Source organism: Pleurodeles waltl, chromosome 5, assembly GCF_031143425.1.
Source record: "Pleurodeles waltl isolate 20211129_DDA chromosome 5, aPleWal1.hap1.20221129, whole genome shotgun sequence".
Lineage (NCBI taxonomy): Eukaryota > Metazoa > Chordata > Amphibia > Caudata > Salamandridae > Pleurodeles > Pleurodeles waltl.
In genome coordinates, this window is record NC_090444.1 from 1,255,835,941 (window position 1) to 1,256,989,373 (window position 1,153,433).

Below are 1,153,433 nucleotides of genomic sequence, written 5' to 3' on the forward strand. Positions count from 1 at the left end.
GGTTCTTAGAAGCAGGCAGTCGCGGTCAGGGGGAGCCTCGGGATTCCCTCTGCAGGCGTCGCTGTGGGGGCTCAGGGGGGTCAACTCTGGCTACTCACGGTCTTGCAGTCGCCGGGGAGTCCTCCCTGAAGTGATTGTTCTCCACAAGTCGAGCCGGGGGCGTCGGGTGCAGAATACCAAGTCTCACGCTTCCGGCGGGAAACGCGTGTTGTTTCAAAGTTGCTTCTTTGTTGCAAAGTTGCAGTCTTTGGTGAACAGAGCCGCTGTCCTCAGGAGTTCTTGGTCCTTCTAGATGCAGGGCAGTCCTCTGAGGCTTCAGAGGTCGCTGGTCCCTGTGGAAAGCGTAGCTGGAGCAGTGTCTTTAGAAGTGGGGAGACAGGCCGGTAGAGCTGGGGCCAAAGCAGTTGGTGTCTCTGTCTTCTCTGCAGGGTTTTTCAGTTCAGCAGTCCTCTTCTTCTTAGGATGCAGGAATCTGAGTTCCTAGCTTCTGGGGAGCCCCTAAATACTGAATTTAGGGGTGTCTTTAGGTCTGGGGGGTTAGTAGCCAATGGCTACTAGCCCTGAGGGTGGCTACACCCTCTTTGTGCCTCCTCCCTGAGGGGAGGGGGGCACATTCCTATCCCTATTGGGGGAATCCTCCATCTGCAAGATGGAGGATTTCTAAAAGTCAGAGTCACCTCAGCTCAGGATGCCTTAGGGGCTGTCCTGACTGGCCAGTGACTCCTCCTTGTTTTTCTCATTATCTCCTCCGGCCTTGCCGTCAAAAGTGGGGCTGTGGCCGGAGGGGGCGGGGAACTCCACTAGCTGGAGTGCCCTGGGGTGCTGTAACAAAGGTGGTGAGCCTTTGAGGCTCACCGCCAGGTGTTACAGTTCCTGCAGGGGGAGGTGTGAAGCACCTCCACCCAGTACAGGCTTTGTTACTAGCCACAGAGTGACAAAGGCACTCTCCCCATGTGGCCAGCAACATGTCTGGTGTGTGGCAGGCTTCTAAAACCAGTCAGCCTACACGGGTAGTCGGTTAAGGTTTCAGGGGGCACCTCTAAGGTGCCCTCTGGGGTGTATGTTACAATAAAATGTACACTGGCATCAGTGTGAATTTATTGTGCTGAGAAGTTTGATACCAAACTTCACAGTTTTCAGTGTAGCCATTATGGTGCTGTGGAGTTCGTGCATGACAGACTCCCAGACCATATACTCTTATGGCTACCCTGCACTTACAATGTCTAAGGTTTTGCTTAGACACTGTAGGGGCATAGTGCTCATGCACTTATGCCCTCACCTATGGTATAGTGCACCCTGCCTTAGGGCTGTAAGGCCTGCTAGAGGGGTTACTTATCTATACTCTATAGGCAGTATGAGGTTGGCATGGCACCCTGAGGGGAGTGCCATGTCGACTTAGTCGTTTTGTCCCCACTAGCACACACAAGCTGGCAAGCAGTGTGTCTGTGCTGAGTGAGGGGTCCCCAGGGTGGCATAAGACATGCTGCAGCCCTTAGAGACCTTCCCAGGCATCAGGGCACTTGGTACCAGGGGTACCAGGGGTACCAGTTACAAGGGACTTACCTGGATGCCAGGGTGTGCCAATTGTGGAAACAAAGGTACAGGTTAGGGAAAGAACACTGGTGCTGGGGCCTGGTTAGCAGGCCTCAGCACACTTTCAAATCAAAACTTAGCATCAGCAAAGGCAAAAAGTCAGGGGGTAACCATGCCAAGGAGGCATTTCCTTACAACATTGCTATGCATAGGATATGCCACATGTCAAATACATTTAAGTGGATGTGAAAGATCAGAGATTGGGGCAGGTCCAGATTGTTAAGTGTGCTGCGAGGGCCATCAGAACACCCACAGCCAGTGAAAGGTCTCACCATGAGAATAGATGTAGAAGGAGGCTTGAGTAGGACAAGAAGGTGGCAATTCTCTATTTGGCCTAAGCCAACACCTAGAGGCGATGATGCTGACAAGTCTAATAACTCAATAACATACATGTGACATGCCGGTGGGCCATAGTCCTGGAAGAATGCCCATCTGAACGACTGGAGCAATTAACACAAAACAAGATCACAAAATGAATTCATCAAAAGGCAGGCACGTCACATCAAAATTGCCACAACACAGACACACTAATTGTACCCTGTTTCATTGCAGAGGAAGATGGATCTCCTGCGGATATGACTGTCCCAGATTATCCTGATGACATGGATGACGAGCCGATAAACATTCCCCAGGAGACTATCCAAAAGGTCCTTGAAACCCTCCAGACCTCACCTTCAGTCACAAGGATGAGCACAGAACAAGCAGCTATCACAGAGGATCCACCCACCACCCCAATTGTAAGACCTGCCAGCTCCAATGCAGCTGAGGACTCTGACAACACTGGCACCAGCTTTGAGAGAACTGTAGTTGGAGTACAGCGGGAGCTGGCCAAGGAGGTGCGGGTGGGGATGCAAAATATTGCAGCCAGCCTTGAGGGGATGCGTTCGTGCATGATGTCATCTGCAGATCAGGCAGGAGCTATGCAAGCCCTAACATCTAACTTACAGGAACTGCAGAAAACCCAGAAGGAAATCAGCACTGCTGTAATACAGTTGCCCCAACACCTACAACAGCAATCCTGTCAACGCGTGCACGAATGCAAGATTGAACCCCTCAGGGCCGACCTGGCTGCCTACCATCGTGATGTGGCTGCTATTCTCAAGAACCAGCAGATACTCCTTGCTGCAGTACTGCCCTTAAGACCTTCACAGGGAGCAGCGACCGGGATGTCTGACTCCACGTCTTCTAACACTGAGGTGTGTGTTGCCCCTTCACAACCAACAACAACAAGGACAGAGGAGGCAACACACAGATCAGAAGAAGAAGACATAGAACAGATCACATTCACAAGGAAAATGACCCGGAAGCACTAGTCCCTGCCACATGGCCCACAATTACCAAGGTCCTGCGCTTTGTAACTTGCCAGTCTTGCAACAACTGTACTCAAGCACTGTTCTGCAAACCACTGTATATCTTGTCACCCAGCCCAGTGATTGTCTCTATCCTACTCATTGGCAAATTATGTCCCTCTGCACTGTCTGAAACAGCAACCCCAGCATGTCGAAAGCATTTTGGTAAACCCTTGTGTTGGATCACAATGTAAGATGTCACTATAATGGACTCACAATCATGGAGAATGTACAGATAGCACTACAGCACTTTTCAATAAATAGCACTTACACAACAAATCTGTCTCTGGGTAATGTGACATATCAACTGTGCAGTAGATAACTGAAATGTGCCTACTGTCAAATTACGTAGCTTGTCAATACAACTGTCCTGATATTATGTAGTCAGAGAAATCGGCACAGTGCCCATGATTGCATCATACTCTGCCCATCCTCAGGGACATATCTGATGAAGTTAGAAACAATACACCATCATGCTGTGTTGGACAGAAGAATGCTTCCTCAGGGGATATCTAAGTCATCAAATAGTGGCCGCAAAATGTTGTCAACATGCAAAAATAACACATATGACAGTGCACACTAATCTAAGCAAACACTACAAAAACTGTATAAATGAAGGTGTCTGAGTTTACATACAAATAGGTAATCATGCTGAACTGTGTCACAAATGATGTATGAGAGTCATGAAGACAAGAATACAAGAGTGCCAATGAGAACTCATCTTATAAGGGTGTCCTTGATCATCACACTGCAGTCAGACCTAAAACTGTTTCCCCAATACCAAGTCTGGAAGCACTGTTTGTGAAAAAACACTTATCAACAGAAACACATTGTCATCCATATTAACTGTGATTGGTGGTTGCAATGAAGGGCCGACACTTTGCAAGGTAGCTCTGGGCTAGCTGCCAATCGTACAGCTCAGTTGGAATTTGTTTGGAGCATAGGACACCAATGTAATAGTACAAACTTTATGCACACTGAATCCAAACCCACGATCAAGTACCATTCAACACATACTAGTAAGGGTTTACCAAATATTTATTAAATGCTAATCACAGAAGAGGAAACTGAGGGAAAAATCTTACCTACTCTAATCTACCCTGACGGCTCATTACCCACAACTGTCCCTAACTAACCTAAGCTACACTTACTTATTACATGTAACGAAACGTTCTAAACATCTACCCCCCACCCCCCTTATGAGACGGGATACATGGAGGACAACACATACTAAATTAAACACATACTATACTATCCTAAACAAATATATATATATATATATATTTTTTTTTTTTTTTTAAACACACAAGAACCCCAACATAGCCCTCCACCCACCCACCAACACACTTAATAAGTAAAAATATAAAGAATCTGGACCCCCCACCCACTAACACTAACTAAACTAACAGCCTATACTAACCTAACACTAAGCCCCCTAAGCCCACTAACTATAAGAACAAGGAAAGAGGAGGGAGGGAATCATGTCCATCAAAAAATGTCTAGAGGTTGGCCCTCCGGAGGGTCCTCTTGATAGGCTTAACACACCGGTTAATGTGGCGCACATCCTGGCTCAGGTGGCTCAAATTGCACAGCACACGGTCCATCTTAAGTTCCATGTTGTGGAAGGCTGCAGGGTCAACAGATGGAGCTGTGGCAGTCTGGGTACCGTTGGAGGAGGTCTGTGTGTGTGTGGTGCCAGGCCCAGTGGGCTGTCCTGCACTGGTAGCAATGCTGGGGCCTGGAAGTCCAGCAGATGTAGGACCAACAGTCCTAGCTGTGGGTGGGGCCACCTGGCTTGAATTTGTGGTTGTGCTGGTGGTGGCTGTGGTGGGCAAAGTAGGGCCACCCTGTGGGAAGGCTCTCCATGCCCCGGAGGCCCGTTCATGGCGATATCGCCGGGCCATCCTCCTGAACCCCGACTCCACCAGCAGGATGTGCTGGTATCTCATGGCCCGGCGCTGGAATTCACGGACCTGGTCTGGAGTCATGTTTGCAGCTGTGAAGAGAAATGCAGATATTCTACATTAGTAACTGCAATGTGTGAAATGGCACAAGAAGTTAATCAGACAATACATCTACTGTACTTGTAACAGCTCATATCACAATATAGATCATTGAATGTCCATGAGGAAGTACATGGCAGGCCAGCCTACAAAGGTCACATCACACACAGCACATCCATAACCTACAAGATGGGTAACAACTGGCTTTGACTTGCAATCTGAGTTCTGCCAGTTATCAGCTAAGAATCATGCTGCATATCCTCCGCCAAGACCTGGGCTACAAATGTCAGTGTACGGAAAGCAAAACTAAAGCCACATGGTCTGCAAGTTGTAACTGGACTTGCCAGTATAGTACCAAGTGCCAAACCTGAGTGTGGATACTAGGTTCCAACCAAACAGTCACTTATTCACATGTATGTGTAACATACTGGTAGCATCAGTACTAGGTACCCCATTCACAAACCCATGCCCGTGTTTGAGGGTGGGGGGGGGTGGACAACATGTACACCGAGGAATGTATAGAAAACTCCACACGTGTTTGGCTCTCCACACACACCACAGGTAAGGTCTATGAACAATTAGGAGTCAGCAAACCCTAGAGCAATCACAGGGCCACACATGTCAGGAAATGCAGAACTTGGTACACAACATATACTTCCAGTAAGGCCTGACTTACATCAGACAAATAGTTGCAAGAACACCCATGATCATGAATTGCATGCACACCTAGGCCATTGCACTCAAGTTCCACATACTTGTAGCACTACATGTGTAAGTACATGCTGCTAGGAGGTTCTACCTACTGTTTCATAATTACGTTCGTAAATAGGGAAGCAGATGTCTATTGGAAAGCAATTTGCTGTACCAATCTTGGAGAATGTGGGTCTGACAGGCTGACTAAATCGGAGCTGACTTCCAGTGCGACTCTTGTTGATACAAGGGTCATCCACATGACTAACCCCTGTACTCACTGTGTGGTCTACAGGAATGGCCTACAATGCCTACATAATACCACTGGATATGCATTGGCCAACTCAAAACATGTGAGAAACTGAATTCCCACTCATGGAACAAGAGAAATGATTGCCCAACGCATCACACCTTGCTATGCGTTCAAGACACACGAGTCCATAACCAGCAAACACAACACATAACAGACATATCAACACTTATTGGAGTGGTCGGGGTCCTCAAATGTTGCCACCTTTCCCACAGTGTAGGGTGCCGGTCCACCTGTAAGGTATGGAAGGAAGAAATGTGCTCAAAATCTGTGCACAGCGCAACAATTTCATAAACATATACAATGTGTAGGCTGAATAAGGAAATGGCAGCCATTCAGACATGATGGTACTGCATCTGATATATCACGGCCAACTTGTACATAGCATGGGTCTCCTGTGACAGTTACACACATATCTGCACACATATATTGGCCCTAACTATCATGTGGTTGCAAACATGCCCCGTAATTGGTGAGCAGAAAAAAATATGGAGTGTAATCGTCTCATCATGTGCATCCAAGAGAGACATCCAAAGCCTGGTTACTTGAGGACTGCATTACCAGTCAAACATGCCTTGTGGCCATGACACATTAATGACACATAGGTACAATGTACAGAGGGAGGGGCAGGGACTTTTGTAAGCCCCGTGTTGTTACATTTGATTCAATTGATGTGGCCCAGCTATGGTGATTTTCACCAACCATGGAGATGTGAAGCCATGTGCATACACTTGGACTGCCATCCATATTTGGAATGTGGCACAACTAACTCCAACAAACATTCTAAGATGTAAGCTGAGGGCACCTTACACCTTTTCACAATGTTTTCAAATCCAGAATCTGACATGTATCCAAAAAGATCAAGGAACACAATAATCCCAAACATTCATAGTACTTCCGTGAACGCTTTCCTTCCACACTCACCAGACTCACATGAGACATATGTCTGAGCCACTTTGCTATTATCAATTGACGTGAAGGCAGCACTCATTTTCAGCATCATGTAGTGATTCTAAAGTCAGTCTAGCTATTGCGTCAACAAAGTTAGCCAATATGTTGGTACATCTTTACTTCTCTGTCAATAGTACCCTATGTAGACATGATTGGCTCATATTTTGTTTGGTTGTCTGACAAAAAGACCGCACCAATTTACTTCATGGAAAAGTATCCTGTAAGTTTGCTTAGCACGTGCTACCTGACAGCTAGCAATTGTGATCCTTGCCATAGTGCATCAATTATCCCTTTATGTTTCCCAAGCATTACACACAGTCAGCAAGTTAGCTGGCAGACATTGTACTAATCCCCTTATGTCACTACAGAGCACTTAATCGTGCATATTAACATGATTCGTACTCACCAACAGTGCCACCAATCATGATTCCCAGGTGGTCCAAGAGATCCTGCTCCCTGGTGATGAGGTCAGCCCACCGGTGCTTCAGCTGGTGGTCACTCCTCTGGCTGGCATACTCACGCTGCAGGTGATGCAGCACCTTTCCCCACTGGATTCTGAGTGCCTCTTTTGGATACCCCTGTATCACCCTGCCCCCTGCCTGGATCATGAGTGGCAAGAAATGGCCCACAAGCCATATGAACCCCCCCAACTCCTCTTCACCCATCCTGCCAAGACATGGCCTACCAGACATACTGGAAAAGTGAAAGGGAATATGGGTAAAAGAAATAGAAAGGGGAAAAGGGGGAAAGTAGGGGTTCAAATACAGATGAAAAGTAAACTTAACCACTAAAAGAGCCCAACTATCCCCAAACTAACACTACCCACAACAGACTCCCACAAACAACAAAAACACAAGATAAATGGACAAATGTAGACAAAACACAGTAGTACAGTATACATATTTATTTCACAAATGCACTTTACAGATAGCACACAGGACAAAAAAGCACAAAATCTCAGGACACCACTCTCTACAGAGCCACACAGTCTAGAAGGATGATAGACTGCAAAGTGAAAGTGAAAGTACACCCACTGTACATGATCTGTAAACAGGATATCCTATTACATCAATTCCTGTATGAAATGTCCCGCCTTTTTCGTGTTATGCGTAATTTTTTGTCTACCAAAACTGTACTTGCATCATTTTTTGAGACGCACAGGAGTGAAAATTAGCCCGCATCCACATAATAGTACATGTCCTGTACAAATATCTGGATGTGGGCTATTTTTCACTCCTGTGCGTCAAAAAAATGACGCAAATACAGTTTTGGTAGACAAAAAATGACACATAACGCTAGGAATGTCAAAATTTCAGTGCATTAACTGGTTTTGGGCAATTTTTTGTTATGTTACATTTGGGACACATCAGAGATAGGCTGATTGAAGACACTATGGTGTTGATGGTGTATGTTCACATGTGTGACATCATACTGCAGCGGACCATGATCCGCCACTCCCTTCACAGTATTTTTACGGTTGGCTGACACAATAGTAGGTCATAAGTGTGACCTACATATATGTGTTGCACAAATTGTGCATGTGTGGCATAAGGAGAGGATAGCAATGTGACGCACATATGTACAATACCTAAATGCCTTTGGCTCAAAGTGTGTGCTTTGGCAACTAATGTATTTGTTGACCAAGTGTGTGTGTATCACATGAAGCATAATTGCACATATGCTTGTATGAATGTGACGTCCATGTGTCCAATCCTTAGATGCAAGTCATTGTGGAAATGAGAGAGGGCATGTGTTAGTCATACATGTAGCAACATACGTAATGTGGACTTCTAAGATTTAGGGTAACGTAGACACCACATGTGACATTACATGCACCAGATAGATGGCAGACATGTCAATGGTCCACATTTTCAACATCCTATGTCCTAGAGTATTGGTAACAGCTTCCTAGGCACTAGTTGGTGAATCCCACAGTGAGTCATACACATGCATTGAGGAAGTGGGTACCATGTTGTTTGCATAGACAGACAAGGGTGAATCTCAAATGTATGATGACACCACAGTTGAGGCCAAAGAAGTGAGCCCCAACTATCAAGTGGCTGTGGTGGACCAGCATACAAGACAGCACGTGTCCACATATTTCCAGTGATCAATTGCACATAGGTGTTTTGTTCATGTGGTTGGTCCAATTATGATCCTGTATATTCTTTGGGGTGTAATTTGTCACAGTTCGGTCCAGGACTCATCATGAGTCAATGGCAGCTATTCCTGTATCTACTGAGTATCCTTGGTTGATCAATGTGAGTAAAGTGGATGTGGACATAAGAACCTACATGGGGATGGTCCCACCCTGTCACTAAAGACGTCTAATGAGACAGTCAACAGGGCAACCTTGGTGTGCTGAGTGAGATAATGTCTCAGGTTTCATGTTCCGGCAGGTGTCATTACAACATTTGTACACAGGTTAGCCTCTGCAATTCCCACTGCATCTGGGAACATCATAGCCTCTGTGCTGATTATTCTCGCAGCTATTCACCACACACGGCCCATCAATATGTTGTGAGCACTGTGATTCTGTGTGTGAACTGTCATGGTCCTGACATATGTGTATTTTTCATGAACATTATCAGAGGTTGCTGGTTGTGCTGAAAGCCCCGTACCCAATCCCTGCCTACGGCCCTGGGACACTGTCACACTTTGTCATTCATGCATAAATGAGACTCAGACAAGGGATGGGCCATGAATTTTGCTTTTCCCAGAGGATTTTACTCAAATGGTACAGTTAAAAGGCAGATGATGCTATACAATGTATTTGGGTATGCATTGAAGAAGCCCATGCCCAATACCCCCTGATGAATGAGAGGTTTGCTAATGCAAGTGTGGTACATATGTAGACACAGGGATACTTTAGTGTGACGCACAGACAGATGCCAGTCAGGCTGACAGAATGCAGGGTGATTCAGGATCCAGCAATTTGACAAGTTACACAATCAGTGGTCTGACTCAGACTGTTTGGAGGACAAACTAGACAGTTGACATGTCAAACTGTGTATGTCCTGTGTTTTTGAAGGTGACAAATGAACCCAAGGGCTGTGTTACACAGCTTAATTAGTATCAATGCTTAACGGTGTAATTGACTAAATGGCAACTCCTATGCTGTTCCAGGCATCAGCAGGGGCAGTGCTTTTTGAAATGGGTGGTGTGCATGGAGGTGATCACAGGTGTGGGCTGCATCTGTTTCTCACCAGTCCTGCAGGTGAGATTTGCATTCTAAGGGCCAACAGACATTTTCACACGGGAAGCAATCTACAGGTGCTAACAGGGCTTTGAAACTAGAAGACAGTGTATAAATTAACCTGACGTCCATGCAGTCAGATGTTCTATGACAATGGCATACCATAGAAAAGGGTGTAGCACACTGGATTGCTAATGTTGGTCTGTGTGTGTAGAGGAGGGAATATCAGGGTACACATCTTAGTATTCCAGGGACCTCTTCCGGCAGGTGGGTTGTGACCAGGTGCATGGAATGTCATGTGTGCAATGCTGCTCATATGTGTGGCACTTGCGCTGTCTATGTTCTGCTTCTATGGAACTCTGGTCACAGATAGTCCTTGCAAATATTGGATGCAGTTGGACTTACTGCTGTCAAGGGTCTGGTCAGACATTCCTGTTACTGATGCAAAAGCACATTGACTGCCTCATGTATGAGGCTTGTTTTCCCCTTGAGTGATGGTGTCTTAGTTGTGTGCCATATGCTGCGTTGAACCTTGATTTCAACATGTATGTGTGAAATAGGTGTGGTCCTCTGCTATTGGCCTTCAAAGGAGAAATGTACATGATATATGTAATTAACAGTGTGTGTGTATGTGACCATTGTATGTTAGGCATCACATTAGCTCTGGGATGTTCAGTGTCCTAATCAGTATCTCAGCAATGCTCCATCAGGCAACACTCTTATTCTGATAAGTAGAGATGAAGGTGTGCAAAAATTAATAGCCAGACCATGATATGGTGATTATTATAGATGTTTATTTAAATTAGTTAACTAAAGTGGTGAAGGTGATTATATTTAAAATAAATTGTTGACGATATGTTGCTGCCTGCGTATACCAGCGGCCGTGTTCTGTAGTTCCCCCTCATGTTGCAGGCCAGCATCCTCCTCTTCCTGCTCTTCAGGCATGTGTGGCTCTGGTTCCAGGAGGGTATTGTTCCTTTTGATGCAAATGTTGTGCTATTTTGCACGTGTTAGGATGATCTTACAGACCATCTCCGGCGAATATAGGAGGCTACCACCAGTGATGTCGAGGCACCAGAACCTTGACTTGAGGATGCCAAAGGTCCTCTCGACTATGCTGCGTGTCCTCCTATGTGCGTCGTTGTAGGCACGCTCTGCAGCAGTACTCGGGTTGCCAAATGGTGTCATAATCCATGGCTGGATGCCATACCTCTGATCAGCTGCAAGAAAAAATGAATGGGATCATGTTGATGTAGCGGGCCCTATTGAAATCACCTTTCATGGCATTAGTTGTCTTGTGTTGTCTGTGACTATTTTGTATAATGTAGCATCCTAGGATTTTAGGATGTACCATCTGCATTGTGTTGTTTCCTTGGCTGAACAAGTGTTTGTCTGCTAACCGGTTGTCAGCAGTATGTTTTGGGATTTGCAGTACAGTGTGCCCTCCCTAGCATTGTGACTTGTGATACAGGTGTCCGTGTGTCTTCACTGGGGGTGAGATGATAATTCCATACACAGGTTAAAATTGACAGTGGTGGTAACACGTTCATATCAATGTACCCTGGACATTCCATACCTTTAGACTTATGCAATGGATTAATGTAAACGTCATTGGGACAGTTACATTTTGCAAGGTGACATTTAGGCAACCTACTCCACACGTTGTGATCTTTGACGTCTTAACATTAGGCTGTACTGTAATTTCAGATGTGTGACAGGTTCAATGGTGACCTAAGAAACATGGCTAGTGATGTCACGACCTCAGTGTGTTCCTGTTCACATGTTGCTGTTGTGGTGTATGTGTTGTGTGTCCTAGAGGGTTGTTGTGCAGTGTGTATATAAGTAGGTTTTTGTACTTACCAACAAGTAGTTCATTGCCATACTGTCCATCCTGGAAGTGTTCATTGATGGTGCAGTGACGGAAGATGAAGGAGTCATGTACACTCCCAGGATATTTAGCCACGATGGTGGTGATCAATCCCTGGTGACCGACAATGGCATGCACGTTGATGGAATGTGTGTGCTTCCTGTTGCGGTAGAGGTGTTCAGTTGCAGCCGGTGGCACAAGGCGTACATGTGTGCAGTCGATTGCACCAAGGACATGTGGGAAGCCACTGATGAGGTAGAACCCCTGTTTTGTTTCCTGCTGCTTCTGCAGTGTGTTATGGAAGCAGATGTGGCGGGGTGTCAGTCCAATGATGGCATCCAGTACTTTGGGCAAAAAGACGGAGAATGATGGTTGTGATATTCCGGCAACCAGGGCACCAGTTGTTTGAAAAGAGCGACTTGCCAGCATATGAAGTACGGCAAGCAGCTTGGTTTCTGTTGGGATGGTGTGGGGTGTCAGCAAAGTGGGGGCCAACTGCGGTTCAATGTTGCGCAGCAGCTGCTGAATGGCCTGCCAGTTCAACCTGTACCTCTGGATGATGTCGTGTTCCCTGAGGCCCTGAAGGGTTGTTCTGGGGCGGAATATCCTCTCCTGCCTTCTGTGCTGCCTTTGGGGTCCCTGCTGGTGTTGTTGTAGCTGCTGTTGTTGCTGCGGGGTCTGCATCTGCGTGCACACTGGATTAGAATCACCTCCATGTCTCCCTGTTGCTGCTCTGCTGCTCTGCTGTTGCTTCTGTGTGTTCTGATTAAATACAGGTGTGTTTGCCCCATTTTAGCACCTGCCGTGACCCAGGCGTTAATTTTTTACGCAAATCGGGCTGTGCGTAATTTTGCGTGTCCGCCTCCCGGCCGTGCGTCATTTTTGTCCAAAAGCATAAATACGACGCACGGCCGTTTAAGTCATTTTTTGGACGGGAACGCTTGCCTTGCATATGATTAACGCAAGGCGGGTTGCCACATCCAAAAAATTACGCACACAGCGGAATTTTGTCGTCCGCGGGCGTCGAAGTTTAAATACGGGGCAACGTTTGCACTGAATGTGCGTCAAAAAAAATTAGGCACATTCGGCGCAGAAGGAGTATAAATATGCCCCTAAGTATCCTTTCAACACTTTTCATCGTCAGTTGTCAAAGCCGCAACTATGCGTTTCAAAAGTTAATTTCCACATTAACTTTCACCGCGCTTGTTTATTATAGCGCGCTCTTCTCATTTTACCGGATTGTGACTAATTGGGGCAGTTCTCTTCGCATTTACCTTGCACACAAGTAGAAGCTATTCCACTTCAAATCCTTGATATCGGGTAGATATATATGATCCATCAAACGGTCCACATTGTAGCATGCATATTCACGGGTGCACACATGAGGAATGGACCATTCCTCTATAATTTCCAAAACAACAATTGCAGACCAATTGTATCGTTGCACTCCAGGAGAGTTTATTACTTTATCCAAGTGTGTACTTCATCCAACAATACCACCTACGTGTTTCGACCTCTCGGTCTTGCTCACAGTATGTGAGTATTTTTTCAATGTCTCTCTTTTATAGTTAAAAAAGTTTTTCCCTTTACCAACCAAGTGCATTATGGAACATATAGTCTTAATCACAGTTTGCAAGAATTTTTTCAATGTCTCTCTTTTGTAGTTTTATTTAAAATAAGTTTTTCCCTTTACCAACCAAGTGCATTATGGAACATATAGTCTTAATCAAATAAAGGCATCCTGAAATATATTCATTCAATCCCAATTTCCTCAATAATACATGAAATAATACATTCTAAACTATCATGCAAATTGAACCCCAATGTAAACATGGATACATACAAATGTGTATTCTAAGGGGCATATTTATACTCCGTTTGCGCCAAATTTGCGTCGTTTTTTTCTACGCAAATTCGGCGCAAAACTAACGCCATATTTATACTTTGGCGTTAGACGCGTCTAGCGCCAAAGTATGAGTAAAGAGCGTCATTTTTTTGCGTGAACGCCTTCCTTGCGTTAATGAGAAGCAAGATAGGCGTTCCCGTCCCAAAAAATGACTGCGACGCAAATGCGTCGTATTTATACCCCCGGGCAAAAATCACGCCCGGGAGTGGTCGGGGCAAAAAACCCCGCATTTGCGCCTCTTTTTAACGCCTGGGTCAGGGCAGGCGTTAAGGGACCTGTGGGCTCAAAATGAGCCCACAGCTGCCCTCCCATGCCCCCAGGGACCCCCCCCTGCCACCCTTGCCCACCCCAGGAGGACACCCAAGGATGGAGGGACCCACCCCAGGGACATTCAGGTAAGTTCAGGTAAGTATAAATTTGTTTTTTTTTTATATATTTTTTTTGGCATAGGGGGGCCTGATTTGTGCCCCCCTACATGCCACAATGCCCAATGACCATGCCCAGGGGACGTAAGTCCCCTGGGCATGGCCATTGGGCAAGGGGGCATGACTCCTGTCTTTACTAAGACAGGAGTCATGTAAATGGCGTCTGGGCGTCGTTAAAAATGGCGCAAATCGGGTGGAGGCGATTTTTTAGCGTCAACCTGACTTGCACCATTTTTAAGACGCCCTAACGCCATTTTTCCCTACGCCGGCGCTGCCTGGTGTACGTGGTTTTTTTCCACGCACACCAGGCAGCGCCGTCTGCTTGCGCCGGCTAACGCCATTCAATAAATACGGCGCCCGCATGGCGCTTCAGAATGGCGTTAGCCGGCGCAAACATTTTTGACGCTAAACTGCGTTAGCGCAGTTTAGCGTCAAAAAGTATAAATACGGGCCTAAATGTTCTGAAACATTCTATACATAAGGTGACATACATTCATGTAGTTATTGAGAACCTGTATTCATGGGGAGTTAATCCATTTTGTTCTTACTCCACCACTTGAATGAAATGAAGATTTTCAGAGCTCACTTATCAGTGCTCGCATGTTCATATGCTTATAGTAGTTGCTACCTCTCATACTAATATATTACATGTTGTGAAAAACCCTCCAAAGCCTTCCTTGCATTTCCAATGTTTCTCAAATAACAGTACTTTTAGTCACCAAATTCTCCTATTATAAATGGCAATGGAGTTCTTCATCCCCATTCAGGCCTCTAGGGGCCATAGGTCAATATTTATACTTTTTGACGCAAACCAGCGCCGGTGGACAGAAGTCCCCTGGGCATGGCCATTGGGCAGGGGGCATGACTCCTGTCTTTGCTAAGACAGAAGTCATTTCCATGGGGGTTGTGTGCCAAAAAATGTAGCTAGTCAGGTTAGAGCCAATATTTTTTACTCTAACCTGACTTGCACCATTCTTTGGCGCACAACCCCCAGTCTTCCCTTCTCATCCGCTGCCCAGTTACCGTCATTTATTTTGATGCTAACCAGGCCGCAGAGCCGGCTAACGTCATTCCATAAATAAGGCACCCGGCCGGCGGTAAACTTTTTGACGCAAATCTGCCCTGGTGCTAATTTGCGTCAAAAAGTATAAATATGGGCCTTAATATTTCATCTCCAGTCTGTGTAACAGCAGGAAAGGCATTAGACTTCGGAATGATAAAATGTACTATTTCCTCTCCGGTCTGTGCAACACTATGGAAAGAACTTAACTTCAAACATGTAATATCATAACATATTTTAATAAGCCTATTAATTTACAACAAATACAAAACTCTTAAGATGAATATTATTAATTAACTAAAATATAACTAAAACCAAATATATATATAATGAATTAATTTGCATGATCATTAAAAAATTTAAGAATAGCTTAAGAATTAAAGAAATGCTATTTATTACTTCATTAACTCTGCACACTATGGCCCTCATTATGAATATGGTGGTCCGGACCGCCATGGTGCGGTGGCAGAAATTACTGCCATCAGCATGGCGGTCCGGACCGCCATATAATGTACATGGCAAGACCGCCACAGGCAGAACTCCGCCACCGCCAGGCTACTGCCGCCAGGCAGCCTGGTGATGCAGAGTTCCTTATCTGACAGGGCAGCGCTGCAAGGAGCGATGCCCGCCGGATAATGAACCTGTTTTCCCCCAGTCTTTCCCTCACGGTTTAGGCCGCCAGGGAAAGGCTGGCGGAATGGGTGACCTGGGACCCCCCCTGAGGCCCCCAGCACTGCCCATGCACTTGGCATGGGCAGTGCAGAGGCACCCGTGTACAGCCCCGTCACGCATCTCACTGCCCGATTTATGGGCAGTGATATGCGTGACAGGTGCTGCTGCACCCGCCACACTGCTACATTGCTGACGGTTCCATGTGCAGCCGTCAGCAATGTACATGCCCTGCATTCTGCTGGGTCTGCTGGCGGAAACAGTGTTTCCGCCAGCCGACCCAGCGAAATGTTGTTTATTTGGCCGGCGGGGTCTTCAAAATGCTGGCAGTCGTTGTTTCGCCCGTCAGCACGGAACTCGGCGGGATTTCCCGCCAAGTTCATAATGAGGGCCTATATCTTCACAAACCTAGAAGCCCACACTTAAACTATAGCTAATATAAATAAGTATAACACAATTAACATAATAATTAATCAATTAAATAAATATAATTAATTACTAATTCATTGTTAATTATTACTTGATTAACTTGCTTCCCTAAACCCCAACAAACCCAGTGGCCCACAACTTACAGATAACTTAAAAATGTAATTATTACACAATTTACACAGTAATCAAACAAATAAATAATAATGCGTTAATAATTGATTGTTAATTATTGCATAATTAACTTCCTACCCTTTACCCCTACAAACCCAGCAGCCTGTACCAAATATCTAACTAAAAAAGATAATTATTACACAATTAACATAATTAATAATACATTGCACAATTAATAAAATTAATAATCAATTGTTAAATGTTACTTAACTGCTTATCCCATACCCCTATAAACTCAGCAACCTGCTACAACACTATAAATTACTGTTAGCAATCACATTTAAAATTATAATCACATAAAATGACAACCAATATTTAAAAATATTATTACCAATTAAATAAACAATAATAACACATAACAGTCATATACGAATTAAAACATACAAATAATTTAAAAACTATATTTTTTGCAACTATATTATTGAAAACAATGTTAACAACAAATAATTCTTTGACAACATTAAAAAAATGGTATTCCTGGCAATGATATTTCTGCATCACAATATTTTTGTAACACAATATTTTTTACGATATTTATGTATTTCAATATTTAAAACTCAATATTTTGTCCAAATAACCATAAGATGCAAAAGCAGACCTGCAAATATATCCACTCACTATAGAATATACTTTTAAATATTTAACTTACAAGCTATTTTCACGGCATGGATTTACACATGCTAAAGTCAGAGTAGTTGAGTTTGAAAGAGGTGTTGTTGATCTGAAGAGGGACGCTGTAGACAATCAAGAAGGGTGGAGTGATAGTGGAACCTTGTTGAATAACTGCTGTGGACAAGAATGGTGATGAAGAGAAGGAAGGAAGTGACACAACAAAGGCTCTGACAATCATGAAAGAGGCAGTCCTACATTGTCAAGTGTCTGCAGCAATGTAGAATGATGAAACATATCAAAGCCATAGGAGAGTGCACGTAGCAAACACATCTTACTTCAATTCGTGTCACTGGTAGTTTTGATGCTGTTCCACCTGCCAGACAGTCCTGTTTTTATCCCACAGTCTGCAGGAAAGTCAGTTTGGTGGCCCAAATTGAGATTGTTTCGTTTAATCAATGCCAATATTTGACTGGAAGCAGTTCCCTGGAGACGTTTGGATAACAACGGGACATTGGTCTATAATTAGTAGGAATCAGTTGGTCACAGCTTTGAGTTTTAGAACAGGTTTACTGTAGGATGTCTTTAGTTAGTGCTGCAATCATCCCACAGTAGGGCAGTGGCTGATGATAGCTTTAACTGGTATCTCAGCTGAGCTTTTAAGGAGATGTTCTTGACATTCAAGAATTGGTCGGGGTACGGGTCTTCTGGTACACAGCAAGCCTTGATGAAGCTGGTGAAAACACTGTAACAGAGGAGGTTAAAGGAGAGCAAAATAAGATTGAAGGTAGCAGCAAGAGGTCGTAACTGAGGGAGGTTTGATTGTTTTACTCTCTTTTGTTTTCACATCAAGTTATTTTTCCAGGGCTTTGGCTTTCAAGGTTTGCAAAGGAGCTGCATAGGTCTTGAGAGTTACTGGCTCTGGAGGCAGTCAATTTCAGATTGTGGAATTTGGCGATCATGAAGTAATTTAGTGTTTTTTGTCTTTTTGATAGTGGCTTTATAAATTTGGAGTGCGAGTTTCTTGTTTTTGTTGTATGTTTTCTTGTACGGTCTCAGGATGAGCTGCCGATCCAAATGCTCCTAAACCTGGGTAGTAGAGGGGGAGGAGTCAACAACCAATGAAGTAAGTCACGCTCTAACACAGCACCGAGTAATCCTATTACACTTGCAGCTTGGGTCATCCTCTGCTTACCTGAGGGCATGAAAAGAAGTGGAGAGCAGAAAGGAGAATGTTCCTGAGAGGGGGCCAACAGTGTCTTTGAGCCTAAAAATAACAACTGATTCCTTGGGGTCGGGTACCACCTGAAGAAACCTGTTTTGTATTGGGGGTCTCACAAAGTGGGCAAATCAAAATTTGCAGGCAGACAAGAGCATTGGTACCAGATCAACAAAGGCGAAGAAACTAAACAACTGGAGATAAGCAGAGGCATGGATTCTGCTCTGAGCCATGGAACAGGAGGAATGTTTATGGTGTTAAAACATATTTTTCTTCCGGTTATGCCTCACAACAAGGTCAATAAATATTTTCCCCTAGCATGAAGGGGTGAAGACACAGTTCAACCAGGATCCCTTCACACAAAACAATTTAAAATGACAGTATAACCCATTTGGCCACACAAAGAAAACTCCAGTCTTAAGTAAGGTTAAGGGATTTTATTAAAAGCTCAGACTCAAAGTCATGTATACAATTCCCAAAACAAAGTTAGAAAGATACAGAATCACCAGTGGTTGACCAAGGCGAAGAAAAAGATTTAAACAAACTAACACTAAAAGGGCTATACATGCAACACAAGCAATACAAAACAGCAGAAGAATAACTTGATGTACAGAAAAGAAGCGCTGTGGAGTTCTTTTAAACATTAAGGCAATTTAAAAGTCATCTGAGCTTAGCTAGTTAAGCACAAGGGGAAACCCTACAAATTAGCAAATCATAAGTTAACATTCATTGCCCTCAACACATGTGGACAAAAAGTAAAAAGAACAAGCATTGGTAAATGCATTGAGTTTCACCTATGTGATTAAAATTAATTTTTTTGTAAGATTTAGCTTGGTAAGCAGTTGTGCAATATAAGTTACTGAAACTCCATAAAAGTGTTATGACTTGTTTATTGAGAAAGCTAATATATTGTGCAGTAACTGGTGGCAATATCATGCGGGGATGTTAGGTAAATGGCAGAGGCCAAAGAAAAAAAAACATGCAGCGGCTAAGTTTGTTTGATATGCATGCCGTACTTGAGAAAGCTCATGAAATAAACTTGCAAAGAGCTCTGTACTGCTCTCAGCTCGCCTCAAGAAGAGAACTTGAAAAAAGAGTAAAGAATATACAACATACAATATGCCATACTATGAACTGGGTCACCTGTAAGTGTCTGTGCAAGTTCATGCTGTGGGTGGCTGTTTATAACACAGCAGGTTTGAAAGCTCTGGAGCAGATGATAAAAGGCAGTGTGAATATCTCACAGCGCCTGTCATTGGGGCAGGGCACAAAGATGTACATGCTCACACAGTCCATTGCAATAGAGGTAGTTCTCTGAAGAGTACAAGAAGAGGCGAGCTTGAAGTACTCTGAAAAGCCGGGCTTCACTGGGAGAAACAGTAGCTACAGTTACTGCTTGGTAGAGTCATTTTCATACCTTAGAGGTAACGGGGTGTCAGGCAATGCAGAGAGGCTGATGTTGCATCTCTTTGCACCTCTGAGGAACATTCACAGTCAGCTGCTGCTCCCATCTCCCACAGAAGAACATGCCCGTATCAGTCGTCCAACAGATGTAAACATGGAGAAAGGACTGCGAAAGATGTCTCCTCAGAGTGACGCAACTAAGGCCACAGTTGTAAAATGTTATTCCTAGTTTTCTAATCTTCAGTAAATGCCTTGAAGGCAGCATTTGCTAGGCAGCATTTGCTGGTGCCCACTATCTCTTTGGCGTTTACAATTAATTAAGTTCCAAAATATTACTTTTTATTTTAAGTAGATGCTTTTCTTATTTTCAATAGTTTAAAAGTAATATTTAAAGCATCGTTTTGAATGCACCCACATCATGGAGACGTTTAAAGAAAGACAGTCTGTGCATGGCTCATTGTTCTGCTGTGGAGTCTGTGTGAGCATGACAAAAAGACGGCATGAAACTGATGCGTCGGAATACATGCACCTCGCAGAGATGTACTTTCATGCAAGGCAACGTCCTGAAAGGCGGCCATACTAAAGGCAGGCTGTATGAGCGCAACACAGATATTAATAACAGTAAGAGAAGAGCCGGCTTAAAACTGACGAGGCACATGCAGTTCCATATGAGGGGGGGCGCATTGAGAGCTGTGCAGGCAAAACATCATAAAAATAAAATTATCACTTCAAAAAACGGATTGTCAGAAAATGGGTCTCTGGTTGGCAGAGGTATGCACCTTGTCAAAGTAGGATACACAATCCTAGTCAGGGTAAGTCATAAGACAACCTAAATTATCTTGTGCTCAAACTCCGGTAGCTTGGCACAGAGCATGCAGGCTTAACTTAGAAGGCAAGGTGTAATGCATCTGTGCAACGACTCATACAGTAACACAGTGAAAAAACACAAAAAGTACTCCACGCCACTTTAGTAAAATAGATACTATTTATTTGAATAAAATAAGACCAAAACAACAAAAATCCAATATGCACAAGTCATGATATCACTTTTTAAAAGTTTAAATGAGTTTTAATCCACAAGAATCAATGGTTGTATTCCCTTAACACACAGTACCTGAGATGCGTCAAAAATAACAACGCAGAGGAGTCACAGAGGAAGAGAGGCGTCAGAAAATAAAGCAATATATCAGTTTTTCTGGCACAGCAAAGGCGATGTATAGCTATTTTCCACGTGGCAAGGAAGGAGTCGATTTCTGGGAGTACAGGCTTGGTTCCTTACTGTGATCCAAGCCCTTAAAGAGCACTTGTAGAGGAAGACAGAGTCTTTCCAGCACAGCCAGGGGTCAGCATGCAGCAGGCTAACAAGCAGGCCAGCAGTCGTTAAAGCAGAGCAGTCCAGGTGAGTCCTTTGGGTAGCCAGGCTGTCCCTCTGAGAGTTCAGTTGTAGGTCCATAAGTGTCTGATTTGAGGGGGTCATAGACACAGTATATATACACCCAAACGTGCCTTTGAAGTGGGGTAAACTTCAAAGAGCAGTTTTGAAGTGCACCAGTTCCCCTTTCAACCCAGTCCTGTCTGCCAGGAGATCTGTGGGGGCCTTTAAAGTACAAGTGTAAGCCCCTCCGCCCAAGATGCAGCTGAGTGTCCTGTGGTTATGGCTGTCTGGGTGGAATGTACAAGGGAGATGCCAAACAGCACAGAGCAGATGTGGATTGGAGACAGACTGTAAGGCACAGAGAGCAGTAAGGGCAGAGAAATGTACTAAAAGTGGCATGTAACAAGGAAACAGCCACGGGGCCTGAAGAGCGGCCGTCACCCTGGGAACAGAGTCCACAGACAGAAACGTTTCGGATAATGCTGAGTGCCCCTGGGGCACGATTGAGAAGGGGCCAGCAGTTTCAGAAGCCAAACAGGACAACCACTTCCAGGTCGCACGTACAACAAATACAGAAGTGAAGTCGCTAGCGTAGTTGGTCATCAGAACCAGGGACGAAGGACGGAGAAATTCAAGCATGAACCCGTTAGGAGCCGGAACCGAATTTCCAGATGCAACAGTGAGAGACAACACGGAGCAATGAGGAGAACTGCAGGATGCACGTACGCACCATGTTCCAGGAGAAACCTGGCTATCACAGGTACAGTCCCATTTACAGGGACACTGGGGAAAACAAAAGGGTGGGAGCTGAGAGGGGCGGGGTGAAGGCATGAGACAAGTGTTGCAAGCAGTCAATGATACCTCAAGTGGGAAAGGTACTGAGATATCATTTCATGAGAAAGATGTCAAAGAAAAAGTTCATGTTAAGAAGAATGACTAAATATTTTTCTACACAGTCAGGAAACAGGACCGTGCAGGCCTCACTTAGGCTAAGCAAAATAAATGAAAATGACACATACAATAATGCAAAATAAGGCACATTTAACATTAGAAATATAAATTCATAATTAACAAGTTTTGTCAGTGTTCATGTTACAGTAGATTTAAAATGAAATAACCCTTGTTAATACATTAAGTAAAGTGCAATACCACAATCTCCAACTTTTGTATGTAACATTCTAAACATTACTTTTCTGAATTTCTTTGTCAGTTTAGTGTACCCTATTAATTAACATCATACAGAATTATATCAAATTGAATTTATAGATTCAACATGAAGTTTAAAGGCTATACCACCACACTTTAGATACGTAACCTACTGTGAATGCACATTAATATAGCTTTCAGTGCACCACTTTACAACAAATTTATTTGTACTTCAATTAACAGAATGCCTGGATTGTCACATATGGATTATTAATGTAACATCAGGGTTAGCAATAACATTTCTGCTACATCAGTCCTCCCTCTGATGGTGAATTAGGTCATTCCATCAATTCCAATCTCTCATTTTCAATGAGACAGATCAAAATCTTTAATGTTGTTCCAGGAAAGATCTTCTAGATTCCTCTAACTACTTAATGTCACTCTAATATATTCTCCTTTCAGTTTCCATCCTGGTCTCTTTCTTTCTTTTTCCTCTCTTTGCTCTCATCTCTTTCAGCTTCTTGAACAACTCGTAAAGACCAAATGAAACTAAGGCACACAAAGCTATTATCAACAGAGGTCTCAAGATAGTCCAACTAGTCCTTTCCCTAAACTCCCAAATCACTTTCCAACTGCTGGCAAACCACTTCCTATAGCTTCCCAGGCACCTGTTGTCTCTAGTTCCTTCAAGTCCTTTTTCAGGCTTGGCATGTTCGCAATATACTTTCTCAGCTCCTTACTATTATCAGGTATATACGTGCAACATTGTTGAACCTGGAACATTTTGCAAACTCTGCCCTCTTTTGCAAGAAGTATATCTAATGCAAGACCATTTTGTAAAGCCATTGATCTTATGGCAACCATTTCTGTGTCTACCAACAAGAAGGCCCCTGTTGTATTTGTAGATAACTTATCTACAATCATTGATAACATCTTTATTTTGTGATCATTCAGGATCACTCCTGCAGATGGAATTACGGCACCAGGAATATCTCCTATATTTTCTGAAGCACTTGCACCTCTTTGAATTCTAGTATTTGACTTCTCATTCCAAACAGGATAATTGAAACGTTCCACATGGTAAATATTTGGAAAGAATACTCCTAGATAACATGCTCCACACCATCCTTTAGACAGCTTATAATAAGCATTTTCTCATAGATGAAATAAACTTCTGGTGTGGTGGGGTCTTGTTCAACTAACATAAATGTCCAAACACTCATGAACAAAAACACATGTCTACATTCACTAGTCCCTACAAATGTTGTGTCAGTTTTTTATTTAGGTCTATATGCACAAAGATTCCCGATATGTTGCCAATCTAAGGCAAGGGATCCTTGACTTCCGACTAATGAAGGTGTTTCTGCTTCTCTACCCCAACTATGTAGCACTACTCCTCTCTCTATTTTAGCTTTAATTGCTCTTCTTCTGTCTTCAACTTGTGCAATAAACTCATTTTCTACTGAGGTAAGAATATAGGTCAAATTGTTTCCATGGGCATAGACTGTACCAAATGTCAATGTAGATTCAAAGAAACAATGTTTTTCGATTTGGCAATGCTGTCAATGTTTTTCGATTTGCCAACGCTTTGGCAATGCTGCTCAAATGTTTCATGATATGGGCAATCGAGAAAACAAGATCATAATTATAATAATTAATACTGGTAATACTCTTGCTGATATAAAACGAGTCCACAATAAACTACAGGAAATTCCATAAGTCAAAGGGATACTATGATATGTGATTTCCTCACTAACTGATGAAGGCAATTGGGTGCAGACATACCAGTATTTAACTTCCATGGTATTTACATATTCGTATAACAGCATGTAACATAAATTTGTAGACAGGTCACCTCTGGAACCATCTGCATGTAAATCTTCCTCATTAAACATTTTGTTTGCCATAGGACTTGTAGAACTCGGGACACTTGTTGATTTAGCTTTCTCTGAACTATTGGGTGTGGGTAAACTCAATTCAACGAGCAACAACATAATCATTACCACTGTCACAACTATTACTCCTATAATTATATACTTACACTTACTACTTTTGTTTCTATTTGAACCCGAAGTGCTCTAATTTCAGACCAAAAACTCAAAAATTGAAATACAAAAATGTAAAAATGCAATTGCGGCAGCAAAATATCAAGGGGCATATTTATACTCCGTTTGCGCCGGAATTGCGTCGTTTTTTTTTACGCAATTTTGACGCAAAACTAACTCCATATTTATACTTTGGCGTTAGACGCGTCTAGAGCCAAAGTCCATGGAGTTAGCGTCATTTTTTAGCGTGGACACCTACTTTGCGTTAATTATATGCAAGGTAGGCGTTCCCGTCTAAAAAATCGACTCCGAGGCATGTGTGTCGGATTTATACTCCCGGGCAAAAATCACGCCCGGGAGTGGGCGGGTCAAAAAAAATGACGTACGGCCGCTTTTGCGCCGTTTTTTAGCGCCTGCAAAAGGCAGGCGTTAAGGGACCTGTGGCCTCTGAAGGAGCCCAGAGGTGCCCTCCCAATGCGCCCAGGGACCCCCCCTGTCACCCTTGCCCACCCCAGGAGGACACCCAAGGCTGGAGGGACCCATCCCAGGGACATTAAGGTAAGTTCAGGTAAGTGTTTTTTTTTAAAAAAATTGTGGCATAGGGGGGCCTGATTTGTGCCCCCCTACATGCCACTATGCCCAATGACCATGCCCAGGGGACATAAGTCCCCTGGGCATGGCCATTGGGCAAGGGGGCATGACTCCTGTCTTTGCTAAGACAGGAGTAATTTCTATGTGGGTTGGGAGTGAAAAAAAAATGGCGCAAATCGGGTTGAGGCGAAAAAATTGCCTCAACCTGACTTGCCCCATTTCTTGACGCCCAAGCCCCATTTCCCCCTACGCCGGCGTTGCCTGGTGTACGTTGTTTTTTTTAACGCACACCAGACGGCGCCGGCGGCTAACGCCGGCTAACGTCATTCAATAAATACGGCGCCCGCATGGTGCTTCAGAATGGTGTTAGCCGGCGCTAATTTTTTTGACGCAAAACTGCGTTAGCGCAGTTTTGCGTCAAAAAGTATAAATATGGGCCCAACTGTCTCTTCAGTCCTTTTTATTTGTGAGCACAGCAAATTTGAAAAAACAACAAAAATCTTAAAACTAAAACTTTTTTTTCTTCAGCTAAGTCCAAATGTTAGTTGAAAAAAACTTCTTGATCTTCTAGAAAGTTCATCAAGATTTTTCTAGCAAATGTTCAAAAAGCCTCTAATAAAAGTTCAGTCAGTCAAATATCTTTATTCGATCTGATTTAGACCATAAAAGTGCATCATAAAACAGCATTACAATTGACACTCATTAAGAATAATGAAACTTCAGTTATAAAATGTAGATTTCCTTTAAATACTGAAAGGGCAATACAAACAGAATTGTGCAAAATAGCACTAACGAAGATTATTTCACCTTTTCCCTCAAGCCAATTATACAGATGTCAAAGTGGGGGAGGACCCCTATCAATATATACCAGATAACTTTACAAAGAATCCCATTTTTTAACACCCTCAGTCTATATAAAATATATCCTGTAAAATACATTGTGCATTTAATTGGCCAATAATACAACATATATGACATGACGCATCACCTTCTTTATAATATAATTAATTTGCCTAAAAAGAGACACCCCTAACTTTAAACTTTGCATACAGTCTTCTTGCACACAAGTCCTATGTAAGTCCAGCTAAGGTGTCTCTTGCTGCAACTAGATAACAGCCTAGCACAAGTTACATTCAAAAATCTCATATCTATTAATAATGTCAGCGCCTGGTCCCGATTGATAATATTATATTCCTTAAATATTGGTTTGAAAAACTCTTTGCGCACTTCTAACAGCCATAAGCAATCCATTAAAATATGTTGGGCGCTACCCTTTTGTTGTAGGCCACATGTAAATAAGCCCTGGTCATCTCTAAATACCATTTTTACTTTGAGGTCCATATAACCAAGATTTAACCCAATTCTAAATTTTCACACTGCATCTCTTAATTTCTGATTGGGTAGTGCTTTTATATAAGCAAAAGATTCGACCTTCCTCCACCCCTCCACCATGTGCTGGGTGGAAATTTTATTTTCCAAGTACTCTAAATCGAATTCTCTTGCACTGTTATTTGTCATATCGTTCAGCACTGCCCTCGGAATTGGTTCCCCACTCCATTGGTTAATACTAATACATAGGAGAGTACATATCTTTCCTAGCCACCCTCTCACTTGTGCTGCCCAATTTAGCTAGCTTGTCTTTATTTCTGTTTTACACAGTTTTGCAATCTTGGGAATTCCCTCATCTGTCAGATTCAGCCAGAATTTCAACGTAGCTAGCAGTCCTTGATAACTCCATGCCGTCATTATGGCTCGTAACATACTTGAGGGTGGTAAAGATAGCAAACGTTTTACACATTTGCTTTCTTCCGTTTCCCAACTTAACTTCCCAGAAAATGCTAGGACTTCTGCCCCATATTGGAATTGGGAGCGTACCACTGCATTAAAGGCCAAAATTACTTGTCTAAGGGCCGGTCCACTGTATTTTCTACTAAACTGTCTTAATCCCCATACAGATATTAGGGCTCTTGCTTTTAGAGCTTCTATGTGATCATTCCATCTTAGATTTGAATCGAACCACATATCTAAATATTTGTATTTTTCAACATTTTCTACCTTTTCTCCTCCCAGGAACCAGGAGAACTCTCTCTTCTTTTTCCCTAATACCTTTACTTTTGGTTTTTTCATATTTACAATGAGTTTTTACCTATGGCAATAGGACTCAAAGGCACCTAGTTTTCTTTGTAACCCCATCTCTGTCATATCGACTGTCAAAAGGTCGCCTGCGTATAGAAGGCAAGGAATGTGAACTCAATCCATTTTTGGGCTCAAGCCTTTGATATCCTTTAATAAACCTAGTAGATCGGACAGGAAAAGTAATGGGGCGAATACACAACAACCTTGGCGTAAACCATTCCTTATCGGTATCTTCTTTGAGAGTGAGCCATTAATATCTAAGATTACTTGGGCCCAATATTGTGTATGCAGGCCTTGGAGGAAGAAGAGCAGATTCAGGTCAATCCCCAGCTGCTTTAGCATATTCCATAACAAATTTCGATCCACTAGGTCAAATGCAGCACGAAAACCGACAAAACAGCAGAATAGACACCCTCGCATTTCAACTGACTTTTTTGCTAGTGACCAGAAGCTAAAGCAATAGTCAATTATTGAGTGCCCTTCTTTAAAACCGCCCTGCTCAACCGAAATCATGTCGTTTGACCCTGCCCATGATTTTGTGTGATACAACAACATCTTTGAGAGGACTTTTTCGCCAACATCCAATGAACTAATTATGCGATAATATTTTGGTTGAGTTGGGTCATCTTTTTTATATATCGGCCTAATTATAGCGCCTTTCCAATTCTTGGGAAAACTACCTGTGTCAAGGATTTTTTGGTAAGTAGCATAGAAGAGATCAGTCCACCAGTCTACATTATTTTTTATTATCGTCGCTGGGAGGTTATCTGGGCCCGCTGCTTTAGTTAGTTTGAGCCCTGCTATTGTTCCTTTTATCTTTTGCAGAGAGAAAGCTGATCTTACACTCCAACTCACCTTTATTTAACCGCATTCTCCCTCCATATCCTTGCCCCCATATATATTGCCTATGTGTTTGCTCCAGTCGTCTTCACAGACCAAACACCGCATATTTCCTATAGCTTTTCCCTCCTTCACCAACTACCAAAACCCCCTTATATTTTGTATGCTTATAACTTCTACCATTGCCTCCCAAGTCCTGTTTACATACTCCTGTTTCCGCTGCCTCAGGATTGTTTTATATCCTTGCTTTTCTAGGCGGAGCTTCTGTTCTACATCTGAGGTGCATTTTTTCTTGAATTTCCCTTTCGAATCTCTGCACCTTCAGCTTTTTGCTCCTACATTCTTGATCGTAACAAATGTTTTTATTTGACTTGTTTGCTTCTCCCTTCATCTTGCTCTCCAGGAGCGTTTTTAATTTTACTTTCAAGCAGTCTACTATTAACTCCATAGCTCTATCATATCCCCTGAAAATATCGTTAGGGTCTTCCTCTATCCTTAGGTCTATATAGCTTAATATAAATTCATTAAGCATCATTTTTTGGCTACTTTCAGTAATATGGGTGATTATCCTACGTGGGTACTCTACCTGCAGTGTCAGCACTTTTTCTCTTTTTATTTGGACATTAATTTCTGACTCAGTTGTTAACTTTAGGGGCCAATGATCACTGTCCTCTAACTGCACAATCCTGAAATCTTGCACCTCTCTAAAGTGCTGGGTGTTTAGAAAGGCATAATCAATGGGGCATATTCGATTGCCGTTTCGAAAAGGTTTGCTTTGACGGGCGATCTGCCTTCAGGTGTCCATTAATGCAAAACAAACCTAAAGATCCTAAGGTTCTTACTAGGGACTTATCACGTGCAGTCTGTGTTGGGGAAAATGCTTTGTGGGATCCGTGCTGCTGTCAACAATTCCTTACACAGTTTATCACTACTAGTGGGATCAAGTTTATGGTTAAAATCACCCAATATTAATATAGAGAGTTCTGCTTTGCTGAAACAAATCACTTCCAGATCTTCCTCAAATAGTCCCTGTTGAACGTCATACTCTAATGTCATCCCTGGCTGAATATATACATTAATTATCAGACGTTGCATAAACCCGCCAATGGTATTGTGTAGGTCAATGTGTCCCACCAGAATCCAACGACATTTAGTTTTTACTTCTATAAATCTATTGGCTATTCTAGTTGAGGTCAGGGTGATTGGGTCCCCTGAGGGGCGACCATGGCCCTGACGGGTAGCTCCCTTGAAAAGTCTCATGAATCCATCTACTGGTTTGGGTTTGATAACGCGTCCTTTTATGTAAATTTATACACATTAGGACTCGTTTTAGGCCAATGAATCTTGTGACCCAGTGGTGAGACACCGTAGGAAGAGACAACTGATCAATATGTCAAACAATATATCAAAGATGTTGTTAATATTCACCACCACAATGCACTTTACTTTGGTTAAAGACATTAATCAAATTGTTGACGCAACCATGACCTTTCAGCCATGAATAACCACACCTTTTGATAGAATTTTATGAATTTTATTCCCTATTGATTACAATCTACTAGCAGAAAAGTTAATCTCAAAACCAAGAAGCATAAGAGCATAGTCACAATATGGCAACTGTGATAAGATTTCATTAATGCAAGAATCACAAACATAAGAACATAACACGGCGTGAACATAGATAAGAATACAATGAATATCACGTAAATCTCAGTTCAGCATAGCGTAACGTCAGTCTTTGTCTATTTGCGTCAGTCAGAGTGATCACCTGTCCTAACCACTAATTAGCATTAGCATGATGGGCTTCATGCAAAATAATTTAAAACACCAATTTAGAAAACATCTAGCTATGGTCCCTATCAAAAATGAGCAGTTGGTACCTAGAAAGGAAAAGCAAGCAGACAAATTACAAATTGCATTGTCATAATTACCCTCCAAGAATTAGGTCAGCACACAGGATCTGTCTTCGTCTTCAGGACATCAGTCGAATCGCCATCAGTCTAACCTCATCTAAACGACAGGGGACACTTCCCTCATAAGGAGGAGAAACGTAAAGGGCAGTCTATGGGTGAGGATGATTCATTAAGTCTCAAAGTCACCAAACAGAGTGACAGAGTTTCTGGATTAAATCAATAGCATTCCCTACCTATTTCTAACGACCTTTCTGTGACATGGGTTTTTATCCCTTTTTCGTAATACTTTCCCCCAAAATTCTTTTGGACATTTACTATACCCCACTATCTTTAGCCTATCAAATTAAGCATTAGGTAATTCCAATTGTCACCCCATGATAATCCATAACATTTTGATTGGTCTTCGTAATTGACGCCTTCGGAGGTGGCACATCTGGAATTTGCTTCACCATTTGGCACGTCTTCTCGGGTCTTGAGTTTCCTTTGTCCATGGTTAAACGTCCTTGTACATTACATTAATCTACTTTTGTTTCAATTTTGTACATAATTCATACTAAAGCAGCAAGCATGCGGGTGAGAACAGAATCTAGGTTGATACATTAAATGAAGAATAGGAACAAATGCAGGGTCATGGCCCTTTCCGAGTCAGCACACTGGAAAACAGAGAAAATGCTTTAATATGAAACCTAGGCAGCTAAATCTACAACTCACGCTAACTGAAGGCCTATGAGATTTTTAATACAAACGCAATATCGTAAATGTTAATACAAACCATAGCATGAACAGTTTTACTCATCATTGTTAGTTCACGTATATATTCGTGACCACACACATTATAGTCGTACTTCAGATGCGTGTTTAGCAAAACACTAATTATTGTAATTTTCTATGCAACATCATTAAGCATTGATATAAGCATTTTACTTTTAGTATATGTAATATTTAAACTACGCTCTCTCAGGTTCTTCACACAGCCAAGTTTCTTGGAGGCATACTATATCATACTTTTCCAACCTTCCCTTAAATAAATCTTGTTTTAGATGTTTTTGTAGCCACCTAGGTTTCAAGAGAAAATCTGAGTGCTGTGCGAAGGGGTTAGTTCCTAATCCAGATCACTCATCCCCTCCCTGCTATAGCTATCCAGTAGTTTACAATGGGCTCAAAGCAGTTTTTATATTAATTAGTTATGGCTACACTTAAGCTACCCTTGTTATCATCCACACACACTCTTATGTCTTTTGAGCCTATCAAATTACACTTGTACTGCTCTTGTTTGGGAAACAGACCTCCATGGCACTTTAGAGCTCTACTATTCCCTTCCCCGGGCTCTGGCCCACTTACTTGAACCAATCTTACACCCTCCTTTACTAACTCCATCACACACTCTGAGTAAAAAAGTGCCTTTGTCACCTCTGCCCCCTCTGAGTTTAAGAAGAACCCTATTTGTTTTACGTCATCCGACTCAATCTCACATAAGCTTGGACACAGAGCCATGACTTCTAGCAGGCATGAGCGGTTCAACTTCCTCCAACTTTTCTTCCCCATCTCCCTTCCCCAAGGCTCCAAATATACCCACCTACTCACCCTTCCTCCTACACATTCCTTCTTCCTCCCACCTCCCAGGCCCTTTGGCAGTGGTGCAGGACTCCCCTTCTCCTTCCTATTCAGATGATATTCTTCTCCGCTATTTTTTCTTACTAACAACCTTCTAGCGTCCTTCCCTTCCTACATTTCCCTGCTCCCCCTCCTTTCTTTCATTTAAATTTTGTGAGGAGACTTATTCCTTGTTACTGCCTGAGATTCTTCCATATGTAGTACAGTTGGAACCTTTTGTAACATATTTTTGGGGGCAGCTGTTTCTCCTATATTTTTTGATGATGTTCTTAATTTCTTACAATGAGCTGCCCTTGCCCCTTGCTCCACTGAACTTTGTCTCACACTTTCTCTTAATTTGCTTTGTTTACTTCTTATGGTATTATAATGTAGGTTATAGGGTGCATAGCATTTCACCCCCAGCACTCAACTCCTTTTTATCACAAGCATCGGTCGCTTCGAGACATATACTGACGAGGACTCAATCCTCTTTGTTATATTTTTGCTCACTACTTCACTGCACTCATCGGATGTACCTGTTTCCCGGACCATTTTTTCAGATGCAGGGCGCACCAGTACTGGCATACAACGGTTAATTTTCTTCAGTTCGTCCATTATCCCTTGTCGTTGATTTTTATGCATTTTACCCAAGCTATTGTTTACCGTTATTACTTCTAAAATTGCTTGTAGAGTTTTTTGCATTAGGAACAGTACGTCAAGTAGGGAATCTGTGGTTACCGCAGTGGTGTTTAAGCCAAGGGTGGACAGTCTGATTGCCTACTCAGAAAAGACAAAGGTGATGGGGCAGACTTCCCCGTTCTGGTAACATCTCTACTCCCCCCTCCCTGCTCCTCTTTTTCCTCTTTCCCCTTCATCTCCTCTCCCTTGCTCTCTTTCTCTCCTTCTGAGTACAACAGGGGCCACCCCTCTAGGATGTCCCTACCTGTTAATTGGGCCGGGGGGCATGGAGATGATGACAGCCCAAGCTCCAGCAAAAGCCTCCCCGTACTGTCTCATTCCCCCCTCCTAAATACCCATCCTCAAACTGCAGCGACTCAGTGTCTGGGAGCCACTCATATGGCCCCTCTTGACCTTACAGGGCTTGATATGCTCACCCCATTTTTAAGGGCTTTGACGCATTAGAAGACTTTTTAAAATACTTCCCCGCAAAGTCCTTAATTGATGCACCCAATGGTGTTACAGCAGCTCTTTCCTCATTGTCTCTCATGGCATCACTCAGGGCACTCTTCAATTGCAGACACTGAAATATATCTCCCCCATCTTGGCTTATGGCTGATGCCCCCAGGGGCCATCTCTCCCTTGGTGCCCCCCCTCTTCTTGGGAGCACCCTTCGGTCCTTTCGGTGCCTTCTTTACGCCAGACAACCCGTGTGACAGATTTTTTCTTGCCGATATGCTGCGTATGCTCTGAATGGCAAGCAGACTTGGCAGACAGGTGGCAGACAAATTTGATAGATGTCTTGTAATATGCTTATCTTCTGATGTGCCAGCACCTGCTAATATTACCGCAGCTTCCACCGCCGCCTCCACTCGCAGGGTAGCTTGCTCCCCCTGGCTTTAGCAGCTTATGATGGCCTGAGCTAGGCCTCTGTCGTCTTTTTAACAATAAGTGGGGCTCAATATAATTCAATATAGTTCAAAGTAGGGCTCCAGCCCTGAGGCCCCTATGTCGGGCCCCTACATCAGGCCCTGGACGCAGACACAGCTACAAATGTTATTACAGGAGAGAGAAGGTTGCTTCCTTGCATGGTATTTAAGCCTATTTCACAAGTCAATCAACAAATTAATCAGCAGGGCCCAACTCTCTGTTCAGCACCCCTCTGCAAAAGCACTGATAGTTACAAATTCCAAGCTACCACAGGCCGCAAGTGCTTTTTTCAAGCTCAAACAAAGCCCATCAGGCTACCAACGCAATTACTGCACCTCATTGAACCTCTTCACCGCAACAGGGGTCAGGGCTGGGAGAGGGAGAGGCCTGGGGGTCTAAAGGCCTAAAGGTTCTTACCTCCACTCTCCAGTATAGTATGCCTGCTGCACCTGGTGAATATGTGAGGCCTCCGCAACTGCCAAGCCTCCTTCCACCTCCTTCCACCGCCTCCTTGCCTTTTTAAACCCCCTTCTACTCTTCACCCCCCGCCACGGACTGCAGGAGGCACGGGGGAAGCATTGTGCGTTAGTCCAGAAAGAGTACGGCGTGTAGCGCAAGATCGCAGGTGGCATTCAAAACTATCAGCTGATGACTGGTGGCGGCTGCGTGGCGGTGGGCCTCTGATCGGAACCTCTCAGCTCCTGAGACCGTAGCACCCTTCGGAGGGCTGGCGAACAAAACTCCAGTCAACAATAGTAGCTGCAGCTCCACACTGCTCCTCGTCCGTGTCTGCGCTCTCCTCACGTCCTCCTTGCGTCAGCATCAACGTCCAGCCCAGGAAAACTTCACAAGCTGTGTCTCTCCATGGTGGCATGTGCTATTCGTCAGCCAGCTGGGTGCTAGCGGTCTGCCTCAGAACTCAATACCATACTCTTGTCATCTACTCGAATATTGCATCACAAAGAAACTGAACATATCCATTGCCATATGTGACATCTTCCAACAATCCAGTGAAACTAATCCTCAAAAATGAAGACTAGCATTGCTGCACAAACCTCCGAAGCAAGTTCATCCAAACCTCTAATAAAAGTTCAAAAGTCTCTCCAACTAATGCACAATTCAAAAATCACCAATAAACACATCAAGGGTATAATGTCTCAGTTCATCAAGTGGCAATGAAATTTCAAAGTTCAGTTCTGCCATAAGAACAAATTTCAGGACACTCAGCTGGATAGTATTGCTAAAACAAAAAGTAAATTCCTTCTACCAGTCATTTGCTGCAAAAGATGTCCATTCAGAAGCTGCATACTTTTAACTACGAACTGTCTTCCGCTTTGATCGATGAGCTACTGGTTTATCAGTATCACTGTCACTCTGACCAGATTCTTCAGTTTCTTCTGATATCGTTGACGACACTTGGACTACTGGTACAGCTTTCTCATTTGACTATTTGTCTCCGGGGACAACTTGTTTAGCTACAGCACTAGGTCCTTCATCAGCATCTAAGCTTTCCAGAGTCAACTGTTTCTGTCACAACCATTCTGTACTAATCACTGCTGTTGACTCACTCAGACCCCCTCAGACCGCAATTGTGCTGTATCAGCCACTTGCACAGCCCCAACAGCTTGACTAACCTTATCCCTCTGACTCACTGTAACCGACCCTTCAGAGGCAGGTGCTGTATCATCAAGGGCACCTGGAACTTTGCGAGTGTGGCTAGCATGTACCAATTGGGGAAGATCAGCGCACTTCACAGCTGTTGTAGTAACTAAGATGACCTGGTGTAGCCCTTTCCAAAGCGGTTCTAAGCAGGACTTCCTCACATGCTTCTTGACCATTTCCTTGTCGCCTGGGTACAGGTCATGGTAGAGCTCCTGTTGCCACTGAACTGCAGCTTCACCAACCTGATGAGACACAGAACGAACCACATCAGCTAGTCCTTTGCAATAATCCAGTACCAAGTCAATTGTGATGTTCACAAGCGCATTTGCAGGTGCAGCTGGCAATCTCATAGTGTGACTCACACATCTATTGCTTGGCATTCCTAAATTTGTAACTTAGATTTCTTCTTTTAAAATAAATCTCTCTTGTTCTGGCCCTTCCTATTCTGGGAATCCTGGAAATCCCAAAGATTTGGGCGAGGATTTCTAGGATTCCCGGAATAGGAAGGGTCAGAACAAGAGAGATTTCTTTTTAATTTAGCAGTGCCATGCAATAGATGTGTGAGTGATACAAATTGAGGCTAACATGGCACACCTTTATGCCTTGGTCTTCAGGTATCGGTAGCAGTTAACAGAAGAATGTGACATGTCTCATCATTGCTCTTCAATAAAGGCAGTACAATTCATGGTACAGTATCTCGCCACCTCATCAGCGCAGTTGTTGCAGAGAGTTACATAGTCAGTGGCTTTGTGGTGTGCAGAGCACTTCACAGTCACAATTTGGGCAGGCAATTGTAATGCATCCAAATGGTTGTATGTCTTATCTATATTGCAAATTGGTGAGCCAGAAGAAGTTAGAAAGCCTCTCTGTGACACCAAGGCCATACTGACTATCGGTGAAAGTTGTCACTTTCAGCTGTTCAGAAACACAGCATGTTCTTATAAGAACAACTAATTCAGCTACTTGGGCAGAAAAGAATCCTTGAAGCCAGGAAGCTTTAATTACATCTGAGACTGTACAAACTGCATAACCAGCTCTCAGGATACCATCATTGTCTCTTAAACAGGAACCATCAACAAGCATTACATAATCATTTTCAGATAGGGGAATATCTTGAATGTCAGATCTTTGCTTGGTGCATAGTTCAGTAACATCTAGACAGCCATGCTCAATTTCATCAGTACAATCATTATTTGCATTTTTAACATTCATAGGTATGGACATCAAATCTGTGGGATTTAAGGTATTACAGCGGTTGAGTGACACATTCTGAGCAGCGAGTATGACCTGCTCATAGCGAGTCGGACGCACACTTGTAAAATGTTGAGTTTTGGTACAGGTTAACAACATTTCCACTGAATGGGGAACAAAAACATATAAAGGGTGACCCAAAACAATGCTCTCACACTGTTGTATGCCAATGCAGACTGCAGCAATGGCCTTAAGGCAACCAGGTAAAGCCAAAGCCACAGGATCAAGAGTGGCAGAAAAATATGCCACAGGTCTGTTTGCACGTCCACGCAACTGAGTCAAAACAGAAAGAGCTCATCCCTCCCTTTCACAGCAGTACAAAATAAAACATTTATTATAATCAGGCATTCCCAGAGCAGGTGCACAACAGATACTTTCTCTCAGCTCTGTGAGGGCACTTTTGCAGTTGTCATCCAGTAGTGCCAGATCAGACACATCTTTGTGTCAGCCTCTGTAAAGGCTTGGGCAAAAGGGAAAAGTCCGGCATACACAGGCCACAGTAGACAACCATTCCCAAAAACATTCTAACTTCTTTCTGTGTTCAGGGGGAATTCATTTTCAGAATTGCTGAGATTCTTTCTTGCAACACCTTCCTTGCACCATTCTCAGTATGGTGTCCTAAGTACAAGATTGCTTTCTTACATTACTGCAATTTAGTCAGGAAAACCTTACGTCCATTCTCAGCTAAGTGGTCCAACAGGGCAATTGTATCTCTCCTGCATGCTTCTTGAATATTTGATGCCACTAATAAGTGATCAATGTACTGGACTTAGACTGAATGGTAGGGCATTTTAAGGGACTCTAGATTCTTTATTAAGATCTCATTAAAGATTGATGCACTCTCGGTATACCCATGTGTGAATCAGCACCATGCCAAAACACGACTGCCAAAGATTGTTGAATCTGACTAGCTTTCTGTGTAGCTTTCAATTGCATCACCATCACCTTCTCCTTCAACATTTTCTGCTTGAATTCCAATTCATCACTGCAATATTTTGCATACTGCAGGATTTCAACAATTGGTTTGTTCTGCCAACAAATCAAATGCTACTGAATCATGTTACTTATGTCTGGCTTAAATCCTACACAAATCTGAACACAAAATGACCATATCTTTTGCTTCTATACATTCTCTACCACTGAAATGCTTGAAAACCTGCAACAATCTCTCATAATAGGAATGTATCTACTTCTCAGATTCCTGAGTTGTTCTGTCAGATCACAGCCAATCATTGTTTTTAGGACACTCCTTGTTTTTCAGAAACTCAATGTTCTCACCTCCTCAGACAGCGCATTTGTCACTGGATCTCTAGGAGGTTCACTATCAGGCCAATCAACAGCAACCTTACACTCAGTCCACAAATCAATCAGGACCACAGTGTCAAACAATGTATTCAAATATTTCCACAGGCACTTTAAAAGCTTCAAAAAACGTTCTGTCTGCTTATACCACTCAACTGGTTTCTCTCTCCATTTCAGGTAATCAATGGTGAATGACAAAATATCACTCCTACTCCAAGATACATGAACATATCCTCCATCAGGAGTTTTTCGCATGGGAAACATTGTCACATTTCCTTCAGCTTGATTTGCTCCTGCCGGAAGCAAATCTGTTTTCGATTTCTTATGATCTATTTTTTTTTGCACAAGTAACGAGTCCGTACACGACCGCCACTGGGAACTAAACACCCCATTGTAGCGCTTGACACTCATAGGGTAGCGTTGCAGAGCAGTCCAAGGCTTACTCAAGGGAGGTGGTGGGGGCTAGTAATCCCCATTCACGAGCACACAAGCATGACTCTCAATAAATGATTGTCCAGTCTGTGCTTTTTCTTTTGATAAAGTAAAAGTACATTTATTATTCACACACACTACTCAATACTATGCAACAATCTACAAATATACTGTATACAAAGTGATGGAATCACTCTGGGCAAACATTATGTAATCTCTCAGGTCTCCTCAAGGGAGAGTATAATCCAACAATCCACATGGCAAAACAATCCCAGTGCCCCCCTTGCGACCCTTTGTCAGTACAGTACAATGAAAACACCTACCTTTGTACTTAAATACTTCCATATTGTCAAGAGATGGCTATCAGTGTCATTATTCAAATTAGCCTAATCAGGGAACATATGGGACCACATTCTAGCACTATAACCATTAGGATTACTTTTGAATTACTCTGAATTGACCATAAAATAACAATTCAGTACATGGGTCAATACCAACCTACACCTAGGATATGCACTCTTCCACAAGCAGGAACAAAAGTTCACTGAAGCTTGTGCTTCAAACATCAGTTTGAACCCTTGAGGGGTTATCTTTCATGTGCCCCACCCTACCTAGGGTGGGGACACCAACAGATGTTGGGGGGAGGCTGCGCTGCCCCTACAGCTCCCCGGTCTCTTGGTATTCCCTTGGTGGTGGCCCCATCTCCCTGGGACCACCACAGCCGTTGTGGGGGCTCAAACTGCGGCCCCTGCCCCGCAAAGCATGCTGGGGCAGCCGCATAAATGATGAGCGACTCTCCCGCTGAGCTGGGGAGAGCTGCGGTGCCATTTCTTTTGACATTTCTCCTGGGGGTGCCAGTCCCACCCGGACACCCCCGCACCACACAGAGGATCCCTCGATGGAGGGCGGCCCAGGGAGCCCACCCCTGGCCGCCTCCTCCGGCTCCCCGCACAGCCAGCACCTCCGGGTGCTGCAGCGGGAGCCGGCCTGCTGCCGGAGGTCTGGCCTCTCCAGCGGGCAGACACAGAAAGACTCGTGGCCGGACGGGCCACTTGGGGGGAGTGCAGTGGCACTCCCCCCTTCCTCCTGGCATCTTCGGGACCCCGGCATGGGGTCCGGGCCCCTCCTCCTCATGGTGGGGAGCGCGACAGCGCTCCCCGAGGACTTCTTCTTCTCGGGCGCCGAGATGGGGTCCGGGGCCCCTCCTCTCCTTGACGGGGAGCTCGACGGCGCTCCCCGAGGCCCTCCTCTGCTCGGGGCCCTGGGATGGGGTTCGGGGCCCCTTTTGGCCATCTTCACAGGGAGTGTGACGGCGCCCCCGGCTTCCTCTTTGGCTGGGGGTGCGCGACGGCGACCCCCACTCCTAACTCTTCATGGGGCCCCGGGATGGGGTCCGGGGCCCCTCCTGGCCATCTTCACGGGGAGCGTGACGGCGCTCCCCGACTTCCCTTCTGCTGGGGTTGCGCGACGGCACCCCCCCCCATTCCTCACATCTTCGCGGGGAGCGCAACGGCGCTCCCTGGCTGGTCTTTTGCCGCAGGGGGGCCCCGGGATGGGGTCTGGGGTCCCTTCACACAGCAGCAGGGGGGTGCACGACGGCGCCCCCCCAATCTGATGAAAAAAATGAACCAGGCTTCCTGGGCCCCGGGATGGGGTCCGGACCCCCTTCCTCTGCAGAGAGGGGGAATGCGACGGCTCTCTCCTTTGCTTCTCTTCCACCTGGGGCAGCCCCTAGGCCCTGGCCCACCCTGGGGGCACAGTCTCAAGCAGCTGCGGTGCTCCTCGCGCTTCGTAGCTGCTTTCCCAAAGGTCGCCATCCTTTGTCCTGTGATATCTCAGGCCCCCAAGGGCCGATTTTCATCATGATTGCGTCGTTCCGCTCCTGGTGACAATCCCTTGCCACTAGGAGCACTCTCCTTAGGCCTCTTGGCCTGGAAGGGTCCCAGATCCTCGGGGAGCCAGTCCCACTGACTCCCTGCGCCAACCTTTCCTCTGGGTTCCCTCTTTTCCTTCTGGGCAGCGCGCTCTCCTTGCGCTAGCCCAGTGTTTCCCCCAACTCGTCCTCTGGAGGGGGGGGGTAAGGGGGCCAGCTTGCCTGCCCTTGGCATTCGCCTCGCAGGCCTGGAATCCTTCAGGGGCAGAGTCCCTGCCCCAAGGGCAGTCAGGAGGTTCTTCCTTCCAGTTGTCCATGACGCCCGTCTTCAGTCCCAGTGTCCAGCAGTGAAGCACATCCAAGAGAGAGAGCTCTCCCCTGTGCAGGACCTTTTAAGTGGGGGCGGATGTGTCCAGCAGGTCTGAACCGCTGGCCTATCCAAATGTGCCACATCACTTCATTGCCCCCGTCCCCTCCTTTTTGCACAGTCTTCTGGGATAGCTCAAAATGGCATTCTCCAGGAGTTAGTTGCCACACGTGCTCTGAAAGTCTCAGCCCCTCCTCCCTGACATTCCTCTTAGGGCTTCTCCAGCCTGCTCCTGGCATGGAATGACAGCTGGCTGATTGATGCAAGGCCCTGCTCAAGCAACTGGACAGAGAGGTAATTGACCCATAAGTTGCACAACTATGCTCTTGTAACCTACTGCATCATTCTTTTCTTACAGGATACAGTGTACTTTGGTGTGACTTTGGTCTCGGTGGACCCCAGAGAACTGGAGTTGCACCCAAGGCCCTCCTTTTCCCATTGACATTTAATGGAGTATCTCCACAATGCAAATACCTTAAGCACACTGACATTGGCATTGAACTGAGTGTCCCTACAGTGAAAAGACAGTAAGCACACTGACTCTCCCTCACATGTATACACCCCTCTCATGAGACCTACTCCAGGTCACCACCCACTCTGCATAGTTCCTCCTGCACCAGGACTACCTAAGCGCAGTTCTTGGGCTGCACACACCAGAAATCCTCCTCCCACAGCCCTCACATGAGTGCACATCCATGCGCACACATGATCACATGTAACCTGCCCGGGGCCTCCTACCCTTGCTGCGTCACAGCAGCCTTTCCTTAGCACGGCGGCACCGGCGGTAAACATGCACAGTCCATTTCACCATGTGTCACCTCATAGGAGGCTTCCTCACAGTAAACAGTCAAAAACCAGGTGGTCAAAAATCGAAAAATCAGGGCAGACCTGATGGTCAGAACCGTCCTCTAACAATCACTCCTACTCCAAGATACGTGAACATATCCTCCATCAGGAGTTTTTTGCATGGGAAACATTGTCACATTTCATTCAGCTTGATTTGCTCCTGCCGGAGGCAAATCTGTTTTCGTTTTCTTCTGATCTATTTTTTTTGCCCATCTTCCTTCCCACTTGCCTAAAGCTCCCCATTTCTGAATGTAAGTAATCGGTTGTTTAACCTGCAATCTCATTCCAGGTGGCATAATGTTCAAGATATCCTTGTCAGTAAAGTCTACTCTAAGTTCTCTTCAAGGGTTTTGATTTCTCCAAATCAACATCATATCTCTGGGCTAAATCAGCTAGTCTGTCAAAGGCTTGACCTGCATGTTTTGTAATGTCTTTGCACACACACCTCAATTCATCTTCAGTGTAAATCTCTAAGTGACTAGGGTCTACATTTCACAGTATCGTATCATCTCTTTTAATTCTAACTTCAATCTTGGTATATCCAATGGTCTATCTTTCTCTGGGGTGTTTCCTGCTCTTGCACTGCAACTCATTCCTCCTGTTCGGGACTCAAATTATTCAGCCACTCATTCAACTGCTGAGCAGTAAAGTCTTGCAAACTTATTGGATTATTCTGTAAAATTTGTGTTCTTGGATGACCTGCAATTGATTGATTCGGGATACTTGAATAGACACGTCTTCTGGAGTGTTAAAGGGCAACCTTTTATTCAATGTGCTATACTCGATGTGCTTAGAAGGTTCTGACCTGGGCACAAAATATGGTGAGGATCTCAGAGGAAACCTCACCTCAGGGGTAAATCCTGTTGGACTTGCCAATTAAATTGCATCTGAAATCTGTGTAGGGGTCAATGGTCTCGGAAGAGAATTTATTCTCTCTTCCTCAGAACCACTCAGGCTCACAAATCCCTGTGCACCATTTGATACAACTGGGCTATTCAGGACAATCTGAACATTTAGGAAATTTAACATGTGTGGATTATACCCGGTCATGCCTAAAGCATACAAAGGAACAACTGGACCGATTATCACTGCAACTGTCAGTGCATCTGGGTTCATGTCATTCATAGGATTCGGTGGAACTGCCATTCTTACACTCTCTCCTGTCAAAGCAATATTCAAACCATGTCCCGGTTATTTCGGGGCAAAATTCTGTACAGGCTGATTTGAAATGAAATTTTGCACAGACCATGTCAAATCAGAATCTCGTGCTAACTGATTTATGTTGGAACTCTGAACTGACTGATTTGTGGTAAATCTCTAGACTGATTGATATACATTAAAAGTCTGTCCTACTGAACTCACATTTGAAACTGGCACTGTCTGATTAAGGGTCTGTTCAACTGGTGCAGAAGGTACATCAAAGGTCAAAATTCTCTATGTCTCACTTGTTGCTCCTATCTGCTCAGAATTACATGGTGGTGGACGATTTAACAACAGCAGATCTATAAAATAATCATCTGAATCACTCTCATATGTTTCAGTGATTTTTGCAGTTTCTGTTGTCTGTTCTGTGTTATCTGTCTTTTTCTTACTCTTTGGTTTAGTGCTTTCTCCTTCGTCACCAGTAATGGCTGGATGCAACCTAGCACCTTAAATGATATCTGCTCTCCAAGCATTTTGCTGACTATCCCACCTTGCTTCTGCAACTGTTCTTATTGCTTTAGTCATTCTACTCGCGCACTTATCTCTCGATTTCTGATGAGCCATATGTACCCAAGGAATAAGGTCCTCATTATGACTTTGGCGGAGGGGATTACTCTGTCCCAAACGTGATGGATATCTCACCTGCCGTATTACAAGTTCCATTATATCCTATGGAACTTGTAAACAGAGGACGAGATATCTGTCACTTATGGGACAGAGTAACCCCCTCCGCAAAAGTCATAATGAGGCCCTAAGCGCTTCAAATTGTGTGGGTCTTGGAGGCGGTTTCATCTCATAAAGTACTCGCCTCAGGTTCTCAATGATTCTTAAACTAAATGTTCCATAGTGAGGAAACACTAATCCACCTTCTTCCTCAGTAGCCATATGCCATTGTTCAAGCCACAAACATGCATGAAGACTTTTTTCGAACAAAACATAATGACCTTAGGTACCAAATGTTCGAAAAAAATCGATTGAGTTTCATTTGCGATGCCCAGTGGGCTGCAAATAGGCCTACCCCATTAATATTCATGAGGTACGTTTTGATTTGCGACCCACTGGGAGTTGTAAAAAATCAAAGGGATGGTGGCCTGCTGGGGTCAACAGACCACCATTTCCGTGACTGCTTTTAAATAAAGCAATCTTTTTTTAAAATGCAGCCCATTTTGCTTAAAGGAAAACAGGCTGCATTTAAAAAAGAAAATTAAAAGTTTTATTTTTTAATAGTCAGTGGTCCATGGGACCACTGCATGCTCTTAAATGCTTTTACATACATTCACAAAGGGAATGGGGAACCCTTTCCCATTTATGAATGGGTTACCACCAATTTGCAATTGGTGGTAACCTGTGAATGTTTTGCAACCACATTTTGGTCGCAAAACATTCAAACATACCACTGCGATTCAGATTTAGGAAGGGATGCCCTAAACACGCCCATTCCTAATACTGACTCTCAAGGCCAAATTGCAATTCGGTTACAAGTTACCAAATCACAATTTTGCATTGGAACATGCCAAACAACTTTTTAGTGGTTGCGAATTGGACCATTTGCGACCGCTAAAAAGCTTTGAGCACCTGGCCCTTATTTGTCATTCAAATTTCAATAATTCACAATAAACTTTTCGTTTGAATCAGGAAGCAACTCTGTTCCCACAATTCTCTTCTTGATGATAACAACCAATAGCAGTGCAACACTCTTTTAGGTAGTCAACCAATACTAGCGCAGCTTCATACTAACTGACCTATACCTGCGTGACACAAGATGATATTTACTGCTCGCAACAACTCACCCTTCTTTGCAATTGTCTCTCACATTTGCACACAAACCTAATGCAAAATATTGTGAGCAAAAACAACCTGTCTGCTCACTACAGAATAGGGTAACCAAACACTTCAAGCAGTACAGAGTTACACTTTCAGACGATGCTTCCATAATTACAAAATGAATGAGACTTGACCAGCAAACCTTACTCCGATTGATACAGTTCATCCATGCGTACTCAGGATTCTCTTAATACCAATCAACCTACATTCACTCAAGGAAAACTATTGGAGGTGTTGACAAGGTCTCACGACAAGCACCTTCCAATGTGGACAATAAATTAACCAAGTGTCTTTGACACTTGTGGGTTCTCCCGGGATCTTAGGCCACGCAGGACCCGTTCAACAACAGCTGCTTCTTAACATTAAGCGTCACAACCACACAACTGCGGAACCTCTGCAAAACACTTCCCAGCATCATACTTCACTGCAATCTTAGCCAAAGCAAGTCAATACCTTATTAATACTCACACATCTGCTGCAAAGGAACAATGCTGGAACTTCATCAGTCTTCAGAACGAACCATGAGACAGAACTTTTCGGGGTGGGCAATTCGCATGACAAAAAGTTTAGGGATCTCTAATACTATGCCTAACTGTGTCTCTCCCTTGTGGGAGGAACCAGACCTTGGCTACCAGATTTGTTACAGCATATTAAAGCATATATTTCTTAGGATTATGCTTCACAACAAGGTCAATAAATCTTTTCACCCAGCATGAAGGGGTAAAGACACAGTTCAATCAGGATCCCTTCACACACCACAATTTAATATGAAAGCATGACCCATTTGACCACACAAAGAAAACTCCAGTCTTAAGTAAGGTTAGGGGATTTTATTACAAGTTCAGACTCAAAGTCATGTAGACAATTCTTAAAACGAGGTAAAAGATCCAGAATCACCATTGGTTGACCAAGGCAACAATAAAGATTTAAACAATATAACATCAAAAGGACTAAACATTCAACAAAGGCAATACAAAACCTGATAACCTGAAAACCTGATATACAGAAAACAAGCCATGTTTAGTTCTTTCAAACATTAAGGCAATTTAAAAGTCATCTGTGTTTAGCTAGTTAGGGCAAGGGGAAACACTACAAATTAGCAAGTCAAAAGACAACATGTAGGGCTAGACATGTGGACAAAAAGCAAAAAGGCCAAAAATAATTGGGAAAAAGGACATCTGGGGCAAAAGGCAAGTAACTAAAGTTGTCAAAAAGTAAGTAAATAGGGAAGGCTTCAGCATTTCAGAAGCTCGATCAAGATACTCCTTCTTTGGGTCAGGGCAAAAGTTTCTAAGTCTCAGCAAAGCATTGGTATAAAGAGTAAGGGTAGAGAGGTCTTTACCTCTCAGAGTCCAAAGGGATACAGCCAGGAGGATGAAAAGAAGTAGAGTGCTGCTAGTCCATCTGAGGAACAGTATATAAACATCCATAGGGCAAGATGATTCGCTCATCCATCACTCCACCTGATGCAGAAGGTGTAATTGTCCAATCATGCGACATGAAACTGCAACATCAGTTAAGATTCCCATTACCAACATGTAGAAGGCATCCATCTTAGCTCATAGGTATGGGTTGAAACACTTGTATACATAGTCTGGTTCCACAGTTCCTAATTGTACTGTGTACAAGGTTATTTTCTCAGGCTCACTATGGGCCTCACTTACAAGGAACTAGCGCATGGGCTCCAATGCACCAGTTTTCTTGCGTCACACTGCACCCCCTAACGACACCATGATAACACTATACTTATAAAACAGCACACCATGGTGCTCATTAGCACGACTGCGTCAACACTTTTGATGCAGTTGTGGTGCTTTGCTGGACTAAAAGCTCAGGGAGGTCCATTAACAAAACATAGCGTCATGGGCAGGCATTAAATAATTATGCTAGAATGGTGCAGTGAAATCTTGCAGATTTCACTGCACCATTTTTATGGACCTTCCTGCGGGGAATCGCCTCCCTTGCATACATTATGCATTATAATTGTATTTTGTAAGTTTGCGCTGCTTTTGCGTCACTAAATGACGCAAATGTGGTGCAAAAAATTATAAATATGCGCCTAGGTGATCTAATTTTTACCTTTGTAAACCAGTGTGTGGTTGCCTGGACCCCCTGCACAGTGTGTCCCGCTTTGCACACTACATAGTGGGCAAGCCTCCTACACGTTACAGTACATTTAAAACGAAATAACCCTTGTTAATACATTGCTTTCAGTATAGTGCAGATCTGCAATCTTCAATTTTTGCATGTATCATTCTATACATTACTTTTCTAAATTTCTTTGTCGTTTTAGTGCACACTATTAATTAACATCATACATTATTACATAGTAATGAATTTACTAATTAAACATGAAGTTTAAAGTCTATACCATCACACTGTAGTTTAGTACCTACAGTCAAGGCACATTAATATAGGTTTTCAGGTCACCACTTTACAACAAATCCATTAATAGTTCAAATAACAGAATGCATGGATTGTAGATGATCAATGTGACGTCAGGGGTAGCAATAACATTTCTGCTACATCAATGGAGTGGCGTCAGAACAACTGAGCTGTGCAGCTTGAGCCAGGCTTAACTACCCGGGCCTGGCACAGCCCTGCCAATACCAGGCACCCCCATTGTGACTAATCCCAAGACTGTGTGACACCAGTTTGCAGGCGGGAGGAACAAAGCAGTAGGACCATGGACTAGTTTTTCTTGTCTCCATCTCTTAATTGGTTGGTGCCTAAGAGGGAGTTTTAAGAGGTGTGCTTATAGAATGTGGGCTTGTGGAATCTTGCATATGTCATAGGGATGTACTGTGTTCTGGCCGGTGATATCATGGGATTCTGTGACGGTTGGTGGGGATCACTGGGCAGGTGTCTGGTCCCAGTAGGCACAAATTGCAGCTTTCCTACAGAACCCAGGTAAACCACCCATTAAATGGAAACACTGGTTGAAAATGATATTATAGTCATCGTTGCAACAAAATTTGATGCCAAAAGAAAAATTATGCTTCTTTTCAGTCATCTGGGACATGAGGGGCAACAAAAATTTGACAACCTACCTGAACTTGATGCCGCTTCAGACAGTTTTGCCACCTGGAACAAATGCGCGGAAGCAGAAGCGAGGTTGCCTAACAATTTTTTTAAAAACCCAGGGGCTTATTTACGAGCCCCAATGCACCACAGTAGCATCGCTTTTTTGATGCCCTTGTGGTGCACAGTGCAGACCCATACCTACAAGGCCACACAAAGCCACCCAGCGTGGCTTTACATGGCCTTGTAGATATGATGTAAGGCAACGCAGCGCATGTTGCTGCTTTGCCTCACACTGCATCAGGGTGAAGCGTGCCATGGGCGTTGCTGTGAATGTTCTCACTCAACACCCATGGTTTTTGACACTGCCCCAGATTTACAATATAGCATAAATCTGGGACAGTGGCAAAAACCTACGCCTCCCCAGAGCAGGGGTAACAAGGAGAAATGTTTCAATTTCTCCATTGTTTTTTCATCTTTCCACATGTGGTGCATTCTGCAGCACACACAGAATGAGGAAAATGCCTCTCGTGATTGTATGTGCAGGAAGGTGCCCGTTCCTGCACAAAACCAATTGTGCCAGCAACATAGACACCCTTGCACCATGGTGCAAGGGTGCCTGCATTGGCGCTTGGCTGAAATTTGTGCACCAGCGCTTGGCTGAAAGGACAGTTATTCACTGTATCTTGTAGATACAGTGCATTCCTTCCCTTTTGAATTGGCATAGGGCGGCGCAGCAAAAAAACATATGGCGCTGCCCTACGTCAATTCTTTGTAGATAAGGCCCCCAGTGTCTTATTAGAACATTTCAGTTTCTTCAAATGCAAACGGGGTGTTAAGGAGTCAGCTGATGAATATATCTTTGCTCGGAGAAATCTAGCCTTCTCCTGCAATTTTGGCAACTCACTCCACACTTACATCAGGGATCAATTTGTTTACAGCTGTGCTTTAAAAAAATCCAAGAAAGACTGTTGAGCTGTTGAGCCAAGCTTGTCTGAGGTAAATGATATTGCAAAAGGCATTGAGAGGTCTTGTAAACTCATCTCTAGTGATGCTGTAGCACAAAGTGTGTCTATTGTGGATTTGGGCCAGACAGTATTGCTGGCATTTAAAAAACTACAAAAGTACAAAATTCCCTCAAAAGGAAAGCTCTGGCTTATGCTTCCGGTGTGGCTCAAATATACATTTAACTAATAATCCTACATGTCCAGCAGTGAACAAAAAGTGCAACAGATGAAGTAGAATGAGACATTTTCAAGGTGTGTGCAGAAACTCTAAAGCTCAATCTAGGGTTAACAGCATGAAATTAGGCACTAAGCAATGCTCCAAGGATTTATCTAAAGTGGTCTTAACAATTACATCAGAGTAAAATACCACAGGCAAATCCAAAAGTCATTGGTGTGAGACTCTCATTGGTGATTTGTCAGAAACCATGATGGCAGATTGAGGGGCTCCAGCCATAATCATACTGGATTTGCTGTACAAGGAAAGATGGAACTAAAGCCCTTTATCCAAGTCGGATGTTAACCCTAAGGCCTTTGAGGAACAAGAAATAGATATGTTAGAGTACTTTGTTGATCTCTTTATTTGTTTTGGTATAAAACAGTATGTGACAGTTAAAGGGAGAAACATTATTGGCTGGCAAGACCAAGTCAAGTTGGGCATCATGCTAAGGTTCAGAAAATCCTGTTGTTGTTGCTGACAACTACATATCCTTTATTGAATCTGATAAGGATTTGTTGGTAGATAATGGAATTTCAAAATTTTCATGTAGTTTTTCTGATAAAATAGGAATTGCCACACAATGTGAAAACACCATAAAGCTCAAAGAGATGGCTGTCCCTGAGGTACACAAGGTGAGACCAGTTCCCATGAGCATTAGGACTGAACTAAAAGTGTTGTTGGACAAATTGTGCACAAAGGTAATTCAACACAGAGAATCCTCTGAGTGGGTCAGTCCGGTGGTAATCATTAGAAAAATCACTGATGAGATTCCTCTAAGTGTGGATTTATGCACTTTACATAAGAACATTATAATTGATTGCCATCACTTGCCTAAAGTACAGGTACTGGTCAGAAGAGGCTAATGAAGCTTTTTTGAACATCAAAGCATTGATTACTTCTGCACCAATACTTTCTGTCTTTTCTGCTTGGAAACCCTGCTTTCTAATGGTTGATGCCAACTAACTGGGTCTAGCGGCTGTTTTATCCCAGTGGGTGAATCGGAAGGAACTTATAAGAGCAAGTGTTGGTTGTTGATGATGAAGAAGAACTGGAGGTTTTGCTCAAAGATGTTGAGAGGGTATTTTAGGACAGGATTGGTGAGGTAAAAGACTATGAATACAAAATAGTCTTAAAAAAGGCTTTTGCTTCAGTGAAACATTCAGTTAGGAAAATACCTTTGGCAGCTCGTGCAGAACTAAAATTCATTCTTGAGCAAATGATCAAAGACAAAATAATTGATCTAGTAGAGTCAACACAATGGTTGTCACCAGTAGTCATCACAAAGGAAGCTGATTGCTCTCCTTGGATCTGTGTGGATTTGTGCAGCCTCAACCAAGCTGTTGTTATGGACTGTTTCCCATTGCCAGATGATAATGAGTTAATCTTTAAACTATCCAATTGCAGGTATTGGATCTCAGAAGTGCCTATCACCAGGTGAAACTGCATCAAGATTCAAAACATTTGATAGCATTCATTACCACTGAGGGCATTGTTCAATTTAACAGGCTGCCATTTAGGATCTCATCAGCAGCCAGCATGTGTCACAGACCAATGAAACGTTTATTATCTGGAGTAAATTATGTGGTCATCTTCCAAGATTACATAGTAGCCTTTGGAAAAAATATTGCTGTTCATAAGAAGGAGCTAAGTGAAGTTTTATAACAAATGGATAGTGAAGGCATGACTCTACGTAAAGACAAGTACGTTCAAAGTGAAAGTGGATGAATGTCTTGTGCACTTGATTACTGGTGATGGAATAAAGCCCAAGATGAATTTAGTCAGTGCAACAGTAAATGCACAAATTCCTAATGACAAGGGCAAGCTGATATCATTCATGGGTCTTGTGGTGTACTATTCAGTTTGTCAGAGATGTTGCACACAAGTCTAGTCCGTTGAGGGTCTTATTAAAGAAGAAAAACAATTTGAAAGGGGGGAAGTTCAGCAAACTGCTTTTGAACCACTTAAAATGGATATTTCACATGCTGAGATTTTAGTTTTTTTCAGATTAGGTTTGAAAATTCTTACTGTTGATGCAAGTGCCACTGGCATTGAAACCGTGCTTTTACAAGTGCATGGAAGAATGGAAAAAACAGTAGCTTTTGCTTCTCATTCTTTAACCAGTGCAGAAAATACATTTCCAGTTATTCAGTGAGAAGCCTTAGCTGTTGCCTGGGCCACAAATTATTTCTGCGTCTTCATTTGGGGCAGTACGTTTTTGTTGAGAACTGATCATGAGCCTCTGTTACAAGTACTCAGGCCAAATGGCACAACCAAGTGTTCTAGTCGCTTGGCAAGGATGGCTGTAAGGTTACAAGACTTTGGGGGTCATTACAACCCTGGTGGACGGTGTTAAAGCTGCGGTAATACCGCAAACAGGCCGGCGGACAAAAAAAGGGAATTATGACCGTGGCGGAAACCGCCAACATAGACAGCCACTTTAAAACTCCGACCGCCACGGCAGTACAGACAAGCAGCGCGGCGGTCACCGCCAACAGAAAGGCGCAAGACAAAGTACCGCCCACAGTATTACAACAGGCCAATCCGCCACCTTTTCCGGGGCGGATTCACCGTGGATAAAAACACGGCGGAAACAGCTTTTGCAATGGGAAAACGCTCACCTGAACAAACTCCACGAGGAAGGAGGGCATCATGGAGCCGGAATTACAAATCCTACCTGCCCTTGTCTTCCTGCTCATTTACGAACACCAGCAACGGCGGCGGCGACGACAACAGTGAGTACTGCACCTACGACATAGGGGAGGGGGGAGGCAAAAGTCAGGGTGACACACCCGCAACACCCCCACCCCCACCCTCATCCTCGCACATTACAACACACACACCAATGCATGTCAAAACATCACAGTAACAACCCACAACCCCCCCGGAAGAATGCAAAGACCAAAGGAAATCAGTTCAAAACTTGTAATGTATCAAAATACAGGTACCAAATATATACAGATATATATACACATTCAATATTATATTCACATTACGAGAAGCAGTGCAGGTATGCACATATCAATGTCCGTGCACCACTGGTCCAAAAATGCATGGGCGAGGCCCACAATAGATACCTGTCCACAAACGGAGAGAACACTGCTGGGGCATCAGATCGAAATACAACAGGCACCTCAGGGGGAAGGGGGGGGGGACCTCAGCCGGATTACAGCACCACGCCAGATCCACGACGGGGCTCCATGCCCATTGATGTATCCTGGGGAGTGCAAAGACACAGTCTCTCAAGTCTCTACAGTGGGTGGGTTGCCCAATGTACCATCCTGGGGAGTGCAAAGCCACAGTCTCTCAAGTCTCTACAGTGGGTGGGTTGCCCACTGTTCAATCCTGGAGAGTGCAAAGCCACAGTCTCTCAAGTCTCCACAGTGGGTGGGTTGCCCACTGTACCATCCTGGGGAGTGCAAAGCCACAGTCTCTCAAGTCTAACAAGTGGGTGGTTTGCCCACTGTTCAATCCTGGGGAGTGCAAAGCCACAGTCTCTCAAGTCTCTACAGTGGGTGGGTTGCCCACTGTTCAATCCTGGGGAGTGCAAAGCCACAGTCTCTCAAGTCTCTACAGTGGGTGGGTTGCCCACTCTTCAATCCTGGGGAGTGCAAAGCCACAGTCTCTCAAGTCTCTACAGTGGGTGGGTTGCCCACTCTTAAATCCTGGGGAGTGCAAAGTCACAGTCTCTCAAGTCTCTACAGTGGGTGGGTTGGCCACTCTTCAATCCTGGGGAGTGCAAAGCCACAGTCTCTCAAGTCTAACAAGTGGGTGGTTTGCCCACTGTTCAATCCTGGGGAGTGCAAAGCCACAGTCTCTCAAGTGGATAACAGTCTCCACTGCTTCTGGAGGGGGAATGGTTCCCACACTGCATTAGGCTCCCCGTGACGGTTCCTGTTCCGTCACAGTCCCAGCTGTACATGTGATAACGATGCTTGATGTGGCGGTGTTCTCTTGTTCAGCGGTGCTTTGCCATGGCGGTCTCTGATCTGTTCAGCGGTTCTCTGCCCTGTGCAGCGGTGCTTTGCCCTGTTTAGCGGTCTTCACCATAGCGGTGATTCCCTTGTTCAGCGGTGCTTTGCCATGGCAGTCTCTGATCTGTTCAGTGGTTCTCTGCCCTGTGCTGCGGTGCTTTGCCATGGCGGTCTCTGATCTGTTCAGCGGCCCTGTGCAGCGGTGCTTTGCCCTGTTCAGCGGTCTTCACCATGGCGGTGATTCCCTTGTTCAGCGGTGCTTTGCCATGGTGGTCTCTGACCTGTGCATTGGTGTGTGGCATGACGGTCCCTCATTGCCCAGCGGGGCTGTGGCAGCCGGGGACCTCCTGGACACTGACTCCGGCGGTGGTCTCCTGACCAGTGACGATACTCCTGCCCTCCTGGGCACTGACTCTGGCGGTGGTCTCCTAACCAGTGACAATACTCCTGCCCTCCTGGGCAATGACTACGGCGGTGGTCTCCTGACCAGTGACGACAATGCTGGCGGTGGCGTCCCGGCCGCCGGGGAAGATGGCGCCCTTCTCCGCCGTGCTGCTCTCACCAGACTGTGCAGACTTCTTCTGGCCCTTCACCACCTTTGGAGGAGTCACAGCTGACTCTGCAGTCCCCCTGGGACCCTTGTGAGCAGTTTTGCTGCCAGGAGGAGTCTTCACCCTGTCCCGTCGGCCACTTTCCAACTTGAGATGCTTTACAGGGGGTGGACTGGCAGTTCTTTGGCTCGTGTCACACTGCCTGCCCTGGTGGCCGGTGCACTCCACACACCTTGAACAGGCACCACTGGTACTGGAGTCTTTTTGGCTGAGGCGCTACTACGGGACTTATGAATTGGAGGGGTGGGGATGGGGGCAAAGAGGTCAACGTTGCTGAGGGAGAGTTTATGACGAACACTGGGATGGGTAGCTGGAGGGGGTCTGGGAGTGGAGGAAGAGGAGGTGGTTGTAGGAGGTGTCACTTTAGGTGTTTAGGGTGCAGGTGCAGGTACTGGAGGCTGTCGTGAGGTGGATGGATGTTGGGTGTGTGGGTGCCCGCGTTTGTGTACTTTGGGAGGGGGCGTCACAGACAAACTGGGAGAGGACACAGGGGTCGAGTAAATGGGAATGGGGATGGTGAGTGCAGGTGAGCGTGGTGTGGTGCTGGGTGTTCTGTGCGAGTCCTAGTGCCTGTAGATGTAGTGCATGCAGGTGAGAGTGTAGACGACACTGGGAGGGAGGAGGGAGACGATGAGGAGGGGGACACAGTGGAGGCAGTGGATGTTGCTATGTCTGTATGTGGGTGATGCTTGTGTGAGTGCCTGTGGGATGTGTGGTGCCTATGTTTGCCTGAGCTACTTTTGTGTGTTGAGGTGTATGCATGCTTGTCTGATGGTGTGCTTGGGATGGGCTGGGGTGCAGGGGATTGGGTCTGGGTGGAGGAAGTTGGAAGGGGGAGGCTAGATAAAGGGACAATGGCTGCCATCAGTGCTGAGGCCAGAGATTGCAGGGTTCGATGAAGGGCAGCCTGACCAGAATGAATGCCCTCCAGGAATGCATTACCGTGTTGGAACTCCCTTTCTATACCCTGGATGGCATTCACAATGGTAGACTGCCCAACAGTGAGTGACCTGAGGAGGTCAATGGCCTCCTCACTGAGGGCAGCAGGGGTGACAGGGGCAGGGGCTGAGGTGCCTGGGGCGAAGGTGATGCCCACCCTCCTGGGTGAGCAGGCACGGGGCGAAGGCTGAGGGGCTGCAGGGAGGGCGGTGCTGGTTAGGGAGGTGGCAGCTGTACCTGTAGAAGTGTGGGGCACAGATGGTGCCGCCACCACAAGGGAGCTCCCATCGGCGGACGAGTCCGTGTCGCTGGTTGGTGATCCGCTGACCGACGTGAAGCTCCCCTCGCCCTCCGTCCCACTGGTGCATTCTGAGTCCGTGGTGTGGCCCTCCATGGCCATGTGGGATGCAGCTCCCTCATGCTCTGGTGCCACTGTACCTCCGCCTGATGATGCTGATGCACAAAAGAACAGGGAGAGCAGAGAAATGGGGGGGACGACAGAAGAAAGACAAGTTGAGTGCATGGCTTACCGCTACTGTTGGCGGACAATACAGACACAGCAGCCCCCTGCACTACGCCGTGCCCCTGGCCTCTACAGATGCAATTCCTGGGATATGGCCTACATCGCTATGGTGGACATCTGCACACATGGATGCCACAGGGGCATGTATACCTGTACTTGTCACTCTACTGCGGTGGGGTGGAGTGCCACATGGCCTGCATTACGGAGGGGCCTAGCCTATGTAAGTCGCCCTGGCCTAGGGAAACCCACAGTCCTCCTCCCACACCCAGACCCCTCAACTGCGCGCAAAGTCCCCAGAATGAGGGTGTACTCACCCCCTTGTGTCTGCTGTGATGCCCTCAAGTGCCCATCCAACTCAGGGTAGGCCACCGCCAGGATCCGGAACATCAGGGGGGTCATGGGGCGACGGGCACCCCTCCCACGTTGGGAGGCCATCCCCAGCTGAGCCTCCGCCGTCTTCTTGCTCCAGCGGCGAATGTCCTCCCATCTTTTCCAGCAGTGGGTGCCCCGTCTCTGGTGGACCCCCAGGGTCCGGACGTCCTTGGTGATGGCACGCCAAATGTCCTTCTTCTGGTGGGCGCTGACCTACATGACATGCACAGGGGAAGAAGAGAAGTCATTAGCAAGAGCACCATCGAAGTGAGTGGCCCACATCCCTGCCCTTGCCATGTGGCACATGCATTCACAGTCCTTCATGTTCACTGCACTCTGCCCCCTTCCCTCTTACAACCAGCCCTCTCCACCCAGGCATAGCCCATACAACGTGCTCCCTGTGTACTTACATGTTGGTCTGGAGGACCGTAGAGTAGCGTGTACTGGGGGAGGACCCCGTCCACTAGCTTCTCCAACTCCTGAGCAGTGAAGGCAGGGGCCCTTTCCCCAGACGCAGCAGCCATTGTCTCTTCCAGACCGAGGTCACAGCAGCACTTGCAGTGTAGGTCCTCTCCTGTCGAAGATCTGGTATCAAGTGATTGAACAGAGAGAAAATGCTGGTCACGTCTGCGGCGGTGACGTCCGCGGCAGTGCGTATCATCACCGCCGGCGCACTTCGTCATTGGCTCCTGGGACCCATAGGGTCCAATGTTAACCAATGCAGCACTGCGCCGCGGTCTTCGACCGCCTACCGCGACGGTGTACAGCACCAGCGCAGTTACCTCACATCCCATTGTCCCACTTTACAGGTCAGGCAGCCGCCATTTCAGGGGCCCACATGGCTTCATTTGCAACTGCATCACACATACCTTGGCCTACACTCAACACACATACAGGGAGATATTTGTCTTTGCTGTCATGTTCTGTGTATCTGTGGGTACATACCTGGGATTTTGTTGACTCTGTGGTCGCTGTTGTCCTTCCTAGGCACCGTCAGCTTGGACATTTGAGAAGATGGCGGAATCCTCTGGTGTACCAACCGCTGGTGGACCTGTTGACAATGGAGGAGCGACATTTACTCATCACCTACAGGTTTGACCGTGCCACTATCCAGGAACTTTGTACCCAGTTGGCCAGACCTGATGTCGCCAATCCGCCATCACACAGGAATCCCCCCTCAAGTGCAGGTGCTGTCAGTGCTCCATTTCCTTGCAAGTGGATCGTTTCAGACAACAGTGGCCATGGCATCAGGGATGTCCCAGCCTATGTTTTCCAATGTGTTGTCCAGAGTGCTGTCTGCCCTGCTGAAACACGTGAGGAGCTACATCGTTTTCCCTCAGGTGGAGGATTTGGCTACAGTTAAAGGTGACTTCTATGCCATTGGACATATCCCCAACGTCATAGGTGCTATTGATGGCACACATGTAGCTCTGTTCCCCCCCCACAGGAGTGAACAGGTGTACAGGAACCAGAAGAGTTATCATTCCATGAATGTACAGATGGTATGTTTGGCAGACCAGTACATCTTGCAGGTAAATGCTATGATCCCTGGCTCTGTGCATGACGCCTACATCCTGCGCAATAGCAGCATCTCTTATATGATGGGTCAACTCCAGAGGCACCGGGTGTGGCTATTGGGGGACTCTGGTTACCCCAACCTGTCGTGGCTACTGACCCCAGTGAGGAATCCCAGGACCAGGGCAGAGGAACGCTACAATGAGGCCCATGGGCGGACTAGGAGGGTGATCGAACGCACCTTCGGCCTCCTGAAGGCCAGGTTCAGGTGTCTGCATATGACAGGTGGTTCCCTATTGTACTCACCGAAGAAGGTGTGCCAGATCATCATCGCCTGCTCGATGCTTCACAATCTTGCTTTGCGACGCCAGGTGCCTTTTCGGCAGGAGGATGGTCCAGATGGTGGTGTTGTGGCAGCTGTGGAGCCTGTGGACAGTGCTGAGGATGACGCTGAGGAAGAAGACATAGACAACAGGGAGTCAGTCATACAGCAATATTTCCAGTGACACACAGGTGAGAACAGTTTTCTTTTTACCATGACATTCACTTTCACACTTCTACCTCTATCCTGTCTGTCAGTTCATAGCATTATTTGGTCACTGAGTTGTACCTTTCCATTACGGTTTCACAGGTGTGGTTAGCAACGTGTGTCATCTGCTTGCATCCTTCAAGGACTTGTGATGTGTGACATAGGTATGTTGGCTTTACAATTGGAAACGCATGTTGACACTGTCATTGATTATACATATGTACCAAATCACAGACTGACTCCAGATTGTTTTGTGGTTCAAGGGTGTTTATTTCAGTGCTCAAAATGAGGGGGGTAGTAATATGGTGATGGGGGACGGTGGAGGAATGTCCATGGCAGAGTACAGTCCATCAGTCACACAGGTGCACTGTCCATATGGGCATAGGAAGTGGAGCAGGGGCAGTTACAATCTGGACAGGGTAACAAAGTGAGACAGTGGGAGGACAATCAGGGTGGTCTCATTTCCTGGCGGGGGTCTTGCCATCGTGCTCTGTCCTGTTCCTGGATCTCAGGGACCGCTTGCGGGGTGGTTGTCCGTCTGCAGGGGGTGGGGTGCTGGTGTGGTGGTCCTGTGGCGGGGCGTCCTGTCCACTAGCGCCGGGGGAGGTGGTGCTAGTGTCAAGGGCCCCTTGGAGTGCCACGGTGTCCCTCATGGTTTTTTGTATGTCCTTCAGCACCCCTACGATGGTGCCCAGGGCGGAGCTGATGGTTCTGAGCTCCTCCCTGAACCCCAAATACTGTTCCTCCTGCAGGCGCTGGGTCTCCTGAAACTTGGCCAGGACCGTCGCCATCGTCTCCTGGGAGTGGTGGTAGGCTCCCATGATGGAGGAGAGGGCCTCGTGGAGAGTGGGTTCCCTTGGCCTGTCCGCCCCCTGTCGCACAGCACCCCTCCCAGTTCCCCTGTGTTCCTGTGCCTCCGTCCCCTGGACCGTGTGCCCACCACCACTGCCCCCAGGTCCCTGTTGTTGTTGGGGTGGTGGGTTAGCCTGGGTTCCCTGTAGTGGTGGACACACTGCTGATTGACGTGTCCTGGGTATGGATGTATGGGCCCGCTGGGTGGGTGCTGTGCTGGTGTTACCAGAGGGTGGAAGGTCAGTGTTGGGCTGTGCCTGTGCAAGGGGAACCGACTGTCCCGAGGCCCACGATGGTCCAGGCTGGTCATCAGGATCCAGTCGGGCAGAGCTGCTGTCGTCACTGTGGGCCTCTTCTGTGGGTGGAGTGGAGTTGTCTGGACCCTCCGGTGTGGTGACGTTCCTTAGTGGCCCTGCAGGGGTATAAGAGCATGATTATTGCATGTGTGTGTGTAATGGTGTGCAATGGGTGGGTGTTTGTGTACCCCAGTGCAAGCATTCCTGTGTGTGGGTTTGTGTGATGATGGTTAGGGGGTTGTGCAGTGAACATGCTTTGGTGAGGGGTGACCATGCTTAGTTGTGTCATGCAGGCCTTGGTGTTGGGATGTGTGGTTTGTGTTATGAGTACATTAGTGAGGAGTTGGAGTGATAGAGGAGGGGGTGAGGGTGGGGGTGTGTGATGGCATACAGGTAGGGTGGGGGATTTGATAGTTGAGATTTAACTTACCAGTGTCCATTCCTCCACCAACTCTTCCGAGGCCCTCTGGATGCATGATGGTCAAGACCTGCTCCTCCCATGTTGTTAGTTGTGGGGTAGGAGGTGGGGGTCCGCCGACAGTCCGCTGTGCCGCGATGTTGTGCTTGGAGACCACAGAACGCATCTTCCCCCGTAGGTCGTTCCACCTCTTCCTGATGTCCTCCCGATTTCTTGGATGCTGTCCCACAGCGTTGACCCTGTCCACGATTCTTTGCCATAGCTCCATCTTCCTGGCTATGGAGGTGTGCTGCACCTGTGAGCCAAATAGCTGTGGCTCTACCCATAGGATTTCCTCCACCATGACCCTGAGCTCCTCCTCCGAAAACCGGGGGTGTCTTTGGCGTGACATGAGGTGGTGTGGGTGATGTGTGGGGTGCTGTAAGTGGTGATGTGTGGGGTGATGTGTAGTGGTGTGTGGTGTTTTGTGCGTGTAATGTTGTATGGGTGATGGTGTTGTGTGCCTCTGTGTGGTGAGGTTCTCAGTTGCTGTGCTCTCTGTCTATCTGGCCTTCGTTCGTGAATTATGGTCGCAGGGGTTTGTGGGTGTGTGTTTTATATTGTGTTGGGTGTGTGGGAGTGGTGTTTGTATGTGTATCAGGTGTGTGTATTTTGAATTGTCCAATGTGGTGGTGTTTTGGAGATGTGTGTGTATTTTGAGCGCGGCGGTGTATACCACCAGTGGAATACCGCGGTTGAAAGACCGCCGCGTGGATTCGTGGGTCGTGATAGCATGGGCATGTTTCTGTTGGCGTGACGGTGGAGGTTTTGTTTTCGCCAGTTTATCACTGACCTTTGGTGTGGCGGTATTGTGTGGGTGTCTGAATTTCGGCAGATTCCGAGATGTGTGTCATAATAGCTGTGGTGGAATTCCGCGGCTGCGGCGGTGTTTTGGCGGTCTTCTGCACGGCGGTAAGCGTTTTTTTTTCCGCCAATGTTGTAATGAGGGCCTATGATTGTGAAATGGAATATCTGTTGGGGTGGAGAAACAAAGTGTCGGAGTGTTTGTAAAGGTTACCTGACAAGTCTGCTGATGATTGTACTTTTGTTTCTGAGGAAGTGGTGGCTGTCATAGAAGATACTACTGAAGGATTGCAAAGGTGTGCGTCAAAAAATTAGTGGAAGATGGCTATGGATGAAGATGTGATTCTTAGTGTTGAAATTCTTTATTAACATTGCAAGGTGATACAAAAACAGAAGGGGACCAGGGTCCCTGTACTTTCAGGAGATGACATAAGATGTATCACATCCTTCAAATGGATTCCCTCAGAGACCAGGAAGACAGTCACCCACGCACTCATCAGCAGCAGACTGGACTAAGGTAACGCCCTCTACGCCGGCACCACACTCAAACTTAAACACAAACTCCAGAGAATCCAAAACACAGCTGCACGCCTCGTCCTTGGCCTCCCCCGCCACGAATGAATCTCACCACACCTCAAATCCCTTCACTGGCTCCCCATGTACAAGAGAATAACATTCAAGATCCTCATCCACGCACACAAATCCCTCCACAACACTGGCCCAACCTACCTCAATGAAAGAGTTAACTTCCACACTCCCACACGCAACCTCCGATCAGCCGACCTCGCACTAGCCACAGTCCCCCGCATCCAACGCACCACCACAAGAGGCAGGTCCTTCTCCTACCTCGCCTGTATTGGGCATAGTGCAGAGCGTCACAACATATAGAGAGAAAGATGATATAAAAGAAGGGAGAGGGACAAGAAGGGGTAGAAGAGGAAAGAGGAGAGTGAGAGAAAGGGAGGGGGACTGATATCAGAAGGACAGCAAGGGGCACTTATGCAAAGAAAGGGGTGAGGAAGAAAAGAGGGGGGAGGGAGTCGGGAGGGTAAGGGGGGAAGGGAAGAAAGGTAGAGATGGAGTGAGAGTGTATTGTGAGTGTTATCGAGCTCCCTAGGGTGAGGGCCAGGTTGGGTTCCACCGTAATGGGGAGGGGAGAAGGGGAGGACTGATATACTAGGGGGGGAGCGTGGACAATACAATACAATGAAGAGTTTGTACGCGAAAGTGAGAAATACGGGGAGGGAAGTGGGGATAGCAGCTAGGACTTTGATTTTGATTTTGGTTTTGATTTTGATTGTGATTTTGATTTTGATTGTGATTGGAGGCCAACAGTATCAGAGACGGGGGTGACACAGGGCAGGTGCATGCGGCAGCGGATCACGACGGTCTTACTGCAACGAAGGGGGTCCACACCTGGTTGAATACAACAGCCTGATTTTGCAGGTTATAGATGACTCTTTCATGTGTGGCTATGTGGGTCATTGCCACAATCCATTCCTCCGGTGTAGGGGAGGTTGCAGATCGCCAGTGACGAAGGATACAGGTTTTTGCGATTGCTAATGCCGTATATAACAGACATCGATGCGGCCTGGGCAGGGCCGGGAAGGAGGCCATGTCATGCAAGATGATAAGGGAGGGGGAGAGCGGCACCTGAAGCGGTAAGGACTCAGCCAGAGTGAGGCCCACAGCTGTCCATAAAGGCTGATCTGTCGGACAGCCAATGATAATATGGAGCAGGTCGCAGTGTGATTCTGTGCAGCGCCAGCACTTTGCAAGTGGGAGGAGGCCTGTCCTATGTAACTTCGCTGGGGTCCAATACCAGTCATGGATTACCTTAAAAAGACAGATTTTTAACCGAGCTTCTCGAGTACCCTTGTCTAGGGCCTCTTGAATGTCTGCCCAGTCTTCCAAGTCAAATGTCCGCTGCAGGCGGTCTTGCCATTGTAGGCATAACTTATCTAGGAGAGGTTGTGAATACAGGTGTCATGTAAAGACCTCGTAGAGGCCTGCCATAACCCCTTTGTGCATTCCCCAAGTTGTTAAATAGGTTACCACGGGCGAGGTCTGGAGTCCCCAGTGAATCGTATCAGCGCACTGTTGTAAACAGTGTTTGAGTTGCAGATATTGTCAGTGTCACCAGAAACTCGGGGTCTGCGCACATTCCCAACACGTCCAACACAAGACATACCAAAGTATGTGGTTGGCAGGTGAAGTGTAATTCCACTTGAACCAGGAATGACTGCGCTTCCAAGGGATCGCCTGAGAAACATTCTGGTGGAGCTAAAGGAATGGCTGAAGGAACATTGAGGGAAATGTTTGTTAGATTACCTCCAGAAGTCTGAGAAGAAGGACCTGGCCAAGACACACCTGTGGGATTTTGTTCCTTCTTCTCTACCTTACCCTGTAACTGACTCACTCTCTCAGCTAGGCTAGTTGCCAAATCTTTTGATGACACCACCTCTGCTTGGAGCTGTGTAATAGCCTTGACTAGCTCGTCCAATGTGGTCATGCTGAGAACATACGCAAAACAGGAGGATTATTAATTTGTGGGCTCACTATTCTGTCAGAGTCACTAGATCCTCGAGGTCTGCGCACGTTCCCAACAAGTCCACCACAAGACAGCTCCAATACTTTGATTAGAATGTCACAGAGTCTAAGAGAGTCCAAGTGGGGAAAAGGGGATTAGGTAGGGAACAGCTGGGAATGAGACCTGTAGGAAGCAAAAAGGTTCAAACACACAATATCAAGATTATATCACATTAATCATTACTAGACTATGATTCTAAGCATTGTCATACTAGAAACATGGATAACTTAAGCATGGACTAAATAGATAGGCCTCAAGATGTCTGGTTACCTGTGAAGGAATCAAGAAGGATTAATACAACTGTTCAATGAACCTCTCAAATGAAACGTTACACATGTATTAGAAAACATCAGAACCTTCTAGAATTACGTTTTCAAATGCAAGCATAGTGTTTTGCATGAGGACAAGAAAATAATCTGAATGAATTCTATAACACCATAGGAAATGTACTTAAGAGACTTATTATGCATACACCACATAACATCTAGAATTCCAGCACTTTAGTTTCTTAGAATGCAGGAACATGAATTACGCACATTGCGGATTTCCACAAGAGTTTGTACATGCCATGAAATGGTTGCGGACAATGAATAACATGAATTAAGCACAAGAAATGAATCACGCGTCTTGCCAATTCGAATGCCACCATGTGAATGCCATGAAATGGTAACGCTCAATGAATAACATGAATTAAGCACAAGAAATGAATCGCGCGTCTTGCCGATTCGAATGCCAACATGTGAATGCCATGAAATGGTAGCGCTCAATGAATAACATGAATTAAGCACAAGAAATGAATTGCGCGTCTTGCTGATACGAATGCTACCCTGTAAATGCCATAAAATGATAGCGCACAATGAATATCAAGAGTTGTACACGAGCAATGAATCGCACGTCTTGCCGATTCGAGCGTTCAGCATGTAAATGCCATTAAAACACCAAGCGCACAAGAACCAAAATATTTCATCATGCAAATTAGGCCCAAGAACTCGAAAGCATTTGAGAACAGGATCGGGGGCCCAGCCCGACCTCCGTCTTACCGCCCTGACCAAGAATCACCAACAAAGTGAATGGGCAAGGACTGGAAGATCAAAGTAGGCCTCCGGAAGAGGAGCTCAGGAAGTTCCTGCTGCTCTGCACCGGGACCTCTGAATAGTGAGGAAGTGGAGCTGGGCTGGCTCCCTTATATAGAGTCTTGGCCCAGCCCACAAACCACACCCAGGCATGCTGCAGGGAAAGCTTCTAGAAGGCCCTGGAAAGGGATCACGCCCTGACACACTCTGAAAGCCTGCAGCAATACATTGCAAATGAACAGTATTTATAAGCACCTTGAAAATAAGTCTTCAGGATTAAACTCTGCAATGCAAAAGATAAAACAACAGCATATCAGCACAATGGATAAATTCCGTTATCTTGAAAGTGCTGGGTTTTTGCATTCTAGTCGCCCGTAGAGCGCACACTGCCCTGATGTTGCCAGTACTCCCCTCTCCCAGATGCGCTCTAGGGCCTGGTTAAGTCTGGATTGAGACGATGAAAGCGCCTCACAAGTACTGGAGCATGAACATCAGATGCGGAAACCCTGTACTAGAACTGGAGCTGGATGAGGGTGGACCTTCTGGACTGCCTTTTTTAAAAGGGAAGTGTGGAACACTGGATGAATCCGTAATGATTTTGGCAATTGCAGATTATAGGTAACAGGATTGATTTGCTGAAGGACTGTGTAGGGACCTATGAATTTGGGATTAAACATGTGCTTCTTCTTGAAGTCTATGGGGGTTATTCTAACTTTGGAGGAGGTGTTAATCCGTCCCAAAAGTGACGGAAAAGTGACGGATTTACCACCAGCCGTATTACGAGTCCATTATATCCTATGGAACTCGTAATACGGCTGGTGGTATATCCGTCACTTTACCGTCACTTTTGGGACGGATTAACACTCCTCCAAAGTTAGAATAACCCCCTATATGTCTTGTAGAAAGCCACACTTTATCACCTGGTTGATACTGCGGTCCCTCACAATGTTTCTTGTCATAATGCTTTTTGTATTTTTGTTTGGCCTTTTCTAAATGTTGTTGAATCAATTTCTGGGTTTGAAGAAGATGTTGGATGGTTTTTGACACAGCTGGTGTAAGAGAACTTTCTTGAGGGATATTGATGGGCAAGGTGTCAGATTGATAGCCAAACAAGCCAAAAAAGGGTGTAACGCCAGTGGAAGTGTGGAATGAGTTATTGTAGGCTAACTCCGCTAACCAGAGCATTGGTGTCCAAGAATTAAGTGCTTTTTCCGCATAAGCATGCAGATATTGCTTCAAAGTCTGATTTAGTCTCTCAGTTTGACCATCTGTTTGAGGATGATGGCTAGTAGATAGTGTGAATGTGACGTGAAGTGTTTTGCACCATGTCTTCCAGATAGTGGAGGCAAATTGTGACCCTCGATCGGAGAGGATCATTTTAGGCAGCCTATGATAACGGACCACTCTATTCAGTAAAATAGTTGCCAGTTCACTGGAGATGGGCAATTTCTTACAGGCAATGAAATGTCCATATTTCGTGAGACTATCTACTACCACAAGGATTACTGAATGTTGTTGAACCACTGGTAGTCCTGTAATAAAGTCTAAAGAAATGTGCTCCCAAGGACGACTTTGAGTTGGGAGTGGATGCAACAACTCTTTTGGTTTTGAATGACGTGTTTTTATGCGAGCACAGACTTCTCAGTTGTTTACCATTGCTTTTACGTCTTTTGTCAAGGTAGGCCACTAAAAGTAGCATTGGATTAATTCAAGAGTTTTAGGAGTACCTGGATGATCTGCCATAGGTATAGCATGCAACCAATTAAATACTATCTTGCGAAGTTTGGTAGTGGGCACGACCAAAGGAGCGTCATGGAAAGGTAGTCCTTGCTTGATTGACCTTTTGGGATCTGCTTGGGCCCATGTCTGCCATTTCTCAATGGTGAATGAATTACGGATGTCTTCAAAGAACTCTTCAGTTTTTATGATGCATAGGACTTTGTCTGGAGCAATGATAGCTCTGGAGGTTTGGACTGCAGGCAACGTGGTAGACTCTTGGCGGGACAAGGCGTCAGCTTTGCGATTGTCTTAACCAGGACGGAAAGTTACCACAAAATAAAATTCTGCAAAAAACAGCATCCAGCGTAATTGCCAAGGAGTCAAAAGTCTGGCGGAACTCATGAACTGGAGATTGCAATGATCAGTATATACTGTGACAGTATATTTGGCACCCAACAAATGATGTCTCCATTCTTTAAAGGCGTCACGAATCGCCAGAAGCTATTTTTCAGCAATGACATAGTTTTGTTCGGCTTCGTTCAGTTTCCAAGACATGTAAGCTACAGGATAAAGTTGACCAGTGTCTTTACTTCGTTGTGACAAGGCTGCACTTATTGCCACATCTGCAGCATCAGCTTCCACTATGAAGGGGCGGTCCGCATCAGGGTGAGTCAAGACTGGGGCTGTGGAAAAAGCTTCCTTTAAAGTTGAAAAGGCTTGATCAGCTTCTGGGGACCATACAAATTTTTCTTTCTTTCTTAAAAGTTTAGTGAATGGGGCCACTGTCTGGGAAAAATGATTTATGAACCTCCAGTAAAAATTTGCAAACCCCGGGAAACATTGTACATCACAAACAGTTTTTGGGGTGGGCCAATCAGATAGGGCTTGTACTTTCATCTCTGCCATCACCATACCTTGAGGGGTAAGGATAACCATTAAAAACTCAACTGTGGTAACATGAAACTCACACTTGGTTAGTTTGCAATATAAATGGTGCTAGTGAAGGGCTGCAAGCATTTTCTTGACATGTTGCACATGTTCATTTTCATTGTCAGAGTAGATCAAAATGTCATCAATGTATACTATGGCAAATATAATGAGGTACTCTCTAAGAACGTCATTCAAGAGAAATTTAAATGCTGCTGGAGCATTACACAGACCAAAAGGCATGACAGTGTATTCAAAGAGGCCATATCTTGTCTTGAACGCTGTTTTCCATTCGTCACCCTCTCTCATTCTGACCAAATGATAAGCGCCTCGTAGATCGAGCTTCGTGTAGATTTTAGCTTTCTTTACTTGTTCCAGTAAGACCGGAATCAGGGGCAAGGGATATTTATTCTTGATGGTGACCTTGTTCAAACCCCTATAGTCGATAAAAGCTCGAAGATCTCCATTCGCCTTCGGAACAAAAAACAAAGGAGAGGCTGCAGGAGACTTAGAAGGGCGGATGAAACCATTCTCCAAGAATTGATCTAAATACTTTCGTAAATGTTGATTTTCATGTTCTGACAGGGCGTATACACAACAGTTGGGGAGTATCGCACCTGGGACTAGATCAATTTGACAGTCTTAAGGTCTATGAGGAGGCAAGGTTTCTGCTTCTTTCTCATCAAAAACATCTTCATAGGATGAATACTATTTGGGCAATTTCATTTCTTTCTCTGCGGCAGTGGCTATGTAGGGGTTGCAGACTTTTGGTACTTGAGACTTTCGGAGGCATTGTTCTTTACATAGTGCTGATGAGAACACGACCTTTCATTCTGCCCAATTAATCTCAGGATTGTGATGAGTTAACCAGGGTAAGCCAAGGATAATTCCATACTGGGGAGCATGGATCACGTCAAGGACAACTTTCTCTTCATGTTTATTTCTTTGGTTCTTACCCTCACAGATCACCAACAAGGGAACAGTCTGAAGAGTTACCGGCCCTCCAGTCAAGAGTTTCCCATCTACTGCCTGGATTATTTCTGGAGTCTTCTTTTCAATACATGGGATCCCCCATGCACGAACCAATTGGGCGTTAACAAAGTTCCCGGTAGCCCCAGAATCTACTAGGGCCTTCTTGAAATAGGTATTTTTCTTTACTTGAACTTTTATGCCCAGCTTGAGATGTCTAGATTGTGAAGGGTCACGGTAACACCCAAGAGCAACCCTTCTTTACATCTTGGGTGTTTTAGTTTTCAGACTCGACTTGAGCATTGGCTGCAATTTTCTGGACAGGACCTCATTTGTTTTTTGGTTTGATTGGACATTCTTTGGCAAAATGACCCTTGCGCCCACAATAAAGACATTGCCCATTATTTCTACGTAGGTCCTTTTCGTCTTTGGTCAAAGGTCTTCTGATTGTTCCAATTTCCATAGGTTCTGGCGTTCTTTCTTTCTGAGTTCTTGATTTTCTATTTTCGTGAACACGCCAGGAATATTTTTCAGTCCTTTTGCATGTTTCCTTTCGTTCTGCTAAACGATGATCCAATCTCAACATGAGGTTTATCAAGTCTTGACAGTCTGTAGGCTGCGGGTCTATTTGAGCTAGAATATCTTTTAACTCCTCTCTGAGTCCCTTGTGGAACAAGGCTGCTTGCTTTTCTTCAGGCCAAGATGTCTCGGCTACCAGCCGATTAAAGTTGGATAGATATGACACAGTCTTGGTTAACTTGTCGTAAGTCTAATAATTCACAATCTGCCGACAATGTTACAATTCTACGATCAAATACTCGTTCAAACTCACGAACAAAATTTCTCCAGTTGTAAAGCAGGGGGCTGTCTTTACGCACAAGAGGGATAGCCCAGGTAGCTGCATCCCCAGTCAGGTATGATAACAAGAAAGCCACTTTAGACTGGGCATCGGGGAAAGTATGTGGTCGGCACGTGAAGTGTAATTCCACTTGAACCAGGAATGATTGCGCTTTCAAGGGATCGCCTGAGAAACGTTCTGGTGGAGCTAAAGGAATGGCTGAAGGAACATTGAGGGAAATGTTTGTTGGATTACCTCCAGAAGTCTGAGAAGAAGAACCTGGCCAAGACACACCTGTGGGATTTTGTTCCTTCTTCTCTACCTTATCCTGTAACTGACTCACTCTCTCAGCTAGGCTAGTTGCCAAATCTTTTGATGACACCACCTCTGCTTGGAACTGTGTAATAGCCTTGACTAGCTCGTCCAATGTGGCCATGCTGAGAACATACGCAAAACAGGAGGATTATTAATTCGTGGGCTCACTATTCTGTCAGAGTCACCAGATCCTCGAGGTCTGCGCACGTTCCCAACAAGTCCACCACAAGACAGCTCCAATACTCTGATTAGAATGTCACAGAGTCTAAGAAAGTCCAAGTGGGGAAAGGGGATTAGGTAGGGAACAGCTTTGAAGGAGACATGTAGGAAGCAAAAAGGTTAAAACACACAATATCAAGATTATATCACATTAATCATTACTAGACTATGATTCTAAGCATTGTCATACTAGAAACATGGAGAACTTAAGCATGGACTAAATAGATAGGCCTCAAGATGTCTGGTTACCTGTGAAGGAGTCAAGAAGGATTAATACAACTGTTCAATGAACCTCTCAAATGAAATGTTACACGTGGATTAGAAAACATCAGAAACTTCTAGAATTACGTTTTCAAATTCAAGCATAGTGTTTTGCATGAGGACAAGAAAATAATCTGAATTAATTCTATAACACCATAGGAAATGTACTTAAGGGACTTATTATGCACACACAATATAACATCTAGAATTCTAACACTTTAGTTTCTTAGAATGCAGGAACATGAATTACGCACATTGCGGATTTCCACAAGAGTTTGTAAATGCCATAAAATGGTTGCGCACAATGAATAACATGAATTAAACACAAGAAATGAATCGCGCATCTTGCCGATCCGAATGTCACCACGTACATGCCAGGAAAGGGTAACACACCATGAATATCATGAATTAAGCACAATAAATGAATCGCGCGTCTTGCTGATTCGAAGGCCACCATGTGAATGCCATGAAATGGTAGCGTACAATGAAGAACATGAATTCAGCACAAGAAATGAATCGCATGTCTTGCCGATTCGACTGCCACCATATGGATACCATGAAATGGTAGCGTACAATGAATAACATGAATTACGCACAAGAAATGAATCGCCTGTTTTGCCGATTCGAATGCCACCATGTGAATGGCATGAAATGGTAGCGTACAATGAAGAACATGAATTCAGCACAAGAAATGAATCACGCATCTTGCCGATTCGCAGGCCACCATGTGAATGCCATGAAATGGTAGCGCACAATGAATAACATGAATTAAGCACAAGAAATGAATCGCGCGTCTTGCCGATTCGAATGCCACCATGTGAATGCCATGAAATGGTAGCGCTCAATGAATAACACGAATTAAGCACAAGAAATGAATTGCACGTCTTGCCGATTCGAATGCCACCATGTGAATGCCATGAAATGGTAGCGCTCAATGAATAACACGAATTAAGCACAAGAAATTAATCGCGCGTCTTGCCGATCCGAATGCCACCATGTGAATGTCATGAAATGGTAGCGCACAATGAATAACATGAATTAAGCACAAGAAATGAATCGCACGTCTTGCCAATTCGAATGCTACCCTGTAAATGCCATAAAATGGTAGCGCACAATGAATATCAAGAGTTGTACACGGGCAATGAATCGCACGTCTTGCCGATTAGAGCGTTCAGCATGTAAATGCCATTAAAACACCAAGCGCACAGTCACACGCACAAGAACCAACATTTTTCATCATGCAAATTAGGCCCAAGAACTCGAAAGCCTTCGAGAACGGGATAGGGGGCCCAGCCCGACCTCCGTCTTACCGCCCTGACCAAGAATAACCAACAAAGTGAAAGGGCAAGGTCAGAGTAGGCCTCCAGAAGAGGAGCTCAGGAAGTTGCTGCTGCTCTGCACCGGGACCTCTGAATAGTGAGCACGTGGAGCTGGGCTGGCTCCCTTATATAGAGTCTTGGCCCAGGCCACAAACCACACCCAGGCATGCTGCAGGGAAAGCTTCTAGAAGGCCCTGGAAAGGGACCACACCCTGACACACTCTGAAAGCCTGCAGCAATACATTGCTAATGAAGAGTATTTATAAGCACCTTGAAAATAAGTCTTCAGGATTAAACTCTGCAATGCAAAAGGTTAAACAACAGCATATCAGCACAATGCATAAATTACGTTATCTTGAAAGTGCTGGGTTTTTGCATTCTAGTCGCCCGTTGAGCGTGATGTTGACAGATATCACCATTCCTGCTGCGGATGAAGATTAAATTCCTCCTGCAGCTTAGCAAAGGATTTAGGCGCTCCGTCCTCCAATACCTGAGCAAGGTTGAGGATACCAGCTCTACTCCATTGCTGCCAGTTAAGCACCTCCCTGCCTATCCGTAAACCATTGTTATTCCATAAGGTGGCCTGGGCGTGCAGGAGAGGATGTACCCCAAACAGGCAGTGAGCCCTGCGCCAGGCCGCTCGTGTCACCTTTAGGATCAGGTTTGCTGTTCTGGAGGATGAAAGATCATCACGGTAAACTCCGCCAAGGCCCCTGTCATGGGAGAGCAGCGCCTTCTCCACAACCACCCACTGCGGTATCTCCGGCGATCCAGGCAGTATATGAGCCAGTTGTGACAGGTGTAGCGCTAGTGCGTAGTGTTCCACCGATGGAAGACCCATACCCCCAAGGGAGCGGCGCGCATTTAGCTTTGCTGATGCCAGGCGTGGTCGGGCAGAACCCCACACAAAGGCTCTAATGAGTGCATCGATTGACAGCAGAGTGGATAAAAGCATTTGCAAGGGTAGGAGTCCCAAAACGTAAGTGAAGCGAGGTACTGTGACCATTCACACCGCCAGTACCCTACCCCACATGGAGAGGCCCAGGTTGTTCCATTTCTCTGAATCAAGTTTCAGTCGCGCAATAAGGGGATCCAGATTGTCCGCCACCATATGGACCATATGGACCAGGACTTGATTGACTAGCACTCCCAAATATTTGGGACTAGCACTCCCAAATATTTGAGGCCATATTTCAAAATGGAAAGCCAAGGAACACAGTTTTCGTAGTCACGCGCGAAAGGGGGAGAGCCTCGCTCTTGCCCAATTTATGCGGTAACCAGAGAGGGGCGCAAACCCATCAATGTTCTCCAGCAGGGCTGGTAAAGAACGCTCCAGGTCCGTCACTGTTAGAAGGACATCATCGGCGTACAAGTATATTTTGGAGGTGCCATTCGGCAGAGGGAGGCCCTTTATCGAGGGGGAGGGGGTGGATGGCAGCAGCCAGTGGTTCCATTGCCAACAGAAACAAAAGGGGTGAGAGGAGGCATCCCTGTCACGTTCCTCTGTAGATAGGGCAAAGGATCCAAAATGAAACCTCTGCAATTAACCTGTGCCGTGGGCTGATCATAGAGCAAACGTATCACAGAAATAAACCGATCACCCAGATCAAACTTCGTCAGTATCGCGAACAGATAGGGCCACTCAATGCGATCGAACGCCTTCTCGGCATCCAGAGACAGAGCCCGTGCGGCCTCTGGCATGTCCCTGGATGCCCACAGAGCGTGACACAGAGTGCGCAAGTGGTTTCTGGAGATGCGGCCCGGTACAAACCCCACTTAGGTGTGGTGTATTAAGGATGGTATGACTTTGCGTAAGCGGGTTACTAGAACACTAGCTAGTATTTTAATATTGCCGTTCAGAAGAGATATAGACCGGTAGCTGCTACAGAGTAGGGAGTCTCTTCCCGGTTACGATATGATCGCTAATGTGGCATTGTTGGAGATGGCACCCAGAGTCTTCGTCCGACAAGCTTCACTCAGGGCCCCGTGCAGGACATCAGTCACCTCCTCCCCTGCCCTTTTATAGAATTCCGCAGGGAATCCATCCTCCCCGGATGACTTGTGGTAGGGGAGGTGGGAGATGACTTTCTCAATTTCCAACCTGCTGATTTCTCTGTCCAGAAGGTTGCGACCTTCACCGGAAAGAGAGGGTAAGTCAATGTTGGCAAGGAAGGCCTCGATTTGGGAAGTGCTAGACATCGCCTCTGGCGTGTAAAGATGCCGGGAGAAGGATGCAAATTCGTTGACTATCTCTTGTGGGTGCATAAGCACCTCTCCTGTGCGAGCGCGGATGGCTGGTATGGCGAGAGCAGCTGTAGGCTTGTAGGCATTGCAGGGCATATTCAGCTTGGGAGGAGTACAGCTTGTTGAGGGCCATCCAGGTGAGTTCTAGACATCTGCCCGCGTGAAGGAAAGGGTGGCTTGTGTATCGCCGCGTGAGACACCGAATGTCAGTTTCCAGAGTCACTTGTTGCGATTTTCTCTCTTTATTTGCTAACGCCGCATCCCGCATCAGTTGCCCACGAATGGTTGCTGTGGCCGCTGCCCATACGATCCTCTTGAGTGGACCGTGCCTAGATTTTCTTGAACAAAGGTGGACACATGAGCTCTCAACTGTGTCTTACCCTGTGGAGAACAATATCGATGTACGGCAAATCTCCATGGTTTGCGACCCGGAGACACCAGGCCCACTTGGAGAGCGACATGGATTGGGGAGTGGTCCGACAGACCACATTCAAGTATGCGAGCGTCCTGAGTATGGGCCACTAGGTTACGGGAGATGAGGAAATTTCTCGACAAGATTGAGTGCCGTGCACTGGTGACAAAAAGGTGTACTCTCTGTCGACCGGGTGTGTCAGCCTCCAGTGATCCACCAAACCATTGTCCGACATTATATCGGACTGTAGGGCTCTGTCAGCGTTATTGCTGATATCTAAGGGGGCTGTCCTATCTAATACTGCATCTCTAGCCAGATTCCAGTCTCCCCCAATCACATAATGAGTCACCCCTATTTCAGTCAAGAGACGGTTGACTTTCAGAAAGAACAGTTGTTTTGAACCAATTGGTGCATAATGGAGCCCACGCACAGGGAGGAGTCCCCCACCTTCAGCTTAGCGAAGACATAGCGCCCTTCCGGGTCAATCCATGATTTAATGACAGTGAGGGGGATGGTTTTCCGCAACAGCAGTGCAACACTGCATTTCCGGGGGGCACTACCTCTTGATTCTTGTGGGGTAGGGCTGCAGCTAAATAACGCCGTCCCAACCCAGTCCCTATGTAGCTTACTGGACTCATCCTTGTCCAGGTGCGTCTCCTAGAGTAGAGCTTTATCAGCCTGTTTGGAGTTAAGGTAGGAAAGCACCTTTTTCCATTTTATGAAATGGGTAAGGCCGTTTACATTTCAGGAGATAATCTGCAATGGAGAAGAGGGAGGTGGGGGGGATCTATCCATTGTGTGACCCCGAGGCAAGGGCCAGGGAGTCCAGACGGAAGGGAGGGGGGGGGGCTAAAAAGGGCAGTATGCGAGTTCAGGGACCTGGAGAAAAAGTCTGTCTCGGGCAAAAGAGGAGGTGAGGGTGGAGGTAAGCGAGGGAGGCAGATTGGGGTAGGGGCGAAAGGGGAAAAAGGGTAAGGACACCAAGAAAAAGGAGGAGAAGGGGAAAGAGTATAAAGGAAGAAGGATAGAAAGAGGAGAGGGGAGAGGAAGAAGGGCAACAAGAAAGAGAAAGAGGTAGAGACACTAGGAATGGGCCAGACAAGTAAGGGGAGCTCAATACTACCCTCAAGAGCTGAGGATGGAAGAGAAAGATATATAGAGAGAGAGAAATCGGAGAAAGAGGGAGAGAGAGAGGAGGGAAGAGAAGAGGGTAGAAGAGAGAAGAGGGTGAAACAGAGAAGTCCCGACGATCCCGATCTGTAGTCTGTGGGTCTAAACCTAAGCCGATAAAGCTCAATCTGCCGACCAGCGGGCCCCCGGCCGGGAGAGGGCGGGGGCACACAAGACATTCCAGTTCCGCTACCCCATGTTCCCTGTTGCGGCATAAGCACCAGAGGATGACACATAAGCATGTAGCAGGAGCCAGTGCGGCACTGCGCTGTGTGGGAGGGGAACAAGGATGAGGGGGAAGTGGGAGGGGGAGGGGTCATCACGGAGGTAGAACCACAACCGCGCAACTGGCGCAGGCGCAAGGTATCAACAGGGGAGGGTGATTGGGGGAGGGAGGAGAAAAAAAAAGGGGGAAGGGGGGGAGGACGGGAGGAGGGGAATATCTATAAAGACGTCCAGTGAGTACCCCATGTGGGCATATCTATCAACACATCCAGTGAGTACACCGTGTCTCCCAATGCAGTGACCCCCAAAGGTGAAATGCAAGCCGCGGTGTCCGTTACCCATCACTAACAATGGGTGTAAAGTGGTGTATCCATGTGGGAGCAAATCTAACAGCGTGGGAGGGCATGCTAGCATGGGGAGAGGGGGGCAAGCGAGTGCAGGGGAGGGGGTTGGTAGACAAGGGAGGGGATAGGACGAGTGGGGGAAACGGCAGAGAGTGACCCGCGAACCTGTGGGCAGCATGACATTGCAAACTTAAAACCGCAAACAGCAATCAGTTGGGAACAAGCAAACTAGGAACGCACTACAAGCATATGGATTCTGAAGCTCGGTAGGCATGTTATACAATAGAGTAGACTCAAGCGGACCAGAGGAGAGCTGGGCAACAGACTAAGTTTGCTGAAGGACCTGATAGAATATAGTTCAGCTGGAAAACAAAACAACAGCAACATTATAGAGGCAGGTACTCATTCTTCTGTCTTCTCAGCGGAAGGACCTCTGTAGTTCTCGCAGGGCACTGTATTCTCCACCGTCGCAGCTCCTGTGAGAAGCCGTGTAGCTGTGCCATCAGGTGGGGGTCACAGTGGGCTTCAGGGGGGAGCGGGATTTGTCCCTGTCTGTGGTCTGTATGTTCATCACACTGCCTGCAGTACCTGAGCCCTGTCCTTATGGCTCTTCGTGAGTCTCTCTAGGTCTCTACCCCTGGGTTGGGAGTCTGCAGTGGACCATCCCATTTCTCCAATGGCGGGATTCGGGGGGGGGTGTCAACCTGAGTCGCCCCCGGCAAGTCCTTGGTCCGGACCGGAAGTGCTGTATCCATGGACTGAGTCTGGGTCTGGAGCCCTTCCAGAAAAGCTTGCAGGACTTCGGGGTCATAGAAGTCTTTGGACACACCATTTTTAGTGATCCACATTCTCGCCGGTTCGAACAGACCCTACTTCACTTTCAGCTGACGGAGACGGGGTAGAAGAACCAGAAACGCCCTCCTGCGCTCACTGGTCTCTTTGGAAAAATTGGCCATCAGTCTGACCTCTTGTCTATCCATCCAAAATGGGCTGTGTGCCCGGGCCACGTGTAGGAGTTGGCGGGTCTGTACGTGTCGCAGAAGGCATGCTGTAATTGGGCGTGGACGGTTGGCGTTGTTACGTCTTTTGGGTCCAAGCCTGTGCACTCTTTGAAATTCCAGAGGTGGATCGAAAGTTAGGCCAGTGAGCTTGGGTAGAGCCTCCCTCAGGTAAGAGTGAATGTCCACACCTTCAATGGCCTCTGGAAATCTGAGAAATCAGACATTGTCTCTGCAACTCCTGTCTTCCAGGTCAATCAGCTTGCTTTGAAGATACAGAAGTTCCTGATCTCTGTCCACAAAAGAGGTGACATGTGTTTCCACCGTGGATACTCGCTGTTCCCCTTTACCCGCGACTGGAATCCTGCTATTTCCAAGCGCATGGATTTCGTCTCCGTTGTCAGCGAGGCCGTGGCGTTGTCCATCCTCTCCAGCTTGCGCCCCACCGCCACAATCGCCTGCAGAATGCGGTCCATAGTTGCTCCCTGCACCGGGTCCACCATGGTACTGGCGGAACGGGTGTATGCACCTCCGAGATGGGGGACGAGGCTCTCGAAGTTTGTAGAGCTTCCGAGAAGAGCAATTGCCGGGATGGTTTACCCGATTGCTTGCCCGCCGTCCTGCCACCAGGCATTGGAGACTTCCAGATGCGAGCACGGTCCAGTAGGCTGTATCGGGGGGAGGGCTCCTGCGGGGTGCCAATTGATGATGCAATAGCTGTGCGTGTGCAAGCAGGTGACACAGGAGGAGGAGAGGTGGAGGAGAGGGAGAGGCGTCCGTCATCCCTGCGCCGAGTACAACACCTGGCGGGGTCAGTAAGTAACTGCTGCAATGCCAGTAGTCAAGGGTCCAAAGACAGAAGAGTGATGAAGGATGCAGTCCCAACCCAGTAGCTCAGGATCCCTGATGAGGAAGAACGGTAGCACAAGGAGCCGTCAGGTGGTCAGGCGTCGAGATAGCCAATGTGAGCCTACAGGCCCTTCAGCCTGGGAGTCAGGGGAAAAGCGTTGGTCTGGTTAATCCCCCGCTGCAACAAACAGTGTTGTGAATGTGTCCCCTCTGAAGATCCTAGCAGGTGCTCCTCGTTCCACCTGCACGGTGCGGGAGGGGGTGCCCGGTCCGCTCTGTCCACAGACCTGCCTCACAGTCCCACGGGCCCCGGCTCCGCAGTGGGACCTACCCCTGTCCGCAGATCCTGCAGCCCCTGAGCCATGAACCCCTCCTTGAAGTCACTGATCAGGGTCCCACATTGGCAGCGCCAGGTCGTGGCCATAAGAGTGTTGCGCCTACAGTGCGTCGTCTGGATGCATCCAGCAAACAGCCTGGGGGGCTCGGAGACAGGAGCCAGGACACTGCACCCCCAGTGCTCCCTTACGGCGGTGCACCAGCCCAAGGGTTCTCAGCGCCATCGTCCGCAGCGCAACTCTCTCCAAGAGGGAGGGAAGGGGAGGCAAGATGAAGTAGGGTAGGGTGTGGTCACACTGAGGTGAGCAGGGCCGCAAGCTGTGCCGACACCTCTTTGTTGGTTCTGCAATTGCGGCTCACGCCCCTTCTCAAGGCGTCCGGAGCCACTCCAGTCCCTCTCTCTGCTTCGGGCCGGGCCGCTGATCACACAAGGCCACGGCTTGGCGCAAGGTCAAAGGGCCGCACTGCACTCCCACCCCTCACAGGGGTGATCAGGCTCACCTCGCGCCCGGTTGATGCCTCCCCCTATGGCAGCATCCTTCCAGTGGTTGAGGCAGGGCACTCGGCGCCTGCACAGTGCTGCTGCCCCTGACCCAAGGCCCGCCGTCCTGCAGAGCTCCACTCCTAGGCAGCCATTTTGTCTCGTGGCCAGACCACACCCCGAAGATGTGATTCTTGAGGTTGTGTGGGAAATGCTTACAAGCGAAATGAGAAAGAAGAGGACATTACCTGATGCAGTTATACATTTTCAGAGTCTGAGGAGAATTATCCCTTATGGCATTGGACTGGTCATGAGGAAGGAAAAAATTGTGCCATCAGCAGCAGTGAGGAAGAGGCTTATAAATGTAGCCTATGGGAGACATTTAGAACAAACTCTCACCATTATGAGGCTAAAAGAGAGATTTTGGTGGCTGAAGATGGACACCCAAGTTAGAGAGTGGGTTGAAGGGTGTAAGGTGTGCAAGAACTCTGAAAAAAGATTGAAAGTTGGACTGGGAGTGACAGAACACAAGCATCTTGTGTGGGAGAAGCAGTGCTTACATTTTACTGGTCTATTTTTGAGCCATCAACATGAGAAATATGCAGCAGTGTTGGTTGATGTTATGTTCAGGTGATTGGAGGTAGTGTTCATGAAATGCATCAACACTAAAGCCACAATTGAAATACTAGGAGAGATTTTCAGAAGAGAAGGGGTACCTTCAAAATTAATTGCTGACAATGGCACTCATTTGTTTCTGACTAACCTAAGGGTTTATCATGTCTGTACTTCACTTTACAAACCACAGAGTAATGGCCAGGTTGAAACACTAAATTGTTTGGTGAAAGGCATCATGGAGATAGCTGATAAAGCTGGTTTAGATGTGCAGAGGACAATCAAAGATAATTTGTGGGCACACCGCACCAGTATAAATTCTGGTACTGGAAAGATGCCATTTGAAATGATGTGTGGCAGACTGCCAGAGACTAAGTTAGTTCCATCTAGGCTGCATGAAAGTTAGATGAAATTGGTTGAAAGGGTCAAGAAAACTTTTAAGGGTCAACAGTTGATTGAGGTTAATAATTGGGTGAAGGGGAAACCTGGTGGTGTGAGCTGGGGTATGTCCAAATGTTGTTGTCTATATAAAGTGAAGGTGGTGGGTGGAACTTGGGTGAGGTTGGAAAATGGATAGATGTGTAACCTTAGGAGAGTTGCTTTGCTTCAGAAGGATAGGAAAGGTATAGTCAAACTGGCTTAGAATGATGGAGAGATGCTCTGGTTGGTCGTTCATGGGATGATAATGAGTTGTATAGATCACCAGTGTGTGACAGAGGTGGTGTCACTGGTCCAGGTTGCAGTAGTGGAGACACTGGTTTACGTGCAACTCGTGTGAGCAGGCTACCTGCAAGGTAGGGGGACTAAGGTGGTCATTAAAACTCTGGCGGACGGTGTTAAAGCTGCGGAAATACCGCAAACAGTCCGGCGGACAAAAAAAGGGAATTATGACCCTGACGGAAACCGCCAACAAAGACAGCCACTCTAACACACGGCCCGCCACGGCGGTGCAAACAAGCAGCGCGGCGGTTACCGCCAACAGACAGGCGGAAGACAATGTACCACCCACAGTATTACAACCCGCCAATCTGCCACCTTTTCCGGGGCGGATTCACCGTGGATAAAAACACGGCGGAAACAGCTTTTGCAATGGGAAAACGCTCACCTGAACACATCCCACGAGGAACGACGACTCCATGGAGCCGGAACTCAAAATACTCCCTGCCCTTGTGTTTCTGCTCCTCTACGACCAACAGCTACGTAGGCGCCGAAGACAACGGTGAGTACTGCACCTACGACACGGGGAGGGGGGAGGCAAAAGTTAGGGGGACACCCACCAAACACCCCCACCCTCACCCTCGCATATTACAACATACACACCAATGCATTCACAAAAATCACAGTAACAACCCACAATCCCCCCGGAAGAATGAAAAGACAATGCGAAATTCAGTCAAACATTGTAATGTGGCAATATACATGTCATAAAAAAAATATTCAGATATATCTTTGAAAATCAGTCATAAATATATACAATACGATAAGTGGTGCAGATATGTAAATCACAATGTCCGTGCACCAACAGTCCAAAAATGCATGGGCGAGGCCCACAAAGGATACCTGACCAAAATCGGAGAGAACACTGCCGGGGCATCAGATTGAAATACTACAGGCACCTCAGGGGGAAGGGAAGGGGGGGCACCTCAGCCGGATGACTGCAAAGCCAGATCCACGACGGGGCTCCATGCCCATTGATGTATCCTGGGGAGTGCAAAGCCACAGTCTCTCAAGTCTCTACAGTGGGTGGTTTGTCCACTGCCATATCCTGGGGAGTGAAAAGCCACAGTCTCTCAAGTCTCTACAGTGGGTGGCTTGCCCACTGTTACATTCTGGGGAGTGCAAAGCCACAGTCTCTCAAGTAGATGCAGGTCTCTACTGGTACTGGGGGGGGCTGGTGCCCAGACTGGATGAGTCTCCCCGTGAAAGTTCTTGTCCTGTCACTGTCCCAGCTGCACATGGGATAAGGATGCCTGATGTGGCGGGCCATTCATTCCTACCCGGTGCTTGCCCTGTTCAGCGGTGCTTTGCCATGGCGGTCTTTGCCCTGTTCAGCGGTGCTTTGCCATGGCGGTCTTTGCCCTGTTCAGCGGTGCTTTGCCATGGCGGTTCTGGACTGTTCAGCGGTGCTTTTCCATGGCGGACTTTGCCCTGTTCAGCGGTGCTTTGCCATGGCGGTTCTGGACTGTTCAGTGGTGCTTTGCCATGGCGGTCTTTGCCCTGTTCAGCGGTGCTTTGCCATGGCGGTCTTTGCCCTGTTCAGCGGTGCTTTGCCATGGTGGTCTTTGCCCTGTTCAGCTGTGCTTTGCCATGGCGGTCTTTGCCCTGTTCAGCGGTGCTTTGACATGGCGGTCTTTGCCCTGTTCAGCGGTGCTTTGCCATGGCGGTTTTGGACTGTTCAGCGGTGCTTTGCCATGGCGTTTCTGATACGGACATTGGTGTGTGGCATGACGTTCTCTACACTGGGCATTGGTGTGTGGCATGACGTTCTCTACACTGGGCATTGGTGTGTGGCATGACGTTCCATCATTGCCCAGCGGGGCTGTGGCAGCCGGGGCCCTCCAGGGCACTGACTCCGGCGGTGGCGGTGGTCTCCTGACCAGTGACGATACTTGGGCCCTCCTGGGCTGTGACTCTGGCGGTGGTCTCTGGACCAGTGACGATACTCGGGCCCTCCTGGGCTGTGACTCTGGCGGTGGTCTCTGGACCAGTGACGATACTTGTGCCCTCCTAGGCTGTGACTCTGGCGGTGGTCTCCGGACCAGTGACGATACTTGTGCCCTCCTGGGCTGTGACTCTGGCGGCGGTCTCTGGACCAGTGACGATACTCGGGCCCTCCTGGGCTGTGACTCCGGCGGTGGTCTCCTGACCAGTGACGATACTTGTGCCCTCCTGGGCTGTGACTCTGGCGGTGGTCTCTGGACCAGTGACGATACTCGGGCCCTCCTGGGCTGTGACTCCGGCGGTGGTCTCCTGACCAGTGACGATACTTGTGCCCTCCTGGGCTGTGACTCTGGCGGTGGTCTCTGGACCAGTGACAATACTTGTGCCCTCCTGGGCTATGACTCCGGCGGTGGTCTCCGGACCAGTGACGATACTTGTGCCCTACTGGGCTGTGACTCTGGCGGCGGTCTCTGGACCAGTGACGATACTCGGGCCCTCCTGGGCTGTGACTCCGGCGGTGGTCTCCTGACCAGTGACGATACTTGTGCCCTCCTGGGCTGTGACTCTGGCGGCGGTCTGTGGACCAGTGACGATACTCGGGCCCTCCTGGGCTGTGACTCTGGCGGTGGTCTCCTGACCAGTGACGATACTTGTGCCCTCCTGGGCTGTGACTCTGGCGGTGGTCTCTGGACCAGTGACGATACTCGGGCCCTCCTGGGCTGTGACTCCGGCGGTGGTCTCCTCACCAGTGACAATACTTGTGCCCTCCTGGGGTGTGACTCTGGCGGCGGTCTCTGTACCAGTGACGATACTCGGGCCCTCCTGGGCTGTGACTCTGGCGGTGGTCTCTGGACCAGTGACGACGGTGCTGGCGGTTGTGTGTCGACCGCCGGAAATGATGGCGCACTTCTCCGCCGTGACACTCACAACAGGCTGGGCAGACTTCCTCAGGCCCTTCCGGGTCCTACTGCCTGCCCTGGTGGCCGGTGCACTCCACAAACCTTGAAAAGGCACCACTGGTATTGGAGGCTTTTTGGCTGAGGCGCTACGACGGGAGTGATGAATTGGAGGGGGGGGGGAAAAAGGTCAACTTTACAGAGGGACAGTTTCTGACGAACACTGGGATGGGTAGCTGGAGGGGGTCTGAGAGTGGAGGAAGAGGAGGTGGTTGTAGGAGGTGTCACTTTAGGTGTTTTGGGTGCAGGTGCAGGTACTGGAGGCTGTCGTGAGGTGGATGGATATTGGGTGAGTGATTGCCGGCGTTTGTGTACTTTGGGAGGGGGCGTCACAGACACACTGGGAGAGGACACAGGGGACGTGTAAATGGCAGTGGAGGTGGTGAGTGCAGGTGAGCGGCATGTGGTGCTGGGTGTCCTTGTGCGAATCATGGTGCCTGTAGATGTGGTGCATGCAGGTGTGTGTGTAGATGAGACTGGGAGGGAGGAGGGAGAAGAAGAGGAGGGGGACACAGTGGAGGCAGTGGATGTTGCTGTGTCTGTACGTGGGTGAGGCTTGCGTGAGTGCCTGTGGTGTGTGTGGTGCCTATGTTTGCTTGAGCTGCTTGTGTGTGTTGACTTGTGTGCATGCTGGTCTGTAGGTGTGCTTGGGATGGGCTGGGGTACAGGAGATTGGGTCTGGGAGGAGGAAATTGGAGGGGGGAGGCTAGACACAGGGACAATGGCTGCCATCAGTGCTGAGGCCAGAGATTGCAGGGTTCGCTGAAGGACAGCCTGACCAGAATGAATGCCCTCCAGGAATGCATTACCGTGTTGCAACTCTCGTTCTACACCCTGGATGGCATTCACAATGGTAGACTGCCAAACAGTGAGTGACCTGAGGAGGTCAATGGCCTCCTCACTGCGGGCAGCAGGGGTGACTGGGGCAGGGCCTGAGGTGCCTGGGGTGAAGGTGATGCCCACCCTCCTGGGTGAGCGGGCACGGGGCGAACGCTGAGGGGCTGCTGGGAGGGCAGTGCTGGTAGGGGAGGTGGCGGCTGTACCTGTAGAGGTGGGGGGCACAGATGGTGCCGCCACCACAGGGGAGCCCTCATCGGCAAACGAGTCCGTGTCGCTGCTTGGTGATCCGGTGGCCGACGTGAAGCTCCCCTCGCCCTCCGTCCCACTGGTGCATTCAGAGTCCGTGGTGTGGCCCTTCATGGCCATGTGGGATGCAGCTCCCTCGTGCTCCGGTGCCACTGTACCTTCGCCTGTTGATGCTGATGTACAAAAGGACAGGGAGAGCAGAAAAAGGAGGGGAGACAGAAGAAAGAGAGTTTTAGTGCATGGATTACCGCTACCGTTGGCAGACAAGACAGACGCAGCAGCCCCCTGTATTACGCCGTGCTCCTGCCCTCTGCACATGCAATTTCTGGGATATGGCCTACATGGCAATGGTGGACATCTGCGCACATGTATGCCACAGGGACAACTGTACCTCGACTTGGCACTCTGCTGAGGTGGGGTAGAATGCCACATGGCCTACATTACGGAGGGGCCTTGCCTACCTTACTCGCCCTGGCCTAGGGACACCCACAGCCCACCTCCCCCACGCAGACACCTCCACTGCACGCAAAGTCAGCAGAATGAGGTTGTACTCACCCCCTTGTGTCTGCTGTGATGCCGTCAAGCGCCCATCCAACTCCGGGTAGGCCACCGCCAGGATCCGGAACATCAGGGGGTCATGGTGCGAAGGGCACCCCTCCCACGTTGGGAGGCCATCCCCAGCTGAGCCTCCGCCGTCTTCTTGCTGCAGCGGCGAATGTCCTCCCATCTCTTACGGCAGTGGGTGCCCCGTCTCTGGTGGGCCCCCAGGGTCCGGACCTCCTTGGAGATGGCACGCCATATGTCCCTCTTCTGGTGGGCGCTGACCTACATGACATGCACAAGGGAAGAGGAACAGTCATTACCAACTGCACCGTCGTTGTGAGTGGCCCCCTCCCTACTCTGGCCATGTGGCCCATTCATTCCCATGCATTGTTGTTCTATGAACTCTGCCCCCTTCCCTCTTCCAACCAGCCCTCTCCACCCAGGCCTAGCCCATACAACGTGCTCCCTGTGTACTAACCTGTTGGTCTGGAGGACCGTAGAGTAGCGTGTACTGGGGGAGGACCCCATCTACCAGTTTCTCCAACTCCTGTGCAGTGAAGGCAGGGGCCCTTTCCCCAGACGCAGCAGCCATCGTCGCTTCCAGACCGAGGTCACAGCAGCACTAGCAGTGTAGGTCCTCTCCTGTCGAAGGTCAGGTATCTAGTGATTGAACAGATAGAAAATGGTGGTCACGTCCGCGGCGGTGACGTCCGCGGCGGTGCGCATCATCACCTCCAGCGCACCTGTTCATTGGCTCCTGGGACCCATAGGGTCCAATGTTAACCAATGCAGAATTGCGCCGCGGTCTATGACCGCCTACCGCGACGGTGTGCAACGCCAGCGCAGTTACCCCACAATCCCATTGTCCCAGTTTAGAGGTCAGGCAGCCGCCATTTCAGGGGCCCACATGGCTTAATTTACCTCTGCGTCACACATGGCTAGGCCCACACTCAACACACATACAGGAAGGGTTTTGTGAGTGGTGTAGTCTTCTGTGTAACTGTGGGTACATACCTCTGAGTTGCTTGACTCTGTGGTCGCTGTTGTCCTTCCTAGGCGCCGTCAGCTGGGACATATGAGAAGATGGCGGAATCCTCCGGTGTACCAACCGCTGGTGGACCTGTTGACAATGGAAGAGAGACATGTCATTGTCACCTACCGGTTTGACCGTGCCACAATCCAGGAACTATGTACCAAGTTGGAGCCTGACCTGATGTCACCAATCCGCCATCCAACTGGAATCCCCCCTGACGTGCAGGTGCTGTCAGTGCTCCATTTCCTTGCAAGTGGGTCTTTTCAGACAACAGCAGCCATGGCATCAGGGATGTCCCAGCCTATGTTTTCCAACGTGCTGTCCAGAGTGTTGTCTGCCCTGCTGAAACACGTAAGGAAATACATCATTTTCCCTGAGGTGGAGGATTTGCCTACAGTGAAAGGTGACTTCTATGTCCTTGGACATATCCCCAACGTCATCGGTGCCATTGATGGGACCCATGTAGCTCTGGTCCCCCCCCACAGGAGTGAACAGGTGTACAGGAACAGGAAGAGTTATCATTCAGTGAATGTCCAGATGGTCTGTTTGGCAAACCAGTACATCTCCCAGGTAAATGCTATGTTCCCTGGCTCAGTGCATGATGCCTACATCCTGCGGAATAGCAGCATCCCTGATATGATGGGTCAACTCCACAGGCACAGTGTATGGCTATTGGGGGACTCTGGTTACCCCAACCTTTCCTGGCTATTGACCCCAGTGAGAAATCCCAGGACCAGGGCAGAGGAACGCTACAATGAGGCCCATGGGCGGACTAGGAGGGTGATCGAACGCACCTTCGGCCTCCTGAAGGCCAGGTTCAGGTGCCTCCATATGACAGGTGGATCCCTATTCTACTCACCGAAGAAGGTGTGCGACATCATCATCGCCTGCTCCATGCTCCATAATTTGGCTTTGCGACGCCAGGTGCCTTTTCTGCAGGAGGATGATCCAGATGACGGTGTTATAGCAGCTGTGGAGTCTGTGGAGCCTGTGGACAGTGATGAGGATGAAGCTGAGGAAGAAGACAACGACAATAGGGAGTCAGTCATACAGCAATATTTCCAGTGACACACAGGTGAGAACATTTTCCTTTTTAGCATTACCTTAACTTTCACACGTCTACCTCTGTCCTGTTTCTAGATTTAAATCACTATTTGGTAACTGAGTTGTACCCTTCCATTACGGTTTCACAGGTGTGGTTACCTACGTGTCAACTGCTTGCATCCTTCACGGGCATGTGATGTGTGACATAGGTATGTTAGCCTTACTATGGTAAACCCATTATGACACTGTCATTGATAATACATATTTACTAAATCACAGACTGACTCCAGATTGTTTTGTGTTTCAAGGGTGTTTATTAAAGTGCTCAGAAATGGGAGGGGGTTGTAAAATGGTGAGGGGTGATGGTGTAGGAATGTCCATGGCAGAGTCCAGTCTATTAGTCTCACAGGTGCACTGCCCATCTGGGCATAGGAAGTGGAGCTGGGGCAGTTTAAGTATGGACAGGGTAACAAAGTGGGACAGTGGGATGACAATCAGGGTGGTCTCATTTACTGGCGGGGGTCTTGCCATCTTGCTCTGTCCTGTTCCTGGATCTCAGGGGCCGCTTGCATGGTGGTTGTCCGTCTGAAGAGGGTGGGGTGCTGGTGTGTTGGTCCTGTGGCGGAGCGTCCTGTCCACTAGCGCCGGCGGAGGTGGTGGGCATTTCATCGTCCTGGCTAGTGTCAGGGGCCCCTTGGAGGAAGGTTTGGGCCTGCTGGGTGGGTGCTGTGCTGGTGTTACCAGAGGGTGGAAGGTCAGTGTTGGGCTGTGCCTGTGCAAGGGGAACCGACTGTTCCGAGGCCCATGATGGTCCGGGCTGGTCATCAGGATCCAGTAGGGCAGAGCTGCTCTCGTCACTGTGGGCCTCTTCTGGGGGTGGAGTGGTGTTGTCTGGTCCCTCTGGTGTGGTGACGGTCCTTCGGGTTCCTGCAGGGGCATAAGAGCATGATTATTGCATGTGTGTGTGTAATGGTGTGCAATGGGTGGGTGTTTGTGTACCCCAGTGCAAGCATTCCTGTGTGTGGGTTTGTGTGATGATGGTTGGGGGGGTGTTCTGGGTATGTGCAGTGGGCATGCTTTAGTGAGGGGTGTCCATGCTTAGTTGTGTCATGCAGGGCTTGGTGTTGGGATGGGTGGTTTGTGTTATGGGTAGATTAGTGAGGAGTTGGAGTGATAGGGGAGGGTGTGAGGGTGGGGGTGTGTGATAGCATGCAGGTAGAGTGGGGGATATGATGGTTAAGATTTGACTTTCCAGTGTCCCATCCTCCACCGACTCCTCCGAGGCCCTCAGGATGCATGATGGTCAAGACTTGCTCCTCCCATGTTGTTAGTTGTGGGGGAGGAGGTGTGGGTCCGCCGCCAGTCCGCTGTACCGCAATGTTGTGCCTGGAGACCGTTAAACGCACCTTCCCCCGTAGGTCGTTCCACTTCTTCCTGATGTCCTCCCTATTTCTTGGGTGCTGTCCCACTGCGTTCACCCTGTCCACTATTCTGCGCCATAGCTCCATCTTCCTGGCTATTGATGTGTGCTGTACCTGTGAGGCAAATAGCTGTGGCTCTACCCGGACGATTTCCTCCACCATGACCCTCAGCTCCTCCTCGGAGAAGCGGGGGTGTCTTTGGCGTGACATGGGGTGGTGTAGGTGATGTGTGGGGTGGTATATGTGGTGATGAGTGTGGTGAGTGTAGTGGTGTGTGGTGTTTTGTGCGTGGATGTTGTGTGGGTGATGGTGTTGTGTGCCTCTGTGTGATGGAGTTGTCTATTCTGTGCTCTCTCTCTGGCCTTCGTTCGTGATTTTTTGGTCGTAGGGGTTTGTGGATGATGTGGGTGTGTGTTTTATATAGTGTTGGGTGTGTGGGAGTGGTGTTTGTATGTGTATCAGGTGTGTGTATTTGGAATTGTCCAATGTGGCAGTGTTTCGGAGATGTGTGTGTATTTTGAGCGTGGCGGTGTGTACCGCCAATGGAATACCGCGGTTGAAAGACCGCCGCGTGGATTCGTGTGTCGTAATAGCATGGGCGTGTTTCTGTTGGTGTGGAGGTGGAGGATTTGTTTCCGCCAGTTTATCACTGACCTTTGGTGTGGCGGTGTTGTGTGGGTGTCTGAATTTAGGCGGATTCCGAGATGTGTGTCATAATAGCTGTGGCGGAATACCGCCACCGCAGCGGTGTATTGGCGGTCTTCTGCACGGCGGTAAGCGCCTTTTTCCGCCAATGTTGTAATGAGGTGGGATAGTTTTCTATTAATGTCAATTGGGGTTTGTTGTTTTGTTGTTTGGAAGGAAAGGCAATGTGTTATAATGTGGGCTTGTGGAATCTTGCATAAGTCATAGAGATACACTGTGTTCTGGGAGGTGACATGATAGTATTTTGTGACGATTTGTGGGGATCATTGTGTAGGTGTCTAGCCTGACAGACACAAGTTGTTCACCTGCCTTTAAATGTTCGAGAAGACTTCAAAGCGTTCCATTAATATTATTACAACAGGGAGGCATTAAAGGAGGCACGTCTGAGATTCTCACATAAATAGTCACCCGCTGTTGCTTAATGGAATGGGAGCACAGATATAGGGCCTCATTATGACCTGGGCGGACGGCGGTAAGCTGGCGGTAACACCGCCAACAGTCTGGCGGTGTGCTGCCAGCTATTATGACTGTGGCACTATAGCCACGGCCATACCGCCGGCCCCTCCACTATACTGCCAGGCAAGCACCGCTGCCCTGGGGATTATGAGTCCCCGACCGCTAGCCTGGCCACGGTGGTAAACACCACCATGGAAAAGCTGGCAGTAAGGGGGACTTGGGGTGCCCCTGCACTACCGATGAACTTGGCATGGGCAGTGCAGGGGCCTCAGGCATAGCCCCGTCGCGCATTTCACTGCCCTGCACATCAGCATTGCCGCCGGCTCTATTACGAGCCAGAAGCAATGTTGATGTGACTTTTCCGCTGGGCCAGCGGACGGTAACACTGTTACCGTCCGCTGGCCCAGTAGAAAACTCGGAATAAGGAGCCAGAAATACCGGCAGCACTGGCGTTATTCTGGCACCCGCAGCCTCGACGATCTTTGGAAAAGACCACTGAGGTTGTAATGCGGGCCATAGTGCCTCAACTGCTGCCATTACCTGCTTGCCAGTGAATACCTATATCAGTGTCTCAAGCCTGGCTAACTTCCTGCATCATAATGAGGCCTAATCAGGCCTGGCTACACTTTAGAACACCAACATCACTTGTATGAGTAACACTGGTGGATTAAAGATACCAAGAACATTCTGGAACATAAGATAGATGCTGCAGTGCTGCTCCTTGCTGACAATGCAGTGATCAGCAGAAACTAGTCCACAGGGTCACTGAAAATCAATCACAATGAAATGTGCTACAACTGGAAGTGAAGGAGTTGAAGTTCATGGAAGAGCAAATCATGTTTATGGACTATTGAGCATAGGATGTAGATGGATGCTTCCAATGCATCAATGTCAAAGTTCTTTGTCTTAACATATGTGGGCCAAAAGCATGGAGCCATTTCTTTGAGAACTGGTCAACCTTGGTTGTAGCCCCAAAGTTCCCATCAATGTTTTTTCATGGTTGTGAGAATGCAGAGGGCTAATGAGTGTTCCAGCCACTTTTGCCACCCAGACCGGTGCTAGCTAAGGTGTGGAACTACAGAGATCAGGATTCACGGCTGCAACAAGTGTGTGCTAATGGCCCCTTTAAACTACACGATGCAAACATTATACTGTTCCCGGACTTCACTGTGGCCAGCAGCTAATAAACCCTGCAGGGTCCAGCTCACATGTTATAACTATACATATGACACACAAATATTCTCAATCTCAAATTGAATACGTTCAAAACGGAAATAATTCACAAGTGGCGATTGGACAAATTATTACCCACTCTGTGTCTGGCCTGACGACCTGGGACCACCTATACAGGGAAGTAAGAAACTTTGGAATTACCAAAGACTCCAAGCTATCAATGAATGCCCAAGTGGATAAGTTAGCAAGGTCAAGCTTCATTACTATGAAACCCATCAAGGGTTTCCACACAAGGGACAAGCTACTATCTCTCTTGCTCTCTTGTAGTGCCTAAACTTGATTAAGCCAACATACTCTAGCATTGATCTTCTTTCTCAACTATGAAAAGAATAAAACAAATTCAGAACTCTGCTGCCAGACTACTTCTACATGTAAAGCCACAAGCCCACATCTCATCTGCCTTGAGGGACCTACATTGTCTACCGGATGCCAAAAGACCCATCTTCTAGCTGCTTTGTATAACCCACAAAGCAATACATGAACAGGACCACTTTTCATCAGGAGTAAAATCACAAAATGCATACAACAAAGGAACCTCCACTCCAGAGTGGCACCGGGCCTCAAAACCCCAGCATACAAAAAAACCTATGGGTAGAACATCTTTCTCTGTTGAAGCAGCCAAGCTATGGAATTCATTACCCCCAAACACAAGATCCACTGATAGCTATCTTATCTTCAAAATAATACTCAAGAGTTGGCTCTTTCCTACATGATCACCATGCTAGAATTACAAATGTAGACCATATTGCTGTGTATGTAAACAAGTATAATTTGATTATATGTATGTATTTAGGTATGTGCATTTCTTTGTACAGATATATATACTGCTAATGGTTTAAAGATATATAGATATTCTTATAAGCCTCCTTTATAAATCTAAATATAAATTTTGAGATATACACACACACACGTGTGTACACGTATATATATACATATATATACAGTATATATATATATTATTTATGCTTAACATATATATAGGTCACTGCATAGTTTATAAGTGATTCAATACTGAAATATTGGAGAAAATATAAAATAAAAAAATCGACTTCAATAAACAAAATTGCATAACATTTTCCAAAACAAATACAAATAACTAAATAAATTAACTTCATAGACAGCAATTCTTGAAAGTCTGATTTTCTAACTATTATCCATACATGCACATATGGGACTTTATATAATAGAACTTTATATCTCTTTATCATTTTTGATATGCATGTATACCCTTCTATTTAGTTATGTATCTATATATTTATTACTTTATTCCTACTGTAGAAATGAAAGAAAAAAGGCCTTCAACTCTCTTCAATGCACTACTCTATAGCTCATCATATACCTCTCTCAATATATCCTCTACCGTGACTCATCCCAAACATGATCTCCCTAATAGCCCTTTCTGGACTCTTCCCTCCTCTGTTTCTCCTTTGACTCATCCAATACCTCCTTCTTGCTACGATGATCTCCCAAATTAACACCTTCTAGACTCTTTCCATATCTATTCCTCCTTTTGCTCATCCCAGACCTCATGTTATTATTATAACCCAAAAATAATTTCTAGATTCTTCTCTCCTCTATTTCTCCTGACTCATTCCCAGACCTCTTTTTCTTACTACGATCTTCAAAAATAATACTTTCTAGACTCTTGCCTCCTCTATCCCTCCTTTATCCTAATAAATACAACTAAAAGACTCACATGTACACTGCTTGAATTAACAATTTATATTTCCCTATACTTATCTACCACTAACCCCTTTTGGGTTCTGGAGCAGCATGCTACTTGCCGAAAAGAGCTTCAATGCCTCAACAGGAGTAGGAGGTGTTATATAAATTACAATTAAATGTCTAGTCCTTGCAAATGTGGTGAAATCACAGTTTAATCCTGAGGCGTGTCCAACATTTGCCTTGCTAAGCATAATCGGCATTCTACAAGCACCTTAGGCTTTTACCATTGGAACTAACTCAGGCACATTTGGATCACTGCCTAAAAGGCATCCAGCACCTTGTTTGTCTTGCTGCTCCAGACTGACCATGGCCTTCTTGCTGCTGATCTCTAGCTCAACACTGGTAAGCAGGTGCTCCATTTCATCTCCATTGCCCACTTGGCCTGAGGCATTGGCTCAGTGAAAAACTCCTCATGCTTGAGATAATACCGCTCCAACATAGTCCTACAAGTGCCAGTATCCCTGAGGGCAGGAACCTTCCTCGCATCAATACCCATCTTCAATACATACCTGCTAGACCTGACAGCCTTAGGGTAGTCATCCTCCAACTTTTTGCCTGCCTCCCTCCACTTTCCTGACACTGTTTTTAGGACTCTGTGCACTTTACCACTGCTAACCAGTGCTAGAGTGCATATGCTCTCTCTCTTAAAACATGGTAATATTGGTTCATCCCCAATTAGTATATTTGATTTACTTATAAGTCCCTAGTAAAGTGCATTACATGTGCCCAGAGCCTATAAATTAAATGCTACTGGTGGGCCTGCAGCACTGATTGCGCCATCCACATAAGTAGCCCCTTAATAATGTCTCAGGCCTGCCATTGCAAGGCCTATGTGTGCAGTTTCACTGCCACTTCGGCTTGGCATTTAAAAGTACTTGCCAAGCATTAAACTCCCCTTTTTCTACATATGTCACCCCTAAGGTAGGCCCTAGGTAACCAATAGGGCAGTGTGCTATGTAGGTAAAAGGCAGGACATGTACATATATGTTTTATATGTGCTGGTAGTGGAAAACTCCTAAATTCATTTTTCACTACTGTGAGGCCTGCTTCTTTCATAGACTAGCATTAGGACTGCCCTCTATACTTTTTGAGTGGTAGATTCTGATCTGAAAGGGGTAACCAGGTCATATTTAATATGGCCAGAGTAGTAATAGAGAATCCTGCTTATTGGTGAGAGTGGATTTTATATTAATATTTTAGAAATGCCACTTTTAGAATGTGAGAATTTCTCTGGACTTAAAACCATCTGTTTCTTACACCCTGTCTCTAATCAATGTCTGGTCTGGGCTGGTTGACAGCTCCATTGTGCATTTCACCCAGACAACCCCAAACACAGGACACTCAGTCACATCTGCATTCATCTGCATACTGAATGGGTCTTCCTGGGCTGGAAGGGTGGAGGGCCTGACACTTGCATTTCAAAGGCCAGTGGCCTGGCCTCACACAAAAGACTGATAACCCCCCATTGGGAGCCTGGCAGACAGGACTGGGGTGAAAAGGGAACCACTCTTTGAAGTCTCCCCCACTTCAAAGGCATTCTTTGGGTATATAAACTGGGCCTCTAACCCCACCAACCCAGACACTTTTGGACCTGTCAGAGGAGCTGCCTGGCTGCCCAAAAGACTCATCTGGACTGCTTTGCTGGAAAGTCCTGCTGCCCTGCTGTTGCCCTGTTGACCTGCTGGCCTCTGACTTTGCTGGAAGGACTCTCCGATCCCCATAAGTGCTCTCCAAGGGCTTGGATTGAACTTGCCTCCTGTTTCTGATATCTTAGGGCCAACTAAGATTCCACCTGTTCAAGAAACTCCTTCGTCGAAAATCTTCACAACGCCTGCAGAAATCGGTGCAAAGCCTGCATTGCGGGTGAGAAATTGCCACACTGCTGACCGGAACTATGCAGCCCCGACTTCCCGACTGGAAATTCGATGCAGCGCCTACCTTGTGACAGAAAATTGTATGCATCACCTACCGGATCGATGCAGAAGCTCCTTCTTCCAGCACGTCAAGGGCTTTCAACGCATCATCCCCGGGAATCAAAATATCCCCGCACTGCATTGAGGAACCAAGACCACGCGCTGAAAAATGATTCAAACCCCTTGCAGCATGGAAAGAAACAACGCATTGTCTGTGCTGCCTCGGAAAATCTGATGCAACACCTTTTTTTTTCACTCATCCCCTCTTGTGCGGTCTCCAAGCGTCGTAATTTTTTACACATACCAGGTACTGTGTGTAACAAAGAGACAATTGTTTATTTTTAAGGATTGAAACTCTTTTAAATCTTTTAAAAGTGATATTTCAACATGTGCTTATAGGATCTTTGTCGTTTGGACCTTATTTTATTCAGATAAATATTATCTATATTTCTAAACATGTGTGGTGTATTTGTGTGGTGTTTTCACTGTGTTACTGTAAGATTTATTGCACAAATACTTTACACATAGCCTTCTAAGTTAAGCCTGACTGCTCAGTGCCAAGCTACCAGAGGGTGGGCACAGGATAATTAAGATTGGGTTGTGACTTAGCCTGACTAGGATTGTGGTCCTTACTTGGACAATGGGCTGTACCTCTGCCAACTAGAGACCCCATTTTTAACAATCCCCCTGGTGTTTGGGTAAATGTGCTTGAGAGCATCTGGGCTCCTCAGGTGTTCATTGCTACTAGGTTGAACACTACCAGGCCCTCATGAGTCCTCTTCTGCACAGCTAGCATGCTACATATCAGAGGTATGCAGGTTCAGGATATTTGACTGTGCAATAACTCTTATAATGCCCCTTCATGTTGGTGCAGGAGAAAACTTCTTTCCCTCCTTTTATTTTTTACTAGATACCAAGTTCTTGGTCTCTTTGTGTGCAGGCCTGGGCCCTTAGGAACTGCTCTGCCTCTTCTCTTCTGCCTTAGAATGAGTCAACTGGAAGTTCTTATCCACCTTTTCCATATAATTGTGCCGCTCCAGTCCCTGAGCTAAGTAAGACAAGTATTGCTTGACAAATTAGACAAGTATTGTCTGAGTGGGGCAGAACATGCCTCCTTGTGTTGCTTAATCACCATTAACTGGTTAAAGGCATGAATATCCTGTAATTTAATCACTCTCACCCACTCATTTCAAACATGTAATACCCAATGAATCAAAATCAAAAATGGAATACCATCGCACTATTGTTCTGGAAACTCAAAAGGTACTGGGTTGGTCTCAGACCAAAACATCTGATCAGAGCTTCCTTAATTTGCTCATAATTCATATTTTCATCCAGACTTTCTTCCAGTGACAGCCATTCCTTCCATAGGCAGGCAACTCAGTAGAACTGTTTTGTAGACCTAATTTAATCCTTACACCTTATAAGCGATCTCACAACTCACAAACTAATCCAAGATTTCAGACCCTGCCACATATATATGCACAAGATCATTTGGACCTGTGGCAAGGGGTTCCCGAGTTGGAGGGAGAATTACCTTTGAACAGAGTTAGCCTTTTCTGCTGCAGCCCTGAGTGTCGCATTTTCTAACACTATCTGCTCGTTCTCCAATTCTCTCTTTTCTTGTCTTTCCTTTTCCCATTCATCTCTGCCATTTTTTTCTCTTTAGACAATTCCTCCTTTCTCTTCATCCACCTCGCTTCTTCTTCCTGGACAGCTAGTCTCAACTTCCCACTCTTAATCTCACTAACCTTCTCTGCTTCCTCAGCCTTAGCTTCCTGTATCGACCACCAACCATACACAATAGGAGTAGGTTGGTTAGCAATAGTACCGGGGAAAGGGCAATGGGATAAGACAGAAAACAGAGATACTGGTATCATCCCTCTCACTTCTCCGTCAGGCTCTGACATATGCTGGGAAGTAGTGGAGATCTAAAAAGAAGATTCAATTCCTTATCTATGTGCAGAATCATTAACATTTATATACTGCAGTAATATCTCTACATATCAGACTCTCTGTATTGTGTTTAGAACTCTAACATTCCTGGAACTTAAATATAAATACTATCTACATAATTAATATTACTTCGGTTTTAGAGTAACTTTGCTGCTTGCTCAGGTGAAGGCACTACCTTCTGTTTTGTGAGTATGCACTCTTCAGTTTTGATATATATATTCAAAGTTGTTTCTTCACTGCAATACAAACATTTATCAGAATACGAGACATACCATAAATTGCCATTATTCATTATGGCCCTCATTACAACATTGGCGTGCGGCCGCCAATGCACCGCACTCCCGCTGTGCCCATTCCGACATCCCCGGTGGGCCGGCGGGGGCCGGCCCAGCGGGGATGTGGGACGCATCATGGGAGCCGGCTCCAAATGGAGCCGGCGGTGTTGCGGCTGTGCGACCAGGTGCAGCTGCACCCGTCGCGCTTTTCACTGTCTGCTGTGCAGACAGTGAAAAGCAGTGTGGGGCTGTGCCAGGGGGCTACTGCACTGCCCATGCCAAAGGCATGGGCAGTGCTGGGGCGACTCCCCTTCCCGCCAGCCTTTCCATGGCGGTTCCTACCAGCATGGAAAGGCTGGCGGGAAGGGGACTCGTAATCCCCTGGGCAGCGCTGCTTGCAGCGCTTCCCTGGCGAATTACAACCGGCGGTACCACTGTCGCAGAAAACCGCCGGTCCCAGCGGTGCGACCGCAGTCGTAATCCCCGAGTTTGTACCGCCAGCCTGGCGGTACAACCTCCAAAACAGCCCTGGCGGTCTTTGACCGCCAGGGTTGTAATGAGGCCCATAGTGTCAAAACACATAGGCCCTCATTACGACCCTGGTGGTCTGAAGATCGCCAGAGCTGCGGTTGGCGGTCTCACCGCCGATGAGCAGGCGTGAAGACTGCCACATTACGAGTGTGGTAGTTTGGCATCTGCCAAACTGCCACTTCTCCGCTAGTACCGCAAGGGCAGTTGAACAGCCAGCCCGGAGGACATCACCTCCGGGCCGGCGGTCCTTTGAACATTGCCGGCGGTATTACGAGTCGCCTTTCTGCCAGGGTTTCTGCGGTTGTAGCACCTCCACGTAAACCCTGGTGGAAAGGCTGCGGCGACAGAAAAATCCCTTTCTTGCCGCTGGCAGATGGCCCCCCACCCCGTCTTCCATGACAGCACCACTCTCTCCGCATACACGCACACACACCCATATGCACCCCGCATACATGCATTCACCAACACATAAGTACACGCATTCACCAACACTTACATACACACATTCACTAACACGCATACATACACGCATTCACCAACACACACACATACACGCACTTACCAACACTTACATACATGCATTCACCAACATGCATACATACATGCATTCACCAACACTGACATACATGCATTCACCAACACTGACATACACGCATTCACTTACACTGACATACGTGCATTCACCAACACTGACATTCAATCGCACCAACACACGCATTCACACAAACATATTAACATGCACTCAGTTCAACAATCACACACGCATTCAAGCATGCATACACATAAGCATACACACTTACATTCCCACACACAGACATACACTGACTCACGCACACACAATAACCCCGACCCTACCACCCCATCCCTCCTGTCGGATGATCGATTTACCTTGTCCGGCGAGGAGGTCGTCCACCAGGGAACGGGACCGGCACTTCCACCACCGGCAGCGCCCCGCCATCAGGACACCGCCACCCCATATTACTGCTCGTAATGCTGCGTGTAGAGGCTTTTTGGTGTAGTGGTGACGCCGGTGGAAGCACCTCTGCACCGCCGACCGCAAGTACATCTGCTGACGGATTTCCTCCAAAATTGTGGTGGAAATCCTTCAGTAGTCGTAATATGGCGGTCTTCTGGCGGCCGTGGCTTTGGCGGTCTTAGAAAAAGACCACCGAAGTCGGAATGAGGGCCATAATGAAAGTATAAGGTATGTCGGAAGACTTGTTTGAATTGGTCAATTTTATATTTTACTGCATCGCTAGTCATTAGACCAGTCACATATAACTGTTATTCATACGAAAAAGACAAACACTGATATTCAAAAAAACATCCAGGATAGCATTTTCATCTGACATGTGAATTGAGAGCTGTTGGAATAGTTCACATTATGTCCGTGGCAATGAGAATTGGTCTAGCAGCCTGACATAGGCAAAATCTTCTATTCGGTCAGAGGCGAGGTCTGTAAAATCATGGAATAAATGACAGCCTAGATCAATAGAAAGGCAAGTATTTTAAACGAGAAATAATTATATTTTGAGTGTAATATAAAAGATGCCATGCAGCACCTTGACATTTTTGGCATTCTTTGACAATCCAGAGAGAAGGGACAATAGTAGATTCCACAGCACAACAGTAACTGAGCAAGTGGTATTGGCTCCCTCTAATAATAATGCTTGTGATAAGAAACAAATGGAATACTCTGGCAGTGGTCCTTTCGGTTCCATCATGACAATGTTCAGCAATTTAGTTTCCCTTGGTATGACCAATATTGCTGTGTGTATCCACAATGTAGCTGTCCTCACAGTGCGTAACTCCAAACGCCTTGAAATCTATTCAAACCATAACATAAAACAAATCCAATTAACCCAATTAATATTTAAAAGCCCCCTCTCCCCTCCCCCACTGCTCTGTTTGGTACATATTTCACATTGTGGAGGATACCAAACATTACAGGTTAAACCCTGCAGCTTATATCCAAAACTCGTTGGTAGGATCCAACCTCTGAATAATCTCCTCTCACTGCCACCTCATCTTGAGTGTGGTACCTGAAAAGTTGGACCGACTTTTTCACTTGCTGCAGTCATAGGGACAGTGACACCATCTCCAGTTAATTTTTGGACCATGGCATCCCACGCCAACAGGTCATCTGACAGCCTGTCATCGTATCTTCATATGCTCCTCCTCTGCCCAGCCCATTCTGGCAAGTCCTGCAGCCATTCCGCCACCAGGGTGTGCCTCGGGCTCAGCCATCTAATGGCTAGGCACCATTTAGCAAGAGTCAGTTCCAGGAGTGAAGATATCCTACTGAGCTTTCAGTTCTTTCGGGCAGGAACCACCCCAAGTAAGCATTGTTTCAGTTCCATAGGTATTCCCCAACCTGAGGCATTGTACAGGTGCCCCAGGACCTCCTCCCAGTAGCATACAATCCAAGGGCAGCTCCACACCACATGAAAGAAATCCGCCAGTGTATACCCACAGCGTGTGCACCCAGCAGTCTTACAGGGGTATATCGAGTGTTGGTGCTTGGTTGACAGGTATGCGGTATATACTATACAGTATTGTATTGTAAAAGGTTGAATCGAGCATTAACAGAGATTTCCACCACTCCCCTGTGCATCCTGGACAATTCTTCTATTAATAGGAACTCACTCATCTGTTGCCACTTCTCCTCAACCCCAAGAGGATGCCTGCCTTAGTTGGCCACAGGGCACAATATATGTGAGTAACAAGTCTCTGACCACCCACCAGTGACAACAATGCAATGAGCTTCTGAGTAGGGGCAGGGGCATCCAGAAACCCCAGCTATATTCTTCCAGATGGGACAACTATCTTGGCATATTGGAGAAACTGACCCCGACCCAGGCCAAGTGTCTTTGTTGTCTCCTGTGGCGTGATAAACCAGCCCAATGGATATAAATCACCAAGGGTGAGACAGTCCCCCTTCAGCCAGCAAGCTTTGGTCAAGGTCAAAGCTAATTGTGCAAATGGCTGTATTTTCCACACCTCCAGTTTGGGGGCATAGGGCCCTCTGCGGAGCACTACCCACACCACATGCTCCACAGTCTACATACCCATCTCACCACATGTGGCATTAGCCCCGGTGTTCTACTGCCATCCAGCAGTAGGGCCAGGGGTCAGCAGTCCCAATAGTACCAGCCAGTAGAGATTTCTCCCAGTTGGGCTCCTCATCAAACCAGTGCACTGTATGCTCTAGGTGCAACACAAGGTAGCACATTGTGAGGTGTGGTACTTGCATCCCACCCTTTTACCACTCCAGCCTCTGTATAGCACGCCCAACTCTGCATTGTTTTCCCACCTGTAAAAGGTCCACAGGAAGCTTGTCCAGTTCTCTGAAGACCCTATGGGAAATCATAGTTCCCTGCAATACATACAGGCAATGGGGTAGCACAACCGTTTTTATTAAGGCTATCTTTCCCATCAGGGATAATTTGAGAGTATTAAAAAATCTTATGGACAGCCTAAGATTAGCAATCGTGCGTCCCACATTTAAGGTGTGGCACTACTGAACCCCATGAGCGACATGCCAGCTGAGAGACAGCACACAGTCCATAGTCCTGGGCATCCCTGACTCCGGAAGCCAGGCAGTCTCAATCCCCTTCAGATGGCCTATGTGGAACAATTCAGATTTTGACTGGTTTAAGTGTAGTACTGAGAGCTCACTGAATTCCTGCATCACGTTCATAAGGTTCGGGGCTGAAGTGACTGACTGATGCTAATAAACCATGGCGTCATCCGCATATAACAACACAACATGGGTTGTTTGTCCTGCCTGTATGCCCCAGCCGTGCAACATTTGTTGCAACCTCCACGCCATCGGCTCCATAGCTAGGGCAAACAGCTAAGGGGACAGGGGACATTCCTGTTGGGTTCCCTGTTGTAGCTGAAATACCACAGACACTAGGCATCCTGTGAGTGCTTGTGCCAGGTGGCGAACTTGGGACCTAGCCCCATTTTTCCAAACACATGACACATGGACACTCAGCTGAGAGAATCAAATGCCTTTTCTATATTCAGAAAGACAACGGCGTATTGGCCCAGATCAAGAAAACGTGCATGAAATACGTGCACCAGCCTCTGTATGATACATAGAGCATTTCTGCGGGGAAGAAAAACTGACTGGTCAGGGGGTTAGCCATCTTGAGGGAATCTATGGCCTGTAGTATCTCCTGTTTGGTTAGAGGCCCCTCTGTCCTTCAGGTCCCTCTAGCTGCACCAGAGGCAGTGAAGCAAGAGAGGTTGCCACCTCCTGAAGTGGAGTAATGCCGGGCGAAATGTATACTCCCATAGGTGGTCTGTCAGGATCTCATTAATGGCTTGTTGTGTATGGACATCTCGTCCCGAATCATCAGTATAGGTTCCGTGTGTCATTAATTTTTAAACATCCTAGCCAATAACCTACCTACCCTATTCTCTTCCACATGTAATTGTCAAGTATATGAGAGTCGTATGTTTTCAATTATATTATTTTTCTACTAACTACCTTTTTTCTACTATTACTACCATTATCTATCTCCTTTGCAAATGCCTAATATGGCCCTTTTGTCACTTTTGAAGCTTAGTACATTGCCTTAAATATTCTTCTTTCAATTTTGCCTCCCACTATTCCATTACAACTAGTGCAGCTGCTGCCCCGGCAATATCCAATATGGCCGCCGTCGTTTTTTGGTGTGTGTTGGTTACTTGTTGTCCCCTCTCTGTTTCGATACCTCCGAAACAGAGAAGGTACACTCGATTACGCCTATCAAACTGCAGTGAGAACGCGCCTGCAGCGTTTGTACGCGGGACCTGTCGGCGATTTTTCGCCGTTTTCTTCATGCGCTTATTGCGCTTTCAGGTACCACTGTTTATTTCATTTATGATTTATGGTGAGTTTAAGACTCACGCTCTTCGGCCTAAAATAACTTTTTTCATAAAAATCCCCATTAATGCCTTTGGCTCTTTTACATGGCATGTATGGCACTATAGGTATAAACAAGGTCTTGTGGCTCTGTTGATTACTTGTACCATTCTTATTTTACCCCTTATTGTGATGCCTCTTTACTGATTTGATTGGGGTATATATCTCACTTTATTTGAGTGAACTTAGAATTTCTGTGTTAACGAAGCTTCCTTTTTTCTTTGGGGGATTTAAATAGGCTCATGACAATAATGGGCTTTGTTTGATTATGTCAGAGGAGGGTAGTTGCTTTCCCCAAGAATTGAAAAGTTGTCATCTTTGTTTTCTGTATTGTATTTATTGGTTATACAAGTGTGTTTTTACCACTTGGTTCTTATGTTCAGATTTGCACCGACAATTGAGACCATTGATGTCTGAAGTCTGTTACTATGCTTTGAATTGGGTAACGTTATTCTTTGTTTCAGAAATGTGTATATATCACAAGTTTTATTCCTTTTCACACAACTTGACTTTATAATAGCACTTGTTCATAATTTTCTTTCTTTAGCATGTACTTACACCACGAGAGTGCCAGTTTGTATAGAATTTCCTCTTCTCACTTATTATTCAGTAGGATTTTAATTATCTTTTATTACCTTATTCCCTTCTACAACAAGAATAAGAACAGTGGACCTCTCTAAACTGATCTATCATTACACTCTAATAATATTTTTGTAGGGTTCCAATCCTTGGTTCACACTGGGGAGACTGCTATGGCACTATCTCACTTTTTCTATATATATCACGATGAGCAGCACAACATGTCCTGCATGATATGCATGGAATGCATTCTCACTTGGGTAAGATCTGACATGTAACTTATAACTGTCCATACATATCTTTCACAGCCTTGAGAAAGCCCCCGCTAACTCGCTAATGGGGTGAAACACGTGTTGGCTGTCCTCCATCGAACATTGTTCTTCATCCTTTTTTCCAATCTTGACCAACTTGGCTTGTACGACAAAGCAGTCAATTCTGGGATTTATTTCTTTCCTTCTTTTCTTTCAACTCAAGGAAGTCCATTTTTTGTACTTGAAATTAAAAGCTTTGGAACTAACTTTTATTGATTCTGCGAATAAATCAACATTGAAGCATTGTGCTCAGTGTCTTACATTTTTGAAAGTGGGAGCTCACCATCAACTAAACTCAGTACCTTAACATTTGGGAGGTTTAGGGTCCAGGCCTCCGGTTGGGGCTCTCACAACAACTTCAATCAATTTGGCAACTTAAGGAAGTCAACTGGCTGGACCTTTTCTTATTCCCTGTTGCAACTAGTTGCTTATATACTGACTTCCTGCTAAAGCCTTAATTCAAGATGTCCTTCACGCTCAATAGAAGAGAACAACGAAATGTTAAACTGGATCAAGTCTTCAATACTGCAGACACTGGCACTCCAAACTTAGGTACCACCAATTTGAACTCTGCAAAAAATACTTTTTTGGCCCTTGAAAAGTCACTGAAAAAGGAAACAGCGAAATGGTGGGAGGTGGCTTCCCTTAAAAAATATTTGGAAAGTGATCGAATCCCCCAGGGATTACGTATTCTGATTTTTCCACCTACAGACACCACCTCCCAAGAAAGTCTTCAGAAGTGGGAGGCTAACTTAAAAATGGCCTCGATGAATATGATTCACCAACTCATTGATATCTCGCAGGAACAGTACGAACGTCACAAACAAGAAGTTGACCAACTAACACAACGGATAGATGATGCCAACTGGGGCGACATCACAACTAAGAATTATGCCATCCTTAATAATATAATTGATAACTATGAGGCAGATATCATCCAGAGGAAGAATCGAAAATTTAGACGTGACCTTCGGGATTACCAGCAGGGGAGGGTGTATACCTTCAGTAAAAAATATGATCATGTCCAAGACTCTAATTTATCGTTGGACACTACAAGTTGTCCAGATAGTATTCCTTCCTCAGAAGTTGAAACTTCTGACAATTCAGACAGAGATTCTAGCATTAGACCCAAGGTAAATTTTTTAGAGGAGGCAAGGCGCTTTCGCCTTGGATCTCTTCAAGAATCGCGGCCAAAACCACCAGATATTACAACGGCCACACCAGGTACTTCTGGCATACAGACAAGGGCACGCAGCAAGAATCTCCGGCCCCCAAACTCGATGACCAACTAGTTGTCAATCTTTCAGATTACTCTCTCTCTCCACTTGAACTCCATATTCTCAATAAAGGTCTATCCTTTTGTCCGACTAATTCTTGGAACATAACACAAACCAAAATTGACTTTTTTAAGTTTATACGTAAGCTCAAACTTAAATCTTTTTTTTCCACACCTACTTCTTCTTCTCTTCAGCCCGCTTCCTTACCCCCTTCACAAGATCTCTCTGTTCGGGACCTGGAAGGAATTGGGCTACTGTGTAATCTGGCTAATGTTTCTGAACCTGATATCTCTCTCTGCTCACTAGCTGAACATTTGGAGCTGAACACTAATCAGTACTACCCCTCGGGTATGAGACCTAAATCTACTTTCACTCCCACCTTACCAGCAGGGAATTCTATTGATGTATTTGCACAAGTAGTTTTGAAAGATCTAGACAAAGAACACAAAAGCTATTGTAAAAAGCGCAAATTTGTCCCCCACAATATTACTAACCAACAAATATCAGCACTGACTAAGTTAAGAATGAATCCTAACATCATCATCAAGGAAGCAGACAAAGGGGGAAATATTGTCATTCTAAATACCTCAGATTATCTCTCTGAGGCTTATCGCCAATTTAACAATGTCCAGTGTTATAAACGCTTAGATTCGAACCCAACAGTACACATACAACAGCAACTTTCGGTTCTTTTGGATCATTGGCTTTCTCGCCAAGTCATCTCACACCAATAACGTACAGCTCTTTTTCTCTCCCACCCGACTGTTCCTACTTTATATCTATTGCCCAAAATTCACAAAAAAGATTTTCCCCCTAAAGGTAGACCTATAATATCAGGAGTTAATTCCATCTGTTCCAAATTAGGGACTCTAATTGATCAAGTTCTTCAGCCTTTCATGATCAATTTACCTTCTTATGTAAGAGACACGAAAGATATCATCTGCAAACTTCAAGATATTGATTGGCAATCTGATTATCTTTTAGTAACAATAGATATCGTCAGCCTTTATACTTCTATCAAACACCAGGACGGCATAGATGCTGTCAGACAAGCACTTTCGACTAAACCAGTGTCATTCACCACTCATAATAGTATGATACTGAACATGTTACAGTTCTGCCTAGAAAATAACTATTTCCTCTTTGACGGTCAGTTCTACCTACAACTACAGGGTACGGCGATGGGGGCGAAATATGCGCCCCCCTATGCCTGTATACTAATGGGAGCAGTAGAACGAGAGTGGCTATGGAGTGATCAAAATTAATGCTTCTCCCACAATCTCATCTTCTGGGGGCGCTATATCGATGACATTCTGTTGATTTGGCAAGGACAAAGAACTCTCTTAACACAATTCCTGCAATCTCTGGTTCCAAACAAATGGGACATTGACATTACATATAACATCTCTGATTCACAGGTTGAGTACCTAGATTTACTGATCTATGTGGAACAAGCTAGATTACAGACACGCTTTTTTAGAAAATCTACAGCGGCGAACGCAATTTTACATGCCTCCAGCTGTCACCCTTCAAGTATTATTAAAAACATTCCACAAGGTGAACATAGACGAGCAAGAGTCAACTGCACCAACTCTAGAGATTATGACCTGTTCTCCTCACAAATAACGGAGAGACTGTTGAATAGGGGATACAATCACAAGTTACTGCACTTGTCCATCGGTAAATTGGGTCAAATGGACCGGATTAAGATGATTAATTCATCACCACGACGGAAAGAGGATACTACTATCCGCTTTATTACCCAGTTTCATAATGGTCACTATCTAATACGGAAACAGCTTCGTAAGCATTGGCATCTTATCAGCAGCAACACCTCTATTCAAAAGTACATTACACAACAACCAAGAATGGGGTTTCGTCGGGCTCCTAATCTTCGAGATACACTTTGTCCTTCCTTTTTTCAACAAAAAGCCTCTGATCCTTATTTTTCTAAACCTAAAGGTTTCTTTACCTGTACCAAGTGTTCAATATGTAAACTGGGACTTAACAGAACAACTACCCTATACATCAATAATAACAAACTTGTGATCAAGGATTTCATCAATTGTGAAAGTAGAAATGTGGTCTATCTGATTGTATGCCCATGCCACAAGGTTTATATTGGCAGTACGATCCGTCCTCTAAAACTTCGCATCCAAGAACATTTTCGGAACATTCTCAAATTGGAGACTCAGGCGCCCCTAGTGGATCACTATAAAACATTTCATCATAATGAACGGCGCTTTGAATTCAGTGGTATACGTCGTCTTACGTCATCCCCACGGGACGGGAACCTACAATTACGACTCCGCCAGGAAGAAAGCAGGATGATTATCCAATACGACACAATGAACAATGGCCCAAACCAAGATCATGAATGGCACTATTGGCTTTTGTAAAAACTTGTCTTTGCTTAAACTATTGTACTGCACTATTTGCTTTGCTGTATCAATTTTTTGACACCCGTAGACTTATTACTATTCCTCTTCTCTTCTTTTTGCTTGTTTTTACTTTTCAACTGTTGGCTTTGCTTATGAGTCTAAACCAGCTTATTTTATTGATTTCCCCCTTCTATTGGCTATTTTAACTAATTTCTCCATTTACTTCTTTTTCCTTTTCTACTTGGATTATTTGCATTTGAGAATTCATTTGGGAAAACATTTTTGTTTCTCAGTTAATATGATTTTTAGCATTATCTTTATTATTTTCTGTTATATTTCTTTCTCTTGACTATTTCTATGCCCTTTTTCTTTTTCTTTCTCCCATTTAATTTCTTAAGCTCTTTGTTTTTCCTGAGTTCTGTCTTTAACATCTATTATGGGTCCAACTCTTTCAATTATATTATTTTTCTACTAACTACCTTTTTTCTACTATTACTACCATTATCTATCTCCTTTGCAAATGCCTAATATGGCCCTTTTGTCACTTTTGAAGCTTAGTACATTGCCTTAAATATTCTTCTTTCAATTTTGCCTCCCACTATTCCATTACGACTAGTGCAGCTGCTGCCCCGGCAATATCCAATATGGCCGCCGTCGTTTTTTGGTGTGTGTTGGTTACTTGTTGTCCCTTCTCTGTTTCGATACCTCCGAAACAGAGAAGGTACACTCGACCACGCCTATCAAACTGCAGTGAGAACGCGCCTGCAGCGTTTGTACGCGGGACCTGTCGGCGATTTTTCGCCGTTTTCTTTATGCGCTTATTGCGCTTTCAGGTACCACTGTTTATTTCATTTATGATTTATGGTGAGTTTAAGACTCACGCTCTTCGGCCTAAAATAACTTTTTTCATAAAAATCCCCATTAATGCCTTTGGCTCTTTTACATGGCATGTATGGCACTATAGGTATAAACAAGGTCTTGTGGCTCTGTTGATTACTTGTACCATTCTTATTTTACCCCTTATTGTGATGCCTCTTTACTGATTTGATTGGGGTATATATCTCACTTTATTTGAGTGAACTTAGAATTTCTGTGTTAACGAAGCTTCCTTTTTTCTTTGGGGGATTTAAATAGGCTCATGACAATAATGGGCTTTGTTTGATTATGTCAGAGGAGGGTAGTTGCTTTCCCCAAGAATTGAAAAGTTGTCATCTTTGTTTTCTGTATTGTATTTATTGGTTATACAAGTGTGTTTTTACCACTTGGTTCTTATGTTCAGATTTGCACCGACAATTGAGACCATTGATGTCTGAAGTCTGTTACTATGCTTTGAATTGGGTAACGTTATTCTTTGTTTCAGAAATGTGTATATATCACAAGTTTTATTCCTTTTCACACAACTTGACTTTATAATAGCACTTGTTCATAATTTTCTTTCTTTAGCATTTACTTACACCACGAGAGTGCCAGTTTGTATAGAATTTCCTCTTCTCACTTATTATTCAGTAGGATTTTAATTATCTTTTATTACCTTATTCCCTTCTACAACAAGAATAAGAACAGTGGACCTCTCTAAACTGATCTATTATTACACTCTACTAATATTTTTGTAGGGTTCCAATCCTTGGTTCACACTGGGGAGACTGCTATGGCACTATCTCACTTTTTCTATATTTATCACGATGAGCAGCACAACATGTCCTGCATGATATGCATGGAATGCATTCTCACTTGGGTAAGATCTGACATGTAACTTATAACTGTCCATACATATCTTTCACAGCCTTGAGAAAGCCCCCGCTAACTCGCTAATGGGGTGAAACACGTGTTGGCTGTCCTCCATCGAACATTGTTCTTCATCCTTTTTTCCAATCTTGACCAACTTGGCTTGGACGACAAAGCAGTCAATTCTGGGATTTATTTCTTTCCTTCTTTTCTTTCAACTCAAGGAAGTCCATTTTTTGTACTTGAAATAAAAAGCTTTGGAACTAACTTTTATTGATTCTGCGAATAAATCAACATTGAAGCATTGTGCTCAGTATCTTAAATTTTTGAAAGTGGGAGCTCACCATCAACTAAACTCAGTACCTTAACATTTGGGAGGTTTAGGGTCCAGGCCTCCGGTTGGGGCTCTCACAACAACTTCAATCAATTTGGCAACTTAAGGAAGTCAACTGGCTGGACCTTTTCTTGTTCCCACAGGGAATTAACCTGTTTTTTAGCTTCTCCTAACTCCAGACGATTCATCTGATCATGTGGCAGTGCACTCTCCAAAGTTGTCAGCTTTTCTTCCTGTAACATCAGGTCCTTCTCTAGTGTTTGGCAGATACCTGTAATTGTTGCTATGCCCCACCCTTCTGAGCACTACCTTCATGGTGTCCCATTCTGTTGCTCTGGGCTGGGTACTCTCCGAGTTATGGATAAAGTAATCTGTCAGGGCAGTTGTGATCATATCCCTATATACTGGGTCAGTAAGGGACTCCGCCCACATCCCCCACAAGGAGCCCCGTGGAACTCTCCTGATCAGAGAGTAGGTCAAGAGCAGGGGCGAGTGTCTGAGATATATCTGGCCAAGTATTTGGTGGCTGTCACCCTTGGTGTGGCCTCCACCTGTGTAGGGATATAGTTCAGCCTACTGTATGTATCCGAGTCAGGAGTATGTGCATGTCTGTGGGTGTTGGGCTTGCTGGATGTCCACCAACGCAACGCCCACATCATTTGTCTCATGGCTTCAGTCATATTCGGTTTGATACCCTGTCATGTAGAGAACTGGTTCATAACTCGATCTTAGAAACAGTTGCAATCCCCTGCCACTACCAATTCTGCAGGCAGAAGCCCCTTAGCTGCAGCCAACATATCCCCAAAGAAGGTCCTATCATCTAGGTTAGAAGCGTATAAGCTGACCAGGCAGAGGTCGTGGGTGTCCAACATACAGTACAGGACGATGTACCGCCCATCCGGGTCCATACATACCCCAGTTTCTGGAAAGGGATACCAGGGGCCACCCATATTAGGATCACTTGTGCGAATCCAGAATAAGAGGTTGCACATACCTTCAATCTCCATCTCTGGCGAAGTGTGGCTACACAGTCGTCCCATAGGTGAGTTTCCTGCATGAATGTGATCAATAACTGATAGTGTTTAAAGTAGGAATACATTTGATGGCATTTTTCAGGCCTGTTTAGACCCCTGATATTCCATGTAAGGAATTTGTATTAACTCACTGGACCCAGCATGACCCTGAGTTCTAGTCTCCAGGGCTCTTCCACTGGGCTGTTGCAACACCAACACCAAAGTATGAGGTGTAGGAGTAACAAGAGCACTCCCCCCCTTAAAAAACACATCAACAGTGCTGGGCCTGGCCCTTTTTGCGGGGTCACCCCGATTCTTTTTGCCTCCTTACTCCTATTATTTCTGACCTGTTTTTGTTGGCTTTAGGACTCTGGACACTTTACCACTGCTAACCAGTGCTAAATGCATATGCTCTCTGTGTAAATTCTATTGTTGATTGGCTTTCCATTATTGGCATATTTGATTTACTAGTAAGTCCCTAGTAAAGTGCACTATAGGTGCCCAGGGCCTGTAAATCAAATGCTACTAGTGGGACTGCAGCACTAGTTGTGCCACCCAAATTAATAGCCCTGTAAACATGGCTCAGACCTGTCACTGCAGTGTCTGTGTGTGCAGTTAAAACTGCCAATTCGACTTGGCAAGTGTACCCACTTGCCAGGCCTAAACCTTCCCTTTTTATACATGTAAGGCACCCCTAATTTAAGCCCTAGGTAGCCCCATGGGCAGGGTGTAGTGTATGTTAAAGGTGGGACATGTACTGATGTGTTTTACATGTTCTAACAGTGAAATACTGCCAAATTGGGTTTTTAATGTTGCAAGGCTTTCCTCTCTCACAGGTTAACATGGGGGCTGCCCTTTGGGAGCAGATAGAAATATGGAGTTTAGAGTCCCTGAATTCACAATTTAAAAATACATCTTTTAGTGAAGTTGGTTATTAGATTGTGTGATTGAAAATGCCACTTTTAGAAAGTAGGCATTTTTTTGCTTAAACCATTCTGTGACTCTGCCTGTTTGTGGATTCCCTGTCTAGGTCAGTTTGACAGTTGGGCTGTTTGCACCTCTCCTCTAGACAGTGTCACAAAGGGAGCTGGGATGTAGCCTGCATATCCTGATGGGCCATCTGGGCTGAGGGGAGGAGTGGTCACTTACACCTGTAAGGGCTGTGGCTACCCTCACACTATGCAGTCTCTAACCCCCCGGCGTGTGTCTGGTGCCTGGCCTGCGCAGGGCAGGATCTTGAAAACAACAGAGACTTCCCTTTGAAGTAGGCCTACCTCAAAGGCAGAAAAGGGTATAAGAAGAGGACCCAAAACCCCTGAAAATCAGATTACTTCTGGACCCAAGAGGAACCTCTTCTCGAGAGAAGAAATGGAGAAGCTGGAGGAGGAGTACTGCCCCTTTGCCTGTGACTGTGCTTTGCTGGATTGGCCTGCAGTAGCTGCTTCTGCCTGACAGAGGACAAAGAATGACTTTTGTGTGACTTCCCACTGGTGAAGAATCTTCAAGGGCTTGAACTGAGCTTGCCTCCTGTTGTTGAAGTCTCAGGGATAACAAAGTCTTCTTTCTGCCAGCACTTGGGCTTTCTGCTGAGAGGCCTGCCTGCTAAGTGGTGCCCTAACCTGTCTCTGGGCCTTTGAAAAGTGCAGCTAGTGGAAAAGGACAGAAATACACGCAAAGACCGGCGTGGCGGAAAACTTTCGACACACCACCTGCACCGTGGCTGCTAAATGACGCGCCGTCAGCCTCATGGCTACAATCGACGCTCCGCCTGCATTGTAGCTGGGAGATCGATACAACGCAGCTGGAGAAACGACGCACAACACCCACAGCAGCTGTTGTTAATGACGCAAGCCCCCACGCAGTGTGGTCTCTTGACACCGTGCAACCGGATTTCAACGCAACATTTCTGGGTGCAGAAAATCAACGCAAAGCCTGACCGGACCCGAGGTTCCCGTCCAGGATCGACGCATAGTTCTCTTGTCAGAGAGAAGAAATGACGCACGCCGACCTGACCGGTGGAGGAATGACACACGGGCGGTCATTCTGACCCTGGCGGTCAAAGACCGCCAGGGCGGAGGACCGCGGGAGCACCGCCGACAGGCCGGCGGTGCTCCAATGGGGATTCCGACCGCGGCGGTAAAGCCGCGGTCGGACCGGCACCACTGGCGGGCTCCCGCCAGTGTACCGCCGCCCCATTGAATCCTCCAAGGCGGCGCAGCTTGCTGCGCCGCCGAGGGGATTCCGACCCCCCCTACTGCCATCCAGATCCCGGCGGTCCGACCGCCGGGATCCGGATGGCGGTAGGGGGGGTCGCGGGGCCCCTGGGGGCCCCTGCAGTGCCCATGCCACTGGCATGGGCATTGCAGGGGCCCCCGTAAGAGGGCCCCTAAATGTATTTCACTGTCTGCTGCGCAGACAGTGAAATACGCGACGGGTGCAACTGCACCCGTCGCACAGCTTCCACTCCGCCGGCTCGATTCCGAGCCGGCTTCATCGTGGAAGCCTCTTTCACGCTGGGCTGGCGGGCGGCCTGAAGGCGACCGCCCGCCAGCCCAGCGGGAAAGTCAGAATTACCGCCGCGGTCTTTCGACCGCGGAACGGTAACCTGACGGCGGGACTTTGGCGGGCGGCCTCCGCCGCCCGCCAAGGTCAGAATGAGGGCCACGGTCTCACTTGCGAGTGAGAAATCAACACATTGCTGGCCTTTTTCGACACACACTCGCCTGTGCAGCTTTATTTTGATGCTACCCAGGTATTTTTGAGCAATAACAGCTTTAGCACTGTTTTCTAAGGATTAAGACTCTTATTCTTTTTAAAATTCATATCTTGCCTTGTGTACGATGGATTGTTTTGTCGTTTTGGTCTTGTTTTGTTTAGATACATTTCACCTCTTTTTTTTCTAAACCTCTGTTGTGTCATTTTGTAGTGTTTTCACTGAGTTACTGTGTGTGTTGGTGCAAATACTTTACACATTGCCTCTGAAGTTAAGCCTGCCTGCTCACGCCAAACTACCAAAGGGGTGAGCGGGGATTAACTGAGGATGATTCTTCTTTACCCGTCCTTGCTTGGACGGGGGTAACCTGACTGAAAACCAAATACCCTATTTCTAACAACAGCAAAAACAACAAGCAATAGTTCCCCAAGCATTCCCCCCAAACGCCCTCCCCGGGCAGACTGTGCAGAATTCCTCCCAGCAAAACAGCCAGAAGAGTACCAGTCACCACCCCACTTCTCAGCCCCTCAAATTAACTAGGTAAAGCTGTTTCTAGGTGTAGTGCAGGTCGAGAAACCGTGTCACCCCTGATCTGGGAGTCCAGAACAAGTACTCAGCAGACTACAAGAGGTCGGGCCTCCTGCCACCTCCCACCACAGAGCAGTTCAGAACATCACCCTTCATGCATTCTCTGCAAACTGTGCCAAGTGCAACTTCCCCAGCGTCCTGACAACTCTCAAGGAGCAGCCCACAAACTTTTACTGAGCATCTGACTAACATGTATACAGTATGGTAACTTTACAGGTTGTGTTCATATCTTCTCCAGCCCATCACAGGTCATCTCATTCTTCAAGGCACTGATATCATGTTGCAGTCAATCAGAGCCAGGAAGTGCCCGCCCTAGTCTCCCAGCCTCAATGCCAGTCACCAAAGCAAAGATCGCATGGCACCATGCTAGGTGGCCACCTATACCTATAGAGCCTAACCAGTGTCTGTACTGTTGCTTAGAGTGTCAGGCACCAGTATGGCCTGCAAAAAAAGCACTCTAGTCCATCGATCCTGGCACCTTTGACCTCAGAGTGCCATCTGGGCACACAAGTAAGCGATCCTCAGGAGGGACCACCCGTCACACCTGATTCTCCAGTGGTGTCCTGTTATGGACAGAGCGTCGCACTGTGCCCATCTGAGACTCCTGCCTCCAAGGAGTAACAGCACTGTTCTTTCATCTCAGAGTATCTGCCAACTCAGTACTTTGTGCGGGGATTCATAGAACTCAACTTGGCCTTCCTACTGTAAATGCAGCTTGGCAGGGAATAACAGGCTGTATTTGATGTTGTGGTCTCTCAGTTTCTGTTTCCCAGATAAGAAGTTGTTAGGTAAAGTCTGAACCCTACGAGTGTAGTCAGGATAAATTAAAATGTGCTTATCTTTATATCTTGAAGGCTGCGTGGGCGCACATGCTGAAGGTTGGCATTAGGGTCTGGGCAATTAAAAAGGTGAGCTACCATGGCCAACAGGGGTGACCCCCGGAGAGGTACCAGCACCAGTGCCCTATGCGTCTTTTCCACTGTGGAGAAATTAGATAGACATGGAGGCCTGAGGGTTTTGTAATAAAGTTCTCCTGGAAGAGCTCTACCAAGGGCTCTTCTGAATGTTCTGCATAGCCCACCAGGTACAGATTTTTACACCTCTACTGGCCTTTGGCAGGCATCCTCTAGGCAGTCCTCAGTATGTGGGACACTACATTGTAGGCCCTCCACTGCAGCTTACAGAAACTTGACTTCCTTTTTCAAAGCATCCACATCATCCTCAAAAGCTGTAGTCCAGTCTGCCATTTTCTGTAGACCCAGGCACAGTTGGTAGAACTCTATAGCCATTGAGTCCATATTCCCTTCCAGCGCAACACAGGAGCCTTGTATCACCACCAAGAGTTCTGCAGCGGTAGGCTCCATTCGCCAGCGCACCCGCTGGTTGTTCACAGGTCTGGTGTGCTGGCAGTGGCTTCGGTGTTGTCACAGTGTATTAGTCAGTTTTGTTGGCCTGTGCATGTTTCACTCCTTTTCCCTCTCCCATTGTCAAGGTTTAGCAGGTTTTCTTCATTCAGGCAGACAGTCAATTCTGGCTACCACTGCACCAGCCTCTGGCATATTTCACCCCTATGGTCCCTAGAATAAACTCTAGGGTGATCTCCACTCAGGGCGCACCCAGGGTTGCACCCTTAACATGCAGTCAAGGCAGCCTTCTCAGCTCACCAACTACCAGATGGTCCCCATCAGTTCCATTTGTGGCACCGGGACATCGGCCAGCTAAAGACAGCCTATCTCAAGCCTGTGGCTTTCACCTTGCCGTACAGGGCACCTTAATTTTCATCCCCACCTCAAGGGGTAAATTCAGGGAGGCAGCAAGCAATAATCTCTGTGTCCACTCGGGCCACTGGTCACATTCTGAGAGCCTAAAGCAGGCCCCTGTTCACTGCTTCTCTGGTCACATCATCCAGAAGTCCCCTAGTCATCACTAGGTCATGGTGATCGCACCTCCTGTGGCAGTGCTCAACTCCCTACTCTCTTGCCGGCAGTGAGCATCAGAGAAACTCCCCAAGGCTAAAAAATGGTGGCCCTAGAAACCCCCTGGAGCATCAGCGTTCGCCATAGTTCCAAGACATAGACCCACCACCATTTCCCGGGTCTTTAGTCTGGCCTGCCTCTATCCCTTTGACAAAATCCGGGCCACCATATGACCATCCAGGCCTCAAATGCAACACCCAGGTTCACCTCAATTGCATGGGCCCACTCCCCTCTTCAGTCTCTGTGAAATCGTGGGATGCCCTGGCCCCCCTCATCTTGGTCCAATATACACAGCGGCGATACAGCCCCTACACCATGCAGGTATCAAGCCACGTGCACAAGGCAGGCCTTTGATATTGCCCCTCTAACCCACGCCTGCTGGTTCAAATCGTTCTGTTTCTGGGGGTGATTTCTGCAGCTGCGGCCCCACCAGAAGGTGGGAGGGTCCCTTCAGCACGTTTCCCACAAGGCTGTGCAGACTTGCATCAGGTCTCCTCCGGGCAACCTGCACATGGCTCCATATCTGGGTCACCACACCTCTGACGCGGCCCTGCATCTCAACCGAATTGGTCTCTCTTACCTTTCTCACTGGCAACCCAGCTCTATCAGGCCAGCCACTGCATCCCTCGTAGCAGCTTGGAAGGTGTCTGGTAGGTAAGCAGATAGTGCGGCCACGGCAGTGCTGCTAATTAGCCATGGGCACAGGGAGGCCTCAGACGCAGTCCCTCTCACCCGTGCTTGTTGACTCGATATTATGGCTCTAGTGGCAAATTAGCCAGCCACAGGCCCCCACTGGGTGAGCGCACGCCTCCTGCTGGCTCCACTCGCAGGCCGGGCTGCTTCCCTCCAGATCTCCACTGGACCCCTTGTACACATTGTGGTACCTGAGCCTCCTCATGGCTGGGAAAACTTCGTCACGATCAGGCTGGGCTCTCTCTGCACGCCCACTTCTTGTTTGGCCTGAACAAGCCTGCTGCTGCACACCTACAAAGTAACTTCTAAAGATCACTCACGGGCCGCCAACATCTGGGGTTGTTGCTGTGATACCTTTAGGGTCATTTAGTCATGAGTAGGCGCAGGATGTTGCAGGATGCAAAGCTCCATAGCAGGAGTGGTCAGGAAAGACAGGCCATACCCTCCATTGCCTAGTCGTATATCTAATACTGGAATATTGAGCTGTGCTTTGCCAAGAGTTATTGCCCTTAATGGAGTCTCCCAAAATTCTGCCAATGCTCTTTATCGTTTATGTGAGATTTGTTTTCTCTTGAAGTATGACTATCTAGGTTCTGTGATCTAATGAAGTTCAAGGGTGCATCAGGTTGGGTAAATCTTTTAATTCTTCCTGTCCAGCTTTATCCCGAGTCTAAATTAAAACCATAGAGAAGTGCTCTCTTTTTTTTGATCAGCTGCATTTCTTGCCTTTTCAGAAGCAGAGAATTGCTCATGTTTGTTAAGAGTTGCACTCTCTGTCCAGAGATCCAGCGGTCAGACCTCTTCACTGGTGCTTTTGTGATCAAGCTCCAGTGCCCAGCACTGATCAGGTCCTTCACAGGTTTAACCAACTTGGACTCTTTCCTAGTGGGCCCCCTTGATGGTCTTGATCACCTCCATCTGCCACATAAATTCTGGACCCAGCACCACATCAAGGACTGCATCAAAGCAGAAATATTTTTAACTTCAGAAACAGGATGCTCCCTGAGACTACCTACACTTGCACTCCTCAGTGTGCAGCCTAATCGTATTCTCCATATTTTCCACCTTGGTCTCTAAAAACTAAAAAATTTACACATTGTTGAAATTAGTCTTTATGTTGACTGTCCCTGCTGATATCTGCAACCCTAAATACCAGCCTAAATTCAAAGGTGATAACTCTTGTGTCAAAGCTGCTAGTGCTGCTTTCATTTTTCTGCATCCAGGACTCTATTTCCTATAAGACCCCTTCAACTAATTGCACCTCCTCTTTCATATGCCGGTCAGATTCTCAAAGTTCCCTCAGTATAGCCATCATAATGGCCACCTCGTAATTTCAAAAATATATTGCTGAATTATTAGGGACATCTTGCATCGTCTCAGGCAGGCTCATGGAGCCAGAGGGTCTGGGTCTAAAAAGCCAGCTCATCCCCAGCTCTCTTCATTGCCACGCTCTGCAGGGACCAGGTAAACCTGGTCTTTTCTGGAAGGTAATGGACTATAACGTGTTGGCTTCCAGTTTTTTCATCCCACAGGCAGACCCTCTTCAGCCAAAGTTTGGGAGGGCATATTCAAGCTTTGGCTGAAAGACTCTCTGACAGGGGTACAATGCACACCCACAGCACTTTTCACAAGTCGGCTGCACTCTACTGGGACTATTTGTTCCATTAGGTGCCTTCTGGAGATTCCTGTAAGAACTATGGTGCTTGCCCCATTGGTGCTTAATAGAGGACCGCCAGGCTGTTAGGGAATATTTATTTTGGGACTTTACATTGTTAATCTATGCCCTATTTATGGGAAGTCGTGTGCAGTGCCTTTGAGCCATGCAAAATACATATCCAGGTAACAGGCATTAGCCCTAAGTCACGTTGAACTAGCACTCAGTATTTTGACAGTATACTTGGAAGTGATAAAGTGGCTTTCCTGAAGAAGGCATTGGGCTGCCGAAACACGCATATAGATAATAAATTCCAGCCACATGATGAGATAATAAATTCAAGCCACATGATGATAAGTAATCCAGACCAAGATTAATATCCATAACCACCTGATTAGAAAGAAAGCATCTATCCATAATTAAGACACCTAAAGTCAACTATGCAAGAGGAAGAATAACGTTTTTCATGTTAGAGGGCTAAATTAGTAGCTAGTGATAACCTAGATTATATATGATGGTTTTCAAGTAATTCGCTCTCTGGTTGTTTTAAGGATTTTTCAGCATATTTGTTTACAGCATTTGTAGACTGTGCATTTTATACAATAATGATGCATTTTTTCTTAGTTGATATGTAAAAACTTTTTTCGGTATAAATTCCTATGAAACTGATTAGGGTGTATGGTTGAAGCTGATTTGGATGCGTGGTTGAAACATAGGATGCGTGAATGGTTGAATGAGAGGATGGTGGCAAATAAGAGTGTTGGTGCATTGGGTGGTTTTACACAATAATTGATTGTTTTCCTTTACAAGCTTGATTTTGATACATTAATGATATTTATGTGAATTCTATGCACCTGAGACACTTACATTTTTGAATCTCGACAGAGGGAAAACACTTTTTGGATTGCTAGGGTGTTCTTTACATTATCTGTATTTTCTCTGCCCTAAGAACCTGCATTTTCTCAGCAAGGGGGGGGGGGGGGGCTAACTTTTGCAAGTGCTTCACCCCCAGCACTTAAGCAGACTCTGAGAAGGGAGCTTCAAGGAAATGCAGCCATCTCAGGGCTCAGATGACAAAAACCCTTGTTTAAATATTTTTTTCAAGGTGTAAAGGTTATGTTTTTGAACTATTTACAAGTATTTAAATACGAAGACCAAGAAACGAAGTGAGAAAATTGAAAACAAAAATCGAATTTTAAAGGTACATCAATGCTGAACAAATACATTTTTTATCACAAACATATTCTGTCATCTAAACAAATAGTTTAACTATTTTAGGTCTTTTCAAACTGGGCTATCTGTGATTCTTGCACGCATTTATGAAATGTCTAGTATTTAGAAGGCAAAGTCTGGTTTAAATTTATAATGTGGTTACAACACGTTTCTCAGTGTTTGATTGGAATCCTGATGCTATAAAATGGCCTCTCTATAAGGAATATTTGCATTTGCACACTTACTGACTGTATCTAGTTTCTACATGAGAAAACTATTCATAAAGGCTGCAGAGAAGGTATAAACAGACATGACACGGATTATGCCCATTATGTGATGCCACGCTTAACTGCGGCGTCCCTTTCTGACTGCGGTCGGACTGCGCCTCCGATTGTGCGAGCGCCGTCCTCAGCGTTTTTGCCCCGTTTTTACGACGCGTTCCAGGAAGCATGTTTTATGCTCCTGGTCACGTCGTCCTTACCTATTTTTGTGATATTTCTGTTGCATGTCGGTGGTGGACTTTTTTTCTTTTCTTTTTCTTCTTTTTTTCTGTTTTCTGTCCACTTGTCTTTTTTCCTTTCTTCCTGGTTTCCATGCTGTCTTCTTGCAGAGGCCCATGTTGTCTTCTTCTGTTCCTTTTTCCCAGCATGCCTTTTTCTCTTATACTGCTACTTTTTTTCCCCATTATTTTCTATGGGCTTTTCCCAATCCAAGATGGTGTTGTTTCTCTTTCCTGTGTTGTCACTTCCTGTCTTCCAGTATATAAGTCACTCAGCCCTGATCTGCTTTGCGTTGCAAACACTTCCTCTTGGTGGTGATCTTCGCTCCTGTTCGTCGTGTTTTCTCCAGTTTCTGTTGCGCTGATTGTGATTTTTTCTCTTTTTTCCTTTTTCAATCCTGTTTTTTCTTCATTTTCAGGAGTTCCTGTTTTGAGGTTTTTTTCCCATATTTTGTTTTTTTTTCCTCTGGGACTCCTTCTGGAGGCTACAGTCTGCTTAGTCGTTTCCTGTCTAGCAACAGCGTGGCTACTAGAAAGGGTCGCCCCTATCTAGGTCTATACAGAACCAGCAGAAGACCGGGTACTCTTTCAAATCCTTCAGTCAAAGGTGAGAAGCATTGTGCAGATCGTGACAGATTTCAATACCAAAAGAATCCGTGTTGCGAGACAACCATGGAAGGACCACAGGGATACGTAGTAGAAAATGCACAAGCTATGCTGCAGGCAGTTCAACAACAAGCTCAAGAGTTACAGCAATTGTGGGCTGAAAATACTGCACTAAGACAAGTCCTGCCCTCCCGGTCAATGGATGCACCACCTGTATCTGCTGCTACCCCTCCATATTCGGGGGATCCTCAGAAGATAAAGGAGTTTCTGGGTGCCCTAATGGTCTTTTTTGCCTTCCGTCTGCTACAATTTTCTTCCGCTAAGGTGGATTACCTGATCACTGCCTTGTCTGGCCCTGATGTGACATAGAGCAGGGCAATCAGGACGTTCTGCAGTATATAACCCATTTCAAACAGTTGGCAGCCTAAAACTCTTGGGTGGAACGCACCTTTGTAACCTTGTTCCGCCGAGGACTGTGTGAAGAAATCAAAGATGAGTTAGTACATTCTACTCCAGCCCGTTCTTTAAAGGAATTAATGGATCAAGCCATGAACATTGAATATAGACTACGAGAGCGCAAGATGGAAAGAAGAAGAACTCGAGTTTCATATCAGCCTGGTGTTAATCGTACCATCAGTGACGTCCGTTTGGAAGCTTCTCCATCTTCTACAAAATTACCCATGCAGATTGATCTTGTCCATGGTCCATTATCTGAGTCTGAAAAGGAGGATAGAAGACGAAAGGGTCTTTGCATTTATTGTGGCAAGGCTGGCCATCTGATTCGTAGTTGCCCTGTTCGTCCTTACAGATCTTCTGGAAACGCCAAGTCCCGTCCCCTGTTAGGAGGAAGGACACAGGAGGAGCTGGGGTACCGTCAATATGTTCCTACAGAGAAAATATGTCCACCTTGTTTATCCTTTCAGTTACATTACAATGTTCACAAGGTCAGGAAGAACAACTCTTTGCTCTTGTAGACAGTGGAGCCAGTTGAATCTATTTAGACGAGACCTGGGCTAAGAATAAGGGGGTTCCACGTATTCCTAAAGAAAACCCTGAGCAAGTACACACAGTAGATGGCTCCCTTTTAACCTCAGGGCCTGTGGTTGCTTCTACTCCTACATTTTTGAATTTTGGAAGGCACCAAGAACATGTTGTTTTTGATCTTATATCCTCACTGAATCACACAATGATTTTACGAATGCTTTGGTTAACCCAGAACAACCCCTATATCAATTGGGAAATGAGAACAATATCATTAACATCTCAGTTTCGTCAGCAAAATTTCTATTCAACTAACTCATATTGGTCTCCCAAAAGATTCTACCAGTCATCTAAGAACACTATAAATATGATTCAAGGAGTACCAGCTTGTTACCAATAATACTTTGACATCATTCAGAAACCTAGTAATCCCATCTTACCTCCTCATCAAATCTATGACTGTGCTATTCCTTTGATTCCGAATGAAGTAGTTCCATTTGGTCGAATGTATTCTTTGACAGATCAAGAAAAGAATGTACTCATAGAATACCTAGATGACAACTTAAAGAATGGGTTAATTGCTCTTTCTTCGTCTCCTGCTGGGGCTCCTCTTTTCTTCGCTCCCAAGAAGATGAAAGATCTGGGTCCATGTGTCGACTTTCGCTGACTCAATAAAATAACAATCAAAGATCGGTATCCCTTACCTTTAATTCGGGATATACTGTATGCCATCCAAGGAGCCAAGATGTTCACTAAATTAGATCGAAGAAGTGCCTATCATCTTTTGCGTATCAAGGAAGGCGATGAATGGAAAACAGCCTTACGTACTCCATTCTGACCCTATAAATATTGTGTCATGCCTTTTGGATTGACCAATTCACCTTCTGTTTTCCAACGATTCATGGATTCTGTGTTTTCTGACTTGTTAAATCACAGTGTCGTAATCTATCTGGATGATATCTTGATATACTCCCGTAATCCTGACCAACATACAGAACATGTACTACAGGTTTTGGAAAGACTCAAAAGGAACCAATTATATTGCAAACCAGCAAAGTGTGAATTCCACAAGACCGAAGTGATGTATTTGGGATTCAGTATCAATCAAACAGGAATATCCAGGGACCCAGACAAAGTAAGAGCCATCCTAGACTGGCCTTCTCCATCTTCTGTAATGAAACTCAATGTTTTCTTGGGCTTTCAAACTTCTACCGACAATTCATTCAGGATTTTGCCCACCAACAAAGTTTCATCACCCAGACTATTAAGAAAGAAAATTTGAAGAAGGGATTTATCTGGACCGACAGTGCTGAACGGGCCTTTCTGGAGGTAAAAAAAAGTCCTTCACTCAAGCACCCATTTTGCGACATCCTGATACTAATAATAAATTCATAGTAGTGACTGATGCGTCTGAAAGAGCGATAGGAGCAGTTCTACTTCAAGAACAAGACAATGATGGATTGGAACACCCTATCTTCTATCTCTCTCACATTCTGACAGAAGCAGAACGCAATTACTCAGTACTGGAACAAGAATTACTTGCTTTCAAGGTAACATGTAAAGAATGGAGACATTTCTTGATGGGCATTAGAGAGCCTTTTGAAGCCAGGAATGACCAGCGCAATTTGCAATGTCTTCGGAGCTTCCAGTGCCATAATATTCGTCAAGCTAGATAAGCCTTCTTTTTTAGCCAGTATGATTCCGTGATAACTTACATACCTGGGTCCCAAACTCTAGTGGCAGATGCACTATCCCATCGATATCCTGACATCGCCAATACCTCCTCTCCACATATCATTGAGCCCAGTAGAATCATAGGGGTTACTCAATCTTTTCTAGATCGCGTTAAATCTGAATACCAGTCCCTTCCACTTGAAGAGTGGAATAAAGTGACACCTCTCTTAAGGAATGAACAAGACTACTTCTATCATCAAAAGGCCCTTTTCTTACCTACTAAAAGGGTAGAGACCGAGGCCTTACAAATGTGTCATGATTCTCTGGTAGCTGGGCATCGAGGAATCAAGAAGACCCCAGGAGCTGCTTAAACAATCTTTTTGGTGGCCTTCCCTTAACAACGATACAGAAACCTATGTCTCAGCATGTCCAGTATGCGCCCAGACCAAAATACCCAGAACTAAACCAGTAGGTTTCTTAATGCCTTGACCTGTTCCCTCAGCTCCTTGGTGTACCCTTTCCACAGATTTCATTTGTTCCTTACCGTCTTCTTCTGGTTACCATGTCATTATGGTAACTGTTGATTCCTTCACCAAGACAGCGCATTTCACAGCCCTAAAGAAATTACCAAACAGCCCCTGAAATGAGTTGCATATTCATGCAAGATATTTTTTGTTTCCATGGTCTTCTGCAAGAGGTCATTTTGGATAGAGGACCACAATATGTGTCACGATTTTGGAGAGCTTTTTGGGCCTTATTAAATATTGATGTGTCCTTGTCCTCTGGTTTTCATCAACAAACCAAAGGTCAGACTGAATGTTTGAATCAGGAACTCCAACAATACCTGGGATGTTACTGTAATGCCACTCAAAGTAATTGGTCAGATTTTCTTGCCCTTGCTGAATTCTCCTATAACAATACAGTATATACTGCAACCAGTGAAACACCTTTTTATTGCACCTATGGTTTCCATCCTAGGGCCATGTCCACTATTCCTTGTAAGACTTTGCTTGTTCCTGCAGTCACCTCTTTTGCACGACAAATCTGACAAATCCAAACCCTAATCCATACCACTCTTTTAGCTTCTAAACAAGCAATGAAATGGAAGGCTGATCGTCAATGGCAAACGGCACCCTCATATCAAGTAGGGCACAAGGTGTGGCTTTCCTCCAGATTTCTACCATCTCTGTTTTCTCTCAATAAATTCAAACCTCGTTTTTATGGACCCTTTCGGATCCTGCAAGTGTTGAATCCTGCTGCTGTTAGACTAAGGTTGCCTCATATCTGGAGGGCTCATCCTGTTTTTCATGTGTCCCAGTTAAAACCTTTCATTTCCGATCCATACAACCAACATTTTCAACGACCTCCTCCTCTTTCTGTGGACTGCCATCCTGAATATGAAGTGCAGCAAATCTATGATTCCCGATTTTCTCGTAACAAACTGCAATTTCTGATTCACTGGAAGGATTATCCCCTCAGTGACTGCTCATGGGAGGATGCCTCCTCTGTCCATACCCCTCACTTGGTTCGCCTTTTTTATTCCCGTTACCCTGACAACCCTGTGGCCTCGGAGAGGGAACCTACTGTGACGCCACGCTTAACCAAAGCGTCTCTCTTTCTGACCGCAGTCGGACCACGCCTCTGATTGTCGGAGCGCCGTCTCTGCGTTTTTGCCCCGTTTTTATGACACATTCCAGGAAGCATGTTTTATGCTCCCGGTTGCGTCGTCCTTACCTATTTTTGTGATATTTCTTTTGCCTGTCGGTGGTGGACTCCTTTTCTTTTTCTTCTTTTCCTCTGTTTTCTGTCTACTTGTCTTTTTTCCTTTCTTCCTGGTTTCCATGCTGTCTTCTTGCAGGGGTCCAGGTTGTCTTCTTCTGTTCCTTTTTCCCAGCATGCCTTTTTCTCTTATACTGCTACTTTTTTCCCCATTATTTTCTATGGGCTTTTTCCAACCCAAGATGGTGTTGTTTTTCTTTCCTGTGTTGTCACTTCCTGACTTCCGGTATATAAGTCACTCAGTCCTGATCTGCTTTGCATTGCAAACACTCCCACTTGGTGGTGATGTTTGCTCCTGTTCATCGTGTTTTCTCCAGTTCCTGCTGCGCTGATTAACATTTTTTCTCTTTTTTCCTTTTTCAATCCTGTTTTTTCTTCTTTTTCAGGAGTTCCTGTTTTGAGGTTTTTTCCCATATTTTGGTTTTTCTTTTTTTTACTCTGGGACTGCTTCTGGAGGGTGCGGTCTGCTTAGGCGTTTCCTGTCAAGCAGCAGGATGGCTACTAGAAAGGGTCCCCCCTATCTAGGTCTATCCAGAACCAGCAGAAGACCGGGTACTCTTTCTAATCCTTCAGTCAAAGGTGAGAAGCATTGTGCAGATCGTGCCACGTAAGCTCTGTGCTTGAATGTGCATCAAAGGAAGGGAGAGTGTGCATCCATATCTCCGACTACAGGAGACATATGCTGCGGCTAAAAACAACTGATTGCAGGTCTACTTGTTCCAGTCTGATCCTTCATTTCTCTAGAAACTGAAGGTTAGAAGCATGCTTGGTGAATCTCCCCACAATGGTACTTGACTATTAGATATTATGCCTAACTGATCATCAATTAATGTTATTTACAGGTCTCAACAGAATCCAGTTGTAAGGAGTTAACTATGGACCGTTTCACAAACAATCGTGAAATGGTCTGATCAGCTGTCGCTCAAAATTGGAATCATGTCAAGGGAGGGGAGTCTGAATTTATAGTGTGAGGTAGACCAATGTTGTTTTGAAATCGTTCGATTGTATAGAATATATCCTTTCTGCTGCGACAACAGTAGATTATTCAAATTTTCTCACTTTCCATAACCTTAAAACAAACACCTGGTATATTATACCTAGATGCAGTGCATTACATCAGGCTTATTTCCTTGCACTTACCAGCTCTTCGCCATGCAACAGACCATCTTCCCAATGGTAGATTTACATATTCCTCCTTTCCAAGCGAATGCAAATGTTACCAACCCAACAAATCACTCTATCAATTTCACTAACTCCTCTACTGCAATTCCTTTCAACACTGAACAAGACCTAACTAGAAAAATGTAAATACTTGCTCCTAGTTAATATGTATATAATTCTTCATATGCTTGCTTAAATATTCTTTCTTCCCTTGTTTCCTTTACGTTCTCCAGCTTCCTCTCAATATCTACCTGCTTTAGGTCGTTCCCCACCAGGCTTTGCTTCTGCTCTTTATCTCAATGAAAAAAAAAGTAAATACTTGATACTGCTAATAAAACATCTATCATCTTCCACTTAAATCGTCTCTGTTCCCTTGTTTCTTCTAAATTCTTCAGTTTTCTCTCAATTTCTAATGGGTTCCACCCGGAACCCCCCCCCACCTCAACACTCACTTTAGAACATACCTCATTCTGTCTCTCTCTGCTGAAGAGTGTTATATTTCTGTTTCCTACTGTTTCTAATTCAAATTGTTCTATGTATAAAGCTTGTATACTGTGTGGCTTCCATACCGTATTGCGAGACATAAAGATTTTACATACATTACATTAATTTATTTGTGATTTTCTAGGTGTTGCACCCAGACTTGAGAAGTTTAAAGGAGAGGACATGTCGGGGATGTAAAAAAAAGATCTATCTGAACCTAATTCCCTCAATAAATCACAAGGCAGACTCCTGTGTGGAAACAGATCATATAAAACATCTAAAAAAAATGTTTTAAAAAACAAAGAAAAACCTATTTTTCAAAATATTTTTCTACTATGTTAATTGGAACAAATGGCATCCTAATGTACTTTAGAAAGAGTTCATGAAGGAACTTAAAGGGAAAGCTAATCCACAGAGACATTACGAACATGAAGTGACCAGGTCGGAGCAAATGAACGTACAATACATAATGATATGTCTTTATTTCATCAACAGAAATTGTGTCTAGACAAAATTCAGTTAACACTAGCAATTCAAATGAATGAAAATCTTTTTTGCACAATACTGTATTTACAATGAATAAATGAAGTTTTTATTTCATTAGTTGATAGCAACATATTTTTTCCCAAAAAGGTAAAAACTTTTAGTAACAGAATAAGCATAAACATCTGTCTCGTTTTCTTTACAATAAAAACCACAAGAAACCACAGTCACCTAGAAAAAAATAAGACAAGCTTAAGAACTAGTACAATAAAATGATGCATTGTATTAAGTTACATAAATCGCATAGAATCTGTGTAAAAAGTATGTAGAAAAACACCTGATGTAACCTGTTACAGTCATTGACCAGTTATGAGAGGTACGGAGGAGTATACAGGTAGATATGTGTGAAAACTGTCCGTGCTGTTTAACCAGGGGAGAAAGAGAGGAAGGAAGTGACCCCCTTGCATACGATGAATAGAACCCTGTTTTGAAAGCGGCCTCTGGAGATTGTAAGGCAAAAGAGAAGGAAAGAGGTGCTCTTGTATACAACTGGTTCTGGAACAAACAGACAAGAACTTTACGTTGACCCTGAAACTCAGGGGAAATCTAATCTGCAGTCGGCAACAGAAGGTAACACAATAATGGGAGATCGCCCAGTGGGGCTCGTCTTGCCAATGACGGAGAGAGGAATTACCTTCTAAAACAAAGAGCAAACTCAATTCCTTTTTTTTCAGAGCACAAATAGCATTTTCTTTATAAAATACCCTCTTTATGTTATAAATGTTTTTTTTTAAACAAGCAATCCCACTATGCCTGTGCATAGCGAAACACTTCATTTTTGGCCGCTGGAGAGTTTTCAGAGTATGACAGATTCACAGAGTATGTGGATGCAGCATTTTTTTTCAAAAATGTTTCCTCTTCTGCACTCCATGTCCTATCTGAGGTTCTGCAAAATGGGTACATGAGCTGCTACTTGGCTACTTGATCACTTTCAAAATGATGCATTTGCACAAAACTGACCCCAAAACGCTGCTGAAGAAGACTACATTACAAAGTGTAATAACAGAAATAGTAGGCCAAAATGTGATAACAGAAAAAATGGGCAATTAGTGATCATTGCACATGCTTGCCATCTCCTTGTTCACACCGGCATATAACAGTGTCCTGAATTTCTGTAGCAGTCACAATACAGTATTTAGTATCAAAATCATCAATCATATTTCATAGAAAACTCCCCAAAATTCAACAACTTCAATGTTTAGTAGTTTGCAGCTTTCCAGTACTCTTACAATGTATTGAAGAGGTGGTGCGGAAAAGGAGGCAAGTTTGAGTTCTTGAAACCTCCAACAATGTGAAAAGAAGGCAAGTTTGAGTTCTTGAAAACTCAAACAATATTTCTCATCACAGATTAGTTTCAGGCAAATTCACTGAGAACACAATGGGCAAACCAATTTCCACTGGAAAGTCTTAAGGCCTAATTTATTTGGCGGACGAGTTGCTCCATCACAAATGTGATGGCTATCACCCCCTTCCCACCCCTTTAATAAAAGTGCCACATTATATAATGCACTTGTAATAAGGAGTACAAGGATATGTGTCATGTTTGTGAAGGCGTTATCCATCAACCAAACTCTAAGTCAGGCCCTTAGTCAGTGGCTCATACGCTTTTTACATTACTAGCGGAATTTGGAAGGAAAAAAACAACCAGAGCTAATAATAATTAAATGGACTAGGTGAAGTCTTCTGTGATGCAAATGTTCAGTGTTCAGCTGGTGCCACCTCACGCCTAACTAATCAATAGCATAGAAGGGACTTGGTCCCTCCATATAGGCTTCTCAGATTCCTCAGTAGCTTAAAAATTGAATCCTGCACCAATCGATTCAACTTATTATTTCACAATGAAGGGCCTTCATTAACTACCAGTCCATGATATAATAGCAACCCCCTCTGGTGGTTACACAGTGCCACAAGCTGCGGCCTGCCCTAATGGGCTGAGGGGCCACACCCCCTCAACTTTTGGGCACCATAAATAATGTCTGCCAAGCTGAGCAAAGGGAAGCCTAACAGACACTCTTTATTTTCAGGTCAGACAGCCAAAAGCTAGACATGAGCTAAATGCACAGGTTCCTGGCTGCTTGAGCTGAACTTTGCTGGGCTGAAGAAGTCACAGCTCCTGTAGGCATGACATCTTCAGCATGGCAAAGCACCTTGAGGCCATCCCCCTCGTGAGGAAGGTGAGCATCACTGATTGCCTTGGACCTGGGTGCTTCACCTCTAAGCCCTGAGGTGCCCAGGTCCAACTGTCAATCAGTGACACCTCGTCACAGAGTGGGGTGGGGTCAGCTGTCTCATTGACCCCATCCCACTCTGTCACCAGTGAGATACTGCTGTTTTAAATCATTGGCTGACCTGAAGGCAGCAGTTCCAACACTCCTGGGACCACTAATGTGTGGAACTGCTGCCTTTCCTCTGGGAAAACAGCAGTCCCAACCCTCCTGGGATCTCTGAGGCAGAGCTATGGAGGTAAGTATGGAGTTATTTTTAATGTGTGCGTGCATGAATATTTGGAATGAGTGTTGTGAATGGGTGTGTGTGTGAATGCATAAGTGTGTGTGTTCGGGTGCGTTTGTGCCCTGACAGCCCACTCCCTGGTAAACGTACAGGCTGCCACTGAGTTCTACCCCCTTGAGATGCAGGAAGGCTTCTTTCATCTGATGACAGACTCCCTTGATCACAGAAGAGGCTACCTCTGCATCTAGGCAGCTGTTGGCCAGAGTCTGTTTTATCTAGAGAGAATTCATGGGAGACCTTAGGGCAATGGAAAGAACAAAGGCAATATTCAGCAGTTTTTGTGCTGGACAGAAAGAGGTCAACAAAACTATAATAAACACATGCTTTGAGCAGACTCATCTAGTTCATTTGTAAACCTTTGAATGACGTGGCTAAATCTGTTAGCTCTGCAATTGGCTGACAAATACTAGCATTATGCAACTGAGATTATTAATCTTACCACGCCCTTACCTCTCCCCTGTTTTCACTTTTACCATTGGTTACATGTGGGAGCACCCACCTCCATCCTTTTGTCAGGCCTTACTTAAACAGCATTATTTTGTTCCCTTACTGCATAGAATTTCTTTAAGTACCAGTGCATCCTACAGTAGAAGGAGTTGATGCAGTTTTTAAAGAAAAACGATTTCACTCCTTTGAAAAAAGCTTTAATTCATAAACTCTTAAGGTGAAACTTAAGAGCCACATTCAGTGTTTTGAAAGTGGAGAGAGTGCGCTTATCCTGACATGAATACCAATTTTGAGATTCCACCTTTAAAAAAGGTGAGTTCGGCCCTTCTTAGGACAGTCAGCTGCTAGAGGCCAAGAGTCAGTCACACACGTGCATGCCCTCACTCTTACACACACACAGACATACTTACACACACAAGCGTTTTCATATATTCATTATGTACATGCATAGCACTGGCAGTTTCTGCTGAAATACATTTTTGGCAACCTGAAGTAGGACCTCAAATGAGGCACATGGTATGGGATAAGGATGTAAAGAGTTGCCCTGCCAAATGAGAAATGTCTCAATTTGTAATGTAAAGTATTATCTTTTTATGTCCTCGGCAGGGAAAGATATGGTCTTCATCTGGTCAACAAGTGTACCTGCTCGAAAACTTGGTGATCAAATCATTTTTTAACAACCAAAAAGCCTCTAGGAGTTATTAGTTGAATATATTGTTGGCAGAGTGGCATCCCATTACAAAGGTAAGTGCATTCAACAGGTCATAGCATTATCGAGTTAGTCTATTATTTACATTGAATACAACATTCAAAGTTAGAAGACACCAATGAATAAATATTGTCATCTGAAATAAATACTTGCATACTCTTATAGAACAGAGATGATGATCCTCCTCTACAGTAGACCGTGTTTCTACAAAGCAGAAACTTGCAAACATCAACATTATCATTATATGATGCACACGGGCGACGAGGCTCTCAAATCTGACTGACCAAACAGCTTGACAAAAAGCAAGTGTAAACATGTGTGGATCATACGTGTTTTGAGACTTGATCATGCAAGAAAATAACCAACCACACGGTCATAATTTCCCATGTAACATTCAATTACACAGGGCTACAATGTTACTGTTTTTATGGCCTCTGGAGAGATGTCAGCCATTGCATGTTTTTGAAACATGTACAGAGCCATTGCCCCATAGGCCTTTAAACAACTATATACAAAAAAAGGGGGTGTATGACCTTATACACCGAGAGACTTCTATGCAATTTATAATGTTTACCTCCTGAGACAATAGCATTTCTTGTACATCTCACCTACTTGTTCAGCTAAAAAGTTCCCCTTACATACTTCTACCTTATTTGCCATGTACTATGCACTGCTTGCTACTGTTCTGAGACATTATTTTTCTACAATAACTACAATCCCTGTATACACTTTTCCTCCCTGTGTGTAAATTTAGATGGCTCTCCCTTCAAAACAATTTGCTGAGTTTACAAAAATTCACACCTCACTAATTTTTATGTTTTGTAATATGCATAGTTCCCAAAATAATTGCTTAATCACAGCATGCGGCAGACATCTTGTTCTTTTCATCACAGGACAACTTTCATTGATAACCTTTCCCCATTCCTACATCCTGATTGGCTTTGGTAGGACATTTATATTTGATTAGAGAAATTAAGTAGGGACACTATACATTTGTCAAATTTGGTTCGGAAGCTGTAACATTCAGGCCCTGAATGTGGGATGACTACAGTAGAAAAGGCAATTGCTTCCAACTAAGTTTTGTCTGTCTAAAAATAACAAATCATTTTACTCTTCTCAGGCTACCACAGAAGACTGCACCTCCTGTTGCTAGGTTAAAGATCTTGCCAGAAGCGCCAGAAAGAAGTAACACTTTTATGACTTTCCCCTAGCTTGAGCTAACATGCATCAATCTTCCTTTGTGTATTTTTTCTGTGCCTCTTTCAGTTTCCAACCTCACGAGTCCAACTGGATAAATGTGCTACCAATGCATAAATGGAAATGTATAGTAGGGATAACGTAGAATAATACATAACTGTTTCTCTATAATTTGTACTTACCTTAGTACTAGAGACCTCATACAAGAAGGTATGGAGTATGTGCACAGAAGACCATATAGGAAACTGTCTAGTAAAAGAACAGGCCTATGAATGCACAAAAATCTCAATATGTTTTCCATGAATCTGTCAACCGATTAACCATAAAACATCCATGTAGTGAACACACTCTATTTCAACCATCTATTACACTATATTCAAATTCACAGACAACTTTAATATTTCAAATTACTACCACAAAAGAATTACACAGTGGTTCCAAAATGGCTCCCAAGATAAAAACAAAACACACAACAGAATCCAATATGTAGAGCTATCACTGGCAACAGAAGGAATAAAGTCCAGACATAGTGTATTTCAGGAAGCAATGGCAAAAAATACTGGGCATGCTATTCGGTTGTGGTGTTGAGGGGGGGACTGAGTCTTCTGCATCACCACAAAGTGCAACAAAATGTGCAAACATCAACCAAGTGGTGATGGCAATGAAATCCCAAAAAAAAGAAAGGGACTGAAAAACACATTTTTACATTACATCTCAAATGTCCACAATATGTTCAATGGACATTTGACTTTTATCAGAGATGGGTCCAACATTTTACCAGAAAATAACTAGCAATCTTTGCATTTCTTAAAATAGTTTTCATTGTACTTCCAGCAACAGGCATTTCAAAAACTCTACTTAATAATTCACCTTTTAAAGTCCTTACACAGTCCTTTCTAATTGTGTAGAGAAAATGGATACAAAGTTTCACCACAATTAAGCTATTGAAAAGTGTTTAAAATGATACAGAAGCGTTTATGTGCTAACTGTCAGAATCAAGAGAATGAATGACTAGGAAATAGCAATTTAATCATGGGCATATTGTGTGCTAAGTATCAAGAATGGCATAGGAAACACTAATATGCAACTCCACACTCAATTAGGTAATAACTGGACCACAACATGAGTGCACATTTCTGTTGGCAAGACCCATTTACTATCTCTGCAATTTTTTTAAAACTATTTTTGATCAAAGAAGGTCAATTTTCCCACTATGCCAAATCTTGGACTTCAGGCATAATATGTTTACCCCATATTTGTTCTTACTCCTGGAACAATGCTAAGACACAGGGTGTAGGTATAAAGGCTATATAAAGTTTTACCTAGGGTACCTATAGCTCCTTTTGCCACAAACACTTCCTGTATGTCTCTCAATGTGTTTTCGGTACATTCTATATCAACGTATTCATGTACGCCCATATTTCTGAAGGCCTTGATGGTAGCCAAAATGCATCAACCAAACATGAAGTGAAGAACAAAACTGCACAAGACAGGGTCATGCGGGTCGGATGTTTAGAGCCCAAACTCGAAAAAGTCAGCATTGCGACAGACTTCAGCAAGCACAGTTTATATGCGGACACTTGGTTCTATCAAATTTTTAGCACAGCAAGGTAGTCCATGTAATGGAAATCTTGATTGAAAAAGGCATGTGTTCTTGGACAAGGTAATGCAAACTGACCCTATCAAACCTAATATTATTTACTTTTTAAAAATCTAATAGTCCTGTCACAATTTCTTACTTTCTGAAAAACAAACACACCAATGCACACCACTGAGAAATTCTGCACACATGATGCCAGCTCACAGCTGGAGTTCAGCAGTGTTTTAAGTATCACGCTGAATCAATATTTTCGTATATGCATTACTGACATTATTAGCTTAAAGGAATATTTGAAAATCTGTGCAGAAGAACCTCCTTGTTAAATGGTTTCGTTCAATAATCTAACTTTTCACTGGTTCAACCGGAATATTTAATATTCAGCCCAATTGTTTTACAGTGTTTCAATTTAACTTGGATGGATCTATCAGATACTGAAAAATTCAATACATATTATAAAGCAACAAATCTGTGACTATATGAAGAACCCTCTACGAAGAAAAAAACTTACATTGCACTGACAATTATGGAGAAACCGTCATGATAAGCTCCAGAAAGGAAATTTGCTAACTCCTACTCCAACCCTTGTTGTGGCACTTTACGTTAATACAAATCAGAGCCCTAACCCTAACCACTCTTTTTCTACCCCAGAGTTTAACCAAACTGTAACGCTACAATGGAAACATCATCATTAACATAAAACAATTCTTTACTCTATTGTCTTTTGGTTATTATCACTCCAAATGACAATTCTTAATATTCATCTGGTTTCATGTTTTAATTTTAGTTGGCATCTTCACAATGGTTCCTTCCTTTTTACAGTGCAGAGTTAGGTAGGTAGTAGTGTGAAAGAAAAAAATAAAATTCTTCCATTCACATTATACAACCCTACCCCAAAAACTGTATTCGGGACAGGTGGAAATCAGAAAACTGCTAGAGTGATACTGCTCCAAATAAATGTAAAATTCTTAACCATCTGGACCAACTGATGTGTATGATTCTACACACTCCTTCCTCAAAGCTATATGGTTTACATTTTTTTACTGAAATACAAAACACTGTACCAGCATACATCCAAGCCTGAAGATCAGAATGCCATACTACAGAGGAGCAGAAACCAAGATATTTTCTGCAAATTTAAAATTGTCTTTGCAACGCAATCTTTTTTGTGAGGAGTGACTGATTCCATTATTACTTGTGTGCAGTCTGTTTTTTTAAACTTGAGCCAACATTGGTTATTTCTGTTATTTAAGAAATAAACGTCCATTTGTGTTTACATTACTTACAGGCGCATCCCTAACAGTTGTTTTACATGGATAGTTTTTAATTTCTTATAAGACTTGTTTACCTCATTTTACTGTCTGCTTTACTAATGACACAGAGGACACATGCAAATCTAAGTACACAACCAATTCCAGCAGACTAATTCCCTTGTTGATCATTTTTCAAAGCAGGTTTGCGTTCATTGGCAGGGTGTAAAAATATGATGTGATTCAGATGTGCATGTTGCTTTAAAATGTACAATATAGCATTCTGAGTCAAGTATTTGAACATTCAATCCTGATTCCCAAAAAACAGTTAAGGAAAAGATATAGGTATGTAGTATTACCACTGGGGAAAAAGTATGCGTATGGAATTGTGACACAGATGTTCACCAACATATTTAACGTATTTTTTTTGTTTCTCGCAGTTAAAATTTATTTTTAGGAGGAACTCCTTCCTTTCCACTCCCATCAAATAAGGGATATTCCCATCTCATTTTCACCCTGGGAATGCAATTAGTCTTTGACAGGAGGATATTGGTGACATTTACAGGGTGATCAATACTAACACATGCTTTGAGCATACAAACCAACTAACGTGTATGTGGACATACACGTACTTTTACCGCTGAGACCTTCCTGCCAAGCCCACAAAACTGCAATTAACACTAAATCTGAGGATGCAGATTTTCTATCAAACTGGTATTAATTTTCTATCCACAGATCTCACTCAGAAGAGTAGAATTTCATCACCACAAACTATTCAAGTCACTATCAGGGGCCTACCCTTGTAAACAAATCTATTTTTACGTTAAAGTTCAAATTAAGTGTATAGTTATCTCTTTGAATAGGGCCTAAGAGAGTTAATTAGTAAATTAACCTTATAACCTCTACATTAAAATCCCATCAATTTACTTTTAATAGTTTCCTAGTTTATTAGGTTAATGGGACATTGGTTATCTAAGTGCATCAAAGTTCTAGCATTCACTGCCAAAACATTTTATTTGAAATTGATTTTTGCTTTAAAAAGTGCTGAATTGTTGAAGTGATGTGGAACTTACTATAGAGTAACATAGCTCCAAATCGACAGAGCAGTGATGATACCTCTAATGCTAACTTGAGTTGAGTGCTATGCACTAATCACCCTCGACGCTAGCTCATTAGTAGGGGTTGTGATGATGATGATAACTTAAAATCTGAGGCACTGCTCATCAGAATTTGCCTAAGTGCTGTATAAGGATTATAAGAATGGGGAGATGGTCCTGTGGAATTAAAATCAAGAATAGAAAAGCACCCACCATCCAGTCAAATCACAGTAAACTATGAAATGCGATGGCAGAAAGACATACAAGTCGACAGGCCCCTTTTGAAAGCAAAACGTGGACATTTTTCAATCAAACAACTCCCGAATTTCTTTGGGTAGAGGAAAGTCACTGGCTCTTCTTGAGCAAAGTTGTATATTTTCATCATTTTGGATACCAGGTGCATTCACAGTACTTCACGTCTAAAAGAAATACAACTAGTTACATAGATGAAAAGAAAACGTGTCCAGAAACCCTTGTATTCATAGTCTTTTTGTATCAACCCTTTACAGCACAAAAAGGCAGTAAACTTTTTTTAGCATGTTTTCAATTAGATTGCTAAAATGAATTTCACAATTTGCAAGGAAGTTTCAAAGCTTAATTTTAAGCATCACAACTGTCTCCTTGAAAACGAATTAGAAAACAAAGAATTCAGTGAGGGAAATCTGCTGGCCCATTCAACTTCTGGTGTCTGGAGGCCATGAAAAAAGGAACAGAAAGCAAAGAGAAAACTAAAAGCCTTATTTACTTTCTTAGGTTTCCACTGCTTGCCCTCCTCTTTTTTAACTTTATTTATTCTCCTTGTCCTCCTCTAACCCCCGCTCTAGTAAATAGGAGGCTCTGGGTGGGGTAAAGGTGAGACATGGGGTCAAACCTATGGTGTGATCAAAGGTTGTGTGATGTCCCTTACATCATCTTGTCACATTTAGGTGAAAATAAATTGATGCTAATAACGCTGTGTTTGACTCTGGTAACCTGCATTTTCTTCTGAATCCAACAAACGCCATGAACAAAAGTAATATTTTTTAAATAAAGGGAGGAGACATGCAGTGATCCTGGCGCACTAACAGTAACCAAATTTACAACCTTATGTACCTCCAAATGAAGATCATATCAGTATAGAGAATAAAATAAAAGAAGGATAACATGAAAAATAATACAACAATGCATTTCCCCAAATAACACACCCTATTAAGCACATTTAATAAATTAATCCTATAAAACAAAAAAATAATACGCGTTATTCTACAGCATCTACTGCGATGCTGGTGTCGTTTAATAAAAAGTCAGCATTATAACAACTGGGGATCCACTGGTAATGTTACTGCAGACATGATTTTGCTGTCATTTTGTTCCAGAATCAGTTTGAAAAGAACTTCAGTTTATTTTCCCTAAATCAAGGCACACACACAACAGTGAAGACAAGACAAACAGATGATGGTGCAGAGCGTACGGCATAAAGTGAAGCAAGCTCAAGTGAAAATGGTGGTAAACGTTAGATGGGAAAAGCAAACGGATGAGGGAAACAGGTGACAGAATACTGGTCCAGTCTGTGGATGCAGGTGGCAATGAAAGATACTGCATATGCACCATCTTCTATGCTAAATCATTTTGCTCCTACTTTCCGAGCACTTACAAGTCTATATATTGTATTTTTTGATGTTGAAATGTGCCATGTTCATAACGTGGGCACAGTAATCAAAATTGCATTTTTGGTAATCCAAGTTAAGGTTTAGGATTTAACCTTCTATTGGCCTGCTGACAATCGGATACAAGTGCAAACCAAAGTCAGACCTTCAATCAAATTCTGCAAAGCTGTCTTCCTCTAGCTGCCTGGGTAACAGTCTTGGCAGAAACTGGATCAGAACAGTAATACGACATACATTACATAGAACCACGAAACAACTGCACTATGAATGTTCTTCAACATGCTTGAATGCAAACAATAGTTTAAGCAGTAGTTTCAATACATGGCCCCAACAACCAAAAAACAGAGGAAGCCCAGGTGCAACAACCAGGTCATAAGCACACGACACCAAACCCAGACAATAATTGTGATACACAGAATAACATGTTGGCATCTTTCATTGCCATTAGCACAGAGCCAAGACTACCAGTTGCACTTGAGTTGCAGGACAATTAATATTCATAAAACAGAGCTGGCAACGGCTTTGCCTCAACCGTGAACATATGCTAAAGTTAAGGATAACAAAAACAATCACAAACGATTCCCGCTGAAGGTAAGCTTAAACAAACAGTAGGGACAAACATTTTAAATACTGCATGAAAGGCCTGGCATTCATCTTCTAGGTCGTCGTCCTCGACACTCTGGGCTCTGATGTGATTCACATTGTAGTTTTTCAAGGCTAGCTTACAACACCCTCTCACTGAAACTAAAAGTCCTCTGCAAAACATAACACCCGCACCACTGCAGGAGAGCCTAGCATCATTAGCACATACAAACATCGCACAATTTTTTATACATAGCTTATACTTTGTTTCTAAAGGAAAAAAGTTGTTGACTTATTTAACTTATAAGAGCTTTTTCAACCATTTCTTCCTGAGAGCAAGATCCTTAGCTAGCCCCTTTCACTCCTCCCTTTATCCTTTAGCTAAAAGCACCATTGTAGGAGCTGCTGACTTTCTCTTCTAGTAAATACAATAATGGCAAGATGGCATTTGAGGCATAAAGAGTTCAGAGAGAATCAAAAGCTGCCCATACGTTTTTCATTGCTAACACTTCTTTTTTTTGGAATCGTATACACTCATTTTCAATAGTCCCTTCCCATAGCTCACTATCTTTTGGAGACAAGAAATCAACAACTGTTTTTCTAACAAAAACGAATGAACAATGATGATCCTGATTGGTGTGAATATTTTCCTTCAGAACCAAGAATATTTTTTAATGGTGCTCTTGTAATCACCATTACCACACGTTTTAACATGCAAAGCTAACGTTCAGAATCACAAGGCTCACTCGTGGAAAACAAACACACCGCATCCTTTTCACTCTATTGTAGATGCGCAGTATGGTTCCCATGATCCCAACTGTCCAACGTACTGAGCGCGGCATCCACTGCAGCTGAAGATTTGCTAGAAGAGATGAAGTGCAACACTGTTGCCAGACAAGGCAGCTCACAAAGAAAATCAATCTCTGAAGGGAGGAAGCTGATTCCTCATCTACAGGAAGACGCTAATGCACAGAGTGCCAGGGTCGAACGCTGGGAGCAATTTGGCTTCATATAAAAACAGGAACCCATTGCCCTTGGCAGCTATGGAAAAAGCTGTCTTACAGGTGATATTGCAATACGTCAAGGTCAAGGGCAGTGAGAAGCACCCAAAACATGAGCACAATGACAACAGCTATCGAGCCACCATTGCTACAAAAACAGTAGGCCTGGAAAGCATAGGGATCTGCATTTCATTTCTGACTAATCAGAACAAACAAAAAATTGTTTTTCGGTCAACATTTTGAGCCAGGTTCTCACATATTTTACTCAGAGATTTTCAGGAGCTGACTGGAGCATAACAGACTTAGAAAAGACCTTTCTGTTACATCATTCATAAAGGTAGTTTCTGCAGCAAGATGTGAGAAGCTTACAGTCTTTCAGTAGAGAAACTCCTGTTTATGTGGCTCTGGCAAGAAATGCATCCTGGAGAAGACAGGAGGTAAATAATAAACAGACTGTACTCTATAAAGTTTTCTAGCATCTGAATAATGCCCAGTCTAAAACAAGCACATTTTGGTCCTTGGTGTTAGTTTCAGTATAATGCAACCCCACAAGCCTCCCGGGAAGCAGTGGAAAGCAGGGGGCTGGGGTTACTTTTCTTTAAGAAAGGCAGATGTTAAAACCCCTCCCCCACCTGACTTTCAGGATTAGCTGTGCATTGTTTCTGAATAAGGGATCATACCTGCAAAACAGCTGCAAAAGGCATTAAGGGTTGCCTTAAATAGAAATACAGATCATTATGGCATTTTTGTATGCCACTAAGGGTCTAGAACCAAAGTTGTGGCCATGTTTTGGATTACAAAAGGGCAGCATGGGAGGACAATGTTCTACTGTTTATGCAATGTATGGGGAACCGTCTATTTGGCAAGATCAAGATCTGTCTATATAACTGTCTCCTGAGTGCTATCCTATTGTTATAATTGCATTGAATGCTTGTGTACAAAGTACCAAATTTCATAATGTTTGATCCATGGAAGTTACAGCTTTGCTCAATAAAAAGTAAAATAAAAAAAGTTGACTCAAAATCTCAGTGCATGTGGCAACACTGACCACTAATGTACAGTTTCTGCCAGCAAGTAACACCTAAAATGTTCAAATGGCACCTGACGTATAGCTGGGTCAAAAACTTCAAATAAGCATCCAACAAGAAGTTTTTTCATAAATAAGGACAAAACGAATGATACTGATGAACTGTGGAAAACAGTAACCCAAACCATAGCAGGCTGCTCAAGTCAGTACTAGCATCAAAGACTAAAAAGACGAAAAGGGAATGTTAGAAATTGCCCATACAGCTGAGATTCCAGTTCCAGAATGAGAATGTTAAGGGAAGTGGGGGACTTTGCATATGGTGCAAGATATTTAAACTATTTACAATTTAGCTATAAAACTTTGATGTGTGTATAAGCGGTCTTCCATGAAAAAACTGAACATTCAGAAGAAATTCCTGAGATAGAGTTGTGTGACATGGGTCACTGAGAATAAAAGCTGCTGTTGGGTCCTCAGAGGTATTGTGTCCAACCTCTGTTAAGATTCGAAATTAGCATACAAAACAACACACAAAAAATGAAAATAAACAACACTAACAGCGTTGCCACTGTTGAATTCCCTGCCAGAGCAAGGCATAGCACCATTGTGAAGAAGACCCCCCCACTTTGACGAGAGGAGGGAAATACTTAGATTCAGTATTGCTGCTAAGACCATTGTAGTGTGCACCAAAACTGGTTCACTTGGGCAACAAATGAACACGTCACTGGCCAAGCGCAGGTACCCCCCCTCTCCTCCTGACTAGGGGGGACATCATGTCAGTAGTCACGAGGTGAAGCCTTTCTCGGGCAGTTCATCTGTTGTACACTTATCGGTCATTTCCTGACAGAAGTCCACAGTCACTGTTTGGCTGTTCTGTTCAAGAGATAGCCCCCTCTCTAAATATGTCCTGTGGTCGGTACCATCCAGCCTTTGCCCTGGTGTACAATGTTCAGATCCATTGCTGGGCAGCCAATGTGCTCCAATCTGCATGGGGTCTTGCTCTGAGCAGCACTGCATACTTTCCACAGGAGGTTGGGGACCTAGGCTTTGATCAGCTCCGGAGGACGAAGAATGGATACTGGCAGCAGCAGGAAGATCCACAGGCCGGAGAATGGGGCAGTATCGGTGAAGCGCTTGTATCTGTTCAGGGCTTTGCATATCTCTACACACTTCTTGGGAAAGGCAGGAGAAGTTATCCAGCAGTTCACCCATGCATGCTTTCAACTGGTTCCTCTCTGTTAGCAATTTTTCTTTTTCGCATACCTGAAAAGAAAGACAACATTTTTAACAGGTAAACCATATAGTCGCCAAAGAAAGACTAAACAATGAATGATCATTTCATTTTTGACTGGGATAAATTTCATGATACAAAGATGACCATAAAGAACAGAGTCCCAAATGTTGCAACATAACAAAACAGAAAAGTACTTAAATGGGTGCTTTATAAATGTCGAGACCTGTGAGCCAAATGAGTATACGTTATGATAACCATTAGCATATAACAGTCCTACATTAGTACTCGTGATTGTTTCTCTGTAGAATTAACAGGAGGTTGCTAGTCAATGTTCATTCAACTATTTTGTCTTAGTAAACTGATTGTTCTCGCGAACTACGTTCCAACACATCCTGATTCCATTTGTCAGCTATGGGAGAAAAGATTTCAATACACTCAAGTGACTGTCAGATGATAAGGAGAAAATCCCAATAATATGAAAAAGAAGTATCTCTCGTATTCTGAGATGTCAATGTTCAGTAACAGTGGTTGTACAGACCAACAACGACTCTTAGCTGTTACTCATTTATCATGCACTCCTTTAGAAATGATTACAGCCTGGGACTGGTGACAAGCACACGAATGACAAGAGGGTTCAGACTTAGTGTTGGAAAGCTATTTTCCAGTAAGGATGCATGTCACTAAGACTTAGGGTTGGAAAGCTATTTTCCAGTAAGGATGCATGTCACTAAGACTTAGGGTTGGAAAGCTATTTTCCAGTAAGGATGCATGTCACTAAGAATAAGGGTTGGAAAGCTATTTTCCAGTAAGGATGCATGTCACTATTTTTCAATGAAGGGTTGTGCAATGCTTGACTAGTTTAAGAACTATTCACAAAGCATTTCAGTTGTTTCAAATGACTGGAAAAGGGTAGTGTGCACAGGGATGGGGAGATAGCGCCACTGAGATGGACTGGAAGCAGAAGAGACTCCTATAGGGAGATAGGGGCATGGGCACCTGGGAAAGGACAAAGACACTGGAACAGGAAGACAAAGGGGCAAGAAGACAACACTGAGACCGGGAGACCCAGGGGTTCAGATAAGTATACTGGCAGAAGAAGGAACAGGCTCTTACACTGTAAAGACACACATGTTGGGTCAGGGAGATTCAGGCATATGGACTGGGAAACATGGGTACAAAAGCAGGGATGTACTCAGGGCAACACAAAACACAAATCAGAAAGATACAGTCATAACTTTGGAAAGCCAGTAGCACTGGAACAGTAAGTCACGGATGATGGATGACATAGGGAAATGGGGTCGCTTGGACAGAGGGACTCAAGACACTGGGAGTTATAAATGCTGGCCTTGGGGCTGAGAGATGGCAGAGTCGAGAAGCCCTGGCCACAGATGCTGGGAGAGGGTGACACACGGACTGAGAGACTTGGACACTAGACTCACGATCAAAACAATTGGAAAAGAGATAGATGGGTTGTAAGATAAGGCTGGATGGGGAGAATGACAAATGCCAAGGCCAGAGAAGCAAGGATAGAAAATGAGACAAGGTATCAGGGGCTCCAAGACGGAAAAACCTTCCCTACAGTTAACATAAAATTACGTGACCCACTGAACACACATAGGCCCTCATTCTAAGTCTGGCGGGCGGCGGAGGCCGCCCGCCAGACTTCCCCCCTCCAAAATACCGCTCCGCGGTCCAGAGACCGCAGAGGGTATTCCAAGTTTTCCCCTGGGCTGGCGGGCGGCCGCCAAAAGGCCGCCCGCCAGCCCAGGGGAAAACAACCTTCCCACGATGAAGCCGGCTCGTAATCGAGCCGGCGGAGTGGGAAGGTGCGACGGGTGCTACTGCACCCGTCGCGTATTTCACTGTCTGCTATGCAGACAGTGAAATACTAGCGAGGCCCTCTTACGGGGGCCCCTGCAGTGCCCATGCCATTGGCATGGGCACTGCAGGGGCCCCCAGGGGCCCCGCGACACCCCCTACCGCCATCCTGTTCCTGGCGGGCGAACCGCCAGGAACAGGATGGCGGTAGGGGGTGTCAGAATCCCCAAGGCGGCGCAGCATGCTGCGCCGCCTTGGAGGATTCATTTGGGCAGCGGGAAACTGGCGGGAGACCGCCAGTTGTCCCGGTCCGACCGCGGCGTTACCGCCGCGGTCGGAATGCCCAAGGGAGCACCGCCGGCCTGTCGGCGGTGCTCCCGCCCCCGTTGACCCTGGCGGTTCTGTACCGCCAGGGTCATAATGAGGCCCATAGATAGGTACTGGGGAGGCCTGCAAGATCCAACACTCGTTCAGAGCTCTGGATACCAATTAAACTGTATATATATCTTGTACTTTCCCCACATACCCATTCACATGCACACTTGCACACATATACAGTGCTGGGGAAGTTCACACAGACCAATTCACTATATAGGTCTTTCCACTACTGGAAAATCCAAAGTTAGAATATCATAGATCAGTGGTTCCCAACCTGTGGTCCGGGGACCCCTGGGGGTCCGCGAAGCCTTCTCAAGGGGTCCCCAACTGCTTAGAAAATTAAATAATATTAACAGATTAGGTCCTCAGCTTTCAGTAATGACCCTCTGGGGGGGTCCCCAGATTCCAAAAATGATTCAGTGGGGGGTCCCCGGGTTCCAGTAATGATAAAGTGTGGGTCCACGGAAGTCAAAAGGTTGGGAACCACTGTCACAGATTGTTAACCAAACCATAACATATTACATACACAATCCCAGGGGGTTGGGAATGTTACTTAACTCCAACCCCTCCCCGAGGGGCTTCTTCCACAGGGAGCCCACAGCCAACATATAACACTTTGTCACTTTGTAAACCAGAGACAGTCATCAACAAAAAGTGGTGGTGCAAATGTAAGACAATGTAAATCATAAATCTTATGTAAAATAACCTGAAAAAATTGGTGCATGCCATTTAATGAATCCTTTTACTAAATAAAGATCGGAAGGCATACGTTTCTAAAACGTTAGAAGCGTTATAGGTGAAGAACAAGCAAAGTGCTTCTACTACATAAGCATCAAATGTAACTATTGCTAATTGCCTTCTATAACTGATTACACCAGAGCAGCATTGGTGCACAACATTCTATGTTTTACAGTCCACTGCCGCACCAACTCGAACTATAAGATTTAAACTTCAGAACTCGTCACTCTGTTGCACAGAATGGCGACCCTGCTTCCAGTGGTCTCATAAGCTGTTGCAAATTTAAAGAACTGGATACTTAAACCTAGTCGACGTTTCTAAACCGCTGTAATACATTGTGAATTGTTGTAAATGAAAAAGCAGAGCCATGATTAAATTCACTTGGACAATGGAAAATAGAAATATGGGCCCGTTCAATGAAATAAACACTGTCAATGGATAAAAAAAGGCAAACTTAAGGTACAGATTGCCAGATCAGGCAAATATGTAATCAGTTAAATATCTGATTATGATATTGTGTCAAGGAACTGGTGGCTGAAAATGTGCGAAATCGCAATTTTTGTTATGACCGCATCAAGCAACCACTGAAGGTTTCGGTTACCCAAAGATCGCCAATGTTTGTTTGTTCCAATGTGAAAACAAGTCCAGCGACTAAACCTCACTTTGCATGACGACTGCTAAAGCTGCAAGCAGTTACACTAATTGGGCCATAGTTAAACTCACCATAGGAATAAACCAAATCACATTCTCACACATAGCGTTCAAGAACAGCAAACCATCTATATGCGATTTGCAAGTAACCAATAATGCTAAAAAAACACAGAACACACGGAGGTCAGCAAAAACATGGATTCAAAGCACAGGAAAGGGAATAAATATTCAAAAGATCACTCACAAAAAATATCTGAACTTGACAGCACTATAGACTGCATCTGGAACCTAAATATTTTCCACCACTTTGTAACAACACAGCGCGCAACAACTCCGTCTGCCCATAGGTAAACACCCACCTCACCTAACTTATTTAAAAGTGAAGCACAGCACTCGTCCCCACCACAACACACCGTTCTCTAGCAACAAGTTAAGACACCACTAAATAACCCATGCCTTTTCAGCCCTCAACTCCTTTATCCCTTCCTCGTTGCCACTGTAGCAGTTAGAAAGACTAAAAACTGATGTATCAAGCTGGAGACTATTTCTCTTTAGGTTCTTTATCACCATAGAGATGTAAAATATTTAAGTAAAAGATACGTAGAAATTAACACAAAGCTCCCCCTTGGGAACAGAACGACGAAAACCGCTCAGCCCAAATCTTCACCAGCTACACCAGCTTTCCATGCTAGACACCAGGGCAAAACACCTTACCTCTTCACCAACAAAAAGGACACATGGGTTAGTATCAACATTAACATACATCATTCAGGCGTACACAACAGTATAGCTAGTTGTGAAGTACTAAGAAATGTGGGTTTTGATAACAAACCTGCTCAGTAAAATAACTAGAAACAATTCCGGCCAACAGGAAGACCAGGAGATGACAGGTGATGAAACAAAAGACACCTAATGTGATCGACATCTGGGTGGAACTTTGCCCTAAATTTGACCTGACAAATTAAATAACACCCGAAATAATATGTTATTTGTACTATATTAACATCATATGAAATATTATTGTCAATAATAACTAAATACATTGTCCTACACTAACATTGCTCAACACATCTGATGTTTTATACTTGACAACTAGGTGTGTAAATATCGTCTCTCTCAAACATCTCAAAGTTCTATAGAAACTTTCAAAAACTACATTAAGTTTTATTTCTGTCGCAAAAGGTAAATCAGCAAGGACAAATCTGATTGTAAAGGAACTTACACAGAAAAAGCATGCATATAGTTCCAATCTTGACTGTGTTTCATTAGAGTGAAAATTATCTTGCAGTGTGGTGAAATCTATCTTGCAATGTGCAGCAAAACGCATCAACGGTGAAGGTGAGCTTACACTGAAAATTTTCAGAAACATTGTGGTAAGTGGAATTTGGGAACTTCCCAAAAACCCCAAAACCTTACAGACATTTAGTTAATACTCTCGAACTGTTGTTGCCTATCCGCAAAGCTTACCAGGAAAAAAGGTTGCAGTCAAATTTTGTTTTTGAATGACTGCTAACTCTTTTTGGGTCACACGTTATACAGCATGCATGGATAGATTTCTGTGACCGACACATGGCAATGGAACACAAGCTATTGTGGCAGATAAACAGTTGGTATGTAACCAATATGCCAGTGTTGGCGGCGCAGTAAAGTGTGAAAATCCCATCCATAGAACCACGAAGAACGGCTCATCCGTGGTAGCCTGTAACGCTTCTGTGATACAGGCCAAGCTGCCTGCAGAAATTGATTCATTTGAGCTAATTTATAGATGGTGTGCAATTTCAATGCTGGAGAGTTAAAAGTGGCAAACTGACAAACTGTCTTACGTTATGATGCTCATGTATAATTAATGCTGCATTTTGATTTAAACATGAATATAAGGAAGGGTATATTTTCCTGAGAACTTTGCTGACTTTGGGGTCCACAGAGCAGATCCTAGGTCAACAGGTGAGGGTAGTAAAAATACAGCTAAAACATCCCTCTCCCAGAGAGGAGAGGATGCTGCATAATGGCCCAAGCTGCCGACTCTGGAGGTGGGGAACCAGGTTCGAGTCTCATCATTCTTGTTATTCTGGATAAATCACATAATCTCCCTGTGCCTAAAATTCAGCGCCTTGAGACCCTCATGGGTGATTTGCTGCATTTTACAAATCTTGGATTGATTGATTGATTCCTCTTTCTACCTCTCTCATTGGCAGCTACATATGGTGTTTGTGTCCAAGACCCTTTTATGAGGCAGACTCACACATTGTGTGTTTGTAGGTGCTGATGTCAGAGAGACCCAGGCTCAATGCCTGACCCCACTTTTGTCTTCCAGGACAATTCTGAATTGGCTTCACTGGTAGTCTTTTATTTTTGCATCTGCCATCCTGTGGAATATCAAGTCATTGAAGTCTGGAAGCATAGGCGGCCCCTGAGATGAATCATGGTGCTGCAGAGGCGTAATACTCTGCCAGCTGCATTAAAAGCAAAAGTATACAAATTAAGTGTTTTCTACCTCAACTGCTGATCAGCTGTCCCACGCTAGTCACTGGAGGTACCAAAGCAGGAATCACAGTGTGCACGGACCCATGTATTGGCATATCTGTCACACTTACAGCAACACACTAACGTCTACAAACAAGTGATGGACAGAATGCCTGAATTAAATGTATGGGCATCTGCATGCGGGCCATAGGAGGAGAGAACTAGGAGAAGGAGGAGGAGGAGTAGGAGTAGATGAAATGCTGTCACTGATTACTGGACTAGGCTAAGTCAAAGGAACATGACTACTCATTAGGTCCCGCCTGTCTATTAATTTAACATGTACAGAATAATATCAATTTAGTGAAGTCCCGGGCTTCTTTGAGGTGGAACAGTTGCCCAGCAGCAGTAACAGGACAAGATGCACCCGATTCAGACGCTAGTGGGTACTCCACACCGTTGTGCCATAGGGTATGACCAACCTACTAGTACTAGAGCACATGGCAGTTCACAACATGCGTTTAAGCACACATGAACTAAACCATAAATCAATAACCACCAGTTGAACACCTTTACATCCGTATACATCTAACCAAATACAAATTTACTAAACATTGAGCTCAAAAATATTTAAAAAATCGTTTTATCTGTTATTTGAAAAACACGTGTTATTACTTAATATATTCGTCCAATGTATCTTTTCTCATATTCACACCAAGTCAATTCCTTTTCTGGTGAAAAAGTACACAATCAAAAAATACATTTACAAACCGTAATGAGATAGTGTTATATACAACAAGGAAGTACCACTTTTTCTCCGCACAACACACACTAAAGCTTCAACATGCTCTCATAAATGTCACATTTGTTCCTGACGCAAACCTCTGTTATAATTAACCTTTTTAAATAAATGAAAAATATCAAGTGGGATATCACAGAAAAGGCATAAATACATCCCAATACTCAGGTTATGACCAATTGGTAACATCAAGGGCACAGAATAATCATTTTCAGAGTAAGCCGGTCACCTCGGGGGAGGGGGGTCTCGGGCGTATGCATATTTATGCCTGGTCTGCAAAATTCCGTAGTGTACTTTAACAAAAGTCCATATATATTGAATTGTACTTTGCAACATGAAATCCTTCCTATGAAAATGACAAATCCTCAGATGGATACAAATTTTCTTGATATGCTTTGTGTTTTCTTCCAACGTGGTAGTCTTCCTGTTCCCACAGCTTTGGGGCAGAGAATGAATGCAGTTACAACAAGTAGAGAAGCACTTTCAATTCCCAGACATGCACTGTCAAGCTTTCACTCCATGATACGCAGTTGCAAGGGCGAACACTCTAAATATTAATAAAAATGGCACTAACTAGGTCACTGGTTTAAAATCTATTTACTCTATGAAATCAAACAGTATAAAGTACACAAAACACAACCCGAAATAAAAAAGTAATTTAAAACAACATAGTAGTAAATTCTGGGTCCCTGGGCATGCGCGCTAATTACACAGTTTTCCCTTACTAAACAATCACGAACAAGCCCTGAAAAACAAAAGTCTCATCATCAGAAAGTCTTGACCTGATGGCCTCTCTGCCCCTGTGCTTCTAGGTCACTGTGAGGGTCACCCTGCTGTGTTTTAGGGTGGATCTCCTGTTACTTGACTTCGGGACTGGGTCTGTCAGAAAAGAGACCATTGCTAGAAAGCTCTTTCATAGTCTTTGGTATAGGAAAAAATATGGCAAGGCTGACCGGCGGAGGGACAGCTAACCACAGCCTTCATAGCCAGGTACAAAATGTCATTTTTATTGTTTTTCAAACAAATTACTTCTTCAAAAAATGTGGTTGTGAATAAACAAATGCTGAGCTGGCTGAAAAAAAAGGACGCCCCGCTTGGTATTCACCTGAGCCCTAAGTGCATCAGCTACATCTGAGGAGGCAGCTGGAGCTCAGAGATCAGTAACAGGGAGGGGAGGATCTCTAACTACAGCAGGAGACCTGCTCCGGAGGCAGGTGCGGTGGGCTGAAGGGACAGAGGGAGGCCTCTGCTTTCCCAACTGGCCCGGAAGACTACCCTCCAAACTTTAAGTGAAGGCCTCGATTTCCTTCCATTACCGACTTTTGGGAATGCACAACTTTGAGGTGGGACAAGGAAGGACACAATGTAAAGCAGGAGATCATTAGGTGCAAACATGTGCATGCCTCCTGCTCCCACAACCTGGACATTTTAAAAAACAAACAGAAAAAGAATTGCAGGAGGGAGCCACAGACGCTGAGACTGGGAGAGATGGACACTGATGTTATTACATAACATTTATCGCCATTAACAGGAAGACACAACATATACTGGGGCCATTTGAGGCAGGGGCATGGGGACAGTGAGACATGGATAAATGGAAAAGGAGACATGGGAACATGACAACATGGACTCAGATACATGAGCACTGGGATAGGACACAAATATGGAGACACAGACATTAAGATAGGGAGACACACAAGATATGGAAATGTGGAGTCCAGGACATAGGGGAAGACAGAGGCATAAGAAAAAAGAGACATGAGAACTAGCACAGGGATATGGACTCGACAACAGTGTGATTTGGACAGGGGGAAATCTAGACACATGCATTATGCCAGGAAGTTGTAAAAACAGACAGGGAGACAAATGCACTGCAAAACAGAGAGACAGCCATTGGACCAAGGAGACAACTGTAGTTCTTTGGAGGGAATGGCTCAAAGTAATATATTTAAGGAAGGTAGTTGAGGACAGCTGCACTGTCACAGTTTTTCTTGGCATGTGTATTTTCTCAGCACTAATGCCTACTAAACATGCTTGTTACATACATTGTATTGGGTTTTTCTCAGGGTGATTGTTGAGTGTTTATATGCTCAGGGAAAGAATATTCGAGAAGCGGCCTCACCGCCAAAAGTGGGGGCTGTGTCCGGAGGGGCAGGCATCTCCACTAGCTGGGATGTCCTAAGGGGCTGTAACAACAGGCAGGAGCCTTTGAGGCTCACAGCCAGGTGTTACAGTTCCTACAGGGGGAGGTGAGAAGCACCTCCACCCAGTGCAGGCTTTGTTCCTGGCCACAGAGTGACAAAGGCACTCACCCCATGTGGTCAGAAACTCGTCTGGTTTTGGCAGGTTGGCAGAAACTGGTCAGCCTAGCACTAGGAGTCGGGCTGGTATTCAGGGGGCATCTCTAAGATGCCCTCTGGGTGTATTTTACAATAAATTCCACACTGGCATCAGTGTACATTTATTGTGCTGAGAAGTTTGATACCAATCTTCCCAGATTTCAGTGTAGCCATTATAGAACTGTGGAGTTCATAATTGACAGACTCCCAGACCATATACTCTTTATGGCTACCCTGCAATTAAAATGTCTAAAGTTTGGCTTAGATGCTCATGCAACTATGCCCTCACCTGTGGTATAGTGCACCCTGCCTTAGGGCTGGAAGGCCTGCTAGAGGGTTGACTCACCGATGCCACAGGCAGTGAGTAGTGGGCATGGCACTCTGAGGGGAGTCCCATGTCGACTTGGTCTTTTTCTCCCTACCAACACACACAAGCTGTGAGGCAGTGTGCATGTGCTGAGTGAGGGGTCCCCAGGGTGGCATAATACATGCTGCAGCCCTTAGAGACCTTCCCTGGCCACAAGCCCTGGGTGCCAGGGGTACCATTTACAAGGAACTTATCTGTGTGCCAGGGCTGTGCCAATTGTGGGAACAAAGGTACAGTTTAAGGAAAGAACACTGGTGCTGGGGCTGGTTAGCAGGGTCCCAGCACACTTTCAATCATAAATGGCATCAACAAAAGGTAAAACGTTAGGGGGTAACCATGCCAAGGAAGGCATTTCCCTACACATACAATAAAGCATTTACATACTCTTACTCTTATATTCCACAAGCCTGCCAGGCAACTACCAAGTTTGTAGGCAAGCTCTGTGAGACAACAGGCAAGCAGGTCGTCATGTTCACAGAAGAACAAGGGCAACCAGGAAGGAAACCACCACCGTGAGCATGTATGTCCTGTGTCCTCAACAGATACTGCACGTATTTACAGCCATCCATTTATGTAAGCCATGCCACACAGCACACAAAACATCTTTGTGGCAAGTAAGAGCCCTTCAGTTATGCAGATTCTATAGCTTTTAAGAAGTAAAGTTGGTAGGCCTTTGTCCTTTCATCTGTGTAAAAAAAAAACATAAATAAAAACAAGCCCTTGCTCTAAAATTAAAATTAGCTACTACCAAAGTTCAGCCTCCCAAGGGTCTGATATAAGGAGGTAGTAGCCACCCTGAGCTATGGACACGAACAGACATTATACAGCAGAGCACCGAAAATGTGAAATACCTACTGTGCACTTACAGACTGTCAAGTTCACTGGGAGAAAACACAGATCAGGTCAGAAAAATACCAGGGTAGCACATCCTCTATAGCCACGCGAGGGCTTCTGCTCCCCACATACTGGTGAAAAGGGAAATTCCGGTAATCATGTAGATAAAACTTCTTCTTTTTTTTTTTTCAGAGCCTCCTTGGGCTGAGAGATTATGAAGGCATGGATAGAAAGGAAGGTAGCAAATACAAGGTAAGAGCTGACATTACACCTTGGCTGTGGAATGAACCTTTTGTTATTAAAGAGCCTTGCTTGTGATTAGGAAGAGGAGGTTGTTACTCTCAAAGGGTGATGAAAAATCTTGTTTGGGCATCAAAATTAAAGAACGAGGGAAAGAGGATTTCCACAAAGCCAGGTCATTTATAGTGCCTGCAAATAACATGACTTTATCAAACAAGCTCATAATTATTCATTTGTTTGGAGTTGTGTGCTACATATGATGCTAACTGTAAATATTACAGTATTTGCATAAGGGCACAGCAGTCAAGAATCTTGGTCTTGTATTCTTCTTCTCAATAAAGCATACTGTTGTGGGCTTTTCCACCTTTGCCTGCAATTAGAGTAGCAAACATTGCAGTGTAAATGGTGTGATCATATTTACCTTTCAGTTTGTCTGCATTTATCAATGTTCCAGCATGTGACGTCTGAACCACGGCGGTAAGCTAGTGTAACATCTACTCTGGAGCTTTGAATCAAACTGCCGGCATATTTACCAACATTTACATTGGTAATTTTGCTCTCCTTTTGTACGTACAATTCAAAAACCGTTACAGTTTTTAAGAAATATTTCAAAAATATCTCAGAGGGTCTGAGTAGAGAACCAGTCAGTATTAAGTACGCACGCTCCCAGTTCACATTTTATGGGTGTTTTAGTACATCAATCTTTGTATTTCAATTTTTAACACGAAGGCTGCAGATTGTTCTATTCTCTTCAGCAGTCTCCCTAGGATCAGCAGGTTTGGGGCCATCTTTTTGAGCCTGGACTACCAAATACTATGGGGGTTATTACAACTTTGGAGGAGGTGGTAATCCGTCCCAAAAGTGACGGATATACCACCAGCCGTATTACGAGTCCATTATATCCTATGGAACTCGTAATACGGCTGGTGGTATATCCTTCACTTTACCGTCACTTTTGGGACGGATTAACACCTCCTCCAAAGTTGTAATAACCCCCTATATGTCTAATCTTAAACGAATCTTTGTGAGAGTGAACAGAGGATTTGTAGCCCTCCCCTTTGGCCTGACTGGCCGGAGCGGGCAACTGGCCCGGGAGGCTGGAGGGGACGGACCTGGTTTTGTTACTGTGGGCCAGTTTTGCAATGGTGCTGCAATACCGGCCCCAGTAACAAAAGCAGCAATCCAGCATAATCCACTCACTCTCGCCTCCAGCCTCCATGTGGGGGGTGGTCTGACGAAATTGCCAGGGCTGCTTTGGGTTCCCAGACTGGCCCTGCCGTCCCCCCAAGGTAAATTCTTAAACGGTGAGCAGGGCTTAGAGTTCCTGTGTTTTGTATGTTGTTCTCATGAGATATTTTTGTGCATCAATTTAGATTTATTGCGTAGCCCATGATTATTAGCAACTGCAATACTGACTCGGAGGTGGCAGCGTCTGACCAAGATATCACTGTTCAGCGCATAGCTATCCCAGCAGTACTTTCCGTAACAATGTTATGAGCACAGGAGTGACAGTGGCCTATCATTCAGGCAGTAATGTTGTGCATGATCATCATGAAATAGATTAGGTAGGTTAGATAAGGAGGGGTGGAACTGTGTTATATGAAATAACACATTTTCACATATTTTTTGGAAGTGTGAACATTTCTAGGATGCCAGTACAGAAGACTGTGCATTTATCAAAGAGGTATGGTACATAACTGACTAGAAAAGGTTGCACTCGAAATCATGTGCAAGTTGCTCACTCAACCCATGTTAGCAGCATTTAGTAGTTGTGCATGCTGCATCAGTGATTGGCAGCCTCCTTGTAATCTGGCCCTTCCTTCTGGCCGGTTTGGATTGAGATGTGACAACTTCTGCTCAAGGCTTTTTCAGTGACATCCAATTTCTGAACACTGGGTTGAGATACTGAAGGAGAAGAGTATTTGGACTTTCGCCATATAGTTCTGTGGGATCAATGCATATAAGGACGTCTGCAACGGACGGTTTTAAGATTTGGGGTTCTATCATGCAATCTCTACAGAGTTTGAGAGGCCTTCCTGATTATTTATAGCTTTGGCTGAAGACCTCTTTGATATTGTCCCAACAGAATCTGTGCTTCATTGTGTAGTGGGCTCATTGGAGCAGCTAGGGCTCACTGAGAGACAGTGCAATTTATATATCCCAAAAACCTTCGGCCCATCACGTGATTGCACAAAAAAATAAAAAGCAAATACCTAAATTTCTATTTTGTTCATATTTTTGCCACACTAGACTTGTATTCAAATGAATAAAGTTAAAAATGTATATTTGGTCTTAAGAAACTGCCTTCAAGGAACCCTGAGGTATGTTAGGTGGGGCGATACAGAGGTCCGTGATATGGTTAAGTGTACAAGACTCTGGGATTAAGAAGGGAGGGACACAAGGCAGCCAATGCATGCTCACCAGCTTGTGGATTTCACATTCTAGGTTCTGGATGCAGTCTAGCTTCCGCTTGCGGCATCGCTGGGCGGCGATCCTGTTCTTGCTGCGGCGGCGGATGTCATGGATGAACTCGAGCTGTTCCGAGGTCAACTTATGCATCTTTATCATCATCTGGAAGTCATTCCTTGGAAGATCTGTGATTTGATCAACAGGAAAAGGGAGCTTCACCTACAGAAAAAGAGATTTAAAAAAAGATGAGAGAAATGCAGATGCCCTTTTTGCTGGCATGTTGGGCTCTCAGACGGTCTCATTCACGTTAGTGCCTTCAGCGAAAAAGCTTCAACCTACCATTAAATTCTCTTTTTTGTTTTCATAAAAAGGCAACAACTGTGGTAACTGTGTGTTAGGGCAAATTTTTCTAGGTGTGCTCAAGTTCTGGTGATTTGTTTCATGTGCAACGAATGGAATTCCTGCAAGAGCTATAGGGTTTTACTCAAGTTCTGCAAAAGTGGAAATTAGTGTGATAAATAAGACTGTCATGATACTTTTTATCTGCAAGATCCCTATTCTCACCATCTAATTCAGAGCATACTTGACATGTGTACCTTTACTTGTGACTGCCCACAGCCCATTGAAAGCTGCACAGTGACGGTTGCTAAACAAAGCCAGCTTCACAGCTGCCACAAAATATTTTTGCTCGAACCATCTGTCCTGAGAGAAAACTATGAGACTGGGATAGCATAAGGCAAACAGGAAATTATGCATGCTTTAAGAGTACGGTCACATAATAAAAAATACACACAGACCGAACTCTACTTACCAATAAAGTGGAGAACAAAATCTTGAAACATAAATTATTAAGTAAGTCTTTTGGAACAGGGGTGCTCTGGACACCAAATTCTAGTATTTTGCTGAATCCTAAGAAGATGCATCAAGTATTCATCTACTGATTTCCCTTACGTATAGCAAATTGATGAATATCCCTCTTACCCTGGTTAGGCTCCAGGAGGCCTGGGAGGCAGACGTGGGAGGTATGGAGGATGAGGAATGGGAGGAAGTGATTCACTCACCAAGGGAAGTGGCCATAGGAGTGCGCTTTCGCTTTGTGCAGCTGCGCAGGTCCTACTACACAAGAGTGCTTATGTACAGAATCAGACAAGCTCCCACAGACAGATGTATCTGGGGTGTGGGCTGCAAGGGGGCTTCCTGCATACTCTTTGGGAGTTCCTGAAGCTAAGGGACTTCTTGGCCAGGGTCTGAAAGAGGCTTAGACAGAAAGCTGGTCTCAGCAACAGGATCACAGCTCAAATCATCCTTCTGAACGTATAGGGGAGGAAAATCCAGGCAAGTTCCCCAGGCTGTGGGATCCACAGTGGCAAAACAAAATGTTGTGCACTTGTGGAGGACGGCCAAGCCACAGAGTGTGGAACAATGGCAAATGGATATGGATTGGTGCAGGGTGACAGAAAGCCAAGTCTATGAGAGTAGGGGATGCCCCCGGAAGTGGGAAAAGATCTGGAAAATCTGGGGGAGTTATAGGGGTTTTGGTGACATTCTGGTGGGGACGGAATGGGTGAATGTATGGTTCTGGTGCATTGTAGATGTCATAGATTCTTTGTATGGAGGGAAAGGTTGGAAGTTGGAAGGGCGTATATTGGGAAGTTGCAAGTTATACTGTTGTTGTATCATGCATGATACAAAGTGATGACATGAGGTATTGGTTGTGTTTTTTGACAAAACAAAAATTTCTTACATAAAAAAAGTATTCATCTACTGGTAATGCCCGAACTACTGTTTGCAGGCCTTCTAGTCCTGGGACAGCAAAGAAACATAAAAAATGAAGCGGAAATGCAAACTCACAAGCAACAGCGGTGAAACATCAACTGGACAAACATAGCCACATAGAAGAGGGAAAGAAAAGGATGTGGTGACAACCTCAACAAAAAAAGAGAGTTTTAAGCTTTTCTAAAAAAAAATATAATAAAAAAACAATCAGGTGGGAGGGGGTTTGACAAAGCTTAATGTAAAGTTTAGCTCCAAGGATCCTGAACGACCTTCCCCTCAATTGGCCTTGTGAAAATTAGAGCTTTAAGAGCAATGGGAGGGATCCTGATCCAAACAGCCTATGTCCAAAGAAAGGGTGAGATCAAGGTAACTAGGAGCTTTGGGATCTTTACCTGATCTGTGCACTTGGAGTCGTCCTTAGCCACGATGGTGCCATCCAGCCATGGGGGAAGTACTGGCGCTCCCCGTTGCCCCCTGTAACATGCCTCCACCAGAAATGTCAACGGAAGCACTTCTGCTACTATCCCTGCCCCTCCCCTCTGGCAATCTGATGAGGTCAGCAACCATGCTGCAGGCCAACATCACCAAAAGACGCTGGGACGCGCTGAAAGCCATTTGCTTCCAGCATGACAGAGGAAACAGGTACGTTTTTACCTCTGAGGAGGGGTCAGGGAGGCACAGTTGGAAAGGAAAGCTTTTCCTTTCCACCCGTGTGTCTCTGCAGTGCATTCCTGCTGTGGGATCACAGGTGGGGCTGCAATCGTGCAGCAGGAATGCACCTACTAGCCATCAGGAATTTCCTTTTCTTTTGGGGCATGACCCCTTTGGCAAGGGTTGCTCCCTTTTAATGGGGGCACCTATTTTGGCTGTTTCTGACCCCCCTTGGGGCAGATTGGCCATATTTTTAGGCTGATGTGCCCCCAGCGGAGGCAGAAAGCCACCAGACACCAGGGATTAATTTATGTGCATTTTGGGGAGCGGCCCCTTGGGCAATAGTTGCTCCCACTTATTGGGGCAATATTTTGGCTATTTTCTGCCCACCAGGGGGCAGATCGGACATATTTATAGGCCCATATGCCCTCAAGGGAGGGTGGACAGCCACTAGACACCAGGGAATAAGTTTCTGTGTGTATGTGAACTGGAGTTTGGTTGATGATCTGCATGTACTGGTGTTTGGCTGGCTGTGTGTGTAATGGCATTTGTCTGGCAGTGTGTGTGGACTGGTGATTGACTGATGTTGTGTTTGAACTGGGGATTTTGCTAGTGGTGTGTGTGGACTGGCTTCTGGTAAGTGAAGTGTGTGGTTGGTGTTTCAGTGGTGGTGTGTGTGAAGTGGTGTTTGGCTGGGGTAAGGGTAATTTCTTCAAGTCAACTCAGTTTCTTGCCTTTGCTTTGTGCCCCCCTTGGGGGCAGATATGACGTTTGTGATGTTGATCTGCCCCAAGGTCAGACTGCTTAGTGTTTTATAATGTTAATTCTTTCTTGTCATCATTTGTGATCTTAATGTTTTATTTCTCTTTTTTATTCTACTATTAAAGCTTTTGAATTCCTTAGTGGTGTCCCCTTCTTGTGGTTCCAGCACTGGTAAATCTGGAGTTTGTGTAGTTGCATGTGTTTTGTAAGAAAACTATTTTTGTACTGTTTACTTCAAATTAGTATCAATGCCCTACACAAATGAGTACGGTTTACTTCAAATGAGTTTTTTTTTAATGGAGTAATAATTGCAGCCTTTTTAGCTTCTGTTTTGTTATGCGCCAATTCTCTCTGGATTGGTGCAAGATGTGAATTGTGTTGTCTTGTGTGTAATTTTCTTGTGTTTTTCTTTTTTTAGTGAAATGTCATTGGTGCTTGCTGTGTTTGTGCAGTTTAGGTGCAGGTGATCCTCAGTTTAGCTGTCTCTGGCAAGTGAGTGGTATAGTTTTTGAGTATATAGGTCTTTGTGTGCTTTGTATTGATTGACTTTTCCTTCCAGGTTACTATATGGCAGTAGTTTTACTTTTTATGTGATAAAGCCACACTTTGTTACTTTTTTTACCCAGTATTAGTTATTGTTGACTTATTTGTTGTGTTACTTTTATTAGGAAGGATTATGGCTATTGAAAGGATTACCGCTCAGCAGGTTCTTGGTTTGCTTTTCAAATCTTACTCTTACCATTGTTCTGAAACTGACTGTGCATCTGAGGCAGAGGAAGAAGTCCAAGATTCTGCCAGTTAATTTTCTGTCCTAGAGGAATCATCAGATAATGGAGCCACCCCCATTGTAAAAGAAAAGCCTCTTTTAGAGGAGGACACAGATATGCCAATAGTGCAGCAAGAGGAATCTGGATTGCAACTGGGGCTGAAAAGCTTCCGATTGGAAGTGCTGACCTCTGGGTTGCCCCAAACATTAGGCAGCCTCGGTTGCCTGCCTTTAGTGGTGTCGCAGAATATAGAGTCTAAATTGAAAACTTTTTGCCTATAAATTTATTTTGGTTGTTTATGGCTGATGTATTTTTGGATGTGATTGTTGACAAGACTAATTTGTATGCTGAACAGTGTTTGAGGGACAGCAGTGCCAGACTTAAGCACCACTTTAGAGCTACTAAGTGGACTCCCACAAATATGGATGAGTTGAAGAACTTCTTGGGTTTAACTTTTTGATAAGAAAGCTGTCTCTGTCTTCATATTGGTCTACTAGTCCCTTGATATTTCCTGCAACCATAAGTCATGATCAGTATTTGCTTCTGCTTCGGATGCTGCATTTTTAGGTCGAGCCTAGGCAGTGTGCATGCGCTGTCTCTCAACATGCTGTAATCTACTTCTCTGGGTTTTCACTATGCCCATCACTTTCTTTTGTTCCTTGGGTTGTCTTTCAAAATGTCCTTGGCTTGTTAGGTAAATACTTTATGTTTGTCTTGCCTTGAAGCTGTTTTGTTACCGCCTCAGAGACTGACCTTGTTACGTGGATTATTGCATGATCGGCTGTATACCTTAGTGTCAGCGGACTACTTTTGTCTTTTGCCTCTCTGCTTGGTGCTTGTGGCAGTATGTTGTTTCTTCCTCTGGAATCCCGCTAGTTCTTTGCGACAAAGGCTGCAAGCTAGAGCGGTATTCTTTTTTATTTATTTACATAGGGCGAATTCAACCACAAGATTAGAGATTTTTACATGAGCACTGGTAAAATTTGCAGGCCCATTCCCAAATTCTTCCCAAGTTTAGCAGTTGAAAAATATACAAACTGGTGCCTTTTAAAAAGAACAAAACACGAGGGAAACCCTCAGCGGCTCTCCCCGACACAGCAGGAGAGTCGATACTACAATATTCACTGCACTCGGGAAACTCACCCTATAATGCTTTGTGAGGCATTCCTCTTACAACACATTTTTGCTCATAACTCACACTGTGGTGGGGGAGGGTCCAAAAATCATAACCTCTCATACCATTCAATGTCTTTTTAAGCTCTCTCATGCATGCCTGGAACTTTTGCTTTACAGCTGGGAGTAGTGTATGTTATAAGGTCCTTGTTTCTAATAATATTTTAGCAGGCCTGCTAGGCTTGAAATGTGTAATGCACTATGCCTTCTAGGAGTTGAATATATGGTTATACTGCACAGCTCTCTGCTCTTCTCTTCATGTGTTTATGCCCTATAGGGGCTGACTATATAGTTACATGACCATGTTTCTTTCAAATGTTATTTTTATTGTGGTGCTCTCTAGGGGATGCTCTGACCTTTACAATGTGATGGTAAGTATATGAAGGAATGCACAAACACACTTTATTTCTGATAAAGGTTTAACGTGCTGCATTGCTAAATACATATAAGGTCCCAAATGCAAGACCTATTTGGCTATGCCAATGCTTGTTTTGATAATGCTCCGGCATTGCCACAGAATCACCCTCATTGTGGCTGTCTCTTCAAGATTCGGCCTTTCCTTAATCATTTTGTAGATTGCTTTTCAGAGATCCATATTCCAGGGAAAGAAATAGCTATGAATGAGTCTTTGGTCCGGTTAAAGGGCCGTTTGGTTTTTATGAAGTACATTCCCAACAAGAAGGCAGATTATGGAATTAAAATGTTTATGATGCTTGAGAATAGTACTGGATATGTCTATAATTTCAGGGTGTACACTGGTAGGGGTTGCTCTATTGACCCCCCCTGGTTGTCCATCCACTTTTGGAGTCAGTGAGAAAATTGTGTGGCAACTTGGTAGAGGACTTTTTAACAAAGATCACCAATTAGGGGGGCATGGCCAGGCAAGATGGCCACCTAGACATATTACCATGAGCTCTCGCCAGTCGTTATCTTCATCCAACTGAATCCTGTGGCTGCTGTTGATCCAGCCTTACCCCAAAGGGTGTGACTCCCATGGGGCATGCCCGGGCCCTGGAGGTGACGGGTGTGATCCCATGGCCCGCGCTGAGGAGACCTGCTTGGTGAGGAGGGGTGGTGGGCCTGCATCTGGGCTCCTGTGAGAGGGGCGCTCTGTCCCCTTGGTGACTTTCCTGGGCCACCCCAGTGACCAGCAGAGCTGCCCAACTCCTGATTGGATCTTACTGCCTGGCGCATCAGCACCTGGGTGAATGAAGTCGGTGCCCTGGGCCTTAATTACACAAAGTGGCCACATTGCACTACATAGCCGGGTGCGTTCCTTGCGCTGCTTTAGACAGTCATGATCTCCCAGACCGATACATGCCTGGTAAAAGTACCTAATTCCTTTATCTGGACTGCAATATAGAGGTGCTTCTGCCTGCTCGGGGTTGGAAAACAGGACAGGGCTGACTCCGGTGGCATCTTGGGTGAGACTGGCTGGCGTTCCCCCAACTTCGGCTCGGACTGCCCTTTGAAGGTCAGAGTATTAACTGTTTGCCTGATGTGCCCTCTTTGAAATCTCCTAAAGCGACAGGAGGCGCGTTATTGCCCACAAGGGTCCGCGCAACAGGTACACACACACACACGTCCTGATCCTTGGTGCGGGGAATGGTGCACTTCCCTTTCTGGTGGCGGCAGGGTGCCCCACTTAACCGGAAACCCTTGCCTGACTGACTCCTTTTGCTGCTGGAGTGGTGGGCCTCTGTGATCCACTCGCCTACCTCACTGGCAAAGATCATGTAGACTATTTTTCAGAGCCGCCTTGGGGTGGATTTCATTGTCTCTGAGTGTGTAGGACCCCAGAATGGGACACTGGTATCTCCTTGGTGCCTGTGATGGGGAGGTTTGTGTGCTTTGCAGGTCTCAGAACTTTTTAGTATGGTGAAAGATAACCCCCTAAGATGGTGCAGGCTAACTAAATGGATAACTACACTCATGCCATGCCATGGGGGGGGGAGGGACAGCAGAGGCGCCAGCCAACAGACATCTGTCTACAGAGCAGGGTGTCCCAACAAAAAATAAAACCATCATGGCGGCAATCACTAGCTCAAAAGAGGCCATGTTAGTGAGAATCGACCTGTGGAATCCAGGATGTTGTTACTGTCTCTTATCTGGTGCACTACATTTCTGGGCATTCCCCTTTGTTGTTTTCCCTCTTTGGTGGCTGAGGGTGGAGGCATTGGCAGATCCTGTCTTTGCCCATACTGTTTCTGAGGTAGTAAACTGGGAAAACTGTGGAAACTTTGATGAAAACTGGGAAAGCACCAACACTGAAGCCACAGAGTGGGATGCTATGAAAGTGATTCTGCACGGGGAAATGTATGACGATGATGTATGGAGCTAAAATGCAGCTCACACACATGTTGGAAGTATAAGAGACTAGGTGAACTGGAAGAGTGGCTGGCTGCTGACCAACAAAAGCTAGGGGACTCAAAAAGGGAACTGCTGAAAACTTGGGACAGATTGGACATAGATTGGATAAGATTGTGCACACTACGTATAGGCAATGCCTATACAAAGAGGGTGACAGGGCTGGCAGGATGGTAGCTACGCTTCTCCGTAACGAGACTGAGAGGACACCTGTGGTTGCGGGCATGATGCATGAGGGAGGGAGGTAAGATCCCAGCAGAAAATTACAGAAGTCTTCACACAGCCTTTACAAAGAGCCTATGCAATGCAAGATAATGACTCTCAGGTCGAGTGGGACAGTGTACGTAGCTGGTCTGCAGAAGGTCTGGTTGTCTAGGGTGGAGAGGGCGCAACTGGATGCGACCCTCATTAAGGAGGAAATCGTGGCAGTGATTCATGCATTTAAAACTTCTAAAGCTCAGGGAAAGGAATGCCTGCCTGCTGCGTTCTATCAGAGGAGAGTGGGGTCCTTTGCTGATCGTTTGCTGCCTGCATGCTTAGTTCTATCAGAGGAGAGTGGGGTCCTCTGCTGATCTTTTGCTGGTAGTATATCAGGAAGCTTTTGAGACAGGGCAGCTGCTGGACTCTACGAGAGAAGCACTCATAGTCATGATACCCAAACTGGATAAAGATGTCAGGGAGGTCTCCTCTTATCACTCACTCTCCATGCTAAATGTTGAATTAAAAATACTTAGTAATTTCCTAGTGAACAGGTTGTTAGGCCTCTTGCCAACCTTGGTACACGAGGACCAGTGTTATTTTATCCCCGCAGAAATACTTTATGTAATCTGAGGTGGCTTTCTCTAGTCATGCACATGCCAGAATTGAGAGACGATCCATACGCTCTGGCACTGCTTGACACTGAGAAGCCATTCAATTCTATCCTATGGCAGGTACTGCGAAAGGTAGGCCTGCGGAAACATTTGTCAAATGAGTGCAGTTGCTATTTCAGGGCCCCATATCGAGGGTCCATAATGGCAGGACAGTGTTGCATTGTATTTCCCTTAATTAGGGGAACAGACAGGGCTGCCTACTATCGCCATTGTTATTCACACTAGCGATGGAGGCACTAGCTTGTGAACTGCACTCAGTATTGCATGGATTGGGAGCGACTGTTGCAGAGATCATATGTGGTTTCTCTGTACGCGGATGATGTGTTGACATATTTTAGGTAGCTGGTGTATTCAGTCTCTATTATGCTGGCAGCCCCTTGGACACGTCTCTGGGCTACTTGTCAACCATAACAAATCCAAAATATTCCCACTGGGCACTTTGGGAGGGACCCGCAACACAAGCTTCCGATGCTGGGGATCCCCTGGGAGAACACTAGCATCAGATATCTCAAAATATGAATCACAAGAGAGGTCAGGACATTTGAGTCTTTGAACATTGGTAGGGTCCTGGAAGGTCTTTAGCCTTCTGTAAAAATCTGGAACACTCCACTTATCTTTGATGGGTAAGGTGACGCTCGTGAAAATTATCGTTTTGCCCTGTTGCCTTTACGTTTTTGAGGAAGCATTGTTTGATATCCCAATTAAATACTTAATTGAATTGGATAAAGTCATTGTTGACCTGCTCTGGGTGGTCGGTCGGAATGGGGTCAGCCTGGCTTCTCTGCAGTAGTCCTGCTGACGAAATGGACTGCAACTACCCAATTTAGCAGTATACTATCTTGCTGCGCAGCTCCAGCATGCAGTTCACTTGCTGGACGATGGGTAAAACTAGGAGAAGCAATAACTTCACAGCACCCACGTCGAGATATCCTTACAAGAACTTCTGATTTTGGGGGCAAGAGTGTCTAATGCGGTTCCCTACGTGGTAAGGCAGGTGTCTAGGGCTTGGGAGTGTGCGGTTCATCAGGTGCTATGTGGTGCCCCTTATGCACCAGACATGGCTATATGGTCCCTGCGGCCGTTCATAAAAATGACTCAAACAATGGTGATCGATCGTTGGTGGGCAGGAGGTTGGGATACTCTACAAGAGCTGTACACAAATGATAGATTTATTACCCTGCCGGATGCGACAGAAACCTTTAATCTGGACCACAGTCTATTGTTATAGCTCACTAGGATGTCTACCACAGCTCACAAGATATGGCCCTCATTCCCAGAGGTCCCAAGGAGTCCCACACATTAGTAACTTTACTCACCATGGTCGGGACGTACATTAATCTTCTTTATATATATCTGAGGCACTCCAAGAGGACGTTCTCATGTGCACACTGTTGGTGCGGGCAGGTGGAATGAGGCGCTGGGGGAACAGATTACGGACAAGGAGTGGGAGTGCATAGAGGCAGGGGCACAGACAGCCACTGTCAATATGAGGTTTAAGATAATTCACTAGAATGTCATCCACCAAGTATAGCTTACTCCTGACATGCTGCATGCCATTTACCCGGAGAGGGTGTCTACCTGTCATGCTGCATGCCATTTACCTGGAGAGGGTGTCTACCTGTCCGTTTCGTGTTTCGTTGACAGAGCAGACTTTCTCCACATGCTGTGGGGATGCCCAAACTTTGACACATATTTGTGGAAGATAGTTGACCTGCTGAACACAATCAGAGTGGGGTCCCTCGGGAACCCAGACAATGCCTATTGGGGCTTATACGGACACATAAAAATAAGGGCCTAAGTAGGAGGTTTCTTTTGTTGGGGTTGATCTTTGCCAAACGCAGAGTGGCTATTCATCAGCTGCTCCTAGATCCTTGGAAGTGCGAAAAAAGGTGAGAGATATGACTGAGTGGGCAGTGGCTGAAGAGACCAGCATGTGTATATACCAAACTGATATCAAACTAGCTGATGACTTACATGCTTGGGCTGCAATGCTTGCATACCTACTTGATCCTCCTGATGCTAGGCCCCCTTAGGCTCTTTGGCTGATTTGGTTGGATAAGATTTTTACCAATGCTTCCACAAGAGGGTAGGATGAGATGAAGGGTTTCTTGATTGGACCCCATTGCACATGTTCCTTAGGTGCCTATCTGACTGTGATACCCGAGTTAGATTGGGAGCCCTGGAAATATGCATCTCACTAATTCTTTCAGCTTCAACCTGCTTTCTACTACATGAATGATTACATGCACCTGCTGTTGTAGAGCAAAGCGGGTTGGGGGGGGGGTGGATTCTGAGTTATTGTTGCTGCATAATTATTAGTTTGTATCATTCTGTATTTTATGCTAATATGTCAATAAAAATTATACCCAAAAAGAAAAAGGTCACAATTTATAGGTAGATATAGGTAGATAACTTTTACTCTGGTGTGCAATTGTTCAAGATATTGTTGAATTGTTGAAAGTGGACACTGCTGCCTGTGGCACAATCCGCCCTAACTGTAAAGGTTACGCTAAAGAGCTTGTATGTGAAAAGCTTCAGCGGGAACAGTGCAGTGCCTTGCATAGTGATGAACTTCTACCTGTGAAATTTTGAGACAGGAGAGATGCCCACATGCTGACAACCATTCATGATGAAAGTACTTCTCCTGTTACTGGGGTCAGGCTGCTGAAGTGTGCAAACAGGTGTGCATTTTAGACTACAACAAGCACCTGGTTGGTGTAGGTAGAATAGATCAGAGGTTGGAACATTATACTGCTGATATTACTGCACAATTATCTATTCCTCAAGTACACACACATACTGGTTGCATTTGGCAGAAGAGTGAGTAAAAGGTTAAAAATGTAAATTTTATTAACAAGAGATTTTACAGAAATGAAATACACTATTATTAATTGAAAGTTCAAAAAACTGAACCAATGACTCACAGCTCGTGAGCTGTAAACCCGCAACAAAGCACCAACTGTTTTACAGGCCATTCAGGCACCTTTGATGTGTGACAGGCACAAAACCATTCACACCACCAGCTGTGGGCCCAGAACATCAACAGACAGCGCCATTCAAGGGCCTATCACTTTCATATGTCCACAGGACTGACACAGCAATCACGCAGGCTGGCAGCTGACTGAGTATGTGGATTGGCGTTTGGCTGGCAATGTGTGTGTAGTGACCAGAAGCAGACACCCCGCCAGTCAAATGCCAGCTTTTTCATACCGCCAGTCAAGCATCAGTCCACGCACATTACCAGCCAAGTGTCAGTCCACGCACACTGCCAGCCAAGCACCAGTCCACTCACACCACCAGCCAGGCGCCAGTCCATGCACACAGCCAGTCTAAACTGCCAGCCAAGAACCGTCCACTCACATCACCAGCCAAGTGCCAGTTCACACACACCACCCGCCAAGCGCGAGTCCACAAACACTGCCATCACATTTTTTTAAACAAAAAAACACAAACCAATTTGAAGGAGAGGAAATACCAACTATGACAACAAACACAACAGGTCTAACTAAATACATCAAACTACTGCTAACTGTGAAACCTGAACAAAAAATATACAACGATTAAGACCTATCAGTTCACTTTTATGCTCACGGTTTCTCCCAATATTTCAGTTGCTTGTGCTATAACTGAAAACATGTGGGCACACATAGCCCAGGATTGGAAGGATTGGGGCAGTATATACAACTCTCCTTCTGCAGGCCTCTTCGGACATGGACTCTACATCTCCTAGAGGGAAATGTTTTTGAGGGGGGCATAGGAGGAATGTAATCAGGAAAGTGGCGATCTTTCAGTCTAGCTACATCCTCTACCACTCCAACTCTAGGAACACTTGCCGGCTCAACTACCACAAGTTTGCCTATTGCAGACTGCTGAAACTGAACAAAAGTCATCTTTGAATCTGGAGAGCAACAAAAGCATTGAAGGTTGCTAAATGAAACAAATGGACAGTCAACCTTTTATACCAAATGTATGACTTACGAAGGGGCTTGGGTCAAATAGGGATACAAAACTTGACAACGATCTGCCCCTTTTAGCACAGGACAACAGGTGAAAACCAAAACCAAAGATCAACTCTCTTGGAGGTTAAACATAAATGTCATGCCGGTGGACAGTTATGGGGTCAAAGAGACAGCTGGAGAGCACTATTGTAAAAAGAAGATAAACCATTTTAAGGCTGATTTAGCTAAGCCAATCCTCCTCATAAGATTGATTAGGAAAGAGAGGTCGACCGAATCATAAGCAGTGGAACGGTCCAGCAGCCTCGAGGGCAGCCGGGACAAGATTTATAGTTCGAGTTAGTGACAGTGAACAGTGTGACCTCAGGTGCTGTGTTCTGTCCAAAAACCTGCTTGTGCCTAATCAAGGAGATCCAGAGAATCAAGGCTAGAAATAAGCCTATTAGCAAGGAAATTCTCCATGCTTTCAGAGAAAGATAGGAGCAGAGCGACCAAAGTTCTTAAGATCCTTCGACTGAGGCCTGTTTTTGGCTAATGATGCCCTCTTTGGAGAAGCTGGGACATGCCCAGAACCAAATAAGCATTTAGTAGCCTGACCGAGAATAGATATGACAGAAGGGTCAAGTGACTTAACAGTTAGGAGACAGCACACTTTTAAACCACTCTCTTCCAAATTACCCACTGCTACAAGTGGAGGCTCCTAAATTGTGTGCCTGCACCCTGTTCCAAGCCAAACTGCTGACCCTCCCTCCCCCTTAGCAATGAGATTGTAGATCACTAGACCCTGTTGCGTCTCTCCCTTGCCGTTTGGTGTCTTTTCAGGAGTTGTGTGGGATGAAGAGTGATTATTTGATTATTGTTTGCTATTTGCTAATACCTCCCTTTGGGACTATGTCAGCCTTTCGGATGACTTCATGCTTGTTCCATCTTGGCTCAGCTTCTGATTATCGATGCTCTGTACTTTCTCTTTTATATTTCTTGTAAATATTAAATAAAACGATTTGAAACGAGAATAGCTGGGAGGCATGAGGTTATTCAGCTGGAAACACGCTGAGCATAATTGTTAATACAAAGCAGGAATTCTTTCCTTTAGCTTTCCAGTTTTGATGACACCACATAACGAGTGGAAGCAGTACACAAACAATGATTTGTCCCTTGTTTCTTTAATTTTCTTTATCAGTCATCTCAACTTGTCCAACACGACAAAACACTAATTACTAGCAAACAAAAGTTTAACTTCAATTTGTCAAAATAAATATTTGTGAATTGGAGGGATTTTTACCTGAATGAGCATTTGAAAATCCTGTCATTACTACCTGGCTTAGAATAAAATTCGTTTTTGGACTATTTGTGCACAGCAGAATATCTGGTTTTTATATAACGTTTGTCAAAATATGTATTTAAAGCAAAACTTTCATACACCTCTCTTTTAAGGAGCTGTGCATCATTCTGCACTATGGTGCCAACAGACGGACTATTGTGACATAAAACATTTCAATTAATGTTTAAGACTTCTTTCACTTTGATCGGAGACACTGGTCTCCAAACAGTAGCCTGTAAACAACTGCAAAAGGTTGGCAGGATGGAGCTGTGGGATGGGGGAGCAAATAGAACAGCGGGTCATGGAAAGAAGAGAGGGTGGGAGAATGGAGGGAACAATGAAGATATGGATCGATGGATAGAAGGAAGCATGGTTGATAGGATGGATGGATGTTTTTTTTATTTCGCCCGCTCAGTGTCAATTGAGATTTGTGATTGTATTTTATTGTATTTTATCTCTATGGCTACTCCCTTGGGCTCAAGCAATCAAACAGTTCGTTGTATTGCGGCCCAAAGCCTACCGTCTTTTGGAAATACTTCAAGGAATGGATAAGTCGGCTATTTAGAGCATTGTGTTGCATGCTAGAAATGATGCAACGTCAAGGTACCGGTGCACCAAGCAAAGATGCAAGTGCTAGCCTGTACGAAACCTAACAGTCGCGGTGAGAAAGTAAAATGGCTCACCGTTAAAAATATAAACATTATCTGTGTAGAAATGTAAAGAGCATTTCACACATTCAATATACATGCTGCAGCTGTGGGAAAAAAACACACTCGGAATATTTTCCTCAGCTGTATGCTTCTCCCTAATAGATCAATCGAGCACCATCATGTACTTACTACCTTAACATAAACACACGGTGGCGCTACACACCCATTTCACAGGACTCACCAAAAATGTGAATGTTTAACGCCAGCTGCAGCACACAGTAGTCGATGGCGTGTGTCAGTCAGTAAGGTGTACACCCCTTCCCTTGGTTTCTTTGCGTCTCACTTCCTTTCCCCCAAACTCATCTTAAAGTCACACATTTACCTTCTGAAATGACAAGGCAAAGGGGCAACCACTTTCCGCTCAGTTACTATTTCAAACCCACCAAACAGGCCGGTCCTTACTTCAACCAGTGGAGACTATCAACTTCCAACCTCAGAAACATTACCATTCAACGTCCCTCAATGCCACAATTCCACTGACTGCACTCTCCACTGCCCCCTTCCAGTTATCCCACTCTCCAGTTAGACATGCTGACATCAGTGATGTCATTAAACATGTCATGAGTGACGTAATATGTAAGGTCTTAAGCTCTGCTTGAAAGTTATAGTTAGCTCAGTAAACTATAACTGGTGAATTTCAGTGTGTCTTTTAGTTTTAAATATTACATCATCTTCACCTAATTGTAACTTCTCTTTAACTTTTGTTTTTCAGTGAATTTCTGAGGTCTTTAAATGTAAAGTAAATTATTATTTCATGACATAAATATAACGTCGCTTTATCCTTTGTTCTTTTTTAGTGAATTTCTACGTTTGTTTTAACGTTAAGAAAGAAATTATCACATCTAACTAAAATGTCACTTTAATCTTTGTTTTTTCCCAGGGTTACTTTTTAATGTAAAGTAAGATATTACTACCATCCCTAACTGTATGGTTAAAGGTCTTAGCTCCATAAGGAAGCTTGAATATATGGAGGGAGTGGCTCTCCATGAAGAGAGGTGTAGAGAGCGCAGGCTGTGTGTAGCAGATGCTTTCCATCTAATGGAGCTTGGGTGTCTGGAGGGAGTGGGTTATACAAACACTGCGCACAAGTCCACAAAACCCTCAGTACAGGATAAGGCTCTGCATAGCAGAGCTTGGTGAAAGATTGGCCTCTGCGTGAATACCTCTCTATAGAGCAAACACTGTGTGTAGTAGGGTTTTGTGAGGGACACACCTGCCCATGATGATCTTTCTACAGGGTGAAGGCTGTGCATAGTAGAGTTTAGTCAGGGACTGTCCTTTTTGTGAAGACTACTGTACAAGCTGAATTCTGTGTGTAGTAGGGTTTGGTGAGTGACCGTCTCTCCAAGAATACCCCTGCCAAGAGTGGTGGCAGTTGCATAGCAGAGTTTGGTGAGGGAGTGTCCTCTTTGTGAAGACCTCAGTACAGGGTGAAGGGTGTCAGTAGTAGGGTTTGCTGAAGGGATGGCCTCTCCGTGAATACCTTTGTACAAGGTGAAGGCTGTGTGTAGTACGGACCGCTCACCTAACAGGCCTTTCGTGTGGTGAGAGACTGGCTTCTCCTTGATGATCTCTGAACAGGGTGAATGAAGTATGTGCGCAGTAGGGTTTGGTGAGGAACTACTTCTCTGTGAAGACCTTTGTATTGGGTCAAGGCTGTTTGTAATAGGGGTTGGTGAGGGACTGGCCTCTCCATGAAGACCTCTACAGACAGCGAATGCTGTGCATAGTAGGATCATATCCGATTGGTCTCTCCATGAAGTCCTGAAGGCCATTTGTAGTAGAGTTTGGGGAAGGACTGGCATGTTTTTAAAGACCTCTGCACGGGGCAAAGACTGCACATAGTAGGGATTGGTGGGGAACAGGTCTGTCTGCATAGACCTCTGTACATCGTGAAGGCTGTGCATAGTACAATTTGGTGAGTGACAGGCCTTGTGCAGCCAGGACCCACACCCATCCCCTGACGAATGACAAACTAAATGGACATCAACCCCATGAGTCCAGTACTGGTAGCTGCAACATTTTTTGTTGAGTTTGTGACCAGCCATTCAGAGCACGAGCTGCCACAGGGCTGTTTCGCTCCTGCAGGAGCAAGACAGCCAACAAGGAAAGTAGCCCTCTAGGCCAATCGAAACGCTGTTTAAAACAAAAGGCTCCCAAAGGCTTCAATATATCTATAGCTTTTGAACCTCAGTTTCTCAAACAAACTTACACCATATCACAAAAACACGTTATCTGGGCAAAAATCTAGCTTTCTGCCAGTTTTGGTGTGATTCTGTTCATCTGCTTTTTCTCCGTCGTTTCCAAGAAGAAGCTGAGGAGGATGAACTTTTTTAAAGAAAATGTCATGAAGATTAGTCAAGTTATTAGCAAAACAAAAAATTATCTTCCTATGCAAACTCCGAACTAACTGTAACTACACAATAGCCACCGCAACTGTTTTAAACTGCGATATATATATATATATATATATACACACACACACACACACACTGAAAAAAACAAAGGTTACAGGGACGTTATAGTTCGGTTCTGAATTTACTTGCACAAAACCTTAGAAATTCATCAGTTATAGTTAGAGTTATTTCAAGTAATTTTAACTTGCACCCTTAGGTAACTATAATTTGCGCCCTTGCCATGCACAGTTTTCTGATCAATAATTTTATTACAAATGTTGCAGTGATAATATCAAGATGCCATGGAAGGTGTCATCAGTGATCTAAAATGTAGAGTAATTAGCTGCACATGGCGAAGGCGCAAGTTATAGTTACCTTAGGGCACGAGTTATAGTTACTTTAAATCACTCTAACTGCTGAACTTCTAAGGTTTCGTGTGCGTAAATTCAGAACCTAACTATAACGTCCCTGTAACATTTAGTTTTTTCAGTGAATTTCTATGTGTTTTTTTAGCACACACAGATGTGTATATAAGCAGCGTCGCGCATGGACAGGGTTTGGCCACAGGGCCGGGCCTATGGCCAGGTCCGGCGGCCAACCCTCCTGCCTACACTCAAACTCAAAGTGCGCAAGGTCAAAGTCCATGCGCAGTGTAAGTTTGGATACAGTTGGGGTTTTTTGTTTTTTAAAAATGTTTTCTGCATTCGCGAATCTGGGATCCACGGATCCGCGAATCGGGCAAAAAAAAATAATAACTGGGCAAGTTTTGCCCACCCCTCTATGTGTCCTATAAGTAAACTGACCTCTTTTGTGTTTTTACTCGCTTCTTTTTTAAACCCAGAGTCGATGTGACAAACAAAATGGCTGCCCCAACTTTTCTGTCAGGTTGCAGCCAGCAAATCGGGGCCTTTCTTTTCTGAATCTGAATTCGCAGAGATAGATATCTATATTTTTTTATCTCTATTATCTCAGAAACTACTGAACCGATTTACACCAAATCTTCTGCGGAACAGAATATAGCTTCGTGGCAAATTTGGCATAATTAAGTTCAGCGGTTCAGGCTGTGGGCGGGTCTAAAGAACTCAAAATCCCCATAGACACAGAATGAAGAAAAAGTGTTTTGGGACCCCCCTTTATTCCAGCCCCTGCTTCACAGATCACCCCAAAACTTCCAAGACAGCAGCTGAACTGACCAAAGTATGCGTTTTGAAAATTTCTTGAAGATCTGTCAAGCGGTGCCAAAGTTATTGGCAAAAAAAAAAAAGCTCAGTCTATGGAAAAAATGGTCCTAATTATAACTACCTAGTGGCGACTGCCATTAAGAAATTAATATATATATATATATATGTATATATATATATATATATATATATTAGCGCTGACTGTCGTTAATCTTTCCTTTTATCTTCCATTTATTTAGAAGGTCTAGTTTAAAAAAAAAAAGGTCACTCCGTGGTGTTGGGGATCACTCATGGATACACAAAGTATGCTTTACTATTTGCCCACTTGAGCCTACTTGTGTCGAATATCATTGAATGGATGGAGCTGTTCAGTGGTGTTACTAGCATGATGAATCAATACGCAATGCATTGGTGCTAGTTACCCCCAGTTCTGGCATATTATGTTAAGCATTATTATTAGTGCAAATCTCTTTTTGCTACTTCTATTTTCTATTGTTAATGATGTATTTATATACTAGATTCCAGTGCCCACTAGGGCTAGAAGCATGATGCTTACTAATTTTAGGATTTTTATAGAGAGTTGTTGAAATTCGTTTATGAATATAATTTTGATTTTCAGTATGCAGGAAATGTATGTTCAGTTTATACAGGCATTTTATGTGAACGTTTTACTTGGGAGGCTGACAGAATTGAGAATGACTTTTAATATGTTTGTTCACCTCTTAAACACTCTGTTTTGTTAGAACAAGATGGCACCCACTAGTCTATGTGATTGTTACATTGTGCCGGGATAGTTCTTCCAGGATGTTCATTGTACTTTATTTGATTGGAAAGGAATGGACTCCTGTAGCCCAAGAGAAAAGCCGTTTGGCCAAAACGCCTTGGAAAAAGCCACTTCAATAAAAAGTGTTTCACACTTCTACAGGAGCATCTGAGTACTTACTTATCTGACTATTGGTGTGCATTGTGGGGCTATCAGAGCCCATACAGACCACAGCTTTTGTGAGCCTCGATCTGCTGGTTTGTTATGACCCATGGATATATATATATATATATATATATATATATATATATATATATATATATATATATATATATATATATATAAATATATGGAAAATGTCACTTACCCAGTGTACATCTGTTCGTGGCATGAGACGCTGCAGATTCACATGCTGTGCATATCCCGCCATCTAGTGTTGGGCTCGGAGTGTTACAAGTTGTTTTTCTTCGAAGAAGTCTTTTCGAGTCACGAGATCGAGGGACTCCTCCCATTTCGGCTCCATTGCGCATGGGCGTCGACTCCATCTTAGATTGTTTTCCCTGCAGAGGGTGAGGTAGGAGTTGTGTATATAGTAATAGTGCCCATGCAATGGAGTAAGAATGTATGTACATAATGTGTCTAAAAGTGATATATATATTTACAGATTTACAAATGTACACGTTTATTTTCATCAACTCATAACGGCTACAGGCTCCCGGGGAGGTGGGAGGGTGCATGTGAATCTGCAGCTTCTCATGCCACAAACAGATGTACACTGGGTAAGTGACATTTTCCGTTCAATGGCATGTGTAGCTGCAGATACACATGCTGTGCATAGACTAGTAAGTAGTTATCTCCCCAAAAGCGGTGGTTTAGCCTGCAGGAGTTGAAGTTGTTTGAAATAATGTTCGTAATACTGCCTGTCCTACTGTGGCTTGTTGTGTTGTTAACACATCCACACAGTAATGTTTAGTGAATGTATGAGGCATAGACCATGTGGCTGCCTTACAGATTTCTGTCATTGGTATATTTCCTAGAAAGGCCATGGTGGCGCCTTTCTTTCTAGTGGAGTGTGCCTTTGGTGTAATAGGCAGTTCTCTCTTTGCTTTAACATAACAGGTTTGAATACACTTAACTATCCATCTGGCAATGCCTTGTTTGGATATTGGATTCCCTGCATGAGGTTTTTGAAAAGCTACAAACAATTGTTTTGTTTTGTGAAATTGTTTGGTTCTATCAATGTAATACATTAGTGCTCTTTTTATGTCTAATGTATGTAATGCTCTTTCAGCTACAGAGTCTGGTTGTGGAAAAAATACTGGGAGTTCCACTGTTTGTTTTAAGTGGAACGGTGATATAACTTTTGGCCAAAATTTGGGGTTTGTGCGTAGAACCACTTTGTGTTTGTGTATTTGTATAAAGGGTTCTTGTATGGTAAAGGCTTGTATTTCACTTACTCTCCTAAGAGATGTGATAGCTATTAGAAAGGCTACTTTCCATGTTAAGTATTGTATCTCACAAGAGTGCATGGGTTCAAATGGTGGACCCATGAGTCGTGTTAATACAATATTGAGGTTCCACGAAGGAACTGGTGGTGTTCTTCGGGGAATGATCCTTTTTAGCCCCTCCATAAATGCTTTTATGACAGGGATTCTAAATAACGAGGTTGAATGTGTAGTTTGCAGATAGGCGGAAATTGCTGTGAGATGTATTTTAATGGACGAAAAAGCTAACTTAGACTTTTGCAAGTGTAGTAAGTAGCTTACAATGTTTGTCGTGGACGCGTGTAATAGTTGTATTTGATTATTATGACAGTAATAAACAAATCGTTTCCATTTATTTGCGTAGCAATGTCTTGTAGTGGGTTTCCTAGCCCGTTTGATGACCTCCATACATTCTTGTGTAAGGTCTATATGTCCAAATTCTAAGACTTCAGGAGCCAGATTGCTAGATTGAGCGATGCTGGATTCGGGTGTCTGATCTGTTGTCTGTGTTGAGTTAACAGATCTGGTCTGTTTGGTAGCTTGATAAGAGGCACCACTGACAGATCTAGTAGTGTTGTATATACCATGGTTGACGTGCCCAAGTTGGTGCTACTAGTATTAGTTTGAGTTTCTTTTGACTCAATTTGTTTACTAGATACGGAAGAAGTGGGAGAGGGGGAAAAGCGTAAGCAAATATCCCTGACCAACTCAACCATAACGCATTGCCCTTGGAGTGAGGGTGTGGGTACCTGGATGCGAAGTTTTGGCATTTTGCGTTTTCTTTTGTTGCGAATAGGTCTATTTGCGGTGTTCCCCAGTTTTGGAAGTAGGTTTGTAGTATCTGGGGATGGCTTTCCCATTCGTGGATCTGTTGGTGATCTCGACTGAGATTGCCGGCTAACTGGTTCTGAATTCCTGGTATGTATTGCGCTATTAGGCGAATGTGATTGTGAATCGTCCAATGCCAAATCTTTTGTGCTAAGAGACACAACTGTGATGAGTGTGTCCCTCCCTGTTTGTTTAGGTAATACATTGTTGTCATGTTGTCTGTTCTGACAAGAATGTGTTTGTGGGCTATTAGTGGTTGAAATGCTTTTAATGCTAGAAACACTGCTAGTAGTTCTAGTTGATTTATATGAAGTTGTTTTTGCTGAGTGTCCCATTGTCCCTGGATGCTGTGTTGGTTGAGGGGTGCTCCCCACCCTACCATGGAAGCATCTCTTGTGATTACGTATTGAGGCACTGGGTCTTGGAAGGGCCGCCCTTGGTTTAAATTTATATGATTCCACCATTGAAGCGAGGTGTGTGGTGGCGGTCTATCAACACTAGATCCTGAAGTTGACCCTGTGCTTGTGTCCATTGTGTCGCTAGGCACTGTTGTAAGGGCCGCATGTGTAATCTTGCGTTTGGGACAATGGCTATGCATGAAGACATCATGCCTAGAAGTTTCTTCACTAATTTTACTTGATATTGTTGGTTTGGGTGCATGCTTTGTATTACGTTTTGGAATGCTTGTTCCCTTTGTGGACTTGGAGTGGCAATCCCTTTTTTTGTGTTGATTGTCGCTCCTAAGTATTGTTGTATTTGACACAGCTGTAAGTGTGATTTTAGGTAGTTTATTGAGAACCCTAGTTTGTGAAGGGTTTCTATGACATATTTTGAGTGTTGAAGACACTGTTTTTGAGTGTTGGTTTTTATTAACCAATCGTCTAGATACAGGAATACGTGTATGTGCTGTCTTCTGATATGTGCTGCTACTACTGCAAGGCATTTTGTAAATACCCTTGGTACTGTTGTTATCCCGAATGGTAACACTTTGAATTGGTAATGTACTCCTTGGATTACAAACCTTAAGTATTTCCTGTGTGAAGGATGTATGGGTATATGGAAGTACGCATCCTTGAGATCTAATGTTGACATGTAGTCTTGTTGTTTGAGCAAGGGGATTACGTCTTGAAGTGTCACCATGTGAAAGTGATCTGATTTGATGTAAAGATTTAGGGGGTCATTCTGACCCTGGCGGTAAATACCGCCAGGGCGGAGGTTGGCGGTAGCACCGCCAACAGGCTGGCGGTGCTCCGCCGGGCATTCTGACCGCGGCGGTACAGCCGCGGCCAGAAGCGGAAAGCCGGCGGTGTACCGCCGACTTTCCGCTACCCATGGGAATCCGCCATGGCGGCGCAGCTTGCTGCGCCGCCATGGGGATTCTGACACCCCATACCGCCATCCTGTTCCTGGCGGTTCTCCCTGGGCATGGGCACTGCAGGGGCCCCCGTAAGAGGGCCCCACAAAGATTTTCACTGTCTGCTGTGCAGACAGTGAAAATCGCGACGGGTGCCACTGCACCCGTCGCACCCCTTCAACTCTGCCGGCTCAATTCTGAGCCGGCTTCCTTGTTGACGGGGCTTTCCCGCTGGGCCGGCCGGCGGTCTTCTGGCGGTCGCCCGCCGGACAGCCAGAATGACCGCCGCGGTCTTTCGGCGGGAACCGCTTGGCGGGCGGCGACCGCCGCGGTCAGAATCACCCCCTTAGTGTTCTGAGATCTAAGATGGGTCTGAGAGTTTTGTCCTTTTTGGGTATTAGAAAATACAGGGAATAAACACCTGTTCCTTTCTGATGGTTGGGTACCAGTTCTATTGCGTCTTTTTGTAACAACGCTTGGACTTCTAGTTGTAATAGATCCAAGTGCTGTTTGGACATGTTGTGTGTTCTTGGAGGCACATTTGGTGGTAATTGTAGGAATTCTATGCAATAACCATGTTGGATAATGGCTAGGACCCACAAGTCCGTAGTTATTTCCTCCCAAATTTGGTAATAATCTGTGAGTCTCCCCCCCATTGGTGTTATGTGTTGGGGATTTGTGACACTGAAGTCACTGTTTAGTTTGAGGGGTCTTTGGGCTTTGGAACTTTCCTCTAGTTTTAGGGAACTGTCCACCTCTGCATTGTCCCCGAAAGCCTCCTCTTTGATACTGGCCCTGGTATGTGGGTCTGGTTTGTGAGGTTGAGGGTTCTGTGCTTTGGGCCCGAAACCCCCCTCTAAACTGTGTCTTCCTAAATGTGCCTCTGCTCTGTGAGGAGTAGAGCGCGCCCATGGCCTTGGCCGTATCAGTGTCCTTCTTCAGCTTCTCTATAGCCCGGTCCACCTCCGGCCCAAACAACTGCTGTCCATTAAAAGGCATATTAAGTACAGCCTGTTGGATCTCTGGCTTAAACCTGGAGGTGCGTAGCCATGCGTGTCTCCGAATAGTGACCGCTGTATTCACAGTTCTTGCGGCTGTGTCCGCTGCGTCCATTGCCGATCGTATCTGGTTGTTCAAGATACTTTGGCCCTCTTCCACCACTTGTTGTGCACGCTTTTGGAACTCCGTGGGCAGATGTTCTATAAAGTGCTGCATTTCATCCCAATGAGCTCTGTCATATCTTGACAATAAAGCCTGGGAATTGGCAATGCGCCATTGATTGGCCGCTTGTGCTGCAACTCTTTTCCCTGCTGCATCAAACTTTCGACTTTCTTTGTCGGGTGGTGGTGCATCTCCAGAGGTGTGTGAATTAGCCCTTTTACGTGCTGCGCCTACTACTACTGAGTCAGGTGTCAGTTGTTGCGTGATGTACACAGGGTCTGTAGGGGGAGGCTTGTACTTTTTCTCCACCCTAGGTGTGATGGCTCTGCCTTTGACGGGCTCTTGAAATACTTGTTTCGCGTGTTTCAACATCCCTGGTAACATTGGAAGACTTTGGTACTGACTGTGTGTCGACGACAAAGTATTAAATAAAAGTCATCCTCAATGGGTTCAGCGTGTAGTGCCACATTGTGAAAAGCCGCTGCTCTGGACACCACTTGCGTGTAGGCTGTACTGTCTTCAGGTGGTGATGGCCTTGCTGGGTAGCAGTCTGGACTATTGTCTGATACTGGCGCATCATATAGATCCCATGCATCTGGGTCATCCTGGCTCATCCCTGTGTGCGTTGGAGATTGCATCATAGGGGGGGTAGCAATTGGTGACAGTTGCGGTGAGTGGTCTGGTGATGGTTGTGGTGAAGAGCGAGGAGGAGTTACTGCTTTTGCCACTTTTGCTTTTGGTTGTTTTTCTGTGTCTTGGAAAGCAAGTTTCCTTTTCATCCTTATAGGAGGGAGAGTTCTTATTTTCCCTGTTTCCTTTTGAATATGGAGCCTTCTTTGTGTATAATCTGGCTCCCCCGCTTCTAGCTCTTGTCCAAATTTATGGCCTTGTAGTTGTGCTGAAAGGCCTTGTTCTTCAGAGTAGGAGTTGTTTTCGGCTCCGAAGCTGGGTGTTTCAGTACCAAAACTTTTTCTACAGTCTTTTTTGGCTCCGAAACAACTTTTTTCGGTTTCCGGGTGAAGATCTCTCGGTGCCGACTTAGCTCGGAGCTGGTATCTCGAAGTCGAGTTTGGTCAGAGCCAGGTTCTCGTTGTTGAGTATACTCTGTGCCGGGATCTCGACCGGAGTCGGATGACTTCGACACGTGTGTGCCCTTTTTCGGTGCCGATGGATGGTCACCGATTTTACAGGTTAAGCCATGGCCTGCCGGCGGTGGCGTCCCCTGGGCCTTCATGATTTTGGTGTGAGTTTTGGCCGGGGCTGGTTTACTCACGGTTTTCGGCGTCTGCTCCGTTTCGGGCTCGTCCGAGTCAGCAATGGAGAAAGTCTCCTCTTCTTCGACGTCGTGGTGTCCTGACGGCGCCTATGCCATTTGAAGCCTTCGTGCTCTCTGGTCCCGTAGCGTTTTCTTCGACCGAAATGCCCGACAGGCCTCGCAAGTATCCTCTTTGTGATCGGGGGACAAACAAAAATTACAGACCACATGTTGAGCTGTGTAAGGATACTTGTTGTGGCATTCGGGGCAGAAGCAGAATGGGGTCCGTTCCATGAGCCTTGAAGACGCACGGGGTCGGGCCGACCAGGCCCCGCCGGGGGATAGAAGCCCCGAAGGGCTACCGGAGCTCTTCTTTAATTCGGTGTCGATCTGCGTTAACTAACCCGATACCGAACGCAAACAATACCGTTGAATTTTCCGAGATTTAACTAACTTTCCGAACCGAAACACGGAGCGAAGAGGAACACGTCCGAACCCGATGGCGGAAAGAAAACAATCTAAGATGGAGTCGACGCCCATGTGCAATGGAGCCGAAATGGGAGGAGTCCCTCGATCTCGTGACTCGAAAAGACTTCTTCGAAGAAAAACAACTTGTAACACTCCGAGCCCAACACTAGATGGCGGGATATGCACAGCATGTGTATCTGCAGCTACACATGCCATCGAACATATATATATATTTACACACATTATTATATATATATGTATACATACACATATTCACTGAAAAAAACTAAGTTTAAAATAACGATATAATGTGATTTTGTCAGTGACAAGAGTAACATTTGAACTGAAAAAAACACAGAAATTCACCAACTATAACCTCGCCCCCACCATGCACTGCTTATGACCTCACATATTACAGCACTCATGACATGTTCTATGACATCATTCATGACTTCATTGCACTCATGACATCAGCCAATCAGTGTTCTAGTTTGTTTTATAGTTTACATAGTGGCTGGTAACTACCATATTACTTTTCTACATAATTTTGTACAGCCAGTAAAGTGCACTAAATGTGCCCAGGGCCTATAAATTAAATACTACTAGTAGGCCTGCAGCACTGATTGTGCCACCCACACAGTAACTTTCGAACATGTCTCAGGTCTGCCACTGCAGAGCCTGTGTGTGCAGTTTTGAAATGCCATTTCGACCTAGAAAATACATACACTTGCGATGCCCAACCCCTTCCTTTTTATTACATATAAGCCCACCAGTAAGGTTGGCCCTGGATAGCCCCAGGGGCAGGGTGCAGTGTTTTTAAAATGTTGGATGTATACTGTTTAGTTTATCATGTTCAGGTAGTGGAAAACTCTTAACTTTGGTTTTCACTGTTTCAATACATATCTCTTCCATAGGTTAACATTGGTCTTGCCTTAAAACATCTTAAGTGTAATTCACAATTGGGAGAAGATAGAAATTTGGAGTTTGGTGTCTCTGGACTCACAATTTAAAATCACAGCTTATAGTGAAGTTGGATTTTAAATTGTAAGACTGAAAATGCTACTTTTGAAAAGTTGTCATTTTCTTACTTGAACCATTTTGTGCCTTAGCTTGTCTCTGAATACACGTCTGGGCTGGGTGACAGCTGCACTTTAGGAATTCCCTCTAGACAACCACAAACAGAGGACACTCAGCCGCATCTGCATACTGATGGGTCTTCCTGAGCAGAAGGAACGGGAGGATTCACACTTATGCTTCAATAGGTGGTGTCCTGTCTCCACAAAAATGACTGATTTCCCCCGACAGGTAGCCTGGTAGAGAGGGCTTAAAGGGATCCTTGTGTACGTCAGAGAACTCCTTTGAAATTTTCCCTACATCAAAGGCCTTTTTATGGTATAGGTGCTGGACCCTAAACTCCACCAAACTAGTTCACTTTGCAGTCTGTAACTAAGAGTAAATGTGCTGCCAGGAGGGACTGCCAGTTTGCCATTTGCTTTGCTGTGTTGGCCTGCTGCCTGCTGTGCTGCCAGGAGGGACTGCCACTTTGCATCTTGCTCTGCTGTGTTGACATTTCATCCCTGCAGTGAGGGACAACTGAAGGGGCCCTCGACAACTTCTGACTACCAAGAACTCCAAAGGCTTGTCAAGCTTGCCTCCTGTGTAGAAATCTCAGGGCCACAAAAGATTTCAGCTGCGCACCACTGCTGTGGGCCTCTGCCCTTCATGAGCCCAGCAGCAGTGTGCTTTGACAAGGACCCAAGAGCCTGACCTCCGCGGGGACTGCGCATGGAGGACTATGCAATTTGTGCACCTGGCGCGTGCAGCATGCTTTCTAGCCTTTTCTCCTCAGCGCGTCCGGAGTGCTATCACCTTTGCCAACTTCAGTCAAAACCCCCAGCTTCGAATACCTAGTGTGGACTAGCAACACCGAAGCCCTTCGTGAAGTCGACTGTGGGTGGAACCCTGCCAATGAAGAAATTCAGCCTACACAGGCCCGGCCCAAGCCTCCTGAGGAAGCCAGAACTCCCTCTAGTGAAGCCCGTGTGCAGATCCTGGGCTTGGTGCTTTTTTGTCCTGTGCTGACCTCCCAGGTCCCGAGGGACCATAACTGGACAGCCAGAGGGGGGTTTGAGTCACTGCAGATTTCTTTTCCGGTCCATGGACCACACCTGAAATAACTCTGCGAGGTTCTCCCTGCGACTGGAGACCTTATTGAAAATCCCTAACTGGGAGCGCCTGCATCTTTTCTTATACACTGGGATTCCCCCTAAGAATGAGCTAATAATTTTGAACCTGCCTGACGCTGAGATACTGACTGAATTTCTGTCTTATTGTTCTGATTTTTAAAGATTGTCTATTTTTCCTAAGACTAGTGTGGTGTCAATGTGTTGCTGTATGTTAGAAATTGGGTCACACAGCTATGATAACCCCTGCTCAACCCCTTGGTAGCTTGGCACGAGCAGTCAGGCTTATCTCAGAGGCAATGTATAAAGTATTTGTACACACACACACACACACACACACACACACACAGACAGTGAAAACACCACAAAAGTACTCCACACCAGTTTAGAAAAATAGTCAAAATTTATCTGAGTAAAACAAGACCGAAATGACAAAAATCTAACATACACAAGCAAAGATATGAATTGTCAAAGATAAAATCTTAGTATAACGCTTAGAAACACAATAGTTCCAACTGGGGCTATCCCAACGTCTTGACGGAGTAGTTCCCAACAATACGACGCCACTCGCAAGGGAGTGTGGGCTGGTCACAGAGTTGTATGGACCCCAGGTACAGTACCTTGGAAAACGAGGGAACAAAGATGCTGTACAGAATCAGGGAGGTGAGGCATTGCCGGAGTTGGTGTGGCGCTGATTCCTTACCGCTAGCAGGGAGGTGTGGTGTTGGTTCCTTACTGCAAGGCAGGAGAGGTGAGGCCTTGGTTTCTTACGGTTGCAGGGGAGGTGATGCGGCATCTGTGACGAGGTGTTGGTTCCTTACGACAAGGCAGGGTCGATGAATTCAGCAGGTCAAGGCATCGCCTTCACGGTGTTGTGATCACACCACAGGTGCTGCGGCGGAATTGGGTGTCACAAGTGTCAGTGACATGGCATTTGGGACTCACGCTGTGGTAGGACTTCAGAGGTGCTGCAGCGGTATCAGGTCACTGCACTCAGCAGGACCCACAGCTCTAGTGCAGGCAGCGGCTTGGAGTTGGACAGCGGTTCCATCTGGAGTCGATGTGCTTGTTTCTTCTTGGTTACACCAGCCCTCACTCCCAAGGGCCCAGAAACTGAATTTGGCACCACTTGGCAAGTCAGGCCTCTCAGCAAGAGAGCCCAGGAGCTGGCAGAAGAAGTCTTTGATGTCCCCGAGACTTCTTAACAGGAGGCAAGCTCGGTCCATGTTCTTGGAAAACCTTTGGAAGCAGGATGTAGAAAGCAACTCCAGTCCTTTTACTCCCAGGACAGAAGCAGCAAGCAGCAGTCCAGCACAGCAAAGCAACGGTCAGAGTGGCAGTCCCTCCTACAGCATTCAGCTCTACTTCCGGGCAGAATGTCCTCAGTCCAGAGGGATTCTAACTATGTGGTGTCAGAGGTCCAGTAATGATACTCATTTCTGTCTTTGAAATAGGCAAACTTCAAAGAGAAGTCTTTGTAGTGCACAAGACCATGCCTTTCCCTGTCCTGGCCCTAGACACACTCCATAGAGCTGGAGACTGCTTTGTGTGAGGACAGGCACAGCCCTATTCAGGTGCACGAGTCAGCTTCTCCTACCACTCTAGCTCAGGAAGACCCATCAGCCTGGTGATGGGCAATCAGGATATGCATGGCACACCCCAGCTCCCTCTGTGTGACTGTCTAGAGTGAATACTCAAACAGCCCAACTGTCATCCTGACCCAGACATGTATTTAGCAGACCTGCAGAGACATATACTGTAATGGTTAAGCAAGAAAATGCCCACTTTCTAAAAGTGGCATTTTTAAACTTACAATTTAAAAACCAACTTCACCAAAAGATGTATTTTTAAAGTGTGAGTTCAAATACCCCAAACTCCACATCTATATCTGCTCCCAATGGGATATTACACTTAAAAGATATTTCAAGGCAGTCCCTGTGTTACCCTATGGGAGAGATAGGCCTTGCAATAGTGAAAACTGAATTTAGCAGTACTTCACTATCAGGACATGTAAAACACACCAGTACATGTCCTACCTTTTAAATACACTGCACCCTGCCCATGTGGCTGCCTGGGGCCTACTTTAAGGGTGTCTTACATGTAGTAAAAGGGAAGATTTGGGCCTGGCAAGTGGTTGAGCTTGCCAGGTCGACATGGCAATGTAAAACTGCACACACAGTTACTGCAATGGCAGGCATGAGACATGTTTGCAGGGCCACTCATGTGGGTGGCACTATCAGTGCTGCAGGTGCACTAGTAACATTTCATTTATTGACCTGTGCACACCTGGAGGACCAAATCAAATATGCCAATCATGGATAAACCAATCACCAATACCTTTTAGACAGACAGCATATGCACTTTAACACTGATTAGCAGTGGTAAAGTGCCTAGAGTCCTACAGCCAACCAAAACAAGTCAGAAAAAATAGGATGAAGAAAGCAAAACATTTTGGGGATAACTCTGCAAAAAGGGCCAGGTCCAACACTGTAAGCGTTGCATAAATATTTTACATATTGCCTCTTACATTAAGCCTGACTGCTGTGTGCCAAGATACCAGAGGGTGAGCACAGGTTAGTGAAACATTAACAAAACATTTAACGAGAAAAAGGTTAAACATTGGGAATGAAACATCAGTGAAAAAGTAACATTGCTTAGAAAACCTTAAAATCTTCATAAAATATTACCTAAGTAGGACAGTAATAGCTTATACCTCACAGAGAACAAAACATAATAAAGAAAGACTTAGAAAAGCTTAAGAACGATTTGCCATCATTAGAAAATATTTCAATTAAAGGCTCTCAGGTGGCATTCTGAGAAGGAAACGGACACAACTAGAATTTGAAGAAGGAAAATACTACACCAGGAATGCAGCATTTGCGTGGAAGACTGTTTGCTCATAAGGTGGATAAATTAACCAGCTCAAAAACAGCCTCAATGATGGAGCCAACTCATAACTAAAACAGAGACACTGGTTGTCAATTAAAAAAAATCTAATTACTTACATAACTCCAATGTGTGCAATGATCAATATATTCTTGTTTTCCTGAAAACAGACTAAAGTGAATTAAGTGGATTTAAGTGGGTTTAGAATAAGAAGAAAACAAGAATGTTATAGATCAGTCGGTCATGTGGTTGGGAAATTAATAAGAATTATGTCAAGATGCACAGGCACAGGACACATACATATAAGAATGCAAAAAGAGCAGGAAGTGCCATGATTTAGTTATAGTGAATGGTGCTGAAATAACTAAAGATTATTTGTGCAACAACAATTTAACTCGTTCATACTAAATGCCACGTACCCATGTATTGATTTTAGTTACTCACGGTGGATAATTATTAAGACGGCACTGTTCTACCCTCTGCAGAAAGGAACTCGAAGAGGTTCAACATGTGCTGTGGGCTGATTAGCGAAACACATACAGGGGGTCATTCTGACCACGGTGGACGGCGGTCGCCGCCTGCCACGCGGTTCCCGCCGAAAGACCGCGGCGGTCATTCTGGCTTTCCCACTGGGCTGGCGGGCGACCGCCGAAAGTCCGCCCGCCAGCCCAGCGGGAAACACCCTTCCCACGAGGACGCCGGCTCAGAATTGAGCCGGCGGTGTGGGAAGGTGCGACGGGTGCAGTTGCACCCGTCGCGAATTTCAGTGTCTGCTAGGCAGACACTGAAATTCTTTTTGGGGCCCTCTTACGGGGGCCCCTGCAGTGCCCATGCCATGGGCATGGGCACTGCAGGGGCCCCCAGGGGCCCCGCGGCACCCCCTACCGCCATCCTGTTCCCGGCGGGAGAACCGCCAGGAACTGGATGGCGGTAGGGGGTGTCAGAATCCCCATGGCGGCGGAGCGCGCTCCGCCGCCATGGAGGATTCTCAAGGGCAGCGGAAAGTCGTCGGCGGCCGTTTCTGGCCGCGGCTGAACCGCCGCGGTCAGAATGCCCAGCGGTGCACCGCCAGCCTGTTGGCGGTGCTACCGCCGACCTCCGCCATGGCGGTAATTACCGCCAGGGTCAGAATGACCCCCACAATGTCAAGATAGAATTTCAAAATTTGGAATTTAGAACATATTGGAAAATCATTGGAAGTTCATGCAAATATGTCCAAAGCGAGGATAAAAATGTATGGAATGATTAAGATCAGAGATGTTAATTAAATAATGTAGTAAGAATAAATAAACATTTTGGAACGCGTTTTAGAAGAGTTAAATCTAAAAAATAGCAAAAGCACGAGGGCAACAAAGCTGGGTGCATTAAATATTAATTGAGGAATTATTCCATCCTCCTTTACATGACACTCATAGCAATATGATGAAATCTGATGTAATCGATGTGGAAGGTAAATAAGTATTCAGCAGCCTATGGTTTGGAAATTCTCTGGACTTTGATGTCTTTTATAGGACGTTTTTATCAAACTTTAGAAAAAATAGCTCATTCCTATGTAAAGATTAACCTTAGAACAAAGGCCATAGAATATTACATATAGAAATGAAAAGCTAATTTACATCAATTCCTAACAGAAACCTATTTGTGCTAGCAAACACGAGTATGAGCCAGACTGCTAGTAACTTGATGCTTAGAATTAGATTAAATGAATTGGTTTGGCTGTTAGTAATCTGATAGTAAAGGAAGACCTACATTACTAAGGCAATGAAGATGTTTACTCACTGTGGAAGGAACTTGAGCACTTAAAATGTGGGTTTGGCCACTGAGATACTCGAAGTCCCAAAGTCCATCTCACTGGCGGGGGTGTGCAATGTGGAGTCTTTATCTACTGGACCAATCAGGAGGCTTTAACCTCTCCCTCCGTGTCTATGCGAGGGAGGGAACAGGATCACCATTTTCCAGCAAATGGACAATTTTATTTTTGATTTTAGCTCGGCCACTTTGTTTTTCTGCCCCTTTCCCTCACCTGCTTTATTTTTTGGAGCCTTTTTTTGCTGACCATCAACCCCGAAACGATCACGGTAAGATTTTTTTATGGGGATTATTAGGGGTTTCATTTCATGGAGAACACACTATCAGGCAAGATAGAGAATGTGAAATGTGAATCTATCCGAAACTAGAAGGAAATAAGGTGTCATCACACTTGTGACTCTGATATGGTCACCTTTCCTTAAGTTAATCTCCAAAGCGATGGCTACTCTCTGAACTGGATGAAATATTTAAAGGTTCCTTTTGGGTGACACCGACCCAAGCCCACAAAAGCATTACTATAATGCAGCTGGGCATTAAATATGCAACCCCTAGCACGACAAGCTGGGAACTGATAACAATAAGTATGAGAACGACCCCATCCCGCTCTTTACAATTAAGTACTACATAATCAAATGAATTTAGGAATGCAAGGAAACTGCTGCCTTTAAAATAACACCCAGTCATTTGACTACACCAAGATAAAGGTGAATTGCTCTAACAATTTGGTATTTCTTTGTTAGTCCTCAAATATTGGGGATGAGAGAAAATGTAATCAACATATTTCAGCGATGGGGGATTTAGTATTTTGTAGGGAAATGCAAAGCAGCCTAATTTTGCCTATGAGGAGCATGATTAAGGTAGCTCCCACTGTTGCAGTCAGATGTCCCACCAACGTGGACAGGATATCAGATTACGGGAATTTGTCTCCCCCTCTTTCACCTGAGTGGAAGCAGAGAAACACAATGGCTGCCACTCAGCCACGCCACTTTGCTCCTTAAAGTCCTGCCGTTGGACATCCAACAGCCGGGATGGATATCAAGGTACAAGTTGGGGGTACACGCAAGTACACAGCGTCCACCCACTATTTTCACAGGGTGGACGCCAACCACCCTGCAAGAAGTGGGCGCCACTGATGCTAAATATGTTGTGGTGTAATTTTCAGACAATGGGACACATTCAGCAGCACCTGCAACTTGTCTGCTCTCCTTTCGAGGAGCAACGTGCAGATGACGAGAGGGCATTTATGTTTCAGAATCCTGCTGGGCCCATAACAAAGACTGAATTTAAGGGGCCATCAGGCCTTCTTTTGTTCCACTCTCCTGACTAGGAGTTCTATGATCCTCACACCTAGATGCAAATGTTGTTATCATTTCACAAATATTTAAGAGAGGCATACTTTTTACAGTGTTCAGCCCCTATATTTAAGAGATATGCATGCACTGTAAGAATTTCAAATGTGTTGGTATGTCCCATTAGTTAGACAAATAATTTAAATACCACTATTTTGTTTTACTTCATTTATGGCGCTACGTATCCAAATGCATGGTGTCAGAGCGCTTTACATTGGGCTTACACATTATACATTGACAATAAAATCTATTAATGTGTAAATCAAATGCCCAAGATGTGTTACATAAGACAGTAAGGGTTACAAGGTGTAGCAGTAACATTTCCTTCATAGCTTACTGTGCTGAATTAGAAGGATTACAATTTACAAACTGCAAGTAAGAAAAGATGTCTCTGTTGAAAGCAGTAACTCACTTAATTAGTTACATAAAATTAAAATCCGTCTGCAGATGATTTGCAGGAGACACATTAACCCTCTACGCTACTTTGATTCAAAACTGGGACTAGAGAATATACAGGTCTCTCCAGCAAATGTGTTACCCTCCAAAGTTATCTTACCATTATTATTGTTCCTTGAGATTTACTGGGCACACAAAGATCTCTGCAGCAGATGCCTTATCCCCATAAGATATTTAAAAATTCAGACTTTGCAACAAATTAAGCAGAATAGATTTACTGATTTGTTTCTCCTTGTTGCAAACTTCTTTGTGGGAGAGTTTTTTTTTTTTAAAGTATAATTTGAGGAATATGTATTGTGTCAGTTTGCGTTATAATTTTGGCACAAACCAGACACAAAATCTCATTTGATAAATCTCATAATGCTCTCAAATATACTCATGCTAGACCTGCGAAATGCTGTGAAGAGTTAAGATCTGATGTCACTTCTTGTGATGTCACTTCCTGTGACATCATGGGTTATGATATTACTTCCTGTGATGACTTGATGTTGATGTCACTTGCATACTGCCTAACTTCGTAAGCCCCCGTCCCCCACTTCTTTTTTCAGGACTTGTGCCCTGATGGAGATGGAATGTGGCACCACATAAGGAAAGGTTAACTGTTGACTCTCTTGGCCTTGGTGCAGTGCAGGGGCCATTTTAGGCTTTATTTTTTTCACTGCGTGGTTCATGATGCTGGCTAATTTTAAAAGAAATTTGAGAGGTTTTTAGGCCTTTGCATCTTTTCGACCATTACTTTATACTGTTCTCGCTTTGAGTTGCTGTTGACAAAACCGCAGCCAGACGGAGCTTGGCTGTGTTGCCTGAACATCGCTGCCGCTGACCTTTGGCCTCGTTCTCTATTCCCTTGTGGAACTTTCCCTATCAGACAGGTTACGTAATATGGCAGACTTTGCACAGGTCCAGCACACCATGTCAGACCTGCCAGAGAAAACAGTACCTTTGGTTACGGGAACGCTGACCCTAGACCTGGTGATGTGGCACCTTTTTTTCGCTGGCAAACAGCTAATTTGTAAGTATTGCTGACCCACCTTTTCGAACAACTTTCAGTGCCAGCCGGGTGAAAATCAAAACAATCCAAGGAAAATGTGTTTGAAGATAAATCAGTTTATTTCTACATTAGGAAATTTAGCTAGCGCTTGTGTGTCGCGAGGCTTGTTGACCCTGTGCATTCAAGGAACTTTGCTTTTATCTGCAGTACCACACTTCAAATTCCACCTACACGCTGGAAACGCTTACATTTAGCTGGAAGGCTGAGCAAGTCTGCAGCAGACGTTTTTAAATTTATTAAAATGCTCTGCTAGAAAATGTAACTTGGACGTGGAGGAGCTATAATACATTATACCATTAGATTTGATTTGATGAGGTTATTATAAGGCCTGATTTCTACACTGAATAGTCACAATATGTATTACAGTTTGTTAGAGGTATCAGGGATAATTGAACATTATGTAATAAATCCTGGTTATATATCACAAAACATTTAGACTGTGAATCAATATCAGCTGGATGTGTGTCTGAGTTTAATCATAATGTATCAGTAACTTTGTTGCTGATCACAGGGTATTTTGGGGGTTTTCACCCTGTTCAGTGCACCGTCTGGGTGAAACATCTAGTGAATCTAGGGCAGGAAGCGCCAGTTTACTCTGTGAAAACTTCCCAAGTATTACTAACATTAGAAAATGTAAATGTTTAGTACTGATCCAACATGTATCTACAGTCCTCATTTTTATTGATAGAAAGTAGCCAAAAATAAGAAGGCGAAATCTGACAAGGAATCACTTCATGAAAATCAACCCACCCTCAAGATATATTTAAATTCATTTTTATTCCATAGTTGTTAACATTGGAAAATTGAGCCAATTGGCTGGTTTTAAACGTACGAAAATGATATTCTAATAAAACTAGCGTTTTTTCTAACACAAAATAAAGTCAAATCATTTTTCAGTGACTGAAAATAGCTAAAGCGAAGACCCTGAGATCTGGCAACTAAGAACACTGAGTCTAATGCTAAATTTCTTATAACCTGGTTTATAAATTGATAAAAAGGTTTAGTTAGTGAAGGTGCCCAAACAAGGGAACTGTGGACAGGCAGGACCAACTCAGGGTTTTGTCCTTTCAATGTTGATAAAAATGAACACTGATGAACTGTTTAAGAAAAGCACCAGCGTTTCTTCACAGCAAAAAAGACTGTATGCTAATTTACTTTTGGTACCACCAGAAAAAGACAAATATCTAACAATATATGTTTGTCCATGTAAGCCCTCTGGAGTTTTGAGCAAAGGTTCAATGATGACTTTAGAGACTCTTCATCTAAGATCAGGATGAAAGGATTACGTCAACAAGATTGGTATCAATATGAGTCATTTCAGATAATAAGGTCGGTTGCAATCACTGTCAACTTATCAAATTCGGTCTTGGATTTACAGGACTGTATCCACCCAACTGCCTCTTCGCTCCTGGTGTTTAAAATGTTGTGATGCATTTGATTAAAGTCCTTCAACGGGCATTCGGCGCATTAACATCATGTTGTTTTGGTACTTAAACAAAGTTCAACATGCCTTGCTGTGGTAGCACCTAGGACATTTCAAGCTGATCTCACTCCTGTCATGCTTCTTGAGCCAGACACTGGACTGCACGATTATGCGGTCTTATCCTGTGCACTGATTGATACCGAAGCTTGAATTTCAGGTTTACGTTTAAACATGGAGGACTGGAGTTGATTTTAATTATGGACCGGTTGAGGCAATGTCCTTCTCATTGATGGAATTCCCACCTATAATGGTAGCTGACCTTTTAACTCCCACAGTGGAAGACCTATCTGATGATCGCACAACAAACCTTCATGGATCCTGAAGTATCCATAACAATCACCCGCTTTGCTTGTGGCCTGATTCACAAACATGGTTGTATGTGTAGTTTGATCTTTCTCTGATGTATATCAACCTTTGCTACTATATCTTGGGCCTTCCTAAGTTCTGATCCAACAACAAGTAATCTAGGTGAGGTGATTTTTTTAATTTGCATTCATTTACTCTCATGGGAGTTCATACAAAGTCAGTAGATTTTCAGAGTGGTAAGGGAAACATCTTCCCTTTACCGTTATACCAGGATGTTTTTTTTTAAATTGCTTTTCTACATTAGCTGAGGTAATGGTCTTCAAAAACATTGTGCATGTCTCGGATTAAACAACAAAAATGTGACCATAGCACAACCTTGACCTGTAACACAACTGGAACAAAAAAGAGGTTTACCCAAAAACCCTACCTGACCTGGGTAAGTATACATGTATGCATTAAACATTGGTCATACGGCTGGGATAAATTAAACTAATTTCTAACAAGAAAAATACTCAATATTATCTTGGCTTAATTATTTCTTTATGAAAATGAGTTTGTTGCTTATATAGAACAAAGAGAATCACCAATGGGACAAATTGTCCCTGTTACATAAACTACAAATACAAAAGAACATTGGTGTCACATCAAACTACATCAACTACATAAAGCAACACAGAACAAATCACCAATTCATTCTGAAAAATGTCCCAAACAAATCTCCTCCATCGGAGGTAGTGGTACACAACAAACATAGAGGTGTTATCCACTTCTTAGCAATGGTTGTGGTAAATTTGATGAGGAGTGCTAAGTCCAGACCAGTTATTTCCTGAAATTCTTTGCACTCTCCAATATACTTCCATGGAATCAATTACATTTTTCTACCCAACCCTGCTGAAATCCACATGTTGTTGACGCGTTTCGGCCTATTTCATTTTAGTCCTCATCAGACTACACTGGGACAACAACATCTAAGAGCAGTTTGAAAGCAGTCTTTACTCCTGTTGATCCTTCTTATTCTAACTCAAGCCTTCAATGAAGCCAAACATCAGTGTTATGCGTGCTACCCACACGTTCCATGTGGGTTTCCTTTGCGGATCGTATCATGCTCCTTCCTTTCAGGGGCCTCAGTTGTTGCGCTCGCGTGCAGCGATTACGGCCACCTCCAGGGTTCGTTGCTTCCGCATATACCATACCGTAGATGTAACACAACTGGAGCACGTGTGCTCCGGAATATAAAATACAGTGGTCATAAATTATTTCTTATTTAAATAACAGTCTTCTGAATTAATTATAACAATATGATGTGCTTTTAACAGTCCACTTCATAGTTTTGTTCTAATGCTGCTGGAATTTGACTAAGTCACAACTGAAGCACAAACTGAATGTTTCATAAAACGCAATATTTGTGATTTGTGGGTCACATATTGAACTCAAACTATTACCAAATCATTCTGTGCATTCGCTCGACTGGAATTATTCCTAGGAACGGTTAGTCTCTCGACTCGATATTCCAAAATGAGAAGCATCTTTTGTACATCAGCGCTGGATTAAGAGAACTGTTTCTGTAAGTAAGGCAAGCTATCTTTTAGTAGCAAACCATATTCAACATCCTAACCACTGACTGGAGCCTCGTCTGTTGGAGGCCTGGGGCAACTACAGACAGCAGGCCACACTGCTCTGCCGGTATTCATGTTTCTTGGTGAGTGAAGGTCAAGTGAGATCTGGATTTACAGTAAAGCATATCATGCATGATTTACCTTACCTGCAAGAAACATGGCAGTATGATTCAATTTTAGGAATAGTTACCACTGGGTTCAAAACAGCCCTAGGCTTAGATATTTGCTAAGTAATGCCAATATTCGACCACTTCACTTAACATCCAAGAGGTCATGACACCTTACCAACAATCCCACTGAGTAGATCCACAAGGACAACGGAGGCCAAACATGTCCGCTATCTCTGATAACCATCAGACTAATCAACCACATTATTGTTTCCCAGTTTGGAATTGGTACTGCCTTGGAAGATTGGTATGTGATGAAAATCTTTAGCTGTATGCATGAGGGGTCAAGGGTCGAGGGAGGTGGTGATGTGGGGCTCAGGGAGTTGGTGGTTTGTTATCAGTGGATGCTTTCACATGATGTTGATTTGTTTTGCTTAGTAGTACTGTGCAGGAAAACAAAAATGCAATCAAAACTAAAGAAAAACATGACAAACAATGTGGGTTACGAGTACACAACTCTACAACTCTGCAAGCCCAGATCTGAGGAATCCACAGGCTCTCGCTACATTTAAAAAAAAAAATTCAAGACACACCTCTCCTTGGAGGTGTTCTCTGGCATTCCCAATTCAGATTGTCTTTTCTCTTATGAGATACAAACATCCAACAAACAAGAATGATGTCTAAACGCCTTAGACGCCACTATCTTACAAGATGTAGACCTGACTTCATAATCCAGGAGATTCAAGAACTCCTAATACAATGAGAGACTCAGAAGGTGGATTAAATTCTATGAACACTCCAGCAATGAGAGGTAGCTTTTCGACACAAGCCAGACATTTACAGCATAATGAAAAAAGTAAAGGACATAGGGAAAACTGCACCTGAGCACTTGTGGCTGTACCTGGCACAATGTAATATTGCAACAACACCTCTTGCATACAGTGGGACATGGGAGCTACTTCAGTTCCCAGCTATGATGGTCAGACTCCCTGTATGGATAAGTCTGAGACAGCAGCTACAATATATAATGAAAGGAGTCCGAGTCATGGATCGAGAAGGTTCCTTCTTCCTCTTGTTCCTCGAACTCTCGGTGAGCTGTCGGCGTGGACGCCATCTGCAGTCTTCTGGCTCGACGGTCACGGAGTGTTTTTCGGGACCGGAACGCACGACAGGCCTCGCAAGTCTCTTCACTGTGCTCAGGCGACAGGCACAGGTTACAGACCAAATGTTGGTCTGTATACGGGTATTTGTTGTGGCATTTAGGACAGAAACGGAACGGGGTCCGTTCCATCAGCGTTGTTTCACAAGCGGTCGGGCCGACCAGGCCCCGACGGGGGATCGAAAACTACCCCGAAGGGTACCGGAGCTCTTCACTCTTCGATTCGGTGTTGATTCTAACTAAGCCGATCCCGAACGCAACAATACCGACGTAATTTTCCGATATTTAGCTAACTTTCCGTTCCGAAACCCGGAGCGAAAGGAACACGTCCGAACCCGATGGCGGAAAGAAAACAATCGAAGATGGAGTCGACGCCCATGCGCAATGGAGACAAAGAGGAGGAGTACCTCGGTCCCGTGACTCGAAAGACTTCTTCGAAGAAAAACAACTTGTAACACTCCGACCCAACACCAGATGGCGGGCTATGCACAACATGTGTATCTACAGCGACAGATGCCATCGAACCAAACATTTTGGTTACTAGAAAAAGAACATTTTTTCTAGAAAAAGTTGTAGATCATGATTTCATGGATTAAAATCAGAATCTGACCGCCTCAAACCTTTTGCACAAATCACTGTGATTTCCTTGTAGAGAAAGTTTTGAGAAATAGGCCATCACTGATTTCAGGTCTAAATAGCCTTCATAGATTTACAAAATGTTCTTTAAGTAGCCGAAAATATGAGATCACGGAGGTTCATGAAATATGTTATGGCACCCTGGAAAACTTCTAGAATAAATAAATAACAACGTGATAATGCCATACTTTCATATCTGTTTTTCGAAGAGGGGAAATATTCATTTTAGACGCTGCAGAGGGAACATACAAAGCAATGGAAGTAACAGCTCTTCAAACTTCTTGTTCTTTACGTAATCCTCAATGTAAAAACCTTGGATAAGAGTGAACTTCCTGCACTAAATATGGTTTGAAGAAATGTTGGTAACTATATCACCTGAAGTGAAGGGCTACGTGTGGACAGAGACTAGTATCTGTTATAGTTCCCACTTTATATACGACATTTGAGACAGCTCTTCATTGGTCTGTTACTAGCAATACTGCTTTCAAAACAAAGGGCGCGGGGGAAATGTCTACATGGACTGGCTGCAAGGATGCTGTGTTAGGTTAGGTCAAAGGGATTGCATCACCCAACAGACAGGCGGTGGACTAAGTACAAACAGAAATCAATGTGATGAACTTTCCCTTACATTCAAGAGCTAAACTCAGACTGCAACCTGTACTTTGCCCATGTCTAATCACAACAACAAAACGTGACCGGCCATTGTGTATTCAAACAATCTGAGCTGGCTTCCCCTTGGCAATGTGTATCCAAACAATCTGAGCTGGCTTCTACTCGTGAAGTTTCAAAGCAGTCGATATGTCATATTAACTCGCTCTCCTAGCGATGTCGAGGGGTACCTTTGCCCACACTCTTAAAGTTTCTATCCCAGGCGGGAGGAGTCAGAACCTTCCTATGTGATATGCATGTTGTGTTTTGCCTTCCTCTGGGATAAAGCCGTGTAGCGTAGACTGACTGGTGTGTGTGGCTGGGTGTTTGATTCATGTGTAAAAGAAGGATCTGTGATCATGTGGGATAGTTGGGTGGCAATGCCTTACTTATTAGGCGTTTGGTGTAAACTTTCGAAGCAGGAGAAGAGTAACTGGAAGGCTACACCAATTGTTTACACATCTCATAGGCCATGCCCACTTCCTAGCAGTCTGCGACAGTATAACAGATCTTTGATAATCCTGTGCAATGACATTTCTACTACAAACGTTAATTTGAATGCCACAACCACTGTGCTAGAATAAATTTATCTGCAATGCAATAGTTGTTTTTGGCATACCTTCACTCAAGCTCAGTTGGACCCTAATTCTCTTCTTCACTGAAACCCTTGCCCTAACGCTTAACTTACTTGCACTAACCCTTACAATAGCTTTGCGTCTCACCCAACTGTTTCCCTTCAACTTAAGTGTAACTCTCATCGCAATCATAAATTATCTATGACCCTTACACCTAATCAAAATTCTTGCCCTAGCAGTATGAATAACTGAAACCATATGGAAACTGTTTATCGCCCAGCAAAAATAATAATGTTCAAACATTTATAGAGTGCATGGCTGCCCCACTAGGGCTTCTCAGGAATAAATAAGCCAGCAACCTGATAACAGATAGTTCATCACTCAAAACAGCCAGGTTATAAGAAGCTTCTTAAAAATGGTCTCACTAGGGTTCATGTGTAACTGGAGAGGGAGCCAATTCCAGAGTTTGCCAGCTAGAGCGTGAAAGGAGTGGTCGCCCGTCCGGCTCTTCTTGCGCTCTGGATACAAGCAAGACCGACCGGCTGACTTACGGGCCCTGGACAGGTTCCAGGGTCACACATAGACCTCCATGCTACAGAAAAGAGTTAGTTCAATGACTTTACTGAACTTTTCTTTACAATAACATACCAAGATGGGGGACGTTCTGCAATGGCTTTCTGTGATCTGGATGTTTTGCTATAAAATAACCTGCTTTGACCATGGTGTTGCTGGCCATCTGCCGTGTATGAGCTACGCTGAAGGTTTGTGTGATGTTCCACCTAATGTGCTCTAGTGTTTGTGGCTGATATGTCTTCTTAGTGCTGCCAGAGTGTCGAATATTTGCTATGAACTGATTTATGTTGAACGTTCTCTGTAATGCATTTTGTGTGCAACTCGTAGTAGGTTAAGTTCTGACATTGTGAAACATTCTGTTTCAAAGCGTTAAGTTAGTGAGAAATGTAATGATGTGTTTTCGTGCATTATATTTTGGTGGTTAATGATAGTGGGAGCCATATGGAAGTCAGTGTGGTATATTAGTGCTAGGTGCATGGGCGATGCTCTGTCTAATGTGCGCTGTTGGGTGATTCTTTGTAAATCACTTTGTTGGGTAGTGTCGCTGGGAGTAACATGGAACATGACTATATGGTCCGGCCTGTGCTCTGGTACCCCTAAGTGAGGCTTTGTGCCTATTGCCTTCTGTTAGACGTTTTGTGGCATATCTTGGTGGCAAATGCAGCTGGGCGCAATGTGATCTCCGTGTATCTATGCTTTGATTGCGGCCGAATGTGGTCTGCTGGATGTTTGTGTTAACGTTTCTTACTGGCTAGTCCTTTTACGAGCAACGCAACAAGGCATATCCATGGTGTAGTGCAGAAATGTAATCTCTATACTATGAAACTGCAGACAATGGAAAACACTTCAAATAGCTGTTGTGTGGCTCTGATGTCGCATGCATGAAGCATGGGTACAAATGATGGACTTACCGTAGTGAAAACACTGTCACTCACCAACTGAAAGGCAGTTGACAATGCCTACAAGTAGCACATTTTGTACCTTCTAGCGCGTATATCTGAAATATGGAATACTTTCAAAGCACTGTTAAATAACCATCCACAGTGTTTGTTATTGTGTTTTGTGCAGGATGCAAGGGGTTTAAAATGCATTTACGCCTTTTGCTCTGTATGTGAGGCAGCCCTGGAGAATGAAACTTCACACACATGAGTGTGAGGCTATTAGAGCACAATGGGAGCTGGCTTTTTTTCTGTGTGTGTTTGACATGCAGTGCCATCTGAATTTCTTACCTCAGGTCCCCGGTCCTGTGTAGGACAAGACTCGCTATCTGCTTCAGAGAATGACCCAGATTCATCGCTGGAGTTTGTCCCATAAGATTGCTCACATTTAATCTGGGGTCGCACTTGGTTGAAGAGAGTGTCCCCCATCATGCCCATTTCTTGATGGTCAGCAGCCAGGAACCGGGGTCCCTGCGAACAGGGAGAGGAGGAGAACTCGCACAGCGCGAGGCTGCAGGGCGAGCCACCACTGCCGTCCTCTGCATACGAGTAGGAGGAGCATGAGCTGGATGTTCGAGTACGCGTCTCTAGTGGGGGAGACCGGGGGCAGACTTTGATTGGCACTGGGCAGCTAGTGTTTGGCCGCATCCTTCCAGGCAAGTGATCGGAGAGTAATCCGCTGTGGCAGTAGGTATGCGTACTGGGAAGTGATTGGCTAGCTCCTGCCCAAAGACCCTTTGGCAAATGCTCAGGAAGTTCTTTGTCCAAACTGCTCACACCAGGATAGGACTGCACTGGGGTGCCTATTTGGTCACAAGCACTTGATGAGAAAATAACACTCCTGCGGTCCAGTTCACCTTCCTGCTTACAGACCGGTTCAAACCCAAGCCCCTTGAGGGGTGACCCCACTGTGAGGTTGGCTGCATCCCTTTGAGGTGTACGGGAACCCCTATAATTGCCAGTGAAAGGGCTGTGGTCCGTTTTATGTTCACCCTGAGTTGATCCCTTGTCTACAGGGCATGATGGGCTCCTGACAAAACGCTCCTGGGAAGAACTATGAAATCCGACCAACTCTACCCCTTTCGTCCTCTTGAAAAATGATCTTAAACAGGAAGGGGAGGAACCACTTTTTGAGCTATTGATGCAAGTGGGACTGGGCTGCTTTCTGTCCATTTCCATGTCTCCTTCTTTATCCCTGATTTCAGACTCATCGGCAGACAAGCAAAGAGTTATGCTCTCCTCGTCATTCTCCTCAGTCTGAGGTTCAGTTTTAATATGGGCCAGAGGCAGTCCTGGCGCGAGGCCATTGCCAGGACTCTTGTCAACTAATGTGCTTGGAAAACCTGAGGTACTAGTGTGTGAGGCGTCATAGATATTCTTGGTACAAGCCAGCTGGTATTTCTTATATCTTGGGTACCGCGTCACGGGGTCTTTGTCGGCAGGCCCCTTGCCATCTTTCTGCATCTCAGAGTTGGGCTGCATTTCTTCCTCCTTATCTGCCAACCTGCTCGTGGGCTCAGAGCTGAAAGGCTCCAGGTCCACCTTGTCCCTGGGGCAAGATATTTTCGAGGTTTCAGACTCCATGGTCTCCTCCTCGCCTTCAGAGATTTCTTCCTCCTGCATTTTTTGACAGAAAGTGTCTTTTTTGCAAAGTAACAAGCCATCCTCATGATTCAGAAGTTGCGTCTGGAGAAAGCGGAAGCAGGAGTCTTCCAGGTTGTGCATGCGTAGGAATTCAGCACAGCGGATGACCTCCTGGATGTTTTCTCTGCTGAGTAACAGCTTAGCAGTGTAGGCAAACTGTAACAATGGACCAAATCCCCTGGCTGTGACCTGCAAAAAAGAGGGAAATTGCCAGCATTAGTATCAGCACTGCTATTGTTCCAAGTCCTTCAAGTGTAGTTAGACAATCTGACAGCTCTAATGTGCCCAGATAAATACTGCAAAGTATCAGCTAATCTTCATCGAGGCTGAAGTCATACTACTTCCATTAATGAATGCCGCCTCCAAAGGGGATGCTGCTTTTACTTTTAATATTCCCCAAGGTGATCACAATATGTCTCGTTCTAAAGGTGGTGATCAATCTATCCTTGGTAAAGAGCAAACTTTAGAAACAACCACTCATCATGAAGCACACAGTGGCTACTTCTACATGCAGCCCATAAAACGACAACATGCAGTTATTATTAACAAAGGAAGAGGTGTACAAGGTAAGCTTACCATTTTGTTTTTGGTGTAAGTTTACAAACTTTTACTATTCACAAACTACGAGTGTATTTTTATGTGTATTATCTTTACGACTACAGAGACTGTCTTACTTTTTATGGGCGGAATTCTCTGCAGTTGTAAACACACTACACATAAAACTAAACTCGTAGCTTGTGAATAGCAATAAAATAGTAAACTTACATCAAAAGTGTAAGGTTGCCTTTGTGAATAAGGCCCCAGGAGTCTTATGTGAACTCCGCTCCTCCAGCACACATTTCTTTTGAAGTATCTACATTTTATACCTTGGAGATCAGAGCAAAGAAGAACCTGTGAGAGATCTTAAAACCTTGTCATTAATTGCAAGAAAATGGTACATGTTCCAGCAACTTAACAAACAAACGTAGCTGAAGGTGTACTTGTCTCCATTTCTACTTACCTGGTTACAAAATACCATTTTTAGTCTTTTCGCCCCCAGCAATGCCCCAGGATTTGACCACCCTTTGGAAATAGGCATCCGCCCCTCACTCTTTGCATAACGGATAGCAGTGTGTACAGGTATGGTAGATACAGGGGTGCAACTTACGCCTTTATCAATGCCCTCTGTCGCAATACACTTGCTATGGGCTTCCCTCGTTGTGCTCTGGACTATGGACCTTTTTATGTGTGATGGGAATTCGCATTTATGACAGCAGGGTGAAGTGTTTCAGAGTGTCCCTACCGTGCACCAGTAAGTTGACCTGTACCATGTTGTTGGGTTCACCGAGACACCGTTACGCTGAACAGTCCATCTTAAGGTTCCTGAAGCCTGAAGGCACCGCTGCCAGAGCTCTGCATCAAGGCCATCCATTTGGGATAGCCAGGGGTAGCAGGTGCTACCCTTTGGTATATCACACTCTACAATTGCTATCCCTCGTCTCAGTAGTCAAGTGGACATGGACTCAAAATATCATTTTAAAAGCTCGAATTACTTTCTTTAAGTGCCCTTACTCTAAACTATGAGCAGCAAATAAGAGGTTCTTGATGAGCCAAGGGCGAGGTAAGAGGTGCACTCAAATGTCATTCTGGGTTAAACTTGAGTGATGTCACATGGGAAAACTGGCAATTTTGAATGTATGTCCATCGGAAAGATCAAGATCTTTTTTTGGTTCATACCTAACCGCAAATATATGGTTCCCCAGCAGCATCTCTGGATCTAAGGACCAATCCTGACACTTCAGGAGGTGTGTCAATATTGTCCCTGGGCAGCATCCAATGGCTGTCGAACAACTGACCAAAGAAGCAGCGTTCGGATTCTGTTTTACTTTGCCAATGTCCAGGGCCGCTTGGAGTACCCTAGTACTGTAGTTTTCAAAACGTCTGTGTGAGTTAGTGAGGCGCATTAGTGGGCATGGAAAATCTTAGGGAACATCCAAAACCGCAATTACCCATTAAAATAATGCAAGCAAGGCTCCCTGGCTATTTGCAAAATGACTTCATACATCCTTTGTATTTGCAAGTGAATCAATTAAGTCGACCTGACGAAAAACTGAATTGGGGGAACTGTAGACACATGAAACAAGACTGTTTTAACCCAAATGCATGAAATGTTAAGCTCACGAACTTTTTTGTTGCGGAAATTTGTAAGATTTTCATCAAAATGAAGAGGATCTATATAAAATGCCAGGTCTAACAAAAAGGGCAAACAAATTTGGGGAGAAGAATGTTTAAACGTTTGCAGGCGCGTAATACGTGACATGTAGAAACGGTACCACAGAGCAGAATAGAGAGTGAGAGAAACATGGAAGCCATGGACAAGCAGGAGAGATGGGCAAGGACAACGAGGTTCGATAATACAAATGATCCCAGTGGGCTGCAAAAAATAACAACTATTTAGAAGAAGTCGGAGGGGAGGTTAAAAAAAGACAGAGAAAAGGAGCAGGGCTCCCTCTCTCCACTGAACTGGAAAAACCCAAATCTATTGCACAAACATAGCATAAAGTGTTTAGCCAACGTGGCCAGTGCAACCAAAAACGACCACGCTTTGTAGAAATGGATTCGACAGGGCAACCTTTTTTTAAAATTAATTCATGTTGCTCATAATGGTTTTCTGCTCAGCATCTCGCGGGGGAATTAACAGGGAGAGCTGAGCCACAGCCCAGTTAGTGGTCTGGTTTGGCTTTATGAGTCTATGCACTAGCTGAACCCTGAACCTATTTACCATGTAAACCCTGAAACAAACATCATGTAAAAATAGGATAAAGTCTCTTCAAAATTAAAAAAACGTGTATTTATTTCACCTGTTGAACTTTTCACCCTAGCACATCAGATTATATCACTGCACTGAGAGGCACTTATTAAAATATCTAGTTTTTAAACATGAACTTAGCAACTTACATACCCCTCTTGCACTCATTACAATGCTTTAGTGAACTAAAAGGCAAGACAGATGACAAGTGGACCCTATTTGAGCAACATTACAGTGTATTAAATCAAACACAAGAAACATAAAAGAGTGTCCTGTAAAGCACATATACTGAACTAAATTATTTGAAAATGGTTTCAAACGTAATAATGAAGAAAAAGGAGGCTTGGCAAAATAAACGATTCACTTATGATCACACAATTTGGTCAATCGAGGATGCCAAGATTCTCTAGCTTCACATTGTGTAATTTAGCCACTAGAGGGGTGTCTCTTTCTCTCTTCTGTTTGAGGTAAAAGATTAATTAATTTTTATGGTAGACAGAAGCCACCTGAAAGCCTGACTCGGTTTTGGGCTTGAGTGCCTCAGAGGAACTCGAGCTGAGTCAGAGCCAGGCATGTAGCTTGCCAACCTCTTTGAACACAAAGTAAATATGAGTTGTGCAAGGCTGTTTAGTCCATTTTCATTTCACCTCCTTGTTTCTGGTGAAGTTTAGCATTAGGTTGTAGGGCGTCCGCTATTACAGCATTGTACATAATGCTGTGTGTAAACATTAAGCAGGTAAAGTGTAGAATCTGGACTTTTTTTTAATTTAATTTCCCACAGATTCCCAAATAGCAAAATGTGACATGGTCTGTGTAAAACCAAATCTTCCATGGCAGGTCATTGAATAAATTGTAAAGGCATAGCTGCTGTGAAAGAAGAAAATGCACATAAAAGAAGAGGTGCAATGTATAGTTTCATCTTCCTTAAAGCTCCTATTTGTTGAGGGGAAACGTCCCCACATGGTATTGCACTGCAGTGCATTAATGTAGCACTTACTACTCCCGATGAGGTGTTGAAGCACTTTACGGTGGGTAGCAGGCCACTCTGGAATCCAATCTTAGTAGTTAATCCAGTGGTTATTGCTTACTGGGATTAGTTTTGCACTCCCAAGGAAACCAATCCATGCTTTAACTCAATTTCTGTGTGAATAGGTGTGATCCATTCGTGGGGGCAGGCCCGGCCAGTCCTTTAGGGTGGAGGGGCCACCCCCCCAACTTTTGCCCCTCATGAAGAGTGTCTGTCAGGCTGAACAAAGGTCAGCTTGACAGACACCCTTCATGTTCAGGTCAGGCAGCCAGGAGCAGACATGCGTGATTTACGCAGACTCCTGGCTGCCTGAGCGTGACCTCCTCGGCTCAGCAAAGGTGCCTCAAGGCCCTCCCCTGGGTGACGAGGAAAGCGTCACCCATTGACTTCGACCTGGGCGCTTCAGGTTTAAGCCCGGAAGCACTCTGGGCAAGTTCAATCAGTGACACTGTCACAGAGTGAGGTGGGGTCAGCAGTCTCACTGACCCCATCCCACGCTGTGACGAGGCTGGGACTGCTGCCTTCCCTCATTGGCTGACCTGCCAATGAGGGAAGGCAGCAGTCCCAACCCTCCTGGGACCTCCGAGGCTGAAGGTAAGTGTGTGTGTGATCTTTTAAAATGAATGTTTGGTGCGTGCGTGCATGTTTGAATGTTATGAATGTTGTTAATGGATGTGCGTGCGTTTGTGTGTGTGACAGAATGTGTGTGTGTGATCTTTAAAATGAATGCTTGATGCGTGTGTGCATGTTTGAATGTTATGAGTGTTGTTAATGGATGTGCATGCATGTGTGTAAGAATGAGTGTGTGTGTGCTTCCCGCCCACCCCCCTCCCTCCTAAAGCTGCTGGCCGCCACTGCGTGGGGGCTATGTTACTTTAGGCAAATGATTAGTGTGATGACTATACAGACCAGAGAGTAGGTTTTTTGCATGTTCCAGAGAAGGAGTGGTTATGATCTATAAAATTAGGTGAGGGCAATTTGAGGAAATACAATAAAAGTGATTAAAGCAGATGGGCATTAATCGAGCATGGGCAAAATTTAAATTACACCAGTATAATTTGCATAGTTTGGGGAATATATGCTACGAAAGACCTCAAAACACGCATTACCTTACTTTGCATAGTTAAGCGCCATGCCTGGTAAAAATGTACTGCGAATGGCACCATTTACTGCAAACGCATGAGAACAATAGAACATAGGCGGCTGTTGTTTGTGGAGCTTAGTTGAAAAGCAGACTCGTGTCACAAATTGAAGCAAGGACGCACTTCGCTCTAAAATATAGCGCATAATGACAGATTTATATTTCACATAACTATGCATAATTTTGCCTATTTATGCAAAAGCTAATTAAGCAAATTTAGCACATCTACCACCATACTTAAAATAGGTTGTTCTCTGAGAAAGATGTAATGCAGAAGATGGAAGGTAAGAGGAGGGTCCTTCCATACAAAGAAAAGAGAGGCAACATTCGAAAGTTTTAAGTCAAGTTTAATTTTTCACGCGATGCTTTTTGACATAGCATGAAATCTCCGGATGTAAAACCGTAGACAGAAACATGTGTTTAAGGTACAATAGAAAAACAAAGGTTTCAGCTTTTAACTTCTATAAAGCATTATGGTTACTAACTGAGGAAAAAACAAAAAACTAAATCGTGCGTGGGGCTCCTCAGAAACACAGCCCACCATGATTTCTATGTCGCTCATGTTCAGAAAGGGCATCTGTGCAGTTTTGCTAAAATATATTTCAACTCCCCTCAAGCCTTCTTTTGCTATATTGCTAGCAGCTGCAGTGCAACGGGGGTGCCTCTATATTTATTTTGCACTTCTGGTCCTCTATAAAAATCCACTGCAACACATTAGTATCTAGTTACATTTGCTCGTGTTACTCGGGCGGAGCAGGGCTTCGTTCCTTTGCACGAGTATGTAACAGATGACATAGAAGTGATGATCCAAAGAGTCCACTAGGTGGCGCACATGCCAAACTTCTAAAGCTCTTGACCTGAATTTCCATATGAAAGAGCGCTTACACCTCTTTTTCAAAACAATGACATAATTCTGACAAATATAAACTCAGGGGTGTGGACAAGGAATCACAGCCTGCGCAACATGACCGGCTGACGAGGCAGCCATAAAGACAAAAGTATTCAAGAGTTCACTGAGTGAGCACAACTCCTAGGATATCTATTTTGCGCCACGGGGTACCACACCCCACACTAATAACGCCGGAAGCTATGCCGTTACTTGTTGCGGAGCTTCTATGGCGCTCTTGGTGTGAATAGAAAGCAGGCTTCGGTTTCATGCCCGAAAACCATTTCAACTGCCAAAGAACCTAAACCGTGCTAAGGTCAACCAGGGCCAAAGACAAAAGCCCACGTGTAGAAACCAGACAGGCACAGCAATGAGAACAGATCTCATGCCCCCTTTGAGGGACCTGTAAGTCCAACTTAAAGCATGATTTACAAACCGCATTTGTATTACCTAAAGCAGTTCTACAGAAGCAGAGCTCAAACTAAAAATGCAATTCTTAAACCTACCCCCTAGACCTTCGCCTTGGCTATCTTTTCTGTGCAGAGAACTCTGTTAGAGGAGAGGAGATCTCGACACACATAAAAATACTACTTTGTAGAAAATTTAAGACGTGATTTGGTAGGAACATGTAAACACAAACCTAAGCTAGAGTAAGACCACTGCAAGGCAAAAAATAAACTTCTCAAGTCTCTATAGCCCGAAAAGTGTCAAAATAGGTTTAAATGTACTCCACCCAGACTTGGAGGCAGCCACACACCAAACACTGCAATTTCAAAACCCTTAACAAAAGATTTTCCACGCTTGCTCCCATCCAGTTTAACAATTTTAAAGTAGCAGGAAAACCATAAAATACTTTTGAAAATGTGCTCAACACGAGATCCCAGAAACACCTAGTTTTGCAATAGTTTATACTGCCACACACTTCCATAGCAAACAATGGAGACAGAGTAAAAATAACAATCCATATTAATTATGAGTAAATTAGTTGCACTATTTCAACATCAAATGTTATATATATATATATATATATATTTATTTTTTTATAGAGTGAGAGAGAGACTGTAGTGATAATATTTTCTACAGTTACTGATTATTACATTTAATAAAAAAAATATAGAAGAATTTAAATTATTTAAAAAACCTTTTAACTAGGTTTACTACAAATTAACCGAAATAGAAATGGCAGCGAAGATAGACAATTGTACTTTAATTTTATTGTTTAAAAACAATATTTACAAGTTAAGTGCATGTTTCATTTATTTTATACTTTAATGCAAGTTCAATTTGTTAGTGTGTTGTAACTTTTATTTTATTAGTTCCAGGTTAATATGAATGGTTTTAAATTATTTCACACATTTTACATTAAAATTTACATATATTTTTACATAAATAAAGTTTATTAAATGTCCCTATAATTTCACACAGAGAGATCTCCACTTGTAGTTGAAAAGTTACTTGTAGTAACTTAACACGTGTAAACACTGTCGTAGGATTTTCATCCCCTTTGCCGGTGGGGTCGGAGATATGAAAGTATACATCTAGGAGTAAATCTCCACTTGGAAATGGTGAACAGCAGAAAATGGAAGGTTACAGCCAGATGCAGGAGTAAATCAATACGTGAGTAAATCCACATAAGTATGTACTTTTGTGAATCAGACCCATGGTCTTCTTTAGCATACCTCACAATTTTTTGATGGTGGCCCAGGCCGTTGATAAACCCCTATGCAACATTAAAGATACCTGCTTCATTGAAAGTACTTAAAAGTATCTGAGAAATTAAAGAAAACATTTTAACAAGTAACTATTCCTTTACCTCTGTCCCAGTCTCCTGCTTTTTCCATCCCTCCTTTTGTCTCTGGTTATTTGCATATTACATATCAATAAAATCAGTAAATAAAATAATGTTTTCTATATTTGTTGTCAAAAGAAGAAAGACCAAAGCTAAATGTACAAGTTACTTGGAAGATATAAATGGCGGACTGTTCTAGTTTTCTATTACTTTATTGTAATATTTGAATCATTGTATTGTTTTAATACTATTAGTAGTTGGTTATGAATGTATAATACTATATATATCAATGTGCATTTGCAGAAGGAAAGTTTTAAGATTTGGACTTAATTTGTGCAACCCTTTCTCCTTTTTTGTCTACCCAGAACACTCCTGAATTCAGATATTTGGACTGGTTTTCTAAGTGATATGGCGTTTTATTGCGAGAACACATTATTATTTATAGAGCGCTCATATGCAAGTCACCCAATGGCACCATAGTGTTAAAATTTGAACGTTTTCTGCCATATTCTGAAAAAAAAGAGAGACGATTTGCACTGTAAATCTACAAGAGAAAATTCCAACACCTCGGTGAGACTATGGAGAGCGATACATCGTCACAGGTGACTGTCTATGCCTCAAGGACAGCAAGAAGGAATTATTGGGCTTATGCCAGGCAAATTTGGACAAAAAGTTGAGGGGGCTCTGGTGGACTATCCACTGTACAATGGCCATGGACTTCAAGACCACTCTGCTGCACATCAGTAGGCTCTGACCGGTGTCTCAGCAAAGTGGAGATATGTGTCTAGCTGTTCCGACCATTAATCTGGTGGGCTGCAGCATTCTGCACCAGCTGCGAGAGACCCCACAGTTTTTCAGGGCCACAAAATAGATAGCACTGCTGTAGCCCAGCCTCACTGTACCAGGGCATAATATCTGGAAATTGGTGGTGTCTTTAAAAAAATATAGACTTGCGTTGTGGCGAAGGATACACGGAGGAGGTAGGATTTGGCTCAAACACTCTTAAATCCGATAAAAGAAAAGTGTTACCAAAAAGCCACCGCTGTGATCTTGTACAGATGCGCTCAAACTGACGACCAGTAGAACGTTTCTCTAACAAGATACAGAAATGGAACCCCAAACTAACATTCCATGACGAAACTCTAAATTCAGCTAACACATGTACAGAGGATAACATATTATTTTCAAACTCTTGAGATGGAAAAAGGAGGAACTGGAGACCTTAGTGACTCGAGTGTTCAACTTCAGATTGGAATCCAGACGGATGTCCGGACTTCCTACTGAAGCAACTGTTGTGGGAAGTGTTCCATTATTTGAGGCCCACGGAGAGTTTCTAGTATGGCTGAGTCATGTGTGGTCTTTAGGAGCTCGTAAGGGTTAACCTTCATGAAGTTGTGGGAAATCATCAGAGGATGAACCAGCCACCGATCAGTAGGGTGCTGTCCACATACAATCTTGCCATACCAAGATGGAGGAGATTTGCTGGGTGCTAAACAAAAAGGCTGACAAAAGCGATGGACCACGGAGAGATTTGAGTTTATAGCAGGATGGAGGAAAAACAACTGAATACCGGCAATCCTCCAAGAAAGATCTAGCCACTTCTGAGCAGTTCCTTTAGTGCCAGAATCAGTCCTGTAGCAAGGGTGGCATGGACGACGAAGTGGATGGCTGCTGAAAGGTCTGGGAGGATCAGAGCCTGAACCCCACCAGGATCCACAATCTGCATGCAAAGGTCACCCAACACAGACACCACTACTAGCCTTGCACTTCTGCCACGGTGAAAGCCTGCTTGATGGGAATCTAATAAGGTATTTTGCTGTATGAACTTCTGAAAATGGTTAACAGCTAATTTCGCTATCAACTTGCCCAGATAGGAAAGTAATAAAACAGGCTGAAAGTTGCTAATTTCTGCAGGATTTAGAGGAGATGTTCTTGTATCTGAAGTTCTTATAAAGCTTTATGAAGCGCTGTGCTTCGAATTTTGGTATCGAAAATGTATTTCTATTAAGGAAGCTCCAATCAATTCTGCCTGCACTCTTCTGGGGGTCATCTTCAGAAATGTATCATGAGGTTACACTAGGGTTGTCTCCCAAAGACACAAAGACAACTTATGTAGTGTTTAAGCTTCCCGAACACACACAGGTAGCTCATCAACTGTAGGGTTTTTCTTTCTGTTCTGGTACTTTTCGTCCTGGGTTTACAAAACGATGGAGAGAAATGCTAAATTCACAGCACTGCAATGTACATTCTCCTATTTATTCACAGGAAAAAACGCAGTGGCAGCACTAATACAAAGCATCTGTAGTATGGCCACCTAGCATAAGCTGTCACCTTCGAGGATAGGGCCCGCTGCTAATTATCTATCTGACAAGTAGGGGCACCTCACGTAGAACTGAGCGACCAGGAAACAATTACCCACCATCATGCCTAGAGCAAACCCAAGATAAAAGAAAAAAATCACTTTGTTGGCAAGTGCTTTCGAAGCACCACTGCTTCTGGGCTATTATCCCATCACCCACCCAGGGCACTGAACATCTGCTGGCTTTCACTAAAATGCAGAAAATATACATGTTGAAACAAAGTTTCTCCACAAACAATGCTGGAGATTTAATTGGGGAACAGAACACCCAAGGTGGAGGATGAACTGGGCGCACAGCTATAATATCTCAAAACCAAGACACAAAGCCACCTCCTTAACTCCTCACATTTCTGTTTAGTAGGTTACTTGTTGCATCTGTACTCCAGTATTTTCCTGTATTGATGCTCTATTAGAAGTACAACAGTAAAAGTCTTAAGGAAGAACTAACAACTAATGCCTGATTTCACACAGGCCACTTAAGTAACTGGAAAGCCTTATCCTTGGAGCTGAAAAAATAAGATCAAGTGAATGTCTCCTAGTTACGTCCTTTGGTCCCAAGAGCATTTATGTCTAACATTCAAAATCTGCCAAACTGTACGTGAAGTAGTGTACCTGATTTAACTGGTATACTTCAAAATAAACTCATCATGTTCATGGACCACCATGAATAAATCTCGACGTGCACTAGAAAACCCCTACAGCAAGAAAAGCAGAAAGCTATACCACCGCCATTCTCAATCACCCAATATATGAGGTGCTAACTGGTGACTGGTTTAAGGTAGGTTATATTAAACGGAATAGGGACATCGCCTCACTAAAAAGTGAGTGTTAAATGGAGCACAAGGATAAAAATTTGGATTAGGATCCAGATGTGGTGTATTCTATTTTCAAATATAAGGAAGAGACCACCGTAGCCAACCTTGGGCCACGCATTTGTAGCACATCACCCAACACCTGGTATTCAATCCGCCTACTTTCATCAACTGTATTCAATGCAGTCCCTTAAGACCACGCCAACCATTAAGGGTTCATTACATAAAACTGGAAGGACTTTTAAAACCAGAGAGCAAAATTTCCATCCACTCCATTGATAAATGTCCTGGTTTGACCCAAATGGCAGGCTGTGAACTGACGCATAATGTGACCACTGTGCATACTTGTTACTCGCCCTGCATTCAATACGTGGCTCAGCTTACCCCTGATGGGGATCACATCACTGAAAAGATACTTCCTTGCCTGTCTCACATACTCATTCTTCAAACCAGCACAGAATGATGAAAACAAATGCAGCACAAACTACCTTGGGTACCAAGGCATCAGGGATAGAAGCCTCATCGCACTACGCAAACCTTACTCATAAAATCACTAATGTGCTGGGTCCTTGCCAGCTTTCATTAAAATTGCTAGTAATGCGATTTTTATTTACCCTAATCATAAAAAATAGCCTGTGAATGGATTCATTTGAAGTGCCTCCATCCATGTGCTTATGCCCGAAGCCTACGCGAAGGCGGGGGCTTGGCTTGGAGGCATAAGAGCAATCCACTTGATTGCAATGGCGTGAAACATGTCCCTGGCACGCGGTTCAGCCGTCAGACTCTCGGAAGCCCCAGGCTGCCTAAATATTGATTCGTGCTCCAGTGTGGATAACTCCGCAGTGTAGCTGCTTATATTTAATTCATTGCAAGACGAACAACATAGCAGTGCGGGTACTCGCCTGAATTATTTCACACTGCAGTATATAAATCCACAGGCGATTTAAATTGTGCATGTCAGAGGTAATTTTTAGTACCGCTGCCGAACACGGTGCAGCCTTTGAAAACAATCAGATCAAGTGCTCTCTGTACAAATATGTTAGACCTAACAGCATTGAGCCAGGTTCTAATAAAGGCACCAGCTGTGCTACTACTTGGCGCCCTCCGCAGGAGCTACAGCGCAGAGAAGCCAAGAACTAACAAGCATTGAATCTACTCTCGCCCAGATATTAGAAATCGTCCCTCGCGAGTTATGAGTGATTCATCCAATCCTTTTTTACATCTTGGTTTAACGGTGCAGCCTCATGCAAACACTATTGTTACTAATATCTTAAAATATACAGAGGGCAGACTTCGGCTCCACCCGGAGTACTATTTTGTCTCACCTCGCTATTTAGTGTATCATTCCGGCTTCCGCGGCAATGCATGAAGTACTATTGTACATTGGTAAAGTACACTAAATTATCACAGTGTTTGTCACATTCAATTCTGTCCCTCCGCCATTTTTCCCCTCAGCACTGGCAAAGTAAATAAGTTTGGTGTCAACATGCTAAGGGTATTTAAGCACGTCATACATAGCAACAACTTTTGTGCACGTGTCAGCACACTAAAGCCAGATCTACTGGCTTTGTCAATCACTGTTTTCTATGCAATCTGGTACATAGTTTAGTCGTGGGCATCACAGGGGAAGGAAAAATGAAATTACCGGAATTCAATGCAATGCAATGCAGTGACCAAAATAAAGACACTGGAAGAAAATGCAACTTGGCAGCTCCGCTGTCTAGACCATGAGCTGATGTTTTCACCCCGCCCAGAGGTGGGGCCTTTTTCAAGGAAACCAAGTTGAGACCTGCACTCCCAATAACCATATATCATCACCTTTGCCCTAATATGGGGACCGTGATCGTCAGACAAAAATCGAATGGCACCATTTTTTTCATAGCACACTAGCCTGATTGTACGTTTCAAACATCCGTCAATGGAGAAACAAATAGGATTCTCACGTTCCCTCCAGGCCTGGTGAAATATTCATGGTTTCGCTCAGCTTTCCCTACCTCCCGGGGCTATGGTTAGGGCAATATAAAACATGCTTGGACTGGACAGCGAGATGAGAAGCAGCCAGCATTGCTCTGTTTTGCATCCAAGAAGCCCAAGAGGCTCCCAAGAACTGAGCATGCCTTGTCTGGTGATTTTTTTTTTTTTACCTCTCTCAGAGTTGTAAAGTTGTAAATAGGGGGATCCAGATCACGGCATAAATGATAGGAAATAAGTACAAAAAACTCAGTAGCAACTAGAAAAATATTCATTGTGTCTCACCGCCACTGTAATCAATAAAACAATGCTGCAGTCGGATCACGCTGGACCAGTCATACTTGTGCTGTTAAACCTGAACACAGAAGACAAGTGTTGGATTGTGCCGCACTAGCCCCAGTGGGGCCACCTGCTACCAAATGCAGCAGACAGCAGCTCACATGAGGAATTACACAGGCATGTTGTAAGCAGCCTCAATTCTCACCTGGATTCAGCATAAACAAGAGCAGCCCCGGGTTCAGCCCTTGAAAGGATGCCAATGGAATTCTGGTCAGTAAATGGCAATGGACACTAGATAGGGTCCTGTTACTGCTTCTAAACAGCAGACTGATTAATTATTGCAATGTAGAAGCGACAATGCTGCATGAGGAATGGCGTAAGCCACTTTTTAGCCACAGGAGTTTCCATTGGTTTACTTGTGATGCTCCCAGGAGCACTTCTCTTTGGACGCACTTTTCCTTTCTTTACATACAAGGTTTTATGGACAGTGCTAAGGTTGGCTATCATACTGGGTCCACTAATTGTGACCTTAGTTGTGCCTCGAAAATCATGATGGCTTGTTAAATACTTTCAAGAGCATGTTTGTTAGACCAAACATAGATTTTTCTGCAAAAGAAGCTCTGAGTGACATCCAGCAAGGACTAAATTATGTTCTAACATATGCCATGCACTATATACAGCTGGCTGCAAAGATGACATTTGTAGACCGAATACAGACTATATTGTTCGAGCAAGGACTTTAGGAAGAAATAGAGGATGAACTCAAATGAGCCGTTGCCCTCCCATGTTCTCAGATTTAATTGAGACCTTTCTGATCATTGACCATCAGACACTGGACAGGAAACAAGAAAAAATGAGGCTCAACCACTTTTCTACATCACGATCAGAGGCGGCTATGAATTCTGATGGTAGAACTTACCTAGAGAAACCTATACAGACCGATGCTGCTCAGAACTTGTTGACTGAGGAAGAAAACAATCAGAGATTCAACAAAAGGTTGTGTTTCTATTGTGGAGAGCTGCTTATCTAATTAGAATGTGTCCAGTATGTCCCTTAAAAGGGATTGTAAACTCCAGAGCCCGTCCTTGGTGAGGAAGGAAGAACGGATGCTTCTAGTGCTTCTTCAACATGCAACAGAGCAGCTGAATGAATGATTATGAGTAACCATTACTACTGACGTTTACTGAGTTGTTCAAGTTCCTGCTATACTGGATTGTGGTGCATCAGCCATGTACTCATAACAGTCTTGGGCTAATAACAACTGAATGACCAGATACCCTAAAAAGACTGTAAAGATTGGTTCCCCTTGTTGGATGGACCTAGGGCCAGATGTAGCAAAATGACATTTTGCGAATTGCAAATTGCGAGTACTAGCGACTCGCAATTTGCAAGTCGCAAAATGTCATGCAGAAAGGTGTCTCAGACACCTTCTGCGAGTCGCTATGGGGTCGCAAAGACCCACCTCATTAATATTAATGAGGTGGGTCGCAAATTGCGGCCCCATACCGACTATGGGCACTCGCTAACATGGAGGCCTGCTGTAGTCAGCAGGCCTCCATGTTAGCGACCTGCTTTTAAATAAAGCAGTTTTTTTTTTTTTTTAAATGTAGCCCGTTTTCCCTAAGGGAAAACGAGCTGCATTTAAAAAAATCCGAAACCTTTTGTTTCGGTTTTTTCAGGGCAGGGAGTGGTCCCTTGGACCACTCCCTGCCCTGAAAAAATGTTTTGGGGTCCATTCACAAAGGGGAAGGGGTCCCATGGGGACCCCTTCCCGTTTGCGAATGGGTTACCATCCACTTCAAGTGGATGGTAACTGCGACTCCATTTGCGACCGCATACGCGGTCACAAATGGAATTGCATACCATTGCGAATCGCAAATAGGAAGGGAACACCCCTTCCTATTTGCGATTCGGAAATGCATTTTGCGAGTCGGATCCGACTCGCAAAATGCATTTCAACATGGCAAAGTGGCTTTTGCGAGTCGCAAACGGCGTTTTTCGCCGTTTGCGACTCGCAAAACCCTTGCTACATCTGGCCCCTAGTCTTTTACAGGTTGCTTTTTTATATTTGGTATATCGTGGCTCCAGTGCCACTATCTCCCTAAATGGGTGGCATCATCAATCGTCATGACAACAGCATAATATTGTTATACCCACTGCTTTAAAAGGGGTAGCCTTTAGGCACTTCAATAAATTGCAATCAAAGAAATGAATCAGCTGTTAGCACTATTGTATCCTTATCTTCAGTTCTCAACCACTCTGTGGGATAATCTGATGTGTTTGTCAAACCTACAGAAAATCTGCTTCCACTGCACAGACCATATGATCCTGCTTCAGAGTCTGAACTCAACGCAGCATTACTATTTGGTATAATATATTAATTGTCAGAAGTAGGAGGACAGACTCTAAAGGAATATCTTCAAGATAATATCCCTACTGCTCTATTTACACACTCCTGTTATCCAGCAGGCGCTCTCCTGTTCTTTGGTACCTTAAAAACAATATCTTGTGTAACATATTGCATCTTTTCCGACAATATGAATCAATTTGTTATTATCAATGTAGATGATGTATTGGTCTTTTCAAGTTAAAAGGTACAGTAAGAGAAGTACTTAGCAGACCCCGTTTACATTAACTATCTGTGAAAGCAGAAAAGTGTAAATATGATAAAATCATAAGTATTTTGGGTACTTACTCATTACTAATAGATTATATATGGATTCCTAGAAAGTAGGAGCTTTCTTAGATTGGCCCTTGCCATCTACAACTGAAAAGACCATGCCCTGTGGTTTTCAAACATGTATAAGACATTCATTCCAAAGTCTTCCAATATGCATGTATTATAACATCCCTGCTGGAACCAAAAAGCCATGAGACCCTTTCAGATCTTAATGAAGACATTTACTTCTGCTCCACACCATCTGAGTAAAGCTGTTGAGCCTTTCTTAAAGACGCTTCAGAGCTGTACAATAAGGTCGGGAATACAAATCCGGTATTTTACCTTTCACACAGTTTAATATTATATGAAAAGATGTATCTAATAATTGAAAGAATATCGTTGGCTATAAACTTTGTTTGTTTTGATTGTAGACCTTTATTAAATGAAACCAAGGAGCCATTAGAAATCAGGAAGGATCATCATAACATATAAGGATTAAGGAGTGTTCACAACAGAAACAGCAGACAGCCAGGGTTGGCAAATTTTTCTCCCTGCATTATTTCTACATTACCTATATTTGTGGATCTAAGAATGTTGTCACCAACGTTTTATTTAGAAGCTGTTCAAAAGGCCAAGAACCAGAATACTGTAATATAATTTCAAACGCTAAGACTGTTAAATAGTCAAGAATCCTTTACTGACAAATAAATCAAGCATACACAGGAACTAAGAACTAAAATACAGTTGACTTTAATGGATGGGTTAAACTTTAAGCAGAGAAGTTTAATCTTATCAACCAGTGAGCTACAAAAAGAAGTTATGACTTGGCGTCATGTCTTTCCTGTAGCTGGTCGAGTGGAGTCCCGTTGGCGCTCTTGACTCAGTAGTTTTAGGGCCAACAGTATGGAATGATATTGAAGCGTATGCTCACTTTGTGTGCTGTCTCTGCTCAGAACAAGTCAACAGAGTAGACGCCACTTGGATCATTACATTTTGTGTCTGTATTTCCTGAGCCGTGGTACACTATCACCACAGATTTCATCAATATAATCACCCCATCTTAAGGTTATAATGTAATCAGGTTAACTGTTAATAACTGTTGATACCTTCTCCAAAATGGCACATTTTTCCCTGCATGAAGGAACAGTCTGTAGTTTCAGAAGAGGCACGTGGTTTCTTATTGACATTTTTTTCCACATTCCCTTCCCATTATGATTATTTCATATAGCAGAATATAATATACTTCTGGTTGTTGGAAAGCAGTTTGTAGTGCCTTGAAACATCTCTAAAGATCTTTAAAACAGTATGATAAATGAAGTCAAGAACCACTAAAACACACAGTTAGAGATCGAAGAGGAAAGTACTATCCAAATTTAGTATTTTACAATGTTTTTTTAAATGTATGTTTTTTATAATTTGAAAACATGGTTGAGCAGCTCAAACTGTAAAAGTAAAAAGCTATTTTTTGCAAGATTCTTATAAACAAGGGTTGAATGTTGCTTTAAAGTGTGCATGAAAGAAACTTAACTGGGCACAAATGCTGTGCTGAAAGCTATTTATTGCGTACTGCAACATTTATTTAATCAAGGCTGGAAAGTCGAACTTCACGATCTCCAAGACTATAAAAGATAATTTTTTGATTATCAATATTTAAAACTACATGCTGAATGTGTGTTCACGCCAAACAAACATTTTTTAAACAGAGCAGTGGCGGCCGGCAGCTTTAGGAGGGGGGAGGGGGCAGGGCACACACACACACACACTCATTCTTTCACACACAGACACGCACGCAAGCACATCCATTAACAACACTCATACCATTCAAACATGCACGCACGCACCAAACATTCATTTTAAAACATCACACACACTCATTCTTTCACACACGCACGCACATCCATTAACAACATTCATACCATTCAAACATGCAGGCACGCACCAAACCTTAGGTCAGCCAATGAGGGAAGGCAGCAGTCCCAGCCTCGTCACAGAGTGGGATGGGGTCAGTGAGACTGCTGACCCCACCCCACTCTGTGACAAAGTGTCACTGATTGACACTCGCCCTGGGCACTTCAGGGCTTAAACTGAAGCGCCCAGGGAGAGTGTCAATTGGTGACGCTTTCCTCGTCACCCAGGGGAGGGCCTTGAGGCACCTTTGCTGGTCTGAGGAGGTTACGCCTATAGGAGCTGTGATCTCCTCAGCCCAGCAAAGTTCAGCTCAGGCAGCCAGGAGTCTGCGCAAATCGCGCATGTCTGCTCCTGGCTGCCTGACCTGAACATGAAGAGTGTCTGTCAGGCTGACCTTTGTTCAGCCTGACAGACACTCTTCATGGGGGGCAAAAGTGGGGGGGGCGTGGCCCCTCCGCCCTAAAGGACGGGCCGCCACTGAAACAGAGAGAGAAATGCACTCAAAATATTAGAAGATGATGATGTAGCAGACATTTTTGTATTGTCCTTGATGTCACAGTGATCATCTATGTGTGACAATTTATGCATTATGATTATTAATGTACTAATAGTTTGGTTGTAAAGTGAAGCACTGAAAAGTTATGGTAATGTTCATTCTCTTTAGATCAATCAACAGTTGAAAGTGATGTGGTAAAGTGTATAATTCGTGATGTAGATTAACAGTCTGCACTAAAACGATAATAAATTTAATGACAAAATATTTTACAAGTAACATGCAAATGTACAGAATGTAGTTTTACACTATAGTCGTATACAAGCGGCTAGGCGGGGGCCCGAATAGGTGTTCCAGATGACTGTTCCCTTTGATGAATGTGTGACTATAAGGGGCATCATCCCCACCCCAGACCAGGGGCTAGATGCCCTTAAAGCTCAGGGTCCTCCGGATTTCAGTAAATACTCAGGTAGGCCTTGAGTGTGTTGTATACAAGCCTTCTACCATCAAGACAGGATAGGTTTTTTCTTCACACTACATTTACTAGGGATCCCAGGCCCTGAAGAATGCCCCAGACCAGTAATGGCTTCACGTGTGGGCAGAAACATGTTGGCAGTCAGGATTAGAGCGAAGCCATGAGTCACTATACTCAAAAACTGTCCCTACTTTGTTTTAAATTTACCAGCAGACACCACTGTTAAAAGGTGTGATCCACACTGGTGATCTGCAAGGTAATTTTATTCAAACAACTGGATCCCAATATTATCCAGAAAATATAATTTAAGGACTCCCTCTGGGTTCATTTAACCACGAGGTTGAGTCCACCCAGGTGGTAATGTCCTACCTGGGTGGGTCTAGGTGGCCAAATGATGAAGCATGACACTATAATGTGTGTGAGACCACCTATTCCGTAAGGAGGGACCCCTGAGATATGTCTTAAATATTTGTTTTTTCCAACCATGTTTCATTAGACTGGATCACGGAAATAGTAGTTTTATTACAGGTTGATCAGGTGCTGGGTCCCCTCCCCCCCCAAACCCAAATACATTTTGAGTTCACGGTTTCGATTTTGGGAGGTAGTATGGGGGTTATAACATTCCTTGTCTCTCTTTTGTGTAAAATTATTTACACTATAGTTACATGAAAAGGTTTACAAAATCTTTTTATTTTGATTTACTTTAACATGAACAGTGACATAGCTTATTAATATTGGATTTATGGTTTAGAGTGATACATGTATAATGAATGAATGAATGAATGACTGTGCTGTTTTAATTTAGTTGCATTAGCCTAAGTGAGGCCTGCAAGGCCCTGCTTTGGCATTGTGCAGAAAATGTTTAGTCATTCTTGCTAACATGAACTTTCCTTTCAGACATTGTAACGGGCGTCCTATAGGGGTTGCGACCCCTGGCATTGCCTTTGCGACCCCTGGCTTCAGAGGTGGAAAATTCAGAGCCAGGAACAATGTGGTAGCTCATCCTTATGGATGTCAGTTGGTACTGCACTCTTTGTGTTATGTCAATTTGTATTAATAGTGAATACAAGTATATTATTCACTATTTGTGTAATAAAAATAGAGTACAGTTGGTTGGGAATATGCCCTTACATGGCACCTGAGGTAAGTAAAAATACTTTTAAATGTATGTTCTGTGTGCGCTTGCGGGTGATAGCATGTTAATGTGAGAGACCGTGCATAAGTGTGAATTTTTGAGTATAAGTAAGTATGTGTGAGTGACAGTGGTGGTCCAAGGATGCGCGATGTCACTTCCGTAACTCCCAGCATTTTGGTGAATTGACGTCCATGGACATCGTTCTCATGAAAATGATAGCTTGGAAATAGATACTATATTGTTTTATGCATAGAAGGCTTGGGAACCCAACCTGGAGCTCCATATATTCAGCAACTGTGGAGTAAATATGTATACAAATGTTTCAATTTGCGTGGATGAGCTAAGATGAAAACTGTTTCACATGAAGAACCTGAGAACTTTCACTGATGTTGCAGTCTGACTCGTATGACTGTTAGCCATTGGACATTTTCACCTTTTGCGTCATATGGAGTGATGGATGGATGAATCATCTTGCCCTATGAACTTTAATATAACGTTCCCCAGATGGATTTGAGCACAGTACCACTCCAGACTCTGTGGAGCAAATTTTTCCTATTTCCCACTGCTTGAGGAGCCCTTTGATTTTGAAAGGTATAGTCATCTCTACCCTTTGCCTAGTTGAAATGCATTGCTGAGGCTTAGAGATTTTTCCCTCGACCCAGAGAAGAAGACTCTTGACTGAGCTTCTGAAATGCTGACGCCTTCCCTATTTACTCACTTTTTGTACACCTTCATTATTCACCTGCTTCCCCAGATTTTTTTTTTCCAAATTCTTTTTGTCCTTTTTGCACACATGTGTTTGTCCCAGCACGTGCTAAATGGATTTGCTAATTCGTAGGGTTCCCCCTTGTTCAGGTTACTAAATTGCAGAAGTAGAACTGCTAAATGATTAATAGGGTTAGACAATGTTTGTTTCCTCCTTTTCAAATGTTCTTATTGTTTTTGTGTTTAGCTGTTATTGAGTGTCTAGTATTTCTGATGTTAATTTGTCTGGACTTCTTTAGGAGGTTTGGGCAACCTATCATGATTTTGAATCTTAAATGCCTCGTTTTGAGAATTATCTATGTTACTCTAAGCATTAATCTGTAATAAATACTTTTGGACTTTATTTAATCTTGGAGTATTCTTTGTGTGGCTAAATTAGTCATACTGTTAATTTAATTGATTGTTGAAGTTTTGATGCCCTTGTCTCTACTTCTTTATGCAGAGGTGCAAAGATCCCATCCAAGCATTATCCTTTGAAGGAATATGATACAGCAATGTGCACAACAGCAAATATTTGTGGATTTAGTGTTTTGGCTGAACTATATAATTGCAATTAGAGTAATAGTTAGCACATATAATATTTTGGAGCAATTGAAATGTATTTTACTGATTACTTCCATTTCCAGCAATGCTAATGAACTCAACTATTTAATTATATGTACAATAGATAAGTTGTCTGATTTTAAATGTTAATGTTTGTTCTGCTGCTATGTCTGTATACAGTATAATTAAAAGGCGACTTCCTGATTATTGCTTATGCAAGTATTTCTACACAAGCTTTGTTATTGTTTAGGGTTACATTACTGTGGATAAAGGCGTGAGATATCTAGAATTGACCTTGTTTACATGCACCCATACTCTGTGCAGAATGTAACCTCTTTATAGTTCTTCCTGAGCTGGAAGAGCTCAGATCAACCTATGTTCAGACTAGCTGAGAGCATGAGACTCACATTCCAGCTTAACCTGATATGCAGCACGGAATACAAAATAAAGGGTAGAAGTATAGGGGGATGTGAAAACAGCTGTTGTGGTAAACAGAGATACCCGCAGAGACTTAACTGAACATACACCCCAGACTATTAAAGGACCTGCTGCATAAATAACCCCAGGAACCATTACACATAGGCTCAGAGTATTAACATTTTACGCCAAAGGATGAGATGTCATCATTCAGATCAAAAACTGCAAAAGATATATAACACTAGCCCATTCCTCAGATGAAAACATCTTTGACCAGGACAATACAGCTCAGTGATTTTCAAACTGTCTCATTCTCCCTCTGGTTCCTTGTAATTTAAGAAAAAGCATTGCCCCTATTAAGTGTTCAGTCATTACAGTAGCAGGGAACAATAATGAATCACTATGGCACAAGGACAGCTTAGGTAAAAAGAGTAATTACATGCAACGCAACCAGATAACAACGTTACAAATCACTGTGTGTCCTATGAAAAACCTACCATTACCTCAACCTGGTCTCATAAACCCACATACATCCTTAAGCACAAAAGGACAGTTTCTGCTCCCCTTTCTCAAGGCTGGACCAGAACCAATAAATACAGAAATAAACAAAATATAGGATGTGAAAGGAATAGACTAATTCTCAGAGCATGATAGTAGTTGGCCTGTAGGTGCAGCCAGAGATCACAAGTGACACGCTATGCTAAACACCACAGCAAGTTGTGTCCACTCATATCCAAAGACACAGCTAGGACACCCAATGAGAGCTCTCACATTACTGAAAGTCATCAGAATTTGTGGGCTCTCTGCTCCGAATGATGTTCCACCTTCAGTCATTCTACTCAACCAATTTAGACTATGTGGAAGGAGTGTACACTGCCATCTGAGAAGACAAAGGTAAAATCTTTTACATTTGCCAATCATGAGTCCTGAAACTGTGCTGTTGCTACCAGTCTTTCCCTGCTACTGCAAGTAAAAAACTGTAAGGAAGTTCAATAATAAATACTATTTATCCTTTTGCATTTTTAGGGAAGGTAAGAGCTTTACTCATTTCAGCAGCCTCTCGTCTTAACTAGGAAACACTGCTTGAAAGTGGTGGTGTTTCATCTGTGGCACCCCTTCAGGGTGAAAGATTGCTAGAAGGTTTTATGAGCTGTCTGTCTTTGGTTGTAAAGTCACATATTATATTAGGACAGTAACGTTAGCTTTTGCTGGAACCACTTAGGCCAATAAAAATGATATTCGTCAATAAGGATTCTTTGCCGAATCCCCCCAGCAGGTCTGCGAATGGGCTGCATGCTATGAGGATATTTATGAGCAATTCATATAATTTCTACTGTGCTGAAAGCGGACCAATCTCAGCTGTTCAAGTTTTACGCAGTTCACGTTGGTTTAACACCTAGCCTCAAACTATGTCCTTTAAACTGGTGGATACCACAGTAAAATGTAATTAATGACACCGCGTAGTGAGTCACAGCAGCTCTACTGGTTTGCCTAAGCCTTACAAATGCCACCTTGCATATAGTGCTACTTTCACTTACCAGATCTTCCACTTGTTTACTCTTGAAAAGGACATAAGAAAGCACGCAATTAGAGGCAACCTGTTGAAGTAATACATTTGAGTCCTGTACAGAAGGTAGGATTTTGGCTTCTCATACCCATTTCGGTAGCCACTGTGACTGAGTTAGGGCAATTGTGAATGTTGCTTCAGCATTTTATACTATTCATAGGAGTCAACCCACCTCAGGATTAATGTGGTGAAGGACAGCAGGCCCTTCTATCCACAAATTCTCAAGACCTCTTACTTCTCCTAAGACAGAATTTAAGACCTCCATGAACAAACTCCAGCTTTGGTCTTCTGTCACTACAAAGTGTGACCAGGGAACAAAAGCCAGGTTGTGCATTAAGTGAGTTTTGTACCTGCTCAGCATACTGTGAGTTGTGTTTCTTAAAACAGAAACTGCAATTAACCTACCATTCTAATTAACATATCACTCTGATAACAAAAACAGAACAGAGAAAATGCTACAGCATCCACATCTCTGAAATGAGACTACAGTTCATGTCAGTGAATATTCTCTGTGTGTTGGCAGTTACAAAAAAAAGTCAAGCCATTAGTCTCCTTCAGCATAAAAAGGTTATTGCTTTTCTCAGTGTTTTAGATTCCTGGGCTGGACAGGGCAATAAGGTGGCAGGAAAAGGATGTTTAATGGAACTCTGCAGGAGGGAAAATTACTGCTTCACAGAATTCCTACTGGACATCACAATAAACATATAAGAGATGAACCTTCAATGAAAATCACTTTAAGTCATCTAAAGGATGTGGCAGATACGAGAAGATAAGGATACCCTTTTTGGTCGTTGGGAGTGAATGTATGTTTGGATAATACAAGCCTTGTGGGCCAAAGATTTTATTTTATTTAAGACTTTTTCTATAGCATCAGCAGGTTGTATTCCTGCCACTCCACCATGCCTAAAATGATGAGAGGAACAGGTTGAGGCAAATGTTTGTAAAGATGAAACCTTCTAGCTACGACAGCTGTCTCAAGAGCATCAACTTCTTGGTATAGAAATGGAAGATAAGTTCCTAGTTGCTGATTCTGCTTACTGCTGGTGTAGATGTCAGATGACTCTAGAACTCAAGGAGGCACTGTTAATGTTTTACATGTTGAAGCACGAACTGCCGTACTATATACTTTCACTACTGTGCCAGACCATTGCAGGCCACTATAAAAAATATATGAAGATGTAAAGGTGTTTAGCTAGAGCCCAGTTCCACGTGCTAACTGGCACAGTGATCACATTATGGTTGCTTAATGAGATGTGCATGACTGGAAATTAGATGTGTAAAAGTTGTGATGGCAGCCAACTGAAATTGACGGCTGACGTTGATTTTCACTGGAAAATACTGAACAGCAAAGAGTCTCCGTGCTTTCTGTGGAAACTACAGCTACACTTTTCAGCAGTAAACAAAAATGTAATCCATATTAACTACAATTACAACTTTTTGATCCCACAAGGATTTTGATCATGGATATAAAAATAATTCAGAAATTATAGCCATATGTACAAAAAAGCAACGACGTTATTTTAACAACTCTGTTTCAATTAACCAAAATTAATACATTATTTAAATATAGTGTGGGATTGCAAAGGGGGTAACCCACAGTCTAGATACCCCAGAATTTATATCAATCAGAGTTCCAGCATTTCACTGGATCGCAGTGTTGAGCCTCAATTTCATGAGGCAATGTGTCCTCGTGTTATGGCATCTTCTATAGCAGAAAATGTATCAGAAAATACAATTCATTAAGTAAATGGATAGGCTTACTCAAAAACTGAGTTCTAGATCAATGAAAAGTTAAGTGGTGTAATTACAGAATTCAAAAAATAATGTGGTACAGAGTCAATGTCATAAGGGCTCTCAGTGCAGCGTTATACAGAGTATGCAAAATCAAAATTATTCTAAGCCCCAAATGAGGAGCTGACTCAAGAGTAAAAAACTCACAGGCAGCATCCTTAGCAGCACACATGTCTTCAGAAAAGTCTTTTGACTCACCCCCAAAATCAGGGGGTTCTAGACATTATTCACGCATATACAATTCCAGGATCCACAGTTTCACTGTGGTGTGAACAAATGTAGCATTTCATCAGCACATTAGAGAACATAAAAATTAAACGTCACATTGCCTTAATAAATAAGCACTAAGCCACTGCAAGAATAATTATTCAGCACCATCTATGATAATGCAATCTAGAAATGCTCAAATAACCAGAATACAATAACGTGTTATGTGAATAAAAATATCTCAGTGGACAAACCGAAGGAGCTTGTAAACCTTTCAGTTTCTAACTGAGCTAGGGAGTGTTCATCAAGAGCAGAAGAACAATAACAGTTTAAACAAACCAGTACATTTCGGCTTGACTGTGTACTGCAAAACTTATAAGGGGAGTAAGTGTGCAGGTGGGGAAGCACACAAGAGTGAAAGTGATGACTTTCATTTCGGACAGGATGGCATTTGTACTAAGTTTGTACTAAAATATGGCCTAATTAACAAAAATAAGAAAAAAGCACTTTAATTCATCATGAAAAATTAGTTCAGAAAGAAATGATGCTATTTCAGTATGTGCATATGAGATTGAGTGTGAAAATGCATTCTGCACATTGTTAATGATATACAAAAAAATATACCCATACAAATCTTCCACAATAGCATTGTACGAAGACTCTATTTAAAAACAGAGTTGTCTAGTACGTTGCTTCAAGTGGTTTATTTACGGTGCTAATGCAGTGGTGCTGTTCATAGTAAATTCATATCAACCAGCCTGGAAGTATATTAAAATCCAACTACATTATTTAACAAGCATTGGCATAGCCAATAGGTCTCGCATTTCGGACCTTATAAGTATTTAGCCATGTAGCACATTAAATCTTTATCAGAAATAAACTGTGTTTGGGACCTTATAACCCCTTCTGTGCCCAGGACGTAAAGGTTACGTCCGGAGGCACAGTGCTCGTGTGCCCAGGACGTAACCATTACATCCTGGGCACAGAGCCCAGAGGGAGCGCTAGCGCTCCCTCTGTGGGCTTCCCCCCCACCCCCCAAGGCAGGGATGGAAGGGGAAGCCCTTCCCCTTCCACCCCGACTCCCCCACCCTCCCCTGTGACGTCAGCGCATTGTCACAAGGCCTCCTCCCAAAGCATTTCTCTTCCGATCACGTGGAGGAGGCCGGAGAGGCTTCAAAGGGAAGGAAATTAATTTCCTTCCCTTTGAAGTCTCTCTCAGCGTTTTAGCAGCCGGATTGCAAGCAATCCGGCTGCTAAAACGCCCACTAGAAACCAGGGATTTAATTTTTTTAAGGAAATTGGCATAAGGGAGCGACCCCTTGGGCAAGGGTCGCTCCTAGGGGGGGGGCATTTTTTTGAAGGCCTTTTCTGCCCCCCCTGGGTGCAGAAACCTCAAGGCACCAGGGATGATTTCTTTTTTTTTTTTAGGTGGGGAGCGACCCCTTAGGCAAGGGTCGCTCCCCTAGGGGGCAAATTATATTTAGGCCATTTCTGTCCCCCTTGGGGGCAGATTGGCTTATTTTTATGAGGTCAATCTGCCCCCAAGGGGGACAGAAACCACTAGACACCAGGGAGGTTTTTTTTTTCCCGTGAATTTCACGCAAGGGGAGCGACCCATCAGGCAAGGGCCTTTCCCCTGGGGGCAAATTTATTTTAGGCCATTTCTGCCCCCCTGGGGGGCAGATCAGCCTATTTTAATTAGGCCGATCTGCCCCCAAGGGGGGCAGAAACCACTAGGCACCAGGGATTTTTTTGTTGTTGTAGTTTTACAGCTGGGGAGCGACCCCTTAGGCAAGGGTCGCTCCCCTGGAGGGACAATTTATATTTAGGCCATTGCCGATTTTAGGTCAATCTGCCCCCAAGGGGAGGCAGAAACCACTAGGCACCAGGGGAGCGACCCCGTCGGCAAGGGTCGCTCCTCGGGGGGTGGGGGAGCAAATTAATTTTAGGCCATTTCTGCCCCCCCTGGGGCCGGCAGGTAGGCACTTTGTAAAAAACACCTCAGTTTTCTGTGAAAAAATGTGATGTGTCCACGTTGTGTTTTGGGCCATTTCCTTTCGTGGGAACTAGGCCTACCCACACCAGTGAGGTACCATTTTTATCGGGAGACTTGGGGGAACGCGGGGTGGAAGGAAATTTGTGGCTCCTCTTAGATTCCAGAACTTTCTGTCACCGAAATGAGAGGAAAAAGTGGTTTTTTGGTCAAATTTTGAGGTTTGCAAAGGATTCTGGGTAACAGAACCTGGTCAGAGCCCCACAAGTCACCCCATCTTGGATTCCCCTAGGTGTCTAGTTTTCAAAAATGCGCTGGTTTGCTAGGTTTCTCCAGGTGCCGGCTGAGCTAGAGGCCAAAATCCACAGCTAGGCACTTTGCAAAAAACACCTCTGTTTTCTGTGAAAAAATGTGATGTGTCCACGTTGTGTTTTGAGCCATTTCCTTTCGTGGGCGCTAGGCCTACCCACACAAGTGAGATACCATTTTTATTGGGAGACTTGGGGGAACACAGAATAGCAAAACAAGTGTTATTGCCCCTTGTCTTTCTCTAAATTTTTTCCTTCCAAATGTAAGGCAGTGTGTAAAAAAGACGTCTATTTGAGAAATGCCCTGTAATTCACATGCTAGTATGGGCACCCCGGAATTCAGAGATGTGCAAATAACCACTGCTTCTCAACACCTTATCTTGTGGTCATTTTGGAAATACAAAGGTTTTCTTGATACCTATTTTTCAATTTTTATATTTCAGCAAATGAATTGCTGTATACCCGGTATAGAATAAAAACCCATTGCAAGGTGCAGCTCATTTATTGGCTCTGGGTACCTAGAGTTCTTGATGAACCTACAAGCCCTATATATCCTCGCAACCAGAAGAGTCCAGCTGACGTAACGGTATATTGCTTTCAAAAATCTGACATCGCAGGAAAACGTTACAGAGTAAAACGTGGAGAAAAATGGCTGGTTTTTTCACCTCAATTTCAATATTTTTTATTTCAGCTGTTATTTTCTGTAGGAAACACTTGTAGGATGTACACAAATGACCCCTTGCTGAATTCAGAATTGTGTCTACTCTTCAGAAATGTTTAGCTTTCTGGGATCCAGCATTGGTTTCTCACCCATTTTGGTCACTAACTGGAAGGAGGCTGAAAGCACAAAAAATAGTAAAAATGGGGTATGTCCCAATAAAATGTCAAAATTGTATTGAAAAATTGGGTTTTCCAATTCAAGTCTGCCTGTTCCTGAAAGCCGGGAAGATGGTGATCTTGCCAAAGCAAACCCTTTGTTGATGCCATTTTCAGGGAAAAAAGCACAAGCTGCCTTCTGCAGCTCTTTTTTCCCATTTAAAAAAAAAAAAAACATTTTCACTGTATTTTGGCAAATTTCTTGGTCTCCTTCAGGGGAACCCACAAAGTCTGGGTACCTCTAGAATCCCTAGGATGTTGGAAAAAAAGGACGCAAATTTGGCATGGGTAGATTATGGGAACAAAACGTTATGAGGGTATAAGCGCGAACTGCCCCAAATAGCCAAAAAAAGGCTTGGCAAAGGAGGGGGAAAAGGCCTGGCAGCGAAGGGGATAAGTATTTACACCCATGCAGCACACTGAACCTTTACCAGAAATAAACTGTGTTTGTGCATTCTTTCATTAGACTGTAAAGGTCAGAACATGTGGCACTAGACTGTAATGGTCAGAACATATCCTAGGAGGCACCACAATAAAAATAGCATTTGGAAGAAACATTGTTGTGTAACTATATAGTCAGCCCGAAGGGGGATAACCACATGAAAAGAAAAGAGCAGTGCAGAGTTATAGGCAAAAATGTGTTGTAAAAAGGCAAGCCCCACAAAGCATTATGGGGTAAGTTACCCAAGTGCAGTGAATATTGTGGTATTGTCTTTCCCCTGTGCCAGGGAGAGTCACATTGAGGGTTTCCCTAGTGTTTTTTTCTATTTAAAAGACCCCAGTTTGTATATTTTTCAACTGCTAAACTTAGAAAGAATTTAGGAATGGGGCTGCAACTTTAACTGGTGTTCATGCAAGGCGCTCCAATCTTCTGGTCGAGTTCGCACTATATGAATAAATAAAAAAGACACCATAGGAAGAAACAATGTACCGCCACGAGCACGAAGCGGAGAGGCAAAAGAAACTAGAGGGCACCACAATAAAAACAGCGTTTGGAAGAAACAGGGTCATGTAACCATATAGTCGGCCTCTAAAGGGCATAACCACACGAAAAGAAAAGATCAGAGAGCACTGCAGTGTAACCATATCCTCACCCTCTAGAGGACATAGTGAATTACATATTTTCAGGCCTAGCAGGCCTACTACATTATTATTACAAACAAGGCCCTTAGAACACACACTACCCCAGCTGTAAAGCAAAAGCTCCAACCATGACTGAGCTTAAAAAGCCGCTGAATAGTGGGAAAGGTTATGATTTTGGGGTCCCCCCCAACTTAGTGTGGGGACCCAGAAATCTGGACAGAAAGAGCACGTTGTGATGAACGTTTTCCTGGTGGTTCCATTGTCCTAGGACCACCATAGGCTCAGTTATGGGCAAAGATGTGTAGTAAAATGAATGCCCCCGCAAAGCATTATGGGATGAACTTTCTGAGTGCAGTGAATACTATAGTATCGGCTCACCGCTGTGCGGTGAGAGCCGAGTTGAGGGTTTCCCTTGTATGTTTTCTATTTAAAAGGCACCAGTTTGTATATTTTTCGACTGCTAAACTTGGGAAGAACTTAGGAATGGGGCTGCAAATTTAACCGGTACTCGTGTAAAGCAGCCAACTTTCCGGTCAAGTTTGCGCTATATAAATTAATAAAAAAGAATCCCCCTCCAGCTTGCAGTCGGGCACAGACATGCAAAGAAACATTGAGATGTCAGAGGAAGAAACAACATACCACCTCCAGCGCGAAGCAGAGAGGCAAAAGAAAAAAGTAGCGTGCCGACACTAGGGTATATAGCCGAGTGTGCAATGATCCATGTAACAGGGCCAGTCTCCAAGGCAGTAACAAAACAGCCTCCAGGGCAGGACAAACCTAAAGCATTTACCTAACAAACCAAAGGAATTTTGAAAGTCAGGTCAAGGAATGAATGAAAGTGGTGGGTGTGGTGAAAGCACACAGAATAGATTATAGTATGTCGAGAGACAGCGCATGGGCGCTGCCTAGGCTCGACCTAAAAAATCCAAGTAGTATACATGCACATAAATATTACATTGTCACTCAGTTGCCTTGGTAGAGGTTGAATGGACCATATGAAAAAGCAGACTGGAACACAATAAATCATATGGCAATTAAGCCACGGCTACTCATTCTGATCCACCCCTATCACCCTTGCAGAGATATTGGCATTTCAGAAAATCACTTATTTTCTCCACCATCCAACAATCCTCTACTTGGGAGAAGATGTGATGTAGTGATCAGCTACGTAACATTTTGAACAGCCCGGTGCTGCAGGCTGGCCCTGTATAAGACACAACTAGGCACTTGCATAAAGACAATCAGCACATGATCTTGGGAGTATGACCTTCAAGACGGAGGCTGCTGGGCCAAATGGTTAAGTCGGTAGTGGCGGAATACGTTAAAGCACACAGCATATAAACTTATGTGACTGGCACAGTTTACCCCTCATTGGTCCTTTCATAGTTACCAGCATGTTGTGATGTGGGCTGTTACCTCGAGGTCCGAGAGGCCACTCAGGGGAATGTGTGGTAATGTGACTAAGTTAGCGACTGATCTCTTGGGTGATCAGGGTCTAATCAAATCTTTCACGCTTGACAAAACTGAGCGATCATTGCAAACTACTTTACTACCTGGAAAAATCACTTTACTTCCTTGAAGGACCTAGAAATTACATAAATGCCATTACTAAGCAATGATTGTAGTGGCTCAGAGTTGTGCTATAATACCTGAAATCAGCAGAGGAGTTTCCGTTCCTGAAAGCCTCAGAAACAATTCACAGCATCAAATACCAACGGAGAAAACTCTCAAAACACGATGCTATACTTTCTAAACATGCTGGTGGTGAATTTCACAATTAAAGAGCTAAATACATCCAGTCTGCTTTGTGTATTGAGAAAAAGGTCTAAATATGCAATAAAATACCTAGGTGTGCACATAGCAGCAGCTGTAGCAGAGAAAGGGTTCTCTTTTAATTTGTAATACCAACTTGTCACCGCCGATAATCAAAGCTTTAAAACGTGTGCTATCTTTTGTTAACAAAATATTTGTGGCTCTTGGCGTAGTCGGTGCGTTAAGTTTTAAGCGAACAAAGTTATATCCTCAGAAATATGTACTTAAAGTTCAATTCTGGACTCCTGGCAGTTTACTTCTTATCGAAAACGAATAAACCAGACATTTGGCTTCACTAGGTTTACTGCTCAGTCACTCTGTTGAAGGGGGCTCTTATGGCACCAGTTCAGGCCAGAGGGAAACCATCATTCTTTAACTTTCTGTGGGTCTTCTTCCCACATGGCATGAGGTTACAAGTCCACAAATGGTGACCCAAAAAATTATTTTATGTGATAATTGGGAGACCCAATACTTCACACAAGCAAAACAGATTTGTTTCTGATTATGTTGTTAATTGACTGTTCTACAAAACAGTCTGGCAATTTCGAGCAAGGCAACATATTACTGGATATATATGATTCACCGAAACACAAAATAGAGCAATGGTTTTATGGTAAAACAAAACGTTTTACTGCATATGTTTATCTACTGCAGCAGGCCAAGCATTATATATGTAGGCAAATATGCTGAAACAGCTTTAAAGGTATTAAAAATCCGACTTGGTAAACTTGTTGGAGATATCGTGAAAACGAACTTCCAATAGCTAGTCACAGTATGTTTCAAAAATAAGCACTGATCTTATCCAGCATTGAAGTGTGCGAGCAGTGACCATGTCCAATGTGGGCACACTTGAATATGTTACACGAAACCCTAGTGGTTTCTTGGAGAACCAGATTTAATTGCATACCTTCTTGCAACTGCAACAAACAACCTACCCGACAACAACAAACTCTCAAGGGGCTTAAGCTAACTCGATGTCCAAGTAAGATGAAGCACAGGACCACACATTATATGGAAAAGCAAAAGAGACAAATTAACTGTGTAGTTTAAAACAACCAACAAGACCGAGGCACAGTGTGAGCTCACATACCCTACACAAAAGATTGAAAGTAGGGTTCTGAGCTTACAATTAAAATGGGGCATCTGTGCAAATGCTTAGTTCAAATTCTAGCAGGGAAAGATGTGGTTTCTAGTTTCATCACAAAGTCAAAAGTGGGAACGGAAGATTGATAGACTAACCAGATTCCAGCGAACTTAGAACTGCTCTCTATACCTGGTGTCCTGTTTTCATAGATAGAAGTGTGTGTCTATCCAGACCCCTCCCCTTCACCGCCTGCAACTACAGCAACATCTCACCGAATTACTGATTCAATAGTAGGCTAATGCAAAAAGCAGATTTGGGAGGTGCACCCACCACTTAAACTAAGTAGCCAATCCCAGGATGATTCAATTTTTTTAATCAGTTGAAATAGATGAGGAGCACAGTATTCAAGTATATTTTGCAGTTTCTTTATTATTACTCGTCTTAAAAACATTCGAACAACACCTGTTTTGCAACAAATGTTGCTTCTTTAGGGCCACAATCATCATACATTACTCTACAAAATAAAATAAACATGCATAAATTACTCATTAAAAATGTTATCTGATACAATAGATTTACACTACAAAAAACACGTTTTTAAAGAGATCATTGTCCCTCTCATTTACTGTCCGCGTGCCCCACTTAACGCTTCCACCTATTATCTGTAATAATTTCAACCCTACTGTGGTTCCTCCACTAATGTCCTGTTGATCTTCTTTCCCCACAGGTAACATATGGATGTAATACAACTTTAAAAGACTCACTGGGTCCAAGTGATAGGATGGGATTAAAGGCTGCCAGAAACATCTAAAGACATAGGGGGTTATTCCAACTTTGGAGGAAGTGGTAATCCGTCCCAAAAGTGACGGTAAAGTGACGGATATACCACCAGCCATATTACGAGTCCATTATATCCTATGGAACTCGTAATACGGCTGGTGGTAAATCCGTCACATTTGGGACGGATTACCACCTCCTCCAAAGTTGGAATAACCCCCATAATGCTTTAGAGAGAAGATTATTTAAGTCTGGCCACTGCACCGTTGTCAATTTACAAACTGACAGTAGAACACTTCTACGGATAGTCTGAACAGCACACATATGAAATACTAGAATTCAAACATTTCACACAAGTTTTTCAGTCTCTCTCATTACATGCAGATGTAAAAGAATATGGGGGTCATTCCAGCCTTGGCGGGCGGCGTGAGCTGCCCGCCAAGCGGGAACTGCCAGAAGACCGTACCGCGGTCAAAAGACCGTACCGCGGTCATTCTGGGTTTCCCACTGGGCTGGCGGGCGACCGCCAAAAGGCCGCCCGCCAGCCCAGTGGGAAACACCTTTCCAGGATGAAGCCGGCTCCGAATGGAGCCGGCGGAGTGGAAGGGGTGCGACGGGTGCAGTAGCACCCGTCGCAAATTTCACTGTCTGCAATGCAGACAGTGAAATTCAAAGTGGGGCCCTCTTACGGGGGCCCCTGCAGTGCCCATGCCATTGGCATGTGCACTGCAGGGGCCCCCAGGGGCCCCACGACACCCCATACCGCCATCCTGTTCCTGGTGGCCGAAACCGCCAGGAACAGGATGGCGGTATGGGGGTCGGAATCCCCATGGCGGCGCAGCAAGCTGCGCTGCCATGGAGGATTCCCATGGGCAGCGGAAAGTCGGCGGTACACCGCCGACTTTCCGTTTCTGGCCGCGGCTGTACCGCCGCGGTCAGAATGCCCAAAGGAGCACCGCCAGCCTGTTGGCGGTGCTCCCGCGGACCCCGACCCTGGCGGTTTTTACTGCCAGGGTCGGAATGACCCCCTATATGTAGTGTCAAACTAGGAAAATTGTCTGTGAGGTGGTAAGAAAGCATAAGGGCATTGAAAAGAAGAGAGTCAACACCGGATTGCTGTACATTTTGAGAACAATCCTAAGGGTTCAGATATCCTTGGTATAACGTGTGGGGGTACTGTGATTGCTCGTTCTCTGATGAGAGGGTGCAAAGGGAGCTCAGATCGGGCGTATGGAAGCTTTTATAGTGCAATTTATGCATTAGGAGGGAGAATGTCCGCCGGGGACCGTACCTTCACTCCCCACCTGTGACTTGCAAAAGTTTGCAATGTTTGTGCTACAGTTTGCAACGGCGGTCGGAAAATGCAATGCACGTTCCAAAATGCCACTCTCTATCTGGTAAGTCAGCTTCACAGGCCTTTGGAATGCAAAGTACGTTGGAAAATTTGGCCCGATAAGTTCATATATCGGGTATCTAATGCAGGAGTAACTTGAGTTTTTTGCACAGTAACCTTTGCCCATCAAAGGCAAAAAAAGAATCATTAAAGCAACATTCCTACTTTAAATCACAAAAGTGCAGAATTATTCTGAGGCTCCGCATCTTAACCCAATGGTCTGCATATGCTGATCAAGTAGGAAGAGATGGTCCAATCTCTAGACCTGATGACTTTGGCGTGTGGGAAGCTCGACTGAACACCGTGTAATTCTCAGCAAATCACCTCATCTCACTGTGCCTAAAAACGTGACAAGTACTGTGTAAACTGTATTTGCGTAATCCCCGCCTGATGTACACGATCTTTTAGAATGTCCCCCGTTCATTCAAGTAATGTACAGCGCTCCGTCGCTTCTCAGCTAAGTTCCCACTGTATAAACGCCAATACGTGCCTGTATAATGAACACATTTTACCCAAATTAAATAAACAAAAAGCGCACCCACTAGGGTTGCAACAGCAAAAGACTGTCTGAAAACTCCAGTCACAGCTCCATTCACTGCTGCAACTTTGGACTTGGAGTCATTCATATAACAGTACGTAAACTTTCTGCGTTAAGTCACTTTTCTGAGACTAATAGCATGCCTTTTTTTGCACTAAATGGAAAAAAATATATCAGCTAAAGAAACTGTGGGTCAGAAATTGGCGTCGGCATATCCCGTACAGTATTCGTAATAAGGAATAAACCTTCAAATGGAAAGGAAGATAACATACATGGCAACATTTTGGAAGAGGAAAGTGGAAGATTTTAAAAATCATAATCAGAATGTAATTGACTTCTATTGAGGCAGATGTAATATCATGTGGGAGGCAGACAAAATAATGGCATTATTGGCTTAAAACATTCGGGGGTCTCCTGCCTGAGTCGGGTCTATTGGTATGTATGGCATAACCACTGGCTCTGGCTAGCAGTCAGACGCAAAATGACAGATACCAGCCAGCTAGCAGCGCCTCACAACTATTCTACATAGTGCAAGTGGCAAAGGTTATTTTCTTCTGTCAGCAGGGCACCATTCTGGCAGTACTTTACAGGTGGGGTGGGCAAATACTTCTGCTCTGCCGATGGAGTTTGCAGAGTTTGCCCACTCCACTTTCTGCTTGAAGCCCAGCGCTCTGGCAAAAGTCCGCCAACTGCCATGCAGTGGAGTTTTTTATCGAGTGAGGATCGTCAACATTAAGTTGGAGAGTGTGAGTGAAAATCTGCGGCCCCTAGTGCAATTTTCGGGTGCTAGAATGCCTTCTGGCCCGACTCCTCAAATTGGGCTGTCGCCGCAGGTCGCTATCGCTTGTGCTGAGAAAGCTGCTGCTCACGCTGAGAAAGCTGCAGAAAATCTACTTGCGCAGTAGGAAGAAGTAGTGCCCTCTGGCGGGCCATATGGTGTAGTTTATGGTGATTTTACACCACAGGGCAAGCTCCCGGTGCTAAAAATCAGCAAGCACTGATGAGCAAGCAGAGCGGCATACCGAAATTCTGCTGCTTTTGGAACTCTGTGGAATCTCACAGAGTTTTAAGGTAACTCCACGGAATTCCGCAGAGTGAAACACTGCGAGGTCCGATCCAGGCTTATTTTCAGGGTCACAACTGAAGACAGCTGTGATAGTCTTGCACCTAGTCGAAGTGGCTGACGTTATGATGGTCCACGGAATTTTAAAAAATCCCCACCGTCTCTACTTCTTATCCATAGTGGGAAAATATTTTATTTCAACATCTGCATAAAAATGACAGCTTTTTCCCACCTGGTTCATCTTCTAAGCCTTGCCCAGCTAGAAGGAAGTGGAAACTAGAAATCAGGTAACAGCAGTAAATTAAATGGGTAAGAACTGTAGAAACACATGCAACCTCAAACTGGCAGCAGCTGCTAATCCCTGGAACCTCCTTACTGTGATTCCCCGAAAGATTCCATAAGCACATTCAATTACATTCACTATAGCCACCACATCCTTCTCCTCTCAACCAACACCAGGCAAAGCATTCCTCATAAATAAAACTGATGTACAATGATATATAAGTACTGACTCAGAGAGCAGTAACATTAGCACAAATTAAACTTTCATCTAAAGTACAGAGCGAAGATGGAAGAATAATGCAATAACATAGGTTATAATCCTCTAAATATCTGTGGTGCGTACAAACATGCAGACGGCAATCCAAACAATCTTCATCAACATTTACTCTAACTTCAAAAGCAACTTTTCACACCCATTGCCACATACATCTCTTGGCATTAGATATATCTTACTTTTGTTCCAGTCATCCGTCATCCAGCGCAACATCATCTTCACCTTTGCTACTCTCCTTGGTGCATAACATTTGCTTTCACTGTTCTGACACCTCCCAATTTCTTTCATTCTCATCATGTGACCCATGTTCAATCCTCCTTACCAAACAAAAAATACGAAACCTGAGAAATTAGGAAACTTCCATAAATTATTAGAAATAAGAGCTGTAGAACCACAACCAACCAACGTAGAAACAGGTGCCAACTCTGGAACCTCCCCTCCAGAACCCATGAAAGGCCATGCCACATTCCTTAAGCCATAACCCAACACCAGCCCATCTGTAGAAAGCTGTGGCTCCTGCCATTTCCATAACTCTATGTATTTTTATTGAACTGTATTTTGGCACCTGGAATTGTTCCATCAACCTGCAAAGCAGCTAACGTCTCTGCTCAAGTGACCAACCATGGACCCTTATTTAACTAAGCAACACTCAGCCCATCTACATATTCTTCTTTGGTCTTAGAAAAAAGCGGTATTGGTTGGCTGGAAAGCTTTTTTGAGGATAGTGATATACTAAACCGCTTCCAATCAAGTTTCAGACCTGGAGGAATCAACAGTCTTGTGACTTGGAGGTTTTGGATGATGTTTGACAGGAGGTAGATGAAGATGGTGAAGGGGTTCTGATCTGCTCGCTCTTTCTGCAGCTTTTGACACAGTTAAACACTTCCTACTATCCAAAAGAATGTATGACACTGGCATTCATACAGTGGCATTCATGTCTTGGCTTAAGGCTGGATTACTTGATTTCTTATTGACCATATTCAGAGGCTGTACAGCCTACCCGACAAATACTTGAAATGGGGTGTCCTGTAAGGAGCAATCTCACTGCCCCCTATCGTTTAATACCAATTTGCAGCCCTTGGGATTGTCTTGCATCGGACTGTGGATTTGCATGTAAGTAGAGGACACTTCTCATGAACTTGGCTGCTCGTTCAAAGACTTGCCCAGAAGTGAGTTGATGGACGCAGCCAGCTTTTCCCAAGCTACATAATATAAAAATGAGGATGTTTTGAGCGACATTCTCGTCCTGCTTTGGTTATCCATAAACTGGCCCTCTTCTAGTAGACACCATGCCATACCAATAGAGTCAGTGAGGAATCTAGACTTTCCTTTGACAGAGAAGGTAACAAGTTCCTGTTTTTTTCAAATAAAGGACCTCTGCTGAATTTTGACTTATGTTGAAGAGACCTTGGACAGAGGTTGTTCAATGCCTGCTCTAAACAAAGATTAACTTTCAAAATAGTATTTTTCTGGTAGAATCTGATAAACGCTGCAATAAGGTAAAAAGAAGTGGGATAATTTCTTCCACACTGTGGTCCTTCTAAAGATTTTCTGTTCAGAAATGTCTAGTCTAAGGCTCTCACTTTTATGCACTGGACAGTCTACTCAATTCCTGACTTCCAGGCCTCCATGTTCTCTTGGCACAACTACCCAATTGCTTAAGTTTGCCAATTTGGATGTCTTTGGCTGTGTGCTTTTCCCACTGGTTCATAAGAGTAAGAGAGTTTTGCAGGGATTCAAGATGACAGGGATTCCAAGAAGCTCCCATTTCTTGGACTTTGCTGCTGCCTGCCACAACAGATTCAGTGAGTTGTCGAGCTGTCGAAGGGTCAATTCTTCTAACAGAGAGTTGGTGCTGCTGGCCAGCCAAAGTAGTAAACTTCTTAATTGTTAAAATTCCAGATCTTCTAGAAGCGGGGCTTTCAGGGCTTCAAGATGGCAGTGATTCCAAGGGCCTCCAATTTCTGAGATGTAGTTGTTGCCTGCTGCTACTCATCCAGTGGGTTTTCAAGCTGCCCAAGGGTCAATGCTTGCAACAGAGAGTTGGTGCCGCTGGCCAGCCAAAGTAGTCAACTTCTGAATTGTTTGCACATGCTGTTCCCCATGGCCACTCCGTGAGTTCATGCAGGAGGCCATAGGTGTCAGACCTGGATTCCCTGTGCGACCTTGGCCCCTACTGAGACCGTCGGGTTACCTGGACGAGTGATTACACCAGGGGTCTACTGCTTTATAACCAGAGCAATAGCTGCCATTTCCAGTGCACATGGAAGCCGGAAGGACAGTGCACCTACACACATTTCTGTTCTCTTTTAAGGTGGTGTGTGCCCCATTCTACTGCTTCCCAGTGAGACTACATGACATGTTTTGTGGGACACAGCACACTCCCACGTGCACTCAAATTCCCAAGGCACCTGGTCATGGCTTGGAAGAAAATGAAAGGAGCCACTGGCAATTTCTTTGGACCCCATAATCCCTCAGTGAGAATGGGACAACAAGATCAAAGGGAGGAGAAAGTGCTCCTGAAGGGTAAACTCTCATAAGCAGAGGAATTGCTTTTGAAATGCATGAATGCTCTATACTTTAATATGGTGATGAAGACCAACGCAGTGGAACAAACTGTGAAAGCCACTGAGCTGAATAGGAAGACCTTCTCTCAGGAAGCATGAAAGGTATGTAGCAAGCATTGTTTCTTGTGACCTGGCCTTCTAAGACACCACCAAGATGCAAAAGAGAAAGATTTGGGAAAGGTTGGTGGATATAAAAACTGTGTTGTAGAGAACGTACTGAGGACAGATGTGAAGAGTGGAAGTTCTTGTCAATCTAAAGCATGAAACCCAAATGAGAGTTTTGAGCCTTGTGGTATTGATCCATACGTAGGAGCTGCTGACAGTTATTGGGGTGTATTGTAGCTCCTGTGTGACCCGACTGAGATTGGTAATAGCCAGTCTCCATGGCATGCCTACTGACTTCCCAAACTCTGAAGAGGAATGAAGAAGTACAGGAACTGGGAAACACTGTTTAGCAATGGAATTACATAATGCCAGCCTTGGTTTCCTGACTTCTGTTCTAACAACTTAAAGAGAAAAACTGCTGTTAAAGAATAAAAGAAGAGTTGGCTAAGAAGAGGGTGTTGGCAACATGGTGGCGAGCTAATTCTGACTGTAAACAATACTGCTTGATGCACAATGAGCCAGCTGAATATTAGCGTGTCCCTCTCATAGGCAAATTGGGGTGTACATGATTGGGGTGATGCAGCTGTTGTCATGTTCTGGATCTCAGGGGGTTGCCTGCTGGGGAACTAACTCCTATATTAGGGTTGGTTACTTCCAAATTCTCTGTGATGCCTCTCTATCTGGCCTCTTCCTACATTCTAGATCTGAGGTTGCTCATGGGATTTCAAATTATTTTCTGACTCGGGAGTTGTTTCCTAACATATTGCAATGAGGTTGAATGACGTGAGAATTCTTCGTAAGTGCCCTTTCAGGGGGGTTTTATCAATAAAAAAACTGAAACTTAAAAGCTAATTGCATAATGTTGTCTGTCAGCGCCATCAAGCTGAAGAACAGGTATTCCTAATAACAACAACATTCTAGGGATCTGCTGTTGAAGAATGAGTTCCTTGCAATGAGCTGCAGTAAACATATGAACACCTTCAATGCATGAAAATACTGAATTTCACTGGTATTCAAAACCTTCACTTACTCGCGTATTAAGCCACCTAAACTTTCCGATGCATGTCCACATATTGAGCTAACAGCCTTAGCAAGTACTCCTCCCAGAGTTCAGTCTCTGGAAACTTCAGCTGCCGACAAGTAAAACTAGCAACTTACACTTCTCGACAGCCATCCTACTCTTCAGGCACTTAAATATTCATCCACCTTGACTTCCAAAGAGCACCCTACACAATGTTCTTGGTACACTTCCAAAACAACAGCCAGGTTTTGAAGAAACTACAGGACATTCCAATCTATATTTTATTCAGTACATAATAATAAATATGAATAATTTCTATGTTGAATCCAATATGCAAATAATGTGTTACTATGATTATAGTTGAAACAAGTTTGATATGAGGAATAGAAGGGTGTTTATTAACATAAATTAGTTATGCCACGCTTATGTAAAACTTCATCTTAGATAAAATGGATGCTGATTCTGTCATACATTCCTATATGCAGCCCCTTCCATAGTGTTCTCCTGCACATCTTCTCTCCTCACAAGTTCTGCAGAAGTGAAGACAGATGATGTATTTTTTTAAACTATTAAGAATACAAGGTTTTTTAATAAAACTTCTATCTTTCTTGATATGTTTTGTAACATCCAAGGTCCTTCCACTGTAGTTCCACTGGATAAACAAGTTCTAATATTTTGTGTGAACTGATATTTTGAAATGTTTCATATTTTGTTTGAACATCTCCAGATGGCATTAGCACGGAAGATGCTGAGTGATTTCTTAGAATGGGATAGTGCTAATATGTTAAAGTATTGACGTTATTTCTTCTGATTTGCTAAAACATTGTTACTTGTGATCATGCTACGGGGAATCTCCAGGTTTAGCTAATTTGTTATGCAAGAATTGTTTATAAGAACACCTTTATTTTGTGGCATTTAAGGGTGAGCCAGAAGACTTTCCATTCTATTAGAGATACTGTCCAATTTGTTTGAGACTTTTAGAGAAGAATTTCCCATTGTACTAGAGAAACTGTCCAGTTTGTTGCGGTTTTTGAATACATGTTCTTTTGGGGATGCTGTCCAACCTCTTTTTGATTGTACTGCTCACTTGGAACGTAGAATGCTTTCTGATTTGTGACTACTCTGTAATAACTTTGCATTTAAACTTTTGTAGCATTTATTCTGTTACCGCTTGATTTTAAGATTTTTGTCATAAAACCCTTTAACTTTTCCTTCTGCTATAGATCTAAATTGTTGAATGATCCCTGTTACTTATTTCAATAGTCTGCTAAACTGATGGTGGGAAGGGTGCCTTTTTATGTAATTATTTTCAGTGAGAGAGACATATGAGGTAACATTTTGAGTTTCTGAAGTTGGGGTGTCCTAAAGTATATAATACCATAATAACTAAACATTTGTCTAAACAATCAGCAGACACTCCAAATAGCATGAATACACTGTGGCTCATACAAAGCCAAATAGCCACTCAAGAAGTCCACACTGAGAGGCATCGGCCACAGGTATACACATGTCAAGCAGGTCCACACATGCAAGCAGTGTAGCTTGTTGTGACCTCGCAAAAGTACTCAGCAAGTGTTGCTGGATGTGGTTTTAACATGCAAGGATTTAAAATTTCTAACAGACTGCTTGAAATCAGTGAGGAAGTGGGGATGCTAACAAGAAGCACTGCTGCAGGACTGCATGACGAGCTTGGAAGGTATGATTTCAACTGGCTGCTGAAAGATCCCATCAGGCAATCCAGGATCATGAGTGTTGATCTTTGAGTCTGGGCAGTGGGCCAGAGGTTCTTGCATTGTAATCCAGCATTCTTGCTACATTAAGCACAGTACATAATATGTGTGCTGTTCAGAGCCAGCTGAAGAGGAGAGGGGGCAAAGTGAAGGTAACTTTACTGCTGAGACATTCTGCATATCCCACATTTCTTGAGTTTATTACCTGCATTTTGGGGACTTGATTTGGGTTTGAGCAAGTCTTTAACTGAATGCCCGAGATTTGTGAACAGTGACCAATTGGTGTGATTTACAACACCCAACAACACTTTTGCCTGGTTTTGTTTACCCTCCCCCACCCCCCCACCCCCACCCAGACATTTACATCTCCATCACTGAAACGTGCTGTAGGTCTGGTTCTTTTCCTCTCTCATTCTTTCTCAGGTATAGCTCGACCCATGGCTGTCAGCTCACAGCTTAGATGTTGGACTTGTCTTACCCCAGGTCATATAAATGCATTCAGATGTAAGGGCCCAGTTTTCCTCACAGAATATAGTTCTCTTGACAATTTCAAGAACTCAAGTCTATTATGTCTAAAAGTTCCACTCGGTGAAGTCTGAATTTTGTATGTTACTTTCTTATTATTGAGAGGGGCTCTTGACTTCCCCGAATGCTGACCAGCAGCTTCAAGAGCTGCCATGTCATACCTGCAGGTAGAAGTGAGAGGACAACAAGGCATCTACCTTGGGTCAGTTAGGGTGTGACCTGCAACACTCGTCCATCTGAAATTAGATCAGCAAGTCACATATAACATATATTCTTTGAGCATGCAATAAAGAATGAGGTTACGTAAGAAAGAATTAGTAAAAGAACTTGGGCTGGATATGGATATCTTCAAGAAACCTGCGATCATAGCAATCCCAGGAGGTCTGCTGAATACCAGGGAGAGTAAAATGAATATCATATAGAGGAGAACCCAGCCAAGATTCAAGGTCAGTCAAGTTTTCACAGAAGACAGATGAAAAACTCACTACAACAAAGTCAGAGTCAAATAAAAGGGCCACCTATAGGATTTAGGACCACAGCAGAAGAAGACTTCTGATCACCAGTTAAAGAAGGCAGCCTCACCAACCTACCCATGTATGAAAATGAAAAAGACTATCTGGATCGGATAAACAAAGAGGCATGGGGGAAAATCAAGCCTGCATCATTTATCACTATGCAAATTCCCATCTGACTCTTAGTACTACCAGAATAATGCCAGTAATTTCGTTTTTTCAGAAGTTCCAGAATAGGCAAGAAGAATTCCGTTGCTGCTGTTACAGAGAAGTCCTTCAAGACACTTGTCTTTCAAGCCCACACAACCAGAGAAAAGGTTTCAATCCAGGACAGGAGGGACAGGTTGGCAGGCCTTCAGAGGTTGATCGAGAACGTCCAGTGCCTCACGTGCAAGAAAGCCCTTGTGCAAATAAAAGTACACAGGGCATCAAACCACACGCTAAATCAGATGAGCCAGAATAAAATTCTGAATAATAACAACTGTAAAACCCCTTCCCCACCCAATAGGAATCCATAGATGGCTTGATGAACAAGGTTCTGGCATTAAACTTTTCCAAGTTCTGTAGAGGCACAATTAGGATTTGGGAAATTTAGGACGTACATAGAACCAACATACAGTATATGTGCTTTCAAAGCTCTACACATTGTATCATTGTGGAATGAATAAAAGAAAGCCACCAAATTCCTATCTTCAAACCAAATCTTACCAAATCAATAATTTACCCTGGAGGATGTTCAAGACACCTACTAAATGGTCCCAGTGTTTTAGTACATGCCAGGATTTGCCATGAGATGATCATACAGCACAGAGTACATAAATGGCTGTTCACACATTCCGCTACCCACATTTCCAAACAGCTCCTCACTCTTTTAGCCACTTACTCCTTTAAATGGCCAAATGTAAATGTTCATGTGTACATTCTGTCAGCTGCACTTTTGGAGAGATCCCCACACGTTCAGCCAATGACATCCCCAAAAAGTCATTCACACATTCAGTTGCTAACATTTAAAAAAAACAAATGGATTATGTCAATCGTTTCCAAACAGAAGACAACATTCAGTCAAATACACAGGCACTTAATCAGTATGACATCTACGCTTTAAAAGACCTCAGAAATCTTCAAAAAGGCGGGGACGGCTTTTTTGTTATTTGTTGGAGAGATCTGTAGTCAACTAGTTCTGGTAACTCCCTGGCACAACTAGTTGTCACATAATCTGATCGTAGGGCACCTGGCGTCCACTTTGTAATGGGTACCCAGTCCAATATTCATCTCAGTTCCTATAAGCGGAAAGTTCAGTTTAAAGCAGGTCAACACACAAAGGAGGGCTAAGGGAGATTTAAAGACCAGCAGGAGTTTGCGCCCAATTCATAAATCTAACACACGCAGAAACACCTGGGTCTGAAGACAGGTAGAGAAAACTAGCTGAACAGGAATGGTCCTTGCTTAGGATGAATTACCTCACGCACCAGATACGGCATGCTTCCTTGTTGGGATTCTCCTTGCGCCATGACAGATGATCACAGTGCGTGCTACAACACCCTCTTTAGGAATGAGGAGCTCTTCAGATGTTTTGAGGGAGTTGGTAGAAACGCATGAATAAAGCTGCACGCCTGCCCTGGAGTCAGTTTTAATCACTTCACTAATTATTGCATGCTCTGCAAACCTCACCGCTCTTTAGGGGTTTTTACCATCTCCCTCAAAACATCAGAAGAACTTCTCCTTCTTAGGGAGAGAGTTGCCGCCTGCACCGTGAGTTGCTACCATGGTGCGAGGAGAATCTCAATGATGAAGCATGCCACCTCTGGTGGGTGAGGGAATTCGTCCTAAAGAAGCACCATTTCTGTTCAGCTATGTTTCTTTACCTCTCTTCAGACCCAGGTGTTTGTTAGTCAGCTGAAAGCAAGCCAAAAGGCTTTTCCTAAAATGCATGAAACTGGCTCTGTACTCAGATCTGGGCCCAGAAAATTCCACCATTTCCCAAGGTCCTGCGTCCGTGTATGATTACTGTGAATGCGCTGAGATTAATTAGATATATAGATGTAGAGCATAAGATCCTGTTAAGCATGCAGCAAAGGGTTCGGTCTTTGTAGATCTTTATTCTTTGCAAAAAGACGTATGCAAGCACATACATCACCACAGCCTACAGCAGGATGCAGCTACCATTGGATTTGTTGTTTAATATACTTCACTGTTCCAAGGTGGTGAATGTTAATCTGGAAGTAGTAGATAAAGAAAGTTAAAGTGTGCAAAAGTGCTTCTGGAAAATAGGAGCGGCCAGGCAGAAAATGGCTGCTGTCAGATTCTCTAAAAAAAATGTTAAAATATATTTTTTGAATGGACGGAATGGGAAGGATGGGAGCAGGTGCAGTAACTGAGGAGTGCTTTGGTGAAATGCCGAGGAAGTTGACAGGGGCGGGAGAGCGATGGTGGCATTTGAGGTGGTGCAGAACAAACAATGAAGAGGACCTGGGCAGAACTGGTCGAGCTAGACATTGGGGGGAGGAGGCAGCAACTCAGAGCACAGAGGACAGTATTTGAAGGAAGAAAGCTGCACACAAGTGAGAGTGAAAGAAAACACATGCTGAAAGAAAATTAAAGTAGCTGGATGAATGTGTGCAGTATTACAGACAAAACAACCTTCCCAGCGTGAATAATGTTCTGAGTAAAACAAAGCGGGCCACGACATAAGTATACGCTCTCGAGGACTGCAGAGTCCAGTGTAAATCATCGCATCGAGCTCACAAGCTCCCTCACAAATGGGATTATTTAATTTAAACCTCAGATCTGTCAAGCGTCATTACTTCAGACAGAGCTCGGCGTTGCTCGAGTTCATTAGGAGTCAAGATTACATTACAATTTAGGGCTACAATTTAGCTACATGAGGGCAGCTAAAAAAATACGCAGCAGTCAGTAAATTGAGCAAAGTCACGGTGCTATTGTGAGAGGGAAAAAAAAAACACCACAAGCCAGCCTGCTAACTGAGGATCCACGCTGTCCTATCAAAAGCGAGCGCGAGCCCGCCACTAATAAACAGAGGGCCTCTGGGAAAAGTGCTGAGCGCTCGCTGGCTCTATTTTCAGCTTGCATCAGCAGCTGTTGCTCCTGGGATCACATCTTTACGCGTACCCAACACCATATGCAATCACTCCAGTCCTGCAACCAGGAAGATAATGAAAGAGCGCCGCGCGCTCCGCGACTGGCGCGGAATACTAAATGACGGGAAATAGCTCAGAAAAGGTGGGGGGGATAAAGCACATTTCCAAGTCATTAAGACGAAAGACTGGCATATGAAGTGCTGCTACCATTAATAGCACTTATCATATAGAGTGGAGACAAAGGGACAAATTAATCAAACTGACAGAACTGGGCCATTTTATGCAAATGTTGGCTCCTGGGTTGGAGACTGCATTCCTTGGTGCCACTAAAACCGATACCATTACAGGGCGGGAAAACGGTACCAATGGCGCGCAACAGATAATAAAAAAAAATGTGCGCAGCAAGTATTGGGATGCCGACAAAGACCTTGGAAAAACAAGGATGTTTGGGGTGGGGGTGCCGGGGGTTTGCTGGGCGACTAGCGCTAGCTAGTGAATACAGATCAGGACAGGGATGTTTCCATTTGTACATACTGAGCAGGAAAATGCAGCAGGGAACGCCTAACACCTACGTCAACTCCAGCCTGAGACCCGAAGCGTACGGGGTGGGGGGCTATGAGAGAGGGGCAAAAAAGCTTTTTTTATTTGTCACGGTTATGCTGAATGTTTATTGTAATCCACTACCAGCTAGTTTACCCCGATTAGGAAAGATAATTGCATTATTGCGTGATTCAAAGAACAAGGCTTCGTTGGGTTGAACTCGCTCCTTGTTTCTCACCCCTTCTGACAGACAGTTGCACTATTCCAAGGTTATACACTATTAAAAATGATATGCAAAAATCCTAGAAGCACTGTGTGGAATGATCACTTGCAGGCCATCGTGTTCAATGCCCCCCAGAAAACCAATAGTTTATGTTAATGTACTCTTTACTATATGAACATTATTATATTAATCTATGCGTGCATTTTCGTCACTTCAAAGCGCTTGAACGGTTGACTGTGGTTGCTACAAGAACGTCTGGGCTATGAGCATCCCTGTTTCGAAAGCAGGAGGTGATTCCAGTGACGATACCTTTTCCTAATGTATATCGTTTCTTTTCTTCTAAGTTGAAATTGTTTGACCCCCAGCATTATGTGTCGGGGAAAGGTACCTCTGTTCGGCAGCTATTGTGAATACGTCATACATACATATCTATCTATCTATCTATCTATCTATCTATCTATCTATCTATCTATCTATCTATGTGTGTATATATATATATATATATATATATATATATATATATATACACACACACACACATACATACACACACACACACACACACGTTTGTATAGTTTGCATTCTACCATTAATACCGCCTTGCAATGCCCCTGGATTCCCTTATCTGATTGCAGTAATTTTGAGGATTCAGATATAGTCCAGAGGCTGAATGGTTATTACGATGTAACGTCAATAGTGTGTTTGTAGTACTCTTGTGGTTTTTATTTGGAGTTTCAATGATTAGTAGAGCCACTGGTTATGCAGTTTAATGGACGCGGCGCAAGAAAAAAAAAAAAACATGAAAAGCGTGAGGCGTTTGAAACATGAGGTGGTGGTGGAGTACCAGAGATATTATTCGTAATAATAGCAATATAACATAAAGAAAACATGATCTAATGTCTGAGATGAAAAACACGTGAATGCTTTGTAAATATATGGAGCAGAGAGTTCTACGAATATTATGGTTTGCGGCTATTTTTCCTACCGAGTGAGAACTCGTACATTCAGTTTGTATTGTATGCAGGGTCACTGGAATTATGTGGTAGTGTGGCTGGTGCGATTTTTACATAATTTTAGGTTTGCCGCTTTTGCCACATAATTCATCATTTGCCGCATAATCTGCAGATTATAACCCCCAAAAATTTGTTCCTAGCTCCCACGGTTCAAAAGTTACTAAAAATCCAGTGACACGTTGCCATGCAGTCACCTTTTTGTTGCTTATTGCTATATTTGTGTGTTAAACTGGTACTAATAAGGTGTGATCAACACTCAGATAGTATCACTGAATTGAAATCACAAATTAAAAAAGTAATACTATTAAAAAAAAAACGGTTATAGTTATAGTTATTTGAAGTAACTATAACTTGCGGCCTAAGGTAACTATAACTCGCATTCCGGCCATGCACAGTTTTTTCTTCAATAATATGATTTCTAATGTTTCATTGATATTTTTAATGACATTATAAAAGTTATCATGAGTGCTGCAATATCTGTGGTAATTAGCAGTGCATGGCGAGGCACGAGTTATATTAACTCAGGCGGCGAGTTAGTTACTTGAAATAACTAACTATAATTGCTGAATTTCTCTGGTTTTGTGCGAGTAAATTCAGAACCTAACTATAACATTCCTGTAACCTTTGTATTTTTAAAGTGAATTTCTATGGTTTTTTAAATTCTATTGCCTAACTATAACATCCCTATAACTTGTAGGGGGTTTTCAGTGAATTTCCATGTTTTTGTAAATGTAAAGTAATTTTCATTACTATACTTTAATCCAGCCAGTGCCATGCATGGACTTTGGCTGCAAGGGGCGAGGGTTGGCCGCAGGGACATTATAGTTAGGAAATAGAATTTAAAAAAACTTAGAAATTCACTAAAAACAAATGTTACAGGGATGTTATAACTAGGTTCAGATTTTATGATGACATTTTCACCTAACTAGGTCACTTTAAACTCTGTGTTTTTTAGTGAAGTGGACATACGTATATATATATATATATATATACATACAGTATATATATATATATATATATATGTATATATATATATATATATATATGTACGTATATATATATATATATATATATATATATATATATATATATATATATATATAATAATATTACATGGTTAAGCAGTGGTTCAAAAACTTGTATTTCAAAAAATTATGTATGATGTTTAACTTTTAAATATTTCCTGCAATTCACAGTGCAGGATTCATATGCAGGAGTTTTAGCCCCACTTAACGTTAAACACAGTATTTAATTCTTTCTTAAACACTTTTACAATGGCAGTGCTGCTCTTAGAACATTAATCTGCACATCTGACAAGCTCATCCTTGCAAACCCAGCATTAATGCAAGCAACTACCAATGAATCCTCCCCAGTGGGTAAAAATAAACAATGAAAATGCAGAACCCAATCAGCAAAAAGTTACACTGTCCGACTTTGCACTTTATTTTCTATTTTCTGTCTTGTTAAGTGTACTCTATAGCGTCAATGTACTGCAAAAGAAAAATCACATTTTAGAACGCATGTGTTTACATTTCCTTACAATGTGCTTTGCATTTAAACTTTGATTTATGAAAGTACACATTGTTGTATAAAGCATATTCTAAGTATTAGCACCCTATGGCCATGAAAAACACACATTTCTCAAAACACTGACGTAGCAGGAGTGTCACAAACAATGATTACAAAATGAATGATGCTCAAATGCTCTAAATGTTTTTAAAGGGTGATAAAGGTAGTTCATAAATCATGTAATATCAAAAATACATAATGTGTAACATGCTCCTATATTGCTGTCTTGCGAGTCAGGTGACATTTATAAACCACTTTACCTTTGGCCAGGTAGTTTGTAAAATGTCACCATACTCCCTTGATGGCAAAATAGGACCATATAATAAGTCACCCGGTAAGTATTCTCTCTCTCCATAAGTATATATATATATATATATATGTATACACACGCACACCAACTTGTGAAAAAGGAACATAGGTATGTTTTGTAATTTCATAGAATGGCCTTATATTTCCTTAAAGTACTTCATATGCAAAATCATTTACTTTCAGACACAATACATCCTATTGTAACATATGTTTCATTCTGCTATTATATACAGTGTCTGTATGTTCCCTTTTGGCCACTTAGGCTGATAGGTCTTGCTATAGGTTTTCAAGAGGACGTGAGATGGGTGAAAGTTAGAACCTTGTAGTCCACACATTGATTCTGATGAGTATGCATTGGGTATTGGTACTGGAATGTCAGTTGGGGAAGAATTCGGTGAGCAGTATAGTTTTCAGATTCTTCCTGAAGGAATAAAGAATGGGTACGACTCTAAACTGTAGGACCAGCCAATTCCAAAGAATACTTTTTTGCACCTTGGTGGAATTGCACCCATGATTTCTTTATTTTAACATATCCCTGTGGTGCTTTAGAGGAATTGCAGCAGGGCACTGGGAGTCTGTTGGAGGGTCTCTGGCCCCCTTAATAGGCTTTGAGCAATTTCCCCAATGTCTATTAGTTTCGTCCATGCTTGAGGACACTGTACTCCACATAGGAACGTCTGTTTTGGGATGTTACACCTATTCTGATGCAACCACGATGATGTGCTATGTTAACCCACGACATCTTGTTGGACACGCCAGAACCACACACGGGTTTCTACATTGCCCTCCACCAGTACCAAAGGAAGGCATTTTGTGGTGAACTAAACCAATATGGGAGTCAGACGTTTTTGGGAAGCCCTTGCACCACCCAATACTGCCTTAATGTTGAAGATATGGTGAGTTGTCAAAACACAAAAGACAGCTACTTTGTGCGAAGCCTTTTCACCACATGAAGCTCCTATTTCGTGAGAAGCCGCACCCCATCCCGCAAGGTCAACATTTTGGAGAGTGAGCTACAACCCGCCCTTCCCCACAATACTCAAACAATCTACTCCCTTTCAAATATCTAAGGTTTGTGTGTGCAAGATTACACTGCAGTACAAGAGTTCATGAAGGGCACCTATTAAAATATCAAGAGTTCGTGCAGGTAGAGCACTTATTAAAAGAGAGATTGTATGCGCACGTGGCCATTCCCATAGCAATGTCTTTTACCTATGTGTTTTGGTTTGGAGTGTAGTGGATGTATGCCAGGTGCTGCAGCAACCCTCCCAGGCCTGTCGCAGCAGGAGAGAGAATACAACAAGGTTGCCATTTTGAAAGTGTTTTTGCCTCATTCCTATAGGCTGGCTGTGATACCCTATAGATGCAACCCTTTCTAGTGTTTTTGCCTAAACTTTTATAGCACCAAACAAGTCACAAAGAGGCACCTTCTTGGCATTTAACTCGGAGAATGAGGGGGTCGAAAGAATTAGGAGCAAAGAAAAGGGGGCAGCCATATATTTCTGTGTTAAACTTTTAAAGGAATTATTCCTCTACATTTGGCAATACCAGCCTAACTTTTAAAACATTGACTGTATACAAAGAGAATAACAGAAGAGGCAGCTTAACTGAACAAGAGGCATGCAATGTGTGCAGACTGGTGAAACAAAGCTTCAGTGGTAGATGGGCCGACAGGATGGGTTCCAGACATGCGACATCTGTGATCTTGGGTCAGTTTTTTAAATGGAAGTACAGATGGGCTGATACTCTGTATTCATTTAAGGCACTGCCTTGGGTTAACAGTTTCATGACAGCCCTCTGCTCAGTACTGGGCTCTGTAGAACAGAAACGTGTACCTGAATCTCCTGGTGCCTTTTCGGTGCATACATTTGTGAACTGGCTGATTGTGAGAATTATCCCTGTTAGGGTGGCTACTCAAAATGTGAAGTCTTGGCCTAATTTGTATTCTATGATACACTGCTCCTCTCAAAGTGGCACCTTTGCGTTAGATTCTTTGTGCTAAGGGTGTTAGCAAAACGATTGCCTTTACTAACTAAACTCTATTTGAAGAGGCCCAGTTTACATCCAAAGACTAGGGATTTTTGTTATCAAGCTTGAGGCTGTGAAGTGCTTAGGTCTGGAGTCACAACTCCTTTTTCACCATTTTGTAGACAACACGTTTTGCCATCTCTTTGCCTAGTACCTATGTGTTTGGGTGGTGACCCTCCGGAGGTTATCAAGAGCATGTGCTATCGCCTAGTGTTAAGCTCTACTCAAGTCAGCTGGTTAATGCACCCACTGGAGAGGTCTTGACAGAACGAGAATGTCACAGATTACAATCCTGACATAGCTTTTTCACCTCTTCATCTCGACAAGGTTGTTGCAAATGTAAAATAGCGATTTTGTTAAGAATGGCACCTGCTTTGCAGCGCTATGGAATGGCACAGCCTGTATTACCAAGTAATATATAAAAAAAAAAAAGTTATTGCCAGACTGCCCCAGCACGCACCAGACAAAGAACCCTAGGGGAGAGGATGTGGTGTTAAGGGCCAGAGCTGTCCACTTTGAGGCTGGGGAACATAGTTTGAGTCTCAGAGTCAGCTCACCATCCTATGATTCTGGGTAAATCACTTAATCTTCCCTTTCTACCAAAAATGAATGTGTTCTTGTGTAATGTAACCGGTGCTCATGCAAAGTGCTGTAATTCCTTTGTATCGAGTTCACTCCACATGAAACTGCAAAAAAAAGAAAAAAACGCTCCAGTACCTTCATGTCGAGTTCTCGCTTCATAAAACTGCAAAAAAAAAAAAAAAAAAAAAAAGACCCCACAGGCATGGCAAAGGAACAGGAAGATGCCCGAAAACAAGGAACAGGACAAAAAACAACATACTGCCATGAGCGCAAAGTGGCAAGGCAAAAGAAAAAATAGAGCACCACACTAAGGTACATGCCCGATCGTGCAATAGTCCATGTAACAGGGTCAGTCTCCAAGGCGGTAACAAAACAGCCTCAAGGCAGGAAAAATGTAAAGCATTTACCAACAACATCAATGGGTTTTTGAAAGGCAGGCCCAGGAACAAATAAAAATGATGGGCGTGGCTAAAGCTCACAGAATAGATTACAACATGTTCAAAAGAGCATCGCTTGCGCGCTGCTATGCTTGACCTAAAAATGCCATGACAGCCTCCAAATAAAGCTGTAAATCAGCCTCAAGCCTTGCATAATCCCTATTGAACCCTGCATGCTGCATTTCCACGATCCTGCTTTTGTATTAACATGAGACAGAGGCTGGTAGAATGGCTAGTGGACTCACCTTGCGTGTCGCCTCTCCTCTCCCCTGTGCTCTCTCCTTTAATGGAGTCTCTATTTTCAGGAAGAAGGCAGAAACCAGAGAGATAATCAATGCTTCCCATCCTTTTGGACTCAATGTCTGTCTGCATGCGCCATACTAAAAAACGAATTCCCAGCAAATATATGGCATATAACAGAAGAAAAAACAGAAAAGCTCTTCTGAGAAGCAGTGGCTCTCCCTCAAGTAAAGCAGCATTACACCACAAGTGACTCAGATCATTTACTCAAGAGCTATTACTTGTAATGATGAAACAACGTTAATTGGATAATGGCTTGCTGCCAGCTAATATAGGCATGACCTACAATAACCTTGGCTGACAGCCACGCATGTCGCATGCTAACACCTTTAAAAAAATCTGGATGGGGACTGAAAAGAATTTTAAAAATCTCCCAAGTGGTATTTAACTTCTCATCATGAATTAGAAGCTTAATTAAGTGCCTTGTTAAAGAAAGCATGGTTTCTGTGATTAAATAAAAACGAAAGCACAGTCATGAATACTGATCAAATGAATAACTTTGTCGCCTCAAACATGTTTTGGGAGGCACTCATTTTTATTGAACACGGAAGACGCTAGTGTTGCCAAATTCTGAAAAAAGAACTGCTAAAAGAGGACAAAGAGGACTATTTTGGCCAGTATGCCTAATGTGTGTTTTTAATAGAGAATTTAAACAGGGGTTAGTTTAAAGTTCACTGATAATACTGCACACCACATCATGTCATTAAATGAATTGGGACATTGACTGACTAGAGGAGAAGCTTTGAGTAGTTCATGATGTCCCTCCCTTCCCACATCAATGGTTGTAAAAAGCATATTTCCCTCTGCATAGCTGCATTTAAGGTTTATGCTATGGCATTTTTCATACATATTGGTTTTATGCATTTAACTAAAACCAGGAGGCAAGAGATTAAATGTGTGCAGTAAAAGGAGCCTGCAGTCCTTGAATGTAATCCTGTTTTCTGATGTTTCTAGTCACCTGTAATAATGAAGTGATTTGCCACTCTGCTGTAATACATTATTACAGTTGAGTTCTGACATCATAATACCACCTGCCAGAACCACCCGCAAGACAGGACACAAAGCTCAATTGCAGAAGCAGTTTCAACAAGGTACAAATGCAAAACACATTTCATTCTTATGGTCTGTTTTTTCTAAAAACATACAGTGAAGGGAAGAAAGCAGGTATGTAGGGCAATACGTTCATCTTTGCATACTCACCTCTCTGCCTTTTTCTACACATTCCAAACCTCTGTATTAAAATCTGAGTTACATTAGATTGATTCAAATATCCGCTTGCAACAAATCACTAATTGCTTTTTTGATGTGCCTAATTTCACATTAGAGTCCGCCTTTATTTCTCATGTCTCCAACCATATTTCTTCCTTCATATGAAAGAGGAGAACACCAAGGATTTAAGCGGTTTGCAGGTGCACCTATAACTTTTACCATACTGAATGAGAATAGTCTCCAGTAATATATTGTGTCTATTTGAGGAGAAGTGGCTTGGATGACATCATCAGTGACGAGATCAGCGGTGTCATCAATGTCATTTGGGATGTGATCAGTGATGCCATCAATGATGTATTTTAACATGCTATAAGTGATGTAATATGTAAGGTCATAAACGGTGCATTGCGAGGATGCAAGTTATAGTGAACTCAGTAAATTATAATTAGTGAATTTCAGTGGTTTTGTGTATTTACACAGTAGTTTTGTGCTATTTTAACAGCTAACTATAACGTCACTTTAACCTTTGTTTATCTCAGTGAATCTCAGTTATATAATTACAAAGTTGCAGATACCACTGTGTAGTTATGGTTAAGTCTCACTTTTCCTTTCCTTATAACTTTGATGCCGCTAGATGTAGTTGTATCAAATGTGGCAGACAGTTAGCAAACTACACCCAGTGCAGATATTCCAAGTTTTGTGACATTACAAAGAGGGTCAAAATTTAAGAGGGTGATATTTTGATTTAGTAACAACTTTGGCAGCGGTTGATGGATCTGCATGAAAATTTACAACTTATGTGTAGCCTACACTTGATTTTCTCAATATTATGGCATTGCTTGATGAATCTCTATGAAAGTTCTCAGCTAGCAAACTAAGCCCAGTGCAAGAACAGGTAGGCGAGCAGCCAAAGTGGATTGAGTGCAGGGCAGAATGGGCACATAGCAGGTGAATGTGGTACATCATAAAAGATGAAGGTGTTCATATAATCCCCAAAAAAGTGAGACTGAGGACTGGGACTCTTGAAGATTCTTTAACTACAAAGCTGTTCCCACCACACACTCTTTTGGGGCCAATATGCCCTCTCTTGGGATGACAGAAGAGTCTCCCAATAAATGTATATAAGTGTGCATGAGAGTCTGCAAGTTATGTGTTGCTTGACATTTGGCCTCTCCAGGCACTCAGTTCACTACACTGCTGGACCTTGGGAAGAACAGAGCACTGGGTCTGCTGTCTGTGACCTGAGAGCAGTTCTGAAAGGACTGACTCTGCTCTTTCTTGTACCCAGAACAAAGAAGCAGACTCCAAAGGTCAGTAGGCTGACCTCATCAAGCTACAGGGATATAAGCTACAAGAGGCCTTTTCTTCAACTCCCCAAGTGACCAGTGGCAACTGGACCCAGGCTCTGCTGTTTGCCTCTGCTGCTTGCCTCTGCTGCTGGCCCCTGCCTGACACCCTGTGAATCTCTAAGTGCCTCGTCTGAGGCCCGGGGGGAATTTGAAGTGTTCTCCTATGATGGATTGTGACTTAAAGGACTAAGTCAGAAGGTAAAATCTTTGACCATCCGACCTGCACTCCATCATGGTCAGCCTTAGACTGCACATAGGACCTGGTCTACTGCGACCACTAACACTGGCACTTTATGCTTCTTGGTGCTACGCCTACGTAAAACATTAAACATTCATATCACCAGTTTTCCTTGTTGGATATTTGTGTTGTTATATTTATTAGATTTTACTCTATTTTTCTAATTCGTTTTGAGATTTTTATTATTTTGCATTTTGACTTTATTACTGTTTTATTAGTGTATAAATACTTTACACATTGCCCCGAGTTAGAGCTGTCTGCTCATTGCCATAGTTATCAGGAGGTTGATCTCAGGTTAATTTAGTGACTTGGTGAGTTTTCACCCTGACAGGGCTTGTGGTTATTCCCTGAGGTGGATAGTCACCCACCCCAAATAATAATCCAATTTCTTACACTTGCTTCTATAGTTTTGCTGTAGTTAAACACCCTGAGGGTACGCCTCTGCCCTAACCTGCACCTAACTGACCATTGATGGAATTCCAAGATCCTACAGCTGTCCAAACCTGAAAAAGACATTGCTATTCCAGTACTAAGGATTTCACAGAGCTCTCGCCAAGCGCCTCTTTCCTGAAGTAAAACGCATAATAATACCTAGATACTGAGACGATCACAGCAATCTAAAGGTAAGTATGGCACAACATATCTCAACAGAGGATTGAAGTATGTCCGGCTCTGTGGTAAGACAGCCGCAGAGGAGAAAGCACCTGCTGCAGAAATATGCGCAACCTGCAAGTTCACAGATATGAACCTTGAGTGAGCTGACTAACTTTTTTTCAAAATGAATATCATTATGTTGGTATTAACACCTCAAATTAATTTAGGTTGAACGTGGTTACTAAGTCTTTCCTTTTCAGGCCGGGGTAGATTTCTGAAGAGCATCAAACAGAATGAGTTGACTCACAAACGGAGGATGTGTTGTGATCACGCCGAGACAGCTCAATGGGGTTAAAACCCTGCTAGTGAGATCAGAGCGAAACCTGCAGGTTACCGATTCTGATTCAGGAAGACAGACTAATGTACTAAAGCAGTGGTTCCCAACCTTTTGACTTCTGTGGACCCCTACTTTATCATTACTGGAGCTCAGGACCCCCTCTCAATCTTTATTAGAATCCAGGGACTCCCCCCCCCACTGAGTTATAACTGAAAGCTGGGGACCTAATCTGTTATTATTTAATTTTCTAAATGCTCGCGGACCCCCTGAGGAGGCTTCGCGGACCCCCAGGGATCCCCAGACCACAGTTTGGGAACCACTGTACTAAAGAGTCCGGTTCACAGATGTGTGTGTGGCCTACACATGCAGGATCAATAGCACTGAGTTGGTTCGGGGTTATCTTTTCTTCCATGTGGTGTGTAATCTCCAGTTCCTGGGTTGGAGCCACAGCAAGGTAGCTAATCGGGTTAAGGTGCTTGCTACCAAGATCTGTAGGTGTTCTGCAGGTCAACTTAGTTAGCCTAGATGTTTAGTGTGCTCAACTGCAATATTTATGTAAAGCAGATATGACAGCGGTGATAGCACGGCAAGTGAATTACATGGAGTTTGTTTACAGCAGCAACAATATTCAAAAAGATGGTGACTTGTTGAAAGTGTCTTGTGATAAAAAGGTATTTATCAACATCACATATCGCTCACACCTATGTCTGGAGTATAGCAGTGTCATAAGATTTGTAAAATCTGCTGAAGACGGGGGTCCCTATCACAACCCAGTCGTAGAGGATTGGTTTCTGAAGGTGCTCGTGTTTTCGACTTTGGTATCAGTAATTTACACAGTAGCACAAGCAACTTTGTTATTGATGGGCATCCAACAGGATGTCAAAATTGCGTATTTCGAGCCAAAGGGCGAGGGCTAGTCCAACAATCAGTTGCTACTTAAAACATCCTGCCAAATGGTTTACCAAAAATCATGAGCACAGCCAATAGTGCATTTTGGTGAATTTGTAGGAACGGCTGGTAAAAAGAATTCTGCTTATATTTCAAGTAAAATGCAATCACTGCATCAATCATGTGACACTCTTGCCATTCACCAACGCATGGCCTAAAATATCTAATGCCAATATCTTTCCCCTGTGGAAGATGGAAGGGCACAGTTACTCACAAAGGGATAAAGGTTTGAATTTGGACCCTTTACCAGTGCTTAATTTGAGCCTGTGGTTTCGGGTGCTGGGCACCAGCACTTATTTTTGAGGGCCGGCATTTATTTTTCTGCCTCAAGCATTTACTGCGAGCAAAAGAAATATATGGGAAAGACAGAGGAAGGGAAAGACGAAAAAGCGTCACAATGGGAAAAAGCAGAAAGCTGCAGGAGTAAGCTGAAGGTGCAGGGAGTGGCTGTAAATGGATTAAAGAGGCCGGAGATGGCTTTAGGATTCGACTGCCTCAGCATTCTGTGATCGCACATTCAAGTACAGCAGCCGCGTGTTTCAGAGAAGAGCTTTGGGCACCGACATATTTTTTATTTACAAATTAAGCACTGCCCTTTACAAATAACTATCGAGCTCTGGGTTGCAATGATACCTATGGACATACTCTTCCTCTTGCTTCTTTGTCTTCCACAGCACACCATCATGCTCATCATCACAGTGTGCAGGCATTGTTGTCCATGGTGAAACTCCACTTGCAAGTTTATTGTGCTCCCACACAGGGTCCCGCCTCTTATACAAATAAACACTGATAATTGCTCCACGTGCCTGAACCATGTTGTTTGATGGCTGTTATTCATATGGAATCAGAAAGCCTGCTTTATGCTTGTTTATGTATCTCAAAATACATAGGCCAGTATGTTAATACGGCTACTTCTCCTTATGAGACTGCCCGCTTTGCCTGGCCTCCTGAGCACAATATTTTCCTCTCATCATTCCAATGTGCATAAGTACCAGATAAACGCACCAAAAAGTCCTAAGGAGACTCCTGAAAACAGTGTGGGGTTGAAATGTGTTGACATCTATAGAAGGGGAATTACTATGAACCCAAAGAAAAGAAAGCCCGAAGGAAAATAAGAGGAGACTTGACGTCAGTCCTCCACCTCAACTGATCCAACCTATACCAAGTTCCCTTAGCTGTACACAAGAAAGGGATTCTGTCTGATATAGAAAGCTTTATTTTTATCTGCCATCCCCCAGATGGTATTGCCGCTGGACAATCTGAACTTTTTTCGGCTGCTAAAATTGTTGGATTACTTGATGCAATGTAGAAAATAAGCTTCTGAGTGATTTCAACAGCATTCAGGACAAAATTCCATTGCCTGTTGGTCACAACCAATGTTTTTGGTACATACACATATTGAACTGTCGAATTAGATAAAAACAATTCCAGTCATCAGACTTCTTTTAGCTATAGTCACATGCTCTTATTATGGGCCAGCCAATGAGAAGAGGCAGCAGTCCTTTACTCATCGCAGAGTGGAATAGGGTCAGTAAGACTGCTGATCCGACCCCACTTTTTGACAAGCATCACTGATGGACAATCAGCCCTGGGCACTTCAGGACTTAAAACAGAGGTTGGAGTCCACCTATGATGTGCCCCCCTCATCAGGAAGGGAAGGATCTCCAAGGGCTTTGCCAGTCTGAGGGGGTCACGCCCACAGGCCTTTGAAATTCTTAGAGTGGCAAAGTTCAGCTGAGGCAGGCAGATGCATGTGCATTTCGTCCATGTATAGTGCCTGGCTGCCTGAGCTCAGCATTAGGAGTGTCTGTCAGGCTGACATTTGCTCAGCCTGACAAACACCCTTCATATCTATAAAAGGTTGGGAGAGAGGGGCCCCTCAGCCCTTAGAGATGGGCCACTGCTGGCACCTGTATATTTTCATGTTATTTTACAATGTTATGAAAGGGAGGGGTAGCACAAAGGTCAGCCTAAATGCACGTTGGTGGGAAGGAACACTATGCCAAAACAACCTTACATACTCCCCTAACCACTGTAAGTACTCTGGGTCCTACTACTGCTTTAGGGCAGTCGCAGACGTGTCACGAGTGCTAGCAGAGGCTAGGGGTAGAGCAGAGCAGCAATCCTGGTAACAGCAAAAGCATCTCAAGTCTTTGATTGACATGAAGCACAACCTACACTGTCATTCAGAAGCCAGTGTATGTAACTGCTGGATTTCTTTTTAAATCTGGAATTGAATTTAGATGTGCACTTAGCTAGCTCAGCCGACCGGAGACTATCGAAAAATGTATTGTGTGTGCATGTTCACAGTAAAGGCACGCGTTCCTATTGGCGCCTCCTTTTCTTCCTTCACATGTGCCGCAGAATGTGCTGACTGGCCCCCAGGGCAATGATGCACAGCCGACACATTACAGGGAATGGTACTGCTGTGGTGTTACCATGGTTACAGAGCAATTATGCTGCAAAAAAACTAGCTGAGACTATATCCCGGTTTTTGTATTGTCAAGCATGCTAACCTGGGTTGTTCTATCTGCAATTATATTGCACTGATTATTTTCTTTGCTTTTGGAAGTGCCGTTGCCCGGCTATAAAACCGTAAACCAAATTACCATGCTAAACCAGACATCAAGGTCATGCAAGGAGATTAACTTATCTTGTAGATTTAAGCAACAACTTAGCAAAAACTAGTGCACATCGGTACCACTGTCATCACGCCCCTATGCAGAGGTCATCGGCGACCATCAAGATGAATGCCCCTTCAGCTGTACATCTAACAAATCGTTGAAACCATTTCTGAGGTATTATATTCAGGCACATACCATATTAAAGGACTACTTTAAAGCAATACAGCCATTGCACAAAGGTAAATGTTTGCCCTGGTTCCAGACCAGATCAGCATCTAAAAAAGGTTGATATTAACACAACCTACTATACACCCCCGGAAATGATACATACTAAAATAATGTTATACTAAAAAAATGATTATCCCAAAGGATATTCCTACCATCAGAAAAAATACTTTTGATATAACATGGAAATCAGATTATACCTCTACGGCAACTGATACAGTGGGTAGCAACTTACACACATTATCAACTATAAAAATATAAATGAATTAAAAATACTACAAAAAAATCAAATGGCAACTCCCACTCCTACAGCTGGTAGGAAATCATGGATGGCTCTTCGACTCCTGCTTTACATGATACACGACAATCAACTCCAGCTTATGCCCTTTTGTTAAATGTATATTTATTGGCTTTTTGCAGCCTGCTTATTTTCATTGTGTGGCTTTCCATAGTTACGAAGATTTAGTCCAAGGCTTCCTCAAATATCAGTTGCATCTAAAAAACTGCCTGCGTAGTCTGACGCTGTGCAGGGACACCATAAAAGATCAGATGCAGAGGTATAGGACAAGATGCAACTCTGACCAGGCTAGCATAAACAGTAGGTTTTCCAAATCCAAACTGACATAAAACTTGCACATCCTCCTGGTCAGGAACAAACAGGATATACCCCTCCTGATATGCCAAAGTAAAACGGTCTGAGATGTGCTTCATTTGACAATTTGTTCCAGGCACACTATTGTAACGCTCAATACTGTACGTCAATCTGCTGTTCCTGTGTGAGAGGTGGGAGTACCGCCCTGGTCATGTATGCAAGTAAAGGGATAACAGTATTTGACCATATTATAGGGGTTCTGACTGGCCATCCAAAGACCTGCATTCTATTCAACTGTGATCATTTGTCTTTGAGTACAGTGACACCATTAGAGGAGGACAGTCAATGAAAATGTGTCTCTATTTCTAATAATTCAGCAGATCTTCTAGTTCCACTCATATTGAAGACTTACCTCATCTGGTAGGCTCACAACCAGGTCGAGCTCCATCTGTCCAACAAGAGCCTGAAAGAAGTAGTCACTGCACGCAGCGAGTACTGCCCGGTGGGCCCGGAATTCCTTCCCCTCCACGATCAAAGTCACATCACAGAGAATGCCTTGCTTCTGCTGGTCGTTGAGGCACAGGAGGATATTGGTACAATGGACTGTTGACTCATACACATACATGGGGGATTCAGTCTTCTCATCTACCGACATTCCGTTTAGACCCTGGAAGAGAAACCGCATGATGATGACATTGCAAGCAAATCGCGACAGCATCTGAGGGTCTAACCTCACAGCATAGGGCAACATGATCACTAACAAAGGATTTATACTTTTAATTTAAAACAAGAAAGAGTATTCCTTTTGAGATGAATAAAGGAAAATCCCCAATGTAATTATAGAGTGGTCATCACTAGATATTCATAAAATGAAAAATGTGATTCTCAAACATTTGGATTACAACTATCCCTGAGAAAATGGGTGTATCAGAGATAAAGGGAATATATATTTTAGTTTTTCTTATTACATTTTTGTGAAACTCCATCAGTGGGTGGCAGCAGTATGTGGATGATGTGTATGATCAGGGCCACTGGAATTATGAGGACCATATTTTGCAGTAGTGTTAACCAAATTATGTGGTAAGAAAATGCAAATTATGCAGCACAATGCAGCACGTTTTCTGATAGTGTTACTTTATTACTTTGTCATTTTTACACTTGTTAACACTATCTTGGCATAGGTTGCACCTCATTAGTACCAGTTTAACACTCAAACAAAGCCATGAGCACAGAAAGATGGCCAGTCAACCTTTACAAAGGGCCTTCCACTACACAGCAAAGCACGCTGATTTGTTTTAGCTTTTGAACCATTAGAGCTAGAAACACATTTTGTTTTGTAAAATCTGCAGATTAAGCAGCAGATGATGAAATATGAGGCAAATGTGAGAGATCCATAATTATGGGAAAAACGCTACCAAACAATCGCATAATTCCAGTGGCCCCGGTCATGATTGGGAGCTTCAATCTTTTATGGAAGGCACAAAGGGTTTTTGGTGTGAAAACTGAATATGCAGCAATGTGTTAGAAAGAACTGGATGAAGCTATTTGGGGAAGGGGTATAAGTCCAAAGACGGTATGATTTGAAGTGAGAACTTGCAAGGTTTTTTTTTTTAGGAAAAACAACATAAATGCAGATGGAAGAATGCTCAAGAAAGTTTCTTATGATTTCAAGAAGGCTTCTACGCCTTGAATTCTTGAAATAGTTCCAGCAAGAAGCTTCGCCTCCACGGGGGAAAGATCCACACCCAACTCCTAAATATGCCACAAATAGAGAAAAATAATAAACAGAACCAATTAAATTATGTGTTTCCACAGCCAAACTGCTTTTCACATAATTCTTGATTTGCTTCATTTGAAATCTGCAACATCTTGTCTAGAATTCAATAAAAATTTCATTTTTCTCAGTGAATTCAAAAGTTAGAAGAATTTTGCAGAATAAATTAAATGCAACTCGTGATGCTTTGCAAATATTAACTATTAATTTTTCACTAGATAAGTACTGTAGTCAGACACAAAAGAGTTGGAAATTTTACCCAGGTGTTCGTAAAATCCCTAATGAACGGATTTGTGTGGGGGTTCTTTCATCCATAGCAGATAACAAAACCCTATAATTTATGGTTAGTTTATTGCCATGTTGATGCCAATTCGTGTTTGCATCACATATCAAAGCATTTCACGAGAGCACTCTCAAACACTGGCTTCTTTGATTAACGTCTGCTATCGATAAGGGCACTCAAAGGCACTGGTATAATGAACATGTAATGGCGACACTGTTCAGCAGTGTAACATGTATTATGCCCGAAAGAAGGAGGTTTTTTTTAGTAACCCCAGTGTGAACACAGAATACCCCCAAAAGTAAGCCCAAGGACATGGGCTTTAAAACATAGCTATGATGTACAGATTGGCGTAGGTGTACTGTTCATACTATTTATCACACCAAGCACGAGGACTGCTACATTGGCTGTTCTACGGACAAAGTATTATTCTCTGGGAGACCAAGACGACAATATGAATAAAATGGAATCCAGGGGCCATATGTACCAACACATTTTCCCATAGACACAGAATGGGTAAACCCCTTTGCTACATCTGGCCCCTAGTGCTTCCATGGAAGCCAAAGTCATTTGCTGGTGAATAACATTTGGAAGAAACCTTTGATTAATATGTTCTCTTTCTCCAGCATGCTCTGTATATTTAAAGCATTTGGCGCTATTTATATCACTGCCTGTGTGCCTCAGATCAGAGGGGGTTCCTACTCAAACTCTCTGGTGGGGGGTGGCTTTCCAGGGATTTTTTCCTATCTGGCAAGGTAAGAATTGTCAACTTTTGATGCGGCTTGTGGAGAGGGTTGTATGATATTCTTTGTATCCATTGTGGAGACATTTAGGAAACCTGTTTGGGGTACAGCTAGAAAAACCTAGCACTGGCATTGCAAGTCTTGGAATGTGGTATCTCAATAATGCAAGATCTAAGTGTTCCACCGGTTAGTTGGTGACCATTCTATCCAAGTGTCAGGTTCGTCTACAGAGTACCTTATATTCCATGTTTGCCAAAACAGCACTGGGTTTCTCCTCTATGTCCTGCCAGCACTTCATACATTCAGAACTATGGTACCTGTTTGAATGGGAGTAATGGGGGAAGTGACCACTGGGCTCTACGGGCAGGTGGTGCAGCCCGATACGCAGGTGGGCAGAGTATTGGGGAAATGACAGCCTTTCCACGTGACCAGAATAGTGGTTCACTGCTGGGGAAAGTGAGCATTTTCTTCCTACATTAATTGACATGTTTAAAGAGAAGGGGAGCTGGTACGTTTTGCTGTTTCATTTAGGGGAGAAAAACCTTGTACAGTGGTTTGTCTGGCTAGAGATGAAAACAGATCCTAAAACGTTCAAAACGTTGTGATGAGGGACGACAGTGGTATGGACCAAATTAATACTGAGAAGGCTGTTGCCAGGAGCACGAGAGCATGAGAGCCACAAGCGATGGACAAAGGTAGACAGAAGGCAAACTGCACACTGAAATATTTTGCAGAGGAATGTTCTGAAAGTGCACAACACAGAGAATTATATTATGAGGACTATCATTTATTTCATTCTGACAGGGTCAATTTTTTGTTCATGGGAATGGATTTATATTGAATAGAAATGATATACAATTTGACAATGCTCTTGGGGAGATGGCTTGATGGGGAGTATAGAATAGGACGTGGGGCAAAAACACTCTTCGGAAGAGGGTTTTTCTGGGTGGCAGGTTTTAAAAGGACAAGGTTGAACTGAAGGTTAGTTTTCTACTAATAGGCGAACCAGCTGGAAGCATGGGGCAAGTGAGTTAAGGGGAGATTGACAATTTTTTTTTGTTGAGGAAATTGGAATAGAAAGGAGTGAGGAGAGATTCCCTTTGGGTTAGGTAGGTGGCATTTGGGAAGTTGACAGAAACAAGATGTTGAACCGTTTAATTCAATGGAGAGGTTAGGGTGAAGTTTAGGGGGTATGTTTTTGGCTAGGTTTTTTTTTTACTATATTGTGAGGTTCTTGTTAAGATGTAAGGCATTGACCAGTGTTCTTATGGTTTGTAATGCACATCTGTCTCATTAAAGTGGCATTCCACACATTACTGATATGCCTGTTGTGGTTTTGTCTTCTCACCTGATGGTGGTCGGGACAAGGCCACCTCGAGACCTTTATCACCAGACTATTCAGATGGGTGGTGTGTTCGTGCAAGCATGTGGGAAGGGACTGGGTGATTCATGTGATAAGGTGGGGCTTAAAGGTTACATGGAATGATGAGGAGGTTAAAGGCCTTTTTCTCTTCCCATGCATATCACTGGACACCTCCAGGAGTTCATTTCCTACCTTTTTACAAGTATTTCTTTTGTTGGGATTACATTTTGCTTGAAAAGATAGAGCAAATATGGAAGTGTGGGTCTTTCATAAGCAGGATGAATAGGTGGCAGACAAAGCTAATGTTAAGTTGTAGTGCATTACCTTGTTGCAGAGGCTTTTTATGGGACAGTTATTTCATATGAATGTTTGATATAGTTGTTGCTGGTGAACATGAGTGTTGATTTGTTGTTAAGTTTTGTAAGGGCAGGTTTTTAGAAAGATAGGGTTCAGTTGCAAGTTGGTTTCACTACTGATCAGGTGAACCAGCTTAGTGAGGGAGAGGGGAGAGATTGGTGACAACAGTTTTGGAGGGAAGCAAATGGGAGTAGCCAGAGGTTGGGTAATTGAGTGAGAGCAGAAAGCCTTTAGGATGAGTAGATCGTGGCTAGAAGTTTGTAGGGAACAGGATTTTGGATTTGTTGATTAAAGGGATGTGTTAGGTATTCTGAGGCTCTTCTTAGTCTCTAAGGAACTAGCTATGATTTTTATGGTTTGTGATGTGTTTGTAATGCCTGCTCAATTGTGCTCGAAAGAATTTGTCAAACTATGCATTTGCAATGTCAACTGTATTTGTTGTAATTTACTTTTAATTTCTTTTAAAAGCCGCTAAAACTCAGAATGTGGCACATTATTTTTTCAAGAACGTAAACGGCAGGAGCCATGAATTGTCTCATTGTTTTCCAAGTTCTGAGATGGTTCACAGTGCTGTGAAGTCTAATGCATGTTGCAGACTACGATTTTATAAAGGTGCTGCGATTTAGCCATCAACTACTTTGAGCTGAGGCTACTTAACTGATTATTTTTTATAGCCTTTGCACTTTCCCTGATTAGGATTTAAAAATGTAGAACGGAGGCATCAGGTTATCCTCGAATCTGCTTTTAAGTCCCTCGGTGCCCAAACCACTCAGTAGAAACCAAACACCTACTACCAGAAGGTTTTGCTCCAAAGGGAAGCAAGAAGTGGCCGCCTATTGTACAAACCTGGCTAAAAATAACTACAATTGTCCAGCAGCTTATTTGAAGAGGAATCGGTCAGGTCGGTGTCTCTGCTGCTAGTGACCAAGGGAAATTAGAAAAGGAATTCCTAAACAACACAAAAGCTTTGAACAAGTCAGCGATTAGCTCAACACTTGTATGGTTGTATGATTTCAAACAAATCTAAATATCCATCAGATCATATTCCAAAATTTATACTAGCGGTGTGATTAATATTCATTTAAATGTCTGCAAGAAGAAAGGACAGGATAGCTGTCTGTTAAATAAATATCTCTTGAACCAAACTGATATCAAAGGGTTAGCAAAATATATATTTAAAAAAAATGAATTTTAGGATAGGCTCCACAGACTTCAAAGTGATGGAATTCAGCCCTGGAATAGACAAAACAATATTTTCACAAGAATTTTTTTTTTAAATCAACAAGTATTCCTTACTCTCGCCTAATGTACAAATGAACAACTCTAAAATAAATTAGCCATTGCCACACAGATTCATGGGCACGTGGAAGTTATGCTGGACGGCTTAAAGGCCTGGCTCAATTCTTTAATCTCATTATTTTAAATATTGGGCACATATGTAGCATCCAGGTCTTTTTTCAAGAGTAAAGTATAGCTGCACGTGGAGGTACAGAATCGACGTATGCTTTCAAGGCAGCAGACACAACAGTGCTTTATCACTATGAACTGCATACACCTAAGTCTAAAGGATCATTCGCTTCTTGGCATAGTTAGTCCACAGAATACTTTATGGTTCCACAAGTTTCTCTCTACAGATTTTACAATGAGCCACAGAGCCTCCCTGGAAGAAACTACACACAATCTTAGCAAAGTTTAACAAGGCAGTACAGTCAGCGCTTTCAAGACACCTGAAGCTTCTCAGGGTTTTAGGAAACCAATTTATTTTCAATTACTCAAGCATAAAACACTAGCACGATTAAAGAAATAATGACATTTAATTACACAGCATTCTGGTGAATGCCTACAAAACACTACAAGAGCTGATTCTGATTAATAATTCATTCCTCACTAAAGTTTCAGAAAGGATAATTGTACAGTGCTGCAGTGCTCACGCTGATTTCTGTAATTACAGATAACAGCAGTGAAAGCAAGAGAAAATGTTGGAAAACTGTAGTAAATTGCAGTTTCAGCCCTTGTCCCCAAAAAATGAAAGTGCACTGCTTTCAGAGAGTTCAACGAGACCAGCGTTGCCCAGTATTTAAGTACATGATTATTTTATTGGTTATGTCCGCTCTTCTGCAGAATTAGAGCTCTACCTGTGTTAAAACTGTCTCTACCATCTTTCCTCGAGTTCCTCTATATATGGCTCTGTCAGACCCCTTTTCAGAAGGCCACGGGGCAAGCGCAAGTTATTAGTCCCAGCCGTGGTGGTTAAGGCCTTTTACCCTTTGTTTTCCCGGGGCATGGCTTTCTATGGGCTCTAAGCAACTGGGCCAAGTACCCCTTCCATCGCTGACTATGAGTGATAGAGCAAGTCGAACAGTCCAAGACATCTTATGGAGCAGATAGGTGTAGGGCAAACACAGGCTAACAACTCAACAAAATGAATGTCTAGGCAAATATTTGCTTTTATAAAAAGTATTTATATACACACAGAACAAAATATGGTATACACTAAATAATAACACTCTTCATAAGGTCTATATTCTAGGGCTGTCAGAGCAGGCACCAGCGTTCTGCTCTTCTAGCTGCAGATCGTCTCCATTTACTTGAAGCAATATCTAGGTTATGCCCCGCTACAGGATATAAGTATTAGAAGTCCCACAATAGTTATTCAAAGTCCAAATTTCCCAGCACATTTGGGACTTCAGGTAGAGCAGATCCTCTCCACACAGGCTCTGGGGCTCGAGGTGCAGGCTTACCTGCTCCAGATGGAGATAAGGCAAGAAAAAAGACGTGGGGGCGTTCAGAGGTCCTAGGTTGCGGGCGACATCAATTGGTGAAGCCGATGTGCGATAATCTTGTCACGCTGGTAGGGAGTCTGGATTTCCATGGCTATCCTCTGTTGTTGCGTAAGTACAGTCTGTCTCCAATGACAGACCTGGGGTTACAACTTGATTTCTGATGGCACTATTGCAGCTCTGAGTTCACAGTTACCCACTGTTCACAGGCAATGGCCCTCGGATTCCATTGCGGTCTGCCACCTGGCACACAGGGTGGCGATCCACGCACTCAAAGAAACGCCACTCTCTGGATCACAGCCCTGAACAGGGCGACACCCTTCTTTTCACTGCACTGCACCCAGGTGATGGTCCTTTAGATCCACAATGGCCCTCACCTGGCACACGGGGTTAAGTTCCAAGCACATGGGTGGGTGGCCAGATTAGAGTGACTCTCCTGACCACAATCTGACATTCAGCTCTGGGATCAATTCGACAGGATCTCCACTGGACCTCGCTCCCGCTAAGTAATCTCCTTCTCATAGGATCCCTCTGGTCTCGAGTCAGGTACAGGCTGGTGCTCCAGGTAAGTGTTCTTGATTCTCCTGGGTGATGTCCCCTTACCCAGAATGGGAGACTGGCAGACCCTCAGTCCCCAGCCCTGGTCACAACCAGCAGAACTCGTGCTGAGCTTCTACGTGCTGATGTACAGCTTGAATTTGACAATTTGGGAGTCTCAAGCTCCCCATTTTATAATCAATTTCCAGACACAAATGTGATTTAGTGTCTGTCTTTGAAGTTCATGTTCTGGGGGTTGCCCACTTTGAAGTGCCCACTCCTCTGTTGTACTCTTCTTCCAGAAAGCTGTCTAACATAGCATACTTAATAGTCTGAAACACAGGCCAGTGGGGGATCAAACTTGGACGTCAGCCTCAGTGGTGTGCGTTTTACAAAGGTTACAAAAGCCTCCTGCCCTTCTCTTTACAACTATATTACTAGCCTCATAGCCGTCCTAAGATGTGTTCAGGCCCTTTCACCAACAGCTTCTTTCAAAATCAAAGCGGTCAGCCGAAGTGTACTGAAGAGCATGGTTTGCCCTTCACTTAGTGTGTGTGTGTCCCATCCAGCATTCAGGAGTGCAGCAATCCACAAACCGTTCAGGGTAGCTCATCTACTTCCACATGTTCCTCCTGCAGGCCCTGGGGCTCTCAATAAGGAAACCACAGGCCCTGATGCACTGTACCCATCACAGACACTTTTACACCCACCCCACTGCACTGTACTACTTGAGGGCACATACCAGTGTGATGCACACAAACCTGTATGTGCTGCCTCCATGCGCTATAGCACTCATAGGCTATCACACATACATCGTAGTGCAATCACCCACGCATGTGCTGTCACCATGTACTGTAGCACTCACAGTACCACACACATAGCACGGTGCACTCACACATGCATGCGCTGTCCCCACATGAGCAAAGCACACAGCAGCGAAACATCTATGAGTGAGCGGTAGGCCCCACTCTCATGACACAGGTTAGAAGGCCTGGCCATATTACTTGATCACTCACTATAAAAACGGTAAGCTGCCATCATCATGCTTGTGCTCCTCAGATGTCAGTGAGGGTGGTAGCCCTCCACCACTGTGAGCTGTGAAGGTAGCCTGTGGTACACTCCTCCAGGTCTAACCAGACCACAATCCGTGACACAGGGCAAGGTGATGGTGCACAAGCATGTTCCGTGTTTGCTCATGACCAGAAATTGTTCCCAAGGATTCAGATATCACTGTTGTTAAGGCACACAGGGCAGTGGTTCATGTCTACTACCATGCCTGGGCTTTCCCGTACCAAAAGGATCAAAGGTATATTTTTCAGACCTTTTCAGACCTACTTCATTCACAAAAGCAATACTGTCTGTCACATTCTATGTGTTGGGACAATTGCACTGCCACTGCACTGTAACATCACATAAGGACCAAAAACTAAACAAAAGAAGTAAGTTGGAACCCAAAAAGACGGGGTCTGTCTGAGAAGTAAGGGCTAAAGGCCAGAGAACTTCAAGGAGCAGCTTTGTACACGTGAAGACATTCTGTACAAGTCCAGAGTATTAACAAATACTAATGACCAGACACTCCCACATTAATAGAGAATATACGATTGTCAAGCTGAGGGTGCCAATTTGGTCCTTCATTGGCAGGCATTTTAAGTTTATCAGAATTCTCAGACAGCAATCACCTGAAGTTAACAGATAACACAGGTAGTTACAAAATTGGATAATCAAGAACCAAGTGGGTATCCCTTAACACTATAATTCATACATTTCTGATAATTATTGAGATTTAATGTTGTTTACTCTGGTTGAAAGTCCTAAATAAACATGGGTTTGTTCATTTGAAGATTTTTTGTTTTTATTTAATTGGGAGCAGAATGTATGGAGTTCTGAACAGGCCTCTAAAAGACCTGAAGCAACACACATAGGAGAAGGGAGCATCTAACCCATATGTGAGGTTACAGAAGCATGTGGAGTGTTTATAAATTTAGATCTTTCAATACTGAAATTTTTTTTACTGTGTGAGAGAAGGACTATGGTGCTTCGGCAAGACTACAACCTGTGATTAATAAAAGCTGTAAGGGAATATCTATCAATGATGGTAGGTGCAAGGTATCCCAAGAGCTGTGTAGGGAGAAGACCACTGATCTAGTTGGGGCATTCTATGTACCTACACATGTGTGCTCCAGATGTAATGACAATCAAGATATATGACTGTGTGCTTACTGTAATGCAAGCATGCATCTTTTAATACAAAAATGGGCATCCACTGGTTTCCACAGACCTTCAAAATATATAGCAGTAGATAGTTAAAGCAAAAAATGGTAGTTCAATGTTATATATGGAGTTCTTCTGACCACAACAAAACGAGCAAAGTCTGGCATTGACTGCCAACTTTTGGCTTTGCCAATGATTGTAATTTTAGTTTTTAGTAAAACTGCACAAGGAGACTACTTGTTGTATGTAAGGGCACACTGTGCAACAGAATGTTGTCACTCACAGAAAGGGAGGTAATTGGCTGAAATGGGTTGACCCTGCACCACATGCTGTATGTTGAGGTGGGTGGAAATAATTTGCATTCCACACTAACAGAGGACTGGATGGAGAAAGTAGCTGAAAGCACCCCTAGGTACGTTTATTTTATATATAGAACGTTATTAAAATCAAAAGGTCTTGCCTAATGCCACACCTAAAACAACTGTACATGCCTGCCTACCCACCAAGTGCTCTCGCCACACAATAGCATCTACTAAATAAAAAGCACAGCGGTCTCTCCTCAGATATAGATCTTCCTTTTGTAAAGAAGATAAAATGCTTTACAGTCCATCACAAGGTGAACGACAGTTCACAAGCGTCCCCTATAAAACAGTTCAAGTTCATTCCTTTCGCGGCGAAGCTTTCAAGCCGTAAATCGCGAGGCTGCAGCTGCGAGTGTCATGGCGGGTAATTAGAATGGGCAGCGTGCTGCACGCGCACAAACGCAGCAAGCTGCGCCCGCCGGTGTCTGGGGCAGCTCTGGGAGCACGTGCGCCGCTTCCCGCGCCCTTGAACCCAAAGACTAGGCCCGCATTGATTTACACCCGCAAACGCTCGGACTCTAGCTCCAGTGTGTGCCATAACACTGTAAAACCCCGAGTTACACCACCATCCCCCAATCTGTCTTTCAAAGGATTGTTCCACGCTACATTTTCCTTTTTAATTGGAAGTTTTTGAATGGATAGACAACCTAAATCACAGGAGACTGCCAGCTTCAAGAAACTACTTTCTATGTAAGTGGGGCAGGCAAGAAATTGTCCGGTCGTCTGAAAAACGTCACTACTACACGACGGGTTTGATTTAATGAAACTCCACAGCGAATGTCTTTTGCCTTTTATTGCCAGGCTCTCTGGAGTCTCTGTTGTTCCTCCGAGGGACTGAACCGAACCCCGACTTTATCTCTTCTCTATGGCATCATGCACTTCAACATCTTGAATTTGTCAAAATACTGGTAAGATTGATAAAACAACGTCGGAAATCTATTGCCAAAGTGGTGGTTCATATGTACAGTGCATCCCAAAGGGGTAACAGTTGAAACTGTAACTTGTTTCGTAGACAATCCTACAATACGTTTAGGTATAAACTAATTATATTACTAAAGCGCCTCTAAATTTAGGCAAAACCACTAATTAAACAAAAAATGACAGTGCCTCTAGTTCGGCCTTTGTTCCTATGGAAGAAAGCTTGTGGTTGTTGAATATGACAATGTGTTTTGCACTCTGTTCGCGTTTCATCATTATTACTACAAAGGCCCAAGTGGGGGGTGGATGTGGACATAGGGCATGACCACACTGCATGTACGTAAAATACATTAACACCGTGGACGGAGGTCGAGAGAGCAAAGCAGCATAGACTGTTCGAGTAGGCCGAATGTGGGAGAAAGGAGCCGGGTCTGCAAATCACAGCCCACACCTCACTCACTCCGAAGAACCATTTTCCATCCTCTCCCACTGACTGGCTTGATGAGGTTTCGGCCTCACCGTCCATTCCAGAGCCCACCAGTGCCCGAACAAAAAACAATGGGGGGTCCTCCGCAAGACAGACATTCATATGCCTTAGCTGCACGGGTGCTCGCTTACATCGCTGGGCTGCAGGGAACTCCTATACACCCCTGAAGCCTACCTACCTTTCAGAGTTCGGAGCTCTGTGAGCAAACTTGCTGACATTTCTTAACACTCTAACTGGAAACAGGACAGGTGGATGGTGGAGACCGGGCGGAGAGGAGTTGGGGGCGTAATACAAAAACTTACCTTGTGCTTCATGTTAGGGAACCATAACTAGAGACAGTATGCAGGCTAGGCTTGTATATTTAAGGCCGGACATGCCTACCTCTCCACTGCCTTGACAGGGCCAGCTATAGGACTGGTGGCGTCCTGTGCTACAGTTTATTTTGGCACCCCCCACCCCATGACGTCCTCCTCGGTTTTACTCACTACCACCCGGCAAATGGGCCTCTCATCTCTTAATCGCTCCCCTTTCACATATATTCATGTTTTTTAAAGCACTTGTAAAGGCTGGCTTTACTAATCCACTCAGCTAGCCACATAAAATACAGGGGCATATTATTTAAGAGCCCCTAGCACCTTTCTAACACATTAGCGTCATTTTTTTTTTACGCTAATGTGGCGTTAGAAGGCCAAAAACACTGTGTCATAACTACAAATTGGCGCAATGCATGCATTGCGTCACTTTGTATCACTTTTCGCTACATTATGCCTGCGCCATGCATAATGTATGCAAAGGTGGCATTCCCTGTTAGGGAGAGCCCAAAAAATGGTGCAAAGAAATCTGACAGATTTCTTTGTGCCATTTTTTTCCGGCACTTTTAAAGCCCTGCTCAGAGCAAGCGTTAAAAAGAGGCTCTGTTGGTTACAATGGGCCTCTGGGTGCTTTGCAGGATTAGCATCAACATTTTTATGCTAATCCTGCAAAGCGCCAGACTAGAGTAAAAAATTCTGACACTAGTCCCCTAACTACCGCAATGAATTCATTGCGCCACTTTGTAACCTTTTGCGCTACATTATGCCTAAGCCAGGCATAATGTATGCAAAGGAGGCATCCCCCTGTTAGGGTGGGGACAAAAAAATGGTGCCAAAAAAATTTGACAGATTTCTTTGCGCCATTTTTTTCCGGCACTTTTAAAGCTTACTCAAAACAGGCATTAAAAAGAGGCTTTCAATGGTTACAATGGGCCTCTGGGTGTTTTGCAGGATTGGGGTCAACATTTTTTATGCTAATCCTGCAAAGCGCCGGACTAGCATTAAACATTCTGACGTTAGTCCCCAAACTACCGCCATGGTGCGCCGTAGTTTAAATATGACACACACATGGTGGCGTTGGGGGGGGGGTGCTAAAGGGCGCAAGAAAAGTGGCGCAGTACTGTGTGCAGCGCCACTTTTTTCAAATATGCCCTATAGGGCAGTGCTTAATTTGTAAATAAATAGGTGCCGGTGCCCAAAGCGCTCCTCTTAAACACGCAGCTGCTGCAATTAAATGTGTGAGGACGGAATACAGAGGCAGCATAATCCTGAAGCCATCTCGGGCCTCTTCAATCCATTTACAGGCACTCCCTGCCCCTTCAGCTCACTCTTGCGGATTTCTGCTTTTTCCCATTGTGACGCTTTTTCGTTTTTCTCTTTGTCCGTCTTTCCCATATGTGTCTTTTTCTCGCAGTAAATGCTTTAGGCAGAAAAATAAGCGCCGGCCCTCAAAAATAAGTGCCAGTGCTCCGCACCGCAAACAACAAGCACAAATTAGGCACTGTCATAGGGGTATATTTAAGAGCCCCTAGTGCCACTCCAACACCACACATTAGTGTCATTTTTTTTACATTAATGGGGCGTTAGAAGGCCCAAAACTCTGCGTCATATAGACAAAGAGGTGTAATGCATGCATTGCGCTACTTTGTAACCCTCTGCGCTACATTATGCCTGCGCCAGGCATAATGTATGCAAAGGGGGCATCCCTCCGTTAGAGTGGTAAAAAAAAATGATGCAAAGACGTCAGCGAGATTTTTTTGCGTCATCTTTTTCCAGCACTTTTAACGCCTGCTCAGAGCAGGCATTAAAAGGAGGTTTCCATTGGTTACAATGGGCTTCTGGGTGCTTTGCAAGATTAGCATAAAAATGGATGCTAATCCTGTAAAGCGCTGGACTAGCGTAAAAAATTCTGACGCTAGTCTCCTAACTACCGCCATGGTGCACCGTATTTTAAATATGACGCACACATGGTGGCATTAGGGGGGCGCTAAAGGGGTGCAAGAAAAGTGGTGCTGCACTGTGTGCAGTGCCCCTTTTCTTAAATATGCCCCACAGTTCTGTTTTTTTGCAGCAGGCATATTAACCCTCTATGCTCCTTTATGTTGAGTCAAAGCTGCCACTAGGCAAAACTCCCATCTCTCTCTCTCTCTCTCTCTCTCTCTAGCAGGAACATTAATCACAAGAGGTATCGTGACATTTTAATTGTTTCTTGAAGGCCACAAGGAACTTTTCAGCAGGTGCTTTTAAATCGCAAGTTTCGGAAATTATTGATAAATACAGCGCCCACCCTGAGGTCGGCGTCTGGTGCAGTCGCACCACTCGCACTGCCCAAAAGCCGGCCCTGACTGCCCAGTTAAATTTGGAAGCATGCACAACAGTACTGAACGTTCCACAGATACAAACCAAAAATGAACTTAAGATTTACCTTACAATAACAGACTGAGGCCTCGGGAGTGGCAAGCTCGGACCACTGAGAGACATATGCAAACCTATGTACCACGTTAGAAATTAACTCTGCTTTTTTCCATTCTTCAGACTTCTCATCCCTCCCTGATCTTCAGCACAGACCCATCTACCAAGTCTCTACATCTGTTCACGGGTAGTCAAATTAAGAACGAAACACACATGCACGTTGTCAGGTAAGCAGTCATACGTGATAGCAATTCGCACGGCTTTGGCATGGGATGGGGACACGTTTCATGTTGTCTATTCTCATTTTTTCCTCTTGGTTTTAGGACCTGTGTAGTTTCTACAAGGACAGTATTTAGAAAGAACAGAAAGGCTAAAGAGGTGGCGTGGATGTGGTGAGTAAAGAACATTGGTACACCCATTGCTGTATAATTCACTCTAACATCAAGTGCATCACTATAGTAAATCATACACATCGCATCTACCTCTACTAAGACATCCTTCTGCTTGACCTGGCTACAGCCTTTGACAGAGCTGATCTTAACACTGTCTTTTGAGCAGCATAACATCTGCATTTTAAAGGAACAACACGCTGTGGGTTCTCATTCTATCTTGACTATCAGTCTTAGAATGTGTCTGGGTGCTCAGCAAGATGGTCCCAGACACCCTTTCTGTAGAAGTTTCCTAAGGATCAGAGCTTAGCTTCCCCTGCTTGGCACCCTCAATACTTCATTCCCATTCTTGTAGCGCCACATTCCATCCCCAGGCCTCACCCCTCAACTTCAAGAGAGGATTACTTACTGCCTCCTAGTTACTATAGTGCCTTTCTTCATTTCCATTCACTCTGACACAACCCCCTCGAGCCCTAAATCTGGGAGGTCAATACAACAGCACAATGCACCAATCCACCGTCCACCGTCATCATCACTCTTGCAACCCAACATCCATTCAACATAAAACAAACCTGCACCAACTTCCCATTCAATGCAGCCAACAGGTTCAACAACATTATTTTGCTAAACTCTTTTCCTAAATTAACTTGACAGTTTCAATTGACTCTTTCTCAGACTCTCACTGGTCGTCACAGGGCTCAGTGAATCAGGTGTTCAGAGGTGCAGCTGTGTGTGAGCTGTAGGTCACAAGTTCTGATCATGGCATGGCAGATTTAGTTCTTCAACATATGAAACAGCTGAACTGCAAATGCAAGAGCATTATTATTATTACTGCTACTTCTATTATGGCCCGGATCGAAAAAAAACATATTGTTTCAGGTACCTAACAGGACAGTTCTCTGTGAAACACTACACAATCCTGTGCCCCAATCTGCTCATTGTATACTCTCATCAAACACTGATTTATAATCCACAAAGCATCCTGGGCAAATCCAGATTCAGATCATGTGCACTGCCCGCCTCACTCCACTGGAAACCTGTTAACTGGAAAAATGAACTGCTCCTTAATAAAACACCATGGCACACCTCCTGCATATTCAACAATGTTTTTCAAACTTTTTATGTTGAGCTGCGCGCGAGTATAATAATTTAGCCGCAGTCTCCAGTTTCCATGACATGACTAATATTTGCTCATTAATTATATAAAAAATATCGCTCATTTCGAACAACTAGTTGACTTCAGGGAAAATTCCATCCAAAGAAGTAGACTCACTCATATTTGTTAGCTTTGATACCTATTGTCAATGTAAAATATTGCATGCGCTACACCTTTCAGGTAGGCATGAGAGAGTGGTAGATATCTTGAAAGAAAAGTCATGAAATTCTGTTCGGTGCTACATTTTATCCGCACAATAAATCCGTATCGTAGAATTGAAAACATCTATGAGCAATGTTGGGCAGGATGGGGTGGACGGAGAGGAGATAAAGATCATCCTCTGGGAAACGATGTTCAGTGTGAAATTTTATTTGTCTAATAGCGTGGAACGTTTCAAACATTACAATAATATGCAGCTGCCAATTAAAATCACATTTTGGCTGGTACAACTCTATTAGTTTTCAAAGAATATTGTGGAGCGGCTAACGCATACTCAGTCCTCTTTGCTGCCAGGTCCTAGAGTTCCCCTGATCATGCCTTCGTGCCCGCACAATGAGGCGTCCACCAGCTTGCAGAACGTTGAGCCTCAACCACTGAATAGCGAACTGTCCCACTATACACCAAATCCAACTCTCATATTAAGTTCAATTAGCAACGTTCTCTATAACTGACATGTGGGCTCTTGTTCTATGTACAGTATTTCCTGGTGAATCACACATCAATAAACAAGAAGTTGTCGCCGCTCTTGCCAACTATTCAATGCTCCAACTGCTCCTTTCTTGGGAAAAAGAGATGAAAATTGTTGGCACCTCCCCATCAGAACACTGTCTAGAGAGCGAAGCCTTCGCCAGGGTGGCCTATACTGGGTTCAGATATGGATCGAGGGGCTTCTCAGACACTTGCGGCTAATGAGCACATTAGGCCAGACAAAGTGAATACAATTTGTGAGGGTTTGAAGACCGCTTTATCAAGCGTATGGGATTCCCTTTCCCCAATAATTCTGTCATCAACTAAGGATCAAGTAGTGCACATGAAGGCAGATTAGCAGAGTAACATTGGCAAAAATATGGCAGGACTTTAAAAAAACCTACTGTATGTGGGACATGGCATCCCTAAAAATTAGTTGAGTGGCTGATGACGCGTTTCAACCACATTATTTCAGTAGCATAAATCTTAATTTAATAGAGTTTAACGTTTTCTTTATATCAAGCCTGGGAATTTGTTTTTAGCTCAGTGGAGTGTAGCTTTTTAAAAACATTTGGCCACTAACACAGGGGAAAAAAACGTGTAAAGACTTAACCATCGTTTTACAAAGGGTTTACGGGTCCTTCCCCAACAAATACTTGGAAAATGTAATGACGTGGTACATTTTAAAACACAGTATGCAAGTAACACAAGTTAAGACCTGTTAGTTTTTAATAAGACTTTCAAGGGTGATTAGGGTTTTTCCCACAAGGAATCTTTCAGCAATTTAGCACTTTCAGTATATATAAAAGTGTCATAAGGCAGCAACATTTGTTAAATAAAAAAAAAAGAGAAGGGTTTGAATAGCATTTTAAGTGAGTGGGCAGTCTTCCTCTCCTTAGCAATACTAAAATAGTTTTGTGGAAAATTGCAGATGTTTGCAACACCTGATAAGAATTAATAACTTTGTGTAAGGGCCTAGATTGTACACCAGGGGGGTCTCCAACCAGTAACTCAAGAGCTGCTCGTGGCTCGCTATCTCTCTGGAAGTAGCTTGTGGAAGTGAAGCCCAGCCTAGCAGACCATACAGAGGCTGTTGCTACACTGTAGGAGGTGGGACTGTTCTTCTCCAAGCCTACGGAGCCGCAGCCAGCAGAAACAATGGCAGGGACCCACATTAACAAACTGTGCAGCTTGGGTGTGGGGCCTGCACGAGGACCCCCAGTCTGCATGGAGATAGATCATGTTGCAGGCACAACCCTCTGCAAATGAACACTGGGCCTAGAGTGAAGAATGTCAGCAGGAGCCGGAGCAGAGGCGCTTGCCTGCAGTGCTGCAGATGGCCGTCGCTATCAATAGTCCAACATGGGATGTTCACAGTTGTAATCTTATTAGATATGGTCTCTAATGTAACAGTAATAATACCCATAAGCAGCTCAGAGTTCAGCAGGAGCTCTCACCATAGAAAAAGTTAGAGACCTCTGCTATACACAATTAAGTAAGAGCACTGTGTGCAAGATTTCATAAGGGTCCCGTCAGCATACACGTTTTTAAGCACACATTATGTCCCCATTATAAACACTTTACAAGTTCCATGAAGCCCCGAGTAGTACTTTTTAACATGGAAAGTTTCCAAAACGGTTCATCTAACACACTTTACAGTTTTCAGTAGCGCCTCATGGCGAATTTTGGTATTTCTTTTCATAACTCCGTAGTTAGCATAACTTTCCGTTCAACTGAAATGCTCCAGCTTCCACACTTTTTATTTTCAACAAACACTCAGCTAGCAAGACATAATATTCTCCTCAAAACTCAAGTTAGCACTGTGCACGGTTGTCTAACATCTTCTAAACTGACTTTGTAAAAATTCATAGCGCCTTCGTTATTGAGAGTCAAAATTCCACTAAAGCCCTGCGGAGAGGCCTTGGCTTTTTTACCTGGCTACTTTCGTGAACTCCTGGCTGGCAGGTACAGCGGCTGGACTGGAGTCAGGTTCTCTGGGGTGGGGATGGGATTTCCGTGTGACCGCCTGCTGCGGGGGTAGGGGGGAGCGGGAAGGGGGACTGGGCTGCAAATGGCTGCCCTGTCTTGGTACCAGACCCAGGAGAAGCTGTCGGCGCCAGCAGGGCACAGGTAGTGTGGCAAATGGGGAGCTGGAAGGCAGGAGGAAAAGCAGCAGCACCACATTTGCTCCGTTTCAAAACTCTTGGCCCTAGGACCGCTAAGAAGTGCCCCAAGGTCTCGAATACAAAGAATTCAACGAGACGCCTGTGGCTCTCTTTCAGAAGGTCCTACCTCAGTACGACAGACACCAAGCCACATTCCTTGGCAAAAAAAAGTTGGACATCCTTGCTTTTGCCAAGAGACTAACCTGGGAATTGGTGTCATGAAAGCAGCCACTCAGTGGGCAGCCAGTCATGTTAGGCATCGCATCCTCCCCGTAAAAGTAAACAAAGGCTTGCACCAAGCAGCACTCCCTAACAGGCATTGGCAAATCCAACAGGTCTCGCATATACATGAGCTTTCGGCGTTTCCAAACTGTTTTAGCCATGTTGTAAATCAGTGTGGCTGCTGTTTCAGCATGCTAAAAGTAGCGTAGAGGAGAGTCATGTGGAGTGTCGTAGAGTGGAATGGCGAAAAGTGGAGCAGAGTGTTGTAGAGTGGAGTGGTAGAGAGTGTTGTGTATTGGAGTGGCCTAGTGTGGGGTCGCGTAGTGTGGCATACACTGGAGTGGCATAGAGTAGAGTGGACTAGTGTAGAGAGCACTGGCACAGAGTGTTGCAGAGTATAGTGGGGTAGAGTGCAGTGGCACTGAATTCAGCAGCATACAATGCAGAGTTGAAGAACCCAGTGGGGTAGATTAGAGTGGTGCATAGTAGAGTGCAGTGTTGCAGAAGAATAGTGCTGAGGGGCACAGAGTATAGCAGTGCAGAGTGCAGCACTGTAGCGTAGTGCGGCATAGAGTGGTGCTGTGTGGCACAGAGTTGAGTGGTGCAAAGGGCAGTGATGTAGAGTAGAATGGCATAGAGTGCAGTGGTGTAGAGCAGTGGTTCCCAACCTTTTGACTTCTGTGGACCCCCACTTTATTATTAATTGAACCCAGGGACCACCACTGGATCATCATTGGAATCCGGGGACCCCCCCCACTGAGTCATTACTGGAAGTTTGGGACCTAATTTGTCAATATTTGTCAATATTTCTTAATATTTTCTAAGCAGTCACGGACCCCCTGAGAAGGCTTCGCGGACCCCCAGGGGTCCCCGGACCACAGGTTGGGAACCACTGGTGTAGAGTGCAGTGCAGCATGGGCAAGCAAAATAGCTCACTGGAGGTGCCCTGAGACAGCTCCTGCCATGGAAAACATTATCCTGCAGCATCTTGAAATACCCGAGATTATCCAGCTTCATGGAAGATGGCATAGAACAATAGATACCCTAAAGCCCCCACTATGACCCAAAATTTCAGTACCTGCCGCTGTGCAACAGTGAAATCAGCTCTGCTGCAGGAAAGCTGAGCAGCTAACAGTGCCTGTGGCCCAACACAAGAGTACTGAGCTTGCTGACTTTACCTGGCAGTAATCAATCCTCCCTCGACAATTGGAACAAAGGTGAGCAGAGGGTAGTCCCATGCGGGCCAGAGGAGGAGGGTGGCTGCAGAGCAGTATTTACCATTGATGGATTGCGGCATAGCAAAGAAGCGCAGGGATCTAAGGCGCTCCTAAATCCTATGTATGTGGGTGAGGCAAGCTGAAGGAGTAAGTTGATGAGTTACTGTGAATGAGGACATGGAAGGCCTGGCCAGGCTGAGGTGGTGAAGGTGGGGCCCGCCTGGCCAACACAAACACAGGTAATCTGGGGAGCACTATCTCAGATGAAAGTTTCCATTGGGGGACTCTGTGGACTGCAAGCTGAAATTGAGTGCTGCATCTACAGAACCCTGTGCATGTACAATGACAGGACCCTGCTGACATGAGCCCTTGAGACCTGAGCTCCCTGAGAGAAGTCTGCTATGGTGAGGGAGACTAGTGGAGGACTTAGGGACCTGCCTGGCGGGGGTGAGCCTGCTTGATACTGTGAATAAGGGCTGAGAGACTGTAGAGGGGTGAGTGTAAGTGAGGGGGAGATTTCCTGCGGAGCCCAGGGGGATACCTAAGGTGTTTGGGGTGATGAAGTGGCCCATGTGAGAGGGCACCCTGAGAGACAATTGGACCTGCTAACCCACAGCAGAGAAACATTTGGGGATCAGCTGAGCGCACTTTGTGTCCTCTAGCAGCACCAGACTAGTGAATGGGTCGTGCCCTGGGTGATGCTGATTGGAATTCGAGGTGGTGACACTGTGCTCCCAAATTTAGCGGTGGTTTCTGGTCTACATGTAGTAACTCAAGCAGGTGCTTACCGACTGAATATCCTCTTTGCTGTGCAGTCCTTCTCTTTGGGCTTCAAGATGGTAAAAGATAGGGCACAGAAGGGAAGGCAAACCAACAAAATCATACATTACACTGTTGCTAGCCCAAGAGATGGGACTAGAAAGCCAAGTGGGCCACCAGCATGGGGATCCTGCCCAGGTCACCACAAAGATCCTGGCAGCAATAGAAAGCTCCAGAGATGCACTGGAGACTAAGATGGACTTGATGGTCATGGATATAATTCATCACATTGGATCTCCGCAAGGTTGTTGAGAGAGTCACAAATACTGAGGAAGAGGTCACTACCCTCTGGAAACATGTTAAGGAACTCCAGGCAATGGTAGCGGGCTTACAATGCATATGATGCAAATAGAAGACCGGCTGGAGGACGTCAAAGGGCACCCAAGAAGGAATAAACTGCACCTCCTTGGGTTCCCTGAGTGGGAGAAGGGCCCTTCCCCTGAACCCTTTCCTGAAGAGTAGATTGCTACTGTGCTCAAACCCAAGCATCTTTCCAAATTTATCTTCAAAGAACCTTCACACAGGGCGCTGGTACCCGTGCTTCCCCCGGTGCATCACCCCAGGCGCTTATAGCTTGATTGTTCAACTACAGAGACAGGGACACAATGCATCGACACGTCCATGGCCACAGCCTCCCATGCTACTGAGACAAGAACATACACATTTTCCCTGACTACACAAAGAGAGTTCCGTATCTCCAGAAGAACGCCATGTCGAACAACAGATGCGAGAGCACAATATAAAATATAGCCTGCTGTTCCCAGTTAAGCTCTGTGTTCAACATGAGGGAAAGGTGTAGTTTTACGAATCACCACAAGAGGCAGCAGATTGATTAGAATCCTTAGGCTTGAGACGAGGAGACCAGGCTTCAGAATGGTGAGAACAGAACCACTCGACTAGGAACTGACCAGTACCCAACAAGCAGTCTGGAGCTATAACAATGACAGAAGGGAGTGTATCCTAGTATGCCTGTATTGCACCCTGCAGGCAGAGAATATGCCTCTGAACACAGAACTCCTTCTCACCACTGTGCTTGGTCTAGGAGACCCAGAGCAACAGAATTGCTGCTGGGTGAGAAAGGATTGGGCAGACAGACGTGTGTTCTGCGACCCAGGTACCACCAGCACACCACTGGTAGAGACTACTGAACTGCCCACTTTCTTATGGGGATTGGAATTTTTTCTGTATGATGTTAAAATGTGATGGGTAACATATACTCCTTGGCTGGGACAGTCCAGGCCATCTCAGGTTGCTGAGCTCTATCTTGGGGATTGCGACTCACGAAGGTTCGGGTGTCCTGGACAGAAGCTACATTTAGTGCCTTTGACTCCTTAGTTGTGATTTGAGGGTCAGAGTGTGTGACTAGGGAGGGATTTGCATCAACTTGACCGCTAGTTAAGTCGGGAGGGACTTATCAATACTGCCTCAGGCTGGGTTCTGGGAGTCAGAGAGTTATTTTTCCCTTGTTTACGAATATGTTGTTACTGTTAGTTTTATTGAGTGGGGGGAGCATCCATGAATAATAGGCGCTACCAGTGGGCCCTCAACACATTTTCTCAAAGCGGGGGGGTGTGGCGGGGACTGGACACTAAACAACACTACCCATGATGAGCCTAGGGACTAAGTATAAACCGCTGACCTGGAATGTAAGGTGTCTGAGAAATTAAATAGGGTGCATGCGTATCTCCAAAGATATTGTATAGGGCTGGTGTTTCTCCAAGAGACCCATCTATCGGTAGATTGTATCAAATGCCTGAAGAAAAGATGGAGGTGGAATATCTACACTACATCCTACTCAGGCTATGCCCGATTGGCCCTGATATAGGTGGCCCAGGGGGTACCCTTCAGGCACACAAAAGTGTCTCTGGACGGGGATGCGAGGTATGTCATACTGGAGGGTACACTTGACGCTCATGAACTCTGTCTTATTATTATCTATGCGCCAAACACTGATGACAGTGCTTTTATTGGCAAGATGCTGGCTGCCGCCAATTCCCTTTGGCAGCAGAAGCTATGCTGGCAGGAGATTTCAATTGCGCGACACTCACTTGCATGACACCAAGCCCCACATGACCTCATCCCATAGACAGATATGCTTAATTCTAGTTGATATCTGGCATATGCGTCACTCACATTCGCTCACATGTTCATGCTACACCTTGCGGCCAGTACGTTTAGCCGTCTGGACTAATTTTTCACACATGTAACTGTGGCGCACAGGGTAGTGGACACACATTATTTGGCCTGCTATATATCGGACTACTCACCGCTGCTGATCACATACTCACTGGAAAGACAGATGCCGAGTGTACCCCTGTGGAGGCTCAATGCTGATACATTAAAAGATCAAACCTTTACGGCTACACTCACAGAGGCCCTCACCCAATACTTTGAGCATAACAGGGACAGTACGAGTAGCAGGGTGACAGAGTGGGATGCCATGAAGGTGGTGCTTTTTGGGGTGTGTCTGGAAATCACCATCAGTATATGGCAAACACTAGAAGGGGACCTAGCATGGAAGGAGGCAGTGCTGGAGGCACTCGAGAGAGCACTGTCAGCCAATACAGAGATCCTGGGAGATTGGGATATACAGCAACAGAGTGATCTATAGGATCAATTAGAAAAAAACATTTGGAGTATGGGGAGGCCCTGGTACATTCCGGGTGATAAGGCTGGACCCTTGCTGGCCTGGCTGATTCGATCAGAGACTGTAGAACAGCCTATTTTGTCAGTCAGGAAACTGCAGGGATGAGTTGTACACACACAGCAAGCATTTAATGATGCCTTTGCAGCCCATCTACGGGAGGTGTACAAGGCGCCCCATGTGATATGCCGGACCGTTTACCGACCACACTTCTGGCAGAGCTGCCAATATCACGGCTCTCCTCTGAGGATCGGTGGCTTCTAGGGGCCCCTCCTGGGCAACAGGGATTGCTGAATGCAGTAACCATATAGAGATCTGCTAAGACGCCGGGAGGAGATGGGTTTCCCGCAGAATTGTATAAGCTCTTCCATGAGACCCCGGTTGATAAACTATTGCCAGTGTATGCTGAGGCACTGAAGAGAGGGCTCTCCTCAGATTCCTTGACAGAGGCCATAAATGTAATGATACGAAGCCAGGTAGAGACACCAGGGAGGTGGGCTCCTACTGACCACGCTACATGTGAAATGCTGATTAGAAGATCCTCAGCAGTGTCTTGGTGGCATGACTGTTTCCCCACTTTCCGCACCTGATCCATACTGATCAGTCAGGATTCATCCCACAGGGGAATACATTGGGCAGTCTGCGCTGGTGGTTCTCCATGCGCCGGAATTAGAAAATGACCAGTGTGCACTTGCCTTGATATCAAGCAGGCCATCGACCTTGTGCACTGGGGCTACGTCTGGTGGGTGTTGGATAGAATGGGACTGGGGTGCAACTATATTGACTGGGTTAAATTACTCTACGAGGGCCCAAAGTCGAGAGTGAACCGGAAGTTTTGTCTTGATGGAGACTGACTTACAGAGGGGCACCCGAAAGGGGTGCCTGCTATCTCCACTGATTTTCGCTCTCGCGATAGAGCCACCTGTTGTACGACTAAGGCAGATCCTACATGGATGAGGTATACGGGTTGGCAGCACGGAGCACATAGTATTATTGTATGCAGACGATGCCATGATCTACCTGCGCCAGCCTGATATCTCTGGCCCGATACTGCTCAACGTTATGCAAGAATTCAGGGATTTTTCGGGGCTGCGGCTTAAGAATGCCAAGTCTGCCCTGTTCCAACTTAGTCAGCTGAAGGGCCTGCCTACAAACCGGCTCCGGGAGTCGGCCCTGCCCTGGAGTGTGGACAATGTTAAATACCTTGGCAAACAGATTGCACATGGAGAGCAGCCGACGTATGAATTAAACCTGTCCAGAATGCTCCGTAATTTGTGCCCCTCAACCGCATTCTGGAACACATTAAAACTGTCCCTGATGGGGGAAAATTACACTAATAAAAATGGTGATACTACTTTGTTGCTTGTACGTCCTGCAGGGTGCTATACAAGATCCCTTGGGGTGTTTCGAGAACTGGAATCCCTGTTGGAATTCTTCTAGGCTGGTAAAAGATATAGAGTAGGCCGCAATAACCTTAAGAGGGAATGGGATAAAGGAGGGATGGCGGTCCCCAACTTGGATCTATACTATCTAGACGCACACTTGCAGCATTGCATTCACTGGCTGGAATTAGGGGTGCGGCATCCTAGATGATTTTCCACACTTGATCCGTCTGATAGACAAAATCTGGGAAAGAGCAGTGCAATGAGTGATTAGGCGATCACTGTATTCCCCGGACTTGAACATTTGGATAATATGCCCCTTTGTACTAACAGGATGCCTGATGGCAAGTGATAAATGACAGGAGGAAGGCTGCATAATTCAGTCTTACCTCTACCTGGAGGGTATCACTATGCAAAAGACCATGGAGACATTCAACCTGGGAGGTGGGGCAATTCCTCTCCGAGAGGCATTTGGCACCGCTGAGAATAGAAAGGGTCTGGCAGCGAACCAGTGACAAGCCTATCAACCCCAAAGCTAGGCTTAAAATACATGCAGGGGTTCGCAAAGTGTCGATCTCTGCTAGATTTAAGTAGATACAGTACAATATAGTCCACATGGTCTATCTATCCCCTAAGAGGTTTCACTCCATTTACACCACTAGATATTAGCGCTGTGCCTGATGCGGTGCTGCTGTGATGGATCTCCTATATGTAATAAGGCACTGTTCAGCTCTGTATCCTACTGGACCAAGATATTGTCCCAACTTAAAAGCATGACAGGGTAGGATGTGTCCCACCAGAATAATAGAATGTGTACTGGTGCTACTCCCTGACAACTTGAACTGGGGCTCACAGTGGCAAAAAAACACATAGTGATTAGCTGGCTGAGTGTCCGACCCTGACAAGGGAGGCCTGGGAAAGAGACATGCTCGAATGGGCTGGGACAAAAGAGGAACATATGAGAAGAATGAGCTGTGATGTGAAGGCGGCGGATGCCCTGCTCGCCTAGTGTGCCATGTTGCAAGCATTGCTGGAACCCTCTGAGAGGATCAACCGGAACTGGGGGACTGACTATGTTGGGATGGTAGAGTGGTCTTGAGAGACACAGTATGTATACCACAGTATGAGTGAATAACTACATTCAACATTTCTTGGCAGAAGAAACTGAAGATAATACTGAGAATAACCCTGACTGTGTGATAGGATAACCGATTGGAAGCTAGGGGGAAGGAAAAAAGAGGGGGGAGGATGTTTCATATAATGTTAATGCAAACTTTGTCACGGTTGATGATCAGAATACTTGTATGTTTCTTTTTTGAGGGACGTAACAACCATCACGCTGTTATGTACTGATGACCTTAAATTTACCAATATATGATTACCTGTTGAATATCTGTTCTTCTGTTTTCCAGCAAGTTTGTCACATAAATCCTCTCACTTTGAAGTCAAAGAAAGAATAATGATCAAGCACCCTCGGAATATAGCACCTAACATTTGATCTCAGTCGTTGAACGCACAGCAAATCTGACCAGATAAGAACAAGATTGAATGGACTGTTTACTGAAAGTGTGTTTGTGGAATAATAAAGTAAGCACAGTTTAGGCAACGGGAGGGACGAACTGAACCTTGAAGACCTAAAGCAAACAAAGTCAGCATATTGAAAGTCATTAAATGTGAGTGACAAACCACAAAGGAAATGATAATCAACGGGCGGAATGCATTCCTAGGCCAACTTTCTGAAAGTCCCCAAGATGTCTTTAGCAAACCAGACAGTAAAAAATCACAGAGGGACGGATTTCCTATAAGAAACATTTTAGGAGCCTTGGGCAAGCCACACACATAGATTCATTAATTTATAATAAAAATAATTGCCAGTTACAGTTGTACAACACATTAACACTTTCTTGACTGTGTGCCTAAACAAGCTTTCACACATTCACTCTTGGAATTTGGAAATGTTCACTATCGCCAATGGCTGATGTGAGGTAGGATGATTTGGTACTTTACATTTTTATGTAGCACATTTTTACAAAAAGCAGGGGTCAGTGAACCTTAAGGCCATAAACACTGTAAGATGAAGACGTCTTACAATGAGCACCAAAACAAGTTCAGTGAGAAAACAATTAGGAAAAAATATCAGAAATATAAACACACTCTATTAGTGTAGCATATTAAACAGGAAGACAAGTTCTGACAAAGACTTACAAGAGTGTGCACAACAATAAAGATTCAACTAAAATAAGGATTTTGAGAACAAGGGTGAAAAGATGTAGGCTGGAACGAGAAAGGAGGATTGGGCTAAAGCAGATAAGGAGGTAGAGGACACGTAAAGACGATCTTGGGATAAAGGAGGAGAAGATAGGGATGGAAAGAGAGTAAGAGGGGGTCTGAAAAACAGTCAGCGAGGCAGGGGACCCTGCAGAAGAAACAAACAGGATGAGGTATTGAGTTAGGCAATTAGGAACATGGAGAATGAATTGGGAAAGAAAGGTGACATGTTGATGTTGATTAAAAAAAGAAAGAGACAGGCCAGGTGGAGAAGGTACCTATGTATTATGGGAGAGTTTATAAAGATAGAGCTTTTTAATGAAGTTGGACGAGGGTTTTAGTCATTAGAGGTCTGCTGGTTAAGAGTTTCAAAGGTAGCAGGCTACTCCAGAGATGGATCGTGACGTAGATTTAAATTTCTTCAAGTCATGCCTGAATACCTCTCTGATTTTGAGACTTTTCTTCAGATTCGAGATATTTCTAAAGGACAGCAAGTAGAATACTTATTGTAAATGGGGGACTTCAAACATGACGTAGGCAAGTCTGAATATGACTTGCAGGAAGCCAGTGAAGATCTTGAAGGATAGGTGTAATGTGGCAACATTTTTGCTCCTGGAACAAGTCTGGCAGCAGAGTTCATCAAGGCCATAAGTGGTACCAGAGCAGACTTGCAAATATCTGGTAGGAAGGCATTTCTGTAATTATGTCATAATCAGATGAGTGCTTGAACTACCAGCTAAAAGTCGCTAAGGGCAAGTATTTTTTTTTATTTACGGTGTGTATGGAGGTTATCCCGCAGACCTCATATCCCATCTGCCTTAATGCAAGTGCACTATATCCTACAGCATTTGTAAAATGGCAGAATGGATACCTGCCATTTCTGTGACAGAGTAATCCATCTTCCAAACTCGAAATCAGGTCCTAAGTCTGCAATGTGAGGATCAGATAACAAAGCCTAATCAAATTTCGATTTGCATTGGTGATGTAAAAAGTCTTAACGCAGGGTTCAGACCGAGAACAATGTTCAACATCCAAATGCAAAGATTAGAAAGACAGTTTTTCAGAAATCAAATGTCAGCGAATGAGCATAAGCACACTTTCATGGGTGAACTTTAAAACAATACAGTGTATTTCACGTAAGCTTTGACTGCAAATACTAAAGAATAAAAGAATAAAAAAACAAGAAGTGATACAACCAGTATGAGATAAAATGCAAACAAGTGTACAAAGCAATATTGATTTCTACAGTAAGAAGTAGAAAGGAGGGCAGAAAGCAGAAGAACATTCAGAATATCACACCATATTATGTTTTTTTCTAATATAGAATAGTCATTAGTAACACTTGTTTCGTTCGAAAGCAGATGCTATAGAGCAGCTTACTGTGTTAGTGTGAAGCCGACAGGTGGTGTATGCATAATTATGCATGACCTAACACAATATACTCCTATTTTATGCATGTTAGCATAAACCTGTGCTAAGCAATTACGAGTAGGAAACAGGGGCATTTCCTCCATGAGGGCGGAGGAGTGCCGTCCAACCCGCCAGCAGCGACAGCCGCAAAACCTTTACAAGGAAACAATAACAAACAGTGTTTGTTATTGTTTCCTTGTAAAGGGGCAGGGCCACGGGGGTGACGTGCTCTGAGGGGGAGTGCTTGGGGAGTGCTCAGTACACATGCGCACAGGGCTCTCTCCAGCCCAGCAACACTGTTGCTGGGCTGGAGAGACCCTGCTTTGAGCAGTGTCAGGATTGGCCGCAGGGAAGGCTGGGAGCCTGTGCCTGCCTCCAGCCAGCAGAGGAAAGGGGCGCGGCGTGGGAGCCAAGGTAAGTTTATTTATTTATTTTAAATGTATTACTATCCCACCCCGCCACCTGGATGCGCCACCCTGCCCCACCCCCTTCATCACCCGCGAGCCACGACTGGTAGGAAATCCTTTCTATCAACAAAAATGTGGCTTCAGCCTTCCTCTTACATTCTTGTTACAGTAATGATATACTCCTCTATCATCAGTGAATCACTTCGAAGAACAGATGAGCAGAATATCATATACATTAAAAAATGGTGGCATTCACTGGCACCCTAGATGGTGGTGCCAAGCAAAGTGGTTAGAGCTTAAGAGGCACAGGTGACACAACCATCTGGGCAATGAAGGGCATGCAATTACAGTTCAAGTCCAGCTGTGAGGACGTAAATGAATGGACAGTAAAGAAAGCATGATGTATCTGCAATGCAGACTACGACATTTTCCAAATATTGTCTGCAGCACAAAATATGTTGCTGGCCTCATTACAGAGACAGTAGCATAGCACCAATCTCAACCAACAAGCAAAGTGACAACCAACTTAAATGTGGTGCTACACAGGCCACGATTTCTTAAGTCCAGCTGTAAAAGATGCACTGTCACTCTTTAATGAACATGTCTCCAGTTTGTAAACCATGCAAGTTCTCTGCATTTGCAATATCTAACTTCGCTCAAGTTCAAATCAGTTTAGTGTGCAATAAGGATATGGCCTATCCAGGCTGTGACCATCAACAACTGATCAAGTCAAGATTAGCCTGTGTCTCCTGTTACACAAATCTGTCTGCCCTTTACCCTGAATGCTTGTTTTGTTCCAGCACTTTAAATCAAAGACTCTTACTCCTTTTTCCATTTGTCCTTCAATCCACGTATTGAATGATTAAAACTTTACATTGATTGTGCATGCACCCATATGCCCCGGCGCATTCTTGGGAGAACCTTTCATCACGGGGATACTTTTAGCACATATTGGGTCCTTGGTACAAAGTAGGGGCACCGGTCATTCTAAAAAGAACAGAGTAAAGCAGCAAGACATTGTATGAGATATAATCAGAATGGAAGCTGAACCTGCTCATAAAGCCTACGAAGTATAGAGGGTCTCTGATATGCTATATCACCACTGAGTCAACTTAACCATCACATTATGACTTAGTGACCCAGAGGGATGACATATTTTCTTGCCGCACAATTTACAACTTCACCTGACATGGGCGCTTTCAGCGACCTCGGTAACGCTATAAATTTACAACAATTCCGGCGTAGTGATTAATTTCTGACCTCCAGCGAGAGGTGTGCAATGCTTCACACTGATGCAGTGCAAAGCACGCACATGCATTCACGGAGTTTAGCAAGCAAAAAGGCACAGCGCTGAGCCTCCGAATGAACCAAAGGGGTTAATTCTCATTTTCATTGTCGTCTTGGGAATTGCAGGATATAATCAACAAAACGTGTTTATTGGTAATTGATGATGCGTCCTAAATCCACAACATCAGTTCCCACTATGAAGAAAATTTGAGTGAATAACATTCAAAATGTATAGTCTTTCTTTAAAACACAAACAAATGATTGGACAGTGGTCTTTTGACCTTTTTCATAAAGTTGCTGTCCTTCTCAGATGCCTCCATTTCAATCACAACTAGTCGGTAAATTATGCCACCTTGTGGTCTCAAACATAATATTTCAGCTCAAAAGCACATAAGTGAATGAGTAGCTCTCATGAACTCCTGGCACCAAAAAAGTTGCACCCACACTTCCCTTACGTCAAAGTTTCTACGTCACACAAATGGATATACAGAAGGTGGTTCAAAAGCTGTGTATAGGACCGCACCTGGCTAAAGACTTCCAAGATCTTCAAGTAGTCCTCTTACGTAAGATCTGCTTATACGCAACGGGTTTGGGGCAAATTGTGCAGCAGTAGGATGTAGGGGAGTGGAGGCTTGCCAACAACAATGAGGTGCCAGGCTATTAGCGCACATCCTGATGAGGGGTGGACGGTCAAGAGACAACTGACCCTTACCTGGTTCAGCATACTGCATGGATATGGGAACAGGTCGTTAAGAAGGTGCTCCGCTGTGCCCCATTCGACAGGGAACTCAAGGTGTGGGACCTAGTTCCCTTCCGTGATAATGATAATTACATGTCTATGGACAGCTGGAGAGTTGGGAGGGGGTGGGGTTTGTATCGTTGAGGGGATTTATTTCCCAATGAGATGTTTATATCCTTTTAGGAGACATAGAATACGTTTGGGTTATTTCCTGCACTATGCTAAGATGGAAAGTGTGGCGTGGGAGCTCTGGCCCGAGTTTCCGTCTGCCCCGCAATCCTCAAGGGTGTTGAATGGGCTGGTAAATTGGGGGGATGGGAGACACTTAATCCCCCTATTTTATGGAGCCCTTCGGGAGGATATGACAAGTGCAATTTATGTGGCACGTAAAGCCTGAGAGCGGGAGTTGGGGGAACCAGTGGAGGATGCTGACTGGGCCAAGGCTCTGTCGTTGGTACGCACGGTCTCCTGCAATAATAGATTTAAGCTCCTACATTTTAATTTTGTACACTGTACTTATGTTACACCCTTTCATCTCAATAAGATTGACCGGGCAAGCGAAGCTAGGTTTCTCCGCTGTAGTGAGGATAACGCTTCCTTCCTACTCCTGGCTTGGTCCTGCAGGGAGGTGCAGCAGTTCTGACGGGAGATGGTTGTAAAGGTTGCAGAGGTCACTGGATTGGGTATAGCATTGACACCACTGACATGTATGCTGGGGGTGGTGACAAAGCCCAGGGGGTAGAAAGTTCTTCACAAACTGGAACAACTGGCTCTAGTGCTAGCCAAACGTAGGGTGGCCATGGGTTGGATGAGCACTAGAAGCCCATCAGCTGAATTCTGGTTGCGGGATATATTGGAGTGGGGAGCGGCGGAGGAACAACATATGCAAATAGAGCGTAGGGATGAGGGTGCACTTACCGACCTGATAGCATGGGGACACTTGCTGGAGTGCTTCACTGCAACTGACGGATGAAGTTCCGGGATTAGTACTGACACTAATGATTAACTAAGGGGGCACACATATGAATGTAATGATGGTGACAACCAACTGTGGTCATATGAAACCTTTGATAGGTACGGATCATGTATGAATTGGTTTCAATATGGTACTACCATGTATTGGGGACTGTTGGACGACACTGCTGGTATAGCAAATGTTGAGTATATTCCTGACTGTGTAAGCAAACCTTCATATGAGAAAGAGATTTAGGCGGCTCACGTGATATGCACTGCATTATGTTTGTTTGGTTCTGTATACATAAACTCAATAAAAAGAGTTAATAAAAAAATGAGGTGCCAGGCTAAGAGAGTTTCAAACCATGTCTGGCAAGACTGGTAAGTATTTTCTAATTCTGGAGGTTAATAAAGTGTTACTATGCAGAGGAAACCACGAGAAAATGTGATGCAACAGGAATAATTTTAGATGGAAATTAAGTTTGAGGGTATTAAATAGAAAGCATGATTTATGCTTCATATTTGATTGAAAGAAGTGCAAAAGCTCCATAAGAATGAAGTAACTACAATATAAACAACTCTCCTTTAACAGTAAATACAAATTGGTTCTTCTTAGCATTCCTAAACGAACACATCACCAGCTGCTTCTCCTCCCGCTACACATACTGAGCAGAAAGCTGCTTCCCACAAGCAGTACATTTTCAGTCCCATTTCTTAAAACTATTTCTGTGGTGTGACTACATCGAGCTGGGAGCTGGATGCCTGTGTCTTTGTTTCATTAATGAATGTTCCTGTGTGCCCTACTGGGTTAGTAGGTGATGTAATGAAATGAGGAACAGCTTCTCCTTAAAAAAGACTTAGAACACAGTTGCTTGTTGGTTCCACCTATTTAAATTTCTGTTACTTAGAATTACCGTACAAGGCAAGCACCACTTTTGCCTAAATTATCCCTTTAACTTGAAATCAGAGACTTCATTACAGGTCCAGCAATGTCCACGCTTACTGTTGCAACAATTATCTATATTCTGATCTTCACAGTTTACAATACAGTAGGTGCCGATAGAAGTTTACCATTGATTTAATTAGCCAGTGGCTGCCTACTGTTAACAGAGCTGGCCAGAACAGATGGTATGTATTACGTCTGTAAATCACCAACTTAGAACAGTGTGGGCCCCAAGGAATCGCACAGGTGCTAGTGTTTATGTATAAATACCTTAGAGAACAGCCTCCACTGTTCAAGAGTCACCTATGAATAAGACAAAAAAGAAAAGGGAATGACACAGTTTACGAACCTAATTGTCCTTGTTCTAGAAGTACAACATATCCAAAGGATGATCCATATCTAGGCTGAAGAAAGATTTTTCTTCTTTTAAATCATTAGACGAGAGCCATACATCACGATCAAAAATTAACTTAATTGATAACAAAATCCAGCTCAGCCAACACGTTTCATCCTATAAGGACTTCATCAGGGTTCTTCTATTCATGAGCATTTCACATACAAACAGCTTCTCAACATTTCCTTTGAGCCATCGGTCCTCAAAAATCATATCACTTCCCAGTGAAATCCATAGAGAATAGCAGCCACTACACACCACGGTGCCAGAATAGTGAAAAGCTTTGGATTATTTGGATATGTTGAACTTCTAAAACAAGGTCAATTCATTTCGTGAACTGGGGCATTCCCTTTTCTTTGTCAGCTGTATTTAATTGTCTGATGGGGTGAACAGGATCTGATGTACTTTTCTTGGCCTACAGCAATGACTACAAGATAGCCAACGGTCTACTCAAACCAAGCAGAAGTACCGAAGCACAGCATCCGAGAGGTCAATGGAACTGGAAAAATAACACATCAAGATGGCAACACTTGCTATCTTCCACTTTTAGCGCCTGCACCCGGAGAGAAAATTAAAATGAGGAAATAACAAATGACTTAATTTTCCTGAACTATAAAGCAGACAAAGTACGATCCAAGTCATTGTTCTGTGACAGGGTGACCACGAACGACCAAAATATGCCACCTCACGGGATAGGACTGAAACCAAGTGTAAAACCCTTTTGTAAAATCAACAACACAGGATGAGGGATAAATTACACCTCAACACATTTTTACCACAAGCAAATAACAAGAAAGACTATCGCCACACAGTTAATACTGTTGATGTTAGCTTAATTCAGGAAGTCGAGGCATTCCAAAAGCATTGGTCATGCCAAAAGTATCAGTGCCATAATGTTTTAGTGAGGAGCCAAGTGGGGCTGGGGGTCTTTGACATGGCAGGCACTTTTCTCATATCCAGATTATAACTCCCACTTTAAATTACTTCTTCATGCAAGTAGATATGTTATGAGTGGAGATACCCCTTAACCAAATCACAGTCAGGTCTAGTTACTCCCAAGGAAGTGATTATCCTATGCGACTTTCAATAAGCTGATAGTGTTACTAGCTGTAACTAGTAATGCTACAGTCGACCCCTGCTCCTAAATAGGGGACAAGTACATGATTATTATTCAACATTGTGTTGTCCTTGCATCTGAAAAGGTAACTGTTGTTAGTGATTGTCATGCCTACAAAAGCCAGCATGCAAAAATGATTAGCCACAACTACCCACGTCCACCAATGCATAGTAACTGCGGCTGACAATGTGGCACACAGCGGGAATGCCTCGCGCCACCTTTGTGCACCACCATCAACAAACACTTTGAGCTGTGGCCCGCACATTTGGAGTGGCACAGTGTATGAAAACTAAAACCCCTTTTTGCAATTGCGGATGCTAGTCTACTGTACCTCTTCAGTCACCATGAAAATCTTGCCATCTGACTTTTACACAGTGGACAGATCATCTTCATAAGTATAGCTGCATGATTTATTTATTTATTTTTTGAACTATGCTTAAGTGAACCGGGATAACATTCTGGGAAACTGGCTTCCATTTACCAGGGAATTGAAAAACAGGTGAAGGCCGCTGTGCAGGGAGAACAACATTTACTGCCAATTTTGAGGGCAGTTCGTGTGACTCACCCTCATTTCTCTAGGGGGAATGGTTCGGTTTTTGCAGCCCAATTTCAATCCGCAGATGAATTTAATATAAACCATTGGACGGTTTCTGTCTCACAAAATACTTTCGCCCAGCTCTAGATGACTTTGTGTCAGGGGGACACAATGATCCAGTCCTGCCATTTCCTATGTAAATAAATGTGATATGCAACTTTTGTCCTACCGGTTCCATGGATATGAACTAAGACTACAATCCCCAGCTAAATTAGGTTACTATAGACTACAGCATGGAATAGCCAATTATGTTGACTAACAGATAACCACATTAATAATGACAGGAAAAGGAAACACCCCTATTCGGAATATGCTGCAATGAAGGCCAGAGATATGGCTCTCTCTAATTTCCAGAGAACCTTTCACTGCCTTGGATTCTGTTTCTCGCCCCTAAATGTGCACATTACACACAAGCGTAGTCCCTCTGTTAAAAAGTGGTTAAACTTACTGTGTGACCCAATTTAGCAAGGTGAATGTTAGGGGTCCTCCTGTGCTCCCTACTGGTTGCCAAACTGTGCAGCTCAGCGCTCCCGTCTACCGAAGGGCATAAGGCGTGAAGAGGTTCAAGACAGCGGCAAAGCCCAGTCACTACTGGTAACCCTAAGTCATTCATCAGGCTGAAGTCTGGATGTTTTAGGTCAACCTGGTGCCATTTTGGTGTTGTGCACACATGCAGATCTAAACCAAACAGGGATTACGGCTGATTGTGAAGTCCTTAGGAGTAGGGACTAGAGCAGCTGCCTTTTTGGCAACCTCATTCGCTGCATTGTGCGTCATGTGACAGGTAATGGAGAAAGGAAATCCTCCCGCCACAACATGTAAACAGACCGACGACCTGATTAGTAAGTCCAGTGGAATGAGCCTTGTAGCTCCCTAAAAAAGCACAGTTAGAAATACTAAGTGCACAGAAAATGGCTCGATCATTCTTTTCAGTTGCAATGATTTTAAGTAATTACGCAATAAAGCATAAACCAATACAACAACAAAAATCAGTATCCCGTCATCTGTACGCTGAACCGATGCATCCAATCCATAGTGTTCTGAGACTATTGTAACGCTTACTAAAACCGCACAAACAAACAAATAAATAAATAAATACAATAGTACTCGTAAACTGCGTGTTCTTCGTTTCTCTGTGGCCGGACACCAAAATATGTTGTAGTTTCAGAGTCGGCCTGTTGTTCCTTGTATCACTTCAGCTGGATTCCAGTCACATATTCGACGATTAATTCGAAGTATTTTAGTCAGCGTTGTTTGCGAGAGAGAACTTTGAAATGTCAGCGCGCGCGGATCGCTTCACAATGACCCTCATTTGAAGACTAGATGGTTATGTCAAAGATGAACAAGGGAAGGCATTGTTTGGTGAGCATATCTTCAAATGAAAGTATACGCTGCACTGGTATTTGCATATTTGCTACTATGTCAGAACAAAAGAGCCTTTGATTGCAGCAGGGGGAACTTCATGCAAATGGCAGTTGTAGGCATCAGTCAACTGTCTAACGTACTGAAATAACACATTTAAAGCCATCAAAAATGTTCACGAGATGGCTTCTCTGGTAACTTTAAAATGTAGAAAAATGGCGAGCAGCAGCCTCTGGCACAAACCATCGCGGTTCAAGAAAATACTTAAACCCATTCCAGGGCAGGATTACATTGGTAAAAGTTGCTAAACAAAGTCAGTGTACTCATATCAATTTGACGTACCTTATTTTTTTATTTAAACTTATAGGATATCAGGTCTCAACCCTACGCAGAGTCTCTAGCACTTCATAAGAAACAAATACAATTTCACACAGTATTAGAGTTGAAAGACACAGGAGAGCAGCATATCCAATCAAGTGGTACAGTTTACGTAACATAGAGAGAGACATTCAGGATCCACGGGCTGGCAAAGTACAGGTGAGCAACCTGGAAGAACCTATAGCCGGTAGGTCATCTACAAGATGTTTCTTTGGGCAGGTTCTGGCCCTGAAAAAGACTGTTGGTGCTGAGGCAAACGTGTGAACCGCTGAGGAAAGGCGCCACTTAGCCTCTCACCTGTTCATCTTTAGATGAAGAAAGGGGACACATGCTGATGTGTAGCCATCCGCTGAGGTAGTCCCAGTCTGAGATCCTCTGCACAGAATCTGCACGTTTACTAGGATGGTCAAACGCTACCATGCTCTTCAGCCCCAGAATAAGCCTACTTTGCTAGCGGTCCCAACAGGGGGGTGGGGAGGGCCACATATCTTCAAAGGCAATATTTATGGGAATCGCCAAACCTCTCCACAAGAGGAACCCACTGATAAGTGAAGGGAACGGGAAGAATGTAAGGACGGAAGCATCCCTCAATCATGAGGCTATCAATGCATCTGGAAGGCTCATGTTTATAGTACACACTGTACACGGGCCCACTGTTTCATACACAGAGAACATGCTTGATGCAATTTGATGCGAGTTATAAAGAACAACAGGCTCCTCTTGCACACCTAAGACATGGACAGGATCAGACAAAGGCTATTTTCAACGGATCCACTGGAAGGAGCTGTAATGCAGTATCTGGCCCTCCTCTGGGACGGCTACTCCGATACATTCTTCTGGAGATGCAATCTTGCAATGTTGATCTCAGCTGAAAGGGCAAGAGCAGATGAATGGAGTGCCCTTACTAAAACATTGAAACATAGCAGAGAATTACATCAGCAGGTTACAGACAATGGCGTCACTCCACTTCTGTTAATACGTCAGCAAGTGGCAGGTTAGTGATGAAAACATGAAACTGCACCTCTACACGGGGCATTTACGGTGTTAATTGCCCGACTTTCAATTCTGGAACCAAGACGATCGGACAAAATTGTGATGGAAGGTAATCAACAACAGGTAACTCCCAGCCACACAAGTGCACTTCAGCCATCAGCAACCATAACCTAAACCTCATCTGCCTATGTAAAACTCACCCGGAATTCATGTGCCTCTGCTCTACGCTTTCAGAAAGTTTAGAAGGTACACAAACAATAGTAATCAATACACCAGAATTCCTAGCTGTCTTATTACCAGCATTGCTTAGAGCAGACCTCTTCAAAGAGTAGCTTCTGAGAAACTGCTGGCTCTCCTGCTGCCTGTAAGTAGCTTTCTGATGTGCATTGCAACCTACTAGTTTCAAAGCTTTTGCCTGGCTGAATTCGGATAAGTGTACTACAATTTAAAACAAATGTATCCTACACTAAAATATGTGTATTTTCAGAACTCAGCTTATATTTGAAAAAAAATGATTGAAAATGGTTTCCAAAAATATCTAAGGCTGATATTTGAAAGAGAAATCATGCTGCATGGGGAGGATGTATTATTAATAACTTGGTACCAGGGGCATTCCAGTTGTGGCTGTTATGTATCACATATACAGAAACATTCCACAATCATAAACCTTTTTGACATTTCTGGTCAGAAGCCCGACAGATGAACGGAGGTGATCACTGCTGGTAATCCTGCATATGGTGGTTACTATCATAATCACCTTGATAACACAGATACTATTAGTTAGTAATTTAGGATGTTTTTCATGGAACAAATGTAGATCTTATTGATAAAAATATTGGAGCCCTTTCTGTAGATGGTTGTAACATTAACTCACGGTTGTTAAACACACTTTGAATTTAGAAAGGCATGTTTTAAAAGAAAACGTATGCAAGGGGAACATTTATTTGGAAAAATAATGTACTGAAATATCTAAAATAGGGCTACCATACATATTGTAATATACTCCATGTCAGATTAATGAAGATAACTAAACTGCTGTTATGGTGTACGAGATCGGCCACAAATGGGATATTAGTTTACAATTAGAGAACAGGTCCTACAAAACTAAATATTGTGTAAAACTGTGTCCTGAGTGCTTTAATTTATATCTGGTGCAGTAAAATGTTGCTGTGTAAGGTGTACTCAAGGAAAAATGCTACTTAATAAATTGAGACCACGGTGTCGCCTAAGCAGGTGTCATTTTAAGCTTCTTATCTCTAAAATGCATGTTATAGATGCTTCCTGAGGTTTCTAGTTTGCCCTTTTTAAGCTGAGGCATGGCCAAAAAGAAAGTAAAGATATATCTTCTAGATTTGTTAACCAATGTAGTGTATTGGGGGTACATCATTCATTAAAAAAGCTCTAAGTTCACCCATATCCTTAAAAGGATGGACAGCCAGAACACCTCTCGTGCCGAGCTGTCTTCACCCCTAATGTACATGAAAGATTTCAAAACCTCTTGCTACCTACGTCAGTCACCGACCCACTCAGCATACTAAAATACAAATAAACACCATGTAAGCCCGTTCTTAGGCTGACTTTTAGAGTAATGTCACTTACAAAACAAAACTCAAGACTGCAGGCACTCAGCTGATCTACACTATTGTCATAGGCTTGTTTAACTAACTGTATGTAATGTGTGGTATTTGTATAGCGCAAACCTAACTGAAAGTCAATGAAACGCTGCACAGGATCAAAGACACAGTCAATGACAGTTTGAAAGGGAAGCTGAGTTCCGAAGGCCTGGGTGGGCTATTACTTCAACATGGTAGATGTGACAGAGTGTTCTTTAGAGAGGGACATTTTCTGATTTTTTTTCCTACATTGGAGCAGAGTCCCAGCTGTCCTGAGAGATCTGAGGAAGTCATTACAGATCCTGGCTGCACAGATGAGAGCCTCCATCGTCTTGTTTTATTTTCTGATCTCGTTGCCTCCAGTCTGATGGGTCCTTCCTGGATGTGGGTGTGCTGAGAGTTACCAGAGATGATGAGCTTGTCAATTGTAGATGATATGATCCAGCAAGGGGAATCTGTGGAGTTCCATCAGAGTGAAACGATGACATATGAGGCATAAAAAAGATTTATTGTGCAAATAATTAGAGGAAGGTGAGTCACTGAATGCTCAAGCCAGGTTCAAGCCTAATGTCTGGCTCTGCTTGAGAGCCTCTCGGACCCTCAAACTGAATACGAGTCAAGCATATATGTGGCTTCTGCCTGCCACACATGTCATAATGTCAAGCCCCAGAGAAAGAGATGCCCATCTAGTGGCTAAATTGCACAATGTAAAACTAAAACACCTGGGATCGATCCTGCCTTCCCTCTCATGACCAAATTGTGCGATCCTAGGTGAATATTCAATTTCGCTGAGCCTTCTTTTTCTTCATGATACAGCAATGGCAAATCTGTGAGTTCACGATATTCACTGTACATCTTGGATGTAATAGACTACAGTATTTCTCCACGAAGGTGAGGTATAGGATGCACGTGGCAACAGACTCCTAATTCATTAATGGCATTGTCAGGGAGGGGGGGGGGTTAATGAATGTTTCTAAATTCATGGCTATAAATTACCCTTTTTATTAAATGCCTCTCACTGCATGTGGGTTGTGGTAAGTTGAAACACCTACGCTTTTTTCCTAAGTTTTAAAGAGACTATGGCAGTTTATAGGGTGTTTCTTGTACAGTTTACATGACGAACATTTCCGGGGCTCGGCTCGTGTGTGAGCTCTGAGAGCCAAGCCAGACCTTTGGATTGGCTCGCCCTGTTAATTATAAAATACAAAAATTCTCAGAATTCCTGATGGTCCAGGTGATCGTAATTTATCCAGTTCTGGGTATTTCTTTGCATTCTAACTCCATCAAAGACGAATGCAAAGCAAAACAGACATTGGGTGATCTACTCGCTTGAAACACGGACCACAGCTATCACTGCTAATCAACAGACCACAGAAATTGAACTAATTCACGAGCGTATAACGGCATTTGTTTCTTATACGAAACTGTATGACTGCTTTACAGCCCCAGCAGTCAGTCCTTCGGCGGTGCTACTCTGTGTCAAAATTCCATCAGATGCAAAAAAAATCCATGAATAAACAAACAAAAAACGTTGACAGCCATTTCTGCCACCTTTGTCAACCCCTACAAAAATGCACAGATTTCCAAGCCTGCAGCCACTTGTACCGTAATATCTTTTGCTTTGTGCTGACAACCCCTTCTTCCTGCACTCATTCAAACACAATGCCTTCGGGTCTGTCTAAGTAATGTAATTTACTGGAGTGGAATTCCCTCGGTGCCTTCTGCAGCACTCAGTGGCAGTCTCATTTATACTCGATGCTGTCATGGCGCGACACTGATACATGGGCTTTCGCCCTGACGAGTGTGCGGATTCACCTTCCATCCTGCCCTTCTGTACGGCTCGTGTACACGTTTACTCCCTTCGCCCTTAATTGCAGCGCGCGCCCCGCGAACAGGGTGCCTCGCGCTACAGCGCCTCGCGGACCAACAATGGCAGTTCCCTAAAAGATGTGAGCAATGAACAGGAGATTAGAGCCACGGGTGCTCGCTCAGCCCAGGAGCGTAGCGCATCTCCTAATACACATAGTTAAAGCCAGCCACCAGCGTCAATGTTTTGCATTATTCAGGCGAAGTCATAACGAGTCGACGACAGGCCCGAGCTTCCACCTCCAGCGCGCGCCTCTTCCACACAGAGGCAGCCGCGCGCCTCTTCCACACAGAGGCAGCCACGCGCCTCCCTGTTTCCTCAAGCAAAAGCGACGGAGTCTGAAGCGCACGCCACCTGCGTGGCAAGCCATTATTTTTTCTGTTATGTTTTTATCCAGGGTCCTAATGTGCCATTCCAAAGTAACTACTAGGCCTTTAGATATCTGGCACATCTAAGTGATGAAAAGGACAACTGTAGGAGAGTGGGCGCCCGGAGAAATAAACTGGCAACGATTTCAGAGAAACAGCTACGTTGCCTCGGGGCTGAGGAAACATAAAGGCACAAACAAGGCACACGACTAATATCCCTCGGTGTGCTGAAACAAGGGAATTTCCATAACCCCTTGCACTGCCAGAAGATTTTATTAGAGACCTCCCCCAACAAGAAATAGAGAATACATTTCCCAACTAACTTTACTTTTGCTGCTGCATAAGAAACCGTGTGTAAAAAAGTCATTTTATTTTCTCACTTTAAAGATCGGTTGTCATGGCGATTCCTATTTTTCGTGCGATGCTATTTTTTTTCTTGGCAGTTCAAGATCAAACAAGAGACTGGCTGCAAAAACATGCATGATATTTCTACCACTAGCATCTCACTAGTACATCTTTTAAATAATCTTCTTGCACAGTATATCTCTGCCCAGGTTTAATTGCTGCAAATTTATTTCTTATCAGTAATCGGGTATTACCAAATCCTAGTCATTTCCAGACGGCTCCACGTTAGCAGGACACATATTTCCACACGAGGATTGTCTTTTGCGAATCATTGCCATCAGGTGCGTGAGGCCAACTGATTTAATTGGCGCTCGAAATGAAATCACAGGCCTGGAAATATGGTGTCCCGAAGAAAATGTTTGTATTCTTTGGTGTAGCAAGAGATTGGTGTAACCTTGCTTGGGACCCTTCCGAGAATTGCTGAAGTTGAATGTCAATATTGCCTCACAGATACAACATTAATAACCAAAACCTTCATCGTGCCAGTAATTATTCCATCTTTTGACCCTGGCCTAAAGCAGCTTCAACGGCTCAAAACTTGAGGTAGATCATTCTATTTGTTAAGATAAACCACTATAAATAATTCTACTGGTTCTCTGTACAAGTTCTAATCTCTCATTGGTGGCAGAGGTGATTCTAGGCTACCTCCAACGCACCTTATTTACCTCACTGTTCTAAAACATCTTTGCTAGGTCTTACGGGCACATTTGTCGAATTTTTGGCAAATTGGCAATCTCCTCTATATTACTAAGCAACACAAACTGGTGGCAACAGAACAGGTAAAAGAAGCTTTTATACCGGGGCTTGGCCTTCCAGATAGTGGGGGTTTTGTGTTACTGATGAGTGATCTGGTTTTGCAGTCACTTATCATTAGACTACCAGCCCGGTTTGGGCTCTTAAATCACAGTTTTTCTAAATTTGCTTCCAGTGGGTCGACTTCAGTGGCTGGTTCCCTGACTGAAAAGCATTATTTGCAGCTGGATACCTGAAAGGAGGGGAAATTGGTCTTGAAAAATTGCATGTTATTGGGGAACAGTCCACAGGAGTTTTTATGATGTCGTTCTTATTTAAGCTTTATGTCAGATAACTGAGCATGCTCTCTGCTTCCCGCTGCTTCTTATATTATAGCTACACCAGCAATACGGAATCATCTTTAGTTTTGCTCGTCATGATAGATTGCCAGCATTAAGACTCAAGGAATGCATTAATGCTGTCAGTAAATAGATGAAAACCCAATAATTAACATCTAAAGCTAATACAATGATAGTTGGAAACAAAATCCTACTTTATACACCTGTTTTCTGATCTACATCAATTAATTTCTGCTAAGTCGTAATTACACATGTAACAAGCATTGGCAAAGTCATTCAGTATAGGGCTGGCCACAAGCATTTTGGCTTGCTCAATGATTGTTTTGCATGTTTTTTGTAAAATTTTGCATGGTTTTTTATAAAACTTTATTTTTGGGAAGGCAGTCTGGGCCTTGTTATTACAAAAGGACTGGTAAAAGTAAAACTATTTTTGTGGTCTCAAACAGCACATATTGTCACAGTAGTCCCAGATACTTAATGAATCTACTTTGTGTGCAATTGTGCTTGTTGTAGAAGGGTAGAATGCTGCCAATCATAGCGAAGTTAGAAAATGGATCAAGTCGGCTGACCTAGTGCCCCATGCTGTAGTGGGGGGTAAAAAATATGCAAATGACACAACAACAGACCAATGAATGAAGAGAGCTGACTGAAAGCCCCTGAAATTAAGTATATTATTCATATAATTTTAGTAAAATCAGAAGGCCTTGGTTAACACCAGACAAAATGTCATTTTGATCAGGGCCCACTAACTATACTACCACAAGTATACATGCTGACAATCATGCAGTTTATGGAGAAAAAAAACCCACCCAAGAGAGTATTTCATTTTTACATTTTCATCTACAAAATTACAGCTCAAACATAAATCCCTCAAGGTTAGACTACCAAAATGGTGTATTGCTGCGACTGAAAGGCTAACTAATTTGTCGTCCTCAGGGCATGTAGAATTCTAAATCCACCTGAAATATTTCAGGGTCTTATAGTTCAACGGACCAATGCTTTCACTGCAAGAATCAGTGTCTCATCCTAAGGCCAGGGACGTTTCATCCTCCTGAAGATGATAAAACGAGCACTCTAACATTAAGTAAAAGTAAACATTTGTTTTTCAGCAACAGGATACTTATGGGTGAGCATGCACTTTTCAAATACAAGTTATGTTCTGTAGTGTCTCAATATAGCGATCAACAGGTAAAAAGAGACCTGTTAAATTTTGCAAACTGCCAGGAGCTGTACTGAATTTCTCATGCAGTGTTCTTATTAACATGTGATCCATTCCAGCCAAAATCGTGATGTTACAAAATGTAAATAATATGGATTATGCATTATCTGGCAAACCTTAATTAGGTGGCATTTACCACAGCAATGTATAGTTCCAATGAATCTGCCAAAAGTTCGGTGGCATCGCTTGCATTGTTCAAGAACCTTCAAGAGCACAGAACATGCAATATGACGATCAATATATTCTTCATAATCATGCTATGCCCATTAGTGGACCAGAGCTGGCTCCACTCTAAAAATGGTCTCATGCAAAACTGCACTCAGGCACTTTAAATACACAAAGATGCATACTACATCAAACACTGGTCGCTAAAGGCATGAAAATCTGAAAAGCGGATACATACAACACATGCCCTTGTAGGCATCTGGACTAACACACCTGTCTATCGTACACCACTTGCATATGTATGCATGGGGGCAAGAGGAAGAAGTTTGTGAGTGTGTGCTTGTGTGTCTGTGTGTAAAACAACACAAATGGCTTCTCCAGAATGTCCTTTATGATAGGTTCCATTCTGAGGTACTCTGACGTCCCCTTGCCTAAGCTGCCATGGCGATCAGCAGGAGCATAATGAAGGATCCTGCACCCTCTGTGGCAAAGGGGGACCCAAACCCTTCCGTGCCCCACCCGTATTCAGCCTAAGCCTTAGGAATACCTTTGAGACATGGGAGTCTCAACGACCTCTCATCACATTCTGCGAGGAAGGTGACATCTTCTTGCATAATGCCTCTGGCGTTCAGTTCAGTGATGCCAGGACAGGCAGATGTCCTCTCCCACCCTCAGGATTCTGGTTATGGACACCTAGGGCCCTTATTATTTAACGGGTGCACGGTCCCTGCTGTTTGCACCGAATTGCACCTATAAACAGCAAACAGAGGCAGTGTGCCCCGTTACAATCATTGTTCAGCCCCAGGGCAGCTGTGAACTTGTGTGATCCGGGAGGCAGCACATTCAGTGAAATATGGAGAGGTTTCTTACAATCTGCTTCGTGTTTCACAGTGTGGCCTTCAATTCAAAGAGGGAACAGTGATTCCCCTGCAGACGGGTGCAGTGAGTGATTAGACACGCCTGTAGTGGGATGTCTCTCGGCCCATAGGATCCCCCTTTCCTCCTTCACAGGGCTGCACACAGTGGGCGCACTGACACTGCACCACCTTTTTATAGCCCAGACTCAGTGTCCCTCATAAGGGCCTGTTTGCCTCTGCGCCTGTGCCCATAATCTAGCACGGGCGCCAAAGCAAAGTGTTTTCCCTGCTCCAGGTATACCAGGATGCCTGCCCATCCATCCACATCTTCCTTACTCACTACCCATTTCACCCCCACCACAACCCAGCACCCAAACAACCTGAGTTCGTTATTTGTACCACCTGTGTGTTAGCCCATTTAAAGTTGGTCCTTCAGAGGCCCTGAACCACATTCCAATGACCAGCTATCGGAATGTATACTAGCCTCTTGAGATCCTTCTATTGTAGTCCCCAAAAATTGCATGGAGATCCCTAGGTCACTGAATGGCCCCAGAGGGTACATAATGGTTTCTATTGCTTGAATGGTTTGTATGGACACGTTCTGTTTTTTCTGCTGCTCAGCTTTAGCTTACCTCGACAGAGACCGACAAGATGGGTGCTCTGGACTCATTGGTTATTTCCCTGGATGTACAATTGTGTCTCCTGTTCTGGTTATGCATTGGTATACGTTACCCCACTCTATCCATTTTGGCAAACAGTAGCGGCTTAAGGGCCGTGGAAGGGGCAGGGCGGGGAGTCGTGGGGGGTTATGGGAAGGTGGGAGGTTATAATCTTCAAATTTAATAAAAAAAAAAAAAAAACACTTACCTCCTCCGCTGCGCCTTGTCCTTCGACAGGCACAGGCTCCCAGCCTGCTCTGCGCCAATCCTGACACTGCTTAGAGCAGCGTCAGGATTGGCTGGGAGCGCCTAGCCAGGGCACTCCCAGGCAGACTGGGAGCCTGTGCAGGCTCTCGCCAGCCCACAACACAGCGTATGTGTGTTTGGCTGGCCCGAGAAGGCCGGCCAAACACACATGTGCTGTGAAGGGGGGAGTACTGAGCACTCCCTCCAGTGCACGTCAACCCCGTGGCCCCACCCCTTTTAAAGAAAACGATAATAAACATAGTTTATTATCGTTTTCTTGTTTTGCAGCTGCCACTGCTGGTGGGGGGGGCAATGCTCGTCCACCCAAACGGAGGAGCCGCCATTGCTGGCAAACTCTATTGTGACTGAATGTATACTGCCACCTCTCGCTTTGTAGCTCATGTAAAACCAATATGACATAAATATGACAAAAAAAAGAAGCAAAGTGATTCCTTTATTTCCATTGTGCAATACTCTCTCAAAACAGCACTGGTGCTACATGTGCTCCAGTGCTATTAGTATTATAGAAGGGGTCGCACAAGCCCCTCTGGCCCCTTCTGTAATACCATTGCACTCCAGGGGTGCACAAGGCATGCGCACACATCGAATGCATACCGAAGCACAAAGCAGAATACGGTCTCTGGTGTCCCTTTTGCATGAGTGTCTGTTTTTGCCCTTGCAAGACCTATGAGGCTGCTTGACGTAACACTGCACCCCAGGTTGTCATCAGCTATGCATTAATAGGCCTTCTGGTATTTCAAGGGCACCACCCAACAAAAAGAACAATAGGCATACGCTTGCTTCGTGGCACCAGGACGTAAAAAGCTGATCACCAGGCGGTATGCACAAAGAAAGAGCTGTCTGTGCACAGCATCATCCCTATGGAAAGACAGCCGCTGGCACCTCAAGGGAGCCCATCAACTCTCTCCAGCTGTGCGCGAGCAGCAGGTACACAAATGAACACAGATGTCTAGGCAGGGAAAACGGTTATAAAAAAATGCACATTTGTAGGGTCGTGAAAAGAAAGCAAATAGAACACTAAGGAATCCCGCATCACAATATGCCTGAAAAAACACACTGAGTGCAAACGTGACAAGATTTTTTTTAAGAGTGTTTTATTTTCAAATCATTACAAAAACACAAGGACAGTATTACTGCTCAGTCATTGTAAAGTGGTCAAGAGAAAGATCACAAAGCTAGTCACCCAATCAGCTGCTGCTGCCATGCATGTTCGAGTACCATATGAGCGACACAACATTGAGGTCACAGCCCGTTCTCGTTCTTTTCAATCGCATTCTTGTTGGTGCCATATTTGTATGTCTCAGGAGTATTATTCATCCAATAACAAGCACGGCCCTTTCTACACGAGTCACGTTATAACTGTACAAGAAAGTCTAGTATCCTGTGGATGCAAAAGTTCCTGGAGAAAGGTGGTCTGTTTCTTCCAGGTATTCCATGAGTTTAGCATCTTTACCAACATACGGTAGATGTCGGTGGGTCCCTGGGATCCGTTCTCCTGTAGACAATTCATCAAGTGCTATTGGGGATTCCACACAACTCTGCGTTGGTCAGCACCAGCGGCAGCGCTGTTGTGCTCTTCTTGTTCGAGCCTTGGTGTTGCTCGAGAATTGTCCAAGGACACTGTTCATTCAGTGTAGCATAAGCAAGGGGTGAGCGTGCTATATCAAACTGAGACGATTCCAATCTTGTAGTCCTAGGCATAATCCTAACAAGGTTACAGGCCTCAGCCCATTCTTTGTATGGCATTTCTTCAGCACAGGAAGAAATTACCCATGTTGAGCTCCCTCTTAATTAGGATTTTGGTATGTCTTTCCTCAGTCCTTTATATAATATAGATAGCATCTTGATGCCAGTTAGCATTTTGATGCCAGTTTCCAAATCTATCATTGTGGTTAAAGCTGGTCTCTCAAGGAACCAGCTGTATGTTTATATGTAACCCCCAATGCCTTAACAAATCTCCTTTGCAGCAAAGGTAACAAGAAAGTTCGATTTATGCGCTCATTTTTGGGAAAACCTTAAAAATGTTTTTCATAAAATCTACGGTCACATGGTTTGAATTTCACCGTTGGATTACATGTCCAAATAATGAGACCAACTCGTGCCAAAATCACTTGGCACGTGTTCCACCTTCTAAAACAGCATGTTTTTTTTTAAAGAATTGGTAGATGCCTAGACATAGAAAACGCTTTCTGGTATATGGATCCTTGTTCAGGGAAGGAACCGCTGCCTGTATGAGCCAGGAATGACGGTAGACGAGAGATGGTTAGAAGAGGACTTGTGTTTTCAACATGCTTTGAAAATATTGTTCTTAACCTACGTTTGACACGCTGCTGGGCGCTCTTCGGCCACCGGAGTATTTTGTAAAAAGAACAGGCTGGTTAGCCTGGAAAAGGATAAGTCTCTGTGCAACGCCAAACAGTCCGTGCAACTGTGGGAAGAGCCTAACACTGTGCTAGTGCCAACCAAAGTTTAACAGTGGACCTTCCATGGCTGGGCTTTTCTTTGACATTACCTAGGGCCCCCAGGCTCTTTAAAAGGCTCTCTGTGGTGATGATGTAGGGAAAAGGAACTACGTGATGTTCGGATGTCAAATCGTGTTTAGCTTAGTGATGCACTCCTTGTTTATGCTATGTTATATAGGATCAAGTACCCTCTGCCCTACGGTATAATTACATTGAAAGTCACAGAGGAGTTCCATGACCGTACAGAGGAACATGGCGGAAAAATCATTTCCTTTATAAAGGTCCTGGAGCGCTTTGGTGACATGCGATATATTTTTGCTGCATGGTACCCGCTACTTTATTCTGTGTAAACCAGTGGTCTCCAAACTTTTTAATGCTGCGCCCCCCCCAGTTGAAAAATTAAAAAAAATTGGGCCCCCCTTCAGAATTTTTCACAATTATTTTATAAAGATGGCAATGTTTAAATATGTCTAGACCTTTTTAAACATTGCAGTTGAGGACTGTTGCCTTTTTAAAAGGGCAATTACATGTTTTTGCTTAAAATAAAGGCCTTTTATCTGTATAATGCTTCTTTTGGCCAGAGTCTGGTGCCTCCCCTGGGACAACTTGAGGCCCCCCTACGAGGGCCCGACCCCCCAGTTTGAAGACCTCTGGTGTAAACCCTATCAGACCATCGCAGCCCTCTCAGGCCTCTTAAACCGTTTGTCCTTTGCTCATCCATAGGAAAAGGATATTATTGCATATACGTGGAATAACTGTGGAACCCTATGCAGCATTCTGCTCCACGACCTACCTTTGCCAGTCTGTTGGCTCTGGCCAGTGCTTTTAACAGATCCGTAGAAGTGTTGATACTCACTTCTCAGAGCACGTGCTGGCTCTCAAGAAACGCAGGTACTCTCTCATTAAACGCACCGCTACAGTGCTGGGAAGTGCCGCGTACTCTCCCTTTCAAATGAAAGGAGTGCAGGCTCTCAAGAAACGCAGGTACTCTCTCATTAAACGCACCGCTACAGTGCTGGGAAGTGCCGCGTACTCTCCCTTTCAAATGAAAGGAGTGCAGGCTCTCAAGAAACGCAGGTACTCTCTCATTAAACGCACCGCTACAGTGCTGGGAAGTGCCGCGTACTCTCCCTTTCAAATGAAAGGAGTGCAGGCTCTCAGCACAGGGCAGTGGCTGCCCATTTAAAGGACTGGCTCAGGCAGTAGGCACTGCAATGCCAAAACTCTACTGTAGTAACCTATTATAGGTCAACAGCAACGTTATTTTCTTATTACTGATGACTAGTGATGTCACAGCTAGACTGCTATAAGAAAATTAGACGCAGGCTTTATATGGCTTTTGGAGGCTTCTATCTATACTACATAATTCTTTCCAGTCTTCTGGTTACTTTCTGGGGACATACAAAGCATGATTCTTAGCTGTGCTGCACGGCTGCTCTCTCCCTATACCCCCCTAGGGTCTGTGCCGCTACTGCTTGCACTATGCAAGGCCGAGTAAGGCTCTTTAATTTGTGAACGGTACAGCATTTGGCCCTTCTTCTCTACTTGTTAATACTCCCTTTATCTGCAGCCCATTGTTTCATGCAGTGAACAGTCACTATTAAACATTTGGCTCGTCTTCTCCGCATTTTGTCCACATGCCAATTGGTCCAGAATCGAGTAGGCAAATCATTTACCCTGGTTATGCAAAAGATGGATACATGTGAACTAGGTTGATGATAGCATTAGAAGACAAGATGGTGCCTCACAATGTCACAGTATGCTACTGCCATATCCAAGTGTATAAAGATAATAGCAAGTGGAAAAGCACCGTACCGCACAGTGGTGTGTCCATTTTAGGGATTCTTTAACTGTCTGTTGGAGGAACTCCAAACGTTTCCATTCTTAATGTTATTCATCAGTGACAATAGATTGGGCAAATACACAGCTGAAAGCATGACACTGAATGATAAAGAAATACTGAACTTAAGTAGGAACACTTCCAGATCTACCACAGGGACACACATGGTATAGTTTCCTTCCTCTAGGAAATGCACCTCTTACTTATCCAATTAAGTGAAGTAAAAAGGAAATATGTGGCTAGGTTGAAGGATTATCACAAGGTGATCCCAGAATTGGGGGTACTGACATTATGGGTGGGCCTTGACAGCAGTAGGAACAATGTATGCCAAGGCGGTGGAGCTGGGGACAGCAGGCCCTAATGCCAGGCCCACCAAAATGTTAAGGAATGGGTCCAGCAGGAGGCGTGTTGTGTGGGCTAGGGGTAGTGGTGGGCAGGGCCTGGCTATTTGAAAGTGGGGTCCCAGAGTAGTGTGGCCTCTTTTGTGGGCAGCCCTCACTGCCTCCACCATCCCACCATGATTATGTGCTGGAGTCGTACAGCTCTACTATTATGTTCGTTGGGCCAAATGATGAGCTCTTCCTTGTGTAAAAATGGAATTGTTTCATTCATTAGTGAAATTTACATTTCAAAAGACTTATGAAGCACGAGGGTCAATGTCTACTGGCCACAGCAAGCATACTGACCACAAAAGTGACAGTTTACAAGACTGCACTATTCATCCTGTGCATGCAACCTGCCAGACATCAAGCCTGCTGCCCCTGGGATCTGTAAAGTCTTCCAAGTGACAATCTTCCGGCCCCATCCTGCCCCCAGTTTACCAAAGATCTAAAGACCTTCCTCTCTAAACAATAGTTTGTCCGTGTATGAATCTCGATTCTCCCCTACCCGTGGCCCTAAAGGAAGCTATGCACCTGAAACACCTTCCCCCACCACCACCCACAGCTCAATGGCCAACAGTCCTCCCTGATTACAGCTACCACACTCCACCCCCGTCTATATGGCAAAACACACACTGTCTTCTCACCCCATCCCACTTGCAGAACTCTCCCCTGATTAGCCCTTTAGCAATCCCTCCTCTGAATTCCCAGCCTACGCACCCACCCCACATACCCCCTGAGTTATTCCTCCTCTGCATCACCATCAGTTTACTCACTCATCCTCCCCACGTACCTCCCGAGAAATCCCCCTTCTAGGCCCTAACCCTAGCACACTCCTCCACCCCCTCGCCTGTTTTGATGATATTTTGCCAGCTAGAACTGTAAATTTACTACAAAAGGATACATTTTCAATTACCCAGGAACAGACAATACCCATACTGGTAAATAAGAGCCGAGCATTGGGGAGAGAGAACAGAGATTTTCAAGATGATGGACAGGTTGCTACTTATTAAGTATTCATCCAGTCAATAAAAGTTCTACGAGGAAGTGTTTAGGGGCTTAGACACTCGCTGCTTAGGTTGCCCATCCCTAACCTCACTGAAGGTTGAGAGGATTATCACCTCCTCACATAGTCACAGTAATGGCCAGTGTGCCCTTCGGGGTAGGACTGTCCAGCCTTTGGGCACTCTTGGATAAACCTGCACAGGAATGCGAGACCCCCTGGTAACACTTTTTAGACAGTGTCGCTGGCAGGGATTGGCGGCCTCCTGTGGCAAACAGCAGGACGATTTTTAGAAAGGTCAAACACACCTCTGAGTTGGTACTACAAGGCCAGCTCTAGCATTAAAGTTGATTTCAAACTGTTGGAAAACTACGACCCCAGCTCTATGTTACTGCCCATAGGAGGCAGCTGGCCTCGTATCACGGAAATACCCCGGAAGCAGAAATGCACTTCAGCTGAGCTGACAGGAAATTAATTACTCTGCTTAGCAATCTTACCACTGAAATAGAACAGTTACTTTTTCGCGGCAAAACGCTTTCGCTGTTGGCCCTGCTGTAATCAAAGACACTAAAATGTAAGTAATCCAACCAGATAAAAGATGCTGGTACCTCTGAAATATTGGCCATTATCATTTTACAAATAAGACGTTCAAATGTATCCCTTAACTCAATAAGATGCTTCAGCGGGATGAACGTCTGCTACAGAACGAGAAACCGAATATGTTTATCCTTCTAAGGTTGATAACATGAAAAGCATTCTGTTTATTTTTCTTAACGTATCCCTGACTCTCTATAAGCATCGGTCTATAGGTAGGGTGACCAGATTTTGAGGAGCAAAAACCGGGACCAGTCAGACATAAAAGAAGGACTAAATAAATTACCGTCACTTTTATATCTGGCCCGTCCCGTTTTTTGCATAGCTTTGTGAATGTGTGCCTATACGTGTGTATGTGTGTGTGTAAACATATACACACACACACAAGAGTACATATATAAAATTAGCTATGTCTTGACCTCCCACCCTGCACCCCCAACCCGCCCCACTCACCTCTCTCCGCTCCCCAATCCATCTCTCTGCTCGGAGCAGACAGGGGATAAAATAATGTAATTATTTCATACTTTGTAGGCCTCTTTAACTTATGCTTCCCTAGATGATCTGATCTTTGTCCCGAAAATCGGGACATTTATTTAGTAATCTGACCTTTGTCTCAAAAACCCTGACATTTATTTAAAATTAAGAGAAGTGTCTGGACACCGAGACAGTTCTCTAAAAACCGGGACTGTCCGGGGAAATCCGGGACGTCTGGTCATCCTATCTATAGGATATATTGATCGTTCTATAAATGAAAACGGGTGGCACTAATACAAATATACGTGACAGCGTTCCTTTTGAATTCTGGGTCCCAGGCGCACAACTCTGCAGTGCCCTTGTGCATGAAAAAACAAAATGAAAAAAATCTAAACAGGAACACGGGGTTCGCTAGTTTCTCTCTGCCTGATTCATCGATAACTGGTCGTGAAAGTCAACACTGGTGCGACGAGCCCCCGCCACTGCCCCGTCCGCAGCGCTCTGGCTGCCATTGATTTCTCCTGAGGTGGCCTCTGCCCGTCTGACGCCCAGACTAGCGCTCCGTCACGATCACGTCGAAGGCGGGAATCTGGCAGGGCCTGATGTCTGCCAGACTTCGGACTTCTGTCAGCACAAGTGGCCCGTCTGGGAAATCCGTCCACGGAGGCAATTTGCAACGTTAGTCCAGAGAGCCAGCCAGAGGACTTCCCTTTATGAAGCAACGGCTCCTGTTCAGAGGCTGAAAAGCTACATTTTTTAGCCATTGATCTGCCCCATCTTTTATGGTCTTCTACGCTTTGCCCAAACCCTAACAAAACAATCCTGCTGCGTTGCAAAGGCCTGCCTCCCCAGAGGCGCTTGTCAGTACTATGGAATGCAAAGTTCAACAATTAATAAACAATGAGAGCGAGAAAGTTCAGTGCATCACGGATTAGTCTGCGGAGAGCTTGACACTTTGGGGTAAGAAGCGGGCAGATGCTGAATGGAATAGACAGTGTGTATCAGGCTGCATGGCTCTGAACTCTTCAGATCTAGGAAAGTACCTCAGTTAAAAGTATCAGTTAATCAGGACACAATACTCTTAGAGGGTGAACCACTGCGAGGATCAGGCCCATCTTGGGGTAGCTGTAGTCAGTGAAGGGCCCTTCGCAGCAACAAGAGGGAGGAGTGCATTTTTAAGGACGATGTTTACTTCGAGTGGAAAGGAGAGGCTGCAGCCACACATTACTCCAGGCCTCATAATTGTATTCAGTAGTATCCTGTCCAACAGAAGAGCTGCTGGCTTCCTAGCAGAAATAGAGCAAGTGTTATTGCATTCAACAGTCAATGCGCTTCAAACAGCTCGCCACTTATATTGGATCGCTTGATCCTTCAAGTAGAGACAGTATTATCTGCAAACATGTGATGGCCAACATGTGATGGTCAATGTTTTAGGCCTCAGAAGTACAGGATAAGTTCACCTAATAAAGGCTGAAGACTATCAAACATAGATACAATTCATACACAGGTGGTGATAGTCATGGGTAGGACGAGCCCAGATTAATCTGGTGTGTATGATATTTCTGGAAGGAGGAGGATTGTCCTTCTGCTTTCAGGGGGGTTGACAATCCGTTGAGCCAAACAAGCAGTGAATCCTGGCTAATAGTATCAAACTCTCCTGTGGCCCATAACAGGAGGACTGGTGCATGGCCACTTCTGGAGAGGTTTGGAACCCTCGTCTTTCTACAGTGGTGTGGGTCTCATGGTCCGCTCTCAAGCCTAAAACCTTGTCGTTGAGTAGTTCTGAGCTCTCCATGCGTGAAGAGTTTTCAATATTTGTTTCCAATGTTGGGTAAACCCATGTCAGACCTAATCATCCATCCTGCGTTTCGGCAGTGAGATTTACCTTGTCTTGTTCTTCCTTCAAGCTCAGATTCAAAAAAAATTCCAAGAGTTTGGATATGGGTGCTATTAACAATCCTCTCACCAATGTTCTAAAGTTTGTAGGTAGAAAGCTATTTAAAGTACTCGAATTATAGGACATGTGTCTTTGAAGTCTTGCTGCAGTGTTGCACTGTAAATAACAGTTGCTAAATAACATCCAACTAAAATGTAGTTGGCTTATCGACCCTGGAATGCTGAAATGGCGAGACATCCAACCATTCAATCAACAAAGCTATTTTAAAGGTTCTTCCTTGTATCTGTTGATTTACTGCCACTGCCTCTTCTGCTCAACAAAAGCTGCGGTTAGGCAGAGGCTGAGTGCACACAAAAGAAAACGGCCTTCCTGCAAATGCGAGTTGCAAAAGCAAATGTCTCCTTAGCATTCACGGGGGGTTCACCAGAGCAGAACAGAAATGTGTACGGTAAGCTGAGCACATTCATAACAGGTGCGCTGGCACGCCAATGATGCTGTTCACGTTTACTCTACCGACACCACTGAAGAGACGGGAGTGCATGAGCAGGTGTAACATTGGGTGATCCCACAGCGCGCCACAGCGCAGCGTGGAAAAGATGTGCACCTGCAGCAGATGCAACAAGGTCGCCCCAGTGCCATTTAATTGTATTCTGAAGCCACCCATTTCTGCTTCAGAAAAATAATTTACTGAACATATTTTTAAATGTATCTGCTCCCACTAATTCTATCCATAACGTAACAAAAGTCTGATTAGCTAAAAGAGTCACAGCATGCTACTCATTCATAGAGACAAATCTTCAGCAATGAGGGAATCAGGGGTACCTAGCCGGTGGAGATGGAATCCAGAGCTAATCAGAGGAATTCGGAGCCAAAGGACAAACTCTTACCTAAGTAGTAAACCCTTAGCTAGGGAAGTCATGTCGAAAATGTTTTCTTCTGAATTTAGAGAAGGGATCCTAATCGCTGCAAGGAATTCTTTTAGGTAAGGACAGCAATCTCAATATGGTGTCGCGAATCTACAGGTAAGGGGGAAACGATCAACTGGTAGAATTTCTGAATGCAGAGGGGGCTTGGATAGAGGCAGACAAATTCTCATCCATTAAGTAGAGTGGGCAACGATAACAGGATCAGGGAAATCCGGATTTATGTAGTGAATTACTGATTTAAAACAAACATTAGAGTAAGGTGTCAGAATCCTGAAAGTGGCGTATTGATCTGAGCTTCAAGGTGCGGCACAGAGGAAAAATCCTGGTGAAGTAGGCGTGGTGAGGATTCCTGAGGTATGGTTAGAAATATAGAACTATAGGGGGTATCGCCACCTCTGCAACAGACTCCTGTTTGATGGTGTAAATGTCTGCCTCATTCATTCTATGTAATCACAGCCAGACGTACCCAAAGTTTAATTTGTAGAAGAATAAGTGCTCGTGCCCAAAGCTAAGCTCAGAAGTCCGTGGCCGACACTGGTGTGCCGAATACCAAGGCTGCATAGTCTAGAATCCACCTCATGCCTATTTAATCGACTATCAGACAATGACTGCTCTTTTGAATCATTACATCAGGTCCCTACTTACTTCCTTTGTGACGTTTTTTCCGTCTTCCTTTTTGTACTTCTTTCCCATTTATACATTTTCCCCCTCTTACTCTCAGGAAATGTCTGATGAGGAAAAATAAGTGCTTGTCCCCAAAGATGATTGCTGGTGCCCTCGCCGGCAACCACCTTCTCAAATTAAGTAGTGAATGAACCAAAGGGAAATTACAATCTTCTCTCGCTGACGGACCAAAAGGCATCTTGTTTTCAATAAAATTCAATTTTACTTTTATGAATTATATACATAAATAATTATTAGGAACAGGAAGAACTCAATAACATGTTAATGTCGCTTTTCTTTCGAACATATATGAAACTAATTAAATCAGTTAAACTAAAATAAGGACACAGCAAAAAATAAATACAGTGTTAGTGCTCTGAAAAGTTTCAAAATGTGGAAGTAAAATTAGACGGATAGTTCTCTCACTGCAAATGCACTTATCACACTATTAACATCAACAGTGTTGATATAAAAATGTTCACGTATCAGCTTACACACCCACTTCCCAGCTCCCAAACATAAGTAGCATTTTCTGTAGTGTCTACTTACAATATTGTTGAAAAATCCCATTGCTGTGTGTTGCTGTTACGGAAACAATTTAATAACTTCCTAGTAAAACATAAATCTGTAGTCTTCGCATGTTATTTTATTTTCAAAATAAAGGGGGTGCAAGGTTTCTCTAGCCTAGAATTGTATTCAGGGTATATATCTGATTGGTACCAATGTCAAATGAACCATTACTTTAGTTGGTGGTGATTGAATGAATTGTGGCAAAGTTTAAAATGATGATGAGTAGGAGGCGCTCCACATGTGATGTACTACTGGTTATGATTGCGCTCTGCAGACCAATGGATTGATCATTTTTGGGATGCTGAACATGGGCACATTACTAGAATTTGAAACCAGTGTGGCCTTTATCTTGGGACTATGGGATGGCACATCCTTCGTATCCTGGGCCTAGTCTCTGAGAATGGCAATCCATGTTGGAACTCGTGAGATACAAAGTGCTAACTGGGAGACTGTTGATGCAAGTTTTGATGCATCCAGATCCAATGAGAATTTTTGCTTTTCTCTGCTTGCCCTGAACATGATTTCCAAATAATCCCCAAATTGATCTTGTGCCAAATGGAAACAAAAACATGTAAACAATGACAGGTAAAACTACAGAACAAGATCGCACCTCTGGGGAAGAGGGTGGGAAGCAAGTGCCGTAAGTATAAATCTCACGGGGCAGAGACGATGACACAAAGTTTTCTTTCCTCAACCCTTAAGAATTTTGGAATCACCGCCAGTCTCTTCTGGTCCTACCTATCTTCATGATAAGCACTGTTCAAATTCATAGCCCACAGATCACGATAGGAAGTTACAAGCCGCCTTAGCAAAAAATAATTTCAGTAGCACCATTTGAGCATGAATCTAATGCACTAACTTGTTTTTACATGTTTTTAGTAAGCACCTGAAACTCTAGTGAGCACATGAAACTCTTTTTCATTTGACTGAGAAAATTCAGTATGATATTCCAATGAATTGACAAATATTTCCTTTATTAAAAGTAAGAACTAGGTGCGTATGCATAAAATAGGTCGTGCCCAGAGCCCACATTATAAATATTGAAGTGTAGGTACTCACTACTATGGGGTAACTATTTGATGCTGCAAAGTGCTGGTACTCCCCCACAGAAAGTTTTGAACCTCTTCTGAAAACTGCAGGTGCTCTCCCTTCAAAATTAAAGGCATGTAGGTGCTCAGCACCCGACGGTACCTGTCCATTTAGAGCACTTGTCACGCTTCTTCAAATTTGTTCTTATTTACTTTCGTTGTGCAAGAAAACAAAACCCTGAACCACACACAATTCGCTGCATTATGTGCAATTCAAACACCTGATCAGGACCATACACTTTTAAACAGAATATCTCGCTTTGGACACCCCACTGCAGCAAAAAGCTAAGTGAAAAGTAATCATTAGAAATCCCATGAAGGGGGCTGCAACGGCACGCCTATCTCTCAAACCTCTTCATCCATCATACTGCTCAGCCCTGCATCCCGAGCACCTCGGGAGCCGTCACACACCACGTGGAAAGACTTTCACCATGGGATCAAAAAACATACACATGGCGCATGATGCTCCTCGTGTAAAGTGCTTCCGTATTCCGCACATTGGCACTAAGCGCTATATAAGTGTTGCAATACAATACAAGCAAAATGCACTCCACCAAGAGCGTTTCCATACAACTCCGGTACCCACGACACATGAGCGTTCCTCTTACCTGTGCCCATTGGCACTGCAGTTACATCCGGGTGACGGTTGCGGCATTTCGCGGGAGTGCCCTCTCAGCCCACCCTCTGACAAGCTGTATCCCCACACGGAGAGGTGCTGATCGCCAGCTGCACACTGATGTTACCTCAACCGAACCTCTGATCTGTCCCGGCAACTTGTGGGCTCCTCGTTATCACCAATAAAATGGGTCACAGCAGACGACGCATTACGCCACACCGCCCCCAAACATAGACAGGATGACTGTACGGCGCTGCGAAAACCAGACAGGAACAGGCGCAGCGCCCAAAAACCCGGCCTTCATGTGGTGAGACATGCTGCCAGTTTTCACTGCTCTGGGTTAGAGAAAGTGGATTTCACTCTCACTTCTTTAAACCAACTGCCTTTCGGTGTTCTTCTTTTCTTACAGATTTATGGCTGCCTGCATCGCCATGTACTTGTCTCCCATCTGGCAGAATGTAGATGTGCGACCCTTTACTTCCCACATCATCACCACTGTGCTCACCATGACTGTTAGCGGGGGAGGGGGGGGGGGCACAATCTCTCTCTCACACACGATTTCAACTGATACATTTCAGCATCGTATGAGAAATTTAGACAGGACATAAGTAACAGGACAGCTTAAATACTATGACGCAGATGACGTCAAATACAAGCTCCACCTTCAGCCAAAAAGCTCTGTAAAGGATAGGATGGGCGCATGCGCTTTATTGCTGCATAACTCGTCTCTGCTGCTGTCGCAGAGCAGGGGAAATCCGTCAAATTATTCAACCATCCTGCGGATCTCCGCTGACGTTTCGTCAGCAGCAATCTGGACGCTGCTTGTGCAAGTGAAGGTATTTCTTCTTTCGGTTCTATTTTGGTACCCGGCACCTGGGGCCTATCACTTTCAAGGGCAGAAGTATCTGGGTGAAGGTGTTTAAACAGAGAACGAAGGACCTCAGGCGAAGGCCCTAATTTTTTCTGCAAATCCGCAGATGATGTAAAAACATGTAGAGTAACTTCTATTCTAAGGCCAAGGAAATCAGACTGTTAATGAAGGCAATGCCCACTGAGTGGGCCCCCGTTCTCCAAAGGAAAATCCGGGCAAACTGGTGTATTTATAGAACTGGGAGAGACAAGACATTAATAGGTCTGGTTCGGATCTTGAGAATCCGTGCACGAGCCGAGCCCTGAAGATATCTGTGAATCATACAACAAATCACGAACATTAAGATAAAGTCTCATCAAAGTTCAAAACGTGTATTTCTTTAACACATGGAAGCTTTGATATTAGCAGGGCACATTAAAGCACAGCGCTGAGAGCTAATTCTGTACAACTGGTAGTCTGAACTCACATATTTTAAAGTGCCTTCGTACTGAAGAAAAAAGTGTTTTGGTGAAATAAAAGAACATGCGGTTTAAGCAGGGAAGCCGTGATTTATTCAGGTTTTCTGGTTTCACTCTGTGCAAAGAGAGGGTATCTATTTGTCTTTCCTTATGTTAAGGCTTTGTTTTTACCCCCTAGTCAGGGCCACTGGGATTATGCAATGGTGCAGCCATGGCGATTTTTGCATTATTATAGATTTGCTGCATTTGCCATGTAATCCATTATCTGCTGTATAATCTGCAGATTTTAACAAAACAATTTTGTTTCGAGCTGAAACGGCTCAAAAGTTGCTAAAAATGAAGCAACACGTTTTGTCACGTGGTAGAAGCCCTTTTGCAAAGCCAGACTGGTAATCTTCCAGTAGCTTTATGCTATATTTAGGTGTTAAAATGAGACTGAGATGCAAAGAATGCCCAGGCAGAGTTACCAAGGTTAAAAATGACAAAATATGAAGTAATATCATTACAAAATGTGCCACCTTATGCCACATAATTTGCCTTTTATTGCTGAATAATTTACTCAACCCTGCTGCATAATATCAGTGGCCGTGCTCTTAGTGCATTCTTATGCAGTTTTTAAAATGCGCAAACTCGACCTGAAGGTATTAGAGCGCTTTACGTGAGCACCAGTTACATTACACATGGTCACAAGCACTGTTTATGGGCATGGGGGAATTAAGTGATTTACCCAGAATCACATGATGTTGAGCTGACACAGAGAATTGAACCTGGTTCCCAAGTTACATGGTTGGCAGCTCTGGCCGTAACACACCATCCCCGGTAGGCGGAGGGAGATAGAAGCCTCATGAAAGCTTGACTCGTTTTGAGCTCGAGGTTCCAACAGAGTCTTAAGCTGAGCCAGGGTCAGGATCAGGCTCGAGCTTTCAGTGGCTCGGCCACCTCTAGTATTCAGGGAACAGAGTTGTGCAAATTCAGTAGAATTAACACTGCAGTACATAGTCAACCACTGCTCCCCAACTCCATGACCATTCAAGAGCTATACTAGCACATTCATGTATTAATTGAACAAGGGATGTATCTGGTACCCCCTACAAAAACTCTGCCTGTATGCAGCGCAACACCAATAGCGTCCTTTGAAACTAGGTTTGTGCTTTCATTGTTATGTCTTAGCTCACGTACAAGGCAACAGATTTTGATATTTTTTTTTATAAGAAAGTACATATCATGGGTGAGGGCAGCGAAGAAGTGCATAAGTGATGGAGTAGTCCACTTCTTGTTAGGTTATGTCATGTTAAGAATTTGCTAAGTGCAACAAATACCCAGAAGGGCATCCTTTCACTGAGGGGAAGTGAATGGAGAGGTAAAAGCAGAACCACAGAGGGAGAAAAGTAGTTATCGAAACATGTAAGTTTGAAGCTTTTTTCTGAAAGTAGCAAGGCAAAGAATACATTTGAGAGTGAGTAGAAGTTCATTCCAGGGTGGATCACTTTGTGATAAGAAGTCAACTGAAGTTCTTTCAGGTGAGAAGGAGTGCAGTTCATGGGTTGAAGATTTAAGATGAGCTAAGAGTCACAATTCCGGACGACGTGAGATGGTATAAAAGATAACTCGGAAGACCTAGGGAGGTTGAGTGGACGCAGCAATGAAGTGTGAGTGTGCAGTATTGGCTTTAGAGAGAAAGGAGTATGCCTACTCAATACAACTTAGAAGCAATGTCAATTAATAAAGATTCAATGCAGGAAAACAACCAGGCACACCAGGGTCTCCAGAAGCAGACTTGCTCCACTTTGAATCACACAGGCAAATAAACAGCCTTGCAAATGGCTTCTCCAACAAAGAAAAGCTAAAAAAAAAACAAGCATTTCAAAATGTGTTTTTTTGGAGTGCTCCCAAAGCAATGCACAGGCAGTGAGTTCCCTGTAAGTGACACTCTGAAAAAGTCTGCAGGGGACGCGGACAAAGCTTCAGTTACTATTACATCAAATGATCAGAGGGTTCCTACTGTCCACGGCCTTATTGTGAGCCTACTCGTCCTGCACGAACAACACCTCTCCGTCACTACCTGCCCACCTGTCATGGGTCTACCAACTTTGCCACACAAGGCCTCCGGCATCCCCCGCACCTTGTCATGGACCTATTCCATGTATCAACAGCAGGTCTCTGGCATATTCAAGCCCATTGGTATGGGTCCACTGCCCCTGCATTAACAGAAGATATCTGTCACTTCATACCCACTTGCTGTTGGTCTATCCATCCTGCATGAACAGCAGGTCTCTATCATTCCATGTTGTGGACGACCCACTGCAGGCTTCCATGACTCCACGCCCACCAACTTGTGAGTCTACCCGCGCTGCATCAACAACGGGCCTTCACCACTCCATGTCGTGGGCATATCCATTTTGCATGAACAATAGGTCTTCGGTACGTTCAAGCCCCTTGCTGTGGTCCTACTATTCCTCCATGAGCAGGGACTCCACATGTGCCTACAGCTTCTCCTCGGTACAGCCAGCAATGTCAGATCTTTGATCAAGATTAAAATCAAGCACTGGAGTGCACAAAGGCTTATTAATGAGTGAAGTCTTTTCACTTACTGCTAAACAACAGTATGACTGTTTCATGTTTTTGTGATGGTGCACTGCATTTGCAAATACGTAAATGCACTTTTTTTTTCACAAGAAAGGAGGCAGGATTTTTATATTGTAACATAGGATTTTCAATATAATACTTATAATTGTGACAATTACATTTTTCAATGCCGCAATATAACAAAGGCAGGAAATCTTTACTTCTGACCTTCTACCTTGACCGTCAATTCCAGTGATTATAAACGTGTGTGGCTTCTGTTGCATCGCAAGTCTGGGTACCACATAGACCCCTTTGCGTACCATGAGCATCTGTGTGCATGCATTTTTTGGGATAAAGTTATGTTCTGGTAAAGAAGCTATAACGAGAAACTAGATGTGGTTAAGTCCACAAATTAATCAGTAGAGCCAAGGCATGGGAAAGGCCTGGTCCTAAAAGGCAAAGCACGAGCCGATTTATCAAAGTATCGTGTCCTGCAAAACGTTCAACAAAAGTCACGTAAAATTTAAAATGCTCTCAGATGTGGCAATCAAGGAAAAGGTAGTTTGTTTCGGATGACACGATTTGGTTAAGTGGGTAATCCGAGCTACGAACCATGTTTCCTACTTGAATTATGTAACCACTCAACGGACACATTCCTTTACCAGTTTAACCCTAAAGGACAACACCTGGTGTTCAATTAATTGAGGAGCTAATCCGTGTTAAATAAATCTGAATGTCACATGTTAAATCAATCTGACTCAAGAAGTCTTTCAGATAAGAAGGACAAAGTTGATGAAGCACTTTTTGTTTTGTTAATATCACAGACTTTCCATGACTGAATACATAAAAGGTTTTCAGGAGAGGGTGAACACCTCGATGACAGCAATGACATATATAAACAAAACAAAGAGGTCTTAGAACCGGAAGGCCTCATTTAGTGTTTGGCCGATCTGGACATCTGCCGAAAAGTGGAGGATGTCCTGTCTGCCCTATTTAGAGTGCACAGAAGCCCTGTATGCTCTAAGTAGGGCAGACGGGTTAACCATCACCTTTTGGCAGACGTCCCACATCCACCAAATTCTAAATAAGGCCCCGAGTTTGCTCTTGAGTTTCAGGTCTTAAATTACACACAACTACAATGCAGAAGTTAGCAGCTGTAAGTCTTATGCCCATGCTGCTGCTTCCAGAAGAAAACACCATAAAATATTAAGCCATCTAAGACACTTTAATAGCATTACAATGGCGTGTGTGTGCCACTGAAAGTTGTAGGAATCACATGTCATCAATACTAGTAGGAGGTTATTTTAAAGAGTGGTCTGGAGAAGCACAAACTCAGGAATTAAAACGTACCACAGTGGTTGTTTTTTACTAACAGAAATGTATTTCTACCCAACCAGACCATTTTAGCAACATTAGATTAATGAAAGACTGGGGGGGACATGATGTTCTAACCTATACTGTGCAGCTCTTTGATGACAGCTCATACTTCACTGAGCTATATTAGTATTGTAACTTATGAACTATAAGTAACAAACTCTGTGACAAAAGCAGTAACCCAATGAGCTACCACATAAAATACAGTTTCGTGATCTGTGTGGTACACGTCCTTTGCAGCAATCATTAACCCTGTGCTACTTTATATTGAGTCAAAACTGCCACTAGACAGAACTCCATCTCTCTTCAGCAGTAACATCACAGAGTTTTCTTGTTGGATGGAAAATTAACTCTGAATAAGGTGCTTTTAAACCCATACGTTATTTATTTTTTTGTGTTCAAAATAGTTTATTGAATTTTATGGTAAGATGAAATGACCATTCAAAAAAGAGCACAGAAAACCCATAAGTTACTTCTACACACAGCCCCACCACTAAGCTCAGCGCTAGGTGCAGCTGCACTGGTCGCACCCCCCTAATGCCAGCTCTGATGACCCACAACAAGGCTAGGGTCCAAACGTCATTGACATAAAGGGCAAATGGAACCTATATGATTGTATCCATTGATGGATGAATAATTTAGTGGACTTCAAGGAACATTGATTATCTACTCTTTGGGGTCCTTTGCAAATTTTTGTTGTGTACACACTGCATTATTTGTTTGACATTTATCACTATGTGAACACTAATGAACACTGAGCTCTTTTTGTATAGCATTAAAAATGTGGGATACTTATTTATGTGTCTCTCTTTTTCATTAATTGAGTTTTGAATTGTTCAAAATCTTTACCTATTGATTTTTGTTAAGATCTGTAAAAGAACACATTTCTTATTACATGGAACCATTGCTGTTTATCTAGCATGTGAACCAGGTTTTAGGTGTTGTGAAGAGCAGCTCGTGTTTGCCTAATTGCTACCACCAAAAGGCATTTCAGAAAAGATAGAAACAAAAGATGCAAGTGTCTTGTAATGATATGCAACTCCAATTAAGTTGCATTAAGTTGTTTTGATGTAGCTGTAAAATGAATAAAAGAAAGTTATATTAAAACGTTGCCAATGCTCATTACTCTGACATTAAGGCATTCAATTCTGCATTTACGGCACCAAAAACAAATACATTCCTTCAAAACTATCAACCTTTTTTCTATTATCTGAGGTAATATGTGACAGAAAGTGGGTTTAAACATTCTAGCTGCCAAGGCAACTGTCCCCCTGGAAAGCCCCTACGGTGCATACATAAAAGACGCACTAAACTTATACTAACAGTCTCACTGCTGGTCAAACACTGGAGCTGGGTTCTAGTTTGGTCTTCATTCTAGCAAAGACATCAAGGAAGGTGAGCTCATCCAGTTGGCATTTAGTATTCACTCTAAGAACATTTAATACAAGGAACTCATGTATGATAGGTAAGCTTCTCACTTGATATTTGGACATGAGGCTGTATACTGTTATCAATAGGTGCTTTAACTAGGTAATGTTATTTTTATTTGAATCCATGACTAGGATAATACTGCAAAAAACAAGGTGATGGAAAGAATGTTTGAATTAATCTCCATCACTTGGGGTTTTATTCCTGACCTCTCTTTTTCACCCACTGTGCCATTCTAGCCAGATATCCACCTTATGCAAATCAGTCTTGGTCCTGCTCCAAAAGAATTAATAGTCCAGCTGAACTGCCAGGCCACGTCCCCTCCAAGTGGGAACCCAAGCAACCCCAGGCCAGTTTCAACCTGATTAGGTCTCATCAGGAAGGCTTACCTTGAGTCATGTGGCACACTGAGCATGGGACCTACGTCCATCAAATTTCAGGATTCTATTGCAAAACAGACAAGACCAAGACTGATTTGCATAAGGCAGGACTCTTTTCAGAATGGCAAGATGGGTGAAAAATGATGGTCTGGAGTGCAGTGCTGAGCGATTGCCAGAGATGAGATTATTTCAAGCATTCATTCCATCACACTTTTGCTTTTGTGGGTTAACACTGTGGCACTGATTCCATGTTCTCAGGGTCATCTGCTGCACCGCAGATCAATACCTGTGCCATGTTCTTCAAGTACCATGCACACTGCATACGGAAAGCTGCACAAAGTTGCTCTTAAATAGCAAAACAAAAGTCAAAACGACATAGAAATGCCAAGCCGCAAATGTGCCAGAGTTTCCATAGACACAGCGCTTATGATATAGCAGAAATTTTAGCATTGCCCCTGAAGCCACATTGATCATCTATGTTTGACAATCTAGGCATTATGCTAATCAAAGTACTAATAGTTTAGTTGTAAAGTGATGCACTGAAAAACCATATTAACGTGCATTCACCCAAGGCCAGTGGTTGAAAGTAATGTGGTATTGTATTTTAACTTCATGTTCAAAGTTTAATTTGCTTTCATTTTATGTCATGATGTAATTTAACAGTATGAACCAAAACAATAATAGATTTCATTTTAAAAGTAACATGCAAATTATTAGAATGTGGTTCTGCACTACATTTACATTAAAGTGTTAACAGATTATTTTAGTTTTTAATCCACTGTGACATTAACACTGACAAGAGCTTATTAATACTGAATTTATAGTTTAGAATGCTAAATGTATATTAAATGCATAAATGAATGTGCTGCATTAATTCACTTGCATTAGCTTAAGTGAGGCCTGCAAGGCCCTGCTTTGTGACTGTGCAGAAATGGTTTAGTCATTCTTGCTAAAGTGAACTTTCCTTTCAGATATCTTTCTCATGACAATGCTAGGTTGGAATTAGATACTCTATTGTTTTAAGCGTAGGAGGATTGGGAACCCAACCATACATTCAGGAACTGTGGAATGAATACGTATACAAATGTTTCAGTTTGCATCTTTGAGCTGACATGGAAGCCTTTTCACATGATGAACTTGAGAACTTTAACTGATGTTGCAATCCCGAACTGTATGATTGCTTGCCATTGGACATTTTCACCTTTTGGGACATATGGAGTGATGGATGGTTGAATCATCTTGCCCTATGAACAGTCTCACTCCAGACCCCAGAGAACATTTTCCCCACACTTCATAGTTAGCTGAACCCCTTGGACTCTGAGAGGTATAGCCCTCTTTACCCTTTGCCCCTTTATATTGCCTTGCTGAGACATAGACATTTTTTTCTTGACCCAGAAATGACTCTTGACTGAGCTTCTGAAATACTGACGCCTTCCCTTTTTACCTACTTTTTGCACACCTTAGTTAGTAACCTGTTTCCCCAGAATTCCTTTTTTCAAATTATTTTTGTCCTGTTTGGGCATTTTGCCTTTTTGTCCACATGTGCTTGTCCCAGCACATGCTGAATGGATTTGCTAATTCGTAAGGTTTCCCCTTGCCCAGATTACTAAATTGCAGAATTCAAATTTCTAAACGTTAAACAGAATTAGACAGTGTTTGTTTCCTGATTTTTAAATGTTCTTATTGCTCTTGTGTGTAGCAGTTATAGAATGTTTAGTATTCCTGATGTTAATTTCTTTTAACTTCATTAGGAAATTTGGACAACCTATCATGATTTTCTATCTTTATAGTCTTGTTTTGAGAATTATCTATGTCACTCTGAGCATTAATCTGTAATAAACTCCCTTGGACTTTATTTATTCCAGCTTGGAGTATTCTTTGTGTGGCTACAAGTGTCATACTGTTAACTTAATTTGATTGTTCAAATGCTGATGCCCTTGTCTGTACTACCTTATGCTGGGTGAAAAGATCCATCAACCCCATCCAAGCATAAATCAGTGGAGGGTATGCTACAGCACCTGCTAGGCAAACGGTGGAGAGAATACAAAAATGCTGCAAAAGGAAAGTACTACACCAGGCAAATGTATATATCACCTGGAAATAACTTACACTGGTAACAAAAATAAAAGCTACAAAGAAAACACGCCCAAAACGGGTTAACGGATATTCCTAAATCGGTACCAGTCCTAATATCTAAATTACTGTGGTTTTGTTCAATGAGGAATAAATTCAATTGTTTAATTAAATTACTGTACAGTGTTAGCATTAACTATTTACTACATCTAGTGCACAACAACTTACTTATTAATTCCTTTACACTCCAATAATAATAGAAGTGTTAGCAAGCAACTCGATTATACTCTCGAATAATGTAAGGCTATGGCCTAAACTATACCTGTCACAAGCCAGTTAGACAAAAAACGTTTCAGCAGGTGCATAGCCCCTGGTCTATGTTAGTTACTAGACGAGATGAGAAACAGGATCCTTACCAAAGGCTTTTCACTGATTTTGGTAAAAAGATTTGGTGGACCACTTCAGGAACAGAAAGCCAGGTACCCGAGGCCCTCTTAGTTTTTAGGACTAGTCAAAAATGTATCCACAGCTTTCCATCTGGCATTTACTGTCTGTCTGCCACACCGTTCACTTAAGGAGCAGAATCCCTAAACTCGCACCCCCCAGAGCTTGTACATGTGCAACGGTCGCCAGACGCCACCTGGTGAAGTTCAGTCAGCAGCTCCAGGTGGGCAGGACGGACAAACACCCTCTTTCGGAATCCTGCTGGGAAAAAAAAGCGAGCCGGAGGCATAACTATCACAGTGCAACATGTGCAGTGGCACCGGGTCCGGTGACTTAAGGGTTCAAATACACCCCAATCAAGACTATCTTTTACTATCCATCCGAGAAGCAAAGGACCATACCGTTGCTTTCCTTTGCGCCCATGGCACCCTCGCTACGCCACTACGCCGGGCCCAGCAGTTATCTGGCCTCCATGTTTGCAGGTCTGGCGGAGGTCACGTGACCTCCCTCTAAGGAAAGCGTCGTGTGCCATCATGCACTGCCTCCAAGAAGCGCTCGCGCGTTGCCATGTCTACAACTTAAGGACAATAAATAATGCGCAGGGTATGTAATTTTCGGCGCGTGACAAATATTCTTGTTCAGGAAAGTACTGCAGGTGGGCGGAGAGCAGTGCCGTTCTCTCCGAGCGTCTTCATTACTTTGATACCTGCCTAACAAGCGCACGTCGAAATAGGTTGTTTTCGCCCCATCTCATGTTCCGTTTCGTGCTTGTTCCAAGTGCTGCTGTTCACCCACCTGCACAGAACACACCGTGAGCACGCCCCATAAAAAACAAGCATTTATCGTTTCCACTGGAGAGATTGCAACCAAAATTGTGATTGCTTGTGGCGGTTAGTGTCAATGGCTACAGGGTGTTGACTGCGATAAACTGAAGCACAGCCCAAGAATCGACTGGTTAGAAAAAAAATAAAGGATCCTAAGCACAAGAGCCATGCAGGTGAATCTAGAACCGTAATAATGTTATATCCGAAAAGTGTTTGGCAGTGCTTAATTTCTGCCGGCGGTTTCTGGTGCGGGGAACCGGCACTTATTCTTCTGCCTCAAGCATTTCCTGCGACCAAAAGACACATATGGGAAAGACCGAGGAAAAGAAAAACGAAAAAGCGTCACAAAGGGAAAAAACAGAACGCTGCAGTAGTAAACTGAAGGGGCAGGGAGTGGCAGTAAAGGAATTAAAGAGGCCCGAGATGGGTTCAGGATTAGGCTGCCTCAGTATTCCATGCTCGCACATATAATTACAGTAGCTGTTAGTTTGAGAGAAGGGCTTTGGGCACCGGCACGTTTTTATTTACTAATTAAGTACTAGTTTTTAGAAAGCGTCCAAGTGCCGTGAACGTGAGAATTCAGTGCGCTGCGAACCCGGGAAAATAAAGAGTAAATAGATCAGAAGGTTATATAAAACAAAGAGAGAAATCAAAGAGATTGGCAAAGAGACCCCGAGGCACAAACTGAGACTGAAAGAGCGTGTTCGGCAACACAGTCGTGTTTTAATCTGTGTGCGGAGTTGCTCGCTGCCCATTTTGACTTTCTATAAACTGAGTACAGGTGCACAGTTTGGCGCATCTGATTGCCAGACACCTCACACGGGAAGTAGGATTCTTAACCCTCCATTGAAGCAAATGTGCATTTCAGCTTAGGCATCTTGTGAAAAAAGTATCGCCCACCAAAACAAATGACTTAGGCACTTCACTTCAGCAATCCCTATTGACAAACAGCACTCACTTAGTAAATGTACAGAAATACATACAGGGACCAAAGCATTTTTTAGTGCTTGCCCTTAGTGATGCAGAATCCATGAGTTTCAGAAAAGTAAGGCTGCTTATTCTTGATCCCAATTCATGACACTTTCATGACCCTAGTGTATCATCCTAGGGCCTGATTACAAGTGCGTTGTTGTTTTCCGACTCCTGTGTAAACCCACGTTTGCACAGGGGTCGGAATTAGGAGTTAGTTGTAGTTCACACACCCGATGACCAGTGCTTAATTTGAGCCGGTGGCTACTGGTGCTTGGTGCTGGTACTTAATTGTCAATATCAGCGCTTGTGACTGTCTGCCACAGGGTGGCGCTGTCTGGCTAATTTAGGGATGACCACAACGGATAATTATGAATTTAATACACATTCAAAATGATTATTATTACTTGCCGCCCAAGCCATTCTTATAGCTTTGGGGGCTGGGAATAGCCAGAATTGTCACGCTTGTTGGAGTGTGATGGTCAGTAGCCATTTGATGCGTTAAGTACATCAGCCTTTGTTAAATTTCAGCAGATCAACCCCATCCGGTATTTATAAGTCTGCATGCGATTTCCCAGAGACTCCTAATAGGTCCTATTTATTGTACCTCATAAATAACATATGGTATTATCATTTATAATGCACGATTAACAGCACCTAAAGTCGTAATGAGGGCCCCAATCTACGTATCTCTGTATCTGACGCCTGCAGGTTATTTTACATCCCTGCTTTCTGCGTGTGTTACTGTTTTCACCGCCCCCCCCCCCCCCCAATTCTGTCTTTTCTGCTATTCATTTTCTTGCTCTAGGTCAAATTCTTATGATAACAAATAAGCCTAACTCCCCAAAAATGGGAGTCAGTGCCCACCATCTGCAAGCACAGGCACACGCACTGGGCCGAGAGGCTTAGGCTCTTGATTCACATGTGCTGGAGGTTAGTGGCCCATCCCTAGGATCTCACGTGTGCAGCTCCTATGAGTTTTGCTTGTGTGTTGCAGATAAGTTCTAGCAGAAGCCTTATTAGGGGCTTACCACGAGAGACCAGACAGATCTGAGAGCAAGAGAGAGGATTACTTGACACCACACCCACCCCACTGTAGAGAAGTAACAAAAGGCCATGTAGAGAAATTTTGGGTTACAGGTTGAAAAGATAACGTGGGTTTGAATACCACACAGTGGCTGCTGATCCGCCTAACCAGTGGTCACAGTGCATAAAAAAGTGTGAGAACTGTGATCTCAAGTACAAATGGGGGCTAGGTCAGTGAGTGTTGGATCAAACGCATAAAAAAAGAACAAAATATTCTGCAAATATATTGTTGAACTTTCACCTAGCAGCAAAACATCTAAAATAAAAAGTATACAACTTAAAAGAAAATCAAATGCAAGATAAACTAATATTCACAGTGCTAGATACCACCTCCTTTCTTTTTAACCAGGGGCAACTCAGGGTTGCCATTGACAAAAAACACAAATGGTTATTCTGTCATAGGAAGTATGGGAAATGTTTTGATACAATTCAAAAAGCTTAGAAACGTCACTCCCAAGAGGTCCCACCCACTTTGAACTCTGCAGTTAACTTGGACAAGCAGCACCCGGAAGAATGCCGGTAGGCCAGGTTTTTAACTGCCCATTAGGAGAATCTCAAATAAAGAAACATTGGGTCACAATGGATTGTGAATCTCTGCACTGGAAATGACAGAATGGAAGAAAGGAGTACAAGTCTTCAGGCAAACTTTCACATCACAGAGGAGTGGACCTAGGGTAAGGCTGAGTAAGCCACAACTGGATTATGGGTAGCCACTGACAAACTAGGAAGCGAAAGTGTGGAGGAGATAAGTTTACACAAACCAAGAGAGCACAAGGACTGGGCTCCTTCCAACTTTTTTTTTTAGACACAAATCCTTAACACTTATTATATTCTGTTAAAAGGGTGGTATCCTGGCACCAGAAGAAGTGCCGGGTCCAGGCTGGGACCTAGTTGACGAGCCAGGTTTGAGTTTCTTGGGAAACTCAAGGACAGAACTAGCAGCTAGTGTTTGGAAGGAAGAAGCACTTGTGACCTGGGCCCCGTTGGTATTTTTGTCAGAGTGCTGAAAGGCCTCACTGGGTAAACATCTGGCATTAACATACATTTATCTGTCACCATTCAATCTGACATTTATCAGTTCCACGCCCAGTCTCACACAGGCCTTCCTCCCCCTCTTTGTAAATGGCACCTTCCCCTTACGTGTAGCGTGCAAAACTCCTGGCAAAAGATGGCATAAATGAACATCTGTGGCAGACTGCTCAAAGACACCGACCGCCCTGACCTTCCTTCCTGTAAGTTGTGCGCACAAACATGGCGCTCGTGACTGCAACATCACGTTGAGGGCCGTGCGCCAGCAAACGTGTCTGTCATCCTTTCAAGCATATCCAAGTGGCAGATATTTTCGTCACAATAACAGGACAGGGAGCCAAAAGTAGTCAACAAAGGAAGTTATTTAAGAGCTCCTGTAGCGTTTTTGTTTACTCCTGTTTCTCCACCAGGCGAGAGTGTGGTAACTGAAAGAATTTACTTTTAACTTGTATTTGCTTGACGGTCCGGGTCACTTTACAGGGTAAGACTCGTAGTCTTACCCTTTTAAAGGCGTGCTTCCGAATACAAGCTGACATACATTTTATGTAGAGAAAACGAGGCAAGATGGGAGGGAAGGAGAAGCCGAACAGCGTGGTGGCTGCTGTACCCGCTGCAGGCCACTGGTGGTCCGGCTAGTAGGGAGTGCACTGCATTGTATGTGTAGCAGAGCAGCGTGTATGGGGTATTCAGGTGAGATGGGGATTGATAGCGGTGAGAGGGAGTCAGTGGGGAAGGGGCGGGAGAGTAGCAATTAAGGGGGGGGGGATAAGAAGGGAGGGCGGCATAGGGGGGAAGCAAACACCAACACATCAAGCCTCATAATGAAGGGTGGTAGATCCAAGTTGGATTATGAGGGCCAGTGGAATTACAAACCTGCAATGAATGGGGCAGGAGGGAAGGATACCACGATTGGGCACTGGAGGCCAGCACTTTGGAAGAGAGGGAGCGGTTACATGGGTCTGAGGTGTTGTCTGAAGCCGAGAATTTTGAGTGACTTTATCAAAAGTAGGAGAGACTGAGCTAGGCAGATGCCTGTGCAGTGCGTCTGCCAGTATTTCCCAGAGGAGTGGGTAACATGTAAGACTTTTCGGGCATTAAGCAACAATTTGAAAATCAATAAGTAGTGTGATTGTTGGAGATGCTAGACAATCATCGCACTAGAAGATGGCTCCCATACAAAGTAATGGTCTTCATGACACAGTCATCCCATCGTGCCTAGGAAGTCTTTGAAAAGATTGAAAAGAAAGCTCAAAGTCCCTAATACTTGGAAGGTACACTGAAAACAGTGCAGGGAGCACACATTTTACCAGATCGCCTTCCTGTCTGAGGCATCCGCTGTCAACCAATGTTTTAGATAACTTAATGGTTGCCTAAAAAATACCCTCACCAAGTCTGAGATTCCTTCTTGTTCTCATTGTTGGGCAAAAATGCTAGAGCTGAGGGGATGAAGCCATAGGCTGCCTAACACTGTTTAATCAAGGTAGCCAAAATACAGCCTGGATTTAAAGTAATATTTTGCCCAGTTTTAAGTGCTGTGTTTTAGGCCTACATGTTCAAAGAATACAGGTAACAGAGCCCAACGCGGTTTCCCCAGTGATAGGGATTTTACATCAGAAATAGAATATTTCCTTCTGAATCAGACTAGGCATCAGCAGACATTCGAGAATGCCCTACCAGTCCAGACCAAGAGGTTAGAGAGGCTAGTCAGCAGTGAACCTTAGGTGGGCAAATGACTGATTGTACCTGTTTTCAGCTCTTTCATCTGCTGATGATGTAGCTGAAATGTTATTGCTACTTTGATGACACAATAATCATCTATATGTGGCAGAGTTTGCATTTTGTTATTTGAAGTCCTAACAAGTTAACTGTAAAGTGGTGCGCTGAAAGCCTATGCTAGTGTGCATTCATTGTAGGCTAGTGATCTAATGTGATGCAGCAGAGCTATTTTAATAGTAGTATAATCATTCGTTTTGATTTCACGTGTTTCTCCATGATGTTAATAAACAGTTTTCACTCAACCGATAATGAATGTCTAGAAGGAAATGTCCTGAATGTTACATGTTTATGTTGAAATTGCAGTTCCCCATTATACCTACTGAAATGCATTAACAGAATTTCATTCTAAATCTACTGTAACATGGGCACCGAATGATGAATTTATAACTTTTATGTTATATGTGCCTTGATTGATACAAATAAACACCCCATTTTAATTCACTTTACTTAGCCTATGTGATGCCTGCAAGGCCCTGTTTGATAAATTGTATAGAAAAATGTTTAGTCGTTCTTGCTAACATCACATTCTTTTCCGACTTTGTTTCCAAGGAATGTTAACTTTGAAATAGATGTGGTATTGTTTTATGCATAGTGAGCCTGAGAAAGTAACCTTGAACCCAATACATTAAGGAAATGTGGATGTGGACGACATACAATTTCAAGTCGTACAGATGAACTATGATGGATGCCTTTCCCATGTTGGCAATGGGAATCTTTTCTGATGTTTCAAGTGACTGTCATATGATGGGCTGTGATTGGACAGTTAAACCTTCAAATTTGTGTGATGTGATGTACTGACAAATCATCCTGAATTTTGGACTTTAATTTACCATTCTCCAACTGGATTAGCTGCAGATCCCACTTGGGCAATTTTTCTTGCCCTTCCCTTTAGAATTTGCTTGGACTCTGGAGAGGTATGGACCTCTTTACTCTTGCCCCGCACCTTCCCAAATGCTGAGATGAGAAGACTCTTGACCGAGCCTTTGAGATACTGACAAGTTACCTTTTTACCTACTTTTTGCCAAAGTCAGTTAGACACATTTTGCCCCAGATGTCATTTTTTTCATATTTATTTATTTGATTTCCAGTAGAACAAATACAATTTACACAAACTTAACCAGACAGCATGTCACAATAAACAGTGTACATTAACCATTCACTTAAGCAGTATTGCCTTTTTTCAGTGCTCAAATCACCAATAGACCCATGTTAGGGTCAACAGACAATCAGCTACAGTAGTACAGATGACCTCAGTTTGACTAATAACCATCAATCTCTGTAGAGTTCGTGTCTACCAGCATTGCCCCGGACCTCACCCCTCTGCCACCTCCACAGACCCCCAAAGCATCCACACCACTCTCCTGCATATCCACCCCCCTAGAAGATAAGTCTGGAAAGGGCCCCAGATATCATGGGGGCGACTGCCACTGGGGAGGAGTTCGCCAAAAGTGTCAGATTGTACACTGCAGTATGTCATAGCTCTGACCCAATCTTTAAGTGTAGGCAAGGGGCCCCTACCCCATCACAATGCTACCCTTCGCTTCGCTAGCAGTTAGTCTACACACCGTTGCCGGTATATCCCTATCATAGCCTAGCAGCGCCACCTGTGGATCAAGTACCAACAGTTCACCTACGATAGCGCTTTGTCCCTTGAATATTATTTTCCAAAAACTTTGTATACCAGGACAGCCCCAGGCCAAATGAAGGAAGTCTGCCCCCTCCTCCTAGCATCGAAGGCATGCCGCACTCTCTCTTGGTCCAAATCTATATAAACTGGCTGGGGAGTAATAGACCCGATTGAAATATTTAAAATGGATTCACTTGTGCCTGCTGTTTAGAGAAATCGTCCTGGTCACGAGCAGTAATACGTCCACTTCTTATCATCTATTAGTACCCCCAGATCGCTCTGCCACACCAGTCTAGTACGCGTCGCCCCCTGCATGTACCCATAATGTAATGAAATGAGATGACTAGGTGTAGTCATTGCAGAAGTGAAGTCAAGGCGGGGATAACAGGAGGCTCTAACAAGTCTTCACCCTGAAGAGCGCGCATCCCAGCCCGTACCCTGAGGCAGTAAAATTGCATCAGTGGAGTAGCACGCGGCACCTGTGTCTGTATTTCCTCCCAACTACACATACGTTCATCTACAAACAAGTCCCCTAATACATTAATTCCTAGTTCTTTCAGCGCAAATTTGGCACCCCGCTCTTTAGACAATTGGTGCCATGCACACCAGGCCAAGTGCACCGCTGGGGAATATCGTAGTGAACCAGTCTGCCTCTCCCAAAGTCTATATCATGTGCACAGTGTTACATTCAAGGAGTCCAGCATCCCGTGCCTTTGGACCAGTCGCTCAAAGAGGATTCTTGGCAGTTCGCATGGCGCCGCCCTCCAGCCTAACATGCTCCTGTGGGCCGTGCACCCAACAGTGTGCAAACTGAGATTGTGCCACCAGATAGTATAGCTCCAGGTCTGGCGCATTAAAGCCCCCCATGTCATACAGGAGAGTTAGAGTCCGCCATCCCTCTCTGGGTGGCCCATCCCCCCATGCCAACTGACACATGAGAGTTCGTAGACTGTCAAATACTGCCTGAGGGAGAATTATCGGGATGTTCTGGAATAAAAGTAAGAAACAGGGAAGCACCACCATCTTCATGATAGCTTCTCGCCCCACGAGCAAAAGAGGCAGCTTGATCCAGTGCTCCACGACTTCGGTGAGACATTGTATTGCTTTCCCATAACTATCCCGTAATACTATTTCTGCGGGTGTATGAATTGATACGCTTAAATAGCGATCAGAGCCCTCAGTCCACTGTAGTGGATATTTGTATTGGTTTAGTAGCGCAGTGAGGGGAAACACCATCAATTTACTCCCATTAACCGAGAGCCCAGTATCGCTCCCAAATAGCACCACCTCCCAAAGTACAGAGGCCAAATTGTGCCCCATCTCTAACATACAGCAGCGTGTCATCAGCATAGGCTGACACTATGAGTGTATATAGAGGAAGGTGTGGGCTGTGGTGTGAGTGACATTCGCGCAGTGCGCAGGCCAGTGGCTCGGCAATAAGGGCAAGCAGGAGTGGACAGAGGGGGCAACCCTGCCTGGTCCTCTTTTCTATAGAGATGGGAGTGGTCACCTGGCCATTCTGGCAGAGGGGCGCCACAGGATGTGTATAAAGTACCGTGATCAACTGAAGGAACGTGTCTCTAACTCCTACTCGCAAGCAGAGCTGACCACTGGAAGCCACACTCAATGGAGTCAAAGAAGTTTTCCATATCGAGAAACACTGCAATTGCCTGCGTCTTCGGGTCTACATGCTCTATAGCACCAAAGAGGGTCCAGAGAACGAAGGACAAACTCCGCCCAGGCACAAAGCCTGTTTGCTCCATGCCAACCAGTCCAGGCAGCAGAGGAGCCAGCCAGTTTGCCTGTATTTTTGCAAACAACTTGGTGTCCGCATTCATCAATGATAGTGGTCTATATTATGAACACTGGTATGCCAGCTTAAGCAGGACAACCAATAATGCCTTGCACATGGTGTGCGGCATACATCCGTCAGCAGCAATCTCCTCAAACAGGGCTACTAGATGAGGAATAAGTATCTCCTCATAGGCCTTGTGGAAGGCAACGGTCAATCTGTCAGGGCCCGGCACCTTGCCGGATGGCATATCTTTAAGCGCGTTCTTGATCTCAAGGGAGTCAAGCAGGGCCATTAAGCACTCCCTATGTGCATCACTATGTGCATGAGGTAATCTGTAACCACGGCCTCATTCAACTGTAATCGTGACCTATATAGATCCACCCAGATGTCGTTTTGCCAAAGTTCTTTTTATCCTTTATTATCTTTTTACCTTCATGTGTTGTAGCTCAGCAAATGCTAATTTGTGACTTGCTAATTTTTAGGGATTTCCCTTGCCCTAGCTAGCTAACTTAATTGGCTCTCAATTTGCCTTCATGCTTAAAAGAACGGAACATCGCTTGTTTTCAGATCATCTGATAATTCTGTTGATGTTTTGTAATGCTAACGTTGAGTGCTTGGTGCTGTTGATGTTAGTTTGCCCAAAATTCTTTCGGCGCCTTGGTCAACCTATGGCAATTCTGTATCTTTATAGTCTTGTGTTGAGAACCATTTGCATAAACTCGGGCATTAGTCGGTAATAAAATCCTTAACTTTATTCCCGACTGGAGTTTTCCTTGTATGGCCAAAAGGGTCATAGTAGAAAACACACAGTTCCCTTGCTGTATGTATTATCTCTCAAACCACCTTAAATTCCTACCCCTAGATTTATATTCACAACAACTGTTCAATTGCCTTTAAGTTATTCCGCATTGTTACACTCATCGCTCAGTGACCTGGCATAATGACTTGTAAAAACACTAATAATTTAAAACCTTTTTATCCACATCACATTAAAACATATCATCACTATGAGTCATCGTGGTGTACGATACATAGGCCCTGATTTATACTTTTTCACACAAAACTGAGCTAACGCGTGGAAAAGTATACCGCCGCCTAGCGCCATCCCAAGATGCCGGCCGGGCGTCATATATATGGTACGATGGTAGCCGGGGGTAAGGTCCGGCTAGCATCATAAAAAAGGATGCTAGCCGGTTGGGGGATGCATGGGGGGAACAGGAGGTTGTGCGTCAATGGATGACGCTAGTATGGGCAGAGGCATAAATAACGTCCCTAAACAGACTAGCGTCATCCTTTGATGCACAACCCCCATGGGCATGACTCCTGTCTTGTAAAGACAGGAGTCATGCCCACCACTCCAATGGCCATGTAGGGAGTCCCAAGTTAGGCCCCCCATGGCACTTCTTAAAAAAAATATATACACTTACCTGTACTTACTTAACTCGCCACAGGATGGGGTCCCCCCATCCTCTGGCGTCCCTCTGGTGTGGGTGGGGGTGTCCCTGGGGCTAGGGAAGGGCACCTGTGGGCCCATTCTATGGTCTCTGACCATGGAAAAGGCCCACAGGTCCCCTAACACCTGGCCTGACCCAGGCTTTGAATAATGGCGCTAAGCAAGCTTAGCACCATTATTTAAGGCCCCCTTCCCCGTACTTGATTTTAGCACGGGGATAGATATGGCGCTAAGGCCATATCGTAATTTTTTGCCCGGTAACGCCTACCTTCCATCTCAATCACGCAAGGTAGTTTCCCGCAGGCAAAAAATGACTTCAACTCCCAAACTTTGGCACTAGACGGGTCGAGCTCCAAAGTATAAATTTGGATTTAGGTTTGTGCCGCATTTGCGTAAAAAAACAAAATGACGAAAATTCGGCACAAATGGGGTATAAATATGCCGCATAAAGTTCCTATACATCACAATTTTCCCATTATTGAATTACAAAAGAATTCTTATAGTTGCATATAAACCAACACGGAAAAAAAAATCAATAAAAATGATCATACAAAACTGTCAACGCAGCTTTTGAGGAGGATTTCAAGTTGGTCTACACCAAATTCATTAGAACTCACATATATAGATTACATAAATTTTTACAAGACAGAGAAAAGTGTTAATAGCCCAGTCTTCACTATGTGAAGAACAAATATCACACTACTTGTCTCTCGACTAATTAAATACTCAATGGGTTGCCAGTTATTCCTATTATCCAGGGTTATAAAAGGGACTTTTTATTGATAATAACTTTATATTGCCTCTTGTCCAATTGAGGTTCCTTTTATTTTACTCATATGTTTAATCCATTCTCGTTATTATGTAGGTATTCATAGCTGCAATTCACCTTTTTCCTGCAGTACAAGAATACTACAGAAAGGCAGGCATTCCCCCCTATCTCTTCCTGTTCCTCCCAATCCTGAGGCTTGTGTCACTACTGTTGAAAAAACATCATTTCTGTAGATAGTCCCAATATTATTTGTTTAGGAAAAACAGACTACCAATCATAATGTACTAACTTCAAACCTTGTAGTACAACTTTCTTTCTATAATCCAACTGTCCTTTCTTTTTTTCATTCCATCAGGTATGTAACCGGTTAACTATTAATTAAAAATATCGTAATTTGTTTGTGATTACGTCAGACTTATTTGTTTCTAAACTAAAATTAGACCCGCCTCATTTATGCTCAGCGAAACGTTTTCTTACAGCACCTCAAGACGCCATCCTCTGATCTTATGTTATTCCTCAGGCCCGTGCTTTCGATAAAATCATTAGGAGCTTTGAAGTTTAAATGCACATCTGTAAATTAGAGAATATTGTTCTCCTTTTATTTAACTTCCCTATTTTTTAAGTCCTGTCCAGACATTGATATTATACGAACTATTTTTCCTACTACTAAACAGACCGCGGGGTCTTGCTCAAACAAAATAACAAATTGTTCCCCCACTCCTTACCTGCCTCACGGATTCCATTCAACTCACAAGGAAAGTCTCTCAAAAACCCTGCTGTGTGTGGGCCTTACTCATACTCGATGGTTCCACACACCTGTGTGCAGTCCAAACAATCATCTATTTCCATCCCTGCTCTTTCCATCACTGTACGTTATGTCATCAATGGCCGCCATCATAAAATCAAGCTCTAGATACCATTTATCACTAGATTGGCATAGAGATTTTTTTAATATCTCCTCTTTGTTCTACAAATATTCTGCTGGTTTTTAGTCTTCGCATCTCTCATAATAAACAAACCATACCTTAATTTCAATGTTGGCTTCATAAACTGTCTCTGATTTCCATTGATCTATTATGTCCGCTGGAACTGCCATTCTCAATCAGGCCACACATGACATCTAGACTGCTTATAGTTTTACTTGTGTAATCCCTCAGCATATCATAATTCTTCATCAATGTTTTCCCCGTGGCTACCAATTTTAAACATAATGGTTCATAATACTTCAAATCCTATCAATTTTTACTGCGTTAAATTTTTTGTATAAAGCCAAGTCTCATAGTTTCTGCATTTTAACATCCAGTACATTAGTTTCGATGTCGGATGCTGGCTAGAATCTGCCCCAGAAGTCCACCATGTGTTAAGCCAGCCATGCCTAACACAGAGAATGTTTACTGAAACTTGTGGTGTTCAATTTATCATCACATCTTCGTTCTTGAACAGTGTTTTACCTAGGGTCCTTTTCCATATAAGGCGGTTTCTCCCTACTACGGAAGTCAACTATTTTACTCCGTCTAGATTTTTGATCAGTCATGTCTCAGCCAGCCGCCATATCTTGGTCAAGCATAGGTCACACCAATATAATGTTTGTATTTATTTAATTTTAAGAACAACTTCTAATTTTTACACTTTCTAACCTGCCCTTCGTGTCTAATTTCTTTTCCACTATTGTTTTCATATCGTATTAGTCTTTCCCATTCTTCCCTATTGTTAAGAATATACTTATATGTGCTGCATTTCTTCTTCCTTTTATTTTCCAGAATCGAACTTCTCACTGAACCTGTTACACTATCTAGAATGAACCATTTAAGATCAGCTTCTTTATGACCTTTTTCCCACCAGTGCTCCACTAGTGGGGCATTTCTTCTTTTTGTTTGAATGGCTGATCTGAGTTCATTTAGGAAGTGGCAGGATGAGACAGTGGATTTAACACTAGCACACAGGCACAACACCTTTTTAGGTTGAGCATTTTCTGACATGTTGGTATATATCTGGGCTTTTAACCATGCCCACCGCACGCCCATCATTATCACTCGTTCATTGGCTTGCCCTTCAAAAATCCTTTATTTTAGTTGGTAAATGCTTCATGTTTGTCCCTCCTTGGGGCGGTCTAGTTACCACCTTGGACATCGCCCCTGTTACATGGCTAATTGCACATGTGCCGATACATTTGACTGCGAGCAAACTTATTTTTCCTTTTGTGTGCTCCTTCATGCTGATGTCGTGGCACTTTGAATCAGCTTGCTTATGTGAAACTATTTAACTTTTCATTTTCAATTTATGTGGCAAGAAGAGTCTGGTTAGGAGTTTACAACGCTAATAGCTCTAACTAGAGCAAATGCGAGACCCATTGCATTGCACATCCTTGTTTTTGGTAACCATGAGCACCACCCTTGGCTGCATCTCCCTACCTGTCTCTTCTACATATCCTTTGTTACAAGGACAGAGTATCAAGTAAATCACATTTTTTGTTTTGCAGTTTACCAGGTGTTTTTATATGATGTTTAATTCCATTTATTTCTACTTGATCGAAATGTTTAAAGGTCTTACAATGTGTACATGTACCATATGGAAAGTTACCAGTCAATTTGGTACCATCAATAATACGTTTTGATATGCTGTTCTTTTGGTTTATAAGTATGTACTAAATGATTTGTTGTTGTTTTATTCCTTCTGTATGCATCAGGGTTTTTTTTAAGACTCTCACCATTCAGTACGTTTAAAGTGACCAGTTCCTATTTATCAACTTTTTAATTGTATTGCTTATATTTGAGTAGTCGGTAACGCAAGTTATTCTATCATTTTTTGTCCTATTCCTGTTGTTGTTTTCAAAAATGCTTTCCCTATTATAATACTTTGCCCTTTTATATGCTTTTGTTTTTTTACCTATGTCTTTGAATAGCCTCTATTCATTAGTTACATACGAAGTACTTCAGAGTGTTTCTTAACACTGTTTTTGCAGTTACACCTAAAATGAAGGAATTGGCCAAAAGGGACATTATCTTTCTGGCAACTTGGATGGTTACTTGCATAGTGTAATATTGTATAGCAGTCTATTGGTTTATTAAACAGTTCCACCCCTAGTTTCCCTTCCTTTACTTTTACTGTTATATCCAAAAGCCACATTCTAAACTACTTATCGATGAAGTAAATTTAAGGTTGTTCATTTCAACCACTCAATAAAGGTGATAAGTTCATTCTTTTCCCCTTGCCAGATAAAAAACACATCATTGAGAAATCTCGACCAATGTCAAACATTTTCATAACAAGCATTTGCAATGCAGTGGGTCTCCCGGTTGCTCGAGTTAGAGCTATTAGCGCTGTAAATTCCTAACTGGAGTTTTTTCGCCACATAAATTGAAAATTGAAAGTTAACATAAGCAAGGTAATTCAAAACGCCACGGCCGCCATGAGAGTAAGCACGAAGGGGAGACACAAAAGAAGTTTGCTTGCAGTCAAACGTATCAGCAAACATGCAATTATCCATGTAACAGGGTTGATGGCCAAAGCGGTAACAAAACTGCCCCAAGGAGGGACAAACTTAAAGCATTTACCAATGATAACAATGGATTTTTGAAATGCAAGCCCATGAACGAGTGATAATGATGGGAGTACGGTGGTGGTGGTCAAAAGCCCACAGATAGATTATAACACGTCAGAGCACTTGCGTTCTTGACCTAAAAAGGGGCCATCTCATTATATATATATATGCTTTTCCTCAAATGCACCCACATATAAACAGGCCAGACGTGGGGGCACAAGTAGTCCCCATACTGGTCCATTTGATCTGACAGAAAAAGTCCCCATTAAATAAAAAGATATTGTTTTTGAGGATTATTTCCACTAATTCAACTATCAGTTTTGCATGTGCTGTCACTTCTTACCTCTCTTCTTGTAGCAACTTTCTAACCATTTGTATTGTAGCATCGTGGGGTATGTAAGTGAAGAGGACCTCGATATCTGGTGACACCAGCCACTCGTTCTTGCTATTATATTCAAGGTGCTCAACTCTGCTAATCATATAGGTTGTATTGTTTATATATGATTGCTGTTCTGATACTAAGGGTCTGAGGAAGCAATCAGCATATTTACTCAGTGGTCCTGTTGGGGAGTTTAGACTCATGACTGTTGGTCTCATTGAGGCCCTGTGAACTTAAGGGAGACCATACAAAGCTGGTATTATCGGATGATCATTATACAAAAATGTGCATTCCCCCTGACAAATCAATTCATCTTCCTTCTCCAATAGCAAGATGTTCCTTATTTTACATGCTAGTTCTTCCCATTCTTCCCTACTGGATTTCCTATAAATAATTTCTATACTCAGGAGGGATTTAATTTTAATCCCGCCTTTCTGTAGTATTCTGATACTGAAGGGGAAAAGTGAATTGCAGGTATGAATATCTACATAATAATGAAATATAGAAGAGTAAAATAAAATTAACCTCCATTGGATAAGAGGCAGTATAACATTATTATCAATAAAAAGTGCCTTTTTTAACCCTGGATAATGGGAATAACTGGCAACCCATGAATATTTAAATAGTCGAGTGACAAGTAGTGTGATATTTGTTCTTTGCATAGTGAAGGCTGGGATAATAACTCATGTTTCTTAGTCTTGTAGAATTGTATGTAATCTATATATGCAAGATCTGATGAAGGTGATGTAGACCAACTTGAAATTCACTGAAACGTCACATCAACAGTTTTTTATGATAACTTTTATTGATCATTTTCTGTGTTTGTTTATTTGCAACTATAGGAATTCTTTTTGAATTCGAAGGTGGAACAATTGTGATTTATAGAAACTTTATCTATGGTGCACTACAATGACAAGTGATGGTGTGTTTTAATGTGATGTAGATAAAAAGGTTTTTAAGTATTACTTGAAAAATATGGATAAATGAATATTTTTTATAAATATAGCAAGACAGAGTTGTTTTAACAAATTATTACGCCACATCACTGAGCGCTGAGTGTAACAATGTGGAATAACTTAAAGGCAATTGAACAGTCACTGTGAATGTAAACCCAGGGTTATGAATTGAAGGTGGCTTGAGAAATAATACATACAGCAAGAAAACTGTGTATTTTCTAGTTCAAGTCCACCATGTCCCTTGTAGACTTTTTAAGGGTGACTCTCCTCTAGTCGAGTCAAATGGGTCATACTGTCATTTTGAATTGTCGTTTTTTTTTATTTCTAACTTTTCTACCCCTTTAGCTGGGTGAAAAGACCTGGTGGCCTCGTTAACAGCATACCTGATATACTGCACCACAGACACCCGACTCGCAGACCTTACCCACAAGAATGACTAGTCCATAGCTTCCCTCCAAATGTAGGCCTTGGACCTTTGCAAACACACTAACAGTGCTGCTGAAGCCACACTATAATCTTTTCTACAGTGACACCCTGTGCCCAAGCCCTTCAGGGGTGCCTTGAAGGCTCTCATAAGGATGAGAGCAGTGTTTTACTGTACCCACTCTTGTGGGCCCACCAAGAGTCCCTCTTGGTGGTTGACAGTAACTTGAATGTAAACAGGAAGTGGCAGGATCAGACCTTGGATTTAACATGTGCACATAGACCCAACACCTTTTTTGGTAACCATGAGCGTCGCCCTTGGCTGCACTAGGTGCACCCAATGGCAGTGCGCTCAGACTAAAAACCTGAGGGGGTCATGCACCCCTTTGCTAATAGCATCCGGAATCTATCATATCCCTATTGGAGATTTCAGAATTAATTCACATTCCAGGAAACATCTCATTTGATAAAGGTCTCATGGATCAATTGTGATGCTATCCATCATACTTTTTTGGTGCATGAGTGCCCTAGATTGAGGATGGAGGGATCCCCTGGAAGTACTTCCTTGTCATCTGCTTGCATAGGATCAACCTCCCCAGAGAATCAATCCTATCCTACGAGCAGTATAAAAACAGAGTTAGATTAGGAGGAGACAATCAGGATGTAGGAGGAGACTGTGAGTACATAGACAGGCAATGACAAAATAGCATGCAATATAAACACCCAAAAAACTGAGGCATCAATGTGGTGCTTCTCCTGACACAAAATAGTTGCTAGAATAGGCATATTTGGCTTGTCTTCCTATAAATAACTTGTATGTCCTACATGGTCACAAGGAAAACCTTTAGTGGTCGCTGAACCGCACTGATGACAGTTAAAATCTCATGTTTTACTGGGTCTGAAAACAGCAGCAGATTTGGTATGGTGGCAGTTGCATTCAACTACTTAATCAGCCGCTACTCTGGGAGCGAAATTATTTGCTTAAAGAAAGGTGCAAAACTTGGCTCTAAATCTACTGGCATCCAAAATTTCTTGGAACTCTGGCAAGGAAACACAACAGCATGCAAATTAATCCGCCTGAAGCTTAGTTGTGCTAATGGTTTGGAACACAGACAAATTACTTCACCAATGGTCTGATTCTCATCTTCACCAATCTGACGTATGGACCAACAGATATGAATGAGTAAGTCACGTACATACTTTATTGGTAAGTATAACCCCAAGGCATCGAGAACCTGTCTCTACTGGCACCGACTGTGGAAACACCCATCTGAAAATGCCAGCACATGGTATTACAAATTAAATATTATTAACTCACTTTACAAGTCCTGATACTGAATAGTTCTCTTCACTAACTTTTACTCACTGTGGTGCTTGGAAAATATGTGGTACTCTTGAGTAGTCAGAGGGAATAGACTCCCTCTAGGTCTCAAGGATCAAGCTCTGGTGGAGGGTTCCTGAACCACTGAAATGTCAATGCGACCACAGTTGTTTAGTGTCTATAAGTTGTGATACGGGCAACATAGGTTTCGTGTAGGCGTCTTGTGATGGTCATTTCAGAACGATGTTTAGGAGCTGTCCACTGATAAACAGTAGAGACTATATTCTGTAACTTTAGGGTGTCTTATTTTGGCAGATCGCAAGCCACAGCAGAATTCTCCAGGAAGGTTGATCGTCATCAAGCACATGACAAGAAAGGACTTCCCAGGAATCCCTCCATCACCAATCCATGGCATTGAATAGTTCTGTCTGGAGTGGAGGAGTAGTGGTTTAGTTCATTTTGATACAGCCGGAAAGATAAGTGTTCAAACACCACTTTTGGTGGGCAGACTTGAGCTGCTCTGACTCGCTCATGAAGCTGCGACTAAGGCAAGCAACCAAAGCTCCCAGGCTGGCTGTGAGTATGGAAGCCCTGGTTTATCAGAACAAAGCGCCAGTGGCATTAGTGGACACCAGTTACATCTTCATACAGACCAGTGGGAGTGAAGACTTCATGGCAAGATGTGGTAAGGCCCTGAATATAGAAAAAACACAACAAAAATGTCGACTTGAGGCTGCTACTTGGTCTATTTACAACCCACTAACCTTCTGTGATGCCACTCACAGAGAAAGTCACTGCTACATGTACATATAAATTGAAATTGAAATAGGACAAATGACAATTAGATCCAAAAATAGCTGTGGATAGTTTGGGTGCAGAGCCCATAGGGAAGAAAATGTGCAATGAGCCACTTCCTTGGCCCCTTTTTATACAGTTCGCATGTTCTAAGGAAATGAACATGTGAGGAGACCACACTTTGCTGCAGAGCGTGCATGCTTCGGATCACTCCCACTTTGAAGATTAATAACCAAGGCCCATGGAGAGGTGGTAAACTCCCCAAGATACCATGACAAAGTGGAAGGATGTGAACCTAATACACACTTAATCCAACAGCTACTAATGAGACCACAGCTTCTCTCCTTTGTTTTAAGGGGCCTTCATATTTAACATCTCACCATTTAAGAGACACTTTGTGAGCAGAAACAAGACCAGGCTTCTCCATTTAATCCGTGAATGGGTTGCCCAAAATAACATTGCTAACTGTGATGAAATGTTTATTTCTTTCTCTGCACTTCCAAACAAAACACAGGCAGGCGAGACTCGTGTTTAATTTTGAATGGCAAAAACAACATATACTAAATGCCGCAGGCCTTTGTTTACAATAGCAACCAATGCTAGGGCGGCCACGTGTCCCAATGTTTAGGTGCTGTTCTTTTTGGTAGGTTTTCACCCAGTTGTTTGCACGTTTTACAGTGATGGGTTATACTTTATTCTTAACTCTGCATCTTGACTGGGATCCAAACTCTCCGAAAGCACCACCTAAATTTGTTAGTTTAACTTGAATGGAAACCTGATCCAGCTCCAGGTTTAAGTCGATGCAGTTGTCCTTGATATAGTTTATTTATTAAGATGCCTATGAAGCATAAATTGAATACAAATATATACGTGTTCGCAAACCAAAACTGACAAAATAAATGAGAAAAATCTACCTTTAACAAAAGAAGTCCCGAATTACTTTTGGAGATTAAAAACTCGTAAAAGCTCCTAGGTTAGAGATTACTTTCCTTAAAACAAACTGGAGTAAAATTACAGAAAATCACAAATGTAAAAAGGGTATTATTAAGAGTTTAGGCTGATACAGGGCATCTGTCAAAAAGTAGCGGATCTCGTGTGTGCCGGATTACCAGTGCACAAATGTCAATTGCACTCTAAAAACAGCAGACAGAACATGTACAAATGTTTTGCAGATGTCTCGCTACACAAACTCTAGCCAGTTCAAACTGGGATGAATATACCAGTGGCGGACGCTGCAAATGTCAAAATGGGGGTTTGGAGCAGGGGGAGAGGAGGGGAAGCAGTAACAAAAAGGAAAAAAAACACATAACCGTTCTCGTCGCCGCCGCCTCCTCCACCTGCGGCCTCGCTCCTCTTCTCGTGTCCCAGTATATACTAGGACACCAGCACAGGCTCCCCAGAAATCCTGGTTCTGCTTTCATTCTAAGCCTAGCATGAAAGCAGTGTCACAATTGGTCTGAGCGGCTCGGACTGCCACTCAGACACAGCCCTGGTGTCTGTGCAGTTTCTCCAGCTCAGCTGTTAAACACACCCGGTTTGGAGAAACCTAAGTGTGTATGTGTGTTTGGGCGGCCTGAGATGGCCGGCCAAACACATATGCGCACTTAGGTGTACTCTTCTCCTCCCACCTCCTGAGCCCCAGCCCCGCCCCCTCCCTGCACTGCTGGCTGAGCCAGCAGATGAAAAATAAAACGATTGCAAGCTATTGTTTTATTTTTCTTCATTTTTGGGCTCTTAGCCAGGGGGGCAACGCCCCTTCGACATTGCGGAGGAGCCGCATGTGGAATATACATTCTTTGTTTCTGTGCACAAAATTTCAAAGTCCGAACCAATAACTAGTATTTTTAACAAAAACTTGGAAAACATTCTTTAGGAGTTCATTCCTAAAGAAATGTTTATGCACCTCATACATACAAGATTTGTTGACTGAGAAAAGGACTCTTAAAACGGGAGCAGTTTGAGAAGGCAGTACTAGAGAGATGTATCTGATGTACCCGCTTAGAACTGTATTCTTAAAGTCTTTATAATGGTGCAATAGGCATTTCATCTGGAGTCCCGAAAAACAAAGTAATCTACGCATCGTGGCCTCCCACCTCCAGTCTGTCTGCTGTGTTAATATGCCTTCGGACGTACACATTTTCTAACCCAGTCTGAAACTCTTTTTCCATGTGGGGAAATCCCTTCATCCACGTCCCCGAAAATATACGGGTAGGTGTACAAGACATTATCACACTAATTTGCAAATTTTTTAACAGAAAACATAAGTGTAAGGAAATGCCTCCTTGGCATGGTTGCCCCCTGACTTTTTGCCTTTGCTGATGCTATGTTTACAATTGAAAGTGTGCTGAGGCCTGCTAACCAGGCCCCAGCACCAGTGTTCTTTCCCTAACCTGTACTTTTGTATCCACAATTGGCAGACCCTGGCATCCAGATAAGTCCCTTGTAACTGGTACTTCTAGTACCAAGGGCCCTGATGCCAAGGAAGGTCTCTAAGGGATGCAGCATGTCTTATGCCACCCTGGAGACCTCTCACTCAGTACAGACACACTGCTTGCCAGCTTGTGTGTGCTAGTGAGGACAAAACGAGTAAGTCGACATGGCACTCCCCTCAGGGTGCCATGCCAGCCTCTCACTGCCTATGCAGTATAGGTAAGACACCCCTCTAGCAGGCCTTACAGCCCTAAGGCAGGGTGCACTATACCATAGGTGAGGGTACCAGTGCATGAGCATGGTACCCCTACAGTGTCTAAACAAAACCTTAGACATTGTAAGTGCAGGGTAGCCATAAGAGTATATGGTCTGGGAGTCTGTCAAACACGAACTCCACAGCACCATAATGGCTACACTGAAAACTGGGAAGTTTGGTATCAAACTTCTCAGCACAATAAATGCACACTGATGCCAGTGTACATTTTATTGTAAAATACACCACAGAGGGCACCTTAGAGGTGCCCCCTGAAACTTAACCGACTATCTGTGTAGGCTGACTAGTTCTAGCAGCCTGCCACAAACCGAGACATGTTGCTGGCCCCATGGGGAGAGTGCCTTTGTCACTCTGAGGCCAGTAACAAAGCCTGCACTGGGTGGAGATGCTAACACCTCTCCCAGGCAGGAATTGTCACACCTGGCGGTGAGCCTCAAAGGCTCACCTCCTTTGTGCCAACCCAGCAGGACACTCCAGCTAGTGGAGTTGCCCGCCCCCTCCGGCCAGGCCCCACTTTTGGCGGCAAGGCCGGAGAAAATAATGAGAATAACAAGGAGGAGTCACTGGCCAGTCAGGACAGCCCCTAAGGTGTCCTGAGCTGAGGTGACTCTAACTTTTAGAAATCCTCCATCTTGCAGATGGAGGATTCCCCCAATAGGGTTAGGATTGTGACCCCCTCCCCTTGGGAGGAGGCACAAAGAGGGTGTACCCACCCTCAGGGCTAGTAGCCATTGGCTACTAACCCCCCAGACCTAAACACGCCCTTAAATTTAGTATTTAAGGGCTACCCTGAACCCTAGAAAACTAGATTCCTGCAACTACAAGAAGAAGGACTGCCTAGCTGAAAAACCCCTGCAGAGGAAGACCAGAAGACGACAACTGCCTTGGCTCCAGAAACTCACCGGCCTGTCTCCTGCCTTCCAAAGATCCTGCTCCAGCGACGCCTTCCAAAGGGACCAGCGACCTCGACATCCTCTGAGGACTGCCCCTGCTTCGAAAAGACAAGAAACTCCCGAGGACAGCGGACCTGCTCCAAGAAAAGCTGCAACTTTGTTTCCAGCAGCTTTAAAGAACCCTGCAAGCTCCCCGCAAAAGGCGTGAGACTTGCAACACTGCACCCGGCGACCCCGACTCGGCTGGTGGCGATCCAACACCTCAGGAGGGACCCCAGGACTACTCTAAGACTGTGAGTACAAAAACCTGTCCCCCCTGAGCCCCCACAGCGCCGCCTGCAGAGGGAATCCCGAGGCTTCCCCTGACCGCGACTCTTTGGATCCTAAGTCCCGACACCTGGGAGAGACCCTGCACCCGCAGCCTCCAGGACCTGAAGGACCGGACTTTCACTGGAGGAGTGACCCCCAGGAGTCCCTCTCCCTTGACCAAGTGGAGGTTTCCCCGAGGAACCCCCCCCTTGCCTGCCTGCAGCGCTGAAGAGATCCCGAGATCTCCCATTGACTTCCATTACAAACCCGACGCTTGTTTCTACACTGCACCCGGCCGCCCCCGCGCCGCTGAGGGTGAAATTTCTGTGTGGGCTTGTGACCCCCCCCGGTGCCCTACAAAACCCCCCTGGTCTGCCCTCCGAAGACGCGGGTACTTACCTGCAAGCAGACCGGAACCGGGGCACCCCCTTCTCTCCATTCTAGCCTATGTGTTTTGGGCACCACTTTGAACTCTGCACCTGACCGGCCCTGAGCTGCTGGTGTGGTGACTTTGGGGTTGCTCTGAACCCCCAACGGTGGGCTACCTTGGACCAAGAACTAAGCCCTGTAAGTGTCTTACTTACCTGGTTAACCTAACAAATACTTACCTCCCCTAGGAACTGTGAAAATTGCACTGTGTCCACTTTTGAAACAGCTATTTGTGAATAACTTGAAAAGTATACATGCAATTTTGATGATTTGAAGTTCCTAAAGTACTTACCTGCAATACCTTTCGAATGAGATATTACATGTAGAATTTGAACCTGTGGTTCTTAAAATAAACTAAGAAAAGATATTTTTCTATATAAAAACCTATTGGCTGGATTTGTCTCTGAGTGTGTGTACCTCATTTATTGTCTATGTGTATGTACAACAAATGCTTAACACTACTCCTTGGATAAGCCTACTGCTCGACCACACTACCACAAAATAGAGCATTAGTATTATCTATTTTTACCACTATTTTACCTCTAAGGGGAACCCTTGGACTCTGTGCATGCTATTCCTTACTTTGAAATAGCACATACAGAGCCAACTTCCTACATTGGTGGATCAGCGGTGGGGTACAAGACTTTGCATTTGCTGGACTACTCAGCCAATACCTGATCACACGACAAATTCCAAAATTGTCATTAGAAATTGATTTTTGCAATTTGAAAAGTTTTCTAAATTCTTAAAAGACCTGCTAGGGCCTTGTGTTAGATCCTGTTTAGCATTTCTTTTAGAGTTTAAAAATTTGTAAAAGTTTGAATTAGATTCTAGAACCAGTTTTAGTTTCTTAAAAAGTATTCCAACTTTTAGAAGCATAATGTCTAGCACAGATGTGAATGTGGTGGAACTCGACACCACACCTTACCTCCATCTACAGATGAGAGAGCTAAGGTCACTCTGTAAACTAAAGAAAATAGCAATGGGCCCCAAACCTACCAAAGTACAGCTCCAGGAGCTTTTGGCAGAGTTTGAAAAGGCCAACCCCTCTGAGGATGGCAACTCAGAGGATGAAGATAGTGACTTGGAGGGAAATTCCCCCCCTCCAGTCCTACTTAGGGAGAGCAGGGCTTCTCAAGCCCTGACTCCACAAATAATAGTCAGAGATGCTGGTTCCCTCACAGGAGGGACCAACAACTCTGAAATCACTGAGGATAACTCCAGTGAAGAGGACATCCAGTTAGCCAGGATGGCCAAAAGATTGGCTTTGGAAAGACAGATCCTAGCCATAGAGAGGGAAAGACAAGAGATGGGCCTAGGACCCATCAATGGTGGCAGCAACATAAATAGGGTCAGAGATTCTCCTGACATGTTGAAAATCCCCAAAGGGATTGTAACTAAATATGAAGATGGTGATGACATCACCAAATGGTTCACAGCTTTTGAGAGGGCTTGTGTAACCAGAAAAGTGAACAGATCTCACTGGGGTGCTCTCCTTTGGGAAATGTTCACAGGAAAGTGTAGGGATAGACTCCTCACACTCTCTGGACAAGATGCAGAATCTTATGACCTCATGAAGGGTACCCTGATTGAGGGCTTTGGATTCTCCACTGAGGAGTACAGGATTAGGTTCAGGGGGGCTCAAAAATCCTCGAGCCAGACCTGGGTTGACTTTGTTGACTACTCAGTGAAAACACTAGATGGTTGGATTCAAGGCAGTGGTGTAAGTAATTATGATGGGCTGTACAATTTATTTGTGAAAGAACACCTGTTAAGTAATTGTTTCAATGATAAACTGCATCAGCATCTGGTAGACCTAGGACCAATTTCTCCCCAAGAATTGGGAAAGAAGGCGGACCATTGGGTCAAGACAAGGGTGTCCAAGACTTCAACAGGGGGTGACCAAAAGAAAGGGGTCCCAAAGACTCCCCAGCAGAAGGGTGATGAGACAACCAAAACTAAAAATAGTAAAGAGTCTTCTACAGGCCCCCAAAAACCTGCACAGGAGGGTGGGCCCAGAGCCTCTTCACAAAACAATGGGTACAAGGGTAAAAACTTTGATCCCAAAAAGGCCTGGTGTCATAGCTGTAAACAGCATGGACACCAAACTGGAGACAAGGCCTGTCCCAAGAAAGGTTCCACTCCAAACTCCCATCCAGGTAACACTGGTATGGCTAGTCTCCAAGTGGGATCAACAGTGTGCCCAGAGCAAATCAGGGTCCACACTGAAGCTACTCTAGTTTCTGAGGGTGGGGTGGATTTAGCCACACTAGCTGTCTGGCCGCCTAACATGCAAAAATACAGACAGCAACTCTTAATTAATGGGACTAGAATAGAGGGCCTGAGGGATACAGGTGCCAGTGTCACCATGGTGACAGAGAAACTGGTTTCCCCTGGCCAATACCTGACTGGAAAAACTTACACAGTCACCAACGCTGACAATCAGAGAAAAGTACATCCCATGGCAATGGTTACTTTAGAATGGGGAGGGGTCAATGGCCTGAAACAGGTGGTGGTCTCCTCAAATATCCCAGTGGACTGTCTGCTTGGAAATGACCTGGAGTCCTCAGCATGGGCTGAGGTAGAGCTAAAAACCCATGCAGCAATGCTGGGTATCCCTGAACTGGTGTGTGTGAAAACAAGAGCACAATGCAAGGCACAGGGTGAAAAAGTAGAGCTGGAGTCTGGAAAAATGGCCCAGCCTACCAAGAGAACAGGAAAGTCAGTTGGGAAACCAACTGCAACACAGCAAAAGAAAGGGAACCTCTCTTCTCAGGAAGAAGTTCTGCCCTCTGAGGGAACTGAGCCTTTGGAGCTTGAACCTTATCAGGTTGAGCTCTTAGGCCCAGGGGGACCCTCAAGGGAAGAGCTGTGTAAGGGACAAGAAACCTGTCCCTCTCTTGAAGGCCTTAGGCAGCAAGCTGCTGAAGAGTCCAAAGGCAAGAAAAATGGAACCCATAGGGTCTATTGGGAAGATGGGCTCCTGTACACTGAGGCCAGAGACCCCAAACCTGGTGCCACTAGGAGAGTGGTAGTGCCTCAGCTGTTCAGAGAGTTCATCCTAACATTGGCCCATGACATTCCCCTTGCTGGACATTTGGGACAAACCAAGACGTGGGAGAGGTTAGTCAACCACTTCTACTGGCCCAATATGTCCAGCATGGTTAAGGAGTTTTGCCTCTCCTGCCCCACCTGTCAAGCCAGTGGTAAGACAGGTGGGCATCCAAAGGCCCCCCTCATTCCACTTCCAGTGGTGGGGGTGCCCTTTGAAAGAGTGGGTGTGGACATAGTTGGTCCACTGGAACCTCCCACAGCCTCAGGAAATATGTATATCCTGGTAGTAGTGGATCATGCTACCAGGTATCCTGAAGCTATTCCCCTTAGGTCGACTACTGCCCCTGCAGTAGCCAAGGCCCTCATTGGTATCTTTACCAGAGTGGGTTTCCCTAAGGAGGTGGTGTCTGACAGAGGTACCAACTTCATGTCAGCATACCTAAAGCACATGTGGAATGAGTGTGGAGTGACTTATAAATTCACTACACCATACCATCCACAAACTAATGGCTTAGTTGAGAGATTCAACAAGACATTAAAAGGCATGATCATGGGGCTCCCAGAAAAACTCAAAAGGAGATGGGATGTCCTCCTGCCATGTCTGCTTTTCGCTTACAGGGAGGTACCACAGAAGGGAGTAGGGTTCTCACCCTTTGAACTTCTGTTTGGTCATCCTGTAAGGGGACCACTTGCCCTTGTTAAAGAAGGCTGGGAGAGACCTCTCCATGAGCCTAAACAGGACATAGTGGACTATGTACTTGGCCTTCGCTCTAGAATGGCAGAGTACATGGAAAAGGCAACCAAAAACCTTGAGGCCAGCCAACAGCTCCAGAAGTTTTGGTATGACCAAAAGGCTGCACTGGTTGAGTTCCAACCAGGGCAGAAAGTCTGGGTTCTGGAGCCTGTGGCTCCCAGGGCACTCCAGGACAAATGGAGTGGCCCTTACCCAGTACTAGAGAGGAAGAGTCAGGTCACCTACTTGGTGGACCTGGGCACAAGCAGGAGCCCCAAAAGGGTGATCCATGTAAACCGCCTTAAGCTCTTCCACGACAGGGCTGATGTCAATCTGTTGATGGTAACAGATGAGGATCAGGAGGCAGAGAGTGAACCTCTCCCTGATCTTCTGTCATCAGACCCAAAAGATGGTACAGTAGATGGAGTGATCTACTCAGACACCCTCTCTGGCCAACAGCAAGCTGATTGTAGGAGAGTCCTACAACAGTTCCCTGAACTCTTCTCCTTAACCCCTGGTCAGACACACCTGTGTACCCATGATGTGGACACAGGAGACAGCATGCCTGTCAAGAACAAAATCTTTAGACAGTCTGACCATGTTAAGGAAAGCATCAAGGTGGAAGTCCACAAGATGCTGGAATTGGGAGTCATTGAGCGCTCTGACAGCCCCTGGGCTAGCCCAGTGGTCTTAGTCCCCAAACCTCACACCACAGATGGAAAGAAAGAGATGAGGTTTTGTGTGGACTACAGAGGGCTCAATTCTGTCACCAAGACAGATGCTCATCCAATTCCAAGAGCTGATGAGCTCATTGATAAATTAGGTGCTGCCAAATTTCTAAGTACCTTTGACTTGACAGCAGGGTACTGGCAAATAAAAATGGCACCTGGAGCAAAAGAAAAGACAGCATTCTCCACACCTGATGGGCATTATCAGTTTACTGTTATGCCCTTTGGTTTAAAGAATGCCCCTGCCACCTTCCAAAGGTTGGTGAATCAAGTCCTTGCTGGCTTGGAGTCCTTTAGCACAGCTTATCTTGATGATATTGCTGTCTTTAGCTCCACCTGGCAGGATCACCTGGTCCACCTGAGGAAGGTTTTGAAGGCTCTGCAATCTGCAGGCCTCTCTATCAAAGCATCCAAATGCCAGATAGGGCAGGGAACTGTGGTTTACTTGGGACACCTTGTAGGTGGAGGCCAAGTTCAGCCACTCCAACCCAAGATCCAGACTATTCTGGACTGGGTAGCTCCAAAAACCCAGACTCAAGTCAGGGCATTCCTTGGCTTGACTGGGTACTACAGGAGGTTTGTGAAGGGATATGGATCCATTGTGACAGCCCTCACTGAGCTCACCTCCAAGAAAATGCCCAAGAAAGTGAACTGGACTGTGGACTGCCAACAGGCCTTTGACACCCTGAAACAGGCAATGTGCTCAGCACCAGTTCTCAAAGCTCCAGATTATTCTAAGCAGTTCATTGTGCAGACTGATGCCTCTGAACATGGGATAGGGGCAGTTTTGTCCCAAACAAATGATGATGGCCTTGACCAGCCTGTTGCTTTCATTAGCAGGAGGTTACTCCCCAGGGAGCAGCGTTGGAGTGCCATTGAGAGGGAGGCCTTTGCTGTGGTTTGGTCCCTGAAGAAGCTGAGACCATACCTCTTTGGGACTCACTTCCTAGTTCAAACCGACCACAGACCTCTCAAATGGCTGATGCAAATGAAAAGTGAAAATCCTAAACTGTTGAGGTGGTCCATCTCCCTACAGGGAATGGACTTTATAGTGGAACACAGACCTGGGACTGCCCATGCCAATGCAGATGGCCTTTCCAGGTTCTTCCACTTAGAAAATGAAGACTCTCTTGGGAAAGGTTAGTCTCATCCTCTTTCGTTTGGGGGGGGGTTGTGTAAGGAAATGCCTCCTTGGCATGGTTGCCCCCTGACTTTTTGCCTTTGCTGATGCTATGTTTACAATTGAAAGTGTGCTGAGGCCTGCTAACCAGGCCCCAGCACCAGTGTTCTTTCCCTAACCTGTACTTTTGTATCCACAATTGGCAGACCCTGGCATCCAGATAAGTCCCTTGTAACTGGTACTTCTAGTACCAAGGGCCCTGATGCCAAGGAAGGTCTCTAAGGGATGCAGCATGTCTTATGCCACCCTGGAGACCTCTCACTCAGTACAGACACACTGCTTGCCAGCTTGTGTGTGCTAGTGAGGACAAAACGAGTAAGTCGACATGGCACTCCCCTCAGGGTGCCATGCCAGCCTCTCACTGCCTATGCAGTATAGGTAAGACACCCCTCTAGCAGGCCTTACAGCCCTAAGGCAGGGTGCACTATACCATAGGTGAGGGTACCAGTGCATGAGCATGGTACCCCTACAGTGTCTAAACAAAACCTTAGACATTGTAAGTGCAGGGTAGCCATAAGAGTATATGGTCTGGGAGTCTGTCAAACACGAACTCCACAGCACCATAATGGCTACACTGAAAACTGGGAAGTTTGGTATCAAACTTCTCAGCACAATAAATGCACACTGATGCCAGTGTACATTTTATTGTAAAATACACCACAGAGGGCACCTTAGAGGTGCCCCCTGAAACTTAACCGACTATCTGTGTAGGCTGACTAGTTCTAGCAGCCTGCCACAAACCGAGACATGTTGCTGGCCCCATGGGGAGAGTGCCTTTGTCACTCTGAGGCCAGTAACAAAGCCTGCACTGGGTGGAGATGCTAACACCTCTCCCAGGCAGGAATTGTCACACCTGGCGGTGAGCCTCAAAGGCTCACCTCCTTTGTGCCAACCCAGCAGGACACTCCAGCTAGTGGAGTTGCCCGCCCCCTCCGGCCAGGCCCCACTTTTGGCGGCAAGGCCGGAGAAAATAATGAGAATAACAAGGAGGAGTCACTGGCCAGTCAGGACAGCCCCTAAGGTGTCCTGAGCTGAGGTGACTCTAACTTTTAGAAATCCTCCATCTTGCAGATGGAGGATTCCCCCAATAGGGTTAGGATTGTGACCCCCTCCCCTTGGGAGGAGGCACAAAGAGGGTGTACCCACCCTCAGGGCTAGTAGCCATTGGCTACTAACCCCCCAGACCTAAACACGCCCTTAAATTTAGTATTTAAGGGCTACCCTGAACCCTAGAAAACTAGATTCCTGCAACTACAAGAAGAAGGACTGCCTAGCTGAAAAACCCCTGCAGAGGAAGACCAGAAGACGACAACTGCCTTGGCTCCAGAAACTCACCGGCCTGTCTCCTGCCTTCCAAAGATCCTGCTCCAGCGACGCCTTCCAAAGGGACCAGCGACCTCGACATCCTCTGAGGACTGCCCCTGCTTCGAAAAGACAAGAAACTCCCGAGGACAGCGGACCTGCTCCAAGAAAAGCTGCAACTTTGTTTCCAGCAGCTTTAAAGAACCCTGCAAGCTCCCCGCAAAAGGCGTGAGACTTGCAACACTGCACCCGGCGACCCCGACTCGGCTGGTGGCGATCCAACACCTCAGGAGGGACCCCAGGACTACTCTAAGACTGTGAGTACAAAAACCTGTCCCCCCTGAGCCCCCACAGCGCCGCCTGCAGAGGGAATCCCGAGGCTTCCCCTGACCGCGACTCTTTGGATCCTAAGTCCCGACACCTGGGAGAGACCCTGCACCCGCAGCCTCCAGGACCTGAAGGACCGGACTTTCACTGGAGGAGTGACCCCCAGGAGTCCCTCTCCCTTGACCAAGTGGAGGTTTCCCCGAGGAACCCCCCCCTTGCCTGCCTGCAGCGCTGAAGAGATCCCGAGATCTCCCATTGACTTCCATTACAAACCCGACGCTTGTTTCTACACTGCACCCGGCCGCCCCCGCGCCGCTGAGGGTGAAATTTCTGTGTGGGCTTGTGACCCCCCCCGGTGCCCTACAAAACCCCCCTGGTCTGCCCTCCGAAGACGCGGGTACTTACCTGCAAGCAGACCGGAACCGGGGCACCCCCTTCTCTCCATTCTAGCCTATGTGTTTTGGGCACCACTTTGAACTCTGCACCTGACCGGCCCTGAGCTGCTGGTGTGGTGACTTTGGGGTTGCTCTGAACCCCCAACGGTGGGCTACCTTGGACCAAGAACTAAGCCCTGTAAGTGTCTTACTTACCTGGTTAACCTAACAAATACTTACCTCCCCTAGGAACTGTGAAAATTGCACTGTGTCCACTTTTGAAACAGCTATTTGTGAATAACTTGAAAAGTATACATGCAATTTTGATGATTTGAAGTTCCTAAAGTACTTACCTGCAATACCTTTCGAATGAGATATTACATGTAGAATTTGAACCTGTGGTTCTTAAAATAAACTAAGAAAAGATATTTTTCTATATAAAAACCTATTGGCTGGATTTGTCTCTGAGTGTGTGTACCTCATTTATTGTCTATGTGTATGTACAACAAATGCTTAACACTACTCCTTGGATAAGCCTACTGCTCGACCACACTACCACAAAATAGAGCATTAGTATTATCTATTTTTACCACTATTTTACCTCTAAGGGGAACCCTTGGACTCTGTGCATGCTATTCCTTACTTTGAAATAGCACATACAGAGCCAACTTCCTACAATAAGTGTGCAAATTGGGTGTGAAAAGATACTGGGAATGTTTCTGAATGGCGTCCAAGGTATGACTTTCTGGTTGTTCACGACCCTCCCACTTAGCAGCGTGTGGGTGCAGAGGATGTGCGTAGCCTACGCGTAGGTACTCTTATCAGGTCACCGTCAGGTACGATTTCAAATGCCGGTTATACAGCGAGAAATAAAAAAATAATACAAAAGACGGCGTCTTTCACACCATGTTCTTATTTGACTCGAGGCTGCGCTCGGTGGCGTGCCAAATTAATGACTATCAAAAGTCACTTTAGCAGAGCAAAATACTAGTAATAAAACGTGACTTTTCTTCAATACCATTTCAGCTTTGACGTGCACATGTACCTCAGTGTAGCAAACACACAAAAGGATACCCAACAGGTGCAAAGGATTTTACTGCTGTATAATTCTCCAACACAAGTAGAGACAGGTAGTAGTAATTCCCACGCAAGGGATGGGCACCGAGAAGAAAAAGGAGTGGTAAGGCCAGTGCTTAATTTGTAAATGAAAACGTGCCGGTGCTCAAAGCACTCCTCTTAAATACACGGCTGCTGCAATTAAAAGTGCGAACACGGAACACTGAGGCAGCGTAATCCTGAAGCCATCTCGAACCTCTTTACTCCATTTATAGCCACTCCCTGCCCCTTTAGCTCACTCTTGCAGCTTTCTGCTCTCTACCTTTGTAACGCTTTATCGTTTTTCTCTTCCTCCGTCTTTCTCAAATGTGTCTTTTGCGCGCAGCAAATGCTTGAGGCAGAAAATTGAGCGCCGGCCCTCAACAATAAGTGCCGGTGCTCCGCACCGGAAAGAACAAGCACAAATTAAGCACTGGGTATGGCTTGTTCCCAAGCTCATAAGGATGTGAATACTCAGGAACTCCTATCTGACATTTTACCCTTTGGATATGGCCAGGGTGTTACTACAGGAGGGACGTGGAGGAACTATCACCCCCTGTTGGAAAGGAAACGGATCAGCCTTAAAGCTTGGTGGAGATGTAGTGGAAAGGATTTCTCTACAAGGAAAAGGTTTTACCCAAGGTGCAAAAACAATGTAAAAGAAATGTGGCTTTGCACACTGAGCCGCATAACTGTACACCATGTACAATTTAGCGCTGGGGAAATAGACAACCCTTTAAAAAGTCACATAACTCAACAGGGCGCCTATAGCGCTTCTCCGGCTCCCCAAGAGCACTGCTACAGCGTTTTTTTGATTAAGGGAAATGGTAAATCTGCAGCCATGCGGATTAGTACTTCTGTGAACGCAGATTTACAAGTTGGTCTCCGTCCCACACAGACTCACCCAGTGCTTACTTTGTAAATAAAAACGTGCCAGTGCCCAAAGCGCTCCTCTTAAACACCCGGCTGCAACAATGAAATGCGGGAACACCGAATACTGAGGCGGCGTAATCCTGAAGCCATCTGGGGCCTCTTCAATCCATTTAAAGCCACTCCCTGCCCCTTCAGCTAACTCTAGCAGCTTTCTACTTTCTCCCTTTGTGACCTTATTCGTGTTTCCGTTCCTCCTTCTTTCCCATGTGTCTTTTGCTCGCAAGCAAAAGCTTGAGGCAAAAGAATAAGCCCCGGGCCTCAAAAATAAGTGCCGGTGCTCAGCACCGGAAAAGACAAGCACAAATTAAGCACTGGACTCACCCGACGCGGATCGACACCAAGTTCTTGGCAGCAGCCAGATCGGAGTCTCCTGCTCCCAGCTTAGCTGTTGCATTTAAGCCTGAAGAGGTTTTTAAGTGCATATAAGCTCACTTTCGCAAAAAATATATCCTGCAAACACAATCAGTAAAGTGACTTTGTTCCCAGGTGTAATTATATGAACACTTGGTATGCGGAAATGAATCTATAACTGTAGAGAAAATATTAAAGGGTTGCATTTCAAATATGTTCTAAGGGGTGCAGGCTTCAATTAACCCAGTTTGACTCTCAGTAGAGAAGAAGGGGTTCAGAAAACGCCAGAAAAGGAAGAACACAAGACAATAAATAGTAAAGAATATGAGCCTGAGGGCTGAGCATCAGGCACTACTCTGCCCACAGCATCAAAAAAGCCACACAAACGGGGCTAAATGTGTGCAAGTGGCTGCAAGTAATTTGCACCGGAACTCAGTTTTGGTGACTGGGGCCCGTTTTACATCATCAGACTTTGACCCAAAGCAACAGAGTGAAAGACAAAACAGGAGGAAGAAGGAAGAAGAGAAACGCCAGAAACGAAGACAAATGAAAAGACTGGGGATAAAAAAAGAGTGACACACAGAGACAGCAAGTTTACTGTGGAGGGAGAAAAGGGCACGGGGTGGAATCAAAACTAGGCACGGCTCTACTTGGCATCCTCGAGATTTGGCGCCTGTACTTATTGAAGTATTATTATTTTGGGGCAAATTCAGCACTGAACAGAGTATTGTGATACTCTGAAACTCTCCTTAAGCAAAGAAGGATGCCAAACTATGCACAACTGAATTCAAACAACTTGATCCTGGAAATGAGACCCCAATATTTCCTGTGACGGAGGGTACAGGGCAGCCCTGTGCACCGTGTTTTCCTTAACACATTTTAATAGGTCAGCATGTTGTTTCGTGCTTGCACATCTTTATTGCAAATTATAGCACTGCCTAATCACACATTGCAACAAATACTTCTACCTAAAATAATAATCAAGCACTATAGCCGTTTTCCAAAGGCAATGCCGGCTGTTAAAGGCCCTGAACCCGAGTCATAGGCCTATGGTGCAGGTGAGGGCCCCTGTAATCCAGGACAGGGCCTTTAACAACTGGTATAGTCCAAACCAGAAGGACTACAGCGCTATCGAGCGTTCTACTCACTAAGGGTAAATGTTGAAACAAACAGGCAGAAACAAGAACACGACTCTAGAATGTTGTGGCGGGGCTATGCCAGCCGTTCTTGGCCCTCAGTTGCTTCGATGTCTCAATTGGCGCTCCCAGCATTCTAATGCTCCAATGCACAATTTGCTATATTAGTGGGATCTGCAAGGCTCAAACTGTTAATGGATTGAAAGGACTTCGCATTCTTCTCTAAAGTCACATGCAGTGACCTTGCAGAGCCAGGCAATCAGGAATCAATGAGCCAGGCAACAAATTAAAATATCCATAAATCTGACTTTGCCAGGATAAATCAAGACGAGTCTGTGCTTGAGCTAATGATGTAACAACCTGGCGGCGAATAAATTCCCACCCCAAATTACACCGTGTCAGAAAGCAGGGTGAGCAAACCTGGCTTTGCCTTTCGGAGATTTTTGTGAGGGTTTTGAGGGAGAAGCTCTCCCATCCATTTAGAAAATATTTAAAACATAGGGCAGAATTGTGCATTATAACTCCCACATACATTATTTTAAAAAGCCCTAGCTAAGAGATAATTAAGAGATATTCAAATTATCTGATAGTTGGCCAAACACGACTCACCGCCATCACCTTCCTTAAGGAATGTTTAGTTTTCACCCAGAAAAACATTTTGATAAAGGGCGGCAAAGTTGCGCATCTTCAGCAAACAGTGCCAACAAATTCATAGGTGATACAGGTAGCTCAGAAAAGCAAATTCCAAAGGTCCTATTATTTTCAAGGCATCATCTATTACTCTTCTACTAGCCACATAAGAATGGAGTCTGCCTTGTATATGTATGGAACACAACCTGCTGCCATAAATGCCAGGAAATACCGTCGTTATCACAGGGTGCTATGCTATGGATAGCTATTCACTTTATGCCATGGAATACCACTGTTATGTTAGTGCTGACAAATTATAAAAGGGGTGTGCACATCATACCCTCTCTCTCGTGCACTTAAGACCTAGTTTATACTTATTCTTTCCCTTCATGGCTGTGATTTCACCCACTCTAGTTGCCACTCGCACTTCTTAGCCACAGTCTTCCTTTTGGTGCCCACTTCCATTAATTTTGCTATGGCAAGCCCTGTATCCCTTTCACAGCCGACCACCATGTATGTTAACTGGCCCTGTGGCAGGCCCTGTGCTGTCAAGCACACTGTCACTGTGATGCAAGGCATGCCATTGTTAGCAGAATACGGAGATACAGCTCTCTCCTAAGGCCCTTATCCCGATAAATTAATTCAAAGGTGACATTTCCGGGGCGGGAATAAGCAGGTTTCCGTTTAGGGCAATGTGGTATTGTGAAGCGCGTAACCAAAAGGGAGGCCTGCTGCATCCTATAGGCGTGTGGCTGGAAGAGCGCTGTCTTTCCTTCGAGCCAATGAGGGAAGCGCTTCCATTGCCACACGTGCTGATCACCGCGGCGTGTTATGGTACAGTGGGATGCAGTGCTCAGGGGTGTGATGGATGAGGAAGAGTGAGAGATAGACACACCTTTCTTATGAGGAGGATAGGGCGTTCCCTTGAGAGTAGCAGGTCAATTCCAAAATGGAAATGTGAAGTTAAGAACTGATATCCAGGGATTCCTTGATTTATTTCTGTGCTTTTTGTTGCAGGTAAGAAGTCGGAGGGGCACAGAAAGAGGTAAATAGGGACAGGACCATGAGTATATGGCAGAAATAAGCTGGGAGCATGATGGGAAGTGGTGTTAGCAGAACTGGGCGAGCCAGATAATTGAGGGGAAGCACCAAACTAAAGCAGAGCCAGGGGCTTGGCTTTGCTCTAAGAGTCAAAACAGGAGATGCGCTGGAATAAAATCCTTGGGTACATATTCTCTCATTATCTCTCCATCCTGCTATATGCTTCTCCTTTCATTTACTGTCTCTCTCCATCTCTATCTCTGTTTCTTCTCTCTCTCCTGTTTTTTTCTGCCTCCACTTTCTTTCTGCTTATTCCCTTCTCTTTGTCTTATGCAATTCCTCACTTTATTGTGTTCTCACTCCCTACGCCACTGTCTCATCCTCTGCCTTTTCCCCCTTCTCTTGCTTTCTTCATTTCTCCGTTGTTCCTACAAACTCCATTATCAACCCCCTTCCACAAAGTATTTCCTTTCGGTGGCTTGACACTGTCCCAAGCTTTCAGGGTCATACTAGGAAAGAAAATAGGCCCCGGCCCCTAATACAAAAGGCTCCTATTAGCAAATCATATAGCTAAAAAAAAGTGGCCCACATTTGCAAATCAGGGCAGTTTTAAACTTATAAAGATGACCCGCATAATTGTTTAACAAGGTACGGGAGACTGCATGCATTTGTGGTGGCTGTAGGCAATGTTTGTGGTAATATCAGAGAAATCGACTGTAAAAAATGGCCCCAGACCATAAAACAGCTTCACAAACAACAAAAAACGAACATTTGCAATGCAATGGGTCTCGCATTTGCTCGAGTTAGAGCTATTAGAATTGTAAATTCATGCCATGTGGAGGGTGGAGAAGATGGGGCAGGAAAGAAAAGGTGAAGGGTTGAGAGGCTGGAAAGGAAAGGAGAACAAGTTCTGTACAGCGGGCAGCCCCGCTGTATAAAACTTGAAAGCGCCATGAGCGCGACTGAAAAACAAAAAAAATAATGACAAGTAACTACGACTGAAAAACAAAACAAACAATGACAAGTAATTACCAGTTTTGACAATGTTTATTTTGTGTTTGAGTTGCGTTCATGTCACTTTCAAGATTTATACAGCGGGACTGCCAATCGAGTTACCGCTGTATAAAACAAACTTGAAAGCGCCATGAGCGAGACTGAAAAACAAAACAAACAATGCCAAGTAACTATGACAAGCGCTCATGGCGCTTTCGAGTTTTATACAGCGGTAACTCAATCGGCAGTCCCGCTGTATAAAACTTGAAAGCGACAAAGAGGCAGGAAACAAAAAAAAAGTCCATCCAAAAAAAACAGAAAAACAATCCAGGTGTAATTAAACTGTACTTGGCCGGTGCTCCTCAGCCAAGAACAGGAAGTGGCGTATCGGCTGCCAAGCCAGTTATGAGGCAGCAAAACAAGAGCGCCACTGCCTTCAATCTATGGTAATCGGCAGGCGGCGGCAGGTGGGAGCAAAGTACTTCACTTATCCCAACAGGCCTTGCAGACAGACTATGCGCGCTGTCTAGGCTCGACCTAAAAATAGTCCATGCACTGAATTGTCAGATCAGCCCTTCGAGCACTGCCTGACTGCCCTTTAGGCCGGTCTGACCATGTAGGCTTTTTTAACCTTTTAAAATAGCCGGGGGGATCATCAGCCCCTCCACTTATGCATCCATGGATTTGGTGACTGATATGATCATGTACAGAGGCTTGCATGGGAGGCAGAAGCCAGGGCTTCTCTGCCTCATTTGCATTTTAATTGAGGCTCCCAGAAGACCTCAAGCAGAGTCAGAGCCAGACATCTGGGGCGAGCAAGGCTTATGCTTTCAGTAGCTCGCCCACCTCTGAAGAAGTGGGATGAAAGAATAGGAAGGCACTTGATAAGGGCACAGACCACCAACAGGAGAACTTGGGAGCACAGGGTGACTGCGAAAGGAGTTGGGATTAACAGTGGGGGCACAGGGTGACTGCGAAAGGAGTCGGGATTAACAGTGGGGGCACAGGGTGACTGGGAAAGGAGTCGGGATTAACAGTGGGGGCACAGGGTGACTGCGAAAGGAGTCGGGATTAACAGTGGGGGCACACGGTGACTGTGAAAGGAGTCGGGATTAACAGTGGGGGCACAGGGTGACTGTGAAAGGAGTCGGGCCTAGCAGTGTGGTAGAAATAAAGTGTCAGTCTTCCTTCAATAACAGCAATCTACGTATGGGTGCCTCGTGTCAAGGTGGTGAGTAGAACATGGAGTGGTCCAATGTGTCACGCACGACCAGAGGGAACCTGCCCGCAGATTGGCCCAGGCGAATAAAAAATACAAGAATCTGAGTCTCAGAGCACTGCATCTTGGCTGTCTAAGGTAACTGAAAAATCTACTACGAATAAGATTATTATTAATCCCTATTTTATGTTTTATGCACATTATAAGCACTGTAAATTATAGACGGACCTAATCCTCACTTTCATGGTACTAAATACACCGACCTTGGAAGGCCGGAATTCTGAGTTGATGTTGACGGGTTTTCAATTTGCGACCTGAAGATCACTGAAGATTTCTGCAGTGAGCGTTCAACCCTCTGCGTCATCGTGCCAGCAAGAAAGACAGAAGCAGGTGAGTTTAAGCTTTAGTCAGTGAACAGGATGCATCCCCGGGATCTTAGCCAGGTACTGAGAGCCTGCACTTCTTTAATTGGACGGAGAGAGTGCCTGCACTTTTCAGCACTTGTGCACTGCATTTAATGGAGAGTATTGGCACTTCTCAAAAGTAAACAGATACTCTAGGGTACTGAGTACATTTCAAGCACTAATGTGCATTTATTTGTAGTCAAAAGAATATGGACTAAAAGTCGTGTCGTTATACTGGTTTCTTTATGACTAGGCACACCAAAGCAACTGCATGTTTAGAAAAAAAAAAGCATCACAATTCTTTTGATGACTACTGTCACACTTCCGCTTGCATTTATTTTGTCCACTACTGACATTTTGAAGACTAATTTTCACTGAAATGCAAACAAATGTATTCAGCCTTTAGATGCAAGTCAAATAGTTATTGATTCAGGCTATCAAATTAAGTTCTAGCAATAACCTTCCTATATGCGCCCGAAAGGGTGTTCAGACAGAGAATACCATTGCAATGGTGGCTAGCGCTCTACAAATGGAAATAACATATCGTGAGAGAACATAGAAGTAATGAGATCAGCAGAGCCACAGCAGTGACTGGGTGCCATCATACCTCCCTCTCTCACAAACATGCAGTAATACCGCCATGTATATACACACCTCTGTGCATCTATGATCTAGGTCCAGGCTAACGCACACACATGCACAATTTGGCCTGTTTATCCCATAATCCCCTTCACGCATCTCATTCATACAGCTGCGTCCCTCAGGATATCTCTTGACTGGCAGCTGCAGCGGGTAACCCCCGAGTTCAGCCACTGCAGCATCCTTTGCTGCTCTTCTCCTGGGTCAGAGCCCTGCCACGGCCAGGGCAGAACAGCACATCCTCTCACTAAGCTTGCTGGACCTGCACCGCGTGGGTCCTCGGTCAGAGGCGCCCACCACTATTCCCAGATTCTTCCTTCTCTCCTCATTGCCTGTCACCGTGCATGGAAATAAGTAAATCACATCCCCGTCTTCCCTTTACTTATCCATCTCGATTAACCTGTCCATATTCAGAACACTAGAGTAGATGCATGAGATCACAAGAGCACAAACTTAACAAACTTACCACAACTGATTCTGCAATGGAAAATAGATAACTTATTACTAATCTAATACCTATTTACATCTTACCTTGGGGTCCGGAGCAGCCACAAAGGGCTTCAGCGCCTCATCACAGGAAGTAGGCGCTATATAAATACAATAATTACAATTGTCAGAATTCTATGTTGCAGCAAAGGTCTAAGCCCCCACCCCATAATTTACATATAAACGGTGCATGAGAGCTATTGCCGGTACTGAAGAACCTCCACACAACTGCAGCTGTGATTCCTCAATCATGCCTCAAAAGCCATGGGAGATGACTGAGGATGTAGTTGTGAGAGAAACTACACTGTCTAATCTGTTAAAAATACCAAGTCATCAGTAGCAGATGGATGGAATCATTTGGGAGGGGGAAGAATAGGGGCATAGTCCCAGCACCCTAATTGGCCAGCAGCTCCAGGCACATTTATTTTAAGTTTGTCATGCCACTAACTTGTATATTCTTTATGACAAACTCATGTGTCATCTTGACGGCGGAGAGTACCATAACTATAACGAATCCAGGACCATGCCACCTACACATTTTTAGGATCAAATCTGTTCATTGTATTTAAGAAAAGGAAAATAAACATACAAACATAGCTCATCGTAGGACATAAATGCACATATCAGCACAATAGTAGTCTCAGATCTTCCCGCAATAGTCTCTATCGTAATCAGAGGATCACACCCCGTGGAACCATCCAGCCAGTCTTCTCTTTGCAGAATCGTGTATCCACCGGTAATGCCCCATATCCTTCGAAATACCAGCCCCACAGATGAAAACCCATAAACTTACAAACATGAACACTTCAACAATGCCTCCCTCCAAGAAATCATGTCAGCTTCCTATTTCTCCTCACTTCGACCCTTTGCATCATCCAAGCTCATCTCCCTCATCCAACCTCCCCCCCAGCACTCCAACCAAAATTCAAATCAACCTCAACACTCTCAGGTATAACGGGCATGTCAGCTCGGTAAATTCTGCGGAGAGAATCCGAAGGAACGGCCTCCACAACTCGCCCAAATCTCCAACCCGCTGCTGGGAGGCTAGCGTAATTTTCTCCATGGCCAAGATAAACCACAATTTCTGGAACCATGAGATACATGTCGGAACTCTATCTGTACCCCAGAGAGCTAGGATCAGTTGTAGCGCTGCGTTAAGTGCTAAGGCTATCTGTCTCCCTTTTAAAGACTGTACCGGGAAGGTAAGGGGATCAGGCAACACCAATAAAATATACGATGGGAATCTCGGGATCTTAACTTGGAACGCTGCATCAATATCATCGATTATGCTTTCCCAATAAGGATGCAGCTTAGGGCAGTGCCAAAGCAAATGTGTGAGCGTACCCGTAGCTCCACACCCCCTCCAGCAAAGATCCGACTTATCACGATTCCATGCATGCACCCGCGCTGGAGTATAATACCAGTATGAAGCTACTTTATATGATGTCTCTGTCCCAGCTGCATTATATGCTGTGTGGTGTGTTCTATAGAATATACTATCCCATTCTTCATCTGAGAGTTCTCTCTCCAGCTCCTTCTCCCATCGCAACTGCCCTTTTGACTTAGGCGGGTGGCCCTCCCCTTGCAAGAGCCGGTAGAGCTCCGAAATCAGTCTCTTATCATCCTTCTTTAGGAACAGCCATTTCTCAAATGGTGTAAGAGGCCTGTCTACCAGATCTCTATTCGCCAGCAAGAGAGCCCAGTGTCGAACCTGATAATATATCAATCTATCCGCCTCCACTAGGCCATATGCCTCTCGCATCTGGTCGAAGGACAACACCCCTTGTTCGTCAAAAAGACTCCCTTCTGTCCTGCAACCCCCTTCATACCAGCGTCTCAGGCTCTCTAAATGCAGTCCAGGCTCAAAGTCAGGGTTCGCGCATATGGGGGCCATAGGGGACGGGAAGGAAGTCAGCCCTAACTGACTAGCAACCGCATCCCATACTCGTAACGTTGTTCCAGTAATCGGGGAAGAGTAAAGGCCTCCCGCCCTGTGCCGGCGACGGAGCCAAGGCTCCTTCCATATATGAGAACCCGCCACCGCTTGGTCCATAAAACACCAATGTTTTTCCGTGAGAGCGCGACTCCACTCCACCAGAAAGCGCAGCTGTGTAGCCTGAAAATATCTCAGAAGACATGGTATCGCCAAACCCCCTCTACCCTTGGGACGATATAAAACCTGCTGCGGAAGGCGTGCCGGGCGGCCCTCCCATATAAATCTCAGGACCGCTGACTGCAGGGTGGCAATCGTCCGAGGAGGTGGGGCTAGCGGGAGAGCCTGAAACATATACAGTATCCGCGGCAAGATTGTCATCTTGACCGCAGCCACCCTGCCCAACCAAGACAATTTATGGCTCCCCCACAACTCCAGGTCCTGTCGCACACCGCAAACCAGCTTCGCGTAGTTCACACTTGCCGTTTTAACGGCAGACGTCACCAACTCAATCCCGAGATAGGAAAGGCGTGAGGGCGACCAAGTATAGGGATACCGAGCCTTCAGAACCTTCTCATGATCAGCGCTCAGGGACAAACCAAGGACCTGAGATTTTTGCATGTTCACTTTAAATCCCGATACCTGGCTAAATTCAACTAGTATCTCCATAAGCGCAGGCAGAGAGGTCGCGAGTGTAAGGATAACATTGTCAGCATATAAAGTAATAAGATGGTGGTCCCCGCAAAATTTCACCCCAAAAACCAAGGGGCTATCCCTCAAGCGCTGAGCCAGGGGCTCCATATATAGCGCAAACAAAAGGGGGGAAAGCGGGCACCCCTGCCTGGCCCCGCGCTCCACCAGGAACGGCCTTGAAAGCACACCATTAACTCTAACTGCAGCTCTACGGGACCGATAAGCACACTGGATCCAAGACCTAAAGCCCGGACCCAGACCGAAAAGCTCCAGGACCCGGAATATGTATGGCCAATGAACCCTATCGAACGCCTTTTCGGTGTCGACAGAGGAAAAAAGCGCCTCTCTATGGGATCCCTCAATTATATCTAATAAATGCAGAAGGCGCTTCGTATTGTCGCCACACTGTCGATTCGGAATAAACCCAGACTGATCCGGATCAATGAGACCCGACATATAAGGATTATGGCGGTAAGCTAGGATCCCCGTAAATAACTTAGCGTCAATATTCAGAAGCGAAATCGGCCTATATGAAGCGCACTCCTCTGGGTCTTTGCCAGGTTTATGTATAACAGTAATGGTAGCGTCTAGCATACTCGGCATCAGGATTCCCGTCGTCCGAAAGGAGTTAAAAAGCCTCACCAGGAGCGGGGTGAGCTCAGCACAAAAGGTTTTATAAAACAGTGTCGTGAACCCATCAGGTCCAGGGGATTTCCCACTCTTTAAGCAAGAGATAGCCGATTTAACCTCCTCCGGTCTTATCTGTTGGTCCAGCAGAGACGCCTCCCGCTCCCCAAGAGGAGTAATTGCTATGCCCTCTAAATAAGAATCCAGGGCCGCATCATCCCGCTCATCCGCCGCATACAACCCCCGGTAGAATCCCGCAAATGCCTCTGCAATCTGATCGCTCGTGCAAACCTCTTCGCCCGAAGAAGACCGGATCAGCTTGACCGCCGACGCCTCACGCTGCACTCGTAGCCAATGCGCCAATAGCTTCCCACATCTATTGCTCCCGATATAGTATTTGTGCTTAATTCGTGCTACCGCATACTACGCCCTATCCCAGTCCAGTCGCTTCAGCTGCTGTCGTGCCTTCTCTAATTCGCACCAAATCCTAGGCGCCCCAGTGGATTTATGGGAACGCTCCAGGACAGCTACCCTGTGCTCAAGCCTCTCCCTCACCTCCCTCCTCGCTCTATTATCCCTCGCCGATAATGCCATCACCTCGCCCCGCACTACTGTTTTTAGCGCCTCCCACACTGTCTCCACAGAAGTACTGCTCTCATCGTTAAAGCTGATATACTCCCTAATCGCACGACGAAGCAAGTCCACCACTATCTCGCTCTGGAGCAGGGAGTCCCTAAAGCGCCAGCTCGGAGTGCCAACGCGACCTATCTCCATGGCCAGTTCAACCGTGATAGGGGCATGATCTGTCAGAGCCCTAGGCTCAATCGTAACCTCCCGAACCCGGGACATAAACTCATGCGAGGCCAAAAAAAGATCAAGCCGTGCATATGTCTTGGTCGCAGCGGAGAAAAAGGAATAATCCCGGAGCGTGGGATGCAATTTCCTCCATACGTCCTCCAACCCACACTCCGCCAGCCACTTACGCCCCATCTCCGACAAAGCTCCAGTCTGCCCAAAACGCTGACCCGAGCGGTCAAGCTCGTTATCCATCACCAGATTAAAATCTCCCCCTACCAAAATGGCACTGCCCGGCAAACTGAGTATAGGGGAAACTGACTGTCTCAGGAAATTCTCCTGCTGGGCATTCGAAGCATAGAGGGAAGCAATAGTAAAAGAAAAGGCCCTAAGCCTAATTCTAATAGCCAGGAACCTACCTGGGACTTCATGTACCTTCCCCACTATCTCCCCAGCAAATGATCTCGAGAGCAATATTGCCACCCCCGCATGTTTCGTAGTTTCTGAGGACCACAGCTGCCTAGGGAACCATCTGGATTGCAAACGGAACATATCTCTATATAACAAGTGGGTCTCTTGTATTAGACAGATATGGCTCCCCGATTTCTCCAGAGCGGACAGTATCGCTAACCGCTTAGTTGGGTTGTTAAGCCCACGGACATTCTAACTTAAGCACTTACTTGTCATACCATCAAGGGGAGAAAATCGCTCAGAAGGGGAGAGAAACTACTAAGGGGCCGAAACTCAGAACAGCATTTCCACCACTCCAAGTAACATGACCAACCCGAGAGAGCCCATGATGACCTATCCCACAGGGAGGCATATAAACATATATCTAAAATGCACAACAGGTGCTCATAACAAAAAAGTCCTCTCGCACCCATCCCAGAGAGGAAAGTCTCCAGAGGGCTGTAGAACCACACCAGATCACCCGTTGAGTCCACAGCCTCCGCCACCCTCCCACAAGGGCACAAGCCCGCTATAAGCGACCCCTTGTTGAGCAATGGCCCCCCGCCTTCTCCCCCTAGGCACTTGTCCCAGCCGCTACACTGCTCAATGCCAACTGACGTTCCAGTATCCGCTACGACTCCGTGGGGCGCTGCTGCTTTCTCCTTCTCTCCTTCCTCCTCCAGCGCGGGCACTCTCCTCCTGTCGGACCTAGGCTCGTGTCCGAGCCCCTAGCATCTCCCTCCAGGCCCAGGATCCGGCAAGCCTCCGATACCATCTTCACCTGACGAAGCTGGTCCTCCCAGCGGAAAACAAGGCGGAACGGGTGACCCCATGAATAGGACACGGCCTGTGCCCGTAAGTGCTCTGTGATGGACTTAAACTCTTGCCTCCGCTGTAAGGTCCGAATCGACAGGTCCTGGTATAACTGCAATTGATAACCTCTAAAGTGGACCTGCGGGATATTGCGTGTCCGCTGCAAAATGTTTTCTTTCAATCCATAGTTATGGACACATGCCAGAATATCCGGCGGGCGATCCCCACCTCCCCCAGCGCGGCCCACACAATGTACTCTGTCCAGGACAATATCCTGAGACGCCTCCAGGTCCAGCACTGAACGAAACAACGCCACCACAAAGTCTCTAATGTCAACCTTCTCCGCTCCAGTCGGCACTCCTCTAATGCGGTTATTGTGTCTTCGCGAGCGGTTCTCCAGGTCCTCCACTGTCATCTGGAGAAGGTCCTGCTGCTCCCGCAGACGCAGAACCTCCTGCTGCAGGACCGCAACCTCCTCGCCACGGGCCATCTCTCCATCCTCAACCTGGGTTATCCTCTCACCCAGGGACGAGAGCTCCACCCGCAACTCCTTCACCTCCTGCGATATGTCTTTGAGGAGCTCCTGCAGGTCCCCACGGAGCAAGTCAAACAGGGAGGTGAGGAAGCCCTTCGTAACCGGGGCCGCGTCCTCCTCCGATGACTCCTTCCTTGCTTCAGGGGACCTTGTGGCCGGCGGGTCCTCAGGGGTCCCCCCCAGAACCGGGCGTCCCCCCGCCAGCATGTCTCGTACCGTCCGGTCTCGCTTAGGTTTGGAGGTCGCCATACCTGTGACTTCTAACAGCCGCTGCTCAAGAGTTCAGTCAAACCTCTGCGCTCCAACACCAGACTCCGTTCCCCCAAAATGGGCCCCTCACCAGCAGCCGTCGGCCTCCGCTCCACGGTGCGCTCCCCGGGGTCACTCCCAAATGCAACTCGCTTCTGTGCCAGGCGAGGTCACCACAGGCCGTCCACGCCTCCAGCCAGCGCCCGGGCCCCCAGCGTCACCACTGTCTCAATGCGAAGTCACTCAAAGGGGTCCTCGCCCCACCGTCGTCCTCTCTTAAGGGCCCGTTCTCCAGGCCCAACCAGCGGGCCCTGCCGTTTCCCCTCTCTGGCGCTGCCCACCAGAGAGGTCTCGCCTCTGGCCCGTCGTTCAGGGGAGCTTATACCCCGCCGAGGGCCCCGCAGTACCTCTACTGCCTCCTGGCGCACCTCCCAGTTCTGGGCCCACCGCCCGCAAGGGCCGCCGCCACCGTCAGCCGCCAGCTCCGGCCCAGGAGACGCGGCCCCACACGCGCCACCAGCGATCTCGGTGCGCCTTCAATGTGCGGGCCCCGGGCGCCCGACAACACCACGCTTCCTGCCGGGACCCCCCGGGCCTCTCCACACGGGGTCGGACTGCTAAATCAGGGCCTAGGCGGCAGAGCACGGACCAACGCGTCCGCTCACACCGCCATCTTGGCCACGCCCCCCACCTACACATTTTTGGGGAACAGGATTCCTAGAAACAGTAAACTATTTGTCTTTCTTGATTACCCGTTTTATATTCTCAACTGTACAATATTTATTTTCTCGAAAAATGGCACAAATGTGGTTTCTGAACTAGACACAAATTTCCAACTGGCAGTCTTAGCACCACAATCATCAACGTGCCAAAGACAGATATTCATTTTTGTAGGGCAAGAAAGATTAAAGAGTCCATTTTGGAGGATCTCTGCGACATGAATATAGACAAAAAGGCTTGGGAAAATGATATATGCTTGCTTTATGTGCTCAGAAAAGAAGAGTGAGGTGACATCTCTAACTGGGGTTAGCCAGACAAATAAGACAGCTACTGGAAGCATGAGGCAGGTGAGAGTTTGTAACATAAAACCTTGGATGGACAGCATCAGGCAAGACCTGATGATCAGCATACATTTGGCGCTTATTTACATTTTCAAGGACAGAACAGCAGACTTTAAAGAAATGAAGACGTCTTCCTCACCCTCTAATCTGCGACTCTAAGACTGTAGCACCAGATGACCACTTCAAGGAAGCTGGGAGCTGTAAAAACCCCTAGTGTGAATGCTGTGGGGTAACTAAAACAGTAGGCTGCTTGTAGGCCTTGCTTACAGACATCTTTAAATGATCTGCAGAGTGTGGGCTTCGGCGCAGTCCATTGCTTAATCGCTGGTTGGCTTTCTGCTCAATGCCATTTGCTTTTTATCTGAAGGCTTTATTTCCGCTTCTTGTGTTTGTTCTTTTACTGGGCCATAGCTTCCTTACCATTCTTTTCACTGGGTGACTTGTATCCTCTCATTGCTTATTTTCAGGGAACTACATTTTTCTTTTGCCTTTGGCAGCCTATGGGAATGATGTGTTCTTGCTTTCTCTTGGGTGTTGCTTCCCTTCAAATCTGCCCCCTCTGTGTTGCTCTCTCCTTCTTCTGCTATTCTGTTGCTTCTCCTGCTCTTCCTTGTCCAGATTCTTTCTAAAATTTCAAACTCTCCGCTTAGCTATTTCTTTGGTTTCCCGTGTTTTTTTTCTTTTTCGGAGGGCCAGCAGCTGCAATTTGCTAAGGGGCTGCTCCTTTCTTTTTTATCTGCTTTTGCACACTACTTTTTCAATTTACTTCCCAAAATTAGGAACTACCATCTTTGAACTGCAAATTAAAAAAATAATAATAGTCGCTATGCAAGGATGTATAATCGGCGTTGGCAAAAACCCTTGGCAAAGCCAGCACGTTTGCACTGGCAAAGTCAAAATCCAAGACTAATTGGCTTTAAATACTTGTTTTACTTCCTTTGGCATCATCTACAAGTCAGTCACAACCTGTACACCATTCTAAGTGGTGGAAAAGTCAACATCTCAGGTGAGTAATGCAACACGCACAGAAATGAAAAAAAGGGAAATATCTATATAACTTGTTTTCTCAAGTTTTGCACCCAGAATTTAGGGCATTTCACCACAGATCAGGCTGTCTCCTTCATTATTCCAAATCAGAAGAGAACTGAAAACACCAAAAACAGTAAATCCCAGTTCATTCAGGTCTAGAGGCAGTACTGTGAAGATTTGTGCACAATCTGAACTCATTCCCTAGCTGTTCAATTATATGTAGCACTATGTTGTTATATAGCTTGTTTTTGCTACATACATTCCAAACCATGCCTCCAAGCATATCTGTTTATCTAATATCCAAACCGGTTACCTCTCTAGAACTTTAATGCCACCTGGAAAAAATACTTTGCGCAGCAACAGTCACTAGGAAGGAGGCAGTAGATATAGGTTTTCAAACCTATGGGATGAAGCAATATTTAGCATATTGTGATGGTGCTGAAAACCCATGAAAAATCACTGCCTTGTTCTAGATAGGTCCAGGAGTAGATTGTACTAACAAGGGGCTAACGGGTGGATATCGACATCCTCAGACTCCAAAATTTACAATCAATGCGAGAGAGTTTGTGTTAAATATTTAGACAACAAAGTCAGAGTTGTTTAATTTCAAATCTCCTGAAGAAGTGGTTTCTGTTTCATCTACTAAGTGGTGTCAATACACATCTTTGGAAATGTAATAAAAGTACACATAACTTTCACTTCCTGAATAAGACTTTCCTGTCCATTGATCCAGATCGTATTTTAGATTATTTAATGAGCTTGCAATAGTGTCGAGAAACAAATGTTTATGCAGAACAAAATCCAAGAATGATTATAGTTGTGTACTAAAGATTCGGGAACACATGAAGGTATTTTAAAGATGATTTTCTGGATCATGGAAACCAACAGCCACCAAAAATAATTTTGTTTTGTGACATGCTTTGATCAACTAATGCTTTGTTATCTGACCAAAACTATTTATTTCCCATCCTTTCCATGTGGCCCCAAGACATTTAAATGTTGCTCTCAACATATATTGTGTGGAGTTATCAAGATATCAATTGGAAACATTACCAGATATCTCTCTTGCAATCCTAACACAACTTGATATTTTGTCTATTACCACAAATGTGACACATCTTCCACCACTGCTGCACACAAAAGCGTGGTGTCCCTACGCTGTTCCACACCGTTTAACAGTGGAAAGGCAGGGAGGGTGGAGGAAACCAGAACCCAGTCTTTTAGCTATTTTTACAATAAAATATATTTCCCTTATTCTCTTGCTCTCCCACGCACAGCATCCTGTCTGCCAGCTGAAGGAGGGGGAACTTGTATGCCGCTGCCGCCCACACATGCCCTGCATTCTGCAACTAATTTGTTATGGGGACCTTTCTGCCCCTTAATAGCTTATATGAGGTTATAAAAAACGTCACAATCACAAATCTCAGCTGAAGGAAGAAGAGCCAAATTCAGATTTCACCAATATTCACTTTCATCTTTGCTTATGGATTCATTTCAATCTGAGATACAAGCAACAACATGAACATCGCATGGTCCACCGGCATAAATTATTACGTTTGGCTGCTTCTGTAATTTTATAAACAGCAGTTGCTTCAAAACCCATATTTCACATGAATGATTGTTCAAACTGTGAATTAGTTCCCTATATATTATGAGAACTGCAGATTGCAATGAATGGAAATCCTATATTAGTTTACTTTATGATCTGCCATGTTCCCATAATCACATCTTTAGGCAGTGGTGACATTTGCAAACCACTCGCCGTTTGGATTTCTGATCTATTGTCATGTCACGGGACGCCCTATTAAAATTAGCATAATAGGACCACAATAAATGGTTCGTCTTTCTAACTGATGAGCGTATCCTAGATCATTAGGCCTGAGCGGATCTACACAAATCTATCTTCAGGTGCTATCTGAGCTCAACTGCTTACCCACGTTGCTAGAGTGCCTGGGCACCAATACGTATTGGACGAAAAGCTGCTAAAAAAACTGTCCTCACAGATCTCAGAGTAGAAGGACAAATACAATCAACTTAGAAAAACGCCATCTTTCTGGAGCTGTTACAGAAAATCTGACTCCTTCCGGTAGCGGAACACCTCCTTGTCTACACCTTCATTATCACCTCCTGTCAATCAGCCCTGCATTTACAATGTCCCTGTGAGCTCTGGCAGCAAATGTTAATTTCACAATTCGGATGTGCAATCTGAAATAAAGGAGGGACTCAAAGGTGTTTGTTGTAAATAACTTAAACCACGATTGTCCTGGCAATCAAGCAAGGTAAGACTGTTGATTCAACTTCAAATTCTGAAAATAGGAGTCCCATGTACAGAATCTATAAACCATATTAGACTATAATATGGACCTCTTGAAAACGCAAGAGAGAAATATCAGAAATAACATAGAAAGTACTCAATTTCTTCACACATACGTAGCATGTTCAATGTAAAAGCTGAAAGGCAGCACAAGCAAAATCATGTGAGTTTGCAGTAATAAGGCTAGTAAATATAAATTGATAGAAATTATTATATGTCACGTCCATATTTTCAATTGGTCTTGCAAGCATATGTAATCTTTCCCACTAACGCAGTATATAAAAGTCTTCTAACAGTTAAGGCCACTCATCACAAAACCACAGACTTTATGCACTACTTAAGAACTGTACTAAAAGCCGAACACGTACACAAAACATGTTCCAAGGATTCTTTCCTACATCTACATTTACAACTTTTCCAATTGTGGTCCTTTTCTCGGCTTCTGAAACTCCAGTGTTGGTATTACCAAAACCCTGTCATAGAAATACATGCCCTGTAAGAGGGGGCAGTGAATCATGAATGTAATTCGATAACATCCCCTACGAATAGCTTTTAAGTACAGTGTGAGCATGCTTGAAAGACCAAAGCTTAGACTGATCAACAAGTAAAGACTTTAAGACCAAGCTACTACAAATCTTTCAGAAATACATAATTAATTCCTTCATTTCACTCCTCCTCACTTTCCAGGTTCTTGAGGGCAACCTGTAGACATCTTAATCAGGGGTTGTATGCATGTCCGTTGCCTCAACAATCTCTTCTTCAAATTCTTGACTATATGGTATGCTTTTATAAACAGCTTCACCAGCTAAGGTTAGGCAATGAAGACTGATCTCAAGCTGGAGCAGCCCCTGACTAGAGGAATCCAGAATCCTGAATAATGATCTGATGGTGTTAACATCGAACTGGGTAGAATCAGTCCACGGGTTTATTGAGGAAGGCCTTGCAACCAGTATATAAGCTTAGCACAAATAACTAGAGAAACAGGTCTACATTTGGGTTATACAGTGTGTTATATAGATGTCTGACTGCATAAAAAAATAGCATCCCTTCACTTGGTGATGGGCAAAATGGCACTTTTGGTGTCCCGACTGGATTAACCGCAGGCCTAGGTAATAATATTATGAAGTTGCTACAATTTCAAAGCTGCCTAAAAATCATTTTGTCAATTAGTTGTCCATCCGTCCAAAGACCAATGCACTGGTGCATATCCTTTTGAAAGGACAGGCTCATCTAATTCAAACAGGGACATTTGCAATTCAACAGTAGTTGAAAATGTAATTGGAAAATTGCAATACAACAACATTCAATGAACCCTGTCCGGATAGAAATGTCTTAGAACAAGAACAAGAATGTCTTAGATCAAGAACACCACCCAGATCAGAGGAATAAAGGATGACAAATAACATGAACTCAAGAACTAGAGAACAGGTTCTGAAATTAACCTAGGGCGATGGCTGAAATGCACCAGAAGTGCCACCTTCACGCCATGAAATGCAGCCCCTGTAATTGAGGATAGATGCAAACAGCAGTGCTTTGGTGGCATGGACAAAGTAATAAATAAGGAGAGAAAGGTCAAGAAAGTAGGCAACCATTTTGCAGAAAACCAATGACTGAAGCCCTGTCTAGTGTGTAGCCAACAGACCTGCTTCCACTGCCCAGACAACCAATTCTTCCAAAATATTTCTTACATAAATCTTTACCTTAAACATCCAATAAAGAAACTGCGCAATATTTGAATGAAGAAGCAACCTTTTTAACAAGCATTGGCAATGAAAGTAGGTCTGGCTTATGAATGCAAGTGCCTTTTGTGTCATTGTTGGGCTTAGACATTCAGTAAGTAATAAAACGAGCACTCTGTCACTCATCTTTGCGTTCATGCATCCCTTCATCCATTCTTTGATTCTGTCTTGCGTTCACCCTCTGACACAATAACAACACACACACAAACTCAATAACATATGCAAGCTAAATTAAAAGAATAACGTAGAAAAGAGAAAACATGCTGCAGTCTAAACAATGCAGAAATATGCTTGCATGAGAAATATAAACATAGCAGTGCATTGTTTTATAGTTCCAGCGTGGTAGCCAAGTTTAGAACCAACACGTTGGCCATCTTGGAATGGTAAAGCAAATATACCCCATGGGCAACAGCATTCCACAATGTTCACTTGGTCTAGAGAAGTGGCCATAAGGGATGGAGTGCACTGCAGATTAAATGAGCGGCAGCCAAGTGGCCCAGTAGCACTGCCTGGCATGCTGTAAGTGTGGCGCTGGAATACCCTATCTTTATCAGTCTATTTACTTTTTCTGGCTTTTTGTGGTGCAATTTCCATTTCCCCCTCCCAAGACGATGTGCCCGAGAATTTCCCAAAACAAGGCTGTATTTTTTTAATTTCTAGTAACATGTTTGGCAGTACAAACATTTGGCATGGTGCTCAGTTGCAGGAAGTTTGAAATGCATATTTTGAACATATTGCTGCAGATCTAGAACAAACTATAAAACATCTGCATGAGATAATATATACTAGTCTTCGCCCTGTGTTAAGGCTGCTTTATTTGTGTTCATTGGTGCTGTTATATGACATACTTAACTTGGGTCGTTGCTAGATGCTTTTTGCAGTCATCAACTGTCTAGACCAGGGGTTCTTAACCTGTGGTCCAGGGATCCTTGGGGGTCCACCAAGCCTACTTAGGGTGTGGTGTCTATGACTACTTGGAAAATTAAATTATATTAAAAGATTAATAAAGTGTAAATAAATAAAACAAAATATAAAACTGAACATTTTAAAATGGTCTGTAAATGTGAAGGAATCTGAAATTGGATGACTCAAAATTAAGGTAAACTGCTCAGATTGATTCGTGGGAGCAGTGCAAATGGATCAAAGAGAATCCAGTATGGATGATCAGTGGCCTCAATCGAATTTAGAGAAGTTCTATTCTTCCCAGCAAAATTAAAATGTTCATTTTGTATGAATGCTTGTTTCTGGGGGGGGGGGGGGGTTGCTGCCTGTTGTTTTGGGGTTCAATCATCGAAAATGCCTAGGGTGAGGTCTAGAAATGACTCAGTGGGGATCCTCAGATTCCAAAAAAGATTCAGTGGAGTTCCCTGGGTTCCAGTAACAACTAAGTGAGAGTCCCCAGAAGTCAAAAGGTTAAGAAAACTAGTCGTGACACTTGGAGTTTGGGCACTATCTTGCTAAATTTTGAAGGTACTGTAGAATTCTCCAGTTCACAACTGATGTGGGCACTTTCTTACCACGTTATATGTTATTAGCTTCCCTAAAGTCTGATTTCAGTGTACTAGATAAGGCATTTAGCGTAGTGTCTCAGTTTTAGTGAGTGGATAACACCAATAATATGTATCCGCTGTTAGTCATTAAAGGCGGCTTTTCATCATCTTTTTCTGTTAATTTTAGGAGTTTTGTTTTTCAGCAAGTTTCATGACTAGGGGCCAGATGTAGGAAAGGATTTGCGAGTCGCAAACGGCAAAAACTGCAGTTTGCGAGTCGCAAATCGCATTTTCCTATGCAGAAATGCATTCTGCGAGTCGGGACCGACTCGCAAAATGCATTTCAGAATCGCAAATAGGAAGGGGTGTTCCCTTCCTATTTGCGATTCCTAGTGGTATGCAATACCATTTGCGACCGCATATGCGGTCGCAAATGGTGTCGCAGTAACCATCCACTTCAAGTGGATGGTAACCCACTCGCAAATTGGAAGGGGTCCCCATGGGACCCCTTCCTCTTTGTGAATGGACCCCAAATTATTTTTTCAGGGCAGGTAGTGGTCCAAGGGACCACTACCTACCCTGAAAGAATACCGAAACTAAAGGTTTCGGATTTTTTTTTAAGTGCAGCTCGTTTTCCTTTAAGGAAAACGGGCTACACTTAAACAAAAAAACAAAAAAAAACAGCTTTATTTAAAAGCAGTCACGAACATGGAGGTCTGCTGACTACAGCAGGCCTCCATGTTTGCGAGTGCCCATAGTCGGTATGGGGCCGCAATTTGCGACCCACCTCATTAATATTAATGAGGTGGGTCATTGCGACCCCATACCGACTCGCAGACGGTGTCTGAGACACCGTTCTGCATAACATTTTGCGAGTTGCAAATAGCGAGTCGCTATGACTCGCTATTTGCAAGTCGCAAAATGTTTCTTTGCTACATCTGGCCCCAGGTTTCTTACTTGTCCTTTGTTGTGCTGTCAGTGCAAAGTTTTCTGTTTCTGTCCATTTAAGAGACTCACTCTTCCAGTGTGTCACCCTTAGTGTCCTATCTGATTGATTAGTTGTCTGTGGGCCAAAAGCTGGGCAAGTCTGCGACTCTGCACTCAATGTTTTCTTCCCAGTAGGCATGTTTTGGGGTTGTTGGTAATTGCCTTGGTGTCTACTGTCTTACTGATATCTGTCCATTATTGCATTATAACTGTGGAAATCCAGAACATGTGAATTAAGTCGCCATTCTCATTGTGACATCCTGTAGATACACTGGGTAACAATGGGAACGTTTTGTGTAGTCACCTGGGTGTCAAGTACTATGAATTATGTTATACTGAATTTGTCAATATCTAGTCATTCTCTGCCTACGTCGCTCTAAACAACTGAACGGTGATTCCTGTCAAAGGAAAGTAGAGCGAGATACCACTCTTGTGCTAGCAGGCATCTTGCATGTTATTTTCAATACAGCATGCACTCATGGCACCTCCATTCGAAAGGACTGAAATAAGGCCCTCTTACATCTTAACAGACTAAGCATGCAATAGTGGTAGACTTTTCAGACCAGCCCCTAAAACATACTGCATACTAGGGAGAGCGCTTAAGTTATCTGTGATGGGTGCTGTTATAATTTGCATTATAATTAGTAAAGCTCCTGGTAATCAAAGAATGGTTCAGCGGAGGTTGTTAGAGCCCACCTAATGGGTGGAGATGGCCTTTGTAGGGTTTCCTCAGATAATGGCTATGCTGTATGGCGCTCCTGTTCCTACTACTATCCTTGGGGTGACTCAGGTGGTCTTCCTCACCTGGAGGACGGCACTTTGCCACACTAAATGGGACTCCAAGCTCACCCTCCAGACTCCACTGTGGCAAGGTAAATGGCTGAGGGAGGTGGCAAAGCTGGAGGGATTTGTGTCATGGGATATCATCAGCATTAAGCTACTGAGAAGTGTAGGGGCCAGAATTCACCTGTGTTCCCTTTGGGAGCCCCAAGGCATGTATGCACTTTCCTCCTCGAAATTCCATAAATACTTGCAATTAACACATGCACTATATACTCGCTTAGCACGGGACACTGTCCTTCCGGAATTCAGCCCCCTATAGGCCAAACGTCTGAAGGGTGCACGGGGAAAGGGGGCGTCTCTGAGATATATCACACCTTGATCATTTACACCCCTGACACACTGAACTAGTTTCGGACCCGATGGAATGGTTGGCTGGGTCCCTTGGAGGATGAGGACAGGTGAGACGCAGTGATGGCCCCTCGATTCACAACGATCTCCTCCAGAAGTCGCCTGGGGCAGACATACTATTATTGTGCCTATCTTACTCCAGACTGACCATACAGGGCAGGCCTCCTCCCTGGTCCCACATGCTCCCACTGCTTGCATGCTCCTGCTGACTTTTATCATATGATTCGGTCCTGTCCTGCGATAACACGTTATTGGACTGACATAGTGGGTAAGATGTCAGAGGTGCTGCGTTGGGTGATAGACCTTCCTCCATTGATATTGCTTATGGGGGACTTCGAGGCTGTGGGGGCGGGGGTGATCAAGAGCAGACCGGGCATTTCTGGGAACGGCAACCATGGTGGCCAAACGTGACATTGCAACTCGTTGGAAGAACCCTATGCCCCCACGCTGTCTCAATGGCGATGCGGAGTGGAATGGTGCGTGCAAAAGGAGATGCCAGCGTTTGAAGCTAGAGGCTGCCCTTTTAAACATGAATGGATTTGGGGTAAATAGTGGGCACACCTTGGTCTGTATCAACCATTGTAATGCTACCTGTAAGTTGCCATGTTGATACTGCTGCCTGTTCCATTATGTTATGTGGGCTCAAGCTTGTCTCATTTACTGCCTGTACCTATCATATGATTATACCTGTGTGTGGCAATTTTGCATATCGATAACCAATAAAATTGTTTATGACAAAAAAAAAAAAAGGTCGGTCATGTTGAAGTTGAAGTTTGTGAGGCAAGGTGATAATCCAGGGACAATGCGCTGTGTACAAAATGCAAGTGTAGTTCTGTTGTGCCACTCTATTGTAGGCATTAGACTTGTAAGGACACAAGGAGAGAATCACACCGTGAAAGATTTAGAGCACCTCCCCCCCAGCAATAGTGTCTGCTCCCCCTACATCGCTCACTACTTTCTACAAGATCACTCCTACATTAAAAACATTCTTTCCAGAATTACGAACAACACAGCAGTGAAGCACAAATACTTTATACAACTACCGCCAATTGTATATTGTTCACAGCACCTTCCTGTAAATGATAGAACCTGAAAATTTTAAACAGAGTTTTAAACAAAATAAGCATTTGTAATACAAAAGTAAACTTCTTTAATGAAGAGTCAAGAATTAAAAGGACATTTTTTAACTGCAGCATTGCCGTAAAGTTTAGATTTGACTTATATGGGGTTTCAGTTAGCCAATTATGTTATTTACAGTTTTCTTCTGCTCACTTCAGCTTACAGCCTGGAGCAGTGAGTTGGCCCAGTTCAGTCACTGGCTAACTTCACTGTGAGTGACAGCATTCTGCTCTTTAACTAGGAGCATATCCTCACCCAAAGTAGTTCCCTTCATTGCCAGGGAATACTGTGGCAATGTGTGCTTTTTGAGACCAAAAATATTTTTATTTGTAGCAATGTTCTTTTTTAGGTCTTGCCTACCAGATGTGCAAGCTGTCTGGTTGCGAAATACCTATTGAGGGCTTACAGTGGTCTTACAGCTAACCTATTGCTCAAAATTGGTTGGCTTTGTCACTTTTATTGACTTGCTTTGTAGTCAATAGTTAGTCTTTCTTTTGCATGTGTCCCTCCCCTGGACAATATCCTCTTCATGATTTTTTTGATTGGCTCACTTGTATTCTTCCACTGCTTCCATTTAGGGAACTACTTTTTTATTTTTCATGGAGCATGCCATGTGTTTTCTAGCTCTCACCCTTGTGTTCTGTTTCTTCCCTCACATACCATTTGCGCTATCCCCTGGGCTGTGTGCTCCCCACCCTCTCTAACTTGTCTGTGAAAGCTTAGCAACAGGGACAATTTTACTGCAGTATGGCTAAAGAGCAGACTTTAAGGGTTATTTTTGTTTTATCTCCTGCATTCTACACATTGTAGTAAGCACAAGCTTTGGCAAACAAAGGCTTTTATGGAACTGGGGGAAGCACCATCTGCTGCACTTACTCAGCTGCTGTCAGAGGCAGAAGGTGTACTTAGCATGACACTGCTCTAGAAGTTCATAACTCTGCTCCCTGCAAATGGCTAAATCCTTTGGAAAGTAAATTAGACATTGACAAGAATATCCCTTTACCATCTGACACTTCCTTATTCTTACATAAAGATTGAAAACATTAAATTCTGTGTACATTTTTTAGATACCATTCAATAGATGTTTGCTTTTTCTCTGGTATTTTGAATTTTTTGCTTTTACGTTTTTTGTTTTAAATACTTTGTAGACAAACAATGGGAAACCCAATGGCTCAGCACTCACATTATTAAGACGAGACCTATTGCTTTGCTAATCCTTGATTTTATATTGGTGAGGGCAAGGCAGCTCCCCCAACATTAAAGTTGAACAAAAAATGACTAAACAAGCGTTAGCAAAGGCAGACGGCTGGCAGTCAACTCCAAACCTACTGCCAGTGCTTGGACCTGCCCCCACTGGCCAAAGAGCTCAGAGCAAGGAGGCCTTGTGCAGTTGTTGATAAGTCAGGGACTGACTGCACAAGTTTTAAGCAGTTCTGCACATCTGCAGCAAACGTCTTCAACCCGCGTGCCCTCGTCTGGCACTGCCTGGTGTTTTAGTCACATGTTTCTACTCGAGCTGCCGGCATGCATTGTGTTTTTATTCGGCTCCTTAACTTTACTCTGTCATTCTGTCCAACACCCTGCGCTGAGGAAATAAACTTGCACTATCACAATTGCACAGTTCCTAATCTCTCTTTGTTGCAGAATCAACACACGCGCTGTGTCTGCCCTAACAAACAGGGAGCCGCTGAGCTTGAATAAGCAGGCGTTACTCGCTGTTTATGCTGACAAATCAGGATCCATCTGTTGAGCGCCGAAATGTGTCTGACTTCCTGAATGACTGTAAGCAGATCAACCGGGCCCTGAATAAGCCATCGCCTCAGCTCACCCTGACATTCTGCCAACCCCGGCTTAGATTTAATCAGGGCAGTTAAACAACACAAAATCCCTGACGTTTCTTTTCCTGGTTCAAGCATCGATAAGCAGAAGCGGAGTAAAACGTGAAGGCCCGCAGGCAAGACGAACAGGTTGTAGCTGTTTTTCCAGACTCCTTCGCAATTCGTAGATTTGCTAAATCAAACCCATCAGGGGCATATGGCCCGACCTTGGCGGATTGGGTACTCCGTCACAACCGTGACGGATATCCCGCCCACTATTTTACAAGTTCCATAGACTATAATGGAACTTTAATACGGCGGACGGGATATCCGTCAAGTACCTAATCCGCCAACGTCGTAATCAGGCCCTATAGTGTTGGACCAATGACATAAATCCTATTAAACTAGGAAGCCGCCCTCAGTTCTCTAACAATTCATGCTTCCACTTCTCAAAACGATCACGTGTCAGCATACTAACTACAAAAACATAATTCTACAAAAAATACTGTAGCCTGAATATTATCTACCACACTAAAGTTAAATGAAGAATTTATAAGCATGTATAGCTTTAGTACTCTTCACATATATCGTCACGGTACATAGAGGTGAGATTAGAATATCTATACACACCTATTTATATTTACTTTCATAATATTTCATAATATCGCGATATTTTGACAATGCTAATATAACATGATATTTAATATGCAGTAGTCTAGTATACTTGTCAAAATAGTTGCGATCACACATTTTTGAGAATTTGTAATTAAGTGGATTTTTGTGGCATTCTGAACCTCCCATCCACTTGCTTCGATCCTTGTGATGTTGCCCGTAAGTAAGAGGCTCCCACGACACCTGCTGCTAAAAAATGTGTTCCCAAACTAAATATAAAATATCAACACCAAGGACACAAACGCGGTGCAGGCAGACACAAAATGTGCAGTCAACAAAATCATCCAAATAAATCACAGAGCACAATTCTGAGACTCTTGCACGTTTTCACACATAATTGTGCAGAATTTGCACACAAAGCTTAACAGTAGAAAAGTAACTTTAGAAGGAGCAAGCTGTGACTCCTTTTCTTAGGCATGATGGAGTTTCGCTTCCAACAAAACTGCACGAAATACCCTCACCCAGCAAACAACCAGCATACAGAAAATATAATGGTGCCCCTTGCCCAAAAATGATAATAATTGCATAGTACCTTCATTTACTCCCAGTAAGACGATTGCAGCAAACAGGGGGCTGAATCAGGTAAAAATGCCTGCATATTAGGGGACCTCTGAGAAAAGGAGGCAATGCTAAGGACATCTCTCAAGTATAGATATACACATAACAACACGCTTCTGAGATTTCAAGTAAAGTAAGAGAAAGACTTTGCTGGAACCACAAAGCATACACTTAAAGGCCTCTCTCTCTGGACAAGTTCCCTGCCTCACTGCATGGAATCTGAGCATCCTAAATCCTAAAGGCATGGATAGGTACAGTCCTAATCCCTTTTAGGCATCTCTGTGACCTGCACCTCATATCCACAACTCTTTGTAGGTGGCCGATTCCTTCTCCTGCCTTTTGAAACTCCCACCTTTGCACAGTGGTATGAACTAGAATACATTCTATACCTAAGCAACAAATATAAAAATAGTATTAATGGATATATTGGAATGTAATAAACGTCACATCCCACCAGCTTCAGGAAATTCATAATAACTATTCTTCAAGATTACAGCAGTATTTCTTTCTCGAGGTCACAGAGCATTCCCAGAGCAATCACAGAATGGATTAAATGATATGGGTCACAATCATTATGCCAAGCGCTGAACATTCAAGAACAAAGGGTGAAGCCTTGCAGGTCATTTTGGAACGGCAAAGTTGGGGAGATAGAAGCATTGTTGCAGTGCTGACGGAGCCCGACGCCTGCACAGCCAGCAAGAATGCAAGCCTTTACAAAGTGATCTAGAAATTATCTTTGAGGTCTTGAACATGAAGGAATGGCACACAGCAGAAATGTTAAATCTCAAGCAAGCTGAAGGAACCATCTAACTAGATGTGGTAGTGCCCTTTAATGGCAAAATGAGCATGAACATTAATGCGCTTAAGTGACATGAGAAGCGTACATTGACGACTGAAATGAAAACCACTTTCAATGGGTGTGTCAGGAAGAAGGTGAGGAAGGGTACTACCAGGAAGATTCACCTGACATACTGCCGTGGTCAGCAGTCAACGCCGCTGGACAATGACAATGACAAATGCCTCAAATACCTGCCTTTTACTTTCAGGCAAGAGAACTGGATACTGACAGAGATGAAGGTCAAGGTCAGGCCTCTCAGTTTTGGACAACCGGAAGTTCTGATTATAACCTCGATGATGGTAGGAAGTGGGAGAGGCTATCAATTGTAAGGACCCAGGAAGTGCCCTTTAAGGAGGAGATCAGTATGCCTGAATACCGGCCTGATCAAGAGATGCCTTCAGAAGATTGAGCCAGGCGCGACTGGGACGGACCATGCCGCAATCAGCCCAGAGGAGAGGTGGAGCAGAAACCTGTTCCTGACCCAGGAGGCCACCCACTGGATGCTGCGCTCCACCATGCTCCAAAAGGAGTGCGGCTGGCAGAGGCAGCCTCCCGCTCCGCCAACGTAACAGACCTCAAGAAACCTAGAAGCGACTTCCAATGAGGGGTTAAAAGTGACATCAAATAAGCAATGAGAGCTAAGTATCTGAGACAGCTGAACTAATATTTTACACAGCTTCGACAAACCTAGATGAAACTACAGGGCATGCAGCACGGCTCCCCTCCCTATGTCTGTCTCCCTTGCATTACTTTTAATAAAAAACAAGTAGGTTCTGCACAGATTTACAAACATGACTATTACCTAAATTGCACTCAGATAGAGACTGCCCTATGGGAAAAGTGGACTAGCTACACTGACTGGCTTGTTCTGCTTATTAAGTGTGATTTGGATTGCATCTGTATTCCTGAATGCTACACCTCCCATTCCACATATACACAGATTACACTGACCACAACCCCCAACTATGGAATAGACCCGAGTCCTGGACTGATATATCCAAATATCTTAAGCATAGAGAGCTGGTCTATACTTCTCAACTGAGTAGTAACAGTGGTAGTACTACTGTAGAGAACCAACAGAAACCAACAAGCCTTACACCTCCCATGGCTCTATTCTTTGGGCTATGTCCAATCACTTGTACGAAAAGATTTTAAACAAACTGGATTTCTTATTCAATTCAAAACCGGCCCCTACCCCACCATCTCCAGATAAATGAAACTAAACATTGAACATTCTAACGCAAGTTCTCTTTCGCTTTAAAAAAAATGTTCTACAACATATATATCTCTAGACTGAAAACATAAGGGGCGTGAACAGAGAAAAACATTACATTTCAATTAAGAATAAACAACATGAATTTCAAGATAGAGACAAGGAAAAGTAAATATTCACAATGCACATGCTTTAAAAGTTTTTTAATTTCACCACAATGTGGACATATGACGAGGTCAGTTACAATTTCAAAATGAGACTACTGCAACAGCCTCCATGTGGGTCTACCTAACGTACAGGTTCAAAAAGCAGCGCGTAGAGGAAGAAGGATTTCACGAAATGCCTTAACCGGTAAGACTTCCAACAGCATTCCGGTCGAACAAAGAACATTCAGTTGTCAACACGTTACATAGTTGTGTCCTCTGCTCCAGAAAGCCCTATCTCCAGAAGCCAAGACCATTAGGAATTTGAGATCAGCTAGCAGTGACGTAACACAAAATGGTGGTGCACCGACAGAATGTGGTAAGGTGACCCCTGAGCCTCCCATATCCTACAGATATTTACAGGCCTGCGAAAGAATAGGGGCTCCCTGAAAAGTAGCATCCCCTCGGTACCATAGGGGCCTGTATTACGCCCCTGCCGGTCAGTCTGCCTTGATCTTTTAACATAGATGCTGATGAAGTAACATCAAAGTAGGATTCAGGACAAGCCGCAGAACTGCCCTGTCAAAGCCTGCTGTGCAACACAAGTGCTCGACTGATTATCCAGAAAAGACCCAACAATATCCCTATTCGGACAAGCTTTGTCTGAACCAACGGTCCACACCACTGCTTCAGATGAATCAGGCCAGGTCATTGAGCACACCTCACCCTATGGACTCTGAGAAAGTCACACATACCATTGAACAAATCTACCCAAGAACAACCAGGGGGCTAGCCACCCACTCAACCACTTTCAAGAAAACGACTCCAGCAGTCCTTACACCAGCCTACTCACTGAAAACCAACAAAGCAGCATCATACCACTGGTCAAACAAGTGATCCAACGTGGTCTCAGGTGCCATGTGAAAAAACTATAAAATTACCTCAAAAGTTTGTATTAAAATCCACCTAATAATTGCAATATGAAAGTTGCCTCACAATGCAGGGCCCCGGTGCCACTGCACCTGCTGCACTATCAACTGCTACCCCAATCCTTGCATCTGAGTGAAAGAGAGATTTGAAAGATGAGCAAGGGAATAGACTACTGTGCCATGTTAAGGTCGTAATAAGGCTAACTAGGTGGAAATAATGCACATGCATGTCCAGGTGCAAAGACATCATTTCTATCGTAGTCACTGTGTCACATAGAAAGGTGTGTGGGTGTGAGTACACTCCTGTGCAGCAAACAGAGGGAGGCGAGGGCAGGAGACAGGGAGGATGCAGAGGGAGAGTGAAAGTGCTCCATTTTCCGTGGAGCTCAGTTCTCAGAAGGCGTGATTGATGGTTGCTGCTGCAAAAAGCACGGGACCACATCCCTAGCATTTCATTCTCATCCGCTGACATCTTCCTCCCAGATCACTCCTTCTGCTCCCTAGATAGCCCTGCGGTACACCAGATACGCCCTTGGGCACACCATCAACAGAGGGGCAGCGTTCATTTCAACATACAATGCCAAAGTCAATAGGTTTGGCCTTGGAAAGCTGGTGCGATGGTTTGATTTTTTAAATTATTTTTACTGCAAGCCTGTGTCACAAAAAGTAAAACAAATCCCATCAAAACGTGGCTCCAATATGCTTGCAATAAAAACTTTAAGAAAATTGCAAACAATTTAATAGAAGAGTATGGGTGTTTCTTAGAACAGAGGTTTACTTAAAACAGGCACAGGAATCTGTCTGAGTTTTAATGCACATCGCAGAAGAATGTGATTCTTATTGACACGAAGAAAACGGCACTATTAGCTCTAATTATATGCTGAAGGCAGTTTAAAGGCAAAGCAATGGCTAAAAAAAATGGAATGGAAAGTAAAAAAGGCATGGGCAAAGTGAAGTATTGGTCTACCAGCCCTGGTACTGAAGTACAGTTCATTTTAGGCTGATGTGCACATGCAAAAAAACAAATTTCAGTCATTGAAATGGCAAGAGAGCCAACAGCTGTAGTAAGCCTACCCACTGCTGCTCCAGGCTGTATGATATGGTGGGCAGAAACAAAATGTGAATGACAGCTGAACAGGCCAATGGACGAAGAGGTCTGACCCAAATATTTTCTTTTGAAAATATGAAGCTGACTAGACAGGCATAACTATTTCTGGACCAGACATAAAAACAAGGAACAAAATGCAAATGATCTCAAAGACTAAGCAGTTCTCCCAGTGACCTGAATTAGCCGCTCTTGCAAGCAACTATGCCATCAAAATGGCACCTCAGCATAGGATCACAGAGGAGCCCTTTGTATCAAAAATTAACTTTCATATATAATGTGTTGTACTGCAATAGTCAGGTCAGAGCCTTTCATGATAAGAATCAAAATGTATACCGTACATTATTTTTGTCCTAAGGAGAAAAAATATTGTCCATGTCATAATAAAGCTCTATGAAAATCTGTTTGCACAAATATGGTCCCTTTGTGTAAAGGCAAAAACTTTTAAAGTTCTATGATTACCACATTTGAGTCCTAGGAGTGCCCAACATCACACTTTGCCCATCTTTACAACATACCCTGTCAAACCTATAAATAAACCCGAGATGGAATCCACTTCCTTGATGGCTTCATTGGAAAACTCATGGAACAACTATGCGCACACCTTCTTAAGAATTACAAATTTATCTACTAAGTGATGCAAAACTTCCATATCTGGGATATATCACAGCAGATTAATAAACACGGGTGGCTTCTGCACGGCACTCCATGGACCCGCTGCTCCATTATGTAACTTCCATCAGTAATCCACAGGTGCCTGTGGCTCAGAGAAGGATCTGTTGTTAACTACTAGCAGGCGAGTCTTTGTGCATGGGTGAAGTGCATGTCTGCCTCCAACCACCGCTGAGGTCTGATCCTGAATTTGTGTTAGATACCTGGCACTGACAGACCACAGAGCACTCCGTTGTTTGGAACACCCTCTCAAAGCAGTGTTCGGAGCAGCTGGAAGGATCAGAACCTTGCGGGAGCATGTTGTGGCATGGGCAAGGTAAGAAGGTGTAACTTGGTGGACCACAGCGATCAATCCCTGCCTAACAGAGGACACACTATAAATTACACACGCAGCATGAAGTATGGTGTGGCTGAGAGATGAATTGTTTTGTGGACTGGGCAAGTAGCTTGTAGTGTGCCCTGTGCTAAGCAGAGACCATTGCGATCCGGTGTGGGTGATCACCAAGGCTGGCCAAAAATTACGTTGGTGAAATTGGGCAAACCTTCAGCAAACTGCTGTAGATGTTGGCTTCATTTATCTGTGTCCTTCCCAGAGCAGCCTCTGCCCCAAACGCGAGCAACAGCTGACAGAAACAGCAACTAAATAAACAGACCTTTTGCCTTACAACAAACTGCCATTAGCAAGATGGCTGATACAAGCTTATGACTTGTGGCCTGTTTTCTCACCACACGGGTGGTACCAAGATGCAGCAACAAGTAAAAAGGACATAGTAAGTAATATAATTTTGAAGGGGGCATCTACAAAGAATTTGGTGCAGTGGAATATTGCTTCAAAAACTGTGTGTGAAACACTGAACGACACTACTAAAATGCAAGAAAAGTGTCAATAAATCTAGGAAGTCTATGGTTAAAATATTGTTTAGGGTACTGAAGGAACACCCAGTGCTGAAAAATGGTTTTGAAAAAGGATTAACCCAAACAAATAGGTAAAAGGAGTAACTATGTTGTTATAGCATTTTATTAGGGACAAAACAAAATGAAGGTAAATTGGTCCAAGTGTCATGCTGTAAAGGCCCAAGCTGAAGAGGGCATAGATATATGCAATATTATTTACACCCTTTTCGAACTTTTTTTTACATTTAGAGTTGAACAGATGCAGAACTGTGCACCCGGGGAGAGTACATTTTGAAAGCAAATTACTTCTATTTTTACCCATTCTGTAGAACACTGACATTCAAACCAAAAAGCCCCTAATCTGCATCATCTGAACCTTAGCCTTCAGATGAGACGGCAAATCTCATATCTCTGTGACATGGAAACTCAAGACACCAAAATAGCCTCTAACATGTTCATTTTCGACTGTTCTTACTGGCTCTCCATAGTTATTGCCCCACATCAATATCACTGCCACGAACCCTTTAACTAGTACCTACACTTTCTTTCTCCCTCTTATTTAAGAATACCGCATAAAAGCTCAAGATATAAGAAATAAAAAAATAAACTCTTGTTGCCAGTCTGGACAACAAATTTGTTTCCGAGTCAAAGTCCCAGGTAATCTGCTCTGGACACTGGCTCAATTTGGTAACAGTTGGATTTATGTATCAAATGATGAATCATTCACCGCAATATGGGATGACTAGCATTAACCACTAAGTTAAGACAGCGTCAGAGGATTAGCAAGTACAATGACCTTATTAGATCAAGAATCTATTGCTTAAAATTACAGGGAGTGCAGAATTATTAGGCAAGTTGTATTTTTGAGGATTAATTTTATTATTGAACAACAACCATGTTCTCAATGAACCCAAAAAACTCATTAATATCAAAGCTGAATATTTTTGGAAGTAGTTTTTAGTTTGTTTTTAGTTTTAGCTATGTTAGGGGGATATCTGTGTGTGCAGGTGACTATTACTGTGCGTAATTATTAGGCAACTTAACAAAAAACAAATATATACCCATTTCAATTATTTATTATTACCAGTGAAACCAATATAACATCTCAACATTCACAAATATACATGTCTGACATTCAAAAACAAAACAAAAACAAATCAGTGACCAATATAGCCACCTTTCTTTGCAAGGACACTCAAAAGCCTGCCATCCATGGATTCTGTCAGTGTTTTGATCTGTTCACCATCAACATTGCGTGCAGCAGCAACCACAGCCTCCCAGACACTGTTCAGAGAGGTGTACTGTTTTCCCTCCTTGTAAATCTCACATTTGATGATGGACCACAGGTTCTCAATGGGGTTCAGATCAGGTGAACAAGGAGGCCATGTCATTAGATTTCCTTCTTTTATACCCTTTCTTGCCAGCCACGCTGTGGAGTACTTGGACGCGTGTGATGGAGCATTGTCCTGCATGAAAATCATGTTTTTCTTGAAGGATGCAGACTTCTTCCTGTACCACTGCTTGAAGAAGGTGTCTACCAGGAACTGGCAGTAGGACTGGGAGTTGAGCTTGACTCCATCCTCAACCCGAAAAGGCCCCACAAGCTCATCTTTGATGATACCAGCCCAAACCAGTACTCCACCTCCACCTTGTTGGCGTCTGAGTCGGACTGGAGCTCTCTGCCCTTTACCAATCCAGCCACGGGCCCATCCATCTGGCCCATCAAGACTCACTCTCATTTCATCAGTCCATAAAACCTTAGAAAATCAGTCTTGAGATATTTCTTGGCCCAGTCTTGACGTTTCAGCTTGTGTGTCTTGTTCAGTGGTGGTCGTCTTTCAGCCTTTCTTACCTTGGCCAAGTCTCTGAGTATTGCACACCTTGTGCTTTTGGGCACTCCAGTGATGTTGCAGCTCTGAAATATGGCCAAACTGGTGGCAAGTGGCATCGTGGCAGCTGCACGCTTGACTTTTCTCAGTTCATGGGCAGTTATTTTGCGCCTTGGTTTTTCCACACGCTTCTTGCGACCCTGTTGACTATTTTGAATGAAACGCTTGATTGTTCGATGATCACGCTTCAGAAGCTTTGCAATTTTAAGAGTGCTGCATCCCTCTGCAAGATATCTCACTATTTTGGACTTTTCTGAGCCTGTCAAGTCCTTCTTTTGACCCATTTTGCCAAAGGAAAGGAAGTTGCCTAATAATTATGCACACCTGATATAGGGTGGTGATGTCATTAGACCACACCCCTTCTCATTACAGAGATGCACATCACCTAATATGCTTAATTGGTAGTAGGCTTTCGAGCCTATACAGCTTGGAGTAAGACAACATGCATAAAGAGGATGATGTGGTCAAAATACTCATTTGCCTAATAATTCTGCACTCCCTGTAGACGATGGTGCAATGCAGATACTTTGACTCTAGCAATGAACAATACACAGTTTTCAAATGTTCCTTCATATCTTGCCGTTGCTGTTGCTCATAAGCACACAATACGGCTGTTCTGCAAGCTCCATCTCCTCCACTCTTCGTGTCTAGACAGGTCAGTTAAACATCATTGTACTGATGGCAGATACTGCAACGATTCCACAGTAGGTGAAACTCATATGCTTTGGCATCAATGGACAGACCTGTGTCAGATTTGAAGCAGCATCGCCAATAAACAAGCTGAGGACAACTGGGAGGCTACAGGGAACACACCAAAAATAGATCACCTTAGTCGTACCCAAGTTGGTGAAGATGGCGTTCAGTGCACTATGTATGCAAAGCAGTCAGTAATCTCTAAGCACCCAATCAGTGGCATATAACAAAGTGCTCCAGTCCCAATACTCCTAGCCTTTGCCGTAAACACTTCAACTGACCAACGAGGACAGGTACCCTTTGTCTGCCAGTCGACGCTGTGAGAAATCAATGCATCAAAACAGATTCCAATTTGTCTCTCTCTAACCTCTGATCTCACAAGTGGTGTCTACATGGTCCTTCCAAATAAGGAACGTGAAGAAATGCCTGCCATCACTTAATAACAATGGTAAACGATTGAAACATGCAAAAGGTGATTGGAGGAAAGCTTGCAATTTGTCTAACCACTGATTATCGCTGGGGGCAGCATCAATCAATCAATCAAAGCATTTATAGAGCGCGCTACTCACCCGAGAGGGTCTCATGGCGCTAGGGAGGGGGGAGTGGGTTACTGCTGCTCAAAAAGCCATGTCTTGAGGCGCTTCCTGAAGGCGAAATGGTCCTGGGTAGTTCTTAGGTGTGCGGGGAGGGAGTTCCATGCTTTGGCTGCCAGGTAAGAGAAGGATTTACCTCCTGCGGTGGTTCTGCGGATACGTGGGACGGTGGCAAGGGCGAGGCTGGCTGAGCGAAGCTGACGGGTGGGCGTGTAGAACGAGAGGCGGCTGTTGAGGTATTCGGGGCCCATGTTGTGGAGAGCTTTGTGTGCATGGGTGAGGAGCCTGAAGGTGATCCTCTTGTTGACGGGGAGCCAGTGCAGGTGGTTCAGGTGGGCGGATATGTGGCTGTGGCGCGGTATGTCGAGGATGAGGCGTGCGGAGGCGTTCTGTATGCATTGAAGACGTTTCTGTAGCTTTGCGGTGGTCCCTGCGTATAGGGTGTTTCCGTAGTCCAGACGGCTTGTGATGAGGACATGGGTAACTGTCTTTCTGGTTTCGGCGGGGATCCATCGGAAGATTTTTTGGAGCATGCGAAGGGTGTGGAAGCATTATGACAAGACGGCGTTGAATTGCTTGGTCATAGTGAGGAGGGGGTCCAGGATGAATCCGAGGTTGCGTGCGTGGTATGAGGGGGTAGGTGCGGTGCCCAGAGCCGTGGGCCACCAGGAGTCGTCCCAGGCGGACGGGGAATGTCCGAGGATGAGGACCTCCATCTTGTCTGAGTTCAGCTTCAGGCGGCTGAGCTTCATCCATTCCGCAACGTCTTTCATTCCTTCCTGTAGGTTGATTTTGGCGGTGGTTGGGTCTTTGGTGAGGGAGAGTATCAGCTGGGTGTCATCGGCGTAGGAGATGATGTTGATTTTGTGTTTGCGAGCGATGTCGGCGAGGGGGCTCATGTAGAATATTGAAGAGGGTTGGGCTGAGCGATGAACCTTGGGGTACGCCGCAGATGATCTCGGTGGGTTCTGAGCGGAAGGGTGGGAGGTAGACTCTTTGGGTTCTGTCAGAGAGGAACGAGATGATCCAGTCAAGGGCCTGTCCTAGGATTCCAGTGGAGCGGAGGCGGGTTATAAGGGTGCGATGGCACACGGTGTCGAAGGCAGCCGAGAGGTCCAGGAGGATGAGGGCGGTTGTTTCTCCGTTGTCCATCAGAGTTCTGATGTCGTCGGTGACTGCGATGAGGGCGGTTTCTGTGCTGTGGTTGGCTCGAAATCCTGATTGGGAAGGGTCGAGCGAGTTGTTGGCTTCAAGAAAGTTGGTCAGCTGCTTGTTGACGGTCTTCTCGATGACCTTGCCGGGAAGGGGAGAAGAGAGATCTCAATCCATTGTTCTTTTGCTCACCAAGCCACCTCAGTTTGGACCCAACCATATGTAAATGAGTCTTGACCATGCTCCTCATGGGAACAGTCCAGCCCGAACTGCCAGGTTAGGTACTCCCTGAACCAGAACACAAGCAACCCAGGATCAGTTTTGCACTAGTTATGGGCTCATTAACCGAGTACAGCTTGGCTCCAGTGAAACAGTGAGCACAGGACCCACATCTGGGCATACCTAGACCATTTAGGGCAGTACATGCAATACAGAAAAGATGATGGGAGGAATGCTTGCACCTTTTGTGTGTTTGATGGTAAAAGATTGCTGCGGGTTCTATGCTTCACTATTCCAGTTCATTCTATCTTGGTTTACTGGATTACTTGTTAAAAAGGATTAAAAGTCTTCAAAGCCAGGCAGCCCAGATGGATTTGGGTGCTCAGAGATTTTGCTATCCATTTCTTTTCCCTTTCTCACTCCACTAACCCCCTATTAAATAATGCACTTGTTTTAAATTACTATGTATTATTGCATGGCCCTACAAGGCAAAGCCTAAATATTTTTTCAGGATCACGTTCTTCAATATAAGCCTCGAGAAGAACTACACTTCTTGAAGCAAGGATGGACTTACATAGTTTTTCTGTCTAAGCAGTCAGATTTTGAAAGGTGCTCCCTGATAAGCTGAGGCAGGGAGGTCTATTGCTTGCCTGGGTGTTTTCTGGAAGATCCGAAAAAACTTGACATTCACTAAAGCATATCAGCAGTTGGCCGAGTGGTGCCATTGCCCCAATTCAGTTTGACTGATTTGTCTCCAACAATGCTCCTCTTATGGGATCCTAGCACCATGAAACCCCGTGTGCAAACACTTTATACACATTATATATGATCCTAACGTTGCATTCAGAGAATCCCAGAAACTGCCTCCACCTCACTCTCCGTTATAATTCTTTCTGCACTTAAAATTCTCACAAACCCTCACTGTAGGCAAACTCAGCTGCAGACACTACAGCTTATTCTCACCTGAAGCATTTATTTTTTCTTTGAGAATTTGTGCAGCTGTGGAATATTCCTACCTTGTGGTGTTTTAAATATACTTCAATATTGCTTTACTCTAATAATTGTTTTTCTTGAACACGCTGGTGTCCTTATTTACACTTAGGAAAATTGTAAGTGAATGAATTAGGTATACTTAATATAGTGAAGCAGCGGCAGGGCAGAGATATCCCAGTGCCAATAATAATTGCAGTTGGGCCTAGTAAGTGACTAGGTGATGGAACATAGCCATGTTTTAATTGCTTTCCTGAATGCAAGATAAGAGCTGATGTCCTGGATAGGTGGAGGAAGGAAGTTCCAAATTTTGGGGGCAAGAAAGCTGAAAGTTCTTCCACCACATCATGATCTTTTGATATAAGGAATATCAAAGAGACTGGCATCAGGTGATCATGAGAATGTGTGAACCGCAAGTAACTAGTCTTACAACGTAGAGTTTAAAGAGAAGAACCAAGCTTAACAGTCTTCAACGTTGTAACCTTTTGGACAGAGAAACATCATTACCCAGGGTTGTACTTGAGTGTATGGTTAGCGGGACTGCATCATTCCCAGCAGCAGGGGTGACAGTCACCAAACATCTAGCTCATTCACAGTCAATATGCACTGACATCATCAAGAAATTTGCAAAGAAAAGGGGACATTCACTTTGCAACACATAGAAGATCCCTGTCTAAAGACAGGGTGATGGTGACTGTTTGAATCAAGCCACGCTCGTAGTTGTTGCTGATCCAGAAAAACAAGATGCGGACACTTTGTCAGTTGTGTTTACTTTCATATATCCAGTTATCGATGGGAGGCCCATGGAAGAACTTGGACTTTTGATCAGGAACCCCATGGAGTGAAGAACATAAGCAGTGTCTACCAGGCAGCAGAGTGACATTTTCAGTTTGGACAAAGGCAGTCTGGGCCCGCAGCTCTTGATACCTTAGAGCCATTAAAAGCCTCTTCTAGAGCTGATTGGTCACATAATCACCTCGTTCCCTTATCACTTTGACACATCCAAAGCAAAGTGTTTGTAAATAAAGTTCCCAGACATTACTGGGACTGTTGTAATCTGGATCGCATGGGTCTGTTGATGTTATACCTAATGCAACCAATTATTAAAACAGCCGCTTGACATGGTATCTGAACGTCCCAAGCATGACGTCCTAGTTCTTGTCTGCATAATGCAATTATGACCCCAGTGGAGCGACAAACTGCAAGTCACAATTTAAAAAAAGTGTCCCTTTCTCTTCTCTTAATACAACAAAAATTTCAGGGACTAGGGTTATCAGATGGTTTTGCATAATAAAGCACCTATAATGTAAACACAGATGGAAACCTGCATTGGCCTGACAAGCATGCAAACAGAAGTCTTCCGTTGCCCATATTGCTACTGGACATCAACAAAAAGGAACGTTCATGTGTAAAGTCATCTACGCTGAGAATGACCAAACACTGACTTGTGTTACTACACATAGTGAGACTGTTTTTGGAAGCTACAACCACCAGGCACACCAGCAACTGAACAAGGCATACTACAGTGAAGAAAAGCATGAATAATTTGGTTAAATGAATCTTTTCTTTCTCTGAGTCACAAAACACAATTATAATTCTTGAGAGAGCTGGGGGTAACATTGGCCCTCATTCTGACCTTGGCGGGTGGCGGAGGCCGCCCGCCAAAGTCCCGCCGTCAGGTTACCGTTCCGCGGTCGAAAGACCGCGGCGGTAATTCTGACTTTCCCGCTGGGCTGGCGGGCGGTCTCCTTCAGACCGCCAGCCAGCCCAGCGGGAAAGAGGCTTCCACGATGAAGCCGGCTCGGAATCGAGCCGGCGGAGTGGAAGCTGTGCGACGGGTGCAGTTGCACCCGTCGCGTATTTCACTGTCTGCGCAGCAGACAGTGAAATACATGTAGGGGCCCTCTTACGGGGGCCCCTGCAATGCCCATGCCAGTGGCATGGGCACTGCAGGGGCCCCCAGGGGCCCCGCGGCCCCCCCTACCGCCATCCGGATCTCGGCGGTCCGACCGCCGGGATCTGGATGGCGGTAGGGGGGGTCAGAATCCCCGCGGCGGTGCAGCAAGCTGCGCCGCCGCGGAGGATTCAATGGGGCCGCGGTACACTGGCGGGACCCCGCCAGTGGTGCCGGTCCGACCGCGGCTTTACCGCCGCGGTCGGAATCCCCATTGGAGCACCGCCGGCTTGTCGGCGGTGCTCCCGCGGTCCTCCGCCCTGGCGGTCAAAGACCGCCAGGGTCAGAATGAGGGCCATTGTGTCTTCAATGGTTCACAGATTTTTAGGTGTGTTTCAGTATGCAACGAAACAGAATTAGCCAGCCTTTTCAAAGATGGGCAGATAACTAGCAAGAGACTAAGCACTCAGTACTAATCCATTCATTGTGGCTCTCTAAACCAGAAATGTCTAGTGCTGATCCAATAGCATCATATGCCTTCCAAATTTTCAGCGCATCCACAAGATGCATTTACATACATACTAATTTAAATAAAAATAATTTACATAGCGAATAATCATCCAGATTATTCGGCATGGCTCGGTCCATTGAAAACACACCTGCTATATACTGTACTGATTCTCTCCTTCAGAGCCTATGTAGGATATTTTCTAAACTAAGTAACTTTTTTTCATATAAAGAGAGTAAGGATGTGGGTGCAAGTAATGAAGGGGAAGCAACACTGTGGGTGTGTACGACGTTGCAGAGGCTGCAATGGAAACATTGACGCACTGCAAGAGTTCAAAGGGCAGCTCAAGGTGAAGAGTGCTTCAGATAAAGACATGCGTGAAGGGGGAGCTAAAACGAGTTAGAAAGGAACCTTTCCCACAGAGAAGGGGAGCGCCTTTGACTCAGATATCTAGGTCCACTGTGCCAAGGAGATGATGTGAAAAAAGACAACTGGTGAAAGAGTACGCCACCCCAGAGGACAGAAAGGAAACACCCAATATTGCACTGCTAGCCTTGCATTGTATTAGTGAATGAGTACTCCTGTTGAAGAAGGTTGAAAGGAAAACATTTTCCAAAGTAAAGGGGCAATCAGAGAAGTGCCTTTTATTATGATCCACTAATACAGATTCATTTGGCTGGATGCAAGGCAAATGGTTCACCAAAGAACATGGTCTTTAAGTTGAACCTTGTCTAAATTTCACTGTCACATCTCATCACATAAGTAGAATAACCACTTAATGAGTGAGCGGATGTGGTCACAGATCAGGAAGCCAATCCTGAACACTCTTCATTTTGCATGAATGGTTTAATGACGGCTATTGCAGATGTACCTGACCCAGACTTTCTTGAGCAACCAACTACCAGAAAAAGTAACCTTCATTTCATTGCTGTATAATTGTTTGTAATTCCTGCAACTATGGGTCAGTGATCTAGGAGGCTCTTCGGTACATGACTTGCTAGTTTTTTTTATTTAGAAACCCTCTGGCTACTTCTGCTGGTAGATGTGCTGACTCTTGAGGTGTGGACCACACGTTAGATTTCATATGCACAGATCCTATGAGACTTTTACACAATTCAGCTGTCCCAATTACTTAACGGGATCATTTGTTAATAAACCCTCAAGTAGACCCAGACTTCTCATGCCATCATGACTAGTGGCCACGTTAGGTTAAAGTCTGAAGATCTGGAAAAGTTCAACATAATGGGAAGATCTTAGTTACGCTAGATATCTTCTCTGATTTAGCTACCGCTGACCCTGAAGCTCCTTTGTGATTCAGTGGGCATGGCTGAGTGAAGGCTCAAATATGATCACTCCTACCAAAGTAAAAAGTCAAACTAGTAAATGTAAACCTACAGCCGGATTTGATGCTAAATTTTCCCCTAATTCTACAGATTGCATTTCTTTCAAAAGCAAGCAGATTAATATAAGCACAAGTCTGTATTGCTTGGAACCCTTTTTTCTTTCTAGCAAAAAGAAAACTGCAAATCAAAAGCGCAACATATTTAGATATTTAATATTGCAAGAGTCTCCTTCTCAGACAGCTACGCAATCTGTTTACAGTATGCCAGAACTTACAGTATGCCAGAACTGATGGAAGAGTTAGGGATACCCTTCATACCAAGGAAGCAAACACTTGCGATCCTATGCCACCACAAACACCCAAGTTCCTTTAGAATATTCTAGAAAATGTTATTGTGGTTTTACTTGCCTTGCCCCTCCACGTCTTCTTCAACATATTTGTGGGGATAGTTTGCTTCATTTAGAGAAACTGCAAATTTACCATTCAAAGAGACCCTGAAAACTGAATCAGATCGTTTTATATTCCATAAGAAGCACAAAACCCTGCCTTTTACCTCTGTAAGGGTCAGTCTAAAAACCGTAGAAAGATCTGTTCAGAGTGCATTTAAAAAAAGTACATATAATTTAACACAACATATACAGGCAGCACTAAATATGTGCTCAACCAAGCATCCACTGTGATCCTGGGAAGCCTGCGATCTCATAACTCATTCATTCTTATGAAACTGACAACAGGTTCATACCCAACCACTTGTGAATGGCATAAGCACTATGTCATGAGTAGCTGTGAAATGATTACATGGTCCACCCGATTACAGGAGTGGGGTCTAATATAGATTACAGTTTCTTTAAATTAGAACATACATCTACATTAACAACGTATGCTGGTGTACAACTGGTCGTGCTCCCTATGGCACTTTCAAATAGATTTCCTTGTTTCCATACCTCCATCCAGTCATCAGTCTCTGTCTATCTGCCTATCCCTCAGTACATTCTCCGCTTACCTATTATTTTATCTATCTCTACAATTAAATTTCTTCTTACTGATCAACCTATGGACTTGACTACCTACTATCACCCTACTTGCCTGCAAGCCTGTTTGTCTACCTAGTTATTTGTCTATATCTATCAATCTATTTAACCACCGATATATTCACTTATCTGGCTCATTTCTCACATTTACCACTCTATCATTTCATCTATTTATTCACTTATCTAGTATACTACTCCTGTTTTATCAATCTGCTTATCAATCTATTTGTGATGCACCTACGCCATCAATCTTCAATCCATTTTTATTTGTCTGCTAAAACTAGCTAATGGTCCAACTCAGGGCAAGTCTAAAGATCATGCGGCCGTGAGTTTTCCAATTTTGTTGGTCACCTATTGATGCTTCCTTGGAGATTCTTCCTTCGGTTATTTTTGCAAGATCAGCAAGCTGAATCCAAAGGTAAACATGAAGTTGTGAACTTGATTGCTGGCCAACTGACCTGCCAAACCAGGGGGGCACAGGATGAGGGAGTGGAAACTGCAACTCAAGTCTTTGACCCTAATCACTTATTTATTCTTTCAATATCACATCTGCGGCCCTGAAATCAATGTTGCAGTTAGTGCATCAGCACCAACAAAGACATATTGCCAATGACCTTTCACACTTATCTATGTCCATTCCTTGCTTACTATCCAGTGGATCAAAAAGGTACTGCAAGTCCTCGGAGGCATGCCTCATTTTCCAGTCATAATACATTTACGTGGTAAACCCATGCCTATATTTGTGGAGAGGAGCATTTTTGTCAAATTAACAGTTTTTGTTTCTTCATTCACACATTGCCAAAGTGAAGAACTGGAATACACAGCCCTTGTACAAGACCTTCTCAGGCTATGCTTGCAGCACTGCAAGTTGCTTCTCCTGTACCATGTTAAAGATTGTTAAAATCTGAAGATTGAGTGAGCATCCATTTTTCTACTTGTGCCTTAATTTCTTTGGTTAAGACATAAGACAGAGAATGTAGAAGCCAATTATCAGGATGTTTTCACCTTCAAATCAACCTGCATGTCCCCTCCCCATTATTTATTCACCATCGTACTGAAAATGTCGAGGCCATCCAAAAAGCAAAGGGCCCTACATGACCAAAAATGGCATTTAATTAACAGTCTTGCAAAACACTAATCAATATGAATCAGTGCAACAAGATTTAAACAAAATAACATCGAACATGAGCACTAAAAATATTGACACGAAGTAAGCATGAAAGCTTTGGGCCCTCATTCCAACCAAGGCTTTGAGCAGAGTAGATCGTCTTCAGGGCCTAGGGCAACATTTGCACTAAGTCATTCTTATCAAGATTACGCTCTAACGTGCACGGAATGCAATTTTCATTGACTGACTTAGAGTACTCGCTTTTTGTGTGCACTGATTCCACAGAGAGGCTCAAAGGGCCCACTCCCAATGCAGACACCACCGTCCATTCAATGCTGTCTTCTCGCTGGTCGGCGCGGGTGGGATAAGTGACTTATCTTCTGCGCAGCAACAGAGAGCTGAATGCATACAAGTACCTTTGTGTGCCCACGTTTTGAACTGAGAAAATAGTCTATTATCCCAGCACTTTCTGAAGTAATCGGGAGCCGGAAAACAAACACCTGAGGCCTAACTTTCAACAGGCCCTTCAGATACCCAAGTCACAAGCAGAAAGTCTCTGACAAAGAGAGGCTTGTGCGGTGGCAACCGCTTTCCTAACCACAAACACAGCTTAGCGCACACAAAGCCAGCAGTGTAGTCAAGGATAATTCCACGGGGGGAATACAGCAATGTTTCCTTTTTTTGATTGGTGTAATGACCTCACAACTAACGACATCCTGTGTCACCTCATTATTCCAACAAGTTCAAACATCACAACAGGATCAGAAGGAACATGAGTCCATGAAATCATGCACAAGGAATCCAGGTCTTGATCCAGAAATTATAGATGCCAGACACTTCTGATAAGGTTCAGTGGCAGAGTAATTATGTGAGCTCCATCTGATCAAAGAGACGGCTCAAACCAAGCTAAAATTGAAACCCATGAATGCAACTTAGCGGTAATTGGAAAAGAATGATTTTGTGGTCAGAATATATTTTGGTGTTCTTGTTTTGAAACAGTCACTTCCTGCCGCTGCACCGAAAGGGCCTCCATTTATCGTTTTCTGAGTCACAACTTTGAGGCAGAGGACCCAGAATGACTCATACTAATAATGACGCGCAGCTTAAAAATGGTGGCGCCAATTTGATGGCAGCGGGACCTTGTTCACTGAAACACTACCCGCACACTACTGAGGCAGCGGCTATTGTGGCAGGTGACTTATCATTTGAGGGGTACTTTGGCCACACATTTTCCAGAGGCCATTTGTAACTCAGGTCACCAATGATACGCACAAACACATGTGCACACCATCACAAACACCAGACTACCAGTCTGAGTCAGAACTCTAGAAAGCCAGTTCCGGCAACTGAAATTTTTAACATGGCAAGAACTTTCGAAATAAATCGGAGGGCGTTCAACAAGCCCTAGTCGCAACACATTCCTAAAAAGAAGCGGAAATCCGAAAACAGAAGGTGGTGGAGGTGCTCGTTTCACTCATTAGTCCCCCTGAGAAGTGCGGTTGCTTTCGCTCTTCTCGTTGACATGCATCCTGGATGCTCATGTAAGAGCCTTCTGCAATCTAATTATCTTCTGTAAGTGCTGCGCAGTGATCGTGCAGCAATGCTATTTCGTGCATCCATTAGCAAAGTTTATAGCTGCACAAAGTAGTTACCGCGTTGTAGTGGTAAGTGACATCTCGTAATGGAGTATCATCACACTGAATGGCAAAATGAACAATTTTCATAATAAAGTGGATGCAGCGACTTGAATGCAGCATCAGCTTACTGAGAACATTGTGGCCTTAATCTGTCAAGGGTAGAATATTTTATACTTTATTTTGATGGAATCTGTGTTGGGCTCAAACTCAGTTTGAAAAGAGGAAGCTGGCAAAAAGCCTAGGTGAGAAGATGTCACGAAACTATGCTTGAGGAATCTATAATGCATGTCCAACACCACCAACCGACTGCATGCTCACTTGCTAGCCAGTGGCGGCACTTAGAGAGTGTGCCAACCATTTTCTGGCAGCAAGCATGGCACTGCTCACTCCTATACAGAAAATGCTGTCGAAAGTCTACACTTGGCATTTCTTTTGTGTCCACTCACATCCTTCATGGACATATTAAAAAGAAAAGAGAAGTAAGAGGCAAAAAAAGGAAGAAGAAAAAACAATAAGAGGTGTGAACTGTATTATGGCTGCCTGAATAAGTCAGCACACACCATTAGGTCAGTGCTAGCGTTGGAGGGCTTTGAAACAGGGATAAGTAGAAATGGGTTACTAGTCTGGCTCGGGACCAGTGAGCGCTCTGTTAAAGACATTAGGATGCTAGCGCGCTGACCTACACAGACTCCAGAAGAGGCTCATCCACTTCCTAGTAACACATCCTTTGTAATTAACACACGTTATATAAATTCTACAAGATGTGCAATGCAAGCCAGTGCCACCATTTTGTCAGAGTTTAGCCTTCTTTAATGATCCTCTATTTAAAGCAGACACATCAGATCGTGATACAGGGAAGGGCAGGCGAATAGAATGAACATTACCTTTAAATGGTGCCTCTCTCTATTAGTAAACATTTTCTAGCAGCCAACGAAATGCTACTCATGTAAGAGATGGCCTTCTTGCTGAGCAGGTCTGCTCCTGGACGTCATTGTGGGCTCATGGAAGACTTGGTCACGGCGTCCAGGTTTAGTGATGTTGCAGCATCTACGATAAATAAGAGCAAGGTTAGACATTTTAAAATTAAGATGAAAAAATAGACTAAAAAAGAATCCGTGGAGACGGAATAGAGCTACTACATTGATAACGTCTGCTACAGAGAGACCATTTCCTGTGTGCGCGTCGATTTGCATAATGTATACCTATATCAAACTGTTTACCTCGTACTTATCCACACAAGATTTTAGAGACGTTCTTCTGTCGTCACACAGGAAAACCTCCACATCACACCACACTGCTGCTAGCATGAAAATGATCTATGCGTTCCTTTGGCCTTTCTTCAGCATGTTTGATCAGAGATGATGTGGAGGTAGGCCAGCCCACTCAGGGTGATTAAACGAAAGGTCATGCAAACCGTGAGCACGTGTGGCTCGCGCGCCCTCACAGTGTAGGTTGATCTTTTTCTTGTGGCTCTGTAGAACGAGGCGAGGCCCCGGTGGGTGTCGGAGCTCGCTATATTTAGGAACGAGGATGTAGGGAAGACATTAGTGTGTCAGTGTGGGCCAGGCGATAGAGAGGGCTTCCTCACAGGGCATTAGTTTTCGATCACCATTCCCCACATCAGGCAGAGGAAGGGGTGGCTTCACTTTGGAACGGCTACAGTCATGATGACTCCTGAGCCATGAGGCGTCTGCACTCTAGCGCTGAGAAGCTCCCTGGCCTGGGGGCACAGTTCGCCTTCCTGCAACCAGACACACCTCGGACCATTTGCTCACAGGGTGGTAAGAGAAAGAATAAGAGGGGGGCAGAGAGACATACGCATAAGTATGTGTGATGTCACTCAGCATACTAATTTATCATGGTTTTTCATTATGCAAAGCCTTCTGTTATACAGAGCAATATGCTGGCTCTTCTCATGCACAGCCGTGCTGGTTTTACACCCCCAATCTCCAAGCACTGTACACAAAAAACATAAACCTGGAGGGTTTGTTTATCTATCACTGTAATTTAGCAATACATATTGTTACCCAGCGTTATAGACAGTGTATATCGGGATTGGCCTGGCAGAACAGTGATGCACATTTCATTCAGGAAATAAGAAAAAAATATATGGTTCACAGGCAAAAATGAGGACGCCGATCAGGAATCAACAGCTTTTAACTCACTGCCAATTACTTTGAATGATTCGGACATTACAGCCATCTTAAAGTTTGTCCATGTGAACGAACAAGCCAACTGCATATGAAATGGGAGTGTACAGTAATGGCTGCCGTGGGGCTGGTTCCACACATGACATCCAATACCTAACTACCTGTGGGGTTTAGAAATACTGAGTTAGCATAACTCTAATAACCAGAGCTATGTCTTGCTCAATGCTTATAGAATGCTATCGCGTTGTGCTGTATCTCATGTGCAGAGCCTTACTCTTGTGCCCGGCATCATAGACGAGAATTCCTGGATAGCTTGCTCAGTCTGAAAGTTTACATTTTTAAATCAGTTTTGAAAGAAGATTGCGTAGAATCCTATGATTTCAGCTTCTTACCTCACATGAACTAAAACTGAACCCAGTGAATGAAAACATTGAAATGTGTATTCCGTGCAGTGTTAGCCTTAAGCTTACAGCATGCCAGGGGACCTCTTGTTGATTGGCTATGTGATTCGCAGACTATTTTGTTTTGATAATAAACATTTTGAGACATACATTTTGGCATGAGTGCGGATTTCTTTGATGTGCCTTTGTGATGTTTACACTATACGGGGCACATTTTCACCGGCAATGGGGTGGCACAGGTGTCTCCAAGTGCCTTATTGAATCTTTTGCAGCTGCCACCGACCCAGATGTGCCTTCATTTTGTCACAAGGTGCATCTGTTCTATGCCCCACGATTGGTCTTCTCACTCTGAAGACAGAGTTCAGCTGTTAACCCCACTGTATCCTTCAACGGGGAATATCAGCGTAAGTAATCACCTCTTTTGGGAGAAGATTCCGCTCTGTGGAGCAACTCCGCTGTTGACACCTTAGGGTCCCAGGATGTTCCATGGCATCCTTACGTGCACCATCCGCACTGTAAAGTACTTAATAAAATCTAAATATGTCCATCAGGTTTGTGGTACCACCGAACGTCCAAACAGTACAGCAAATGCAGGGGAATTAACCAATGAAATTCCTCTTTCGATCATGAGGTTCTAGGGTGCCCCCACTCGACACTGACTGTTCTCTCACACCTTTCTCCATCACGAAGGGTGATTGGCTGTTCTGTAATGAGTCAGAGACACAGCCCACGGTCATGAGGTAGCCACAGATTTCAAGTGGCAGAGAAGCACTTGACTATGCATCTATGTGTTCTGCTATTTTGTTACTGTGGCATGAGCGCTCCTCTTAAAGTAACAAAGTGACATGTACCTCCCTTCTACGTGTGATGTGTCACTGTGAGAAAGCTAGCCGCTGTCGAGCGTCAACATTTGGATGTTACAGTGTTGCAAAAAAGTGAGAGAAAACAGAATGGATCAAAATAAAACAAACTGGCTTCCTCTGGGTTTTGTTATGTTGTGGACCTATCAATGCCAATACAAAGTGTTTGTTGTAACTTCCTCTTCAGCAGCAAACTGCAAAAATTTGAATATTCATCTTTATTTGCCACTAAAACCTAGGGCAGATTTTATTTCGATTCAACCATGAAAGTGCAACAGGAGACGTCATCTGATGATTCTCTTACTGAAGCAGGAAGTGGTGAGGAATACAAAAGGTATGGGGGGGGGGTGCGGGGGAGGATCACCTCTTCTAATTCAAGAACCATCTCTGCATTTGATTTTTGTATATCTGACCACCATTCGGGTGGATTTGCTCTGCACGATGGCTGTGTTTGCCTTTGATTTCTCTCATTAATTTGGCGATGGCTGTATCCATATAAGGGTTAACTGTTTCTAGAAGGTTCTGGTGTAGCAAGACCTTCCTTGCGAGCATGCTAGTGATTTTTAAAGCGAAAGTAAGCGACAAGGAGGTGCTGACAGTAAATCTGCTTTTCTTCTACAGGACTAGCAGCACTTTTTGTAACCCCTCACATGAACGCTGTCATTCCTCCTTTATAACTTTGCTAAGAGTTACCTAAAGGAGTGTTGGTTGACTTAGAAAAATTACTGTTCTTTTGCTTTTTGGCAAGTACCCCAAGGGGGCTCTTCCGTTCACACTCCTGGACCGCCTCGGGTTTGCCAATTTCATATAAATAGCCCTGTGTGGGTTTAATCTGATCAAATGTGAGCGCTTGTCCTGACAGAGTTGCTGTTCAGCTGATGAAATAACTTTTTCAGAAGACATCTTCAAGTACAGTCAAAGTTTCCACCACATTACTCCAATGCGCTGGTAGATCAAAGAACACTGGGAGGCGGATTGGCAGCACACAGATTTTGTTCTTAGCATGCAAGGCCATCTACTCTTCACTACCCCCCAATACAGAAAGAAAAACAGTTGTGCCAGTACTTCAGATGTCCATTTCAAAGTGCTCAATCTTTTCAAAGTCTGACTTGAGTAATATATTTAGTACTAGTTTTGTTCTTAAGACTGGTCCGTGTAGTGTTATTTTTTCATATCATAAATGAAAAACCAAAAGTCCCATAACACAAACAAAAAAAACATAACTAGGTGGGCTTCTGATGTCTGACACTGAACAACTTGATCGCTGCTAGCCTCAGGCAAGTCACAATGTGCCTGCCACGTTTCTCAAGTGTTCTCAATGGAGTGAGGATGGCCTTCCATGGCAAACTGGTCAACTCAATAAAAAAATTAAGTGGAGTGGCAATTGTGGACCGTGTCCAGGGCAATCACAGTGGAATCATGTTATTCCCAGGCTAGGCCACAAGTACCAACCACAGTAGGCCTTGAAGGTATTGTTCAATATCTCACAGCAGCACTACTCCCCAGCAGCATTAAAGCAAACACTAATCTGAGAACCAAGTGATCTATGGATAGTGCAGGCCTTCCGCAAATTGGGAAAGTGCTTCAGCACCTACTCAGAAAATCATCTTTCAGCATGCAAGATTTGAAAGTCAACTTTAAAAGACCATTCGTTTTTCACTATCCTCCTTGAATTTTCCTCAAATGTACTTTTCCCCATTGAAAAACAGATATATTTTACAACACAAAGCTGGATAAATGGACCAAAACTCTTATATTGTCACAGCAATTTCCAGAATTCGCTCTGCCATGGAAACGCTATATTAATGGTAAACTGTGCTATTTAAATTCTAATATCATGCAACATTTCACCCTTTCTTCTGGATACTTATTTTTATGCAAATCTGCTTTACTGCTCTTCCCAGCATTCATAAAACCGACCCAACACTGTGCAGATAAGTCCGTCAAGAGATATCAGGACTCTACAGCACCACCCAACACCTCCAGCTATTACACTCACATACAAACCTGTTCGGCAGCTAAGTAACTCAGTTAGCATTTCAAGCATCTTCCCTAGATCTCCTGCTACATCAAAAAGCTTACAATGCATTAAATTACCAATAAAACATTTAAACATTTTCACACAACCTATTTTACTACAACTCGCAAACATCAGGCTTTGGAATGCAAAGGAATCTTTGAAACCAGGGCAAGAAATACTCAAGCCCACATGGCACTTCAAGGCCATCCCAATGACACAATATGCACCATATGAATATATATAACATTTACTTCAGGCACTTTAAAATGCACGGTCTATAAACGACCTCATGCAAATTAAGGGCCTGATTTAGAGCTTGGCAGATGGGTTACTCTGTCACAAATGTGACGGATATCCCGCTCGCTGTATTACAATTCACAAAGGATGTAATGGGATAGTAATACGCGGACGACATATCCGTCACATTCGTGGCCGAGTAACCCCATTCTCCAAATTCTAAATCAGGCCCTCAATTTTGACCTTGGAATTAGACTCGGTGCATCAAGCTGAATAGTGTCAACATTCTGGGAAGGGCACCAAAATCCAGACAAAACACAGTTTATTCCAACCATACTTTCTCTTGTACCACCTTCGTGCTCTTTGATGTTCAACTATTTGCTCTGCAAAGAAGTCTTTCTGTAATTTTCAACTCCGCTTATTCCTAGCCTATTTCTGCATTTGAGCCCCTGTTTAATATATTTAGGGCTCAAATTCTTTTTCTTTTCACATTGGTGTTCATTTATTGTACCTTGCTAGGCTCCTTTGCAAGGTACAAGATTTTACACAGGTTACATTGTACATTTGTAGGTGTCCTGTCTTTGGTGGTCATACCTGAACAGAAACACAATACTGTTATTGCCGGAACTGCAACTATAGTGTTAAATGAAAAACGTATGTGCTCTTTGCTAGTGGTGCATGTACTTGAATGTGCACAGTATATGATATGTGGTGCTTTAGTATGCAAATCATGTAGGAGGCTGGTTGGGTGACAGAGTAGATGACGGTGACATTTCTAGGTTGTTTAGGCTGTTGGTAGCATATGAAATAGGTGTTTTAGACTGTGGTGATTAGGCTTTATAGGAAGAGTGGGGGATGCAGGTGGTGCAGTAGGGTAATGCAGGCATACATTTAAATGATGACATAGTTATTAGGTGTGAATGTAAGGTCATAGTGAGTGTAGGTGCATGTGATGAATCGAATTTAGGCATGAGGGTGCATAAGGAGGTGGTGGTTTGCGGGTGACAGAATGGAAACAAGATGTTACGGGAGATTAAATGTAATGGACAGCAGTTAGCAGGCGGAGGAGCGTCTCCCTGCTGGATTTCCCAAAAAGGAAATATAAAATGATAATAACATACAGGACGTTATCATCATTTTATTTTTCCTTGTAGTAAGGGGCGGGACAGGGCTAGAGGAGGGGGCCGGAGGAGGGCTATGTGCACACAAGGTGCACATGTCTGTTTGGCCGGCCGTATTGGGCTGGCCAAACGGACATGCGCACTTTGCATGTTCTCTACCCGGCTGTATTGCACAGCCGAGTGGAGAACATGCCCAGGCTCCCATTCCCAGTCTGCTTTGGTGATGTGGTGTGAAGGGTGTAGACAGTGGTGTAGAAAGTGGGTGCAGAAAGCGGTGGAGTAGCACAGGAGTGTGGCATGTACGCAGGGATGTAGGGGGTGTACAGCAGAAGTAAAGGGGTTCAAGATGTAAGTATTAGTATTGGTCAGTTAAGAGTCATTTTCTGAGGTGGGCTGTAGGTGGTGATGTGGGGAGTCGTGTATGTGGTGGCGTTCTATGCAGGCAGTGTAGGATGGTGGGGTGGAGACTATTAATAGAGTAGTTTTCCCAATATGCAGAATTAAAAACCTAACAACAGTTTCACCGGGGGCTATCAGCCACATCCCCTCACTACAGTCATCCATTTTAGTCTTTAGTGCTCTTAAAGTATGAGTAACAAATACTGAATACTTTCTATATAGATGAGTGGTTCGTATGAGAGCAAGCTGTCAGGAAGCTGCAAAAACCACAGCGTAAAAAGCACAACGGGAAGAGATACCCGATAACGAAAAGGTGGTTTACAGTATGACTCCAAACCATCACTGCAAAAAACTGATTTTCTTACTGCTCCTCGTACATTACATTTAAAGATGAGATGCTACTTAGCACGATTCCTGTTATGTAAATGCATCCAGTCAAGAGTAATTTTCTATTCACATACCCCTCGTGAATAACGTTAATACTAAATCACATGATGTATAATATAAATGACTTTGTTAGTGTTTACTAAGTCCCATTAAATCGATAGGTTCGTGGAATGCAGAAGTACTAGCGAAAAGTGACACCTCTTTAATAAATATATAAATAAGGTATTCCTCGCAGACTCAACTCAACCAACATTGTAGGCGTTTGAGTGACCAGGAGACTTAGGTGTGCTGATCTTCAACATAAACAATGGACTGAAGGCCACATATCAAGATATTCGCAATACTGCTGTTTGGTCGAGTACATGCCATCATATCCTTCTGCCATGGAATTATGATCTTCAGGAAGCATATCCAAAATGGCCTGTTACACACAATTTGCATTAGTCACCCAATTACACATAATATACATTGAACAAACAGACAAATATGAAACTGCAAAGTTTTTACTTTTATTGCTGCGGAGTACAGGTTTGAGCAGAAAATGAAATGTATTGCAGGAGATAGACACAGGATAAAATAGGTCCCAAGAGACATTTTCTCCATGAATGAGCTCTCACTTGTATATCGGGTAAACGAATGCGTGTATGCACTGTTGTATAATTTTAATTCATTATACCCAAAGCACATTTTAGGTAATTTATGTAATTTTCACTTGATTATGGTACAGAGGTACAGGAGGAAGAAATTACACGATTTTAGACCCTTGACCTGCAAGAGTTGTGTTTTCTTTTTTTGTCCATTGTCACTAATGGGTTCAACAGAGCAGTCACCATTATCATAGTTTTGCCAGTGCTGTTTTGAGGTGACAGCATTTCTGTGGCATCTGTTACCAGTAATAAAACTACAGTATCAAAAGTTTTGGCATCATTGCTTAGATTTCTCTGCAGTATGAATTAATTATGACTTAGTCCAACAAGATATATATCAAGCTTCCAGTCTACAAACACCCCCAAAAGCCTTGCTCTGACCATCCCAAAAAGAGATACTTAAGCCTCCCTGGAGTCTATAGCCATGGGTCATAATATTATTATATGTTTTGATTTGCCTTGGTATGTAAAAATGATCTGACCACGTCCCAGGCCACACGCCTATCTGTGAATATTTCTCCTTATCAGAGTGTCTAAGAAATATTAGAAATCAGGTAGCTTTTTTAATACACTAGAACAGCGGTTCTTAACCTTTTGAAGCCTCTGTACTCCCACTGAATCACTATCAGAAGCTGGGGACCACCACCTAGGACATTTCTACGTTTTGAACCTCAAGACAATGTACAAAAATACAGAAACAAGTACACATTAAACAAATTCTGAAAATTTTTATTTAATTCAGAAATAAAAGTATGTAAAAGTGAAAAACTATATTTTAATGGAAAGGTTGAGGTTTTTCAAAATTGAACTATTTCTAAAAGATGAAGCAATTTGCTAGACCTCAGCTGTCACTCTGTCTTTTTACCTCCTAACGCATTTTTTTTAAAGAGCATAGTAGCGCTTTCATTATATTGATGCCACCCATCGGCCATGATATCCTCCATTTGCTGTACTTGCATTGTTCCCATGAACAAAACTAAGAATACCAACTTACATTTTAGTCTACCATTTCAAATCTCTTCATATTTCCAGAGTATTTAACATTTTCAAATTTGCTTTTTTAGTACAAATGCTTTATTAATTTGCTAATATTATTTGACTAGGCACCATGAAACCCACGTTAAGAACCTCTGCTCCAGAGGACTTCAGTGCAGAAATTTAGAATTTAATGCTATTTGTAAAGTTTTTTTTGCTTTGGGACATCATTCTGAAAATCATGATTTTTGCTACCATTTACCACATTTTTAACATTATAAAAATGTTTTTGCAGACGTTATATTATTAAATTATGCATTATAATATGCAAGCAGACTGAATCATACTACAAAGGTCGCTTTTGGCTTTGCTGGTCCCTATTAGATAGAAAATTATTTCACCACGTGGAGAAAAATCTTTGTGTGGGGAAAGGAAGTCACAAAGTTTCTCAAACTAAGTAGAGAACGAAAATCAGGGCCATCGCCAAAGTTTGGGGGCACAAAAAGATTCTTTGCATATCTTAGGAACATCCCTTCAATGGGAATGATTTGCACACTCTTAATTTTCAAAGTGTCTTTTTTTTAGATCCTTGTGTCTTAATAAAGGAGATGATATCTGCATTTCTCAATTTCTCTTGACGAAGACTCTAGAGAACTGTACTGCAGTATGCTTGAGACATCTTTTTCTACATGCAACGAGAAAACTAGAATCCCTTTGAGCCTACCTTTAACATGTACTGGTTGTTATCACAGTAATCTGAGTAGGTAGAAAACAATTGCCTTAACCAACTTCTAGATCTCACCCATATATACATCCCACGTGAAGTCAACTGGCAGAAGTGTCTTTAGCGAATTCGACCTGTGCTTCTATGAACGTCACGTGTCATAATTGAGGGCAGCTGTCAAGAATACTTGCTCAGGGGTACCCACTGTTTGAGGTTTTTTTTTAATCATCATTCTTAACAGTACTTGAATCTAATAGTATTATATGGTTTTAGATCTTTAATATCGAATTGGATCGTCTAGGTGCTGTATTTTTCCATATGAATGATTGCATTCTCTTATTGTTCATAGAGAACCCCTCCAGAGGTTTGGCAGTAAGGGTTTGGTTGACACCAGGTTTATATGTATGCAGATGTAGGGTTGCCGGGGACAGTACAGACACGTTTTCAGTAGAGATGTACAGTTAGTCAGAAACAATCATAGGCAGAGCCAGTAGGTCCATCTTTAACGTGCCAAATCCTATAAATGCAAGCATTAACAAATGCCGTTTATCACCTTAAAGCAAAAACAACAAGTGATGGACGGAATGCTGAACATTGTCAAACACTCACCCCCAGTCATAGATCTGGGTTTAATCCATCGTTCTTTTGCTCACCATGCCACCCCAGTTTGGACCCAGCCATATGCAAATCAGTCTTGACCCTGTTCCTCATGGGAACAGTCCAGACCGAACTGCCAAGCCAGGTCCTCACTGGACCGGAAACAAGCATCCTGGGACCGGTTTCGGGGTTTCACCCCTCATCAGCCAGGCTAGCTTGAATCCAGTGGCATGGGAAGCACGGGACCCACGTCTGGGCATACCCTTCCCACTTAGGGCGACAAAGCAAAAACAACAAGTGATGGACGGAATGCTGAACATTGTCAAACACTCACCGCCAGTCATAGATCTGGGTTTAATCCATCGTTCTTTTGCTCACCATGCCACCACAGTTTGGACCCAGCCATATGCAAATCAATCTTGACCCTGTTCCTCATGGGAACAGTCCAGACCGAACAAACAAGCATTGTGGGACCGGTTTCGGGGTTTCACCCCTCATCAGCCAGGCTAGCTTGAATCCAGTGGCATGGGAAGCATGGGACCCACGTCTGGGCATACCCTTCCCACTTAGGGCGACAAAGCAAAAACAACAAGTGATGGACGGAATGCTGAACATTGTCAAACACTCACCCCCAGTCATAGATCTGGGTTTAATCCATCGTTCTTTTGCTCACCATGCCACCCCAGTTTGGACCCAGCCATATGCAAATCAGTCTTGACCCTGTTCCTCAAGGGGAACAGTCCAGACCGAACTGCCAAGCCAGGTCCTCACTGGACCGGAAACAAGCATCCTGGGACCGGTTTCGGGGTTTCACCCCTCATCAGCCAGGCTAGCTTGAATCCAGTGGCATGGGAAGCACGGGACCCACGTCTGGGCATACCCTTCCCACTTAGGGCGACAAAGCAAAAACAACAAGTGATGGACGGAATGCTGAACATTGTCAAACACTCACCCCCAGTCATAGATCTGGGTTTAATCCATCGTTCTTTTGCTCACCATGCCACCCCAGTTTGGACCCAGCCATATGCAAATCAGTCTTGACCCTGTTCCTCATGGGAACAGTCCAGACCGAACAAACAAGCATCCTGGGACCGGTTTCGGGGTTTCACCCCTCATCAGCCAGGCTAGCTTGAATCCAGTGGCATGGGAAGCATGGGACCCACGTCTGGGCATACCCTTCCCACTTAGGGCGACAAAGCAAAAACAACAACAAGTGATGGACGGAATGCTGAACATTGTCAAACACTCACCCCCAGTCATAGATCTGGGTTTAATCCATCGTTCTTTTGCTCACCATGCCACCCCAGTTTGGACCCAGCCATATGCAAATCAGTCTTGACCCTGTTCCTCATGGGAACAGTCCAGACCGAACTGCCAAGCCAGGTCCTCATTGGACCGGAAACAAGCATCCTGGGACCGGTTTCGGGGTGTCACCCCTCATCAGCCAGGCTAGCTTGAATCCAGTGGCATGGGAAGCACGGGACCCACGTCTGGGCATACCCTTCCCACTTAGGGCGACAAAGCAAAAACAACAAGTGATGGACGGAATGCTGAACATTGTCAAACACTCACCCCCAGTCATAGATCTGGGTTTAATCCATCATTCTTTTGCTCATCATGCCACCCCAGTTTGGACCCAGCCATATGCAAATCAGTCTTGACCCTGTTCCTCATGGGAACAGTCCAGACCGAACTGCCAAGCCAGGTCCTCACTGGACCGGAAACAAGCATCCTGGGACCGGTTTCGGGGTTTCACCCCTCATCAGCCAGGCTAGCTTGAATCCAGTGGCATGGGAAGCACGGGACCCACGTCTGGGCATACCCTTCCCACTTAGGGCGACAAAGCAAAAACAACAAGTGATGGACGGAATGCTGAACATTGTCAAACACTCACCCCCAGTCATAGATCTGGGTTTAATCCATCGTTCTTTTGCTCACCATGCCACCCCAGTTTGGACCCAGCCATATGCAAATCAGTCTTGACCCTGTTCCTCATGGGAACAGTCCAGACCGAACTGCCAAGCCAGGTCCTCACTGGACCGGAAAGGCAGCAAAAATGGACTGCTTTCTGCATAACATGCATACAGGAGATAAAGGGATGAATGTGATAAAGAAGTATAATTTTTAGATGTTAAATTGTCAATCATGCATTTTAATAGAAACACTTTCTATAAGGCAGAATGATACACCAAAAACCCAATTGTATTAGGTCACAGAGAGGGAGATGCTCCCCTGCGTGAAGCAAAAGCCCACTGTGTGTATTTCTGAAAGATTTGGTTAAAACTTCGATCTTTGCCCTATCCATGGAGACCCTTGTACCAAAATCCAATGTAATCCTGAGATCCGCTGGGATGCGTATTAGCAAAAGGGAGCATAATATGCTCTTTTAACGGATGACATACTATGCTTCAATACCAACCCAGTCTTCCATCCCAGCTTTAATTAAGGAACTCAACCTGTCTGCAAGGGATTCTGGCTTTATGGTCCATTTCTCTAAAACCTGGGGCATGGCAGTGGCCGATCCACAGGGAAGCCTTGGCGAACCCATTCAGAGGGTGGGATTCCAATGGACAATCTCAGCTATTACGTATCTAGGACTCATACTAAGGAACTATACCATAGCAATATACCTCCCTTTGTTCAACAACCTCTACCGACAGGGAAAGCGAGAAATCTCCTGACTGGGCCAAATCAACTGTCTTAAAATGAATTTCATGCCAAGCTTGCTTTACATCCTCCTGACACTCCCCCTGGCTATACCTAAAACGATGCAAACACAAATCAGCACTAAAATGCATGGTTTGGTCTTGGGATGGGGGGCGTTAAGTCCCCAGAAGTGGCTAGAGAAACTCTATACTGACCCACAACTGAGGGAGGCCTTGGGTTTCCTGACTTTTCCACTTACATCGTGGCAGCACAACTTTGCACTCATTAGATTGGAATCACGAACCTGACAAAAAACCATGGGTGCAGGTAGAGCAGGCTTTTTTCCCTGACCCCTCTGGATGACCTCATAGCTTTCTCTGTCGCAGTGTCCCTCAGGTCCCCCACTGCTCCCGCTGACTCTCACTCTACTAGCTTCTTGCGTGAGGTACGAGGTAGACAACTATTTCCCTTTTATCCCTTCCCCCATCACTCCCCTTGCACGCAATTGTGATTTCCCATCAGGAGCCCTCCACCGATATTCCTTCTGCTGGGATTGTGGCCGATCCCCCAAACAGAGGGATTTTTATGATGACGGCGAGTTGCACTCTAACAAGATCTTGAGGGAGAAATGTGCCCTGACTCGAAAAGACACAAGTCAAGTAGAACAAGCCTTACTCTGGGATGGGTGACCCAGAGTCTTCTGGCCGTGGAAAAGAGGAAACACCATAGAATCATTGTATCTTTTGAACATCAGATGCATAGGCACCTCATGGCTCTACCGCTACATACTCAATCTTACCCAATCAAAAAAACACGCGTACATGAAGCAATGGGAATGGGAACTAAGGATTAACATCACCAAGGACACCTGGTAAACAATTTGGCAAAGGGCTTCTAAGACCTCAATTTTCCTCCAATATAAAGAAAACTCCTACAAACTTCTTACCCACTGGTAGTGACAACAGTCTGGCTACACAGAATGTTAGAGCGTTGAGGTTCTTGCTGAAAGGGATGCAGAGAACAGAGTATGTTCCGACACACGTGGTGGACGTGCCCGAGAGTGCAAACATTCTGTGATGACGTCCTCCTTACCATACGCAGTATGACTAACCTCACACTAAGGGATTTCTTTCCTCTACTCCCATAGGATTATGCCTAGCGCAAATGTGGAAACAAACTATCAAATGACCACCTTAAACCTGTGGTGGGGAAAGCTGTGGAATCTATGTACAATGAAAAGCTTACCACTGGTTTAAGGGACAGAGAGGCTAAATTTGATGTAATAAGGTGTCCCTTTATTATGCACATCAACCATCAAAACCGAGCGGGGGGGACTACATCTCACCCTGTCCAAGATGCTGAGAGATTCTGACATATGTGTCTTCTCTACCTCAGACTCTGAGAACGACCTGCTGTGATCTGTCCGCCCCTTAGACCAATCCTCTCTGTAGTATAACACTTTGAGGTCGAATGCCTTCTATTGTTTTGAATGTGTAATGTTGATTCCCTTACTTTTTGAATGGGGACTTGCTTGGGGGGGTAGGGTCAGATGACCACCTTGGGGCACTGTTGGACTTCTCTTGGATGATAAATATATGTAAACCTGCGGTGTGGTGGGGGCTGGGTCCTCCTGTCTTCTTGTCTTCTTTGGATTTTAATGATGATGCTGAATTGTGTGTCATGTTCTCCTTTCCTATCTAGATGCTAAATAACGTTGTTAGCAAACAGCTGAGCTGTGAAACTCTACCTAAAAATGCACTTTTTGACTGGACACACAGCAGGAAGTCCTCCCCACCAATGCCCAATCCTACTCATCCTAAAGGCATTTGATGTGACAAGCACTATTCGGCATTCAGAATGCATTCAGATACAACAGGCCACCACCACAATTCCCTGTGCAATTTTAGAAGTATATGCTTTGTAAAAAAAACATTTAAGCACAACTTCGAAGAATATGCTATATATACAATACACACAACCTCCAGCAGACTGCTACATTTGAACCGGTGGCAAAGCTGAAGAGGGGCTACTTCTACTAATGACAAAATGGGATAATGCAAGGGTGTGGCTAGCACGTGGCTTCTGGAAAATTATTTTAGGCTGAACAAAAACAGTTTAAAAATTGAGTTAGAATTATTTTCTTTAAGCACACCATACGGTTATATACAATTACCAGATCCATCTGGGAACATTACTTTAAACTGATCTGAACTATCCAGTCAGGTTCAAACTATTAACAAATGTTTATGTCTCTTTGGAGGCTCTCCAAAGCTCTAGTGAGATAGCTTAATATTGATAGTCGACTTGGGAAAACTGCTGTAGGCTAGTTCTCAAAGGCGGATCTTATAAGTTTATTTTGGTTAGAAATGATTTTTAGCTGTCAAGCTTTTTAAAATTTCTTTTATTTTTAATAGTGTTATTTTTATTGTATAATGTGTTTGTTTTATATTGCCATGGTTGTTATTAATCGAGCAATAACTCTAAATCTGAATCTGATTGCCATATTGAAAGTCATATTATACGGCAACTGTAACACCTATATACAGGTGCCCTAACCTGTTTGAAGAGGAACATTGATTTAAGGTTGTTGATAATATCATTAATGTCAGATGCACCGGGTGCTTTGAAAGTGAGTTATATTGAAATTGCATCCAGGACCTAGCTTTAAACGCCATTCATAAAACTAAGTTCATCAAAAAACAGAAAAATCCTTGTTTTTGTTTGGGAATGGTGGACCCTCATTATTTCTGTTTTTTTTTTTAGTAAATAAGACAATGTAATGTCTACAGCACATAGCAGGAGGGAGATGGAAAAGCGTTTACTCTTGGGAGGTCATGTCCGTCTAGAATACAATCTAACAATCTGCACAGCCAGCCACTCATTTAATCTAATAATGCAAAGTTCCTCGACAGAACTATCCTTATATAGAACACACTAAAAGGATCCCCTTTCTGAATAAAATTAATTTACCTTCAAATTAAGCAACTATAATAACTGGTAAGCTAAGCTTCTTGCAAACATTTTTTTTTTTTACTAAGCAGACACATGAAGCCATGAAGATGCCTAATGAACAGCTATGCGAAACCAATGGATATCCCAGATTCTTATGTTATATTTACATGTGCCCAAAGTGAAATCCGTGCTCAGAAATGTAATGATTTCTCGCAAAACCACGATCTGTAGATTTCTTGTGGTGGATTCATTTTTATCAACAGAGGAATAACTTGATGAAACAAGCATTTGCAATGCAATGGGTCTCGCGTTCCTCGAGTTAAAGCTATTAGCGTTGTAAACTCCTAACCAGACTTTTCTTGCCACATAAACTGAAAAGTAAACCAGTTTCACATAAGAGAGCCAACGGCCGCCATGAGCACAAAGCAAACACACAAAAGGAAACAGAAGATCGCTCGCAGTGAAACATATCAGCAAAAGTGCAATTATCCATGTAACCGTCAAAAGTGCAATTATCCATAGAACCGGCAAAAGTGCAAATATCCATGTAACAGGGTCGATGTCATGAAAAGCGCTCGACTACTGTCCAGCGAGATCACGCTGCCTACAAAATAAAGAGAAAAAGTAGTGCAGAAACCATATGGAAAACATGGAGCCTTATATGTTTTCAGTAGTTGGCTGGTGTGCTCGAGGCGGACTGAACACCGGAAAAGGTATGACGTATGCATGCCTTTCATTAGTTAAATCAAGCTAATTATAAAAGGCAAGCCCACGAACCAACCAAACTGATGGGCGTGGTTAAAAGCCCACAGAGAGATTATACCAGGGACAGAGCACTTTGCACTTGACCCTAAAAATGGCGTTCCAGAGGCTACTAGTTTTGCAGATGGGATCAAGGTGATTAAAGTAGCACATTTTTTAGTATATACAAACATCTGCAATGCGTTTTCCTTGCACACACACACTCATTGACCCATACTTAGCATTACAGTAACAATCTACTGTAAAAGCCATGTAATAAATATGAGAAAAAGCCCGAAACAGCCCCATTTTAGGGGGTAGGAATGAATTTCTTCACATGGAAAACTATTTTTAATGAGAAAATATAAACGTGTGGTGACACCTTTGAACCAACCCTACACCTGTGAATTGTCTCCTTTGCTGCAGAGTTAGGGCCGACAGCCACAGGGCTAAGAAATTACAAACAAAATATTAATTTCCCCTGGCGTGGAACTATAGAAAATGATTGAAATGCGAAAAACTATGCAAATCGTTGACCTGCATGCCCACATGGATAGCATTTCTCATTAATTGTTAATCATTTTCTGCCAGGGCAGAGTCAGGAAGTTAAGATGTTGTGAGCCGGCAACCTCCACATCATGGTGCTGTTGGCAAAAAAAGGCAGTAGATGACCCACTTTAGGGAGGAACCTCTTAAGCACCAGTATTCTCTGAAAACATAAGTAATTCAGATGCTCAAATAACTGCAAAATCCTCTATGAATGAGAGCGACTGTAAACTGAAGGTTAGCTTAAAGGAATTGATAAGAGTTGTGCATGGCTAAAGCATTGCAGCCCTGTAGCTGTCTGTCCCACCCTGTAACATCCCTTCTACTCCTTCTGGTTTTTCACTTTTTAGAGGATGTGCTCAAGCAGTGCTTAATTTGTAAAACAGTAAGTGCTGGGACCCAAGTGTTTGCTCAGAAGTATGCAGCGGGTGCTATGAACAGCAGGAGGGCTGAATTCCAAGGCAGGGTAATTTTGACTCCCCCTCATGCATATTTAATCCACCAAGAGACACTCCCTGCCTCTCTATCTCACTCTTTCAGGCTCTTTTTAATCTCTGCTTTCTCCATGTGTCATTGGCTTTGTGTCGTTCTCTTTCTTGCCCTCTTTTTTGGTAAGTCTCTCTTCTTCTGGGCGAAGGTCTGCTGAGGAAAAATAAAGGCCAGTCACCACAAATGAGTGCCAGTAGGCCCCAGCAGCAAACAGCAGCTCAAATGTAGCACTGTCCTCAAGCCATGGGGTGCATTAGGTGCAGATGTCAGCAACCAACTGCTTACTGACACGGTGTCAGTGACGCTAAATGTTTGACTATTCCCCCCTCTATGCATCTGCATGGTTCTCACAGAGCTCATATTGGGAGGCGTTCTGGGGCCTCTCTAAGAGAAGCTAATTTCCTGATGAGGCACAAGCTTTCGATTTCGACTGCCAAAGACTGTCAGCAATTAACAAGCACCGCCTACCAGGCAAACATGTCTTCAGAACTTATTTCACCTTTTTCATAAGCATTCGAGACAGCTTTTACCTACCTCCAATGAGTAGGAGAGCACTTAACAGAAAATATATTTTCTGGTAGCTGGAGTATTTCGTCAAGGTGCTGGACACAGGGCAGTGCAGTAGAGAGCGTAGTGAGAAAACCAGATTATAGACGCCAGGATTGGACGCGGAGAGAGGTTGTAACAGAAAGTGCTACACAGTAGACTGTACCAATCTTATTACTTTTTACAATTCGAGGTAAAGGAAGATAATATGGTTTACACAAAATCAAATATTTTTCTGGTCAAAAGGAGAACAAGGATAAGAATTAGGCCCCTGCTTCCTAGCTGAAAGACCAGCAACATTAGGCACTAGATAACAAATGTGCTTCAAGCCCCACTCTATTCATACATTCATCCCAGATGTTTTCCTTGGTCAATGTCAAGGTATGACAAGAGCCCTCTTCCACAACTAAAGGTGCAGTTGAAGGTGAGGTTCTTATGAAATGGATTACTCGCTATCACCCATGGCCATGAAAGCAATACCAGCATTCCAAAACACTTGGCTACAATGGACACCTGCAGGGCAGCTGCATAGACTTACATTTTGTAAGCATTGCTATCCATATGCCATCTAAAACGTAGATGATGAAGGTCTTTTTTCATCAATTGGCCAACCAGGTCATATTTATTACTACAGGATTACCTCGTCTTAGATGTTTACCTGTCTGGCAACTGCTTTGGGCAGGTGAAAAAAATGGGAAAATACTTACCATAGTAAAATGTATTTTAGTGACCACATTATGATCTTTCACAAGGTGCATATCGACACACAGAGTAGTTCCCATCAGCACCAGCGACTACGAAGCCAACACATGCTTTTTTAGTCTTCCAAAACAGTTTTCCTTTTAGCCAATGTCTTTCTTTTTTATTGGCAGGGGCCAGCAGCTCCTCCAAATGTAGTTTTACAAAATCTTTGAGAAAACAAGCACTGACATATCAAAAGGTCGACAAGCCCATGCAAAACGACTGGTGTCACAAATGCTTATTTTTCTATATTGCCAGTCATCCATATTCAAAAATAACTGAGGCATGTCCAAATGGATTCAATTGGGAGGGACAGGTCGAAGGAGAAATGGGTATGTCCACAGCTTGGATAAGAGGGACATTTTGTTGTAAGCTGACAGGTAAGTTACTGTCACCATGCAGTTTACGAGGTTTCCCAACTAGCTCACAATCTGAAGGATCCAATGCTGAAGAAGAACCCATATTAACGCAGGGTATGTGTTTTGGCACTCGTATCTGGCGCACATACTTAAGCTGCTGCTCATTACTTCATGGCTCACGCTGGTCTTCAAGAAGTCCATCTCATGTTTGGACCATTATGATACCATCTGTCTGGGCCTCACTGCCATGACAATGAACAAGCTGCAAATGTACCAGAACCATGTGCCCCACCTGATCTTTAGACTAAAGACCTCAGACCACAGTGACTGTGCCCTAAATGCCCTACATTGATTTCCAATCACAAAATGATCCGAATTTAAAAGCCTCTGTATACTGCATAATGCAGTACATGCTCAAAAGCTGCTCCGCCATTACATCTCATGAGGCATCTGCAATCGCCATCCCACAACTTCTAGCCACAAAGAGTATGAATAGCTAACCCACTCCCACCCCATCACACCCCTTAGCAAAGGCATCATTGCACGCTACATCAAACAAACCATCGCAAAATGTACAGTGTAAAGTAGATTAACAGGTGGTGCATTCCAGGGAAGCTAGAAATGTGTTTAAATTACTGCTAAATACCCAGAGCCTTTGGGAGCAGTATTAGCCTTGCATTAATCTGACCTAGTGAGAAGTGCCTGGAGATATGCATGAGTAACTCTCTGAATCATAGTCGATGTGCATGCATACAGCTCCATGCATACTTCAAATGATTGCTATTTTTTATAAGGCACTGTGGATGGTGCAGCTTAATCACTACCAGACTGTGTACTGACGTGGACCTCTTTGTAACGGGCAGAGGTACTACATTTCCGCTAAATACATGTGCAGAGCATATGTGCATTAGTGGCGACCCAACAATATGGCTTATCCTTTGAAGAAGGAAACAACGTAAAAACCACAGCAGTGCAGCTAGCATTTTTCAGCCAGAGATGGAGCTCTTTTTCTGAGTTCATGGTGAAAGGTACACATCAATCCAGCAATCACGGTACCAATCTGCAGACTGCCTGCGTTGGTAAGTCCCTTGAATATCTCATCAAAACGGGATTTGCCTAAGTTGGTTTAGCATACATCATACAGAATTGTCTCCAATTTGCAGTAATATGTGAAAAAGTGGTCCATGCTCAGTCAAGTGTGTTATCGTAAATAAGCAGAATCAGATCTGCCCAAAAACCTCTAAAGGACGGAGAAGGATGGAGAAAACCAAATGCATGCCATCAGTAGCCAACAGAACTACTGCCTAGACCCAAACAACTATTTACATTTAAAGGTTCTTGCCCAAAAATCTGGAAAAGCTCAATAAACTGAAGAAATGAAAGAGGCACATAACATAACTTTGCTACACTGCTCAATAACTAGCATACTTTAGTTAAGTGTTGCTGGATGTTACTAGGAATGAATGTAAATACCAGTTATGTTTAGTCCTGCAGAGACTTCTTTATAGCAACATGGTGAGCCAATGGTGGCAAACAATGCTAGAATTCACCTGGCACTGTTCATCAGGGAAACTGGGGCTGTCAATTTTGCATTTTCAAAGTGACTATTCCCACTGAGTTCAGCCTTTTCATATACAGCACTTCAGGAATAACTCATAAGCAGGCAGTATGACTTGGTAAGTTCAAGAATGGCTGTGAATTATACTTTGATCTGCAAGTCACAAGTTAGAATTCCAATAAGGCCTGCTTAGACATCCATCGATTAGAGGTGGGTAAATTGAGAACAATAAAATGTGCTAAAAATAACACTTACTAAGTGCAGCACTTTAAAAATGGTAGACATTTTGATCTATAGATTGTAATATGTCCTTGGAGAGATGGAGGGAGGGGGGATGTCTTATGGCTGAAGATTTATTCCCGGGGGAGGACTTCATCACATTTCAAGAAGCACAACCCACTTTTGATGTAGGAAAGGGACTCTTCCTGGTATTTGCCATAAGAAACACTGCAAGAGAAATGTGGAACACACATCCGGTGGCCCCTTCACTCTGACAAGCCCTGGGGGGTTGCTTAGATGGAGGGAAGGCAGACACCTTATTTACCTGTTCTATAGGGCTCTCTAAGAGGACCTGACAAAGAGTGAATACAAGGCGAAAGGTGCCTGGGGGGCAAATCTGTGGGAACCCATTGAGGACTCGAATTGGAGTCATTCATGCAGCCTAGTAAAGGCGGTGTCCTGTAACAGTCAATTCAAGCTACTCCGTTTCAACTACCGGAGGCGGGATGGTACACTGAACTGCACTGTATAAGAAAGCTGATATTACCAAGTGAGAGTCTTTTTTTAGATTAGTTGTATTCATGATCTGCTTGTTGAGTTGGTAGACATGATGCTACTTACTGTATGATGGTCCTGACAATCAATCCAATAGGATCTGTGACATGGTAACATGGTACTTGTAACTTGTTAACATGCACTGTGTTGTGTTGGTGTTTTACAGGTATAAAAATGCATAAATAAAGGTTTTTAAAAAATAGCATAAGTTTGGTATGGAGTGCAACATAAAAAACAAGCCTATTGTTTTCAGGGGAAAAAACTAACATTTCATAAGAACGCTCAAACGTTCTGCAGTGATATTTGGATAGGAATAATGTATCTGAGGCCTTTTCTGAGCCACTCCGGGAAAAGGAAATTTGCTAAAATGGCTGACACTCTGAAATAAGTCAACTCCTCCTCTTAGATAACTTACATGCTGCTACGATTCATGAATTTAACGGGTGGCAGTGAGTGCATTCATGCAGTAGCAGTAGAAGCCACATTTTGAGCACCCTTTTCTTCTGTTATCTCTTCAGCCTTTGCTGCGACTGGACCAGAGATTTGTCAGTTACTATGCTCTGACTGCAGATTGGGGAAAAAAACATAATTTGGTACACAGAAGCATTCAGTCTTGATGATAAGTACACAACAACCCAAGAGTAACTGCAGCAAATTGCAACTGATGAGTCCTTCACAGAAGTTTTTAACAAGTTAAGGAAAAAAGAGAGAGGCAACAGTGAGGGACAGAAGAACAACAAAGATGAGACAAGGTGTGGATAAGTAAATGGTGTTGAGTGGCAAGGATCAGTAAATAGACATGCATTTAAAAAATTGAAAAAGTCCAGCAGTAAGAGAAGGGAAGCAATGGATGACCCTGTGTAGGGGGTGAAGAAGACAGGAACTTAAAGATCGTAGGTGGGTGGAGATGTGAGGAGGGGGAGAACAGCACACCAGAAAGAGAGTAATAAAATATGCACCATGGCGTGCAAAAGGCAAAGTATAAATTAGTTCCCTGAACATGGGCAGTGGAAGGATACAAGCCATACAATCAAAAGGATGGAAGTATATGCTCTGGGGAAGAGAAAAACACAATAAGAAGAGTAAATAAGAAGCAAGAAAATGGGAGTGACAAAAAAGCCAATCAATGGTAAGCACTGAGAGAACTCAAAATCCACTGTAAGTATTGGCACTGTCTCCAAAAGATCTTCGGCAACAACAACTAAAAGCTGTTTGCAGATAAGATTTAATAATGCTTTCACACCTTCAGATTACAATTAAAGAATGTATTGACGAATGTGGATTTGCACAATATTTTGCTTTTGGTTCTTTTCTGCATCACTACTGCTTTACTTTCGCTTGTTTGCAGTATAATTGTGGTGATTTATTTATTTAACTTGTCAAAATGATTGGTTTCATAGCTCTTACATAAAGAGTACTGTTTTTCTTCAAAACCAACCAGCTCCAAAGAAAGACATCTTAAAGGTTAAAATGCACCAACTGGGGATGGCTGGTCTCTAAGATCTCATGTAAAGGCTTTTCCCACAAACTCAACAGGACAACATAAAATCCAGGCTAGGTAACTCGCATTTTATTTCCTGATGATGCTTGACTCCATGCTTCCCTCTCAGTTCAGTTAGAGTAGCCAGCAGGGTGGACACAGAAATCGAAATATGTACTGAGTTGAAGGCCAAAGCTAGCAAAGACATGACAGAAATTCAGATTCCGGAAGGGAATAAATACCGAATAAGAACCAAGTATAATTAAGAGCAAAGCTGTCCGAAAAGCATCGCAACAGGCGTCTAATCAAGTGAAAGAAGATTAAAGTGAGATGCACAGGACACTTTTTTTCTAAATTCTTAAAAGGCCAACTGACAATTTAAATGTAGAATAAGTCTGTCATATTTATTTATTTCAGAAAATTCTTAATAGGGAAGTGATTTTCACTCTGTATCCTGTATTCATTTTCATCCTCATGTCACACACCTTCATTCAGTTCCTTGCCCCTTCCTGCTAGATTGAGCAAGGTTACTTATGTGTCACTTGCTCAGTCTCCTGCAATGGATTAACGCGTCTGCAGAGTTCATTGTTCATTTCACTTTTTCATTCTTTTGCCTTCCTGTGTGTATTAAGATTGCATTTAGCTCTCCTCTTCCAAGTCACTCAAAATCCGATTGCCAGTCCCAAGAGTTATTGTGTGGAGGCCTGGATCCCTCTCTTGCTAATCTCAGATCCACCATCATGATTAGAGGTGAAAATGACGAATGAAAATTTGGAAGGACCCTTCCATGAGTGACTGATGAATAGATCAAAGTTAAGTCCCCACCATGAAGCGAGTCATGAGGTCTGGGCTCCTAATCTACAGGATAGGCCTTTAGACGGTGACTACAGCAGCCTGCACAGGGTGGACAATTATAAGATGAAAGGCAAACACCATTGTTCAAGGCTCTCAAAGGATGTTCTGCGAATCCATAGTACAGAAGTACTAGGCCTACTCTTTCCTCAACAGTTTTTCAGTTGTCTGTCAGTTGCCCTCAAGGGAGGGACTATCACAGCTTACGATAGACACTCTAATTAAGCCAATAAAGCATTCTATTCTCCTCTGTTCAACTGGGTACGTCACCTGTCATTTTCTTTGATGTGATTTAGTCAAATATAACAAATGAAAACACAGAGCAAAAAGTAACTCTTCTTTAAATCATCCAGACCATCCAAAATGATTGCTTGAAATGGCTGGTTGCACAAAATCCTTTACTTTAGGAAGAGGAATGGCACTTGAAGTTTAATTAACAATGACGACAGAATATATACAAATGGCAGTGGAAATGCATGGCACAAACTTATTGCATCTGTATGCAGGCAGTTTTTAGACAAATAAAACAGTCTCTGGAATTTGCTAAAATTTTGTTAAAACTGACAACCTACAACTGCATGGGACTTACCATGTACACTCTAAAGTAAAAGCAAGTTAGTGTAAATGTTATGATATTCAACAAAGCTGTGATCAGATGGCAGTTAATCTCATGTGCCTTTGCACTTAAAAAAAAGGCATGGCAAGAGCATCTGAGGGCACACAAGTGGTGTCTAAACTCATCATACTCGAGAATGAATACAAGTGCAGATGATCCAGAAGCAGGCAACCTTTGGATCTGAAATGCCTGCATTATCATGTACTGCCCTGCTATGACACATGCAGCCTCTACCTGGGCATTTCAGAAAAGACTTTGTGAAGTAGGGAACAAGGCTGGAAATCTACTAGTGTGGCATTTCTGGAGAAGACAAATGAAGATAGTAGTGTGGTAGCCTGGCACAGAGCAATGTTGTCACTATGCAAGCATTTGCGGAATACTTTTGCTCCATGTACACTACTATGCTGAGGTCAGTGGACCCTGGCATGGGAAAGTTTGTGTCTGACCTGCCACTCACCAGACTATAGACTGACGACAGGAATTCAATGGAAGCAGACCTCAATTATGAAGAGGTGATAGAAGATGCAATTAGAGAAATCCCCGGGCCTAACAGCTTACCATCAGAGTTTTTCAAGAGACTGTCTATCAAATTGACCCCATAATCCCTTGGCACTGTACGAGACCACAAAGTAAGAGGTTAACTTTCTTCTGATTTGCCGCTGGCCATGGTGGCAGCCGTAGACAAAAACATGAAATGTGAGAATGTGAGTTCATCAGACAGACCCAACTCTCTCCTCAATGTGGAGGTCAAGATGTTTGCAAACTGTTAATGGACACTTGCCTGCATAGAGTCACATAAACCCTCACACATCTTGAAAAAACAGAGGCCATACCAGAAAAAGCAAGAGATTAAATCTAAGGTGGTTTTTATCGATGTATGGCAAATACAGAGAGGGTTGATGAACCAGCAGTGATCCTGCACTTTGATGCAACTAGAGCCTTCAACTTTGTCAAATAGTTGTACCGATTTGCATTCTTGGATAAAATAGGCTTTGGGTCAGAGTAATTGATGTGGCTTAACCGACAATATATGTATCCAGTGGCTATGGTCATGGTAAATAACATCCTCGTAGAACCCTTTGCAGCAGGAGTGTCCCCTTTTTCCATGGTGTTTGCTCTTACCTGGAGCCCTTTATGTGATGGGTCAGGAGGGATGCTTTCATGCAGGGTTTGGGGTGGGAGGACGTGTGGAATGAATAATATTGCTATATGCTGATGACATCCTTCTCTATATTGTTGAGCTTGATAATACCATAAATAGACTGCTGAGATCGGTACGATTTTTGGACAATAGTCTAGAATCAAAATTAACTGGAGTAAATCTGTGCTCTATCCACTGTCTGACTGATGCCCGGGTCCAAACGACACTTACTAACTCGTCATAGATCAAAAGAGCTTCAGGTGTCAAAGTATATATATTACTTGCAACAAAAAAAATATTTTTTGACTGCAACCTCAATATGGAATTAGATATGTTTCGAGTTTTTCGCACCACTGAAAGACATTTTTCTCTTTGGCAAAGCAGCACAACTGGATCCCATAGGAATTTTTCAGACAGTCAGTAACTAAATTGCGCCTGCTGCTCTGGCACTGTGGCACTCTGCAGATTACTTCCTGGACATTAGGTAGAAGGCTGTATGATCGAGGGATAGCATTGCCTGACACTTGTAAAAATTACTGACTAGCCCAATTAATGAGGAAAAAATAATTAATCTTCTACACCAAGGATGAACCCTCCCTGAGATTAGGCAGGCATGATATGAATCTCCAGTCATATAGTAAGAAGTGACTTAAATTTGTGAACACGCGTTGGCCGTGTTTAAGACATGGAACACCACGAATGGGTGGCTGACCAGATCTATCACCTGACAAAAGGTAACCCCCACTGAGAAAAAGTCACCTCATTAGAGAAATTAGAAAACTGTAAGGATTGTAAACATGGGACATCATTGGAATCGGTGGCTGGGTGAGGTCTTGGATCATACTGGATTGGTATTGTTTTGTTTGTGCATCTTTAGTGGACAGCGAAGTGTTTGGATATTTGCAACTTCGGCATGCTCTCCCGTAGAGAGTGGATCCTGATAGAGCTGTAGTCCAAAAAATCTAAAGCATACATAGATCATCAACAACTCACCAAACACACTGAGGAAGCGCAAGAAAAAGCGGGCCACTGACCTGGGTGAACTTGAGAACTTGGACTGGAAAATGCTGCTCAGCTCCAGGGAGATGGCAATTAAGGCAAGATGTAGGCTTGCACAAATTAAAGTTTTGCACAGAATTTACTATACAAAAAAACAGATGGTCAAATCTGGCTGACCTCCTCCTGAGGGAATGCGGTCAGGTTGGAGTCTACTTTCACACTCCATGGTATTGTACCTGCTTCTGAGGGGGATTCAGATGTAGCTTGGTACAGGGGCATAAACCTCCACGAGCAACAAGGCAAATCTTTCTCCGGCTGGAAGTCTGAGGCAAAGATGCTACTGCCAAATATGTGATGCTCTTATGTAACTTAGAACTGATGAAAGCAAACACAATGGTTCCCGCCACTGTGGGACCCCTCCCCCCCAAAGTAGACGAGTGTAAACTCAATATAGACTGGTGTATGGCTGCAGAAACAGAATAAGGTACCCGAGGAAGTATTACAAGATGTGTGGACTATGGGGTGAATAGTGCAGCCTGGCTGACACCTGGTTGTACCAGAAGGTGGTAGGGTTGACCTAGTCCGGATTCCGATGGACCGAAACCTGCCCCACTAGTCTGAATACTATGCTGCTACGGAACTGTGAGTGCCCTTCTCGTGTGTACTGTGAATTTAATTGTGCAATATGTGCACACTGTCATCTAAACATCATGGACAATAACTATCTGTGAAGATTCATTGTTTACTGATAACTAATAAAGTGTTTGCAAAAAATAAAAATGAAAATACGCTCAGATTATGAATTTGATATTGACTAGAGCCCTGAAACTGACTTGATTCCCTTTTGTTTTTTAAATACAATTGGCTCTACTGTGTTGATAGTAAAAGCAAATGTATCTCTGAGGTTGTTTATATAAAAAGGTCCATTGTGAATTTGTTAATATGGTTCTTCAAAAAACTATCTATTTATGGCTAATTTAGCCTTGCACAGCAATGCATTAAAATGTTTTATGGCAAGCTGAAGACCAAGTAGAAAGTGTGGTTTTAGATTCATGGGAAGAAAAAACACTACATATTGATTAACCTCTGCCTTTCCAACAGCCAGGGCCGGCCTCTGGCATGTGCAAGCTGGGTCCTCGCCCAGGGCGCCGGCCTCTAGAGGGGCTACTACAGCTCCCTAGCAGCAGCCTCCCTACGACGTAGGTCCAAAAAAATGTGTGGGAGGACATTTACTTTCGCCCAAGACGCCCTCTGAGCAAAGACCAGCTCTGAAATCAAGTACGTCTCCAAATTCAAATACAAAGGAAGGAAATGGTGTAAAGGAAGAAGCTAGACTAGCTAGCTAGTGTAAAGTGTTTGCCCTTAGGGGAAACAAAACTGCTGGAACTATGCATGTACAGGAATGGCAGATTACAAAAAAGGCTTAACGGGATAAGATCGGTGATAAGGAAGAGGTCTTAAGACAAAATTAACCAAAAATAAAACTGACTCAGAGTCTAAAGAAATAATGACAGAAACTGGCAGAAACAACTATCAAGGAGCAGGATAGCTCCCTAATCCCAAGGAATACAGACACATCAAGTAATATTTCGCTGGGGATTGCTTGGAGAGCGCGCGGCCTGCACGCCAACATCAGCAGCACACACTGCAAGTAGAGCGATGACTGTGAGAAATCAATTTATTTCTGCAGCACTTGAGATCTTTTATTGTGTTCTCTGAAATGTAAATGATTACTCTCTAAAATTAAATGGAAGCGAGGCAGAGACACTGAGATGGCTACTTAGCGGGCGTTCTATACCATTACGTCATGCAGCCTGCTGAGAGGGCATTATCAGAAAGCCCAGCTGAAGTGATATCACCCGTGCTCAATTAGTCTAGATTACATCTCCAAATGCAAAACAATCAAGTGAAAGACGTCAGCAAGGGGTTATAAATATTAAGAGGACCTCTGAGCGCATCTTCTTACGCTGGCCCCGGCCCAGAAACCTGGCAACTGGAAGCAGGGAGGGTGAGCCCGCCCTTTTGACTTCATGGAGCTGCAAATTGCTTTGCAACCATACCCGGTTTTGTGCGACAGAAACTACTTATTGATCGAGTGTTCGCTGATAAAAATGCTGGAGTGAAAACCATGAATTAAGCAATAATTATTTTTATTGCACCGGCGCCACTCAAGCTGCCAACTCCATCTGTATGGTGCCAGCATTTCCATTACAAGCCTATTACGTTTCAAGGCTTTTAAATCCATCAGTGGGAGCGGATGCCCCAACACTAGCAGTAATTATATGCATATAAATAGTCAGACAATAATGAGTTAATGCTGTGACATCAAGCACTACCTTCAGCTGACCTTCAGAAGAAAAACCTTGGGTAAATGTTCTTATTACTCAATGCACTCTCCTATCTATCTAGAAAGTGATGTGATACGATTTAGGACTCTGTCCAAAGTATTCACTTCTTTCAATCATAGTGCAGCTTTCTGGATTGGTTCATATCTTTTTTTTAAACGTTTGACTGTCTAATTCAGTCCCATCGTGTGGTAATTGGCCTTGCCAACTTTAGTTCTTTAGTAAATACTGCATAAATCAATGTAGACGGCGACCAGAGAAAACAAACAAACAAACAAGCATGTAAATTCTAATTTCTGTACTGAACTGCACGACTTTCAAGATATATCGCTTATTCATAATTTGTTGACTATTGTTTGAAATGCCTCAATGAAGTTCTAAAGAATGAGGCATGAAGGCCGACATGAGATGGATACCATTGTTGAGATAGTATAAACCTCACAATGGTATTTTTATGAATCTGATATAACATTGATTTATATTTGTAGGGTAATTGTTGTGGTGGGTCAGTGTTTATTTGAGAATGTGAGTGAGCTGATGATTGTTGAATGCTAACACTGAGTGATGCTTAAGGGTTTCTCGAAGAACACGCCTGAACTATGCCTGTATTATTTACTACAATCACTGCTCCAGAAAAGGTTTTAAAGAGTAGGTTACTCCCAGCTTAGAGATGGTGAGAGTAAAATAACTTTTTTAAGCTGTAAAAATGCCTCTCTTTTTCCAGATCGAGCATTGTTTAAGAAAGAAAACACAATTTGAAAGACAGAGCATATTCACTGTTGTTATTCGTATGTTCTCTATAACTTGTAACCTATGTAAGCATTACAAGGGTCTTTTTCACACTAAAGCTACATGTCTATTTAGGCACGACCATATTAGAGTACATTTTTGTGGCACAACATTCCAGTCCTAACTGAGCCCACCATATACCTAGGGCAGTGCAGATGGAAGCCTGCGTTCTCCTGTTCTACTCCTATTTTTTATTTTGGAAGTTTTGTGCCTTAACATTAAGAATAAATACATTGACAAAGGCAATAGGTCCCAGCATCACATCACAGGAACGATTTGTCACACTGAAATCATATTTTGGTAGCAGCTCAGCAGCAAGAGAGGAGGTTACTGCCTGGTGCAGTGAATATTATCTGAGGCTTGGTGGCAGAAGAAATCAATGTGCCGTAAGTAACCACTGTGTTTACTTAGGATCCCAAAGGGTTGTTTCTCTAAAGGAAACCACTCTATTACTGCGGAAACTGCAGGGACTGGACTCTGACATTCCCATCAACATCATCATGTCACTGAAGCCAGTCGCACAGCATGGAAAGGAGTGCATGGCATGATCAAAGTCACTGGACATGTGTGGAGGTTCTGGCACGAGGGAGGAAATAGGGGTGGAGCGGTGAGAGAAGGTGGGGTTATTTCATCAGCTGTAACAACTATTTTATGCCTCATCACCAAATCCTTAATAGAAACACAATACGACAAAGTAAATGAATGTGAAATGCTGATGTTAGCTTGACGGACACCCCATCCAACCAATGACAATCCTTGAAAAAGGCAATGGCTAAAAGTGGCTGACCCAAATCTCACTCTTTCTCTTCATTTAATTTTGTTATTCTTTTAATAATCTGTGACATGATATCTCGGAGCAAACAGCTAGAGCTGAAAACATGCATAATTCTATTTTTGAGGATTACTCTGTTTGTGGAGCTATTGCCTCAGGGGTGTTTCAAGCAACGGAGTGCTTTAGGGAATTTGAAGTGAGTTTGAAGAGCCTCTGACTGATCTCTGGGACTAGAAATAATAATTGGCTTTGAAATGCGACTAGGATGCTTTAAAAACAGTAGCCTCCACAATCAAAACCAAACATCTGTTCTTCCACTGGAGGTTCAGACTTTAAGAGTCAGCTTTAACCTCAGCAAGCCTATGCTTAACACTTATCATTTCCTATCTTCCATCCTCGGGTTGGTGGCTCACAGTGAAGGACTATAAAAAGTAGTTTCATGATGTGACTTACACCTTGTAATGGAACCTCAATGAAAAAGAAAGGCGATTGGGTTCTGAGGTCTTCTACACAAGTATGGATCCTGGGGGTGATGCATTATCTAATTTGCTTCCTCCTTAAGCCAACTACATTACTTTCATGTCAAAATATTCGCTTCCACATTTCATGTACATTTGGATAGCTCTGTATGCTCTTTGTACAGTCCGGTAAATATTTAGGAATTTTAGTGCTTCCCAACATCTCTGGAATATTTGTTGACTAGAGTCAAGTGGTCTAGTGATGCTTTATTTGATTTGTTTAGTATTGTTTCGCGGTCAGTCATACTGAAGATTGGCTGGTAGGACTGCACTGAACTTTTTAGTCCTATGGTTATTCTAACACCTTCTGCGTGGGTGGAATGTAGAATTCTGAGCAGATGTCGATATATCACTGAGGAGGCAATGGCTTAGCCAGCTTTAGGGCTTGGAGCAGTGCTGTGCACCGGCTGGTGCCAGACGTTGTGTTGAATATCTATAATTGGTTTAGTTTGAACTATGAAATGAATAGTGCTGTGTTGTGCAGCTGATGCACCAAAGGCTTGCCAACTAGATAGCTTGGAGCTGTGTGGTGCCTATGGCGTGGATGCTATGTAAGATAACGCAATGCCTGTTGACACTCCCTCACTAAGACATGCTTTGCCTCTCCCACAGTGCTCACCTTGCATGCCCTTGTAGTATTCAAGGTCAGTTAAAGTTAAAAAATTACTAAAAATAGTTTAAGAACACCAAAGGCATCTTACTATCCAGACAGTCCTTTCAGTATCAATCGCATCAAAAAAGTTTATCAGCAATAAATAAGGTCAAATCAACAGCAAAACAACAAACTGAATCTGGGTCAGCTCTTAAGTGCACCCTTTTATTGATTATTTTATTCTTTTATAGGTAAAATTCAATCTATCAAATACATCCTTATATGTGGCTCCACCTTTAACAGGCTTTTGGGGTACCCCACTTTAAAACATAATTGTACCCAGTTCACTCCATTAAGTGAGCAAGACTGCACAGATCTGATAAAGATCTGTAAAGCTTCAGGGTCAACCCTAGATTCCTTTCCAACAAAATTCCATACAATTAATTGTTAGCTTCACAATCTCATGTTCAGGCATTATTAATTGTCTGGACAATTACAGAGAGGGCAGTGTTTTATCAGCTTTTCCAGTCTGCCCAATCTCACAAAAATACCTACACAATGCATGTTGGCTTTTGTGCTGGCTGCTGCAGGGAAGGCATGCTGACAGCTGATATGGATTATCTACACCACTGCGTTGAACAGAATATGGCTGCAGCTTTACCTCTACTTGAACTATATCTGAGGCTTTTCATATAGTGGACAATCACGTGTTTTTAAAGTGCATGATGGACTTCGGTATCACTATAACAGTCCTGCCCTGGTTTCAGAGGTTTTAACGGAGATATCTATGCAGTTTAAACTGTGTCCCAATGTGTCAGATCTAAAGCCTGCGCTGTAAGGCGTCTAACAGGGATCATCAGAGCAGCTTTATCACCCTTACTTTTCAACATTTATATGGTTCCACTGGCACATTTAATTCAATCATTTGGCTTCACATTGTTTATCTAGGCACGATAGGCAGATCATCAAGGCAATTTACAGTCCTCCCAAACTAAAGCCCTATAAATAGCATGATTGCATGGTCAATGAGAAAAGATGAATGACCCCAAAAACAACTTACGTTTAATAGTTCAAAGACACGAATCTTGACACCTTTACAGCAAACTACAATCTGGAGCCATTGTTTCTAGATATAATCACTAGGCCAACAACCAGAACCACTGTGCTTGGTGAAAAGTTTAGGTGTTCACAAAATCAACAACTTACAATGAAAGTCCAAGTTAATTCTATGTTAATTCAGGGTTTTTTTTCAAATGTGTGTTAAAAAGGATAATAGATCTACAGAATCAGAGAATTCAGATCGTCAATGCAAGCATTTGTGTAATCAAAATTAGACTATTGCAATGCATTGTACTTCACACTTCTCACCAAACGGTACAAAAACGTAAATGCATGCAAAATGTTTCAGCTAGAATGGTACTTAGTTTAAGAAAATTTGATTTACTGGGATCTACACTGACAAGTCCGTATTGGCTTCCAGTGCTCAAAGTACTAACTTCAAATCCTTATGCTTGTGCATAAAACTCTTCATGACTCCCGCCCAATCCTCTAGTAGGAGTATTTACCGTCTGTAAACCCAGACAGTCTCTGGGGTCAGAAGAGCTGTTCTTCGATACTCTAAAGTTTAAAGGAGTCTGCAAAATGGCTGAATAATTTGCCTTTTGATTTATGAAAAGAAACTAACCTTTCTAACTTCAGAAAGCTACTGAAACATGGCGTTTTCAGTGATGTAAGATAAATCAGCATTTATGGTAGCAATATTTTCAGTCAAAAATTAGTTTTTGCGCCAAAGTACCTTCGGGTGAACGATGCATTTTATAAATTTCAAAAATAAGTATCATTAAAAGAGATAAATTATCTTGGCAAGAACATCGCCAAAAGAAACAGTAAAAAAATAGTGTTGCAACATTCGCAAAGGTCTATGGAAATCTTTGTAACTTAGACAAGGTTACGAAATGTTTCACTTTGCCAGCTACTCATGGAAACCCTGACGTTTGAAACACTTCGTATCGTTACTTAACACTAACAAAGTGGTTCTGCCTGAGATACGTTCCACAGGAAACGGGTTGCCTTCTCTTTTAACAATGCATTGCCACTATGTGTAGAAAAAAAACTATGCAAAAGGTAAACTAACAGAGCTGATAAACTTATGCTATTGCGCATCGACAGAGCGTTGGCGGGGTAAAGTTCTGTTTACAATTTTCAGCTTGTCTGGGTTTGATTAGAGAGAAAATCATTAAGCCATATGAAAAAAATTCTTACAATGTGGTAAAAAAAATATGCTCTGGCAAAAGGTGAGCTGGGCAGCTTTGCAAACTTTGCTAGCTGTGAAATCGGCAACTTCACTGGTCAAAAAAGGCATCGCTTGCACAAACGAACTAAAGAGCCGAAGTGCTATTGGTAGATCAGGGAATACTGTGCAGTAATCCACATGTTTGATTTCTCGAAGGGTTTAGACACAATCATTTCAGCAGTCAGGGTGAGCAGTGTGCCCGTAACATCTGCAAAGACCGAGCAAGCATGAAGCATACCAGATGACTCTCTTTCCAACACTGCAACCACATACTGTTCTGTAAGAACAGATGCTGAACAGGATGTAACGTGTTTACATTCACCGTGGCAAGCTTCCTGTGCACCGGCCAGGTATGCTGCAGCGGCGCTCTCAGCAGCGCCACAAACTGCTGCCTCACGCTACTGGGAGCGAGGTCAGCCACTGACCTACTTTCGAGGAAGAGAATTCATTTACTTTGTAGGCAGGAACTCTTGTACTCAAGGTCGGAAGGGGACATAAAATAGAAGTGGCCCCATTTGTGAATAAGATGGCTAAAAACTGGCCAGTATTTGCAAATAGGGCAGTTTTTAACTTGTAAGGACATGCTGTTTAAGTGCTTTGCAAAGTGTGTGAAACTGCATGTATTTGTGCTTAATGCAGGCAATGTTTGTGGTAATATCCAGGAAATTAACAGTAAAAAATGGCCCTGGAGAACATAAAACAGGTCCACACACTAACCTGTCAGACTAGCCCTTTGGGTGTTGCCAGATTGCCCTGCTGGCTAGTTCGACCTTGCTTTCTCTATCAGATGGTGTTCAGTCGTAACAGGTAAAATGAAAATATGCAGGGACTCATAACAAGAGTTTAGAAGATTACAAAATCTGTAGTAACTGCAGATCTGAAAGCAGGTGGTGACTACAGGCAGGTGACATTCTGGGGAAAAATTAGGTATCACCAGGGAGAATTAGAACCTGAATTGCTGATTGTCCGGTACATACCTCGCTTCAGGGGACCTTCAGGGTTTTGCTTGTAATCCTGCCCTTAATCCCAAAGCTATCAGTTACCCAGTAGTGGTAACTTTGGGGCAGGAACACTGGATGAAAGAAGGGGATCTCGTAAATAAGGTCTTAAAGACAAAGAAATAAACATGTAACACAAATATTTTAATTTTGAGACATTTTATATTTAAACCCGATGGTAATCTGTTTTTACCAGAATTGCTAACTTTTAAAACAAAAGAAAGCATTACTTTTAGGTTCAGGTTATTATCAGCATTAATCTTAGGGTCAGAGCAAGGGTTAGTTTCAAGTTTAAGATTAAGTTTCAGCTCAAGGTTATTGTTAGTCACTGGATCAGGACACAAGGTTAGGTGTCATTATGAGGATAGCATTGTACTTATGGCCAGACTAGGACTAGTTTCAGGCTTCTCATTAGCCCCAGGTTTGGGATTACTCTTAACCTATAGGTCATGACACAAGGCTACGGTTAGTTTCAGGGTTCAGTTGGGTATACTGTGCTGGTCCCAAGATGACTATCCTACAGTGATTTTTACTCTTTATAAAGTTTATACTGACCAACAATGGAGAGACTGCCCGACCAAAGTACAACAATCATTATTAGAAAATTGGAATGTTGGCAGCTCCATTGAAAACAATGGCGTGCTGCGGGCTTTTACTGGCCGGTAAAAGCCCACAGCACCAAAATTCCAATGTTCTCTTTGTTCACAGCAAGAGCTGTGAACAAAGCCTCACTAGCCCGAGGGGATTTTAATCCCCTCGGGCTTCGTGAAGAATTTGTTTTATCTAATAGAACATTCTGCCCTGAGCCTTTGGCTCGGCAGTTAACGTGGGAGCGGGCCTTTAATAGCAGGTAGAGCCCGCTATGGCGGGTTCTAAGGCTATAATATACCTTTGAGTAAGGAAGAATGTAGCCAATGCAATGAGGGCAGATGTGAGGCTCAACAGGAGCAGAAAAGAAGGAACAGGATGAAACAACAGTGTGAGAGTAGACAGGAGATGATTTAAGCATTTATGTTCCATAGTGTCTTTTTGGCATCGAGATTAGGAAAGATTAAAAGGTGGGATGGTAGCATAAACCTAATAAGGAAAGATTTTTTGGACTGATGGAAAAGCTCCTGGCAAAACAACCTGAATGCAGAAAAGTTCAAGACATACCCAGAAACATCTGCCAAGATCCTCCAACCACTGTTTACATCACCAGATATAAACTGTGCCTTGGTTCCAGTAACCTGGTACTTAACTCTTAAACCCCACAGAAAAAGCAAATAAGCCTATATTTATCCGAAGCTTACATTTCACTTTAATTTCCTTTAAATGGCTTCGGGGGTGACAGTACGAGTAAGTGGCTCTATAACACCACTAGGTGTCCTGCTGAGCGAGCTGGTACCAAGGCATCAACATCAAGATTCCGAAGAGGGGAGCAATAACCAAGTGTAACATCTGATCCAGAGTAAAATCCTAGCACAAATCACTATACAGCGCAGTTCTGATACCGTGGACAAACAGTTAAGAAAAGAATAGGTTTTTCTCGGCAAGTGCAGAGGGTGTGTTGATGAGATCCTTACTCCACTCAACATAGAGCAGTGCACGGAGTGGCAGAGACAACTAAACACCCGAGTCCTTAAGAACTTTTGAACTCTGCTACACATCTTTTCAGCCAAGCCCCTCACATTCCCCTGACCCATTACACATGTGTGACAGACTCTGTGAAGGTGGGGTCAAGACCTTAATTTCTGCCCCTGGGTGAAACAAGATAGAATATGCAGGTTATATATTATGGAACCAAAGCTGACTATAACAAGCCAAAATCTCCATCTATCTTCCCAGATGGATCTGAGAACCTTTCATTTTGCAAGCATGTGTCTTGCCACTAATCAAAGGTTGGTAATGCACTGAGTTACCTTTTGCTTGGCCAACCTCATGTATTTGCAAATGGTTGATAAGCATGTGAATCAATGTCATGTGAACACACCTACAAGTTACAGTCCGCTAAGATGTAATTGGACCATTTTGTTAAAGCATAGCTTCTTGGTAAACCCGACTGGGTTTATAGGGATGTCTTTCAAATGTGACTAAATAACTTTCTATGCTAAATGAGTTTGTAATTATATTTTATTCCTCTTACCTTTAGTCCTTATCATAGTTTTTTTTTTTCAAATGCCACACTCTGCAACACATTCTGTAGCCTGAAAACTCTCTGCATCGCTCGTTTATCTGGTATTAGTGATGATTCCTAGCTGATTACAACATGTTGGCCATTTTTTTCCGCCTAAATTCACATGGCAGTATGAGGACTCTTTAATTGATTCACCACCGTTCATTCCCACATTTTACCATGGTTTCTATCCAATATGGGCTAATTCTCTGTATTTTATCTAACTTACCACAGTGTTGAGACGGTTAGTTGCCGCTTCTAGTATCACTTATTCAAGTACATGGCCTTAATTTTTGCTCTTAAGTTCCTGTCCAATGCTATTTCACTTTCCACATTTTATGTAGGTTTTTACCTACCAGGGTCTCATTCCCTTAAACCTGTCTATTTCACCACGTTGTCGAGACGGTTAATTGTGTCTTCCATTATCACTTACTTTAGTGCATCACCTTCCACATTTTTGTCGTGTTATGGCTGAGGCTACTTCAGTTTTTTGCCTTCTCGGTCTTTCCCTCACAGATTTGTCTACTGCTGTAACTGAACAAATAGTTCTATGCGACTACTATCATGACTTCCTCTAATGTATTACAATCAATACAATAGGGTCTATGCTAAAGTAAAAACCTTTTTCCTTACACACTTTTTACATTTATATGTAATTCTATTATGTCTCTCCTTGTTGCTTATGCCCACCGTAGCAAGTTTCCATGTTTAACGCACTCTTTTGACATACACATCTTCCTGTGGGGCCTTTACTGCTGAGTGAGTCCAGAACAGGTTTTGTTCTGCTTCATTTTCATTGTTATGCTACATTGACAACACAAGGTGTTCTGCGGGTTCTATAACATCAGTCTGCATTGGATTGGACCAGGGCATATGTCCAATGCATTTAGGTCTGTATGTTAATTCTACTTGTTATGGGTCTTTATCACTTATCCTAAACTAGGTCATCTGAATAGTGTGTTTTGGGATAATATTCGAATTCAGACTGTTAGTACATTTCTTTGCGGAATATCATCCTAGCCTATTTTTTCTGCTTACCTGCTCAATTAATGCCCTTCTAGACATAAGAACCAAATAAGACTGTCCTTTTACGTGGCAGTGGATTTCCTCCTCCAGTCATATATGGCGCGGGCTCTTATAAACTTGGAATTGTCTCTACTGCCGCAACCTATCAATAACTATACAAGGTATGATTTTGTCCCTCATACTTTTCCTCAGTCATAAATATTAACCCCATCACAATCCGGATATAATCTCATGTTTTTAACCTTAGGCCTCTATTTAATGGCCATCTATGTATAGACAACCCTAGAAATAAAAGGTATTACACCTAGATGTATTGTGTAATTTTTAAAAGCTCTTCCCATTTGCAACTTGTTTAAATAAAAAGACTATTAAAAAAATAGCAAACACAACCATTAATACATTCCGAGGGAACCACTCTATTTATTATAATACAAAGTTGTTGATGTTCTGTGGGCGTCATTTGAATGCACATTTATTTATGCATCTGTCTGTGTGTAGTGATAGGTTATTACATATTATTTCTGTTTTAGAGAGTTGAAAAAATGACAGGCGTTGTGAAACACATGTTGGCTGTATGGGAACTTGATACACTCGTTACTATACCGACTGTACTAGTAAAAACTTTGATCAGGATTCTTATTGCCTGATTGGGCAAATTGCATTTCAATCTGAAAGAAATCTGAGCGATAAAATAACTTGTTCTATAAGAATGTCGAAATTAGTTTTGTCACCATAGTACAAAATGTTTATGTTCAACCATACCGTTGACTATACCTCTAAATGAACAATGGCATTAAATTGTTTAATATAAATATATAACGAAAAGGTGGGCCTGCATTCTTGATTACTTACTTTAGGGGCCGCTTACATTTGTTTGTTTACCTGAAAGATTATTTGTGATAGAGGTGTAACTATCACCTTAGAGCCGCCCGAGTGCTGTCCCTTTATTAGTAGTGGATCAAACTTTACCCTGGAAATGCTTTTCTAAACCCTCGTTGCTGTTTTTTCCACGTCACATTACGATGCAAGTATGAAAGCTGGGTAATGCCTTAGGTGGCTCGGGCTATGGGATAGTTAGACGCTTTTTTTCATAATGTTGACTCTGCCCTCGCTCTGCGAGGTGAAATGTAATTTTACAGCTGCCAACATTGCAGCACGGCCCGGGGGCCCGGCGAGTGTGGCTCGCCGCTATTTTTAGACATGAATTCGTGGCACTGCACAGAAATACCGCGCGCGCGCAGTGCAGTCGGCAGTTCTTTTCTGAGGAGAAGGTTTAGAGTGAGCAGTGACTGCTGGGTTATGGTGCGCTGCTTTCTCAGCAGCACAGAGCTCCCTGGTGTGACGCACAAACGAGAACTTCCAGTGTGTTATTAGTATCCTACCACAGCAGCAGCTCACTCATATTCCTGCAAATCGTGGCACCTTCACATTCCTAATATGTGAGGTCCTGTTTTGGTCTAAAAGAAGCTTTTTTTTATGGATGTTGCATGAAAAACAAATACAACATTTCTGTAATAGACTGACACACCACCCACATTAAAAATAAATTAAAGGAAAACAATATTTAAAATGGTATGTTTAAGAATTACTCAAAGACATCAGGGCAAGGCTCTACCACCAGAGTTGGCTCCGTCAAGGGCCCCCTGAAAGACTGAGTCCCTGGGCCAGAGATCCTTTGCCCATGCCTTAAAACATCTCTGTGCCGGCGTGGTCTTGCAGAGTTCCCAATTATTGCCCTACTCCTGATTTCCCCACCCCCGGACGATTGCGTAGTTTCATCCTGCGAGCACGAGATGCCACCAATAACTCAAGACATTTTTGAACGCAAGTGCATGCCTACGTTTTCGTGCGAGTACCCTGAAACCATTCAGCACCAGTAACTTGTGAGCCTTTTGCATACAAGTGCTCGTTTTCCACGAGGGTGCTCCAACAGTGTCATGCCTGGAACATGCAAGTAATTTATTTGCAACTGCATACCTTGATTAGCTTTTCCTTGCAAGTTGCACATAACCATAAAAAATATTTTAATCATAGCAATAATACCTGATACGTAATGTAGCGCTTTAATATTTCAGTTTTTATGTGATGTATGGGGAGCTTTTTGTACTCCTAAACACTATGGTAGTCGTTGTGCCGACTGTAGAAAGATGAGAGGCTCAGCTGACCCTGCTGCGATGCAAATCTGTGACTTTACAGATTTAATTTTGCATGTTATGTTATTCTGGTTATTAAGGATCCTGCGTGGTAGCACAAAACAGCGAGTGTTACCATGACTGTCATACGAGGAGAAATTGCACATGGAGCATTGCTGAAGATATTAAGATAGCCTCTGGACAAAGACCTTCCATTCTTCAATACACCTTTCACCTGTTTTCCAAGAGTGGGAACAGAGTGCCAAGTAGTGTACACTTGGAAGTACACACAACAAAGGCACAGCCACTCTTTTAGTAAGATCAAATGATGCATCAACGTTAAAGGAAGTATTCACGAAGCTGCCCTAAGGATGTCAAACTTTGCAAGACACCCCTGAAAAACCACAGATGCTGCCATGCCCCTGGTAAAATGACAGTGAAACTTCATGGAAGGAGTATTTTCTAGAGTCTAAAAAGAGATGAATTCAAGGCATGTACAAAGGAATGGGTATTGGCGTGTCAGGATTATTGCCCGCACACACTTTCATGACCAACAGTCATTGTTATGGAGAATCGTGGAGGAACCTGCGGGACCTGTTGGATCCCAAAGATAGGTGTCAAGCCTTCCATCCTGAGTACATGTGGCCCAGATGGTCAACAAGAATAGCTGCGTGGATGAGGCTGACACCACCTGCCATTTGAAGCATTTGTTGAGACAAGGCCCAAGATCCAGCCACAAGGCAAACAAGATTGGTTCCACAAAACCCCATACCATTTACCTCTAGTGCAGTGATATACCATATCCCACACCACAACTCCGTCCAGCCGAGGAGCCTGTTCCCGATTCCCACCTTAAATTGTACTTTTCACTGCAGTTCGGGCCTTGGATGCTACTCCATGTTCCATGAGGACAATGGCCACTCACCCACTTCATTCCCACATCCCCTTATCCTCCACAGCATTTCCTTTATTGGTATGGCAGCCACTGCAATCATGGCCACCTTGGATAGAGGCCAAGGATCATTTAATTCTTCTAGTCTTTATAGGGAGCAGACAGGGCCTACTAGTATTCTGTTCAAGCACCCTGAAAGAGTCTCCGAGCATGCAGTTATCTCTCCCATTTTCAACTATCCCACCTATTCCCTTAGTCTAACGTTAATGTCCTGCATATCCCACAGTGGAGGCTCACTTCCCCTCACCCTGAGTGCTCGCCTTGCTATGCAACCAATGAAACAGCCTGCAGACATGCAGCCTATACATGCTTGGAACCCATCACGTATTCTGTGTTTGAATGCAGACATCAGACATATTGGAAAGGACACAGACCCCATTGCCAGAATGCTTTGCTAGGAAAACCAGGAGTAGTGACAAAGACCACCATTAAAAGACTCTCTTATGCTGAAAACCCTGACCAACTGGTGAAGTGATTTCCACTCTTGTGTCTACAAAAACAATGTACGTCCAACTTTCATACTGATCCACCATGTTGTGGCTTCGTTCCGCTCTGATAGTTTTACACCAAATGGCTTTGCTCACAGCGAGGTGGCTTCAAAGCCTATTACTCCGCTGGAGGGGCTCAAGAAACACCTGGTATCAGTTTATTTCATATTTAATGCTTCCTCCCAACTCTTATTAAAGTTCTTGCATCACCATGAGAGGTGGAGACCCACCTGCAGTTTTTAGTGGTTTTATCGCCTTTGCTATTTATTCTTTGTTCTTAGGTTTTGTCACTTAGGTGAAACTGAACATCTGCGTTCTATGGAGCCTCAGGTTGTAGGCTCTTGTGCTCCAATCTGTACATGGATTCAACAAGGACAAACTGGGATCGAAGGGATAAATCAGTGAGGGCAGCCACTTCTCCCACAGGAGGAAAGGGATAGTCGCTCAGAAGCGTTCTGGTCTTAGCCAGTGAAAATGGTACAGGCGAGGAATAATAGTGTTGTAAAGGTTGATTAGTTGTGAAGAACACAAAACAGGCATACATTTGAGGACTTTGGACCCAGTGTTAGGAGGTTGTACACCATGGTTGGGCCTCAGACACAGCTATGGAAACTATATATATAGCCCCCGGGTTTTCATTGACTATTGAAGCAACCAATGCCAGAGGGGACCTCCATTGTCAGTGGCACTAGCAAAAAAGTGATCCATAACTCTGCAGCGTGTACAGAAAGAAGGAGGGCGGATTTGGTATCCTCTTTTACATAGGGTACATTTGTTTCACCCTCTTTTGCTTTCTACACCTGTCCTGCAAGGAAGGAGGGGGCATGCTTTGGGGGTGAGAGAAGGCTGAATATCGAAATATGGCAAAGAAACCCAAATGTTCTTCAATCTCTCCTCCTTGGATTGCTTCTCGTTTTTCCACTGAGCAAAGGAGAGAGGAAGTCTATTTAAGGAACCCGACCAAGGCCTAAACAAAGCAGTCATGAAAAACAGAAGCAAAGAACAAAACTTAGCAGAAACACTCCTCAGATGTCATTTATTTTTAAAGGAAATGCAATAATATAGTGTCTTTCGAAGATGTAGTTTTTCTATCTTTTTGATAGCAATAGGTCTCACATCTACATTATAAAGTGTGGTAAGATGCTTAGTCAGCTTAAATGAATTTAATAAATCATGTTTTCTATTTTGCAGGGATGGGCTAGGACTAAAAACACAAACCCTGAGACATAAAGGCATCATTTTCATACCACACTAGGCATTCATCTATTTCTAAAGAGCTAACATGCTTGCTGCAATTCTGCCATGCACGCAGATGGGCTTCTGCGACTGATTCTGAACCCAGTGGTGTTGCTGGCAGGTGCAGCGTGCCAACCCCGCACACGGCCAATTAATAAATCTAATGCATATGTTTAGTAACTGTGCAGCTGGGGAAATAAATAGCGCTCCTTTTCGATTGGGCTTATATATTCTTCCATAGGCCACGGCTACAGACTCAGCGATTATATGTGGGTTGGGGGGATCATTTTTTCTTCTACTCCAATTGTCTTCCATCGTTTCGCTATAACATAACCCCTTCGTACCAGGAGGATGTTGCTCCATAGACATGCTGCTAAGCCACCTCTGCTGAGATACAATAACCGATCGGTTTCAAATGTGCCCACTCATAACATAGCGCACAAAGGACCTTTTCAAATGTAAACGAGATGCAGAGCGACCACCTGAGAGGGGATACGTGGTGATGGTTGGGAAATGGATGTTAATGGTCAGTGTTTCTGAAACCCTTCATAGACAGGACCACATTTTCCTATTTGTCACTCAGCTCCACTCTTCTGGCCCTCCTACCTCCATTTTGAACATGGCTACTTTGTTTAGAAGCAGGCGCTCAGATAGCTCGATATGACCATGTTTCTGGTCCTGGGCTTTCATTAAACACAGCAGTGCCTTTTGGGAGCTGAATTCGAGCCTCATAACGATCCCAAATCGAGTATGAGCCCCAATGTTTTGTTAAATCACAGCACAGCACAAGAAATGTGGTGCTTTGGAGCCATGAGGCCTTCTCTATCATGACTTACCACTGACTGATCTAGGCTCAGCAGGCAACACCATTGCAGCCCTATACCGACGCCCTGTAGCCCCTATATATGTACTTACACATGCACAGAGGGCCAAAATCATTGGTTAAATAAATCACACTCTGTGAATACACGAATCCGAAACACCAAAGAAAGTGCTGCTTATGCCAAAGAAAGTACTGCTTATGCCAAAGAAAGTGCTGCTTATGCCAAAGAAAGTGATGCTTATGCCAAAGAAAGTACTGCTTATGCCAAAGAAAGTACTGCTTATGCGGTGGTCATTAAGCTGGTTCCATGATCGCAATTTACTGCCCCCCTACACACACACACACACACACTTAAGACACTTTCCTATTTCACTGATCCATTTCTTATGCACCAACTAGGACTCCTTGAAATTGGCAGAGTAAAAAATGCCCGAGTGCTGTACTTCTTGGGTCGAACCTAACAGCAGAGCAGTCTGGTTGTGCAAGACATATTGTGGCCTTACAAAGTAAATACTGGGGCTATCAACCAACCCTTTATTTACCACTCGTTGGCTTTCCTGTCACTTTCATTTACCTGCTTCTTATTCGTGCCTCACTTTGTCAGTCTTGGGTTTCTTTCTTCCATGGTTCATAGCCTCTTAAACACCTCTTTTGCCTGTCTGATTTCTATGCTTCTGCTGCTTGCTTTTCTTTTAGATTAGGCTCTCCACGAGAGTGCATGTGTTTCTCAGCTGTCTCTCTGGTGGTCTTCTCTCCCCCTGCACTCCGTGTTGCTCTCTGCCCACTGTGTTCTTCTCCGCACATCCTTCCATTTTGCGCTTGCTCTTGTGTCCCCCTGCCATAGTTTTCTCATCTGTCTTCTTTCTCCAACCCTCCCGCGTTGCCCTCTCGCCCATCCTGATAAGCAAAATGGGATCCACCTCTTAAAACATATGACTTCACCCCATTGGGAAGTCAACCGTTTAACAGGCATGCAAAACTACATAGCAAAACTAGAAGACATATGTTCTAATCCTTTCTACCCACTGGACCAAGTGCTGCACTCTGTTGCAAATAAGGTGTGTTATCTGCCAACATCGGTGCTTGCTAAGAAACGGACAATACCAAAGTCCATATTAAGAGTTGTATAAAAAACCTGGACAATGTAATGATGCTTACTGATACCAGACAAGTAATATTTCCATTCCTTATGCAGCTCGCTTTTCCTGCAGCCTATTCCTTTACGCCCCCTGTAGTTTTAAGACAGCCTAATAACGCAGGGGATGTGATGACAGGTAAATGACACACGCTGTTCGAATTTTCAAACTTATTTACGTGTGGACAGCTCAATGACTTGTACAAGGGGCGTTTTTCAGTTTTAACGCATTTTGTATAATTTCCAGGCGGGGCAAGCTAACCAAATCAAGGCCCACTTAAAAAGACACACATTATGTCTGGTATGCTGCATCTTTCCCACCCTGCAGCCAGGGAGTTCGGTTGCTAAAAAAGGAAGCAAAAAAATATTCAATGTACCGAGGGAGAGCACATATTTACATCTGGCACCCGTTAAGATTAATAGAAGGAAATTCGGATATGGCTCCCTGTGCACCACCCAGACTGCAAACAGTACATATGCTTCCACTAACAACTTAATTATTGTTATGGAGCTTATCGTACTTAATCAATCCGGATTAATAACATATCCAAGACATTTTTATTAAATTTGTATTTCAGCAAAGCTTTCACTGCAAAGTTTAAAAGTAGAGGCACGCTACTGGCAGGTACCACTGCGTAGTCACACCAATCACCAGGTTTAGTAGATTCCCTTTAAGTGTTCAGATGGCTTCAGACGTTTTGTGTCAATTGCATTGGAGAACACCCAGGGAGCAAGCAGGTGCCCCCATGCATGTTTTCAAGACTCACAGGCGCATTCCAAAGGCAGTGTGAATGGGCAGTTCAGACAGTGAAAACGTATTATTGTCTTTTTTGATCATAGGAAATGTTCATAGGACCAGGATGAAACAGGTCCTTCCTCCTTCTGACCTGGTATACTTGCTGCAGTCCACTGGAATACCGTGGCAAGTCCGCATCCACCCTCTTATTCAGCCTCGCGCTCCTTTCTATGCAAGGGTATTTTTATGCACGTGAAGCGTAATACGCACAGTGCGTTCTGCGCGATTACCTAATGGCAACATAGCTCTATCAAAGGCATTCTGCTTAAGCGCTATCCGTGGCCAACGTTCCCCATGCTCTAATCCTGTTGTCCTTAATGTAACTGCACAGAGATCTACTCAGAGTGGATCCACTGTCCAGCTTGTGGGATCGAACACAGTGTGCTTGAGGGCATTCTCAAGCCCGCAGTCAGGGGTTTAGTGATGGCAGTGATGGGATCAACTGATGCACTCCGATCAACAGATCAATACATCCTAAACAACTTGGTCATGTTAAAATTGGGGGTACTAGGGTCACAACACCGTATAACTGGAAACACAGGGCCAAGTCAGTAACATTTTTGAGACACACTGACCTAGAGTTTGGGCTAATAGAAAGGGCACTTCCATTGGCTAAGACAAATTGCTTAGTGAAGTACTTTATTTCCGATGGACTGGGCCATGATTTTGGAAAGGAAGCACATAGTTAGCTGTACCCAAAAGACACCCTAAGAGATGAAGGTTTCTAGTAAAATTCAACTTTCTCGCATTAAACCTGAAGATAACTCAAAATCCGACCACAACTAAGAATGAATGTCCAACATCTAAACTCTTCCTAGTATGAAAGTTGGTGAAAAAACATTGAGAACATTTTAAACTTTTGGAAATGTTTAAGTCTGAGGTTATGTGTACAAACCTTTCTAAAATCAGAAAAATCACTTAAAAAATTCCATGAAGGAGAGGCAACGCAGAATTACATGAATGTCTTCAACTTAAAATCTTTCTGACTTTGAAGGGGTAGATGCCATAGAGAGTTCCACTTCATCAATAATTACTTTACACAAAATCCCCAAATATCCATGCAGGGTGACCATCACACAGAGCCTGGGCTCTCCGTGGTTAGGTATTTCATTAGTCGCAGCATGGTGCCACGCCAATCGCAAGCCCACAATACGCAGCACTTTAGGATTACATGTTGACCGATAACTATGCACTCTTCCATCTGTAGGTGTAATGCAAGATCTAAGAACAGGAATCGCTAAGAACTGCCATCAAGCAGGGAATTAACCTGCTGTACCAACTTATGAGGTTCCAAGCTTAGTAGATAGGAGGTACAGTGCAGACATGAGGATGAGAGGACCTTAAATCAGCACCCCATATGTATTCAAAGTCGGTAATGTTGATTTGTAACTACACAGAGTAGGAAAACCACGAAACTGAACTTCTGCTTTAACAGTGAGTCAATTCAGTGGCACGAGCTCATGTAACAACTCAGGATGCCCCCGTTTTCTAGTCTGGGCAGATAGGCAGGATTAGGGTCGATGGTGACATATCAACGGACCCCGCCCATTTCCAAGCCAATATTTGGCAAAGCTAGAGAGTGACACAACAACAAAATGTAGAACATACAAGGAAGACAGGGGCTTTTGTCTGAAACATGGTCTGAGAGAGCATAACAACAGCTATATGAAAAAAAGCTCTTCCAGTGAAAAGACTGTTCAATTGAATTGCAGTGTTGCTGCAAAGAGGTTCACGGAGTGTTTTTAGCACAGTTTTTTCTGAATACCGATGCCATTTCTTTACGACGTTGCAGATTGTTTTTATTTCCACTCTCAGGTTTAGCTCTGTATCAAAGCCCTCTTTGATGCTTCTAACCTTCTTTTGGAAGGCTGTGTTTAGGCCCCATTAGTATGACCACGTAGGTCCTTCTTTTCCTCTCCGTCTCACCTTCGGGCAATTGACAGTCATCACACCTACTTGTAATCTCCTTCCAGGATGTCTGGCTTTGGTGTCCAGAGAAGGTGCGAGAGGGAGCACGGCATTCTTCCTGCAGCATCCCCTCGGATTCGGCGGCCTGCTAGGGACTGGAAAAGACCTTATTCCAGAAGGTCCTGCCTTTTGTTTTTGACCTCTCCTATTCTTCCCTGAAACCCATGCCTGCTCCTGCTCAACGGTGTACTTCATCTAATTCTTCCTGGTGGCTTTCTGTGGGTTTGTCCACTATGGGTTGGCCACCGTCACTCCTGGACAGACTCAACAATGTGCTCGTTCGATGGATTAGAAGTGCATCTAATGGACTGGGTTTGATGCTACTAGACAGGCTCTGTATATAGCTCCCTGGTGGCTCCTGCATACCGCATATCATTCTTACTGATGATTTAACAGTGGTTCCTTTGCTCTGTGCCTCTGTTGCTCCTGGGTGGATTTCAAACAGTAGTGCTTCCTGGAGGTGTAATCAGTGCCTCTTATAGAATGGGTTGTGATGCTATACTGTGGACCCCATGACCTTTAGTGGACCTAACTAAGCCACATCAGTGGGGGTTTCGAAATATAATACTGTTCGTCCCTAAAATACTGCAAAGTACCTGCACGTGTGACTGTCTATTCTCACACACATCTCAGCGCCCCATGCTTACGCACAACAACATTCAGCGTACCTTATGTCATCCATGTTACTGAGCTATATGCACCTCATCATACATGTCCAGTCTAGGCCAACCTACTAAAACTCTTTCAATTTTGTAATCTGAAGGACACCCAGGAACCAGATGCAAATCTGGGCAGAGACATTCTAAGACACAGGCAAAGTGAGCAACTGCCTAGGATCCCCGCCTTCAAAGGGGTTCCCTGGCAGAGCGTTTAGGACAGTGTAAAGTCCTAGTCATAGTAACAATGTGCATAAACTCTGATTACATTTTTTTTCACAGCTGGGCATGCTTCATGCTTACAACAGAAACTTAGAGTGCTTCCCTAGTCTGCCCAATCTTACACACTCAGGAGCTTGGTGACAATTGCATCAAAAAGAATATTCCAGTGTCTTGTTTCTCTCCTTACTTCTCCTCATCCATCTCTTCTTGCTCCTCTCTCAATCTCAATCTTTACATCTTCATGTATTTACACCCCCCATCACAACTCTCTCAACCTCACCTCTGTCTTCCTCTGTTGTGACTCTAAGATGCCAAGAATCACTTAATGACATCCAGCATTAGTGGGTATGGTTTACAAGCCTAAACGCCCGCAAGGAGCATCTTAGGAGGAAAAAGTGTTTGAGAAAGCTGCTTCAGTTTTTAGCAGTTTTTGCGTGCCCCCTGTTTTCAAACTTTGTTTGGGTCGTGAGGGCTTTGGTCATAAATTCAAAGATGTGCCAAACAGAGGGCCCCAAAATATATCTTGCCCAGGGCCCAAAAAATAGTTCTGCTGTCCCTGTATCAGAGCCTTCCCAACCTCGTCATTGGGCTTGAAGTAATACATAAATAATGGAGTTGTTTAATCATATGCAAGTATCATTTTTTTTAAACCAATACCTCTTATAGAAAAACATATTTAACCAGTTAAGTTAGTTTCAGGAATTGGGACTTTTCTAGAAACCGCTTTGAAGAAAAAGTAGAAAGCTATAAAAACTCGAGAGTTTGGAGTGATCTTTGAATTAAAGAGGCAGGGTATTATTTAGGCAAATACAATTTTAGTTTAACACGCCTTCTGTTTAAGGAAGATTCTAAAGTACTATCTCGTAAATGTTGCTTTCATATCCGTTTCTAAAAAAACGTTATACATCTATTATTTCAGCTCATTTATTTCATTTATGGAATGTTTTCTTTTCAAAGGGTTCTTATGCTACAACATGATTTTTCCATGTCCATCACCATTTTTCGTTTCACAAAAAAATGACAATGTAATACATGATATTGTTTTTATGAATATGAACCAAAATACAATTCTGGAGACTATCTCCTTCAAAAGAAGCGCTGCATTAATAAACCCTTTGAGCAGAATGAAAGAGAAACAGCAAAAACATCAATGCAGACCACTGCACAGGTCCAAAATGGAGCAGCATATAAGAAACTACGAAGCAGAGGTGGGGAATTTCTCCTTCAAGCTACGCAAATGGTAATCGGCAGTTGGACTCCAGACTTCAAACATCTGTGCTTTCATCCTGCAGAGAATGGGCCATTGTCATGGGCTCTTCCTGAGGCTATCACTGACGATCACTTACTTGGCAAGAGCAGATGCTGTTAAACTGAGCGCAAAAGTCAATTACGCCTACTCAGCACTGCCTTCCGTGAAGTGAAGACGAGCGTGAGTTAATATTAGCATTGATCTTCAGTGCTGGAGGGGTCCTGAGGACCTCCGACCTCAGGAAACCTGGGCTAGGTTTACTTTCGAGATGGTGAAGAACACGGGAGTGGTGCAGACTCCAAAAGGGACCTCCTGCTACTTTGAACTGTGTCCACATGTGTGATCCGCTTTTCAAAATCTGATGACAACCACAACAGCTCTTTGGTGCATCCTTACATAGTGAGAGCAGATGAAACAAGAAGGTCCCTCGAGCTCACCTTTCCTTTTTGCAAACAGCTGCACTGGATATATCTGTTGGTTGATTTATTACGTAACATAAAAACCTGGATGCAACTTTTGCAAATCAAGTTTAAAAAAAATAGGGTGATGAAATTAGTCTGAGTCACTTAAATATCACTGCTAAGGTAACTATGCATATCAATAAGATATCTGGAAAAGGTGTAGTGCCCAGTAAACAAAAGCTTTCTAAGAACTCAGTCAAACTGGACGTACAACTTTGAGAGTGGCTGTGGAAGTATGATCGCTGAATTAAGTTGAAGAACTGTTCAAACTATTATTAAGATCCTTCCCTATAAAATAAATTAAAACTCTTTACACCCTGTACATGAGTAAGTCCCTGTTCTGTAGTTGAACAACATATTTGTTGACTTGATGTGACGCTCAGGAGGGTAAAAACCAGAGCAAGGCGGATTAAACTTGCTGTTGATGTCTATCTGAGCTAATCAAGACACACCCATTTTACTTTATGGAAATTAATGAAAATGCTGAGTGTAACAATTCTAGAGCTGCTACAACCCAGCTGAAAACAGATGGTCGTATTCACAAAACAAGACCTCTTGTATGCACTTTTAACTAGAACAGCAAGCTCTGGTTCCACTCTCCACTGGAAGTCATACCAGACACATACACTAACACAGCCTCGGCGGTCTGCACTGTGATGGCTTGCTTTCTGATAGGCAGAGTCTCGCTGTAAAGAATAAAACTGACACGAAACTAAGGACAACAGGCAATAGAAAACAGCATGTAAAAACTATGACTCCTCAAAACAAAAACCCTAAGCAGGACAGCAACAAGTAGTAAATATAACAACAAAGAAACATTGTGAATCATGGTAGCTGTAACAGATTTGCATGGCAGCCATTACCTGCACAATCAAATTAAAAAGAAGTAGTAAGAGACAGGTAAGTAATTGGATTATACTCCTTCAATTGAGTGAGTACTGTTTCCCGAGAAGGATGGCACAGCCCCAAGATTAGGACACATGAGGTAGTAAATAGTTCTAGATTACCTTGGTCACGGTCCTCCAGCCTAGTTCGGTAGTATATACAGGGTGATTTAGAAAACGCAGCACATCACTGTCTCTCTCGTATCTAAATCAAATGCAATTAGATCTATCAATAATTAATTGAGGAAGAAAATGTGTACACTATTTCCTTCGTAATAAATACATAATTACTACACCTACTTGGAATGGACTTTGATTATTTGCGATAGTATGAGATTGTCTGGGCATGCTAGGATTTCTACACTTACTTCTATTACGAAAAACTGTAGGCTTTAATCCCTTCACTGCTTTTGCCCTTTTCTTCTGATCCGCGCTGGAAGCTGAGCTTCCAGATCGGAGGGGGCAGCCTCTGATGAGGTCAGCGCGCAATCGCGTGCTGACATCATCAGATGACATGGGTGGGTCAGGGGGTGCGGAGGTGAAAAGGGGAAGCAATTCCCCTTCCATCCCTGCCCAAGGGAGGGGGTTGCCGGGCCCTCTGGGGGGTAATGGGGGTGGGGGGTGGCGCAAGCGCTTTCCCCGAGGGCCGGTAGCAGGACGTAACAGTTATATCCTGGGCACCGAGCGGTGCTGCCCAGGACGTAACCGTTACGTCCAAGGCAGCCGAGGGGTTAAACACTCCATTCAATTATCATCGGTTTCCTGCCAGAATGGCCCCAGCGGTTTTAATCCGCCACGGGAGCAGCGCTGCCCAGGGGATTACGAGTCTCCCTACCGCCAGCCTTTTCCTGGCGGTTTGAACCGGCAGGAAAAGGCTGGCGGTACGGGGAGTCGCGGGGCCCCTGGGGGCCCCTGCACTGCTCATTCCACTGGCAGTGCAGGGGCCCCCTGACAAGGCCCGTGCAGCTTCTCTGTCTGCACAGCAGACAGTGAAAAGCGCGACGGGTGCAACTGCACCCGTCGCACGGCCGCAACACCACCGGCTCCATTTGCTCCTGTGTTGCAGCCCAGCGGGGATCACATAATGGCCGCGGTGGGAGTGTGGCCGCATTGGCGACCGCCCGGTCGTCCGATCTTGGCGGGCGGCTTCAGCCGCCCACCAAGGTCGTAATGAGGGCCATTGTGTCTAAAAAGTTCAAAAGTATAAACAATGAAAAGAAAAAGGCATTGGCAAACTAAAGTATTGGCCCATCAGCTCTGGCCTGAACTTCACTTCTTTTTAACTGAATGTGACAGCTCTATGATGTGGTGGGTGGATACAATAAATATATAAATGAGAGGGTAATGGCCGAAAGGATGAAGACGGATGACCCAAACCCCCTTTAAGTATGTATATTTGTATGCATTTTTCATTTATTACTCTTTTATTTACATAAGGAGGGGGAGAGAGATACAACTGTCACTAGGGAAGGATGAAAAAAAGACATAGGATTGACATAGTCAGGAAAAAACTTAGATGCTAATAAGAAGATGGACACGAGGGGGAGGAACCCAGCAGAGGTAGCCAGTTGCACATGTGTGGGTTCCTGCGTTCTTGCATGAACATATGTGAATCTAGGGTGCCTGGCCAAGGCAGTGCTCCTTACCCTGCAGAGAGCATTTTACTCATTTCATCACTGCTGATACACTGCCCAACCGTTAAGGTTTGTGAGAGGTGCTGAGGGATTGCTCTGTTTGTAAATGGTTTGCTGCCTCCTTAGGTGCGAATAGTGTCGCTTGAATGTCAAAACGGAAAAGGAGGGCTCATATGGTGGGAGATATTTTAATTGGTCCTGTGCACAATACTCCCATACAAGTCACAAAAGAATGTATGCACAGTTCCACAATGGAGATGATTGATCTTCACCCAGTCTGGGATAAATGAATGTCATCTGCACTGGGGTTCCATGCACCCATGGATACAGGAGTGACTGAGCGCAGGTCAGCTTCAAACATCTTGAGACACACTAAAGGCAAAGGAGAATTATTAATGGGGTGATGTGCTGGATTATGTAGAGTTCTGGACAACAGGGAGGGGAGACAGGTGAGCAAATATAGTTTTGGTCAGCAACAGTCAAGTGGCAGCAAGTAAGGGGCTCAAAGACAACTTGGTTCCCTCTATCTGACAAAACACAACACTGCACATTGCTGAATACAGTAGGGTCAATGGAGGATCTGTGGTCTAGGGCAGCAGGGCACAGGAGACTACAAGACCTGCAGCATTTTTCATAGTTCTCGACCAAAAGCTCCCCCACCTTATTCCACAGCACACTCAAGATCCTCTTCATGTTTCTACCCTTTAATTCACTCAAAGACAGACCCAAGAGTATCTTACTGAATTCTCGTTTAATCCGTTCTAATTTGTAACCAGCCTTTCTCCAGTCTTATGATCAGGTTATGTATTGTTTGGCCCCTTCTCCATGCCGTCAACAAAAGGGGACTAGGACCTTAGAAGCCACATGAGTAAAGCTTCAAACACGGGATTCCTTTCTTCAGAGCATCCATCCTAAAATATATGTGTTGAATGCAGAATCAGAGAAAAGGGAGTTAAAAAACATCCATACTAGGCTTCTACTGCAACAGGTCCAACCGCAACATCTAAATATTGACCAATTCTCTTGTCCAATCCATTGCCACTGTGTCAATCCTGCCAGAAGGTCCAGAAAAGTCCTCAAAGCACCTTTCGAGGCCATCAATTATGGCCCTCCTGGTGACTGGGAACAACCATGGCACTAAACAGACAGAAAACTGAACGCTGAAAATATATAGGTTATATGACTGATCTATTTGAAACTAATGATAGTAGGGAGGGGACGGAGAATGATGTTTCCTTGGTGAAAGTAGGGGGAATTGCAATATAAAAAGAAGTTTAGAAAGAACTATGGAAGCTGCGATTGTCTCCACCACACCCAGTAGGGATGAAACCCAATGATGATGACTTCCGAAGGACTTGAAAAATGTGAACTGGTGGTAGCTGGAAGAGGAAGACAGCTAGTTCATAGCTATTACAGACATATTGGCAAAGCGACTGATCCTGGACGTGAGAGCCAAGCCAACTTTGATATACAACATAAGTTCCCCTAGAAGAGTTTAGTTGCCAACCAAAAACATCATTCATTGAAGAAAATCAGGTCAAAGAAAAGGAATGACAATTTCAGGCATTTTATGTTGATGGAGAGAAGCTCTCTCGCTAATCATGAATGAACATCACAGAGATCATACCAAACAGACTTTGATAACTCAGTCCACAGGAAGAAAATGTAAACACAAATTTAAATCAGGAGGCATTGTGATGAGAACCGACATTCCCACACCCTCTTGACTCCAAGTGCGCCTCTCTGCTAATGTCCGGCAGGGCAAGCATAGCTGCCTGAAGTATGGCTGGATCTTGGTGCATGCAGCAGAGACAGGGATCCCCCTAAGCATTCATCCTTTTGGACGCAAAGGGCACTCGGATGAAAGCTAAAACAAATAAGAGTTAAGAAATATGTATTATGGACCTTCAACTGCCAAAAGGAATAGATCTCCTAGGATCTGGAAAAAGTGGATGGAGCACGTAAAGACTGTCCTGGCACCTGCACCAGGGGTGCAGAGTGAAAATGAAACCATGCAGTTTGTGGTGTGTAATTACAACTTTCGTATGTTGGATGATGGAGGCAAGTGTTTGAGTTCTGCTGACTGCTTGATGTTATGTTGGTTTTTGAATGTGCTGACTACATATGAAACTCAGCGGTACGATTTACACACCTGTTCCAGCTAGTAGGTCTGTTTGCCACCCCTGGCCAGAAGACTAGTACATGTTACTCATTTCAGGCAAGGTGCAGTATGGGCATTTTACCAGTGTTTTTAAAACACAGATCAAGATGAGTAGGGCTGGATCGGGTACTGCTCTAATATATAGCTACTCAGAGTGCATCTCCAAACTACTAGGCTTTTTCTGATCCTTTCTTCCCGTCTTTACTGTGGTGATTTTATTTTTAAAGAGAAACAGCACTTGCCTGACTACACTGGTTCGACTGCAGAAGTAAAGTTGTTAAAAAATGTTGAATGTCAAAATCACTGGAGCCAATAGTCCCAAGAAGCTGTTTTTAGGTCGAGCCTAAGCTGTGTCCATGCACGGTCTCTCAACATGCTGCAATCTATTCTTTGGACTTTCACCACGCCCATCACACGCTCTTCACTTCCATTCATTCCTTGGCCTGCCTTTCAAAATTCATTTCCTATGTTAGGTAAACGCTTTAGGTTCCCCCGCCCTGATGCTATTTTATTCCCTCTCTAGAGGCTGACCCTGTTACATGGATTATTGCACGATAGGCCATAAACCTTAGTGCCAGCACATTACTTTTTTCTTTCACCTTTCTGTTTCGTGCTTGTGGCATGTTGTTTCTTCCTCTGGCATCTTGCTGTTTCTTTGCGCGTCTGCGGCTGACAAACACTGCAAGCTGGAGGTGGATTCTTTTTTATTTATTGATTGATATAACCTGAACTCGACCAGAAGATCAGAGCGCTTTACATGAGCACCGGTTACATTTGCAGCCCTATTCCTAAATTCTTCCCAAGTTTAGCAGTTGAAAAATATACAAACTGGCACCTTTTAAATAGAAAAAATACAAGGGAAACCCTCAACGGGGCTCTCCCTGGCACAGCAAGAGAGACAATACTACAATATTCACTGCAGTCAGAAAACTTGTTTTCCAAGTGCTCTGGGGGAATTCCTTTTACAACACATTTTTGCCAATAACTCAGCCTGTGGGGGTCGTGGGACAAGGACCACCATCAAAATGTTCAGCACAATGTGCTCTTTCTGTCCAGTTCTGCTTCTGGATCCCTACACTAGGCTATGGGGGACCCCGAAATCAGAACCTCTCTCACCATTCAACGTCTTTTTAAGCTCTTTCATGGCAGGAGCTTTTGCTTTACAACTGGGAGTAGTCTGTGTTGTAGGGGACTTGCTTGTAATAATATTCTGCTAGGCCTGAAAATGAGTAATGCACTATGCCCTCTAGGGGCTGAATATTTGGTTACACTGCAATGCTCTCTGCTCTTCTCTTTTTATGTGGTTATGCCCTCTAGGGGCTGACTATGGTTACATGACCATGTTTTTTCCAAATGCTATTTTTTTGTGGTGCCCTTTAGAGGATGTTCTGACCATTACAGTCTAATGCCAAAGGAATGCATGAACGCAGTTTATTTCTGATTAAGGTTTAATGTGCTGCATGGCTAAATACCTATAAGGTCCCAAAGGTGAGACCTATTGGCTATGTCAAAGATTGTTTCACATGTAGCTCCCTGGGTATCCACTCAAATCTTGATAACAGGTACACCGTCCTCGCTTCTCTGTGTTTCTAATCTTTTCAACTTCCTGAGAACTTGCAAAAAACAGGAGCAAGGACTATATTGAGGTTCTAGGCATGCCATACAAGAGAGACCCAGATAGTTTCCCACACCTTTCTTCTGCTACTTAACAGCTGACAAAAGGATAGGCTGCAACCTGAGTGCGACAGCACTGCTGTACCTCTGACTTCCTCTCCTCCTAATGCAGGCCAGGAACTATCACCAGCCAGCCTTCATAGCCTGCAGTAGCTTGGTTATGATTTCCTGGCAAAGTTGTGACAGCAATTCCATCTTCCTCTTCCCTCCAACTATCTCTGAACCTTCTTCGGCAGGTACTCCAGTGGTTCCTACTCATAAGCATTGCTCATATTCATGGATTCCTCCATTTGGCCACATGAATTCAGGACACTAAAGAAGCATAGCATGGGAGTTCAGAAAACAGGCTCTTATTCTTCAACCCATTTGCCTACAACCCCTCTTATTAAAAAAATATAACAAAAGAAAAAAACTAATAATATATTAAACATGTAAACAAGAAAAACATGTACCCATGTGCAGTTAGACAGAACCATGTTCTGCACAGAGCAACTTTGGTCTCTCACAAACCATGATCAGGAAATCTGTTTATTCTCTTGGCTCTGGAAGAGCCTAGTTCCAGCAGTGAGTACAAATGTGAAACTGCTGCATCCTTTCATGAACCCTTGGGCTTGTGGTGGTCTGGTTACTGGCAAACAAATTCTGGCCTCGACATCTCACACTGGATTAATCCACTGTATAGCTGCGCTCCAACTCCAGCCAGACTTGGCCGATTGCCTCTTGGGCCTTGATCAATAATATGGGTGCAATTTTCGTGAAATATGTGGAGCTTTCTCTTCTAAAGAGCTAAAACAAAAAGGAGATTATACAGTCAAACAGCAGGCAAGTGTAGATAAACAGGCATTAGGTCCTGTTGCGGAGGTAGCAGTCAAACCAGACACAAGGAGCAGCTATCACTGTAATTTGCTTAACAAGATACATTCCGACCAACTGAGGGATTTTAGGTGCCATCGTTCTACTTGTGAAAGGCCAAGGAGTTCAAAATGAACTAACACATAAAGAACATATTGGTTGATACTCCAGTACTCACAACACAAAAGGTCATAAGTAAGGTAATTTGCTGATGAGCGTGCAATACCTGTTCAGAAACATTTGCAGCAAGGTAGAGCAAAAGAGGACAAAAAGACAGTAGGTGAGATCTAAACATTTACGTCCAAATAAGATACATGCTAGGACAGCATGGGCAGATAATCTTCCCAAGATGCTGTAAAAGAGTCAAGTCCATTAATGGTACACCATTAATGATCCTGCATGTGAGAAAGTAGCCTCTTTCTAGCCTTGTTACCCCCACTTTTGGCCTGTTTGTGAGTGTATGTCAGGGTGTTTTCACTGTCTCACTGGGATCCTGCTAGCCAGGGCCCAGTGCTCATAGTGAAAACCCTATGTTTTCAGTGTGTTTGTTATGTGTCACTGGGACCCTGCTAGCCAGGACCCCAGTGCTCATAAGTTTGTGACCTATATGTATGTGTTCCCTGTGTGATGCCTAACTGTCTCACCGAGGCTCTGCTAACCAGAACCTCAGTGGTTATGCTCTCTCTGTACAAATTGTCACTAACAGGCTAGTGACCAATTTCACCAATTCACATTGGCATACTGGAACACCCTTATAATTCCCTAGTATATGGTACTGAGGTACCCAGGGTATTGGAGTTCCAGGAGATCCCTATGGGTTGCAGCATTTCTTTTGCCACCCATAGGGAGCTCTGACAATTCTTACACAAGCCTGCCACTGTAGCCTGAGTGAAATAACGTCCACGTTATTTCACAGCCATTTACCACTGCACTTAAGTAACTTATAAGTCACCTATATGTCTAACCTTTACCTGGTAAAGGTTGGGTGCTAAGTTACTTAGTGTGTGGGCACCCTGGCACTAGCCAAGGTGCCCCCACATTGTCCAGGGCAAATTCCCCGGACTTTGTGAGTGCGGGGACACCATTACACGCGTGCACTATACATAGGTCACTACCTATGTATAGCGTCACAATGGTAACTCCGAACATGGCCATGTAACATGATCCCCCGAGTCTCTAGCACAGACCCGGGTACTGCCAAACTACCTTTCCCGGGGTTTCACTGCAGCTGCTGCTGCTGCCAACCCCTCAGACAGGTTTCTGCCCTCCTGGGGTCCAGCCAGGCTTGGCCCAGGAAGGCAGAACAAAGGACTTCCTCAGAGAGAGGGTGTTACACCCTCTCCCTTTGGAAAAAGGTGTCAGGGCTGGGGAGGAGTAGCCTCCCCCAGCCTCTGGAAATGCTTTGATGGGCACAGATGGTGCCCATCTCTGCATAAGCCAGTCTACACCGGTTCAGGGATCCCCCAGCCCTGCTCTGGCGCGAAACTGGACAAAGGGAAGGGGAGTGACCACTCCCCTGACCTGCACCTCCCCTGGGAGGTGCCCAGAGCTCCTCCAGTGTGCTCCAGACCTCTGCAATCTTGGAAACAGAGGTGCTGCTGGCACACTGGACTGCTCTGAGTGGCCAGGGCCAGCAGGTGACGTCAGAGACTCCTTCTGATAGGCTCTTACCTGTGTTGCTAGCCTATCCTCCTTCCTAGGTAGCCAAACCTCCTTTTCTGGCTATTTAGGGTCTCTGCTTTGGGGAATTCTTTAGATAACGAATGCAAGAGCTCATCAGAGTTCCTCTGCATCTCTCTCTTCACCTTCTGCCAAGGAATCGACTGCTGACCGCGCTGGAAGCCTGCAAAACCGCAACAAAGTAGCAAAGACGACTACTGCAACCTTGTATCGCTGATCCTGCCGCCTTCTCGACTGTTTTCCTGGTGGTGCATGCTGTGGGGGTAGTCTGCCTCCTCTCTGCACTAGAAGCTCCGAAGAAATCTCCTGTGGGTCAACGGAATCTTCCCCCTGCAACCGCAGGCACCAAAGAACTGCTTCACCGGTCCTCTGGGTCCCCTCTCAGCACAACGAGCGTGGTCCCTGGAACTCAGCAACTCTGTCCAAGTGACTCCCACAGTCCAGTGACTCTTCAGTCCAAGTTTGGTGGAGGTAAGTCCTTGCCTCCCCACGCTAGACTGTATTGCTGGGTACGGCGTGATTTGCAGCTGCTCTGGCTCCTGTGCACTCTCCCAGGATTTCCTTTGTGCACAGCCAAGCCTGGGTTCCCGACACTCTAACCTGCAGTGCACGACCTCCTGAGTTGTCCTCCGGCGTCGTGGGACCTTCTTTTGGGACTTCGGGTGAGCTCCGGTTCACTCCACTTCGTAGTGCCTGTTCCGGCACTTCTGCGGGTGCTGCTTGCTTCTGAGTGGGCTCTTTGTCTTGCTGGACGCCCCCTTTGTCTCCTCACGCAATTGGCGACATCCTGGTCCCTCCTGGGCCACAGCAGCATCCAAAAACCCTAACCGCGACCCTTGCAGCTAGCAAGGCTTGTTTGCGGTCTTTCTGCACGGAAACACCTCTGCAAGCTTCTTCACGACGTGGGACATCCATCCTCCAAAGGGGAAGTTCCTAGTCCTCTTCGTTCTTGCAGAATCCACAGCTTCTACCATCCGGTGGCACCCTCTTTGCACCCACAGCTGGCATTTCCTGGGCATCTGCCCACTCCCGACTTGATCGTGACTCTTGGACTTGGTCCCCTTGTTCCACAGGTCTTCTCGTCTGGAAATCCATTGTTGTTGCATTGCTGGTGTTGGTCTTCCTTGCAGAATTCCCCTATCACGACTTCTGTGCTCTCTGGGGAACTTAGGTGCACTTTGCACCCACTTTTCAGGGTCTTGGGGTGGGCTATTTTTCTAACCCTCACTGTTTTCTTACAGTCCCAGCGACCCTCTACAAGCTCACATAGGTTTGGGGTCCATTCGTGGTTCGCATTCCACTTCTAGAGTATATGGTTTGTGTTGCCCCTATACCTATGTGCTCCCATTGCAATCTATTGTGACTATACATTGCTTGCACTGTTTTCTATTGCTATTACTGCATAATTTTGGTATTGTGTACATATATCTTGTGTATATTTGCTATCCTCATACTGAGGGTACTCACTGAGATACTTTTGGGATATTGTCATAAAAATAAAGTACCTTTATTTTTTGTATATCTGTGTATTCTGTTTTCTTATGATATTGTGCATATGACACCAGTGGTATAGTGGGAGCTTTGCATGTCTCCTAGTTCAGCCTAAGCTGCTCTGCTAAGCTACCATTTTCTATCAGCCTAAGCTGCTAGACACCTCTTCTACACTAATAAGGGATAACTGGACCTGGTGCAGAGTGTAAGTACCCCTTGGTACCACTACAAACCAGGCCAGCCTCCTACACTGCACTCTTTCACACGCTGGCTGAACATGCATAATTTATTGTTCCAGCTTGTTAAGCATGTTCCAAGCTTCGTCTAACATGTGTGAAGTTGTATCAGTCACTACAGTACAACGTTTATTACGTGTTTATGAGTGTAGGTATTTCTTCCGGACTCATTTCTGTGGGAGTCTGTGGATTCCAGGTTTTACTCACAAAATTTTTGTGAGATGGTAGGTTGAACTGTGCAGCTACTTGGCAAACTCAACTGAATGAAAGCATGAGTTTCCAAGAAAGAGTATCTGCTCTGTTACCTCCTCATCACATTCCTCATCAAAGTCCTTACAGTACGTGAGGTATACAATTTTCTCCTAACCTGAGTCAGGATTCCACATCAGAGGATTTTGCCCCGCAGTATCACACTAGCAGCCAGTGACCCAGAGGAGGATCCCTGATGGAGACTCTGTAGTGGCAGCAGGCACGCGGATGCAGCCCTGAAATAGTTGTGGCAAACCACTCTCTTACAGTCGCTGGGCGTGGAAGGGGCAGGGCGGTGCTCGGAGGAGGGGAGAGGAGGAATAAACATTACTTTTTTTTTTTTTTTTTAACCCACTTACCTGCATGCTGCCGCACTGCCCCTCTGTCTTCTCTGCTTCGTTGCTGCAGGCACAGGCTCCCAGCCTGCCCTGCAGCCAATCCTGATGCTGCTCAGAGCAGCGTCAGGATTGGCTGGGAGCGCTCCTAGGAAGACTGCCAGCCTATGCATGCTCTCTCCAGCCCAGCAACTGTGCACTCCCCTTCACTGCTCGTCACCCCTGTGGCCCCACTCTTTCACAAGGAAACAATAATAAACACAGTTTATGATCGTTTTCTTGTAAAGGTTCCTGCAGCAGCCGCTGCTGGGGGGGTACGGGGGGAGCTCCTCTGCCCTTACGGAGGAGCCACTCCTGCTCTCTTATTTTCATTTTCACCTAGATTCATAAGGCTGTCTATATATTGAAGGCTCTCCACAAAGCTCCCTATACCACAGAAACCAAAGCTGGACTATGAAGGCAGAATTAAGGTACTGTCTGTTGCCATCTGACCTTTGACACAGAAACAAAAACAGGACTGGGTGAAAGGCAAGGCTTTTTCAATATAGACCAACTTTCGTCTCTTAAATTTGTCCGGATTCCACATACTTCCTCGGCATGCCTTAGTAAATTAAACCCAGACCTACTGCCTTTGCCAATGGTTGTTTTTTTTCCTTTGGGTTAACGTGATCCCTTTAAAATATATCATATAGTCTTATTCAAGGCAGCAATTTATTATCAGATGTAAAAAGAAATAATGAGAATTAATGGAACCGTACATCTTTATGAACTATGGTCGAGTATTTGCTCCGAACAACAGAAAAAAAACAAGGGTGCCATTTATGTATTTTCCCTAATTTCACCTGGTAGGCATTGGTCCCTCTAGCTATATCAACCATATATGCCAATTTTAAATTTACTCTGAAACTCAAAGTTGTTACCGTTGGCTCAGCAACGTTCCATTGAGGCACATTAGTGCGAGGGGGAAACATTGCTATTTTCCGTAATGACTAAACTACACCCAGCGCCTTTGTGCGACCCCGTCCGCCTGATACACATTATTAAAGGCTATTAAAAGTTTCAATATTTGGCAACTTTAGTAATTCGCCTTTTGGGAAATGATTACTCTTGTCAGCGTGGTTCGACAAGTGTTCCACATTCCTGCGCGGCCCTGCACTCCGCAGGCCTATCTGGGCCTATTTTTAGCTTCACGCGCTGCCAGAATGGCATAATCCTATCCTACGGCCGTCCACAACCTGAACACCCCTTTGTGGTTGCAAACAGAAAAGGTCGAGTACAAGGGCAGTTAGTGTTTTACTTGCGGGGTTTTGTTGATGTGTGTTTTTCCGTTGGTGGTGTGGATTGCATTCGCTTTCTCCGCTTTCACTAAGACCGTCTCTTATTCTCGCCGGACTTTTCCTTAAATGGCTCTCTGCCACTAGGCCTCGATTCCAGGAAGGGAAAGCCGTGTACCCGGACCAAGGGCGCAAGACAAAGCTTTACTTTGAAGCACGGCTGGGCTAACCATTAAACATGCCGTTTAGTCAAGTAATACGCTGGGAATAAATGCAAGACATCGATTTTACACCATCTTCAACAACTGCTTAATTACAAAGCGAGCACGGGGATTTTTCAGTTTTAGGAAAATTGTTTACAAGCAATGAAAGGGAAAAATCTTGATTTCTTTCAGCACCTAGCAAGTCTTTGTACTTGGAAGAAAATGTACACATGAGCCTAGAACCAGCTAGTAATGTAACAGAAGCTATCACACATATGTTAAAATATGACAAACATAGGCAGGGGAGCCCTTGTCTGGCTCCAACTTGGCTCGGGGTCCTAGTTGAATGACAAGCCAGAGCCGAGCAAGCGTACTAGTCTTTCTCTCCCCTCCCAGATGCAGTTTTGCAGAATGTGCATGATTCGAATCCGAAATTCGCGTTTTTCTGGTTTCAATTTAATTACAGTTTAAAATGAATGAACATACTTTGTGTATGCCCTGCGCTCAGTTCAGTGAGAGTCTACAGTCTAAGAGGAAACTTTGCAACACGTCTACCACTTATTTATTTTGCCAATGACAAGGAGCACTCTCCCTGAAATAGTTGGTTTGGTAAATCAGGGGAGGCCACTGACACATTGACTGCTCAGCTTCTTACAGTTAACCCTGCAACTTGGGGAACAAAGCAGATGCGTTTAAATAGGTGTAGTCTGCTGGATTTTTTTCTACTCAATTTCCGGACCTTTAGTTGCAGTTGTGCCCTTAAATTGTGAGGACTGGATCACACATGGTTTGCCTACCTTGTTTTCAAAATGATGTACTGTACTGGGTCAGGTTGATTTATGACGTACTAAATATACTGTGCAAATCTGCTTGCTTCAAAATAGTCCAAAAGCTTTGTACTTTGTAAATGTAGAGAAAGGAGGTACTACAATTGTGAGTCTAAGGTGCAAGTTGTGTGACTGCGAAACCTAGGCTCACATTTTAAAGTCTTATTATATTTCTACATGTCATCTGTAGCACAATTTACCCAATCGTTCTCTTGATGGCTTTTATTTTTTGACTTACGTTAAATCTATATCAATTGCCTGACGCTCCACTGAATGTTTGTGGTTTCTAGTAATGAATAATAAAGACATTTAAGATGTGGGATTCAAAGTACTTTGCATTACTAGTGCGGGTATAAAACAGCACCTTCTCCGGTCCAAATGATCTCATAGTTATACAGCTGTCTCTAACTGCTACTGCCGGATGTCGCGGTCTCTAACTGCTGCAGCCGGATGCCGCGGTCTCTAACTGCTACAGCCGGATGCCGCGGTCTCTAACTGCTACAGCCGGATGCCGTGGTCTCTAACTGCTACAGCCGGATGCCGCGGTCCCTAACTGCTGCAGCCGGATGCGGCGGTCCCTAACTGCTGCAGCCGGATGCGGCGGTCCCTAACTGCTGCAGCCGGATGCGGCGGTCCCTAACTGCTGCAGCCGGATGCGGCGGTCCCTGACTGCTGCAGCCGGATGCGGCGGTCCCTGACTGCTGCAGCCGGATGCGGCGGTCCCTGACTGCTGCAGCCGGATGCGGCGGTCCCTGACTGCTGCAGCCGGATGCGGCGGTCCCTGACTGCTGCAGCCGGATGCGGCGGTCCCGGGCTGCTGCAGCCGGATGCGGCAGTCCCGAACTGCTGCAGCCGGATGCGGCGGTCCCGGCCTGCTGCAGCCAGATGCGGCGGTCCCTAACTGCTGCAGCCAGATGCAGCGGTCCCTAACTGCTGCAGCCAGATGCAGCGGTCCCTAACTGCCGCAGCCGGATGCGGCGTTCTGTAACTGCCACAGCCGGATCCAGCGTTCTGTAACTGCCACAGCGGATTCAGCGTTCTGTAACTGCCACAGCCGGATGCAGCAGTCCCTAACTGCTGCCGCCGGATGCAGTGTTCACTAACACTTACAGCCGGATGTAGCAGTCTGTAACTAATACAACCGGATGCATTGGTTTGTAAGTACTACAGCCGGATGCAGCGGTCTGTAACTGCTATAGCTCTCCAGTACGCTCAGAATTCTTGCCCCTAGAATGGTGCATCAATGAACACCAGGACATGTCATCCGTCAGAGACACTCCTGAAGTCAACATGGAATAGAGTCCATGGTGTGGTACTGGCATCTTTAGTGACCAAGGGAACCAACCTCGCAGTATTACTTTAGTTGACACTGCAGGCACTGGGCTACGTGCTCGCCTGCCTTGGAGTCCATTCCTGCAGTCTATCCTTGGTCTTTGCCATGCCCTGATGGCTCTGGTGGGCTAGTCTCACCAGGAGTTCTTTCATGGGTCAGGGTACCTCAATCTGCCTGCCTCTGAGCATAAGGGCTTCACTTGTCACACAGAGCTCCGAGTGCACTCTCCAGAGCCAGGAGGGTCGCCCAGTTGTTACATTGGATTGCGTCCCTCTCTCGCTCGCTCCACACAGCGGTCTTGTTGTGACTCATAGACAAACTCTTTCAGCGAAAGGGCCTGAGGGCAGGCAGTCTGGGTGATCAGTTGGATCTGTGGCTTCAGTCGGCCTTATGGCTTCACTCGCTAGGCAAAGTGGATGCCTCGATTAAAAATAGGCCGCATTCTCCTCCCTTACAGTGGGCCTTTGTCAGTGGGCTGAGTGGGTCGGTGAACATAGCCAAATCGTGCATCAACCACCTACAGTACTTCGCCATCCCTAGAAAATGTCTCCCTTCCATGTAAAAAGTTGGTACTCGGGCGTTCCTCGGATCTATGCTGATACTCTCTGATGAGAATATGTAGTGATACAACATGAGGCGTTGGTCGAAGAATGTGCATTTGATCCTGCTAAGTTGACGCCTCAGTCTGACACTGTAGAACTGCTCACATGTGCTGATAGTGCTCATTTTAGGATTTGGAGTATATTAGCACATTCGCTCTGATGTTGATTACCCAGGATAGTCCAGACTGGTTCCCATATGGCATTTTGGGGAAACCTCTGCAATGGAAATGATTCTAAAGTTCAGTCTTTGGTAGCATCGTATCTCCAGGTGTGTTGTGATAGTCATTCGTTTGTAGCATTGTAGCTCCTGGTGTGTTGAGAAGGAAGTAAAGTATCTGCTTCCAAGGTGTAAGAATAGTTGGTTGTAACCTGAGATAAGGTTGACTTTGGAGAATCGTTTGGCTCTGGTGAGATCTGCTACAATGTCTTTTATAATGTGTGTGTTATATGGTTCTCCCTCCAGATGCCTTGATTGTGGAGGCACATATCTATGCAGAGCCTGACTGCTCCTGGTCGCTTGGGTTTAGGGCGATTACCATTGGAGATACCCAGGGAGTCCGACTGGACACCTTCTTGATTACTCCTAGAATTTGAGTCTTGCAGCTCCTCTTTCACTTGTGTCCTCAGATGAAAAGGGACACTATGGTGCATCAATGCCAGTGACTTGACTCTCTCATGAAAGTGCAGCTTAACGCGATAGTCCTTGAGACTCCCTAGGCCTCTGATCACATGCCCAAATTCTAGTAGAAGGTTTTTCACTTAGTGGGTGTGTACTTGACTGGTGAATGCTATCAGCCCCAGCCCCAGATGTTCTGCAGTGCAGCAGCTGATGAGGGTATCTCACCTTCATGGTGACCGACAACCTCACGTTGATCTGCTCTAGGTGCCAGACATGCTCTTCAAACATTCCTGCTAGCTGGAATAGGACTGTTGCTCTCACAAACAAAGACTGTTGTGTTTGTAGTGGCTGCTCGGGCTGCATTTCCAAGCATTGGTACGGTGGCATGTCCATTTTATTTACCAATGCCCTAGAGTCTATAAGAGCTGAGATGGGTTGGCCGTTGATCTCAATGCTGCAAATGGGCTGTGGACTCTTGGTTGCTTTACCTTTTGCCGTTTCATCATCTCCTTGTGCATTATGTAGAGTCTAGTCTCTCTCCAGGTAGTGATTTCCCCACCTTTCTCCCAATCTGAGCTCTCCGACGAGGGCACGTGCATCACTCTGTTATCACCATGTCTGCATCTGGTTCCACTTCGGCACACTCTGTGAAGTGGTTCGTTCTCCTACATCTTGAACGGGTTCAGGCCCGGTTCCCTCAGGATGATGCAGGGTATCACACTGTACTTGCAACACTGTATGATTTGGGCGTGGACCTCTTCTTGTGGGTCGTCGTGTACAGGTGCTCCACATCTCTCACGGTTGCACATAGGACCTCTCCAGTCAATGCAGTGACACATAACACAAACCCAAGGCCTACTGAGGTGTGGGGTGCAGTGAGGCCTCCCCAGTCCATGCTGTGACGCATAACACAAACCCAAGGCCTGCTGTGGTCTGAGGTGCAGTGAGGCCTCTCCAGTCCATGCTGTGACGCATAACACAAACCTAGCTCCTAGTTTTTGGGTTGTTATACTAGATATCTATGAATTCCTGCTCTCATCTTATCACACTTATCTACTTCTCATCATATGTCATGTCTCTATCAAACTATCCTCCATTCTCACTCTGACTCATCCCAAATCCCTTCTACCACTTTCACCTCCTAAATATCTCTGCCTAAGCTCTTCCCTCCTGTAGGAAGCTGGACTGGCTTGTAGTGAGTACCAAGGGGTACTTGCACCTTGCACCAGGCCCAGTTATCCCTTATTAGTGTATAGGGTGTCTAGCAGCTTAGGCTGATAGATAATGGTAGCTTAGCAGAGCAGCTTAGGCTGAACTAGGAGACGTGTGAAGCTACTACAGTACCACTTAGTGTCATATGCACAATATCATAAGAAAACACAATACACAGTTATACTAAAAATAAAGGTACTTTATTTTTATGACAATATGCCAAAGTATCTTAGAGTGTACCCTCAGTGAGAGGATAGGAAATATACACAAGATATATATACACAATAGCAAAAATATGCAGTATAGTCTTAGAAAACAGTGCAAACAATGTATAGTTACAATAGGATGCAATGGGGAAACATAGGGATAGGGGCAACACAAACCATATACTCCAAAAGTGGAATGCGAACCACGAATGGACCCCAAACCTATGTGACCTTGTAGAGGGTCGCTGGGACTATTAGAAAATAGTGAGAGTTAGAAAAATAACCCTCCCCAAGACCCTGAAAAGTGAGTGCAAAGTGCACTAAAGTTCCCCTAAGGACAAAAGAGTCGTGTTAGAGGAATAATGCAGGAAAGACACAAACCAGCAATGCAACAACTGTGGATTTCCAATCTAGGGTACCTGTGGAACAAGGGGACCAAGTCCAAAAGTCACAAGCAAGTCGGAGATGGGCAGATGCCCAGGAAATGCCAGCTGCGGGTGCAAAGAAGCTTCGACTGGACAGAAGAAGCTGAGGTTTCTGCAGGAACGAAAAGGGCTAGAGACTTCCCCTTTGGTGGAAGGATCCCTCTCGCCTTGGAGAGTCGTGCAGAAGTGTTTTCCCGCTGAAAGGACGCCAACAAGCCTTGCTAGCCGCAAATCGTGCGTTTGGCGTTTTTGGACGCTGCCGGGGCCCAGGAGGGACCAGGAGGTCGCAAATTGGACCTGAAGAGAGAGGGGACGTCGAGCAAGACAAAGAGCCCTCACTGAAGCAGGTAGCACCCGGAGAAGTGCCAGAAACAGGCACTACGAGGATGCGTGAAATGGTGCTCGCCGAAGTTGCACAAAGGAGTCCCACGTCGCCGGAGACCAACTTAGAAAGTCGTGCAATGCAGGTTAGAGTGCCGTGGACCCAGGCTTGGCTGTGCACAAAGGATTTCCGCCGGAAGTGCACAGGGGCCGGAGTAGCTGCAAAGTCGCGGTTCCCAGCAATGCAGCCCAGCGAGGTGAGGCAAGGACTTACCTCCACCAAACTTGGGCTGAAGAGTCACTGGACTGTGGGGGTCACTTGGACAGAGTCGCTGGATTCGAGGGACCTCGCTCGTCGTGCTGAGAGGAGACCCAAGGGACCGGTAATGCAGCTTTTTGGTGCCTGCGGTTGCAGGGGGAAGATTCTGTCGACCCACGGGAGATTTCTTCGGAGCTTCTGGTGCAGAGAGGAGGCAGGCTACCCCCACAGCATGCACAAGCAGGAAAACAGTCGAGAAGGCGGCAGGATCAGCGTTACAGAGTTGCAGTAGTCGTCTTTGCTACTATGTTGCAGGTTTGCAGGCTTCCAGCGCGGTCAGCGGTCGATTCCTTATCAGAAGGTGAAGAGAGAGATGCAGAGGAACTCGGCTGAGCTCATGCATTCGTTATCTAAAGTTTCCCCAGAGACAGAGACCCTAAATAGCCAGAAAAGAGGGTTTGGCTACCTAGGAGAGAGGATAGGCTACTAACACCTAAAGGAGCCTATCAGCAGGAGTCTCTGACGTCACCTGGTGGCACTGGCCACTCAGAGCAGTCCAGTGTGCCAGCAGCACCTCTGTTTCCAAGATGGCAGAGGTCTGGAGCACACTGGAGGAGCTCTGGACACCTCCCAGGGGAGGTGCAGGTCAGGGGAGTGGTCACTCCCCTTTCCTTTGTCCAGTTTCGCGCCAGAGCAGGGGCTAAGGGGTCCCTGAACCGGTGTAGACTGGCTTATGCAGAATTGGGCACATCTGTGCCCAAGAAAGCATTTCCAGAGGCTGGGGGAGGCTACTCCTCCCCTGCCTTCACACCATTTTCCAAAGGGAGAGGGTGTCACACCCTCTCTCAGAGGAAGTTCTTTGTTCTGCCATCCTGGGCCAGGCCTGGCTGGACCCCAGGAGGGCAGATGCCTGTCTGAGGGGTTGGCAGCAGCAGCAGCTGCAGTGAAACCCCAGGAAGGGCAGTTTGGCAGTACCAGGGTCTGTGCTACAGACCACTGGGATCATGGGATGGTGCCAACTATGCCAGGATGGCATAGAGGGGGCAATTCCATGATCATAGACATGTTACATGGCCATATTCGGAGTTACCATTGTGAAGCTACATATAGGTAGTGACCTATATGTAGTGCACGCGTGTAATGGTGTCCCCGCACTCACAAAGTTCAGGGAATTTGCTCTGAACAATGTGGGGGCACCTTGGCTAGTGCCAGGGTGCCCTCACACTAAGTAACTTTGCACCTAACCTTTACCAGGTAAAGGTTAGACATATAGGTGACTTATAAGTTACTTAAGTGCAGTGTAAAATGGCTGTGAAATAACGTGGACGTTATTTCACTCAGGCTGCAGTGGCAGGCCTGTGTAAGAATTGTCAGAGCTCCCTATGGGTGGCAAAAGAAATGCTGCAGCCCATAGGGATCTCCTGGAACCCCAATACCCTGGGTACCTCAGTACCATATACTAGGGAATTATAAGGGTGTTCCAGTAGGCCAATGTAAATTGGTAAAAATGGTCACTAGCCTGTTAGTGACAATTTGAAAGTAATGAGAGAGCATAACCACTGAGGTTCTGGTTAGCAGAGCCTCAGTGAGACAGTTAGGCACCACACAGGGAACATATACATGCACACCTATGAGCACTGGGGCCCTGTGTGACAGGGTCCCAGTGACACATACATATAGGCCACAAACCTATGAGCACTGGGGTCCTGACCAGCAGGATCCCAGTGACACATAACAAACATACTGAAAACATAGTGTTTTCACTATGAGCACTGAGGCCTGGCTATCAGGATCAATCAATCAATCAATCAATCAATCAATCACAGCATTTATAAAGCGCGCTATGTACCCGTCAGGGTTTCGAGGCGCTGAGGAGGGAGGCAGCGGCAGGGAACGGGGAGCGCACAAGGGGCAAAAAACACTGAAAACGAGCAAAACTACAAGCAGTTACAAAGAGAAAATACAATCAGAAATACAATCAGAAAATACAAAAATGGCACAATACACGATCGGGGAGACAGCAATCAGGGGGGCACAAAGGGGGCAGAAGCGCCGGCGGCGAGGCGCGGAAAAAAACGAAAAAGCCAAAAACACTTACAGGACGGCGGAAGCGGCACACGGGTCAAGTGAACCCACTAGCCACCAGGGATGAGGCGCAGGAGGATGCCTGCGGGTGGAGGAGGGCCTCGAACACGCAAACGGCAGCGTGCTCGTGGGACAGAGGCAGAGGGCAGCAGGTTGGTGCTGCGGTCTTGGGGGGCGAGCTCAGGACCTGAAACAGGTCAGAGTTCGCTCACTCGCGACGCGCAGCGCCAGCCATTAAGAAGGGAGGGGGGAGGGAGGAGCAGCTGGGAGGCGGGAGGTGGGAGGGAGCGGCAAATGGGGGCGCGAGGGGGGCGGGGCCGCAGGGAGGCAGCGGCAGGGAACGGGGAGCGCACAAGGGGCAAAAAACACTGAAAACGAGCAAAACTACAAGCAGTTACAAAGAGAAAATACAATCAGAAATACAATCAGAAAATACAAAAATGGCACAATACACGATCGGGGAGACAGCAATAAGGGGGGCACAAAGGGGGCAGAAGCGCCGGCGGCGAGGCGCGGAAAAAAACGAAAAAGCCAAAAACACTTACAGGACGGCGGAAGCGGCACACGGGTCAAGTGAGCCCACTAGCCACCAGGGATGAGGTGCAGGAGGATGCCTGCGGGTGGAGGAGGGCCTCGAACACGCAAACGGCAGCGTGCTCGTGGGACAGAGGCAGAGGGCAGCAGGTTGGTGCTGCGGTCGTGGGGGGCGAGCTCAGGACCTGAAACAGGTCAGAGTTCGCTCACTCGCGACGCGCAGCGCCAGCCATTAAGAAGGGAGGGGGGAGGGAGGAGCAGCTGGGAGGCGGGAGGGAGCGGCAAATGGGGGAGCGAGGGGGGCTGGGCCGCAGGGAGGCAGCGGCAGGGAACGGGGAGCGCACAAGGGGCAAAAAACACTGAAAACGAGCAAAACTACAAGCAGTTACAAAGAGAAAATACAATCAGAAATACAATCAGAAAATACAAAAATGGCACAATACACGATCAGGGAGACAGCAATCAGGGGGGCACAAAGGGGGCAGAAGCGCCGGCGGCGAGGCGCGGAAAAAAACGAAAAAGCCAAAAACACTTACAGGACGGCGGAAGCGGCACACGGGTCAAGTGAGCCCACTAGCCACCAGGGATGAGGTGCAGGAGGATGCCTGCGGGTGGAGGAGGGCCTCGAACACGCAAACGGCAGCGTGCTCGTGGGACAGAGGCAGAGGGCAGCAGGTTGGTGCTGCGGTCGTGGGGGGCGAGCTCAGGACCTGAAACAGGTCAGAGTTCGCTCACTCGCGACGCGCAGCGCCAGCCATTAAGAAGGGAGGGGGGAGGGAGGAGCAGCTGGGAGGCAGGAGGGAGCGGCAAATGGGGGCGCGAGGGGGGCGGGCCGCAGGGAGGCAGCGGCAGGGAACGGGGAGCGCACAAGGGGCAAAAAACACTGAAAACGAGCAAAACTACAAGCAGTTACAAAGAGAAAATACAATCAGAAATACAATCAGAAAATACAAAAATGGCACAATACACGATCGGGGAGACAGCAATCAGGGGGGCACAAAGGGGGCAGAAGCGCCGGCGGCGAGGCGCGGAAAAAAAACGAAAAAGCCAAAAACACTTACAGGACGGCGGAAGCGGCACACGGGTCAAGTGAGCCCACTAGCCACCAGGGATGAGGCGCAGGAGGATGCCTGCGGGTGGAGGAGGGCCTCGAACACGCAAAAGGCAGCGTGCTCGTGGGACAGAGGCAGAGGGCAGCAGGTTGGTGCTGCGGTCGTGGGGGGCGAGCTCAGGACCTGAAACAGGTCAGAGTTCGCTCACTCGCGACGCGCAGCGCCAGCCATTAAGAAGGGAGGGGGGAGGGAGGAGCAGCTGGGAGGCGGGAGGTGGGAGGGAGCGGCAAATGGGAGCGCGAGGGGGTGGGGCCGCAGGGAGGCAGCGGCAGGGAACGGGGAGCGCACAAGGGGCAAAAAACACTGAAAACGAGCAAAACTACAAGCAGTTACAAAGAGAAAATACAATCAGAAATACAATCAGAAAATACAAAAATGGCACAATACACGATCGGGGAGACAGCAATCAGGGGGGCACAAAGGGGGCAGAAGCGCCGGCGGCGAGGCGCGGAAAAAAACGAAAAAGCCAAAAACACTTACAGGACGGCGGAAGCGGCACACGGGTCAAGTGAGCCCACTAGCCACCAGGGATGAGGCGCAGGAGGATGCCTGCGGGTGGAGGAGGGCCTCGAACACGCAAACGGCAGCGTGCTCGTGGGACAGAGGCAGAGGGCAGCAGGTTGGTGCTGCGGTCGTGGGGGGCGAGCTCAGGACCTGAAACAGGTCAGAGTTTGCTCACTCGCGACGCGCAGCGCCAGCCATTAAGAAGGGAGGGGGGAGGGAGGAGCAGCTGGGAGGCGGGAGGCGGGAGGGAGCAGCAAATGGGGGCGCGAGGGGGGCGGGGCCGCAGGGAGGCAGCGGCAGGGAACGGGGAGCGCACAAGGGGCAAAAAACACTGAAAACAAGCAAAACTACAAGCAGTTACAAAGAGAAAATACAATCAGAAATACAATCAGAAAATACAAAAATGGCACAATACACGATCGGGGAGACAGCAATCAGGGGGGCACAAAGGGGGCAGAAGCGCCGGCGGCGAGGCGCGGGAAAAAACGAAAAAGCCAAAAACACTTACAGGACGGCGGAAGCGGCACACGGGTCAAGTGAGCCCACTAGCCACCAGGGATGAGGCGCAGGAGGATGCCTGCGGGTGGAGGAGGGCCTCGAACACGCAAACGGCAGCGTGCTCGTGGGACAGAGGCAGAGGGCAGCAGGTTGGTGCTGCGGTCGTGGGGGGCGAGCTCAGGACCTGAAACAGGTCAGAGTTCGCTCACTCGCGACGCGCAGCACCACTGGATCCCAGTGAGACAGTGAAAACAGTGACAAACACCCTGACATACACTCACAAACAGGCCAAAAGTGGGGGTAACAAGGCTAGAAAGAGGCTACCTTCTCACACCTCCACCTCCACATCTAACTCACCAAACCTCACTCTACCTCTGTGACCTCCCACACAACCCTACTATATTCTCCTGCATTCATCTCACCCTGCTACTATGCTCTCCCTAACCCTTCCACATACTCTTCCCCCTCCGCCCCCCTTTATTCATCCCAAGCCTTTGGGTTGAGTAAATGAAGGATATGCTCCCAATTAACACTTCTGGATTTCTTTCCTCCTCCACCCCTCCATTACTCCAGTCAATCTAACTAACAAACTCTCATATCCGCGGCTCAAATTAACTCATAATAATACTAAAACTGTACTCATTATTAAACTATACTAATCCATCACTAATTCTTGTTGGGTTCCGGAGTAGCGTGCTACTCATCGAAAAGCGCTTCGACGCCTCGTCAGGGGTAGTAAGCGCTATATAAATACAATTACAATACAATACAATACAATAGTTGTTATGAATCGAGCGAAGGCATGCTTAGATAGAAAAATGATTTAAAGTCAGAAAACATTATCTGAACCATAACTAAAGAAGAACTGAAGCCATTTTGGAGACACAAGTTTACTTATCAATTATGATAACATCTAGTAACTTATGTGTAGGGTCTGACTTGATTGCACAGCTGCATGGAAGGCCTATTGTTACCAATTATTTAAAATATACACAGAGTGGGTTTGGGCTTTACACAGGAGAACGGTTCTCTCACTGCATGCTTTTGGCTTTCTGGTGCATTTTTCCACTTTCAATGACATGTTACCATTGGAATGCAGGAGGCACGCTTTTTTAATCAGAAAAAGCACTCAAACAACACTCAGTTGTTATATTTTTTGAACTTTGCTACTTTTCCTAGCAATGGCAAAGTCAACAAGACAAGCTTTAATCTGATGAAACGCATTTGAGCATGCAATTCATGTAAATAGCATTCATGTGTTGCCAATACTTACTTAGTTTGGCATTGCCAAGTAAGTCATAGGCATTGAACCTGGTCAAGAGAGGTATAATATACTAAACCATCACAAAGCTCACTCTATTGTAAGTCTTTCCTCCTGGTTTCTAGTTGCATAAACAGAAGTGATTGAAAAGCGCTTTCTAAAACGGGTTCTAATCTGGCTTTGGAAGGCTAGGAGAAAGTTAGACAACACTTAAGGGGAACTGTTATACTCCTATCATACACTGGTGAAAGCAGATCATCTAAAGATTGTTATATCAGTACAGGTGACAAGGAAGACGGAGTTAATATATATGGAAATTTGGTTTTTCACACGTAAACACACTCCTTCATTGGTTGCAAAATCAATCAGCCCTCGAAAAATCATAAAAATGTTACTAGACCTGCAGGTTTAGTGACTTCAGTAATCTACTCTACCTAATTTTAATGCCCTTGACCAATAAACTGGTTTCAAATTATGTGATCCTGGGCAAATATTTTAAATCACTGATTCACCACTTTCTTCATCACATATAAAAGCACCTTCAAAAACGCAAGTTCAGCATGTCTGCTGTACAGAAAGCACTTTTGTTTGATTTAACAGACTAAGGGGGTGATTCTAACTTCGCCGCCCGCCGAAGTTCCCCCACCAAAATACCGCTCCGCGGTCGAAAGACCGCTGAGGGTATTTTGGTATTTGCCCTGGGCTGGCGGGCGGCCGCCAAAAGGATTCTGCAGGGCAGCGGGAAACCGGCGGGACACCGCCGGTTTCCCCAATCTGACCGCGGCCGAACCGCCGCGGTCAGAATGCCCTGCGGGGCACCGCCGGTCTGTCGGCGGTGCTCCCGCCGACCCTGGCCCGCCGGGGTCAGAATGACCCCCTAAATATTTGCTCCACATAGAATACAAATCCAGCCACGTCGGATACACATGACCGCTGACTTGCCTCTTAATTCATTAACCTCACTGTCATCAGAGCCGGTGCAGGAATGTTTCTCAAATCGCAATTAAAATCTATCACTTTTAATAAATACATACCAGCAGAATTAAGTGGTAGCACACTTATTTGCAATCAGTAGAGTTTCAGCTGAAATGCCCACAACATTTCCCACTGACATTTGGTTTTACTGATAAAACCAAATAGTGTACAATGTTTGGAAATTGAATTTCTGCAAATATTTGTCATTTGCACACCACCTGATTTGTTTAGCTCCTATTTAAATTTTTGTTTGCATCACACTGAATTACCAAAAAAAATTTCTTTCATAATTCCTGATATGTTTTGAAATACTTGTACTATTCACTTATAAGCAGTTTAAATCCTGTGTGTTAGAAAACAACTGACATATTACAGCCTGTGTTTTTTTTACAATGGTTGTCAGAGAGCTCACTTGACAAAAACGTCTAACTGCAACAAGAGGGAAAAAAAGTAAACATCATTTACCATGATAAGATAAAAAACAATTAGTAAAACGACAAACTGACATTTGACCCCTGCCCTTAAACAGACAGCAAATGTGTCAAGATAAAAACAAGATCTAAAAGTGTTGTTATTGCTCATTGACTTTCTGAATGAAGAGATCCCCAGTTCTTTACAGCTTAAGTTCACTTCCCAGAAAGGACAGACGGTGCTAAAAATAGCTCAACCTGATAAAAATCTGTCTCGGCATAGCGAGGAGGCGAGTAGATTTTTCTAGGCCTGTTAATTCGCACCTAGCATCAAAACTGTGAAATTCAAGAGGGAGATGTGGACTGTAGTGATTCAGCAATCACCCACAAGGTGTTCAAAAACGAATCCTTCTCATACCCTGTCATCCTTTCAGTGACCAACTTCTTGAATACTGCAATGGTTATTTTCCCCAAGAAAACAATCACACTTGGACCACAACACTCCATAAAACAATTGTCACTTATATGTTATTCACTTTGGCACACAAAAACAAATCCTTCTTTACCACAACCCCCATCTCCATGACCTATACATTTTTATTTTTATTGATTACTTTGCTGGCTGTTGCTATAATGATGCTTATTACTTCTTCAGGAAGTTGTCTGCCGCACTACACTTCCTCCTTACTCCCTCTCTAATCTGCTTTAACTATACAATTAACATTAAAAACTTGTTTGTGAACCCTATGACACCCCATAGTCTTGGTTGGGGAAGTAAATAAGTAGAGGCACTCGTACCTGAACATTTTAAATTCACATTTCCAAGTTTGTCAATTTATTTACCAACAAATTTCTAATGACTTCTCAAACGTCTCAAGTGCTGTATAGAGAAGGAATTCCATCCAGCTGAAGCATAATATACTTTTTAAAGATGTCAGAGAAATTACAGCCAAAAGAAACCCAGTGAAGAAGCTGGAGGGCAGAAAATCCAATGGGCATAATCCCATTTTCATAGTAACCAAAGGGCGGTGTAAACTAAATTTTTCCTAATAAAATCTAAGTTAAAGATACACCATACAGACAGTTTATGGGAACAACCGTATCAGGTTCAAATCTATAGCACAAGGATATTGTTATTAGATGGAAAGTGGTGCTGCTTCTGTAATTTGAGTCAACACAAGAATAACACTTTAAAGAACCTTAAAAATCGCAAGTCCAAGCTGGGTGGTGGCTTCCTTGCCTTTCTTCAAAGATAACAGTGGCTGATTCCGTCAGTTAGGCTGGCCTTCTCTTCAGAGGCAGGCAGATCAGAGAAACAAGAGAAAACTGAAATCAGTCCAAGAAGAAAGGTTCACTAAAGTAAAAGAGGGTATCAAAACCAGAAAATACTCGGACATATCACTGATGGTGTTTTATCATTTCTTTAGCAGAAGAATTCTGAATAGGAGGCCAGATGCAAAAAGGGATAAGGCAACTACAGATGGAATAACAAGTTGGCAGACTAATGCACAGATAAGGAGCCTCCAGCTGCAAGGTCAAACTTACAGCTGCAAGCAGAGAAGTGGGTCTTTAGCAGGGGACAAGAGACACTGAGAAGTGAAGTCTACTGAGATACTTCAGGCACAAGATAACATGTAAATGTAAAACTTAAAAGTGTTTAAATGCATTGATGAGGACCTAATGCCCAAATAAGGGTATACTGAATTTAAAAAACGACTAATTCATTCGAAACTCCTAGTCCACTACCTGACAACAGCCAAAGGGATCTCATATACACAAATGTATTGAACTCCTCCAGGTACATAAAAACCTTAAATATGCAAACAGATGGTGGAACATCCAAGGAGTCTGTCCCAATTCGCAAGTGGTCAGCAATAAGTCCCACGGCTAAAGTGCTCTAAACGTGCATGTCACATAAATAAAATGCATATAAGTTTATCTACTTTTGGTACACAACTCTTGCTAAGTTTTCCCTATTTCTCATAAACATTTATCCCAGATCAATTGTGTCAGGGTTTTGCTGAGAAGCCTGGCAGCACTACTCTTGACTCAAATATAAGTGAAAGCTACGATTTACACCAGGATCAGAATTTCCCTCACTACTCAGCATAGGCCATATACCTTTGGCAGACTCTCAATATATGTGTTTTATTTTACAACTTGCAGAAGTTCATGTCACTCAAAATTGTACCCTACGTCTCACTAGCCACAGTGAAAATGATCTCTTCAGTTTCTTCTCCGCATACCAAATACCATTGCTTTTGCTTGAATCCTGAAACAAGAGAATGAAAAGGATAACCTGTGTAACCACCATGTCCTCCTGAAAGTCCTTAACGTCCTTCGCCCTTCTCAAAGGGAGCTTAGAAAGATAGTAAAACACAACAACGCCCAAAGGTACTTAACTCAGCAGGAAAAAGAACATGACCCTACCAAGAAGAAATGTATAATTTGAAACAAGGCCAAAAGCAGGATTTATTATGAAAAAAAATCCTATGAACAGGATCGTCCTTCACTTGTTGCCTTGTTGCATCCAGTTCAAACAAGTTGAATTTAACGCTGCAGTGGCACCTTTGGTACTGAACAGGTGCTGCATAATGAAATGTATGTGATGTTGTCACACTGCAACACTACTAAACTAATTCCCACCCAGCCACAGTGAAACTGCCATCTTCCACAGTCAAAAGAGAAAGTCTAACTTTCCAGAGGCACAGTGAAAGATCACCTACACGTCGTACACAAATCCCTGAATCCCACCAACCACCCTCCTAGATGGGTTGGAATGTTTAAGAAGTTTTTTAAAGTGCAGACTAGTCCTGTAAAATAGTCTCTAATTCAAGAAACAGAAAGGATAAAATATGAAAAATATACAAAAAAGGGAACCAGGTGGGATGAGGGAATGGTCTTTGTAGGTTCATTTGGAATTTCATATCAAGATGTTTGAATAGGAAACGTCTTTCATTAGCTGACTGAAAAGGTGCAACAATAGTGGTGGCTTCGTATGTGTAGGCAAGGTAATTTGTATTTTAGTTCTTGTGCAAACATGTTTTTCCTGGAACAGAGGAACTGTTAGCCCGAGGTTACCTATATACCCAAGGTTACATGAGCCGCCTGATTTAATTATTCTTTGCGAGATAGAGGAGAGGAAGGGCCAGATGTAGCAAAGGGTTTTACCCATTTTGTGTCTATGGGAAAATGTGTTCATACATATGGCCCGTAGAGTGGACGGTCTAGTAATTCATGTAAGCTGTTTTGAAGGTGCATCTCGCTTCCTAGGATAATCTTGTAAGTGAAGAAAGCAGGTATGTAGTGTGGTCGAAATTTTGCTTGTCACTGACTAAGTCTGTTTGATCATGTAGAAATGCATGTAGTGGTGCTTGGGGGTTATTCAGTAGTTCATTTTCATAATCAAGAGTACCAGGGATGGCAAGCAAGAGTACCAGGGATGGAAATGTCATTTTAAGATCACCATTGGTAGTGAAAGACTTATATTGTTTGAGAAGGTTTAGTTGGTCGATATATCTATTGGATAGGTTTTTAACATGAGGGTGCATACTGAGGTTTTTGTTCTTGTATGGTGAGAGCATGAGTAATTCTGTTTTGATATTATTTAACCTCAGGTATCAGCTTCACAAATTTTACATTTGAAAAAGCAGTTTGTCAGGATGTCTGGTTTCGTGTCTTGTGGTATTTTTATCTGTAATTGTGTGTCACCAGTGTATTGCATGAAACTGTTGAAGAATTATTTAATGATTGACGCCGACATTGAAAAAGACAGAGGCAAGAAGGGAGCTCTTCAGGGCTCTACAGTCTAGTAGGCTCTTCCTTGAGGATGAATTGTTTATGTTTGTAATGTTCCATTGGAGAAGTAGGACTTAAATATTTATGACATTTCCTGTGTCAGTGTCAAAGGACAGCAACGCGTTGGGTAGAACGAGAAAGCAGTTTTCATTGTGGTCAGTCTTATGGAGTATATGATTCAGGGAGGTTGTTCCTGTGCTTTGGTCTAGGTGGAAACCAGACTGACATCACTTGGCCTGAGTGAACTAAACCATGGGTATGTTTTTAGACAGAAGAAACAGGTTGGCACCTTTTACTGTACAGGGACCTTTTATGTTTTGACATGATTTGGTAGTCAAGGAAGGCTGTGAGATTTGATGTGGCTGTGTTTGTTGCCTTATAGGTTTAGTTTAAAGTTAAAATTCCCTACAAAGATACTGTCTCAGCAGGACAGGACAGAGGGTGATTCATAAGGACGCTTAGAAGTCCCATTGAGGTGTGTGATATTGAACTTTGTTTGAGTAAGAATGCTTGGAAGGACTCATTTATGGGATTACTGAAGATGGAACAAGTCCTGCAGGTCTTGTAGGTAAGAGCTACTCTTCCCCCCATTTTTCTTTTACTTTCAGATAGCCACCTTTGTAAAGCAACTCAGGTCTCTCCAGTTGGTGGAGATGACCAACCCCCCTGTCCTGACCCCACTTCTTGGCATCAAGACAGGTGGGAAAATTAGATTAGGTGGTTTGCCCACATCATGCCAATCCCACCCCTAAGGTGAAGGAGCGAAAGTTGACACGACTTATTAAATTCCTCTATCTTGTTTTGGATAGAATTAGACCTCTAGGGTCAGGGTGATCCCCCCTTCCCAACAGAAGTGGTCATAGAGAGGGTGTAGTCAACATAAGTGTGGGCAACCCATTGGCTGCCATCTGGCACTCCCTGTACTGCCCCTAAAGTGAGTACTTAGGTGGCACCCCTGAACCCAAGAACTCAGATCCTGACAACCTAAGGGACACTGAAGAGTCACACAAGCAGAAGAGGAGAAAAGAAGCAGCTGACCTGGTACCAACCGCACCAGCCTGCCTTTGAAAAAGACTCTAGACTCCAGAGCTATGGACCTGCTTCCTAACCAACTCTAAAGAAAGCCTCTGCAGCCTCCGGAACCACAAATACCCAAAACCTGAAGTCACCACTGCACCCGCTGTCACTGACCCAAGTGGGAGTGGAGCTCCAGTGTCAACAAGGTTCACTCTTCCTGGACTCCCCAAAGTCACCTGCAGCCTCTGCAAGCAGGTCCCCCTCTCCCACAGCCTCTTTGGTGAGAGAAACCTGACACCTTAAGCAACCACTGCGGCCCGAGCTGAAGTGGGTCCCTGGTGTCAACGACATACCCCAGCTGTCCTGAACTTGAGACCACTGTGGTTACACCCCTCCTGGACTCCACAATGTTTCCTGCAGCCTCAGCCCACTGGACACCTCAACCACGAGTGCTCCCGGACACAGTAACCTGAATTCAAAGGACACCCCTGCATCTGTTGCATCTGGGCCTTGGGGAAGAGGACCAAAAGTGCACATATGTCCCCCAAGCACCCCACGTTTGTTAACAACCTGTTGGTAACCATAGGTTAACATTGAAGAACTCAAAAATTACACTGTGCCCACTTCCGCAAGTGAAAAGTATTTATGCTTAAAAGCATGCTTACCTTGTAAAGGAGTTCTTGGTTTTTAACTATGTGTGAAAAGAAATGATATTTTTCTAAATTGATCTCTGATTTTGACTTTGAGTGTGTGCCTCATTTATTGCCTCTGTGAGTACAACAGATGGTCAGCACTACCATCTGATAAGCCTAACAGATTGCCCACCCTACCACAAAATAGAAAATGTGTACTATCTACTTCTGACTCTGAAAACCAATTGGGGATCCACTGGACTCTGCACTGTGTACTTCTTTTTAGTGACCATATAGAGAGCCAGCTTCCTACAATAATACGTTTATTATTCAATAATTGGGGTGAATAGGGGACATTTAACTTATAAAGAATTATGTAAGTGAAAGCAATGCAGAAGACACGAATGCTATCTTAGAAACACCAAATAATTTAAAATAAGAAAGACTGTGCCACATCAGATATTAATGCAAACACTTTCAGAGCATGTAATTACAGAAATAACACCTTAAATGAGTTGGCCAGAAGTACTAAAAGCCATAATGCCTTAAACATTTACTTGATACGCAATTAGTGGATGAGTTTAGAGAAGGGATGCCCAAGGTATGACCAGGAAGGCAAGATCTGTGACTGATAATAAGGCTAACCATTAGGTAAAAGAATTTCCTTTAGAATCACTGAATATAAATATATGTCATGGCAATATAGTGAAAATCTGGTATGGGTCTGGTCCTCCTGGACATAAAAGACATTTACGTCCATTCCTCAGCAATGGAATTCTTGCATAGTTCTGTATGGCAACAGCTGGAATAATTTGAGGAAACTTTAGGATTAGCCAAGTATGCTGCAAGATGAGGGTTTCTAGGTTTGCTCAAGTAGCGTTTTTGGTCTCTAGCAATTTACTGAATTGTTTGATGTTCTAAAAGACAGATTCACAGATGTGTGTCCTGTATAGTGCACAAATAACCTTCTGTGATCACTTAGAACATAGCATATGAAGAATTAACCTCGTGAACATAATGTTTATCTGGGAATTTAGAATGCTCCCATGTCAAGGCAAGTAAAATGACATCCTTTCCTGAGTTTTAGAATGGTTTACATAAATTCAGGCAACACAAAGCCATGTTTTTCTGGGAAGCAAGAACTTGAACATTTCCCTTAAAAAGGGACGGCGCAGAAAGTTCTGAAGCCTCTGTCACTCTCTATTCCTAAAAGCTACTATTTACCAGTTCGCACAAATGCGGTACATGTAAAGCAGAGAAACTGCCCCGCGGCCTTCCCTTCCGCAATCACTACCGTTTTACCGGGCGACGGATGAACATCAGCCACAGCTGCAAATCACAGCCTTGCCTCAACAATCAGAGCCTACAGCCTAAAAGGCACATGCGAGGGAGGCAGGCCATTCCCACTCAATCTGGCAAGTGAGGTGACTTTAGTAGTCAATTACGACCAGCGTGTTTTTTCGGGTTAACTTTGCTGTTACGTTTGGCTTTGAACCAGTGCTTTAAATGGGCCGGTACTCTCCGGTACTGAGTACCGGCACTTTTTTATTTTGAGAGGGAGAGTACCGGCATATCTCAAGAAAAACGTAATACTTTTAATTGGAGAGTACCGGCACTTCTCAGAAACAAGCAGGTACTCTGATAGAGAGTACCTGCACTTCTATTTTTCCATTTAAAGCACTGCTTTGAACAATTTACAAAGCAACTGATGACAAATATCCTCATTGAACTGGTGGGTAACTGAAAACTCATCATCAAAGAAAAGGAGTTGTCGTAGGTAAAAAAAAAAGGGTCAGATGGATACTATTTGTGTGTTTGATGTAGAAAGTACCTAGTGTGGTCGCTGGAGTTCTGCAATGTATTGCTTAGGCTGTTTCCACGGAAGTCCGAAATGGTAGGCTTATGAGAGTTACTGCAATGTTTTGTGGGGTAAGTTATTATTTGGGTCGGGAATCATAAAGCATGATCTTGAATACCTTTAGCAAGCCAACTTTGATAATAACAATAATTCTAATATGCAAGAGGGAGAAGTGGGCTCTGGAGAGGGAAGGTGATCTCTTGGAAGCTTGGTTTTTCCCAAGGTTTAGTAACAGGTTAAATTCCAGAATCAAGTGGGCCGTGTTTGTCTATATATATTTTCATTGAAAAAACAATGGTTAAAGCAAATTTACAATTAGATGTTGCGATGTGAAATGTAAAAAATAAACACATGCACTGAATTACGCCAGTTACTGTTTAGTGAACTGAGCTACAACTTGCACATCCGTCATGCACTGCTAATGGCCTCATATATTGCACCACTCACAGCATTTTAAATTACATCATTGATGACCTCACTGATACTTAAATAACAGCATGCTGAAATTGCTACTGAGATCAACCAAAGAGTCCGTGTGTGTGCTATAGGCTTTGTGAAAGAGGAGTAGTATAACAACCTTAATCGATGATTGCACTCTTATAAGCTAGTCTGCAAGCTATCAAAAGATGCAGAAGAACCTCGACATTTCACAAGTGAAGTCTTTTTGATAGATGTCCTTGCCTATTTACTTATATTTGCTCAAATGATGGGTGCTGTGGGGCTAGGTCACTTGCAGAGAGCTGACAGCTGAATATCACCGAACAATACACCCGTTGTTTAACCTTTTCTGTGAAGAGTTGATGGCTGAGCAAGTTCAGATGGTGTGAAGTGGTCATGGATGGGTGGGTGCTGGGCAATGCTATCCTCCTACCAAAGGTCATGCACAGCAGTGTTTGGCTGCATGTGGAGGGTTGGGGGCAGGGTCTGGCCATAAGGCAAGCCATCCGCCCACCCCCTATTGTATGTTGAATGCAGGTTCTGGTGTGATACCAGGCCTTACAGTCAACCACTACTGTGAATGTCCAAAGTCTATGTATTGTGCTGTGTTAGAAGTGGGGTTTCTGGTTGGCTAGGTCATGCGCATCAGACAGGCAGAACACACCACTCTAGTCAAGGCAAGTCAGTTACACAACAAAGATAACTTGAAGTCACCCCCTAGTAGCTTGTCACAGAACACTCAGGCTTATCTCCAGAGGTCATGTGTAAAGCGCTTGCACAGTACACTCATACCAGTGACACAATAAATACACCACAAAAGAGAGACCACACAGAACTATATAAATATAGATTTCTGTATTATATAAACATCTTAAACCAAAAAGCGACATAAATCATAAGGAGTGTGCATATGAAACAATTACAATAAGATGATACCTTTTTCCCTGAGTAAAATAATAAACCTTAGTGACACACAGCCCCTTCTCTCTGGGTATTTAGAGCAAGTAATGTATCCCACTAGAATATACCCATATGAAGCATAATTATGTCATCATAAATCCTAAGTATTGCATACATCATACAGTTTGCTGACATAATACTTGCTGTCCTAGCAGTGCCAGTATCAAAACGATATGCCTTTTGACAGCATACCATGAGATGTAATAGCAACACACAGGAACTGTCTCCATTCATCAATACCAGCATGCCTCATGACTTATTCCTCCTTAGTACATGTGGTGCAGCCCACCAGCACTCATGTTAGGCGTAATACGGCAATTCTTCTGTACTGCTAAAAGCATATGAGTTGACAGGGGCACAGAAACCCGTGCACCTATATTAGGCTTTATGTGTTAATTCCACCCTTAGGACACAGCAGACTGTGCTCCTCTGTGACTGGGAATACGGTACTCCTGCGAGGCAACATGACTGAGATCCTCGATGGGCATTGGCCCCTGGTTGTGTGCGGTACAGGAGCAGGGAGAACCAGGGCCCACAACATCCAGGCGAGGGCCAAAAGTAAAATGCTCCGAGTGAGATACGGCACTTCAGCCACGCATGTTCAGCTATCGTGATCTGTTGCCCTCCATCCCCCACCCACTTTGGGATGGAGGGAATGACACCACACTCCTCCTATCAGCAATATTCTAGCGAATTCCTCAATTTGGCAGAGGGGAGCCTCCTGCATGGTCCCACCCCACAAGATTCCGGCATATGGGATGGAGACCTCAATGTGAGACTCCTGGAGTTGGGGTGGGGGCCTCCAGACACAGCACAGAATAAAGGGGAGACTCCCTGTGCCTCCCGTATCCTGCATTCACAAGAGCAGGGGTTATGGCCACCAGCTGAGCTCTTTCTACAACCAGTGCCGCTGCAGGTCAGGCCGGACCTCTCTGGTGTCGGGACTAACCATGCAGCATTCTTCCCTCCTTCCCTCGGCTCATCATCAATATCGGGAGCTAAGGATTGATGGGGGATGCGGTCCTGACACAGGGCTTCTCTCGGTGCCACAGTGTTCCCTTGCCTTGCTGGACTAGTGATGGCGCTCAACAGGCGCTGTAACAACTAGGTGAAAGTCCTCTCTGTATACTGGAAGAAATTAGAGCGCTCGCTACGTGCTGGTGAGTAAGTGAGGAGAACCCACCAAGCACTCACTAGCACTAGTGTGCAGCATGCAAAGGGGGAGGAATGGCGCTATCCAACGTTAAGAAATTAAAAAGAAAGCGCTCTTTCACAAGCTAAGAAATTAAAACGAAAGTGCTCTTCACATGCTGAGTTGAACAAACCAAGGAGCAGGAAACAGTGCTCCCCCTGTGCTGGGCTCCTTGGGAGGCAATTGGAGGGAGCACAACAGGCACAGACAGGTCAGCACACACAAACAAGGGGTTGAAATGGCAATGCCTCCTGGCAGTTCTTAGAATGCCAATACAGTCAGTCAGGGGGCATCTGGTAGAAAGCCAACACAACAGAGCAGCAGCAAAGTGGCATTCGCTCCGACCGTCCAGCACAGTGCTGCATTAGGCCAACATAGCGATGCAGTGCAGAGTGGCAGTCCCTCATGCCAGCACAGCATTCCTCCTTCATGAGTCAGAGCCCTTGTACTCCTACTCAAAAATGCATTTGTTGCAGGGGTGACTTAAAAGGAGCCCTTTCACTGGAAATACAACCCCCTTTCAACCCAGCCCTGCCTCCTCCAGACATCAGTAAGGGGTAATCAGCCCATTGTGTGAGGGCAAGACACAGCCTATTGACATGTAAGGTATGAAATACCCTCTCTCCCCCCATCCCAGGAAGACTATCAGTATGCAGATGGATGTAGATGTCTCTTCTGTCACACCCAGACCCTCCTGTGTTATGGCTGTCTGGAAAGTATGCACTAAGTCTAGCTGTCCCTCTGCCCTAGACATAGATTGGAGACAGGCTGCAAAAGACTAGAGTTATAAGCACAGAGAAATACCCACTTTCTAAAATTTATATTTCTAAAATAGTCATGTATGGTCCAACTATACCAGTTAGCAGGATTTTTCACCAACATTCCAAACATTACTAGTATGACACGTAAAACATATAAGTACATGTCCTGCGTTTTACATACACAGGACCCTGCCTACAAGGCTATCTAGGGCCTATCTTAAGGGTGACTTAGGTGTAGTAAAAGGGAGGCATTGCTGTGGTAGGCCTGAGACAAGATTGCACGGCTACTTCTGTGGGTGGCACAATCAGCACTGCAGGCCCACTAGTAGCATTTCATTTCTCTCTTTCTCCAGGAGAATAGTAGTGCAAGCACTGAACTTGTCTTGTGTAGATTACAGGAACTCCCTGCCCTTAGGGGCCCTTCAATAGACCATCAAGAGATTACAACTGATCCAGAATGTGGCTGCCAAGTTAATTCTCAAGTTGGCCAAACACACCTCAGCAAAAAGTTAATAGCTAGCTCCCAGTAAAAAAAGAGAATCAGCTTTAAGACACGCTGCCTTGCCCACAGAGGAATAAATCAGAAGGGCCCTCCCTTGATCATGAACCTTCTGGTACCTTCTACCTCTTCAAGGACTCCAAGATCTTCCAAGGCACAGCTGCTAAAGTTACCCCGAATTCAAAGGACCAAATGGGGAGGCAGATCTTTTTAAATTTTGATTACTAAACTCTGAAACTCTATGCCGGCCGACCTGCGAAACGAATCCCACTAACTATTCTGTCGAGCACCTCTCGCCTCGCGGACGGGGCCTCACTCAGCGCTGGAAGCCTTCAGGTAGCTATGCGCTTTATAAATTAGCAGAGAATAGAATTTACAGGCCCTGAATACATGGTACCACTTTACAAGGGACTTACAGATACATTAAGGGGGTGATTCTTACCTTGGCGGGCGGCGGAGGCCGCCCGCCAAAGTACCCCCGCCAGAACACCGCACCGCGGTCGTCAGACCGCTGCGGTGATTCTGGGTTTTCCACTGGGCTGGCGGGCGACCGCCAAAAGGCCGCCCGCCAGCCCCGTGGAAAACAACCTTCCCACGAGGACGCCGGCTCTGAATGGAGCCGGCGGAGTGGGAAGGTGCGACGGGTGCAGTTGCACCCGACGCGAATTTCACTGTCTGCAATGCAGACAGTGAAATTCAAAGTGGGGCCCTCTTACGGGGGCCCACAACACCCCATACCGCCATCCTGTTCCTGGCGGCAGAGCCACCAGGAACAGGATGGCGGTATGGGGTGTCAGAATCCCCATGGCGGCGCAGCGAGCTGCGCCGCCATGGAGGATTCTTTTGGGCAGCGGAAAACCGGCGGGAGACCGCCGGTTTTCCACTTCTGACCACGGCCAAACCGCCGCGGTCAGAATGCCCTGCGGGGCACCGCCAGCCTGTTGGCGGTGCTCCCGCCAACCCTGGCCCCGGCGGTCCATGACCGCCAGGGTCAGAATGACCCCCTAAATCTGCTAAACATGTGTAAGCCAATTATACCAAGTTTTAGCGGAGAGGGAACGTGCACTTTAGCACTGTTTAGCAGTAAAGTAAAGTGCCCAGAGTGCTAAAGCTAACAAAAAGAGGGTCAGAAAAATATGAGGAGAAAGGAAAAAAAATTGGGGATAACCCTGCAGAAAGGGGCACTTCTTACATGAGAATTGGCCACTTGAGGAGACCATTACTAGTATGCCAGATGTGTGAACCTATTCCAAAGTCCAAAACACTGATTCAGAATTTGCAACTGCAAAAATAGATTTTTCCACTGTCTTAATCACATTATAGGAGTCTGTAAATCTTTACTGACTCAAAAATGTGACTGCAACTCCATACTGAATTGCTGCTTGAAGTGGCATGTTGCACTTCCAAATACTGTATTGGTATGAGAGGTATCAAAGTTTTGCAACCGAAATTCTGTTGCAAAACACTGTAAAATTTCCAACGTCTGATTTGGTGTAATAAGTAATTTGCAAAAGGGCATGAGTTCCCTTGAGATGTCTTCCCCTTTGTGAATGTTAAAAAGAAATTCGCAGTAGAATGGCCAGTAGTCTGGGGAGCAGTCTAAAACCAGAGGCTGGCTCATGACCCACTCCTAGGAGGAATTTTAGGAAATAAGCGATTAGTACATGGCAGTTCATGAAAATCTCTATTGGTCGCAAAAACACCGGTCACAAATTGCAACCAGTTTTTGTGACCAATATTTCATATACTGGGCTTTTGGTTATTTAAGCAGACCTAGAGGACCACCTGAAGGTCTACAGCAAGATCCAGATCAGGAAGACACAGAAGATGCAGGTCTATTTAGGAAAAGAAACAGGATTTGACTTTTGCAATGTGGTAATAAATGGCTCAATTGTTTCTCCAAGTAAAAAATATACATATATATATATATATATATATATATATATATATATATATATATATATATATATAGCGTTTGCAATGTTGTGCTTGTCAGCTCTCAAACATCGTGGGAGCTAATCGTTTCCAGAGTACTTGCTGTTAATGTTGTGCTCTACACTGTCAAATGGTGTACAGCCATCACACTCCCCCACAATGCCCCCTCCCCCCTGCAATCCCTCTTAGTGCTTCTCTATTCATGCCAACATCAAAAGGAACGGATTCCAATTACATCACTGAAAACCCCAATTGAATTTCTCCTGCAGTTGCACATTTCCTGCTAATGGAATCCTGTGCTGTCAGCAGAATGCCCTTCGCTCGGGAGCTGTCGTTTTATGCTTTGCTTTTTTTTTTTTTTTTTAACAACTTGAGTCTCCACATTTGTTCCACTCGCACTGCGAGCTAGACATTACCTTATACAAGAATGAATCCGCTGCATTCCTCTGTCTAGCTTCCTCGCTGCACATTCCCCACACTCACCACTGCCAGACCGGCAGAGGCCGCCGCCCCCTCCTGGCCTCCCCCTTCCTTCCTTTCCCTCGCTGCCCGTGTGTGTTTTTTTGTGTGTGTGTAAATGATCTCACATGACTCAACAAATCCAACTGCCTGCAGCAGGCCAAGTTCGGAGTCTTCCCAGGAGGGAGGGGGAGGGGCTGCTTTGTGGAAAGGACCTGGAGCTCTGCCCTTTCTCTGGCTCAGATTACCCGCCTGTCAGGCCTGACGGATCTGGCTAAAAATAAAAGGAAGCGGCCCTTAAAAAGCAGATGAATGAGCGCAGCAGTCACACACAGGAACGGTGCTGCAGCCTACAACCTTCTAGAACATCAGCTGCAAATGTTTCTCACACACGCAGGTGTAACTGCAAAACCAGTCACCCTGAAACAGCCTCCCGTGGAAACTGCACGTGTGTGTTTATATACTTTCACTCATTAAAAAAAACACATGTTAAAGTGATGTTAAAGTTAGGCGAAAATCTCATAAACAAAACATTTTAAGCTAAAAAAAAGGTTCAATGAAATTCAACAGCTGTTATTTCAAGTAATTATTAACTCACTCCACCTCCATGCAGTGTTGTCATCAATGATGTAATTTCAGATGTCATCAGTGATGTTATCAACGATGTCATAGAACATGCCATGAGTAGTATGATGTGTGAGGTCATAGGCAGTGCATGGAGAAGGCACGAGTTATAGATACATTGTATTGTATTGTAATCGTATTTATATAGCGCTTACTACCCCTGACGAGGCGTCGAAGCGCTTTTCGGTGAGTAGCACAGTACTTTGGAACCCAACAAGAATTAGTGATGGATTAGTATCGGGAAATAATGAGTATAGTTTTAGTAATATTATGAGTTAATTTGAGCCGCGGATATGAGAGTTTGTTAGTTAGATTGACTGGAGTAATGGAGGGGTGGAGAAGGAAAGAAATCCAGAAGTGTTAATTGGGAGTATTTCCTTAATTTACTCAACCCAAAGGCTTGGGATGAGTAAAGGGGGATGGAGGAGGGAAGAGTATGTGGAAGGGTTAGGGAGAGCATAGTAGCAGGGTGAGATAAATTCGGGAGAATTTAGTAGGGTTGTGTGGGAGGTCACGGTAGTAGAGTGAGGTTTGGTGAGTTAGATATGGAAGCGGAGGGAAGAGCTTAGGCAGAGTTATTTAGGAGATGAAAGTAGAAGAAAGGATTTGGGATGAGTCAGAGTGAGAATGGAGGATAGTTTGATAGAGACATGACATATGATGATGGGTAGATGAAATAACTACAACTGGTGAATTTCAGTGCCTTTTTTTTTAATAGTTTTTTTTTATTTATTTTTTTATTTTATTGAAGATGCACAGTGTACAAATACCAAAGCAGAAAGAAGGCTGAATAAATACAATGAATACATTAAATAAATACACATCATTACATAAATTCATTTCATCAATCTACAGCAGACATCAAGACCACTGAGAGGGGGCGTATGAAATAGCCTGTTCACGACCATTAGAATACAAATAAAGTGCCAAAGTTGAGCATAATTAAATAAATGAATAGATCCCCTACGAGCCTGATTCAGTTATTACCTAGCCACTGTGCAAACGGGGCCCAGATAGCTTCACCCAACCGTCTACACCCGCGGCCCTTACACGCATAAGCGCCCATCTCTAAATAAAACAATGAGCACATCCGAGCCAGCCAATGGTTAAAAGTTGGTGGAGTTGACTCCAACCAATCAGATGCAATACAGCAGCGGGCCACAGACATGGCTAGAAACAAAAACCTCTGTGAATATTCTGGGGATACCACTCCATCAGTTCCAAGTAATACTAATTGCGGTGAAATTACCACCTCCCGATGGGTTAGCCTAGTTAAAAAGTTAGCCATATCAGTAAAAAATTCATTTAGCCTGCTGCACTTAAAAAACATATGTACCAGGTCGGCTGATACACTCTTACATCTGGGACACACCACCCCCCTTGAGCTGCCCCAATTAAATAGCTTAGCGGGAGTATAATATAAGTGAAAAATAGTTTTATAATGTTGGGCTTGTGGCCCAGCAGATAATATAAAACGCAGTGCCATATCTAAAGAAGTACGTACTGCCACTTCAGAAGCTCCAATATTCCGAGCCCACCTCTCCGCCTGTTTACTCAAGTCATCTGGCATTAAGTTCAAGAAGAGCGGTAAAGCGAGCAAACCAGCCATCTAGTGGAATTATGAAGAACCTCAATAACTGGGATTCTATCCCCCACCTGGCCAGATGCTGATCTAAAATTTACCCCCCAAAAATGTCTAATTTGCAAATATTTAAAAAAATCCTTGGTGTTTAATGAAAATTCACTTGTCAGTTCTTCAAAAGATTTAAGGTGGGTATTCCCATAGAAATCACCAATACACTGAACACCAAGCTGTGCCCACCTGGTACAGTATTCATCCTTAAAAATGTCAGGAAGTACCGACGAATTCAAAATTGGGGTGTAAAAATTGATCCGGCCGATTCCAATTTTTTTTTAAACATTGGTCCAGACCTTAAATGCAGCCCAGACAGTCTTGAACTTAACTTTTTTAAAGTAACTAGGCTCCACTGTTCTCAAGAAAGCTGCATTGGCATGACTTCCCCAAATCATATTATATATAGTAGGACAAATTTCGCCAAAATCTCGATTATCAGCCTGTCGAATAATTAATGGTTGGATATATTGCAGTGCAGATACCAAGTAATAAAAAAGAAAATGAGGGGCCGCCCACCCCCCCCTCTCTCTGGGTAGCACTAAATACTTATATGCCCGCCGTACTTTTTTAAAAGACCAGATAAAACTAGTCGCTAAACTCTCCATATGCTTAAACCATTCTTTGTTAAATTCCAGCGGGATAGTGCGGAAAAAATATAGGACCCTAGGTAAAAAAATAATTTTAATAAGATTGCATCTACCAATAATTGTTAAATGCAGATTGTTCATATGATGCAACTCTTTCCTGGTTTTAGCTAAGACAGGAGCAAGATTGCTCTCTACTATCAAGTCCAAATTAACCGACAATCTGACACCTAGATAGGTCACTTGATTAGCCCTCCTATTGTCTTCAATAATGGCCCACTCATTGCCCAATATTTGGCATTTACTCCTATTTAATGCATAGCCTGAGATTTGCCCAAACTCCGCAGCTAGTTTCTCTATTTGTTCGATCGCCTTCCCTGGTTCAGGAGTAGTGACAGCTATGTCATCAGCATATGCCAAAATTTTAAACCTGCCCTCCGCCATTACCATAGGCGAGATCAATGTACTTTGCAATAACTTCTGAATCAAGGGGTCTATATAGAGTGCAAACAATAAAGGGGAGCAGGGGCAGCCCTGCCTAGTTCCTCTTGTAATATAGAAGGGTTCTGAAATTGCCCCGGCTAATTGAATTCGAGCAAGGGGCTTCTGATATAAACCTTGTATAGCCTTAATAAAACCAGCCCCTATATTAACTTTACTGAGCACTGTCCATAAGTATTTCCAATTGACCCGATCAAAAGCCTTTTCGGCATCTAATAATATTAATGCCATAGGGGTCGCCATAGCCTGAGATGCATCTAACATGGTGATAACACGCCTAACATGATCGGCGGTCCCCCGCCCGGGAATAAACCCATGTTGCCAAGGGGAAACAAGCCCACCAATAACTCGGCTAAGCCTAACCGCAAGGATTTTGGCATACCATTTGGCATCCGCGTTTATCAATGAGATAGGTCGGTAGGAGCCTGGTAAAAGTGGGTTCTTCTCTTTTTTTTAAATATAACAATGTTAGCCTCCAGCCATGAGCCCGGCGCCCGCTCTCCAGCCTGTACTGACATAAAGAGTGCCTTGATATCATCCTTCAATTCCTCAAAAAACGTTTTAAAGAATTCTATTGGGATCATATCAGGGCCAGTGGCTTTCCCATTAGATGTAGCAGTTAGAGCCGAGATAATCTCATCCAACTCAATGGGGGCAGTCAATTGACAGCCCTCCCCTTGCGATAACTTTGGGCACGACATATCACTCAAATACTGAGCAATCTTTTCGTCTCTCTCATCCGAGAAGAGATTTTCCTGATGGTACAATGCAGAATAATATTCTTTAAACACCTGTAATACTAACGTATCTCCATACACAATCTGCCCCAGCCTATCTTTAATTGCCAAAATGGCACTCCGAGCCGCCTTTTGTCTAGTCTTATATGCAAGCACCTTGCCCACCCTCTCACTAAACTCATAACATTCCTGCGTACGAATCTGGGCTTTAATGATGTCTTGGTCTAAATACAACTGAATGATCTTGGCCTTCATGACCGTCATCTTATCCAAAGTATCTTGTATTGGAGCATTATTCCTTGCAAGCACCACTATCTGACTCTCCAAAGAAGCCAATTCAGTCTGGGCTGCAGATATAGCTAGGTGCCGTTGTTTCTCCCGCCTAAGGGCGTAGCTCAGAGTTTCCCCGCGGATAGCAGCCCTTAAAGCATCCCATAACATCCCCGGTGGAGCCGTACCCCTGTTAAAACCCCAAAACTCAGTTAGCCATACTTTCATCCGTGACACATAAACTGAGTCAAGCAGCAAGCCCTGGTCAAAAGACCAGGGTCTCAGATGTCGCTCCTTACGCAAGTCCGAGAGTTGTACTACCAAGGGATTATGGTCAGATATGACCCTAGGGAATTTTTCCACCAGAATTCCTTTGCATAACGATGAAGACAGAAAAAAGTAGTCTAACCGGACAGACTTTCGGTGGGGGTATGAAAAGAAAGTGTAACCAGGATCCATAGGCATACAATGCTGCCATGCATCCACAAGACCATGAGTCTGCAGCAACATTTGTAAGGCGCGAAACACCTTCGGCTTTCGTCCGACGTATGAACCCTGATTCTGTAAGGGGATATTAGTCTCAGTATGTATATTAAAATCCCCACATACAATAAGCGGTAAGGCCCAGAGCGCAAGTTCAGTATTCAACATATTAATACCAGCCGGATCATCAACATTAGAGCCATAGATAGAACACACAGTAAAATTCAATTGTCCCATAGCACACTCTATTATCACCCATCGGCCCATGTTAACAACCTTTTTCTTGACCACCTTAAGAAGATCTCGCCGGATAAGTACTGCAACCCCTCTAGTGTTCGTATTTTGGGTGGTGTATGCGACTAATTGGAAACCAGGAAAATCCAACAAATACTTTTTAGCCGGGGTAACATGCGTTTCTTGCAAACAAATTATATCTGCCCTTAATGTTCTAAGCTCTTGAGTGGCAAGACGTCTTTTCTTAGAATCATTTAGCCCACATATATTTAAGGTGGCTACCCGTAAAACATTACGGTCCCCCATTGAAAACTGTAACAAATACACCCAAACTTACATCTTGTTTCATCATACACCTAATAATCTCCTGTGCCTTCAAATACATATTTCTGTGCATCTCCCATGCAAAACCTACCCAACCCCAACCCACCCCACCAATCACCTCCCCACCCACAAAAGGAAACCCTACCTCCCACCCACCCCCACCCAACCAAATGAGGCTTCCAGACTGTGTCTGTAAGATGTACAAGCAGCCCTCCCCCCTTGAAGGGCTCCTGCAGCGACTCCTAGATTAAGCAAATTGACTAACCAAAGAAAAATTGTTTCCCCTAAAAGACTAGACCCCCACAAATCAACCATTTGAATAAGAGCACCCCTCCTCCTCTTCTGCTCTCCCCAGGCTACCCACCTCTATCACCCGCCCCTTTCATTTTCCCTTTTCTTTTTTTAAATAAGCCCTGCTTTTTTTTTTTAAACCATGTATCAACAGTTAAGTCAAAGACTGCAAGTACTCCTTGGCTTTGATCTCGGATGCAAACACTCGTATCATCCCATTATATATAGTCTTAAGTCGAGCCGGGGACGGTAGATAGGCTTCCGCTCCCTTCTCCTGGAAGGGGCTAATCAGTTGTCTCAAACGCCATCGTCTCTCTACCGTAGCATGGCAGAAGTCGGGGCGGGAGAAGAATGTACAGCCCTCACAGCTAATCCTAGCATCAGGGCGGGCTTTCTCAAAAACTATTTGGCGCAACAGATAATTGCCAAAATAGACTATAAAGGCCCTAGGCTGTTGCTGGGCTGTTCCACTTGCTCCTGTTAATTGTTGATTTCTCAGACGTAGTGGAAACCGATGGGCTCTCTGTATTTCTTTCTCCCAGTCCCATCCAGTCTGCTCCGGGAGTGCTGCTTTAAGCAATCTAATTATAAAGGCTCTTGAGTCCTGCCCTTCTACACCTTCTTGTATCCCAATTAAGCGCAAGTTGTTACGACGTTGCCGGTTTTCAAATTCCTATACTTTCCACTGAATATCAGAGAGTTGACTCTCATGCATAGCGGCTTGTTTTGTCACTGCACCCAAATCTGATTCCAGTGCGTCCGCCCGGCACTCAATAGCAACAATCCGCTCCCCAATTTCAGAGCATGTCTTCGCAACCTTACTGATTGCCACTTGTAGTTGCTTCGTGGCCACCCTGGCTTTCTTGCTGTCCCTCTGCGTTTGCTTATGCTGTGATGTGATGGTCTGATAAATAAGGTGCAGAGAAGGGGAAGGGGGCGCAGACTCTACATTCAGAACATTAACCTCTGTTTGAGCTGGAGCCACTGAAAGATCACCCATACTATGTAACAGTTGTTGTGTTTCTGTGTAGTCCCAGGACATAGCTCTCGTCCTAGACACCTTCTTCTTTTTTTTCCCCCTCTTCTCACTGGACTCACCAGCTTTGTCTAGTCTTGTTATCTCAGTCTGATTTGATTGGCGTTTGACTGTGGTGCCCCTCAACACAGAAATAGGGGTTAAAGGCGCTGTAGAACTATCACAAGTCTCTGAGTCTATGGAGGGGCAGGTGCTGTCCTCATCCGAATCTTGAGATTGATCCGACAGGGAAAAAAAATTCTCCCCAACTTCACCCTGAGCTGATAAGTCCACTCTACCCTGCCGGTAATCACGGATCGCCTCCAGAGTACAAGCCGGAGCTGACGGGTCGGTGCTTGGCAATAAGCATACTGCTGCTGCTGCTACTTGCTCGCAGTACCCTGCCCCTGACACTACTTCTTGCGCCAGCCCTACATTGCTTTGAGACCCAGGGGCATATAACGGCAGGTCAATTTCCCCCTCAGATGCAGCTGCAAGCCCATTACCCCCTACACAAAAAACAGAAGCCTGTAGGGATCCCCCAGCACTGCAACTTACAGTTTGATGTACATCCAGAAAGCGGCTACCAACATTGGTTTTCACCTGAAGCGACCCTCCACTATCTGAGGAAGCCAGACGTCCGGGACCAGTGCTGTCGCCATCCCCAGCCAATTCTGCTGCACTTCGTATAGGTCCAGTATCAGAGTCCTTTATAGTAGTGCTGCCCCCTGTAGGGGCAGAGTTATGAAGGGCTTTAAACATCCGGGGTATAGTCACCACTTCCTCCTTTTCTCCAGTCTGTTTTGCGCCATTCTTTGCCTTGTACGTCTGCCCCAAAGCCGCAGAGTTCCCTGGGGCTGGCTGCCTGCCCTCAGGCACATTCTCACCACTGCCGGTGTTTCCAAAGCCGCTGTTCCTGGTGATCCCCCCCGAACAAGGGGCTGGGGGTCCAGAGGTCGTCGTTCCTGCAACCCTAGTTTTAGCCGGCTGCCGCGTGCAGCTTTCGGGGCCATCCGCCGCTGTTTGCCGCGAGGGGGTAAGAAAATAGCAAATGTCCAAATGAGGAAGCCACGGCCGTTATGGCCGAAATCACCCAGGGAGCTCCTAATAAATCCGCCGATTCCGCGCGCAATACTGCTCGGCAGGTGATTACCGCAGATGTAAGCGGGAATGCCTTCATCTGAAGCCGCCTGCATAATCCTCCCCGCGGGGGAGACAAAAACGCCGCACAGGAGCCGGGGGGAAGGAGAGCTTTCTGACCGCTAGCAACTCGCGGCCGCCATCTTGCCTCACCTCGTATAGTGCCTTTTTTAATGGTAAAATGTTACTTTGAAACTGACATTTTCACCTAACTATAATGTCATTTCAACTTTTTTTTTTTTTTTCAGTGAATTTCAGATTTTTTTTTTTTTTTAACAAAGTAAGATATCTTTACAATACCTAACTATAACATCACGTTGACTGGGTTTATTTAACGTAAGTTATTACCATATGTATCTATACCACGCCACCCATCCCCCCCAAGTACAACCTTCAGCCGTGCCCAGTGTCTGTGGCCGCCTGGTTGCAGGCCAGTCCCTATGCCCAAACTCCTGCGGGCGCCCCCCACAACCTGGCATGGCCTTTGGCCATGCACAGCATGGGACTGGCCGTAAGGCATTGCATCCAGGCCGGCCCTGCACCCAATCACCACTCTGTGAGCCCAATACCACGTCATGCACAGCCTTGGGTCGAGCACAGAAAAGGGTTGGCTGCAGGGCCTGGCCTGTGGCTAGGCCCTGAGTCAAAACTCCAAGGGTAGCCAATCCCAAACAATGCACTGCGTCTGCCCCTGTGCAGAACTTGCTGGCTGCAGGGCCAACGGCCCGTATGCAGCCAACCCACCACAGACACTCATGCGCCCCACTTTTTTAAAATGTTTTTTTGCCCTGCTGGACTCTTGAGGGAGCCAGCAAAGCCCCTGCATTCCTGTGGGACTCTTGCGGGAGCAGGGAGACCCTCTGGCTCCCACAAGAGTCTCCCAGGATCACAGTAACACAAACAATTTTTTAATATATATTTGGCACCAGGTTGAACCCTCTGGGACCCCCACCACCTGGTCCAGGGGCTCAGGATACCCCTAACCGGCCCCCTTTATATCTTATTTTCTTTTAATTTCTGGACATGGGGGCAGACTGTCTGTGTCTTGAAATGGTGGCAACAACATTTAACTTCATGTGGCAGCCAGCCAATCACAGTGGGACTCGAAGAAGCTTCACATGTGGCGGAAACAGAGGCCCTCTTGGCCAGTCAGGTTGCTGTTTCAGAGTTGCGTGCTTTTAGGACTCCTGTGGGACTCCTGCAAACCCAGCCATCCACAGACATACATATTGACCCTTAATTTCTCACAAATCGCTGGACGGATTTTCACCAAATCACAAAAAGCAGGGTTTATGGGTAAAGAACTAGCTTTGTGCAAAATGTGGTGTATATCCATTAAGCCTTTTGGGCTGCAGCACTGTTCACAAATCCCTATAGAAATTGCATGGGGAAATTGCATTTTGGTAACTCCCTTTTTTATCAGCCCTGCTTGACAAATCACCCTGAAACTTTAAAAGAAGGAGCTGAGGTGGATGAACTGTTTTTGGGAAGTTTAGTGAAGATTCATCAAACGCCAAAATTATTAGCAAACCAAAATATGTTCTTCCTCTAGTAAAAGTGTCCTAACGGTAACTACACAGTGGCAATCACACAATGTATATATTTCTTGGTCTCAGAGTGCCTTACGGGGGCAGAGAGGTGACTGCTGGGGTGTAAGCGTTAAGGGTGTGCTAAAATGTTATTTCACCCACACAGTTATATATTTTTGTTTCTCTGTCTTCTGAAGGTGTCCCATTTTCCTTCACTTTCGCAGTTTTTTTCCTCCGCTTGGCAACAACACTCACCCTGATGGCACACAAGTGTAGCAGCAATCATAGTTTTACCACAGTTGCCTTGATCTGAAAATCATTGTAACATTTGGAACAGACTACTGAGAGGCTGCTTAAAAAACTTGCACACCTTGAGTAAAAGGATAAGATAGGAGCGGTTTTGATTTAAATGTATCTGTGAAAGGACAAGATATTCTTAAAGCAGCACAAAACCACTGCCTGAGTACAATAGGCAGCCTTTTAGCCTTCTTTCAAAAACTATTGTCATCTTTGAGTCTCAGAAGGAGGGAAGGAGCATTCCAGGGCATACAGTCTTGCATATGGCGCAATCTTCCCCTAAAGTCAGATAGAAGAGGTTGTTGGAGGCCAAACTTTGGTGTTCAGATGTTATGGTAGCTTTGGCATGACCTTAGGGCTATCATTCAGACACGATGAGTAGAGTCCCAAGCTTGATTTTCAAAAAGCCTGAAAGAAAGGTCAGACATGTGTTCCCAATGGATTGCTCAAAGTTGAAATTTATCATTTTTATGGTTTTACAAAGAATTATGGGAATAATCCAGGAAATCAGCGTCCTGCCTATAACCAAACCCTGCCTAGTCTCTTTCTTACCATAATCAGTTGTGCATGGCCTTTTCGCCGTAGGCTGCAACTTTCAACACAGTGACAGACTTATGGGCAGGCTCTGAGCCTACTTACACTGAACCAGCAACAACTGGCATTTGACCATGCACCAAAGGTTTGTGTGGCATTCAAAAACTATTCAGTATCTCGCCTTGTGGTTTATGATGTCATCAGAACCAATTGATTACAACATAGGATCATCCACTACTCAAGTCCCAGGACATCTAAATGGCTAAACCTGGCAGATAATGCTTCCGATGGTTCACCGCATTGAGCATGTGTCTGTGAAGTCAGATTTACCAGTAAACATGAAAAGATGAATGAGATATGAAAGGCAAAAACGTGCCATATTAGACACCATAGAGTGCTAGGGCATGGCCTTGAGATGTAGAAAACTGACTTCTGGAGTTGTGAGAAATGTTTTAATTTACAATAATTGCAACTCTGGCTGACATCAGGTGGACTGGTGCAACCACATGAGACAATGAGATTGAATTTTTTTCTAAATTTCCAATGCAAAGGGCTAGTATTTTTCACTAAACTGTTCACATAAGTTATTTGGGTGACCAGAATGTGCTTCAGGGAGGTGAGGCTGCTGCAGCTGCATATGGAACTGAGTTTTGGGGGGGGGGGGCCGAAGTCTGAGTTAAGGAGAGGGAGGGGGCGCTGTGTTAGGAAATAACTTATGGGCTTAAAAGCACCTGCTTCAGAGTTCCTTGTGGGTTCAGCATGTTTCAGGCAACAATAAGAATGTCAAGAGAACGCTGGTGATAAACGTTGCTGAGGGACAGAGATCAGGGTTTTGTCTAGTGGTAGTTTTGGGTCATCATGAGGTAGCGCAGAGGGACAATATGCCTGCAGCCAAGAATGTGTACCTCAGAACACAAGAAGGGGGAGAGGGGGTACATGTGGGTAGACGGCTTCCACTCACTATTGTGGAAGCCATCTACCCTGCCATGAAGTTGGGCCTCGGTAAAATATGACGAATTCATCCTGGTGTAGCAGAACACTTTCAGCAGCGCCCACACACTCTAAGCAGTGCCTGCACGTTGTACACTCTCATTCGGTCTGAGCAGCGAGGTGCACAGGAGATGGCTTTCTTATCTTAAATTCCTGCTGGGCCAGAGCAAAGGCCGAAATTAAAGGGCCATCAGGCCTCCTTGTGTTTGATTAGCTTGTCTGGAGTCTCATACCTAGCTGCAGTGGAGAAAACAAAGGCACACAGCTTGTTATCACTTCACAGGTTCTTAAGAGAGGCCATGGTTTTTATTTTGTCAGTCCCTGTATATAAGAGATATGCATGCACTGCAAGAATGGCTGATGTGTTAGTCTGTCCCAGTATTTACACAAATAACTGTTTAAGTACCACTGTCTTGCTATATTTCTTTTATGGCGCTACTCGTGTTCATACGTAAACACTGCACATTGACAATAAATGATGTGTGTGAATCAATGTACAGGATGTGCTACATGAAACAGTGAGAGTTACAAGATGTAGGAGTTACATGTCCCTCAAAGCTCACTGTGCTATATTAGAAGAATTACAGTTTGTGAACTGCAAGTTACAAAAGGATCTTTGTGTTAAAAGCAGTAACCCACTTTTCAGTCTACCTCAAATAAAAATCTGTCATCTGCATTTGACATGACCTGCTTTCCAGGAGGCACATTAACCCTTAATCCTACTTACATTCAAAACTGGGGTAAAGCACAGATCCCTCCAGCAAATACGTTAACCCTCAGAGTTATCTAACCATTATTATTGTTCCTGGGATTTACTGGGCACCCAACGATCTCCGCAGCCGTGCTTTGTCCGTAAGAAATGTTAAAATGCAGACTTTGCAACCAATTAAGCAGATCAGATTTACTGCCACATTTCTTGTGTTGCCAATTTCTTTGTGGCAGAGTTTTAAAAAAAATAAAAAATGTATACATTCAGGCCTAAATTTTGACTCTGGGTTGCTTACCTTGTTTGCCAGAACCCCAACTCAAAATCCCACTTGTTCGCAATGCACTCAAATGTAGTTATAATAAAACTGCTAAATATATGACTGAGGCCATGGGTTGTGATGCCAAATGCGGTCTCGCGCCGTGATGTCATGCGCTATGATGTCACTTTCATACTGCCTAACTTGGTTAGTCCCCCCACTTCTTTTTTGTTAGGACTTGTGCCCTGTGTACCATACAGATCACAGAACTGTATTTGTGTGGATAGCTCAGTGGGCTACTGTTTTTGTCAGAGGAACACTGGTACTTGTAAGGAGGTATGTCACTTTTTCCATATTTAAGTGGAAAGTGCATGCCTATAGTGACTGCCCTGTATGAGGTGCACGAAAGCCAACTATGCTCTGTGCTTACTGCAGACAGGACATGGCCAGAGTCCACGTACTGTGCGTCGTACAGAGGAGCACAGACTAAGGCTCGTTTACTGCAGGTAGGGCAGGCTTGGAAAATGTGCTCGATGTGACTGGTGCGGGTTGTGCCTTGTATAGTGTGACACTTGCCTGACTGTAGTCTGCACCACACGGAGCGTAAAGCAGCATGCTGAGCTCTGCCTATTGCGCGGAGACACGTAGGAAAAGTACCTCTGCAACGTTCACAAAAACAAATGAATGAAAAATCTCAAGGTGCATCATGAGGTCTGTACTGAGCACGTGCGATGCTAAAATAAAACAGATATGTTAATTAGCGCTTCGACGCCTTGTCAGGGGTAGTAAGCGCTATATAAATACTATTACAATACAATACAATTACAATTACATGAAATTGGCAGCCAATGGGACTTTAAGGCTGCAAGACTGAAAGATCGCAACATTTGCTACCATAACAGAGCCACTTCCACCCCGACCTCACACGTACTACCACAAACGCGTTTTGTTACAACTCCACTTGTCAAGTTGCTGCGCTTCAAAAAGGAACAGCCCCGTAAGGATGAGGCAACATTTTGTTGGTGTGGGGGGCGTGGCGATGTCGAAGGCGTACTGGAGGTTTCAAAGGAGTCGTGGTTCTGGGACGCGCCTCTATGTCCTGTCTGCGGAGGCCGACGATAGTGTGTTGCGTGTGAGCAAAACCTGACAGAGCTAACTGCAAGTACAGAGGTGGGGCGGGGCTGCCCCCCTCGTCTCAGAGGAGGAGCGCGGAAGAGAACTATAGACTATCTCACGTGAACCAAAGGAAGAGAGATCGATGCTTTCTGCTGCAGGCTAGCGCCGCTGCCCACACTGCAGTGTCGGTGAGAGGTCCGGGAGGGCTCGGCACCGTGTGATGTCAGGTCCTCGCTCGGTGCCAGCGCAGGGCTAGGCATCGCCTGTGGGCGCCGGGTGCCCACAATGGGCATTAAGCACTCACGCTGGCAGGGACATAACGACCCGTAATGAGAAGCAGTCCGCACAGCCACGGATCCGAGAGACATTTTTCTCTCACCATTAACCATATGCTTGGCCCCTCCGCCACGGAGCGGGCGATCCATCCCGCCATCTGGTTCCCATCCACAAAAGCAGCCGTGAGGCGGGCACACGGCCTTCCCCCTCCGTAGCCACACCACTGTGTGCTCTCTCTCCCTCTATCCCAGTGCCTTCTCATTCACCCCGTTCCATAACCCCAACACAAATCTGCCAGGCACCATTTATTTCAAGTAATCTAACTATACACAGCTAACTTCAAGGTACTTTAGCTAAAACATAGCAACACTGTGGCCCTCATTCACAAAGGTAAACATACACTTTCGTGTAAGTTTACGAATGTTTGCTATTCACAAAGAGATTTATGAGTATTATCTTTACGAGAGCGGAGTCTCCGCACTCGTACGATACTTACTACTCATAAATCCCTTTGTGAATAGCAAACAGTCGTAAATTTACACAAACGTGTACTCTTACCTTTGTGAATCGGGGCCATAGTCCATACTCATGACACGCAGCGCGCCTTACTTCTCATTCACTGGTTTCAAAGAAAGGTTTGTCGCTGGTTCTAGTCCAATCTTAAGACATAAAATAAACACTCCAGGTCTTTATATTATTTGTTGGACCAACAAAAACAAATCAATGTGCCAAAGTAGCCTAACACGTCATCTTTCAGAAACCATAGAGCAACTTCTTCACACAACACTACCACAGTTTCGAGCACATTTTACCTCACAAAGCGTCCCCCGTGCCCACTCACCACATGCCATTACTATAATTGCCCAAGAACGCATGGGTGCATAGTTGTAGCATAAACAAGGAGAGCAGGCTGGCATTCCCATTTGTAGACTGCACAAGCCAAGGGCTCGCTCCCATTGCATCAGATAAGGGAAGCTAGCCGGCCAACCCGACACTCGATCCCGCGAGATTAAAAATAGCAGCGCGTTCTTGGGAGATTCACGGGTTGCTGTGGCGCGCTTCATTCTCCATTCGCATTCTGGGAACATGACTCCTAGAAAAAAGAGGGAGAACTTGTAGCTGGCATTACTTCTGCTCCTGGAGCGCGGCACTTGAATTTTGAGGACCTTTACAGAACCGCTGTAATAACTGGTACTTGGTACGACATAAGTCTGTCGGGCCTGATGTCAAGCCATTAACATTGCACCTACATTTGGGGTTATTCAATAAAGTTCATTCTAGCTAACCAGCAATACGTTATTTGAATCCATGTGTTTTTTTCAGAATAGAAATCCGCTAGAAAAATATTAGGGAAAATAATTATGGAAGTACAGAACAGGAAAACTAAATAATTAGAGAGCTTTGTTGGGCAACAAGGCTTGATGCCCTTTGTTGGGTGGAACTGGATTCATTCTTGCCAACCACTGAATTTCTAAACTCACTTTAATGCTTTTCATAAATCCCAACTCAACATAAGTCACTCCTCAAGTTAAAAGTCAAAGCTCGATTTAGAACAGTATGTGTCAAATGTCACAGGTCAAGATAAGTTCGAACTCAATGTGCATTTAACACACATCACAACATAACATTTGGAAAGTGAACAACATAACACATGACTTCAAGTGTCACAGCTCCACATAGGAGAACTCACAGTCATATATTTTAATACTGGAAAACAAACATTATGCTTCACATAGGTTAACAAATGTCACAATTCAAGAAAAGTGCAACAAACAGCACTGCTCAACAAAAGTTACTGACCACCACAGTTCAAATACATGAACAAATGACACAATTTAACACAAGCAGCAATCTCAGGAGAAAACAAGGTATTGAATCAATACACAACCTGAGCGGAGGCATTACTTGAGCAATACATTCCCAATACTTTGTATCTTTATGACCAAACTGAACTTCACATTTTCATAAAACATTACCTGAAAAAGGCACAGACTACGTAACTGTTGCATGCACTTGTGTATGACGTGAATACATATTAAATTTACCTATATGCCCACAGCACACATAAAAAGGTAACAAGGATAATTCTCAAGTCCCAGTTCTGGAGTAGCACTACAAATATCTGCTTGTACGTCATAATGTAGATTTTTTAATATCATCTCATACTATTGTATCAAAAATATCAACAACCAAAATACTGAGACGGTAAGTATAGATTTACTAATCTTAACTCAACATCTATGTATCTATAGTGTTAAGATTATACATATGTGGAGTTAAGTATAGTAAACCTGTAATTGCCTTATCTAGATTTTGGTTGTCAATATTTTTGGTATTAAACTATGGTAGCATGATTTTAAGGACTCAGGTACAATACTGAAAATCCATGACAATCTGTGGGGAAAAATTATGTTCATCAAGTAGGGACAACTTTCTTTAACTGTTAGAAAATACATCCTTCATCAAGCAGTCAATATGTAACATTGATTTAAGAACACACATGTAGGGCCCACAGCCAAGGTAACTAAATCCACAATAAGAATCCTGATGATTTTGTAGAAGACCCCACAGATGGGACCTCCAGGTACAGTGATCCTCAGTGTCTCAAACTTGAGTTTTCATAGTCAGACTCAAGTACTGAGTATCTACAGACCTGAGAACCGGGAACTAGTTTATGGCCTCCAGTTTCAAGGAGGACAGAAAACAGGGGCATTTTATCCCAGGATCTTCCTGGTTGAAATGTCCTTCAAGCGTAGAAGGGCCTCGATTTAAAAAAAAAAAAAGCAGCAAAAAAAACAAACAAAAAAATTGCCTATTGTTACCATGAATGAAACAGAAAACTGGAGCTTTTTATCCGAAGATCTTCCAGGTTGAGATGTCCTTCAAGCTCAGAAGGGCCTCGATTAAAAAAAAAAAAAGAAAGAAAATAAAATTGGCTATTGTTACCATGAATGGGATAGGAAAAACAGCACTTATGAAAGAAACCGGTGGTTGTGGTCTCAAGAAGTACAGAAGCATCTTCAGAGGTGGACAGTTCTCTCTCCTAGGCAATCACGGCTTGCTGAGCGGTAAAGAGGCAGGGGGGGCGAGGCGGGGGGATAAAATAAACAAACATTACATTTAAAAGAAAACAACAACAGAAAAATGTACCTGCCTCACCGCTCCTCTTTCCTCGGTCAATGCAGGCACAGGCTCCCAGCCTGCCCTGCAGCCAATGCTAACGCTCAGTGAAAGCAGCGTTATGATTGGCCGGAGCACCCTCGCTCGGCGTTCCCAGGCAAACTGGGAGCATGGGCCTGGTGTCTCCAACCCGGCACTGTGAGTACAGTGTGCATGTGTGCTTGGCTGTCCTGAGACAGCCGGCCAAACACACATGCGCACTTTAAAAATTAAACGATAATAAACAGTGTTTACTATTGTTTTATTTTTAAAGCTCTGCAGCTGCTGCTGGTGGTGGTGGGGGGGTGACGCTCCTCCACCATAGCGGAGGAGCCGCTGCTGGTCCTAGCAACAAAGAACTTGAACTATTTACATCAAGACTAGAGGTCAGCTAATCACACTTCTTTAGCGGTCTCTCCAACACATATCCTTCAGCTGATCCTTCACTTCTTAACTATCTGTTTCTGAACTGATTAGTAATTATTAATAGTAATTAGTTTGAAACGCTGATAAAAAATTCCCTTCATTGCTTTCATACAATTGTGCACACCTGAACAACTAGAACTGGCGCTACTCCACATCATGCCCAAGCGGAAGACAAACAGCACTTAGTGTAAAAATGCAGTCAAATAGTGGGGCCAGGGTACCCGAATATATTTCAGGACACCAGCGTAAAATGAAAACATTTTACAAAAGGGCCCTCTAGGCTCTTTGTCGTTCAAATTGCTGCCTCCATGTACAGTGTGCTCCACGCCCACAGGCCCTCTGGCTCTTCTGAACACTCTGTGATCCCCACTGCTCCTGCAGTCAAGATGCCAGTTTAGTGGGTTCTTTGCAATAGAAAGACATAAATTACAATTCACAGAAGTGAGTCAACAAATGAAACACAAGTAATACTTTCAACTAAGCTGAAACATCAAGTTGATAGAAATACTTAATTTGCTCCAGCAAAGCTTTGTGCGGGCTTAAGGACAAGGCCTCCTCCCAAAAATGTAAAAATATATTATTTATTTTTCCCCAACTTTATAAATACTTTATCTAAAATCCATTTTTGTGTCCAGAAACGAGGAACCTCTAAACTAATCTATACAAACTGAAAACTCAATATAACACTAAAATGTGAGAAGACAGACTTGAGGAAATACTGTATTTGGCGGTGTTAGGCAGCAGATGGAAAGAAAATAAGACTGTGTCAGCTGGAAGCAAAACATCAGAAAACCAAGGAAAAAAATAGAATGGTGGCTTACACAACTTCACTGTTACTTTTCAGGGTGATGGGAAAGTGCAAGGAAGTGAGAAAACTGCGTAAGTCGAAGCAGAGTAGGTTAGTGCGTGACAATGGACAAATTAGGGATGGAGTGGAAGCAAGAGAGGCAAAACGGGAAAGCCAGTGTAAGATGCAGAAGTCAATTAAGTCAGCCAAAGGAAGAGTGATCAAGCAGGGTAGACAGGTTGCAAAAGGCCGCCCAGCAGCAGGCCTTACCAGTGGGGGGGAGAAACAGCAAGGATGACTCTAGGAGAAAAGCTAGGACACAGTGAAGGTGAGATTTAATTAAACCTTAGAGATTTCTGGTACTTGAAGAAAGGTGAGGGCAGATCATTTTTGTATCCAAATTTATAGAGATACGTTTTTAAGAGACTAATGAAAAGCCCAGACAGCGGAAGTCTCCAAAGCAATGCCAGGGCACTGATCAGTGGGTGACAGGATACGTTTACAGGTAAGTGACCTGGACACAAGGATCACCACAAGAGACGAATGTGGAACTGAAGGGAATGAAAAACAGAACATGGCAGGTTTCGGAATTGAAGGGAATGAAAACCAGAATATGGTAAGCTTCGAGAACCTGATCTCCACAGAGCTCCACTGGCATTAGGGGAACGGGAAAACGAGCAAACTTGTAAACAAAAGAAACCAAAGGCATCCGAGTTTAAGGATCAGGAAAAGAGATATGACTAAAAGAAAATGCCCTGAAGAATGTCAAAGAAAAGATACTGAGAAGGGCAGGAATTCGCTTTCCAGTGAAGGATGCAGTGAGGGGATTGGAGAAGAACCAACAGAGTGTGAGAAATGAACATGAATGCAGATTAAAAATGTGTTCCATGAGGATACAAGCGTGAGTAACAGGGGATATCTTCACCATGCATGGTAAAGGGGTTGGACATAGATGGAACAAAAAGAGTGTGTGACTCAGAAAACAGAACAGATGGGCAACGGAGTGAGGATGGCTCGAAGAAGAGTACAACCAGTATTGAGAAATACATTTCAAGATCTTGTAAAGAAGGTTCAAAAGAGCAATAGAGGGCAACAATAATAATAAAACTCTCAAATGAATTTCGGGCACAGTTCAAACGGGTAGATATCACTGGAAACAAAGCGTACTGGGCCACCAACATATATAAAATTAAAGAATTGAGCGATCCTCACCACCGACAAGACTGTGCATAACTTAATGAAAGCAGGTTGACTCCCCTTAAGCTATTACTGTGTAGTGTGCTTCTGTAAACGATGAATGGTATGTCGTCTCTTATCAATCCCCGCCCCTTTCTCGTCTGTCCTATACTCCCCTTGCTCTTTCCATTTAAATATGGGGACTCAATGCGAATGCCACGCGAAACAGAATAATATACCTATGGACTGAAACGTGATTGAAATGAAACAGGCGGTTCTGGATGGGTAAATCTCACTCCGGGGCCAAGGGTGGAGTATTATTTTTATCCCACTGCGGGGAGTCAAAATCTCACAGCATTTTAAAAATGCATTGGATCTTCTCATGGTGCCACTTCAAAGCAGATGCTGGCTTATTTTAGTGAGCGTGCTGCGATTTTCTTTAAAGCAACCTCTTCTGTAATTAATTTTCAAAGAGTTGTATCAAAAATCTGCTAATGCAGAGTAACTTTCCTATTACAAAGTGAGTTTGTGGCCATGTGGTATTGCCGCAGTGAGAGCCGTGTCAACAAGGAAAGCTTGGAATCAAATGTAAAATGCAGGGGAAAGTCTAGGGTCAGCGCTAATCAGAAACTTTACCTTGACTGTGTAAAATCAACAGTCTAACAGTACAATGAGAAAAAAATCTATTCAAATTTCAATTTGACTCTCTAATTTGACAGTTGCAATTAGTCTCTTTATTTTCTATATTATAAATAAACTAGCAAAGCAGCACGGGGTTCTTCTTTTCTCAATAGGCAAAACGTTGCACCCCTATCTTCCTTCAAGCATACACATACTATATAGCCCGAATGGCCTCTATGTGTACGATACCACCAATAAATTGTTCAACTCGTATACCAGGCTCTTATTTTGGAGTAATAATTCTCAATCATATTAAGAGTCACCACTTATGTGACGAGAGTTTAATGACGCATTTATCTGCCAGCGACATGTGTAGCTGGATGTGTATTTCTCTCCTGAGGGTGGTGTGTGGGTGGGGGACCCTCCGCACTATCTTACCTCTTAGTGCTATGATAATGTTTGCACCATGCAACACAGTGGTACCGACGAGGTTACGGGGCTTCAAATAGGTATTGACGTAGTTTGTGTTTAATGTATTTTACACTGATGTATGCACCATTATCGTACAATTATTCTGCTGCTTCCACGTTTCGTAAGCTGGTCTACCCTTTTTGAATTTCACATTGAAGGTACACCTCCCCACCCCCTAATTTCCACTTTCCACCTACCCATTGCTGCCCTCAATTTATGGACCTGGGCTGAGCCCTGCTGCACCTTCGTGGTGTATAAAGGTTTTGCTGAAACTAAGGACTTGTGCTGTTTTTCATTAAATGTAAAGTCGAACAGGATGTACTTTCTTGGGACTTCAGAAACACCTCAAGAAATGTCAATGAACATGGATGTCTGTGACCTAGCCTGTTTTGTTTGTCCTTAACAAGCATCTCTTTTATTTGCTGGGCCTAAATGTTTCACCAAGTCAGGATCTGCATATTGCAATTCCCCAAAGCTTTATTTCATGGCAAGCTGCCGGTAATAACGAATAAATGACGTGGGGCTATAAAGTGATAACATCAAGCGCTTCCTATTTTACCACCGTTAAGTTTAAACACTGTCAACAAAAAAGGTCACGTGCTTCCTGTTTTGCCTCGGCGCATTTACACCCAGAGAGTGTTTTGAACTGGAAGCATTTTACTCTCTGCTTGTTGAAGCTCCAGGAAAAAAAAGAATTTCTTAATGAGCAAAAACGAATTCTCATTCTTGATAAGAAATAATTTCACTGTTAACCATAGGCGTGCTTTTCAGCAAGCCGTGCTCTCTTTGTAGCTGGTAATTTGCATACATTAAGCGATGTATTTACCGCCCGGCTCTAAACCGGGCAACAACAGTAGAGCGCCTTCTTCTGGCATGTGCACGTGCTAGAGCAGCAGCGCAGGTGACAGTGGGGGCAGATCGCCGAGTACCAGCTACTCTAGCTGTATACTGCCTTTTGTTCCTGAGAGTATATGGTGTAAAACCACCCCGGGCACTGCTTATCTGCTGGTTTGACTATACCCGCGAACAGAACGTAGCCCTGCGAATTACCGATCGCATCAGATTCCCACAACATTGTCAAGGTACTGCCTAAACTAGAAAACTGATCTTTCTGCAGCGGGCATGGGGGCGCATGTACCCATGTGACGGGTGCAATCTACACTTTGTGGCATTTGTGCCTAGACTGATACAGCGCTTCATCACCCTGAAGACAAGGATAAGACTGTTGAGGAGTATGAGGTGATATGTGGCTTGACTGATGAAATCGTGTGGGTTGGCTTCAGGTCTGTGAGACCCTCCTGTCAGAATGGATAGAGTTCTGAAAGTACCATAGATGCGTTAGCATTAACCGGTCAGAATGTATGCTACTCACTGGTGGGCGACGGGGTGGGGGAGAGAGGGGAAAAAGAAGGAAGGGGGAGAAAAGAAAACAGGAGGTGTCTGAGAGGACTTTAGTCCTGGATCTAAGGACAGAGGAAGTGTGTGGAGAGTCAAATAAAGCCTTTGAGTCCGCAGATCTCCTCAGAAAGCTACATGCCCTTTCAGATTAGTCACCTCGAGGCGCCCCATTCTTTCAACCTCTCACAAGAGCTTGGCACAAGGAAGATGGCCCATCCTACCATGAGCCTGCCGGTGGGCTGTGGCTGACCTGTTGCCCTGTCTGGTCAGGAAAACGGATGTAACGAGAACAATATCCAGTAGAGAGAAATGTACAGTACAAAACAGTAATTCAGGCGTAAGAACATATGCCTCATCTACAGCAATGGACACCCCTCGGAAACAAAGGATGCATTTACAATACACTCCATCATTAGAACTCAGGACTTAATGCTACCCAATGCGCATATTTAGACAAGTGATTTGTACAACCCGGACTCGTGCCTTTTTTCCACACTCCTCAATGACAAAGTGAAGGACCCACACTATGCAGAATAAGTGACATCACCTGTTTCCATAGCAACAAACTGATGTCACGAACAAAGGGTTAGATTTGTTATTAAAGGATAAACCAAGAGAAGGTGCTTTGCAAGCGAGGGATTTATTCTGAGAAATCATCTTCACTTCGCCGGAAATAGAAAAGAACAGGTGAAAGAGCTTTGTTTAATTGTCGTGCGACATTCTAGTTAGTGAGCTTAAATAGAGGATCAAGCTTCGGAATCGTCCTTGTCAGGCAGCCTCCCATTTGCTGATGGAGCTCTATCTGAACATATGAATTACATTAGTGCGCGACACAATCTGCAATCACTTAATACGTTACCAGAGATTTGTGCTCACTTCCATAGCACCACCGCGCCAATGTGCCGGAGGCCAGTGCGCTAATGGAGGCTCAGTGGAAATTGATGGAATGTTATCCAGCCCACTAGGTTCACCGCACCTCGTGGATAGAAAAAAAGAGAAACACTGACTCTGCGTCCAGCCACCACCCACACCTCTATGGTGTAGTGTGAGGGGCATTAACGAGAGGCTGCGCTGAGGCTTGCAAGCAGCCTCGGTTACCTTGTGCGGCCTGAAGCTGGGAGCAAGCGATTGCACTCAGGCGGGTCACCCACCACAGTGAGCTGGTGCGGCGTGAGGCCAGGAGAGGGAAACTTCGCTGAGGCTGGTAACCAACCGCAGTGAGACAGCACAGCATGGGACGGGGCACGAGATCCTGTGCTGTTCCAAGTGTCTAACCACAGTCATCAGGCATAGTGTGGGGCTGGGAGTGAGAGAGTGCACTACAGCTGGCAACCAACCACAGCGAGTTGGTGTAGTGTGGCTCTGGGAGTGAAAGCCTGTGTTGCTGGCTACCAATCGCAGTGAGTAGCGACACTGTGCAGCATGGGGCTGGGAGTGTGAAACTGCACTGCCTCAAGCCATGAGCCACAGGGAGCTGGTGCAGTGTAGCTGGAAGTGGGAGCCTGTGTTGCAGCTGAGAACCAACTGCAATGAGCCAGTACGATGTGGGGCTGGCAGCAGGAGGCTGCACAGCAGCCGATCATGGATTTGCTGCTGGGGTGACTATCTGCAAATACATTTCCATGGTACAACACTCATTCCCAAAAAACAGCATTGTACATGCTAGTAGCCCAGTGGTTGCTGTCTGTAAGGATTCGTGGGCTTTGTGGGCATTAGTAGACAATACCAGACGACCTCCGAGATCATTTTGATGGAGAAACATCAGTGAAAATTGGTTCTATAATATTTACATTCTGTTGGTCATTTCTGCTGCTATGACTGTCCGTTTTCCTGTGCCAGTGACCACCAAGAACTCTAGGCGTTGAGGTCATAACCATGACCGCCCCATGCCACTGATCTAGGCCCCAGGTTCTGGGTAGAAACTGAGACATGAAAACACAAAAAGGCAGTGCCGGAGGACAGGAGGCCACAGATGCAATAAATGTCCCATGCTTGCTTCTGACACGAAAAATAGTGCCTGCTTAGGTCTGGGGATTCGTATGTAGTCATTTTCACAGACATCTTTTTGCTTATTTATTTATTGAATTTCAAGTAATACTTGAGAGCACACACCACAAACTTTACGGACTCCATCCAGCACAAATGTGCATTAGTTTCCTCACTGGTAGTGCCAATTTATCCTAGCAGTAAAGCACAACAGCAAATGCTGGTACTTTCTTCGAATTCCAATGTTAGAAATTCAAAATCAGCGCCTACTCAGACACTGATCAAAGTGACATATTTTTCAACCTGCATGATATACACCCTCACAACCCCTTTTTGCACAAAAGTGCAGCACGAGAGACAATTTTGGCGAGTCATCTTCGCCCTACCAAGGAAACTGAAAAACAGGTCTTTTCTATCCCGAATTAGGAGCCAACATTACCTGGCTTTTATACTTTTTTTCAGGAATAAATAATTTGAGGTTCAATCGTTTAAAAACAAATATTTTTAAGATTTACTGATGATTGAATATTACATTAGATTAAGCTGAATGCAGTTTAAACCTACTTGTGCTTACGGTCAATCGCGCACTCGCCAACATCCAAGGGCAATTACATTCTCCCCCTCAGCACCTGTCACTCTGCTCTCCTAGTGCTTGCTTACTTCGAGTTCAAGAGGTATGTAATGTGGAGGGATCCAGGCCAGGGACAGAGGTATAGATCACGCGGTTAGCCCTGAGCTATAAAGTAATGAGGCCCCCAGGTCAAGATACTCTCAATATTGGGATCATTGGGCCAGGCCCATCACCCGGTGTTGCCTTTACATAGCTGCAAAGGACCATCCAGGTGCAAAGAGGAAGCAGGGAAAGTTACGGTGGCAAGTTGGCTGAATTGGACTTGTCCTACACAATAATGCCAGACAATGTGGATGACAGCAACTTATCGGCAAAGCTGGCCACACAAAGAAACCATATATAGGTTTATAATAAACCTTCTAAATTTACACTCAGACTGTACTTTGACCAGGGTTTTTAGAATGTCCGGTGTCTCAAAAGCTTAGAGCCTGGATGGAAGAGGAGAATTATCTGGTGTAAGTTCTAAAGACAATAATGAATCACCCTGTACTAAGGTGCATATGAAAGTACATCATAACACGTGTGAAATGTATCACTACAAAAGGTATTTCTTTCTTGCAAGCTGAGGGAGTGTTGAGTTCGTGCAAGAGGTCACTCCTGGGTGCAGATAAAGTTATTCCCATGAGAAAAGGTATCATTACTAAATTTCACCATGGCATCTGAGCAAGCCCTCACCAAGATACAGGTCCAAAGGGTGTTTTGGTGGCCTGCAGTGGATAATGACACATACTTCCTTTATCGATAGTGACAAAGTTCCTTAACATTATACATCTGAGGTTGGAGTGACTGGATGGCCCCCAGAGAAAGGTCCATTTACAGTGGAATTTACGTGGCTAAAGAAAGTTCTCATTCAACAGTTCAAATATGCATCTGCAAAAATGCTTAATCATAGCATATGGAGAGAGGCCACGTTTCTGTCTCTGTTTAATACAGAGATCACTTGTGATTTTTGCACCTAGAAAAATGACTCGTAAGTTGCTGTCTGTGAATATGGAGTTAAATTTGTGTCATTAAGTGATGAGAAATATCTAATGTCAAGGGAATTAACATGTGTAGACCTTTCTCTGCAGAGCAAGTTCCAGTATTTTAAACTTAAAGGAGCCATACAAGCGTTACAAGTGTTAAAATCCGTTCTTAATAGTACTGGTTATTCAATATTTTCTTCACACTTTTGAACACCTCACAAGTCAGGAGGCTGGCCTTCAATCAGCAAGACGTTTTTTTCAGCCAAAAGCACAGAGTGATATGGAATACTGAGTTTCACTTTTACTGCTATATTTAGGGCCTAAAAATACTGCCCTTGGCTGTAAAACTAGAAAAGGCTGAAAGTCAACCTCATGACGTGGGGTCAGTAGAACACGTGTTTATTCTCATGGCTGGGAGGAGGCATGGGTGAACACTGCTTGCCTGCAACCCACTGAACTATTTACAAAACAAGGGCGCATGAAGTAGCCATGACTCATGCGTACAACTAGGCTTTCTCTGCTCTTCATTCAAGAGCCACCCACTCTTAAAAACCAGCGCGGGGAAGCTTAGCACATGCGCGTGCTAGTCTTCGACAAGAAACAATGGACCCTTTCATGTCTCGTCACCTTCTGGGAAGAAAAGTGGGCCACCGCGCCATGGGAAAAATATGAAGGAAACACCAGCCCAATGCACGTGGAAAACAGCGTTTACATCATGGGTGAGGATAGAGGAGAAGGAGGAGGAGCGTGCAGGACAAGAGTTTGAGATCTCACACTGGTAAATAAAAGAGAATCCTACCAGCTCTGGCAACCACTGCCATCTGGAATTCCATTTTTTTTTTCGCCGAGTACACACAATGGTGGATGAGACAATGTGGCAATTAGCACATGTTGGCACATGAAGAACACAAGATAACAAAAATAAAAGAAATGACATCCCAACCTGCCATCAAATTACTCCGAGATAAAAAGAATACATAACATTGATATTCCATAGTCAAGCAACCAGCCCAGTCTTATTAACATAACTGCACGACTGCATAGAAAATAAGCAGACCAGATAAAATATGAGATAGACCATGGTTTTTACTGGAGGACAATTATGTTGCAGGTTTATTCAAGCAGTTAATGGGTCAACTCACGAGGCCTTCAAAAGCAGCCACAGAGGACCCAACCTAAGCTGGCTGCTAACCTTATGAACCAACAAGCTTCAGTGCTAATGAGTTTACTCCGAACTTGGAGAAAACAGTGCGGGAAAATGTAGCTACTGCCAAAGAAGGAGTGATTACTAATGTATGAGGGATTATAGTGGCACCATCGCTTTCTCTGGGGACCTGAGAACTTGTAGAGGGATTGCCATGTAGCTACCCTTCTTTTGGGCATATTTTCTTGTCTGATTTTAAGCACCACAACCATTGGATAGCTGTGTAACCCCACCTACAAATCATAAAACTGTACATACAAAAAAGAAATCAAGATCACAAAGAGCATGCACATTAATCCTATGTGTAAGCAGAAGAGGGGGGTTCACTGCATGCTTTCAAAGAAGCTGGAAGGAAGTCTCAGCAAGAAGTGAAGCCTCCAGGCCCCAAACTAAGCGACCTAACCAGGAGGAGGGGTCAGAATGGTCATACAACACAACTTCAGTCATGCTAAAGCTCTACTATTGAGCCACCCAGGAGAGGTGAAACAGGAATACAGCGCTACGCTACTGTCCGCTAATGGTTTCTCTTTGCAGGAGATGTGGGCAGCCACAAACGAATGAAGAAGAAATACCTTCTCCAGATCTTTGTTAAAGTGTTTAATGGTGACTGATGACAAATGGAGGTTACACTGTGAGTTGTCACAGCTGGCGGTCCCAGGAGATATGGTAAGCTTGAGACATACTTATGCTCTGGTGGCCAATACCGTTTTGGATAGATGCCACTGACAGCTTTCCTTTGCTTTGCTTCTATTTGGGTGGGAACTTCATTTGGTTACCCTGGACAAGGCTTTATCTTGGGCCCCTGATGCATCACATCCTGGCTTCCAAGAAGAATCAAAGAAGGCCAAAGAGAATCTTTAGCAAGAGCCTCACATTCAAGACCATTCTTGCAATCAAAAGGTGGAGAAGCAGCACATGGAGAATAACGCCAGACCACTCCAACAGTAACACTTCTCTCAGAAAGGTTTCTGTTGTAAATTGCCTTTTTTGCAGAGTTATCCACAAACTTTTTGCCTTCTTCCTCCTATCTTTTCAGGTCTGTTTTTGCTGGTTTATTGTCTCTGCACACTTTACCACTGCTAATCAGTGCTAAAGTGCAAGTGCTCCCTATATAAATTTTACTGTTGATTGGTTTATTCATGATTGGCATATTTGATTTACTGGTAAGTCCCTAGTAAAGTGCACCAGAGGTGCCCAGGGCCTGTAAATCAAATGCTACTAGTGGGTCTGCAGCACTGACTGTGCCACTCACATAAGTAGCCCTGTAAACATGGCTCAGACCTGCCCCTGCACCGTTTGTGTGTGCAGTTTTAAACTGCCTATTCGACTTGGCAAGTGTACCCACTTGCCAGGCCTAAACCTTCCCTTTTACTACTTGTGAGGCACCCCTAAGGTAGGCCCTAGGTAGCCCCATGTGCATGGGGCAGAGTATTTAAAAGGTAGGACATGTATTGGTGTGTTTTACATGTCCTAACAATGAAATACAGACAACATAGTTTTTCACTGTTGTAAGGCCTATCCCCCTCACAGGTTAACATGGGGCTGTCTTTAAATAACTTTAAAGCGCAGATTTCATTTGAGGGAAGATAGAAATATGGAGTTTAGGGTCTCTGAACTCACAATTTAAAAATACATCTTTTAGAGAAGTTGGTTTTTGGATTGTGAGTTTGAAAATGCCAGTTTTAGAAAGTATGCATTGTTCTTGCTTAAGCCATTCTGTGACTCTGCCTGCTGTGGATTCCCCGTTTGGGACAGTTTGACAGTTGGGCTGTTTACACCTCTCCTCCAGACAGTGACACAAAGGGAGCTGGGGTGTAGCATGCATATCCTGATGAACCACCTGTGCTGAGAGGGAGAGGAGGAGTCGTCACTCACACCTGAAAGGGCTGTGTCTGCCCTCACACAATGCAGTCTCCAACCCCCTGGTGTGTGTCTGGGGCCTGGCCTGGACAAGGAAGGATCTTGCAAACATCAAAGGCAGAAAGGGGTATAAGTAGTACACCCAAAACCCCAGACTTTTAGAATCTTTCTGGAACCAAGAGGAACCTCTGCCCAGAAGAAGAGCTGAAGGAGGAGTACTGTCCCTTTGCTGTGTTGTTTGTTGGACTGACCTGCAGTTACTGCTTCTGCCTGACAAGAGTGCAAAGGGTGAACTTTGCTCTGTGTACTGCTTGAGAAAGTTCTCCAAGAGCTTGGAGTGGAGCTTGCCTCCTGTTGGAAGTCTCACGGACACCAAAGACTTCGGTTTCCTCGACCTGCAGGACTGTGAACTGTGCGTCTTGTGCTGTTCAAGAGGAGAAACCACCACGACGACGCCAACGACGCTGCTGGCCTGCACTGTGACCTGCTGACGCCGCACAGAGCCGCAATGCCCCGTTTCGCACCGCAACCCTGGTCTCACGATGCAGTCATTGGATGACCTCACCGAGACGATGCTCGCACCACGACCTGTGGGCTCCACACTCCAGCATCGCCTGCTCGCACCGCAGCCTGGGCATCCCCGATAATGATGCTCCTACTGATACCAGCGCCGCTGCCTGCACCGTGGCCTGTGGACACCACTCGTGAGGTACACGAAGCACCATCCCATCCTGCACCGCAGCCCCGGTCCGCCGACGCCACCACCATCGACTCCAGTGTCGTCACCAGGCATCCCTGCCTGCACCGTGGCCTGTGGACACAGCTCATTGGGGTCACGAAGCATCATCCCGTCCTGCACTGCCGGCTTGAGCCTACAGACAACAGCGCTTCAGCAATGATGACGACTCTGTGTGCACCGTGATCTGGTGACACCGCAGTTCACACAGCCTCACTTCACACCGCAGCCCTGGTCTCACCAACACCGTTGGACGCCGCCACCGAGCCGCTACCTGCACCGTGACCTGTGGGCACCAGACGTCGCATAGTCCCACTTCGCACTACAGCCCTGACGGCATCCACACCAGCACTCCTGACTTCATCAGCCCAGAGTTCAATCTGCAACACGTGTGACTTCAAGGGCCCGACGATCCCTGCACCGACTCCAGAACCAACACTGAGACACCAGCGACACCATTCTCCAGAGCTCACCGCAAGGGTCACGATGCCCTGCAATTTCAAAAGCACTGTTTTCGGGTCTCCCCGACACCGTAGCTGGTGTGCCGCAGCCGGTCTGAACTGTTGGTTTTGTTGATCAAGACACTGTGTTAGCCCCAGGTAAAGCTATCGACTTCAAGGAACTGTATTTTTGAGTAAATCTTGCAAAATTTATATTTTAACACTGTATGTTAGATTTTTATCGTTTTACTCTTGTTTTACACAGATAAATATTGGCTATTTTTCTAAAACTGGTGTGGTGTCCTTTTGTAGTGTTTTCATTTATTACTGGGTGTTATGTGCAAATACTTTACACATTGCTTCTGAGATAAGCCTGACTGCTAGTGCCAAGCTACCAAGGGGGTGATCAGGGGTTATCTGAGTGGGTATCTCCCTTATCCTGACTAGAGTGAGGGTCCCTACATGGACAGGGTGCAAACCCACTGCCAACTAGAGACCCCATATCTAACAGTTTCTATTTACATTCAGGTTGCAAAGTGTGTGCACTTCAAAGTGCACTTGCACTTCTGCCTGGATGCAAACAAGTGGAACATGGAAGCCCCCCATTAAGAGAACAAAAGGGAGATTGCTGAATTATTCAGTTCTCTTTCTCAAGACGATTGCTTGAGCACTTGAAGAAACCACTAGATATATGGCTGAGAACCAAAACACAATACTCTGATGGGTAGAAGATTGTTGGTGGAAATTAGTGCCCCCTTAGTTTTACTAAAGAACATAGGCACCAAGCAACATTTTCTTGCTGTGCAGGGATGGTGGAGAAAGCTTTTAGACAAGTAACGGATTAAGAGAGTTTCTTAGAGAACACCTGGTTGTAGACTTAGAGAAAAACCATGGCATCACCTCAATGCTGTAATAAGGTGCCAGATGGGTGAAAGGCAGACTAAGAAAATCTGATTTCTGGGCCCTTCAAATTATGTGACTTAAGACTGCTTCAAAAAAGAGAATATAGACAGACTGAGACACCTACCCCTTCGAAGTGCCATTGGTACCTGCATGCCCCACTATTTTAAAAGGTGTTTCAGAAAATGTACCCTTTTTCTGGTAAATTGTAACCACATGATTTGGCATTGGGATATCATAACACAACGGTTGCCCAACACTGCACTGATGAAAGGTGGACTTTCTGATGACCAAAAGAAGACTTTGCCACATTTAAAATATCTGTGGGTGGTGAAACCTATGTAAGGCCCTTATTAATTTGAAGGGTTTCAAGACTGGGTTTGAAGGAATAGCATCTAAGAACAGGGCCATATTAGACTCTGGGTAACATGTGGCCAGCTGTTTTTCGTTGAACTCCAGAATCAGCTATTACCCAACAAAGAAAAAGTCAATATTCGTCTCCAAATGCTACTCTGTAAGGGTTGATTAACTCACCCAAGTTGACAAGGATTATCTACTCCTAAATCCATGTCTCCAGCAGCAGTTTTGATATGCCCTCAAGGAGAACTGAGCAGAAAAGGGTAAATACATTCTGCTGCCCATCTCTCAGAGCATACAAACTATCTCCAGAGCCATATTGGTAAGACAGGAGAAAACCCTCTATATCCGATTGCCTAGTGAAAGTTCATAGAGGCATTTTGGTAAATCTTCTTGCCAATGAATTACTCCTTATGGAGAGCAGTTGAAGTCAGAGATGTTGGGCTCTTGCATCTGTTCAGGGCTGTTGCAACCACAGCACTGTGCCAATGGATAAGTAACCATGCAGACACTCTGCCCTGTGACATGCCTTGCTTCATGTTTACTTTCTTACTGAATAATGAAGTGGAGGTGGGCTTTAAGTTTTCTTATTGGCCTTGGATACACATACACAGACCTCTAAAGGTACCTTAGACCTCTCAAGGAACCATAGTGCTTCTGTTGCCATCAGTGCAGATGCAGTTTCCTCAAACCCCAGGTGGAATCTCAAAGAAGTCTTGACCTTCAAGCTCTCCGTTATGTTTTCCCCTTACTTGTCAGAGTCTATGTGAGGATCCTCTAAGGTGCTGGTTAGAGTGCCAGCACATGGCATGGATGGTAACTTGATTTGATATAGAAGTAATGGGTGCAATGCTTGAATTAATCTCAGCAACTGGTAATGCTACCATTCAGAAGGGACGTGGTCTGACAGTTCGGGCTGGGCCTTTTGGAGCAGGAAAAATGCTGGTCTGTATAGGATTGCTCCCCTTCTGAAGTAGTACATTTGACAAAAAACAATGGACTGGAATGAGGTTGAAGGGACGGTCAGTGGCTGAGACTATGGCATGCATTCCACATTTAATCTTGTGTTTTAGTGTAACGCCCTGTGTGTGATGGATATGCCTAGACATTGAATCTTATGGCACAGAGAGCACGGAACCAAACAGCACATTACTGATGAGACCCAACTAGGCTGAAACCAGAATAGGTTGCTTATGTTCCTGCTCAGAGGGGATGTGGCCCGGCACTTCGAGCAGCACTGTTCCCATTCAAGCATTACCAAGACTGATTTGTATATTGTTGCTCCAGAGTGACTCCCTGGATTAAAAACGATGGTCTGCAATTGGCCCAAAAGTTTGCATCTGGCTTAGACATATGCAAGCATTCCATCCATCACCTCTTTTAGTTTAATTCAACTGATTACCTATCAATTGTGTAGATCAATCTGCCAAATTCATGTTTGGGGTGACATGCCGAATAGCTCTTGCTAAATTAACATTCATAGCAGTAAGTACTGACGGCCACCGGAGGTATCTGTAATAGGATGTTGACCCATCCGGCCATATTCCAGAATATCTACCTTTCTGTAAATAAAACAAAGGGAATAGAGCAGAGAATGTGGCGGTGAAGCAACCCAATAATTCATAGTAGTCAAGTTAGGAATAGGTAGCTGTACACAATTTAATATGCCCTTTTCATTGTTTTCGTTTCTTAAATAGTAATATCTTAATTTTCTTTCTTGCAAAGGCTTCAAGTCATTTACTTTTCCTTATGATTCTATTATCTAGTCTTTTTTATCTTGACACTTACTAATACTGTTTCCCATCACACTGTGTTTCAATGTTACATTGTGTGGTCAAAGAAAGGCTAAGAGGTAAGAGCACAGCTTAGGGACCAGGGTTAGGGTTAGGGGCTATGGGTAAGAGCATCAGATTGGGGTTAAGGTTATCACAAGATTATGGACTAGTACTGAGGTAAATTCTATCAGAAGGCAATGTTGAGGCAAGGCTATTTTACATGCAATTGGCAGGCTGATGAGGTAATAGTACTGGAGGAAAAAGTGACAAGTTAGTGGCAGATGAAGGAGTGGTAGAGACAAAGACGCGTTCAATGATTAAAATGTATTTTATACTTAAAGCTACATGTATGCAGTCAACTGTACAATCCAACTCTTGCGCATAGCCATAGCATTGCCTTCAATGCACCTAGACATCAAAGCCAGCCTCCTTATTACACAGGTTATTCACCTGATATCTTTAACAACAAGGACTGGGGCATTGGCAGCGGGTACTCGCCATATGCTTAAGTTATTACCTACATCCATGTGTGCCACCTGATTGGCGCAATTCCTTGCCATCATGGTATACTGTGCGAAAGATATCATCCTTTAATGTGAAATGGCTCAGTCTGCTGTCGCTTCTCTTGTCCACCGGGACCTATTGGCCTCAACAATGGGTTAATAAGTAGACAGCCCAGAGCACAGCCACACTAACAGGTAATACACATACTCAAAGACTGGGTCCACGACACCACTTATCTCCGACTTGTTAGTTCTACAGGTACATGTTTTCTGTGCATCAAATCCTACAAAAAGTAAAGTGGATGAAAGAGGGTATTGCCTAGTAACTCAAATAATGATTTGGAGATCCGAAAGGTGATGAAAACGCGGGAAGGCCTGGGCTTTAAGCACACAGAGGGAGACCTATTATTGATCTAAAGATGGGTAGACAGTGCTTCTGTGCAATAGCTGAAGGGTGACTACTATTATCTAAGACTATTCGTGCAAGTCAAATCCTGGTCCCGCTATTTTCTTAGACCTTTTAGTCGATCACTGCTCCAGCCATGCCAATGGACAACGCAGTCTCAGGTCTTCTCTTTTACCTTCAGCAACTAAAACCTACTCAAGCGAGAACGACGGATGAGCAATAACTACTGGAATTCAAAATATAACCAAACAAAGAAACTGCAGCATGACCATATGAAACCCACAACACTCAAAGCGAAAATGAATTTGTGTATGTGTGTGATATTTGTATAGCGCAAATCTAGTCAAAGGCAGAATAGCACTGAACAAAATCAAACGGCAGGCACCGATGGGAGAGGTGGGAACTTCAAACTTCTATTGGGGAGGCAAAGTGGCAATGTGCACTCTTTATAGTTATGTTCAGTAGAAATCTGATGCCCACTTGTGTTAATGTGAGACAGCTTTTCTAAATATGAGAAACTGAGTTTATGAGCCTTATACCATCAAGATTAACAATTTGTCTTCTGTCTTAAAATCAGACATGAGGATTCGTCTTGTGAAACTTGACAGACCATTAGTCAACGCCATTTGTGTTTCTGTCTCATATGCTTCCCTACCCTCAGGCTTATTCCTGCCCTCATCCTTTATATGCTGTCTAGAGGCGGGCGAACCACTAAAAGCTCGAGCCAGGCTCGATCCTGATGCCAGGTTCTGGCTGAGGTCCTGTTGGACCCTTGAACCTAAAGCGAGCCAAGCTTTTATATGGCTTCTGTCTACCACCTACACTCTACCCTCATGCACCAAGAATGAGAGACAAACCAATGAACTTAGATTTAAAATGGGAAACACAAAGTGATACTCATCTTGTGGCTAGTTGTATAAGGAGGGACTAGAAATCTTGGGATCAATCCCAGACTCCTTGCTTCCTAAAGCTGCGTGATCCTTGACAAATATTGTTATTTTACTTAGCCTCCTTTTTTATTACATATGAGAACACCTTCAAATATGCGTGGGTAGGATGTGCGCTGTATGAAATCTTCGTGTGTTTGATTAAATAGATTACAATGTTGCGCCACCTAAGAATGTAGGCTGGTTATTATAGTGTACACATGACAAGTGATTTGACCGTTATTTCACCAATGACATGGTTGTCGGGATGGGGGGACGGGTTGAAGAGAAGAGAAGGCAGGAATGTTTAAAAACTATTGGTTTTATTAAATGCCGCTCCATGCAGGGATATAGTCCGCTGTATTAAGGTGAAAGGCTTCCACATGTTGAAAACACTTTTTTGAATTTTGAAGACACATTTTTTTTTTGTATTTTTACATGATGCTCGTTTTATGATTTACATGTCAAATATCTTCTGGGCTCTTAGACGCCAGCCAGATCCTTGGCTCCGCTCTCCGTGTTAATTTGTTAACTCGCCCACTTCTAATGCTCTCTGGAGCCTACATCATGGAAGTAGACAAGCTGACTTGCCCAAGTGCTAAAGAATACCTGATACACCACTGAGCACCAACAAAGGATTGAAGACAATCCCTATAAACAAATATATAATATCTAACAGCAAGATAGCGCTGAGAGGTAGGCACCAGTTGCTGACATCGATCTAAATCGGTAAACCAGATGTTCAAACTCCAGAAGGGACGGCTCAGTCATTCATCCTTCCCAGATACATGATCGGCGTTACCAGTATTTTTACCATTGTTAAAAATCTCTCCCTAGGAAAACAAAACTAAATAGGAGCAAGTAAAGAGGGATCAGTGGACTAAGCAGGCAATCTGTCTTGCCAGCCAAACAAAAAGCATTACATAACGATGAGAACAGCGAAAACAGGTTATCTTCATGCTTTGATATCCTTTTAACCTAGAAATCACTCGCTCAACTGGGTTCCCAGTTTAGATGTGTGCAGATGATAGAAAGCCTATTCTACCGTGAAAAAGGCCAGATATTACAAACGCCTGTTGTGCTTTTTTTTTGGTAACTCGCAGTATCTGACTGAACATCTGGCTGCAAGAAACCTCGTTTCATAAACATAGGCACGGGCAGGCAGGGACTGCCATGAAAAACAAGGCTAGCGTTTACCTGAGGGCTTCTGCTGCCGAGAACAAGAGACTTGAAAGGGCGGGTAGGTTTGAAGTTTTGCACACTGCTCCAAGAACAGCACACATTTTACTTCACAGCAAATAAAAAATAAATATTTTGGTTAGAATTTGGAATGCTTTGTTAACAGGGAAAAATAAGTAGGAATAAAAAACAGTAAATTAAATCATAACCCGAGGGTCAGGCAACACTCAGAACAAGTTTTGGCGGCGCGGTCAGGTTTTCATGCAAAGTTTTTTTTAATGGAAGTTTTTCTGCAATTTATATTTAGTTTTATGCTTTATTTTTAGTTGTGCTGTTGAACTGTTAGGTAGCATTGCATGTGTGATGTTTTGGTATCTGGTCTAGAGTAGCATAATGGCAATAAGCTGCTGAATATTTTTTGTTTGGTAGGATATAGGGGGTCATTCCAATGTTGGCGGGCGGCGGAGGCCGCCCGCCAGAATTCCCCCCTCCGAAATACCGCGCCGCGGTCAAAAGACCGCGGCGGGTATTACAAGTTTTCCCCTGGGCTGGCGGGCGGTTGCTGAAAAACCGCCCGCCAGCCCAGGGGAAAACGACCTTCCCACGAGGATGCCGGCTCGTAATCGAGCCGGCGGAGTGGGAAGGTGCGACGGGTGCAGTGGCACCCATCGCGTATTTCAGTGTCTGCAAGGCAGACACTGAAATACTTTGCGGGGCCCTCTTACGGGGGCCCCTGCCGTGCCCATGCCATTGGCATGGGCACGGCAGGGGCCCCCAGGGGCCCCGCGACCCCCCGTACCGCCATCCTGTTCATGGCGGCTTTCCCGCCATGAACAGGATGGCGGTAGGGGGGGTCGGAATCCTCATGGCTGCGGAGCGCGCTCCGCAGCCATGGAGGATTCAACGAGCAGCGGAAAGTCGGCGGGAGACCGCTGACTTTCCGCTTCTGACCGCGGCTGAACCGCCGCGGTCAGAATGCTCGTTGGAGCACCGCCAGCCTGTTGGCGGTGCTCCCGTGGTCGGTGGCCCTGGCGGCCACCGGCCGCCAGGTTCAGAATGACCCTCATAGGCCCTCATTCTGACCTCGGCGGTCTTTTCGCAAGACCGCCGAGTTTCCGCCGCGGTGAAGACCGCCGACCGCGGCGGTATGCCGCTGTGCGCATTCCGACCGCTGGGAGCATTCCGCCGGGAAACCGCCGGCAGCCAGACTGGCGGTCGGCGGGAAAGTGGAGACTGGTCAACCTCCACCGCCACGCCAGCAGAACACCGCCCCCAGAATTACGACCCACATTTCTGTGTGGCGGTCTTCTGTTGGCGGTGTGCTGTCGGCGGTCACGTCCCTATGGCTCCCGTCGCCTCCCGGAGGACCAACGCACAAGGTAAGTTGATCGTCCGTGAGGGGAGGGGGTGGGGGGGTGTTGTGTGATGTGTGCGTGCATGGGGGTGTGCAGATGTGCATGTTGGGGTGCGTGCATGTCGGGGTGCGTGTATGTGCATTTCGGGGTGGGGGTGGGGAGGGGGTTCGTACCACCTCTGGGGGATGGCAGGGGGGTGGAGGGGGTGGGGGGAGGACTCGGGGGGGCAGTGGGGGGGACCCCTATCAGTGCCAGGGAAGGAATTCCCGGGCCCCGATAGTGCCTACCGCCATGGTTCGCATGGCGGTTCCCGACCGCCAGAAACCGCGGCGGTAAGCAGGGTCATGATACGGGTGGCGGTCTTGGGGCGACCGCCGGGCCGGAGTGCGCAAACTCCAGCCCGTCGGTCATGACCGCTGTGGCGGTCGGAGTGGGGAAGTGGCGGTCGATCGCGGCGGTGGCCGCCCCGGTCAGAATGCCATTTTTTGGACCGCCGGTCTGTTCGCGGTCCGACCGCCGCCTCTCCGCCGACCGCCAAGGTCAGAATGAGGGCCATAGGCCCTCATTCTGACCTCGGCGGTCTTTTCGCAAGACCGCCGAGTTACCGCCGCGGTGAAGACCGCCGACCGCGGCGGTATGCCGCTGTGCGCATTCCGACCGCTGGGAGCGTTCCGCCGGGAAACCACCGGCAGCCAGACTGGCGGTCGGCGGGAAAGTGGAGACTGATCAACCTCCACCGCCACGCCAGCAGAACACCGCCCCCAGAATTACGACCCACATTTCTGTGTGGCGGTCTTCTGTTGGCGGTGTGCTGTCGGCGGTCACGTCCCTATGGCTCCCGTCGCCTCCCGGAGGACCAACGCACAAGGTAAGTTGATCGTCCGTGAGGGGAGGGGGTGGGGGGGTGTTGTGTGATGTGTGCGTGCATGGGGGTGTGCAGATGTGCATGTTGGGGTGCGTGCATGTCGGGGTGCGTGTATGTGCACTTCGGGGTGGGGGTGGGGAGGGGGTTCGTACCACCTCTGGGGGGTGGCAGGGGGGTGGAGGGGGTGGGGGGAGGACTCGGGGGGCAGTGGGGGGTGGGGTGGGACCCCTATCAGTGCCAGGGAAGGAATTCCCGGGCCCCGATAGTGCCTACCGCCATGGTTCGCATGGCGGTTCCCGACCGCCAGAAACCGCGGCGGTAAGCAGGGTCATGATACGGGTGGCGGTTTTGGGGCGACCGCCGGGCCGGAGTGCGCAAACTCCAGCCCGTCGGTCATGACCGCTGTGGCGGTCGGAGTGGGGAAGTGGCGGTCGATCGCGGCGGTGACTGCCGCGGTCAGAATGCCATTTTTTGGACCGCCAGTCTGTTCGCGGTCCGACCGCCGCCTCTCCGCCGACCGCCAAGGTCAGAATGAGGGCCATAGTGTCTTAAGTAATGTTTGCCATTATGACACGTTTCGGAACTGTATGTAGTGGATTTTGTTGTTTGTGCACTGTTGTTGTCTGAGAGAAGGAATTGAGTGCTTTGATTTAATAGTAATTGTTACCTGTTATAGGAAAGCTAGCGCATGGCACAAAGCACAGTATTTCAATACTAAAAATAGGAAATTGCTTAATTTATTACGGTTATGGCAAGAAACAGGCACTTCTGCTGGAGAGGAATGTCGTTTGATCTTTCCTTCACTGGGATTTCATAATAAGATGGCCAACATATTAGAACTCCACTCCAGTTTGGTAGCCGAACACAAACACATATTGCGTGGATCCATTTCTGCATGCAGCCCCTTTCTACTAGATGATTTGCTGTTCTGGGGATCAGCCCCTTCATGCCAGAAGGTTCCTGTTCGGAGACTAGACCAGTCCCCTCCTGTCAGCTAGTTCCTGTCTTGCCAGTATGTAAGAGCGTCTGATCAGGATCTCATCGTGTTGCCACTCCCCTGGAATGCCCCCGTAACTGGACTCTCCACCCCTGTCCCAGCCCTGTCTTAACTCAGATCGAAAACTTCAGCCTTCAAAGATCTGGCTTACAAACAGAATCCCGGCACCTTAAAGTTCGTTTTTTTTGTTTTTAGGCCTTTTCTTCCTGATGCTGTAATACACTACTTTCTAAAGGGCATCCTTTCTGTATCTAATATTACACCTGTTGCACAGTGTGGCTAAAAGCGGTCGCCAGTTCCTCAGAACTTCAAAGTGGTGAATAACTGATTCTCTACATCAAGCCCTTGACATCACTGCCTTTCAATACAACATTATAAGTGAGACAAAATGGTAAACATGTTATAATTTCTATAGTGTTGTAGGGTATCTGTGGGGAAAGGCCTTTTCCCTGTAGTTTTTCAAGCCTCATGTTTATATAATAATACTTTTATTCACAGTTATGTACGAGCAGGTGCAATACGGTCTCTGGGCTTTAGTCTCACATCAGTGGTACACATTGCAGGTACTAGAAAGATGCAATGGTGGCAGTAAGCCAGGTTTTCAGCTGCTGCTTCACCTTGCCCAGAGTTGGCAGTGTTGGAGCAGATATGCTAATATGAGAAAATTCTAATCTTTTGCGTATACATACTAATGAGAAATATTGATAAACGGAACTGATAATTGAAAATAACATGTAATGAGTAGAATGTGCCCACAGGGGGTGGTTACCATATGCGTTAACAATACTAAAATAATGTGAAATATTAATTTGTCATAATTAATGGTATAATCTATGTTTTATGATGCTTCATATTCTTAACTTAGCCACACTAGAGGCCTGGTCGGCGCTGGGCCTTGCTTGCTAAAACGTGGAGACGCGATGAGCTGACGCAGACTGGAACTGGAGAGAAGGACCTTGAACCGCACAAAGTTCAGACGGACTCTGCTAGAATTTTCTGCAAATGTACCAGAGAACAGGAAAAATGATGATGACAATTTGATACAATTATCTGTAGAGTAGGCTAAACGTACTTTCCCAGGACTCAACAATAGAGGCACTGACTAAAAGACTGTGGGCAACAATTTTGTTACCTGAAGAGCCGGATGATGTTCTCATCGACAGAAGGACCAATCATATTAATGGAACTTGATGCTTGAACCGACGCAAACAAGTGGCAAACAAAAACTATAGGTTGGAATCATAACCCCTGATGAGGTTGACCAATTAGCAATTTGTGGGATGGACTGAGAGACCCTAATAAAAAGTCATGACAAGGGGAGAGAGCAGAGAGGCGAAAGTTGATGACGTCAGGAGACTCTGTCCGAAGTGCTGATAATTGGGCTTACTCTCCGTAAGCCTGATACTTGCTGATGACTGATGACCTGGAGACGAAGACTGACTCGTTGCTCATCTATCTCGGATAGGTAGCTATAAAAATGAGACAGACTAATGCATGCTTTTTCTTCTAGGTACCAACTGCGCTGTTTTAAATGTTTTTCTCTTTTAGATAGATTTTTCCAAATTAATGATTTTTGTTCAAATTGTTTTTGCATGAAGACCCACATGCTGATGCTAATTTTGGGTTAGGTAGGCTGACAAACGGTGACTTAACGGTGACAGAAGACTGACCGACTTGCATTGCTGAATTATTCAAATGTTAAAGAATTTGCTGACTTATGTTGATGCTTGTAATTGTTTATTAATAACTCTTGGTGACTAGTTGCTTATGATGCTAATAATAAAGTTTGATTAATAATAAAGTTGAATAAAGGTTTTGATTAGAATTGTAACTAATAGGGAATAAAAATGATTAACTTTGGATAAGAGTGATGGTATTTTTCTTATTAGATAGGGCTTTTATGGTGTTTTCCTTATTGATTGAATGTATCTAGATTAATCCATTGGTTACTGCTTGACTAGGATACTCCATGCGATCCAAAACGTTCATCAACCTATACGCGCCCCCTTGTAAGTTTACTTACCAAGGACAAGGCGCGCTAGCAGCGGTTCACATAACAGTGAGACCCAAGTCTTACGCACTGATAATATGTTAAAAGGTTTCAGCAGCTCTAAGTTGAATAAGATAAGATGGCCATTTTACCAAAACAACATAATAAAGTGTTGGCAAGCTCTGGCCTCTCTTATTTAGAACTGGGCCGCATATGCAGACATACAAAATGTGAATTAGATTGAGAAGGCGAGGTAGTAGACAAGGGGGCACAGATAGGGGAAGGTGATTAGATCTGCATTATCACATGATTGAAGGTGCCTGGTAACAATAAAACAAGAGAAGAAAAGAGCATTAGATGTATCTAGTATGATAATCCTCATCACCAGAAGTACTCTTGTATTACAGCCCTGCACTGGAAAGATCCCAAAAAACACTTAAAAAAAAAAAAACACAAAATGTGCTACCACCGATGCTCACCCCTTCCCTGCATCATATTTAAGACACACAGTATGGCTGCAACTTTACTTAAGTTTTATTTGGGCAGAAGAATAAAATAAGTGTAGACTTTAGGCCCTGGTAAAAGTAGCCTGCCATTAGAAAAATACTTCAGCCACATTTCAAAATTTCTAAATTCACAAAATCACTGAAGCACTCACATTTCTTAAACAGAGCTGGCCTTAACTGCTTTGGCCTACTACCAACTTCCTGTTGTCCTCATGGGCTGACCCTGCATTAATTCAGCAAATAATCAAAAAAGCATGTACGATTACAACCCACATTCAGCCCTACCCCAACCTATCACAAACCTACTTCCCAAGTAGCACCACGCCGACTCAGAACTTCTGCTATCGCGACAATCCCCCGCACCTCACACCCCTGCATGCTTAAAGAGACCGCATCTTATGGCTGGGCTAACCTCGCTCAAAAACACAACCTGCTACACCGCAGCAGCTTTCTCCTGACTTCAAGCCCGTGAGCTCGAGCGCTTAAGAAATCCACCCCAGCTTTCCCAAGAGATTCCTCCACATAGCTCTCTACCAAAACACCACATGATAGCAATCCCTCTGTCGCCTTTCAGTGAACCTGACATTCAGACAGCTCCTGATTAGATTACAAGCATGAGTTATCTGGAAAACATGCCGGAATGCAGCCACAGCCCTGAGTGAAATAGGCACAGTTAAAAACACAAAAGTGATAACTAGAGCAGAACGACATAACGGTTAAAAAATTCAAGAGAAGGAAACACGGCCTTCCCTTTTCTCAGCGTGAACGGCCTCATTTTCCTACAGTGCACACTTTAGGCACTTGAATACTGCTGAGAAAAACCAAGGAGAATGGGCCGAGTTCCAAGTAAAAAGTAAACAAACATCAAGCTTCCCGCTACGCCGTCACCCTGCAAAACATGAGAAACCCGCAATGTCAGTTCAGCCGCCATTTTAACATCTGGCATTAGGAAGGATGTGGAAAGAGGTCCTGATTGCACGAATCAAGGCGCCTTGAATGGAATGACGTAGAAAGAGCCATCTGACGGTCGATCACATACAAAAGCGCCTCCCACTGACACTCGTGGTATTACGTCGATTTCTGCTGCAAGAAATTTAACGATATTTTGCCACAAAAATACTTGTCGAAGGCTTACCTGATGTTGAGCTCAAATGAGCACCTCCCCAGCTCAGCAACAGAACACCCAGCCAAGCCCTGCATCTGAGTCCTCCCCGGGCTGCTGTCTGTGGTTTATCATTACGTCACCTACAAAAAGGAATAATGGGTTAGAAAACAGGTTTCCCTTTACCTTCAACAACTGATTAATTATACGAATATGACAAAAGCTTTCAGTGCAAATGAATATAAACAACATTGACAAACACTGTGAAATCCACAACCACAAGGCCCACTTTGAAGTGAACACACTGACTATAAAAATATGGCACATGTGAACTTTAGAAAATATTCTAACCTTCCCTATCCAAACCACAAAGAATGTGCCCATTTAAAATGTATGCCATATTGTTTCCAGAAATTATTTGGGATAGTTAGTTTTGAAAGATAACCTGGCTCCTTTAGCCACTTATGCATGGCTTGCCTTAGAGCTCACAAGATTAACCTTCTTGTGGAGTGGTATAGGTTACACACACACTGACGTTATGTTCTTTCTTGGTGTGCTTTATTTCTCCAGTGCTTTCTTATGCCATGTAAGCATCCTATGTATGGGGCTTATTCAAGGAACCTGTCTAAAATCTGGCAGTCACCTGAGGCATTCTGCTCAGTTTCTTCATTTCATTTGTTGATGTAGTGGGGAAGGAAGTGTGGGAAGTTATGTGGGATGCAGTAAAAATAGCCCATTCCTTTTGAAGTTGCATAAGACCTTCCTCAACGGAATCACATCGAACTAGGCGCAACAGTAGAACTTTCCCTAGAATTTTCCATTTGTGTGGTTTGGTGTAGATCCATTCATTTGTTTTAGAAACAGATGCCGAGTAAACAAGTGTTGTGTGGGCTCTGAAGATTAGTTTTAAGTATATCTTGATCATAAATTTGTAAATCATTAATAGATCAGGATCTGAAGAGGATCAGAGCCTAAAAAAATGGAAAAATATTAAAATCTGACTGGACAAAGGAATATTGTTTTTCATCATCCTTTTCAGTACACGTGGATCCGAGATATCCGATTGCCATGACTGAAAAAAGTTAACATCATCATATAACAAGAGGGATTCATGATTACCGAGTTGCAGAAAATATAATTGAAATATCATGGACTGACCCCAGGTAGGATCCGGGGGATTACATAGGGGCTCAAACTGCCCTGAAAATGTAAGAAACCCGACAGTTGCAAAAGGACTGAAGTGCATGAGCAGGCTTTGCAACCAAAGGACATTACCTAAGAACTGCCCGGTCACCTCTAAAAGCAGAAGTGTTACACACAGGAGCAGCTCAATGATGAGGCCTTGTGCTCGGAGCGGGCCTGAGACAGGACCTCGTGCTTAAAGCACACTGGTTACAACTAAAGTGTGCTCTAGTCTCAGCAAAAAATTCATAGTCGCCTAGAAGCCATGGTGGGAGGGATGAAGTGTGTATTGGGCTTCATAATTGGTAGATTGAGTTTTTTTAGTGTTGTACCATAATCCTAATTTCCTTTCAACTAAAGTTTACAACTTTCTTTTTTGCTCTTCTCAATCAAAGTCCTTAATTTTCCCTACCACACCTTTTTCAGAGAATACCTATTACAGGTAAACAATTCTCTTTGTTGACTACACATCATAGTGGAATATGAGCCCCTCTGGAGGTATGGATTAATCAAAATTAAAATTGAAAAATTCTATTTTGTCCTATGCGTTTGCATCTTTTGAAACATTTGTAACATTTTTTATTTTTTTTCAGAAGCCCAATGTTTGCTAGTCATTTATTTGTCAGTCTTCAGCTGAAGTTCCCTCTTTAGTTGGAAGCCTCAGCTTAAAACCAGCATTGAAATATGTGGTATGCAAGAAGTCAACAGGATGGCAGCATGTTGGTGTGTTGGTCTGCAGGTACTCCCAATCCAAGGTGTTCAGGGTGTGAGGCATGGTCCCATGTAACATTAAATCCAGGCGCAAGTAAGGTTGGTAATACTTGAAAAGTTTTGTTGTTTGGCCCAGGGCCTTGTTTGAGCTTTTGTAAAATGTATGTCACTTGTAGTCCAGATAGGAGGAGTTCAGAAGGACAGCCTTAAGAGCTTCCTCCAAAACAAAGATGACATCTGTGCTCATGTTTTGGCCTCTCTCACATGTATATCTGGGTATTTGGGTCTGGGTGATGTAGTGTAATTAAGTCAACCATTTCTTGCTACTGCCCCCCCATTACAGTGGTAAATTATGCAGTGATTGCAATTACAAAAAAAACCCTCACAAAATGTATCCACTTTGTTTAACCCTGCACAGATTGGTCAGAGGTGCAAAATGTTGCAGGGGAGGGGTCTCAAAACAGAGATGCGTCTATACATTTCTTATCTTATTGTTTTGTAAAAGTCGAGCGAAAAACAGCAAAACTGAAAGTTAGCAAATTTTACATCTGTACAGATGTCACTTTCTTCTGTGTTGTTTTTGTACTACTGGTCCCATTACATTCAAAACTTTTGCTATATTTTGCCATACAAAATGCTTGAAAATCTGTCCACGAACAGCAAATAGTCTATCCACAGGCTACTTGGAGATGAAGATTGTCTTGGCTGATCATGTTTGAAGAATGTGGGCTAATGTTCTCAGCATTCGACTTGCACACCTGAGGTATTGTCAGCTACATAATCACTGGAGAGGACATCAGGACTCATCCCAAGTGAGGAAAATGCTATCATTCATCACAAAAACGACCTCCTTTGTGGATCTGCGGGTATCAAAACAAAGGGCCAGATTTACAAAGAATGCAGTTGGTAAAATTGTCCCAAATTGTGCGCAAACTTTTACCAAATCTTTTTTGTTTTCGTGAACCTACTTATGTACCAATAGGTTGGTTCCCATAAACCAGATGCATAGTGGATCGCTATGCACCCTACCTCTAGAATATTAATGAGGTAATACAAAATGTGACCCACTATAAATTGTTCCCATCACACGGATGGTGACCTGCTGAGGTCAGAAGACCACCATGTCTGTGACTGCTTTTAAATAAAGCAGTCTTATTTTTTTTAAAGCAACAAGTTTTCCTTAAAGGAAAATGGGATGCATTTAAAAACAAAAAAATGAAATGTTAACATTTTTTAAGACTAGGCCATTGTCCTTGGGACCACTGCCCACTCTTCGAAAATGTTTTTCTCAACATTCACAAAAGGTATTTCAACAATATTAGAGGTGCAAACTGGATAGAGATTTTTCGAACTAACCATAGCCACCTTTAGTGTAAGTATTATCGGTGAACACACATTATAACATAAACATAGTCCCATAAAATGAGCTATTTAGAACAATCACACAAAAAAGAATTCACACATTTACACTGCAGTGAAGAGACCGAATTCCTTGTTTTCTCACCAAGTACAACCTAGCTAACTTGAGACATCATTTGCTGCCTCACAGATCCCAGGTTGTTTTACAGAGGGAAAGCACTGGGCCCATAATAACAAGGTCTTTTTAATGATATATCAGTTCACTGCATGGATGCAACCCTTGGAGCATTAATACTTATTAAACCCCTTTTTCATAATTTCTATACATGAAATAGAAGGATGGATGAACCAGGGGTTTCCAATCTTTTCTATAATAAGAGCTACTTAAGCTGAATGAAAATTATCCCGTGTTACTAATAATATTAGTGTTGTAATCGTGATCACAATAGGCAAGATTTACATTAGTGCCCATCTTATGCATTATTACGAATAGTGATCACCTTGGTGCATCAGGCAGAGCTGCTAGCAATAACGTAAAAATGCCTTGGATGCCTGTACATGGGTAATACATAAAGGCCATAGCTGCAATACCCCTGGAATCAAGGTAGTAATATTAGTGGTATCTCTCCCCATGCAGGACGATTTATCCCTCAAATATCTGCTTTAAATATATTTTGGGAAATTAACAATTTTTTTTCCTAAACATCAGCTGATGAGTTTCTTTAATGCACAAAGTTCGGCACTGAACTAATGCTTTTAGTTTTGATATGCGTATATTATTTCAATAAAGCAAAGGCTTTTAATTTAGTAGGCTGGGCTGCTCACAGGAGAGATACTTATAACGAGCCAGAGAGCTACCAGTAGTTCGCAAGCTACTCGTTGTAGAAGCCTGGAGTTAAACATATGTGGATATCTGCAAAGAATAATATGCGGTTTATTTTCATTATTGGAGAACGGGGCATCATGGCATACTCAAGGCCACTCCTCACAATCAGTAATGCTACTTGCATATTGCACTTGGTAAATCTGCATATATACTAATATACACACAGATATTACCACTATATATTAAATGCTTCAATACGCTGACAGACTGAAACAATTAATTCCAAACACATATTTCATAAGAATGATAATTTGTGTAAAAACGTCATTGCTGTGAATTCTGGAATTCATCAGAGGGGCAGTGAAGCCTTGGCCTATCTTTCTTCTGACCTTCTAATTAGTTTCTAAGCACAACAATGCATGTGGATGCTAAGAGCATCAGAACACACTGCCTGCACTGTTTCCATACAGGGTAACTAATCCCCTGAATATTCTACCACAATCAGCCCATTGTTAACTGAGCATTGCAACTGCATCTTCAAAAACACTTCTATGGACAAACGTTCTTAACACAGTCAACAGATTGTTTTAAACTAGTACAGAAACCAGAGGGAATCCCCTTATTAGTAAGGCAGAATTAAGCATAAGCCTCGACCCTATTTCTTAATTCTAGGATTCCAGAAGGTTCCCTCTAATGGTACATTTCCATGATTAATAGCTCACAAGAAGCAACCTTCACCACCTAGCCACCAGGGTTATTGTACATTTATTACCTGTAAATAAATTCCTAAATTTACTTTGTGAGTCTGACACACCTCCCTCTCCCCCGCCCTACATGTTTACCTTGCCTGTGTATTATCAGCACTTATTTACTTCTGAAAACTTAGCCAGTGCCAACTCTCTCCATGCAAGTTCCCTGATTTCATTCTTACGTTTGAAAAAGTTTGGTGGGTTTTGAGAATTCCACTGGTGATGGCAACATTACCAGTGTGAGTGAATCTAAAGATTACTCTTGGGCGCAAATATTCAGAATGAACAATAAAATGATGTCCAAACCAAGTAAATGTCCGAATTACTTCTTAAGAATTGCTGACCTTTTTGCCATACCTTTTGGAAATGAAAAGCATTCGATGATCTACGCCTCGAACAATATCTATCGTTCTGTTTGAATATTTCATTCACCGTAGACAAGTAAGACAAGCGTGGTGTAGTAGAAAAAAACTGCTTCCTATCCTTTACAGCTGTCAAGGAGGAGTGATTTAATGCGGTACCTTTGTCCCATGGAATCTGAGGGGCTGCAATACTCTGCTTCTCCCACTGAAATTTCCAATCTGCACACACGAGTCCAAATGACTTTGCTTCCTGTAATTTTCAATAAAACTACCTTTTTTGAATACTCACAAGTACAGATAGCTGAAATAGATGTATGATGAGGTTTCTTCAGCTCCAAGCAGATTTCATCTGCCTCAACCACTGGTTTGATATGATAGTGTAAATATAAAAAAGTCATCTGTTTCTGCACTAGGGAGGCAGCAAGAATTTGCAAGGTAGGACCCTGTAGGCTTGACACATACACAAGTGAAGGTGTGTGTTGTGGGGTGGCAAGATGACCCTTTAGTACATCAAGAAGAGGCCGAACACTGGGATAGATTTTTAATAGGTTTGAATAGAGCGTTGATTAGATCTTGGCTACATAGCAATCCAAACAGTATACGTTTCACAGCCTCACTGTTTCTGAATCCTTATCTCTTCAGGTCTGGGAGACCTCTTCTTGGTCGAGCGTTGCTTGGCGAGTCCTCATCTCCATGCTTGCTGGAGAGTTTCCTCCATATGTTTTACACTGGTGACTCTTGACCCTCCCACTCTGGCGTCCTCTAGTTGTCCTCGGCATCCTCTAACAAATCTGTAAGTATGCAAGTTTGACTCCATCTCCTCCTCCATAGCTTTCTTCTCTTCCTACCTTCGCTTACTCTCATCCTTCTTCTCTGTTAATTTCTCCCTGTACTAATCTGCCTTTTCTTTCCTTGGATGCCGTGCTGGTCCCACAAGTCATTGTAAGTACTTTCCTACCTCCTTATGACAGTGTGTACAACTATAAATATTCTTGTATAATCCACCATACGGGTGAGGAACCACGTATTGATTACAATCTCATTATTTTATTTTTAAGTGTTGTTTGATTAAAATTGGTTTTAAAAAAACAGCAAAGGACGAGGAAGAAAGTTCAAAACAGGCCGACATCTGACACAGAGGCTCGGGTACAACTCCAGGGCCAGGATGGAATTAATCAAATATAATCTACTTGCCCAGGAACACAACTAAAATTAAAGGTGGGCTACAACTACCTGTTTTAACCTATATTCTTTTTTGGGCGAGGCAGAGAGGTGTTTGAGGGCCCAAGTAAAGGCATTTAACAGGGATTCTAACCAAAAAGAGTACGTTTGGTAATAAATTCCCTGCAGCAGCAGGTCAAAGGCCGTTTCAGCATCCAATAAGAGACCTAATGGAGGACAGGGAAGAGATACAGACTTCTCTATATACCAGACAAATGTGGTGAAATTCTGCTCTAAATGATGACCCCAAAATAGAACCCCTTGGTGTATAAGATTTCCCATGGTCTCTTGCCAGTGGGTTGCCAAAACTGACTGGAAAATAGAAAGTGGGAAGAAGATCTTTTCCTGGCTGTAACAAAAGAGTAATAGCTTCTTGCCAGTATACCAAAATATTCCCTAATAAGTGACCCTCTTGGTAACGCCAAAGGAAAGCTAGTGCTTTCCATAATTTCGCTGGCATACCTTAAAACCCAGGGCTTCACAGGTTCTTTGCTTGCGCTAAACTGATCAGGATTTCCTGACACATGGCGTATTTATCCAGGCACTTTCGTTACTCTGCTGCCAGAGATGGGATGTTTCACTCAGAGTGGAACTGGCTACAAGCTAACTGGTTTGAGTTCTCCAGTATACTATAAATGCCAGCCATTACCTTAAGAACTCATTTATTATGTTTTTTCCTTCAGACAGATATAACCATGTACATAGAGACGTGTGAAACAGTTTCTTTTGTCAGGACATCTCACCTGCAACGCCAGCATTTTACCACATTTTAAGAGGATTCGTGTAATTCATTTTCATGCCCCTTGAGTCTCTAAATCCTGCTGATGTGGCGCCACTCCTGATAATTGCCCCACTGGGTGTTTATTTCTAAAATATTCTCTGATCAATTCCCTGTGTCCGAGTAGTTGAGCATGTGATCCACTATTTTTCAAAGAAAACTAAGAAAAACACTTTCTCCTTTTCCTCAGCACGATTTATCCTTTTCTTACCGTATTCTGAAAGGCTAAGCCTCTTAGTACCACCTTGAATGTGTCCCATGCCTCGAAGATATGACAGCAATGTATGTTGGTGTAAAAATATTCCTACATTTGCTTCTGTAAAAGATGTATAGAATCGGCATCAGAAAGGAGTAAGCTTAGGTGACCTCCACCAGGGTTAGGACCTAAGTGCCTGGTATAGCCCTCTAGTCACCAGGGAGCTGGGCTGGTGACTCCACAAGGCTCTGACAGATACAGAACAGCAATCCACTTGTCTCTAGCAGGCAGTTCCTCCTTCGTCGGACAGTTTACTGTTCTCCTTGCATAGGTCTTTCTTTGGTTGTCTCCACAGGGAAGGAAGCCAGCAATCAAAGATCCTGGCTCTGGAGCTTAAAGAATTTCCATCCACACTGTGTTGAGGGTTCTGGCACAGGTCCATGAAAATACAGACATCATGACCCGGGTAACTATTCAGTATTTATCCTAGCTTTGAAGGCAACAATGCGGATTCTACAGATATCGGACTAACAGTTGGGAATTGCAGAAATGGGTGAAGGAGCAAGAAAATGCTACTTTTAGCCCCTCAGAGCACTGTGGTGGTAGTTCGAATGGTCCACTGCTGACTAGTGGCCTTATGACCCAGCTGCTTACATGCGAGGATACTGCTTTTGTTGTAGATAGTACAGCCTCACCAAGCTCTCATATGCAGGGAAGGTGAGGTGCAATGCACAGGGCAGGAGACATTATTGCATTGTGTTGCTAACAGCATGATGAAAGGGACTGGGCCTTGGGGAAGTCCTAGCAATGATCAGTTTCTGCTCCCTTTCCAGAAAGGTATGTCAGGGGAAAATTCTCGACTTCTTCCTACCCCTAATAACTACTGGTGGCATTTTCCCTTTCTGCTAAAAAGAAGTAGTGAAGAGGTCAATGCCCCTATGTTGCATCTTCACTGACTTGCCCCAGCCTTTGACAAGGTCAATCACACTTTTCTGTGGGGTACACAGCTGCACTTCAGGGTTCTGATGGATCCAAAGGCAATCTTAACAGACACGCAGGCCAGAATATACGAACGGAGAAGGAATTCAAGTTTACGGAACGCATGGTAGCGAAGATCCAGCAAGGATAGGTTGCGGTCACACTTAAGCTGAATCTATATATCTATATCCGACATTACAATCACCTTACAACTAACTTTGCAGGTAGCATTTAATGTGTGTTTATCTGGTATTTGGAGGACAAATATTCTGGAATTTACATCTCCTCGTCTTCAATAAAGTTGAAGTGCATCAGAGCAATAAAGTAAAGAGATCAACTTCACACAAAAAATCAAGAGAAGGCCAACATGATGATGTTTCGTGAGAAGAACCCTACATTTGAAAGGAAGTTGGGTGGTTCCCAGATTGAGACACTTAAGGAGTGATCACACCTTTTCTTTACATTAGATCTAGGCTTAACCTGGCACAAACATTTTCAGTTGGCACAAAACAGTGCCAGAGCTACCAAGGTAGGACTGACGCAGTTCCGACTCCAAAAGTGCAAGGTGTTACCTAACCTTGTCGGACAATATGGGTGAGGTATTTTTGCACAATTAAATGGAATAAATGAATGGTACAGGCTAAATTTGTTAAACTCTATGGTAAGAACGGGCGCACTAAGGCAGACTTGTATGAGGTTTGTGTAGAAGAGTGAGCATAGATTTCTTCCTCCTACAGACAGGGCAGTGGTCTCACAGCAAAATGGCTGTCCCAGAGACAGCACAAACCAGTCAGCGGTACTGGTTCAGTAAGCACGGCAAGGCTGTGCTTGAGCTTTTTAAACATAAAATTATGTCTCCTACCCCAATAACTAAAATGTGGGAAAAAAACCTTTATATTAGCAAGAGTGAGCACCTGAAACTGAGCCAGCAGCCTGACAACCACTGCTGTTGCTTCAATGAGGATTTAATGGGAGACATTTTGAAGGAAAACTAATCTATACCAAGAGAAACCTATAAATATCATAACTTGTCAACGCATTAAGTGGGATGTTCCACTCAACATGGTTTTGGGCGCTAAATGGCCCACAGTGCAACATCCCTGAATCTTTTATGTATCTGATTTTTTTCAATGCAACCTTTGACAATTTTTCCAACTTTACAGCTGAAACGTTAAACCTATAAAGCCATCATGTTTCTGCCCCCTTGCTATTTTCTGACATATATCAAGTGAATGAGAAGAAAAAGTTAATTTAAACTTTAATTGAAGCATTAGCTTCATCAGAGGTACAATGTACGTGTACAAGTTGGACATTTTCAGAATTTTTTTGCCTCCAGGTTTCATAGAAAAACAGCAATATGACATGATCAGCATTGAATGGGCCATAGAGCATTTATTTATTTTTCACTTTCAGCCGTACTGCACCTCAGGCGCCCTGCTGTACAATATGGCTTAAGAAAACAGAAAAAGCCAACAGATCTTGCATAGGCAAGACCAGTCTTGCCAATGCTTGTTTTAAGTAACTTATAATACACCATAAAGCACCACCGAGTGCCTTGCTAGAGTACCGCCTTCTACCTCTGTAAATGTAATCAATGTTCCCGTGGAGAAAAACGGGGTTTATGTTAGAGGGCAGAAGGAAGGGACCCAATAATGACAGATGTTAACCTCTTAAGTGGGTAGACATGGGGTGGGTGTGAGGGACAGTGAACACAACGAGAGTGGCTGAAACTTCCGTTTTCTAAACAAGGAATCACCAATGACAGGGAAAGAAGAAAAAAAAAACGAATGCACTTGGAGCGTACATGGGCTATTTAGGTCACATTTTATTTTATTGTTGAATTTATAGTGGCTCCAAGCATGCTCCCTTTGAATTAAAGGTTGCTATAACTAATAAAATATACATTAGTAAGCACAGCAGTTCACTTACTCGGTCTACACAGAATTACCATTGCAGCAGCCTTGCTACATAAAAATAGAAAAACAAATATTACTCAGAGGCCGCCCTCTCCTGCGCTGTCATTAAACAACGTCCAGATCAATGTCACTGAAAAGCATTATTTAAATGAAGTGTATTCTCTTTTAGGTGCGTAACACAATGGTAAACATAAAATATAGTCTACAAGGTTACTTTGATTCTGTAAAAATGGGGAAGGGTGAAGCAATAACTTCCAGGGGGGAAAAAGAGCAACCACAGGAAACAACAAGGAACCAACAACAACCAGGAAGAGGGGGTGGGAGGGAGTACTTCAATTGGAGTGTCAGCAGAGGAACACTCCATAATGAAGAAATCAATCGGTACTTGGTCCATACTCCATCAAAGGATTAAACACATGAAAAGAAAGTGAAACCAGCACATGCTAACCAATACGATCCAAGGAAAATCAGAGTTACTATTAAGTCAACCAATGGTAAACAATGGGAGGGCGTTAGGCCCCCTTCAAAGGTAACAAAAGCTCTTGCAAGTGACAACACATGGGCTGTCTCACGCATAATCAAGCAAGAACATGCAAGGAGACTGGCTATACACATAAGTATGTTTGATATTGCATGGTGAAGCTCTACCTGAATATTCAAAAGTTGTGTTTTTAATGTCTAAATTAATCTCAGCCACTGCTAATTACTCTCGGCAGCGTTCTAGTCCAGTTTGTTTATTGAGCTACAACAGAATCATATGCAAATCAGTCTTGAACACATCTAAAAAAAATACACCATAACAAACTTTTAGCCTGACGCTCATCTTTAAGGAAATACAAGCAACCCTTGATACAGGGTTCCGAGTGAGGCTTGGCCTAAAAATATGTGTTGAGCCGCTGCTTTTAAGGAAGGACAAAAATGATTTGCCTAAGGTTGGTGTAGTGTAATGACACAGGCGAGCTAACAAGACGAAAAGATCATGACAAGAAAAACACAACGAAATATGCAGTGCCGCTAAGCATAAAAATGTTCAATCAGCATTCAGATATAGCTTCAAAGAGTGGACCAGTTAACAAGCTTAAGAAACCTAAAACGGTATTCTGCGCGAGGAATTACCTGGGGGATAGGCATCACAGAGTCCTGAGAAATGGAATGCCTTCTGGTGAAAAATAATCAAAACATGGGGTGCAAGAATAAGCATAGATTTCTTGGAGACTTTCTAAAAAAAAAGCAGAGAATGGCTGGTTGGCAAAACAGACCTACTATAAAGCATATAATGAACTGTCTTTCCAGAACGAATTAAAAAATGAGGTGCGATTTCTAAAAGCTACATGAATCGTTTAGCAATTGTGCGTTGGTAAGCTAGAAGTTTTTTAGCTTTCTTTTTTTTTCAACAAAACTAAAAATTTAGCTAGTACTTGAAGCTCTGTATATAGGCAAAGCCATATTTTCTTCCTACCACAGATCAGTTACTCTAACAACACAATACAGGAATATCAAGAAAAAACATAACATTATTCTCCCCAAAAAGACCTATTTAGGTGTTTTTTTTTTTTAGGAGTTGCGGGCCTGAGGATGGCAAAACAAGCCTTTACGCAACCAGCTCCAAAGAGCCGCTGATGGCAGTCATCTGTTTCTTCAGGCATCTCCAAAGAAGTGAGGTAGATTCCGAGGTAACACAAGAGGCACTCATGCTGGGGACAGAGTATCCTCTACATCTACTGAAGTCTGCCAACACCTCACTGCAGGACACGGGAATTGAGTAACCATAATACGAGCAGTAGTAGAAGCAACATCATGCGCTGATGACATCACAGGGTTTTACTCTTGTCCCACGCTCAGCCCCTCAATAGAGTTCCATGGACAAAGAATGTTAACAGCATCAAATAAACTTGGATATGCAGCCTCTTTACTTTTCTTGATGCTGGCTTTGTAAGCCTTGGTGCCAGGACTAACAAGGTCACTTGCCGGAGTACCAAAGGGCAAACTAGGTGTAGAATATGCTACCTGTGTATACCATTAACTGACGCCCATCCTGAAGATGCCTGCCGAAGAACAACAGATCACTAGCAACTGTTGAAGATTCTCTTCCTACAGTGCCTCAAAAACAGATTCCTGGTGTGGTCTGGTGACAAAGGTATTCGGATGGGTGGGGAACAGTCAGTTGTTTATTGTTTTTAATTTTGATAGCAGTCACCTCCTTCACTTGTCAATGTTAGTATGGCTTGGTTATGACTTAATTGTCTTGAACGAATTGTACTTCTGATTTTTACATAAAACAGTGTTCATAGCAGGTAACACTGCCACTGTCTTGGGATGCTTCTCTTTAGCTGGCACCAAAGATTCCTTAGATGTGAGGCAGCAACCCACTGCTCGTGGATGCTGGGGTGGCCTCCTCTTTTTACAGAGAGGTATTCAAGCATCCTTCCTATCTAGGAATCACAGACTGGATGTCCCATTCATGTAGAACAAAGACGTGCTACCTTTACAGAGGGAGAGGTCGGTTCGTAAGCAACTTGCTGTTGATGGCATCTGCCAAAAGAACGTATGTCATGGTAGGAGTAGATCAGGGTTATCAAAGTGTATACAGGAGGGCTAATTTCATTGCAGATGTTCAGGATATTCACTTAACTTGCTTTCACATACATTTATTCAACATGGAAGTCATTAAGTTAGTCAGGGCTTATCTGCAGTAGATCAGACGCTGGGGCCTCAACCTTGGACACCACTGTATTAGGTGCTTTTATTTTAGATTTTCTAATACTTCATTCTGTATAAATATGATGTGGTTACTTTTTATCGAAATGTTTGTATTGCTATTTCAGCAGGACAGTAAAACATGTGGTCAACAAGAACATACCTAATCCCCTCAAGTACCCTTTTCCCCTCTTCTCAGATACCCATGTTTACATGTAAGTCTACTCATTGGTGCCTCTCTCCCAACATAGTGCCCTGTCCCCCTCCCCCAAATAAACATAGCAAAGCAGTTGTGGTACAGATGTCAATGCATTAAATAAGTAATTGCAAGGCCCTTAGCTCAGGTGGAGAGAAGTGCTGATCATCAAGTCTGGATAAGTACTGAATCAGTGGGGAACATATAGCTGCAAACTGCTTTTCTGCGTGGCCCAGGTCCTGTCTTAAGTTTTTTAAGAGCCAAAAGTCTCCACAGCTTCCCAAAGTAACGTGCCATACTCGGTGTGGCAGTCTTTTTCCAGAAGGTAGCTATAAGAGTTCTAGCAGCTCCCAACAAGTGCCATAAGAGCGTTATAATCGCTACATGCGGGGAGTTCAAATTCCTCCCCCTGAAGGCCCAACAACTCTACACCTGGATCGATGGGGTTACTTTAACATTTCACCAACATCTTGGGAATAAAATCACGAATGCAGCTTAGTTGAGAATCTCCAATGCACGTCACAGAGCTATATAAAGAAGCATGGCTCTCTAATCGAAAGCAGCAAATACAAACGCTTTTTAAATAAAATGTGAACTTATCAATAACACTCGCGTTCCTAGCTCTCTAGGATCTCCTGGTGAACAATCCATTGTAGAACGTACAGTAGCGCGCTAGCATTTCCCGTGATCATTCTCACCCATTAGTGCATCCTTGCCAACCCCCTGCAGAGATTTTCATCTCTTAGGATACAAGCACAGAACTCTGGCATGCATATACATATGCAAATTTCTTTACTAAGAAACGCCCACATTTGCTTGGAAGTCTGCTTTAGAAGACAGTCTATGAATGTTAAGAACTCCACGTGTTAAACGGTATGGCAGATGGCTGCGCATCATCCCCCGGGTCTAATTGAGTATTGCTAGAATGAAATCTGGGAGCTGGCTCAAACACCCTTCTTTGAGGATTTGAGTTGTGGGATGAAGGCTGCCGGTCCCTGTGTCAGGATGGGACAGCACAAAAGAAAAGCCATCCTTTGCAGAGTGTGGTGATGTCAATATGGCGGTGAATCGTGGAAACACCAGCAGAGAATCACAATGCATGTGAAGCACATGCACCTAGTCTTAAGAAATGGGACACAAGTCCGAAACTAATGCGCAAGTCAAGGAGCAATAAGTAAAGATGGATGCAAGAGAAGAGATGGCCACAGGAGGGCCTGGCCAGCTGGTGACTCACGGGCTGTGGAAGCAAAGGGCCAGCAGGTGCTAATAAGCTGGAGAGAAAGGAGGGTTCTGCTTCTGTGGAGGGTGGGGGGGTTCGTTGTGACGTAAAAAGAGACTGAAACTGAACATCAGATTTCAAAGTCAGAATTCACAGACATAGGCATCCAGTTACAATTTGGGATCAGTGTTTATTTAAGAGTCTAGCTGTGGGAGATGAAGGGAAGGAGAACCCTCAGATGATGGTGTCATGGAGATCATATTCTGGTGCTTGGGGAATGATCGTGCTTGCCAATTTTCTTCAGGTTAGCACTTTAGGGGGCAAATCAATCTTTGTTTTATCCTTGGTTGAGGTTCATTTACACTGGACTTCAGAATTTAACTACCAAGCAAACCATCTCAAGTTACAGTCTTTATGGCTAGACCAGCAGGGAGAATGCAATTGGAGTTGCTGACTCAACTGGCTGCCCTAGATGCTGGGATCCCATGAAGGATCGCCAAGGCAAAGAAAGAAGGTTGGAGTGGCGATAGGTGCCTGATTGGTTGGGAGATAACCAACAGGAATACCACATGGCTACCCAGAGAAACCAGCTTCCCTAGGGCCTTCACCAACGATATTGGGTGGAGCTGAAGCAGCAGCTGTTAGACCACAAGAGATGGCCTAGTCCCAGTTGAACTGACACCTTTCGAGTTGGTAGGGGCAAGGAGTGAATTTAGGTGTTCAAGTTGAGATGTGCAGCCACCAGGCAGCACAAATCACACGGGCATACCAGGTATGTTGATTTTTGGGGTGAAATACTCAATAGAGAGGAAGGTTGGGAGGTGGGGTTGACCCATCAGACAACAAGGTTAATACAGTGTTTGGGATCCTGCAGGACTAAAGTATTTGAGTGGACTAGGGGAGATGCGTTACAACCTTGGTCCGCCTGGAAGGTTTCCCTACACTTTACCTCCAGGAGATTTACTCATTAGTTAGGGTGGGCCACATGGACATCCACTGGAAGGTCCAATAGAACTGAGAGATTGGATGGAAGCATGATGCAGGTGGAAATGAGTGATTGTAGGAAAGTACCATCTTGCCTGGCATGTTACCCCCATTTTTCACTGTATATATGTTGTTTTAGTTGTATGTGTCACTGGGACCCTGTTCACCAGGGCCCCAGTGCTCATAAGTGTGCCTGAATGTGTTACCTGTGTAGTGACTAACTGTCTCACTGAGGCTCTGCTAATCAGAACCTCAGTGGTTATGCTCTCTCATTTCTTTCCAAATTGTCACTAACAGGCTAGTGACTAATTTTACCAATTTACATTGGCTTACTGGAACACCCTTATAATTCCCTAGTATATGGTACTGAGGTACCCAGGGTATTGGGGTTCCAGGAGATCCCTATGGGCTGCAGCATTTCTTTTGCCACCCATAGGGAGCTCTGACAATTCTTACACAGGCCTGCCACTGCAGCCTGAGTGAAATAACGTCCACGTTATTTCACAGCCATTTTACACTGCACTTAAGTAACTTATAAGTCACCTATATGTCTAACCTTTACCTGGTAAAGGTTAGGTGCAAAGTTACTTAGTGTGAGGGCACCCTGGCACTAGCCAAGGTGCCCCCACATTGTTCAGGGCCAATTTCCCTGACTTTGTGAGTGCGGGGACACCATTACACGCGTGCACTACATATAGGTCACGACCTATATGTAGCTTCACAATGGTAACTCCGAATATGGCCATGTAACATGTCTATGATCATGGAATTGCCCCCTCTATGCCATCCTGGCATAGTTGGCACAATCCCATGATCCCAGTGGTCTGTAGCACAGACCCTGGTACTGCCAAACTGCCTTTCCTGGGGTTTCACTGCAGCTGCTGCTGATGCCAACCCCTCAGACAGGTATCTGCCCTCCTGGGGTCCAGCCAGGCCTGGCCCAGGATGGCAGAACAAAGAACTTCCTCTGAGAGAGGGTGTTACACCTTCTCCCTTTGGAAAATGGTGTGAAGGCAGGGGAGGAGTAGCCTCCCCCAGCCTCTGGAAATGCTTTCTTGGGCACAGATGTGCCCAATTCTGCATAAGCCAGTCTACACCGGTTCAGGGGACCCCTTAGCCCTGCTCTGGCGCGAAACTGGACAAAGGAAAGGGGAGTGACCACTCCCCTGACCTGCACCTCCCCTGGGAGGTGTCCAGAGCTCCTCCAGTGTGCTCCAGACCTCTGCCATCTTGCAAACAGAGGTGCTGCTGGCACACTGGACTGCTCTGAGTGGCCAGTGCCACCAGGTGACGTCAGAGACTCCTTCTGATAGGCTCCTTCAGGTGTTGCTAGCCTATCCTCTCTCCTAGGTAGCCAAACCCTCTTTTCTGGCTATTTAGGGTCTCTGTCTCTGGGGAAACTTTAGATAACGAATGCAAGAGCTCATCCGAGTTCCTCTGCATCTCTCTCTTCACCTTCTGCCAAGGAATCGACTGCTGACCGCGCTGGAAGCCTGCAAAACTGCAACGTAGTAGCAAAGACGACTACTGCAACTCTGTAACGCTGATCCTGCCGCCTTCTCGACTGTTTTCCTGGTGGTGCATGCTGTGGGGGTAGTCTGCCTCCTCTCTGCACTAGAAGCTCCGAAGAAATCTCCCGTGGGTCGACTGTTTTCCTGGTGGTGCATGCTGTGGGGGTAGTCTGCCTCCTCTCTGCACTAGAAGCTCCGAAGAAATCTCCCGTGGGTCGACGGAATCGTCCCCCTGCAACCGCAGGCAACAAAAAGCTGCATTACCGGTCCCTTGGGTCTCCTCTCAGCACGACGAGCGACGTCCCTCGAATCCAGCAACTCTGTCCAAGTGGCCCCCACAGTCCAGTGACTCTTCAGTCCAAGTTTGCTGGAGGTAAGTCCTTGCCTCACCTCGCTAGACTGCATTGCTGGGAACCGCGACTTTTGCAGCTACTCCGGCCTCAGTGCACTTCCGGCGGAAATCCTTTGTGCACAGTCCAGCCTGGGTCCACGGCACTCTAACCTGCATTGCACGACCTCCTAAGTTGTTCTCCGGCGACGTGGGACTTCTTTGTGCGACTTCGGGTGAGCACCGTTTCACGCATCCTCGTAGTGCCTGTTTCTGGCACTTCTCCGGGTGCTACCTGCTGCTAAGAGGGCTCCTTGTCTTGCTCGACGTCCCCTCTACCTCCTGGTCCAATTTGCGACCTCCTGGTCCCTCCTGGGCCACAGCAGCGTCCAAAAACGCTAACCGCACGATTTGCAGCTAGCAAGGCTTGTTGGCGTTCTTTCGGCGGGAAAACACTTCTGCACGACTCTGCACGGCGAGAGGGATCCGTCCACCAAAGGGGAAGTCTCTAGCCCTTTTCGTTCCTGCAGAAACCTCAGCTTCTTCTGTCCAGTAGAAGCTTCTTTGCACCCACAGCTGGCATTTCCTGGGCATCTGCCCATCTCCGACTTGCTTGTGACTTTTGGACTTGGTCCCCTTGTTCCACAGGTACCCCAGATTGGAAATCCATCGTTGTTGCATTGTTGGTTTGTGTCTTTCCTGCATTATTCCTCTAACACGACTTCTTTGTCCTTAGGGGAACTTTAGTGCACTTTGCACTCACTTTTCAGGGTCTTTGGGAGGGTTATTTTTCTAACTCTCACTATTTTCTAATAGTCCCAGCGACCCTCTACAAGGTCACATAGGTTTGGGGTCCATTCGTGGTTCGCATTCCACTTTTGGAGTATCTGGTTTGTGTTGCCCCTATCCCTATTTGTCCCCATTGCATCCTATTGTAACTATACATTGTTTGCACTGTTTTCTAAGACTATACTGCATATTTTTGCTATTGTGTATATATATCTTGTGTATATTTCCTACCCTTTCACTGAGGGTACACTCTAAGATACTTTGGCATATTGTCATAAAAATAAAGTACCTTTATTTTTAGTATAACTGTGTATTGTGTTTTCTTATGATATTGTGCATATGACACTAAGTGGTACTGTAGTAGCTTCACACGTCTCCTAGTTCAGCCTAAGCTGCTCTGCTGAGCTACCATTATCTATCAGCCTAAGCTGCTAGACACCCTATACACTAATAAGGGATAACTGGGCCTGGTGCAAGGTGCAAGTACCCCTTGGTACTCACTACAAGCCAGTCCAGCCTCCTACATTGGTTGTGCAGCGGTGGGATAAGTGCTTTGAGACTACTTACCACTCTTGTCATTGTACTTTTCATAAGAGAAAAATATACAAAACAAGTTCAGTGTGTATACACATAGCTAAAAAGTTTTGCATTTCCTCTTTTCACTCTTTTCTAAAGTGCTGAAAAGTACTTCTAAACTTTCAAAAAGTTCTTAAAAGTTTAAAAAGTTTTTTTCTGTCTTTCTAAAAAGTTCTGAAAACTTTTTTCTCTTTTTCTATCACTTTAACTCTCTCTAAAAATGTCTGGCACAGGCCAAAATGTTGATCTGTCCAAACTTGCATATGACCACCTTAGCTGGAAAAGAGCAAGGAGTCTCTGTGTAGAGAGAGGTTTGAGTGTAGGGAAGAATCCTTCCTTGGAATTGTTACTTAACATGCTTAGAGAACAAGATAAGGCTAAAAGTGCCCCATCTGTTGAAAAAGTAGCTAATGGTTCCCAATCTGATCCAGGGACTCCCCCAGGTAAAGATTCAGGGAAGAAACTCCCTAGCCTGCCCATTACTAGACAGTCTAGCATAGTTGGTAATGATGGAGAGCCACACCATACAAATAGTGTTGTCTCACATCATAGCAAAAGCATTTATTCACACCACAGTGGTACTGATGTTTCTGTAAGCCAAGCTGTTAGGGTGCCCTCTGTAAGTGACAGGTCTCCTTCTGTTCATTCCCATCACACCTCTGTATCTAGGAATGTCCCCCCCACCAACCCTGATGACAGATTGTTAGAGAGGGAACTCAATAAGTTGAGGGTGGAACAAACCAGACTGAAGCTTAAAAAGCAACAGCTGGATTTGGATAGACAGTCATTAGAAATAGAGAAGGAAAGACAGAAGTTGGGTTTAGAAACCCATGGTGGCAGCAGCAGTATTCCCCATAGTCATCCTGTAAAAGAGCATGATTCCAGGAATCTGCATAAGATAGTTCCCCCTTATAAGGAGGGGGATGACATTAACAAGTGGTTTGCTGCACTTGAGAGGGCCTGTGTTGTACAGGATGTCCCTCAAAGGCAGTGGGCTGCTATCCTATGGCTATCATTTAGTGGAAAAGGTAGGGATAGTCTCCTTAATGTGAAAGAAAGTGATGCCAATAATTTTACAGTTATTAAGAATGCACTCCTGGATGGTTATGGCTTAACCACTGAACAATACAGGATAAAGTTCAGAGAGACCAAAAAGGAGTCTTCACAAGACTGGGTTGATTTCATTGACCATTCAGTGAAGGCCTTGGAGGGGTGGTTACATGGCAGTAAAGTTACTGATTATGACAGCCTGTATAACTTGATCCTGAGAGAGCATATTCTTAATAGTTGTGTGTCTGATTTGTTGCACCAGTACTTGGTGGACTCTGATCTGACCTCTCCCCAAGAATTGGGAAAGAAGGCAGACAAATGGGTCAGAACAAGGGTGAACAGAAAAGTTCACACAGGGGGTGACAAAGATGGCAACAAAAAGAAGGATGGTAAGTCTTCTGACAAGGGTGGGGACAAATCTAAAAATGAGTCTTCATCAGGCCCACAAAAACACTCTGGTGGGGGTGGTGGGTCCAAATCCTCCTTTAATCAAAACAAAGAAAATAAACCATGGTGCTATTTATGTAAAGTAAAAGGCCATTGGACAACAGATCCCAGTTGTCCAAAGAAAAGCACCAAGCCTCCTACCACTACAACCCCTACTGCTACCCCTAGTGTCCCTACTAATAGCAGCGGTGGTGGGAGCAAACCTACTAATAGCCAATCCAAGGGAGTAGCTGGGCTCACTATTGGTAACTTAGTTGGGGTTGGCCTTGTTAGAGAGGCCACAGAGGCTGTGTTAGTCTCTGAGGGGGCTATTGATTTAGCCACCTTAGTTGCTTGTCCCCTTAATATGGATAAGTACAAGCAGCTACCCCTAATAAATGGTGTTGAGGTTCAGGCCTACAGGGACACTGGAGCCAGTGTGACTATGGTCATAGAGAAACTGGTCCACCCTGAACAACACCTACTTGGTCACCAGTACCAAGTAACCGATGCTCACAACAAAACACTTAGCCACCCCATGGCTGTTGTTAATCTCAACTGGGGGGGGGGTTACTGGTCCAAAGAAAGTTGTGGTAGCCACAGATTTACCTGTAGACTGTCTACTAGGAAATGATTTGGAGACATCAGCTTGGTCAGATGTGGAGTTGGAGGCCCATGCAGCAATGCAGGGCATCCTAGGGCATATTTTTGCTTTAACCAGGGCTCAGGCCAAAAAGCAAAAAGGACAGGGAAGCTTGGATCCTGGAACAATGGACCAAGTGCTCCCTAAAGCTAGGGCTAGTAGAAGCAAACCACTTCCTACTATCCCTCCCTCTACAGTGGATTCAACTTCAGAGGAAGAAGAATTCCCTCCCTGTGCAGAACCTACACCAGAGGAGCTTGAAGCAGACACTGCTGAGCTTTTGGGTGAAGGGGGGCCTGCCAGGGAGGAGCTGAGTGTGGCACAGCAAACCTGTCCCACATTAGAGGGTCTAAGACAGCAAGCTGTCAAACAGGCTAATGGGGATGTCAGTGACTCTCACAGAGTTTACTGGGAGGAAAACCTCTTGTACACTGAAGCAAGGGATCCTAAACCTGGAACTGCCAGGAGATTAGTGATTCCTCAGGAGTACAGAAAGTTCCTCCTAACTCTTGCACACGACATTCCCCTAGCTGGGCATCTGGGACAAATGAAAACTTGGGACAGACTTGTTCCCTTGTTTCATTGGCCTAGAATGTCTGAGGACACAAAAGATTTTTGTAAGTCCTCTGAAACCTGTCAAGCCAGTGGTAAGACAGGTGGCACCCCAAAGGCACCCCTTATCCCACTGCCTGTGGTTGGGGTTCCCTTTGAAAGGGTAGGGGTTGACATAGTTGGCCCCCTTGACCATCCTACTGCTTCAGGCAATAGGTTTATCTTGGTGGTAGTGGACCATGCCACAAGATATCCTGAGCTATTCCTTTAAGGACCACTACAGCACCTGCAGTGGCAAAGGCCCTCCTGGGAATATTTTCCAGGGTGGGCTTCCCAAAGGAAGTAGTATCAGACAGGGGAAGCAATTTCATGTCTGCATACTTAAAGGCCATGTGGAAGGAGTGTGGTGTAACTTACAAGTTCACAACACCCTACCATCCACAAACAAATGGACTGGTGGAGAGATTTAATAAAACTCTCAAAGGCATGATTATGGGTCTCCCTGAAAAACTCCGCAGGAGATGGGATATCCTTCTACCATGCCTCCTTTTTGCCTACAGGGAGGTACCCCAGAAAGGAGTGGGCTTCAGCCCCTTTGAACTTCTTTTTGGACACCCTGTTAGGGGTCCACTCACACTTGTAAAGGAGGGTTGGGAACAACCTTTAAAAGCTCCTAAGCAGGATATTGTGGATTATGTACTTGGCCTCAGATCAAGGATGGCTGAGTACATGAAAAAGGCCAGCAAAAACCTTCAGGCCAGCCAAGAGCTCCAGAAGCAATGGCATGATCAGAAGGCTGTTTTGGTTCAGTACCAACCAGGGCAGAAAGTGTGGGTCTTGGAGCCTGTGGCCCCAAGAGCACTCCAAGATAAATGGAGTGGTCCCCACACAATTGTTGAGTAAAAGGGTGAAGTCACCTATTTAGTTGACTTAGGCACTGCAAGGAGTCCCCTTAGGGTACTCCATGTAAACCGCCTGAAACCCTACTATGACAGGGCTGATTTCACCCTGCTCATGGCAACTGATGAGGGACAGGAAGAAGACAGTGATCCTCTACCTGATCTCTTCTCTTCCACAGAACAAGATGCTCTTGTGGAAGGTGTAGTTTTGGCTGATTGTCTTACTGCTGAGCAGAAAGACCATTGCATAAATCTCCTAGATCAATTCTCTGAACTCTTCTCTACTGTGCCAGGTACCACTTCTTGGTGTGAGCACAATATAGATACTGGAGACAGTTTACCTGTCAAAAGTAAGATCTATAGGCAGCCTGACCATGTCAGGGACTGCATAAAGTAAGAGATCCAGAAAATGTTGGAACTAGGAGTGGTTGAGCACTCTGAAAGTCCATGGGCTTCTCCTGTGGTACTTGTACCAAAACCCCATTCCAAAGATGGAAAGAAGGAAATGCGGTTTTGTGTAGACTATAGAGGTCTCAACCTGGTAACCAAAACTGATGCTCACCCTATACCCAGGGCAGATGAGCTCATAGATACACTGGCATCTGCCAAGTATCTAAGCACTTTTGATTTGACTGCAGGGTATTGGCAGATCAAATTGTCAGAAGATGCTAAACCTAAAACTGCATTTTCAACCATTGGAGGCCATTACCAATTTACAGTAAAGCCTTTTGGTTTGAAAAATGCACCTGCCACTTTTCAAAGGTTGGTGAACACAGTCCTGCAAGGGCTGGAAGCTTTCAGTGCAGCATATTTGGACGATATAGCTGTATTTAGCTCCAGCTGGGATGATCACCTGGTCCACCTATGGAAAGTTTTGGAGGCCCTGCAGAAGGCAGGCCTCACTATCAAGGCTTCAAAGTGCCAGATAGGGCAGGGTAAGGTGGTTTATCTGGGACACCTTGTTGGTGGGGAACAGATTGCACCACTGCAGGGGAAAATCCACACAATTATTGATTGGATTCACCCTACCACTCAGACTCAGGTGAGAGCCTTCCTAGGCCTCACTGGGTATTACAGGAGGTTCATTAAGAACTATGGCTCCATTGCAGCCCCTCTTAATGACCTCACATCCAAGAAAATGCCTAAAAAGGTATTATGGACAGCAAACTGTCAGAAAGCTTTTGAGGAGCTGAAGCAGGCCATGTGCTCTCCACCTGTCCTGAAAAGCCCTTGTTACTCTAAAAAATTCTATGTCCAAACTGATGCATCTGAATTAGGAGTAGGGGCAGTCCTATCACAACTTAATTCTGAGGGCCAGGATCAACCTGTTGCTTTTATTAGTAGGAAGTTGACCCCTAGAGAAAAGCGTTGGTCTGCCATAGAGAGGGAGGCCTTTGCTGTGGTCTGGGCTCTGAAGAAGTTGAGGCCATACCTGTTTGGCACTCACTTCATTGTTCAGACAGACCACACACCTCTACTTTGGCTAAAACAAATGAAAGGTGAAAATCCTAAATTGTTGAGGTGGTCCATATCCCTACAGGGAATGGACTATACAGTGGAACATAGACCTGGGAGTAGCCACTCCAATGCAGATGGACTCTCCAGATATTTCCACTTAGGCAATGAAGACTCATCAGGTCATGGCTAGTCTTATTGTCCTTCGCTTGGGGGGGGGTTGTGTAGGAAAGTACCATCTTGCCTGGCATGTTACCCCCATTTTTCACTGTATATATGTTGTTTTAGTTGTATGTGTCACTGGGACCCTGTTCACCAGGGCCCCAGTGCTCATAAGTGTGCCTGAATGTGTTACCTGTGTAGTGACTAACTGTCTCACTGAGGCTCCACTAATCAGAACCTCAGTGGTTATGCTCTCTCATTTCTTTCCAAATTGTCACTAACAGGCTAGTGACTAATTTTACCAATTTACATTGGCTTACTGGAACACCCTTATAATTCCCTAGTATATGGTACTGAGGTACCCAGGGTATTGGGGTTCCAGGAGATCCCTATGGGCTGCAGCATTTCTTTTGCCACCCATAGGGAGCTCTGACAATTCTTACACAGGCCTGCCACTGCAGCCTGAGTGAAATAACGTCCACGTTATTTCACAGCCATTTTACACTGCACTTAAGTAACTTATAAGTCACCTATATGTCTAACCTTTACCTGGTAAAGGTTAGGTGCAAAGTTACTTAGTGTGAGGGCACCCTGGCACTAGCCAAGGTGCCCCCACATTGTTCAGGGCCAATTTCCCTGACTTTGTGAGTGCGGGGACACCATTACACGCGTGCACTACATATAGGTCACTACCTATACGTAGCTTCACAATGGTAACTCCGAATATGGCCATGTAACATGTCTATGATCATGGAATTGCCCCCTCTATGCCATCCTGGCATAGTTGGCACAATCCCATGATCCCAGTGGTCTGTAGCACAGACCCTGGTACTGCCAAACTGCCTTTCCTGGGGTTTCACTGCAGCTGCTGCTGCTGCCAACCCCTCAGACAGGCATCTGCCCTCCTGGGGTCCAGCCAGGCCTGGCCCAGGATGGCAGAACAAAGAACTTCCTCTGAGAGAGGGGGTTACACCCTCTCCCTTTGGAAAATGGTGTGAAGGCAGGGGAGAAGTAGCCTCCCCCAGCCTCTGGAAATGCTTTCTTGGGCACAGATGTGCCCAATTCTGCATAAGCCAGTCTACACCGGTTCAGGGGACCCCTTAGCCCTGCTCTGGCGCGAAACTGGACAAAGGAAAGGGGAGTGACCACTCCCCTGACCTGCACCTCCCCTGGGAGGTGTCCAGAGCTCCTCCAGTGTGCTCCAGACCTCTGCCATCTTGGAAACAGAGGTGCTGCTGGCACACTGGACTGCTCTGAGTGGCCAGTGCCACCAGGTGACGTCAGAGACTCCTTCTGATAGGCTCCTTCAGGTGTTGCTAGCCTATCCTCTCTCCTAGGTAGCCAAACCCTCTTTTCTGGCTATTTAGGGTCTCTGTCTCTGGGGAAACTTTAGATAACGAATGCAAGAGCTCATCCGAGTTCCTCTGCATCTCTCTCTTCACCTTCTGCCAAGGAATCGACTGCTGACCGCGCTGGAAGCCTGCAAAACTGCAACATAGTAGCAAAGACGACTACTGCAACTCTGTAACGCTGATCCTGCCTCCTTCTCGACTGTTTTCCTGGTGGTGCATGCTGTGGGGGTAGTCTGCCTCCTCTCTGCACTAGAAGCTCCGAAGAAATCTCCCGTGGGTCGACGGAATCGTGCCCCTGCAACCGCAGGCACCAAAAAGCTGCATTACCGGTCCCTTGGGTCTCCTCTCAGCACGACGAGCGAGGTCCCTCGAATCCAGCAACTCTGTCCAAGTGGCCCCCACAGTCCAGTGACTCTTCAGTCCAAGTTTGCTGGAGGTAAGTCCTTGCCTCACCTCGCTAGACTGCATTGCTGGAAACCGCGACTTTTGCAGCTACTCTGGCCTCCGTGCACTTCCGGCGGAAATCCTTTGTGCACAGTCCAGCCTGGGTCCACAGCACTCTAACCTGCATTGCACGACCTCCTAAGTTGTTCTCCGGCGACGTCGGACTTCTTTGTGCGACTTCGGGTGAGCATCCGTTTCACGCATCCTCGTAGTGCCTGTTTCTGGCACTTCTCCGGGTGCTACCTGCTGCTAAGAGGGCTCCTTGTCTTGCTCGACGTCCCCTCTACCTCCTGGTCCAATTTGCGACCTCCTGGTCCCTCCTGGGCCACAGCAGCGTCCAAATACGCTAACCGCACGATTTGCAGCTAGCAAGGCTTGTTGGCGTTCTTTCGGCGGGAAAACACTTCTGCACGACTCTCCACGGCGAGAGGGATCCGTCCACCAAAGGGGAAGTCTCTAGCCCTTTTCATTCCTGCAGAAACCTCAGCTTCTTCTGTCCAGTAGAAGCTTCTTTGCACCCACAGCTGGCATTTCCTGGGCATCTGCCCATCTCCGACTTGCTTGTGACTTTTGGACTTGGTCCCCTTGTTCCACAGGTACCCCAGATTGGAAATCCATCGTTGTTGCATTGTTGGTTTGTGTCTTTCCTGCATTATTCCTCTAACACGACTTCTTTGTCCTTAGGGGAACTTTAGTGCACTTTGCACTCACTTTTCAGGGTCTTGGGGAGGGTTATTTTTCTAACTCTAACTATTTTCTAATAGTCCCAGCGACCCTCTACAAGGTCACATAGGTTTGGGGTCCATTCGTGGTTTGCATTCCACTTTTGGAGTATATGGTTTGTGTTGCCCCTATCCCTATGTGTCCCCATTGCATCCTATTGTAACTATACATTGTTTGCACTGTTTTCTAAGACTATACTGCATATTTTTGCTATTGTGTATATATATCTTGTGTATATTTCCTACCCTCTCACTGAGGGTACACTCTAAGATACTTTGGCATATTGTCATAAAAATAAAGTACCTTTATTTTTAATATAACTGTGTATTGTGTTTTCTTATGATATTGTGCATATGACACTAAGTGGTACTTTAGTAGCTTCACAAGTCTCCTAGTTCAGCCTAAGCTGCTCTGCTAAGCTACCATTATCTATCAGCCTAAGCTGCTAGACACCCTATACACTAATAAGGGATACTGGGCCTGGTGCAAGGTGCAAGTACCCCTTGGTACTCACTACAAGCCAGTCCAGCCTCCTACAGTGATAAGAAGAGTATAAACTAATGGACATTAAGGACGGAAAAAGAGAAAAAGACAATGGGTAAAAGGATAGTAAAGAAGTTAGAAAGAGGGAGAATGGGCCGTTCAGGACCATGTTACTTCTAAAAGGGTGTGGCGTAGTATTTCAGTTGGCTTACCACATGGTAGTAGAGGCTGCCATGGAGCAGAATGACATGCAGGCCACATATCAGAAAATGTTCACATGAACTGAGCAAAAATATGATCATACTGCAGCAATGCAGTATTTAGGTCTTTATTAGAGACCTCCTTAGTCACCTGCTGTTGAAGACCTATAATAAATAATATGACATATTAAGGGGACTTTGGGTCAGCCCCTTTACTGTGATTAGGTGTCTTTTTTGTCTACGTTCCTTGTTCTTACTTAGATGGTTTCCCACCCTATTTGCCCCTTCCATGGACAATAGCTTCTTTACCATAATTTTGATATCACAGGCATTGTATTCACCCACTGCTGACATGTAGGCAATACTGTTTTATTTTTATTTTAGTGCTCCATCTGATCAAATGGCTTTCCTTCCCCTCTCCCTATCTCCTCATGCCTCCCCACATTCCCCTTGTACAGAGGGTAACCACACCTTGCTTATCCTTTGGTTCCTGCAACTGCCATTCCTGTACTGCGCACCTTATCTGTGTAACAAAATGAAAAATAAGTTGCTATGGAGACGGACCGACACATGTAGGCTGCTGCTGGGCTGCGTATTTTTTTTTTTTTTTTAGAAACAAGTTACTTTTCTAAAATGGCTGATGATTTCTTGGAACAATAAATCAAAGTTTAAAATAAAATACCCAAATGGCCGCTGGAGCATCACTATGCATGGACATATCTTGGTCCATCGTCGAATACTTTTTCTTTATTAGCCAGTCCAAAATGTCCACCATTGCAACCTAACACACCGGGGGCAACTTTGGAATGATTCTTCTCATAAAAAAATAATAATTCCAAGATGCCCACCAAAGACTGTACATGCACTATGAGGGAACAGAAGATATTTTGGATTTTTGCTAATAGCAATGGAAACAAGCTATGACAAAGCAAATCACTTGTCATTTGTCTTTAAAAGGGGAGACCTATTGGTTTAAACATTGAGTTCTACTCTTTGGTTATGCAGTAGCTAGGGAAAAGAGAGGAGAAAAGAAAGAGAAATGCACCTCACAGTTCAAGGACACGTAGTTGGAGTGAAAAAAACTCCTAAGAAATTGTAACTGGAAGGGTGGTTGGGCCATCATGATGCATAGGTTACTTGAGAAATTAGTGATCTTGGTATCTGGCTTGCCATTAAATCGGGAAGAGGTTCACAGATTTTATCAGTGTAACAAGGTACGTGACAAAAGCATGGTAACACACGAAAACAGGAATGTACTGGCAGTTCAATCAGGAGTGTGTGCCGGGGCGGTGTGTAGACTTTGCACTGATGCAGTAGGTGCATAGTGAATGCAGGCAGAGATATGATGCGACAGCAAGCTCTGAAACAGAAAGGGGAGCATGAAACCAACTAAAAAAGGACAGGGTGTTAAAATGGCACTTTCAGAGTGGGCAGATAGGTTGGGTGTTGCCCAAGAGGATAAGTGGCGTGAGATAACAACATGATTCAGATAGTACGTGGGATGTCCACCAGAGGCCATCTAGAATCCTACACATCAAAGAAATCATAATCAGCCAGAGAACATACCAGGGGCAGAGGATGGTGAAACAAACAAGTCTGTGGAGAACTGGAGACCTGTTTAATGAAATGATGCCCCACATTTTAAGCTGCCATTGATGGGCGCAGCACCTGACATGGAGCCATGGAACATGGGATGATATTCCATTTATATCACCCATAGGGAAAATCATTACATCAGAATCTGTATAAGGTAGATTGTTCTGTGCTCCGTGCTCTTCTTTTATTGAGGCTGTTGGATAGAGGTGAAAAGGGGTGAAAGCTGTGATTGTATCAGATCCCAAGTCATCAGTGCAGGCTGGTGGTGTGTTGTTGTGCAGTCCTTAAGTTGTCAGAGATTTCGGTACGTTCCAAGAATGGTTGGAATAAAGGAAAGTGCTATTGTTTGTGGAGTAGAAAGAGAAGGATGAGTATTGAAGGCTGGAAGGCTATGAGATGCCACTGGCACCAGAAAAATATAAGAGTTCTTCAACTCCTTTGGCATTCCTGAGAATCAAAACCGATTCTAGTAATCCAAGGCAGCGGCTTCCAGGGATGCTTTGCCATGCTGCATGCTTTCCAAGAAAGTGGCTCTGGAACAAGTGCAGTCTCTCTTGGATCTCACTTGGATCGGGTTAGTTTTTGCCAACAAGGTGAAACCCTTGGGATGCACTTTCAAGAAGGCTGTCTAGAGAAATGATGAGACTGCAGCAAAGCTCGCACCAAGCAAAGCGACAGGTGCAGAATGAGATCCTGTGGGACTTTGTTGTTGCTGAGCGGAGTGAAGAACAACAACAACGAGGAACAAAGAGTTAGGAGTCACAGGTGAGCCTGGCAGCATCGACAGTGCTGAGAAATAAATTATGTGTTTTGAAGCAGCCTTACTGGTGGAAGAAGGAGGCATGTATGGACCCATTACTCAGTTTTTTCTCAGCCTAGTAAAGAAAAGAAAGGGACTTTGAAAATAAGACCCTGTCAGGCCCTTTCTTCGGTCCTTCACCTCCAGAAGAAAAGGAAAAACATTCTTCCAGGGAAATACCACGGGGGGGCTGCTCTCATTGTGGGTAAAGCCAGGACTAGATGTCAGTGTACTGGACCATAACTACTGGTGTCAGTGGTGCTGTCTCCTCGCCCATCAGAGTGAGCGTAAAGGTCAGATGTGGCATCACCGCACCCAAGTGATGCGTCACACCCTTATCTCCCTACTGGGGAAGTCACCCTTTGCGTAGTCCTGTGTGAGCATGATAGTGTGTTGTGGGACCAGTACTAAGTACCACTCCACCCTGGCTGGCAAAATAACTCAAGACAGCCTCCAGGGACACTGGAACGGACAAGAATTAAACTTATCAGCCCACACTTTATAATGCACGATATAGGAGTACAGGGCCAGGGCCTTATTTAAATAGCATATTCAATGCAATCTGGATAAACTGCATATTGTTACCATGATGGTATATTTTGGTGCTTGGCCCTTTTAAGGTTCTTTGCATCATATAGAAAGCTTACAGGGGCAAGGGCCAAGGGCCAGAATACCTAAAAAAAATGCCCCAATACACAATAGTGCTCAGAGCCCTAGATCCAGCAACACTAAGTCAGTCTGACAGACAAACTGTATGAAGAAAGGTGCATGCGAATGCACGGTAAAAACACTATGTAAAAAATACGCTTAATATGAACACCTCACAGACCTTTGTCAGGGAGTCCTTCAGCATGGGAGTACACAGGAAGGACCAGATGATGCGCGATGATGCACTGGCTGGTGACGTCACCCCCTCATCCCTTAGCAATGAGAAGCGCACATACATGGGGGAGGGAAAGTAAACCAACAGAGCCAGAACAAAGAAATATATAAGCACCATTCTCAGGTATGGCACACAACATACAGTACTTATATATATGCATTATGCTTTAACATCTGTGAAGGAACTAACTGTAACCATGTACATGTAACCCGGAGAATAATTCACCTGTCTTAGCAACCTGAGGCCAAGGCCACACAGCGAAAAATAGAAATGTGTGCTGGGTAGGCACATTTTCATAGGTTACCATGGTAACAAGCTAGGTATATGAGCTTGGATTTGCTGAATAATTAACTTATTGGATTGTTTGCGTAAGATGATGGAGGGTGCATTTACCCTTCTCTAGCCGCAAAGCATGCTTTAAATAGTAAAACATCTGTGTTTTTAAAAATCACATTTTCCATCCGCAGGTATCTTCCACTGCAGGACAACATAAACAAAACAACCTCTGCGGAATTGTTCAACCGATAGACTGCTGTTTCAACACTGCACGCACATGTGTACAATAATTGTTCAGTTGGTAGAAAACAAGCAGAAAAAACAATTGTATTCAACGACAGGTTGTGTCCTTACTTGCCTCCACAACATTGTTTTCAGCTGAGCGTAAAGAAAGAAAATCACTTTGCTCACAACAAGCCGGAAATGCGAGGGCGCGTGGCAGTTAAGGACCAAACAATATCCCGCCTCTTTGAGAGGCGGCTTTTCTCGGTAACATTACGCATCTCCCTAAAACCAAAGTTTCCTCTAACGCTGAAACCAGTTCCTGAGCAAAAACCCAGGGACGGGGTAGTCGTTGCGTGATCTTTTACCTCATACAGGTATGTGTGGAAAAAGACTGGCAAATAATCATTTGAAGAAACAAGGAGGGAGCAAGTGTGGATATTAACTGAGAAGGCTGGTTACCCCGGAGTTGGCAGTACTGGTTTAATGATGTCACTTGCCTCCGAATCACTGGCGAGCTCAATCACATCATATGGCTCCTATAGATGGTAACTGTCCCAAAGTGGAGGGGCCCGAAAGCAAGGGTCCTCATGGCCGGCTCCGTGATGGAGGGTGGTCTGCCGCCTGCACTACACATTCCAAATACTCACTTCAACTGGACGTTTCATTCACAGAGTTCAACATCGTTACACAAGCATTGGTGAGATTAATACGCATGGCATTTATTTTGTTTGTCTTACAACAACAGTACGGCCGTTCATCCAGAAAGTCTGCAAACTGTCTGTATCATTTGACCAATGTGGCCAGAATAATAGCATACAATGAAATATATGTAACTTTTTTTTTTTTCCCCATACACACACAAAACCAAACAGACTTTTCTGAGGGCATTATTAAGTGAAATGCTGCGACTTCACGTACTTAATATCATTTAACCGAGGACCATGACTAAATAAGGCAATGCGTCTTCTTGCCAAAGTAGCTTTTTGTAATTATCTCATGAAATTCATTAATAAAATACGATGTTGTATAAACAAAAGACTGAGGCCCATATTTATACTTTTTTGGCGCTGCATTTGTGCCATTTTTTGACATATAAGTGGCGCAACCTTACAAAACTCAATTATATTTTGTACGTTTGCGCCACTTTTGTGTCAAAAAATGACGCAAATGCGGTGCTGAAAACGTGTAAATCAGGCCCTGAATATCCTGAACAGTGTACAATTGCGAAATTGTTATTCATTATTTTCTTATTGTGAATCCGGGTGTCTATAGATGCGCTTATTTCACAGGTAAAAGTTGTGAGCAAATCAGAGTAGGTAGGCAAACTAGAAACTAGCCACCAGGAGGGAGGGGTGGAACTTTAGTGAGACAGCATCTAGACTTCACTTCCACTATCAACACATTCATATGTTGCTGTTAATCTACTCAGATGGTCTATGTTTCGTTGTTCGTAGTAAGGGTGGGAATGTGAGACAGCGGGAAATGTAAAACTCCCAGTATGCCTGATAAAGGCTACTCTTATACTGCAGAACCCTGTTTCACATCTGAATGCTGCTGTCAAGCAGCATAAACTTGCACACTGCATGCACGGAGCCTATCCCAGCCTATCTCTCTGTACACTGAAATTCTGTACCGAAGGACTTCCATGCTGGCTGCTGTTGGATGTCGCTGAAAATAATGCACATGTGTGGGACTCTACAAAAATGCCAGAATAATGACACTTCTTCAATGAAAAAAAGTCTCTTAAAACAACATTACTGCCAGCAGGCAGAAGGCCAACATTACAGTCACTAGTGAAACTGACAGAAATAAGCACAGTTCACTCTATCACCTGGCTCCCCTGCGACATCTCTTTGTCTAAGGCTGATGGGTGGCACCTGAAATCTCCGGGAACGTGATAACCTCTGTCAGGATCTGCAGTGGAAGGGTACAGCTGTGTCCAAGCTACATGGTACCACTAAGCTTTGGCAAAAGTTGTATGACGGAAGGAACCTTGTAATCCTATTTGACGAGGAACAGCCAGAACGTCACGGCGTTTCAAGACGTACACTTTTTTACATATTTAAAATTTTGAACTTCACTCAAGATTTACAAAAAGTTTAAAACCCTGATATTATGTTGGCAACTTAACGGACCTAGAGCAAAGAACAGTAAGGGAACAAGAAAATGTAAACACGTTAATACAACCAGGGGGCAAGCGTAGACAATAACAGAGACGGCTGATTCACCTGGTACATTTGATAGTTCAACAACATTTAAAGGGCTATTTCTCATTTGAAAGGAGTTTACAGATTGATGGACTGTCTATTTTGTTTTATTTGATTGGGTGGTTGGTGTTGTCCCAAGTCATAGCTCTGGCACCTCGCTAGGCAAAGTGGTTGTTCACCAGACAAAATGGGGGTTAAAAATCGGGCTGCCCTGTCAGGTCTTTGCCCTGGGTGATGGGCCAGAAGAAGCATTAATACGAAGCGCTGCATCTGTTCACAGACTGATGAAGATGGTCTGGGTAGGATGGCTCTGTCTCATATGCCCTGCACAAAGTCAGCAACAATTTCTGCTGGCATAGACAAATGCTATCCTGCAACATGCACACGCCTACACTCAAGCTGATGAGCCAGGCAGGTCAATTTCTAGGCAAAAGCCAAGGATGGATATCTGAATCTTTCAATGGTGGGAACCTTTGTCTCATATTTTTTTTCAGTGATCTAGGTATTTCTGCCACTGCTGTTCTCAGGTCTCTAGTTCATCTGTGATCTTACATAGCTTACATCAGTGTTAATTTCTGAAAACGGTGTCTATCGATGTGCTTTGACTCTCCTCCTGTGCAATTATAAGCTGACCTACGCATGCAGTTGGACTCACCATTATCCAAACTCCCACAGTACTAGTGTCAGCCGTATGGGATTCCAGCGCAGAACTGCTTTTGCTAATAACCTTTTTGCGCATTACTGCGTTATTGCTTCTTCCAGGATGTAAGTGCTGCTCTTCCAAACTCCCACATTTGCCCTCTCCACTTAGGTAGTCACTTCTGCATCCTTCCGGAGTTTTTCTTCTTACCTCATTTGCAGTTAGACCTGTAACGAACATCTCCTTAATAAGCCATTGGACTTCTGGTCTCAGCCATAGTCCCGAGCTGTAGACTAGAAGCACAGTTTGTTTGCCAGTTAGTACAACACAGAACCAACCTCATGAAATGAATACTCTAAATTCTTTAAAGTTTTTCCAACACAATCCTTGGACACCCTCCTATCTCATCCTTTCCTCGAGGGGAATCTTTTATATAATTTCAGGCTTTAGAGGATGAATAATACTGGATGGCATTCAGCACTGACACTAGCTCTTGAGTGTTATCTACGACTTGGGGGTTGCGGAAACAAGATGCCAGAATGGAAACTGCAATCATGTGCCTTGTTTCAAGAAAACATTATCTTCTGGGCATCTTTGATAAGTTATAGTAGTCTAGTAAAACAAATTAACAATTATACAAAGAAATTGAACTTGAAGAAGACTAGTCCCAAACGCTGCACCAAAAATCCATTGCAGAATGATTATTTCACTGATATTATGATATATTTATGAGTTTGTCACTGATTTAGCTCAATCTCAGCATACCAATAGTTTGGATCACATCAGCCTACTTCGTACAAATAGTATATAATGCTAAGGTGATTCAACCCTGACTTTGGATACTTTACCGACTGCCCAGGCAAGATTAGGGAAGCAGGTTGGAAGGGTCTGGGTGAACTGGGCTTGTTTTGTGTGTGTTACACGCTGAGAATATTGTGCAGGCACATTTATAGGAAAACACTTTTAAATGTAAAGATTAAATAAACCTACTGCAACGACACAGCTGGGTTTCACACATTCTAACTGCTATCCTGACTAGTCGTATCTATCGTCAGGCAGAAGCTCAGGCGTGCTTCTGTACAGTTTGCTCATTATAGCAACTGGTTTGCTTGACGCTTGCTGTTTAATCAGATCTGTCTAGAGTAGATATCTGTTAGAGTACCAAATGCAGAAGAAGCATCCACAAAAGCCTAGCACAGAGGATCAGAGCCACCTCCGAGTCCTCTGCTAGCCATCATGGTGAGTGCCACTACACCATCTGCTGTGGACATCTTCAAATATACCTGAGGCGAATAAACAGATCGACACTGATCTCCTGAGGCAAACAATACACATTTTTGTAATGCTACTGTCTGCCTAGCTACTTGCCTGGCATGACATTCTGCCCTGTGCTGAAAAGAAATTTGACTACCTTAGCTGGGACTCCGCATTGAACAAGATCTCAGCATGATTGAGAATTCATTCCTTCTGTGCTGAGTAAACGATCTTATGAAGAGTCAGCCAATGCATTCTTACGGGTGAATTTGTTCCTAGAGAACCAGCAGCAGAGTTATACTAAGCCAAATCCTTTATAAATTCACCTTCTGACCATGAGGTTTGCCTCAAGCTTCCTTTTCTCTAAAATATGTTTTATTGTATACCTTAAATGACTGCAGTATCGTTCACGAGCTTGTGCCTTATATTATTTTCACAGATTAAACAGCTTTATTTCAAAGTAACCCAGTAGGTCATGCAATTCCAGATAACTTAATAAAGGGCTGGAATAGGCGCAGTGGGATATTGTGAAATGAAACGCTTCAAAGAGACCAAAGTCACAACCTGAAGAAGTTAACTCATATCAGATCTCCCTGCTCTTACAGTCAATACCTTTGTTAACAATCTAGCAACCATGTGGCTACGGTGCGAAATATAGTTGTTCGCATTACAAAAAAATGAAGCCGCAGGAAAATTAACTCCCACTAGAAGACCGTCAGATTGGTTAGGGGTCTAGCCTATGGCCATATTTAAAATCCTAAGCATAATGAATCTATCTAGTAAAAAAGACATCAAAATACCTAAATCAAACTTTACACACGTGCATGATCTGCTCTACAGTCCAGGACTGAATGTCAGTTCTAAAATTATGTTTAGCCTTTGAAGTTGAATGCATTACTCACTAGCTGGTTCACAGGTGTGGAGTACAATGCTAGAAAAAAAGGTTAAAGCTCCCAACACCATTTATCCAGGTCTTCGAACATGGCCAGTCAATAGCACAAGCACTTGATCATACTGCATTTGCAGTGTGCCCTGCATGACTACTCATGCATATTAAATCCAGACACAAGTCTTTAGCGCCAGTTTCAACAATTTCATGTTTGGTTATGATTTTACAAAGAGCCTTTATGTCAGATTACATACAGTCGAGGTCAATAAATGATGCAAAATAGGTAGGATCCTTAAATTACTGACAAAAATGTAACATTTTAGCATCTTTCCCAAAAATGTTTTAGAACTGATGCTCCAGCTGAACTGCACATTCATTACTTTCAGTCCCGATGATGAACTTTTGAATATTTAATTTGGGCTGAAACATAGATGATGCACCTGACCTAGTTACATTAATATTGTTACTGTAAGGAATGTGCCATAGTGGACCCACTGAGCTATCTCTGATCTCTTCTTCCATCAAAAGTTATCCAGACAATTAATTTATTGTGATTGTTGTTCTATGCTGAGGACCTCAGGAACATTAACATCATAACGCAATAACTGAAGATATTAATTAATATATGTTTGGATTGCAGGTCATGGTTTCCAGTTTAATAACCCATGATATGATTCCCGACTCTTTGAACATAACAAATTTCGACTGGGCCCAAAATACATATGACTAACATGTAGAAATATGCACACACAGGACAAACTGTTTAGTTCTTCCTGCAAAGTGAGAATAATTCAGTAAGTCTACTGGAACAATTGTTCCCTTCACTCTCCTCTCACAAGCACAACTAAGGCAAGGAATCAGCAATACCTGGCTATCGCTAAAGGATATGTATTTATTCCAGACTGCCTCCCCAGTGCCAAACTGATCTGGCCGTAGTGAGTACCTTGGTCCCTTTCTCATGGACCTGGCACATAAACACAACGCTAAGTAATGGTGCCCATTTTGAAAGCCATGCACAATATTGCCCATTTTGTCGCTTTCTGCAGTAACAGACAAGAACAGTCTTGATCTATCCTGCTAACATTCTAGGATATGTGGTTTCAACAGCATAGAATGGCAATTGGTTTCTTTTACCCATTCAAGTCTACAGTTCTGTAATTTAGTATTGCATGCGGTTTCCCCCCGAATCAGATATGGTTTTTAAAAGTTCAAATATTCCAGAGAAAATCAAAATGTCACTTGATAAAAATCAAAATGGCCACTGCTTTCAGGCAATGCCACATATCAAGTGAAAGGATGGTACAGGTTTTCTTATTCCAGCAAGAGAACCAGATTAGGAAAAGGCAATTAAGGACGACATAGTACATCTCCGTTTACTAAGCAATTAGAATTAGTTCTGAAGAAGGCGAGTGTAAGTGTGAGAAAGTACATCTATGCCCACTATACAAGGATAATCTGTTTTGAAAAAGGCAAGCAAGTAGAAGATATTAAGGGCCTGATTTAGAGTTTGGCAGATGGGTTACTCTGTCACACACCTGACAGATATCCTGTCCACCATATTACGATCTCTTTAGGCTATTAAGGAATTGTAATATGGTGAACGAGATATCAGCCACGTTTGTGACTGAGTAATCCCCTCTGTCAAATTCTAAGTCAGGCCCCAGATCTTTACTCATTTTAGCAATGAAAACCAGTTTCGAAAAACGACACTTAGGCTTTTGACACATTTATTACCAGTGATCAGTCTGAGGCATCATGAACTAAAAATGACAATGTGACCCATTCTCAGTTCTTATATGAAGTGGCAAAGGCATAATATTCTGAAATCCAGAACTGAATGGCACATTCCTTCTTAAGTACTAATATTATTTCACAGGACACACAGAATTATTACGTCTTGAATGTCAAAAGGATAAAATGCCTAATCATCGCTTTAATTTTCATAAATAGGAGGTGCCAACATTAGAATATATTTTAAAACCGTAATTCTTCAAGAGGTTGCCCTGCAATTTTTTTTGTCCCAGAATGCACTGCAGTGTGGAAAGTACAATTAAATAACAAAACGTGTTTACAAACAGTTCTTTCATTTATTGCAAACATGTTGCAGCCAGTGCATGGTATCATTAATGATGCAATGGCATAGGTAGGAAATAGAGAGTGCACTACAGATTCACCAAAGTCTCAGGTGCGACCAATGTTACATACCTAAAGTGGCAGTCTCTCTCTCTCTCTCTCTCGTATGCTCCTTCCATTCAGGATTTCACGAGCTGGCAGAGATTGTGTAAACCAATACCCATTGCCAGTCCAGAAACCAGAGTGATTCTTCAACTTCAGCCCATAGATTTCTCTCTCTAGAGAATGAATGTCCTTCCATCTCCTCTTGAAGAGTTACTCAGGTCAGGATACAACAATATCCAGTTGCTTCTAAAGGACACGTCTTTGTTCCAGGCTGCAGCGCATGTCACATACATTACTATTCCAAACTCCACCAAGCATTTTGGGGCAAGGATAGTGGGATCAAGTGCTGCTCGAAATTGATGTAGGAAGATATTTTTGGATGGTCCTTATTTTTTCATTTTCCATTTGCTTCTGACCATGTTGATATTTGCCAAAAAGTTGAGCAAAACAATTAATCCGTAATTCTATTAGCTGGACATTTCCAGACCATAGATCCATGCTTTGTTTGATAATTATTTCCGAGTTGGGAGTCAAAGAAAGGGGGGCTGGGAGTAATATAACAGATGGGAATATAAAGGAGTCTGTAAATCATACGAAACTGTTCAATGATAGTACAAATTCACCCTTTGGGCTACCTAATGACTGGTGATATTAAGTATTTGAAAGTTAAGTAATACAATTAAGCTAGAAAAAATGATTAGTGCTCTGCTAGAAGCCACAAAATGTCTCTCAATCTGAGCAACATCACCACCAAAACTCCTAGACTGAGGAGCAAGACATCTGACAACTTGGTCAAAATACCGTGCTCTGCTAGGTGTGAGAAATATTCTCCCTCAAATTTGACCACATGATACAAGGAAGCGGCCAAAGAAAGCAGTCTAGACAAAGGGAAGTATAAAAAGCAGACTCTTGCATGCTCTTCTTCTGAACTTGAAAGAATTGTTTGCAAAGAGATTTATAAATAGGTCCCCCCCGATCCTCACAGGGAATTTACATGTGAAGATGGTAAGTGAGAACAACAGTTGTCATTGCCAGCCAGATAAATTCTGATGGAGAGACAGATCAGTAGAAGGTAAATGAAAAGTGTATTTAGCTGGGTCATTGTTGGCGTTAACAGAGGCCTGAACGTGGCAGATGGAAGAAGTAACCCAGTAATTTTAAGAGATATAGCAAATGCCTATGAAGTCACGCTTCACGATTTAGATGTTTTGATGGTAACACATTTGACAACAAAATGTACGGACTTTTTTAAAATTAATTTCTTTGATCAATTTAAATATAATATTGTTTGATTTCACTTGTGTGCCTTAGTGTTGGCACATTTAATATACCACTGTAAATAAAAATGCTTATATTGCTTCAACAAACAATGAACTATGAATACACATAAAATAAAATAAAAGCCAGACATTCTAACTTCATGCATTCAATAACTTTGCTTTTCCAACTTCATATTCTGTTTAATTTTATAACTCATAATTCACTGTAAACTGTTTTCTTTTTTTCATGCATTGTACCACAACTTTTAAACTCCTGAAGTGCATGGTGGTGGAAACTGGATGCTGTCCTACAGAAAGTACACCTTTTTTTCCAGATCATTTTAAGGCTAATATAGGGTGTATTTATTACTTGATTATCCTTCGATGTTAACTTATTGATTCTGAAGGCACCGGTTTGCAGTTTTTAATTTTTTTTTTAAAAGAGGTACATAGGATGATTATTAGATCAGATGCCCGGCCTATACACATACTGACTAGGATTAAACCTTGGCTGCATGTATATAGGCCATCTGACAGTGTTATGGGTTTTCCCAGCATCTAACACCCATCTGAATGATAGTACACGTTTTCTGCAAATAGAAGACCCTGTTTGCATTATTACCCCTTCTGCTTTTCAGGAGCATAGCTGTGCCCCAGCTGGGGCAGGAAAAAAGCAGAATTGTGGTGTAATAAGATAAGCTAGCTATTTTGTCACTTCCTACGCGCAGAGCATGGAAATCAACTATTTCTTAGATGGTCAAGCAGTGGACCCCTTACTGTCTAATCTGCTGAGTACTATTTAGAGGCTTGTGTGTCCCTACTCTTGATGTTGCCTGCGTCCATGCCAGGATTTAACAGTACTGTAAAAGTGCACTGGATCCTGTATCTGGACTGCTCAGCATCTGAAGGCATGTGAAGCCCGGTATCAGCGATTGAGCTTCATATCTGTATAGCATGTTTCTGACTATGGTCAGCCGCATTGTACAGAATGACCATTCTGAGAAGGGGGTGAGGGCACGGATGACAACTCAAGGAGAAGAGAAGGAAGCATTACATTACCTTTGACTTTTTAATGACACTCATCAGCAAAGCACAAGTGTATACCAGCTGGGGAGCCCCACCCCTACTTAGTTGAGTGGCCGCTGCCCCATATCACAAAGTAAGGAGAAAAAGTTGGTAGATGATTACACGTAGCCTCCGGTGGAGAAAAGGCCAGGCTGGGTCTTACCTGTAAAATTATCGGCTGCACCCTGACACTTTCAGAGAGAGGGCAGGTTACAGTCACAACTGATGCTGTGGTGGGTCTAAAGAATACCCCTGGTCATGCTGATGCCTTTGTTAACTGAAAAGCCTTACAAGGGGCAGCCAGTGACAAGGTAAAAACCTAAAAGGTTTGGTGCCTTTAGTGGTGTATTCTAGCACATCTCCAGCACAGACTGCCATAAGCACTGACCTCTGAGACAGTGCCAATTTGGACCCCCAATTATCCACCACCAAATATGTTCAAAAGCACATACACAACAATTACTGGATTATTGTGATAACTGGACATAAAGATTGTACTCTTGGTACCCAAACACAACACCCTTTCATTGGAGTTGGACCCCTGTTCATTCTTATTGCTTGCTTTTTAGATGACTTTATTTTTAGACCCTTATCATTGTCCAGTTAGCCATCTGAGCTCAAATCCACAGTTGTACAGCCTTGTACCCAAGACTGCTTGGATACGAAGGCAGATGCATCACAAGCTACATTGTCACATCTTGCCTGACACCTCGGTCTCATTTATTGACTATATAGTAAACAGAGTCCACAGCAACCCCAAATGTTAACAATGTCCACAGCTAATGCTTAAAGGGCAGCAATGGGGATACAAAAATACATTATTTTGCAGCACCTCACCAAATAAGCACTGTAATTGTGTCTGGGTTTGTATAGCTTAGTGTGTGAAAATGCTACGATCTCTTTTTTGTGTCTTTAGTCATTTTAACGTCAATGCTTTCTAACTTGCAAATAAGAGGCATTTCATTTACCTGAGTACTCAGTTTGAATGTATTGACTTTATTTACTAGTGTAACACAATATCCAAGTTCCAAACCCCGTACCATTTCCTGGAGCAAAGTATGGATGCTGGCTGACACTACGCAAACATAGTCAGAGCATGGCTGTCCAACAGGAGAGAAATAGTACCAAAGGCCTTCCGATGCTAGTGGTAACAACAGTGTATTCCATGGGTTCTGCCCCGTGAGAACTGACTGTCTCAAGATGCTGAAATACTCCACTTTTATGTCATTACTTGCCTATTTATGGGCTGCCTAGGCCTTTGTTGCCGGTCTGCAGAAATGCAATGGATCCCATCTTTTATGTTAGTTTTTCGAAAACATATGCCTCAAGATCAGGTCATTGTCCTTTATATAACAGTGTTCAAATAGTGTATGAATTAGGATCTTCTTTTCTAAAGTAATTTATACTTTGAATGCTGATTCTGTTTTATTCCTACAAAATCTTTGTCATTTCGAAGGGTTACCATACTGCTTTTTATGGTCTGCTTGATGGCTCAGCTGTCACCAGACATTTATGTGAGTATCACTACAGAGAGGTTTTGGCTCCACCCACGTTATGGGAGCCAGGCGTGCATGTATTGATTGGGCGAAAGTTGTGTGCTTCCACAAAAAAAGTGCTTGCTCTCCTCGTAGCCGTGATCATTTCATTTATTTAACCAGCTGCCTATGCTTGAACTTTGGGCAAACACAAGCCACTGGAATGCTATTAGGGTGTTTTAGATAACTAGATAATTTAAGTTGAATATCTTAGGTAACAGCACAAATAAGAGGAGGGCAGTCTTTAACCTGCATAGATTTTCAGGTCTGGCTTGACAGTACAACTGTCACCTCACCTTTTAACCTACAACAATATTATTATATAGTTCTATTCTTCCAAACAAATGCATATTGACTCTCATGGTTTTTATTTGTAATACTTCACATTACCATACAACATTCCTTTAAAGCTAGACCTATTGCATTGTCAATGCGTGTTCCTTTGTATAGTACAAAATGCACTCCACCCTGCAACTTATTGCACATTTTAAAAATATCAAAAATAAATCTCATTCTTAGGGCAGTGACTAGTGTGTTTCCTGCCAACCAATGGTACAGATTTACCAGAGAACAGTGCCACGCTCAGCCCCACTACCTGATAAAATCAGCGTCCTACTCCTGACAGCCAGACAGGAGGTCACAGCCTGATCCAGGAAAATAAAAAAACACAGGGTGCAGAGTGTAAAATGAGTCATTGAACTAAACCGGATACACATCGCAGCATCTTTTTTATGTTCACGAACGGCTCTGTTCTATATGAGTGAGTTGTCCATGGGCTAGTGCTCTTGGTTAGAAGCTACTTCGGTGGAGGATAGAAACAAGCACCTGGGTTCATTCATGAATGTCTAATCACGCTGCTATTTCCCAGAAGTACTCTAGACGTTAGTCCAGATGCAGTTTACTCACGGTGTGATCTCTTCATACTATGTGATGCTTTTACATAATCAGTTCCACAGGGACTCGAGGCCCAGATCACTGCCATACAACATTTGTAAAAGTTATTAACCGACACAAAGAGTTTAGTGTCAGTTGCGACACCTGTTACAATGCAGTATATCGAGAGTCTAATCAAATATTTTAGTGACACAACCCCATTTTTCCTTAACAACCCAAGTTCGGCAGTGTTGTCTCACCCCGAGTCCGTTTTCAATGTTCCCTTATGATTGCACCTTATGATGGGACGATCTGATCAAACGCAATCAAACAAGATGACCCCACCAGCCGTCTCCCGTCTCATCAGGCAGTCATGACCTACTGATCTGAGAAACTCATGCATGGAACACAATGCCCATACCCGTAATGGGGAAACAAGAAAGTGATCGGTGGCATGCTCGAATTAACCTGGGCCTGTGATAATTAACTTGTGGCAAATGTCAGTGCACATATTTCTTTGTCCACTATGTCACTGTAGACAGAGACCAGTTAGATGAAAATCAGACTTGGTCCTGCTAAAATCCAAACAGTCCGGCCCAAACTGACAGATCCACTTCCCTCTAGATGGTAACACGGGCAACCCCAGACTGGTTTTGGCCTACATGAAGATAACCTGCCCTAGCAATTCAGATTGAGCTGTTCCTACGCACCGAAGAAGCACCAATGCTGAATAGCATATGGCTGGTCTCAGGTTACAGTAGCATGAAGGGGCAAAAAACAATGGACTAGAGAAGGCAGCCAGGGTGTCTACCCAAGGCTGAGATTAATTCCCACATTCCGGCCATCACTTTTTTTCTTTTTCTACGTGATTTGCCTCAAGTGTGACAAGGCAAATGTATGTTTCCCAGGCTCCCTTTGCTGTACAACTGAAGCTGTATCTCACTGATGAGGCAAAAAAGTCTGAACTGGTCTTAGCTGACTGTAGATTTGCACCAAGTTTGATTTTCCTGATCTGTTGTTGTTTGGTGTGGCAAATAACAAAGTGCTGAGATCAGTTCAACCACTGCATACATCCTCTTTTTGTTGAGACACAGTCTAAATGGAACAACTGCATACATAAGATGTAAAGGGGGAACAGTGTGCAAACAGATGTCCAACTAGATCACTTTGTCTATAACGAAGAATCAAAAACGTGGAAGCCTTGGAAATAGTTGCAGAAACAGAGCCATACAGTCAGATTGAGCTTTCATGTAGAGAGGAAGGTCAAGAAATATGTCAAGTTTTACACCGTTCACCATCATGTCCACCATTAGGGCTTGTATTAAGAGCTACAGAGCATTCTACACTGGAAGTAAGAAAGTAGTTGACAGGGACTCTTAAAATTAAACTGGTTCATATTATTAATAATATGGCTAAACATATTCAGCAGTGTCCCACATTTTATAGTGTCCTCGTTTTCAGAGGTGCTTTCTCGTTCATCATTGTATTTAAATTTTTTATTGCCCTTGTTTTTCTATTGCTGTACACAGTAGTTGATGCATAACATTTGTTTTTTCTACTGATAAAAAACCCAAAGCTCATCATGTTGCCTTGATACCAAAAGGGGTTTCTAATATTTGTCAGAATTAAAAATATTTGATAAGGTCAATTACTTTGACTAGATCCCTGGTTAGAATATTGCCACCTCTACTGAATACCCTCCACTGACACTCCAGAAAGAACCCAATTACACCACATTCCCTAAGCTCCTTAAAGCACATTTATTGAGCAAGCCCCAAATATTGTGAAGAGACAGGCACATGGTGTGCCCTCTGACATCCGATCTACCACATGCCAGAACTTGGGACAAAGTAAACACTCATTCATCTCTTGCACTACCTATAATGAACATTAAATAGATGAAAAGGACTACATTATCGAATTTGGGTTTAAAACACCCCCGAAAAAAATGATTGCAACATTTGGAGGTCTTTTGTACTCTGGCTGTGTGATGCATGTTTGTTAATAAGAGGCTATTTGTATTCTGCTCACCTGGATACATGAGTGTTCTCAAATCGTTATCTCCTTTGACGTCGACATCATTACCTTCGTCTATTCTGTCCTCTGTCTTGTCCTGCTCACTGCTAGTGATGTGTTAGGAGTCAAAATTTATCCGTAGTTCAGGCTGACTCTGGCAAAGAAACAGATGTTGGAAAGGTGGGGGTCTGATACAACTCCTTCTGAGGAGAACTGGCCCTTGGATGTAAGTAAGTTTACTTTAGATATGTGTCACTTTTGGATACATATGAAGGAATGATTTTTATTTTGAATGAACCACATACATGGTGTGTTTTCGTGTGTGTAATCTTTCATTTGTAGGTCTTGCCTAATGACAGTTTTTGTAGAAAGACCTAATCCAGGCACTACCATTACTTTTAGTGGGCTTTGGCCCAGCCCCCTGCTTACCTCACCACTGCTTTGGCTTACTTGGCTAGCTTATTTGCTTGTTTCTTGTTTGATGGCCTCCCATCCTCTTCTTGTGTATATCCCTCCTGCAGAGCATAGCTTCTTTATCATACTTTTGATTGGATTAATTTTATCCATCCATTCACATACTAGGAATTACTTTTTTCTTTCTCTCGTAGTACTTAATGGGAGTGCACACCTTTTTTTCTTGTTCTCTCCCTAGTGCGCCCTTTTGCTACTTCAAGGAATTTGGTGGTTTCCGAAGTGTGATTTTTTTCATATCTGTATCAAGAGTGGGTATAACTATTGGTACATTGCTCTGCAGTTTTTCACGGGGTCTACATTTTGCTACTTCAAAAAATCCAGCATTGAAAAGATTCAACAAGTTATTTCAGTATGAAACGTGTGAGAAAATGAATGACTTGAATATGAGACAAATAGAACGGAAACACATGCTGTCCTTTGGAAAATGAAAGTACATGTCCTACTCTTCTTTCAATCAGGCATTCTGTGACATGCACAGAAGCAATGATAGCAAATGCCTGCACCCATGAGAGATACTGTGAACAGGAACTTCTTTCAAATAAGGTGCCAATGACAAGAAAGCCACAACACAAAACGTCATATAGAATGCATTCCTTCCTCTCTATTTACCTTTAATTGCACTGCCAATAAATTCAAATGTAACAAATATAAGTTAACATAAATCTCTCTTATCACACTCACTGCACCCAATATGTAACAAAAAAAGAAAATACAGCCACAATGCCAAAAGAATGAAAGATTTCTCAAGTAGGGGTAATCTCAGCTTCAGCCTACTGAAACCATACTGCAAAGTGAGGTATCATGAGGAGTAAAGAAAACCTTTTAAAACTGGTAGATACTACTACCCAGGGGTGTGGAATTCCTACAGCCCAAAGCCCACAACATATTGTTTGGCGTCAAGGACAACACGTTTTTATGTGGTTTTGTCCTTGGGAGAAGTAGGTCCACCCCCCTACATCTCAACTCCTTTGGCTTATGGATCACTGAAGGGAATTGTCTGCAGTTTAGGTAATATTTGTGTTTATATGTTAATGGTGTTCGAACTTGTATTTATGGATCATTAATGCAAAGCTTTTATTATTAGGGTGAGCACACTAAGAAAATGTTGTAAGTTCGGATTGCACTACTGACAGTGGTTCCTGCATAAAAATGTGTACACACATTTGCAAAGTTTACCACTATGAGGCTATGTACACTGCTCTCAGAATGCTCCCTGATAAGATGCAAATATTTGCAGAAGCTTGAAATCAAGATTGAGGAGTTTTTGCTTTCAAAGTAAAATGTTCACAAAAAAATGCAATTAGAAAAAAAAGTTTACTGACAAACCCCTTTGAAATTGTAGATACCATTTGCAGTAAAATGTGTTGATGCATGCTAGTATTCGCACACAATATTCATAATGGAAAATCAGTGTAACCAGTTTCAACAACATTATGGGAAACATGACAATAAACAAGCATTGGTAAAGCCAATAGGTCGGATATAGGTGGTCAAACATTTGGTTTTGTCAATGTGTGTTTTGTTTTGAAATAGTTTTTTTAAACCTTTACTGTTGTAGGAGCAGTTGAGCCCTCACTTTATTAAAAAACACTGACCCAAAAAATGTTTTTGGTCTCAAAAAGCACACATTACCACAGAGGCTCTTGGCACTGAACAAAACTACTTTGTGTGCCTATATGCTCCTTGTGAAAGAGCAGAATGCTGCCACTCACAGTGAAGCCAACTGATGCAGAGATAGAGAGAGACAGAATTTAATAAAAACAAAAGGTCTTGGTTAATGCCAAACCTAATTAGGGTCCACAATCTTAAAGAAAGTCACAAATGTGCACCTATGTATATGTCCATGCATTAGTTCAGATTAACCAGTTTTGTGAATTCACAAGAATTTACAGATGTTGGCCAGGGAATTGTACTCCTAGAAAATATTTGTGAATTGCATTTTAGGATGAGGACCTATGCATGTTTAGATTTGTTCATGTGAAAATCTGTTGAGCGTTTACAAATTCACCCCCCCACCAATCCTGGAAGAAGTTTTACTTCAGCCCTTTTCAGGAGTAAATTTCCAACCTTTCTCGGTATGAGAAAAGATTAAAGAAGAACTTATGAAAAGCCCTAAAACATGCAAGTTACTAGGTTTGCACAGATTCAAAAGGGTATTCCAACCCTAGAATTATTGTTTACCGGAAATTCCCGTCCCAGTACGTAGATCTGTCGAAAGGTGGCAAAGTAAGGGGCATATTTATGAAGAGTTGTGTCACCTTTGTGCCATGCTACGGGGCGCAAGAGTGACGCAACTCTTAAGTTAGAATAATCAAGCCATGCAATCGTACTTCGTGTGACCTTGCCTGATTTGATCAATCTAGAGTAACGCAATGCAACGCAAATTGCTGCATTACGTTACTCTGTCCTGGGAAGGCGTTCCATCAGGGGTGTGGAATTTAATAAAATATCTACTTGTCCATGGGACAGGTTGCTTCTTAAATCCACTTGTCCTGTAAAAAAAATCTAAATGTCCTTTTGGTGTCATGTAGTGCGGCAACAAATTATAGCAGCAGTCTTGTTGTGTAGGAGTTCTGATAATAGACTCTCTGATTATACCAAGGCTACTACTATAGTAGGGGTTGAATACTTGCAATTTCAATCCCTACTATAGCAATTTCCTTATCTTGCCACTTTTCTGCCTATCTACATACTGGGGCTGGAGGAAGCAGTAAACACTAGTTCCAGGGCTGGAATGCCTTTGAATCTGCAAACCTACTAACTTGCATGTTTATGAATTTTCACCAGCTTGTCTCTAATCTTTTCCCATAATGAGAAAGGTTGGAAATTTACTCCTGGCAATGGCAGGAGCAGAAGTTCTTCCAGGGTTGGAGAAAAAAGTGGTTGGAGGGAAAATGAACTTGTAAACGCTCAATAGATTATCACATGAACAAATCTACACATGCACATTTGCCCGTGCTAAAATACAGTTTGCAAATATTTTCTAGGAGTACGATTTCCTGGTCTTCTTCTGTAAGCTCTTGTGAATTCATGGAAGCCACTAATTCAAAGACGTATACCATAGGTGCACTTTTGTGACTTTCTTTAATCCCTATTAGGTCTGGTGTTAACAAAGACATTTTGTTTTTATTAAACTTGTATTTCTCTCTCTAACTATCGGCTGGCTTTACTGTGAATGATCACATTCTGCTCTTCCATGTGGAGCATATTGGCAAACTAAGTAGTTTGGTTCAGTGCCATGAACTTCTGTGGCAATCAGTAGCATAACGAAACTGGATGGGGTTCCCATGCAAAGAACATGGAGGGCCACCCCCTTCAGATTCACTCAGGGCAGGTGCTGTGTTGAGGGGGCTGCGGGGCCTTTGTTACGCCACTGGTGGCAATGTGTGCTTTTTAAGGCAAAACATTTTTTTTTCTTTTTGCCCGTGTTTGTTACAATGGTGAGGGCCTGGCAGCTCCCACAACAATAAAGTGTTACCAAAGCCATGTCAAAATAAGACACGCATTGACGAAACCGAAAGACTCACAAAAATGTTGGATCGGTTGGCTTTGACAGTGCTTGTTTATGTTTATGCTTCCCATAATCTTGTTGATAATGGCTACACTGATTTTCCAGTAGGAATATTTTTGGGAAAAACTAGCATGCATTAACACATTTTACTAAATGACGCTTCAAAGAATCAGCACCTAAAATTTAATAGTAGCAAAACTTTTTTTTTTTTTCCTACTTCCATTTTTTTCAGAACATTTTATTTTGAAAGCCAGGAATCATCACTCTTGCTTACAATCTTCTGTGAAACATTTGCATGTGCTCAGAGAGCATTCTGGGAGCATTATACTTAGCCTCAGATTGTTAAACTTTCCAAACGTGTGTACATTCATTTTTTTTTTTTTTTTACTGGAACCACTGTCAGTGGTCAGTGTTACCTTAAAATGTTTATTTACGTGCTCACCCTAGTAATGAAGGCTTTTCATTAATGAACCATAAATACCAATTCAAACAGCATTAACATATGGGCATGCATATTACCTCAACTACAGGCAGTTCCCTTCTCTGTAAACAGGTATGTGCTGCAGGGGGTTGGGCCTACTTGTTCCAAGGACAAAATAAACATGAAAACTTTTTGTCCTTGACCCCAAACAATATGTCCCGGGCATCGGGTGATAGGAATTCCACATCCCTGGTTCCATGCATGGAGCGTGGGTGTTGCCATGCATCCATCCATCCATGGAGTTTGGCACATTGCCAGATTTACCATTGCTGGTAGACCTGGGAATGCGTCAAAAATCTTATGTCTCCCCAGGTAATACATAACAACAAGAAATATTCTTAATTCTCCTTGTTACTTACACTTTCTATGTGTGCTGCAGAGAGGAAAATGCCTCTCAGTATTGTTTTTTTGTGCAGGAAGGTAGCCTTTCCTGCACAAAAACAATCATGCTTACAACACAGGCACCCCTGCTCCATGGTGTAAAGGTGTTTGCATTGGGGTTAGGCAGCACATTGTGCGCCAGCGCAGGTAATAGACAGGAATGCGCCATACAATTTTAAATAGGCGCATTCCTGCCCTTTCCCTATCACGCAGTGCAGCAGGGTGACTTGCTGTGCTGCCCTGCATGCTTTCTTAATATACATAATGAGATTGCTGTCATAATTTGTAGCTGCACTACGTTGCACTAACGGAACAAGTGTTTTTTTTTTTTACACAGGACAAGTAGATTTGTAAAGCAGTCTGTCCCATGGACAAGTAGATATTTTATTAAATTTCACACCCCTGACTACCACACCCCTGCATGAGAACCAGGGCCATCTAAACAGTGCACAGCATATCAGCACATCCAGTTTCACTGAGCAGATTGGTGTGCAATCTATATCAAACTAAATCTATGTTTGTATCACTCTCTGTTTCTCAGTCGGTCTCTTTTTTATTTCAGTACTTTACAAAACGTGTTCCTGAAAACTTTTAAGTTAATTATCCCTAAAAAAAAAACACTGAAGTTACAAGCAACCAAGTTCTGGAACTGCCTACCAGCCAAGATTTGAAGCATACAATATTGCTGTTACTTTAGTAAATCTCTGGATGCAGAAGGCAGTAAACGGTAAAAATGAAACAATTTTCTCTACTGACCCCTGTGACACGTTGATGTATAGTGCAGTTACTCAGGAGGACAGGCAAATCCAATCTGTTCGGATCTAATGAGCCTGGGAAACCCAATTTTCAAAGGAGAATATGTATGTCCCAGCTTTAAAGAAGAAAATGGAAATCTGGCCAAGAGGGTATGCCATCCCAGAGGAAAGGCAGAAGAGGCTTCAGTTTTCAGACAGGACTTGAATGAAAAACACAGATATATCCCCACACGGAATTATTTCACCCCTGACCCCCCCCCCATCCATTCTAAGGCGACGGCGGAAGTACTGGCCTGATATTTTTTTTAACCAGGTTCCTGTGTGATTTTGTTTCTCTTGCGAAGTGGATGACATCTCCGTTGTAATCATCTGGAAAAAGCATGTGCAGCTTAAAAAGCATTACTCGAAACACATCGGGGGTTTGTCCGGTGAACCACAGGGATTATGGCTCAGAAATGTTACATTTCCAGCTATTTTGTGTGGTATTCTGAATTTACATTTCAGCCCATAAAGAGCAATTTGGGAACCAGAAGAACAAAGGATGATAGTTCCGGGATATAGCATAAATTACAGGGTACCAGCAGGTGGCGAATAAGATAGATAGAAGTACAAAAGAAAGGGTCAAGTAGGAAGGAAGTAAAGAAAGGGAGGTGATGGGGTAGGAGTGAAATGGGGTTAAGATGGGCCAAAATGGGCCAGGGAAACTAAATAAATGCAAGTTAGCATAAGGTGGGGACAAGGGAGATGGAAGTATACATTGGGAGACCTACAGAAAAGTTGCAAGAAAAGAAGAAAGAAGAGTAGCAGACAGGAGGCTGCAATAGTCAAAGTGGGCTGAGCAGTGGAATTGAGCTAGGCCACAGATGCAAACATGAGGTAGAAGGAATTGGGGAGCAGAAATATAGAGGAGGAGAGCAGTGGGCCACAGGAAGAATGAAACAGAAGAGAAAATGTATTTACTAGATTTTTCATAGTGGCAACATGTCGACTTACAGACAATTCAGAGAGACCTCTGTGGCCGAGCAACATTGCAGAACTGGCATGTGACAGAGCAATCAGCAGTGCCAGGCGCATGGATTCACATGTCTCTGCTTCAAAGGTGTACCTCATGCACAACAGTTTGTTTTAATGCACGCTTGAATGAATTCCTATAAAACCAGCAGGGCGAAGAATTCTGCTCTGCTGTCCGAGTTTTGCCCACTCCCTGTGGAGTTCCAAATTGTTTAGCTGTCGAGTGATAGACATTGCCTAGTTGGTGAGCGAAAGTGAGATTTCTGAATATGGGTGTCACGCCAGATCACTACCACCCGCATTGAGAAATATGCCGCTCGCATTGAGGAAGCTGCCACTCAAGTAGAAAATCTACTCAAGTGGCAGAAAGAAGTTAGTGCCCCCTGGCACTCCGCGTGATGCCATTCTTGCTGATTTTCTAGCCCGGAAGAGACTCCTGGTGCTGAAAATCAGCACGAATAGCGCACCTTACCCAAACTTCGCCGCTAGCAGAAATCTGCCTAGCGCGGCAGAGTTTTTTCAGCACTTACTCTGCGAACTCTGCCTAGGCCTAAAAACCAGAAGCAGATTTTGATGACCTCTGGGGAGACCCAATTTCCCAAAATTCAATGACAGAAAAACAAACAGATAGTGTGCAATCCGATTCTGAGGATAACCCTCGTAATGAAGGAAATAAGGGAAAATTACGCAATTAAAATGCATGCCCAAAAACAGAAAGGGGAGAAAATGCAGAAATCTTGTCCTACTGTATAGATACGGAATAAACCAGTCGATGCAGAGGGAATCATGAATAAGGCCTCATTCCTGATTGCCTCTAGAATCACAACGCTTTTTGGCCCTTGCCGGTTTCATTCCAGCACCCATTACTGACTTGTGCAGGTCCCCCACACAGGTCTACTTTGCCTCATGGACCTGTTGCTGTCTACTCCACCTCGGTAAAGGCTTCTACACTGAGACCAGGACACTGCCCTTAGTGCACAGTGTAGCCACACCTGCTGCTCTCTTCAGAATTCCATGCGTATCAGCAGATTTGTTCTGTTTTGACTGAAATTCTTGGATCTTCATTTGGGATCCTGCAGATGTCCAGCATATTTACCATATGTAATATGTCCTTTTAATTTCCTTCAAGTTAGCCCAGATGTGGACTTTTCTGTTATTCTAGTTCCACAAACCACATCCTGTTTGCATGATAAGTGTCACAGTGTCAATTGAGTGCACTGTCATTCTCTCCATCCTGATGACAGAGGGTCAAATCACCACTGACATTTACAGCCACATTGACATCCTTAATGAACTAATTCCACATAGAGCATAAGGATTATAATAACTTGGACTCAATTTCAAACCATGCTCTCACAATCATTCCCTTTTTTTCATTCTGTCTGTTTTTATGTGTTTTTTTTAATATTATGCATGTTCGGATCACATTTTCAGGCTGAGTTTTAATGTCGTTATTAGCACTGTGTGTTCACCATCACATTTGAGCACTACTTCTCATGATTGAAGTCCACGTTTATGTTTATTTTCTAACTGTAAAATTGATATTTTTCCCTCTATCCAAAGTCTAATCTGCCTATTCGTTACATTTGGTTCATTGGGATAGACTTCTTCCCACTATCCTTTACTATGAAAAATCGTTTGATACATTGAATGTTACCTAGTTGCACCTTGTTGTTATATATGATACCTACTCATGTCCAGCCTGCTCCACAAGTTGCACCTGTGGTTGTTATATACTTCTTTACACGGACCTATTTGGTAGTCTGAAGCTCAGGTGTGAACAGATCATAGAGCCAGTGCCAAATATGAAGAGCCTTCGATGCATGGAAACTGGATTGACATCTATGTAAGTTTGGTAAGCATTGTATGTAAGAAACACTTTTTTTATTAAATTAAAATTTGGAAACAGATTTCGGGACACAATCTCGAGTGGATCTACAAAAAGAAAAAAGTATTTTTCGAAATGTCCCAAAATGTAGTTGAGTAATTAAAAAAAAAAGGTACAGGCATATAGGAAACAGAGGTATAGTGCTGTAAATTGTTTTGTGAACTGAACAGGCGGCGAGATTTTTGGGTGCGAGTCAAAACATGCCATCCGGCACAAGAGAAGCATGGGTCGTCTTTATCGTTATCAAAATGAAGACGTCCGGTTTCTCACAGATTTCTAAAGATTTGGTACTTCTGAAACAGTAAGATGTCTCATGCAGGCAGGTTCTTGTGCCACGGAGGAGTGACGAGCCGATACTTATATATAAAGGGGGGTTTATTATAACGAAAACATTTAAACATTTCACCAAGGCCATTTCCTTACATCAAGGAGAATCTATCTGCCGCACAACTCTTCAACCAAGTACAAAAAACAAAGCACGGTCCAATTCAAACAACTAAAATCCTTTCCATGGAAAGAGACATCATAAAAGGACTTGGCGGTCCATTAAAAAGGCAATGTTTCTTGCCCGTTCCAAGACAGATTTCATTAAGAAACTGTGAGGTAGCAGATAACTCTTTCGCACTTTTGGTAGTGAACAGATGGCAGCCTCGCGTGGCTCTCTAATTTCGCAATCGTTTAAAATTCCTTTCATGATGTTAAAATGGATACATAAATAGAAAGTAATCTGTGACTTCTAAGGGTCTCCACACAGCATTCAAGAGGACATATCCTCTGCCAGGAGTGCCAGATGGCAGTTGCTATTACCAGATCTGAGTGCGAACCCTCTTCATCTGGCTTGGCCTTCACCTGGTCAGGACACCCAACTGGGCTTTTTGCGTGTTCCATTCCCTCATAACAGCTGCCATCTTACTTGCGTGTGCAGCTCTCCTTCTACAAGTGCAACAATCCCTTTTTGGTTAACAAATTATGACAACTTTTCAATCCCAAAGATACCAGCTTCTCCTAAAGTCAACCAATCTAGGTCATTCTTAATGATGGAAGATAAAGGTACTCCCAGTGCGCTCTCGTACGCAACAGTTACTGGTTTCTAACCATATATCCAACATGACCTAGATAAACCATAAAACTGACTACCGCTGAAGCCCTAGCCACCAAGAAACAAAGGCACAGACAAGGGTCACCCACCTGCCCACGCTGTCATCATCCAGGCAAGCTACCATGGCCCTTATCACAGATGTTCTCCTAGAGTACATAACAGAGTAATGACCCAAACAATTAAGGTTCACACAGACCCTGGGACACATAGGACTACTAACTTGTTAGATTAGGGTCAAGTAACGTTTTCTCGTTCCACTGTTTCTCCCTTTATATAGCTACAGGGATGTACAGACGGAAGATTATACATGTTTGCTGCATTGGAGAACAAACATCCCTAAAGCCAATAGGTCTCACCTTTCGGTCCTAACGGCTTTACCAATGCTGTTTACCAATGCTGTACAGTATCAGCAAAATAAATAATAGAAAAAAAGGTGGAATGAAGTGACTGCTGTTGCCAGTCGCATCATGTAGTAGGCACACACATGCATTACCATGCATGCATGCCCCTAAAGAATGATGCAGGCACCAATTTCCAGGTTTTACTTACTGAACCAAGACAGTGGATGCTACTTGGATCTGTAAATAAAAAATGGAGGAGTGGGTAGAGGAGATAGGGAAAAGCGATATACAAGGAAGAGAGCAACACAGGAAGCAGGTGAATAAGCACACAATGGAAAGAATAGCATGAGCATACAGGTAGAAGAGAAGTATACAACAGAGAACCTGTGCAGCACACAAGGGAGGAAAAAACATAGGGGACAGGAGGAGGTGTGCCGGAATGAGAGAGAGCAACACAGACTGACAGAGGAGTTTGAGGGAAGAAAGAGAGGAAAAGAGGAACAGCAGGGGAAAGCACAGGAGGGGAAGAACTGGAAAACACATGCACTCTCATGACGCTGCTTAACCAAAATGAAACAAGTAGTTCCCTAAAAGTGAATGGCGAAAGAATACAAGTAACTCAGCCAAAAGGATGGTAAGGAGACTATGTTCCAGGAGAGAAACAAATGCCAGAAGAGTTAGACAAGCCAACGAATAAGAAGCAGCAAATGAGAGTGACAATAAAGCAAACCAATGGCAAGCAATAAGTGGGTTGAAAGCCCGACGTAAGTCATTTGTAAACTTACAATAGGTCTTTTGCAATCATACAGCTAGCTCAGTCTATTAGGCAAGACCTAAAATTGGATGCTTACTGTTTCAAGTGCAGAAAATATGATCTTTTGGGTGGATAGATTTATCCGTTACTCTTAAGGCAATAGAATATGAGAAAGAGTGCAGCCTGAAGCTAGAGTTATCAACTACAGTCTACGGAGGCAGTCCTACTTCCATCACAGAGGTGAGTCAGAACCTCACCATACACAGGGTTGTACAACCATGCAGAAGAAAAGGCATAACTTAGTGGACTGACTCAACGAGCATACATTATAAGAGCACTTTGTTTTCTTTGGCGTGGACAACACAGTTTCCTGTTGATGACATCAACTTATATTGCTACCAAGCACAGGCAATGTGGTGGAGCCTAATGGACATACCCACCTAAGAATTTGCTTCTCTGGCAAGAGAAATAGCAACCCCACAGAGTTTTTGGGGGGACCACACCTTGCTTGTTGAAGTTGGCCATTTATGTGATGTTGTCTAGGAGCTTATGAACATTCATGAGGGATCTAGATGGTACTTCAAAAAGTCTGTTGGAACAAGATGGAACTTAAAAAAGAGGTTGTCTCATGGTCCACCAGAACTGAGGAATCAGGGAAGACATTTCTTTTGCTCCTGAACTTCTTTGAGACAACTAGCTTTATTATGGACACAACAAGAAGCTCATATGGAAGCTCATATGTACATTTAATACTTTGGTTTTCACCATTCCTATTAGTTCTTGCACACTGCTTACATTGCAATATTGATAACATGACAGTCAGATGAATCTAAATAATGTAGACGGGCGTCCTACCACTCAGTAGTGAGCTTCTTAATTTTTTTTTTCCTTGAATAAGCACGGCTTTGCCCTGCAAAATGTGTGTAAACCGTGTAGTTAGTATGTGTTGAACTGATTAGATGTATTCTGCATATGGAGGAAGCCAATAAGGTACAACGGCAGCTGTTTTGCAAATGTTCGAATGATTGGGTATACATAGTATATCAAAGAAGCTAACAATCAGGAATTGCAACTTTTGGTTGTCTTTTGGACACCTGTGACAATAGGGACTCTGACACAAATGTTTCTTTTAATGTTTTTAACAGTTTTACAGAATAGAGTAACCCAAAATATATAGCTTGTACTTGCATGGTGCTCCCGCGAAAAAAAATTCTTACAATAGAAAATGTATGTTGTGTTGTCATGAATCATGAACTTCGTTTCACTAGAAAAACAAATTAAGCACATCTTAGCCAAGAAAAATGACTTGGAGCTCAAGAAAATGGCAGTACAATGCGCCATTAAAACATCAACTAGACGGTATTTTTTTCTCTTAGACAGGTAGCAAACCTAGGAAAAGCAAGGAGGCAGTCGTTCTAGAGAAGATGGGCTTCGAGGCCTGACAAATGCTCAACCGAGAGCGAATTTGGAGGAGGAATAGAAATTCTACAGCTGTGGTTCGGAGACAGAGAAACTTCTGTCTTCAGTGGAACATCCAACGCGAAACGATCGGCAGAAAGTAGCACGCGACCAGCTGTTTAGCACCAGATGTTCCTAACGGGCGGCGACTAATTAACAAATGCATTTAAATATCGGAGAGAGCAGGTTAGATTCAACTCACGAACACGGTGGGAGGCAACTGATCGATCTAAGGAAGGCGTGAACGAGTGTGTGCTCCTGAAACCAAGAAATAAGACCGCCAGTGGCGTGGCATTCAGTAAACAAACCTCCAAATTCCTCTCTGGCAGCAAAGCTCGGTATTATTTTAAATAGCGCGAACACCTATACAAAACCACCGCTTTGGAATAGATCTTTGTAAACACGTCTCCAAATGTCACCCCGGACCATCCCCGCGCCCCCACTCCCACAGGCGTTATCAAGTGTTTTCAGTCCAATATCAAGGTGCAAGCAGTGAGTGTGCAATGTAGTGTTTACTTTACAGGTCACGTTTTACCTCGGCTACACTTCCGGAAGGCCCTCAAAAGCACTGAACGTGGTAGGCTTGCATCCCAAAGCAGCATCTTTTACTTCCGCCTTTGTTCAACTGGCGGAAAACTGCACCTGTTTTTATTATTTCAAACAACATGTGGTACCCGAAACTTGCCGCACGAGATTATCAGGGCATCCCGTTGTTCATGTAACAACAAGCAGACCTCTACTGAATGTATTAATCTTTGTAAGACAAGAGGGCTACACCACCTGCCTTTCAATGCACCAACAGAGGCACTGCATGCATACAGATGGACTTGTGTCAGCATGGCGGGCTGGACAAAAAACAATACCTCCCACTCAATAGTCTCTTCAACATCACCTTGTTCAGATCTGAGTTTGACAACCTTAAAACATAATTCTTTATACTCTGTGTGGTGCCTTCAGTGGGACTGCATAGCTCCTCAACCACTAAGAACAGGGCATCACCCACAGGATGACACTGCTCACCAACATCAGCCAATCACAACACATCACCGCCATCTCCTACGTCAACGACACCCAATTCATCCTCTCCCTGACAAACAAAACAACAACCGCCAGAATCAACTTTACCAACTGCATGACCATGTAGCAGGCTGAATGCGATCCAACCGCCTGCAGCTCAGCTCTGATAAGCTGGAAGTACTGGTCTTCGGCAACAAGACCTTCTCATGGGACACCACCTGGTGGGCGATAGAGCTGGGACCAACACTCACAGACCACGCAAGAAATCTAGCGATCACCCTAGACAAAACATTCAACATGACACCTCAAGTCAATGAAGTGTGCACCTCCTACTTCCACGTCCTACGCATGCTGCAATGAATCTTCAAATGGTTGTCTCAAAACAACAGGCGGACCATCACGCAAGTACTTAATACCAGCAGGCTGAACAATGGCAACACTCTACACCAGAATCTCCAAACAACAACTACACAGACTCCAGACCATCCAGAACACCATTGCAATACTTATACTTGACCTCCCACACTGCATCTGCATCACACCGCACCCCAGGAGGCTTCACGGTATCCCCATTCACAAACGCAGCCAATTCAAATTTCTCACGCACACGAACAAAGCCCTACTCAGCACAGGACCAGAATACCTGAACAGTTGCATACACATTCACCAGCCCACCAGACACCTACGCTCTGCTTCACTCAGACTCGCATACATTCACTGCATCTGCAAAATCAAAACTAGAAGTCACTGATTCTCCTACATCGCACCCAAGATATGAAATTACTTTACAGTTAGAGCCTTCTCCTTACTTCTTGAGTTCCACAGGAAGTTGAAGACTTGGCTCTTCATATAAGCACCTTGGGGACCACAAATCTACACACCTGCCGAAGCACCTGGATGCCCTCTCAGATGATTAGTGCGCTATGCAAATCAATATAACGTGACATAACAGGAGATTATTGGGGGATCTTCAATAGTGGCAAAAAAAGAGACTGCAATTTACTTTCACTTGATGTTACTGCCTGTGACCCATTTGTGAACCTAGGAAGGAATGGAGAGAGTATAACATTAGAATCAGTAAAAGCAAACTCCCTCTGCCCTGTACTTTCAAGAGATAAAGCAAACTCCCTCTGATGATAAGGAATGAGCAATAAAATGTAATGTGTGTGCTACTATATCAAAAATGGTGGTTCGTGGCTAACACTTGGGTAGGAAAGGTGTGAAAGGCGCAATGCAGAAACCTTTTAGGAGTGCTCTCCCAAATCTGTCTTAAAGTCTTGATTGTTCCTTTACAATCTTCTCTGGTCGCTTGCATGGTCCACCGAAAACAAGCAATCTATTCTTATGTATTCAGTTACTTTGTGAAATTTGGACTGGAATGAAGGTAAGGAGAAGAACAAACCGTGCTGCATGTTCCTAGAAACCAATAAAATTGAACTTTAGTCAATACAGATTCTCAAAACGTACCTTCTCAGCTGCTCAAGTACTGGTAATTGGTGATCTGCCCTCTCCTTTTTTCCACAAGCTCAAACAGGTTATTGCAGCAGTCAAATATTTTGACAACTAACAACCATTTCAAAAGCTTAACTAGATTTTATAATTTTAATCCACTTGCATTACTACTGTCAAGCATAATTTCTTCAAATTCAGGTGGCCCAAAATACGGTAGGAAATGAGAATGTGGTCACAATATCCATGGTTACTGCCAAGTATCTAGTAAGGACACAAACATACAAATGGCCACCGCCAACAGCTCAGTCGCAAAACAAAAGTGCCCTTCAATAAGCATGATCCCGGTCTTGCACCATAGTGATGCAAGTGGGTAGTGAAATGCCCTACATACTGGACACTCTGGAGGCTCTTCGTTTACATATTTTTTATCTCTTCTGGAGTAGGAGGAAAGAAGCCGACGGCAATGGAAAGCAGCAGATCAAGGGGGGGATGAGGTTTGCAGCCCAAGATGAATATGCTCAAGGCAAGTCTTAGGTAGACAATATTTGAAAAGTTTGCAGTGCTAAATGCGGCATTATGTCCAGTAACATAACCTATTCAGACCAGAAGCCCAAGTCACAGCTTTTCTGGTTTCCACTACATGGGGGATGGGGGTTTCTGCTAAAAGCAACAAGTAATGCATTTGCCCCAGAACCATAAACTTCAAAGACTTTTATGCATAAAGTTAGTGGAAGAAATTATTATTCAATTATCCTTCCAGAGGAATGTAAGCTTTTTATTGGCACTTCCCTAAAGAACCACAGAGTTATTTATAAGGAACGTAGCATAAAAGCATGGATCAGTGGCCCATCGCGCAGCAGCAATGTATAAAAGAAGCCAAGTCGCACAAGCAGCAATTTAGCTGCACTCTAAAGGAGCTCTAGGCACACATGAGGGTCACTAAACAATATCCCGAGTATTTCTCACAGGGGAGTCTGGCTGTAGAGACCACCTTGATGCATGGCTGATTCGGGAAGGGGATGGGAGCGCCTGAGTGAGTGAGGCATGGAGGCTAGATAACCACACTGGTCCCTGATAGTGGAAGGTAAAGTGTAGTGGAGACGCGGGTGCGTTCTGCTTGACATCATCTGGATAGGGCATTGTGTTCAGCAGTACTGGCACCAATGAGTTGTGAGCTGCAAGCCTCGAGGGTAAGGAGATCTTGGAAGGGACTCCCTTGGGTCCCATCACTACACTAATACTAAGCAGGAGGCAGTGTAAAGGGGCCCCTGGTGCAGACAGAAGAATTGTGAAGGAAGATCCATGGAATCCACTGAAGATTATTGATCCTTAGACTGTGGATTGATAGCCCCAGAAAAGGGGAAGACGATAAGAAAGGGACTAGAAGAGGGAGAGCCGAAAGCCCACAGTCCCTTACGCAGTTGTGGACAGTCATAAAAGAGCCATTGCATTCCAGCTCTGTGGTGCAAAATCAACAATGTGAACAGGGTTATTTGGAGGCAGTAGCTCTAGAGGAAAGCAAAGCCCTCTCTGGATGGGCCAGTCTTGCAACTGCTCATAGTAAACAGCAGCAGTGGCCACACATGCTGTTTCTGGTGAGGCACAAAATCTGACAGCTATGTGCTACATTAAACAATGACGTAATCACGGTGGGCTCTTTCGAGCTGCTGTGACTAAAATAGCAACAGACATTTAGAGCTTTAGCAGCATAACTCTTTTTTTTCCTGGGCTTGCTTGGAGCTAGCAATGTGCTTTGATAGTAGCCGTCTGACATGGTGCAAAAAAAAAAAAGGAACTTTGGCTGATGTTCCTGCGGTGTGTCCATGGCTGCTGCAGAGTTTGCTGTCAGTACAGTGTGGTGAGGTGCCTCGGGAGTCTGCGTGCCACCATGTGCAGAGACAGAGAACTCAGCAAAGACACCGAATTGTCTAGTTAAATACAATACATATTTTTGAAATAATTGAAAGGGGTAGTGACGGTCAAATGCACCCTGTGAGGGGTTCTTCTGCACTGCACTGCACTGTACACTGATGACCAAGAACCTGAACCACCCATCAGGGAAGTAATCATGACTGTGACAAATTCAATAACAGACTCGAAGCATAGATTCAACCATGTGAAAGTGGAGGTGAGCTTAGCTGAGAATCAAAAATATTTGATAGGGTGGGCATGATGAAGCACGGCTTAAAAAAGGTGGCAAGTGAAGTAAAAAAATTGACAGCTACCATGAAAGAGCTCACTGGGGAACTGAATTCTCTCTTAAAGAGTGGGGGATGGGTAAAGCTGGGTTAGAGGCAACATAGTGTATAGAAACATCAGAGGGCCTAAGCGAGAGCTGTAAATTGAGCAATGGAAAACATCCCTTCCAAGTTCCAAGTGGTGTTTGATGGGAAATCCTAGCACTTCTTGAGCTCAGGAAGAGGCGTGGCACTGGCCTGAAAGGTTATAGACAACATGGGCTAGGGCAGAGGTGAGAAGACGTGCCCTACACTTGAAGAAAGACAGGGGGAGGGGCTGGTTGGACGACTGAAATTGAGAAAGCCAAAAAACAATATCTGTACTGCTCAAGTAAAAAAACTAATGGTTAAGGAAGAAATACATATGAGAAAATGGAGAACACATTAAGGGTCCTACTAAAAGAGAGAAGAAGATCAGGCAACCTTCTTTTGGCACTTTCCAGAAACTTGATGATTCAGCTCACACACCATAACTGAGTCACTAATTGTAATTTTTTTTGTATAAGTGACAAGTATTTTGGGCAGTGGCTTGCACTGAGGCAAACTGAATATCATTTCCTTTCTATATGTGGGTAAGGAAGCTCTGAGACTTGACACATTTGGGTGAACATAGTTTTGTGTAGAATCACCCATAGGGTTTGACTTTGGATACAGTAGTTTTAAGGGTCTGGATTGGTTATGTCTTATAAATTAAAGCATCCTTAATGTCAGATTTGCAAGGTAAAGAACTGATCATGCAGCCTATTTTTATTTGGTTACAAAATAACTCCACCTGCCCCTTATTTACTTATCACCGGAATCCACTGAAAGGGAAGTATTTACACCTTTAGTTATGTCACAGCGATGAGTACTTCATGCATTGGGGTTGCAGGTAGTTTAGGACCAACTACACAAATGTGTTGGGTCAAGGGTAATCGGATGGCGTTGGGGAATTATTCCCATTTCTGTTCTGTTGACTGTGAGATAGTTATTGGACTGGATTCTAAGGGCTTGGTTCCTTCTCGAATAGTATAGGCCAGTGATTGCTGTTATGTTCCACAGAATGGGGAGTCTGATGTTTGTTATGTGGAATGTAAATGTTCAAAGCAATACTTTAAGAGATGGATAAAGATGCAAATGTTCGTTAGGAAATAACATTAATTTTGTATTCCAGCATGGGATGCATCTTACTGAGACGGACTGCTGATTTGTAGGAAGGGGACAATGTACACTGCCAAGATACACAACTGGCTTATTAAAAGTACTACATTTCTTAGGAACAGGACATTCTTTACCATGAGTTATTTATGGAAAAACAGTTAGGGTTGTATTGTAAATGTTTCTGGCATGTTGGATGGTGAAAGCGTTTCTAAGTCTACGTACTCCCTCATTTAGAAAGCACTGCCATGAGTGGACTAGGGATCCTGTTCCTGGACTTATCAGAGGCTACCTTGATACTGGGAGGGTTCGTCCATTGTGTTATGGATAAGAGAGTGTACAGGCAGCCAAATAAAGATGTGAAACGTGGCGATGGTTTAAACTGGGCAGATGTATTTTGGCCCCTGGCCTTGTGAATGTGTGGTAAGAGCCACACAATGTCAAGACAAATTTCATTCAACTCAGGAGTGCCTGATTCATTCTAAAAATTTGAATTTTTTGTCAGTATATTAGTGTTCCTCACATTTCTGAGTTTATGGAGGCAAACTCTTACCAATGACACTATACACAAGGCTGAGTTTAAAAAAAGAAAGGTGATTCAATTGCAACCGACATATATGAAATGAACTCTGCTAAAATCAAAGCTCAGGCCCTAACAGGCTTAAATAAAGCATAGAAAAAAAGAGACTCTCCATGCACAAAACCTGTGAATATTCAACATTTTGACTCAATTAAAGTCGTGATGCAGTCAGTCTGGAGTACTCAGAAAGGTGGCATAATCAGAGCATTGATAAAATCCAAACTTGACATGATATGAGCTCTGGTATAAACAGAGATGCTACTAACAGAGCTCTGATATAATATAATGAAAAGGCTTCTATAATTTGTAATCTCACAGTATGCCACCAAACAGGCCTAGTGGATTATTTGTAAATGACATGCAGATTTTTTAAATATTTTGTCCCTTGGACAACCAGATATTTTATAAAATTCCTCACCCCTGTCCTATATGTTTGGACCTGTCTAACTCTAAAGAGATGCTGCACTAAATATTTACAGAATCCAAATAGATATCTTGGACTTAAAAAGAATTGGTCAAAGTCAATATTATTTCTTCTGAATGTCTAGAGACTGGACCTGCGCGTTCGATGCCACTCATGATACCTAAATGGAAATTTAGAGATTTGGGATTGACCATAAACAAGAACATGAGCTAGGACCAGAACTCAGGGATTCTTCTAGAGAGCTTCTGAGTGGAAGCTCCTGCTGACCTTGTTGGGAAAAGAGGTGCTATATGATATTACTAGGCTCCCGTAGTTACTTTACGTTATGCTGAATACACCTTTCAGGACCTAGGAAGATTTATTACAGAAGGTGGATTCGATCCTTCACTTGTTGCTCTGGGATGGAGGGAGTCCCAGATTTCCTTAAACACTTTGTGCAGGATCTTGTACAAAGGAGAAGACATCTCACTTACTGACAGGTCACGGTGTAAATGGCCTTCACAACCTAGTTGGGTAAAAGAGTGGGCTTTCTCATCATCAGAAAGAATGAGAGGCACCCTAGGGAAAACAAGGTCTATCTGCGTGTGATTTATGAGAACAGAACAACAAACCCTTCCTCTGTGTTTGCAACAGCAGCACTGAAAGCAGAGAATGTATATAGTCAGACGGAAGGGCAAGATTACCCAGGAAATTGCAGGTAGATGGATGCAGCGATGGAAAATTTGAAGAAGCCGGAATGTTTCAGGAACTGAGGGCCTTATCAATATGCCTAAGCTTAAGGAAATACAGGTTTCCAAGTGGTTGCAACCATTTGGGGAATTTGTCTAGGAGTATGGTATGTATTCCACTGACTAACTTTTTAAATGTACATCTAGCTTTGGTATTCCCTGCAGAACTATATGAATAGTAGAGATGTGTTACCCATTCAAAAGACTGTTCTCTGAACCACTGCAGTCAAAGGAAGTGGTGCAATCTCTTCCATTTATAAAACATCAATAAATATTACTCATGATACACTGTATCGCCTTAGTTTGGGATGTAAAAGAGATGTAAGTTCGCTTGGAAATCTTGAATGGTAAGATGTGCAAATGCACCCGAAAACGTAGCAAGAAGGGGAATATTTTGAGGTTTTCGTTTAAGGTACGACAGAGAGTTTAATAACCTAGGACTGAGACAAAGTTGTTCGACAAAACTCCCACTGTTGCATAACTTGTAGTGCAGAGGCAACTTTCTACTTTATCCCTCCGGCTTTATCTGATGATCCCCGGTTTTCTCTGACAACATTAGGAAGATGCTGTTTAAGATTTTGGCAGTGCCATTGGCCTTCAGATAGAATATATTTTGTTTGTGAAGAGACAGACCTGCCAAGATATAGCAGGCTGTATGCTAACCTACCCATGCTGGTGACACGCAATAATGTTGTACAGCTTTGGGGATACCCACAGCCTTTTCTGTTTGAAGCACTGTGTTTTAATATTAACTGGTGCACAGCAGTTTAGATGGCAACATACATGAGTAGAAGTTACCTCAATAACTGCAAGAAGATATGGGACCCTGGATGCATAATTTAGGCCTTAGAACTTTGCTGTGCAATCAGACAAAGCACTAGTAGGGTGACTGGTTGTAGGAGGGTGGCCTGGTTTGCTGTGGGTACCTCTGGTACTTACACCTTATACCAGGTCCAGTTATCCCTTATTAGTGAAATGTAGGCAGTGTTCTAGCAGCTTAGGCTGTCAAGAGGTAGCTGTAGCAGGGCAGTTTAGGCTGAACTACGAGACATGCAAAGCTCCTGCAATCCTACTATAGTTACATAGTTACACAGTACTTATACACAATAAAAGACTATACTCAGTGTTACCAAAAATAAAGGTACTTTATTTTAGTGACACAAGGCCAAAAATATCTTAGAGGCAATACTTCTGGAGGTAAGTATTATACACAATATATACACTAGTAAACAAAATCAGGTAAGTAAACAGTCATAGAATAGTGCAAACAGTAGAAAATACAGTAGATTGCAAAGGGCCTAGGGGAAACACAAACCATATACTAAAATAGTGGAATGCGAATCACAGATTGCCCCCTAGGCAACTGCAGTGTGTTGAGGGGCACTGGGAGTGTAGGAAAACATGAAAGGTAAGTAAAGTACCCCATCCCAGAGCCTGGGAAAGCAGGAGTGAAGTACAGCAAGTTTCCTCAGAGCACACTCCAAGTCGTGATAAGAGATTTTGCAAGAACCAAGCAAGACTGTAAGCAACAAACGATGGATTCCTGGACCTGAAGACCTGTGGAGAGAGGAGATCATGTCCAGAAGTCGAAGAAGACTCCAGGATGGACAGGAGCCCCTGCCAGCCTAGAAGATGGTGCAAAAGTGGATTCTGCAGTAAGAAGAAAAAAAAGTACAGAAGAGCACCAAAGAAGATGGGTGCGGGTTCCTGCTTGGTGCAGGTGATGTCCCACGTCGAGTTGTTGGATGCAGGCTGTTTGTGTCGCTGGATTCCGGCAACATGCCTTGGTTCAAGCAAGTATGCGGTTTGCATCAAAGCGGAGCTGCCTGAGGAGACAGAAGGGGCTCTCAACACTTCAGAGAGCCCTGAGAAAACCAGGCGGCACACACGGGGGTCCCAGGACACGGGGACAAGGAAGATGCAAAATGCGGTTGTTGCAGCACTACACTGGAGGGTCCCATGGCTCCGGAGAACAACTCAGCGAGTTGAGCATCGCTGGATGGAGTGCTGGGGACCTGGGCTACACTGAGCACGACGGATTCTTGGAAGAAGTGCACAGAAGCCCAAAGAGCTGCAGAAGACACGATGCACAGGGGTACTATCGCAACACGACATTTCACAGCTCAACCTTTGGACAGTCTGGGTCACTTCGGTCCACCACCTGTGTTCCAGGGAGCATGCTCGTCGTCCAAGAGTACAGGTTGTCGTCGTGAAAGGTGCCTGCAGAAGCAGGTAAGTGACTCTGTCACTCCATGGGAGATTCCTTCGGTTCTTCTGGTGCAGGGTGAAGACAGGCAGTCCTCAGAGTGTGCACACCTTGGAAACTGTTGCAAATGCTGACTGGAGCTGAAGTTGCAGGTCACAGAAGTCTTCCTGGATACTTTGTTGGAGTTACAGCTGTTCCTGGAGCAGTCTGCGGTTGATCCGACGGTCAGAAGCTGATGCAGAGGATTCCTGCAGGAGTCTTGCAAGCTGAATCTGAGGAAACACCCAGAGAAGAGACCCTAAATAGCCCGGAGAGGGGGACAGCTACCTACCCAGGTATGCCCCTATTAGAGGGGTCTCTGATGTCACCTGCTGACACTGGCCACTCAGAGGTCTCCAGAGGGTCCCCACACCTTGGAATCCAAGATGGCTAACGCCAGGGACACTCTGGAGGAGCTCTGGGCACCAACCTTGGAATGGTGATGGACAGGGGAGTAGTCACTCCCCTTTCCTTTGTCCAGTTTCACGCCAGAGCAGGAACTGGGGGTCCCTGAACTGCTGTAGACTGGCTTATGCAAGGAGGGCACCATCTGTGCCTTTCAAAGCATTTCCAGAGGCTCTGGAGGGCTATCCCTCCCAAGCCTGTAACACCTATTTCCAAAGGGAGAGGGTGTTACACCCTACTCCCAAAGGAAATGCATTGTTCTGACTTCCTGGGATTGAGCTGCCCAGTCCATAGGAGGACAGAAACCTGTCTGTGAGGTGGCAGCAACTGGGGCTGCAGTGGAAACCTCAGAGAGCTGGTTTGGCAGTACTGGGGGTTCATGGTGGAGCCCCCAGGGTGCATGGGATTGCCCCCCCAATACCAGCTTTGGAATGGGGGGGGACACTTTCATGATCTTAAACACCTCACATAGCCATATTCAGAGTTACCACTGTGAAGCTACATATACGTATTGACATATATGTAGTGCACACGTGTAATGGTATCCCCCCCACTCACAAAGTCTTGGGAATTGTCCCTGGACAACATGGAGGCACCTTTGCTAGTGCAAGGTGTTAGACCTGCCAGCCTTAGGGTGGTCACCCCTAACTTTTTGCCTGCCTCCCTCCACTTTTTAGATACTGTTTTTGCTGGTTTTCAGGCTCTGCACACTTTACCACTGCTAACCAGTGCTAAAGTGCATATGCTCTCTCCCTTTAAACATGGTAACATTGGATCATACCCAATTGGACTATTTAATTTACTTATAAGTCCCTAGTCAGGTGCACTATGTGTGCCCAGGGCCTGTAGATTAAATGCTACTAGTGGGCCTGCAGCACTGATTATGCCACCCACTTCAGTAGCCCCTTAACGTGTCTCAGGCCTGCCATTGCAAGGCCTGTGTGTGCAATTTCACTGCCAATTCGACTTGGCATTTAAAAGTACTTGCCAAGTCTAAAACTCCCCTTTTTTTATACATATAACACCCCCCAAAGGTATGCTCTAGCTAACCCAGAGGGCAGGGTGCTGTGTAGGCAAAAGGCAGGACAAGTACCTAAGTAGTTTACATGTCCTGGTAGTGTAAAACTCCTAAATTCGTTTTTGCACTGCTGTGAGGCCTGGTCCCGTGCTTCCCATGCCACTGGATTCAAGCTAGCCTGGCTGATGAGGGGTGAAACCCCGAAACCGGTCCCAGGATGCTTGTTTCCAGTCCAGGGAAGACCTGGCCTGGCAGTTCGGGCTGGACTGTTCCCATGGGGAACAGGGTCAAGACTGATTTGCATATGGCTGGGTCCAACCTGGAGTGGCATGGGCAGCAAAAAAACAATGGATTTAGGCCCAGATCTCTGTACTGGGGGTGAGTGTTTGACATTGTTCAGCATTCCATCCATCACTTGTTCTTTTTGCGTGAGGCCTGCTCCCTTCATAGTCTAACATTGAGGCTGCCCTCATACATTGTTTGAGTGGTAGCTGCTGATCTGAAAGGAGTAGGAATGTCATGTTTAGTATGGCCAGAATGATGATATAAAATCCTGCTGACTGATGAAGTTGGATTTAATATTCTAGAAATGCCACTTTTAGAAAGTGAGCATTTCTCTGCACTTAAATCTTTCTGTGCCTTACAATCCACATCTGGCTGGGTTTAGTTGACAGCTCCTTGTGCATTCACTCAGACACACCCCAAACACAGGATGCTCCGCCTCACTTGCATACATCTGCATTTTGATTGGGTCTTCCTGGGCTGGGAGGGTGGAGTCACACAAAGGACTGCCACACTCCCTACTGGGACCCTGACAGACAGGGTTGAACTGAAAGGGGATCTTGTGCACTTCTAAGCCACTCTTTGAAGTTTCCCCCACTTCAAAGGCACATTTGAGTAAATAAACAGGGCCTCTGCCCCTACCAACTCAGACACTTCCTGGAGAAGAAACTTGAACCAGAACCTGCATCCTGCCAAGTAGAACTCCCTGGCTGCCCAAAGGACTCACCTGTCTGCTTTCTGTGAAGGACTGTTGCCTTTCTGTTGCCCTGCTGCCTTGCTGCTATCTGGCTGTGGTGAATAAGTGCTCTCCAAGGGCTTGGACAGAGCTTGCCTCCTGTCATCTGAAGTCTCAGAACCAAAAAAGACTTTGAGGGTTATTACAACTTTGGAGGAGGTGGTAATCCGTCCCAAAAGTGACGGTAAAGTGACGGATATACCACCAGCCATATTATGAGTCCATTATATCCTATGGAACTCGTAATACGGCTGGTGGTATATCCGTCACTTTACCGTCACTTTTGGGACGGATTAACACCTCCTCCAAAGTTGTAATAACCCCCTTCATCTCGTCAAGAAGGACTCCTTGTGCGGCGAAATTCGATGCACAGCCTGCCAGAAACGACGCACAGCCTGCACCGCGGCGAAAATTTCACCGCATGCTGAACTGGAACGATTAAGCCTGGCTTCGCAACGAGAAGATCGATGCAGCGCCAGCGTCGCAACTGTAAACTCGACGCACGGTCTACTGGATCGATGCCGAGCCGGAATGATGCAGCCCGATTTCCAGAGAGGAATCGATACAGCACCTGCCGTGCGGTAGAAAATTTGACACAACACCCACCGGATTGATGCAGCTCCTGTGACTTTGTCCTGCCAGTGTAGGAAATCCACACATTGTCCCCGGGGCATCTGAAAACCCCGCAACCCGAAGACGATCCACGACCGAGTGCCGGAAATCGATGTACAGCCGTCCCTGAGTCACTAAACTATAGTGACAATTTTGGTAAGTAGAGGGAGAATAAGCACTGGAGTTCTGGTTAGCAGAACTTCAGTGACACAGTTAAGCATACTGACAACACACATATAGGCCACAAACTATGAGCCATGGGGTCCTGACTAGCAGGATCCCAGTGAGACAGGCAAAATATACTGACAAACAGGCAGAAATTGGGGTTAACATGCCAAGTAAAATGGTACTTTCCTACACTGGTGGCGCTAGAAAGAATTGCTTAATGTATCCAATCAACTATAATATGTTGTGTTGTGTGGAAATATTCAAGTATTTGTAACACTGCAGTTTTCTGTTGCAGAGGTGGTGAGGGTGATCCACTGTCCCACTGCAGTTCTGTGGCTATAGAATATATTTGTTGCTTTAAAAAAAGAGAGAAAGAAGACACCTTATCAAAACCATTACAAAAAATAAAGAAATGAAGACACGCCAACACACTTAAGTCTAGATTCTGATTCTATGGATGAGGAGTCTTATCATACCAGCCATTTACGAAATCATAAAAACAGAGAGACACAATCAATGCTAATACAGACCTAAAAATGCAAACAAATGCAAGTTAGAAGAAGCGTGAGGCCCCAATCAGGGATAGGCAGTTAAAAAAAGAACAAACAATCTCAACATCAGTATCTCAAAAAGTATCTTAATAACAATGTGAACAATAACATTCCTTCCTTTTACAAGTCATCTTAATAGAGGACACCCTTGGTTCTCTCAAGACATCCAAAGAGATGACATAAAATTGAGGATCATTGAATTCTAGGGCCTCTGAAAGCAGATCCAAAGGTGGACACAATTTGCACAAGCTTTACAAATCCTGCCCATTGAATGAGCGAATAACTTAGCATTGCAGGAGTTTGAATAAGGGATCTCGAATCTTCAGAAAACTAAACCAGCTTGAGCATGGCCCGAAAATACCTGTATATTGCCAGACACTTTGGTCATCAGAGAAACAAAGGGGGGGACACAACACACATTTCAATTTAACAGACAATGGTAACGCTAACTTAACAAGGAGTCCTACATTAGTCATACTCGAGAATACATTTGGGGCAATTCCAGTGTGCAAAAAAGTCAACACACAACACAGAAAAACACAAAATTATCCACAAAAGTCAATACACACCACACAAAAACACAGAATTGTCCCGCTGTCCCATATCCTAAAGTATGCTGAAACACCAAGAAAGTCCATAATTCTAACGATCATGGTGGGCTCATTAAAATCACGCACTATTTCCATCAATAAGCTGGGCGCCTAAGGGCTCATCTTCAAGCCTGACTTTGTGTAACATCTAGGTCACCTACCTGGCCCAGATTGTTAAATCTTGTGGTTTGTGGTAATCTCATATGCCGATGGCTGATCATTTTGCTGGGACAGGACATTGACAATGCAAAACACTGTTTTCAAAACTGTTTGAGAACAATTGTAGCTTGGGTGCCAGCCACTTGTCTCCAGTTGAATGGTGAAAAAACGGATAACTTACTGTTCGGAAAAGGTCAGCTTTTGTCGCCTCCCTACTGGTGGCCTGTGGAGTTGGGGGCATCTCCTTCACCATGCCACGCCATGTCATAAAAAGTCTGGGTGTTAAACTACACCAGAACATTTCCATGAAGACTCAAATCACTGCATATTTGCAGTTATTGTATTGCAACTATCAGACGTCTGAGGATGGGCTTTCCTTGGTATCATCTTCTGCCAGTAAAACGCTGGTCCAGGCCTTGATTATAAACCGCCTGGATTAAAGTAATGAGCTGTTTATGGCAATTAATGACAACATACTGTCTAATCTCCAGATGATGCAAAACACTGCTGCCCACCTGGTCTGTAATCTTCTGGCAGGCTCCCCCTAGGATCCTATTTCAAGGGATCTTCATTGGCTTCCTGTTCGAAAGTGTAACTTGTTTAAGACTTGTCTCACCATCAAGTCCTGGATGGGCAATGCCCCTTTCTACCTAAAGGATTAACTGCATCACCACCAACCTTTCTGCACTTTAAGATCTACAGATGAGGAGCTTCTGATAGTCCCCGGTGTTTGCAATGCTAGATACAGTGGCAGACGTCTCCTTCATGGCCCCAACTGCCTCTCCATTTTTGTTGTTATACAGATTTTGCTAAATTCAAGAAAATGTTTAAAACATGTCTGTTTTAGTCTCTGGTGATTCAATATGTGATGGCTGAGTGCCGAGATATCCCTTTGGGTATGATTCACTGCGCTTTATCAAGTTAGATTAACATTAGAATAGAGGACTGCACCACCAACAAAAAGCACAGCTAAGGAATGTACTGTATAATTACAAAATCCAACTATGTCAAAAATATAGAGCAAAACAGAAATACCCCTCTTGGGCATATTTCTAAGCCATTTCTAGTCACAATGCTTTTAGATGATAAATTATTAGTGAGTAATCAATGTCTATTTTGCGATGTTGTTTCTTTTCTCTTTGGTTGCCAGGCTCTCAGCCAAGGATCACTCTTATATATCCTGTACAGGTTCAGATGTAGCCTGCTTCAGGCACAGGTGTTTGCAGCCAAGCACTCAGACCCTCAAATATGAATGTGTAATTTTGAATATCTGCATACTAATGGTTATGTGTATGGCCAGGTGTGTTGGGTACCTACTCAGGAACCCAATGAAAAGCATGTGGTTTCACCCATTACTCCATCAAATGCATCCTTAAGAAGTCCAGATGCCAAAACCTGCACTTTCTCTCATCCCAGACCAGAATAATTGCCAACCTACCATTTTCATAATCAACTTCGTGCAAGCCATTCTTTTGTGATTTCTTAAGGGATCCGCACCCCAAAAAGATTTAGGATGAGGTTTAGACAGAGAACCTAGAGAAACAATATATAGAATTCTAGTTAGTCTTATCGAACATCAAGAGATAGAATCAGGTGGAGAAACTAAAGTCTTCGTAGGTTTGAGGGATGCTGACGAGTTAACAAGGACGCAAGTCAAAAAGGGTGCCCCAAACAATAAAATGGGGCATATCTGACAATGCTTTATCCTAGCTTCAGAGCTCCAAAGTTATCGTAGGATGACAACTGTAGCATTAAAAAAACCTAAATAATTTCAAACATCCTGCATGTACTTACTACCTGCTTCGAACGCTCTTTGAGTGTAAGTGTATTTCTTTCTAGATCACTGACACCTAGGTTTCCCATCACTTGAAAGTAACTGCTATTTATCCTTGATATTGACACCAGCCCTTCTGTCTTTGCCAACTCTCCTCCTCCAATGTATTCATTATATTGATAAAGTAAATGTAAGGAGCTGTAAGATGTAAGGGTCTCCACTCAGACCGCTAGACTTAATTTAACTCAATTCCACAGGCCAAAGAAAGACTACATTAGTCACTAAGATGTATTGTTTGTATGCTAGGCACACTTTGGTACACAAGTCGCAACAGAAAAAGACACTGAGATATTATGAGCTTGAGATATGGCTAGGTCAGTGGTCCTCTATGCGCATAAAAGAATAGGTACTCCGTTGAACCTTCATTCGTCCAGTGTAGATTTGACCGTGCTAATGATTTTGGACTTCACAGAGGTGCTTTTGTGGAACCACCGGATTCTGTCACTATGGAACAGCAATGCAACAGGCATGCCACACCCTCTACAGAACTGTCACTCGTGGAAAGCCAGAGCAAATTTTCCTGAATGTCAATTTGTTAACCATGCAGAGACCTGGTAAAATCTTTTATAATGGCTACTCTCTTAAGAGGAAAAATTACCACATAATACTTTACAGATCCTGCTTCTTGCAGCAGATGTTTGTAGAAAAAGCTGGGCTCTATCCTTTCCCATGATATATTAAGTTGTACCTCGTGCTCAGTAGTTTGGGGACTACACTTTTTTTGCACTTTGTATTTTGAGAAATGGGGATGAGTGTTTTTTAGATTGTTGAGGAAAGCTTTTAAGGTTTGGTGTGACAGCACGGTTGTCTGCAAGACCTATTGTAACCAAGAGAGTAGGCTTTGGCTCTGCCCACAGCTGAGTATATATCTTTCACCTCGTGCTGTTGGCTGAATGATGTATGATTTCCCCTCCTATGCAGTGTTGTGCTAGCAACTGCGATGCGTAAGAGACAATGTTACATCTGATAAGTACAGACTCATGATACAAATTATTAGCTCATGAATCCATTGTATACTGAAAACGATCATCTTTTTTTTAAACTTTTTACAGGCACAACCTTTTTAAATGTAGTCTGGACAAAAAATACTTATTGGCTTTGCCAGTGCTTGTTTTAGGATCTGCCATGAATGCTTCCAAGCTCAAACGTGAAAAGGTGATGATCTGCTTGTTTCATGCCTGTTCAATATATAGTAGCCAACATTTTAAAAAAAATACTCTTGCATACTTTAAGTGCATCAAACAGTATCTACTGGAAAAAAACATACGTTCTGCCAAATAAGCCAAAACACAGGTTGAGGATAAAAAAACACCTTTAATAACTTTTATTTAAAAAAGACAGTACTTTCAAAAGGTAATGCCAGTACTTCCCAGGAAATTTCACTAAGTCTGAAATGTTAAATAGTCAAACGGCCGTTTAAAGCGATGTGCATTCTTTTGTGTCATTAACCATGGTTCACAAGATGACAGACGCATTTTTCTGTTCTGCTTTGAAACAATACATCTTTGAAATACCAAGGACAAATGTTCAAAAGCCTTGCTGAGGGTAAAACAGGTAAACAGGAAAAAATACAGAACACTCCCAATCATATGTCAGATTTCCATACCTAAAAAGGACATAATAACCAAACTCAAATGCCCTCGACCTAAAACAGGCAGAGGAAGAGTATGTACCACAAAACAGGTCATGCAGAAGCTCAAGCCATGAGCGTGGCTTACAGTACGCCCCGGCGCGCGCCGCAGGAAGTGGGTGCGCCTTCTCTGTACTGTAACAACAACAATTCCTCTACCCTCCCTAAGGCTCCCCTCACTGCGCCTATGTGACCACCTGCGCGGGCTCAAAGGAAGCAGTCGGACCCACCTTTGAAGAGCCACCCTAGCCACACGCTTCAAAACTCACATACATACTTTTCAGCGGCGAACCCACAAGATGTGCACTCAAGCAACAACTGTGGTAAAAATCGTTTCTAAAAATAAACGTACCAACAAACCAACACCATAAAGAGCTTACTGACAGTGACAGTTCAATTCCAGGCCACAGCCAACTAGAGTTCATCTCTCACACACACGGGTAAACTCTAGTCTAAATGGCACACTGTACAGAGTTTAATTTGAGGCAATGGTTGTCAGTGGGGGGGGGGGGGGAGGGGGTTGGGGGTACCAGCCATAAAAGACATAACACCCCCCCACACACACCCTTCTCCCAACACATATTTACAGATTGCAAGAGCACATTTGGGAAGGATGGAAGAAGAGAAAGACGGCAAAACTGTCACAAAGGGAGAAAAGAGGAACTGGCAAGAGTGAGAAAAGGGACAGGAAGTGTATGGTGGCGCACCAACATTTAATTGCAATGGCCCCTGACTTCTCAGCAGAGCTTCAAGCACTGACACTCTTTCACAAATTAAGCACTGAGCACACACAAAATTGCATGGCTTATCATGGAATACCTAGATAATACATAAGATCATTCAAAATTACAAAGTTAGCTGATTGTTTGTGGGTTCACCAATAAGTTAAGAAGTACTTTTGGGCGGGTGTGGTCTGGCCGCGGCTCAAGATGGCTGCTTGAAGCAGGAACGCCGAGCGTCGGCAGGGTCAAACGGCGGAGGACGGCACCTGTGAGAGACGGGAGCCATACAACATCATCTGGAGCGGTCTGGACTCTCCAGACAGCAGAATGATAGCACGGGAGGGGCCTCGGGGTACCGGATCCAGCTCAACTGGGAACAAGGCCTATTGGGCAGGGCACTGCAACATCACATCAGTCCTGCCACGGCCTCAGAGAGCACACAGTCAGTAATTGGGGAGACGGACATGGGGAGACATCACACAGAACCAAAGCCTTGCTCCTCCCCATCTTCCCCTCACCGTACCTGCGTGCATGACCAACCTGCGGCCTGGGAGGGCAAGGATCGGAAGGGACCTGCCCCATAAATGTTATCCAAGTGAGGCCTGAAGGTGGTCCCTGGCCTCGTTTACCCGACCAGTGGGCAGGAATAGGCATGGGCGCCAGCACATTAATACACCTGCTATCAGGATCCACGGAAGGGGGGATCACCTGCTTGAGTCAGGCCCAGACGCTGTGGCAGCGGTCAACCCCAGTGCGAAGGAGTCCACATACCTAAATCCCTGGTCTTGCAGTCATTCACAGGCGCTGGAACACACCATTACGGCATCACCACTGTGGAAGGGGTAGTTGGAACACTGAAACACTGGCGAACGGCTAAGAGATGCCCTCAGGAAAATCACATAAGCCTGCCACAAGTCCACACGAAAACTCCTATTCTCCGAAGCGATACAACAACCCCGCACCATGGCTGAGCCAGGAGGAACACCACCACCAGACCACACAACAGTCTCTTCCGATCTAACACAGGGACCCATTATGGAACGAATCCTGCAGGAAATAAGACGGTGGGTCGTAGATTAGAGGGAAAGGACGCTAACATCTCAGCCCTAGCGACTGAGGAAAAAAGCCACATGACAGGACATTGACAGATTCCAACACAGAGTCCAGGGGCTAGAACAAAGAGTTGCAACAGCGGAGGGCCGCCTCAGTGTGGTGCCAGACTGTGGCCAGAAACTTCTCCTCTTACGCAGTAAAGTAATAGACTTAGAGGATCAGAGCCGAAGAAACAACATACATTTTTTTGGCTTCCCGGAACAACAAGGGGATACGAACATTGCATTGTTCCTTCACCAAACCCTCCCAACGATCACTGGTCTCACGTTCGACCCTCCTTTGGCGTTCCAAAGAGCACACCGTATGGGCCCAAAACGTCCTGAAAGATCGGCAAGGCCCGCCCCATCATTGCCTGCTTCCTGAGACACGAACAGGTACACCAGCTCCTCACCGAGGCCCGCACCCATGGACCATACAGTCATGAGGGGTACGAGATATGCATGGCAGAGGACGTCTCTAAAGAAACTACTGATCAACGCAAAATGTTCCTCTCCTTCCGCCCCCAGCTTCGACAGCTGGACATAAAATATGGCCTCTTTAAACCCGCAAGGATGTGGATCACCAGCCACGGTAAATCCAGAGACTTTTTTGACCCAGAGGATCTGCATCTTTTCCTAGACACACTGGTGACAGAACATATGGACATGGATGCAACTTCCAGAACAGCATCCCCAAATACAACCTCTACGCCGTCTCTGTCTCACTCGGTATCCCGGAAGACCCACAGACAAAACAAGCTTGTCTCTCGCCACAGGGGAAGAGATCACAGCAAACCCTCTCGACCTAAGGAGGACAGGGATCAGGCACTGTTGGCAGTGGCCAACGTCACCAGGCTCTGAGACAGGGACAATCCACTCACCCAATCCTCCCCTGACTGAGGCAGCAGTACTATAAAACTGGCCTCCCAGACCTACACAGCACTCCAACGAGATCGGGCAGTATCCAGGAACAACGCTCCAGCACACGGATAAGTATCATGAAACCTACAATCAGGGCCACAGACCCACTTCTTTAATGTTTTCTATACCCCAAATCTGATGCTCATCACCTCGCGCTAACCGCACAACTTATGACAAACAATGTCCTTCTTACTGCTCGCATACTAAATACTAAAGCCTAACCATACAGATATTTTGCCTGAGGAGGGGCAGGCCTAAGACCTAAAATAACTCCATTGAGGAATTATACTCTATGACACATATGCATGCACTGGCCAACATCAGAACATAAACCACCATTGCTTATAATTTATCCAGACACTGCAGGGCCAGAATGAAGGGTAGACATGTCTCTCCTAAATAGATCTACGAGGCAGATCCGCCCTATAGTGACCTCTGTGGGTACTGTTTATGACTTAGAAAACACTTCTGCCAAGATCTATGCCACTAACCCGTGTCCCAAGGGGATAAAACCCGCACCTTACAGAATGTTTGATGCCACATACACCATTCGAGACAATGGACTTTTTTGAGGAATAGCTATATCAGGTTGATTCCCAGGGATACTTCACTGCGGGCATTATTCATGTTAACATTCTTTGCGGATCTGTCAATCTCTACTGTTTAACTGTTTACGGTTCTCTTTATTGTAAGGCAACTGCTACCCTGTGCCTCTCCCTCCCTCCTTATTCCTTACTCCTAGCCACCATTCTCACTCTCATCCTCATCCCTGTCCTCACCAACCGGGCACACCCGTCCCCCTCCCACCCACTCCTTCTGAAACACCAAACTCAGCCAATAAATACTCTTGGGGGGCCCTCCCCCCACCGGGCGGGGACCAGCCAGCGGTGCCGATGCCCTCCCAGTTTAGACCCATGGACTACAGAGCTGAGCCCTAGGGGCCTGACTTCGACTAGTGTTGAACTTTTCATCCCTACTTTCCTCCCTTTTGGTAGCTCCCTCAACCTCGTTCTTCTACACCACTCACTCCACCTCAGAGTAGACACCCACCCACTTCTTCTGTGCCTTCTCACTAGTATCTCCAGTAGGACCCCACCCTCGCACACATACCCCCCATTACCAATATCCTCACTCTTGATCCTCCGCCCACACACATACCACCTCCCTATAGTCGGAAATTATAGCCCTATGCCCCCCCCCCCCATCGATTCATGGTCAAAGCCCAGACATGAACGCCCCCCCCCTCCCATATCCCCCACTGCCTGCCCACTCAAGGTTATGACATGGAATGCACATGGGCTCACCCACTATGTGAAGCACAAAAAAGTGCTCTCCTATGTCCAGTCGAAACATGTTGATGTGGCGCTCCTCCGGGAGACGTACTTGGATGACCTTGAGTCCCAAAAGCTGTACCGCGACTGGGTTGGGAAAGTCATTACAGTAGCTACACCAACCCCTCTCAGCTGAAGACCGAGACGGTCAGAAAATGCGGAGTGGTGCTATTGCTGCGAAATACACTACCCATAACTGTAGTCAGGACATGGTCTGACCAAGAGGAACGGTACGCCTTCGCGAAGCTAAAGATAGGGGACAACTCACTATGCGTGAGTACTATCTATGCCCCAACAGGTCTTAAGCGTCCATTCTTACTCCACCTCAACCAGCACCTTGTAGAGATCAGAGCCTCACACTATGTCATAGGTGGAGACTGGAACCTCGCTCCTGACGCAATCCTAGACAGGACAGGACACACAGACACTTGCAACAACTCCGACAGAGCACTACTGAGGGACATCATATCGGACCACGGACTGGCTGACTATTGGAGACTTACACATCCTACAGACAATGAACATACTTACCTATCCCCGGTCCATGGTACCCAGACCTGCCCGGACTATTTCCTCACCTCACAGTCACTGATAGCCACGGCGGTGGAATCGCGGATCCTAGAGATGGTGCTCTCGGATCATGCCCCTGTCATACTGTCACTGACTCTAGGCCTCACCTCCCCAGGCTGCAAACCTTGGCGACTAGCTACACATCGCTACCGCACTCCACAGGGTAAGGAACAACTCCAATCCCATGTCTCCGAATATATGCAAGATTACAAAGGCTCCATTTTCTCCCAGAGAATACTCTGGGCAGCAGCTCAGGCTACCATTAGGGGGCGCATGATGCGGGACTCAGCACAGGCGAACAAACAGGCAGTGAGCCGACAGCAAGAACGCGAAAATCAGATCTTGTCTCTCACCCGTCTTTATGCGACTAGTTCCACAACACCCACTCGCCATAGACCAGAACAAGCATGTGCAGCCCTTAATGAACTATATACAACAAGGGCAGAATACACACGGCAATGGCTCAAAACTCACCATTATGAACAGGGCAAAAAAGCTGGACGCCTACTGGCAGCACAGCTCCGACAGTTTGAAGCGGCCCAGGCGATATCTGCCATTACTTCCTCCAAAGGGGGGAGTCTCACAAAACCGCAGGAAATAATAAACAAATTTGCTGACACTTACAAATTACTATTCACCCCAGAATCAGTGGCTAGTACCCAACAAACAGCGTCCTTCCTGGATGAAGCACAGCTACCTATTTTGTTGGATGCAGGGTGAGCTCTATTGGAGGAAGAGATTACCAAAGACGAGATACGAAAGGCAATAACCAACCTCTCCTACCATAAATCCCTGGGGGAGGACGGATTCCCAGCGGAATTCTACAAATAGGCGGGGGAAAAGGCAACTGACTCCCTCCATGGGGCCCTTCTAGAGGCCTGCGATGCAGGGTCACTAGGACAAAGCTGTGATAGCGGTAATATCCAAACCAGGGACAGACCATCTCCACTGCGGTAGCTATAGACCCATCTACACGGTTTGCCACCACACCCTATTAACACGCCTCCATGAAGCCGGAATACAAGAAAAAGCCCTCAACTGGATCTCCTCATTCCTCTCCGGTAGAACCCAGAGAGTCCGACTCCCACCCTTCCGCTCCGCAGCCACCAACATCATCTGCGGCGTACCCCAAGGCTCCTCACTAAGCCCGACGCTGTTCAACATCTACATGGCCCCCCTCGCACAACTGGCCCGTCAGCACAACCTCAACATTCTCTCCTACGCCGACGACACCCAGCTCATCCTCTCCCTCACCAAAGACCCACACACCGCCAAAGCCAACCTCCACGAGGGAATGAAGTCCATCGCCGAGTGGATGAGAAATAGCCGCCTGAAGTTGAACTCCGACAAGACGGAGGTCCTCATCCTCGGACGCACCCCCTCAGCCCGGGACGACTCCTGGTGGCCCACTGCGTTGGGACCCCCGCCTGCGCCAGCCAACCACGCACGCAAACCACGCACGCAACCTGGGTTCCGTCCTCGACTCTGCCCTCACCATGTCCAAGCAGGTCAACGAAGTTTCCTCCTCCTGCTACAACACCCTCCGCATGCTCCGTAGACTCTACAAATGGATCCCGACGGAAACCAGAAGAACAGTGACCCAGGCCCTCGTCAGCAGTTGAATAGACTACGGCAACGCACTCTACACAGGCACCCCAGCAAAAGACATCCGACGCCTCCAACGCATCCAAAACTCCTCCGCCCGACTGGTCCTCGATGTACCCCGTCACTGCCACATCTCCCACCACCTGAAAGACCTCCACTGGCTCCCCGTGGACAAGAGGATCACCTTCAAGCTCCTCACCCACGCTCACAAAGCACTCCACAACAGCCTACCTGAACAACAGACTCAACTTCTACGTCCCCTCCCGCCAACTCCGCTCCGCCAACCTCACCCTCGCCATCGTTCCCCGCATCCAGCGCAAGACCTCCGGTGGCAGATCCTTCTCCTACCTTGCCGCCAAGACCTGGAACACCCTACCGACCTCCCTACGGCAGACCCAGGACCTTCTCACCTTCAGGAGACTTCTTAAGACCTGGCTCTTCGACCAGTAGCAGCACAACCCCCCCCCTTTCAGCACCTTGAAACCCTGACGGGTACATAGTGCGCTCTACAAATGTTGTGAATGATTGATTGATTGATCTCCCTCTTGAATAGCGATGTCAAAATATTAGCCAGTAACCTAGCGACCCGCCTCCGCAAAGTCATACGCTCCCTTATTCATCATACACAAGTGGGGTTCGTCCTGGGACGAACCTCCAGGAATCACCTCAGGAATCTAACTCACGTCTTATGGGAAGCCAGAAGTAGACCGGAGGAAGCCATAGCCTTATCATTGGACGCAGAAAAAGCATTTGACCGCATAGAATGGAATTATTTGGTTACTGTCCTGCAGAAATTTGGGTTGGGGGACAAATTTACAGCAATGGTTCGTCTTCATTATGAAAAACCGACGGTGCAAGTAAACTGTGGTGGTTTCCTCTCTGACCCCTTCCCAATACGAAAGAGGACGAGGCAAGGTTGCCCACTTTCGCCCCTCCTCTTCCTATTGGGCTTAGAACCCCTAGCGACTATGCTGTGACAGTCACCATTCCTTGCGGGGTTCAGAGTCCCAGTTCAGACAAGAATTTATCTACATGCAGATGATATACTGCAGACATTAACGGACCTGTCCCAATACCTTCCAGCCTTATTAGAGATTATAGATGGTTTTGCGCTCCTCTCCTGCTACAGGGTCAATTGGGACAAAAGTGAGGCACTGCCCCTATCCATCTCTACTACCAAAGTGGCGGTTCACGGTTTTCCATTTTCGATGGACGCCTTCACCCCTGAAATACCTGGGGGTTTTCATAAACAGAGATCTTGATAGTATGGTAGCGGTCAACCTAGACCCACTTCTCAAACGACTGCGATTAGACTTTTCCAAATGGTCACAGCTCCCGTTCACCCTTTGAGGCAAAGTGCAAGCTGTGTGAATGGCGACACCCCCACGATTCACCTATGTCCTGGGCATGCTACTAGTATGGGTGCCCTTGCCGACTCTCCGACTGGTGGATAAGGAGATCCGTATCTTCGTATGGGGTACCAGGACCAACCAACCGAATCTCGATCTTCTAATTCCGTGATCCAGGCAATGCAGATGGCCTGGAACAGGGCGCATAAGCTACTGGGGGCACAACCCTGCATGCACCAACAGGCTCCTCTGTGGGGCAATGACGCTCTCCGAATTGGTGGGTCGTACTACAGATGGCCGCAGTGGGAAGAAGCCGGTATATTAACCCTTGACCTAGTAATAACGGAAAACGGAATTGTGCCCTTTGAACAACTCCAAGAGAGATATGGTCTACCTTCCCAACAACAATGGCGACACATACAGCTACTGCATTGTCTACGCCGCTGCCTCGGAACGTCCCCAGGGCCCCTGTACCTTCCCCAGTGGTGTCCTACCTCACGACATGGGGACGATCTAAGGGGGTGATGTCAGGTCTCTATGAAGTCCTCACCAACCACGTTTTCTCGAAACCCTTCCTAGTCAACCTACGCACCAAATGGTCCACAAGACTGAAAGTAGACATAGAGGAGGAAGGATGGCTGGACCTCCTAGAAGCACTGGACAAAAGGGCGCGGGAAGCGAGGCTGAAATTTTGTCTATTTAAGACCTTACATGATTGGCACTGGACACCCGTGAAGTTACACAGGCCGGGACTGCTACCGTACGCCAATTGCTGGAGATGTCCGGATCACCGATGTGATATCATACACATACTCTGGGATTGGCCCTCTGTTCAGACCCTCTGGGAGGAAGTTGGCAACACACTGAGAATGACCATGCCTATTTGAACGCCATTAACACCCTCGATTGTCTTCCTTCACAACACAGGAGACACGCCAGAACTGTGGCGACCCCAATGCCGACTCCTACACATAGCCCTCACGACGGCTAAAGCTTGTATTCTGCGACACTGGAGGTCCCCTACCCCCCCGTCCCCGGAGGAATGGCTGGGAGCAATGATACGTACCGCAGCCCACAAAAGAGTCCTATATGCTCTCCAAGATCAAGTGGCCCTCTTTACCCAGATATGGTCACCTTTCGTTAGAGAGATCCCCTAAATCTAAGAAAGGCCGAATAGATTACCATTGCCACCGATCAGCGGGAGAAAAAGAAACAACGACTATCCATATACAGATATACCCCTCACCGCTTTCAATACCCCCTCAATCTCATCATACCCCCCGCTACACACCGTCTGCCGTATCACGCTCCTCACTGCTAGCCCTAACGGGCCTCATCAAGGCCTAAGCACCCTGCAGCTACCCATGAACCCAAACCCCACGTGAACAGACATGTCACTGGTAAACTAACTCAATAGCACATTAGCTACCTCCCCCAACCTAGGATCTACCCTGTGACGGAAACTCTCACCACCCCCTGTTTTATGATCCAACCATGAGCTGATCTCTACACATAAAGGGGGACCCGAGGTCTGAGTCTGAAGATACGGACCTGAATATGGACACACAGCTCCTACAGGAATGGACTCCGTAGTCTTTCCCATACCCTCCTTAGTTATTCTCATACCTTCCTCCCTTCCCCCATACACTTCTTCTCTCATAAACCTATTCTATTGTAATATTAGATCGTTGTCACTATGGTTTTTCTCCCCTTCTGGAGATCACTATGTAATTGTACAGAGAAATAATGCTTCTTCAATAATAAAATGTATTTTAAAAAAAACAAAAAATGAAGTGTTATCCATTCAAATAATTTGAATATACTCAAAGCAAAATATGCATATATGTAAAGATATTCACAGAAAATCAGCTCTTAGTTATTATCTTGTTGATTTCCTTTATGTATCCACAATATATGGTGTAATTAAAATGTATGCCATTGTTCCATGGTCTGTATTTAGCAAAATATGTTGAATTCAGTAAAGGTTTACCTTATCCTGTAATTATCCCCCCAAAAAAAAAAAAACTTTAAAAAGTACTTTGGGGAAACTGTAACTGTTTCAGCTTTCCAAGGATAACCGTACGCTTAGTTACCAACGCTTACATAAACTTAAAATATTTTTTAATATCAAGTTAACACTTGTAAATACAAACTATATGCACAGTAATGTTCATCATTGCTGGACATCTACCTTTGTGAATCAGCCCCAATGTGGCTTTAACCATAGACAATATTGTCTCCACCAAGATGCTCAAAAATAATGAACCAAATTGTTTCACTGCCTCTATGTAGTCCTCAAAAGGGAGGTCACATCAGAATTCCAGGTGAAAATAATTAGTACCTAAAATGGCACTCTCTGCTAAAGAGCAATGAGATGAGTTAGCATAGAAACAAGACAATATTTCCACCCATAAGAGAAGGCTTCTGGACAGAGGGAAGCACCGGTGGTGGTTTGTGAGAAGGCTTCACTGTTCGGGATTATTTGCCAGTTTCTACAGAAATGTCTGCACGCCACTTATCTGGTGGTCTGCTTTATGTTTTACAAACTTATACTGAATTGATCGATCACTGAGTGTTCATCTTGCACTGAAAATGTCCATACCTTTAGCTCTAACTTTATTTCTGAATTGGAAAAAACACAATAAAGCATTACAGATGAATGCTGGGGTGTCCTAATATTCATGGGTAGAATTTGGGACTACTAACTAACCTGAGTGAAGCAATGTGTGGAACACTGCCACCTGAGAATAGCTACATTTTAAGGCAAGCCCCAAAATAGGTTTGACATCACTGAATATTTTCTGCAACTATTACTTGTGACCATAACACAACACAACCTACTGTATCCGAGCTTCTTGTTTCCTTTGTATACATATTTCTGTATTATAGAAGGCCACAGACCAGTGGGCTTCAAGCCAATACAATAAAACAGGTCACACCGGTATGGAGTCTGCGTGCGAAAAGAACTAACCTGATACGGAGACCTGCTACTGTTACATCTGGCCACGCTGCCCACCTATTTTGTGTCATGGCTGCAAACTGGTTGAGGACCAGATGTCCTGTTCCTACTTTCCCTCCATTTACCTCAGCTACCTGTACGGCAGTCTGTGGTGCAAAATGCCCTCATCCGGTTTCCTTGATCCTTGGCAGAAAACCTGAGGACTCGAAGATCTCTGGCAAGGATCAGGCAACTTTTGCATCTCAATGCCACCCAGTCTAGGAGAACAAAGCATCCCAGTGACCTAAAGCAGCTCAAGGAGCCATTGCTCAGCTCTACTTTAAGCGGAATTTGATAAAAATCAATAATGTTCTATTCACCGACCTTTGTGCATAAAGGTTTGAGGTTGGCATGTTTAAAAAGGCTAAACATAGTTTGAGGCAGTTTAATATTCTGGATAAACACTTTTGATATCCATTAAATTATACATATATTAATGTTTGCTCTGTCCTCTCCCGTACATGAATTTATTCATTTCAGTGATAAATCTCTAGTCTCTTTTTCTCAATCAAACTTAGTTGAGGGTAATCCTCATTCAATTTTGCACTTGCTAGGAATCACTAACCGCTCTAATCTACATGTACTTTGGTGTCATCTGCATTATTGACAAGCACCACACCTACTGACAGAGCGATACCAGTGGAATTAAGTACCAATAATCATACATTTATAAATTCAAGTTGAAGACCAACTAGATTAACAACAGCCAGCAATGTTGATTTTAACTCAATACCACCCCCACAGCATATAGTACATATTTAGACTGGTTTTCAGGGTTTCTTACACAGTTGTTTTAAAATAATTAATTTATTTTTATCACAGAAAATGTAAACTTGTTGCAGGAGGACATTCACATTACCTCGAATAGGACATTTATGGCACCCACAAAGTATTTGTGATCTTAGGGCCTAAACTTATAACACACTGAAACACAGAAATCACATGCGTTAGACCTGGCAGCTTTTTGGCATGTCTCCCCTGTCTTTTTGCATTCTGATCTCCTGTTTTTATGGTAAACTGGACTCTGTTTTTGCTGTTTCATTGTCTCTGAGCACTTTACCACTGCTAATCAGTGCTAAAGTGCAAGTGCTCCCTAAATAAATTGGACTGTTGATTGGTTTGTCCATGAATGGCATATCTGGTTTACTGGTAAGACCCTAGTAAAGTGCACTATAGGTGTCCAGGGCCTGTAAATCAAATGCTACTAGTAGGTTTGCAGCACTGATTGTACCATCCACATAAGTAGTCCTGTAAACATGTCTCAGACCTGCCACTGCAGTGTCTGTGTGTACAGTCTTGCACTGCCAATTCGACCTGGCAAGTGTACTGACTTGCGAGGCCCTATCCTTCCCTTTACTACATGTAAGGCACCCCTAAGGAAGGTCCTAGGTGGCCCCAAGGGCAGGGTGCAGTGTATGTTAAAGGGGGGGGCATGTCCTGATGTGTTTCACATGCCCTAACAGTGACATACTGCCACATTCGGTTTTCACTGTTGCAAGGCCTATCCCTCTAATAGGTTAAAATGGGGGATGCCTTTAATTATCCTTAAAGTGCAGTTTCCCTTTGACAGCAGATCACAATTTGGAGTTTGGGGTCTCTGAACTCACATCTTGAAAATACTTATTTTGGCAAAGTTGGTTTTTAAATTGTTTGTTTGAAAATGACACTTTTAGAAAGTTGTTGTGAATTCCTGCTAGACTGTGACACAAAGGGAGCTTGGGGGTAGCCTGCATATCCTGAAGGGCCATCTGGGTTAGAGAGGAGGGAGGAGTGATCACTTACACCTGAAAGGGCTCTGCCTGCCCTCACACAAAGCAGTCTCCGACCCCCTGGTGTGTGTCTGGGGCCAGGCCTGGGCAAGGCAGGATCTTGCCAACAACAGAGACTTTCCTTTAAAGTTTGCCTACTTCAAAGGCAGAAAGGAGTATAAGTAGAGGACCCAAAACCCCAGACTTTTAGAATCTTTCTAGATCAAGAGGAACCTCTGCCAAGGAGAAGAGCTGAAGGAGGGGTACTGCCCCTTTGCTGTGTGTTCTTGGATGGGTTGGCCTGCAGCTGCTGCTTCTGCCTTAAAAAGAGAGCTAAGTGTGAACTTTGCTGTGTATCTTGCTTGAGAAAGTTCTCCAAGGGCTTTCAGTAGTGCTTGCCTGCTGTTGGAAGTCTCAGGGACACCAAAGACTTCAGTTTCATCTGCCTACAGCACTGGGAACAGTGTGTTTTGTGCTGTTCAGGAAGAACAACCACAGTGACACCGCCAACGACGCTGCTGGCATGTACCGTGACTTGCCGACGCCGCACGGAGCGACACCGCCCCGCTTCACACCGCAACCCTGGTCTCACTGACGCCGCCATCTGATGCCGATACTGAGCTGCTGCTTGCTCCGTGACCTGTGGGCCCCGCACTCCGGCATCTCCTTGCTCACACCGGAGCCTGGGCATCCCCAACGACGACACTACCTCCTGACACCGGCGCCGCTGCCTGCACCACGGCCTGTGGACACCGCTCGTTAGGTACACAAAGTACTGTCCCGTCCTGCAGCCCCAGTCCACTGACACCAGCACCATCGACCCCAGTGTCGTCACCAGGCGTCTCCGTCTGCAACGCGACCTGTGGACACCGCACAGAGCCCGTCCCGTGCCGCACCACCGAAATGTCTTTCCAACTTGTAAAAGAGATTTTGTGACCCTTTCTGAACAGCAAACAGGTCAAAGCATGAAAGAGGAATTTCCCCCCTCTTTGCAAGTCACAAAGGAATGTACTATTGTTTTGTGACCTCATTGAAAAGTTACCACTTCTCAAATTCAGGTGGTAACTGATTCACAAAACGGAAGATGTCCCTTTGGGGCAGCTTCTCCTTTGAGAATCATGTCGGAATGCCCTGGGCAGGCAGTGATCTAGGGGACCTCTACTACCTCCACCAGATGTGTTCTCAGGAGCACCAAATGCCAATGGACATAAGTTCTGTAATGTAAGTATGGTCAAATATCATGTGATGTCACTTCCTGTGATTTTACTTCTGCTACACAAGGGATTTTGGTAAATGAACACCCAGAGGCACCAAAAAACGGTTGCTGGCCGTTAGCATACAACGTAAAAGGTTATAGATTTTAGTATCTGGACAAAATCTGTGACAAAAATGGACTGCAACCCCACTCGTATGATCCTTTAAACTAGTGTGCAATACTGAAGAGTTTTATGGGTGCACTTTTAAGCAGAAATTCTCAGGTGGGTGGTAGATGCAATACATAACTTGTATAAACACTAAAGGGACATTTTGTAATTTAAGCCAAATGTGAGTCATGGTGCTGGGATCGGGCTTTGACCAACACCCAACGCACTGAATTATGCAAATGCTTTAAACACCAGGTTGTCAATTAAAATGCTCATGGGCACTTCACCATGCAACTAGTAGACTAATTTCTAGCCTGCAGAAATATTATCCGCTGACTGTGGTCAATTCATTCGTTTATAGTTTGTCCTTGATTTTCTTCTAAACCTTCCTTGGTTTGATTGGTGTGCCCACATCGCGATATAAATAACTGGTTGAAAAAATGTGCGTTGCAACCACAGGAGAGGTCTCGCTTGAACTTCATGCTAGTTTAACACCATAATAAATCCGAATGCAGAAGGAATAGATTATCTGTATTATATTGCCCATACAATTCCTTTCATACATTTATAAGACGTTTTATACATTTTGGTTATGTGCAGCAACACTCTACGATTTCAAAACGTTTTGTACCTGCATGCTTTACTCTAATTCCATCTTTAATTTCATCCTTGTTTTGCTGCATTTTAAGTTTTAAGTTATTACTACGTTTTAAGTACAGTCTTAGCGGATGTTCTATCAATATCTTTGTAACTACAAACTGTTGCTGTATATGTTCTCCCGCCACTCTGTCGAACGTTACTTAATGCCAAGGCAGCATATATAAACAAGCATTTGCGATGCGATTTGTCTCGCGTTTGCTCGAGTTAGAGCCATTAGCGTTATAAATGCCTTACTGACCTTTTCTTGTCACATAAATTGATACAACTGTTACCATAAGCAAGCCAATTCAAAGCGCCATGGCCGCCTTGAGCGTGAAGGAGGGACACAAAAGAAATTCATTCGCTAGCAGTCAAACGTATAGGCAAATGTGCAGTTATCCATGTAACAGGGTCGATGGCCAAGGCAGTAACAAAACCCTAAGGAGGGACAAACGTAAAGCATTTACCAATGATAACAAAGGATTTTTGAAACGCAAGCCCATGAACAAGTGATAGTGATGGGCGAGCGGTGGGCGTGGTTAAAAGCCCACAGATAGATTACAACACGTCAGAGAGATTCTGCGCTCAATGTAAAAAAGAAAAAGAAAAACAAGGAAGACAATACAGCCAGGGTCTTAGACATCAAAACTAACAGGATACTTACGTTTAAAGGGAAATCAGCTCTAGAACTAAAAGAAGCATTTTCAAAGCTAATAACTTAGTCTTGCCTTGGCAAGCAGTACAATCATTACTTTATTTTATTTTTAATTTGAAGCATACCCCAGAAAAAGAAAGACATATGCTGCTGCAGAAGTGCTGCAGCCATACGCCTGCAATAAACATTGTCAACTGAACATAATTTTAATACAATAGTACGTGTGCTTCCCAACAGGCAGGTGTACTTAGTACGGTCACAGGAACACTTCTGAGTTGTAATACACATCACTGGAATATATTATCCCTATTGATGTAAAGAAAAGTTATAATCAGCTTTGAAGTAGTGTAACCTGGATGCATAGCTTAAACAAAGATGGATAATGTTTTAAAATAAGGATAAAGAATGGAAAGAAAAAATAATTTGCAAAGTACTGAACATCAGCCATGGCACTGAAGTGCACTTCTGTTTAGGCGGTTGTGTACATTTGATAAAGAAAAATGTATCTCACTGTACACAGAGGTAATGCTGTAATGGCTTAAGCCACTGCCCTAAGCTGTATGCTACGGTGGGGAAAAGCAAAATGTGAGTTACAACTGAACCAACTGGTGGATTATTAGAGCTGACCAAAGCCCATTACAGGAGACTTACTAAACACCTAAATCTGCGTCTTAGACAGACCTAAAAAGCAGTATGCGAGTACCTGTACAACCTGAATATTGGGAAACTCAATGTGGAAAGACACATCTGCTTCAGACAAAAGTTGAAAGAAAAGTTTAATTCCACAACTGTTTAAAGAGTAACATATATTTCTTGAAAAAAATACTTTTCTCTAAAAGTGGTTAAATGAGAATAGTCGTTATTTGTAAGCAACAATGCTTGGGCAAACTAACGCTCACAAGTCGCAGGCCTGTGCTAATTTAAGACACTAGAAGTCCATCATGAAGATGCCCGTGTTTGTTTAAAAGGATTGATATCACTTCAGTTTTAAAATGTATTTATGTCACACTATTGATAGATTACTGGCAGCTGTATGGCTTCCCTTACTTACACAATCAAGTTGGATTCTCACCTGCATTCTCCACCACCCAACCTGTGCATGCTAAAGTATAACAAATTTACAATAATGCTAGATAAACACCTTGAATAAAGACGAAGGCAACAACCTGCAGAGCAGTAAGGAAGAGGTAGACTGGCGATGAAACGCAAGCAGATAAAGGACCAAAACTTTCTGAAAGAGCAGTTATCCAGGCTTTTGGCAGAGGAGAAATATTAAACTTCAAAATAATCTTCACAGATTAGACTTGTAAACCAGCCCTTTTACAAGATCAACACACCACTGCACCACAAAAAGCAAAGAAGGGTGGCTAACATTTAATAGACGCAATCTAAAGGGGACCTACATTGAGGAAATATGTGAGTTCCTAATTATGTACGATGTCCTGGGCTGTTTCATGTCTGAATCAATTTGGACTTCTAGAGTGCAGCTAATCACCCATGAAGGTATCCTGGCGCAGAGAAACTTTCTGCTTCAGGAGTGTTCAGCTAAACAGCCAGATCTTGAGCCCTTTTCTAAATTCCAGCAGACAGTATAAAGTCCAGAGGTGGAGGGGGAGGACGTTTCTTCTCCTATCTCGCCGCAAAGTGCTGGAACAACCTTCCCCTCCACCTCCAGACTTTATGGTGAGATAGGAGAAGAAACATCCTCCACTGTTGCTTCGATGGATACTGGGAGTAGGGGTTGTGAGGAGACAGAGGCTGAGTACAGGTGTCTGGAGGTTTGGTGGAAGTTCAGGCGGTGGTTGAAGTATGCTGGTTCTTGATTATGAAGGTCTTTGTAGGTGTGAATCAGCATCTTGAATTGACATCTCTTCTGAATGAAGAGCGAGTGGAGCTTCTTGAGGTGGGGGGTGATGAGAGTACAGTTAGGGAGGTCAAGGATAAGTCAGGCTGATTAATTCTGAATGCTCTGAAGTCTCTTCAGGTGGCGACTGGCGCATCCTATATAGAGTGTGTTACCACAGTCCAGCCAGCTGGTGACTAGGGCTTAAGTGACGGTGTGTCTGGTGTTGACAGGGAGCCATTTGAAAATCTTATGGAGAATGTGAAGAGTGAGGAAGCATGCAGAGGCTTGGTCTATCGGAGTGGGTGAGGTCCTAGTTCGAAAGGCCACCAGGAGTCAGTGGTTCCACAGGGAGGTGTTGTTCCTGAAGATCAGCACTTCCGTTTTGTCCATGTTTAATTGCAGGCAGTTGTCTTTCATCCAGTCAGTGATGCTCGTCATGCACCTGTTGAAGTTGGCCATCGGAGTGGAGGGGTATCTGATATTGAGAGGATAAGCTGGGTGTCATCAGCATAGGATGTGATGTTTAGTCCATGGGTTCTGACGATGTCAGCCAAAGGGGTCTTGCAGTGTCTAACAGTGCAGGGCTGAGAGACAAGCCTTGAGGGACAACACAGATGATGTTCTTGAGTTCCTGGGTGAAAGGAAGTAGGTGGATTTTCTGGGGTTTTCCAGTGAGGAAGGAGATAATCCATCTGAGTGTGTCCCTTTGAATTCCAGTGTGATGAGGTCTCTTGATGAGGGTGTGGTGGAATACTGTGCCAAACGCTGCTGAGAGGTCGAGGAGGATCAGAGTCACTGTATCTCCCCAATCACGTAAGGTTCTATGTCATCAGTTGTGGAGATCAGAGCAGTTTTTATGCTATGGTTGGTGCAGAATCTGGACTGGGAGGTGTCCAGAAGGTTGATGTTCTGCAGGTGTTCCGTGATTTGGCGGTTGATGGCCTTTTTGAGGACTTTGGCAGGAAAGGGGAGCAGAGAGATGGGAGGGTAGTTCCTGAGCTTGCTAGGGTCAACAGACAGTTTCTTGAGAAGGGGATTAACTTCTGGGTGTGTCCATTGTTCGGGGAAGGTGGCCATGGTGATGGATGCGTTGAAAATGGTGGTGAGCTTGTTGCTGATCATCTTGCACCTGAGGCTGAAGATGTGGCGGGGACAGGTGTCCGTGCTGGCTCCTGAGTGAACAGAGTTCATAATGGCTATGGTATCTTGTGTGGCGAACTGGGGTCCCAGACAGTAAGATAGTGGTTGGGGTTCGAGTCTGTGGGAGTGGGTAGGCTGACGATGTTGGCAGCAGTTGGTTGGGGTCTTTTCGTGGAAGAAGTCCACCAGTGTGTCGCAGAGTTCCTGTGAAGGGGTGATGATGTTTTTAGTGGCTGAGGGGTTGGGAAACTCTGAAACGATGTTGAAGAGCTCTTTGGTGTGGTTGGAGCTGGCATTAATGCAGTCCACAAGGGTGCTCTTTTTTGTCTTTTTCAGGAGTTGGTTACATTGGCTGAGGGCTGTCTTGAAAGTGGCTCGGTCTGTGGGTTCCATACTCATGCATCATTTCCTTTCTAGTTTCGTTTAGTAATTATCAGTTCCATGATGTATCAACTGGTCTGTTTGGAGGATCTCTTGAGCTTGGTGGATTTAAGGGGGGGGCTGCTCTGTCGGCGCTATCAGTTATCCAGGCAGAGAGGTTCTTGAGAGCCTGTTCTAGGTTGGCTGCAGGGTCAGGGTGGGAGGTTTGATACTTAGTTCCAGCTGCTGTGGTGTGAGGTCCTGGGCGTCTTACTGGAGGTGCCTGGGGATCCTGTAACGGTGAAGTGGACTAGGGTGTGGTCTATTCAAGTGAGCTCGATGACGTGGCTGTACTTGACTCTGTCACTGGCCATGAAGATGGAGTCAGGAGTGGAACCTGCATTGTGCATGGGGTTGATGACTGGCTGGGTGATGTCCATGTTGTTCATACTTTTGAGGAGGTTGACAGTGTTGGTGTTGTTGAGGTTGTCGAGAAACTGAGGTCTCCAAAGAAGATGTAGTGTTTGGAGTCAATGGCAAGCGGGGTGATGAATTCGGGGATGCTGTTGCAGAAACTGGGGTGTGGTCCTGGAGGTCTGTAGGCAAGGTTGCCACTGATGGTGGTTTTGCCGTTGGTTTGGAGTTGGAAATTGAAGTGTTCTATGATCGGGGTGATGTCATGTGGGGTGGCGGTGCAGTGGATGATTTTTTGTGGATGATGGAGATTCCACCCTTGTGTTTGTTGATGCAGTCTCGGTGTGCTATCTTGTAGCCATCAGGTGTGGCTGAGGCGAAGTCGGATGCGGATGCAGGGTTGATTCAAGTTTTGGTGAGGGAGATGTCTGCCATCCCAGAAGGCATTCTTTACCTATCAAAAAGGGAGATCTGTGAGCTTCCTTGATATCACCATCTTCCTCTTTGAGGAATTCTTAGTAGTCCATTTCAAGGAAGTGCTGGAAGATGAAGCAAAGTTCTTGCGTGACACTTCTTGAGGAGATGGGCATATCCTCTTTAACAGTGCTCTAAACCTTCCTACTGGCTCTTCGTTCGTTTTGTGACTTAGAGGGAAAAGCTTCAGTGATTTAAACATTAAGTTTTATTCTCACAGGGGCTTAAACGAAACTTAAAGAACCGAGGGAAGTCACAACGCCAAGAGAACTCAAGCAAACATAAAATTGGTCTCAGAGACCAGAGTGGATCTCTGCATATTTAGGTAACTAGGTATTTTATATTTCAGTTGATACTACACATAAGAAGTAATGTAAAGCCCCAAGATACACTCTCCCGGGGTCAGTTGGGAAGTTTCTGGTCTTAAGCTGTGATTTAAATTGAGTGTTTTTCTAAGATGTCACATTAAGATGCTATGCAGCTAGGCAAGTAGCAAAGCACCAGATCATTTTTGAGAATTCTGTTTGGTCTAGTCATTTAAGTATTTTAGACTTCTTCATCTCTGGTTGGCATAGTCGAAACATTAAATGAGCTTAAAATGGACAGAGGTTTGATAGTATTTCAGCTGCAGCAAAAGTAATTCTGCTGTGGTGACATTCCTAAAAGAATAACTATTTTTGCAAGATCTGACCATGTGAGGCTTATGCACCACTTTTAACAGGCTCTGGCAATGCTATTAAGTCACGCACAGGAGAGTATTACTCTTGGTAATGTTTTGTAGCCATGATATACAGCAGCGCAGCAGCTGTAAAGGATGGCCAAAATTGTTATTTTTAAAGTGCTATGACACGGCCAGAGCGAGCCGCATCATAGTTCTTTTCTTTTTATTTGTAGCTGTGTGCTACCATGAGGCAACATGAAAGGACGGAGGGAGGGAGCGAAGAAAGCAAGTGGGGGAGAGAACAGGAGAGTATGAATGGGAAAGTACACAGACAATGGAGGGTGGGCAGAAGGGCTTGGGATAAGCAAATGGGCAATGATCCAGGGGAAAGCACATGAACAAGGAAGGGTGGGAGGGGAGCGCTGCGGCAAGCAGATGGACAACTGACTGTGGACTGAAGGAGTTGGAGGCAAGCAGACAACTGTAGGTGTTCAGGAAGGGCTGGAGCAATTGGACACCGTGGGGTGGGCGGGAGGTGCTGGGGGGCAAGAGGACAGGTAACAGGGGTCAGGGCCGAGACAAGCACACCAACAACTGTGGGAGGGTTTGTAGAAAGGGTTCGGGAGGAACAAAGAGGGAGAGAAGTACACGAGGGAGACAGCTGAGGGGCAAGAACATGAATAGGAAGAAAGCCTATGGAAACTGACAAATAAGAAGCAAACAGTGACAGTGAAGCCAGCCAACAGTACACATCGCATGGCCTCTAAGTCCCCTGCAAAATAACAAAAGACATGCTCTGTCTTAGTCAAGAGTAAAAAAGGGTGCATGCATGATGTTTTGGTGGCTTGCTGGGATTATAGCAACTTGAGTTATACATGTGTAGTAACATCTGATAGTTCTATTGCATTTTGTTCAGTGATGCCGTAATTAAAATAAGATACTATCTGTGTGTGTGCAGGATTCAGGCATTTTGAGAGCTTGAGGTGTCGAGGGGATGGGAGGATATGGTATGGTTATCGCCTGTAACTAGGGTACACTCTCTTCTGTTGCTGCTCCCTTTCCCATGATTGCTTTTAGGTTTTTTTTTTTTTAGAAGATAAGTTTTAGTAGTTGCCTGCTGGTAACATCACTTCAAGCCAACTCTCCTCATAGGTTAACAAATGCAAATTTGAAGGGTTTTTATGGAAAGACTAGCAAAACGTCGATATTCTGTGGTCTGTTGTCATTAATAGGCCACACTTTCATTGATGTGCAGTGATTTCGTTGTACTATCAGGAGAGCATTATGAGACAATATAGACTGATAGGGTGTGATACCGTTTAGTCTGCGGAGGTCTATTTTGAGTATCATGGTCAGTGCTATGTGAATTGGTGGCAAATGGTTTACTATTCGATAGCTGAAGCTGAACAACAATTTCTATTGAAGGAGCACACTGCACTATGCATGGTTTAGTTCACAAACTTTTAACTTTTGCTTAAGGTTCACCCTGGCACCCACGCAAATAGTATGATGTGTGTATATATATATATATATATATATATATATATATATATACACACACACACACTCATACACTCTACCACCTGGTTGTTTAAACACTGATATAAAGAATTAGAAAACATACATAAATTATACCTCCCCTGCGCTATGCATAGCTTAATGGAATTAAAGCTGTGGGTGAATAAGGGGAATTAGGTGTGTGTGTGTGTGTTCCAAACCTTCCCTTAATTTTAAATATTACTTTCATTGGTGGGAACCTAAAACCCCTGTCTGAAAAATGTTATGCACCGAGTTTTTACGCTGCAGAAAGCCTAGAGACTGCCATAGTGCAGGCAGAGACTGGAACAGTCACTCGGAGCAATGCTGACAATTCAAATGCCTTCGCCTTTGAGGTGATATGAGGCTTAGAGGTGCGAAAGCTGAAGAGTAATATTTTCCAACCTTTCACCGTGAGCTGGGGCCAAAACCACACACGCTAAAGGTCTTGCACTACTTTATTATTAGAAACAGCGACTCTATTGATACTCATGAGTCACCTGTATTGGCGGAAACCGAAAACACCCATGTTCTTCAAGTGCTAACGTAGCGCTTAGTGCGGTTTTTTGTTCACCGCTATGCCTCAAATAGATCTGGAGAGAAACAAAGCAGATGGAGAGCTCGACCTTTTTGCACACCGGATACTTAGTAACCTTTGACTTGTCTGTATAACCATGGGGAAAAAAATACTTCTGTTGCAAAAAAATGATAGTTTTATTAAATGCACATGTTTACAATGCAGATTTTTTGACACTGTTCTGTGCATCCTGCTGCTTTAATTTGCAGGCCAGTGGTACGCTGTAGCGGCGTTGCAGGAGGGTATATACAATCAGGGCTGGCTTTAGGACAGCGCCACAGGTGCAGCCGCATTGGGCGCTGACCTCAGGGTTGAACTATTTTAAGCAATAACTTCCGAATTGCAAGTACCTTCTGCAGAGTTCCTTGTGATTCCACCTTTCAGTTTCAGGCAACAATAGAAAATGTCAAGATAGTTCTTGTGTTAATGTTCCTTCTAGCAAGAAAGATTGGGTTTTGATTTGCCATAAAGTAGCGCAGGGGGTTAATATGCCTGCTGCAAAGAACAGATCTGTATTTTATGTGGATATCTGAGTGGACTCAAAGCCTGGCTTTACCAGTGCTTTAAAACAAATGAAATCTATGTGAGGGAGGGGCTATGGAAAGATGAGGGGCACTTTTGCTGGGTGGTAGTGTGGGAATCCGATGAGGTGATCATGGGGGATGGGTTGGTGCCAAAAAGATTGTTGCACCTGGCGCCACCAGCACTAAAGCCAGCCCTATATACTTTACGTAGTTTTCAGCAGATCACTCTAAGAATACAGCCATTTTCAAATTTTATTTTGCATTTGTAGCCGAGATTTTGTGGAACTCGAAATAGTGCGATTATCCCTTTATCTTTGCTGATCTAGTGTTACCGTAGTTAACAAACTATAATTCACGAACACTTAATCCTTTGGATAAATGTTTCTGTTTACACCTTAAAACTTAAATTTAAAAGGTGTTAAAAAGATAGGTGTTACATGGCCACAATTTCCGAGATGAACCACGACGGTTTTTAAGGACTCCAGCTTATATGATGGTGCAGCCAGCAGGCCAAAAAATAAAAAAAGCACGGTAAAATAAGAAAGCTGTCACAATGGATAAATACTCTACAGACCTTCGGTTTTAGGGCTGGGTGTCTTGTTAGGATTTTTTTTTTAAGTATAAAAGATTCATCATCTTACATCAGCTTTAGCTCACATATTCCTACTATTTATTGCAGATGTTCACCTATTTAGGCAAGCTAACTACTTGCTCTCATAGTTTTGCAATTTGTGAACTGTCTATAGCTGGTTTTGCCAGATTTCTCTGATACAACTTTTGCTGAGATTGGTCACCCAATAATCTGATTAGGATCAAGAGTGACAGGCAGAAGGCCCAAGAGGTGGAGACCTACAGAACCCAATATCCTAAAATGTTGCCTATCATACTGTGACAATGCACACCATTTCATGATAAGGTGAGATCCTTTAATCCATTGCCTGTCCGCGTGGAGCTGCTCATGTGTCTTCTCTCACAGAGAAGCAGAGTTCACATTTATGCTACTAACTTGTACTTTGAAGCAAAGAGTAGTATGTATAAAACCGATTAACGAAATACCTAACTCACTTGAATAGAACATGAGGATTACAATTGATTAAATATAATACACCACAGGCAAATAGTGTATCTCCAGAATCATAGCTAGAATTACATCTACTCTTGCCCACCTCAGAATCCTCGTTGACATTAAGCTGTTGATGTTTTTAGGTTGCATTAACTAGGATCCTTCTTTCTCAATCCTGGTAGCATTAAATACATTTCAAATGACCATTCATATTGAAAAAGAAATTATCCAACCCACTACTTTTGTGCGTGGCCTTAAAGAGCAGGTATCCATTATGAAATATACTTCCACGTGTCCTTTGCTTATTCAGATTGCCACAATCTAACTTTCGGAGAGACAAGGGGTCTCTGCTGTTTCCCCACCTGCCCTGTCTCGACCATCCCAGTTGTGAATTAAAACAGTGTTTACAAGTCCACATAGGTAAGTATCAACAAAGAAATTGTGTTACACCAGATTTCGAAGTTACATCACAAAGGAAAGCAAAGCTTCATTTGACTGTATCATGTGGAACCATGAGTTTGGAAATTATCAGCCATATATATTTTTATATGTTTTTGTTGTTTTGTGTATAGCTAGTCAATTGTCAAGCAGCCACTTCACAGCACTGGAAAGGTAGCTGAAGTAGGTTATCAAAAATCTCCTCCTTTCCATGGAATGGAAGATGCTGAGTGTAGGGGGATAACTTGCCTCATACTTTGCATGGTCTCTGTCTCGCTTTCTTCCACACTTCTATGGCAAGTCTTTCTCACATCTATGAGTTGTCCACCTGGACAAGTAATTGAACGGATGAGGAAAGGAGTCATGGGGTGTCAACAAATATTAGAAAATGCGCTTAGTGCCTCTGGGTACTTTATCCCACTGCTAGTGACCCATCTATATTTTCAGCACTTTCTTTATTTTCTTCAGGTTTGTGGGGACTAGTTGGATGTGGTGGAACGGCCTGCAGGCCCTGTGATGTCACAACAGGTAGGAATCAATCTGTTGGTTCATGAGTATCACATTAAAGAAATTGACAGCAGCCCATAATCTGCTGCTTTGCATGATGGATCTCCATTAAAGCAATGCATAGCTAATTATTTCTCCATGAGAGCTTAGCTCGCCACCTTCCCTCCAGCATGGGACAAAACTGAGTAACTAAACAATTAAGTTAATACATAGGTGCTTTCTTAGACTGTTAATGCATTACCATGTCCATATATATTGCACAGGGTGAACGAGTTGGTCAAATTAAGACTCCCCTCAAGTCTGAGTAGAAAATCATTATGCAGTGGATCTGAATGTAGACAATCTTTGCCAAATCCTAGCAGTTCGAAAACGATGACATACTATATATAGCAGAGAAAGGTGTCCACTAACAATTTTGCCTCTGGGATTCATTTGAGCAGGTTGACCAATAATGGATCTTCAAAAACTGTTAACCTCTCCACTGAATTACAGGTAACCCCATGGAAGGTTCCACGCCACCAGCCAGGGGAAAAAGTACCAGTTGTGGCAATGGAAATTGCATTGGACAAAAAAAGGTCAAGTGCTGCTGTTTATAGTAAAGATTATTCCTGCCTTAGGAAAGAAATACATTGCAATCTATTCCTAACTGCGTCTTAACAATATTTATATTTAATGTGCTTAGAGGTCAAGTTAAGAAAAGTAAATCTATATACTTAGCTTTGCAATATAGTGGTAGCCATTTTTTTAATAGAATTTTTGCTATGATATTTTGCCAGGCCGATTTGTTGCCCTTGATATTCGGACATAGAACCATATTTTACTTAAGGTTTTTCATGCAATATTTGGATCTATAATGCAAGATCCACATAACTAAGTATGTCAAGATGATAAACCCTGGAGAAGGTCTGTGGTTGGGTGGGGTGTGAGCCTTACCACTGAGCCCTTGTCTGCAAGAAACTTTTCAGGGTGCTTTGGACAAGAAGCAGCCAGAGGACATTGCACCTACATGGACACTTTGAGATGATCATATATACACACTTCATGACTGATAGGAAGAAAAGAACCAGAAACCATTTTGAGGCGATGGAGGATAACAGAGTCCATAGAAGAAAAAGCAAAAGTGAATACCTGATACTTTGTCTATATAGGTTATTTCTAGATCCACAGCAGCACAGTGAGTAAAAACATACTGCGCTGGTACGTGGCCCAGAGTATTTACCAATAACTAAGATTAATTAAACTATTTTAGGTCTAGATCCACTACTTTCCATTGGTTGGCATTACTGCCACTCTCATTATTCAATAGCTTGTGTTGTTTGTCCCTACCTGGGAGCATATCCTCTATATTTATGTCCTTCCACTGCTCACTTTTAGGGAACAATTTTCTTTCTTTTTGTTTAAGCACTCAAGACTATGCATTTTTTTAGCTGCCTCCCTCTTGCGCTTCTATCTCCACAACTATGCCTGTGTTGCTCTCGAGCTTGTGTGCTCCCCCACTCTGTCACCTTGCTCTCTCACCCGTGTGCTTCTCCCCCACTTCCAGCACTGCTGCCTTGCTCATGTGCACCTCTGCCTCTCCCCTACACCTTAACTCCATGTTGCTCTCTCTTGCCCATGTGCTTCTCCTCCATCCTCAGTGTTGCAAAGAATCCACGAGGCTTTGTAAAATATCCTCCACACAATCATGGTCACACTTTATAATAAAGCAGAGTACATAAATGCAGCATTGTCTCTGACCCGTTTATGACCTGTTATGTGCAATCTACAAACAACACTGCTATTGTCTCTATAAATGGATGGATAATACATTCAATTCTGGCAGAGTAGCCTGATAGGTAAAATATGTGATTCTCAGAAATTATATTCTGGGGAAAAAAAAAAATCATCCTTCCTTCTTGTGAACTTATGACGGGATTTCTCTGACATACACACTACAGTGAATTATTTAAAGTTGGGGGTTTATTTAGCAACATCTTCGCTGATTCTCATCTTTCTGCACCAAAAGATTTAGTTTTGTTCACGAAGCAAAATGCAAAAAGTGTTACCTTCATCAATAGTGTGGTTTACCCACTAAGTGAACAGTATGCATTTCACAGGGTGTTATCATGAAAATATATTTTACTTACAGTTAACATGGCAGCAATTGATTTCATTCATGTACTTTCTATGGAAAAGGTCATACAGAAGCAGTATATTCAAAAAGATCAGACGTTGGTTGTATCTTTTAGGGTCCAGAGCAAAGCGCTCTGTCCCTGGTGTAAACTCTCTGTTGGCTTTTAACCACACCCATCGGATTGGTTGATTTGTGGGCTTGCCTTTTAAAATTTGCTTGATTTAATTAGTGAAAGGTATGCATACGTCATGCCTTTTCCGGTGTTTAGCCTGCCTTGAGTGCACCGGCCGACTACTGAAAACATACAAGGCTCCATGTTTTCGGTATGGTTTCTGGACTACTTTTTCTCTTTGATTCGTGTGCAGAGTGATCTTGCTGGGCAGTAGTCGAGCACTTTGCATGACACTGACCTTGTTACATGGATATTTGCACTTTTGCCGATACGTTTCACTGCGAGTGAACTTCTGTTTCCTTTTGTATGTCTGCTTTGAGCGCATGGTGGCTGTCGGCTCGCTTATGTGAAACTGTTTTACTTTTCATTTTCAATTTATGTGGCAAGAAAAGTTCGGTTAGGAGTTTACAACGCGAATAACTTTAACTCGAGCAAATGTGAGACCCACTGCATTGCAAATACTTGTTTTAAACCAGGAGTTACATGCTTGCGGTGCTGATATGAAAAAGGGTGAAAAACGCAGGATGTGATAAAGCCAAGGTATTTCCCTAGGTGGCAATTCAAGCCTTTTCTCCATCTGTTTTCATGCACTACCCTCTAAGGGATCAATGGCTGGGGCAGGCTGCGTGTCGCATTACACTGCGACTCCAAGTAGAAACACCTTTTTTTTTAACAGAAGAAAACAAAGAGAAACCTCTGTATTGTAGTAGCCACATCTGGAGAGCTTTTACAATTCTATGACAGGCAGGATAAATAAATAAAAAAGCGCCAATTACGGAAACCCCAATGTCATGAGAAACACCATGCTTATTAAAGTAAATGCTTGCCTACGCTTGCATGTTTTCCTGGTGATTTATAGGGCACTGCAGTGAACAGACTTTTGGGTACAGCACTTAGGTTACTATACTAGACGATTAGCTTTATAGGGCACTGCAGTGAACAGACTTTTGGGTACAGCACTTAGGTTACTATACTAGACGATTAGCTGGCCAGCTACAGGCGGAACAAGGTCCAGAAATACAAGGCAAGAATATTAAATGACATTGGTAAATAATGTGTACTTTATAGGGAGTGGAACAACAGGACACGGGCAAATGTGCAAGCCCTGCAATGTTTACAACTTCAACACAATCAGTGAATCAGCACTGCGAATTTGTAACTTTTGCAATTTGATGCACTGAGACTCAGAGCGACGGGCCACTTGCTCCAAAATAGTTTAAATATTTAACTGAGGAATGCACTTATTTAAGAACGAAGTGATCCATGATAGAAGGGCTTTTCACGGATCAAGAGAAATTTGTCGTCAATTGTGATCAGATATATTTGCCCATCTCTTGGGTAAGGATGGGGATAGTCACACAAGGAAAGTTCTGTCCAACATGTAGACTTCCTAACTATCAATAAGGACCCATGTATGGTTATTACCACCACGAACAAACAAAAATATAACCACTGTAGCTGTGCTAGTCGGCACTTTACCGTTCGAAATGAGCCAGGGTGGCAGTAAAAATAACGCTTTTACAGCATTTGGAGAAACAGCATACACAATGCATGCTGCGTGGCCATCGGGGAAGCACTTCAGATAAAATATCACAGCCAACTTGCAACTTTTAGGGATCAGGATTCATGAAACCTCGTGTTTGCTTACGGACGAGCACAACGAAAAGAAACATCTGCAATGTGAATCTTTATTACTCTCCCTACAGCGGTTATAAAAATGGTCAGAATTGATTAATAAAGTGAGCAGTAAAGTGTGACGCCACAGGAAATGGTGCACAAAACACCGTCTGCGGAACAAAAGAGGCGCCGTATTCGACAGAACACAAGCTGCATCAGAGGGCACGCGAGGTAGCAGGCAGCGGACAGAATGATGCAACGTTCCCCAGGCTGAGGTGAAGCGTGGGGAGGAAACCAGTGGTCTGGGGAGGGAACACGGAGCGATATTTTAGGGAAGGGAAGCTAGAACCGCGGTGATGCGGCTGCAGGTCACTGGAAATCCTCTGCAGGCGGCACATTTTTCCACCCCGTGCTTCCTGGCCGCCGGTGGACGGTGTAAAGCGAGGGCAGCGCCAGACACGTGAGTCAGCAGCACAGCGGCGGCAGAGGCGGGAAACTGCTGACAGAAGAGCGCGCGCTGACAGCCAGCAACGCTCCGCGCGCCTCAGTCCTGCACAACAAGCTCAGGGAGCAGGGTAATGACTGCGCACAAACGCCTCACCTCAACGCACGGTTCCTGTTTTCCTACTCAAGAGTGAAATGAAAGCAGAACGCATTAAAAAACAAGGACTATTTCCCCCCTCAAGAGGAAAGCCGCGTGCGCCTAGGGACAGCTGCGCCCAAACCTCAAAGGATGCAGGGCAGCTTTTGTCGAAGTGGTTTCATCTGCATTTCCTTCCCTAAGACCTAAGGAATTCGTTGCTCTCCTGACCGCAATTTAATGCGTAGTCACACTCAACAGCAGTTCCTGTTTTTTCAGAGGGGACTTTTCTCGCGCAGCCAACAAAATAAATAGAAAAGGGAAATATGTACGGATAATGGAGCTCTTGGGCGGAAAACACTTCAAAGACTGATTCTTAAAATGAAATAAACTGTTCCAGACAAAGATAAACATAAGAATAGAGTATAGTGACTTAGAGGTGTAACACCGGCACACAGACTTCAGGCTATTTTGGAATTACTCTTACCCAGTTCAAACATAGACAAACACCAAATAGGGTTCAGAAAGTGTAGAGGGCTACAGGTGTGTGAGGACTATGCATCTTGGGCATACGCAGGGCAGTGAGATAAAAGTGTGCACCAAGATGTTATCAGATGTACTTCCAAAAGACAAAAATGCATATAAAGAAAGAGAAATAAAAGATAACTAACCATCTAGCGTGTCCCATTCCGTGCCTCAGGACATAGAAGCCCTCTTTTGTGGCTTTATCATAGCTTTTTCAAAGGTGACTTCAAAATAGGATCGCTGCTGCTCAATCTCAAAGCAAACGCCGAGCCACAGTACCACCCACCTCATTTGCCATTCTAGGACACTTGTTCACTGAGACTTACAGTCATGTACCTACAATGAGTCGTGCCTCGGATCTGTGAAAAGTGCCTACCACCATTTAACTGGGGTGGGGCCAGATACATCTCATACCCAGTAAAGATTAAAAACCAACATTGAAATTGCTTCCTGTAAGGCTCTATATTCATGTTCTTAACTTTACTGGCAAAAATGTGTTTTTTTTACCAATGACTGTAAAGACTTTTAAAAGGTTTTCAATGTCAACAATGTAATCGGTGTTTTAAATAATATGTTTTACTTTAAATTAGATTCCCTAAGAATATTTGCTTTTTTTTTTTTAAAGATGTTGAGTTTATGCATGTTTCTTTCAAGCAAAGTGTGATGCTTGTATAGTGTATACCTTGTACTATGTCACTTTCGGGTGTCTGAGTAAGCTTAGGTTGTAGGTGGGTGAAAGCTGTGGATATGAAGCAGAAGCTTGCGCAAGTGTCTCACAGGGCCTGTCAGTGAGTCATAAAGTAGTTCAGGCTACATACACATCCAATCATTGGCCTCTCTGCAGCGCACACAGGCTGATGTCCCCATGTGCGCCAACTGCAAATGTGTAAATGATTAAGAAATGATGTTGGGATAAAGGGAATACGTGGCTAACAGAGTGAGAGACTGAGGAAGAAAGTGGTGTAAAGGGGTGAATTGGAGTGGATGAGTCATTCCAAAGACCACTACCATTTTAGAGACATTAGTAATGTTTAATTCAAGTCCTGGATTCTCAGAATTGAAAAATGTAAATTGTAATTATTCCCAACAAAATTGTTGTTATTAATTTATCTGATACAGCTGACAAGCACTGTCAAAACCAATAGATCTATCTTGTTTTACATATATTTGTTGGTTGTTCAGTGAAATGCCTTGATACAGTTACATACAAATTGCAGAGAAGCATCCAAATACTGGCCAGACAGCATGCTGTGTGAAGCACAAGATTTTAACATTACATGTTTTAAGCCAATCCCTTAACTGCATAAGCCATGACCTTCCTCTGGGAAAGGTTTCCTGGTTATTCTTCTTTGGCCACACCAATTTTAAAGACCCCCCTACCCTTTTCAGCCCTTAAACCACTGTCTATCACTGTCTACCACTGTCTACCACTTCTGTCTCCATCTCCCTTGGTGCCTGATCGCTATTATCCCCCAATATATGCCCATGAGCTAGTAACTCAACACTATCTCTAGGCAATGCATATTTTGAGGATGAAGTAGAAACCCATATGCTTGGACAAAATTGTGATGTCCTGTTTAAAAAAAGTAAAAGTGTTGGATAAGAACAAGAAAACATTGGTTCCTGATAATGCAACGATGAAAACTGGCTCCTGCCAATGCCACCATGAAAAAGCAGAGAATAAACTTGGAACACAATCTCATCTCCAGAAAAGATAGCGGATGGATAATTCAGCATATATGTACGAAAACAGAATGGTAGATGGTGGTCTTAGTTTTCCAACCCAGGCAATTTCTCTTTGATGTCCTCCCATTTAGGTTTAAATAAGGAGAACAAGGTATGTCTTTACATGAGTTGTCTTATGGGAACTCTGTTTAGCTGTGTGACTTTAGAGATATTGGCTTAGTGTAACTGCAGTAGCGGCAGCCACCTTTGCTCAGTTCTAAATCAATGCTACCAAGTTTTGCCCATTTTTTATGTATAAACCATCGTCACTTCTGGCATAGTAGGCGAGATTCTTTAGAATAGCACGCTCTGCTCTGAAAATTTACATTCTAGTATCAGTATGAAGGTCGAACATGTGCTATGACAATTTGAGTTTCTGCCAACTGTAAAGTTCTTTGTTTCTGTTTCATCACACAATCTCCACTGGAGACCTGATAACGAAAATATATAAATTTCCATTCTGATGGGATGCTGAGGTACCCCCTTCTCGCTCAGCTGTGATTCACAGATAATTTTTTGTTGATAAACATTTTTCAGAATTCTACGGCCAATATGAGTGCAGATTTCTTTCACAGCTGCTTCACTGTTAAAGCAGTCACAATTTACTGTTGCACCCTACAATACACCAGAAAGAGGTTTCACAAAATATTGCAGTACTTAACTGGTTACGTCTGTATGGCGGCCAGTTATTCAATGATACTGTACCCCGCAAGCTGCAAAATAATTAACCTCTAAGCGCTCTGTCAATTTGTAAGCAGCAGCTGAAGGCAGAGTGCAGGTTACATATAGAGTGATAGATGTCCATTCCTCCTTCCTCAGAGAGAGTGGACCTTAACCACAACTGCATTAGATAGCCCACCCTTCTTATTGCAGATTTTATTGATCGAACCAGACAAAAAGTGTTTTTCTGTTTTGGGAACTCACATTGTATTTTTTCCTCCAAAAATGAAACTTTAACATTCATGTTTGTATGAATGTCAATAAGCTAGACACCCCAAAAACCTTCAACTTGAAAGTAGGGTGGAGCCAGAACCATGCAAGTCACTTGCCAGCCACTCAGATTCGTGAGCCACTTCCTAATTCATCTTTATACAGCCATCTTCAATCTTCAAATAAAGGCGCTTCAGACTTCAAAGGGAGGCCAGGGGAAGGGGCCTGCTATAGTTAGAAAAGAGAATGTCCAATGCGGGCTCGCCTGTCACTCAGGCATGGAAATGCTAAATTGTTCCCAGCCTCTTAAAATTCCTCTTCTTGACAGATGGTAAAGGAACTTTGAACTTTGGTATTTACCTGATTCAATAAAAAAGCATTTTCAGTCAAGGCAGTAGGGCAGAATCCTGAACTATTTCTACCTTCTGTTATGTGCTCTGAACCTCTACAAAACGTAAACTGTAAGAAATTACCTGCAGCCCCCAAAACAAGGTTAAAAGATAGTTTATCCAACAGCACATTCTAAAACACAAGAACACCACGTGTTATTTTCTTTTTTTTTTAAACGTATGATTCATTGTCTCTGTATGTGATGTAAAATGCTCCAACACCCTACGCTGGTAAGAGAGGTGATATGAAACAAATGAAACAAATCAAATACATGCAAGAGAGAGGTTATAGAGAGATAAGAGGCACTGTTAGAGGGTGATAGTGAGGGAATCACTGAAGAGCCCCCCCCCCAAAAAAAAAATTGCCTTATCCTGGTGCTCTGTAAGCTCATCATTTACTATGCTTTAAAAACTAGTACAATTGAATATATAATGACAAATGTGTTGTAAAAGGCACAATTTATGCTATATTTCCAAATTGTCTTGGAGGGGAGACCCGCCCCAAGCCCCACTGTTGTGGTCAGGGTCACTATACACCCTATAGAGGCTGGTCTGACAAAACTTGCCAGGGCTGCTTTGGGTTCCCAGTCCGGCCCTGCTCTAAAGCCTTGGTCTGCAGTACAGTATTACAGAGATGAGGTTTTGTCATTAAATACTCATGAGGAGCTAGTATTTAATGTATAAAAAAAATCTCTAGGAATAGCAAGTTTTGATTAAGAGAAAACAGAAACATCCCTTCTTGTCAACAAACAATGAGAGCGGAACAATGGCTCATCCACCACAAACTAATAAATATTAACATTTACACATGGACTTACTTTGGAATAATACATTTATGAAGAAATACATTTACAAATCAGTCACTTAAAGAAACATCAAAACCAGGATTTAGCTTAACTTTAGGTGGACTACAATAATGAAACTTCTATAATGCATTCCTTCATGAAGACAATCCAGTCACCCTCACCAGTACAAAACCCCAAACCTAAACTATCACCCTTACATTTGCAATAATCCTAAATCTAACCAATAATCTAATCCTATTAACAGCACAGTCCATTTTTACCTCTGCAGCCGTTTATGTTGTTTTTCATTGATCACAGAAAATATATATGTTTTAACTTCCCCCCACCCCCGATAAGTGTGATAAACATAACATTCGTTGTAACCCTGGAATAGAGACAGCCTTAGCTACACACACACACACACACACTCACCTTCAGTCAACATTTTGTATGATAAAAAATGCCCATCTGTCAAAAAAGAGAGTTCACTTCAGTGCCTGAGCTGATGTGCCTGAGCTGCTATGTCCCGTCATTATTTTTAGATGTTTGCCAAATACTTTTGGATATCGCACAGGTTTGCAAAACAATTAAAAACATTAAAATACATTGCTTTCCAAGGTTTATCTAGCAGTTTCTAACTAGTGTACTTTCTTCATTAAGGTCTAGTCACTGTGACATATTCTATTCACCTACACCATGCCTCTTTAAGAATTCATATAACTTGGCTTACTGACCGTAGCTACAAGTAATTTAACTGCTGATTGGCAAAACATTTAATTGAAATACACTGAATGGTGGCTGCCTGCCTGGAACTCAAACTACTGGAGGTAAACTATCCTCTCAGGAGGGCCACTCAGGGTGCCCAAGCCCTTCGAAATGAAATGACAATATGCACCAACGACAGCCCTGAAAGGGGATGCCAGGGCATTTATGCCACAAAAAACATGTTTCACAGAGCATACCTCTCAAAGAAATATAAAGCATAACAGATGCTCACATGGGGCAGGCAGCCCAACCGGAATACATAGACTCGATCTAGAAATTTGAAGTTAAAACAAGGGAAAGGCTTAAATTGTGCAGAAAAGGTCACAGCGGGGCCTAAATACAAGATCCTTCTCTGTAGCACAGCATGCTACAAGCATGGCTTCTTATCAACATACAATATCTTGCCAGACATCATATGTGGAATGTCGAAGCCAGCCCCTTGTGTAAATTACATACAGGAATTAGGATTACATATAGAATCATTTTTGTGCTATTTTTGTTCTATATGAGCACACAGTTGCATTCTTGATACCGTGGAACGTAATGAATTGTGTTTAGTGAGTTAAGAAAAGTGATATATTGCAAAACCGAGGGAAACAATAATTATTGTGTATCATTTCGTTGCAAGCTGCGAAATTTCCCTGTTGGGTTTGGGGTAAGCAGTCAGTGTGGGGAACTAAGGGAACAAGGGCACAGAGCAGGCAGAAGGCTTACCAAGGTTCACAAAAGTTAGTCTAGTGGAGGGAACATGATGCTAGATCTTAGCTTGGAAGGTGATATAAGTCATGTCTTCTGGCATACAGTTGGCAATTCAGCTATTAGATCACAGTCATTTTTTTCATACAAACATGATCCCGAGAATCGAACCCCATTACCAAGATTTAACTACAGAGGGAACAAAACACAAAGATTACAACTCATTCACAGTCTTGGAGAAGTGACTGCAGGAGACACAAAAACAGCGATCACCAGCCCATTGATTTCACACGGACAGCAGGCAGATAACATTACAATCAATACAGCCAAGTGATAAAGTGAATGGTACGTAGACAGCATGAGTCATGATTCAATAAACAAGCCGTTAGAAAAGAAAGATTTAAAGAAGACACATGAGAGAGAAAAAAATTAAGTGAAAAAAACGTTTACATTAGAGAAGTTTAAAAATGAGTCAAATGTATGTAGAACTATTACAATTCGACGGTTTAGGTATGTTAGAGATATCCACAAGGGTAAATGGACAGATATGGATTTGATGCATACAGATAAGGGGTAAAGAATTGGTAGAGAGGAGAATTTACTGAGAAATGATCACACTGTATTCGCAGTGTGATGCTTTCTACATGTATTTGCTGTTGGGCATTAAACATACACCAGTAAATCTTTAATAACATTTCAACAAGAAGCAATCAATAAACTAACTCAGAAACAAAGCAAGACATTTTGCTACCAGTGATCTTCACAGTTGACACCTGGTCCCATACTGCAGAAGGCTTAAACAGTTGCTTTAGAGTGTGTGTAGTTTAATGTCTGTATTTTTTTTTTTAAAAGGTACTGCCCGTAAAAGCAGACTTTGTGACTTTATCAGTTGGAAAGCCCCTCATCTTTGCCCAGAACATATTACATAAAACTAATACCTCTCAGATGTGGTTTTAGTCAGCCACCATGGATCTCCCACTAACACCAACCACTAGGTGAAAACACACACATATACAAAAGAACATGTTACTCAGAATCTCTTTCACACAGCCAAAAAAGTCCAGGTATGCCATATAGCTGGGTATCAAATGCGTCACAACAACAATTTTGACGAATATACACTACAAACAAAATACCTGAATACAGAGCACACACCCAAGATCGCGCTGATATGTCATACAGTTGACAACTGCTGTGCTCTCAACCACACTTGACCACAATTGTCACATACATCTACATCTGCCAGGCAAGGGACAGGCCGAAAGCATGAGTAAGCGATAGATACCAAAGTCATGCACCCACAGCTCAATGAATGAGACACAGCTTTCTTATAGACGACTGCAACTGAACACAATATCAGTAGCAAGCCATCACAAGTTGAATAACAGTCCATTTTCCAACAGAATCTCCAAACCATATCTGAAAGTCACATATACTGCCACAAATGTGATAAGTTCAAATAAAGAGAAGGGATCGGAGGATTTTATGGTCCAGTGTACACCCTCCAGTCAAACTGATAATATAATATAATACACTGTTCCAAAACTGGCGAAAGGGAAAGGGAAGAAGTCCTGATAATCAGGAGCACAAGTCCTCACACACCACATTTGGTGTCATGCTTCATCATCGGACAGCTCCTCGTCAGGCCGGCACTGCAATGCCTGACGGGCACCCCCCGAAGGGGGGCTCTTTGCCGGAGATCTTTTAGTTAATGATGAAGCCGCGGAACCAAGTGTGGGTCCGAGAAAGAGGAAAGAAAAAAGACAAGAGAAGAATAAAATTGGCTCAAAACCCTCACTAAATAATTTATTGTTCGCTGTTGGGAATTGGTCAAGATTAAAAAAGTAGCAAGGGAGTGAAACAAGAGGTAATGCTCAGACACTCGTACAAAAATCAGGATAAAGGAAGACGGTAATTATCCGAAATCCCTCAGTATAAGGTCAATATACGGTCGACCTCTTTCGCGTCTCTCATGGTCCAACAGGATCCCTTGACGCTTCTTCAGGACCTATATATTCATTGGACTTCTCCAATTGAAAACAAAGGAAAAATCATCAGCTCCTGCAACCTAACGCTCACAGTCAAGACGTCATTAGTCACTTACTAGAGATAAACCGGACTGGCTTTCCTTTCCTATCAGTCACCCTAGATACAGGGAAAAAAATGAGATTAATAAATTGCGTAACTACTTCATCTACACTCTGAGAGTAGTACATATAAATGAAAAGTAAAAAATAGTGACAAACTGTGCAACTCATAGTGATAAAGTGGATGGTAGCAACCCATGCTCGTGATATATAGGAGGGCTTACCATCTCTATTTAGAGGAAGTGTTTCATGGGATCACGCAGGCCTGTTGCCCGGTTCACAATGAATCTAGTTGCGAGATAAGCATAAGCAATGACAAAAGGACAAGATGTCTCTGTTACTAAATCATCAATAAGACCTACAACATGGTCACTGGAAGTAAGCAGAAATTCATTATATGGTAAGTGGTGCAACACTGGGTACAGATAAAGTGTAGTATACATCCACACGCATATAATAAAACCGAAATACAGCAGTGTAACTACAAATATATCATCATAAGTTACAAGGTGATAATGATAATAACCCTAGTATTGGGTATATGTACAAGAGGTCTGTAAAAAGACAACCTTCAGGGAAAGAGCTACAACAAGATAAGCAAGTACTCGAATTACTAAAGGTCAAAGAGCGAGTGTGTAAAGGATACTCCACAGTAAGTGTAAATGGCAGTAATAGGGGGGCCAGGATACACTATCTGTACTGGCTACCTTCCTATTATATGCACAATCACCTTAACATGTAAATAACACAAAGCCCAAGTAGTAGGGGGATAAATGTTACATAATGAATAACAAGCCGATTACTGATCCGAGTAGCTAGACGGGCAGCACTCCCCAACCAGGCTGCTAAGGGACATGAACGGAAACAATATCTCTAAGTATCGCATCCACAACGCTCTAAACGGACCTGGAGCACTTACTTGTGAGGTTGCCGGCGTGCAATGACACACCTACCCCCGCGGCTGCGTTCCCGAATATGAGACGAGCCTGAGAACTCGAAGTATAAATAACCCGCGCGCAGAGCGCGCGTCGTGCAATAAATCAATCTGTTACCAGGCAACTATGTCAAGCTTGGTAAGAGCGATCTAAAAAGGGAGAAAGGACTTCACCTATAAGATCGCTGTAGTCCTAACCACTGCGGCGGCCATCTTAGACTGGTGAATAATCACCATAAAAGCAGATAAATATACCAGTCACAATTCTGAGAATAAAATGATGACTCTCCACCCACGAAAAAGCAGTTACCTCTGACGTTACGAAAATACGACCAGAGCACAGATTTATCAAAATACCTAAAGCTGAGAATGAGGCACTTTTTCGAAAGCCAGGACCTCACAGGGCATAGAGGAAGTAGGAGGCATGAACTTAGAAGGTCGTCTGAGACCAGAGTCCTGAGGAGAGTCATCAATGGATCTGGACCAGAGCACAGATTTATCAACATACCTAAAGCTGAGAATGAGGCACTCCGAGACCTATCCGCTGATACCAATATCACCATTAAACCAGCGGACAAGGGAGGTGCGATTGTTGTGTTGAACACAGCGGATTACAGACAGGAATGTCTTCGCCTTTTAGGTGATTCCACTTACTACGCGCGGATTGATCAGGATCCTACAGCTAGTTTGCAAACAGAGATCTGTGGTATGATAGAGGAGGCCTACAGAAATACTTGGATATCTCAGAAAGAAGCAGAATTTCTGGACACTGAGGATCCGCGTATTCCGTATTTTTATTGTCTCCCGAAAATCCATAAGGGCAGATCTCCCCCCCCTGGACGCCCGATAGTCTCAGGGATCGGTTCCGTCCTTGAACCACTATCCATATTTTGTGACCACTTTTTACGACCGCTTGTACAACAATCTACTACTTACCTTAGGGACACCAAAGATGTCCTTAATCTTATTGAGTCCATCAACTCAACAGTCCACGTTAATGCCCTCATTACCCTTGACGTTGAGGCTTTATACACTAATATTCCGCAGGCAGCTACACTGAAGGTAGTTGAGACATCCCTTTTGACTGCTAGTCTAAATTCTATGACTCCAGTTCACTTCATCATGCACTGTGCTAGCCTAGCCATGACTAAGAATTTTTTCCAGTTTGAGGACAAACTCTTCCACCAGATTTGCGGTACTTCAATGGGAAGCACTTTTGCCCCGAGCCTGGCCTGCATGTATATGTATGATTTTGAGAAACGTTTTATCCTGCCTGAGTCCAACCCCTTTTTTGACAACATTAAACTATGGCGTCGGTACATAGACGACATTCTTGTCATATGGCACGGCCCCACATCTGAAGTAGACTCGTTCACCACATGGATAAATGGTCTGGACCCCTTTCTGAACTTTACATCTTCCATCTCCACTACAGAGATCTCGTTCTTAGACTTGCTGATTAGTATTGAGGAAGGCCAACTGAGAACTCGAACCTTCCATAAAGTGACGGATCGGAACAGCTTATTATATGACAGCCACCATCCAAAGGCGTTAAGAGACAATTTACCGTATGGGCAGTTTTTACGCCTCCGACGGAACTGTAGTAACCTGCAGCTATTTAATATTCAAGCAACTGATTTACAGACCAGACTACATGACCGTAATTACCCGAATAGGGTTATTAACACAGCCTACAAGCGAGCCAAATACAGTGACAGAGAATCCCTACTACAGTTGACTCCTAAATCCACGGAAACCAAACTTACCTGTGTATCTACATTTACACCACTCTCCAATGCAGTCAAAAAAATAATTAACAAAAGATGGTCGGTCCTCTGTAGTGGGGGCGAGAACATTCCCAAGCCTGTTTTTGCTTTTAAAAGAACTTCCAATATTAAAGATATGCTGGTACATACTCGACCAAGACCCACCACAACTCCGACCAGTCAAAGGTCACTTTGGGACCTCCCCCCAGTTAAGGGCCATTTCCCCTGTGGAAATTGCAATGTTTGTTCTCTTACCAAACGGGTAGATACCCTTGAACTAGAACCCTCACTAACATGGCGATTGATGAAACATACCAATTGCAATACTCGCAACTGTATCTACCTGATCACGTGTCCATGTAATCTGCGATACATAGGGATGACCACACGATCTGTGAAAGTAAGGATAAACGAACACCGCAGCAACATTCGCTGTGGACGCGCCATGATGAAACTTAGCATCCATTTTATTGAATTTAATCATACACCAGATGACATGTGGTGGGTAGTACTACAGACCTGTGCCCTGACAGGTACTCGCCCTCTCTTTGAGCTTGAACAACGTTGGGTATACAGACTTAATACCCACCGTCGAGGATTGAATGATGACATACCTTGGTTCAATCTCTCTATGTAGATGGTTGTTGACACATCTAGGCTGAACCCCTCCCTTGTTTTGACTGCTGCATTATGACTATTGACAGAGTCCCTGATCATAACACACAGTTTTGATTTTGATTTTGATTTTTATTTTTCCACGCTTTCTAAAATATGCCTCCTTGTAGTTATACAAGGAGTTGATGACCGTTGTCCTCATAAGTCACGTGGGCGGAGAGTCATCATTTTATTCTCAGAATTGTGACTGGTATATTTATCTGCTTTTCTGGTGATTATTCACCAGTCTAAGATGGCCGCCGCAGTGGTTAGGACTACAGCGATCTTATAGGTGAAGTCCTTTCTCCCTTTTTAGATCGCTCTTACCAAGCTTGACATAGTTGCCTGGTAACAGATTGATTTATTGCACGACGCGCGCTCTGCGCGCGGGTTATTTATACTTCGAGTTCTCAAGCTCGTCTCATATTCGGGAACGCAGCCGCGGGGGTAGGTGTGTCATTGCACGCCGGCAACCTCACAAGTAAGTGCTCCAGGTCCGTTTAGAGCGTTGTGGACGCGATACTTAGAGATATTGTTTCCGTTCATGTCCCTTAGCAGCCTGGTTGGGGAGTGCTGCCCGTCTAGCTACTCGGATCAGTAATCGGCTTGTTATTCATTAAGTAACATTTATCCCCCTACTACTTGGGCTTTGTGTTATTTACATGTTAAGGTGATTGTGCATATAATAGGAAGGTAGCCAGTACAGATAGTATATCCTGGCCCCCCTATCACTGCCATTTACACTTACTGTGGAGTATCCTTTACACACTCGCTCTTTGACCTTTAGTAATTCGAGTACTTGCTTATCTTGTTGTAGCTCTTTCCCTGAAGGTTGTCTTTTTACAGACCTCTTGTACATATACCCAATACTAGGGTTATTATCTTTATCACCTTGTAACTTATGATGATATATTTGTAGTTACACTGCTGTATTTCGGTTTTATTATATGCGTGTGGATGTATACTACACTTTATCTGTACCCAGTGTTGCACCACTTACCATATAATGAATTTCTGCTTACTTCCAGTGACCATGTTGTAGGTCTTATTGATGATTTAGTAACGGAGACATCTTGTCCTTTTGTCATTGCTTATGCTTATCTCGCAACTAGATTCATTGTGAACCGGGCAACAGGCCTGCGTGATCCCATGAAACACTTCCTCTAAATAGAGATGGTAAGCCCTCCTATATATCACGAGCATGGGTTGCTACCATCCACTTTATCACTATGAGTTGCACAGTTTGTCACAATTTTTTACTTTTCATTTATATGTACTACTCTCAGAGTGTAGATGAAGTAGTTACGCAATTTATTAATCTCATTTTTTTCCCTGTATCTAGGGTGACTGATAGGAAAGGAAAGCCAGTCCGGTTTATCTCTAGTAAGTGACTAATGACGTCTTGACTGTGAGCGTTAGGTTGCAGGAGCTGATGATTTTTCCTTTGTTTTCAATTGGAGAAGTCCAATGAATAAATAGGTCCTGAAGAAGCGTCAAGGGATCCTGTTGGACCATGAGAGACGCGAAACATGTCGACCGTATATTGACCTTATACTGAGGGATTTCGGATAATTACCGTCTTCCTTTATCCTGATTTTTGTACGAGTGTCTGAGCATTACCTCTTGTTTCACTCCCTTGCTACTTTTTTAATCTTGACCAATTCCCAACAGCGAACAATAAATTATTTAGTGAGGGTTTTGAGCCAATGTTATTCTTCTCTTGTCTTTTTTCTTTCCTCTTTCTCGGACCCACACTCGGTTCCGCGGCTTCATCATTAACTAAAAGATCTCCGGCAAAGAGCCCCCCTTCGGGGGGTGCCCGTCAGGCATTGCAGTGCCGGCCTGACGAGGAGCTGTCCGATGATGAAGCATGACACCAAATGTGGTGTGTGAGGACTTGTGCTCCTGATTATCAGGACTTCTTCCCTTTCCCTTTCGCCAGTTTTGGAACAGTGTATTATATTATATTAACAAATGTGATAAGGCCACAAAAATGATAGCGGATGCATCAGTGATGTAACAAAGGCCCCCGCAGCCTCTGCGGTGTGGGTGGGGGCAAGCCTCAAGCTCCAGGGGGCCCCTCTCAGCACAGTACACTGTGCACAGGTGGCAGACCCCTGTTTGGGTCCAGGTGGGAAGAGGCCCCCTCAAGTTTCGTTACTCCACTAGCATATATTCTAAAATGTCACAAACATAACTGCTGCATGTATGTGATAGGAGGGGCAGATGATCCAACAAGCTGCAAGAAATATATTACTGAGCTAGAAACCCAAGGAATCAGGCAGAAATAAGCATTCCTGCAAAAAGCTCATTACAATTCCAAGGTAAAATGTTTATCAGCAGTGCTTATTGGAAAAGACAAATGCAATACATGTAACAAACGTATCAACAAATGTTTCTTGCTCCAAGAGACCCCAATCAATAATTGTAAAATATAGAACTGAGGGGCATTTCTACTACAGAGCACCAGAACATCCTGGGGAATGGATACACATAGCTGACTTGCAATATCAGGACGTGGCACAAATCTTCCCAAGAGCAGATGACTCAAGAATTGCTGAGAAATGTGACTATCTGCCCCACAGCTTGACAAGCGCTCCAAGTTTGTCAACTGGAAGCTTTCATGCTATGGCTAACACTAATCAGCAAATCTAGCCTAGGGTCTCCTGTTAAATCCAGGAATGCTAGCCATGTATGACCCCGGACGCAGCAGCATCACAGGAACAAGGAAACAGGCAAATTGCTACCTGTGCCAAAGGTCCACTACTGGGGACAAGAGTGTTGGATTCTCAAAGTCATAATAATGTTTCAGGACACGGACCCAGGGCTGAGTAGCAATAAACACAGTACCATTACCCAACGCCATGATTTCAGAGTTGATCAGTAGAAAAATCCTACTCCCAGACAGCAACACCGAGCTTTGACCGATCAAGGCTCGTTTAAGAATTCGGGAGTTCTTTCTGGAGAAAAACTTAAACAGTTTAATAGAATTCTCTCTGTGCTCCCGGTGAATCTGAAGGTACACAGTACCTACTAAAAAAAACAAGCCTAAAAGACATGGTTGCCACTCCTTCAGGCATACACGATCAAAAAAAAAACTGTTACTCATTCATATATTGTTTGAAAACTTGTGAAATATTTTCTTCCGAAGTGTTTTTCTATTTACAAATTAAAAAACTACCAACCTCATTTTTCGTCATCAGAGGTCTCGACCACCAACAAAAACAAAAGGTTACATGTGTACTGCTGAAAGGCAGTCATTTTACTGCCAGCTGCATCTTCTTCCAGCTACTCCTTACAAGGCAACTGCAACAAACTAGCCGCTATGTTTGCTCGTTTTATGTCTTACATTAGGATCCACAGGGTCACAGAATGATTATAGAAATTAGTTATAAAAAAAAAATGGGTTTCATGCCGGATTCCTCTTTTCCCTTCCCTCTCTTTCTGCTCTTCTTCTACCCCCTCAGAAGGATGTGGGCAAACCGACGGCACGGAAGAGATGAAGAGGACTTAAAAAAAGTTATAAAGTAACAGATTAAAGATTTCTTTTCAGCCCTACCCGCTGGTCACTGACTGAACTGTTGCATGTGTTTACCAACATGGTCTCTTTGTGAACATGTGCTTTATGTAACAAAAAAAACAAAGAGAAAACAAAACGCCAACAAAGCAATTCCAACTATTAAGTGCAACATATTAACAGTAAGATTGTACCGGCCGTTTAACCTTCAGCAGTGTCCACCCCTGTGTTAATTTAATTAAAATTTGCATTTCGTCCCTATTTCTAAGATGACCAGGGAAATGTAATATCACTACATGACTGGGACTAAAGAAATGAATTATATATTTTCCATGTGAAATTAAGCGCTATTAAATTTTTGAAATATTTCCACAACTATATACATCAGTGACACTGTGGCTGAAAAAAATAGTCTCAGTCTTCGACTTGCAATCAAAATTGATTTGCTTCTTTTGTATGTGTTTGTTGAATATGTAGTGGTTAAACTCTGAAGGTTAAACTGCCATTCATGTAATTCTGAAATGTTGAACCGGTTGGTGTGAATTTCATAACAATGAATGGGGGGATGTCTACGAAGTGTCAATGTGTGAACTCGAGAAGCAAAAAAAACAGTAGTCTGTGCTACACTTCCCAGCTTTGTTTTTCTTTGTTGATAGTTTTCCAAGAGACCCTGGAATGAATATGTTCACAACCAGCTACATTTTGAAATGTTAAATAATAGTTGTACGTTTAAACGACCGACTCGGTAAAATGTAAACATGTTTTATTGAATTAAAGTGCAATCATACTTTTGTTGCTTTTCTTCTAATTCTTGGTGATTATTTTTGTTGCAATGACAAATCTTTTTTTGTTTTTGCTTTGGTGGTTGCATTTTTAATAGTCCTTTTCGTAGCAGAAGTCTTGAAAATCACGTCAATGAAGCGGTGTGGCCTCACTTTTCGCCTCTACTTTGAAAGCACTCGACAAAATGTTAGCTGACTAGAATAGAACATTAGGACTCTGAGGGATTGTGTGTTCAGCCCCAAGGGCGGACGCAACTACTCTCTATTATTTCGAAAGAGCATTGCTGCACCCACGTGATTAAAAAAACATAAGAGAACCAAAAATTATTTTGAAGTCTAAATGTCAAGAGTACATTTCCAGTCTTCGCTACAAAATAACACTATTAAACACGCTTTCACTGTTTATATAATGTAAAAAAAAGAAGATGTATTGCTTTCAGTTATCGCTTAATAAATCTTAAAGCAGCACACGCACGGCACCTTTTTTTAAAGACATTGTGTACTGTAAATAAATTCGGAAGCCTCCAGAAATGTGGGTGACAAAAAAATGTTTGGCATTCAGAAGAGCAGAAGAATGTCTGGCAAACCATCCATCCTCATAGCAAGAAGTATTGTAAAAGTAATGCAGACGGTATGTGTAAGTTAGAACAAAACTTTGTACAAAATATGTCTAATTTAAATATTTTAGAATCTGATATAGACAAAAGTGTCTGATCACGGCTGTAATTCATTCTGTGCGCTACAACTTCACTATCAACTCGCCTTGGAGGTGTAGAAAAGATTTAGTTCAGGTCCAGTTAAAATGTTATCCGTTCTGAACTACTAAAAGCTGGCACATTCCAAAGCAGCTCCTGGTATTGCAAAAGGCAAGCGCTTCTGACAGACACAACAGTGCAGGCGGGGGAGGGAAGGGGCGTGGCCTGTGGACCGCTGAGTAAGCTGCTCCCTGCACACTATCCTGCAGCCACAGTGGGTCAGAGGTCACCGGTGCCCGAGAGGCCTGGGAGCTGAGCGAGCGCCGTCTCACACGCTTGCTGCTCTCCTCATCACCCTTCTCTGAAATTCACAACCCAAAAAAGCAAATTCGATGTTTTTCTCGTGCAAATATACACAAAATAACAAAAAGAACAACCGTATGTGAAAGCCCCCTACAAAAATACACAAAAGGGGTCAAGGGTGCTGATTCCAAGCACTGGGGCCGAGGATAACCGATCTTCGCGGAACGCACAGGAAATCAATTAACTGTATTCTTTATTAGAAAAGGTAGTAACGGAAGGTTTTTTTTCAGATGTCTGCACGCGAACACGTAAGACAATCGAATTTCACGTAAATAAAATCACATAATGTATACGTTATCGGTTCAAACGTCCAATGTGCCAGTTTGTTATTTACCTGGAAAAATAAGCAGTGTATGCGGTCTAATTGGCACTTATTTCCCCCATGCACAAATAAGACTAAAAATAAACCCTGGAGTTGGGAAAGGCTAATACACCTTTGCGCCTTTTCAACTTGAAATACTGCAAATTCGTGCAGCATTGGTGATATTGGGTGAGAGCGATGAATTCATATTTTGCCAAAGATATGGCGCACACCTGGCCACCAATACATCCTCACCAGCTGCCAGCAACAATCTGGGCCAAGCAGACCGTGCTGCAACAGAGTGCAGCATCATCGAATGTGTCGCTGATGTGTAACGTGCCAGTGCAATCACAGACCTCCTTGTATGGGCAGCGAGGTGCAGATAACGGTGCACTGCCTGCTGAGGCACGCGCGAGGTTCCGCGCGCCGCTTACATAGCAAGTTCGGCGTGTTTGCGCGAGCCGCAGTGAGGTGCAGGGAGGCGAGCGCGCGCGCGCGCTGCGGCCTCCGGTTGTAAGAATGAGAAGGAAAGTGTAATCCCTGGGCTGGGGCGAGATGCCGGCCTCGGGATTGGACGCCGATGATCTCACGCTCACCGGAGCCTGCGATAGAGACACCAAAAATAGCCTGATCCTGAAAAGGAGAGAGAGGAGATGTTGCACAGTCAGCCGCCGCAGAGCGCAAGCAGACACATTGCCAGTATCGTGGATAGAGCCGCCCGGGGGCTTCAGGTGCCCTCAGAGCGGGGGCTCCAGTACGGCTTAACACACAAAAGGCACGTTCAAAGTGCAAACCCCATTTTGCATACTTACTGCAGAAGCTGTAAGCAGGGGCAAGCAGGGTCCGGGGAATACACCCCCGTAGAAAGGCGTTGAGCATAAAAATCTCGTAAGGGAATATAAAAAAAGGCGTGCACGTCTGTTTTTATATCCGCCCGGGAAAAAAGTATATATTTAATTAGCTTTTCTTTAAATGAATTGGTAATGCAGTGCAAGAAATGTTTTTTTTTTAAACAACACATTGCAGTTGGGCGTGTGTACACAGAATTTCTATTTGTCTGTTCTAAAAGAGCGTGTTTCATGCACATTTAGTTGCGAGCGGAGTCATATACGGGCTAAGCGCGGCGCCCGCGCTCCACCGCCGGCCTGTGGGGCTCTGGCGCGGTCCGCGCTGACCTTTCAGTTTTCGTGCAGTCAGCATATGACAGGTGCAGTGACGGCGCGGGGCGAGAGCGGTGCGGGCTGCAGCCTCACTCCGTGATCCAGCAGCACTCGCTTCCATGACACAGCTGAAGGCCACACGGGAAAGGATGCGCCGCACACGCCAGGCCCCCGGGGACAGCGTCCGCGATGCACGTGTCCGGACATCGTAAACATCAACTCCGCACGCACCGCTACGGCGAGTTTAATCACTTTGAAATTCGGACCCAGTGTCCGATTCCACCAGAAACACCGCACTTCAGCCATCACCGAGAGGCAAACGAGACCCGAAAAAGGGGCTGTTGTTCAGACCCATTTTACACATGACATGCAGGGCGATGTAAACAAAGCAGCAGGAGGCTCCTCCGAGGTGGGAAGCACCTCGCACGGGCCAAAAACGGACCTGGCCATACCCTTGCAAACCGAAGAGAAAATATCAAAGCAAAAACCAACTCCTTAATAGTGATTTGTAACACCGGATGTCCGTCTCGTCAACCACACGAGGTTCCGTGCCCCCCGCACACCCACAGCCCTGACAGATCAGACAGCTGCCCCAGCCTATGAATAGCCAGTATGATCGATCAGCACAGTGTAGTGCAGGCAGGGTGGCAATGAACTCTAGGGGCAGGAGGAGGTGAGGGGGCAAATCTGTTAAAGGTCTCTCAATGTGACAGCTGCTTGCACAAGAGCCGCACAACAACAGGAGGCGGGCGCACGCCCGAGTTATTAATGCGCCGCCCCTCCCCCCTGCTGCTGCTCATGAAAACATCCATCAGCATGCAGCGAACCAGCCAGGGCATCCCTGCCGCCCCCACGCCCGCAGGCCCAGCCGGGGCAGCGCTTCGAAGACCTGCCCTGGGGCACACCGCAACCCCGAGTAATAAAAATCACGGGCACCACAGCCCGGGGAGTGTGTTGGGGGTATAACCCACATGCATGAGTATAAACATCCAAACAGCAGGGTGTTTTTATATTTAGCAGTAGCCACTCACAGTGAGTGAAGTGCCCCCCTCCCCCGAAACTTGCATTTCATCTACAAGCGGCCACATGAAGAACACACCGAGACCAGAACGCAGTGCTCAGCAGCGTCAAATTCATACAATAGATCTGTCTACTAGCGGCTACTCGCATAGAAAACAACCCGACATTCCCATGCCCCACATTTCAACACAACACACTGCAATAAAAAGGAGGAGGCAGGCGTTACTCACCAGCGGCACATCCAGATTTCACTTTCAGTTCTCACCCTGCTGCTGTCCGAAGGGCAGGGGGCTGGAGACGGCTAGGGTGGTTTCTATTTGTATTGTTTTTGGTTATTAATAATAAGAGAAAGACCTTGTCACATGGCAGTGTGTGTATGTGCGTGTGCATGCCCTCTACAGCCCCGGGGTGCGTGAGCTGCCCTCGGATGCTCCCTCCCAGCCGGTGAGAGGGAGGCTGCAGAGTTGCGGCTGGTACTCCTCCCCTCTTGTGGTTTGCTTCCTCCGTGGCTCTCACTACAGAGGGGCTGTGGCTGCTGCAGGGCGCTTGTTGTTGTGTGTAAATGGTGGCTCGGGCGGCCGCTCCTCCCGCAGCGCGTGCGGATCCTCTCTGATTGTTACTCTCGCTGCCCGTCCCTGCCGCCCTCCCCCGGCGGCGGCTGAACACGCCTTCCGCCCGCTCCTCAATCGCTACATTGTTGACATTCGCAAGGTGACGTCACCCCCGCCAGCGCTCCATTCACAATAAACTTTACGCTCAGAGGGGAGGAGGGGGGGATGAAGCAAGGGGCGGGTGAGAAACTGGGTGGGGCAGAGACGTGGAAACGAGACTGGCGTCGCCGGGCTAAAAGGGGAAAGGACTAAGGACACCGTGGCCGCTCTGTGCAGAAGGGTTTTACCGAGGGGGCGGGAAACTTGCTGAAATAGGTACAAATAACCATGTTTCGGAAATGTGAATGTAATAGGAGCCATTTTTATCCAACGCTTTAAATGTCTTTCTGATTTATACAGGAAAACATGTTTGAAAATGAGTGAACTCTTCAGGTGTTTGTGCAATAATATGCCATTATTTTAATGTATTAGTTTTGTTTAATTTGGTTCTAGGGCTCTTTAATGCTAACATGTATCCCATACGTTTATCTGGTAAGCATGTCATTCCAAGATGGCCGTTGCGTTGAACAAGCCTTGAAATAATTGTACATGATGTTCTTCCACAGCACCTTACTTCTTTGCTGGCTTGCTGGTGCTTGTTCTAGCCCCTGCCTCTTCCCTTCTTCACGCCAGACACACCGTTAAATTACTCAAAAATAGTAAATAATACAAATAACGACTGATTCTATAGTGCCACCAAATGGGTTTTGCACATGGTCGAAGTTTTTTGAGGATCTCTTAGAGAAGCATGTCCATAACTGGCAACTGAATGAGGGAGTGGAGAGCTTGTGCGTTTGCCACACTTTGTCAACTTTGTAAAGTTTTTGAAAAGGAGAGCAGATTCGCAGTTGAGTCCCTATACCTTGCTTTAAAAGTGTAGCAGCACAACTTTCAGTTTGGGATTCTGGTGACATAGGAGGATGTTAAGTCTCACAACGTTTGCCACCAGTAATTACAACACATTTGGCATTAGTGGAATATGTAACCCAAGAAATGTACAATGAATAAAGGACATCAAAATGTAGATTTTCCTAGTTCATGACGGAAAGTCTTAATTTTATTAAAGACACGGAGGCGAGTATTATGCGTTCTCTTCTTGCTTTATTAAAACACAGCAGTCAAGACAAAAAGACTACAAATCCCAAGTGGCTAACACAGACAGCCAATGGGATTGAAAACGTAGTATAGAACAGGTTGACCAATAGCAGTATTCCCCATGCTATTGTGACGTCACTTGACTGCAAGCAGCCCTCTTTTCTTGCAAATAAAGTCAATTGCTGAATAGAAGTGGAAACAGCGTACAAAGAATAAACAATGCCATAAGAAAAGCAAACACATCAGAAGTAAAGTCCAAAAGTCTACAAATGAAGGCATATTCGGTGAAGCCAGAACAGGATCCTGAACTTGTAGTGAGTGAAGGATTCGCCAGAAGTGAGGATATCATATTAGGATGCTGATGGAGTGGCCAGACTTGGCGCTGAAAGAAAGGGAGGGAGAACAGTATTTATTACCAGAGGTGGGATAATACTCGCCTCCGTGTCTTTAATAAAATTAAGACTTTCCGTCATGAACTAGGGAAATCTACATTTTATGACAAGACCGGAGGCTCCTATTATGCGAGTTTAAAGCATATTAATTACATTAAATGAAAGATCATCAACAGGTTTACAATAAAAGACTCTAAATGTATTGTCATTAGACCAGTCTGCAGATTTTAGAATATCCTCTAAACGGGAACCCGCCCAGAAAGCTTTGGAAGCCATTGCCCCTCTGGTAGAATGAGCTCCAAATCTGGAAATATCGATACCAGCTAGGGACATAATCCATTTCACCCAACGAGCTAAAGTGGCAGATGAAACCGGGTGGTAAGGTTTCCTAAAAGAAATAAGTAGTTGGGAGGAGGATGTTCTCAAATCTGCAGTCTTTTGTTCATAAACTTTAAGGCATTGGCCTACGCATAATTTTGGTTGCTGTGGAAAATAAGGATAAAAGACTGATGATAAACTGGTTTTGGTACGTCGAACAACCGAGAATAATACCCCCGAAGGGGTAAATTGACGGTTGGAGACGTCAAGTGCATTTACATCAGATAAACGTTTAATAGAGATTAGACATAATAACATTGTTAACTTAGCAGATAACATTTTAAGAGATAACAGCGTGTTATCCGGCCATGAAATTAAAAACTTCAGAACAACATTAACATCCCATAAATGATTGTATTTTGGCAGAGGAGGTTTGGAAAAAGTTACTCCCTTTAGTAATCTGCACACCAGTGGATGCTCGCCTATGGGTTTACCGTTGACCTGGATATGATTAGAAGAAATAGCCGACCTATAAAGGTTAATGGTACGAAAAGCCTTACCTTTACTAGCTTCTGCGGCTAGGAAGTTAACTACGAAAATCACATCTGCTGAAAAGGAATCAAGTTGCCTTCCCAAACACCAGCCGTCCCATAAAGCCCAGGCTGCTTTGTAGGCTTTCTTGGTACCTGGGGCCCATGAATTTGAGATGTATTGAGAAGCTTCTGACGAAATGACAGGGCTAGATTGGGGATTCCTGAGATCTTCCAGGCGGACAGAGTGAGGATATTGTCTACAATGAGGGGATGTGGACGTTGAAAAGGGTCTAAGAGTAAGTCTGGGAAGGAAGGGATTAACAAGGGAAAGTCCACTGAAAGTTCCAGTAGAGTAGGGAACCATACTTGGGATTGCCAGAACGGGACGATGAGAATAAGGGATGCATTCTGACGTCTGGCCTGAGCTAAAACTCTGTTGATCATGATGAAGGGGGGAAAGGCGTAATTGAGGGAGAGAGACCAATTTTGAGAGAAGGCAGCTGATGCCAAGGCTAATGGATCTGGACGCCAACTGTAAAATTGGGGAAGCTGAGTGTTCAGACGGGATGCAAACAGATCTATGGAAAACGGACCCCATAAAGAATGTATGTTGTGGAAAACTGAAGGATGAATTTTCCAATCGCTGGAGTCTCGGAGGTGGCGAGAATGCCAGTCTGCGATTGAATTGAGAGCTCCGGGAAGGTACTCTGCATGAACCGAAAGATGGTTTAAAAGGCAAAATTCCCAAAAACTCTTGGCCAGATCCGCCAAAGGTTTTGATTTTGTGCCTCCAAGATGATTTATATACCTGACTGCAGAGATGTTGTCCATCCTGAGGAGTATTGCGCAATGAACTTTGTGCTTTGCTAGGCTTCTGATTGCAAAGGAGCCGGCAAGCATCTCTAAACAATTGATATGCAATTTGGACTCCTCGGAAGACCATGTACCTCCAGTCGATATGGGACCACATCGGGCCCCCCAGCCCAGACGACTTGCATCGGATTCTAAGACAAGATCTGGGGCTGATGGAAATATACTTTTTCCGTTCCAAGCGTCCAAATGGTCTATCCACCATTGAAGCTCTGTTCGGGACTCTACGTCTAAGGGAATGAGATCGGAGTAAGATAGGCCTTTTCTTAAGTGTTGAATCTTCAGTCTTTGAAGGGAGCGGTAATGAAGGGGTCCTGGAAAAATGGCCTGAATAGAGGAGGACAGCAGGCCCACTAGTCGAGCTAGGGTTCTGAGAGAGATGAGAGAGCTGCGAAGAATTTGCAGGATCTCTGACTTTATGGATCTTATTTTTGATGTGGGAAGAAGGAGAGTAGCAGAAATGGAATTGATTTGAAATCCTAAGAATTCTATGGTTTGGGAAGGGGTTAGTAGTGACTTCTCTCTGTTTATTATAAAGCCTAGATTCTCTAAAAGAGAGGAGGCTGTTTGTAAGTGGAGTAGAAGAATTTGAGGAGATTGGCTTAAAATTAGGATATCGTCCAGATAAATTAGAAGCCTTATGCCCTGGGATCTTAGGAAAGCCACCACGGGCTTCAATAGCTTGGTGAAACACCAAGGGGCAGAAGATAGACCGAAGGGTAGAGAGGTAAAGTGATAGGTTTGGTCGAACCAATGGAATTGAAGGAATCTCCTGGAGTCTGGATGTATCGGGACGACTAAATAGGCATCCTGGAGATCCAGTCTGACCATCCAATCGTTTTGAAGAAGTATGTCCCTGAGGTGCAGAATTGTTTCCATTTTGAAATGTCTGTACACCACAAATTGGTTGAAGTGCTTTAAATTGATGACTGGACGCATCTTTTTGTTCTTCTTTTGAACTAGAAAGATGGGGCTGGTAAATCCCAAAGGATGTGGTTGGGTGACTGAAATTGATTGTTTTAGTAACAGGGAATCTACCTCCAGAGAGATTAACTGGATCATTTCTGTGGAGAAATGGGGAGGAGGAGTGTAAAATGTTTGAACTGGGGTGGAATACAGTTCTATTGTGTAACCTTGCACAGTATTTAGAACCCATACATCCGCTGTAATTGTTAACCAATTTGAAAGAAAATGGCAGATGCGACCCCCGGTTGGAAAAGCACCAAGCTGAGGGCTTACCTGCAGGATTGGAGGCTTTGGAGTGTCTGAAGGATCTGGAACGATAGCCTCTGCCGCGCTGGGGATAGAACTGCGGCCTAAATTCGTGTTGGTAGGAACCATAATATCCTCTGGAGCCTTGGTTGACGGAACCTCGGCCGGTAAAGCGGCCCCTGCCTCTACCGGCCCTGGCAAAAACCCGTTGGTTAAACATTTTCCTCATAGACTGTTGTGCTTTGTCTAATGAGGTAAATGTGGCCACGTATTTGCTGAGATTTTTGATGAAAGAATCACCAAACAACTGTCCCTCGGTATGGATTTGGGGTTGGACCGTTGCCAGATTAATCAATTTAGGGTCCAGTTTAATCAGGAGGCCTTTACGTCTCTCATGTATGAGGGCGGAGTTAGCATTCCCCAACAAACAGAAACAACGTTGGACCCATAAGGATAACTCTTCTGGGTCTAGGAAACTGCCATCCAGCCTGGCTGATTCAATCATGTCAAAGATTCTTGTAAGTGGACCTATGACATCCAGTAGTTTGTCCTGGCAGGACGACCATGCCTTATCAACTCCCTTACGAGGGTCCTTGCCCTGCTTAGTACAATTTTTTAACATCTGTTCATCAATGGAGGGAGTGGAAGTAGCTTTGTGTGGAAGAAGGGGACGTGGACATTCGGACTTGAGCTTGGCTCTGGTCTGCTTGTCTAAGGGAGAAAATAATTTCTGAGCCACGTAACGCCCAACATGGTCAGCGGGGAGCCATTCGGTGGCATTGGGTCGAAGTATGTTGGAGGGGTCAAACATGGGAAACCCTTCTGAGTCGAACAAAGGGGGAGAAACAGAAGTACCTTTGGATTTCTTGGGAGGAGGTGAAAACGAATCCGTGTCGTCTTTGTCAGAGACATAAAAATCTGAATTCGCAGTTTCCTGAGTGAACTGGGCAGCCGGGGGTTAACTACCAAGAAGGGCTGGATGTAAACAAGGAAGAACCCTCCTACGCGAGGGCGGGGCCGGGGAAATTGCTGTCAAGGAGCAGGAAATCAGCCGATAAAGGTACACGGCGAAGCGAGGTGAGGAAGCGTTTCAGGGCGCTCCGTAGGCTATTCTCCGTTCGCGTCAGGCAACCGAGTGATGGTTGGACCTGAACGTGAGGGGAATCCTCTAGGGAGCGGCGCGCACGGCGCGCGTTGCGCATACAAAAATAATTGGAATTCCTGCCTCGGGAGCACTCGGTGAGTGCTGCCGAGGACAGGAAACAAAACACGAGCGCCTATGAGGAATAATGCGGCAACATGCCGACAACATCAAAATACACTAAGTACATATGCATGCCACGTAATAAATATATATAATAAAGATAAGACGATAGAAAAGCGTGACTTATCTTGACTGCAGCAGCAAGAAAAGAGGGCTGCTTGCAGTCAAGTGACGTCACAATAGCATGGGGAATACTGCTATTGGTCAACCTGTTCTATACTACGTTTTCAATCCCATTGGCTGTCTGTGTTAGCCACTTGGGATTTGTAGTCTTTTTGTCTTGACTGCAGTGTTTTAATAAAGCAAGAAGAGAACGCATAATAGGAGCCTCCGGTCTTGTCATAAAATGTCAGATAACTATACTAAGTTTTTTACATCTGAAGTCAGAAGATAATGCAAATTGAAGTGTACACTGATTAAAATACTGAGTAAATCTTAGGTTGACTGCGCTGGCAGAACATGGGCAGCCTTCTCAGCTCTCAGCAACTGCTCCGGACAGTAGTTAATTCCACTCATTTACTGTGTCGAGCCTTCCGTGGTACAGAGGCAATGCAGAGTCAAGCTCTCGTCTTCAGCCCATTCTACCAACTCCTTGTGCCACATTGAGGCTTTCGGCGGGTTGTGCGATTTCCACTGCATTGCAATATTTCTTTATGTGGATAATAGAGTTAAGCCTTCAAAATTGCCTTTTTCAATTTAGGCCTTGTTAACTCAAGCAGACAGCGTTCAGATTTAAAGGCCATTGCTCCTTCCACAAGATGCACAATTTTATCTAAGAGGACATGCCAATACCGCTGTACAGAGAGATAAGACCAGAAAATATGTATAAAATTGGCCTCTGAGGTGACACACCAGTGGTGTTAGCGCATCGGTCCTTAATAAGTAAACTTACAAGGGGACGCGTATAGGTCGATGAACCTTTTGACTCGTTTAAGATGTTCTTACTATAGCTTCAGAGCTGAAACAATAATCAGTACACAATAATCAATAATCATTAGCCAATCAAATCAATGGAGTCAGTAATTATCACACATCATGACCTTTCAGCCACGAATAACCACACCTTTAGTAAACATTTAGTACGTTTATTTCCCTTATATTATTAATGCTAAAGTCATGTAGATTAATCTCAAAATCAAATGAAACACATATAAGAACAATACTGGTTGACCAAAGCAATGGAAGAAACGCAATCTAACCAAGGCTTGAATCACAATACATTCTAAGGCAACAGTACAGATCAATAGCAGAGTCAGCTTCAATAGTGATATGGCATACATAGAATTCAGCAAGATAATTCGTCAAACATTAGTCCCTGTAAATTGTCAGATGTCATGTGAATACCCTCATCTAACCCAGATTAGCATCAGCATGTTGGGCTTCATGCAAAACAATTTAGAACACAAATTTTGGAAAAACATCTAACTAGGGAAAACTCTACAAACAACACAGTTGGTACCTAGAAAGAAAAGGTATAAAAATGCAATTCAGTCACATTGTCATATCTACCTATCCATGGCATGGGTCAGCAAGCAGAATCAGTCTTCGTCCTCAGGTCATGAATCGATCAGCAAAGCAGTAGGCTCTCAGTCAGAGAGTATGGGCCCAATGACATAATCTCAAATCTCTTCTTCTCTCAATATTGCATTACTGGGTAAGATCTGCCTCAAATCTGGTCTGAAGTATTTTCCCTCTGTCAAGTTGTTATATCAAAGTCACCCAAACTATCCCCTAATTCCCTATTGGTCAGTTAATCGTACGTTATTACTCTACCCAATAATTTTTCTATACCAAATCTATGAATTCTAATATTTCTTTCTTCACACAGCATTGATTGGTCCGGATATCCTCATCATCGGCTCACCAGGTATCGAAATTTTTTCATCTTCCTCTCCAGTCAGTGTCTTCATTGTTTGCGTCCTGGGAAAGAACCTCTTGCACACATTACTCACAGTTGTTACACTTTTAAGGAGACTGTCTCCTGTTAGTTGGTTCTCATGGAAAGCTTCTGCCAAGCATTTTTAATTACAGTTAATTCACTCTGTCAGCATTTTGTTAACCACTAAGAAATACAGCTTCTACATGAGGCCTGGCAAAACTAAGCCAAGACAATCGCTGAGTTAAGGCCTACAATAAATAAGCTGAAGCATACTACATAACCTTAAATACGACATATTACTACATTAATCTAATACATTTTCAATATTTCATAAGTATTAATCATTAATTAGTACATTTCGTGAACATTGGTGGACATTCTTCGAGATCACAATTTCAAACGTGTACATTTTGTTTCTCTACGTTATTCATTTCCTACATAATTCTTTATTCAAAATACATAAACACTCATAAATAATTTCTAATTAAGACACCTGCCTCAGAAGGGGCATGTCAGCACTATGGGGAGAAATTTATGAAGTTGGCCTATGCTGTTTATCTTCCACTCATGAACTGGTCTATGAATTTGGAAACTGCAGCTTTTCTAGGGGACAGAGTGAATACAATCTATACATTCCTAAACGTACCAACCCAATTCCTTTTTCTGTGTGTACTCAAGATGAGATTCCAACAACAATGTATCCTTCCAGAGTATTGTTTATCCAAAGTGGTACATCTGATCAAACTGAAACTTATTGTATCTGTGGAAATCATGCTTATATGTGGCTCCCAAATGACCGGCCTGTGTCCTTTTATCCTGCTTATGCTGGGCCTGTTATCCGATATGTTGCTATGCAACCGCCAGCACTGCATGGAAGGTGGACATGATGGACATTTCGGTAGCTGCTCATTTCTTTCCTACCTTGATCCCAAGCTACAGAATGGTAATTCCAGGTATACGGTCCTACGATTTCGTAAAGTAGTGAATGAGGTAACAAATGTGACCACTAATGCCCTTGAGTTGACAACCACTAAGGTGGTGGCACAGCTAACTGTGATATTACAAAATCGAACAGCCCTTGTTTTTTCATAAAAATGTAAGCAACAGGAGCAACCCATGTAAACCACTTGGATCAAGGGACAATGAACATATTTAAACCATGGTACCTAGCGGATGAGGTCAGAATATAAACATATTTGAATAAATCAAATGAATTAATCATTAACACAAAGACATTTGGTCATAGCGATGTTTATACAAAGAATGAGAACTAACTGTTCATAGAAAGTGTCAGGTGATCTCGAAGTGCAGAAGAAAAACTTCAAACATAATCTTGGTGTAGGTATAGTACACATAAGGCAACGGTACATAAATATTGTCTTGCTGTATTTGGTCCCTAAAAAGGGAATAGTCCTTAGCATTAGTCTAGTCATTTGCCAGAAAGGTGATTATGGCATTTCAAACCTTTATGGTCATTATCAGGACATTAAAAATTCATGAGCAGAGCAGTATTTTTATGAGGTTCAACATAACATAATAGTTAAAGTCGGGAGTGTTGCATTCCAAAATTAGGCAAAAAAGGTTCAAAAGAAGGAGATGACAGTAGAGCAGTCCTCCAAAACATTCATTCAATAGAATTATGGAAATAAATCCATGCCAAGATGGTACTCTGTAACTTTTGCAGAAACCAAAAAGAAAGCGGCAGGGTGCTATTCTTCAACAGTGTATCATTATGACTGGTTCACACTATAGGCTTGTGTGGTAGTGACGTAAAAGGGATGCAAAGACAAACAATTTGCTTTTGAAAAAACTCCTGTGTGCACAACAGTGCCAAAGGCATCCATCTGGAGTCACGTTCAAGTTTAGAGATACAAGGAGGCATAGGGGGAATGAATCAGCCTCTCCAGGCAAAAGCACAGGAGAAGGAAACTCCTATGTGCACAGAAGCACCAAAGGCATCAACGTGCAGCCTAATGTAGAAACCGAGAAAGGTGGAACATGTCCTATAACTAGAACTGAGTGCTGTATTTTCATCCTCAATATTTCTGTAAGCCAGCATGACCAAATTGTGACAGTATGTGAAAGTGTCAAATATTTACATAGAAAAATTAATGTGCACGTTTGAAAAAGTGCCCACGGAGAATGACCACCACTTATACAAATTTATACTAAAATGATCAAAGATGCTTAAAATAATGAAAATGTGTAATAACAATGTAGGAATGAGATGCATAACCTATGTTTTGCATTATATTGTAGAGTTAACTTAGCCGAAGTTATAGCCTAGTTTTCCCAGGCCTCATGCAGAAGCTGAATTATTAGAACATGCTGGAGTGAAGTTGAAATGCTGACCTGACCCTGAACCACCTTAGCTAGAATTTTCTGTAATGTACTGATGGACAGGAGATGACGGAATCAAATTGCTACAATTATGTGTAGAGTAGACAGGATGTACTTTCCCAGGACTCAAACATTAGAGACACTGACTGGAGAGGAAGATGCAACATTTTTGATGCCTGAAGAGCCGGATGATGAGGACATCGTACAGTGAACCAATCAATGAACTGAGAGCAACGAAATACTAGAACTCATATATTTGTAGAATTAAATGTAGTGGGTAGCATCACATATGGGGCCAGATGTACGAAAGGATTTTACCCATTCTGTGTCTATGGGAAAAAGCTTTCGTACATATGGGCCATGATGATTAATTGACCAATTAGGAATTAGGGGGATGGACTGAAAAACTCTAATAAAAAATCATGACAAGGGACAAAAAGCTTCAGATGAGAGATGAGAAGGGTGAATGCTGATGATGTCAAGAGACGTGGTTCGAGATTCGGACATTAGGCTCATGCTCTTGAGAGCCTGATGCGTTGCTGATCGATTGATGACCTGAAGACAAAGACTAACTTTGTTGCTGATCCATTCTGTGGATAGGTAGCTATGACAATGTGACTGATTAACTTTTGTGTCTTTTCTTCTAGGTACCAACTGCGCTGTTTTATAGTTTTTCTTCTAGCTAGATGTTTTCCAAATTCACATTTTTCTAAATTGTTTTCGCATGAAGTCCCACATGCTGATTCTATTCTGGGTTTGGCAGGGTTTCTTTGGGTGACGTTGACTGTGAAAATGATTGACAAACTGGTTGCTGACCTCTGCTATTAATGTCAATATATTCTTCTCTGTTGGCTTATGCTGAGGCTTTTGAGCACATGTTTTCTCAAGTTCTGATTAGATTGTGTTATTGGTGGTCGCTAATAATCTAATTCCGAGCTGTTTGAATAAAGTTTGAGTTAACCTTATGCATTAGTATTGTAACTAATAGGGAAATAAAATTATTAAAACGTATATTGAGTTGTGGTTATTCATGAAATGTTGCTAATGATCGATGATTCTCTTAGTGGTTATTGATTGGTTATATTGAAATATTGATAACATTGGTCACTACATGACTAGGATATTCCATGCGATCCAAAAGTTTCATCAGCCTATACGCGTCCCCTTGTAAGTTTACTTACTAAGGACCAGGCACGCTTGCAGTTTTTGGTAGCAGCTTTATGGTTACTTTCCTGGAGAACTAGTTATGTGGTGATTGGTGGTTATAGTGGTAGTTTAAGTTGGGATTAGTTGTTCATTTTTATGAGGTTTGAATTTTTGTTTTTCTTAATGGCAATTGTAGCAAAGATGATGTCCCCTTAAGCCCAGAAATGACTTTCCCAGATCCTGGATCCCGTTAGTAAAGATGGGTATGTTCTTGGCATATTTTTTGATAGTATGAAAGTGTTAGGTTGCGCTTGCAAAGGCTTATGCAGATCGCAGGTGAATTGTGATGTATGTGAGGGAAGTAGGGAGTCTGCGTACTCCAGTTGAGGTTTAATAGGAGTGTGCTTACTCCGCAGTATGAGAGTAGGGAAATCATTGAACTTCATATGTGTGTGGCGCTTTGTGCAAAAAAAATTCCATGTGGTTGTTGGTGATGTACGGACCCTGCGTGATCGAAGACTCCAGAGTATATTGACAAGTGTAGGAGACACTTGGTTATATGTTGTAATCTGTCTGGTTTAATAGGTTCATCGAGCGTGGTCAACGAGTCGGTGTGTAAGCTAAGTGAGTAAGAGAAATTTTCAATTGAGATTTGACGAGTCCTATGTGCACAAGGGCAGACACATTGATCAGTTGAGAGTGAAATTCACGGGTTGAATTTTACTTGCGAATGTGGGACACTGACAAAGAGGAATAGCTGCATGAGCGAAAGTGCCATTAGTGAAAATCTGTAAGGTCTCTGAAGCGATTGTGTACCTTTCTGTAGTAAACCAGCTGATTTATTTTTGGTTATTGGTTTTGGTTAGTGCTCGCAATAAGTTGCATTAGTTCCGTGTGAGTTGAAGATTAGGAGGACAAGCCGCAAGACTTTGTCAGCCGCAGTGTGTGAGTGTGACATCAGAGTGAGTCGCGCTGGGATAGGTTGGTTAGTGAGAAGAGTCGCAAGCAGATTGACAGCAATCCATAAGAGGCAATTGGTTGATAAAGCGGGTGAAGGGAATCTTGGGAGTAAAAGTAATTTCCTTATTGAATCGAAAACATAAAAGATAGCAAAGATGACATTTTTCAAAGCGTTCAGAAGTGCCATGAAGGGTGATTCTTACATTAAGGCGACAGTTGAGGAGCCTACCTCACTGGAAAATTCTCCGTAATTTATTGTGATAGAGGAGCGAGGTGTCGCGCCACGTCTCTGGTTAAAGCAGTGGTGCAAATTGACAGAGAAACAGGGAGCTTTAGCATTTCCAGAGCATGGAACATTCAATTTGAGAATTTTGGATCAGTTGCGAATGACATTATGTGGGACAAAGCCACTTCCGAGACCAGCACAGTTTGAGGCTTTAGCGGTTTGGGAGCTTGTAGCCAGACAGCAGCAACAGATGAAATTCCAAAGAAGAGTAAGGAAGGTATAGAAGTCCTTGGCAGAGGCAAGGTGGGATTGGGAACAGAAGGAGTGGAGAATGACAACATTACAGGGTGTTAAGCTGTTTCCTACTATTGCAGAGGAAGATGAGTCAGAAGAAAAAGAGGATGATGATGAGTGATAAGGCTCAGGAGATAAGAGGAAGAAAAAGACTTATGTAGACGAAGAAGATTTAGATGTTGAGGATCTTATCACACAGATATTGAGGGATCGACCTCCGCCATATGCGGCGCATGAAGGGGGTCCAAATACTAGTTCTGTTCCGATTGCTCCAGCTCAAGTGATGGGAACAGTGGAACCAGTGCAGACAGATAATGGACAGATGCAAGGGGTAGTGCAGAGTACTGCTAATGCAGTGACTACTTCAGTGGTCCAAGCGCAGATGCACCCACCATTGATACAGAGAATTTATCCAGATGTACCAATTCTTGAGCCAACTTTGAACTTAGTGGTGCCGTCGGAGCAAGTGCTCCCGAGGCCAATGCTAGTTCAGACTGAGCCGACTCCAATGTTGTTGCCTCAGGCACAGACACAGGGTTTGCCGAAGTTCACGCAAATGACAGAGACACAGTCAGATGTGACAATGGTGATAAATCAGAGTATGGGAGTAGCCCTCCCACAAAATGCGGGTGTCAGATCAGCACCAGATGCAATATCGCTGCTGATTACTGTTGGTCCAGCGGTACCATTGTTTACACAATAGAAAACAATTGTAGGAGAACAGGGTGAAATGTCACAGAGCCTCGTGAGGAGGGGGTGAGTGATCATGTGCAAGTGATATCGTCTGTGGGTCAGATCTTTGATGGATCTAGACTATTAATGGATCTCAGTCCACTTGTGCTTCCAGGTGCGGTAAATGGCCCAAGTGCAAATCAGCTTCAAGCTTTTGACATCGCAGACTCCAGGTGCAGTGGTACAGGAGGTGCCATTGCCGAATGCGAGTAACATCTCATTACAGGGATTGACAGCACAGCAATTGAATGAGTGGTTGGATAATTTGAACATTCCTCGAAACACTTCCAAGGGTGAAGAGCAGATAAACCGTGTAAGATTGGCCTACTGAGATAACCGAGCTAGTTTAGGGAACGATGGGAGTGAATAGGTTAGAATCCTATACAGAAGAAGAGCTGATATATTTGTGTCCAAGAATTATGAGAGAAGTGGGCAAGATACATCAGAAATGGCAGACTTGGCAGATAAACATGACATAGAATTGAGAAAACAAAGCACTTGAAACAAAGCTACAGGTTAGATTTCGAGGCAAAAGATTTTGAACACATGATGTCAGCAGGGATGAAGGCATACCTTAAAGAACTATTGCAGAGTGCTCAGATTTGGGGAGCATTAGAGAAGTGGGAAGGTAGATGGGCAAAGAACAAGGATAAACGGAAATGAGATTCACAAGAAGGGTCTGAAGGTGTACTGAAAGAAAAGGATCCTGTAAAAATGTCGCCGATGAGAGAAATTCCAGGAGGGCAGTTTGTTCATGTTCCATGGCACAGGAGTGATATTCTGTCATTCACAAATGATTATCCAAAACTGAGAGAGAAATCGGTTGAGTGGTACCAGCAGACAGATAGATTTGTGAAGCTTTCTAAATGTCTGTGGGAATACTTGAATACTCTGTTGGAAATAGTGGTTCCAGCTGACATGTAGGTTGAATGTAAGAGAACAGTGGATTGGCCGACGAGTGAACCAGAAAGGGATAGAGTTACAAGTGCACCATCACCTGAAGTGATGAAACATTATTATAAGGTGATTGAGTTCCTGAAGACGAGAATTTCACCTAAAAATATTGATTGGCAGAGGACTGACAAGACAGTGCAGGAGGCAAAAGAGTCAATATATACTTACTATGAGAGATTGTTGAAAGCGTTCAAGGAATACAGTGGTGAAGAAGCAATTGAGCTGAAAGACATGTTGCACTTTGTGTTTAGGTTCGTCGAAGAATTGAGACCTGAAATAGGGCAGATGATTAAGAGTTATTTGATCTGTTGGCAAGCAAAGCCGATTGATGATGTGTTGCAGTATGCGAAATACTGTAGTGATGAGATTGAGTTGAAGCAGAAAAAGTTGAAGGAGAAGGCGATGGTGATACAAATCAAGGCAGCGCAGACAGGAGTGCAGGAAGCTTTAGAGCAATAGATGCCACAGCAGCAGGGAACTGTCATGTTCCAACCTCAAGTGAGAGGTAGGGGTCGTGTAGTCAATATGACTTGTGGTCCGGATTTGAGTACTGTAGTGGTTCAGAATGATGTGCAAGGGATGAAGAAGATGTTACCATGTCATCTGTGCAGAAACATGGGACACTGGAAGCGGGAATGTCCGTTGATGGTGCAGGATGGTGTTGTTCAGCAAGGTGGTGATGTCAATACATTTCAAACTGTGAAAGTCCCTAGAATGAGAGGACATAATCTGAATTTGCAGAATCAAGTGCAGAATTTTCAACCCATGCAGCAGGTGCAAGTGCTGCATGCACAAGTGACACAGTTACAACCAATGCAGCAGCAGGTTCCTATGGTACATAGACAGCAAATTCAGATACCTCAAGCCCCAATGGAATAGCTACAGATGATGCTTACTCAGCATGTCCCACGTCAGAGACAAGACAGAAGTAGTGACACAGTGCACCAATTCCCATTACATAGTGAGAATGAAATAAACGATGAATCGATGAATATCAGTTCGGATGAAGAGCCATGTATGCTTGCAGCGTCCTTAGAGGTAGATCAGAGAGGACCTTTTGTGAAAGGAAAGGTGATGGGTCACAGAGTCTCATTTCTAGTGGACACGGGAGCTCCACGCTCTACAGTAAGAAGTGCAGAAGTTCCAAACTTACCTCTTTCAGGTAGAACAGTTCAGGTTGTGGTGGTAGCAAACAGACAGTTGACAAATCCAATCACAGATCCAATACAGGTTGAGATTGGCAACTTCCAGGGACTGCATAAGTTTGTAGTTTGCAACTCTGGTCCAGTATCTCTACTGGAAAGGGACTTGTTGTGCAAGACCAAATGTTCCATTAGTTGTTCGACTGCTGGAATAGAGGTCCAGACTAAATAGTGATGATGAGGAAGATCAGGCACCTGAAACTGAGACTGAAAATATTAATGAAGAGTACCCTTTGATTGAGTTTTTCCCCATGTTTACTGTGAAGGAATTGCATGGAGACTTGCAGGGAACAGTACAGGAAAATGTGTGGGACCTGACAGGTAAAGAAGGGGGTTTTATCAAGGGAGTGTAGCCGATTAAGATCACTTTGAAGACGAATGTAGTGTTTCCGCAGCTACCACAGTATAACATGGCTGTCAGGATACTTCAATTCGATTTCCTCAGAAGCTGAAGATAACTCCTCAGTCCCGACCCGAGCTACTCACAACGAATATTAATCCTTCGTACTGAGTACCCCGGAGGGGGAAAGGGGAATGGGATGGTAGAGAGACTGCCACAGAGATGATGAACGCCAGTACTCAGTCTGCCTCTTCACATCTAAGATTGGATACAGCACCTGCAAGAGTCACAGTCGCAATTACTAGGGACATACAACATCAGTTTTTCACTTTCTACTCTCAACACTTAATTCTCTTTAATTCTATTATTTCTTCACTCACCCTGAGTTCTCTGTAGCCTTGCTTCTCTCTATAAATGATAGCTCTTCTTAAAAAAATGCTTATTACTGATTCTGGAAGAACTTCTCAACCTTTGTTAGAGATTGGTTTTATGTTGCTATATCTATATATATAGTTGGTGATAATGCGTTCTTCAAATCAGCTGATGTTATTTAATTTCTCCTGTCTTATTGTGAGTTCTGTCAATACTTGTATTTGTAAATGCTTGTTTATTAAAGTTCTTTTCTCCTTTCTTTCTTCGACATTTGTTGATAACTTGTATTTGTAAATGCTTGTTTATTACAGTTAGTTTCTCCTTCCTTACTTCGACATCTGTCGATAACTTGTAGTTGTAAATGCTTGTTTATTTAAGTTCGTTTCTCTTTTAAACTCTATATTGGTTTATTACCATTGAATTTGTAAATGCTTATTTGTTAACAGTTCGTTTCTCCTTTAAACTCGGTCTTTGTTTATAACCTTGACATTTGTAGATACTTGCTCTTTTAAAGTTTGTTTTTTCTTTGACTTTAATATCTTAAACAAGAACCTTGTAAACATAAGGTTAATTCATACATTAACTCTGTAGCCTTGCCGACTTCCACGGGAACGGTCTACTATCAAACTCTTCGAATAAACCTTGACAATATTTATCCGTTTTCTGTAATATAATCTTCAAATGTAATTTTACCTCACAGGAGTTTCTGTTCTGAAGCGCGCTCTCTCTCCACACAGCTGATTCCTGTCAGACCTCAGATGAAGTGCAAGGCTTCCAGCTGGAGAGCTCGTAACCTAGCAACAAACCGATTGCAAGACTAGAACTGTAACTAACCTTCAGGACTCACAGCGGCCATCTTGGATCTTCTCTTCTTGATTCTTCCTTTGAAATAAGCGCAAGATTACTCTGCAAACCTTCTTCCAGTTTGGGCTTTGCTGTCTCCACTGAGGATATCTCTTTGCTTTTCTCATGCACTTCTTTGATTTGACTTGGCAAGTTTGTGTGGTCATGACAGTACTCCCCCTCAAGGAACAGTTCTCCAATTTAGGTTTGCTTGGGTAGGTTCTATGAAAGTTTCTCACTAATCTTGAAGCATGTACATACTCGTGCGGCTCCCAGGATCGTTCCTCTGGACCATAACCTTTCCAATCAATTAGATAATAAAGCTGCCCATTACGGATTTTGGAATCTAAGATTTGATTGACCTCATACTCTTCTGCAGAGCTAATCTGGATAGGAATTGGAGGGGAGTTTTGACGTAAATTTGGAGGACTGTTCTTTAACAAGGAGACATGGAAAACAGGATGTATCTTTAGATGAGCTGGCATCTGCAATTTAACTGCCACTGGATTGATCATCTTGTCAACTTTGAATGGGCCTATAAATCGTGGCTGAAATTTGCGATTTCCTTTGAGACGTAAATGACGAGTGGATAACCAAACTTTGTCTCCTTTCGAATAAATGGGGCTCTCTCTTCTTTTTCTATCAGCCTGAGTCTTATATGAGTCTTTTGCTTGAATGATGTTTTTTCTAGCCCTAACTAACGTGGTCTGCAAATCCCTCACCATCTCTTCTACTGCAGGCACTGAATCATCTTCTTTACCCAACATTACATTAGGATGTCTACCATGGTTCAGATAAAAGGGGGTGAACCCAGTGGTGGAATGAACAGCATTATTGTAAGCAAATTCAGCTGCCCACATCAACTCGGCCATTCCTTCTCTTTATCGAATAAATTGAGTCTTAAATACTGTTCTAACTCTTGATTCACTCTCTCTGTTTGCCCATCGGTTTCAGGATGGTAACTGGTAGAGTAACGAGAATCAATTCCTAATCTTTTACTAAAGGCCTTCCAAAAGCGAGAAACAAATTGGGACCCCCTGTCTGAAACTAGAATTTTTGGGATACCATGGGCGCGTACTATGTGTTGTGTAAACAACTGTGCAACCTGTGGGGCTCGAGGGATTTCTTTCAAAGGAATGAAATGCGCCATTTTAGTGAAAGTGTCTACAAAAACTAGGATAGTGTTAAAACCTTGGCTACTAGTGAGGTCCACTATAAGATCCATAGTAACAGTATGCCAGGCATGGGGTGCAGTGGGCAAAGGTCTTAACAGACCTTGTGAAGCTGTTCTATTTGATATCCCTCTTTGACATTTGTCACAAGTTGACACATATTGTCTTATCTGAGTTTTCATTTTTGGCCACCAAAATTCTCGTTGCATTAGATTTTGAGTCTTTTGAATTCCTTTGTGTCCAGCCAATTGATCGTCATGATAAGCCTGAAGAATTTTTTCTTGCAGCTCCACAGTCGGAACATACAGTGCACCTTTAAAGTATGGCAAACCTTTTTTGATTTCTCTTTCCTTGGCCTTCTTTGGACCACTTCCGCATTCCTTCAAATGTTAAGTTTTCTTGAATTTCTTTGGTTTAATTTTCATACAATATGGCAGATATGAACTTCTCTTGTGGAATAATCAATTATTTTTCTGGAGGCTCTTTAACTGCACCGGTATCAATTCGAGATAGAGCATCTGCCTTCCCATTTACTTTTCCTGGTCTGAAAGTGATAACAAAATCAAAGTCTGCAAAATATAGGGACCAACGCAGTTGTCTAGCTGTTAGAGTTCGAGCTGATTTTAAAAACTGTAAATTTCGGTGGTCCGTGTAAACTGTCACTTTATGCTTAGCTCCCAAAATGTAATGCCTCCACTCACGAAAAGTTTCTTTGACTGCCAATAGCTCCTTATCCGCAATTGAATAATTTATCTCTGGTGGTTTTAATTTTCGAGAGAAATAGGCCACTGGATGTAATTGACCTGCCTCCACATAATATGGCTCATCTTGATTGGGGTGGAGCAAGATTGGAGCTGAAACGAAGGAATTCTTCAAAAAATTAAAAGCATTTTCAGCTTCTTTTGTCCACTCAAACTTCACTCCTTTCTTCAACAATCGAGTAATGGGTATAACTGTTTGAGAAAAATTGGATATGAATCTTCAATGAAAATTAGCGAACCCCAAGAAACTCTGGATCTCTTTGACATTGCAAGGAGAAGGCCAATGTTGCACTGTCTTTATCTTGGCAGGATCCATACTAACTCCTTCTGGTGACAAAATGAATCCTAAGAACTCAACTCGTTCCACATGAAAAGCACACTTCTCCAATTTTACATAGAGATGGTTTTCTTGCAACCTTGTGAGGATGGATCGAACATGGGAAATGTGCTCCTGTAGATTGTCGGAAAAGATTAAAATGTCATCTATATAAACCACGGCAATCCGGTCGAGGAATTCTCGTAATATATCATTAACGAAATGCTGGAAGGCAGCGGGAGCATTGCATAACCCATAAGGCATCACTTGATATTCAAATAATCCGTATCGAGTCCGAAAAGCGGTTTTCCATTCATCCCCTGAAGCCACTCGAATCAAATGATATGCTCCTCACAGGTCCAATTTGGTGTAGATTCTAGCATTCTTTACTTGATCTAATAAAACTGACACTAAAGGCAGTGGGTATCGATTCTTGATGGTAACCTGATTGAGGGCTCGATAATCAATGCAAGTTTGAAGACTCCCATCCTTCTTTGGTATGAAAAATAGTGGGGATGACACTGGAGATTCAGAAGGACGAATAAAACCATTAGCAAGATATTGATCCAAATACTCCTTTAAATGTTGATTCTCTGCTTCGGTCAATGCGTATATTCTGCTAAATGGCAATATCGCACCTGACTCCAGTTCAATTTTGCAGTCGTAGAGTCGATGTGGTGGCAATTTCTCAGCCTCCTTTTCATCAAAAACGGCGACTAAATCCTCATATTCTTTTGGGATTTCTGCTGTCTTTAGTGCACAGATCATTGAAGAGTGTGATGATAAACAGGCCGCTTGGGACTTGGTGGACACCTCCACTCCATCATAAAAGCAATTCTCTTTGCAGTAAGAGGAATTCATCTTGATCGTTCTTTTGCTCCAATCAATTTGTGGATTATGTTCTGTAAACCAGGGCAGACCCAAAATGAGTTAAAATTGTGGAGCATCTATCAAATTAAAGATTATCTGCTCCTGATGTCCACCAAAACCTTGCATCTGAATTGGTTTGGTCTCATGGGAAATGGGTCCTGAAGAAAGATTGGTTCCATCCACAGCTCTTACTACTTCCAAAGTAGATTTCTTGATAAATCGAATACCCATTTTACGAGCGTATTTGATATCACAGAAGTTGCCCGTAGCTCCAGAGTCTATCATAACTGAGATCCCTTGAATTTCCTTTTCAAGGGTCTTAACTGATACTGTTTGTACCAAATGTGGCGCTGCGGTTTGTAAGGTATTCGCCACTCGTTGATCTAAAGAAATTGTCTTGGGTTCTGCTTTCATCAGGGCAACTCCCTCTACTGATGAAGCTGGCCTTTTCCCGACTGAAGAGCTTTGGGTTTCTTGGGACAGTTTTTAACAAAATGCCCTGATGCACCGCAATATAAACATAGTTGATTCACTCTTCTTTTCTCTTTTTCTTCCTTAGATAAAGGACCTCGGATGGAACCAATTTGCATTGGTTCTTCTATCGTTATCCCTTCTCCGGCTCTCGTATGATCATTTCTTACACGATCAATTCTCAGGGGAAATGGTCGATACTCTCTTCTCTTTTCTGCTCTTCGTTCAGTTAACCGGTGGTCAATCTGTAACACAAGATCAATTAACTCCGAAATTTCGGTGGGTCTATTTGGAACTTGTGCTAAGGCATCTTTCAATTCATCTCTCAGTCCACAATAAAATAAGGCGGCTCTTTTTGACTCCGGCCAGGCAGTCTCTACAATGAGTTTCTTGAAATGAGCCAGAAAGGCTACTAGATCTTTATTACCTTGCCTGATTTCCAGTAGTTCATTGTCAGTGGCTTGAGCTGCAGTTCGCCGATCAAATATTCTTAAGAACTCTTCCTTGAAATTTTGGAAATTATATAAAACAGGATAATTTCTGGAAATTATTGGCATGGACCATGCAGCCGCATCTCCTGTCAGATAAGACAATATAAATGCCACTTTGGACTGGTCTTCGGAAAAAATGACTGGTCTACATAAAACATGCAATGAGCATTGGGTCAGAAAAATCTGCGCCTTATTTGGATCCCCACCGAAGCACTCGGGTTGAGCCAATGGAATAATAGGGGAAACCGCATGAATTACTTGAGTGGATATACCTGCAGACTGTGAAGGGCTAGGGATTTGTGAAAACACAGATTCATTTGATTTAGCGGTGTTCCCTAACTCATTTATTTGCTGTTTTATTTGGACTGTTTCTTCTATGGTGTTATTTAATTGTTTCTGTAACCCTTTCAAAACGGTGGCTAATGCTTTTATATCAATTCCTTCTGCCATTCTGCTCAGGAGGAAATCTGTTTTTCCCTAAAATTAGGGTGATGGCACTTCAATCTGTCAGGATACTTCAATTCGATTTCCTCAGAAGCAGAAGATAACTCCTCAGTCCCGACCCGAGCTACTCACAACAAATATTAATCCTTCGTGCTGAGTAACCCGGAGGGGAAAGGGGAATGGGATGGTAGAGAGACTGCCACAGAGATGATGAACGCCATTACTCAGTCTGCCTCTTCACATCTAAGAGTGGATACAACACCTGCAAGCAAGAGTCACAGTCGCAATTACTAGGGAGATACAACATCAGTTTTTCACTTTCTACTCTCAACACTTAATTCTCTTTAATTCTATTATTTCTTCACTCACCCTGAGTTCTCTGTAGCCTTGCTTCTCTCTATAAATGATAGCTCTTCTTAAAAAAATGCTTATTACTGATTCTGGAAGAACTTCTCAACCTTTGTTAGAGATTGGTTTTATGTTGCTATATATATGTATAGTTGGTGATAATGCATTCTTCAAATCAGCTGATGTTATTTAATTTCTCCTGTCTTATTGTGAGTTCTGTCAATACTTGTATTTGTAAATGCTTGTTTATTAAAGTTCGTTTCTCCTTTCTTACTTCGACATTTGTTGATAACTTGTATTTGTAAATGCTTGTTTATTACAGTTAGTTTCTCCTTCCTTACTTTGACATCTGTCGATAACTTGTAGTTGTAAATGCTTGTTTATTTAAGTTTGTTTCTCTTTTAAACTCTATTTTGGTTTATTACCATTGAATTTGTAAATGCTTATTTGTTAACAGTTCGTTTCTCCTTTAAACTCGGCCTTTGTTTATAACCTTGACATTTGTAGATACTTGCTCTTTTAAAGTTCGTTTTTTCTTTGACTTTAATATCTTAAACAAGAACCTTGTAAACATAAGGTTAATTCATACATTAACTCTGTAGCCTTGCCGACTTCCACGGGAACGGTCTACTATCAAACTCTTCGAATAAACCTTGACAATATTTATCAGTTTTCTGTAATATAATCTTCAAATGTAATTTTACCTCACAGGAGTTTCTGTTCTGAAGCGCGCTCTCTCTTCACACAGCTGATTCCTGTCAGACCTCAGTTGAAGTGCAAGGCTTCCAGCTGGAGAGCTCGTAACCTAGCAACCAACCGATTGCAAGACTAGAACTGTAACTAACCTTCAGGACTCACAGCGGCCATCTTGGATCTTCTCTTCTTGATTCTTCCTTTGAAATAAGCGCAAGATTACTCTGCAAACCTTCTTCCAGTTTGGGCTTTGCTGTCTCCACTGAGGATATCTCTTTGCTTTTCTCATGCACTTCTTTGATTTGACTTGGCAAGTTTGTGTGGTCATGACAATGGCACAAGATGTTTTGATGAAAGTGGTGCAGATAATTGGAAATTTTCTGAAACAGGGAGTTTTGAAAGAAGTGTAGAGCAGTCCATATGATTCACCGATAATGGGCTTGAAGAAGCCGTGTGGGAAAGTGCACATTGTGCAGGACTTACGAAAAGTGAATGACATGGTGGTCAAGTGTTGTCCTGTAGTGCCGAACCCAGCAGTGATACTATTTCAGATTCCATGTGATGCAGAGTGGTTCACACTGGTTGATTTGTCACAAGCTTTATTTTCTGTGCCTCTTCATGAGGATAGTCAGTTTCTTTTTAGTTTCAAATTCCTAGACAGAGTCTACAGCTGGTGCAGACTTCCACAAGGGTATACGGAGTCACCGTCTCTGTTCAATCAGATCCTGAAAAAGAATTTGGAGTCATTGGAACTACCGTACCAATCGACTCTAGCGCAGTACATTGATGACTTGCTGATTGCGTCCAAGAAAAAAGGACTAGTGTAAGTACGACTTGATTGCCCTGTTGAATCACTTGGGAAAGTTTGGACATAAAGTGTTACCTTTCAAATTGCAGTACTGTCAGAAGTCAGTAAAATACTTGGGACACCAGATTGAGAAAGGGTCAAGGAGAATCTCCAGAGAGAGGATTACAATGATACTGTAGAGAAGTCCCCCGACTTCACAGAGAGATGTCAGAATGTTTCTGGGAATGGTAGGTTATTGTTGTCAGTGGATTACAAATTTTGATGAGATTGCCAAACTATTGCAGAAGCTGACACATAAGGAAGTTACAGATCCCATAACTTTAGATGAAGATCAGATGAAAGCGTTCACTGAGTTGAGAGAGAGTTTGTGCAGAGCTCCAGTGTTGGTAATGCCTGATTACACAAAGCGATTCACATTGTTTTGCCATGAACGTGATGCTTGTTCTGTGTCTGTCTTGACACAGGTCCATGGAAGTGCTTATCGCCCAGTAGCCTATTTTTCAGCCACCTTGGACACAATCGCAGCAGCTTTACCAGGTTGTCTGCGTGTGGTTGTCGCAGTTGGTCAAAGCCTTTCACAATGTGAGGGAGTAGTGATGGGATACCCTTTGACGGTAATGGTTCCTCACTCTGTTGAGGTTTTACTGAGCAGGACAAAAACACAGTATTTGACTGGTGCAAGATTGACAAGGTATGAGACGAGCATTCTAGGTGCTCCAAATGTAACATTGAAAAGAGGTACAGTGCTGAACCCGGCAACATTACTTCAAAGTGAGTCTGTTGAAATTGAAAAGGAGGAAGACATCGAGCATGATTGTCTTGAGGTAACTGAACTGTGTACAAAACCAAGGCCTGATGTCAGAGATACTCGACTGGAAGAAAATGATCAAATTGTCTTTGTTGATGGCTCATGTCTCAGAGATGGTACAGGGACATTGAGAGCAGAATATGCCGAATGCACAATCACAGGTACGTTCTTGGCTTCAGGGTGTATGTTCTGCACAAGTGGCGGAATTGGTAGCTCTTACTAGAGCATGTCATGTTTCTGCAAGACTGAGAGTCACAATCTATACAGACAGCCAATATGGATTTGGAATTGTTCATGATTTTGGTCAATTGTGGTCGCAAAGAGGGTTCCTGACCTCTACTGGTACACCAGTAAGAAATGGCGATAAGATAAAAGAGTTGTTGTATGCGATACAGTTACCTGAAGAAAGTGCAGTAGTAAAATGCAGTGCACATCAAAAGGCACAGAATTCCATCTCACTGGGAAATGGATATGCGGATGAAGTCGCAAGGTTTTGCGCATTGAACTGTATATCATTCAAAGAGAAGTGGGAATTAATGTCGGAAGAAGACAATACATGTACAAGTTTTGCATTGAAAGTGATCGATACTCTGGAAGAGTTGAAAAAATTGAAAGTAATGTTGACAAGGAAGAGAAACGTCTTTAGACCAAATTGAAATGTGTCCAACGACCTGATGAGATTTGGGTTTCTGAGGAGGGTCCGATGGTCCTGCCCAATAGTTTATTGTCCCAAATGGCCAGATATAACCATGGACAGGCACACATTGGAAGGGATGCCATCGTTATATTATTCAAGATTGACTGGTTTAACCCTAATTTCAGGCAGGCAGCAGAGGCAGTATGTCATCGCTGTATAATTTGTCAGCAGCTAAATGTGGGAAAAGGGACAGTGGTGAACTTGAGCCACATTGGAAGAGCAGGAGGTCCATTCAGCAGAATGTAGCTGGATTTAATTGAAATGCCTGCATGTGTAGGTTTAAAGTATGTGTTGGTAATAGTGTGCATTTTTAGTCACTGGATTGAAGCATACCGTACCAGAAGGAATGATAGTCTCACAGTAGCAAAGTTGATACCACGTTAAGGGTTTCCGATCTCTTTGGAGTCAGATAGGGATACTCATTTCAATAAAGAGGTGATTAAACTCTTATGTTCAGCACTAAACATCGAGCAAAAGTTGCATTGTAGCTATCGCCCTGAAGCTTCACGACTGGTGGAACAGATGGATGGTACCTTGAAATCAAGAATTGCAAAGATGTGTGCAGCCACGAATCTGAAATGGCCAGATGCATTGCCTTTGGTGTTGATGTCGATGAGAAACAAACCTGACAGGAAGACAGGGCTGTCGCCCCATGAGATCCTCATGGGCAGAGCCATGAGATTACCAGCAGTTCCAGCCAATGTACTTGTAAACATTACAGATGATATGGTGTTGGACTTCTGCAAGGGTCTGGCTGATGTGGTTCGCTCTTTCTCTCAGCAGGTGCAGGCCACTACCCTGCCTCCCATCCACGATCCAGGGCACAACCTGAGAGCCGGTGACTGGGTCGTTGTCAGAAAGTATGTTCGCAAGACCTGTTTGGAACCGCGTTGGAGAGGGCCTTACCAGGTGGTCCTAACGACTACGACAGCTGTGAAGTGTGCAGGACTCCCGAACTGCATACATGAAGTCATATGAAGAAGGTTACATGTCCACAGGATCACGAAGAAACATTGTTGAGAGCACCAACAACAGGTAAACAGGTCACCGCACCTGAACCAGAAAAAGAGCCAGCAGAGGCTGAAGTTGAACCAGAGCTTGTGGAATGTGGTTCTATTACCCCTGTAATAGACGAAAGTGAAGAATTATAGGAGGGTGCGCAAGAACCAATCTCGACGGATACATCAGGAGAGCCTAGCTCAGCAGAGGTTCTCCCAGAAGCAGACAGTGCTGAAAAGCAAATAGAGGAAGTGCCAGACCAAGAGGGGGGAAGAGTTAAGACGTATCAAAGTCAAAGTGATCCGACTCCTCCTGAGCCCGTTGCAGGTCCACCAAGAGAAAACACCATAGAGAAAGATTCCAGTCTTGAGAAGAATATTGAAAGAAGGAACAAGAAAAGGAGATATTTGGCCTGAATCACAGAGAGGGAAGAAAAAGGAACTGGTCATAAATGAAACAATAAAGGAAGAAGTGGATACTACCATAAAAGAAGAATTGAGTGAATGATAACTAAGTGGTGATCGAAAGTTGAAAAGAAAGAGAATAGCAAGTCGGCGTAAAGTAGGTCCTGAATGGGCGTATGCAACTACCAATGAATGGCAACACGAGTTTATGTCTTTTTGTTTTGATAGAGAAGTTCTGAGTCAGTACTTTGATGTAACCTGAAGGCAAACAAGAAGTTGATTTGTTGAGCTAATCTGGAGAAATTTTAAAGAGACTGTTTGAAAATAAAAACTGAAGGAGACATTGATAACCTGATTTGACACTGAAAACCGGTTGTGACAAGCTGCTATTCGATTTTGGCAAAGGAAAAAGGTTTCCTGGATGTGAAACTGAACTGTGAGAGAAGAGTTTTTTCTTCATTTTTGATTTTTACTTCACTTTATATAGGAGTTACTTCTGCTTTCTGATTCTTTATAGATCATGGCTGAGCTAAATAATCAAGGTAGAATTGCTAGGCGCTGTAGATACATGAGTGTTGGATTGGCAGTTATGTGTAGAATCTTGTTTATAGTGATGATTGTCGGAATGTCTGTTCATGATATGAAAAGAGCAACTTTTACTTCTGCTCCTGAGACTACTACTCTAACAGCTTTAGAGAGGTTTAAGTTAGATGAGAAGTATTTGCATGAATATACTAATGCTCAAGGAGAGCTTTCTTCTAATGTTTTCTATCGCATATTGAGTGAGTATGTTGAAACGATGGATGCGAGGAATTGTCTTGTGTGTACGCAAAGTCCTTCATCAGTAGAGGAAGGAGTTACGTACCATAGTCTTCCACTAACTTATGGAGTAAGCTGTAGTTTGCCACTAACAAGGTTCTATAACCAAGAGTACATACAGTATTTTTATTCTAACCATGATGTCGTATTTTCGTTTGTTCCTATTATTAGATATCTGAGTAAAATAGCTAGAGAGCATGATATAGTGCTAGTTAGAGGATTCTTTGAGCCTACACTAACATTTGGGATAGCCTATGCGCATCGTAACAACCTGACGTGCTTGCTTACACCTTTAGAAAAGAGCTTTATAGGGCATACTGATGATAGGAGAAAAGCATTAAAAGAAAAATTAGAAAAAGGTTTAGAAAAGAGGACTTACAAGAATGATTATGCTTATACTACTATTAAAACACAAGGAAAATTAGCATTAGATGCATTACACGTGGGGAAGCTTTGTATATATAGGCCAAAGTCACGCACTGACACTTTATTTGTGGGAACGAGTGAATGTAGATGTGTTTTTGTTTCAGAGTAAATGTACTTTTATGCTGAATGGTCAGGACCCTGTGATTCCTGGGATCTATTATATATGTGGACTTAATGCTTATTACCGTCTTCCAAGAGGATGGTACAGGACATGTTATTTGGGGATAGTTTTCCCTAAAATTTACCAGATAGATGACTTAAAGAAGTTTCCTAAATTCACAGAATTGCATCCTAAGCGACAGAGGAGGGAAACCTCTTCTGCAATTGTGGGAAATATCTTTGGTGCAGTGATTCCTTCAGTGGGAGTCATTCTGAATTCAGTCAAAATACAAAAGTTGTATACTATTGTGGATAACATGCTGACGAATTTTACAGGGAAAATACTCCTAATAGATACTGAATTAGCTGCGGATAGAGCTATGACGCTTCAAAATAGGCTTGCGTTAGACATTCTTTTAGTGAAAGATGGTGGAGTCTGTAAAATGATTAACTCTAGGCATTGCTGTTCTGACATACCTAACAATAGCAAGGAGATAAGAGACTTACTTACTAACCTGACTAACTCAAGTAAGGATTTGAAAGAATTAAAGGAACCAGGTGTTTGGGAAAAGGTTGGAAAAGGATTTGCTTAAATGGGAAATTGGCTTAGTCAAATTTGGAATGGGTTATTATTAAAAATCATACAGGGAACATTAATTGTGATTGCTTGCATATTAGGATTATGGGGTTCATGAAAATTATGTCAAAAGATAAAATAGAAAAGATCTAAAAATAATCAGAGAAGGGAAGAACGAAACAGGGAAAGAATTTATAGGGAAGATTTGAGAAGGAGACAAAATACAGCCGAAACTGAATTGTGAAATGTTGGTAAAGAATGATGTGATGACATATTTAGTCATCAGAGGTGGGACTGTTGACGCAGATATGCTAATTAGAAATTATTAATGAATGTTTATGTGTTTTGATTAACAAAAGTTCATAGAAAAACTAATTGTAGAGAAAAATTAATTTGCACGTTTGAAAAAGTGCCCACGGAGAATGACCGCCACTTATACAAATTTATACTAAAATGATCAAAAATGCTTAAAATAATGAAAATGTGTAATAACAATGTAGTAATGTGCCTAATGAGATGTATAACCTATGTTTTGCATTATATCGTAGAGTTAACTTAGCCGAAGTTGTGGCCTAGTTTTGCCAGGCCTCATACAGTAGCTGAATTATTAGAACATGCTGGAGTGAAGTTGAAATGCTAACCTGACCCTGAACCACCCAATGTTAAAGTTTGCTTAGATAAAATGTTCTGCAATGTACCGACAGACAGGAGATGATGGAATCAAATTGCTACAATTATGTGTAGAGTAAGCGAAATGTACTTTCCCAGGACTCAAACAATAGAGACACTGACTGAAGAGGAAGATGCAACATTTTCGATACCTGAAGAGCCGGATGATGAGGACATTCTACATTGAACCAATCAATGAACTGAGAACAACGAAATACTAGAACTCATAGATTTGTAGAATTAAATGTATTGGGTAGCGTCACATATGATGATTAATTGACCAATTAGGAATTGGAGGGATGGGCTGAAAAACTCTCAGAAAAAGTCATGACAAGGGGCTAAAAACGTCAGATGAGAGATGCGAGGGGTGAATGCTGATGAAGTCAAGAGACGTGGTTCGAGATTCTGACATTGGGCTCATGCACTTGAGAGCCTGATGCGTTGCTGATCGATTGATGACCTGAAGACGAAGACTGACTTTGTTGCTGATCCATTCTGTGGATAGGTAGCTATGACAATGTGACTGATTAACTTTTTTGCCTTTTCTTCTATGTACCAACTGTGCTGTTTTATAGTTTTTCTTCTGGCTAGATGTTTTCCAAATTCACGTTTTTCTAAATTGTTTTTGCATGAAGTCCCACATGATGATTCTAATCTGGGTTAGGCAGGGTTTTTTTGGTGACGTTGATAGTGAAAATGATTGACAAACTGGTTGCTGAACTCTGCCATCAATGTCAATATATTCTTCTTTGTTGGCTTATGCTGAGGCTTTTGAGCACATGTTTTCTCAAGTTCTGATTAGATTGTGTTATTGGTGGTCACTAATAAACTAATTCCGAGCTGTTTGAATTAAGTTTAAGTTAACCTTATGCATTAGTATTGTAACTAATAGGGAGATAAAATTGTTAAAACGTATATTGAGTTGTGGTTATTCATGAAATGTTGCTAACGATTGATGATTCTCTTAGTGGTTATTGATTGGTTATATTGAAATATTGATAACATTGGTCACTATATGACTAGGATACTCCATGCTATCCAAAAGGTTTATTGGCCTATACGCGTCCCCTTGTAAGTTTACTTACTAAGGACCAGGCGCGCTTGCAGGACTAAGTCCACAAGTCCATTAACGGAAGGGTGTCACTCAAAAGCTGAAGATCAGTAGTGGGAAGAAGCACCACACTAATTCAGAGCTTCACTGGGTCGTTCATAAGACTGTTATCATAGAAACCTAGGATGCTTGTTACATTTATAAGAAATTAAAAGAAATTTGATGTCAGCTGCATAGATTCTCCCTTTAAGCTGGCTTCCACTGCCTCGTTACAGGATTGAATACTGAGGATTTTAAACATTGACTTTAACCAAACTTTCTATGCACGAGAGTTCTTTTTACAAATACACACAATGTCTATGATGATGGCTATGATTACAATATTGATGAGTAGTCTGATTGTAATACCTTGGAGACGTGAAGGAGATATAGAGCACATAGCCTACTGATCAATGATTAAGGGCCTCGCCAGAGATGGAGGTCTTTTGTCCGCCATATTAGGAGTTTTCCGCTGTGCCAGTGGACGAAACAGCGTTTCCACCCGCTGGCCCAGCGGAAAACTCACCACAACATTGACGATGGCTCGTAATTGAGCCGGGGGCAATTTTGTGGTGCGTCGGGTGCAACAGCACCCGTTGCGCATTTCACTGCACTTTATTTGGGCAGTAAAATGTGCAAAGGGGCTGTCCGCAGGGGCCCCTGCACTGCCCATGCCAAGTGCATGGGCAGTGCAGGGGCCCGCATGGGGCCCCTGATGCTCCCTTTCCGCCAGCCTTTGCATGGTGGTAATACTGCCATGCAAATCCTGGCAGAAAGTGGACTCGTAATCCTCAGGACAGCACTGCTTGCAGCACTGCCCTGGCAGATTGCGACTGCTAAGACCTCCAGGCTGTCGACAGGCAGAAACCGGGCGGTGCCGGCGGTCGGACCGTGACCCATCTGCCACGGACATAATAGCGCAGTCGGACCGCTCTGTCTGCAGCGGTCCGACCGCCATCACCAGTGTGGCGATCTTGAGACACTCGTAATGAGGGCCTAAGTGCTATGAAAGTTGTGCAATAAATAGCGCAACAGGGAGTTATTATGGAAAGTTTAAACACATTAGCCATTACATACACCTAAGACATGGAACCACTTCCCTCAACACATCAGAGTCTCCTCCTCACTTAAGTTCTGCAAGAATCTGAAGACCTGGCTTGTCGTATAAGAACCTAGGGACCACAAACATACACACTTCCCAAGCAACTGGTACCCTCTCGGGTGATTAGTGCGCTATTGAAATCAGTACAACATTACATAACACAATTCTTTGATTAAATGTAAACTGCTTCAATCTTGTTTTCTTGCTCATGCTAACATTGCCAACCATATGTGCTTTTCTATGATATTAAAGCACACAATGTTTTAGCTCTCGAGGTGTGAAGTTATGAATTAGCTTACTTAAGCATTAACTATTTATATTGTTGTAACTCTTGAAGACTATTTCATGAGCTCACCCTGGTACTTGAATGTATTCAATATGAGAATTATTTTATTTGAGCAATGATCAACAATAGAAATCTGGTGTAGTAATGTATCGTTTTAACTTTTTTGTGTACTCCAACAGCTTGTCTGCACTAATGATTTCAGGGTATACCCTGGTTTTTAAATATGTGATTCACAGATTGTTAATGTTTCTGTGTCAATAAACACATTCAAACTCAACCAAATGCCAAGGTGTAGGTTTCTTGAGTATTGTTGGTTTATTCAATTTTTTGTCTTTTTTTAAGTTTATTTGCATACATTTTATACATGTGGCCAATGTTTATCTATTGCCAATTTCATCATTAGGTTTCACCGGTTTCAATGTCAGATGTAAAAAAAAAAAACCAAATGTAATGATTATTTTTTAACCCCAGCACATGTCTTACAGTGTTTTAACATCACACATAAATCTTTGGATGGACACTGTTTCATGTGTCACTTACTTTCGAGGGATGTAAGCCAGGATATTAACTTTTTGTAATATTCGGTTGTAGGAAAGTAACCTCTTTTTAGCATGGTTATCCCCACTTTTTGCCTGTTGTCAGAATGTTTTGACAGTCTTTACTGGGATCCTGCTAACCAGCACCCCAGTGGCTATGCTCTCTCCCTTTAAATTTGGTTGCTTGGACTACACACACCCATTGGGCATAATGGTGCCCCTCTTAAGTACCTAGTATATGGTACCCAGGACATTGGAGCACCAGGGGTCCCCTATGGGCTGCAGCATGTATTATGCCACCCATGGGGAACCCGTGCAAAGTGTATCTGCAGGCCTGCCGTTACAGCCTGCGTAAAAGGGTACATGCACTCTTTTCACTAAAGATCACTGCACCAGGTCACTGTAAGTCACCCTTATTGTAGGCACTCCTAGCCCAGAGGGCAGGGTGCAGATACCTGTGTGTCAGGGCACCACTGGATGAGCAGAGGTGCCCCCGCGAACTCCAGCTCCATATTCATGGACTTCATGAGTGTGGGGATGCCATTTTACACGTCTACTGGAGATAGGTCACTAACCTATGTCCAGCTACATAATGGTAACAATGAACCCAGGCATGCTTGGTATCAAACATGTTGGAATCATACCCCAATACTGTTGCCAGTATTGGAAGTATGATTCCATGCACTCTGGGGGCTCCTTAGAATACGTACCCCCAGCATTGCTTCTACCAGCTTTCTGGGGTTTTCTGGGCAGCCCAAGCTGCTGCCAGCCCCCAAACAGGTTTCTGCCCTCCCGCTGCTTGATCAGTTCATGCCCAGGAAGGCAGAACAGAGGATTTCCTTTGGGAGAGGGGAGTAACACCCTCTCCCTTTGGATATAGGTGTTACATGGCTTGGGAGTGCTAGCCTCCCCAAACCACTGGTATGCTTTGAAGGGGAACATTTAGTGCCCTCCTTGCATAAACCAGTCTGCACTGGTTCAGGGACCTTCAGTCCCTGCTCTGGTGCGAAACTGGACAATGGAAAGGGGAGTGACCACTACCCTGTCCAACACCACCATAGGGGTGGTGCCCAGAGCTCCTCTAGAGGATCCCTTGATTCTTCATTCTTGAATTCAATGTGGGCAGAAGCCTCTGGGAGCACCTGAGTGGCCAGGTCAGGCAGGTGACGTCAGAGCCCCCTCCTGATAGTTGGTCACCTGGCTAGGTGACCAATCCCCCTTCCAGGGCTATTTAGGGTCCCCCTCTTGGGTGGATCCTCAAATTCGGCTTGCAAGGTTCCAGCAGGACTCCTCCGCAACCTCTACTTTGACTTTTGCCCACTGTAACTGTGACTGGACCCTTCAGGAACCAATAATCTGCAACCATGACGAAGAACCTGCTTGCAACATTGTTTCCACAGCTCCTTCCAGCTTCTGCAACATTTCCCCTGCTGTGCATCCTCTGAGGGCCGCAAGGCTTCAGTGTGCATGAGAAGGGAGAAGGAATCTCCCTTTGAGTGAAGGAGTCACTCCACTGCATCCACAGTCACCAACTGCAACAACGACCGGCTGTGTGGATCTCCTCTCATTCTGAACTGCATGGATCCTACATCACAGGTGGTGGTCTGGAGTGGTCCCCTTGTTCCTCTCTACCAGCTGCCAACTTTGTTGAAGCTAAGCCCTTGTCTTCCCACGCAGGACAGTACCCCCATGCACTGCGTCTCTTGCAGCTACCAAGGCTTGTTGGCATCTCCTCCAGGGGATTTTCAGGCTCTGTGTAGCCCCAACCCCCAGCACTCTTCTCTGTGATGCACAGCCATCTGTGTGCTTCTCCTGTGGCCTGGGACCCGGGACCCTTCTTCAATTGTGCTGCGTGGGCTTTTCTGCGACTCCTGCATCCTCTTCCAGTGGGTCTCCTGTGGGGGCTGCCTTTTCTTCTGTGGTCTCCCTGCCTTGTTGAGGGTCCCCTGAGACTCCCCCCCATGGGTTGAGTCCTCCTGAACCTTGCTGGTCCCTGGCAGCACCACCTTTCCTGTACGGCAACTCTTGCTTTTGCCAAGGCCTGTTGGTGGCTTTTCCACACCTCATACAGCCTACATACTTCCATCCGGCGTGGTACGTTGACTGCATCCTCAAGGAACTCTTCACTGACTCCAGGGCTGCATTGCTGACCATCTTTATCCTACTGTCGACCAACTCCTGCAATCACAGACGGGGGTAGTGGCTCCTGCCACCACCGAACACTTCTGGTCTTGGTCCCCTTCTTTTTCAGGTCTTCCTCTTCAGGAATCCACTGCTGGTTTCTTGCAGTCTTGTCGGGGTGTTGCATTCTTCTTCTACTTAGTCCTTTTGGTGGTTTGGGGAAAATCCAGTAACTTACTCCTTTCTTCCTAGTTGCTGGGGTACACTGTGGTACTTACCTTTGGGGTTTCCTAGTTCCTCTAGGTTCCCTCTACAGATTCCACTTACATAGGTTGGGGTCCTGCATTCACATTCCATGTTTTCAGCATATGGTTTGGGCATTATTGACTATTTCTATTCCACTGTTTTCTACTGCTATTTATGCCTATTTCTGATTACCAGTGCTAGTACCTTTGGGGTTTCCTCACATTGTCTTGCCTAAACAGCTTTAGGACAATTACATCCAATTGAAGCCTTATCCAATTTGTATTAAGCTGATTAGTGCACTTCGCGATAAAGTAATGGTGTGATTAGTAGTAGCCATATTCTGTAAAGTTTATACATTACTATTTTAGGTGTTTTTAGCTCTGTGTGATGGCGCATACAAATTAACTGATTGTTAATGATAGCATTTTTATAGATAAGACAGTATTTTATCATGTGACATTTAGGGCCTCATTACAACATTGGCGGGCGGCAATCGCCGCCCGCCAAGTTGTAACCGCTGTGCGGCCGCCAATGTGGCCGCACTCTAGCGGTGCCCATTTCGACATCTCTGCTGGGCCGGCGGGCGGAAACCGAGTTTCCGCCCGCTGGCCCAGCGGGGATGTGGGCCGCAACATGGGAGCCGGCTCCAAATGGAGCCGGCGGTGTTGCGGCCGTGCGACGGGTGCAGTTGCACCTGTCGCGCTTTTCACTGTCTGCATAGCAGACAGTGAAAAGCCACATGGGGCCCTGTCAGGGGGCCCCTGCACTGCCCATGCCGCCAGCCTTTTCCTGGCGGTTCAAACCGCCAGGAAAAGGCTGGCGTTCGGGGACTCGTAATCCCCTGGGCAGCGCTGCCCTGGCGGATTACTACCGCCGGGGATATTGTGGCAGAAAACCACTGGCCCCGGCGGTGCGGGCGCGGCGCTTCCGCCTCGGTCGTAATGACCCACGAAGCACCGCCAGTCTGTTGGCGGTGCTTCCGTCATTTTAGCCCTGGTGGTCACGTACCGACAGGGTCAAAATGACCCCCTTAATGTTTTATAAAGTGACATTTTTAACTTGTAAATTGTGAATTTGCTATGGCCGGATAGGCTGACAACAAAAAGAAAGATTAAGGATTACTAGTGTACAGATCTAGTTTGTTACTTACCTCCTACTGGTGGGTTACCTATCTGGTACTGTTTGGTAATTGTGCCACTAAAATAAAGTACCTTTATTTTTGTATCACTGCATGTTTTCTTTCATGTGTGTTAGTGCTGTGTGACTACAGTGGTATTGCATGAGTTTTGCATGTTTCATAGATAAGCCCTGGCTGCTCATCCACAGCTACCTCCAGAGAGCCTGGCTTCTAGACACTACCTACATTTCACTGATAGGGGAACCCTGGACTTGATATAAGGTGTAAGTTCCCACCACACACCCAACCAGCTTCCTACATTGGTGGTGCAGCGGTGGGATAAGCACTTGCAATTGCCTTACCACTCTGTTACTTGGTGCTTTCCACAGGAAAGACCACTTACTGGCTGGGGCACACACTGCAGTTAGTAACAGGAACTTAGGCCCTCATTACAATCTTGGCGGTTGGTGATAAAGCGGCGGTAGTACCGCCAACAGACCATCGGTAAAAGAAATGGAATTATGACCTCGGCGGAAACCGCTCACACAGACATCGACTTTAACACACCGTCCGCCACGGTGGTAGCAACAAGCACTGCGGCAGAAACCGCCAACGGCCAGATGGAAGATAATGTACCGCCCACACGATTACAACAGGCCTATCCGCCACCTTTTCTGGGGCGGTACCAACAACATCAAAAGCACTGCGGAAACACTGCACAGAACACAAAGGATTCACCTCTGGAGACTCAAGGAAGAACCACGACGCCATGGAGCCCGAGTTGCACACCTTCCCCATGATTGTCTACCTCCTCATTCACTATGAACAGCAACGCCGGCGAAGACGACCACGATGAGTACTGCTGCCTAGCACACAAGGGAGGGGGGAGGAAAAAGAGAGTGACACACACATGCAACACCCCCACCCCCAACACCATACACACAAACAGATGCAGTACATTACATATACACCACCTACCCCTCAGGAATAATGCAAGGACAAGAGGAATTGATTAAAGTGAGTGTAATAAGATAAACTACGAGAAAATCGTGAATCAAAATCAATACAGTATATACATATATACAAATGGAGGGACACTGCCCAGTCCTCAATGTCCGTGGGCCACAGCGCCACATCACATAGGCCAAGGCCCCACTTGACTCCTGCAACAACACGGAGAGCACACTGCAGGGGCATCAGGTCAAAAATACACAGGCACCTCAGGGGGACGGGGAACGGGGGGCACCTCAGCCAGAAGATGGTACAACATCACTGGTCCTGGAGGGGGCTACATGCCCACTGCTTGGTCCTGGGGAGTGCAAGGCAACAGTCTCTCTAGTGGGTGGTTTGCCCACTGCTTGGTCCTGGAGAGTGCAAGGCCACAGTCTCTCAACTGGTTCTGGAGGGTGCCTTGTGCCCAGTGTGCTTCATCCTGGCAAGGAGGGGGCGAGTGGATGGCTTCTTCCACTGGTTCTGGAGGGGGCCTTGTGTCCAATGTGCTTCATCCTGGCAAGGAGGGGGTGAGTGGATGGCTTCTTCCACTGGTTCTGGAGTGGGCCTGGTGCCCAGTGTGCTTCATCCTGGCAAGGAGGGGGCGAGTGGATGTTTTTTCCACTGTTTCTGGAGAGGGCCTTGTGCCCAGTGTGCTTCATCCTGGCAAGGAGGGGGTGAGTGGATGCCGTCTTCCACTGGTTCTGAAGGGGGCCTTGTACCCAGTGTGCAGTACTTGGGGAGTGCAAGGTCACAGTCTCTCACCTGGGTGTCACACCTACAGGATTTGCAGTCCCCAGGACGTACTACAGCCCATGGAAGCACGACTACACACTACCTGCCGGCGGAGATGGCTGCTCAGTGGTGGCTTCCCCTGCAGCCTCCGAAGGCTGCCTACTGGGGCTGGTGCTGCTGACAGTGGTGCTGGTGGTGGTGCTGGTGTCGGGGATGCCAGTGGTGGGGGGAGGCTCCAGCGCTTCCCCTGCAGCCTCGGATGGCTGAACCGCCATGGTTGGTGGTGGGGGCTCAGAATCAGTCCCAGCACCAGGCCTCCTGTCCTTCCTGCCTGTAGGTGCAGGCCCTTTGTCCTTCCCCTTGGCAGCTGGTGGTGCCTCCTTCCCCTTCCCCATGGCAGCTGGTGGTGCCTCCTTGCCCTTCCCCTTGGAAGCTGGGGGTGCCTCCTTGCCCTTCCCCTTGCAGCTGGTGGTGCCTCCTTGCCCGTCCCCTTGGCAGCTGGTGCAGGTACACTGACAGGGCTGATGGTTCCCTGGAGCCTCTTCCACCTGCAGTAGCTGCTGACACTACTGTAGCCGTGGACTGGGTGGCTGAGGTGCTAGCCTGGGTTCTGACCACCCTGGCCTGACGTCAAGGACGGGGGTAGGGAAGAGGTCAGCAGTAGAGAGGAAAAGCTTCTTAGGGACACTGGGGTGGGAAGAGGGTGAAGGTTTGGGAGTGGAGGAAGAGGGAGTGGTTGTTGGAGGTGTCTGGCTGCTGTGTTTGGTTGCAGGTGCATGGGCTGGATTCTTATGTGAGGTGGCTGGCTGTTGGGTGTCTGAATGCTTGCGTTTTTGTACTTTAGGAGGAGGGGGCACAGACACAGTGGGAGAGGACACAGGGGACGTGTGCATGGATGTGGGGGTGGTGACAGCCAGTGAGGGGTGTGTAGTGATATGTGTGATGGTGATGGGAGTAGTGGATGATGATGTAGTGCATGCAGGTGTTAGTGGAGACGCTACTGGGAGGGTGGTGGACGAGGAGGGGGACAAGTGGAGGCAGTGGATGTTGTTATGTCTGCATCTGGATGGTGTTTGTGTGAGTGCCTGTGGGATGATGTGTGGTGCTTGTTTTGCCTGAGCCACTCCTGTGTGTTGTCTTGGGTGCATGCTGGTCTGAATGTGTGCTTGGGATAGGTTGGGGTTGAAGGGAATGGGACTGGGTAGAGGAAGTTGGAGGGTAGAGACAGGAACAATGGCTGCCATCAGCGAGCCTGGATTGATCTCTGTTGGGCTGCCATGCCAGAGTGAATGACCTCCAGGAATGCATTTGTTTGTTGCAAATGGCCTTCCAGCCCCTGGATGGCATTCACTATGGTTGACTGCCCAACAGAGATGGATCGCAGGAGGTTAATAGCCTCCTCACTCAGGGCAGCAGTGCTGACTGGGGCAGGGCCTGAGGTGCCTGGGGCGAAGGAGAGCCCCACCCCCCTGGGTGATCAGGCACAGGAAACACACTGAGGAGGAGGGGAGAGGAAACACGCTGCTGGGAGGGCGGTGCTGGTACGGTGGGTGGCGGCTGTACCTGTAGTTGGGGTGGGCACAGAGGTGTCCGCCACCAGCAGGGAGCTTCCATTGGAGGTGGTATCACTGTCCGACCTGTCCCGTCCTATCTCCGCCGCGGTGCTCCCCTCGCCCTCCGTCCCACTGGTGCCCTCACCATCAGTGGATTTGGCCTCCAGGGCCATGTGGGATTCAGCTCCCTCCGTCTCCGGTGCCTCTTCTCCTCCACCAGATGATGCTAATGCACATAAGGACAGGGTGACAAAACAAAAAGGGGGGGGTGAGAGACAAAGGATACTCTTGGTCAATGGCAGCAACAACACCACAGTTGGCGTACACAACACACACACACACACACAGGGAGCAGCCCTATGCACTAGGCAATGCACTACCAGTCACAATGCTCGTCATCAGCCCATGGACAGGAATACCTAACGCCAATAGCAGTATACCAGACACTCACAGACCCCTGACTGGTAGTGGATGCCTACTAGCTTGTTAGAAGGTGGTGTTCATCAGCCCCTGCCCAACATTGAATCTACCCTGCAATGTCCGGCCTGGCCTAGGGGCACCCACAGGCCCACATACCCCACCCGAAGACAACCCCACCACACGCAAGTAGTATATTGTGAAACTGTACTCACCCCCTTGTGGCTGCTGTGATGCCCCCAAGAGCCCATCCAGCTTCGGATAGGCCACCGCCAGTATGCAGGCCATCAGGGGGTCAGGGTTCGATGGGCACCCCTTCCTCATTGGGAGGCTATCCCTAGCTGGGCCTCCGCTGTCTTCCTTGCCCAACGTCTCAGGTCCTCCCACCGTTTACGACATTGGGTGCTCCGCCTGCTGTATACCCCCAGGGTCCGCACGTCCTTGGCAATGGCACGCCATATTCCCTTTTTCTGATTGGAGCTGACCTGCAGAAAAAGATACATAGAAAAAGGTATTAGTCATACGGTCCTTCCTGTTACACTCATGGCCCACCATAGCCCTCACATACCCTTACACACAGACATTGCCCGCCATACATGCAGCACGCTGCCCAGAACCCTTCCACCAACCCCCCCACACAAGGCCCTCACACACAGCACTCCATGCATCCATGCCCCTTGTATCGTGCTCACAGTGTACTCACCTGTTGGTCTGGAGGCCCATACAGCGTTTGGTACTGGGGTAGGACCCCATCCACGAGTTTCTCCAACTCCACAGCGGTGAAGGCAGGGGCCCTTTCTCCAGTGACACGAGCCATGGTCGATTCCAGACACAGGTCACAGCAGCTCTTGCAGTGAAGGTCCTCTCCTGTTGAAGGTCGGGTAGCAAGTGAGTTAACAGATAGAAAATGGCAGTCACGTCTGCAGCGGTGCGTACAGTCACTGCCGGCGTACATCACCATTGGCCACTGTAACCCATAGGACCCAATGATAACCAATGAGGAGTTGCACGGCGGTATACGACCACCTCCTGCAATAGCTCACAACGTCAGCGGAATTACATAATTTCCACTTGTCCCTCCAAACAGGACAGGCGGGCCTCTCCAACAACATACTGTTACATTCACAACATGCAATGCAGTGTATTGTTTGGAAATGTGAAATAGTGACCAGCTGCTCCCCGTTTTGCCCCCTAGATTACCACCACTGTGGATGAATAGGAGATGGAGACATCCCCCCGTGTACAGACCGCTGGTGGACTTGACAACAATGGAGGACAGGCACATTATCCTCACCTATAGATTTGACAGGGACACAATCACGGAGCTGTGTGCCCAATTGGAGCCTGACCTGATATCTGCTATCCGTCACCCTACTGGGATCCCCCCTCTTGTGCAAGTCTTATCTGTGCTCCATTTCTTGGCAACTGGCTCCTTCCAAGTGACAGTGGGCTTGGCAGTATTAATGTCACAGCCAATGTTCTCATTAGTGCTGACCAGAGTGTTGTCTGCCCTGATAAAACACATGCGCAGCTACATCCTTTCCCCCCAGGTGGAGGATTTGGCCACAGTGAAAGCTGACTTCTATGCAATGGGACATATCCCCAACATTATTGGGGCTATTGATGGTACACATATTGCATTTGTCCCCCCCCCTGGAGAAATGAACCGGTGTTCAGAAATCGAAAAAGCTTTCACTCGATGAATGTGCAGATAGTGTGCTTGGCGGACCAGTACATCTCCCATGTCAATGCTAAGTATCCTGGCTCTGTGCATGATGCCTATATCCTGAGGAATAGCAGCATCCCATATGTGATGGCTCAACTCCAGAGGCAACTGGTGTGGCTAATAGGTGAACCCTGGTTCCCACCCAGTGGATTTTGGTGTATGGGTATGGTGTGAGCCCTAAGGGTTAGTGTGTGTCTAACAGTTGTCCCTCAATATTTGCAGGTGACTCTAGTTACCCTAACCTCCAATGGCTACTGACCCCTGAGAGGAATTCCCGGACAAGGGCAGAGGAACGTTACAATGAGGCACATGGGCGAACAAGCAGAATAATAGAGAGGACATTCGGCCTCCTGAAAGCCAGGTTTTGGTGCCTCCATCTAACAGGAGAATCCCTGTGCTACTCACCCAAGAAGGTGTGCCAGATCATCGTGGCATGCTGCATGTTGCATAACCTTGCCTTGAGACGCCAGGTGCCTTTTCTGCAGGAGGATGAGGCTGGAGATGGACGTGTGGCAGTAGTGGACCCTGTGAACAGTGAAGATGAGGAGGCAGAGGATGAGGATGATGACAACAGAACAGCAATAATACGACATTACTTCCAGTGACACACAGGTAAGACACTGTAACTTCACTTTGCATTGACAGTTTTGTATTTGACATTATACATGGCAGGCAGATTCTCCCAATTCTATGGCCACTTACTGTACCCTTTGGCATTTCTATTTTCAGAAATCTGTGCCCCACTCTGGCACCTGATGTGTTGACTGCAGCCAACTACTGGTCATTCCTATGTATACATTATTGTACAGTTGTATTGCATTGTTTAAACCTTGTTAAACAAATACATAGTTAAACCATTTGACATACTCCATACTTGTATTTTTTCAAAGGGTGTTTATTTAAGTGCTAAGAGGTCGAAGGGGATGTGCAATGGGCTGGAGTGATGATGGAGGAAAGTCCAGGATAGAGTTGTCTATTTGTATCACAGGTGCATTGTCCAAGGGGAGCAATGGCAGTTTAAGGTGGACAGCGTGACAGAGTGGGACACAAGGGTGACAGTCAGGAGAGTCTTATTTCCTGGCAGGGGTCTTGGCAATACTCTCTGGCTTCTGCCTGGATTGCAGGGACCGTTTGTGGGGTGGTTCTCCTTCTGCAGGGTCAGGGGTGCTGGTGGCCTGTTGGTCATGTGGCGGGGCCTCCTTTCTACTAGCGGCAGCGGAGGTGGGGGGCTGTTCAGCAGTGTGGCTAGTGTCAGGGGCCCGGTGGTGTGCCACTGCCTCCATCATGGTGTTGGCCATGTCTGCCAGCACCCCTGCAATGGTGACCAGGGTGGTGTGGATGTCCTTCAGGTTCTCCCTCATCCCTAGGTATTGTCCCTCCTGCAGCCGCTGGGTCTCCTGCAACTTGTCCAGTATCTGGCCCATCGTCTCCTGGGAATGGTGGTATGCTCCCAGGATGTTGGTCAGTGCCTCGTGGAGAGTCGGTTCCCTGGGCCTGTCCTCCCCCTACCCCCTGTCCTCCCAGCTTCCCTGTTGTTCTGTGCCTCTGTCCCCTGAACCGTGTGTCCACTGCCACTGACCCCAGGTCCCTGATCGTCCTGTGTTTATGGGGTTGCCTGGGGTCCCTGTAGTGGTGGACACACTGCTGATTGATGTGTCCTGGGGACAGAGGTATGGGCCTGCTGGGTGGATGCTGTGGTGGTGTTTCCTGAGGCGAGAGGCTCTGTAGTGGTATGGGACTGTGCCTGGGTAACCGACTGCCCAGAGATCCCTGATGGGGCAGGTTGGCCATCCAGGTGACCAGAGGTGCTGTCATCATTGTGGGCCTCTTCTGTGGTGGGGACTGGATGTTGCTGGCACCTCCTTTCCGGTGATGTTGTGTGGGGGACCTGTGGGGATGTAAATGCAGTGTTATTGTTTCTGCGTGTGACATCTTGTGCATGGGTGTGTTGCCCTGTATGGTTGTGATTGCCCTGTCAGCTTTGCCTTGTGTGAGTAGTGATTTTGTGGGCTAGGTAATTCTCTCTAATGTGCATGCTTTAGTGATGGGTATCCATGCAGGTCTGTGATGGGGGTCCATGCATTGGTGTTGCATGTAGGGATTGGTAGTGGGATGGGTGGGTTGTGATAGTGGGGTATGTGTGAGGTGGTGAAGTGATGGGAGTGAGGGTAGGGGTGGGGGTTTGTGATGGCATGCAGATAGGGGGGTGATTGTAATAGAGATTTGACTTACCAGAGTCCAGTCCTCCTGCTACTCCTGCCAGGCCCTCAGGATGCAGTATTGCCAAGACTTGCCCCTCCCATGTTGTTAGCTGTAGGGGAGGAGGTAGGGGTCCACCACCAGTCCTTTGTACAGCTATCTGGTGTCTTGCAACCACGGAACACACCTTCCCCCGTAGGTCGTTCCACCTCTTCCTGATGTCGTCCCTTGTTCTGGGGTGCTGTCCCACGGCGTTGACCCTGTCCACAATTCTCCGCCATAGCTTCATCTTCCTAGCAATGGATGTCTGCTGCACCTGTGATCCGAATAGCTGTGGTTCTACCCAGATGATTTCCTCCAACATGGCCCTTAGCTCCTCCACTGAGAACCTGAGGTGTCTTTGTGGTGCCATGGGTGAGGTGTGTGTGGTGTGTGTGAGGGTTCGTGGGGTGATGTGTTGGGGTGTGTGCTGTAAGGTGCGTGGATGGTGTATGGGCGGTGGTGTTATGTGGCTCTGGTTGTGTAAGTGCTCTTGGTGTGTCTCTCTCTCAGTTGTCAGTTGTAAAGGGTTGTGGGTAATGTGTGTGTGTGTTTTATAGTGGTGTGGGTGTGGTGTGTGAATGTGTGTCAGGTGTGTGTAGATTGAATTGTCCAATGTAGTGTTGTTTTGTATATGTGTGTTTATTTTGAGTGCAGCGGTATGTACCACCAATGGTTTATCACGGTTGAATGTCTGCTGCAGTGATTCGTGGTTTATAATGTGATGGGTGTAGTTCTGTTGCCGTAATGGTGTGGGTTTTGCTACTGCCAGTTTATCACTGACCTTTGGGCTGGCAGACTCGTGTATGTGTCTGTTTAGTGACGAATTGCTATTTGTGGGTCATAATATGGGTAGCGGTAAACCACACCGGCGGCGGTATGCTGGCAGCAGTCGCATGGCGGGTAAGCGGGACTTACCGCCAATGTCATAATGAGGGCCTTAGGGCCAGATGTAGCAAAATTAGATTTTGAGACTCGGAAATTGAGACTCGGTGCGACTTGCAATTTCCGAGTCGCAAAACCATATGCAGAATGGTGTCTCAGACACATTCTGCGAGTCGCTATGGGGTCGCAAAGACCCACCTCATTAATATTAATGAGGTGGGTCGAATTTTATGACCCCATAGCGAGTCCCTGCACTCACAGAGATGGTGGCCTGCTGAAGACAGCAGACCTCCATGTCTGTGACTGCTTTTTAAATAAAGCAGTTTTTTATTTTATTTTGCAGCCTGTTTTCCTTAGAGGAAAACGAGCTGCAAAATAAAAAAAATAACGAAACCATTTGGTTTCGGTTTTTCAGAGTAGGCAGTGGTCCATTGGACCACTGCCTGCTCTGAAAACCCCTTTTTGGCAACATTCACAAAGGGGAAGGGGTCCCATGGGGACCCCTTCCTTTCTGCGAATGGGTTACCACCAGTGTGACACTGGTGGTAACTGCGAATTGCTTTGCGACCTCATTCGCGGTCACAAAGCAGTTTAGCATAGCGATGTGAGTCGCAGATAGGAAGGGAACACCCCTTCCTATTTGCGAGTCGCATTCACAATTTGCGAGTCGGTACCGACTCGCAAATTGTGAATGTGCATCGCAAACGGCATTTTGCATGGCGCAAACTGCGATTTTCGCAGTTTGCACCATGCAAAATGCTTTCTACATCTGGCCCCAAGTTTCTTAAGTTTGAGTAAGCCAGAGGTTTAGGCATAGCCCTTACTCCAAACTTCTGTAGGGAGACTAAATGTTAGGGTAATTAGGGACACCTATACCACTTTAACAAGACACAACTTCTTTAGTGGGGAAATCATCCCAGGCCATGGACTCACCATATATGGGTCTCACCTTCCAGTAGCTCAGGAAATTGTGCTCTGAAAGGAACCTAAAGATAGGAAGGAACCCTAACAAGAGTCTGCTCCTAGGCCTGCTGCTCCAGGCCGGCCAGGACACTGCTGGCAGTCAGGGGGAGTAGGATGCAGATTCTCACTTCCCAGTGTTAGAAAGACACGAGGGTCAACAGGGACCCGTTGAGGATCAGAGAGCCCTGCTGGGAGCACTACTGGTAGTGGGATGGGAGACCATACAAGTAGGCCCCCCTTCATGCCTAGGGGGTTGGTTGAGAGGGTAACTAAGAATAGGGACCGATGCTCCTCTGCTCACTCTCATGTTTCCTCAGAATCTGAGGGGACACACTGCTCAACTTCAGGTGGGGAGTGCCTAGACAGGGAGAACAGGCAACTGGGACTGGAGGAGGCCGAGCTGAGACTGCAGCAGCAGCTAGCCCTAGATAGGGAGGCCCTGGCAGTGGTGATAGCGAGGCAGGGTTTGGGGTTAGCACCCCACAGTTTTAGTTTCAGGGAGCCTAGGGCCAAGGAGGACTCTTTTGACTCCAGAAACTTGAACAAGGTGCCCCCCTACAAGGTGGGGGATGACATCTACAAATGTTCACTGCTTTGGAGAGGGCCTGTAAGGTACAGAGTGCCCTCAACGACAGTTGGCAACTATTTTGTAGCTCTCCTTCTCTGACAAGGGGAGAGACATATTCCTTACGGTCAGGGAACAGGATTCAGACAATTACTCAATGCTGAAAACAGCTCTTCTGGAGGGGTTTGGTCTAAACACTGAACATTACAGGATAAACTTCAGGGAGACCAAGAAAGAGTACTCACAAGTTTGGGTAGATTTTGTGGAGTGCTCTGTGAAAGCTCTGGAAGGCTGGGTGCATGGAAGCAAAGCCAGTGATTATCAGGGCTTGTACAACCTCATCTTGAGAGAGCATATTTTGAATAATAGGTGTTATGAGAAACATAATGAGGCTTTGTTTCATTACAGATGCACAAGATGTTAATCAACCATTAAGGGAACACAATCATTCACAAATATTAGGAAGAGGATAATGGTCCACAATCACCACCTTGTTGAGCTCTCTCAAATCTATACACAATCTCACACCTCCATTGGCCTTTCGTGCCATGACTACTGGAGACAACCATTCAGTGGCCTCCACCTCCTTTATCACCCCTTCACCAACCAATCTGTCTATTTCCATTTGCATGTCTCTTCACACTGAAAATGGTACTCCCCTGACCTTAGCTATTTTAGGTGCGGCCTTAGGTTTCAATTTTATAAGATGACAATATTTCTTTAGAGACCCACTTTTTTTAGCAAACACTTCTGGAAAATCTTTTGTCCATTTGGTATCGCTATTCTTTACCAAACCGACAATGGATTCATTATCATCTTGCGTTGCAGGTTAAATATTGCCTATATTTTTAACTGAAGCATTCCTAACACACCGGGGAATCCTCATTTGGATCTAGGTACACATTTACATCGCATTGATGTAACCAGCCTATAAGAGAATCTCCTTTCATGGAAACATATATTTTCCCCAGTACAATCCTGTCCTAGAATTCGATAGTGCCCCATAAATATCATAGTAGCCGTATAGGTTCACCCCCATAACCTCTGGGTTTAATGTCCGGCTTAAATAATTGAACACTTACAGCCAAACTTTGCTCATAAAATGTTTTTGGAATAAGAGTTATTTTGGCTCCAGAGTCAAACAACATTTTGACCAAGTTTTCATTTACTTTGACTAGTTCCAAAGGACCATTGCTGGAAAAACCTTTAACTTGAAAAATAAAATTCTTCTCATCAGCATCCTCCTCATTGTCATTAATATCTATTTCTTGCACTTTCTTTAGATCTTTCGCCGATCTGCAGCATCTAGTGAAGTGACCCTTTTTTCTGCAATTTCTGCACACAGCTTTCCATCCAGGACAACCTTTATTATTAGCAAAGTGACCCTCATTGCCACATCTAAAGCACTTTCCTTACATGTGCTTCATATTAGTATTACTAGAATCCAACGCTCTGTTAAATTTAGTCTTTTGTACAACTTGCACAAAGTCTCCTTTCTTACTTTCACACCCACTAGCACTTAATGACGTTTCTTTCTTCAAAACTTCAGTGCAGGCCTTTGAATGTTCAAAATTCTTTGCTGCAATTAAGACTTCTTGCAAAGATGGGTTATCTTTGTGCCACATGCTCTCCCAGGCTTTATCAGTGGCACATCTCAACATCAAATGATCTCGCAACCTCTCATCAAGTGAAGCTCCAAAATTACATGTAGAAGCTAGTTTTCATAAATCTGTAATATATTGTTCAACAGACTCTCCTGAGCGCTGTATCCTTCGTCCAAAATGATATCTCTCAAGATCAGTACTAATTTTGGGTGATAGTGCATGTCTAACTTCTTAATGCATATTTCATATTTATTTAAGCTTGTTGCTTCTTGATCTGAAAGATCAGGGAGATGCTCAAATATTTCTTGCCCTTCAGATCCCAAGCAGTGCATCAACAGAGATGTTTTCCTCTCCGCACTTAACGATGTGCCACAAACTCTAGCATAGTGAGTAAAGCCTTTCTTCCACTTGAGCCAGGGAATAGGGGGATCCCCTGGAGATGACAAAAAAATGCCAGTGCAGGGTCTGATTTGATACATCAGTACCTAGTGGACTCTGATCTGACCTCTCCTCAAGAATTGGAAAAGAAGGCAGACAAATGGGTCCGCACCAGGGTGCGCAGAAAAGCTCCCACAGAGGGTGACCACAAAAAGAAAGATACAGGTAAGCATCAGGAGAAGGGCTGGGACAAGGAAAAATTGAAAGAGTCCTCATCAGGCCCACACAATTCCTCTGGGGGTAGGGGAAAATCCTCTTCCTCCAGCTTCAAAAAGCCTTGGTGTTATGTCTGTAAGAATGAAGGCTATAGGCCAGGAGACAGCTCCTGTCCTAGAAAAGACACTGAGCCTTTTACCACTGCTACTCTCCCTGCCATTCCTAGTGCCCCTAGTAATACCAGTAGTGGTGGGACTAGACAACCTAAAAGTGTAGTTGGGTTCTCCTTTAGGTCTGTAGTGGGACCTGGGGTAGATATAGAAACCCCTGAGACAACTTTTGTCTCTCAGGGTGACACTGGCCTTGCCACCCTAGCTGCTTGTCCCCTTAAGATGGATAAGTACAAGCAGCATATTCTGGTAAATGGAGTTCAGGCCGAGGCCTACAGGGACACAGGTGCCAGTGTCACCATAGTAACTCCAAAACTGGTGTCACCTGAGCAACACCTACTTGGTCACAAATACCAAGTCACTGATGTAAATAACCACACTGAGTGCCTCCCCATAGCTATGATAGACTTTAACTAGGGTAGGGTTACTGGATCTACACAGGTGGTAGTCTCCCCTAACCTACCTGTAGAGTGCCTCCTAGGTAATGACCTGGAGACCTCAGAGTGGGCTGAAATAGAGTTTCAAGTCCATGCAGCCATACTGGGCATCCCTAAACACCTCCTTGACTTAACATTGAAACAAACTAGAAAAAAAAGAAAATGAACCCTGAAGCCTGGAATAATGGCCCAGGACACCCCTAATATCCAAGACAGGCAGACTACAGAATTACCTCCTGTCCAAACTCCCACTGAGGATCCCACTCCTCTAAGAGAAGCAACCACTACCTGGGTGGAAACTACACCACAGGAGCCTAAAGCTATAGCAGCTGAGCTCCTAGGGGTAAAAGAATCCCTCTGGGAGAACACTAAGGTAGAACAGCTACCCTGCCCTATCTTAGAAGGCTTGGACCAGCCATGCTGTCCTTCCATGGAAACTTTGGGGCTGCACCTTTGCCCCACCCCAGAGGACATAGGGCAGCAACCCTGTTCCCCTTTAGAGGCTTTAGGGCAGCAACCCTGTACTGCTCTACCCACTTTAAGACAGCAACCCTGCCCCCCCCCCCTTAGAGCCTGTCCTGCTCTGATACACTTTGGTCCACAACCTCCACCTAGGGACATAGAGGACCCATAGTTCAGGCACATGTCAAGAGAAAATCTCAAACTGATAGGGTGGTCTACCTCCCCACAGGGAAGGGGCCACACAGTGGATAATACTGGGAGCACCACTCTAATGCAGAGGTACTCTCCAGATATCTCCACTTAGACAATAAATACTCATCTGGCCAAGGTTAACTTTATTGTCCTTTGTTTGGGGGGTTATGTAGGAAAGTAGCCTCTTTTTAGCATGGTTACTCCCACTTTCTGCTTGTTGTCAGTATGTTTTGACTGTTCCACTGGGATCCTGCTAACCAGGACCTCAGTGACTATGCTCCCTCCCTTTACATTTGGTTGCTTGGACCCCCCCCGCCACATTTGGCATACTGGTTCCCCCTGGTATGTCCCTAGTATATGGTACCCAGGGCCTTGTGGCGCCAGGGATTCCCCATGGGCTGCAGCACGTATTATGCCATCCATGGGGAGCCCATGCACAGTGTATCTGCAGGCATGCTACTGCAGCCTGCATGAAAGGGTACATGTGCCCTGTTCACTACAGGTCACTGCACCAGGTCACTGTAAGTCACCCCTATGGTAGGCCTTCCTAGCCCAGAGGGCAGGGTGCAGATACCTGTGCGTGAGGGCACCCCTGCATGAGCAGAGGTGCCCCCATGAACTCCAGCTCGTGAGTGCGGGGATGACATTTTACGTGTGTACTGGACATAGGTCAATACCTTTGTCCAACTACATAATGATTACTCTGAACCTAGGCATGTTTGGTATCAAACATGTCGGACTCATACCCCAATATGTTGCCAGAACTGGAAGTATGATTCCATGCACTCTTGGGGCTCCTTAGTGGACATAGGTCAATACCTTTGTCCAACTACATAACGGTTACTCTGAACCTAGGCATGTTTGGTATCAAACATGTTGGAATCATACCCCAATACTGTTGCTAGAATTGGAAGTATGATTCCATGCACTCTGGGGGCTCCTTAGAGGACCCTCAGCATTGCTCTTACCAGCTTTCTGGGGTTTTCCAGGCAGCCCGGGCTGCTGCCACCCCTCAGACACTTTTCTGCCCTCCTGCTGCTTGATCAGCTCAATCCCAGGAAAGCAGAACACAGGATTTCCTTTGAGGGAGGGGGGTAACACCCTCTCCCTTTGGAGATAGGTGTTAAATGGCTTGGGAGGGTAGCCTCTCCATGCCACTAGTATGCTTTGATGGGCACATTTGGTGGCCTCCTTGCGTAAACCAGTCTGCTCCAGTTCAGGGACCACCAGTCCCTGCTCTGGTGCGGAACTGGACAATGGAAAGGGGAGTGACCACTCCCCTGTCCATCACCAACCCATGGATGGTGCCCAGATCTCCTCCAGAGGTCATTTGATTCTGCCATCTTGAATCCAAGGTGGCCAGAGGCCTCTGGGAGCATCTGAGTGGCCAGGTCAGGAGGATGGCGTCAGAGCCCCCTCCTGACAGGTGGTCACCTGGCTAGGTGACCAGTCCCCCTTCCAGGGCTAGTTAGGGTATCTATCTTTGGTGGGTCCTCAGATTCGGCTTGCAAGATTCCAGCACGACTCCTCTGCAACACTACTTCAACTTCTGGCCACTGTAACTGTGACTGGACCCTCCAGGATCCGACAATCTGCATCCACGACGAGGACTCTGCGTGCAACATTGTTTCCATGGCTTCTTCCAGCTTCTGGAACATTTCCAAGGCTGTGCATCCTCTGAGGGTTGCAACTCTTCAGCCTGCATGAGAAGGAAGAAGGAATCTTCCTTGTAGTGAAGGAGTCACTCCCCTGCAACTGCAGGCATCAACTGTAACGACAACCGGCTGCGTGGGTTGTATCTCATTCTGAGCTGTGTGGACCCTGCATCACAGGTGGTGGTCTGGAGTAGTCCCCTTGGTCCTCTCTGCCGGCAGTTCAACTTTGGTGAAGGTAAGCCCTTGCCTTCCCACGCAGGACAGTACTCCCATGCACTGCATTTCTTGCAGCTACCAAGGCTTGTTGGCATCTCCTCCAAGGGATCTTCAGGCTCCATGTAGTACAAGCCCCCAGCACACTTCCCTGCAACAGACAGTCCTCTGCATGCTTCTCATGTGGCGTGGGACTCTTCTTCAGTTGTGCTGCGTGGGCTCCTCTGGAACTCCTGGGTCCTCTTTTCCAGTGGGTCTCCCGTAGGGGCTGCCTTTTTCTTTTGTGGTCTCTCTGCTTTGCTGAGGATCCTTCTGAGACTCCCTCCATGGGTTGAATCCTCCTGGATCTTGCTGGTCCCCGGCAGCCCCACTTTTCCTTAACTGCAACTCTTGCCTTTGCCAAGGCTTGTTGGTGGCTTTTCCACGTTACAGACAAACTGCAGTCTTCCATCCGGCATGGGACATGGATTGCATTCTCCAGGAACTCTTCACCGATTCCAGTGCTGCATTGCTGACTATCTTCGTCCTACTGTCGACCAACCCCTGCAACCACAGACAGGTGGGTAGTGGCTCCTGCCACCACCATATACTTCTGCGACTTCTGAACTTGGTTCCTTCCTTTTTCAGGTGTTCCTCTTTAGGAATCCACCGGTGTTTTCTTGCAGTCTTGTCTGGGTATTGCATTATCCTCCTTTTAATCCTCTTGGTGTTTTGGGGAAAATCCAGTAACTTACTCCTTTCTTCCTGGTTGCTGGGAAGCACTGTGGTACTTACCTTTGGGGTTTCCTAGTTCCTCCAGCTTCCCTCTACATATGTCATGTCACTTGCCTAGGTAGGGGTCCTGTATTCACATTCCATTTTTTTAGCATATGGTTTGGGCTCCCTCTAGGGTCGCTATTACCTATTTCTATTCCACTGTTTTCTACTGCTATTTAATACCTATTTCCGATTACTAGTGTATATCTAGTGTGTTACTTACCTCCTATTGCGGTGTTGCCTCTCTAGTACTTTTCGGTATTGTGTGACTAAAATAAAGTACCTTTGTTTTTGTAACACTGAGTGTTTTCTTTCATGTGTGTAAGTGCTATCTGACTACAGTGGTATTGCATGAGCTTTGCATGTCTGCTAGATAAGCCCTGGCTGCTCATCCACAGCTACCTCTAGAGAGCCTGGCTTCTAGACACTGCCTACATTTCACTGATAGGGGAACCCTGGACCCAGTGTAAGGTGTAAGTACCATAGGTATCCACCACACACTAGGCCAGCTTCCTACATTGGGTACCCCACAGTATCACCGGTAGATATTTGAATATCACTGACACATTCCAAACAACTAAATTCATCTTTATACAGTATACTTAGTCTCATTCCTCCTCTAACATAACACATTGGTTCTATTTACAGTTTAATTTCAGATGATTTTTTTCAGATAAAGAAGTCAGTCAGAAATGCATTGGTGTACACATTGGAAGAAAAGGTGTATAAGACACAAACACTAACCTGTCTGTTCATTTGAAGAATTTATAAAATTGTGTGGATTACAACACAATGGTTGACTAAAAATTAATGGACAAACAATATGTCTGACACTGAGTATTTTTAAAAAGCATAATTGTACGCCCTATAATACTGTGTAGATTGGAAGTATATTTGTCTCTGGACATCTAGCTTATTCACACAATGCTGATGGAATCCTTTAAAGTTTGTATCACCAGCCAGTATATGTGTCAGGTGATTCAATGTTGCTTGCAAGGGCTACGTTTAAATGATGTTCATCAGAAGGGTAGAAAACTTTGTGGTTTTGCATACGGTGAGAGGTGGACCTAGTCTTTAATGGATGTATCACCTATGCCAATGCAAGTCAGCATCTACAACTACATAATTTACCTGTAACACCTGCTATGCGTCTAAGTATTGAGTGGGAAAAGGTATTAGCAATAGGCCTATATGACCATTGCTTTCACTGTTACAAAAACTGACATTTCCTTTTTGTGGCTTTTGACAGCCTTTTTATGGGTTGAGGTGGAGTATGTGTGTTATCCTGTGACTAGCAATGCCCTTGAGCTTTGACCAGATTTGTTGTCAGAGAGTTTCCCTCCAACTATTGCTAACCAATTGTGATGTTTGTTTCCCTTTGAGGGGATGGCAGATGTCTTATTAAGATGAGAATTGAACACAACAATGCTTCGTAGTCCCATCTAGTTGGTAAGTGGAACATAAGCATTGCACATGCAAGCACTGAGTTTACTGGACAGCGGTAGCATGCAGAAACTGATACAACCTGAATTTAAGGGAAATTGATCATATATTATTAAAAGACATTCAAGCACAGTACTCAGACACCTAGATCTAGGTGAAAATGGGTGATAATAGTACTCTGACCAAAAAAAGTTTCGCTAATAGAGGCCTAAACAAGGATGCGTCCCAGCACCAACCCTATTCAACCTCTGTGCTTCCAATGTAGCTAAAGCAGTCGATAATCCGAGAGCCTGCCCATCCAAAATAGGAAGTTATGTTATACCCACGTTGCTGTATACAGACAACAGGATAATCCTCAATGAAAGTGGCGTGGGATTACGGCATACTCTCAAAGCTCTTGTGTCCTATTGCACTGACAATCATTTAATAATAAATGGTGGGAAATCAAACGTGCTAATTTGTAGCAAATGGAAATCTTTAAGGCAGTGCTGGCAAATGAACAATGAGCAGATTGTTAAGGCTACTTCCAATAAACAACTAGGGCCCTGATTCCAAACCACAGTTAAGTTTCCTCAGCATCAAGCAGAACTGAAGTCATACGCATGTTCTTTAATATCTGCCTTGCTTAAACTGGCAAATAACCCGAGTGGCCCATTGGTAGAACCGTTGCCGAATGTCTTCCAGGTAAAGTACATGCCATCACGCTGGTATGTTTTTTGAGTAGTTACACCTCTGATTAAGTGCCTAAATAAAATCCAGTGTCATCTTTTTAGGAGGCTTTTCGGTCTTCAACCTCCCAGGCAATTAATTATTCGACTGGAATTCAACTTAATAAATCAGTCAAGTTTACAAGCATCAAGTTTAACAAAACTCAAAACAGGGCTCTTTAAAATCGCTTTTCTGGTCAGATACTGAAAAGGGTTCAACATGTAACCCTAGGCATCCCCCCCCTCTTGCCAGCACTTTGGACTTCCAGGGATTGCATGAGGTTTGGTATCTACACCTTTTCTGCAGCACTTTAAAATCATGTCAAAGAGTCAAATTATCTTTTACTCTTTTGAGCAGGACATAAAGTCATGTCAAATAGTAATTCAATATTCTGTTCTATTAACTCTGTATGTGCAAGGGCATCTTCAGAGATACTTTTTAGAGGCTTTGCCTTTGACCTTTAGAAAAGATTATGCCAGACTCCGTTTTGCACAGTTTGACCTCAGAGAAATAGAACAGAAGTGGAAAACAAAGGCCACATGACTAAGCACAGGCCTGTGACCATCCAACCAAAACGTTGGCCCCTATTCTTTGCTGCTGTTCGGTGAGGTCTAAAAATCGAGCTATCATAATGCTCCCACTATTCAGATAACTGGGAATAAGAACATGTGCAACAGTAGTTACATAATGCTTCGACAAGTCTACAGTGCAAGTGACAAGTGCTTTGTAAGGAGGCAAAGGATGGCTCTGACCAGGTACCTATTTGTTCCCCTGCACAACTTGGAAGTAAAAAAGAAAGAATAAAAATTAAAGAATCCAACAACTTGGAAACAAGGGAAAATGGTATACAATTCTAAACTCAATGCAAGAAATATTAAAAAATATAAAAACACACCATCATAACTCCATTTGTACAAAAATTTAAAACACATGCATGAAAGAAAATCAAATTTACTACTCCCATTCCAACCGGAGCAGCAGTAGGAAAGTTTTGGAGTTTGAAGGGGTCAGATTTACTATTTCCACTCCAACCTGAGCAACAGTATGGACTGTGTGGGAGTTTTGAGGGGTCCGTTTCAACCTGAGGAACAGTAGGGAAAGTGCTTGACTTTGCAGGGGTTATTATTACTATTCCCAGTCCCAAATGAGCCGCACAGGGAAAATGTTGAACTTTGGAAAGATGATATTAACTATTCCCAATCCAACCTTACCAGCAGTAGAAATAAAATAGAACTTTAGGAAAATCGCATTTACTGTTCTCATTCCTAAGTACCAAGTACAGAAAATAAAATTACATAAAATCCAACTAACTAAATAAAAGGAAAAATAAAAAATGTTTAAATATTACCTCTAAAATCACATCAGACACGATATATTAATTAAAAAGATACATTATTGCAAATTACTCAATCAAATAGAAAGTATCAAAAATGTCACTGAAAAATACTCAGAAATTATAAATAAGGATACAAAACATAAAAATACACATTACCTTTAAAATACTATTTAGTTGAAAAATATAAATGAATTAAAATGTAAACAAATAATTCACAAAATTATTCAATAATTTCATCAATCAATCATTAATAAATATATTCTAAAAATAATAAAAATATATTTCTAAAAACTACCAATCCTACGGCCATGTAAACACCAAAGCACATCATAAAAATAATATTTTTTAAAGCATAACAGACATACGTTATATGATTAAAAGTTAATTTACACAAATGTTAAAAATATATATTATACAGTTTTTCAAAACAACCAATTATTCATAAGATTTCTGACAACATTTAATAATTTACATATTTCATAAACAAATTACCCAGTTAAAAATAAAGTAAAACATTTAAAATATATACTTTTAAAACAGGTCCTGCCCTACTGCTTTACAAGCCCAACTACCCACTACAATATTTTTTTTAATGTAGTAATTTGAATTATAAAACACACCCACATTGCATTGAAAATACTATGTAAGAAAAATAAAACAAGTACATTGAAAATAACAAAACATGTACATATTTAATTTAATTAACCAATTACACCATTAATAATCTATTGAATCTTTAAAATACAAAATAAAATGCCAGTTAGTAAATATCATAACCACCTATCCATTGTAATACACTTCCCAATCTACTCCCCTACAAATCCAACAGCCTACCTACAAATAAAAACATGAACATTAAACAAAATATGATTCTTTGAATACATTAGGCAACCAAAGAACAATAGATTATAATAAATAATTACTAATAATTAGCAACTAAGTGAGTGTCTAACATTCAAACTAATAAAGGATTAAAAAATACAATATTTTTATACAATGATAATATATAAAACATTAATAAATACCAAGATATTATTATTAATATTAAAATAAAAATATATTTACACCTACGATGTTATATCACACGAAATTCTGGACAGCACAATATTTTTGCAACAATGTTAAAGACCAACACTATTTTTGAAACAATATTAAGGTTGAACACAGAGTTAAGGTTGAACAGCTGCAGAACATGGTATTGTGGTGTAATGGAGTGAGTAGAAAGTGAAATGTTAGTAATTGTCTTTGCACGACATTCTATAACTGTTTTCTGGGAGGGTGCATTCATTCATGCCCAAAGATGACTAATAATCTCCAGAGCTCCCAGAGGTGGCTCCCTTGTGAATCCACTCACCACTGAGGATGACATGAGTGAGCTGATCCCAGGGGGTGACTTCAGAAATTCTGGTTGTTCTGTAGGAGCTGGCAAAAACCAAGAATGAGACCTGTAACCCCTCAGTGGAGATTCTAACATGGCAGCACCCTTTAAGTGCCACATTACTTTTGATGAGAGAAGAGGTTAAATCCTCTTGATGTATACCTTTGAGAAGGCTTGAGGAAAATTAAACAGCCCAAGACGGATGTGGTACTGAGAAACCTGACAACAGCCCATTGTGCTTTCGTGTGCCTTGTCTTTTCTTTTTTGCTGTGAGGCACAGCTAATGAGTGCTAGACCTGGCACCTTTCACATGGTTTCTCCCTATCTTCTCCCCTTCAGACCTCCTATTTTTGCTGAATTTGTTTTGGTTAGCCTTAGGACTCTCTGCACTTTGCCACGTGCTAACCAGAGCTAATGTGTGTGTGCTCTCTCCTCTAAATATGGTAACATTGGCTTACACCCATTTGGCATATCTAATTTACTAATAAGTCCCTGGTAAATGAGGACTGCATGTGCCCAGGGCCTGTAAATTAAATGCTGCTAGTGGGCCTGCAGCACTGATTGTGGCAACCATTTAAGTACCCCTTTATAAATGTGTCATGCCTACCATTGCAGAGCCTCTGTTTGCACTTTTAACCTGTCATGTCGACCTGGAAAAATAAACCTTTGGTAATCCCAAACCTTTCTCTTAATGGGTATAAGTCGCCCCTAAAGTAGGGCCTATCAACCCAAGGACAGGGTGCAGTGTATTTAAAAAGTTGGACATGTACTTTTAAGTTTTACATGTCCTGGTAGTGAAAACTCTTAAATTAGTTCTTCATGACTGCACAGCCTATCTTTTCCGTAGGAGAACATTGTATTTGCCTCATTACATGTTATAAGTGTAATTTTAAAGGGGGAAGAGATAACTGGTTCATGTTTGATGTCTCTGGAATCCTAATTTAAAATCCTAAATTATGATGAAGTAAGATTTTCAATTACAAGTCTGAACATTCCACTTTTAGAGAGTTGGTATTTTCTTGCCCTAGCGTTTTGGTGCCTGCAGCCTGTCTCTGGTCACATGATTGGGTGTAGTTAGCAGTTGGGCTTTGTGTATTCCTCCTAGGCAGCCACACACAACAGGATCTTAGGTGTGACTGGATGGACCATCACTGGCAGGATGGTGGGGAGGAGCTGGGCTCAGCCTCACTCACACCTAAAGAGGCTATAGCCATTCTCCGCAGAAAGGGCTGCATACCTCCCTTAGTTAGCCTTGAGCCAGGGCTGGGAAGGCAGGACATCTGTGCACTTCAAAGGCATGCCTCTAGTAGAAGCTTCTTCCCACTTCAAAGGCCCAACTATGTATAAATGAAGGACCTCAGACACCACCACTTCACTACACTTCTGGACCTGTGGAAACTCTGCTAGGACAAAGGTCTGTGGTACTGCTGAAAGGCCTGCCACTGTGCTGGACTGCAAGTCTGAAGGAGCTGCTGCCTTGGTGAGGTGACCTGCTGCCTGCTGCCTCTCCCCTGGGGAGGAACCTGTAACCCATTGTTAACCCAGTGCCCCAGAGTGACTCCAAGGGCTAGCCTTCTGGTCTCCTGATCTGAGCCTCAGGGATATAACAGGCTCCCCAACCGCTCCTGGACCCATTTTCAGCAAGTTCCTGACCCCCAAGATGTGCCTTTCAGTTCCTGTACGCTTGGTGTGGCTCATGAGCTCTTAAATTCAAGCTTTTGGGCTCTTTGCAACCACGAAAGGGCCCGTTCGCACCAGAACCACTACTCTTGCACTGAAAATCAGTGTGCACCGTTGCAAGTTCATCTCTTCACACAGCAGCATTATCAGGCTGCGGTGGAACAACCAACGTGAAGCTGCAGCCTGTCCATCTGTGATGCCCGGCCTGCTCTTCGCAGCACACTCATGACGTTCTCATTGCTCCTAATGACCTTCTCCAATGTGAACGGGACTCTTGGCACCAAACTGAGAAGTTAAAACGTCAGCTGAACTAATCTGGGTCTGTATCTGACCCACGCTCCATTGCAGTTAACCTGAATTTTTTACTTTCACCCAGTTCAGCGTGACCAGACAGCCACAGTTGGCCCTTCATGCTTTTTTGCGCTATATTGCTGTTTATTCTTTAGAAAATCATAACTCTGGTTGCACTAATTTTGTGTGGAACCTTTTTGTGTGGTGTTTTCACAGTTTTACTCTTTGAAGTGTTACACAAATACTTTACACTTTGCCTGTAAGTTAAGCCTGACTGCTCTGTGCCACGCTATCAAGGGGTTGAGCACAGGTTAACTTGGGTTTGCTTGTGCCTTATCCTGACAAGGAATGTTGATGCTGGTTGACCAGGGCTCTCACCCCAGTCAGCCAGAGTGTTGACTGCCAAAAATCTTCTCTTGCGTTGACACCACCACAGGCAAAGGTGGCTAACGGCAGGACTCCAGTCCCTTCTATCGCTGAGCCAATCACGATGTGCAATCCCGCTGATGCAACTGTGGCAGCTAAACCTCCACACCTGAGTTGGCAAATTGGCAGCTATATATACACGAAAGCCACTGTTTGAATGCTTTCTACTCATCCTGTCACCATGAACCAACTGCTACCAGTTCTCCTATTGCTCCTGGACCAGGTCCAACATGGAAATCAACCCTGTCGTTGCCGGAACGGGTAAGTCACGGGCATTCCTCTTGCCCTCGGAGTTGTAGCTGCATAGAAACACTGGACTTGTGCATGGCCCACTAATTTGTGTAAACACCACCATACTGTTGCGCAATGCTGACGTGTGTAATGTAGAAGCCTGAAATGTATCAGAACAGACCTCAAGTTATAGGTAGCATCCACCGATTTTTTGCGTTCTACCTACATGGCAACTGACACCTACTCAAAAAGCCTCAACAATCACAAATATAAATGTGTCTGTAAAGGTGTGTGCAAGAATGTACCCAAAAGATCATAAGTATCAACTGTAACACTATGCTCAACTTGAACCAAACATTACCATGATAATGTAGCAATTACACTACAACATGCTACAACATACTACAGGTAGGTGTATACAGAATGTAAGACAAAATTCACTGGTGACCTGCAAACATGTCAGAGATGTATGAAGGTCTCATGTCCCCTTGGTGTGTGCAAACAATCACAAGCATAAGATCACATTTAACTGTAAAGTGCCAGGTTATCGGTGTAATGCTTATGTGCATATTAATTACACATCATGTCAAAATAAAAGCACATGCATGCTCCACTCACAAAAACAGAAACACATATCATTTTGTTGTAAGTGTCCAGTAACAACATGAACGCCTGCACCAAAATGAATATGTTCAATCACTAATGTACAACACTAATGTATGCATTAAAAAAACCAACTAAAACATACAACCTGTGTTTGGCACTGTCACAAATGAGAGTAAATGCATGGCTCACACGTGCAGAAACATAACATCATCAGCAAACAATTAGTAACAATTAAATAATAAGGCCAGGACAAAGGTATACTCAAAATAAATTATTTTATACAATGGTGGGCTTAGTCACTCAATGATATGTCATAAGTCCATCCACTGTGGAAAATTAATGTTTCAGGCCCATCACTTGCCTCCTAAATTCCCTGCCAGAATAAACGTCCTCCGGAAGGGGCATGTATGGGGTAGAGAGCGGGTATCTCAAGGATCTTAGTGGGGGAGAGGGGGAGTCCTTAGGTTTGGGAGAGGTGGGGTGGGTTTTGGTTTGGGAAGGGTGGGTTTGGGATTGAGTGTGGTGAGTTTGGTGGGGGCGGTTTTGGGGTGTGGAAGGGGGGTTTGGGATTTGGAAGGGGTCAGGGCCAAGGCAAAAAGAAGGTCTTCTTGGAGAAAATGGGTAGGGTGGTTGAGAGGGAGTCTGGGTTGGGAGGTAGAGGGAGTGACTGTGTTTGTTGCGCATGTGTCTGTTGAAGGTGTGGGGTCTTGAGGGCCTGGTTCATGTTTATGTGCTGTATCTTTAGATTTGTGTATTTTACTGATTTTTGGGTGGGTAAGTGTAAGCGTTTGTGTCGAGTGTGTGCGTGGATGTGTCTGTTGTGGTTGTGGTGTTTGTTGTTGTGGTATCTGTGGGTATGCTGGTACATGCATGTGTGGTGGTGTGTGTGATGACTGGGGGTGTGCGTGTAGTGTGTGTGGGTGTTGCTGTAATGGTGGGTGTTGTGTCTGTGAGTGTGCTTGTGCATGCATGTGTGGTGGTGGGTGTGATGACTGGGGGTGTGTGTGTGTGTGTGTGTGTGTGTGTGTTGCTGTAGTTGTGGGTGTTGTGTCTGTGGGTGTGCTGGTGGGGGCATGTTCCTGTGTAGTGGTGGATGTACTGGCATGGTGTGTGACAGTGGTAGTGGTGTGTGTGGTGTCTACATGTGTGTGTGTGTGTGCCTATGTTTTTTTATGTGTCTGGGTTGGAATGTGCTGCTTGTGAGTGCTATTGTGGGTCCATGTATATGTTTGCGTGTGCTTTGGTCAGGGCTGTGTTGAGGGATTTGGGTTTGGCAAGGAGTGGAAGTCTGGGCATGAGGTTGAGATGGGTGGGAAGCTTCGGCCAATGAGGAGGCCAGATCTTGGAATGACTACTGTAGGCGAGACAGGGCACCATGAGTGCCATCCAGGTAAGCCAGCATCTGGGTGTTCTGGACAGACAGTCCCTGGATGGCATTCAATAGTGCAGTCTAGCCTACAGCGATTGTCCTCAAAAGATCAACAACCTCCTCAGTGAGAACATCCTGGGACACTGGGGCAGAGGTGCCTGCAGCAAAGGTGACAATGCCCTTTTTAGGGGGGTGGCTAAAGCAAAGTGGGGAAGCAAGAGGGAGAGTGGAGATTAGAATATAAGGGGTGGATGAAAATGCAGGTGTCAGTCTCTTGTGGGTCCGCCCTTACTAGGGACTGGTCTTCATTGGAGGCCTCCGAGGAAGATGATGAATCACTTATGGCCTCCTGGCCTGTCCCCTCATCCTCCATGCCACTGGATCCCTCAGTGTATGCGGTGTCCACACCCAATACCCAGTGGCCAGCTTCATCCTCATTGATGTGGCCTTTGTCACCTTCGACTTGCCGAGTTGATGCTGAAACAAAAGATACAACAGTTTTAGTGTATCTGTGAGAATGCAATTGGACATCAATGTGCATCACACAACATTAGCAACAAGTTCAGTTATCCCCTCTTTCAGTTCCCATATCATTTATGCCTTTGTCACTTATACACTTGTAGTTAACTCCATAACAAAGGGTTCCAACATCATGAGTAAACACATAGGCCTGGATACATCTCTGAGCCACTGCAGTGCAGAGCTATAATTGGTTTCCTTCTCCCAAAGGGTACGTTTTTTGGATGGAAATTGTCTGCCCAAAATGGGACACCACAACATCTATGTGATGTTACCTTCCACATGCAAATGTCGCTTTCAGTATCACATTGCTCTCCATCATCATTTTCTCCTTTGGGCAGGACTAAGGACACAAAAATGACTGTGAGATGCACAACTCTCTCACCAATGTGGGCACATTCTGTTGCTTACAATACAGTTTGTCATAGAAATTCACATTGGCAAACGCAGACTGGCTTACATGCACATTTGTGATGGACTATGGACTCAGATGTACTAGCTTCAGTCCACATAAAATATCATAAGTTTTCTGGAGCAACTGCTTTCAGACATGTGCCAGAAAAGGAATGATGCCAGTGTACAAAGAAGATCAAAGCTTTTGGTGCAGATGCACATGATCACATTTTCATAGCACCAGCTTAGCAATGTCAAGTTTGATATGAGCTGCTTGAAAATTGTGCAGTTTGCCACAGTCATAAGTAATAAAGTCTATATTCACCACACACATTTGTACCATACCATCACACTTAACCCAATCATGACACGGGAATGTTTTGTGAAACTGTCCCTCATGTAATTGTGAAAGTGCTGACAATCCCTTTATTTACATATAGCCATGTGTCTGCCCACAACAGTGTTTGCCTGGTGAGGAGGAACCTAGTGGCGTGGTACAGCACAAAGCAATCCAACACACACAGCATAAGACAGTGTCTGATCAACTTACACCTCCAGAAATCATCATGGGCTTTGTATGTGTGTCTTCCTCAAAGTTGATGACATACAACATAGCTGGAAAGTAAAGAGGTCAAACCACAATAATATCTACTGACATTGGCTTATCCACTTGTTGCTGCTGTTGGGGCCTCAACTGCCCATCAAGCTCTGGGTAAGTCACTACCAGGATTTGGGTCATTAGGGAGGTCACGGTGGGCACACTTGCCTGGATTGCTGGGAGGACTGCCCAACTTGGCTCTCTGCTAATTTCCTGGTAGCCCAGCGCCTGTCCTCCAACCTCTTGCGACGGTGCAGGATACACAGCTTTTGGACCCCCAGGGTACGCATCTTCTTGGCAAATGCCTTCCAGATATCACACTTCAGATGGGCGTTGACCTGTATAGATGACATAAAAGAACAGGAAAATACAATTCTGTGTCACTGTTGGGTAGTACTGCTGTGATACCACTGTTCATAAATTCAACCTACATTTATAAACCAGTTTCTAGATGTTTTTGCCATAAAACTGCCATAGGTAGAGTGGACATACTGATCTGCAGTGATCTCATGTGCACCATCAATACTTTGTAGCTTCTCATGTTACCTAATCAGACCTACAACATCATATTGGCCAGGCCTATGCAACCAATCCTGTTGTGAGAGCCACCCCTGATCACTCATGATCATTGTGAGCCACTGAAGGCCAAACAACCTGTACAATCTCTGCACATAATCATACTCACAGCTACATTGGCTTCCTTCCTAAACTCCCAAGAGTCAGAAGCCATGGCTTGCATCACATACAGTGACCGAGGAAAAAGAGATGAGGGCTGCTATGTGTCAATGAGAGCAAGGATGTATGGGTTGTTTGAACAAGTGTGATTTCTAATGGAACAGACTGGGATGGATGATGGTGAGCCAGTTACATCTGAACGGCTGACCCAAAAATAAGTCTACCGATATGTGGCTCCATGACAGGTTTAAACCATACAGAGAAAACTGATACACAATATGTGTATCAGTGACAGTACAGCATCAGACAGCTCCAGACCCTCCACATTTTTCACTCAACACCACTGTCATATCAACATTGGCTGTATTTTGTCAGTCTTACTACTGGTACACTGTCTACTGGCCACTGGTCATCAGGGGCCTACAGTTTGTGTGATGAAATAGGATTTGTGTGTTACATGGACCCACTTTACAGATTTTACTGTCAGGTGATCTTACCAGTGCATAAATTAGATATCTACTCACTATTGAGCGTCTATGCCCCAGGGGCTTTATTCTTGACAGAAACCTTGCTCCATGAGGAATCCTCCCTGGATATTGCCCTGGCCCTCCCTCATGGCTACCTAATTAGTCGTCTAGATAGGACACAAACCAGGGGCGGGGGGATCGCCATTATCTATAATGATTCTATCAAATGTTCTTCTCAGCCTCTGTCAATTCCTGGCTGTGAAAGGTTGTCTTTCTCTCTAGCAATGAACCCTACATTCACGTTCTCTGGAGTTCTAATTTATCGCCCTCCTGGTCTTCATGACCAGTTCATTCAAGCCCTTCCTGAACTGGTCTCTGACCTAGCTTGCAGTAAACCCAACTTTACTCTTCTCATGGACTTCAATATTCATGTGGATGATGCAAGCAATGCCTCTGCCAATACTCTTGTCATGGACCTTGTGAGGCTGGACCTCATTCAGCTGGTCAGTGGCTCTACGCATATTAAGGGCCACGCCATTGATCTTGTGTCTAGCAACATCTCAGATTTCCCTTTCTCTGGTATGCTCTGACCATTTTTTAATCTTGCTCAAGCTCCCCATCCCATCTGCTGCTACACACCTGCCGGCAAACAGGCAAACGGGTAATCGCTGGCCCAAGCTGAATCTCAGTGAATGGACTTCCACTCTTGAAAATTCCAGACCTAATCTTTCGTATTACCCCATAAGTTTAGTGGATAAATGTAATGAGTGGATCTCCAATTCACTGGACACTGTACTATTGGTAGAGACCATTAATAGAGGTGTATGTCAGAAAAATCCCCATGGTTCACTCTGCAGCTGCTGCTGCTAAAAAAGAGGGCAGATGTATCGATAGAAGGTGGAGAAAAACGTATGATAATTCCTCCAAACTAAAATATAGGAAAGCCATCAAAAACATTCATGCAGAAATAAGGTCCACACAGGCATTGCATTATGCTTCGAAAATAGAACAGTCCTCTAACTCTACCAAATAAATTTTTCTAAACTTTAAAGAGATTCTTCACACACTTTCTCATACTGACCTCATTGAGGCCTCTAAGGAACATAGCAATACTTTGGCCTGTTTCTTTCAAAAGAAGATACAAGATTTTTATTCAGCCTTCCCTGACAAGCCTGTTCGGGAAGGCGACCCTGTCAGTCAGGTTATGGCCCAAAATTCCATAGCTTCGCTATCAGCCTTCCCTCTTTTCACTGAAACCTCAAAAATCAGTCTCCTAAATTCTTTAAAATCCTGATCCCCGTTGGATCCAGCCTCTCCTTACAATCTTGCCCTGGATTTAGGTATTATTGCCCCTGTCTTGACTAACATCCTCAATGTGTCCCTGACAACAGGCCTGATCCCATCACACTGGAAACATGCTATTGGTAAGCCATTGCCTAAAAAGCCTCATCTTGATGGAGCTCTTTTTAACAATTATACTCCGATTTCTCTCCTTCCTACAGTATCCAATCTGATTGAAAAATATGTCAACAGACATCTTTCAGGCTTTCTCAAGGACTTTAAGATCCTTCATCATACTCAAATGGGCTTAAGGCCCCAACATAGTACAGAGACTGACCTTTTGGCAGTTGTGGAAGATGTAAAACGACGGCTTGATTCAGAGGGCTCTGCGGCCATCATTCTGTTAGATCTCAGCACAGCATTTGATACCATAGACCACACCATTCTGCTTCAAAGAATTTCTCAGGTAGGCATCAAGGGTCGCGCCTTGAAATGGCTTTCTTCCTTTTTGGAGGACCGGACTTTCTGAGTCCTTGATTGTTCCTTTTTCTCTAACAGCTTCTCCCTCAACTGCGGGGTTCCCCAGGGGTCCTTATTGAGCCCCACTTTGTTTAATCTTGATATGCTGAGATTGTAGAACCTTACGGTCTATCGCTGGTTTCCTATACTGACAACACTCAGCTGGTTTTCTCATTCTCCACCTATTCAAATCCTGATCAGCCCAGTCTAACCCCTTGCCTCCAAGTGATAGCCAGATGTAGAGCTGACTGCAAACTCAAACTAAATGAATACAAAACAGAGGTAATGCTAGTGGTGAAGTTTCCCCTCCATAGAACTCCATCCCCAGTCCCTGAAGGGCTAGAAGACCTGCCTCCACCAAAAGAAAATATAAAGAGCTTAGGAGTTTGTCTGGACTCCCCTCTCACCATAGAATTCTAATCTAAAAAGCTTGTAGCCACCTGTTTTAGACTACTAAGGCTTCTTAGGAAGGCTTTTAAGGTACTCCTGTTTGTTGCCAAAAAGCTCATCATTCAAGACCTTATCATCTCATGTCTGGACTATGGTAATGTTCTCTATTTCAACTTACTCCGATATGTGGTAAAGAGACTTCAGGTGGTGCAGAATACTGCTGCACTCCTACTCATGAACCTTCAAAGACATAGGTCCACGAAACCCTCCTTAGCCTACCTCCACTGGTTCCCAGTGGAACAACAGATTTCAGAGCCCTCTGAGGTACTGGGTTTTTCAGAACCGGTACTGATCCGGTAACCCAGCGGTGCCAGGGTACACCCAAAGACCTCGGGTACTTTCCTGATTCAGACCACAGAAACTCAGTCTTCTAGGTGAAGTCAAAGATCGAATTTATTGGCTGCAGCCAAGTAACAAGCGTCCTAGAAGTACAACAGCACGGTTTGTATGTTCTCAGGAGACTGTGTTTCAATGCAAAGTCAGGTTTCCTTATATACAGTTTTTTAAGCTTCAGGCAAACATTCTTGACATTTTGGTTGGTCATTCACATGTTTTCACTACAAAGGAAAAAACAGTGTCATGATGAAACCTCATATTTCATGTCATCCATCCCATAATAAATTACCCGGCAAGGCCTAGTATTTTACATCAGATAAGTGTGGACCCCCAATAAAAACGGGCACCTCCCCCTTGTAAAGTAAGAAGAAGAAAAGAGCAGGTGCAGGTGTGAGCAAGATTAGGCAGGGTGTGTGAGCGATAATAAGGGTTTTATGGCATGGTGTGCCTTGATGCTATCTGATTCGGCCACTGGGAGAGGGACTGACCAAACAGGTTTGGCCTGAGACAATGGTTCCAGCTTGCCCAGGTCAGAGAAAAGTCAATCAAGGTGTACGTGTCCTTGGAATCAAATCTGACTGTATTATAAGCCTATGTGAGGGCAACTTTTAAAAATGGCTGCCATGTATAAAATGGGAGCCACGAGTGCAGGACGAAAATGGCGATTTCGAGGTGAAAACGCTGCTGGAATTGAGCGAAAATGCTCATGCTTAGTGTACTAGTCATTATCGGTCTTTTGATACTAAAATCGTACTGCTGTGGCAAAGTAAATTACATGGGTCCAGAATTTTTAGAACCACAAACCCTCCTTTTGCCCTTACATAGGCAATAAACCTATTCTCATGCTAATCTGAGTCCAGGTCTATGTTTATAAGGCCATGGAGATGTTGCTGGAGCAAAATTCTAGTACTTGGTAATTCTCTCTGGACAGGTCTCCTCGAACATGAAGTAGCACAAAAGGCCACATATGGCAGGACAAAATAAGGAATACCTCTATCTGCAGTAGGTGGCATAAGATCACACACCCAACAATTAGTGATGTTCACTACTAACTAGTGTTGATGCAGAAGCTGTACAAAAGAATTGCTTACGAATTCTGATCTTCTAACCTGCTCATGTTCAGGAAAAGGGTGAAAAGAGTGCAAAGAAACAATAGTAGGAAAAGACATAGGTTGGGAAGTGGGTGCAGAAGTCAATTGAGTAGAGAAAAACAATCCCACCCATAAATGACAACGTCATGTTTAAAAGACACTAGAAAACACGTTATTAAGAACATATAGACAACGGGAGAAAGTAGTGACCACTATTACAAATGAAATAATAATTTTTCACAACCCTAACCAAAAAGCAAATCCTAAAATTATCTAGTAACATTTTTAGGGCTCCTCTGCATTTCAGTAATTTTGGTATGTTCAGGTGGAACAGTGGTGACTCTCATCAATGCTCTAAGGTGAAAAGGGGGTACTCTTTCCACAGAAAATGGACTTTATTCTGCTTTTACTAAACAGAATAGTACTTTAAAACAATGCCAGCAAAACAATCAGTCTCCTAACACCTAGTCTATACAATCACACGGAAACCTCTTGTGAAACCAATTATGCCCAGAGTCCGTTCAAAAAGCCTCTCTGGCAGGCTTCTATTGTCCATCAAATTTTCTTTTGTTGTTTTCTTTCGCATGGGCCTCTCAATTCAGGCCTCTTCGTGAGAAAAGTACTGCTTAGTTGGAGTGCCCTCCTGGCAAACACCCACAGCTCACTCAAAAGTCTCAATGTCTTAAAGCAATGCACCAGTGTCTCTCCTCTGTGGCAGACACTACAAACAATGTGCTCTTCATTGATCAAGGGCACAAATCATCTTGTGCAGACCCAAGCACCATTAATTGGGAAATAGCTCAAGCTCAGCAGCACTTTCAGACTCCAACACTCATTATTTAGTGTCAGAGGACGCTCAAGCTGCTCTTTCATGGGCACCACAATATAGTGCCTTTTTCCAAACTTGAAATCTCCGGTGCACTGCCCTTCTTCCGTTGGAGCAAAGAAAAGGGGGTGTGTGGCCAAAACTCAGGCCAAGGGGCTCAAGGGATTGCACACTGTCAGAGGTTACCAGCACATGACAGGAAGAGAAATGAAACCTCAAAACAGCTCTGCCATCAACAACAGGAATCCTTCTCTTTAGCTCCTTTACACTGAAACTTTGGTTTTGTGATGTCCAACGCCGTCTGATGGAGCAAGTACGATACCATGCGCTGGCGATCGCTGTCCTGCTTTGCTACTTTCTGGGTGCTGAGACTGTAGGGCCAAGACGTCCGTCTTTCATCTGTAGCTGTCACTGATGGGAATTAGGCTTAAATCAATGTCCTGCAGGTTATTATGACTTGATACCCGCAGAATCTAGTGACGTAGGAAATGTGCCACAGTTGTTAGTTCCCTTCAATTTAGTACAAAAACAGTTCATGGTTTTTAACAAGGGGACTGCAAGCAGGTGGTCTGCAGTCTTCAAAGGAGTAGCCATACACCATGGGCATAAAATACAAAGACAAAGGCAGAAGGGCAAAACAGGGTCTCTAGCATCTTTAATTGGGTTCTCTCCATTATTCTCTGCCATCTATAGCTACATGAGATTTCTATCTGAATGGGTTTCCTCACACAGTGGCATTGTCTAATGGGGTAAACACATATTTTCCTCAATGATTAAGTCTAGGTGTTCCTCCTTATCTTAGAACATCTCAATAGAGAAATCACATGATACCGATTATCAGGGACATGTAGAAACCTTCCTTTAAAAACTGTGCATCAGGTGCACTATGCAATACACAGGCTAATAGTCAAATGTGCAAACAAAAAGACAAGAACTAGAGGGTCCTGATATTTGCATGATTAGGACACATCTGATCCCACCAAAAATTAAAGTAGCAGGAACAGAAGGGAACCGAAAACCAAATTAAAATAGACATTGAAAATTCGTCATGTTCAAAAAGGTAAACATAAGATATCTCCTATTGAAATGGAAAACTTGTCTTACTATAATATTGAGTCAGTTAACCAGTCTATCGCTACCCTGACAGTCAGGCTGGAAAACATTGAAGCAGGCCTAAGGCAAATTCTTGAAAACCAGTCTGGTCATACCAAAGGGAATTATACATAACATGGGGGTCCCTGGTACATCACTGCAGTCTGGAAATGTGAACCTGAACAATACATCAATAATAATAAAAGGTCTGACTGGTGAAAGGAATTTGAAAAAGAGAAATGGGACTAGGACATAGCTAAAATCTCAATAACTAAGCATGATGCCACATTGGTCAGGGGAAGTAACAAAAGAAAAAATCTATAGGAAGAACAAAAAAATTATTTGGGTGATAGTCAGGCATGTGACACAACACCGAGAGTACGGGTGATACACAAAGGCCAAAGTTACACAAATTTTAACTCTACCGTTGGCGACTACACCATATACGGTACTCCTAGCTAATGTTTCAGTTCCTTCTTCAGGAAAAAATGAAAACCTGGTTTTCTTTTAAGGAACGAAAGCCATATGCTACTTAGGAAACAGAACATCATTAACTAATGTAATATAGAAATTAGGCCACCTTGAGTCACAGATCTATAATTTCATCCTTAGGTCCAATCAAGGCTACATAAATGTAGGGCTGCCTGTTCCTTTAAGGGAAGGGGCAGTAACGTGACTAACTGCAGGTGACACACTTTGATCCTGTATATCTCTTTTTATTTTCCTTCAATACCATTATAGCCAAATAGACATGCACTGGTGAAGTGTTGTCTCTTATGTTCACAGCATGAAATATCATTATCTGTGGAATTTAGTAACCAGAACAAGTTCAACCAACTGTTGCGTAGCGATGGGCTTCGTCATGACCATCCCCTCACAACACAGGGGAGCTTGTAATAGTATCAAAAGCAGCAACAAACATGCAAAAAACAAATAAAAAATAATAAAAACGCACAAAACGTCAAGCCATCAGATATACTTGCTGTGTATCAAGCACAAAAAGCATAGACAAAACAATAGCATGTGTGAATAAGCGGTGACACACAACACCATGTCATGTACTTTATGCACTGTAAACCTGCAGCCCAAAACCCAATATTTGGGCCTGTTTAATTTGTCAGGTTTAAAATCCTTACCCTCCTTTTGACAGTAGATCACCAGGCAATGGAAATCTGCTGTCAAATATAACTTTACTGTTTCTCTTCTAACATACAGGACCAGCAAGAACAATTCATGATAGGACCAAATACACGAAAATAAATTTCCATTACTTAACTGTTACCCTCTTGTCAGTTACTTCGCAACATCAAGCCACCTTAGTTTTACCTTTCTAAAAGTAAAAATTGTTACACTGACACTCCATATTAATTTGGCACCTACAATTTCCACTGTGAAAAATAAGTCTTAATTGGTAAATCGTTCTCATTAAGGCATGTAGCCTTCAAAATTTTAGAAAAGGGCTGCATCTTATTTTCTGTCTAAGACTTAATGCAACACTTCGTTTTCTGTCAAATAAAAGCAACTAGCAGGCATCATTTTATTTTTTTAGAGCGGAGACACAAATGTATCAGTTCTGCAGAGCATTTAACATGATGTTGGGACTTTCGAAGAAACCCCTTTTTTTTAATATATTTTCCCTTTGGAATTAAGTTCTTTAATTGTATTGATGTTCTTCTGGAGAAACCAGAAATCCCACTTTTAGAGGCTTGGAGGGTCATTCTGCATTTCACAGAGACAAGGCCCTAATTTAAAAGGTCACAAGTGTCAACATGACAGCCTCCTCCATTGTTTATGGGAAAACTAAAGATAGCATCTCAGCAGCGTGACTTGAGCCAGCCTCTGTAGCTCTCCTAGCTTCTGCCACTCTGAATCTGTCAAAGACAGTAGGCCTTCCTGTTTTCCTTCTAACCTGCAATAATTCACTCTATTAAAAAAAATTTTTTTTTTCCTTTTTAGGCGCTAAAAAAAATATCTTTATTTCCAGATTATTAAACTACATTTACTGTGAATAATTCACAAACCTTAATAACACACATACCAGTTGTTAGAATAAATGCTTGTTGCAATCCCATGCAATGGTACATATTTCATCAACCTCGAATGAATGAACGTCTCAGTAGGCCCAGTTGAAGTTAGAACCTTCAACCTCGATATTAAAACAAGCCTTTGTACTGGCCCATTGACTCATTGAATCATAAGAAGGCACAACCTGCAAATATATATCAAACCTAAATGTATGCATTTACTGAAGCCTGAGACACTTTAAAAAGTACTCTGAATGAAAGAAAATGCAGTTTAAACAGTGCTTTTGCCCAAAATCGACTTTGATATTTTAGGCATTAAAAAATCAATATCCTACAATTTTCTTGCATAATATGCATTACCAGAATGTCTATTACACAATCCATGAGTCAGCCATTGAAAATATTAACTTATACTTTATAGAAATGAGCTTGTTTGCTCCTGCGCCAAGGGAAAATTGCACATACAAATGTCATTTTAGCGGTGCAACATAACTTAAATTAAATTTTAATGTTAGGAGGTCATAGTATAGGTATTAAGCTTTATAAATATTAAAAAACGATTTTGAAAAGTACTTATTTTTTAAATAATTTTTCCATAATTAATAATTTTCTTTTTAAAAAAAAATAAGAACCCAATTATTCTTTTTTTTGTGATAATTCCACATATAAAAGCAAGCTGCATCCCTTGCCTATTATTTGGGATACATTAACTCACAAGCCTAAGCGCATAAGCCTAACTTGAAATGCGTCACATTTTTGCGCCACTTTCATTTAAAAGGAAGGTTATGCAAAATTCCAGCCATGTTTAACTGGGAAAGTGCTGGCTGAATTGAACATTCCTATCAAATATACTGCAGCTGAAAAGTTTGCCTGTGAACATCTAATACAATGCATCTAAGAAAAATGCTGTACATTTTTTTTTTTTTTTGCAAAAATAGATAATTTCGGTTTTTTTTGGGGCCCTATTTATATCTATTGAATGTGTTTTCTAATTTATTAAGCATTTAACAGCAGTTTTGTATATGTGCACAATTGCTCATTCTATAAATTAAAGAGCAACATATAGCTATGTTAGCACATCACATGGTTCATTTCTGGATTTTTTCTAAGTTTCTACTTAATATTAATTAACCAACATTTTACTTAACAAACTGAAAACATCAAGAAGACCCACAAACACACATTGAGCTAATTTCAGATATAAACAGAAAACACTCAGGACACACAATACAGCGCGCTTTAGCCATTTTTCATAAATAGCGCCGTCGCAATTTACTTACAGAACCGTTTGCAGATCCTAGTTGTAAGTCATATTTACAAAAAAAAAAGAAAACTTTTCTCAATTATTTCCAAGAATAGCGGACCCATACTTTATTAAACGTGATGGGGCCTACTCCGTGCTTCACATATAGTTCATAGGTTGGAGTTCCAATCGGAGGAACCGGACATGAGTCCTCCAACCGGGAGTCCCTTTTACAACCAAGACAAAACAAATTTCCAAGTCTGCTAAGACCAGGCATCTTCGCTCACTAGTCTAGCTTCAAACTTCAAAGGATTATCGTTTACGATAGTCTCGTGAATACACGAGTCCTTCGGCTTTGGTACTTGCAAGTTCCAAATCAAAGTGATCCCGAAGGGATACCAAACCAAATGTCAACTAAGGACCAAACCAAGTGTCCAACTAAGGACTGGGAGACGCTCCACTTATACTTAACTGAAAATATCGATGACGTCACCAGAAGACTCGTCTTATCGTTTCGCTCTACCAAACATCAAGGGTCCAAATCAGGGCGATAGCCAGGGCAGCAGTCCTTCGTAGCCGCCGGGAAGCGGGGAACCTCGCAGCAAAGACTTTCGGACCACGTCGACATGCAGGGGTCGATGAAGTGGCGGCCTTCCTCCAGAATTTTCACACGAAGCTCCCCACGGACCTCAGGCTTGGACCGGTACCGCTGGTATCGCCCCACGTTGGGTGCCAACTGAGGTACTGGGTTTTTCAGAACCGGTACTGATCCGGTAACCCAGCGGTGCCAGGGTACACCCAAAGACCTCGGGTACTTTCCTGATTCAGACCACAGAAACTCAGAGTCTTCTAGGTGAAGTCAAAGATCGAATTTATTGGCTGCAGCCAAGTAATAAGAGTCCTAGAAGTACAACAGCACGGTTTGTATGTTCTCAGGAGACTGTGTTTCAATGCAAAGTCAGGTTTCCTTATATACAGTTTTTTAAGCTTCAGGCAAACATTCTTGACATTTTGGTTGGTCATTCATATGTTTTCACTACAAAGGAAAAAACAGTGTCATGATGAAACCTCATATTTCATGTCATCCAACCCATAATAAATTACCCGGCAAGGCCTAGTATTTTACATCAGATAAGTGTGGACCCCCAATAAAAACGGGCACCTCCCCCTCGTAAAGTAAGAAGAAGAAAAGAGCAGGTGCAGGTGTGAGCAAGATTAGGCAGGGTGTGTGAGCGATAATAAGGGTTTTATGGCATGGTGTGCCTTGATGCTATCTGATTCGGCCACTGGGAGAGGGACTGACCAAACAGGTTTGGCCTGAGGCAATGGTTACAGCTTGCCCAGGTCAGAGAAAAGTCAATCAAGGTGTACGTGTCCTTGGAATCAAATCTGACTGTATTATAAGCCTATGTGAGGGCAACTTTTAAAAATGGCTGCCGTGTATAAAATGGGAGCCACGAGTGCAGGACGAAAATGGTGATTTCGAGGTGAAAACGCTGCTGGAATTGAGCGAAAATGCTCATGCTTAGTGTACTAGTCATTATCGGTCTTTTGATACTAAAATCGTACTGCTGTGGCAAAGTAAATTACATGGGTCCAGAAATTTTAGAACCACACCTCTGCACCATGCACAGGGCCCTGCACAACAGGGGCCCTGCCCTTCTTAGGCCTATTGCCTTGCCCTATATCCCTCATAGGTCTCTCAAATCCTAGACAGCCTCCCTGATTAAGATCCACCGGGTCAAGAAAGCAAGGTGGGGTGGCAGACCCTTGGCATATAAAGCAGCAAAACTCTGGAACTCTTTCCCCTTGGAGCTCCACCAAAATAGTCAAGAACACTCCTTTTTATAGGAATTTGAAGACCTTATTGTTCAGAGCTAAATCCTCTCTCCCTACAATCTGCTCTGTCCCCACCCTAGCACTGGGAGTCCTCCGGGTAGCCATGCGCTTTATAAATCCTCTAAACTAAACTAAACTAAACATTGCCATGCACAGACATTTCAGACATTGGTCACACAAATATGCCTCAGCTACATCATTCTGTCAACTCCAAGCACATCACACACATTACCAAGAAGAAACCACATACCCTGTGAGTCAGAAAGTATGAGGTTACTCAGTGAGGCATTTTCCAATCAAGCATATACCTGTTCCTCTGGGGTCCCATGGAGTTGGCTGTACAGGGACAGAACCCCCTTGGCAAGGAGCTCCAGCTCTTCAGGGGAGAAAGCAGGGGCCCTGTCGCTGCTTTGCCTGGCATCCTGGCTCCCAGAGTTCGGTAACAGCAGCAAAAAATGAGGAGATCTTGATGGCTGCAGTGTTAGGAGGCAAGTGAGTGTTTTTTCACAATGAGGTGTACAAATACACGGGGGCGTGATCCGTGACGGAGATGGACACAGCCATTGGCTTTCATGCGTAGCCGTCACACATGTTAGCCTATGGCAGGGCCTGTCATGGAGATTACTCACCTACTACGTGGTCATCTTCCACTGATGGCCGTCGGGTAGCCAATGTCCTGACGGCGAGGTCAGGTAGCTGCCATTTTAGGTTGTGAAGCTGTGCATTACAAATATTTTTGCGTCACTAGCACTCAAAATGGAGGCCAGTGCATTTCTAAATATCAGATAAGAATGGCACTTTTCTTAAAAAGATATGACACGATAAAATGTGAATTGTGACTGTCTTGACAACAATATTGCCACAGGGGAAGTACTAGCTCTGTTGATGGTATTTAAAAAAATAGGTGCAAATAATACAATTCAAATATATTATTTGCACATGATGACCAAAAATCCTAGATATGTATTTTATAAGATTTTAGTGGACCAAACATTTTATGTTAATGTGTGTACATATATTACCCAATCATTTCTACTGTTGCCCAGAATTCTGACGTGTATTGACATTAAAGGTATGGAGTGACCATTTCACCTGAACTTTTTTATTCGATAAATGCAGACGTCTGAACCCAGCCATGGGTAGGAAGTGACAGCTCCAGGTGTTCCAGCCCTTTCCAGGCCTTGCCACTGTGGAGGAAAGGGTCATAATCAAGCCATATTGTCTAAATAGGCAAACTAGCCTGATCTCCTGTCTCACAATAGGAATCCAACAGCCATAACACTAATAGTAAAACTCGTGGCAGTACCACATTTTGCAGCCACTGGCACCTTTGAATACACAGTGGCAGTATCTGAGGGCCTTTTCCAGCAGCATTTAGTGATGTTCTGCAAGAAGTCCTTGCTTCCCTGATGTAAAACATCAACAGTTATATCCAATTCCTACATCCACAAGCTTTGGCCACTGTAAAGGGAGAATTTTGTGCTTTGGGTGGAATACCACATGTGGTTGGAGCAATAGACGGCAAGCATATTGCCTGGGTGCCACCATACAACAGAGAACAGGTCTGCTGCAATCACAAGAACGTCCATTCCATCAATGTGCAAGTTGTCTGTTTACCCGATTCATACATCTCAAGCGTGTGTGCCCTCTTCCCTGGGTCAACACATGATTCATTCATACTACGGAACAGCAGTATACCCATGCAGATGTCACAACTTGGACCAGAGAGGACCTGGGTTGTTGGTAAACGCAACATGACTTGTTGATCTTTTGCCTGAATCATAGTTTAAGAAGGGACAATGGTTTGAAATGTGACTGATCTGTTGATGTGTTAGGAGACACAGCGTATCCTAACCGACCCTGGTTGTTGGCACCGCTGAGGAATCCAACAACGCCAGGGGAAGTCCACTCCAGTGGGGCCCAAGGAAAGAACACTGAGGCCAGTGGAGTGGGCTTTCAGGCTCCTGAACTCTAGGTTTAGGTGCCTAGACAAGACCAGTGGAGCCTTTCTCTACTCACCGGATAAGGTGTGCTAAATCACAGTTGCCTGCTGCATTCTCCATAACATCGCCCTGAGGAGAGACATCCCTAGAATTGCAGAGGAGAGAGACCATGATGATCCCCAGGGGAGGATGTTGAAATACCCTATGAAGATGACCTTGGTAAAGAAGGAGTTGACTTAGGCCAAGATGTGATTGCCCACTTCTTCACCTGAATGTAACTACACATTTTAAGCTCCAATGCCAGTACTACTTGTGCCTTAGAGTACAAATCTAGGACACAAGCGGTCCCCAAGGTGGAAGTGTAGCCCTGGACTTCCACGGCAACAGCTTTTCAAGGAACCCTTTCCAAAAACAGCGGGGGGTTACTTGGACATTTAATGTGTGCCGAAGTCCCAGGGACGGCAAAGGCAGCTCTCCCTCCCATTCTTGGACATCACCAGAGGCTTTGCAGCACATGCCACTCCTTCCATGGTTTGGATGGACGTGGGCCAGGGCTCGGTGAGGACGGTGACCCCATAGGCAGCATAGGCCTGTGGGAGCTCCACGGAACAAGGGGGGATAAACCCACAATGAGGAGTGAGAAGTGAGAAGCGGAGCTCGTGGTGGTGCTCTCAGTCCCCTACTCCAGGGGATTCACTTACAGATGGCCCCATTCCAGTTATAACTGGGACAACAGCAAAATATCCTGGGGCCCCCACAACAATGAAGTGCTCACACAACTGCCCTGATTCACTCACCCTGGTATAGATTAACTCTGAGGTAGGTTGGTTTGGCCCACCTCATAGGGGGATACACACACCCCCTCGCAACGCCTGCTAGCCTCGCCAGAACTTGAAGTAGCCCTCTACTCTAACAAACCCTTCCCTTCCCCAGACAGTGTATATCTACCCTGGGCATACCTAATGCCTCCTGCAGGGGCAGTCAGGACATGGTCACCTCTGCACTTGCACAGGCAGATTAGGACACCACCGCCTACATCCGCACGGAACCACATTACTGGCTTGGTACCACCGCCGGACCCACGCTTGGAATCTGGGGTCCCGCTGTGCTGACCAGTCCTCCCGTCTGCCTTCCCACCAGCTCAAGGGACACTTGGCCAGCTGAAGAGGAACAATATTGTTTTCAATCCCTGCACCCCTTCATATGGAGTATACCTCGCCCTGCCTGCCCTTGCCTGGCTCTTCCACTATTACCAGGCGTAACCGGTTGGTGACACATGCAAACCTCTTAGACTAAGGTCTCTGGGGGGCAGGCCTGTGGTTCAGAGGACAAGCAGAACTGGTGTGCCCTGTTGTAGCCTTGACTTACGTCTTTTTCTGCCATGCTACCCAGCCATGCTTGATTCTGCCCAACCAGGCTTTCTGCCCCACTGGATACAAGGTCAGTGATAGGGGGCATATTATATTGCCGCATACTCCCGTTGGCCAACCCGGCTGGACCCTAGGCAATCCAAAGGGCACAACATACAGTGAGCGACACTGGGCACTAACTTGGCCCCAGGTGCCTAATCTAGAGATGTCACCTGACAAGACCCCTGACAAACCCACTGGCAAACCAGCGAGACAACTTCTCTTCCCTGAACTCCTGCTCCACTCTCGCCCCATGGCCATGGCCTCAGCGCCTGGACAACTGGAACACACATCTGGCCAAGTTGCAGACAACACCATGAACCATATCCTCTATGCAATCACAGCAGTAAGCTGCAGGCTCGAGGGAATGGGTCCCAACATCTCTGCACTAACTGCAGAGACCAAATCCATTTGTGCAGACATTGCAGGATTACAGAACAAGATGTCGAGCCTGGAGACTCGCCTCCCCTTAGTGGATGACTTCCTCAATATGCTTCTGGACAGGGACCTAGAACTCCTCTACCTCCGCAGCAAGGTCATTAACCTAGAGGATAGGTGCAGCAGGGACAATGTCCACTTCTTTGGGATTCCAGAATTCCTGAAATGATGAGATGTGAGATGTTTCCTCAGGGATCTCCTTCTGACCCTCACCAGCTTCACCTTTGAACCACTGCTGGAATTACAGGGCGTACCATGTGGGCCCCGTCTGTCCAGACAACACAGTACGGCCAGCCCCATCATCGCTTGCTTCCTACGCCACAATCAGGCACAACAGCTTCTAGCCATGGCTTGCACACATGGCCCCTACATGCATGGTGAACACAAAATTTGTATTGCTGCAGACTTCTCCAAAGAAATCAGTGACTGGCGCAAACAACGCTGCTGGAATCTTCATATCCCACTCCCATCCCTCCCACTATAGTACTATAGTACTGTACCCCCACCTCCCTTGGTCCCCCCCATTCAATTGTACTGCCACTCCTCCTCCTTCCTTCTTTCCCACCTTTCCCCATCTTCACACTCTCACCGCCCCTATGCCCACTTCTACTTCACCCAAATGTTCCCAACCTTTGTCGCCCACTCGCCCCCTCCATTAATGCCTGTTCCTCTACACCCCCACCCACTCCTGTAACTCCCTCCTCTCTCTCCCCCTTTCCACCTCTCCCCCCTTTGGATCCACCCTGGTTCTGCTAGAGCCCACCTAGACCTAATCTGCAATGCACTCCCTTGACACCATGTAGATCTGCCTTTTCTCAGTCCTGTCATTGCTTTTTTACCCCCCCTTTTTTGGGGGAACTCCACTGTCCTCAAACAAATGTGCCATCCGCTACGTAAAATTATCAGTGCACACTACTGTGTTGGGTAGACCCTTCTCCTATTCCTCCCTTATATACCACTGTCCAGACCGCCACTACCCCTCTTCTTCCGCCACTGCAACTGTGTATAACCACGATCCCCACCAGCCACCTTGGAGCACCCATACTGTCTCCGCCACCTCCCACATACTTTTGTTCTCTAACTGTACCCCTCCCACTCCCAGTCTCCTCCCTCTCTTTAGTCATTCTCAAACAGACTGACAGCTATATCCTGTTGTTTTGTATAATTTGATGTACTATTTATTTGTATCCCTTGCCGTACATCTTCAATCAAGAATTACAACACAAAAAAAAGTGCACTGATGCTATATACAAACGTTTGCATGTGACTGAAAGGAATGATACAATGCTTTAAGGGATACTCGCTCCTCGAGTATCCCAATCCACATTCAAAATTAAAAACAGTTCACATTTGAAATTATGTCTAGGTTTCGACCCCAATTGTCAGGCTAATCAGAACAGGGTCATCATGAGGACAGCAAAATTCAAGAAGACACCAAGGTCTAGTATAATAGTCTTCTCTCCACCTCCTAGATACCTCAGTATTACGTCAACTTCCAGTCAGTACATGTAGCAAACATACATGTAATAAACTCTCAAAATAAACAGGACCGTACTTATACTGCTGGGTTGCTGCCCGTGCTGGCTTTCCTATGACTTGTCAAGTGATTTCAGTTGAATATGTGGTAAAATAAATTTTCCCTTGTAATTTTGTTTCCGGATCGCTCACCATGTCATCTTCATTTGGGAATTTCAACGTTGTGGCATTTACTGCAATATGTTACTGTGAGTGTACATGTGTTGATCCTGGGACAGACACCCACTTGGGATGGACAAATCTTTTCCAAAGAAAACTTGCACTCTGATAACCTGGAAGTTCTGAAGATTGTATCTGACCTGTTTTCTGTGTGGTGCTGCCATCAAGGCAATATGTGTGCCACATGAGCTGCTCAAACCACATGTGCATGTCAAGCCCTAGTATACTGTTCTCCCTTCACATTGGCTAAATCTTCAATTTGTGAACTGCTGAGGTAGCTGTTGATGTGTTTCATCATAGGTGAAAGGACTTTTTGTTAGCACACCACTGAATTGTGAATGTGTCATTGTGCCAGATATTGCCACAGTGTCCTGTACTGGTCATGTGACCTCAGATGTTGTCACTGCCATGATGTAGACTATTGGTAATATTGATCTAGGATTTCTGTTGTGAGGGCAGTATGTATGACTCCAACTAAGGTCATGAATCAGTGATAGTTTGCTTATTTAATTTGTTCCCATGTGGTAAATAATTTAAAATACCTCTGAATTTGCCTTGTAAGTTAAATAAATAATAAAAAAAAGGAAAGAGACGGGGTCCGAGATGTGGAGAATAATCGGGATTTATTCAATAACTCGAGTTAAGGGAGAGCTCCTTCACCAAGCGGGTTAGGGAGTAGTCTGTCTTACTTCGCGCAGCATAGAGCTTTTATACATTTTTCTACTACATGCAAACAAATGGCAGAGGTTCAATCATTTTCCACTAGTTAGGTATAAAAACATTTGTATGCCTCAGGGGAGAGGAGTGGGAGATTGCTTACAAACAAAAAATGTGCAAACAGCTGAAGCGTATAATAGTGTGTAGTAAATGGCAGGTATGACCTTGTTCCAATTGCAGGTTATTCCGTGGAAATGAGTTTTTCTCAAAATTGGCTTAACCGCAGGTATGTGGCCGGTCTGGTATTCGGCCTTAGGCATATTACATGATATAGCTGCTTTCAAGCTGCATCTTTTTCTGCCTATTTACTCTGCGACAGGGTGTTTAAAACACTCACAAAATGGATGCCATATTCAATATGGTTGTCCTGATATCAAATGAACAGTGGTTGCACGAAGGGTGAGAAACTATTTTTCCACATTCCCTCCTTGCACCAGAGTGCAACCATTGTCCTCTATCTCGATGGCCATAAGATCATCAATATGATCTTGGAGCATAATCTTAACATTTTCTTTTTTCTGGATGTGTGGTTTGGGAATGCACATGGTAGCACACAATCCACAGAGTGGCGGGCCGCACTGGATGCACAGGCAGCATCCCATTAATGTAAACAATGCTATGCCAATAGCAGAAATCAATTTCCAGCCCCATGTGGAGACTAGTCCACAAAACCATCCTGACCAGGTCACAGTTGCCAGGATCCTGGTGTAAGCTGGACGCAATTTTGTGCAATCTAGAAATAGCCTCATAGACAGAGGGGGCATTATCGGGTATGAAAACACAGCAGCTCGACCTGATAATTTTACACGCTCCGCCCCTCTCTGCTAGTATGACATCAAGAACAAGACGATTTTGAAGCGCTACCATTCTGATAGCGGATTGTTCCTGTGTCAAATTTCCTAGAGCGGCTATAGTCTGATTTACAACTGCTTCTACTGTTCGAGTAAGCCTACGGATAAGCTTACTATTCTGAATCGGTCCAATAAAGAAGAAGAAACCTCTATTGAAGTCTGTATACTGTTCCAGGGTAGTCTCTGTTTGGTCTATCCCCGAAGTATCTATAGATCTCTTATGCCTCTCATTAGGGAGTAGACGATCCTTATGATACATCGGCGGGGCAAGGAAAACGGGAGGCAATAGGAAAGATATATAGCATCTTCCTCCCCATCCGAGGGGAAGACGTATATAGGCTATCTCTCCACAGACAAAATATGTATGTCTAGACGCTGGAAACGTTGATTGGCCTTTATCCTCGAAACTCACAGTAATATTACATTCACTGTGTCCTACCTGGATTATACCAGTCTTCTGGACACACAGCTGTCCTTTCATTTTGGAAACAGATATGGAGGTTGGTCCGCCTTTCTTTTTAGGCTTGGTATTTACTAATTTGGAAGACCAATACTCCTGTTTATACTCTTCACTTTCGAATATAGTCCCCTTAGCCTGTGGTATTCCATTATCGTCAGGATAACAGACTTGATTAAGAACGGTATTCATATCTCCCCATGGCCACCCATTCTTACATATCCCAACATCTCCTTCAGGGCATGCGGAATTGGAGGTATTGTACGCTGTTATTAAGGCAAACCAAGCCTCACAGGTACCATTATATTAAAATGGAAAAGGTACCAGTGGCATCCCTCCGTCATTCTGATGAGGGGGAATCTGTCCGCATATCCAGCAATCTGTAGTATTGGCAACCTGGTGAGTATAGTGTAACATCCGTACAAAGGAGTTATTTTGCATAGCTAATCTGTGGGCCCGTTCATGAGGTGTAAGATCATAATAGGTATGTTCTTGTGTACTGTTGGGTGAGAATATAGGGAGTTGACTAGATGGAAAAATTAAATGTAAAACCCAACCTAAACACATTGCTGCTGCCAGAAACAACATTAACATCATTATACAAAAATTTCTTTTCGCATACATTTTCTTTCTGTATTTGTCTCTCAACATCTTCTGCTTCACTGTCTCCGTCGTCATTTTTGTCAGGTACACTTCTCAGAGCCACTGCCGTTTCACCAACAAGTAGAGCTTGTTTGGACTTAATTGACCTGGGCTCGAGTAGATGACCTGAGTTTAGATCTATAAGTCTGCTGGAGACTTTCTTCTGTGGGTAATGTCAATTGTTCTGCGTTCTGTTGTGTTTGAAGTGGCGATGTCTGTCCACTTTTTTCCTTGGGAAAATGTTTCTTACAGTGACTGGCATGGAGCCATCCCTTACGACCTTCGACTTTTACAGCTGTCCTGGTAACCAGTAGAACGAGCTTTGGTTCCTTCCATCGAGGCTCAAGAGGTGTTGTTCGATCAAAATTGCGAATATAAACCCAATCGCCTGGTTTGATCTGGTGCTCTTTGGGCTCAGTATTATCAGGAAATGCGGCTGCAACGTGTGAACGACAAGATTGAAGTGCAGACATCAAGGAAGCCAGGTAATCAGTCAGTACAGGCATTTCAATATCTGTTATAGCTTTCGCACGTGGTATTCCCCATATGTTAGGAGGCCTACCAAAAACTATCTCGTAGGGCGCGAGCCCCGTTCTGGAATGAGGAATCATACGCATGTAAAACAGAGCTACTGGTAAGGTAGTAATCCAATCAACTCCCTTTTCAGCACATATCTTTGCCATCTTGTTTTTTAAAGTCTGGTTATGTCGCTCAACCAGGCCTGCTGCCTGTGGATGACGCACACAGTGAAATTTCCACTGGTATCCCAACAGGAGCGATATCTTTTTCATTAATTCAGACGAGAACGGTTGACCATTATCAGAATATATAACTCGGGGCAGACCGAACCTAGGGAAATACTCCTTAATCAATTGTTTAGCTGTAGTGCTGGCAGTATAGTCAGGTACAGGATAAGATTCGGTCCATCGTGTTAATGTACATACTACTACGAGTACATACTTCTGTCCTCTGCACCTTTCCATTTGTATATAGTCCATCTGTATAACTTCAAAAGGGTGTTCAGGAGGATGAAATCCTCCTGCCCCTACTGTTGTGCCTTTTCCAATATTATACTGACAACATATCATACATGTTTGGACTCTCTGTTTGGCTGCTGCCCTAAGATGTTTATTGTCCCATATATGATGTATTGCGTCTAGCATAGCTTTTTCCCCAAGGTGGGCTGGTCCATGTATTGTGTCTATAATAATCTGCACCATGGCATCGGGAAGATACCAGACTGCTTTATGTGATGTCATCCATCCTTGATCAGTTAGTATCTCTCCTTCCTCTTTCCATTTTTCTTTTTCCTCATTTGTGGCGTGACTCTGTATGTCTTGGATATCCATAGTTATATCTCGTGTGACCTGCATATGCATAAATTCGGGACCGTGATGCAGCGTACTCTCTACGTCTTTCTGTGTCATGTCTTGAGCTGTTTGATCTGCTAATGCATTTCCTAATATAACATGATCTGTTCCCTTTGTGTGTTCTTTGCATTTTATTATAGCTATTTGTTCTGGTAGATGTATATCATCTAACAATTGTGTTATCAAGTCTGCATGTTGTATTTTTGATCCATGCGATGTCATGAATCCTCTTTCTCTCCATAATGTTCCAAAATTATGTACTACTCCAAAAGCGTACTGTGAATCAGTATAAATATATATATTTTTTCCTTTACCCAATCGACAGGCCCTTCTCAATGCTATCAACTCGGCAGCTTGTGCTGAGAGAATGGGTATCTGTTTGCTTTCTAAAATTTGAGTATTTGTGGTAACAGCATAGGCGGCCCTTATCTCCCCCTTTTCTGTTCTTTTACAAGAACCATCCACGTAAATATTTTCTTCTGCATCTGGGAATGGAGTGTCTTTTAAATCTGTTCGTGGTTTTGTCACTTGTTCAATCACTTCCATACAATCATGTACCTCATCTATGTTCTCATGAATGGGTAAGAGTGTGGCAGGGTTCAGGGTATTGAATCTTAAGATCTGTATGTGAGGTTGAAAAAGTGTCAGTTCATACCCTGACAGTCTTGCTATTGTTAAATGTTGTGTCTGTGTTCTGTTAAGTAATAGTTCTACTGCATGGGGGACTCGTACTATCAAAGGGTGTCCCAATACTATAGCATCGCTTTGTCTAATAGCTTGAGCTGTTGCTGCTACAGCCTTCAGGCATGCGGGAAGAGCTTGTGCTACAGGATCTAAGGTGGATGAAAAATATCCACATGGTCTTTGTTTTCCAGCTTGCTCTTGTGTCAGAACCGATAGAGCGGTTCCATTCTTTTCAGTGACGAATAGTGTAAAATCTTTATGATAATCAGGGGTGGCCAACACCGGGGCCTGACACATCGCCTCTTTCAATGTTTTGAAAGCGAGCGTGTGTTCCTCTGTCCAGGGAAGCTGGGGTGACATGCTGGCTTCTAATGTCGTCAATTTTACAAGTAGTTTTGGTATTAGTGCAAATTGGGGTATCCATTGTCTGCAGTAGGATGTTAGTCCTATGAATTCGCGTACCTGTCTCTGTGTTTTTGGCTGTGGTATATTTTGTATCAATTGTATTCTCTCTTTTGTTAGCTGCCTTCCCTCCTTTGACAGTAAGTGCCCTAAGTAGGTCACTTGCTGTTGACAGAATTGCAATTTCTTTGGCGACACTTTGTGGCCATTTTCAGCCAAGAATGTTAATACCAATAATGAAGCTTCGACACATGACTGCTCAGATCTGGCCGTAATGAGTATATAATCGACAAACTGCAGAAGAGCTGTTTGATCAGGCATTTGTATGGTGTCTAGCTGTCTTTTTAGTGCTTGGCTATAGATGCTCGGGCTGTCAGTAAATCCTTGAGGAGCTTGGGTAAACCGGAAACTCCTTCCGGATAATGAGAACCCAAACAAATATTGACTGTCTTCATGTATTGGTACACTGAAAAACGCGTTTTTGAGATCGATAATGGTAAAATGTGTGGCTTCACAATCAATTGTTGTTAAAAGGGTAGATATGTCTGGTACGACAGGATGTTGTGCCACAACACATTTATTTAATTCCCGTAAGTCTACCACAAGTCTATAGTTGATATTTTCTCCTTGTTGTACTCTCTTTGCCACAGGTAATACGGGTGAATTCACGGTATTTGATGGTACTTCGATCACCACCCCATTAGTGATGAGGTCCTCTATAATGGAGGTAAGGTCTTTCTCAGCTTGTGGAGGCATTTTATATTGACGGAGTCGTGGTAGTATGGCTCCCTCCTTTAAAATGATCTTGTGGGGCGTAATGGCCATCCGCCCGACCGATGTGGGACTGGTGGCCCACAACTCGGCTGGGAGGTGGGCCAATCGAGGATCTAAATCTCTGACTGTATAATGGCCCTTGAAGTCTCGAAGGAACAGACGCACATCCTGGGGGGAGCACACTATTATGGCTCCTAATTCTTACAATTGTTTTATTCCTAATAGATTCTCGGGGCAAGCATCAGTCAAGAGAAGATCTTTCGTAGTGGTAAGGGGGCCAATTTGTAAGGGTAGTGGCTCTGATGTATTACTTGTAATGGGTTGACCAGAGAAACCCAGTGAAATATTTGTATTCCCAGAGAGTGGAGCTTGCGGAAGCTCGTTATGATCTATCGTTGTCTTACTTGCCCCTGTATCCAATAGGAATTTCTTGTCTTGTTCCAGGAGGTGAACGTCTACATATGGACCAGTTTGGTCCACAGGTATAGGAATAAGGGGCAATTTATCCTCAACCCCCCCTGGGTAGCCTCATAAAAAACTGGGGAAATCGGCATATCCAGTATTTTCATCAGAGATGTACATTTGCGTTGTGCTTGGTATTCCCTGATTCTGTTCTTGGGTCGTTCCTTCTTGAGGTCTGTACTGATCTCGAGGAACATGTATTCTGGGTGCAGTTTTCCCAGTGGCCACATTATGTTTTAGAATTGGGCACGTAACGTTCCCTTGTAAATCTTTAACATAATGTCTTGGTTTTTTACAATAGTTACAAACACCTTTAGAATTATTAACCTTTCTTTGTACCTGAGGTTGTGGCCCTGATTTGGGCATCACTGTTTGTGCCACTAGTGCTCTTAACTTAGTCTCCTTTACCCTAACCTTTTCGCTTTCTTCTTCCCCCCTTATCCTGTTTTAGTGGTATTGTAATATTCGTAGGACTTGGGAGGGACTTTGTGCTTGCCAGGAGCTCTCTACCTTCTGAACTCTTTCCCTTAACTTCGGGAGGCTGTTTTCCACCAATTTGGATACAAAAAGATGTGCATATGAATCACTTTCTAATTTAAGACCACTATTGGCAGTGAAACATTTCTCTAATCTCGTATAATAATCCCCTATATCTTCACCTGGCTTTTGTTTACAGGCGGAGATAGCATCCCAATCCTCTTTCCTTGTGGTAAGAAGTTGGGGCAACACTTTAAGAATGAGGGTCGGTGCTAATTTCACATCATCTGGTATGTCGGCTCCAGCTGTCCTGGCGTTGTCATTTGTCTCTAAGGCGGCCCAATTCAAATTAGCGTTATCCACTAACCAGTCTTGTCCCCTTAATTTCTCATAAATACCTGGGGGCAGCAAATGTTTTAGTATAATTGTTAGATCCGTTAAGGTATATATTCCCATAGTAAGGACATCTGTGAGTTCCTTAAAAAACCCAACAGGATCCTTAGAATGCGGTGGTACCATTTCTTTCATTTTCATTATTTCTAATTTAGTAAGAGGTGTATACACAAAAACTTTCTGCAATTCACTTGCGGCGTTTACTCTAGGATGGACCTCTCTGAGAGGGTATTGTCGATACATTTCTTTCTCCCCGTAATCAGTATGGCGGGCCCGAAGGAGTGTCCTAGCCACTTCATCATGATATTCCTGTCGTGCATCTAAAAATATGTTAAGGAAGTGTGCAGGATCTTGCAAAAAGGCCAAGGAGGTACATTTGGATAACAAGTTTTCAAGGGCTGCTTGATGGGGTCTGAAAACTCTATTCAGTGTCATCAAGTGTTGTGTCATGTACAGACTTGCTAACCTACGCTGGATGAGGGGTAAACTAGAGTATAACTGGGCTATAATGTCCCAATTATAAATCTTTAGTTGTGAAGTCCATAGGGTAGCAGTACGGACCATTTCTTGTTCCTCGGCTGTCAATGGCGGTTCTTGTTCAAAGAACCAGTCTAGAGCTTCCTCAGTTTCCTCATATAATTCTTCGCTACTGGGAGGTTCTGGGAACGCGAGTAGGGAAGCAAACCTATCCCCTAAGGGTGGTACGCATCGTACAGGGTGCTGTTTACTGATTTTCCTCTCGGGAGTTACCGTTCCTTCTTTAAATTTATGTCTATGTTCCCTCATGAGATCTAATAATTTGTTTAATTTGGAATCCACTCCTTCTCCCTTATCCCCCCCTTCCTCTTCCTCCGCCACCTCTTCCATTAAATCTTCTAATTTCGCCGGATTTCTTAATCTCTTAAATTGGAAGTATCGAGCAAATAGATATAACATGAAGGTATATATATACATTTGTTGTTTTCTGTTTCTTCCTTTCAGAACATCTTGATAGGGAGTAGAGTCGCCCCCTCTTAACATGAATTCTAGCATACCATTGATATTATTTTGTGCAACGGGGATCTTTTCTATTTTTTTCCAAATGGCAACTAGTCTTTTTCCCTCGTCCCCTAAGGCGGGGTATATCGTGGATAAGGGATTGTGTGGGCACTGTCCTTCTGGTTCTCCCCCTCCCGCTTCGTCCTTCTTATCCTCTTCTGCTATAGAGAGAAATCTTGCGGCTTCGGAGAGATCTTCAACAGTTTCAGGAGAAACCAATGGTGGTAGATTATGCACGGGTAAGAGTGGTCGTGTATTGGTAGAATATGGGGGTGGCACATCTAATAAGTCTATAAGTGCCGAATCTTCAGGGGGCATAGGTGCACTGGGAAGGAGAGGATTCTTTTTTGATTTATCGGGGCAGGAATTTTCACAACTTGGCAGTACGGGGTATAAACCTGTAACATTTCCTTGACTTTCCCTTATCATCTGCTCGAGAACTACCTCTTTTCCTTTCTCTGGTAGTTCCTCCTGTCTATTTTTTCCTGACATTCTCTGGGCTTTCTCAACTTTTCCTTGCGCTTTCTCTTGCCTCCGTTGGGCTTCTTTCCTCCACCATTCTATGGCCTCTAACTAGCCCTGTCTTGCTTTTCTCCTGAACAACTGTTCCTCTACTTTGAGGACATTTTCTATATCAAAAGTCCCCGTACTTGGCCATTTAAATCGTTCTGCTAATTGACTAGTATATTCTACCCATAGGTCCAAGAATACAATGGCGGGCATACCATGTTTGTTATACATGAACCTAGCTGGAGTGTCCTTGGGTGGGAGTGCAATTGCCCTCTCTAACAATTTTTTCTCTTTTGCCCGATACTTGAATTTAGTGAATAATGACATTCTTAATGTATATCTGTACCGTTTCTGTTTAAACAAAAAACGTCTTGATACTTTTCAGCAGTACTCACCGAAAAGCAAACTCGTTATTCTTCGATCTAATCCAGACGCTGCGCGTTTTGAGGGGTCTCGGACGTCTCGGACTCCTCTTCTCCTCGTTATCGCACTCGGGTATGGACTTTCCGCGTCTCTCACCGCCTCATGTGTATGCCGGGCGCTGGTCCGCCCCTGGGTCTCCGAGGGAGTTCGGCGGGAAATCCCCACCGGGTGCACCTAAAGTCCGTCGCGAGAGAGAGTAGGGGAAAAACCCGCGACCGGCAAAACCGGCGCGTGTAGAGAAGGGAAAGTCCCTGTTCGGGCGCCAAAATGTGGTAAATAATTTAAAATACCTCTGAATTTGCCTTGTAAGTTAAATAAATAATAAAAAAAAGGAAAGATTCGGGGTCCGAGATGTAGAGAATAATCGGGATTTATTCAATAACTCGAGTTAAGGGAGAGCTCCTTCACCAAGCGGGTTAGGGAGTAGTCTGTCTTACTTCGCGCAGCATAGAGCTTTTATACATTTTTCTACTACATGCAAACAAATGGCAGAGGTTCAATCATTTTCCACTAGTTAGGTATAAAAACATTTGTATGCCTCAGGGGAGAGGAGTGGGAGATTGCTTACAAACAAAAAATGTGCAAACAGCTGAAGCGTATAATAGTGTGTAGTAAATGGCAGGTATGACCTTGTTCCAATTGCAGGTTATTCCGTGGAAATGAGTTTTTCTCAAAATTGGCTTAACCGCAGGTATGTGGCCGGTCTGGTATTCGGCCTTAGGCATATTACACGATGTAGCTGCTTTCAAGCTGCATCTTTTTCTGCCTATTTCCTCTGCGACGGGTGTTTAAAACACTCACAAAATGGATGCCATATTCAATATGGTTGTCCTGATATCAAATGAACAGTGGTTGCACGAAGGGTGAGAAACTATTTTTCCACACCCATTGCATGCTCCCTCTCCTCCATTATATCAAGGCAGTGGAACTTATAACCACGAATGCCACAGATATTGGGGTTAGCAGTGGGTTTTGTAACCCAGACTCCATTCCTACAAAGACCTGTTTGTAACATTATTATGTTCCCCATACATTCTCAGTAGAGTTTGTGTATTTTCAACAAATTTGTTCACATGTTTCCTCTTTGTAATTGAAACATTTTTTTCCTAAATTCCTAAATGGAGGATCAATAGATTCCTCAACATAATGTGGTGGAAGATGGACATGACAAAGGAAATGTCACAAATAATCAAACAAGAGTCTTGTACTCTGTGTGCATTACAGGTATTTTGATGAAAAACACAAGTGTGAGGTGGAATGAAATAAGATTAAATAAACTAAGAAGAGGCTATCATGGTGGATGGAAACATGGTAATAGAGCCAAATGGAGTTTGAAGTCCAATGTCCAAAATACTACTCTCCTCTGAAAAGGTAAATGTGTCCATGAAACAGTCCACTGGGTGAATGGTAGCCACACAAGGGGGAAATTAGGTTTGGCATCTCTTGGAGGTGGTGGTGTTGGTCTTGCCATCCTCTGCTGCTGGTCCAGATGACCGTCGCCTCCAGGTAGTTGGGGGGCACAGGTGCAGAAACTGGGATGGTAGGGGAAGGCTCATCCTGTAGCAGGGCCTCCCTGACTGTAGCTGGCAGTGTTACACTTTGGCCAGATATTAAGGGACCACGGACAGTAGCAGATGGACTGGGAAAAGCCCTGTGCATAATGTGATAAATGTCATACATCACCGCAGTCAAGGACCACAAATTGGAATTGATGTTCTGCATCTCCACATTCTTCTCCCTCTGCACCTGCTTAATGCCTCAGAGCTTGTTTAGAACCTGGCCATCACACCTTGAGATTGGTGGTCTGGCTAATTAGCACCACATTGGGTGGCCAACAGATTCCCTCCATGACCCCTACCACCACTAGCTTGTGCACTTGAAGTGTGTCCCAAAGCACTGCATCCTGGCAGTACTGGAGGATGAGTTGTTGGTGGTTCAACAGTAGCCAGGACTGGGGGGCAGAAGATTGGTATGCTGATCTGTGCACAGGAAGTGAAGGGGTCTCACACTGAGGTCTTGTTGCAGCTATGGTGGAAGGTGTAGCTGTGGACTGGGTTTGACTCACTAGAGCTGTGTGGCCAGACAGACCAGATGGACCAGCTTGCTCCTCATCATCCGGACTTACAGCATAGGAGTCCTCACTGAAGGTTTGCTCCTGGGCTGAGGTGGAGGGGTCTAGCCTGGCAGACTGTGGTGCACTTTTCATTGTTGTACCCTTTCAGCCTGATTCACACAGATGACAACTCCAGTGCCAACCTTGTGGAGATGTCCTGAAATGCGAATGTGTTGGTTTAGATCTGTAGGTTACATGTGACAGAAAGTGGACCCAGCAAAGTGGTGTGTAGATTGGAGTACTGGACGGTTACAAGACCTATCTGGCTGCAAACCATTGGATACAAAGTGGTTCATTATACACATTTTAAAAAAATAATATTTTTTATTGGTTTTATGTTCCAGTTATGTAATACAAGTTGTACAATTTTCAACCACAGTATAACCCAGTGCAATATCTGGTATCTAAACCATTTAACAATCACAAGCCCCCCCAATAAGCACGAGACGGAACACTTCCAGTTTTACAGTATCATTTCTAACTGCACCCGCCGTGAGTTTACCCTTTGCTATTTATCTTATAAAGGTATTTGCTCGTGACCAGTATGGGCCCTATTTTGCGTGTGTGGGTTCCCTGGCTGACTGACTAACGGGGGCTCCATTCAGAATAATAAGTGCAGGCAGCTGCCCAAGTTTTCTACTCCTCGTGTGTCGCTGGTACTTCAGTGACAGAGATTTGACGGATTTTTGCTACAAGAGAGGGGGAAAGGGGGTGATGCGCATGTGCTGTGGTGCCTGGGCGCCCTATGGGTTTTATTTCTGTAGTGGGAAATGCAGGGTGATTAGTGTCGTAATTATTATGAGTGTGTGTTCCCACGTTCAAGGGGGCATCTCATCGTTTTTGGCCTCCAATTTTGTTACCAGATCTTCCCAGGTGGTGCACCCTGTGTGTTGACGCCCCTCGCGTACCATTCTTTTTAGTACCCGGTGTTCAGTGCGAGCCCAACGTAATATTAGAGATTGCCAGGATTTCAGGTCGGGAGCCTCGGGGGCTTTCCAGTGTATCGCTATTAGTCTTTTGTACATTAAAAAGGCTAGGTCTATAAACTTGTGTAGGTGTCTTTGTTTTTTTGGTCTCTTTCTCAGACCCAGTAGGCAGGACCTGGGTTCTGCTATCAATGCAAGCCCCGTTAACTCGGATACCTCCCCTACCACCTCCACCCAGACCGTTTGTATATTAGGGCAATCCCATACCATATGATAGAAGGGTGCTGACGGTGTTTTGCATCTTGGGCATACTGTCTCAGAGTCGGGAAACATATGCTTCAATCTGGCTGGGGAGAGATATGTTTGATGCATGTAATTGAATTGAGTGTACCTAAATCTGGGATTCCTTGACACGCCGCGGGTGTGGGACAAGGCTTTTGGCCAATCTGCCTGTGGGATCGGGTGGGGAGTACTGCATTCCATCTCCCCCAGGCTTTCCCCGCCTGTGGTTCGGGAGTCTTGTTGAGGGTTTTGTATAGGTTAGATATTATTTTTATTTGGTCATTATATTGTAAAAGCTGGTGGATTACTGGGGAAATCGCTGGTTCCAAAATACCTGCCCCCCATATTTTCCTTATTTCCTGGCATACGGTGTGGTATGTCAGGAACTGACCCGGGTTTATCTCCGTGAGGGCCTGGAGAGCCTCAAACGACATTAGTTTGCCATCCTCAAAACAATCTCCTACTGTCTGTATTCCTGCTTCACTCCACACCCTCGCAGCTTGCATTCCGGCTGCTGTCCCCGGCAATAAATAATTGAGTGGTATGTGTGGGGAGTAAGGGAACTTATCCGCTCCTTTTTGCACATATTTAGCCCAACACACGTGCGCAACTGCAAGCAATGGGTTGACGTGTTCCGTTTTGGGGGGCTTAGACGACAGCCAATTTATGAGGGGGGTCCCGTTCCGCCGAGGCTCTAGGCTCATGGGTTCTGCCTGCTCTGGTCTGTGGATCCAATATTGGACCCACTGAAGTTGTGCGGCTGCATAGTATCTTTCAAAATTAGGAGTTCCCAGGCCGCCGTTATCTAGCGGGCGTTGCAGCGTGGTTAATGCCACCCGTGCTCTGCCGCCACCCCAGATAAGCTGCAGTAGAGCTGTGTTTAAATTGCCGAAAAAGCTTTTGGGAATAGTTATCGGCAGGGCCGCAAAATAATATAGCAGTCTAGGTAGGATCAACATGTTGGCAATCGCCACCTTGCCGGGTGGCGAGAGCGGGAGCTTATTCCAGAATTGCAGGGAGCCTTTTATGGAGGTTAGCGCCCTCCCCAAATTCCCGTCTCTTAAATCTTTTGTGTCATGGTATATGTTTATCCCAAGATATTTAAATGTTGTCGGGCACCACTTTAAGTGCCCTAGCTTAGGGGCATCCTGATTGTTTGGAGCCCTCTTTGCCAGGGGAAACGCGCAAGACTTCTCCCAATTTACCACAAGGCCTGACAGGCTTCCAAATTCAGCCAATAAGGATATTACAGAGGGAATAACTGCACAGCCATTCCTGATATATATTAAAGCATCATCTGCGTATAATGAGACCGTGTGGTATAACCCGTTTCTGATTATTCCCCATTCGTGTTCCATGAGGCGTATTCTTGCCGCTAGTGGTTCCATTGCTATGGCAAACAATGGCGGGGATAGGGGGCAGCCCTGCCGTGTCCCCCGGGAGATCAGGAAACTATCAGAAATCACCCGCCCGTCTTCTCCCTCGCACTTTGGTTGGAATACAATGTCCGGACCCAACAGATGAAATTAGGACCTATTCCCATGCGAGCCATCGTGACCAACAAGAAATCCCACTCCAGCGTATCAAAGGCCTTTTGTATGTCTAGTGAGAGCACCATTTCCTCTTGTGCTTCACGGGGGTGTCCCCCATTATGCTCAGCAGTCTGCGAATATTTAGGAAGGTGTTACGCTTTGGGATGAAGCCGTTTTGATCTGTGTGTATCAATGAGTGCATGTGGGGGGCTAATCTATTGGCTAATATTTTGCCTAATATTTTGCAGTCTGTATTTAGAAGCGATAGTGGTCTATAGGATTTGACATCCGTATGGTCTCGGCCCTGTTTAGGGAGTACCACTATCATAGCTTCCCTTTGGGATATAGGTAGGCTTTCTTTGGTCCACGCCTCTGTGAACACTCCTAGCAGATGGGGTTTCAGGCTGGGTAGATAAGCTTTATAATATTCTGAGGGGAGGCCATCTGCCCCAGGCGCTTTGTTCCTAGGCAACTGTGCAAGGGCTAGTGCTATTTCCTCTATTGTTATGGGGGATTCGATTATATCTCTATCTGCTTGTGATAATTGGGGCAGGAGGGAGTCCGCAAGAAAAGCCTCAAGCTGTGTAGCTGTGCATGAGGTGCGTTTAGTGTATAAGTTTGAGTAGTAATTCCTAAACGTCTCGTTTATTTCTACTTGTGTAGTAGCCATCTCTTGCGTACCCACACCGATGGCACCTATCGGAGCCTGCTGTCTATCTTCGCGGAGTAGCCATGCTAGCATTCTGCTTGATCTATCGCCTTCCGTTTGCAACCTAGTTAAGTAGTAGTTATAGTCGTGACAGCGGAGTCTGCTATCTGCATCATTATATTTTGAGCGCTTTTCTTTGAGGACGGTGTTGGAGATTTCCCCTAGCGCTACAGTTTTTTCCTCTATTCTTAGCTCCTTCTCTAGTTTGCTAATCTCTGCCTGTAAGGAGCGTCTCACTCCCCACGTAGTGGATATACATACTCCGCGTGCTACTACTTTATGGGCGTCCCACTCTGTCGCCCGAGTTGTTGCAGACATAGCGTTTATTTCCCAGTATTGGCTTATAGAGTTCCCCAATATTTCAGTGAATGCTTGGTCTTGTAAAGCCTCCGCCTGGAATCTCCAAGTGGGGACTGCCTGACGTGTCCTACCCCAATTCAGTGTTACTCTCAGTGGCGCATGATCCGAGAGCGTCTTTGCTAAGTATTCAGATTCAGTGACCAGTGCCCCTATTTCGCGAGTGCCCCATATTATGTCTATTCTAGTATGAGTGTTGTGTGGTACTGAGTAAAATGAATATTCTTTTTGTTCTGGGTGACCTAGTCGCCATATGTCATGGAGTCCCATAACGTTTGCCCATTCCTGCAGGGGACCTATGGGTTTCCTATTGGTTAGTGAGCTCGAATAGGCACTGGTTCTATCCAATACTGCAGATGGGGTACTATTGAAATCACCACCCCAGATGGCTAAGGCCATGGGGTGGGACAACAATGTTGGAGTGAGAGATGTAAGAAAACCCAAGAAGCCTCTGTTTGGAGCATATACCCCGACCACCGCCATTTGTCTGCCATCTAGTCTGCCTTCCACAACAACGTATCTCCCACCCTGATCTATCTTGTGTGATGTCAGAAGGAATGGAACTCCTGCCGCTATCCAGATCAGCACCCCCCTTGCGAAGGCCGAGTATGTCGTGCCTATCAACTGACCACCCCATTTCGTGCGCAGGTCGCGTAGGTCCCCCTCTAACGTGTGTGTCTCTTGCAAAATAGCAATATGTACTCCTAGTCGTTTGAGTCGGGCGTGCACTCTGGCCCGTTTACTCAGCGCCCCAAGACCCCTGATATTCCATGTTGCTATGATATACTGGTTTTTAGTATTATTGCGGGAAGACATCATATGGAATTCTGAGGGTGCATTGCTGTGTTAAGGATCTGGGCTCTAGAATTAGCCCATCTGGTCACTGCCATTCTGTAGCTGGTATTTAAATATAGCGGGCGCAGGTGATCATTTTGTGCATTAAGTGATTCCGAAGCTTGCGTTCCTACTAAACTATTAACCCCAACTCCCCTTATTGAACCCCCTATACTACTTTCAACTACTGTGAAACTACAAAACTTAAAAATACGTGAAATAACCCATATCCAGTTGGATTTACATAGTGGGATTCTCATATCGTACAGATGTGGCTCTTGTAAGGGGCTCACATCTTTCCGTGGACTTAGTCCGCTGATATCGTCAGGCACCCCACCTAGGCATGAGTTTATTCCCTCTGGCCCTGCTCACCCATCGTATTCCACCCCCGTGTGCCCCCAAACCATTAGCTTAGCGTTTATGTCAAAGATACATATTGTTGGAGGCACATTGTCCCCACGCCTCGGCGGTGCCACGAAGTCTCTGCAGATTTCCAGGTTTCAAGCATCGACGCTGGCGGTCTCACTGGGCGTGTGCGTATAGTTTTAAAGTTCGTCAGCGGTTCTGGGGGTGACCTTTGGCCCACCTAGTTCTCCTGTTAACGTGGATGTGGAGCTGGCCGTGTCTGAGTCCGATCCCGGCTCTGGGGGTTTCCTAGCTATTGCACTGTGACTTTGCATGTGTAGCGGCGTCTCTTTTAGCACTTTTGCTCTTTCTTCTGCTGCTTGCCAGTCATTGGGCTGGCCTCTGGTGCGTCTTTTGGATCGCTTCCTAGCAGCAGGAGTTTGCCATTTCTCATCCCCTTCCTTGTCTTCCCGGGGGTGTGCTAGGCCCTTAGCGTGCAGCCATGTCCAGGCATCTTCGGGGTTTGTGAATATATGGGTGCGGTCCTCCATTACTACCCTTAGTTTGGCAGGGAAGAGCAAGGCATATTTTATGGTGTGTTCCCGTAGGCGTTGCTTAATTTTGATGTAAGAATTGCGTTGGTTCTGCACCTCTTGTGTAAAGTCTGGGTATGCGTTAATGTTCGAGTCCTCGTATTTGAATGGTCCTTTACTGCGGAATTGTTGCAATATTGCATCTCGATCTCTGTAATTCAAGAATCTAGCAATCAGTGGCCTGGGGACTGGCCGGGGGCCGGGGGTCTACCCGGAATTCTGTAAGCCCTTTCAACTGAAAAAAACTTAGATGGAGCCCCATTTAACACCTCCTTGATTAGCCACTGCTCTAGGGAAATTTCTGATTCCGGTTGTCGCATACTTTCTGGAAAGCCCAGAAATCTCACGTTATTGCGGCGCGCCCTGCTCTCCATTTCCTCCGATCTCCTCCAGAGTACCTTCAATTCCTCATCCATGCGCTGGATCTGCTTTTGGTTTCCTTGCGCTATTGGAGTTAAGTCGGCTATTTCAGCGTCTGTTGTTTTCACTTTTTCGGCTAGGCTTCGGTGGTCCACTCGCAAAAGGTTCAAGTCTTGCGCAACTGCATCAATTCTGTTTTCCAGAGATGACTTAGGGGGTTATTCTAACTTTGGAGGAGTGTTAATCCGTCCCAAAAGTGACGGTAAAGTGACGGATATACCACCAGCCGTATTACGAGTTCCATAGGATATAATGGACTCGTAATACGGCTGGTGGTAAATCCGTCACTTTTCCGTCACTTTTGGGACGGATTAACACCTCCTCCAAAGTTAGAATAACCCCCTTAGTGTCCAATATGGCCTGCAATACTTTCTCGAACTGAGCAGAATGCGCAAGAAGTGTACTTTCTAGTGACTGCAGGGATGGGTTAGATTGTTGGTCGGCCGGCGTTAGTCCTTGAGTGGTTCGGTCTGAGTTCTTAGCTGCTCTGGCTCTACCGGTCATTTTGGCTGTTTCGAGATCTCCTCCCAAACTACAGTGATTTCGCACTTTTAGTCCACTTAGTTCGTTGATTTACACTTTTACTGAGCAACCTGGGCCTGGTATACACATTCGTTGTTAAGAGCGCGAGATTGGCCAGCGATGCCAAGGGGTGTTGTAGTCTTATTCAGGCGTGTTGGTAGCCTGGGGCCTTGTGTTCATTGATAAACACTGCAGCCATTGATTGATTTGGTGATCCGGTGTTGAGTTCACGTGGGACTGTCCGCAGGACCACCGGGGCGCACGGGGAGCGTAGGAGTTGGAGGGGAGCACTCTCTCCCTCATGTGTAATGGCAGGGTTGGTGCCAGAGGTTTCCCCAAATAGAGGGGGAGCGTATTTGAGGGCCGGGGGAGGCGGCGTCGCATGGGAGAGACCACAACGCAGGGCGGATGACAGGCGACGCGGATGGGCTCCGTTTAGCGGAGGACAGTCGTGACAGGCGCTCACTGCAGGGGGGTCCAGCGCAGGTCAGGCGCTCGCAGCGCGCACCAGCCGTCTGTACTGTGGTCCGCGCTCACGGGGGCACGCGGCTCACATCAGTCTTGCTCCCCTGTATTAATGATGAGGTGGGGTGGGGGGGTGTCCAAAAGTCCAGGAGTTTCCCCACAGCGTTGGTTTTAATTTTTACACCCCCCCTCCAGGTGCCCTCCTCACCTCATTCCTCTTGCTCATTCTTGGAGTCCCCTGCGTCCTTCTAAACTGCCACAACAATGAATCTTCAGTCCTGGGCAGGGGTGCCCCTTCTCTGTGCTTCTCTGGCGTGTGCACGCGGCTCCTGCCGACGTCCAAAATGGCGCTCCGACCCCTCGGGCCGGCACCAGCCTCGCCCGCCTCAGGGTGCCTTGAAAAATACTCCGTGCGGCCCGCCTGGCCGCGGCGCTTCTGCCCCCCCGGGCGCCAGCAATCACAGGGGCGAAAGGCGGCCGAGCCAAACGAGAGCGCGGCCGGGGCCGCAGGAGCAACCCCCCACGCTCCTCGCCGCGCCCGGTGCAAGCCCACGGGACCCGGCCCCGGTCCGCCCTATCGCCGAGGGGCGCGCGCCACACACAGCGGACGCTCCGGTCCTCCCCGGACAGGCCGCCGTCCCAGCCGCTACAGCAAGGCTGCGGGGGCGCCTTACAGGATGTTTTCTTCGAGCCGGGGACGGAGCGCTCAAATCAAGCGACCGCCGCGGCCGCCATTTTTGCTCCTCCCCCGGTTCATTATACACATAATACTGTAATTGGTAATCATATGGACAGTGAATTGTAACTTGTGTGTGACTACTGATTCTGTTCAGCATGCCACAACACATTTTTGGATATCTCGGATTCAACAGACAATTAATAATGTAAGTATTTTCATCAATTGAATGTAGCTATGAGTAGGTGTCAATATGGTTGAGATACACAAGAAGTGATATTTGAATCCATAGCATGACATGATGACTGATAAATGCACTAATTTTTGAAATGTGTGTGCATATGAAGTGAAGAACAGTGTAACAACGTTACATTCCACTATTGCTTTCAGATCCAATAACAGCATCATGCTAGTTGTAGCCATATGTTGACAACATGGATAATACTTGTTTGAGAAATAAGTTACACATTTCACTTTCAAAGACTATCTTGAAGATGAAAACACATTTGAAACTGGTATACACATAAGGATATACTGTGACTAGGAGAAAATACAACTTAGGAACAGCATACTCTCCTGTGAAAATGAATGTAGATTTAGACCTGTTTTTGTAAGCAAAACAACATACATTGATAGACAGTAATGGGCAGAGTCCATGCCATGGATGATCCCTGGGGAACTACACACAATCTGAGTATCCATATTGCATTATGTTAGAAGGAGAACTACACCCATGCTGCTGGTAATTTGTATGAGCCAACAGATTTTGTTTATTCAAAATTAGCTATATATGTTTTGCTAAGGTTGTTGCAGCATTCCAAAAGTCTACCTTAAGATCAGGGCCTAGTAATTAGGAAGACATACAGAGGGCTGTTTTACCAGTCTGCACTCCACCAGGGATTCCAGTCAAGCCTTCAGGATGGAGGATTTGCAGGACCTTTTCCTCCCAGGCAAAGAATTGTAATGGGGGAGAGGAGAACCACCACCAGTCCTCTGGTACTCAGGTGATGCTTGAGGCCAGTGAACAAACCTTCCCCCGCAGGTTGTTCCAATTCTTCCTAATCTCCTCCTGTGTGCACAGGTTGTTGGCTGCTGCATTCACCCTGTCAACTATTCTGGTCCACATTTGCCTTTTCTGGGAAACTGTAGGATTTTGAACCTGTGCGCCAAACAATTGTGGCTCTACTCTAATGATTTCATCCACCAGGACAGACAATTCTCTCTCTGCAAAATGGGTATTTCTTCTCCCTGCCATTATTAAATATATCTAAATAAAACTAATGCTAAAAAATGAAGGGTACTGTAAAACATTTTTTTTGACAAAAAATACAAAGAGGGAGAGGTGAACAGAATCAAAAGACCTGTCTCCTATGTTGTGGATTTGGCCGGCTATCTGGTTGTCTGCAGTGGAATGGTAAAGGATCATGGTCTGAAATGGAGTGCTTTATAGTGTGTTTCGTGTGTGTGCACAATTGTCCAATTTGCAACAGGTGTGGGCTACTGGCATCCAACCAATGGCCACAGCCATGTTACTATGCTGAACAGGTCCTGCGACGGACTCTCACCATCATCAGCCCGCTGCTGACACACTGCCAGCACAATGGTGTGATCTAAATAGGCTTGGTGAGATTCCGCCATCAGAACAGCAAATCAGAGTGCTAATCGGCGGCAATGGAGTCCGCCACGTCAGCTGTGGGATGCAGCTGGAACGACGGAGTACACCCTGTAGTGGCAGGATTTGGCGCAATACATCTAATATGGCAGGTGGGAGACCACAGACGTGACAGTCTTTTCAGGCCCACCGCCGACAGCCTGGTGGTAAGACCACCAACATCTAAATCAGGTCCATTGTGTGTTACTATTTGATCCAAAGTTCATGGCAAAAAAAATCAATGAAAACTACATTTTTTGTGGTCCACTAAATTCATTGTATAGACCTGAGGTTGGCCAAGTAATTTTAAATCAGAATTGATTAACATAATTGTTGCAATCAATCAATCATAGCATTTGTAAAGCACACCATTATCACCCCTAAGGGTATCTAGGTGCTGAGGGTGCTGTGTCTCCATCAAAAGGCCACGTCCTGAGTCTCCTTCTGAAGTCCGCCAGGGAGGGACTATTCGAAGGTGAAGGGGCAGGCTGCCCCAGGACGTGGCTGCTGTGTAAGAGGGGGAGCGGCCTCCACTGTGGCTGTGATGGATGTGGGGAGTATGTGAGGTTTAGCGAGGAACAAGTTGGTTGTCTTGCTGGGACGTAGAAGCTCAGTTGATGGTTGATGTAGGACAGTCCTTGCAAGTGTGGAGGTTTTGAATTGGCATCTCTTCTGGACGGAGTGCCAGTGTAGGTTACTGAAGTGTGGGGTGGTGCTTGTGTGCTTGGGGAGGTTGAGGATGAGTCTGGCTCTGCTGTTCTGTAGCCTGGAGTCTTCTAAGTAGCTGGGAGGACACTCTGGCGTAGAGAGCATTGCCGTAGTCAAGGTGGCTGGTGACCTGCGCATGTGTTACTGTCTTTATGGTGCTGGTAGGAATCCATTTGAAGAATCAGTGGAGCATACAGAAGATGTAGAAGCAGGAGGAGGTGACTGAGTTTACTTGTCGATTCATGGATATTTGGCATTCAAGGATGATGCAGAGGATTTGTGTGTGGTCTGATGAAGAGGGCGTTGGTCTGAGTTCTGCTGGCCACCAGCTGTGGTCCCATATGAAAGTGTTCTTCCCAAAGATCGGACTTCTGTTTTGTCAGTGTTTAGTTTCGAGACAGCTGTTTTTCATTCATGTTGCTACGTTGGTCATGGCATTGTGGAAGTTGGATTTGCCATTGGGGGGTCTTCGGTGAGTGAGAGGATTAGTTGAGTGTCGTCAGCGTAGGAGATTATATTGAGTCCGTAGGATTTGACGATGTCTGCGAGGGGGGGGTCATGTAGATGTTCAACAGGGTTGGGCTGAGGGAGGATCCTTGGGGTATGCAGCAGGTGAGGGCTCTGGGTCATCGTCAGTGATGGTGCATTGGATGGTTTCCTTGAAGATGATTGCAATGTTCCTACAATGTTTGTTGGTGCGGTCTTGGTGTATCATCTTGCAACCATCGGGGGTAGCCGTGGTGATGTCAGGGTTTGAGGAGGGTGTTAGCCATGTTTTGTTGATGAAGGTGACGTCCTGGTTGTGGGTGGTGATGGTGTCCCTGATTTCCGAGGCGTGTTTCCATAAGGAGCGGAGTGATGCTTGGTTGTTCATAGTCTTGCAGGGTCAGGCTACAGTGTGGGCATTATTGTGTGCTGGTGGGCCGGCGTTGCAGGAGAAATGGCATGTGTAGGCAGGAGAAGGGTCCTTTGGTTGAGCGTGGGGAGGACATAAAAATGGGGTGTCCGATGTTCAGGGTCTGGAGCTCATAGGTGGTGTAGTGGTAGGGGGTGGAGGGATCAGGGGTCCTGGTGCTGGGAGCAGTTCAGGCGGGTGCAGACAGACTTTCCTTTGGTGTGTCTTTGGCATGCCGGTGGCGCACCCACTTTACATGTCCACTGCATGGCCGCGCTGCGGCCTCCATTATATGTCCTGAGAAGGTGGGATGGGCCAGGGTGGGAGGCTGAAAGGAGGGAGGGCGAGAGCAGCAGTGGCATGAAGAAGGCATCGGTAGGCGCATCAGAAGATGCAATCAGGCTCAGGAATGCGGGCAGAGCTGTCTGCGGCAGGCAGGAGGGCCGTGGAGAGGCTGGGGAGCTGTGACTTGCCCAATGGGTCAGGCACTTTTCACCAAGACCGCATTGCGCCCTCCATTATATGTCGTGGGAGGGGCCAGGGTGGAAGGCGGGAAGATGGGAGGGCGGGAGCGGCAGTGGCGCAAAGGAGTCATCAGCAGTGGTGTCAGCAGAAGAATGCAGGCTCAGGAATGTGGGTGGAGCTGCTAGTGGCAGGCAGGAGGGCTGTGGAGCAGCTAGGGAGCTGTGACTGGCCCAGTAGGTGAGGCACTTCTCACCTAAACCACGTTGCACCTTTCCATTATATGTCTTAGAAGGTGGGAGGGGCCAGGGTGGAAAGTGGGAGCACAGGAATGGCAGTGGCATGGTGGGAGGCGGGAAGGCAGTAGGGCGGAAGTGGCAGTAGCACAAAGAAGGCATTGGCAGGGGCATCAGCAGATGCTATCAGGCTGAGGAATGTGGGCAGAGCTGTCGCAATCAGGCTGAAGATTGCGGGCAGAGCTGTTGAAATCAGGCTCAGGAATGCGGGCGGAGCTGTCGCAATCAGGCTCAGGAATGCAGGTAGAGTTGTCGCAATCAGGCCTAGGAATGCGGGCGGAGCTATCAGCGGCAGGCAGGAGGGCCGTGGAGCAGCTGGGGAGCTATGACTGGCCCAATTTTAAAAGTCTGTTCTATTTGGGTTTCAGTAAATGTATTTCAACATATTATTCCCAATTGTAAGTGTTTGTGTTTCTCAGGGGAAATGTTTTTGTACTTGTTCCTCATAAATCACAGATGTTTTCTAACATTTAATACCACCAAAAAGCAGCTGTTTCGGGAGTGGATGAACTTTAATTAGGCTGATATCTTCGCTACTCTTCACCAGTTTGAGGTAGTCGTAATTCTGATAGAGGAAGAGCAGATCTATTTTTTAGGGATTTGCAAGGTGATATTTCCCTATTTACCTCTTCTTATTGACCGGTGAAGAAAACTTATCACTTCAATTTACTTAGGTGAAGAGGCCACTACTAATTATTTAAAAGTATTTATTGTTCACAATTTCACATTTACCAATATAGCTCAGATTCATGGGTCTTGTTGCATGTCTCAGATTTGATGTTGCTGATTTTATGGTGTCTAGCAGCTGTGAAATAGACAAAATGGAAGGGGGACACATAACCACATTTGCTGATATGTTTACTACAATTGTCTCTTTAAAAGTAAGCCACCATGGACGCTCTTTTTTCTGTTTGACATTCAATATTTTGTGTGGTGAAGAATAGAAAGAAAATACTACATCCTTGTCTAGATCAGCACAGCCTCCTTCTGATGTAGGAACTTTTAACTGCCTCAACACGATTTTGGGCTTAATGATATGACTTCAAAGAAGATTTCTATGTAGACTGGCAGTTTTTGCACATTGATTTTGGGCATCATAGTTCCACGTTTAAGAGGAGATACAAGAATGTGGCCACATTGCAAATGTTAATGTATTCCATTTGTCTGATAAAGTGAGATTAATGTTTCCCAGCAAAGAAGGTTTTAAGATCTGCTTCCATTGGTACACAATTTTGTAAAATTTAGATTATGATTATTTATTCGTGAAATTGACTCGCAGATAAATCAATTATTTTCCAAGCCTTTAAATATTCCAGTATTCAAATGTTTTTACGCTACATCCCTGCTAGTATCTCAGGTTATAAGACAAAACTGATGCCAATATTCAAAGACCTCAATTAAATGCATAATCCAGAATTAGTTAATATCTACATATGAATACCAGGGTGTAATAACATTTGTGTAATGATAACAGGTGAAGCAATTTTAGGGGTATTCCTTTCAATAGGTCCCCTACCAAGGTGCAGCTCGTACCATCTTCTTCTCTCACCAGCCTGTCCTCGTCGTTCTCCCGAACTGTCGTCCTGGAATCCCACAGGATTACACAACCTAACAGGGGAAGGAACAACGGAAAGAGGCAGGCAGTGCGACACAGATATTTGCCAGGCATGCCACAACTTCTAATCAGCAATCAAATCTCTGTCTGTCTGTCTCTCATAAGTGTCGCTGGGGATTCTAACAGTAGATCAATACAAAGGGGCTTAATCGGCCTTTCTAAATGCCTTTCTAGGTCATAACTCGTACCATTATGAAAACATTAAGGAGTGTGTGAGCTTCAGAGCCGACAGTGTGCTACCAACATCCTGCAAAGTTGTTCTCCTCTATTAATGCCATTACAGACATTAAATACATAATACAGATCTGTTTGATGTCTATTAGTGCCAGAAAAGTCCGGTCTTTATTTGAAGACACAGAGGTGAACATGATGGTTTAATTAAACTAAAGCAAACATTAACGTTAAAAAAATACAAATCCAAAAACTACAGAATTTCGCCATAAGTTCATTGACCAATAAGCAGGTAACATTGCATATAGTACAGTCCACCTCAAACACCAATCCCTCTTCTCTTGATGGAACAGACAGTCGAAATGTTTGAAGAAAGGGACAACTTGCCATGAGTTAAAACAACAGCAGGAATAGGACCTCTTCTTGTATTCCAAGTGTACGGTTGCTTATGCAATGAGAAATAAGTGATGGTGGCAGGATCTGAACTAAAGTGTAAATCAGTGACCGGGGGGCAACATGCCAAATGAAAGTACGTCACTGGTGTGGGGTATCGACTTTGTTTCTTTAGTAAAGTCAGGACATTTCACATTTCGTGGCAAAACCGTGGGCAACTGAGCATGCGCAAAGCACATTGACATTTGCCACCAAATTATATGTTACCAGCTTTAAGTTCAAAATGTGCAAAGCTGTATCTTCAGATCAAGCTGCGGATCTGACAAAGTCGCCCAACTTTGCCTCTGCCTAGAATGTTTTAGAGACATCGCCCCACTCATTATCTCTTTAACTACATTTCCATTTTTTAACACTGTATTTCAATTTAGAAATCAAGAAAACATACATCGTCAGGCACACTAAAAATGTTATGTCATGGAGTGCATAATGTATACCCAAATAAATGACATGATCACAAAAATCATACAATCAATTAGTCAATCAAACTGGATTTATTGAAGTGCGATTAATCACCTGCGAGGGTATCCAGGTGCTGAGAGCTGTGGTACTTTGGGGGGCTTCAGATGAACAGTCAGGTCTTGAGTCATTTCCTGAATCCGTGAAGAGGTGCTGAGGTTGTGAAATGCAGAGGGAGGTTTTTCCAGGACCTTGCAGCATGGTGGGAAAAGGAGTGTCCTCCACTGTTGTTTCGGTGGATGCGGGGGTGTGTACGAGGGAGAGGGAGACGGAGCACAGGCATCTGGAGTGTTGGTGGAAGGGAACTTCATGCAGTGGTTGATATTAGCTGGTCTTTGATTGTGAAGTGCTTTGTAGGTGTGGAGCAGCATCTTGAATTGGCATCTATTCTGAAAAGGGAACCATGGAGCTCCTTGAGGTGGTGGTGTTGATGTGGGTCTCTCTGGGGAGGTCGAGGATGAGTCTGGCTGCTGAATTCTGTATGGTCTGCAGTCTCCTCAGTACATGTGTGGTGATCTCTATGCAGAGTGCGTTTTCGTAGTCTAGCCGGCTTGTGACTAGGGCTTGAGTGATGATTTGTCTAGTGTTGACAGAGAGCATTTGAAGATTTACGGAGCATGTGAAGAATGAGGAAGCAGACAGAAGAGACTACATTGATTTGGTTCTTCACGGTGAACTTGTTGTCCAGGATAATGGGGAAGAGTCCTAGTTTGGGAGGCCACCAAGAGTTGTTCCAAGGGGAGGTGTTGTTCCTGAAGGTCAGTACTTCTGTTTTGTCTGTGTTGAGTTTTAGGCAGTTGTATTTTATCCAATTAGCAACTCTTGTCATGCACCTGCAGAAGTTGACTCCTGACGTGGAGGGGTCTTAAGATAACAAGAGTATGAGCTGAGTGTCGTCTGCGTAGGATATGATGTTTAGTCCATGGGTTCTGACGATGGTGGCCAAGGGGGCTCTGAAGGTGTTGAACAGTGTGGGGCTGAGTGATGAGGCTTGACGACCACTGCAAATGATGCTCTTGCGTTCTGAGGTAAAAGGTGGCAGGTGGATCTCCTGGGTTTTTCCAGTGCGGAAGGAGACGATACATTTGACAGTGTCTCCTTGAATTCCTATATGATGAAGCCTCTTGATAAGGGTGTGGTGGGATACGGTGGTGAACGCTGCTGACAGGTCAAGGAGGATCAGGGCTGCCATTTCTCCTTGGTCCAGGAGGGTCCTGATGTTGTCAGTAGCTTCAAGCAGGGTAATTTTGTTGCTGTGGTTGGTGCAGAATCCAGATTAGGAGGAGTCCAGAAGACTGTAGTTCTGAAGGTGTTCCATGAATTGGCGGTTGATGGCCTTTTTGAAGACTTTGGCGGGGAAGGGGAGCAGAGAGATTGACAATAGTTCTGGAGTTCACTGGGGTCAGCAGAGGGTTCCTTGAGAAGAGGTTTGTTTCTACATGTGTTTCCAATCTTTGGGGAAGGTGGCAGAGGTGATGGATGCTTTGAAAATTGTGGTGAGCTCCTTGCTGATCAGCTTGCTCTCGAGTTTGAAAATGTGATGGGGACAGAGGTCTGTGGGAGTTCCTGAGTGGACGTATTTCATGATGTCTGTGGTATCTTGGTTGGTGAGCTGTTCCCAGGTGGTGAGCATGTGGTTGGGGTTTGCAACTGTGGATGTGAGAGGTGGCTAAGGGTGTTGGCGGCGGTGGGTTGAGGCTCAAAGTTTTTGTAGATGGTGGAGATCTTGTCATGAAGGAAGTCTTCCAGGGTGTCACAGAGTTCCTGGGAAGTGGTGATGATGTTATCGATGGAGTTGGAGAACTCTCTGACAATGCTGAAGAGTTCTTTGGTGTGGTCAGTGTAGGAATTTGAGTTCTGGTTGCAGTGCTCCCCACTTTTTGTCTGGTTTTTGAGGCAACTTTGATTGAAGTGCACTGGGTTCCTGCTAACCAGGTCCCCAGTGCCAGTGTTCCTTCCCAAAAACAAGACACCTGGTCATTTAATCCCCAAGTAGCCAGCCCGTTAGTACCTCTGTAAGTCCCTAGTAAATGTAACCCCTGTTACCTAGGGAATGGGTACTGAAGATGAACCCTAGGAGTTGTAGCACAACTTGAGCCACTCTAAGGGGCCGAGCACCAACCCCTTGCCAGACTGCCATTGCAGGCTGCATGACGAGGTGTGCCTGAAAGGGTAAACATGACCTGGCACACAGACTTTGTGCCATGTCCCCTAAACACTGCATGTAATCGTTGTAAGTAACCCCTACAGCAGGCCTTACAGCCCTAAGGCAGGGTGCATTATATTAAGTGTGGGCATATCTGCAAGAGCAGATATGGCCCTGCTATGTCTTTGTCGATACTTAGACATAGTAAGTAAACAGTGAAGCCATTTTAAATACATGTGCTGAACACTGGTCAATACGAGTTCCCCAGCTATATGATGGCTGCACTGAAAATAGTATTAGTATCAAACATCTCATATCAATAAACCCTCACTGATTCTAGTGACAGATTTATTAATATATGCACCCAGAGTGCACCAGTTCTAGTGAGTTTGCAACCATCAGATGAGAATCTGACCTCCAGCGATGACAGCCTTTGCTCTCTGGTGGTCAGAAACAAAGCCTGCTCGGGCTGGGGTGTTGCACAGTGTCTCACCCCCCTCCCCACAGAATGGTGGGGCACGAAGCTTCAAAGGAGGCCCAAAGCTTCAAAGGAGGCCACCGCCTTTGGTATGTAGATTTGACCTCTCTTAGACGGAGATGCCAACCCCACTGCCCAAGGGCCCATCTAGCACCTTGACAGGTGGGAAAATTAGCTATGCAGGAGGTATTTTTCCTTTCTAGGCTGGACACACCCCTAGGGTGGCCAGCATAAAATGCACACAGCTTTAGAAATTTGGTCATATTGTGTGTAGTGGAATTTAGGAATTCTGGGACAGGGTAGTGGCCACTACCTAAAGGAACTGGTCATCTTTGGGGTGTAGTGACCCCAAGGGTATGTAACCCACTGGCTACTGCTCTTCACTCTCCTTAATACCCTCTAAATTGAGTATTTAGGGGACCCACTGATGCTAGTTCCTCAGATCTTTGCTAGACAAAAAGGAAGCAGTGGACACATAGCCTAATGAACCTGACAACTGAGGAGTGCGACTGACGGGGTGCCAACTCTGCCAGTCTGCTTGCTGCACCCGACCCTCGAGGAGCAACTGACCTATCCTACTGCAGCAGCCTCCAAGAACCTAGGAGAGCTGCCAGTGCTTCACAGGGCATTAAGAACAACTCCCTTGGAGCAAAGGCACTGCTTCTCTGCATCTGCAGGCACCAAAGAAAGAACTGTGAGGCCCGGGACTGCCAAAAACCTGACACCGTACATCACTACTGCACCCGAGCTGCCTAGCCCAAGCTGAAGTGGGCCAATGGTATCAGCGTGGTTCTCTAGCCCTCCAGAGATGAAGCCCACCTTGAGTTCACCCACTGTGGACTTTCTGATGGTGTCTGCAACCCCCTCCAACCACGAGTAACTCCAGCATCAGACCCAACGTCACAAAACACCACTGCACCTGGGCCCCATAGCCCAAGGAGGAGTGGACCAACGGTGTCCCCACATGCCTGAGGACCTCAGGAGTCGAGACCCCCTGTGGGTTTCCCTGAATTGACTTTCCAGTCCCAGTTTGCAGCAACTTTGTAACTAGGCCATTTCCCATTGAAGTGATTTGGACATCCGATGCCGTAACACACCTCTGTACCCGGACACCTCTGAGCCTCCTGAGGTGAATTGTTGGTGTGGCCTAGGACCTTGCTCCATACTCACCTGAAGTCCAGCAGAACAGTTGTGTGGGTCGTCGTTAAGAGCTCGAATGCAGTAGATGTTTTTCCCCCATAAGATAACATTGGACATCCAATGCTGAAAAGCACCTCTGCACCTGGATACCCCAGTGTCTCCCAAAGGGACCTATTGGTGCTGCTTTGGACCTTGCCCCATGCTTACCTTAACTCCAGAAGAACAGTCCTGTAGGTTGTTGCTAAGTGCCTGAATGGAGTACATGTTTTTCCCTCATAGGATAACATTAGGCACCTGACGCTAAAAGGCACCTCTGCACCTGGATGTCCCAGTACCTCCCGAAGTGACCTGTTGGTGCTGCTTTGGACCGTGCCCCATACTTACCTTAACTCCCGAAGTTTGGTCCTGTAAGTCGCTGATAAGGACCAGCATGCAATATATGTTTTCCCCCCAAAGGATAACATTACCGCTCCAGCGATTGCACTGTGGCAACTTTGAAAAATTGTAAGAAGTCATAACTAGAAAAATACTCACCTGATGATCTTGTTATCAAAATGTATATAAAACTACATATTATTTTCCTAAATTGTTGTTGGATTTCTTTATTGAATGTGTGTGTCACTTACTGCCTATGTGTGTGCAATCCATGCTTAGTGCTACCCTCTGAAAAGCCTAGCTGATCGCCCGCACTACCACAAAATAAAATCTTTGGGGTGTCATTTGTGCCTCTGTAAGTCCTTTGGGGTTTGCTTGGACTCTTCACACGATGTACCTTTTTTGTCCCACTATATAAAGAGCTGCTTCATACAGTTAGCACTGGCTTTTGTGCAGTCGGCTAGGGCACTCCTTCTCGTCTTTTTCAGGAGCTGATGGTATTGGTTGAGAGATGTCTTGAATGTGGTTCGGTCTGTGGGCTCCTTGTTGGTGCGCCATTTCCTTTCTAGTTGCTTGCAGTTGTGTTTCATGGTACTCAGTTCCATGGTGTACCAACTGGCCTGCTTGGAGGCTCTCTTGCGTGTGGTGGGCTTGACAGGGGCGACTGTCTATCTAATCGGGGATCCAAGTGGAGAAGTTCTCGATGGCCTGTTGTAGGTTGGTTGCATTGTGAGGGTGGAATGTGTTAAGGGCGTCGGTCCCCTGGCTTTCTGATACTTTGGTCCAGCTGCTATGAGGCCTCTGGTAAGCTTGGGGGCGCTTCCAGGGGAATCCTGTGATGGTGAAGTAGACAATGGTGTGGTCTATCCCGATGAGCTTGGTGATATGGCTGTACTTGACTCTGTTGATGGCCGTGAAGATGGGATGGAGTGTGTGTCCTGCGTAGTGTGTGAGGACGGTGATTAGTTGGGTGAGGCCGATGTTGTTCATGTTCTTAAGGAGGTCTGTGGTGTTGGTGTCAATAAGATCGTCGAGGTGGAAATATCGGTCTCCGAGGAAGATGTAGCTTTTGGAGTTAATGGCGAGTGGAGCGAGGAATCTGGGGATTGTGTCATAGAAACTGGGGCATGGCCTGTGAGGTCTATAGGTGAGGGGTACTCTGATGATGGTTTTGCTGTCAGTTTGGAGTTGGAAGTTGAAGTGTTCCATTATCATTGTGGTGTCATTGGTGGTGGTGCAGTGAATGGTTTTTTTGTGGATGATGGTGATTCCACCTCCGTGATTGTTGATGCAGTCCCGGTGTGCTAGCTTGCATCCGTCTGATGTTGCTGAGGTGATGTCAGGCGCGGATGAGGGGTTGAGCCAAGTCTTGGTGAGGAAGATGATCTTGGTGGCATGCTTGCAGAGTAATCAGGAGTTGAACAGGATGCAGTGAAGTTGGTCGGATGCAGTCATGGTCGGCGTGATGTTGATGTTTCTCATACGTGCGGGTGCTCTGGTGTTGCAGGAGAAGAGAGTGCCTGCAGGAAAAAGATCCTACCGTTGATTGTGGGGAGGTGCTGCAGAAGGTGTTGTTGCGGAGTTTGGTGTCCAGGGCTCTAAGCTCGGCAGAGGAATATCTGCCGGTGGTGGAAGAGCCAGGGTTCCTGCGCTGGTCGTGGTCCATGTACGGACAGGCACAGACGAGCTTGCCTTTGGCACAACTTCAGTGCATCAGTGACATGCCCAATGCTCAGTTGTGCTCCAACCTCCATTAAGTAGGTTCTTGGGGGAGGGGGCAGTAGATGGTGGTGGCGGGGCATGCAGGAGGCTGGAAGCTGGGAGGCAGCAGAACGGGCAGGAAGAAAAAATTAGGAAAGCTGCAAAACAGACAGAATACAGAAAGCAAAAGGGGAGATGGAAAACGTCAGGATACAGAAAGCAGAAGGGGAGATGAAAAACTGCAGAATACAGAAAGCAGAAGGGGAGATGAAAAACAGCAGAATACAGAAGGCAAAAGGGGAGATGAAGAATACAGAAAGCAGAATAGGAGAAAAAAATGACGAATAGCGTGCAAAAACAGACACAGGGAAGACGAGGAGAGGCAAGGCAGAAGGCCCTCAGATGGGAGTCAGCAGCAGCACAAGCAGAAGAATTGCAGCTCGGAGACAGCAAGGGGGAGCTGGGGCAAGGACTGTCCCTGTCAAATTGAGTTGTACATCAAATTGTTACAGTGAATGCCATCAAGCCTATAATATTGAGTGTCATCCGATTTGCAGCTAAGTCAAGTATTTTGTCACAGTTAAAGTATGCAGTCTCAAGAAGCTAGACCATTTGTGAAGGGCACACCATGGTATGTAAGTAGCTTGATCAGGATCGGTCCGCAGAGTTAGTGGTTTATGAGCTAGTAAACTTTTCAAAGGGCCTGAAATAGTTTGGGGTATGTTCCTATTGGGCAATATGGAAGATTTTGTGTTGGTTAATTCCTCACAGTACACAGAGACCGTCAACTATATGTGGGTTCTTGGGGTCGGGCCTTGCATCCATCAAATAGCAACTCCATATTGAACAAGCAAGAGCAGCATTGTCACTAATCATCACACACTACGGGAAGCCTTTCTCACATATCCCAATAGAACAAACAAAGGTCCAATCTAATGACACTCAATTTAACCAACTGCACTAAAACAGCCTTCCAGTACTCAGCAGTATTTGGACAGGTCCACGCTAAATGCACAAAATCTGCAATGTTATGCAGGACCTAAGAAAGATAAAACAAATAGTTGTTCCATGCCATCCTGTGGTACTGAACCCTGCTGTAATCTTGTTCCAAATCCACCAGAAGCTGAGTGGTTCACAGTCAATGACCTATGCCAGGCATTATTTTCCATTCCCCTCCACAAACAGAGCCAGTATCTCTTTGTGTTCTGGTTCCAAGAGAGAACTTTGTGTGGTGTATTTGTCACGCTTCTCAGGGGTATAGAGAGAGCCCCTCATTTTTCAATCACATACTGAAAAATAATTTAGAGACCTTACAGCTGCCAAGCAGTTCTACCCTAGTGCAATACATCGACAACCTGCTAGTGGCATCAATTACAAAAATGCTTGTAGGCAAGACACCATTGCCCTGCTCAACCGCCTTGCTGAGAATGGCATAAGGTTTCTCCTGAGAAACTGCAGTACTGTTAAAAGGAGGTTATGTGTTTTGGACATCAGTTTGAGGAAGGAGCTAAGAGAGTATCCAAAGAGCGCAATGAGACTGTTCTCAAAATGAAATTCCCAGCCAATCAGACAGCAGTGCAAATGTTTTTGGGTATGGTTGGCTATTGCAGAAAATGGATCCCAATTTGTTTTCCTTATGACGAAGCCCTTGCAGAGGCTAACTCACACTGATGTCAATGACTTGGTGCCAAAGGATGACAAGAGCATGAAAGTCTTCCACAAGCTCAAAAATATACCCTGCAATTCCCCCTCACCTGGAATGCCAGACTATAACAAATAATTTGTGCTATTCTGCTATGAACAAGATGGGGATGTACTATGTGTGTTGACACAGACTCATGGTAAATCAAAGGGTCATGCTGCTCACCTATCATCTACACTTGATCCAATAGCTGCAGCACTATCTAGCTGTCTTAAAGCAGTTAGTCTGAGTGTACAACAAGCTGAAGGTACTGTGATGGGCCACTCTCTCATTTTATGGTGCCTCACTCCATCAAAATTCTCCTTACTCGTACACACACCCAGCACTTGAGTAACAGCTGCTTAACCCACTTAACCTGCTATGAGAGAATCATTTTAGCTGCAGAAAACGTGTTGCTAAGGAGCTGCAATGTCTTCAATCCTGTAACTCTATTATCCACACCAGAGGAAGATGATGAGTATGATTTTGACGACAATAACTTCGAAGTCACAGAATTGTGCACCAAGTTGAAACCAGATATACTGAATTGCCTCTTGTTGAATCTGACCACAACCTGTTTGTTGATGGTTCTTGTCTGAGAGACAGATGTGTTGTTTTAGGAGCAGTGTTTGCTATCTTTACCCTAAGTGGAGTGGTGGAGGTGTCCTAACTGTGCCATTTAAATTCCACATCAGTAGCTGAACTGATTGCCCTTATTGAAGCATGTTACAGATCCAATGGGTATAGAGTCACCATAAAAACTGATAGCTAGAATGGATTTGGTGTTTTGCATGACTTTGGGCAGTTGTGGTTCCAGAGGAGATTCTTGACCTTGTTTGGCTCATCAATGAAAAATAAGTTGTATATTCTGAACCTGTTGAATGCACCTCAATTGCTGAGGGAGATTGTCCTAGTGAAATATGCTGCACTTAAGAGTGGTGAACATTTTGTGACCAGAGGCAATAGATACATGGACGAGATAGCCCTCTATTGCTCTCTTGAGTCCAGCATGTATCACTTGAATGAGCCATGTGGTGGGAAGGGGACTAGTTTCAAACATGCTGTTAAGCACACTGCAAACCTTCCATGAGCTAGGGGAGCTACGGACTGAAGCCCCTGAGAGTGAGAAAGACAGATGGGCAAGAACAGGCTGTACAAAGGATGCTAGTGCATATGGTTATCTAGTGATGGAAGACCTGTTTTGCCCAATCCCATGCTGCTTGTCATGGTAAGATATATGCTAGGAACCACATTGGCCAGGATGACATGGTGATAACTTTTGTGCAATACTAGTACAACTCCCATTTTCGAGCTATGGCCGAAAGCCCGTGCCAGCACTGTGCCACTTGTCAGAAGCAAAATATAGCCAAGAAAGTTGTAACTATAAGTCATATAAGCAAATAAGATGGCCCTTTTAACTTTCTCCAGATCAACTTTGTGGAGATGCCTCAGTGTAATCAGTTGAGGTACATATTAGTCATTGTGTGAATATTCTCTCGCTGGATCGAGGTGTACCCCTCAAGGAAATGTGACAGTTGACATGTTTACACATCTTCCTCATGCTGAGTGTGTTTATAGCTATAATAATGTCTAGTGCCAGATGCGTGCTGAATATGTCAAATTAATACATGTTGAAAATTGTTATTTCTGTTCAAATCTTTCAGCATCCGCAGCAGAAAGTTTGTCTTACTGTCACCTTCCACTTTCGTATGCTTTCTAGTGCAGGGTATTTCTCAGTCTAATTTATCACCAACACTTGATTAAACTGTTTTCGACGGATTATTAGAAAATGTACCTGCAACTAGTGGTTCTAACCAGTATTTGTGTCCAAAGAAACACGCTTATCGTTTTTCTAAAGCTTTCAAACAAATGAGAAGTGTGAGTATATGATTAAATTCTTCACCCCTCTCACTAACTAAACCTTCACTAATACTGATTGGCATGTGACCTGTAAACTTAGTGATGATGAGAGAACCTTCGTAGATTAATAAATTAAGAGGATAAGACAGGAGGAAGGAAGGATGGAGAAAGGAGAAAACTTGGAAGAAAGAGACGGAGAAGAGAAGAGTAGGAAGACGGATCCACCTCCGAAGCTGTGACAAAGAGGGGAAACTTATGTATCATAACCAGTCAAAACGGGAACAATAGAAGATGTAGTATGGTGTGATTGTGAATGTAGCTATTTAACGAAAGATAGAGTTTTAGCCGAACTTGAGGTGAATATTTAAGACATATACTGAGGGGGTCATTCTGACCCTGGCGGCCGGTGACCGCCAGGGTCACCGACCACGGGGGCACCGCCAACAGGCTGGCGGTGCCCCGTCGAGCATTCTGACCGCGGTGGTTCAGCCGCGGTCAGAAACGGAAAGTCGGCGGTCTCCCGCCGACTTTCCGCTGCTCGGGAGAATCCTCCATGGCTGCGGAGCACGCTCCGCAGCCATGGGGATTCTGACACCCCCTACCGCAATGATGGCGGTAGGGGGTGCCGCGGGGCCCCTGGGGGCCCCTGCAGTGCCCATGCCAATGGCATGGGCACTGCAGGGGCCCCCCGTAAGAGGGCCCCACAAAGTATTTCAGTGTCTGCAAAGCAACAGCACCCGTCGCACCTTCCCACTACGCCGGCTCCATTCGGAGCCGGCGTCCTCGTGGGAAGGTAGATTTGCCCTGGGCTGGCGGGCGGCCTTTTGGCGGCCGCCCGCCAGCCCAGGGCAAATCTCAAAATACCCTCCGCGGTCTTGCGACCGCGGAGCGGTATTTCATCAGGGGTAGACTGGCGGGCGGCCTCCGCCGCCCGCCAGTCTTGGAATCACCCCCTGAGTGTCCTAAGTCAGCTTTCTTTCAGTTGCTACACAATTAGATAGGTCGTTGCTATGTAGACTTAGTTTTTTCTCAAATTTAACACTCTGATGACATGAACACAAAATTCGACACATACCTGAGAAAAAATAAGCACAGCATCAAGCAGATAATGGGTGCTATCTTTGGAGCACTCATTCCTTCAGTGGGTGTGGCATCCAATGATGTAAAGATTACGAAGCTGTCACCTCTTGTAGATAGACCAGTCACTAACACAGCAGGAGCTCTAACCGTTAGTAACAAAGAGTTGCTTGCTTGAACAGCTACGATCACCTAGAGTCGTCTTGCTTTAGCCATGCACCTTGCAAAGGAAAGCCGTGTTTGCAAGGTAACACATGCTTGAGAATGCTGTTCCTACATCCCTAAAGTAGATACCAAGATCAATAACTACAGTGCGAATATCATTGAAACCACCCATGAGCTAACTAATTTAGAGGAAGTAGGTGCCTGGGAAAGGGTTAGGTCAGTATTTGGATCCAGTGGACAGCCACTTGCAAAGATAGGTGAATGGTTAGAAAGTGTAGGTGGATGGATACTCAAGCTGTTTTGACCCCTCTCTTGAGCATACTAATTGTTGCTGCATGCATGCTTTTCTTCTTAAAATTCCGCAGAAAAATTTCATCAAATAGTGGGTTGGATTGTGGGCAGAGGAAGCTGTTAGCAATGAGCGAAAGCAAAAGGAAAACAATGGATGTTGAAGTCAAGGAAATGCAGAGAAGACTTTGTGTCAAAATAAAAGTGTTGGGAGGCGTGGCTTAGCTACCCATCATAGTGGCTGCTTTCTAGGGAAGCTCCCGTCAGCCCTGAAAACATCCAACACAATCCTCCTGCACTAGACACCCTTATTGCATCCACAGGCTCCGATGGGACGCCTTCATGCCAAGAGGGGTCTAATGCACCCACTCAACTGCCTGCCAGGACCTGGACGGGGATGCTGCGGCCTGTGTTTAGTCAGCCGGGGAACGCAAGATGGTGGCTGGATGGGTCTGTGCTGACCTTATGGTGGGGAGCAGCGTGGACTGAAAGGGGCACTCCATATTAACTGCAGCATGCATGGCCTCCTTCGACCACGCGGAGCTGTGCCCGGTGAGGATTGGCCCACTCCTGCAGAGGTCGCCTGGGCGGAGAGGCTGGCCGAGGTCCGGGACATGTCTGGGCAATCCTGATGAGACAGCAGTAGCTGGGGGCCTGGTCCAGGACTGATTGGGGTCGCGCACGCTCCTGGAGCGGATTGATGCGCAGCATCCGTGTGGCCCCCTTCGTGTGGTGCCCTGTATCATGGGGCAGATCTTCCTCCGGAGTTGAGGTGAGAGTGCGATGGCCAGACAAAGGAAGAGACGCCAAGCCTTGGAGGTAGGGCTGCACGGATGCACTCAGGGCAGCCTTCCCTGCTCTGTAAGTACCTTCACCACACACTTATTCCTGCACCTTCCCAAGGCACAATGGGCTGGACCCTTATTAGGCTGCTGGATCCCCTTGGTGGTTTTTGGGGTATGGATGTGTTTTAGAGCCTTGTGTGAATGGGACGTGCCGGCAGCCCCGTATTGATTGGGCTGTCTGAGACCCTCCTTTGTCCCCTGGTTGGAATTAGACCCATCTGCTTTGCCCGGCAGGCTGCTTGTTCCACCCCAGATATTCAGGGAGCCCTGGAGAGTCATGCATGGGAACTGTTGCGCACCTGACACCCCAGCACTTATCATAGTAGGCTCTCTACCTCTCAGTAGAAGTTGCTACCAACCTGAGCAATACCCTCTACTAGTCGTATGGACCACATCTCCGGTTTAGAGCTTATCGAACCGAACATGATTCAAATGCCATTTCTACTCACAGGGGATAACTCAGCCGCATGATATGTAATTAAGACAGTGACTATACCACAGTTTGACGGGAGAGGAGGCCCAGACAGACTCATCCAGCTGGGAGATAACTGAATCCGTGAGTGGAATTGAGATGTTGAGGATGGTTGACTGCTCATGCAGCCCCATGGTACTCCTGGGATCCGGTGGGTCCCGCTTCGACTTGACTGGTTGGATAATATGCCATTCAGTGCAATGACCAAGGATAAACCATAGGTCACCCCAAAACAAAGCACTCTGGACAAATTTACACAGCCCATGAAAATGCCACTTCTTCCTCATCCTGGCAATATTACTGCTTTGACCCCTGACAATGCAATGCTTTTAGCCACCATCATGCAATCTCAAGATATATTGGAGGTCAAAATAGGGGTGGTCGGCTCAGATGTCGCCCTGCTCCATCAGGACCTTTGCGGTGCAATGTAGCACATTACAGAGGCTGAGAGAAGGGTCTGAGCAGTGAAAGATTCTGTCGGCGCACTCCAGGATAAGGTGAAAAAACTTGAAGTGACTACCAAAGAACTGGTGCTACATGTTGAGGATGTGGACGATAGAGCTCAATAAAAAATAATTTGAGGTTTGTGGGGTTCGCTGAGGACTGCAAGAAACAATCCACGGATGCATTCCTGACTTGCTGGATCCTATCCATCATACCTGAAGGTACTCTATCCTCATGCTTTGTGATTGAGAGGGTGCACATGGCACTCCTAATAAAGCCCCTGTGGGAGCTCGTCCAAGACCTGGCATCACCTGTATTTTGAATTATTCAGCTAGAGGCACTATCCTCAGGTTTGCAAGATCCCAGCCCAAACTTACGTACCAATCATCGAGTATATTGATCTTTCCTGATTTTACAAAAATGGTGCAGCAACAAGGTCAGTCATTCAATGCCACCAAGCAACATCTCTGGTAGCTCAATCTATCACATATGTTGCTCTATTCCGCATGGCTCAGGGTTCTCTTTGAGTCCCAGACACACTTTTTTGAGACACCAGAAGAGGTGTTTCGTTGGACTGATGAACGAGTCTCCATCAAACCACATACGCTGCCATGAATCGACTTGGATCCTCACAGCATACAGAAAGGGAAGGGTTCAGGGGCACCCAGAAGAAGTCTAATAGGTCCTGATCCTCCTGGTGCAGTACTTGGCGGGACTTGGCAAATTAGCTTGGGCAGTCATGCCATCACACCTACCTGGAACTGATATATATGGCTAGTTGCCCTACAAAAGTCAGATGTTGACAAATTCAACATTTAATTGATTTCCGGTGCAGCAAGGAATAGCACAGCATAGATATGGGCTGCCACAACCCCCCTCTTTTGAGTTTTTGTAATTGTATAAATTGTTCTGTTCATATGAGGTTCGGGGGTTCATTGGACATTGATAGAGTCTGTCCCCCTTTGGGGTCTCTCTATGTTGTGGTCTGCGACAGATGCTTTCAGTTCTGGGAAGTGGTCGGGTGGGAGGAGGGAGGAGGATTGTTGGGGATTGTTTTAAACGTAATGTTAATGTTTATGCATGCAATACCGACCCTTGCTACCACTCACACTAACTCATGGCCTCCAATACATACACACCTTGCATATCTCTGACCACTGATGGCCTGGGCGGCACTCTAGGATGACTCCAGATTATGGGGGTCATTCCGACCCCGGCGGGCGGCGGAAGCCGCCCGCCTGGCGGGAACCGGCAAAAGACCGTACCGCGGTCAAATGACCGCAGCGGTCATTCTGACTTTCCCGCTGGGCCGGCGGGCGACCGCCAGAAGGCCGCCCGCCGGCCCAGCGGGAAAGCCCCTTCAACAATGAAGCCGGCTCCGAATGGAGCCGGCGGAGTTGAAGGGGTGCGACGGGTGCAGTGGCACCCGTTGCGATTTTCAGTGTCTGCACAGCAGACACTGAAAATCTTTATGGGGCCCTGTTAGGGGGCCCCACGACACCCGGTCCCGCCATCCTGTTCCTGGCGGTATTTACCGCCAGGACCAGGATGGCGGGAAGGGGGTCGGAATCCCCATGGCGGTGCTGCAAGCAGCGCCGCCATGGCGGATTCCTTGGGCCAGGGGTAAACCGGCGGGAAACCGCTGGTTGCCCTTTTCTGACCGCGGCTTTACCGCCGCAGTCAGAATGGCCCTGGAAGGACTGCCAGCCTGTTGGCGGTGCTTCCGCGGTCCCCGGCGCCAGGGTCGGAATGACCCCCTATGTCATGGAATGTGAAAGGGTTCTGGATAGGATTAAATATGGGGCAGCTCTGAAATATGCCAAAGGGGCAGAAGCACACATATTGATGCTACGAAAAACACATCTCGAAGGTACTAGCCAGATATGAATATGGTCAAATATATCATGCGGGATTCACATGAGGATCCAGGGGCACCTGCTTTCTAATCCAAAGATCAGTGCCCTTTCAGGTAACACAGATCTGGTCAGACCACCTTGGCAGGTATATGGCAGTGACAGGCACACTTGATGGGGAAACTCTCACCCTCTGCAGCATATACGCACCACCCCCACTGGGTCAAACACTGATTGACAGCGTTATCCAACTCTGGGCACAATTCCCATGTGGATTTACGATATTTGTGGGGGACTGGAATGCTGTAATAGACCCCTGACTTGAACAGCTCCGTTCGGGAGAGGGGCCACTTATCACGGGCAGATCTAAATTAGCTGCCCTAATATTCTGGGACTGACAGACACATGGCGAGCTCATCACCTGACGCAGCATGGATTTACCTATCTATCCACAGCTCACAACTCCTTCATTCAAAGGGCGTCTGCCAAAACACTCCAAGATCTGGTTGAGATGGGTGGAATAGAGGGGCATAATGTTTCCCCCAATACGTACTCAGGCACAATATTTGGAGAATGAGATCCGAAATTGCAATGCCTCGTAACTTGGGCAGACTTTCTAAACTTTTATCAATGGTTTGTGGATGCTTGGGATTAGGTAAGGGGGGGTGGGAGAATCAGCAAATTATAATTACCTCATGCTATTAGGCCATTATATGCTGCTGTTCTTGGCACATGTTTTCTATGTTCAGTTGCCAGCGATTGGCATAAAATACAAAAATATTTGTTATGAAAAAAATAAAGTCGTTGGAGGAATCCAAACAAAATAACCCAAAAATGATGATGACTGTCCTGTGATAAGTCAGATGACTAGAAGGGTGATTATTTAGAAATCATCAGATATTGGGTTGTTGAATTAGGTTATTAACATTTTAATGTGTAGAACCCGAAAAGGAGCGTTATTTAACTTAGGACAACTTAGCTTATACCGTACCATATATCTTACCAAGAACAAGTTGACTGTCCCAGACTGAATACCATACGTTGTAACATTTCGTGTTCTATGTGTAAAAGCTATGAAACACACAAATCAATGTAGTAGAATGATGAGAGAATCTCATGCATCTATTCTGTATGAAATGTTTATCTTTGCTAGCTACTCATTTGTTAAAAGCCTGTGAACTGTGTACAGATGTAGTGAGTGTATGAACTCCTTTGTTTCTATAGGAGAGTGAGGTCTTCCACGTGAGGAGGAGAAACTTTCCTCATTCCATGAAGGTGAATCTATGCTAGATGTGCCACTGCTAGACCTCTATTGAACTCTGACTTCTCGTTTCTTACAGAATTTATATGCTTATCTATTGCTGTAACTATTTTATATTTGAGTAAATCGTTAAACCTGGTCTGCCTTTCTTTGAGCAGAACGCTACTCTCACATTGTTCTATAATTTAAGATCAAAATACTAGCGAGAGGGTCCAGAGCAGCTCCAATGTCCGATAGGGACTACACTGCCCCCAGTCCAAATTGCCAGCTCCCCCGGGAAATAAAAGAGAAGGGGGCATACCACGCTGATAGCATTTAGGATCAAAAGCTGCATCTATTTTGTGCAGCCTTGCAGGGTATAATAACAGCACATTAGGAATTTAATCTGGATAGGTTTATTCCTGTACTTTGTAGAGAGACAAGCTTAATTTGATTACAGCAATATGCCCTCAAGTATTCATCCAATGCGGATTGTAGGTCACCGTGTTAAAAAACAGGATGGACTGGAACTGTTGAGCTCTTCATGTATATATGATACAGCTTGGAAACCCAGCCTTTCAAGTCAGTGGTTGCAATCATTTATTGCAGTGGGGAAACACCAGGGGTTCACTGGGAAAAATAGGGATCTTAGTCCTGATCAAGGTATGAAACCTATGATACAGCAAAACAACAGAGAGGGATCCCTCCTTTCCATTTGTAAACTATTCAAGGTGATAAACTGTCTATTATTAAACAAATAAAGCAAATGAGAGGCAAGGTGACCTGTATATGTTTTATTTATTTCAACTGTTGAGCCATATTTGCTTGTGGCCTTGTCAATAGAAACATCATCTCTTGCCAGTCTAATGTAATCTATCATGTTTTCATGCTTCCTTTCAGGAGGTGAAGTATGTTAACGTAATCAATTAGTTTCACAGCTACGTCTTCTAAGTATGCTTTGGGAGTTGTTTTGGAGCAATATAATTCGGTATAATATTCAGCAAATGCTGCTTGAATCTCCTTGTGAGTGTAGAGTTTAATATTTTGAGATGTACAGATGGATAAGAGTAGATCTCACATTGTCTGGGTGAATTGTCCATGCAAATGTTCTACTGGGTCATTGTCCTCCAGTATAGCTCCTGATCACATTCATATTTGCTGCATAAAGCATAGAGTTAAACACAAAAGTCTGGGGAGTCCACATTATGAGCCTAAACATTGGTCAGTGTGACGGGAGTCATACAGTTCACCTTTAGGAGCAAGAATCTGCCTTGTGGATCAGCATGGGTCACCTGTGTTTGAAATCATACAACTTTACATATCAAAATTGCCACTCGGTGGGCATAGGTGCTAAAGGGAGAATCAGTAGCACATTGTATCCCATTGCATGACAAATTGAGAAGCAGTGCCTGGGACTATATGGTCTGCTTGAAGAAACACAGTATCAGCCCATACCTACGCAGTAAACCAAGTTGTTAAAATCTTTCACATTCAATGACGCTAGCTTGATTGTGTGCTTCATTTGGCTTTCACCAAGTTTTGCACATACTGCAACTGCAGGTGAACGTTTAATAAGCACACCCAAAATCATATTGCACTTTTGTAGAAGCATACTAACAAAACAACCATCCAACCTCCTCACCACCCACACTGATTCTTTCAACTGTCAGTGATACGTACCCACAAAAGAGCCCCAACAAACAAAATAAAATAAGTAAGTGGCATGCACACATAAGTGTGGGTCGTTACCATCCCCTCACGTGTCAATAGTCACATGTTAGTGCATCAATTGGTGTTAAGACTGCAAAAGACAGTAAATATTGCACAAATGTGATGACATAATTAATCATATCCCATAGGACCTCTTGTGGGATAGACATTCCCACCACTATCAGTGCCCTTTGACTGATCAGCAACCTGCATCATAACCTAAACACATAGCAAGCAGCTGGATATATTTATTCATTATCACTATTATATCCCTCCTCTGATGACTTCTCGAGCGTATTGAGCCAGGACCCTTCCATGTTTTCTATGTCTAGAGACATTTCTTATTTTTTAAAGTGTGAGACATTGGCTGGAATAGTGAAAAAAAAAAATCTTTTAATTATTTTCTACTTTCAGTTTAGCTAGTTATAACATGGTGTCTTTGATTTTCAGCAGTCATAAGCTTCCTCTTGGCGTGTTGCTTATCTAGCATCTTGAACTCCTGCAATGAAGTCTGGAAAATGGAGAGTTTATTTCCTTGCTACTGTAATCTGTCTATAATCAGGCAAGTGCTAATGGCCAGTGGTGCGTTCAGAACAAGTGCCCTATGAGCTTGTTCCACAAAACGTGTGCTGGAAAGTCTCTGATATCCATGCACTCCGCAGTCTGACAACTACAAATGCAGTTGAGTGCCATGAAAGGAGAGGTGGCCGTGTTACATTGTAGGACTGAGGACTTGGACCAACATCAGCTTCTTGGGTTTCCCGGAGCGCTCATAGGGTCCAGTGCTGAGCTCTTGATTGAAACTTGGCTGATGACTGCGGTCTTAGAAAAGAAAGTCCTAAAACTGTTTTCCGTGGGACTGGTGCACCATATCCCAGATAGGCCGTAGCCACCCGGAGTACCTCTTCGACCACTCATTGCCCAACTGCTAAATTGCAGGGACCAAAAGCTAGTACTGCAATGTTTCCAGATGAGAGGCCCCTGGCAGTATGAAAACGTAGAGATTGCAGCCTATCCTGACTTCACAGCCTAGGCACAGTGACTATGTGGCTTCTACGTGAAAGCCAAGCAGTGCCCCAGGTAGCTACAACTAAACTATGCACTCCTGTTCCCAGACAAGCTCAAGGTGATGGGGTGAGTACTTACTCATCTTCACATCGCCGGAGGTTGTGTGGACCTGGCTCCTCGTGAAAGGTTTGCTTTCCACCACTGTAGTCAGCCAGGAAGAGGGAGACAGAGTGGCACGAAGCCCTAAGTGCAGGAAACATAAGCCCGCCCAAACACGACCTATCCAAAACCAAGAGACCACAGAATGAGTTTGAGTGGTAGCAGCAGCCTCACAGCACAGCACAGCACAAATCCCTTCACCCTCCTGCAATACAGACAAGCTCGGACCTTGGCTCAGTCACGGCTCACTCTGGGACCTCGATAGTCAGCACCGACCATAGCCAGAACCTCACGCTGCGAGCTGCAGATGGCTTACTGTAAATGCCCTCCTACGATCAGCACTGCATTTTGGTAGGTTGGGAGAACTTCCTAGGCATGCTTCATGTTTGCCATTTGTGACAGCAGGTCGGACACTGTGCTCCAAGGAGTGGGCGCAGCCCACAGCAGTAGTAGCCAAGGAAAGCACAGGATTTATGCATGGAATCCAAAGTGAACTTGTTTTCTTTGTTATTGTGTTTTCACTGTTATTGTTTGCAGGTTGGGGAGTTCAGGATGGGTAGGCATGAGTCTCCTGACCCGGAAGTTAAACGGCTGGTTAAGCCTTTGTTGTTATTTTTTTTGCTTGCATGGAGTCAATCTATGGGGCTGCTGGGCACCAACACATCATCATAGTGCGCAGCTGGCCATGAGGAGAGGGTTCAACTGGTGCAAGGGTATGTATTCATATAACACTGACACACAGGGCTGTCAAATGGGATGAATGCCATTGCCATATATCATGGAGAGCAGCAGAGACAGCCACACCCCACAATATAATACACTAACATTGAATGTGCAATGCATGGCCACTTCTGCCAAACACAACCGAGTCCACATCTAACTTAAGCACTGCCACAAACACTTTACTGTGCTACAAGAAACACACCTTATACAACCAGAACTGCAGAAGCTCCTCAGGAAATGGAGGACGTAAGTATATGGCACATTCCTATCGGCCCATGCCAGAGGAATACTTATTTGGGTTGACCTGGGGGTCCCTGATGTATTCGACCACCACGGGGAAGACACTGGGGGTGTTTTATTATTACAGAAGGACACCTGGATGGGGTTTCCCTCACTCTGGTGGCGGTGTATGTCCTTGATGTTAACCAGTCAGGCTTTCCGGACACACTTACTCCTGCACTTTTCCGTGAACCTCACTCCCCTGAAATATGGGGGGGGGGGTGACTTCAACTGCATGCCGTGTATAGCCTGCGACTGCTCTGTTCCCCTGCTGCACAATGCTGCATGCATCCGCACAACCCAACACTTCAACAAATGGCTCAACCAGTGATGCCTACATGATATCTGGTGGCTTGAGTATCTATTGGACTGTGAATTCTCGTTTTGCTCTGGGGTCCATGACAGTCACACTCAGCTAGATCTTTCTGTGCACTGAACAACTACGTGTGGTAATGCTATGATACAGTATTTGGCACACATCCTCTCGGATCACTGCCCTTTATAGGTGACTGTACAATGGGGGAGATTGTGTCTGAGAATTCCCACCTTGAGGATGCAAGTTGAGATGCTACCAGGTCCCCCATTCAGGGAAGACTTGGCAAAATCATTACCCAATATTTTGACCTGAATAAGGGCTCTATCGACTCCTGAGCTCTGGAGTGGGACACACACAATGTAGTTTGGCGGGGCTACTGCATGGCAGCTGCGTGGGGAATATATCGTCTTCTATGGAGAAAATTAATGTCCCTTGAATGGGACATGCGGCCTCTGGAAACGGAGGTGGTGATTTGAACTGCGGCATCCGAACAGCTTCAACAGATGCGTAAGCAAGGCAATGAAGCAGAGGCGCACCATGGAAAGCATGATTGCAGGTGGTGCATAGCTATGCTGCACACTGATCACTGAATCTCGCCTGTTGGGTCTTTCGCCCCAAAGACAAGAGAGACAAACACTTACACAGGTTCATTAGCCTTGCATTTCTCCTGTTCAAACAACAGCTAGCGATGTCGTGGAAGGCACTCACGGCCCTCTACCCCCAGCACTGGCTAAGCACTTTCTTTATATGGACACGTGCAGAAGAGGACACCCTTAGGCTCCTTCAGATGTGGGGTACCTCAAGAATGGGCAGTGAACGCTGGGAGACATACCTCACCAAAATTGAGGTGAAAACCAATATGCGTCCACCATGAAACAGACGCTGCGTCCTGCTTCCAGAGACCACACTACTGCCTCAGGACGTGGGCTTCCTGGCCATGGGACCATTGGCACTCATAAAATGAATGCACTTAGTGAAGGGATAATCACTCTGTTTTTCCCCAGGGGAACCCCACTCACAATGAACAAAGGAGGCCCAGGAGAAAGAGCACAATATGTATAATGGAATTGAACACCTAGCCTGACACGCATATGCACTCAGTATGCACTACCCCGCTTCATGAACAGACTATGGCCCTCATTCTGACCTTGGCGGGCGGCGGAGGCCGCCCGCCAAAGTCCCGCCGTCAGGTTACCGTTCCGCGGTCGAAAGACCGCGGTGGTAATTCTGACTTTCCCGCTGGGCTGGCGGGCGGTCTCCTTCAGACCGCCAGCCAGCCCAGCGGGAAAGAGGCTTCCACGATGAAGCCGGCTCGGAATCGAGCCGGCGGAGTGGAAGCTGTGCGACGGGTGCAGTTGCACCCGTCGCGTATTTCACTGTCTGCGCAGCAGACAGTGAAATACATTTAGGGGCCCTCTTACGGGGGCCCCTGCAATGCCCATGCCAGTGGCATGGGCACTGCAGGGGCCCCCAGGGGCCCCGCGACCCCCCCTACCGCCATCCGGATCTCGGCGGTCCGACCGCCGGGATCTGGATGGCGGTAGGGGGGGTCAGAATCCCCGCGGCGGTGCAGCAAGCTGCGCCGCCGCGGAGGATTCAATGGGGCCGCGGTACACTGGCGGGACCCCGCCAGTGGTGCCGGTCCGACCGCGGCTTTACCGCCGCGGTCGGAATCCCCATTGAAGCACCGCCGGCTTGTCGGCGGTGCTCCCGCGGTCCTCCGCCCTGGCGGTCAAAGACCGCCAGGGTCAGAATGAGGGCCAATATCATTTCAGCTATTACAGTTTGTTTTCTTTGTGTTGCTGCTTTTTCTTTCCCCATAGCCACAGATGTATGCTGTTACATTCCTGTGATACAGTGTTTTTGCCATGTTATAGCATTGCTTTCTTTTGTGAAAAAGGAATAAAAAACATTAAAAAATAGGGCAACTCACAGAAGCCTTCAAAGTGAGGACTGGAGTCCTCCAGGGTTGTTTGCTCTCACCTGTTCTAGTTTTGCTGCCATAGGCTGGATCATTAAGACATCCATAGCAAGGAGAAGAAATGGGATCCAGTGGACACCATGGATGCAGTTGGATGACCTGGACCTGCAACCTTGCCCTGCTGTCCCTTGACCATCTGCAAATGCAAGAGAAGACTGATAAAGTGGTAGCAAATCAGCACAACTTGGCCTCAACATCCAGAGGGGAAAAACCAAGTTCCTGAAGGCTAACATGGCCAGCATATCTGCAGTTGCTCTTACTGGTGACACACTGGAAGAGATTGATGCCTTTACCTACCTGGTCACTGTCATAGACAAGCAAGGTGGTACAGACATCAGGACAAGAATTGGCAAAGCAACTGCTGCCTTCATTCAGCAAAAGAAGATCTGGAGCTCCAAGGCCCTACAACTGCAAACTAAGATCGGGCTTTTTAGCACCAATGTAAAATCTGTCCTTCTGTATGGAGCAGAAACTTGGAGGACACCAGTGACCACCACCAACAAAGTCTAGACCTTCATCAACACCTGTCTAAGGAAAATCCTCCAAATCCACTGGTCAAACACCACCCGCAACACAGACCTATGGCAGTAGACTTTCCAAATCTCTGTTCATGAAGAAATCATGAAAAAGCGTTGAGGCTGGATAGGTCACATCCTCTGCAAGCCCACATCAAACACCACCAGGCAAGCCCTCACCTGGAACCCTCAAGGGAAAAGGAAAAGACGAAGGCCAAGAAACACTTGGCTTGAGGCCTCAAAGCTGATTGCAAGGAGCTGGATTACACATGGAGTCAGAGGGAAAGCAAAGCCCAGGACAGAGATGGATGGAGAGTCCTGGTTGATGGCCTATACCCAGGAGGTGTATTAGGCATAAGTAATAAGTATAAAGAAATAAAGAGGCAACATTTTAAGAAATGCTTCTGTCAGTAAGGCTTTTCCCTCTCCATAGTATTTAGCTCACTTCTCAGGTTTTTCATTCAGTCACCTGAAATTTGACTTATTGACTTTTGTGCTTCACCTCTCTTTTATAAGAGGCTTTGATCTCTCTAATTTTCTACTGCTCCCTATTCACCATCCAACTTCTTCTCTTTTAGTAGTTTAGTGTTAGTAGGGTTTACTCTTGCAATCTTGTGCCACCCCACAATTATATTTTCTTGATCAGGACTATCCTGGTACACATCTGCGTCGGCAAAATCTTCATGTGGTTAGGAGATATTAAGAGGACAGGCCGCATCACCTATCTCGCTTCATCTCATTTTAACTGGTTCTGCTGGTGCACGACGACAGAGGGCATAGCAGGACCTTTCTCACCCATCAGGTAAGTCTGTATCACAGTATCAATTTTACACCTGACAGAATGTATATGCCAAGTCAGCAGACAGCAGTGACACTGAGTCCTAAACAACAAAGCATCAGGATATGTTGTTCCATGTCCCATTTAAATGTTAATAGGTGTTTGACATATTGTACTACGAACAGGATGGGTTCATGACAGAATGAGCTAAAGCTGAAAGGAAATCTCGACCTCCTTTAAAATTAATTTGAGGGAGGCTTGCTTAGTCTGTTTCACTGATGAAGGAAACTTATTGATAAAAGAGCTGATATTGTTTCTGAATCACTAAGATTGTTAATAAAATAATCCCATTCCCTAACTAAAATATGTGATAAAACAATAACATTTGTGGTTTTAAACGTATGAAACTAATACTGTAGGCTCGAGTGACGTGCAACCTGGCAAGCAAATAATTTGTTGAAACAATATGAGACAATTGGGAATCCATAGGCCCTACGTAGCTTCCAACTATATAAAGCTCTAAGAGGTTGCTGCTTGCAGAGCATACTAGAGAGAAAGAGTGCCGCAGTAGTCAAGTATCAATGGAAAGGCGCACTTCCCTTTGGAAGTGGCACCCATGAATGTTAGCGAGTCTCTGACAACACAAATTTGCATGAGGTTCATTCTCACAGAGCACAGCACAGTGTTTGCCGTATTAAAGCAATGCAACTGACTCGTAGCCTGTGTCTAATGCAAGCACTGCACTGCACTGGGAAATGAAATTCTCCTGCCTGAAGGAAAAGAAACATAAGAGTTTACGGAAAGCTAAATAGCCTTATGAATCAGGAATACAAAAAAATATATTTGTCAATTATCAAGTGAAATGAAAATTAATCAAAATGTGTTAAAAAGCACCAGAAGGTTAAGGCCGCTGTGAGAAACTGGGTTGTTGGTTGACTGGGGTGTGAGCCCTTGTCAAGCAGCAACCGCAATTCTTGTCAGGGAGGGCACCAGCAAACCCCAAATTAACCTGTGCTCAACTCCCCTGGTAGCTTGGCACAGAACAGCCAGGCTTAACTTGAGGCAATATGTAAAGTATTTGTGCACCTATTCAAACAGTAAAACCGTGGAAATAACACACATAAAGGATACCACACCAAGTTAGAAAAATAGGCCTGTGGGGGAGCTGGACCGGGATAAAAAGCCAGAAGTTCAGGCTGACCGCAATGGAGCTGAGGTCGGATACATTCCCAGAACAGCCCAGTTGATGTTTACTTTCTCAAGTCCTCAAGAGTCCTGTTTACATTGAATAGGGCTACAGGAAGTGCGTTGTGGGAAGCTGTCAGCGAAGCTCAGGAGGCAGGCGGCATCATGGGTGGGTGGTGCTGTAGCTTCGTATTGGCAGTCCCTGCGAGTAGTCGATGCACCAGGCCCTGAGAGGTACCACTTGGGGGTCAGAAACGTGCTGCATCGGGGTCCAGGGTCTGACGCAGGATGTTGGGGAGCCTTTTATGTCTCTGAGATCCAGGTCAGAAGGCCAACAGACTACCCCTTGGGGTCCTGGGTTCAAGATGAAGCTGCAGGTCCAGCTCTTTTTCCCCAGGCATGAGGGCAGCAGGCCAGCACAGCAGGGCAGCAGTTCCTTCAGAACAGCAGTCCAGCAGAGTGGCAGTCCTTCCTGCAGCACAACAGTCCTTCTTCCTAGCAGAGAATCCACATTCTAGAAGTGTACTGAAGAGTTGGTATCTGCGGTCCAGTATTTATGCCGTTGAAGTTGGAAGAAGTTTCTAAAGGCATGCTTTTGAAGTGTACAGATGCCCAGTTCCTGGCCCTAGCTCCAGACTAACTACAGGGTGTATGCAACCCTTTGTGTGGAAACAGGACAGAGCCTATTCAAGTGTAAGTAAACTGTAAACTTTGCACTTGTATAGTGCACTACTCACCCATTAGGGTCTCAAGGCGCTGTACACATACCACTGTGGAACCCCTCCTGGCTTTTCCCTGTGAGGCGCCCACTCCTGGACAGCCCCAGGGTGAAGCCAAGCATCCAAGTGCTGTGAAGGCCGTTGTGGAGATTAAGCAAGCTATTGCCCAGAGTTACAGAGTGGGACCCATTAATTAGATTAGGCACTGAGGTGAGAATTATCTGGTACAAGGGAATTGAGCCCAAGACCCACCGAGGTGGGAATTGAACCCTGGTCCCGGACCAGATCTCTGCATCAGGGTCTGCCGTTCTAACCATTGTGCCACACTTCTCCACTAAGTGGGGTTTGAGATTAGCTCCTCCCTCCCACCCTGTCAGTGATGTCCCATTCATTCACACCTAAGCTACCCATTGTGTGTGGCTATCTAGGAGGAATACACAAAGTCCAACTGTCAGTTACACTCAGTCATGTGACCCAAAGACAGGCTGCAGGCACCAAATGGCTAAGGCAAGAAAATGCCAACTTTCTAAAGGTGGCATTTTTCAAATTTCAATGTACAATCCTACTTCTGCATACGTTAGGACTATAAATTGTGATTCCAGGGACACCAACAGGAACTGGTTGCTTATTCCCATCTGGAAATTATATTTATAAATTGTAATAAGGTAAGTCCAATGTTATCCTATGGGAGAAGTAGGCCTTGTGGTAACGAAAAACAAATTTAAGAGTTTTTGTACTACCAGTGCATGTAAAACTTAAAAATACATGTCCTACCTTTTAAATATATTGCATCCTGCACTTTGGGCTGTCCAAGGCCTACCCTAGGGGTGACTCCTATGTATTAAAAAGGATGGTTTGGGACTGGCAAAAGGTTATTGCCAGGATGCCTTGGCAGTTTAAAACTTAAAACACAGGCTGCAACAGCAGGCCTGAGACTTATGTTTAAAGGGGTACTTAAATGGGAGGCACAATCAGTGCTGCAGACTCACTAGTAACATTTAATTTGCAGGCCCTGGACACATGCAGTGCAACTTTACTATGGACTTATAAAATAAATGTAATATGGCAGTTGGGTATAACCCTATCTTACCATACTTAGAGGGTAGAAGACAAGCACTTCAGCACTGGTTAACAGTGGTAAAGGGCACAGGGTCCTAAGGCCAACAAATACAAATTCAGCAAAAATGGGAGAAAAGAAGGCAAAAAGTTTGGGGATGACTCTTCTGAAAGGACAGAGTCCAACAACCAGGCATACAGTACTTTTTTAGAAACTCTTTTTATTAATTTTCTGTTAACGCATCCATCATACATATAATAAAACCAGCATTACACATTTATGCGTTTGGTTTCCTTTCTTCTCTTATCAGTATACATTTTGATCATAAGAGTAAAGTTTTTACATATATAAACACATGACCATAAGAACTAGGTGATAGGTGCTGATTACACATTGTTATCAATTACATTCCTGAACCATTTTCTATTTTCTTCAAGAGTCTGGTGTCTCTTGCGTTAGCTAAGTTATTTCAATATCAGTACATGGACTTCAGTTCTCATAAATGGGGTTTGGTAGGGGTTTTTCAGCAGTCCTAGCTTTGTTGTTGTCTGAATGGGTATCATCAAGTGAACTAACTTCTATTATCTGCTCGAGGAGTCCAAGAAGCTATGTAACACTTCCCTACATAGAGCTGATAATGGGTGTTTCCTTATACTGCTAGCTTCCTTCCTCATTAGTGCCTCTTCCTTTGCTCCACTCTAGTACTCCGCGTCATTCCTCCATTGTATAAATAAGGCTCTTTGCCATTTTCCATTTTATGGTATGGTAATTAACTTCTTAGTGACCGCTAGTGCCAAATCCATCAATCTGTTACCTGCGTTTTTGAGGTTGGGTGGGGGAAATTACCTAGTAAGCACACCTCTGGGGAAGTATTTATTTCTCTACCCAAGGCACTCTTCAAAAGTTCAACAATTTAATTCCACAATAACAGTGCGCTCCCATACCATAGATAGAAGGAAGCCAGTGTTGAGGCTCATCTTGGGCATAGCCTGGGTTCCTTTCCATACATGTCACCCCATCTACTAGATGCCAAATACCTTTGGTGCACAATGTTAAACTGCATAACTATATACCTTTTGTTTCTAGAGACCCTGGGCCTCATTACGAGTCTGATGGTCCCGCCAAAGCAGCGTTCTGGCCTCCATATTATGACCCAGGTGGAGCCGCCACGGTCCCACTGCCGGCACCGCCAGGTTGCTGCTGGTCGACAGCCTGGCAGTCTCGCGGTTGTAATTCGCCTGGGCAATGCTGCAAGGATTACCTGTCTCCTTTCCACCAGCCTGTACATGACGGTCGGACCACCATGCAAAGGCTGGCATAAAGAGAGTGTCAAGGGCCCCATGGGGCCCCTGCACTGCCCACACACTTGGCATGGGCAGTGCAGGGGCCCCCTTGGACAGCCCCGTCATGCTTTTCACTGCCCTAATTATGGGCAGTGGAAAGCACGATGGGTGCTGTCGCACCCGACTCCCTGCAACATTCCCACCGGCTCGATAACGAGTCGGCGTCAATGTTGTGGTAAGTTTCTCGCTGGGCCGGTGGGCGGAACAGTGTCCAGCCCAGCAGGAAACTTGTAATAGGGCCCACAGAGGGACAGACGCATAGGCGGTCATCTCGACGTGGGACTATGGCGGATGGCCTCCGCCGCCCACCAAAGTTTTCATGAGCCCCCCTGTGCGTGTATTCTATCATTTCCCCTCATTTTGTTTCTGTCAAGGAATGCCTCAAGTCTTCCTCCCACCTGGTGTTTGCTGCCATCAGACCTTTATGAACCATACAATTAGATGCCCTATAAAGCCAGGTGATGAGGTTTCTTCCGTCTCCCATGCACCTAATAAGTTGCAATATTGCATGTTGTTTTGGCTTTTGTGATATCTCCTTGTCTTAAATGTGTGAGCAATGGAACCACATGTAAGAAATTGACCTCCTGCCAGTCCATAGTTCTCCATCATTTGCTCAAATGGCAGCATCTCCTCTCCTATAAAACAATCCCCTACAGTTCTGCTTCTGTCTATAATTTCATTCTTTGAGCTGTGAAGAATGAACAATCTGCCCCCCCCCCCTCAGGCAGGCCAACCAGTGGAAGTGTTTTGTTTTTTTAGTACATTTGGCCCAGAACTTAAGTGCAATTCAGAAAGTACCTCAAAACCTGGCTCTTCGACTGATCCCCAACTGATTGTCGACAACCGTTCCATTGCTGCCCCCCAGCGCCTTTAGACCCTAGCGGGTGACTAGTCGCGCTTTACAAATCTGTTGATTGATTGATTGAATTGATAATAACAATGGTTTATCACACTTTCTATCTTTATATCCAATAAATGGTGCAATCAGATTCCTCCCATTCCTCTACCATTTCTTCTGAGAGTACTGTGAGTAACCACCTGTCCACCCATTGTACCTGTACTAGGTAATAAAGTTTGAAGTCTTGGACTCCTAGACCTGCCTCTGTTGGGCGATTCAGTAGCATTGCCAGGGTCATTCTCTGTCTTCCTCTGCCCCACACCAATTTCATCAGCAATGTATTAATTTCCCAGAACCAAGCTGATGGGAGCCATACTGGCAAGTTAACAAATGAGTAGTAGGGCAAAAAGGGCAAAAGTATAATCTTGGTCAGTGACATTCTGACCATGATAGGTTAGTGTCAATCTCCAAAAAGAGACTGAGCCCTTTAAGTTTCTAATCAACCCAAATGATACCTAATCCTCATAGGCCAGGAGTCGTCATCCCCCCCACGGCTGGAAATACAAGTCTTTCCCTTATTTACCTGGAGTCCGGATATCATCTCAAAGTCTGTCAACAGTTCAAATGTTTCTCTTAATGCCTGATGGGTTTTCCCAATATAAAATAGCAGCCCATATGCATAAAAGGATAGTATATGCATAGCTTCCCAAAGTTTAATACTACTGTCCTACCCCTTCGTCCTCACTTCTGCCCCAAACGTTTTAATTGCCAGTGTAAAAAGAAGCGGAACAGAGGGCATCCCTGCATGGTGCCATGTAATACAGGGTACCTGGAAGATACATATCCACCTGACTGAAACCATGCACCTGGGTTAGTATTCAGTTTTGTGACCCACTGAATGCATTTGTCCCCTAACCTAATCCGAGCCATGACCTGTGTCAGAAAAGGCCAGCTCACTGTATCATAACATTTTTTCCAAATCTTTTGAACAATACCTGTTTCTGGGGACCTTTGTTTATCTGTTTCCTCCAGGACCCTATACAGCCTACAGATGTTGAAGGAAGCATTTCTGGCACGTATGAACCCATTCTGGTCCGGGTGAACAAGCTTTTACATATGCTGACTTAGGGGGTTCATTACAACATTGGCGGTAAAAGCCGCTTACCGCCGTGCAGAAGACCGCCAACACACCGCCGCGGAATTCCGCCACAGCCATTATGACCCACAGCTCGGAATCCGCCAAAATCTAGACACCCACACAAGTCTGCCACACCAAAGGTCAGTGATAAACTGGCGATAACAAAACCTCCACCGTCATTATTACGACCCACGAATCCACGCGCCGGTCTTTCAACCACGGTATTCCATTGGCGGTACACACCGCCACGCTCAAAATACACACACATTTACAAAACACTAACACATTGGAAAAATCGAAATACACACACCTGATACACATACACACACCACTCCCACACACCCAATACAATATAAAACACACACCCACATCACCCACAAACCCCTACGACAACAATTGTGACAGAAGGCCAGAGAGAGACACCACCAGAAACAACACTTGCATCCACAGGCACTCAACACCATCACTCACACAACATCCACGCACCTCACACAACACACCTCTAAATATCACCCCACACATCACAACACACACCACCCCACACATCACCCACACCACCCCATGGCACCGCAAAGACACCCCAGGTTTTCTGAGGAGGAGCTTAGGGTCATGGTGGAGTAAATCATCCGGGTAGAGCCACAGCTATTCGGATCACAGGTGCAGCACACCACCATAACTAGGAAGATGGAGCTATGGTGCAGAATCGTGGACAGCAACGCAGTGGGACAGCACCCAAGAACACGGGATGACATCAGGAAGAGGTGGAACGACCTACGGGGGAAGGTGCGTTCCGTGGTCTCAGAACACCAGATTGCAGTTCAGAGGACTGGCGGCGGACCCCCACCTACTCCCCCCGAACTAACAACATGGGAGTAGCAGGTCTTGGCTATACTGCATCCTGAGGGCCTCGCAGGAGTAGCTGGAGGAATGGACTCTGGTAAGTCAAACCTTTAACTACCAAATCCCCCACACTACCTGCATGCCATCACATACCCCCACCCTCGCCCTCACCCCATCACTCCAATTCCTCACACACGTCCCACTATCACAAACCCAAGCCCTGCATGTAACACCAACGCATGGACACCCATCACCAAAGCATGTCCACTACACATACCCATACACCCCCCTAAACCATTATCACACAAGGTCCCACACAAGAATGGAAGCACTGGGTTACAGGGTCACCCACCCATTGCACACCATGGCACACACAGATGCAATAATCATGCCTTTACACCCCTGCAGGACCCCTACCCAATGTCACCGGACAGGAGGGTCCAGACATGTCCACTACACCCACAGAAGAGGCCCACAGTGATGACAGCAGCTCTCTCCAAATGGATCAAGATGACCAGCCCGGCCCATCTGGGACCTCGGGACAGTCGGTTCCCCTCACACTGGCACAGACCACTACAGAGCTTCCCCCCTCTGGAAACACCAGCACAGCACTCACCCAGCGGGCCCATCCCTCTGTCCCCAGGACACGTCAAGCAGCAGTGTGTCCACCACTGCAGAGAACCCAGGCTAACCCACCACCCCAACAACACCAGGGACCTAGGGGCAGTGGTAGTGGGCACACGGTTCAGGGGACAGAGGCCCAGGAACACAGGGGAACTGGGAGGGCTGCTGTGCGACAGGGGGAGGACAGGCCCAGGGAACCCACTCTCCACGAGGCCCTCTCCAACATAATGGGAGCCTACCACCATTCCCAGGAGACGATGGCAACGGTACTGACCAAGTTTCAGGAGACCCAGCGGCTGCAGGAGGAACAGTATTTGGGGTTCAGGGAGGAACTCAAATCCATCAATTCCACCTTGGGCACCATTGTAGGGGTGCTGAAGGAACTCGTCAACACCAGGAGGGACACTGTGGCAGAACAAGGGGCCCCTGACACTAGCCTGGACAATGAACTGCCCACCACCTCCGCCGGCGCTAGTGGAAAGGGAGGCACAGCCACAGGACCACGACACCAGCACCCCACCCCCTGCAGATGGAGAATCACCCCGCAAGCAGTCCCTGAGATCCAGGACAAAGACAGAGAACAATACCAAGACCCCTGCCAATAAATGAGACCACCCTGATTGTCATCCTTCTGTCCCACTTTGTCACCCTGTCCATACTTAAACTGCCCTAACTCCACTTCCTATGCCCCTTTGGACAATGCACCTGTGAGACTAATAGACTGGACTCTGCCATGGACATCCCTCCACCATCACCCCTGACCATTTTACAACCCCTCCACTATTTTGCACTTAAATAAACACCCTTAAATCACAAAACAATCTGGAGTCAGTCTGTGCTTTCGAAAAAATGTGTATTTGCAATAACTGTGGAAAAATGCAATGTCAACATACCTATGTCACACAACTCTAGTCCATGCGGAAACAAAGCAGAGGTCACACAGTGGGACCCACATCTGTGAAATCGAAAGGGAAAGTGACAACTCAGTGCCCATACACTGGGTGAAAATGACGGACAGATGAGAGGTAGAAGAATTAAATCAAATGTAGCAGGCAGTGTTGTCTTCTTACCTGTGTATCACTGTAAGTATTGCTGGATCACTGTGTTCCTGTTGTCTATGTCCTCTTCTTCTGCTTCCTCGTCTTTAATGTCCACAGGCTCCACAGCTGCCACAACACCTCCATCTGCACCAACCTCCTGCAGAAAAGGCACCTGTCGTCGCAAAGCCAAGTTGTGAAGCATACAGCAGGCCACGATGATCTGGCACACCTTCTTTGGTGAGTAGAATAGGGAACCACCTGTCATATGGAGGCACTGGAACCTGGCCTTCAGGAGGCCGAAGGTCTTCTCTATAATCCTCCTGGTTCGCCCATGGTCCTCATTGTAGCGTTCCTCGGCCCTTGTCCTGGGATTCCTCACTGGGGTCAGTAGCCATGACAGGTTGGGGTAACCAGAGTCACCTGCAAATGGTGAGGGACAACTGTTAGACACACACTAACTCTTAGGGACATACCCAGACACCTAGTCACACTGTATTGGGTCCATGTCCTCACCTAATAGCCACACACGGTGCCTCTGGAGTTGCCCTATCACAAAGGGATGCTGCTATTCCGCAGAATGTAAGCGTCATGCACTGAGCCAGGAAACTTGGCATTTACATGGTAGATGTACTGGTCGGCCAAACACACCATCTGCACATTCATAGAATGGTAACTCTTCCGGTTTCTGTACACGTGTTCACTCCTGCGGGGGAAACCAAGGCCACATGTGTCCCATCAATGGCACCTATGATGTTGGGAGTATGTCCCAGGGCATAGAAGTCACCTTTCACTGTAGGCAAATCCTCCACCTGAGGGAAAACGATGTAGCTGCGCATGTGTTTCACCAGGGGGACAACACTCTGGACAACATGTTTGAGAACATAGGCTGGGACATCCCTGATTCAATGGCCACTGTTGTTTGAAAAGACCCACTTGCTAGGAAATGGAGTACTGACAGGACCTGCACTAGAGGGGGGATTCCTGTGGGATGGTGGATAGCTGACATCAGGTCTGGCTCCAACTGGGCACACAGTTCCAGGATTGTGGTACGATCAAGTTTGTATGTGACAATTACATGTCTCTCTTCCATTGTTGACAGGTCCACCAGCGGTCTGTACACCGGAGGATGCCGCCATCTCCTCACCAGCCCCACCGGACGTGCTCTATGGAGGAGAACAGCGATCAGAGAGTCAACCAACACTAAGGTACGTAAACACAACTTTATAGCAAAATGTTTGAAAATCGATATATGGCTGTATTAGTGTTTAAGCAAGGCCTAGATATGTGTGACACAGTCAAAATTAATGCCATGTGGCCACCTGAAATGGCGGCTGACTGACCTGTAATGTGTGACAAGGGGATATGAGGTAACTGCGCTTGCGTTGTGCACCGTCACGGTAGGCGGTTAAAAATCGCGGCGCAAACCTGCATTGGTGAACATTGAACCCTATGGGTCCCAGGAGCCAATGACGATGTACGCCGGCGGTGACGGTATGCACCGCCGCGGACGTCACTGCCATTTTCTCTCTATTCAATCACTTGATACCTGATCTTCGACAGGAGAGGACCTACACTGCAAGTGCTGCTGTGACCTCAGTCTGGAAGAGACAATGGCTCATGTGTCTGGGGAAAGGACCCCTGCCTTCAGCACAGAGGAGTTGGAGAAACTAGTGGATGGGGTGCTCCCCCAGTACACGCTACTCTACGGTCCTCCAGACAAACAGGTAAGTACACTGTGAGCATGCCGAATGGGCAATGCCTGTGTGGAGTGGTGTTGATGAAAGATGGGGGGGGAGAATGAGGCGTGCATGATACGATGGTGAGTGCATGTGCGTCATTGCAAGGGTAGGGATGCGGGCCAATGACTGTGACGGTCCGGACGGTTATATCTTCTCCTTTTCCCCTGTGTACTATTTGTGTAGGTCAGCGCCCACCAGAAGAAGGATATATGGCGTGCCATCGCCAAGGAAGTCCGCACCCTGAGGGTCCACCACAGACGGAGCACCCACTGCCGTAAAAGATGGGAGGACATTCACCGCTGGAGCAAGAAGATGGTGGAGGCCCAGCTGGAGATGGCCTCCCAACGTGGGAGGGGTGCCCATTGCACCATGACCCCCCTGATGTTCTGGATCCTGGCGGTGGCGTATCTGGAGTTGGATGGGCGCCTGAGGGCATCACAGCAGCCACAAGGGGGTGATTACACTCTCATTCTGCTGATTCAGCGCGCATTGTAGGTGTCTGGGTGGGGGAGGTGGGCTGTGGTTCCCCTAGGCCAGGGCGAGTTTAGTAGGCAAGGTCCCTTCTTAAGGCAGGCCCTGTGGCACACCACCCCACCTGTGTTCAGAGCCAACTACACCTAGTCAGGCTCCTGTGACTTCCATGTGTGCAGCAATCGGGTATATGCCTTGTAACCCATGTCCCTGTGATTAATTAGGGAACTCTAAGTGCACGGCGTAGTGCAGGGGGCTTCTGTGTCGGTAGCGGTATTGGATGCACTGAACATGTCTTTCTTCTGTCTTCCCCCCCTTTTTGTGGTCTCCCTGTTCTTGTGTGCATTAGCATCATAAGGCGCAGGAGCAGTGCCACCAGAGCAGGAGGGAGCTGCATCCCACATGGCCCTGGAGGGCGACACAACGGAGTCAGAAGCCACCAGTGAGAAGGAGGGCGAGGGGAGCTCCACGGCGGGGACAGGAGATGAGACCAGTGAAACGGACTCCTCCTCTGATGGGAGCTCCCTTGCGGTGGCGAGCCCCTCTGTGCCCCCCGCATCTACAGGTACAGCCACCACCCCCCCTACCAGCACCGCCCTCCCAGCAGCCCCTAAGCGTGTGCCCCGTGGCTGCTCACCCAGGAGGGTGGGCATTTCCTTCGCCCCAGGCACCTCAGCCCCTGCCCTAGTCAGCCCTGCTGCCCTCAGTGAGGAGGCCATTGACCTCCTCAGGTCCCTCACTGTTGGGCAGTCTACCATTTTGAATGCCATCCAGGGTGTAGAGAGGCGGTTGCAACAGACCAATGCATACCTGGAGGGCATTCATTCTGGTCAGGCAGCCCAACAGCGAGCTTTTAAGACTCTGGCCTCAGCACTGATGGCAGCCATTGTCCCTGTCTCTAGCCTCCCCCCTCCAACTTCCTCCACCCAGACCCAAACCCCTGGACCACAGCCTATCCCAAGCACACCATCAGACCAGCATGCACACATGTCAACACACAAGGGAAGCTCAGGCAAACATAAGCACCACACATCCCACAGGCACTCACGCAAGCATCATACACATGCAGAAATACCAACATCCACTGCCTCCACTGTGTCCCCCTCCTCCTCGTCTCCCTCATCCCTCCCAGTCTCGTCTCCACTGACACCTGCATGCACTACATCTTCAGCCACTACCTCCATCACTAGCACACCCACCACCACACCCCGCTCACGTGAACTCACCACCCCCACTACCATTCACACATCCCCTGAGTCCTCTCCCAGTGTGTCTATGAGCCCACTTCCCAAGGTACACAAACGCAGCCACACACCCACCCAACAGCCATCCACCTCACGACAGCCTCCATCCCATGCACCTTCACCCAAAGTCAGCAAACGTACACCTCCTACAACCACTACCTCTTCCTCCACTCCCAAACCCCCTCCATCTACCTGTCCCAGTGTGTCCAAAAAACTTTTCCTGTCCAACCTTGACCTCTTCCCCTCACCTCTCCCACCCCTTCAGTCTCCTAGGGCCCACCTTTCCAGGTCCCAACCCAGCACCTCAGCCACAACATCTGCGGGAACAGTGGTGCCAGTAGTAACCGGCTTCTGGAGTGCGCCAAACAGCAGGGCAGCCAGTGTGCCAAGGAGCCAGACCATGGAGAGTCCCCCACCTCAAAAGCACAAAAAGTTGGCCAGTGCCCGGCGGGAGAGAGGCAAAACATCTACCACCAAAGACTCTCCCAGGGGTATAGTTGGGAGTGGGGAGACAGGTGTGCCACTATCCAAGGTGGGGAAGAGGAACAGAAAAACAGGCAAGTCAGCGAAAACCTGCACAGCGGACAAGACCACCACCAGCACCGCTGCCAAGGACACCGCCGCCACCAGCACCGCTGCCAAGGACACCGCTGCCACCAGCACAGCTGAACAGGACACCGCCGCCACCAGTACCGCTGAACAGGACACCGCCGCCACTAGCACCGCTGCCAAGGACACCGCCGCCACCAGCACCGCTGCCAAGGACACCGCTGCCACCAGCACCACTGAACAGAACACCGCCGCCACCAGCACCGCTGCCAAGGACACCGCCGCCACCAGCACCGCTGAACAGGACACTGCCGCCACCAGCACCGCAGGCCAATGAGCGCCAAAGCTTCCGACGCTACTGAGGCCGCCACGAGCAGGATGAATCACTCTGGGCACAAGGCCCCCACCAGAACCAGTGGAGATTTACATCCACTACCTCAGTCCTTGGCAGGATGAAGCACTCTGGGCACAAAGCTCCCTCCAGAACCAGTGGAGTAAGGCACCCACTACCTCAGTCCTTGGCAGGATGAAGCACTCTGGGCACAAAGCCCCCTTCAGAACCAGTGGAGATTTACATCTACTACCTCAGTCCTTGGCAGGATGAAGCACTCTGGGCACAAAGCGGCCTCCAGAACCAGTGGAGTAAGGCATCCACTACCTCAGACCTTGGCAGGATGAAGCACTCTGGGCACAAAGCCCCCTCCAGAACCAGTGGAGATTTACATCCACTACCTCAGCCCTTGGCAGGATGAAGCACTCTGGGCACAAAGCCCCCTTCAGAACCAGTGGAGATTTACATCCACTACCTCAGTCCTTGGCAGGATGAAGCACTCTGGGCACAAAGCCCCCTCCAGAACCAGTAGAGTAAGGCATCTACTACCTCAGTCCTTGGCAGGATGAAGCACTCTGGGCACAAAGCCCCCTCCAGAACCAGTCGAGATTTACATCCACTACCTCAGTCCTTGGCAGAATGAAGCACTCTGGGCACAAACCTCTTCCAGAACCAGTAGAGTAAGGCATCCACTACCTCAGTCATTGGCAGGATGAAGCACTCTGGGCACAAAGCCCCCTCCAGAACCAGTGGAGATTTATATCCACTACCTCAGTCCTTGGCAGTATGAAGCACTCTGGGCACAAAGCCCCCTCCAGAACCAGTCGAGTATAACATCCACTACCTCAGTCCTTGGCAGGATGAAGCACTCTGGGCACAAAGCCCCCTCCAGAACCAGTGGAGTAAGGCATCCACTTGAGAGACTGTGGCTTGGCACTCCCCAGGATAAAGCAGTGGGCAACCCACCCACTGGAAAGACTTGTGAGACTGTGGCTTTGCACTCCCCAGGATGCAGCAGTGTGCAACCCCCCTCTGGAACGACTTGAGAGACTGTGGCTTTACACTCCCCAGGATGCAGCATTGGACAACCCACCCACTGGAAAGACTTGAGAAACTGTGGCTTTGCACTCCCCAGGATAAAGCAGTGGGCAACCCACCCACTGGAAAGACTTGTGAGACTGTGACTTTGCACTCCCCAGGATGCGGCAGTGGGCAACCCACCCACAGGAAAGACTTGAGAGACTGTGGCTTTGCACACCCCAGGATAAAGCAGTGGCCAACCCACCCACTGGAAGGACTTGTGAGACTGTGGCTTTGCACTCCCCAGGATGCAGCAGTGGGCATGGAGCCACCTTGTGGATCTGGCATTGTGCACTCATCCGGCTGAGGTGCTCCCCCTTCCCTTCCCCCTGAGGTGCCTGTTGTATTTCTATCTGATGCCCCGGCAGTGTTCTCTCTGTTTTGATGGGGTATTGAGTGTGGGCCTCGTCAATGCATTTTGGGCCCAGTGGTCCACGGACTATGATGGTGGAATACCTTGGACTTGTATTCTTGGTGTATATATTTGTTTATATTGTAAATATTTATATATATATATTTTTGATTACTGTATTTGAATAGATTACAAACGTTCAACTAATTTCCTTTTGTCCTTGCATTCTTCCAGGGGGGGTTGTAAATGTAATGTTGCTGTATGTACTTGTGTGTGTGTTGTAGTGAGTGGGGGTAAAAGTGTTGCATGTTGCATGTGTGTGCCACTCTTTTTTCCCTCCCCTCTCCCCTGTACCGTAGGTGCAGTACTCACTGTGGTCTTCACCGCCGTCTTTGTTGTTACTGGTAGAGGAGCAGGAAGATAAATGCTGGGAGTATCTGGCGCTCGGGTTCCTCGTGGGGTGTGTAGAGGTGAGCATTTTCCCTTCCAAGTCCTGTTTCCGCCGTGTTTTTGTTCGCAGTGAATCCGTCCCAGAAAAGGTGGCGGGTTGGCCTGTTGTAATAAAGTGGGCGGAACCTTGTCTTCCGCCTGTCTGTTGGCGGTGACTTCCGCGGTGTTTGTTGCTACCGCCCTGGCGGTCGGAGTGTTAAAGTGGCTGTCTATGTTGGCTGTTTCCGCCACAGTCGTGATTCCATTTTTTTTACCGCCGGCCTGTTGGCGGTTTTACCACCGCTTTAACACCGACTGCCAGGGTTGTAATGACCCCCTTAATGTTTTGGGCAACACCTTACTTAGTATTTAAAACCTAGTGTTAGAATATGGTCTGAAAAATTGAGGTGTGGATCTCTTTTGTCCCTGGTTAGGCAGGGCGACCACCACATCCTCCCTAGCAGATGCTGGCATCTTGCTCTTTTCCCTACACAGTCTTAGAAATAGTATGTAATTTGGGGGCCATTGTGCCAGCATATTGTTAGTAAAACTCAGATGAAAGTCCAGCCAATCCCGGTGATTTCCCTTGTGACATTTACTTAATCACTCCCCTGATCTCCAGTACTCTTACTGGGCCTCTCAATGTTTCCTCATCTTCCTTATCTAATGTTGAGAAATTCGCCATATCCCCAAAAAAACATATATAACTTCCTCCACTGTTTGAACCTGTGGACTGTGCAACTCCTTATTATAATTATAAAAGGCGAGTTGATCCGTGCGTGCGAGTGATCCATCTGGCCCTCTGCTTCCATGATCTGGGTTATAGGAGCCCCTCTCAATTCTGGGTGTACCAATCTTGCTAACATCCTTCCTGGTTTACCTTCCCCTTCTTGCACTCTGGTGATATATTTTTAGTGATTATGGCATCTTAGTTTCTCAATAGTTTTTTTGTATTGTTCCCTACATTCCATCCGCTCCTCCCTCGCTCACCCCTGTGTACCCTTCTTTTTTCCAGATTCTGTAACCATTTGTCCAAGCGTGTTAATTCCCTTTTAAAGTCTTTCTGGATACCTGGTGATATATTTTTAGTGATTATGGCATTAGTTTCTCAATAATTTCTTTGTATTGTTCCCTACATTCCATCCGCTCCTCCCTCGCTTACCCCTGTGTACCCTTCTTTTTTCCAGATTCTGTAACCATTTGTCCAAGCGTGTTAATTCCCTTTTAAAGTCTTTCTGGATAACTGGTGATTGTCCCAAGCAGTGCCCTCTAATCACAACTTTAAAAACTTCCCATCATCCCATTCCATGCTGGGTCCTGTGCTGTACCTATTATTATTTTTTAGCAGTAGTAATCTTTATTTGTATCAGTTAATTAAAACCCATTATAAAAGAGATACAAATTTAAGAACAGCAAGATATCTCATTCCCATATATAGATACAAATTTCCCCAGGTTTAAAAAAATCACAGGAATATTAGCAGCACGTTTCTTGGCAACTGCATAATCAGTTACATATGACCCTATTGATTATTTAAGTCCTGTGTATGTCTAGAGTGGCTAAGTGCATAAACAAAGTGCACAGTTGTATCAATTCTGCAGGCTGAATAGGGTTCAGGAAGCCTGGAATTCTTGTAGAAGTTATTGAAAAGGCCGCCTGGGGCAAGTGACAAATTACTAGCTTATGTTTGGATTACTGTGGAGTTTTCCCAGGTTATGTTTAGGATTAGAGTTTTGCTGAATTTGTCATGTGTATGGAGTATGAAAGTTATAAAAGAATGCACCTCATGCTGCCTGAGTGATCCATCCAAGGCTTCGTTTGGCCATTGAGGCTGTGCCTGGTATTTCTGTTGTAGTGCCTACATTACATTGGTACAGTTGTACAGAGGAAACAGGATGGAAAAAACTGTGTTTACCAATAATTGGCAGGATACACTTTAGTGACATGAGAATGCTTGCTATTGTAGTAGGCTTACCAACCCAGTTCTTCACACCTGTTGCATATGTTTGAGCTTTCTTCCCTGTTTCTTCTAAAGTCTTTAGTGATCTCTCAATATAGAGCATTAGTTTGGCTTCTATTTCTCCTTAAGGTGGGACTTATTTGCAAGATTATTGAGGGACGTTTTTGGACTGATTGTAGAATTGGTAAAGGAGATATTCAGGAACAGCTCTCATGCCAGTTTAAGTGTAGTTTTGGCATCACTGCAGTTCTTTGTTTTTGGGTGAGAGTTTATCATGGGGAAGCTTTTTTGCTAACTGCTGGATTGAGGCGGTCATTCCTACCTTGGCGGGCGGCGGAACCGCCAGAAGACCGTACTGCGGTCAAAAGATCGCGGCGGTCATTCTGACTTTCCCGCTGGGCTGGCGGGCGACCGCCAAAAGGCCGCCCGCCCGCCCAGCGGGAAAGCACCAGCAACAAGGAAGCCGGCTCCGAATGGAGCCGACGGAGTTGCTGGTGTGCGACGGGTGCAGTTGCACCCGTCGCGATTTTCAGTGTCTGCCAAGCAGACACTGAAAATCAATGTGGGGCCCTGTTAGGGGGCCCCTGCAGTGCCCATGCCAGTGGCATTGGCACTGCAGGGGCCCCCAGGGGCCCTGCGACACCCGTTCCCGCCAGCCAGGTTCTGGCGGTGAAAACCGCCAGAACCAGGCTGGCGGGAAGGGGGTCGGAATCCCCATGGCGGCGCTGCTTGCAGCGCCGCTGTGGAGGATTCACAGGGGCAGCGGGAAGCCGGCGGGAAACCGCCGGCTTCCCTTTTCTGACCGCGGCTTTACCGCCGCGGTCAGAATAGCCCCAGAAGCACCGCCAGCCTGTTGGCGGTGCTTCCTCCGTCCCCTACCCTGGCGGTCTCGGACCGCCAGGGTAGGATCGACCCCCAGAATGTCTATGCCCCTGATTACGAGTTGGGCGGTTAATTCCATCCAGTGTGTGCATCCCTGTTTATGCACGGGACGGAATTGCAAATTTGGTTTTATTCAACGCATCTGATATTTAAAAGATCAGCTTAATCACCCACTATTTGTTACATTTCGGCAGGTCAAACGTGCCGAAATGTAACCAGGGAAATGTGTACAGTATTTACTGTGCCATGCAGATTTTGGTGTGTTAAATACCAAACCCTGCATGTTATTCCCCAATAACACGTAATATGTACTACTTATCACATCCGATAAATAACAAACCTTAGGGTATTGTTATTTGCCTGGTGTGATAAATAGCCCCTTTACTTGTAATCAGGCCCTATATCAGAACCAAACAGATCTTCCGGATCAAGATCTGACATGCAGCTTCACCTAAGTACTGAGTATAGTGCTTAGTTTGAGTGGTGGTTGAAAGTGGGCCCACCACACTCTTTTTTGGGGGACTGGGACTTATTTTTAATCATCAGACTTTAACCCAGAACAAGAGAGTGAAAAGCACCAATGTGAGGGAAGAAGGTGAAAGAAAAAGACAGAATAACAGTGGCAGAGAGAGAAAGCAGGATGAAAAGGAACCTACAACAGTGTGATATAGGGGTAGAGGTAGTATACTAGTGGATGAAGAAGCCATGAGGTGAAATAAAGAATAGACAGTCTTGGTATTCTGCAACCTCGACATTCAACAGCAGCAACATCCCCAGGTTTTGTACACCCCTATTCCAGTAGGCATGGATTCGCATGCTTGAGGACTAGCATATTGTATTATTCGTCAGTTTTGTCCCTATGGGATGTCCAGCAACTTTAGAAGAACAACAACGGTTCATCTATTGATCCTCTTAACCCTTTGGTGGCCTCGCCTTGTTGTAAAACACCTATAAAGGTCACCTGACATATTATTGAGCCCACTACAGAGCAGATACAAGATGGATACCATGTAGGCATTACTGAAATATTTCAGGGCGTATACTTTCAGGTTGCTATCCTACACGGGGAACTGGTGGGACATATCAGTCTAATAAAATCAAAGATCACCATGAAGACTGACCTCCATCAAGTATTGCAGTGAGGCTGTCTAATGTGAATCCTTCCAGTGTGACATCCTCAGGCACTCACCGCACCTACTTAAATGTCGGCATGCCCCCCTGCTTCTCCAGAGCTTTTTGTGGGAATTCAGAAACATTTGGGACAATATTCAACCAGCGGAAACTGTATTTATCTTATAAACCACAAGCATTCCCCTAACGGTGGGGATGCTGGAATGGAAAAAAAAGTTCAATATGTGTATGGGAAAACAAATGTTCCACCCCTTAGGTATCACCCAACCCTTTTCTGGCAATTGAATGTGCCTATCCTGCACACACATGGCTCCAGAACAAGGTTCTGACCTAGCTAAATTGAGCAGCTATTCTCATCCCATCAGATTCTGAGCTTACAACTACGTGATAATACTTTTGAGGTATGTTGTTGGGGTGGGAAGTAAAAGTGGGCGAGATAGGGGCATGCATTGTGTCCAAACTAATATTATTGGAAGAAAATACGAATGGGCGGTGGCCAAAACCCCTAAGTACTTGTCTGTGTAACAGGCATCTACCCACGGCAGACACATAGAGTAACAACTATGTGACAAGCTCAAGAAAGGCTAAGAAGAAATGCCATGCTTAGGGAAATTTGCAAACCTTCTGAAAATACTATTTTTTTCTATGCAGGTTTCCAGGAAGTCAGTTTAGGGTGAAGGATGTGCCATAGAAAGAGTGCTTTGGGTGTGTCAAATGAAAGATATATATGTAGGCTTGCTATGAGTGACGTCCTGCACGCTGCTTCTGCTTCCACTTATGTAAGAGGGTGAGCGAATATTTAGCTTCTCATATCTAAATGATCTTATATGTACGATAATCTCTGTAACCTTACAAAGATAGCTGAATGCTTTAAATAAACACGCATTACAGAAAGAATTAACTGTGAATATGAATAAAACACGCATTTTGGACACGTGACTAATGTTGCCATTGGAAACTGAAAAACACTGAACATTGTCATGGAGTATTAATTTTTGCACATAGTGTTGGAGAGTAATTCATCAAGGGGGTGTTGATTCAAACACAAAGGCTCACTGCTTCATGTCTTATATTCAGGGCCACTAGAATTAGGTGATTCTCCGAGGTTTTCTGCATAATTTGGATTTGCCACATATGACACAGTCTATCATCTGCTGCCTTTATTGCAGATTTTAACAAAAAAATCTAATACAGAAGAATCGAAAGTTCCTAAAAACGTGGTCAAACCTGCTGCCACAATAGGAGGCCACATGCAAAGGTCATGTGGTTGCTGATTGTTGTGTTTAGCTATTAAACTGCTACTAATGAGGTAAAACATTTGTCCTCGCAGCGTTAAAATAAGTACAAATGACAAATAGTGAAGTAACACTGCCACTAAATGTGCTGCATTGTGCCACATATTTTGTCGCATAATTTAATCAACCTTTTAACATGGTCCTCCCTTGCTGCATAATTCCAATGGCTCTGTTTATATCAGCCTAGGTAAGTTCCTTACTGGCAATAAAAAGTGCCTGCCATTTAAAAGTATTGCCAGCATTTGGGAAGACGGTATAGTTCCTTAGTCCCAATGTAGATATCAACCCAGCTAAGGAGGGCACTATGCTAAAGGTTTATGAATCCCAATGCCGTTTGGCTGAACATTGATATGAATTATGTCTGGGTTGCTTTTCTGGCTGCAATTGTTATGCGGTATTTCGGTATTTTATTTGCACTGATGAAGAAAAATCGATTAGGCTAATGTGAAAAATGTGTGGCCTTGAGATGCGTTTTGTGAACCATCTCATTAATTTTCCCCTTCCGAAATTAGGGTTCGGAAGGGGGAAATAAATGAGTATTCATTGGTTGCAGTCATGATGACCACTGAAAGTAACATCTTCTTAAAAGTATGGTCTGGAATGTACTAATAAGTGAACTCCAGCAAAAAGAGTGTGAAACAATAGAACAGAATTATTAAAATGTAGCAATATTACATTTTTGTGGAAGGTATAATTAGGTTCGACGGGGAAGAAAATAGGAGTTTGAAGATGGATAAAGGAGGATGCAACCATTCCCTTTTATAGAATGTACAGGTTACGGAGCTGTAACTTTATTCATTTGTGCATGCACTAATATTTTAAATTGAATTCTGAGAAATGATTGGTGACAGTTTTATGATGTAGATTCTAGGTTATGTTATATATAGAAGTTGTACATTTTTTGCTAACTCACTGTTCTTTATATTTTTTATAAACTGAAATTTGAAGTGTGAAAACACAGGTCGATGTATGTGGCAAAGAATAGGCTTTAAAGCAAGTTCTTTATAAAATGGTCCAGAAAAATATCTTGCAGTCCAGCGCCTATGCAGACACCAAACTTTATTTTTATTTTTTATTTTATTTAAGTTCATTCGGTCTAAAAATTTAGACCATTAAGAATTTAAAAATAGCAGTCTTACATAATGAATTGGAACCATTGGAATTCACAATAACTCTTCATAATTCATAATAACAATCATACAAAATGCTAATAAGACCTAATAACCAACAGTCGTATAAAATGTTACGATAAAATCCTTAAAACTGAGGCTATGGTCATACTTAAAATACAATAATTAAAACATAGATAAAATAGAAAACTATAATAAAAAGAACTTATGTCTATCATGCAAGTATATACAGCTATTACCTTCCATATGGCTTTACTCAGTATTTTAACCAATTTGTGAGCAAGTAAAAATCATTTCCATGTATAAAATGTTTTGTCAGGTAGCGTGGCAAATTTCAAGTAAAAAATCATCTCTATAAACTTATACAGACTCTGTCGCTCATATAAGGGGCCACGAGTTCCTACTAGGTTTCGTAAAGATACCCCATAGAAGTTAAGTGAGTTCACGTCAATATCAAATTGCATAGCACGTCTAAAAGGTAAAAAAAACAGAGAAAAATATGTCTTGTTAGAATCTCCCTCTGTAAACAGGTGCCTAACCGACCTGAGGGCCCTTAGCTGAGATATACCTGCGGCGGATAAACCAATCCTCCAATAGATATTTAGTGACTGAGGTAGCTACCAGTGTGGATGTGTCATATTTACATATTCTGGTGGCGTTAGCTCTGTCCTGCAATAATAGATTTTTGCAGAGGGGAATAATCCACTTCCCTCTGGGGCTCTTATATAAAGAGCAAAATAACAACATGTGCTCAATTGTTTCTTTACAATGATGACAGGATATACATCTGTCAGTTGAAAGGTTACCTGGTGACCAATAAGCCGTGTAGCTGTTAATAGGCAGGGTACCATATCTTAGCTGGAGATATAAGGCGCGGGCATATGGAGGCATAGGAAGATTCATGAAGTTCTCGGGCCAAGGTTCATGTTTGAGTTGGAGAAATTCTGTTGTTAGCCTGCCCATCCCATTTTGATGCAGGGAGTCTTCATTAATTTTCTCCCAATATCTTCTTTTGACAAGTTGCCTTGCGTTATTAGGGATCAGTTCCAGATGTTCCCAATATTGGGGAAATCCTATTTTAACCCAGACAGATTTCACCTCCTTCAGCCAAATAATTTTTTCCGGACCCTGGGGAGAAGCTATAAGTTCTCTTATCGCCACCCTGAATGGTTCAAGTTCGACAGTTTTCCATAAACGGATCCAGTAAGAGAGTGGTCTCAGGCCCGCTGTGGTTTTGATGCTATTTAATCCTAAATCGAGCCTGATAGGGATCATTGGTGTGCCCATCCCTAACCGGGAAGCCTGTCTAAGGAAATGATTTTCTTTTGTTTGTAGAATGTCCAATTTTCTGTGCAAACCCCAAAGTTCCGCTCCGTACAGGGCCGCCGCACGGATTTGGGCATTATAAATCTCCGCGATTGTATTCAGGGGGGGACTCAGAGCCTTTCTAGACCTGCGTACTAGGGCCCCACCTCTTTGGCTTATAATAAGTGCCCCTTTGTCGATAGCTGCCTCCCATTTTCCTGTGGTCGATAATCTGATGCCCAAGTAATCAAACTCTTCCACTTTCTCCAGCGGGAGTGAGTTCATTTCTATTCTGGCACAAGGTCGTTTCCTTGAGGTACTATACATCATGAGTTTTGTTTTCTTGACATTAACGTCAAGCCCATAATCTCTACAAAAGGCACAAAATTGGTTGACCAGATTTTGAGTTCCCATGTGTGATTTAGCTAGCAAGATTGTATCGTCCGCATACAGCAGGCACGGGATTTTCTTTCCAGCCAATTTGGGTGAGTCGTTTATGCAGTTCTCTAGATAACGAATACAATTATTTATGTCAAGCAAGAAAAGAGTGGGAGCCAGAACACAACCCTGTCTGACTCCTCTATTGATGGCCACAGGATCTGTCAGCTCACCCTCCTTACCGCATCTAATTTGAGCATAGGTGTTATCATGAAGTCGGGTAATGAGATTCAAAAGGCCAGATGGAACCCCCATATTGGAGAGTGTTGACCATAGCTTATTCCTGGGGATTAAGTCAAATGCAGCTCTAAGGTCTATAAAGACCACATACAGGTCCCCCCCCCAGGTCCACGTTCTTCCATTTGATTGCCAGGAATCTCAAAGCTTGGTCTATAGTACTCACAGCAGGTCTGAACTCCGCTTATAAATTAGATAGAGCATCAGATTCCGAGATCCATTCATCAGGGTGGAGCAAAAGGTGTTTTGCATAAATTGTTTGGGAATTGTCAAGAAGACAAATCGGTCGGTAGTTGGCAGGGTTATAGGGGCTACCTTTTTTAAAGATGGGAACTATCTCAGCCCCTTTCCAAGAAGATGGGGTAGGGGCTCCCGCTGCGATTGCGTTGCAGATTAGGTTAAGATAAGGAGCCCATATATCAGGTCTGGTCTTATATAAATCGCCCGGAATCTTATCAGGGCCAGGGGCCTTTCCCCAATTCAAAGAGTCTATTGCGGCTCTTGTTTCAGCTAAAGTGAATATAATCGGGGTGGCCTCTTGGATTATTGGAACATCGAGGGTCCTAAGAGATACATCATGTGGACCTTCATATAATTGGCCAAAGTGCTCAACCCATACTGCAGAGAGGATTGATGTGCCAGGTACAGAGGCAGAGTCTCTACAGTCATCTGCTATTAATTTCCAAAACCTGGAAGTATCGTTAGATTTAGCAGTCTCCAAGATAGCAGCCCATCTAACCTCCTCCCAACTTCTACGTGCCATGGTACATTCCTTCTTGTAATCTTTCCTGGCTTTTCTTATGGACTCAACATGGCCTACTTTTAAAGTTTTTAATAGATTGAGCTGTGCTTCCCTACATAAGTTGTTGAACCACAGTGCACAGCACTTTTTCTTAGGGTTACTAATAATCTCTTTTGTGAAGAGATACTTTAAGGAGTTAAACAGTTCAGTATGGGCTACTAAAAGCCTGTCACCCTCGCCGTTCTCCTTATATTGGAGCATACACTCCATTTGATTAGCTAACAAGTTGTATATTGATGAGAGATGTTCAGGGGATGAGGTAACAGACTCCCATTTTATATTGCGTCTATTATTTGTTAGAGCAAGCTGTTGGGCGTAAGCCTTGGAATGGGGTGCTTCAAGCGAAGGGAAGAGGCCTCTAGTCAATAGAATCAACGGGTCGTGATCACTCTCTTCATGCTCTTGTACCCTCATGTCAGACATGTGGCCCCACAATCGAATATCGAGAAGTATATAGTCAATCTGGCTCCTATACCCTCCACGTTTAAAAGTGGGGTGCAAATTAATATCTGAACAGGAGCGACCATTGCAAGCTCGAAGGCCGTGCGTTAGTGTAATATCAGCCACTAAGCGCGCTGTTTTGTTCAGTCTCGGTCTTTTATTGGAAGCTAGCTGAGGGACACCAAACTTAATGGAGCCTATACATGCCTAGTGCCCAGGCACATATAAGGATGCCATGGCCTCAGTGCAAGCAATGAAAACGTGCCTTCCTAACTGTAGCTTATGTAATAAAATACAGCAATAATCAGGGGTCAACGCCACTGGGACTTCTTAGCGCTGGTGCCACTGCACCTGTTATACCACTGGTAGCGAAGCCCTTGCTAGTGTCACCACACTCAGGATACCCAATGTACATGAGGATGGGACCACTGCAGACATGCACATGTCACTGTCATTTTTATAACTGGTATACAACATGAATCGAACACGTACACAACTGTCATTATGGTGCCAGTATTCATTGCCAAATTAATGCTGGCACCACAATGATGGAACAATCACACTTGTCAACTGTGTCCATGTGTGCACATTGCAAGGGGACCTGTACCCGTCATGTTGTGCATCGACTTGTGTGTGTGACCTAGTATGTATATGTGTGATGCAATTTGCTGGGTGAGGTGAAGGTGTCACGATTCACCCTGGGCTTACCGTCTGTATCGAAGAGGGATGGTGTGCGGCTCCGGTTCCTGCAAGTCCTGCTCTGACCGAGGTAGGGGCGAGGTAGGGGCGACCCCTTCCGGTAGCCACGGTGCTGTTGACAATAGTACGCCACCACAGTCCGTGCCCTCCAGAAGGAGTCCCAGAGGAAAACCCCCAAGGGAAAAAAAAAACCTCCAATAGGAACTCCCTGGAACAGAAGGAGGACACAAGGAATTAGCACTCAGGAGCCTGGAAATACTGTAAGGCTGAAGAAAAAACAGGAACAACTGGCGTCCAAGCAAAGACCAGCCGGAGCGTGACCACCACAGCAGAAGTTTTGCAACGCAATGAGAAGAAGAAGTGATTCCCCTTATATACCCCTAGACAGGAAGTGATAGACAGGAAGAAGTAACACCACCATTTTGGATTGGGAAGGGGCTATAGCAATAGAAAGGAAAAGACACCATAGTAAAAAAGGGAACAGATGCATGCAGGGAAAAGGGAGGTGCAAGGTTTGCTGGGAAGGAGAAGGCATGGCTCCAGGAACCATGCAGGAGGACAGGAAGGCCCTGAAACGGGGTACCCGGTAAGTGTGATGCTGGGGGGGGGCGCAGACACCCCACAACAACACTCGCGTCGCGCTCTGTGCGCGGCGAGGACCGATGCCCAATTCTGGGCATCTGGTCTCGCCGCATCAGGAGAACAGCACGTGGCCGGAGAAAAGGGCCGCCGCGGGCCCGCGACCTTTAACACGGGCCGCGGCTTCCCCCGCGGGCAGTCCGGGAGACGCTGTGCGCCGCCGCAGCGCGACAGTAGGTCCCCCCCCCGAGGCCCCAGGTTTGTGAGGGAAAAGACAGAAATAACGACGGATCAGAAGAGGGGCATGAACCGAAGATGCGTCTTCCCAGGAGCATTCACTCATAGGGTAGCCCTTCCAATGAATGAGGTATTGGAGACGACCACGGAAGACTCAAGAGTCACAGATTTCCTGGACCTCGTATTCAGGCACGTTGTCAACCAGTTGAGCAGGAGGACAGGTGAATTGTCTGCGAAAAGGATCAAGGACATAGGGTTTAAGCTGAGATACATGTAATACAGGATGTATTTTCCAAGTCTGAGGCAAACGGAGACGAACAGAAATGGGATTGATCTTTTGAAGAATCAGGAATGGACCATAATACCGAGGTTTGAATTTATTTTGGGTTAGACGAAGAGGTAAGAATTTAGAGGAAAGCCAGACTTTATCGTTGATCTGATAATGCGGGGCCTCACAACGTTTCTTGTCAGCCATTCTTTTCATGCGTGTTTTTGTGGCTACAAGATTCGAATGTATGACACGTTGGATACCACGTAGTTGCCGGACATATGAGGTAATGGTAGGGAGGTTAGATGTTTCTTTCAGAGGAATAGGAAAGGCTTTTGGATGGAATCCATAAGAACAATAAAAAGGAGAAACTTTCGAGGCACTGTGTACCGAATTGTTGTATGAGAATTCAGCAAGTGGTAGGTACGTAGACCAATTGCTTTGTGTAGCATTGCAAAAACTACGTAAGTATTGTTCAAGGCCTTGATTCAGCTGTTCTGTCTGTCCATTAGTTTGGGGATAGAAACCAGATGATAAAGCTACCTCTATTCTTAGTGTCTTACAAAATTGTCTCCAAAAACGGGAGATGTATTGGGGACCCCGGTCTGAGATAATGACTTGCGGCAGGCCATGAAGCCGAAAGATCTCCTGAATAAAGATTTGACTTAGTTCTTTTGCGGTAGGTAGTTTCCTTAATGCCGTGAAATGTGCCATTTTCGTGAAGGAGTCAATCGTTACCATTATTACCCGATTCCCAACCGAAGGAGGCAAAGAGCACATAAAATCAGTGGATATAGTGTGCCACGGACCTGGTGGAACAGGTAAAGGACGGAGTAATCCTTCTGGTTTATTACGAGGTGTTTTGACTTGTGCACAGATGGGACAAGAAGTCACATAGTTTTCAGTGTCTGTTTTAAGTGTGGGCCACCAAAAAGAGCGAAGCAGGAGCTCTTGGGTAGCCTTCATATCACGATGACCTGCGATGGGGGAGTCGTAGCACATTTGCAGGGCCTCTGTTTGGACTATTTTAATAGGTAGGAACAAAGCCTTTTTGTGATAGTAGTAATCCTGATCTTTATGGAGCTGTGGTCGTGAATTGTTCATCTCAGTTGTTTCAAGGTTGGAATATTCAGTTTTCACCTTTTGTCAAGGAATGATTGTACCAACCCAATGATCCTATTATTTTCAAATAGGTTTTGCACAGGAGAATCACTACACTCAGGGTAGCGGCGAGATAGGGCGACTGACAAAATATTTTGGGAACCAGGGATATATGTGATGTAAAAATCGTATTGACTAAAAAAGAAAGCCCATCGAGCCTGCCGACTATTTTGGCATTGAAAGTTTCTCAAACACTGTAAATTCCGATGATCTGTCCGTGCCTCAAAAGGTTCTTTCGATCCCATAAGAAAGTGTCTCCATTCAGTGCAAGCTGTCTTCAAGGCGAGTAGTTCTCATTCTAAAACCGAATAGTTACGTTCGGAATCGGATAGTACGTGTGAAAGGTAGAATACGGGGTGCTCTAACCCATCATCATCTTGTTTTTGTAGCAAAGCAGCCCCGATTGCTCTTTCTGAGGCGTTTGTAACGACAATGAACTGTTTGGTGGTGTCTGGTTGACGTAGCATGGGAGCTTGAATGAAGGCATGTTTTAACTCTTGAAATGCGGATTCGGCGTCTTTGGTCCAACAAAAACCCTTCCGTAGACTTTCTTTCTTAAGGGTTTGTGTAATATAACTGGTTCGCTGGGCAAAGTCGGCTATAAACTGACGATAGAAATTGGCCAATCCTAAAAAACACTGAGGCGGTCATTCTGACCGCGGCGGTCGGCGGTCGCCGCCCGCCAAGCAGTTCCCGCCGAAAGACCGCGGCGGCCATTCCGGCTTTCCCGCTGGGCTGGCGGCCGACCGCCAGAAGACCGCCGGCCGGCCCAGCGGGAAAGCCCCTTCAACAATGAAGCCGGCTCGGAATGGAGCCGGCGGAGTTGCAGGGGTGCAACGGGTGCAGTGGCACCCGTCGCGATTTTCACTGTCTGCAAAGCAGACAGTGAAAATCTTTGTGGGGCCCTGTTAGGGGGCCCCTGCACTGCCCATGCCATTGGCATGGGCAGTGCAGGGGCCCCAGGGGCCCCACGGCACCCGTTCCCGCCATCCTGGTTCTGGCGGTGGACACCACCAGAAACAGGCTGGCGGGAAGGTGGTCGGAATCCCCATGGCGGTGCTGCAAGCAGCGCCGCCATGGCGGATTCCCTGGGCCAGCGGGAAACCGCCGGCTCCCCTTTTCTGACCGCGGCGGTACAGAATCGCCCAGGAAGCACCGCCAGCCTGTTGCCGGTGCTTCCGCCGCCCTCCGCCATGGCGGTCATGGACCGCCAGGGTCAGAATGACCCCCTGAGTTTCCTTGATGGAGGAGGGGGGTGGCCAATCCAGAATGGCTTGGATCTTGTCTGAATCCATGGCAACACCTACTTGATTGATGCAATACCCGAAGTATTTTACTTCAGTTTGATCAAATTCACATTTTTCTGGCTTGCAGAATAGATGATGTTGTCTAAGCCTTTCTAATACTTGGAGTACATGTTTAGTGTGTTGTTCTGGGTGAACAGAGAATATCAGAATGTCACTCAGATAGACGACCACTGCCTGGTGTAGGAGATCAGAAAAAATAGTGTCCATAAATCTCTGAAAGATGGAGGGAGCATTGGTTAGTCCAAAGGGCATCACCCGATATTCATAATGGCCGAAAGGTGTTCTAAAGGCGGTCTTCCATTCATCACCTTCTTTTATCCTTAAAAGATGGTATGCTCCCCTAAGATCTAACTTGGTGAATTTCTTAGCCCCTCTGACGGCTTCTAAGATATCCTTAATAAGAGGCAGAGGGTAGCGGTCCTTAGTAGTGATTTTATTCAATCCGCGAAAGTCTATACAAGGACATAAATCTTTCGTCTTCTTTGGTACAAAAAAGAGGGGAGCCCCTGCAGGTGAAGAGGAAGGGGCAATCAGACCACTTTGTACATTTTCCTCTAGATATTCCTTGAGGATCTTTTTCTCAGGCTCGGTTAGAGAATACATTCGCCCAAAAGGAACCACGGCGTCTGATTCCAGAGGAATGGCGCAATCGTATTCCCTATGAGGTGGCAGTATAGGCTTTTCTGGTTTCTGGAATACATCGGCATATTCTAGATAATGTCTGGGTACTCCTTGTAGAACGTTGATGGAACATCCCACTTTTGGTGGTGTTAGTAAGATACTCTTCGGGGACCTGCCAAATAACAATGCTGTTGGCAAAAGTGGGAGGAAAGAGAAATGGTTCTAGTTTCCCAATTAATGTAGTGATCATGCCGGGTTAGCCATGGAATCCCCAGAATCATTACGTGATGCGGTGAGGATATCAAGTCGAAGGAAATGTTTTCTTGATGTTTCCCGAAATGCAGACATAACGTAGGAGTGGTATGCCTGACAGGTCCCGAGGCTAAGAGGGAACCATCCACCGCATGGACTTGCTCTGGTACGTCCTTGGGTATCCGAGGAATCTGTCTTTCCATGGCCCATGTTTCGACTAGGTAGATACCACTGGCTCCACAATCCAACAAGGCCAGTGCTCTTTCTTCACGGCCATCTGCTAATTGTAAGGTGACGGGTAAGAGGAAAAGAGCGGTTATTTCTTCTCTGGAGGAACAGATGGAAGGTATCTCGGAGTATCCCGTCCTCACCATTCTCACAGAGGACGGGAGCTGGCGTTTCCCAAGGACTTGGCTGGACAGATGGGACAGGTACAGAGTAGGTGACCAGAAGCACCACAGTAAAGGCAAAGTACTTTTCGTTGCCTGTTTTCACGCTCACTAGTTGATAATGGCCCACGCGCCATATCGATTTGCATAGGTTCCTCATCAGTAGACCCTTTAAGGTCAGAACGAGTCTCCTCGGAACGATGAAGAATGGCGCGGGAGGTCATTGAGTGTGATGGTATACGATTCTTTTTCTTCTCCACTCTTTGCTCATTTAGACGATATTCTATTGCAAGTGTCAAATCCATTAAACCCTTGAGATTCTCCACTCTGGCGGAGTGCACTAGTTTATCTTTGATGTCATCCCGAAGACCCCTTCGAAAAAGGGTCACCAAGGTACGCTCCACCCAAGAGGTCTCAGCTGCCAATTGTCTAAACCGTGTGATGTATTGTAGAACATCCTGACTTCCTTGTTGAATATCGCATAGAGCTTCTTCTGCCGAAGATTCAAGTCCAGGACGCGCAAACATTTGTTTAAAGGCAGCGATAAAGGCTGAATAGTTAGACAGGCTGGAATCATTGCCTGTCACCAAGGGGGTTGCCCAGGCTAAGGCTGGACCAGATAGAGCGCTGATCAAATATCCAACCTTAGTTTTATCTTGCATGAACTGTGAAGGAAGGAATGCAAAATAGACTGTCAAGGCATCTAGGAATTCTCACAATTTGTTAGGATCCCCAGAGAAGTGAGGTGTGGTTGCAGAGATAGTAGGGACATCAGTGGCCCTAGAGGCTAGCGCTTGTCGGAAAGCCGTATTTTCGGTTCGTAGCTGTTGGAGTTCTTGGGCTTGTTGTTGGATAGTCAAGAGCAACGTTTGACTTGTTGGTTCTGTACTCATCACGGGATTCTCCATGGTTTCGGTCAACGACTGAAATTTTGGGCGTTGCAATCTGTCACGATTCACCCTGGGCTTACCGTCTGTATCGGAGAGGGATGGTGTGCGGCCCCGGTTCCTGCAAGTCCTGCTCTGACCAGGTAGGGGCGACCCCTTCTGGTAGCCACGGTGCTGTTGACAATAGTAGGCCACCACAGTCCGTGCCCTCCAGAACGAATCCCAGAGGAAAAACCCCCAGGGGAAAAAAGCTCCAACAGGAACTCCTTGGAACAGAAGGAGGACACAAGGAATTAGCAATCAGGAGCCTGGAAATACTGTAAGGCTGAAAAGAAAACAGGAACAACTGGCGTCCAAGCGAAGACCAGCCGGAGCGTGACCACCACAGCAGAAGTGTTGCAACGCAACGAAGTGATTCCCCTTATATACCCCTAGACAGGAAGTGATAGACAGGAAGAAGTAACACCACCATTTTGGATCGGGAAGGGGCTATAGCAATAGATAGGAAAAGACACAATAGTAAAAAAGGGAACAGATGCATGCAGGGAAAAGGGAGGTGCAAGGTGTGCTGGGAAGGAGAAGGCATGGCTCCAGGAACCATGCAGGAGGACAGGAAGGCCCTGAAACGGGGTACCCGGTAAGTGTGACGCGGGGGGGCGCAGACACCCCACGACAACACTTGCGTCGCGCGCTGTGCGCGGCGAGGACCGATGCCCAATTCTGGGCCTCTGGCCTCGCCGCATCAGGGGAACAGCGCGCGGCCGGAGAAAAGGGCTGCTGCGGGCCCCGCGACCTTTAACACGGGCCGCGGCTTCCCCCGCGGCCCGGCCGGGAGATGCCGCGGGCCGCCGCGGCGTGACAGAAGGGAGATGTAGTGGGTGATGTGGTTGTATCAGTATGTGTGCCACTTGCATATGGTGTGGATGTTGTGTATGTTGTGCAGTGTGTTGCATTGCATGCATCATTCAGATGCATGTAGTTGTGTGGCAGTCATTGTCGTGATGTGTGTAGTTGTGCCTGTGTGTGTGATTGTGTAGGAGTGTGTAGTTGTGGTTGTGTCATGTGGGTGCAGTGTCAGTGTGTGTTTTTTGTGTCATGGATGTACGTCAATGTGTGTGCAGCATGTATGTGTTGTGTTGTGGTGGAATGGCAATGGATAATGGTGTGTATGTTGTGTCATGTGTGATGCAGGGGGATGCTTATGTCAAGGGTAGAGTGTGTGTGTGACTTACCTGTATTCCATGGCCACTACCATTATCCGATGTCCATTGGGTCCAGCGATATCCTCCCTCCATCAGCAAACCGCCAGCAGTACACTGGCAGTACAACTGTAACACCTAAATGCAGATGACGGGATCTCGCCTGCCTGACGGCTAGGAAGGGCACTCCATCATACTGGTCTGCAGCTCAGCCGCAACACATCTAAATGCAGCAGGCAGAACACCGTTGACTTAACAATCTTTTCCGTCCCGCCACAAATTAGCGGCAACACAGTCAAGATCTAAATTCGGTTTTTTTAAATTTACTGTGGCACACATCTCACAGATGCACACTCCCATCAACAGATTTAGAACAATACTTTTGCCTTTTACATAGGACAGAGGTGCACTTCATGCTCTGGCATGACACAACGCAAAGATGTTCTTTTCCTGAGTAATCGATTTACCTTGTTGCGACCCTCTAAGAAACCAAGCAGTCTTTTTCGCATTCTTGGCTTTGTCTAGGAATACTGTTATATATGGTGGTGTGACCACTTTCTCCACACAATACCAAGGTGTACGTCTCCTGACTAATTTGTTTACCCCACTGGAACTGTCCGACTAACCGAGCAGCCCGGGATACATTGTATATTCTGTCTTGATGTATTCTTGCATGTATTGCTTAACTAATGCTTTATTTAATGTCCCAAGATGCCACGGTTTCTAGGGAATTTTTGCCAGACGACTTTTGTTCTGATAATCCCTGAAGACTAACTACAGGTCAAAACCTCAACATCCCCTCCTTAAGTTGCTTTCAAAACATGCTATGATTCGCCAAAGGATACCATATATGAACAGACAGGATCCCCACTTGTCTTTGTTTGATATAAAATCCTATGCAGCCCTGGGATCTGTTTAGTGTCTTGTTCTATGTTGTTGCATATATACTTGTTCTCTGTCTGAACACTGTGTCGTCTGCACTAATTTGGATACATAATGAAATGTATATTGTCCTTACACTAAAAATGTGAATACAATCATTATACAAAATATTGTGTCCCATACCCTTTTCCAATAACACTGGTTGTGATACAAGTTACTAATTGAGCTTTCACACTTTCAAAGCACAAGTAGAAGTGTTGGTAAATGAGTCCCACAGGACATTTGTTTGACTTATTACATTAGCGAACTTAAGCAGTATTCCCCAGCATGTTTCCCTTAGTTTCAAAGGTAGATATGCTCCCTCAGATCGAGGACCGTAGGCCTCAGAGGCATTCTCAGACACACCCCAACTTGCAACCACACACTGGAAGGACTTGGACTTAGACTAGTGAGTGTGCTGAAGGTGCATGAAATCCACATTTTCCTGAGCTTCACGTAGCTAGCGATGAAAGGCAATAGTTTAAGTTCACTTAGCAAGTATACAGGACAAGACAGGACTTTGATGAGGATAGAGACATGAACGGTTAGGAAAAGCTTAGGCTAGGTGTGCTTTCCCATGGATGTTGCATAGGTAGAAGGCAGATAGGCAAGGTAGTACAGAGACACATGCCATCACTTCATCCTCACTTACAAATTCAAATCCATTGGCACTGCACTCACCCTGATACTGAATTACTCCCTCACTCGACTCAGCAGATGACTCCAAACAATGCAGAATGCAGCAAGCAACCTCCTCCCTCAACATCACAAAACACAAACACCCCGCCCCTCGAACAGCTTCACTTGCTCCCAATCCAGAGCTATTTTTAAGCTCCTGAAACACAAATTCAAAGCCTTACATAGCACTGGTCCAGCATACCTAAATACTACCTCAGATTTCAGAAACCTTGCAGACACCTTTGTTCAGTATAGGCAGCACCAGAACTAGGAGAATTGACTTCTAATTGGCTCCAAAAGAGCGGAATGACCTGCCTCTACACATATGCACCGTCTTTAAAGCTAGTACTTTCCTCAAGAAGCTGAATACTTTTCTCTTCAACTAGATTACTCCGTGGATCATCCCTGATTGCTCTTGCGACAGCAACATGATACCTTCCCGGATGATAGTACGTTTTACAAAAAAATCATAACATTACAGAGAATTCTGCACCCAATGCTACAAGGAAGGGCAAAAATGTTTGTCTTGCTTCCCATTTTCATCCTCAATCAGAACTTAATATATGTTCAGTTTACTGTCTGACAAGTGCATTTCAGTGACAACACTACATGTAACAGTGAACGTGACAATTGCTATGTTCTCACTGATAATTCTGTGTGTCAAAAACTAGCATTCTTCATAGTTTATGACGTTCTCTTTAGGAAAATTAGGCAGTATTCCCCAGCATGTTTGCCTTAGTTTCCTAGAAAGAGTTGGATTTACCACAGTGAGTACGCTAAAGACACACGTAAGACATATCTTCCTGAGCCTCATGTGGCTTTCATGGAACCATTAGTAAAGGTTCACTAGACAGGAACAGCTCAAACCAAAACCAATGGGAACCCTCGTCGGGTGACTCCCATTGACCTTGGTTTGATTTGTTTCTGTTGCGTGCACTAGGCCAGGCCACAAGAGGAGCAGCGTTTTTATCAGCACAAGAAAGGTAATGCTAGGTGGAAGCAATTTTGAAGTATGAGGAAAAAGCATTGTTTCAGGTAAAGTTTGAGGTTTGCAGTGCATTGCGGGTAAGGAAACCTTGTGGATCCATGCAAGGCACACCACCCTGGACTTCCCTGGTTGCCAAGTTTTCAAAAATATCTGTGATTTGTAGGTTTGTATGGATGGCACCACATTCTGGCCCCAATTACAGCAGCTACCTCTACTCCCTATCTTGCAACATACAACTTTAGGTCCTTTTGTGTCATGGGCTCTTGGCCTACCCTCACAAGTGGGATTACGTTCTATCGGCAGATGCGTGGGTACTCAGTGTGGTAGAAAATTTGTGGCTCTCCAAAGATTCCAGGACTTTCTGTCTCAGAAATATGAGGAAAATGTGTTTCTTACCAAAGTTTGAGGTTTGCATGGGCTTCTGGGTAAAATTACCAGATGAGAGCCACATAATTCATGTACGCCTCGATTCCCCTGCTTATCTAGTTTATAAAAATGTTCAGGTTTGCTAGGGTTGCCTGGGTGCCAGCTGAGTTAAGGTCCAAAATCTACAGCTACCCACATTGGAAAAAAGAGTCAGTTTTCAGTGGAAATTTGTGATGCATTCCATGTTTTGTTTTTGGTTGTTTCCTATCATGGGCACTAAGCCTACCCACACACTTGAGGTACCATTTTTATCTGGAGACCTGAGGGAAAATGTGTGGCTTCTCAGAGAGTCCACACTATTCTGTCCAGCAATGTGAGGAACGTGTTTTTAGTAAAAGTTTGAGGTTTGTAAAGGATTCTAGATAATAAAAAACAGTGAGAGACACACAAGTCACCCCACCCTGGATACCCATAGGTGTCCACTTTTCAAAAATGTACAGGTTTGCTAGGTTTTCCTGTTTTCAGCTGAGCTAGGGTCCAAATCTACAGCTGCTCACAATGGAAAAATGTATCAGTTTTGAGTAGAAAAATGTGATGCATTAATGTTGCGTTTTGGGTAATTTCCTGTTTTGAGTATTAGGCCTACTCAAAAAAGTGAGGTTCCATGTTTATCGGGAGATTTAGGGGAAGGCCAAGTGGAAGGAAGTTTGTGGCTCTCTGCAGATTCCAGAGCTTTTCATCACAAAAATGTGAGGAAAATGTGTTTTTAGTCAAAGTTTGAGGTTTGCAAGGGATTCTGGGTAAAAGAACCTTGTTAGAGTCATGCAAGTCACCCAGCCTGGATACCCCAAGGGTGTCTAGTTTGCAAAAATTTACACATTTGCTAGGTTTTCATGGGTGCTGATTTAGCTACGGTCCAAATCTATAGCTATCCATGCTGGAAAAAAGGGTCCATTTTCAGTGGAAACATGTAATGTGCCCATATTGTGTTTGGGCTGTTTCCTGTCACAGGCACCAGTCTTACCTTTACAAGTGAGGTACCATTTTTACCCAGAAACTTGGGGAAATGCCAAGTAGATGGAAGTTTGTGGCTCCCCACAGATTCCAGAATTTTCTATCACACAAATGTGAGGAAATGTGTTTTTTTAGTCAACGTTTTAGTTTTGTAGGGGTTTCTGGGTAAGAAAATCTAGTGGAAGCAGTGCACATCACCGGTTGAGCTAGGTTTGAAAGTTCAAAGCTACTCACATGGGAAAAAAGGGTAAGGTTTTTAGTGAAAAAAATCTGATGCATTCATATTGTGTGTTGGGCCGTTTCCTGTTGTGGGCACTAAGCCTATCCACACAAGTGAGTTACCATTTCTTTAAGGAGACTTGGGGGAATGCAAAGTGAATGGACATTTGTGACTCCCTAGAGATTCCAGAACTTTCCATCAAAGAAATGTGAGGAAAATGTGTTTTTGTAGTCAAAGTTTGAGGATCCCAAGGGATTCTGGGTAAAAAGAAATGAGTGTCTAGTTTTCAAAAATGTTGAAGTTTGCTAGTTTTCCCTAGGTACCAACTGTGCTAGGGCCCAAAACCCAAAACTTCCCAGTTAGCAAAAAAGAGGTTCAGCTTTCAGTGCAATGATGTGGCGCATCCATGTTATATTTTGGGCAGTTTCCTGTCGCAGGCGCTAAGCCCACTCTCACAAGTGAGGTACCTTTTTTATCTGAAGACTTGTGGGACCATAAGATAATAGAGCTTTTGCTATTACAAATTGGATTTTGCTGTATTTAAGTGGCTTTCAAATGTAAGCCAGTGTAAAAGAAAGAAGACAGTTTGAAAAATAACCTTTAAATCATACGTTAGTGCGGATACACACAGAAAATGTATCCAGGTAATTAAAAAGGTCTAGCGGATGTAATGGTATATTGATTTTGTAAACTGGCCATTGTGACAAGAAGTTAGAGGTGAAAACATTGTCTCAAATGGCTGTTTTTTCCTACTAATGTTTCTTTATTTCAACAGTTATTTTCTTTGGGAAAACCTCAAGAGATCTACATATATGAACCTTGCTGAGTTTGAAATTTTGTCTACTATTCAGATATCTATAAATTTTTGGATCACACATGGGTTTCACACTGGGTTCCATCACAAACTGGAAGAAGCTGAAAGCATTAAAAAAATAGGAAAAATGGGCTACCTCGTTGAAAACTGCCCAAACTGTCATACAACATTTTTCAACATGATTCAGTTCTGCATATTCCTGTAGTCTGGGAAGATGGTGACTTTAGCACTGCAATCTGTTCATTGATGCCCTTTTTAGGAAAAAAACAGACACTTCTATCTGGACCACTTTTTCCTATTTTTCTCAAAAAAGGTAAACATTTTTCTGCATTTTACCTATTTCCTCACTCCCCTCTAGGGGAATCCACAAAACTTGGGTACCTTTAGAACCCCCAGGATGTTGGGGAAAAAAGACACAAATTTGGCATGGATACCTTATGTGGAAAAAGGTTATGGAGCATAAAGTGCGAACTACACTAAATAGCCAAAAAAGGGCCCAGCACCGTTGGGGGGGATGTTAGTGGCAGCGGTTCTGGGGTAGGGTATGGGTTGATATTCTTACTCCCATCCCATTCCATTCCCTGAATGTAGTGAGTAGTCCTGCCCATGTTTCCAAGTCTTCTGCTACCGTGTTATCCCTACGTGAAGTCCTGATGTGAATCTCCTCAGTTACTGTTTGTTCTAACATGGCCTTTACCCCGAGTGCGACTGCTGGGGTCCTCGTCCCTAACCATCCCATTCTAACATGTCCCTTACCCGAGTGTGACTACTGAAGTGCATCCCCTCTTTGGCTTTTTTTAGGATTTGCAGTAGACAGTGCCATGTTGAAAGCTATAGTGCAAGCCCGATTACTCCCTGAAGTTGAAGCACAACTGCTCCCAAGTATACACCTGTACCATAGGGAAATTTGGGGCCAAATGGAGGAAACCTGTGCTTCCATGTCCACATCGCTGGGAAGATACAGTGCAACCAGTGTAAATTCTAATTTAATTTAATGGGGTGAGGTAAGTGTGACTGACATAGTTAAACTGTATTCGTTTGAATCTAGTGTTGCTAGACGTTCACCTGACCAATGTGCATATTGTACCCTAGTCTGCATCAGTAAGTTCTTCTCCGAGGTCAGTGCATGTAAGACCTGACTGCCTTAGGGTGGTCAACGTTTTGCCTACCTCCTCCACTTTTCTGACATCAGTTTTGTTGGCTTTAGGTCTCTGTGCACTTTACCACTGCTATCCAGTGCTAAAGTGCTTGCGCTCTCTCCCCTAAATCATGGTAACATTGGCTTAACCCCAATTGGCATATTTAATTTACTCATATGTTCCTAGTGAAGTGCACTACATGTGTCCAGGGCATGTAAATTAAATGCAACTCGTGGACTTGCAGCACGGATTGTGCCACCCACTTAAGTACCCCTGTAACTATGTCTCAGGCCTGCCAGTGCTGAGCCTATGTGTGCAGATTTACACTGCTGTGTCCACCTAACAAAATAACCCTTTTGCCAGGCCCAAACCTTCCCTTTTTATTCATGTAAGTCACCCCTAAGGTAGGCCCTGGACAACCTAGAGGACAGGGTGCAATGTGTTTAAAAGGCATGACATGTAGTTTTAGGTTTCACATGTCCTGATAGTAAAAAACTCGCAAAGTTGTTTTTCACTACAGCAAGGCCTATCTCTCCCATGGAATAATATTGGGATGACCTTGTTACATCCTATAAGTGTAATTCACAATATGGAGGACATTATTTTGCCAAGTTTGGTGTCTCTGGACTCACAATTTTAAATCACAACTTATGGTTAAGTCGAATTTTAAAGTGCAGTTCTGAAAATGCCACAGTGGAAAGCCACTGCCTGTTCCACTCTATTCATTCTGAACTTCCTTGTGATAATAATTGAAAGTTCAACAATGGTCTTTTGTTTCTGGTAGGAAGTAATGTTATCTGAAAGTCATGTTCTGTTTTATACAATGTTAATATTCTGTGGAATTTGCCGACCAGAGAGGAGTGTCATCATAGGCCGATCCTGAAGAAGTGAAATTAAATTGGTTGCTCACTATCATACCTCATTGTCTTGCCCAACAGGAGTCTAGCTAATGATTTTTGGGACTTTAGCAAAGTTCTAGATGATGTAATTCAGTGTGTTCAGAGTTGAGTGTGAATTAGTTGCAGTGATGGTTAGACTTATATGCTTATGATTCTAACAGTTCAGTTATTTTAGACCCACCCTTACTGAACTGTTGCCCCTTAATGTTCCTGATGTTCCTGATGCTTGATCATTGAAGATCTGATGTTCCTATGCTCTGCTGACGAAGACTCTGCTAACTGCTGTCTCATTTAGGAGAGGTATAAATAACCAATGTCGATTTGTTTTGTTTTCTTTTTGCAGATATTCCCTTAGAAATCCAACTGCATATTTTTGTTAGCGCCATAGTTAGATGTTTTCCAAATTAATTTTTGACTTACTTTGATTTTTGAATGTGACAAAGCTAAGCCCCACACATGCTTTTCAAACTAGAATCTGGGAGCTAGGATGTCCGACCCAATAATTGAATTGATTGTATATGAATTGATTATGGCTGATTCAACTGCACAATTAATAAAATCTATTGCTATTTCTCACATATTTCCGTTGTTATTCTGTATGATTCTTTTGGAGTGTTTAATCATGATTGTACTTGTCAGACTAAGATTCTTTAAACGTTTTGGTAAACCTGTGTTGTTTCTGTACTGCTATCATTTGGTTTTGCATATTATTTACCTGACTTTAGAATTGTTAATATTAGGGCGATAAATGTTTAAACTTTACTAAATTGGTGTGGTGATTCATGGCCAAATACATCATGTTGTGTTTAAATTAATGACTCCTTGTTGCAATTCGTTGTTGTTTTTTTTCATTTTTTCATTTTTTTATTAAGCATGAATAATAACATATCCAATGTACCACATCTGAGTGGTCAACACATACATCTTGTGAACTGATTAAAGCGTAAGGAGCAACAAAGTCATATAACCATTTTACAATACATCAATAGAAGGAGTCAGGGCTTCACTAAGTACGGTATAATGCTTACGTATTCTGAAACCTCCTAATGTGCACAATGAAGGAAAGAGAAGACATTACAGCAACGGGAGAACTAAGCTCAGAAAGATAGAGAATAGAAAAAAAAGGGGGTAAAGATAAAAGCGAAGGGGGAAGGATCAGAAAAACAATGCAATCAGATCACCAGTGTAACTGTAGGCCGTGATGGATAGCATGGAAGGAGAATCTAATTATTTGCATGATCAATGGTAAGCACTGGGCAGTCAAATGGCAACAGATGCACAGGTCTCCAAAAATGAACGCAGGGGGGCCCATATGTCTCTCGGTCAGGAGCCCTCAGGCATAAGCTCCCAGTATCTCATTCGTTATTCTTGATAGAACGAAGCATCCCGCAGCCACTCACGACAATGGGGAGCTCGGCTGTGCCCCCAGCACATCAGCCCAGCCAATGGGATATTCAGAGGGGAACTGCATCGTAGCCTCAGAGAGAGGCAGCACCACCGACTTGGACCAGTTGATGGTAAACCCAGAGAACCGCCCAAAGAAAACTATTTCATCTAGGTGTCGCTGCGGATGGGTGACATATAGGGTGATATCATCCGCATACATGGAAATTAATATTGGGCGCTGTTGAAATGCCAGTCCCCTGTGATTGCGGTGCTGTCTCAAGTGAGCCGTCAGTGGCTCCATCGCTATTACAAAAAGCAACGGAGAGAGTGGGCAGCCCTGGTGAGTGCCCCTAGCAATCAGAAAAGGGTCAGAGATAGTCCCATTTACTCTCAGCCGGGCAGAAGGTCACGAGTACAGCAAGCAAATCAGTTGGATAAACCTGAAACTCAGTCCCACTCGAGCCAGCAGAGCAAACATGTATGAGAAAGCAAGAGAGTCAAAGGCCCCAGTGAACTCTGCCACTGCACGGTCATCAGGGTCGATCGTGCAAGATATCGGAAAGTATGTTTGGAGATTGTATAAGGTAGAGCGGCCCGGCACAAAGCTGGATTGATCCAGCAGCACCAGGGATGGGAGCAAAGGCTGCAATCGAGCAGCAATCAGCTTCTCCAGAATCTTATTGTCTATATTGGTTAGTGAGAGGGGCCGATATGAATCGCAACTGCTCAGGTCCTTCCTCGGCTTTAAAATAGTCACAATAAGAGCCTCTCGGAGCGAGGCAGGAGGAGCACCGGTCTCAAGAGCTTCCGCATAGACCTCCAGGAGGTGCAGCGCTAGAATATCAGCATATTCCCTATAAAAGGACGGCGTTAGGCCATCCAGCCCAGGTGCCTTGTCACCCGGTAGACTGTCCACCGAAAAGGGGGCATCTAGATATGACCGATGGGAATTCTCAAACCACAACAGGCTGATATCTGCAAAATAGTCATTGGCCGCCGTCGAGCCCAACCCAGTAGGTTCCGCATGCAAGTCTGCGTAAAAGTCAGTGAGGACATGCCTGATCTCCCCTGTGCCGGTGTGCCGCTCACCGGTTGAATCTGACAGCTCTACAATATAATTACTTGCCCATGGCTTACGGAGCATGTTTGCTAGCGTACGGCCAGCCCTCTCTCCCTCGCCATATCTCCTTGCTGTGGCGTGCTTCCCTAGGAAGCAAACCTCGCACAGGGCTGCCTCCTCATACTGTGTCATCGTACTTCTCAGGGTGGCCAAAAGGTCCCCCGACCAGTCTGCGGCTAAGCGTTTTTCCAGATCAACAAGCTGGGCCTCCAGATCTGCCAGATCCCGCCTCAGCACCTTCAACACTCCGTGCTGTTTAGAGAGGTAGACACCACAATTCACCACCTTGAAACCCTCCCACACGGTTCCAGCCGAGGTCACCGACACCCGATTCTCAGAAAAGTAATGCACAATGACGGCACGGATCACATCCCTAAATACCTGGTCTCTAAGAGCACCGTGAGGAAGCCTCCACATAAATGCTTCCCCGGGACAGCAAGCTCCAGCAGGGCCGGCGAATGTTCTGACAGGATGCGGGCCATATGCTCAACCGACTGCGTCCAGAGCTCAACATCCCTGGTACCCAGCCATCTATCAATGCAGGACCAACTACCATGAACATAATTGCCCTTCCTGTCAGTTCCATGCTTTGCCCTCCATATATCCAAAGCACCTTCAGCCATCACAAGAGATAGGACCTTAGCAGCCGCCACATGCTGTGGTCGATCCAAACTTTCACGATCCGCCACAGGGTCCAATATCACATTAAAGTCACCCCCCACAGCAAGGTCCCGGGTCCCAGTGAGCCAATCAACCACCACACTTCCCCAAAGAAATCAGAGTCATCAGTATTAGGGCCGTAAATCGATACCAATCTGCAAGGTCTATCCAGCAGTGTGCCACGCAGCATAACGTAACGGCCATTAGAATCCACAAGTACCTTTTCGGGGCACCACTGTAGCCCTTTCCGAATCAAAATCGCCACACCTCTGGCATATCATGAATACATCACAGCGGGACACTCTCCAATCCAGCCAGCCTTTATCTGGTGTTTTGTGGCCGCCACCAGGTGGGTCTCCTGCAGCATGCAAATATCAATTGCATGGCGCTGCATATAGGCAGACAGCAGTCTCACCTTGCGCCCATCATTCAGCCCACGAACATTTCAAGTGAGGCAACACACAGGTGTCATGCTTTTCTGTGCCATCCCAAAAACCTATCCGAGCACACATCCTCCCATACCATCACAGTTATGACTTCGGCAGCATGCATAGAGAGGAGCAGGAGTAAAGGAAGAAAGATAGATGGAGTAAACCAGAAGCAGAACATTCCCAACCCCCACCCACGCTGGCCCCCCAAATGGGTCAGTACTACAATCCCTCCCATCCCCAAATGCATATCCCCAAAAATAATAATAAACAATGTGAAAGGACTCATCCAGCGGGGCGTGAGTGAGGCCATCCGAAAAACCATCCCGAACGGGATTGAGGGGCAAGGGGACTCACAATGCAGAGTATATAGTAGGGCAGCCAACATTCAAATTTGTATCAATAACAAATTTGCCAGTCACGAGGCAGCGAGCAAGGCCACAGGGGCCCCAAACAGTAGAAGATATTTAATTATTGTCCCTTAGGGCACCTCTCTCTCCGCCAGTATCCCTCGAGCTCTCCAGTGGCACCTTTTTAGGAACAGATTTGGCAAACTTAGCAGCCAATTTCGGGTCAGTAAAGAAATGCATCTTGCCCTTATGTTGCACTCGCAGTTTAGCCCGATAAATGAGGGAGAATTTAGCAACGGTCTGGCTCAGTGTGCGCTTGACCAGCAAGAAAGCCTTACGGGCCACTTGCACCACAGGAGTATAGTCAGGAAAGATGCTCAGTTCAGTGTTATTATAAATCACAGGTCTAAGCTCTCTGGCCAGTCTAAGTATGGTGTCCCTATCTCAGTAGTCCAGTAAGTGTACAATAATAGGGTGCACCGGCGTTCCCAGCAGCGGTCGTAGCCCCAGAGATCTGTGGGCCTTTCCACCACCAATACCCGGGAGAGCTCACCAGGGAATACCTCAGATAGCATGGTTTCAACATAGTCCTCCATACGTCCCATGGCTGTCGACTCAGGGAGGCCTAGAATGCGAATGTTATTACGGCGAGGTCCTCGTTCCTATTTCGGATCACCTCCAGCACTCGTTCCAGGCGCAGCAATTGTTCTCCATCTCTGCGGTGACCATCCTCCAAATCTGAGGTGTGAGATTCCAGCTGCTCAAAACAGACGTCATCACCATCCACTTGTTCCTTTAGATGATCCAATTGCTCTGTCAAATGGTCAAGCTTAGCGTTGATGCCAGCCAGGCTATGCTTGAGGTCTAAGAACATAGCCTTCACAGAGGAAGCTGAAGTCCCCTCCTCAGGTGGCAGTTAATCCGCCGGATAGCCGGCCGTGTGCCTTTCTTTTTACCCCCATCAAAAGTGAGCTTAGGATGCTTCTGGTCGGCCTTCCCCATCCTCGGCGCCGTCAGCTAGGCTAGCGTCTAGCAAAGTGTCACCGCACCTCACCAGTAGAAGTCCCCTGAAAAGGAAGGCCACCCAAGGATGAAAGCTCCACACAGGCACTCGCTTCCGCACTACGTTCGCATCGCATCCAAGCCTGGAGAAGGAGGCGGGGTGTCAGGCCGCAAAGTTAACCCCGCGTCCGATACCATGTGGCCGATCGCAGCTGTATATGCCAACCGCGTCAGCCCGAAGCGGCAACCCTCCTATACCACAGGGCCGCGCTGCTCGAGTCCCGCCGCTGTACAAGCCCCGCTCATCATCCGCAACTGGGCTCCAGCCGAAGTCAGGATGCAAGGCCACTATGCGCCAGTCGGCCACCACTTCGCAATGAGGGGAGGGGGGAGAAACACCCCCCGCAGCCCCTGAGCTGCAGCAATCACCCAAAGTTTGCCCAGGCATCAATCAATGCATTTGTAGAGCGCACTACCCACCCATGAGGGTCTCAAAACGCTGAGGGGAAAGGGGGGTGCTAATACTGCTCGAATAGCCAGGTTTTGAGGCACTTCCTGAAATTCAGCAGGTCTTTGCTCTGTCGTAGGAGCAATGGAAGAGTGTTCCAGGTCTTGGCGGTGAGGTGGGAGAAGGATGTGCCCCCGGTGGTCACTCTTCGGATGCGAGGGACGGTGGCGAGAGTGAGGTCGACTGAGCGAAGTTGCGGGACGGTGTGGAGAAGGTGAGACCTCTGTTGAGGTAGGCTGGACCGGTGTTGTGGAGCGCCTTGTGTGCATAGGTGAGGAGCTTGAGGGTTATCCTTTTGTTGACGGGGAGCCAGTGTAGGTCTATCAGGTGGGGAGTGATGTGGCTGTGGTGGGGTGCATCAAGGATCAGGCGTGCGGAAGCGTTTTGTATGCGTTGCAGTTGTTTGAGGAGTTTGGCCGGGGCTCCTGCGTACAGGGCATTTCCGTAGTCAAGTTTGCTGCTGACGAGGGCCTGGGTGACTGTTCCCCTTTGAGATCATGTGGGGATCCATCTGTAGATCTTGCAGAGCATGCGGAGTGTGTTGAAGCAGGATAAGGAGATGGAGCTGACTTGCTTGGTCATGGAGAGTGTTGAGTCGAGGATGACGCCCAGGTTGCGTACGTGGTCGGTGGGTGTTAGGGCAGAGCGGTCGGCTACCAGGAGTCGTCCCAGGCTGAGGGGTTGGCGCTGAGGATAAGGACCTCTGTCTTTTCTGAGTTCAACTTCAGTTTGCTGTTCCTCATCCATTCGGCGATGGCCTTCATGCCTTCGTGTAGGTTGGATTCTCGGTGAGGGGGTCCTTGGTGAGGGAGAGGATCAGTTGGGTCGTCAGCGTAGGAGATGATGTTGAGGTTTTGTAGCCGGGCGACGTGGGCCAGCAGGGCCATGTAGACGTTGAATAGTGTAGGGCTGAGGGACGATCCTCGGGGGATGCCGCAGATGATCTTGGAGGCTTCGGATCGGAAAGGAGGGAGGCGGATGCTCTGGGTTCTGCCGGAGAGGAAGGAGGTGGTCCACTCCAGAGCTTTGTCCCGGGTTCCCTGCGTTGTGGTGTGTGCGTAGGGTGCGGTGGCAGATGGTGTTGAAGGCGGCAGAGAGTTCCAGGAGGATGAGGGCTGCGGTTTCGCCATTGTCAAGCATGGCCCTGATGTCATCGGTGGCGGCGATGAGGGCTGTTTCGGTACTGTGCTTGCTGCTAAACCCTGACTGGGATGGGTCCAGGATGTTGTTTTCTTCTAGGTAGTGTGTCAGTTGCCTGTTGATGATCTTCTCGATGACCTTGGCCGGGAATGGGAGCAGGGAGATGGGACGGAAGTTCTTGAGGTCTCTCGGGTCCGCCATGGGTTTCTTGAGTAGGGGATTGATCTCAGCATGCTTCCAGCTCTCGGAGTAGGTTGCGGTCTCGAAGGAGATGTTGATGACTTTGCGGAGGTGGGGTGCAATGGTGGCACTGGCTTTGTTTAAGATGTGGTGCCGGCATGGGTCTGACGGCAATCCAGAGTGGATAGTGCTCATGGTTTTGATTGTGTCATCTACGTTCACGTTGGCCCAGATGAGCAGGGGGTTGTAGTTGAAGGTGGGTGGAGAGTCTGAGGAGTTGGTGGTTGACAGGGTGGTCTGGTTGTTGAAGCTGTCATGGATGTCTGTCATCTTGTGGTGGAAGGAGGTGGCGAGGGAGTTACACAGGTCTTGCGATGGTGGGATGTCGTTGGTGCTGGAGCTGGTGCAGGTCTGTCAGAGAGCTCTTTGCTGTTGTGTGCGTTGTTGTCAAGGCGGTCTTTGAAGGAGGTTTTCTTGGCAGATCTGATGAGGTGATGGTGTTTGCGGATGGCGCTCTTGAAGGTGACATGGTTGTCTGGTGTCTGTTCAGGGAAGGGAGGCCCGGAGGGACCGGCCCCCAAATCAATTATAGGCCCACATCCCAACAGGTGCCCGGCACTAATCTGTCACGTTATTCACATTCACTGCACCTTAGGAGCACCTGAATATAATGACTAATTAATGTATTGTTGAAGAAATGTTGTTTGAATAAAGGGAACATGTATTAGATCAACTTTGTTGATAAAGGTAATACATTCTTGCCGTGGAAGTTAAGGGCTACACTCCCCCCTTGGGGCCTTGACACTTTTTGCTATATTTACACACTCAGCTCCTATGGTTAACTTTTTGCTATATCTACTTGAGGATAGCCAGTTTCTTTTTGGTTTTAAATTCTGCAATTTTGTCTATTCCTGGTGCAGAATTCCACAAGAATTTTCAGAATCCCCATCAATTTTCAATCAGGTATTGAAGAAGAATTTTGAAACATTGGAAATGCCTTTCCAATCTGTTCAGTACATTGATGATTTGATGGTTGCTGCAAAGACACAAGAAGCTTGCAGGCATGATACCATTACCTTACTGAATCATTTGGGTGAAAATGGACATAAAAGCCCCCATTCAAACTCGTACCGCCATCTGACTGCCAATGCGACCAGAACACTGCCAGCCCTATTACAAGTTTCCTGCCATCCCAGTGGGAAACAGGGCCTTAACATTGACGCCGGCTTGTAATCGAGCTGGCGGCAATGTGGTGGTGGGGGCAGCAGCACCCGCTGCACTTTCCACTGCCTGTAATTCGTGCAGGGGAAAGCACGATGGGGCCGTCCTTGGGGACCCCTGCACTGCCCATACCAAGTGCCTGGGCAGTACAAGGGGCCCCCAGGGGGCTCCCCATTGCCCCCATTCCACCAGCCTTTCCATGGTGGTCCAACCGTCATGAAAATGCTGGCGGTATGGAAAGTCGTAATCCCCCGGGAGGCGCTGCTTGCAGCGCCACCCTGGTGGATTACGACTGCCAAGACCGCCAGGCTGTCGACTGGCAGCAACCTGGTGGTGTCAGTGGTCGGACTGGTGAGGCTCCACCACGGTCGTAATGTGGCAGTCGGGCCGCCACTACCGCGACGGTCTGACCGCCACCGTGAGTCTGGCAGTCATAAGTCGTAATAAGGGCCAAAGTGTCTCCAGCAAAATTACAGTACTGTCAGAAAGAAGTGAAATATTTGGGACATCAAATACAGAAAGGTGCAAGAAAAGTTTCCAGAGAAAAAGTTACAGCTAAGTTGCAAATAAACCCTCCCGTTACACAAAGAAATATCCGGATGTTTTTGGGAATGGCGAGTTACTGTCACCAATGGATTCCTAATTTTTCTCTAATTTTCAAGCCTTTGCAAGGACTGACCCACAAAGACATTACTGACCCACTGCCTTTCAATGAAGCTTGTATGAAAGTGTCAGGAATAAGGCCAGACGTGGTCCAGGTCTCGCCCGAAATTCCACTGCGCGACTCTGTGGCGCTTTATGCACACCACTTGTCACCCCTCTTGTTCCATAGGTGACCATCAGCGTTGTCTGCCCTGTGGCAAAGCTCAGAGCTGCAGGTTCAGGGCATTGGTGGACAAGATGCGCTTATCAGTGCTATTCTATGAAGGGACTACAATTCCCATGTTTTTAGAGGCAGCAGCCATCTTGGGGTGTGGCAGACCTATAAAGCCTAGCCACACCCAAGCACGTTGCTCACTATTTTGAAGACTTCGATGCAGCCAGACCTCATGCGGGTTTCTCTGGAGAAGAGCAGAGTTCCTGAATGGCAGAGTGTCGTCTAACCAAGGTCCATGGTGCATTCAAAAACGAGTAGGTCGTACTCGTAGTGGTAAGGCCTTGCTGAATCCAAGTTTGGAGGAAGTTATTACTTCCAAAAGGTAAAGCGCTCTTTTGGCACAGCAATTCAAGGCGTTTCAGTTCACAGATGTAACGCGCTTTTGTGCACAGCAATTCAAGGCATTTCAGTTCACAGATGTAACGCGCTTTTGTGTACAGCAATTCAAGGCGTTTCCGTTCACAGATGTAAAGCGCTCTTTTGGCACATAAATTCAAAGCGTTTCAGTTCACAGATGTAACGCGCTTTTGTGCACAGTAATTCAAGGTGTTTCCGTTCACAGATGTAAAGCGTTCTTTTGGCACAGTAATTCAAAGCGTTTCAGTTCACAGATGTAAAGCGCATTTGTGCACAGTAATTCAAGGTGTTTCTGTTCACAGATGTAATGCGCTCTTTTGGCACAGTAATTCAAAGCCTTTCAGTTCACAGATGTAAAGCACTTTTTGCGTGACAATTCAGGCGCTTCAGTTCTTAGATGTAAAGCGCTCTTGGCATGATAATTCGGGCGCTTCAGTTCACAGATGTAAAGCGCTCTTGGCATGACAATTCAGGCGCTTCAGTTCACAGATGTACAGCGCTCTTGACACAACAATTCAAAGCGTTTCAGTTCACAGATGTAAGGGCTTCAATTCACAGGAGGAAAAGGTTCTTGGCATAACAATCTAAGTGATTCAGGCTACTTGAGTTAAAGCGCTTCCTGGTATTATTAAGTAAAGCTCTTTAAATTCAATGAGTAAAACCTTTTGGCATTTATTGTTGTGAATGTGAAAGTATTTCTGGAGATAAGCAAATCATAGTTTTTATTGTTCTTTGAAAAGCTTAAGATGTGAAAAGCATATTTAATTCTTTGGGATTTTCTAATTCATGGTCAAAGGTTAATGTTGTGAATACATAGATGTTACAGGATTGATACTCTGTATAATCATAGTTCAAGGTTCTTGCCATCTCTTGATTCTGAGGTCCTGTTCTACTTTTTGTTCCATGTTTCAAAGAAGGGGCTTTGCCCTCATTTCAGAAGAGGTCTCCACCTGATATCTCGGAGACGCATCAAGAGTTTATAAAGGAGTTACGTTTCTATGAATGAATAAATGCATATTTGTTCTAACCTTTACTTTTCAGATCTCTCTCCCTGCTGTTCCCTTCCCTAATTCCCTTCCCCCCAACTGGCTTCATCATAACTCTGTGCTATAAAAGCTTTCTGAGTTGGTGATGCCGGGAGGTGGGTCTTTTGTCCAGCGACGTGCAGATCCAGAGGAAAGGACCCTGTGACAGAAAGCTTTTACTGAGCTGAGAGAAAGTCTGTGCAGAGCACCAGCTCTGGGAATGCCTGACTACACAAAACCATTTTCACTGTTTTGTCATGAACGTGATTGTTGTGCTCTTTCTGTCCTAATACGGGTACTTTGTGGCATAAATCATCCTGTAGCATATTTTTCAGCCTCATTAGATCCAGTTGCTGCTGCTTTACAAGGTTGTTTGAAGCAAGTGGTTGCAGTTGGTGTTAGTCTTGCCCAAAGTGAGAGCATTGTAATGGAACATCCTTTAACTGTTCTGGTCTCTCATACAGTTGAGGTCTTGCTTACCCTGACCAAAACCCAATACTTGACAAATGCTCGGTTGACAAGATATGAACTATTGATTTTGGGATAATCACATATAACCCTAAAAAGGTGTGGAGTTCTTAACCCTGCTAGTTTGCTACCCATTGACACTGCTGAATCTGAAAATTTAAATGAAGTGGAACATGACTGCCTGGATGTTACTGTACTGTGCACCAAACCCATACCTGATATTCAGGATACTCCATTAGAGAAAAATGATCAAATAAGTTTTGTTGATGGTTCCTGTTTAAGAGACAATGTGGGAACCTTGAGAGCGGGTTATGCTGTGTGAACTATTTCTGGTATACTCAAAGCTTCATGGCTCCAAGGAGTATTTTCTGCACAAGTGGTGGAATTGGTGGTTCTCACTAGAGCATGATGTATTTCATTACAGCTCAAAATTACAATATTTACAGGCAGTCAATGTGGATTTGGTGTTGTGCATGACTTTGGGCAGTTATGGTCCCAGAGAGGTTTTATGACCTCTTCTGGCTCTCCCATTAGGAATGGTGACCGGATTCATGAGTTACTAGAAGGCTTGCAATTACCTGAGAAAGTCGTCAGTGGTAAGTGTACTGTGCATCGCAAAGCAAATGATTTTATCACTATGGGAAATGCCTATGCTGATCAAGTTGCTAGATATTGTGCATTTAATTGTGCCACTTTCAATGAAGAGTGGAAAAATTTAACAGATACCGATGAGACAATTCAAAGTTTTTTGTTGACAGTGGTTGACACTTGGGAAGAAATTTAAAGAATGCAAGATGAGGTTCCAGAAGATAAAAAAGAAGCTGGAAACAATTGAGTTGCAATCAAAGAGAAATTGATGGAATTCGGTTTCAAATGAAGGGCAAGTGGTCTTGCCAACCTGTCTACTAACTCAAATGGTTAGATACTATCATTGTCAAACTCACATAGGCAGAGATGCAATGATTCGAACATTTAAGCAATCCTGGTTCAATAAAAAATTGATACAGATTGCAGAAGCAATTTGTCACAGATGCATTACATGCCAACAAATGAACGTGGGAAAGAGAACTGTTGTCAATTTGAGTCACATTGGAAGATCACATGGTCCATTTAACAGAAAGCAGATGGATTTCATTGAGATGCCTGTAGGTGGTAGCTTGAGATACGTGCTGGTGATTGTATATTTAGTCATTGGACTGAAGCCTATCCTACATGCAGAAATGATAGCCTCACAGTAGCAAGGCTGTTACGTAGGGAGCTAATAGCAAGATTCCGGTTCCCGGCCTCTTTAGAATCAGATAGAGAAAGTCACTTCAATAACACAGTTATACAAATGGTATGTTCAGCCTTAAACATTGAGCAGAAGCTGCACTGTAGTTACCGTTCTGAAGCTTCTGGATTAGTGGAACAAAGGAATGGTACTCTGAAAGCTGGATTGGCAAAAAATGTGTGCATCCACTAATCTGAAATGGCCTGATGATTTACCTTTAGTTCTGATGAACGTGCAAAGTAAGCAGACAGAAAGACTGGTCTCTGTCCACATGAGATGTTGATGGAGAGAGCTGTGAGATTGCCAGCTGTTCCTGGAAATGCACTTGCTTGTAAGTATAACAGATGTCTTGGTGCTGGATCACTGCAAGGGTCCAGCTGAGGTGGTTCGCTCTTTGTCTCACCAAGTGGTAGCAACAGCTGTGCCACCATCCCAACACCAATGTCACAGTCTATGAGCTGGTGATTGGATGGTGATCAAGAAGCACATGCAGATGACTTGCTTGGAGCCTAGGTGGAAGGAACCATTTCAAGTCATTCTAGTGACACGACTGCTGTGAAGTGTGCTGGAGTTCCAAACTGGATTTATGCGAGCCATACTCATAAAGTGCCATATCCTTTGGATGATGAAGATCCAGAATTCATGAGAGCACCAGCAGAAACTGTACAGCCTCAAGAGGAGCAAGTGACAAAAACAGAGCAAGAGACTACAGTAGTAAAGACAGTGCAAACTGGTGAAGATCCAGATACTCCTCTGATAGCTGAACTTAAGGATACGCTCGATATTCCTCTATCAGCAGTGTAGCAGAAGAATCAAGTCTGAGCAGCAGGATTCTCCCAGAAACAAACAATTGAGAAAAAAGAAACATAGCAAATATAGTTTTTTGAAATAGCCGAAAGTGGACTTGAGTAGAATCAAAGTCACACAGATTTGAGTCCTCCTGAAGTGGCTAACGATGCAGGTCAAACAAATCAATGTAAATTAAGAACTTGTCAAATTCCTGCTAGACCAAGAAGAATCGAATGTCCAATTGTATCATCACTGTCTGGAAAAACTGTGAAAGGAAATAAGTGGCCTTCCTTGTCTACATTTTAAAATGTTCCTGATGTTTTGCTGAGCATAAACGAGGAAGCAGAAGCAGCAGAAAAAACAGATCTGGTTGAAGGAAAAACAAGTGCAAGTCGAAAATAAAAAAGAAAGCGAGTTGCAAGTCGAAGATACACAGGTCCTGAATGGGCGCACCTTTTAGCTAATGAGTGGTACATGAGTTTGTGTCCTTTTGTTTTGACCGTGAGAATCCAGTTCAGCATTTTGGAACTTGAAATCATACTTGAACTGAGTTTTGAAATTACGTTGTCAATTGACCAAGAGAGACATTATGGGGGTGATTCTCACCCTGGCGGTCGAAAGACCGCTGAGGGTATTTTGGGTTTTGCACTGGGCTGGCGGGCGACCGCCAAAAGGCCGCCCGCCAGCCCAGTGCAAAACGGCCTTCCCATGAGGACGCCGGCTCAGAATTGGTGCAGTGGCACCCGTCGCGTATTTCAGTGTCTGCAAAGCAGACACTGAAATACAAAGTGGGGCCCTCTTACGGGGGCCCCTGCAGTGCCCATGCCATTGGCATGGGCACTGCAGGGGCCCCCAGGGGCCCCACGACACCCCATACCGCCATCCTGTTCCTGGCGGCAGGATGGCGGTATGGGGTGTCAGATGGAGGATTCTACAGGGCAGCGGAAAACCGGCGGGAGACCGCCGGTTTTCCCTTTCTGGCCGCGGCTGAACCGCCGCGGTCAGAATACCCTGTGGAGCACCGCCAGTCTGTTGGCGGTGCTCCCTCCAACCCTGGCCCGCCGGGGTCAGAATGACCCCCTATGCACTGTAAGTAATACTCAGTGAACAAGAGATTGTGATCTACTGAAAAAGACATTTGAAACTAATTATGACAAAGCTGCTAAACTGATTTTTGACAAGTTCTGGGAAGCCTGAAAGTTGCTGTATATACTTGCAAAGAAAACTGAAAATTATTTTTATTTTTTGTTGTGGCTGCATAGTTAAGTTTATATTTTTTCTTCCTTCTACTTTTTGATTCTTTACAGGCCACAAATATTAATTGCAATAGAAAGAATGGATGCAAGTATGTGTGTGTTGGATTGACAGTTGCATGTGTGTTGTTGAGTTTGTTGTTGATTATAAGCAGGAGTATTTCTGATAAAGCTGACATTACTTACATATCCAATCCAATACAAGAGGTTACTACACTTTCTGAGTAAGAAAAGTTCTATAAAGATGGGAGTTACTTAGACAACTCATAAGGAGATCTTCCAAATAATGTTTACTATTGTTTGTTGTATGAATATGTTGAGAGTATAGATGTGAGAGGATATTATGGGGGTCATTCTGACCCCGGCGGTAATTACCGCCATGGCGGAGGTTGGCGGTAGCACCGCCAACAGGCCGGCGGTGCTCCGCCGGGCATTCTGACCGCGGCGGTACAGCCGCGGCCAGAAGCGGAAAGCCGGCGGTGTACCGCCGACTTTCCGCTGCCCGTCAGAATCCTCCATGGCGGCGGAGCGCGCTCCGCCGCTATGGGGATTCTGACACCCCCTACCGCCATCCTGTTCATGGCGGTTCTCCCGCCAGGAACAGGATGGCGGTAGGGGGTGCCGCGGGGCCCCTGGGGGCCCCTGCCGTGCCCATGCCAATGGCATGGGCACGGCAGGGGCCCCCGTAAGAGGGCCCCACAAAGTATTTCAGTGTCTGCCTAGCAGACACTGAAATACGCGATGGGTGCAACTGCACCCGTCGCACCTTCCCACTCCGCCGGCTCAATTCTGAGCCGGCCACCTAGTGGGAAGGTTGATTTGCCCTGGGCTGGCGGGCGGTCTTTTGGCGGCCGCCCGGCAGCCCAGGGCAAATCTCAGAATCACCGCTGCGGTCTTTTGACCGCGGTGCGGTGTTCTGACGGCGGTACCTTGGCGGACGGCCTCCGCCGTCCGCCAAGGTCAGAATGACCCCCTATGTGTTTTACACAAGTTCCTTCCTCAGTAAAAGAAAGAATTACATATCCTTGTGGGATCAGTTGTAGTCTTTTACTAAGAAGGCTCTATATTCAGGAGTCTTTTCTTTTGTTCCACTTAATCAACACTTGAGTAGTATTGCTAAAGCTAGAAACACAGACATTGTTTTGAACCCACATTGACATTTGGTACCGCATTTGCTCATAGGAATAATTTAACATGCATGCTTTCACCAGTTGAGAAACATTTCCTGAATTCAGCTGATGATAGAAGAAAGGCAATTAAAGGGAAGATAGAAAAGGGCTCAGTAAAACACAATTATAATAATGATCATTCATATAGTGTAATTAATATGCAAGGAAAACTTGCTTTAGATTTCCAACATGTAGGGAAGCTTTGTATATACAGGCATCGATCTAGAACTGATACTAAGTTTGTGGGAATGAGTGAATGCAGACATGTATTTCTATTTAGGAATATATGGGACTTTATGCTAAATGGACAAGATCCCTCAATTCCAGGTGTATACTATATTTGTGGTAAAAAAAAATATTCTTGTTTCCCTAGGGATGGTATGGGACTTGTTATTTGGGGGTGGTTTTCAATAAAATATACCAGATTTACAACATAAATGATACTCATGACAAATCAAGACCAAGATCAAAAAGGGCAATCTCTTCAGAAATATTTGGGGATATATTTGGAGCAATTATTCCTTCTATAGGAGTTGGTCTGAATGACATGAACATTAGGAAATTCTCAACCATGGTTGACAAAATGTTAACAGATTTTTCTGGAGCAATACTTCTCATGGATACAAAAATGGCTGCGGTCTGCCAGCTGGTTCTTCGGAACCGTCTTACATTAGACATCCTTTTAGCAAAAGAGAGGGGAGTCTTTCGGATGGTTAAGGCACAACATTGTTGCATTTTTAATCCAGACAATAATAAAGAAATTAAGAGCTACATTTGAAATTTTACAAATTTGAATTCCTGACTCAAAGTATCTGAAACAACCAAGTAAGTGGGAAAATATAAGTAAAGGTCTGACTAAAGTGAGCAATTGGTTGGGAAATATTGGTCAAGGTTGTGCAGGAACAATACTGAAGCCATTATTGATAATGGTTGTATGTCTTATTTGTGTAGTCGGATTCTACAAATTGTACAGATGAATAAAAACACAAAGGGTGAAATATAAACAGAGGAGGGAAGAAATAGAAATGGAAAAGATGAGAAGCAGATACTTTTAAGATTTGAGAAATTTTAAAAATTTCAGAAAACCTAACTATAGATATACTGAACAAACTAAGTTTTGAATTATTTCATTAATTAAGTGTTCTTTTGTGACGTCACATATTGCTGACAGAGGAGGGATTGTTAGAGAGCAAACATTATTGATAAAAATATGAGTAGACAAATTTTACAATTAACGTGTACTAAGAGGTCTAATTAGAGAAACATGTGTTAGAAAAATAAAAAGTCCATGTTTGAAATGTGGTTGACATGGTGTCCACTACATTGAATTCTATTTGAAATAATAAATAACATTGAAAATGTATTTTGATGAATCATACCCACTTGTACTGACAAAGGCTGATTAATATTGATGATCAAAACTAATGATTTGAAATTATGATTGACTAATTAAATAATGTACTAAATATGATTCTTCATGTATTAGCATTAGTAAAAGACATAAACTTTAGTATTCTTCCACAAGTACAGTGTTCAAGATCTTATGCTGACTTCATTGAAAATCTTTTGCAAACATTGTTTATTAACTGTCCAATTGAAAGGATCACAGTAGAAATATACTACCTGTTCCACTCTGTTCACTCCGTTCTTCCTTGTAGTAATAATTGAAAGTTTAGCAATGGGATTTAGTTTCTGGTAGGAAGTAATGTTAGCTGAAATGTCATGTTCTGTGCTGTTTTCTATAATGTTATTATTCTGCGGATACTGCCGACTGGAGAGGACTGTCAACACGGGCCTATCCTGAAGAAAAGTGAAGAAAAGATACAAACTGAGAAGAAGTGAAATTCAGTTGGTTGCTCACTATCACACCTCATAGTCTTGTGCAATAGGAGTCTAGCTAGTGATTTTTGGGACTTTAATTTAGCAAAGTTCTAGATGATGTAGTTCAGTGTTTTTAGAGAGTTTTGTGGCATTACACCTCCTTGTAAATATGGGCTCGTCCGACACAGTTTTCTGCATTAGAGGGGCGTGCAATGGGTGTTACTGTGGGCATCCACCACAACACACATTGTTTTCGACGCTGCCTCAGATTTACGAGTTGTCGTAAACCTTAGGCAGTACCAAAAACTAACGCCAGCGCAGGGGTGGTGTTAGCATGGTAAAACGAGGAGGAATGCTCTTGTTCCTCCTCGTTCCTTGCTTTTTCTATGTGTGCTGCATTTTACAGCACACATAGAAGAAACAAAATGTCATGGATGATTGTTTATGTGCAGGAAGGTGTCCCTTCCTGCACATAAACAATCATTCCGAAATGGCGCTTTGTTACTTCTATGTGTGCTGCATTTTGTAGCACACAGAGAAGTGCCAAATCACCATAATATATTGTTTATGTGCAGGAAGGCACACTATAGTGCAAGGATGCCTGCGTTGGCAGCCTAATTTAGTGCGGAGCAGGGGGGGAACGCACAGCAGCGCTGTGTTCCTCTAAATACAGCGTATCCCTGTGTTTCAAATATGATGCAGCTCGGCACTGCTATTTTTAGTGCAGCACTGTGCTGCATCACCTTGGCTTAAATCAGGGCTATACTTTTCCATGAAAGGCCCAGCAGGCAGAGATGCACGTGGCTGTAGGTGGAGTGGCATTTGAGTTGGCTGCATAGCAAGGTTTGGTAGTCTGTGACAGATTGGGTGCACAGTCTGCCCAGGTGCTATATTTAGGTACTACCATGTTTTGGAGAAAAAATATAAAAAACATGACAAATTTATTTTTCAGTGTGCTTTCGCAGCCAGTCAATCAGGGCAACGGCAGCCTAGCATCCAGCAATATAATCTCTATGATATATAGATATTAAAAATATATAATTGTGGTATATTTTCTTATGGTCCAGGCGTACTATCGTTGACCAAAATACAAATATCTCAAACCTCTATTTCACTTGTGCCTGCTTTCTAAATTTTCAAAATGTGCTTCCCACAAGGGGCACCTGAACACTATTTTATGCAATACTCCTTTCACTTGTTAATTTTGATCTTATAGATCGTGCTCAATTTCACTTAAACTCTATTCCCATCCAATCCTTATGCCCCTCCCAAATTCTTCCTTTTAACCCTGATGTCCATTTCACCTGTGTCTCGCTCACTGTGTTCCTATAACCTTAGTTTATTCATCCTGTGTGTCTATCGCTGTCTCACTGCGCCTGCTTCTACAATACTCCAGCACCCTACGCACGTAAGCATAGCCCTCTTTTTCTGAGGAAACAATTGTATTATTTTTCACTGAAACAGTACACAGAAATCAGAAAACGTTTGTATCATTTTTTTGCTATACTTCAGACTGAGAAAAGACAAAATGAAAGGAATGTCAACAATGCAGCATTCTAAGTCTGAGTAATGAATTTATTAAGGCACTTCTCAAGGTTCGTTCAGGGAAAGCGTTTAGGTCAAATGCAGCAACACATATATACTTCTGGAAAACAATCACAGCAGTAGAATAATAATGGTCATAGAAACAAACAAAGAAAATACACTACTTCAACCATGGATAATACATCTACATATGCAGTAATTATATATTCATGCAGAACGCAAAGCTAAAAATAAGAATTAAAAATGCATCACCATGAGGCTTGATAGTGACATCATCTCTTTGCCAGCTTCAAGTCGTGAACCCAGATGACCACAAAAAGAGAGAAATATCCTCAATGGGAATCCGGGCAAAGGGGTCCCCCTCCCGGAAATAAGTTCTGTCAACGCCGGTTGTCAAGCTTCCTCTTATATACTTTAAACAAGCTGGAGATGAGAATTCTAGAAACTCCCTCCTCCCATACAGTAAGTTGTTAAAAGAGCACAGTTAGAGATTGGCCACATCCTAAGGTGTGCTCCCAAGACCGAACTGTTCCCTGCCGTACCAAAAACATTCTATGGTATATCTATCTGCACCACAAATTCTTTGGAAAAGTCATGAGCCTTGAGCATGGGTGATGTGCACATGGCCTCCTTCAGGGTGTCAAAAGCAGTCTGGCACACCTCTGTCCAGATCACCTGGTGTGGCTGCTTCTTGGAAGTCAGCTCTGTCATGGGGGCAACAATGGTGCCATACTCCTTGATGAATCTTGTGTAATAACCAGTGAGTCTTAAAAAGGCCCTCATCTAAGTCTGGGTCTTAAGGGTGCCCAATATTGGCTTGTAGGGGCGCCACCTGACCACTCCCTACCTGGGGTCCCAAGTACACCTCAGGTCTCAACCCTACCTGGCAGTTACTGGCCTTGATGGTGAGGCCTGCACTTTGCAGGGGCGTCAACACTTCCTGGAGGTGGTGCAAGTGGTTCTCTCAGCTGAAGCCGAAGACAGCAATGTTATCTAAGTAGGTGGCACTGACGTTCTCCAATCCAGCCATGATCTGGTTGACCAGCCTCTTGAATGTGGCGGGGGCATTTTTCAACCCAAAGGGCATGGCTCAGAACTGGTAGTATCCCTCTGGCATTGAGAAGGCACACCTCTCTTTTGCCCCCTCAGTTAAGGCAATCTGCCAGTACCCAGACATCAGATCATACGTGCTGAGGAACTTGGCATCTCCCAATCGGTCAGCAAGCTCATGTGCTCTGGGGATGGGGTGCACGTCTGTCTTGGTGACAGCATTGAGCCTCCGGTAGTCACCGTAGGACCTAAGTTCAGGTGTGATACTGGGTGGGGCAGCCTTGGGGACCAGAACCACTGGGCTGGACCAAGGACTGTTGGAGTGCTCAATCACCCCTAACTCCAGCATCTTAGAGAGTTCCTTCTTGATGCTGTTTCTCACTCTATCAATCAACCTGTAAGACTTGTGCTTAACAGGCAGGCTGTCACCAGTATCAATGTCATGGGTGTACCATTGGGTGACGCCAGGGGTAGGTGAGAATAGAGAGGAAAACTGTCCCGGCAACTGGCGACAGTCCCTCTGCTGTTCTAGTGTCGAAGTAAGCCTCAGCAAGGCCTACTAGTACAAGGGGTTCGCCCTTCTCTGCACAAAGTCCTCAGACCATATAGGAAGAAGTTGGCACAGAAACTGAAATAAAAGACAAAGTTTATTAAACCTCATGAGGTGGTACTACAGTTCAAACAGCACCCTTCGGTAATGTTTGAAGTAGCACACTGAACTAAGAGAGCATGGTCCTTTTATACCCACGCAGGGGCTAAAAGAAGGTGGTACAATTATAGAAGCAAGACTTACATACATATAAGGTCATATGGAAATGCACAGTCGACAGGTAGGAGGGGCTGACAGTTTTCAAGGACTAGTTGACACATTTCTGTCTGTTACTGATTTCTAACAGTTGCAGATCTTACTGGGCATGTGCGAAAGTGGGAGATGCTAAATTTAACTTGTCACTAGACAGATTTTCAAGAGTAGTTAACAGAAAGGTAGGACAGAGCACATGGCGAGCACATGGCAGAGAAAATGGCTGCCATGAATACAAAATGGCTTCCGCGAAATTTTCACAATAGTTGCTAAATACAAGATGTCTTCTGCTAATGCTTAATCTAATAGCTACTGACTTACAACAGACGACCTTTTCAGCATTTGCTGAAGACATTCGTCTTTCTGGGATAATCTAAATATTCATCTTGTATATTTATGCTCATCATTTCAGCTATTTCCTTATCTAACATGTGTTGTGCTTTCATTTCTGTAATATTTCTTTTGGTAGGCATACAAGCAGTAATACACATGGAGCAGAACATTGGACCACACTGAATACAGATACAGCATGTGAAAAATATTGCAGTCATTACACACAGGATAGTGAGTAGTTTCCAGCCCCAAGTGGAAACAAGAGCCCAAAACCATCCAGAAAAAGTCCAAGTACCAGTCTCTGTGTGGATTTCTGCAGCAATTGTATGCAATTTAGATATTGCATCATATACTGCAGGTGAGTGATCTGGAATGAAAACGCAGCAACTACTACCGATGATGCGACACGCACCACATCGATCAGCTAATATCACATCTAGTACCATACGATTTTGGAGCACTGCAATCCTCGCAATTTGGAGCTCCTCTGTAATATTCCCAAGTGCCAGAGCTGCCTGATTGGTAACAGCTTCCACAACCCTAGTCAATCGTCTCACTTTCCTACTGTTTAACGCAGCACCCACAAAGGAGAACAACCCTAAATTAAAATCAACATATTGTTGCATGCTAGTGTCCGTTTGGTCCACCTCATTTGTACTTATTGTCCTTTTACATCTATTTTTAATGATGTCATTGAACAGTTTTAAATCTCGGTGATATGATGCAGGGGCCTAAAACACAGGGGGTAATAGAAAAGATACATAACACACACCTGACCACCCAACAGGTAGTTGGTAATATCCATAGTTACCACAAACAAAATATGTATTATGTGAAGCTGTAAAACTACTATTAATTACACCCTCAATAGTTAAAATCAAGGTACAATTGCTTATCCCCACTGGAATTCGCCCAATGCTACGTATACATAAATCTGCTTTAGTTTTTGTAACAGAAATCACAAATTGTTCTTTCTTGTCAGAGTCTCTTATATTTGTGAAGACATATGGTATTGAAACATTGTCCGGTTGATACTCTTCCCATTCCCATTTAGTTCCTTTGGCTTGGGGATACCCATCTTTGTCTTGGTAGCATACTTTATTAAGGTGAAAAAGAAGTCCGTCCTCTGTACGTTTTCCAGATGCAAACAAAAGCGTATACCAAGCTTGACAAGAACCATTGTGTGAAAAAGGAAGAGGAATGAAAGGTGTTCCTCCTTTCTTTTGATGCGCAGGTATCATTCCACATACCCAACAGTTAGTAGTATTTGTAACATTATGAGTATGATGCAACATCTGAATGAAAGTATTATTGAAGTACGATTGACGGTGCTTCTGCTCAATGATAGGGAAGCGTAAAGTAATAGTGATACTCTGGTCCTGGAGTAGTAGCAACAAAAAACTCACGAGCAGGAGCCTTCTTTTCAACAAACCAGGTGATTATTGCTATAACCACCAAAACAACAACAACAAACCCCATAGTTGTAATGATCAGTTTGTTATTCATTTTAGCAACAGTGATAATTGACCCTTTCAGAAAATAATTAAAAAACAATCGTTGGAGCTTTTATCCCTGGGCAGCCGCTGATTTCTTCACCACGGACCAAGACGGGTGTCACTACTCTAATGCATGGCTGATCCCCCCCCTTGCCACATTGGCTCTCCGTTTCACTAACCCAGGGCGGTAGCTCAACCAGTTTTCTCCAGCACTATGGTGTCTTTCCTCGGTCTCAAATTATATCGCGACACTCCAGAAATCGTATGGTCCGGGAAGAACGTCAGGTGCTATAGCACGGCCTTTCTCCGTAGTCAAAATGTTTCGATGATCGGTCAGCACAGCAGGTTCCACTAAGGTAGGTAGCACTCTCTTTCAGTGAGTACTATGGACCCAATTCTTTCGGTTTGTCACTCGAACTGCTGTCCTTGTCGCAAGGAGCACCTGCTCTGGGCCTCACCACCTTGGTTCCAAGCTGCTTGATCTTTCAAAGGACTTAATCATCACCTGGTCACCAGGTCGGAGTTCATGGCCTTCACCTGTAGATCTGTCAGGAAGTGCTTCTCGAACCTGTTGATGAATAGAAACCAAATTGTTGGTTAACTGTGCCAAATAATCATTCATCAGGACACAAGGTACATCATATACAGAATTTGGCTTAGGAACTCCCCAAATGTTCATTGGCCTTCCAAATACTATTTCATAGGGAGTAAGGCCTATTCGAGAGTGTGGCACTGACCTAATAGACAATAATGCCAACGGTAATGCATCTGGCCAAGTTAAGGATGTGGAAGCCTGTATCTTCGCTAACTTCAGCTTCAAAGTAGCATTATACCTTTCCACCAACCCTGCTGATTGTGGGTGGAAAACCGCATGGAACTTCTGTTTGATCCCTAATCCTTTCAGGACATACTTAATAACTTCCCCAACAAAATGAGGTCCGTTATCATTCCATAAAAGTCTGCAAACACCAAACCTAGGGAAAAATGCTTTCAAAAGCGCCTTCGCTGTGGTAATGGCAGTATTATCCTTTGTGGGGTACGCCTCTATCCATTTACTGAAGGCACATACCACCACCAAGACATGCTTTAAATTGTTGCAGTGTTCAAGCTGAATATAATCCATTTGTAGAACTTCGAAAGGTGCAGTTGGTGTAGTAAACCCTCCCACAGGAGTTTGTGTCCCTTTTCCAGGATTGTATTGTAAACAGATCAAACAAGACTGTACTACTCTCTTAGCTGTACTGGGAATTTCTGGATGCTCCCAAACTTGCGTAAGCAACTTCATTATTGTTGAAGCTCCAACATGTGCCAGCCCATGTGCCATCTGAACCATAGGTTGTACAAAAGCTATAGGCAATTTCCATTTATCCATCTGCTTATTCCGCCAACAGCCCTCATCATCCAATTCTCCTTCTTCAGACCATTGCTCACGTTCTTTCACAGAAGCAGATTTCTGTACATCTAATATGTCTTGTCTAGCATTATGCCAACGTTCAGCTTGTGACTTCACTACATACATAGAAGTAGCACTTAGCTGCATCGCTGTCTCACGTGCTACGCGGTCCGCAAGGGCATTACCTTGCCCTATCTTATCGGTCACTTTCTTGTGTGCACTACATTTCAAAATAGCTAGTTTCTTTGGATATGTCAATGCAGTCAAGAGGTTATGCACTAATTCTCCGTGCATTATCTGCATCCCGTGGGATGTGAGAAAGCCTCTCTCCATCTAAAGCAAACCAAAATCATGAGCCACTCCTAAAGCATAGCGGCTGTCTGTATAAATGTTCACACATAAGTCAGTACTAAGCTCACATGCTCGTGTCAAAGCTATTAGTTCAGCTGCTTGAGCTGACTTCTGTGGTATACGAGCTGTCTCCACTACCATGTGTATTGTGGTGATTGCATATGCAGCTGAGGTCGTACCGTCTGGCAACTTCAAACAAGACCCATCAACCCATAATTCCCCGTCTACATCTGGAAGGGGCGTATCTTGTAAATCAATACGACCCTTTGTTTGTTCTTCGGTAAGGAATATACAATCATGTGTTTCTTGTGACTGAGGCTGAGTCACCGGATATGGCAACAAAGTGGCTGGATTTAGTGTTGCACATCTCTTCAGTGTAATGTGAGGAGCCAGCAATGTCAAATCATATCCTGTCAGGTGAGCCTTAGTTAAATGTTGCGTCTTTGTTTGATTTAAAAGAGCATCAACCGCATGGGGTACTAACACCAACAGCTTATAAGACAAAACTATCCCTTCACTCTGACGTATTGACACAGCTGTTGCGGCAACTGAACGAAAACACCCAGGCAACGCTCGAGCGACAGGATCAAGTACTGCTGAAAAATATGCACAGGGACGCTGCTTATCGCCATGTGTCTGTACTAAAACTGACAATGCACATCCATCTTTCTCATGTATGAAAAGTGCAAAAGGCTTCGTGTAATCTGGAGTACCTAACACTGGTGCTGAACAAAGGGCTTGTCGTAGCTGCCGGAAAGCAGTCTCACATTCATCTGTCCATGGGAGGGGCATTGGAGTATCTTTAGTCAAAAGTGCTAGAAAAGGTTTGACAATGTGTGAAAACCCTAATATCCATTGCCTACAAAAAGAAGTAAGACCAAGGAATGCACGAACATCTTTCTGAGTAGAGGGTACTGGTGTGACTAAAATTGCTTGAATACGATCTGATGTAAGTGCACGGCCCTCCTTAGACAAAAGATGACCTAAATAGGTTACCTTTGGTCTACAATATTGCAAATTCTTTCGTGACACTTTATGATGGTGTGAAGCAAGAAAAGAAAGTAAGGACAAAGTGCACTTTTTACATTGCTCAGGGGTATCAGCTGCCAACAAAATATCATCAACATATTGTATGAGAGCCACACCTTCAAGCAAAACAAAAGAATCAAGTTGTTGTTTTAACGCTTGACTATAAATACTAGGACTCTCAGTATAGCCTTGAGGAACTCTGCAAAATCTATATGATTGTTTATTCAAAGTGAAACCAAACAAATATCGGCTGTCAGGATGAACAGGGATCAAAAAGAAAACATTCTTCAAGTCTATCACAGAGAACGTAGTTGCTGTCGGGGGAACCAAAGTAAGAAGTGTTGTGATGTCAGATACCACAGGATATTGTGGTACCACAATCTTATTGACTTCTCGTAAATCAATAATGAATCAGTAAATACTAGTATCAGTATCCTTTTTCAGAATAGGAAGAATCGGACTGTTACAAACATTATACGGAACACTTCCTCAACAACTCCAACTGCAATAAGATCATGCACAATTCGTGTGAGTGCTTCTTCGCCCTCCTGTGAAATTTTGTATTGAGGCAAACGTGGCAATACAGCTCCCTCCTTGACACTAATATGTACCGGTGGAATAATCATTTGTCCCACATCGGTATCTGAAGTAGCCCACAAAGTATTAGGGAGTGAAGCTAATGCAATATCCTCTTTAACAAGACAAAATCTTTCCATCACAGGATGATTATCATTCAAAATAACACACACCCCTTCAGGAGAGCATCGTATTGTAGCCCTGAAATACTTGAGCATATCAAGACCCACAATATTGTCTGGTGTATTTGGAGAAAGCATAAAAGGACATGGAGCAGTAAATTTATCAACATGGAATGCAAGTGGTTGTGACAATAGGCTAGGGGAAGGTGTTCCATCGAAACCTATCGATGTAAAGGTTAAGCCAGACAGGGGAGCCCTTGGAATCAATTGTTTAGACAAGGCGCTACGAGTAGCTCCTGTATCAACCAGAAACTGATCAATAGAACCCAAAACATGTGCTGTAACATAGGGACCCCTCTGATCTACTGGAACTTCAACTGATTCCTTACCCCATCCTAGGCAATCCTATGCATAAGCAGAATCTTGGAAATCAGGCTACACATAGCTAGACATCTGGTATTGGTTCCGTCCATCAAAAGTGTTAAACCCATCCTGCCCTCGTACATTAGCATCAACCCTAGCATGATCATTTGTGCTTCTTCTAGGCCCTGAATATCCTGAGCGATTTCTCATTTGTCCCCGACCACGTGAACACTGCTGAACATGTAGTGCTGGACAATCGGCAGCCCAATGCCCAAATTTCTTACAATACGCACACTGATCAACAGACAAATTCGAACGAGTGTAAGAAGAACCATAAGATCCACGTCCACCTCTATCACTACCTCTAAAAGGTGGACCATAAGCTTGAGCCAACATAACCTTCGTCTTTAATTCTTTAATCTTTTTATCCTCGCTACCCTTTGCTTCTAATTTCTGATGTTCATAATACTGAGCCATAGTCAAAAGAGAAACCGGAGTAGAGGTAGTCCATGAACTTTCACTAGCTTTTAGATGACTAGCTATTCCTGGTAACAGATTTGTGACATATTTATCGACAAACAAATGTCTGCCCATATCATCTGACAATAACTGGCCGCTAAAATCATGAAATGCTTCTTCAAAGCGTGTAAAGAAATCAGAGACTGATTCATCTGCCTTTTGCTTACGAGACACTAAAACAGTCCAATCTATCTTTTTAGGGGGAATAATTGTTTTGAACTTTACTAATATGGCTGCGGGAAGATCTAGAATCAACTGATATGGCTTTTTAGCAGGTTCCCTATCCCCGTCCATCTGTTCTAATTCTTTCCACAACGCCCCAAAAACTACACGATCATCAACTTTACGAACAGTTCTCCACATATCTGGCGGTAATATCAATCCGAAAAATAAATCAATGTCAGCCAAAGTCATAGTACAAGAACTAATTGCTCCCTCAACTTCCTCATAAAAGGCGGCTGGATTTTTCCGCGGGTCAGGTAATGCTGTTTTAAGTGCCAATACATCTGCCCTATTCCAAGGAGTATACACCCAATTATAAATAAAATAACCCTTAGCATCAACAGAAGTTTTATCATCACTTGTACCTAATCCTTTAGGAGGAACACACAAAGGCGCGGCCTCCCGCATTGGTTTCGCGTGAACTATCATAGTCTTATCTGTTCCGAAGATGGAAGCTTGCACCCCGCCGGTCTGAGATGTCCGTGCAACTACGTCCACAGCCCTTTTCTCCTCTTGCAAACGGACTGCCGCAACACATAATTTCGCCAAACGCCTGATTGCATCAGCCATCTGGGAGAAAACAAAAAGACCATCACGCATTTGCTTATGATCAGCTGCTACATCATCGGGCTCTAACTCATCAGAATATTTCCAAAATAGTTCAATAACTTCTGTGCCAAATGCCTCAGTAAAATATAGCTGCTCCTTTTCCGTCCACCCTTTCATGTTGTCTAACAGTTCAGAAGCAGAGACAACGCTACAAATTGTTTTACGAGCAATAGATCTAGGCTCAGACACACGGTCAGCAGGCAACATAGAGCGACTGTCTTGTATCTTCTGTTGCTCCGAACCGGAGACCTCAGCTAACTCATGAGGGGCAGAAGAAACGACATATGGAGGTGGAGGGCGATCTCGTAACAAAAAATCATTGTGTGGTTTATTAAGGATAGGATAGAGAGGTTGCCTAACAGTGTATTGGCCAGTTACCTGTAATTTACGTTCTTTCTCTTCTAGCTCCTTTAAGTCATTTATTTCTTTCTTCCTCATTTCCAATGCTTTCACATATACATTCTTCCGCTGCTGTTTCTCAAGCAGGGCTTGCTCACGCTTCACTCGTCCACGCACTTCTTTCTCCCACATTCATACACAGTCAAACATATCTTGCCTAGACCTTCGCTTACACATACATTGTTCCACATACTCAATCTTTCGCAAATCAAATGACCCATGCATAGGCCAACATAACTCAGGATCCGCACGAGTGTATTTATTCCATAATGTGCTGTACATTATAGAAGAAAGACCATGTTTAACATACATATCTCTATTGGGCGTCCCCTCTGGGGGTGCCGGTTGCGATTCTTCCAGTCTCAAATTGGTACCATTACAAAAGCAACACAACCTACGAAGTGCGCTAAAAACAGGCATGCCAAAAATAGTGCAGAATATACAATATTATAATCAAAGTAGCACTTAAGGTGCCATTCAAATCAAAATTAAATTGGAGAAAATTCTCCTCATTACCTGCCTATATAAATTGCAATTTATATATCAATTCAAAGGACACAAATTGACTAGTCACCCAAAACATGCGAGCCACAGTAAGTGGTGCTAAACTTCATTACCAAACAAAGGCATCAAAACCCACAGCAAGTGCCGTAAAACGGCTCTTACCAATCACAGGGCATCCAGGTTCCAACTGGCAAGTTCTAAAATCGACCAAATGGTCACTGCATGACGAATGAACAAAAAGGATCTCAGTCGAGGACCGGCGCCACCTGGATGGTCAAATCAGAAAGAAGGGAAAAACGCCGTGGTTGCCAAGACTCGGGTCTCCTCAGGCATTGATCGTCCGCAGCGAGATCCCAATCCTTCGTCGCGACCAATCCGTCGGGCGTCCGAGTCGCAGATGAGTCCCTGTTCGGGCACCAATTTGTCGAAGTAAGCCTCAGCAAGGCCTACTAGTGCAAAGGGTTCGCCCTTCTCTGCACAAAGTCTTCAGACCATATAGGAAGAAGTTGGCACAGAAACTGAAATAAAAGACAAAGGGGGTCATTACAACATTGGCGGTAAAAGCCGGTTACCGCCGTGCAGAAGACCGCCAACACACCGCCGCGGCCGCGGAACTCCGCCACAGCTATTATGACCCACAGCACGGAATCCGCCGAAATACAGACACCCACACAACTCCGCCACACCAAAGGTCAGTGATAAACTGGCGAAAACTAATCCTCCACCGTCACGCCAACAGAAACACGCCCATGCTATCATGACCCACGAATCCACGCAGCGGTCTTTCAACCGCGGTATTCCATTGGCGGTACACACCGCTGCGCTCAAAATACACACACATCTCCAAAACACCGCCACATTGGACAATTCAAAATACACACACCTGATACACATACAAACACCACTCCCACACACCCAACACTATATAAAACACACACCCACATCACCCACAAACCCCTACCACCAAAAATTCAGAAGGAAGGCCAGAGAGAGACTACAGAAATAGACAACCCCACCACACAGAGGCACACAACACCATCACCCACAGAACTTCCACTCACCTCACACAACACACCACCACACATCACCACAGTCATCAACACACACACCACCCCACACGTCACCTACACCACCCCATGTCACACCAAAGACACCCCAGGTTTTCCGAGGAGGAGCTTAGGGTCATGGTGGAGGAAATCCTACGGGTAGAGCCACAGCTATTTGGAGCAGAGGGGCAGCGCACCTCCATAGCCAGGAAGATGGAGCTATGGCGAAGAATCGTCGACAGGGTCAACGCTGTGGGACAGCATCCAAGAAATCGGGAGGACATCCGGAAGAGGTGGAACGACCTACGGGGGAAGGTGCGTTCAGTGGTCTCCAGGCACAACATCGCGATTCAGCAGACTGGCGGCGGACCCCCACCTCCTCCCCCACAACTAACAACATGGGAGGAGCAGGTCTTGACCATCATGCATCCTGAGGGCCTCTGAGGAGTCGGTGGAGGAATGGACACTGGTAAGTCGAATCTTAACTATCATATCCCCCACCCTACCTGCATGCCATCACACACCCCCACCCTCACCCCCGCCCCTATCACTCCAACTCCTCACTGATGTACTCATAACACAAACCACACATCCCAACGCCAAGCCCTGCATGACACAACTAAGCATGGACACCCATCACTAAAGCATGCTCACTGCACATACCCATAACAACCCCTCAACCATCATCATACAAGCCCCCACACAGGAATGCTTGCACTGGGGTACACGCACACCCACCCATTGCACACCATGACACACACACATGCAATAATTATGCTTTTCCACCCCTGCAGGACCACTACGTAATGTCACCACACAGGAGGGTCCAGACATCTCCACTCCACCCACAGAAGAGGCCCACAGTGACAACAGCAGCTCTGGCCAACTGGATCCAGATGACCAGCCCGGACCATCGCGGGCCTTGGGACAGTCGGTTCCCCTCGCACAGGCACAGCCCAACACTGACCTTCCACCCTCTGGTAACACCAGCACAGCACCCACCCAGCGGGCCCATACCTCCGTCCCCAGGACACGTCAATCAGCGGTGTGTCCACCACTACAGGGAACCCAGGGTAACCCACCACCCCAACAACAGCAGGGACCTGGGGGCAGTGGTAGTGGGCACACGATCCAGGGGACGGAGGCACAGGAACACAGGGGAACTGGGAGGGCTGCCGTGCGACAGGGGGCGGACAGGCCAAGGGAACCCACTCTCCACGAGGCCCTCTCCTCCATCATGGGAGCATACCACCACTCCCAGGAGACGATGGCGACGGCCCTGGCCAAGTTTCAGGAGACCCAGCGGATGCAGGAGGAACAGTATTTGGGGTTCAGGGAGGAGCTCAGAACCATCTGCTCTGCCCTGGGCACCATCGTAGGGGTGCTCAAGGACATACAAAAGACCATGAGGGACACCGTGGCACTCCAAGGGGCCCCTGACACTAGCCTGGACGATGAACTGCCCACCACCTCCGCCGGTGCTAGTGGACAGGATGCTCCACCACAGGACCACCACACCAGCACCCCACCCCCTGCAGACGGAGAACCACCCCGCAAGCAGGCCCTGAGATCCAGGAACAGGACAGAGCAAGATGGCAAGACCCCCGCCAGGAAATGAGACCACCCTGATTGTCCTCCCACTGTCTCACTTTGTTACCCTGTCCAGATATGAACTGCCCCAGCTCCACTTCCTATGCCCATATGGGCAGTGCACCTGTGAGACTAATAGACTGGACTCTGCCATGGACATTCCTCCACGATCACCCATCACCATTTTGCCACCCCCTCCAATAATTAGCACTTCAATAAACACCCTTGAAGCACAAAACAATCTGGAGTCAGTCTGTGATTTTGAAAATGTGTATTAGCAATGACAGTGACAAAATGCGTTTTCAAATGTAATGCCAACATACCTATGTCACACATCACAAGTCCATGAAGGATGCAAGCAGATGACACACATTGGTAACCACACCTGTGAAACCGTAATGGAAATGTACAACTCAGTTACCAAATACTGCTACGAATTGACAGACAGGATAGAGGTAGAAGTGTGAAAGTGAATGTGATAGTAAAAAAAAAAATCTCACCTGTATGTCACTGGAAATATTGCAGTATGACTGACTCCCTGTTGTCTATGTCTTCTTCCTCAGCTTCCTCTTCATCACTGTCCACAGGCTCCACAGGCTCCACAGCTGCCACAACACCGTCATCTGGACCATCCTCCTGCAGAAAAGGCACCTGGCGTTGCAAAGCAAGATTGTGAAGCATAGAGCAGGCGATGATGATCTGGCACACCTTCCTTGGTGAGTAGAATAGGGATCCACCTGTCATGTGGAGGCACCTGAACCTGGCCTTCAGGAGGCCGAAGGTGCGTTCGATCACCCTCCTAGTCCGCCCATGGGCCTCATTGTAGCGTTCCTTTGCCCTGGTCCTGGAATTCCTCACTGGGGTCAATAGCCATGACAGGTTGGGGTAACCAGAGTCCCCTAATAGCCACACACGGTGCCTCTGGAGTTGACCCATCACATAAGGAATGGTGCTGTTCCGCAGGATGTAGGCGTCATGCACTGAGCCAGGGAACATGGCATTCACCTGGGAGATGTACTGGTCTGCCAAACATACCATCTGTACATTCATCGAATGATAACTCTTCCGGTTCCTGTACACCTGTTCACTCCTGCTTGGGGGGACCAGAGCTACATGGGTCCCATCAATAGCACCTATGATGTTGGGGATATGTCCCAGGGCATAGAAGTCACCTTTAACTGTAGCCAAATCCTCCATCTGATGGAAAATGATGTAGCTCCTTACGTGTTTCAGCAGGGCAGACAGTACTCTGGACAACACGTTGGAAAACATAGGCTGGGACATCCCTGATGCCATGGCCACTGTTGTTTGAAATGACCCACTTGCAAGGAAATGGAGCACTGATAGCACCTGCACTTCAGGGCGTATTCCTGTGGGATGGCGGATTGGTGAGATCAGGTCTGGCTCCAACTGGGTACACAGTTCCTGGATTGTGGCACGGTCAAACCTGTAGGTGATGATCAAATGTCGCTCCTCCATTGTTAACAGGTCCACCAGCGGTCGGTATACCGGAGGATTCCGCCATCTCCTCAAATGTCCCAGCTGACTGTGCCTAAGAAGGACAACAGCGACCACAGAGTCAACAAATTCCCAGGTATGTACCCACAGCTACACAGAAAACGACACCAAATACAAAACTCTTCCTGTATGTGTGTTGAGTGTAGGCCTAGGTATGTGTGACGCAGTAGGAAATTAAGCCATGTGGGCCCCTGAAATGGCGGCTGCCTGACCTCTAAACTGGGACAATGGGATGTGAGGTATCTGCGATGTCGTTGTACACCGTCGCGGTAGGCGGTCGAAGACCGCGGCGCAATGCTGCATTGGTTAACATTGGACCCTATGGGTCCCAGGAGCCAATGATGAAGTGCGCCGGCGGTGATGATACGCACCGCCGCGGACGTCACCGCCGCGGACGTGACCGCCATTTTCTCTCTGTTCAATCACTCGATACCTGATCTTCGACAGGAGAGGACCTACACTGCAAGTGCTGCTGTGACCTCGGTCTGGAAGAGACAATGGCTGCTGCGTCTGGGGAAAGGGCCCCTGCCTTCACTGCTCAGGAGTTGGAGAAGCTAGTCGACGGGGTCCTCCCCAGTACACGCTACTCTATGGTCCTCCAGGCCAACAGGTAAGTACACAGGGAGCAAATTGTATGGGCTATGCTGGGTGGAGAGGGCTGGATGTCAGTAGCAAGGGGACAGAGTTCAGCGACCATGAAGGACTGTGAATGCATGTGCCACATGGCAAGGGTGGGGATGGGGGCCACTCACTTCGATGGTGCAGTTGTAAATGACTTCTCTTCTTCCCCTGTACATGTCATGTAGGTCAGCGCCAACCAGAAAAAGGACATTTGGCATGCCATCGCCAAGGACGTCCGGACCCTGGGGGTCCACCAGAGACAGGACACCCACTGCCGTAAAAGATGGGAGGACATTCGCCACTGGAGCAAGAAGACGGCAGAGGCTCAGCTGGGGATGGCCTCCCAACGTGAGAGGGGTGCCCGTCGCACCATGACCCCCCTGATGTTCCGGATCCTGGCGGTGGCCTACCCTGAGTTGGATGGGGGCGCATGAGGGCATCACAGCAGACACAAGGGGGTGAGTACACTCTCATTCTGCGGACTTTGCTCGCAGTGGAGGGGTCTGGCTGGGGGAGGAGGGCTGTGGATTTCCCTAGGCCAGGGCGAGTTACGTAGGCTAGTCCCCTCCGGAATGCAGGCCATGTGGTACTCCACCCCACCACTGTAGAGTGCCAAGTACAGGTATACATGCCCCTGTGTCATCTGTGTGTGCAGATGTCCACCATAGCCATGTAGGCCAGATCCCAGGAATTGCATCTGTAGAGGCCAAGAGCACGGCGTAGTGCAGGGGGCTGCTGTGTCTGTATTGTCCGCCAACGGTAGCGGTAAGCCATGCACTCAACCTGTCTTTCTTCTGTCGCCCCCCCCCCCCCTTTTTGTGCTCTCCCTGTTCTTTTGTGCATCAGCATCATCAGGCGGAGGTACAGTGGCACCGGAGCACGAGGGAGCTGCATCCCACATGGCCATGGAGGGCCACACCACAGACTCTGAATACACAAGTGGGACGGAGGGCGAGGGGAGCTTCACGTCGGTCACTGGATCAGCAACCAGTGACACGGACTCGTCCACCGATGGGAGCTCCCTTGTGGTGGCGGCACCATCTGTGCCCCCCACTTCTACAGGTACAGCCGCCACCCCCCCACCAGCACCTCCCTCCCAGCAGCCCTTCAGCCTTCGCTCTGTGCCCGCTCACCCAGGAGGGTGGGCATCACCTTCGCCCCAGGCACCTCAGGCCCTGCCCTAGTCACCCCTGCTGCCCTCAGTGAGGAGGCCATTGACCTCCTCAGGTCACTCACTGTTGGACAGTCTACCATTGTGAATGCCATCCAGGGTGTAGAAAGGGAGTTGCAACACGGTAATGCATTCCTGGAGGGCATTCATTCTGGTCAGGCTGCCCTTCAGCGAACCCTGCAATCTCTGGCCTCAGCACTGATGGCAGCCATTGTCCCTGTGTCTAGCCTCCCCCCTCCAACTTCCTCCACCCAGACCCAATCCCCTGTACCCCAGCCTATCCCAAGCACACCATCAGACAGGCATGCACACACCCCAACACATAAAAGTAGCTCTGGCAAACATAGGCACCACACATCCCACAGGCACTCACACAAGCATCACCCACATCCAGATACAGCAACATCCACTGCCTCCACTGTGTCCCCCTCCTCGTCGTCTCCCTCCTCCCTCCCAGTCTCGTCCACACTCTCACCTGCATGCACTACATCTACAGGCACCAGGACTTGCACCAGAACACCCCGCACCACACCCCGCTCACCTGCACTTACCACCCCCACTACCATTTACACGTCCCCTGTGTCCACTCCCAGTGTGTCTGTGACGCCCCCTCACAAAGTACATAAACACGGGCACCCACACACCCAATATCCATCCACCTCACGACAGCCTCCAGTACCTGCACCTAAATCACCTAAAGTTGCACCTCCTACAACCACCTCCTCTTCCTCCACTCCCAGACCCCCTCCAGCTACCCAACCCAGTGTTCGTCAGAAACTCTTCCTCAGCGAAGTTGACCTCTTTCCCACCACCCCCACCCCTCCAATTCATAGATCCCGTAGTAGCACCTCAGCCAAAAAAAGTCCGGTACCAGTGGTGCGTGTTAAAGGTGTGTGGAGTGCACCGGCCACCAGGGCAGCCAGTGTGACACAGAGCCAAAGCACTGCCAGTCCACCCCCTGTAAAGCACCTTAAGTTGGAAAGTGGCCGACGGGAGAGGGTGAAGACTCCTGCTGTCAAAACAGCTCACAAGGGTCCCGGGGGAAGTGCCGAGTCAGCTGTGACTCCTCCCAAGGTGGTGAAGGGCCAGAAGAAGTCTCCAAAGTCTGGGAAGAGCAGCACGGCGGAGAAGGCTGCCATCGTCCCCACCGGCCGGGACGCCACCGCCAGCAGTATCGTCACTGGTCAGGAGACCACCGCCAGAGTCAGTGCCCTGGAGGGCAGCAGTGTCGTCACTGGTCAGGAGACCACCGCCAAAGTCAGTGCCCTGGAGGGCAGCAGTGTCGTCACTGGTCAGAAGACCACCGCCAGAGTCAGTGCCCTGGAGGGCAGCAGTATCGTCACTGGTCAGGAGACCACCGCCAGAGTCAGCGCCCTGGAGGGCAGCAGTGTCGTCACTGGTGAGGAGACCACTGCCAGAGTCAGTGACCTGGAGGGCCCAGGCAGCCACAGCCCCGCTGGGCACTGAGGGACCGTAATGCCACACACCGCTGCACAGGTCAGAGACAGCAAAGGCAAGCACCGCTGAACAGGGCAAAGACCGCTATGGCAAAGCACCGCTGAACAGGGCAAAGACCGCCATGGTGAAGAGCGCTGAACAGGGCAAAGCACTGCTGAACAGGGCAAAGACCGCCATGGTGAAGAGTGCTGAACAGGGCAAAGCACCGCTGAACAGGGCAAAGACCACCATGGTGAAGACCGCTGAACAGGGCAAAGACCGCCCTTGCAAAGCACCGCTGAACAGGCCAAAGACCGACATGGCAAAGCACCGCTGAACAGGGCAAAGACCACCATGGTGAAGACCGCTGAACAGGGCAAAGACCGCCATGGCAAAGCACCGCTGAACAGGCCAAAGACCGACATGGCAAAGCACCGCTGAACAGGGCAAAGACCGCCATGGTGAAGACCGCTGAACAGGGCAAAGACCGCCATGGCAAAGCACCGCTGAACAGGCCGAAGACCGCCAGATCAAGCATCGTTAGCCCATGTGCAGCTGGGACAGTGACGGAACTGGGACCGTCACGGGGAGCGTGATGCACTCTGGGCACCAGTCCCCCTCCAGAACCAGTGGAGACTGTTATCCACTTGAGAGACTGTGGCTTTGCACTCCCCACGATATGGCAGTGGGCAACCCACCCACTGAAGAGACTTGAGTGACTGTGGCTTTGCACTCCCCAGGATGGTCCAGTGGGCAACCCACCCACTGTAGAGACTTGAGAGACTGTGGCTTTGCACTCCCCAGGATTGAACAGTGGGCAACCCACCCACTGTAGAGACTTGAGAGACTGTGGCTTTGCACTCCCCAGGATATGGCAGTGGGCAACCCACCCACTGTAGAGACTTGAGAGACTGTGGCTTTGCACTCCCCAGGATGGTCCAGTGGGCAACCCACCCACTGTAGAGGCTTGAGAGACTGTGGCTTTGCACTCCCCAGGATACATCAATGGGCATGGAGCCCCGTTGTGGATCTAGCGTGGTGATGTAATCCGGCTGAGGTGCCCCCCCTTCCCTTCCCCCTGAGGTGCCTGTTGTATTTCTATCTGATTCCCCTGCAGTGTTCTCTCCGTTTGTGGACAGGTATCTAGTGTGGGCCTCGCCCATGCATTTGGGGCCCAGTGGTCCAAGGACATTGACATGTGCATACCTGCACTACTAATCGTGATGTACATATTTGGAAAGTGTATATATATCTGTATATAGTCGGTTACTGTATTTTGATACATTACAATGTTTGAACTGATTTCCTTTTGTCTTCGCATTCTTCCGGGGGGGTTGTGGGTTGTTACTGTGCTGTTTGGAAATGCATTGGTGTGTGTGTTGTAGTGGGTGAGGGTCGGGTTGGGGGTGGGGGTGTTGCATGTGTGTCCCCCTGACTTTTGCCTCCCCCCTCCCCTATGTCGTAGGTTCAGTACTCACCATTGTCTTCGGCGCCTACGTTGCTGGTGATCGTAGAGGAGTAGGAAGACAAGCGCAGGGAGTATTTGTAGTTCGGGCTCCATGGTGGCCTCCTTCCTCGTGGAGTGTGTAGAGGTGAGCGTTTTCCCTTTGAAATGTCTGTTTCCGCCGTGTTTTTATCCATGGTGAATCCACCCCGGAAAAGGTGGCGGATTGGCGGGTTGTGATACTGTGGGCGGTACATTGTCTTCCGCTTGTCTGTTGGTGGTGACCGCTGCGCTGCTTGTCTGTACCGCCGTGGCGGTCGGAGTGTTAAAGTGGCTGTCTATGTTGGCGGTTTCCGCCACGGTCATAATTCCCTTTTTTTGTCCGGTGGCCTGTTTGCAGTATTACCGCCGCTTTAACACCGTCCGCCAGGGTTGTAATGACCCCCAAAGTTTATTAAACCTCATGAGGTGGTACTACAGTTCAAACAGCACCCTTCGGTAATGTTTGAAGTAGCACACTGAACTAAGAGAGCATGGTCCTTTTATACCCACGCAGGGGCTAAAAGAAGGTGGTACAATTATAGAAGCAAGACTTACATACATATAATGTCATATGGAAATGCACAGTCGACAGGTAGGAGGGGCTAACAGTTTTCAAGGACTAGTTGACACATTACTGTCTGTCAATGATTACTAACAGTTACAGATCTTACTGGGCATGTGCGAAAGTGGGAGATGCTAAATATAACTTGTCACTAGACAGATTTTCAAGAGTAGTTAACAGAAAGGTAGGACAGAGCACATGGCGAGCACATGGCAGAGAAAATGGCTGCCATGAATACAAAGTGGATTCTGCGAAATGTTCACAATAGTTGCTAAATACAAGATGTCTTCTGCTAATGCTTAATCTAATCGCTACTGACTTACAACACTAGGGTCAGAGTAGGGGAGAGGTTCAAGTCCTCCACTGACCCATCCTGCTCTTTGCAAGACAGGAGGTTGGGGAGAGGTTCACTCTCCTCTTCCACCACATCATATGTGACCAAGAGCACAGCCACCTCAGACTTCTCAAAATGTGGTTTGATGTGGTTTATGTGCAGGACCCTCTAAGGGTTCCTAGGAGTCCGCATGCCCACCGAGTAGGTGATATAATTGTTGCGCTCCTTTACCTCAAATGGCCTAGACCACTGATCTTGGAGAGCACAGGCCTCTACCGAGGCTATCACCCTCACCTTCTGGCCAGGCGGAAAATCAACCAGAGTGGTATTATGGTCATACTAGTGTTTCATGTCCTCCTGGCTAGATTTTAGATTCTCCTGAGCAAGTTTCCGAAAGCGGGCTGTCTGGTTCCTAAAGGCCAGCATGTAAATGAAAACATCCTGGGGTGGCTTCTTGTGAGCTTAGTCGATGTAGTTGGTTTCTTCTTCATTTCACCAGAACTCACTTCCAAGGGCCCAGGGACTGGATTTGGCACCACTTGGCAAGTCAGGATTCTCAGCAAGAAAGACCAGGTGCTGGCAGATGAAGTCTTTGATGAAGTCTTTGATGTCCCTGAGACTTCACAAAAGAAGGCATGCTCAGTTCAAGCCCTTGGAGAACCTTGGAAAGCAGGATGTAGAAAGCAAAGTTGAGTCCTTTCACTCCCAGGGCAGAAGTAGCAGCAGCATGCCAGCACATCAAAGCAATAGGCAGAGTGTGCCAGGTCCTCCTCAAGCATCCAGCTCCTCTCCTTGGCAAAATGTCCTCAGTCCAGAAGTGTTCTGAAGTTGTGGGTTCAGCCGCTCCATACTTATACTCTTTCCTACCTTTGAATTAGGCAAACCTCAAAGGAAAGTCTTTGTAATGCACAAAACCCTGCCTCTCTCTGTCCTGGCCCCAGACACACTCCAGGGGGTTGGAGACTGCTTTGTGTAAGGACAGGCACAGCCCTATTCAGGTGCAAGTGTCAGTTCTTCCCTCTGCTCTAGCCCAGGAAGACCCATCAGAGTATGCAAGACATACCTCAGCTCCCTTTGTGTGACTGTCTAGCGTGAATTCACAAACACCACTTTCACTACACTCCGGACCATTCTATCACAGAGAGACCCAGTGACTGAGACGTTCCACTCAGTTGCTCTTTATTCCTGTAAGCCAATAGCCACATTCAACATTCTTAGTGACCAAAGATGCCATTTCACACTGGGAACACTCTCTTGAGAGAGAAAGACATGAAGCAAAGGTATAAGCAGACCAAACAAAACTGAGCTTCCTACATTCAATGAGATGCCAGATTCACAGATATGGCAGGGAGGTGCTCTTCTTTTCTTGGTTCAGTTTTCCATCCATTATCAACTTGACAAATACACTGTAAAGCTGAGGTTTTATCTCAACAGTCTGTTTCAAATGACAACCCATTCTAATGATACTACCTGTCATCACAATGACTCATGTAGAAAGAACATGAACAATTTTTGTTAAAGTGGTCACAGCCCAAAAGAAAATTTGCAGTTATGGTACAAAAGAAAAGACCTAAAGACAAGATATATTAGGATTGTTATGAATTTAAATTCTTTTTATATCAGATACAGATTTACAAACTCAAATCCTTGAATAGTGGAGGTTGCACGCCATCCAGGCTTCTGTGGACTTTATTATTGATTTCCCATTCTCAAATAACTTTCCATGCTGGTGGCTATTGACCTCTTCACAAACATTGGGCACTTTATTCCATTACAAACATTATCTTTGCACAGGCACTTGCCTTTAGCTTCATAAAGGAGATCTGAGTGAATGTTTGAATGGCCCATAATAATAACAGGCGTAGGTTCTCGGTTTTCCTCCAACTTCTGGTCAGCTGTGTTATCTATCCTGGCAGTACATGGCCATAGGTTTCCCAGCTACTATTGGTAATCAGATGGGCAGACAGAATGATAATGCAATCATTAAACAGAACTTAAGCTGTTTTTGACTCATTATGCTAAGGATAGAGCCCACTGGACAACAAACACCGAGTTGTATATAATAACTCGCCACACATTCACCTATCTTTCACTCCTTTTTTCCCTATGGATTACATTTCTGAATGTTACTGATCACCAGCCCTACATTTCTTTTGGTGAAAGCAATGATCTATCTATTAGTGTGATTCACAAGTAAGTGGTGCTGTTTCTGTTTTGGTTGTTTTCGTTCTTGAGCCCCTCCAGTTAGGAGTATCATAGGTATGGATGCAGTCTCTCTCTCGTTCCTATTCTTCCATTTAATTCCCTATTTGCCTGGTCTTGTCTCATCGCTGCTGTAAAGACACTTTCCATCATACAAACACTGTGAGAATGCCAGAAGGGCACCTTTTATTTTTGGCCAGAGAGCATGGGCAGAGAGCTCCTCAAAATACCTAGAGTGCAATCTTCTGGGGAAAACAGTGCCAGAAGATCTCATGCAAGCTAAGTATTCAAGGCCTGAAGGATACACCATTAGCAGAACATCACAACTTTGTGTTAGACAGGAAAATGTATGGGTGTGTGGTTACCACTTGTAGAGGGACCCAAATTCACCAAAGACATAGATGCACATGGCTACATTTGTAAACAATAACAATAGCCCACAGTGTTCAATGTGCCAGAATAGCCACAGGTCAAAAGCTTAGGAGAACCTCCGAGAGTCTTGCAGTCAGACTCCATCGGAATCATTTGAATTGTGGTGAATGAGCAGAGTGTTGGGAAAGCATCTCCTAGGAGTGCTGAGGGTTGAACCGAAGGTCCCTAAATGCCCTGAGAGGAGCATTCCAAAAGAACAGTAACGACAAAGAAGAGTTTCAACAGGACTTATTTTTGGGGAATGACACTTATTTTTGCTCATCAGACAGTTCCTGAGAGAGAGCAACAAAAGAAACAATAAATAAAGGGAAAAGAAGAAGAAAGAAATATGGAACAAAATGAGTGCCCATGCCCACTACCTGCACAAATTAAGCACACACAGTCCTGCAGTCTTGTTTGGCACCTCTGGACTCTGGCTAGAGCACTAGAAGAGTACCAGGTATATAATATGAAACTAAACATATAGCTGTTTGTCCCAAATAAGCCTGTTACAAGGCCAGGGAAAACACACATCTCCATCCATCTGGGTGAATCTTGCACTGGTAAACGAGGGGGCCTCAGAGAACTGCTGAGAATCAACAATCCCCCCTTGAGATCCACTGTTTCAAAACTCCCTGATGGCAGAGACCCAAAGTTTGCAACATGTGGTGGCGAGACCTTAGGAGAGGATGCCCTGAATGTCTTTTCTAAAGAATGTCTTCTAGACATGCTGGAGTTGGTATTGAATGAAAATTCAAGACACAAAGCCCACCAGATCACAAGGGTATAAATCTGCACAATGTAAGGACCAAAATGGATTCAAACAAAAACCAGGCCAGAAAGCCAACTGGGGAAGCAATGGGACACGATGCACAAAGCAGTGTACAGAGACCCCAAATAAGCTCCTCTTGTGAAGTCTAAATTTGCTTGAGCTGCCGACACGGTACACCTTCTTTCGCTCCGTGAGCTGTGTCAGTGATGTCCACGCAAAAACCTGTATACAATACCTACTATTTGTCCCAAATTAAGTAGCTGGATGATTTGACTGTGACTGATCAGTCAAGGTTATCTAAAGGTAGACCACTGATAAGTCAGTGCCATTCTGGACCTGCAGTAAATTGTTTTTTTTGGGATAAACTATAGTCAACCCCAACAACTGGCATGTAACTTGATAGTCATAGCCATGAAAAATCCTTGCAAGGACGCCTCCATTTTCATACACCTGCACATAAAAACATTGACAGTTTAAACAAGCATTTTAAATATAATAGGTCTTGCATTTGCGAGATTTAGAGCTATTGGTTTTGTAAATTACAATGGTGGTCATTACAACTCTGGCGGTCTGTGTTAAAGCGGCGGTAAGACCGCCAACAGGCCGGCGGTAAAAAATTAGCAATTACGACCGTGGCGGAAACCGCCAACAAAGACAGCCACTCTAACACTCCGACCGCCACGGCGGTACAAACAAACAGCACGCCGGTCACCACCAACAGACAGGCGGAGACAATGTACTGCCCACACTATTATGACAGGCCAATCTGCCACCTTTTCCGGTGCGGATTCAACGCGGATAAAAACACAGCGGAAACAGGAATCCCGAAGGAAAAATGCTCACCTCTACACACCCCACGAGGAACGAGGACGCCATGGATCCGTAACTCCAAATTCTACCTGCAATAGTCTTCCTGCTCCTCTACCAGGAGCACGAACGCCGGTGGCGAAGACCACGGTGAGTACTGCACCTACGACACAGGGGAGGGAAAAAACAGGGACACGCAACACGCAACACCCCCACCCTCACCCTCACCCACCACAACACACACACTAATGCATATCAATACATCACAGTTACACCCCCCAAACCCCCTGGAAGAATGCAAAGACAATAGAAAATGAGTGTAACCATTGTAATATATTAAAAGCAAGTAGGCAGAAACATATATATACACCATGTACAAAATATATACCAAGCATAGTAGTCCATGTAGTGCTCTAATAAAGTCTGTGGAACACTGGGACCACACGGTATGGGCGAGGCCCACACAAGATCCCCGACCATGACAGAGAGAACACTGCAGGGGCATCAGAGAGCAACTAAACAGGCACCTCAGAGGGAGGGAGAGGGGGGGCACCTCATCCGCTTGAGTGCACAACGCCAAATCCACGAGGGGGCCACATGCCCATTGTTCAATCCTGGGGAGTGCAAAGCCACGGTCTCACAAGTCTGTCCAGTGGGTGGTTTGCCCACTGTTCAATCCTGGGCAGTGCAAAGCCACAGTCTCACAAGTCTCTCCAGTGGGTGGTTTGCCCACTGTTCAATCCTGGGGAGTGCAAAGCCACAGTCTCACAGGTCTCTCCAGTGGGTGGATTGCCCACTGTTCAATCCTGGGGAGTGCAAAGCCACAGTCTCACAAGTCTCTACAGTGGGTGGGTTGCCCACTGTTCAATCCTGGGGAGTGCAAAGCCACAGTCTCTCAAGTAGATGACAGTCTCCACTGGTTCTGGAGGGGGCTTTGTCCCCAGAGTACTTCATCCTGCCAAGGACAGAGGTAGTGGATGTGATACTCCACTGGTTCTGGAGGGGGCTTTGTGCCCAGGGTGCTTCATCCTGCTAAGGACAGAGGTAGTGGATGACAGTCTCCACTGGTTCTGGAGGGGGCTTTGTGCCCAGAGTGCTTCATCCTGCTAAAGACAGAGGTAGTGGATGACAGTCTCCACTGGTTCTGGAGGGGGCTTTGTGCCCAGAGTGCTTCATCCTTCTAAGGACAGAGGTAGTGGATGACAGTCTCCACTTGTTGTGAAGGGGGCATGGTGCCCAGAGTGCATTATTTACCCTGTGACGGACTCAGTTGCGTCAGTGCCCTTGCCGCTCATTGGCCAGCGGTGCTTGAGACGGCAGTGCCCTGTGCAGCGGTGCTTGAGAGGGCGGTGCCCTGTTCAGCGGTGCTTGAGATGGTGGTGCCCTGTTCAGCGGTGCTTGAGACGGCGGTGCCCTGTTCAGCGGTGCTTGAGATGGCGGTGCCCTGTTCAGCGTTGCTTGAGATGGCGGTGCCCCGTGCAGAAGTGCTTGAGACGGCGGTCTCCATTGCAGGGACTCAGCTGCTGGCGGTCCTTCATGGCCCAGCGGGGCTTTTGCTGACGGTGGCCTCCTGGGCAGGTGGGCTTGTGCTGGCGTTCCTGTCCTGGGCAGGTGGGCTTGTACAGGCAGTCCTGTCCTGGGCAGGTGGGCTTGTGCTGGCGGTCCTGTCCTGGGCAGCTGGGCTTGTGCTGGCGGTCCTGTCCTGGGCAGCTGGGCTTGTGCTGGCGGTCCTGTCCTGGGCAGGTGGGCTTGTGCTGGCGGTCCTGTCCTGGGCAGCTGGGCTTGTGCTGGCGGTCCTGTCCTGGGCAGGTGGGCTTGTGCTGTCAGTCGTGTCCTGGGTAGCTGGGCTTGTGCTGGCGGTCCTGTCCTGGGCAGCTGGGCTTGTGCTGGCGGTCCTGGGCAGCTGGGCATGTGCTGGCGGTCCTGTCCTGGGCAGCTGGGCTTGTGCTGGCGGTCCTGTCCTGGGCAGCTGGGCTGGTGCTGGAGGTGGCCTCCTGGGCAGCGGGGATGATGGTGGTCTTCTCCGCCGTGCTGCTCTTCCCAGACTTTCCTGGTTTCTTGTGGCCCTTCCCCACCTTGGAGGGTGTCACAGCTGAGTCCACACTCCCACCGGGACCCCTGGGAGCGGCTTTGGTGGCTGGAGTCTTCCCCCTCTCCCGCCGGGCACTGGCCAACTTCTGATGCTTCACAGGTGGGGGACTATCTGTGCTGTTGCTCCGTGCCACACTGGCTGCCCTGGTGGCCGGTGCACTCCAGATTCCGGTGACTACAGGCACCACTGGTCCCGGAGATGTTGTGGCTGAGGTGCTAGTTCGGGACCTAGGAGACGGACGGGGTGGGGGAGGTGTGGGAAAGAGGTCAAGGTTGGACAGGAAAAGTTTTTTTGACACACTGGAACGGGTAGCTGGAGGGGGTTTGGGAGTGGAGGAAGAGGTGGTGGTTGTAGGAGGTGTTTGTTTGCTGACTTTGGGTGAAGGTGCATGCGCTGGAGGCTGTTGTGAGGTGGATGGCTGTTGGGTGGGTGTGTGCCTGCGTTTGTGTATCTTGGGAGGGGGCGTCACAGACACACTGGGAGAGGACACAGGGGACGTGTGAATGGTAATGGGGGTGGTGACTGCACGTGAGCGGGGTGTGGTGGTGGGTGTGCTGGAGAGGGACGTAGTGGCTGTAGAGGTAGTGCATGCAGGTGTGAGTGTAGACAAGACTGGGAGGGAGGAGGGAGACGAGGAGGAGGGGGAGACAGTGGAGGCAGTGGATGTTGGTGTGTCTGCATGTGTGTGATGCTTGCGTGAGTGCCTGTGGGATGTGTGGTGCTTATGTTTGCCTGAGTTTCCCTTGTATGTTGACGTGTGTGCATGCTGGTCTGTAGGTGTGCTTGGGATAGGCTTAGGTACAGGGGATTGGGTCGGGGTGGAGGAAGTTGGAGGGGGAGGCTAGACACATGGACAATGGCTGCCATCAGTGCTGAGGCCAGAGTCTAAAAAGCTTGGTGAAGGGTCACCTGACCAGAATGAATGCCCTCCAGGAATGCATTTGTTTGTTGCAACTGCCTTTCTACACCCTGGATGGCATTCAAAATGGTAGACTGCCCAACAGTGCGGAACCTGAGGAGGTCAATAGCCTCCTCACTGAGGGCAGCAGGGGTGACTGGGGCAGGGCCTGAGGTGCCTGGGGCGAAGGTGATGCCCACCCTCCCAGGTGAGCGGGCACGGGGCGAAGGCTGAGGGGCTGCTGGGAGGGCGGTGCTGGAAGGGGGGTTGGTGGCTGTACCTGTAGATGGGGGGGCACAGATGTTGCCGCCACCACAAGGGAGCTCTCATCAGAGGACGAGTCCGTGTCACTGGTCTCAGCTCCTGTCCCCGCCGTGGAGCTCCCCTCGCCCTCCGTCCCACTGGTGAAGTCAGAGTCCGTAGTGTGGCCCTCCATGGCCATGTGGGATGCAGCCCCCTGGTGCTCCGGTGCCACTGCTCCTCTGCCTGATGATGCTAATGCACACAAGAACAGGGAGACAACAAAAAGGGGGATGACGACAGAAGAAAGACAAGTTGAGTGCATGCATTACCGCTACCGTTGGCGGACACGACAGACACAGAAGCCCCCTGCACTACGCCGCGCTCTTGGGCTCCAGTGTTCAATTCCTGGGAAATGCCCTACAAGGCTATGGACGACATCTGCACACATAGATGACACAGGGGCATGACTAGGTGTACTTGGCACTCTACAGAGGTGGGGTGGGGTGCCACATGGCCTGCCTTACGGAGGGACCTTGCCTACGGAATTCGCCCTGGCCTAGGGAAACCCACAGACCACCTCCCCCACCCAGACCCCTCCACTGCGCGCAAAGTCGGCAGAATGAGAGTGTACTCACTCCCTTGTGTCTGCTGTGATGCCCTCAAGCGCCCATCCAACTCCGGGTAGGCCACCGCCAGGATCCTGAACATCAGGGGGGTCATGGTGCGACGGGCACCCCTCTCACTTTGGGAGGCCATCCCCAGCTGAGCCTCCGCCGTCTTCTTGCTCCAGCGGCGAATGTCCTCCCATCTTTTCCGGCAGTGGGTGCTCCGTCTGTGGTAGACCCCCAGGGTCCGGACGTCCTTGGCGATGGCACGCCAAATATGTTTTTTCTGGTGGGCGCTGACCTACATGAAATGTACAGGGGGAAGAGTAAGTTATTACCAACTGCACCGTCAAAGTGATTGGCCCCCATCCCTACCCTTGCCATGTGGCACATGCATTCACCGTCGTTTCATGCACGCCACACTCTCCCCCCTTCCTTCTTACATCCAGCCCTCTCCACACAGGCATAGCCCATACAGCATCATCCCAGTGTACTTACCTGTTTGTCTGGAGGACCGTAAAGTAGCGTGTACTAGGGGAGGACCCCATCTACGAGTTTCTCCAACTCCTCCGATGTGAAGGCAGGGGCCCTTTCCCCAGACACTCGAGCCATTGTCTCTTCCAGACCGAGGTCACAGCAGCACTTGCAGTGTAGGTCCTCTCCTGTCGAAGATCAGGTATTGAGTGATTGAACAGATAGAAAATGGCGGTCACGTCCGCGGCGGTGCGTACCGTCACCGCCGGCGTACATCGTCATTGGCTACTGGGACCCATAGGGTCCAATGTTAACCAATGCAGTATTGCGCCGCGGTCTTCGACTGCCTACCGCAACGGTGTACAACGCCAGCACAGTTACCTCACATCCCATTGTCCCACTTTAGAGGTCAGGCAGCCACCATTTCAGGGGCCCACATCGATTAATTTTCAACTGCTTCACACATACCTAGGCCTAGACTCAACACCCATACAGGCCACCTTTTGTGTATGGATGGTGTTCTGTGTAAACTGTGGGTACGTACCTCTGAGTTGTTTGACTCTGTGCTCGCTGTTGTCCTTCATAGGCACCGTCCGCTGGGACATGTGAGGAGATGGCGGCATCCTCCGGTGTACCGACCGTTGGTGGACCTGTCAACAATGGAGGAGCGACATCTGATTATCACATACAGGCTTGACCGTGCCACAATCCAGGAACTGTGTACCCAGTTGGAGCCAGACCTGATGTCAGCAATCCGCCATCCCACAGCAATCCCCCCTCAAGTGCAGGTGCTGTCAGTGCTCCATTTCCTTGCAAGTGGGTCATTTCAAACAACAGTGGCCATAGCATCAGGGATGTCCCAGCCCATGTTTTCCAACGTGTTGTCCAGAGTGTTGTCTGCCCTGCTGAAACACATGCGGAGCTACATCGTTTTCCCTCAGGTGGAGGATTTGCCTAGAGTGAAAGGTGATTTCTATGCCCTGGGACATATCCCCAACATCATAGGTGCCATTGATGGGACCCATTTGGCTTTGGTCCCCCCCCCACAGGAGTGAACAGGTGTACAGAAACAGGAAGAGTTATCATTCAATGAATGTACAGATGGCATGTTTGGCCGACCAGTACATCTCCCATGTGAATGCCATGTTCCCTGGCTCAGTGCATGACGCCTACATCCTGCGGAATAGCAGCATCCCTTATGTGATGGGTCAACTCCAGAGGCACTGTGTGTGGCTATTAGGTGAGCACCTGGGAGCAAGACAGTGGGAATGGTTGTCTGGGTCTGGGGATATCCCTACAGGTTAGTGCGTGTCTAACAGTTGTCCCTCGCCATTTGCAGGTGACTCTGGTTACCCCAACCTGTCATGGCTACTGACCCCAGTGAGGAATCCCAGGGCAAGGGCAGAGGAACGCTACAATGAGGCCCATGGGTGAACTAGGAGGGTGATCGAGCGGACCTTCGGCCGCCTGAAGGCCAGGTTCAGGTGCCTCCATATGACAGGTGGACCCCTATTCTACTCACCAAAGAAGGTGTGCCAGATCATCGTGGCCTGCTGTATGCTTCACAACTTGGCTTTGCGACGACAGGTGCCTTTTCTGCAGGAGGATGGTCCAGATGCGGGTGTTGTGGCAGCTGTGGAGCCTGTGGACAGTGAAGACGAGGAAGCAGAGGAAGAAGACATGAACAACAGGGACTCAGTGATCCAGCAATATTTCCAGTGAGACACATGTAAGAGTACAGACCTGCCTACTACATGTACTTTAACACTACTACCTCTCTACTGTCTGTCCTTTTCACCCAGTGTGTTGGCACTGAGTTGTCACTTTCCGTTACGATTTCACAGATGTGGGTCCCACTGTGTGACATCTGCTTAGATTCCTCATGGACTAGAGCTGTGTGACATAGGTATGTTGACATTACAATTGTAAGAGCATTTTGTCACTGTAATTGCTAATACACTATTTCGAAATCACAGACAGACTCCAGATTGTTTTGTGCTTTAAGTGTGTTTATTAAGTGCTCAATATTGGAGGGGGTAGTAAAATGGTGAGGGGTGATGGCGGAGGAATGTCCATGGCAGAGTCCAGCGTATTAGTCTCACAGGTGCATTGCCCATATGGGCATAGGAAGTGGAGCTGGGGCAGTTTAAGTATGGACAGGGTGACAAAGTGGTACAATAGGATGACAATCAGGGTGGTCTCATTTCTTGGCGGGGGTCTTGGCATCATGCTCTGTCTTTGTCCTGGATCTCAGGGACCGTTTGAGGGGTGGTTCTCCCTCTGCAGGGGGTGGGGTGCGGTCCTGTGGCGGGCGTCCTATCCACTAGCGCTGGCGGAGGTGGTGGGCAGTTCATCGTCCATGCTAGTGTCAGGGGCCCCTTGTAGTGCCACAGTGTCCCTCCTGGGTTTCACGAGTTCCTTCAGCACCCCTACGATGGTGCCCAGGGTGGAGCTGATGGTTCTGAGTTCCTTCCGGCAGGCGCTGGGTCTACTGAAACTTGGCCAGTACCGTTGCCATCGTCTCCTGGGAGTGGTGGTAGGCTCCCATGATGGAGGAGAGGGCCTTGTGGAGAGTGGGTTCCCTTGGCCTGTCTGCCCCCTGTCGCACAGCAGCCCTCTCAGTTCCCCTGTGTTCCTAGGCCTCCGTCCCCTGGCCCGTGTGCCCACTGCCACTGCCCCAGGTCCCTGTTGTTGTTGGGGTGGTGGGTTAGCCTGGGTTCCTTGTAGTGGTGGACACACTGCTGATTGACGTGTCCTGGGGACGGAGGTATGGGCCCGCTGGGTGGGTGCTGTGCTGGTGTTTCCAGAGGGGGGAAGGTCTGTAGTGGCCTGTGACTGTGTGAGGGGAACCGGCTGTCCCGAGGTCCCCGATGGGCCGGGCTGGTCATCTAGATCCAGTTGGACAGAGGTGCTGTCATCACTGTGGGCCTCTTCTGTTGGTGGTGTGGACATGTGTGGACCCTCCTGTCCGGTGACGTTGAGTAGGGGTCCTGCAGGGGTATAAAAGGATGGTTATTACATCTGTGTGTGGCATGGTGTGCAATGGGTGGGTGACCGTGTACCCCAGTGCTTGCATTCCTGTGTGGGACCTTGTGTGATGATGGTTTAGGGGGTTGTATGGGTATGTGCAGTGGGCATGCTTTGGTGATGGGTGTCCATGCTTTGTTGTTGCATGCAGGGCTTGGTATTAGGATGTGTGGTTTGTGATATTGGGACATTTGTGAGGAGTTAGAGTGATGGGGGTGTGGGTATGTGCTGGCATGCAGGTAGGTGCGGGATGTAATAGTTAAGATTTGACTTACCAGAGTCCATTCCTCCACCTACTCCTTCGAGGCCCTCAGGATGCAGAATCACCAAGACCTGCTCCTCCCATGTTGTTAGTTGTGGGGGAGGAGGTGGGGGTCCGCCGCCAGTCCGCTGAACCGCCAGGTGGTGTCTTGAGACCACGGAACGCACCTTCCCCCGTAGGTCATTCCACCTCTTCCTGATGTCCTCCCGATTTCTTGGGTGCTGTCCCACTGTGTTTACCCTGTCCACGATTCTTCGCCATAGCTCCATCTTCCTTGCAATGGAGGTGTGCTGCACCTGTGATCCGAATAGCTGTGGCTCTACCCGGACGATTTCCTCCACCATGACCCTGAGCTCCTCCTCCGAGATCCTGTGGTGTCTTTGCCGTGCCATGGGGCGGTTGAGGTGATGTGTGGGGTGGAGTGTGTGGTGATAAGTGTGCTGATATGTAGTGGTGTGTTGTGTGAGGTGTGTGGAAGTTCTGTGGGTGATGGTGTTGTGTGCCTGTTGATGCTGTTGTTCTTGCTGGTGCTGTGGCTCTCTGGCCTTCTTTCGGAATTTTTGGTAGTAGGGGTTAGTGGGTGATGTGGGTGGGTGTTTTATATTGTATTGGGTGTGTGGGAGTGGTGTGTGTATGTGTATCAGGTGTGTGTATTTCGAATTGTCCAATGTGGCTGTGTTTTGGAGATGTGTGTGTATTATGAGTGCGGCGGTGTGTACCGCCAATGGAATACCGCGGCTGAAAGACCGCCGCGTGGATTCGTGGGTCGTGATAGTGTGGGCGTATTTCTGTTGGCGTGACGGTGGAGGTTTTGTTATCGCCAGTTTATCACTGACCTTTGGTGTGGCGGACTTGTGTGGGTGTCTGAATTTTGGCGGATTCTGAACTGTGGGTCATAATAGCTGTGGCGGAATTCCGCGGCGGTGTGTTGGCGGTCTTCTGTACGGCGTTAAGCAGCTTTTACCGCCAATGTTGTAATGAGGGCCAATGTCTTTTACCTATGCCTTTTGGTTTGGAGTGTTGTGGATGTATATGGTGTGGAGTGGAATTATGCAGGTTGTATTGGAATTGTTACATGGACTCCTCGGAACTGGTCTAACCTCCAAGCTTGCTCACCACATCCAATGCAATTACGTGAAATAACGCCACTAATAAAGTCAAAAGACCTTGTCTTCTCCAGGAAGCTTTTTTATTAACACATTTGATCTCAGCTGATAGTGCAATCAGGTCAGAATGTAAACCCTGCCACCCTTGCAAACACTTGCTTATTGTAACACACAGTAAATTACGAACAATTTGTATCACATGCTCTGGGAAGCCAGACAGCCGCACAGACAGAATGTAAACTATCAATCAAATCAGGATTTATAAAGTGTGGCTAATCACCCAATAGGGTATCCAGGCACTTGCAGGTCCCTGAGGCTTATTCGAACAGCCAGGTCTTGAGGGCCATTTGGAATTTCAAAAGTGAGGTGATGGTCCAGAGGCACGTGAGGAGGCTGATCCAGGTTTTTGCGGTGATGTGAGTGGAACATTCTCCACTTCTGCTTCGGTAGATAAGGGAGTGTGGACAAGTGAAAGGGAGGTAGAATGTTGCCTTCTTAATGGTTGGTGGAAGTTCAGACAGTGGTTAATGTATGCGGGTCCTTGATTGTGTAGAGCCTTGTGTGCGTGGGTCAGCAGCTTGAATTAGCATCTCTTCTGTGTGGGGAGCCTGTGGAGTTGCCTGAGGTGGGGTGTGATGTGGGTGTGTTGGGGAAGACCGAGGATGAGTCTGACTGCGGTGTTCTATATGTTTGGAAGTCTCTGCAGGAGGCGTGTGGTGATTCCTATGTAGTAGGCATTGCCATAGTCCAGATGGCTGGTAATGAGGGCCTGTGCCACAGTGCATCTTGTGTGTAGCAGTAGCCACTTAAAGATCTTACGTAGCACCCGCAAAGTGAGGAGGCAGGCTGAGGAGATGCCATTGATCTGTGATTTCATGGTGAGCTTGTTGTCAATGATGATTCCAAGCTTTCTGGTATGCTCGGAGGGAGTATGTGCAGGTCCTAGGTCTGATGGCCACCAGGAGTCGTTCCATGTGCTGCTGCTATTGCCAAAGATCAGTACTTCTGTCTTGTCTGTGTTCAGCTGCAGGCACTTGTTCTTCATCCAGTAAGCAACACTTGTCACACACAACCTCAAAAGAAATAAAACCAGCAATATTTAAAGAGAGGATGTGGCATAACATTCAGCGCTGCCGACTTTGGAACTGTGGAGCCGGGTTTGAGTCTCAGTGTCGGACTAAAAAAAGGTTTAAAATACATTGCAATTGTTAACAAAATGGAAACAAAATGACAAATACACAATGCCTGCAAACAAACTCCCGTCGGCATAGCGTAAGAAAAGCAACATTTCAAAAACAGGGGCAGGAACGTATATCAGAACATGAGCTGGGACAGGAAACAATTAAAAAAAGAGTTCCCCAAACAACAGATAAACAATCAAAGCGCTGGTGCTCCTCAGCCAAGAGCTGAAGTGAGGTATTAGGTGCGGGAACCAGTTAGGAGGCAACAAAGAAGAACGACACTGCAGTCAACCTATGGTAAGCAGCAGGTGGGATCAGAGTACTTTTACTGAATACAGCAAGTCTTGCAGACAGTGCATGCGTGCTGCCTATGCTCATCCTAAAAATGAATGAGTGCCAAATCTTTCAGTAAACATACCTCCAACAGTACTCAGCCCTCGCGCAGCCAAACAGGACGCATACACAGCCCTGTTTGAGCCTAATGGTATGCACTATCAAATTTACACTATGTCATGTCATGTGAAATATTGCCTGATTCATACCTCATCCTCACACTACTGAATGTAGCAATTTTTTCCGAAAAAATTGTTGCTTGCAAGAAGCTTCTCCTCGAACTGAACATGTTATCTCAATTTTTTAAAATAAAGTATACATCCGTTATTTGATTTACAAGATTACCAATACTGGCATTGCCACAGAGATCCTTCTCCTTCAGTAACACTTTTCCCTTATACATATTGCTGTGCTTTATACCGGAACCTGTTTGCTATTTTAGTATACTTGGATGATCGTCAATTTTTAAATATGCTTTTAGCACTATAGCAGCTTGCTGGCGAAGTCAGGGCATTGTTGTGGATTTGTGTGGCTGGTCCTGCTGTGGTGAAGCTTACTCCAGAATCCTGTTCCCGTGCCATGCCCTTGTGTGCATTTCACGTATAAAGCTCTTATGGGGCTTCACGTTCCTGTGAGATTCCCTGTACTCCTGTGAGACTTTGATGATCTTGCAGAAATTGATGGTACAAGCTCCTGCAAGACTTTGGCCCTCATAATGACATTGGCGGTAAGTGCCGCTTACCACCATGCTGACTGCCGCCAACATACTGCGACTGCAACAGTATACCGCTACCCGTTTTATGACCCACACATAGAAATCTGCCACTATAAAGATACACACACAAGTCCCCCAGACCAAAGGTCAGTGATAAACTGGCGGTAGCAAAACCCACACCGTTACGCCAACAGAACTAGGCCCATCACATTATGACCCACGAATCACCATTGGTGGTACATACCGCTGCGCTCAAAATTGACACACACAAACAAAACAACACCACATTGGACAATTTAGACTACACACACCTGACACACGTGGACACACCACACCCATACACCACTATAAAACACACACACACATTAACCACAACCCTTTACGAATACCATACACCATCCACTCACCTCACAGCACACACCCCAACACATCACCTACACACACTCACACACACCACACACACTACACCCATGGCATGACAAAGGCACCCCAGATTCTCAAAGGAGGAGCTAAGGGTCATGGTGGATGAAATCATCCGGGTAGAGCCACAGCTATTCGGATCACAGGTGTATCAGACGCCCATTGCTAGGAAGATGGAGCTATGGCAGAGAATCGTGGACAGGGTCAACGCCATGGGACAGCCCCCCCAGAACAAGGGATGACATCAGGAAGAGGTGGAACGATCTACAGGGGAAGGTGTGTCCCGTGGTTGCAAGACACCAGATAGCTGTACAGAGGACTGGCGGTGGACCCCCACCTTCTCCCCCACAACTAACAACATGGGAGGAGCAAGTCTTGGCAATACTGCATCCTGGGGCCTGGCAGGAGTAGCAGGAGGACTGGACTCTGGTAAGTCAAATCTTTACTACTTTCACCCCCCTACATGCATGTCATCACATAGCCCCACCCTCACCTTCACTCCGATCACTCCACCACCTCCCATATACCCCACCATCACAACCCACTCATCCCAATACCAAGCCCTGCATGCAACACCAATGCATAGACACCCATCACAGACCTGCATTGACAACCATCACCACTGCATGCACACTAGAGACATTCACTTAGCCAACCAAATAACAACTCACACAAGGCAAAGCTGCCATGGTAATAACAACCATAGAGGGAAGCATACCCATGCACAAGTTTCACACGCAGAAACAATGACACTGCATTTACTTCTCCACAGGACCCCCACACAACGTCACCGGAGAGGAGGTGCAAGTAACATCCAGTCGCCCAACAGAAGAGGCCCACATTGATGACAGCAGCTCTGCACGCCTGGATCTGGATGACCAACCTGGCCCATCAGGGACCTCTGGACAGTCGGTTACCCAGGCACAGTCCCATCCCACCACAGAGCTTCCCCGTTCAGGAAACACCAGCACAGCACCCACCCAGCCGGTCCATACCACTGTCCCCAGGACATGTCAATCAGCAGTGTGTCCACCACTACAGGGACCCCAGGCAACCACACAAACACAGGACGATCAGGGACCTGGGGTCAGTGGCAGTGGACACATGGTTCAGGGCTCAGAGGCACAGGACAACAGGGAAGCTGGGAGGACTGCTGTGTGACGGGGGAGGACAGGCCCAGGGAACCGACTCTCCACAAAGGCACTCACCAACATCCTGGGAGCATACCACCATTCCCAGGAGACCATGGGCCAGATACTGGCCAAGTTGCCGGAGACCCAGCGACTGCAAGATGGACAGTACCTGGGGATCAGGGAGGACCTGAGTGACATCAACACCGCCCTGGTCACCATTGCAGGGGTGCTGACAGACATGGCCAACACCATGAGGGAGGCAGTGTCACACTAACGGGCCCCTGACACTAGACACACTGATGAACAGCCTTCCATCTCCGCTGGCGCTAGTGGACAGGAGGCACCGCCACAGGAACAACAGGTCACCAGCACCCCACCCCCTGCAGAAGAAGAACCACCCCGCAAACGGTCCCTGCGATCCATGCAGAAGCCAGAGAACATAGCCAAGACCCCCGCCAGGAAATAAGACTCTCCTGAATGTCACCCTTGTGTCCCACTCTGTCACCCTGTCCCCCTTGAACTGCCATTGCTCCACTTCCCGTGCCCCATTGGACAATGCACCTGTGATACCAATAGACTGGACTGTATCCTGGACTTTCCTCCACCATCACCCAAGCCCCTTGCACATCCCCATTTATTTCTCAGCAATGAAATAAACACACTTGGAAAAAAACAAGTATGGAGTGTGTCAAATGATTTAAGGATGTAGTTGTTTAACAATCTGTAGACATTGCAAATATCCTGTGTAGTTATGTATAGATAGGTATGCCCTGTAATGTGCTGCAGTCAATACACCAGGAGCCACAGGAGGGCACAAATATCTGCAAATAGACATGTTAAAGGGTACAATAAGTAGCCATAGTAGTGGGAACAGCAGCCAGCCAGAGAAAATTCACTACACAAAACAGCAATGGAAGGTGAGGTTACAGTGTCTTACCTGTGTGTCACTGGAAGTACTGTTGTATGATAGTTGTTCTGTTGTCGATATCCTCTTCCTCTGCCTCCTCTTCATCGCTGTCCACAGGCTCCACCGCTGCCACACGACCATCTCCAGCCTCATCATCCTGCAGAAAAGGCACCTGGCACCTCAAGGCTAGGTTGTGCAACATGCAACGATAATCTGGCAGACCTTCTTGGGTGAGGAGCACAGAGATCCACCTGTCAGATGGAGGCACCTGAACCTGGCCTTCAGGAGGCCAAAGTGCACTCAATGATCCTCCTTGTTCGTCCATGTGCCTCATTGTAACGTTCCTCTGCCCTTGTCCTGGAATTCCTCACTGGGGTCAGTAGCCATGAGAGGTTGGGGTAACCAGAGTCACCTGCAAGTATCGAGGGATACCTGTTATCCACACAATCAGCCTTAGGGCCAACCCCACACCCATATACCAACATACACTGGGTGGGGACCATGGGCTCACCTATTAGCCATATCCGGTGCCTCTGGAGTTGAGCCATCACATATGGGATGCTGCTATTCCTCAGGATATAGGCATCATGCACAGACCCAGGATACTTTGCACTCACATGGGAGATGTACTGGTCCACCAGGCACACTATCTGCACATTCATAGAGTGAAAGCTCTTTCGATTTCTGTACACCTGTTCATTCCTCTGGGGGGAAGGTGGACAAAGGCAACATGTGTACCATCAATAGCACCAATGATGTTGGGATATGTCCCATTGCATAGAAGTCAGCCTTCACTGTGGCCAAATCCTCCACCTGGGGGAAAACGATGTAGCTGCGCATGTGTTTCATCAGGGCAGACAACACTCTGGTCAGCACGTTTGAGAACAAAGGCTGTGACATCCCTGCTGCCATGGCCACTGTCACTTGGAAGGAGCCACTTGCCAAGAAATGGAGCACTGATAGGACTTGCACAAGAGGGGGGATCCCAGTGGGGTGACGGATTGATGAGATTAGGTCTGGCTCCAATTGGGCACACAGCTCTTGGATTGTGGCCCTATCAAGTCTGCAGGTGAGGATAATGTGCCTGTCCTCCATTGTTGCTAGGTCCACCAGGGGTCTGTACAAGGGGGGATGTCTCCATCTCCCATTCATCCTCAGCGGTTGTACTCTAGGGTGAAAAACGGTGAGCAGCTGGTCATATTCAAACATATCCTCAGAGTAAAATGCCTTGCATGTTGTGACAGAAACAGTATGTTAACGTGTAGTCCCGTAAATGTGCCTATGTCTGCTGTGACGCAGTTAGGTGCCATGGCTTGCTCCCCCCTGAAATGGCAGCCTCCTGACCTGTGTGGAGGGACAAGTGGAAATGAGGTAATTCAGCTGACGTTGTGCGCCGTTGCGGGAGGCGGTCGAGGACCGCCGTGCAACTCCTCATTGGTTATCATTGGGCCCTATGGATTTCAGTTGCCAATGGTGATGTACTCCGGCGGTGACGGTATGCACCGCCGCGGACGTGACCGCCATTTTCTATCTGTTCACTCACTTGCTACCTGACCTTCAGCAGGAGAGGACCTACACTGCATGTGCTGCTGTGACCTGTGTCTGGAAGTGACCATGGCTTGAGTCTCTGGGGAAAGGGCCCCAGCATTCACTTCTGAGGAGTTGGAGAGGCTAGTGGATGGGGTCCTACCCCAGTACCGTTTACTTTATGGTCCTCCAGACCAACAGGTGAGTACACTGTGAGCACGATGCATGGGGCATGAATGCATGGAGTGCTGTGTGTGTAAGCCTCGTGTAAGGTGGGGTGGCAGAGGGGTCCTGGGCAGAGTGCTGCATGTATGGTGGTCAATGTCTATGAGTAAGGGGATGGGAGGGATATGGTGGCCCATGAGTGTAACAGGCTGGACGGTATGGCTGATACCTTTTTCTATGTATCTTTCTCTGCAGGTCAGCGCCCATCAGAAAAAGGGTATTTGGCATGGCATCGCCAAGGACGTGCGGACCCTGGGGGTCTTTGACAGGCGGAGCACCCACTGTCGCAAATGGTGGGAAGACCTGCGCCGCTGGGCAAGCAAGACGGCGGAGGCCCAGCTGGGGAAGGCTTCCCAATGAGGAGGGGGTGCCCGTCGAACCCTAACCCCCCTGATGTTCCGCCTACTGGTGGTGGCCTATCCGGAGTTGGATGGGCGCTTGAAGGCATTACAGCAGCCACAAGGGGGTGAGTACAGTTTCAAATTCAGCAAATTCCGCATGGTGGGTGTAATCTGGGTGGGGGATGTGGGCCTGTGGGTGCCCCTAGGCCAGGACCAACATGGCAGGGTAGGTTCCATGTTCGGCAGGGTCGGATGCACTCCAGCCCCAAACATGCTAGTGGGCATCTACTACTGGGCAGGGTCCTGTAAGTTTCAGGTGTGCTGCTATTGGCGTTAGGCATTGTACTCCATGGTCTGGTGACTAGCATTGTAAATGGTAGTGCATGGCCTAGTGCATAGGGCTGTTCCCTGAGTGTTGTGTACGCCAACGGTGTTGTTGTTGCTGGCATTGACCAAGTGCATCCTCTGTCTCTTCTCCCCCCCTTTTTGTTTTGTCACCCTGTCCTTGTGTGCATTAGCATAATCTGGCGGAGGAGCAGAGACACCGGCGACGGACGGAGCTGCATCCAACATGGTCCATGAGGCTGAATCCACTGACGGTGAGGGCACCAGCGGGACGGAGGGCGAGGGGAGCACCACGGCGGAGACTGGAGGGGACAGTTTGGACAGTGACACCTCCTCCGATGGACACTCCCTGGTGGTGGCGGACAGCTCTGTGGCCACCCCAACTACAGGTGCAGCCGCCACCCCCGTACCAGCACCGCCCTCCCAGCAGCCCCTCAGCGTGTTTCCCGTGCATGCTCACCCAGGAGGGTGGGCATCTCCTTTGCACCAGGCACCTCAGGCCCTGCCCCAGTCAGCCCTGCTGCCCTCAGTGAGGAGTCTATTGACCTCCTGAGATCCATCTCTGTTGGGCAGTCAACCATAGTGAATACCATCCAGGGTCTGGCAGGGCATTTGCAACAAACAAATGCATTCCTGGAGGGCATTCACTCTGGCGTGGCAGCCCACCAGAGATCATTCCAGGCTCTGGTCTCCTCCCTGATGGCAGCCATTGTTCCTGTCTCTAGCCTCCCCTCTCCAGCTTCCTCTACCCAGTCCCATTCCCCTCAACCCCAGCCTATCCCAAGCACACCATCGGACCAGCATGCACCCAAAACAACACACAGAAGCGGCTCAGGCAAACACAAGCACCACACTTCATCCCACAGGCACTCACACAAGCACCATCCAGATGCAGACACACCAACATCCACTGCCTCCACTGTGTCCCCCTCCTCCTCGTCGTCCACCTCCCTCCCAGTAGCATCTCCACACACACCTGCATGCACTACATCCTCATCCACTACCCCCATCACCATCACGCCTATCACTACACGCCCCTCACTGGCAGTCACCACCCCCACATCCATGCACACGTCCCCTGTGTCCTCTCCCACTGTGTCTGCGCCCCCTCCTCCCAAAGTACACAAGCGCAAGCACTCAGACACCCAACAGCCATCCACCTCACAACAGCACCCAGCCCATGCACCTGCACCCAAACACAGCAGACAGTCACCTCCTACCACAACTCCCTCTTCCTCCACCCCCAAACCTTCACCCTCTTCCAGCCCCAGTGTCCCTAAAAAGCTTTTCCTCTCCACCCATGACCTATTCCCTGTCCCTCCCCTCCGTCCTTCAATTCGGGCCAGGGTGGTCAGGACCCAGGCTAGCACCTCAGCCACCCAGTTCACGGCCACTGTAGTTTCTGCAGCTACTGCAGTTGTGAGAGGCTCAAAGGAGACACCTGTCAGCACAGCCAGTGTGCCTGCACCAGCTGCCAAGGGCAAAAAGAGACCACCAGCTGGCAAAGCCAAAAAGGGAGCACCAGCTGGCAAAGGCAAGGAGGCACCACCAGCTGGCAAAGGCAAGGAGGCACCACCAGCTGGCAAAGGCAAGAAGGGGCCATCAGCTTCCAAGGGCAAGAAGGGACCGCCAGCTGCCAAGGGCAATGACAAAGGCACAGATGCCGCAGGCAGGATGGATATGGAGCCTGGTGCTGGAGCAGTAACTGAGCAAACAACACCAGCCATGACACTTCAGCCATCCAAGAATGCAGGGATTGGCTGGAGCCTCCCCACACCACAGGCAGCACTGCCACCAGCACTGCCGCCAGCACCGCCACCTACACCGCCACCAGCACCACTACCAGCAGCAGCCCCAGTGGGCAGCCGTCCGAGGCTGCAGGGGAAGGGCTGGAGCCTCCCCCCACCACAGGCAGCACCGCCGCCAGCACCGCCACCTGCACCTCCGCCAGCACCACCAGCTGCACCACAGCCAGCACCGCCACCTGCACCGCCACCAGCTCTCCGTGGTCGTCTTCGCCGCCGTTGGTATTTCTGGTGTAGGAGGAGGTAAACCAGCATGGTTAACACCTGTTGTTCGGGCTCCATGGCGTCATGGTTCTTCCTTGGGTCTCCAGAGGTGAGTCATTTCCCTTCTGTGTACTGTTTCCACTGTGCTTTTGATGGCATTGGTACCGCCCCGGAGAAGCTGGCAGATTGGTGTCTCGTAATACAGTGGGTGGAACCTTGTCTTCCGCCTGGGTGTTGGCGGTTACCGCTGCGGTGCTTGTTGCTACCGCCGTGGCGGTCGGTGTGTTGAAGTGGCTGTCTGTGTTGGCGGTTTCCGCCGTGGTCATAATTCCATTTTCTTTACCGCCGGCCTGTTGGCGGTATTACCGCCGCTTGATCACCGACCGTCAGGGTTGTAATGAGGGTCTTTGTGTTCTCTCAAGAGACTATGGCAATCTAGTAGGCATCTTTGGTGAGGCTGCCTAAAAACTGAGATCAGACCCTAACACTGATGCCAGTGAATGCTTCAGAGAAGGGATTTAAACTGTCGTTTTCAATTCACTTTATACTCTGGTATTGATATATTGAGTTATCACACTAAGAAACAAGCATGTAAAAGGTTATTTCAAGGTTGCTTCTATTAGTTTTGAAGCACAGTTTTTTAACTGATGTTATTTGTTTTTTATTATTTTATCATTTTCGTACAAATGGCCACAATCAAATAATAAAAAAAATTAAAGGAAAAACTTGAATCTATAAAGGTAATGGATACCTTGCTAAATAGTATGAAAGTATGTTCCTGTAAACTGATCACTTCTTTGGGCTGTTGCTCTATGAGTACCAATCTTCTTATGGTGTCTAGTGTAGATAATATGGCCCAGCAATAAGGGGCAGATATTCCAAGCCAGGGAAGTATTTCTGTTTTCTCTGTAGTCGTGGGACTCGATCATGCTGTTGTACTGCCATGTCCTAATGGCGGTCTCGTGATTATCTGGCAATCAAGAGACTGAAGCATTGACTATAATGTGCTGGTTTCGCAAAGAATGTTGACTTTGTAATAATGACTAACTAATATCAGGATTAAGGTAGGCTTTCTGGTTGGAAATACCATTATAGGAGACACACTTTTATTTTTAATTTTGCATATAAGTACATTTTTAATGTTGGTGCTTTTAAGGGTGTTACTAGGTCGCCGTTTATCATACCATAGGTAATAAATTTCAGTTTAATACTAGTTTTTGCAAAAAAATAATATTTTCAGTGTTGCAGTTATTCTAGTTTAGGTTCGTCTAAAACAGACAGATTAATCATAATGATTTCATTTGAGGGCATATTGAGTAGTCACAAAATAAAGTCATGAGTCTGGTATTCGGAATGTCCTTCATAGATTATTGAATGCCTGTTTTTGTTTTTATTTTCAGAAAGCCTATCGTCGAAGATGGTAAATGGATTACCATGCAGATTTAAATATTTCGTATAATGTCTGCCTTCTCCCATTGCCCTCTTTGGCAGAGAGCAGGGTAGTTGTATGTTACGCTGCTTTATCTTGTACTGGATCCCATCCTATGTGCCATTTCCAACACCCACTTCACTTTGATACACAAACTCTCTGGATCTGCCCTGTTACTTAAGAGTGACGACTATACCATTCTGTTACCCAGTCCCTGAAGAACCCAAAACTTAGCTATTCAGACAATGAATCTTACTGTTCAAGCAATTACGCCAAGACGTACATTATAGTTGATTAATACAGAGACAAGAAGGCTTGGTAGAAGCATATGATGCTCTCAATAAATGCCCATTTCATAACAAACAATAGAAAAAAGTTTAGGGAAGCTGACACTAATACATTAGAAACATACGCACACGCTCGCAGTAGTCTCCTTCATTCCTTTACACAGACGCCCACAAATGCAAATACGTGCACACTCACACGTGCACATACTCCCAAACAAACATGTGCACCCCCTCACACTCGTGGCACATATATGTATGCTCCCACAAACCGACACTAAGCACACACACAAAGTGTGCAGAAATACACATAGTTGAATATTCTGCAATCTGGAGGCTGGATTTTCGCATTTTGGCCGCCTCTTAAACTTTTTATGAAAACATCTGACACGCATCCGTGCCTTAAAATTTCCCACATAGCTGTAGAAGGTCCAGCTATGGACATTTTTCAAACAGGCATTGTTTACTGGCGTTTGTGAAGTCTGGGATATTGGATTCCTAGTATGTGAAAGACTTGTTTAAAAGGGATATTAGCATTCCAACATGACTATCAGCATATTCTCAAGACTGAACTGCCTCACCACCCAGAAAATACACTGAAAAAGGAATGTGAATTGACATATTCTCAGTTGTAGTAGTATAGTCATCATACCACTTGGTCCATTGGCTACACCACACAGCCTTTTAAATATCCTGATGACCTTTCCTAATTTCTCTTTACAGAACCATTTTTTATATCAATCATACACTTTGTTAAGTGGAATATGAAACAAAGAACAAATGGTCTGACATTTTTCAGCATTGCTGTGTTTTGAAATGTTTCACTTCCATAAAATTATTAGTTTCAAGCTTCCAATAAAAGATGGACGGACTTGGAAGTTAGGAGTCCTGCTCTGCTTTTCATAAAATATATGGATACTGCACCAGCATGTTTTGTACATTGTAAAGTTTTGAATTAATGTTGCAATATTTTCAGTCTCAGAAAATGCAGACTATCTGCAGGCACCTTCTGTAGGTACTGACTGTTTGCGGTAAAAAAACAAAAAAGGCAGTGGGCTGCTCCTCCAATAGAAACTGTCCGGTCCAAATTGCCAGGTCACCTCCACTCTGAACAGGAGCAAAAGCAACCCAGACTGGTTTTGTCCTTGTTACGACTCATCTATGAGATACAACTGGGTTCCTAGGGAACAGGTAGCACGATACCCACTGCTCTTGAGGCATTCACTGCAAAAAGGAAAAAAGTGACTGCTGGAATACATGGAATATCAGCCAATGCAGTTACTCAGACCAGCTGCATTCCATTCCATTGTTTTAACTCGTTGTGACACGATAGACAAGGACCAACCTTATTCAAATCAAGTCTGGTTCTGTTCCAATAAGAACAGTCCTGTTCAAACTGCCACATCACGGTTGCTGTGTACTAGAACAAAAGTAAACGAAGTCCCTTTTTGGCCTTCTTTGGCCTCCTTCTTTATATCGTTTACAACCATGTTGTATTCTGCAGCACAGCAAGTCTGAGACTCTCTGGGTATACCCATCTCACTTACGGCATATCAGTGATAAAAACAAAACAGTGATGGGTAGAATGTTTGAATAAATCTCAGCCACTATCAACTATGAGTAGAATGTTTGAATTAATTTCAGACACTAGCAACTACTCTAGTACACAATCCAGTCTATGTTTTGTCTGCTGTGACCATACTGACAGCCCAACATTATGGAAACTACTTTTGGTCCTGATTCAGCGGAACCAGTTCGAACTGTCTGACTATGTCCCCCCCTCAAAGAATATGAAGAAAAGCATCCCAAGACTGGATCAGGCCATTCAGCAGGATTCAGTTGAGTCCTTTTCCAAAGCGATCACAGGTTCTGTGTCTAGGAATACCTGCACCACATAAGGTCTCACAATGAGAAAATAAAATAAATAATGGGTGGAATGCTTGAATTAATCTCAGCTATGGTCCCAGGCCCTGTTTTTTGTCAACTGTATCATTATAAACAACAGCCTTATGCACACCAGTCTTGGTCTAGGCCAGATAGGACTCAAACTGCACCTCAGCAAGGATGAGCAGAGTCTGAGGTAGCTTTTGTTGTCATTCAGAGGGGATGTGTCCTGGCTGTTATAGTCCTGTCCTGTCTGGTCCTATACCTGTTTCCTTCAAGTTTTGGGGTGGCTACTCCATGTGCAACTCCACATCAAAAAGAGAGCAACTCATCTGCATACCTTACCCTCGACTAATCAGAACAGAGACAGAAAGAAAGAGATGGAGAGAGACAGAGTACCTGCCTGCAAGGCACTATATACATCCCAGTCCCCAGGATCACTTCAGGCCGTGACATTGATTGCCCAGAGAAAGGCTGGCAAGTCTAACCAATGTAAATTGGTGTTCTCCTCTTAGAGTCGACCTCTCTTGAATGTAGCATTCTGGATCGGTCTAGTGATAGGAGGGTGCCTGACATCGAGAATTAATCAGGGAAGGCTGCTTTGTTCCTTTCTTTATCCATTATGCTATATTGATGCCTACCCTAGAGACGCATCTTCCTCGGACCCCGGCCTCAGTTAAGTGTCCAGCTTGCTCAGGGACTTGGTGTGATGGGTATTTGTTCCACTCTCTGAAGAGGAGTCGGAGCAACACCAAAGGGCTTGCGTGCCCTGGGACGTTGAATGACCTCCAGTCTCCTTCTGGCCCTTGCTCATCCAAGAAGGAAGAAAAATAGAGAAATTGGGGTTTAGAACTAACTCAGGCTCCTCAGATTTGTCCAGAGCTAGGCCGCAAGCTGGATGGTGAACAATCAATCCCCCCAGTTCAGCCGGGAACCAACAGAACTGTGAGGTGGTGGCAGGCAGATGGAGCTGACGGGACAGATGCCCCTCTCGGACGGTAAGTATCCCCAAGGGATCCCAGGAACACCCTTTTACGCATTCTTAAATTACTATCAAAGCTGTATCATATGACTTTGAAAGAGTTAAACCGTACATTGTATTACAAGACAAGAAACATTTGTTTTACAGCATCTATTTTAAAGTTTTCTTTTGCCTTTTATTTACACTTCCTGAGACGCCTCTTCAAATCTGAATTACTGTTCCTACGTTTTTTTCTTCAAGCGAAACCCGTTTCTATTGTTACCACAAGCGTTGGTGTTTGCTCTCAGAGCTCGCGCCTCAACTGTTCCTCCATGAAATGTCAAGTGCAGTATATCAGCTATCACAAGCAGTTTATCTTGTTTTAACCACTCTGTAAAGTTCTCAAATCTTTTGCCTCCTGGAGTCTTTTGTTTGCACCCTATGTTCTGACTTGCGAGTCAGAGTGCATTAGCTGCACAACAATTCACATGAGACTCAGAGGTTAAAAGCCAGTCACATAAAGTGAGGCAGACGCACAAAACAGCACCGCAGCCTCGTGCTTTGTGCTGCTCCAGAGTCAAGGACCCGTGCCGGGGTTCTAACGCACCCACGTCCCCGGCCCGTGACCTCAGCAGAAGTAACTCAGGGCCGGAGCTCAGCAGCGGTACCTCAAGGCCTGATTTGTAGGGCACTGATCACACACGTGACGGATATACTCTCCACCGTGTTACAAGTGCATTATGTACAGGGCCACGCGCATTTTGCCACAAGGTTTACCAAATTATGTGGAACGAAAAGACATATGATGTAGCATAATGCAGCTCATTTTGCTATAATATTACTAAATAATGTTGTCATTTTTTCACATGATAACACAGGGCAAAGGTTTCTCCTCATTAATATCAGTTTAACACCCAAATACAGTAATAAGCAAATGAAAGATGACTAGTCAACCTTTGCATAGGATATTCCACTAGGCAGCAAAATAGGTCACCACGATTTTAGTAACTTTTGATCCATTTGAGCTCGAAACAACCTTTTTTGTTAAAATCTGCGCTTTTTGAAGCAGATGATGGATTATATGGCAAATGGGCAAATACATAGTTATGCAAAAATCACCGTTGTTGCAGAATCACATCATTCTGTTGGTTCTGATTATATCCCATCTCGCTTGTCATACAGTGGACGGGATATCGGTCACATTTGTGATGGAGTAACCTGTCTGCCGAACTCTAAATCAGGCCCTCAGTTTCTATTCTTTTCCTCAAAAGCAGAGAAGAGCCGTAGAAATAGAGCTAAATATTTGTGGACAGGAGCATTCACTGCACTGACTCTTGTTGTGAACAAATTAGGAAAAGTGTACTTTGGGGTGCCTTGCCATAGTATCAGAAAGCAGATAGGATGAAACTGGAAGGATATCAGTGCACACACGTGCAGTGCATTTGTGTACTCAGTGAAGGTGGTAGGGCACTGAAGGGTAGCTTCAAATCAGTGACCACCTGCTGTTTTTACGTAAGTGTGAAATCTAAAGAGACTCAAAGTTGTGCATGCATTATAATCAGGGCCACTGGAATTATATAGCAGGCGAGGATCAAACTATGCAGCAGGGTTGAATAAATTTAATGACAAGAAAAGGCAAATTCTGCTGTATAATGCGGCGCATTTTGTGACAGTATTACTTTATTATTGTCAGTTTTACTTGTGCTGATACTGTCTGGGCATAGGTTTTACCTCATTAGTACCAGTTTAACATTGAAATGGACCAATATGCAACTGAAAAGTGATCAGTCAAACTTTGCAAGGTAATTTTCACTTTGTGGCAACAGGTGTAGCTGCGTCATTAGTAATTTTTGATCTATTTGAGCTAGAAAGATTTTTTCTTTTTGCGTTGACATCTGCAATCTATGCAGCAGATGATGGATTATGTATGATGGATTATATGGCAAATCCATAATTATGCAGAAAATGATTCCTCTGCAAAATTGTCAAATTCCAGGGGACCAGATTATAATGTGTTCGTACTTTGCAAGACAGCACCATAATAAATCCACAGCAGTTGTTTTTTTCTTTTTTTTGCAAATGCAGATAACTTTGTGTCTTGCTGTTGGAAACTTTAATTATTGGAAGCTGTAGACTTGTGTTGTGCTACTCTGGCAGGTCATGAGTTTGAATCTGCACTATACAATCTCAGCCTTCTGTCTTTCTGAAGTTGGTACATTGTGTACCAATAAATTGAGTAATACTACTACATTTTTACAGTGCTTAGTGGTAGGAGAAGTGCTATATGAAGCACAATAAAAAAGCAGTGTACTAAGGATAATACATTCCGGTTGTGCCTGAAGTCCGTACAGTAAGCTCCAGAGCACATAGCAACACATTCTTCTCTGTAGCCTCAGTGGTAGACATACCACAAGGTTAGGGGTGCCTTACAGTATTTTGGGGTTTGAGTCGATTTATATTTTTAGTGCCACTCTTCTCTTTTTTAATGCAACCCAGTGTGTACCGTTCCCCCAAGGATGGCTTCAAAACCATTCCAGCGCATTCCTTCTGCAATGAGTGAAATAGCCCTCCACTATCGGGACCAGGCATCCACACAAAACTCTGAAAATGCACCCCACTCCTGACATGTTGGGAACCCTTTCTTCTCCACCACGAGGAATACATATACCTCCAACAATGCACTGCAATCTGGACCAGCTGTTTCAGTAATGTAGAACTTTGTCGAACTTTGTATGCTATCAAGCTGTAACCGAGCAGCACCTGTTACTCTATTGTGGCAAATCACACACAGCTATACCAGAGCACATCAAAGTTAAATTGTGGCATCCCCCTAGTCCGGTACTGGGAAACACAACAGCTTTTTCAACACTATGGCAGTTGCACCAGTGTATTTAAAAACTCACCAGCATGGCCCCGGATATGCCAGTCTTGGGACCCACTCTCAGCTCTTCCAAAGTATGCCAGTCTCACCCTGCAGGACCCCAGTCTTTCTACTTTTTATACACAGACTCTACAACCCTGCCAATACACCTCAATTCCACCTAGGGCACCAATGCCATACCAGTCCTTGTATCAAGGACACTATTGCTGTTCCAGTCCTTGTATCCAGGACACTACTGCCATTTTATTCCTTGAATCCAAGATACTACTGTCATACCAGTCCTTACCAGCTGTTCCAAAGCTCCTCATTGTTCACCTGACTGCAGCAACATTGCTATCACAATACTGGTTGACCACAGCTCGCTGCTGGAGCTTGCCTACTGGATGAAGTTCTTGGCACGGGTACACAGGGGCACCTGTGGCAAAATGCTGGAGCTGGGACACTGGAGGTAATTCTTGGCTTGAGGGAGGACATCCAAGGCAAAATGCGGACCCTGCAATGCTGGGTGTAATACTTGACATGAGGGGTCACCTAGGGCAAAATGCTGGCATACTGAAGGTAATTATTTTTCTTAGAAAGGTCAGCCATGGCATTCTGGTGCTGACAGGATGGGCTGGGAGGAGCAAACCATGATAAACTGCTGTTTTTGAAATGTCTGGAGTTAATTTTTGACATATTGGCCACCCGTAGTGGATGGGCAGCGTCAGTGGCAACTTTCTGGAACTGGAATATTGTGTGCAATTTTTGGCATTGAGAGTAGCCATACCAAAATGCTGGCTTTGGAACAATGAAGGTAATTCTAACATATACGGAACTCTCAAGGCAAACTTTGAAAAAAAGGGGTTAATTTTTGGCAAGTATTATGCCCTACCTCTTTCAATGATCACCAGCCGCAACAAATTTATGGTGGGAAGAACATTTCTTTCTTGTTAGTCTTATCAACCATGCCAGGATAACTTATTACATTTTACTAATGAATGCTTATTGTTTCTCTGTATGCACTGTCTGGAAATTTCCATTTCTTGAGGAGGGTATATCTGCCCATGCATAGTAATGAACTGTTAGACGTGAGGTAACCAAGGCTGGATTTTCATGTCCTTTAAGCTGGAACACTTCGCTCTCAAAGAATCTCCTGCCTAGGAGTGTTTATTAAATTGCACTTTCAGAGTCTGGTATAGAAGGGTAGACATGCCATTGATACTTATCGTTGGATCGAAGGACCTGCAGCAACCAAGTTTTGGTGATCCCATTCGAATGTGGGAGGCAGACCAGATAAAGGAATATTCCTTTAAATTTCTGACCTCTGTTTGGTGTTCTGACTAGGCTGCATTGGTATATGGTGCACAAATAACCCTAGTAGTTCTTTCTGAGTAATGAAGGCAAAGGGTAGGGGATGGAGGGTAAAAGTTAATGGATATTAATAGACTTCAGTAAGGTTGCCTTTGAGGAAAAGACATGCCAAGGTTTCCTTTCTCTATCACTATGGAGTGAGTGGAGATGGCAAACTAAAAGTAAGGGTTGGTTCTCCTCTTGGTGTACCCGTGAGTACAAGAGAAGGGGATTGATTCCTCTGCAGTGTATGGGTGAGTCTGACAAATGGATTAGGCCCTTCAGGCGTTAGTGTTGGACAGAGGTGATACGCTTGTTGTGGTTGAGAACCTTCTCTTTACCAATGTTTACTCACAGGTAATAGGTAAACTGCGCCAGGTCTTTCACTGAGAAAGTGTGAATGTGAGCATCAAATGGAGAGCTGTGGCATTGGAAAATTACCCAGGTGAGATATGGAGGTGAATCAGCGGTAGTCCCCTTATTTGAAGCAATGGATAAATCTAACAGTGTGGGTAAGTTAGACTAGGCAACCCCGAAGGAAATGCAGATCATGAAATATTGATAAAGTTTGGAATACATTCATCTTTGTGATTGAAAGAATGGTATAAGCTCACTAAAAGGGACTCTAATTTGCAGTTTTCTGAAAATGGCTCTTTAGACGTTTCAGTTAGTTGCTGAAGTGCATGAATGAGTGAAAGAAACTGCTCTGATCTGCGGAGATGGAGGCCTTCAATGAATGGTAGTAGCAAGTGAAGGACAAATCGAATGAGAGTAAGGTAAAGGGACAGGTGTATAAGGTGTGGGATGTTGAGTGAAAAGAGGTGTTACCTAAGAAAAATTATTATTTGTAAGAGAATGTTGTGGAAGAGACTGGACTGTATCCCTTCTTTGTGGTACCTTTGCCCCGTCAGGACTGGAGAATGATGAAGGTTGTCTGGTGGCATATTTGTTGAACATTCACCCACTTCCCCCATATGTGCCCATCAAGTAACCTGAAGTGCTACCAGAGGAGAAGGGAAGACCCTTGGAGGTTTACATCGGACAGGGAGAAGGAGGGCTGGCATTGTATGGTTTGAACAGAAATTAATTGATCAAACTAATAGTACATACATGTGCTCTAGCAAGGACAGTGTACCACCAGGTTGTTAAGAGTGGCCGCAGAATTAGGAGTGGATTCCCAGAAGAAAAGTTCATCACATAAACTAATTTGAATGAAGTGGAATTGAAGAAAGAAAGTCTGATGACATTGTGGCATTGGTACTGGTAAGTCAAAAGTATGAACCTTTGATCGCTATCATTTGCAAGATAGCCTATATTGTAAATATATGACTGGCATCCTGAAAACCTTTTCCAAGAAAATCAAGGCTGTGCATTCCTGGCTAGTGAATGAGATACCATGAAAGTTGTGGTGCGTGTGCGATGCTGAGTTATATAATTTGCAAAAATACAGAGACTCATAGGCAGAATGACCTGCTGCGTTAGGAGCTTCTTTGTCTATAATACGCCCATGCGGACACATTATACCAAAATAAGCCTGATAATATGATCAATATGTGACTCAAGTGTATCAGAGGTAGACTTTAGATAATAATGTGAGACAAGGTAATAAAAGCATCCCATAATTTCAAGCTTAGTACTTTGAAAATAGCGGGACAAGGGTCGCATATTAGCATTACCGATTTGGGAGAGGGCAAATAAGATTGCCATTCACTCTATAAGACCCGTGAGTAACAAGCTTCATAAAGCATCAAACAAGATTTTGGGTGTTTTCCAGGCATAGTATGATGAGCTATGTGGGGAAATAACCAAAGGCTCCCAGGGAGCTATCAATCAATATATAATGGCTGCCTTACTGGTATTAGAATCGGAGGCCGATAGGATAATTATGGATTCAGAGATGGAAATTCATAGGGCTTTTAAGTTGCTACTGGAAGGGAAGTGACTCGGCCTGATGCAATAGCTTCCAAATTTTACAGAGTTCACACTAGCATTCTCTTGAATTACTTCTTACAACTTATAAAATACATAGAGGAAATGGTTGTAGTGCCCCAGTCTTGGTGAAAAGCCTTTATTACTGTATTCTTAAAAAAGGGGAAGGGTTCTCAGAATTGTTAATCATTTCAGGCAATGGGGGTCATTACAACCCTGGCGGGCGGTGTTAAAGCAGCGGTAAGACTGCCAACAGGCCGGCGGTAAAAAAATTTGAATTATGACCGTGGCGGAAACCGCCAACAAAGACAGCCACTTTAACACTCCGACCGCCACGGCGGTACAAACAAACAGCGCGGCGGTCACCCCCAACAGACAGGCGGAAGACAATGTACCGCCCACAGTATCACAACCTGCCAATCCGCTACCTTTTCCGGGGAGGATTCACCGCGGATAAAAACACGGCAGAAACAGCCATTTCAAAGGGAAAATGCTCACCTCTACACACTCCACAAGGAACGACGACACCATGGAGCCTGAACTCCATACCCTTCCTGGACTAGTCTTCCTGCTCCTGTAAGACGATCATCAACGCCGGTGGCGAAGACAACGGTGAGTACTGCACCTACGACATAGGGGAGGGGGAGGCAAAAGACAGGGACACACACACGCAACACCCCAACCCCGACCCTCACCCACTACAACACACACACCAATGCATATCCAAACATTACAGTAACAACCCCCAACCCCCCCGGAAGAATGCAAAGACAAAAGGAAATGAGTGGAACCATTGTAATATATCAAAATACAGTAACCAAATATATACATATATATATATATATATATATATATATATATATATATATATATATATATATATATATATATATACACATTAAACAAAATATACACCACGATTAGTAGTGCAGGTAATGCACAAGTCATTGTCCGTGGACCACTGGGCCCAAAATGCATGGGCGAGGCCCACACAAGATACCTGATCAAAACGGAGAGAACACTGCTGGGGCATCAGATAGAAATACAACAGGCACCTCAGGATGAAGGGAAGGGGGGGCACCTCAGCCGGATGAGTGCACCACGTCAGATCCACGAGGGGGCTCCATGCCCATTGATGTATCCTGGGGAGTGCAAAGCCACAGTCTCTACAGTGGGTGGGTTGCCCACTGTTCAATCCTGGGGAGTGCAAAGCCACAGTCTTTCAAGTCTCTACAGTGGGTGGGTTGCCCACTGTTCAATCCTGGGGAGTGCAAAGCCACAGTCTCTCAAGTCTCACAAGTGGGTGGGTTGCCCACTGTTCAATCCTGGGGAGTGCAAAGCCACAGTCTCTCAAGTCTCTACAGTGGGTGGTTTGCCCACTGTTCAATCCTGGGGAGTGCAAAGCCACAGTCTCTCAAGTCTCTACAGTGGGTGGTTTGCCCACTGTTCAATCCTGGGGAGTGCAAAGCCACAGTCTCTCAAGTCTCTACAGTGGGTGGTTTGCCCACTGTTCAATCCTGGGGAGTGCAAAGCCACAGTCTCTCAAGTCTATACAGTGGGTGGGTTGCCCACTGTTCAATCCTGGGGAGTGCAAAGCCACAGTCTCTCAAGTGGATGCCTTTCTCCACTGGTTCTGGAGGGGGACTGGTGCCCAGAGTGCTTCATCCTGTGCAGGACAGAGGTAGTGGATGCATGTCTCCACTGGGTCTGGAGGGGGACTGGTGCCCAGAGTGCTTCATCCTGCCAAGGACAGAGGTAGTGGATGCATGTCTCCACTGGTTCTCGAGGGGGACTGGTGCCCAGAGTGCATCACTCTCCCCGTGACGGTCCCAGTTGCGTCCCTGCCCCTGCCGCTCATGGGCTAGCGGTGCTTGAGTTGGCGGTCCTTGTCCTGTTCAGCGGTCCTTGCCCTGTTCAGCGGTGCTTGCCATGGCGGTCTTTGCCCTGTTCAGCGGTGCTTGCCCTGTTCAGCGGTGCTTGCCATGGCGGTCTTTGCCCTGTTCAGCGGTGCTTGCCCTGTTCAGCGGTCCTTGCCCTGTTCAGCGGTGCTTGCCCTGTTCAGCGGTGCTTGCCATGGCGGTCCTCAATTGCCCAGCTGGGCTGGGGCTGGCGGTCCTTCATTGGGCAGCTGGGCTGTGGCTGCCGGGGCCCTCCTGGGCAGCTGGGCTGCGGCTGGCAGTGGCCTCCTGGCCAGTGACGATTGGACTGCCCTCTTGGGCACTGACTCTGGCGGTCGCATCCTGGCCACTGACGATCGGGCTGCCCTCCTGGGCACTGACTCTGGCAGTGGCCTCCTGGCCACTGAGGATCGGGTTGCCCTCCTGGGCACTGACTCTGGCGGTGGCCTCCTGGCCACTGACGATCGGGCTGCCCTCCTGGGCACTGACTCTGGCGGTGGCCTCCTGGCCAGTGACGACTGGGCTGGCGGTGGCCTCCTGGGCAGCGGGGATGATGGCGGTCTTCTCCGCCGTGCTGCTCCTCCCAGACTTTGACGATTTCTTCTGCCCCTTCCCCACCTTGGGAGGAGTCACAGCTGAGTGGACACTCCCCCCGGGACCCTTGTGAGCGGCTTTGCTGGCTGGAGTCTTCCCCCACTCCCGCCGGGCACTGTCCAACTTCTGGTGCTTCACAGGGGGGGGGGACTGGCTGTGCTGTGGCTCCGTGTCACACTGGCTGCCCTGGTGCCCGGTGCACTCCACATACCTCTAACAACAGGCACCACTGGTCCCGGAGATTTTTTGGCTGAGGTGCTAGTACGGGACCTATGAATTGGAGGGGTGGGGGTGGGAAAGAGGTCAAGCTTGGTCAGGAAAGGTTTCTTAGGAACACTGGGACGGGTAGCTGGAGGGGGTCTGGGAGTGGAGGAAGAGGAGGTGGTTGTAGGAGGTGTAACTTTTGTGGCTTTGGGTGCAGGTGCATGCGCTGGAGGCTGTCGTGAGGTGGATGTATGTTGGGTGGGTGTGTGCCTGCGTTTGTGTACTCTGGGAGGGGGCGTCACAGACACACTGGGAGAGGACACAGGGGACGTGTAAATGGTAGTGGGGGTGGTGAGTGTACGTGAACGGGGTGTGGTGGTGGGTGTGCTGGTGCAGGACCTAGTGGCTGTAGTGGTAGTGCATGCAGGTGAGAGTGTAGACAAGACTGGGAGGGAGGAGGGAGATGACGAGGAGGGGGACACAGTGGAGGCAGTGGATGTTGGTGTGTCTGTATGTGTGTGATGCTTGCGTGAGTGCCTGTGGGATGTGTGGTGCTTATGTTTGCCTGAGCTTCCCTTGTGTGGTGAGGTGTGTGCATGCTGGTCTGATGGTGTGCTTGGGATAGGCTGGGGTACAGGGGATTGGGTCTGCGTGGAGGAAGTTGGAGGGGGGAGGCTAGAGACAGGGACAATGGCAGCCATCAGTGCTGAGGCCAGAGTTTGCAGGGTTCGATGGAGGGCAGCCTGACCAGAATGAATGCCCTCCAGGAATGAATTTGTGTGTTGCAATTCCCTTTCTACACCCTGGATGGCATTCAAAATGGTAGACTGCCCAACAGTGAGTGACCTGAGGAGGTCAATGGCCTCCTCACTGAGGGCAGCAGAGGTGACAGGGGCAGGGGCTGAGGTGCCTGGGGCGAAGGTGATGCCCACCCTCCTGGGTGAGCGGGCACGGGGCAAAGGCTGAGGGGCTGCTGGGAGGGCGGTGCTGGTGGGGGGGTGGCGGCTGTACCTGTAGAAGTGGGGGGCACAGATTTTGCCGCCACCACAAGGGAGCTCCCATCGGAGGACGAGTCCGTGTCGCTGGTTGCAGATCCTGTGACCGCCGTGAAGCTCCCCTCGCCCTCCGTCCACTGGTGTATTCTGAGTCCGTGGTGTGGCCTTCCATGGCCATGTGGGATGCAGTTCCCTCGTGCTCCGGTACCACTGTACCTCCGCCTGATGATGCTGATGCACACAAGAACAGGGAGACCACAAAAAGGGGGGGGGGACAGAAGAAAGACAGGTTGAGTGCATGGCTTACCGCTACCGTTGGCGGACAACACAGACACAGCAGCCCCCTGCACTACGCCGCGCTGTTGGGCTCTACAGATGCAGTTCCTGGGATATGGCCTACATGGCTATGGTCGACATCTGCACACATAGATGACACAGGGGCATGTATACCTGTACTTGGCACTCTACAGAGGTGGGGTCGAGTGCCACATGGCCTGCATTACGGAGGGGCCTAGCCTACGGAACTCGCCCTGGCCTAGGGGAACCCACAGCCACCCAGACACCTTCACTGTGCGCAAAGTCCGCAGAATGATGTTGTACTCACCCCCTTGTGTCTGCTGTGATGCCCTCAAGCGCCCATCCAACTCAGGGTAGGCCACCGCCAGGATCCGGAACATCAGGGGGGTCATGGTGCGACGGGCACCCCTCCCACGTTGGGAGGCCATCCCCAGCTGAGCCTCCGCCGTCTTCTTGCTCCAGCGGCGAATGTCCTCCCATCTTTTCCGGCAGTGGGTGCTCCGTCTGTGGTGGACCCCCAGGGTCCGGACGTCCTTGGCGATGGCACTCCAAATATCCTTCTTCTGGTGGGCGCTGACCTAAATGAAATGTACAGGGGAAGAAGAGAAGTCATTAGCAACTGCACCATCGAAGTGAGTGGCCCACATCCCTACCCTTCTCATGTGGCACATGCATTCACAGTCCATCATGCATGCAGAACCGTGGCCCCTTCCTTCTTACAACCAGCCCTCTCCACTCAGGCATAGCTCATACAACGTGCTCCCTGTGTATTTACCTGTTGGTCTGGAGGACCGTAGAGTAGCGTGTACTGGGGGAGGACCCCGTCCACGAGCTTCTCCAACTCCTGTGCAGTGAAGGCAGGGGCCCTTTCCCCAGACGCACGAGCCATTGTCTCTTCCAGACTGAGGCCACAGCAGCACTTGCAGTGTAGGTCCTCTCCTGTCGAAGATCAGGTATCAAGTGATTGAATAGATAGAAAATGCCGGTCACGTCCGCGGCGGTGACGTCCGCGGCTGTGCGTACCATCACCGCTGGCGCACTTTGTCATTGTCTCCTGGGACCCATAGGGTCCAATGTTAACCAATGCAGCATTGCACCGCGGTTTTCGACCGCCTACCGGCGACGGTGTACAACGCCATCGCAGTTACCTCACATCCCATTGTCCCAGTTTAGAGATCAGGCAGCCGCCATTTCAGGGGCCCACATGGCTTCATTTTCAACTGCGTCACACATACCTAGGACTAGACTCAACACACATACAGGCAACTTTTTGGATTATGTTTCGTGTTCTGTGTAGACTGTGGGTACATACCTCTGAGTTGTTTGACTCTGTGGTCGCTGTTGTCCTTCCTAGGCACCGTCCGCTGGGACATGTGAGGAGATGGCGGAATCCTCCGGTGTACCGACCGCTGGTGGACCTGTTGACAATGGAGGAGCGACATTTAATCATCACCTACAGGTTTGACCGTGCCACAATCGAGGAACTGGGTACCCAGTTGGAGCCTGACCTGATGTCAGCAATCCGCCATCCCACAGGAATCCCCCCTCAAGTGCAGGTGCTATCAGTGCTCCATTTCCTTGCAAGTGGGTCATTTCAAACAACAGTGGCCATGGCATCAGGGATGTCCCAGCCTATGTTTTCAAACGTGTTGTCCAGAGTGTTGTCTGCCCTGCTGAAACACATGCGGAGCTACATCGTTTTCCCTCAGGTGGAGGATTTGCCTGTGAAAGGTGACTTCTATGCCCTTGGACATATCCCTAACATCATAGGTGCCATTGATGGGACCCATGTAGCTCTGGTCCCCCCCCACAGAAGTGAACAGGTGTACAGGAACCGGAAGAGTTATCATTCCATGAATGTACAGATGGTATGTTTGGAAGAACAGTACATCTCCCAGGTAAATGCTATGTTCCCTGGCTCATTGCATGACGCCTACATCCTGCGGAATAGCAGCATCCCTTATGTGATGGGTCAACTCCAGAAGCACCGGGTGTGGCTATTAGGGGACTCTGGTTACCCCAACCTGTCATGGCTACTGACCCCAGTGAGGAATCCCAGGACCAGGGCAGAGGAACGCTACAATGAGGCCCATGGGCGGACTAGGAGGGTGATCTTCGGCCTCCTGAAGGCCAGGTTCAGGTGCCTCCATATGACAGGGGGTTCCCTATTCTACTCACAAAGGAAGGTGTGCCAGATGGCTTGCTGTATGCTTCACAATTTGGGTTTGCGACACCAGGTGCCTTTTCTGCAGGAGGATGGCCCAGATGACGGTGTTGTGGCAGTTGTGGAGCATGTGGACAGTGATGAGGAGGAAGCAGAGGAAGAAGACATTGACAACAGGGACTCAGTTATCCAGCAATATTTTCAGTGACACACAGGTGAGAATACATTCCTGCCTACTACAAGTACTTTCACACTTCTACCTCTATCCTGTCTGTCAATTTCAGCCAGTATATGGTAACTGAGTTGTACATTTCCATTACGGTTTCACAGGTGTGGTTTCCAACGTGTGTCATCTGCTTAGATTCCTCATGGACTTGAGATGTGTGACATAGGTATGTTGACATTACATTTGAGAACGCATTTTGTCACTGTCATTGCTATAATACATTTTCTAAATCACAGACTGACTCCAGGTTGTTTTGTGCTTCAAGGGTGTTTATTTAAGTGCTAAATATTGGAGGGGGGTTGTAAAATGGTGAGGGGTGATGGTGGAGGACTGTCCATGGCAGAGTCCTGTCTATGAGTCTCACAGGTGCATTGCCCATATGGGCATAGGAAGTGGAGCTGGGGCAGTTCCAATATGGACAGGGTTACAAAGTGGGACAGTAGGATGACAATCAGGGTGGTCTTATTTCTTGGCAGGGGTCTTGCCATCGTGCTCTGTCTTGTTCCTGGTTCTCAGGGACCGCTTGCGGGGTGGTTCTCCGTCTGCAGGGGGTGGGGTGCTGGTGTGGTGGTCCTGTGGCGGTGCCTCATGTCCACTAGCGCCGGCGGAGGTGGTTGGCAGTTCATCGTCCTGGCTAGTGTCAGGGGCCCCTTGGAGTGCCACAGTGTCCCTCCTGGTGTTCAGTATCTCCTTCAGCACCCCTACGATGGTGCCCAGGGCGGTGCTGATGGTTCTGAGTTCCTCCCTGAAGCCCATATACTGTTCCTCCTGCAGGCGCTGGGTCTCCTGAAACTTGGCCAGGACCGTTGCCATCGTCTCCTGGGAGTGGTGGTGTGCTCCCATGATGGAGGAGAGGGCCTTGTGGAGAGTGGGTTCCCTAGGCCTGTCCGCCCCTGTCGCACTGCAGCCCTCCCAGTTCCCCTGTGTTCCTGTGCCTCCATCCTCTGGACCATGTGCCCACTACCACTGCCCCCAGGTCCCTGTTGTTGTTGGGGTGGTGGGTTATCCTGGGCTCCCTGTAGTGGTAGACACACAGCTGATTGACGTGTCCAGGGGACGGAGGTATGGGCCCGCTGGGTGGGTGCTGTGCTGGTGTTACCAGAGGGTGGAAGGTCTGTGGTGGGCTGTGCCTGTGTGAGGGGAACCGACTGTCCCGAGGCCCACAATGGTCCGGGCTGGTCATCTAGGTCCAGTTGGACAGAGCTGCTGCCATCACTGTGGGCCTCTTCTGTGGGTGGGGTGGAGATGTCTGGACCCTCCTGTCTGGTGACGTTGGGTAGTGGTCCTGCAGGGGTGGAAAGGCATGATTATTGCATCTGTGTGTTTCATGGTGTGCAAAGGGTGGGTGACAATGTACCCCAGTGCTGGCATTCCTGTGTGTGGGCTTGTGTGATGATTATTGAGGGGGGTGTTATGGGTATGTGCAGTGGGCATGCTTTAGTGATGGGTGTCCATGCTTTGTTTTTGCATGCAGGGCTTGGTGTTGGGATGGGTGGTTTGTGATATTGGTACATTTGTGAGGAGTTGGAGTGATAGGGGTGGGGGCGAGGGTGGGGGTCTGTGATAGCATGCAGGTAGGGAGGGGGATATGATAGTTAAGATTTGACTTACCAGAGTCCATTCCTCCACCGACTCCTGCGAGGCCCTCAGGATGCATTATTGTCAAGACCTGCTCCTCCGATGTTGTTAGTTGTGGGGGAGGAGGTGGGGGTCCGCCGCCAGTCCGCTGTACTGCGATGTTGTGTCTGGAGACCACGGAACGCACCTTCCCCCGAAGGTCGTTCCACCTCTTCCTGATGTCGTCCCTATTTCTTGGGTGGTGTCCCACTGCGTTGACCCTGTCGACTATTCTTCTCCATAGCTCCATCTTCCTAGCAATGGAGGTGTGCTGCACCTGTGAGCCAAATAGCTGTGGCTCTACCCGTACGATTTCCTCCACCATGACCCTGAGCTCCTCCTCCGAGAACCTGGGGTGTCTTTGCCGTGCCATGGGGTGGTGTAGGTGATGTGTGGGGTGGTGTATGTTGTGATAAGTGTGGTGATATGTAGTGGTGTGTGGTGTTTTGTGCGTGGAAGTAGTGTGGGTGATGGTGTTGAGTGCCTGTGGCTGCTAGTTTGTGGATGGTGGTGTCTCTCTCTGGCCTTCTTTCAGATTTTGTTGTTGTAGGGGTTTGTGGGTGATGTGGGTGTGTGTTTTATATAGTATTGACTGTGTGGGAGTGGTGTGTGTATGTGTATCAGGTGTGTGTCTTTCGAATTGTCCAATGTGGTGGTGTTTTGGAGATGTGTGTGTATTTTGAGCGCGGCGGTGTGTACCGCCAATGGAATACCGCGGTTGAAAGACCGCTGCGTGGATTCATGGGTCGTGATAGCATGGGCGTATTTCTGTTGGCGTGACGGTGGAGGTTTTGTTTTCGTCAGTTTATCACTGACCTTTGGTGTGTCGGACTTGTGTGGGTGTCTGAATTTTGTCGGATTTCGGGATGTGGGTCATAATAGCTGTGGCGGATTTCCGCGGCCACGGTGGTGTGTTGGCGGTCTTCTGCACGGCGGTAAGCGGCTTTTACCGCCAATGTTGTAATGACCCCCAATATCTTTAATTAATTGTGATGGAAAAATGTATGAAAAAATACTGGCAAATCATATTACTCATACACTTGCAGGTTGGGTTGATAGTATGCAGCATGGGCTTGTCTCACACGAAGATAGTACAGCTAAAGCAAATTTTGAAGTTACAATTTGTGATGTGGTTGCCGTACTGGGAGTCCCATATTGATGATGATGTTTGAGGCTGAGAAGGTGTTTGACCGTGTTTTCTGCCATTTCAAAGGGAAACAATGACAGCCGGGGAGTGAGGAGGACAAATGCTGTCTAGAACACAAGCACTTTATTCTATCAGTTTATATAGCTTGTCTGGGTTCCATAACTTAGAAAGTTGCTATTAAAAGAGGAATGCACCAAGGGTGTCGGCTTTCTTTGCTATTATTTGTACTTTTCCTGGTACTGTATCTGCATGAATTAAGAAAGTCGGAGCAGCGTGTGTCCCTTAGGATCAATGTAGCAACCTATAGCTTAGCAGTTTTTGCAGACAATGTGGTGGTTTTTCCATCTGATCTATCAATGTCCATTTGGGCAATTGAACAGGAAGCCACATCATTTGGGGCTTTGTCTGTCTATTACTTTAATATGTCAAAGACGCAAATTCTTTATAATCAAGCTAAGCCAGAGTAGGACAGCTACTATAGACACTTGTCTCTATACTTGGGAGTTCGACTGGCTCCAATGATCAAGGATATTGTATCATTGAATTATGATCTATTGATAGATAAGTCTAAGCTTATTTTCAATCAATAGAATGGGCTACCCTTAGGCCTTATAGGGTGCTGTAATCTAATTAAAATGGTGATTCTTCCCAAGTTTTTGTATTTGTTTGAGCAATTCCACTATATTTAACTAAAGCTGTTTTCCCAGGTGAAGAGGTAACAGAGCCAGTTTTTTTAACAATAGAAGTGCACATGGCGGGCCATCTGGGTTCTACAGCTTCCAAAAGAGAAGGTGGGGTGGTCTCTTCTGAATTCAAAGCTTTACTTTTGGTCAGCCTTTTGGAAAGTGATTATCACAAGCTGGGGAATTTCATGCATCATAGTACTTACACCTTTATATTTCCAATCTGGTCTGCAGGTAAGGTACCAAGATCCCTCAAATATTAGGCACACTTGGTTTAAGTCTCTTCAGATATTAGTGCTGATTTGGAAAAATACTAAAGATAAGTTTGCAATTGCTTCTCTTACACGAAATACATTCTTACAGTAGAATCCAGATTTCTCTTCTTTTTCACACAGCGTCCACGCGGAAGCTTGGTCAAGGTCGCAATTGCAATGGGTTGGTCAGTTGTTTGGGGTTCTCCAGTTCTTGTGTTTTCTAATTTGGTTGCTCAATGCACTGTGCCTAAGACTGGTATTTTCAAATGTATGCAGGTTAGGGTTTTCTTTCAAAACAAAATCCATTATCTCTTCATCCTGCGAAGTGTACCTTGTGTTGAATTTTTGTTTGGTACTCGGTGTAGAGGAGCATTTCTAAACCCGGGAAGAAATCACTTATGGCAAATGTTGGATCCATTACCTTCTAATGCGGTCTTATGTTTGTGAAAGAAATTAATTTGTTTTTCTCTGGCAATCAGTAAGAAATATTAAGTTCAATTGGGGTCTGACATAACTTTCTCAGTTTGCTGTGTATCATTTATGTATTGTAGCAAAGAAAACTAATACAAAATGAGTGATGAGCAATTGAAGAAAGAAAGTGTGATGAAATTGTGGCATTGGTTTGAGGATTGAAGATAGGTAAATTGAAGGATAATGAAGGATTGAAGAAACAATGGAATAAAGCAATGCATGAAGATCATGCAACAGCATCTGAGGGTGAAAACGGCGTCCTGGAGATGCAACTGCTTACTAGGTGGAAATGGAATACTTTTCAAGGGAGATTCTGGGACAAGATGGGTAATCTGTGCATTTTGATGTGTCTTAGACCAGATATGATGTGTGTTCTTTTATTGTCAACACTAAGGACTTTCAGAATTTGCAGGAAGCTACTCAGAAGTTGTACACCAAAGTAGAGACAATAGTGAAATTGTCAAAATTGATGTGGGTAGGTTTCAATGCTTTGATTAATATTGTTGTACCTAATTATCCATGGACCCCGTAAGGTGGCATTGTGATGGCCGGAGGTGGAACTTATATGGGTAGCTCCAAAATATGAGCTTTCACAGTTGGTGCTCAATAAGTACAAGGGATCAATGGGGTGCCTGAAGTGAAAGGTACCGGTACAATATGTAAACTGGCCTAGATTATAAAGCCCACACAAGCCAAAGATGAATGTGTACATGCTTATTATGAAAGATTGTTAATGGGGTACAAACAGTATAGAGGAATAAAGGATTCTACCCAGCGTTGAATGCCAGCACTAGTGGCTACGGCCCGATATTAGTACCCACATACAACAGTCTGGGATGTGTTAGCAAGGTAAGCCAATTGAAATAATATTATCATGGGCACACTTTTGTAAGTAACATCATGATTGAAAATGAAAGAAAGACAAAGAAATACTGATTATGGAACAAACTGAATTTTTCCAACAATGTCCCCTGTTCCAGGAGGAGGCACAGTGGTTTATGGTTGTTGATTTATATTCTGCATTCTTATCCATACCCTTGCATGAGGACAGTCAACACTTATTTGCTTTCAGTTATAAAACAATGGTGATCTGTTGAGCAGAGCTTTCTCAAAGCTATGCCGAATCCCCCTTCATCTTCTCTCAGGCTCTTGATAAGAATTTGTAACATTGCACCTTACACATTGGTCTGTAATTGTCCAATACATTGATAGTTTGTTGGTCACCTTCCCTACCGGGAACTTTGCTAGTGCATCAATGAACCCCTTGGCTGGGGAGGGCACAATGTCTTTCTCTCCTAGTTGCATTATTGTCAGACTAAAATGAGTTATTTGGGACATAAATCAGGGAAAGAAATATGGATGGTGTCCTGGGGGAGGATATCAGCCAAAATGGAAATGGCACCACCTCGTAGTCAAAGAAAAGCCAGGGGGTTTCTTGGAATTGTAGGTTATTGTAGACCATGGCTAACAAAATTGTATTTAATGGCCCAGCCCTTAAAGCTATTGACACTTAAACATGTATTCAATCCATTGCCCTTCTCAGATGAGTGCCAAAAAGTATTCTTTGAATTAAAACATGCCCTGATTTCCCTAGCCTTAGAAATGCCTGAATTTGATAAAGATTTTTCCCTATATTGAACATAAAGCGAAGGATGCTTAGTTTCTGTACTGACACAATGTCATTATGATCAACATTGCCCAGATGCATATTTTTCAGCCATGCTGGATCCAGTTGTGGCTGGCCTTCTGGGATGTCTAAGAGCTGTTGTTGCTGCAGTGGTGGCATTTAAACAGCCTGATAATATTGTGTTGGACCACCCCCTTACATTGTATGTGTCTCATTCTGTTGAAAAGTTGCTCCCCCAGTGTAAAACCCAGCATCTGACTGATGCCTGCTTACTTGCTTTGAAGTAATATTGCTGTCCACCCCTGCTATAAGGTGTGCTGTTCTGAATGTTGCTACGCTATTGCCTTTGCCGTCTCAGCAGGTGGGGGAAGAAAAAGCCCATAGTTGTATTCAGGTAACAAAGCTGTGTACCAAGCTCTAATCAGACATTAAGAGTAAACCCCTGAAAAATTGTGATTATGTGTTACTTGTAGATGGCTTCTGTTTGAGGGCCAATACTGAAATTGTAAGAACCACATATTATGTTTGTACAAATAAAAACATCTTTTAAGCTTCTTCTTTAGCTAATGCAGGATCAGCAGAGACCGCTGAACTGATAGGTCTCACAAGGGCCTGCTATAGGACCAAAACTGTCAATACAACCATTTTTACTTTCTTACATTATGTTTTTGGAATGGTCCATGATTTTGGCCTCTTATCATTTCAGAGATGCAAGGCACTCCACACAGGTGATTAAGGAACTTTGAATTAGAGCAATAACATGCACAGTTTTAGTTAAAATGGCAATAAGCTATTTTAAAAGTGGACACAGTGCAAAAATCAACAGATGCTGGGGGAGGTAAGTAATGGTTAGTTTTTCAGGTAAGTAAGGCACCTACAAGTTCAAGTTTCTGGGCATAGGCAGCCCACCATTGGGGGTTCAGGGGAACCCCAAAGTCACCGCAGCAGCAACACAGGACCGGTCAGGTGCAGAGGTCAAAGGAGGGCCCAAAACACATAGGTACCTATGGAGAACAGGGGTGCTCCGGTTCCAGTCTGCCAACAGGTAAGTACCTGCGTCTTTGGAGGGCAGACCAGGGGGGTTCTGTAGAGCACTGGGGGGGGGGCACAAGTAGGCACACAGAACACACACCCTCAGCGGCACAGGGGAGGCCGGCTGCAGTGTGCAAAGCAGGCGTCGGGTTTTGAATAGGAATCAATGGAGGGGGCTGGGGGTCACTCTCGCGGTGCAGGCAGGGCACAGGGGGAGCTTCTCGGGCCAGCCACAGACTGGGCTAGGCAGAGGGTCGCCTGAGGGTAACTCCTGCACTGGAGTTCGGTTTCTTCTGGTCCTGGGGGCTGCGGGTGCAGTGCTTGGTCCAGGCATCGGGTTCCTTGTTTCAGGCAGTCGCGGTCAGGGGGAGCCTCTGGATTGTCTCTGCATGCGTCGCTGTGGGAGTCCAGGGGGGTTGTCTCAGGTTACTCACGAGGTCGCAGTCACCTGGCAGTCCTCCCTGTAGTGTTGGCTCTCTGGAGCTCGAGCCGGGGGTGTCGGGTGTAGAGTGTGAAGTCTCACGCTTCTGGCGGGAAGAGTGAGTTCTTTAAAAGTTGCAAGAAAGTTGCAAAGTTGTTGCTGTTTTTGAACAGTGCCGCTGTTCACTGGAGTTTCTTGGTCCTTTGGTTCAGGGCAGTCCTCTGAGGCTTCAGAGGTCGCTGGTCCCTGTCGGATGCTTCGCTGTCTAGGTTCTTTGAGTCTGGAGACAGGCCGGTAGGGCTGGGGCCAAGTCAGTTGTCGTCTCCGTCGTCTCTCCAGGGCTTTCAGGTCAGCAGTCCTTCTTCTTGTTGTAGGTTGCAGGAATCTGATTTCCTGGATTCAGGGTCGCCCCTAAATACTAAATTTAGGGGTGTGTTTAGGTCAGGAGGGCAGTAGCCAATGGCTACTGTCCTGGAGGGTGGCTACACTCTCTTTGTGCCTCCTCCCTGCGCACATTAGGGAGCGCACATCCCTAATCCTATTGGGGGAATCCTCCAAACTCAAGATGGAGGATTTCTAAAGGCAGGGGTCACCTCAGCTCAGGACACCTTAGGGGCTGTCCTGACTGGTGAGTGACTCCTCCTTGTTTTTCTCATTATCCTCTCCTGTCTTGCTGCCAAAAGTGGGGGCAGTGGCCAGAGGGGGGACATCTCCACTATCTGGGATGCCTTGGGGTGCTGTAACAAAAGACTTCAGCCTTTGAGGCTCACTGCCAGGTGTTACAGTTCCTGCAGGGGGAGGTGAGAAGCACCTCCACCCAGTGCAGGCTTTGTTTCTGTCCTCAGAGAGCACAAAGGGGGTCAGAAACTCATCTCAGTGGCAGGCTGGCACAGATCGGTCAGTCCTGCACTGAAGGATTGGGTAGAATACAGGGGGCATCTTCTAAGATGCCCTCTGTGTGCATTTTGTAATAAATGCAACACTGGCATCAGTGTAGATTTATTATTCTGAGACAGTATTCAGTGTAGCCAATATGGAGCTGTAGAGTTAGTTTTTGACAAACTCTCAGACCATACACTTAATATGGCCACACTGTACTTACAATGTCTAAGAATAGACTTAGACACTGTAGGGGCATATTGCCCATGCAGCTATGCCCTCACCTGTTGTATAGTGCACCCTGCCTTAGGGCTGTAAGGCCTGCTAGAGGGGTGACTTACCTTTGCCACAGGCAGTATTTTGTGTGCCTGGCATCCTGAGGGGGATGCCATTTCGACTTTGCCCTTTGCTCCCCACCAACACACACAATCTGCAATAGCAGTGTGCATGTGTTAGATGAGGGGTCCCTTAGGGTGGCACAACACACATGCAGTCCTTAGGGACCTTCCCTGGTCATAGGGCCCTTGGTACCACTGGTACCTTTTACAAGGGACTTATCTGTGTGCCAGGGAAGTGCCAATTGTGGAACAATGATACATTTTTAAGTGAAAGAACACTGGTGCTGGGGCCTGGTTAGCAGGGTCCCAGCACACTTCTCAGTAAAGTCAGCATCAATATCAGGGAAAAAGTGGGGGGTAACTGCAACAGGGAGCCATTTTCCTACAGAGATGGTTTGTGAGTATTTCTGGTGCACCAATATGCAATGGCCTGAGGGTTCTTGATTTGTTGAGAGCTCTGCAAATGGATAGATCAGGAACATACAGAAGAATGTAGAGCAGGAGTGTTGCATGGCCCACATTAGGTCTCCATTTTAGATACACATTTTCAACTTAACATCTTTCTTTAATTGTGTCTTTTCACATAGTTGCCTACTAATACAAGAATTTGCTGTTGATGCATTTGTTCCAGGTAGGCATTATCTTCCTGTAGTCTGCACATTTAGTCAGGGACCTACAATCAGACCCCAATGCCTTTGTTTTCCTTTCTTGTGCTCATTAGGAGACAATCCTTTTTTGCTAGACAAACCAAAGTGGCAGTTCTGCACCTCTGTCACAGTGTGATGAATAGTGAGTTTTGTTATATAAACAGAGTCTGTGCTACATTCTTTGAGAGGAGCACTTCACACCAAATGATCATGGAACTGCTGTGAACTGTGACTGAGATGCAGCCATGCTGACTCTGGCCTCCATCCTACAAGGGAAGATAACTTGTACACTGAGACAAGCGTCTTGACACTTAAGACCAAGGTATGAGAGTTAGACTATCCCAACTGATCTGGCAGAAGGGTACTACTGCTATGCTTTCTTTAGTATAGTATTAGATACAGATGGGATTTAGACAATATTAGCAACAATTAACATGGTTGAATTGTTTATATTGTTTACCATTCTAATAATGCTGATTACAGTAACATTTCTTATCTTTTTGATAATTGCAGCTCATGCTTTCAATACAAGAATATGATCATTTAAAAAAAAAAATTAAAATGCATTTTCCAATCTTTCTTGTAGGCATGCAAGAGTGACCAAACAAAAGGGTACATCTGTTTCCATTGATTCTTTGAGAATCAAAGTGTCATGTTTGAGGTTACCTACAACATTTATTACCCTGGTCAGTGTAGGGATTCTGGATGTGGTAGTATAAGCTAGCCAAAACAAGCTAACAATTACTGATTACATATGTACACTGTCTCTATATTGTGACGTTCCTGTTGTGATATGCATAGTCCTACTAACCTCATAGAAAGCGTATAACAGGAGGAGAAGAGCGACTAGGTGAAGAAGGATTGTAGACTCAATGAAGTGGGAGTGTGGCTGGATATGAGAGGAAGGGTGGTATTGCCAAATGCCTTATTGCATCAAATGACTACATTGTTTGATGGACCCACCCATTTAGAGATGCGATGATGGATAGCTTTCAGATTATATGGTCATGCGAAAAGTTTCAGAAGTTGCTCAAGATTATTGTTTACAATGGTTAGTGTGTCAGCACAACAACAAACTATGGTTACAATGAGTCATTCTCCTCCAGCATTTGGAGCTTCTGTAGGCTGCAACTTGATTTTATTGAACTACCCCTGTCAAGGATGCTGCTATGTTCTAGTGGTGGTATGCATGTTTCTAAAATGGGTGGAGGCCTATCTGACTCACAGATGTGGCAATTCTGTTGCTCAAAGAACTGATCCCATGAGATTGCATCCGTTGTATGTGGAAAGTGATCAGGGCGGACATTTTTAAAATGGGATCATCAAACTGTGCTGTGGGGCCGTGGGCATAGCCCACAGACTACATTCTGCTTATTATCCTCAACTTTCAGGCCTAGTGGAGAGACTGAATGGAGTGATTAAAAACAAACTGGCAAAAGTATGCACAAGTGCTCTAGAATTATGCAGCATTGGAGGACCCAATTATGTGGCAGGGTTGACTAAATTATGTAGCAAGAAAAGGCAAACTAGGTTTGCAGTGTCTGGGTGAAGGTATCACCTCATTAATACCAGTTTAACACGCAAATACAGCAATAGGCAACAGAAAGGGTACCAGTCAACCTTTGCAAACAGCCTTCCACTGTGCAGCAACATGTTGTGCTGCGTTTTAGTGACTTTTATTCGGTTTAATCTGGAAATAAAATCCTTTTTTGTTAAAATCTGCAGATTATGGTTTCTGTGGCACATGTGGCAAATCCACACTTATGTGGAAAACACAGCTTCTGCAAAATCACATAATGCCAGTGGCCCTGTGTATGTGCATCTACTACCCTGATAAGGCCTGATTATCTTCCTCTGGTGCTCATGAGCATGTGTTGCCCTTCAAACAGAAAGACTGGGCTAAGCACCCGTGAGATTCTCATGTGCAGACAGATGAAAGTCCAATTATCAGCGGGATAAAAGAGACTGAGGAAAAAGAGATCAGTGTGCAAAGCCAGAATAAAGATCACGAAAATGCTTTCTTATTATTCCGTTATGAACATTTCAAATTCTTGGATGTGTACTCATATGCCTGCATCACTGGTGGGGGGGGGTTACATATTCACAGAGACCTCTCTCTTTCAACATTAATCTTTCCGCACTGACTTACTAGCAACCAGTGTTCACCTCAAAAGATGTAGGAAAGACAAGTAGGGAATAGAAGTTCACTATGCCTAAAGGCAAATAATCCATGTGACCTCGAGAGTTTTTGGCAGAGTAGGAAAAAGACACTAAACATTAAGTGACTATAGAGGGAAGTTATTGTGATTTCATATTGAACAGGATTCCAGAGAGAATGCTTTGCTACTAACGCACTCAACACTAAACCTTTGGTTTGAGAGAGTAGGAACACTTTGCAAAGCAAGTAAAGAAGTTATTAGTGTAGGTAAGAGTAATTGCTCATACATCTTTCATATGTTTGTAAATGTTATACATTTTAGTCAAAAAGGACTCTATAGAGAAATGTATCTTACTTAGTGTTGCCTGGTGGGTGAGTGGTTCTTCTTGCTTGGCTTTGGTCACCACATACATATCACCTTAAACAATCGAGGAGTACCCATTGTTATTGCTAGAAAAGGGAAATCTGAGGACACTCTATTGATCTATTTTCAGCAATGGTTAGTCTTGTAGGGGTTGCATGGCACATGGTGAGAATATGGAAGCAGGCTTAGCCGAATAAGAGACAGGCGAATTACATGGTTGCTGCTCTTTCCAATAATATGGAAGAAATAATTACAATGCATAGCATGGTTACACATAATATAATGGCTCTGGATATTATCCTAGCCCTGAAGGAGGGGTGTGTAAGCTAATAAACACTCAGTGGTGTACCTAAATTCCAGATAATACAAAGAATGTGCGGATATTATGGGCCTGATTACAACTTTGGAGGAGGTGTTAATCCGTCCCAAAAGTGATGGTAAAGTGACGGATATACCACCAGCCGTATTACGAGTCCATTATATCCTATGGAACTCGTAATACGGCTGGTGGTATATCCGTCACTTTACCGTCACTTTTGGGACGGATTAACACCTCCTCCAAAGTTGTAATCAGGCCCAATATTTGATATTTCAAAGGTCTTGGAAGAAGAGCAAGACATGGATGGTCCAGGCTTTTGGGAAAGGGAAGGGTGTGTGATTGGGTAACTGGGAAAATGGATATTAGTTCTCATACGTATTATACTTGGATGTTTTTCTCTGTCTGCTGTTACTAACTTGTTTTGGACCAAGTTTGGTCCTGTGTTCAGTGTGCTTGGAATTAGGGAGGGGCTACAGACACCCCAGCGGGTAAGTGAAAAGGTTAGGAGAAGCAGAAAAGGAGAAAGCTAGGGTATATAAATATTAAAAAGAGACACATGACAATTAAATAACATTGAATGGTGAATGGTCAGTGCATAGTGCTATAAGGAGCAAATGTGAACATCTAGGCCGTATTGAAGAGAACTAGCCGACTATATCTTGTTTAGATGACTTGGACAAACAACTACAATACACCAGCATATAGGTGAGTTAAAATGAGAACCCGTAAAATGGTGTATTGTAGAGCTCCAATTTCCTGTACTGTGAAAGTTAGTAAGGAGAATGCCCACTGTGTTCTGTTCTCACACTTGTGGCTGTGTTTCAAGGTTGGATCCATAGTGAGAAGAATGTTTCTTTCTCGTTAGTCTTATTAACTGTTCCGGGATGAGCTATCTCGTATTACTAATGAATGCTTATTGTTTCTCTGTATGCACTGTCTGGAAATGTTCATTGCTTTAGGAAGGTCTATCTGGTCATACTTAATGATGAATTGTTAGTTATGAGGGAGCAGAGACTGGCTTAGATGTCCTTTTAGCTGGAATAAAGGCTTCGCTCTCCAAGAATCTCCCAACTAAGAGTGTCTATTAAATTGCGTTTTCACAGCCTGGTGGCAAGATCAAGTGTTGCTGACTTTGCAACTGGGGAGCAAGTTTTGAACCTTGACCTTGGTTCAACATTCTGAAGTTCTGGATAAATCACTTAGGTCCTCATTTCAACATTGGCGGTAAATGCCGTCTACCACTGCGGCGACGGCCGCCAAAAGACTGTCACCGCGACTAACATCCTTCTGACAAATTATGACCACAGCAGGATTTCCGCCACAAGAAGGGCGGAAATCCGGCTGTGGCCATACTGGCAGATGGTGTTGAGGTGGCGCTGCTGTCACCAGCAGCGGCACGCCAGTAGACCGTCGTCAGCCATATTATGACAGATAATACGACCTGGCGGTGTTCTGCTGGCGGGGGCTCCTGGCGGTAGCAGCACCCCGTCCTGTTCCCTGCCGGAAGACCCCCTGGATGCAGGTAAGTTGGGTTTCTGACAGGGGAGGGGAGTGTTGTGTGTGTGTGTGTGTGGGGGGGGGTTTGTGTGCATGAATGTGTGAGTGTGTGCGTGAATGCAACTGTGTGTGTAGTATTGTTTGCATGGGTGTATGCATGTGTGCGAATGTGTGTATGAATGTAAATGTCAATACGTGTTTGCGAGTCAGTGTGAATGTGTGTGAGAATGAATGGATGCATGTGTGAATTAATGCATGCATACCTGTGTGAGTGAGTGTGTGTATGCATGGTGCGTGACTATGAGTGTGCGTGAATGGGCGTGGGGGATTGGAAGGGGGAACGTGGATGGTGGGGGTGTGGGTGGCATCTGGGGAGTGTTCAGGGGGTGGGTGAGCCTCCTACCACTGACAGGGAAGGAACTCCCTGAACCTGGTAGGGCCTACCGCCGTGGTTTTCGTGGTGTTGCGAATGCCACGAAAACCATGGTGGTAGGCAGGGTCACAGTGCCGCCGCCGGTACAATAGCGTCCGCTGGGCTGGAGATTGTTATATCCGGCCCGGCAGCTGCTACGCCATGGCTTTCGGAATGGTAAATTGGCTGGTTGGCTGCAGCCAACCCGCCAATGTCCTAATGTGGCGGTATGTACCGCCAGCCTGTTGGCGGTACTACTGCCCAATTATCACCACCCGTCGGGGTCATAATGTCACCTTTAATCTCCCTGCACCTAGAAAATGTGTAATACAGGCTAGTTCTCTTAATAAGCACTCTAGTGCCTTCGGGCCCCATTTACGTTACCTAAACCTCCAAAAAACATACTCATTCATGGATATTGCCAATTTCATTAAGCTCTCCATGTAGATATGTGCAGTTTCCATATGCCACTATGCAGATATTGCCAGTAATCAAGTGGCAGGTTCTGGATGTATGACATGTCCCATATGTAGATATTGCAATTTCGCACATGACCAGTATTAGGGATTCTAAGTTCCACATGCTCAGTAATACAAATATCCATTTCAGCAAACCCAGTCACAGTTACTGCAATTTGTATATGCATATTAAAAGTGCATGTTTTAAGAAGTGATTAGTGTGATATGCTTACATGTGTTGTCACAAGAACAGCAGAAATCCATGACCCATCTTAGGTTTTGCACTGCCTCCATGGATATTTACTGAAAGCCAAGTAGGACGCAACACACAGACGACAGGGATTTCAAAACTCTAGTTGAAGTTTTTCCTCTCAGTTGAAATGAGGTTGGTCTGTTATGACAAATGCAAGAAAAATAACACAATACCCATTGATTAGGGACTAAATTAATGACCATTCACCCAGCTTGACTTGTTCCTTCAAGTATCTGCTCTCAAGCTTTATTTGTGATGAAGTCATGCATCACACCGCATCCACACATAAAGGTCTAGGGAGTACAGAGCCTCCTGTGCAGTATCGCAAAGCAGCAGAGCAAGCCCAGTGACTGAAGTCTATTTTTTCTTGTTTTATCGTAACTACCCATCCCCTCGGAGGCAGTTAGTGAATTAAGGTTGTTGCAACTTGATTTCATTCTCTGCCTTGGGCAGAATTAGAAGTCTGGTATTGTCTCCGCAGCTGGAAACAGGTGAGTGCATAACATACATTAAAACTGACTGCTCTGTGCCATGCTACCAAAGGATGAGCACAGGTTAATTTAGGGTTTGCTTGTGCCTTGCCCTAATTAGGATTGTAGTTGTTGCTTGCCCAAAAAGTCCATGAAACTTTGTATCTCTTTAACTGTGGCTGGTGCTGGCCAGCCCAATATTGTCCTGGCTTTTTTCTTATCCTTGGTTACGCCTTCCATATTGCTGCACTGCTGAGTCTGTATTTATCATATATCTCCTCCTCTGTTTGTTGGAAAAGTGTCTGTCTGGTTCTGTATATCTTCTCCTGTCTCTGGCTCCTCCTCCTCATCTGCTGTGCGGCGTGGGCTCTCCTCCTCCTTGCTATCACATATATCTCCGCCATCTTGAGTGACCCAGGTGCCTTCTGGGTCCCCTTTTATACTTTGGTTATGGTTACCACCTGCTCTGAGTTAGTGGTAAATTGGAAGTGCAAAATGGGCTTTTTGCGACCAGTCGCAATTTGCGAGTGGCTATTTCATATGGTTTGCGACTCGCAAATTGCGACTTCCTATTTGCGGGTCGCAAAATGGGGTCGCAATTTTTGCGAGTCGGTAATCGCTCGCGTCGCAATGTGCGATTCGGAAATTGGGTTTTTGCATCCCATCTCCGATTTTGCGGGGTCGCAAATTGCAATTCGGCCCATTTGCGACTCGCAAAAGTTTGCTACATCTGGCCCTTAGTGCTTATTACCGTCTTCCGAAGGGATGGTATGGGACATGTTATTTGGGAATAGTTTTTCCAAAGATCTATCAACTAGATTATTTAAAGAAATTTCCGAAAGTGACAGAATTACTTTGTGCTAGACAAAAGAGAGAAACTGCTGCTGGTGTAGTAGGAGACATATTTGGAGCAATAATTCCTTCAGTAGGAGTTGTTTTGAACTCCATAAAGATTAGAAAGTTGTCTACTATTGTGGATAACATGCTGACAAACTTCACAGGGGCTATACTCCTGATGGATACTGAACTTGCTGCGGAGAGGGCTATGACTCTTCAAAACAGGCTTGCTTTAGACATTCTTTTAGCGAAAAGTGGCGGAGTCTGTAAGATGCTTAATGAGCGGCACTGTTGTGCCTATATACCTGACAATAGTAATGAGATTAGAAGTATGCTTACTAACCTAACAAGAGATAGTGCAGATTTGAAGGAACTGAAAGAACCAGGAGTCGGGGAAAAGGTTGGAGAGGGATTCGTGCGTGTGGGAAGATGGTTTAGTAGCCTTTGGGATGGGATTTTTGGCTTGTTTATTTGGATTATGGGTACTGAGCAAAATTTGCGAAAGGGGTAAAGAAAAATTGGCAAAACATAATGCGAGGAGAGAAGAAAAGAAAAGGTAAAAAATGTTCAGAGCAAAATATGAAAGGGCAAAACAAAAAGAAGAAATTGAGATGAAGAAGATGAATAAGTGAAAGGCTCTTTAAGAATGGATTTGTGTGATGACAAGTGTCATCAGAGGAGGGATTGTTGGAGTGTAGTTATTATAATCAAAAATTAACATGAAATGTTTGCAAATTAATGTATAATGATGTCGCATAAAAAATGTATTAATGTGCTTTTAACATGTGCGCTTGAAATGTGCCCACGGGGAGTGGCCACCAATGTATACGGTGATAAAGGAAATTGACTAATAATGAATTATTGATGTAATAATGTGTGGTTTTGTATTAGTATTAAGAGTTATATGTTAAGATTTTGCTAAAATTAATTATTAGGCCTTAGTTAGCATGAGTCGGGGGCTAGCTGCCGTGGTATTAAATGTGTTTTTCTAACGTGCAATGTGCTGACTTACTGAAGGACATGTAGCCGTACTTTTCCAGAAGCTAGAAGATGTGTGTAACCGAAGTAAATTCTTTCTCATGAGACCCGACTTGCTCAAGGAGACATTCTTGCTGAATGCAACAGTGTAAACTTGCAACAGGAAAAAGGTCGCCTGAACTGGTAAAGAAAATGGAACTACTGATTGAGCCTGCAAGAATAAACGTTTGTACCTGACATTCTACCCGTTGGAGACGTCAATTACAGGAGCCAATGAACCATGTGAGAACTGTACTAAAGTGAAAATCCTAGTGAGGTGACAACCCACTTATTGGTTGGAGATAATGGTGCACCAAAATTTGCCCAATTGGAAATTAGGAGACTGTACAACAAGATTAATATAACAACGTGTCACAAGGAGAAATCAGGAATTACGTGCCATTCTTTGCTAGAACCTAGCCACTTTGTCACTCTGTCTTAAAGACTTTGCTGTTTGACTCTTCAAACCATCCTTACCCTTGCCTTGCCCGTTTCATACTTTTCCTCCTTATGAGGGAAGTGTTCCTTATTACTTGTCTTGCTAAACTTTGCTGAGTTTCCTGGCTGATGGAGAATCAACTGATGTCCTGAGGACAAAGACTGACTCTGTATGATGACCCATTACGGAGGGTAACTATATGATAATGAAATTGTAATTGTCTGTTTGCCTTTTCTTTCTAGGTACAAACTGCTTCTTTTGATAGAGACCATAGATAGATGTTTTCTAAATTTGTGTTGCTAAATTGTTTTGCATGAAGCCCAACATGCCAATGCTAATTCGAGCTAGTTAAGGGGTTCACTAAACGGATGCAAATAGACAAATGACTGAATCGATGCTTTGTTGAATAATGCACTAATGATACTCTGCTAAAGTTAGTCCATGTTGACGTCGTGCTTTTTTCTAATGTTTATGATCTTTGCTTTGATGAAATCTTATTCGAGTTGCCATATTGTGACAGTGCTAATGTGTTTTCTGGTATTGAGACTAATAAACTTGCTACTAGAAAGTAATCAATATGGAATAAATATCATAAATCTTACAAACTTTTGTGTGGTTATTCATGACTGAAGGGTCATGGGGTGTCTTGTTTTTCTTAATGTCATTAATTAGTTTGATTGATTTGCTGTTGTGAATATTGATGAGGTTATCGATCTATTGATTGACATGTTGATTAGTTATCTCGTCTTAAGGAGTCTCCAATCAGGGTCAAAAGATTCATTGGCCTAAAACGAGTCCCAAACTAAGTAAACTACCTAAAAATGGAACGCGTTAAAAGGTATACTCCTAGTGGGAGTTAAAATGGCAAATGTCTTAAACTGGAAATAACAAATTCAATCTAGACAGATGAAAGTGGAAGCATCGGGAAAAGCTGTTGCCCATTTTTTGCAGGAATAGAAAAACTGTATTCCCAGGTGGATAAAGCTTTGTTGGCACCGTATAACAGTAGCCTTGACTGTAGTTCTATTATGAAAGTTATGAACAAGAGGCATAGCTGGAAGAAACTGATCATGTTTCTAAAAAGCTTCCCTTCAATAGTAGGAATAGCAGATTTAGCATATGTCCGTCTACACAAGTGTGGGACTGGCCTCATTGATAGCATTCAAGCATACGATCGCTCCCAAAAACAAAGCATGGATGACTACCTGAATATGGAAATGGAGTCTACAATCTTCATGGTGTCGTGGCATTAACGCACGACTTGCATGCTCCTGGAAAGACCACTGATAACTGGCAGATATCCTTTAAACATAGGAAAGAAGTTACAGTTGAAGCAATTGCTTCAAAGTAAAGAGAAAGCAGAAGAAACGTGAACCGTTTAACTTACTTGGTAAGGCCAGATATCCACGGCGTGCCAAACATTTTGCACAACATCTGCTAAATCGACAACAGAAGCAACTCTTTGGACGGCAATATTCAGTGCTTTACAAAACAATTGAGAAAAGGAATGGAGACAGTGGGTGTGCACCCTGAATATCGACCCCAGAATATCAATGGGATGCAATATCGATGACACAATTTTGAAATAAATTGGGAATAAGCCAAGATGTTCTAAACCTAACTTCACATATATGCACTTAGAGTACATATATTTTCAGTGTGGCATTAGGGATAGTAAATCCATACCTTTCAATATTTTGGCCCTCGATATTCTGTACTTGATATACTAGTACCACAATATTCTGGGGGTCCATCTTCAGTAGTACAATTGAGACAGTGGAGTGTGTCCTAGATATCATCTGCAACATTCACAAAGCTTTTTTCTATTTTCCATTGATTTCCCCAAGGTAGACAGATTTGCAGGCTGAAAGGAAAGCTGGCATTATAGGCACAGTGACATCAGTGTTTTTTATACTCTTTTTTTACTGTATAATGTTATATGCAGTGTTTTTATACTGTAGCAGGGCTCTTTAATTACACAGATGGTAGAACATTTCCTGGCAGTCGCATGGCCAATCTGAATGAGAAGGCACCCTGGTACCCTGGGCAAGGCTGCAAAGAGACTCGGGGGAAAGGAGAGGAAGGTCCTAAAAATAATTCTGAGACTGGTGCAGTCTTGTGGATAGGAGAGTTTGAAGGGCTCTTGTGGTACAAAAGGAACCAGAATGACTTGGAAGTAATGTTAAATGTATCTGTTTTTTTTCCTTGTGCATATTTTTTCTTGTTATGTTGAATATTTTTCCTGTGTGTATGTACACTGTCAAAAGCTTAATACACAAATCTGAAATCAAATGTACAGGGTGCGAGCCCTTACAGGAAACCTATTACAAAGTCTTGTACAAACACAGCTTTGCTCATTGTGATCTGTCTGAACCGGGAAACATTCTGAACCACGAGGTAAGAACATCGAATTGATTGAACCGCGGTGTCAGAACACTGAAAAAGCCAATAAATCGTTGTTCCATCACAAATTCGTCTAAACCAACACAACTCCTTCATATTTTCTACTTGCTCTGCACTGTTTGCCGTACCACATTGTGAGAGGTTGCACAAGATGCATTTGGAAGGAAAGAAAGTGAAGTAGGACGATTTGGAAGAGAAGATGCCAAAATCAAGAACTGCCACCAAATTAATAGGTAGGTCTGCAGTATCAAATACTGCAAAGAGATAAAACACGCAGGAGCGCGTGTTAGTCAACAGTAAGTGATCCCATTATGAAGTAGTAGTGTGTGGAGAGTATTCCTCAGTATACCCTTGCCAATGTGACTCTGCAGTGCCTGCCTCGTTGGCCTATTTATAGAGGCAAAATACCTCTTTTTGGTGTGGGCTGTGCTCTGCAAAGAGCCATATATCTTTATATAGATAGACAAAGAGAGGCGAATAGATAGACAGACAGGTAGGTAGGTAGACAGACATACAGACATATAGATAGATAGATAGATAGATAGATAGATAGATAGATAGATAGATAGATAGATAGATAGATAGATAGATAGATGGATGTGGCAAAAGGGAAAAGGGCGGTCTTATGAACAAGGCTTACTACCTCTCCATCAAAAAGTGAAAGACAAACAACAACGGATATATTTTGCAGTCATAGAATAGTATGGATGGCTATAATAGTTTTACTAGCAGAAGACTGACACAGTTCAATGGGAGAAGAACATTTAAAAAAGCAGTTCATAACGGTTAATTCTCACATACACTTGTACCCATACAAATCGCTTCCACGGACTACATCCTCCTCGGGGACCTGAACTTCCACCTCGAGAACAACAACGACGCCAACTCCACCGCCCTGATCGACATCCTCGCCAACCTCGGACTCAAACAGCTCGTAACGACACCCACTCACGCCGCTGGACAACACGCTCGACCCCATCTTCTCCGCAAGCCCCCACGTCTCCTTCAACCACACCACCGAACCACACTGGACCGACCACAGATGCGTCCACTTCACCTTCAGAAAACCCACCACACACCACCGCACCCAACAGCTACCACGCCGCTGCTGGGGCAAGGTCACCGAGGACCAACTGACTACCGCCCTCGCCCTGAGACCACCCACCGACCCCAAATCAAATCAAATCATTAACATTTATAAAGCGCGCTACTCACCTGTGCGGGTCTCAAGGCGCTAGGGGGAAGGGGTTACTGCTGCTCGAAGAGCCGGGTCTTGAGGAGTCTCCGGAATGCGGAGTGGTCCTGGGTGGTCCTGAGGATGGTGGGGAGGGTGTTCCATGTCTTGGCCGCCAGGTAGGAGAAGGACCTCCCACCCGCCGTGGAACGGCGGATGCGAGGGACGGCGGCGAGAGCGAGGCTGGTGGAGCGGAGAAGACGGGTGGGAGCGTAGAAGCTGAGGCGACGGTTGAGGTATTCTGGTCCCTTGTTGTGGAGGGCTTTGTGTGCGTGGGTGAGGAGACGGAAGGTGATCCTTTTTGCTGACGGGAAGCCAGTGCAGGTGTCTCAGGTGGGCGGAGATGTGGCTGTTGCGGGGTATGTCGAGGATGAGGCGGGCGGAGGTGTTTTGAATTCGTTGCAGACGTTTCTGGAGTTTTGCAGTGGTCCCAGCGTAAAGGGTGTTGCCGTAGTCCAGGCGGCTCGTGACGAGGGCGTGGGTCACGGTCTTTCTGGTGTCGGCGGGGATCCAGCGGAAGATCTTCTGGAGCATGCGGAGGGTGAGAAAGCAGGAGGAGGATACGGCGTTGACTTGTTTGGTCATGGTGAGAAGTGGGCCCAAGATGAAGCCGAGGTTGCGTGCGTGGTCTGAGGGGGTCGTTGCGGTGCCAAGGGCCGTGGGCCACCAGGAGTCGTCCCAGGCGAACGGGGTGTTACCGAGGATGAGGAATTCCGTTTTGTCTGAGTTCAGTTTCAGACGGCTGAGTTTCATCCAATCTGCGACGTCCTTCATTCAATCTTGCAGGTTGGTCTTTGCGCTGGTGGGGTCCTTGGTGAGGGAGAGTATCAGTTGAGTGTCGTCGGCGTAGGAGGTGATGATGATGCTGTGTTTGCATACGATGTCGGCGAGGGGGCTCATGTAGACATTGAAGAGTGTCGGGCTGAGCGAGGAGCCTTGTGGGACGCCGCAAATGATCTTAGTGGGGTCTGAGCGAAAAGGAGGGAGGTAGACTCTTTGAGAGCGGTTGGAGAGGAAGGCGGCAATCCAGTCCAGGGCCTGGCCTTGGATCCCGGTGGAGCGGAGGCGGGTTATTAGGGTGCGGTGACAGACGTGTCGAAGGCAGCCGAGAGGTCGAGGAGGATGAGGGCGACTGTTTCACCGTTGTCCATCAGGGTTCTGATGTCGTCTGTGACTGAGCTGAGGGCGGTTTCAGTGCTGTGGTTGGCTCGGAATCCGGATTGAGAGGGGTCGAGAAGGTTGTTGTCTTCAAGGAAGTTGGTAAGCTGCTTGTTGACGGTCTTCTCTATGACTTTGGCAGGGAAGGGGAGGAGCGAGATGGGGCGGAAGTTCTTCAGGTCGCTTGGGTCAGCCGTAGGTTTCTTCAGTAGGGCGTTGACTTCAGCGTGTTTCCAGCTCTCGGGGAAGGTGGCAGAAGAAAACGAGGAGTTGATGATGGTCTGGAGGTGCGGGCGATGATGTCGTCGGCTTTATTGAAGATGAAGTGTGGGCAGGGGTTCGCGGGGGCACCGGAGTGGATTGAGTTCATGGTGGTTTTGGTCTCTTCTGTGTTGATGTGGGTCCAGGCGTTGAGGGTGATGGCTGGGGGTGTGGGTTCAGTGGTGGTCGGCTGGGTCTGGTGTCCGAAGCTGTCGTGTAGGTCGGTGATCTTATGATGGAAGAAGGTGGCGAGGGAGCTGCACAGGTCTTGTGAGGGCGTGATGGCGTTGGGGTTGGAGAGCTCTTTTACGATGTTGAAGAGTTCTCTGCTGTTGTGGCTGTTTTTGTCCAGTCTGTCTGTGAAGAAATTCCTTTTGGCTGCGCGGATAAGGTGGTGGTGTTCGCGGGTAACGTTCTTGAGGGCAGTCATGTTGTCTGCGGTGTGGTCCTTACGTCAGGCTTTCTCGAGTGTACAACAAGTTTTCTTTGATTCCTTAAGGGTGTCAGAGAACCAGAGAGGTTTTTTGGTGTTGGACTGTCTTGGAAGGCATCTGAGGGGAGAGAGGTTGTCTGCGCAGTTGGTGATCCAGTTCGTGAGGCTGAGGGCTGCGTCGTTGGGGTCGGCGGAGAAGGTGGGTTGGTTGTCGATGAGCGTGGAGAAAAGCTGTTCTTTGGGGATTTTGTTCCACTGTCGACGAGGGATAGGTTGAGTGCGGAGGTGGCGAGTCTTGCGTCGGAAGGTGAAGTGGACACAACTGTGGTCGGTCCAGTGTAGAGCGGAGGCGTGGCTGAAGGAAACGTGTTTGCTGGCGGAGAAGATGGGGTCCAGCATGTGTCCGGCGATGTGGGTGGTGGTGTTCACCAGTTGCTTGAGGCCGAGGTTGGCGAGGTTGTCGAGCAGGGCGGTGGTGTTGGGGTCGTTGTTCTGTTCTAGATGGAAGTTGAGGTCGCCGAGGAGGATGTAGTCTGGCGAGGCGAGGGCGTGCAGGGAGATGAAGTCGGTGATGGAGTCGCTGAAGAGGGCGCTAGGTCCGGGGGGACGGTAGATGAGGGATCCTCTGAGGGTGGTCCTGGGGTCTGTGCGGATCTGGAAGTGCAGGTGTTCGGCGGCGAGGGTGGTGACGCTGATGGAGTCTTTGAAGACGATGGCGATTCCTCCTCCTACTTGGTTGGTGCGGTCTTTCCTGGAAATCTTGTAGCCTTCGGGGATGGTTGTGGCGATGTCGGGGGCCGAAGAGGCGTTCATCCAGGTCTCAGTGATGAAGGCGACGTCTGGTGCAGTGGAGTCCAGGAGGTCCCAGAGTTCAACAGCGTGCTTGTGGACGGATCGAGCGTTGATCAGGATGCATTTGAGGTGGTTGATGGCGCGTGGGCTGGTGGTCGTGGTTGTTTCGTGGTGGAAGGTAAGTTCGCAGGTGTGACATGCGAAGGGTCCGTGGGTACGTTTCGGGTTGGCTTGGAAGCAGGTACTGGAGCGCCCTGGGTTGAGGGTGACGGGGTCGTAGCGGTGCAGCAGGGTTTGGGAGTGCTGAGGGCCAGGGGTCGTGGCGCTGGGCGCGGGCCAGGCGCGGACGGGCGCAGATGGGCTTGCCTTTGGCGCGCCAGTGGCGCGGTCGCGCAGCGGCCGCCATAAGAGGGAGGAGGGGGGGTGAGGAGTCAGCTGGGGGCGGGGACGGGAGTGGGGCGACGAATGGGAGCTGGGGGGGGCGGGGCGTGCAGGAGGTGGCGGCGGGAAAGCGGAGGGAGGGGGGACAGGTAGAGGGGAGAAAAGATGGAGGGGGGGTTAAGGGTGGCAGGGAGTTTAGGAAGAAAGTTAGGAGGAAAGTTAGGAGGAAAGTTAGGAAGATAGGGGAGGGGGGGTTATAGAGGTGGAGGTGGGTGAGGGTGAGAGGTAGAAGATAGATTAGGGTGAGGGTGAGAGATAGAGTGAAAGGATAGGAAGATATGGGGGTTACAGAGGAGGTGGCGAGTGAGGTGGAAAGATAGAGAGATAGGTAGATAGAGCGATAGGTTGATGGGGGCGTTACAGAGGGGGTGGCGAGTGAGGGAGGTCAGGGAGACGAGACAGGAGCAGGAGGGCAGACGCGGGAAGAACCAAGCAGAAGGTAAAAGAAGAAGAGGAGCAGAAGAGGGAAGAGCAGAAGACAGATGATCACAGAAGAAGGTAAAGAAGAAGAGGAGCAGAAGACAGAAGAACACAGAAGAAGGTAAAGAATAAGAGGAACGGAAGATCAGAAGACAGAAGAACACAGAAGAAGGTAAAGAAGAAGAGGAGCGGAAGATCAGAAGACAGAAGAACACAGAAGAAGGTAAAGAAGAAGAGGAGCGGAAGATCAGAAGACAGAAGAACACAGAAGAAGGTAAAGAAGAAGAGGAGCGGAAGAGCAGAAGAGAGAAGAACACAGAAGAAGGTAAAGAAGAAGAGGAGCGACGAGCAGCAGAGGGAAGAGCCAAGAAGAGGGACACAGAAGAAGAAAGCACACGCAGGTCGCGGTGCAAAGGAGAGAGAAAGAAGCACACAGAAGAAGAACACAGATGAAGACAGAAGACGGGGAGCAGGAAAGCAAGAAGAGTACAGATGAAGAATACAGAAGAAGAGCACAGAGGAAGAACAGAGATGAAGAAAAGAAGCAGGAGAGGAGGTGAGTAGCGCGGGGCAGGGCGAGGGGCTGGGCGGTGGGGGGGTACTTACTGTGAATTCGCTGGGCTTGCTAGGAGGTCTCAGGAGCCTGGGCTGGTGGAGCTGCAGCGGCAGGGGGAGCGACCTACCCTTGGGTCAAGGGTCGCTAACTCTGTCGCGCAGCGGCCGCCATAAGAGGGAAGAAGGGGGGGAGGGGTCAGCTGGGGGCGGGGGACGGGAGTGGGGCGACGAATGGGAGCTGGGGGGGCGGGGGCGTGCAGGAGGTGGCGGTGGGAAAGCAGAGGGAGGGGGACAGGTAGAGGGGAGAAAAGATGGGGGAGGAGGGTTAAGGGTGGCTGGGAGTTTAGGAAGAAAGTTAGGAGGAAAGTTAGGAAGATAGGGGCGGGGGGTTATGGAGGTGGAGGTGGGTGAGGGTGAGAGTTAGAAGATAGATTAAGGTGAGGGTGAGAGATAGAGTGAAAGGATAGGAAGATAGGGGGGTTACAGAGGAGGTGGCGAGTGAGGGGGAAAGATAGAGAGATAGGTAGATAGAGCGATAGGTTGATGGGGGCGTTACAGAGGGGGTGGCGAGTGAGGGAGGTCAGGGAGACGAGACAGGAGCAGGAGGGCAGACGCGGGAAGAACCAAGCAGAAGGTAAAAGAAGAAGAGGAGCAGAAGAGGGAAGAGCAGAAGACAGATGATCACAGAAGAAGGTAAAGAAGAAGAGGAGCAGAAGACAGAAGAACACAGAAGAAGGTAAAGAATAAGAGGAACGGAAGATCAGAAGACAGAAGAACACAGAAGAAGGTAAAGAAGAAGAGGAGCGGAAGATCAGAAGACAGAAGAACACAGAAGAAGGTAAAGAAGAAGAGGAGCGGAAGATCAGAAGACAGAAGAACACAGAAGAAGGTAAAGAAGAAGAGGAGCGGAAGAGCAGAAGAGAGAAGAACACAGAAGAAGGTAAAGAAGAAGAGGAGCGACGAGCAGCAGAGGGAAGAGCCAAGAAGAGGGACACAGAAGAAGAAAGCACACGCAGGTCGCGGTGCAAAGGAGAGAGAAAGAAGCACACAGAAGAAGAACACAGATGAAGACAGAAGACGGGGAGCAGGAAAGCAAGAAGAGTACAGATGAAGAATACAGAAGAAGAGCACAGAGGAAGAACAGAGATGAAGAAAAGAAGCAGGAGAGGAGGTGAGTAGCGCGGGGCAGGGCGAGGGGCTGGGCGGTGGGGGGGTACTTACTGTGAATTCGCTGGGCTTGCTAGGAGGTCTCAGGAGCCTGGGCTGGTGGAGCTGCAGCGGCAGGGGGAGCGACCTACCCTTGGGTCAAGGGTCGCTAACTCTGTCGCGCAGCGGCCGCCATAAGAGGGAAGAAGGGGGGGAGGGGTCAGCTGGGGGCGGGGGACGGGAGTGGGGCGACGAATGGGAGCTGGGGGGGCGGGGGCGTGCAGGAGGTGGCGGCGGGAAAGCAGAGGGAGGGGGGACAGGTAGAGGGGAGAAAAGATGGGGGAGGAGGGTTAAGGGTGGCTGGGAGTTTAGGAAGAAAGTTAGGAGGAAAGTTAGGAAGATAGGGGAGGGGGGTTATAGAGGTGGAGGTGGGTGAGGGTGAGAGTTAGAAGATAGATTAGGGTGAGGGTGAGAGATAGAGTGAAAGGATAGGAAGATAGGGGGGGTTACAGAGGAGGTGGCGAGTGAGGGGGAAAGATAGAGAGATAGGTAGATAGAGCGATAGGCAGATGGGGGCGTTACAGAGGGGGTGGCGAGTGAGGGAGGTCAGGGAGACGAGACAGGAGCAGGAGGGCAGACGCGGGAAGAACCAAGCAGAAGGTAAAAGAAGAAGAGGAGCAGAAGAGGGAAGAGCAGAAGACAGAAGATCACAGAAGAAGGTAAAGAAGAAGAGGAGCGGAAGATCAGAAGACAGAAGAACACAGAAGAAGGTAAAGAAGAAGAGGAGCGGAAGATCAGAAGACAGAAGAACACAGAAGAAGGTAAAGAAGAAGAGGAGCGGAAGAGCAGAAGAGAGAAGAACACAGAAGAAGGTAAAGAAGAAGAGGAGCGACGAGCAGCAGAGGGAAAAGCCAAGAAGAGGGACACAGAAGAAGAAAGCACACGCAGGTCGCGGTGCAAAGGAGAGAGAAAGAAGCACACAGAAGAAGAACACAGATGAAGACAGAAGACGGGGAGCAGGAAAGCAAGAAGAGTACAGATGAAGAATACAGAAGAAGAGCACAGAGGAAGAACAGAGATGAAGAAAAGAAGCAGGAGAGGAGGTGAGTAGCGTGGGGCAGGGCGAGGGGCTGGGCGGTGGGGGGGGTACTTACTGTGAATTCGCTGGGCTTGCTAGGAGGTTTCAGGAGCCTGGGCTGGTGGAGCTGCAGCGGGAGCGACCTATCCTTGGGTCAAGGGTCGCTAACTCTGTCCCGCAGCGGCCGCCATAAGAGGGAGGAAGGGGGGGAGGGGTCAGCTGGGGGCGGGGGACGGGAGTGGGGCGACGAATGGGAGCTGGGGGGGCAGGGGCGTGCAGGAGGTGGCGGCGGGAAAGCAGAGGGAGGGGGGACAGGTAGAGGGGAGAAAAGATGGGGAGGGGGGTTAAGGGTGGCGGGGAGTTTAGGAAGAAAGTTAGGAGGAAAGTTAGGAGGAAAGTTAGGAGGAAAGTTAGGAAGATAGGGGAGGGGGGTTATAGAGGTGGAGGTGGGTGAGGGTGAGAGGTAGAAGATAGATTAGGGTGAGGGTGAGAGATAGAGTGAAAGGATAGGAAGATGGGGGGTTACAGAGGAGGTGGCGAGTGAGGGGGAAAGATAGAGAGATAGGTAGATAGAGCGATAGGTAGATGGGGGCGTTACAGAGGGGGTGGCGAGTGAGGGAGGTCAGGGAGACGAGACAGGAGCAGGAGGGCAGACGCGGGAAGAACCAAGCAGAAGGTAAAAGAAGAAGAGGAGCAGAAGAGGGAAGAGCTGAAGACAGAAGATCACAGAAGAAGGTAAAGAAGAAGAGGAGCGGAAGATCAGAAGACAGAAGAACACAGAAGAAGGTAAAGAAGAAGAGGAGCGGAAGAGCAGAAGAGAGAAGAACACAGAAGAAGGTAAAGAAGAAGAGGAGCGACGAGCAGCAGAGGGAAGAGCCAAGAAGAGGGACAGAGAAGAAGAAAGCACACGCAGGTCGCGGTGCAAAGGAGAGAGAAAGAAGCACACAGAAGAAGAACATAGATGAAGACAGAAGACGGGGAGCAGGAAAGCAAGAAGAGTACAGATGAAGAATACAGAAGAAGAGCACAGAGGAAGAACAGAGATGAAGAAAAGAAGCAGGAGAGGAGGTGAGTAGCGCAGGGCAGGGCGAGGGGCTGGGCGGTGGGGGGGGGGTACTTACTGTGAATTCGCTGGGCTTGCTAGGAGGTCTCAGGAGCCTGGGCTGGTGGAGCTGCAGCAGCAGGGGACCCCACCGACCCAGACACTGCCGCAACCAACCTCACACAGTGGATCAACGACTGCGCCAACACCCTCGCCCCTCTCAAGACCTTTACAACCAACCACACCAACAAGAAAGCCGCCTGGTTCACTGAGGACCTCCGGATCTCCAAGCCCACCTGTCGGAAGTTGGAGAAGAAATGGCTCCACGACCGAACACCAGACAACCACACAGCCCTCAAGAGCGCCACCCGCAGACATCACCAACTCATCAGGACCGCCAAGAAGACCGCCTTCAAGGACCGCCTAGACAACAACGCACACAACACCAAAGAGCTCTTCAGCATCGTGAAAGAACTCTCCAACCCCAGCTCCATCACCAACGACATCCCGCCATCTCAAGACCTGTGCGACTCCCTGGCCACCTTCTTCCACCACAAGATCACCGACATCCACGACAGCTTCAACCCCGACTCCCCCGCACTCACCACCGAGTCCACCACCCCTGCGACTACCACTCGCACCAGTCGCCTGACTGTCTGGTCCAGCGTCAGCGACGAAGACACCATCAAAACCATGAACTCCATCCACTCCGGATCCCCATCGGACCCCTGCCCTCACCATGTCTTCAACAAAGCCAGCGCAGCCATCGCGCCCCACCTCCGGAAAACAATCAACTGTTCCTTCGAGACAGCAACCTTCCCAGAAAGCTGGAAGCATGCCGAGATCAACGCCCTTCTGAAGAAGCCCAAGGCGGACCGCAAAGACCTCAAGAACTTCCGTCCCATCTCCCTGCTCCCTTTCCCGGCAAAAGTGACCGAGAAGATTGTCAACAAACAGCTGACCTGCTACCTCGAAGTCAACAACATCCTGGACCCGTCCTAATCTGGTTTTCACAGTAACCACAGCACCGAGACCGCCCTCATCGCCGCCACTGACGACATCCGGACCCTGATGGACAAAGGAGAAACAGCCGTCCTCATCCTCCTGGACCTATCAGCAGCCTTTGACACGGTCTGCCACCGCACCCTATCAGCACGCCTCCATGACGCCGGTATCCAAGAGAAGGCCCTGGCCTGGACCACATCCTTCCTCTCCGGCAGAACCCAGAGCATCCGCCTCCCACCCTTCTGCTCCAAAACCACTGAGATCATCTGTGGCGTCCCACAGGGATCCTCCCTCAGCCCAACACTGTTCAATATCTACATGGCCCCCCTCGCCCACGTCGCACGACAACACAACCTCAACATCATCTCCTATGCCGACGACACCCAGCTGATCATATCCCTCACCGAAGATCCCCACACCGCCAAAGCTAACCTCCACCGAGGAATGAAGGCCGTAGCCGACTGGATGAAGGACATCAGACTGAAGCTGAACTCAGACAAGACGGAGGTCCTCATTCTCGAACCCACCCCATCAGCCTGGGACGACTCTTGGTGGCCCACGTCACTAGGCACAGCCCCGGAACCCACGGACCACGCACGCAACCTGGGGATCATCCTCGACTCCACTCTCTCCATGACCAGGCAAGTCAACGCCGTCTCCGCGTCCTGCTTCAACACCCTCCGTATGCTCCGCAGGATCTTCAAATGGATCCCCCTCGACATGAGAAAAACCGTTACCCAGGCCCTCATCACCAACAGACTCGACTACGGGAACGCCCTCTACTCAGGAACTACAAACAAGCTCCTGAGACGACTCCAACGCATCCAGAACGCCTCGGCCCGACTTATCCTCGATGTCCCCCGCCGCAGCCACATCACACTCCACCTGAGAGGCCTGCACTGGCTCCCCGTCAACAAAAGGATAACCTTCAAGCTCCTGATCCACGCACACAAAGCACTGCACAACACCGGACCCACCTACCTCAACAACCGACTCAGCATCCACACCCCCACCCGAATCCTCCGCTCAGCCAACCTCGCCCTCGCCACAGTCCCCCGCATCCGAAAAACCACCGCCGGCGGCAGATCCTTCTCCTACCTCGACGCCAAGACCTGGAACACTCTCCCCACCATCCTACGACAGACCCAGGACCTGCTGGCCTTCAGAAGACTCCTCAAGACCTGGCTCTTCGACCAGTAGCACCCCCCCTCCTCAGCGCCTTGAGACCCTTGCGGGTATGTAGCGCGCTTTACAAATGCAGTAATTGATTGATTGATTGAACTAAAATTTCATGAATTGGTAGCTTAGCTCAGACATGATTTAAACAGGAACATTTTAGTTCTGTCTTCCTCCATGGCTCCAAATCATGTAGAATTTTCGGCCCATATGTACAAAGGCTTTTCACAGTTCCTAACGGTGCAAACCGCAATTTTGGGGCGTTAGGAAATGTAAAATGCCATTTTGTTATGTACAAAATACAATTTCTAACCAGTAGAAATCGCATTTTGGAAAACACTAAAAAGAAAAAAAATCGTTATATAGGAAATCGCTAATAGCGATTTCCAAATAGCGAATAGCTATGTAGAAAGGATTTCCTAATTTTGAATAGTCGCAAAATGGCCATTTAAGAAATGCAATTACCATCAATATTGATCAGGTGGTAACCAGATGCAAACTATAAAAAGGCACCAAAAATGCATCGGACCCTTTGACAATAGCGGGCCTGTGTGCTTTGGCGAGGAGGACGCGGATTCTGGCTGGCAGGCAGAAAAGGAGGAGGAGACAGGAGAGGATATTTAGGGTGAGGGTCACCCTGTTTGGACAGTCTGAGGAGGAGATATTTGGGAGGTACAGACTAAGTAGTGAGGTAATCTTGGAACTTAGTGCTGAGATACAACATCAGCTTCAGACCCCAAAACTCCAGAGCAATGCAATCCCTACACATGTGCAGGCATTGTGTTGCCTACACCTCCCAGCATCTGACAGTTACCAGGGGGTCGTAGCAGTGGCGGGGGAGTGTCACAAAGTGCTTTTTCCAGGTTCTTCCACAGGTTCCTGGACATCATGGTTAGCAAGGTTAACCAATACACTTTTTTTTCCAAATACCCCCCAATATCTGCACCAGACTAGCCTAATGTTTTACTGGTTAGCATAGCTCCTCAATGTAATCGGCTATCGATAGGACAAATATTGTCATATGTCCCCCTCAGCAAATGGATACATATATAGAAACAGGAAAAGTTCACATTCACTCAATGTGCAGGTAGTGTGTGATGCCACATGTATCATAACAAATCTCGTGGCCAGATTCACAGGCAGCACCCATGATTCCTTCATGTTCCGCAACAGTGGTATACAAAATTGACTCTCACAGGGTAAATTTTGCTATGTTTTCTTATTTGGTAAGAGAATAGTTGACTTCATGAATATAGTGGGTGGAACTGTGTGTAATGTGACCTAATAGTATTCCTTCTCATTTCCTTAAGGAGACAGTACATATGCCTTACGCCCCTAGATTCTCACACCATACCTGACTCCTAGAACAAGAAGTGAGAGGCAGTGCTACAGGGCACACAAGACAATGCACTCCATCATCGAGGGGCCCTTGGGGATACTGAAGTCCAGATTTTGCTGCTTCCACAAGACTTGTGAAGCACTGCTGTACAGACTTGAGACATGCTGTAAGATCATCGCCACATGTGCCATACTACACAACATCACCATGACGAAGGGTCAGCACAATATCATCATTGTGGAGGAATCTGACTCAGATGATGACTTACCACAACCACAGGTGCAGCAGGATTGGACACTTCCAGCAGAGGGTCATACATTATGCACAGAGATCACCAACAACTATTTTTTAGGTAAGAGTTATTACAACATCTAAGAAATGGACATCACACAGGATGGTAATGCATGGTTCATAATTGAAAGATCACCTTTTATTCAGGTTGTTACAATAGTGTTGCTCTCTTAAAGCACTGTATCCATTGCAGATGTAACACTGTGTCAACTAGGCAACAAAGTATGCCATTACAAACAAACAGTGGACTCATGCCTCAGAGTGTCAGGGTAGTCACATCTTCTGGGCTCTCGGGTCGGGTGCCTTGTCTGGCCTGTGGGAGTGGGGATATGTCAGATGAAGAATTGTACTGGAACATATGCTTGGTATACCACACCTCCTTCATAGATGTGGCACTGATGCTAGAGCCGTTTTCACTTTCATGTGACGGCAGTATGTTAGGGACAGAGAGGTTGTGGGTCTGTATGTTCTCAAGAACTAGACAACACGCAAAATACTGACAGCATTTCCCCATGTCAATCTGTATGTTGACAGTTCTCCTTCCAAGAGTTGTTGTGGCTACTGCGGGTTGGTTGACAGAATGTATGAAGGCATCAAAGCGTGCCAGGTGCTGCCTGTGCCTGTGACTCTGCACATGTTGCTCCTTCTCCATAGCAGCAATCCAATGGTCCTGCCCCTTCTGCAATTGCTGCATTGACCTTTGCATCTTCAGCAGATGCCTATTGACTGTCTTAATTTGTTTGTTCTGCAGGTGCTGCACAGAGATGATGGACTTCTCCAGGACCCCAAAACCAGGAGAGCTGTCTGCCATGTTGTCTGACACATGCACATTGTGGACTTTAGCTGGCTGGCCCCTATGGTGTCTGTGTATCCTGCCCACAGATGTGTTGGTGTCTTTTCTTTGAGTATGTCCCTCATCACCAGCCACAGAGCCTGGAAGTGGTGGAACAGTTGCTCTACTAACAGTTGGAGATGATGTGCTGGCCTCCATTTTTGACGTGTGTGTCAGTAGCTTCTTCAGCCTCAATTGTTTCTGGTACATCCTATCTGTGATCTGCGGAAATACATTTATATAGTTATTGTAAATAAATGATTAATGTCTGTTCACACTATTGTTGTAACAGTGCTTCATGTGTGTGACATGATGGTGAGGGACAGACCTGTGTAGTCTTCAGTCCATAGTACGGCATGCAACTATAGTGTACTACAATTCCCCTAATTCATTGCCAAGGTAGTGCAAGCATCTCAGGGGAGTCAGATTTAGGAATTACAAACATTACGTTATGTGGACTAAGTAAAAGGGAGTTGACTTACCATGGCTGGTACCTGCAGTGTTAGAGGTGTCAATATCAGGCACTCCCACCCCACTTTCTGGTTCCAGTGGCCCATCAATGAGTGTATCCAAGGGTGTGGGAGGGGATGTTTTGAGGGTCCATCACCTGTGCCCTGACCCTCAGCCATCCTGCTGGCCACCTTCTCCTTTGTACAGGATCTCAGGTCATACCAACTTTTGCAGATCTCTGAATGATGCTCTGTGTTGCGCTAAGGGAATTCACCTTCTCCAGGATGATCTTCCATATTTTGGTCTTCTGGCTATCAGGAACAGAGAGAAGCCTCTGTTAGGAGCTCCAGCTTCTTTTCAGACAATTTGACTTTCTGCTTCCTTCTCCCAGATTCCTTGTCCCCATTTTCTTTGGTCATGGGTCAGTGCAGTCATAGCTATTCCCTTGCCAGTAGTCAGACAGTTGCACTTCTCCCTCCCAGCACCTTCCTAGGCCTCTGTGTTGTTGCCACACCCTGTATTTGTAAACTTCCTGGTCTGACATCATCATTCTGCATCCAGAAATGCAACCTAACATTGATTTCCTAATAGGAAATCGAAATTTTTCTGATTTTCAAAATTGCGATTTCTTCACTGCAAAAGCAAATCCAGAGGAATTGCTATTAGTGGAATCAGTTGTCCCATACATATCATTTTACGATTCCTTAATAGCGATTTCTACAGATTCGTTATTTGATAATCGGAAGTCTGAAATGTTGTACATATGGCCCCTCATCTTTTATTCTGTGGACTACCAATTGTGCAGCAACTCTGACAAGGAATATGAAGTCTTCCTGGTCGTATCAAAACTGGAGATTCAATGTTATTGGTTATCATAACTGGACATTACTAATGGTTATCATAAATGGAGATTCATTACTAATGGTTATCATAACTGGAAGATTCATTATTAACAGTTATTATACCCACAGATTCATTATTACCCGTTTTATCGAGAATATGCATGGGCATGGGCAAAAGTCTTGCTAACCCATGATTGGTGGCGAAGATAATGAGATAGAAGACAGACACAAGAAGCAGGCACAATGTCGGTGTCCGCGCCACTGCTGACAGTGCCCTTGTAACTTCTTGACTAGCTTTAATTTGTCAGGAAAGCCCTGTTTCAATTTCTTTTATTAGAACAGCAGCGATATATATAAAAAAAATCCAAACCATGTGGGAGCTGGAGGTTTGACTTGAGCTGCAAAATGGCATGAAAAAGTAATTCACTTTTCACCGCCATAATAGACACCGAGGCCTATTAGGTCCCCACAGCTCTGATGTTTAGACTTCAAGGACAATACAATAAAAGCTGTCTGCAGCGTGTTGATGGATCAAACATGGCCGCAATTTTCCTTTGAGCTATTGTCACTAAAAACTGTCAGGGTAAGAAAAAGGGGAATTTGTAACCATCTGACGGAGAATGCTCCTGCTTTTGCCCTATTTTTAAACACATCAATTTTGAAGAAAAGAAGCTGAATCCAACCTTCCCTTTTAATAAAATATGCCGCTGTGTGTGCACTTAGGGCGCATCTTGACATCGTGACCGATTTACCTGAAAGCACACCATGAAAAACAGGATCAGAACAAAGAATATCAAAGGAAAAAATGCCTGGCCCAGGAGCTGTGCTACTGTGCGTGTGTCTTTGTGAGTGTGTGGCACAGGGACGTGGACATGCGCCAGCCAGTGTGCATTTTAGCACAGGGACATTCATGCACACATGCATGTTCTTGTGTATGCAGAGGGCGAGGACATTTTCCAAAGGACTAATGGCTTATCAAAAAATGTTTACGTAACGTAAATGGTTCCATATTAAAATAGCTTATAGAGAAATATCGCGTTGCAGATATAGCACTTCCTCTCAAATGCTATAGGACTAACATTTGAAGTAGTAAATTTTTGGTAAGCTATTTTGAATTACAAGAGGCCTGCGCCGCCGGAGCGTCACTTTTTATGACACTTTGGTGGGGCAGGCCTCCCACACTGCGTAGCTTTGCATGACCTCATGGATATGGGGACATTCTTACAACTCCTTAGCGCCGCCAGAGCATCACATTTTTTGATGCTTCTGTGGCACAGTATTCCGGCCCATATTTACAAGGTCAAGCAGTCACCTTGCGTGGCTTTTCATGGCCTTGTAATTATGGCCTCCTTTCAAGCATTACCCTGCGTGAAAAGGGTGTACCATGGGTGTTGCTGTGGCTGTTCCCATGAAACACTCATGGAATCTGACACATTCCCAGATTTACAAGGTTGGGAATGCCTCAGATTCCTACACCACCCCTAGGTGTGGCGTAAAAGCGGTGGAAAGAGGGGAATTATCTTTATTTCTCCTCGTTTTTTGCTTTTTTATGTGTGCTGCATTCTGTAGCACCCATAGAAGGAGGAAAACACTGTTAATGATTATTTATGTACAGGAAGGTGTCCCTTCCTGCACATAAACAATCACCCCTGCAATGTATGCAACCTTGCACCATGGTGCAAGGGTGCCTGCATTGGTGCTAGGCTGCTAATTGTGCGCCAGTGCTGAGGAGAGTACAGGAATGTGTCATTTTGCTGTAAATACAACGCATCCCTGCACTCTCCTAATGGTGCAGCTCGGCGCTGCAAGATGGGTTGAGGCGCCGGACTGCATCATTATTTCATAAATGCACCCCATTGAGGAAGGCAGCTCAAAGCACTGCGTTACCTTACATTACGTCAAGGAGGAGTTTCATGGGCATTGTGATGGGTTTTTCCACACAACACTCATGGGTTTTGACATATTCCCAGATTTACAAGGATCTGTGAATCTGGGAATTCGTTAAAACTGCGTGCCCCCTTCTCCAGGAGAGGCATAACGAGGAGAAATAACTTCTCATTTTTGCTCTTTCTAGAAGGAAAACACCTCTATTGATTGTTTTTGTGTAGGAAGGCGTCCCTTCCTGCACAAAACCAATTGTGCCAACAACGCAGACACCCTTGCAACATGGTGGCACCAATTTCTGCACCAGCAGGAGAGACAGGAATGTGCTGTATTTCATTAATAGGGCACATTCCTGCCCTTTCCTTTATACGGAGGGCAGCACTACAGAGTGACTTGCTGCGCTGCCCTGCACCAAAAACTTGTAAATGTATGACTACATGTAAATCTATAACTGAATGTTGAGAGGAAAGTGGAATTGATAATTACATTCACCTAATGTTGTGTCAGGATACTTCAATTCGATTTCCTCAGAAGCAGAACATAACTCCTCAGTCCCGACCCGAGCTACTCACAACGAATTTTAATCCTTTGTGCTGAGTACCCCGGAGGGGGAAAGGGGAATGGGATTGTAGAGAGACTGCCACAGAGATGAACGTCAGTGCTCAGTCTGCCTCTTCACGTCTAAGATTAGATGCAGCACCTGCAAGAGTCACAGTCGCAATTACTAGGGACATACAACATCAGTTTTACACTTTCAACTCTTAACACTTAATTCTCTTTAATTCTATTATTTCTTCACTCACCCTGAGTTCTCTGTAGCCTTGCATCTCTCTATGAATGATAAGCTCTTCTTAAAAATGCTTATTACTGATTCGGGAAGAACTTCTCAACCTTTGTTAGAGATTGGTTTTATGTTGCTATATATATATATATATAGATATATATAGTTGGTGATAATGCGTTCTCCAAATCAGCTGATGTTAGTTGGTTTCTACTTTACATTAGAGAGTTCAATTACGTTTATTGCATTGGTAATTCTTGCTTGTGAAAGTTTGTTTCTCCTGTCTTATTTTGACTTCTGTCAATACTTGTATTTGTAAATGCTTGTTTATTAAAGTTTGTTTCTTCTTTCTTACTTCGACATCTGTTGATAACTTGCATTTGTAAATGCTTGTTTGTTAAAGTTAGTTTCTCCTTTCTTACTTCGACATCTGTCGATAACTTGTATTTGTAAATGCTTGTTTATTAAAGTTTGTTTCTCTTTTAAACTCTACTTTGGTTTATTATCGTTGCATTTGTAAATGCTTACTTGTTAACATTAATTTCTCCGTTAAACTTGGCCTTCGTTTATAACCTTGGTATTTGTAAATACTTGCTTGTTAAAGTTCGTTTTTCTTTTGACTTTGGTATCTTAAACAGGAACCTTGTAAACATAAGGTTTATTCATACATTATATTCTGTAGCCTTGCCAAACCTCCACTGGAACGGTCTACTATCAAACTCCTCGAATAAACCTTGACAATATTTATCACGTTTTCTGTAAAATAGTCTTCAAGGGTAATTTTACCTCACAGGAGTTTCTGCTCTGTAGCGCGCTCTCTCTCCACACAGCTGATTCCTATCAGACCTCAGTTGAAGTGCGAAGCTTCCAGCTGGTGAGCTCGTAACCTAGCAACCAACCGATTGCAAGACTAGAACTGTAACTAACCTTCAGGACTCACGATGGCCATCTTGAATCTTCTCTTCTTGATTCTTCCTTTGAAATAAGCGCAAGATTACTCTTCAAACCTTCTTCCAGTTTGGGCTTTGCTGTCTCCAATGAGGATATCTCTTTGCTTTTCTCAAGCATTTCTTTGATTTGATTTAGCAAGTTTGTGTGGTCATGACAGTACTCCCCCTCAAGGAACAGTTCTCCAATTTAGGTTTGCTTGGGTAGGTTCTATGAAAGTTTCTCACTAATCTTGAAGCATGTACATACTTGTGTGGCTCCCAGGATCGTTCCTCTGGACCATAACCTTTCTAATCAATTAGATAATAAAGCTTGCCATTACGGATTTTGGAATCTAAGATTTGATTGACCTCATACTCTTCTGCAGAGCTAATCTGGATAGGACTTGGAGGGGAGTTTTGACGTAAATTTGGAGGACTGTTCTTTAACAAGGAGACATGGAAAACAGGATGTATCTTTAGATGAGCTGGCAACTGCAATTTAACTGCCACTGGATTGATCATCTTGTCAACTTTAAATGGGACTATAAATCGTGGCTGAAATTTGCGATTTCCTTTGAGACGTAAATGACGAGTGGATAACCAAACTTTGTCTCCTTTTGAATAAATGGGGCTCTCTCTTCTTTTTCTATCAGCCTGAGTCTTATATGAATCTTTTGCTTGAATGATGTTTTTTCTAGCCCTAACTAACGTGGTCTGTAAATCCCTCACCATCTCTTCTACTGCAGGCATTGAATCATCTTCTTTACCCAACATTACATTAGGATGTCTACCACGGTTCAGATAAAAGGGGGTGAACCCAGTGGTGGAATGAACAGCATTATGGTAAGCAAATTCAGCTGCCCACATCAACTCGGGCCATTCCTTCTCCTGATCAAATAAATTGAGTCTTAAATACTGTTCCTACTTGATTCACTCTCTCTGTTTGCCCATCAGTTTCAGGATGGTAACTGGTAGAGTAACGAAAATCAGTTCCTAATCTTTTACTAAAGGCCTTCCAAAAGCGAGAAACAAATTGGGACCCCCTGTCTGAAACTAGAATTTTTGGGATACCATGGGCGCGTACTATGTGTTGTGTAAACAACTGTGCAACCTGTGGGGCTCAAGGGATTTCTTTCAAAGGAATGAAATGTGCCATTTTAGTGAAAGTGCCTACAAAAACTAGGATGGTGTTAAAACCTTGGCTACTAGGGAGGTCCACTATAAGATCCATAGTAACAGTATGCCAGGCATGGGGTGCAGTGGGCAAAGGTCTTAACAGACCTTGTGAAGCTGTTCTATTTGATTTCCCTCTTTGACATTTGTCACAAGTTGACACATATTGTCTTATCTGAGTTTTCATTTTTGGCCACCAAAATTCTCGTTGTATCAGATTTTGAGTTTTTGAATTCCTTTGTGTCCAGCCAATTGATCATCATGATAAGCCTGAAGATTTTTTTCTTGCAGCTCCACAGTCGGAACATTCAGTGCACCTTTAAAGTATGGCAAACCATTTTTGATTTCTCTTCCTTGGCCTTCTTTGGACCACTTCAGCATTCCTTCGAATGTTAAGTTTTCTTGAATTTCTTTGGTTAAATCTTCATACAATATGGCAGATATGAACTCTTGTGGAATAATCAATTCTTTTTCTGGAGGCTCTTTAACTGCACCGGTATCAATTCGAGATAGAGCATCTGCCTTCCCATTTACTTTTCCTGGTCTGAAAGTGATAACAAAATCAAAGTCTGCAAAATATAGGGACCAACGCAGTTGCCTAGCTGTTAGAGTTCGAGCTGATTTTAAAAACTGTAAAATTCGGTGGTCGGTGTAAACGGTCACTTTATGCTTAGCTCCCAAAATGTAATGCCTCCACTCACGGAAAGTTTATTTGACTGCCAATAGCTTCTTATCCGCAATCGAATAATTTATCTCTGGTGGTGTTAATTTTCGAGAGAAATAGGCCACTGGATGTAATTGACCTGTATCTTTATGACGATGGGAAAGGATACCTCCTATGGCAACATCTGAAGCATCTGCCTCCACATAATATGGCTCATCCGGTTTGGGGTGGAGCAAGATTGGAGCTGAGACGATGGAATTCTTCAAAAAATTCAAAGCATTTTCAGCTTCTTTTGTCCACTCAAACTTCACTCCTTTCTTCAACAATCGAGTAATGGGTGTAACTGTTTGAGAAACTCTGGATCTCTTTGACATTGCAAGAAGAAGGCCAATGTTGCACTGTCTTTATCTTGGTAGGATCCATACTAACTCCTTCTGGTGACAAAATGAATCCTAAGAACTCAAATCGTTCCACATGAAATGCACACTTCTCCAATTTTACATAGAGATGGTTTTCTTGCAACCTTGTGAGGATGGATCGAACATGGGAAATGTGCTCCTGTAGATTGTCGGAAAAGATTAAAATGTCATCTATATAAACCACGGCAATCCGGTCGAGGAATTCTCGTAATATATCATTAACGAAATGCTGGAAAGCTGCGGGAGCATTGCATAACCAATAAGGCATTACTTGATATTCAAATAATCCGTATCGAGTCCGAAAACCGGTTTTCCATTCATCCCCTGAAGCCACTCGTATCAAATGATACAAATGATATGCTCCTTGCAGATCCAATTTGGTGTAGATTCTAGCATTCTTTACTTGATCTCATAAAACTGACAATAGAGGCAGTGGGTATCGATTCTTGATGGTAATCTGATTGAGGGCTCGATAATCAATGAAAGTTCGAAGAACCCCATCCTTCTTTGCTATGAAAAATAGTGGGGATGACACTGGGGATTCAGAAGGACGAATAAAACCATTAGCAAGATATTGATCCAAATACTCCTTTATCCTCTTAGCTGCTGGGCCTTACCCCCCCCCCCCCTCCCAGTGCTGAGCCCTTTTTTGGCTATTTCGGGTGGTTCGCGCTTAGGCCTTCATAACTTTTTGTCCACATAAGCTATCCACGCCAAATATGCGTCCTTTTTTTCCAACATCCTAGGGATTCTAATGGTACCCAGAGTTTGTGCTTTCCCCTGGAGGAGACCAAGAAATTAGCCAAAATACAGTGAAAATTTCGTTTTTTCTAAAAAAATTGGGAAAAAGGGCTGCCGAAGAAGGCTTGTGGTTTTTCCCCAGAAAATGGCATCAACAAAGGGCTTCTGGTGCTCAAATCACCATCTTCCCACCTTTCAGGAATGGGCAGACTTGAATCAGAAAACCAAATTTTTTAACACAAATTTGGCATTTTACTGGGACATACCCCATTTCTACTATTTTTGGTGCTTTCAGCCTCCTTCCAGTTAGTGACAGGAATGGGTATGAAACCAATGCTGGATCCCGGAAAGCTAAACATTTCTGAAAAGTAGACAAAATTCTGAATTCAGCAAGGAGTCATTTGTGTAGATCCTACAAGGTTTTCCTACAGAAAATAACAGCTGAACTTAAAAAATATTGAAATTGAGCTGAAAACAACAGCCATTTTTCTTTATGTTTTACTCTGTAACTTTTTCCTGCGATGTCAGATTTTTGAAAGCAATATACAGTTACGTCTGCTGGACTCTTCTGGTTGCGAGGATATATAGGGCTTGTAGGTTCATCAAGAACCCTAGGTACCCAGAGCCAATAAATGAGCTGCACCCTGCAGTTGGTTTTCATTCTATACTGGGTATACAGCAATTAATTTGCTGAAATATGAAGAGTGAAAAATAGGTATCAAGAAAACCTTTGCATTTCCGAAATGGGCTCAAGATAAGGTTTTGAGGAGCAGTGGTTATTTGCACATCTCTGAATTCCGGGGTGCCCATACTAGATTGTGAATTGCAGGGCATTTCTCAAATAGACGTCTTTTTTACACGCTCTTTTACATTTGGAAGGAAAAAATTTAGAGAAAGATAAGGGGCAATAAAACTTGTTTTGCTATTCTATGTTCCCCCAAGTCTCCCGATAAAAATGATACCTCACTTGTGTGGGTAGGCATAGCGCCCGAGACAGGAAATGCCCCAAAACACAACGTGGACACATCCCATTTTTTGACAGAAAACAGAGCTGTTTTTTGCAAAGTGCCTACCTGTAGATTCTGGCCTCTAGCTCAGCCGGCACCTGAGGAAACCTACCAAACATGTGAATTTATGAAAACTAGAGACCTAGGGGAATCCAAGATGGGGTGACTTGTGGGGCTCTGACCAGGTTCTGTTACCCAGAATTCTTTGCAAACCTCAAAATGTGGCTAAAAAACACATTTTCCTCACATTTCGGTGACAGAAAGTTCTGGAATCTGAGAGGAGCCACAAATTTCCTTCCACCCAGCGTCCTCACTTGTGTGGGTAGGCCTAGCGCCCGCGACAAGAAATGCCCCAAAAGACAACGTGGACACATCCCATTTTTTGACAGAAAACAGAGCTGTTTTTTGCAAAGTACCTACCTGTAGATTTTGGCCTCTAGCTCAGCCGGCACCTAGGGAAACCTACCAAACCTGTGCATTTTTGAAAACTAGAGACCTAGGGGAATCCAAGATGGGGTGACTTGTGGGTCTCTGACCAGGTTCTGTTACCCAGAAAGAATCCTTTGCAAACCTCAAAATGTGGCTAAAAAAACACATTTTCCTCACATTTCGGTGACAGAAAGTTCTGGAATCGGAGAGGAGCCACAAATTTCCTTCCACCCAGCGTTCCCCCAAGTCTCCCGATAAAAATGATACCTCACTTGTGTGGGTAGGCATAGTGTCTGTGACAGGAAATGCCCCAAAACACAATGTGGACACATCCCATTTTTTGACAGAAAACAGAGCTGTTTTTTGCAAAGTACCTACCTGTAGATTTTGGCCTCTAGCTCAGCCGGCATCTAGGGAAACCTACCAAACCTGTGCGTTTTTTAAAACTAGAGACCTAGGGGAATCCAAGATGGGGTGACTTGTGGGGCTCTGACCAGGTTCTGTTACCCAGAATCCTTTGCAAACCTCAAAATGTGGCTAAAAAAACACGTTTTACTCACATTTCGGTGACAGAAAGTTCTGGATTCTGAGAGGAGCCACAAATTTCCTTCCACCCAGCGTTCCCCCAAGTCTTCCGATAAAAATGATACCTCACTTGTGTGGGTAGGCCTAGCACCCGCGACAGGAAATGCCCCACAACACAACGTGGACACATCCCATTTTTGGACAGAAAACAGAGCTGTTTTTTGCAATGTGCCTACCTGTAGATTTTGGCCTCTAGCTCAGCCGGTACCTAGGGAAACCTACCCAACCTGTCCATTTTCGAAAACTAGAGACCTAGGGGAATCCAAGATGGGGTGACTTGTGGGGCTCTGACCAGGTTCTGTTACCCAGAATCCTTTGCAAACCTCAAAATGTGGCTAAAAAAACACGTTTTCCTCACATTTCAGTGACAGAAAGTTCTGGATTCTGAGAGGAGCCACAAATTTCCTTCCACCCAGCGTTCCCCCAAGTCTCCCGATAAAAATGATACCTCACTTATGTGGGTAGGCCTAGCGCCCATGACAGGAAATGCCCCAAAACACAACGTGGACACATCCCATTTTTTGACAGGAAACAGAGGTGTTTTTCGCAAAGTGCCTACCTGTAGATTTTGGCTTCCAGCTCAGCCGGCACCTAGGGAAACCTACCAAACCTGTGCATTTTTGTAAACTAGAGACCTAGGAGAATCCAAGATGGGGTGACTTGTGGGGCTCTGACCAGGTTCTGTTACCCAGAATCCTTTGCAAACCTCAAAATGTGGCTAAAAAAACACATTTTCCTCACATTTCGGTGACAGAAAGTTCTGGATTCTGAGAGGAGCCACAAATTTCCTTCCACCCAGCGTTCCCCCAAGTCTCCCGATAAAAATGATACCTCACTTGTGTGGATAGGCCTAGTGCCCGGGACAGGAAATGCCCCAAAGCACAACGTGGACACATCCCATTTTTTGACAGAAAACAGAGCTGTTTTTTGCAAAGTGCCTACCTGTAGATTTTGGCCTCTAGCTCAGCCGGCACCTAGGGAAACCTACCAAACCTGTGCATTTTTGAAAACTAGAGACCTAGGGGAATCCAAGATGGGGTGACTTGTGGGGCTCTGACCAGGTTCTGTTACCCAGAATCCTTTGCAAACCTCAAAATGTGGCGAAAAAAACACATTTTCCTCACATTTCAGTGACTGAAAGTTCTGGAATCTAAGAGGAGCCCCAAATTTCCTTCCACCCATCGTTCCCCCAAGTCTCCCGATACAAATGGTACCTCACTTGTGTGGGTAGGCCTGGTGCCCGCCACAGGAATAGATCACACAACGGTCAATGTTGGTCCTTACATGAGGCAGCTGTTGACCCTGGGGTGATCCATTCCTGACGCAGGCACTAGGTGTAGGCACTCAAGTGGGGTCGTGTTTTTATCAGGACAGGTGAGGAATCACTGGGTGGTACAGCATATTCCTGTAGTTTGTGTGACAGAAATGCGAGAAAAATAGAGTTTTTATTCAACATTTCAGCTTTGCAGGGTATTCTGGGTAAGAAAACTTTGGGGAATCCACACAAGTCCCACCTCTGTGGACTCCCCCGAATGTCTATTTTCCAGAAATGTTTGGGTTTAGTGTGTTTCTCTATATGGCCGCCGAACCCAGGACCAAAAACACAGGTGCCTGCCTTACAAAACCAGTTTGTTTTGCAATAGATAATTTTGATGTCTCCACAATACGATTTGGGCAGTGGAATTTGGGGCTGAACTAAATTGGGGAGCTCCCAAGAGAGCACTCTCTCTCTCTGCTTGCCGCCGCATTCACCTGCTCTCTGGGTTGGGCTAACCCACTATTACCAAGTTGCACAGACTGCTTGCGAAGGGACAGCAGGACTGTCCTCATCACCTCCCTCATAATTTACTGGAAGAGGAGTTATCGAATGGTACTCCTCTGACTGAAAAATCACTCCCAGAGTCTGCGCCATTGTCCTATCCCTCAGATGCTGTCTCAGTATCTGATGTCTCAGTCTCTGATCCTATGTCAGAGCTGTCCTCTATAACCCGAGTGATGCCAGCAGTCATCCATCAAGATGCCATCTCTGCTATTGGCTAAACTGTTGCTCTAAAAAACTAGCCTATGTAGACAGTCACAAAATCGATGGTGTGTGTGAGATACGTGCAACAGTAGAGGCCACCTTACCTGCGCTTCTTCCCTCAATCAGCACGTTCTTTCAAGACACTCAAAAAACACCTTGTCACATACCATGCGTCACAGTCTTTAGCAACTCCTGCGCCCAGTCCAACAATCATTATTGGTGCTTCCACTCCCTCCTCCTCGGATTCCTTCATTACCACCCAGCAAAAGTGCCCTTCATCTCTCCAGAGCCGCCCTCCACCCCGCACATACATTTCATTTGTATTATAGCGCAGGTAATGGCTGACTTTACTAATGTACTCAGCTATTTACATAAAATACAGATTTGCTCTTTGCAGTAGGCATATAAACCTTCTGCGCTTCTTTATGGCACTAAAACTGCCACTAGACAAGTCTGACCCTTTTGTAGCAGGAACATAATCACAATACTTACTTGACTTTTTTATTGCTGCCTAAAAGCTACAGTTGAAAAGTGACAATTGAAGTATGTGCATTGCTTTGAAGACGCAAGCTGCAACTGCAAGACAACTGGTGGCAAATCTATCTATCTATCTATCTATCTATCTATCTATCTATCTATCTATCTATCTATCTATCTATCTATATATATCACTTTTATTTGTGGCTCTGGTTTTCCTGGGGGCCGATCGCAGCCCCCAGGGAAACCACACACGTATTGACAAAAGTGATATATATATATATATATATATATATATATATATATAGATCTATCTCTATATATATATATATATCTACATAGATATATCTATAGATAGATCTCTCTATATATATATACACATATATCTATATATATCTATAGATCTATCTATAGATATATCCAGGTAGATAGATATATCTACATATATATATATATATATATATATATATATATATATAGATCTATATAGATCTACATATATATATATATATTTTTTGGAGTTGTTGTATGGTTGCCTTGGGGGCCAAAATGGCCCCCAGGGAAACCCTACAACAACAAAAAAAAAATATTGCCCCCACAGGGGGTCGCCCTGCCCACGGGCGACCCCCTGTCCATTTATTTTAATTTTTGTTTAAAAAGGGGGCACATACCTTTAAAAAAAAAAATATGCCCCCGGGGGGGGGGGGGGGGGCTGCCTGTTTTACGAGGGGGCCGACCCCCCCAAGTGAAATCCCTGGTGTCTCGTGGTGTTTCCGGGGGCCAGGAAACACTTTCAGAAGGCCTCGTAAGAAAGGGGAGACTCTCCCCTTTCTTACAAGGCCTTCCTGAAACTGTTTCCTGGCCCCCGATCGCAGCTGTGCTGGGGTGGGGGGAGACACAGAAGAGCTTCCGTGTCTCCCAGGGAACAACATTTTTTAAAAAAATCCTCGGGTGTGACGCACTCGAGGATTTATTAACCCCCTCCCTGGTGTCGGCCACTGGTCGTGACCCGCACCAGGGAGGTAGTGCGGGCGTCGGCCAGTGGCCTACGCCCGAATTGAAAGGGTTAAATGTTGGTTCTCTGCTTCAGTCAATGCGTATATTCTGCTACATGGCAATATCGCACCTGGCTCCAGTTCAATTTTGCAGTCGTAGGGTCGATGTTGCGGCAATTTCTCAGCCTCCTTTTCATCAAAAACAGCGACTAAATCCTCATATTCTTTTGGGATTTCTGTTGTTTTAAGTGCACAGATCATTGAAGAGTGTGATGATAAACAGGCCGCTTGGGACTTGGTGGATACCTCCACTCCATCATGAAAGCAATTCTCTTTGCAGTAAGAGGAATTCATCTTGATCATTCTCTTGCTCCAATCAATTTGTGGATTATGTTCTGTAAGCCAGGGCAGACCCAAAATGAGTAGAAATTGTGGAGCATCTATCAAATTAAAGATTATCTGCTCCTGATGCCCACCAAAACCTTGCATCTGAATTGGTTTGGTCTCATGGGAAATGGGTCCTGAAGAAAGATTGGTTCCATCCACAGCTCTTACTACTTCCAAAGTAGATTTCTTGATAAATCGAGTACCCATTTTATGAGCGTATTTGATATCACAGAAGTTTCCCATAGCTCCAGAGTCTATCATAACTGAGATCCCTTGAATTTCCTTCTCAAGGGTCTTAACTGATACTGTTTGTACCAAATGTGGCGCTGCGGTTTGTAAGGTATTTGCCACTCGTTGATCTAAAGGAGTTGTCTTGGGTTCTGCTTTCATCAGGACAACTCCCTTTACTGATGAAGCTGGCCTTTTCCCGCCTGAAGAGCTTTGGGTTTCTTGGGACAGTTTTTAACAAAATGCCCAGATGCACCACAATTTAAATATAGTTGATTCACTCTTTTTTTCTCTTTTTCTTCCTTAGATAAGGGACCTCGGATGGAACCAATTTGCATTGGTTCTTCTATCGTTATCCCTTCTCCGGCTCTCGTATGATCATTTCTTACACGATCAATTCTCAGGGGAAATGGTCGATATTCTCTTCTCTTTTCTGCTCTTCGTTCGGTTAACCAGTGGTCAATCTGTAACACAAGATCAATTAACTCCGAAATTTCGGTGGATCTATTTGGAACTTATGCTAAGGCATCTTTCAATTCATCTCTCAGTCCACGATAAAATATGGCGGCTCTTTTTGACTCCGGCCAGGCAGTCTCTACAATGAGTTTATTGAAATGAGCCAGATAGGCTACTAGATCTTTATTACCTTGCCTGATTTCCAATAGTTCATTGTCAGTGGCTTGAGCTGCAGTTCGCCGATCAAATATTCTTAAGAACTCTTCCTTGAAGTTTTGGAAATTACATAAAACAGGATCATTTCTGGAAATTATTGGCATGGACCATGCGGCCGCGTCACCTGTCAGATAAGATAATAGAAATGCCACTTTGGACTGGTCTTCGGAAAAAATGACTAGTCTACATAAAAAATGCAATGAGCATTGGGTCAGAAAAATCTGCGCCTTATTTGGATCCCCAGCAAAGCGCTCGGGTTGAGCCAAAGGAATAATAGGGGAAACCGCATGAATTACTTGAGTGGATATACCTGCAGACTGTGAAGGGCTAGGGATTTGTAAAAACACAGATTCATTTGATTTAGCGGTGTTCCCTAACTCATTTATTCGCTGTTTTATTTGGACTGTTTCTTATATGGTGTTATTTAATTGTTTCTGTAACCCTTCCAAAACGGTGGCTTATGCTTTTATATCAATTCCTTCTGCCATTCTGCTCAGGAGGAAATCTGTTTTTTCCCTAAAATTAGGGTGATGGCACTTCAATCTGTCAGGATACTTCAATTCGATTTCCTCAGAAGCAGAAGATAACTCCTCAGTCCCGACCCGAGCTACTCACAACAAATTTTAATCCTTCGTGCTGAGTACCCCGGAGGGGGAAAGGGGAATGGGATTGTAGAGAGACTGCCACAGAGATGATGAACGTTAGTACTCAGTCTGCCTCTTCACGTCTTAGATTAAATGCAGCACCTGCAAGAGTCACAGTCACAATTACTAGGGACATACTACATCAGTTTTACACTTTCTACTCTCAACACTTAATTCTCTTTAATTCTATTATTTCTTCACTCACCCTGAGTTCTCTTTAGCCTTGCTTCTCTCTATGAATGATAAGCTCTTCTTAAAAATGCTTATTACTGATTCAGGAAGAACTTCTCAACCTTTGTTAGAGATTGTTTTTATGTTGCTATATATATATATATATAGTTGATGATAATGCGTTCTACAAATCAGCTGATGTTAGTTGTTTTCTACTTTACATTAGAGAGTTCAATTACGTTTATTGCATTGGTAATTCTTGCTTGTGAAAGTTTGTTTCTCCAGTCTTATTTTGACTTCTGTCAATACTTGTATTTGTAAATGCTTGTTTATTAAAGTGTGTTTCTTCTTTCTTACTTCGACATCTGTTGATAACTTGTATTTGTAAATGCTTGTTTATTAAAGTTAGTTTCTCCGTTCTTACTTCGACATCTGTCGATAACTTGTATTTGTAAATGCTTGTTTATTAAAGTTTGTTTCTCTTTTAAACTCTACTTTGGTTTATTACTGTTGCATTTATAAATGCTTACTTGTTAACATTCATTTCTCCGTTAAACTCGGCCTTCGTTTATAACCTTGGTATTTGTAAATACTTGCTTGTTAAAGTTTGTTTTTCTTTTGACTTTGGTATCTTAAACAGGAACCTTGTAAACATAAGGTTTATTCATACATTATACTCTGTAGCCTTGCCAAAGCTCCACTGGAACTGTCTACTATCAAACTCCTCGAATAAACCTTGACAATATTAATCACGTTTTCTGTAAAATAGTCTTCAAGGGTAATTTTACCTCACAGGAGTTTCTGCTCTGAAGTGCGCTCTCTCTCCGCACAGCTGATTCCTGTCAGACTTCAGTTGAAGTGCGAAGCTTCCAGCTGGTGAGCTCGTAACCTAGCAACCAACCGATTGCAAGACTAGAACTGTAACTAACCTTCAGGACTCACGACTGCCATCTTAAACCTTTTCTTCTTGATTCTTCCTTTGAAATAAGCGCAAGATTACTCTGCAAACCTTCTTCCAGTTTGGGCTTTGCTGTCTCCACTGAGGATATCTCTTTGCTTTTCTGAGCATTTCTTTGATTTGATTTGGCAAGTTTGTGTGGCCATGAAATGTTGCAATCAGAAAGGGCGGGTTGATTCATTAATTTAGTAGTATATTTTGGATGTTCTGTAAATCGCCACTAGAGATACTGCACGCACAAAAACTACAAAAAAGAGAAGAGCAATTGAAAGGAGAAAGTCGCAGCAAAGAAAGTAGGCCCCATGAATCAGCTGTATGAGCAAGGATTCATTCCTGATTTATATAGATTCATAGAAAGCATGGTGTTAAGACCAGCAGCCATTCCCGCACATCACAGCACCCACAATTAATGGAATTTATGAATAAATAGTGTTCACTCTTTCTTACTTAGTTGTACAATATTTACACCGTTTGTCTACTACTGGGCAACATTGAATTAGGATAGAACTTCTCCAATTGTAAGTGAAACAAGAAGTTTTACAACAACTGAGAGTCAAGATGGCTCAATGGACCTTCAACGTTTGTGTATTGAAGAGACCCACTTGCACAGACCGTCTAAAAGTGTTACTAGATAGTCAGCAGAAGGTGCAACTGTTTCCACCATAGTAGCCCTTGTTACACATGTAGCTTGTATTGGGCTCCTGGTTGCAGCGGGAGCAGCAATAAGCTAGGGTTCTCAATGAGGCCTGATTCCTGGCTACTTTCCAGACCCAATTGTAAGCAGCCTCCTATTGGCTGCTAAGAGTGCGGTCTAAGAACTTAGTACTATTTGCGGATCTAAGGAGAAATTGGCAGAATCATTAGAGGTGTTGCACTGTTTGTTTAATGGGAGATGTGAACACTAGATCCAGAGAGAAACCATGCATATTCAGGGCCAGACTCTCAAAGGCAGTGTGAAAAGTCAGCAAGCTACTCATATTGTGTTACTCCATCTTTTGGAGCAAACGTCTGAGTTTTCAGGTATTCACACAAAATCCCAAGAAGACTCAAGTACATCTACAATAATGTTTGGCTTTCTGTGGAACTTCAGTGCATTCAATTTACACATGATTCTTGATTGGATGTTTTTGAGCCGGAACTTTTTTATCCCTACCTGGAAAGTATCTTCTGTCCATGCCGTAGGTCAATCCACAGCTGTGTAGCCCTAGATCACCTACGACTGGAGACAACAGATATGCATAAGTTTTAATGAGGTGTGCAGCTCTTCTGGACACTATTTCAGACACATTGCTGCCAAATGCATTAAGATGGAGTGGGGAAGAAATGCTGGCTTGCGGCTTATGACATATGCTGACAGATACCAAGTCCTGGAACCTTAGGAAATACATCATATATAGCTACAATATTTGCACAAGCAAGAGTATGTAATGGTGGGTGACAAACCTCTCTCACCTTGATTGGCCATTCAGGAGATCATTCAGAGTATGATTGTTTTCATAATTTTCCTATTTGCATAAACCTTCTATTTTACAATTTGCCCCTGTGGCAATGTTAAGGTTGCCATTTTGCAGACACTTAACAGTTTACAATTTGCATAGATGTGCCTGTTCCCTCTTTGCATGCTCTTGACAATTACTCCTTGCAATCACGACAAAGAAAACAGCTTTCTTTCACAGCCTATAATTGACAGATCTCAGTTTGTACACATTTACAATGAGGTTATCTAAAAGTGCAGCCTGACTTGCCTTAGTGAGGCATTTTCTGTGCCTGGCCTTGATCTGAAGAAGAGAACAAGCATCAGCAAATACCCCACCTCCATGTGTTTGCAAACCACAACTTAAGTAACAGCAGAGCAGTACTACTCACAACCAAATCCCTCCCACCATTAATGCTAGAACTCTTTATGCATGCATTCATTACACATTTCGTCTAGCTTTCACAAGACCCTTGCCCTTATGCCAATTCAGACATGTGCTCAATCTCATCTGACATTAACACACTAATTTGCCACACACCACCCATCTCATCTTACATTAACACACTAATGTGCCACACACCACACTCCTGCCTCTCAAACTAAGGCAGTTCTGTTTTCATTTGAGCTCTTTTTTAGTCCTCAGACGTTTTATTGATCACACTAGTTACATCAACATTTCTATGAAGTCAATGTATTTAGTAAACACACACATTCAATCAAATTTTCTTTTAGATTTTATCCCCTTTATTACATAACAAAATCAACCTTTTAACAATAATTCTGAAACTCATTTGTCCCATTCCTGCACCCATCAGCACTTCAAGTCCTCATTATGAGAGGACCTCTCTATATTTCTTCTTTACAATCTACTACTAAAACTTTAGGAGTAGTTTAAGTCTAATACTGTGAGATACACTGGTTTTACCATCTGTTATCTATATGTAACTGGTGGGCTAAGAGGGGTTCACAGATTTTCCAGAAATGTTCCTTTTTTACCATTTAAATCATAAGAATGTTTCTTTTATAGCTAGAACATTCCAAAATTTGTTTCATTGCTTTGCAGCAAGCAATAGGTCACTTGGTAGGGCTCAATTTCCGCTTGTCAATGCCTTTTTTAATTTCCTTAGTGTGGCTGAAGAACTCGTTCATAAAAACATTTAGGGCCTAATTTACAAATTGAATTTTGTAGTATGCACAGTGGTACTACTTTCTTACTCCAAAATGCAATTCACAAACCTATAAGTGTAAATCTTCACCTCCACTTATCCAATCTTTTCTTTGAGGAGATTCTCACAGATCCAAGTTTGCTACTTATTAGTAAATGTGGGCGAGAGCAAGTGGAGTGGCAGGAAGAAGGATCATACTTACTACTAAACAGGAGAGGTTTATGGAGACGTAAGGAGGGCTTTAGCGAGGGACTTAGGGACAGACATGCACTCACCGACAAAAGAGTAAGCTTGTTGCTGTTCACTAACTGCACATCTAAAGTTACTACAGTCAAAAAGAACCCAAAACAGGAGCAAATGTAGTCTAGCTCACCTGGAGTAAGACCAGCACCACTGGTATTGCAACACCCTCCCATAGAAATTAATGGAGTAAGGGACTTTAAATAAAACCTCATGGGTAATTATGTTACGTTAAATTAAATAATTTAAACTAGTTAAAAAAATAAATACATTTAATTTAATGTTAAACAAATTATCTAAAAATAAAAAAATAATTATCATTTTATTTTTAAATATATTAATACACTTTTTGAATTAAACAATATAATTTAATTTAAATCACGTTACTAGTGCCGTAGCTTTTTTTATTTTGTACAACGTTTAAGATCTGTTCAATTAATTTCGATTAATATGTAAAATACACATATTTGTACTGAATTTTGCTCAAGTTTAATAAACTTTTGTTTACTTTTCCGTGTTTCTTACCATAGGCAGCATATTATTGTAAAGTAATGTACAAATAAATATGTAATAAAAATTATATATATATATATACATATATATAAAAGTAAAGGTTAGAGGGACATTAAAGTTAGGTCCTGAATTTGAATTTACATGCACAAAGCTGTTATAGTTAGAGTTATTTCAAGTAACTATAACTCATGCCCTAAGGTACCTATAACTCGTTCCCCCATCACTAGTCAGAACCTAACTATAACTATCACCTAACTATAACCTCCCTCTAACCTTTGTTTTTATAAATGAATTTATAAGGTTTTTTAAATGCTAATTCCTAGCTATAACCTCCTTATCCTTTGGGTTTTTCAGTTAATACATATGGGTGTGTGTGTGTGTGTTAGTTATACATCAAGAAACAGGACACACTCCAGAGACAGGTTAACCCCTGTTTATTGCTTCATAAACAGCCAACGCGTTTCGACCTGCACGATCTTGATCCCGGCTGTTAGTCCATCAATTATGTTACCATTATATACTGTTTAAAATTCTAGATGCATTCTGGTCGCTGTGGTCATTTCTTGTTTTACAAATACTCAGGCCTTTGCCTTCATGCATACCACGCATCACAACATTTCAATAATGTTTTCATGTCATCCACCATTTCTATCCAATGTATCATCTGAGTGAGTGTATATAGACATACTTCAAAACGTATATTTCCTCACCATTGTCCGCTAAGTGGGCATTTATCATGTTGTTTTGATGGATTTCACAGCAAGGGTGACTCAATGAGAAATCATGACTTTGAAGATGGGAGTGCTGCATGTTTGTTTTCACGGTGGGTGTAAAGGGTTCAGTTGACACTGTGGTGTGTCTCCTGGGTTACTTTAATTTGACTCAGCCTTTCATCCTTCTGAGGTCGATCAAATAAGGACCTTTAGCAATGTCTGGTATTCATAGCGAGAAGTCAGCAAGTAGTAGAGAGCATATCACAAACAGTGATTGACAGTGGCACATAGATATGTAGGCACAGAAAAGAAACATTTATACAAAGTTTCATAAAATTCTTGCATGTCTCTTCAGGCTGTAAGGAAAGTTTATTACTCACTTTTCAATAGTAGTTCAAGGAGATCCCTTCGGGCCCCTAAAAGACATGGTTACCATAAAACACTCTGTGCAAAGGAATCATAGCTGAAGTGGGGGCAGCAACCATGTGAGTCTCACACATTGGCCCCAAGGAGGTGGTGGTCCCCTGGGCTCTTTGAACCATAGTAGGGGTTCCCTGGGACACCCCCTCCAATTATTTGCCTTTAGCAACCAGGGAGGTGGTGGTCCCCCGGGGCTCTAAAGAGCCAGTGGCGGGGGATCCGCACTGTCCCCCTCCAATATTTAAATAAAGCACCGGGGAGGTGGTGGTCCCTAGCGCTCATAAGAGCCTCAGAAAGGGGGCCGCGTGCACCCCGTCCCAACATTTCTTTTATGCCGTATTCCCCGGGACCTGGCCCACCCAGGGGCTAAAGTGAAAACAAGCGCGAGAGACCGCACATGCTTTTTAAAAAATATTTTTGTGTAGATTTGTGGGTCCTCCATGATTTCATGGCAAAAGGTTTTTAAGCAAATGTTTTTTTACCCTGGAAGGGTACCCCAGCATCAACTGCCAACACATCCTGGTTGAAATGTTGACAGCCAATCAGATATGAGCACGGGGACTGTTGGACCTGTGAAGGATTTGCATCCCTAGATTTCTAGAGTTCTTTTTCCTTTAGTAACTCAAAAGTTACTGAACGAATCTACACCAAATAACAGAAAGGGCTCTTTCTGGACCAAGAGCTGGCTTTCAGCCAAATTTGGTGTAATTCTGTCCAGTGGTTCGGGCAGTAGTCATGTCCAAAATCCCTATGGGAAATTGCATGGGATAGAAGCATTTTGGGACCCATCCTTTTTCTCGGGCCCTGCTTGATGAATCACCCTGACTTTCAAGACAGCAGCTGAACTGTCTGTCGTATTTATTTTCAAAAGTTCATGAAGATTGATCAAATGGCACCAAAGTTATTGTCAAAACAAAACGGACAACTCTTTTTCTATGGAAACATGGTCCTAACTATAACTACCTATTATTACATATATTTGGAAAGACAAATTCAACTGTGATCTTGAATGTATAATGATAAGACACATAACAAATTTGATAACATAGTATTAGATGTACCGTTGGCCATAGAACATATGGATGACAAAGGTATAGTGGGATTCAGTAATATGTAGAATACATTCTCATTAAGTATGCTCTTTTTCTTTTATCTCTTTAGATATCATAGAATGTTTTTTCTTTTTTTTCTTTTTGAGTAGATGGTATAGGTGGTTTGTAGGAGCACAGTAACTGTTTTGCTATGAAAATAATAATTAATTCTGTGTATATATGTTTTTAATTGAACTACATATCCCAGAATGCCACATAAAGGCATAGTGAGATGAAGAGTATAAATAGGGCACTAAATAGAATGATTAATTACTGTGATCAAGACTGTGAAGGTTGAAACGCGTTGGTGTTTGTTGTGCGTATCATACTGCACATTAAAATGAAGATTGAAGGCTCGTGAGAGTGCCACGTCTTTGACAGCAATGTCGAGCTTGCGGAAAAAAAAAAATATTAAATATATATATATATATATATATATATATATATATATATATATATATATATATACACCATGTTTCTATGGAAACAAGGTACTAACTATAACTACCTATTTTTTATATATATATATTAAATAGGTAGTTATAGTTAGTACCATGTTATATATATATATATATTAAATAGGTATTTATAGTTAGTACCATGTTTCCATAGAAAAAGCATTTTTTGACTTGCCTTTGATTGTTGTTGAGCACGGAAAGCTTCAGGGTGATCGGTAAAGCGGGGGCTGAGAAAAAGAGAGGATCAAAAAAAGAGGTGTTTCCAATGTTAATTACCATAGGAGTTTTGAACACGATTACAGCCTGAACTGCTGGATGGAATTACACCAAATGTGGCAGAAAGGTATGTCTTGTTACGCAGATTATGCTTTTGGGTATTTGGTGTAATCAGTTCCGAAGTTTAAAAGGCATTAAAGGGGAAATACATTTGTATTTCTAGGGTTGGGGATCCGTCGCCATGTTTTCGCAGCGATCGCGGCATATTTGTGAATACGTGCACTAACAGGAATGCTGTGATTGTCTGGCTGCAACCAGACAAGAAGTTGCGGCCACCATTTAGGGTAACGGAACCTGGTCCCCTGGGCAGAAAAATAAAAGCAAAAGTGGTATAAAAGGGGTCAGTATGGAGGTACCCTGACCCAAGGGTTGTGATTTGGGGTCCATGAGGGTGAAATTATGACCTTTGAATTACTTTTTTTCACCAGGCACGATATTCATGAACACGCCGTGATGCTCAGTGCTGTCCCCCATGTAACGTGACAAATTCGTGAATATCGGCGAAAAAAATAAAAAAAGCCATTCACAGACTCATTCACACACTAATTCATTCAGTCATAGATGCACTCAATAGATTCATGCACCCTCTCAGACCCTTATGCACTCACTCACAGACCCAATCAGACCCTCATACACCCACTCAGAAAGCCACCCAGACAGTGACACACCTACTCACAGACTTACTCAGACCCTCATGAACCCATTCACAGACCCACTCAGACACTGATGCACCCACTCACAGACCCACTCAGACCCTCATGCACCCACCCTGAGAGCCAATCAGACACTGACACACCCACTCACATACCCACTCAGACACTTATGCACCCATTCACAGATACACTCAGGCACTGATGCACCCACTTACAGACCCACTCAGACCTCCATGCACTCACTCACAGACCCACTAAGACCCTCACACACCCACTCACAGACCCATTCAGACCCTCATGCACCCACTCAGACAGCCACTCAGACACTGACACACCCACTCACAGACCCTCTCCGACCCTCATGCACCCACTCATAGACCCATTCAGACCCTCATGCACTCCCTCAGAGACCCACCCAGACTCTCATGCACCCACTCTGAGAGCCACTCAGACACTGACATACCCACTCACAGACCCACTCAGACCCTCATGCACCCACTCACAGGCCCACTCAGACCGTCATGCACCCACTCAGAGACCCATTCAGACACTGATGCACCTACTCACAGACCCACTCAAACCCTCATGCACTGACTCACAGACCTACTGAGAACCTCACACCCCCACTCGCAGACCCCCTCAGACCCTCATACACCCACTCGGAGAGCCACTCAGACACTGACACACCTACTCACAGACCCACTCTAATCCTCATACACCCACTCACAGACCCAATCAGAACCTCATGCACTCACTCACAGCCCCACTGAGACCCTCACACACCCACTCTCAGACCCACTGAGACCCTCATACACCCCCTCGGAGAGCCACTCAGACACTGATACACCCACTCACAGACCCAATCTAATCCTCATACACCCACTCACAGACCCAATCAGAACCTCATGCACTTACTCACAGATCCACCCAGACCCTCATGCACCCACTCAGACACTAACACACCCACTCACAGACCCACTCAGACCCTCATGCATTCACTTACAGACCCACTGAGAACCTCACACACTCACTCTCAGACCCACTCAACCCCTCAAGCACTCACTCACAGACCCAGTCAGGCCCTCATGCACTCACTGAGAGAGCCACTCAGACACTGTCACACCCACTCACAGACAGACTCAGACCCTCATGCACCGACTCACAGACCCACTGAGACACTCACACCCACTCAGAGACCCACTCAGAGACCCACTCAGACACTCATGCGCCCAATCACAGACCTACTCAGGTCTCATGCACCCACTCAGAGACCCACTCAGACACTGATGCACTCACTCACAGATCCACCCAGACTCTCATGCACCCACTCAGAGAGCCACTCAGACACTGACACAGCCACTCACAGACCCACTCAGACCCTCATGCACACACTCACAGACCCATTCAGACCCTCATGCACTCACTCACTCACTCACAGACCCACCCAGACCCTCATGCAGCCACTCAGTGAGCCACTCAGACACTGACACACCCACTCACAGGCCCACTCAGACCCTCATGCACCCACTCACAGACCCACTGAGACACTGATGCACTCACTTAGAGACCCACACCGGCCCTCATTTACTCACTCACAGACCCACTGAGATACTCACATACCCACTCACAGACCCACTCAAACCCTCATGCACTCACACAGACAGGCACTCAGACATTGATGCACCCGCTTACAGACTGATTTAGACACTCATGCACCCACTCACAGGCCCACTCAGACCCTCATGCACCCACTCACAGGGCCACTCAGACACTAACTCACCCACGCACAGGCCTATTTAGACCCTAATGCACCCACTCACAGACTCATTCAGACACTTATGCATACACTCACAGATCCACTCAGACCCTCATGCACTCACTCAGAGAGCCACTCAGACCCTCTTGCACCCTCTCACAGACACACTCATACCCTCACCCACCGATTCACAGACACGCTCAGACCCTCATGCACCAACTTACAGACCCACTCAGACAATGATGTGCCCATTTACAGATCCACTCTGGAACTCAGCACCCACTCACAGACCCACTCAGAGCCTCACTTACCAACTCAGAGACTCACTCAGACACTGACATGCACCCACTTACAGACCCACTCAGACCCTCATACAGCCACTCACAGACACACTCAGACCCTCATCCACCCATTCACAGACATGCTGAGACCCTCATGCACCCACTTACAGACCCACTCAGACACTGATGCACCCACTCTCAGACTCACTCAGACACTCACACACCCACTCACAGACCCACTCAGACACTCATACACCCACTCACGGAACTACACAGGCCCTCATGCACCCACTCAGAGACACTCAGACCCTCACATAACCACTCACAGATCAACACAGACATTGATCTACCCACTCACAGACCCACTCAGATGCTCACTGACCCACTCAGAGGCCCACTCAGACACTGAAAGACCCACCCAGACACTTGTGCACCTGCACCTGCTCACAGACTCACTCAGACTCTCATGTACATACTCACAGACCCACTCAGACCCTCATACACTCACTCACAGGTGCACTCAGACCCTCATGCACTCAATCACAGACTCATTGAGACCCTCACACACCAACTCATAGACTCACTCAGACACTCCTGCACCCACTCACAGACCCACTCACTTATGCACCCACTCACAGATCCACTCAGACAGTGATGCCATCACACACCCACTCACACCCACTCACAGGTTCACTCAGGCACTGATGACCCCACTCATGGACCTACTCACAGACCCACTCATGCTCACACATACACTCACAGACCCACATAGACACTCACAAACACACTCAGAGAGACACTCTCACACCTACTCTCACACCCAGACAGAGACTCTCATACCCAATCTCACACCCACATAGACCCACTCACACCCAGACACTCACACCCAGAGACACCCTCTCACAGCTATTTTCACAGCCAGAGAGACAAGCCATGCGGCCAGCTCCCGCCACACATGGCCAAAGGGTGTGCGCAGAAGGGGGTTGGGTTGTTAAAGGGGCTGGCCACAGGCCCAACTGCAGGCCAGGCCCTGTGCCCTGTGTCCAATCCCCACTGCACACAGCCGAAGACCATGCTCGCCGGTGGTTGGATTAATGAACAGAAATTAAAATTACTTCACACAAAAAAAAACACAGAAATTTATTGAAAAAAAACAAAGGTTAAAGGGACGTTATAGTTAGGAAATAGAATTTAAAAAAAAACAAAAAAACATAGAAATCCATTTTAAAAAACAAAGTTTATAGGGACCTTATAGTCAGGTTCTGAATTTACTCGCACAACACCAGAGAAATTCAGCAGTTATAGTTAGAGTTATTTGAATTAACTATAACTCGCACCTTCACCATGCACTGCTAATTACCTGCAATATTACAGCACTCATGACAACTATTACAATGTCATTAAAAATATCAATGAATCATTAGAAGTCAAATTATTGAAAAAAAACTGCACGGTGAGGGTGTGAGTTATAGTTATCCTAGACCAGAGATGGAACAGAAGGTCTTCAGATTCGTGAGTGCTGTTGTAAACATTGCTTGAAGAGATTTATATAATCAGGATATGAATGTATGACTCCCTCCAAATGTAAATAATGTCTTTAAGACTTTGTGCATCTATAGCTTTATATGGTAGCTGTCTCCACGTGGCCCCCAGGGATCTCACCTGCGCCCTGTACACCAGAAATTAAGAGCCAACCAGGCCATCCTCATCACTCAAGGAGTGTAGCTCAAGGATTTTACCCTCTGAGTAGCAACTACTCAAAGTATGAAGTCATGCCTACATACACTCCTGCACCCATTGTGCAGTGAAATACATGTGCCTCCGTGTAGGGAGGCCAATTAGTGGGATGGTTGGTGCATACAACAGATGCTGTAATGTTTTCTGCACTACTGTCTTCCAGTAGCAGTGTGCAATAGCTTTGTGTGTTTAGGTTTCTGCATATTCACTCCAGGCAACAACTCTGCCAGGGCACCCTCTTGCTGCCTCTCCCTAGAAGTCCCAGTTCCACAAGTCCAGCTCAGTCAAGCCTCCTGGCACGCTACTGTAACTGAGTTGCCAGGTAGTACAGCTCGAAGTCAGGCCCCCCCAAAGCTTCCTTCTTCTACTGGGTGCTACAAAGTGGATAGTGACACTTTGTGCCTGCCTCCATTCCAGATAATTTCCTTTAATAGTGCATTCACTGCTTTGAATCAGGTTTGCTGAATGCAGATTAAGAGGTTTGTGAAGTGGTACAACATGAGTGGGAGATCACATCTTAGATAAAGTAATCCTTGTCATTATGGGCAATTGTAATGAAAGCCGAAACACAACACTGCTGTTGAAGCAGATATGTTAATTAGAAATTATTAATGAATGTTTATGCGTTTTGATTAACAAGAAAATGATAGAAAAGTAAACATGGAAAAATTAATGTGCACATTTGAAAATGTGCCCACGAAGAGTGGCTACCAACATACAAGAGTTCTACTAAAATGACTATAATTATGTGAAATGTTGAAAATGTGTAATAACAATATAGAAAAATGCCATATTAGGATGTATAATGCGTGTTTTGCATTATACTGTAGAGTTAACTTAGCCAAAGTTGTGGCCTAGTTTTGCCAGGCCTCGAGCAGCCGCAGAATAATCATGAAATGTAGAGAAGCCAATGTGATGAACTGACCCTGAACTACTCGCTGTTAATAAATTCTGCTTAGCTAGAATTGTCTGCAATGTACCGACGAACAGGAGATGAGGGAATCAAAGTTGCAACATATAGTGTGTAGAGTAGGCTAGATGTACTTTCCCAGGACTCGAACAATAAGACACTGACTGGAGAAGAAGATGCAACATTTTCGATACCTGATGAGCCGGATGATGAGGACATTGTACCGTAAACCAATTGACAACCTGAGAGCGACGAAATATTAAAATTCAGAGATTTGAAGAATTGAATGTATTGGGTAGCGTCATATATGGTGACTAATTGACCAATTAGGAATTAGGGGATGGACTGGGCGACTTTAATATAATGTCATGACAGAGGGAAAATTCTTCAGACCTTCAGACCTTATTCAGAAATTTTGATGCCATATTGGGGGAGAAGAGATTCGAGACTTGTCATTGGGCTCATGCTCTTGAGAGCCTGATGCGCTGCTGATCGATTGATGACCTGAAGACAAAGACTGACTTTGTTGCTGATCCATTCCGTGGATAGGTAGCTATGACAACGTGACTGATAACTTTGTGCCTTTCTTTCTAGGTACCAACTGCGCTGTTTAAATATTTTTTCTCCTAGCTAGATGTTTTCCAAATTCATGTTCTAAATTGTTTTCGCATGAAGTCCCACATGCTAATGCTAATCTGGGTTAGGTAAGGTTCTTTTGGGTGACACTGACAGTGACACATGATTGATGAACTGGTTGCTGAACTCTGCTAATAATGTTGATATATTCATCTTTTTTGGCTTATGCTGAAACATTAGAACATATGTTTTCTCAAGTTCTGATTAGATTATGGTATTGGTGGGCACTAATGAATTAATCTTGTTCTGAGTGAAGAAAGTTTGAATTAACCATAAGAATTAGTATTGTAACTAATAGGGAAATAAAAAATTGCTAAAACGTATACTGAGTTGTGGTAATTCATGAACTGTTGACATTATTGACTAATGATTAATGTTTTCTTAGTGGTTATTGATTTGTGTATTGACTATTGATGAACATTGGTTACTACATAGCTAGGACACTCCATTTAAATCAAAAGGTTCCTCGGCCTATATGCATCCCCTTGTATGTTTACATACAAGGGGATGCATATAGCGCTAGCACTGCACTTCAGGGCCCTCAGTGTACCCTTAGGTTCCCCGCTCAGGTGTCCTCATCTTTGTAATAGACTTTCACACCCATGTACTTAAAGGTTGTGGGTTCCCATTTAAGTTCCAGGTGGGATACTTCCAGAGGAATATGTCACAAGAGCAGGTCTACTTGGAATGCACATGATTTAGTCAGTGGCAGCTGCCACTCAATGTGGGTGGCGGGGTGGGAGAGGGAACAGGGTGGTGGGGGACAGGTTGATCATAAAAATAAAAAAAAAGCTTACCTGTGGGGAAGACACCTTTGTCTCCCCTCCATTCTCGTCCTCTTCCTGTTCCCAGGCTCCCAGCCAATCACGATGCTGCTGTCACCAGCAACAGCAGTGTTGTGATTGTCTGAGAGGCCTGCTTTGACGCTCAGACTGGGAATGGGAGCCTGGGCATGTCCTCCACTCTGCTGTGCAACAAAGCTTGGTAGAGAACATGCAAAGTGCACATTTCTGTTTCGCCGGCCCAACACGGCTGGCCAAATAGAAATGCACACTTTATAATGCACATATCTCTCCTCCGGCCGCCTCCCTCCAGACCAGCACCGCCCCTTCTCCGAGGGAAAATAAAATGATAACATCATAGCATTATTATCATTTTATTTTTCCTTTACCCACAATCCAGTGGGGTGACGCTCTTCCGCCTTAGCAGAGGAGCCTCCCCTGGATTTAGCCCAGTTTGTGCAGAGACCCGAGACCTCTTGCAGAAGTCTCACACCACAGGGAACACTGATGGCTTCATTCTGTACGTACAGTAGCATATTATCAGCAGAGAGTGAGATGTAGTGCTCGCATTTGTGCAGCAAGTCCCGGGCTGCGCAGCTCTGCTCTTATCACATTTGCAAAGGGACCCAAGCAAGTGCAAATAAAATAAGGGACATCCCAATCTAGTACCCCAGTAAACCAAGGTCTCATAAATTTAATGTTATTTATGCTCCCATTATGTCGTCGTCTGGAATTCTAGGATTTGTAGTTTTTTTACTCTTTGTACCCAGTATTTCAGGATAAATGCACATTTTCATTAAACTCAAATATTTCATTGGGGCGATTGAAACTTATTTTTCTCGTAACATGGTTTCAGTTTTAAATTGTGATCCTTTGTCATGTTGCATCGTTTTATTTCTTGTACTCATCAATAAATTCATTCAATGTCAGCATTCTAAATTTGTCTGATTATCCTGTCTTTGTTTCACTATTTTTGTCTCTTTTTCAAACCTTGGCTAGATTTCGAGATCATAATATTTTTTTCACTTTAATGCCAATTAATGATTCTTCGCAATATCAAACATGTATTAAAATGAGTTAGTATCATATTAATTTCCTGCCCTCCAGTAGGCTGAATTAATTCAGTTTTAACATTGTTCGATTTATTTCCTCTGGAGAGAGTATTATATTTTCCTGTTTTGTTGTGGTTAAATCTGTCATCATAGCTTTCTGGTTTTCCAGTGTGTATAGTCCATGCCCTACACTGGGCTGGAGTATGTTCTAGTTCACTTGTCTAGATACAATGAGAAATGTGATAATATATCTCGGTTTCATTTGTCCCCGCCTCTTTCAGCTCTGCGTACATGATCAAGTCCATAATATTTAATTTGTGTCCAATCCTTTTCATGTTGCTTCTCCATATGTTTTGCCTTCACTTAACTCCTATCACCGCTACCTAACCTCCTGATGTGTTCCAATATGCTCTTTTTAATTGGAAGCTTTTACTGCCAATATAATTAAGAGATGATGGTAAACAACATATTTGTTCCAGCAAGCAATATAATGTTTGATGGTAAGTTTTTTTTACCTTTCTTCATTACAAATTCTTCCATTTTGCTACCGGTTTTACATGGATTGCATTGTTTACACTTACAAAAGCCATGTATTGATAGCCCCCTTATTTTATTTTTCTCTTCCTTTATGAAATGACTGTGTTCCAATTTATCTTTTAGTGATTTGACTCTCCTACAGGTGATTGTGGGAGCATGCCCCAGTTGTTTCGTAACTGTGGTTTCCAGTAGTGAGATGTGCTAATGTTTTTGCAGATTTTTTTGGCTTTTTCCATATTCAACCGAAACGTTTGTTATCATCCCCTGTGGGAGTCTTACAACCACTTTGCAAGGTCTTTGGCCATGCGCGACATGAGGTTGGGAGCAGGGTTTGGCCTGCGGCCAGGTTGTGAGCCCAAATCCCACATGCTGCCTATGCCATGTTACAATATAAAGGGGTTATTTTAAATAAGGTAGAATTGCTGACTTTGTCAAAGGGTCACAACACCAAATTATAAAAAGTGGTCCTATTGGCTTTATCAAGGGGTCAACATATCAGCATACATAAAGCATACCTATCATCCCTTTCAAAAAGTATCACCAATAATTATAATAAAAATTTTATTTCATTAATTCACACATTTTACTGTCTAATTAAAGTGATTGTCTTAAGCAATGTTTAATAAAGTTTTGTAAAAAAAAAATGATGTGTCTTTCAGTCTTTACTTTAACATTGTTTCAGCCCACAAAATGTAATCATAAAAGCATCCAATAGAGGGCCTTGCACTCGAGCTGAAGATGATATAGCTTCATTAAGGAGTGCTTAAAAATTATGGTAAGCTCTCCTGGGGTCATGGATTCAATGACCCAGAAGACTTACTGCTTTTTCAGTGTGGAGAGCGCAAGTGCTCTAGCCTGCTGTAGTCTCTCTGTGGGTTTTTAATCATACCCATCAGTTTTACTGGTTTGTGGGCTTGCTTTTTAAAATTCACTTGATTTAATTAGTAAAAGGCGTGCAAGCGTAATGCCTTTTATGGCATTTAGACCTCCTCAAGCACACCAGCCAACTACTGAAAACATATGAGGCGCTATGTTTTTGCTTTTCTTCTGGACTACTTTTTCTATTTTTTTTCCCTACGCAGCACGAGCTCGCTGCACATTTGCTGATACGTTTGACTGCAAGCGAACTTCTGTTTTATTTTGTGTGCTCCTTCACGCTCATGGCGTGGCACTTTAAATCGGTTGCTTGTGTAAAACTGTATTACCTTTCATTTTCATTTTATGTGGCAATAGAAGTCCGGTTAGGACTTCACAACACAAATAACTCTAAGTCGAGCAAATGCAAGACCCATTGCATTGCAAATGCTTGTTTAATGTTGCTGGTGGGCTGCAACATTAAAAAAATGCTTGGTGGTGCTCCCCCACTTCTAGAGCCAAGAGCTCATCACGGAGTCGGTTTTTGACCACATGGATAGTGTGTAGGCAGTGTCCTGTGCCACCACCTTGTCCCGTTCAGTTACCCGGGAACAGGCAGAGCTCTGCATTTGTGACCCACACATATTCAGGTAGCAATACCTACTTCAGAAAAAGGGCAGGCTGCCTGTGTCAGCTTTCCTAGAGCTAATGATGGTGCATTTCTGAGACACTGTGGTGGAATGATGATGAAGTGCCACAGGCCAGAGTTATGAAACTTTTTTTAAATGCAGGAAGTGTTTTGTTCTGAGCTGGTGGTGTTCACTGGTTCCTCTTTCTGTCAGACAGCTATGAGAAAATAAATGTATGAGGGGCCTCAGTAAGACTAGCATTTCCTCACCTTTAATAAAGTCCAGGGAGGAGCCTCCTGTGTGGCTTTGCCTGTCCATCACATTTTTTTCATCAACCTCTCATCATTCGGCTTTGTCCTTTCACTAATCTCCATTTACTTGTGGATCTCTTGTGCTTCTTTTTTTTTGATAACCAAATTTGTATTTTATTCGAAGGAACAACAGACAACAAGTTTTGATTAGGCATTACATATGACTGCATTCCCAGTTTACCCAGCTGCCCCCAACATGCAGTACAAACAAGTATTGCAATTGTGTCAGTATCACATATGTATAACAGAATCACATTTCCTTTTCTTCTTCGGCCCCTTGGTCACCTGTCCATTTAGACCAAATTTTAGTGTACTTCTGTGGGCATTCTTGCGCCTCATAAATAGGCTTCTCCATTTGGGCGGACCAGTCCACTCCACTCCTCCATTGAGAAAGCGTGGGGGGACTGCTTACCAAACATTGTCTTGCAATTTCCTGCGTAGCAGCCATAAGGGCAGTGCCCAGCAACTGTCTATCTGCTACGGAGCCCCAACCCCTCCATCACTCCCAGAAGAACCATCACTGGAGACAGTTGCAGGGTCTGCCGCACTATTATGGTAAGTTCTGATAACACCTGTTCCCAGTATTGGACAATACCAAGTCCACTGGGGAACCATTGCAGTGCCCACACCAGGGCGTGGACCGGAACCAGCATGATGCAATCAAATTGGGGTCAGGTACGCACAGTGCAGGTAAGACAATTGCACTAATCTTAGTTTGGCTGAGCTGACGATCACTCGCGGCACCATTAATGCGTCTCTCCAGTCCTCCTCATCCAATGGTCCGACCCAAGCTGCGCACCAGGACTTTATGGGGTGAAGTGTCTCAGAGGCTTTAGTACGATCGAACAATATATTTGGGAGAGTACCCCTTTGCCCAATGCCCCCATCATCACCTTTGCTTCCATGGGACTAAATTCAGGGAGTGAAGGATCCTCAGGTATGTGGGACTGCAATGCATGTCGCAATTGCAAATATTAATGGAACTGCGTGTGTGATATCATATACCCCTGCTGGAGTTCCTATATGCACCATATGCAATCCCCCGACCAAACATTGCCAAGCACAGTTATGCCATGCGCGTCCCATCGTGAAAACTCGTCAGGTGCACTCACCTTTCCCAGCCTGGTGCCCTTCCAAAGCTGCCTCTTCCTCCACCCCATGAATATCATCCTGGTTACTTCTGGGATATTCTGTGATACTGGGCCACCATATGGAAGGTCCATATTGCGGGAAAAACCCAAATTCGCGAGCTCTAGCCGAATTCTTGTGCTTTTTTTTATGATTTCCTTTACGATTAATATGCTTCAACCTGTGTGATATATTTGGTACAGTGTAAGATATATATTTTTTTTTTCTGTTCAGTTCTGTATTGTTCTCATTGATATTGCTGAAGTCGACAAATTTGTATTCTAATTTACTTTATTTCAAATAAAGTGCTGTAACGCCCATGGCTATGTCCGTGCTCCATAAAACTGCAAGAATAAAACCAAATAAGAGCGAATTAACTGTCCTATTTACTTGAATTTGCTCAACTTAAAAAAATACTAAATTTTTCTCTTTGTCACTATAATGTGTTCTTCATATCCCGTTGGATGTGTATGCATTGTCGCATTATTAATGCAATATAAAATGTGTAGGTTTGATCCATGATAGTGAACTATCAATAAATGTAATTTGGATCTGAGAAGGAGGTTTCCGGAGAGAATCAATTGTTGTTTTTTAGGGGTTTTTTTTGGAGCGAATCTTTATTGTGTTTTAAGACACTCTAAAGTGATCCATACATACCAGGATATATAAATATAAGATAAGAAGTAACACAAATACAGAAAATATAATGTTCTTATCTTCACCCAGACATTTAAAGAAGAGCCTGTCCGGTAATCAGTGCAACTACTTTCCAAGTTTCGGATATCTCTATAAGACAGACATGTTTTCCCCTATAGTTACCCATAGGGAGGAACAGTAATGGGAGGCAAATAAAAAAGCAAAGAAAAAGCACGCAGAGGTAAGGTAGTGAGTCCATGGGAGAGGAGAATTGGAGAGACAGTGCATCAGTGCATCAACAAAATGATCAGGGGCTTCTCAAGGGCAGGTGTCGAAGAAGGCACTGGCAAGTGGGAGGGGAATTAGGCAGTCAAATGAGCAGTTACTGTCAATCCAATACCCAACTTGGTCTTCCATCTCAGCTGGGGGTGTCTTTCTTGTTTCCTTACAATAGCGAGGAAGGGAAGTGGAAGCTGGTTGATCTCGTGGCATCTAGGACCTTGGACCTCATACTCAAACACAAGGGCCAGTGGATGGACCTCCTCGAATCAACTGGTTTTTATATCACATGACATCCCAATGGTTAAGAATCATTTGATTTTTGTGTTGAGGTGATGCTTTACATAAACTTATAGTGTGTTTGACGCAATGCTCATGATGAAATGGGCGTGAAAACCTGGGTACTTTTGGGAAAACAGAGTTTGATAAAAATGTGCAATTCCACTAGTGCCAAGAAATGGAAACATTTTTCGAAAATTACATAAATACCCACTTTTTACTTTGTGTGATCTGATTTAAAGGCGCAATACGAGGATGTTTTTCCAACTTGCTCATGGAGGACAATTATATAGATTTATATATTTTCCTGTGCTACACCTGCAAGTACAAGGTTGTAGTATTTTGTTATTATTTTCACCTTCAGCTAATTCCCTTAAACTTATTAACTAGAGTTTCATTCTGTTATACTTGCCTTTTATACCTCGTGATATAGTGGTTAGGCCTATGCAGTGGATGTAATGTAACTGTAATGTGATATAGTGCATATGAGGTAGCGAGGGTATATCATTTTCAGTTTTATAAGCACCTTCAATTTCCACGGCTTATTAACAGTCTTACTAGGGAGGGAGTAAGAGTGTGGTTTGGGAAGACTGAATTATGTATGATACTTTCACAGTTTTCAAATGTGTGCCCATCTAAAAGTATTCATTTGGGATGGGAAAAGGCTATTAACCAGACAAGTGAAGAGGGAGATGGAAATAATTAATCATGATCTGGGCAGGTGTAGATTTAATATGTCCCTTCCTTTATGTCACACCCATGCAACACTTACTTGTTACAGTGAGTGGATGCATGGACCAGGGCCATTGATCCATAGATGTCCACCTCTAGTGACTTGTTCAATACACATATAGAATGCACTAAATAACTGTAAGGCGAACAACAGATCAGAAACTTGGAAGAGGAGGTGAAGCATCCAAAACGCCCTCTCCCCTCTGATGTTGACACCCTCTGCTCTCTCAGATGCTTGAGGTAACTTTAATTGGGAGGTAGGAGATGTGTTTCCACAGAGATTGCAATTTAACAGGCCACTTGTAATCTGGCCCATACACTGGTTTTGGTAAGCATGTTTTCACCAATGCTTCAAGATCCAACTTTGTATTTGGTATTCTTATTCTTAACTTATAGGCCTGCATGTTCAATCAAAGATCCCATGTTTGCACTAATTTGTGTTCTTCCCACGGTTTAGGGGTATGGCATAATAAGACTTTTCAAGTCAGATTTCATTTGCTACACATTCAATCCAGCTCTTGGGGACATAGAGGGATAGAACATGAACTCCGGTGATGTTTAGTGTTTTTTTCTTCCTAGTCTCCAAGGAGGTTTATTGACTCAACCCAAAACTCCACTGTGATCTAGTATTGCTCCTTTGATTACCAATTAACTGGAGCACTAAATCTTGGTAACGCTAGTGGTATTTCTACCTGTTTCTATGGAAAATCTCCAGTCTAATATGAATTTACGGAAATTTCATCGGCAGACTATGGATCATTTCTGAGATGATTTTGAGGCTGACTTGATGGCAATTCTTAAGTTGGTTTGGAGCATTACATTACCCAATTAAGGGGGCATTTCAGGATCTGCATGGTCATTTTTTCACTTGCCAACTGATATTTGTAAGAAATTGGGTTACTGGTTGAGGAAGGTGAAGCCTTTCTCAAGCAGCAACTCAAGGAGAGGTCACCAGCAAACCCTAAGTTAACCTGTGTTCAACCTTCGGGCAGCTTGACACACAGCAGTCAGTGTTAACGCAGAGGCAATGTGTAAAGTATTTGTGCAATACTTCAAACAGGAACCCAGTGAAAACACACCACAAAAGGAGCCCAACACAGAGTTAGACAAATAGAGTAATTTTTAATAAATAAAGGGCCATATGTACGAACACTTTTTCCCATAGACACAGAATGGAAAAAAACCTTTGCTACATCTGGCCCAAAATGACCAAAAAGACAAAAAGACAATCAGTAGACCTGAAGATATTCAATTTTAAAGATTTTAGTGACAATAGCATGAAAAAGCACAAAGCACCAACTGTGGATATCTAGTCATGTCAGATCTGGACAAAGTCACAAGTTCAGGTTGGCCATGATGGAGTGCAGGCCGGCTGCAGGGACCTGTCAGGCCTGCAAACCCGGATATGCCTCAGTAAAAAAAATCGGAGTTGACCATTTGCCTTTGCAGGGACCAATGCTTGTTTACAGAGACCAATGCTTGTTTGCAGAGACCAATGCTTTTTGGTACTAATGCTTGTTAGAGACCAATACTTGTTTGGGAACATGTGTTGCGCAAGCCTCCAGCATCCCTATGACTCAGACTGGGTGTGGCTCCCTATGACTCAGACTAGGTGTGGCTGGATGTAGCAGGTATTTAAACCACACCCAGCCTGAGTGAATTGCTTGTTGTAAAGGTCACCGGCTCCAGAGAAGGAATCTCTGCTCCTCCCCTTTTGATCTTCACGTTCCGTTCTGTCCAGCATCTTGGAGGCCACTTCCGAAAAAGAAGAGACCGCAGGAATTAACCCTTCAAAAGGCGGTAACACGCTGCGCCCGATTTAAGAACGTTTATTGCTAATACTTGAAACTTGCTGACTTGAAATTTAATAAGCGAATGTTCCAGGATGCAATGCGCCTATAAGGGCACATCTTTGGCTTTTAAGGTTATTGGGATGTTCACCGCTTGTCATGCTATAATGCTTAATGTAGTTGTTTGCATTATACCACAGAAAGGATTTTCTATTGAACAATTATTATTTAAACAATATACTGCGAATACGTTTATTATCGATGATTTTAATGTGGCATTACTATTGTTATTAGCAAGACGATGTACTATAAATACGGTTAATATAGCTGAGTTCAAAGTGGCATTTGCATTATTTCAAATTGTTGCTGGTGATGCGGAACATTCTGTGTTTGGCGCTTAAATGAAGTTGAAGCTTAACTTTGCCATGCTCAAAATTACGCTGTGATGTAACAGTGATAAGCCGGTTGTTCATGAAGTTGAACACTGTTGATTAACCCTATGTTTTCATAGTAATACAATGTGAACCATAACCCTTGAAATTAACCCTATGTTTTTAGTGTGATTTAAACACTGAATTGTATTCCTCGCAATACTAGCACAGTACAATGATTAACCCATGAATATCTGGAGAATCTAATTCCCTGAGAGTTTATTCTTATTATTGTTGCCTATGTAAATGTCTATGAGTCAAGTGAGTCAGCATCTTGGGAAACCTCAAGGTGAAACATGCAAGATATCCACTGAACGTCAAGGAACATCTAGGTAAGCTTAATTGAGGTGACAAGGGACTAATCCAGGATCACAGTGGGGGTAGTTATAGACAGTATAGGAGGTTCAAGGCTCTTATTTATTAACAGGTAATCCACATCATTTCCAAAAAGTCTTAGAGAGAGTGAGAGCCATCAAAAGTGGGAAAAGGGACCCCAACAGATACTTCTAGCTTGCACATCATAGTTTAACAGTAGAGTATGCATGGGTTATGAGACATTAGTTATTTGACTGATGTATAATTTATCATAGGAAAGACCGGCTCTTCAAGAACCATCACTAGGCGTCCAGATCCAGCCCTGTGACTTCAGTGTCTCTCTCCTTCTCTCATCTATCTCCATTCCCCCAGGACGTTGCAGTGCCGATCATGTGTATTTAAGTGGGTGGCACACAACATTTAGGTGGAATTGGGAAGAAGCAGCTTGGTCAGCATTATGTCTCCGTGGGACGAACAGGTTGGTGCTTGACAGGACTAAGTTAGGCATGCTGAACAAACTACCTTGAATCCTGTTTTGCGGAGCACTGCAATGATCCGTGTTGAAGACGTATCAGTTCTGAGATGCGGCGAGGCTGTGATGCAAGGGTCTGCTTTGTCATCGAGGGCCCCGTCGATGGGGCTTACAATGCGAAGTCTGGCAACAAGCATGCAGCACGCAGTAAGGTGATATGTCGGTTCCAAGGAGCGATGGGGCTGCGATGCAGAGTCCATTGTCATCACTGGGGCTGTTGTTGAGAGATACGAGGACCAGCAACAAGGATGCATCGTGCATCAGCGGTTCTGAAGGCAATACGGGCTGAGCAACAATATGGGCCTTTGCGACAGGTCCAATCCACACAGCAGCGGAGATGAATCAGTTACGCTTGGGGTTGCACAGCTTTGGAGATGCATCGGTTCCGCTGGATCCACAGAGGCTGGCAGAGCACCTTCTGCCCACTCCCAAGGGTCCAGGACTGTGGTGTCACTACTTGGCAGGGTAGACTCACAGAGGGCAGAGTCCAGGTGCAGAGACTAGGTTGTTGGAAGCCTGTTATGTCACTGAGGCTTCACATCACAAGGCTAGCCAACTAGCCCTTGGAGTCATTCTATGTTCCGGGTCCAAGAGATACAAGTCCAGTCCTTCTCAACCAGGCACGAGGGCAGCAGGCAGCAGGTCACCACAGCAGGGCAGCGGTTCTTTCAGAGCAGCAGTCCTGCAGAGTAGCAGTCTTTCAGCAGCACAGCACTCCTTCTTCCTGTGAAAGTATCTAGATGTCCAGAGGTGTACTGAAGAGTTTGTGTCCCTTATTGTGTGTGGATGTCTAGGAGGAATACATAAAGCTCAACTGTCATCCACACCCAGTCATGTGACCAGAGAAAGGCTGCAGGCGCTAACTGGCTAAGGCAGGAAAATACCAACTTTCTAAAAGTGGCATTTTCAGAATTGCAATTTAAAATCCGAATTCATCATAAGTTAGGACTGTGACTTCAGAGACACCGAACATGAATTTGTGACCTGCTCACATTTGGAAATTCCATTTATAAAATGTATAAAATGTAATAAGGCAACACCAATGTTATCCTGTGGGAAAGATATGCCTTGCAGTAGTAAAAACGAATTTAGGAGTATTTCACTACCAGGGCATGTAATACTTTTTAAAATACATTTTACCATGCCTTCTGGGCTGTCCAGGGCCTACTTTAGGGGTGGTTTATGTGTAATAAAATGAAAGTCTGGGCCCGGCAAAAGGGGTATTTTGCCATGTTGAAATGGAAGTTTAAAACGGCACGAACATGCTCTGTAATGGCAAGCCTGAGACATGGGTAAAGGCCTAGGGTACTTAAGTGGGTGGCCCAATCAGCGCTACAGGCCCACTAGTAATTCACAGGACCAGGACACATTTAGAGCTAATTTACTACGGACTTATAAGTAAATTAAATATGCTAATTGGATATAAGCCAGTGTTACCATGTTTAGAGGAGAAAGCTCAACCACTTTAGCCCTGGTTGCAGTGGTAAAGTACACAGAGGCCTAAGGCCAGCAAAAACAAGGTCAGAAAAAATGAAGGAGGAAGGCAAAAGTGTGAGGGAAGACTACCCTAAGACTTACATGTCTGAAAATATTGAACTTTAATGACGTGACTGTGGGGGGCAATGAATACAATGATAGTGCAAATCATGCACCTGCACAGTTTTGTCACCCACAAAATTCCTTCAAATGTACCATTACTATTAGGACAGATATCTGGACTCCCCATAGAAACAATGTACTTGGCAAAATGCACCGCTTGCCCCAACAATGTTTGTATTGTGTTATTGCCTGCTCAACTCTTAACATGGTTTCAGAAGTCTATTGCACTTTGATGACTTTTTGGAAGTTAATATGCTTTTCAGCAGTGCTGCTAAAAACCTTTTTTTGCCAGAGGACCACCAAACTTTGAAGCAAAATTGTGTAAAAAAACTAGACAAACAGGTTTCGAAAGTATAAATTCCTATGTTTTAACAAATAATTTGGAGAGATATCTTACCTTTTTCAAGCTAAATTGTCACTAACACATAAGAACTCTTCAGTAGATTGCATCCTAGTGTTACATCACATGTAGAGTAAGGGGGTTGAAAAGAGGTGCAGAGGGAATTAGTAAGACTGCTGTGGTAGTAAGGCTTGATATCACTTGCTACAGGGACAGAACCTATTTCAAAACACAGTTTTTGGAAAAAATGTTGAAGCATGTGTATTGACTGCCTTGGGTATTACTAGAATACTGAAGCCTGAGAACTGTTTCAAGATACAGAGGACCGGAATACAGTAAGTAAATAACAGTATTATTTAAAACTGGGCTATTAGTTAGGGGAGACGACTACTCCCCTTGAGTAATCAACACAGTTCATGTCAGGGTGAACCACAGGAGTCACTAAGTTAACCCGAATTAAACCCCCGGTAGCTATAGCACAGATAAGAAGAGGCTTAACATAGAGGCAATTTGTAAAGTACTTATGCAGTAGCATAAAAGTAATAAAGTCGAAACACAGCACAATAAAAGTCCCAAATCAATTTAGAAAAATAGAGAATATTTTATTATCTATTATGACACCAAAATGACAAAAATCTAATAGTGGAAACCAGGGATATGAATTTTCAAAATTTAAATTAAAAATATTGACATAAAAAATTAAGTACCAACAGCAGTCAACTGGTTTAGATAGACCAGGACATTGTCATAATTTGAGGCCAACCACTATGTATGATGAGTCAGACACAGAGACCAGATTTGACCAGTTTAGAGGTTTTACCTTGGAACTTAGTCTCAAAAAATAAAGTTAAAGATCTTTGGAAGGGCAAGGCAACAGGCAGTACCCGAAGAGGGCTCCACAAAGTCAGATAGCCATTGGAAGTGATCCTTGTTAAGCCATTGATTTTTGGTGGGAAAGTTCATTTTGGGAGAAATCCAAACTCTGCATCCAGGGATGGTTCCTTGCCAGTTGGGAACGTTTGGAGCCCTCACCCCGAAGATTTCTAAGAATTTTAAGATTTCTTTGTTTTCACTTAGTCACTTTTTTTGGAGTCCAGATTCTTCCAGCATGACAAGGCTGTAAGCAGGTGCCTAAGAGGTCTCCATGATGCCAGAAACTGTCTCTGTGAAGTTCAACTGCAGAGGATTTGTCATTGCTAAAAAGTTCAGATTGGAAGTGACTTGGCTCTTGCCCAGCTCCTCTCAGGTCACAGACAGCAGGTTCAGTCCTGCTTTGATTTTCCTCACGGCCAGTAGTGTTCTGAGAAGGGTACTTGGGATGCACAATTATCCCTGGCAGTACCTCATTGGTGGTGGTGACTCTTGCTTCCCACCTAATCAATGGGGTAAAAGTCTCCAGGGTTTACCTTATCCACTTTTGAAGCATTTTCTTTGTGCCCTGCTGAGAACAATCCCATATAACCCAATCTGCCTAAATCCACGATGGTGAAACCCTGCTCACCTTGTGCAGAGCCTGTGTGTGGCAAGGAAAACAAACAGTCCCCCCCCCCATGGTCACTCTAAATAGGATCTGGGGCAGCTCCCCTCCTTCTGTGAATGCTGCCTGCTTAACTGGAAGAACAAACGGAGGGTCCTTTCCAGGTGTCATTTAAAACCTGATTTTATTGTACCACAGGAACAAAAACACCTCCCTGCACCCTGGCCTTTGTGTCTTCTCTGGGAGCAGTTTTCATACCTCATTTGGGGCTTGATGACTCAAGAGGGCTGCAGATGGAGCCTAATGTAAATTAACCTACATAGGCATTAGGCAGGGAAAAAGTAACTTTCTAAAAGTACCCTTTTCCTTAACATGCATTAAAAGGTTGACTTCACCATTGAATTGGATTTTTAATAACCATTAAAACTGAAGGTTTAATCACACTTCTAACTGGTCCCTAGATAGCAGCGTAAGTGTAGCAATGCTTCCCAATGTTTTCTCTGTCAGCAAGCCAGTCTTCCTACTGTGAAGCTTTTGGAATCTGGTGACTATAAGCAGGGCCACTGGAATTGTGTGAGTGTGCAGCCGCACTGATTTTTGTATAATCAGAGATTTTCCACATTTGCCACACAACGCATCATCTGACGCATAATCTGCAGATTTTAACAAAAAATAGTTTCTAGTTCAAACGGTTGAAAAGTTACTAAAAACGCAGCAACTCATGTTGCCGCACAGTGGAAGGACTTTTGCAAAGGTTGTCTGGTCACCTTTCTGTTACTTATTGCTATATTTGAGTGTTAAACAGGTACTAATGGGGTGCAACCAATGTCCAGACAGTGTTAAAAAGTTTACAAAATAATGAAGCAATACTATCACAAAAACGTGCTGCATTATGCCACACAATGTGCCTTTTCTTGGAAGATAATTTACTCAACCCTGACGCATAACCTGCCCCGTCCCTGCTGCACAATTACAGTGGCCCTGGCTATAAGGAAACTAACATTACATTTCTACATGTCCTACTTTTGAATGTTATGCATCCTTCCTTATGGGCTCTAAGGCATACATAGGGGTGACATATTAATATTTAAAATGGATGTTTTGACCTGTCAAAATGGTTTCTCTTGACAGGTTGAAATTTTTAAAATTGGAAGGCCTGAAAACGGGTTTGCACTACCACTGCTGAGGATGGCATAATTGTGCAGCAGACCACTAGCGACGTTTAACTTACAGGCCCTGGGTATGCTTTGCAGCTTAAACTAGGGACTTTTCTGTAAGTTAAATATGCCAATTAGGAATAAAATGGGAAGCACACACACTTTGCTACTGGTAAACAGTGGTAAAGTGCACAGAGTTCCACAGTCAGAAAAAATAGGGCAAACATCTGGGGGTACACAGTACAAAAGATGGTCATTTCCTAGAGGTATGTCATTATGATCCTCTAACATGACAAAACACCTTGGTCATTCTGAGAGACAAAACACAAGCAACCTTATAGAAACAGTGATTTGGTAACCAGTGGAAGGTACTTCTCATTTGCTTAATTGTAAAAGGAATGAACATTTGGGAGTTACTGTCTTTTTGGTAGGGGGATTGACAGGAGCTTGAGATCCCTGGAGACATCACCATTGACGTTTTTATGTGGGAGATACATTTTGTGTAGTCCTGAAGAAGGGTGCTTGTAACAGGAGTGTCCAGTGAAACACAGCGATAAATTATTAGAGCAGAATCTGCAATACACTGGGCGGATCTATATGAAATGTGGATATGGTCATGCATCCTTGTTGATACAAATAGAAGATTTGCAGACTTTTTATTAGACCAATGTATGTGTCTTAATCACTCCTTTTGTCATGTTTTAATTGTCACAGGTTTTTAGATTGCTGATCACTATCATTCAGCATGATGTATATGTGTTTTAATTAAATTGATTTTTTTTAAATGTTAAGTAGAAGGGTGAAAAAGAATTTAAAGTGTTTTTACAACATAATTAAATCCATATATATTTTTCTCAATTCTTGTGGTACTCGCTTGTGTTAGTAATAATAATTGTCTTTGAATGAAGTATGCATGGTTGATAACGAATGAGTGTTGTATGTGCTTCATATTTTGGTCCTCCGGGAAATTTTGCGAATCTATTGTTAAGTGGCACCCTATCCTCTTGGTGTATGGGTTTCTCTGAAAACTTTTTCTACTCTAATTGCAGTCACTATCCATGAAGAATCTGTTCACAATCATTCTTTCCATCATGTCTGGCTCTCCCCCGGACACCTGCCCCACACACAGATTCTCTCTAGATGCCATCTTTCCTCTTCCTCTGGTAATATACAATTCCTTTTTGCAGTCAACCTCTGTTTTAGAGATCTGAAAAGAAGCACTGGTTACTCCATTACTTAAAAAACCCAGAGATGGTCCTTTTTTCAAACTACATGCCAATTTCTTTGCTGCCCTTTCTCTCTAGAATGCTTGAAAAAAAATGTATCTTCCTATTTAGAAAATCACTCCCTTCTTGATCGAGCACAATCTGGCTTCCACCCTAGCCACAGCATGGAATCAGCACTGTGATAGATGTTGTTAGGAGAATTCTGGACCAAGGCAGCTCAGTCACGTTGGTCTTCTTAGAACTCTGTGCTGCATGTGATAACAGTTTCTCACCCACCTCTCATTTCTCATTTCCAAACTTCTCTGCCTGGGAATCTGTGAGTCTGGGCTTAAATGATTAATCTCATTCTTGACACTAAGATCTCAGTCCATATCTTTAACTAAATTTTACACTTCTCCACAAGCAGGTACTAGGGAATGCCAACAGGGATCCTCGCGGAGTCCCACGCTCTTTAATGGCTTTGTCTCTCTCTTAGCTTCATTGATTAGACCCTATGGATTTGAAATTATATTTATGTGAATGACACACAAATTATCATCGCATATCCAACAATATCAGTTGGACTCAAGTGAAATATAACAGCTGCATGGCTGAAGTCACAAGTGGATGACGCATAATTACTTCAAATTAAGGCCCATATTTATACTTTTTGACGCTAAACTGCGCTAACGCAGTTTAGCGTCAAAAAGTTTTGCGCCGGCTAACGCCATTCTGAAGCGCCATGCGGGCGCCGTATTTATTGAATGGCGTTAGCCGGCGCAAGCAGACCGGCGCTGCCTGGTGTGCGCGAGAAAAACCACGTACACCAGGCAGCGCCGGCGTAGGGGGAAAATGGCGCATGGGCGTCTTAAAATGGGGCAAGTCAGGTTACGTCGAAAAAATCGTCGTAACCCGACTTGCGCCATTTATTTTCGACGCCCATCCCCCATCAACATGACTCCTATCATTGTAAAGATAGGAGTCATGCCCCCTTGCCCAATGGCCATGCCCAGGGGACTTCTGTCCCCTGGGCATGGTCATTGGGCATAGTGGCATGTAGGGGGGCACAAATCAGGCCCCCCTATGCCAAAAAAAATTATTAAAAAAAAAAAAAAAATACTTACCTGAATGTCCCTGGGGTGGGTCCCTCCAGCCTTGGGTGTCCTCCTGGGGTGGGCAAGGGTGGCAGGGGGGGTCCCTGGGGGCAGGGGAGGGCACTCTGGGCTCATTTTGAGCCCACTTGTCCCTTAACGCCATGCCTGACCCAGGCGTTAAAAAGCGGCGCAAATGCGCCGTTTTTAGCCACGCCCACTCCCGGGCGTCTCTTTTGCCCGGGAGTATAAATACCACGTAAAGGCCTGGGAGTCATTTTTTAGACGGGAACGCCTCCCTTGCATATCATTAACGCAAGGAAGGGGTTCACGCTAAAAAATGACGCACATTCCGGGAACTTTGGCGCTATTCGCCTCTAACGCCATAGTATAAATATGGCGTTAGTTGGCGTTAATTTAGCGTCGAATTTGCGTCGAAAAAAACGACGCAAATTCGGCGCAAACGGAGTATAAATACGGCCCTAAATGCCTCATTTCGTCCTCTGCCTGGTGGCCTACAGGACTTAGCTGCCTTCGTGATCGAGCTCAGTTGGTTAGCAACCTGAAAGTAATTTTTGAACACAAACCATCTTTTTCTAAATAGATTATTCATACATCATTCATTTGCTTTTCTCTTCTTGAAATGGTCCACAATGTTATTACATTTCTACTGACATCTGCTTGCAATACAGTGATCCAAGCACTTGCCATTTTGCTCCTCGTCTATATAAACCCTTTCCATCTATGTCTGCCCTCCCACCTCTGTTGTATGTATTCACTGTTACGTTAGGTGTAAGAGAGAATATTGTATTGTTGTTGTTCTGGAGTTTCTCTTTGACATTCCAGGCAGGGCAGTTGATCTGGGAACCGAATGTGAAAGGTTGCAGAGAAATACCAGTGCTGACTTCTTTTACTTGTCAATAAACAAGAAAGAAACTTCACCAGCCTGACCTGAGTTTCTATATCAACCATACAACATAAATTGGCGACAAGGGTCAAACTAGAAGTCAGCAGCTTGAACCCGGGACAGAATTTACTCATCTTTCGCAACTGAACGTGACTGTGAGTAATACTGGCACTCTTGCTTTGGAGGTGTCTTGCGACTTTAATTTAATTCTTTATTGCTACTACTGATATAAAACTTTCACTTGCAGTGAGATGTGTGAGAGTTGACATTTCTATTTTTCATTCCCCGCTATTTGAGGGGTACTTGAGCTGGCAGGACTAGCTTTCACGCACTGATATTTGAAGTATGCGTGTTCTATTTCTTCATAGTCTTGTCTTTCTGAAGCAGCATTAGACCCGCGTTGGTGCAAGCTATCCTGAGGCTGTGTTACATGCAGATTAATTATGATTCTCAAGCTGACATCTGAAGGAAGCACGTTCCATACCACATGCGTGCTTTTGGAACTCCACAAAGGCTGGAAAGTGAGTTAGCGAGAGCAGTACAGAGTATTTCTGAGTGCCGGCATGAAGTAGCAATATCATGCATCTAGTCTATAAGCCCCTGTGTGCTGTAATTCTTTCTCAATAAAGGAAACTACTTGCATGAGCAGCACCATTCAGGACTCCTGGCCTCCAATTATAAGTAAGAAGCAGTCTGAGGAATGAGGAGACTAGTTATTGCTATGGCTGCATATTGTGAAGTGCTGAATCATAGGCAGGCACTGTACATCGTGTAATTCTATTGGTCCAAATTGTTTCATTGCTATTGGCTCATGTATCGGATGAAAGGATTGGCCAGCAGAGGAAGTGAGAAGGGTTACATCAGCCATAACTAAGATTTTAAGCTCTTAACCGTTTTGGCCTGAGAGACTGGATTGAAACAAGTTATCATACTAAATATTAATTATTTTTAACAATAAACGATTTTGATTGTAGAACATGCAGCCACATTCCTGCCAGAACCTGGAGCACCAAAAATCAAATGGGATCAGTAGTACAGGTCTTTTGACAGTTATTTGGTAGCCATTGATGGGTAGAATTTTCTGCAACAAGAAAAAAAAGCCATGCTATATTATTGCCTTGCGGCGGAGGGTCAAAGAATCTTTGATCATCAACCTCAATTATATGCTCCCCATCAATGCAATGGGATGTATTTAATGAAGCGGTGAAAAGATCAGAAAATCATTTTAAGGATGATGTTAGTGTTATTGTTGAGATGCATACATTTTTCACACGTAAACAACACCAGAATGCGACAAAAGAGAATTCTTTAGCTGAGTTAAGGTTATTACTTTCCTCATGCGAGTTTCAAGGACCAAGTGACCAATACTTAAAAGATCAACTAGTGGTAAATTGTTATGGTAACCAAGTCCAAGAAAGAATATTGTGTTGTCGGAATCCTACTCTTGCAGGAATCCTGGAAACTGCTAAGGGTATTGAAAGGTCAGTGTTAGCAACTAAAGAGTTATTTAAGTCTAATGTGAGCCCCAGTGAAACAGTGAATGTAATTTTGATTAAACCCCAAACTAATACTGCTACCAATTTGGATGTAAAATAAATTGGATAAAGGGTCGACATGTTTCTGTTGTGGATGCAAGTCACATGTAGATTAGTGGATTCACAAGAAGAATGTTCTCTTAGCACAAAAGGGGAGGAGAATCTTATGATCAAAAGAGTGGGTTTGTCAGTCAACATGTTGAACACTGACACTGAGATTCAAGGGAAAGGAGATCATCCCGTTTGCAACATAAAAATTGGTGACATTGAATTCAGAGTCATGGTGGATTCGGGGTCTCCTATCACGATCATTCCAGACACTTTATATTGACAAGAATGAGGCATTGTTAATTTGTTACCACCTGACATACGTACTGTAGCATATGGAGGGCAAGAAATAGACATCATAGGGTAGTTTATGGAAGAGATTAGGTATAAAGATAGATTGAGTTAATCCAAAATATATGTAGCAAAGAAAGGATACAAAATACTAGGATGGTATGAACAAGGTAAGCTTGGAATGATATTGAGGCCAGGCACAGAAAATCCCATTTCGTTGGTTGAGATGGCTGAGTTAGAGGCAAAGTCGTTGACGGATGTGTTGAAAAAATATTGAGCTGTATTTGATGGAAAATGGGGCATAGTGAAGGGTTTTGATCAAAAAATCATATTGAAGCCTGATGCCATCCTGGTTCTTCACAAAGCTCGCAATGTCCCATTAAGTATCAGAAGTAAATTGAAGGAACACTTGGATAAATTATGCCTGGAGGGCGTGATTGAGCCCATGGACTCAGTTAGATGAGTATCCCCCATTGTAGTAGTCATTAAGAAATCTAACAAACTCAGGCTATGTGTTGATCTTAGATCACTTAATAAGAATATCCAAGTTGATTGTTTCCCTCTTGCAGTAGATATAAGACTTGTTGGCACAATTAGGAGGGATGACTTTTTTTCAACAATTGATTTACGAGCTTCTTATCATCATGTGTAATTGAGTGAAGACTAGAGATTTGACAACATTCATTACTCCCTTTGGGGCATTCCGCTTTTTGAGAATGCCATTTGGCCTAGTCTCTGCAGCTTCTGTTTTTCTGAAATTTATGTATCAGCTGTTGGGGAATGAAGAAAGTGTGTTGACCTAAAAAGATAACATATTAATATGTTCAGATTTGGAATAAGAACATTTGACCAAACTTGACAAAGTTTTTTAAATTATAGAGAATCATGGAATCATTATAGAGAAAGAGCAAATAAGTATGTTTATGACACAAAAGGCAGAATATCTGGGGCACAAGATATCAGTGCAAGGGATAGAACCAAAGAAATCCCTGATTATGGCTATTGACAAATGTCCTGCTCCCGGATCTAAGCATCAGTTGATATCATTCCAAGGTGATTGTGAATATTATTCATGCTTTGTACACAATTTTGCATTGCAGACTGAACCATTGGGAACATTGTTAAGGAATGGGGTCAAATCAGTTTGGGAACAAGAACAGGTGGAAGCATTTCATGTTCTCAAGTCATTAATTGTGAAGGCACCAGCTTTTCAACCATTTAGGGATGATGCACAATCCACTGTAACTGTAGATGCCAGCAGTTCAGGTATAGTGGCGAGTCTCAGTCAGTTGGTAGAAGGCATAGAAAACACTGTGACCTTTGTGTCATGTCACCTGACTGAGGCTGAAAAGAACTACAGCATGATTAAAAGAGAGGCTTTGGCCTGCGCATGGGGTGTGCAACATTTTCTAACATACTTGTGGTGCAGGGAGTTTGTGCTAGTCATTGATCACAAACCTTTTGTGTACATGTGGAACGATAAAGGTATGGGAAATGCCAGTCCTGTGCTGGTGAGATTGCTTTCCAAGTTGCATGAGTTTAACGTTAGAATGAAGCACATTCCTGGAGGGAAAAATACTAGGGTGGATATTCCTTCAAGATGCCCTTTACCTCAGTCTAGCAATGGTGACTTGAGTGAGGAGAAGGAAATGATTGTTTATGATTTCTGAAGGTATGGTGTCACATGAAAATTGGATCGAGAAAGGGAGAATTGATAAGGAGTTGGGGGTAATAAAGGAATACATGAGACAGGTAAGGCATAGAGAAGGACAGGTTACTGAGGAATTTAAATGATTCTCAAAAGTGAGAGATGATTGAAGCATTGAAGATGGCATGATACTGAGAGGCACCAAGTTAATTCTGCAGGGGGAATTGAGGGTGAGGTTGATCAAGTTGGCTCACAAAGAACACCTTGGTGTCACCGGCACCAGTAAAAGATTACGTTTGTATTATTGGTGACCAAAAATGGATAGTGAAGTGGAGGTAATGGTAGGAGGTTGTGTGGAATGTCGTATGGCAGCCAAATCCATTTATACCTACAACACTCCTCTTGTCCTATTGAATATCCTGAGAGTCCATGGGAAAAGTTGGGAATGGATTTCATTGGTCCTATTGGAGGACTTAAGGGTGGAAAAAGATTTTTATTAATGGTGGTAGATTATCACTCTAAGTGGGTATCATATAGAGTTGTGAAAGAACCTAACACAGCAAGTGTGATTACATTTTTGAAGGAACTATTCAGATCGAAGGGGTCCGGGCCTTTTTTGTGACAGACAATGGGTCCAGTTTGTGTCACATCGAATGGTGGAGTTTTTGACAAAATTTGAAATCAAACACCTCACTACAACTCTCTATAGTGCTCAAGGTAACGGAATGGTGAAGAGTGTCAATCGTATGTTGAAGGAGATGGTGCAGATGACTATCTGTACAGGTCGATGTGTACAGGAGTTGGTGGCTGAGAGAGTATGGTGTTACCACAACACACTACATTCAACTACTGGTTTTCCCCCTTTTGTGCTTTTGAAGGGAAGGTATTTGTTTAATTAAATTTCATCTAAATGGATCTTGAAAGAGGCTAAGGTGGAAGGTCAGGTATCGTGTATGGAACAAGCCAGACATAAAGTGGAGAATTCACAAAGAAAAAGTAGGATGAGATATGAATTAAAAATAGCAAGAAAAGTAGAATTTCATGTGGAGCATCGAGTGAGAGTAAAAAGGCCATTAAAGAAACAGGGTTCCAGATTTTATCCTGAGACCAAAGTCATTCAAGTTTCCAAACATGCAGTCAGAGGGAATGGGGTAAGAGGGAGAGCAAAAGGAGTGTGTCAACAGTTATTGAGAGTGAGGATGATAATGATGTAGCAGGAGTTCAAGAGGGAAAGAAGGTCTATTCCATAGGCATTGGATCTTATGATAATGACACCATTAAACAAAAGAGAATTAGTTGTTCTGTGCCTTTGAGGTATGAACATATAAGTGGTGCAGGTAGGAGGGATGTCATGGTAGATGGTTCATGGCATGAAGTGTTGGAAAATGATGTTGTGGAAGTTGACAATATACCCAATAAATGTTCCTAGGGAATTATGAAACTGCTAGCCAAAGGCCAAGAAGAGAGAGTAGGAGACCCACGTATCTTGATGTTTATGTGGTATAAGGTTTTTATAGATGACTTACAGATTTGTCTTTATTCTTGGTCTTTTATGTACCTTGTTAGGTTTTGGGATGTGGGGGGGGGTTGTTTAAAAAAGGGGGAAAGATGTGTTGTATGTATTCACTGTTATGTTAGTGAAAGAAAGAACATTGTATCATAGTCATTCTGAAGTTTCTCTATGACATTCCAGGCAGGTCAGTTGATCAGGGAACCGCTTGTGAAGGTTGCCATGAGACGCCAGTGCTGACTTCTTTTACTTGTCAATAAACAAGAAGGAAACTTCACCAGTGTCAACTGAGTTTCTCTGTCAACCATACAACAACCTCTTATAGAGGCTACAAACTGTACAAAATTCAACTACCCGACTCCTACTTAGTTTGCCCAGTCAGGAATCCATCTCCAGCCATTAAACGGCCTCTATTGGCTTCTCATTCAAAATGGTATTCCTTTTAAGACACCATGGCCCTAATTACAAGTGTTGGTTCTATTAAGCACACCTGACAAATAAGGATATCACAGGGTACGTTATATATCTGGTGTGATAAATAGTACCTATTACAGGTTTGTGGGAAATACCATGCAGATTTTGTTGGTTAACTCACCAGAATCTTCATGGTACAGTAAATGCTGTACACATTTCCCCTGTTAAATTTCGGCAGACTTGATCTGCCAACATTTAACCAAAGCTTGAGGTATTTAATGTATGTTAAATAGTTTTCAACTTGTAATTCCAACCACTGCATGAAAAGTGGTTTATGAAGGAGTCGGAGTCAACTAAACCACTCGCAATCAGGCCCTATGTATTGTTCACTGTGCTTTCTTTGGCTAAGGGCCTGTCTATTCAGACACAAATTGCTGCAGAAGTTTCCAACTTCCATTTTGCACTATTCATCAACCAATCTCATCAAAGTTCCTCGTATTCTACAAAGCTGCACAGAGACATATCCTTTTGCTTTCCCGCAGCCAAGTTTTGGAAAACTCTCCCGGGCAGTGTCAGATCCATGTCCAACCATCTGCAGTTTCGGAAAAAGCTGATAGTTTGGCTGTTCGGTTAATCATCTGTTCTCCTCCTAATCAACTAGCACCAAGACACCTTTGGTAGGATATCTCTTGCTTTTTTTATGTCTTGCTGGTGACTCGTATGGGAAGCTGGTCAAAGGTGCTTTACCCTCTCCTGCAACTTTCTTTTGGAATAACAGAATGTCAGTGCTGCAGGTAGCAGCATGTTTTTTCCTCTCTGGTGCAATTCAAGTGTCAGGTAGCCCATAGGTGACTGCCGAAGCCTAACCACACTCCTCTGTGCTGCTTCTCCTTGACCTGGAAGAGGGTAGGTTGCAAGTCAAGGTGTTAGTAGTTGTCTGGAGTCTGAGCCTCACTTAAGCAAGGGCAGGGTTGAGATAGTAGGGCTCGTCCATCTTGTCACCAGTGTTGTGGCATGTCCCCTAAGCCTTCATGACTGTGGAATAATGACATGGACAGTTGGTACTGGTGATAACTGGAGTTCGATCACGTGTGCCCATCTCCCTTTTACTGGTTAGGTCACCTGACCTGGTAATGTAGGGATGGGTATGGGGTGGTGTAAGGTACAGCTCTCTGTGAGAGCGGAGTACGCTATGATGTCCTCCGGACACTACATTGACAGCTAGAGTTTTGCTGGAGTGTCTAGGTTAATTTTTTACATTTTCTGGGTTGGAGGAAAGGGCACCTATTAGATATTTCCTTAAGCTTAATGCAAAGTTAATCTTTTTCAAGGAAGTTATTTGGGGTTGATTAGACAAATGCTAGTAATCTGTGATCTGGGTTAGAGATCTTAGAGAATAAAAAGTTGAAACTGTTACCTTTGGAATAGGAAGGTTTCTCAATCTAGTCAGGCGAACACAATCCGTTTTATGTTGGAGGTGCACTCAGACCCAATGTTCAAGTCAGAAGGGATAACGCTAATTAAAACCATGACAAGCAGAGAGAGAAATTGACAATTATATAATAATGCAGCTAACGCTTCATCAATTCAAGTTACCAACAATAAAAATAGATTTTGGTGAATTTCTTCAAGGCAGAGCTTCCTTTAGGGATGTCCCTAAGAAGACGTAATTGGTGAGACAAACTGAAGAAGATACCTGCTACTTACCTTTGGCTGCAAGGGAAATCTGGTCTCATTGAAGCTCAAAGAGTGATTTTTCTTGATATTTAAGGACGACAAGCTTGGACACGTTGGTTGAATTTTGCTTGCATTTTTTAATGTCAGTGAAGAGGTATATGCATTTGGTTGGTTTGTGAAATGTATTTATTAAACACATTTACTGTCCCAACAAACATCGTCAATACACAGAGGTTAAGACAGTGTTCAGTGGCTCACAGCCTTTTACAGGAAATACATCATCAATGTATCAATCTATAGAAGCTTCTCATCAGAGGGGTAGAGCAGAACCATCCTGCTTCAGTCAGGGCTGGTTCCACGGCCATTACCTTCCTCTGTAGCAAGCGGACGTCCATTTAAGCCTCAACCTAAAAACAGATCTTTGGACCATACAGAGGGTAAGGGACCCAGCCCAAACTTCCAGTCAAAAGGTACCCGTCTTCTAGATAAATAGATAAACTTCCTCAAGATCCTTTTCTCCCTCCTTGTCATCATGTCTAGCCTCATTAAACAGATGCTAAACCCTGATCTCTCCACTAGAGACTACATCAAAGGTACCACCGCCCAAAATATGTATTGCTGTACATTCTCTCGCCGTTTTGAGTCCATGGCGTATTTTATCTTTTGAAAAGTATTTTACTTAATATGTGGTAAATGCCTGCTGGTTAGCTTGTAGCTGCCATGAAATATTAGTCTAACTAACACCCAGTAAAACTGGTAGAATTTACACTTACAGGTGTGAATGTTCTGTGGTACCAAAAGTAAGTCTGCTTTCAGGGTGTCTTTAACTATTCAACAGTGCATGTCTGCTCTTAAGATCTCTGGGTGTTCATTAGGTATGTTAGATTTTAAAGGTGATGAACTGACTGGATTAGCCAACTCTCGAGATGGCAGTATGATCTGCAAGCCGAGGGGGGCATGTTCATATACAAAATGTCACTGAACAGGCAGCTGCCTGCAGTGACGTTTTTTTTTTTTTATCTAACAGAGGTATTGCACTAAAATTCATATTCATCTCACTGAGCTCTTCCTCGGGGTCCAACATGTACAGAGTAGCTTGCTACTCACCCATGAAAAGCTCTTCTTCGAATGTATCAATCATTCTATAAATGCAGCGCAAATCAGTGTACAGGGGCAGTTCCAGTTTGTAGATTATTATACCTGTCAATGCAGTCCTGCCGCTCAAGCCTCTGATTAGAAGACCCTTTCTAGGGGCAGTGTAAGGGCAAGTCTTTTTTTAAAAAAGTGAATAATGACAAACCAAGAGTTTCACTTTTTCTTAATTTGGGCAACTGAACTTCCAAACAAAAGTCGATATACACAATTCTTTCACATAGCGCTGCATTGGTTTTATGCCACAGCAGCCCCGCTCTCGGCTGGCTCTCATCAAGTACATATTGATCTGTGTCACTTAATGTAATGAGCTAAAGAAATGCAGGTTTTTCTGCTTGCAGCTCTGCTCGGGATAAGGTCGCGTCGCTACAGTCTGGCAGTCGGTATTACAGCCTCTGAGTAATTCCTTGCAATATGAAAACACATTTTCTTCCTCCGAACTCAGCGCCTCGTCTGGTGAATAATTCCTTGGAGTGTTTCACAGGGCAAGATAAAGGACATGGCGTACTGAACTCCGGCCAAGAGCGAGCTGAGCCCGGCATAAAAACCTTCAGGCCTCGCACGCTGACAGTTCCACGTTTCTGCTGAATAAGACAGGCCTTTAGCTGAGCACCCCGTCGCCCGTTTTTTTTGTTTAAACCCTCCAGCGTTGGCCCAGTCTGCCCTCAGCCCCAGTGCTTCTGGGCTTGTACAGGCAGTGAGGGAATGGAATAAAAAACAGTCAAACGTCTGAATGCGCATATTGTAAAATCCTGCTGAATTGTAAACAGGCATGTGCTGGTCAGAGAATTAGATTACCAGCGGGGATGATTCATTCCAAAACTATGTAACATTTGTGGTTGAAACAGTTTTTTTTGCCAGCGAATGACTCAAAGAACATTGGCACAGACTTTAAAGGAGTCATGACTGGCCCCATAAAAACTAGTGAATGCAGAAGTACATTTTTTTGAAGCCGTGCCTGGGAGTTTAAAAGCGTTCGCCTTGTTTACGTTGATCGTTACGGTACTGTCACCGCCCGAGGCCCATTTCCAACCAACGTGTGTACAATGGGATCACTTTCTGACATTCATTTCCTTCCTCGTTCGGGCCCGGCTATTGCTGTGTGGTTTCCTGAAAGTAATGAAATGAAACTACACAGATGACATGGGGTGGGAAAGGGGATCCGATGTGTTTTTTTTGTTTTACTTTTTCTGCCCAAAGAACAGCATTTCATAAAAAAACATAGTTTCTGAAAGAGTTATGCTTGCATTTCTCATAACCTGCGCTTTTGTTGTTTAGGAGTAAACAGTCTACTAGCTGCACTCTGATTGCTGCACGTTGTTTTCGATTGGCTTACTGTGCCAGAGTGTGTGAAGGGCTCCCATTTTTTTTAAACAGGGAGTTGGTAGAAAGAGGCCATCTTAGGTCAATTTCTACTACAGCATAACATTTTGCGCTAATTTTGACTCTTGCATAATTTAGGATCCAGTCAGTGATTGTTGGCCTTATTACATGAAGATCTCAGAAAAGAGAGGTAAAGGAGTAAAGTGATTTTCCACTATTTATTTCTTACATAACAGGGACCCAAGCAAACTGATTTGGTGTTTGAAATGGAAAAATGAAACAAAAGGTGTTTTCTCTGTTACTTAGGTGTCGATTATGACTTCGTCGGATGGAAAAGCCTGTCCCCCAAAGTCCTGATGGGCAGATTGCCGCCAGAGCGGCTGCCTCCCCGCGGGCCCCATTACAAGTTTCCTGCTGGGTCAGCGGGTGGTCCAGTGGGAAACGGCCTACAGCATTGTCTCCGGCTCCTAATAGAGCTGGCGGCAATGCTGTAGTGTGTAGGGCACACCAGCACCGTCACAATTTTCACTGTCTATTTCAATGCCAAGTGCATGGGCAGTGCAGGGGCCCCGTGGGGCTCCCTGCACCTCGTCTCTATCAACCGTTTCATGGTGGTGCTACTGCCATGAAACCGCTGGGGGAGAAGGGAGTCATAACAAGCAGTGCTTACCTGGCGGATTAGGACCGCCAGCACCACCAGTCCGTCCTGTGGTGGAAAGGTGGCGGTGCTGGTGGTCTGACTGCGGTGCTACTGCTGCGGTTGTAATGTGGCTGTCGGACCGCCACGTTTGCAGCGGTCCAACCGACACCAAGGTCGTAATGACGGCCTTATTGTGTAAGACGCAAAATTACCATAAAATAAAGTTGCTGAGTTGCTTGCCCTTGTGCAAATCCTTAAAAAATGATCTCTTAGATCCTTTTTGCTTGTGGCTCCTTAGAACGAATGACAGGAGGCCTCTTTGTCTAGCACAGCTTTAATATTTAGCTGATTATGTAAAAATCTATGTCATCATTCTTCTCTAGCTGGTAACTCGGATTCGGGACAAAGAAATTTACAGCCAAATCACAGTTACAATAGTCTTCATTCTAAAAGAGCTTATAATACTCATTTGGCCAAGAGAAGGAGTTTGCTCCTGCTTTGAGATTGAAACCACATTTCTACCCTCGCCGCCCCTCACGTTTAACCAGGTGGAACTTGTGTGGGTAAGGTAGAGCACATATTGGGGTTTACAACTTTGGATGTGAGAAAATAAGAAGTATTACAAAGTTATTTCCCATTTCAAACTGAAATATCAAAAATAGTTATTTCCTGCCGCCCCTTGTGGCTTTACTATTGTTCTCATTGAAAGCATGTTACCTTTATGCAGTGTAAAGTAAATTATGCGGCTCAGCTCTAGTGAGGCCGTGTTCTGGCCACTTGTAGAACCTCAGAAGGTGAGGCGGTCAAATACAAGCAACCTCTTCTACTTTCAGTTTCAACTTCTGTAAATCACTGCTCATCAGCTCTTTTTGGTGACACCATAGTACACTTCCCACAAGTCACACCTTCATGGCTTTGATTTATTAAAAGGACTTCAGTTTGATTCTGTACGCTCCCATCTGAAGTTTAGATCTGGCCAACAATGTCACCACTAGTACAACACAGTGGCAGAGAAGGCCCCAAGCAACCTTTTACCTGTACTGTGTGAAGGCCAGCATCATCCTGAAAGGATGCTATGTAGGGCGGGGACTTGGGTCTCAGCAGTCTCCGGAAGCTGTAATAGACTGCTTCAGGATACAAGGCAACTATCTGGCCCTTCCTCCACCTGCATCTGTCACTCATTGGTCTCAATAGGAACTCTCCCTCGATCCCATACCAGAGAATCATCAGAATCAGAATTGCATTGAACACTAGAAATTAGCAGCCGCGTCAGTTTGGCAAGCTCAGTCTTCAAGCTCTGTCTTCCTCCTCCCAGAGTAAGCACTTTTTGTAATGAAGATCCTATCACACGTGATTAATATCATAAAAACATTTATAGAGTCAGATCTAATTTCTGTCTTATATTTTTGGGAGGTTGTTCCACCAAAGGACTCCAAGGTGCCCTTTGGCTTTAGTGGTTGAGAGTTTGCATTTGATTTGGCCCACAAAGTGTCAAATCAAGCGTTCAGTCTGATAAGCTATTTTGGGGCTAGGCCCGTTTTACACTTAAATAGGCTGCATACACATTTAAATTTAATGTGTCTCCAAAGGGTGCCAGTTCAAGACCACTAACATGATTTTTGGGCTTGAGCTGCAGGTGTGATGCAGATCCCGCCAATCCTTCACCAATCTTAGTGTCTCGAGGAGTTCATGCAACTCGTTGGAGCAAGGAGGGGAAGAGGAAGAGAGCAGAAGACTTCTGGATTTGGTCTTCACATGTAGCTCTTCTCTATGCTAATTACAAACACCTTGTCGTTTTTCAGTGGATTATACCTGCATAATAAAAACATACATTATTTGCTTGTCAAGTGTTACCTTCAGTTCCAAGTCTTGTTACAAGGATTTGTAAGTATTTCTCATCTTACCAGTCTCTGAACTTGCTTTAGGTTTTTACTCAATCTAAGTAATCAATAATTCTTTCTTATTGATAAAGGTTTTCCTTTAATGTTAAGTTCTCTCTTGAGAATGGGTAGGTTCTTGTTTCTTAAATAACGTTCATGATATTGTCTTAAAGATTTGTCCAAGTTCTGTTTAATTGCACTAACCTGATAGTAGTTTTCTTTAAGGCACTTGACTTAGCTTGATTAGGCATCTGCCATGATCTTCTTGAAGATGCCACAGCCCGATGAACTCGATATGCTGGACAGTGGTGGGAGATCTCCAGCACACCTCCTCCTTTCATGAAACTGGAAAGCCAAGCTACCACCACATGGATGGGACATGGCATAAATAGCCCCTTGAATTCAAGATGGCTGCTGGATCACGTGACAAGGGAAATATCATTGAAATCTTACAAAGGTTGCTCCCAGCTAGCGCGCAGCGACTGCCATAAGAGGAGGGGAGGGTGGGAGTGGCAGCTGGGAGGCGGGAGGGCCTGTCCTATGAGAGGGCTGGGGGTGGGGCCGCATGGGACGCAGCGGCAGGGATTGGAAGCAAAGAACGGTGAGAGAAGGAGGGGGGGCGGGAGGGGCCGCAGGGGACGCAGCAGCAGGGATTGGAAGCAAAGAAAGGTGAGAGAAGGAGGGGGGAGGCGGGAGGGGCCGCAGGGGACCAGCAGCGGGGAATGAGGCAGAGAGAGGACGGGAGAAGGAGGTGGCGCGGAGGGCAAAGCGGGGAGCGACCTACCTGCAAGCAGGGTCAAAGGTTCCTCCCAGCTAGCGTGCCGCAGCTGCCATAAGAGGAGGGGAGGGTGGGAGTAGCAGCTGGGAGGGCCTGTCCTGTGAGAGGGCTGGGGGGGGGTGGGGCCGCAGGGGACGCAGTGGCGGGGATTGGAGGCAAAGAACGGTGAGAGAAGGAGGGGGGAGGTGGGAGGGGCCGCAGGGGATGCAGCGGCGGGGAGTGGAAGCAAAGAACGGTGAGAGAAGGAGGGGGAGGCGGGAGGGGCCCCAAGGGATGCAGCGGCGGGGATTGGAAGCAAAGAACAGTGAGAGAAGGAGGGGGAGGTGGGAGGGGCCGCAGGGGACGCAGCGGCGGGGATTGGAAGCAAAGAAAGGTGAGAGAAGGAGGGGGGAGGCGGGAGGGGCTGCAGGGGACGCAGCAGCGGGGAATGAGGCAGAGAGAGGATGGGAGAAGGAGGTGGCGCAGAGGGCAAAGCGGGGAGCGACCTACCTGCAAGCAGGGTCAAAGGTTGCTCCCAGCTAGCGCACCGCGGCTGCCATAAGAGGAGGGGAGGGTGGGAGTGCCAGCTGGGAGGGCCTGTCCTGTGAGAGGGCTGGGGGGGTGGGGCCGCAGGGGACGCAGTGGCGGGGATTGGAAGCAAAGAACGGTGAGAGAAGGAGGGGGGAGGCGGGAGGGGCCGCAGGGGATGCAGCGGCGGGGATTGGAAGCAAAGAACGGTGAGAGAAGGAGGGGGAGGCGGGAGGGGCCACAAGGGATGCAGCAGCGGGGTTTGGAAGCAAAGAACAGTGAGAGAAGGAGGGGGAGGTGGGAGGGGCCGCAGGGGACGCAGCGGCGGGGATTGGAAGCAAAGAAAGGTGAGAGAAGGAGGGGGGAGGCGGGAGGGGCTGCAGGGGACGCAGCAGCGGGGAATGAGGCAGAGAGAGGACGGGAGAAGGAGGTGGCGCAGAGGGCAAAGCGGGGAGCGACCTACCTGCAAGCAGGGTCAAAGGTTGCTCCCAGCTAGCGCGCCGCGGCTGCCATAAGAGGAGGGGAGGGTGGGAGTGGCAGCTGGGAGGTGGGAGGGCCTGACCTATGAGAGGGCTGGGGTGGGGCCGCAGGGGACGCATCGGCGGGGATTGGAAGCAAAGAACGGTGAGAGAAGGAGGGGGGAGGCAGGAGGGGACGCAGCGGCGGGGATTGGAAGCAAAGAACGGTGAGAGAAGGAGGGGGGAGGCGGGAGGGGCCGCAGGGGACCCAGCGGCGGGGATTGGAAGCAAAGAAAGGTGAGAGAAGGAGGGGGGAGGCGGGAGGGGCCGCAAGGGATGCAGCGGCGGGGATTGGAAGCAAAGAACAGTGAGAGAAGGAGGGGGAGGTGGGAGGGGCCGCAGGGGACGCAGCGGCGGGGATTGGAAGCAAAGAAAGGTGAGAGAAGGAGGGGGGAGGTGGGAGGGGCTGCAGGGGACGCAGCAGCGGGGAATGAGGCAGAGAGAGGACGGGAGAAGGAGGTGGCGCAGAGGGCAAAGCGGGGAGCGACCTACCTGCAAGCAGGGTCAAAGGTTGCTCCCAGCTAGCGCGCCGCGGCTGCTATAAGAGGAGGGGAGGGTGGGAGTGGCAGCTGGGAGGTGGGAGGGCCTGACCTATGAGAGGGCTGGGGGTGGGGCCGCAGGGGACGCATCGGCGGGGATTGGAAGCAAAGAACGGTGAGAGAAGGAGGGGGGAGGCGGGAGGGGACGCAGCGGCGGGGATTGGAAGCAAAGAACGGTGAGAGAAGGAGGGGGGAGGCGGGAGGGGCCGCAGGGGACCCAGCGGCGGGGATTGGAAGCAAAGAAAGGTGAGAGAAGGAGGGGGGAGGCGGGAGGGGCCGCAGGGGACCCAGCGGCGGGGATTGTAAGGAAAGAAAGGTGAGAGAAGGAGGGGGAGGGGGGAGGCCGCAGGGGACGCAGCGGCAGGGAATGAGGCAGAGAGAGGACGGGAGAAGGAGGTGGCGCGGAGGGCAAAGTGGGGAGCGACCTACCTGCAAGCAGGGTCAAAGGTTGCTCCCAGCTAGCGCACCGCGGCTGCCGTAAGAGGAGGGGAGGGTGGGAGTGGCAGCTGGGAGGTGGGAGGGCCTGACCTATGAGAGGGCTGGGGGTGGGGCCGCAGGGGACGCATCGGCGGGGATTGGAAGCAAAGAACGGTGAGAGAAGGAGGGGGGAGGCGGGAGGGGACGCAGCGGCGGGGATTGGAAGCAAAGAACGGTGAGAGAAGGAGGGGGGAGGCGGGAGGGGCCGCAGGGGACCCAGCGGCGGGGATTGGAAGCAAAGAAAGGTGAGAGAAGGAGGGGGGAGGCGGGAGGGGCCGCAGGGGACCCAGCGGCGGGGATTGTAAGGAAAGAAAGGTGAGAGAAGGAGGGGGAGGGGGGAGGCCGCAGGGGACGCAGCGGCAGGGAATGAGGCAGAGAGAGGACGGGAGAAGGAGGTGGCGCGGAGGGCAAAGCGGGGAGCGACCTACCTGCAAGCAGGGTCAAAGGTTGCTCCCAGCTAGCGCACCGCGGCTGCCGTAAGAGGAGGGGAGGGTGGGAGTGGCAGCTGGGAGGCGGGAGGGCCTGTCCTATGAGAGGGCTGGGGGTGGGGCCGCAGCGGCGGGGATTGGAAGCAAAGAACGGTGAGAGAAGGAGGGGGGAGGAGGGAGGGGCCGCAGGGGACGCAGCGGCGGGGATTGGAAGCAAAGAACGGTGGGAGAAGGAGGGGGATGGCGGGAGGGGCCGCAGGGGACGCAGCGGCGGGGATTGAAAGCAAAGAAAGGTGAGAGAAGGAGGGGGAGGCGGGAGGGGCCAAAGGGGATGCAGCGGCGGGGAGTGACCTACCTGCAAGCAGGGTCAAAGGTTGCTCCCAGCTAGCGCGCCGTGGCTGCCATAAGAGGAGGGGAGGGTGGGAGTGGCAGCTGGGAGGCGGGAGGGCCTGTCCTATGAGAGGGCTGGGGGGTGGGGACGCAGGGGACGCAGCGGCGGGGATTGGAAGCAAAGAACGGTGAGAGAAGGAGGGGGAGGCGGGAGGGGACGCAGCAGCAGGGATTGGAAGCAAAGAACGGTGCGAGAAGGAGGGGGAGGCGGGAGGGGCTGCAGGGGACGCAGCGGCAGGGATTGGAAGCAAAGAAAGGTGAGAGAAGGAGGGGGGAGGCGGGAGGGGCCACAGGGGATGCAGCGGCGAGGAATGAGGCAGAGAGAGGACGGGAGAAGGAGGTGGCACGGAGGGCAAAGCGGGGAGCGAACTACCTGCAAGCAGGGTCAAAGGTTGCTCCCAGCTAGCGCGCCGCAGCTGCCATAAGAGGAGGGGAGGGTGGGAGTGGCAGCTGGGAGGCGGGAGGGCCTGTCCTATGAGAGGGCTGGGGGGTGGGGCCGCAGGGGACGCAGCGGCAGGGATTGGAAGCAAAGAACGGTGAGAGAAGGAGGGGGGAGGGGCAGGGGACGCAGGGGACGCAGCGGCGGGAATTGGAAGCAAAGAACGGTGAGAGAAGGAGGGGGGAGGCAGGAGGAGCCGCAGGGGACGCAGCAGTGGGGATTGGAAGCAAAGAACGGTGAGAGAAGGAGGGGGGCGGGAGGGACCGCAGGGGATGCAGCGGCGGGGATTGGAAGCAAAGAACGGTGAGAGAAGGAGGCGGGAGGGGCCGCAGGGGATGCAGCGGCGGGGATTGGAAGCAAAGAACGGTGAGAGAAGGAGGGGGGAGGTGGGAGGGGCCACAGGGGACGCAGCGGCGGGGATTGGAAGCAAAGAACGGTGAGAGAAGGCGGGGGAGGAGGGAGGGGCTGCAGGGGACGCAGCGGCGGGGATTGGAAGCAAAGAACGGTGAGAGAAGGAGGGGGGAGGCGGGAGGGGCCGCAGGGGACACAGCGGCGGGGATTGGAAGTAAAGAACAGTGAGAGAAGGAGGGGGGAGATGGGAGGGGCCGCAGGGGACGCAGCGGCGGGGATTGGAAGCAAAGAAAGGTGAGAGAAGGAGAGGGGAGGTGGGAGGGGCTGCAGGGGACGAAGCGGCGGGGAATGAGGCAGAGAGAGGACGGGAGAAGGAGGTGGCGCGGAGGGCAAAGCGGGGAGTGACCTACCTGCAAGCAGGGTCAAAGGTTGCCATTGGCTACTAACCGCCCAGACCTAAACACACCCCTAAATTGAGTATTTAGGGGCTCCCAGAACCTAGCAAGATAGATTCCTGCAACCTAAAGATGAAGAAGGACTGCTGACCTGAAAACCCTGCAGGGAAGACGGAGACACCAACTGCTTTGGCCCCAGCCCTACCGGCCTGTCTCCCCACTTCAAGAAAAACTGCAACAGCGACGCGTTCCCCAGGGTCCAGCGACCTCTGAAGCCTCAGAGGACTACCCTGCATCTAAAAGGACCAACAACTCCTGAGGACAGCGGCTCAGCTCCAAAGAAGAAACAACTTTGCAACAAAGAAACAAACTTTAAAGGACTGCACGTTTCCAGCCGGAAGTGTGAGACTTTCCACTCTGCACCCGACACCCCCGGCTCGACCTGTGGAGAACCAACACTACAGGGAGGACTCCCCGGCGACTGCGACCCTGTGAGTAGGCAGAGTTAACCCCCCTGGGCCCCCCCAGCGACGCTTGCTGAGGCAATCCAGAGACTCCCCCTGACCGCGACTGCCTGCTTCTAAGAACCCGATGTCTGGTAAAGACACTGCACCCGCAGCCCCCAGGACCTGAAGGATCCGACCTCCAGTGCAGAAACGACCCCCAGGTGGCCCTCTCCCTTGCCCAGGTGGTGGCTACACCGAGGAGCCCCCCCTTGCCTGCCTGATTCGCTGAAGAGACCCCTGGGTCTCCCATTGAACTCCATTGCAAACCAGACGCTTGTTTGCACTCTACACCCGGCCGCCCCGTGCCGCTGAGGGTGTACTTTTTGTGCTGACTTGTGTCCCCCCGGTGCCCTACAAAACCACCCTGGTCTGCCCTCCGAAGTCACGGGTACCTACCTGCTGGCAGACTGGAACCGGGGTACCCCCTTCTCCATTGAAGCCTATGTGTTTTGGGCACCACTTTGACCTCTGCACCTGACCAGCCCTGAGATGCTGGTGTGGTAACTTTGGGGTTGCCCTGAACCCCCAACGGTGGGCTACCTTGGACCCAACTTTGAACCCCGTAGGTGGTTTACTTACCTGCAAAACTAACAAACACTTACCTCCCCCAGGAACTGTTGAAATTTGCACTGTCTAGTTTTAAAACAGCTTATTACCATTTTTGACAAAACTGTACATGCTATTTTGCTGATTCAAAGTTCGTATGATACCTAAGTGAAGTACCTTTCATTTGAAGTATTGATTGTGAATCTTGAACCTGTGGTTCGCAAAATAAACTAAGAAAATATATTTTTCTATACAAAAACCTATTGGCCTGGAATTGTCTTTGAATGCGTGTTCCTCATTTATTGTTTGTGTGTGTACAACAAATGCTTAACACTACCCTCTGATAAGCCTACTGCTCGACCACAGTACCACAAAATAGAGCATTAGAATTATCTCTTTTTGCCACTATCTTACCTCTAAGGGGAACCCTTGGATTCTGTGCATGCTATTTCTTACTTTGAAATAGTACATACAGAGCCAACTTCCTACATCCAGTCTATACTACCTAATGATGTTCAGAAAGAGTTTCAACTCTATAACATGAAAATGAGGATAAACAGAATCCTTGATGTTCTCTATGTGTGACAACAGAACAAGAGGAGGTGAACACCCATAGTTACTCTCTCTGTCTCATCATTAAAAAGACAGGTAAATCAATCTGGTGGCTTCTGCACATACCCGTGCTTCTTCTATCATTCTCAGAAGTGTGATCTAATGGTCCATCATGTCAAATGCTGCAGAAATATCCAGAAACATAATGGTGGTCATTACAACCCTGGCGGTCAGTGTTAAAGCGGCGGTAAGACCGCCAACATGCCGGCGGTAAAAAATTTGGAATCACGACCGTGGCGGAAACCGCCAACAAAGACAGCCACTTTAACACTCCGACAGCCAAGGCGTTACAAACAAACAGCGCAGCGGTCACCGCCAACAGACAGGCGAGAGACAATGTACCGCCCACAGTATTATGACAGGCCAATCCGCCACCTTTTCCGGGGTGGATTCACCGCGGATAAAAACACGGCGGAAACAGGAATCCCGAAGGAAAAACGCTCACCTTTACACACTCCACGAGGAACGAGGACGCCATGGAACCAGAGCTTCACATTTTCCCAGCCTTCATCTTCTTGCTCCTCTACCAGGAGCACGAATGCCAGTGGCGAAGACCACAGTGAGTACTGCACCTACGACACAGGGGAGGGGGGAGGGAAAAAACAGGGACACACACATGCAACACCCCCATCCACACCCTCACCCACACACACTAATGCGTATTAATACATCACAGTTACACCCCCCAAACCCCCTGGAAGAATGCAAAGACAATAGAAAATGAGTGTAACCATTGTAATATATTAAAAGCAAGAAGGCAGAAATAGATATACAGTATACACCATGTACATAACATATACCAAGCATAGTAGTCCAGGTAGTGTTCTAAGAAAGTCCGTGGAACACCAGGACCACACGGTATGGGCGAGGCCCATACAAGATCCCCGACCATGACGGAGAGAACACTGCAGGGGCATCAGACAGCAACTAAACAGGCACCTCAGGGGGAGGGAAAGGGGGGCACCTCAGCCGATTGAGTGCACAACGACAAATCCACGAGGGGGCCACATGTCCACTGTTCAATCCTGGGAAGTGCAAAGCCACAGTCTCTCAAGTCTCTACAGTGGGTGGGCTGCCCACTGTTCAATCCTGGGGAGTGCAAAGCCACAGTCTCTCAAGTCTCTACAGTGGGTGGTTTGCCCACTGCTCAATCCTGGGGAGTGCAAAGCCACAGTCTCTCAGGTCCCTACAGTGGGTGGGCTGCCCACTGTTCAATCCTGGGGAGTGCAAAGCCACAGTCTCTCAAGTCTCTACAGTGTGTGGTTTGCCCACTGTTCAATCCTGGGGAGTGCAAAGCCACAGTCTCTCAAGTCTCTACAGTGGGTGGGCTGCCCACTGTTCAATCCTGGGGAGTGCAAAGCCACAGTCTCTTAAGTCTCTACAGTGGGTAGGCTGCCCACTGTTCCATCCTGGGGAGTGCAAAGCCACAGTCTCTGAAGTCTCTACAGTTTGTGGGTTGCCCACTGTTCAATCCTGGGGAGTGCAAAGCCACAGTCTCTCAAGTCTCTACAGTGGGTGGTTTGCCCACTGTTCAATCCTGGGGAGTGCAAAGCCACAGTCTCTCAAGTTGATGCCTTCTCCACTGGTTCTTGGGGGGGGGGCATGGTGCCCAGAGTGCTTCATCCTGCCAGGGACAGAGGGAGTGGATGGATCTCTCCACTGGTTCTGGAGGGGGCATTGTGCCCAGAGTGCTTCATCCTGCTAAGGACAGAGGGAGTGGATATATCTCTCCACTGGTTCTGGAGGGGGCATGGTGCCCAGAGTGCTTCATCCTGCTAAGGACAGAGGGAGTGGATGTATCTCTCCACTGGTTCTGGAGGGGGCATGGTGCCCAGAGTGCATCATTCACCCCGTGACGGACTCAGTTGCGTCAGTGCCCTTGCCGCTCATGGGCCAGCGGTGCTTGAGACGGCGGTGCCCTGTTCAGCGGTGCTTGAGATGGCGGTGCCCTGTGCAGCGGTGCTTGAGACGGCGGTGCCCTGTGCAGCGTTGCTTGAGATGCGGTGCCCTGTTCAGCGGTGCTTGAGATGGCGGTGCCCTGTTCAGTGGTGCTTGAGATGGCGGTGCCCTGTGCAGCGGTGCTTGAGAAGGCGGTGCCCTGTGCAGCGGTGCTTGAGACGGCGGTGCCCTCTTCAGTGGTGCTTGAGATGGCGGTGCCCTGTGCAGCGGTGCTTGAGACGGCGGTGCCCTGTTCAGCAGTGCTTGAGATGGCGCTGCCCTGTGCAGCGGTGCTTGAGACTGCGGTGCCCTGTTCAGCGGTGCTTGAGATGGCGGTCTCCATTGCAGGGTCTCAGCTGCTGGTGGTCGTTCATGGCCCAACTCGGCTTTTGCTGGTGGTCCTTCATGGCCCAATGGGGCTTTTGCTGGCGGTCCTTCATGGCCCAACGGGGCTTTTGCTGGCGGTCCTTCATGGCCCAACGGGGCTTTTGCTGGTGGTCCTTCATGGCCCAACGGTGCTTTTGCTTGCGGTCCTTCATGGCCCAACGGCCTTTTGCTGGCGGTCCTTCATGGCCCACTGGGGCTTTTGCTTGCGGTCCTTCTTGGCCCAATGGGGCTTTTGCTTGCTGTCCTTCATGGCCCAATGGGGCTTTTGCTGGCGGTCCTTCATGGCCCAACGGGGCTTTTGCTGGCGGTGGCCTCCTGGGCAGCTGGGCTGGTGCTGGCGGAGGCCTCCTGGGCAGCAGGGCTGGTGCTGGCGGTGACCTCCTGGGCAGCAGGGCTGGTGCTGGCGGTGGCCTCCTGGGCAGCAGGGCTGGTGCTGGCAGTGGCCTCCTGGGCAGCAGGGCCGGTGCTGGCGGTGGCCTCCTGGGCAGCAGGGCCGGTGCTGGCGGTGGCCTCCTGGGCAGCAGGGCCGGTGCTGGCGGTGGCCTCCTGGGCAGCTGGGCCGGTGCTGGCGGTGGCCTCCTGGGTAGCTGGGCCGGTGCTGGCGGTGGCCTCCTGGGCAGCAGGGCTGGTGCTGGCGGTGGCCTCCTGGGCAGCGGGGATGATAGCGGTCTTCTCCGCCGTGCTGCTCTTCCCAGACTTGCCAGGTTTCTTGTAGCCCTTCCCCACCTTGGAAGGTGTCACAGCTGACTCCACACTCCCACTGGGACCCCTGGGAGCGGCTTTGGTGGCTGGAGTCTTCCCCCTCTCCCGCCGGGCACTGGCCAACTTCTGATGCTTCACAGGTGGGGGCCTGTCTGTGCTGTGGCTCCGTGCCACACTGGCTGCCCTGGTGACCGGTGCACTCCACATTCCAGTGACTACAGGCACCACTGGTCCCAGAGATGTTGTGGCTGAGGTGCTAGTTCGGGACCTATGAGATGGACGGGGTGGGGAGGTGTGGGAAAGAGATCAAGGGTGGACAGGAAAAGTTTTTTGGACACACTGGGACAGATAGCTGGAGGGGGTTTGGGAGTGGAGGAAGAGGTGGTGGTTGTAGGAGGTGTATGTTTGGTGACTTTGGGTGAAGGTGCGTGCGCTGGAGGCTGTCGTGAGGTGGATGGCTGGTGGGTGGGTGTGTTCCTGCGTTTGTGTATCTTGGGAGGGGGAGTCACAGACACACTGGAAGAGGACACATGGGACGTGTGAATGGTAGTGTGGGTTGTGACTGCACGTGAGCGGGGTGTGGTGGTGGGTGTGCTGGAGAGGGACGTTGTGGCTGCAGCGGTAGTGCATGCAGGTGTGAGTGTAGACGTCACTGGGAGGGAGGAGGGAGACGAGCAGGAGGGGGACACAGTGGAGGCAGTGGATGTTGGTGTGTCTGCATGTGTGTGATGCTTGCATGAATGCCTGTGGGATGTGTGGTGCTTATGTTTGCCTGAACTACCCTTGGGTGTTGACGTGTGTGCATGTTGGTCTGTAGGTGTTCTTGGGATGGGCTGAGGTAGAGGGGATTGGGTCTGGGTGGAGGAAGTTGGAGGGGGGAGGCTAGAGACGGGGACAATGGCTGCCATCAGTGCTGAGGCCAGAGTCTGAAAAGCTCGGTGAAGGGCCACCTGACCAGAATGAATGCCCTCCAGGAATGCATTAGTTTGTTGCAACTGCCTCTCTACACCCTGGATGGCATTCAATATGGTAGACTGCCCAACAGTGAGGGACCTGAGGAGGTCAATGGCCTCCGCACTGAGGGCAGCAGGGGTGACTGGTGCAGGGCCTGAGGTGCCTGGGGCGTAGGTGATGCCCACCCTCCTGGGTGAGCGGGCACGGGGCAAAGCCTGAGGGGCTGCTGGGAGGGCGGTGATGGTATGGGGGGGTGGCGGCTGTACCTGTAGATGCGGGGGGCACAGATGTTGCCGCCACCACAAGGGAGCTCCCATCAGAGGATGAGTCCGTGTCGCTGGTCTCAGCTCTTGTCCCCGCCGAGGAGCTCCCCTGGTCCCTGTTGTTGGGGTGATGGGTTAGCCTGGGTTCCCTGTAGTGGTGGACACGCAGCTGATTGACGTGTCCTGGGGACGGAGGTATGGGCCCGCTAGGTGGGTGCTGTGCTGGTGTTTCCAGAGGGGGTAAGGTCTGTGATGGCCTGTGCCAGTGTGAGGGGAACCGACTGTCCAGAGGTCCCCGATGGGCCATGCTGGTCATCTAGATCCAGTTGGACAGAGGTGCTGTCATTACTGTGGGCCTCTTCTGTTGGTGGTGTGGACATGTGTAGACCCTCCTGTCCGGTGACGTTGGGTAGGGATCCTGCAGGGGTATAAAAGGATGGTTATTACATCTGTATGTCATGGTGTGCAATGGGTGGGTGAGTGTGTACCCCAGTGCTTGCATTCCTGTGTGGGAGCTTGTGTGATGGTGGTTTAGGGGGTTGTATGGGTATGTGCAGTGTGCATGCTTTAGTGATGGGTGTCCATGCTCTGTTGTTGCATGCAGGGCTTGGTGTTGGGATGGGTGGTTTGTGATGTTGGGACATATGTGAGGAGTTGGGGTGCTGGGGTTGGGGTGCTGGGGTTCCTTAATAGGATCATTAGGACACAAGAAGTTTTTTTCATCAAAGGTTTTTCAGTGTCTTGATTCAAAGTGTGATACTATTCCCTAATAGAGGGTACTACAGGGACAATCAATTGTGAATTTGGTGTAGCAGTCACTCTCAGTGAAAATCAGATGGCAAGTCCGTTTTTTACGTCCTTCATTGGTCTGCTGATTTCTTCATCTGACAAATGTAGATAGTGAACATTTACACTGATGGTTGCAATGTATGGGGTTGCACCAGTCTTTCCAGTTGTCTGGTGCTTTCCCCAATTAAATTATGCTTCCGTTCTGGAAGTAACTGGGCACAGAGTTAGTGAGAAGTTGTTTCTATGGGGATGTTTGAGTTTATATGACATTTCACTTAATCACAAAGGCCCTCATCATGACATAGGAGGTAAATCCCGCTTATTGCCGCTGTGATGGCCGCCAACATGCCGCCGCGGAGACAAACATCCATTCGCCAAATTATGACACACACCAATCAGACAGAATACTGCCACAGACACAAATCCGCCAGCCCAAAGGTCAGTGCTAAAGTGGCGGTACGAACACCCATACCGTTACACCAACAAAACAAAGCTCACCCCATCATGACCCAAGAATCACCACGGCGGACATTCAATGGCAGTGAACCATTGGCGGTACACACCGACGCGCTTAAAGTGGACACCCAAATACTAAACTACACAACATTGGCCAATACCAAAAACACACACCTGACACTACTACACACACCACACCCACACACCCACAGCGCTATAAAACACACACCCACATTACCCACAACCCTTTAAGAATACAAATTATTGCCACCAGACTGACACCATGACCAATGCAACAACTAGACACACACACCACATACACCCATACATCCCTCACGCACCCCCTTCACACACCCAACTACAGTACCCAACACCCACACACTTACACACACCACACAACACCCATGTCCCCCCAAAGGCACCCCTATTTCACAGATGAGGAGTTGCGGGTAATGGTGGAGGAAATAGTCAGGGTAGAGCCACAGCTGTTTGGAACACAGGTACAGCAAATATCCATTGCCAGGAAGATGGCGCTATTGCGGAGAATCGTGGACAGGGTAAACGCCGTAGGACAGCTTCCAAGAACAAGAGACAACATCATAAAGAGGTGGAAAGGCCTACGAGTGAAGGTAGGTTCTGTGTCAGCAAGGCACCAGCTCGCCATCCAGAAGACTGGTGGTGGACCCCCACCTCCTCCCCCACAGCTCACAGCATGGGAGGAGCAAGTCTTTTCAATACTGCATCCTGAGGGACTCACTGGAGTTGCTGGAGGACTGGACACTGGTGAGTCAACATTTAGTACTTATCAACCCCAATACCTGCATGTCATCGCGCCCCCTCACCCTCAGTCCCATCATTCCACTCTATCCCACACACTGCACCTACACATATGACTAACCCCAATGCCAAGCCCTGCATGCTATACCAATGCATGGACAGCCCTCCAAGCCCTGCATGGACACCCATCACAAAAGCATGCACAGCATAGGGGAACTAAGAATCCCACAAAATATCACCATACACAAACAAAGATGGCAGGGCAACAACAACGATAGAGGGGAAGCTAAGGATGTACAATATGTCACAGACATGAAGCATAATACATCACTTACATCCCCACAGGTGCCCCAGCCAATGTCAGTGGAGAGGAGGTGCCACAATAAACCAGCCTCCCAACAGAAGATGCCCACAGTGATGACAGTAACTCTGGACTTCTGGATCTGGATGAATTACCTGGACCATCAGGGACCACTGGTCAGCCGGTCACCCCAGCCCACTCCCAGTCAACCACAGAGCCTCCCCCATCAGTATCCAACACCACAACACCCACCCAGCGACCCACACCTCTGTCCCCAGGACACGTCAATCAGCAGTGTGCCCACCTGTACAGGGGTCCCAGTCCACACCACACCCCCAAGACAATCAGGGACCTGGGCCCAGTGGCAGTGGGCACACCATTCAGGGGACACAGGCACAGGGCAACAGGGTCTCTGGGATGACCGCTGTGCACCACGGGGAGGACAGGACCAGGGAACCGACTCTCCAGGAGGCACTCCCCAAGATTCTGGGACACGATGGGCCAGAGCCTTACCAACATGCAGGAGAACAAGCGGCTGCAGGAGGAACACCATCAGGAGATCAGGGAGGACTTGCAGGCTCTCAACACCACCATGATCTCTATAGAAGGGGTGCTGGCAGACATGGCCAACATCATGAGGGAATCAACAGCACACCAGCGAGTCCCTACCACTAGCCAGTCTGTTGATGAGCCCTCCACTTCTGCTGCAGCTAGTGGGCAGGAGGCCCTGCCACAGGAACCACAGGCCACAAGCACCCCTCCCGCTGCAGAAGGTGACCCACCCCTCAAACCTTCCCTGTGACCTAGAAAGAAGCCAGAAACACTTGCCAAGACCAAGACCACTGCCAGGAAATGAGATTCACTTGATTGTCCCCCTTGTGTCCCACCCTGTCACCTTGTCCACTTTGAACTGCCTTTGCTCCCCTTCCAATGGCCCCTTGGACACTGGATCTGTGCTACGAACAGGCTGGAAAAATACCCTGGACTTTCCTCTACCATCACCCCATTCCATTGCACTTTTCAGTCAATTATTTGCACTACAATAAACACCCTTGAACACAGCGTGAGTGACACTGTTTTATGTGTTGAAAATATGCATTTGTGGGAACAGCAACATCTAGTGCCAATGATCTGAACACTGTGATAGCATACAAGTAATGACCTGTAACTCTCTGTAGTAAACAGGACACTGTTGTCATATCACCGACAGCTGTAAAATGACAAGCCATAGGTGACAGTGAGTTGAGATGCAAAGGAAGTAAATGCCTTCATGCTACAGCCTCACAGATAAACCAATAGTCAGAGTAATGGCCAGTTCCACTGTCTCACCTGTGAGTCATTAAAAGTATTGATGTATAACTGATGTTCTGTTGTCCACATCCTCATCCTCTACCTCCTCATCCTCACTGTCCTCAGGGTCCACTGCTGCCACAGGGTCATCTCCAGTCTTTTCCTCCTGCAGAAAAGGCACATGTCGTCTGAGGGCCAGGTTGTGCAACATACAACATGCCACTATTATCTGGCAGACCTTCTCGGGTGAGTAGCACAGGGATCTACCTGTCAAATGCAGGCATCTGAACCTGGCCTTAAGGAGGCCGAAGGTCCTTTAGATTATTCTCCTGGTTCGCCCATGTGCATCATTATAATGGTTCTCAGCCCCTGTCCTGGCATTCCTCACAGCGATCAGGAGCCACTATAGGTTTGGGTAGCCAGAGTAACCTGCAAGTATTGAGGGACAAAAGGTAACCTTATACAATGCTATGGGGACACTTGAAGGCACACACAGACATACAGTGGGTGGGGACTCTGGCTCACCTATTAGCCACACCCTGTGCCTCTGTAGTTGGGCCATCACATTTGGGATGCTGCTATTCCACAGAATGAAGGCGTCATGCACCAACCCAGGATACTTAGCAGTGCTGTGGGAGATGTACTGGTCCGCCAGGCGCACCATTTGCACACTGAGGGGGTCATTCTGACCCCGGCGGTCTAAGACCGCCGGGGCCAGGGTCGGCGGGAGCACCGCCGACAGGCCGGCGGTGCCCCGCAGGGCATTCTGACCGCGGCGGTTCGGCCGCGGTCAGAAGAGGCAAACCGGCGGTCTCCCACCGGTTTACCGCTGCCCTTAGAATCCCCCATGGCGGCGCAGCTTGCTGCGCCGCCATGGGGGATTCTGACACCCCCTACCGCCATCCTGTTCCTGGCGGTTCGCCCGCCAGGAACAGGATGGCGGTAGGGGGTGCCGCGGGGCCCCTGGGGGCCCCGAAAAGTATTTCAGTGTCTGCTAAGCAGACACTGAAATACGCGACGGGTGCAACTGCACCCGTCGCACCCCTGCAACTATGCCGGCTCAATTCTGAGCCGGCGTCCTCGTTGCAGGGGCATTTCCTCTGGGCCGGCGGGCGCTCCTTTGGAGAGCGCCCGCCGGCCCAGAGGAAATGTCTTAATGGCCGCCACGGTCTTTTGACCGTGGTGCGGTCATTCAGCGGCGGTACCCTGGCGGACGGCCTCCGCCGTCCGCCAGGGTCAGAATGAGGCCCTGAGTGAGTGGAAACTCTTCTGATTCCTGAACACCTGTTTATTCTGGCGGGGGGGGGACAAACGCAATATGTGTACCGTCAATTGCCCAAATAATATTGGGTATAAATCCAATTGCATAGAATCCCACTTCCACAGTGGCCAAATCTTCTACCTGAGGGAACGAAATGTAGCTGCACATGTGTTTCAGCAAGGCAGAGAATACCCTTGCCAGCACAATTGAGAACATTGGCTGTGACATTCCTGCTGCCAAGCCCACTGTAACTTGGAAAGAACCAGCTGCCAGGAAATGGAGGACTGATAGAACCTGCACAAGAGGGGGGATCCCAGTGGGATGACGGATAGCTGATATCAGGTCAGGCTCCAATTTGGCACACAACTCTGTGATCGTGACCCTGTTCAGTTTATAGGTCAGTATTATGTGCCTGTCCTCCAGTGTAGCCATGGGGCTCTATGGAGTACAGTGGGCAATAAGGATCTGTGGTGGGGGTGATGGTGTACACCGCCGCAGACGTGACCACCATTTTTTGTCTATAACCTCACTTGATTCCTGACTTTCCACAGGACAACACCTACACTGCGTGTGCTGCTGTGACCTGTGTCTAGAACCTACCATGGTCCGTGTGACTGGGGAAAGGGCCCCTGCCTTCACTTCGATGGAGTTGGAGCGCTTGGTGGATGGGTCCTGCCCCAGTATGGACAGCTGTATGGGCCTCCAGACCAACAGGTGAGTACACCTTGGGCACAATGCATGTGGGAGGGTTGCATGGAGATGTGTGTGCAGGCATTGTGTCATTTGTGGGGGGGTGTCTGGTAGTAGTGTACATGGTGTGCGCCAGGCGATGTGTGTGCCAATGGATTTGGAAACGGGATTTGTGGGCCATATGAGTGACAGGCTGGATTGTATGTGTAATGCTGTCTGCCTGTGTGTATTACATCTGCAGGTCAGTGCCCATCAAAAGAAGGGATTGTGGCATGCCATTGCCAAGGAAGTGCGGACTCTGGGGGTCTACAGCAGGCAGAGCACCCACTGCAGGACATGGTGGGAGGACCTGAGACGCTTGGCATGGAAGACCGCGGAGGCCCAGCTGGGGATGGCCTCCCAACGAGGAAGGGGTGTCCGTTGGAACCTGACCCCCCTGATGGCCCTCTTACTGGCGGTGGCCTACCCAGAGCTGGATGGAAGCTTGAGGGCATCCTGTTCATGCGTGCATTAGCATCACCTGGGGGAGGAGCAGGGGCACCGGTGACAGAGGGAGCTGCATCCCATAGGACCCAGGAGGCAGAGTCCACCGACGCCGAGGGAACCAGTGGGATGGAGGGCGAGGGGAGCACCACGGTGGAGATGGGAGGTGACAACATAGACTCTGATTCCTCCTCCGCTGGAAGCTCCCTGGTGGTGGCGGACACCGCTGTGACCACTCCAGCTGCAGGTACAGCCGCCACCCCCGTACCAGCACCACCCTCCTAGTAGCCCCTCAGCGAGTTGCCTGTGCCAGCTCACCCAGGAGGGTGGGAATCTCCTTCGCCCCAGCACCTCAGGCCCTGCCCCAGTGAGCCCTGCTGCCCAGAGTGAGGAGGCTATTGATCCCTGAGATCCATCTTTGTAGTCAACTATTGTGAATGCCATCCAGGGGCTGACATCCCAGATGCAGCAATGCAAAGCATTGCTGGAGGGCATCCCCTCTGGATTGGCGGCCCAACAGAGATCGATTCAGGCTCTGGCCTCCTCTCTAATGGCAGCCATTGCCCCTGTTCCTACCGTCCCCCTTCCAACTACCACTTCCCAGTCTCCTCAACCCCAACCCATCCCATGCACACATACAGATGAGCATGCACACAAGACATCACACAAGAGTGGCACAGTCAAACACAGGCACCACACTTCAGTCCACAAGCACTCACATATACAACAAAGTGTTGCATACACATCCACTGCCTCCACTGTCTCCCCCTCCTCCTCCTCCGCCTCCCTCACAGTCATGTCCACACTCACACCTGCATGTACTGTTTCAGTAGCCACCGCCAGCAACACCACACCAAGCAGCACACACACCTCACTAGCAGACACCTCCACAACATCCATCCACCTGTCCCCTGTGTCCTCTCCAACCCTGTCTGTCCCCCCCTCCTAAAGGACTCAAATACACGCGCTCAGACACCCAACAGCCGTCCATCTCGCATCAGCACACTGCCCATGCACCTGCACCCAAGTTCAGAAGAACAACCACTCCCTCAACCTCCACTCCCATTCCCTCCTCCCTCATCCCGCCCCACTGTCCCTAAGAAGCTATTCCTTGCCCAACTTGACCTCTTCCCTTCCCCGTCCTGCCTGTAAGAGCAGGGTCCCAATGACCCAGCTCAGCACCTCAGCCAAACAGTCCACAGGGACAGTGGAGGCACCTCCGAGTCATGGAGGCAAGACAGTGAAGGACCCCACTCCACCAGCCTGGAAAGGGAACGATCCTACTCCACCAGCCAGGAAAGGGAAGGGTCACACTTCACCAGCCAGCAGGGGTAAGGTTCCCACTCAACCACCAATGACAGCAGTGGGTCCCACTCAACCACCAATGACAGAAAAGGCTCCCACTCAACCACCAAGGACAGCAACGGGTCCCACTCAACCACCAATGACAGAAGAGGTTCCCACTCAACCACCAATGACAGAAAAGGTTCCCACTCAACCACCAATGACAGCAGTGGGTCCAATGCAAACACTAATGGCAGAAGAGGTTCCCACTCAACCACCAATCAAAGGCAAGAAGCCCTCACCTCCACTAGCAGAGACAATGCAGCCCAGGAGACACCTCCCCAAGCTGAGACAATGAAGCCTTCACCTCCAGCAGAGGCTGCCCAGGAGAAACCTCCCTCAGCAGAGACAATGCAGCACTTACCTCCAGCAGAGGCTGCCCAGGAGACATCTCCCCCAGCAGAGACAATGCAGTCCTCATCTCCAGCAGAGGCTGCCCAGGAGACACCTCCCCCAACAGAGACAATGCAGCCCTCACCTCCAGCAGAGGGCATGTAGGCCACCCTCCAGGGACTGTTGTACTAGGAGCCCCCCCCAGAAGCAGTGGACAAGTTCCCCACATCAGAGACTGTGACCTTGCACTCCCCAGCATTCGGAAATGGGCATGGAGCTCCATCCAGAAGCAGTGGGCAAGTTCCCCACCTCAGAGACTGTGACCAGGCATGGAGCCTCCTCCAGAAGCAATGGGCAAGTTCAGCACCTCAGAGACTGTGACCTTGCACTCCCTATCATTAGGAAGTGGGCATGGAGCCCCCTCCAGAAGCAGTGGGCAAGTTCCCCACCTCAGAGACTGTGACCTTGCACTCCCCAGCATTGGGAAATGGGCATGGATCCCCCTCCAGAAGCAGTGGGCAAGTTGTGGACTTCACTGAGGAGCCCTCCACCCTCTTTCCCCCTGAGGTGCCTGTCCACTTCCGAGATGTTGCCCCTGCACAGTTAGTCAGGATCAGGTTGGGGCTTGGACTGTGCCCTATGGCCATGTGGGCCTAATGTACTTTGGACTGGGTATTGGCCCTTTCTCGACAATTGTTCATGTATCTTTGTTCTAAAATTGGTTCACATGGTGGCTGTTGCCATGCAATTACAATTTCAGTACAGCTGGCCTGTAGTCCTTTTATTAATATGCTGTGTGTCCTGTGCCATTGGTTTACATCTGCAGTTGGTTGTGTGTATGGTGTGTGTGTGTCTGGTGTGTGTCGTGCGTGTGTGTGTCACTCTCCTTTTCCTCCCTCCCTCCTTTGTGTGCTAGGCGACTGTACTCACCATTGTTGTCGTTGGTGTTCCAGGTGGAGCATGGCATAGAAGAGCACCGGGAATACTTGAAGTTCCGGTTCCAATGCGGCGTTGATCTTCTCTGTGTCTCTGTTGGTGAGTGTTTGGTCTTCTGTGATGTGTTTCCACCAGACTTTTGACGACGTTGATATCGCCCCGGAAATTGTGGCAGTTTGCAGTGTCATGATGTGGTGGGCGGTGCCTTGTCTTCCGCCTGGCTGTTGATGGCTACCGCTGTGGTGTGTGGTGTTAACACCCTGGCAGATGGTGTGGTACATTGGCAGTCTATGGGAGTTATCACCGCCATGGTATTTATTTGGCGGTAATTACCGCTAGCCTGTTGGCGGTATTACCCTTCCTCCTTAACAGTCACCGCCAATGTCATGATGACCACCAAATTCTTGGCACTCATTATTTTCTCATACCAAAAAATAAATTTTTAGCGTTGTGAAAGATCCACAAATGTTCTGTGCAGCTCCCTGTCCTCTTTTAGATAATATTTCTGTGATTTTCGTTCTAAAGGGTGTGTTTTGTCTCAGATCTTCCAGTCTAAGCATAAACCAGCTATTAGGATATGTCTATTTTTGAAGGACTCTGACACTGCAAAGTCTGTTAAAGCTTCACCCCAGATCCTGGAACATTTCTGTAATTCACAGTCAAGGGAATATAACTCTGCGTGTATTTTCTCAATGGTGGGTAAAGTGTTACCAATTTACTTGTTTCCTATTATGTTTTTTCTCGGCACTCTGCCTATGGTTTTGTATCGAACGGAGAGATGAATCGTAAAAATATAAAACAATAAGGTAAAATTAAAATGTGTTTTTGTCCGGAATTTATATGAAACTACACAAAGCACCCCTCTCTCTGTTTTCTTAGACTGTGTATTGATCCTTTGAGTCAATCAATCGAACAATCAAAACATTTTTTTTCTATTACAATATATATAATCATAAAAGTATGTCCTCAGAACTATAAAAGCAACATTAAAAACAATAGGACAAATTATTACATAAAAAGTTAATCATACATCGAATTATGGTAACAGACAATGCATTTAAGGGAAGACCCAGCTTTCAGACGAACCTCATCTACCCCCAGTAATATAAAATGTGTAAAGAAGGGGCACATTTTCTAAAATTCATTTGTTTTAGAAGGGGAATCCAAACTATTCTTGTGTGAAATTCATAAAATGTACAAATAAACATGAAGGGAATAACGTCTGTTTGGATGAATCATCACAAGGGCAAATGTCAATACTGGAACTGTCCTACTGACCAGTGGATAACACAAGTATCTAAGTATCCAGCTTACAGCTGAGTGATAATACCTGTTCCCAGTGACTGATCTTGCACAGCAGATAAGGTTAATTACTTCAGACACATAGTGAAAGTAACAGAGGGGCAATTTTAATATTATCCTCGATGTATGAGTGTCTCAACTCTTTATGGACCACAGAATGGGAACTATTGGGTCAAAGTAAGCACCGACAAAATCAGTTTTCTTCAAACGTTAGTGAGGGGAAGTTAGACCTGACTGCCTTACGGTGGTCACCCCCAACTCTTTGCCTGCCTCCCTCCACTTTTTTGACACTGGGTTTGCTGATTTTAGGACTCTGCACACTTTACCACTGCTAACCAGTGCTAAAGTGCAAATGCTCTCTCCCTTAAACATGGTGACATTGGTTCATACCCAATTGGCATATTTAATCTACTTGTAAATCCCTAGTAAAGTGCCCTTACTGTGCATAGGGCCTTTAGAATGAAATGCTACTAGTGGGCCTGCAGCACTGATTGTGCCACCCACGTAAGTAGCCCCTTAACCATGTCTCAGGCCTGCCATTGCAAGACCTGTGTGTGCAGTTTCACTGCCGCTTCGACTTGGCCTTTAAAAATACTTGCCAAGCCTTAAACTCCCCTTTTTCTACTTATAAGTCACCCCTAAGGTATGCCCTAGGTAATCCATAGAGTAGGGTGCTGTGTAGGTAAAAGGCAGGACATATACCTGTGTGTGTTTTACATGTCCTGGTAGTGGACAACTTCCAAATTTGTTTTCCACTGCTGTGAGGCCTGCTCCTTTCATAGGCTAACATTAGGGCCACCTTCATATAATGTTTGAGTGGTAGATTCTGATCAGAAAAGAGTAAACAGGTCATATTTAGTATGGTCAGAATGGTAATACAAAATTCTGCCTATTGGTGAGGTTTGAGTTTATATTACTATATTAGAAATGCCACCTTTAAAAAGTGAGTATTTCTCTGCACTTAAATCTATCTGTGCCTTACAGCCTGTCTCCAGTTCACGTCTGGGCTGGGCTGGGCTGGTTGACTGCTCCCTTGTGCACTTCACCCAGACAACCACAAACACAGGATGCTCAGTCACACCTGTACTCATCTGCATACTGACTGGGTCTTCCTGAGCTGGAAGGGTGGAGGGCCTGGCACTGACATTTCAAAGGACAGTGGCCTGCCCTCACACAATGGACTGCCAATCCCCCTACTGGGACCCTGGCAGACAAGATTGTACTGAAAGGAGACCACGTGCACTTCAAAACCACTCTTTGAAGTCTCCCCGACTTCAAAGGCACTTTTGGGTATATAACCTGGGCCCCTGACCCCACCAATAAATAGACTTCCTGGGACAAATACTCTGAACCAGATCCTGCAACCTGGCAAGAGGAGCTGCCTGGCTGCCCACAGGACTCACCTGGGCTGCTTTTCTGGGAAGAACTGCTGCCTTGCTGTTGCCCTGCTGCCTTGCTGGCCTCTGGCTCTGCTGAGAAGTGCTCTCCAAGAGTTTGGATTGAGCTTGCCTCCTGTTTCCTGAAGTCTCAGGGCCAAAAATACTTTTTCTCTTCAAAGGAACTGCTTGTGCAGAGAAAATCAATGCACAGCCTGCCTAGCGATGAAAGAATCACTGCATCACCGCACCGGAACGACGCAGCCTGGTTCCCTGAGTGGAGATCAATGCAACGCCAGCATTGTGACCGGAACTTCGACGCACAGCACACTGGCTCGACGTATCACCGAGCCGGAACGATGCAGCCCAACTTCCTGCGCGAGGAATTGACGCAGCACCTTCCGTGCGACTGAAACTCTGCGACATCGCCCATTGGATTGACGCAGCACCTGTGACTTCATCCAGCACACCTAGGATTTCCACGCATCGTCCCTTGGCATCAAAAGACCCCACATCGCAAAGAAGATTCAAGTCTGCGCGCTGGAATTCAACACAAAGTCCTTGCCGCGTGGAAAAGAATCGGCACATCATCTGTGTGCACTCGGAAATCCGACGCAAACCCTTCATTTTCCAAGCATCTCCTCCTCTGCCCTCTCCGTGCGTGTAATTTTGATGCAAATCAGGTACTTTGTGCACATAAGAGACAACTGCTGCTTAAAGATTTAATACTCTTCTTTTCATTGCAAAAGTGATATTTCAACTTGTACTTATCAAATCTTGATCGTTTTGACCTTAATTCATTCAGATAAATAACTTCTCTTTTTCTAAACCTGTGTGGTGTATTTTTGTGGTGTTTTCACTGTGTTATTGCATGATTTATTGCACAAATAGTTTACACATTGCCTTCTAAGTTAAACCTGACTACTCTACCTACCTGCCAAGCTACCAGAGGGTGCGCACAGGATATATTGGATTGTGCCCTGACTAGGATTGTGGGCCCTACTTGGACAAGGGTGTAGTCCTCTGCCAACTAGAGACCCCATTTCTAACAGGGGATATTAGCGAACACCAATATGGTACAATAGATAGCAGCTGGAGCGCATTATGTTTTATAAATATTGAGGAAAGACACTGGAGGTTTGCCTCCTAGATCAGGAATTAGGTTGTAAAGAGCACCAACATATTGGGAAGGTTTCAGTCACCTAACAGTCATGTTAGTGTGCCAGCACTGTGTAGACTCAAATGCCATTCCTAAATATGGGAAACTTTTGATCTCTGTGAGTCTGTTCTTCTTGCCAGTAAAAGCACGCATAATCATTGTTTTAACCATAAACAATTACCTGAGACTTGGAATAATTAGTATCCACATCTAGGTCCGCCATAATGCTAACAAAGGTTTCCACTAGGTTTTTTAAACCATTAGGAGTACATGCCAACAAAACTGTATTCTCAGTATTGAGGAGTGCAGGGATGGCTGTGGAGTTAATCTTAGGCACATCCTGTGACAGCTCTACCAGTACAGTGAATAGTTTATTTAAATGCAAAATGAAAAGAGAAAGGGCCAGGATGCAACCCTCTAACCTAAACAAATCGGTACACTAGCCTGTAGGGCCAAATCTAACCTTGACAGATAGTTTATGGTGCAGGGCAGAAAGAAAATAAATCAGTTTGGTCCAGTACTGTACCTAGGAGCAACAAAAACAGTTTAGATCTGTAAACCCTGTAGAAGGCAATGGAGAAATCCATAAAAGCAAGGTAGAGTGGACAGTGATTCACCAGGGTATGTTCACAGATGATTACATGAAGATATAAGCACTGCTCTGTTGTACCGAGATCCACCCTAAACCCACATTGCAGATGCTCAGAGCTCCAAACTCTTTAGCCCATGACCTCATTCTGTTAAACATGACTCTACATAATACCTTAACAATGGAGTCTATTATGAAGATGGGTCAATATCAATGTGGATCTGTCGAATTCCACTTTAGAAAAATAGGGACAATGATGGAACCGGACTATCAGCAAGGCAACGTGTCCTCACTTGAGACATTAGTGGGCAAAGGAGTCCAAAGGCTGACATTACATTTGAATAAGTAAACAGGGACACCAATAGGGTTTGGGCCCTTGTTGGATGGACATTCAGGCAAGGCTACAACTACTTCCTGCAGATCCATTTAACCTCTGAAATAGGTGAAAAAGAGCTGAATCCAATGGTGATATCTCACCATTTTGTTTTTGAATGCATACACAGGGCACTTGCACCGCTGCCCCATTTGGACGCCTCACCTAGGGCTCTCATTGCTTGCTGGCTGAACTATAAAGACAGGGATGTCATCCTGCGGGCAGCCAGGGAGGCATCAACTCTGCAATTTGAAGGCCGTAATATAGCAATATATCCTGATTATACTCATAAAGTACAAGAGCACCGCAAGACATTCTTGGACATGAAAATGAAAACGCACCACCAGACTATGGGTCTCCGCTAAATGCTCCTTTATCCAGCTAAGCTACGAGTTATTGATGCAAGAAAATCTCACTTCTTTGTGCAGCTGGAGGATGTTTGGTCTTGGCTGGACACGGCGGGCACCCCACGGGGAAACCCCCTGGCAGAAGTGCAGACTTTTCACACCAGTAGGCGTGGAGCCTGACAAAACCGTTCCGGGAGAAAGACACAATCTGAGATGGGCAACTTGGGCTGTGTGGTGATACATGAAGATGGCACAATGACTGCGATGATCACTGACCAGCAGACTGCCCTGGAGACCCACAGGGAGGTGTTCACTGGGGATGAAGAGGACTCTGACTCCCTGACAGACTCTGGAGATGTCATCCCGGACCCTGGAGCCTGAGAGCTAAGCTGTGCCCTGTAGGGACCATAATACTAGTGACACTACTTTAATAATAGGAATGGCTTGCCATTGTTATGGAAACATTTGCATGATGTAAGAGTTTCATTGAACGGGTCGCAATTTTTCCTGCTGGGATTGTTGAGACTGCCCTCGTACTGTAGATGGTATAGGAATGAGGGGGGTGGTGCAAGAGATTACTGTTGAGAGATGTATGATGACTTCTGGGTGCCTCCCGGTGCTAGAACAATCCAAACGGGGGCTCTGAGATACACAGGAATGGCAAAGGTAAGAGCACCTGTAGTAATGAATTTACTTGCACAGTTAAACATTGGATGTTAAAAAAACTTATAACAGTGTTGTTTTTCTTTGGTGGTTGGGGATGGGGGGATTTCTATTGCTGGGAGGGTTGGGGAGGACAGTTGAAGAGAGTGAAGCGGAATGGCGATGCTGCGTGTCCTGGCACATTGATTACTGTAGGCATGTACATGGTGTTTAGTTAACGCTACTTATCCTGGGTGAGGGGTGGGAAGTTATGTAAGAGTTTTTGGTTGTTTGGTGCTTTGGGGTTACTGCCATCTTGATATGTGGGAGGGCACTCAGACCTATCAATCAATGACCTGCCTAAATGTCTATCCCTAGCAAATACAGACTCCTCTCTTGGGATGTGTGGGGACTGGGCTCTCTTCAAAAGCCATATAGGGTGTTATCCCTTCTGAAATGCATGGGGTTGGTATTGCATGCCTACAGGACACACCTTACTGATGAGGAAGCTAAAAAACTGGCAAAGAAATGGAGGGGTCAGGTATACTACGCCAGCAACTCATCATTCTCCTATGTAGTGCTGATGTAGTTGGCTCCCGTTTGCATTGACATATATGGAGGCAGATGTGGAGGGGCGATACCTGGGGGGGAGGTATGGCTTTTATAAATTTCTATGGGCCAAATGTAGATGATGAATTCTTTTTCATATATTTCTTTATTGACATTTTGAACACGAAGCACCACAAGTAGTACAAAATGCAATAAGAAGTAATGGTAACAGGTGAACAGAAAGACACACTCCCTCATTCATACAGGAACAATAGGAGAACAGCAGAACCCACTGTGGTGTGTAGAATGCTGGGAAAAATGGGATAAATAGGATGTTTGCCCTAAACGAGTGAGAGCATCTGCACCCATAGAGAAGTAGCCAATATGTATATCACAAACGAATGAAAAAACAAGTAAACAGCAACTGCTAACACTTCTAGGGTGGCACTGCTATGTGCACCTGGTTAATGATGTGGCCTTGTGGGTAGCAGGACAACACTGCCATCTGAAAAATTGGGGCAAATAGATATGAGGTGAAGGGTGAGGGGGGGAAACAGGACGAGGACTGGGGGCAGAAAGAGTGAGAGTGTGGCGTGTGTAGCAGGAAGGGAGAGCTGAGTGGGCACTAGGAGGGTCCTGAAGTGTACCTCCCTAGGGAGCATGAGACCCCCAGAGACATCTAGGAAACATATGAACATATAAGAGGTTGCATCGGGAAGCACTGTCCTACCTTCTCAGTGACACAGCCCAGCAAATCCTGCTGCCTAGTGAGGAAGTGGATTCAGACTGTCAAACAATTTGATAACATAAGTGTCCCATGTCGTGGCCCCCCGTAGTCATGCATCTTGGACTTCACCTCTGCCAGAGCCCATTTGTGATTCATTTGAAGCCAGCACTTGATCGTGGGTGGTTGGGGAGCCTTCCAAGCCGTAGTGATCAAGCACTTGAAGAGTACCAGAGCTAGATCAGCCAGCTTCAAATAGTGTTTGTTGCTTTCAGTACATTTTGGGATTCCCAGGAGACGAAGGAGCCGTTCGGGTGGCAGCTGGACATCAATAACTGCCGACACCTGCTTTATCACCTGAGCCCACCTGCGCACCAATGGTGGGCACTCCCATACCATGTGTAGAAATGTGGTGTCTGCGTCCCCACATCTCAGTCACACTGCAGACACCCTTGGGAACATGTTGTGGAGACGATGCGGAATAAGGTAGGTTTGATGCAAGTAATTGAACTTAGTGAATTTCAGACGGGCATTGCGTGAAATTCACTTCATCACGGCAAGGGATCGGTCGGGTGGGTTCACCAGTAGCCAGCAGGACATACAGGTTGCTCCCTTCCACCTCCAGGATAATTGCCAGCTGCACAACTTATTTGCCTGGAGTAAGCATTTAGTACCCTGTGGTCAGTCTTCGGGGAACCGCTGCGCTGGGTCTGCTGCACTAGGCCCACAGAAGTTGCCACTTGTATAGCAGTTGCCTCAACATATAGGCACCAGTGTTGTGACCAGGTTCACCTTCAGGGCACTGCCAAACTCTGGTGAGGCTCCACCTGACCCAGGAAGTTGGAGGAAGAAGGGCGCCGCAGGTGTCAGTCTCCAGGCGAAAAACCAAAAGACCTGACAGGGGACACACTATTTCTATCCGTGCCCCCCTCCTAGTACGAAGGGAGCAGTGGCAGCATAGACTGTCCACAGGTGGCCAGCACTTAGGTTTGCAGTGCTTCCTACCACACGGGCTGGGCCGCCAGGTGGTTTCAGTACTTTACAAGATGATGTAGTGAGGCTGTAAGGACTTCTTACTTTGGGTCAAGCTCAGGTGGGAGGATTGTTTGGACACGGCCATAACCACAAAACAGTGGACCATGGCCTTGGAGAGGGTGAAGTGAATTGCACGCAATGCCCGTCTGAAGTTCACTAAGTTCAATTACTTGCATCAAACCTACCTTATTCCGCATCGTCTCCACAACATGTTCCCAAGAGTGTCACCTGGAAGCAGCAGCTTTACTTTCAAGTCCTATCAGGCCTTCACCACGAAGGTTGCCTAACAATTGCTTGAGGTATACCTAGAGGCCAGGGAGTGAGGTGTTATGCCTTTGTCCATGTGAGAGAGTTGCATTACCATGGTGCAAAAGCCTGGAACAGCGATATCTGATCCATCTGCCTATCGCCCGCTTATGATGATCAAAACGGACACGAAGGTTCTTTGTAAAGTCTTTGCTCTCCAGCTGCAGCCGGTGATCTCCCGACTGATACATCGGGATCGGTGCGGAGTTATACTGGGGAGGAATACAACTATGAATCTGAAAAGGCTGATGCATGTCATGCATGAAGCCGAGGACCGGAGAAAGGAAATGACAGTGGTTTCTATTGACATAGCCAATGCCTTAGATAAGTAGACTGGCACTATTTAATGAGTGTACTGGAAGCAGAGGGGTTTGTCCACAGTTACAGTCATGGGTACGTCTGTTGTATACTGCACCGACAGCCAGGGCCAAGGTCGGCCATGTATGCATGAGCTCATGGGTGGTGGATGGGGGCATGCAACAGGGCTGCCCACTCTCACCCCTACTTTTTGCAATAGCGCTAAAACCACAAAATCCAATTTCAGCAGGAAATGTCAGAGTAGGGTATCCGAGTGGGGGGGTGTGACACACTCGGTGTCCCTCTATGCCAATGACACTCTCTTTTATCTTGCTGCTCCAAGTGAGTCTTTACCATTGTTTTTACGGTACTTGGATGCCTTTAGGGACCTTACTGGTCTGCAGATCAACTATAGCAAATACCCAGTGTATCCCCTGGGACTGATGGCAGCAGTGGATCCTGCTGCTATGCCACCTCTGCCATTGTGATGGGAGGCTAAACAGTATTGATATCTGGGGATCATAGTGGCATGCATGAAATGACAGCAGAAGCAATATAACATAGACAGATTTGCGGAGGGCTTGAGCACTTTGGTACAATTCTGGAGCACCGTGCTGCTGTCTCTGATGGCACGAGTGGCTGTGGCAAAGATGCTGTTTTGCAATATGCCTCTACACTTCACAACACTCATTGGATACCCTACCTTGCTTGACTTTTAGGTGTTTCAACTCCCTACTCACAATGCTTATATGGGCAGGAGCAGAATAGCACTGAAATTCTTATACCTGCTGACAATGGAGCTTTGGGTCCCGAACATGGAATTATATTACTTGCCTCCCAGCTGCAGCATGCAGCCCATTGGCTATCGGAAGGGGAGAATTGGGAGAAGACCCTGCTGGCAGATGAAACACGTGGCACTACCTTGCCACAGCTTTTGACTCTGGCGGGCAGGATCGAACCTCAGTCTTGTGTCTCTTTAAGCACACAGCATCCTTATGGGAGCGTGCACTGAATGTGGTCTTGGGGAGGGCTCCTTTCACCCGAGGGTTTAGCTTCTGGGACTTGTCAGCCTTTCGCAATCTTGCAGATACATTGAATATTACCACATGGTGAGGAGGTGGCTGTTAGACCTTCGTTGATCTCTACCCTAGTAAGGAGCTCGTATCTTCTGAGGCAGCCCAAAAGGCTTTTGATATAGGGAGTGGCCAGTTCCTAAGGCACAGCAGTATAGCTACCAAAGTCAAAGAGCTGTGGCCCACGTACCCGGCTGCCCCATCTTCCTCTCCGCTGGACCGGGCACTGTTGGATATGGGGGGAGCCTGACACCTAGTTTCACATCTGTACAAAGCCATGCTTGCTGATCAACCCAGGACCCCCTTTCTGGCCAGGGCTGCATGGGAGAAGGAACTGGGGACGCCATTTAAGGACACACTGTGGAGTAGGGTTTGTTCCCTAGTCTGAATAGTGTCTTGTAATGCACGATTTAAGTTAGTACATTTCAATTATCTCCACTGTATGTATGTTACTCCTGTGTTGCTATATAGAATAGACCCCACTAGGATGAGTGTATACCATTGATGCCCAAAATGAGAGGTATCCATTTCTACACCTGGCATGGCACTGTCCACTGGTCACCGCATTCTAGGACACTGTGGTACAGTTTCTGGTGGTAGTCAGTTGTACACTCATAAAACGAGACCCGATTGTTTGTCTGTTGGGTGACATCAAAAAAGCGCAAATGCAGGAAGATGGAATTTTAATTCCTGCATTTACTCCTACAGTTAGCAAAATCGAGGGTCGCAATCACATGGATGAGTCAGAGAGGTCCTAGTGTGGATAGTTGGGTAAGAGACATGAGTGAGTGGGGGCGTGGCTGAGGAGGTCTGTCTTCGCAAAGATAGGCGAGATGACAGAGTGGCAGAAAATCTTCAAATCTGGGAGGTGTTATTGGCCAAGTTTGAGGATGTGAGGGAGGGACATGGGATGAATCATTGCAATGGGAATTATGTCACCTGTGGTACTAGGAGAGGAGAGCATTAGTATTGGGATATGTTAGAAATGGAGTCTATGGTTGGCAGTCTGGTTACCCCCTGTCCAAGCAAGGACCCTCACTCTAGTCAGGGTAAGTCACACACAATCCAAATTATCCTGTGCCCACCCTCTGGTCGCTTAGTACTGAGCAGTCAGGCTTAACTTAGAAGGCAATGTGTAAAGTATTTGTGCAATAAATCACACAATAACACAATATAGCACCACAAAAATACACCACACTGTGTTTAGAAAAATAGATTATATTTATCTAGATAAAGGCAGGTCAACATGATTAAAATGCAATAAGATTATGTTGAAATATAGCAATATAAAGTGTCTTAGAATTGGAATATTACTGTAAAAGCAATAGAAAGTGTCTTGAGTTCTCTTAGAAACAACAAGGGGGTCATTACGACCCCGGTGGTCCCGGACCCCCACACCGGCGGTGGCGGTAGTACCGCCAACAGGCTGGCGGTGTCTACCAGGCATATTATTGTGACAGTGGCGCATTCGCCACGGTCATATCGCCTGTACCGCCAGCCTACCGACAGTAGGTCGTAATCCACCAGGGCAGCGCTCATCCCCCAGCCTGTCCATGGCAGTAAACACCGCCATGGAAAGGCTGGCGGTAAGGGGGACTCAGGATGCCCCCAGGTACAGCCCCATCGCGCATTTCACTGCCCGAATTACGGGCAGTGAAAAGTGCGACGGGTGCTGCTGCACCCGCTGCACATCAACATTGCCGCCGGCTCTATTACGATCCGACTTCAATATTGATGTGACTTTTCCGCTAGGCCAGCGGGCGGAAATGCTGTTTCTGTCCGCTGGCCCAGAGGAAAAGTCATAATAGGGCACCACGCATACCGCCAGCACTGGCGATACTGTGGCGCCCGCGGCTCTGGCCTCAGCAAAGACCGCTGAAGTTATAATGAGGGCCCAAGTGTCTCTTGCAGGGCAAAGTACCTGGTTTGCGTTGAAAAATCCTCGCAAGGGACCACAGAGGAGGAGATGCGTGGAAAACAGTAGATGTGCGTTGGTTTCGCCCCTTCGCACACAGACTTGCGCTGTTATTTTCTACACGGGGACGACGTTGCGTCGATTTCCCGCATGCGGACTTGGATCCTCTTCAGTTTGTGGGGTTTTCAGATGCCCCGGGGATGATGCGTGAAATCCTGGGCTTGCAGAGGAAAGTCACAGGCACTGTGTCGATTCCAGTGGGCGATGTGTGGAAATTTCTGCCGCACGGCAGGTGCTGTGTCAATTCCTCTCAAGAAGTCGGGCTGCGTTGTTCCAGGTCAGCTTGCGTCGATCCAGTAGGGCCGTGTGTCGAAGTTCTGCTCACGTCGCTGGTGCTGCGTCGATCTTCCATCGCAAAGTTGGACAGCGTCGTTCCGGTCTCGGCGTGTGGTGAATTTTTCACCGCGTGAGCCGGCTGTGCGTCTTTTTCGGTAGACGGTGTGTCGAATTTTCGCTGCACGGGGATTCCAGTTGCAGGAGAGAAGTCTTTTTTGGTCCTGAGACTTCAGGGCACAGGAGGCAAGCTCTATCCAAGCCCTTGGAGAGCACTCCTTCAGCACAGCAAGAGAGCAGCAAGGCAGCAGGGCAACAGCAAGGCAGCAGTCCTTTACAGAAAGCTGTCAGGTGAGTCCTTTGGGCAGCCAGGCAGTTCTTCTTGGCAGGTTGCAGGTTCTGGTCCAGAGTTTTCTTCCCAGGTAGTATCTGTGAGGTAGAGTGTCTACCCCAAGAAGTGTCTAAGTTGGTAGGATCAGAGACCCTGCTTAAATACCTAAATATGTCTTTGAAGTTGGGGAGACTTCAAAGAGTGGCTTAGAAGTGCACAAGGTCCCCTTTCAGTTCCATCCTGTCTGCCAGGGTCCTTGTATGGGGTGTGGCAGTCCTTTGTGTGAGGGCAGGCTACTGTCCTTTGACATGCAAGTGTCAAGCCCTCCACGTTCCCAACCCAGGAAGACCCATTCAAAATGCAAATGTATGCAAGTGAGGCTGAGTATCCTGTGTTTGGAGTGTGTCTGAGTGAATGCACAAGGGAGCTGTCCACTAAACCTAGCCAGACGTGGATTGGAAGGCACAGAAAGATTTAAGTGTAGAGAAATGCTCACTTTCTAAAAGTAGCATTTCTAAAATAGTAATATAAAATCCACCTTTACCAGTCAGTAAGATTTTGTATCACCATTCTGGCCATACTAAATATGACCTTCCTACTCCTTTCAGATCAGCAGCTACCACTCAAAACAATGTATGAGGGCAGCCCCAATGTTAGCCTATGAAGGGAGCAGGCCTCACAGCAGTGTAAAAACGAATTTAGGAGTTTTATACTACTAGGACATGTAAACTACACAGGTACATGTCTTGCCTTTTGCCTACACAGCACCCTGCCCTATGGGTTACCGAGAGCATACCGTAGGGGTGTCTTATGTGTAGAAAAAGGGGAGTTTTAGGCTTGGCAAGTTCTTTTAAATGCCAAGTCGAATTGGCAGTGAAACTGCACACACAGGCCTTGCAATGGCAGGCCTGAGACAAGGTTAAGGAGCTACTTAAGTGGGTGGCACAGCCAGTGCTGCAGGCCCACTAGTAGCATTTAATCTACAGTCCCTGGGCACATATAGTACACTCTTCTAGGGACTTATAAGTAAATTAAATAGTCCAATTGGGTATGAGCCAATAACACCATGTTTTAAGGAGAGAGCATATGCACTTTAGCACTGATTAGCAGTGGTAAAGTGCGCAGAGTCCTAAAGCCAGCAAAAATGAGGTCAGAAAAAGAGAAGAAGGAAGACAAAAAGTCTGGGGATGACCCTGCAGAAAGGCCATTTCCAACCGGATACATTTACATGTGATACCTACTGTAATGGTCTATGATCTGTGATAACTTGTCAATACTATGGTCCTAATTACAACTTTGGCGGAGGGGGTTAATCCGTCCCAAATGTGACTGATATCCCGCCACCGTATTACGAGTTCCATAGGTTATAATGGACTCGTAATATGGCGGGCGGGATATCCGTCACAACCCCCTCCGCCAAAGTTGTAATCAGGCCCTATATGTCACTTGGTTGAGGGTGGCTGTAATCTTTCAAATGATTCATTGCATTGCTACTGTTCGTGGCAAAAAAACAATAACAAATTCTATAATGAGTCTGAAATAGGATTGTGATCTGTCTTCAGAGAGCCACCACAGCTACAGGTCGTTAAGCAATAGATACTTGAAAAGTGCAAAACCCATTCCACTGCTGATATATGGGAGCTCCTTTGAGTCATTGTTATGATTGAGTCCCTTTGGGTATGAAGTCCCTTTTCTGTTTTGAGTATTGATGGAGGTCTGAAATGTCCGCTGCCTGCTCACTTATGATTTCACTGTGGGGCCCAACCCATTCAAAAAGGAAGTGGGCCCAGATTCTAGGAAAATGTCGATGTAGGGCAGCTGCTGCCCTCAGCCGTGTCAAAGGCACATTTGTTGTTTTTGCTTGGTTTGTCACTTTCATGGAGACTTCTGTCACAGGAGCCTGACTCCAAAATTGCAGCATAAATGGAAAAGAAAAAGCTGTTCCTGCCCTCCAAGGCATCCTTGCATCTCCCCTTTGTCATACCGATCATCAAATTACATGTTAGCCTCTGGGACATTAACTAGCTTTCTCTGTGGCCGGATTTGCCTTCAATTTGTTTCTGGCATGTTTTCTCATGTCAAAATCTACAATTGGGTGCCGTCCTTTGTATGATGATCATGAACCCTGTACCTACCACTGATCTATGGATGCTTTAGATCCTGGACTTTCAGCCCACATGTTACTCTGGGTAACAATCCTCTGCAGTTCAAGCATATAGCGTGGCTCTTCCTAACCCACCGGGCAATGGACCTTGATTAGCTCGGGCCCTCTAATGGAATTTTAGGGCCATAGTTAGAATTTTAAGGGAAGTAAGAAGCATTCTGTTTCTGGAGGAAACTGAAAATATAAGTTGAATCCACTTACTGAAAGTCTTCCACCACAGGGACAGCGTTGTAGAGGAAGTTTAGCCAGAGGATTCTACTCTGTGTTTAGAGTATCCTCCAGAAATTGGAGGTTTTTCAGTTCCCCGCAAACTTTAAATAATACACTTAGGGCCTGATTACGACTTCGGCAGAGGGGATTACTCTGTCCCAAATGTGGGGGATATCCCGCCTGCCGAATTACGAGTCCATTATAGCCGATAGCTTTCTGCCTTATACCAATCTGAACATACATAATATGGAATTCTAATAGTTGTGGGCAATAGCAACACCACGGACACTCTGTACTCATAGTCCTCATCCTTAAAAAATCTTGTATCAGCCCCCTATTGTAACAGTGCTAACTTTACACCTTTACTGTGCATTGAGGTCCTGTACAAATGTATTGATCTGTATGAAAAACATTTTATTCAGTGTGCAGTACTTTTTACTGAAATCAAAAGTTGCTTCTTGATATCAAGAGTTAGCTTGTTGCCTCTCACTGTGAATTTTTGTGATCATGACTGCAGAAGGGCCAACTGGGATTTATAACCCACTTCTCCTTTTGGGTTTATACCCTTAACATTATAATTAAATGCTTAGTCAAGGCTCCCATTTCCACTCTGTGAGATTGCATGCTTTTTATCTAATGGATCTGTGAGGTGACCTCTAATTGCTGAAATACATATTTTATGATCAAACACAAAATTTGAGAGAAGATGAACATAAAAGGACAGTCAGAACACCCCTTTCATCAACATATCCAGACTGGAATCCAGATTCATAAATGTACCTCGTGTATTACCCCTAGCATTTTGCCTTTATTCGTGGGAACACAGGTATTGTTTAAATCAACAGGTGGTAAAATCAGGATACTTATGTTTCGTGTCACCTACTCAAGCCAACATGTTTCTGCCCATTTCTACACACTTAGGGCCTTATTTATACTTTTTGGTGCAAAACTGCACTAAGGCAGTTTTGCCCCAAAAAGTTTTGCACCGGCTTGCACCATTTTTTAGCACCAGCTGGGCACCATATTTATGGAATGGTGCAAGCCGGTGCAAAGGGTAGGTTAGCTGAAAAACAAAATGACATTAGGCAGTTTTGAGTCAAAATAAATGATTCTGACCAGATTAGCATCATTTTTTGATGCTAAGGGGCATATTTATACTCCGTTTGCACTGAATTCGCGTCATTTTTTTAAAACTCTAATTTAGTGCAAAACTAACTCCATATTTATACTTTGGTGCTAGACCCGTCTAGCACCAAATTTATGGAGTTAAAGTCATTTTTTTGGAAGTGGAAACCTACCTTGCCCTAATGAGATGCAAGGTAGGCGTTCCCGTGCAAAAAAATGACTATATGGCCTTAACACCATATTTATACTCCCATGCAAAAATGGTGCAAGGGAGGGAGGAGGGGTCAAAAAATGGGGCAAAACTTGCTTTGCCCCATTTTTTAAGACCTGGGTCAGGGCAGGCGTTAGGGGACCTGTGGCCCTATTTCCATGGTGGAACACCATGGAATAAGCCCAGAGGTGCCTTCCCTAGGCCCTAGGGGCACCCCCACCCACACTAGAGGGACTGCGAGGATGGGGGACCCCATCCCAGGTAAGTACAGGTAAGTGCATTTTATTTTTGAAAGTGCCATAGGGGGCCCTGAAATGGGCCCCCATACATGGCACAGGGTGCAATGGCCATGCCCAGGGGACCCCTGTCCTCTGTGCTGGCCACTGGGGTGGTGGGCATGACTCCTGCCTTTTCTAAGGCAGAAGTCATGTGGCATGGTAGGCTTAGCACCATAAAATGACGCTAATGTGGTTAGAGTCATTTTTTTTTACTCTAACCTGCCTAAAGCCATTTTTTGGTGCTAAACCCTCTTATTCTATACTGACAGCCCCACCCGACTAAAGTCATTTTTTTAAACTCTAGCCTACCCTTTGCACCGGCTTGCACCATTCCATAAATATGGTGCCCAGCTGGTGCACAGAAATGGTGCAAGCCGGTGCTAAACTTTTTGGTGCAAACCTGAGTTAGTGCAGTTTTGCAGCAAAAAGTATAATTAAGGGCCAACATTTTGTAAGTTTGCGCCACTTTTGTGTCATAAAATGACGTTAATGCGGTGCAAAAAAAGTTTAAATCAGGGCCTTGGTGCTAGTTGGGTCTAGCACCAAAGTATAAATATGGAGTTAGTTTTGCACCGAATTAGAGTAAAATAAATTACACTAATTCGATGCAAACAGAGTATAAATATGCCCCTAAAATGGCGTTAAGGCCATAGAGTCATTTTTTGCACGGGAACGCCTACCTTGCATCTCATTAAGGCAAAGTAGGTCTCCACTTTCAAAAAATGACTTTAACTCCATAAATTTGGTGCTAAAGGGGTCTAGCACCAAAGTATAAATATGGAGTTAGTTTTGCACCGAATTAGAGTAAAAAACAATGACACTAATTCGGTGCAAACAGAGTATAAATATGCCCGTTAAGGTCTTGGGCATTCATCAGGGCCAACGATCCCTACTCACCTAACTATAACTCTCTAGTTCCACACTACAAATCATTGTGCAGGGAACCACATGAATAAAGTCCTACTTTAGGCACAGTTAATGCTTCACAGAGCACCTGTAGGTATACATAACACAGAAGTTCACACCTATCCTGCCCTTGATTTTATAAAACAGCCCACTTAGAAACTCGGTGACTGAATCTGGATTTCGATCTTTTTATCCAGTAATTATTTATCAAGAACTATCTTCTGCTCAGGAGAGATAGGTGGTTGAGTCCCCCCTGGTGGCATCGCTCCTACCAAGGTGGGTAGTAGGAGCCAAGGATGAAGCATGACACTATTAGGTGTGTGAGGCTTCTATTTCCATAAATTGAAATGCCCAAAGTGTGGCTATGTGAGAATAGGAATAATAAATATTTTATGTACATATTTTATATTGCTGTTGTTGACTCTTGTGATGACAAACACGAGGCATTGTAACTTTCTTTCCAGTTTTCTCTCAACTTGTGTATCCTCAAGAATTCTGCACAATGGTCAGAAGCTCCAGACAGCCATCAGTGATGCACCTCTCACTGCTGTGAAATCGATGGGGTTTAAACACTTGCAATATCAAAAATAATGTACTTTTTAAAAAAGTGTTCAAAATAGGGTCTCTACTTGGCAGTGGTTTGCACCCTGCCCTATCAGGGACTCTCACTCTAGTTAAGGTAAGGAAGTCACACAGCTGAGATAACCCCTGCTCACCCCCTTGGTAGCTTGGCTCAAGCAGTTAGGCTTATCTCAGAGGCAATGTGTAAAGTATTTGTACACACACACACACACTTAGCAACACAGTGAAAACACCACAAAAGTACTCCACACTAGTTTAGAAAAGTAGCCAATATTTCACTGAGTAAAACAAGACCAAAATGACAAAAATCCAAATACATGAGTAAAAATTCAAATTGTCAAAGATTAAGGCCCTCATTACAACCCTGGCGGTCGGTAATATAGTGGCGGTAATACCGCCAACAGGCCGGCTGTAATAAATATGAAATAATGACCACGGCGGAAACTGCTCAGACAGACAGCCACTTTAACACACCGACTGCCAAGGTGAAATCAACAGGCACCATGGCGGTAACTGCCTACGGCCAGGCAGAAGACAATGTTCCGCCCACTGTATTATGAGACACCAATCTGCCACCTTTTCCGGGGCGGTACCAACGACATCAAAAGCCTGGCGGAAACACTGCACAGAAGGGAAACAACTCACCTCTGGAGACTCAAGGAGGAACCACGTCACCATGGAGCCCGAGTTGCATGCGTTCCCCATGCTCTTCTACGTTCTGCTCCACTACGAACACCAACGCCGGTGAAGACGACCACGGTGAGTACTGCTGCCTAGCACACAGGGGAGAGGGGAGGAAAAAGAGAGTGACACACACATGCAACACTCCCACCCCCAGCACCATACACACAAGCAGATGCAGTAACATAACATATTGACCCCTTCCCCATCAGGAATAATGCAAGGACAAAATGAATTGATTAAAGTGAGTGTAATAAGATACAATAGTATAAATATGTGCAACCAAATCAACAAGTATATACATATTTACAAATGTAGGGACACTGCCCGGTCCTCAATGTCCGTGGGCCACAGGGCCACATCACATAGTCCAAGGCCCCACCTCACTCCTGCAACAAAACGAAGAGAATACTGCATGGGCATCAGGTCGAAAATAGACAGTCACCTCAGGGGGACGGGAAATGGGGGGGGCACCTCAGCCAAAAGATGGTACAATGCCACTGGTCCTGGAGGGGGAAACATGCCCTGTGCTCTGTCCTGGGGAGTGCAAGGCCACAGTCTCTCAAGTGGGTGACTTTCCCACTGGCTCTGGAGGGGGCAAAATGCCCTGTGCTTGATCCTAGGGAGTGCAAGGCCACAGTCTCTCAAGTGGGTGACTTGCCCACTGGCTCTGGAGGGGGCAACATGCCCTGTGCTTGGCTCTGGGGAGTGCAAGGCCACAGTCTCTCAAGTGCATGGCTTCTTCCACTGGTTCTGGAGGGGGCATTGTGCCCAGTGAGCTTCATCCTGTGTAGGATGGGTGAGTGGATGGCTTCTTCCACTGGTTCTGGAGGGGACATTGTGCCCAGTGAGCTTCATCCTGTGGAGGATGGGGTGAGTGGATGGCTTCTCCACTGGTTCTGGAGGGGGCATTGTGCCCAGTGGACTTCATCCTGTGGAGGATGGGGTGAGTGGATGGCTTCTTCCACTGGTTCTGGAGGGGGCGTTGTGCCCAGTGAGCTTCGTCCTGTGTAGGATGGGGTGAGCGGGTGGCTTCTCCACTGGTTCTGGAGGGGGCGTTCTGCCCTGTGATGCAGATCTTGGGGATTGCAAGATCACAGTCTCTCACCTGGGTATTAGACCCACAGGATTTGCAGGGGACAGGCCGAACAACAGCCCATGGACGCAGGACTACACACTGTCCACCGGCGGTGACAGCTGCTCAGTGGTGGCAGTGGTGGTGCTGCTGGTGGAGCTGGCAGTGGTGGGGGGAGGCTCCAGCCAATCCCCTGCAGCCTCGGACGGCTGCCCACTGGGGCTGCTGGTGGTGGTGCTGGTGGCGGTGCTGGCAGTGGTGGGGGGAGGCTCCATCCCATCTCCTGCAGCCTCGGATGGCTGCCCACTGGGGCTGCTGCTGCTGGCGGTGGTGGCAGTGGTCGGGGGAGGCTCCAGCCCATCCCCTGCAGCCTTGGACGGCTGCCCACTGGGGCTGCTGCTGCTGCTGGTGGCAGTACTGGTGGCGGTGCTGGCAGTGGTGGGGGAGGCTTCAGCCCATCCCCTGCAGCCTCGGACTGCTGCACTACCATGGGTGGTGGTGGGGGATCTGACTGAGTCCCTGCACCAGGCCCCTTGTCTCTACTGCCTGCTGTAGCAGGCCCCTTGCCCCTCCTTCCTGCAGCTGGGGCTGCCTCCTTGCCCTTCCATCCAGCAGCTGGGGCTGCCTCCTTGCCCTTCCATCCTGCAGCTGGGGCTGCCTCCTTGCCCTTCTGTCCTGCAGCTGGGGCTACCTCCTTGCCCTTCCTTCCTGCAGCTGGGGCTGACTCCTTGCCCTTCCTTGACGCACTTGGGGCTGGCACCCTGTCCATCTGGCTGGCTGGTGGCCAGGATCCATTCCCACCTGGAGCAGTTGGGGACACTACTGTGCCCGGGGACAGGGAGGCTGAGGTGCTTGGCTGGGTTTTGACTTTCCTGGTCTGACCTGAGAGATGGGGGAGGGGTAGGGAAGAGGTCAATGGTGGAGAGGAAAAGCTTCTTAGGGATATTGGAGCGGGAAGAGGGAGATGGTTTGGGAGTGGAGGAAGAGGGAGTGGTGGTAGGAGGTGTCTGTCTGCTGTGTTTGGGTACAGCTGCATGGGCTGGATGCTGTTGTGAGGTGGATGGCTGTTGGGTGTCTGAGTGCCTGGGTTTGTGTACTTTGGGAGGAGGGGGCATAGACACAATGGGACGTGTGCATGGATGTGGGGGTGGTGACTGCCAGTGAGGGGCGTCTACTGATAGGTGTGCTGGTGATGGTGGTAGTGGATGAGGATGTAGTGCATGCAGGTGTGAGTGGAGACGCAACTGGGAGGGAGGTGGACAAGGAGGAGGAGGAGGCCACAGTGGAGGCAGTGGATATTGGTATGTCTGTTTCTGGATGGTGTTTGTGTGAGTGCCTGTGGGATGAAGTGTGGTGCTTGTGTTTGCCATGTCTACTCTTGTGTGTTGTCATGGGTGCATGCTCATCAGACTGTGTGCTTGGGATGGGTTGGGGTTGCGGGGAACCACCTACATGAAGCCTTCACACACAACACTCCATGCATTCACGCCCCATACATCGTGCTCACAGTGTACTCACCTGTTGGTCTGGAGGCCCATACAGGAGTCGGTACTGGGGTAGGACCCCATCCACCAGTCACTCCAACTCCACCAAGGTGAAGACAGGGGCCCTTTCCGCAGTCACATGAGCCATGGTCAGTTCCAGACACAGGTCACAGCAGCACATGTAGTGTAGGTCCTCTCCTGTTGAAGGTTACTGCCGGCGTACATCACCATTTGCCACTGTACCCCATAGGGCCCAATGTTAACCAATGAGGAGGTGCGTACGGTTCTCAACCGCCTCCCGCAACGGCGCACAACATCAGCGGAATTACCTCATTTTCACCTGTCCCTCAATACAGGGCAGGCGGACGCCATTTCAGGGGGGGTGCTGGCCGTGGATCCTAACTGCGTCACAGTACACAAATGCACCATTTGGACATCTCCAACAAAATACTGTTACAATCACAACATGCATTGAACTTGGTTGGAATGTTGAGATAATGACCAACTGCTCACTATTTTACCACATAGTTTGCAACCGCTACAGATGAATAGGAGATGGAGACATCCCCCCGTGTACAGACACCTGGTGGACTTGGCAACAATGGAGGACAGGCATATTATCCTCACCTATAGACTTGACAGGGCCACAATCACAGAGCTGTGTGCCCAATTGGAGCCTGCCTAATCTCTGCTATCCGTCACCCCAACGGGATCCACCGTCTTGTGCAAGTGCTATCAGTGCTCCATTTTCTGGCAACTGGCTCCTTCCAAGTGACGGTGGGCTTGGCAGCAGGAGTGTCTCAGCCAATGTTCTCAATAGTGCTGACCAGAATGTTGTTTGCCCTGATTAAACACATGTGCAGCTACATCGTTTTCCCCCAGGTGGAGGATTTGGCCACAGTGAAAGCTGATTTCTAAGCAATGGGACACATCCCCAACATTTTTGGGGCTATTGATGGAACACATATTGCATTTGTCCTCCCCCGGCGAAATGAACAGGTGTTCAGAAATCGATAGAGCTTTCACTCCATGAATGTGCAGATGGTGTGCCTGGCGGACCAGTACATCTCCCACGTCAATGCAAAGTATCCTGGGTCTGTGCATGATGCCTATATCCTGAGGAATAGCAGCATCTCGAATGTGATGGCTCAACTCCAGAGGCACAGGGTGTGGATAATAGGTGAGCCCTGATTTCTGCCCAGTATATGTTGGTGTATGGGTATGGTGTGGGCCCTAAGGGTTAGTGTGTGGCTAACAGCTGTCCCTCAATATTTGCAGGTGTCTCTAGTTACCCCAACCTCTAATGGATACTGACCACTGTGAGGAATGCCAGGACAAGGGCAGTGTAATGTTACAATGAGGCACATGGGCGAACAAGAAGAATTATACAGAGGACCTTTGGCCTCCTGAAGACCAGGTTTTGTTGCCTCCATCTGACTGGTGGATCCCTGTGCTACTCACCCAAGAAGGTCTGCCAGATCATCGTGCATGCTGTATGTTGAACAACTTTGCCTTGCATCGTCAGGTGCCTTTTCTGCAGGAGGAGGAGGCTGGAGATGGCTGTGTGGTAGCAGTGGACCCTGTGGACAGTGAAGAGGAGGCAGAGGATGAGGACAACAGAAGTGCAATTATTTGTCAATAATTCCAATGACACAGGTAAGACAGTGTAACTTCTCATCTAATTGACAGTTTTGTGTTTGACATTGTCACTAGCAGGCTGTGATTTTTCACTTCTATGGCTACTCACTGTACCCTTTAGCAACTCTTTTGCAGATATTGGTGCCCCACTATCGCTCCTGTGTGTTCACTGCAGCCAACTACAGGTTTTACTTACAGTATACATTACTGTACAGTTGAATTGCAATGCTTAAACCTTGTTAAACAAATACATACTTAAATCGTTTGACATATTCCATACTTGTATTTTTTCAAAGGGTGTTAATTGAAGTGCTAAGAAGTAGAGGGGGAGTGCAATGGGTTGGGAAGATGATGAAGGAAAGTCCAGGATTGTCCAGTCTGTTTGTATCACAGGTGCATTGTCCAAGGGGGCATAGAAATGGGAGCAATGCCAGTTGAAGGTGGACAGGGTGACAGAGTGGGACACAAGGGTGACAATCAGGAGAGTCTTATTTCCTGGCAGGGGTCTTGGCAATAGTCTCTGTCTTGTGCCTGGATCACAGGGAACGTTTGCGGGGTGGTTCTTCTTCTGCAGGGGGAGGGGTGCTGGTGGTCTGTTGTTCCTGTAGTGGCTGTGGAGGTGGAGGGCTCTTCGGTGGTTTGGCTAGTGTCAGGGGCCCGGTGATATGCCACTGCCTCCCGTATAGTGTTGGCCATGTCTGCCAGCACCCCTGCAATGGAGACCAGGGTGGTGTTGATGCACTTCAAGTCCTCCATGATCCGCAGGTACTGTCCCTCCTGCAGCCACATGTTCTCCTACAATTTGTCCAGTATCTGGCCCAGCACATTCTGGGAATGTTGGTACACTCCCAGCATCGAGGTGAGTGCCTCCTGGAGAGTCGGTTCCCTGGGCCTGTCCTCCCCTCGTCGCACAGCAGTCCTCCCAGCTTCCCTGTTGTCCTGTGCCACTGTCCCCTGAACCGTGTGCCCACTGCCAGTGGTGGACACACTGCTGATTGACGTGTCCTGGGGACAGAGGTATGGACCCGCTGGGTGGGTGCTGTGGTGGTGTTTCCTGAGGGGGGAGGCTCTGTGGTGGTGTAAGACTGTGCCTGGGTAACTGACTGTTCGGAGATCCCTGATGGGTGAGGTTGGTCATCCAGATCCAGGTGACCAGAGCTGCTGTCATCACTGTGGGCCTCTTCTGTGGGGGGACTGGATGTTGCTGGCACCTCTTCTCTGGTGACATTGGCTGGGATACCTGTGGGGATGTGATTGTGCTGTTATTGTTTCTGAGTGCGACATATTGTGCATTAGTGTGTTGCTCTCTATGGTTGTTATTGCCCTGGCAGATTTGCCTTGTATGAGTTGTTATTTGGTAGGACAGGTGATTCTTTCTAGTGTGCATGCAGTGGTGATAGGTGTCCATGCAGGTCTTTGAGGGGTGTCCATGCATTGGTGTTGCATGCAGGGCTTGGTATTGGAATGAATGGGTTGTGATGGTGGGGTATGTACTGGGGTGATGGGAGTGAGGGTAGGGGTGGGAGTATGTCATGGCATGCAGGTAAGGGGGTGATAGTAATAGAGAGTTGACTTACCAGAGTCCAGTCCTCCTCCTACTCCTGCCAGGCCCTCAGGATGCATGATTGGCAAGACTTGCTCCTCCCATGTTGTAAGTTGTGGTGGAGGAGGTGGGGGTCCACCGCCAGTCCTCTGTACTGCGAGCTGGTGTCTAGCTGCAATGGAATGTATGTTCCCCCGTAGGTTGTTCCACCTCTTCCTGATGTCATTCCTTGTTCTGGGGTGCTGTCCCACAGCTTTGACCCTGTCCAAGATTCTCTGCCATAGCTCCATCTTCTTAGCAATGGATATCTGCTGCACCTGTGATCCAAATAGCTGTGGCTCTACCCTGATGATTTCCTCCACCATGACCCTTAGCTCCTCCTCTGAGAACCTAGGGTGTCGGTGTGGTGCCATGGGTGTAGTGGGAGTGGTGTGGGTGAGGGTGCGTGGGGTGATGTGTTGGGGTGTGTGATGTAAGGTGCGTGGTCAGTGTATAGGTGATGGTGGTATGTGGCTCTGGTTGTGTGGGTGCTCTTGCTGTATCGCTCTCTATTGGCAATTGTTTGTAGTCGTAAAGGGTTGTGGGTAATGTGGGTGGGTGTTTTATAGTGGTGTGGGTGTGTGGTGTGTGTACTAAATGTAGTATAGCCCTTAGAAGCACAATAGCTCCAACTGGGGCTATCAAAATGGCTTGACAGAGTCACTTCCAACAGTCCGGCGCCACCCGCAAGGGAGAGCAGCCGGCCACAGAGTTGTGTACACCCTGGTTACAGTACCTTGGAAAACATTAAGGAAACAAAGATATTGCACGGAGTCAGTGAAATGATGCGTCACTGGAGCCGGTGCGGCGTTGATTCCTTACTGCCACCGGGCAGGTGAGGTGTTTGTTCCTTACTGCTAGGAAGGTGAGGTGATGCTGCGTTGGTGGGGAGGCAGCGGTTCCTTACGACAAGGCACAGTTGATAAATTCAGCAGGTCAAGACATGAGACGTCGACTTCACAGTAAAGTAAAGTTACAATAATTTTTATTCTGCAAAACTGCATTCTGCGATAAGTTGCATGGGCTGCAATGATTAGGATAATGAACAGTGCAAGAAACAGAATGGTAAAGACAAGAGTCATTATTACAAAGACCCCCACAATCTTGCAATATCATGAAATGACATGAAGTGTGTAATATGTCCTAATACCCCAGCACGTTAGGCCGAACCTCTAACCTAAAGGAGAGCTAGGTATGTTAAACCTTAATCTGCCAATGCCATTTCCATGAGAAGAGCCCCCACCCCTCGTTACCTTGGAATGAGGTCTCTGGCTCAGACTCCGTAGGGACACGAAGACTGGGTCAGTGTCAAGGTGACATGCAGCATCAATAGCAGCTTCACACAATATGCCCTCAGGTGCTACGGCGGAGTCGGGTGACACAACACTCTGGACTCATGCTGTGGTGGAACTTTGGAGGCGCTGCAGCGGCGTCGGGCCTGTGTTGTATGTTGCAATTATTGCACTCAGTAGGGACCATGCAGCAGTGCTGGGTCACAGAGCGGTGCCAGTCCTCAAGTCGTTCCGGAAGTTGATGCACTAGACTTTTTCCTTGTTGTACTAGAACTCACTCCCAAGGGCCCAGGAACTGGATTTGACACCACTTGGCAACAGAGCCCAAGTGGTGGCAGGTGAATTCTTTGATGTCCCTGAGACTTCTTAACAGGAGGCAAGCTCAGTCCAAGCCCTTGGAGAACCTTTAGAAGCAGGATGTTGAAAGTCAACTCCAGTTCTCTCACTCTCAGGACAAAAGCAGCAGGCCAGCACAACAAAGCAACAGAGTGTCAATCCCTCCTACAGCCACCAGATCTTCTACCTGGCAGAATTTCCTCAGTCCAGAAGGATTCTAACTATATGGTGTCAGAGGTCCAGTACTTATACCCATTTCTGTCTTTGAAGCAGGCAAACTTCAAAGAGAAGTCTTTGTGGTGCACAAGACCATGCCTTTCAATGCCCTGTCCCCACATACACTCCAGGGGTTGGAGACTGCTTTGTGTGAGGACAGGCACAGACCTGTTCAGGTGTAAGTGTCAGCTCCTCCCACCACTCTAGCACAGAAGACCCATCAAACTGGTGATGGGCCATCAGGATATTCAGGGCACACCTTAGCTCCCTTTGTGTGACTGTCTAGAGTGAATGCACAAATAGGCCAACTGTCATCCTGACCCTGATGTGTATTCAGCAGACAGGCAGAGGCACAGAATGGTTAAGCAAGAAAATGCCCATTTTCTAAAAGTGCCATTTTCAAACTCAGAGTTCAAAAACCAACTTCACCAAAAGGTGTATTTTTAAATTGGGAGTTCAGAGACCTCTATCTGCTCCCAATTGGAAATTACACTTAAAAGATATTTCAAGCCAATCCCCATGTTACCCTATGGGAGAGATAGGCCTTACAATAATAAAAACTGAATTTAGCAGTATTTCACTATCAGGACATGTAAAGCACACCAGTACATTGCACCCTTTAAATACACTGCACCCTGATCATGGGGCTGCCTTGGGCCTACTTTACGGGTGAGGTACATGTAGTAAAAGGGAAGGCTTGGGCCTGGTAAGTGATGCACTTGCCAGGTCGAAATGGCAGTTTAAAACTGCACATGCAGATGCTGCAACGGCAGGCCTGAGACATGTTTGCAGGGCTATTAATGTGGGTTGCACAATTAGTGCTGCAAGCCCACTAGTAGCATTTGGTTTATAGACGCTGGGCACACCTGGTGCACTGTACTAGGGACTTACTAGTAAATCAAATATGCTAATCATGGATAGGCCAATCACCCATGCAGTTTAGACAGGGAGCACTTGCACTTTAGCACTGGTCAGCAGGGGTAAAATGCCCTGAAGCCCACAAAAATAAAACACAGCACACAGTCACAAACAGGTCAGATGGAAAAAGTTTGAAGATAACGGGCAAAAAGGGCCATTTCCAACAAAAAGGATTTTGGTTTTGGCTCTTTATACTTACTGAGGTTTGACATCATAAACATCCATGGCATTCACACGTTTTATACCTTTTTAAAAGTCATTATGCAGCCTTGCACATCCTATACTGCTGATTGCACAATGATGACACCAAGGTTTGAGTTGAATTCACCCAATACCCAGCTTATCAAACAATTTCAAAGTCAAAGATTCATTGACTTCCCAAAACTATGAAACCAGAGAGATGGATAAATTAAGCCTACAGTAGGGAGCTTTAGGTCCACTTCTGTTTGTAAATATCCTGGCTTGAAGCGGATCTGATAAGCATTGATAAATTCTTCTTTCTTCTACCTTCCATTGTCAAGTAAAGAATAACGCACATCAAAGAAATACTACTGATTGCATGGAGAACAAAGGCCACTAAACCACACCATGAACATGCATGGACTCACAAAAGCCGTAAGCACTATGATGCATGCTCAAAACAACTATCCTTCTGGAATCCTTTGCCTTTATTGCTGCTCGTTAAACAGATAGGTGTCTTGTTTCTCTCCAGAACATATATTTAATTCAATACAAGTTCATGAAAGTAGTATTTTGGCTGATTGTTTATTTTATAAATGTAGGGCTCGATTCAGGGCTTTAAGTGGGCTGGGCCTGGCTGGGTCTGAGCACCAGCAGTAATTTAAAAGGGGAATTTAAACAGGTCCCTTTCGGACTGTAGATTAATACTCTCAATTAGTGAGCTAAAAAGAATGGTAGCAGCTCCGACAACTCTCCTGAGCAATGTGCCTGGTGAGAACCTCATAAGAACCTGCAGATCCTGCCTTCTGTTTTATTATCTTTGTTCTGTTACTCCACACCACTAAATAAGGAGCCACAGCTAGTCTGCAATCAGATTGTTTTTGTTGGTTGATGATGTGAGAGGCAGGAAATGGCCTAAACTCTGCGAGCACAGCCACGCGCACTGGAAGGCCGCAAGCTAAACAACACTTGCCTGAACAAACCATGGGGGTCATTCTGACCTCATCGGTAAAAGGCGCTTACCGCCTGTCAGAAGACCGCCATAACACCGCCGCGGCCACGGGAAACCGCCACGGTCATTCTGACCCGCAACAGGCAAACCGCCAAAAACCCGACATCCACAAAAGTCCGCCACACCAACGGCCAGCGAAAAACTGGCGATGACCAAACCTCCACCGTCACGCCAACAGAAATACGCCCATTCCATTCCGACCCACGAATCCACGCGGCGGTCTTTCAACCGCGGTATTCCATTGGCGGTACATACCGCTGCGGTCAAAATACACACACAGCTCCAAAATACTGCCACATTGGACATTTTGAAATACACACACCTGATACACATACAAACACCACTCCCACACACCCAACACAATATAAAACACACCCCCACATCACCCACAAACCCCTACGACCACCATTTATTGACTAAGGCCAGAGAGAGACACCACCAGCTAGTACAGAGCATTCACAGGCACATTACACCATCACTCACACAACATCCACGCACAAACCACCACACTCACCACACTCATCACCACAAGCACCACCCCACACCTCATCCACACCACCCCATGGCACCCCAAAGACACCCCAGGTTTTCAGACGCTGAACTCAGGGTCATGGTGGAGGAAATAGTTCGGGTAGAGCCCCAGCTCTTCGGGACACAGGTGCAGCACACCACCATTGCCAGGAAGATGGAGCTATGGCAAAGAATAGTGGACAGGGTCAACGCTGTGGGTCAGCATCCACGAAATCGGGACGACATCAGGAAGTGGTGGAACGACCTACGGGGGGAAGGTGCGTTCCATGGTATCCAGACACAACATCACGGTACAGAAGACTGGCGGCGGACCCCCACCTCAACCCCCAGAATTTACAACATGGGAGGAACAGGTCTTGGCGATCCTGCATCCTGAGGGCCTCGCAGGAGTAGGCGGAGGAATGGACTCTGGTAAATCTAATCTTAACTACTTCATCCCCCCCACCCACCGGCATGCCAAATCATACCCCCACCCTCCCCCCCTCCCCCATCACACATCCTCCTTGCTAATGTCTCACCATCACAACCCACCCATCCCAACACCAAGCCCTGCATGCGACCACAAACCATGGACACCCATCACCTAAGCATGCCCACTGCACATACCCATCCCCCCCAAACCCCCGTCACAATAGCCCCCACAAGGGAATGCCAGCACTGGGGTACACGGGCACCCACCCATTGCACGCTATGGCACACACAGAAGCAATAACCATACTCTTATACCCCTGCAGGACCCGAACGCCACGACACCGCCCAGGAGGGTCCAGAAATGTCCATTCCACCCCCAGAAGAGGCCCACAGTGATAACAGGAGCTCTGTCTCCCTGGACCCAGATGACCAGCCCGGCCCATCGGGGACCTCGGGACAGTCGGTTCCCCTCAGACAGCCACAGGCCACAGCAGACCTACCCCCCTCTGGGAACACCAGCACAGCACCCACCCAGCGGGCCCATGCTTCTGTCTCCAGGACACGTCAATCAGCAGTGTGTCCACCACTACAGGGCACCCAGGTTAACCCACCACCCCAACAACAACAGGGACCTTGGGGCAGTGGTAGTGGGCACACGGTCCAGGGAACAGAGGCCCAGGGAAACAGGGGAACTGGGAGGGCTGCTGGGCGACAGGGGGGAGACAGGCCCAGGGAACCCACTCTCCACGAGGCCCTATCCTCCATCATGGGAGCATACCACCACTCCCAGGAGACGATGGCGACGGTCCTGGCCAGGTTCCAGGAGATCCAGGTACTGCAGGAGGAACAGTTTATGGGGTTCAGGGAAGAACTCAGAAACATCAGTTCCGCAATGGGCACCATCGTTGTGGCTCTCAATCAGATTGTCAGCACATTGCGGGACCATGTGGCACCACAAAGGGCCCCTGTCACTAGCATGGACCAAGAACAGGCTACCACCTCCGCCGGCGCTAGAGGACAGGAGGCCAGACATAAGAACAACAGGCCACCAGAACCCCACCCACTGCAGAAGGAGAACCACCCCGCAAGCGGGCCCTGAGATCCAGGAAGAAGACAGAGTAACATGTCAAGACCCCCGCCAGCAAAGGATACCGCCCTGATTGTCATCCCACTGTCCCACATTGTCACCCTGTCCAACCTTAAACTGCCCCTGCTCCACCTTCCACAGGCATATGGACAATGCACCTGTGAGACTGAAAATCTGGACTCTGCCATGGACATTCCTCCACCATCACCCATCACCGAATTTCAACTATTACCCAAAATTGAGCACTTTAATAAACACACTTATTGCACAAAAATAATCTGGAGTCTGCCTGTATTTTTGAACAAATGTATTACACAGAACCGTGTCAAAATGTCCAGTTACATTGTGATGACAACATATCACTATCACACAGCTGTAGTCCATGGGGAAACAAAGCAGAGGTCACGGAGTGGGGCCCACATCTCTGAAATTGGAAGGGAAAGTCACAACTCAGTTAACATACACTGGGGGGAAACTCAGACAGTAGAGAGGCAGGAGACTTTAAGAAAATGTAAAATGTCGGTGTTGATTCTTACCTGTATGTCATTGAAAATACTGCTGTATTACTGTGTCCCTGTTGTCTGTGTCGTCCTCTTCATCTTCCTCCTCTTCACTCTCCGCAGGCTCCACAGCTGCCACAACACCACCATCTGGACCATCCTCCTGCAGGAAAGGCACCTGGCGTCGGAAAGCCAGGTTGTGAAGCATACAGCAGGCCACGATGATATGGCACAACTTCTTTGGTGAGTACATTAGGGATCCACCTGTCATATGGAGGCACCTAAACCTGGCCTTCAGGAGCCCGAAGGTCCGCTCGATCACCCTCCTAGTACGCCCATGGGCCTCATTGTACTGTTCCTCTGCCCTTGTCCTGGGATTCCTCACTTGGGTCAGTAGCCATGACAGGTTGGGGTAACCAGAGTCACCAATTAGCCACACACAGCGTCTCTGAAGTAGTTCCATCACGTAAGGGATGCTGCTATTTCGCATGATGTACGCGTCATGCACTGACCCAGGGAACTTGGCATTTACATGGGAGATGTACTGGTCAGCCAAACAGACCACCTGGACATTCATGGAATGATAACTTTTTCTGTTCCTGTACACCTGTTCACTCGTGCTGGGGGGGACCAAAGCAACATGTGTCCCATCAATTGCACCAATGATGTTGGGAATATGTCCAAGTGCATAGAAATCACCCTTCACTGTAGCCAAATCGCCCACCTCAGGGAAAACAATGTAGCTCCGCATGTATTTCAGCAGGGCAGACAACACTCTGGACAACACCTTGAAAAACATAGGCTGAGACATCCCTGATGAAATGGCCACTGTTGTTTGAAATGACCCACTTGCCAAAAAATGGAGTACTGACAGAACCTGCACTAGAGGGGGGATCCCTGTGGGTTGGCGGATGGGTGACATCAGGTCTGGCTCCAGATGGGCACACAGTTCCTGTATAGTGGCTCTGTCAAGCCTGTATGTCAGTATGACATGTCTTTCTTCCATTGTCGACAGGTCCACCAGCGGTCTGTACAGGGGAAGATTCCTCCATCTCCTCGCAAGTCCCAGCGGACGGTGCCTAGGAAGGACAACATGGAGCACAGAGTCAATCAACCCACAGGTACGTTCCCACAGCTTGCACAGTACACGATTCTCAATGCATTGAATGGCTTGTATGAGTGTTGATGCAAGGCCTAGGCATGTGTGACGCAGTAGAAATTAAGATATGGGGTCCCTTGAAATGGCGGCTGCCTGACCTGTGAAGTGCGACAGTGGGATGTGAGGTCAATGCGCTGGCGTGGCACACCGTGGCGGTAGGCGGTCGAAGACCGTGGCGCAAAGCCGCATTGGTTAACATTGAACCCTATGGGTTTCAGGAGCCAATGACGATGTGCGCCGGCGGTCGCGGTACGCCCCGCCACGGTACGCACCGCCACGGGCGTGACCGCCATTTTCTATCTGCTTAATCACTCGATACCTGATCATCCACAGGAGAGGACCCATACTGCAAGTGCTGCTGTGACCTCGGTCTGGAAGAGACAATGGCTGCTGCGACTGGGGAAAGGGCCCCTGCCTTCACTTCTGAAGAATTGGAGAAACTCGTGGATGGGGTCCTCCCCCAGTATGCGCTACTCTACGGTCCTCCAGACCAACAGGTAAGTACACTGGGACCATGCTTTGTGGCCAATGCCTGGGTTGAGTGGGGTGAATGAAAGATGGTGGGGAGGGGAGCGAATGAGGCATGCATCAAACGACAGATGAGAGCATGTCCCACATGGCAAGGGTGGGGATGGGGGGCCACTCACATCGAGCATGCAGAACGTGATGATTTTTTATTTTCTCCCCTGTACATGTCACATAGGTCAGCGCCCATCAGAAAATCGACATTTGGCGTGCCATCGCCAAGGACGTCCGGACCCTGGGGGTCCACAACAGACGGGGCACCCACTGCCGGAAGAGGTGGGAGGACATCCGCCGCGGGAGCAGGAAGACCGCTGAGGCTCTGCTGGGGATGGCCTCCCAACGTAGGAGGGGTGCCAGTCGTACCTTGACCCCCCTGATGTCCCGGATCCTGGCAGTGGCCTACCCCGATTTAGATGGGCGCGTGAGGACATCACAGCAGACACAAGGGGGTGAGTACAAGCACATTCTGCTGATTTTGCGCACATTGGAGGTGTCTGGGTGGGGGAGGAGGGCTGTGGGTATCCCTAGGCCAGGGCGATTTCTGTAGGCTAGGCCCCTCCGTTAGGCATGGCCCTGTGCCCCCGCCCCCCACCTCTGTAGGTTGCCTAGTACAGCCATTCATGGCCCTGTGTCATCTATGTGTGGAGTTGTCGTCCATAGGCTTGTAGGCCATGTCCCACGGATTGAGTAGTGTACCCCAAGTGCGCGGCGTAGTGCAGGGAGCTTCTGTGTCTGTCCTCTCCGCCAACGGTGTCGCCAATGCATGCACTCAACATGTCTTTGTTTCTCCCCCCCCCCTTTTTTGGTGGTCTTCCTGTTCATGTGTGCATTAGCCTCATCAGGCAGAGGAGAAGTGGCATCGGAGCACGAGGGAGCTGCATCTCACATGGCCATGGAGGGCCATGCAACTGACTCTGAATTCACCAGTGAGACGGAGGGCGAGGGGAGCTCCACAGCGGGGACACGTGGTGACACCAGCGACACAGACACGTCCTCGGAAGGGAGCTCCCTTGTGGTGGCGGCAACATCCGTGCCCACCGCAACAACAGGTACAGCCGCCACCCAGCGCACCAGCTCTGCCCTCCCAGCAGCCCCTCAGCCTTCGCCCCGTGCCCTCTCACCCAGGAAGGTGGGCATCTCCTTCGCCCCAGACACCTCAGGCCCTGCCCCAGTTACCCCAGCTGCCCTCAGTGAGGAGGTCATAGACCTCCTGAGGACGCTCATTGTTGGGCACTCTACCCTTTTGAATGCCATCCAGGGTGTAGAAAGGGAGGTGCACCGGAGTAATGCATACCTGGAGGGCATTCATTCGGGTCAGGCTGCCCATCAGCGATCGTTCAACGCTCTGGCCTCAGCACTGACGGCAGCCATTGTCCCTGTCTCCTGCCTCCCTCCTCCAACTTCCTCAACCCAGTCCCACTCCCCTGTACCTCTGCCTATCCCAGACACACCTACAGACATGCCTGCACACACTTCAACACCCAAGGGAAGCTCATCCAGACATAAGCACCACACATCACACAAGCATTCACCCAAGCAACATCCACATGCAGACATGCCAACAGCCACTGCCTCCTCTGTGTCCCCCTCCTCCTCGTCTCCCTCCTCCCTCCCTGTGACGTCTCCACTCACACTTGCATGCACCACATCTTCAGCCACTACGTCCATCACCAGCACACCCACCAGAACACTCCACACACGTGCAGTCACCACCCCCACTACCATTTACACGTCCCCTGTGTCCTCTCCCAGTGTGTCCGTCACCCGCTCTTCCAAACCACACAAACGCAGTCAGCCACCCACCCAACAGCCATCCACCTCATGACAGCCTCCAGCACAAGCACCTGCACCCAAAGACACCAGACTTCACTCTCCTACAACTACATCCTCTTCCTCCACTCCCATACCCACTACAACTACCCGTCCCTGTCTTTCTAAATTGATTTTCCTTTCCAACCTTGACCTCTTTCCAACAACTGACCCACCCCCTCCATCTCTTAAGACTCCAATCAGCACCTCAGCCACCACAAAACCTGGACCTACAAAGACAATAGTCCAAGGATTTTGGAGTCCACCACCTTCAAGGCCAGCTACTTCTGCCAGGAGTAAAGAGACGGCCAGCCCACCTCCTGAAAAAAAAGCCAAGAAAGCCAGTGCCCGGCGCGACAGGCCAAAGACAGCAGGCTCCAAAAGCACTACCCTGGCACCATCAGGGAGTGGGGTGCCACCTGGAACACCGCCAAAGGGAGGAAAGGGCCACAGACGAGCAGGGAAGGGTGGCAAGGGCAGCACGCCCGACAAGTCCGGCAGCAGGCGAGCTGCCCAGGAGGGCCCCACCAGCCCCATTCCAGGTGTGCAGGAGGACACCCACGGGCCCGGGACGGCAGCACAGGAGGGCCCCGCAAGCGAGAAGACAGATGTGCACGAAGGGCCCGGCAGCCACATGTCAGGTGGAGAGTGAAATCCATGTAATGGCCGGATCTGGTGACCTGGACACTCATGTCAAGCACCGCTGAACAGGGCCCTTCAAGTCAAGAACCGCTGGACAGGGCCCTTCAAGTCAAGCACCGCTGAACAGGGCCCTTCAAGTCAAGAACCGCTGAACAGGACCCTTCAAGTCAAGCACCGCTGAACAGGGCCCTTCAAGTCAAGCACCGCTGAACAGGGCCCTTCAAGTCAAGAACCGCTGAACAGGGCCCTTCAAGTCAAGCACCGCTGAACAGGGCCCTTCAAGTCAAGCACCGCTGAACAGGGCACTGCCGTCTCAAGAACCGCTGAACAGGGCCCTTCAAGTCAAGCACCGCTGAACAGGGCACCGCCGTCTCAAGAACCGCTGAACAGGGCCCTTCAAGTCAAGAACCGCTGAACAGGGCACCGCCGTCTCAAGAACCGCTGAACAGGGCCCTTCAAGTCAAGCACCGCTGAACAGGGCACCGCCGTTTCAAGAACCGCTGAACAGGGCCCTTCAAGTCAAGAACCGCTGAACAGGGCCCTTCAAGTCAAGAACCGCTGAACAGGGCCCTTCAAGTCAAGCACCGCTGAACAGGGCACCGCCGTCTCAAGAACCGCTGAACAGGGCCCTTCAAGTCAAGCACCGCTGAACAGGGCCCTTCAAGTCAAGCACCGCTGAACAGGGCACCGCCGTCTCAAGAACCGCTGAACAGGGCCCTTCACGTCAAGAACCGCTGAACAGGGCCCTTCAAGTCAAGCACCGCTGAACAGGGCCCTTCAAGTCAAGCACCGCTGAACAGGGCACCGCCGTCTCAAGAACCGCTGAACAGGGCTCTTCAAGTCAAGCACTGCTGAACAGGGCACCGCCGTCTCAAGAACCGCTGAACAGGGCCCTTCAAGTCAAGAACCGCTGAACAGGGCACCGCCGTCTCAAGAACCGCTGAACAGGGCCCTTCAAGTCAAGCACCGCTGAACAGGGCACCGCCGTCTCAAGAACCGCTGAACAGGGCCCTTCAAGTCAAGAACCGCTGAACAGGGCCCTTCAAGTCATGCACCGCTGAACAGGGCACCGCCGTCTCAAGAACCACTGAACAGGGCCCTTCACGTCAAGAACCGCTGAACAGGGCCCTTCAAGTCAAGCACCGCTGAACAGGGCCCTTCAAGTCAAGCACCGCTGAACAGGCCACCGCCGTCTCAAGAACCGCTGAATAGGGCACCGCCGTCTCAAGAACCTCTGAACAGGGCCCTTCAAGTCAAGAACCGCTGAACAGGGCCCTTCAAGTCAAGAACCGCTGAACAGGGCCCTTCAAGTCAAGCACCGCGGAACAGGGCACCGCCATCTCAAGAACCGCTGAACAGGGCCCTTCAAGTCAAGAACCGCTGAACAGGGCCCTTCAAGTCAAGCACCGCTGAACAGGGCCCTTCAAGTCAAGCACCGCTGAACAGGGCACCGCCGTCTCAAGAACCGCTGAACAGGGCCCTTCAAGTCAAGAGCGCTGAACAGGGCCCTTCAAGTCAAACACCGCTGAACAGGGCCCTTCAAGTCAAGAACCGCTGAACAGGGCCCTTCAAGTCAAGAACCGCTGAACAGGGCCCTTCAAGTCAAGCACCGCTGAACAGGGCACCGCCGTCTCAAGAACCGCTGAACAGGGCCCTTCAAGTCAAGAACCGCTGAACAGGGCCCTTCAAGTCAAGCACCGCTGAACAGGGCACCGTCGTCTCAAGAACCGCTGAACAGGGCCCTTCAAGTCAAGCACCGCTGAACAGGGCACCGCTGTCTCAAGAACCGCTGAACAGGGCCCTTCAAGTCAAGAACTGCTGAACAGGGCCCTTCAAGTCAAGAACCGCTGAACAGGGCCCTTCAAGTCAAGCACCGCTAAACAGGGCACCGCCGTCTCAAGAACCGCTGAACAGGGCCCTTCAAGTCAAGAACCGCTGAACAGGGCCCTTCAAGTCAAGCTCCGCTGAACAGGGCCCTTCAAGTCAAGAACCGCTGAACAGGGCCCTTCAAGTCAAGAACCGCTGAACAGGGCCCTTCAAGTCAAGCACCGCTGAACAGGCCACCGCCATCTCAAGAACCGCTGAACAGGGCCCTTCAAGTCAAGCACCGCTGAACAGGGCACCGCTGTCTCAAGAACCGCTGAACAGGGCCCTTCAAGTCAAGCACCGCTCCGCTGGGCACCACCGTCTCTGCACTGCTCCGCTGGGTCCTTCAACTCAAGCACAGCTCCGCTGGGCACCGCCGTCTCTGCACCGCTCCGCTGGGCCCTTCATCTCAAGCACTGCTCCGCTGGGCCCTTCATCTCAAGCACTGCTCCGCTGGGCACCGCCGTCTCTGCACCGCTCCGCTGGGCCCTTCATCTCAAGCACCGCTCCGCTGGGCTCTTCATCTCAAGCACCGCTCCGCTGGGCCCTTCATCTCAAGCACCGCTCCGCTGGGCACCACCGTCTCTGCACCGCTCCGCTGGGCCCTTCATCTCAAGCACCGCTCCGCTGGGCCCTTCAACTCAAGCACCGCTCTGCTGGGCACCGCCGTCTCTGCACCGCTCCGCTGGGCCCTTCATCTCAAGCACCGCTCCGCTGGGCACCGCCATCTCTGCACCGCTCCGCTGGGCCTTCATCTCAAGCACCGCTCAGCTGGGCACCACCGTCTCTGCACCGCTCCGCTGGACCCTTCATCTCAAGCACCGCTCCGCTGGGCCCTTCAACTCAAGCACCGCTCCGCTGGGCCCTTCATCTCAAGCACCGCTCCGCTGGGCCCTTCATCTCAAGCACCGCTCCGCTGGGCACCACCGTCTCTGCACCGCTTCGCTGGGCCCTTCATCTCAAGCACCGCTCCGCTGGGCCCTTAAACTCAAGCACCGCTCAGCTGGGAACCGCCGTCTCTGCACCGCTCCGCTGGGCCCTTCATCTCAAGCACCGCTCCACTGGGCACCGCCGTCTCTGCACCGCTCCACTGGGCCCTTCATCTCAAGCACCGCTCCGCTGGGCACTACTGTCTCTGCACCGCTGGGCCCTTCATCTCAAGCACCGCTCCGCTGGGCCCTTCAACTCAAGCACCGCTCCGCTGGGCACCGCCGTCTCTGCACCGCTCCGCTGGGCACCGCCGTCCCTGCACCGCTCCGCTGGGCACCGCCATCTCAAGCACCGCTGGCCCATTGGCAGAAGGGGCAGGCCCGCATCTGTGTCGGGCAGGGCTGCACGAAGCACTCTGGGCACCATGCCTCCTCCAGAACCACTGGAGTCTGTAATCCACTTGTGAGACTGTGGCTTTGCACTCCCCAGGATGGCACAGTGGGCAATCCACCCACTGTAGAGACTTGTGAGACTGTGGCTTTCCACTCCCCAGGATGGCACAGTGGGCAATCCACCCACTGTAGAGACTTGTGAGACTGTGGCTTTGCACTCCCCAGGATGGCACAGTGGGCAATCCACCCACTGTAGAGACTTGTGAGACTGTGGCTTTGCACTCCCAAGGATGGCACAGTGGGCAATCCACCCACTGTAGAGACTTGTGAGACTGTGCACTCCCCAGGATTGAACAGTGGCCATGGAGGCCCCTCGTGGATCTGGCGTTGTGGACTCATCTGGCTGAGGTGCCCCCCCTTCCCTTCCCCCTGAGGTGCCTGTAGTTTTGCTATCTGATGCCCCTGCAGTGTTCTCTCCATTGGAGTCGGGTATCCTGTGTGGGCTTTGCCCATGTGTTTAGTCCCATTAGCCCACGAACAATGGCTGATACCCAATTTGGACAGGACAAGTTACCTATGTATATATAGTTATAGATGTTTGATATATTTTTTTACTTAGCCGTACAATATACTTCAAATTTCATGATCATTTTATTTTGTCTTTGCATTCTTCCGGGGGGTTTGGGGGTGTCACTCTGAGTTGTTGCTCTGCATTGATGTGTATGTAGTTGTGGGTGAGGGTGGGTGTGTCGCGTATGTGTGTCCCCGTAATTTTTTGCCTCCCCCCTCCCCTGTGTCGTAGCTGCAGTACTCACCGTTGTCTTCTGCTCCGGCGTTCGTGCTCCTGGTAGAGGAGCAGGAAGACAATAGCTGGTAGGATGTGTAGTTCGGGTTCCATGCTGTCCAGATTCCTCGTGGAGTGTGTAGAGGTGAGCGTTTCCCGTTCATAATGGCTGTTTCCGCCGTGTTTTTATCGGCGGGGCTACCGCCCCGGAAAAGGTGGCGGATTGGTGGGTTGTGATAGGGTGGGCGGTACATTGTCTTCCGCCTGTCTGTTGGCGGTGACCGCCGCGCTGTTTGTTTGTACTGCCATGGCGGTCAGAGTGTTAAAGTGGCGGGCTCTGTTGGCGGTTTCCGCCAGGGTCAGAATTCCATTTTTTTTACCGCCTGCCTGTTGGCGGGTTGGCCGCCGCTTTAACACCGACCGCCAGGGTTGGAATGACCCCCCATCATATGTCTTAACTACGCATTTGCGTGGTTAAGGCAGGCTGCGTATGCATGGTTCAGGCAGAAGTCCAGCGTGCGGATTTGTGGGCAAGGAGCAGGAAGACGGATCAGTCAAGGTAAGTGGGGCTGGATTTTTCTTTGGGGTGGGGGAATCTTTTGATTTTAGGGGTGCGTGGAGGGTTTAAGAAATCGCTATTTCTGAGTCGCAAAATGCAATGCAACAAAATTGTGATTCGTAAATAGCGATTTCTTAAAATTCGTTAATGTAATTTGCGAGGCCCAAATACCGAATCGCAAAAATATTTGCGATTCGGTATTTTTAAATCTCAAATTGCGAAAACGCACACCTGACACAGCCTGATGACATCACAAGCAGGAAGTGAGTCAGCCCAGGCTGTTTCCAGGAGCCACACCCAAAGGAGCAGTGAGAGAGACACAGCCCAGCCCCAGGGAGCAAGTCTGTGAGCAAGCCAGGACTTTACATCACCATGGCCAATGCTGCTAATGGGAAGGAGAAGGGAGAGAGGAAGAGAAGAGAAAACTGAAGTTCAGTGAGAAAGAACTGGAGGTGCTCATTGAGGAGGTGGTGAGGAGCCATGAGCGGCTTTTTGGGAAGAGCTCACTCCAGGTCCCAGAGAGTGAGAAGCACAAACTCTGGGCTGACATACAGACCAAAATCTGTGCAGTGGGGGTTGTGCAGCGCTCAGTGGAGGAGATAAGAAAGAGGTGGTACAACCTGCGTTCCCGTGCCAAGGAGAGGGTGGCCAGCTGACTACAGGAGGCAAGGAGCACAGGAGGCGGACCATCCACCCAGACACCCTCCACCCCCATGGAAGACCTGGTGGAGTCGACACTGCTCCCAGAAGCTGTCAGTGGGGTCACTGACATAGACACGCCCGGCACACCCAGCACCAGTAAAGGTAAGTTCAATAATCAAATGTAACCCCATATGTGTATGTACAAATGCCCTTTAGGAAATAGCAAGTATTGCAAACCATTGTCATAAGTACTCCATTCCACATCTTAGATGCGGCACAACAATGCCTTATGGGAGTGGTAGTCCACAACCCAGAGCTGAAAGTAGCACATAGAATGTAATTAAGTAGAGCGACACCCAGAAGAACACAACACCCACTACATAGTGATACGATGTAACTGTACATTTATTACCATTGTGCAACACTTGGTGATACATACATAAATGACATGCTACACATTGTTGTTGCAGATGGCCCAAGCCCAGCAGCAGCAGATTGTGCCATCGTGGGGGATGCTGAAACACAGCCTCCATCAGACTCCAACACCAGCGAGTCAGTGTGTATTGCGCCAATCAGACGCAGGACAAGGGTTGTACCTCTCCCCGATTTGAGCCTGGACTTGGATGACATGCAGGATGAAGGCCACACTCCATCCCCAGAAGCCAGATCCACCGTAAGGCAGCAGTCCCTGTCCCAGCGTCACTCAACACCCCACAGGAGGCCTCACGATGCAGGCACACAGCACGTGGAAGTAGGTGAGGGCCCATCATTCTTCGGTGGCCTGGAATCATCAATGCTTAAAGTGCAGTACCTGCAAAACAAAAACATTAGGGCAATGCACAGGCAGATGCAGGCACACAATGCCAACATGGGGGGGCTGCAGAGGCAATTGGAGTGCCTTAATATAAACATTTGCAAGCTGCATGAGGGCCAGCTGACAGCTGCGGAGAACACCAGGGAACTGACCAATGCAGTAAAGGAACTCTGTACAGAGATCAGGCATGAGCGAGTCAGCCACCGCAGGCATGAAAGGCGATTCATGGGGATGTTCAGTGGCTTTGTCGATCAGTCAATCGCCTTGCAACATCTACAGCCCTCATATCACGGCGTGCTGTGGCCGCACAGGTGGAGGCAGCACACAGCAGTCGGGATGTAGCCCAGGGACTGGTCCAGATTACAAACATTCTGGATACTATGCTGGCTAATCGCAGTACTACACCCAGTGAACTTGGACTAGGGGATACTGAGGAGTCATCTATCCTCAGCAGCCTTGCAGTGCCCACGACAGATCCTAGGCGTCGCAATGCCAGGCACAGCACTGCCAGCGAGGCAGAGGTGCCTGCGAGACCACTGCACACTTGAGTGGAATGCGTAGCCGTAAAAAGTGACTTTGATGACCACAGAGGACTGACTGCACATGTTGATTTACAGTAAACTATGAAGGCAATAGTGCGACGCTGTAAATGGCTCATTTATGACACATGTGTATTGTTTTGTCCTAGTGACACGTATGTTACCTGAAGTCAAGGTAATAAAGGTGCTAACTACCAGAACACATGTCAGTGAGGTTGTGTTGTGTGTGATGTCAGCACGCCTGTGCCTGCCTTCTGCTGCACTGGTCCTGTCTGCTGGCTATAGGGGTGGTATAGGGGTGGTATGGGATCATCATCCTCATCTGAGTCTGGCTCCGATACTTCCACAGGTATGCCCCTGGTGGTAACTATATTGTGCAAGATCGCACATGTGGCCACTATTCTACAGGTCGTGTCTGGGCTGTAATGTAGTGCCCCTCCACTTTTGTGGATGCACCGGAAGCGACTCTTCAGCAGGCCAAAGGTTAGCTCCACCACATTGCGGGTTACCCTGTGTGCTGAATTGTATCTCCGCTCTGCTGGTGTTGCAGGATTTAGGTAGGGTGTCATCATGTAGGTGCGCACTGCGTAGGCACTGTCTCCTGGAAGGAACAGAGGGTATAATGAGTAGCTGAGCCATCTGACGTCACACTGCCATCAATGCACCATTGTAAAGCGGGAAAATACCTAGTAGATATCCTTCACCAAATTCCCCATCTAGCAGTCTTGTGTGAATCCCACTGTGGCGAAAGATGTATGAATCGTGTGTGCTCCCTGGGTACCTGGCCACAAGATCAGTTATGATGTAGGAGGCATTGCATATCTCCTGTATATTCATGGAATGTTGGTATTTACGGTTGCGATACACATACTCTGTGGCCGATGGTGGACAGATTGCAACATGTGTCCCATCTATGGCACCTAGGACGTGGGGGAACTGTACTATCTGGTAGAAATCGATTTTTGTCTGCTGTATTTCCTGTGGGGTGTGGTGGAATCTGATGTACTGGTGTATCCTACTCAGCATGTCGTTTAGAAATGCATTGAAAAATCTAGAGAGGGCACTCTGTGATACCCCTCCAGCTGCTGCTATGATCCCTTGATAGCTCCCTGAGGCAAGTAGGTGCAGGGAGCATAATACCTGCACATGGGTAGGTATGCTATTGGTCCTGAGTGTTGTGCGCTGCAGTATGGGTTGAGGCTCAGCTATCAGGTCAAGTATCATGGCTGAGTTCAACCTGTACTTCTCATATATTTCCTCCTCAGTCTGGTCAAAAAGGGTAATGCACACTCTGAAAATGCGCTCCTGTCTCCTCCTCCCTCTCCTCAAACCTGCCAAGATCCTCATTCTCCTGGCAATGACGTAGAGTGCAGACATTGTGGAAAAGAGTCTGAGGCATTCTGGGCCTCTTTATATAGGTTGCACCTGGTTACCACCTGGTTTCACACTGTGGTACTTTGCATGTGCAAAAGGCCATTCTAAGAAAATTCGCAATTTGCAAATTTTTGATGCATCGAATTGTGCCATGGTTTTGCTTGTCGCATTTTGCGTCTCGCAATTTCCGACGCGAAATACCGAATCTGTATTTGCGAGTCGCTATTCCGACTCCCAATTTGCGAAATGCTAATAGCGATTCGGTATTTCATGTCGCAAATTGCGAGACGCAAAATGTGACATGCAAAACCATGTTGCTTCGCAAAAGATCGCAAATTTTGCGATTCCTTGTTTTTTGCCTGCGAATGCCTTTCATGCATCGCAGACCACGTTTTTGCATTCGCAAAAGGCCTAATTCTGCGATTCGCACGGTTTGCGAATGCAAAATAGTTTGATACATCTGGCCCAACATTAGTTGTAAAGGCATACATAGTAAAGCCATATGTGGTAAAGATGCATGTGTTGTTTTTTTACATGTGTGGTTGTGTCATACAACCGTGAGAGGCAGGCGACTCTGTCCTGTTCTTGGCCCTCTATTGGGTGGAAATGAAAATAATGGATTTGTGAAAAAGAATGTTGGTCTTGTCATCAGATTAGCAGCTTTTGAAGCAAAGGGAAACTGCTGTAATTGAAGTGTAGGTCTTTTGTTTGTATGATTCCTTCTGTCACGCTTTGTAGCAGGACTAGTATTGAGTGGAAAGAGCAAGTGCCAGTCTACCTTTTTCCTAAAATTGAGAAAGTGCCATTTATCAAACGTTTAAAATCTCTGAAAAGGTGCTGAAATGTTCTGCTTCTTTGCTGAAATTGTCAGGAACATCTATTTATTCAAGGTCTTTTTTCCTGCTGGGCTTGCATGCTCATGTGGATGCATACCCTGAAACACTCAGTTAACAGCTACTTTATGCAACAGCGCGATGGTGTAAGGTCCGTACAAATTATATGCCTTCATTAATAAACAGAAACTTATATGCACCCTATAAAGTGTTTTACTGCTTAGGATAAATACATATGCTGCTTCTCATTTCAGTTATTGTCTGTTGAGTAAGACTTGAATGAATGTGTGAGCAACAGGATTCTAGACTTACTTTACTTAGGCAACACCCATGTTTACATAAGACTCGCCCCTGATTAAGCACTCTTGTGATGCCTCGGTGGCCATGCCCCTATTAAACCCCCCCACTTGCTTTATCACAATTAAGGCCTGATTTAGAGTCTGCTGGGCAGGGGACTCCGTCACAAATGTGATGAATTGCCCGTCTATCTTATTACAAGTGTATCATATCATGTGGCACTTATTATAAGGTGGATTGGATATCCGCCATGTGTGTGGCAGAGTAATGCATCTGCCAAACTATTAATCAGGACCTCAGTTTCATTCATTATTTTTTTCGAAAATCTGTTTATTATTATTTTTCAACCATGCTGTAACATTTTGACTTTCACATCAACACTAGCATAACAAATCTGTGCAATTACCAGACATATATATAATTACATCAGGAGAAAGTAGGCATCAAAACAGTCGACAGCTAGACCTCCCAACTGAGTTCTCGAATGCGCTCTGCCGGGACTTACATAGAGCAGGATTTATCGACACATGAATGCAAAAGAAAATGTCCGTGCATTTAAATTTTTAGACTCATGGATAACCTGTAGGACGATAGATGGCCCAGTACCTCTATAATCCGCACACAAAGATCAATGCGTTCCTATAGAATTATGCTTGCAGATATTGATCCCAACTCAAACAACAGATAACAATAAGAACAGTTTCAAACGTTGGAGTACTATTTCTTCGGTTAATAGACTTTGAATTGAGCGTGTCTTCGTGTGTGTGGAAACCTCCCTGACGCACCCATTCGTACCAACATAGGACAGGAACACATCCAAACTGCAGACCCCTGCTGCCTGTATAGGACCCAGTCGCACCCCTAAAACTGAGACTGAGCCAGCAACCCGTGCTCAGACACACTCCACCTCGCGCTCCGGTGCCTGGATTGGGTGCACTCCCACCTCAGCTGCTAGACTGATTCCTCCCCCCGAGTCCAACCTGAGCCCTGTAAGCACACCATCATCATCTCCCAGCTGTCTGATAACGGATACCTGCGCAACCCCAGTGCATCCTCCCGTCTTAATCCCACTCCCTCCGCACTTGCCCAAATCTCGAATGAGTACTTCCAGGCCCGCTCAGTTGGCGGGTTCGCTGATTTCCACCTACGGGTTAACAGCCGCTTAGCTGTTATCAAGCCTAGATCCAGAAATCTCGCAGCAGCTCTATGTCGCGTGCCCCTAGGGAAGAGACCCAGCACACAGACCTCCCATGTAACCGGAACCAAGCGCGTCGTGCACTCCGACAACCAGTCTACCATGCTCTCCAGAAACAGTGTAAGGAGGGACAGGACCATAGCATGTGAATCATATCTGCATTAATTTAGGAACAGTGGGGGCAAGCTGCATCGCAACAAGAAAAATATCTGTTAATGCGAGCTGGAGTGAGGTATGCCCTATGAATGATATAGAATTGTATCAGGCGAAATCTGGAGTTACGGGGTATATTAATGTGGCTGGAGAGAATAGAGTTCCATTGTGCGTCTGTGAATGAGGTGGTCGCATCTGTGTCCCAGGCCACTCGCAGTGTGGCGCACTCTAGAGTTGTGTGCGTGCGCAACGCGTCAGTGAACCACCTAATCAGGTGCCGTCCCTGCCCCATCACCTGTATGTACTGTACCAGCAGATGTGTTGGGGGAGCAGTTGACATGTCACCCCACTTAGATGCTAAATACCTCAGCAGTGAATTATATAGAAGAAACTGTCCTGCAGGTAGGCCTGTCTCCTGAACCAGTTCGGGAAACAAGATCAGTTTACCATCATTATACAGGTCGCCCAGCGTATACAGCTCCGCTGCATGCCACGCACGTAGGTCGGGACCTGACGTAACTTTGGGGCCTTGAGGAATACCCAACAGTGCCAAAGCTGTGGCAAACGGAACAGTCTCCCCGGTAAAGCACAGGGACCTTCAGTAACAGCTGTAGGTCACCCTAAGGAAGAACTGCCCCGGCGAAGCCACACGTGTGAGCGGGTGAAATAAATGTGACACCTGCGTGAGGGACCAGGGGCCCTCAGTGGCCGCCGTGTCTATAAGGTGAAGGCCTGCTAGCCATTTGGACACCCACTGGAGCTGAGAGGCCAAGTAGTAGTGCTCCAGGTTAGGGGCCGACAGGCCACCCTTCTCCAACGGCACACACAATTTTCTCAGCGCAACTCTACAGCGCCCCCCCATTCCAAATAAATTCCCTCAGCATGGGCTCCAGTCTCCTGAAGAAACTGGCCTGGATATAGTGCAGGAGGTTGGAAAAGTAATATAATAGGCGCTGTAAGACTATCATTTTTAGCAGCGCTATCCTACCCGCCACCGACAGCGGCAGCGGCTGCCAGAAAGCCATCTGGGATTTGATGGAAGACACCGTTCTCTTAAGGTTCCCATCAATTAGGTCTCCCTCATGGTGGTAAATACGGATGCCTAAGTATCCGAATGTGTGGGGTTGCCAAGGAACAGTATTTCCAGAGAGACAAAGCTCTGGGTTCGAAAGCGCAGGGTCGAAAGGGAAGAGGCATGATTGAGACCAATTAACCGTGAGGCAAGACAGCAAGGCAAACTGCTGCAGCAAAGTCCCAACCTCTGGGGGATTCGCGTGGCATCCCTAAAATACGGCAAAAGGTCATCGGCATACAGCGATGCCATGTGCAGGCCATCTCCCAGGGCAATTCCCCAACCAGAGCCCCTGTCGCGCAGAACTGCCGCCAACGGCTCCATGGCGAGGGAAAACGGCAGCGGGGAAAGGGGACAACCCTGCCTTGTACCTCTGCACACATTTACTGACTCTGATACAATGCCCTTCAGCTTGACCCGGACCTGAGGATTAGCTTATAGAAGCTTAACCATACGAATAAAAAGGGGCCCAATGCCGAACCCCTGTAAGACCCAGAAAAGGTAAGGCCACTCTAAGGAATCAAAAGCCTTCTCCAGGTCGAGGACAAGACATTCCGCCAATGGCCAGTCCTGCCTCGCGTAGTGCATGACACGGAACAACCGCCTAATGTTGTGTGATGTATCTCTCGCAGGTACAAACCCATTTTGATCCTGGTGCACCAGGCCCGGCGTCATAGGCACTAGTCGCGCTGCTAGAGTTTTGGCCAGTATTTTATAATGCGTGTTGAGCACTGCCAATGGTTGGTACGAGCCCAACTCCACCGGATCTTTGTCGGGCTTGGGAAGGGACACAAGAATCGCCTAGTTCTGGGATTTTGACAAAAATCCCCTCTGCACTTCTTTCTCATAGACACAGAGTAGCCTGGGTGCAAGTATTGAAGCAAATGCCTTGTAGAGGTCGGCCGGCAGACCATCTGGGCCCAGTGAAACAGCTCGCGGATTCTGGCCTCAATCTCAGTGAGATTGAGAGACTCCTCCAGTGCATACCTCTGGTCAGCCGTCAGACAAGGAAGCTTCACCCCAGAGAGAAACTCAGCGCAGGACCGTTCGGAGGAAGCCGCAGCTGAGCTGTACAACGTCCTATAATGCTGCGTAAACTCAGAGTGTATTTCCACAAGTGTATGAAGCAATCAACCCGACTCTGAGCGAATCTCCATAACTGGGCTGTGATCGTGATCACTTCTGACCAGCCAGGCCAGAAGTCTGCCCGACTTATCTGCTGAGGTGTGCGTTGCGCTGAGTGAGCAGCATAATTCAAGCGACGCAGCCGCTTGAGTAGGGATAAGTGCTCGGCGCAAGCCTTGGACAATAGAGCCACTTCTGTGGGGCTTCGAGCAGCCTCCCTCTCAGGACGCAGCAAGCCTCGCTGTATATGGGCAAGGTCATGCTCAATTGAGCGGTGCAGATTCCACTGGGTCCCCATACAGTGGCCTCTGATGAAGACCTTAGAGGCGTCCCATTCTAACAGGCCCGAGGAGGCAGTGCCCTCATTATGTTAAAAAAAATTGGGGATCGCCGCATCTAGCGATGCTTTAAAGGCTGCATCCTCCAGGAGTTCAGGTCTGAGTTTCCAAGTAGGGACAGCTGGAGAGGAAATATCCCAGCCCAAGCGCACAGTCTGTGGGTTGTGGTCGGAGTGCGTGCGTCCTAAATAGTCCGTGTCTCAGTTTCATTCATTATGATGTTTGATCGAAATTTATTTATTTAATATTACTTTCAATATTGCATTTTATTCAGGGGTTCATCTGGTAGGGCTATAATGTGAGATTTGCTAAATTGGTATCATTGTGAGGCTTCAGGAGGTTCAGGTTTGCAGTTGGAGGGCAATGTGCTGGTGGTCGCTGGAATGAAACGTGCAAGGGAAATAAACACATGGCTTACCTCCAACAAATCAGTGTTGCTTCATCCTTTTATTTTCAAACAGGAGGTCCGGGACCCTGTGTAGACTGACATCTTGCTGTCTTCACCTCCTTTAAACTGTTAGTCAGGGCTGGATCTAGGGCAGCGCGACCGGTGCCACCACATCAGGTGCTGACTTTGGGTGGGAGCACTGTGTTTGCAGGTGTATTAAGGTTTTAAAAGCACCTGCTGAGGTATTCCTTTCCTCCAGCAATTGTCAGGCAATAATAAATATATTAAGATAAAGCTGGTGATAAATGTTCTTCCTGGAGAGAGATCAGAGTTTCTGTAGTGGAAGATTCAAGGTAGAGCAGAGGGTTAATCTGCAAAGAACGTGTACCATGCAGATCACAAAGGACCTATAGTGCAACTAGGTTAGTGGGTTACTATTTTTGTCAGAGAGGTCCTTTTGTTACTTGCAGTTTATAAGTTAAAATACTAATAAAGACTAGTAAGCTATTAACTGTCATGAAACAACTGCCTGCATACAGCATGGTATAGATTAGAAAGGTATGATTTTTTCCCCCAGGTTTCATTATCCTAATGTTGCAAAAAGGGTTCATTTGGGTAGAAATCAACTGTTATCATTAAAGAGAACCCTCAACCATGGTGCAACATTTTAAATTCTGAGTTGCTGCTTCTTCAGACCAAGCACGCTTAAACTATGCAGCCTACCAGTATGGATGACATGTGACTCCTACACCTTATAGTCCTCTATCTTATGTAACATTTCTGTGAAAAACTTGGTTGTTAGTTGATTGGGGTGTGAGCCCTGGTCAAAAACAGTCACAATGCCTTGCAGGGTGAAACACAAAAAGTCACCAATTTAACCTGCGCTTAACTTTGGGTAGCTTAGCGCAAAAAAGCAGTCAGCCTAAACTTAGAGGCAATGTGTTAAGAATTTATGCAGTACACAAACAGTGACACAGTGAAAACGTAACATAATAAAAGTCCCAAACCAATTTAGAAAAATAGAGAATAGAGAACATTTTAATAACTTATGTGACACAAAAACAATCAAAATCTAATTAGTAAAACCAGAGTTATGAACTTTTAACATTTTAAGTGTAAAATAGCGCTTAAAAACAAAAAGCGCCAACCGGGGACATCTAGTCGCGCTAGATTGGGGCAAAGTCAAAGTTAAGGCCGATTGAGATGAACCACGGGTGGGATACACCAAATGGACTGGGCCCGGCCAGCACTTACCTTTGAACTTAGAACATTTTTCAGGAGAAGCCTCGAAGTCAATCCAACCGGCAATGCACCTCAGGAGGATAGGCGAACAGGTTGGTCCTGGTCTCCCCCAGGATCTCAGATGACTTTTCAGGCACATTTTGTCTAAGTCCTCACTTTTGAGAATGGGTCATCTGGGCACCTTTAACACCACAATCAAGGGTCCAGGAGTTGACGCAATCCTCTTCGGGGTTCAGGACTCACACAGGCTGGATCCAGGTGCAGATTTAAGATGGTATATCCCTGTGGCTGAAGTAGCTGATCTAGCACTAGGAGCCACTTTTGAAGTCCTGCCTGCAGGTGGTGATGCAGGGCTGTACAGCAGGGCTGGCCTCTGAAGGTTCCAAGCAGGCTGCAGGCTGCAAAGCAGTCCTTCCAGGTACAGCAGCAGTCTTGCAGAGTGCATCACCAGAAGGCAGTCCTCTGAGATTCCTTCCGCAGGTCCAATAATGAAGAACTGAGAAGCAGGTCTGACAGCCTTATTTTCATACCCTGGTGCCCTGCTCCTAGAAGTTAGGTGAAGTTTCCGGAAAGGTTGTCTGAAGTTCCAGGAATTTCTTGCCTCCCCTGTCCTGGATCCTAGCTTGCTGCACTGAAAATACAGGGTGGGTAAGCATACTGTGAGGACACTGGGCACAACATATTCAGCTGCAAGTGGGGCTGTGCTTAGCTCCACCCCGCATTAAGTAATTCAATGGCCCACTCAGGCTCTGCTAATTCCACTATTGTGTGACTTTCTAGGGTGAAATCACAAAGTCTCAACTGTCGGTTACACCCAGTCATTTGACCTGGGCAGGCTGCTGGCACAGAAGGCTAAGGGCAGGACAATGCCAACTTTCTAAAAGTGTCATTTGCAAACTTTTAATGATAAATCCAACTTTATCATTAAAGAGGGTTTATTATTGCAAGTTTGTGGATACCAAACATGATATCTCTACCACATCTGGTTTAGGAGATACAACGTATTAATTTTAATAAGGAATCCCCGATGTTACTCTATGGGAGGTGTAGGCCTCTCAGTAGTGAGAAAACAAATTTAGGAGTTTTTCACTACTAGGACAGGTAAAACTAAAAAGTACACACCCGACCTTTTAACTACACAGCACCCTGAGCTGTGGGCATCCCAGGGCCTACCTTAGGGGTGACTTACATGTAATAAAAGGGGAGTTTAATGCTTGGCAATGAGTTTTAAATGTCAAGACGACATGGCAGTGGGACACTGCCTTCAGGCTGCAATTGAAGGCCTAGGACAAGTTTTAAAATGCTACTTAAGTGGGTGGCACATTAAGTGCTGCAGGCCCATTAGTCAATTTTAATTTACTGGCCCTGGGGATATGCTATACCACTCTACAAGGGACTTACTTGTAAATTAAATACGCCAATTAGGGTAATGCCAATCAAACCATGTTTAGGGGAGAGAGAGCACAAGTACTTTAGCACTGGTTAGCAGTGGTAAAGTGCAGAGAGTCCTAAGACCAACAAGCAGAAATCCAGCAAAAACTGGGAGAAGGAAGGCAAAAAGTTTGGAGGTGACCCTGTAGAGAGGGCCATTTCCAACAATTTCATATACACTGATTTACATGCATATAATTGATTGCCTCTGTGTAATGTGTGTGCAATGTAAAGTGCTCTGATATACTACACTGTTATGAGTGACACTATAAAACTAATTAAAAGCATCTGAGAGAGAGTGGTTATGGAGACATGAGGGGCACTGTTAAAGGGTGGTACTGAGGAAATTCATGGCGGAGGTGGTCATTGTAGCCCGGGGCGGCCACCAGAGCTAAAGCTCGCCCTGCTGTTAGTGTCTTATCCATTCCGTCACAGTCCCAGGATTCTTGCTCCATTTTGTCTGGCAGTTTGTTTCGGGTTCATTCACCAATCCTGCGCTGGTGGCCTAGGGTACAGAAATGGAGGACAGTTGGATGGCAATAGGCTGGTGGTCGCTCGAAGAGATGTGCGAGGGAAATAAACACACAATCTACCTCCAACAAATTGTTTTTGCTTCATCCTTTTATTAAGAAATAGAAATAAAGGAATTAAGGATGAGATTATTAAGGTGGACATGTTATAATTGGAAAACATTAAGCTACATGCAGTGAAGAAAAAGCACAAGAACAACATTGGGCAAGCTTTTTACGTTACTTAAGATCATGTTAAACTAGTACAGTCTGTTAATTTACAGTTACTGTATTCACTTAGAATATTTCTAGTTTACATTATATATCTGAGGTACAGGTTAGAGCATGAGCATGAAAGCATTTTTCAAAGGTGATTTGAGGTTAGGCTTTTTATTTAGGCGCACTAGCAAAATGTTCAAATTATTCTCGTCATAAAAAGAATACGGAATTAAAGGGTTTCAAACTCTTCTGTACAGGAAGTAGGGGAACAAACTTAAAGAAAATCATTTTAAAGTTGAAAGTAGGGGGCTTGAGTGAGATAATAACTAGAAAAGTTAAATTGATGACGAAAGCGCCGAACAAAGTAGGATGCCTTAAACATAGATAACAGCTTTGTATGAACACTGTTGATGCTTTACAGATTATAAAAGTTTGTCTTAATGAAAGATAAGAAAAATTATCTAGAGGTAAAAAATATTCAAAGAATAAAAAGAACTGTTATAAATTATCAGCCACTGAGAATTTAAATGGGGAATATAAGTGCTTAGGAATGGTGCTGCCCTCACATGGAAGGATGCATGGTAAGCAAGGATGTTGAGCCAAAATGGACAGAGGCCAGAGACACATAAGTGTAAGAGCTGTCCTGGTGAGAATGTAGATGAAGGATGAACTACATTTTATGATGCAGGAGAAGAAGCTAGATAAGATATTTCAGAGGAGCATGCTTAGTGGGGAAATGCATCCAAAAGTATGGGCAATGGCGTGCTGAAGAGTCTTGAGGGGTGGAATATGATAGGGATATTCATCACCCTCGTTCAAAAGATTGGGGCCTATGGATTATGTGACTAAATATGGTTGGATCAAAATAGGGAAAGTTCTGAAACAAAAAAAAATGCTACAATACTTTTAGAAAGTTCCAGTTTATTAGTTGAGGATGAGGTAGATATCACACTAGGTTTAGACTCTAAGGGCCATATTTATACTTTTTGACGCAAAACTGCGCTAACGCAGTTTTGTGTCAAAAAAATTAGCGCCGGCTAACGCCATTCTGAAGCTCCATGCGGGCGCCGTATTTAATCAATGACGTTAGCCGGCGTTAGCCGCCGGCGCTGCCTGGTGTGCGTGGAAAAAAATGACGTACACCAGGCAGCGCCGGCGTAGGGGGATATGGAGCTTGGGCGTCAAAAAATGGGGCAAGTCAGGCTGAGGCAAATTTTTCGCCTCAACCCGATTTGCGCCATTTTTTTCGACTCCCAACCCCCATAGAAATGACTCCTGTCTTAGCAAAGACAGGAGTCATGCCCCCTTGCCCAATGGCCATGCCCAGGGGACTTATGTCCCCTGGGCATGGTCATTGGGCATAGTGGCATGTAGGGGGGCACAAATCAGGCCACAAAAAAAAAAAAATAATAATACTTACCGGAACTTACCTTAATGTCCCTGGGATGGGTCCCTCCAGCCTTGGGTGTCCTCCTGGGGTGGGCAAGGGTGACAGGGGGTGTCCCTGGGGGCATGGGAGGGCACCTCAGGGCTCCTTCAGAGCCCACAGGTCCCTTAACGCCTGCCTTTTCCAGGCGCTAAAAAACGGCGCAAAAGCGTCCGTACGTCATTTTTTTTGACCCGCCCACTCCCGGGCGTGAATTTTGCCCGGGAGTGTAAATACGGCGCACATGCCTCGGAGTCAATTTTTTAGACGGGAACGCCTACCTTGCATATCATTAACGCAAAGTAGGTGTCCACGCTAAAAAATGACGCAAACTCCATGGACTTTGGCGCTAGACGCGTCTAACGCCAAAGCATAAATATGGAGTTAGTTTTGCGTCGGAATTGCGTTAAAAAAAAACGACGCAATTCCGGCGCAAACAGAGTATAAATATGCCCCTCAAATGGCTATATTTTACCTTTGAAGGGTCAATGAGCATTTAAGAGACTAGGGGGGTCATTACAACATTGGTGGTAAAAGCCGCTTACCGCCGTGCAGAAGACCGCCAACACACTGCCGCGGAATTCAGCCACAGCTTTTATGACCCACAGCTCGGAATCTGCCAAAATCTAGACACCCACACAAGTCTGCCACACCAAAGGTCAGTGATAAAATGGCGATAACAAAACCTCCACCGTCATGCCAACAGGAATACGCCCACACTATCATGACCCACGAATCCACGCAGCGGTCTTTCAACCGCGGTATTCCATTGGCGGTACACACCGCTGCGCTCAAAATACACACACATTTACAAAACACTACCACATTTGATAATTCCAAATACACACACCTGATACACATATACACACCACTCCCACACATCCAATACAATATAAAACACACACCCACATCACCCACAAACCCCTACGACCAAAAAATTTTGACGAAGGCCAGAGAGACAGCACAGCAAAGACAACACATCTAGGACCTCGGGACAGTCGGTTCCCCTCACACTGGCACAGGCCACTACAGAGCATCCACCCTCTGGAAACACCAGCACAGCACCCACCCAGCGGGCCCATACCTCTGTCCCCAGGACACGTCAAGCAGCAGTGTGTCCACCGCTACAGGGAACCCAGGCTAACCCACCAACCCAACAACACCAGGGACCTGTGGGCAGTGGTAGTGGGCACACGGTTCAGGGGACAGAGGCCCAAGAACACAGGGGAACTGGGAGGGCTGCTGTGCGACAGGGGGAGGACAGGCCCAGGGAACCCACTCTCCACGAGGCCCTCTCCAACATCATGGGAGCCTACCACCATTCCCAGGAGACGATGGCAACGGTACTGGCCAAGTTTCAGGAGACCCAGCGGCTGCAGGAGGAACAGTATTTGGGGTTCAGGGAGGAACTCAAATATATCAATTCCACCCTGGGCACCATTGTAGGGGTGCTGAAGGAACTTGTCAACACCAGGAGGGACACTGTGGCACAACAAGGGGCCCCTGACACTAGCCTGGGCGATGAACTGCCCACCACCTCCGCCGACGCTGGTGGACAGGAGGCACCGCCACAGGACCACGACACCAGCACCCCACCCCCTGCAGATGGAGAACCACCCCGCAAGCGGTCCCTGAGATCCAGGTCAAAGACAGAGAACAATGCCAAGACCCCTGCAAAGAAATGAGACCACCCTGATTGTCATCCTTCTGTCCCACTTTGTCACCCTGTTCATACTTAAACTGCCCTAGCTCCACTTCCTATGCCCCTTTGGACAATGCACCTGTGAGACTAATAGACTGGACTCTGCCATAGACATTCCTCCACCATCCCCCCTGACCATTTTACAACCCCCTCCACTATTTTGCACTTAAATAAACACTCTTAAATCACAAAACAATCTGGAGTCAGTCTGTGCTTTCAGAAATGTGTATTTGCAATAACTGTGGAACAATGCTATATCCAATGTAATGTCAACATACCTAAGTCACACAGCTCTAGCCCATGAGGAAACAAAGCAGATGTCACACAGTGGGACCCACATCTGTGAAATTGAAAGGGAAAGTGACAACTCAGGGTCCATACACTGGGTGAAAATGACAGGTAGAAGAATTAAATCAGATGTAGCAGGCAGTGTTGTCTTCTGACCTGTGTCTCACTGGAAGTATTGCTGGATCACCGTGTTCCTGTTGTCTATGTCCTCTTCTTCTGGTTCCTCGTCTTCACTGTCCACAGGCTCCACAGCTGCCACAACACCTCCATCTGGACCATCCTCCTGCAGAAAAGGCACCTGTTGTCGCAAAGCCAAGTTGTGAAGCATACAGCAGGCCACGATGATCTGGCACACATTCTTTGGTGAGTAGAATAGGGAACCACCTGTTATATGGAGGCACCGGAACCTGGCCTTCAGGAGGCCGAAGGTCCTCTCTATAATCCTCCTAGTTCGCCCATGTGCCTCATTGTAGCGTTCCTCTGCCCTTGTCGTCACTGGGGTCAATAGCCATGACAGGTTGGGGTAGCCAGAGTCACCTGAAAATGGCGAGGGACAACTGTTAGACACACACTAACTCTTAGGGACATCCCCAGACACCTAGTCACACTGTATTGGGTCCATGTCCTCGCCTAATAGCCACACACGGTGCCTCTGGAGTTGGCCCATCACATAAGGGATGCTGCTATACCGCAGAATGTAAGCATCATGCACTGAGCCACGAAACTTGGCATTTACACAGGAGATGTACTGGTCGGCCAAACACACCATCTGCACATTCATAGAATGGTAACTCTTCCGGTTTCTGTACACCTGTTCACTCCTGCGGGGTGGGGGGCCAAGGCCACATGTGTCCCATCAATAGCACCTATGATGTTGGGGATATGTCCCAGGGCATTGAAGTCACCTTTCACTGTAGGCAAATCCTCCACCTGAGGGAACACGATGTATCTGCGCATGTGTTTCAGCAGGGCAGACAACATTCTGGACAACACGTTGGAGAACATAGGCTGGGACATCCCTGATGCAATGGCCATGGGAGGATGCCACCATCTCCTCACCTGCCCCAGCGGACGTGCTCTATGGAGGAGAACAGCGAGCAGAGAGTCAACCAACACTGAGGTACATTAACACAACTTTATAGCAAAATTTTTGAAAATCGATATATGGCTGTATTAGTGTTTAAGCAAGGCCTAGATATGTGTGACGCAGTCAAAATTAATGCCATGTGGCCTCCTGAAATGGCGACTGCCTGGCCTGTAATGTGGGACAAGGGGATATGAGATAACTGCGCTGGCATTGTACACCGTCGCGGTAGGCGGTCAAAAACCACAGCGCAATCCTGCATTGGTTAACATTGGACCCTATGGGTCCCAGGAGCCAATGACGATGTATGCCGGCGGTGATGGTACGCAGCACTGCGGACGTCACCGCCATTTTCTCTCTGTTCAATCACTTGATACCTGATCTTCGACAGGAGAGGACCTACACTGCAAGTGCTGCTGTGACCTCAGTCTGGAAGAGACAATGGCTTGTGTGTCTGGGGAAAGGGCCCCTGCCTTCAGCACGGAGGAGTTGGAGAAACTAGTGGATTGGGTCCTCCCCCAGTACACGCTACTCTACGGTCCTCCAGACAAACAGGTAAGTACACAGTGAGCATGCCGAATGGGCAATGCCTGTGTGGAGTGGTGTTGATGAAAGATAGGGGAGGGGGAGAATGAGGCGTGCATGATACGACGGTGAGTGCATGTGCGTCATGGCAAGGGTAGGGATGCGGGCCAATGACTGTGACGGTGCAGACGGTTAGATCTTCTCCTTTTCCCCTGTACTATTCCTGTAGGTCAGCGCCCACCAGAAGAAGGATATTTGGCGTGCCATCGCCAAGGAAGTCCGGACCCTGGGGGTCCACCACAGACGGAGCACCCACTGCCGTAAAAGATGGAAGGACATTCGCCGCTGGAGCAAGAAGACGGAGGAGGCCCAGCTGGGGATGGCTCCCAACGTGGGAGGGGTGCCCGTCGCACCATGACCCCCCTGATGTTCTGGATTCTGGCGGTGGCGTATCCGGAGTTGGATGGGCGCTTGAGGGCATCACAGCAGCCACAAGGGGGTGAGTACACTCTCATTCTGCTGATTCAGCACGCATTGTAGGTATCTGGGTGGGGAAGGTGGGCTGTGGGTTCCCCTAGGCCAGGGCGAGTTTAGTAGGCAAGGTCCCTTCTTAAGGCAGGCCCTCTGGCACCCCACCCCACCTGTGTTCAAAGCGAACTACACCTAGTCAGGCTCCTGTGAGTTCCATGTGTGCAGCAATCGGGCATAGGCCTTGTAACCCATGTCCCTGTGATTAATTAGAGAACTCAAAGTGCACGGCGTAGTGCAGGGGGCTTCTGTGTCTGTAGTGTCCGCCAACGGTAGCGGTATTGGATGCACTCAACATGTCTTTCTTCTGTCTTCCCCCCCTTTTTGTGGTCTCCCTGTTCTTGTGTGCATTAGCATCATCAGGTGGAGGAGCAGCGCCACAGGAGCAGGAGGGAGCTGCATCCCACATGGCCCTGGAGGGCGACACAACGGAGTCAGAAGCCACCATTGGGACGGAGGGCGAGGGGAGCTCCACGGCAGGAACAGGAGCTGAGACCAGCGACACGGACTCCTACTCTGATGGGAGCTCCCTTGCGGTGGCGGGCCCCTCTGTGCCCACCGCATCTACAGGTACAGCCGCCACCCCCCCCATACCAGCAGCGCCCTCCCAGCAGCCCCTCAGCGTGTGCCCCCATGGCCGCTCACCCAGGAGGGTGGGCATCTCCTTCGCCCCAGGCACCCCTGCTGCCCTCAGTGAGGAGGCCATTGACCTCCTCAGGTCCCTCACTGTTGGGCAGTCTACCATTTTGAATGCCATCCAGGGTGTAGAGAGGCAGTTGCAACAGACCAATGTATACCTGGAGGCATTCATTCTGGTAAGGCAGCCCAACAGCGAGCTTTTCAGACTCTGGCATCAGCACTGATGGCAGCCATTGTCCCTTTCTCTAGCCTCCCCCCTCCAACTTCCTCCACCCAGACCCAAACCCCTGTACCTCAGCCTATCCCAAGCACACCATCAGACCAGCATGCACACACGTCAACACACAAAGGAAGCTCAGGCAAACATAAGCACCACACATCCCACAGGCACTCACGCAAGCATCATACACATGCAGACATACCAACATCCACTGACTCCACTTTGTCCCCCTCCTCCTATTCATCTCCTTCCTCCCTCCCAGTCTCGTCTCCACTCACACCTGCATGCACTTCATCTTCAGCCACTACCTCCATCACCCACACACCCACCACCACGCCCCGTTCACGTGCAGTCACCACCCCCCCTACCATTCACACATCGCCTGTGTCCTCTCCCAGTGTGTCTGTGATTCCACCTCCCAAGGTACACAAACGCAGCCACACACCCACCCAGCAGCCATCCACCTCACAACAGCCTCCAGCCCATGCACCTTCACCCAAAGTGAGCAAACGTACACCTCCTACAACCACTACCTCTTCCTCCACTTTCAAACCCCCTCCATCTACCCATCCCAGTGTGTCCAAAAAACGTTTCCTGTCCAACCTTGACCTCTTCCCCTCACATCCTCCACCCCTTCAGTCCCCTAGGGCCCGCCTTTCAAGGTCCCAATCCAGCACCTCAGCCACAACATCTGCGGGAACAGTGGTGCCAGTAGAAACCGGCTTCTGGAGTGCGCCAAACAGCAGGGCAGCCATTGTGCCAAGGAGCCAGACCACGGACAGTCCCCCACCTCAAAAGCACAAAAAGTTGTCCAGTGCCTGGCGGGAGAGAGGCAAAACATCTACCACCAAAGACTCTCCCAGGGGTACAGTTGGGAGTAGGGCGACAACTGCGCCACCTTCCAAGGTGGGGAAGGGGCACAGAAAAACAGGCAAGTCGGCGAAAACCTGCACAGAGTACAAGACTGCCGCCAGCACCGCTGCCAAGAACACCGCCGCCACAAGCACCGCTGAAAAGGACACCGCCACCACAAGCACCGCTGCCAAGGACACTGACGCCACGAGCACCACTGCCAAGGGCACCCCGCCACAAGCACCGCTACCAAGGACACCGCCGCCACAAGCACTGCTGCCACACCGCCACCACAAGCACCGCTGCCAAGGACACCGCCGCCAGAAGCACCACTGAACAGGACACCACCGCCACAAGCACCGCTGCCAAGGATACCGCCGCCACAAGCAACGCTGAACAGGACACTGCCGCCACCAGCACCGCAGGCCAATGAGCGCCAAAGCTTCCGACGCTACTGAGGCCGCCATGAGCAGGATAAATCACTCTGGGCACAAGGCCCCCTCCAGAACCAGTGGAGAAAGACATCCACTACCTCTGTCCTTGGCAGGATGAATCACTCTGGGCACAAGGCCCCTTCCAGAACCAGTGGAGAAAGACAACCACTACCTCTGTCCTTGGCAGGATGAAGCACTCTGGGCACAAGGCCCCCTCCAGAACCAGTGGAGACTGTTATCCACTTGAGAGACTGTGGCTTTGTACTCCCCAAGATACAGCAGTGGGCAACCCACCCACTGTAAAGACTTGTGAGACTGTGGCTTTGCACTCCCCAGGATACAGCAGTGGGCAACCCACCCACTGGAAAGACTTGTGAGACTGTGGCTTTGCACTCCCCAGGATACAGCAGTGGGCAACCCACCCACTGGAGAGACTGGTGAGACTGTGGCTTTGCACTCCCCAGGATACAGCAGTGGGCAACCCACCCACTGGAAAGACTTGTGAGACTGTGGCTTTGCACTCCCCAAGATACAGCAGTGGGCATGGAGCCCCCTCGTGGATCTGGCGTCGTGCACTCATCCGGCTGAGGTGCCCCCCTTTCTCTTCCCCCTGAGGTGCCTGTTGTATTTCTATCTGATGCCCCAGCAGTGTTCTCTCCGTTTTGATCGGGTATTGAGTGTGGGCCTCGCCCATGCATTTTGGGCCCAGTGGTCCACGGACTATGATGGTGGAATACCTGGGACTTGTATTCTTGGTGTATATATTTGTTTATAGTGTAAATATGTATATATATATTTTTGATTGCTGTATTTGAATAGATTACAAACGCTCGACTCTTTTCCTTTTGTCCTTGCATTCTTCCAGGGGGTGATGGGGGTTGTAAATGTAATGTATCTCCATGTACTTGTGTGTGTGTTGTAGTGGGTGGGGATGGGAGTGTTCCGTGTTGCGTGTGTGTGTCACTCTTTTTTCCCTCCCCCCTCCCCTGTGTCGTAGGTGCAGTACTCACTGTGGTCTTCGCCGCCGTCTTTGTTGTTCCTGGTAGAGGAGCAGGAAGATAAAGGCTGGGAGAATCTGGAGTTCAGGTTCCATAGTGTCCTAGTTCCTCTTGGGGTGCGTAGAGGTGAGCGTTTTCCCTTCCAAGTCATGTTTCCGCCGTGTTTTTGTTTGCGGTGAATCCGCCCCGGAAAAGGTGGTGGATTGGCCTGTTGTAATACAGTGGGCGGAACCTTGTCTTCCACCTGTCTGTTGGCGGTTACAGACGCGGTGTTTGTTTCTACCGCCGTGGCGGTCGGAGTGTTAAAGTGGCTGTCTATGTTGACGGTTTCCACCACGGTCGTGATTCCATTTTTTTTACCACTGGCCTGTTGGCGGTTTTACCGCTGCTTTAACACCGACCGCCAGGGTTGTAATGACCACCTAGATCTGGAATTCATAATGGCATAGGCCCATCAATAATAGGGATACATACTGCCTTCAGTTTTTTAGGTAACAAAAAATGCTTAATTAATGATAGAATGGGGAATATCTGTACAAATGAGAATTTATCAGAAATATTTAGCCATGAATTTAACTATTTAGACCAGGAGCCAACTTCTATCCATTTAGTGTTAAAAAGAGAGAGATGGTATTGGTAGGTCAAAGAGAGCAAGAGGGGGATTTCCCATTCAAACAGAGGTTTTAATACAAACAGCATAATGGCAGAAAAAGATAAAGGCCCTCATTACAACCCTGGTGGTAAAATCCGCTGACCGCTGTGCTGATGGCCGCCAACATACCGTACCCGCGGCGGAAATCCGCTACAGGTATTATGACCTACACTTTGAAATCCTCCACAATACAGACACCCACACAAGTCTGCCACACCAAAGGTCAGTGATAAACTGGCGATAGCAAAACCCACACCATTACGCCAACAGGAATACGCCCACACTATCACGACCCACGAATCAACACGGCGGTCATCCAACCGCTGTAATCCATTGGCAGTACACTCCGCCGCGCTCAAAATACACACCCACTTACAAAACACAACCACATTGGACAATTCAAACTACACACACCTGATACACATACACACACCACACCCACACACTCACACCACTATAAAACACACACCCCCACTACCCACAACCCCTTACAACGACATTTGTGGAAGAAGCAGAGAGACAGAAAAGCTACGACAACACCAGCATCCAGAGGCACACAACACCATCACTCATACACCATCCACGCACATCAAAGAACACACCCCAACACATCACCCCACCATCACATCAACCATCACCTTACACATTACCCACACCACATCATGGCACCTCAAAGACACTCCAGGTTTTTTGAGGAGGAGCTCAGGGTCATGGTGTAGGAAATCATCTGGGTAAAGCCACAGCTATTCGGATCACAGGTGCAGCAGACATGCATTGCAAGGAAGATGGAGCTATGGCGGAGAATTGTTGACATTGTCAATGCAGTGGGACAGCATCCAAGAACACGGGATGACATCAGGAAGAGGTGGAACAACCTACGGGGGAAGGTATGTTCTGTGGTATCCAGACACCAGATTGCTGTTCAGAGGACTGGCGGTGGACCCCCACCTCCTCCCCCACAATGAACAACATGGGAGGAGCAAGTCTTGGCAATCATGCATCCTGAGGGCCTCGCAGGAGTAGCAGGAGGACGGGACTCTGGTAAGTCATAGCTTTACTATTATATCCCCCCCCACCCTACCTGCATGCCATCACAAACGTCTACCCCTACCCTCACACCCATCACCCCAACACCTCACAGATACCCCACTATCACAACCCACTCACACCAATACCAAGCACTGCATGTGACAACATTGCATGGACACCCATCACAGACCTGAATGGACACCCATCACCACAGCATGTCCAGTAGAGAGACTCAGCCAGGGCACACAATCACCACTCACACAAGGGCCAAGGCGATAATGCAAGCACAGGAGTAGACGGAAACTCACCTATTGCACAAGATCGCACACACAGATACAATAACTATGCATTTATACCCCAACAGAACCCCTACCCAACGTCACTGGACAGGAGGTGCCAGCCATATCCAGTCCCCCCACAGAAGAGGCCCACAGTGACGACAGCAGCTCTGCACGCCTGGATCAAGATGACCAGCCTGGCCCATCAGGGACCTCTGGACAGTCAGTTCCCCTGCCACAGTCCCAAACCACCACTGAATCTCCCCCCTCAGGAAACACAACCACAGCACCAACCCAGCGGGCCCATAACCTGTCCCCAGGACACATCAATCTCCAGTGTGTCCACCACTACAGGGACCCCATGCAACCCCACTAACCCAGGAAGATCAGGGACCTGGGGTCAGTGGCAGTGGGCACACGGTTCAGGGGACAGAGGCACAGGACAACAGGGAAGCTGAGAGGACTGCTGTGCGACAGGGGGAGGACAGGCCCAGGGAACCCACTCTTCACGAGGCACTCTCCAACATCAAGGGAGCATACCACCATTCCCAGGAGACCATGGGCATGGAACTGGCCAAGTTTCAGGAGACCCAGCGGCTGCAGGAGGAACAGTACCTGGGGATCAGGGAGGACTTGAAGTCCATTAACACCACCCTGGTCACCATTGCAGGGGTGCTGGCAGACATGGCCAACACCATGATGGAGACAGTGGAATATTACCGGGCCACTGACACAAGCCTGAACGATGAACAGCCCTCCACGTCCGCCGGCGCTAGTGTACAGGAGGTCCCGCCACAGGACCAACAGGCCACCAGTACCCCACCCCCTGCAGAAGGAGAACCACCCTGCAAACGGTCCCTGCGATCCAGGCACAAGACAGAGAACATTGCTAAGACCCCCGCCAGGAAATAGGACTCTCCTGATTGTCACCCTTCTGTCCCACTATGTCACCATGACCACCTTGAACTGCCATTGCTCCACTTCCTATGCCCCATTAAACAATGCACCTGTGATACAAAGAGACTGGACTCTACCATGGATATTCCTCCACCATCACCCCAGCCCATTGCACATCCCCCTCCGCTTATTAGCACTTAAATAAACACCCTTGAATCACAAAACATTCTGGAGTCAGTCTGTACTTTCACCAACGTGTTATTAGAACATCTTTTACAAATGGCATTGTAAATGTTCATTTGCACATACCAAAATATGACAGTTGCTGGGCATCAGTGAACATAGCAGAAGGCAGAATGTGGTACCCAGATCTGTGAAAAGGAAAGCTAAAGTGAACTGTCAGGTCCATGCACAGAGGTAATGAGACATATTTATACAATGTCCTACAGTAGTCTGATATGAGATGAGCAGTGGCAGTATCTTACTTGTGTCTCACTGGAAGTACTGCATGATGATGTTGTTCTGTTGTCAATATCTTCTTCTCCCTCCTCTTCCTCAATGTCCACAGGCTCCACAGCTGCCACAAGACCAACATCAGGCCCGTCCTCCTGCAGAAAAGGCACCTGGCGTCTCAAAGCCAGGTTGTGCAACATACAGCATGCCACGATGATCTGGCACACCTTTTTCGGTGAGTAGTATAGGGAGCCACCTGTTAGATGGAAGCACCGGAATCTGGCCTTCAGGAGGCCGAAAGTCTGCTCAATAATCCTCCTAGTTCGCCCATGTGCCTCACTGTAGCGTTCCTCTGCCCTTGTCCTGGCATTCCTCACTGGGGTCAGTAGCCATGAGAGGTTGGGGTAACCAGAGTCACCTGCAAATGTTGAGGGATATCTGTTAGACATACACCAACCCTTAGGGACTATCCCATACCCAGATACCTATTCATACTGTGTGGGGCCCTTGGCCTCACCTATTAGCCACACAGGGTGCCTCTGCCCTATCACATAAGGGATGCTGCTATTCCTCAAAATGTAAGCATCATGCACAGAGCCAGGATATTTGGCATTCACATGAGAGATGTACTGGTCTGCCAAACACACCATCTGCACATTCATTGAATGGTAGCTTTTACGATTTCTGTACACCTGTTCCTTCCTGCAGGGGGGGGGGGGGTTCAAATGCCACATGTGTACCATCAATGGCACCAATGATGTTTGGGATATGTCCCAGGGCATAGAAGTCACCTTTCACTGTGGGCAAATCCTCCACCTGAGGGGAAACAATGTAGCTGCGCATGTGTTTCAGCAGGGCAGATAACACTCTGGACAACACGTTGGAAAACATAGGCTGGGACATCCCTGATGCTATGGCCACTGTCGTTTGAAAAGACCCACTTGCCAGGAAATGGAGTACTGACAGGACCTGCACTACTGTAGAGGGGGGATTCCTGTAGGATGGCGGATAGCTGACATCAGGTCTGGCTCCAACTGGGCACACAGTTCCAGGATTGTGGCACAATCAAGTCTGTAGGTGACAATTACATGTTGCTCTTCCATTGTCGACAGGTCCACCAGCGGTCTGTACACCGGAGGATGCCTCCTTATCTTATCTGCCCCAGCGGACGTGCTCTATGGAGGAGAACAGCGAGCAGAGAGTCAACAAATACTGAGGTCCGTTAACACAACTTTATTCCTCAATTTTTTAAAACCGCTATCTGCCTGCATTAGTGTGCATGCAAGGCCTAGATATGTGTGACGCATTTAAAATTAATGCCATGTGGCCACCTGAAATGGTGGCTGCCTGACCTCTAATGTGGGACAAAGGGATATGAGGTAACTGTGCTGGCGTTGTACACCGTCGTGGTAGGCGGTCGTAGACCGCAGCGCAATCCTGCATTGGTTAACATTGGACCCTATGGGTCTGAGTAGCCAATGACGATGTACGCCGGTGGTGACGGTACTCACCGCCACGGATGTGACCGCCATTTTCTCTCTGTTCAATCACTTGATACCTGATCTTCAACAGGAGAGGACCTACACTGCAAGTGCTGCTGTGACCTCAGTCTGGAAGAGACAATGGCTCATGTGTTTGGGGAAAGGGCCACTGTCTTCAGCACAGAGGAGTTGGAGAAACTAGTGGATGGGGTCCTCCCCAGTACTCGCTACTCTACGGTCCTCCAGACAAACAGGTAAGTACACTGTGAGCATGCCGAATGGGCAATGCCTGTGTGGAGTGGTGTGGATGGAAGATGGGGGGGGAGAATGAGGCGTGCATGAAACGACGGTGAGTGCATGTGCGTCATGGCAAGGGTAGGGATGCGGGCCAATGACTGTGACGGTGCGGACGGTTATATCTTCTCCTTTTCCCCTGCACTATTCCTTTAGATCATCGCCCACCAGAAGAAGGATATTTGGCGTGCCATCGCCAAGGACGTCCGGGCCCTGGGGGTCCACAACAGACGGAGCACCCACTGCCGTAAAAGATGGGAGGACATTTGCCGCTGGAGCAAGAAGATGGCGGAGGCCCAGCTGGGGATGGCCTCCCAACATGGGAGGGCTGCCCGTCTCACCATGACCCCCCTGATGTTCCTGATCCTGGCGGTGGCGTATCTGGAGTTAGATGGGCACTTGAGGGGATCACAGCAGAAGGTGGGTGAGTACAGTCACATTCAGCTGATTCTGTGCTCAGTGGAGGTGTCTGGGTGGGGAGGTGGGCTGTGAGTTCCCCTAGGCCAGGGCGAGTTTAGTAGGCAAGGTCCCGTCGTAAGGCAGGCCATGTGGCACCCCACCTGTGTTCAGAGCCAACTACACCTAGTCAGGCTCCTGTGACTTTCATGTGTGCAGCAATCAGGCATAGGCCTTGTAACCCATGTCCCTGTGATTAATTAGGGTACTCAAAGTGCACGGCGTAGTGCAGGGGGCCTCTGTGTGTGTAGTGTCCGCCAACGGTAGCGGTATTGCATGCACTCAACATGTCTTTCTTCTGTCTCACCCCCCCCTTTTTGTGGTCTCCCTGTTCTTGTGTGCATTAGCATCATCAGGCGGAGGATCAGTGGCACCGGAGCAGGAGGGAGCTGCATTCCACATGGCCCTTGAGGGCAAGACAACGGAGACTGAAGCCACCAGTGGGACGGAGGGCGAGGGGAGCTCTATGGCGGGGACAGGAGCTGAGACCAGCGACACGGACTCCTCCTCTGATGGGAGCTCCCTTGCGGTGGCGGGCCCCTCTGTGCCCACCGCATCTACAGGTACAGCCGCCATCCCCCCTACCAGCAGCGCCCTCCCAGCAGCCCCTCAGCGTGTGCCCTGTGGCCGCTCACCCAGGAGGGGGGGCATCTCATTCGCCCCAGGCACCTCAGCCCCTGCCCCAGTCAGCCTTGCTGCCCTCAGTGAGGAGGCCATTGACCTCCTCAGATCCCTCACTGTTGGGCAGGCTACCATTTTGAATGCCATCCAGGGTGTAGAGAGGCAGTTGCAACAGACCAATGCATACCTGGAGGGCATTCATTCTGGTCAAGCATCCCAACAGCGAGCTTTTCAGACTCTGGCCTCAGCACTGATGGAAGCCATTATCCCTGTGTCCAGCCTCCCCCCTCCAACTTCCTCTACCCAGACCCAAACCCCTGTACCTCAGCCTATCCCAAGCACACCATCAGACCAGCATGCACACACCTCAACACACAAGGGAAGCTCTGGCAAACATAAGCATTACACATCCCACAGGCACTCACACAAGCATCATACCCATGCACACATACCAACATCCCATGCCTCCACATCTCCCTCCTCCCTTCCAGTCTCGTCTCCACTCACACCTGCATGCACTACATCTTCAACCACTACCTCCATCACCAGCACACCCGTTACCACACCCCGCTCACTTGCACTCACCACCCCCACTACCATTCACACATCCTGTGTCCTCTCCTAGTCTGTCTGTGAACCCACCTTCCAAGGTACACAAACGCAGCCAAACACCCACCCAATAGCCATCCACCTCACGACAGCCTCCAGCCCATGCACCTTCACCCAAAGTCAGCAAACGTACACCTCCTACAACCACTTCTTCTTCCTCCACTCCCCAACCCCCTCCATCTACCCGTCCCAGTGTGTCCCAAAAACTTTTCCTGTCCATTCTTGACCCCTTCCCCTCACCTCCCCCACCCCTTCAGTCCCCTAGGTCCCGCCTTTCCAGGTCCCAACCCAGCACCTCAGCCACCACATCACCGGGCACAGTGGTGCCAGCAGTAACCGGCTTCTGGAGTGCGCCAAGCAGCAGGGCAGCCAGTGTGCCAAGGAGTCAGACCACGGACAGTCCCCTATCTCAAAAGCATAAAAAGTTGGCCAGTGCCCGGCGGGAGAAAGGCAAAACATCTACTACCAAAGCCTCTCCCAGGAGTACAGTTGGGAGTGGGAAGACAGCTGCGCCACCATCCAAAGTGAGGAAGGGGCACAGAAAGACAGGCAAGTCGCAGAGAACCTGCACGGCGGACAAGACCGCCACCAGCACCGCTGCCAAGGACAGCGCTGCCACAAGCACCGCTGCCAAGGACACCGCCGCCACAAGCACCACTTCAGAGGACACCGCCGCCACAAGCACCGCTGCCAAGGACACCTCCGCCATCAGCACCGCTGCCAAGGACACTGCCGCCACAAGCACCACTTCAGAGGACACCGCCCCCACAAGCACCGCTGCCAAGGACACCTCCGCCATCAGCACCGCTGCCAAGGACACTGCCGCCACAAGCACCACTTCAGAGGACACCGCCGCCACAAGCACCGCTGCCAAGGACACCGCCGCCACAAGCACCGCAGACCAACGAGCTCCAAAAGCTCCTACGCTACTGGGGCCGCCACGAGCAGGATGAAGCACTCTGGGCACCAAGCCCCCTCCAGAACCAGTGGAGTATCCCATCCACTACCTCAGTCCTTGGCAGGATGAAGCACTCTGGGCACAAAGCCCCCTCCAGAACCAGTGGAGTAAGGCATCCACTACCTCAATCCTTGGCAGTATGAAGCACTCTGGGCACAAAGCCCCCTCCAGAACCAATGGTGTATCCCATCCACTATCGCAGTCCTTGGCAGGATGAAGCACTCTGGGCACAAAGCCCCCTCCAGAACCAGTGGAGAAAGGCATCTACTACCTCAGTCCTTGGCAGGATGAAGCACTCTGGACACAAAGCCCCCTCCAGAACCAGTAGAGAACGGCATCCACTACCTCAGTCCTTGGCAGGATGAAGCACTCTGGGCACAAAGCCCCCTCCAGAACCAGTGGAGAAAAGCATCCACTACCTCAGTCCTTGGCAGGATGAAGCACTCTGGGCACAAAGCCCCCTCCAGAACCAGTGGAGTATCCCATCCACTACCTCCGTCCTTGGCAGGATGAAGCACTCTGGGCACAAAGCCCCCTCCAGAACCAGTGGAGTTTCCCATCCACTACCTCAGTCCTTGGCAGGATGAAACACTCTGGGCACAAAGTCCTCTCCAGAACCAGTGGAGAAAGGCATCCACTACCTCAATCCTTGGCAGTATGAAGCACTCTGGGCACAAAGCCCCCTCCAGAACCAATGGTGTATCCCATCCACTATCGCAGTCCTTGGCAGGATGAAGCAATCTGGGCACAAAGCCCCCTCCAGAACCAGTGGAGAAAGGCATCTACTACCTCAGTCCTTGGCAGGATGAAGTACTCTGGGCACAAAGCCTCCCCCAGAACCAGTGGAGACTGTTATCCACTTGAGAGACTGTGGCTTTGCACTCCCCAGGATAAAGCAGTGGGCAAACCACCCACTTGAGAGACTTGTGAGACTGTGGCTTTGCACTCCCCAGGATAAAGCAGTGGGCAAACCACCCACTTGAGAGACTTGTAAGACTGTGGCTTTGCACTCCCTAAGATAAAGCAGTGGGCAACCCACCCACTTGAGAGACTTGTGAGACTGTGGCTTTGCACTCCCCCGGATAAAGCAGTGGGCAAACCACCCACTGTAGAGACTTGAGAGCCTGTGACTTTGCACTCCCCAGGATACATCAATGGGCATGGAGCCCCCTGGTGGATCTGGCGTCGTGCACTCATCCGGCTGAGGTGCCCCCCCCTTCCCTTCCCCCTGAGGGGCCTGTTCTATTTCGAACTGATGCCCCAGCAGTGTTCTCTCCGTTTTGATCGGGTATCTTGTGTGGGCCTCGCCCATGCATTTTGGGCCCAGTGGTCCACGGACTTTAATGGTGGAATTCCTTGGACTTGTATTATTGGTGTATATATTTGTTAATAGTGAATATATATTTTTTGAATGCTGAATTTTAATAGATTACAAACGTTCAACTCATTTCCTTTTGTCTTTGCATTCTTCCGTGGGGGTTGGGGGGGGGGTGTAACTGTAATGTATCATGATGTATTAGTGTGTGTGTTGTCGTGGGTGAGGGTGGGGGTGGGGCTGTTGTGTGTTGCGTGTGTGTGTCGTAGGTGCAATACTCACCGTGGTCTTTGCCACTGGCATTCGTGCTCCTGGTAGAGGAGCAGGAAGACAAAGGCAGGGAGTATGTGGAGTTCCGGTTCCATGGCATCCTGGTTCCTCATGGGGTGTGTAGAGGTGAGCGTTTTCCCTTCTAAGTCCTGTTTCGCCGTGTTTTTGTTTGTGGTGAATCTGCCCGGAAAAGGTGGCGGATTGGACTGTTGTAATACTGTGGGCGGTACTTTGTCCTCCCCCTGTCAGTTGGCGGTTACCGCTGCGGTGGTTGTTTGTACTGCGGTGGCGGTCGGAGTGTTAAAGTGGCTGTCTATGTTGGCGGTTTCCGCCACGGTCGTGATTTTTTTTACCGCCGGCCTGTTGCCGGTTTTACTGCCGCTTTATCACTGACCGCCAGGGTTGTAATGACCACCTATATCTTCAGCTCCTGCCAGCAACTGCAACTATGTCCAGGTCGTGCATCCTCGAGGACTGCCTGCTTCAGCATGCACCAGAAGAAAGAAGAAATCTCTCCTAGATTGAAGGAGTCACTTCCCTTCTTCAGCAGGCACCCCTCTGCAACGACGACCGGTGGCTTGGGCACCCTCTCCTGATGAAATTTGGTAATCAAACATCACGGGTGGTAGACTGAAGTGGTCCCGACGGTCGGGACATCCTACTGTCCAACATTGGTGGAGGTAAGAGCTTGCCTCCCCATGCAAGACAGTACCCCTGTGCACCACATGTTTCGCAGTTGCCAAGGCTCGTTGGCATCCTTCCAGGAAGTTCTTCATGTACTGCACAGCTCCGGCCCCCAGCACTCTATGCTGTAATGCACAGCTTCCTGCGTGGTTCTCTGGCAGCGTGGGATCCCTTTGTGTAGTGCTGGGTGGGCTTCCTTTTACACCTTCTGTGTCCCTGTGCTGTGGGACTCCTGCGCGCACTGCCTGGTCTTCTGAGAGCTCTCTGGGTTGCTGAGAGCCCCCTCTGTCTGCCCCTCCTGGGTAGAAGCCACCAGGTCCCTCCTGGTCCCGGGCAGCACCATTTTCCGCTAACATCGAGCTTTGCGTGTGCCAAGGCTTGTTGGCAGAATCCAGTGACGCACACTAGACTGCAATCATCCATCCGGCGTGGGACATTATCTGCACTAACCATGAACCCGCATCCATCTTCTTGGGTGCAGTACTGACTGTTCTTCTTCACTGGTGGTTCTTCTTTTGCACCTTCATCCGGGTTATCAGGGGCTCCTGTTCTCCATGGACTTTTCAGTGCTTCTTGGACTTTGTCCCTTTCTTCCACAGGTCTTCAGGTCCAGGAATCCATCCTTGGTGTCTTGCAGTTTCTTCTGGTTCTTGCAAAATCTTCTATCACGTGTTCTTGTGTGCTCTATGAAAGTTACTGTGATTTACTCCTGCTTTCCTGGGCTCCGGGGTGGGTTCTATTACTTACCTTTGGTGTTTTCTTTCACTCCCAGCGCCCCTCTACACACTTTACTTGCCTAGGTGGGAAACCGACTTCTGGATTCCACTATTTTAGTATATGGTTTGTGTTCCTCCAGGCCCATTTCTAACTTTTGTGATTTTCACATTTTGCACAGTTTTCTCACTGTTTTTACAGCTATTACTACATTCTAGTGTATATACTGTGTATATCACTTACCTCCTAAGGGAGTATAGTCTCTAAGGTATTATTGGTATTTGTGTCACCAAAATAAAGTACTTTTATTTTTGTAACACTGAGTATTTTCTTTCATGTGTGTGAATACTGTGTGACTACAGTGGTATTGCATGAGCTTTGCATGTCTCCTAATTAGGCCTTGGCTGCTCATCCACACTACCCCTAGAGAGCCTGGCTTCTAGACTCTGACTACATTTCACAAATAAGGGATAACTGGACCTGGTATAAGGTGTAAGTACCTTAGGTACCCACTACAAACCAGGCCAGCCTCGTACATTGGTGGTGCAGCAGTGGCACTTGCAATTGCCTTATCACTCTGTCGCCGGTGCTTTCCCCCGGAAAGCATACCCTATACCTAGAGCTATACATACATATACCTAGTTACAGGATCTAGTCTCTTACTTTCCTTTCTAAGAGACTAGGGGTTAGGTAGAGTACGTTTTTCTATTTACTTACACTACTCTAACCCTCACTACACTATGGTCATCATTATGACATTGGCAGTAAATCCCACTTACCGCCATGCTGATTGCCGCCAACATACCGCGGCGGCGGCGGATATTCGCTCACCATATTATGACACACACACACCAATCTCTCACTATTTAGCCACAGACACAAGTCCGCCACACCAAAGGTCAGTGATAAACTGGCAGTATCAAAACCCACATCGTTACACCAACAGAACAACGCCCATCACATTATGACCCACGAATCACCACGGCGGATACTCAATGGTGGTAAACCATTGGCGGTACGTACCGCTGTGTTCAAATACACATACACATACAAAACAACATTATATTGGTCAATTTAAATAACACACACCTGACACCCATACACATACCACACCCATCCACTCACACCACTATAAAACACACACCCACATTACCCACAACACTTTACGACTACAAATAATTGTCACCAGAGAGAGACAGCAAGACCACTGACACAACCCGAGCCACATACCGCTTCCACATATACACCATTCACGCACCCCACATCACACACAACAACACATTACCTTACACACCCTCACCTACACACCTTACACAACCACCATGGCACCACAAAGACACCCCTGATTCTCAGAGGAGGAGCTAAGGGTCATGGTGGGGGAAATCATCAGGGTAGAACCTCAGCTATTTGCCTCAGCTATTTGGAGCACAGGTGCAGCAGATATCAATAGCTAGGACGATGGAGCTATGGCAGAAGATCGCGGACAGGGTCAACGCCGTGGGACAGCACCCAAGAACTAGGGATGACATCAGCAAGAGGTGGAATGACCTCCGGGGCAAGGTACATTCCAGAGTAGCAAGACACCAACTTGCTGTACAGAGGACTGGTGGTGGACCCCCACCTCCTCCCCCACAACTAATAACATGGGAGGAGCAAGTCTTGGCAATCATGCATCCTGAGGGCCTGGCCCGAGTAGGAGGAGGACTGTACTCTGGTAAGTCGACTCTCTACTACTACTCTCCTACCTGCATGCCATTGCATACCCTCACCCTCACTCCCATCACTCCACCACCTTCCACACACCCTACCTTCACATCACACTCATTCAAATGCCAAGCCCTGCATGCACCGCCAATGCATGTACATCACTCACAGCCCTGCATGGACACCTATCACCAAAGCATGCACACTAGAGAGAATCAGCTAGCCAACCATATACCAACTTACACAAGTGAAAGCTGCCAGGGCAATTACAACCAAAAAGGCAACCCATTGATGCACAAGATGGCACACACAGAAACAATAACACATCATTTACATCCCCACAGGTATCCCAGCCAATGTCACAGTAGAAAAGGTGCCAACATTATCCAGTCCCCCAACTGAAGAGGCCCACAGTAATGACAGCAGCTCTGGTTGCCTGGATCTGGATGACCAACCCGGCCCACCAGGGACCTCTGGACAGTCGGTTACCCAGGCCCAGTCACACAACACCACAGAGCTTCCCCATCTGGAAACACCACCACAGCACCCACCCAGCGTACCCACACCTCTGTCCCAGGATACGTCAATCAGCAGTTTGTCTTCCTCTACAGGGACCGGGGCACATCTCATACCCAAGACAATCAGGGACCTGGGGTCAGTGGCAGTGGGCACACAGTTCAGGGGACAGAGGCACAGGACAACAGGGAAACTGGGAGGACTGCTGTGCACCAGGGGGAGGACAGGCCCGGGGAACCAACTCTCCAGGAGGCACTCACGGAGATCCTGGGAGCATGTCAACATTCCCAGGGCACAATGGGCCAGAGCCTGGAGAATGTGCAGGAGAACAGGTGGCTGCAGGAGGGACAGTACCAGGGAATCAGGGAGGACTTGCAGGCCATCTACAACACCCTGGTCTCCATTGCAGGGGTGTTGGCAGACATGGCCAACATTATGAGGGAGGCAATCTCACAACGGCGGGCCCTGCCACTAGCTAGACATCTGAACTGCCTTCCACCTCCGTTGCCACTAGTGGACGGGAGGCCCCGCCACAGGACTCACAGGCCACCAGCACCCCTTCCTCTGCAGAAGGAGAACCACCCCGCAAACGTTCCCTGTGATCCAGGCAGAAGCCAGAGACTATTACCATGACCCCCGCTAGGACATGAGACTCTCCTGATTGTCACCCTTCTGTCCCACTCTGTCACCCTGTCCACCTTGAACTGCCATTGCTCCCATTCCTATGTCCCCATGGACAATGCACGTGTGCTACAAATAGATTGGAACAATACCCTGAACTTTTCTCCATCATCACCCCATCCCAATGCACTTGCCCCTCTTCTTGTTAGCACTTCAATAAACACCCTTGGAAAAAAACCAAGTATGGCGTATGTTACATTTTTAAAGTATGTATTCGCTTAACCAGGTTCAAACATTGCAATTCAACTGTACAGTAATTGTGCACATAGGGAAGACCTGTAGTTGGCTGCAGTGATCACACCAGGAGCAACAGTGGGGCACCAACATCTGCAAAATGAATTGTTAAAGGGTACAGTAAGTGGGCATAGAAGTGGGAAATAACAGCATGCCAGTACCAAAGATATTCAAAATAATGGCAATGAAATGTTAAGTAACACTGTCTTACCTGTGTGTCATTGGAGGTATTGTCTGATCACTGCTGTTCTGTTGTCCTCATCCTCATCCTCTGCCTCCTCATCCTCACTGTCCACAGGGTCCACTGCTGCCACACGGGCATCTCCAGCCTCCTCCTCCTGCAGAAAAGACACATGGCATCTCAAGGCAAGGTTGTGCAAAATGCAGCATGCCACGATTATCTGTCAGAGCTTCTTGGGTGAGTAGCACAGGGATCCACCTGTTAGATGGAGGCACCTGAACCTGGCCTTCAGGAGGCCAAGGGTTCTTTCGATTATCCTTCTTGTTCGCCCATGTGCCTCACTGTAACGTTTTTCTGCCCTTGTCCTGGCATTCCTTCACAGGGGTCAGTAGCCATGATAGGTTGGGGTAACCAGAGTCACCTGCAAATATCGAGGGACAACATTTAGCCACACACTGTTCCATGTGCCCCACAGCATACTCATACACCAACATCTACTGGGTGGGAACAAGGGCTCACCTATTAGCCACACCCGGTGCCCCTGTAGTTGGGCCATCACATTTGGGATGCTGCTATTCCTCAGGATAAAGGCATCATGCACTGACCCAGGATACTTAGCACTGGCATGGGAGATGTACTGGTCCGCCAAGCACACCATCTGTACACTCATGGAGTGGAAACTCTTACAATTTCTGAACACCTGTTCATTGGTACGGGCGGGACAAATGCAATATGAGTACCATCAATCGCCCCAATTATGTTGGGGATATGTCCCATTGCATAGAAGTCAGCCTTCACTGTGGCCAAATCCTCCACATGGGGGAAAACAATGTAGCTGCACACTCTGGTCAGCACTATTGAGAACATTGGCTGTGACATTCCTGCTGCCACGCAACTCTGTCACTTGGAAGGAACCAGTGCCAGGAAATGGAGCACAGATAGAACTTGCACAAGAGGGGGGATACCAGTGGGGCGACGGATAGCAGATATCAGGTCAGGCTCCAATTGGCCACACAGCTCTGTGATGGTGGTATATCTCCATCTCCTATTCATCCGCAGCAGAAGCAATCTAAGGGACAAAAGAGTGAGGAACTGGTCACAAACTAACCATTGGAGCCACAACAGTACAATGCATGATGTCAATTTGTAACGGGTAATTGGGATTTGTCCTGTATGTCCAAATATAAACTGTGACGCAGTTATTATCCAGGACCTGCCCCCGCGAAATGGCGTCCGCCTGTCCTGTGTGGAGGGACAGGTGGAAGTGAGGTAATTCCCCTGACGTGACCGCCATTTTCTTTCTGATCACTAACTTGCTACCTGACCTTCTACAGGAGAGGACCTACACTGCTTGTGCTGCTGTGCCCTGTGTCTGGAACCTACCATGGCCCGTGTGACTGGGGAAAGGGCCTCTGCCTTCACCTCGGCAGAGTTGGAGCGACTGGTGGATGGCATCCCACCCCAGTACGGACTGCTGTATGGGCCTCCAGACCAACAGGTGAGTACACTGTGGGCACGATGCATGTGGCATGAATGCATGGAGTGGTGTGTGTGAAGGCCTTGTGTAAGGGTGGTGTGTGGAAGTCCTCTGGGCGGCATATTGGTTTTGTGCTGGGCCATGTGTACGGAAATGGTGATGTGAAGGGGTATGGTGGGCCATAAGTGTAACAGGCAGGACTGTCTGACTGATACTATTTTCCTGTGTGTATTACCTCTGCAGGTCAGCGCCCATCAAAAGAAGGGTATATCATGTGCCATCACCAAGGACATGCAGGCCCTGGGGGTCTACGGCAGGCTGAGCACCCTCTGTTGGAAACAGTGGAAGGACCTGAGACGATAGGCACTGAAAACGGTGGAAGCCCAGCTGGGGATGGCCTGCCAATGAGGAAGGTGTGCCCGTCAAACCCTGACCCCCCTGATGGCCCGCATACTGGCGGTGGCCTATCCAGAGCTTGATGGGCGCATGAGGGCATCACAGCGGCCACAAGGGGGTTAGTACAGTGCCCATCATTACAACTTACGCATGATAGGGTGGTATCCGGGTGGGGGATGTGTGTCAGTGGGTGCTCCTAGCCCAGGCCTGGCATTGCAGAGTAGGTACCCTGGTGGCAAGGGTCCTGAAGGGATATTCCTTCTACCTAGCTCGTAGGCATCCACAACTGGTCAGGGCTGTGTGGGTCCTAGGTGTGCTGTATTTGGCAGTGTGTGACCCTCCCCATGCCTTGTTGGCTAGCAAAGTAACTGGTAGTGCAATGATTAGTGAGTAGGGCTGTTCCCTGTATGTGAGAGTGGTGTGGACACCAACGGTGGTGTTGGTGCAACCATTGACCAGGTGTATCCTTTGTCTCTTCCCCCCCTTTTTGTTTTGTCACCCTGTGCATTAGCATCATCAGGCAGATGAGCTGAGGCACCGGCTAAGGAGGGAGCTGCATCCCACAGGACGCAGGAGGCTAAGTCCACTGACGCTGAGGGCACCAGTGGGACAGAGGGCGAGGGGAGCATCACAGCAGAGACTGGAGGGGACAGCTCAGACACAGATACCTCCTCGGATGGAAGCTCTCTAGTGGTGGCGGACACTTCTGTGACCACCCCAGCTACAGGTAAATCCACCACCCCCTTGCCTACACTGCTCTCCCAGCAGCCACTCATTGAGGTGCCCGCTCACCCAGGAGGGTGGGCATCTCCTTCGCCCCAGGCACCTCAGGCCCTGCCCCAGTGAACCCTGCTGCCCTGAGTAAGGAGGCTATTGACCTCCTGAGATCCATCTCTGTAGGGTAGTCAACCATTGTGAATGCCATCCAGGCAGCAACAAACTAATGCATTTCTGGACGGCATTCACACTAGCTTGGCGGCCCAACAGAGATCGATCCAGGCTCTGGCCTCCTCTCTGATGGCAGCCATTGTCTCTGTTTCCACCCTCCCCCCTCTAACTTCCTCCTCCCAATCCCATTCCTCTCAACCCCAACCTATACCAAGCACACAGGCAGACGAGCATGTACACAAAACAACACACAAGAGTGGCACTGGCAAACACAAGCACCACACATCATCCTACAGGCTCTCACACAAACACCATCCAGACGCAGACATACCAACATCCACAATTTCCACTGTCTCCCTCTCCTCCTCCTCCACCTCCCTCCAAGTTCCATCCACACTCACACCTGCATGCACTACATCCTCATCCGCTACCAGCATCACCACTACACCTAGCAGAACACACACCTCACTGGCAGACACCTCTACAACAGCCATGCACACGTCCCCTGTGTCCTCTCCCACTGTGTCTGTCACCCCCTCCTAAAGTACACAAATGCAAGCACCCAACAGCCATCCACCTCACAACAGCATCCAGCCCATGCACATGCACCCAAAATCATCAGACACACACCTCCTACAACCACTCCCTCTTCCTCCACTCCCAAACCTTCTCCCTCTTCCCGCTCCAATGTCCCTAAGAAGCTTTTAATTTTCACTATTGACCTCTTCCCTACCCCTCCTCCCCGTCCTTCACGTCTGGCCAGGGTAGCAAAAACCCAGGCAAGTACCTCAGCCAACCAGTGCACGGGCCCAGTAATCTCCACACCCACTTGTGGTGGGAAAGGATCCAGGACACTTGTGCAGAGGGTGAAGGAGCCAGCCCCAGCTGGTGCCAGGAAGGGCAAGGAGCCAGCCCCAGCTGCTGCCAGGAAGGGCAAGGAGCTAGCACTAGCAGGTAGGAAGGACAAGGGGCATGGGGCAGGGACTCAGACAGAGCCCCAACCACCAATCATGGTTGTGCAGCCGTCCAAGGCTGCAGGGGACGGTCTGGAGCCTCCCCCCACCAGCAGCAGCACCACCACCACCATTGGACAGCCGTCCGAGGCTGCAGGGGATAGGCTGGAGCCTCCCGCCACCAGTAGCAGCAGCACCACCACCACTACCATCAGTGGGCAGCCGTCCGAGGCTGCAGGGCATGGGCTGGAGCCTCCCCCCACCAGCAGCAGCAGCACCACCACCACTCAGCAGCCGTCATCGCCGGCAGACGGTATGTAATCCTGCGTCCAAGGGCTGCTGTGCGGCCGGCCCCCTGCAAATCCAAGGGGTATGACACCCACCTGAGAGACTGTGACCTTGCACTCCACAGATCAGGAGCAAAGGGCACAATGCCCCCTCCAGAACCAGTGGGTAAGACACCCACCAACCCCAGCCTCTCAAGGATCAAGAGCACAGGGCACGATGCCCCCTCCAGAACAGTGGGGAAGACACCCACTTGAGAGACTGTGGCCTTGTACTCCCCAGGACCAAGCACAGGGCATGTTGCCCCCTCCAGAGCAAGTGGGCAAGTCACCCACTTGAGAGACTGTGGCCTTGCACTCCCCAGGACAGAGTACAGGGCATGTTGCCCCCTCCAGAGCAAGTGGGCAAGTCACCCACTTGAGAGACTGTGGCCTTGCACTCCCCAGGACAGAGCACAGGGCATGTTGCTCCCTTCCCAGAGCAAGTGGGCAAGTCACCCAATTGAGAGACTGTGGCCTTGCACTCCCAGGACCAAACACAGGGCACGTTGCCCCTTCCAGAACCAGTGGTATTGTTTCATCTGCCGACTGAGGTGCCCCTGTTCCCTGTCCCCCTGAGGTGCCTGCCTATTTACCAACTTATGCCCCTGCAGTGTTCTCTCTGTGTTGATGCAGGTGATAAGTGGGGCCTTGGACTTTGGCCTGTGGCCCTGTGGCCCACGCACACTGAGGACTGGGCAGTTTCCCTTGAACTGTACATTTGTAGATACCAGTTACATTGCATATTTCTTCTTTATACTTTGTTGATCTTATTACACTCACTTTAGTATATTCCTGTTGTCCTTGCATTATTCATCCGAGGTACAGGGTATACATGTTTTATTACTGCAGCTGATTGTGTGTATGATGTTGGGGTGGGGGTGTTGTGTGTGTGTGTCACTCTCTTCCCCCCCCTTGTGTGCTAGGCGGCTGTACTCACCGTCGTCATCGTTGGTGTTCGTGGTGGAGCAGCACACAGAAAATTATTGGGAAGACATGCAGCTCGGGCTCCATGGTGGCGTGGTTGTACCCTGTATCTCCAATGGTGAGTCCTTTCACTTTTGTGCATTGTTTCTGCCAGGGTTTTGTTGTCGTTGGTACCGTCCCGGAAACGGTGGAGGATTGCAGGGTCTTAATATGGTGGGCGGGACGTTGGCTTCCGCCTGGCTGTAGGCGACTACTGCTGTGGTAGCTGTTGTTTCTGCCCTGACGGTCGGTGTGGTAAAGTGGCTGTCTATCTGAGTTCGCACAGCCACTTTATCACCGACCGCCAGGGTTGTAATGAGGGCCTATGTCTACTGCTGGGCCTAGCTCTGAGGTCATGGGTACTCCCTATGAGGGCATGACCTTCAAAGAACTCAAGGGGCTTTGCTCAGAGAGGAGCTTAGATGTGGGAAGAACCCAAACAAAAATGTTCTTATGAGACTCCTTTTTCAGGAAGACCAGGAAAAGACTGGTAACCAGGGGTCCCATGGTCCCGCTCCAGGTGATAGAGAGCTCAGGAAACTGACACTGGAGGAGGCCAGGCTGAGGCTGCAGCAGCAACAGCTAGCCCTAGATAGGGAGGCCTTGGCTGTGGAGAGAGAGAGAGGCAGGGATTGGGGTTAGTTCCCCATGGTGGCAGCAGCAGCGATTTCAGGAATTATGGTGTTAGGGAGAATGCTTTTTGAATTCAGAAATCTTCATAAAAGTGTTCCCCCTTACAAGGATGGGGATGACATCTATAAGTGGTTCGGTGCACTTGAGAGGGCCTGTAAGATTCACAGGGTCCCTCAAGGGCAGTGGGCTGCTATTCTGTGGTTGTCCTTTTCTGGCAAAGGGAGAGATAGACTTCTCACTGCCAAGGAAGAAGATTCAGATAACTATAGTGTTGTCAAGACAGCTCTCTTGGATGGATTTGGCTTAACCACTGAACAATATAGAATAACGTTTAGAGAGACCAGAAAAGAGTCTCCACAAGATTGAATGGACTTTGTGGACTGATCTGTGAAGGCTTTAGAAGGGTGGTTACATGGCTGCAAAGTGTCTGACTATGAGGGTCTTTATAATCTAATTCTGAGAGAGCATTTTCTGAATAACTGTGTGTCTGATTTGTTGCACCAGTTCTTGGTAGACTCAGATCTGATGTCTCCCCAAGAATTGGGAAAGAAGGCAGACAATTGGGTCAGAACAAGGGTGAGCAGAAAAGCTCATACAGGGGGTGACAAGGGCAAGAAGAAGGATGGTAAGTCTAATGACAGAGGTGGGGACAAGGATCAAAAGCAAGAGTCTTCATCAGGCCCACAAATATCCTCTGGGGGTGGGCCTACAGGGACACAGGTGCCAGTGCCACAATGGTAATGGGTATACTGGTAGCCCTTAAGCAACACCTACTTGGTCATCAGTACCAAGTGACTGACGCCCACAATAACACTGTTAGCTATCCCAAGGCTGTTGTGAATCTCAACTGAGGGGTGGGGGGGGTTACTGCTCCCAAGAAAATTGTGGTGGCCACTGATCTACCAGTAGAGTGTCTACTGGGTAATGATTTGGAGACTTCAGCTTGGGCTGAAGTGGAGTTGGACGCTCATGCAGCAATGCTGGGCATTCCTGGGCACATCTTAGCTTTAACCAGGGCTCAGCCCAAGAAGCAAAAAGGACAGGGAAACTTGGATCCTGGAACAATGGACCAAGTGCTCCCAAAAAGTAGGGGTAGAAAGGGTAACCCCTTATCCACTATCCCTCCCTCCACTGAAGATTCCCCTTTTGATGAGGAGGAGTCTTCTTCCTGTACAGAACCTACACCAGAGGAGCTTCAGACTGACACAGCTGAGCTTTTGGGTGCAGGGGGGCCTGCCAGGGAGGGGTTGAGTGTGGCACAGCAGACCTGTCCCACACTTGAGGGTTTGAGACAGCAAGCTGTTAAACAGGAAGCAGAGGATGTCAGTGACTCTCACAGAGTGTAATGGGAAATAATCTCCTTTATACAGAGGCAAGGGACCCAAAACCTGGTACTGCCAGGAGACTGGTCATTCCCTTGCAATATGGGGAGTTTCTTCTGACACTAGCACATGACATTCCCCTTGCTGGACATTTGGGGCAAAGCAAAACCACTAGATATCCAAAAGCAATTCCTCTGAGGACCACTACAGTTCCTGCAGTGGTACAGGCCCTCCTGGGAATATTTTCCAGGGTGGGCTTCACAAAAGAGGTGGTGTCAGACAGAGGTAGTATCTTCATGTCTGCATACCTGAAAGCAATGTAGAAAGAGTATAGGGTAGCTTACAAGTTCAACACACCTTACCATCCCCAGACAAATGGGTTGGTTGAGAGATTTAACAAAACTCTCAAAGGTCTGATTATGGGACTATCTGAAACGCTCAGAAGGAGATGGGATGTCCTAGTACAATGCATCCTTTTTGCCTGCAGGGAGGTACCCCAGAAGGGAGTGGGCTACAGCCCATTTGAACTTCTTTTTGGTCATCCTGTTAGGGGTCCATTAGCGTTTGCCAAAGAGGGGTAAGAGCAATCCTTGAAGCTTCCTAAACAAGACATAGTGGATCATGTACTTGGCCTAAGATCTAGAATGGCTGAGTACATGAAAAAGGCTACTCAAAACCTTCAGGCAAGCCAAGAGGTATAAAAACAATGGCATGACCATAAGGCTGTCCTGACTGAGTACCACCCAGGACAGAAGGTGTGGGTACTGGAGCCTGTGGCACCCAGAGCACTCCAGGACAAATGGAGTGGCCCACATCTGATAGTGAAAAAGAAGGGTGAGGTCACTTATTTAGTGGACATAGGCACTCCCAGAAGTCCTCTTAGAGTACTTCATGTGAACCACCTGAAACCCTACTATGATAGAGCTGTCTTAACCCTACTCATGGCCACTGATGAGGGACAGGAAGGTGAGAGTGACCCTCTCCCTGATATCTTCTCCAACACTGCAGCTGAAGGCTCAGTGGAAGGAGTTGTTCTGGCAGATTGTCTTTCTGAAGAGCAGAAGGAGGATTGCAGGATCCTCCTAGGCCAATTCTCCTAGACAGTTTACCTGTCAAAAGTAAGATTTATAGACACCCTGACCATGTCAGGGACTGCATTAAGTCTGAAGTTCTGAAAATGTTGAACCTAGGAGTAATTGAGCACTCAGATACTCCCTGGGCCAGCCCAGTGGTGCTAGTACACAAGCCTCATTCTCAGAATGGTAAGAAGGAGATGAGGTTTTGTGTAGATTATAGAGGGTTCAATACAGTCACAAAGACTGATGCTCACCCTCTACCCAGGGCAGATGAGCTTATAGATACACTGGCATCTGCCAAGTATCTCAGCACTTTTGACTTGACTGCAGGGTATTGGCAGATCAAGCTATCAGAAGAGGCTAAACCTAAAACTGCTTTCTCTACCATTGGAGGACATTATCAGTTCACTGTCATGCCCTTTAGTTTGAAGAATGCACCTGCCACATTTCAGGCTGGTGAATACAGTCCTCCAAGGTCTGGAAGCTTTCAGTGTAGCATATCTTGATGATATTGCTGTATTCAGCTTCACCTGGGATGACCAACTGGCCCACCTCTGGAAAGTTTTGGAGGCCCTGCAAAAGGCAGGCCTCACTATCAAGGCTTCAAAGTGCCAGATAGGGCAGGGGAAGGTGGTTTATCTGGGACAGCTAGTTGGTGGGGAATAGATTGAACCACTACAGGGGAAGATCCAGACTATTTTAGACTGATCTCCCCCTACAACACAGACCAGGTCAGAGCCTTTCTTGGTCTCACTGGGTATTACAGGAGGTTTACTAAGAATTATGGCTCAATTGTTGCCCCTCTTAATGACCTCACCTCTAAGAAGATGCCTAAAAGGGTATTGTCGACAGCTACCTGTCAGAAAGCTTTTGAGGACCCTAAGCAGGCTATGTGTACTGCACCTGTCCTAAAAAGCCCAAACTATTCAAAGACGTTTAATGTCCAGACAGATGCTTCAGAGGTAGGGGTTGTGGCTGTGCTATCACAACTCAATTCAGAGGGCCAGGATCAACCTGTTGCTTTTATTAGTAGAAGGTTGTCCCCTAGAGAAAAGCGTTGGTCATAGAGAGGGAGGCCTTTGCCGTGGTTTGGGCCCTGAAGAAGCTGAGACCATGCCTCTTTGGTACTCACTTCGTAGTTCAGACAGACCACAAACCTCTCTTATGGTTAAAACAAATGAAAGATGAAAATCCTAAATTGTTGAGGTGGTTGATTTCCCTACAGGGGATGGACTTTACAGTGGAACATAGACCTGGGAGTAACCACGCCAATGCAGATGGACTCTCCAGATATTTCCACTTAGACAATGAAGACTCATCCGGGCAAGGTTAGCCTTATTGTCCCTCGTTTGGGGGGAATGTTGTGTAGGAAAGTACCCTCTTTTTTGGCATGTTACCCCCAATTTCTCCCTGATGTCAATGTGTTTGACTGTGTCACTGGGATCCTGCTAACCAGGACCCCAGTGCTTATGCTCTCTCTCCTCTAAATGTTGTCACTGCATACTGGTAACCCAGTATTTCATCCCAAATTGGCATACTGGACATAAGTTGTTAGTATATAGTACTTAGGGACCCAGAGCATTGGGGTTCCAGGGGATCCCTATGGGCTGTAGCATTACTTTTGCACACCATAGGGAGCCCATGCAAAGGCTTCTACAGGACTGCCATTGCAGCCTGTGTGAAATGGTGCATGCACCCTTTCACAGCCATTTACACTGTATCAGGTCACATATAAGTCACCCATATACCAGGCCTTCCAACTCTGAAGGCTGGGTGCAGAGTACCTGTGTGTGAGGGCACCCCTGCACTAACAGAGGTGCCCCCACATCATCCAGGACCACTTTCCCAGACTTTGTGAGTGCGGGGATGCCAGTTTATGCGTGTACTGGACATAGGTCAATACCTATGTCCAGCTTCACAATAGTAACTCTGAATATGGCAATGCAAGGTGTCTAACATCTTGGAATTATACCTCAATTCTGATTCTGACATTGTTTGTATAATTCCATGCACTCTGGGGGCTCCACAGTGGACCCCCCAAGTACTGCCATACTAGACATCTGAGGTTTTCCAGGCAGTCCCAGCTGCTGCCACCTCACAGACAGGTTTCTGCCCTCCTTTTGCTCAAGCAGCTCGAGCCCAGGAAGGCAGAACAAAGCATTTCCTTTGGGAGAAGGGTGTACCACCCTCTCCCTTTGGAAATAGGTGTTACAGGCAGGGGAGGGGTAGCCTCCCAGAGCCTCTGGAAATGCTTTGAAGGGCACAGATGGTGCCCTCATTGCATAATCCAATCTACACCGGTTCACGAACCCCCAGCCCCTGCTCTGGGGTGAAACAGGACAAAGGAAAGGGAAGTGACCACTCCCCCAAGGGTGGTGCTTAGAGCTCCTCCAGAGTTTCACTGGGTTTTTCCATCTTGGATTCCAAGGTGGTGGGGCACTCTGGAAGCATCTGAGTAGCCAGTCCCAGCAGGTGATGTCAGACCCCTCCCCTGATAGGTGCTTACCTTTGTAGCTGATCAATCCCCCTTTCAGGGCTATTTAGGGCCTGTCCTCTGTTTCCTCAGATTAGGATTGCAAGCCTCCAGCAGGAATCCTCTGCATCCTTTACTTCACCTTCTACTGACGAAACTGCATCTGGATCCTCCAGGAACTCTACAAACTGCAACAAAGAAGCAAAGATGACTTCTGCAACATTGTATCTTCAGCTCCTGCCAGCAACTGCAACTGTTTCCAGGTCGTGCATCCTCCAAGGACTGCCTATCTTCAGCCTGCACCAGAAGAACAAAGGAATCTCCCTTGGAGTGAAGGAGTCCCTTCCCTGCTTCAGCAGGCTCCCCTCTGCAACCATGATCAGTGGCTTGGGTCCCCTCTCCTGACAAAGTATGTGGATCGAGCATCACAGGTGGTGGTTCCGATGGTCCTGACATCCTACTATCCAACTTTGGTGGAGGTAGGAGCTTGCCTCCCCACGTAAAACAGTACCCCCGTGCACCACATGTTTTGCAGTTGCCAAGGCTTGTTGACATCCTTCCACGAAGTGCACTGTGCAGCTCCAGCCCCCATCTCTCTATCCTGTGATGCACAGCTTCCTGCGTGGTTCTCCGGCCGCGTGGGATCCCTTTGTGTAGTGCTGAGAGGGCCTCCTTTTGCACCTTCTTTGTCCCTGTGCTGTGGAACTCTTGTGCACGCTGCCTGGTCTTCTGAGGGCTCCCCTAGTTGCTGAGAGCCCCCTCTGTCTCCTCCTCCTGGGTAGAGGCCACCAGGTCCCTCCTGGTCCTGGGCAGTGCCATTGTCTGCTACCCGTAACCTTTGCATGTGCCAAGGCTTGTTGGTGGAATCCAGCGACGCAAATGAGACTGCAATCATCCATCCAGCATGGGACATCATCCACACTAACTAGGAACCCGCATCCATCTTCTTGGGTGCAGTACTGACTGTTCTTCTTCACTGGTGGTTCTTCTTTTGCACCTTCTTCCGGGTTAGCAGGGCTTCCTGTTCTCCCTGGACTCTTCAGTGCTTCTTGGACTTGGCCCCCTTCCTCTACAGGTCTTCAGGTCCAGGAATCCATTGTTGGTTTCTTGCAGTCTCTTCCGGTTCTTGCAAAATCTTCTACCACGTGTTCTTGTGTGTTCTAGAAAAGTTACTGTGATTTACTCCTGCTTTCCTGGGCTCTGGGGTGGGTTCTATTACGTACCTTTGGTGTTTTCTTACACTCCCAGCACCCCTCTACACACTACACTTGCCTAGGTGGGAAACTGACTTTCGCATTCCACTATTTTAGTATATGGTTTGTGTTCCCCCAGGCCCATTTCTAACTTGTGATTTTCACAAATTGCACTGTTTTTTCACAGTTTTACAGCTATTCCTGCATTCTAGTGTGTATTCTGTGTATATTACTTACCTCCTAAGGGAGTACAGTCTCTAAGGTATTTTTGGCATTTGTGTCACAAAAATAAAGTACTTTTATTTTTGTAACACTGAGTATTTTCTTTCATGTGTGTGAGTGCTGTGTGTCTACAGTGGTATTGCTTGAGCTTTGCATGTCTCCTAGTTAGGCCTTGGCTGCTCATCCATGCTACCCCTGGAGAGCCTGTCTTCTAGACACTGACTACATTTCACTAATAAGGGATAACTGGACCTGGTATAAGGTGTAAGTACCTTAGGTACCCACTACAAACCAGGCCAGCCTCCTACAGTTATAAATTAGTCAAAATACAGCATTTGTTTTTAAATGGGAAAAAAGTGTTGCAGAAGAAAGCATGTGTTTTTTCCCCTGAAAATGGCATCAACAAAGGGTTTGTGGTGCTAAAAATCACCATCTTCCCAGATTTCAGAAACAGGCAGACTTGAATCAGAAAACCACATTTTTCAACACAATTTTTGCATTTTACTGGGACATACCCCCCTTTTTACTATTTTTTGTGCTTTCAGCCTCCTTCCAGTTAGTGACAGAAATGGGTGTGAAAACAATGCTGGATCCTGGACAGCTAAACATTTCTGAAAAGTAGACAAAATTCTAAATTTAGGAGAAAGTAATAGCTAAAATAAAACAAATATTGAAATTAAGGTGAAAAAAGAGCCATTTCTGTCCACGTTTTCTTTTATAACTGGTTTCCGTCTATGGCAAATTTTTGAAAGCAATATACCGTTATGTCTGCTGGACTCTTCTGGATGCAGGCATACATAGGGCTTGTAGGATCATCAAGAACCCTAGGAGCCCAGAGCCAACAAATGAGCAACACTTTGCCGTGGGTTTTCATTGTATGAGGGGTATACAGCAATTCATTTGGTGAAATAGAAAGAGTGAAAAATAGGTATCAAGGAAACATTTATATTTCCAAAATGAGCACAAGATAATGTATTCAGAAGCAGTGGTTATTTGCACATCTCTGAATACTGGGGTCCCCATACTAGTATGTGAACTATAGGGCATTTTTCAAATAGACTTCTTTTTTACACACTGTCTTACATTTGGAAGGAAACAATGTAGAGAAAGACAAGGGGTAATAACACTTGTTCCTCTATTCTGTGTTCCCCCAGGTCTCCCGATAAAAATGGTACAACACTTTTGTGGGCAGGCCTAGTGCCCGCAACAGGAAACGCAACATGGACACATCACATTTTTACATTGAAATCTTAGGTGTTTTTGGAAAGTGCCTAGCTGTGGGTTATGGCCTCTAGCTCAGCCGACAACTAGGGAAACCTACCAAACCTGTCCATTTTTTAAAACTAGACACCTACAGAAATCCAGGAGAGGGTGACTTGTGGGGCTCGGACCAGGTTCTGTTACCCAGAATCCTTTTCAACATTTAAAAACTGGCAAAAAAATACTTTTCCCTCACATTTCGGTGCTGCAGAGTTCTGGAATCTGAGAGGAGCCACAAACTTCCTTCCACCCAGCATTCTCCCAAGTCTCCTAATAAAAATGGTACCTCACTTGTGTTGGTAGGCATAGTGCCTGCGACAGGAAGCACCCCAAAACGCAACATGGACACATAAAATCTTTACATTGAAAACTGACTTGTTTTTTTAAAAGTGCCTAGCTGTGGATTTTGGTCTCTAACTCAGCCGGCACCTAGGAAAACCTACCAAACCTGTGCATTTTTTAAAACTAGACACCTACGGAAACCCAGGATGGGGTAACTTGTGGTGCTGTCACCAGGTTCTGTTACCCAGAATCCTTCGCAAACTCCAAAATTTGGCCCAAAAAAACTATTTTTCCTCACATTTCAGTGATAGAAAAGTTCTAGAATCTGAGACTAGCCACAAATTTTCTTCCACCCAGCATTCCCTTAAGTCTCCCGATAAAAATGGCACCTCACTTGTGTGGGTAGGCCTAGTGCCCGTGACAACAAATGCCCCAAAACACAACATGGACAGATCAAATTTTTCTTATGAAAACTGACCTGCTTTTGCAAAGTGCCTAGCTGTGAAATTTGACCTCTAGCTCATCCGGCACCTAGGAAAACCTACCAAATCTGGATATTTCTGAAAACTAGACACCTAGGGGAACCCAGGATGGGGTAACTTGTGGTGCTCTTACCAGGTTCTGTTACCCAGAATCCTTAGTAAACCTCAAAATTTGGCAAAACAACACTTTTTTCTTACATTTCGGTCATGCAAAGTTCTGGAATCTCGGGGAAGCAACAAACTTTCCTCTACCAAGCATTCCCCACATCTCACGATAAAAACAGTACCTCACTTGTGTGCGTAGGCATAGTGCCCACAACAGAAAACTACCTGTTTATGCGGAGGCCTGCATTTTTGGTCCTGGGTTCAGCATCCCTCTAGGGAAAGCTACTAAACCCAGACATTTCTGAAAACTAGACACCCAAGGGAGTCCAGGGAGGTGTGACTTGCATGGATACCCCAGCGTTTTCTTATCTAGAATCCCCAGCAAACCTCAAACTTAGATAAAAAATCACATTTTCCCCACATTTCTGTGTGGGATTTCCGCACGGCACAAATTTCCTACCACCCAATGTTCCCCTCAGTCTCCAGATAACCAAGATACCTCACTTGTGTAGGTGGGCCAAGTGCTTGTGACAAGGAATAGCCAAAAACTTGGCAAAATTGAGGGGGAACCTAAGCGGGTCCAAAAGGGTAGTTTGAAAAAAAAAGTTTTTAGGCTGACAAGTGGGGCAGAATTGTTATCGGTATTGATGCAACAATGCTGGGTGGTAGGAATTTTGTGGATTCTTGCAGATTCTGGAAGTTTCCATCACACAAATGTGGGTAAAATGTGTGATTTCAAGCAAAGTTGGAGGTTTTCAGGGCATTGTGGGTAAGAAGATTGTGCGGGTACATGTGAAGCACACCACCCTGGACTCACCCAGATGTTTAGTTTTCAGATGTGTCTAGGTCTCATAGATTTTTCTACATGGCAACGTCCCAAAGTCCAAAAAGTGCAGCCCTCACCATTCCAAGTGGGATGATTTTGAGAGCCAAGCTCTCATGGCCCACATGTAAAATCAAAACCCAAAATAATCAAATGTCCTCTTGCTTGCCGTTGGGATAAGATCTTTTAGTGTGCAGGGGGCGAGGTGAAAGACAGTTACCCCCTTCAGTTGGGGTGGGGGCATAACCGTGTCCATACTGGTTGATAGCCACCACTCTACTTTTCAATTTTATTTTTAATTCCCTGGCCTCTAGTAGGCTTTCTGCCCTCCAGGTAGTGGATCAGGGGTAATTGCCCCATCTTCCCACCTGTGGGCACAATAACTCTCTCACCATTTATTTGGGGTGGGGTTATGGCTCTTTTTTTAAGAGAATTCTTTGCTAGTGTCTAGTGGGCTTTCTGCCCCCCTTGGTGGCAGATGGGCCTAAAAGAAATAGGATAATCTGCCCTCAAGGGGGGACAGAAACAGCCTAAAATAAATTAGCGCCCCAGGGGAGTGACCCTTGTCAAAGGGGTTGCTCCACATCTGTAACAAATAAAATAAATAAAAAATCTATGGTGTCTAGTGGTTTTCGCCCCCTCCCCCACGGGGGCAGCTTGGCCTAATAAAAGTATGCCAATCTGCCTCCAAGGTGGGGCAGAAATGGCCTAAAATAAAATTACACCCCAGGGGAGCGACCCTTGCCCAGGGGTTGCTCCCCTTGCATGAAATTGGCTCAAACAAAATCCCTGGTGTTTAGTGGTTTCTGCCCACCTTGGGGGCAGATTGACCTAAAAACAAATAGGCCGACCTGCCCCTAAGGTGGGCATAAATTACCTAAAATAAATTTCCCCCCAGGGGAGTGATTCTTGTCTAAGGGGTCGCTCCCCATCTGTAAAAAAAAAAAAAATCCCTGGTGGCTAGTGGTTTCTGCCCCCCTTGGGGGCAGATCGGCCTAATTAAAAAAGCCTGATCTGCCCCCAAGGGGGGCAGGAATAGCCTAAATTAAATTTGCCCCCCCCCGGGGGAGCCTAAGGGGTCACTCCCCCTGCATGAAAATGTCACAAAAAAATCCCTGGTGTCTAGTGGTTTCTGCCCCCCTTGGGGACAGATTAGCGTAATAAAAATAGACCAATCTGCCCCAAAAGGGGGCAGAAATAGCCTAAAATAAATTTGCCCCCCAGGGGAGCGACCCTTACCGATGGGGTCATTACCTACCTGTTAAAAAAAAAAAGTAAACAATCCCTGGCATCTGTAGGTCTCTGCCCCCTTGGGGGCTGAAGGGCCTAATTAATATAGGCCGATCTGCCCCAAGGAGGGGCAGAAATGGCTGTATAAAAAAATGCCCCCCTTGGGGAGCGACCTTTGCCCAACGGCTGCTCCCCTTATGTCCATTTCATAAAGAAAAGAAAGTCCCTGGTGTCTAGTGGGTATTTCTGCAGCATGATTGCTATGCAATCGTGCTGCAGAAATGCTCAGAGAGACATGAAAGGAAAGAAAAAGCCTTTCCTTTACTTTCATGCCTCTCTGATCTCCTCCTCCACCTGATTGGAAGATAAATGCAAGTATTTCACTTCCAATGCTTCCAGCGTGATGATGGGGGCGAGCTCTGATGAGGCCAGCGCGCAATCGCATGCTGATGTCATGAGATGTCACTGGGGTGTGTTGGGGGGTCGGTGGTGGAAGGGGAAGTGATTCCCCTTCAATCCCTGCCCAAGGGAAGGGGGTGGGAGGACCACAGAGGGAGCGCTAGCGCTCCACCTGTGGGACGTGTCCAGGACATAACGGTTATGTCTTCGGCACCCAAGCGGTGCAGCCGAGGACGTAACTGTTACGTCTTTGACACCCAAGGGATTAAACCCTTGGTTTTGGGGAAGTTAGAGAGGCTTCCTGTTTCTCCCCACAGGACTCAATCTGATTTTTGAGAGATTTTCTTTCCTACTAGAGATGCTATCACTGTTCTTTATGAACCTGGCACTAAGCATTTAGAGACTTTTGGATTATTTCTGATTTCTACTTAGTACTCTGTAGCTGAGCCTTCACAGCATTTACTGCATTTTTCTATATTGCCAATTTTGAGATTTTAAAAAAAAACTCTTCAACTTTTATCGATCTAGAACTAAGTTATTGAGTGGCCCCAGTTTCAGAGTCACCAGATCCTCGGGGCCAACCACCGTCTTACCGCCTGGAACAATGATCACCTATGAAGGATGAAGGGCAGAAGACTGGAAAATCCAAATAGGCCGCCGGAACAGGAGCTCAGGAAGAAGCTGCTGCTCTGCACCGGAACCTCTGAATAGTGAGCACTGGGAGTTGGGCTGGCTCTCTTTTATAGAGTCTTGGCCCAGCCCAGAACCACGCCCAGGCATGTTGCAGGGAAAGTCTCTGGAAGGCCCTGGAAAGGGGCCACACCCTAACACACTCTGAAAACCTGCAGCAAAACATTGCAAAGGAACAGTATTTGTAAGCATATTAAAAATACGTTTTCAGGATTGAACTCTGCAATGCAAAAGGTTAAACCACAACATATCAGCACAATGCATAAATTACTTTGTTTTGAGAGTGCTGGGTTTTTGCATTTTTGTCGACAATAGAGCGCGTACTGCTCTGGTGTGACAGTACTCCCCTCTCCCAGACGCGCTCTAGGGCCTGGTTTGCTTGGATTAAGACGATGAAAGCGTCTCACAAGTACTGGAGCATGAACATCAGATGCGGAAACCCATGAGTTACTTTCAAGACCATAACATTTCCATGAGATTAAGTACCATAGATTACGCCCTCTCAGTTTAGAATCCAACACTTTCTTGACTTCATATTCTTCTTCCACTTGTACTAGAACAGGAGCTGGATGAGGGTGGACCTTTTGGACTGCCTTTTTCAAGAGGGAAGTGTGGAACACTGGATGAATCCGTAAGGATCTGGGCAATTGTAGTTTATAGGTCACTGGATTGATTTGCTGAAGGACAGTATAAGGACCTATGAATTTAGGGTTAAACATGTGCTTCTTCTTGAAGTCTATATGTTTTGTGGAAAGCCACACTTTGTCACCTGATTGATATTGTGGTCCCTCACAATGTTTCTTGTCATAATGCCTTTTATATTTTTGTTTTGCTTTTTCTAAATGCTGTTGAATCAGTTTCTGGGTTTGATGCAAATGCTGAATGGTTTCTGACACAGCTGGAGTAAGAGAACTTTCTTGAGGAATTGTGATGGGCAAGGTGTCAAGATGATAGCCAGATAAACCAAGGAAGGGTGTAATGCCAATAGAAGTGTGGAATGAGTTATTGTAAGCTAACTCAGCTAACCAGAGCATAGATGTCCAAGAATGAAGTGCCTTTTCAGCGTAGGCACGTAGGTATTGTTTCAAAGTCTGATTTAGTCTCTCCGTTTGGCCATCTGTTTGAGGATGGTGACTAGTAGATAGCGTAGATGTCACTTGGAGTGTTTAACACCATGTCTTCCAGAAATTGGAGGAAAATTGTGACCCCCGATCGGAGAGGATAACCTTTGGCAGTCCAAATATTTGCCAATTCACTAGAAGTGGGCAATTTTTTACAGGCGATGAAATGTCCATATTTCGTGAGACTATCTACTACCACCAGAATTACTGAATGCTGTTGAACCACTGGCAGACCGGTAATAAAGTCTAAAGAAATGTGCCCCCATGGACGACCTGGGGTTGGAAGTGGATCTAACAACCCTTTTGGTTTTGAATGACTTGTTTTAATGCGAGCACAAACTTCACAGTTGTTTACCATTGCTTTTACATCTTTTGTTAGGGTAGGCCACCAAAAATAGCGTTGGATCAGTTCAAGAGTTTTAGGAGTACCTGGGTGACCTGCCATAGGTATAACATGGAACCAAGGAAACACTATCTTACGAAGTTTGGTAGTGGGTACGAACAAACGAGTGTCATAAAAGGGTAAACCTTGGTTGATTGAACTTTTGGGATCTGCGTGGGCCCATGTTTGCCATTTTTCAACAGTGAAAGAGTTGCAAATTTCTTCAAAGAAATCTTCAGTTTTTATGATACATAGAACCTTGTCAGGAGCAATGATAGCTCTGGAGGCTTGAAATGCAGGCAACGTGGTAGACTCTTGACGGGACAAGGCGTCAGCCTTGCGAGTATCTTTACCAGGCTGGAAGGTTACTACAAAATCAAATTCAGCAAAAAAAAGCATCCAGCGTAATTGCTGAGGGGTCAAAAGTCTGGCGGAACTCATGAATTGAAGATTACGATGATCAGTATATACTGTGACAGTGTATTTAGCACCCAACAAATGATGTCTCCATTCTTTAAAGGCGTCACGAATCGCCAGAAGCTCTTTTTCAGCAATGACATAGTTCTGTTCGGCTTCGTTCAACTTCCGAGACATATAAGCTACAGGATGAAGTTGACCAGTGTCTTTATTTCGTTGTGATAAGACAGCTCCTATTGCTACATCTGAAGCATCAGCTTCCACTATGAAAGGTTGATTCGCATCAGGATGAGTCAAGACTGGGGCAGTGGGGAAAGCTTCCTTCAAAGTCGAAAAGGCTTGATCAGCTTCTGGGGACCATACAAACTTTTCTTTCTTTCTTAGTAGCTTAGTGATTGGAGCCACTGTCTGGGAGAAATGATTTATGAACCTCCGGTAAAAATTTGCAAACCCCAGGAAACATTGTACATCACGAACAGTCTTTGGGGTGGGCCAATCAGATACGGGTTTTACTTTCTTTTCTGCCATCACCATACCTTGAGGGGTAAGAATAACCCCTAAAAACTCAACTGTGGTAACATGAAACTCACACTTGGTTAGTTTGCAACATAAATGGTGTTTTCGAAGGGCTGCAAGAATTTTCTTGACATGTTGGACATGTTCGTTTTCATTGTCTGAGTAGATCAAAATGTCATCGATGTAGACTATGGCAAATATGTCGAGGTACTCTCTAAGAATGTCATTCAAGAAAAATTGAAATCCTGCTGGAGCATTACACAGACCAAAAGGCATGACGGTGTATTCAAAAAGGCCATATCTTGTCTTGAACGCTGTTTTCCATTCGTCACCCTCTCTCATTCTGACCAAATGATAAGCACCTCGAAGGTCAAGTTTCGTGTAGATTTTTGCTTTCTTTACTTGTTCCAATAAGATCGGAATTAGGGGCAAAGGATATTTATTCTTGATGGTGACTTTGTTCAAACCCCTATAGTCGATGCAAGTTCGAAGTTCTCCATTAGCTTTTGGAACGAAAAACAAAGGCGAAGCTGCAGGAGATTTAGAGGGGCGAATGAAGCCATTCTCCATAAATTGATCTAGGTATTTTCGTAAATGTTGATTTTCATGTTCAGACAGGGCATATACACGACAGTTGGGAAGTATCGCACCTGGGGCGAGATCAATTTGACAGTCATAAGATCTATGAGGAGGTAGAATCTCTGCTACTTTCTCATAAAATACATCTTTGTAAGATGAATACTGTTTGGGCAGCTGAATTTCTTTCTCCGCGGCAGTCGCTATGTAAGAGTTGCAAACTTTTGGTACTTGAATCTTTTGGAGACATTGTTCGTTACATAGCGCAGATGAGAACACAATTTTTCGTTCTGCCCAATTGATCTCCGGATTGTGATGAGTTAACCATGGCAAGCCGAGGATAATCCCATATTAGGGAGCATGGATCACGTGAAGGATGATTTTCTCTTTATGTTTCTTTCTTTGATTCTTATCTTCACAAATCATCGACAAGGGGATAGTCTGAAGAGTTACCGGACCTCCAGTCAAGAGTTTTCTATCGACTGCCTGGATGATTTCTGGGGTCTTCTTTTCAATACATGGGATCCCCCATGCACAAACCAATTGGACATCAACAAAGTTCCCAGTAGCCCCAGAATCGACTAGAGCTTTTTTCAAATAGATCTTTTTCTTGACCTGAACTCTTATTTCCAGTTTAAGATGTCTAGATTGTGAAGGGTCTACCAGATCCTCAGGGTCTGTGCACGTTCCGAACACGTCCACCACTGAACAGCTCCAAGACTCTGATAGATAAATCACAGAGACTGAGAGAGTTCAAGAGGGGAAGAGGGGATTAGGAAGGGAACAGCTGGGAAGGAGACCTGTAGTAAGAAAAAGGTTAGAACACACAATCTGAAAATTATATCTCCTGAAATCAATAATAGACTATGATTCTAAGCCTAGTCACTCTGAAAACATGAACAATCTAAGAGTTAAGTTTAAAATGATTACGTTTGAAGATGGCTGGATACCTGTAGGGGAGTCAAGATGAATTAAATGAAAACTTTCTTATTCAAGTACTTTCCTTTACATGAGAATCAGAAAAACATTCTGACTAAATTTTAAACCAGTCAGATAAATCCTGTTTTAAGAATGTATACTAGGACCATACAATATTGCATCTAGAAACTCTGGCCTTCTGTGTACTCTTAAAATGTTTCAACACAAATTGCGCATATTGCAGATATATATATAAATAGATAACACCATAAAAGGATTGTGCACCATGAATAACACAATATGGATTCAGGAAACAAATCACATAACTTGTCAACTCGAATATTACATAATAAATATCTTAGAATAGTGGCTATACAATAAACAACATGAAATAAACTCGAGGAGAGAATTGTGCGTCTTGCCGATTCGAGTGTCACCATGTAAAATACCAAGAAATGGTAACACGCAATGAATATCAAGGTCAAATCATCATTAATCGAATCGCGCGTCTTGCCGATTCGTAAAACACAATATAAATGTCAAGAAATAACAGCTCATAATAAATAACAAGATCAAAGTACAATGAAACGAATCTTGCTTCTTTTGCCGATTCTTAAGCCACCATGTAAATGTCAAGAAATGGTAGCGCACAATGAACAACAAAGTTAAATCCTCATGAAACGAGTTGCGCCTCTTGTCAATTCGCAAAACATAATGTAAATGTCAAGAAATAGTAGCGCGCAATGGACAACAATGTTTAAACACCATAAAACGAATCGCGCGTCTTGCCGATTCTTAAGCCACCATGCCAATGTCAAGAAATGGTAGCACGCAATGAATAACAAAGTCAAACCTTTATGAAACCAACTGCGCGTCCTGCCTATTTGTAAACTAACATATAAATGTCAAGAAATGGTAGCGCGCAAGTAATCTGTTACTCATTTAAGAATTAAACCAAGAATATGAAAATTCTCAATAACGGTGTCGGGACAGTCCAACCACCGTCTTACCGCCTGGAACAATGATCACCTATGAAGGATGAAGGGCAGAAGACTGGAAAATCCAAATAGGCCGCCGGAACTGGAGCTCAGGAAGAAGCTGCTGCTCTGCACCGGAACCTCTGAATAGTGAGCACTGGGAGTTGGGCTGGCTCTCTTTTATAGAGTCTTGGCCCAGCCCAGAACCACGCCCAGGCATGTTGCAGGGAAAGTCTCTGGAAGGCCCTGGAAAGGGGCCACACCCTAACACACTCTGAAAACCTGCAGCAAAACATTGCAAAGGAACAGTATTTGTAAGCATATTAAAAATACGTTTTCAGGATTGAACTCTGCAATGCAAAAGGTTAAACCACAACATATCAGCACAATGCATAAATTACTTTGTTTTGAGAGTGCTGGGTTTTTGCATTTTTGTCGCCAATAGAGCGCGTACTGCTCTGGTGTTGACACCCAGTCACAATTTGATTCACTCTGCTAATTTTCTTGGACCTGATTCAGTAGAGGGTGGTGTCTCTTATTGCTGGATCAAGGGTGTTAAAGCTGAGCTGCCAGAGATAAAGTTTGGGATGATCGAAATGATCGCAATATTGGGATTCAGTGAATTATTACGTACACCCACTGGACATGCACCCACACACAAAAGAGTAAGTACATTGGTACTCACAAACTGCCCTTCTATAATTGCTACAGCCAAAAATGACCCATAACAAATATTAATGTACTCCAGCTCAGAGCTAAAGTACTTTCCAGCAGCTCATATGGCCAACCATAGGTAATGCAATACCCTTCCAAAGAAAATAATGGAGATTGAGACTTAAAATTGAATCCAATATGAACTAATGTTAAAATAGATTACATTATTTAAACATATAAGTACATGTATTTAATGCTAACATATTATAAACAAAGCAATGATTATTTTATTTTAAAATATGTTATTAACTTTTTAAAAATCTAATACTTAATGTAACATTCATATTGATTAAAATAATTAGATTACTGTGGGATTTATATATATATATATATATATATATATATATATATATATATATATATATACATTTATATATATATATCACTTTTTATACATTTACATTATAAAAAATATAATTATTTTACTTTAGGTAAGATTTTTTTATAATTTAAACTTCAAATATACATGTTTTTATTTAAAATTAAGTTATTAATGCTGTAACTTTTAAATTATTCTACATTTAAAATAAACGTATAACATAAATTAACAATAATATTTAACATGAAAATAGTCTTTCTAATTTTTCAACAACTTTAGTAAACTTTTACACTTTACCCTGTACTCTGCCCTGATTGTGGCGGTTTCCACCAAGTGTGCAGTACATTAAGTACAGCTGTAAAGTCACTAATTGTAGTCACTTTGGGACGTACTTATACTCTGTTTGCGCCGGATTTGTGTCATTTTTTTAACACAAATCCGGATGCAAACTTAACTCCATATTTATATTTGGATGCTTGACCCGTCTAGCATCAAAATATTGGAGTTAACGTCATTTGTTTACAGTGAAAACCTACCTTGTGTCAATGAGATGCAAGGCAGGCGTTCCTGGGCAAAAAACACTCTAAGGCCTTAGCGCGTTATTTATCCTCCCATGCAAAAATCACGCAGGGAGAAGGAGGGCCTTAAATAATGGAGCTTAGCTTGCTTAGTGCCGTTATTTTATGCCTGGGTCAGGGCAGGCGTTAGGAGACCTGTGGGCTCATTTCCATGGATGGAGACCATAGAAGCAGCCCACAGGTGCCCTTCCCTGTCCCCAAGGACACCACCACCCACCCCTACCCACACCTGGAGGACACCTAAGGATGAGGGGACCCATGACAGGTAAGTCCAGGTAAGTTTTTTTTTTTCAGTGCCATAGGGGGCCTACCTTGGGCCCCCCTACATGGCACTGTGCCCATTGGCCATGCCCAGGGGACATAAGTCCCCTGGGCATGGCCATTGGGCAGGGGGGCATGACTCCTTTATTACTAAGACATGAGTTATGTCCATGGGGGTTGCGTCACAAAGTATAAACCAGTGCATTTGTGTTTGTCCTTGATGGTTTCACAGACTACACCTGATAAGTCCACCCTCTGAGTAACTTTTCATTTGTAAATAGTAAATAGACAAAAATAGAAAAAGTTACTCAAAAGTGTAAGAGTAAATGTACTTGTAGTAAATCTACATGTGTAGATTTACCTTTATGAATAGGCCCCCGAGTAGTGAGTAATATTTATCGTTATAAAAGAAAGGTCAGTGACTATTTACAAGAAATGTAAACAAGTGGGCAATATATTAATATTTAAAATAAAGGAATTCATTAATTTGTGCTGGGTCATATTCAGCAAACAGTATTTGGTGGTTTGGCTGGAGGTGAAAGATGAATACCTTCCAGTTCCAAATGATAGAGAAGGAAAGGAGACTCTTCACTTTTTGCTGGATAGTCAAGATTGGCAATTTGCATGGCTCCTGGTGGGCTCTCTTTCATGCATTTTCATTTTTCCAGATGTCTAAAAGTTTAAAAACTTCCTCACTACAGTGAAGGCACAAAAACATCAAAATTACTCCACTGCTTACATGGTGGCCACTGGCATCCTGGGACATCCACTGATTCAGAGACATCCTACAAAGTGTTTGGAGAACCATTTGGATTCACAGCTATTCTGAATGGGGGCATCATTTCTCTTGCAACTCCTGCCTGATTCTCTCAATTATTTTCAACATCTTGCCTTAGTGTTGCAGTTTGCTGTCAAGTGAGCAGCCTTCCCTGACCTCTTGTTATACGGTTCCTACTAAGATAATAGAACTGCGTATTAAGATAACAAAACTTTATAATGTGGGGGATTAAGTCCATTCACACCATCAGGAGCCGTTGGCCCAATTCCTGGCTAGCTCACACTACCTCGCATATACCACTAACCTTACCCAGGTGGAAGGTGATTATAGAAACCTAAACATGCCACTCTGACTCCCAAGGAAGTTGTGGAAACAGATCTTCCCCTTTTGTTGTATTACTCATGCAAGGTGAAAACACAAGAGAGATACAAGGTAAATTTCCAATACATTTATTGAAACAATCATGGTCTTGCATAGAGAGAATGAGCTGTGATAAATAGGCAGATGAAACAAGCAAAGTAACCAGCATTATGAACATGGTAACGAGAATGAACAAACCAACCATGGTAAAGATTTCTAGATGTTCCTACATAACCCTAAGTATATACTTAGAGCATGGTGGGTGTACCCTCTGCTTTTGCCAATCTTAGAGGTTAGCCGTAGCCTCAATACCTGTGGAACAGCATCATGAGTCAGCCTATTGTGTGAATGGTAATCCTTTCGGGAAGCTGACAGATTAGCCCCAGCAGAGCTGTATGTCGAGCACAACATTTCTTACCAGGATGGTCACGGCTGGAGTGCCCTTGTGCCCCTGTGTTAGAGGCACAGCTCTGATACAATGATATGTCTTAGTATTAAAAGCTGTCTCTGATGGAAACGCAAGCACTAGGATATCGCATACTCCGTTTTTAGCCTTAAACACAATGTACTGATTATATATTGGGAAAAGGCTAACTATAACAAGAAACTCGTACAATATATTCCTAGCATACTATCAGGCAAGCAAAGTGTGTAAAATGTCACTGCTGAAAAGCACTGCAGCTAAATTTGATAAAATATGAAATATAAAACAAAGCTAAAAATGGGGAACCAAATTGGGTCCAAGAAAGCCTCACTACACCCTCCCCTTGGCAGTCAAAAGACAGACTCTAAAAACAAATACTATCAAAGGAATTTTTTTCATTCCAACTAGCAAAACAAACATGCTGAATTAAAAATGAGCCAACTAAAAATGTCAAATCAATCAAAACTATTTGATTAAAACAAGGACCTAATTTAAAGGTTAGTGGGGGCTTCCAATATGTCATTCACATTGTCAAAGTCAATAGAATTCAGAATAAATCCCCCTTCCACAGACGACAGAACAACAATGTCCTCAGTGAGCAAGTCAAAGGAACAAACATGGTCAGTGTCCTCAGTCACCACCGCGGTAGTAGCATCCTGTACTGTGCCCGCAGTAGGAGAGCCAGAAGTAAGGAATCCTGGAGGCGCAGCATCCATATCCATATAGAATGGCTCATAAAAGGCACCCTGAAGCAATGGCAGTCTTGTAGTACAAAACCAAAAATGAACCCTCAATAGGGACATCAGCAGATCCATGTCAATTGATTGTACCAATTGTGTTGCAAGACAGATATCCAGTGCTCATTTGAAAGGACACCAAAGACAGTCGAACACAGGCTGCACACGATAGAACCATACCAGCCAGAAAGACAAGGACTTTATCCATTTAGTTCCTCCAAAAAAAAGGTACACCAAAGTACTGCATCATGTGTTCATGACACAGCTGGACATGCAGCAGTTCCATCACCATTTGGCCTCGACCTAGGACAACTATTGTGGAGCAGCGAAAATAGAACAGAATACCACCAATTAGAATTAACAGACGTGGTATGCCTCCAAATACACTTGAAAATAGAGAGTGTATAAAAAATGGTATCACTCTTACAACAGCCTGGAATGTGCTGATAAAACCAGACCCAACCACCTTAAAAAAGTGTACCACATCAGAAGAATTAGAAGAATTAAAAATGTGACTCACAAGTTCACCAATATGTCAAGGAAAGTTGGTCTTTAACAGTGATTGTATTTCAGAGGACAACCTTGCAACTTGCAGTTCAAAGCTTTCACAGGCAGATGTAAGCATCCTGTTTTTCTGAAACAATAGTACTTTCAGCCTACTTAGCTGGTCAAAACTAACATTAAAGGTAGGCATGGAAGGCCTACAAACTAGCTATCCTAATCCCATACACAGGAGGAAAGAGTACGTTCTTAGACCAGGTCACTATTTGAGAAACAGAAACCACGCAGGGGATACCTCCCATTCAAAAGTAACTGAAACACTGGGTAAATCAAGAAAACTGGTACTCCCTTCAAGTAACATGCCAGATTGGCCACGGGCACATCACAGACTGCATGCAATGGCACCTGTTTATAAGTCATGGAGTGGCTTAGAGATGTTTTGCATTTGTTTCCATTAAGAAAAACCTTTGTCCCTACTCACACATCTGTAATCTAAGTGTAATTCCCATACCTCATGTATAAAAAATCTCCCCTGAAGCTTCATATCTGCCGACTGGAAAATGTTTCAAGCATGATATGAATTGAATCGTTGAGCTTGTCGGGGATATAACTCCATCCATTGGCCATACTGCTGATGGTGTTTCGGCTACTGTGAAAGCACAGTTTTCGAGTTTTTCTATATTAAGCAGTGTCTATGAAGCATCTTTCTTTGCCATTATTTCTTGTTCACATGTCAGATTGAAGGCAAAAACTATTCTGTGCATTCACGTGCTTCCAGGGCATGCAGTTTGATTCCAAAACCTGTGATATCCAACTCAACTGCATAATAGATATAAATTGATTTTGCCCATGTTCTTGAAAAAACATGTAATTTTGTATAATATCAATTGTGCAAGATACAATGTTATTTAACATGTAAATAAGAGTGGACAATATATTGCTTCCGTTACCACCAACATCCAATGCCTTTTCCATATTATCCTGATCTATTTGCATTAAACAAACAGGAGCTTCCATTTGTGAAAGGTTCCAAAATTAGTTATAAATGGCATAAAGGAAACTTTTAGAACACAGTAACCGAGGAGCTAACAAGAAATACTGCAAATCCATGTCATTGGAGAAGAAAGAGGTGTGCTCTTTTACTCCTGACAATGTGGAATGTTTCAACCATTGCTGACATAACTTCCCCATGCCATAAGTAGTGACCAGCCCTGAGTGCTGTTACTGAATATAATGAGGGTCAAGTGTGCTTGCTTTAAAACCCGGCGGGGAGTTTAAAAAATACACATGACAACCATTTGTGTCTACTAGCCACAATAACCACCCATTGGGACCTGAAAGTGTAGAGTTAAATGTACCATTCTGTGCCATACCATTGAGCCGATCCTCAGTGTAATTTACTAAATTCTGCTGATTCTCAAATGAGGGGATACTGGGCACATTTAGGCCCATATTTATGAAAAATGGCGCACAACTACACTAACCCAGTTGTGTGTCATTTTTTTAATGCCGGCTAACGCGATTAGTTAAAGCCATCTGTGCACTATATTTATGAAATGATGCACGATGGTGCCAAGGAGTGGCTAGCATCACTAAAAAATACGCTAGACGGTGGGGGATGGCGTTAGGAGAAATGGCACTAGTGGGTCAGAAATGACGTTAGGACGGTTAGCAGCAAAATTTCTGCTGCTAATTAGCCCAGCATCATTTTTTGACCCACAAGCAGCCAAAAGATTACTTCTGTCTAGGTATAGATAGAAGCCATTACCACCACCCTAATGCCCACACCAGGGTACAAGTGTCCCCTGGGCAAGCCCTACATACTTAGTGCCAGGCTGGGGGCCCCATGTAAGTGGCACCCAATGGCACACCACACACATACACATATATTTACCTGCAACTCACCTGGGATGGGCTCCCTCCTCCTGTAGTTTCATTGTGGTGTGTGTGTTGCTGAGGGTTGGGGTGGGTATCTTCGTGCCCATTCCATGGTGTTTCCCCATGGAAATGGGCCTACCTGCACTTTAACGCCTGGTCTGACCAGGTGTTAGATAACGGAGCTAAGAGAGCTGAGCACCATTATTTTGGTCCACCTCCTACCCGCGCATCGTTTCTGCACCAGGAGTTAAATATGGCACTGAGGGCTAGAATCATTTTTAAGATGCAAATGCGTACCCTGCATCTCGTTGATGCAAGGTGGTTTGGTGCATCCTAAAAATGGCGCTAACTCCAATATTTTGATGCTAGACCAGTCTAGCATCAAAATATAAATATGGAGTTAGGTTTGCGCCGCTTTAGCAAAAAAAAAGATGACGCTAAGGCGGTGCAAACATCTCATAAATATGGGCCTTATTTCCTTAATTTTGGCTATACCCAGGCAAGTGGTCTGCTGCACTGAGTCATTCAGAAAAATCATCTGCAGTGGAATTAGACATGATTTAAATAAGGCATCCCTGCCCTGCTCTTGCCAGCTTCTTGTTCCCAAAACTGAAACTAAATTAACTGTATCTTTCCAATACTCATAGCCTTTATTTGCTAGCTGGAAAAAAACATATTTGAATAAATTAATTTTGTGCAGGTCAGCATCTTTGTACTTGCTTTTGATGGTGTTCATTTAAAATAATAAGGCACAGGATCTGAAGTATCATGGCCAGAAAATATGTGAATTTGGCTAAATATGGTTTGGAACTTACCATTAGTGGAGTTGGGCAGTGTTCCTTTGTGTATAAAATTTGAAAAAAACTGTATGCAGAGTACTAGCTCTATGTAGGTAACTATGTGTATATTAATGATAACAAAACATTTCACCATAATTCACTCACTTTCAACTGCAGTATAATATTAAAGTTCAGTCAACATTGAAGAAGCTGTTTAAGGGGGTCATTATGACCCTGGCGGACGGCCGAGAAGCGGCGGTAAGACCGCCAACAGGCTGGCGGTCTTTTTTTTTCGATTATGACCATGGCGGTTACCGCCATGGTCATCCGCCGCTTCTCCGTTCTGCCCACCAGGGCGGAGACGACCGCTGGGCTGGAGACTGGGGTCTCCAGCCCGGCGGTCGTCACTATATCACCGGCGGTATTTGGACCCGGCTGACCGCCATGGATTTCATGCGGTTTGGAACTGCCATGAAATCCATGGCAGTAAGCACTATCTGTTCCAGGGAATTCCTTCCCTGGCACAGATAGGGGACTCCCCCACCCCCCACCCCCACCCGACTCCCTCCCCTACATCCCCCACCACCCCTGCCACCCCCCCAAAGGTGGCAGGACCCACCCACCCGACCCCCAACATCACATCACTCATACACACACGACATGCATGCAGGCACTACCAACACACATACACGCACACACACCGACATACATGCCAACATCCACACACACAGTCAGACACGCACACCCACATTCAAACATACACACACACAACCATATAGACATACCTACAGTCATACACGCACTCATTCCCAACCTCACAACACCCCCGCAAGCATACACGCACTCACACCCCCCACTACATACACACACGCACACCCCCATGCATGCACAAAACACACAACACCCCCCCACCCCCCTCCTAACGGCCGATCAACTTACCTGGTCCGTCGATCCTCCGGGAGGGGACGGGATCCATGGGGGCTGCTCCGCCGACACCACACCGTCAACAGAACACCACCACGCCAAATAACAGGACGTGATTCGGTGGGCGGTGTTCTGTTGACGTGGCGGTGGAGGTGGAATAACCTCCACTTCCCCGCCGCCCGCCAGTATGGCTGTTGGCGGCTCTCCGTCCAAAAAAGGACGGAGAGCTGCCAACAGTCAAAAGACCGCTGAGGTCAAAATGACCCTCATAATGTCCCATTCATCTTAAATTACACCTGGGGTTATCACATCACCCATAGCTAATTTTAAAAACATAAGGAATTTGTATAGTTTCTGTAGGACTAAAAATATCATGGGGGACCTTATCTCAAACAATTCCATCAGGAACTGGAATGGCAGAAATGTTCACAAGGGACAGGCCTTTTCACACTTGGTGAGAAGACAAATAAGGCTTCAACACCTCAGCTACCAGTTCTACAGAGGCGCATTCTGGAAGAAAGTGCCCACTTATAATGAAGAAGAAAACAGTCACAAATTCAATCCACAGGAGTAGGGAAAATAGCGCAAGTGTGATCCACAAAAAGGGCCACAGGCGGATCAGATAAGTGAGTTTCAACCAGTGAAGTCATTCTGTACACTATGAAGTGAGGTGTGAGAAGAATCAGAAGAGACATTGTCAATGTTGACAAGGTACCCAGAAGCAGTCTGTGTGAAAACAGGAGCCTCAACAGGTAAGAAAGGTAAAAAAAGGAACTGGTAGACATCTCCAAAGGAGGCCAACATAAACAACTCTGTTGCTTTGAGTAATATTAGAAAACTGTATATCCATTTCTGATGTATTGCTTGCATTTTCAGGGGTAACAGGAATAAACAAAAAATCATTCTCCACCCTCCCCAGCTTGGGGCAAACAATGTTGGTGTTGTTTAATGCTTGAACAAGTATTTCCAGTAGCATAGTGAGAGTGGTGAAGGAACTAATTGTAGCCCTCAGGGCCTACTGTGAAGGATTTGCCAAATGATGCGATTTTACTTAAGCAATGGAGACAAAATGTTTGTCTTTACAACCAGCAGGTGGTGGCAAAATCACAGTTCTGGTACATTGAATGCCAAGGACTGGCACCAATGGATGGTATGATGGGCCAAATTCTTTCTTCACTGCAATCTTTTCTCAAACCATATTCCCAACTTTTGGAATCCAGCTGGAAGGTGCTGGTTGCTAATTAATTCCTTCAGTGGCAGAACGCACATTTGAATGCTCATTCCGGAAGTCTTGGAGTTCCTGGAAGACAGCAAATCATTCATTTATGTCAAAAGGTGTATCTGGCACCACTGTACCAGGACTATCAGGATTTGGAACATACATCTGTATGCTGACCAGGACTTCATATGGGTTCTATCCACCCAAAGTTCATCTAGGCAGAGTATTTAATGCTCTTTGACTTCATACAGATGATGGATCGAACTATGACCTGAACTGAATAGCCTAACTGTTGAGGATTGCTTTAACTCTCGGTTCTTCCTCACCACAATCAAATTTCCCTCAGGATGATATGGAGAGGAATATTGCACAGCTACACCCACAGTTCCCATGTTCTCCCAGTAATCCTTAGAGGCAAAGGCAAGGCCCTGGTCCTTTCATTAACCTTGGCCTGTGGTCTTCACCCACCCCAGGGATTGTAACAAAAGGAATGTTTTGGGGACTTCAGTGGTAGGAATATTTTGCTGGATAGGCTTTTGGTACAGGGATGCCGTTGCCTGAAGCATTAACAGGAGGCATTATTTGTTCATCTACCCTCGTATGAGAACGAGTAATCGCAGCTATTGTAGAAGTCTCAACTGCAGATTTGGCTGTTTCATCAGTCACTAAATTACCTACAATGTGTATTCCAAAACAGTTACTCAGTATATGAAGTATATGAGCCTGAGGCACACTGCTTTGGAGTTGGCAACTATTCTACAAAGCACTTTATGCTTTATAATATTCCCTTTTGAGTATCTGAATCTATTTAAGTGCCAATAATGCAGGTTTTCATTGAAAGACTGGACATAATAATACAATTCATGTACAATAAGAGTGCAAACATCAGGGTGTATGTGTTCTAGTGCCAGTATCAAAGCTTTTAGTTCAGCCAGTTGTGCATTTCAATCCCCTTGGGACTGCATGAAAGTTTGCTGAGGGTGGAACTCTCTGTCTCTCATTACTTCATATACAGGTGCTTGTAGCAGGCTGAGCTGAACACTCAGTTTATATAATATATTTATACTGTCCATGAGGCAAAACGTTAGTGGGCATGGGGTATTCTTATTCATCTTAGAAACATTTCTGAGTTTGTAGTGTGGGGTCAAAGACATAGGTGGTCATTATGAACATGGCAGTAAACACCGTCACCCTCCATGGCGACGGTGAATAGAAGACCGCCATTGGTGGTGAATAGAAACCCGCCATATAATGATGCCAAAAACAGAAACCTCCAAAACTTCTGCTACCTCCACCTACCGCTAGGGCCCTTGATGGAGAAAAGGCTGCACAACCCTCCCGGCCACCGCCAAGCAGACAAATCCCCCACCCTCCAAATAATAATGCACAAATCACCAAGTGGACCCAACAGCAAGAAATGCACACACTGGCAAGTTTGAAACCCACACACCTGACACACATCCACAACACTATAAAACACTCACATACACACCCCACAATCCTTTGCAACGCCAATAGGACAACTGAGACTGACAACACAACACGCAGACACTGAACGCAACATCACACAAGTCACACACACAAACACACAACAGCACCCTCACCAATATCCACACAACACACCACCCACAACACACACCATGGCACCCCGGAAGCACCCACGCTTCACAGATAGGGAGCTAAGAACAACGGTGGACGAAATACTCAAGGTCGGGCCACAAATCTTCGGGGCACAGCTCCAGCACATACCCATCACCAGGAAGATGGAGTTATGGCAGATGATTGTAAACAAGGTAAACGCAGTGGGAAACCATCCACGCCCGAGGGACGACATCCGCAAGAGATGGAACGACCTGCTGCGGAAGGTGAGGTCGATGGCATCCAGGCACAACACTGTGCACCAGAAGACTGGGGGAGGACCCCCACCTACACCCCCCCGACTACACCGACCGGGAGGAAAAGGTACTGGCCATCCTGCACCCTGAGGGCCTCACTGGACTCACTGGAGCAATGGACTCGGGTAAGTCATCTACAATTACTTCATATCCACCGCATCTGTAGTGCATGCACCACCCCACCCCTCCAACTACCACCAGGACCACTACCCCACCCAGGCCACAATCACTACATCCCGACACCCTGCATGCCCACAAACTCACTGATAGGCCCACACCCCTCCTGCTGTGCACAGCCACTTACCCCTGCAAGGAATCACAATGGCACTACACCACTGACAATGCACCTCTACATCCCATGCAAAATGCAATGGCAACCCCACAATAGGCCCCTGCATGGCTCAACAGGGGAATAAACAGCTCAAAATAGGACAGAGCTGTGCATCCATATTCAAATTAGTAACATACATGTCCATTCCCCTCCCACAGGCACCACCACCCACGCCACCCGAATGGAAAGGCCAAGGAGTACCAGCCCCCCACATGGAGACAGAGTCCCCACTCAGGACACTGGAGAGGGAAGTGTGGACAGTGAGGAATACTCTGGCCCGTCACACAGTCCTGGACTGTCACCCTCCAGCAGTCCCACCAAGGACACCACTGACACCCCTACCACCCAGCCACCAACAACAGCTCTGGCCAAACGACCCCACACCAGTGTTTCCAGACCACAGACTGGTGACACTCAAGTACAGAGACCAGAGTCTCCACCTACTAACAGGCAGGATGATGATGGCTCCAGTGCAAGTGGTACTGCCAAACCTGTGCAGGGGACACAGGCACAGGGGGCTAGACCCAGTGGAATGGCATCAGTGGCACCGGGGAAGGCCAAAGGATGGAAGCTGCAGCCCAGGAGGTGATCTCTGAGGTCCTCAGAGCATACCACCATACACATGACAGGATGGGCCAGATCCTGGCCACCCTGGAACAGAGTCATAGGCTGCAGACAGCCCAACATCAAGAGACCATGGAGCAATGGAAACAACTCAATGCCACCATGGCCACTATTGCAGGGGTGCTTCAGCAGCACTACCTAACCCAGCCTGAGACTCCCACAAACCCGGAAGCCCCTACACTGCCCAGGACACAGACCAGCCCTCAACATCAACAGCAGCAACTGGACTGGTGGCACTGGCAGAGGACACACAGGACATCAGCACCCCTATCCGTGCAGCCCAGCACTAGACACTCAAACGGTCCCTCAGACCCGGATATGGCACAGGAACACCTGCCAAGACCAAGGCCCCCACTAAGAAGTGACTTTGACATGGACTGTCTCCCAAGTGTGCCACTGTACCACCATCCTCACCCACCAATAGCAAAATAACAACTTGCAAGGGACAGATGGACCTATACCCACTGCCACCAATCGCTGAGCCCTTGTACCTAGTATGGACATCCACCATTAGCCCGCTCACTATCTCTGTAAAGCGCACCAATGCATTTATGACACCAAATAAAACACATTTTACACCAATTCGCATGTCCCGTCATAATGTTGAATCAATTGTAAATGTGAACGCATTTGCCAGTCAGTTCCATATTCAGACCTTTATTGCAGGAATGGCACCCCACGCTTAACATTGTCTGGAGTAAACATAAATGTACTCCCTTTTTGTTTCCATGGCACATGCCACCTCATTCTTCAGGTAACAGTGTCAATGACTCCATAACCCACAACCCCATAATGAATAACTCAGAAAGATATTATGCAGTGCAGCCAACATAATCAGGGAACAGTACCTCATAGTCACTGGAAGTATAGTTGGATCAGCTGGTCCCTGGAGTGGACATCTTCCCTCTCTTCATCCTCACCATCACTCTCATCCCCTCTCAGAGGAAGCAGGTCTGGATATACAGCACCCTCCTCCTCTAGTAGGGGGATAGCTTTCCTCACAGCCACGTTGTGCAGCATGCAGCAGGCCACCACTATTCTACACACCTTCTCAGGGCTACAGCACAGGGAACCCCCAGAGATATGGAGGCAACAAAATCTAGCCTTCAGGAGACCTATAGTGCGCTCTATCACCCTCCTAGTATGTCCATGGGCATCATTGTATTTCCTCTCTGTATCTGTCCTGGGATTCCTCACAGGTGTCAGGAGCCATTGCATGTTGGGGTAGCCAGAATCACCTGCAAAAGTGTTTGGAACAGGACTGTAAAAACGGCTATTACTTGCAGATAGCCTGGCTGTCAGCTATGTACTGATCCAGTGTCATACACACTCACCTATGATCCATCCTCTGTCCCCTTGTAGTTGATCCATCATGTGTGGTACACTGCTGTTTCTCAGGACAAATGAATCATGGACTGATCCTGGAAACATGGCATTCACATGTGAAATATACTGGTCTGCAGTACACACCAATTGTATGTTCATTGAGTGGAAGTTCTTCCTGTTTATGTACACCTGATCATTTACTCTTTGGGGGATGAGAGCCCCGTGGGTGCCATCAATGGCACCTATCAAATGGGGAATGTTAGCAAAGGCATAAAAGTCAGACTTGATGGCAGGGAGTTCAGACCTTTAGGGAAACTGTACATACGTCTGCAGGTGTACAACAAATGCATCAAGGAATTTAAACAGGATGAGGCTAAACATTGGCTGTGAGAACCCTGCACCGATGCCCACTGTCACCTGAAATGAGCCCGTAGCCAAGAAATGGAGTACAGAGAGCACTTGCACGTCAGTAGGGATGGCATGCTGATTCCGATTACCCGGTCTCAGTACAGGATCCAGTAAAGCACATAGTTCATGGATTGTTGTACGATTGAGTCTGTAGGTGACAATGATGTGACGTTCCACCATGGTATCCAAATAAACAAGAGGTCTGTACACAGATGGGGCCACATGGCTTTGTACTTAGGGGAAAGAGAGAACACATATGTGGGACACACATACACATGCAAAACATGTTGTGTATGAATAACTGCTGTACAACATGTAGGTTACACACACACAAGCAATGCATGATGTGCAACTGTCGGGAAATGTCTGCAGTGATAAGTCTGGACTGTTGTGAGGAACAAACACTCATGTGGGCATGCGACTAAGGGCTGAGGTTCATAGGGCCTGAATGGGGCCCATGACCAGGTAATATCTACATTGTGCTAGGAAAATGGTGGCCTCCTGCCATCCAGATATGTAGGAGTGGAAGTGACCTCCTACTGCTGGCAGTAGTTGTCATGGTGTAAGGTGGTGTCCACCGCCGTGCACCCATTCATTGGTTAACATGGTTCTCAATGGGGAACCTGGGCCTATCATGATCGCCGCCGGCGGTGACGGTGCCTACCGCCACGGAGCGTACGCCATTTCGTCACCCCAATTTCACTTGACTCCTGGATCCCGTGCATGGAAGTACTCCACTGAGTGTGCTGCTGTGTACTGACTCGGGTTACTCAAATGGTACGAGTCACAGGGGAAAGGGCCCGGCCTTCACCATGGAGGAGCTGGAGAAGCTGGTGGACAGGGTCCTACTCCTGTATGCCAAGTTATATGGGCGACCAGAGGTGCAGATGAGTAGGCGGATGACATGCATGGATGTGTGTGATGGTGGCGGATGCCTGTATGCATGTGTTGTCAAGATGTACCTGCACAGGCGTGGATTGTATGGCAAGTACTGTGAGTGAGGTGGTGAAAAGATCTTGTGAAGTGTCCGTCCCCTAGGGGACGTATAGTCAGTGGTATCACATGGCCATATATTGAACTCTGTATTCCTTTTCTGTGTGTCCCATACAGGTCAGCGCCCATCAGAAGAGGACACTCTGGCAGGCAATCGCCAGGGAGGTACAGACCCTGGGGGTCTACAACCGGCAGAGCACCCACTGCAGGAACTGGTGGGAGGACCTGCAGCACTGGGTCAGGAAGACGTGCGAGGCCCAGCTAGGGAAGTCCTCCCAATGAGGAAGGAGTGCCCATCGGACCCTGACCCCCCTAATGTGCTGCATTCTGGCAGTGGCGTTTCCAGATTTGGGTGAGTACCAACACCGTTTCATGCCTCTTTGATGGATGTCTGAGGGTGCTATAGTATGTATGCTGTCTAGTGCCAGGAACTCTGACAGGTGTCTACCAGCAGTCCTGCCGCCATGGGCACTGAGATGATTAGGGGCAGGTCTGGAGTTCATCAGGTCCTTGTGTCATGTAGGAGATGAGTTGTATGCTAGGGTTGTGGCCACTAGTCAGGGGCATAGGCATGACTATAGTTGTAGGTGCTGCGTGTAGGTGTGTAAGCTGGGTGGGGAGTGTGTGTGCACCAAGTTTGTACATCCATTCAGTTATCTACATATATCTCTCATGTTTTATCTCCCCACCCCTGTACTCCTGTGTTATCTGTGTACATCAGCATCATCTGGCGAGGGAGCAGTAGCACCGGCGAGTGGGGATGGTTCCAAAGACACAGAGTCTACCAATGTCAAGGGGACCAGTGGGTTGGAGGGCGAGGGGAGTACCTGGAAGGTAGTTGCGGTGCCATGTCTGGCCTACAGAGATCTTTTCAGACTCTGGCCTCCTCTTTGATGGCAGCCAGTGTCCCTGGTCATTCTGTTCCCCCTCCAACCACCTCTGCCCCTTCCAGCACCCCACTCCCTTCACCCATTCCAAGCACACGTTCAGACAGCCACGCACACACCTCAACACACAAGAAGCACACACAGAAACACAAGCACCACACTTCCCACCACAGGCATACACAGAACTAACATTCAAAGGCACACATGACAACATCCACTTCCCCCAGTGTGCCCACCTCTCCCGCCTCCCTGTCTGTCACCTCTACATGCACACCCACAAGCACTGCACCCTCAGTCACTGTTGCTGATCCCATTCTTGCAGTCACCACAACATCAGACATCCAGTCATCCACCCCAGACACCACACCTGCACTCACCACAACGACATTAACTGACACATGCAGCACACTCACCAGACCTGCAGACACCCAGACAACATCCATTTACACTGGCAGCCTTTCTTGTCCCACTGTGTCTACCCCCCTCGTCCCAAAACACTCAAACGTTCCCAGACACCCACCCAACACATCCACCACACCTCAGCATACTGCACAGGCACGTGCATCCACGTCCCGCACACCTACACCTGTTACAAGCACTTCCTCTACCTCCCCTCCCACACCTTCCTCCAAGTCCACCCCAACTGGCCCTAAAAAGCTTTTCCTCTTACGTGTTGACCTCTTCGAACCCACTGGCCCACCCCATCTCGTCCCTAAATGTGCCCATCTCCTTGCCCTGTCCACTCCTTCCACGTGTAAGTCTGCCCCAGTCCGCTGTTCCCATTCCAGTGCCTCTTCCCCACAGAGGAAGAAGCCCCGGGCTGGCCCAGGTCCATCTGCAACCCCCCAGTCCAAGCCCGCTCCCCCACCTTCCAAGAGCAAACCCAAGCCCCCTCCACCTCCCAAACGTAAGCCCATGCCCCCCTCCAGATATAAGTCCCCACCCCCATCACCCGTGCCCCTGTTCCCTGAGGTGCCTGGCTGCCCCTTTGATGTTCCTTTATGGTGGAGTACCATGTGCACATGTGGGAGTCAAGTTTAGGCCATTTGGGCCCTTTGGCCTGTTACAGCTGGACTGGCCACTGGCCTTATTTGGACATTGTATTTTTCGTTTCCTCATTAAAGTTTGTGTGCCCAGTGTTGCTGTTGGCACTCTCTGGAGACGTGGTTCATCGTTTCATTGTGGGGGTGTGGTTTGCACATGTGTGTGCTTTGGGCAGGTTGTATTGGCCTTGTGTTGGGTAAGTACCTCTTGTTCTGGTGTGTATGGCTTGTGATGGTGTGAGGGGTTGGGGGTGCATTGCAGGGTGAGTGGGGTGGGTGGGTGCGTAACTGTGCCCTTCCCTCCCTTGTTTAGTAGGTTGCGGTACTTACCGTCGTCATGTTCCGCGGCGGTAACGGTCGTGGAGGTATATGGCAAGGAGCAGCACTGGCATGATTCCAATTCTCTCTCCATGTCTGCTTCAGTGTGTTGTATCTGCCTATGGTGAGTGTTTCCTTTTATTTGGTTTGTTTCCGCCACGCTTTGCATGGCGGTAGTTCCCGCCCCGGAACTGATGGCGGTCTTGTGCTTCATAAATTGTTGGGCGGGTGGGGCCTTTCTGTCGGCCTGTGGGCAGCCTCTTCCGTCGCTGTCGGCACTCCTATGCTGGCTGTGTGTGGTTTTCACGGTGGCTGTTTCTCATCTGCTTCAATATTTAGCGGTCCTGATTGCCATCCTGTTGGCGGTAGTTACCGCCACCACCGGCGGTGCGGTGTTTACAGCCATGTTCATAATGAGGGCCATAGTCTACACCTCTGGCCGTCAGGGAATTGGCCTATTGTATCCATCTAGGATGTAAGGCTTTCATGTTTGGGATGCTGGCCTTAGTGACAGCCTCTAAGGCTAGGGCAGGAGTAATGACAATTATGTGTTTCCTTGTGCCAACAGTCTTTCCTTTATGACAGCCATCTGAGGTACAGTAAGAAGTTTTTTAGTGTATGCAAAATGCATTTCTGCATTACAATATAGATGTGATTTATATGCAATTGACACTGTGTCACCTTCATTAAATGTGACATAGGAGAAGTCAGTGGCAGACAGTATTATCCGGATGACCAAATTTGTTTTAATAACACTGTGTACGTAAGTGTTGTGCTGCAAGCCTCCCAGTGTATAGTGATCTGAGAATTTGTGTGTGTTCTGGTTTCCCATGTTTACTTGAAAAGTCTGGACAAATTAAATTGTATAAATGTTTGATGCATTGTGCATAATCCGGAATTTATCTTCTGCTAAAATTGCAGAACCCTAAGAAGGATTGTAGCTTTTCAATAGTGTTTGGTGGTTGTAATTTGGTCAAACTTCTCTAGGAAGTGTGGTGTTATGCTCTTTCCCTCATTTGATAACTTGTATCATAAAAACAGCACACAGAGGGTAGTTTTTTTGTTGTTGAAATTATAGCTATGTTTATCAAATCCCAAAATAATGCAATCTACCGAGGCTAGATGTATGTTTAAGTAATCATCAATGAGATATATATCATCAACATAGGGCAATGCTTATGGATCAATATCATGCAATATTGATGTTACACGGGCCGCAAACAGTCCTGGACTGTTCTTATACCCTTGAGGGAGCTGACAAAAACAGCGTTGAGAGCCAAGCATGGAAAATGTGGTTAGTTCTCTTCTTTCAGGCGCCATGTTTTGGCAGAAAAACCAGTTGGAAATATCCAGGGTTGTTTGGTATTTGTTTTACAAACAATAGTGTTCATTAAAGTCATACTGTGTGAATTTTGTATTTCAAATGTGCTTGTATGACTGTTTAAGTGTATATAATCTAAGGCTGTTCTATAGGAGTGATCCTGCTTACCTACTGGGAACAAAAGTGTATTAGTTGGAGATACACATGGTTCAATTACTCCCTGGTGCTCGAGTTGTGAAAGAATCTCTCTCACTAGAACTTTTGCTTCATGTTTAACTCAGTATTGTGGTTGCACTTGCGGGCTGGACCTTACGGGTATTTACTTGATAAGCCGAGTCCATATTCCAGCCCACATGGCTGCAGCACAATATAGTGCAGGGGCTTGTGCAAGGGCCCATTCTGCAGCAGAGGCTTGTTTTAGTACTTCAGGAACAAGGACCGAGAAAGATAGTAATATTACTTCTTCCCCTTGTGGGAGGGTTCTAACAAACTCTTTCAGCCAAAAGAATGTCATAGCTAAGTGGTAAAGTTTCCCAGAATATTACTTTAATTGTGCGCATTATGTCACCCTATATCTGTATATTTAATTTGTACATGCCGTCTGGAGATGCAACCCTCTGATCAGTGGTTTTGACTTTTATGTAGTTGTTGGTGGCTTTCGCATACAGAAACTCTTGAAGATTCTGTCAAACTATTGTGGCCTCTGCCACGCTGTCTAGCACGTCCTGTTTAGAAGTAGAGTTCTCAGTATGTGCAGCATATTTTGTCCAAATTACCAGAACCTTCTCCTTTTTGAATTGGGGTTTTCATTGTGGAAGTTTTATGATGATGTCAGATGAGCATTGTGAGTAATTTTTCAGTTCCACATACTATTCTTGTCTGCGTTCTGACCCCCCCTCTCTCTCACTCCATTTGTCAGATGAGTCCCGAAAGGAATGAGAAGGGCGTGTATCAGTGTACTGATATTTGTCAGGTTCTTTTAATCTATTGCAGGTACATAAATTGTATTGTTTTTCAGAGCTCTTCAGTTGCAGGGACTTTCCCTGTGACTTTGTTTTTACTTTATTATTTCTTTGTTTATCCCAGCATTTCTTAGAAGATCCCTGCACTTGCTTGGCATTGTCCTTGCTTGGCATTGTGGCTTATTTGGTCTGGCCCCCAAATTATCCCAACCTAGAGATGTGTAGGTGTTCCCAATAATTTTTGGTAACTCACACTCCTGGTCTACCAATGGAACCTGCATGAGGCGTCGGCGAAATGCCAGTGCTGCTGCTTCCCCTTCAATATTTCCTAAAATAATTGAGGACACTGTGGCATAGTTGCCTATTAATTTCTTTCCCAAATCCAGGGCAGGTGCAGCCCTGTATTAATTTTAAATCTGTTTTCGCACATCAGGTAAAACAGCGAGTGGTGGTATACCATGAGTTGCGTTATATATAGCAGCAAAAACTGTACCCTTCCAAGTAGCAAGCACATGGTGATAATTTTATGTTTATCTTGGGATCCAGTATGGGAAAACACTGCTTCAAGCTAGTTTGTTTTTAGAGCAATCCAGAACTGGGTTAATCTCAGGCGTAGCCAATTGTAGACGGACAGCTTGAGCAGCCCTCCCTTGGGCAGCTGTTAATGTACGTATAACAAATTGCATTAACTGTCTGTATAATCTAACTAAATTATTATGCAAAGGGTGCAAATCGCCCACAGCTAAGTTCTGTATGTTAGGATATCATATGTAGCCAGTTAAAACTGGGCGTGTGGCCCGTCATTACTGAGGGGACCCAATCTAATATTTTGTAAAATGTGTGTCAGGGTGCCTTGGAACCAACTTTGATGTTCCTGGAATGTCAACGGTTTGGTCTGTACTGGCCTGGTATGGTGCCCACTGTGAATGTGTTTCTGTTAGCATCGACTGCAGGAAAAGTGACCCATGAGTAAAATACTTCAGTTTTGTTTCGCATTGTGAGCCTCAAACCTGAAGGTAACATCTCCACCCCCATTAGGTAGCCCATGTACGTTTAAATGTGCTGTATCAGCATGCCTTCAGTGAGCAGGAATATTAATTGGATTCACTGTTTGTAAGGAAATGCCTCCTTGGCATGGTTACCCCCTGACTTTTTGCCTTTGCTGATGCTATGTTTTGAATTGAAAGTGTGCTGAGGCCTGCTAACCAGGCCCCAGCACCAGTGTTCTTTCCCTAATCTGTACTTTTGATTCCACAATTGGCACACCCTGGCATCCAGATAAGTCCCTTGTAAGTGGTACCCCTGGTACCAAGGGCCCTGATGCCAAGGAAGGTCTCTAAGGGCTGCAGCATGTCTTATGCCACCCTGGAGACCCCTCACTCAGCACAGACACACTGCTTGCCAGCTTGTGTGTGCTGGTGAGAACAAAACGAGTAAGTCGACATGGCACTCCCCTCAGGGTGCCATGCCAGCCTCTCACTGCCTATGCAGGTATAGATAAGTCACCCCTCTAGTAGGCCTTACAGCCCTAAGGCAGGGTGCACTATACCATAGGTGAGGGCACCAGTGCATGAGCACTGTGCCCCTACAGTGTCTAAGCAATACCTTAGACATTGTAAGTGCAGGGTAGCCATAAGAGTATATGGTCTGGGAGTCTGTTTTACACGAACTCCACAGCACCATAATGGCTACACTGAAAACTGGGAAGTTTGGTATCAAACTTCTCAGCACAATAAATGCACACTGATGCCAGTGTACATTTTATTGTAAACTACACCCCAGAGGGCACCTTAGAGGTGCCCCCTGAAACCTTAACCGACTATCTGTGTAGGCTGACTGGTTCCAGCAGCCTGCCACACTAGAGACATGTTGCTGGCCCCATGGGGAGAGTGCCTTTGTCACTCTGAGGCCAGTAACAAAGCCTGCACTGGGTGGAGATGCTAACACCTCCCCCAGGCAGGAGCTGTAACACCTGGCGGTGAGCCTCAAAGGCTCACCCCTTTGTCACAGCACCGCAGGACACTCCAGCTAGTGGAGTTGCCCGCCCCCTCCGGCCACGGCCCCCACTTTTGGCGGCAAGGCCAGAGGAAACAAAGAAAACAACAAGGAGGAGTCACTGGCCAGTCAGGACAGCCCCTAAGGTGTCCTGAGGTGACTCTAACTTTTAGAAATCCTCCATCTTGCAGATGGAGGATTCCCCCAATAGGATTAGGGATGTGACCTCCTCCCCTTGGGAGGAGGTACAAAGAGGGTGTACTCACCCTCAGGGCTAGTAGCCATTGGCTACTAACCCCCCAGACCTAAACACGCCCTTAAATTTAGTATTTAATTGCTTCCCTGAACCTAAAACTTTAGATTCCTGAAACTACAAGAAGAAGAGGACTGCTGAGCTGAAAAACCCCTGCAGAGGAAGAACAGAAGACACCAACTGCTTTGGCTCCAGACTTACCGGCCTGTCTCCTGCCTTCCAAAGAAACCTGCTCCAGCGACGCTTTCCAAGGGACCAGCGACCTCTGAATCCTCTGAGGACTGCCCTGCTTCGAGAAAGACAAGAAACTCCTGAGGACAGCGGCCCGCTCCAAAAGAATTGCAACTTTGTTTCAAGTAGCAGATTTAAAGACCCTGCAACTCCCCTCAAGAAGCGTGAGACTTGCAACAATGCACCCGGCGACCCCGACTCGACTGGTGGAGAAACAACACTTCAGGGAGGACCCTCTGGCGACTCTACGACTGTGAGTAACCAAAGTTGTCCCCCCTGAACCCCCACAGCGACGCCTGCAGAGGGAATCCCGAGGCTCCCCCTGACCGCGACTGCCTGAACTCCATTTCCCGACGGCTGGAAAAGACTCTGCACCCGCAGCCCCCAGCACCTAAAGAAATGGAACTCCTGTGCAGGAGTGACCCCAAGGAGGCCCTCTCCCTTGCCCAGGTGGTGGCTACCCCGAGGAGCCCCCCCCCTTGCCTGCCTGCAACGCTGAAGAGATCCCTTGATCTCTCATTGAAAACCATTACAAACCCGACGCGTGTTTGCACACTGCACCCGGCCGCCCCCGCGCTGCTGAGGGTGTACTTTTTGTGCTGACCTGTCCCCCCCCCGGTGCCCTACAAAACCCCCCTGGTCTGCCCTCCGAAGACGCGGGTACTTACCTGCTGGCAGACTGGAACCGGGGCACCCCCTTCTCTCCATTGAAGCCTATGCGTTTTGGGCACCTCTTTGACCTCTGCACCTGACCGGCCCTGAGCTGCTGGTGTGGTAACTTTGGGGTTGCTCTGAACCCCCAAAGGTGGGCTACCTTGGACCAAAAACTGAAACCTGTATGTGACTTACTTACCTGTTAAAACTAACATTACTTTACCTCCCCCAGGAACTGTGAAAATTGCAGTGTCCACTTTTAAAACAGCTTATTGTGTTTTATGTGAAAAGTATACATGCTAATGTAATAATTCAAAGTTCCTAAAGTACTTACCTGCAATACCTTTCAAATGAGATATTACATGTGGAATTTGAACCTGTGGTTCTTAAAATAAACTAAGAAAATATATTTTTCTATAACAAAACCTATTGACTGGATTTGTCTCTGAGTGTGTGTTCCTCATTTATTGCCTGTGTGTATGTACAACAAATGCTTAACACTACTCCTTTGATAAGCCTACTGCTCGACCACACTACCACAAAATAGAGCATTAGTATTATCTCTTTTTGCCACTATCTTACCTCTAAGGGGAACCCTTGGACTCTGTGCATACTATTCCTTACTTTGAAATAGTGCATACAGAGCCAACTTCCTACACTGTTTTAATGTATGGAATTCAGAGAGGGAAGTACTAATGTGGGGGTTTCCTTTTAAAGGTTAAAGTTTGAACAACCTACAGACAAGTATAGGTGCTTCTTATAATGCTGAGGATGATTTAGTGCCTAAATCCACGGATGTCTCCATTTTAAAGAGAATAGGGGACCTTCAGCACACAAGAGAAACTACTCAGGAGACCCATTATATAAGTATCTTACCTATGAATGTTGGTGGCTCCATGTTATATGGTTCCTACCAAAATGACAGGACTGTGTATTAGGATGACAGAACTTCAGAATGTGGGGGACTAAGTCTGTCCACACCATCAGGAGCTGTCGGCCCCAATCCTGCCTCACTTACAGTGCTTCACCTACACCCCCAACCTTACCAGGTTGGAACGTGATTATGGCAACCTAAACATGCCACTCTGACTACCAAGGAAGTCATGGAAATAGCTCTTTCCCTTTCATTGTATTACTCATGCATGCCCAGGTGAAAACACAAGAGAGATTCGAGGTAAGTTTCCAATACATTTATTGAAACAATTGTAATCTTGCATAAAGAGAATGAGCTGCGATACTTAGGCAGGTGAAACAAAGCAAAGTAAGCAGTGTTATGAACATGGTAAAGAGAGTGAACAAATCAACCATGATAAATTATTTCTAGATATTCCTACATAACCCTATGTCCATACTGAGAGCATATTGGGTGCACTCTCTGCTTTTGCCAATCAAAGAGGTTAGCCATAGGCCCCATATCTCTAGAATAGTGCCAGGAGTCAGCCTGTTGTGCGAATGGCAATCCTTTTGGGAAGCTGGTAAATTAGAGCCAGCAGAGCTGCATGTCGACTACAGCATTTGTCCCAGTACGGTCGCGGTTTGAGTGCCCTCTGCCCCTTCGGGCCTGTGCATGGTTTATATGATCAAAGCAACACTGTGTTAGAGGCACTGCTCTGATGCAATGATAAGTCTAATTATTGGAAGTTGTCTCCAGATGTCAAACGCAAGCACTAGGATATTGTGTACTGTGTTCTTAGCCTTGAAAACAATGTACTGATTATATATTGAAAAAGGTTAACTAAAACACGCAACTCATACAATATATTCCTTGAATAATATAACGCAAGCAAAGTGTGTAAAATGTCTCTGCTAAAAATCACTGCAGCTAAAGTGTATCAGATAAGAAATATAAAACGAAGCTAAAAATGAGGAACCACCTTAGGTCAAAGAGGGCCTCACCACATTCTATAGAGTTTGTTATGTAAGGCTTTGTGATGGAGTGTGTAAGAGTGGAGAAGGTGGTAAAGAGACCAGTGAGGTTAGGCTTCAGGATTCACCAGGTATAGTCTACATATCACCAGTGGACGTGCCTACTTCAGTAGGAATGCTGGATATATAGGTGCTGGGTGATTCCCCAGTCTGTATGGCGATGTGGAAAGGGCAGAAAGCTAGATGATCTCTAAGCACACAATGTTGGGCTAGCATGGGCAGTGCTTGTGCAAGGCAACAATAATGGATAAAGGTCTCAGACCCTACAGGAAGCAGATTCAATCAATCAATCAGATAATTTGTAAAGCGCACTACTCACCCATGAGGGTCTCAAGGCGCTGAGGGGGGGTGGGGGGGGCTGCTACTGGTTTGGGTTGGCGTTCACTGCCGTTATTGGAGCATTATGAAGAAAGGAGGTGGGTGCAAAGTTTCAAGGGAGTGGGGTTTCCAGGAAGGAGGAACCTCTCAAATCTAATGGAAGGCTTGATGGAACAGAAAACAGAGTTTTTCCACTTCTAGCTTCCTATTGTGTTTCAAGATTGCCTCCAAAGGGTTAAGATCACTAGGACCATAAGTGTCTGAAGACACGCTTCCTGTCCAAATGCATCTAAGTTGCTTCATGGATGTTTACTTCCTTTCTGGGTTCTGTCACTGACATATGCAGACACATCATTAGTTCCTCCCTTCTTTTACAGAGGAGCAACAATACCTTGGCCTACATCTCCTCTCATGATAATGTTTAGTCAAGACACCCCAATTTAGAAACCATCATGATGCCCATGATGTAGAACAGTCCTCCCCAGGCCTGTGACGTACATACAAGACGGAAAAAGTACTTAGTAAATATATAATGGTCGGCGAATGAGGTTGCGGTAGCATAGTGAGCACAGCAGGAGGAAGATCCTTCTCCTACCTCGCAGCCCGGACATGGAACACGCTACCTCTCAAACTCAGACAGACCTCATCACTGAAGCAGTTCAGGAAATACCTCAAGACCTGGCTTTTAGATTGAGTAACACGCCCGCAAACAGCACCTTAAGACCCTACAGGTGATTAGTCATGCTTTTTGAAATTACTGATTGATTGTGCCAAATAGCGAGTGTCAGTCCTGTAACTCTGTGTACCTGGATGGAAAACACTAGTGTGTGCATACTTTAGGCAAACAATAGAAATAAGGGGAAATCCATGAAAATATTATACAACTCCAGCGCTGGCATCTAATCTGTTGTTTAGCACGGTGACTGTTAGACAGACTGCCTGCCTGTTTTACAATGACTCACCCCTGACTGTACATTTCATCAACAATATGTTTCCAGCTAACATTCTGTTCTCTGCACCTCGTGACCGCCTGAAAAATAGAACGCCACATCTTCCACCGGAGATAGAGGTGATTTTGCATGTGTATAAACATGAGTGTAAACTGTAGTCGTTTTCACTTGCAAGTTCACATGCTTAAGGGTCTGAAGCAATGCATGTGTTTGTTTGTGACATGCCAAGTTGCCTAATGTGTAGGGCCTTCATAATTGAGTGTGAAAATTCGGTGTTTGAGGCTTGTGTGCAGCCAGATCATCCTCTTGGCAGATGATGTATGAGTTTATGTGTACTGCAGAGGCGGAATGTGTGCCTCTGTACTTGAGGCTGATCCAACAAACCATAGGGAAAGCTGTTTTTGCATTACTAATTATTACCTCCCAGTGTGACCAATCTGCGTCAAACATAGTGCAGGAGACTCATGTTGATACTGCTAAATTAGATGTCGATTGAACAAGATATAGGACAATGGTATTAGACCCCCCAAACCAAATGTATTTTTGTCATTGCAATTGAATTTTCCATGAGTAACATTTCCTTCAAACAAATCAAAATGACTGAAGGAATATTCACCACATTTGAAAGATGCATGGAGCTCAAACTCCTTTGTTGCCTTGTCCAAATTTGTTGAAATTGCCCACTACGTAACCACGGGTTACATACCCATATTTCAGTTTGTTTTAGAACATCGAAATAATTATAAAACAAACTAAAAACACCGTCCTATTGGTTGAAAATTCCATTTTTTTTAACAGAACTCAATCTTAGTGGCTGGAATTCTTTAACACAAATTAGGTTCAGCTATCTTACCTCCTGCACATTTTATTGTGAAAATTAAATGTTCACAGATCAAAGGAGTGACAACAAAACAAGTAGATTGTTGAACCCTAAAAATAACATGTTCTTTTTAAGGGGGAAAAGCACCCACATCTCAGAAAGCAGAAATTAATAGACCTTCACTCCCAAAATGTTCTTCCTGGCTAGGACCAGACGGGTTTAATATTAAAATCTTCACGTCTTTCCAGTTGACCCGGGGTAGTCTTAACTCCAATCCCCAATACACTTCATCCCACATCGTGCAAGGGCAAGTCTTACCCCACTCCATCCATGGTGTTGCCAAATGGCAAGGGTTATCTATGTCCCTTTGCAGCCTGCCGACTGTTCATTGGATACCCCAGACGGCTTCGAAGGGTCGGGGTTGTTAAGTCTAATTTAATGCCCTAACTTTGGAATAGAACCTGGACATTTTCCCCACCACATACCATAAGCCCTCTGGTCTTGTTCAAGGGTCGAAGTGGGTTGTCTCACTTTTGCCACGTCCAAAATACAATCCCTCAGCCTAATCAATGGTCTAGAATTCTCTCCCCATCTTGCTCAAGGGCAGAGCTGGAGACCTCCTGCTTTGTGAGGCTACAATCCTCAGTAGTTGTAATTGATGTTTCTTCTGGAACAACATTGATTTACGGATGTTTCCCTAAACTGTGTGTAAGCTTCCATAATTAAGTTGTTCCTCAGTGTGAACACTTAGCTCTCTAAAGGAGTTTGTAGCCCGAACAGCATTTCCACCAATTCTGCCTCTATTGCATATGGCAGCAGAAGTAGACACATCCTATTTCTCTGCACCCTAAATTCAGATATCAGACCAAAGTTGTAAAATTTCTCAGGAGCTTCATATACAGTAGAACATGATCTACATATAGGGGGTTATTCTAACTTTGGAGGAGGTGTTAATCCGTCCCAAAAGTGAGGGAAAAGTGACGGATTTACCACCAGCCGTATTACGAGTCCATTATATCCTATGGAACTCGTAATACGGCTGGTGGTATATCCATCACTTTACCGTCACTTTTGGGACGGATTAACACTCCTCCAAAGTTAGAATAACCCCCATAATATCTTAGACTTTCGTCTCCTGCAATAGTCAACTCCTACTCAACGATGTGTATGAAACATGACATCCGAGTGTGGGCATACCTGCCTGTTACCTTCTCTCTGTCTGAAACACACAAAAGGTGATGGGGCAAATACTTACTTGCACGCGGCCCACGTCTGGGCATACCCATGACACCTATGGCGGTACTTGAAACACACAAAAGGTGATGGAAAGAATGCTTCCAATTTGTCTAACCACTGGCAATACTAGGGGTAGCATCCCAACACGTTCTTTGGCTCACCATACCACCTCGGGTTGGATCCAGACATATACAAATCAATGTTGACCCTGCTCCTCGTAGGAACAGTCCAGCCTGAACTGTCAGGCTAGGTCCTCCCTGAACCAGAACACAGGACCAGTTTTGCTCTAGTTATGGGTTCATCAGTCGGGTACAGCTTGGTTCCAGTGACACAGTGAGCACAGGACGTAAATCTGGGCATACCTTTGCCACTTAGAGCGGTACATGAACCATACAAAAGGTGATGGGAGGAATGCTTGCACTTTGTTTAACTACTGGAAATTGCTTGGAATGGCATCCCAACACATTGTTCTTTTGTTCACCATGCCACCTGCATTGCACAGTGATGTTAATAGTGATGTAATTTCATATGTCATCAGTGGTGATATCAATGATATCACAGAACATGTCATTAGTGATGTAGTATATGAGATTGCAAACAGTGCATGGCTAATGCACATGTTATAGTTGCTTCAGTTAGCTATAACTGGTGACTTTCTGTGGGTTTTTGAGTTAAAAATTGTATTTAAATGTTCACCTAACTATAATGTTACTTTCACCTTTGTGTTTTTTCAGTGAACTGCTAAAGTTTTGTTAATTGTAAATTAAGGTATTACCATGCCTAACTATGACTTCACTTGAACCTTGGTTTTCTTCAGTATATTTCTAGGGTTTTTTAAACATGAAGTAGGATTTTATTACCACCTTTCCAAACCTAACCATCCCTCCCCCCGCAGCTCACAGCTTATCAGAGTGCTTCATTTGTAGTTTTTTCCCCTTGGTACCTCGGTACTCCCTCGCTAGAACCATGTCGCGAGTGATCTGTACATTTTGGAAGCTTAATTTCTCTCAGATGAATGGATTTTCACTAAATCACAAAAAAACTGTTTCTGGGCAAAGATATAGCTTTCTGCGGATTTTGGTGTAATTCCATTCAGCTGTTTTGGCTGTAGCTTTGCCTAAAGTTCCTATGGGAAAATACATGGGGAAATGATGTTTCCCATTTTTCTTTGTCTTGATGGATCACCCAGAAATGATCAAAGAAGGAGCTGAAGTGGATGAGCCTTTCTTTTGGAAAGTTTTGTGAAGATTCATCAAATGGTGCCATAGTTAGCAATGGAAAGCCCGTCTTAACTATAACCACAAAGTGGTGACTACCAATGTGTACTGTATTTATATTTATATATATATGCTACTCACTGCACCACTGGTTTCAAGCTAGCCTGACTTATGAAGGGTGCTTCTCTGAAACGAGTCCCAAGATGCTTGTTTCCTGTCCAGGGAAAACCTGGCCTAGCAGTTTGGGCTGGACTGTTCCCATGCAGAACAGGGTCAAAACTGATTTGCATATGGCTGGGACCAAGCTGTGGTGACGTGGCAAGCAAAATAATGATGGATTAAACCCGGATCTGTGACTGAGGGTGAGTGTTTGAAAAGTTTCAACACTCCGTCCATCATTTAATTTTTTTTGTGATGTTGCTTTGTGTGCCCTATGTGGCAGGGGTATGCCCAGACGTGGGTTCCTTGCTGGCTGCGCCACTGGATTCAAACTAGCCTGGCTGATGAGGTGTGATACCCTGAAACCGGTCCCAGCATGCTTGTTTCCTGTGCAGGGAGGACCTGGCCTAGCAGTTTGGGCTTGACTGTTCCCATAGGGAACAGGGTCAAGACTGATTTGCATATGGCTGGGTCCATACTGGGGTGACGTGGGAAGCAAAATAACGATGGATTGAACCCAGGTCTGTGACTGGGGGTGAGTGTTTTAAAAGTTTCAACGTTCTGTCCATCATTTTATTTTGTTTTGGGATGTTGCTTTGTGCGCCCCAAGTGGCAGGGGTATGCCCAGACGTGGGTCTCTTGCGCGCTGCGCCACTAAATTCAAGCTAGCCTGGCTGAGGAAGGGTGATACCATGAAACTGGTCCCAGGATGCTTGTTTTCTGTTCAGGGAGGACCTGTCCTAGCAGTTTGGGCTGGACTGTTCCCATTGGGAACAGGGTTAAGGCTGATTTGCATATGGCTGGGTCCAAACTGGGGTGACGTGGCGCGCAAAATAACAATGGATTAAACCCAGATCTGTGACTAGGGGTGAGTGAGTAAAAAGTTTCAGCATTCCGTCCATCATTTTATTTTGTTTTGTGATGTTGCTATTGGTATACAGCTCCTGGAGTTTTTTTTTAAAATAATGGCAGGATAGAAACCTCCTTCTACTCCAGGGGGAAGTAGCCTGTGTTGAGTATGTCATTGAGAATGGGAGTCAATTGACCGCTTATACTATCCGGAATAAGGTGTGAAATCAAAGGATATAATGGTAATCCCGACCGCGTGGTTTTCATTAGATAAGAAACCTGATCAGTGCTGATTATGGGAAATGTATCCAAAACTGACATTGGGGGTTGCCGATCGTTATCTTTCAAAGGGGTCGGCAGTCAGGGTTCATTGATTAGTAAGGTGTCATATACTTCCTTCGCTTTTTTTCTGAAACAGATCAGCAGTAGTGTTGCAGAACACTTGGGTGCGATTGTTGTTTCTAGGACTGGGCAATTTAGTCAGATTCTTTACGGTTTTGAACAGCTGTTTTTGCAGAGTTCTTTGATTGTAAGATTTATTCAGAGAAGAATTTGATTTTCTCATCTAGAATACAATTTTTAAACATTGCAATGGTTTGTTTATAGATTTCCTTTTTCGCTCATCATATTTGGGTCTCCAAACTCGCTCTTTCCTCCTACATTCTTGTTTAGGTGCTCTAGGTTTCTCAGAAAAATGGTTCTGAGGGAGTTTTTCTGCGACTGGATTTTTTTTTTAGAGGTGCTAGAATATCTGTCTCCTTTCCTATCCCTGACGAATAACTCTGCACAGTATCATCAAGATTTGTGGTGGAACTACGCTTGATTTCAGATAGATACTCAGATAAGACCAAGCAAAGGCTGATGAACTAACAATTTTCCAGGCCCTGCCTTTAGTGCTCTGAGGATCTGTGTTCCTACAAACTTCTGATACAGGTAAATTAAGTTCGAACATCACTGCATTATGATCGGACTAAGTCAATGGAAGAGAGTGTTTTACCTGATTGTGCGGGTTATTAGAAAAGATGCCATCCAATATGTGCCCTGCTGAATGCGTGGGGAATTTAACATGTTGATGTACATCTAAACTGGCCATTACATCAATCAAAAGTGCGGAATCTCCATCTGAAGTTTTTTCGAGATGATGGTTGAAATCCCCTAATACCGTAAAGTCCACTGCTTCAACACTGGATTCCAGCAGTGGACTTAAATTAGGTATAAAAGGTACTCATGGTCCTGGGGACGATGTCACAGGAGGCCTCTGAAGGTATATTGTTTAGTTCGTTCCAGTGAAAAAAATTGTGTTTCACAAACCAAATTATTTAAACCAGAGGAGCAAGGAGCCACAATGGCAAGTCCGCCCCCTCTTTTATTAGATTGTGTAACCAGCCAGAGTTGCCTGAAACAAATCTGGTACGCAAGTATTATCGGCCCATGTTTCAGTAATAAACACCATATCTGACATGTGTGTGCTTACAAATTCAGCAAAATCAAGTTTATGTTTTATCATTGACCTCACATTCAATAAGGTGCATTTAACAACTTTCTTTTGGCTGGTTAAAGAAGCAAATTTAAACTTTGCATGAGGTGAGTCCTGAATAGTAATGTTGGTCAGTATTAAATTGCAGTTAGCACAGGGTGCCCAATCCTGACCACAATATGGCTCCAGTGGTAAACATAACTGATACTTACCTTCTGGTTTGAGTTAAAGGAGCTTTTCACTAGACAATTGCTGTAGAGGCAATTGGGCCAGAGGTCCTGGTGCTTGGCGTGATCTGGGCATGGACGAGTGCAGACTGGCTTGCCTTTGGTGCGCCTTCAGTGCATCCGCTGCACAGTCTCATCAGCCTACTTATTTATTGTTCCTTCCTCGCAAGAAAGCTAGTATCAACAATCCAAAATGGCGGTCCTGCTCTGACTGGCTGGTATCGTCAAAGATGTGCAAACTGACAAGTATAGTGCGCTAAAATACAGATAGTGCAAAGCTTAAAAATTCTTTCAAATAGACAATTAGCTACCAAATGAGTAGAGCAGTGTCGGAGTGTTTCACTCCCACTCCTCTTAGCAGTGCTATGCAGTTGCGTCAGCCTGCTTATTTATAGTTCCTCCCCCGCAAGAAAGCTAGTATGTCAACAATCCAAAATGATGGTCCCGTTCTAACCATCTGGTACCATCAAAGATGTGCTAAATGGCAAGAATAGTATGCTAAAATACAAATAGTGCAAAGCCTAAAAAAGTATTTGAAATAGAAAATGAGCTTCCAAATGAGTAGAGCAGCATCAGAGTGTTTCATTCCCACTCTCGTTAGCAATCAATGAGAGTCTCCTTTCTTTCCCTCAAGAGCAAGAGGTTGCTAGTGATGTGGAGGCTTCAAAGGAGCGACAAGAAACTACTAATTTCAGGGTAGGATACCTACCTTGTTTCCAGCCAAAACTGGGATGCAGGACCAGACATTTCCTGTACAACTGGACACAAATCAAATACGATGCAAAGGTTTTTCAAACTGTCCTAGGTTTCCTTTTGGTGATTTATGCTACTCTAGTCCCATCATTACCATCTAGGCACATTCTCTTTTCCACACTTAAACAACAGTTGAAAGACCAAGAGACCTCTTTATTCCTGTAGAAAGGAGCTATTTCTCCTTGTTCTCCTCATCGAAGAGGCTTCCTGAGGAATGTCTTACTGGTAGACAAGAAAGGGGGAGGTTTTTACCTTGTCATCAATCTGACAGAACCCAAAACATGGATCCTTTACAGACATTTAAAAAAAGAGTAGATGCGCATGTTGAGATACCTTCTAAGAGAAAGTGAATTCACGGTCCAACTAGATATGAAGTACACCTACTTGACAGTCCTGATCTTCCCTTCTCACTGACATGTCCTACAATTCAAGTTGTTCAAGCCAGTTACAGGATACTTGAGAGTCAGGAGCATTCACCTGATTATTTACTTGGACAACATCTGGTGTGTCAAGTTTCCACTCTACTTAATCAACAGTTGCTCTTGACAACCACCCTCTTATAATTCTTGGGTTTTGTCATAAATTAATCCAAGGTAGATCTCATTCCATCCAAACAAATTACTTTCCAGGGATTTCGCCATAGATTCGTTGTGACTAACCTAGCCGTGACTATTCACAAGATTCATGCTGGAATAATGGACATTCTCAGAGTTCTGACAAAGAGACAAGCACACTTTGCTGGCTCGCCCAACTGATGGGTGCTCTGGATGTGTCTATAAAAGCAATTTTCCTGGCCCCTCTCCACTACTAAGTCCTCCAGTGACTCAAGCTGTAACACTTGAAAAAAGGACTGTCTTACGCAGACCATTTTCCTCTGACAATGTACGTTCGCCAATAACAACAAAAAAAGAGCTCTCCTTTCACATCAATTGTCTGGTTCATTTGCAAGTCATTCTTTCACCCTGCAAGTACCCAGTGTTGTATCCTGCTGAAGATGGGCAATGTTTCTAGGGTCCAATATGTGAACTGTCTTGGACTTACGAGGTCCTTTCTCCTTGCAGAAATCGCCAAAGATTTTTAGCATTACTGCTTGGCTCACAATCTCTCAGTAATTACCCTTCACTTACCAGACAAAATGAACCTCCTAGGAGATTGGAACCCCTGACACCTCAGGGACTCAAGCGAATGGAAACCAGATTGGTCAGTATTCTCCAAGATAATGGCCTGTTGGGGTCCATGCCTCTTGGATCTCGTTAATTCTTGTTTGATATTTTAATTACCATTGTTCTACAGCTGGAGGCCAGACTTAATGGCGTTGGTGATGGATGCACTCTTGCAGAATTGAAAGGGTAAGAATTACACCTTCAATCCATTTTCCATGATAATGAGGGTAGTTCTACAAGTCTGAAAACAGGTAGCAGAGACAATATTCATCTCTCCTCTCTGGAGAACACAGAGGTGGTTCCCTCTTTTAATGAAACTCTCTACTGACTTTCCCGTTCTTCTACCACTGTTCCCACATCGCCCCCTGGACCATCCTGGCCAACAACATCCACTGGTAGTTATTCGTCAACTGAGATTGTTAGAATGGAGACTTTCCAGAGACATTGGCAAATGCCAGGCCTTTTGGAACAGGCTATGCGACTCCTGAACAAAGCTTGGTCCACGTCCTGCTCTATGGGATGTTTCATTGGTACTGGGATTTCTGCAATCTTGGACAGAAAAGGCTTGTTTGTCTATAAAGCAGCCTTCAGCCAAATTAGCATTACTTCTTTGCTTGGTCTTGTGTAAACGTGTTTCAGACGTTGAAATACTGGATTTAGCATGTAGGATTTTTTACTCTGGAAGGAGTCTCCTTTGTAATTTTGAAAAGCACCAAATCATCAACTAGACAAATTCCCTTTTTAGATTTGCTTTGAGACCAGAAATTATGTTGTGTGTGTTGCCTTAAACCATACAAAAGAGGAGTCTTCTTCCCTCAGAAATTCTCCTTCTAGACAACCATTAATTTCTTTTGTTCACTCACATGCCCCTGTTTGCTGTCCTGCATTGGCTCTTTGGTTCAAGTGGATCTTATCAGAGGCAGACGTGGACACTACTATTTTTGGTGCTAGTTCATTCAGGGGAGCAATGGTGTCACAAAATTGTAATGTAGGAGCATGCCTAGAGGAGATGATCTGAATGTCAGACTGGTCGTCTGACTCACTATTTACGAACTTTTATGACAGACCAGTGAGTAAGCATTTTTCATTGATTGTTGAGAATTCTATCAAGGGCTAATGTAAGGTTACCCCAGAAGTATTGTGTTGCTTGTATTGAATCACAATGCTTAACCTGTTTCTCTTATTACCCAGCCAGATGGATTGAAGCACTGAGAAATTGTGAATGTACCCTGGGAGACCCACATGGTTGCTGTTTTATTGTCGTGTTTTTTACTTGCAAGATAAGTAAATACTAAAAAAGCAGTGACAAATTAGATATTTAATATGTTATTTAAAGAGATGATTGGATACTTTGTTTTTTTCAGTTTTAGAACAGAAGCAAGAATGACTATTTTCTGATATTCTTACAGTGGAATGTAACCTCACTGCAAAAAGAGGCAGTGTACATGTTTCTACTATTGTTTATATGGTTTCAAGTACTCTGGTTGGTTAATAGACTCTCTATTTATGGGATATGCACTTTTCTTGTATTGGAACCATTGGGATTGGAGTTTTTTACTGCACCCTTATCTTAATGTTTGATATGTTTACATGACTACTATTAAAACAGAGAAGATAATGCATAATCTTTGCCTCCGTGTCCTTCATAGGATTGAAAGTTCTTGTTCATGAATGACAGAAAATGCTTGATTAACTGATGTGAAAAACAAAATTTGTCTTTCAACTCTTGTGACAGAATGTCACAGCAGTAACAAAATATGTTCAGAATTTGTGATATTTTTCAGTGAGGGGTTTGAAGTATTATTAAGGGAAACAAGGGGACAGCACAAATTGTTGATAATGTTGCTTGGAACCCAGAGGTGGAAATCTGCATACTATTGAAACCTCTTTCATGTACAATTACATGTTGTGTATGTTATCAGTTCTTAGCCTGCGGCCGGTGGACTCCTTGAAGTCCATGAAGCCTACTTAGGGGCTATTAAATTCAAATTAAATAATATAAGCTGATTAATAAAGTACTGCTGGAAATGGCCTTTTTTGCAGGGTTATTCCCAAACGTTTTGCCCCTGACCTCCTATTTTTGACAGTGTGCTGCAGTGAGTTTATGCTGGCTTTATGACTCTGGGCACTTTACCACTGCCGACCACTACTAAAGTGCGAGCGCGACCGGTCTAAATAGTATTGGTGATTAATTTATTCATGATTGGCTTATTTGATTTACCAGTAAGTCCCTAGTATAGTGCTCCAGTTATGCATGTGCCCAGGGCCTGTAAATCAAATGCTACTAGTGGACTTGCAGCGCTGATTGTGCCACTCACATGAGTATCCCTGCAAACATGTTTCAGTCCTGCCATCGCAGTGTATGTGTGTTCAGTTTTGAACTGCCATTTCGACCTGTCAAGTGCACCCACTTGCCAGGCCCAAACCTTCCCTTTTACTACATGTAGATCACCCTTAAAGTAGACCCAAGGCAGCCGAATGGGCAGGGTGGAATGTAATTAAAATGTAGGACATGTACTGGTGTGTTTTACATACCCTGATGGCGAAATACTGCTAAATTTGTTTTTCACTATTGCAAGGACTGTCTCTCCCATAGGGTAGCATGGGGATTGCCTTGAGATAGCTTTCAAGTGTTATGTCCCATTTGGAGCAGATAGAGATGTGGAGTTTGGGGTCTCTGAACTCACAATTTAAAATTACATCTTTCGGTGCAGTTGTTTTTTTAATTGTAAGTTTGAAAATGCCACTTTTAGAAAGTGGACTTTTCTTGCCTAACAATTCTGTGCCTCTGCCTGGCTGTGAAATACATGTCTTGGTCAGGATGACAGTTGGGCTGTTTGTGTATTCTCTCTAGACAGTATCACAAAGGGAGCTGAGGTGTGCCCTGCATATCGTGATTGGTCTTCCTGGGCTAGAGAGGTGGGAGGAGCTGACACTTGCACCTGAATAGGGATAGGCCTGTCCTTACACAAAGCAGTCTCCAACCCCTTGGAGTATATCTGTGGCCAGGGCAGGAAAGGCAGGGTCTTGGACACAACAATGACTTCCCTTCAAAGGCAGAAATGAGTATACGTACTGGACCTCTGAGACCACAACATTAGAATCCTTCTGGACTGAGGACATTCTGCCAGAAAGAAGAGCTAGATGCTGTAGGAGGGACTGCAACTCTGTTGCTTTGTTGTGCTGGCCTGCTGCTTGCTGTTTCTGTCCTGGAAGTGAAAGGACTGAACTTTGTTTTCTACATCCTGCTTCCAAAGGTTCTCAAAGGACATGGACTGAGCTTGTCTCCTGTTAGAAGTCTCAGGGACATCAAAGACTTCACCTGCCAGCACCTGGACTCTGTTGCAGAGAGTTCTGATTCCCTAAGTGGTGCCAAATACAGTTCCTGGGCTCTTGGGAGTGAGTTCTGTTGTAACCAAAAAGAAATCAAGTACATCAACTCCAGAGCGACTTTGAAAGCAGTGCTGCTGTCAGACTCTGTGCCGCTGCCTTCACCAGAGCTGTGGTCCCCGCTAAGTGCAGCCACCTCGACTGATACTGCAGGTCTGACACCGCGGCAGTGCCTTCGAAGTCCTGCCACTGCATGAGTCCTAAATGTTGTGTCACTGGCATCCATGACACCCAACTCGGCAGCAGCACCTGTAGCCTGGTGGTGTGATTGTGACATCACAAAGTTGATGCCTCACGTCTTGACCTGCTAGATTCATCAATCCTGACAGATCATAAGGAAGAAACACCTCGCCACCTATGCACATCACCTCATCTGCAATCATAACAAACGGGCACCTCACCTCCCATGCCTCGCAGTAAGGAACCAATGCCTCACCTCCTTTGTAGCAATAAGGAACTGATGGCGCACCAGCTCCAGCGAAACCTCACCTCCCTGACTCCATGCAACTTTGTTCCCTCATCATTTTCAAAGGTACTATCCCTTTGGTCCATGTGATTCTGTGAATGGACCGCACTCCCTTGCATTTTGCATTGGACTATAGGGAACGATCACATCAAGGTGTCGTGATAGCCCTAGTTAGAGCTCTTACTGAGATTTAATATTTAAAAATGTGTATCTTTGCTTGTGTATGTTGGATTTTTGTCGCTTTGGTCTTGCTTTACTCAGATAAATATTGGCTATTTTTCTAAACTGGCATGGAGTACTCTTGTGGTATTTCCACTGTGTTACTATGTGTGTATATATACTTATCACATTGCCTCTGAGATAAGCTAGGCTGCATGTGCCAAGCTACCATGGAGTGAGTAGGGGTTATCTTAGGCGTGTGTGACTCCCTTGCCCTGACTAGAGTGAGGGTCCCCACATGGACAGGGTGCAAATTACTGCCAACAAGAGACCCCATTTCTAACAAGTATGTACACATGAAAAAGCAAAACTGAAAAACTCTGTAAATGTGAAGGAATATGAAATTGGAGGCTAAAACTGAGGTTGGTATTCTTAGGTTTATTTATGGGAGCAAAGCATGTACAGCACACAGTTATAGGGATGATTGGTGTCCTCAATTGAAGCAGTAGTGTGCCCCTAAAAAAAAGAGGATGCATTTTGAGCAAACAATACAAAATGACATGCTCTAGCCTAGCATATCGCTTTGTCTTTTAGAAATTAAAACACATTTAGAAAAGCTCCAACCTTCCTATTATAATTAAAATTGTGATTTTTGTTTGTGAACTTATTTATAATTTCTGTATTTCTCTGATGTATATTTTTCTGTAGTTTTGTGTATTTTTAGAGGTTCAAATCATAGAAATTGTTCAGATTGCAGCTGCAAGCTTCCAAAAGTGATTCACTGGGGGTCCACAGAAGTCAATAGGTTAAGACCTGCTGGTGTGTCGTATCCCTTGAAGTGAAGACACCCCTAGTATTTGATAACAAGAATCGGATTTGCCCCCCTGCATACCAAGACCCACCCCTTCCCCACACAAAATATGAAAACAAAAGAAATTATCTGATGTCCTAACCCCCATTCATGCTTGCATTCCTTCCACCTTCCCATATATTTTTAAAAAGAACCCTGTCCGGATCCTTACATAGATGCCCCTCCCCTTCCTGTTTCTGTCTTCATAACCACAATACCTTTCATCCTACTGCTCTACCGTTTATATCTCTGTGCTGCACTGCAGGGGCGTAGCTGTCAATGATGCAGCAGGTCTAGTGGCATTGTGGCCAAGAGGCTTGAGGTACCCACCGAAAACTGATTATTGGTGTATGTCACTAGCCAAACAAAAGTCAGGGGTCACATTGTCCTTGATTGACACTAGGGCCAATTTCACCCTTGCTGCACCACTGCTTCACTTTGCAGCTCCTCCTTAGTGTGCCCCTGCCATTCTTTCTCACACAGAGCAGAAGCAGAAAAGCCTGCATGCTCAGTGTAGTGGGTTCCTTATCTCCGGTGGGAGAGATATTGGAATAATTAGATAGGCGCCGGTTTGAGGGGATAAGTGATTTATTTAAACTCAATTAAGGTTGAATTTGATCCTTTCTCTTTTTTCACAGGGTAACTTCCTGTTAGGGTCGTTCAACTCCTTGTTCTCTCTTTCAGGGTTCTTATCGTGGTCCCACTGGGGTATGATCCTGATTCGGAAGAGGTCCGATCTTTCCAGTATGGATGTCGCCCAGGTTCCCAAAATAAAAAGGAGAACGGAAAAACAGGTAAGTGTATAGGTAAAGTAAGATCTATATAGGGTTAATAGGGGCGTGAGGATAGGTACAGTGAGGGTTGTGTTGGGATTATTTTCACTCCAATGGTGAGCGTCGCCTTCCCGTGAGATGTCTATTTTCTCTCCCCTGTTGAGTTTTCTCTCTCTCTCTTTTCTCTTTCCTGGGGTTCCCCGTGAGGTTAGGGAGGAGTATGGTTAATAGGGTTCCCTTGTATTATAGGGTTTCCCCTTCCTGGCAGGACCTCCCCGCTATCCTCCCCGTATTCCTTCTTAGTTCCCTCGCTCCCCTTAACCACTCTGGTAGGAATCCCCAGTCTCGGTAACTTACTGAAATCACACTTTAAACATTCAGTTAAATAAAAAAATTAAGCAATGACTGACTGAGCAAGACATTGGGGCCCTCATTACAACCCTGGCGGTCGGTGGAGAAGTGGCAGTAATACCGCCAACAGGTCAGCAGTAAAAAAAATGAAATTACAAGCATGGTGGTGACCGCCATGCCAAACCGCCACTTCTCCACGCCGACCGCCGGGGTGGTAACGACCGCTGGGCTGGAGACTTCGGTCACCAGCCTGACGGCCGTCACTACACTACCAGTGGTATCACGACCCCGCATACCACTATGGATTTCGTGGGGTTCTGTACTGCCACGAAATCCATGGCGGTAGGCACAATCAGTGCCAGGGAATTTATTCCCTGGCACTGATAGGGGTCTCCCCACCCCCCCCTCCCCTTCCCCAGAGTCCTCCCCCTACACCCGCAACCCCCCTACTGCCCCCAAAGGTGGCAGGACCCCCCTCCCCAACCCCCCAACATTGACATACACACCCCCGCCCCTACACTCACACATCTACTACACAAACACGCTGACATACACGCACACGTACACACAGACATACACACAGACATGTGCGCACACATTTCCCATACACACACCACACCCCCTGCATGCATACACGCACTCACACACCCCCTCTACACACTCACACGCACACCCCCATGCACGCACACAACACACAACACCCCACCAACCCCCTCCCCTAATGGACGATCACCTTACCTGGTCCGGTGATCCTCTGGGAGGGAACGGGATGCATGGGGGCTGCTCCGCCGCCAGCTCCCCGTCACCAGAGCACCGCCACACCGAATCCTGGGTTGGGATTCGGTGGGCGGTGTTCTGATGGCGTGGCGGTGGAGGTGGAGCAGCCTCCACTTCACCACCGACCGCCAGTATGGCTGCTGGCGGCTCTCCATCCAGAAAAGGGCGGAGGGCTGCCAGCAGTCATAATACGCTGTGCGGAAAACCGCCTGCACTGGCCGTCTTCAGCACGGTGGTACCTCGGCGGTCTTGAAAAAAGACCACCTGGGTCCAAATGAGGGCCTGAATATCTTCGAACTAAAGTACTTACGCTCTCTGTTTAGCAATTTCAAGCTTAAAGGGCTGCCACATTAATGTATCAAACCCT

At 45.4% G+C, this 1,153,433-nt stretch overlaps 1 protein-coding gene across 1 annotated transcript; it reads right to left on the reverse strand.

Moving 5' to 3' along the window:
• Positions 1 to 135,064: 135,064 nt before the first annotated feature.
• BACH2 (BTB domain and CNC homolog 2) lies at positions 135,065 to 659,558 on the reverse strand. The gene is made up of 7 exons (XM_069235503.1): positions 659,171 to 659,558; positions 536,245 to 536,354; positions 404,860 to 405,022; positions 257,083 to 257,337; positions 194,148 to 195,689; positions 150,849 to 151,055; positions 135,065 to 137,832 (listed from the first exon to the last, which is right to left on the reverse strand). The coding sequence occupies exons 3-7, from the start codon at positions 404,890 to 404,892 to the stop codon at positions 137,353 to 137,355; spliced, it is 2,517 nt and encodes an 838-aa protein (XP_069091604.1). The 5' UTR covers positions 404,893 to 405,022; positions 536,245 to 536,354; positions 659,171 to 659,558; the 3' UTR covers positions 135,065 to 137,352.
• Between the last annotated feature and the right edge of the window lie 493,875 nt (positions 659,559 to 1,153,433).

Excerpts from the sequence above, each read along its gene's own strand:
- BACH2 (XM_069235503.1), bottom strand. The coding sequence starts at position 404,892 with ATGTTTACTAATAGAGAGAGGCACCATTTAAAG. Across the intron at positions 151,056-194,147 it reads CACAGGACCGGGGACCTGAG|GTGAAGCTCCCTTTTCCTGT; the intron begins GTAAGAAATTCA and ends CTTTTTCTGTAG. Across the intron at positions 137,833-150,848 it reads AATGTGAAATCCACAAGCTG|GTATGCGAAAAAGAAAAATT; the intron begins GTGAGCATGCAT and ends CTTTCTTTTCAG.